This window comes from Myodes glareolus, chromosome X (genome assembly GCF_982192425.1).
Source record: "Myodes glareolus chromosome X, mMyoGla1.1, whole genome shotgun sequence".
NCBI classification, from domain to species: Eukaryota; Metazoa; Chordata; class Mammalia; order Rodentia; family Cricetidae; genus Myodes; species Myodes glareolus.
Window position 1 is genome coordinate 116,893,659 of NC_142053.1, and position 1,093,870 is coordinate 117,987,528.

At 41.3% G+C, this 1,093,870-nt stretch overlaps 6 protein-coding genes, 1 long non-coding RNA gene and 4 pseudogenes across 43 annotated transcripts; 4 read left to right on the top strand and 7 right to left on the bottom strand.

Moving 5' to 3' along the window:
• Window positions 1–2,451: 2,451 nt before the first annotated feature.
• On the bottom strand, window positions 2,452–91,528 carry Phka2 (phosphorylase kinase regulatory subunit alpha 2). 6 transcript variants are annotated; one of them, XM_048440687.3, is made up of 34 exons: window positions 91,406–91,528; window positions 90,780–90,973; window positions 70,312–70,470; window positions 67,282–67,329; window positions 66,106–66,274; window positions 65,167–65,249; window positions 61,815–61,895; window positions 58,949–59,047; window positions 56,700–56,846; window positions 54,790–54,843; window positions 54,112–54,234; window positions 47,673–47,768; window positions 44,917–45,024; window positions 43,309–43,387; window positions 39,623–39,757; window positions 38,860–38,969; window positions 37,527–37,671; window positions 37,222–37,300; window positions 33,584–33,753; window positions 32,066–32,239; window positions 23,735–23,823; window positions 22,254–22,387; window positions 21,436–21,592; window positions 20,624–20,703; window positions 20,346–20,424; window positions 20,116–20,245; window positions 19,447–19,548; window positions 16,064–16,182; window positions 15,154–15,183; window positions 13,567–13,620; window positions 11,075–11,245; window positions 9,086–9,139; window positions 8,177–8,377; window positions 2,452–7,608 (listed from the first exon to the last, which is right to left on the bottom strand). In XM_048440687.3, exons 2-34 carry the CDS (start codon window positions 90,855–90,857, stop codon window positions 7,438–7,440), a joined length of 3,708 nt encoding a protein of 1,235 aa, XP_048296644.2. In that variant the 5' UTR covers window positions 90,858–90,973; window positions 91,406–91,528; the 3' UTR covers window positions 2,452–7,437. The 6 variants fall into 6 exon arrangements, with proteins under 6 accessions (XP_048296644.2, XP_048296647.2, XP_048296645.2 ...); XM_048440690.3 differs by lacking the exon at window positions 91,406–91,528 and adding an exon at window positions 91,206–91,287; XM_048440688.3 differs by lacking the exon at window positions 91,406–91,528 and adding an exon at window positions 91,105–91,228.
• Window positions 91,529–95,275: 3,747 nt separating this feature from the next.
• On the bottom strand, window positions 95,276–217,743 carry Adgrg2 (adhesion G protein-coupled receptor G2). Of its 12 annotated transcripts, none has more exons than XM_085685064.2 (29): window positions 217,675–217,720; window positions 170,151–170,195; window positions 169,530–169,562; window positions 161,531–161,649; window positions 139,765–139,800; window positions 137,186–137,224; window positions 134,572–134,610; window positions 132,551–132,592; window positions 130,256–130,309; window positions 127,433–127,488; window positions 126,477–126,532; window positions 125,355–125,394; window positions 124,871–124,908; window positions 123,138–123,232; window positions 122,039–122,105; window positions 117,218–117,618; window positions 114,677–114,842; window positions 113,699–113,855; window positions 112,820–112,963; window positions 112,107–112,229; window positions 111,367–111,412; window positions 111,151–111,254; window positions 110,188–110,309; window positions 108,352–108,620; window positions 105,071–105,170; window positions 103,996–104,279; window positions 101,685–101,786; window positions 100,545–100,697; window positions 95,276–96,963 (listed from the first exon to the last, which is right to left on the bottom strand). In XM_085685064.2, the coding sequence occupies exons 3-29, from the start codon at window positions 169,532–169,534 to the stop codon at window positions 96,779–96,781; spliced, it is 3,042 nt and encodes a 1,013-aa protein (XP_085541190.1). In that variant the 5' UTR covers window positions 169,535–169,562; window positions 170,151–170,195; window positions 217,675–217,720; the 3' UTR covers window positions 95,276–96,778. The 12 variants fall into 12 exon arrangements, with proteins under 12 accessions (XP_085541190.1, XP_085541187.1, XP_087758760.1 ...); XM_085685061.2 differs by having other exon boundaries at window positions 137,177–137,224; XM_087902634.1 differs by lacking the exon at window positions 169,530–169,562 and having other exon boundaries at window positions 137,177–137,224; window positions 217,675–217,735.
• A 2,920-nt stretch (window positions 217,744–220,663) lies between these two features.
• Window positions 220,664–222,210, bottom strand: LOC146889052 (uncharacterized). Its single transcript, XR_015000417.1, has 2 exons — window positions 221,971–222,210; window positions 220,664–220,875 (listed from the first exon to the last, which is right to left on the bottom strand). It is a non-coding gene; the product is annotated as an uncharacterized LOC146889052 (long non-coding RNA).
• Window positions 222,211–306,345: 84,135 nt separating this feature from the next.
• On the top strand, window positions 306,346–307,248 carry LOC125404609 (wee1-like protein kinase 2 pseudogene; annotated as a pseudogene).
• Window positions 307,249–385,839: 78,591 nt separating this feature from the next.
• On the bottom strand, window positions 385,840–386,049 carry LOC125404601 (small ribosomal subunit protein eS28 pseudogene; annotated as a pseudogene).
• Window positions 386,050–479,779: 93,730 nt separating this feature from the next.
• Window positions 479,780–495,320, top strand: Pdha1 (pyruvate dehydrogenase E1 subunit alpha 1). Its single transcript, XM_048440697.3, has 11 exons — window positions 479,780–479,937; window positions 485,032–485,091; window positions 485,736–485,909; window positions 487,820–487,946; window positions 488,428–488,519; window positions 489,249–489,341; window positions 490,335–490,490; window positions 490,720–490,791; window positions 491,632–491,699; window positions 492,972–493,080; window positions 493,671–495,320. The coding sequence occupies exons 1-11, from the start codon at window positions 479,881–479,883 to the stop codon at window positions 493,833–493,835; spliced, it is 1,173 nt and encodes a 390-aa protein (XP_048296654.1). The 5' UTR covers window positions 479,780–479,880; the 3' UTR covers window positions 493,836–495,320.
• Window positions 494,206–616,044, bottom strand: Map3k15 (mitogen-activated protein kinase kinase kinase 15). The gene is made up of 29 exons (XM_085684891.2): window positions 615,572–616,044; window positions 600,680–600,819; window positions 598,507–598,530; window positions 579,883–580,076; window positions 576,798–576,966; window positions 574,449–574,555; window positions 548,929–549,099; window positions 546,217–546,329; window positions 545,672–545,831; window positions 541,220–541,370; window positions 539,503–539,610; window positions 535,490–535,539; window positions 531,444–531,539; window positions 527,764–527,851; window positions 525,803–525,936; window positions 521,328–521,455; window positions 518,772–518,902; window positions 518,448–518,553; window positions 505,471–505,628; window positions 502,184–502,367; window positions 501,313–501,478; window positions 500,696–500,870; window positions 499,643–499,828; window positions 498,984–499,089; window positions 497,930–498,143; window positions 495,708–495,820; window positions 495,082–495,182; window positions 494,929–495,005; window positions 494,206–494,622 (listed from the first exon to the last, which is right to left on the bottom strand). Exons 1-29 carry the CDS (start codon window positions 615,933–615,935, stop codon window positions 494,550–494,552), a joined length of 3,987 nt encoding a protein of 1,328 aa, XP_085541017.1. The 5' UTR covers window positions 615,936–616,044; the 3' UTR covers window positions 494,206–494,549.
• Window positions 616,045–636,211: 20,167 nt separating this feature from the next.
• On the bottom strand, window positions 636,212–973,736 carry Sh3kbp1 (SH3 domain containing kinase binding protein 1). Of its 15 annotated transcripts, none has more exons than XM_085684710.2 (20): window positions 973,374–973,732; window positions 923,733–923,864; window positions 846,716–846,839; window positions 807,818–807,921; window positions 790,621–790,750; window positions 790,036–790,092; window positions 782,238–782,312; window positions 778,423–778,628; window positions 745,128–745,203; window positions 730,618–730,712; window positions 704,699–704,806; window positions 693,995–694,046; window positions 690,609–690,689; window positions 688,075–688,234; window positions 666,531–666,616; window positions 651,123–651,232; window positions 647,476–647,604; window positions 643,213–643,481; window positions 638,298–638,361; window positions 636,212–637,237 (listed from the first exon to the last, which is right to left on the bottom strand). In XM_085684710.2, the coding sequence occupies exons 2-20, from the start codon at window positions 923,769–923,771 to the stop codon at window positions 637,196–637,198; spliced, it is 2,007 nt and encodes a 668-aa protein (XP_085540836.1). In that variant the 5' UTR covers window positions 923,772–923,864; window positions 973,374–973,732; the 3' UTR covers window positions 636,212–637,195. The 15 variants fall into 15 exon arrangements, with proteins under 15 accessions (XP_085540836.1, XP_085540831.1, XP_085540837.1 ...); XM_085684705.2 differs by having other exon boundaries at window positions 923,707–923,864; XM_085684711.2 differs by lacking the exon at window positions 647,476–647,604 and having other exon boundaries at window positions 923,707–923,864; window positions 973,374–973,736.
• On the top strand, window positions 749,922–753,018 carry LOC146889054 (olfactory receptor 5P53-like; annotated as a pseudogene).
• LOC148117456 (Nuclear RNase P) lies at window positions 796,370–796,559 on the top strand (annotated as a pseudogene).
• A 41,798-nt stretch (window positions 973,737–1,015,534) lies between the features above and the next one.
• Bclaf3 (BCLAF1 and THRAP3 family member 3) lies at window positions 1,015,535–1,080,757 on the bottom strand. Of its 7 annotated transcripts, none has more exons than XM_048440705.3 (13): window positions 1,080,628–1,080,757; window positions 1,058,894–1,058,970; window positions 1,055,361–1,055,930; window positions 1,054,053–1,054,703; window positions 1,052,436–1,052,611; window positions 1,050,883–1,050,997; window positions 1,049,966–1,050,029; window positions 1,048,570–1,048,685; window positions 1,041,773–1,041,800; window positions 1,040,264–1,040,359; window positions 1,033,145–1,033,297; window positions 1,017,318–1,017,343; window positions 1,015,535–1,016,621 (listed from the first exon to the last, which is right to left on the bottom strand). In XM_048440705.3, exons 2-12 carry the CDS (start codon window positions 1,058,932–1,058,934, stop codon window positions 1,017,338–1,017,340), a joined length of 2,016 nt encoding a protein of 671 aa, XP_048296662.2. In that variant the 5' UTR covers window positions 1,058,935–1,058,970; window positions 1,080,628–1,080,757; the 3' UTR covers window positions 1,015,535–1,016,621; window positions 1,017,318–1,017,337. The 7 variants fall into 7 exon arrangements, with proteins under 7 accessions (XP_048296662.2, XP_048296659.2, XP_048296660.2 ...); XM_048440702.3 differs by having other exon boundaries at window positions 1,041,686–1,041,800; window positions 1,080,628–1,080,756; XM_048440703.3 differs by having other exon boundaries at window positions 1,041,686–1,041,800; window positions 1,080,572–1,080,746.
• Window positions 1,080,758–1,093,870: the final 13,113 nt, after the last annotated feature.

Genomic DNA, 1,093,870 nt, shown 5'->3' on the forward strand with positions numbered 1-1,093,870 from the left:
ATGCCAGGCTGGATTTAAGGTGTAGAGTGGGTGTGTATGTGTACCACGTATGAAACCAGCTCCGCCTCCCTCTCTCTTCCAGTACCCCAAGGAATACCAGGCAAACACCTCACAAGAACGGGCCACTTATTCCAGGGCCTCCTGAGAGCCAGTTCTCTTGTCCTAGACTATTTCTGCCCATCTCCACTTACTCTACCACTCAAGGTCCACGCTAACCTTCTGGAACTTTCCCTATGGCCACCTCCCCTCAGGTAGGGCCTCCCTTCTTTCAGTGAGTGACTCCCATTTCTTTCTTGCTTTCTCTTGTATTTCTGAATATGCCTTTTTTGGGGTGGGGGGTTACATCAAATTTCAAATGCAGCCCAGCCATATAGTTAAAGTGCATGGGAGCAGCCTTTGAGCAACCTACACAATGCAAAGACCTCAGTTTAAAGACTGCAACTCATGTATCCTGGCTTGAAGGGCACACAGATGCCTGGGGACATCAGAGGTCTGAAGTAGACCAGGTGTGAGACAGGAAAACATCTTGAAAGGGCAGGTAGGAACAGAAGTTTCTGGGGGCCCAGGGTTGGTTTCCAGCCACTGTCTCTTTTGCTGCCCTGACCACATAGCAAGTGCAGCCTCACCTGAGGGGCCTAGACTATGCATTCGGTCTGAACGCATGCATGTGCGGACATGTATGGCTATGTGTGCTTGGGAAGGTTATACGGAGCACTGGGGTCTTTAGGCCTGAGTAGGAAAGATGGTTGAAGCATGTAGGAAGGACTCTACCCTTTCTCTGCTTTCATCAACTCACTGCCATGTCCAGCCGCCAGAATCTCACCTACCACAGTTGCCAAGGCAAAGCCACTGCTCCTAGAAAGTGTGGGCATCGCACGCACAGTGCAAGTTCAACCACTCTGGGTACTTGCCCCTCCCTTACCTTCTCATAGATATACTCCCTCCCAGTGCAGTGTAAAGCAGACCCCTCCTCCCCTCTGACTCTAGCTACCCTCCTTGTTCTGATTCTCTTTAAAGCAAGTCTCCCAGGGAAGCATTTATGTCATGCCTCTGCTCGAACGGCCCAGTGACTTGAGACAAAAAGCAAAGTGGATGCTCCCATACCTCTGGCTTCCTTGAACATTTTGGCTGTTCTTCTGCCTTAGGAACTTTGCACTGGCTGCTCATTCTAACACTCTTCCCCATCTGTTGCCCGGCTCAGGCCCTCACTTCTTTTAGCTCTGATCAAGTTTTGCCTGAGCAGAGATCCTCTCCAATCCTGCCACACCACAGGCCCCACCCTTTCACCTCTCTGCTTTATTCTTGTCTGTGGCTCATTTCATCTCACCCAAACACATCTAATTACTCTTTCCTTCGTTGCTTGGGGTGAGGAGAGGCAGGAGTTGGGGTTGGCTCTCACCCCCTTGGTTAAACTACGGGAGACAGAGATGGCTTGGCCTCACACAGCTCTATCTGTAGAGCACTGTGCTTTCACAAGCAGCTGTGGCTCCAGGATCCCCATCTTGCCGCAGGTGCTTTAGTAGTCCTCTTGCAGGGGGTTGCACCCATCACACAGGGAGGGTTTGGAGGAAGTAGCATGCCTGGTACCATGCAAACTCTTCCTAGCAGTGCCAGTGGTTTCCTTACCATCTTGCATTACTGAGCAAATATGGCTGCCCTGGTACATGCCCAGGAGCGGGATGCCTGGCACTTAGTGACAGAGGATGTACGTCGTGCTCCACCCCCCGGAAACCTATGCATCCCCTTGGTCTAGAGCTAGCAGCTACCAGACTGCCTTGCAGCACGCTCCTGTTTCTTCTACTGTTCAGGCACACACCTTGCAGTTCTAGCATTGTTTACACCGACAAGCCTGCACTGACAGTGCCCAGGCAAACTGACTCCCTCTGATCCCTTCATTTGACCTCCCTCATACTGGTGACGTTTGTGTACTTACTGGACACGGGGCCTCTGGTCCCCAGCCCGTCTATCTTGGCACCAGCATACATGTGTGTTGGCAGGACCAAGCTAGTGGCCAGCTGGTGCCGCCCTTCCCCCCAGTGTGCAATCAGCAGAGCAGGTTTTCTATGAGTTCCAGGCCCTGGGCAGGAAAAAGAGGAGCTGAGGCCACAAGAGCCCAATCCTTCTGGGTCACAGCGCCCACTCAGTGCAGCTACTTCAATCCCTGCACAGAGGACGCCTCCTCTGATACAGTGCCTGTTCCAAACCTCTCAGCCAGTCTGCACTGGAGCTCAGCAGATTGTGCTTAATAATGAGGAAAGAAATGCAGGGGAGCTCGTGCCTGCCTCTCCAGACAAGGCGAGGGAGCTGGGGGAGGAGGAAGCCTCCTCTAGGTAGCTGTGCCTCCCTCTAGCCAAGGGGAGGGCCTCCCATGCTCATAAGAAGGCAGGAGCGGGTCCTGGTGACAGCTGGGGGAAATTATTCACACTGTCAGGAGAGAGGCTTATACCAGGATTCTGTTCCAATTCTTTATTTTTAAATCCCCCAGCTGGCTAGTGGCTTAGAAGGAAAGATGTGACAATCATTTGCATCTTGTTCCAGATGGGCTGTCACTCAGGGTCCAGAGAACCTAATGGGATTGGGCTTGTGGTCACGAAGAATGTGTGGCCCATCAGCAACTCCCCCAAGCTTTGTTGGATGGATACATGACAGCCTGCTGGAAGCTAAGGACTATGTGGTGGTGGTGGTGGGGAGGTTGTCCCTGGATACCAGTGGTGATCTAACAACTGTGACTCTGCAGTTGTACTTCCAAAGAGACCATCCAATTGTCTAGCTTCCAGCCAGGGGTGGCATTCCCATGTGTTCTTTTCATTCTTGTCACACAACTTCCATGGCCAGTTGTTTGGCTCAGACACCTGGGGGTTAGTGGGGGATCTAGGGGTTCTTTTCTGGACAAAGCACAAAAGCTAGACGCCTGGCTGGAATGACATCTGTTTAGGATGGCAGACCTCAGTCCTATTCATTATCCCTACATTGTGAGGTTGAGTCTGCCTCAACTGTAGAAGGCAGACGCCCAGCTAATGGCCTCTTCCACCAGCTGACACTGCATTCCTGCCCAAGGCCTTGTACTGGCAGGCTTGTGACTGTTTGCTGTCCAGGCTAATGGCAGGTGGCAATCCCTACATTCAGTTTCCAGAAGGGCAGAAGTGGCACAACTGGTCTTGGTGGCAGTATCCTGCAGCAGGGGCATCTGTTAGCCTGTGAGCAATCGGGAGATTTGATCCTGGTGATATGTGACTTAGCCAGTCTTCTTTATGGAACATCGTTTGTATTTACCCAGCTAGAGCTTGATTGTTGTTTGCAAATAAGAACCGAGACATTTTGGCCAAAAGTGATGCTATAGCCACGAGAGCTGAGTCAATTGTTAGTATTTCTCCTTCGTAAGTCCATCCTGCAGCTAGGGTGAGCCTTCAAAATAGAGATGTGGGCGGTGCTGGGGCTCAGCAGGTCAAAGTGATTGCTATGCAAGAAGAACCTGAGTTTAGACCCCCAAACTTATGAAAAGGTCAGGTGCAGCCACACACATGCTTCTAGCTCCAACATCATGTGTGCACCTGGATGCAGGCACACATGAGTGGGGCGTGTGGGTGAGCAGAAACCGGAGGCTCACTAGCTTCCAGCTTATCTCCAGATCCAGTGAGACCCTGCTTCAAGGGATGGATGTAGAGAGCAATAGGGGACACACAATGTCTTCCTCTAGCCTCTAAATGTGCACAAGTGCACACATCTACACACATCTCTCTCTCTCTTACACACACTCACGCACACACATACACACACAAAGGAGCTATGGAAGCAATTATCCCTTGCGCCCAATGAAGATGCAGCATGGCCAACCCCAAGTCCTGTCCTTTGCAAAGCTTGGCACCTAAGCTGCACTAACTGGAGGTGGAAGGCTTCAGCAGCCACCAGATTTAGAACTGAGATGTGAATGTCAACAGATCAGCATGAAGAACTCTCAGATCAGCAGCTTGCTCAGTATCCCTTCCTCTGAGGGCTTCAGAAATGAGCGGGCTGCTCGTTATCCGCCGCTGTGCATGCCCAAGTTTCTATGCGCTTAGTTAGCGATGCCTGGCCATGGAAGGCATGCTATGCTGTACATGCCTTCAGACTCATTTGCTCATTTTTCAGAATAGTTTTGTACTGCAGAAAGGCAAGGGGAAAGTCACACAAGTTCAGAGTTCACTGGTTCTATTGATTCCAGTCCCTCTAAGAAGGCATTATAGTCCCTTAAAAAGGCACACACATATACTCTCTTAGAAAGATAGCTTTCTGATGAAAATTCTCCCTATCATCAATCAGGCACACAGCATAAGATTTGAAGCTAGTCTTACTAACTGATCTCATTCCTCTGAGAATTCTCTCAGTAACTCAAGGTTATGACTTTTCCTAAGTGGCTTTCTGATGGAGACAGACAAGGGGGACTGGGCTCTGAGGTCAAAGTGCTGCTTTTTCCTTCACAAGCAGAACTATCAACGGCCATGTCTGGGAGAACAGAAGGCATTCCGGGAACATGATGTTCTTCTATCCTGCAAAGTACAGAGCTGCACATGGCAGATGGCAGGGACTTCAAAAGCTGGAGTCACCTTGATAAAGAGAATGGCACACTGGGAGAGATGGGAGATAGCTGTCCCCTTTGGCAACAAGCAAGCAGAAAAGTCAAAGGTGATTTGTTGGACTTGTGCACGAGTCAATAGAAGGGAGAGATGACTCCAGTGTATTTATAGAAAGAGAGGCCAAACCTCCTGTCATCTTGTCCAGAAATAAATGGCATCAATCAACTGGCAAAGTGTTTCTCTTGCCTCTTGATTGGTGGGCTCTCCTTTCTGTTCTACAAGAAGCATTCACTTTCTTCCTATCTGGGAAGCCAAGGTCTGACAACCACACTTTCCTATGCCCGAGAAGAAGGGCAGACTAACCTGGAAGAATTTCACCAGGAGCCACTGGACACAGCTTAGCTTTCCTTCTCTCTCTCTCTCTCTCTCTCTCTCTCTCTCTCTCTCTCTCACACACACACACACACACACACACACACACACACACACACACACGGCTTGGTGTTGTCCCAGGGTCTGGCCACCTATCAGGAGGTCTCTTACTCTCTTTTGCAGATGGGTAAACTTAGGCAAACAAAGATCAACTCTCTCACCCAAGATCAAATACTGGTGTCGGTGCCAGGAGAGTGAGCTTACCTTTGGCAAAACTGGGGCAAGCAGACCATAGGGCAGCCTACTGCCTTTCAACTGGGTATGCTAACTAGTAAATTAACGCCTGCATTCACTAATAGGTCTTCTGAGACCACATTCTCCCCTGCAAAGGTTAAAAACTGGCTTTTCAGCTTTGGGAGGGAAAACAGGAAAGAGACTCCCTGCCATGCCCCAGGGAGTTGGGGAATAGTCAGCCAAGTCCACAGGGGCTACAAGGCCTTTTCCCTACCTCTAGGCAAGGATGGTGTCAGGGTGGGACTGTCATCATCCTCTAAAACATCTGTCCCTCTTGGGCATGGCCTCGGCTGTTCACTAAAGGGATCGTCTCGGAAGCCGACTCTCTTCCTTTGAAGCTGGCAGCTTGCTGCCTGTGGAAACGCAGTCCTATTTCAGGACTTCATTTGAAAGAGATTTCAGAGTGGCTGGGACGCTGCAGTGAATTGCTTATTGCTGCTCATCTCCTTGGCCAGAGTCTCATCTTGAGCCCAGCCCAGCAGCTGCCACGTCTCACGTCACAACCACATCCCTGGCAGGCTAAGAGTGTTCGGAATTAGCACTGGGCCCAGTCTGAAGGGCTCCACTTCTAGAACTTCTCCCATTAGCACTGGGCACTTTCAGACCTCGTTTCATTCTCACTGCATGTTTGACATTATCTATCAGGGAACCCACCAGTCAATTATACGACTCTGACCCTGCTTTACAAGAAGTCTGGAGAGAGGGCTGAGGAGGCAAGAGTGCTTGCTGCTCTTCCAGAGGGCCTGAGTTTGCTTCCCAGCACCTATGTCAGGGGGCTTCACAACTGCCAATAGCTCTGGCTCTTGGGGAGCTGATGTTCTCTTCTGGTCTCTGCAGGGACTCCCACACAGGTGGCATGCACTCACACAAACATATACACACAAACAGATAAATGTTCTTTCAGAAATGCCTAGAAGTGGTAAGGAACAGCATGGTACTCTGCCACCTTCTCTTTTGAGAATAAAGTGAAGTCAGTCCTGAATCTCCACTCTGGGAGACACTGTGCACCTCCGAGCACCATCTTCCCTTCTTCTCCACATAAACTTCCAGAAGCTGATCCAACGGCCTTGTTTCCATTTCTGAGGTGAAGAGTCGCTGCGAATTGGAACCTATCACAACCAGATGGGAATGTGGCACTTGGCCACAACACCAGTGACTTGGTCCTTCAGGTCTGATTATTCACAGAAACGACTTTCAGTTGTTTATCTCTGTCCCAATGTAGGGAAGACAAGGCTTAAAAGGAAACTCCATTCACCAGGACAATGGTGAAAGATTCACCAGAGCTTGTCAGGACTCAGCCTTTTTCTCTGCCATAGAGCCCCGACTATACCCATCTGAGAGTGCTTCTGTGAGCAATGGTTGGGGGCTCTCAGGCTACTTTTAAGAGAGCATTGTTTCGACAGGAACATACCACTACTTTCCATGGCAAATGCTGACTCGTGCTCTGAGCAGGCACGGTGGTGCTCTCAGAGGTGCAGGGACACAGGCCTTTCTTTCCCCGGGACCCCTGCCTGCTTAACAGTCTGCCCATCACCTTCCTCTTTGCTGTTGATGTTTTTGTTCTGGATCCTGGAAGATAAGGGATTTTCATGGACAGCAGGACAAGATCCTCTGAGGGCTACAGCCAGCATTAACTAGGGCCAATTTAGTTCATCTGGGCAATGAACACGAACGCGAACAGAGTGAGGGCTTAGGAAAAAATTACAAGCAGACACAATTATTCTGTTTGGTAAACAGCTTGGGTCTCAGCACTCTGTTGAGAGGTGCCCTGTCAAGGTCTGCCTGTCTAGCTACTGCTGCTGGTAGGATCTTTCCACTTTCAAGATGTGTCACTAGCTCATCGAACCTATTTCTGTAACTCTTGGTGAGAGCCAATTTCAGCTGGCTTCTCAGTTCACTCTGCACTCAGAAGAGACCCATTTCCAGTTCCTTTCCGGCGTCCACGTGACCAGATGCGGTGACAAGTGTTCCAGGAAATGAACCCAGCAAAGGATCCCAGGGTGCTCCTCAGGGGGGTGGGGGATTCATTGTCTTCATCAGTGGCTTAAACACACACTGCTTGCACCTTGAGTGCTGTCATCTGCTCCCTGGGAAGCTTTCTGAAGGGGTATGCTTTAGGGACAGAACAGGGAATCTCGGGTGGAAGGCAGAAGAAAAGTCCCAATGAGGCTATGGGACAAATGACATTCAGAGGGTGCTCATGTTTATGGGTAAGGCCCTATTGCATCTGGCAGCCTGAGCTGGGCAGCAGTTCCTGCAAATGAGAGGCCACTGCTTTCGTTAGGTAGGTCATTGTACCATAAGCCCCACTAGGAGCACTGTCATAAAAGGAGTGGCAAATTCCCGTGGCTTGGTCTTTTTCCAGGATGTCTATGGCTCCAAATGACACCTGCAGTCAGAAAAAGCAGGGGAAAAAAATGAATGGAATCTACCTTTCTCCTCCGTAAAGCACTCTGCACGTCAGAGGCGCTCTGCTGGACTACAGACGGGTGGGGCTGGGGGCTGGAGGGTAGACCTCATGGTGCCACGAGGCAGGCGAGATGGTGGCGGAATGCATGGCAATGTCTGCCTCTGCTGCGGATGCTGTGTTCTCAGAGTCCTCCTTCGGCTGCTCAGCACTAATTCTTCAAGAGGACAGCTTCTTTGCCTGACTCAATTTTGTATACAGGGTAAGTAGTTTACCAAGAGTCAGGTATGTAGCAAGTGGTAGTGTCTGGAATAAAACCTACACTAACGCACACCAGATTCCCCAAAGGTTGTTTGATTTCCCAAGTGGCCGGTTTTCCATTTCCTAACCAAATGGTTGACATTTGTTCACCATCTGGGATGACATTTTCCTGGTTTGAGTATATGTCTTCCAATTGGACGCAGTCTCCAGCATCAACAGGGATAAATGGCAACCAAACTGACTCCGCTGCTTTGGCAGTGGGGTGAGTGGGTGGCCTAGTCATACCCACCTGGTCCTGCAGAAACAGCTGATTGGCCAGCTGTACAATCTGGTCCACATGGATGATGCCTCCGATACTGTCCATCTCTGTATCTGAGAGCAGTGTCAGTACCATGATGGCTTCTACCAGCAGCTGCCGGTACTCGGGCTGGGACACGCGGTTGAGCACTGACTCCACATGGACAGCAAACTTGATCTCATACGGGGTCATCTACCAAAGGGACCAGTACATTTCCAGGGTGAGATCCGGGGTAGACAGAGCCCTATAATCAAGGCTGCCCTTAGCACTGCTGGGGCTCAGCTCAACAGCTGCCTGGCTTCTGGACACTGTCTTGACTCTCTAACAGATGCTCTCTGGAGCAGAGGCTGACTGCTTTTCCCCAAGAGCCAGTCGGCATTGTTCTAGCTCCTTTTGTCAACCTACGAGACTGTGACTTCTAGGGAACAGGGACCATTTCTTATTTCTCTTAAAAAAGAAGAGAACTTCCCTGTGGCATAAAGTCTGGCACCTTGGGCAGGGTAAAAAACAAAATAAGACATCTCTTAAAAAATGCTTGGACATGCAAGGTGTGGGGCCTCCTGCCTGGAAGGCTAAAGATAGCCCAGAATGCATGGAAGGCAAATACAGCACAGGCAAGACAGCATGTGGGTGGCGTGGCCCCTGCATGTGTCTAATGTGTGTGGGATAATGTCTGCGTGGAGTTTTAAGGGCCCAGATAGTCTGTGAATGGTATTTCTGAGGGCAGTGAGAGAGAAAGGGTGGCAGGAAAGAACCTTTGCCCAGTTTGAGGGTGAGGTGGTTGATGTGATCAGACCTACAGATGGCCTGGCTACACAGAGCAAACTTGGGAGGCCCAGGAAGAAATCAGTCAGGAGGCAAAGCCATGGAGGGGCTGGTATTTGAATTTTGTTACTCTACCTCTTGAGTTGTTGAGGATGGGAGGACATAACCATCGATGGACAGACCATGGCACTAGAAGCAGAACAGACATTTTAGTCAGATTCCAGAAAACTACAAGTGTGTGCTTGCTCACAACTCATGCGTTCATACACACACACACACACACACACTTTCCTTGCCCTGGAAATCTGCACGAGGGCTGGAACATGCCAGACTGTCATGGTTATTTTTAGAGCGTTGTTCTCACTGCCCACAGGCTGTGTTTTCGATGGAACAATTCTAGGGAGACCAGCAGGCATCTTTCAGATCAGTGCAGGAACAATGTCCTAGGGAGCTGCTGCGTCCTCCTCCCAAGAGACTCTGCATTGCACTTGGCAACTAGGCCCGGGTGCCTGCCAGGCCCCCTTTGGTGCCATAATGAAGGGAGATTTTCATGGCTCCCATTGGTGAAGTTATGCTCCTGCGCCTTTGCAGCCATCTATTTTCGAGATTTCTATAATAAGCACCAATCACAAAAGGCTGGAGCACATGCACACACACGCACACCCATGTATATAAATACCAATGGGGCGCAATACAAAATGCTGCTTTTTCATAATAAAAGCATCTTGGTATTGGGCCAATGAAAGTCTAGCCAGAAGTGTATGGTGCCCCAAGAAGACTTAGGAGATTTTCAAAGAATTGCTAAGTCTTGTCTAACTGGCCATCTTTTATCCTCCAGTTGGCAACAGCTGCCTTGTCCTCACACCAGCCCCGAGGGCTCCCCACAAAATCTTGAAGGGTCGACCTGGGGCCTCTGCAGGCCCAGAGGGCATACCTGCTCTGCCCTCCCTCCCCCCAGTGTGTCTTAAGCAAGGCCTCGGCCGACCAGGCATAGCCACTGAAGCTCTGTGGCTGGCCCTGGGCACCTGCTGCAGAAAGACACAGTGAGCTGTGACTTCACAAAGGAGCTGGCATGTGTTCTCATTTGGGATTATAGCAGTTCTCTCCTCTTCTACTGTGAAACGAGTGAAAATGGAATGGTTGGGGGTGGAATTTGTCTTGCTTTGCAAAGCCATGGGGGAGGCAGGGCAAGCTCTGGTGGGGCCTGGGGAGTATGAATGTGTGAGAAGACAGACTGTGGGGTGTAGGGAATAAAGCAGCCCCGTCTTCCCATGCTACCCTGACTTCAGCAGCAGGCGTTTAAAACAGCCCTCCCCCCATATTCAGGTGCATGTGGGTGCAGTAGTCTGTGGATGTCACTTCCTGTCAGTTTCAAACTTCAAACTCAGATGAAATCTTACCAGTCTCTAGGAAGATGGGAAGGAAGCACAGCCCTATCTCACTACCACGGCTAAGGAGTGGGGGCTCTGGGAGCTCTATCATCTAGCCGTGGAAACAGGGGTAGCCCAGGGCAGGAGGGAGAGTGTGCCTTCAGGGCATATGGCTCTTGGGGTGAGGCTAGAATCTTTTCTCTGTACCCCCAAGACCTAGCAGGCAGCAGGGGTTCCATTACATTGTTGAATGATATGGGTGCCATGTGTGTCAGTCTCAAGCCAGATCTAGAGTTAATGCTGCAGGGCCTCTATGGCATCATTTTTTGGTCAAAGTCTTCCTTGTCCTTTTTGTCTTTGGTCTATCTTTAGTTTTCTATGATCCTAAACTACGTCAAAGTTGGTTGCACACAACCAGGGCTGTTATTTTGTCGTGTCTTGCAGGACCATTTGACAATGCCTGACGCTACTTTTGGTGCCATGTCTGGGCCAGGAGATGCTACTGGCAATCAGTAGGCAGACACTGCTTCCTATGTGACAGTGCACAAGATAGTACCATAGTAGAGTTACCTAGTGCTAGATGCCATAGTGCCAAGGCAGAGAGCCCTTGCTCCAGGCTGAGTAATTCCAGGTTGGGGCCGCGTGTTGTAGAGCCCTCTGCTTCTCGCTACCTGGCATGGTCATTGTGCTTCCCGAAGGCAGACAGAGTCTGGCTCATTTCCCCTGAGTCTATTTTCCTCAGTCCCCACCTCACCTTCTGAAGAATCTTCCACACTCTCTGGTAGAATCCCACGGGGACCCTGTTGATGGCCCCATCCAGCCTTCTCCTGCGCAGCCACTGGCCCTGCTGCTCACCCCAGCCCATGTGGTGTCCCCCGGAGTCTGTAGACGATGTGCCCGTTGGGGATGACGGGGTGCTGGACCTCTGCAAGACAGACACCATTTGGCCTTCAGAAGCAGGTGCCCACCTTGGAGGCCAGCTCAGAAAGCGAGTCTCCCTCCACATGTCACCCAGTCAGGGGCACAGGGCTCTTGGATTGCACTCTGTTGGCTACTTGATGTTGGCTTTAGGTGTTCATGCTCTGCTCCAGTAGTTCTTCCCGAGCCCTAAGAAGGAGTATAACGTCAGGAGACCCTGGACTCACATGACAGAGGCCAAACAGATCTAGGTGTGGGCTCTGCCATGTGGCTGGCACCGCCAAGCTTAAGAGCCGCTGTGATTGCACCTGGCCTGAGGCTGCCTGTGCCCTGTGCTTGCGCCACCAGTTGATCTGCGTCATTGTGGACATAATCTCCCCGAGGGAGCTATCTGCTGCCACTCACTCGGTGAAGACACAAAGACCCCTGAGACTCCTTGTTGCTTGTGATGAGTGCTCAGAGGGCATCTGTCACCCAGAGGGCCACTCCCTCAGAGGTCACTGGCCAGGCGTGCAGAGCCTGTTTGAAGGGAAGCACATGCTTGGGAGAGGTGCTCTCAGAGAAGATGAGCTGGGTGGGCAGGAGAGACAACCCCGGCTGGGGCAAATGCCCAAGGGCCTGATTTACTTCAGCAGTGCCACAAGGAAGTGACCATCACCTCCCCATATGACGAATACAACAGAGAATGCTGGGCGGATACAGGGAGAAAGGATCAGGAAGGGAAGGCAGAAAGTCAACTAGGAAGCCTTGCTTAGCGGCGGGGAGGATCCTTGGTTTTTGGGTCTCTACCTCTGCCTTCCAATCCTTATTTCTGTTGTCCTGCTCTTGGTCCTGAGTTTTCTTCTAAGATTAGGCTTTGGTGGCCTTCAGCTTGGACCTGCTGACCAGGTCATTTCCTTGTGGGAGGCTAGAGTTCTCGAGACTCCACAAGGGACGTGCTGGAGGGTTGCTGACCCCTGGGGGCAGGATGGAGGAGGGCCTTCCAACAGGCAGAGATCAGGTGTGGGAGTCACGCTGATGTGCCCTGAAGAGATTCCTCAGGTTGGGACAAGGCTAACACATATCGCTTCATACATTTTTGTTTGGACTGTTTGGCACTTTTGTTTCTCAGTGTGCAACATCAAATTTGAAGGTTTAAAAATAAAATCCAAATATTAAGCACGCTAGCAGGGCAGGAGGTGGGATCCTTCTTTCAGAACTCACTCTGACTTCAACAGATCTTATTTTGAAAAGGCAGTTAGTTAGGCTGGGTTATTCTGCTGGGCTCATTACTGCCATTTAAATAAGGCAACAATTAGCTACAAATAAAAGTAATTACAGCCACACTCATCAGTGACTCAGCTGATTTTCTCCTTCTGGCTTTGGGAGGCAGATTCAGACTCGTCTCTGCAATTAGAATATTTCCTGGGCCTCCACTTGAGCTAGGGCCACATGCTCAGCTGGGGCTGGAGAGCAGAAAATGATAGATAGCCTCGGGGCAGCAGCTCAACACTCAAAAAAGGCAGGAGGGCTGGGATGTGGGTCAGTGGTGGAGCGCCTGCCTAGCATGCTCAGATCCTTGAGTTCCACCCTCAGCACTGCAAAACAAACAAGGAACGGGCATAGAACCACGGTTTTGATGACTCTAGAAATCCCTGGGAGTTGGTAAGGTAAGATGCCCCACCCCAATGTATTGGGGAGTTTTACAAGCCAAGAACTGAGAGAGTGAGATGGCAAATAAACTTCAGTTCAAGAATATTTAAACTTTTCTAGAATTTTCTCCAACTTACAGTTGAACGTACCTTCAGTGTCAACTGAAAACCCTTAACCCAGTGGCTCTCAACCTTCCTAATGCTGTGACCCTTCATGTTGAGGTGACCCAAAACTATACAATTATTTTCGTTGCTACTTCATAACTGCAATTTTGCCACTGTTATGAATCATAATGTAAATATTTGATATTCAGGTATGAAAACTGATATGCAACCCCTGTAAAAGGATTGTCTGACCCCTTCCCAAATAGTTTGCGACACAGAGGTTGAGAACTACTGCCCTAGCCCTTACTCAAACCTTCAGAAGTCAGGGATGAGGGCTGTGGTGAAGTTTGGTGCTGGAATGTTTGCTTAGCATGTGGGAGGTCCTCAGTTCCATGTCCAAAACTTCACGTGAATTTACACACATGTGAGTGCGAACGCGTACCCCCCCCCACACACACAGACGTGCACACACATAGACACCCTAAACATAAGTGTGGACAAGGTGGGAGCATGGGTAAGGCCACAAGAGAACTTGGACAGTACAGACATGGAGGAGGACACAGGGAGGGGTGCGATGCCAACACAGATTTACCGCAGACTTGAAGGAATGCAAACTGTTGGACACAGCCTGGCCCACAGGAAAGAACTACAAAAGAAAAAGAACAGACTCAGTCACGTGCAGTGACACCAAGAGACACAAGCAGTAGTTGTTACGAAACAGAGCAGCGCGAAAAGCAGAGACTGAAGACAGAGACACAGCCCAGCGAGGTTCTCATTAAGCAGCAGTGACAGATGCAGACCCACTGCTCCCTTGCAGCCCAGCTTGGCTTTAAATAGCAAGTGTTAGCAGGTTCTTTTCCTTTGTGGAGCAGGCCTAATCAAACTAGGACACACGTCCCAAAGTCACAGCCAAGCTAATGTTTTATGTTGCACTGTCAACAACCATAGAGGTCAAAATATTCCCAGCTTTCACTAACACCTGTCTTCCGACGGGTATCCCAGAGATTACTGTTAAATGGACATGGAGAGCAGGCTGATGACCTTCGACCATAAACATCTCCTCATCTAAGAATCTACATAGCACCCTGAATTTGGATACTGGTCTGTGGTATGCTTGCAAAAATGAGTAGACACAACACCATGACACCTGTTAAATTTTCACCAGAGAACACTCGTCTTGATATGAGTAGTCAGATACAAAGCTGGTACTGGCTGACTGAATAGAAACACAGCAAAGAAGGAAGGTAATCATTTCACCCCGTCACAGGCAAGGGCAGCACTACAGGGAAGAAGCCACCCACATTCACCCATGATCAGGCTTTGGAGCTGTGGGTAGCCAGAGGGACGGTGCCACCGAGTGGCTGACAAAGGAAGATGTTTGGAGAATCATTTCCTTAGAAGGCTCTGGAGGGTCTATGCTTGGAGAAAACATGCAGCCTGCACTATGTGCCATCATACATGTACTTTCTCTGGTCATAGAAACATGGCAAATCATTAGAAATAAGAATCCAAAGCCAGATGCGGCAGTGTGCAGCTGCAGTCCCACCTACTCAAGAAGCTGAGGCATGAGGATCCCTTTAGTCCAGGGGTTTGGGCACAGCCAGGGCTGCATGGAGGTTCCCATCTCAAAAATAAATCTATAAATTAAAAAATGTCAATTTTTTTCTGAAGAGAAGGAGTACACCGCAGGGTGATGTACACAGCGTCCTAACATTTTTTCCTTCCGGGGTTAAATCTCCCCAGGTAGGAAAAGGGCAGGAGTCTTATTCTTTCTATTGATGAGATTACAGACCACATTCCCCTCTCTCAGCTCCCTCTTTCTGAACAGAAATGCTGGTGGAGGCAGAGTCTGGACCATCTCTTTCACAAAGAACCTTTACAAAGGCTGAGTCTGATAAATGGAATTCTTTTGATCAGTACCATGCACTAACAAAATGAGCCACCCTAAATGATGGCTCTAACTGGCCACCCTAAATGGATTTTTTAAAGGCCCAGGGCAAGGTCATCTCTCCTGCCTTCTCATCCTGCTCTCTGTCTCCGGGGCTGGCTGCCTGAGCTGTGCCTTTCCACCACGCGCTCGCTCACATCCACACTGTATCTGCAGCTTCCCTTTCCATGTTCAAGCCCGAAAGAGCATGTAGCGAACCCAGAGAAGGACAGACAGAACAAGACACGTCACCTGCTCGTCAGCACTAGCTCGCCTAGTCATCTGCAAGTAAAAACATCAGGAAGTGAAAGCCTGCTTCCAGTTAACAAGGCTGCACCTCTCCCTCTGATAAGCCAAGGCATGCTGGTTGCACTTCAGGGGCTGGCCTTTATTGCCTCACAGACCTAAGCCAGTGTGACTAGTGTATGACCAGATTGTTCTCAGGGTGGGTGGTGGTCATCTCCTAGCTCAGTATCAGGCACATCAGGACTGAAATGGTATTGAACTTCAGACCTGTGAGGGTCAGTTCCAAAGATCTCTACTGTGAGTTAGAAAACAGACAACTGTGGATGTGGTAGATATAGGTATCATGATTATCCTAGTCTATTTCCATATCCTCCTGGCTATTTCACATGAAGAACACATTTGAGAAAGAAATGGTTGTGTCTTTTGACATTATTCCACTTTTCTTAAAAAAATTATTTTTATCTTATGATATGAGTATTTGTCTACTTGTGTATCACTTATGTGCCTGCTGTCTGCAGAGGCCAGAGGAGGGCATCAGAGCCCCCTAGAAACAGAGTCAGAGACAGCTAAAAGCCGTCATGTTGATGCTGGGAACTGAACCCAGTCCTCTCAAAGATCAGCCAGTGTTTTTAACTTTTGCCCCATTTCTCCATCCTCATGACTGCACAGAAACTAGGATGGACAAGGGGTTATTCTAGGATGTACATGTAATGTCACATGAAGGATAGAAATTGGTGGGCATGAGCGCATGTGAACGGCTACAGGGTACCTTCCTGGGATACAGGTCTGGGTTCCGATTCCACGACTACTATAGGGAGCAGGTCAAAGCTTCATGCCCTTATCTTTCTGAGGTGAGCCCTGGCAGAAGAACCATGTATACCCCTCCCTTATGGCTGCCATGCTAAGGCCTTCTTACCTGTTTCATCTCACTCCTTAGTCTGGTGATACCACTCCTCTCAGTCTTGGTGACGCCAGTGTGACCCACCTCATGGATGGAGATGGCAGGGCTGGATGTGGAGGAGTGAATTGGGTGCACTGGACAGGAAACACACAAATGAGGTTATTAGGGAATCTAGCGCACCTGCTTTGAGAGAGGCACCATGGACAACATGCTTCTGAGGTCCGCACCTCTCCCCTACTTGACTGTAAACTTGATGGGAGGAAGACCTTACCTGTCCCAACCAGACCTGGGCTTACAGTGCTGAAGGTAGGTAGCACAGGCTTACCATGAGGCCTGAAGGGTGGTGTGAAAGTGTGGTGTCTTAATTAGGGTTTCTGCTGCTGTGAAGAGACACCATGACCATGGCAACTCTTATAAAAGAACATATTTAATTGGGATGGCAGCTTACAGCTCAGAGGGTCAGTCCATCATCATTGTGGGAAACATGGCGGCGAGCAGGCAGTCATGGTGCTGGCTACATGTTGATCAGAAGGTAACAGGAAGTGGCTTAAGCACTCAGTGAAGCTTAAGCAAGAGACCTCAAAGCCAGCCCTAACAGTGACCCACTTCCTTCAACAAGGCCACACCTCTAAATCGTGCCGCTCCCTATGAGCTTATGGGGGCCAATTACACTCAGACTCCCACATGTGGGTAGTGTTGAGCAGCAGGCACAGAACAGGGTGGCAGAAAACTGTTGGCTGACTGAAATGGTTTGGAAAACTATTTTTTTACTTACCCAAAACACATTTTCTTCGTGGAAAACTGAGACCACCCAAGGAAGCCAGAAGTAACATCTGCTGACATTTCACTCATTATCCTGCCAATTTCCCCTCTGGATACATGCTTTTACCTTATACCATGTCACATATATGTACAAAGAAAAACTTTATATTATATACATGACATATCCACACATAATATGCAAACAAGCTGCGTTGTTTCAGCAATTAATATTCTGTGAGTGTTTTTCCACAGCTTTACACATTCTCTCGCATGTCTAATGGCTGCATGACATCTGATCTCAGCGTGAGGCGCACACCTGATTCTATCCATGATTTTCTAGAGAGTCCATCTTGACTAACGTGTAGGATCCATACTGACCTTGTCAAGCTCTCTTATGCCAACTGTCCCTGGCAAAATGACAAAACTGTTGCATAGCCAATTGAAGGGCTTAGGACTTAGGTTCCTGTGGCTGTTGGCCAACTGCTGTGGTACCCTCATCAGGTCTTTTCTCGGCTTGGGTGCAGGTACATATGCAGTAGCATCCAGGACAGATAGAAATCAGGGCACGGAGAAGATCTCAAGCCAGGCCTTTGGGAGGAAGCAGGGACTGAGCTGGCTAGAGAGCTCAGGGGTGCGGTGGAAAGTTGCCAAAGTCAGGCGCATGGTGCTGCAATAGAACAGGGGCAAGGCCGCTCTTCCCACGGCACCAGGCCATACCTCTTTCCACCATATGCCATCAGCCTCAGCACTTAGTACCTGTCCCCAGCTCTGCTGATTGTGTGTGTGTGTGTGTGTGTGTGTGTGTGTGGTCTCTAAGACAATGGTCATAAGGGATTATTCTGAAAGGCAAATGTGATCCTATTATTGTTCCCTTGGAATCCTCCTGGGTCTAAAGCTATCTTCAGGATAAAGCCTAAACAGTCTTTGTGGTGCCACAGGAAGACCTCCTGATAGGGCCCCCCTGTGGGCATCTACACACAATACTCTCCCAGTCTACTGCTCCTTTTGTAGGCCCACCACAAAGGTCATTTTCTATGGAACCTTGCTGAAGCCAGGAAGATGGAGGGCAGCTGGAATGAAAAAGCCACCAAGGAGACCCAAGGACGGGTCAAGCGGGAGGAGTGGCACCAAAGCAATGGAAAACAGAAGCCAAACGGGGTGTGGGAAGCTCCACTATATTTGAGGGAAAGTGTTTCTTGGAAACAGTAATTTTAGGATTAAGTCAGAATTTTAGCTTTCTAGCTTATAAAAACTGGACAGTTATGTGTTAGTTTGAATGTAATTGGTCCCCATAAGCTCATAGGGAGTGGCACTATTAGGAGGCATGGTCTTGTTGGAATAAGTGTGGCCTTGTTGGAGTAAGTTTGTCACTGTGGGGGCAGGCTTTGAGATTTCATATGCTTATGTTTCGCTCAGTATCTGAGTCCACTTCCAGTTGCCTTCTGATCAAGATGTAGTCAGCACCATTTCGGTCTGCCTGCATGCCACCATGCTCCCCACCATGATGATAATGGACTGAACCTCTGAACTGTATACTGCCACCTCAATTAAATGTTTTCTTTTATAAGAGTTGCCATAGTCATGGTGTCTCTTCACAGCAATAGAAACTCTAACTAAGACAAGTTACAAGACAATGAAGAAATGCTATGTTTGAAAAAGATAACATGTCTTCTGTCCTTACTTACGATGAGACACACTATGACATTCAAATGACATTCCTCAGTTATTGATTTTGCAAGCATCCATATAGCTTTACATTTAATTACCTGTCAAATCAGGTACACTATTATGAGGAACCGAACACATTAACTATTTATCTTTTCCATTTACATTTCAAGGATTGTGTACTTGAAATAACTGTAAATTACTTTTGGGTACGGATCACAAGCACTCCTCCCCAGAAAGCAGAAAACCACGAATAGACAGCTGATTGCCCCATGCGGCTTTGTCTGAAGCTGGCACACACTCAGGAAAAATACAAAGTACCCAGTGTCCTTCTTATTAAATAAAAGGAATGATAGCCCACAGTGTGTTTCTTTGGCTTGATGAAATAAATTCACCAATGTGTCTGCAAATCATTTAGCTTTTTTATGAGGAGGAGAAATGATAATTGCTTCAATTATAATTAGGGAACATTTGGGAACAAGAAGCACACCAGGACTTGGGTGATTAGATTTCTTAGCACTGTGAGCAGACTTCCAAGATGGCTAAAAACTAAATGAGTAACGCTGGGCTGCAGTGAGCGAACCGGCCGCCACAGGTCATCGAGCATTGCCTTCTACTCTCTGGCTACAAACGCTTTGATGCAAACCAAAAGCCAGGCCACAGAGGTATCTTGTAAGGGCAGACCTGTGATCCTGACACTTAGGGTTAGCTCCCCTTCATGACACTTAGGGATGCAGGAGATGCAGGGTACAAAGGTGTGCAGTTCACGCAGCTCACATACCACTATAACCTACAAAGGAATGCAACCCTCTGAGGGTGCTCCCTGTCCCTACAGGCAGGAACCTTGTGCCCACGCCCCAGTCCATCCCACTGAAAGAGGAAGCACACAATCCCTTCCTTATAGGGGAACCGTTGACGCTGGTGCTGATCTGCACGTGGGTCCCCATGAAGGCCTCACGGCACTGACTCACCGCTTCTCTCCACACCGAACTCCTTCCCACTCAGAATATGATGCAGGAGGTTCTTCATGTCGAAGGGGCTGAGGTTCATCAAACTCTCTGAAGCTTCCTCTCCTACAAGCAAACATCTTATAAGGGGCCCAGACATGGGCTGGTAGTGGGTAGTTCGGGTGGGAGAGGGTGATATAGAAGGCACTGGTGGGTCTCCTTGCTCACGACTCTTTTACTGGTGCTGCAAGCCTGAAAAACATTAATCCTTGGGAAATACAAACACCTCTGTTTAGGTCAGCACAGATGCATTTAACTCCTAGACATAGAATTTTTCCCATCGCACTGAACCCTGCTGTTGGGATGTGGTTTACAAATGATGTTTATATTTATTTCTCTCAGTGAAGGTGCTAGGAAGTAGAGGGTGACATCTTATAGTGAGGCCATCACTGGAGCTTAACTGTCAGGTACAGCAAAGGTTCTCAGGAAAACATGGCAGCTGCTTTGCCAATCCCAGTGAGGAACGTTGTTGTGCTGTGGCCTGACAGGAAACACCTCTCACAAAGGAACCTGGGACAGCCTAAGATCACTCAGAGTGGAAGCCTGTTCAGAAGTGCTTGAGTGGGGCTCTCTGCACAGAAAGGCCTTGAGGTAGGGCTGAGATGGAAGGGTTAGCAAGCCATGACAATTTACCTGAGCAGTTCAAGCTCCGGGCCAACTCTGTGGCCATCACCTGGATGATCAATCCAATCCGGAGTCTGAGCATCTCTGCAAAGAGGCTAGGCTGGGCCCGGACATACATGGCCAGGTAAACCACGATCTCCTGGTGCAGATGGGAAGAGGGCTTCAGGGAACCTGAGAGGCCTACTGGCACCCTGAGTTAGGCTGTGGTCCAGCAGGCCCTTCCTGTATCAGCATCTGACCTGTGTGAGGACAGCAATGCTGATGTCCTGTCCACTGGCCTCGTAGATGAGTTTTGTGAGCTCCTCTGGGGGAAGAGGCCTAGGAAAGAGCAGCAGGTCACACAAAATGGGTGCCTCAGAGCAGGACCACCTTGCTCTCAGTTTAAGTTCCCTGCTTTCTATACTACAAGCACCCAAGTGACAGACTATCTTCCAAAAGTTGCTGCCACCCCTCCCCAACTGCCATGCTGTCTCTGTGTTCCTCTACAGACTGGGGAGCTCTTCCAGTGGGGACTCACGTGGAGATGGTCTTCTCCCGGGGCTCAGGGGGCAGGCCGACTGTGAGCTGCTTCTGGTGGGACAGCAGATCTGCACAGGCCTGCACATTTTTTGTGGGGCAGGGAGAGGTGTACAAAGGAATATAAATTTAGCAAAACTAACTGAGACGGTTAAGTGTCATCAGCACCAGAAATATGCCTTTATGAACTTCATTATCCATATTGCCCTTCAGAGAAATTCAAACCTAAAACCCAGTCTTAGCAACCCACATAGGCTAGATTCCTGTAATCTTTGTGTCTCCCAGGTGTGGCCCCAGGCCTGGTCCATCCACTATAGCAGACTCCCCGGACTCCCTGCTATTTGGACAAGGCAGGGATGAGGCTTCAGAGAGCAAAGATTAGAGTTCCTAGCCACACTGTGTTCCGAAGCTTACAAGCGCCTCGGTATTCACATGTAACAATGACTAGCATCTTAAGAACACTTGCTTACAGTCACAGGAAGTGGTTTTGGATTCTGTAGGGCCTCAGGGATATAAATACTAATGGTTACAGTACTGTGACATGTAGAAATAAGGACTTTGTTTCATGTGATTGCTTTCTGTGGTTAAGAAAGAAACAAACTAATCAACTTGAAAATTCCTTCTTTTCTCCTCTCCTCTCCTTCCGGAGCAGTGAAGTCAGGAGAGGGCCTGTCCAGTGCTGGGTTAGGTTCCCTGAGTTCCTTTAGTGACAAGAGGCACTTGCCTTGAGCTTCTGCAACTAGAAGACCAGAAGAAGGAAACATGGGGCTAGAGAGAACAAATGGACAACCCGGCATGCATGCGGAATCTGACCTCAGCCAGGACCTCCACTTTCTTCTTGAGCAGGCCTGAAATGTAGCGGACCAAACTCCATTCTTGGTTTAGGCCAGCTTTTCCATAGAGCTCGCTGAGAAGACTGTGAACAGTGACTCCACGTTGTCCAGACAGATTGGTATCCCAGCTGGGACCCCTGAAAGGAGGCAGAAAAAATACAAAGATAAAGGTCAGACTGTCAAGGCTGGGTGAAACATGGATTGCCATGAATTTTGTCAAATATTTGGACATTTTAAGTAACTCCGAGGCTCACCAAGAGGGTTCAGGCTAAGCAAACATTTCTATGCCATGTCTTCTGAAACAAAAGCCTAGTGTTCACACATCACTATGGTATCCTGGTCTCACCCAGACTTCTGGAAGGCCAGCATCAAGAGACAGAGAGAGGGACAGAAGTCTCGTGTGTGGTGATCCTAGGTAATTTGGGTGAATGTGATCATGGCCTGGCATTGCTGGAATGCCAACAGATCAGGAAAATGAACTATGGAAAACTAAGTTCAACATGGTGAAGTCCATAAACTTACTGCTATGCCTTGGATGCTTGTGTCCCCCTCCAATCTCCATATGGTATTGGGATGTAGAGCCTTTGGAAAGTAACGAGACCATGAAGAAAGATCCCTCACAATCCATCAGATTATGAGAGTTCCCAGAGAGCTTGCTGTGCCTCCCTTCTACCATGTGAGGAAGGATGGAAAGACACCATCCATGAGGAAGTAGGCTGTCACTAGACACTGTACGCTTCTGTTCTTTATGATGGCAGCTGATAGGGTATAGTAGCCCAAAGGGATTAAGGCACTTACTTTATCACATAAAGAATGTACAGAATGTCTGCTTGGTCCTGGAGGTTTGAGCAGTCTTTCAGCTGCCCAACTAGCTTCTCACAGTCCATTTCACCACGGTCATCTCTGGGCCACTGGTAGTCATATTCAGGAGTCTGGCCACATAAAAGCCAAAAAGGAGGGAAAGGAGTTAAGAATGGGAGCTTTTAGATGACCATAAAGTGAAGCACCAACTTTGCTTTTGAATGCTAGCACTATGCTAGGCTTCATTTTTTTTTCCAGGAAATCTTTTGTATTATGTTATTTGCAGGCCTTTATTATCTTCAGTAGTGGTCTAGGTCAGTCAACGCTTGAAAGGGACTAGACTGAACAGATTAAAACACATCAGTTTTATTTATGCAAAACTCAAAAACAGACAAAAATACCTTCTAGTGTTACAGATCTTAAGAGCCGTGCTTCTCTCCACTATATACTGGGAATGGAACCCACGACCTTGCGAGAGAAACAGTCTACCACTGAGTCACACCCCCAGGCCCCAGCAGTTATCTTAGGACTATAGGATGGGGGTAACTAGGAGGAGGCACAGAAAGCAGCCGAAAGCATATTGACTCAGTGGCAGTTCACTGCACTCTACTGGTGAGTGCGCTTTCTGTATCTATGTTATACTTTAAAAGAACATCGTTTTCTTGAATAAGCTCTCATCATGTAGCCCAGGCTTCCCTAGATCCTGCTATGTTACTCAAGCTGACTGAAAATGTGCAGTGTTCTGCCTTTGCCTCCATGGCGCTGGAATTACAGTCAATGCTAGCATGCCAAGCTTTCAATGACATACCTTTTAGAATGTAAAATAACATAAAGTGCTTGTTTAAAACTACCTAAAAAATTGAAGTGAGATTAAAATATTCTCCAACAGGCATTGGATATTTTGATTCATATGGGATAAAATCAGGAAATCTGTGTGAATAAAACAGTAAAAGAAGGCTCAATACCCCGAGACATCATGATTTTTAAGAACCTCATTACATTAAGAGTATGAAGGTGTAGGGGTACACGTTTATAACGGTACTTAGCAGGCCAATGCAGGAGGACTGTGAATTCAAGAGCAGCCTGGGCCAAAAACTGAGACCTTATTTTCAAAAACCAGACCAAAAGGTGTGAGTAATGAAGTAATAAAGTCCCATGCTCTGTTCTGAGCTCTGGCTGGCTCAGATGAGATAAGGAAGGCAATTAAGTGTACTTCTTCTATTACTTCCTGTGTTCTGAAGAGCAGGCAGAGAGGCAGTAAGAGAACTTTTCCTCCAGGCAAAACACAAAGGTATGTACCAAACTGCATTCCAGACAACTATGTGCCTAGACTCACAGCTTCATGTAGACTGTCTCCATTGTGAAACTCTGGGTATAAAGAAATAAGCTCTTTAAGTGTCACCATTTGAGATAGTTATTGGGACTAACCCACTATTATCAAGTATTACATTAAAACAAAACAAATCAAAACACTTTACCTTCTTTAGGAGTGGCTGAGGAGAGTCAACAAGATTCAGTGACTTACGGTGCCCACTTAGAACTTTAGTTGGCAAAACCATTGGAAAAACTGGAAAAGAAAACAACGAAGAAAGCGCTCGTGAGGAAGGATAATGACAAAGCCCTTCTTTTGGTAGATATGGGGCATTTTAGGCCTGCAAACAGATTTAAAAGAGGTGATGCTTGACTTCACTCTTCCCTCTCTCTCCCTCTTTTGAAGGCTTGTCTCACCACATCTGGCTTCCTATTCATTTATTATATGTGTGCTCTATCCACATGTACAATTTTATGCTAGAGTGGGCAGCAAATCCCACCATCAATGGTTGTGAGTTACCATGTGGTTGTTAGGAACTGAACTCGGGACCTCTGGAAGAACAGCCAGTGCTCTAAACTGTTGAGTCATCTCTCTAGCCCCCCACTTCTCTCTTTTACTTTCTAGATGGGGAAACTGAGACCTAGAGAAGGTAGAACATGTGCCCAAGGTCACAGGGTTTCATTATCGAAGTGTCTGGGGGCTTCCTGCTCAGTTTCATTCTAGCATTGCTGGCTGCTCTGGATTTCATTTTTTATCACCTCTGGATGTTTTTTATTATCTGTAGTCCTTCAGTAAGATGTCTCTGTCTTTCAGGCTATATTCTAACTCAGAAAACTAACAAGTAGCTCATGTGTATTTTCTGTGTGTGCACATACATGGGGAAGCCAGGGCTTTGTGTTAGGTGTCTTCCTCTGTTTCTTTCCACATTATCTTTGGAGATAGGGTCTCTTCACTGAACCTGTAGTTCATTCATTCAGCCCCAGGGATTTGCTTCCCAACCTCCACTCCCCACTGCCACAGCTGCAGTGCTGGAGTTATACATGAGCATTGCTATGCCTGGATTTTACATGGGTGCTGGATATATGAACTCAGATCTGCATGCTTGCTCAGCAAGCCTTTTACCTACTGAGCCATCTTTCTAGCTCCCTCACTAATGCATATTCAGAAGGGATTCCTAAAGCAAGCTAAATGGTTCACATCTGTAATCCCAGCACTCTGTAGAGGACGACAAATTCAATGTCAGCTAAGTTCATGGCCAGCCTGTACCACACAACAAGATACTGTCACCAAAAAAACCCAAAATGACCACTGAACAAAAGCACCTAAGACCCCCCCCCCGCCAAAAAGAGGAAAAATCCTCAAGAATCTGTTAAAAACAGGAAAGACGATAATGGCATTTTCAGAAATAGCAAAGACAAAGGTTGAAAGACAAGTGATTTAGAAAACATGGGGCCTGCATATATTTTAGGGTGATGGCAATTTGGTGTTTGTGTGGGACTCCTAATAGTGGGAGCGGGGGTTGTCTCTGACTCTTTTCCCTGCTCTTGGGATCCCTTCCCCTTCTGCTAGGTTGCCTCATTCAGCCTTAATGTGAGGGTATGTGTAGAGTCTTTACTGCAACTTATTATGCGTGTTCAGCTGATAACCCTGAGAGGCCTGCCCTTTTCTGAAGGGAAATGGAGTGGATCTGGGGGAGGGGAGGTGGGAGGGGCTTGGAAGAGTGGAAGGAGGGGAAACTGTGGTTGGGACATAATATATGAGAGAAGAAGAAATAAAGATTATTAAGAAGGGAAAAGGAAAACACACGTCAATAAACGTCAAGAATATAATAGGGAAATCAATGAACCAATAAGATCTGCCTCAAGGGAATCTTCTGAAATCTCAGGTTTGCTGTCCTGGGTACTTCTGGGACAGGTATGGAGCTCAAGGGAATAAAAATAAAAAAAACTGAAGAGGGAGAGACAATGTGTGAGGTGCAGTGAGAACCCTAGATGTTCTGCTTTTCTGTACACAGCACGGTGTCTGCCCCTTTCGGGAGGACAGAAGGCTAGAGGACTCTCCGAAGAGAGGGAAAGAGGCAGGATGGCTGGGTAAAGACTGAGTAATATATCTGAAGGCCTGAGTTCATTCCTTAGAGAGACAGACCAGGGATCCACGAGAACAGTTCTTTGCCCTTCCAGTAGAAGAGTGAGCGGGAGACAGTAGAGTACCTCTAAAGAATCAGCCTACACGTCACAGGCTGAGGTCACAAGTCCCACCTGCTTGGAGGGCCTCCTGCGGTAGCAGCCGTGCCCTGTGCCGCAGGAGGAACAGCGCCGTGAGTAGGAGAAACCTTTACTCAAAGGAAAAGGTACCTTGGAAATGGGAACCACTTAGGGAGAAGAAAGTGTAAATAATAAGGTAAAAAGTCCACCTCTAATGTTTGTAGAATAATAAGAAATTATACTAAAACATGTATGAAGCAAGAGCAGATGGAATTTGGAGAATGAAAGTCAAAACAATAGCAAAAATGAAGAAAATCAATTGAAGGGAGGGACAAAAAGTTGAGCTAATTGTGCTCAGAACAGATTAGGAATGTGGAAAACAGAAATTATGAAAATTTCTCCAAGAAATTAATAAAAAATATATGAAAGAAAGGACAGGGATAATGTGAGGAAGGAGATGAGTCAAAGATTTTAGAAAAAGTTGACAGAATTGAAAACCATAAATTTTCAGATCAGAAAGTCCACTGAGTATCCAATACAGTGGATGAAGACATTCCCAGGTCAAGACATATAATTAAAATTTCAGAGCCTCTCAACAGAAAAACTCTTAAAACCAGCTAATATTCGAAAGATCAAAAATCAATATAGGACCCTCTTTACCTAGCCATATCTTTCTCCAGGTTCTAGCCTGGTGAGTCTCTCCCTCATCCAGCCACCTTTCTCACCCCATATCCAGTCCCCAGCCTAGCCTGGCTGCTCCAGCCTGCACCATATTCCATCTCTCGGTTTCCCACAGGATGGACCCTGCCTACCTCCAACACAAAGGCCACTGCCATGCCACTTATCCATCTGACTTCATTCCACCCAAGCCATTTCCAATCTCTAGGCCCATCTCACCAAGACATCTTTTCTTCTATCCCAAGCTGTCCTATCCATATCAGACTTAGAACTAACAAAAGAACTCTACAAGTCCATTTCTTCTCTGTCTGTCTGTCTGTCTATCTCTCTCTCTCTCTCTCTCTCTCTGTGTGTGTGTGTGTGTGTGTGTGTGTGTGAGAGAGAGAGAGAGAGAGAGAGAGAGAGAGAGAGAGAGAGAGAGAGAGGGAGGGAGGGAGGGAGAGAGAGAGATCATGCTAGTACCTTCTTTCTGAAGCTTACAGGCCTTATAGAAATTTTTGCCAATGAGCGTTCCCTAGATGAATTTACACAGAATTTAAAAGAACCATAAACTTCGTCAAGGAGTTTGAAGAAAACACAAACACACTGCTAAATGAAATTAAGGAGAAAGACCTCAAAGAGACTAAATGCCTGAGCAATGAACAAGAAAAGACAAACATAAGGCTGCCAGAAAAGGTGAAAATAATTCAGGACGTGGGAATGGAATTCAGTAAGAAGACAGAAACACTGAGGAGGACTTAAGCTGAAATGAAGATGGAATTGAAAACCTCAACAATTTAACTAGAAAACTCAAAGGAAAGCCTTCCAAGTAGAATGAATCAAACAGAAGATTCAGTATCAGCATTTGAAGAGAAAGTAGAGGCTTGAGACCAAATAAAAAGAACATGAATTAAAACACACACACACACACACACACAACACACACACACACACACACACACACACACACAAAGGGAAAAGTACAGGAAACATGGAATACCATGAAAAGACCAACCTTTGAATTATAGGTATAGATGAGGGAGAAGAATCCAAAGTCAATGGCATAGACCAGATTTTCAAGATCCAGAAGACAACTTCCCCAAACTAAAGAAAGACACACCCATACAAGTACACCAAATAGAAAAGACCAGAGAAGATAATCACCATGGCATACCATAGAAAAAACACAAGTTACATATAAATGTTGTGAAATATAATATTCATTGTACTTTAACACTCCTGAGACTATCAATAAAGTTTACCTTGAATCAGAGAATGTAATTAGCTACTAGCTGACCAAAATTAGTCATAAAAGTTTTGGAGGACCAAGGACATATAGAGAGACACAGGAAGTAGTGGGGTGAAGCTTAGAAAGAGTCTCAGCTTTTTTAGATCAAGGAAGGAAGGAGAGAGAGAGAGAGCGCGCGCGCGTGAGAGAGAGAGAGAGGTCACTGGTCACTTCTCTGCTGCTTCTGTGATCAGTTGTTCTTACTGTGATATCTGAACCGCGAGTTTTTTTAATATTTATTTATTTATTTATTTAGGTTTTTTTGAGACAGAGTTTTCCAGTAGCTTTGGAGCCTGTCCTGGAACTAGTTCTTATGACCAGGCTGGTCTCAAACTCACAGAGATCTGCCTGCCTCTGCCTCCTGAGTGAATCCCAATATTTTATTGATAGAGAATAATTAGACAAATGCTTCCTAGAAAGGAAAACCCATGAGAATTAACAGCTGATTCTCAGTGGAAACTTTGAAAGCCAGATTATCCTGGAGTAATGCATTATAGATCCTAAAGGACCATGATCGCCAGCCTAGACTAATATACCCAGCAAAGTTATCTACTGTAAGTGAAGGAGAAAGAAAATCTTTCCACAATATAAATTCCATGAAGTAGAATTAACCTCAGTGTAGTCTCCTTGAGGACTAGCTTTCATGGTACCAGAAGGCACCGTGAAAACTTTTAAAGGAGAGAAGCAACCAACAGTCCTCCCCAGCAGCTATGATGTCTATGAACCACATCAACAACCAGCCAGGCACGGTAACCCTAAGGTTATGCATACTTTGATGGCATGTATATCATGGTGGTAACCTAAAGCTCTCTAACTGGACTTAAGACCCATTCAACAAGAAGGAAAACATATCTGGTACTGGAAACCTAGAAAATTCCTCAGTGTTAGTGAAGTTATGGTTCTCGGAGGAGAACCTACAAGCACCTCTTTAGTAAGCCAGCATAATTCTTACAACTATCTAAACATTTATCCTTATAGCCACAGATAAATGTAGTTCTTACCCCTCATCAAGGAAACGCCTCTTTGAAACAGAATGAGACCATTACAGAAAAGCACTACCAATCAAACTGCAGCGTTGCGGATCTCAGTACCAATGAATACATCTACAAAACACTCGCACATGTAACGCTCGGACAGCATTGTGGAAGAGCAGGAAGAAAGACTGTAAGAGCTGGAGGATCAAGGAGTTTGCTGTGAGGCTGTCTCCTAGTGATGTCAGAAGCTACACCCACCAAGTCTCACTAACATCACCACCTAAACACGAGATGAACAGACAACAAAAACAGACATTTTTTTTAACTCTTACTTTTTGGGGGGCCCAACACTCAGCTTCCAAGTAATTACACACAGAGAGACTTATTCTTTCTTATGAATGCCTGACCTTAGCATGGCTTCTTTCTAGCCAGCTTTTCTTAATAAAATTATCCCATCTACCCTTTGCCTCTGGGGTTTTATCTTTCTCTACTTTATATACCTTTCTTTACTTCTTACTCTTTGGTTTGCTGTGTAGTTGGGTGGCTAGCCCCTGGAGTTCTCCTCTCCTCCTTTTCTTACCCCTCAATCTTCTCTTCCTAGATTTCTCCTCCTATTTATTCTCTCTGCTTGTAAGCCCTGTCTATCCTTTCTCCTGCCTATTTATTGGCTGTTCAGCTTTATATTAGACCAATTAGGTGTTTTAGACAAGCAAAGTAACACAGCTTCACAGAGTTAAACAAATGCAACATAAAAGAATGCACCATATCTTTGCATCATTAAATAAATGTTCCACAGCATAAGCCAATGTAACACATCTTAAAATAATATCCCACAACAAAAGTAGACAGGAGAAATCCCATGAGTTCTCAGTCCTACACACACATACATACAACAAAACAAAACAAAACAAAACAAAAAATACAGTCAACTAAAGAATGCTGAGAGTATAGATAGTCTTCTCCAGGGAAGAGTGTACCAATTGGTTATCCACTTCCAAATGGATAGCCCTAAAAATGTACATACAAGTAACATTATACAGATCAAACAGGTTATATTTGGAAATATATATGTATATATATGAAGCCAATCACAAAAACCCATATAGGGTGTGCATCAGTTTATTCTATGGATCCAAACTTAACAAAATATAGAGACGGATTAATGATTGCCTGGGAGTAAGGAAGGGACTAGTTGGGAATGTTAATGGAACTGAGGGTGTTGCTTTCTGGGACGTGTACATACATGCATATAACAACAATTGATTAAAAAGGAGGTCATGATTTCAAAGAGAGTAAGGAGGGATATAAAGGAGGGTTTGGAGGAAGGAAAGAGGAAATAATGTAATTTTATTAGAGCTTCAAACACAAATGATTAAAATGTTGTGACTAAAAATGTGCTTTATGTTTATTTGTTTACTTTTCTCTACTTACAAAATTAATTATACATAGGCCATTGAGATGACTCAATGAGTAAAATTGTTTACTGTCAAGCCTCATAAACTGAGCTCAATCCTGGGAACCAATATGACAGAAGAAGAACCAATTTTTACAAGCTGCCCTCTGACCTCCACATGTGTGCCCACACCCACACAAAATAAATAAAAAAATGAATGTAACTAAAACTCAGTGTGGTTAATAAAGAGCTCATAGAAAAATAGCTGTATGCTTAAGGCAAAATTTTGGAAAAGCCAAGTGAGACAATACCAGAAAGCAAATGTATTACCCGAAGAGAACCTTCTTGTCTATGTTTATGTGACACATCTAAGGTTTTCCTTTATTTATTTGCAGGCTGTGGAGTCCAAATCTGAGGCTGATACTAAGAATATAGCAAGGGACTGAAGAGCACTCCATTAGGAAAGTGCCTGCAGTACGGGTATGAGGACGTGAGCGCCCATACCTACAGAGAGCTGGGCATGACTACATGCACTTGTCCTTTGGAGGTGGAGACAGAAGATCCCTAAGGCTTGCTGACCAGTCAGCCTAGCCTAATCAGTGAGCCCCAGGCCAGTGAGAGACCCTATCTCAAAAGTACATAACAAAATACATATAACAAGGAGGCAAGTATCCTTGTTGAGGAACAGCCAAGGTTTGACTGTCAGCCTTCACACACGCACACACATACGCTCATACAAATACACATGTATAAACATATACACCAACGACTTCTATGAAAAAAAATCTGAAGAAAAATGTATTTTTAATCTAGAGTCTCCATTCAGCCAAACTGTCAAGTGGATATAAAATATTTGCAAGCATTTTCAGACCTGTAAAGGCTCAATGTTACCCACTACCTGTCGTTTCTAAGAAGGCTATTGGATGTCCTTCACCAAATTAACTTTTGCCAAGAAAGAGAGATAACTGAGGCATAGAAAACAGGAATACTAATCCAAAAAGCAAGTCAAGATAGCAGGCCCATAGCACAGCTGGTCCGGAAAGAAGACTTTCTGTAGACTAAGAAAGACTCAAGAGATTCATTACTGTAACTTGCCTTGTAGAAATCTTATTATGAGGACATTGGAAGACTTAGAAAGAAGATAAGCAAGCAAAAAAGGACGATGTTCATTTCAGCAAAACCATAAAGTAAAAATAGGACTGTAACCATAGTGCACTATAATGTTCAGTTAAGAATACTATCTGTATATATCCTATAAAGTGTGAAGACTGATTGAACTAAATTTTTTTAAAAAAATATTTATTTATTTATTATGTATACAATATTCTGTCTGCGTGTATGCCTGCAGGCCAGAAGAGGGCACCAGACCTCATTACAGATGGTTGTGAGCCACCATGTGGTTGCTGGGAATTGAACTCAGGACCTTTGGAAGAGCAGGCGATGCTCTTAACCACTGAGCCATCTCTCCAGCCCCCTGAACTAAATTTTTAGACAATTTCCTTTGTAGGTTAGGACACAAAGTAGGGAAGTGATAATTTCAGACAACAAAATCTTAATCGTACACTATAACATTATAGGTTAAAATGATACCTCAAAGGACAGAAGTAAACACATTATTTTAGAAATATGGAGATAGGGAAACTCCAGAAAAAACATGTAGAAGAACTGAAAGTGGTCACATTGAAATAGAAGGTTGGAGAAGGGGGTACATCGTGTCTTTTAGGATTGACTCAAATTATATGACTTTGATGAAAGAATGTATCTTAGCTGAGTGGTGGTGGCGCACACCTTTATTCCAGCACTTGGGAGGCAGAAGCAGGTGAGTCTCTGTGAGTTCAAACCCAGCCAAGTCTACAGAGTGAGTTCCAGGACAGGCTCCAAAGCTACAAAGAAACCTTGTTTCACACACACACACACACACACACACACACACACACACACAAGAATGTATCTTAACAGGCAGAAGAGCTTCATAACATACATGGAGTTTCCAAACCCTTTGCTTTGGCCATCACAGAAAGTATGTCCCGAGTGGAGTGGATGGCACTGAAAACATGGCTGTCTTCTGACTTCTTACAAAGAGGGGGCAGGTAGCACTTCAAGGCTGTGCTTTGAAGAAGGTGGTTGATATACTGGTCAAGTTCATCTTGGCTTTCTGCAATTGAACAACCAAGGAAACGAATCAATGAAAACAAGCTGTTGAGTAGACAACATGTAGCAAAATAAATTTGTACCTCCACTCAAACTAAAAGGAAAAAGCTAGTGACAGGTACATCACATGTGTATATAAATTTATTGTTTGAAAATCTTTATTCTAGACCAAGGAAATCCAGAATGAGACAGTGTTTAAGTCACACCCTCCCAAGGTAAGCAGTAGAATATGAAAACAACATGAGGAATAGCAGCTGAATCCTGTCTTTTAATCTTAGAATAAGCTAAGCCTTACGGAGCTTTCTGTACACTTACAAATGTTATCTAAGTAAAAACATAACCAGGTGGTAGTGGCACACGTCTTTAATTCCAGCGCTTGGGAAGTAGAGGCAGGTGGATCTCTGTGAGTTCAAGGACAGCCTGGTCTGTGTATTGAGTTCTAGGCCAGTCAGGGCTGTTACACAGAGAAACACTGTCTTGAAAAACAAAACAAGAACAAGACAAAACAATAAACAAAGTAAAAATGGGTCGCTTTGACCTGAAACCACATTCAGATTAAGGCATGCTATATACGTGTGGGGCTTCACCACTCACGTCTAATCAAAACTAGGTCATTCCTACCATTCCTTAAAAAAAAAAAAAATCAAGCAATGTGTTTCTCCTTTAAGACTGACTCTATTTTATAAGGGCCTGGTGGTACAGCTCAGTAGTACAGGCATGCATGTAGCTTTGGGTTCACTCTCAGGTCAGCATTTAGTTTAAATAGTTCTGAAGACCCATTTAAGGAGCACCAGGAGCAGCTGGTGAAAATGAACTCACAAGAGGCCTGAGGTGCAAATGAACCATATTAAAAAATAAATAATAAAAAGAGGACCAGTGAGATGGCTCAGTGGGCAGTGGTGCCTGCTGCCAAGCTTGACAACCGTAGCTCAATCCTCAGAATCTACATGGTGGAGCAAGAGAATCAATTCCAAAAGTTGTCCTTTGACCTCTACATATATGTTATATATATCATGGTATGTCACAGGGAGAGAGGGGGGGGAGAGAGAGAGAGAGAGAGAGAGAGAGAGAGAGAGAGAGAGAGAAAATAAATAAATGGGAAACATCTTTTTAGAATATCAATTTATGAACTGGGGGCCTATGAAGCCCTCCTCTGAAGGGCACCAGTGTAATTTAGGCTCTTAGACGAGCACTTTATTCATGGAGTCTTCAGAAGCCTTGTTTTCGTTCATTTGCTTTTAGCTTACTTGTCAATTATTTTCTGTATTTGGGTCTTAGGCAATTTTATCACAGTGCCAGGGTTGAAACCAATACAACCAACACGGCACAGAATTTTGACACAAGGTACCTGGATGGCTGCTGTCTTCCAGGTAGCCCCCCAGGTCTGACTCGCTGTCAGGGCTAAAGCTTCCATCACTGACATCATCAAACAACTTCTCGTCACAGTCTGGATCCAGGAAGGTCAGGTACGTATAGAATGAGGTAGTGAGGAACTCTGCCAGGTTTCCTAGCTTTACTCTGTTGAGAAGGCACTATGTTAGGGCTACAGGTGAACTGCACAGACTTCCACTTTGAATCCCTGTGAAACTCTTCAATAGCTAATCCACACTTCTGTAGGAGTCAGTAACTACTGACAAGACAAGAAATACACCCAAAAATTCAATAGAGAAGTTGGGCCTGGTGGAGAATGCCGGTAATTGGAGCACATGGGAAGTAAGAGCAGGAGGAAGAGAAGGCTGGGCCCATCTTCAGCATCACAGAAAGTTTGAAGCCAGCCTTGACAACATAAGACTGTGCCTCAAAAAGCAAAAGCATCAAAAATTTATTCACAAGTATGAAGTGAAAAGGACACAGCATTTAAAAGTCAAAAAAGTCATAACAATTTTTTGTCCCCAAGCCTAACAAATACAAATCTATTTTCCTGATCATAAACTGTGCAAACCCCTTTTAGTTAGAATCAACCTCCAGGATCTCTCTCTCTTAGCTGGATTAGAAGAAATAATTTCTCTCCCTTAACAACTGGATTAGAAGCAATAATTCTCCTGGTGTGCTTGTCTTTGCCATGAAACATGGTGAGCTGGGTGCAAGGAATTTATGATGGAAGACACGTGCCTCAGAGTTAAGGTTCTCTCTATAAGGGAGACACTGGATTAACTTAGTATCTTCAGATTGACACCAAAGCACCCTGCACAGGCACTATTGTATTGGGCTAAGAAATGCCCCACTGAAAACTGGCAGCTTGGGTCTTGCTAAAGAGGTATCAGCAACCAAGATACTGGGAGCCCACACCGTTTCTGCCCTACAGAAAAGTCATATACTGAAGTGGGAGACAACAGGACCTCCCTCTGAGCTACCAGCACCAGATCAGGATTTAGTTAATATGTGTGAAAACCTAAGAATCCAGGATATAATTGTTTATGGAGGAAATGAGAGTATGCAATACAACTGTTACCTTCACAGGTGCCCATGTTTCAATGGGCAAAAGGCATATGATGAGATGACAACTGGGAAGAGAAGCCTGCCCTTAAATGAACAAAAGTCTTCTCGTGGAGAGCCAAGGGCTGGCTCCAAGGCTTGTTTTGTTTTGCTCTGGGGTTGGGGAAGTAGGCCAGAAAACCAAAATGCAATGGAAACCTCTTGTCTGGTACAGGTGAAAGGAGTGGGCTTTATGAGGCTAAACAGAGCTTGAAGGAGGAAGGCAGTCACTTAAAAAGCTTTTGGTTGCGTGAGACTGTTACATGAGGAGGGCCCGCTTGTTCGTCCCAGCTACCCAGCTAGCTTATACCCGAAATAACCACACAGAAACTGTATTAATTTAAGTACTGCTTGGCCATTAGCTCTAATTTCTTATTGGCTAGCTCTTACATATTAGTTTAACCCATCTCCATTAATCTGTGTATCGCCACGTGGCTGTGGCTTACCAGCAAGATTCTAACCAGCGTCCATCTGAGGCAAAGGGTCCAAAGCCTCTCTCTCTCTGACTCTGCTTTCTTCCTCCCAGCATTTAGTTCTGTCTTTTTCGCCTATCTAAGTTCTGCCCTATCAGGCCCAAAGCAGTTTCTTTATCATTAACCAATGAAAGCAACACATGAACAGAACCTTCTACATGAGACTCCATGTGGATCCAGGGGTAGAGTTCAGTGTGTACGGTCTATAAGGTGAGCTCAACCTTTTTTTTTATTTTTATTTTTATTTTTTAACAAAACCAAACCAAACAGAAACAGCCTTAAATATAAAGAAGCCCAATGGGATTCAACCTTAATTATCAAGAACTGAATTGGGAGCTGAAGTGTTGCTCTGAGGTAGAGAGCATATAAGCCTGGGGCCCTGGATCTGATTCTTAGCATTGCAAAACAAACTGCAATTGAGTATAACAGGTAGCTGGGGGAGCCCCAGCATTCCAATTTTTTCCACAGTTAAGAGAACTGTGCTTTGTAAGCAGGAGGCCCTAGGCCCAGGGGTTATAGGCTGGTTCTGCACCTATCTGTCTTACAGTCCTGGCACTCTGAGCTTATGGTTCCTTGTCCACAGATGAGACCCTAGCTTGCCACAAAGCAAAGACTAAATGAGACAACATTCAGGACATACTGCAAAACTCCTAACTGCACACTATAATCTTTTTACAGTGATCAGATTTCAATAAAATAATGTATTTGGTAAGTTGGCTCACTACCGAGCTATATTTTCTTTTGGTCATGATGCTACATATACTAGGTGGCAACTTAGCCAAACTAGAGGCAAATTGCTCTGAAGTGGATGCTGACGGGAGTTCCAATTCTAGCCCTGCAAATGTAGACAGCACCATACTGGGGACTGTCTTGACTGATATTCCTAAGAGGCCAAGGACAGCCTGCATGGGAAGCCACTTTAAGGCTACAATGGGCTCCATAGGAAGCTACAAGGACCCAGAGGACAACTTTAAGAGCTGCAAAAAAAATCACTTGAGTCCAAAGTTAGAAAAACAGTCAAGTTTACCTTGAAGGACAAAAGTGAGGCGGTAAAAGGAGCCAGTCATCAAAAGATCTTACATGATACAAGTTATCCGCCTAAAACTATGGGGACACAAGAAAATATGGTGCTGCAGACAGGCAGGGCAGCAGAAGGTTGTTTCTTATGTATGGTGTTTTAGTTCTGCAAGATGCAAAGTTCTATAGATCAGTCTCACGTGGTGGAAATGCACTTGGCACACTGATCTGCCTACTTAGATATGGTGTAAAGGGCAAGGTAAAAGGTACTTGACCTGAAATTAAGAAAATAGTCCTGCTTTTCCTGTGGCAACAGGTGGGAGGATGTGAGAAGAGGTAACGACTTCCAAACACTGTCAGCTGCTGTTAAGCTGGCCCAAGAGACTCCTCTCTCTGCCTAGGGAGGGTACCATGGTCTGTCTGCACAGCTGAGGCTCCACTGGGGAGCTATCTGACATACTCCCAAGAGATTCATGGAGATGAGGATAGAGAGTCTACAGAGAAATCTACCATGCACCACTCAGAGTGACAAAGTGAGAAAGGTACTCCTGCAGAATTAGCAACCCTATTCACCTAAGGTGCCTAAGAATCACACCCGAGAGCCATACCCTAGGTTAACAGACCCAAATAGGTCTTATGCTACTGAAGCTGGTGGGCAGTGACTCATGCAGGACTAATAGGGTCGTTGAGAAATCTGTCAAGTCAGCTTTAATTGAGCACCTCTGGCCCCTCCCTAGGTCATGTTCCAGGAAAGACGACGCCTCTGAGAGACTGCTGTGTTCACCTCTCTACAATGGTGGACTTCCGGAGCCCAGGAAAATATAATAAGCATCAACCCAATGTTTCTTTAGACCTGACTCTAGCTTTCCACGGGAGATAGAATTTGATTAATTTCCTTCTCACTCTAAAATTCCGCGTGTCTAGGTTCAGAAGCTGATGCAAACAGTGGGGAAAAGGACAGTAAAATACTTTCAGAAAGGTAAATGCTATTCTTATTTAACAAAAAGAAATCCCAACTTACCTAGCACCTCCAAAATATCCATCTTCTAGTTTCCTAATTGTAGAAAGAACTGCAGGATGAATGTCTGATCCATCATTGGCTAAGGAAAAAAAAATAATGAGTGAGTTTTCCTCATCTGGAAATACAATGTATTGCAAGGTTCTCACTAGTACGACCCAATCAAAACCCTTATGGTACAGAAGATGCCTGAGACACAGAGGTCAAACGAGTAAGGATCCCCCGCAGTATTTGCCACTGTCCACAGCAATTATCCTAAACATTTAGATAAGAGCCCATGACCCAGCAGATGGAGTTCACGAAATTACTGAGCATGGTGTGTGTGACAGGGAAGGTGAGTGTGGGCCGGCCGGTCATCCGCCAGCAGGTGCACAGATAGGCCAGCTCGATCCTCAGCATCTCCACAATCATCTCATTGTCCAGGGCCAGGTAAAAGTGATGCTGGTCGGTGAACTGAAAGTTAGAACAGGCCAAGTCAAGGGTCACCCTTCACTTATTCCCACACGACACCAATCACTCAAGGCAGCGCTGATCCTGAACCTGCTGCCCAGAAAGACGTTTGGTATTGGCCTCAATCGGGCAGCCACTTTCTCTGAGATGAGACATAACAATCTGTCACGTGCCTAGCAGCTGCAGCCACACGGGTACAAAAGGAAAGGTGTGCTGCTAGACCTGCCGTCAGCTCCTCCCACGGGGATGTAAGTGTCCTCACCACGGAGGGCAAATCAAAGGGGTAATTGCTACCCCTTTGGGGGATTCCGGGTTTGCAAATACTTTCCAGGTGAGGGAGAGCTGGGACGACTGCCCATCTGACTGATGCCTGCCTAATGCCAGCAGAGGTACTGCCACAAGAATGAAGAAGAAAGTCCAACTGTTCTCCTGACCTCTGTGCTAGTGCACACTCAGCTCTACATTTAGAATTTGGTACTAAGGGAAATAGTTTGCAAGGTTTAAAGTGGCAGCTACCGAGGCAAGATCCCACAGCCAACCACATGTGCAGGCAGGCAGGGGACCATGCTGTGTCTCACAACTGGCAAAGTGACCACACTGTCTGTCTTTCTAGCTGCTTCCACTAGGTTAGTTTTCTTCAAGAACAAAAATTCTGAAGATAAGTACCACAGCCAGTTTAAGGGGCTGGGGACCCACATATCAGTCCAGTTGTGTGTCATACCGAGGGTCCTATGACAACCTTCACAAGGGTTAGGGACTATTAAGTTTAGGTGACATGAGCCAACTGATGTGTCACATTGTAAAGCATGTATTCATGTCTGGAAGTGATGACATATTCAATTTGATTCAAGTAACATCAATTGAGCACCCACTCAATTGATGTAAGCATTTTCTATCCCTCCACCTGATCCCAGGCATATAAAATCCTTCCATGTTTCAAGTAGAAATGCTTACCAGACAGAAAAGTGAACTTAATGAGAGGATGCTGGCTAATTTCTACTGCTGCCACTTTTTTCTTCAGTTTCTTTTTGTTTGTTTGTTTATTTTTGAGACAGGGTCTCAACTGTGGCTGGTCTGGAACTCACATAGACCAGACTGGCCTTGAACTCATGGAGTTTCACCTGTCTCTGCCTCCCCAGTGTTGAAATTAAAGGCATGCATCAGCATGGCCAGCTGGCCTGTTCTTTTTACCTGGGGTGTAAAAGTGAAGATCTGGTTCCTAATCACATAGAGTTTAGAAGTGCCAAGGACACCAATGTGTCGATACGGTCGACCACTCAACTTCATATTCTTATTTCGTCCTATTTGAAATATAACGGAGAAAGCAGAGTTAGAGAAAATAGAGTAAGAGCTATTTCTAGTGACATCGGCTAAGTCTGGGCTTAATTTTGTGTCTGACAATATACTCAGGAGTTTGTTTTCCTAATACCACACAAGGCATTTTAAAAAGTGGGACAAAACTGAACAGAGAACACATCTCACTCCCTCTGTTCATGCATGGACATGAACAAGGCCAGTTTGTTGTAGATGGAGCAGAACTACTAAAAGAACTTTATTAATACTGGCTTTGAATTTATTTAATAGTCAACTATAAACTAAACGAATTCAGATTCTAAGAAAAGAGAACTGATTCCTACCTTAGTGGGTACAATGAGCATTTTGGGGCACCACAGATAAAAATTAGAAGCTGTATCCAGATACTAGTGACTCTTTCAACTGTGACATCCCAAAGGGATTACTTATTCTCCAGTAGATCTACCAGACAGGGGGGCCCTCCTATGGTGGTATGGGCTGACCAAGCTGAGGGGAATTTGCTTGCCTGTCCATTCTTCACAATGGAGAGGAACAACTGGTTGATCTGCTTAGTGTTCTGCCCAGGTCTTCAGAACTTAGAACAGGTTTTCCTCACGCCCAAACCTAGAACCAAATATACCCCAATGCTTCTCTGACCTACCAAGTTTGGCATATACGTGACTAAGAATCCGGCCTGGCTGGACTCGAACTGGATGCACGTCAGCAATGCTCTGGACATTTACCCCATGTTGCTGTAACAGTCCCTTAATGTGGCTGTTTTCTGCCAAAACAGCAACTGCAAACAAGAACAAAAAACCTGCATCAGATCCGTGTCTGCTGTCTCTGCACACTGACACATGGAACTGATTGTCCCTTCTGCCCAGCACCAGGCGTGCTAGCACATTCCCTGTGCTTGGCTTTGAAGATGGTGGTGTTTGTCCTGCTGCACTCCCTGTTTTTCTGTCCTTACTGCACCTCAACACACACAATATACATATCTGTCAAGTGCCCTCACTATGCAGGACAGTCTGAGAGCTTGTAGAAATAGCCTTCAATAGGTTCCACACAAACTTAACCTATCTGAAATAATGTCTTGCCTCCCTCTGGGTCCACATTTATCTAAATATGCCTTGTGTCCTTTCACACAGGGTTAGGAGTACAAACAGCTACCTAAGGGGATGTCAGAAATCTGTTCTCTTGCTCCCAAACGGCAGAGGGAATGAGAACACGGCAGTGTCTGCTGAGAGGGAATGCTTTAGCCTGGGAAAGAGAAGGAGAGGATATCTTTCTTTTCCCTAGAAAAGAAAATAGGTCTGCTGGTGGAGCTATCAGTAGAAGCAGGACTATCTGACCCACTTAGAAGGACAGCACAAAACCCCACAGATGGGAAAGAGCACCCATGCAAGCTGGTTTGAGTCCTTGGCTCTCTGGCTGGCAGGAACCTCCAAGTATCCAGATCCTGGCAGGGATGGCTGGGCGGTATCTATCATAACAGTACTGTCTGTCTTTATGAGAAAGCAGTGCATTGGCAAAGGGATGGAGTCTGGAAGGGGCTTGCTGAAGAGGCGGTCAGTCACGGGAAGCAACTGGCATCTTGCCCAACTGCAGCAGAGCCTTTCAGAAACTAGTGGGTCTCAGGGCCATGCTCGGTTCAGAGAAAAAAAGCTAAGCTACTGTTAGGGTGTCTTCCCCAAATCCTACCATCGTATCCATAGGCTGGGGTGGGTGCTGAACATTACCCCCTTGCATTTACATAGCACCTGGTGCTTTTTAAACGGTTTTAATACCCATGATCTCATCTTTCCAGTGAACCTTAAAAGAAGCCATGAGAATGCTTAATTAGCCCAAAACAGATGAGGCAGAACTGGAGCCTAGTCCTCCTCTTCCCCAGGTCTCAAATAAATAAGATCGCTCGCTCTGCAGGACTGGCCATGGTTTCCCTCAACACTCCTAAAACTACCCCTTCTGAAACTGTCACTGACAAAGAGAATTGCAGCGCTCCCAGTCTCTGGAAGACTGCCTCTTTCAGGGACTGGTTGTAACTGACCCTGGAGAAAGCCTCATGGTCTGATGCATGATCACATGAGCTCCCTCCTCTATTCTGAGTGTGTGTGTGTTGAGGGGGGCGCATGCATGTGCCACAGCATGTGTATGGGGTTAAAAGGGCAACTTGCAGGAGTCAATTCTCTTGTTCTACTATATGGGCTTCGGAGATTGAACTCTGGCTGTCAGGCTTGGTGGCAAAGTGCTATTATCTGTTAGGCATCTCACTGGGTCTGCATGAGTTTCTGAAACAGCCCCTGACTTACTTCATGCTAGATCCTCTGCTAATGTTGCTCTGTTCTACTACATCAAAGAAAAATGATGAGGTGAAGAGATGGCTCAATAGTTAAGGGTACCCACTGCTTTTCCAGAGGATCCAAGTTTGATTCCCAGCACCCACATCAGGTGGCTCACAACTGCCTGTAACTCCAGCTCCAGAGTACCTAATAACGTCTTGTGGTCTCCTTGGGCACTGCATATATGTGCACAAATTCATACCCAGATACACACACACACACACACACACACACACACACACACACACACAATTAAAAATAAAGTCAATAGATTAAAAAATCCTGGTTGAGATCTATTAATATATCCCGGCCCACAGCTGGAAAAGAACTCCTGTAGTTTTAAGAGACAAATTAGAAGAATATGTGTTGGTCAAGTGTGGAGACTAAGAAGTGTAGCTGGATCAGCCTACAAGGATGTCAATAATAGGTACCTGCCTCCAGTTGTCAACTGAGATCCCTGAATGAATAAGTTAACCTTTAAGCTTCAGGGAGATAAGCGATGTTGCAAATGTTACCTAATGAGAACGTTATGGTGATTAGGTGTACTCTGCACACACTATTGATGAGATGTCAACTTCCAGCTCCTCTCACTGTATTATGGGCATGCTCATTAAAAGGGGCCACTGACCCGAAAGAGGAATGCTTTCTTATTTGTTCAATCATGATTTTCAATGTGTGGGTACACAGGTGTCAATCAACACAGAAGAGAATACAAGCCTTATCCTTAAGAAGTGTAAAACCTAAGCCAGATATGGTGGTTCATGCCTATAATCTCAGCACTTGGGAGACTGAGGCAGGAGGATGTCTGTGAGTACAAGGCCAGCTTTGGCTATGTACTGAATTCAAGGTCAGCCAGTTTTACAAAGTAAGACTCTGTTTCAAACGACCAAAAAAATGTGCAAATGAACAAAGGTATGTAGCTTAATTTAGGAGCAATGTGTTATATACACAGTGGCTGACATTTGCTAGCACCTGAGTGTTCTGCAAGCACTCAAAATGTGTCAGAGCTGCCACAGTCTCTGTAGAGGAACAGAAAGAATTGCTGCTCTAGGTGCATACCATAGGCCAGACCTAGATCGAAAGCCTCCTCTATAGCTATCTCCATTGTTTGCAGGATTCCTTGGGGAAGAGCAAGAGTCCCAGCAGCCCTGAGAAATGGCCTGTTGGGGTACCCTTGGAGAGGCAGCCCCATTGGGATTCTTATCTTTTTGGAAGAGGAACTGGCTAAAGAGGAAGGAAGGAAGGAAGGAAGGAAGGAAGGAAGGAAGGAAGGAAGGAAGGAAGGAAGGAAGGAAGGAAGCAAGCAAGCAAGCAAGCAAGCAAGCAGGTGGCAAGACCTGAGACCTTCAAGAGACAAATGCTCCACTTCACTTGGGTTCTGAGTTTGCACTAGGCTCAGACTCCTCTTGTCAGAGTGACAGTGATGAAGAATGATGCTCAATGACTTCTTTGTGCTCCAGTGATAATCAAGATTTAGATTCCAGAAAACAACTCCTTTGTAGGAAGTAAATTTGTAGGTGGGAAGAATCCCGTTGCTTTTGGGGCCTGCCTAAGTTATACAAAGTTTCTCATAGATGCCTACATCTTATTGTACAAAAATCACTTTCTCTCTCCCCCTTTTTTTGTCAAGGTCTTACTATGTAGGCTAGACCAGCCTTAAACTCTCTATGAAGCCAAAGGTGACCTTGACTTCTGATCCTACTGCTCTTACTTCCCTAATGCTGAGATTATAGGTGCATGCCACCATGCCTCAGTTTATATGGTGCTGCAAATTGAGCCCAGGGCCTCGTGCATGGGTAAGCACTTTACCAACCGAACTACCTCTCTAGCCTGGCTTTGAACTCTTGACCTTCCTGCTTCAGCCTCCTGAGTACTAGGATTACAGGCACACACTGCTAGAACCCAGCTAAACACCCTTTAAATTTTTTCAATAACTAGGGAACAATGTTAATAAAAAATTAACATTGATTTTATACATTCAAGATGGACGGTAAACATGCTTACAAACCTTGTACTACAACATCAGGTTTGACTGAAGTAGCAAATCTTCTATTTAAGGGATCAATTTCACCAGTGGCAAGGAATCCCTAAGAAGAGAGGAGCATTAACACTATGAAACACTGTTTTAACTAAGATTTCGCCTTGTTCCTACACTTGAAAATGACATATTTGGGGGCTCAAACAGTCAAAAACCTTTTCTCCATATTTATTGTCTCTCTCTCTATAACAGTGTATACTACTCAGAATGCTACTGATCAATGTACTGCATGCTTGGTTCTTAGCTCTGAGGGTTACTCAAATGCACCCCCACATTGTGTGAGTGAAAGAAAGCTATGACTAGTGCTAGCCGAGTCCCTACATGTGCACTGTCACACTCAAGTCTCCTATGTCCATCACCGTTCTTCAGGTGGGGAAGCCAAAAGCGTTATAGTGAGACTTTGGTCCAGGGCTGCCTGCTTTGGAAATACAACTCTTGCAATCTTGTTATCTGCACTCTTTTAAAATATACCTTCTTGCACTTTCTAGAAATGATCCAAGCATTCAAAGGGGATGAAGGTGACATGAGATGGAATGGACCTACTGCTGGGCCCATAGGAAGACTTTTATATTGGAGAGCAGGTCTCAGGGGGGTGGAGTTAGTTATTTCCTACCTCACATGTCCTGAAATCTGGGCTGGAATGCATTGTGCAGACAATAAAGCCCAAATTTTCACTTTACAGGTGAGGCAACTGAGGCCCAGAGAGGTTAAGAGACCTGCCAAAAGTCACTGAGCTGGTTGGATACAGGATTGGCTTACAATTGGTGAACTGTTATAAATTAAGCCATGACCGTGAAACCTGGGAGATTGAACATACCTGGGAACCACCTCAGCAACCAATGTTCCCAGGTGATGTGTCCACTGTGCTATCTTTCACGGTCTTTACCACACCAGTGCCCCAGTAACATTCTGATGCACTGTCCTCTTCCCCAGTTTTATAGGTGGCGAAGCACACAGGCCGGCCAGCCTCATGTGGTCAGTCCCTTTCTTCTTTAGGCTCCTTCCCCACACCAGAATTCTCAGCTGAAGTTTCTCACTCAAGACTGGGAGATTCACTTTAAAGCTTTTCCAACAGAAGCCTGGGGGCAAGAGGGAATGGGTCAAGAGGAAGGCTGGTGTGGGCTGCAGTATCTGAAGGATGATCTGCGCCTGCTGTTTCTTTCTAGAGAGAGATCTGAAGAGCCCTTCTGCTTCTGTGTGTTGGGCTGAGAGAGCTTCTAGCCCATCTAATAACTTCCTAAACCCTGTCTCTTCCAAGATCAGATGTGCGATGTGCTAATCTTGGCTGAAAATGTTCCCATGTCTGCTGAGCAACAATGTAAACAGATTCAAACTACGAACAGAGATTCTGGTGAGTGGGAGCCAGGGAGCATGGCATGTAGCTGATCTGAACTGGTTTATTAAAATATGGATATGCAAGGCCAGAGAAAAGACTGGGACCCAAAACAGCCCAGGCGACCTTGAAGGTAATGAATCTGCACAAGCTATTGGCAGTTACTCAGTACAGAGAACCACTGTGCTCTCCCCAATTTCCTATACTCTAATCAGATAGATGGCTTTCCACCCTAGAAAGCCTACCTCTGCCAGCAGGGAGCTGAGGATGTACAAGGACTGTCCCCAAAGATGGGGCAGCTTCCCCAGTGGAATTCGGTCTACCGTGTGAGGGTTCTTGTACTCTTCATCCACCTGGCAGAGAAAATAAACAGTTCAAGGTTAACAATGTCTTATATTAGGGGAACATACTGAAGATTTATAAAGCAGTTCTTAGCCTGCAGACCACTTCTGTGCAATACAGGGTGGGAGACTCAGAAGGCAAAGAGTTCCTCTCTCAGCACCCCATGACTATAAGCAACAGAGGGGGGATTTCAAATCTTGATCTGGTCCTAGGCCAGTGCTCCTCCCATAAGCCTACCTGCGGCCACTGGTGCTGTACGCTTGACTTGCCTGTTCTATACCCAGCTGTCGGCAGCAGGAAGCGTCACATTTTGTGTTTATGGGTGGTTGTGTTCTCATTAAAAAAAGCAACCAGCAGTCTACATAAGCAGAGTGCATAGCTAGATGTCAAGCCTGGTTTCTTCTTCTGGCTTACCATCCCCAGGGACATATGCCCATGCAAGAAAATGACCAGAAGGTGGCACGATGCGTTGAGGAAAACCAATAGTGCTGCTGCCACTCCCCAGCCCACCTCCTTCAGAAAGTGGAGCTTTCCAGGAGCTTTATCTCATCAGCATAAGCTTCTGTGCCCCCCCCCCCCCTTTTTGTCCTAGCAATGCCTGCTTGTTCTGAGGACAGTGTCAGCTACATATGGGATGCTCTTCTTCTAAACTCCATGCTTCCTTTAAGGTTTTAGTCATTGAAACATTCATTAGGGTAGTCACTCAAAGGAAATAGGAAACATTTATCCATCTACAGGGGAAAAATGGTATCACAAATGTTCGTGTATGTGGGGTTCATTCTTGGTATTGTGGACTAATCAGTGATATTATTAACATACTTAGAAAAGATTTATATTTCTTGGTAGTAAATATTTAAAATACAAGTTTTGCACACACTGAATGGAGTTATCACTGGTAGTCAAATAATCAAGAAACAAATAATAGCGTGGAAGGATATTCTTCAAAATGTAATTCTGTGGCTGCTACTGAGTCATAGCATTAGGGATAACAAATGTTTTCTTCTTTTTACAGAACTCTGCATAGATTTACAATATATAGGATTACTTTTACAATTGGCTAGCACATTAAATACACATCAAATACATTGAAATACAACTATTAAGGAAGACTGTAAGAATCTAGAATGAAAACTATCTAAAGAACAGAAAGCAGATACGTTTTCTAGGTCAAAAAATGAACTTGTTCTGCCATCTTTTCCACTAGAGTTCAATTCTCTCTCTTCACGGAAGCACCCCTCTCCTCCCTACTCTGGTCCTTCTGAACGACTATTTACAGGAGCATTTGTACCCCATCTTTGCTTCCATCTCTCCTGTAGCGGCCTCCACCTCCCAGCCTAGCTCCATTTCACCTTGCCTACCTACTCAAAAAAACAGAACCACCTTGTGTACTAGTCGCTAAGCTGTGCCAGGCATGGAGTGGCTGCTCACTATGTGTTTGCTGGACCTACTTTCACTAGTCCCCAGACAGTGGCACCTTGTCCAAGCATACAGGCTGCATGCCACCGCAGTCCCAGACTTTTTCTAATTTGCACAAAGCTGCCATAGAGGTTTGTAGTATCTTGCAAGATTCCCTCCCAGAAGTCTCAGTATGCTATTGATTTGCTCGAAGACCCTTGCCAACTCTCACTTGCAAAGCCAACACAAAATGAAATTAAGGTAAAATGCTGGTACCCAGTATATAAGCTAAATACACTGAGCAAAGAGGATATTGGATGACAAACAGAAACCTGTCAGTGTGATAGTTAAGAGAGAGAGTTGTAGAGTAACATTTTATGATTCACAACCAGTATTACCCACCAGAAGGCAAAGCAAAGCTCGGACACCAAGCAGTGACGATGATCAGTGCATATACATTTTGGGAGAACAGAAAAGGCTAGTGTCTACCAGAAAATAGGGGTACTACCATTGAAGGTATGCATTTTCTCTTGTTTGGCTTCCACCTTCCTGACATTGATGCCTCAGTACTAGGGAATGAGCAATATGAACAAGGGACATGAAAATGTCACTAAGGAAAGTGCCCCAGACACCCTTCACCCTCATCAGCATTCACTCTATCCATGGCATACAGATACAGATATAAAATGAAGAAATTTGCAGGAGACTTCCTGACACATAGAAAATGTCCCTGGAAGATTTCGGAACTTAATCTGTATGGTGAGGCATGATAGAAGTCTTGTCCTTAACGTATCCTAAGGAAGTTTGGGTAATGTGAAAATGTCTGTTCATGCAATGACAAATACATGGAGTTGGTAGAAGCTCAGACCCAAAGGTCTAGGCTGGTAGAAGTGAGTGGGGTCTGGTCCCTGCTCCAGGGCTGTCTTAGACTGGACAGGTTTCAGAGGCTCCCTCAGTATAGTCAGGCTCTTTCATGTCCTTTGGTCATGTGTGTATGGGCCTTATTCAAACACAGATTAGGTACAGGTATGCTCCAAAGCTCGTTAGCTGCTGCCTCTCTAGGATATTCATGGTCAAGCATGTTTCACATGTTTCTCAAAGTCATAGCTCCTTCTAGGAATGGATAGGAAAACTAGCCTTTAGAAACCACTTCTGGAGAAAAAGGTCATTTGGCCTAAAAGATGGGTGGAGAATACCTGAAAGTCAAGGTTGAACCTACATAGTCTAGACGAGCAGCACAAGGGGCGTGCCACCACCTGATTACCTTGTCTGGTGGGATGGCATAGAGTTCTGGCACCAAGTGGATCCCATCTTTGCCTCTGATTAATATTCCCTCCAGAGCTTCACGGTATTCTTGAACCTGGAAAACAGCCCCCAGCACGTTTAGTGTGACAGAGGTTGTCAGTTAATAATGCAATGGCAATACAACTTAGAAAACAACAACAAGCTAGGCCTCTTGGCAACAAATAGGGCAAAAATGCTAAAATGTTTGGCTGTGGAAGACCAGAGAGGAACTCCTGCTGACAATATTAGAAGGGGAACACCATTGCTTGTCACTCCCTGAGTCCAGCCACACTTGCCAAGTTTCCAGGGAGAGGGGAAGGGTAGCCCCCGAGGAAGTAGCTGTTTGGTCCTTAAACTTTCCACTGTACTATCATTTATACTACACCAGATATAATTCCCATACCCTTACAGTTTAAATAATTTACTCTTAAGTTTTCTCGTATGTAAAATTTGTCTTACCAAGTTTAAAACATCTTGGGCTAGAAATCCTATCTTAGGCAGCATATTCTATTTCTGCCCTAAGTGGTAGTTTTCTAATAATCAACCTTTTTCTTTTTCCTTCCTTCCTTCCTTCTTTCCTTTTTCTTGCTCTTTCTTTCCTTCCTTCCATTCTTCCTCCCCCTCCTCCTTCCCTTTGCCTCTCCCTCTCTCTCTCCCTTCCCTCCCACCCCCCTTAAGGCTCTTGGAGTGATGGTTCAAGTCAGTAAAGCGCAAGGGTGAGGACCTAAGTCTGGATCCACAGAATCTTCATAAAAGACCTGGTGACACATCTATGACCCCAGAGGTGGAAGAGGTGGGACAGAGACCAAGTGGATCTTGTTGTGTGATATTTTGATTGCATTCTGAAATTCCCAAGACTGTCAATAAAGTTTGTTTTGATTCAAAGGGTGGTGCTAACTACTAGCAGTATGGTGGGGCTGAAAGAGGGTCTCTGTTCTTTTAGGATGGAGGAATGAGAGAGAGGAGGGGTCACTGAGGCATCTCTGATCATTAAGGTTCTTACTCTGATATCTGACTCCTGAGTTTTTATTGTTAAAGAATAATTAGATAAACACATCATCTGGCATCCAACTCAGGGCACTAAATCAGGAGGTAGCCATCAGGAGGTAGCTGCTCCCACCCTGGTTTTGCAGCCACCAGAGCCACTGCCCCTGGCTGGCTTTTCCTCCCTTGGCCCAGGCCCTCTGAGTGCATCTGGGATTTTCCTGTTGCAGCCTCCCCACAACAGCCTCGAGCTGCTGCCCATTCCCAGCCCTAAACTCCACAGGTGCCTGGGCTCCAAATGCCACAAGTGTTAGTCACCCACCCTGAGCTGGTCTGCCTTCAAGTGGCCCCATGTCCTCACTTTCTGCCATGCATGCTTCTTTCACACATTTCCCTGTGTCAGCATTTGAGGTGGCTGAGTCCCTATCCCCGCGAGTTGTGCGTTTCCCCTGGACGCCCTCTTTAAGACACTGCCATACCAAGTCAGTTGCCTTGACACCTGCTTGGGCTTTTATTGCTGCTGTGACCACCACACACTCTCAACCCCCAGCTGCACATGAGCAGCTCTCAACCAGGTCATGCACCACCTGTATTCTCTGCCCAGCCATGCTATGTAGCAAGAGCCAGTCTTACACTTCACTGTCATCATCATCAGATCTGGTGAGACACCTGGGGATTCTTAAGGGGGGGATTAGTTTAAAAAAGGTTTTCCCCATGTAAAAAATAGGAAATAATATTATGATGCCGGATATTAGGTCCCTGTATGGTTCCACATGCATGGCTTGAAAATGGAACAAAATAAAGGGATAACAACTTAGCTGGGATTGACATAATGTCAATTATAATCATTATCAGTTTGGAAATTCATGCTTTATCCTTTAAAAAGTTGTTTGATGTCAGTGCCAAATACAAAAAACTGACTGGTAAGATACAATCCTTACTTAGAAAGACATACTAATGAAACTAGGAAAAATATTCACACACAGACAGAGGCATCTGGAGCAGAACCTACTACACCACTCACTGCACTATGAAACGGAAGAGGAGCAGTACAAGGTTATTAGGAAACCAACCTTAATTTCCCCAGTTACTATTCAAGAATGACCACCAGATGTTAGGCATCTCCAAGGCTATTGAGAAGTTAACTGGAATCCTATAGAAAGTTTATATTTGAAGAGATTTAAGGAAGCAATAGTTTCATATGGTATGCATTCTCCTTTTGTAAAGCAGATGTTAAATTCATGGACCACTTGGAACAGAATTATTCCACGAGACTTAAAAGATTTAATTAAAGGAGTATTGGAAGCTGACCCTCAGTTACAATGGAAAATGTGGTGAAGAGATGATTCAGATGTCAATACCTTAGAGAAAATGTTTGAAAAGTTAAAAAAAAGCCTTGTTGGGAATTACAAATTGCTCCTGAAAACATACAAAGAGGGTATTTTATTAAGTGCCTAGGATATAAGATAGGTTTACAGAAAATTTAATCATAGAAAGTACAAATCAGGAGATATCAATTACAAACTCTTAATGATTTCAAAAATTGTTGGGAGATAATTAACTAGCTATGGCCTAGAACTCAACTGACTACCCAGGAACAAAGCAATTTACTTCAAACCTTACAAGGTGATAAGGACATAAGGACATAGTTCAAGAAAATTATCAGCTGAGGCTGAGAGAGAATTGGCTTTGGTAGAAAAGAAATTATAGGATGTACATGTTGATCATTTGGATCTAGAGCTTAATTGTATTCTGGTTATTTTACCTTCTATGCATTCTCCTACAGGAATTCTTATGCAGAGAAAATATCTTAGAATGGATATTTTTTAACACACAAGAGTAAAAAACTAAAGAGCCATGTAGAAAACATTTCTGAGTTAATTCTGAAAATTTGTCAATTAGTAGGAGTAGAATCAGCAGAAATGGTGGTACCTTTTACTAATGCTGAAAATTCCTCATTATGGACAGAAAATGAACAATGGCAAAGAGTTTGCAGTAATTTTTGAGAGAGATTAGCAACAAATATCCCAAAAGCAAGAGAATTCAGTTTATAAAGAGAACTAATTGGATCCTTCCTCACATTGTACAAGGAATACCAATTTCTAGAGCCTAATTCCATACTGATGCAAAAAAATCAGAAAAGACAAGTTATAAGTCAGGAAATTTAAGTAAAGCAGCTCCAAGTCCTTATGATTCTGTTCAACATCAGAATTATATGCTAGTCTCAGGGTATTGTTAGATTTTCCAGAGCCTCTTTCTTTTGTGTACCACAGATATATTTAACAAACTGTGTGGTTCTTTAACCTCTCTGAGATCTGCTACATATGACATTTAAAATGTTTAAGTTTTCTGCAGTGAACCATGACCGTTCCTAACAGTGACCATTTTAAGTCTCCAAAGGATGATGGGGACCCATAATAATTTCACCTGGATTGTGATAATGCTACTAAACTGATAAACATCACTCAAAGATCAACTTTGGACCACAAACTGATCAGCAAAATTTCAAGGTGGCTAGCTGAGGTGGTCCAGCCTCAGGCACTACTCCAGTCAGGACTTCAGATAAGCCCTATACTTTACCATTACACAGAGACTGGCAACAAATGATATAGCTACCTCTCCTAGTATTTGACCATTATTTCAATTTTCTCAGGGTCCTCTAGAGATACCATTGCTCCACATACATCAGAATGCAATCTAGAGAACAAGACACCCACATTCCCAAGAGATTAGTTGGGTAGGTTTTGGTCATTCAGTGGGTTATGGATATTTGTCATTATTTAGGTAGGTTGGTTACAAGTTGTTTTTGGTAATGGTCAAGAAACAAGCTGAACAAAGGAAATTAGAATTAAGGATCTCATTCCAAAAAGAAAAAGGGGGATATAGAAATGACAGGATAAACGGGTAGATTATTGAATCCACTTTTAAACTAAAAAAGCAACTACTAGTCTTAAATATTTTCTATTGGTATGGACTTTTATATATTGATACAAATTTAAGGTTATTTTTGTTAGAACATACTGTACATAAGTACATATGTTTCTACGCTTGTTTAAGGTATTGTACATATGCAGCTCGTTTAACAGAATAATGTGCATTTCTAATCTTTGAAACTATTTAGAATAATAAAGAAGTGCAGGTTAGTAGTCACTTTTATCAATCAGACTTGTAGTCATGTTAGGTAAGCTTTCAAGGTCAAACAGAGATAGACTTTAGATAGGGGTTCTTCAAACACTTCAGAGATGTACATAAAATGACATTTTAGATGTTTTAATAACACAAGGCTTCTCATGACAATGAAACATGTCTGCTCCTGGCAGCACCAATCTACTTCCTGCCTCATCTGTATCAGATCCTCAAAAAGGGCCTTCCTAGCTATGAGCAAACTTACAATATTTGATATATAATATGTGGACCCTGAATGCACAAAATATGATGCTTGGCTAACAGAGGGAAGTGTGAACGAAAAGCTCTTGAAAGAAATCTGTGTCTGCAGAGACTGATTAGTGATTTGAATTCAGTGCTGTGGAGAGACTGGAATGCTGCAGATACAAAGGCTAGTGACCCTATTTTGGACTGGGTCTAGCCCTCCAGAACAGCCATTCCTTGCCCACCTCTCTGTGAGAATTAGTATCCTGTGACTAATAATAAAAACCTGGAATTTTTTAATTTAGCAAACCACTGGCCTTCACCTTCCTAAAAGCTCAACTAGCATCTGGGGCTTACAGAAAAGCATCTCCTATCTCACTGTACCCACCTCTCTGGTGTACCCACCCCAGCACTGTATTTTAAATTTGCCTTTATTTGTGACTTACTTTCTTCTGTAAAACTAAAAAAACTCATGAAACTGTTTCCACGTTGGAACATGGAGTTTTGAGTAGCCTAAGTACATGTTTCGGAACCATGGACACTTAAAATGGTTACAGAGTAAACTATCTCTTATGCCCTTAAAAAAATATGAAGCATAGGAATTTTAATCTCATTCCCCACTGTCCCCTTCCTTAATCAGTGGTAAGTCTATTTTCACTGAAACTCAAAGTCAGTCATTCTGAGAACTTTCAGTACTTAGAATAAAAGACAAGAAGGCCTAAGATAAACTCTAAATACAATGCAAGAGTGAATAATGAAAGGACCTTACCATTTGAAGTTTACTGCCTATGTTTCTGAGCACTAAACTTTCAAAAGCCAAAATGCATGAGACTACTGCCGATCTCCTTCTCTTCCAGCCCCAGGATATGATCAGAATGGGCTCTGAGAAGCCAGAGTGAGATCCTGGTCAACAGGATCTATTGGCACTATTGAACGTAGTGGAAACTAGCAGATAGGGTGTACCCGGAGGAAGTTAGTCACTAAAGTTATGCTCTTGGGAGAGTGTACTGGGGCTCTAGCTTCTTCCCCAGCACATACCCTGTTTCTTGGCCAATATGAGGGAGACAGTTTTCTGTTGTTATAGGCTCCCTACCACAATGCATCACAAATCATCACTGAAAGACCAAAAGGAATGAGGCTAAAACCACCTAGGAGCTGAAACCTCTGAAACAGTGAGCCAAAAGGGGATTCCCCTCCTTTTAACTTATTTATTTCAGATATTTTGTCACAGCAATAGGAAGGCAACTAATACTGCAGGGCAGCGGCGTAATCTAAGCTTGTCTTTTTAATAAAATCACTTGGGCTCAGGTGTAGAGAATGGAAAGAACAGGGAGAATAGCTGGAGCTTGGAGACAGGGGTTGATACACTAAACAAAATGTTATCTGAGAGTATCTCTAATCCAGAGTACCTCTGAACTAGACCTAAAAACAGCAAAGTTACCGTCTGATCTGAAAGGGATAAAAAGGAACATCTGTCCAAGATAGACAAGAACTATGCTTCCTAGCACGCATGCCCTTGTCTAATTCCCCCAACGCCCACTTCTGAGTATGTGCCATCCATTTAACCAAGCATGTGATGGAGACACTTTGCCATTTCTGTAAGAAGACTTAAGAAAGCTTGGCAGCCTATGCGTTTAAATTTCTGGGGAAAAGACAACTATGGCATGAAAAAATCTAATGACCCAGAGATTCTCCTGCTGTGAAAAGCCCAAGTGAGGCACGTGGATAAGAACCAAGTCCCTGCCACAGCTGAGCATCCAGCCTTAGCTGGCAGTCAGATGTCACTCACCAGACATGCTAACGGGACCATCTTAAGAGTTGGTCCTCTAGCCCAACTATCCCAGGGGACATGAGGAGAAGCAGAGACAATCTGTTCCTACTGGCTCTGCCAAAATAACAGAATTATGAACAAATAAATAAGACAGCTGCTGCTTTAATTCACTAGGCTTCGGAAAAGTTTTTAAAATGGCAACATATAGCTGAAACAAAACGACTCTCTGCTAATAGTGATCAGCCCATCAGTGGGATCAACAGGCTTATGAGCACAGTGCCCAGCATTTTCTCACCTGAACAGCATCACCATTGAAGATTCCATCTATGATTAAGTAAGTCCAGAACACAGGCCATTCACATTCAATGTTTTCAAAGAGCTTAAGTTCAGCGGGGTCATAATGCAGTCGATGAGGGTCCTAGAACCCAATATATAAAAGTTTTAGAAAAGGATGTTACATTTCCTACACAATGTCACTCTGCCTCAGCGTTGTTATGATTAGGAGTCTACAGTCATGGGGAAATGCTAGTTTGGGCAAAATTTCAGACACCAAATCAGAAATACACAAAGGATTTCTCGGTAGTTTGACACTAAAGTATCCTATCTCTCTCTTAAAAAAATAGCAATTTGTCTATCGCAGTGCTTGGCAGATGATCTGTTTCATTTATATCATAATTTATATCATAATATTAATCACTGTGGCATTAAAACCCAAGAGAAGGCTACAAATTATCTTTAGAAAATAACGTGTGAGCCACAGACTTACTCATCCTTGATTTACGAGTTGGTTTCACATTACCGGCTTGACCTGATGATCAGTCTTTTCTGTATAACTCCAGGCTTGCTAACTCCAAAATTAATACTTTCCTTCCCAATATTCAACATGTAATTATAAGCAATAGAGGGAAAATGACACAGTGGCAAGTAGATATGGAGCAGGTAAGGAACATAAGAAGCAATATTTAAATACAACCTCTCTTGGGGTTTTATAACCATCCCGAAGGAAGCGACAACATCCATAACGCCCCTGGTAAGGTGAATAAAAAAAAAAGCAGAGCTGATGAAATCAAAAGAAATTTTCTTTGCCTTTTAATTTCAACTCAAGTCAGTACTTCATCCCCTTTCCCTTGCGTTTTTCAGTGAGCAAACATGTACCGGTGTTCTTTGCTTTAATGTAAAGAGTTCTTTTTAAGTACTAAGCAAAGCAAATTCAGACTTGAAGAGAACACAGGAGCATTCCATCAGAGTCTGGGGTGGGGCTGCAAATATGCTCCTCAGGGGCTCAGTGAATGACTATTCCTTCCATGAGATTTACAGTATCAGACATAGACGCAAAGGTAACCTCACTTGGTGAGGAAAGCACTGATATCTGAAATGTTTGGCTGTTCTGTGTATGTCTGGGATGCTAAAGGCCAATCCACAGACTCAGTGCACTCAGGCTGTGCATGTTGAAGGTGGTCTGCTTCAGAGGCCTCGCAAGACCTGGAGGAGGGGGAGGGAGTTATGAAGTGGAAGTATGGAGGTAGGGCCTCCTGAACTATGTGGTAGCTGGTTCACTGCCTGCAGATGTCATGGTTCCTCTCCAGTTTTCTGGGTGTCAAGAAAGTAGGCTGGGTACGATGGTGCCTTATTCCTAATCCCTAGATGCAGCTTTGGATGCCTATTTCCCAGTTTCTTTAGGAGATGGAGCTGTCCTGGCAGGCTTGGCTATCACTTGTCCAGAAGGTCTCTATACAAGTTCTGTGTGGTTCTGGGAATCATGCCAGGGGACTCAACATAGAAGCCACTTGTCCTGTAAGCACATTACAACTGCCCTGTCAGCTGCAGCTACCTAAATTATCCCCCTTTCTCCACAGGGCTTAACCCCTCCAGTTGCTTTCTTTTGGGAATATGATTGGAGACTCTTCAATTGCTTTGTTTGCAAGGGACAAAGATATTTCTTGCTGAATATAGGTGGGACAATCAATATGGAAGCTTTGACTTAGGAAACTTACATCCTTGGACAATTTTATAGATTTCTGTTTGCTGAGAATGTAATAGAGTCTCACCATTCAAATTCTTATTGGAATACAAAAATATGACTTTCATTATATTTTATAATTTTAATATTTTTATTGTACTTTGTCCTCATTTACCTATTATTTTCTTGTCTTCCTCTCTTCCCCATTGGCTTCTTCTCTTTTCAAAGTCAACCTTTCTCCTTTGATGTGATGTGATGTGATGTGTGTGTGTGTGTGTGTGTGTGTGTGTGTGAGAGAGAGAGAGAGAGAGACCAGCCATTTTACTCAATCCCCATCCACTTTATTTTTCTGTGACAGAGACTCTCACTGAACCTGGAGTTCACCAATTCTGCTAAACTGGTTGGCCAGCAAACCTGGCGAATCCACCCATCTCTTCCTCCCCAGTGCTGGGATTATGGATATGTGCTGCTGGATTGTGAAATGGTTTCTGGGGATCTGAACTCAGGTCCTCATGCTTGTATAGCAAGCAGTTAGATATGTGCTTTTGTTCTGGCAGGGTCTATAGAGCTTTCAAGAGATTCTGGAAGGACTCTTCCTATAACCTCTAAGCAGTGGTTCTCAATCTTGCTAATGCTGCGACCCTTTAATATATTTCCTTATGTTGTGGTGATCCCCAACCATAACATTATTTTCATTGTTACTTCATAACTGTAATTTTGCTACTGTTATGAAACATAATGTAAATGTCTGATATGCAGGATATCTAATATGCAACCATTATGGGGTTTTCACGACCTAAAGGCTGAGAACTGCCGATCTAGGGAAACCACACCACGAGCTACAAGGATAAGTTAGATGCCCCCATGTCATCACATGAACATGGCATTTAATGCAGAACAGGGGGGCATTGTTCAATGCTTACCTGAAGCTTGGAAATAATTTCATTCTTGGTCACATTCACAAGGTTCACATCTTCTACTGCAAAGGCCGGGAAAGAAATAATAGAAAGAAGTCCAGCATCGATTTCTTTAGATGTTGATGCTCTTGGCAACATGGAGAAAAGAATTGACTATAAAAAAAAACCCAAAGAAGTGATTAAGCTAGAGAAGCAGGACTAGCTAGATAGAGTAGCTAGGGATCATCACCTTAGCCTACAGGAAACATTCAAATGAGTTTGTCTATTTGGAGAAGGACTCAGTCTTACCAGCATGGCATCAGCTGGCCACCCCTGCTTACCCAGCCACCCAGACAATGCTTTCTCTTCCTTAGAAGAGGAGGGGGAGTTGAAGAGAACATGACAGTCTGAGGCTTGTGCTCAGAAGTGCTATCTCCCTTCTTCCCATGCTCACTGATGGGGAAGAACTACAGTGCTGTTTATGTCAGCGGCCAAGACGTCTGGCTACGAAGACAGAAACCAGACGAAAACATTCACACAGGACCAGCAACACAGAGACAGATGCTTTTGTGAAACGGGACTAGATGAGTTAGGTAAGCTAAAAACTGCTTTAATGAGGAGTAAAATTCAGAAGATCTCCTGAGTGTCAGACCAAACAGTTTAGTTCCAGAACTTTTTAAAGATTATCGGAGGCACTATGATAGGATTTCAACAATAAGGTAACTAGATTAAGCACTATAAATGTAGAAGGGGGTTAGAATTATAAGGGAATGTTTGGAAAAGTAAAGGAAGTAATGTTGAGATCTAGTGTGTACAGATAAAACAAGCTCATTAAATATTCCATCTGCAGCTAGAGATAAGGTATTATAACAAATTAATACACAAGGACTCTGAGACACAGGATGCATGCCCAAGGTCATGCAGCCAGTGATCGAGCTAAGATTCTAACCCAACTTCTACTTTCCCATTACACTATATCTCTACCAAGACACATACCAGTCAGTATTCCCTTATTAGTGTATACTGTAAGAAAATACCACAGACTTCATTAAGGAGTATGCTTAGTGAGGAAAATGGAATGAGCTGGAAGGTGGGGCTGAGTGAAACCTTTTAGCTCTAGAATAAACCTTTTTTACAGTCAACCAATTCTTGGCTCAGTTCTTTAACTGTAGTCATGAATCACTTAATGAGTGGCACATTCTGAGAAAAAACAGTATTAGGTGATTTCATCATGGTATAAATATCATAGAGTATACTTACAAACACTTAGATCATATAGTCTACTACACACACAGCCTGTATGGTACATTTTGGTTAATAAGAGACAAAATACACTATGATACCACATTTATGCTGTTCATCGTTGACCAAAATGTAACTATAAAGTACATGCCTGGAAACACGAACTCTCACTTGAAGCTTTTTACAAGTGTTTGGGGTTTAGTTATTTTGGAGACAGGATTTCATGTAGCTTAAGTGAGTTAAGTTGTAGTTAAGTTAGCCTTGAACGTGGTAATTAATTCCCTCAGTAGCAAAGATGAGCTTGGACTTTTGGTCCTCCTGCCTCTTCCTCCTGGGATTACAGGCATGTACCATCAAACATGGTTTACTACTTACAAGTTATGTTTCTGATTCACTTTAGTCCCAGCACATAGTAGGTCTACCACATAGTAGGTCCACACTAATAATTGCTAATAATAATTAAGGACTTCCTGCTTAATGGCATCCCTTGCACTCTACCAATCATTCCTGTGATCTGTATTTCAAAGAAGTTCTATAACTTTGCCATCTCTCTTCTCCCCTCTCCCACTCTGCACACTTCAAGTGCAATGCCACTTGTGAGCCACTCCATTTGGGAACACTAAGAAACGAAGCTGTGAGAAAAGCACTTACATACTCAAAACAATATAGACCAGATTTTGCTTCTAGCAAAACCAAGATGCTTTGGCTTTAGCTCCACATACAGAGACTCACCATGGTTTATGTCTGCATGGTACTTTCTGGCTACAAAGCACTTGGGCAAGTTGGCCAGGTTCATTTACTCTGCTCCTTACAGTTACTCTGTGAGGCAGCAGGGAAGGCACCTATACCACTTTAGAGATGAGGAAGCTGAATCACAAAGAGGTCACGCCAGTAACTGGAAGTGGGGCCCAAGGTTTTCTTAGCTAGGATTCTCCTCCCCTATTTTCTGGAGCCTATGTTGAGAAGGAGGTTGGGAGGAGGCACACTGTCTTTAGCCTAAGATTCACGCCAGTGGCCTACAGGCTGGATGTTACCTGGCAGTGCTCCACTTCGTCAGGCATGACATGGATGACTGACTTGCGTCCTCCATGGGCTCCAAAAAGATCGAGTTCATCAATTGCTTCAAGTGCTGCCTACAGAAACGGGTAAGAATTACTGTTCTTTTTAATAAACACAATGCATCCTAATTTGGCACACCTTTTTCATTCCACAATCTAACATGCACATTTCTGCTAATGGCGATGAAGAATGTCTTTAAAATCCATCTTACACCTGTCAGAATAGCTAAAGTCAAAAACACCAACGATAGCCTATGCTGGAGAGGATGTGGAGTGAGGGGAACACTCATCCATTGTTGGTGGGAATGCAAACTCGTGCAGCCACTGTGGAAATCAGTGTGGCGGTTTCTCAGGAAACTGGGGGTCAACCTCCCTCAGGACACAGCAATTCCACTCTTGGGAATATACCCTAAAGATTCCCTAACATACTACAAAAGCATTTGTTCTACTATGTTCATAGCAGCACTATTTGTAATAGCCAGAACCTGGAAACAGCCTAGGTGCCCCTCAATAGAAGAATGGTTAAAAAAGGTGTGGAACATATACACATTAGAGTTTTACTCAGCGGTAAAAAACAATGACATCTTGAATTTTGCATGCAAATGGATGGAAATAGAAAACGCTTTACTGAGTGAGGTAAGCCAGACCCAAAAAGAGGAACACGGTATGTATTCACTCATAAGTGGATTCTAACCATAATTAAAGGTCTTTGAGCCTATTATTCGTGATCCTAGAGAAGCTAAATAAGAAGATGAACCTGATGAAGATTATTTAGCTATCCACCAGGAGGTAGGAAATAGACAAGAGTCCCAGGTAACCTCGGGTGCATGGGGGGGTGGGAGGGTTGATGGAAGGGGAGAGGGTTAGAGAGAAGGGAGTAGGGGAGGAATGGGGAAAGCTCGGTGGCCTGGGATGGGGGGGGAGGGAGGAAGGATGAATATGGGATCAGGGAAGAATATATTTCAACTAAGGGAGTCATTTTAGGGTTTACAGGAGACTTGATTATATATGGGATCCCAGGTCCAAGGAGAGATCCCCCAGATTGTTCTCTGGACAGAGGAGAGGGTGCCTGAATCGGCCGTGGCCCATAACCATACTGATGTATATTTTGCTTATCACCATAGATCCTTCATCTGGCGAAGGACGGCGATACAGTCGGAGACCCACATTGGAACACCGGACTGAGCCCCCCGAGGTCCAAATGAGGAGCAGAAGGAGGAAGAACATGAAAAACGAAATCAGTACTGCGAGGGATGCTATCACCCACTGATACAAGGGAACGGATCTAATGAGAGTTTACCAAGGCCAGTTGGACTGGGACTGAACGAGGAGGTGATCTAACCAGATTCTCGGAATTTGGCCGGATTCTCTGAATGTGGCTGGCCCGAAGTCTTTCTGAAAAGCCATTGACTATGATACTGGGACCTGTTTCCTCGGCATATACTGGATTTTGGGGATCCAGTCTGTTTGGACACTCACCTTCCTGGACCTGGAGGGAGGGGGGAGGAACTGGAACTTCCCACAGGGCAGAAAACCCTGACTGCCCTAAGGGACGAAGAGGGAGGAGGAGAGGGAGTGGGGGGAGTGGGAGGGTGTTGGGAAGAGGGGCGGAAATGGAAATTTTTATAATTTAATAAAATTTACTTTAAAAAAAAATCTATCTAGAGTCCTATCGTCATGGTCTCTTCACTTTCAGTAGCTCAGAGCTTTCCAGGATGACAATGTTCATTCTATGAATAAGAAAGAAAACAGGAAAACATTTCCTCATATGAAAGTGATATTCTACCAAAAGATGGAAAATTAACAAGACGCTAACATCATGTGTAGGGGCAAAACAATAACTCAGGACTGGCTTTCCGTTTACCTATTTTTGCAGTTAACCTACCTCATGGTTAATTGAGAAAGTTAATTAGGTTTTTAGTAAAAAGTACGCTTTCCATCAGTTTGCTATATCGGAGCATATTCATTGTTGTTTTTAAAACTGTGGCTCTGGAACCTTCATGCTGTCTAAGCAGTCCATGCCTACATTGAGAAGGAGGTGGGAAGGCTGCACACTGAATGTCTTTAGCAAGAGATTCACACCAGTGGCCTACAGGCTGGATGTGCCCCACAGGTCCACTGTTCAGCTTTAAGAGTTCTCCGAACCCATTTTGTCTTCTGTTTCCATTCTTCTTGTCTCCATTTCTGTCCTGTCTTATCTCATTGCCTCTCTTCTCTTTTCCCTTTTTAGAACAGGGCCTCACTGTGCTGCCCAGGTTGGCCCCAAACTTCTGGGTTCAAGTCACCATCCTGCTTCAGTACTCTGAGAAGTTGGAATTAGAGGCACACATTACAGTGCTGGCTTGAAGACCATTTTTTAAAGCTGATTTTTAGTTGAAATACTTTCAAGGAAAGATCACAGCATCCCCAGTATCCCTCTTGCCCTGTTCTCTTTTTCTCTGGCCAGCTTCACTGATGGTTGTTACTTCTCTGACCTTGTAGACTTGAAGCTGTGCATCTCACCTACAAAATTCTCATGTTATTTAACCTGCGCCATGACCTAGAGAGGAAGACTGGACATCAATAACACAGCTTAACACCAAGAGCTTGGACCCATAGGTGACACATCAAATAGTAAGGGTTGAACAACTTCGTTCCTGTCACATGCAGACTCCAGCGTTGGAAATCTATCTTCCTGACCTATAACTTCACTTGGCTGGGGTACAGGTGCCACTTGGATTTCATATATTTGCTGCTGACTTTCGAAAGAAAAGTACTAGTCATATTAAATTCAAATTCCTGAAGAGGAGAACCTGACAAAAAAGTAAACACACACAGAGGGCAGAACAAACAGGACTGTCACCTTGGCCATTCCCACAGAGCTTGCGTTCAGTTCTGGAATGCCCTGATTAGTCTTATCTCCACGTTCCCACATTCCATAATCCTGGGGAGAAAAAGGCAGCTATCAGAGGTGGGGGGTACATAAGAAATACTATGGAAAAGCAATTTCTTTCTGCTAGCACAAGCACAATGAAACAGGAGGATGGCTTCTCAAAGGCTTTGTGGCTGTATATATTCATTCTGTTCTTGCTCAAGTTCAGCTTAGGAGGCCTCTGTACAGAATTTTAGAAGAAAATACTCAAGGGGAACAAAAGAACACACAAAGACACTCTGAAGGCTTATTTCTAAAAGGCATTAATTTGTAACAAACTCAATTTGCAGAGAACAATATATTTTACTTATCTTAAAATCAAAGTGTTGCCCTTCTATTTGGTCAATTCCTTTGAACTTATTTAAAACAATTTCAAAAACTATTTTTAGCATTACCTCTGTGTAAAGAAAATGTTCATCAAGGAACTGAAGCCGAGGTCAAAAACGACTCACTGAACACACAAGGTGTTAAAGACCTATTCACACAAATTAATTTAGAAGACTCAATACATATATACCTATCTCTGGTGATTCGTATTTTTATTAAAAAACCCAAGTGCCATGTGTTGATTCAAAATACTGCATACACTACTGCAAGAGCAAAAACCTAACAAGATTCAACATGACTGCCTAAATATAAGATACCAACAGACATGCTACCATGGAAGGGGAAAGGTTCATGAAGCCTCAACCACAGAAAGAACTACAGGCAACTAAAGAATACTGGCAGTGGGAGTAATAGTCTGTCCCAAGGAGGAGCACACCAATTGGTTATCTGACACCAAACAGTCAGTCCTGAATAATACACACACACACACACACACACACACACACACACACACACACACCACACACACACGTAACATAGAGACTGAGTAGATTATATTTAGATATTTAATGAAAAAAAGGCCATGAATTTGAAAGAAAATAAGGAGGTATATGGGAAGAGGGTATATTTGGAGGGAAGAAAGGAAAGGAGGAAATGATATAATTATATTATACTCTCAGAAAAAGTAAGAGGAGCAGGGTTGATGCCAAAATATCAGTCTTCATTTTTTAATATCCAAAGAGGAATGATGGACATAGTGGCTCTTACTATGTGAAGTCATGAAAATTGAAAATTAGGACTAATGACGTGGCTTCAGGGGTGGTAAAGACTTCAAAAATATTAAAACAACCAGGCACAGCACTCATGCCTGTAATCCTAGCACCTAGAAGGTAGAGGCAGGAGAATTGCTGAGTTTGAGGTCATCCTGTCTCAAAAAAAAGTAAAAATAAAACAAATAAAAACCAAAACAAAACAAAACAAGGAAGAACATTTACAAATGTGAACACAGAAACCTAGATATACCAGGGTCATTGTAGACCCTTGTTGGGAGCTGTGAACCCCCAGATCCTGAATTTCTTGTAAACAATGTTATGCTTATAGATGCTCTGAGCATGAGGCCCTCAGGAGTTCCTGATGCCAGGGGAGTGGTTTCTAGTGGGTTTGGTTGGGGTGTGGCTATCAGTTAAGGATCCCTATATAAGCTGCCCCTGTACAGAATAAAGGAGGCTTTCTTGGGGAGTTCAAGGATGACCCGTGCCGTGTCTCTGTCTGTGTGTCTTTGTGTGTTTAAATCTCCAGGCCCTTGCCCAGCTCGCGAATGGTCCTGTAGTGCAGGCACCGCAATACAGGAGTACCATACTGTCACGTAGTACAGGCGAGTGGTACAGACCCTGTCCTGCAAGCAAGCCTTGTAGGTGGACCCACGTGTCTTTTCTCATATCTGCGCATTCTTTTGCTTCTAATATTTGACATTCCAAGCTAGAAAATTCATCCTTGAAGATGGTGTGATGCGTTCAGCCTCCATTTCAGATAATGACTGAGCAACAGTTTCTTCCCTAGCAGATCACATCAATGATTCTCAGCATGGCCATACCTGCTAGAGTCTGGCCTCCACCTTCAGCATGCCAGCAACTCGACAAGACATCCGCTATTTCCAGTGTCAATGTTCACCTGGGCCTTTACTCTGCACCCTCTACCCCAAATGCTCCCAACCTCTGCTCTCCCTAAATCACACCTTCCCCACCCCAGCCTGTTCCGGCCTGTACCTGTTGATTCCTACACTCAAATGCCCTTTCTCTCCCTTTCTTATGGGAACCCTACTTATCTCCCAAGGTCTACCTGAAAGCATACCTTTCCCACAAAAATCTCTTAAGTTTCTTTAGACAGGTCTGTCAACTTTGATACTACTGACATTCTGAGACAGATAAGTCTAGACATAGGGTTGATGTGGCTCTCTTATGTATTATAGGCAGTTCCTGGCCTTCGCTCACAAGATGCACTCTCTCTCCTAAGTGTGACTGCCCCAGATGTTTCCAGATACTACCAATGTCTCCTGTGAGAGAACACAAATCACTGCTTTAGAACGGGGATTAGAAAACTATGACCCTTGCTCATTTTTCATGAAGTCTACTCGAGACACAGCTATGTTCATCTGTGGACACAGGATCTACATAGCTTTCCTGTTGCACAGAGTCAGGTAGCTGCACAAGCCATAGGGCCATCTGCCCTTTCCTTACTGCCATGATAGTCTGCCTTGCAAATTGGTTATTGTCTAGAGCAAAGGTTCTCAACCTGAGGGCCACAACCCTTTAGAGGTCAAACAACCCTTTCAAGATCACCACTTAAGATCACCTAAGACTCAACCCCAGAACACTGATATTTACATTACAATTCATAGCAGTAGCAAAATTACATTGATGAAGTAGTCACAAAAATAATTTTATGGTTGGGAGGGTCTCCACAGCATGAAGAACTGTATTAAAGGGTCACAGCATTGGGAAGGCTGAGAACCACTGTTCAAGTAGTATATCAAGCTTCATCTTCCAACATAGACAGAAGCCTTGAGGAAGTGAACTCTGTTCATGTTTATACGGGCAGTGTGGCCTTCTCTGCCTGTGGGCTGATGGGGTAAACCCCATGGTGCCCCAGTTCCCATTGAGGCACCAACATGGCTCCTTTGGCAGCCCAACGTAGATCAGCTCATACATATCCTACAGGACATTTTTAATACATTACTGAATATAGTAATGTATTCAGACAGTGTGTGGCACATTCCAAAATGAAATCCATATCCCAGGACAAAAACTAAATACTTTGCACACAAAGGTGACACATTCTGACAGCTCTAGCTTCGCTAACATTCTAGTGAGCCACAAATAGCCGCCTTTCACCAAACTGGATGATTTTATCTGATTGTTTGACAACTAGAAAAAAGACTACCAGCATGGGTACTTACAGCAACTTTATATGCAGCTTCTATGTAAAAGACAAGGTTCTGTATGAAGGCCACTTCATCGAGGGTGAAAATAATACGCAAGCCTAATAAAGAAAAGCGATACCGTGAAGAGAGTTGCCAGTTATACGCAAACATTTTGCTAGCAGATAAGCCTTTCGATCTTATCTTTACTTTTCTTATTGGGCACCAAAGTAACTCTGATGTAAGTCCCAAGGTTGATGTGTGAGCCGAGAAAGCAGAAGGGCCGGAAAAGGAAAGACAAAGTGAGGAGCTCCCTCACTGAGGCTGTGTCTAAGGGAAGAATGTTCAGAGGTAAGGCGTGGGTTCTCTAGAACATGTTCTGTTTGTACAGAGAAGATTCCAACAAAGCAAAGATTGGACTCCAGAAGTATCATTCTCTAGCCTTGAGTGAGCCAAAGGAAAACCTGCACCTGCCCATGTAGGGGCTAACTTCTGTCTATAGGTGTCAGCCTGGGCCCCTGCAGTTCCTGCCCTAGCAAGACACAGATGCACATGACACCACAGGGAAGTACACTTTTCCTCTGTATAATCTACTACTCATTTATAGTACATGGTATGTTCTCAGTGTGTCCCTCTGAAATTCAGTGTTACTAATGTGACAGTTCTAAGATGTGGGGGCCTTATGAGTTTAGAGCATGGACAAATGAGGGCTCTCGTGGAAGAGTCTACACACAGCACCTAGTTCTTAACCCATCTGCTATGTAAAGACAAAGTTTTCTACTTCAGAGGAGGCAGTTCTCACCAGACACCTCAACTTGTTGGTACATTTTAATCTTGGACTTTTCAGCCTCTAGAGTTGTGAGAAAAGAAACTTCTATGCTGTTTGAATTCCTCAGTCTTGGGCATTTTGTTATCCCAGTACAAATGGACATTACCCCCTTTACTTTCTGAAATGTCACTCGAAAGGCCATGGCTCACCTGAGGCTGTCATCTGGGCCAGGAACAGGAGGAAGAGGGAGGTGGCATCCACCTGGAGGTGGCCCCACTGGTCATCAGCCACCACGGTACTGCAAGTAGCAGTGTTATACTTGGCGTGCAGACTGTCCTTGGTGCTCTGAGTGTGCTTGAACTTCTCCACTTTGTCCACCTGAGGACGAAGGCAGGCTGGCTTCACATAACTGTACAGGTTCATAGCTGGCAGGTGGCATATCTAGGGATAGTCACTGAATCTTCTAGACCTCTTATGCGACACCTCTGGGAGCCAGGAGGATGGGAAGTGGGTGCTAATGAGCAGTACACACAGGGGCCATGATGGAGCTTCTTCCCACTCACTCCATGGAAACACCTCAGCCCAGAGATCATAGGTGAGGTTCAGGTCAAAAGGTATCCTTGTCAAAAGACTCCCCAGTGGGGGCAAATGGTACGTTCTCAAGGACATAGGGAAGGAAGGAAAAGAACCTGTCTAAATGCAAGCTTCTCTTTCCTTAACATTGCAAAGAAAAAAGTGCAACGTCTTTGGCTATTCCAACTAAGGATGGGGTAGGAGCACATGACCCTCTGAACCGGTACAGATCCTAGTAGAAGGTTCTGTGTATAAACATTATAATAAAATGTTTCATTTGCCTTACACTGAAGATATACACTGAAGTAAATAACAATGTCAACTTCCAAACATAAATTCCATTTATTCATCGTTTGTGTGTATGTGTGCAGGCAGGCATGTGGGCGAGGGCAGAGGACAACAAGCATGTGGGTGCTAGCACTGAACTCAGGTCTTGAGGCTTAGTGATGACTGATTCATCTAGCTGGCCCCACAAACGACAAATATTCAGAACTGAAGCACTTGACCTGAAGCGACAGCACCCAGAATAAACAGTAAGTAGTGCATGGGTTTCTCTGAGTGGTTTTAGTATCATTTTTCTTAATTGAAAAAAGACATGTTCTCCTTTTATACACATAAATCTTTGAAAGTGGACCTTCAGAACTGTCCTTTGAAACTATGGTTCCAGAGCATAATGAAAATTAGTGAGGGTAATTTTAAAAAAGAATGTAAGCAAAAACTATTTCTGTTTTTTTCTTGAGAAAGTTCAAATGTAAGAAAGACGCCGTCCCAATTAAACTGATGCACACTCCAGTCTGTCACATCCCGCCTACCTGTCTCATCATGCACTGGAGGAGACCTCGCATCAGCTTCACCACATTCTGTGGAAATAAAGGGGCATCAGGAACAAGGCTTAAAGAAAACCAATTACTCATACATGGCCAAAAAGCCAGTGTTGTCTGGCAATATTCCAAAAATGACAGATCCCAACTATACAAAAGTATTCTGATTGATCACAGTATTGAGACTTTTCTACTCCATCACAAAATAAATGTTTTGACAAAGTGATTTATCTCAAATGAAAGTGTTGGAGCAGATGCATCTTTGGGCTCTGACATTTTTATGAGCTTTGTATTCTGGAACTCTATGGTACATTTCTTAGTAATTTATTTTTGTTACACAAAGGATGAATTAGCCTGCCATGCCTGTCCAAAAGTAACGATACTTTGCCAAAGGAGCCATTTGTGATACCATTATTGGACCACTAAGCAAAGTTCTTACAAAATACAAGTGGTATCCAAGATTTTTAATAATAATATTGCAATCAATTACTATCACTATCATTAGCATTCCAAATCATAATAATGTAGCCAGGTGGTGGTGACGCACGCCTAGGTGGGGCCAGCTAGATGAATCAGTCATCACTAATCACAGCACTAGGGAGGCAGAGGCAGGCGGATCTCTATGAGTTCAAGGCCAGCCTGATCTACAGACCAAATGATAATAATACTACATTAATTAATTAAATACTCTATCCAGACACTGTGAAAAACATTTTATTTATATTATTTTGAATTCCAGCAGCAGCCTTATAAGGTGGGTGGTATTTTCACCCCAGTCTCTGCATGAGGAACCTGAGCCTGAAGCAGATGAAGTGACATTTCTCAACTCTCTGTGATGACAAGGGGCGTAGAAAAACAGAACCTAGATAATCGGATATCATGGACTAAAAGAAGTTTCTACTTACAGGCATGGGTGTATCATGGCACACACCACACCTTACAGGGGGCATCAGAGTAAAAGGGTCTGAAAGTTCATGGTCAAGGAAAAGTCCGGAAGTCGGACCCTTCTTCCTCTAAAATCCTAGAATCCTAGAAGATAATTCCATTTTTTTTGTTACAAAATCTGTTGGGGAAGAAAACGTTACCTCAAATATAAGGTAAAGTTAGCATTGTTATAATGGTTAACGTACACAGCACACATGTTTGTCAACTGACTTCCTCTCAAACTAGGAAAAACTATTTCCCATGAGAAGAGATGAGTGATTTCCAACTTGGACTAATACTGCCAATCACCAGTCATGGGGAAGCATCTGGAAATGTGGGGTAGGGGCATTCTAATCAGAACAATGACAGAGGTGGAGATTATTGGAACTTAATGATCAGGTTAGAGTCCCTAAATATCCCCAAATGCACAAGACAATCTCACACAATGAAAGATTACGTTAATCAAGACCCAAGTGCCCCTTAAATGAATATTTTTCATAATCAAGAGTGATATTTCCATTAATATTTATTTATTTTGTATCACTATGCAGCCTTGGATAGTATGGAACTCACTATGTAGACCAGGATGGCTTCAAACTCACAGAGATATAGCTGCCTCTGTCTTCTGAGTAGCAGGATTAAAGGTGTGCGTCACTATGTCTAGTCCCAGCTTTTAGTTTATTAACCACACATCAAATAGTAAAAGATATTAAGTATGAAACATTGTGGTCTATTTGAGTTTCAGTGAAGGAAGAGAAAATTTAATCAACCTTAGTGAATATGTGTGTGCGTGTGCATGCGTGCGTGTGTGCGTGCGTGTGTGCGTGCGTGTGTGTATGATGGGAGAGTTGCAAGGCACTCAATATAAAATTATTATACCAGCAAATAACTGATGCACTCATCCATCCCTCTTTCTGGAGGAGCCGCCAGTGACTGTTATTTGTAATTTAAAAAACTTTATATACTTCAAAAACTGAGTGATTTCATCAGCTCACACTGAGCAAGCCCTGGTCAAATCCAAGCTTTGCTCCCAGAGATAAGCTTCCTTTCTGAGCTTTCCCACAGTTATCAAATTTCCTTCATGCTGCTTATCACTCATGCCCATTTGGGTTACTATAAACAAGCAACAACTGGGCCCGATCATCCACTAGCTATGAAGGCTGTCCAAGGATGTATGAATTAAAGATAAATCCTAGGACATTTGGTACAGTGTGTGCTTATCTTGTGTGAGGCCCCAAGTTCAGTCCCCATTCCCTAAATTCCATCTTTATGAAGATAAATCTCAAATGTTCTCATGCCAGGATGATTATACTTTTCTATTTCAGGGCTCCTTACCTAAACACTAGTACTCAAAACATTTGGAAAATATTTGTCCAGTACTGGAGATTAAACCCAAGCCCGCTAGCATGCCAGGTAAGCATTTTAGCACTGGGTTACATCCTTCCTCTGAGTTTGGAAACCTTAATATAAAACCTTCATTGAGCTATATGGCAAATAACATAGGCACAAAAACTAAATAATGCCAATTTGGCTCAGATCTAAAGGGTGAGTATGAAAGAGTAAGACTCACTTCCTGGAGAATGGTACAAAGTAGAAAGACATTTTAAAAGGACGTTTAAGAATTGTTTTAAGCAATGGCAACGGCATTTATATAATATTCTTTGGAATATAACCACCCACTCTGAAAAGCACATGCTTTGGGATGTCCAGCTCTGATATATTGAATTTTTTGCTTTCTATTTTTTTGTCTCATTTGGTGGCCAGGGTGAAGAGTTGGTACATGTGGTGGATGGCCATGCATCAACTTCTCACAAATAATCATATCATGAGAGAGAAATATAAACAGGTAGGCATATTAATATGTTGGGGGTAGAAATTTGGATGGTTTTGTTTTCCATTTAATGTGCTTTGTGATGTTATTGCTTTATCTCAAACACAAAGATGAATGTGAGGTGCCAACCATCTGAATGCCTTCACAAAGTATTATAGCAGAAATGAAAGACTACATCCTAACTGTTATGCACATACAATGATTTGTTCATTTCTAGTCCAAGGAAAGGTACTGAGCAAACAAGACACTGATGTCATCACGATTACCTGTTCCAATTCATAGGCCTTGGCTTTATCCTCATCACGGTCAGCATTCTTGCGGTAGGCCATGCCCAGGCCCCAAACAGCCAGGATGCTATAGATGTTGTCCCGTACCCAGGCATCCTTCTGGTCATGGCTGGCTGATAACAGCCCAGTGACTGGGTTCTAATTAGAGAAAAGACAAAAACGCTTGGCATCCATCACCCCTCATAAATCTCTTATACAATTAATGTTTACCTAAGGCGGAGAACAAAGGGCACAGAGAGACCCAAGTTCCTACTGTCTGTATTTTAGATGCCTCGTTCGTGTAATTAGGAGAGGAGGTAAGAAAATCTCTAAGGTATGTTCTAATTCTTATATTCTTTTTCAAACCTTCAGACTAGACAAACAGAAAAAGTCTACCAGGCTTTACCAATCTGCGTACTGCAGGCTTCAGGTCTTCTTGGCCTTCATGTTTCCAATCAGTTGATAAAGCACTGAACATGGGAACAAGATTCAGGGCCCTGATCCACCTCCTAGCTCTATGAGGTCAGAAAAGCTATCAGCCTTGTCTGGACCTCAGCTACCATGTTTGCAATCCAGATAATTCATTCATCTGACCAGAAGAAGCTATGTAGGAGGGGATAGGGGAGGCCTCATTAGGTGTGATATCACTGATGTGTTCTAGAAAATCAGTAGAGTCAACAAAATGGTTTGGACCATCTCATGAAAAGTTATACACAATGTTCATAACAGCATTGTTCATAAATGCTGAAAAGGAGAAATGGCAAGTAATCTATCAACTGACAAATGAAAAAAAAATTTTCCACTTTTTTCTTAAAAAATATTTTATTTTATGTATATGTGTGCCTTGCCTGCATGTATGTATATACACCATGTGCACGCCTGGTACCCATAGAGGTCAGAAGAGAGTGTTAGGCTCACTAGAACTAGAGTTATAGATGGTTGCAAATCATGCGGGTGTTGGGAACTGAACCTGGGTCCTCTACAAGAACAAGTGTTCTTAACCACTAAGCCACTCAGCCTGGTTTTCTCTTTTCTTTATAAAGGACATTAAAGTTAATTGGGGTGATGGATGAACGACACAATGAATATACTAAAAAGCAGTTGTGTGCTTTAAATAAACAAATTCTATAGTGCCCAAACAATATGTCAATAAAGCTATTTATATATTTGGGGTTACTGGGGAGTGAAACGAGAGCATCCCACATGTTCTCATCAAACTATATCCCTAGTCCAGTATTTGCAAAGCCAACCCTAATAAACACCCTGAGTCCATAAATAAAATGGTCAAGAAGAGTCACATGAAGTTGGCTGACTTCTGAAAATATACAAAGAAATATGTATATAATAAAATATACTTCCACAATTAGAACCTTGCCACCTTAAAAAATATCTTGCGAGTTTAATACATTACCTGTATTCCTCCTGTCCACTAGCTTTTGTGAGCCACCCAGATGGGTCTATGTCTTTAGAGGCCCAGGGTCTTTTTTTATTACTTTATAAAAAATACCAATCAAAATTCTCACTTCCTCCCCACCTCCCACTTCCCTCCGGCTCCCCCACACACCCCAAAAGCCAGTACATGCAGCAGAGACAAATCCCAGTGCCATTATCATTGGCCCCTCAGTCAGCCTCAATTGTCAACCACATTCAGAGGGTTCAGTTCAATCCCATGCTCATTCAGTCCCAATTCAGCTCGATTTGGTGAGCTCCCATTAGCTCAGGCACACTGTCTCAGTGGGTGAACCAACCCCTCACGGTCCTGATTTCCTCGCTCATACTCTCCCTCTTTCTGCTCTTCAACTGGACCTTGGGAGCTCAGTCCAGTGCTCTGATGTGGGTCTCTGTTTCTGTCTCCATCCATCACTGGATGAAGGTTCTATGGTGATATTCAGGATAGTCATCAGTCTGACTACAGGACAAGGCCAGTTAGTTCAGGCACCCTCTCCTCCACTTCCTAGGGTCCTAGCTGGGGTCATCCCTGTAGACTCCTGGGAATCCTTCCAGAGCCAAGTCTCTTGCCAACCCCAAAATGGCTCCCTCAATTAAGATAGCTCCTTCCCTACTCCCATATCCGTCCTTCCATCTCTCTCCACCTCTCCCCTTCCCACTACCCCCACCACACCCTCACGCTCCCCAACTTTTGGAAACTGGAAGCAGACAAGATCATCGAGACCCAGGGTCTTTACTTGACACTGGTATGAAAATGGAGGGATGGGGGGGGTGTTCTGTAAGTTAAAAATCGTACAGCTCAGTGGTGTAGTGCTTGGTTGGCATGTATGAGGCCCTGGGTTCAATCTAAGCATAAAATAAAACAACAACCATTATTCAGAGGGCACTATATTATTTATGGGAAGAGTCATGAAAAATTCCACTGGGTAATTTTGAAAGGACACTGCCAAAGCTACTAGGTAAAAAAAAAAAAAAAAATCAACAGTGTTTTACATGGTCTCACAAAAGAAACTAAATATTTGACTTTCTCTTTTAACTAATCTATACTCTCTATAAAAATATCTGAAACTCAACAGATACTACCTGCAGGAACAACAACATTCAATGTACTAAAATCGTTCTCCAGTCAGCCACTACAAATCAATGGCTTTAAAGTCAATGAAAGTCCATGGAAGATTGGGGTATTATTGCACTCAACAAAAAGAATACTTTCTGACTTGCTTACTGCTTCAGATCTATAAAACAGAATGTGTTATGCAACAAGAAGATGTGGGAATTTCCACTCGGTCTCAGAGGGCTCAAAGTGTAAGTGTTATTCCTATAGGGATTGCTGGGCCTAAAGAATCACTATTCCCAAACATTACATGCTTAGCATATGCAGTTGTATCTGTTCTGAGGCCTGTTGGGTAAGCTTGGGACAGGAAAACATCAGGAGATCCTAAGAAACTAACTCTTCCTGGAATGCCCCACCAACCTTGAGTCAAAAACAGCTTTCCAGCGGCACAGGAGCGGCAGTTTACACAGTGTCAAGTGTGGTTTAGATTATGAAATATTACTATCTTGTTAACTGAAAGTTCTTTTATTCTGTTTAGTTAATCCCCACCTTAGCTCATCTTCGCCTAAGACTAGATTGCCTGTACTCCTCATTCAACTGCAGAGAGCCAGGAAGGGTTTTTTTGGAATCCTTATATTCAAAATTACAGACACCAAACTCATGGAAAACTGGGGTTTTGCTGAATTCAACAAAAAGAATACTTTCTGATCTAAATCTATAAAATAGGCAGTGTTATGCAACAAGAAGATGTGGGAATTTCCATTCAGTATGACTCATAAGAACTGAGATGTCCATAGGTTTACAGATACTCTGGTGCACCAGGTTCTGCTGTCCTTTCTAATAAAGATGCTCCAGGAGTTTGTCTGTGTGTTCTTCCCTGACTTGGGGGTGCTCTGTCCCATATCCCCTGCATTTCCACCCACTGAGTCTTGTGAGCCGCCCAAACAGGTTCAGTTCTTCAGAGGTCTGGGGCCTTGGCTTGACACACTGGTATCTCCTCCATGTGGAGGGGTAACTGATGCCAATCTGCCAGCCAACCAAGACAAAGACAAATGCACATCACAATGAGGAAGGGGACAGATTTGTCTAGGTTAAGCTTATATTTCTGATATGATCACTTTAATTATAAGCTGCTTTCCAGCTGAATTTGGGTGGATGGGAAGGTGGGGAGGATCTGGGAGGAGTTTGGGGAGGGGGAACCATAATCAGAATATATTGTATGGAAAAAAATCTATTTTCAATAAAAAAATGATTTCACTATAACTAAACCTTCATATAATGATGCAGAAATATATAGCTATAATTATATAACTATTTCTTTCAGCTTTTCCTTGTCTCTTTTTGGTGTGTTGCTTACCGCTCACATTAGCAATTAAAAAAAAAAAACCCAGTTCCTGTGATAATATATGTATTCCCGTTTTTCTTTGTGCTATTAAGACTGGATACCATATAATAAATATTACAATAAAATGATACATAGACATATGCTTTGGTATAAATTCTTGCTCACACAGAAACTTATTTAGGGGTTATCAGTTTTTAATGACACAGAAATCATAGGATCACTGCTCACCTGGCATTCAACAGAGCCTGATGAAATCTCCTCAAGCTACCTAGAATAACTCAAATTCAAGAGCTTGGAGCTGCATAATATTCTATGGTAGATACACTTAATAATGAATCCAGAGATCTACCCTTATGATAGGTATCCATTTACAGCCCAGGACTTTCATTACCATTCACAAATACAGCAATAAATGTCCTTACAAAGATGATGCTTTCAACAGTGGAGTTGCTTTTTTTGTTTCTTTTGTTTTCTTTTGCTTTGTTTTTGGTTTTCTTTGTTTGGTTTGGTTTGGCTTGGCCTTTTAAACAGGGATGAATTGTGTTCAAGAGGGTTTCATCACCACAATCTGATAGCACCCCAAAGGTTTCCACCCCAGTACTCTTACCATGGGGATAATGGCTTCAGAATATGTATCACATCATAGTCAGAGAAAAGCAACAACAACAAAAAAAAAATGAAGGGACTTTGATTATACAACCCCCCTCAAGGAGACACCCCTCAGTGGCCTAAAGATAGCCACAAGATAGTGCTTCTTAAAGATTTCATGCATGAATTTTCAGTAACTCTCCAGATAAAATCTATGATCAGGATCCACTGTTGTGGCATAATTTAACTTGAATAACCTTCTTACAGGCTCTATATGCAGATGTACATAGAAACTGTGGGGTTAAGCCTTTATTTAATACTTAGAGAGTAAGAGCACACATCTCATCATATCAGCTTTTGCTTCTTGTTCGGAACGATGCTTGTTTCAGCATCAATTTAATTCACAGCTAGCATGCTAACACCTTAAAGAAAGCCAGCCAGCCAATTTCAGCTCTGCATCTCAACAGTCAGTATAAATAATATTCTTTGCAAGTAACTATACATGCTAATGCCTATCATTCCTAGGACATAGGGCACTCACAACTTCGGGCACTCTGTACACATCATAAGCAACACTTACTCTACAGTGAGCTTTGATGGCATGGAGTAAAACCTCCAAACTGAAATTTCTATATTGACAGGTTCCATGTAATGTATATTCCTAAAATAATTATTCTTCCTTCCTGTAAATAACTTTTTAACATTTTCAAATTTTTTTGTCAGTCTAATGGTGGAAAGCAGCACCGCCCCTCCCGAGTTTCTTTTATCTGTCTTTTGGGAAGAGGCCACTGGATTTGCTCTTCTGATGGCTAACTTCCTGTTTCTTTTCAACACAATACATGGAAAGTTGTGGTACCAGTTCCTGGTTGAAAAGAGCACAGGCTCTAGACTCAGTCTGTTTAAAACTATCACAAAATAGCTGTAACCTTGAATAAATGACTGCAGCATCTCTATAAAGTGGGGATTATACCTGTACCTCTACCTGAGAAGGCAGTTTTGAGGATTAAGTAAATTAATGTGTATTAAGCACTTTGGAATACTTGATATATATGTGAACAATAGCTATACATTTAATATTAATGAACTAAACAGTCTTTATTCATGCTATTTATTTTTCATATACTCATAATTTGAGGTAATAGATAAAGATTCATTGTCAGGAGGAAGAATTCACAGCAAGTACCATGTAACCATTATTGTTATTGCTAAAAGAAGTTTTGGGAGTCTTCCCTTTTATCATTACTGAAAATACTGCTAATGAAAAAAGTTCTTTGAGAGAGTCTCAGTTTGTAAATGAGACGAGTCTAGAACTCAGAATCCTCTGGCCTCATCCTCCCAAGCTCTGCGATTACAGGCAGTTCTGCTCATTCATATAAATCCTTGTCTGTTGACTATTCCAAATTCTGTGGACCTTGCATGAAGAATGCTCAACCTTGTGCCAAGTCATTTGCCTCTCTTACCTTTTCCCTTTCCGTTTCTTTTTAGTTGCTATCTAGGGAAAGCAAATGAGAATGAAAAAAAAAAAAAAACGGGAAAAATTTAAAGAACAGGTCTAGAATGCATTAATCCTAGGACTTAACTTATGTTCTGGTAATAAACTGTACTAAAATTTCAGTGACTTCTAGTAACAAATGCTTCTTTCTCATGGATGTTTTGTATTCACCCTTGATCAGACAGGATTTTGCTGTTTGCTTCTTTGAGGAACCAGGATACTGAGACGCCTGTATCTAAAATATTGTCCATCTCATGGCAGTGGGGTAGACAGACAACTAACCCACAACAGTCAATTCTCCAGAAAGGTGCAACAATCCTACATGCATGTGAATCTAACAAAACATAAAGGAATAGAAACACAGATGGATGGAACAGATTTGACTTCAGAAATGGTATCATGGGAATATGGCAAACTGAGCTCCGACAAAGATCTAAAGATAGTCCACAGGGGAAAGAAAAGCCTTTTAAACAACAGTGTTAGATACACAAAGGCAAAAAACGGACCTCAAACTAAATTTCACACTTGCAGACCAGTTTGTTTTCTCAACCATACTGAATATTCTGACCATGCACACGGGCTAGCTTTACTGATACACTATTATACATTAATACCACACTATAAGCTTCCTAAGGATAAAGTTTGCTACTCTAGAGAACCCTGGCCTAGTTAGATACTGAATGAATGTAGAATAAACATGCTGACTTTACTGACTTAAAGAATGAAATATTTTTCAGCCATTTAAAGTACAGATACGATCTCTCTCTACAGACATTTGTAATATGCCCAGCGGACACAAGAAGCTTACCATTTACTAGGGCTTGTTTCATTAATATGCATGTTTGTCTGCCGAGTCTCAGGAAACCCTGAAGAGGTCCATTAGACACGCATAACATGAACTTTTGGAATGCTTCAAGTGGGAAATTTTGGTTTTGCTTTAAAAGTAGAATTGTATGTAAGGAAAGGGGACCTGCTTTAAATGTAAGATATAGCTTATTGCTCAACTCAGAGTTGAGCTAGGTAAACTAGTACCTTTGTGGGTCAGAGGCAGAGGTTAAGGGGACAGGAAATTTCACTGGATGGGGGGGTATAATCTGGGAGGGTAACCTGAGAGAGAAAAAAGCCAGGGTACACGACTACCTAGATTGGTACATATACTCTCAAAACACATATTCAACACTATGATTTTGCTCTGGTAAAATAAAAACAAAGGACTAAAGTCTTCATCCAAGCTAAGAAACCATGTTTACACAGTCTTCTTGGCTAGTGGCAATGCCAGAGTGATTGTCCAAGGCAGAGGATGGGACAGACGTTAACAACTAAAGAGAATGGAGATGCTGAAATAGTAACATCCTCTGCTCTTCAGAGGGTATGTGAAGGGGAGGGGAGGGCAGGAGCGTCTGCAATGTGGATGCTGAGTTAACACTAGAACTGCAGGACACTTACAGACTTGGACAACAGACCAAACCAAACTAGATGGAATTCAACAAGGATTTATTTATTGGGCTCCTGTGTTGAAAAAAACTTGTTGAACTAATTTTATTAGCCATTGCTTCCACAGTTCAAACGACTCAGCTCCATTTACACATATACTCCTAACCCTCATGATCCCAAAGGATCTTTCACACAGTGTCTTCTCTCTTCCAAATAGCTCCTACTCCAATAGCTACCCTGTGACCCAGAGATGTAGCCCGCTCTCATACTTGCATACAAGAAAACTTATCTGTTAAGCATTTAGCTTTTAATAGCAACCACCTAATTGTGGTTAATACAAAACCAATGTATTAACAGAAGTAGAAGGGCAGGGTGTGTAGCCCAGTGGTAGAACACCTCTTTAGCATACATAATGCCCTGAGTTAAATCTCCTATAGCTCCCATTCCCCTCTACACCCAAAGGAGCCCCCAGAACTAGGAGAAATAGAGTCAGACTGACAAGCTGTGTTCCCAATTGTGATAGTTAGCATTGTCAACTTGTCACAATCTAGAGTTACCTGGGTAGAGTCTCAATGAGGGATTGTCTACATTGGGTTAGCCTATGGTTACCTTTGGTTACCTATGGTCTCCTATGGTTACCTTTGTGAGGACTGACTTAACTGATGTAAGAAGATCCAGCCCACTGTGGGTGGCAATATTCCCTAGGCAGGAAATCCTGAGCTATTTGAGTGGAGAAACTGAGCAAGCACAAGGGAGCATCTATGCATCCATTTTTCTCTGTTGTTAAGCATGGATATGATGTGACTAACCATTTTAAGTTCTTGCTGCTTTGACTTTCTTGCTATAATGGACTGGAACCTAGATTTGTGAGCTCAAAGAAATAGTTTCTCCCTCAGTTGCTTCTTGTCAGAATATTTTATCACAGAAACAAAAATGAAACAAGAATATTGGCTGTAGCATTACTGTGAGAAGGTAGAAATTTTAAGAGGTAGGACTTAAGAAGTTAGGTCACTGGAGCATGACCTTGAAGGAGATATTAGGAAATGGGTACCAGTTGTGAGATATGTGTACACCATATTGCTGTGATTGGTGTAATAAAGAGCGGAATGGCCAATAACTAGGCAGGAGAGGAAAGGTGGGATTTCCAGGGAGAGAGAGAGAGGGAGAAGAGGAGGAATCTAGGTGCATGGATTACACCAATGAGAAACCAGGGAGACACTGAAGAGGTCAAACATATGGTGCAGAACAGAGGTAACCAAGCCACATGGAAGAATGCAGATTAATAAAAGAGGGTTAATTTAAGTTGTAAGAGTTAGTGGGACAAACCTCAGCAAAGGGTCAATCGTTCATAATTAATAAAAAGCTTCCACATCACTATTTGCAGGCTGGTGGTCCCAACGAGAAAGTACTACTACAGGCACCTCTCCCTTCCCGCTTTTCTTGATTCCTAGCTGCCATGAGGTAAAGAAACCCACGGCTCCCACCATGACATGCTGAGCTGTCACAGAAACACGGCAATGGAGCTGTGACTATGAGCTGAAATTTCTCAAACTAGGAGTCAAAATAATCCTTTTTTAAAAGTTGAATTATCTCACATAGTTTGTCATAGTGACAGAGATAGCTAATATAGGCCAGATAAGAGAAGAAAGTCCACTTAAAGTAAAGCAAAGAAATGCAATGTGAAATTTTATTCCTTAAGCTCCTGAATCCAGCTATTCCTGAACCTAGAACAACTTCCTAGAATTTTTAATTATATGAGCAATACATTCTCATTTGTATTTTAATGTTATCTGAGGAGAATTTCTGTCATTTACAAGGAATTCCGAGACACACAACAATAAATATTTACATACTGAACTAGACACTGTAAGACATTTATTTGGTGATATATTTAGACAAGATGAGATCAGTAAGAGGAGGTCAATACAATTGCCTCACTGTCAATGCAAGACCCAGCCAACAGTAAGGCAGAATGCATATATGCCTGATAGTAACACCAACATACTAACATTCAACAGTCTGCAATCCAAGTTCCACTGTGTGGGGTCACACAGAGGAGTGTCAACATCTACACACCTGAAATGGCACAGAGAACACACACTCTCTTTATTCTACCTCTGCTATAATAGAACCAAAAGCTCTTTAGTAGTTGATGTCCCTGCATCTACTAGTAGTTCCTTATGGTCCGACCTCCACAAAGGGTAGTCACAGAAAGGCGTAGAAACTCGACTTCACTACTCTGCTCAAAATCTTGCAGTGTCTACAGACAGAGTTGAAATCACTTATTTTGCTACCCCAAACCCATGTGTTATCTCTTTTAATCACCTGACACTCTTTTTTTGAAAACATGGCTTTATTTTTAACATTGTTTCCAGTGTCATCTTGAACTACAAATCTCAACAAAGTATTTTTATTTTACGTACTTGTTATTAATATTTTGGAATGCTAAACATTGAATTTAGGGCCTCTCAAATGTTAGGCAAACACTTAACTACTGAGCTCTATTCCCAGCCAAAGACATCTTCTAATGTGATGTTATTTCTGACACTCACTCTTTAGTCCCTGAAAAATCCACTGGGTATTCCTTGCAGTTTTGGGCCTGTACACATGTTCATGCTCTCTTTTCTGTGAAGCCTTTCTTGACTGCAAAGTTACCAATTTTCTTTCCTCACGGAGGCTGGAAGCTTCAATACAATCTATCTTTGGTATTTTCCCTTTAGATTACAAATCCCCCCCCCCACCGCTCTCTGGTCTATTAGATAAAGCAAGAGGCAGCTACAAGCCAACAGTGTGCTCGCTCTCTCTCTCTCTCTCTCTCTCTCTCTCTCTCTCTCTCTCTCTCCCCCTCTTGCTCACACACACACACACACACACACACACACACACACACACACACCACCACCACCAACAACAACCAATAAAAATTATTTTTATGAGTGTTTTGCCTGTGTCAGATACCCTGAAGTTACAGAGGGTACTGGGAATTGAATTTGGGTCCTCCAGAAGAACAAACCAGTGCTCTTAATTGATGAACCATCTCTCCTGCCCCAAGAGTTTATATTTTCAGTAAACTCCACTTGAAATTTACCTATCAGATTTTACAAAAGCTATCTTTTAAACTGGCGTTCAAGGAGAAAGCGAATGTGAGCTGTTACACGCACCCGCCTCTTGCTTTACCTAGCAGACCAAAGGTGTGCAATCTTCACTTTTTTTTCTGTTTGTGCTTATTAGCTCCTCCCCATCTAGTTTTACAGACATATGAGTCAGGAGCTACAATCAACTGCTTCAGGCAATTGCTTCACCCCAGATCACTCATCTTAGATATTTCCAAACTTGCAGGAACTGTGTGAGTCACTTAACGTCCGACAAATGACTTTAACTACTCTCATAGGAGATTTTATTTATTTAATTTTTATTTTTGCTACTCTCTCATCAATCTCTGTAGTAAGAAGGGGAAGGGGGTTTACTGAGATATCAATATTCAGTTTGGTATTGTGTTAGCTTATGGAAGAATTCAAACTCAAGGGAGCTATTAGCCCCTCACTGGCAGATACCTGAAGCCTCAAGTATCCACAGACTACTGGATACAGGGCCAGGAATCTTGCATCAAAACAGGAACAATGTAGAAGCCATTATTTGATCCTTGCAATTACAATACAGACTTTTACACCTAGAGGCACTGTATACCATTCTATATCTTTTTTCTTCCCAGCTAGGGTGCTAATAAGATCCTCAGGCTGGCCTAGAACTCATGATGATCCTCCTCTGCCTCCATAGCACCTTTGAGCTCTTGATTTGAGGTCTCCAAAGGATCTTTCAAGAGTTCACAATGGATTCTGATGGGAAACATAGAGACTCAAAGGGTCATGAGACTCCTTAAAATTTTGTGAGTTTTTCTCAAGAGAGGACAAGATATTTGGCCTTCATCGAATACTCAAATGGGTCTGCATCCACTTCTTGCCTTTATGAACACTAATTGCAATCTCTTAATCTTTTGTGAGACAGATGTCACACTACTATTAATTAACAGTCTTATCTAAGTTAGGCATCGTGGTGTGAACCTACAGAACTCCAGTTGCTCTACAGGGTAAGGCAGAAGGATCACTTGAGCCTAGGAGTTTCAGACCAGCCTAGGCAACACAGTGATAACCTGAGTCTTAGAATTCTTTAAATTATTTAAAATATAAGCACAAATGACAAGGACAACATGGGAGAACTAAACTTGGTGAAATATTTAAAGAAACAGCCACTCCAGTTTCACATTTTAACACACTAAAGGAGCACAATTTTCATTTGTTATCCACAGCAATCTGGGACAGCTAAAGCATTCATCTCCACACTCCAGCTCGGTGCACGGAGAAGACAGAGTACTTATGATGGCTGTCAGCTCACAAGAAGGACGACCTCGATTGTATCTGGAGTTCTTTCATTGTGAGCTGGGAGATTTGACGAGATGTTATTTTGGATCCCTACGAGGGTTCAAACAATTTTAGGTCTCTTCCCTACACAGGCTATTGCAGCTGTCTATTTGTGAGTGGAGGAGTCAAGGATGTTTCTGGTTTGGAATGACTTGAATGTTTTCCTCTGACACTAAATTAAGGCAGCTCTGAAAAAGGCACAGCAAAAGCCCTCCTTTTTGTTGCTACCTCAAAAGCTACAGTAGAAAGTGGCAGAACATACAGCCTTAGATTGCACCAGGAAGGAAAAAAATTCCATGGAGTACCTCCTTTCTTGAAACAATATAACAAGACAACTGTCTGTCATATGGTACTTGCATGACCATGGGCTAACATAGTTTCTGCCTTTTATTGAACCTAGTTATATTTTTAGAAGAATATTTTGTTGTTAATTATGTATATATGTACATTATGTTTATGTGAGTGCAGGTGCCTGTGCAGTCATGAAGAGGGCATTGGATCTCATGGAGCTTGAGTTACAGGAGGTTGTGAGTCATCTGACATGGGTGCTGGGAACCACACTCAGGTCCTCTACAAAGGTAAGAGGTGCTGTGCTCTTAACTGCTGATCCATCTCCCCAGGCCCCCTTAAGTGTGTGTTTATGTGTGTATGCATACATGTACACCTGTGTCCGTGCATGGGGATACCAGAGGTCAACATCAGATGCTGTTCCTTAAGAAATCATCCCCATGGGGCTGGCGAGATGGCTTAGCGGTTAAGAGAATTGCCTGCTCTTCCAAAGGTCCTGAGTTCAATTCCCAGAAACCACATGGTGGCTCACAACCATCTGTAATGGGGTCTGGTGCCCTCTTCTGGCCTGCAGGCATACACACAGACAGAATATTGTATACATAATAAACAAATATTTTTTTTTTAATTTTTTTAAAAAAATCATCCACCTATTTCTTTTCAGACAGGGATGCCTACTGGGACCCATGGCTCACTTATTAGGTTAGGGTAGCTAGTCAGCAAGCCCTAGGGATACTACTGTCTTTGTCTCCCAAGTAGGTGTGTGTGTGTGTGTGTCTGTGTGTGTGTGTGTCCGTCCACACCCTGATTTTTATGAGTGCTAAGGATCAAACCCAGGTCCTAATGTTTGCACAGCAAAAACATTACCAAATAAGCTATCTCTCTAGGCCCCTGAACCCATTATGGCCCAGAATGATGGTGATGGTCCTTGGAGAAGCTTGCTTTGGTCACAGCAGGGAGAAATTCTGGAAGGAGGCTGAGGACGTGGAAGCTAGTATCCGAGTTAGAGAGTGACAAGACTAGTGTCTTAGAAAACAGGTAGTGATAATGATACAAGGGGGCAGGAGAACTCTCGGGGGCAGATCTTAGATATGTTTAGGAGGTGAAGTGTACAGTTCTGTAATGAAGAGAATGCAGCTACGAGAGGAACAAGCAGAATCTCAAATGGCTCTTAGGCTGTTACACTGGGTGCCCAAATGGGTGATGGTACCCTGACTTATAAGGAAAGACTTGCTGGAAAGAATGAGAAATTGGTAATGATTCCCTCTTACTTCCTTCACTCTTTTGTTGGGTCTCATTATAGTCTAGACTGGTCAGGAACTGATTATCAGACTCCTGGGTGCTACAATTGCATGTGTGTGTCACCATTCCTAGCCTAGTATGACTTTTAAAAAGTATGTGTGTGTGTGTGTTAGTATGCCTATATGCATGTTGTGGAGGCTTGAGACAGATGCCCAGAGTCATCTTTGATCATTTTACACTTTATTCTTTGGGGTAGGGTCTCTCATTTGAACTCAGATATCACTATTTTGGCTAATCTGGCCAGCCAGCCTGCTCTAGGGATCCCATCTCCATTACAAACAGGCTAGATGGTGGTATATACATTAATCCCAGCTGCCTTTAGTCTAGCACTGGAGAAGGAGAGACAGAGGCAAATGGACCTCTGAGTTCAAGGCCAGCCTGGTCTACAGAGTAAGTTACAGGACAGCCAGGGATACACAGAAAAACTGTCTTGAAAAAACAAACAAACAAACAAATTACAAATGGGCTGCCATGGCCACTCAAAATTTACATGTGTTCTGGGGATTCGAAGTCTGGTTCTCACACTTGTGCAACAAGCACCTTAACCATTGTTCATGGTTGATACAGATGCAAACCCTTGATATAGATGCAAAGTATACAAGTCAGTGGAGCCTGTTGTTAAGTATTGTCTAGGATGCCACCGGGAGTGAACAAGGGGACAGCAGCATAAGGGGTAGTCAGTGTCCTAGTCAGCCATAGGAAGAACCCAGGAAGAACCCAGCTTAAGTAGAATGATAGTTGGGAAAGGATGTGAACCGATAGCAATAGATTTAGTGTCATTGGAAGATCTCTCACTGCTCTGAGCAAGAGGCCAAGATGGGGAGCAGGGAACTAATCAGGAGGAAGAGTGGAGATGTTTCAGTCATTTCATTCATTAGAAAATGCTTTCCATTGAAGGTAGAATAAAAAAATAGAAGGAATCAAAGGTTTTTTCTAGATTACGCCTATTAATTTAGCCTTAAAAGAACTAATAATACTCTCTTGTGGTTTTCTCTGAACAAAAGCCAAAAGTCCTTGGCATTCAGGCTGGCCTTGAACTCATTAAGTAGCTGAGGATGACCTTAGAAAATTGATCCTCCTACTTCTACCTCCCAAGTGCTGAGATTTACAGGTACGTATCACCATACCCAATTTATACAGTATTAGGGATTGAAACCAGGGCTTTATGTATGCTAGGCAAGAACTCTACTAACTGAGCCACATCTTTAGCCTCCTACTGTTCTCTATCCTTGTTTCAATCCTTATCATTTTGGGGTTTTTTTTTTTTGGTATTTCAAGACAGGGTTTCTCTGTAGCTTTGGTGCCTGTCCTGGAACTAGATCTTGTAGACCAGGCTGGCCTTGAACTCACAGAGATCCTCTTGCCTCTGCCTACCAAGTGCTAGGATTAAAGGCGTGCGCCACCACCGCCCAGCTCAATCTTGAGTTGTTTAAGTTTTGCCTGCTTTCCTATTATACATATTTAAGGATTCAAACTTTTCTAATATTTATGGTTCAAACTCCATTTTAATTGAATCCCATACATTTTTATTCTGAGTGTTTTTACTGTGATTCAGTGCTATTTCATCACTTCCATTATAGTTTCTTTTTCAGTCAAGTATGGTGCGGTGTATGCCTGTAATCCCAGACTTGGAAAGTAGAAACAGGAGGATCAGGAGTTCAAGTCATTTTTAATCCAGCTAATTTTCAAACTTGTGAAAAGGAACTAAAGGAAAGCCACATGTGGTGACGCACACCTTTAATCCTAGCACTGAGAAGGCAGAGGCTGGGGATCTCTGAGTTTGAGACTAGCCTGGTCTACAGAGCAAGTTTCAGGACAGTCAAGCTTAGGTAGTGACGGACAGAAAGCTGGAGAAGATGTAATCAAATGAGTGGACCATGTTCCAGCCCCAGCAAGCAGCAGAACTTGGAAACTTCAGCCACGGCTTTAGAGTTAAGGATAGAAGAAAGAAGTCATAAAATAAAGCCACCGAGGCCAGGCATGTGTCAGGGGTGTCCCTGAATGGAGGCCTGGGAGAGAGGCCATCGTGTGAAGCTGTGAAGTTGTAGCCTGGATGGCTTTGGAGAACCTAAGATGTTAGAGATGCCAGAGTTGTAGGATACCTGCCTCAAAGAGTTACTAACAGAGTAGAACCAGCCCAAGACAAAGAACTATGTTGTCGTCAACCAAGCTGAACACAGTTGGAAATCTGAAGAGCATTTTGAAGTTAGAAATGGAGCTTCAGTATTTGGAGTTTGAACTTTGGAGTTTTGGGTTTTTGGTTTTATTGTTGTTCAGTGTTTCTTCACTATGCTCCCTTCCCTGCATTTTGGAATGGTAATGTATATCCTGTGCCATTATATGTTGGAAGTATGTGATCTGCTTTTTTGATTTTGATTTTTATGAGGGGATTACAGTTGAGAGATTGTCATGCATCTCAGAAGAGACTTTGGACTTTGAAACAAGTTTGAGATTTTTATAGTCTATGGGGACTTTTGAAGTTGAACTGAATGCATTTTTTGCACTAATGGCTATAAGCCTTTGGGGGTCAGGGAGTAGAATGTGGGAGTTTGAAAGTAAATGGTCCCCAAAGGGAGTGGCACTATTAGGAGGTATAGCCTTGTTGGAAGAAGTATGTCACTGTGGGGGCAGGCTTTGAGGTCTCTTTTGCTCAAGCTTCCCTCCATGTGACAGTCTACTTCCTGTTGCCTACAAGATATAGGATTCTCGGCTCCAGCACCAGGTCTGGCTGCAAGCTGCCATGCTCCCGACCATGGTGATAATGAACTGAACCTCTGAAACTGTAAGCCAGCTACTGCAATTAAATGTTTTCTTTATAAGAGTTGCCATGGTCCTGGTGTCTCTTCAAAGCAATAAAAACTCTAAGACAAACCTGAAGCTCTCTGATCAGGCTAGGCTAGCTGACTAGTTTATACCTCCCCAGTGCTGGGATTATAAGTATGTATAGCTACATCTGGCTTTTTTTTACATGGGTGCTAGTGACTGAACTGGGGCCCACATGATTGCACAGCAAGCACTTTATCAACTGAGCTATGCTTTTGCCTCTCCATTTATATTACGTTAATGGTGATTCTTAATCTCTTGACTTAAAAGACATTACAATTCTTTTACTCTTATTTCTAAGGTAATAAAAGACTTGGAACACTTTAACCCAGTCTTTTCTCAGTCTTCTGTCATACTGCTTCCTAGACTTAATTATATTATTTTTCACTCTTCTACCGTTAGTCTTTACTACTGTTATTTATTCCATATACCATGATCTATTTATGTTATTCTTTTCATTTTAAATTCTATTTTTGTTAATCGCATTGTCGTTCCTGCCCTAGTCTCTTTTCTGAGTCATGATACCCAATACTTCTAACTATAGTGAACATTGATTTGATTATTATTTTCTGGTTCACAATGTCTTATCACTACTTCATACTTCATACATATTAATGAGCCTTCAAACAGACTCACTAGTGAAGAAATGTTAAAAATAAACATTCTATATGGGCTAAAATAAATCTAGAAATTTCTTTCTAAAAGTCAATAGATTTCTGAAGAGATTCCTCAGAATGTACATTCACAAAATGAAACTTGCTAAATGACCCTTTTATAGACATAGGTCTTTCCTTTTTGCCTTAAAGATTCAAATAATGTATAGTAGCCAAGTAGTCTATCTCTTTCAAAGAACAGATGGAAGAAGTTCTTCTCCATAGTAAAAGAATTAGTGGACATGCTAGACGATGTGTATAAACTACTGATTTGAAATACAGAATAATGATCAGCTTGCCATACTTATGAAATGTTTCTAACCAGTGAAACCAATATTAACTGATCTCAATTCAAAAACCAAATAAAAAACAGTTTGGAGCTTATTGGAACTGACTTGAAAAATGTGTCAGAAATACGCACATACCTATAGAAGATGGCACAGTATAGCAGAAACTACAGAAACCTAGCTCATTTTTTATTGTGATAAAAATTACAGAACACAGGAGACCTACCTATTATCATTCAGAAAAGATGACAAGGCCCTAAAACAGTTGGGCCCCTACACTGAATAGCTGTTGCGGCAGGATGGGTGCAGGGGAGTGCCGGACAAGGAGACATACAATTGTCTACTTGCAGATTCACAGACTTTCCCAGCTGGACTGTTTGAAGCATTCTGGTTATCCAGAGGAAAAGAGAGAAATCATGAGGGCCTTTCACTGACTACCCCCAAAATAAATACAAAATAAAAGATTAGACAACTGGTTTTTAATCATTAAAATGCTGTGGAGGAAAGTCCAATCCTGCAGCTCTAGTGAGAAGACAGTTGTTTTGCTTCTGAGCAAAGACAAGCCTGGACCAATAGCTGTGGCATTAGGGTGGCAGAGAACCCACAGGGAGTAGCATTCTTTAAACAAGGATTAAAGGATACTGTTAATGTGCCTGAGACATTGCTTGAGGAATGGGAAGGAGACACCAAAGTTCCGTACTTAGGATCTGACTGCACCAATAGAACACATAAATATGCCCAAAGACCAGAAAACAATTAATTAGTAGCTATATCAAGGATTCCAGAAAAGGGAGCATCCTGGGCCAGAATGATCATGCAAGGACTGAGTAACAACATGTGGCCTATATCCAAAGCACCCACTACTCATCTTACACAGTGTCCCAGGAAGTGCACTAGACATTCATTTTTCTTTCTAATATTCCTATCCCCATTCTACAGGTGAAGGTGTTAGCTCAGGAAAGATAAACAAAGAGCTGCACATGGGAGAGTAAAACTTTAATCCCAGCACTTGGGAAACTCAGGAAGCGAAGGCAGTAGATCTCTATCAGTCTGAGGCCAGCCTAGTCTACATGGTGAGAGGCAGGATTACATAGTGAGACACTGTCCAAAAAAAAAAAAAAAAAAAAGGAAAGTATGATCAAAGGTTACACATGTTGCTCAAGGCAGAATTGGGTATTCAAATCCTGGTCTGACATGAAGACCAAGGGTTTCTTTCTTTCTTTCTTTTCTTTCTTTCTTTTTTTTTTTTTTAAGATAGGGTTTCTCTGTGTAGCCTTGGCTGTCCTGGAACTCTCTCTGTAGCCTAGGCTGGCTTCAAACTCACAAAGATCCACCAGCCTCTGCCTCCCAAGTGCTGGGATTAAAGGTGTGCGCCACTACTACCCAGCTAAAAAAAAAAAAAAGCTAAGTTTTGTCTGTTCTCCTTATAGCTCTTTCTATCATAGCAATGGAGAGAAAGGCTTTCAACTGAGATTTTAAAACATTTTATAGCTGTAATTCTGAGAATGTTAATTTGTAATTACATTCTGAGAATAAAAGCAAAAAGAAACCTCCTTTTGGTTGTTGTTGTTTTTATGTGCATTAGTGTTTTTTTCCATGGGTGTCAGAAGCCCTGGAACTAGAATTACAGACAGTTATGACAATTCCAATCCTTGGAATTGAACCCCAGTCCTCTGGAAGACTTAACCACTGAGATATCTCTCCAGCCCCAGCTTGCTTGGTTGTTCTTATGAAAAAGCAACCTCCTTTCATCTGCTTACTCCTTCTTCAACACCCAACCAGAATGCCATTTCTTGCAGAACTCCTTCCTAGCCAAATATGGCTTGGCTGGCGGTGGGGGCGGGGGTGGCCATGTCTTTTTCCAAAGGTCTCCAGAGAAACACTACAGTCCTTTATGTATAATTCCCAAAGCCAATAAGCTTAGGAAACTCAAGTGCTTCTCCTAAGTTTGCAAAAGTTCTTTTGGTGGCAAAAGATAAGCTGGTCTACAGTGAAAGTCTTTTGTAGCCTTTACTTATTGTACTTCGTAGGAATATTCATATCGTGATGCCAAAATAATAATGGGCGGGACTAAAGGATACCGTCTGAAGTACTGTGGCTATTATATGTATGTATGTATGTATGCATACGACTTGTTAAAATCCAGACATTTCTGCTTGCAAAGCCACATTTGGCTTCAAAGTGTCTTAAACAAGGGACACTGAACTTATACCTTATTCATAAATTTCACTGTGCTATCAACACTTCTTTTCTTTTTGTAGGGCTGGCAATGCAATCGAAGGCATTGAGAATGCCGGGTAAGCTGCTATAGCACTGAGTCACAGCACCAGCAGCGCCAGCAGCACTGCTCATTCATTTTATGTAGGCAGGGCACTTTGTAGAAGGTCTTGAATATTGAATATATATTCATATATATATATATATATATATGAATATATATATTACACAACACAATTCATATTTCCTGAGCGAGGAGCTAAGGTTGAGCTAAGAAGGAAAAAAATGGTTAATGGTTTGGAAATGACCATGGGTCTCCAACTGGTAGGTCAAGCCTCAAACCACCAACTGCTACTTCCTTCTTTGACTCTGAAAGCCCTAAAAATAGCCGCTGTTGATTGAAGGCAAGCAATATAGCTGATGTCTTCACCGGAAACAAAAATAGCTCAGTGGGTTCCCACTGGGGACTCACACATAACTTTCGCCAAGTACAAAGTGTAGCAGGCATAGTCATACCTGAGATCATATGCTCAGCTTTTCAGCTGCACGGCCTTGATGCTGACGCCGTGTGCTCAGAAGTTTTCTAAGTTGTAAAGTAGCAACCAGAGTGGGTCACAGGGCCCTCTCAAGTAGCTGTCTAACAAGGTAACTCATGGGAGAGATAGTGGGGAGGCTGCCCACATTCAAACAGATGCAAGCCTTAGGTTTTTTGTTTTTTTTCCATTCCTGTCTACTGTCCCTAGAGTAGAGTTCACTGTTCTTACTCAGTGTTCAACCTAACATACCTTTTTCATCCAAAAGAAGTGGTCAGGAAGGGACATCGAGGGGGCCCGTTCTGATTAAAAAAAGAAAAAGAAAAGAAAAAAGAGGGTCCAAGAACTCTGTCAAACAGCCTCAGCAGCTGTTCAAAGACCAGAAAGCCTGACTTGAGAGTAAAGAGAACAGGAATAGCAATGGGGAAGGATGCTAATAACTGGCTAGCAAGGTCTGGATTAAAGTAAAAAACCTCTTAACTAACTGCAAGCGCTCAGGTCATAGTAGTGCGAAGAGGCCTGGGGGAGAATTGACTCACATTAGAGGGCAGTTTAGGGCGTTCTCTTGGGCTGATGTCTGTTTACCTGGTAACATAAGATGGTTTGCTGCACCAGCCTCGCGTACCCGTCCAGGCGGACCCCAGAATTGCTCCTGCTCCGCATCTCGCCCACGCTCACTGGCCGTGGCGCCGAATCTACCCGGTGGTGTCGTCTAAAGCTGCAGCCTCCAAGCCGGCCTGATGCCCAAACACGACTTCGGTGAGTTCTCCGAACCGGGCCTGGCGGGAGGAGGTCAGGACTTTTCAAAATGATAGAACCAAAGTATGACTTGCAAGGCAAGCCAACCAGAGTTTCGCACCGCTGGGCGGTGCGGGGGAGGAGACCGGGGGTGGCGCTATCGGGGCCTCACCTCTACCAAGCACGCAGCTTCCCCGACGGTTTCTAGTTCCGGCCCAGCCGTGCAGGACAAACCCCTGACAGAACTCGGCGGGAGAAAGGCCTTTGCCTTACCTTTTTGTTTGGGGGGCTTTAAGAGGTGGCTCCGGGTTGCCTGGAAGCCCACCCGAGCTGTACTGGGCTCCGCCCCCCGCGTGGAGTGGAACTCTCCAAGTATTCACCAAAGGGGGGGAGAATAAAGAGGAAGGTGCGTGGGAGCCTCGGAGAGCCGGGCTCTGAGTAGGAGTTCGTTTTGTCGTGGAGTTTTCACTTACCTCAACCGGCCTTCAACCCCATCTGAGGGTAAAGGAACAGCGCCCCTCGGTCGTGGCCACCTAGGTGTCACGGCTACCCCTCGGAGTACGAGGTGGAACCCGTGCTGTCCCGCCCGAAGGGCGCGCGCTAGGAGGTGGCACCCTCTGCTCGCAGCCCCGCCCTCGGCCCTCCTCCTCCGGAGCAAGGAATCCTGCTTGTCGCGGTCGCCGCCTGATGGGGAAGGAAAATGGGGCAGCCCGCGGGAGACACGGAGAACCTGTACCCAGGCAGAGAACAGCAGTGGCAAGATCTGAACGGGCCGCCAAACCCATCCGAGACCTTGGCATCCTTCCGATGACCCACCCTTGTAGACCCGCCCTGGCCCAAGCCTCACCGGAGAACTGAATCCAGAAGTGGAGCACAGAAAGAAAGAAAGAAAAAAAAGGGAGGGGGGAGGCCTGAACAGTGTCCCCCCCCCCCCATATACACTCCTGGCACCTTGGCCTTTGGGAAGAGTCACTCAGCTCTTTTACAGCAGCACAATTTGAAACTTGGTTGTCAAGGTCACTAATTAACTGCAGGACACGTTCTTTATCTAGTCTCCATTGTCCACCAAAATCTGGCCCACATTTGAATTCGACTGGACAGCTATTCTAATGTAATTGTTTCTACAAGCACTTTGCGATTCTCCAGCTGACTCATTCCATTGCCTGAAACCTTTCTTTGCCTTAAGGGCTACTCATAAGGACTGCATCAGACCCTTGCTCCTATTAGCTTTCCCCATTTTCTGGATTCCTACAGCAATTTCTTTAGTAAAGATAAGACAAAAGAGTCAGTTCAAACTGCACTTTATTCCAGTTCTGGCTGTTTGAAATGTAGTGTAGCGTTTTTTATCTGTTGGGGTAGCCTTCATACCTTGTAGAGTGATGAGGTCAAGAGCATCTGGCTCATGCTTGGCTCATTGACTAGGACTTAAATAAACTATTTTCATCACCATGTGGAAATAATGTATTATCTTATATTATTTACGTTTTCAACTGAGGCATATTTTTCTAACTAGATTATGGATAGCCTGGTATCTCCCACCATGCCTGGCACAGTGTTGATTGAACATGTGTTTAGGGCTCAATATTGATTGAATAAAAATTAGTCCTGCTTATTTGAGTCCCCTTACGATTAGTCCTTAATTAAAAGTTAACCCTTCATCAGCTCACATATACTTTTTTTCTGGGACAGCCTCGTAGTAGTCTTGTCATGTAGTCCAGGCTGGACTCCACTACAGTATATATCCAAGACTGGCCACAAACACATAGCAATGTTCCTCTTCTCAGCATCCACATTGCTGGGATAATAAGCATGCACCACCACATGTAGCTCGGATACTTTTAAACGTTGTTTTCAAGCCTTGGCGCGTGTATTTGTTGTATGGTGAGCAGTCCCCCTGATACCTTCTACCCTCCGTTCCCCTTTCTCAACTCCTCTTTGTTTTAATACTGGATCTTGAGTTATGAAGCAGTGCGTTCATACTCCTGTACTTCCATGCAGGATTTGTTGTGGTCTCTGAAGTAGACAAGATTTAAACATTACATTATCACAATTGAATCCCTTTAGTGATCTTTACGGGTAGCTTTACTGGAGATTTCATATATTCTTTTGTCTCTAAAAGCTGGCATCATTGCTTATTTTTAAGAAGGCTTTTGTTCTCACTGGAGCTGCTTAAGAATCTCTTTTAGTGGTCAGCATCCAAAGTGGAGATTTCATGTCTTTTGACTCTAAAGCACCCCATCTCTGACCAGAGAGGGTCCGTTCTTAATCAACTTGCTGAAGCTAACCAATTAACCAAATTAAGTTATTTCTATAACAATTTAGTTTAGTTGACCTGGAATTATCCTACTTTTATATTACTATAGTGTGAAGACTGTTAAATTTGTCTCTGCTCCAGCTTATTACAGCTATATAAAATGGAGAGTTAAGGAGCGGAGACACTAGGGACTATAGGGTTTCTTCACAGTGAAGAACATATGTATTATACATTTTAAAATCATGAATTTTAAAACCAGGAGCAGTGATATACATGTTTAATCCCAGCTCTCTGGATACTAAGTCAGGAGGGCCCTGAATTTGAGACTATACGGTTGTATATAGATAAGCATGATAAAATATACTATATGAAATTCTCAAACAATCAATAAAATATTTTAAATGCTATTTGTTTCATAAGAGTACATTTAATTTTATCTGCTTTGACGAGACAAGGTTTTTCTGTAGCTTTGGTGCCTGCCCTGGAACTAGCTAGCTCTTGTAGACAAGGCTGGCCTTGAACTCACAGAGATCTGCCTGCCTCTGCCTCCCAAGTGCTGGAATTAAAGGCGTGTGCCACCACTGCCCGGCTTGCTTTGATTTCTTGAGGTTGTATCTGGAAACTGATATGAAAGAAAAATGAATATACTGCTAAGAATTCTTGACTCAATTTTATGTTCCTTTAAAAAATATTCATTTTATTTGCTATGTATGAGTGTTTTGCCTACATGTATGTATGTGTACTGTTTGTGTCTAGTGCCTATAAAAGTCAGAAGAGGTCAGATCTCCTGGGAGTGGAGTTACAGATGGGTAGGAGCTGTCATGTGGGCCCTGGGAACCAAACTCAGGTCTTCTGAGAGCAACAAGTGCTCATAACCTCTGAGCCACCTTTCCAGTCCCAATATTATGTTTTTATTGTACCTTTTCAGCTTTTTCTGTTTTCTGTCCCTCAAACTCCAAGGTGGAGATGAGACAGAAATGAACTGAATAGTCTTTCATTGCTTTTCTGGAGACAAAAATATCACACCAAACAAGCCTGCTTGGGGTGTGTGTGTGTGTGTGTGTGTGTGTGTGTGTGTGTGTGTGTGTGATTCAGTAAGTTAACTCTCCATTGAAAAACCCTTCAAAAGACACCTGCCTCCAAGGTGACCTTGTTAGATACAACCCAAGTCACCAAGTGGAACAGTTGTACCATTTCTGTTGAGAACAATTACAGTGCTGCTTATTAAAGTCAGCAAAGTTCCTAAGTAGAACCAGTGATTGCAGTGTTTTCTGGGGGAAATTTCTCCAGTAAACAGAGGAAACACTTCAAACGCTGGGCACTGCTTTGACATTCCCTGAGCAATAGTAGCTCCTCTGTCTCCCTCACAGCAGACTCAGTTTTCAGGACCGATTTTAAAACTGGAGGAAGATGCTTCTCAGAAACATTTGTCTCTGTCTTGTCATGTTATTTCTCTGAATTTACGAACAAATGAAAACCCAAGAGAATTTAGCTTAAGAACCAGACGTGAAACATAATACAAAGACCAAGGATGGTAAGAACTGAAGGACCTTTGACATTGTGCCTTTTGGGTACACCCTGGTGTGTACGTTGTTTCAGGAGATTGATTTCTGAGGTCTCATCCACTCTCAAATTGAGAGTGTCTCATCACCTTCCCAATCAATTTGGAACTTGGTTTCCTTGTAGGACCTGAGGGGCCTGGAAAGAGAGCTTGCTCAGACAGTTCTTGTCTAGATGCAGCCAGTGTTCTGCTCCCCATTCGTGGCTTCCACAAGCTAACTAGAGACTCAAAGCCTCTTAAATCTTTCCGCTTTCCTGAAATGCCCTTGTTTGAGGCTGAGGAAGAAGACCTTTGGATGGGACCTGAACCGAGTTTCTTACATTTCCTACAGCTGGATGGCGACATGTGCTAAAGAGAAACTTTTGAAAGAATAAGATATGATACAAAATAACCCTTGGAAACTGCTCTCATGAAGCAGGACAAGTCCTTTTCTAACCTCACAGTCCAGATCTTCAGAAGGTTTGCCCTACCACTTCTTTGTCATGCTACCAGGGGGTAGAGTGGGGGAGGGTAGAACGCAAAACAAGCTTAAAGGTCTTAACTGTAAATTTATTTCATTGATTTTTGACATTTTTGTCGATTGTAACATATAAATACAAAATAATTAAATAATCCAGAGAAGAAATTTTGCAAAGACAAATGAGCACACACAGAGAAATGTATATTCCTACTATGGTTAGTCTGGGATGCAACATTTTCTTGAAATATATGCAAGGGAGCCTTTAGTGAAAGACCTAACTAAAGGGATTTGAAATGTTCCTAATAAGAACGTACTGTGCTTGAGGCATCTCTCAAGCAGGTATAGATGAGAAGCAGGATAGACCCTCTGTAACTAGGAACAATCAGAGTTGGATATATATACATACGTATGTATATATACACGCAATATCACAGGATAGTTCGCTATTCCCAGTAGCTGCCCCCCCTTGTCACTGTACACTCTTCAAGACTTGCCATGTGTTTAAAAATACATACAAATGTGACTGGACGAGAATGTAGCAGTTGTAACAATTGCGTACCATGCAGTTGTCTTTTGAAGGACTGATTTGTTTGCCATATATACACTCCTGAAAAGTAATCCTACTCTGATCCCCCCATTGTCACGGCGCTGGGTATTTGAGACGTGGCAGTGTGTGTATTTTTCACCTTCACAATCTTCCTGACATGGTTTAGATTACAGTTGTATCCTCTATGACCATGGCATTAAACTAAACCTCTTAATGCAGATTCTGTAATCTGATCAAATGTGGTCACACAAGTCATCCTCTGCATAAGGATGTACCCAAGAGGATGTTAAAGGTTAATATGTGACCCCACTGCTTCCCAAACCTCATAAGACGGTGTCTGCCCAGTGTGGGTACCTTTTCTTGATTGCTCAAAGGCACTCTCTGAGCTGACTGTGGCACTGTCTGTTTGTAACTGTTCAGTCTGCCTTTATCATTATGTCTTGATTTCAGCAACATTTCTGAATTTCACATCCTATATGATCTCCCAAAGGAGGGTTAGAATTCACTGAATTGGTAAGTCCTCACATTAGATAAAATGACACAACCATGACTCTACAAAAGAATACATTTACACAGTAGAAAATAAATATAAAAAAGTAGAGATAAGATTTTTGACATGGGAGTCACTAGAATTTAGCTTATATACAACAAAGGCATGCACAACTAAACTCACCGACAAACTGAAGTAAACATTTTTTTCTAGGATGTTATCAAGGATAACACCCTCTTTAAAATGTGACGGGAAATGAACATTCATTTTTCTTTTCCTAGGTCTTATTCTGTGGTTTTTAACACCAATCTTCTCCCAAATGAAAGATAAGAAACCAAATTGCAAATGTCTAAAGACCATAATTATGCCAAGGTTTCTTCTTCTGATAGTAAATCATTGCCCTCAATTAGCTTATGTTTCTTTAGAGGCTGCTGAGTAGAAAATAAGCCGATTTTCATACATCTCACGTTGGGTAAATGGCAAACTGGACACTTCACACCATCAGCATCATGCTTTGATTTTAGAAGAGGAGAATCACATTTGCTCAATAAAGTGTGGGCTTCCCCGCTTTGAAGTCCTTCTGAGGGCCATCCGACCTTTACCATTGCAGGAATCTTCTTTGTCACTAAACATGTGCTGTTTCCCAGTGAGATCGTGAAGGCAAACGTCTCCATTCTGAACGCTGAAAGAGACCCCATTCCTCTCTGTAGATGCATTGCCTGGATAAGGAATATCAAAGTTGGTGTCACGAAGTAGCCAGAGAACACACTAAAGCACAAGCAAGCATCACCTCCACCTCAATATTAAATAGGCATACCGGAAACGAATCCTTAAAAAATACCCATCCTATCTATGTTTTCATATTTTGTTTTTATTCCTTCTCTAAGGTCAGTGACAGTAAGCACAACAATTTGAGGTTGATCAGAAACAAAATTCCTATGGCAGTTTAAAAAAAATGAAACAGTCAAAGTGGAGAGACTTATGTTTTTATTTTCAAAGGCCTATTTTCTAACTCTAATTGAACACATTGAATTAAACTGTGTATAAAATAACCTACAGTAAGTAATATTTAAGATTATCAGACATCCTATAGGCACTCTTATAGGCTCCTGGTTCCCTATAATTCTTCTAAAATGAAACTTTGTATTAGAAAGCAAGCCCAAAGAACCAGCTACAAGCAATCACGTCAAGAAGAAATTATCTCTCTCAGCCATTTCTAAATATGTCTTCTGACTATCTCAATAAAGCTATTTCCCAAGAAAAAGCCATGGATTCCAACCTAAGAGTCCAGCCAGAGGACAGCAGGGTGTATAGTGGTAGCTGGGATTTCGACCTAGGCCTCCCTACCATTAGCAGCCTCAGATCCTCAGGACACAGCATCCACGAGCTTTCAGCTACTTAGCACCATCCTTCTGATCACTATATCATTGAGACGCCATGTGCAAAGTTGAATAATAAGCCCACTGATAATTTCACAATATAATCATAATAATGGTGAGCATAGCACTGAACATATTATACATATTGTCTCACTTATAGTTAGTGCTAAGGGATGGGTGTTATTTACTATCCCCAGTTCACAGACAATATGACAAAATTTGTAGACGTTAAATGCTCTGCCTGAGCTTCCATGGCTCAAAAGTGACGGACTGAACACTTGAGAAGCTTGCTTCCAAAGTGTGATCTTGTAGCCCCGTGTACTAAATTATATGGCTCTAAGGCAGTTTGGAGCAGAAATATGTCACATTCATGCGAACAAGGCAGTGGATACGGTCAGCACAACTCCATCTGTGCCACGGCTCAAATAGGGCATGTGACTGTCTGAGGCAGCTGTTCTGACTTTGGCATTTTGGTTTGAGGACATTTTGGTTGCAGGAACAATTTGTTCCAGTATAATAAAGCACTCAGCTGCCAGTTACTTTTTGAAATTCTCAGGGCCATTCCTCATCTGGTGTGAGGGCTGACAAGTCAGAGATGTTCATCTGACAAGCATATTATCTTTTCTGAAACCCGTAGCCATTCTGTTGACTGTAAAGCGCTCCCCTCCCCCGCCACTGTCTGACATCAAAACTATCTGTGTCAGAATAGGCTGCTTCTATAAGATCTGAGTCCCTGAAGAATGATAGCATTGGGGGGGGGGGGGGGGCTAGGCAGATGAAGCTTCACCTCTGAGCTCTTTTCAGAAAATGGAAAACTAGTGAAAGATCAAGAGCCCTGAACACACAGGAGTCTAAGATTTGTAGATGATCGAGCTTGATCCTTCCATTCTGCTCCTTTCAACCTGCGCTCTCATTCTTATTAGGCAGCCTTCATCTCCCTGTCTTTACTCCAGGGACCTCCAATGCATCATTCCTGATATGGCAAGTTGGCATTGGGCCCAGAACTTTACTCTTGGCATTGACAGTGATGATATAAAGCCATGTGGCAGCTATTTCTTATCTTTTACAGCAATGGTTCTCCAAGAAGGACAATTGATCACCTATCCCCACAGTGGACAGTGTCTGGGGGCATTTTTGATTGCCACAACTTTGGAGCAGGGCACTGCTGGTTTTACTGGGCAGAGAAGTCAGGGATGCCGTTGAGCATCTTGTGATTCTTTAAAAAGAATTATCTAGCCCCAAATGTCACCTGAGATTGAGGGGTCTTGATGTCAAGGAATCTTGTTGTGTTTTCTTTGTGTAAAAATGCATATGTGGCACGTATGCACATGCGTGCTAGCATGTATATGAGCACATGTGAGTGCAGAAACGCACATGCAATGCGTGCATGCATGCATGTGGACTCCTGGGGTTGACGGAGAATGTTTTCCCGGATTGCTTTCTGTAATGATATTTCAGTCATATTTTAATAAAGAAAGCTTGCCTGGAGTTCAGAGAGTAAAACAGCTGCCCTGATCAGCCTTACAGACCAGGCAGTGGTGACACACACCTTTAATCTCAGTAGCCACACCAGTTTGCCACAGAAACCGGGCGGTAGTGGTGCACACCTTTATTTCCTTGATAGGAATATAAAATGGGAAGAGACAGCTCTCAGACACAGTCTCGTTCTGAGATTCCTCGAGGCAGGACCGCCATTTCAGACTGAGGTTGAGGTTAGAGTGAGTGGCTGGCTGCTTTGCTTTTCTGATCTTCAGGTGGAACCCCAATATCTGTCACTGGGTTTTATTAATCTTGCTACGGCCTTCCACTCTATGTTGAAGCAGGGTTTCTCAATGAAACTGGAGCTCACTGTTTCAGCTGATCTGGCCAGCCAATTTGCTTGGGTGTTTCCTGTCTCCATCTGCCTCTTGTGTCCTAGGATTCCAGCAGGACTACCATACCCACCGGGCTTTTGAGTGTGTTCTAGGGGTCTGATCCTCACCCTTGTGCAGCACCCGGTGAGTCATCTCCCCAGCTAACCCTCAGTTATATTTTTTTTAAAATCAAACTATCAGAATCCCTCATCTTTATGAGACTAAAAAACTATGTGGTACAGTCACAAATCTACTCACAAACTGATTTGAATTAGTAATGGAAAGAACTAATGTCTTCAAACAATGGCTCAAAGGCGACTTCCACTGGAAGGATAAAATATACTGGCATATCATAAGTGTTTAATAAGAATGCAAAAGCTAGATTAAGAAGCAGAAGAAAGAAAAATAAGCATGAGAAGCTTTATGAGTAATGAACAGCCCAGTCTTGGAGAAAAAGAAGATGTAATGAAGTTTTAGCTAGAAATTTTGGACTTAATGAGTGAAAGAAGCATTAACTGTAATAATCTGTTCATATCTGGGTGACACAGATAGTGACCAATATTGCTCACAATTCATCTTCCAGCATTTGATATAGTCATGGGGACTTGGGTGCTGTCATAAGGCAGTCACTTTGTGGGAAAGGATTAACAAACATAAAAAGCAAAAAAGAGGAAGGTTTCGAAGTGCTAAGGATCTGCATGATTAATATATATGATTTTTAAAAATCATATTGCGTGGTAATTTAGTGCTGCTCTGAAATACTGCAGCACTGAAGTTTTGGGGCAATATTTAAATTAGGATTTGAATATAAAACCTTTCAGGTTATAGTCAATTCCCAGTAAGGAAAACTTTAGAAAGATTTCCAAATCTTCTTTTAAAAGTCATTCTTGTATTCGCTTCAAAATAAATAAATTTGGATTTATAAATGTCCTGGCTTATATGGAAAACTCCATTTTGATCCACTAGTCATAAGTGTACTCATTCAGTTTGTTTTCCAAAATGAACTACTTCAAAAAAAAAAAAAACCCACTGGCTTGAGAAACACTAAATTGAGACAGACATACATACCATTCCCGCTTGCGTGCACTGAGCAATCATTATTCACTAGGAGTGTGGTGGAGTTAGCGGAGTTACAGCTTGACTGTAAGGAATTTGAAGAGCTGGATACTCCTTGGTTTACAGTCTGCTTCTTTAAACCATTAGTAGCAGTTTTACTCCAGTCTACAGCAGAATAAGCATTACAGAAAAACAGGGCGGTATGTTGAAGCTCAAATGCAAGAGACAGGTCACAGTGTAACAAGTTCTAGCAATTGAATTCTCACTTCAAGATCTCACAGCGAACTCCGACATTTTACAAGCCGGGGTTATAAAAGGTACCTTCACGTCCACGTATTTACCTTTCAAATAACTGCCTCATTAAAAGGAACCTGTGTCCTCCTGGAACTAAAGGCTGGGCTAACAGGACTGTCTGGAAATAGCCACTGAATTAGCAAGTAACTCAGTGCCTATCTCCCTCTGCCCTCACAGGAACATAAATCATCTCAGCCGTGGTAATTGTTCTTGAATCCATATAATGACTGATCTACACACACTGCCGTTTTCTAAATGCAGACCCCAGTACCCATCAGGTACCGAAAGGCGGTATTTATGCAGAAGGAAGCTAGCTTTACAAACAAGTCTTTATTCTTCTTTTAAAAAAAAAGGAAAAGGAAAAAAAAAGAAATGTGCTATTTGCTCTACTAGCCAACCAGGAACATGTGAAAAGAACTTCAAAATGACCAAATACATGCCAAAGCTTATATCCAAAGTCTGGCCAGTTAACAGACGAAGCCACTGACAACCTGGACCTGTGAGGCAAGAGTGAGTCAAGCCTTAATACGTTATGAAGGAAAATATTCAAAATTACTTTGGGAAATGAAAAACATGAGCTCAATAGGAAACAAACTCTAAAAATTTCACTGTTGCTTCATTCAAGAAGCAGTTGGTCCACTAACTCTACAGCTCCCAAAGTTACCAGGTAGGAAGAATTCTCTTTTTTCTTCTGTTTTTAACCCCGTAATGATCAGCGGACAGCCTTTTCTGGTGTGCAGGCTGTGTCCCCCTGCTTCCCAGCTCTGACAACCTGGCAATGACTGTGTTCATCTTAGCGTGTACATTTATTTTATTTTCTTGAGATTTCAGAGAAGAAAGACAAAGACACATCTTTACCAGAATTTTCAGCCAGCCGTAATTTTCCACAACAAACATACCGCCTCCATTGCTTCCTGACATTCTCTTTTGTGGCGCAGTAAAAGATGAATATGAAGAACCCTAAAGGGAGAGAGGGACAGCCAAACCATGCTTCAGTGAATTCCAGATAAGACCTACATCTTGGGAGTCTACTCTGCACAAAAGAGGAAAATTTTGGCAGTTGTGGACAAAGTGAAATTTTGTAAATTGAATAAGATATCTAAAATCCAAAGCTTTGAACAAAGATCTTTGCAAGGTAGAGTACTTAAACAAGGAACTGCATTTCCACAGCTAAACGCACCAGCTCTTGTCCCAGGTCTTGCCCTCATCCTTCTCTGTCCTGGTAGTAGAAGCCAGGATCCTAGCTGAGACCTCAGCTCCCATTTCTAGAATCCTCTGGACTTTCAATCTAGTTCCATGTTCTGTCTAATGTCATCTCGTCCCCAGTCTCATGTGTCTCTTCCCTATGCCAGGTCCCTTGCTTGGGTCCTTTGGGCCTTCTGCTCTGAGCACCAAGCTTGTAGATTGTTTGGACTTACTTATCTACTATCTTCCTGCCTTCCTTCAAGGCTCAAGGAAAATTTCCCCTGATATTCCAGCATAAAAAGCTAGCTAAAGGTTTGAACAGGTCTTTGGACTTGCTTTCTACCTACCATAGTCCTCAGTTATATGGCCCAGGGATCCTTACTCAACACCATCTCTGCCAAGATCCCCCACCCCCAAGCTTTTGCTAGTAAAATATTTGTGGAATGTGTGGATGAATTCTGAACCTTCTCACTCCCCCCAACACTTACCTACTTTTAAAATATTCGTTTAAAAACACCAAATCTGTTTCTAATGGGGTACATATGAGAGAGCCTCAAGAGTTGGTGGACACTGCACACCTTTGCCTAATGTTACCCTGGGAGGCTCCCTTGGTTGCATGAAGGGAGAAACAACACGTGTGTGAGAGCCATGCGTGGAGATATGCACCAGTCTCTCTCTCTCTCTCTCTCTCTCTCTCTCTCTCTCTCTCTCTCTCTCTCTGTGTGTGTGTGTGTGTGTGTGTGTGTGTGTGTGTGTGTGTGTGTGTGACTTTTTTCAAATAAAATAAGAACCTATGGCCAAGTTAGATATGAAACTATACTTCTGGGAGGAATTTTTTTGAAAACTGGTAAAATTATCTATTGTCTGATGGGGTCGCAGGAAGGCAGTATGGGAGCCAAAAGCAACATGAAAACAAGCAGAGAAGAATGTAATGGAAAGGAGTTGGAATAAGAGGAAGCCAAGGGACAATTCTTTATTGTTTCTGTAATGTAAACCTATTAGCCTGCTGGGCTTTTAATGCCAAAGCACTTCCATTAAAAATTAACAGCTGACAAGACCACTGATCCAAAAGGAATTACTCATTTGCTTTTCTAAAGACTACAAATGCTAGGGTCCCAAAGTCAGAGTGGCTGGGCTTTATTACTGTGTGGGAAGCTCAGAAGTCAAGGGGACCCTCCAAGTCCTCCCCAAGGTAGCTTGGCAACTGCTAGGGATTAGCCCATGGCCAAGATCATGGTCACGTGGGTTTGTTTATATCTTTCTGCTTATCATTTTATGTTTTCAACTGAAGCACCAAACCCAAGCCCTAGGACCGAGTGGTGAATTTTTGTAGTGACGTGGTATCTGGGTTTATTATCTTCCCATTTACCTCTCTTTTTGTTTTTTAGGGTTTCTTTTTGTTGTTGTTGTTGTTCTTTTCGAGACAGGGTTTCTGTGTGTAGTCCTGGCAATCCTGGAACTCATTCTGTAAACCAGGCTGACCTCAAACTCACAGAGATCCGTCTGCCCTCTGCCCCCCAAGTGCTGGGATTAAGGGCATGCGCCACCACCAGTCCAGCTCCCACTTACCATTTATGTTTCCAATCAAACCCTCAAACCTAAGCCCTAGGTCCACGGGGTTAGCTCTTGTAATGGCATGCTATCTGGGCTTTTCCTGTGTGCGACTTCTGCTTTCACAAATTAATTAAAAAACTAAATAAAAAGGAAGAAAGCAAGAAAAGGAAGAGTAATTGGCTCTCTCTGAAAGAATCCCTGGCAGATTCCCTCAATTTAGTTTCTCCAGGGAGAGGAGGATGGATCAAAGAAACACTCACCATTTCTCAAAATTAGCAAAATGCCTTTCTTCTAAGAACCCCAAAACTCCTATTCTCAGCCATAAATTGGTTCTGCACATCTTCAGGCACTAAATAGCCTTAGAAGAGATATTTATTTTCTTATTTTCCACTGGGCTCTTGGAGTTCATATTTAAAGTTGTAGTGCTTACCTTGTAAGGTATTAAAGATGGCAAAGAGATACATGAAGGTGACATTAACTGGTCCCCAGGCAAAGAAGGCAAACCCCCAAGTTATTCCCAGTAAAAATGTGAGGCCAGCAATACTCCTGAGGTCTTGAATGCTAGTTTTGCGTTGCGCTCCCAATTGCTTCTTCCTTTTAATTCGACAGAGCTGAACCAAGACGACAATGAACATGCTGATGTTCAGTAAAAATATCACACAGAAATAGCCCACAACTGTGATATAGAACACCGCATTGCTGTTGATCCAGCAACTGGATGGGGGAGAGGAGAGGAGGAAAACATAGTGATGGAAACATGCTTGCTCCATGTGATGCATGGAATCTATAATGTTTGCTTGAAAACTTTTTTCTTCAAATACAAAATTTAAAAAAAAATGATAACCTGCTTTTCTCCACAATCATTTATAGCTCCAGGGAACAGAATGCAAAGTTTATCTTGGGATACATGGTAATGAAGAGTATTTTAGGGCCTAGAGAGATCGCTCACTGGTTAAGAGTAACTGGTGTTTTTCCAGAGGGCCCAGACTCCATTCCCAATACCTGCACTGGGAAGCTCACAATTACCCGTAACTTCAGCTCCAAGGGATCTGACACCCTCTTCTAGCCTCCCCAGATACATACATGTGGGACACACGTGTGTGTACACATACATACACATAAATAAAAGTAAATCTTAAAAATAGTATTTTGAAACTATTTTAAAGCATTCAGAACTGTGTAAGCTCTAGTTATCCAAGTCTGCTTATCCTTATTAATATAATATCATGAGCATTTCATTTTTATCAGATGTTAAGTGTCTTAATATATTTCTGCCTAATTTGTATACTCTCAGAATAATTTCTCCTAATTCATTACTTAAGTAGTAGTGTGGCATTTTCAACTAGCTAATCTCATTACACATGATGATGAAGGCTCTAGTTAAAAATGATTTTAGATTTTATTAAGATGATAGATATAGCCAACAGACTGATTAGATTCTCCATTTTCTTAGAGAATTTAATTTTCTAGTTCCCTGGACATTCCTAAGATGAATTTATACTTACAAGTCATCTGGTGAGCCATTGGGGAATTTCCCATAAGATCCAATCCCATAATTATCTGGGGATATAGTCAGGACGATGGCCACAATCACAGCTGGTATCCCTGGAACATGGGAAACATCAGTCACATAGTTCTGACAACCAAAGAGGTAGAAAGAAAGACTGGAGGTCATTCTATTTTCCTTCTGGTGGCGTGGCAAACACTGGCTAGCTATTCATCAAATTTTCTTTTCATTTTACCACATGGATGGATGCCTCTACCCTCATTGGCAGACAGAACTAAATTTTGGCTATAAGCAGAAGTAATTCACTTCACTGTGGTCCTGCCCTCCTAAAAACTACCTGCAAGGTCCTCCACTCACTTTCCCCCCAAACCCAGAGACATCTTGGAAACTCCATCTTAAGACAGAGTTTTCATCAACCGGAGTTTATAAATAACTATAGAGACACCTTCCTTCAATGCAATGCCCATCAAAATCCCAGCAAAACTCTTCACAGACCTTGAAAGAACAATACTCAACTTCATATGAAAAAGCAAAAAGCCCAGGTTAGCCAAAACAGTCCTGTACAATAAAAGAACTTTTGGAGGCATTACAATCCCTGACTTCAAACTCTCCTACAGAGCTACAGTACTGAAAACAACCTAGTATTGACATAAAAACAGACAGGAGAACCAATGAAAGCAAATCGAAGACCCAGATATCAATCCACACACCTTCAAACACCTGATTTTTGACAAAGAATCAAAATCAAAAAATATCAAATGGAAAAGAGAAAGCATATTCAACAAATGGTGCTGGCATAACTGGATATCAACATGCAGAAGAATAAAAATACACCCATATCTATCACCATGCACAAAACTCAAGTCCAAATGGATCAAATACCTCAACATAAAGCCAGCCACACTGAACCTTATAGAAGAGAAAGTGGGAAGTACACTTGAACGCATTGGCACAGGGAACCACTTCCTAAATATAACCCCAGCAACACAGACACTGAGAGAAACAATTAATAAATGAGACCTCCTGAAAATGAGAAGCTTTTGTAAAGCAAAGGACACGGCCAACAAGACAAAATGGCAGCCTACAGAATGGGAAAAGATCTTCACCAAACCCACATCAGAGGTCTGATCTCCAAAATATACAAAGAACTCAAGAAATTGGTCATCAAAAGAACAAATAATCCAATAAAAAGTGGGGTACAGACCTAAACAGAGAACTCTCAACAGAGGAATCTATAATGGCTGAAAGACACTTAAGGAAATTCTGAACATCCTTAGCCATCAGAAAAATGCAAATCAAAATCACTCTGAGATTCCCTCTTACACCTGTAAGAATGGCCAAGATAAAAAACACTGATGACAACTTATGCTGGAGAGGATGTGGGGTAAAGGGAATACTCCTCCATCACTGGTAGGAGTTAAAACTGGCACAGCCTCTTTGGATATCAGCATGAGCATTCTCAGAAAATGAGAAAACAATCTACCTCAAGACCCAGCAATACCCAAAGGATGTTCAATAATAACACAATGACATGTGCTAAACTATGTTCATAGCAGCATTATTTGTCATAGCCAGAACCTGGAAACAACCTAAATGCCCCTTGACTGAAGAATGGATAAGAAAGTATGATACATTTCCACAATGGAGTACTACAGAGCAGAAAAAAAAATAATGACATCTTGAAATTTGCAAGCAAATGAATGGATCTAGAAAACATCATATTGAGTGAGGTAACCCAGACCCAGAAGGCCAAATATCATATGTACTCACTCATAAATGGCTTTTAGACATAAAGCAAAGAAAATCAGCCTACAAATCACAATTCCAGAGAACCTAGACAACAAAGAGAACCCTAAGAGAGACATACATAGATCTAATCTACATGGGAAGTAGAAAAAGACAAAATCTCCTGAATAAATTGGGAGCATGAGGACCATGGGAGAGAGTTTACGGGGAGGGGGGAGATAAAGAAAGGGGAGCAGAGAAAAATATATAGCTCAATAAATACAATAGAAAAAAAGAAAAACCTGTCTTCACTAACTTAGGGTTGGTGACTGCTACTATGTAGGCTTTCTCAACGGTCCATGAGTACTTCTGTTAAGAAAAGACACACAAGGGCTCGTGACAGTTTAAAATGGCTTTCGGCTAGGAACAAGTTGCCTTGCAAACCTCTGTACCATCACTCACCAGCCCCATGCTGCCACTCCATACTACACAAAGACCAACCAGCTAGCTTCACTGATCTGATAGACACAACAACAACAACAACAACAACAACTCCTTTTATCGCTTGACTGGGGTGCCTGATACAATCAAATGTATTTTTTATTTTAATTCATTTGTCTCTCTAATGATACTGACATGATGGTTTCCTGAGTAAGAAATTTTCATAAGATAGACTACTGGAGAATGGAGTTGTCAATCATTGTTGGAGTGCTCACCTAGCATGTTCAATGCCCTGCCTTAGAGTCTCAGTGTCAAAGTCATACATACGTAGTGGAAGTAGAGGAGCTTGTTCTTGACAAGGGTACCTGACATTTTAGCTTTCTCTAAAGAAGACAAACATTCCTGCCCTTCTGCCTGGAGCTCTGACTTTCTTTCTGAGACAAGGGAGGGGAACTGTGTGCTCTGTTATTCTCCACAAAGATATAGTGACAGTCATGGTGACACGTAGTGAAAAGCTTGTAGTCCTGCTGTGCAGGAGGGACTGTGTCGACTGAAGAAGACAAGGGGATGCGGGAATGTGGGAGAGCTGATGGTTGGAATCCAGTGGAAATGATATGCACAAGGAATGAGAAAACAAGGCTGGGCTGTTTTCTAGCCTTGCAAAGTGAGGCTATGCCACACCACCACCTAGACCCAGGGTCTTCACCGGGGGGCTGCCTATAGCTGCCTTGTGAACATCATTGGCTTGTCTTCAATGAAGTGATTTATGTGATACTTCATTAAAACAATAAGGTAGTATATCCTTGTGGATTATCTACAGGGCTCACAGAGGGAAGAGGTATCAGTTTAGTATTTTTTGAGGAAGATACCAGAAACTAGCTCACTGAAAAGTGCCACCATGAGTCATGAACTTAATGGAAAGTAGAAATGGAGAGTTTTGGAAATGATCTGGTTGCTCATGCAATAAGATTTTCTGGAGACAGTGTAGCCCATGTGGAGTCCAAAGCTGATTTAGAAAGTTGCCAAGTGGGAGCTCATTCAACAAATCTCTACATGAGTACAATTCAGAACACTAGAGAAGTCCAGGCAACACACAAGCAAATTTATACATACCCCAGCCAACAATGCAGAATTTAAGGATGTACTTTCGGATGTAAGTATTAAACACCTTGACAAGTGCCAGGTACATGTGGAATGCTTCTAAGCCCATCCATGTGAAGGAGACCAAGAGGAAATAGTGAAGAAATACAGCCACAGAGATGCAGAAACCTCGGGTATTATACAGAGCAATCCAGGAATCTAGCAGGAAGACCAGGTTGAGCAGAAGCAGGGCAGCACACAGTTGGATGAGGATTTTGGAAGGGTAATCCCTCCGGATCTTTCTAAAATGAGAGGACAAGAAAAGAATTAGCATTATAGTCTGGCAAACTTTGTGTAAGAACATTCCTCAGGCTGTCTCGGAGTTTTAGATGATTTATTCGTCAGTATATACTGATATGCACAGATTTCCTCTCAGAGTGGGTGAGCATGCAGGGGACATTAAAATCAACAACAGTTGGGCGGCGGTGGCACACACCTTTAATCCCAGCCCTCAGGAGGCAGAGGCAGACGAATCTCTGAGTTCAAGACCAGCCTGGTCTATAAAGCAAGTTCCAGGACAATCATGGTGACACAGAGAAACCCTGTCTCAAAAAACAAAGAAACCAAAGACCCAACAACAACAAAACAATGGGTAAATCTAAATTGAAGAACTGTGATAATTAATTGATTGTCAACTTGAAAATAAAAACACTCGAAAATCACCAAAAGACAAGTCTCTGGGTGCAGCCATGAGGGTGGGAGCAGGCTAGCTAAGGTGGAAAGCTCCATATTGAATGTGGGTGCCACTATTTCATGAGTTGGGCCTTGGACTGAATAAAAAGGAGAAAGTTGTCTGAGCACCGGCATTCAACACTCTCAGTTCTTGCTACTGTGATATCCCCACATCCCTATCATGATGGACAGAACCTTCAAACTAGGAGCCAAATAAACTTTTCCTGAAGTTGTCTTTGTCAGCTGTCCGATCACAGCAACAGGAAAAAGAGCTAATAGGACAATCATACAGCAAACAGGTCTCGACTTCTAAAGGATCTTTTACGTGCTGATTGTAGACCCCCCCACTTTTAAATAGCATGTAATCAACACCACCAAGAGGTCACCTCGCTTCTCCTGAACAACCTCTAATAGTTCTTCTCACATGATAGGCTGCCACGTTCAGATCTTCAAAATATCGTCAGATTGCTATATCATCTTACACTATGACTTAAATTGAGATCATGGAAAGAAGAGTTTAAACTATAGCTAAACGTAATGACACAGGGAATGTAGCAAATTGACCTTTTAAGATTTCCTCCTAAAAAGTGATGAGAGGGCTCCTTCTGGTGCAGTGATGTCATTTGGAGCCATTCCTTGTTTTCACTTACAAAGCCACACTCACTGATTTTTTTTTCAGTTAAGTTTTATACTCATCTTCTTAATTCCTATACCAGTTAATAAAGTTAATCTTTCACACTTGCTCAGTGTTATTTATAAATTTAATTTGTGATTTTTTTTGCTTATATTGTACTATGATCTCTTTCAGATTGTAACCTCTTGTATTTCTCTCTCTCTCTTTCTCTGTCTCTCTCTGTCTCTGTCTCTCTCTCTCTTTTCCTCCACTGAATGCTCATGACACACCAGGCACCCATGCCGGTACAAGGATTGTCATGACACAGCCCTTAGTCAGCTCAAAAACTTGTGGAAGGCGGAAGCATATAAACCAAAAACTCACATAGCATTTCATACCCAGAAATTATCCCATGTGGATTTAAAAGACAGGGAAGACTGAAGAAACGGTTTATAAGTAATATAATTTGGTGATGAAGGTGAGAGCTGCATCTTATAAGCGAAATTCAAGTTGTAGATACTCACTCAAAGGCTATGTAGGTTATGAGAGTAACTGACAGAAAAATTGATGAAAGCCCACAGCCAATATATGTGATAAATGTCAGCGCCATCATTTGACTTGGTGGTAAGGATGTCCGAGATAGGTCCTGGGAAATAAAATATTTGCTTTCAGTGACCAATCCATTTTAAATACATAAGACTTGCTATTATGTTTGTTGAATATGCTAAGTTTCCATTAATAGTCTCATAGTCTGTTCAACCAACATATGGGATAAGCACAATCACTTTCCTCCGGTACAAATAAGGACATAGGGAGTTCCAGTAACCTACCCAAGGTAGTAGCTAGGAAGTGGAGGCATCAGAATTAAAATTTAGGTCTGCCTGATCCAAAGCTCCTATACTTAATCACTGTATCGCAGTGCACTGGGGAAGCCCTGCATTAGGAGCCTAAAGACTGACATTTGGCTCCTGGCTCTTACATTTCTTAGTCCTATGGCTATGAACAATTACCACAAGTCTTAATTCTAATTGCAAAAAATCAACCTGTGTCTAAGGAATGCTGGGAAGATTAAATGAAATCATTTAAGGATGGGGGTGTGACTAAGTGGAAGAGCACTTGCCTAGCACGCGTATAATAATTACAATAACAATAATAATTATGTCAAAGTGTATTATATTATAAACATTTAAGTGCATTGAAAGGTAAATGATTTGTGTTTCTCATTCTAATGAGAATTCCTTGCTACTTAAAGGAGAAAAATGTAAATGTAAAAATATAATATAAAGAAATACTTGTATTCTACATTACAACATTAATCTTTCGATGCATTTGGTTATTAAAAGAATAGTTTCACTGGTATATAACTATTCCACAACATTATGCTTTCTGATTATCTTTCTAGTCATCAAGAAGAGTAGATATTCTGATATGATGCCCAGATATCCCTCAGACCCAGAATCTAAGGCCATGGAACATGGGTATGTTACCATTAGGATGCCAAAACTTGTAAGGTGGCTACAGGTACAGATGGTTTCATTCAGCTTCTTGTCTTTGATGGAGCATCCATCAGATGACCAACCTCCTCTGCCACCTGTTGGCATCAAGAGCAGTATCTGTTCCATCAGCAAGGCCATAACACAGTGGCTTACCAACTTCCCCACTCACTCACTTAAGACCTTGAAAGGGTTTAAATTGGAACCTACCATTTCTGCCCAAGTCCCAGAAGACACATTTCACAGTTAAGTCATCCTATAGCAGAAAGATAAATCATGGCTAATTAATTTACTGAACTGGAAAGCAATTAGGAGAATCAATGCTATTTTTAATTTTATAATCTTCTGCTTGATCTTTGGAGACTTATCATATGTGATTCTTAGAAGTAAATGACCCCCATATAGGTCAGTGCTTTCTTAAAATATCAGTCATGTATAGAAATCACCTGAGGGATTTGTTTAAAGAAATGTGATATCACTCTAGTTGGTTATAGATCACTTGCTTAGATAGTGAGGGTATGAGTTAAATCCCCAGCCAATGTGACAGGGAATACATTCAGCTCAATAGGACCTGGAGTGGGATCTGAGCTTTTGCAAGTCTAGTCAACTCTCAGATGACATTGATGTTGCCGTTCTGAAGACAACAGTCTGAGGAGAAGTGAAGTTGTAGCTGAAGTTCAGTACGAGACAAGATACCTGGAGGTGAGAGTCAGATTTGTAGCCATAGCTCTGCCTATAGTGTAATCAGCAGTGGCTAAGAGCTTGCTTTTGCACTTGCCTACCTCAGAAACTACATGCTCAAGGATGAAATGATTCCCAAACTCAAAATTCTGTAGAGCAACAAGCCATTGTAGTCTTATACACATCTTCTGTCTCAAATCACGCCCAATTGGCATAGTCTATACAACGTGTTCTCGGTCAATGAATAAAGCCGACAGGCCTCTCCTCACCTGACTTGGGGTGGTGTGCTTCAGCATGACTGTCACGTTTCTTGTTAAGTTCTTGATAGTCATGTTTGCAACACTTGATGATATGACATAGCTGATCAGGGAGAGGTTCTCCAGGGAGGGGTCCTAGCACAACAAAAAATCAGCAAGATGACAATGGGAATGAAATAGGACGAGGGTCTTTTAGGGCTAGAAGGACACTAAGGACTATTTGAATTCACATTCTTCACAATGGAGGTCTGAAACTGTGACGTAGTAAAGTAACTTTCCCACGAAAGAGCAATTACAAGTGGGGCTTACTCCACCTCAGTGCTCTAAATACTAAATTGACGTGCACAGAAAACACAACAGGACCTCATGACTTTTTAAAGGAAGAAATAACATTAATGATTTCAATCTTGTGTCCCTGAGCAAGCTACTGAACCTTCCTGTGCCTCCATTACCTCATCTGTAAAATGGAGGTAGGAAAAGGTTCCTTCCTCCCAAGGTAGGGATTAGAGACAACACTTGTGAGCTCTTAAGGTATGACGTGGCCATTTGTAAGTATCATGGGTGTGTTTTTATAAGGAACATTAGTGTGTGGATAAGAATTAACTACAGAGTTTCAACCCTTCATTTGATTTGTAGCAGGCTCAAGAACATGCGATGATCAAACAGAATTAAATCACCGGTCTCCAACCCAAAGCCAAATCAAAACCAGTAGGCAGCAACTTTACCTGAAACAGGGCAGGGGTTTCAAAGAAATTGAACTGAACCCTGGAAGCCAGTTCTACGTCATTTGTTGGCAAATTACTCATCAGTGACGAAGGGAGAGTAATGGCACCAATACTATTCTCAGGAACCTGGGTTTCCAGAGAAACCTGGAGATCAAGTAAGAGATAATAAAAGTTAGTTGATACAATAAGGTGATCCAAAACACAGCTCAGTGTGAAGGGAGGGGCCTGAAGGAGCTCGGTCTGTGATGTGACTTTAGTGTCCCTTGATCCCAGTCCCTCTAAAGGGTGGATAGAAAGCACTGGAAGCAGGGTTGCTTTTCAGCACCACTGCATACAGCAGTGTAGTTATCAAACTTCTTAAATATGTTGAAATTCATCTTCATGCCTAGGTCCCCCAGCTTCCTAGTATTCTTCCATGAAGTTTCATGAAGATACCAGTCCTTGCCATCCTTCCACATACTAACATACCAAACACCACCCTCCCACTTTCCACTATCCAGATATTAAAGGGTTAACATAGGCACAGGACCCTCTATGCAAATTATATATTTGTTTGAATGCTGGAGATTGAATCCGGGGCCTCATGTATGCAAAACATGTCCTATACCACTGACTCACATCCAAGTATCTGAAAACAACGTCAGCCAGTTTTTATTCTCTTGGTGTTTGGCTGGCAGCTCTGTACACCAGGTTGGCCTTGAACTCAAAGAGCTCCACCTGCCATCACCTCCTGGGTACTAGAATTAAAAGACTCAGATATTTAATCTTTTGAAAGCTGAATATCACGCCTGATAATCAACAGTAATTGCCTCCATCAGGAACCACAACAGGGACTCCAATTGTGCACAAGAAAATGTTGTTTCTATAATAAGATTGTACCTGGAGATTTGCAGGGTCCTGGGCTGCAAAGGTCATTGAGTTGAAATTACTGGCATTCACTCTGACCACAGCAAGAGCCAAAGAAGGGGAAGTTAGACTGATGGTTGTATTTGGAAAATTCAGCTGTAAGCCAATGTCATCTACCACTTTTAGCAACCTGTAAAGACAGTTGGCAGTTTTAATTTAGTCCTCCTTTCTCTTTCTCCCCATTCTAATATAAGGTAGCAACTAGAAATCATTATGAGCCGAGTCCTTGAGAGCAAATACTTGGCTATCACTCGTCACATAAGCAGTATCTTTAGCATCAGCGGGGATCCTCTTAGCACCCTGTAATATATATTATGTAGGTAAATTGCTATGTGTTGTTAAACGTTTTTAAAAGAGAACTCTTGGAGTAAGGAGGGCCCTCCTGTACTAGACTCCAGCATGTTTATTTCTACGGTTCTCCAAACTGTTATTTAAAGCACCTTTTCCTGGAACCAGCTGCTTCTCTAATACTGTAACGGGAAAAAGGAAAAACCAAGCAGCAAAGTATATTAAAAACAATGTGGCCTTGAGAAGAGCTAGAACACGAACTATTTACAAGGCAAGTTACTATTGCTTAACTGGAGGCTGAAAGCTCATCCATGGAAATGGCAAAGAAGCCCCTTTCCCCTGACTCCCTCAACTGGGAAATCTAGTGGACTACCTCAGTTGGTTTCTGCTAGATGTTCATAAGCCCCCAATTGGAAAATGTCAGCCTTTGCTTCCTTTCTTAATTGGGCTACTTTCATCCGTTTTTTTCAGCTGAATGTTTTGAGCCCCCAATTTACTGATGTTTTGCTATCCGTTGCTTCTTTCTATCTGTCACCCAATATTTATTCTTGCTTTTTGCGTGTTATATACTTAATAAACTCATTCGTTCAAAACAGAAAGCTCAGCTACTATGGCTCGTTCTCTGAACCAGGCAGAACACACCCTCTCTGCCGGCTGTCATACCTTTGAGCCAGAGGGGCTAGCAAAGCAGGTGGAGAGTGGAGGAGTTTGCTGACTCGGTTCACCATTTCGCCTGCACGGTTAGGCTCTAAGCCTCCCAAGGCCAACACTTTCTCCATCTGTGAGACCTGAGCCTCTAGATCAGGAACGCTGCTGGTGTTGACAACTTCTGTATTAGAAAACAGTCAGGTTATGAATTCATGATGAGAAAATCACTTCTAAAGATAAAGATATATAGATATGTAAATAAAGATATATAATGTGGTCAGCTTACTCTTAGGTATTTGTCCAAAAAAAAAAGCAGATATATGTGTTTAGAAGACTTAGTTGTGATTTTTCATAGTGGCCTTATAATAAAAATAATATTTCCTAAACTAGAAATAACCCAAATGTCCATGAACTGGAAAATGTATGGATAAATTGGGGTGTGTCTCCACAATGGAACATTATTTAGTGGTAAAAAGAAATTAGCTACCAACACATTCAACAACATGGATGGCTCCCCACTTGTCCAACAAACTATGTAAAATGAAAAAAAAATTCAAACTCAAAAGGACACATTGTATATGATTCTCTTCATATCACATTTTAGAAAAGTTAAAACTACAGGGAAACACAATGTATCAGTGGCCGGGGGTGGGGGTAGGGGTGGGGCGTGGGGGGGTGTAGAGGTAAGTTTTGACTTCAAAGAGACACAAAGGAATTGTAGAGGTTGTGAAAAAATTATGTATCTTGATTGTGATGTTTGTTACATGACCTCAGATGTTTATCTAACGCCATAAAACTATGAAAATTTCATTTATCCATAGAACTGAAAAAATTTTACTGTATGTAAATTATATTTCAGCAAGCCTGACTAAAAATATAAAACCACATCACATACAGTGATATAAATACAAATAATTCGCTAGTATTTAATTTATATCATTTGGATAGAATTTCATGCATGTTACTAGAAGCTTTTTATGTACAAGAAATTATGAAGTCAACAGTCAGATTATCATCTATATGTCATTTTTATAGTGTTCAATTAAAAAATTAAACATTAACTACATAAACCTGTCTTTAACAACAAAAATCTCTGTGTCTCTGTCTATCTGTATGTCTGTCAGTCTCTCTCTCTCTCTCTCTCTCTCTCTCTGTTTTCATGGTACTAGGTATCAATGTTTTTGAGATAAGATCTCAAGTAGCCAAGACTACCCTTGAACTTCTGATCCCTGATCATCCTGTCTTGACCCTCTAAACGCTAGAATTACACCACACCCAAAACTTTAAAAATACAAAAATGATCCTTAAATTTATCAGTAATATCTGACTTCTTATTTTGCATATTCCTTTCTGGTCTCGATCCATGTGGCATCTATACTATTATGAACACGGAGTATTTTTCACTAGCTGTTGTTGGGCCTTCATCTCTTCACATCAAGATTTGAAAGTAACCTCACATTTTTGTAGCGCTAATCTAATGGTCCACATCATTGCACAACAGTCATCGTGTTGAGGTAGTGTGTCTTGTTTAATCACTCTTCTCTTATGGAGTCATCAAGCTTTAGTGACTTCTTAGCTACTAAGATATACTCTGATGAGCATCTTCTACGCAGATGGTGCTACACTTTTGCTGTCCTAAAAGTAGAAGCATAGGCTCAGGGTCCTCTTGATGGGGTAGTCTGTTTGATTGCTTCTAAGAGTCAATTGGAATAGCTATGGAAAAAAAAAATCACTGTCGGCCTAGGGCAATGAATTTCAATTATAATGTATTATTCAGCCATTAAACCTTCTCTTCAATTATGATCCCATAATTTTGCCTAAAATTTCTACATCTATTTTCAAATAATTTGAGAACAGTGCTTATTGGGAGAAATAGTAAGTCACTTAGAAGAAACTCCAAATCCCCTTGGGGATGCTGGTGTGATGATAGAGGAGCAGAAACCGTAACCTGAGTTCCATAGTAATGTACTAAACTTGGCTTTGTTTCCCATTTCCTACTTTCTTCTTCTTCCTCCTTCTCTTTGTCTCCTTCTTTCTTTTTTTTCTTTTTGTTTCTTTTGAGACAAGATTTCTTTGTAAACCAGGCTAGCATCAACCTCACAGAGCTCCAAGTGCTAGTCTTGAAGGTGTGTGCCACAACAAGCCCATCCTCTGATTTCAAAGGAAGGCCTGCTTTTTATTCACTAAACTAAAGTTCCAGACACTCTGGAATACTCTGTGTTCCTTTCCGTCTTCCCTTTATTCCAATGCTACTAAACCCACATGGCTCCTGGGAACCGTTTGCGGTTTCCATGGCTTTTCCATATATACTATTGCTTCTGGTCAAGTGAAGTTGGTGTTAGTTATCCAAACATCATCACATGGAAGAGATCAGAACATGCCAAACTGTTCATTTTAGCTTTTGGTGCATGTGAGGTCTTAAGCCCGGGTCTTCCAAATGTTTCAGAAGAACGACTTAAGGAGGTCTTATCATGTGTTTTGATTTGCAAGCTGGCAGCTGCATTGTAGGAAGCCCAAATCCCAACATCCACAATCAGCTTGGCTTCTCATATTTACCTGTCTCACCAGGAGGCATGCTGATTGTGACCACTTTTTCAGGGACAGATGGTGCTGACGTGGTAAGAGAAGAAAGGGAGGATTGTGTAGGCTGCCGGCTATGGGGAAGATCAGTTGAGGGCAGAGAGGAAGAGGCAGCTACAGGTTGAATAGGCATGTCAATGGCAGGACTGGAAGCCAGGGAGGCTGCAGGCTGGGGTGATGAAAGGTGACTCTCTTGTGTCAGAGAGGGTGTGCTTGGGGTCACAGAGGCATGATCAAGGGGTTCATCCAAAGAGAAGTCACCAGTGACGTGGGACAAAATGGTGGCCTGAGGTACAACTGGCAAGGGCTTGCTGGAAGAAGATAACGGTGGGCCATGTGGCTGATGAGCAGAACAGAAAACAGGATCCTTCAGTTCACTAAAGGACAAAATCAGAGAGATACATGTGAGACACCAATAAGGTACTGAGGGCTGAGTTACCACTTCCAGTTGCTTTCTGGTACCACCAAGTTAATAGGGTTTCCCACTAAAAGACTGGACACTTCGCATTCTCTGTGCCTCTGGCACTGGCTTCTGCCCCTGCTTCCTTCATACTTCCCAGGGAGAGAAATTAGCATTACTCTACAAATCTCAATGGTGATTCTCTGATAGATAGATGGCTGGTCTACAGCTCTATGCCATACTATCTTTCACTCGCTTGAGGGGATCTTGTAACATTCTCTCTGTTCCTGGATGAAAGACATATGAAATGTCCCACAACCCACCGGGCTTCATTACACTAGACATCTGTCTTAACTAAGTCCATATCATTGTAGCCAGTTATAGTGGTCATTAGCACATGTAAGTGATCCAGAAATATTGGTCGGATAAAAATAAGAACCAAGCTGGGTCCAAAGAGAGTTTCCGGCTTGTCAGTCAACTACCCTTCAATGTTGCTTTAGTTCAGTAGTACTCAACCTTGGCTATACATGAGCTCTATTAGAAAACCTGGAAAAAGCTGGGTGGTGGTGGCGCACGCCTTTAATCCCAGCACTCGGGAGGCAGAGGCAGGCGGATCTTTGTGAGTTCGAGATCAGCCTGGTCTACAAGAGCTAGTTCCAGGACAGGCTCCAAAGCTACAGAGAAACCCTGTCTCGAAAAAAAAAAATCTTGGGAAAGCCTATCCACACAGATAGGCAGACTATATAGAGTCAGCTAGGAGACACCCTGTATCTATGAGGGTGTTTCCAGACAGACTTAACTGAGGAGAGAAGACCCACTCTGAATGTGGATATCACCATACCTGGGCTGAGGTTCTGGAGTAAAAAGAAACAAAGAAGAAAGCAAGCTGAGTACCAGCACTCTTCTCTGTCAGCTTTGAGACTGTGGGTGCAGTGCCCCTCACACTTGTGCCACCACCCTTCTTAAACTGAAAAGCCAAATGAATCACTTCTCCCCTTCAGTTGCCTCTGTCAGGTATTTCACGCCAGAAATAAGAAATCGAAGATAGGTAGATAGAGGAAGAGACAGAGGACACAGAGTTCTGGCGCTTACCCTCATGCCTCCTTCAGTTGATCTTAGGATAGAGTGTAAGGGATCTCAGATGAATTTCCTGGTCATCAAAGGTTAAGAACTTACCTACTCTCTGCACATGATCCATCTGTCTTAGAACATATTAGTGAGGAGTAACTAGGGTGGACAAATACACACTCAGGGATGTCTCTGATAGATCAGTTTTTTAGATGGAGACAGAAAAGTGATGAAAATATGTTCTTAGAGCTTCTCTTAGACAAGAGGGGGGGAGATGGTTATATTGACATAAGACTAGCCAGCACAGCTCCCCAATATAGGCATCCTCCTGTCTCTTGTTCTGAGTTGTCCTTCTTTAAGATAGATAACTCAATTGAGAAGATGCCTCTATAAAACCAGATGTAAGGCATTTTCCTGATTAGTGACTGACTGGGGAGGGCCCAACCCATTGTGGGTGGGGCCACTCCTGGGCTGCTGGTTCTGGGTTCTATAAGAAGGCGGGCTGAGCAAGTTATGGGGAGCAAGCCAGGTAAGTTGCACTTTTCCGAGGCCCCTGCATCAGTTCTGGCCTCTGGATTCCTGCCCTGTTTAAGTTTCTGTCCTGACCTGCTTCAATTATGGACTATGATATGCACGGGCCAGCCAAATAAACCCTTTCCTCCCCAACTTGCTTTTAGTCATGGTGTTTCAGCACAGCAACAGTGACCCTAACTAAGGCAGGAGCTTTAAAGAAGCGTAGCCTTAAGGAAGTGGTGGTGGATTGGGCTGTGGCTCTGTTAGTTGTGTGCTTGCTTAGCAGGTATGAAGCACTGGGTTGGATCCCAAGCACCATATAAGCTGGTGACCCTGGCATTTGGGAAGTAAAGACAGGGGGATCTGGAGTTCAAGGTCAATGACTACATAGTGACTGTAAAATTAGTAGGTTTAAGACATGAATGAGGTGCTGTCTTTAGAGGGAGCAAGAGAGTGAGACAGAGACAGAGACAGACACAGAGACATAGAAAGACATAGACACAGAGACAAAGAGAGCCCTCTGGATTATTTACTAAATGCCCAGGAGATGCCTTTCTCTTTGTCATATACTATAGCAATCCATCTGGCCATGTTGTGGAAAGGTGTCTTGCAAAGAGTACATGAGGCTGTCTTTAGCATATATGGAGCCTGCAGAAGTTAGACTCCCACTACAGGCTGCCATCATAGGGTTCCGCTATAAAGAGGCTGCCTTAGATTCCTGTAGGTCATGCTAGTTCCGACCCTTCAGCCACCGAGTGAAGCAGCCAAGCAAACAACAGAGTAGTCGGACGACATAACTCTTCAATGCTAGCGCCTAGAGGCCCATCCCAGACAGCTGGTCTGAAATTTCTGGGATTGAGCACAGGCATGAGTGCCTCTTTGAACGTTCTTCCTAGCAGAGGTGCAGCCTCTTTGCAGTCAAGTGCATCTGCTTTGCACTTAGCATCTGATGACTGCTAAGGATCTCTAGACCCGAGTCATCACCACCCACACCAAAACCTAGGGCAATCCTGGCACCCTAGAAGGGTGTTCTGGCACATTAGCATGTTTTCAAAGTGTCCCAGGTGTTTCTACCAATCCGAAGGACCAATATATCTGAAAGACCCAGTGATCCTACAATTCTAGCTCAGTAGCTCTCACATTTGGCTATACACTAGAATCATCTCACTCGGGGTTTGTAAAAACTCAGAAGCTCATGCTATACCATACCAGTTTCTGAAGGTAGGAGGTGGGAACTATTTCATTTTATTTCCCCAATGACTTATGCATGAGGCCATGGGTAAAAATCATTGCATCATGCTAATGTCTGTATCCTTGGTCTTCAAAGTGGGGGTAAGAAGCAAAGCGTACTGGCACACACCTTTAATCCCAGCACTGAGGAGACAGAGGCAGGAGGATCTCTGTGAGTTTTAGGCTAGCCTGGTCTACATAATGAGATCCAGAAAAGCCAGGGTTACAGGATGAGACCTTGTCTTAAAAACAAAACATCTATGTTAAAGTGGGGTCCAGGAACCAGTAGCACCGGCTTCCTCCAGGAGTTTGTTGAAAATGCAGAGTATCAGGCTCTTCCCCAGACTCACCGGGTCACAATTCACATTTTGAATGGTGTACAGGGACCGATGCATATGGGAATGGTGAGACTGATCAAATTCACTTTCTAATTTACAGAGACTAGTTCATTTCCCCGATTTGACCTAAGACTTTGAAGGTAGAAAAGTACCTGCTCTACAACGAACATGGGTGTGTGGGAGAGAATGAGAGCAGCAACCAGGCATGAGCCTGATTATGCCCTGTTTTCTATGGCCTGCTTCCTCCTAATAACTCTCTGAACGGACAGCCTTTTAGAGGGGATGGATGCTGTCTTAAGAGTGATGGCTTTTGTTCCAATTCTGACATCCTATCCCCTAAACAGTTCCCACCATCTAGCTTAATGAAAGATGTTATGCTTAATAGGGCATATTTATCTTCAGTCTTTATTGCTAAAATGCTACCGATCTTTAGAGAATGTTAACTGTCTCACGAGCTCAGTGTTTTATCATAGCCCAGCTATATGATCCATATTGGGCTGACAGCATTTTCAAAAACTAAAATTTGAGCTAAGTTTTGGCTTAGAGAAAGATGGCCAAACAAGAGTTCCACATGTTTTTCATCCAGCATCTTCCAAGTGTCTTTACAAGATTGAGAAACACTGTCTTTAGACAGTGGTCCAAATGGAAGTTCCACAGAACAGAAAGCAATTTTCTCTAAAATTGAAAGCTCCTCTTCAGTCTGAAAATCTAGATCATCCTTAGCCAGTGTGGTGGTGTGAAAGAAAATGGCCCCCATAGGCTCATAAGGAGTGGCACTATTAGAAAATGTGGCTTTGCTGAAGTAGGTGTGGCTTTGTTGGAGGAAGTGTGTCACTAGGGGGCAGGCTTTGAGGTCTCAGATGCTCAGGTCCTGCCCTGTGTGGCCACCTCTTCCTGCAGCCTGCAGATCAAGATGTAGAACACTCAGCTCCTTCTCCAGTACCACGTCTGCTTGCATGCACCATGCTTCCTGCCCACCAAGATAATAATGGGCTAAACCTCTGAAACTGTAAATCAATCCCAATTAAATGGTTTTTTATAAGAGTTGCCATGGTCATGATGTCTCTTCATAGCAATAAAACCCTAACAAAGACAGCTAGTATGGTGATTAAATGTTATATGTATATACCATTTTATTACCGCATATTAATGAGTTTCATCTATCTATCTATCTATCTATCTATCTATCTATCTATCTATCTATCTATCTATCTATTTATGAGAAGCTCAGCAAAGTATGTTACATACCACTGCAGTTTCTCTAATTCTTCTGGTGAGGAAGGGCAGGGAGTCTTGAGAGAACAGTAGCATTGTTCTAAAGGGGACAAAAAAAAAAAAAAGAAAAGGAAATGCATGGTCAAGAAGAAAACAAAATCTGGGTGGTGGTGGCACACACATTTAATCCCAGCACTCAGGAGGCAGGTGGATCTCTGTGAGTTTGAGGCCAGCCTGGTCTACAGAGCTAGTTCCAGGTCAGCCATGGCTACACAGAAAAACCCTGTCTCAAAAAACTAAAAGAATAAAGCAAAATAGAAGCCCAGACTCATATAATACATGATTATTATACTGATAGGTTGTGTTTTTTTAAAGAGTAATTGTCTAGAATCAGTGATAAAAATTTATTTACTGTGTTTATGTTAACAATTATATACAAAATACATGCTAAAATATTTATTGACTTTTTTCTGTTTGGTTATGTACTTGCAATATCTGTCTTCAGAAACTCCCAGGAGGGATTAAGAAGGAAACATATCCTGGAGGAAATTAGCTTAAGTGAAACAGATCAGACATAGAAAATCAAATATCACTTGATCTTACTTTACTTGTGGAGTCTACAAAGGTCAAACTCATGGAAACAGAGAATGAAATTGGGGGTTACCAGACCATTTCAAATGAAAAAATTGGAGAATTTTTGATTATAGGATACAAAATTCAGTTAGAATTCAAGAGACCTATTATGTGACATGGTGACTATAGTTACTATAGTGTATACTTGAAAACTGCTGAGAGTAAACTTTAATGTTTGCTCATCACAAGAGAAAAAACTTAAGCATATGAGATTATGCATATGCTAACTAGCCTGCCTTAGAAATTCCACAAAGAACACCAAAACATCAGTGTACACATAAATACACATAGCTTACTTATTGATTAAAGATGAATCAGACAAGGCCTAGCAATAATCCACTGAATACTCTACTCAAAGCCCTCCATCTCAATAGAGGTTTTAAAATCATGTTTTCAGACAATATATTGATAGTTTATAGGAAAAAAGGAAAAAAAAGAACCTTTTTAGACATAAAAATTCACATGAAAAAGAGCACAGCCGCAGACAGAGACATCTTACCCATTGGCCAAATCTGTACAGTTGTGAAAGTAACCGTCATGGTACACACATCTGTCGTATCATTCAGTTTTATTGTGAAGGTACAGTTTAATGTGCTGTAGAGAGAAATATGCACAGCCAGAATGTTAGTATGTAGGGATAGTTAATATATATATGAAATGTGCCTATACTTTGTAATTGATTTTGCAAACTCAAGAGTGAGGAAATGGACATTTAACAGTGTTTACTTTGCAATATTACCCCAGTAGCCTTACAGACACCCATCTTGTACAGTGTGGTAGCTATGATTGGTTGTCAACTTGACTACATCTAGGAGTAACTAAAATCCAAATGGCTGTGAAGGATCTTTTCTAAATTAGAACTTCGAAGTGCGAAGACCCACTTCTAATCCAGATCTTTAAGATGGGAAGGTCCAACCTTAATCAGGGGCCACACCTTCTGCTGGCAGCCTACGTAAAGAACAAGGGAGAAGGAAGCTTGTTCTCTCTTTGACTGCTTGGTATCACTCTCAATAGCAAGTTCATTCCTTCACTGGCATTAGAGCCTGCTGCTTTGGGATTCCAGAGTATACTGGTGACCAGCTGAGACATCCAGCCTTGAGAACTGAGCAACTACTGGATGCTTGGACCTTCTTGTGGGAGATAACCATTGTTAGAATAGCTGGACCACAGTCTGCTAGTCGTGTGTGTGTGTGTGTGTGTGTGTGTGTGTGTGTGTGTGTGTGTGTGTGTTCTATAAGTTTTGTTTCTCTAGAGACCCCTGACTAATACATACAGTCTGTAGTTTGCCCTCAAAACTCTATTGTAAGAGACATCAGGCTCACATTCACAGATACTTCAGACCAGAGACCTTCAGTCCACACCTGGCTTCAGATTTGTTTTGCAGGCATGCAACTTGGCAGCAAAGATAAGCACCTTGACATTTTTAATTTTTGCTATCCCCCCCCAAAAAAACCTGACCATTTGCCTAGTGACCCTAGACATTTCAAATTTCAGCATAGAAAACTTTCTAAAAACCAGCCTAAAATAAATGTTAAGATCTCTTAAATCCCAAATATCCTTGAAATTCAGTCTAGATATCAGATGACTAATTATTTAAGCTATTCTCTCCATTCCTAGTGATGTAGATAGAAAGAAATTAATGCTGAAAGTATTGGAGGGAAAAAAATGAAGTAGATGCCCACAGTATGTAAGAGTCCAGCACATAATTTTATGAAAGGCTTGCCATAATTTGTGGCCATGAATAGTTGATGAATGAAAATTGTCATTTTATAGGGCTTGGAATGCTCAGGGGTCTTGTAGTGAGTTTACCACTTTACATGTCACTGACTATGCAGCTAGGAACTCTAAGGGACACAACTTAAAATAGTTACCTGTAAAACCCCCAATAACTGCTTCTTATACTGTTTTCCATCTCTAGTTTTATACTCAATGTGGTCCTGTCCCCTTATCTCCTTTCCAAAGTTCCTTATTGTAAGTCTTCTTTTCTGTCTGGCATTTACTTTACTTGACCTAATGTGAGCCACTTCAGAGTTACGGACACTGATGGCCCAAGGAAATGAGAAGAAAGAGGTTGACAAAGTAATTTGTATTCATAAAAAATATGAATATAAAATAACACTGGTGTTTATGTTAGTGGAAAGTTTTTGAGATGAAAATTTAACTAAGCATCCTTGATGCTTTATTTCCATAAATGGAGAAAAGATTTCTATAAAAAAATTAAAAATAACTTACTTCTGGGTCTCTGCTGTAGCACATACTATAAAGTAAGTCTGAAATAAATAAATAAAAATATATACATTACTTTATCAGCTAGACATGTCAGAGAAGATGATCCAGGGCTAATCACAGAATTTCTGAACCACAGCAACTCCTGGAGATATTGTACACTCTTGTTGAGTTCCCAACATAGTATATTCAGGCCATACATGCTTTGTTTGTCTGCCCCAGTGTCAAGAGAGCTCACTTGTATACAAGTTAGCTCAATGTCCTGCAGGTTTTATTTGAAGAAACTTTCAGTCTTACCTAACAGCAATCCTACCTCCTCACAGTGGCCACCCATAGCTCCTAGTTCTGAGATTCAGAACAATGCAATGGGTTTGTTCACCATTAGATAGATTTGGGAGAACCTGAATGTGTATCTCCAAGAACGCAGAATTCCATACACTCCCTTGAAAAGTAATAATGACAAACAAGGTAAAGGGTATACTGTGGTTACCTCACTTAAGGTCTGTAGAGTTTTGTTGAGCTCTGATCGCCTGTTAATAGAATGAGAGAAATTAACATGAAGGAGACCATTAGTGATGTGAAATTTGAAACATGTAGCTTTTTAAGCAATTAGGTTGAGCATGTGGTATGTACTGCTTACAGTGTTCACTCTGAAGAGACATGGGGTATAATGAGAGATTGCTATGTAGGGGCAATCAATTATTTATAAGACAAGGAAAACTAACCAGATGGGAGATGGATCAGTCCTAGCTAAGAGCAAGACATAAATTATGGTTGAGCAATCATGTAATTCATTAGGCTACTGCAAACCCCAAGGCAGCTTCTTTTGGCAGACAGCCAAAGGAAGAGCTGGCCTGGGGCAAAGATTTCTGAGAAAGGTAAGCCACTCATCCCGGGCCTCTGATTAATACCTCATCTGCCATCAATGGACATAGCCTTCTCTCTCCAGGACTCCAGCCCTGTCTCCCCCTCCTCCAACTTCCCTGTGGGGATTTCTCTCATTCTTCGCCTCCATTCCTGCTCCTACAATATTTTCATTTCTTTCTGCAATGCCCATTGTTCCTTCTCTGACTTTTGAATCACTGGCGTTTCATGACAATACGAACAAATGGTATATAGTACAGTGCATCCCATCTTTTGACATGGTGACATAATGTTTTCATCTACAAAGTTCATATAAAAAAAAAGCATGCCATCGAGATACCCAAAGAAGTCTAATAATGTCTTAAGTATGTTTGCAATTTTGTGCTGGGCCTCTCTTCATAGCTCTCCTCAGCTGCATGTGGCTTGCTGGCTTTAAGTTGAATACTCCTGCATGAAGTCTGGACTTGAACTTGTCTAACAATAATGCTGGATAATGAATTGTATTAAAATTCAAATACCAATTCAGATGCAGCTGTTGTTTAATTTCAGAGCAGCAGAGGGAACAACCTCAGGGGACTGTTAGTTGGCAACAGATAACTGGTTAGTTTGCAAAACAGGCAAGAACCAATTTTCTCTGTATCTTTTACATTGCTGTATCCTATTCTTGGTCTCCAAAAGCAAACCTAGCTCAACCGCATCTTTCCACATGGTGGTTATGAAGTTTTAAAGCAAACATCAGATCACTCACTTCAGTTCTCCTAGAGACCGGACTCCAGTGAAGGTGCCATTAGCCGTTTCTTGATTCTGTTAGAGGTGAGAACTCATTAAGAAAACAACAAGCATCATCTTTAAACACATTCTCTGACAAGAAGTCTCGTTTTTATCCACACAAAGAATTACTCCCTAAAGAGTGAATCCTAACTCTATAAACTACTAATGATCAAACTGAAGTTGCATAGATAATGGGAGTACCCAAGAGTACATCCCTATTGGCTGAGCCAGTTTGGCTTTATTTATTTTTAAAGTGTCAGAGTCAAGAAATTCTGTATTTCTTCTGTTCAAGGGTTTTCCCCAAACAGTTTTATTAAAGCTATCCTCATGACAGGTTTCAGAGTTAAGGGACATCGGTGTAGAAAGGGAAATTTGATGGTGCCATTCCTGTACTTATACCACCCAGACCATGGTCTGGCATATAGTAGGCATTTAGGAAATAGTCAAGGAATGAACAAGCACATATGGCCTAGATCCTCTGGCTCAGTTTAGGTTGCCAAGGTGTGTATCACTGTATTTGGTTCTCCCAAGTGGGGAACACAACCAGCTCTGGAAAATTCTTATTAGACTCAAAATACATATACATACATACATACATACATATATACATATATATATATATTTGTTGCTAGAAATTTCTAAAGTAATTTGATACTTTCAACTGGTAATAGGACTGTGCAAAATTACCATTCTTATTCAGCAAGCAAACCCAATAAAAACTAAAATATAAGTATTAGAAAAATAACAAGATTATTATGAATTTAAGCCCTTAGCACAAAGATAGGAAGTCAAGGAGACATATTTTACTTTAAGTTGTTCATAAATCAACCATATCAAGTATCACAAATAATCTGAACCTTTGGCAAATCTTTAAACACATGGAAATATACTTTGGTTGGAAGATTGCAGTTAAAGAAAATCTTGAAAGCCTACCTGGGTAACATTGTGGGCGTCATCATATTGAAACACTATCTCACCTCTAAAAAACACTAAAAATAAATTTTCAGAAAGAAATTTAAGACTTGTGTCCTTATAGTTTGCGAATTAATACAACACATTACAAGGTCATTGCATTATTTTATAAACAGTTTAATCATAATCTTTAATTTGAATCCTGCTCCTCTATTGGTGGCTATTCATTGCTTGTCAACAGAATTTTCAGAAGATTGGAGCTGTAAATTTGATGTAGGAATTCAGTAAGAGAGAATGTCACCTGTTGCCCGAGATGTTTTCAGTTCTACCCGCTGAAACATTTTTTATTTTAGGATAATTGGGGACTATGGTTCCAATGTGACCTTTCAAAGAATATCTTTGAGAGTTGGAGTTACAGTGATATAGCTGAATGAGAGAAATTTGTTCCTTAGCAGCTAAGCAGCTCCATGGAAGCCGATTATTCATCAGTTTTTAAACTTGTTTTTTGAGAATTTCATACACTAGTATTTCAATTACACCATTTCTCCCTTCCCTCTCCCCCTTCAACTCCCCCCAAATCTCCACCTGGTCTTAAATTCAGGGTCTCTTATTCTTTAATTATTGTTGTTACACACACACACGAATTTAAAAATATAATCTGCTGAGTTCATTTAATGAAATTTTATACTGATACACAAACTTCAAATAATATAGCCTATAATTACTAAAACCACGGATACTTCAAATCTGTATAAAATTATGCTCTTTTAAGATTAGGTTTTTGGAAACTTGTTAGATTCTCTCTCTCTCTCTCTCTCTCTCTCTCTCTCTCTCTCTCTCTCTCTCTGTGTGTGTGTGTGTGTGTGTGTGTGTGTGTGTGTGTGAGAGAGAGAGAGAGAGAGAGAGAGAGAGAGAGAGAGAGAGAGAGAGAGAGTTTGTCCTCAAATTCTTGTTGAGTGCATATGCTCACAGCACAAGTGTACTGTGAACATAGTAGTTCTAGTTGCATGGACAACTGAAAGTTTGACCCTCAGCCTAATTCTTCCTGGCCAGATAGTTCCCAGCATATTCATAGACCTTTAATAGACCTAGACTGGAAACCTGTAAGAAGAAGAGGTTTCTAGTTTTTGGCAGGATATCGTGGGGTTTCTGGTGCCAGAAGAGTTGGTTCCCTGATGAGGTTGTTTTCAACAGTCACTACAACAAATGGTCAATTCAGTCACTTAATTGGGGAAAACATTACTCCAACCAGATTTATGGCATCTGTTATTCAAGATGACCATTTATAGCCACATGTTTGATTTTCAGTTATCAAATATTATTTAGACACAAAATAGAGGTAGACATTAGTCCCAGCCCCAAATATAGGGGATTCCTACAAATAATGACATTATAGGGACACAGTAAAGAGAAGAGTAAGAGAGGGGAGAGGGAAAAAGGAAAAAAGAAGAGGAAGTTATATAAATGTGGAAAAATAAAATGTATTAATTTTTTTGCATATGTTGTGATAGGGATTGAACCAAGAGCCTCATACATACTAGGCAAATATACTACCACTGAGCCACACCTTTTGCCTATTTTAAGAAATCTAAATAAGCTAACAGTTCCCTCTTATAGTGTCCCTGAAACATCAACAGAAAGCTCACATGAGCAAATCTCACACTCACACAATATGAAGTAATTGTAAAATACTAATTCATAGATTTTATTTTTAATTATATATATATATATATATATATATATATATGTGAGTTTGTGACCATGAATGTAGTGCCCTTGGAGATGAGAAGAGGGTGTAGGATTCCAAGTGACTGTGAGCTGCCCATACATGCTAGAGACCAAGCTTCAGTCTTTTGCAAGAGCAATATGCTCTTTTAACCTCTGAGATATCTCCTCATCCACAAAGTATTTAAATAGGAGATTTTCTTGTTTTCTAATCTATCCAATCATATTTTTACTTGAAATATTGCCTATATTTTTCAGACAAAATATAACACTATAACTAGGAATGAAACAGAAGAGGTAAAAATTCCTCTAATTATTACTGAAATTGAGAGCAAGACTTTATACCATAAAATACATCATTATCTTCCTTTTCTCTCTACCCATGATCTCCAGTCCAGTTCTGACCTGCCACAGCATATTTTTCTGTTTTTCACATTTGCTTTCATTGGTTTTAATAAGGAAGAAATCCCAGAGAGCCAAATCAATGGGAGAAAAGAGTCTGTTTCATGCCTCTGGCCCATGGCAAGAGGAAAAAAAATATTCCTATTTCAAAAATAGCATGTTCCCAAGGGATTTCCACCTCAATTTTAAAAACATAGTGGACAGTCTTAGAGATGGCAAAGCATTTCAGACACTATTGGGATCAGCATTTAATTAGACATCCAAAGGCTAAACGTTCTAAAAGTCTGATTTGTCTTACTTTTAGCAAAGGACAATACCGTTTTTGAGTCATGTAACTTAAGGTCCTATAAAAAGGCTTGAGGGATTTACATATAAATATTGACTTCCCGACAATCAAGAATAATTTTATTATTAACTATATTCATGAATTAATTCTAAGGTTACTTGAACTAGTATGGATTTACAGCTAAAGTAAAAATGGTAGTTATAGAGCCCATGCTTCTTATTAAGGAAGTTTATCTATCTTCTCTGACTAGAAAAATGGAAAGATAATTTCAGCCAGGTCTAAAAGTTGCTTTTGATTTTATTAGGGACTTTTAGTAACCTGGTTGTTAAAAAAAAATAAAAAGGCAGATCAGAAAGGTACATGCAGACACAACTGGATTTTCCCTGAGGACCAAACTCCTCTGGTAATGTGGAATGCTCACTAGAACTAACCTGAATCATTGCAAATAGATGACAGACTGCAGATATTTCTCTGGGATTTGACGCCTGAAAAAAAAAAAAAAGAAGAAAGAAACCCAGCTGGTTAAGCATGCTAATAACTGTGCTCCTCTACTGCATTGTCAAGAAAATTGGCAAATGAAGGCATCTAATGCAGACCAAAAGTATGAACAAGCTGAGCAGAATTGGCTGGATAGATTACACCAAGAATAACAGAATGTGTTCTTGCTTAGATGAGCAGCTATGAGCTGTGACTCTACCACTCCTTGGCATACCGCTGTCTGACCATCAACCGTTCTCTGAAAGTTCTTTGTCACCTTTTTAATTAATTCTCCTCCTGTCAAATTTAAGTAGCGAACCATGGAAACAAATCATGTATAGAGAATTTAAGTGAGCTAGTCCTGAATCGTGGGCCGTTCTTCCCTTCCAAAGTAGGAAAACTCCTAGAAGTCTCTAATGGTGGTCTTAGCTCATACAGAGTGTTCTACAAGTGCACATTAGACATAATAGTAATGTTTCTACTTTGACTTCGTGAACAAAAGTTACAGAAGTCAAAGGATATTTGCTGAACACTTACTATACTTTCTGGGTCTTGAGAGGTCACTCATACAGACCCTGCCCTCAAGGAGCTTATACTCTGGTAAGGAAATAAAAGGAGCTTACACCAGTCAGGAAATAAAAGGGTGGCATGGTGGCATTTACAATCTAGTGGGTGATACCAACCCACTAGAAATAAAAAGGTTGTGTGGTGGACAGGCCATCGGGCCACACAAACACACAAAGGAGGAAGAGATGAAAGGGAGATGAAATGAGCCATGTTAAAAGCAGATCAACCCGAGAAACACTTTCTCCTTTGTGAAAGAAGTGCATCTTTTGGTTTTATTTGAAAAGAGCTCAAGTTTCCATTCAATAATTGTATCTTTCTGTTGCCATGGAAGAAATCCACAGAAAATGGGAGGGTGGGGAAGGCAAATGCTGTTGAGGTTCTAAGTAAACTAGTGAAGGAACAAAGATAATTAAAAAGATTATGTGTTAAACAATATTTTGTCTCCTTGTTATGTCTTCTTTGGTCAGAATTATATATTCAATGCCCAAATGCAAGTTTATTTCCATTGCGTGTTATGACTTTGTTCCTGTGAGAGAAATTAGTTTGGATGCAAATGAAAATTGTAATTTGACTTAGTGCCCGTGATATGGTTTCTGTCAGAATGATTTATTGGTGCTTGAGTGGCAAGCTTCAGTTGAATTTAGATTCTGCGAACAACTGACTGTCACACTGTACATGTTATAAACTTATAGGCGGCAGGTAGGAATGCTCTCCGTGGCCTTTAGACCGCTCCTCTCTTGCTTGCTAAGCTTGTCACTCTTCTCCAGACTTTACCTGCACCTCCATTGCTGCCCTTTCAGCAGTTCTCTTGCTGCTCTTTCTCGGTGAGAATTTTCTTTCCCATTTCTAGAACTGCTACCTACAATTCCCACCCCTCCCCCAGTATGTGACCACCGATAATTCTTTAAATCCTGACCGAGACTAACTTTATCTGAGCATGGTCAGATAATAAATATTTTAGGTTTTGTGAGCTAGATGGTTTCTGCTGCAACAACCCAATTCGATGTAGCAAAAAAGTAGCCACTGAAAATAATTTAAACGAAGAGGCGGGGGGGGGGGTGTCAATAAAATTCTATTTACAGAAAACAGGCAGTAAATCAGATTTTCCTATTGAAGTCAATGAAGAGCCTTTGTTAGACACATCTTGTGTGCCTGGACTTGCACTGGACACTTAAAAACACATCATTTCTTCATTTAAAAATGTTGCATCTTTTCATTTTTTTTATATTATATCTTGTGGAGAATCTCATTGTTACTAACCCCTCTATTGCCTACATATCTTAATCATGTCACAAATATCTGGGATGTAGCTTTGGTGATAGAATACACCATTCTATCATGAGCCAGGGCCTGTGTTCAATCCTTAGGACCTAAACAAACATCCTGATAGAATCCTTGACTATATCTGCATGAATGTTCTTGTCAGTTAACTGTTTGTTTCCTATGTTTTACCCTTTGACAAAAAGATTCTTGAGGGTAGGCACCAGTGTCTGATCACTACTACACAGCCCAAAACATCTACTACAATTTTAGGCACCCAGTGAATACATATCTATTCAATAAGAACAGATTTTATTTTTAGAAAGTAAGAAAAAAGACAAAGAAATAACAAATACCAGCCATTTCTTTAGTTTTACTTCAGTTATAAAAAGAAAAGTCTTGATATTGATAATAAGTCATACCTGATGCATTGGAGGTTTTTACTATAGTGATTTTAGTTTTTTCTGCAAAGAAGCAATTTAAATATTAGAGCAGAATTGTTGCTTAAAAAAACAATTTGCCATGAGTATCCTTTTTTTGTGAAGCGCTAAGAAAAGCACACCACTGTTGACATCTTGAAGACCCCATCAGTCATCTCAGCAGCAGAATGAACGGGACTCTCATTCACAGAACATGCAGCATTGGTCTAGGGTGGGTCTGAGAGTTGGAGTCGCATGTTTACCCAGTTAGATCATACCCATTACACATCCCACTTCTTGTGTAATTCGACTTCAATTTCCAGGCATGACTTCTGGACCAACAAATGTGAATTTATAATACAGGTGGGTAGAACTAAGAGAGAAACAGGGCCTTCAGATTGTAAAGAACAGGTGGCTCAGAAATGAAAGGCAGTGTGAATCAGTACATGCTGAATCAAAACATTGCTACTATAGTTTACACTCAAGAATCCTGATTCCTTCTTTAGGGGTAATGCAGTACTATCCTCACTATACTGGCAGATAAACCTACTCTCAGAAGTCAAGACCATCCAACAACTGTTACGTAACAAGCTCATAGTAGAACAAGGATTGTTCAAGTTAGGGGCTCACGGGCAAATATTAATGTCCTCTGAAGAGCCAAGCCTTAGGAATATCTTTCCAAACACATTTGCAGACAAAGTCCACTCTGTATCCCCAGATGATGGAGATTCAGGTTCAGAAATTTGAAGGATTGCCAACTATAAGAGGCTGCATTCAGGGTACAACTTTGCAGGGAAAGTCTGTGTTCTGGAGAAGATAGGCAAATTATGAAGGAAAGACTAAGTCCAGAGTTTGGAGATACCCTGAAGAATAAACAATATTATAGGGACAGTTTCATAAACTTTTGTATGCTTGTTATTGATTGAGTTCACTTCAGGGTGTGATTCATGGACAATGGCTGGTGGTAATTACAGAGGTGGATACCACTTTGCACGGTCATCAATAACCCTTTATACATTAGTTTGTTTGCCTTGCTGTTTTTCTTTCCATAGAAAACGAAGCACAAGTGTGAAATAAACTTGTATTTTTATAGTTAAATTCCGAAAAGTATTTAACTTCCCTAATAATCAAGAATGAAAAAAAACATAAAGAATCAAGAAGAATATTTAATAATATATAATGTAGTCTCAGCAAAGGTACAGTGATATGGCCATTTTCATCCATTTCTGGCAGGATGAGGCAGGGTACAATTTTCATAGAAGGTAAATAGGCAGTAGTTCTCAAGGGACTTAAAATATTCATACTGCTGACCCATTATTTCCAATCCATGGAATGTATCCTATAGAAATCTGGGATGAATGCAAAGATGTTGGCATCAGGATGTTCATTGCAACAACTTCTATTAAAAGAATACAAACAACTTTAATGTTTAACATATGGCACACAATGGAATAGCATCAAGTCATTAATAGCAAGAGACAATGACAAATACTTACAATTTAATATTAAGTTAAAAGAGAAGTATAAAATCTTTGTAAGTTATGAATAGTCTGAAAAAGCTATAAACATGGGGTAAGTATATATATGTATATATGTGATTGCAAATGAATGTATATAATACACACATATATATGATCAAAACTGAAAATGTACCAAATTACTAACAATAATAGTCTTAGTAAAGTAATTCTAAAGATGATTTCTATTTTCTTCTTTGTATTTCCCTATATTCTGCATTTTATGAGCTAATAGGTGTTGTTGTGATACTAAAAAACAATAAATGTTATTTTTAAGCAGCATGATATGGCCAGAATAGAAAATTTAGGAGTGTGGTGACATGATATCATGTGGTCATGATAGCTCAATGACAGAGTCAAAGAGCACTCATTCAAAGGCTGGACACCTAGGGAAAGAAGCAAAGGAACAAAAACTTGTTCCTTTACTAATCCATCAGCCTCAACAGACAAAGAACTTAAGAAGCCATAGAAGACAAGCTATGGCACCCGAAAGTAATTTGAAATTACCTGTTTTGTTTAAAGTCGACAACACTTCTGAAGCAGCATCTAAAGTAATAACAAACAGAATAATTACTGGCAGATTCTTTAAACACTTCAATTTCCCCGAAATCTAGAAGTTAGACTTTTGCAAAATCTAACTGGTACTAGTCAACACAACATCCCCATACCCATTCTCTGTTCTTCAGCCCCAAGATAATTTTGAAGACACTTTTATTCTTTGAGAAGGCACTTTCTGAATGTCTGTTATGTGTGTAGCACGTGGCAACACTCCAATATTTATTAGAGTCAACTATACCCATTTATGTTAGTATTTTTGTCGCATTGCAGAATAGGGGATGAAAAGATTGTAAGAGCCAAAGATCAAGAGTGAAGCAGTGTCTTCTGGGACATGATAGGACTGCACCCACGGACTCACACAGCTCTGGCTACCTGTGAAGATCAGTCCAGTTAACATTCTAGCATGGAATGAGAAGGGCTCATGAGATTCCACTACCCCTAATTGAAGAGCTATGGACAGGTGATGCTTTTGGGAAGACAGATGGTGTGGGAGAATTATCTGTATTCTGTCAATTATGTATTTTAATAAAACGCTGATTGGCCAGGCAGGAAGTATAGGTGGGTCAACCAGACAGGAAGTAGAGGTGGGGCCATGAGAACAGGAATATTCTGGAAAGCAGGAAGCTCCCTCTGCCACTCCTGCGCAGACCACCAGAGAAGCAACATGTAACCTGCCCAGCTGAAAAAGTTACCAAGCCATATGGCTAACATAGATCAGAATAATGGGTTAATATAAGCTATGAGAGTTAACAAGAAGCCTGACCAAATGGGCCAATCAGCTTTTTAACTTATAGAGATCTCTGTGTGATTGATTTTTCTCTGGGACTTGCCGGTTGTGGGGTACCGGGCGGGACAGAAACCCCAACAAGCCGGCCCCTCATGTTACAGACAGAGAGTCAGCTTTAAGGGTTGACCACCCTTCAGCGGATGGCTCCATATTCAAGAGTATATGGGCAGCACAAATTGGAGTTGATGGGTTATTAAATTTTTAAAAAGAGGACACGAAGTTGGGATTGGATAGAGAAGGGACAGTGGACCTGCAAGGAGCTAGTGAGGAGAGTGGAGGGTGACTCTGATCAAAATATATTATATGGAATTCTCCCCAAATTAATAAAAATGTTAAGAAATAAAAAGTTGTCTTCTTCTCTCTATGTTAATGAGAAATCCCTTACGGATATAAAATTTACAACATGAATAACAACTTTAATAGCCCTGGGGATACCTAGTGGTTTTACCAGTGGCACATTCTTACAAAAAAGTCAAATAGTGCTAGTTTAAGTTTAGAGTTCTTAGGTATTATCAGCCTTTAGGAGGATTTCATTTCGATCCTATTTGATAAAAGAAATCCAATTAAAATGGTTTCTACAGGTATTTCTTTAAATGAAAATAATTCTAGAATTTATTATTAGAGATGAAATTTTAGGAAAAATTGGATGTGGCACATGCCTTCATTTTTAACAATTATAAGCCAAGGCCAAAGAACTATAAGTTTGAGGTCAGCCTGGGCTACATAGTGAGACCTCATCTCAACAAGCAAGCAAGCAAACAAACAACTAAACAAACACAATGCACTGCCATGCCTAAAACACATCCATATATCCCCCACATGACACACAACACAATAAAAACACTTCTGCCAAAGCTAAACTGAAGATAATCTTTTCACTGCATGAAGTAATTACACACAGATCGGACAACTGTTGGTTTTTTTGCATTGGGCGAATTATGAATTTAATCAGTTTCAATCAGTGTAAGATACATCTATGATTATTTAGCTCCCTAACCACCAACCACAGGGTTGAATTTTATTTTAACCAAGAGATTCTGAGAAGTGTTGTGGTTTGACCAAAATAAGATAGAAAACTGTTTCCCCTCAGAGGGGAGAGAACAGAATGTCCCGCTCCACCTACCTCCCTGGGATATAGTGAGGTTCTTTGTCCTTTTCTCTAACATGATGAAGAGCCAGAATTTTTTTGTTGCCCATTTCATGCTATTTAAACATTGATAAAAATCACCCATAAAGAGACTTGCCTTTGAACGCCCTGTCCTCCAAATTCATGCTGAACATATTGAAGTCATTGGATGTGCTTCCCACAGTTAAATAATACGTCATGTCAAGTGTGCTGGCATTGTGTTCGAGATCAAATGAAATGGAGTACTTAGAGTGTGATCAATGTCTCTAGAATTTTCCTAGAATAGTTACAGTGGGAGAGGGATTCTTTTTTATTTTCCTTCCATGATCAGACATTTTATCAGTTAACCAGAATGGTTACTGTCACATGCTGGCAGGCTTTAAATTTTGGAGTGTTGGTTTATATGGGATTACTTAGTGTCCCCAGATATAATTCAGAGATAGAAATCTTTATTACCACTCATTATACTTCTATTCGTATGAAGGGTTATCAATTTTCCCTTACTTCAGAAACATTCTTACCATTGAGGCTTGGAGTTTCTACCTCTTTTTTTTCCCAAGGAGAAGAAGACAAAGGAATAATTAAAACAAAAACTTAACAAATTGGACTACATCTAGGCTTAAAGATTTTCAAAATCTTGCCTGGTGTACCATTGGAGTAGGGGACAAGACTGACAAGAGATGATTCAGCTGCAGAGAGAGAAAAAAGAAGTGAATACTTTGAAACAATTATATTTCTTTTGAGCCAAGGTTTCAATGCATAGCCCTGGCTTGAAACAATTATTTATGAAATTTTAAGAAGTAGTAATTCTTGAGATACAATTATAAAAAATAGAAAAAGTGCCACGAAACTCAAAATCATGGAGTGTGCTCCACCTTTAGAATACCATGGCAATATGTTAGGAGCCACATCAGAATAAAATAAATGATAGTTTCATTATTTTTCCAGTCAAAGGAGTTCTAGAAAACTTGTTCAACTATTGTCATAGACATGTTGTCATGTAGACGCCACACTACTATAATGATTCCTGTAAACTGCCAAGTCTTCCCATGGTATATTTATTATATGTGTGTGTGTGTACATATATATTCTCTAATATTATATATTAGAATATATATATTCTCTAATATTTTATCCCATTTCTTGGCAAGCCATTTTGAAATGTGGCTGCTATAAAGTCAATAAATCAAGCTCTAAATTTCTTGTGGAGTGACTCCTCTTACGCTAGGAAGTCAGTCTACCACACACATTTCACATGTTTAAATATTTAAGAGAGTCGATGGTTTTTATCTCGACCTAAACATGGAGAGAATCACAAACACTTCACAACTGAAATATGTCTTCCAGTAGAGAGCTTGCTTTTCAGCTGGTATGGACAAAGCACTTGGCTGGCCTTTCTCAAAATGCTCATGGGTTGGCTGAACACACCCACACCCTGTCTATCCCATATTATTGCTTTCATATTTTGTCACTTACTATATTTATTCTTTTAAACACTTGCCAAGATCTTTCTTGAGGAAAAAGACTGGGCCTAGGCAATTCAAGCCAAAGGGTGTTTATGGGGTAGAACAAAATAATCGGCCATAGCCAGTTTTTAATGTGTCAATGGGGACACAATTCAAAGAAGAGGTCCGAGGGCCCAGCTGTCTTCCTCCCTTGACATACACTGGCTCTTATGTTATTCCCAGGGCACCCAGAGCCCAAGTTATGACTAGAACTCAGCATTCTATACAAACAGGGTTTTGCAGACTTTGCTATGATTGCATTTGCCAAAAGCTCTTCTACTAAAACAGTTGTTCTCAACATTCCTAACACCGTGACTCTTTAATACAGTTCCTCGTGTTGTGGTGACCTCCTTTAAATACAAAATGATTCTTGTTGTTACTTCATTACCGTAATTTTGCTACTGTTATGAATCATCATGTAAACATCTGTGTTTTCTGATGGTCTTTGGTGACCCCTGTGAAAGGGTCATTCAACCCCCTAAAGAGTCTCGACTCACAGGTTGAGAACTGCTGTTCTAGAAGAAAAATACACTAGCATGCTGAACCTAGGAATTCAACAACCAAGGGGCAAACTGACAACGACAAGTTTGGTGGCTTAAGGTTCAGGGGTTGAATCTTTATCCCATAACATAACAACTCACACCGACAGTCATTCATTTACCCTATAGCAGGTACATGGAGTCTCTTGTTTCATCTTCAAATATCCCATAAAGCAGATACTGTTGTTCTCCTTGAATTGCAGAGGAAGAAACCGAGGCACAGAAATGTTAAGGAATTTGCCCTGAATCTAAGCTAGTGGTGGAGGTGGGAGGGTGGTGGCTTGCTTAATTCATACAGACTGGCTCCAGAGAATGTGTTAACATGATTAAGTTTCCCCTGCTGAGCCTGTTTCCACATCTATAACATGAACATACTGAGTCCTATACTGGAGGCCTGGAGAGGAATGAGATGTCTGAAGACTTCAGGCATGGTAGCGCATGCATAAGAGACTGTTGCAATTATTATTTGATTCAGATGGTTGAATGAACAACAAGTTCATTTTCATAGTCCTAATGATGGAATACCAACTGATTGACAACCCTAGGACATGTGGTATATCAGAAAGAAGACAGGTAGGATGCAAAGAAGTCACACACTACCTCTGTGTGATGTGCAGCAAGAAGCTGTGAGCACTCAGACGAGTTATTCAGCAGCCCTGGGCTCTGTTCTCTCACCATGGACACTAGGATGCTAGCTTAGTCTCATATCAGAGTACTGGGCTCTGTTCTCATAGGTTCTAGTTACACATTTCTCTTTAGTTTATTTACCTTCCCATCGTCATGTGTGCTAAGTTCCTAGAAGACTCTGGAAAGATATTCTCTAAGTGAAGGTACTGAAGGAGTGGATTGAAGAGAACAGGTCACCTTGTAAATACAATAAATCTTGGTGCATTTAAGTTCTTGATGCTGCTCGGACTTGTGAGCTAGAATACTGACCATAGCCAAAGCCCTTAAACCGCTACCCAGTGAAGTCTGTAGTCCCTAGAGAGCTTGGTTAGGCACTATGGAAGAATCAATATGCCTGTCTGCTCTTGGTCTTGTAGGTGCATGTTTAATGACAATTAATTTAACCAAGCGTCTTAGAGGAAAACAGTTTTACTGTATCTGACCATGTGTCATACTGAATGGAGAACTTCAAGAGTATCGTTTTCCTGAGATTCCCCAAAGCCATAAAAGAACTCTTACCAGATGGTGATAGCAAACTGGAATTACCAGCGTTTTCTGTCAAGGAAAAAGGTGATTTAGCATTAGTTTGGTTTGTTCATATATTTGTAGGTGATTAGCATTTTTAATGGCAATGAATGCAAACCAAATGACTACCAAAAGAGGGCAGCATGTTATTTTACAATTATGTCCCACACCCTGTTTCAGCGCTTCTTTTTAATTCTCTACGAACACAGCTTTTAGTGAAGTAATATTCCCAGTTTTTAGCTCGTGTGTGTGTGTGTGTGTGTGTGTGTGTGTGTGTAATACACACATGTGCATGTAGGCACCCATGCAAGTTTATGCAGAAGACAGAGGAGAATATCTTGTGTCTTCTATCCAACTCCACTTTATCATCCATCCATCCATCCATCCATTCATCCATCCATCCATCCATCCATCCATGTATTTAGAGACAGGGTTCTTCACTGAATCTGAAGCTCATTGTTTGGGCTAGGCTGATTAGCCAGTGAGCTCCTGGCATCTACTTGTCTTTGCTTCCCAACACTGGGCCTATAGGCACATGCTGTGCTGGATTTCTATGTGGGTTCTGGGGATTTGAACTCAGGTTCTCTTGCTTTCACAGAAAGCACTCTTACACACTAAACCATCCCCCCATGGTCCCAACTTTTAACTATTTATAGTGTTCTATATATGATGTTGTATAATGTATAAATGTGTAATGTACACTTCAAATTTAGGAGATGGCGAAGACTTTAAGCTGTTGTTTAATGTTCACTGACTATATAGGAAAAGTGCACATCTGGACAAATTAAGGTTTACTAACCATGCTTATATTTTAGCACAAACTTTTTGACCTATTAAGCCATCTCTTTCTTCTGAGTTGAACTAGATCAGCCACCTTTGGGTGAATAAAATACAAGAACTGCTGAGTTATTTATTTTGGGAAAATGCTCAGATCCCTTTAAAGAAAAGCAGTTTTATTTTTTTTCTGTGCAGGAAAGCAATACATGCCTGGGACTGGAGGAATGGCTCAGTGGTTAACAAAACATGCTGTACTACAAGACCTAATTCGGTTCCCAGCATCCACATCAAAATCGAGCATGGTCAGATGTGGCTGCAACTCCAGGGTTATGGGGCAGACAGGTAGAAAGATCCTGGAAGCTCACTGGCCAGTCAGCCTCGCCCAAACAATGAGCTTCAGCCAAACTCAGACAGTGAGCCTATGGAGGCAAGAAAAGGGTGTCTGGTACCCTGAAACTAGACTTGCAGATTGATTATGAGCAAACATGTGGGTTCTAGGAATCGAACCCAGGTCTTTTGGAAGAACAGCCAGTGTTTTTAACTGCTGAGCCATCTCTCCAGCCCTAAAGCTAGACATTTAAAATTTGTTATCCTTTCCTTTTTCTTTTGGCATTGTTTTTCCTTTGGATATCAGTTTACTTTTTCTATGTCTCAGAACTACATCATCCTTCATGGTCCAATATTGCTATTTCCCCACATGTCTTAAATGTCTTATGTTTTCCTGAGTACTAGTCTGGGTTTCTTTGAGGGTTTGCCCCCATTTACTTCCCACTTACATAATTATGGGGTTGTCGCTTCCAATTAGTCATGTATTTGAACTTCATACCACTCTTAGGAGACAAAATATTTCCACTGTTAAAAAGATTCATAAATGCTGGACAGTGGTGGCACACACCTTTAATCCCAGCACTCAGGAGGCAGAGGCAGGCAGAACTCTGTGAGTTCAAGGCCAACCTGGTCTACAGAGCAAGTTCCAGGACAGGCTCCAAATCTATAGACAAACCTTGTCCCCACCCCCCCAAAAAAACAAAAACAAACAAACAAACAAAAGTTTTGTAAAAAAAGAAAGAAAAAAAATAAGTTTTTTTCAGACTTTTTTCTTTGGAAACCTATAGAGCAAATATTAAACTGTTGCCAATTTATTGAAGTCTTGATTTAAGCACATAAACAAAATTATTGGAATCTGCCTATAAAATTTACTTAATATGACTCTCTGATAATTTTTTTCTGATGATTTTTTTAAAAATAAAGTCTATATATTCCAATTATGGTGAGAATAAGTTTATAATGGTAAGCCAAACAGAGCCTGAAGAATCGAAAATTCAAGAAAATAGCTTCATGGCTGGAGGAGACTCCTTCCCTATATTGCCTCCTTAGCACTTGTTTTCAATACGATTGCCACCACTTCCCAAACTCCAGTGTCACGGGTTCTAGCGTGGTGTCAGTACTGCCATATGACTGTCCCACAGTCATTGCCTCTCCAATTCACTGTAGCCTAGAACTCAGCCTTCATCACCCCATATCATTTTGATATTTGATCTATTCTTGAGCTTAGTTTTGCTGTTAACAATGGTTAAGTAATTTAAGTCAAAAATGTAAGTGGGTTAGTTTCTTCTTGCATTACTGTTCTAACAAATTGCCATGAATCGGTTATCAGAACCCACTGGATGAAAATCAAGTTGATGACAAGCTCCAGTACTATCTGGAAGCCCTGGAGGTGAATCCACTTCCTGCCTATTTGGGTTAGTGGCAAACTGGTTTTTTGTAGTTGTAGGACTGAGGTTCTTATTTTCCTCCCGGCTATAGACTGAGGGTCATTCTAAGTCTCAGAGTCATGTTTCTGGACTCTTGTCACATTTGTCTGTCTTCAAAGCCAGAGTGACAGGATAGAGTAGGGAAGTTCTCATGGGCTATGATCCTGTCACTTAAAAACTCACATGATTTGACTGGGTTCATCTGGGCAATCTCTGGTAATCTCCACATCTCATGGTCTTTAATGCTAATTGCATCCGTAATGTCTTTTCCACAATATAAATGTCAACTTTGCCTTTTAAAACTGGAAGTTTTAGATGGTGAGACTTTATGGTGACTCTCGGGCCCTATGGAGTGTTCTTTGGCTATGGCTGGCATTGCTCCTACCCTCCATGGGCAGCAAGGACGCACGCTGGTGCATATACATACATGCAAGCAAAGCACACATAAAATAAAATGGATAAATCTTTTGTAAAAGTTGATTTGGTTCATAGTTCTGGGGACTGGAAAATACAAAATTTGAGAGTCTCCATCTGCTGAGGGGCCTCCTGTTGTATCATATAGGGGGAAAAGGCAAGTGGGCTCACAAGACAAGAAGAGTGATAATTCCCGTGAGAATGACAATGGGACATTCGAGAGGGTGAGGCCCTCATGACTTGATCACCTTTCAAATGTCCCACCTCTCCATAACATCACAAAGACAAACAAAGGTCAACAGGAGGTGGGGGGCATTCTAACCATCAGCATATGATATATCTTGTTTTCTAATTGGATGCTAAGCAGCTTGATCTTTTCTCTATTATCCTCCAGAAGTCCAGGCCAGTGTCATGGATCATGTAACTATTCGAAATGTCTGTATTAACCTGGGTCTGATGGCGCACACCTTTAATCCCAGCACTCGGGAGGTAGATGCAGGTGGATCTCTGTGAGTTCGAGGCCAGCCTGGTCTACAAGTGCTAATTCCAGGACAGCTAGATCTGTTACACAGAGAAACCCTGTCTCGAAAAAGCAAAAAAAAAAAAATCTTTGTTTTGACTTAAAAAAAAATTGTTAAGAAATCTTGATCACAGTAGAACACTTGCCTACCATGTGCAAGGTCCTGAGTTTGAGTTTTAGCATCAAAATACTTAACATGCATACATACTTAACTGAAAAAGAAATCTCTATCAGCCAGGAGTCAAGTTATAAACTTATGACAGGTAGATAAAGAGGAGAAACTTAACTTAGAGAAATAGTGGAAATGTAGAGGGCTGGACCAATCTTCTAAGGGTGGAGATAGAAACAGGAAGCAGAAGCTGAGACCATGGAGGGATGGGGGCGAGTTCACCCAATGAGAAGGGAATCAGGGAGGAGGCAAATCCATGATTAGGGATATAGGTAAATCAATCAGAGAAGGACACACACACACACACACACACACACACACACACACACACACTTTTTCCTTTCCTCTTGCACTCCAGTTTCTTTTTCATTACCACATATTGGGGTTATTATGCTCTATGCTGCAAAGCATCAAAGGGGAAGAATGGACCTGAGAATGAGGGAAATTGATCTAGGTAGAGCCCACAAAGGCTTGAGAATACTTCTTGGATGATTGGTACTCAGAATGTGATGTATGGATCAGTAGTTACGCCTGACGATCACAGCAGAGAGATCGTGTAACGGATCTTGCCAATGTGTGCTGAACTGTCCATCCAAATTCATACCAAATCAATGTGAAAAGCCCACAATTATGAGCCCATTGCCTAGAGTGATAACTTCAATATGGTACCCACAACTGACTCTTCCTCTTTGCTTAAAGTCCTCTCTCCACTCCGTGACACCACTTTCCAAATAAACTACCTGCACCCAAGTCATGGAAGGGCATATCCGAGTGCTGCTGAATTCATGTTCCTCTCTGCTGTTTGACAGCGTGGTAGACATTAAGTTTTCTAATGTGAGCTAGCTGTCTTAAAGATGTGGCAATGCCAACGAGTCTTCCAACACACCATCCCTCACATTGGATGGAAACAAGACTTTCTCTTCCAGCGACTCTATAAAAGATACAGCTAGCCCCCCTTGCATGAATACTTTTTACCCAACTGAAACTCCTCCAGATTGAATTACTATTCCATAGAGAGATGATTACAAACAAGCCACCACGCCCAGGCACTATTATATGGGAGCCCTAAACAAAACAATCCTTTTTGCTGTTCTATTGGCTTTTCAGAACTTGGAGCAACAAACAGTCTTCCAGAGACCACCTTTCCAGATTGTACTACACAAGCAAAAAGATTAATAAAAGCATTTCTAATTTGGCACATTCAACGCTTGTTTACTTGATCTGTGACTGTCTCACATCACACTGCTCAATTACATAATATATTTATTAGAAGATTAATAATGACATCACCAAAGAAAACTTTAGCTCTTAACTGATGAGACTTCCTGGGGAGAAAATAGTTAGCCATTCTAGGTGGGCTTTCACCATGATGGGAAAGAAGGTGAAATGTGTTGTTGATCCTCTAGGGCCTAACTCTTCCTCTAGCTTTGCCCACAACTAGGCCACACCTTTCCTTTATCTTCCAGAACTGAGCAGACACAAGGCATCAGCCATTCTGTAGCTCACGCACAGTGACAAATATCATGAGCCTCCTATGGTTACCATTAGGGGCACTATGAGGCCTATGATGAGGCCTTTTCCCTGGATCTTTCAGATATGCAGTGCCTCAGGCAGATGTATGTTTAGTTTTGTGATGAACGGTCACATTTCTGTGGGGCATCCACATTACCCAGGTAAAAGGCAACACTAACACGAGGTTCACTTGGTTCCCATACACTCCAGTTCATACCCTGTGGCTTCCAGCTCTTCTTGTTCTCCTTCCCCAACTCCCCACCCTATTAATGCTAAGTTCCAGGGCCAGCTGTTGAGGAAAGCAGTCTCATGAAGGTTCAATCAGCGCTCACACGCTCACAGTTTGATTCAGTCAAATCCCTGTAGCAAATGCCTTCGGGAACGGTAAAGGTAAAGGAGAGAGAGAGAGAGAGAGAGAGAGAGAGAGAGAGAGAGAGAGAGATTCTGACTTAGTCGTTCTATGTGATTTGACTCCAGCTTAACGAGTTCAAAACAGAAAACTTCTATGACAATTAGATTATATAGTTTATAGTTGTGCTGTCCAACATGGCAGCCACCAGTTCCCATGTGACAATTAAAATTTAAATTAATTAGGCAGGTAGTTCTTCTGCAGTGGCCAGAAGAACTGTTCTGTCTGTTGTGTACCAAATAAACTTGTATTTTTTTTCCTACGAGCAATTTAAACTAGTTAAAAACAATACAAACTTCAGTGCCATAGTCAAGGTTGAAGTGCTTAGCAGTCACATGTGGCTGGTGGCCACAGCACTGCGCAGACAACAGATAGAGAACACTTCCTCATCACAAAAAGGTTTCTACACAGTGCTGGTCGGTAGTGCTAATGGCTTGTATCCACTCACCATGAGTCAGGCGCGTTACAGGCATCTGCTTTATATGTATGAAGTCACAACGCTCTGGGAGATAGGAGCTACCACTTTATAGGAAAGGAAACTGAAACACAACGCTTAAGTCCTTTGCTAAACTCAGAGGTTAAAATTTGGCCCCCAAAAGAGCAGGGCCCAGAACTCTTAACCTTATGCTCATACTGTGAACATCACAGTGACCTGGGTTGGTACAGAAAAAAAAATTGGCTCTGCTGAATCTTCCTGCACTCCAACAGCTCTAGTTCGGATAATGGGCATCTCAGTAAAGGTCATAGCATACTCCTACAGTTTCCTTAGGGCGTGTGAATTCGGGTTTTAATACGATCCCTAGGAGGAAAAGATGTCTATCTCACCTTATCCTACCTTCAGTGGTAGAATGAAATATACCAATAATCCTGGTTAGAAGGGCAGAATCGGGTGTATTAGTTAAACTATTGCAAGCAGTGATAAACTCGGAAATCTCAGGTGCTTAAAGACATAAAGTTTGTTTTCCATTTATAAAATCCAATAAGCAACATCAAGTAGAGAGCTGAGAGTGGGGGAGTCAGGGGAGGGGTGTTGTACAGGGACCCAGATCCACAGAGGGCCTGTTTTCTTCAATGTAAAGAGTCCAAATTTGCTGTGGACAGCACCACCTAGGGGACAACCATGAAAAGAGATTGATATTTCTCTTTGGTCAGTTTTTTGTTGTTTTATTTTTTGTTTGTTTGTTTGGTTTTGGTTTTATTTTGCTTTTTGAGACAGGGTTTCTCTGTGTAGCCCTGGCTGCTGTGGAACTCAGAGATCCCCCTGCCTCTGACTCCTGAGTGCTGGGATTAAAGATGTGTGTCACCATCACCCAGCAAGAGTTATCTTAAAGGAAATTAAGCCACTTGGGTTGACAATGCTCCCCACAAGAACCATAGACTAACAAAACCCCCATACCAGGCACAAGAAACCTCCCTTCAAATTGTCAGTCAGGTGACTCCCAAAACAACATAGATTATCAATGTAACCCTTGGTTGACTCTCAGCGGTTGAGGGTAGGCCCTTATTATTGAACGCACTATATAGTTGGGACTCGGGACTAGGAATTATTTGAGCTGGATCTGACTTGAAAGCCTCCTTCCTGTGATCTAGCTTACATGGTACCAGAAAACACTATGCAAGCTACCAAAGGAGGGAAGCAATTAAACAGTCCTACCCAGATGCAACACCTATGAACCAGGACAAGACCAGAATGGCAAAATATGTATACATAAAGATGCAATAAGTGGTACTCCCATGTTTGTGGTAACCAACAGCTGTCCACTTGGATTTAAGGCCCATTCATCAGGAGGGGAATCATGTCTGGTACTGGAAACCTTGCTAACTTCTCAGGGAAAGTGAGGTCATAGGCCTTAGTAAAGAGTCTACTATCACCCCTTTGCTAGACCACCATAACTCCTTACTACATTCTAAATCTTAACATTATTCCCACAGATAAATATAGCTACCTCCCCCTTATCAAAGAAGTCTCTCCCTACTTCAAATGGAGGCCATCACAGAAAATTACACTAGCCATATAATAGAGATCAAGAAATTATGGGACATCCAGCCTCATTGGTTATATCTACATTACAATCCTATCTATGACTCAGGGAACATTGAGGAAGAAGCAGCAGAAAAGATTATGAGAGTCAGAATACCAAAAGGTCTGCTTGTCGTGAAACGGTCTCTCGTAGAAATGGCTGCGTATACAAGATTAGAACAATGACAATATCTCCTACCCCTAGACAAAGAACTACAGGTAACTACTGGGAGAAGGAGAATCAGCCTCCCCGAAGGGGTCAGCACTGAAACCATATATAAACAGTAAAAGCAGACTCATTAGGTTGTATTTACATGTTTGTGTGTGTGTGTATGTGTGTGTGTTATATGTATATATGCAACAATATATGTATATATGTGTGTAACAATAACAACCAAAAAGAGGCTATCAACTTGAGAGTAGGGGCCATACGAGGGGATGGAGGGAGAGTACCTAGGAGGAGCTGGTGAGAGGAAAGGGAAAGGAGAAAGTGATGCACTTTTATTTCAATTAAAAACTATTTTAAAAAATTAAAAGGGGTGAGATTCAGTAATTAATGCCCATTAAACTAATGATGGAATAAGATTAATGCTAAAACCATTGTCCTTAGCCACCATTTTAATCTCTGATTCTTTGTCACAACAGGGACAAGGTCGAAAGTCAAGCGATCAGTACGAATGGAAGGATTTCTTTCATTTTTCAGCCTGAATATGAATTCTCCTCTCTTTGTGATTCACTCTCCCAACTTCGTTGCCAGCAAAGCACCATACCATAGTTCCCCATGACCCTCAAGAGGGTAACTACCGTGTGATGAGCCAGATCTGTTGACAACGAATTTGCTGGTAAAAACCACTAAGAAAGGTTGAAATTATGGATATTCCCACTTAAGAGGGAAAAAAAGCCTATTTAGTTGGAAAAGCTGCATTTTTGTAGTTGCCTCTGTTTGGATGTCACATTTAACCCTTAATTCGTGCTGCTGTATTCAAACGTGGGAGACCCTTATCATGCTTCAAGGTCTTCGTAAACTGGTAGTTTCTGTCCTAATGGGCAAAGCAGGACATCATGTGTCTTAGTTAGGGTTTTTACTACTGTGAAGAGGTACCATGACCACTGAAACTCTCATAAAGGAAAACATTTAATTGAGGTGGTGATGGCTTACAGTTTCAGAGGTTCAGTCCATTATCAGCATGGCAGGGAGCACGGTGGTGTGCAGGCAGATATGGTGCTGAAGCAGGAGCTGAGAGTGTTACATCTTGACTTACAGGCAACAGGAAGTGGCATGGTTTGAGCATATATGACACCTCAAAGGTCACCTCCACAGTGACACACTTCCTCCAACAAGGCCATAACAAATAGTGCCATTCCCTTTGGGGGCCATTTTCGTTCAAACCACCACACCATGTAAAAAACTAAACACCATGGCCACAACATTGTTGCAAAGGCATCTTAATTTATCTTGGTGGTTTTTCTTCTTCTTCTTTTCTTTTTTTAAATGGTTATTGTGCCCTTATTCGCATGAGATCTCTTATCGTGGGTTTTGAACATCTGATCTGGAACGCTGCAATTTTTACAATCCATGACTCTGTCTTGATTAATCCTCTCTCCATGATTAAAATGCTCATGGCCATTTGTTTCCAATGTATGAATGAGCATACATGCTAAGAAATCCTTCAGGATGACAAAGAGACTGGGTGCCCCAGAGAAACTGACTTGATCATGGTTCTGTCTTTTTGTTGTTATTATTTGTTTTTGTTTCTTGAGACAAGGTTTCTCTATGTAGTTTTGGAACCTGTCCTGAAACTCACTCTGTAGATCAACCTGGCCTTGAACTCAGAGATCTACCTGCCTCTGCCTCCTGAGTGCTGGGGTTAAAGGTGTGTGCCACCACTGCCTGGCTGCTCTGTCTTGATTACAATCCTAACATTTACTTGCTTGCAAAATGGGATTGAGTACTTTGAATGAAATTAAACTATATTTGTAAATCATTTTATCACAACAGTACCAAGCAAACATTGCCATTACTATTCATTCAGACTGTATTCTTCTGTGTTCCATGGATGGAGTTTCCTTTTCTATAAAAGTGGACATTTTTACTTTGTGAAAATAATATGGTGTCAGAAATTTATAGAGGATATTCAAAACATAATGATGTTTATTCTATGATTTGCATGTTATATGATTTCTATTCTAACTATGAAACAACCTTACCTATTCTCTAATGTTTGGTTAGTGAGCATATTCATAAGAACACTACCTAGTTCAAGTTGAAGAAATAGCCGGTAATTTGTCCTGCTTTCTTTTTAAATCCCAGATGTTGAAGGCCTACTGTGTAACAGGTGATAAAGTTACAGTAAGAAACAAAGCAAAGGCCCTGACTTTAAACAGTTTTTACTTTGAAAATGAAAATTCCTCAGTAAATCAAACTCATTGTCTCCTGTTTGTATCCCACCAACACAGAATTGGTTGCATGGTAGTGTGAATCTAGTTTTGATTAATGACAAAACATATTTCTAATTAACAGCAAACAAAAATGTCCATGTAGTCAGAAGGCAATACAGCTGTTTTGCCAATTTTTATCCATCCAATTAGTGATACCATCATAAGCCATTTAAAATTACTTCTTGAAGCATGTTGTCCAACTGATAGTGTCATTTTCTCCTTAAATTAAAAATCATTTGATGCTCTACTGAATATTATAGTCCCATGAAAGAACTTTGAATTAAAAAAAAACAGAAGAAAGGGTATGGACCGAAGAAGACACTATTTAAAAGACTTAACATGATGGCCATAGCATCATTGGGAAAGCATCTGCACCATATATCGGTGGGTTGTTTTCATGAGCCTGCGATCTTACTCACATGAGATCTCTTGCTAATTGAATCCAAGGGTTTAACCCCTCTCAAGATACATTTTACCAACGTGCTTTCCTGGAACATCGGCTGAATTCCTAGTAACTGAGACCAGTGGAACTATGGGTTTCATTCCTTCGGGCCTTTCTTAATTTTTACCCAGTGCTTTGTAGGGTGAGGGGTTACAAATCCATCCCAGAATGAATCATGGCAAAGTCATATGAAAACCGCGTTCATGTGCCTCAGTGAGTAAACCCTGGGGAAACAGTGAAGAACACAAGTTCTAGAGTCCTACCACCTCCACTTGCCAACTGTGGCAACTTGGAAGTGACTCAAACTTTCCAAGCCCCAAATAAGCACTTCTGGCACTCTGGCACACCCAGGGTTTTGGGGAGCTTCTTTCCAGATCTCGATGTTGTTTCTTTCTGGGCCCTCATCTTCCCAATTGTAAAATGAGGATTGAGAGATGTTTCTCTACCTCGGTGAGATAACATGAGCCAAGGTATTTTGTAAGTCATGAAGATCTTAAGATCTATAAGAAGGCAGTCGTGTTGTTGCGGCTACTGTTGTCAACATTACTACTATGAACTATGGCTACTGAATTACACAAAGAGATACTGGGACTTCCATAAAGGGCCAGGCATTTGCCAGCCAGCAAGAGTCACTCTAGAATTTTTTTTAACCAGTTTTGAAACTAAGAGATTTGTTGACCTCTCTGTAATTTTACAAGTCTTTAAAATTTGCTCATGTTAAAAATAACCTTTATTTTTAAAAATTATATGGCTGTTGCAGAACAGAGTATTTGTTTAACTATGATGTGTTGCCTATCTAAGGCACCTGATTGGTATAATAAAAAGCTGAATGGCCAATAGCTAGGCAGTAGAGGGATAGGCAGGATTGGCAGATATAGAGAATACGTAGAAGGAGGAATCTAGGCTCCAGAGAGGATGATGGAGAAAGAGAGGGAGATGACAGGGGTCAGTCAGACATGGAGAAAACAGGAAAGTGGGCATGGAGAATAAAATAAAAGTAAAAAGTCCCAAGGGAAAACATAGGTGAAGAGAAACAGGTTAAAATAAGTTATAAGAGTTAGTGGGATAAGCCTAAGCTAAGGCTGAGCACTCACAACTAATAATAAGTCTCCGTGTCATGATTTGGGGGCGATTGGTCCAAGAAATCCTGCTACGTGTGGCTTTGGGACTGGGGACATAGAGCAGTGGTAGAGCGTTTGTTTAGCGTGATCAAAGCCCTGGATTCAGTCCCCATTACAGTCTAAAGGAAAAGACTTTGAAATGTTTTCACTTTCATAACTGGAACTGTGACTAGGAGCCATCCTTCAGATGGGACCACAGAGATGAGTAGTTCCAGGTCCTGCTAAAATCACTTGGATCACATTAAGGAAGCCCAGTACCCAGGCTACGTACCCAGACCAATGGCATAAGGATCTTTGGGAGTGGATGCAAGTGGCAGGCTTTTTTTTTTTTTAAATCCCCGGGTGAGTCCATGGAATAGCTAAGTTTGAGAGCTTGGCTTAGATAACAAGCAACCCAGCTATCACACAGAATTCTCATAATAGTGTTATGTCCGAGGCAGAACTCAAGGTTACCCCCAAATCCAGGACAATGAATTAAGAATCTGACACCTTAAGGTTGGGTGGAGGAACTCACAGGTGTCAGGCTGCTAGAGAATCTCAATGGGCCATCAGGTGAGCTCATGCATCCTATGAAGAGGGAAAACACATCTTTCAAGAAGAATCCTTGGCAAGGTTCAGTCTCCTCACTGAGGTCTACAGAAGTTTAGAGGGGTAGCATGTGTTCTACTGGAACTCCCTGCATTCAGACAATAACACTGCTGATATATAAGCTGTGGAGAAAGGTCCATGCCTTAGAAAATCTCTAAGCTTTAGTCTATGGTCACAAATCAATTCCAGCCAGTTAACTCGGGTTGACTGGGTACTCATTATATACTAGACACTATGGAGGACAATCAAGAGATAGAAGATGTTATCCTTATCTTCAAGCACCTAGATAGATGAAACTAGAAGGAAGAGTCCAAGTCAGGATATGATAATGGGCCACAACAATGCCTAGCATGGTATAAACATCCCCTAAATGTTTACTATGTGTGACTTTTAGCATGCCTTAAAGTTTATAGACATAATTGAGTTGTAGAAACAGTAGCTACAATGAACAAATAAACAGAGCTGCTGAACTTCCACTGATGTCTGGAATTGCTTTACCTTGTTTGGGTGCTTTTATTACACAGATAGAACAGGGAAGGGATCCTGAGATCTGATTACAGAAAGGAGCTTTGTTGGGTCCAGGGATACAGCTCAGTTGTAAAGCACATCATCCACATGACTCTGTGCTCAATCCCCAACATCACACACACACACACAAAAGTATCTTCATCTCCCTTGTGCTAAATGGCAATTGAATACATGAAAGATCTTTGTCTTCCTCCTGTCTCTTCTCATACTCAAGATGGCATGCAGGCTAGGAATGGGACACAAGAAAAAGGGAGTGAGAGCCTGTGAATTCATCTACTGCTCAGCCTGGAGTTCTCAACAGCCTCTACAGAGATCTCTTTCACCCTGGAGGGTTCCTCCACGCCATGGCTAATGTTGACCATCATCTGGATGGGATTTCCAATCACCTTGAAACCAAACCTTTGAGCATGTCTGTGAGCTTCTAAATCAGGTAAATCGAGGTAGGAAGAGTCACCTTAAATGTAAGTAGCACCATTTTAGAGGTCTGGGTCTTAGAATAAATAAAAAGGAGAAAGGAAGCCAAATAGAAGCAATCGTATCTGTTTCTTAACTGTGGGTGCAATTGGACCAGCTGCCATTAATTCCCTGCCATGATGAACTATACCCTGAAACTGTGAATCTAAATAAACTTGTCCTGGTCCCACCCTCTCTCCCTCTACCTGCCCCTCCCCCTCTCTCTGTCTTTTGTCACAGCAATAAGAAAAGTTAACTAACACACTCAGTATCTAATTGGCACCCAGTGCTGAAGGCTGTATCTAGTGGGCCCACGATCTTTTCTCTTAGAAGCTTATCTAACCTTGGAGAAATTCCCTTTAACTAGTACCACCAAGTACCCTTCATCAGGCCTCTGCCTGGGTTCTTCATGCCAGAGTCTTTGCTACCTTGTCTCTTCCCATGGCTCCCAACACAGTCACCCATTAGGAACATCATGGCTATTTAGATTCCCTGCCCACCACACAAGAGTTGAAGGAGACTTGGGGAGACTGCCTCCTGGCTTTCCCTTGTTCAAATCTCGTTCCATCACTCCTTGTCTCTCTGCTTGCCCTGTGTTGATACTTAGGCTCTTCAAGGACTCCTTACAGGAGGGCAAGTATGAAGTGGGATGCAGCGTTCTCTGCTATCAGTACTTCCCATAACCTACTCAGAATCTCTATAATTCCTTGGCACCATTTTACCTTCTTGGGAGAACCACGGCCCAACAGAAGTGTCTCCATACCTGGCTATAGGGCTAGGATTTGGGGGGAGTTGTAAAATTAGCCATGAAATTGATCATGGTGAAATTCATAGTTTCGGTTTTACAGGCACAAGGTGGAGACAGAGGGAGGAGGGCAGCGCTGGGTTTGGTAGTAGAGAATCCTGAGCAGAAGACGGCAGGTGGCACCATGTCAGGCCACCTACTGCTTCATTATCATCTTCCCTGCAGGGAAGCCTGGTCACTGGAGAACGATGTGATGCATGAGAGGGTAAGAGGAAAGACAGCGAGGATTGGAGAAGGGGAATTGTAAAGCAATTTACCACCAGAAAGGTCTGCAGCACAGGGAGATCTCTAAAGCTGGGGATTATAGCTTATGAGCCCACCAAGCTGTTTCAAATGTGTAATTGTTTCCAAATGGTGAAGACAATTTGGCAGGAATGAAATTATAACCATCTTTCACTATTATGTCATCCGCCCTCTGGAAAATAGAATAGCTGTACCTAAAAGGAGACCTCCTTCAAAGACCAGAAAGAAGTAAGGCATCATCCCAGGAAGGAAGAACCAGGGAATGGAGAGGAGTCGTGACCCATCTGATTTGGGCTTCCAGTAGACTGAAAATGACTCTCACAAATGTCATCTAGCAAGACAACTGGATGTATTAAAGTCTGAGGATTCTTTCAGTTGGCCAGTGGCCTCACAAGAGTGTCAGACCCACCTCTCCCTGCTGACAAGGGCTACTGAGTCATCTCCCAGGCTTCCAGGGTGAAACTACTGTGTTTGCATTCTAGAGCTGGGGAGCCATTCATCTCTCTTAGCTGGCCCCAGCGTTCCCTCTCTTCCTCCCCAGGTTTCACTGTCAGGTTTAACTCCAGTTTCAGACACTTACTGTCCAGATCTTCCTACCCGTGACTCTGATCAAAGGGCGTAATTCCTTTGATCCACAGTTTTTCCTTCTGTAAACTGGAGTGAAAAAGGTACCCACCATGAAGGGTTTGGGAGAAAGGTGCATGAGATAATGTTTACAAACACCGGAAAGACCCGGTGCGGAGCAGGCTCTAGGTATACGTTAGTTTTCCTCTTGTTAGCCTGCCCATTATCCTGCCAGTCTCCTTTCCTGCCTGGCACTGAGGATGCAGCAAAAGACCTGGAGGCTACAGGAGTGCAGCATCAACACAGTCCCAGGCGATGCTTATCAGAAGGAGGGAGAAAGAGAGAAGGGCATACCGGAGAAAGAGCTCTATGAGATCTCTTCTTCGGCTTTCTGGATGAAGGAGTGTTTGGCTGTATGTTGAAGGTGGCTGTGTTTCCAAGCAGAGGTGAGGAGGTGACCCCAACCAGTAGAGAGAGGGAGCATTTGAGTGAAGCAGGGAAAGGAGCAAAGCCAATAATGGGGACATTAAGGAGCAGGTGACTACTATGGGCATAGGGACACAATCCAACTGAGGAACTCTAAGAGGCAACGAAGAACATTCTTCAGTACTATCCTGCCAAGGGACAAGGAGAATAAAATGTTCTTCTTGTTTGGGGATAGCAGGATAGATGTCTGGGTGATCTGAACCAACATATTTTCAGGGATTCTCATCATTAGGGATTCTACCATTGTTTATTTTTGCTGTATAGATGCACAGATAACAAGCAACAGAGTCTCACATGGCAGAGGGGTTAAGATGGCTAAAGGAAAGGCACATATTGTAGTGCGCAACTGTAATCTCAGCACTTGGGAGGTGGAGACCAGAAATTCAAAGTTAGCCTTACCAATACAGTAAGTTTGAGCCAGTACAGAAAGAAATAAAGTATAGAAATTACATAGATGAACTTTGAGGCTATAGGCCCTAAGTTTAAATCATAATTTTGCAATCTCTCTCTCTCTCTCTCTCTCTCTCTCTCTCTCTCTCTCTCTCTCTGCCAAATTTGAAGCAAGCTTTATTAAATACTTGCCAAGATAATGGTATTAAAGGGTCACAGCCTTAGGAAGGTTGAGACACGCTACTCTAGGGTCTCATGAAGATAGAGCGAATCGTGTCTCACTCAATTCATTTGCTAGAACTGTCGTTTCCAATGTGACTGTGTTTGAATATAGTGCTTTTAGTAAGGTAGTTAAGGCTAAATTTGGTCAAAATGATAAAAGGACCAAACTTGAGAGGACTTTCCATCTAAAGGAAAAGGAAGAGGAAAAAGGAGGAAGAGTGGAAATATCACAGCAAGCGTCATCATTCCCTGGCCACAGAGGACAGGCCACGCGGGACACAGTGAGAAGCCGGCTGTCCTCAAGGCAAGGAGAAGGTCCTCACTAGAGACCAATCCTGGCACCTTGGACTTGGAACTGTCAGATAGTGAGAAATCAATTATCTGCTATTTAAGCCGCCCACTCACTGGTATTTTATTATAGCACTCCAAGAAGACACACGAACCCACGTTATTGTCTGTAATTTGTTTTAGTTATGTAAGATTATTAATAAAGGCTCCCATCCTTCTTACAAAAAAAAGAACCTTGCAATCTCTTTTAACTGTTCCACCAGGAGCAAGCTGCACAAGGCAAGCCTCTTCGTGACTCAGTTTCCACATCTGTATAACAATGCCAAGTGTAAAAGGTTATTAGATGAGTTTCAAAAGACTTGGTCTTTTTAAGGCTTCGAGCAATGGCTAGAACATAGTGATTGTTATCAAAGTGATTATTAGCACGAATAAATACTTATGGAAGGTTCTGAGAAGCAGCAAAGAACTCCTATTTAAATCTTTCAAAATCTCAAAACATGAAGCTGGAATGCCTGTGAGTGCTTGCTGCATAGCCCTGAGGACTAGGGTTCAGACCCTGGCATGCATATAACAAGTCAGGTGCCCCACAAATGCCTGTAACTCCAGTGCGGAGGTGTGTGGTGCTTTCTTCCTGTCTCCACACACATATGCATACACACACAAACAGATACACATAAATAAAATCTACAAATAAAACCCTCAATTCAGAAAATCATTTGCCTTCGTGGGTTGTTTCTGGAACACATGATGGGTGACGTAGCAAAGCAAGAGCACACCATAGCATGTGTGGGGTCAAATCTCCTATCTCACCAGCTTTTTGCTCGAAGCATGGGCTCAGGAGTACTGTTTTGGCTAGTGTTTTTAGCCAGGTTCCACCTTGGAGTATATATACACCAGTGTTACCTAGAGACTATTTACAACACCGAATCCTGGGCTCCCTCTAGAGTTTCTGACTCAGAGGATTAGGATGGGCCTAGAGTCTTCATTTCTAATAATCCCAAAGGTGATGCTGATGGTACATGGCTTAAGGCCACAGATTTAGAACCACTGTAATAAGAAATCAATTCATCAGTGTTATCATTTGGATCCAGAGTGTCTCCTGAAGTCGCATGCTTTAAAGGTTTGGTTCCCGACTAGTTGCTGTTGAAAAGTGATGGAAACCTGCCTACTGGGCGGCTTAAGTTCTTTGCTAGTGTGCTCCTGAAAGGGATAATGGACTGCTGGGTTCCCCTCTTCCTTTTTCTCCCTTTGTCCTGCCATGAGTTGAATGGACTTTTACTGCCGTCCATTCCTGTCACCATGTGCTGCCTGACCACAGGCCTAAAAAGAAATGGGGCCAAATGACCATGGCTTGAAGCTTCCCAAACTACAAGCCAAAATGAACATTTCCACTTTTTCAGTGGCTAGGTATTTTGCTTCAGTTAACAGAAAACTGATCCCAACAGAGAAAGCTGGAGGACGAGAGACAAATTGCTCTCAGCAACTGCTCAGCTTCTTTCTACTCAGGTTTGCTCCAAAGCCACAAGATTTCCTATTTATCTGCCTTTGCTCTCCCTTCCCCACTTCCCCTCCCCTCCCCTCCCCTTCCCTCTCCTCTCCTCTCCTCCCTTCTCCTCATCCCTCCGTCCTCCTCCTCCTTTCCTCTTTTTGATACTTTTGAGGAAGGGTTCCAAGTGGTACTATCCCCAGTTATTCATTTTCAAGACTTATTTTTGATGGCTATCCTTCCTTTAGATCAGTGGTTCTCAACCTGTGGGTCATGACCCCTGTGACATTGCATATCAGATGTTTACATTACAATTCATAACCGTAGCAAAATGACAGCTATGAAGTAGCAATGAAAATGATCTTATGGTTGGGGTCACCACAATGTGAGGAACCGCATTAAAGGGTCACAGCGTTAGGAAGGCTGAGAACCGCTGACTTAGGTGATCTTTTTTCACTTTTTTCGCTTTCCTGTCTCATCTTCCTGTGGCCGGAAGAAAACACTGAAACATGGAACGGAAGATGTGGCATCTTGCAGACTCTGTTACTTCTTAACCAATAATGTCCCAGAGGCCATTTACTCACCAGTAATGTGGGGCTAATTGATTTTTGTCCGGCTAATTCCCCAGTGTTGTGTTACTGTCTCAGGGGGTGATCTGTGCTGATGGAGTTTATATGGGCATTGCATGGTCACAGCAGCGTTTGTGTACCTTGATACCTAGCAAGAGGCATTTTCTCTGCCTCTTTATGTCTTACCAGAGCTGTGCAAACAGTGCTTCTTGAAGTGAGGGCCCTAGACTAACAGCAGCAGCAACACCTGAGAGGTTTAGACATGTCATTTCTCAGGCTCTGCCCCAGATCTACTAAATCACAGACTCTGGGGCAAGGGCCCATTTGTGCTTCAACAGGCCTCCTAAGAGACTCAGATCTTATATTTGAGAATGCTGATTTGGTGGCGACGAGTGTAAAATCTAGACACAAACCCCTGGGTTCAAATTCTATCTCTACCACTTCCCAGGAGCAAACATTCTTGGGAAAGTTACATATCTCTGTGAACTCCAGCTTCTAGATCTGGGGAATGGAATGAGACTAGGACCTCCCCTTCATAGGTCTGGTTGGGACGACTGAGCAAGTGGCCAAGTGTAAATCAAATCAGCTAGAAACTGGGCGCATAATACATACTAAATATTATCATGTCTGTCTCTCTTTCTCTCTCCTTCCTTCCTTCCTTCCTTCCTCCCTCCCTCCCTCCCTCCCTCTCCTGTGTCTCTCCACCCCCTCTGTGTGTGTGTGTGTGTGTGTGCATGTGTGCATGCACGCGTTCATATGTGTGGGTGCAGATCTACATGTGTCATGACATACATGTGGAGGTCATGTAGATATTGTTCAAAACACCTTTTGGTGGGTGTTGGTCCTTGCCTTACCACCTTATCTGAGATAGTCACTTTGCTGTTATGTAAGCACAGCTAGTTGACCTCAGAACATCTGGAAATCCCCATCTCTACCTCTCATTTCCTGGTAGGGGTGCCTGGGGTTATAGATCCTTGAGTTTTTAACATGGGTTTTGATGATATCAACTTAGGTTGTCAGACCTTTATGGTAAACACTTTTACCAGTAGTCTCTCCTGCCCATCATTTCCTTATTTTAACTTTGGTTGCAAGCCTAGCCTTCCACGGCTGAGCCAGCCTTCCAGTCCCATCATTTCTTTTTTAAAAGCATGACAGCTTCCTGGCTACATGTCCCATGTCTACTCTTTGAAGGATTGTCAGCTGTGTTTTTAGCATGTTGGGAAGCTTTTTATTTAGTTTGTGTATAAGTCTATATATTTCTTTTCTTTGTCTATGTTGTTACTGGTGTTTCCTGCTAGTAGAGTTTTATTTCATCCAACAAAGGTTTCTTCTTCTTTTCACTGTCTTCTGAATAAGAAAAGTCTTTCCCTGTGTGTTTAATATTGTCTTCTTTAAAAATTCATTTGCTAGTCCCATTCCTAATGAACATACATTGCATTGTATAACAATATTCTTTTGGCAGTCATACACACAGGAACTGATGCCCTTGCTAGGCATTGTGGTGCATACCTGTAATTTCAGTACCTGAGAGGTGGGGGCAAAAAGATCAGCAGTTCAAAGTCATCCTCAATTGTATTTTTGAGCTGGAGGCCAGCCTGTACTAGACAAGACCCCAGGAAAAAAAGGAAGAGGAAGAAGAGGAGAAGGAGAAGGAGGAGATAAAAATCAAACAAATAAGCACCAGAAGAAAAGACCAAACAGGACTGAGGCCTTAGTCCTACCTGCCCTTCCACTCCCTTCCTCACTCACTTCTCCTGGCCACCTTTCCCATAAGCTTCTGAAGATCCCTCCCCTTTCTGAAAAAAGCATTCTGCGTCATTTGACTATGTTCTTTTTTCAATTTCTACATGAAAATGCCTTCAAGTAGATATTGTTCAAAACAAACGCCAAAAGAAATCCCCATGCATTTGGTTACATGACAAAGATGCTGAGAACGTTCAGAGGGAAAAGGATCGTCCTTTCAGCAAATGGTAATAGAAAAATGGGATAGCTACAGGCACAAGAGTAGCCCTCAGTGAAGCAAAGTTGGCTTACGTGTAAGAGCTGAGACTACACTGGAATTGGCCAAGAGAGTCTCTTGGTTTTGATATTATGTTATTGACAATAAAGGCAAAATATATTAATTAGACCTCATTAAAATTAAAAACCTGTGTTCATGGAAGGATACTATGGCGAGTGAAAATAGAAGCTATTTGCCAACCAGACACCCGATAAAGGATTAATTTCCATAATATATAAATAATTCCTAGTCAACAGCTAAAAAGCTAAAGGAAAAAAAGACAACCCAATTTTTAAAATGAGAAAGTCATATGAATAGACATTTTTCCAAATAAAAGGTAAAATGGCTAATAAGTGCACCCAAAGATGCTGAAACCACAAACCACTAAGAAAATGCAAATCAAAACCACAGTAAGATGTCACTTCATTCCTACCACCAAAACAAAAGAAAACAATAAGTGTTGTCAAGGATGTGGAGAAACTGGAATTCCCGTGCTTTGTCTGTAGGAATGTAAAATGTATAGCCACTACGGAAAACAGGCTGGCAGTTCCTCAAAGATGCCAATGACCTAGCAATTCTAATCCTAGGTGTATCTCACAAAGAAAGAAAAAAGCACAGAATCAGAGCTTTACACGCCTAGGCTCATAGCAGCACTATTCACGGAAGCTAAAAGATACAAACCACCACAATGTCCAGGAACAGATGGCTGAATCAATGAAATGTGGCACATGTATCTACAACTGAATATATTTAGCCTTTAAAATGAATGAAACTCTAATACGTAACTACAACATAGATGGTCAAAGAAAACGTGTTAAGTGAAATGAATCAGACACAAAAGAATAAATATTGTGTTTTCACTAATGTGAGGTGCCTGGAAGAGACAAATCCATACATGCTAAAAGAATAGAAGTTATAGGGAGGCTAAGCACATAGTTACTAACTGGGACAATGAAAATACTCAGGAAATGAATAGTGGTGATAGTTGCACCAAAAATATGATTGTACTTAATGCCAACAAACAGTATATTTTAAAATGCTAACTATTGGAGCTGCCAAATAAAGGCAAGTTTGATGACCCGAGCTCAATCTCTGGAACTCACATGGTGGAAGGAGAGAACCAACTCTCATAACACAGAAGTTGTCTTCTGAACACACACACACACACGCACTCAAAAAATAAATGTAAAACACACACACACACACTCAAAAAATAAATGTAAAGGATAATACTATTCTATGTAAATGCATATTTTACTATAATAAACATTATGAACAATGACACAAAACATACATACGAAAAAGATTAGTAGAAAAAAATGAAGGAAAGCTAGTGAGATGGCTCAGTGGGTAAAGGCACTTGCCTTGCAAGCAAGATGACCTGAGTGTGATCCCTGGAACCCACATAGTGGAAGGAGAGAACAAACTCCAGAAAGTTGTTCTCTGACTTCCCAACATGTGCCATAACACATACTTCCCCAACCATAAGTAGTAGCAATAATAACACCAACAATAATAATTATTATTATAAATGAAGGAAGTGAGGAAAATTGACATCTTACCTTTCAAGGATGTAACGAGAATGACATGAAAACAAATGATGACAAGGAATATCTTGTATATCAGTAAAACTTCTTCAGGTCTGCCAACATGGCCACACTGCCCCCCAGAGAAGAGCATCCTGGAACAACATGTGACAGACAACAGATCATCACAGCTGCCATAACCCTAACAGTAATGACCAAAGGTCATTCCTCAAGCAAGATCACCCCCATGCTGCCTTCTTAGAAGTACCATAGTCATAACTGTAGTGTGCTTGCCGAGAACTAGCAATGTCAGGTGGTCACTGGCTTACAAAATGAAAAACCCAGGTGTACTAAGATATCACAATTAAAATGATAAACAGGCTAGACTTTGTGGACTTATTAAAAACACGTGCAAAATACCAAAAGAACAAATTAACAACTAAACTAACCTATTTCATACAAAATTACGACCATTATAGAAAGCTTGTTAGAGACAACGCTAACATTCAGGCATCACTGACACCTCTAAATAATCTACCTCGTTTGTTTCTTATGCTAACAAAGGAAAGTAACACTGCATTTCTTCCTTATTGTGACTTATTTTATTGTCATTGTTTGCATCTCTAGTAGTCAACATAGCAACATTTTCAATGCGAAATTTATATCAGATTTTTAATTTAAAAGTGTCATTTGCCATTCACTTATTTACTCATGCAACCACTCTTTATCGAGGACCAATATGTTCCACATAATACATTAGGGCTGAATTGGAGGTAACTAGAAGTGATATACATGTAAAGGCAGGGGTCAGACTTGGGGAGAGCTCAGTACATGAAGAGAACCGAAAGCGCTAAAACTATGTCATGCTGCTGAAGCTGAGAGAAAACACAGCCAGCAACACATTCACAGGCTCAGGCACAGGGAGACACGGAGACCCAGTGAGCACAATCCTTTTATTCATCCAAAGGGGTAGTTACTGTGAGCAGGCTGTGTACTCTCAGCTCGCAGAACTCCTGGCTAAGGCATCTACGAATCTAGCCACCACAATAACTACAAACTGGAGGTAGCAAGTGCATACACCATGGTGAGGCTAGAAAAAAAAATGAGTTCAGAGTTCCTGGGTCTGTGACATAATACACTGTCCTGGTACTCTCGTCAGTAATGACGGAATGGTTGAAGACAGTCAACTTTACCTAGAGAATGAGACAACGATGGGTTTTCTGTTTCTTTTTTATCATTCATCACTTTAATCCCTGTACTATCTGACCTTACACATACTGAGTATAAAAGGAGGGTTTGCTGAACGAACGGGTGGGTAAAAGAATGAGGAGTGAAGCGAGTGTTTGCAAAGTACTCACAGTAGCAACCACTGATCAGAGATCTCCTGATCACTCCTCGGAGCAAGTCTATCAAGTTAATGCCATTATCCCAGTTTGCTGCAGGGCACATCTGTCCATCAAGACTACGAGTCTTTTGTTGACACAGCATGATATTGATTTAGACCATAAACTGATTCTGGCTTCAAAAAAGGGCTAATGTTTTAAAAATTGATAATTGTATGTTTTGTCTAGGAGAATTTATCTTCATGTAGATTGAGAATAATTTAAAAAAGAGGAAGTAATTTGAAAGTGTTGTATGATAGGGCTGAGTGAGGGCTAGTCTGCTATCCTTGGTTCACTATTAAAATTTAGTAACAGCTATGAGACGCGCAATGACCAGTATATTGGCTCATGTAGCAAGATAGAACAAGTGTCTTCTAGAAAACTCAATTTCTTTAAGATATTAACCGTGAAACACAAGTGCTGGCTAAGAAGTCTAGGGGTACACAGAGAAAACCTGTCTCAAAAACAAAAACAAAAAAGAAGGAGGAGAATAAGAAGAGCAAGAAGAAAAAGGAGGAGGAGAAGGAGGAGGAGGAAAAGGAGAAATAGAGGGAGGGGGAGGAGGAGGAGGAAGAGGAGAACAAGTCGTCCAGCACAAGAGAATATTTCAAAGGGCGCTACTGAAGAGGTTTTTAGTGTGGACAAAGCAAGCACAAAAAGTGAAAATACAGCTTTAGATTTAGATTTTTTTAGATTTAGATTATTCAATTTTCAAAACAGTCAGAAGAAACAAATAAACCAGGAAACCATAGTAAAAGTATAATTATTTTTATCTGAATTCTGGTAAAAGAACCACATCCACCAAATCTCTTCTGCATTATAGAAATATGTGGGGTTAGCTTATTTAGATGGAATCTTCTGCTGAAAACAACTTAAAATCATGAATAAAATATTAAACATGTCTTGCCAAAGTGGAAGACTAAACAGGAAGTAAAAAAGGTAATCGAAACAGTGAATGCACATGTACCTAAAGGTATAGGCCAATGGGGTTCAGATGTGAAAGATTAAAGAAAAGAACAGAGATATGGAGAAGAGAAATAGAAGGTGAGCATACACTTAAATAAAATTCAAAGAAAAGAGAATAGGAAAAGTCAGTATTTGGAAAAAGAGTCCGAACTAGTGGAAAAACATTAATGCAGATTCAAAAAGCCCATAGAATTTCAAGTACAATAAGCAAATAAAAAGAGATCTGCACCAAACCAGCTCAAAATGAAACTGGAGAAAACTTAGGGTTTTAAAAAAAATGGCTCCAAGAAGTAACTGTTAGTGACAAGTCTCTTCTCAGAAGCCACAAGACAATGCACTTTAACCTACAGTGTGTGAAGACAATGCACTATTACCCACTGTGTGTAAAGACAATGCTCTATTACTTACAATGTGTGAAGACAATGCACTATTACCCACTGTGTGTGAAGACAATGCACTATTACCTACAGTGTGTAAAGACAATGCTCTATTACCTACAGTGTGTGAAGACAATGCACTATTACCCACAGTGTGTGAAGACAATGCTCTATTACCCACTGTGTGTGAAGACAATGCTCTATTACCTACAGTGTGTGAAGAAAATTCACTATTACCTACAGTGTGTAAAGAAAATTCACTATTACCTACAGTGTGTAAAGACAATGCTCTACTAACTACAGTGTGTGAAGACAATGCACTATTACCCACTGTGTATTAAGACAATGCACTATTACCCACTGTGTGTGAAGACAATGCACTATTACCTACAGTGTGTGAAGACAATGCACTATTACCTACAGTGTGTGAAGACAATGCTCTATTACCTACAGTGTGTGAAGACAATGCACTATTACCCACTGTGTGTGAAGACAATGCTCTATTACCCACTGTGTGTGAAGACAATGCTCTATTACCCACTGTGTGTGAAGACAATGCACTATTACCTACAGTGTGTGAAGACAATGCACTATTACCTACAGTGTGTGAAGACAATGCACTATTACCTACAGTGTGTGAAGACAATGCTCTATTACCTACAGTGTGTGAAGACAATGCACTATTACCTACAGTGTGTGAAGACAATGCTCTATTACCTACAGTGTGTGAAGACAATGCTCTATTACCCACTGTGTGTGAAGACAATGCTCTATTACCTACAGTGTGTGAAGACAATGCTCTATTACCCACTGTGTGTGAAGACAATGCTCTATTACCTACAGTGTGTGAAGACAATGCACTATTACCCACTGTGTGTGAAGACAATGCTCTATTACCTACAGTGTTTGAAGACAATGCACTATTACCTACAGTGTGTGAAGACAATGCTCTATTACCTACAGTGTGTGAAGACAATGCTCTATTACCCACTGTGTGTGAAGACAATGCTCTATTACCCACTGTGTGTGAAGACAATGCTCTATTACCTACAGTGTTTGAAGACAATGCACTATTACCTACAGTGTGTGAAGACAATGCTCTATTACCTACAGTGTGTGAAGACAATGCTCTATTACCCACTGTGTGTGAAGACAATGCTCTATTACCTACAGTGTGTGAAGACAATGCACTATTACCCACAGTGTGTGAAGACAATGCTCTATTACCCACTGTGTGTGAAGACAATGCTCTATTACCTACAGTGTGTGAAGACAATGCACTATTACCCACTGTGTGTGAAGACAAGGCACTATTACCTACAGTTTGTGAAGACAATGCTCTATTACCCACTGTGTGTGAAGAGGATATTGTACTCACAATGAAAACACCTTTTGTGAAGGAGGACAAAGGGAAGGCATTTTCAAATAGACAAAAATGGTGACTTTCTTTTCCATCAAAGCACAACAACAGCGAAAAACAAAACAAAACAAAACAAAAAAAAACCCAAATCATCACTTGAAATCAATGTTAAAGCACATGCTTGGGAAGAAGACATTAGACTTGAGATGTAAGAAGGAAAAAAGGCACTTAAAGAGGGTTGTTAGTATAAGGCAGGCCCCACCCCTAACAATCCTAAGAGATGAGTCAACGCTTTTAAAACTGGCACAGTTTGTCCTTGCATCTCCAATTTCAAAAGGCTTTGTGCACTCTCAGGTGGTCACTGCAGTCAGCCTTTCTAATATCTATCCCTTGGATCCAGAGACGGGTGCACATTCAACATGGTTTTCTATGGGGACGATGACTTCAGGCTGTGACAAGTTAACAAAGCTTGTCCTAGTTAGAACAAGTAACAATAAAATCTCACGGGAACTAAGGAAATATCAAATAAAACTATACAGCCGAGTTGAGAATGTAGCTGAATTAGTACAGCCCTTACCTAGTGCCAGATAAAAACAGGCACAATGATGCAAATGTAATCTCAGCACTTAGGAGGCAGAGGCAGGAGAATCAGTTCAAGGCCATCCTTGGTTACATAGTGAGTTTGGGGCTATCCTGGGCTACATGGGACCTTGTTTCAAAAAAATAAGAACACACAAAAGCCATATAGTGGATATGTATACATGTAAATTTACGGGAACTTTCTATGCCAAAATCAGTCCAAAGGAAAGTTCAGTGGAAAAACATTTTCCTAGCGTGCAGCAGACCTTGGTTTCAATCCCCAGTACTGAAAATAAAAGCCTATTTTGCTAGACATGGTGATCCATGCCTGAAATCCCAGCATGTGAGAAGTGAAGGTAGGAGGATCAGAAGTTCAAGGTAAACTTTGGCTAATATATGAAACCCTGTCTCAGAAAAAAAATTAAATACTGTGTTTATATTGATATCAGAAAAATTATACTTTAAAACAAAAGCATTACTTTATAAACAAGACAGTTCATTAAAAATTTAGCCCGATCAATAGTAAAAACTCTGCATAGCAAAACATGGGCTATAGTTGAAGATACTGTCACACTGAGATTTTAGATATACATAAGGCTTAAAATTAATACATTAAGGCCCCTGTTAAGAAATTTGGAAAATAACAAAATAAACCCTAAGAAGAAAATAATGATAAAATAAAAGCATAAAATAATGACCAAAAAAGGCCAAAGTAAAGTATTAATAAAGTTAAAGCTATTCTCTGAGAAGACACTTTTGATGAAATTGAGAGCCAGAAAGGAGAGGGCAGGGGGAAAGGGAGACGGAAGAACTAACCAAGAGAACCAATGAGAACAGCAACATTCTGCAAATGCTACAAACATATGACGATAAAGGGGCCTCGGTGCCATCTTTATTCAAAAAGTTTACACAAAATGGGCAAATTCTTAGGGGAAAAATAAAAGAAGGGGTCAACAAGAACTATTAAAGCTGAATAAGATGTATGACTATTCAAAGTCTCCAAAATTTTCAAACCAAGAAAATTTAATTAAGGAACAAAATTTTTAGTCTCACAAGTTCTAAGAAGAGACAAAACCAGTAGAGCACATCTGAACTCCTTTTCACAACATCAAGGGGAAATCTTCATGTTTTTACTGCATGCGCACGCACACACACACACACACACAATAGTAATTGACAGAATTCTCTAGATGCTCACAGAAATGCATAACAGCAACTGCAACTGCATATCTTGTAAATTGAAGGAATCAGAGTAAATATAGAACAAAAGAATTCTGGCACCCTCTTTTTTTTCTTGAAGATAAGGTCACCAGGGACTAAAGTCAGCATTCCTGCAGTAAGGGAAGCAATACCAAAAATGATCAGAGAGAAAACACTCTATTGCCTACAGATGGCAGAAGCTGGGTTAACTGCTAAGTGCTGAGCATGAACTCTGAAAAGGTAGCTTTGTGTACTAGTTACCATAACCCCTAGTAAAGCCAGTGCTGAAGTACACAGTGGGAGTGCGTATGTGAGGCTTTCACATCTATCGGAGCAAATGGAAGAAAAGAATTTGTTTAGTCTACACAGTAGAGCATTGTGCTCTTAACGAGCCTTAGGAACATTCTAAAGCAGAAAAAACAAAACTTTCATTTTTAAAAAAGTGAATCGATATCAGATTGCACTATCTGTAGTCAATTATACACAGTAAACATATGCTCAGAGGAGAGGTATTGTTTTCAGGTCCCTTGCACACTTCCGTATTATCTCACTATACTGGAGGTAAGGTGAAAGCTCACTTCCTCTCTCTCCTCTCACCCTTCAGGGTCTTCCCCCAAGGCTCGGGTATGTATGTTCAACATGTACAAACAAGCAAACATGCAATTAAGAAAGCATGCTCGGTAGAGCAAACTGTGGGCCTTAGCATCCAAGCTCCACCTCCTACAAGTACAACTTTGAGATGTTCATTAACCTCTGCGAACCTTACATCTGAAGAAATCAGAGTGATAATAAGGCTAGCTTCCTAAGGTTCTATAGGTATTAAAATGAGGCAATAAATTGAATATCTGCATCTGCACGCAGTCAAAACATTATTAACTGATTATAAGCAGTCAAAAGATCAGTGTTTCTAATGCTGAGTTTGAAGTTATTTAGAGAATATTTTCTTATGTCTAGTTTACATATATTTTCTGAGGTTCTCTTATATGCAGGGTACTATGCCAGGACCTCACGATTCTTCAATAAATGTTTGTTTTGCCCTTGAGAGTTGATAGCCACTACTTACATTGAGCAGCTATTGGGATTATCAGAAAAATAATAATGCTTTTCAAACCTGGTAAATGTAAAAGACACTTTCTCTTCATGGCTGATGATGATCAAGTTGGCTTTAAACAACAACCCAAACCAAAAGCACTAGAATCCAATATGCTCGTCTATTAAGGATCAGACATCACCTCACCCCACTCCAGAGCAGCCACTCATAAAAGATTTAAAACTGGATTTGCTCTAAAATCTGTTGCTACAAAATAACTCTATGACTACGTAGAGAAAAGAAACAGGAGAGGAAACTGTGGTAGTTTTACAATTTGACACCATCTCGACCCACTTGGGCAGACAGTCTCAGCGAGTAATGATTGAGGTCAGGTTAGTCTATAGGGGAGTTAGTTCTCTTGAGCAAGGTGTTGGAGGCTCCAGCATGAGCAGCTCCATTCCCTCGGGGAGCCTGAACTCTGTAGGAGCAAATGGTCAGGAGTTATCACAGCAATGAAATAGACCAGAGACTCTTGTTAAAAGCACACAGGAGGCAGAGGAAGGTGGATCTCTGTGAGTTTGAGGCCAGCCTGGTCTACATAGTGAGCTGTAGGACAGCCAGGACTACACAGAGAAACCCTGTCTCGAAAACAAAGAAACAAGCAAACAAACAAACATCCTTCAGGCGCTGGCCTGCACTGGGCTGGAAGTAGGAGTTGGTCAGAGCACATGGTATGGGTGCTTCAGGAAATCATACTGGAGAGGAAGGTGGATTCTTGGGAAAGGCAAACCTCCCACACCTCCTAAACCAATAATCTGGCCCTTCCTTCTTTGCTTTGTTACCATTCATGTCAACTTTCACCTGAAATCACAGCTTGCATACCTATTAGCTGTGTGAGCCTACTTGGGTGTTTAAACCTTGTTTATAACAATAACTTACTAGTATCTATTTTAATTCTGTGCTATTTATCTTGTAAGTCATTATAAAACTACTCTAAATTTGTTATAACAAATATTTATATTTTTCACAAGATTTTGACAACTTATATAAAGGAAAATCCAGAAACAGTCACTACATGGGTCTCAAAAAAAAAGGAAAATAATAATACTGGGCATAGGTTATTAGTAAAGAACTTGCTTACGTCATGCAAGGCACTGCGAACTGATCCAACGTACTGCAAAAAGGAAAGAAAGGGAGAAAAAGGGAAGATTGAAAGTCAGTTAGTGACTTCAGAATTTCCGTCTAGAAGAGAGCTACACAGAAATCTGGCTGGGAGGCACTCTGAGCAGTGCACAGTGCTTCAGGTGACCAGGAAAACACACCATTTTCTATTTCAAAACATGACAAGCGCTGTTGGAGCCAGGGAAGCCAGTCCAAAGAGTAAGACAGCTGGACAATAGGACAATAGTCCAAGAAATCCTATGTAAATAAGTCTCCTTCAGCTTTCATTGCACCATGACATTTCAATGTCTACTCCCAGTCCAAAGTCGCCACCCTTTCCTGAGAGCCTACTCAAAAACAGCTGCGCTACTGGGAAGAAAGGTTCAACGAGGGTCTTTCTGGAAGACGAAGAAAATGTCTGAAGGGAAGAGAGCTCCAGGTGGGAGGAAAGAGTTAGAAATCAAACAGGAATAGACAAGGTTGTGAGGAAAATGGGGCTTCAAAATGAAGAAAACAGAGGACCATGGAAGGGAAAACCCAACAAAACTCACATGCGCTCACTGTTTGTATAGTACTATCATGTAGAACTATCCTGACTCACCTGACAAGAAGTTCAGAGAAAAGAGGGGAGAAACTCTGTACACATCTGAAAATAAAAGCAAGAACAGATAATTAGGCCAAGGCAAAGTGGACCTTCATTGTGCCAGACAGCAACAATACTGCACACCAAGGTTGCATATTGACAATGGGGTTACAGAAAAAATGAACACCGCAAGTCCTGCTACCAGGGAACAGATTATAAATGGCAGGAACAACCCAGAAGCCGAGAGTTAATTTTTGGCCGGGGGAGTGACCTCATTCACATATGCATTGTTGCTCAGTCTAAATTGGCACTAAACGTGTTAGAGGTATGCTGGAGAGTCTAGCGGTTAGTGTTGATGCACCAGGAATTGAATCCCCTAGGAGGTAAGCTCCGGAGCTCATCTGTGAGGCGTTCATTTGATAGAGTTAGTCTCTGGGCGTGCCTGTGAGGGATGATCTTGATTAGGTTAAATGATGCTGGAAGACCCATGTTAAAAACGAGTGGCATCATTCCCAGGGATTGGTTCCGGCACTATGTGAAAAGGAGAAGGCTGGCTGAGAATGGGTACTCATAGTTCTCTTCTTTCCGACTTGGATCCCATGTAAGTAGGGGCTTCAAGGTCCCGATGCCTTGACTTCATGGTCATGGTGGACCCTGTCCTTTTTCTGTCAGCCAAAATGAATTTAAGAAACTTAAACAGATGGTGAGGTGATCAGAAGAGATCAGGGGAATGGCAGACCCTTCCAGAGACAACAATTGGTCATGCATCACTTCATATTCTGTACCCTTTTTTTACTGTTTTTTTTTCCTCAGACATTCTGCATTTTAACTTCCCTTGAACTAGCTACTTACCAGGTGTGTCCAAAGCCAAAGGCAAATTATTTTCTCCAAGAAGGTTGAGAAAGTGACTGTTGACTAAGTTCGGCCCTGAGCTGAAAAGGGGAGATGGGGCCATTCATCACAGCATGACTGAGAGAAAGAGCAGAGACGTGGTGGAGGGAAGTGACAGGGGAGCTATTCAAAGCGGAGAGCCCTGCTTACTCCCTGATGCGTATTGTTTAGAATATTCCAGAACACTTTCCTTTGGTACAGCTATTAGCTCAAAGACGACAGTTACTTCACATTAATGGTATCATCTCACGTGAAATAGAAACATCGTGACTTTCAAAATCAAGATTTTCAATAAAGAAACACGCTATCAGGTCATCGTGGAACTAACTGTTGTCCTCTTGTCTTCTGTCAATTTACTGCTAGGACAGAAGTTGATGTTCAAGGAGGAATCCAGGATATGAGTGCAAAGAAGAAATAAGTAGCCACAGTGAAGTTCTATTGACCATAGGAGGTCCTTTAAGAGGAAGAAATTCACGTCTTAATTAATTAAAATCCAACATGCCAAAAACTCCATTAACCAATGTTTATAGATGGCAAGAAAAACTGAAGACCAAACATGTTCTGTCCTTGGATAAACGGGTTACAAATGAATGAGGTATGATTGCCATCAAAACATTAGCGCAATCAAATGGAAACAAAGTAATTGTGAGTTGAGTATAGAAATAATTTTATTGAACATTTGTAAAGATTATTTTCTACATAGAAATTTCAAATAATATTTTTGATGCCATTTCACAACTCAGTCATGTTGTGTCTTCCCAAACCTTATTGACAACCACAATAAAGCACACTTAATTATTCTGGGGGATACAGCTGATTAATGAACAACAGGAGGCTCTGGTTGTGTCTTTGGAACATTTTCAGGTAGAAAAGTAGGACAAACAACAATGACATTTGTTTTTCCCAGTGGATGAAAAAACATGCTAATAATACCCAAAGCTGGAGAGCACGGGGCAAAATAAACACTTGCATGCACCCCTACTGGGAAAGAAAACTTTGAGATTTTGATTTTTGAATTGTATATACTTTACTTTTGTTTTTAGATTTTAATTTTATTCATAATTGGTTTTATTTTTAGAAATTAAAATAAAATTACATTTGCTTCCCCTTTCCGCTTTCTATCCTCAAACCTCTTCTCTACACTTTGTAAACCAGGTGCCTTATTTACAAAGAACTACAGGCAACTAAGGCCTGCTGATGGAGGGCAAATTTCTTTACCAGGGATGAATCACCTAGTTGGGTATCTGATTCCAAGTAGTCAGTGCTGAAATCATATGCATAAAGCAACGCTGGATGAACTAAGCTGGTTAGTTTTACATAGCTATGCATTTATACATATATGTATAACATCTTTTGAAGATATTATCTTAAAACACTGAAAATGTGGAGAGATTTTAAATTCAGAGGTATACTGGCATCCACAAACCCATCAAGAATAACAGTGTTATTACAGCCTTATGTGAGGTGAGGGAGGGATTCTCAACATCCCAAGAGATGAATATTTAAACAATGGCACAGCCACATTATCTAATATGATTCAATGGCTAAAAGTGTAGTTGATTTAGATGACATTATAGACACTTACAATGAAAAAAGTAAGCTCTTGATACACTAATATGTATACACAAGGCCATGTTAAGAAACAATCAAGCTGTATATGTGTGTGTTTGGTTGTATAATGACATGGGTTAGCTCATATTAAAAAAAATCATAAAAAACCCTACCAATCCTTCACAGACAGGACTGCTACATAGAGGGTGAAGCCAACTTTAATTCTATAGAACACATCAATGTCTTCATGGATTATTTATACAAGTAAGGTTTGTTGAAATAACCAAGCTAGCTAAGGATAAAAGAATTATATTTTATTTACTAGAAGGGGAAAACTCATGAAACAGGAAATGAAAAATCTAAGCACAGCAATGTCCCGCAGGTGGCGCAGAGAGAGAGCACACCAGGAGGCGCACAGGTTTTACCCAGGGTCCCAGAGAAGCCACACCCTAACTACAACCCACCTCTTAAAGATGATTAGCTAACAAGGTTCCCCACCACAGGTTGCTTCTTTTAGTGAAGAAAAGTAGAAGAGCAGAGTGAGGACTAAACAACTCCTGCGAAGATCTAGGGTGGGACAAACGGAAGGGGATGTTATCACGTTCTCTGCTCATTGTCACCTCCTCTCCTACTTTGGGGCACAAAGGCTTCTGATCTCAGAGACAAGAAATCAGTTTTCCTCCCAGAAAGTAGGAATTCATTTGAGCAAATTACTAAAAACAATAGCACAAGAAATGCTGTGAACTTGTCTGATGGACACCGAGGCCTATACTTAACTAAAAAGTTACCCGTCCTCCTGCCTGTGAATCCCAGCTTACCTTGATGGACATCAGCCCTCATCTCCTGGAGCGAACTTAACAGGAAGCAGAATCCCATCCACACCAGCACTTCACTAACAAAACATGGAGGCTGCCAATGTTTGGGAATCTTACATCATTAAAAGGAAAGGGCAAGTCACAAAAGAAGCCCTATCAACTTATGTAAGACATGGCACAGAATAGAGAAGTTTCTCAGAGAAGAACAGCTAACTCACCAATTGCTGAGATTAACTGAAACCTCCCACAGTTGCAGAGTGCCCCAAACCATGACATCAGGAGGCTGGGGATGCATCCAACTTCCTCTATTTAACAGGCTGGCTAAAACCCAGGCTAAAGCCAGTGTAAGAAGAAAAAAAGGCAAGTAGTCTCTACAGATGGTGTGAGCAGGAAGAAATCTCTCTTTCGGGTATTTAGGATGTTGTTCCAGAGGAGAAAAAAGCTTTGGGGAAGTCTGTCTCTAAAACTCAGCCTTAGCTGCCCTGGGTAGCTGACCCTTGGGCCATGCATTTTGAAGGTGCTGGGTAACCCAGTGGGTAAAGTGCACAGGTGACAGAGGCTTTGACACAGCTCTTCTGTGCTCTCTGAAGCAAGGTGTCCCGGTCAAAGAACAAAACAAAACGGTGACATGCAGCATCCTAGAAGGCTCGGCGATTCCTAGGATGTAATGATTAATCAGTGACCCAGACTGAGGACCAGAGATTGGCTCACAATCCCTGACAATGACAATAACATCATGGAAGAAAGAACCAGAGGGTGAAGGGTCTTGGCAACAAAGAATGGAGCCAGAAATCAGTTAAAAGAACTTTTCCCACACTGGCAGGGGAAACAAATAACATAAATGGTAACAATGGTGAAGATGGGGCCTAGTGGGCATGTCCAGGACCAGACCAGGCTTTACGTTTGTAAGTGCCGTCATTGAGGAACAAACATAAAAAATATTAGAACATTATTGTCACCCTATTTATACTCCAATCTTTCTGTACAAGACCTTGTCTCCACAGACTGACTTGTTTGGTTCTGGATATAGTCCATTCAAAAGAGATCAAATATAAACCGGGTGATGGTGCACGCCTTTAATCCCAGCACTCAGGAGGCAGATGCAGGCAGATCTCTGTGAGTTCGAGGCCAGCCTGGTCTACAAGAGCTAGTTCCAAGACAGGCTCCAAGGCTTCAGAGAAACCCTGTCTCGTGAATTGGCTTTTAGAATCTCTAAATATAATCCATTCAGTAAATATATACCAAATGCCTACATGGATGTCTCAAGCAGGTTATACCATACCCAAAGTCTTCTGGCTAGTGGGACTAGTGGTACCTGAATCCAGAATACTATAATTTCTGTAGGTACCATCTAAAATAGCAGCAACAAGCTGCATTGTGAAAGGGTCCCCTAATCCAGAGTAGGGAAGTGGATCCAGACAAATTGCCTCTGAAGGGTAATGATCTGGCTACCTCCTAAAGAATGTATAACTCTCTCCATGTAAGGACACAGGAGAGATCACTCCAAAGAGAGGAAGTAGCTTAAGCTGAAACACAGAGCCAAAGTACTTAGAGAGGGAAGAACGATGTCATTATTAAATGGTAGGAGGGATGGGGAGAGCTGCTGAAATTGTTTTCTGAGTCCTCTCAAAGGATGACCTCTTAGCCAGTAGGAAAAGCATGTGTGCTGAGATGGACTAGTCCAACCTAGAAGTGGCTCGTATACCTCTTGAAAATGCTACCACCATGGCGTTTTTCTGCAACACCGATAGCATTATTTTCTCCCCTGCTCCCTCTTTCTCTTTTCCCTTCCATCCTCCTTTGTCCTACATTTTCTCTTTTTTCCTTCCCTTCCATAGCCTGAAGCTGGCCAAGTGTATTCCAGTGAATGGAATGTGGCTGGTTACCTCTGCCTAAGCTAGAGAAAAGGCATAGACCCCATGATAAAAGCTGAGGGTGCAACCCAGTGATAGAGCCCTTACTCAGCATGTAGAGTTTCTGGTACCATCCCCAGACCTAGAAAGAGAAAAGAAGATGAGAGGACAAAATCAGAGAGTGGAATGGAAAGGAGGAGAGGAGGAAGTCGAGGTGAGGCCAGATGTGTAGTTCAGTTGATAAAGTACTTGCTGGAAGCCCTGGGTTTACTCCCCAGCACAACAGCATAAAACAGGGCACGATGGTGTATACTTCTAACCCTACCCTATTCTAACCCTATTGAAGTCAGTAGCATCAATAGTTCAAGGTCATCTTTAGCTATATTAGCTAGTTTGAGGTCAGCCTGTTCTACACAAGATCCCGCTTCAAGGAGGGGAGAGAAGGAGGGTGAAAGTCACGTGGTAAAATGCTCACCTCCAAATGACTCTCTGTCCTTCACTTCTAATGTTCTAGATAAGGCAATTATTGCCTTCCAAACATGGTAGTACCAGCAAATGTTAAAATCAATATGATTTCAAAACAGGTCATGATTCTTTTTAGCATATAAGCAATTGTCACCTTAAAGGTAAACACATCTGCAGTGATCCACCAATTAACAGTTTCACAAAAACATTACTATTGTACACAAAGGAGACTTACACTGATTTCTTAAATGCAAGTCTCACATTAAGCTGTAGCCACACAAAATTAGCTTCAAATGAACTTTCTTTCATTTGCTTGAAAACATCTCACCAGGAAAACTGAGTGTAGACAAGTACCTATAATCAACCCTGATTGTTATGACTGGCACGTCCTAATTAACTGTGAGCTTCTTTTCCCACTATGAAACAAAAGCGAGCATTACACTCCATATTTAAACTGTGCTTCGATGCTTTGCTTTCAGTAATGAGAGAAAATATGACTGAACAATACACAGATGAGATCAGAAGAAGTGACTGAACACATAGAATTAACCTATCAAATAATTAAGAAAACCGCACATACAAAGGCTTCCTTCATTTAGCATGCTTTTGTCTGTCTTTGAAACGAGTTAGAAATGAAGGCCAGTTTGTTCAAATCTTTTGTTTCCAAGTATACTTGCCATGTGATATGCACTAAGCCCTTGACTGCGCCTTAATTCAATCCTAGGGGGTAGAAGATGAGGAAACACTTACTCAGAAAGTTTTATTGTTCCCACTGGGAATGAGTAAGAAGTTATGTTATCATCTGGATAAATGACAGATAAAACTGTGGAAGGTAGAACATGGGTAACACTGCTATGTTTTAAATTCAACATGGGGACTTCAAGCTCAACCTCAACCTCAGGATTGCCCTGTCTTTGGAGAATTTCCTAGGAAAAGAACTGTCTAGGTCATTCCTGTCGTGGTAGAGCACAGAACGTCAGGTCTTCACATGCCAGGATGCTTATCCATTCACAATGGGACTTTGCAGATCCTCCTGTCAAAAGGTGGAGTCTATCTGCCCACTCCTTCAGCATGCACTGACCTTGTTCTTGCTTTGTCCCCAGGGTCCATTCAAGTGGGATGCAAACAGAAGCATGGAAACAAGCCTAAGCTACCCTGCCAGATGATGAAAGCCACATGCTGGGTCACTCCAGTGCTCCAACAGCCAGCTAACCCCCAGGAACACGCATGCAGCTAACTTACAGTTGACTGCAGATGCACAAGTGGTCCCAACTGTGACTGGCAGAAGGACTGCCCTGCTGAACTCAGCCAAGAGTGTGTGCTCCAAAGCTCAACGGATGAAATGGCTGTTGCTGGAACCCGTCATGTTTGGACCTGTTCCGGTCTGAATGGGAAACATATACCCACTCAAGTGTTTTATGCTGGATCCCCAGCTGGCGGCACACTTTGGGGAAGTTATGGGACCTGTAGGGGACTACCTGGAGGAAATGAGTGATGGGGAAAGGAGGACGGGCTTTGGGCATTATATCCCAAGCCCTCTTCTGAGTCTAGTCTCTCTACTTCCTGTTCTGCCTAGATGTGTGAAGCTGAGACATTTTCAGCTGCACACACCCACTGCCGTGCTTTCCCCACCCTGATGGGCTGTATCCCCTCAAACTGTGAACCAAAACATGTCCTTCCTCCCTTAGGATGCTTCTTGCCGAGTATGGCCACAAGAATGAGAAATGTAACCAATACATAAGTTCTTCGTTGCAAAGAAAAAACTAACTTGTACCTCTTCTTTTCCTTTCTTTCTTCCTCATTCTTTTCTTCTTCTTCTTTTTTTTACTTCCTTCTTTGCTTTCTGTAAATATTACAAGGCAAGAACCATTGTGTTTAAGATGGTGGTGTGGGCTGCCTCTTGTTCAAAGCTAGCCTCATTTACTTTGAAAATATTTCCTCAGTGAATATGGGTAATAATACATGCCCCTCCAGGGATCATGTCTTGGAAGCTTAATACCAAGTTTGATGATGGTAAGAAATGATGGGACTTTTAAAAGTTGGAGACTAGTGGGTAGTCTTAAGTACTCAGAGGGGATCAAGGCAGTTCTTAATGAACCCATGAGGTAGTTCTGGTGAAGACGTCATTATAAAAGAATAAACCCAACTTCATTGTGTACCAGGCTTTTTCTTTTAGGCCACCAACCAGCTTCCAAATCATGACACTGAGAATTATTTTGAATGCTCGACCTTAGCTTTGCTCTTTTCTTGCTAGCTCTTATAACTTAACCTGTTTCTCTTCATCAGTGTTTTTCCTCGGGGTGTTTTACCCTTTCTCTCTCTCTCTCTCTCTCTCTCTCTCTCTCTCTCTCTCTCTCTCTCTTTCTCTCTCTCCTCTCTCTCCTTCCTTCCTTTCTTCCTTCCTCCCTTCCTTCCTGTCTGTCTATCTGTCCTACTTTTCTGTTTCTCATGTCTGTCTGTCTGGTGGCTGCCTGGCTTCTGGCCCCAGGAATGTCCCTCTTTTTCTCCCCCATTTTTTTCCCATCTTCTCAAGTCTAGATTTCTCTTCCTACTTAGTCTCTCTGCCCGCCAGCCTCACCCATCCCTCTTCTGTCTACATACTGTCTGTTCAGCTCTTTATGAGACCAATCAGGCGCCTTAGGCAGACAAGCTGAAACAAACCCAGCACTTTTTTTTACATAATTAAACAGACATCCCTACATTGTTAAACAAATGAAGCATAAACAAATATAACACACCTTTACACAGTTAAAGTAATATTCCCCAGCATAAACACATGTAACACGTCTTTAAATAGTTAATTATTCCATCACATCTTTGTCTCCCTTTGTGCATCCTTGTGACTGTGATTCCATCTGCCATGAGAGATTGCTGTCAGGAGTCCAATACAAAGCCTCAGATGTTTGATAATAGCAGCAGAAAACAGATGAATATACTCTGGAATGCTGAAGACATTGTATGGTATGAGGGTCCTGTGTGTGGAGGGATGAGGTGAGATGTCTCTGCAGCCAGCAGACTATAGTATGAAAACTGGCAGTCAGCATGCCATCTCAAAGTATTTTTTGGTGATAATCTTCCAAGGACAATAATTTGCTGTTGACATCTATTGAATGTGTTCTAGGCATTTCTTCTTCCCATTACTCCTAGCCATGGGAGGGGAAATATAATGAGAAAATACATTTTCAAGTCAGACACCCAAGGGTTAAGGAACATATCTAAGATTGCCCCCTTCCTCGTGTGGCAGCCCAGGCTAAGAGAGCAGAAAATAAGCCTTTTAAGCATAGGAAATAACACACTGTGAGTGGTAAAATGCTTAGATTTCTATTTGTTTACTAAACTAATAAAAGAAAATCAATAGGATCATCTTGCTAATGACATCAAACCACTCAGTACAACTCGGAAGCCAGCAAAGGCTATTTCTTCAAATGCTTTTCTTCCCTTTACCATATTTACAGTCCGTGCTTTATTTCCATGCCAACTTGCTTCCCCCCCCACCTCCTGAATGATGGTTTCTCAAACTTTTTGGAAGCTTACTTTGCCTGGTGTCTTAGAACTTATTATTTGTTTGTGGTTATGACATTAATGTTTAGAAAGGTCAAGTGAGATGCCAGAGCTGGATAAATATATTTCTTCTTTTGATGATACTGTGAATGGGATATTTTTCTTCCCCAGGATTCCCTGAAGGAGTTATCTTCTTTACAGCAGGGGTTCTCAACCTTCCTAATGCTTCAACCTTTTAATATAGTTCTTCATGTTGTAGTGACCCCCAACTATAAAATTACTTTGCTGCTACTTCATAACTCAGATTTTGCAACTGTTATAATTTGTAATGTAAATAACTTATATGCAGGGTATCACAACCTACAAATTGAGAACCACTGCATAGATGCATTGTTTCCATAATAATCATAAAAATATTAGGTGGATAGCTATGTTCATGTGTAGTAAAAATAGGAGGTAAATTCTCAGGAATGTATTTGCAGGACTTGGCATATTCATACCGTGTTCTGGATGATCAGAAGAAGGATCCAATGCTTCTAGAATCTTCTAATACCTCCTGTGGTGGTTTGAAAGAAAATGGTCCCCAAAGGGAGTGGCACTATTAGAAAGTGTGGCCTTGTTGGAGGACGTGTGTCACTGTGGGGTAGGCTTTGAGGTCTCTTTTTCTCAAGCTTCCCTCAGTGTGATATTCAGTTGACTTCCTGATACCTGCAAGATGTAGGACTCTCAGCTCCTCCAGTACTGTGTCTGCTGCATGCCACCATGTTCCCCATCATGAGGACAATGGACTGAACCTCTGAAACTGTAAGCAAGACACCCCAAAATAAAATATTTTTTATAAAGAGTTGCCTATGGTTAGGTTATAGTGTCTCTTCACAGCAATAAAACTGCAGACTAAGACACCTCCTCTCCTATGTATATTGCCTGATACTGTATACAGAACCTCCCCTTTAAAGAGGAATTATTTTTCTTCTTTAGTTTTGTTGTATATTTAGTGTTTCTGACGCATGGTCTTGTACATAGCCAAGACTGGCCTAGAATTCACTGTGTAGTTGATGCTAGCCTCAATTCCACAGTCTTCCTGTCTCAGCCTCCCAAGCACTAGGATTACGGATGTGCAGAACAACATCTGGCTCATTTGTTTGTAATAGTAATAATCTCTTCCAGTTATACAATGGTTTGGAGTAGACAAAACACTTTTGTATGCATTTGTTGTTGGACTCTTGTTTACAGAGTAGCTGGGAGACAAATTCATAACCCTGTGCTAAAGACTGGGGTTACTCTGGAGAGCAAGCTAAGAGGGCCCTAGGGAGGAGCTAAAAATTTCTTTTTTTTCTTTTTTATATATTTTTATTAAAAATTTCCACTTCCTCCCATTTCCCTCTCCTTTCCACCTTCCCCTCCCTCTCCAGTCCTAAGAGCAGTCAGGGTTCCCTGCCCTGTGGGAAGTCCAAGGTCCTCCCCACTCCATCCAGGTCTAGGAAGGTGAGCATCCAAATAGACTAGGATCTCAAAAACCCAGTACATGCAGTAGAATCAGAACCCAGTGCCACTGTCCTGGGAGCCAAAAATTTCAATGAAAAACTAACAATAAGAAATGCAATACTGCGACTGAGATGGGGATTACAGTGAAAGGCATCTAGAACTCTGGAAAAGCACAGTGGTTTGTGACCTAAGAGGTCATAAAATGATTCAAAGGTAAGTGGATAGAATTAGCCCCATATAGAGGTGGAAAAAAATTGTGGCCAGCAGAAGAAACAATGTGTACCATGTCACTGTGGTGGTGGTGGGGGGATATCACTCATATAAGGAAGAAAATGTAGGCAAGAGTGGGCAAGACACTGGTGGGCAGGGGGGAGAAGAAGCTGTAAAAGGTGACACTGAAGAGGCAGGAAAGCCCCAGCTCCTGTGCAAGGTGGGACTTGGTGGCTAAGATACAGATGAATGCTTTGTTTCCTATGGAGAGTCACTGAAGGATTTTACGCAGTGCTCTGGTAATTCGTTTTGACTCGCACTTTGACAAGGTCGCTCAAGCTATTGCATGGTAAGGGAACTGGTGGAGGATAGAGCAGAAGTGGGAGTACACTGTGGGATTGCTGTTCCGAAGGTATACCCATCCCAATAAGGCAAAAATCCCAAGTCAGGGGTATTGTCAAGGAAACCGAGACTCAGATTTGGTTATGTGGTAGAAATATCTAAAATATCACAGGAACTTCAGTTCAGAAAAGTGTGAAGATGTAAAATAATTATATATATGAGTATTCCCTCTGCCTCAGGGGTCACAAACCTTTCCTGTAAATCATTGGTTCTCAACTTTCCTAAAGTTGCCAAACCTTTGCAGTTTCTCACATTGTATCATAAAATTATTTCATTGCTATTTCTTAACTGTAATTTTGCTATTGTTATGAACATGAACTATCTGTGTTTTCTGATGGCCTTCAGCAAAACCCATGAGAAAGTTATTCATTCATTCCCAAAGGGGTTGCAACCCACAGGTTGAGAACCACCGCTTTAAAGGGTCAGATAGTAAATATGCCCAGTTTTGTGAGCAGCAGTATTTCTGATGCACCCTGCCATTGTAAAGCAAAACGAACACATCTATAAGCCAATGGGTGTGTCTATGCGCCAGTAAAACAGAATTTACAGAAATGGGTAACTCAGGATTTTGGCCTATGGACATAGCTTGCCCTGCTCTATCCCAAGAAGAACATGATTATGGTATTGATGGTAAGTGACGGTGGCCATGGTGGCGGTGATGATGAGCTAGCAGGAAGGAGATGGATGGGGCATGTCTGAATTGGATGCTGTGATGGATAATTTCAATTGCCAACTTGATTAAATTAAGAAGCACCTTATGGCATCTCTAAGGTGCACCTGCCATTAGGTCTGGCAGAGCTTTGCCAGAGAGTATTAACTGAGAGGAAAAGGCCCCCTCTGGATGGATGCGGCTTTGTCCCCTTGAACTGGGTCTCAGCCTGAATAAAACGGGGAAGGAGAAAGCCAGCTGAGCACCGACACTCTTCTTTCTCAATTTCCTGCTCTTCCAGAAATGAGCGACATTCCATTACCACCATGTCTTTCCCGTCACAATGAACTCTAACCTCTGAACTGTGAGCTAAAAGAAACCCTTCCTCCCTTCAATTGCTTTGCATCAGGAATTTTGATCACAGTAATGATAAAAAAGTAAGAGATGTGAAAATGAGAAAGTGCTGCTCACCACTTAGACTTCACCTGATCCGCTGGAGGCACAGAGCCTAGTGGTGGGGTCTGCGTAAGAATCTGATCCACAAAGTCCCCACCACAGCCCCTACCCCTCTATCAACCTGATCATTGGCCCCTCAGTGTCCCAACATCCCATGGTCGCCAGGTTATATAGTATAGGTTACATGGGATACTGCTTTAGATTCTTTGCCTTCAAAACTGCATAGTTTCCCCCACAGCTAAGGCCACCTTCCAGGTTCCCTATATATCAATCCACAAGAAACAACTCCAAAATAAAGCAAATATCACCAATCCAATAATGGTACAGTCGGTAGTCAAGGCTGAATTTGGTGGTGGTGGGGTACAGAACATGGTGGGAATTGAGAGAAGGCAGTGCCGTTCTCCTCAGCTCCCTCATCCACGAAAACCACCCAGGCACGGCCTGGTCATCTCTTTGTTTTACTTTTCTTGCTCCCTCATCAAGGACATGCTCTTCCAAAGCATCAACACTACCTGCTCCTTTTGCTTGCAAGGCATTCAATGGTCTTGTGTGGCTACACCGGAAGTGGAGTTATTTTTAATACTGGATAGTGTAAGGTTGGGTGGGGAAAGCCAGAACGGGAAGCCTCCAGCAGTGGAAACTCCTCTATCACCAGGGAACTTGGCTGTAGCATCAAGCCCTGGCCTCACACCAAAGCAGGGCCATCCATTTTCTTCTTTTTTTAGTACTATCCTCTTTGACCCACCCAGCACTGAGATTTGTCAGTGTGTTTTGCCAGTAGACCTGGCAAACAGCAACTTGTCAGGTTCAATGGCTCTCATTGACTGCTCGAACAGAGTCCTCTGAAGATTGCAAAACTGGACTTACAAACAGACCATAAAATTCCTACCACCCACAAGTGTCTGGACGCTGCCTTTTCCTAAATGACCCCCAGCACCGGTGCAGCATGGGTGGCTTTGGAGGACTTTTCAAAGTGATCTTTCCAAAACTGAGGTGTTCCAACTGGTATGGGGCTTCTTTTATTTTTTTTTCCTTGCAGTAAAAGATTGACTCCCCAGATATTTTGAGAAAACAGGAGCCAGCTGCATGAATTCGAGTTACTCACCAAGCAAATCATTCAGCACTAGCCCCCAAAGTCTGCATGAACCATGAGGTCTACCAGGCCATTGGGTCGCAAGGGCTGTAACTCACTGGAATACACAGGCAGGGCAACTGTGTCTCAGTTCAAGTGTAAGCATCACAGTAGCAAGGCCACAGAGGCGGCTCATAATAGCCGTTCTCACTCCATACCTGATTAACAAGTCACCCTCTGCTACTCAGTATAGGGAAGGAGAAAAACCTTCTATTGGTAAACATGGAATTCAAATGATGGAGGGTGCCCAAGAGCATAATAATCATGGCTCTCATGCACACACATTAGTCTCAGGGACAGATGAAAATTGTACAACAAAATAAAAGTGTAGCATGAGTATGAAATAAAATGTTCCCGTTGCCTTCCAGGTTCTCTTTGGAAAGTGTGGGCTTGAGAAGCCGGAGGTTCGGTTCGTGGTACAGCATTTGTCTGACAGGAGCAAGCCACAGCACCGAGAGGAGGAAGAAGAGTAACTGCAGGAATGCTGGTACACTTCTGTAATCTCGGCACTCGGAGGGCTGAGGCAGGAGGAATGCTGTGAGTTCAAGGCCAGCATGCCCTACAGAGTAAGACTGTCTCAAAAAAAGCCTTAGGAGTGGAGAGATGGTTTAGCAGTTAGGAGCACTTGACGCTCTTGTAGAGAATCTGGGGACAGTTCCCATCATTCACATGGTGACCGCTCATAGCCACCTGCAAGTCTAGTTCCAGGGACTCTGACACCCTCTTTTGCAGGCAGTGCACTCACTAATATGGTGCATATACAGACAACTGGACAATACATATACACAAAAATAAAGGCAGCATGTTTAAAAGTCCCCCTAAAACAACAGAAAACAGAGCCACAGTCAAAATTGGAGTATCAAGTGACGGCTGGTGTGGTTCTCAGGAAGGAGTGTTCAATAACTTCAGAGGTCCTTGTGAGTGCCACCAAGTGTTAACCACAGGAAAGACAGATCTCTGTGGCTGCACCCGAAATGATGACAAAATATTTAAAGAAGTACAGGTCCCCGAATCTCAATTTTGACACTGCCACTTGCTACTCCTAAACCTCAAGCAAATAACTGAGTTTCTAATCTACAAAATGTGTCTCAGTTTATTCATCTACAAAATGGGAATAATATAAATAGTGTCTGTCTCCTGACTGTGAGGAAATATATATGTATCAATACATTTAGAACATATAAGATGATCCCTGGCACATAGTAAATGCTCAAAATAGCAATGATCAGTTTTGTACTTAGGAAGACAATGACAACACTGCTTCCTATGAAAATACTTCTGCCTGCATTACATATAATAGGCTCCTACAAGTAAAATCAAGTTATAATATCTTAAAATGTCCACTTTTATAGACAGAAGTTTCTGTCTGGCCTGGTTCCGCAGCCATTCAGTCCCAAAGAAACACACAGAGGCTTATATTAATTATAAACTGTTTGGCCTATTTGCTCAGGCTTGTTATTAACTAGCTCTTACAATTTAAATTAGCCCAATAATTCTTATCTATGCTTAGCCACAAGGCTTGGTACCTTTTCTCAGTGAGGCATTCTTTTTTTTTTGAAAGTAATTTTATTAAATTATAAAAGTTTCCATTTACGCCCCTCTTCCCAACACCCTCCCACTCCCCCCACTCCCTCTCCTCCTCCCTCTTTGTCCCTAAGGGCAGTCAGGGTTTCCTGCCCTGTGGGAAGTTCAAGTTCCTCCCCCCTCCCTCCAGGTCCAGGAAGGTGAGTATCCAAACAGACTGGATCCCCAAAATCCAGTATATGCAGAGGAAACAAGTCCCAGTGTCATTGTCAATGGCTTTTCAGAAAGACTCTGGGCCAGCCACATTCAGTGAGGCATTCTTATCTTGCTTTCTCTGGGTCTGGTTGGTGACTGCATCTCTTCCTTTCCTCCCCCCAGGATTCTCTTAGTCTGGTTGCCCCATCTGTACTTCCTGCCTGGCTACTGACCAATCAGCATTTTATTAAACCAATACAAGTGACAAAACTTTACAGTTGTACAAAAGCATTTTACTACATCATACTTTAAAAACTCACTTTCCAAAAATGATATAAACTGCCTTTAATTATTCTATAACATAATGCCACATTGTTGTTGTGTGGTGATGAGGATTGAACCCAAGATCTCATGCATTCAAAGTGTATACTCTACCACTGAGCTGTATTCCCCAATCCAATGATATGCCTACTCATTGACAACATGTTTAAAGCCTCTTCTCATATAATATCATAGAAAAAAAGAAGACGGAAGGATGCAATAGCATGTTTGGGCTGAGTCATAACAATAACTCTAATATTTAATCTGAGCCCACCACAAATTACAGGATAAAGTGCCTACTGATATTTGCTGCCTCTTTGCCTCTGATTCTTTACCCATAAAATGGGGGATCATCACCACCTTTGAGTTCTCAAAGCTGGTCAGAATAGGGAGTCAGTCAGTAAGGGATAGTGCCCGACGCAGCATTGGTGGATAGTCCGTAGCTGTCAGCAGCAGCATCAATGCCTGCTTAGGTGAACAAGACACCCTTCTGACGGCTTCACACCTGCTTATGGCCTGCGGGTGACATTGTGCTACTCAAGAAAACACCATGTCTGCCACGCTCATGGTTCTTCTCCTTTTTTTCTCCTTGACCAGCTCACATCATATGGTCCTCTGCCAACCACCTTTCCCATGACCTATTTTGCTACTCCTACCTTATTGGTTACACAGCCAATCTCTGGGCTTGACCCTTAGTTTAAAGCCTGTCTAAAAAGTCTTTGGTACTTAAAGTAACTCAGATGGCTGAATTAAGAAGCCTGTCTTATTTTAAAAGAGGAATTTGGGGACTGAAGAAGAGGGTTCAATCTCTCATACCGCTAGGGACCTCAACCAGGCCATTCTCAATCCTATCCTGGTAGCAGGACTCCACCATTGCAGGGAGGGCAAGTTTTCTGTCCTGCTTGGACTCATTCCCAGTCAATAAATATTTGTTGAGTAAATACTATGTGCCAGGCACTATGTGAGGCACTAGGAACGCACTGGTGAGCAAAGGAGACACAACTGTGTCTTTTCTGGACAGCCTTCACTGGCGGGCATTCAAACGAATCCCAATGTAAACGGAGACAAGTCTGCAAGAGAACCATGAAGTAAACACACAGGGGCTGAATTATATTCTTAGAGGAGGCCATGATACAGACAGCACATTGCTCATTAGTACAAAGAAGGTTAGCAAACAAAAAGTGTGACACACAGAATCGATCATTCCTATTGAGACACAGTTTGGCAGCAGTCAGACTAACGTGTTGCCAATGCACCAGAAAACCTTAGCAAGCAGGAGAGACGTCCATCTCATCCAGTTTCTCTTCTCTATTGCCCTCAGTTTCTTTCCTTCTAGAGTCTAGACTAGGCTAGACTGAGACATTTGTTTTCTCTCATTAAGTTTTTCTCCTTCTCATTAAGTTCTTGTTCCCTCTCATTGAGTTTTTCTCTCACTTAAATCTCTCTCATTAAGTTTTTTCACATTACATTTTAGATACAACTATATAGGGAAAAATGTTTATCCTTTAAAAAAAATACCAAAATTACAATATGGCTTTCAACTTCAATCTGAAATATGACATGCTCCAAAATATAAAACACTTTGAGCTTTTGGGTGTAGGCACCCCAAAAACCAAACAAACAAAACATCCAGACTTTGAAGCCATTTTGACCCTTAGATAGTCAGATGGGAGTGGTTCAACATACACTTAGAAACACTAGGAAGCAGTGTTGGCTTGTAAGCTGTTGAACTAGTCACGCAAGTAAGACCACAAAGCTCACTCCCTCTAAAGCAGGGGGTAGGGATGGGGGGTGACTACTGTCTTACTGATTATTTGGTATCGTGTAAGATTTCACTGTCTGCTGATAAATTTGTTTGTTTCATTGCTTTTGTCTGTAATTTCCAGAATTGGAGTGATAATGATATTATTTCTGAAAGCAAAAACTAATGAGTCTTACAAGGCAAATCATAGGTTTTTTTTTCTATGCACGTAACAGCATAATGAAGCTGGATTCAGAACGTGATCAGGAGCTTGGTAAAACCTGTGTGTGAATCATAAAAGCACGAAACAGAAATATGATGTGGAGGTGGGGCAGGAGAGACAGCTCAGTAAGGCTAAGAGCAGTTGTTACAACTTACAAAGAACCCAGGTTTGGTTCCTAGCACCTATATGATGGCCCACAACTGTCTGTAACTCCAGTTCTAGGGGATTCAACACCTTCTTCTGACCTCCATGGTCACAGTACACATATGTAATATAGACATACCTTCAGGCAAAACACCCGTGCACATAAAATAAAAACAAATAAATCTTTTTTTTAAAAAAAGGAATATAATGCTCGGAAGTGGATAGGAAGGTTGAGTTGGGGTGGTACAGCAGTCCCGAGAAAAATCCTCGTGAGAAAATAACATCTGAGCCAAGAGCAGAAGGTTAAGGGTGTGCCAGGAAACACGAGGGGACAAATGGTTCTGGCAAAGGCTCTTCAATGACCCATGGGTTCACACAAGTAAACTCACTTTAGTAATCAGATTTGATTCTGTGGAATCCATGAACAGGTCAGAAGAAAATTGAGTGATGGGCTAAACGTACTGTCAATAAGAAATGACAGCCAAGTCTCTGCTTCGTTTGTACCAATGAACCCAGTGTCCGCAGCAATGAGCCTAGCTAGGCCACTCCTAAAACCCAGTGTGCAACCTGGAGTCAACATGAGCCCTGTTATTTAATGTGGCAAATGCAGATGAGATCAGGGTTGTCTTGATCAAACCAACTCCCATCGCCATCCTATTACAGAGAAAGACACTGCTTTGTACACAAAGACACTGAGAACAGTCCAGAGAGCTTAGGTACCTTGCCTGAGGTCACAGAGTTGGAGGTGGCAGAGTGTGTGCTTCAGTTTGGACATCAGAGCCTCAGAGGCCATGCTCTTCATTCCTCCTACAGTACTGCCTTTCTATGTTCCATAGGCCAGGAAGCTCCTCGGGGTAGAACCTGGGCTATGTTTATCCCTGGGGTGCAGGAGCAGGAGCTGGAAAAGGCAACAGCCTTCTGGAATTAAATACTACCACTCTCCAACACTAGTAATGCTGGACAAGCGTGATAACTCAGACAAAGTCTCAGGTCGGTCACCTGGGAACCAGTTTCTGAGACCTGCCTCACAATACCTCCACAGATGGGGTTCGGGGCAGTGCTTTGGAAAGGAAAGAGCCCAATGTGGGTAATGGTTTCCCAGGGCTCCCTAATGGAAAACTGCCTTCCTTTGCAAAGGTCTCAACAGCTTTGTGGTTCATATGGTGTAGGTTGTGCCCGCTGAACTCTGTGAAGACGTCATCAAAACACCAAAGGCAAACTGTAAATAAGTAAGTTTGGCTGCATCCCAACAAAACTCTTATTCACAGAAACAGGTGGAGTTCCGCAGGTAGTTTGCCAACCTCTGGCCTAGGGAAATGTTATTTCGGCGTACAACCCCTCAACATGCTCGGCACCTCATTCCTGATGTGTTTTTCTAATCACACAGAATCCCTTCTCAGCCAGCACACTGTATACTTCACCCAACGTTATCGTCTTCCGCCCTGTTGTCTAGGCATGGCTTCTGTTTACTTAGGTCACTGTTGAGGTTCCAGTGCCCAGTACTGACACATAGTAGGAGCTGTCTGATGAGGGTGGCTGACACATATTAAGAGCTTTATCAATGTGGCAAAAGAATGCTGGCATGAATGAGTCAAGAAACGAAGACACTGGAGGTCGTCTTGGGAGAGGAGAGCCAAATCAGGCCAACCCAACAAGAAGAACAATGACAGGGAAAACCTAAGGGCATGGGGACCACTACTGCAAATAAATGCATATTCAATGTTGCCATTCCTTGGAAGTTAAGGGAGAAAGAAGGCTTATTCCCAAATCCAGTTTTGTGGGTTGTAAGCATAGAGAAGAACTAAAGCTTTGAAAATGTCCAAAGTAACCATTAAATTCTAAATGGTGGTGGTGATGGTAGTGGTAGTGGTGGTGGGTGGTGGTGGTGGTGGTGGTGGTGGTGTGTGTGTGTGTGTGTGTGTGAGAGAGAGAGAGAGAGAGAGAGAGAGAGAGAGAGAGAGAGAGAGGGAGAGAGAGAGAGAGAGAGAGAGAGAATGAAAACCTAGGATTCCCCATGAGAGAGGATGCAAAGCCAGAGTCTCTGCGATAGTCCCAAAGGGGCTGGGATTCCAGATATGTTTTCCCCAGTAGATACCAACAAAGCACTCACCAGGGCCCCAGACAATCAGTGGCTGAGCCAGGCGCTGATGAAGATATCCTGCTCTGATTGCCTATGTGGACTGTCTACAGGTAGCTGATTACAGCAAAAATGGCCCCAAGATGACATGGCTCACTGTACTTTGTACCATTGTGATACTAGCAGGGGAAGAATTACCAAAAAATATTACTCTAGTTGATAAAAAGATTATTTTCTTGGTACCAAACCATCACTATGAGCTTATCATTTCAGAAAGTACTTCAAGCTCACAGCACCATTACACAAACACCTGCTGTCATTGCACAGAATTTACTGGTTTATGAAGAATTCTAGTTGATAGAGGACTAGATGAGCCATCAAGAAGTTGACAAGTTAAACTTCTACCATCTTTGCATGGAGTCAGGAAGATGCCCTCATGTTCTAGGTCAGGTAGTTTAATCCCTTTAATTCCACATGCCTTTAATTCCTGCACTTAGGAGACAGAGGCAGAGGCAGGTGAATCTCTATGAGTTTGAGGCCAGCCTGATCTACAGAGCAAATTCCAGGATAGCCAGGGCTACAAAGAGAAACCCTCTATTGAAAAGCCAAAAAAAAAAAAAAAGACTACATCCCTTAAATCTCATACATCCAAGAAAGCAAAGTAATAAATTATTTTATTGAAAGGTCTCTTTTGCAGGAACTGGTAAGAAAGTAACTCTGAAGATAACTCTGAAGATAAACTAACACAATCCTTACCAAAGTTAAGAGATGCAGCAAATTGAATCTGTTTGTACTACCCATTCTGTCCTCTAGGTGGGGCCAGTCCCAACCTGTAGGTATCTAATGGCATTGCACTTTGAACTCCAGTTGGCTAGGTGGAGGCAGGGCATGCTAAGGCACATCAGCCAGGTTCTGAGCCCATTTATATTTAAACAACACATTTAAACCAAAGTAATGAATCTCAAGTTATGAATTTTTCAGGCTTCAGTCAGATGACTAGGTAAGATGCTGCGGGGAGTGATGGGAAACTGCAGAGCTGAGTCCATTGCTAAGGATTGAATTGTGTCCCAACACCATTTTTATGTTGAAGCCCTGACTCCCAATGCGGTCACATTTGGAGATAGGGTATTAGGAGGAAATTAAGGTTAAATGAGGTCATATGGGTGGGGACTTACTCCAATAGAACTGTGGCTTCATAAGAAGTGGGAATGAGCTCGTTGCCTTCTCCCTCACTCCCATCTCCTGTTTTCCTCCCTCCATCCATTCCTCATCCCCAATCCCTCCTTCTGCCTGTCTTCCCCAAAGTGAGAGCATTATGAGACATTACCTAAGCCAGCTGAAAGTCAGGATGAGAAATCTCACTAGACATTGTGCCAGCATCTTAGCCTTGGACTTCCAGTCCCCAGACTTATGGGACAGAAATTTGTTATATATATATATATATATATATATATATATATATATATATATATATATATAGTCACCCAGCCTATGATATTCTATTTTCATTGGTAACTTAAAAAGCTATATTCTTTGGTTTCTAATATTAGAGAGAAGCTGGCCATCCATTCTTGACATTTTCAGGTGTTTACAATCAAAGTAGCCCTGTTGATGTGGCCTGTGTTCCAAGGGACTAAGGCTCTCTAATGAGGTCTCCCAAGAAACTCAGAGAGCTGGCCACTTAATCTGCAGGGCAACACAGCCTGGCAGAAGTCCACATCATCACTGTGAGAAATTCAGTACAGAATGTCAAGCATGAGAGAAACCATAGAAATGAGACTTTCCAGTTCAGATATTTTGGGGGGGGGGCATGGCAGAGAGCTCATCTTACCAAACTTGTGACCATAAGGAAAGGACAAGGTAAGGCAGCCCCATAATCCCTTAAAGTACACGCAGAAACAAATGTCAATGTCAAATCCACGTCTTGTCTGTGGAAGGAGAGCAAAGCTAGGAACATGGCAAGAAGGAGTAGGATCTATTCATTTGCAGCTTGGAAATGGGCATTTGGGGTAGACTTGAAATGAAATGTTCTGGATGTATTAGTGAAGGGCCCAAGAGGGTCTCCTCATCATGTGGATCTAGGCAGAGTGAACAAAAGAGAAGGCCAAAGAAGGAAACCCTACAGAGAGAATGGAAACAGGAGGCAGCCAGAATATGACCAAATTCAGAGGCAAAAGTCAGAGATCCAGCACCCCAGGGAGGGGGTAGAAAGTCCAGAACCCACTTTGCTACAAAGCCCAGGAAACCAACCTGGTGGTCATGATTCCCAAGCAGCCTAGTGACATGGAAGAATTTTCTCCATCAGTGGCCTTATTTTCAGCCATCTGAAGTTTGGTGTCATACTAGCAAAGTAAATGCCAGTGAACCTTGTTTTCCTGAAGTGGGATTATATTAAAAATGAATAGAAAGCACTTCCTGACTGTTGACCTTGTAGAAACCTGCCTTAGTTTTGGTTCCGTGGGCTGATAACCTGAAGGTCCTGATTGGAGAACAGGGGCTTTATTTAGGATGTGATCTCAAGAGACACAGAGAATGATGAAATGGGACAGGAGCAGGGAGGCCACTGAAACGGGATTTTCAAGTCAGTTACCAGGGGCCCTGGAGTGCAGCGGGGAGAATTCTGGAAGTTATGCCACCTGAAGGCAGAGGACTAAAGGATCTGGGACATCCGTACCTAGAGAAAGTGCTGGTTTCATGATTGCCCTGACACACTCCTTTCTTCATATCAGTACCTGGGAAGGGGGAGAGACCGTCAGACACATAGAGAGAGAAAGAGAGGGAGGGAAGGAGGAAGGACGTGAGAGGGAGAGGGAGAGGGAGAGGGAGAGAGAGAGAGAGAGAGAGAGAGAGAGAGAGAGAGAGAGAATGAGAGGTGGCTTGATGCATACTTTTGAGGAATTCGGTAGCTTTCCTTCAGGTTTTTGACTCATTTGAGGAAAAGCCAGGTGAGGGGCCTTGAGGTTAAAAGCAATGCCTAAAGTGCACAGGGCTTCTGATGTGCTAACACACACAACACATGGTCGTCTTCATCTCACAGAGGTTCTTGGTCAGGAATGTTCATCACTATAAACAAGCAAATGGCAAATAAATGTACCATATACCTCCGGCTGGGCCCCAAAGCCTCACTACTCAAATCATGGCACTCTGTCAGCAGCACCTACAGGAACTGGAACACAGAGATCTTGGGGCCCAGGCTAAGACTGTTGAATTGTCGGTGCATTTTTTAAAATTAATTTTACATCCTGGCTGCAGTTTCCCCTCTGTCCTCTCTTCCCAGTCCCTCCTCCCCACCCCATCCCCTCTGTTTCCATCCCCTAATCCACTCCTCCATGCTTCTGTTCTGGAAAGGGCAGGCATGGATATCAACAAAGTATGGTATATCAAGTTGTAGTAAGAATAAGCACCTCCCCTTGTATTAAGTTTGAGCAAGGCAATCCAGTATGAGGAATAGGGATCCAAAAGTCAGTAAAAGATCCAGAGACAGCCCTTGCTTCCACTTTTAGGAGCACCACAAGAAGACCAAGGAATGCAACTGTAACATATATGCAGAGATCCCATGTAGATTCTCTGGTTGTTGGTTCAGTCTCTGTGAGCTCCTATGAGCCCAGGTTAGTTGATTCTGTGGGTTGTCTTGTGATGTCTTTGACCCCTCTGCCTCCTACAATCCTTCCTCCCTCTCTTCAGCAGGATCCCCTGAGCTCAGCCTAATGCTTGGCTGTGGATCTCTGCATCTGTCTCCATCAGGCGCTGGATGACGCCTCTCTGATGACAAAAGGGCTAGGCACCAATCATGTTCGGCTTTCTGGGTCTGGGTTACCTCATTCAGGATGATTTTTTTTCTAGTTCTTGACATTTGCCTGAAAATTTCTGAAATTTGCCTGAAAACGATGTCATTGTTTTTAACAGCTGAGTAATATTCCATTGTGCAAATGTACCCCAAGGTGAAAATCATGCTAACTAGAATTTGAAAAACACCACTGTAGACGATATTATCTGTCAATTGTTTCTTATGCACAGTGAGTACACAGGGGGAAGACATCTCACGTCCAAAACAAACCATAGTTTTGGTCAATTCCACCTGACAGGTAAAAACAGATTTGCTGCAGAAAAAAAAAGTGTCAGCTTCCTGGCCTGGTGTGATTATGATAAAAGAAGGAATACTTTAGCTTCAACAAGTCTCCTTTTATATATTTCTGTGATGGTTGGTTTGGATTGTCAGTTTCTTTATCCTTCATTTTTCCTTTATCCCTTTCCTTGGCAAACTTAGCAACTGTGCCTAGGAAGCCTGAATCATTCTAAAGTCACCCAGGTGATAAACCCATGCCTAAAGATCTGCAGAACACACTCAACAGTTCCAGGAGTGGTTTTGTTTGTTTGTCTTTCAAAAGAAATAAGGAGATAGAAAGACAGAGACCAGAATGAGTTTTTGGGAAATGAAAAGGCAAACCAAAATTCTTAAGATACTTATTGGAAGCATTTTCTTAGCCAGTGTCCTGGTTAAACGTATGTGTTCACCAAAAGATATGTAAAAGGGGAAGAGTGGGAATGGCTTGGGGGAATGGGAGGGGGGAGGGAGGAAGGATGGTTATGGGGGCAGGGAAGTTTATATCTCAACTAAGGGAGCCATTTTAGGGTTTGCAAGAGACTTGATTCTGGAGGGATTCCCAGGCCCAAGGAGAGGTCCCCAGATTGTACTCTGGGCAGCAGAGGAGAGGGTGCCTGAACTGGCCTTGGCCCATAACCATACTGATGAATATTTTGCATGTCACCATAGAACCTTCATATGGTGATGGATGGAGATAGAGACAGAGACACATATTGGAACACTGGACTTAACTCCCTAGGTCCAAACGAGAAGCAGAGGGAGGGAGATCGTGAGCAAGGAAAGCAAAATCAGAGGGGGCCTTCATCCGACGATGGATGGAGATAGAGACGGAGACCCACATTGGAGCACTGGAAGTCAGGACCGCGAAGGGTGCGTTCACCCACTGATACAAGGGGACTGATCGAATGAGAGCTCACCAAGGTCAGCTGGACTGGGACTGAACGAGCATGTGATCAAACCGGACTCTCTGAATGTGGCTGACATGGGGGCTGACTGAGTCCCTAAGGTCCAAATGAAGACTGAGAAGCCATTGACAATGGCACTGGGTCTTGTTTCGTCTGCATGGACTGGCTTTTTGGGATCCTGGCCTGTTTGGATGCTCACCTTCCTGGACCTGGAGGGAGGGGGAAGGAACTTGGATTTCCCACAGGACAGGAAACCCTGACTGCTCTTGGGAATGGTGAGGGAGGAGGAGAGGGAATGGGGGGAGTGGGGGGAGTGGGGGGAGCGGGAGGGTATTGGGAAGAGGGGAGGAAGTGGAAAGATTGTTTTTGGATACTTGAATAAACAAGTCTAACGGAAAAAAAAAATGTCCGCACAGTGTTATCTGTAAAAGACAAGAAGTGGAGAATAACTAATGGCCTATGACCAGCAGAAAGGATGAATTGTGAAGCAGGGATGTCACACTCAACAGCAGCAAGGACGAGCTAACCACAGCTCCTCAGCATTGTGGAGGAATCTCATCAACAGTACCTAGTGAAGAAGGGAGAGCTCCCATCCAGTACCGTGCACATGAAATGTTCGAACAGGCAAAACTCATGTATGTGTGGAATCTATGGCATTTGAGATAATGTACTGGTACTTGGTAAAGACACATTAGAGGGCTTCCAAGAGCTGCTCATGTGCTCGGATTCTGGATCCAGAGGCTAGTGGCAAGGACGTGGCCCGTTTGTGAACGGTTTTCAAGCCATACAACTTACAATGTATATGATTTTTACTTCAATAAAGTTTAATTAAAATATGTATATATAGACTCCACCCACTTTCACAAATGAGACAAAAAGGTCTCTAAATAATGTCCATGAAATGTTGATTGACATATTTGCTTACCTCACTACTAATAGTGATGTGTAAGTAATATTATCTAAGTGAATAATAGCACCCAGCTCTTGGCTTATTTACGACTGTGACTATAACAAACATTTTGCTTCATTCAGAAAACTAGATCCTATTGCATCAAAGCTAATAGGTTCTGCAATTACCTTAAATATGTAATATATTCTGTCAAAAAATTAAACATCTAGGCAACAAAAGCACCAGATGAGCTCAGCTGTACTGATTTTCCTGAAAGTTTTAGAACCATATAGAGTCATGTGTAGAAGTTAAAAAATGCAAAACCCAGCTCAACGCTAAGTATACAATTCACAGACTGAGTTAAACACCAATCTCTGGCTTCAGTCCCTAGAACCAGAAAACAAAAGATACACTGTTACTCTTCTGGTCCTGCCTTAAAGCAAAAACACTATATAATTTCCCAATTTTCTTCTCTTTCCCCCTACATCTTCGTGAATTTTAGGTACAGAAGCATGTACTCACAAACATCTTTAGTGCCCTTTCCCTAGATTCTATCACATACACACACACACACACACACACACACATACACACACACACACACACACACACACGTGTGTAATATCACTTGTGTTATTGTAGCTTCAATGGTCTCTTTTTTCACTGCGTACCCATGTGTCTGGAGTTAGTCTAGATGACTCTGGTGAAGATAAGAATCTAATGGATTTATGTGTGAAGATTTTTAAAGTACAATGATAGAGCACTGAGAGAAATGGGAACATTTGGGATTGAATTTCAAAACAAAATTGGTAAGATTTGTTGATGGGATGAACATAGGACATGAATTTTGTGGGTCTGAAGTTTAAAGAATTAAACTTTGACGGTGATGTCAAAGAACGAGATGGGTCTTACAGAGATAAAGCAGATTCTACATCGGAGTAATAGAGAATACATATTTTGTTTTGGAAATGTTAAGTTTGATGCGCCTGTTAAACATCCATACAGGGTAACTCTTGGGCACTAAGAAAGGTCGTTCCTGAGAGTACTGGCACCTATGAAAAGTCACGGGATTGAATGGGGTCATCTCAAGGGAATGTTGTGGAAGACAATAAAGCCCCCATACTTAGAGTTGACAACCTCTGTAAGTTAAGCAGATGATGAGGGGACAAAAACAAAGACTTAGAGCAGAAAAACCAAGTGAATGTAGGCTAATTGTGACCAAAAGAAGTGTTTAAAAAGGGAAAGAAAGAAAAGTAGGTGGTGACTCTTTTTTAAATGCTCTTCAAGACACCTGCCAGAATACCAGGTAGGCTACCCACAGTCCTTGTTCTCTCTCTCTCTCTCTCTCTCTCTCTCTCTCTCTCTCTCTCTCTCTCTCTCTTCCCCAATACCCAGGCCCTAAGTCTCAGTCCCTAGTGCTGCAGCAGAACACCAGCTGCAGCCTCTTTTCTTCCTGCCCACATGGCCTGTGGGTCCTACAGACCTTCTCCCTCTAACCCCACCCCACCCCACTCCTCTCTGTATCCCAGCCTCCAACATCAGCAGGAATTCCCTGTGAACACACTGGCAGAGCAGACAAGTAAAACAGGCATCACACAGCCAAAACACCAGAAACCAAGGAACAAAGCACCCAGCCAACAAAGAGAAACCCAGAAATCAACAGCTAAACCTATAATCACCCCAAACACAGATGCCTAGACGTCAGTAAATAAACACAAATCAATAAGAGCCAGGGTAATATACATTCTACTAGAGCCCAACTATCTTACCACAACAGGCCCTGAATATCCCAACATAGCTGAAAAAACAAAAACAAAAACAAAAAAGGCCTTAAAACCAACTATATGAAGAAGACAGGGGTCCTTAAAGAGGAAATGAATAAACCCCTAAAAGAAAGCTAGGAAAACACAGACAAACAGTTAAATGAAACAAATAAAACTGTTCAAGACATGAAAATGGAACTAGAAGGAATACAGAAAACATAAACTGAGGTAATTTTGGAAATGAAAAACTAGGAATTCAAACAGGAACTACAGAGGCAAGTTTCACCAACAGAATACAAGAAAGGGAATAGAGAATCTCAGGTACTTAAGACAAGATAGAAGAAATGGATACATTGGTCAAAGAAAATCTTAAATTTAAAAAGTTCCTAACCAAAATCATGAAGAAAATCTGGGACACTATGAAAAGACCAAACCTAAGAATAATAGAAATATAAGAAGGAAAAGAATACTGGCTCAAAGGATTTTCAAAAAGATCATAGAAGATAATTTTCCTAACCTAAAGAAGGAGATGCTATAAGATACAAGAAGCATACAGAATACTAAATATATCGGACCAAAAACCAAAACCCCCTCAGCACATAATAATCAAAACACTAAACACAGAGAACAAAGAAAGTATATTAAAAGCTTCAAGGGGGAAACAGAAAATAATACATAAAGACAGACAAGTAAGAATTACACCTGACTTCTCAATGGAAACTGTAAAAGTCAGAAGGGCCTAAACAGATGTCCTGTAGACTCTAAAAGACCATGACTACTGTACCTAGCAAAAATTTCCATAACCAAAATGGAGAAAAATAAGATATTCCATGATAAAGTTAAATTTAAACAATATCCATCTACAAATCCAGACCTAAAGAAGGTGCTAGAAGAAAAGTAAGTTTTTCAGTTTTAGTAGGTCCCATTTATTAATTGTTGCTCTCAGTGTCTGTGCTACTGGGGTTATATTTAGGAAGTGGTCTCCTGTGCCAATGCATTCAAGTGTACTTCCCACTTTCTCTTCTTTGAGGTTCAGTGTGGCTGGCTTTATGTTGAGATCTTTGATCCATTTGGACTTGAGTTTTATGCATGGTGATAGATATGGATCTATTTTCATTCTTCTACATGTTGGTATCCAGTCAACAAGACAAAATGGCAGCCTACAGACTGGGAAAAGATCGTCACAAACCCCACATTAGACAGAAGACTGATCTCCAAAATATACAAAGAACTCAAGAAACTGGACATCAAAATAAAAAATAATCCAATAAAAAATGGGGTACACACCTAAACAGAGAACTCTCAACAGATGAATCTCAAATGGCTGAAAGACATTTAAGAAATTGCTCAACACCCTTAGCTATCAAAAAAATGCAAATCAAAACACCTCTGAGATTCCATCTTACACCTGTAAGAGTGGCCAAGATCAAAAACACTGATGACAACTTATGCTGGAGAGGGTGTGGGGTAAAGGGAACACTCCTCCATCATTGGTAGGAGTTAAAACTGGTACAGCCTTTTTGGATAGCAGTATGGCAATTTCTCAGAAAATTAGGAAAAAAGACCTAACTCAAGATCCAGCAATACCACTTTTGGGTATATACCTACAGAATGTTCAGTCATACCACAAGGACATGTGCTCAGCTATGTTCATAGCAGCATTATTTGTAATAGCCAGAATCTGGAAACAACCTAGATGCCCCTCAACTAAAAAATGGATAAAGAAAATGTGGTATGCTTACACAATAGAGTACTACACAGAGGTAAAAAAAAATGACATCTTAAAATTTTCAGGCAAATGGATGGATCTAGAAAAAAATATAGAATGAGGTAACCCAGACCCAGAAAGACAAATATAATATGTACTCACTCATAAGTGGCTTTTAGACATAAAGCAAAGAAAACCAGCCTATAGTCTACAACCCCAGAGAACCTAGACAACAAAGAGGACCCTAAGAGAGACAAAAATGGATATACATAGGAAGGAGAAAAAGAAAAGATCTCCTGAGTAAATTACAAGCATGGGGGTCATGGTAGAGGGTAGAAGGGGAGGGGGGAGGAAGGGAGGGGAGCAGGAAGAAATGTGTAGCTCAATAAAAACAATAAAAAGGATAAATTAAAAAACATAAAAAGAAAAAATCTCCAATCTAAGGTTAACTATACCCATGAAAACACAAGACATAAATAATTGCACCAGCAAAACCAAAAGAAGGGAAATGCCCACACACACATACACACACACCACTAGCACCACCACCAGAAACAACTACAGCAAATTACATGAATCAACAATCATTGGTCATGATATCTCTCAATATCAGTGGTCTCGATTCCCCAACAAAAAGACACAGACCAACAGAGTAGATGGGAAAACAGGATATATCCTTCTGCTGAATCCAAGAAACACACCTCACCATAAAGTCTAAACATTATCATAGAGTAAAGGGTTGGAAAAACATTTTCTAAGCTAATAGACCTAAGAAACAAGGTAATGTGGCCATTTTAGTATCTAACAAAATACACTTCAAACCAAAACTAATCTAAAGAGACAGGAAAGGACACCACATACTCATCAAAGGAAAAATCAACCAAGATGACATTTTAATTTTTTAATATCTATGCCCCTAACACAAGTGTACCCAAGTTCATAAAAGAAACACAATTACAGCTGAAATCACATACTGACTCACAACTGAGAGTGGGAGACTTCAAGACCCCACTCTCATCAATGTGCAGGCCGTCCATACAAAATCTAAATGGAAATACTGGAGCTAACAGACATTATAAACCAAACGGACCTAACGGATATTTACAGATCATTTCACTCAAGCACAAAAAAAATGTACCTTCTCAGTATCTTATGGAACTTTCTCCAAAACTGACCACATATTCAGACACAAAGCAAGTCTCAACAGATACAAGAAGATTAAAATAACTCCCTGCATCCTATCAGATCACCACAGATTAAAGTTGGATTTTAACACAACAACAGAAAATTTACAAACTCGTGGAAACCAAAAAACTCACTACTGAATGGAAAATAGTCGAGACAGAAATCAAGGATTTCCTAGAATTTAAATGAAAATGAATATACAGCATACCCAAACTCATGGGACACAATGAAAACACATATTCAAACTGAAGGCTAAAATCAATAAAATAGAAACAAAGAGAACAACACAAAGAATCAATGAAACAAAGAGTTGGTTCTTTAAAAAAATCTTTTTTAAAGATAAGATAGACAAACTCTTATACAAACTAACCAAAAGACACAGAGAGAATATCCAAATTAACAAAATCAGAAATGAAATGGGGGACATAGCAACAGACACTGAGGAAATACAGAGAACCATAAAGATATACTTTAAAAACCTGTACTCTAACAAATTGGAAAAATCTAAAAGAAATGGATAATTATTTTAATAGGTACCACTTACCAAAGTTAAATTAAAATCAGATAAGCAATTTAAAAAGTCCTACAAACCCAGTAAAATAGAAGCAGTCATTAAAAGTCTTCTAACTTCCCCAAATAAAAGCCCAGAACCAGATGGCATTAGCCAGACTTTCAGAAAATTAATGCCATTACTCCTCAAATTATTCCACAAAATAGAAACAGAGGGAACATTACCCAATTCATTTTATGAGGTCACAGTTGCCCTGACATCCAAACCACACAAAGATTCAAGAAAGAGAATTACAGGCCAATTTTCCTATGAACACATATGCAAAAATTCTTAATAAAATACTAGCAAACGGAATCCAAGAACACATCAAACACCCACCATGATCAAATAGACTTCATCCCAGAGATGCAGGGATTGATCAATATATGAAAATCAGCCCATGTAATCTACCATACAATCTAACTGAAAGAAAAAAACTATCATCTCATAATATGCAGAAAAGACCTTTGACAAAATCTACCACCCTTTCATGATAAAAGTACTGGAGAAGGAAACTTCTACAGCTGATAAACACCTTCAGTAATGTGGCAGGACATAATATTGACTCAAAAAAATAAGTAGTCCTTCTATACACAGATGATAAATGAACTGAGAAAGAGATGAACAAAACATCACCCTTCACAATAGCCACAAATAACATAAAATATCTTGGGGTAACTCTAACCAAACAAGTGGAAGATCTTTATGACAAGAACTTTAAATCTCTAAAGAAAGACATTGAAGAAGATGTCAGAAAATGAAAAGATCTCCCATGCTCTTGGATAGGTAAGATCAACAGAGTAAAAATGGTAGTCTTACCAAAAGCAACCTACAGATTCAATGGAATTCCCATCAAAATTCCAGCACATTAAAAGAACAATACTTAACTTCATATGGAAAACAAAACAAAACAAAACAAAAAAACCAGGATAACCACTGTACAAGAAAGGAACTTCTGGAGGCATCACCATCTCTGACTTCAAGTTCTACTATAGAGCTATAGTAATGAAAACAGCTTGGTATTGGCACAAAAACAAACCGGTGGACCAATGAAACTGAATCGAAGGCACTGATATTAATCCACACACCTATGAACACCTGATTTTTGACAAAGAAGCTAAAATTATACAACAGAAAAAAGAAAGCATCTTCAACAAATGGTGCTGGCATAGCTGGGTGTCAACATGTAGAAGAAGGCAAATAGATCCATATCTATCACCATGCACAAAACTCAAGTCCAAACAGATCAAAGACCTCAACACAAATCCAGCCACCTCATAGAAGAGAAAAGAGAATGTGAGAAGCAGCTTTGAACACACTGACACGTGAAGCCACTTCCTGAATATAAAATAACACTGGTAGCACAGACACTGAGACTGACAATTAAAAAGTGGGACCTCCAGAAACTGAGAGCCTTCTGTAAAGCAAAGACACAGTCAATAAGAAAAATACAACCTACAGAATGAGAAAAAAAATTTTCACCAACTTCACATCAGACAAAGGTCTGATCTCCAAAATATACAAAGAATTCAAGAAACTAGATATCAAAATATCAAATAATCCATTTAAAAAGGAATGTAGATCTAAACAGAGAATTTTCAACAGAGGAATTTCTAATGGCCAGAAGGCACTTAAGGAATTGCTCAATATCCTTTACCATCCAGGAAATGTAAATCAAGATACCATCTTACAGCTGTCAGGATGGCTAAGATCAAAAACACTAATGACAGATTATGCTGAAGAGGATGCGGAGTAAGGAGAACACTCCTCCATTGTTAGTGGGAGTGTGAACTTGTACAGATACTTTAGAAATCAGTATGTCAGTATTTCAAAAAAACTGGGAATCAATCTAACTCAAGAACCAGTTGGTGTGGAAAGTTCTTCTGTGTATATGTTGCTTTTATTGGCTAATGAATAAAACTGCTTTCAGCCAATGACTTAACAGAGTAAATCCAGGCAGGAAATCCAAACAGAGATGCAGAGAGAGGGTCACCAGAGTCAGAGTGATGCCATGTAGCTGCCACAGGAGACAGATGCCTCCACCAGAGCCTGCCGAAACGTTGCTGATAGGCTACGACCTTGTGGTGGTGCACAGATTAATGGAGATGGGTTAGTTTATGATATAAGAGCTATCTAGAAATATGCTTAAGTTATTGGCCAAACAATATTGCAAATAACACAGTTTCTGTGTGATATTTTCGGGTCTGAGCAGCAAGGAACAAAAAGTGGCCTCCAACAACACCCAGGGATACCACTCTTGGGCATATACCCAAAGGAAGCAGACTCATAGCACAAGGACATTTGCTCAACTATGCTCATAGCAGCATTATTGATAGTGGCCAGAACCTGGAAACAACCTAGATACCACTCAACCAAAGAATGGATAAAGAAAGTGGTACATTTACACAATGTAGTACTAAATCAGTGGGAAAAAGAGTCATTTTAATCTGCAGGCAAATGGATGGAACTAGAAAAAAACATCCTGAATGAGGTAACCCAGACACAGAAAGACAAACACAGTACGTACTCACTATAAGTGAATATTAGACATAAAGCACAGGATAACCAGACCACAATCCACAGCTCCAGAGAAGACAGAAAACAAGGAGAACTTTAAGAGAGACGTGCATGGATCCCCCTAGGAAGGGGAAGTAGACAATATCGCCTTAGTAAACTGGTAGCATGGTGGGGAGGGAGGAAGGTGGTAGGAGAGTAGAGAGGGGAGAAGTGGAGCTGGGAGGAGAACATGAAGGATCAGGAAGAACAAGTTGGGTAAAGGACAGAGAGGGAGAGCAAGAAAAGAGATATCTTGAAAGAGGGAGTCATTGTGGGTTAACAAGAAACCAGGCACTAGGGAAATTCCCAGGAAACCACAAAGATGACCCCAGCTAAGAATCTAAGTAATCATGAAGAGAGTTCCTAAACTGTTCTTCCCATGTAATCAGATTGATGACTACCTTAATTGTCATCATAGAACCTTCATCCAGTACCTGATGAAAGCAGATGCAGATATCCACAGCTAAGCACTGGGTTGAATTCCTGGAGTCCAGTCACAGTGAGGGAGGAGGGCTATTATGAGCAAAGGGGCCAAGACCATGATGGGGATAGCCACAGAAACAGTTGACTCAAACTAGTGGGAGCTCACTGACCCCAGACTGACACCCGGGGAACTAGCATAAGACCAAACCAGGCCCTCTGGATGTGGGTGACAGTTGTGTGTCATGGGCATTTGTGGGGCGACTATCAGTGGAACCAGTATGTATCCCTAGTGCATGAACTGTCTCTTTGAAGCCCATTCCCTAGGAAGAATACCTTGTTCAGCCTAGAGGGAGGAGGATCTTGGTCCTGCCTCAAGTGATGTGACAGACTTTGCTGACTCCTCTCTGAGGAATGGATGAGGGTGGAGTGGGGATAAGGTGGAGGAGTAGAAGGACTGGAGGGAGAAGGATCTGGGATTGATATGTAAAATAAGATTTTTGTAAAAATAAAAAAGTTCAGAAGATATTAGTAATATAAGGAACATACTTAAACATAATAAAAGCAATTACAGCAAGCCAACAGCCAGGGTCAAACTAAATGGGAGAGAAACTCAAAGCAATTCCACTAAAATCAGGAAGAAGACAAGGCTGTCTGTCCACTCTCTCCATATCTATCCAATATAGTATTTGAAGTATTAGCTAGAGCATTAAGACAATTGAAGGAGATCAAGTGGATAAATGGGAAAGGAAGAAGTCAAAGTATCTTTATCTGAAGATGATACGATAGTATACATAAATGATCCTAAAAATTTCACCAGGGAACTCTTATAACTGATAAATACTTTCATCAGAGTAGCTGGATACAAAATTATCTAAAAACAAACAAACAAAAAGCCCAGTAGCCCACTTATATGCAGATAACAAATGGATTGAGAAAGAAATGAGGAAAACAACACATTTCAGAATACATACAAATAACAGGAAATATTTCAAAATATTTTAAAAACTTCAAATCTTTGAAAAAAAACTGAAGAAGATATCAGAAGATGGAAAGATCTTCCACACTCATGGGTTGGTAGGATTAACATAGCAAAAATGCCATCCTGCCAAAATCAGTCCACAGATTCAATTCAATTCCCATCAAAATCCCAATACAATTTTTTTATGGACTTTGAAAGGACAACTTCATATGGAAAAACAAAAAGCCCAGTATGCCTAAAACAATCCTGTACAATAAAAGAATTCCCGGAAGTATCACCATTCCTGACTTCAAGGTGTACTGCAGACCCGTAGTAATAAAAACCACATGTTATTGGTATATAAATAGTCATTTTAATCAACAGAATCGAACTGAAGACCCAGATAAAAATCCAAGCACATATTGTCACTTGATTTTTGAAAAAGAAGCCACAAATATACACTGGGAAAAAAGACAGCATTTTCATTAAACGGTGCTAGTCAAATGGAATGTCTTCGTGTGGAAGAATACAAATAGATCCATATTTATCACCCTGTACAAAACTCAAGTCCAAGTTGATCAAAGACCTTAATGTAAACCCAGATACACTGAACCTGATAGAAAAGAAAGTGAGGAATAGCCCTGAATGCATTGATACAGAAAAGGACTTTCTGAACAGAATGGTAATAGCACAGGCACTAAGATCAACAATTAATCAATGGTACCTCATGAAACTGAAAAGCTTTTGTAAGGTCAAGGACATCATCGATTGGACAAGGCAGTAGGATACAGAATGAGAAAAGATTTTTACCAACTCTACATCTCAAAGAGGACTAATATCCAAAATATATAAAGAAATCAAGAAACTAGATATCAAAAAACCAAGAATCCAATTAAAAATGGTATATAGATTTAAACAGAGAATTCTCAATAGAAGAATCTCAAATGGCTGAGAAACATTTTAAAAAGTGTTCAGTATCCTTAACAATCAGGGAAATGCAAATTAAAACGACTTTGAAATTCCATCTTTTACCTGTCAGAATGGTTATGATCAAAACACAAGTGACGTGGAGCAAGGGGAACACTCTCCACTGCTATATTAGAATGTAAACTTGTACAGTCACTATAAAAATCAATATGGCAGTTTCTCAGAAGTTGGGAATCGTTCTACCTAAATATCCAGCTATACCACTCTTGGGCATATACCCAAAAGATGATCCATCCTACCACAAGGACACTCAACCATCTTTATTGTGGCTTTATTCCTAATAGCCAGAACCTGGAAACAACCTAGATATCCCTCAACTGAAGAATGGATAAATAAAATGTAGTACATTTACACAATAGAACATTATTCAGCCGGTTTAAAAAAAAAAAGTGGCACCATGAAATTTGCAGTTAAATGGATGGAACCATAAAAAAAAAAGTCATCCTGAGTGACGTTACCCAGACCCAGAGAGACAAATATGGTATATACTTATTTATAAGTGGATATAAGCCATTAAGTTAATGGTAACCAAGTCATAACCCATAAACCCAGAGGTAAAGAGAAGGAGTCTAGGAGGAATGCATGGATCTCCTGGGAGGAGGAATAGAATAGATTTTGCAGGTAGACTGGGGGCAGGTGGGGAAGGGAACAAGAGGGATCAGGTGGTAGGGGAGACAGGATGGAGGGAGAGAGCATTGGGAGAGACAGCTCGAATTAGGGGGCATTTGGTGGGTGTTATAGAAACCTAGTGCAGTAGAAACATCCTGAAATCTGTGAAGGTGATCCTCAAAGGTGATCCTCATGAGGACTCTTAGTAGTGGAGGATACAGAGTCTCAACTGGCTAACTCTGGTAGCCAGGCAAGGTTCCCAGTGGTGAGACTGGGTTGCATTCAACTGAGTTGTTAGCCAAAAGGTCCCATGGAAATCCCCCAAACCTAGGCTGTTTATAAGAAAATGGGTTGCTCTCTGCAAACTGATGGTGGGTCCCCATTGCACAGGACAACACCCACACAACTCATTGAACATGAAAAAGTCGAGCTGGTGCCTACATGAAGTCTTCACCCTACATTCTAGTTTTGTTGTTGTTGTTGTTGTTGTTTTTTGGCAAGGGAAGGTATGTTGCAGGCTTCCAAAAGAGAAACGTAAGTACCAACCCAGCCACAATACCTTTGACCTACAATCTGTCCTGTCTGCAAGATTTGCTGAGGTAATGGTGGCACAGAACTTGTGGAGTATCCAAGCAATGTCTGATTTGACTTAAGACCCAATAAAGCCACTCCATGAGAAGGAACCCATACCCAACACTATTTGGGTAACCAAGAACCAGAGACTAGATATCCCAGAGACCTCAGGTTAAGCCAAATATACTGGTTTAAGAAATGTATCAATAAAATAACTGCTAATGATATTCTGCTATACTCATAGATCTTATGATCTTATAATGACGATCCTATCCGGTCACCATCAGAAAAACTTCCCCTGGCAGCAGATGGGAACAGATGTAGCGACCCACAGCCAGACATTATGCAGAGAGAGTCTAAATGGGAGGTCTCCATCAAATCCCTCCTCTCAGACAGAGCTCAGGGAATCCTGCAGAAGAGGAGGCATAAAGATTATAAGACCTAAAGGGGGTGGAGGGCACTAGAAGAACAAGGCCCTCTGAATCAACTAATCAAGGTGCATATGAACTCACAGAGACTGAAGCAGCAAACACAGGGTCTACATGGGACTACATCAGGCTCTTTGCGTATACATTATAGCTATTAGCTTTGTAATTTTTACATATTTTCCTTTTTAATTTTTTTTATTTTTATATGCATTGGTGTTTGACCTGCATGTCTTTGTGAGGGAGTCGGATCCCCTGGAACTCGAGTTACAGATAGTTGTGAGCTGCCATGTGGGTGCTGGGAATTGAACCTGGGTCCTCAGGAAGAACAGCCTTTTATTCACTGAGCTGTCTCTCCAGCCCTCAGCTTTGTATTTTTATGGGACCTGTTACTGTGTGAAAGAGTAGGTCTCAGACTCTTGTGCTTGCTCTTAGGGTACTTTTACTTCTATTGGTTTATCATGTCCAACTTCAATACGAAAGTTTTTTCTTTTTCTAATGAAAGACAGAAAAGGAGTGGATCTGGAGGGGAGTAAAAGTGAGGAGGAACTTGAAGGAGTAGAAGAAAGGGGAAATATAATCAGGATATATTGTATGATAAAAGATTCTATTTTCAATAAAAAATGAAAAACAGAGAAGTGCTCTTCATTGTCAAGCATGGTAAGTTGGGGAAGTGACAGCTGTACTTGGCAATATGGAGTTTATCAGGGACTGGGAACAAGGTCATATTCTCAGTTGGACCACATGAGGGGAAAATTTAAAGCAGTTTGGTTTAAGTATTGTTTGAATAATTCCTCTGAGAAGTGACCAGATGGCGGGGAGATGATGTTACCGGAGAGAGTAGATGTTAGAACATAAGGATAAACTTACAGAAATGATCCAGAAACAGAGTTGACTAAAGAAAGAATCAAACAGAACATAAAACTAAGTTTGAAGGCCAGTGATTTAGCTCAGTAGTAGAAATTTGCTTACTGTATATAAGGCACTAAGTTCAATCCCCAGTACTAGAAAAACAAATAAGTCCATCACAATTGGGCAACCAAATTAAGCATGCATGTTAATAAATTATAAATCATTAAAACATAGGAATTCATGAGTTCCTATCAATAATAAATAAATGAATATATAAATAAATAGGGGAGACAGTATGGTTCTTGCCTAGACTAGCTAGAGTTATAAAAATCATTATTTTCAACCATCACATTAAAGATTGATCAGGCAAATTCATCACTAAAGCTATAGGGAAGAAGTATTAATGAGGAGCACACATTTGTGTCTTTCCAAAGCTTGCTGAAAAGACAGTAACTGTGGCTATACACCGAGAAATGATACAACAACTTCACTGAGTGATCACAATGACCATCACCAGTCAGTAGGAGATGGGTAATACGAGTCTCCAAGATGTCATACTCTAAGAAGGACACATCATCTTCTGTATAATATTTGGGCTCCAAATATATAACCTATGTCTGATGACAAGAAACACTAGATAAGCACAAATGAGAGGTGTTTTATGTCTAAAAAGATGAAGTAGAGTGCTTGCCTAGTATCACAAATCCCTAGGTTCAATCCCCAGTTAAACCAGGTATGTTGGTGGTACACGCCTATAATCTCAACACTTGGGACGAGAAGGCAAGAAGGTGAGAAGTCCAAGGGTAGGTATCTTTAGCAACATCATGATAAACACGCCACGATAAACAGCTGGATAAACATGTGACCCTTAAACAAGCAAATAAATAAATATAGTGGTCTCTGTATTCATTATAAGTATTATTGTCCTTTAAAAGATATAAAAAGGTTGATGTACGGCACACACACCTTTAATCACAGCACTTGGGAGGCAGATTTATGTGAGTTTGAGGCCAGCCAGATTTATCATGTCTTTTGAAAAGAAAGAGAGGAGGGAGGGAGGGATGGAGGAAGAAAGAGGGAAGAATAAAGAAAAATAAAGGATTTAAAAATAACTCCGATTAAAAAAGACTAAGAAACAGGACAAGAAAATGCACCAGCAGTCCTACCCTGTACTAGAAGGAAGAGGTGCTGTCAAAATTGAAATAGTAGATTAGATAACATTATCTTCTCAGTGTTGAACTTACTGAATTGATAGCAGCACTGTGGAGATGTAAGAGAGTATTCTTATCGTTAGGAAACTCACACTTAAATATTTGGGAGCAAATGGACATGGAATCTGTAACTTATTATCTAGTAGTTCAGAAATAAATGCATTGCAAGGGTAAGAATGCAAAAGATAAGGGAAATAGGATAAAATATTAGTTTTTTAAAAATCCAGATAAAGAATATGCTGGCATTCTTTTTCCCGTTTTCCAGAGCCCAGAAAAGGCATTGCTGTGACACAGAAGTGACATCTCCTTCACAGTTTCACAGTCATGGTGGGGAGTGGTGTGTTTTTTCAAATATGAGTGTGTTAGGAGTTTGGATGGTGCAGATATGAAGAGATTCCTGTCTAATGAGCTCATGGCAAGTGCAAGGGGAATAAAAGGAAGTGTAAGGCAGCTCTTGTGGAGCACTGGAAAGTAAAGCCAGTGCACAGTCGAACTGCTAGGCAACACTGGGGACTCGTGGCAGGTTGCTCAAGTTAAAATTGGCCCCAAACATTGCTATTTAGTTTTTAAACTGATTCTAACATGATTCTCACATGATTCTAACAGACAGATAGCTTTCAGAAGCACTGTGCCAAAGCCAAGCTTCCCTACCCCAGTACTACTGACATATGGGCAGGGGTAACCTGTGCATTATAGGATGTTCAGTAGCATCTATGATCTCTACCCACTAGACGCCAGTTAGTACAACAAAAATGTCTCCAGACATTGCCAGAAGCCACTCCGTGTTGAGAACCACTACACAAGAGAGCGAAAGCCATAACTATAAATACATGAAGGGCAGGAATTGTTCTCTTTCCTTCATGGGTTCCAGGGTTTGAACTCAGGTCATCAGGCTTGCCTACCAAGCATGCTTACTTGCTGAGTGCCAGGAGCATTATTAAGTACATGGGCTTCAGAATCAAAACCCACATCTCCTACTACTCGTCTTCTGTATGACCATAGACAAGGTACGAAATTTTTCTGGGCCTCAGTTCTCTCTTCTGTAAAGTAATAAGTCTGTTGCCTCAGGTGGCAGGGAAGATTAAGTGAGCTCATACAGACAAAGCAGAAAGAGTGTGCCAACAGGGCAAATAATAGCTATCAGCCATCATTTTTATTATCGCAGAGTTGGAAATGTGGTGGCTACCAGAGGGGTGTCTGCTAGTTAATGAACTGCTTCCCCTAGAGTGGTTCTCAACCTTCTAATACTGTTACCCTTAATATAGTTCCTCATGCTGTACTGACCCCAGCCATAAAAGTATTTCATTGTTGCTTCATAACTGTAATTTGGCTACTGTTATGAATCATAATGTAAATATCTGATATGCAACCCACGAAGAAGTAGCAACCCATAAGTTGAGAACTACTGACCTAGAGTATATCCAACACTTAACCTAAAGAAAATTCCACACTAACCGTGCTCAGAAGGGTGTAGCATATTGAGTTTCTCTTAGAATCCATATGTTCTTTTTTATAGATCCTAGCATGACTCTGAACCTTTGTACAGCCATTCAACATTCACCACGTAGTTTGAGAACCTTCTGTGGCCCACGTGTATTCTAGATCTTGACAATAGTGAGAAAAGCATACAAAGTTCTTGTCCCTTTGCAATTTATATTCTATCAAGAGGGAAAGTGTGGAATCACTAGACAAACTGATTTAATAATAGAGTTCCAGGTAACAAATAGTATTATCATTAAGATCCAAAGTGGGATAAGAGCAGAGATCTGTCCAGCCTTTGGTGAGACTGATGTTTAGAAGGAGGGGTTGAGAGGACACTGGTAAAACCAGGAAACAAGTTATGGGACTATCTGGTAAAGTGGTGTTGCAGGCAGGAAGCACAGCACAGGCAAGGGCTGGCATGTGGGCAAAGGTGTGCTCTAGACGAGAAACAGCACGGTGGCCAGTGTGCTTGCACAAGTGTGAGAAGAAAAGAGATAAAAGAGGCTACGGTGGGCACCTAGAGATTGATCCTGACTGTTGTAGGAGGTAATTAGAGAGCTTTGTGCTGTGGAATTATAAGACCGCCTTTACTGGCTAGTCTTTGGGGTCAAGACTGAACCCTGGTTTAGAGCTACATGATCATTAGAGAAAGAAAAATGGGTAGTTATCTCGCTTTCTATCTCAGAATGAGTTGATAGAAAAATGAATGTGTCCTGGTTACAAAATAGCAGAACCCAGTGAATTTTTAAATTTTAAATTATGTTAAAAATTATTTATCATTATTTTGTGTGTTTTCCTCTCTGTGGGGCGTGTGTGAGAGGGAAGAGAGGGAGAGAAAGAGAGAGGGAGAGGGGAGAGGGAGAGGGAGAGGGAGAGAGAGAGAGAGAGAGAGAGAGAGAGAGAGAGAGAGAGAGAGAGAGAAAACCAATGCATTCACATGTGCCATGGCACACATGTGGAGGTCAGAGGCTAACTGCCTGGAATGGGTTCTCTCTTTCCACTGTGGGCTCCAGGAATCAAATTCACATCAGCAGGCTTGCATGTCAATTACCTTTACTTGCTGAGAAATCTCGCTGGCCCCAAAAAGCTTTATAAAGCAGTACTTTACAGAGTGCGCCAGGAAATCGTATGAGAGCATGATCAAACCAACTTAGAAAATCACCATTATGTTGAAAGGAAAGAGAACAGATGGGAGAGAGTAGAAAATATCAGAATGTAATATATATACTTTGAGAGATTTTGTTTCAATTATCTACAGATATACTTTAGCAGGGATTGAATATAAAATACATTTTCAGTGAGAATGGTGGCCAGGGAAGTTGGAAAGATACTGCAAATCTATTGTGTTCATACACATGTATAGTTAAAAGAGCCATTTTATGTCCTTCCTCCCACTCTGTCCCCAGTATACGTCCATAAGAACATTATTAAAATTCTCCAGGGTTTCTCTATAATCTGTCTATATAAAGCCATTTGCTTTAATTCTACATGAACTTCTCCAAAAAAATCAATATTGAACTCTTAAAATCAGAAAATCAGGCCACAAACCTGTTAGATCTTCAGTGAATAAAATAATTTCAAGCACTACAAAAATTTTCAAATTAAACTTCGGATGTATAACAAGCTAAAAATGTTAAGAAACGTTCCAAAGGTAAGAGTAGCTACTGGAACTTTACAACAAAATAGAACATTTAGAAGACTTTCTATTCAAGTTAGAAACTGTCATCCGACATTATTCCAAAAGAAAGCCAGGCCACTAAGACAAAGTAGAATGAAGTAAAAATATAAGGAGTGGATCCCTTAATTATTGCTATTCAAAGACAGTTTTATGGTGTACCTAACAAGTCTAGAAAACAACAACTGAAAAACTACCAAATGAATAAGTTTCAGCAAGATGGCTTGAATGTAAGATACATATCTATAAAAATTAAACAGCTTTTTTACTTAACAGTACAGAAATTAGGAAATGAAACAGGGCTGAAGGGGTGCACTGGTACAATTTCTAAAAGCAACAGATACTACATAACAAGAAGCAATCTGGATATTTACTTTTAAAATGCATAAGACAATTGAGACTATTGTCCAGTTAGCAGCGTGTTTGTATAACATGTGAGAACCTGGGTTCTGTTCCCAGCACCATTATAAACTCAGTGCAGTGATTCATACTTGTAATCTCAGCACTTGGGAGGTTGAGGCAGGAATATCAAACGTCCAAAATCATACATAGCTACGCACTGAATTCAAGTTTGAAGCTAGCCTTGGATGCATGAGTCTCATAAGAAAAAAAATTGAAAGGCCTACAGTATAGTATTAGTGTAAAAGAGTCATATCGATAAGTGGAACACAATAGAGGAATTAAAATAAACACACATATGTAGTCCATTTGAAACAAGGGAGTCAGGAGGATGTAATGGAGAGGGAGGAGAGTCTTTAACTAATGATGTTGCAACAAGATGTTTATACATGAAAAGCAAACCTTAATAAAATTAATAATGAAGTCACATATGTGTGTGTGTGTGTGTGTGTGAGAGAGAGAGAGAGAGAGAGAGAGAGAGAGAGAGAGAGAGAGAGAGAGAGGGAGGGAGAGAGAGAGAGAGATCGGGCAATAATAAAATATGTAGAAGAAAACACAGGAGAAAATCTTAGTGATCTTGGCATAGACAAATATTATTAGGCTGGTTGTTATCCATAAAAACAGCTTTGATTAGACTTTATCAAAATTAAAAAGTTCTGCTCTTCAAAGTAAAATTATTAAGAAAATTAAAAGGTAGGTCCCAGACTGAATCGTTAATTTGTCAGACATATGTCTGACAGAGAAATTACATATTATTAAGTGAAGAATCATTATGATTCAAAAACCAAACACTCTGAGGGGATAAAAAGAGCAGACACTTCACTTTATATTTACCCATAACCAAAGAATAAAGAAGATCAAACTAAAGCCACAAGTAGATGCCATTAGAGAACCATGAGAATGGCTAAAAACAAAAGCAAAACCCACCGAGGATATATGTGAACGTAGTGTGCTGGTGTTTTGGTCATAATCATACAATGACATCACCAGTAGGCTGTGATACATTGCATGTATGCTTGTGTGTGTGTGTGTGCTTGTATGTATGCATGTGTGCATGTATATGTGTCTGTTAAGGTAATGACTAGGAAAGATACAGTGATGTATTCAAAACATAACATAAATAAAATAAGACCGAGTGACCCAGTTGTTTCTCTGAAAAGCAAAACAAAACAAATCAGGAGGAATGGCAAGCCCTGATAATTCATAAAGATTTGAGATAGCAGTACTTTCAGTGTACAATTAAAAAGCAATGTACAATCAAAAACAAACATCAGCAAACAAATAAAATAAAAAACACTTATTTTATTAAAAATAAAATAATTTTATTTTAAAATTAAAACAGAATTTTAAAAATAAAATAAACCAAGAATACCAAATGCCAAACACCTGGACTTCTCCTTCATCAATGACAGGAAAGCAAAACAGGACAATCCCAGTTGGGGATGGAAGCGAGTGGCAAGCACTCGCTTAGCATGTGTGAAGCCCTAGGTCCAATCCCAAGTACCACAAAATGAACAAAGAAACAAAATGGTATAACCTCTCTGGAAAAGTTAAACAGATTCTTAAAAATAAAGGTAGCTTACCATTCAAAGCAGCAACCTTACTTTTAAATATTAAAGCAAGTGAAATGAAAATGTATATTCACATAAAATGCTATCTGTGAATGTTTATTTTGGCTTTCTTCATAATCATCAAGAGTTAATAAGTGGATAAAGTATGGAATACGACTCAGCAATAAAAAGAACAAGCAATGAGAATACTCACCAACGTAGATCATATCTCAAATGCACTGTCTTAGGTAACAAGCTAGACTCAGAAGGCTATAAATATAGCATATGATTTCATTCATGGACCATTATAGAAAAGGTAGAATTACAGGGACTGAGAGTGGTCGGAGAAGTTAAATACAAAGAATCAATAGAGAAGTTTTGGAGGTGATGGAGTTCTATTTTGATAAGATGGTAGCTACATGACTATATGTGTTTTTAGAATCTTACGCTAAAAAGGATGATTTTTTTTAAAAAAATGTTATGCTTCAATTTAAAAAAACACAAAGTATACTCAAGAATTAAATAGATTTATAAAATGGAAGTGTTCACCAGAATCTTTTAGGGGATTTATTTTATGATTCCCCCCCCGCAAATGTTTCAACTACACCACCTCCCACCAAGCCTGGAAGTAAGGTCCACACAGATTAAATAATTATGTGTTTTTGAAACCATAAACATTTTAAAAGAACGCTTGTTCTTGACATGTACACCTTTCTCAGGCTTTTGCTAAGGTCAGACATATGTTGTGATGTCCCCACCTCCCTGAGTCTCTAGAATGACTGCACCAGCCTTGGAAAATCCACTTCTTTGCTGGCTTTCCACAGCACCTGAGCAAACTTACTTAGCCATTTCTGGAAGGCACCTCATGGTACCAAAACAGTGAATTTCCTGGCCAAACCTACCAATGAAATTCCATTTCTCTGACTTTTTCTCCCTCTGCTGAGCAGACCCATATCCATAATTAGTTGCACTTTTTTTTCCTTTTCTGTATTTGTAACATTTTTTTCTTCCAGAAAAACACACACACCTGCAGTCTGTGGGGGTTTGGGGCAAGAATGACTCACACACAGAACACTGCTGCTGACCCTACGTTTGCTCAATGTCTTGCAGTGGCTAAAGTGTTCTCGCTAAACTGTTCCTATTTGTTGAAAGTCACCTTGCAAGGCTGTGAGGATGACAAAAGCAGAAGGGAATCCGATCAGGGCTGGCAAGGTGCTGAGGCCATGGAAAACAATATCCCTGAATAACTACAAAATTTTAGCTGCTTTTATATTTCAGTTTTGCGTTTGACCCATGCAAGCAGCCAAATGAAGTGATGTCCAGTTCACTCTAGATCTCACCTAAGCAAAACTGTATGACTCACTAAAGACTCCACCAAATAATATGGAAACAGCACGTATTTTTCAGTTGACTTCCAGATTATTTTGACACCAAACTTAATTGAATCATGTAGTAACAAACTCTTTTTTTTTTAATTTGTTTTTGCTTTCCTTTCCTTTTCTTTCTTTCTTTCTTTTCTTTTTTTTTTCTTTGAGACAGGGTCTCATGACAAGCCAAAGCTGGCCTTACATATACTACATAGCCAAAGATGACCTTGAACTCTTGATCCTCCTGCCTCTTCTCCCCCTGTGCTGGGATTATAGAGGGACATAATCAAGCTCCTTTAAAAATAACAGTGCTCTTAAGGCATTGTTAATCATTAATATTAATGATAAATAAGAGCAACAAATTCTGCCATACCGTGCATGACTAGGGTCCCATACCTATAAACTTCCTTAAGCTAGCCAAAAAGAAATTCAGACAGATTAGAATAAACTGCAGAAATGAATAATCCTTTCCTCACTATCACCCACCAGTTTGAACCCTAATCAAACACAGCTCCACTAGAAGACAGGATCCACTACAAAATTTGTGAAGCCCAGAACAAATAAAAACTGGAGATCCATTGTTTTTTTTTTTAAAAAAAAAAAAAAAGACGTGAAGCATTAACATAGCAGTAAGCCAAGTGCAGGTAGCAAGTCCATGAAGCCAGAGGCTTTGTTAGCGGAGCCTCTCACTGGCTAGAAAGTTGGGGAAAAAGTAAAACATTTTACTTCTAGTCCAGTAGCAATTGATTAACCTTTTTCATCTCGTGTGTCTGGGTTAGAGATGGGGTTGAGAGTCTTAGGATTTTGTCCTGTCTCCCAACCACCCATTTTTCTCTTCTGCTTTTCAGCCTGTTGAACAAAAAGCAGTTCTGGTAGAAGTAGCTACAGAGTGTGGCCCATAAGCAGCAGTACCGCTGAGCGCTTGGGCAGAAACGCAGACTCTGGGTTCCACCCCAGACCTACTGAATCAGAACCTCATTTTTAAAAGCTCCCCGGGGGATTCATACATTTGTGCCAGGCCAGTCTAGAACTGTTCCTGTATAAGCAGCCACGGGACACTTGGGTGTCACGCTTCCTGTGTCTCATGTGAGGCGGGTCAGCTCTTTCTCCTTCTCACTTTGTATATGGTTATGGAGTTTTGAAACTCAAGCTTCGGTGAAAACGTGTACACCCCCAAATCACTTGCCTCTTTTCAGATGATAACCATCCCTTGGTTCTGAGATGCTGGTCCATCCCCTTGCACCTGGGGCCACTTGTTCTGTCTGGGCCCTGCCTGCTGGTGCTGTGCCCAGGCGTCCTGGGTCCTCTACATTGGGTCTATCTACATTGCTTCAGGAACATCGCACCCACTTGCCAGACACAGTAAACCGAGTCCAGGGAAGTCCCGTGTTAGCAGATTGTCCTCCTGAGTAAGGCTCACAGCTCCTTTGCCCAGAGGAGTTGGGAGGGTCTGTGATCATTTAATGCTTTGCGATTCAAGGGTTCCCCCCAGGGATAAATTTGGCCTTTCCCACCACATACACTTCCCCACTGTGGGACCGCTGGACTCCTTGCTTTGCCTCTGCCTTTCAAGACGGCCCAAGAACTCCAGCTCAGAGCCACCAATCCAGTGGGCGACACCGTCACCCTCCCGGTCATCGAGCCTGCTGGGGCCCATAGCCCGTCGTCGGTTCAGCAGCTTAGGTCTTAGGACTCCTAGAGGTTCAGACCCCTTTTCTGGGCGCCACACACTTACCTGTGGGTCCCGGCGACCGGCTGGCTGCTGGCGCCCTCGCGCCCTCCTTTTCCCCTTTCGGTCGGGCCGCGTCCCTCCTCCTCCCTCCCGCGGGCTGGGCGCCGCCCCCGCCGCTCCCGGACCACTCGCCCGCCCGCTCTGCAACTGCCCGGCCCGGCGTGGCGCGGCGGGCGCTCGGCGTGGCGGGGCTGGGCGTGGAGGTGGGGAGCAGGCGGGGCGCTAACACTGGGAAGCTGCCCCGCGGGGAGCTTCAGTCCCGCGGTGGGGAATCCCTGGGATGCTGGGCGGCGAGCCCGGTGCGCTTCCCCACTCCAACCTCCACCCAGCAGCTTACCTTTAGGGATCTCCTTGATCCCCAAAGATCTGGTCGCTACTTCGAGCGGCACACACTTGTGATAAGTGGGAACCCTAGCGCTTTGCCAGAATATTCCTGAATGCAGAAACCAGACCTCCCCAGAGGGGCGGGGTGGGGATTGAAGACACTGGTAAAAGAGAAACATCCCGGGAAAGGACTGGGCTAAGTGGTTTCTGAAAGAAACTGCGTACTTCACTGGGTAGCTAGAAACTAGGGGTCCTCACCATTCCTCTGCCTGCTGGGGGCAACACGGGGGGGGGGCGGGTAGGGTGGCACTATAGGATATTGTCTTAGCTCACTGTACCTTTTCCCACTGTCAGCATTCCTGCCTTCGCAGAATAAAAAAGCTAGATCTGGAAAACACAGATCACTTAAGCAACTTGTCAAAGTATCTCCATTTAACACATGGAAGTCTGGAGCATGGCTTCCACAGTATTGAATCTTATGTAGAGACCAGGAAAAAATATAAGTCCTCTAAATCCCCTTTCTGGCTCCTTTGAGTCAAACAATGTCTACAGCTTCAAAGTGCTTTATGACATGAAAGCACAGGTCTGTTTTCTTAAAACTTGCAGGAGGATAGCGTTGGGTTTTGGGTTGTATTCACAGTCCTGGAGATGTGATATATGTTTTCAAAAGGCAGATCTGCAGAGCAGAGAGAGACTAACTCTGCCGTATTAGCTGTATTGCCGCTCCGGATATATATTCCACCTAGCAGAATGGGTTGACTTTGCTTTGCAAACACCGAGCTGTTAATGCTCACAACATTCTAGCTGCAGAAATGAATAGGCAATGTTTTCAGGCAGACTTTTGACAGGCTGGATTAAGGGAGCATTGATGGAGAGCAGGAAGCACATCAGGTTATATAACAGGCTAAAAGTTGGGGCTGGAAAGAGGTAGTGTAATAAAAAGATTGTATGTCATTCCAAAGGGTTAAATTGGTTCTGTTTGGCTTACATGTTTGCCTTATTATAAAACAGACTTCATACTGTATAGAACCACAAGAATTCGTATACAAAGCTAGTGGGGATGTAAATTGCTGCTTCGAGCACTTTGTCACTCTGGCAGAGTATATCTGAACTGAGTACCACAGCTGTGTGATAAGCAGTTCCCCTTCTTGACAGAGTCACAACAGAAATGGGTTGTATGCTTAGCAAAGAAGATGAGTTGGGTACCACACTACTGTATTTATGCCCAAGTGCTTGGTGGCCATAGAGCAGACTGAGGCCCAGCCTGGTAAAATAATCCCAGCTATTCTAGAAACTGAGGCAGGAGGATGGCAAATTCAAAGCAAGGCCAGTATGAGCTACAGAGGAAATTCAAGGTCAGTCTGGGCAATTTAGTGAGAGCTTCTCCCAAAGAAAAAATGTAAAAAGAGGGCTGAAGATGTGGCAGAGTGGCACTGGCAATTGCCTAGCATGTGTGAGGGCCTGAATTTAATCCCCACCACTGAAAAAAGAAAGGGACTGAAATATGGTGTGTGTGTGGGGGGTGTCACCACAAACTGGGATACCAAGCCACCAGTGAGAATGTATGCCCCACTGCTGTGCTGAGCATGCATGGAACTCAGAAAGAATGGGAATGAAGGGAGGGAGTTAGCCAGTCACACATGTTGATGCGGTTTCAATAAGGATTAGAACAGGCAGCGCTGATGAGTACTGTCACGGGTCAGGCTAGGGGCCGCTGGTGTGTGAGAGGGCAGTTTCCAGCAAAGAATAAGCAAGGTCGGCAGGGTTCAGATACTGATCTTGACCTGGGTGCTGGTCACATGGATTTACTTGTTACATTCGTGAAAACTCATTGAACTGTTCACCTTTGTTTGGTATGAACACTTAGCGGATACAGGTCTCACGTCAATGAAAAGTTGAAAGATGGGTTTCTCATATTAAAAATTGCTTACATTGCTAAAGGAAATATACCAAAACAAGTATGCTTTCCCTTTAAACAAGCTGCCATAAAAAACACTTTAAGGAAATATGTCTCAAAAACAAACATGACTCAGTCCTTACCCTAAAATTAAAAATTTATATTTTGATCCACTTCCAGCCACTTGCATTCTCTTCTTGCCTCACAGATCAACATAACTCTGACAGCACCCAAAGAAGAGGAAAGTTGCTAGGACCCGAGCCCTCCAGCCAGAAGCCAAGAGCTCTCTGCCCTCCCCAGGAAGCAGACCCAACTACCTGCCTCCTACTCAGATACTGTCTGATAACATAAAGGAAGACTGTGGGTGGTCGAGATTCCTGGTTAAATTTTTATCCAGAGTAACCAGAGAGTGGGTAATTTAGGCCTTGATCCAGCAGATTCTTTGAGCTGGTGGCAGAGTTTGCTCACCAGGTACAGAATAGTTAACAAATAGAGCAGAGACTAAGGAGAGAGAGTAGCTACCCTTGTATCCTCTCCCTGGAGGACCCTATAGTGTCAGGTCTTGGTCAAGAGAGATAGCATAAAAGGATAGCACTCAACTGTGTTCCTTACAATTGCAATTGACCTGTGACCAAATAGTGCACAGGGATAACATATGATGTTTGCAGATTCCTTATCCACCAAAAGCATGACAGGAACGTGGAGGTCACGTGCAAGTGAAGACACTGGGCTGATGATATAGAGTATTAACCATTAAATAAGAAACTAACATTTTCAGACTTCCACACACTGTATTTTCACTAAATCTCCAGGACAACTCAATGAGAAGTGTAGGTGAAAAAAATGAGGCAAAAAAGACACTGACTAGCTTCTCTCCACATCCAGGGCCATCAGACTGCCATCAGTAGAGTCCAGACAGCCATCAGTAGAACCCAGACAGCCATCAGCAGAGTATGACGCTTGAAGTCCTGCGCTCTTTACACCTGCACAGGAAAGAGAACAAACATACCTGACATAGAATTGGGAACTTGGTTGCGGTCTACCAGTTTGGTCCCTAAATAATCAGTATTTCCACTTAAATAATCTGGGTTTCAGCTCTGTATTTATAAAACACAACTAGAGTAACGAAGGCAATTGGAACTACAATGGTAGAACCAATGGTTTAGGTTATCTAGGCCCCCTTTTGATCTCCACCAGTACTCTCACATCGCAAGAAAAAGGCATGCCTATTGTGGTGAGGGGTGCCTGTAACTCTAGAGTTTGGGCGGTACCAACAGAAGGAGCAGGAGTTCAAAGTCATCCTTGGTTATGTAGCCTGAATGTGGCCAGTTTGGGCTACGAAGTATCATGTCTCAAAAAAAAAAAAAAAGCCATGTGGGTTAAACCTTACACAAAGAACTAGACAACCAAGGAAATCTGGGAGTGGGAGAAGAAGTCTTCCCCAGGGAAGAGCACACCAGTTGGTTGTTCAGTTCCAAACAAGCATCCCTGAAAACAAATAAAGTAACATTATACAGACTTGACAAGTTATATTTAGGAATATATATGTATATACAAAACATATACACACAACAACAACAACTAGTGAAAAGAGAAAAGGGAGGGTGTATGGGGGGTTGCAGGGAAGAGAAGAAAGGGAGAGATATTGTAATTAAGTTATAATCTCAAAAAAATTTTAAATAGATGTAACCATGTTAAGAAAAACAAACCAAACAAAAACATCCTACAAATAAACATTATTTTGCACCTAAACGTTCAGTGAGGAAAACCTAGGTTATATTGAAGTAACAAACAGCACCCAGAATATCAGTGGTTAACACAGCAAAGGTTTCCTTCTTACAGTAGTCATCATTGAAGTGGGGACTCAAGTATGCACTCAGAGCTTTTTATGGTTGAGGGGGGCATTCTGGATTAAAAGTATCTTAGATGCCCAGTCTAGAATTAACGTGTACCATTCCTGTTCTGTCTTATCAATGAAGGCCTATGAAGAACCAGGAAGAGAAGGGTTGGAGTGCTGAGTGCCCGGTCCTGGACAGAAAAGGAGAATGAGAGGTGGCTTTGGTGATCCAGGTACTCACCCCAGTCAAAGCAAAGTGATAAATCCTCCCCTTCTGGTCACCGTGTGATACAGAAACATTTTTTTCTCCAGAACACTGTGTTAGCTGTAGTGGTGGGAAGCTGATTGCACAAGGGAGGAGATAAGCAAATCATGCATTCTCCTGAGGGGCAAGAAGGCCCTCTTTTGTTCAAAAGAAATCACTAAATGCCGACAGTTGGGCATGCTGTCATTCTGGTCAATGAAAGTTACAAATGGCAGTTTAATGAAAAATGAAACCAGACTTTGGCCTAAACCAAGATGAGGATGGTGGGACCAACCCTTTCTGAGAATGTGTTCCAGTTTGGAAAGAGCTGAATGTGGCCCTTGGCCAACACAAATAATTAGAAAATCCAGAGGGAGCAAAAGGCAACCCAGTTAGTCTGTACACTAGGATTAGCTGGTGAAACTCACCACCACCCTGGCTGGCAATGAGCAATCACCAGGCCATGGGTTTGGGGTGTGGTAGGAGGAGGAGCTTTTCCAGTTATTGAGAAAGAAGATAGTTTACAGGCTGAGGACACATTCAGCTTGGCACTAGCACAAGAACTCCGAACCCCTTCTGGGTCAGCGAGAGTGGTAACGTACAGTGTCACTCAACTGTAAATGGATCTTCTTGGCTTTTGAAAGCATAGGGCTCATTTCAGAGGGGCAGTATCTGGAGGAAAGAGGCTCCCCATACTAGCCTAGTTTGGTTTCCCTAGCCTCTTATCCCTGGAGAAAGATACCGTGAGACTATTCAAATATTCCCTTTCACCTCAGCTCTCCTCGCACAAGCTGTAGCGTCCATTAGAACCTGCATGCATCAAATCTTACTATGGTATTGATATTTCTCTCATTTCATCTTCCTATATAAATGAGATTAATGTTTGTGCTGGATAATTTTATGTCAAGTTAACTCCGAGAGGAGGGAACCTCAATTAAGAAAGCGCCTCGGTAAGACTGTAGGCAAGCACGTAGGGCATTTTCTAAATTAGTGATCGATGGGGAAGGAACCAGATAACTGTAGGTGGTGCCATCCTTGGGCTAGTGGTCATGATGTCATAGGAATGCAGGCTGAAAAATCCACGAGGAGCAAGTCAATAATCAGCACCCCTTTCATGGCTTCTGCATCAGTTCCTGCTTCTAAGTTCCTGCATGGGTTCCTGTCCTGACTTCCTTCGGTGATGAACAGCAATGTGAAAGTGTAAGATGACAAAACCCTTTCCTCCCCAAGTGACTTTGGTCCTGGTGCTTTGTTTCAGCAATAGAAACCCTAACTAAGACAGTGTTCTAAACTAAAACAGAGCCCAAAGAATTTCCTTATCCCTTCTACAGTGTGAAGAGATAGGTATATGATAGCTGCCTATGAACCAGAAAACGGAGCCCCACTAACCCCAAAGCTGCTGGTGCCATGGTCTTGAAGTTTCGAGCATTCAGAGCTGTGAGAAATAAATTTGTCATTTAGCAGTATCCTTTCTAAGACTTTTTAGCCCCAGTGACCTTAAATAACCACCAACTGCTCTCTACCAAACTACCTCTCCTCAAACTTTAACGTGCTTATGACTCATCTAGAAGTCTTGTTAAGGATGAGGAGATAACTCAGTGGTAGGACCCCTACTTATGCATCCAAAAATCCCTGAGTTCAATGCCAAGCACTAGAGGGAGAAATATCTTGTTAAAATGCAGACAAATTCTACTTCAGTGGATTTGGCATGGTGCTTGATTCTGCATTTCTGCCATAAAATGCTGGTTGGTATTCCTAGTCTATGTTCCCTACTCTTCTGGAAGAGGTACCACACTAGCTAGCTTAGGCTCTCACACCCCTTTGTGATCTGTAGCAGTAGCCTCCTAATAGTCTCTCAATTGTAAATGGTCTCATTGACCTTCCAAAACACCTCCAGGATTCCCTTGCATCTGCAGGATCCAGGCAAGACTCCATGGCTTGGCATTCATAGCGTTTTGGGAATCTGTCCTCAACCCAGGCTTCCGTGGAAACCCTCAACTCTATTTGGAATCTTCCTACACTCTGCCTAGATTGTGCCTACCCATTCCCATTGCTTTATTTTTATGTTTGCTCTGCTTCTTGTTTGACATCCTTGCCTTTCAAAAAGCCATTTAATTTCCGAATCATACACTTTTCTCAAGGGTAAACTCATAATCTGCTTCTTCTTTGAACGCTCTTCTGCCTCTGCTCTGTAAACTCTGCACTGTGTGACAATCCCAGGATGCCAGGCAGAAATCATAGCCTCTTTCTGCCCACAAATTCTCATAGCTCTAATTTGTCTGCACCTTTCACTCATGACCTTGTACAATCTTAGTCTTCAACTAGAACCTAAGTGCCCAGAGAGCAAGACCTGCAGCTTGTTCCGTTTCCTATGGCGTTCACACCTATTTCCTGCTAGAGTAGATGTGTTTGACAAGCTAAGTCAGACCAGACTATAGTGACAAGTCTAAAACCCAGTGACAGCTGCGCAAAGGTGTATCTTTCCTGATATGAACCCTGAGGTAGAACAGGATAACTTCCCCCAACTCAAAGGGAAGCCATCAGAAACTCATATATCCAACATGACTGAGGCAGGGAAGAGAAAAGTAGAGACAGGCAAGCTTTAAATGTCTTGGGTCAGAAGCGACACACACCACTGGTGTTGTGTTGACCCATACTAGTTCCATGTCTCAAACTTCAGGGCAAGGAAGGCTGGAAAACCTCCAGTTTCACAGCAAGAAAGGCTGATACTTAGTGTACCATACATCCCAGTATACCGATAGAGCCATAAGGCTAGTAGTTAGTTCTTGATAGTTCAAGTCTCTTTCCCTAAGTCTTCTGTAGCTTCATTAGATCTTTCTTAAGGGTTCATAGTAGACATTGTTCCCAATTTGTCCTCTCTAAACCCTTCAGTTTCCTTTCCTTGCACAAATTTTCAATCAACACATTCAATTTACTTGTCTTGTTTATTGTCTATTCCCCCAGAAACAGAAGCTAAGTTTTATGAGGTCTAAGCTTTTAAAAATTATTTTTGTTGTTCCCATGTCCCCAGTGTCTAGATGTACTTAGTTGGGATTTCTGTTGCTGTGAAGAAACACTATGACCATGGTAACTCTTATAAAGGAAAACATTTAATTGGGGGATGGCTTACAGTTCAAAGGTTCAATCCACTATCATTATAGTGAGAAACATGGTGAAATGCATGCAGACATGGTTCTAGAGAGGGGCTGAGAGTTCTATATCTGGATTCTCAGACAGCAAAAAGAAAGAGTGAGACACTGGGCCTGGCTTGAGCATCTAAAACCTCAAAGCCCACTCCCTATGACACAATTCTTTCAACAAAGCGACACCGACTCCAACAAGGCCACACCTCCTACTAGTGCCAATTCCTATGGGCCTATGGGAGCCATTTTTATTGAGACCACCACAAGATGTGTACCTGGCATATATCTGATATTTAATAAATAACTGATAAATGAAGCCAGGGCTGGTAATAAATACCTGCAATTTCAGAACTTGAATGGCAGACACAGGAGGATTGGAAGTTCAAGGTCATCCTTGGCTATACATCAAATCAGAGTCAGCCTGGGTTGCATGAAAACCTGTCTCAAGAAAAACAGACTAGCCTAGGATAGGATAGGATAAAACAGAAATAACTGGTGAACACCTAAACCTGTGAATTGCACATTCATAGGAGGGGAAGCAGTGCTTTGTTTTATTGTTTTTTTTTAACCAAGTGCCTTCTTGGATGACATTGACCTCACTTGAGTAGATGCTCAAATGAAGCATGCATGCTAACTGCTAGAACCGAACTTGCCCCGTGTTCCTTACTATTATTGTCTCTACACTCAAGGGTAGAACGAGGCACCAGTAAAGTAAAAGACACTGATGCTAGGAACTCCCATCTTCTGAGTTGGTCTCTTGATAGACTGTGTACCCAGGAAAGACTGAGGAAGTCTCTGGAAAGCAGGCTATTAAATAGTCTTCAGGGACACTACTGCTGTCCCTCCATATGAAAAGAGTAAGCTGAAAAGCGCAAGTTATTCTCCATGGTACCAGGTTAGGTGCCCAGTGCCCCCCAGGGGCTGCTGCCCCGGAAAGAAGGAGGTGGCACTCGGGGACAGCTTCAGTCCTCCCGCTTTATTCTTCATTCTCTGGCTCTTCACTCCACGAAGTAAAATGTGATAGCAGCACAATTTCTGTAGCTTTTCTAAGAAACTCCTCTTTGCTGGCACATAAAAGGACTCTCCTGGATTCCTGCCATTGGCCATGGGGCTTTAACACATTGTTGTTGGCTCAGCTGGGGAGACAAGATGAGTAAAATATTCTCCAAACTCCTGTGGAAACACACAGCAAGTGTTTCCAACCATACTGTATTATTTGACCTAAAATATTTTCCCCGTGTTATTTGCCATGTTACTTCCCTCAGAACTCCAAGTGACCCTCCTTTCTCAGACCCACGGCTGGTGGCTTACTAAGAGGGTCCTAAGGCTGAGGGTCACCACTTACTGTCTCCGTGACCTTTGGTAAGTTAAAGCTCATTGCTGGATCTCAGTTTCATGTGTCATGTAAAAGCAGCATCAGAACGATGTTTCTCCAACTTTTAGTGTATGAAATCATTTGGACGGCTTGTTAAGCCTAAGGGCTGGACTCCAACCCTACGCTTTCCGATTTGGTAGGTTTAGGGCGGGATCCCAGGGTTTGCACCTCTAACAAGTTTCCAAGTAAGATATAGGCTACTGGTTAGAGTAGTAAACGAACCTAGAGGTTTTTGTAGTGTTCTTTCAATGAGCCTATATCAGTCAGTCTGAGTCAGGGCTCTTTGGGTGCAAGTGACAGAAACTTGACTCAACTAGGTTAAGTAAGAAAGGAAATTTATCAGCTCTTAGGTCTGGGAATGACATAAGTTTGATGGATTCTGAATACAGGAATTCAAATTATGTTACTGGAGGGTTTTTTTTTTCGCTTTTTTCATTACCCAGTCCCACCCAATCTCAATGTCCTTCTATGCCAAGTCTTCTTCCATGCTAAGCACCATAACGGATGGTTGCAAATACCTCCAGTTTATATCATCCCAGATGGTAAAAGAAAGAGAACTCTGACCTTCTGTCCAGGAACAAACTCTGGTTCTGATGTGCCTAGTCTGGAGCACCATGTGGCAAGGGTAAAGGAATAAAAGCGTTGACGAAGCTGAGAACACGCACTTCCTCTGAAGCTGGGAACTACCATATTATGACGGATGGAGCTGTTCTCAGCCTATAATCTCTATGGCTTCTTATCAATTGCTTTTTTTCTTTTTCCTTTTTGCCTATGTTCCAAGTAGAATGTTTGTTGTGTCAAAACTCATCTTATCTACTTACCATCTCTTAACAGTCTTGTGTGTTTACAAAGCTCATTACAATCCTCCTTTGTCTCTGAAAACACAGCCACATACCATGTCTTTCTCTCAGAGTAATAGAAATCAGTTTCAAGTCAAATATTATTGAGTCTTTTTCAGTGAATGGTCCTGTGATGGCTAATCTTGCTTGGCACAATCTTGCTTGTCCTGGATACAAATGGGAAGAGAGAACCTCAGTTGAGGAATTACTTATATTAGAATGGCCTGTGGGCATGTCAGTGAGGGCATTTTCTTATTTGGCGATTGATGTAGGAGGACTCAGATCTCTGTAGGCGGCACCATCCCCAGGCAGTTGGGCCTGGGATGTATAAGAAAGGTAGCTAACATGAGCTTGGGAGCAAGCCAGTAAGCAACTTCCATGCATGATTACTGCTCTGTCCATGCTTGAGTTCCTTCCTTGACTATGCTCAATGATGGACTGTGATGGGAACATGTGAGCCAAATAAATCCTTTCCTCTCCAAGTATTTTATTACAGAAACAGAAGACAAACTTTACACTTAAAGTCCCATACACTTTAGAGAGTTGACCATTTCATAAGCATCACATTCTGTTTTGTTTGTAAAGAAATGTGAACATGTCTCTTCAACCCCAGCCTGCAGAGGAATGGCTTATTTTCAGCATAATACCCAATCAGGAGACCTGGGTTTTTTTGTTGTTGTCAACATATATTCCTAGGCATCACAATGATTCTCCTTCATGTATGTAATGTGTTTTAATCATATTCACCTCCATCACCCTCTCTTGTCCCCTTCCTATTCTTGCTGAGTCTCTTCCTCATCCCAACAAACCCCCTTTCTACTTTCATGTCCCTTTTTAAAAACCAACGAGTTTCTTTAGAGTTGCTTACAAGAGCATGAGTGGGGGAGCTCATTGAGAGGAGTGCGAACACCTTCCCAGCAGTTATACCACTGAAGAAAGTCTCTCCCCATCCTCTAGAAACATTGCGACATTCACAGGAAAGGGTAGAGCCTGTGAAGTGCCTTCCCCCTTGATGACGGGATGTTGAGAGGACCCAATCTTATGGAGCAAGTCTGGTTTCTTTCTAGAAAGCGATCACTCTTGGAGAAGTTCCATGTATTTCCTTACTTGTTAAAGACCTGGAATGACCTACATCAGTGGCACCTATACTTAAACACTGTGCTGACCTGGGGAACTTAAATATTGATGCTTGAGCCTATCCTCAGAAAATCTGTTTGCTATGCTAGGGGTATCTGCATTTTAAAGCTCTCTAGGTAATTAGAACTACTAATTAGATAAATGCTTATTTTTTTCAATAAATCAATATAACCCTAACCTCCAATCTCACTGAAGATAGCATCTACCACTGAATGTAGGTAGCATCCACTGAAAAATCACCAAACCCATCTTATGAGCTTCTGAGAAGGTTGTTTTCTGACTGCTCTAACAATTCACTTTTCATTTTTGTTTCTGGCCTAGAATATTGAAAGCTTTGTTAAAACTGACCAGGAATCTTCAGAAGTTCCTTGGTGATTTTGACACAGTCAAAGTCCTCGATCCCATCATTACGATATTAGAATCCTGATTTCAAGGGAGTTAATATCATACCCTGGTGGGCTCTCTGAGGATGGACTTTGCCCAGCACCTATGAAAATAAGCGAGAAATATCACCAGCTAGGATCCTCCTTACACTTCACCCTCTTTTATAAAAGCAGACGTCCTTTTGTTATTTGCTCATGATAGTTAGTGATATAACTTATTAATGAACAGAACTGTGTGAGTCAGACAGGTTTACTCAAGGGAGGCTGAGTTAAGACAATCACTATTAGTTCAAGGCCAGCCTGGGCTACAAAGTGAATTCCAGTTCAGCCGGGTCTAGACTGTCTCAAAATAAACAAAGAACCGTGACCAAAAAAAATGTTTGAACTTTGGACTATTACTACTTCAAGTAGCCACTGTGAGATGGCTAGAAATGCATAATCTCAGGTCCTAGTCTAGCCCTACTACACTGGAATCCATATTTTAATAAGATCCTCAAGTAATTCCTATGCACATTCTGTTGTGGACACTTTATACAATGACTTCTTATGTCTTATTATTTAATTGGCTAAGGAAAATATTGACACATTATCCTGACTTTTGTCTCCCCTCAAAACAACTTTTGAAACAGTATCCCGTTTTTCTCAAGCTGGTCTCAAGCTTCCTATGTAACCAAGGATCAAACCCAAGGGAGTGGGCATGCTATGTGAGCACTCTACCAGGTGAGCTACATTCCCAGGCCCTTCAAAAATTCTTAAAACTTCCAAAGGTTAAATAGAACTGCTAATTAGATAAATGCAACTGAAGTACAGAGTTCTGGAGGCAGAATACCAGCTCCAATGCTTGGGCAAATCACTCACTCTCCCTCGTAATGGATTTCCTCCTTGTAAACTTGAGATAGTAATAGTCTACACGGTTATTACAAGAATGAAATGGTGTGGCCCATCTGGAACCTTGCTATCGGAGTATGGTTTCCAACTCAGTAGTAACTGCATCATCTGGGTGCTTGATATAAATTCAAAATGTGCACTTTAATAAAGTTGTTATATGATTCTTTCTTTAGAAATTCTTCTGTGTGGGGCTGGACAGCTAGCTCAGTCGTTAAGAGCTTAAATAGTTTTCATTTTTCCCTGACTTTGGGGGAACACTCATCCCTACACTCTCGATTTTCTCATTTGAAGTCATAGGCTTTATTCATCATTCCAGAAAGTGAGCTTGTGAAATTAGAGGACTAGAGGACATAAGACTGTTCCTTGGAGTCCCCAGGGACGGTGTGTAAAACCAATGGTTACACCCCTTCTGAAGCAACAAGCCTCTCTTTGTCAATGTGGAGTTCCTTTGTGTCCTCAACCATGGCTTTTGTACAAAGAAAATATTATTCAGAGGCTAATTTTGTTCTTGGAAATAATATTCAATTCAAATTAAATCAACAAATTTTAAAGCTGAGATCTTTCTTAAAATTTTAGGTTCAGATTGTGAATTCTATTTGCCTTATAAATAAAGTTGGATTTTATCAAAAATTTACAGGGACTTTAATAATTAAGCTCTTTAAAACAATTTAAAACACACTTATACAAACATGTCATCTACTTGATTTCCTAAGTACATCCATTATTTCCTAACAACTTCTTCAAGAATGTCACTGACTCTAATAAATCTAATAAATTGGCCTTCTAAATAAGTTCTTTCAAATGTTCTAAAGTTTTTTTTTTAACAAGTATGGTAAACTGGTTATTACAAACCCAAATTAATTGCTCACATGCACATTTTTAATTAGGGACATAAGGCTAATAAGTTAGATAATCAAATAGTTAAAATTGGGCATTAAATTAGACATTAGAGCCAATAAACACAAAGAATTTCCACTTGTAACACAAAATTAGAAACACTTATCCATCAGCCACAATTGCTTATCTCTATACTTACTTGTAGAGCATCTTTGTATTAAAGTATTGGTTCAAAGCAGAGTTTAATTTTGCCTTGTAGGGTGCACCTGGAAATGTCAGGAGATATTTTTGATGTTACAACAAAGATGGGGGAGGAGAACTCCTGGCCTCTACTAGTATGCTTTCAAATATCCTGTGGTGCACAGGTGTTGCGGCGAAGAAACAGTTCCCTCCCATTTCCTATTTGGTGGGAAGTAACTAACAGTGAATAAATAGGAGAGAAGGCATATAGATTTATTAGTGTGCAAGAGGGAATAAATTCAATTAAAGCAGATGAATCACAAATAGGGGCTCACCCACTCTCAACAATATTTAGGGAACCAATGGGGATTGTAGACAGTTTTTAGAACAATAGTAAATCATTTTTCAGGGTTACTTACTGGACTTAGAGAATATATAACAGCCTGAGACAAAATCTACTAGGTTCACAGACGAGGAAATGGCTGTAAATGCTTCTCCTTAGACCACTGAATGTAACTGAAATAGAAGACAATGATGTACCTCTTCAGAAACATTTTCAGGACTAGGAGAGCTAAGAAGTCCAGAAAGGTTGCAGAATAAATGATTAGGATATTTTTGCCTGATGAAGATGACAGCTGTGGATTTTTCAGCTACTTTTCCCTCAAATTAAGAATTTTTTCTTTAAGCATTATTTTTTTTTCTCGTTTTTCGAGACAGGGTTTCTCTGTAGCTTTGAATCCTATCCTGGAACTAGCTCTTGTAGACCAGGCTGGCCTCGAACTCACAGAGATCTGCCTGCTTCTGCCTCCCGAGTGCTAGGTTTAAAGGTGTGCGCCACCACCGGCCGGCTTTCTTTAAGCATTTTTATTATAAAATGGTGTTATGTTTTTCTATATTTGTAATGAACAATCCGAAAGTGAAAAATTAAAAGTTAGGCAGATACACTGTGATTGTAGCAGTTGAGAGGTAAAGACAGGAGGATCAGGAGTTCAAGCTCATGCTTGATCACATAGCAAGTTTGAGGTCAGCCTGCACTATGTGAGACCTCATCTCAGAATCTCTCCTCCCAACTACACTTACAATGGTAATCAAAAAATAAATAAGTAGAATTAAAGCAAGAAATATAAAGCGCCTACTCTGAAAACAATAAAATATTCTTGAAAGAAATTAAATAAATAGACACACAACTCTGTCAATGAACTGAAAGAATTAATGTTGTTAAGATGGCAATGACCCTCAAAGTGGCAGATATAGTGCTTTCCTTATCAAAATCTAGACCCTACAGAAATTGATCCTAAGATTCATATAGAAATGTAAATGACACGGCATACACCCCATGAAAAACTTCAATAAAGGAGAAAATTTGAACTACAATTTCACCATCTATAAACTTATTACAAAGCTACATTAACCAACACAGTCTAGCAATGGCATCAAGACAAAACTTAAATCAGTGAAAAATAACTTATAGTCTAGAAAGAAATTCCTATGCTTATGGTCAGTTGATTTGTAGGAAATAAGCCAAAATAATTCAATAAGCAATTATAAAGATTACTTTAAAAGCAAACAAACAAACAAACAAACTCCAAGATGTGCTGGAATGGCTGGATATCAACATGCAGCAGAATTAACTTGGATCTTGACTTTCTACCATGTAACTGCAAATGGATCAAAGAATTAAATGTAGGAACTAAAAGCTAAAAGTATTAAAACTTTTATTTTTTTAACATGTCTAAAATTTATTTTTTATTATTTTTTATTTGTTTGTTTATAAAAATTTCCACTTCCTCCCCTCCTCCCCATACCCTCCCATTCCCCCCACTCCCTCTCCTCCCCCCTAGAAAAACAGACTTAATTCATTTCGGACTTTAAAAACCTTAATTAATTAATTAATTTTAATTGTGTGTCTATGCCACAGCTCATGTGTGGCCAGGGACAACTTGGAGGAGTCAGTTCTCTTCCTTCCACCATGTGGATTTCTGGGATCAAGCTTAAGTTGTTCAGCTTCACAGTAAGTATATTGTTGTGGGGTGTTATTTCAAGATGTGTTACCTTCGTTTATGCTGTGGAACATTTGCTTAATGATGCAAAGATGTGCTGCACTCTTCTATGTTGCATTTGTTTACTCTGCGTTACTTTTCCTGTCTAAAATATCTGATTGATCTAATAAAGAAACGAATGGCCAAGAGCAAAGGAGGAAAAGGGATAGGCAGGGCTGGCAGGCAGAGAGAATAAATAGGAGGAGAAATCTCAGAGGAGGAGTTCGAGAAACAAGAAAAGAAGCGCCAGCCATCCAGCTACACAGCAAGCCACAGAGTAAGAAGTAAAGCAAAGTATGTAGGATAAAAATAAAAACCCAGAGACAAAAGGTATATGGAATAATTTAAGAAAATCTGGCTAGAAATAAGTCAAACGAAGGCTAGGCATTCATAAGTAATAAAAAGTCTCCATGTATATTAATTTGGGAGCTGGGTGGTGGACCCCCAAAGAACAAAGAGCCAAAAGTACCAAAAGAGAAAAAATAACCAACAACAGTATATACTTAAAAGAAATGTAAACATACCTTTCACAGTAAAATTTGCATTTATAGATTCATGGAAGCCTTGTTCATGATAGCCCCGAAGTAGAAACAGTACAAATGTCCATCAACTGATGAGCGGATAAAGAAAATATAACATGCCTTCACAATTTGACTCCATAAAGAAAGAACAGTGATCAAAAGGACAATTCAAACTGCAGTGCCCTTCACAGTCGTATTTCTCTTTAGAATATTTCGACAGAAGTGCAAAACACTTGCCAAGTATGTGTGTGTGTGTGTGTGTGTGTGTGTGTGTGTGTGTTTGTACAATTACTATTTAGTTCCCGTGTTCAAACTATCACACAGCAAAAATCTTGGAACACTGCTTCAAATAATATATTGCTGAGAAAGATCTGTCAAATATCCCCATATTCTTCAGATATCCTCCCACATTCTCAAAGAAGAGCAAGTTTTGAGCTTTTCATGTCTTCTCAGATGTTTACTTGTGAGTCAGTTTGTTTGTTTCATCTTGGTATGGTATCTCTTATAGTCCAAGTGGACCTCAAATTCACTATGTAGCTGAGGGTGACCTTGAACCTTTACTTTTGGGTGCTGGAATTAAGGAATTATGCAGCCCTGGGATTGAACTCAGGGTTTGTGCATGCTAGACAACTGTCTATCAATAAAGTTGCATCCTCAGCATAGGAAGGATCACTTATATAAAAGGAAAAATGTTAAAGTAGAAAGGAAAAGACTGATACAAGCGAAGAAGTTCATGAGGATACATTTTTTTCTACATTTCCCAGGTTGCCCCTTTCTTTTCAATTATTTTGGTACTTTCAGAAATGATTTTCCTTTCTCATCATTTTTTTTCTGTTGAATGGCTCCCTTTGTTTTTGTTTTCTTTCATTAACTATCTTTTCATTGGCATTCCAACCTTCCATGGCAGGCAAAGTGTTCATTGGCTGTTTGGCATAGCTATTAAGGGAGGGTTGGTGCCCACCCCAAATTAAGATATTAATTATGTCTTCCTTTGCTTCTTACATCAAGTTGTTCCTTTAAACATCTATGCGTTTATTCAACAGGTGTTCATTTACCTACCCACTTCCACATTCCATGCTGGGCTTGAGGAACACAAAATGGAAGTTCTCTTCAGCTTAAAAGGAACGAATAGTTCAGCGTTTTTCATCATCACACCTTGAGGTGCAATATAACTTTATATTCTAATAAAATCCCCCGTCCCTCTCATCTCTTCATTTTTTTCTTTTTTCTTTCTTTCTTTCTTTCTTTCTTTCTTTCTTTCTTTCTTTCTTTTTCTTTCTTTCTTTCTTTCTCTTTCTTCCTTCTTCTTCTTCTTCTTCTTCTTCTTCTTCTTCTTCTTCTCTCTCTCTCTCTCTCTCTCTCTCTCTCTCTCTCTCTCTCTCTCTCTTTCGAGACAGGGTTTCTCTGTAGCTTTGGAGCCTATCCTGGAACTAGCTCTTGTACACCAGGCTGGCCTCGAACTCACAGAGATCTGCCTGCCTTTGTCTCCCGAATTTAAAGGTGTGCATCACCACAGCCCAGCTCTATCTCCCCAAATTTTAATTCCACAGAAACACTATCTGTTTGTGTGTTTGTGGCTCTTTGGAGACCACCCACCATTATCATATCTAAAATTTTGTCCCTTTCCTGGAACTCAATTTGCCTCCTTGGGAGTCTTTTCACTTTCATTGAGAATGTGTAATTTGTTGATGAAGTCCAGAAGAATAGTAAAATGATATGACATTATCAAGGCACAGAGAACTGTGTCAGATCTCCAAACAAGGAGACCTTAAGTTAAAAAAAAAAAAACTACTTAAATGCCAAAAGCTTGGGTTATTGAATATAAGAAAAATTAAAAACAACACCTTTAGCTCCTAACTTTCTTCCATCCTTTCTTCCTTCTTCCCATCCTCCCTTCCTACCTATATTAATTACTTTTCTGCTGCTATGGCAAAACACCAGAAACAAGACAACTTTTAAGAGAAAATGTTTAATTGGGCTCACAGTGTTAGAGTCCAAGATGGCTGAGCAAAGACACAGTGGTAGGTAGCTGGAGTAGCAGCTAAGAGCTCACATCTCACAAACTGGAGGCAGAGAGCACACTGGGAATGGCATGGGTGTGAAGGTTTTGAAACCTCTAAGGCTGCCTCCAGTGATACATCTCCTAATCCTTCCTAAACCATTCTACCAAGTATTCAAACATTTGTGCCTATGGGGGGCCATTCTCATTCAAACCATCACATTCTTCTCCTCTCTTTTTCCCATCCTCTTTTCTTCTATACCTCCCTTCCTTTCTCCTTTCCTTTCTCTCTCCCCTTCTTCCTCCCTCTCTTCTTTCCTCCCATCCTCTGGTTTTTCCTTCCTTTCTTCCTTTTGTCCTCCCATCCTCCAATCCATCTTTCCCTCTTATTCTACAAGTTCTTCATGAGAAACAGCTAAATGTCAAGCACTAGTTCTTCTCTTAACCATATATTTTATGCACTTAACCATGCATTTTATGATCCTTTTTCCTTCTCTTCATCTCAGATCCTGGGCTTTCTAAGTCTGTCCTCAAGTAATTATTTCAAGTCTCTTGTCTACAATTCTGCATAAATAAGTAATAAAATGTGATAAGTAATAAAAGATGGAAATGTTGTCTTTCTGTGGTGAGACTTCTCACTATTTTCCTTAGGTAAATAGCTTATTTTTCTTTTAGATGACAATAGAAAGGAGGTAGTGACAAGAGTGTGTTACCCAGCATACTTTGCAGCTGGTGTTGAGCAATACAAGGTCAAGGGAGGTTTCTGGATGGAGTATTTATGAAGTCCCTTCAGAAGCTGATAGAAATTATCGTGTGACTTTTGCTTCCACCTTCTTTCCTGCTTTCTGGGGATAATAGATGGCCTGAGCTCAGGCAACTATCTGGGGTGCTAAGCACAGCTTACAGACAGAATGTGCATACTTGCTTAGGATAACAAAGTAAAGAAATTTACTTTATTAAATTAAAGTAAAGTAAAGGGACCCCAGTTTCTGGTGATCATGAGACTTCCTTCTCAGCACTGGACTGCTTCTGAATATTTTATATATGAAGAAAAAATGAACTCTAACACCTTTTAGCCATTGCTTTGGTTTTTTTCTTTTTTTTCTATCTAATACTAATATCTTTCAGCACTAGCATTTCAACAGGAATTAAAACCTACAGGAATGAACCTGTCCAGCATAATCATGAACAACTGGAACCACAGCACTTGGGAGGTGGAGACAGTAAGATTAAGAATTCAAAGCCAGCCTTGGCTATATAGTGAGTTCTAGTTCAGCCTGAGCTAATTAAGAGTGAAAACAAAAACAGAAAAGAGAAAAAAAATGTACCAAACTTTCAGATAGAAAGCAGCAGCAAGGATTTTGAGGTGGGCCTTCTTTGGGATGTTGCCAATATAGAAAAGAAATAGGAGCTATGCTCTGTAATTGTGTTCTACCTTAGCAACTCAGCAATGCTAATCAGTATGTAAAATATCATTGAAAATGCTATTGGCTTATACAACTATTCACTTAAATGATCATAATTCTTTCAAATGAAAATAAACTTAAAAATAAGAATGTAAATGTTTAATATCCCCATTTGATTGGTTTTCACATAAATCCTCTACCTTCAAAACTGGAATATAGATTTGTATTTATGCACTCATTCCTTTTCTTCTTCCCTTTCATTCTTTTTACTCACGTCTAAGGTAGAGTTTTATGTTGCCCACCCAGTCTGCCCTTGAACTCACAGTGTAGCCAAGGGCAATCTTGAACCCCACCCCAACCCTCCTTCTTCTACTTCCCCATTGCTGGGACTACAGTTGTATACCACCATGCCCAGTTTAATTCAGAGATCAACCCCAGGACTTCATGAATGCTATGCAAGTACTCTGTCAACTGAGCCACAACTCTAGCCTGTGTTTGGGAGCCCTTAGAATCTGTGTTTTCTGTTTCACAACTCTAGCCTGTGTTTGGGAGCCCTTGGAATCTGTGTTTTTTGTTTGCTTGTTTCCCCTGCTAAGGGAATAAAAATCCAGAAGTGGACTTATATAAACCGCAAGTATCTTAACGGACACACGCGAACAGTAGAAGGTAATCCAGGAAGCAAACTGGTGCCTGGAGAGTTCCAGCTCTCACAAGAAACTATCACTGCTTAGTCATACAGTTGAAAAACATCAATCCTATCAACTTGGAAACTATATGTAAGAATTCCAGTGGCTAAGAAAATATGAATCATGAGGGCTGGGAAAAGGAAAACTGGGTTGCATTTATATGATATTAAAAAAAAACCATTATGTGTGTGGGTGCCTTACACATCATCTGATACTGAGCTATGTCTGGGGATAGAGCTTCCCAGGACAAGCAGTTAAATATGTTTTCTTACTTAATCTCTAAGAACATGGGAGCCAACGTGAAGCTGTAGTTCTAAGGCTGGATTTCTAATCTTTGGTCTTATTTCCAACCATGATAGTTCACCCAAACATAAGGTCCTTTATCCATCTATAAAATTATATTCTAAATATTCAAGTTTTCCAAAGAGTGCAATTGAGCTGCCAAACACCTTGAACTACCAATGAAGAAAAAAAAATCTCTCCTTCACAGGCATTGCAAAAACCATGGGCAGCTTCTCACTGAAATTTGGCTCATCACATTTTCCAGAAATGCCCCCAAATGTTTATTTTGGTTTAAAGGAATAAAAATTGCTTGCTGGTTACTATAATGTGTGCTTGTGTCAAACTGAATGCCAGCCCTTGAGACTTTCTTACTGCACATTCATGAATAAGAAGCAGCAATCCCATGGACCAGCTCTGTGTCTGTGACTATGCATAAGCAGCCAAAGTAGATGGCCCTGAAGCCAGAATCAAAACAGTCAACACCAGAAAACTATGGAACTTTATGCGTAAAATCAGCTTCTCAAATAAAGCAAAACTCTAGAAGATGGAAGTAAGTAGGAAGTTGCATGCACAGGATTTGTGGCAGATAGGTTTGAGACCAAATAGCGCTTTATTGGGCAGCATCTCAACTGGAAATAGAAAGCATGTTCAGCTAGTTTGTAATGACCACTGATCAAAGAAATCCTAGATGGAGGTATGGTTAGGATTGACGGAAACAAACAGACATGTCAGAGTACCCTGGAACATGGAAAACACTTGCTCTCCCTGATGTAGAAAGGGAAAGAGGGTAAAACTATGTTATGAGCACCCAGTAAGAGCTGGAGCTATGGACAGCGGACAAGTTATAATTGTAAAGGTACACCAACTACGCCAACTCCAGTGTCTTCCAATCTCCTGTGGTGACTCCCATCGGCCAAACCCAAACAGAATCCAAAGGTTAAAGGCAAAGAGGTCTTATACACAGAGCAGGGACCCAGATGAGACAAGATTAAGGTAAGAAGGGAATTAAGACAGGATATCAACATGTCACAAAATGTAAAAGAACGGATACAGTGTCACGTTCCAAACTTTGACTTGAGGATTAAATGAAACAATGAATGTGTAATATGTATCAAAGTCCTGTCACAAAAAGGGCCAATTAATGATAGCTAGTGGACTTTCTTGCTTGTTCATCCTGTTTTTGAGGCAGGTTCTCCTGCTGCTCAGGTGTACTGGAACTTCGTGTGCAGCTGAGGACCTTAAATTCTTGCTACTTCCTCCTGAGTGCTAGGATTACCAGAATATGCCACCACCCAGCATTTATGCAGTGCTGAAGATGGAACCCAGGGCTCTGTGAATGGTACTCAAGCACTCTGCCAACTGAGTTCCATCTACAGCTCTACATGTGCATTTAGAGCTATGGTGCTTTTATTGCATGGGCTATCACTATGTGTACTAAATTGTGGATGGTATGTTAACCAATGTTAAGATTTATGAGTCAGATGTCTTTTTCCATTAAACTGTATGAGTTTATTTGTCATAACATAATAAGTGATGCACCAGACAGCAGTTTCCTCTTGCTTAAGGCTGTATACTGACAAAATCTATTTGAACAATGAAGCACAAAACAATGAATGCAAGCTGGGCGGTGGTGGCGCACATCTTTAATTCCAGTACTCAGGAAGCAGAGGCAGGTGAATCTCTTGAGTCCGAGACCAGCCTGGTCTACAGAGCAAGTTCCAGGACAGCCAGGACTACACAGAGAAACCCTGTCTCAAAACAAAACAAAACAAAACTAATGAATGCAAAGAAGCACTGATCCCCCAGAAAAATAATCTTGGAAAAAGAATACATCAAAAGCCCAAATTCAAGAGTCCATATCTTTACAGGTAGTCTCATAAGACATCTAGGTATTCTATCATCTTCAGGTCTCAAAATTCTCCATCTGCCTTGCCTTTGATGTCTGAAGTTCTCCAAAAGAACAACGTTTTTCTTTCGGTTGCTTAAGTGAAGACATGAGGTGGAATGGACCCTTGAGAAAAGACCTATTGGTCAAGAGTTTAGATGCTTCCTGAGAAGCAAGTATTGGTGGAATTAGAAGGAGCAAAAGTCATGCTGAGACCTTCGGTAGAAATGTTCCCTGATGGCAAAGGGAGGTCACAGCGCCTGCGTTGTGGAGGATTATGACTGATGGCAATTTGAGGGAGTACAGTCAGTGACACCAGAGAAGCAGCAGAGCTGTGACTGGGGCAGAGTCAGAGCCAAGAAGTCAGTTTCATGTGTGGCCACCAAGAGATGAAGCCGGCACAGAAAACTGACCTGGATCAACCTTAGTTGCACATGAGAGTGAAGGGAGAATGACAATGGAGAGATGGGAATAGAGTAATGTATGTTGATGGAGGTAGAGACATTTGGATGTCTAGAACATCTTACACAATATAGAAATGAAACATTAAACATATAAAATTATTTTTTCTCTAAACTGTATGTGTAAATCATATAATTTCTTATTAAGTCAATCATTCAATAGTCCTAATAATTTTTCTATTTTTCTTTCGTTGAAAATATATTTTTACATACAATATTATTTACAGTTTCCTCTCTCCCAAGTCTTCAGAGATCCTCCCTAACTCCCTTCCCACCCAAATCCATGTGTATTTATTTTTAGAAAATCTTAGCAAGGTCTTTTCCCTTCCTTCTTTCCTTCCTTTTCTTCCTTCCTTCCTTCCTTCCTTCCTTTTCTTCCTTCTTTTCTTCCTTCCTTCTTCCTCCCCCTCCTCATCCTCCTCCTTCTCTTTCTCTTTCTCTCTCTCTCTGCCTTTGAGATATGATCTCATACAGCTCAGGTTAGCCTTGTACTCACTCTACAGTCTAAGATGAGTTTGAACTTCTTATCCTTAACTCCACCTCCTGAGCCCTGGAATTATAAGCATATGTCATTATGCAGTGCTAGAGATCAAATTCAGGGTTTTCTGAACTAGAGCTAAGCATTCTGCCAACCAAGCCACACCCACAGCCTATAGCTGCTCTTTCGCTTGTTTGTTGACACTGGCTGTTACTACCAACTTAAAAAGCTCAGTGAAAAATGATTTGAAACTGAAAATAACAACAAATCCTTTCATAGGAACTGGGGATATAGCTCAGTGGCAGAGTGCCTGCCTCCCATGTATGAGGTTGAGGATTCTATCCTCAATAGTACAGAAAATTCTAACGTTACCTCTATGCAAATTATCATCTCACCTAGTAGGTAATTCATCTTAATATCATATTTCTATGACTGATACATATTTCAGCTTCTGTTAAACATTGATATTTGGAGATTTTATGAAGCTCATAATTCTGAAAATTTTTTATATTCAACATTTCTTTTCATGCCTTAATCTTGAAAATCAATGGTCAAAGTGTATGATGTGCTTGAAATAAATCACGAATATGAAACCAATCTTACTGTACAAAATTATCTTTCTTGATGGTTTTATCTTTGTGTATAATGCATATGTCTTTGTGCATGTGAGTGCGGTTACACACTATGCATGAGTCAAGCAAGGTCAGAGGGCACGCTCCAATGATGGGCCTTGACTTCCATTTTATTTGAGGCAGGGTTTTTCGTTGTTTGCTGCTATGTACACCAGGCTAGCTGGTCTGCAAGCTTCTGGAGGTCCTCCCGTGTCTGCCTCCCATCTTGCCATGGGAGCACTGGGGTTACACAGACACTACCAGGTTTTTTGAGACAGACATTCTGTTGCCATGGGCAAAAACAGAGACAAACTAGAAATGAGTGGGTGTGGCAATGTGCCGGAGCAGCGTTTAATTTGTGAATTCTGGGACTCAAATTTTATATCATTTCCACAGGTGAAAATAGTCTTATTTTTCAGTTTAGCAGCTGAGTATACATAAGCTGTGGCCAGAGTCTCCCTTTATACCCAACGAGCAATCTCTGTTCTACCTGATTTACTATTTTATTAGATCATGCAAAGAGAATTGAATACAGTGTTTTATTTCCAAATTAGATTAGCCATAACTTTCCTAAAATGTTGGCTAAAGCACCATTATTTTTAATAGGCAATAAAGTTTTCCTAAAAAATATTTGTCACTTAAATAACTTTTAGCATACTAAACTATACCTCTCAGTTTTATTATATCCACCCAAACTCATTAAACTATATTTAGTCTGAAATCTCAAAATCAAAATAGTCTTACATTAGTGAAGACAGAAATTTTGATTACTCTGATTTGGTCATCCATTTTACACACACACACATACACACACATACAATTATTATATGTGTTTAAAAAATTTTGAAGACCCACATCTGACAGAATGCTGATCTCCAAAATATAAAAAGAACTCAAAAAACTAGACATCAAAATACCAAATAATCCAATTTAAAAATGGGGTAAAGATATAAACAGAGAATTTTCCACATTAAAATCTCAAATGGCCAAAAGACTTTAAGGAAAGTCTTGAACAAGAAAGGATCTTGTTCAAGATCCTTAATCATTAGGGAAATGCAAATCAAAACAACTCTGAAATACCATCTTACACCTATAAGAATGGCTACGATCCAGACAGCTTATGCTGGAGAGGATGTGGAGTAAAGCAAACATCCCTCCACTGCTGGTGGGAGTGCAAACTTTTATACAGCAACTTTGGAAATCAGTATGGCAATTTCTCGAAAATTGGGAATCAGTCTACCTCAAGACCCAGCATTGGACATATACCCGAAGGATGCTCAATCATACCACAAGGACATGTGCTCAACTATGTTCATAGCAGCATTATTTGTGATAGCCAGAATCTGGAAACAACCTAGATGCCTCTCAACCTAAGAATGGATAAGGATTCATTATGGGGCACAACGGAGTACTACTTGCAGTAAAAAAAAACAAAAAACAAAAAACAATGACATCATGAAATTTGCAAGTAAATGGATGGGACTAGAAAAAAAAAATTCATCCTGAGTAAGGTAACGCAGACCCAGAAAGGAAACATTGTATGTACTCACTTATAAGTGGATACTAGATGTAAAACAAAGGATATCCAGACCCCAACCCACAGTTCTAGAGAAACTAGGTAACAAGGAGGACCCTAAGAGGGACACATGGATCACCCTGGAAAGGGGAAATAGATTAAATCTTCTGGGTAAAGTGGGTGAGGTGGGGGGTGCAGTAGAGAAGAGGGTATAGGGGATGAGACCATGAGGGACCTGGATGGTTGAGTTGGGGGAGGGACAGAGAAGGAGAGCAATGAAATAGATAATTTGATAGAGGGAGCCATTATGATGTTAGGAAGAAACCTACTGCTAGGGAAATTCCCAGGAATCCACAAGAATGACCCCAGCTGAACCTTCATCCGACGATGGATGGAGATGGAGACGGAGACCCACGTTGGAGCGCTGGACTGAGTTCCCAAGGTCCAGATGAAGAGCAGAAGGAGGGAGAACATGAACAAGAAAGGCAGGCCCGTGAGGAGTGCGTTCACCCACTGATACAAGGGGACTGATCGAATGAGAGCTCACCAAGGCCTGCTGGACTGGGACTGAACGAGCATGTGATCAAACCGGATTCTCTGAATGTGGCTGACATGGGGGCTGACTGAGAAGCCATTGACAATGGCACTGGGTCTTGTTTTGTCTGCATGGACTGGCTTTTTGGGATCCTGGTCTGTTTGGATGCTCACCTTCCTGGACCTGGAGGGAGGGGGAGAAACTTGGACTTGGACTTCCCATAGGGCGGGAAACCCTGACTGCTCTTGGGACTGGGGAGGGAGGAGGAGAGGGAGTGGGGGGAGCAGGAGGGTATTGGGAGGAGGGGAGGAAGTGGAAATTCTTATAAATAAATAAATAAGTAAATTAAAAAAAAAGAATGATCCCAGCTAAGACTCCTAGCAATAGTGGGGAGGGTGCCTGAACTGGCCTTCCCCTGTAATCAGATTGGTGAATACCCTGTTATCATAGAACCTTCATCTAGTAATCAATGGAAGTAGATGCAGAGATCAGCCAAGCACAAGGCCGAGCTCCAGGAGTTCAGTCAAAGAGAGGGAGGAGAGATTATATGAGCGAGGGGGGTTCAAGATCATGACGGGACACCCACGGAGACAGCTGTTCTGAGCTCATGGGAGCTCACAGACTGTAAACTGACAGCTAGGGAATCAGCATGGAACCAAACTAGGCCCTCCGCAAAAGAACAACAGTTGAGGAGCTTGGTTTGTTTGAGGGACCCCTGGATGTGGGACCAAGATCTATCGCTGGTACAAAAGCTGACTTTTTGGAGTCCATTCCCTATGGTGGGATGCCTTGCTCAGCCTTGATGCAGGGGTGAAGGGATGGGGGCTTGGTCCTGTCCCGACTTAACATCCATGGGAGGAGTGGATGGGGGATGGGTTAGGGGGAGTTGGGGGGGGGGAGATGGGAGGAGGGGAGGGAGGAGGAACTATGCTTGGTATGCAGAATGAATAAAAATAAACAATTAGAGCCAATTGTTGTAGGCCCAAGTGAGCTACCTCTGCAAGACCAGGCCCAAACCAGCGACTTCTGTAAGAGCAGTTACAAGGGTGCAAGCCTGAGCCAGGGAACTCTGTGAGAATGAGCCCAAGCCCGCAACCTCTGTAGGAAGGAGCCCGAACAGGCGACCCCGCAGGAGCAGGCTTGAGAGATTGACATCTGCTGGAGCAAGCCCAGCGAATGACCTCCATGGAACCAGGCCCAGGCCAGTGACTTCCACAGGGTCAGGCCCGAGCCAGGGACATCCACGAGAGCAGGCCCTGAGCCTGAAACCTCTGCCAGGGCAGACCTGAGCCAACCAGCCATCTCCCCATGGGAGTTGGCTTGACCGACCTCCAGAATTACTGAGCGACCTCCAGGAGCACTGAGCAATCTCCGGGAATGTCGAGTGACCTCCGTGGTGACTGGAACTGTGGTTGTGACTCCACCACAAGGAGCAACCATCTGAGTCTTGGATCCATTGGCACTTGGAAGAGTGATCACCAGAGACACAGCCTGAACTACACCAATTAGAGGAAAAGATGGGTAGACAAGGTAAGAACACACTCAACACCACAAAGAAAAACACAAAACCAACAAAAAATAGTGGCTCTAAAACAGCAAAATTTGAACACACCAATACAGATGAAGAAGAAGAAAATGACATAAAAAATAACTTTAGGAGAATGTTTGAGACCCTTAAAGAGGAAATGAAAAATTCCCTCAAAGAAATAGAGGAAAAGATAAACAAAAAAAAAAAAGAAATCAACAAATTCCTTAAAGAAAACCAAGAAAAAGCAATCGAATAGGTGAAAGAAACAATTCAAGACTTGAAAAATGAAATAGAGACAATAAGGAAAACACAAACTGAGGAATTATGGAAACAGAAAATATGGGGAAATGATTAGGAACCACAAATGCAAGCATAAACATCAGAATATAAGAGATGGAAGAGAGAATCTCAAGTGTTGAAGATACAATAGAGGAAATAGACTCATTGATCAAAGAAAATATTAAATCTAACAAAAGCTTAACACAAAATATCCAGGAAATATGGGACACCATGAAGAGACCAAACCTAAGAATAATAGAGACAGAAGATGGAGAAGAAGTCCAACTCAAAAGCACAGAAAATATATTCAGCAAAATCATATAAGAAAACTTTCCCAACCTAAAGTAAGATACATATATGAAGATACAAGAAAATTACAGAACACCAAATAGACTGGAACAAAATAGTTCACTTACCACATAATAATCAAAACACTAAACATACAGAATAAATAAAAAATATTAAGAACTGCAAAGGAAAAAGGTCAGACAACATATAAGCAGACCTATCAGAATTACACCTGACTTCTTAATGGAAACAATGAAAGCCAGAATGTCCTGGTCAAGAGTTGTACAGACATTAAGAGATCACGCATGCCAGCCCAGACTACTATACCCAGCAAAACTTCCAATCACTATAGATGGACAAAATGAGATATTCCATGACAGAACCAGATTTAACCAATACTTAGTCACAAACCCAGCCCTACACAAAGTACTAGAAGAAAAACTCCAACCCAAGGAAGTTAGCTACATCCACAAAAACACAGATGACAGATAATCTCACTGCAGCAAATTCCAAAGGGAAAAACACACATGGTAACACTACCACCAACAAAAACTAAAATAATAGGAACTAACAATCACTGGCCATTAATATCCCTTAATATAAATGGACCCAACTCACGTATAAAAAGACACAGGCTAACAGATTAGATACAAAAACAGGATCCATCTTTCTGCTGCATACAATAAACACACTTCAACCTCAAAGATAGACATAACCTCAGGGTAAATGGTTGGGAAAAAAATTCCAAACAAATGAACATAAAAAACAAACTGGTGTAACTATCCTAATATCTAACAAAATAGACTTCAAACTAAAATCAATCAAAAGAGATGAAGAAGGACATTTCATATTAGTCACAGGAAAAAAATCAAAAGGAAATCTCAATACTGAACATATATGTCCCAAATACAAGGGTACCCTCATATATAAAAGAAACACTACTAAAGCTTAAATCATACATTAAAACCCACACACTAATAGTGGGAGACTTCAACTTCCCACTCTCACCACTGGACAAGTCTGCCAGAAAGAAATTTAACAGAGAAATAAGGGAACTAACATATGTTATGACTCAAAAGTACTTAATAAATATCTACAAAACATTCCATCTAAACATAAAAGAATATACCTTCTATTTATAAAAATATCATTTCTACAAATATTTCTAAAAATCATTTTCCTCCCACATTTTAATTTCCACATGAGGATTTTTATTTTTTTAATGGATGAATACAGTTCCTGTTTCCTAACCTTGAAGATGTATAATATCCTGCCCTAGTCAAAGCTCTGCTTATGTCATTTTCCTTGTGTTGTCATCTTCAAAACCTGGAAAACCAGTACATAGTCTTTATTCTTGTATTTTCTTAGTGAACTTATCTTATTCATTGGTAGACCTTACTACATGACTTATGTGCAGGATGGCTCACCTCTGAGCTACAAGCAACTCAATTCAACAAAATCAGGGGCTCTTTCCTTTGGATTCATTATTCTGAACTAAAATGATGAACTAAATGTATTTATGCAAAGCACACGTGAGATAGCCCATATATTGGCAGTTTGGCTAGATTAAGAGTTCCAATAGTGAATGATACTGCCTTTATACACAGGATAAACGTATTGTGGCTGGGAAAATACATTATGAAGTAAAAAGACAATTTGCTATAACAAAATCAAAGAATAACAAAGGCTAGAGAGGGACTTGGGCTGCTCCTTTAGAGAGTTCTTTCCAAAGTAGAGGCTTGTCAGCAACCAGATAAATCCTAGGCCAAGTCATGAATGAAATGTAGTGAATAACATTTGAATATTTACATGAAATTTTTGTTGTGCAGAGACCGTGAAACTAAAGTAGACCTGACCCATTGGGAAATCTAGAGGAGTGTGGTAGAAGGTCAGGATTGGAAGACAGACTATGTAGAAATGTACAGACCAGGATCGAGGCTGTATTTATTCCCAGTATAATGAAAAAGTTCAGATTGCTAAAGGACTCATTACATCTTCTCTGTAGAAGTATGCAAGAAAAATGGGATGCGAGGAGATTACAGTGGTTCAGAAGAGGAAACTAGTAGGCAAGCATGCCTTAAACAACTCCAGAACAGTAGCATTCATTGGCAATGGGGAAACAGTGTGGAGATGGTCTGCATCATGACTTTCTGGTATGCTAATGCAGAGACAGCCTGTGTTGTGGCTTTCTGGTGACTCTTCCACACTTGTATGTCAGCTTACATTTCTGACAATATCTGCTACATTTGCAAATATCTCTGATTTATCAGTTACTTGCATGTGCCCCCTTTGCTTCCATATTTGAGGTCTTATTTTTCCACTATTTAAGGGTTGATTGCTTTTAGGTAATTTTTCATGTAGAACCTTTGAAATAATGACTTATGAATCATTTTGTTCTTTTTCTGTCATATGTATCTATAGCTACGAGAGATTCACCATCATAGACATATGCCTAGTTTCAATAATTTAATTTTTTCTAAGAATTTATACAGTCCTTTGGGGAAAATCTCTTAAATGTTGCTATCTGAAGGCCAAGCTGCCAAAATTTTAGTACTCAGTTTCCATTGCATTTGATCCTGAACCCACACTCCTGCTTCCACAGCCAGGAGACAATCTGCCATGCTTTCCCTGCCATGCTCTCAAACAGTGAGACAGAAGCAATCTTTTCTCCCTCATAAAAATGAAATACTCTAATAGAGTGTTTTAGTTTCTTTTAATTTGACCCACTACAATTACAATAAATCCTATTGTACCTTCATCCTGTTCTTCATGACTGTCATTTGCATCATTGAAGCCATAAAGAAAGAACATATGTCCTAGTTCTAGGAAAGCTGGGAAAAGATGTAAATAGACATAGAAATATCATAGATGGCCGTCCTAGATCTACCATTTGACCATTATCTATTAAGAAAGCTGGGAAATAGACTATAGTCAGGTGGTTTAGGTGGACAGTTATAAGTATCAACTGCAGGGAATTATTTCATTAATAAACTAAATATCTTACATTTAATTAATTATATTTTACTCACATCAATAACTAATGAGTCTAAAATGAGGGGGTTCTGAATAAAGAGTATCATTTGATGGCTGGTTACAAATAAGCAATGCATTCTTTGGTGCAATAGTACTCTGAAGTATAGTGCACGTTGATTTTATATCATTAATTATAGTAGACAAAGTGACTATAAATATGGCTATATTATAATTCCTTAATCAATTATTTCATTGTTTTTCTGGTGAGAATTATACAAAAACAGTTGAATATATTGTGATATTGCTTAACAAAGTCATATATAGTAAAGTATTAATACATTATTATCATGATAAAAGAGCCAACTGAGGTGTAGCAGCACCCCCCAACACACACACACAATGATACATATACTATTTGAATCAAGAAAGGTAGATAGAAATATGTGTTTCTTCCCTAAAAGTCTCCTCTGCAAGATTGTGTTCAGAGGTTATGAAGATCCTGTCAAGACATGCCTTTGTCATGTTTAACAATGATTTGCTACATACACTGAGGCTAAAACTGCCCTTGCTGGCCATGGTTCTAGGTCTACAAGTACAATAAGTTTAATGAGGGAGAAAGATGTGTGGTTGCTAGAGAATAAAGGAAGAAGATAGGCTGATGTTAATGTTAAAAATGAACAAAATAAGAAAGAAAAAATACATTTATAAGCAGAATTAGAGAGAGTTGGGAATAATTATTCCTTCGTCTGATTAGCACATGTACCTGCTCCATACCCAGCAATCGTATAGCTGAACACCTCAACAACTCAGCTTCTGACCTTTAATAATTAACATGGAAAATGAGAAAACCATTTTGCCTGACATAAATGTCATAAGAAATACAGGATAAAGCTCATTAACATAAACTGAGCAACACTGAGGGGCTAAAGTGAAGAAAATAAAGGTGCCTGTTGAGTATATGAAACAAAGAATTTTTCACGAGTCTTTTTCAATTAGATAAAATAATAACACAATAGAGATGATGTTATTAAAATTATTTATATTAATTCCACTAAAATGATTTATCACTTTTTATTTTATGCATTTTGTGGGGCTGTAACATAAAGTAAAATAAATTTGACTAAAGTAATGTAAAGTCACAGTACATTGAATTATTGTCAAGATTATAGATCAGGGAAAACTGATGGCCTATTTTTTCATGTCATACATGATATTACAAAACTATACAATTATATGTGGTTTATGTGGGAAATTTAGTATATAAAATATTTATGGTAAGTTCTTACTATATTTACTTTATTAGTTACTATTTTGTGTTTTATACATGTATTTTCGTCTTTTAATTCTACACTGAGTCTTTGGTTGAGTGATAAAATATTATTGAAAATACGACTACTAAGGTGATCCCCCTCACTGTTCTATTCCTTATTCCTTATTTCCTTCTGCAAGTTTTCTATGAATACTTCACATGTGTTGATTGACTTTTAGGATGTACCAAGTAACAAAACCTTGAAGGTTAATGGGAGTTTAGTCCAGTGCTGTAAAATGTGCTTTATGTGACCAAAGAAATTATTTGTTGTGAAAGTGCTGGTGTTTAAATAAATCATCAGAGCAGAATTGGCCTAAACAAGAATAGTTTCTGATGAAGTCATTTGTTTGTTTTATGCCAACCATTTTTCAAAAAAAAGAAAAAAATTAAGAGAATGAATCTTTTAGTTGACAACTTATCGATCTTTTTCCTTAAAAATAGTGATACACACAAACATTTTTTAAAATAAAAGTTGTACATTCTTTTCAAAAAAAAGAATATACCTTCTTCCCAGCATCTCATGGAACCTTTTCAAAAGCTGACCATATACTAGATAATAAAGCAAATCTCAACAAATACAAAAAAACTTGGAATAACCCCATGTATCTTATTGGATCACCATGGCTTAAAATTAAAATTCAACAGCAACACAAACTTCAGGATGTCCACAAACACGTGGAAATTAAACAATGCTCACCTGAATCACCAATGGGTCAGGAAGAAATAAAGGAAGAAATTAAAGACTTTCTAAAAGTCAATGAAAATGACCACAAAACATACCCAAATTTATGGAACACAATGAAAGCAGTGTTAAGAGGAAAGTTCATAGCACTAAATGGCACCATAAATAAGCTGGAAAAATCCCACACTAATGAGTTAACAGAACACCTGAAAACTCTACAACAAAAAGAAGCAAACTCACCTAGGAGGAAATAATCAAATTGAGAACTGAAGCCAACAAAATAGAAACAAAGAAAACAATACAAAGAATCAATGAGATCAAGAGTTGATTCTGCAAAAATATCAACAAAATAAACACACCTTTACCCAAACTAACCAAAAGGCAGAGAGAGAATAGCCAAATTAACAAAATCAGAAATGAAAAGGGGGACATAACAACAGACAAGGAGGAAATACAGAGAATTTTCAGGTCAAACTTTGAAAACTTGTACTCCACAAAATTGGAAAACTTAAAGAAAATGGACAATTTTCTGGATAAATATCACTTACTAAAATTAAATCAAGACCAGATAAGCAGATTAAATAGACCTATAACTACTAAAAACATAGATACAGTCATCAAAAGTCTCCCACCCAAAAAAGAAAGGAAGAAAGAAAGGAAGAAGCCAAGGACCAGATGGTTTTAGCACAGAATTCTGTAAGATTTTCAAAGAAAAACTAATACCAATACTCCTCAAATTGTTCCACACAATAGAAACAGAAGGAACTCAGTCAGACTCTTTTTATGAGGCTGCAATTACCCTGGTACCCAAACAGACATTACTAAGAGACTAAATTACAGACAAATCTCATTCAAGAACATTAATGCAAAAATACTCAATAAAATACTGGCAAACCAAATTCAAGGACAAATCAGAAAAATCATCCACCATGACCAAGTAGGCTTCATCCCAGAGATGAAGGGATGGTTCAACATTAAAAAAAAAATCTATCAGTGTAATCCATCATATAAACAAACTGAAAAAAAACCCATATGATCATCTAATTAAATGCTAAAAATGTCTCCAACAAAATACAACATCCCTTCATGATAAAGGCCTTAGAGCAGGGATACAAGGAACATACCTAAACACAATAAAGGGCATATACAGCAAGCCAACAGCCAACATCAAACTAAACAGAGAGAAACTCTAAGTGATCCCACTGAAGTCAGGAACAAGACAAGGCTGTCCATTCTCTCCGTATCTATTAAATATACTACTGGAGTTTCTAGCTAGAGCAATAAGACACCAAAAGGAGATCAAGGGGATACAAATCGGAAAAGAAGAAGTCAAACTCTCACAATTTGCTCATGATATGATAGTTTACACAACTGACCCCAAAAATTCTACCAAGGAACTTCTACAACTCATAAATACCTTCAGTAATATAGCATGATATAAGATTAACTAAAAAAAAATCAGTAGTCCTCCTTTATGCAGATGATAAATAGGCTGAGAAAGAAATCAGAGAATCATTACCCTTCACAATAGCCACAAATACAAATAACATTAAATATTTTGGGGTAACACTAACCAAAGAAGTGAAAGACCTTTAAATCTTTAAAGAAAGAAATTGAAGAAGACACCAGAAAATGGAAAGATTGTCCATGCTCTTGAATAAGTAGAATTAATATAGTAAAAGTGGCAATTTTACCAAAAGCAATCGACAGATTCAATGTAATACCCATCAAAATCCCAGCAAAATTCTTTACAGACCTTGAAAGAACAATACTCAACATCATGTGGAAAATAAAAAAAACCAGGATAGACAAAACACTCCTGTACAATAAAGGAATTTCTGGAGGCATCACAATCCCTGACTTTTAACTCTACTACAGAGCTTCAGTACTAAAAACACCTGGTATTGGCATAAAAACAGGCAGGAGGACCAATGGAAGCAAATAGAAGACCCAAATATCAATTGACACACATACAAACACCTGATTTTTGACAAAGAATCAAAAAATATAAAATAGAAAAAAAAGCATATTCAACAATGGTGCTGGCATAACTGGATATCAACATGTAGAAGAATGAAAATAGACTCATATCTATCACCATGCACAAAATTCAAGTCCAAATGGATCAAAGACCTCAACATGAAACCATCCACACTGAACCTCATCAAAGAGAAAGTGAGACCACTTCCTAAATATAACTCCAGTAGCACAGACACAGAGAAACAATTTATAAATGGGACCTCCTGAAAGTGAGAAGTTTCTGTAAAGCAAAGGCCATGGTCAACAAGAAAAAATGGCAGCCTACAGAATGGGAAAAGATCTTCACCAACCCCACATTGAATAGATGTCTGATCTCCAAAACATACAAAGAACTCTAGAATTTGATCATCAAAAGAACAAATAATCCAATAAAATTGAGGTACAGACCTAAACAGTGACCTCTCAACAGATGAATCTCAAATGGCTGAAAGACACTTAAAGAAATGTTTAACATCTTTAGCCACCAGAGAAATGCGAATCAAAACAACTCTGAGATTCCACTTTACACGTGCAAGAATGGCCAAGATGAAAAATAATGATGATAGTTTATGCTGGAGAGGATGTGGGGTGAAGGGAACACTCCTCCATTGCTGGTGGGAATGTAAACTTGTACAGCCACTTTGGAAATGAGTATGGAGATTTCTCAGAAAATTAAGAAACAACCTTCCTCAAAACCCAGTAATGCTACTTTGGAGTATATACCCAAAGGATGCTCAATCATACCACAAGGACATGTGATGAACTATGTTCATAGCAACATTATTTATCAGAGCCACAACCTGGAAACAACCTAAATGCTCCTCAACCAAAGAATGGAGAAAGATGTGGAACATTTACACAATGGAGTACTACTCAGTGAAAAAAAATAATGACATCTTAAAATTTTTAGGCAATAGATGGATCTAGAAAACATCATATTGAGTGAGGTAACCCAGACCCAGGAAGACAAATATAATATATTATCACTCATAAGTGGATTTTAGACATAAAGCAAAGTAAAACCAGTCTACAATTCACAATCCCAGAGAACCTAGACAACAAAGAAGACCATAAGAGAAACATACATGGGTCTTATCTACATGGGAAGTAGAAAAAGAGAAGATCTCCTGAGTAAATTGGGAGAATGGGGATCATGGCAGAGGGTAGAATAGGAGAGAAGAGGAAGGGAGGGAAGTGGAGAAAAATATATAGCTCAATAAAAATCATATTAAAACATAAATAAAATAAAAATTAAAAATACCTTTATATGAGATTTTTGATAATCACTAGGTTTTTTTTTCTCCCTTTTTGGTTTTTTGATTCAGGGTTTCTCTGTGTAGCCCTGGATGCCCTGGAACTTTCTTTGTAGACCATTCTGACTTCAAACTCAGAGTTCTGCCTGCCTCTGCCTCCTGGGTGCTGAGATTGAAGACTTAAACCACTTCTGCCTGGTGATTTTTTTCCTCCTTTTTCCAGATGGTTTTCTAAAAATTATTTTCTCATGTTGCTAGATATGTGTTTTTTCTTTTGCTTTTGAGACAACATATACTGCACTCAATCTGGTCTGGAACTAACTATACAGTGGCAGATGTCCTTGAACTCCTGAATTTTCCACCTCTACCTCCCAAGCGCTAGAATACTCCCAATACTCCCAACTTACCACATCTAATTTATATAGTACATAAGGACCCAGTGCTTCGTGCATGTTAGGCTAACAGTCTACCAACTGAGTTATAGTCACAGGCCTTTCTATGTAAGTTTTACAGTAAAAAGGATCTTAATTCTAGATTGCATGAATTTGCTAATTCCTAACTGTTGAAAGGAGGCTGCTTGTTTGTTTCCCAACTGCTCAGACTCCAGAAATAATCACACAGAAACTATATTGTTTAAATCACTGCTTGGCCCATTAGCTTTATCTTCTTACATCTTAATTTAACCTATCTCCATTAATCTGTGCATCACCAAGTGGTTGTGGCCTACCAGTAAAGTTTCAGCACATCTGTCTCTGGCAGCAGTTCCATGGCTCCACCCTTCTCCTCCCAACACTCAGTTTAGTTTTCCCTGAGAATCTCTATTCCCTGCACAGGCCCAAGACAGTTTCTTTATTAACCAATGGTATTCACAGCATACAGAGGGAAATTCCACATCAATAATAGTATCATTTTTTCCTTGACAGTCTCATTAAAATTCTCTTTCTTAAGTTGGGCACAATGGTTCACACCTGTGATCCAAACACATGAGAGGTAGAAGCAGGAAGATAAGGAAGTTCAAGACCACCTCTTGCTACACAGTAAATTCAAAGCCGACCTGAACTCCATGAGACCCTGTCTCCGAAAAAAGAAATTCTGAAAAATTTGATATGTGCCAATGCAGTGAACAATATTAGAAATTTTTATTGTTCTTTCTAAGTGGTTTTCATTTGCTTTTTTTGACATTTTTAATCAAATTGGAGAGTGAGGTGTTTAAAAAAATATTTGGAGCAAGAACATGAGAAGGACAGAGGACACACTATGTTGTGAATGGCTTTAACAACAATCAGGTCCTTAACACCTTATTGGGAGTAGTCACAGAGCAAAGTGTTAACAGAGGTTTCTGTCCCACCCAGTTCCACAGCCGTTCAGTTACAAAGAAACACACTGAGGTCTACATTAATTCTACATTAATTATAAACTGGTTGGCCTATTAGCTCAGGCTTCTTTTTAATTAATTCTTAGATTTTATATTAGCCCATTATTCTTCTCCATGTCAGCCATGTGGCTTGGTACCTTTGTCAGTGAGGCATTCTCATCTTGCTTCCTCTGCATCTGGGTGATGACTGCAGACTGTGCCTTTCCTCTTCCCAGAATTCTCCTATTCTCGTCGTCCTGCCTATTCTTCCTGCCTGGCTACTGGTCAATCAGCGTTTTATTAAAATACAAGTAACAAATCTTTACGGGGTACCAGACCATTGTCCCACAACAGCAGAGACTTTCCAGGAGCTGAAGAAAGGGTGCAGTGACTTGGGTAATGGATGGGAGGCTAGACATAAAGATCATAATTGAAAAATTCTGCAAGGAATAGGAATGGGGGAAATGTCTGTGACATGAAGAGAGAGAAGACTTGATGTGAAAGCTTTTATATCCCAACTGAATGAAAGCCAACAGGGAGGGAGCCACAAAGATGGCTCAGGAAGTAAGAGCACTGGCTACTCTTCTGGAGGACCAAAGTTTGATTCCCAGCACCCATATGGCAGCTAACAACTGTCAGTAACTCTAGTTGCAGGAGATTGGACACCATCACACAGACATACATGCGAACAAAACACCAATGTATACAAACTACCAATGAATGAATGAATGAATATACGAATATATGAATAAATAAATAAATAAATAAATAAATAAATAAATAAATAAATAAATGCCATAAGGGAGACTGGAGTTAAAGATATAGGATTTTCCCCAGAGCTGAGGAACCACTCCAGTGCCCAGGTGCTGGGAAAGTGGCCACTCTTCAGAAGTGAAAGGAAGATTGAGAATATGGTGGAGACGGAATCTGTCTGAACATAGGGCATGAACAGGGCTTTCCATCTCACTTCTATTCTCACAGTGTGAGGAGGTGACATACTGGAAGAAGGGCACTTTCTGGTGTTACAAAAGTTGAACAGTTGCTGTGGAAAAGTACTTCTAACTAGTTGTATCCAACTGCCCTGCCCTAGCTTTACTGGCATGCCAATCTATGTAGCAAATTCAAACTATGCCCCTTATATTTTGTATCTAGGATTTTCCAGTTCCACTTCATGATACTTCTTTCACAGTGGCTATGTAAGACTGGGGTTCACCGGGTGGTACCCTATGAGTTGCTTTCCTTTGTTGCAGAGATAATGAGATAATAAGTACCCCTAAGTTCTAATTTCTAAAGTCACCATCCCAAGTACAGCTCCTCAATTACTTAACAAGTCCCAACAGATACTATTTCCCTCAGAGCAACAAGCTTGCACCTCAGGCTTGGACACTGGCCAGATTTTCTCAATCTGCCAATTGTCTGCTTTGTTAACATAAGCACCCACGACGCTTGTCATGAGATGGGCTCTTCAAGTCACATCGCCAAGCTGCAGGTGGGTCCTCCCAGAAGATTCTGACAGGTGTTTTCCAATAGCAGCAGCCCCTCAAATCTGGGCAGCGCCAGAAGGGGCCTGTTGACCAAGTCCCCTGTCCTTCTGCTCCAGGGCAAGCATGCCCCCCATCTAGTAGCTGGGTCCTGGCCTCCAGGAACAGATCCAGTCTAACTCATTTCAGGTAGGGAAGCCACAAACTTCTCAGTCTCCTCAACATTTGGGGGGCATTTTTGGAACATATATCCCCTTCTTCTGCCCCCCGTCCCAGCATTCTCTCAGCTCCTGGAGGAATGTAGACTCATAGCTCTAGGTATTTGGCAATGAAATACATATTTCTTTTTGTGAACAGGCCCTTCAACCAAGCCTTTACTTCCGAAGAGATAGATTCAGCACACAGTGTAGACTAAGAAGATATCAGGTCTGGGATGGCTTGGTGAGTAAAGAGCTTGGTATGCAAGTCTGATGACCTGAGTTTGATCCCTGGATCCCACATAAAGGTGGAAGCAGAGAACCAACTGCACAACATTGTCCTAAGACTTCTATATGCATGCCAGGGCATGTGCATCTTCACACACACACACACACACACACACACACACACACACACACACACATACACATACACACACACAGACACACACACACCACACCACATCACACCCCAATGAAAGAAAGGAGGAAGAAAGACACTAGAAATGCACTTTTTTGGGGTTTTTCGAGACAGGGTTCCTCTGTAGCTTTGGAGTCTGTCCTGGAACTAGCTCTTGTAGACCAGGCTACCCTATGAACTCACAGAGATCCACCTACCTCTGCCTCCTGAATGCTGGGATTAAAGGCGTGCACCACCACCACCCGACTTAGAAATGCGCTCTTATGACTGGTTTTATTGTCAATTTGCCACAAGTTAGCTTACCTGAGTAGGAAGCCTCACCTGAGCAACTGTCCAGACTGCCTTAACTGATACAGGAAGACCCATCCCAGTTGTGGGGAGCACTTTCTGATAGCAGTCCAGATAAGAGGGCACAGCAGAAGGAAGGTTATTCACCTTTTGTTTACTATATCTACTGTGTTGATATACCCTATTCTTGCTGTTGCTGAGCACCTCAGGAACCTTCCAGGTTTTCAGCACCAGCTTAGGACTGCTGAGACACCTAGCCTGGTGGAGTGAGCAACTTTTGGGTTGTTGGCATCCCCAATAAGGGTCAGCCACTGTGGGACTACCCCAAACACTAAGGAGTCTAGCCTCAAGTGCTGAACAAGCCAGTAAGCAACATTTGCTCTATGATTTCTGATTCAGCCCCTGCCTCCAGGTCCCTGCCTTGAGTTCCTACCATGACTTCCCTTTATGATGGGCTGTGACTGGAATGTGTAAATCAAATAAACCTTTTCCTTCCCAAGCCAGTTTGGTATGTGTTTTTATCACAGTGACAGGAAGCAATTATGACATATGTCCTTCCTCATCCATGAATCCTCACCACCACTCAAGACTGAAGCCAGATGCCACTTCCTGTCTGCGGCCTTTCCTCATGTTGGTGAGTAAATGTTTACTTCCCTAAACAGATAATGAGTTTCACTGGTTCTTTGAGTTCATTCATTCAGTCCTTCAACTACTATTTATCAAGAATTCTCTGGAACCAGGCTCTCGTGCCAAGTGCTAGAACTCAAAAAATGGAAGTACAAATCCTGTACCTCAAAGAATCTTCTAAAGTAACTAAAGCTATACTCATATAGGACCTAATATTTTTTTTAAAAAGCATATTGTATGTGACCATGGTTGTAGCTCAGCAGCAGAGATCTTACATAGCATGCTTGAGGCCTTGGATGTAAACCTTAGTGCCACAAAAGTAAAATAAATGAATTAGGCGTGGGAGACAGCTCAGTCAGTTTAGTTCTTGCCTTGAAAGCATGAGAGCCTGACCTGAATTCTCAGAACCCAGATAAAAAAGATGCCAGTCCTGGTGGCATATGCTTGTAATCCCAACCCTAAGGAGATGAAAGTATTCAGGTCCCCGAAGTTCGCTAGCCGGCAAGCCTAGCTTATTTGGTGGCTCTAGGTCAATGAGAGATCATATTTCAAAGAAGTGGATGGCAGTCCTGAAGATGACACCAGAGACGGTTCTCTGGCTTCCATTTTTGTTTCCACATACACACGTGCACCCACTCCCACACAAAAAATGCACAAACGTAAGTATATACACATGAAAATAAATAAGTAAACAAAATCCTTAACTTTTAAAACTAATAAAAGAACCAAAACTTTTAAGTTCATTTTTAAAGTTGTCTAATAGGTAGTATAAGTGTTAGGAGTATGTATGTGTTCTTCTGCTTAAGAGTGCAGTAATGGCATACACAGCTTGGTGGTAAACAAAAGTTCCCTAATTGGACGTAAGATCTACTCAATGAGAGGGAACTCTTGCCTGGTACTGTAAACCCAGCTAAATACACAGGGCCAGTAAAGACATGGGTGTTGGAAGACAACTATACCCTCGACTTTATTAAGCCAGAATAATCCCTAACTGCATTCTAAATATTTGTCCATATACCCAAGTGTAGTCCTCATGCTCCTTCAAGAAAACTTCTCTTACAGCAGACGGAAACCTTTACAGAAAAGCACAACCAATCAAAATGTAGTGTTGTGAAGCTTAGTCCCAACGGATACATCTGCAAGACAACTCCAGCACCTAAAGCTTAGGGAGCTTTGTCGAAGAGAGGCCAGGAAAATCATGAGAGCCAGAGTATCAGGGAGTTGGCTATGAGATGGTGTCTCTTAGTAACATCAGAAGGTTCACCTATAAAGTCTCATTAGCATGAGTGTGCAAACATGAGCTGAACAAGGAGAACACCAACAGACATGCCAAATTCGACATGGAAAGACCACAAGGCCTCATCCTACACAAACAACTACAGGCGACTAAAAATTCTACATGAAGGAGTAGCAGCCCAGTTGGTTACTAATACTAAATGGTCAGTCCTGAAGTCATACATACAAGTAACATTATACAGACTGAGCAGGCGAACATGTTGTATTCATATATTTAGGAATATATAGATGTGTGTGCATATGTGTGTGTGTGTGTGCGCGCGCGCGTGCAAGAAGAAACAATGAAAAATAGAGGCCATGAATTTGAAGAAAGTTAGGACACATATACAGGATGAATTAAAGGGAGGAAAGGGAAGGGGAAATGATGTAATTTAATTATAATTATAATTCTCCCCTAAATAAAAGAAATAATACGAGTATAGGTTCTGACAGCTTAAATTGAGTGTTTTGTTTCTCTTGCTGTTTGTCAGGAGATTGAACCCAGGGCCTGTGTATTTTAGGCAACTGCAGTCCTACTGTTTACTAAGATTTGACCCTCAGCTCTCTTACTCACTACTATTATGAACTTAGACAAGTGCCTTAACCAAGCTCCTGTTCTTGCCTCATAGAACCTAGACATCCCCCAAAGTTCCCAGTATTGATTTGGTGACATCTTAACAGTCACAGGAGTAAAGGGAACTTAGAGTACAGAGGAACATTTGGTCTATTTTACTTTGTATGAGGCTTTCTGTGTGTTGCTTAGCTTGCCCACTGAATTCTGAAGTCCTCCAGAGCAAATTTACCTGTACAAACTGCCTAGAACTTGATTTCAGTGCCTTGCAAGCATCAGGTTCTCGATAAATGTCAACTGGGCTATTTGTAAAAGGGTTTACTGGGATTTGGTTCATCCCTTCGGGCACTCTAATTGGTATAAAAGTAACAGGAGTCTCTGAGACCAACTTCTGAGGAGCTGTATTGGCTGCCATCAAAGAAAATGGTCACACAATGCTGTCTCACTCAAAGATGCCACGTGTTCATGCAGGGCCTTACATTTGGCTATCTGGGCTTTGACTTCTCTACTTTCATGATGTAAATGTATTTTTAAGAGTTAATTACTTGAGTCTGGAGTTCATTGAGTGTACATCAGTGCTCAAAAATCCATCCTGGGAGCTGTTACTGTTTCTCCACTCCCTTCCAATTTAATAAACTAATTAAAAAATAAAGGAGATCACTTTAAGGTTCATAAATGCAAGCAACTCATTTTTCCCCAAGGTCACATCTCATTTTATTGGACTTGTCATTGACCTACTATGCAATTTTCCAGAAATTCCTCAAATTTCTTAAATTTTGAGGTGCATGGTTCTGAAAAGAAAATTTTCTGAAAAGAAAATGGTTTGAATGTTGAATGGCTTCCAGTATGAAGTCTTGGCAACTTTCTATTCTCAAAGCTGGACTTTGAATAAATTCTAATAAATGCTGGAGATGAATAGCTTGCCTGTTGCCAGTTTCACTCAAGTATGACATATCAAGTCATCTTAATACGTTTTTCTTTCCTACCTCGTGTATCACATGCCTAGCTATCACCTTCATGACTATAATTTTCAGTCTTCCCTAATCTGATTGTGAAGCATTTTAAAAATAGGATTCTATAATATATGCACAACAGTAATTGCAAGTTACTTAAGTAAATTTATATTACGAAGTATAATTTTTAAAGAGGGTATGGATTAAAAGTGATGATTGGGGCTGGGGGGGTATAACTTCATGATAGGGTGCTTGTTTAATATGTATGAGGCCCTGGGTTCCATCCCCAGAAACATTCCTCAAATGTTCCTCAAATTAGAATTAGGTGTGGGCAAGAATGTAATGTGTGCTCATGGACTGGGCTATTTTTGGAAGTAAAGGAATCACAGAATTCAGAGAAGAAAATTAACTAGAAATCTTCCTACTATACAACTCCCAGGGATAAACTCTATTTATAAGATTCAACATTTCTCACGTATCATCATGGAGAAATAAGCAACAAAATCGGATGCTTTTTGGCCCTTACTCATACTCTCTTGTCATTCAGTTCTTTTCTCTGCAGGCTGTTTATTACTGGAAATGCCCACTGTCTTCCTAAGGGCATTTTTGCAGGAGTACCTGTGTCCATCCAGACATGGAAAACCTTGAGTTCTGAAGAGTTTATGGGTCTGGCTCACTAGTGTACTAGTGGTGTAACTGTTGTGGGACTAACCAACTACTTTTTGATTAGACCTCTCCATAGAAGGGAACTCATGCCTGGTTCTGTAAACCTGTATTTGTGGGTCACTCCACAGAAGGGAACTCAGTCTTGGTTCTATAAACTTGGTCAAGAGTCCCTGGTGAAGAAGTCATAGGTCCTGGGGAAAGGGTTAACCTACTATTTTTTTTTATTATTGAATGGTCACATCAAAGTTCCTAGTTATACTGCCCTATTTTGGTTCTTTGAGACAGAGTTTCTCTGTAGCTTTGGAGGCTGCCTGGAACTAGCTCTTGTAGACCAGGCTGACCTCAAACTCACAGAGATCTGCCTGTCTCTGCCTCCCGAGTGCTGGAATTAAAGGCATGCGCCACCACCGTCCGGCTTACACTGCCTTCTAATTACTCATGTTTGTACCATAAATGACTGTTGTCCACAGCCTTTCATGAGTGAAACTTCTTACTGTATCAAGTGGTGGGTAATGGAGAAAACCCATAACTGGCCAAACTGCTCAGAATGAGTGGTAGTGGAATGCCTGACCCTAAAAGGGACAGCTAGATCACACTTTCCAAGTCTCAGGGAACATCCCGGAAGAGGAAACAGAAATAATGTCAGAGTCAGGGGATGGGGAAATGTACAGCAAAAAGATGTATTCTGGACATATCTTTAAAGCCATTACACTAAAGAATTCACTGCAGCTCTGGTTACCTCCACAAGACCTGCACAAGATTGGGTCTATCAACACTTCATCAGGGATAGGGAAGGAGCCCAAGAGGCCCCACCCCTCCCTGAGGGACTATTGACAGTTAATGGTTCTTAGAGGTGGGGGTGCCATTCTCTTGAGAAGTATAGCTACTGATAAGTTGCCTTGGCTCCAGTAAATAACCCCCTACCTAAGCTCAGGAGAGAAACTTTAGTTAAACTCAAGTGTGTCCTACACAAAGAGAAGACATGAGAATAAGAAGAGAACTTGTGGAGAAGAAGGAGGGAGGTTGGAGGATAAGAGAGGGATGGGACAACTGGAGGATAAGAGAGGGATGGGACAACTAGAATTCATTATATACATGTATGATACTATCAAGCAAAAAATTTAAAAGGAGTTAGTTGGTCTGGAAGCAGTTCTTTTTTTCTTTTCTTTTTTTTTTCTTCTTTGTCGTTATGAGACAGGGTTTCTGCTGTAATCTGCTGGCCTGGTCTGTCACCTGGGTACCCAAGCTCCACCCACTCCCAACCACAACCACCCCACACCGAGGCCTCTTTCCCTTTTCTCTCCTTTCCCCCACTCCCCTTCCCTTTCCCCCCCATAACCCACTAAATAAACTCCATACGCCAGCTCTCTCTGCATGGTGTATCTGTGTGCCTCTCACCTGCCACAGTCTCCCACCCACCAAGGTGTCAGGTGGCCTGTTGCTGTCCCTGTGGGACCACCACCCCTCTTGTGACCAGCTTCAGGTCACACACTCTTTATAAATGATAACATTGGTGCATGACTTGATCAGGCTCTTTCCACATTCCCTCCCACCCATGGGCAGGCTGACTGAGGATGAGTGGGAACCCTGAGCTTGGATCATTTTCCAACATTCTGTGCCTGCTCCATTGCTGCAAATGGTAAGGTCCCCTTCTCCAAGTCAGCTTTAACTTATATTTATCACCTGGTTATTCCCACAGCTGAGGACTGAGGTCTGGCTTCTCGTTCCCAGACTGTAGTTCCTAAGCTGCTCAAAGTGGCCCCAGGTCTTAGGGTGGCCTTGACCTATGACTCTCACTCTATCCCAAAGGCATTTGAGGATACATAGCCATTGGTCCTCGCCTTTCTCATACTCTTGCCTTGGGGGAATAGACCCAAAACTATCTGTCCAACCTCCTACCTGCAAGTAGTTTTTTCTTCTTTGTCTTTCACAAATCTAAACCTTACCTGTTAAAGGCCAGTACAGTCAAGCTTAGACCCAGCTCTCCAGACAGAGCCTATACTATAGTTATAACTTATCTAACCCATTAAACAGCCCTCAAATGCTCAGAGATCTGGAGAATATGGCATTTAAATGTTTAATTATTAAAAGACTTTTCATAACAGAGAGACAGGTTGGCTCCTAGCAGCAGCACTCTATTTCCTCCAAAGAACACAGAAGACAGATGGGCACAGAACAACGTCCATCCACAATTCGCTTCTTCAAGTGAAAACGCTAACCATTGGGCAGAAGTGCTTTTCATCTAAACCCTTGAAGATCTCCAGATGTGGACAAATAATCAAACAGAATCAACAGCCTTGCTATTCAGGTCAAGGTAGGCTTGTCTTCCTACAGATTTCTTAGCCCACAGGATCTTCTGGAGTCTGGCAGGCCCTGTTTCTAACAGCAGAAGACAAATACAGTCCTGATGTCCTTGTCCTCAATGCTGAGGAGTGGCTCTAGGTAGCCATTAGAGTAAGTCCTCTGTCATTTGTAATCAATAACTCAAGTAAAATTTTATCCTTCTCAAAGATCTCTGACATAATTTGACAGCTGAGAGGTTTTTGTCAGTTTAAAATGACAACCTCACCAAATAAATTACAGTATAACTTCTTAACATGTTCTAAATACAAAGTGTTTTAAGATATACAATTGCAAGTTATTAAAGTGTGTGCCTGCAAGCCACAAAGGTATGAGGACAAATGAAAGTTATCAAATTTCTCTCTCATGCTGGCTTTTATAGTCTTAAAGATACTTTTCATTATGCAAAAATATCTGTCACAGCCATTCTGGTATAAATGTGCTGCTGCTTCTACAATGTATGTGTCTAAAACTTATGTTTTCACAAACTCAAAAAATTCTTGTGAGTTCCAGGGAGCCAAATTAAAGAATCCACCTTAAACAGATCAGATACACCCCTCTCAATTGCCTGGTCCTAAAACATTTTCTTTTTCTTTCTAAACTTAACTTTGTCCTATGCTCTGTCAACACCTTGCCAGGTCCAAGAAACCAAACAGTTCTACAACACAAATCCTGGACAGGAGTAAAGTGACCCCAGGATGTGACCAGCACCCAGCTTTCTCAAGCCCCCCCCCAAGAAAGACTTTGACACTTACAAATAAACAGGAAGCAGTCTTGAGAATCCACTGTCCCAATTCCTTCAACCTGCTATGCCTAACTCTCTGCCTTTTTATTATAATAAAAAGATGGGACTGTTGTAATATGCTTGCCTGGTCTGTCACCTGGGTATCCTGTCCCCTTTAACCTTCACCCACTCACAGCCTCTGCCTTTTCACTGAGGCAAGCGGATCTCCCACCTCCTCTCCAGCCTCCCGCCTCTGCCCTTCTTCTGGAGAGGTAGCTTCTGCCTCTCTTCTACTCCGCCTTCTCCCCTTCCCTTCTCCTTCCATAACCCACTAAATAAACCTATACCCCAGCTCTCTCTGCATGGTGTATCTGTCTGTCTCCCACCCTCCAAGGGGACCCACGGCAACATCCGGTCACCCTCTGCAGTTGCTGAGGCCTCGGGTGACCCTCCGCCCCTTGTGGGACCAGCCTTGGATCACCCTCTTTATAAATGATAACAGTTTCTCTGTAGCTTTGGAGCCTGTCCTGGAACTTGCTCTGTAGACCAGGCTGGCCTTGAACTCACAGATATCTGCCTGTTTCTACCTCCTGAGTGCTGGGATTGAAGTCATACACCACTACCGCTTGGCAAGCAAGCAGATCTTAACCATGACAGAGAAACTACAGATGAATCCTCCACCTCCCTGGTCCCTTGTAGGGAGATCACTGAGATATGTTCACCATGGTCTCCCAAGGCATCTCAACCAGAATGAGTGAGCTCCAGTGTGGCCTCAGTGAATGACTTGCCTTTCCCTAATCCAGACTCCAACCCTAACCATTGCCTATTGCTGGTTACTTTTCTGTCCCTCACCATTTTCTAGTCCTCAACCAGTGTCCCTAGGGTCATCTCCCCACATACTCCACTTGTATGTGAATCCTTTGCAAAGCCTGCTTCTGAAGGCACCCAAATTAAGATAATCCATGGCTCTAAAACCCTAATTTGGGCCTTCTTTTAAAACCTGTATCCTTGACGACCAAGGGCTTCACACATACTGGGCAAGTGATCTAGTGCCAAGACACCTTGCCAGCCTCTGCAATGATTTAATACGCTCTCCCACTGGCCTGCCAGACTACAATCTCTTGGGCTTTCCTTGCTAATCACACAGAGCTCCCAGCTCATCCTCCCGGCTCCAGAATTATGCAGATGTGTATTTCTCCCTGTTCAAACTCATTTGCTATTGCCCCAGAATCTAAGGGAAAACCAAAGCCCAAACTCTGGTAATCTAGCCCATAATGCTTCTAGCCCTTGACGCACAACACTCTTTAGCGTGGTGCCTGCCAAGCTGCTACATATCCACAGACCGAAGAACTTTCGGGAGGAGAAAAAAAATCACGTAGGCATTAGACTTTTACCGTTATCCTACTTAAGAGAAGTTCAAAGTGCTTCGCTGCCCTTTCAAATTTACTGGAAATAGATTAGAAACAGCTTTGCTTCCCCAGGTCTTTCATTCCAGAGATAAGGCTTTTATCAGTTCCAGTAGAACAAAATTCCACATATGAATGTCCTCCTATAGTTTCTAGAGCAGGATTTAGTCCCAGGAAGGAATTGAGGCACTGATTTTCCAGCGGCTTTTCTATTGTGTTTAAAATCAGTCAATAGGCACTGTCGTGATAAAGGCATGACAAATGTACACTGAGGGAAGGAGGCAGCATCCTGTGTTGGACTGAGCAACCAAAGAGGTCTCAGCTCTGCTCTGGATCTGTGCTAAACAGGCCAGTTGACAAGGAGCAACTACTCTGACTCCCTGGCCCATCCCCTTTGGAGGCAGGAGAGCCAGGCCCCATCCTACAGAAACAACAAACAAACAAACCAACACCAGGTCACAAAATCTCTCCAATCCCAGGCCATCAAAATCCTTCCAATCCCAGGCCATCCTGGAAAGCTCCACCCTACCCCAAGAAACCCTATATAAAGCCTGCCTCCTGCTCAGTTCTTCACTGCTTCTCTCCCAAGCAGAGGCAGCCATGCTCTTGTGTCTTTCCCAACAAATCTCTTGTGTGAGGCTACTTTTCCTCTCAGGGCTGTGACACTTACAGTGAGTGTTACCCATCAGAGCATAAGCTGAAGCCAGCCACATGTCCTTGCTTCCTGTAAAAATCCCTGCCTCTCCCTGCCAACCAGTACCTTCTTGACCTTAAGTCTGGATGACTATAACATGCTTAATTTAGTCCTGGCCTCCTCCTGAGAAAAATAAATATTAAATGTGCAATGAAAACCACACATGTAATAATATTGGGATTAATGAGGTGCTGAATTGTATTCTTACTTTGCTATTGTTGGCAAGTATGATAGTCAGCTGAATTTCAAACTGTAGAACCATCTGTAAAACAAAAATGCTAGCCCAAAGCCTTACATTCTCCATGTGGGGCACTTACCTTGCTGAAGCTTGTTTATGGTGTGGTCCCAGGAATTCTGGAAAACCTTCACCAATAGCCCCTACACTTGATCAGCCACAAAGAGGAGGGAAGAGAGAAGGGGGGGGGAAGGAAAGAGTCAGAAATGGGGGAAAAAAGCAAAAACAAATGATTGTTCTCACATACCAGGCACCAGTGAAGGTAGCCAGGCAGAGCTGTCTGTAACAAATGTAAACTCTCATTGAGTTCCAAAATCACCTGATCCCCATGCAATGCTCAAAGGAGATGTGCATTAACCCTCATGGGTCTATTTTTTCACATATCCATCCTAGTACTGCTGGAGAGAAAGTATCTTTAATCTCATTACACATGCGAAGAAGCCTTATTTTCAAAAAGTAAGTGCCCTGGGCACGGAGGCATATGCCTCTAATGCAAACAATTAGCAGGCTAGAGCAAAGGATTGCTCCAATCTTGAGGCGAACCTGGACTACAGAGTAAGCGCTTGTCAAAACAGAAATTGGACGGGGGTGGGAGGCAGGGAAAGAGAAGGGAAGGAACGGCACAAGCAAATAGGAGGGAAGAAGAAAGGAGAGTAGATGTGAGGAGAGAGGAGAGGGGAGGAGAGACCAGTGGTCCATCCCAGTCACACAGCTGGAAAGTCAGGGTTGAGAGCAAGGCATCCTGGCCCTGACTCCAGTAATCAGTGCAACCATCACCCGTTCGCACCCTTAGAAATTCAAGAATGCTTGCTAAAATGTGCAGTTTCTATTGTGCCTTGTGGTAGATGGAACTGAAAGGTGGAATTACCCTTGTAAAAAGCAATTTGTACTATGTAATAGACCCCTTTAAACATTTATACCTTGTGACTATAATTTCACTTTTATGACTCTTCCCTGAAGCTATTGCCAGAGGTACAAATGATTGCTAAAGATTTATGCAAAAAATGCTTATTATTGTAATATTAGAACCATGAAATGCTGTCTAACCTGCCCCCTCTGCAGGGAACTGGCCTAGTCCGTACAGCAGAGGTCCGGTTAGGTCAGCACAGAGACTTCCGTGTTGTGCATTCTCACCCTCTGAGTAGCAACATGAAATAACTAATACACGTAGATCCTGAAGCAATAAAAGCTTTAACTTAAGCCCACAGCTTGAGATCTATACAAAATCTACACAGAGGGCTCTTGGAAGATGACTCAGTGGTTATGAGCACTCGCTCTACTTACAGAGATCCTGGGTACAGTTTGCACACCTCATGGTGGCTAACAGCTGTAATTTCAGGTCCGGGGACTTCAGTATCCTCTTCTGGCCTCCACGAGCATCAGGCATGCATGCGGTACACATATGCATACTCAAGTAAAACACTCATACAGAGCAAATCAAAATAAATCTTTAAAAATCTGGACAGATACATCAGGAAGGTTGATTACAAAGGATGTGGATTTTCAGATAGGGAGAATTACTCAGATGTTGAGAGTGAAAGGGGTGAATTAGTAATAAAACTTGAGATTCTAAGAGAAATCACGGGTACAGCATAATACAACACTAGTGATGGAAGGGCGGTGTTTGTGAATGCAGGGAGCCACCGCTCTGATTTCTGTGCAGGTGACTGCAGCGGTAACGCATCTGTGATAGTTGATACCGATTGCTGATTTAACTAATGTGGGATCACCTAGGGGACAACGTCTGTGAGGGAATTTCTAGATTAGGTAAGTTTCTGGGAAAAGTCACACTAAATGTTCGTAGTACTATTCCACAGGTTGGGGTCCTGGGCTGAATAAAAATGAGAAAGCAAGTCAAGCACCGACACTCTTCTCTGCTTCCGGACTGTGGATTTAATGTGAGCAGCTGCTTCCAGCTCTTGTTGCCATGGTTGCCCCTACCGTGCTGAACTGTACCCTTAAACTGTGAGCCATAATACTCTTAGGTTGTTTTCGTTGGGTGCTTTGTCATAACGGGGAGAAACATAACTAATACACAGCCCAGCACAGAATATATGAAGTATGAGCATGCTGCTGGGTGACGGAAGGAGGTAAGGACTGGTCACACTGACTCTCTTATAATTTTCCCTTCTTCGTGTAGAGGCTGACTGAGTCAGAGATCCTTTTCAAAGAGGGCTAACAAGGCTGGACTCGAACTCAGAGATACAGGAACCAACAGAGTACTGCAGGTCAAACTGACATCACATCTAAATGGACCTTACAACTTATGCAATACAGATATTCATAGTATACACATTTTCATCACTACACACGGACTACAGGACCTGGGATTTAGGGTTTATATTGCCCTCCTTCTTCCTCCTTCTTCTGCTCTTCCTCCCCTCCTCCTTTTTTCTTCCTCTCCCTCCTTTCTCTTTTTCTTTTTTCTATCTTTAGGGTCTTTCTGTGTGATCCAGACTGGCTTGAATTTATGATCCTCCTGTCATGGGCTTCCAAGTGCTGGGATCACAGGGGTGTGTCATCAGGCCTGACTCCAGGTTTTAGCTCATGCGGCATATTTTGCCCACTTTTTTTCTGATCTACTTAATCTTCTGAAACAAACTCCTCCCAACATTCCACCCAGCAGCTCAGCAACTCACAGCCTTGGCTCACTTGGTCTGCAGGGCTGCTGGCCATCTTTTATACATCACTCTTCTGCCCTTGGCTGCCTGTTAGACTACTCTCTTGGATGAGATGTGAGTTCCACCATGCACGGCCAGTTTTGTACTTCCTATGGACACATACAAAGAAAGATGTCATAGCAATAAAATAAATAATGTATAGACGGAGTTGTTAGTGGGATGGATATAGTCTTAAGCAGGCACATGAGATTTTAAAATTCTGCATATAAACACCGTGCTTTTCATAATCAAATGCATTGGTAACATCAGAAGAAAATATAAGAATGACATATGCTAAAACCTTAAAATAGGGGTTATGCATGACTTATTTCATTTTTACTTAACTTTTTTATTTTCTATGAAGTTGAAAGCATTATTTCACACTTACAAAAGGGAGCACTAAAATACGCTCCTTTTCTCCCTCCTGGGGCTAACAAGTGTAAAAAGCGTGCTGTGCACACATCTATTAAATTTGGGTTGAAAAATAGATGGAATTGGCTTAAATGTTGCTACCGCCATCCATCTGGTTTAGCTGCATTGAATAAAAATCAGTAGGTTTCTTACTTTATCCTTAGCTTAGATATCCAGTGCTATTATACAACTTCAGAAAGAGAAATGAGCTACTCTATCTGCAAAACTGAGATGATGCTATCCTGATACAAGCGTGCAAAGGGAATACTTGTATAAAATGTGGCAAGTGAATGTTAGAGAAAATGCTGCTCTGTTCTTCAGAAATTCTCAAAAATAGCACATTAACACAGAACAATCTCCCCCTCCAGTTGCAAAAGTACCTCCAGTTCTCATTTATGATATCTGAACCTTGAGTCAAACATTGATCAGTAAGCCAAATGTGATCAAAAGTGTTTTTTAGATTTTAATATAAGCAAGAATATGTATTTATATTTCAAAGTCGGAATCTATACTATAACCTTTTCTTTCTATTAAGATGGCAGGTATTTCTTTTGTAGTGATATTTCTGCTCTCATTTTCTCTTTAGTCTGGAATCCATCAACATCGATGTATGAAGTTTTTCATTGTTTCTCTGCATGAAGATAAAAAAAGATATATCCAATTTTTCTTCCACTATTACTGGCATGATGATTTTAACTACATCTGCTTCCTCATTTCTGCCTACATATAGTGTTCACTGGACACTGTAGATGCTTGTTCACAATGCAAGTACTGGCCTCAGTGTACCTTACTGTTTGTCTCTTTAAATAAGAAGTAGTGCAGGGGATATCGAAAATGGCATTGCTGCAGGTACTCCCAGAGAGCAGGAGATTCATCTGGCAAGAAGACACTGTTCAAGTTACCAGAACCTGACTCAGACAATGTGCTATCGTGAAAACAACTACATGCAGACAATGGACAAAGGAAAAGTTTAGACTAGACAAAAGCATATGCAACTCAATCTATAGCCCCTATTGCTTTATTGAAAAAAAAATGAATTGGCTTAGAATGTACTCGAGTTGCTGGACATCTATGCCTCTTAGCCTTGGGAAACGAAATGCTCCATCATTCCTCACATGAAAGTTCATGGAGAGAAAGTGGCTTGAAAATAGATTGATAGTTTGACAACAAATAAGACTATATAAAGACCTCACAAAAATAATATAGAGTACACCATACGTTATATCCCCCAAACCTACCAGCTACACAGCTGTAGATGACAGGGGCCATGAAGTTACGCATGGAAAGAACTGGCACAGTTAAGGAAAAAACCCTCCTTCTTAGAAACCACAAGATCCTCCCATGCCAAGTCAGGTTAGAATACTCCTAATAAGACTCAGGAACCTGTCAGATCCTCAAAAGTTTCTAAATCCTACAGATAGTTCCACAAATCTGGGAAGTCAACATAGTCCAGTCAGGGAGGTTCCTTTAAATCCCAGGCACAGTGCAAAGAGTAGGGGAAGTGGAGGTCAAGAAGACAGTGTATGCATTTTCTGGGCTGCCACCTGCACCGTCCACTATTGGACCAGTTGCTGCTAGCCCAACTCCACTTCTACCCCCTCCACCACCACCCCCTTCAGTGGGTTATGGAGATGAAGAAGTTTTAGTCGTTCAGTATCATGATCCATGTACAGGTAGGTGGGGAGCCTGTGAAAACCCTTGGGACCTATACCAAGAAAGTTTTTACAATATACGACTATAAAAGAGTCATAGACGAGCATATAAGGAGCATGTAGCAATTTATCCTATAAAGAATGATGGGGCTGGAGATATGGCACAGAGGTTAAGAACATTGGCTGTTCTTCCAGAGGTCCTGAGTTCAGTTCCCAGCAACTACATGGTGGCTCACAACCATCTGTAATGAGATCTGATGCCTCTTCTGGCCTGCAGGTGTACATGGAGGCGGAATGTTGTATACATAATAAATAAATAAATCTTTTTTAAAAAAGAATGACCATAGCTGATATGAAGGGGTCTGCAGTAGAATGACTGCAACATCTATTATGCACTACACTGATTAATTTTTCTTTGTTTTCCTTTAAAGTTCATTCTTACTATTAGTTATACCATGGAACTGTTGTGGCTCATGGACTAAATGGGCCCATGTCTTCAGGACATGCTATTTTATTGGTATATTTGAATGTTTTCTTATAAGCATGAATCTTTGAGACAGCGTGTGATTTGCTAAACAGCAGTTTTTACAAGAAGCTGTACAAAACTGGTTATGCTTGTGCACTTACACAGGGATAACTTTATAACCATCCTAAATATTCTGGGGGTGGAGTGTATGATAGTGAACAAATCATGACTCAGGTTGTACGTTAGTGAACAAATCATGACTCAGGTTGTACGTTAGTGCTAATGAATGTCGGACTCATACTGGAATCAAAAAGAAAATGTAAATCTTGGCACTGGTCATACTTCTTATTTAAATTCTCATTAAAAATGTATTTGTAGATAGGCATAATGGCACATGCCTGTAATCTCCGTGCTTGAGAGGCAGAAGCAGGAGAATCAGAGTTCAAGCCCAGCTTCGGCTGCATAGTGAGTTCAAAATCAGTCTTTACTACACGATACCCTATCTCAAAATAAATAAAGAAAGAAATAACGAAATCTACTACCAAAATGGTGTTTAAGCATATATAAAAATGAATGCATTGAAGGCCTGGGAAGCTGCTGCGGCTCAGTTGGTATTAACTGCAGAAACATGAGTAGCTGAGTTTGGATCCTCACCCCCACACTGAAAAGCCAGGTGCAGCGGCACGTACCTCTGATCCTAGCACTGAAGAGGCAGAAATGAGAGGATTACTGGGACTTGCTGACCAACAAGCTTAGCCAAACTGCTAAGTTCTGAGTATAGTAACAGACCCTGTATCACAAAATAAGGTGCGTGCCTTCAGTACTGGATGTCCCTAACAAGACAGCAATGCCCGTTGGTCAGTAAAGGGAGTGGAGATACACCACTCTGGAAACCATTTCAGGGAACAGCATCTGCTTTATCACACGTGAGCAACCACTTGTATAGTGAAAGCCTATTGACCGAGATTGGTAAGCACACTGCTTCAGATTGGACAGTGAGCGCTCATACCACTAAGGTCTATGTGGAAGAAGCACGTAAAAGGAGATGTGGAGAGAGCAGACTTGTCAGCCGGCCAGCTGCTCACGTTAATTCAGAATTCAGTGTCCTGACTCCAGGAGCGTGGTGTGCCATGTTTCTTATTTAGAAGCACAGTGTGCCAAGTAAGCTGGTCGCCAGGTCATGTTTGCATCTTCTCCGACAGGTGAGTAAAGACACCCGACATCTAGCTCTCTCTGGCCTGTATGTACGCACACACATACTCATGCATGTACAAACAAACATGCACACACACACAAATACACATATATACATACATGCACACACAAAAATATATGCTTTCAGATACACTGAAATATTCCAAGATGATTCTAATTTACACAGCACTTATCTAGAGTACTCATACCTGCTTGAGTCTCTAAGGTCTCCACATAAAATAAAATACTGAATTATCCATAATAGTCATTTGTATCTAAATTTTTAATGAGCGAATTTTTATGGTAATTTTCCCACCTATAAAGCTGTAAGTGCAACACAGAGCTTTGTCCTTGACTTCAAGTGACTTATTTAAAACACACACACACACACACACACACAAAGCATTCACTGCAGATTCATGGTTCTATTTGCTCTATATATTAACTTGAGAGAACATTTTAACCTGGTTTCAATCTGTCCCAACAATATGACAAATATTTTTTTTAGATTTAAAGACTGAGATGGTTATTTACAAGTCAATCTACTGAATTCCTGTTTTGAAATACCTTTTGAAGCAAAAATCAAACATGCCAAATGAAAGTCATCTTTCTGTAGGCGAAATTTTTTTCAAGGAACAAGAGCTGGAGAGATGGCTCAGTGGTGGAGGGTGCTCATTCCTGCAGAGAGCCTAGCTTCAGTTCCTAACATCCACTCTGTGGCTAATAACAATCTGCAGCTCCAATTCCAGGGGCTCTGATGTCCTCTTCTGACCTCCTAGCATATTTGTCATGCACACGGTGCACATATATACATGCAGACAAAACACTCATATGCATAAAATAAAATAAATATTTTAAGAGCTCTCAAGGAATGCCAGAATAGCCCTCCAGTATATGTTGGGATTGTTGTACACTGGTTCAGTGAAAGGCAATTATACATTATCTATAATATATTGCAACATGGATACAATCTATCGGTAAGTAGCACCATTTAATCCATTGCCTAGTACTAGCAATATATGATTTTAAAATAACAGAGGCAGAAGATAAGCCTGTCTCAATTGAAGGGAGGGTTAGAGGATTTGATCTCATTCTTGTGTGTAACTCTACACTGCTTAAGATAATAAAGTAGGGCATACAAATGTGGAGCTCTATATATTGAGGATTTGCTAGTATTTGTATTTTTATAGTTGTGTGCTGGATATAAAAACTTTCAATAGTGTATTGAATGGAGAAACTAGTGTAAAACATTTGTTTCTAAAAATTACAGATAATTGTCACCAAATCAATATTCTGTTCTATATGCATTTTTATATTTGGTCATTTCGAAGCACTGTGATCAGCTTGATATCTTCTGCTTTTATTATTTTTAATTTTTTGAGACAAGGGCTCTAACTTAGGCTGGGTTCACATTCTCTGTATAATTAAGACTGATCCTCCTGTCTGTGACTCTAGCTAAGTACTGGGCCTACAGGCCTGATTAATGTGGTGCCAGGGATCAAACCCAGGGTCTCCTAGCTGCTAGGCCAGTACTCTACCAACTAAACTACATTCTTAACACCTGCTTTTCTTTTTTGAAATGGAATACTTATTTAATTTCTGCTTTTTATTTATTTTATGTATATGAATGCTTGTCTGTGTGTATGTATGCGCACCGTGTATATTCCTGGTGTCTACAGAGGTCAGAAATGGGCATCAGATTCCCTGAGACTGGAGTTATGCATGGTCGTAGGTGCTGGGAGACAAATTCGGGTACTCTGAAAAAGCAATAAGCACTGCTAACTACTCAGCCATCTCCCCAACCCTCTCTTATTATCTAAATTTTATCTACAGCCTCGTAATACTCTATTCTCCTTTTCTCCTGTAAGATTTGGATGCTGTTAAATACAACCAATGTGGGTTTAAGTAAATATGTTGACATTTTCTGACCTTCACTCCTATAACGAAACAAAACAAACCATTTGAATTAAATCTTTTAACTGCATTATTTATCTATCTATATATTTGGGGAGGTGTACAGGACAGCACACATGTGGAAGTTAAAGAATAACTTATAGGCGACAGTTCTCTCTACCATGTAAATGCTAGGAATCAAACTCAGGTCTCCAGGCTTGGCAGTATGTGATTTAACCAACAGAGCCATCGAACTGGTCCAAATCATTTGAATTTTAATGTTGATTACCTCTTGTGTAGTAACTTTATGTGCAGATATTAACAATGTAACTAATACCTCATATAACCATCAGGATATTTGAGAATTTATATATAACTATGATGTCAATTTCAGGTGACATTTCCATTATTTAAATTTCTAGAAAACTTTGCCAATGAAAAGTTTTCAGCTAAAAGGAAAAAAAGGAAATATAAGAATAACAGGATTTTATAATCAGTATCTTCAGGACTACAGTGCCATTTCCTCTCCTAAATTTTTTATATCTTTTTATTTCTCCATCTCCAATCAGTTTCACTTGTCATAGTTTGTTTCACTGATTGAAAAAAGCAATTTTTTGAGATGGAGTTTTATGTATCCCAGGACGGTCTTGAACTTTCTATGTAGCCAAGGTAGACCTCTACTTCCTTTACGCTGGGAATACAGGTATATGACACAACACTCAGTTTAGGCAGTGCTGAGGATCAAACCAGGGTTTTGTACATGCCAGACAGGTAATCTAGCAACTGAGCTTCATTCCAAGCCCCCAAGAAGAGCAATTTAAGAAAAAAAAATCTTCCACTAGCATGTTAATGCTAGACTGTAAGCAGATTCATATCTCTACTGTCTCATAGCAACACCAGGACAAAATAGTTCCAGATTAAAATGGTAACCAGATGATGCAAACTGAGGATGAGTTTGGGCCTTCAGACCTTTAAGGATGGGAGGGGAGTCACTCTAGATGCCTTCAGCAAAAGCCACCCCTCAACATTTATAGCTACACAACCATACTCTGCTTTGAAAATTGCTGGGACTTATGCCCTCATGCCCTTCCCATTTACATGCTGACTCACATCTAATTCAAGTTCAGATACTGAAGTTCTAACTCCCAATAGCTCAGAATATAACCATATGTAGAAATAAGGTCTTCATGGAGATGGTTAAATTAAAATGAAGACCTTAGGGGGAACCTTAATCCATCCAGAAGAAGCACTACAAATGGTTAGACAATAAGGGCTGACTGAGAAGCCAAGGACAATGGCACTGGATTCTGATTCTAATGCATGGACTGGCTTTGTGGGATCCTAGTCTGTTTGGATGCTCACCTTCCTAGACCTGGATGGAGGGGGGAGGACCTTGGACCTCCCACGGGGCAGGGAACCCTGACTGCTCTTTGGACTGGAGAGGGAGGGGGGGAAAGGGAGGGGGAGGGAAATGGAGGAGGGGAGGAGGTGGAAATTTTTAATAATTATTTAAAAAATTAAAAAAACAAAACAAACAAACAAACAAAAACAAATGGTAGCCCTCTAAAAGTCAAGGAGAGACCTTGAAGGAAACCAACTCGCTGGCACACAGATCTTTGATTTCCAACTTCTGGAACTGACAGACATTTTTCTGTCGAAGAATATTTCTTTAACTATGCAAAGATGTGTTTCATTTGTTTAATCATGTAAAGATATGTTGCATTTATTTAATTATGTAAAAATGTATTACTGTTTTACCTTACCTGTCTAAGGCTCCTGATTGATCTAATAAAAAGCTGAACAGCCAACAGCGAGGGAGAAGGTATAGGTGGGATTCCAGGCAGGGAGAGTTAAAGTAGAAGAAGGAATTTAGACTGGGCGAGGAGAAAAAGAAAAAGAGATTCCAGGGAGACACCTGAGGCTAGAAAGACAGACAGACATGGCAGAAGCAGGAAAACAGGATATACAGAATGAAAGAAAGGCAAACAGCCCCAAGGTAAAACATAGATAAATAGAAATACGTTAAATTAACTTATAAGAGCTAGTGAGACAAGAGTAAGCTAAAGGCTGAGCATTCACAATCAACAATAAGACTCCATGTCTTTATTGGGGAACTGGTTGATGGCCCAAAGACATTTTTCTACTGCTTAAGCCTTTCAGCCTGTAGCATTTTGCCATAACACACATTTGTGTGTAACCACAAGACATGAATTTACTTTCTGTCTTTCTGGGAATAGGAAGATTAGGACCCCCATATTAACACCCCTCACTCTTTCTATTTCTGAAACCCTCATGCTTTCTTACTAGTGGGTTGTGAAGTCAGTTAAGTTAATGAATCTTGACCACAATAGTAGACTAAAATAAGGGTGAATGAAACAAAACAGAATACAAAGAAGAGGATACAAGAAATTAAAAACCATCGCTCTTGTGAAATCCTTATTTCCATTATATATGTATAGATATATATGAACCATGCACATAGATATATGTGTATTGTGTCAAATTATAAGCTGAATTTCATGCTCTTGGGAAAGTAAGTAGAAAGCCAATGACGTGATTGGACTTCAAATTTGGTCTCTGGCTCACTCCCAAATTACTTTGATTTTGGTCCATGAAAGGTTCACCATGCACTTAAGTCCTCCTGAGTGTTCTGCTTCTTTGCCCAAAAGAAAAGGAAAAATAAGGCCTACAGGTTTCACAAACAAAATATAATTGTTCCCAGAATAGATACTATTAAATATGCTTCAAGCAAAGAACCTGGTTCATCTTGACCTTCATTAGGCTGATGTAAAAGTATTCATTTTCACAGGAAAGAACAAAATTTAAAACCATGTCTGAAAACAAACATGCAAAATTATATCTAAAATTCAACTAGCAATCTAAAATTTAACGAATTTTTCTCTTTTCTAGCATGTCATTAATTGTAAATGTTTTGAATCAAGAAACAAACGCTGTAGCGTTGTGCTGTCCAATATGGTAGCTACTAATTATTTACATGTGGCTACTTTAACTTTGTTAAAGTTAAAAATTCTGTTCTACAGTCTCACTAGGTACATGACATTGATAATTACATGTTTTGTACCATAGAATGTTTTTATGATTGTACAAAGTTCTACTGGCTAGCATTGCTCGTGAAAATACTGGACAGCAAGTTCCTTTGGAGGAAATGGGTTTCAGCATGTGATGCCTGTAGGCTGCAGCTGTATCTGCTTACTTCAAGAAGCGAAAGTAAAGTTGGCATGTCATGAAAGAGGGGTCTTACAGCAATAGGCATAGCAGGGATATAATATGTAATATAATAGTAATTATAAACATTTTTATTGAGCTCACTGTTGCACTGTGCTGAGTATTTTACAGATGCTCTATGTTTACAACCTAATGGAGGATTAATAATTTTTACAGATAGAAAATTTGAGGGCTAAGGACTGAGGAACTTCCTTAGAAACTGATGAAAGAAGAGGCAGCACATGGATTTGAGGCCAGGTTCTAAGTCTCATTTTTCTTCATCTATACTAACGGTTATCAACTAGGGATTCAAACAGAAGATGAAGGGGAGTCAGGAGGTGATCCTTCACCATCATCTGGATGGACTGATTGGAAACTCAAGAAGACTCTTTATTCCCAGGAGACCTTTACTAGAGGTATTTTAAGCCAACTCCTCAATGTTCTCCCCTGCTATATCCTCTGATCATTCCCAGTGTACAATTCTTAGAAAACCATAGATCTGAAGCTAGAGAGATGTCATGCAAAGGCTGTCTGCACAGTTATAGTGAAAGCCTCTAAGAGAGAGGTAAACAGGATAGGAGGGAATTACCAAAATCTCTCTGGGTGATTTTCACGTGTATCCGCTATTTAATTTTATTGAAGATTTATTTTACTGTGTTTTTTACATATAAATGTATATAAGCCACATTTACTTATATTTAATATTTATATTGCACACTATATTGTATATTGTTTATTTATATGTCTGTGCATAAGTCACATGAGTTTAGTGTCCACTGGGGCCAGAAGAGGGTGTTGGAATATTTGGAACAAGAGTTACAGCTGAATGTGGCTCATTGGACATAGGTGATGGGAACCAAACTCTGTTCCTTTCAAAGAGCAGCAAGTGCTCTTAACCACTCAGCTATCTTTCCAGTCCTATATATTCTATTTTACAATTTATATCATAAAAATTTTGACAGTAAATTTGGAAGCCAATTACATATTAGTTGTGTGAAAATAAGTGTTTTGATTGTAATTCTCAACTATATCACTAAACAATCAATTTTAAGAAAAAGCAGTTGCTGTGGGACAATGGTTTGTACCCTCTCAATTGTATTTTAATAAAACACTGATTGGCCAGCAACCAGACAGGAAGTAGAGGCAGGTCAATGAGAATAGGAGAATTCTGGGAAGAAGAAAGTCCTAATCTGGAGTCATGACCCAGCCACAGAAGAAGCAAGATGTGACTGCCTTGCTGAATAAGGTACCGAGCCACGTGGCTAACTCAGAAAAGAATTTTGGGCTAATATAAGTTATAGGAGTTAATAAGAAGCCTGAGATACTTGGTCAACCAGTTTATGATTAATGTAGACTTCTGTGTGATTCTTTGGGACTTAATGACTGCAGGAACCAGGCAGGACAAAAAAACCTCAGACAACAAGCACTATCTAAAAATGAATGTTTTGGGGGAAAAGAATTAAAGAATCTCTCTCTCTGTCTTTCTCTCTATGTGTCTTTCTCTTTTGCTCTCTCTCACTCTCACTCTCTCTCACACACAAATTCACACATAGACAACATATAAACACAGAATGTAAACTCTCAAATCTTGAACAAGAGTATTTACATAATAAGCAGCATATTAATTGTCTGAGTTTTAAGATTTTAGGCTACATCAATTAAGACAGGAATTTGTAGGGAATAAAAACAAACAAAATTAAAACCTACTTAATTGTTAGATTTTTTTAAAAAATATGTGGTTTTGGTCTTCATTTCAAAACTAGAGAAATAACAGATTCATAAACTTAATGTCAACCACATTACTACAAAGTTCAATGAAGAGATAAAAGGAAAAGTATCTGCTCAGGACCCCCAAGACCAAGTTGTCAGCACAAAGGGTTTATTGGCCCCAGAAGAACAGAGGGCAGGGATAAAGACAAAGACAGAAGATAAGGGATGAAGAAGGGAAAGGGAGCAAGGGAAAGGGGGAGGGGTAGTTGCCACAGGAGGGAGAAAGGACTGCCTCTGGATGGATAGGAGACAGACATGGCACATAGGCAAACAGCAGGTTATAAAGGTACAAGGGGAAATCCCATGTTAAGATGAGGTGCTTAATTTTAACTGGGCATGTTAGTTTGGGCAGTCAAAGGGGGCTTGTGGTTGCTGGACTTCAATACTTCAATAGCTGAACCTTGCTCTTCAGCCTCAGGAAGAGGAAGTGGCCGAATAAGGAATGAGACCTTGGTAGCTAGCTTCAGAAATATAATGGAACTTTAGCAAGGTGGAGGAAATTGGGGAGAAGAGAAAGGCCTGCCAGAGTCACATGTTCAAGTGAGCTAGTGTCCCTTCAAGAGTAAATAGTACCAAAATTTAGAACCACTTTTTAAATTATCAGTGAAGAAAAAAGGAAAAGAAAAGAGAAACAGGAAAACATTACACACAGCACAAATAAATCAACTCTTGTACTACCTATAAAAGACATCTAAAATAAAAATATGCCGAAAGATAAAATTTAAAGAAGACTTAAAAATATATCAACCAAATCCTAGTGCCTGAGTTTGATCCGTGGAACCCACATGGTAGACAAAGAGAACTGACCTCTACAGGGGCATGCTGTGACATGCACTCCCCTCCCACGCATGAACACACACACACAAATAAATGTAATAAAACTACATCAGTCAAAGGTGGTAAAGGAAAGCATTGCTGACAGGATTTTTGGACACAGAATTTTTTTTTTTAGTAATTTTATTAAATTATAAAAGTTTCCATTTACGCCCCTCTTCCCAACACCCTCCCACTCCCCCCCTCCCTCTCCTCCTCCCTCTTTGTCCCTAAGGGCAGTCAGGGTTTCAAGCCCTGTGGGAAGTTCAAGATCGTCCCCCCTCCCTCCAGGTCCAGGAAGGTGAGAAGCCATTGACAATGTCACTGGGACTAGTTTCCTCTGCATATACTGGATTTTTGGGATCCAGTCTGTTTGGATACTCACCTTCCTGGACACAGAATTTTAAGCCAAAACTCTTTCCAAAAATAATATCTAACACTGACATGGGATGGGAGTACTTCACAAGCTTCAAACAATGTATATCACTTTGGGGAAATTTGTTTTTTGAGGAAAGGTCTCATGTATTCCAGCTGGTATCAAAATAGTTGTATCTCTTGGGTTGACCTTGAACTCTTCTTGATCCTCCTGTCTCTACCTTCTAAGTGGTAAAATTATAGATGCATGTAAAAATTTAAAAATACTTTGAATAAATGAATGATATATGAACCAATTGACTAAGTAAACTAAGGACTTTGAACTAATATAATACAAGATCAATATCTTTTATATTTTATATAAAAAATATATTTTATTTTTGTTTGTATAAATCTCTGAGAAAACACTAATACAAAGATAGATAATTCAGAATTCAGGAAACTGGGTCGATGCAAGTCAAAGAAATTCAGCAAATAAGGAATGAGGTAACTACCTTCCCTTGTATCAACTGTTTTTTGAAATCTCACTGAGAGCATTGGTGGAAAGCCAAGAACAGTGACACATGCTTGTCAGTACTTGGAAGGTTGAGGAAAAAACAAATGCTGTGAGTTCAAAGCCAGCCTAATCTAATGAGTCCAAGATCAACCTGGATATATTAGAGATGTAACTCTCTCTTACCCCAACCTCAAAAGCACAGGGGAATGGAGGAAATGAATATAAGCAAAATGGGTTAGTTGCATGTATGAAAGTGGCACACACAAACCCATTATACTCTACAACTAATGAAGATTAATAAGAATAAAGATTAAAAAGCACACTAGTAGACTATAATAAATTAGCACACTCTTATTAAAAGATAATTCTGGCACTAGGTTGCTAGAGCTTTTAAAATGTTCACTGCTTTTGAAATGATAACTACACTTCTGGGAATCAAGACTGCAGAAAGAATCAGAGCTGTCAAACAAAGATTTATGAACAAAGATGCTCAAAATAATATCCATTACTATAGAGCAATAGTTCTCAACCTGTATGTTGTGACGCCTATGGCAAACCTCTATCTCTAAAAATATTTACATCACCTTTCATCACAGTATCAAAATTACAATTATGAAGCATCAACAAAAATAATTTTATGGTTAGGGATCATAAGAACATGAGGAACTGTATTAAAGGGTCACAGCATTAGAAAGGTTGAGAACCACTGCTATAGAGGGAATTTGGAGAGAACTGGAATAGGAAATTGTAAGCAGAGACTGCTCATTTGTTTCCTGGCCACCCAGACCCAAATAATCACATAGAAACTATATCAATGGCAAGACTGTTTGGCCAATGGCTCAAGCATATTCCTAGCTAGCTCTTATGTCTTAAATTAACCCATTTCTAGTAATCTGTGAATAGCCACAACTCCATGGTGTTACCTCATTTTTCTACATGTCTTGTTTACTCAGTGGTTGGCTGGCATCTTTCTTCTTTGGCAACTACATGACATCTCTCTGACTACTCTATATAGCTCTTCCAGTCTGGAAGATATATTCTGCCCTGCCATACACCAAAGAAGCTTTATTCATTAACCAATAAAAGCAACATATATATAGAAGGACATCCCATATCATCTCCTCTTTACTGTCTAATTAAAAAAGTTTTAACTTTAACATAGTAAAATTACATATAACAAAACAGGTATCAAGCAAAAATTACAGTTACAATATTTAGTCCATTTACATTTGGTAAATTAAGGAAAATACTCTATTATCTATCCTATCTTTGTGAGACTAAAGTTTTATAACTAATTTATCTCTTATCATAACTAAGAAAAACTATAACTATCTGTCTTCAACTCTTCAAAGACCCCAGAAGGATATAACAGTACTTAAGTAAACAGGAAGTGCATTGTAAGCAACTTCCAAAGTTCTAGAGTTGACAGAGACATCTGGCTGTCTGAACAGTCACCCAAAGTTCTTTTGTAAGGTTGGGGCATCAATTCTCAGCCTATAGGCCCATAATATCTGGCAGATTTTTGCATGAAGCAGGAAATTTGAAGATCTGTTCTTCCTTGAAATGGCAAAATTCATCAGTTGCTTTCTTCTGTGTCCTTTAGAATGTCTAGCAGTTTCTTCTGTGAAGCAGGAACACTGAAGGATCATCTCATCTTTGGGAAATTTCAACAGTCACTTTTCTGTGATTCCTACATGTCCATTTCATACAGCATACCATCAAGCAGTCCAGAAAAGAGCAGTTTTTGTTCAAATTGCTAGCCTTGTCACATTGAAGGCAAATTCCATAACGAGTTTCTTCAATGTCCATCAACTTCTCTGAAGTAATTGGTGCTGTCAGAAGCAGACATGCGTCACTGTTGAGAAAAGTCTAAGTTCTTAAAACCTTTTAAATGCCACATGTGGAAGGTTTTTGAAGTGTTGAAGATTATATATCTAACTGAAATATATCTCTGTATATCTAGAAAGCATAACTAATATGACTATAAGTTTGACTATTATAAATGACTATTAATCTGCAATGTTTAACTATACATTACATTTTTAAATGAGCTGCACAAACACAATTCTTTAAACAAGAGTAGAAATGCATATACACAATGTAATGAATCAATCTTAAATTTGTTTCAATAGACCAAAATCCATACCAATGCAAAGTATTCATCCTTATATCATATCTCCCTTATTTTTTTACAAATTGACTGTGACTATTAAACATTTATAATCAACCCTTTTTTAAAATAAAAATAAACAAGCCGGGTGGTGGTGGCACATGCCTTTAATCCCAGCACTCGGAAGGCAGAGACAGCTGGATCTTTGTGAGTTCGAGACCAGCCTGGTCTACAAGAGCTAGTTCCAGGACAGGCTCCATAGAGAAACCCTGTCTCAAAACAAACAAACAAAAAAAACAAAAACAAATAAACAGTCATTTTGGGAATTTGGGTATTGTTATTTAGAATACTCCCTGCTGGTTGTTGGATGAAGTATATTTAGGGTTCATGAAGACTTTTTGGGGAAGGTTCTTGTTCTGTCAAGCCACATTAGCCTGGAAAAAATCCACAGGTTCTCATCTTCTGTGGAAACAAAATCAGAATCTCTTTTCTAAAGTAACAGATCCTTAGATTCAAATCTTGAAGTCAAGATACCTTTAAAATATATATGTTGGTTTATCTTGGTAGCCCCCAGAAATAATGTCTCTCTGCAGTCAGAAAATTTAAAAAAAAATAGTATACATAATACAGACTCTGTGTACATCTTTACATCTTTACGTGGATTTTTACTCTATTACTTTTTAATATTTAATTATCTTTACTCCTTTAATCTATGACTTTCTGTACTCTTTCTTCTCTCTCATAAGCCTATGCACATTTATCCAACACTGTGACCCATTCAGAGTTCTTTTTTGTCTGAATCTGCCTTTATTGCCTATCTGTAATCATTTTCTCACCAGGAACACCATTGCTTTTAAATGCTAAACAGGGGTGGCTAGAACCAACTCCACAGCCCTGCCTGTTGTCTCTGCGCCATTGAACATGATAGATGTATGTTCAACCGCCCTTTTGAGCCATGATCACTACCCCAGCTCCAGAGATGTAGGTCTATGTAACATTCTGCTCACAAACCCCATTTAAATGCAGAACCTCCCAAAGGAACTAGAGTTTGTGTTGCCAATATGAACCAGGAAGCCATCTCTTAAAGAAACCATGAAGTTTTTGCTGCTTATGCTGAGACAGGAAGTTTTTTCTTAAAGGAGTCATACCTCTGCTTGCCTCTAGCAAACAGAGCCTATCTGAAAAATGTGGCTACCAAGAAACTGTGCTTGGCTTCCATTTTTGTGGATCAAGAAGCCCTCTTTTTTTTAAAGCTTTTTTAGGTCTTATGTGGATCCATGCCCCACATAGGTCACCAATTTGTTGGTGTACAAAATAATTCCACAATAGCCAGGAATGGAGTACAATAAAAGTTTATTTATTTGGGGATAAACTCACAGAAAGGGTAGTGATCTGCAGTACTCTATGTGCACTGGGAACTGGAATGAAATCTAGCAGTCAAGAGGCCCATGCACACTTTTCATCTGCATTTATAGTACATGAGACCACACCCAAAGTGAGCCAGTATCTTAAAATCTATTGGTTTGAAGGAGTTCCCATAGCATGAAATCTATGTTGGAAATTTTAGAAACCCACAGCATATCTATAAATCTGAATTATTATGTATCATTAAAATTATATGAGAGGTTGTTATTAAAAATAATTATGTATGGCATTATATTAAGTTATAAAACAAAACATTTTGCCAAATTCTATAAACTGAATAGTTACAGAATCTTTGAGTGATAGGATTATCAGGTTCTGGTTTTCCCTTTTGTATTTCCTGCTCCTGAATAATTTTCTACACTGCTTTTTGTCCATTTTCTACATTGGCACAAGTTATTCTTATAATCAGAAAGACTTCTTTGCCACACTAGCACAGCCTGGATGCTGAGACTGGCAGGGGGTGCCGGGATTGAGACACAGAGGCTTCTATTTAGGTGGAAGAACAGCAACCTTTATTTTGCTCTGAGCCTTTTATACCTCTACTGCTTCTGTGGAAACCCACCAGTCAGAAAGAATACAAACATTCTTGTCAATTACAGACCACAAGGAAGTTCTGCTGTTGGTGGGGGGAGTGAGGGCAGCTGGATCACAACAACCCCCCCCCATTTTATAAAATAAATGGTGCCTGTCTGGTTACTCTGGATGGAATACCTTGCCTGTCATGGGGAATAGCCCTCTACTCTTCCCTGTCTTAGGTGACATCCTGCCCCCAAAGTATTGTCCATCCATGGCTACCCAGACACATAGCCCTAAACCAAGTATCCTCAGGACTGACAGTGCCACTGAGCCAGTCCAGCACTGCAACCATCTAGCATGCACTAACTGGGTGGTAAAATTAACAAAAGCAGTTTTCCAAACCCCTCTCATATGATGGTTGAGTTCCATAACAGTAGCAGAAGCATGCAATACAGTGCCACGAGTAACACACATAACATGGTTAACTGTTGAAAAGTCCAAAGATAGTCCACTTGCTCCTGAACCAGAGCTACTTGTTGGTTCGAGGTCAATATGCCCAATTGAATATGTCCAAAGCATTGCTGACTCTTTTCAGCAAGCTGGTTGACAGTCTCAGCCGTCTGCACAGTCTGTGAGGGAGCAAGTCCTGCAACAGCAGCTGTGGTGGCAAAGCTCTGCTCCAGCTGCCTTCTGGCCCCAGTCACACTCACTCTGGGTCCAAAATGCTGCATGGAGTGGAGCAGGCTCGCTGCTCCTGCTCTGAAACCATTGAAAGGGCTCCACTTTAACAACCTTTTAGGGAATTTGGGTGTTGTCAACCTGTCTGGCTACTTCCTGCTGAGCGGGGATGCTGCATTCTTGGGGGGATATTTTACATCAACATTTCAGGGAGTCTTGGTGATTCAAACCACACAAATTTGCAATGAATCCACAGGTTCTCATCCTCTGTGGAGACAAAAGCAGAACCTCTTTTCTAAAGCATCAAATCCTTAGGCCCATATTTTAAAGTCAAAATACCTTTCTTAGCAGTTCCCAGAATTAAATGTCTTTCTCCAGTCCAAAACACAAAAGACAACACAATCAACACAATAACATATATCTCTACACATTCTACCTTTTTGAGACTCTCAATTCACCCTTCTGCCTCCTCTTTATTACTTCCCTACTGGCCAATCTTTCAGAGGGTATCCCTCAGAGCATCTCTGGGGATGAAGTAACACATACTACTTTTAATCTGACTTGACTTGTTTCTAGTCTGGAACATTTAAACCCCTTCCTGTACAAAATCTTCGGCTGTCTTCCTTGTTACTTCCATACCTTGTTGCTTTAAGAGTTTCAGTTACTTTTTGAGACCTTTCAATTACCCTCCCACCTCTTCTTTATACTTTCTATAAACTTTCTCAGAGTTACCTCTAGGGATGAACAAAAGAGCACATTACCTTCCCCAATATGCTCCTTGATTTAGCCGGCAGATGGAGCGACCCATTCACGAATCCCCACTTTCCAGATCTCGGTGGGACCTCCACTTTGCCGTGCTGCTAGTGCAGCCTGGATGCCGAGACTGGCAAGGGATACTGGGACTGAGACACAGAGGTCTCAATCTTTTCAGGTCTTTTCAGGTGGAAGAACAGCAACCTTAATTTTTCCCTGAGCCTTTTATATCTCTACTGCTTCTGTGGAAACCCACCAGCCAGAAAGAATACAAACATTCTTGTCAATTACAGACCACAAGGAAATTCCGTTGTCCATCTGGGGGAGTGAGGGCAGCTAGATCACAACACTTCTTGAACGGAAATATGTCACTGAATTATCTATAAGCCTTTGTCTAAGGTCTTATTTAACCAGGATTTGTGACTGCACAAAGTACTCTGGTAATGTTGGAAAAGAGCTAACTTGTTGAAAAGATTTACTCTTACAAGCCTGGCCTCCTGGGATAACTGGCTTTTCATCTGCTTACCTATGATATCACTCAGACTTTGATGACCAGAGAAAGGGTGTCCTGTCCTGTGGTCACATGTAGGTCACCCACATAAAGGTGAGGGAGCTGTCCCATTAATGTCTATCCAAAAAGATAGACATTACTTCCCTTCTAAGGTAACACATAGTTGGAGAAAAGTGAGCGCTCCAAATTATTAGAGTGTGGTTAAAGAGTAACACTTCAGTAAATTAATTTCTGTGATGTCTTCTCCATCATTTCTTTCCTCTCCCTTCCTCATCTTTTTCCTTCCCCTCATACTTGACTACCTTCCTTCTCCCCTCCCTTTCTTGGCTCTCTCCTCCTCTTCCTTACTTAAATTTAGTTTTAAAACAATATTTACAATTATTTTTTTGTGTGTAAGCATGTGTACATACCATGGGTCACATGTGGAGGTCAGAGGACAACTTGCAGGAGTCTATTCTCTCCTTCCAACTTGTGAGTTCCAGGAAATGATCTCAGGTCATCAGGCTTCACAGCAAGCCTTGCTCAGGTTTGACTCACTGAGGTATCTCACTGGCTCCCTTCATTTTTTTGAATCAGGGTCTCACACCTATAAATAACTCAGAATCCAACCCCAGCCTCAGCCCAACCCTAGTGCTGGGATTACAGGTGTACACCACAATGCCCAGTAGCAATGATTTTTTTCTTACTTTTTGCATTAATCAAGATTAGAAGTAGGGACTCTACACATTGCAAGCCCTCAGAGATATGCACATTCACACACACACACACACACACACACACACACACACGCACACGATTAAAAATAAAATCTAAGTAAGAATACACAGTGATATTAAAAACAATAGTAATGACAGAGCTAAAGATTTAGCTCAAGGATAGACAGCAAGTTTAGCATGCGTGAGGTCCTGGGTTTGTTACTGACCACAATCCCAAACACATACATGTATTAGATCATGCCACTTCAAAACTGGATTTGGGGTATGGGGGAATTTTGCAAGCTGATTGTCCTGAAAAACTGCTTAAAAACTAAAGACCCAGGACACCACTTAGCAGAATAGCACCCTGGGGCAGAGAGATGAGGCAGCTTGTGGCCACAGGCTACGATGGACAGGATTCTAGTTACTCTCAGCTCCAAGTTTTGTCTTCAACCCACATTAGTGGCTCCAAGGGCTCACAGGGGGTCTTTGTCTCAGTCACACCTGTAAACCATACCTGTCACTCACACTGGAACCCTTGGTAAAGAAGCCACCTTACACAACTAAGAAAAGGATGACATCAATATACTATCCAAGGCACCAAGGCAAGATAGAGACCCAATGACTCAAGAAAGAACAATATGCCTTTAAAACTTTTAATTGAAGCCCAAAACTAGAGAATACAAGTAAGTCTTTCATCTACACCAGGTGTATTCTACAATGGCTATGAATTATTTTGTCATTCTGACTTTACCCAACCACCCCCTCCTATGACTTTTGCTCCTGTGAAGCAAATCTCTGTTGTCAAGTCGTTGCTGTTTTGTTCAGTATGAACCCAAGAGAGTGAGAGAAGGATTTTTCTTGTGTAGTCACAATGCTTATTTTCATAATTAACAAAAAATTACAAATATATCTATTGTTCAGTCCATATTTAAATTTCTAGAGAACTGGGAAAATATAGGGCTACAATCCCAGTGGTGGGGTGCTTTTGACTTCATCAGAGAAGACTGATTTGGAATAAACTAAAGAAATGTTACTGGAGTTTTGGAGGTTAAAGCAGCCTGTGGCAGCCCTAAGATCCTAGGCTGGATTTCTGTCCTCAATATGCCAATCTGAGTGACAAGCAAAAGGGAAAAGCAGAGATTTAGTCACTATGGTTATGTCAAAAGGAGGAACAAGTCAAAGTGTCCATTGACTCCCCAAGTCTGTCTGTGGTACTAAAATGAGGTTTAGCTTCTATAAAGGCATAATTGAATCGTTCTGGTTAGGGTGTTGTCCCACCTCTTATTAAAGTAGCATTGTTTCTGCTCCAGTCTATCCTGAAGAGTGTTCTGAGAAATTGTCAACACTGTGTGAAGTCTCTGCCAGGGAGGTGAGGACTTCAACCTTTCCTGTTCCCCAGCACAAGGTTCCTAGGGAACTTTTCTTTCTTTGGAGCCTATTGTTTATATAGCCTGATGGCATAAGAGTCTCTCATTCAAATATCTTTTCTCATGACATAATGGTTATGGAAAAAGAGATTGTCCTCAGACCCTCAGAGAACACCCAGGTGGCCCAGGCTATAATAGAATCATATATTAAGCTACAAAGGCAAAATTTCTCCCTTATACTTTAATCAATCCAATAAAAAAAGAAAAGGAAATCTTATTCTGGTTTATTCCGTGCTTCTAATCAGGATGTAGGCTGTACTGGAAGGACATTTTCTGCCCACCTCAAAGGGCTCACATTGGTCTTCCTGTGAGACAATCTGAATAAAAGACTCCTCATCCATTCTAAAGAGGAACATTATCACAGTGTCCACTTGTTGTCCTTCATATCAAAGGCTCCGGAAAAACAATGATGAGGTTTTGTAGATTTGTACATGAGCCAGGAATTATCCATTAACTTTGGAAATGATCTGGTAACAGTCTGTTGAATTTGGAAGAACTGCCAAGGATGAAACAGCTTTTCCTGCTCAACTGGAACTAAGGGAAAGTGGTTTGGGACATAAAGTGACAAGTCTGAGAACGATTAAAAAAAAACCTCCACTATTCCTAACAGATTGCTTAGAAAAGCCTTTGCTTTCATCTTATCTGGTCAAGCATTTCCTTGCTAGAAACTGGGGCTTTACAGTTATAACTTCCACTTCCCAACTTCCACTATAGCCTAGGCATTATCCTTGGAATAAGCTACTTCTTAGTTCATTTAATACTGAGAACTCTATGGAGTAAGTATGATTATTGGTCTCACTTTCATAGAAGAAGAAATTAAAATGCACAGAAGGTAAGGCATAACTCAGTAGTAATACAGCAGGAGCGGAAATTGCCAGAAGTAGGATTTGAGCTCACAGCACCTGTGAAACTTGCCCATCTTTCCAAATGAAGCCAGACGCTCCACAGTGCTGAGCGTCAACTGATGTTCATTAGCAGTTCTGAACAACATTTCAAGGCAATTCTGAAACAATCAAAGTCAGAATTTGTAACAATGCTATGGAAAGCCACATTAGAAGCTGAGTTAAATGGGAAAATTCATGATGAGCTTATCTTTATTTAAAAGGTTTATATTTTGGTGGGAAGGAGGAGCTTATAAACAACAGAAATATATGTCTTACTTTTTAAGGCACTGATCACGTCATCAGTGTACTTGTATGGGTTGTGTGTTGCTCCCTTTAGCATTGCTCCAGATCAAGCACTTTACTTGGCATACTGTAGTCCTGTGGATAACTGAATTAACAAGCTCATGCACCGGAACTGAGGTTTTTACATATGAGATAATGAAGACGAGGATTCAGAGATGTGGGGAGTTATACTTGAAGCCACGTATCGTAGTTGTGTTAAATCTTAGGGCATAGACTCCATACTTTCTTATTCTCCAAATGTATAGTGCTAGAAATAAACATATGCTTTAGCTAAAAAAAAAGAAATGCCACAGATAAATGAAGCAGGGAGCCGAAGGTGGGAGCCAGTGGTGTAGGGGTTATTCTAACAAAAGACTTTTCAGCTGCCTAGGTAAGATAATGATGATAATGATAATGGTTAAAGGGTGTGCTTGAACTGCCACTATTTTAAATTAGAGTATTTAATTTATTGAACAAACATTTATGAAGTAGCTACCTTGGAGTTTTTACCTTTTATTTCATTTTTATTATTTCTTTATTTTAATTTTTAATTATTTCTTTTCTTTTTTGAGACTATAATTTCATCATTTCCCCCTTCCTTTTCTCCCTCAAAACCCTCCCATAGATTCCTCCTTTCTCTCTTTCAAATTCATGACCTCTGTTTTTCTTGTTACATACATATATATGTACAAACATATGTATTCCTAAATACATAAATATAACCTAGTGAGTCTGTATAATGTTACTTGTAGGTATATGTTTTTAGGGCTGACTATTTGGTATTAGAAAATTAATTGGTGTGTTCTGGAGAAGATTATTTCGCCCACTCTCAGTATTCCTTAGTTGTCTGTAGTTCTTTGAGTAGGATTAGGGCTGCCTGTAGTTCTTTATGTAGGGTTGAGGTCTTGTGGGCTTTTCCCTGTCCATGTTAGCATGTATATCTGTTATTGTTGTCCCTGTGGAGCTAATGTTTAGGCAGTCATGTTGCTGAAACATTAAGGGAGTAGCTTCTGACATTGGAGATGTATGTATCTCCGCGTGGTCATGTGCATGAGAGTGCAGGTGTTCATGTCAGAAGCTCCCCCGGAGCTAGAGATACAGGTGTTTGTGAGCTGCCTGACAAGCAGGCTAGAAAAGGAGCTCTGGTCCTCTGTAAAAGCAATACCTGCTCTTAACCACTGAGCCATCTCTCCAGTCCTCCTCTTTTTATAGAACGGTTAATGATCTGTAAAATGACCTTCAAGACATTGGCAATCAATTATGTGTTACATTAGCTATTGGATAAAGCGAGTGAAATGACCATGTACGTTATTTAAAAGAAAGCATAGTTGCTATTTTCAATAAATAATGGAAAAGACAAAGTAATACACATTAAATCGACCAACTTCAAAGTTGTAAGAGAGACAGTATTTCTTGGAAATTCTTTGTGTTCGTCTGACTCATCGGAACTGGTTCTGTTATTTTAAGAATGTTGATGATTATATTACATTCACTTACCCAAAACTCTGAAAACCCCTTCAGAGAACATATCCTGCTAACAATGACTCGTTCATAAAGCTGGTGGATGCCATAATCCTCGCATTCAGATGCTGAAATTCTAATTCCCAAGGTTATGGCATTTGGAGGTGGAGCCTTTGAGAAGTGATTGGGTCCTGATCACAGAGTCCTCATGGTTAAGAATATGCCCTTATAAGAGAGAGACCCAGCGAGACCTCACCCCATTTGAGAAATCAGAGAGATGGCATCATCTATAAACCAGGGGGCAGATCCCACCAGACACTGCATCTTTCAGCACATTGGTCTTGGATTTCTAAGCCTTTTTAATGGTGAGAAATAAGTTTTGTTTATAATCTACTCAGCCCATGGTGCCTTGCTATACTAACCTAAAAAGGCTAAGACAATCAAGTTGTGTATTATGTGTTAAAAATAGAGAGATGCAGAATTGGGACCTTACTTTCAGGTAGGTGGGTGTTGAAGAAGGTGTTCAAATAGCTCCTTGAAAAGATTGGAGTAAGTTTCTCATGGAGACCAGTATTGTTTGGACAGCTCAGTAGATAGCCCTTTCCTATTCAAGAGTTGAATCACTAATAAACTATGACCAGAAAGTTGGCAATTAGGAACCAAAATATTATTGTTATCAGAGACTGAGGCTTATGTTTGTCAACAAGTGGGATGCCCAATGATGAATTCTTCAATTAGATTAAATAGCCCTCTCAGATCCCTAGGCCAGGGAAGAGTTTGCCCACTGTGGGAAAGGAGCTTGCCTCTGTAGCAGTGGAAGAGGATGGTGACTCTGGGGGAAGCTTATATTCAGAAATGATAGATTAGACAATGCATGGTTGTGTAATATCTATGTTGTAGGAATTGTGATATAAATGTATGTGCACATACATATTAATGGTCTTTAACTCCTAGATGTAGATGTTCAACATCCAAAATACCTACTCAGAAATCCCAGAGTTTGTTTCTATATCTAGTACAGTGGATTGGTTCCAGGACCCTCTGTCAATACCAAAATATGCAGACATGAAGTCCTTTACATAAAATGGTATATTATTTTCATAATATCTATACACATACGCCCAAATTCTTTAAATATTTAAATGCCTTGCAAATGCTCCGGAAATACCTATGATACTGTTTTGTTTAGAGAATAACGACAAGGGAAAGTATCCACAAATGTTCAGGACAGAAGCGATTTTTTTCCTAGCAGTTACTTGTTTGATTATTTCTAGCCAAGATACATAGTTCTAGTCACTTGGAAAGTTTTACATTAAATGGTTAAAATGGTCAAAATTTTCTTTAATGTTTGACTAAAGACAACTTATTAAGATATTTCCTCTTGTAACATATCTGACTCAGGATGTTGAGAATTTGGGAATTATTTAGATTGCAGTAACTGGTTATTAACTTCTTAGATGCAATTTAAAAATATTTTTGAGCCAGTTTAGTTGAATTTGTAGATTTAGAACCTGTGAGTAAAGAAATCCATCTGTATACCATGGCTGAAAAGATTTTTACCAGCCCAGTCACCTCTGCACATATGAACTATACAAATCTGGCAACCTGAGCAGTCTAACACATTTGAATCAGAGTCCTAGGTCTAGATTCTCATTGGTCCCAGGGTTACCATATCATGAAGAACAGTGCTGGAGATTAACCATAAAATTGGCCAATCCAGCCAGCAGAAATTTATCCATTTTGGATCACATCAGTTTTCAAGTGAAGTTTTCTTGTAAGGAACTTGTTAAAATACACAAGGACAGAAAGTGGAATTACCCCAAGTGTATAAGAACATGTTTCATGACTGTGTTTATGTCTACTTGCAGATAGATACATGCTTAGTAGGAGTTTGTCTATGACTGGCTTTTTATCCTAATAGAATACTTAGGTAAGTTGGGGAATAGTAATATACTTATTTCTTCCTGTATCTCAGTGGTAGAGGTTACCAAGTGAAAGGAAACATCCTATCCACCCAAGAGCAGGCTCAATGACATGGGTCAGCTTATAACCTCCTTTTTAAACTCAGTAGTCAGGGAAGTTCTTCCCTTACCACAGTGGTAGAGATATCAGATATGTTACAACTACAGATGTCCCTTTCTGTGGACAGGAAAACAAAGAGCATGGAATAAGAGTCCCTTCCTTGCTTGGCAGCAGTGGTGCACACCTTTAATCCCAGCACTCAGGAGGCAGAGACAGGCGGATCTCTGTGAATTCAAGGCCAGACTGGTCTACAGAGTGAGTTCCAGGATGAGTTCCAAAGCTATAAAGAAACCTTGTCTCAAAAAATCAAAAGGGAGATGGAGAGAGAGAGTCCCTTTCTAACTATGGGCAAGCAGGTCTTCCAGAAAAGAGGAACTGCATACATGAAATCATTGATACCTGATAAACATGTCCAGGAAATTATAAACCATCCAATATTTCTGAAGTACAAAGAGCAACAGGAGAAATAGAGGAATAAGGGCAGCAAGGATCTGTCATAGAGCCATACGATGTAAAAACTATGGAGAAATACTAAACAAAATGTAAACTACGAGTTCTTATATCCTAAATATCACCTTGTTGACAGAATGGAAAAGGGCAGTGGGAATGGAGGGAGAGGACCAAGAAAGGAAGGGAATACGGCCTCCACCAATGATGACAAAGTGCAGAAGTAAAGATGGGAAAAGGATGAATAATAATTTAAGAGAACTAGGGGGCAGGAGAGATGGCTGAGTTAGTAAAACGCTTGTTGCACAAGTATAAGGACCTGAGTTCAGATTCCCAGCACCCGTGTATATCTGTAACCCCAGTACTAGGGCATGACAGGCAAGTCCCTAGAGCCTGCTGGCTAACAAATCTATACACTCGATGACCTCTGGGCTCAATGAAAGACCGCGTTTCAAAAACTAAAGTAGAAAACAATAGAGAAATATTTGTGACATGGCATCATTTCCATGTTCAAGTACACAAGTAGGCACTTGCCAGAGAAAAACCTTCAATCTACAAACATTTAGTGAGCCATTAGTGTATAATAAAGAAATTAAGATTACTCACTGTAAATGATATGTTGTATTTCCAAAGGTAATTGGCACAAACAAACTTCCAAGTGTAAAATCCTTCTTTCTGTACTCTATACACAGGGCTTAGGAACCAGGAAGGTTATAATATGTTTCTTGGTTGAGTAGACGATCAACTTTTATTTGAGTAGTGCTTTGAATGTGGTAGTCTCTCAATAAATACCTGCTGAAATAATGATGAAATAAGTGTAGAAGTCTAATATCCCTGTGTATTATTCATTCTTTATAGTAAGTTACCCCCCCCAAAAATTCGCATCATAAAGCACTGCAGAGTCCTTATCTCAGTTTCAGTGAGTGGAGAACCAGGAACAGTTTAGTTGGGTGGTTCTGGCCCAGGGTACCTTGCAAGGCTGACATCAAGGTGTTGGCTGAAATTCCAGGTGTCTGAGAGCATGGGCAGTTTGAGAATCCCCTTTCAAAGCTTATTCAGACAGTGTTGGCTGGACTCCTCAGTGGGAGCCTCTTTCTAGGGCTCTTTACGGCTGGCAACTGGCTGGCCCAATACTAATAGAAGGATTATGATAAGAAGTGTGAGGATGCTCTTTTTGTTTTGGAGTAGAGTCCCTGTATCTCAGGGAGTTCTTGAACTACTACATAGCCAAGGCTGACCTTGAAAGAATTCTACTTTCTCCACCACCTAAGAGTTGGGATTAAAAGTCTGGGAGAAGCTGAGGGAGGAAAAACTGTGATCAGAATATAATCTATGAAAAAAAAAATTTTTCTCAATTAAAAGAAAGTGTGTTTTCCACACCTGACTCTGTGTATTTTGAAGCAAAAGACTGTTCCTCGACTAGAATGAACTTAGGTTTGTTTTTCTCAACTGTATCTCCACCACCCAAGTAAATAACAAGATACCAGGTGTGGTTTGGGAAAAAAAGGAAGCAATAGGTTCGTATAGCTCATTTTATTTAAATCTTTGTTCTGAGCAAAGTCTAACTACAATTCGGAGATTTTCCCTTAAAAGTGGTCAATGTTTTCCAAGATTTGCTTCAGAGAGGGAAGGAAAGGAGGCATTTTCTTGGTTTTAAACATTTTCTCTTTCATTAAAAAAGTTAAGTAAGAAAATTCAAATGTTTTGTTTGCCATTAAATTTGGTAAATAGTGATTTGTTCTATCTGCTGAGCTTCAACAACCATTTGATGAGTCAGATATGTGTCTATTTTCAAACTTTTATTTGTAAAGCCTCTGAATAGGCGATTAGACAATCATAGATGTCCACAAGGAAAAATAGAGACAACAAGGTCAGCTTTTACAAGACATTTGAAATCAAACTATCCCAGTAAGGAAATTAAAATTGTCCACTTCTGTATCAAATATGATGCAAAAGAAATTTCCAAAACTTACACTGTGGGTGTGAGCATTTTTACATAGCCTTTCTCCCCAAATGCTTCTTTAGGGCAGCTGCCAAGCCTGGCCCAGATGTTTTGCATCAACCTTACCTCATAGCATCTTTGCCTCGGCTGGCTAGCCTTCTGGGTCTGCTCTAGCTAGCTTTTCTAAACGCCATACGTCCAAGACCAAAGGCATATCTTAGTCCTTAGAATTTTATCCCACCTTGGCAAGCTCTGGCTGGCTGGTAACTGTAGCTATAAAAATCGCTTTTAAAGAATTTTGTGTAATGATCAGATTACCATTTGTCCTTTGAAGTCTGTCTCACATTGGCGCTTTGGATCTCACTCAACAAACCTCAGATTCATTTTGTGTTCAACTGCTGGGCTGTGTGACCAAGTGGGCTATTAAATTTTTGCTTTGAGGCTAGGTTAGTAGAAAGGAGAGAGCTTATTCCCATTTATACATCTGTGGAGAAAGATACTTCTATCAGGCAGCCCTTTCTTCCTTACCCAGCAATTATTCCTCTACTGAGTACTTAAATAATGAGGTATGATGGCACAAACCAGAGTGTCTAAAATACTAATGTGCACATGAATTCCCAGAACATTTCCTCTGATGAGACGGATTCTGCACTTTTAATGAGTTTCCACATGATGTTGGCCTGTGAGGTCCTTAAAGTTGATTTACTATGACAGAAGCACAGTTATTCTTTTCAAGTGAGCTTTTCTAGGTTTCAGACACAATAGCTTCTCAACTCAAGGTCTTCTTTTTGTCTGTCTGCCTGTCTCAGGAAAATTCTCAAATTTCTCTTTGACTAAATCAGTTTGAATCAAGTAAATAGCATCTGAGGCACTTCAGATCGATGAGCCCATTGCTCACTTTTAATGACTTATAGTAGGTAGTGGAAAGTGGATGGGCATTTTTAGCAGCTGCCTTTTCTCTTTAAAATGTCAGCACATTAGCTGCGGTTTATTTACTTGATTTGAAATGACCAGCGCTGCTCAGAAAACACTCTATGAGCTACTTGAAGATAATTAATCACATTGAATTAGTGATTGGTTTTTAAAAGGCTTCCTAATGCCCGGACATTCTCGAGGACGTTCATCATTGGTTTTATCAACTTCTCATCGTTATTTGTTTCTGTCTCGTTGAATTCATGTCTTGCTGGTTCCAAAAATCTCTCCAAATTCCCTGACCCACATCAAAACTGCAAATAGCGACGTGGAAACACCATGGTTTTGAAAGATTGTTTTCCCATCTTTGAGAAGCTAACGGGTGAAGAGAGACTGGGAGTGGGGCATCAGCAGGCAGAAGGCTAGCTAACATCAGGCTAGAATCATCTCCTTCTTATTGGAGAGCTGCTCACAAATCTAGAGGACTGATCGTAGCAGAACACCCTCTATGTAACACAACAGGGGGCCTCTGTTGGATCTTCTTGCCATTTGATAATGTGGGGTTTCAGAGAGGGGAGATCAAGAGCCCTGTTCTCTCTCTCTCTCTCTCTCTCTCTCTCTCTCTCTCTCTCTCTCTCTCTCTCATGCATGTGTGTGTGTGTGTGCATGTGTGTGTGTATGTGTGTGTGTGTGTGTGCTCACACTATGTGTTTGCTATCAAGGGAGAACATATGTATGTTTGTGTATGGAGAGCAGAGGACAACTTCAGATGCCGTCTACTTTGATTTCTCTGATGGAGTCTCTTGTTGGCTTGCAACTTGCTGATTAGACTAGGCTGGCTGGTCCCTGAAACCCTGGGATCCACCGTCTTTGCTTCCCTAGTCCTGGGTTTACATGCATTCCACCATGCCCAGCTTTTTAACATGGGTTCTGGGGGTTAAATTCCAATTCTCATGCTTACATGGCAATCACTTTACCAACCAAGCCACTGCCCCAGCCCTTGAATGTCTCTTGGGTTGAGTGCACTTGCCAGGATTTTTTCAGAGTCAATCTCCACAACAGAACTAATGCAATTTCACAATGTCTGCCTATGCTGCTCTAGTGTCAGTATGCCTTGACAGTGCTGAGGTCTTAGCTCTCTCTTTGTTACTCTAATAAGTCAGGAAGATGTATAGATGACTGTGGGTTGTAATTTCATGGCTGACAATTTCTATTATTTCTATGAGAAAGAAGTTACTACCTTATGGAGTTTGAGTGTTGATCCTTTCCAGTGACCATACTGAACCTCAGTCTTTACTATGGTGGCATTACAGGCTAAGCCTTTGACGACAACGTCAAGAGCATTTTAACTTCCTTAATGGATTTATTCCCTAGAACAGAGGGTTTGAAGAATTTGAGTGTTTTAATTTTGTGTCCTTTTCCCATGTGAGAGCATATTTATCCTCTTTGGAGGATGCAGCAATCAGCGGCCATCTTGGAAGCACAGAGAGATCAGGCCCATATTAGACCCTGAACTTTCCGGCATGCATCTTGATCTTGGATTCTTAGCCTCAAGAACTGTGAAAGCAACACATCCACTATTTATAAATAACTCAGTATGGATTCTTGTTCTAGTAGCACATGGATCAAGACCACACATTTCAGCCATGTTGCCCTGGACTGAGAAGTCACAGGCAGTACTCTGTGCCTAGAATAGCTTCATTACTAGCTATTCGATCTTCACTTAAGGCAACTTCCATCATTTCCCTCGGTGTCCTCATCTGAAAAAAAAGCGTGTGTGAATCTTGTGTGTGTGTGTGTGTGTGTGTGCGTGCGCGCGTGTGTGTGTGTGCATGTGTGTGTATCTGTGTACATGTGTGTGTGTGTTTGGTTTGTTTGGGGGTTTATGTGTGTGTGTTTGTTTCTAAAGAGAGAGAGAATGGGTATGTATGCGGTTGGGAGCCGGGGAGGATCTAGGAGGAGTTAGGGAAGGGGGAAAGAATGATCAGAATATATTGCATGAATTTTTTCAAAAAAAATTAAAAATACTACTGACAGCCAAAAAACAAACAACAAGTGGGATTCCTCTAGAGGGAATACCTTACATGGCATGCAGGAAACGGTAAAGAAAATTTCTCATTATTTTAACACCATTCACAACAAGTAAGTGCTAAGTAAGTGCTCAGTGTGGACCACTTCAATGCAATCTCCTACTGCGGTAGCTAATTTCAATTGTCAACTGGATTTAGAATCACTTAGGAGATGCACTCCTGAGCTTGTCTGTGAGGTGTCTCCAGAGAGCCTTCACTGAAGAGGAAAGACCCCCCCCCCAACTGTGGGTGCTACTGTCCCATGGGCTAGGGTGATGAGTGGTGTTCCCCTCCCCTCGCTACTGCTCCAGCTCCTGCACTGCAATGGGTCATACCCTAAAGCTGTGAGCCACAGTACAGCCCTCATCCTGTCAAGTCACTTCTGTCACATATTTGTCACAGCAATGACAAAAGGAGCTATTATACTACCACCAAGGTTTGCCTATGTCATTCAAAACAGCTGGTGAATTATCTGCATTTAGTCAAACACATGGTTTGGTGACAAGGAGGCCATATCTGCCTGTGATACCAGAGGACTGCAGATGGAATTGCCCCGCCTACCCTCCTGTGGACATTCTGGTGAGAGCATACATGAGGAAGACACTTCGAAAACTGTATCCCAATACCCTGAACTGGAAAGAAAGAATACATAAGAATATGAAAGAATCATAATTCCTAGAACATGAATATACTACAATCCTGGCTTTTATGCAGTATGGGTTTTCTAAAAACCTTATATCATACAAGCCAATATTCAAGCATGTAACAGACCCGCTGCTCTGAATTAGTGCACTAACACTTCAGAGATGATAGAGGATAAAGTTTCTGCCCTAAAGATTTGCAAATCCTATATATGGTTTTCTTTGGGTTCACATTGTTATTTGACATCTCTGGGCTTGTGAACTATGGGCTTAATGACCTTGGCTTATGGCTAGAGTCCACAAATGAGTGAGTACATACCAAATTCATCTTTTTGGGTCTGGGTTATCTCACTCAGGAGAGTGTTTTCTATTTCCATCCATTTGTATGCAAAATTCAAGATGTCATTGTTTATTACCACTGAGTAGTACTCTAATGTGTATATATTCCACACTTTCTTTATCCATTCTTCCATTGAGGGGCATCTAGGTTGTTTCCAGGTTCTGGCTATTACAAATAATGCTGCTATGAACATAGTTGAACAAATGCTTTTGTGGTATGATTGGGCATCTCTTGGGTACATTCCCAAGAGTGGTATTGTTGGATCCTGAGGGAGGTTGATTCTGAATTTCCTGAGAAACTGCCACACTGATTTCCAAAGTAGCTGCACAAGTTTGCATTCCCACTGGAAATTGGAAGCAAACAAGATTGCAGGGCAAAAGCTGTGAGCATGGGGGTGGAGGCAGGGGTGGGGGTGAGATTGGGGGAAGGGGAGAAGGGGAAAGGGAAGGGAGAAGGGAAGGACTGGCAAGAGCCTGGGGGAGTGGGAGGGTGGAGATGGAGGAAGGGCGAATACAAGAGCAGGGAAGATGATACCTACAGTTAGGGAGCCATTTTAGGGTTGGCAAGAGACTTGGCTCTAGAGGGGATCCCAGGTGTCCACGGGATGTCGCCAGCTAGGTCCTTGGACAACAGAGGAGAGGGTGCCTGAACTGGCCTTGCCCCACTATCACGCTGATGATTATCTCGAATATCACCATAGAATCTTCGTCCAGCGACAGATGGAGATAGAGACAGAGACCTCAACAGAGCAATGGACTGAGCCCCCAAGGTCCAGTTGAAAGGCAGAAGGAGGGAGAAGATGAGCTAGGAAGTCAGGACCGCGAGGGGTTGGTCCACCAACTGAGGCAGTGTGCCTGTTCTAATGGGAGCTCACCAAATCCAGCTGGACCAGGTCTGAATGAGCATGTGATCAAACCGGACTCTGATTGTGGCTGACAATGAGGGCTGACTGAGAAGCCACTGATAAAGGCACTGGGACTTGTTTTTATGGCATGTTCTGGCTTTTTGGGACCCTAGCCTATATGGATGCACAGCACCCTAGACCTGCATGTAGGGGGGAGGGCCTTGGACTTCCCACTGGGCAGGATTCCTGGCCCTCTCTCAAGCAGAGCAGGAGAGGGAGGGGGGGGTGTGGGGGAGTGGGAGGGGACTGGGAGGAGGGAAGGAAGTGTAAATAATTGAATGGGAAAATAAAAACTTTTAAAAAATTAAAAAAAAAGATTTGTTAGTCCATATTGGTGGATCAAATAGTCACAATTCTCTAGGAAGACAGAGGGGTTCCAGTACAGACTTGGAGTCATGGGGGTTCAACCAACATGAAATGTCAACTGATCCATCTCTATTTGCAAATAAGCTTTCTGTCCTAAAGAACTCTGCTTTGATTCTACAATAGCCAAGGAAGTGTGCAAGTGTTCATGCATGTGAACAAGTGTACAGATTTGCTCTCTAGTCAAGTCTAAATCAAATACTTTTCCTTTTCTTATTTATTCTTTCAGCAAGTAATGAGAACATATTATGCATACCAGGGATTAAGCCCTGTTTACTAGTCAAAATTGTCATTACTCAAGCAGGAGTCCTTCAGGCAGTAACTACCCTTCATGAAAGTAAATTATATCAAGGTAAAACAAATCATTCTACAATTAGAGAAAATATCCACGTCAGCCAGTTTTAAATGGCTGTTTTAGTTTTATAAACACAATGAGAGACGGGTGGAGAAATGCAAAGTTTAAGTATGCAACAGTGATTTTTTGTATTGGTTTTCTACATTTCTCCCAGCTTTCAAAGCCACCCTTCCATTTAATACATTTATTGCAAGAGATAATGCTCTTTATTATTCTCTACACATAAATGTATGAGAATGAACTTCCAAGGTGCATGGCTCTCAGAAATGGTTTTCTGTATCTTTCCCGGGAAGTGTAGAATTTGACACCTGTTGTGGGTGTTATTTCAGTGGCACTCATGTTATTACGGAGCTACAAAAAAAAATAAAATTAAAATACAATTAGATTTTCACACACTCAAATGCTGCCATTAGAATCTGTTTGTGAACTAGGCAGTGGTGGTACGTGCCTTTAAATCCAGCACTCGGGAGGCAGAAGCAGGCAGATCTCTGAGTTTGAGTTCAGTCTGGTCTATAGAACCAGCTGTGCTACACAGAGAAACCTTGTCTCAAAAAAGAAAATCTGTTTGTGAACCAAGAAATAAATGTTGGCTTCGACCCCAGGGCTTTCCCGTGAGCTCCCTGGAAACTGCTGGAAGATGAGGTAAGGGAAATAGTTCAGAAAACTTTGAAATTGAAACAAATGACATTTCAGCCCTGTTAGTCAGGGGAGAACTTGCTATTTTTGCAGACAAACCTGCTTTTCCCTTGAAATCATTTTGGAGATAATCTTATTTTTCCTTGCCACTTAAAGAAATGTACTTGTCATTAAAAAAAGAACGAAAACATTCTAAACCTCAGCCCCCAGATGTCTCAATGCATAGACAGTGTCATTACCTTTCCTGCGGTCCCTCATATTGCCTTCAACTTTCACAGTATCGAAAATTCTCTTTGTGGACCTTTTTTTCTAGACTTTTCCCTCACTGAGCAACAGTTGCCACCATTTTAAAATAGCCCAAACTTGTTAATTGGATAAAGAATGAGATAATGGCAAGGATTTTTTTTTAATTGTCCTGGTTATGTTCCTAATTCGAGAAACAGATGTCTCCACACCTTTCTACATCTTCGTGTTTAGTTATTTAAGTCAGAAGTTTTCAACTTCTTCCATAATTGAACACGGGATAGCATGGATCTTAACTGTAATTAACAGGAAATGAAATACGGTGGGCAAAGGAGGAGGCCATCTCTTTATTGGTTCCTGGTGGTTGGTTCCTATCTCTATTTCAAGGGTCAAAAGCCATCCTTTAAAAAGTCCTTATACAGAGACCATTTATTGAAGGCAGAACGCTTTTTATTATCCCCTGCACCTAAAAATATCAAAATGCCCTAAAGCACTAAATGAAAAAGGAAAAATAATTCTAATTTAGATGGTTAAACTACTTTCATTCTGGACAGCTCATGCACCTCAAAACACCATAAAAATGCCATTGATCAAGTCAGTGATGGTGGCACATGCCTGTGCTTCCAGCACTTGAGAGGTAGAAGCAGGAGAATCAAGAGCTAAATAAAGTTCAACCTTGGCTACATAGTGAGTTTGAGATCAACCTAGACTACATGAAACCCTGTCTCCAAAGGCTAGGCAGCCAACCAACCAACAAAACAAGTCCAAGCCACTTATCAAATCTCTACATCAGGAAAAAGAAAACGTACCAAATTTACTAAAAATTTCGATGTTGTAGTACCCGGGTTGCATATTTTAACTATTTTAGTTTTGAAAAGTGCATCATTAATAGTAAGAAAAATAGGCCTCTGGTTGTATTTATCACTGAGTGGTATTTCATAATCTTCCATTATGGAAGATTCACATTTTCCATAACTAAAATTTGAAAGCCAAGATGTATAGAATGACTGTCTGTGTTTGATGTTGTACGAAAACCTCAATGTGAGTAAAACGTGGAGCTTCTAAGGTATCTATGTAACTACTGTCTAGTTCCTCTCCAGTCACACTGCTGCCACTGAGTCTTCTTCAACTAAAATCAAAGGAATGACTTGATGGCGTGATAGCTTCAGATACACTAAAAATTATCCTTGGTTGTAACAGTTGTTCAAATCCTTTCATCTTTTCAGGAAAACCTGCCGTCAATTAATGACTATGCAAGGCCTTTTTTGCTGATGCTTTACTCACCACACTACCTTTGGCAAGAACATTCTTTTAAGATAGTGTGGGGCTACCTATTCATCCAGCTTTGAAATCCAAAGTAAACCGCAGGAACATACCTGCTATCTTGGAGCTTTGGAGGAAGACACACAGGGAGGATCCTTGGGACCACTAGGCTGCCAGTCTAGCCAATTGGCGAGTTCCAGGTTCAGTGGGATACCCTGTCTCAAAAAACTCAAGTGACGAAATCATTAAAGAAGACAAATGATGTTAACCTCTGATCTCTCTGCATATGCTCACACACACGTGCACCCCCTGCACACTAACATGCACACAGATAGGCATGCACACAAAGAGAGAATTCAAAGGTTTCATGCCTACCATCATTATATATCAGAATAGTGATGAAATCATTTGGGATGAAGAGTCAGGCACATTATCTACACATCATTAAGAGTTGCTGGAGTGACAAAGGGAAGGGTTGGACGTAGATAAATATCGAGCTATTTTGGCAATCATTGTATACTATAGTCTGTTTTGATGAACACCACTACCCATTGCTGCTTCTTATCTTTCAAGATAAGTTTAGATGTGTGTGTATAGGCAAGATTTGAGACGCCTTCTAGTGAATTATCGACTGCCTTTGAGTAGTTTGTTTCTTTCATCACCAGCACTTTGAAGCTCGAAGAAGAAAGGAGGGTGCTGTGCCAGAGAATGCTTTTTCTTCCAGGGCATGAGCACTGGATCATCTCTACAAAGGAGGCTGGACCAACTCTCATAAATGAGGTACAAGGAAGAACTACTATGGGATCTCTTTCCTTCCTTCTTTCTTCCCCCTCCTCTCTTCTTTGTTAGGGTCTCACAGAAAAGAAGGGAAGTGTGGCATAATATATTACATGCTAATAATTATTCCTTGAGGTCTTACAGCCATGTCATTAGTGGATGAATTATGCTTCTCTGTCATACTTGCTTTGAGGTTAGCCACATAAATTCAGAGCTGAGATTCTACAGTGAAGATGTCTGTCAAGCCCCTCTATATTCTTGTCATTTACTATGAGAAGAACATGCCTTGGTAGCTGCTGACTCTAACATGAGACAGAAGTCCCACATGCCTCAATATGATGTGAACAAAACCTATGGCAGAGAAGTCATAGACAATTCATAAACTTATGAGTAATAAAATTAATATTTGGGAAAGCCACTAAGATTTAGGGGATTTCTTGTTATGCAGCAGCTTCATAACATTAGCTGACTAATACATGAAGGTTCACTTTTTGCCAATACCATTTATACTAGTTCCCTTATGCTACAATATTTGATTCTGTAAAGGATCTTAATATTGTTATTTTTTTCCACGAAGCATCATCTCTGCGAGGGCAAAAACCACAGTTAGTAAGTGGCTGGGCCAAAAAAATCAAATTTATAGATGTTCATGTTCACATATGGCAATTATTCCATGTCTTTTGCCTAACTTTCTGCACTTTACGTTCAAGATTACAACAGCAACAACCCCATATAAAAACAACCTCACTATTTTCTGGAGGCATTTACTGTCCAGTTACTCATTGGGGCACTTAGTCCTATTTAGTTCTACTCTAGATTGAGTCATAGCCTGCCCATGAGATTTGCAATGGTAAAGTCCTCATTTTGAAAAGTATTGTACTTAGAAACCACAGAAAACCTTAAAATAGTCTGTAATGATTTGTGGTTATAGGTATAAGAGAAAATGTACCAGATAAACATAAGTTGAGTCGGCATTGTAAGGCTCTTCGCTGAGATGGCTGACAGAGGAGTTGACCAGAGACTGAATAAGGAACTAAACTTCTCTGTCTGTGAAGACGATTTTGAGAATGGAGGTCAGATGACAACACAGGGCACCGGAGAGGCCCAGAGCCCAGCGTCTGAGAGGGATGAGGATGAGGAGATGGAGGATCCCAAGTCTCCCCCCAGAGATGAACGTTATCCTTCTCAGAACAGAGACACAGAAAGCCCAGGTCCCGTTCTTTGGGTTCCAGTTTCAATCCTTCCCAAATGTCCAGAGACACCAAGACCATCCAGGAAGAGCAAGCTGCCAGTCACTGACAACCTCTCCCCACCCAAAAATTCACTGAATCCGCCTGAGATGATTTCAAAAGGAAAACTCTCTACCCAAAGCGCTAAACATCTGAGACTCACACCTTCTCTCTTCATGGATGAGACCTCTCTGTCTCTGGTTAATATCAACCCATTCACTCCAGAGTCCTATAGAAAAGTAGTCCTTCAATCAAATAACAAGAGGAAAACCAGAGGCTGCCAAGAGGAACCTGGAGAAGGGGGAAGCAAATCAGAACATGGGCTGCCTACTAAGAGAAGTATTCTACGAGAAACTAATATGACTTCCCGCTATGAAAAGGAATTTTTGGAGGTAGAAAAAATTGGGGTTGGGGAATTTGGTACAGTCTACAAGTGCATTAAGAGGCTGGATGGATGCCTTTATGCAATAAAGCGTTCTTCGAAATCATTCTCAGGATTATCAAATGATTTGGATTTGCACGAAGTCTATGCTCAGGCAGTGCTTGACCATCACCCCCATGTGGTACGCTACTATTCTTCATGGACAGAAGACGGTCATGTGGTCATTCAGAATGAATACTGTAACGGTGGGAGCTTGCAAGCTGTGATAACTGAAAACATAGAGTGAGTTCCAGGACTACCAGGTCTATGTAGAAAAGATGAGATACAAGCCTTGGATTTACTGACATTTAATATTAAAACCCAGTTTCACTCAACAATCCACATCTAGCAATGGAGCATGTTTCCTCTTTGCGTCTTCTTGCACTGTGAACTTCTTGTCCAGTGACTGTGCTATCATCATTTCCTCTTTGCCCAATCCCTTTCTTCCATTGGCTTCTTTGCCGAATTCACATTTATGTTATGAAATCCAAATTTACGTCAGTTCCTCACAGAATGTTTGCCAAGAACTAAAACTGTAAAAGTCCAAGACATTTATAAGGTACCTCTTAAATTAGCATATAAAAGAACCACTGGCTTCACTAAGAAAAACAATAATTAAAAATTAAACTCTGCTTTTATACATAATTCTTACCTCCAAGTATTTTGGAGTACTAGCATTCTGGTTTAATTCACACATTCCAATTTGTAATAATTAGCTTTGATTTACATAACTAGACATCTGGCAGTGGAATTTGTCCCAGATAGAGAGCCTTGTGGCAGCTACCTGATTGTCTCCTTGGGTGGTGTGAGAAGCTCGATTTCTTTCATGGCATTGTGCTCCATTCCCACTTAATCAACAATATTGGTAGAAAACAATCTGAAGACAACTGAATAAAAGTAACATCTAACATTTACAAAATGCTTTCTATATGCCTAACACCATTCTCGATGCACATTTCATTTAATTCTTAAGTCAATGATTGCTTTCTCACTTTACAGTTTCAAAAGAGCCCTAAGGCCCAGAGCATTTAAGTGATGTGTTCAAGGTTAAATGTCTGTTACACAGTAAAGATGGAAATGAGCCCAAGTAGGTTAGTTCCATGCTGTGGGAACTCCTTCAGCCAATAGCCTTTAAGATACCAGCCCACTTGGGCATGGTCTCCTTTACTATAAATGCAGCCATAAAGCTTGCGAGTGCGCTCTTTTCCAGCTGCTGGAATCGGTTCCTGTTCCCCGCTCGTGCAGAGGACTGTGATCTGTGAGTCTACCCCTAAATAAATAACCCTTTATTATACTCAATTTTGAGCAAGTGTGGGATTTCTTTTTAACATCCATCTTCAGTTCCAGAATCTATAATTTCAGCCATAGAATATACCACATCCCTAAGTAGGGAGGGTACCTGTTCAGGTGAGATTTAGGAGATAATGTACAACTACCAACACTCTCATTATTGTTGATGAGAATGTAAATTAGTACAGTTAATATTGTTAGGCAATATCTAGTAAAGCTGAACATGTTTATTGGTGACCTAGTAATTCCTGGGCATCTATCCACCAAGAATGGATACAAATGTTGATGAAAAAATGTGAACTTGAAGGTTTATGGTAGCATTACTCATAAGAGCACCAAGCTGGAAATTACTCAAATGTTCATCCACAGGAAAATGAATAAATCAATCCTATTATATTTATACCACTATGTAGCAATGAGGATTATTATAACTATGAAGAGAAAAAGGGGTAGTTCTCAAACATAACACTGACTAAAAGAGGTGGAAAGAGGAGTGTTTAATGTAGTTCTTGATACTCACTTACAAGTAGAAGCTTTCCCCTGTGCTTCAATCAATCATGTCTGCCTATCTGTCATATATCAATATGACCAGTATGAAGTTATAAATCCTCATGTGTACCCAGTAGTGTATTATTTATTATTCTACTTCCTTATGTTGATGTTCAAATTGTCCCAGATTTGATCCACAGATGCCCTTTCAAAGTAGCAACTGACAGACCTCCTTAATTTTTCTTTTTGAGCACATCCTTGCTTTGCAATCTAACAAAATGCCTTTAGCTCATCTTGTGGAAATATTATTGGATACCAAAATTACAAAGTTGCATACATTAATTTTATTGGGGTGTCTTTGCTTATTGACTCCATTCCTAGAAAGAGTTAATATATGTGTGTGTATATACATATTTTATAGATAGATAGATAGATAGATAGATAGATAGATAGATAGATAGATAGATAGATAGATATTCAGGTAGTTAGGCACAAAAACATGCACATATAAGTAGGATTTAGGGAAACATCTTCAAATGAATAACACAAATTTTAGAAAAATAATCCCTGTAGCAAAATTTTCAGTATTCCTGATGTTTTCCCAATTTTCCAATTTTTTAAATTTATTTTTTATTTTTCTCTGCTCCCCTCCCTTCGTATCCCCTCCCCTTCTACCCTCCCCCCATGGTCCCCATGCTCCAAATTTACTCAGGAGATCTTGTCTTTTTCTACTTCCCATGTAGCTTAGATCCATTTTTATCTCTCTTAGGGTCTTCACTATTGTCTAGGTTCCCTGGGATTGTGAATTGTAGGCTAGTTTTCTTTGTTTTATGCCTAAAAGCCATTTATGAGTGAGTACATGTGATATTTGTCTTTCTGTGTCTGAGTTACCTCACTCAGTATGATGCTTCCTAGTTCCATCCATTTGCCTGCAAATCTCAAGATGTCATTATTTTTTCTGCTGTGTGTAAATGTCCCACATTCCATTGTGTAGATGTACCACATTTTCCTAATCCATTCTTTGGTAGAGGGGCATTTAGGTTGTTTCCAGGTTCTATAATGACAAGCAATGCTGCTATGAACATAGTTGAGCACATGTCCTTGTGGTATGATTGAGGATCCTTTGGGTATATATCCAAAAGTGGTATTGCTGGGTCTTGAGGAAGGTTGTTTCCTAATTTTCTGAAAAATAGCCATACTGATATCCAAAGGGGTTATACCAGTTTGCATTCCCACCAGCAATGCAGGAGTTTTTCCTTTACCCCACAACCTCTCCAGCATAAATTGTCATCAGTGTTCTTGTTCTTGGCCATTTTTATAGGTATAAGATGGAATCTCAGAGTTTTGATTTGATGACTAAGGATGTTGAACATTTCTTTAAGTATCTTTCAGTCATTTCCGATTCCTCTGTTGAAGGTTCTCTGTTTAGGTCTGTACTCCATTTTCTTTACTGGATTATTTGTTATTTTGGTGACCAATTTCTTTAGCTCTTTGTATATTTTGGAGATCAGCCCTCTGTCTGATGTGGGGTTGATGAAGATCTTTTACCATTTAGTTGACTGCTATTTTGTCTTGTTGACCGTGTCTTTCTTTACAGAAACTTCTCAGTTTCAAGAGGTTTCATTTATTAATTGTTTCTCTCAGTGTCTGTGCTGCTGGGGTTATATTTAGGAAGTGGTTCCCTGTGCCAATGCGTTCAAGTGTACTTCCCACTTTCTCTTCTATGAGGTTCAGTGTGGTTGGCTTTATGTTGAGGTCTTTGATCCATTTGGACTTAAATTTTGTGCATGGTGATAGATATGGGTCTATTTTCATTCTTCTATATGTTGATATCCAGTTATGCCAGCATTATTTGTTGAAGATGCTTTTTTTCCATTTTTATATTTTTTTTGCTTCTTTGTCAAAAATCAGGTGTTCATAGGAGTGTGAATTGATATTTGGGTCTTCAATTCAGTTCTATTGGTCCTCCTGCCTGTTTTCATGCCAATACTAGACTATTTTCAGTACTGTAGCTCTGTAGTAGAGTTTGAAGTCAGGGATTGTGGTGCCTCCGGAAGTTCCTTTACTGTACTGGATTGTTTTGGCTATCCTGGGTTTTTTGATTTTTTTCATATGAAGTTGAGTACTGTTCTTTCTAGGTCTGTGAAGAATTTTGCTGAGATTTTGATGGCCATTGCATTGATCTGTAGACTGCTTTTGAGAAGATTGCCATTTTTACTATGTTAATTCTACCTACTCAAGAGCCTGGGAGATCTTTCCACTTTCTGGTGTCCTCTTCAATTTTTTTTCTTCAAAGATTTAACAACTTTCCAATTTTCTATTCAAACAGCAACCTGGCTTAATAAGTGAAAGTGATAGTCAACAGCAGGCAGATGAATTGTCTCAACGTGTTTATGGGTGCCCAACCCCAGGCAAGTCTGGAGCCAGTTGCATGCCATTTGGATGAAAGTATGCTTAGTAGGATGTGGCAGAACAAAGCATTTTGGCTCTCTGGTCTTTATGACTCTCAAAGAGCTATTCACAGGCATATGAAGAGCACCCAGGAGCTGGAGATGGTGTTGTTTCATATGAAGTTTCAATAAAGAAATTGAGGCAACTCAGCCAGAGGTCTGCTGCAGGAAAGAGTCAATGGAAGGAGGCAGTACTTACCTTCTGAAAGAAATCTCACTCCTGGGCATCACCAGAATCAACTATTAACCAAAGCAGAGATGACAGGGTAAGAGGGACAAAGGATGATGAGAAGCCATGAACTGTCATAAAGGCAATGCTTTGCCAGGGAAAGCTACTCTCGTGTGCGTAAGAAGCATGTCCGCAAAAATAATGTGTTAACCCTTGATGACTTCAGCCGACTTTTTTCAAGTGAGTCTTAGGGAAGTGATGCTTGAATCCAGATCAAAAATCATAACCAAATAACTGCAAAGTTTATGTGTTTTAGACAAAATGTGGCTCCCCACTTTGACCTGGCAGCATTGCCAGATTGAAACCGTGAAGTCAAAGTTACTTTCCTTACCTTCCTCTATGCATACCACCAAAGTGTGATAATTAAATATGAAAAAACTTTGGAAAACACTTCTTTTCAAATTTTGCTGATTAAAATCATGGTGAAATTACTTTTAAAGAACCTGTGTTGGTTGATTCAATTCATTCATTATTTTTCTTCTCTCTCCCTCATCTGTGGTATAACTATATTCATATGCTGGTTGTATGTACATAGGTGAAAGTACATGTGTGTATATGGATGTGTGGAGGCCAGAGGTCAACATAGGTCTTCCTCAGTTTCATTCCACCTTATTTTTTGAAGCAGGCTCTTTGAGAGCAAAGAACCTAGTACTTATCCATTCAGCTAGCCTGGCTGGCCAATGGGCGCTGGGAGTTTACCTGTCTCTCAACTCCCCTATACCATTGCTGAGGTTATGACATGCATCATAACACTCACCTTGTACCTGAGCACTGGGGGCCTGATCTCAGGTTCTCCTGTTTGCACAGCAAGCCCTTTGTCAACTGCACCATCGCCCCAGCCCCTCCCATCTCTTTATTTCTTTTCTTCTCTCTTTTTTTCTTTCTTTCTTCTGCTGGGAAGGAACCAAGGCTCCGTTTCATGATGCTAAGCACATGTTCCACCAGTGAGCTACCTACAGTTTGTACCATTTTTTCTGAATTTGATTACAGGTCTTATTTCCAGTTGGATTTTAAATTGAGAGCTACTTTCAGAATCAGATTTATTATTCCCTCATTCCTTCCATCACCTCTCCCATCTACTTTCCTCTCTTTCTACTTATAAGCTTACTACTGAAGATTTTCTTTCCCACAAGGGCTCAATGGGACTGAAGCTAAGGATGCTAACATGACTCCAGTGGTAGAAAATTTTTCAAAGAATTCCTTGTAGATGGGGCTGGATATTTAAATATTGTACCACAAATTTGAAAAAGAAAGAAAGGAGGGAAAGAAGGAAGGAAGGAAGAAAGGAAGGAAGGAAGGAAGGAAAGAAAGAAAGAAAGAAAGAAAGAAAGAAAGAAAGAAAGAAAGAAAAGGCCCTTAACTCTGAAACCACAAACAAGACAAAAAAATAAACGTGAGTTAGGGACTTGGTGGGAGGCAGGGAGTGAGGAATGACGTTGATGTGGGTGGGAAGAAATGTATTACATACATGTATGCAAGTGATTATCAAAGAATAAAATTCAGAAAAGATAAAAACTTAATTCCACCTAGACTACAGCATAAAGATAATGGCTACTTCTTCATCCCAGTGACTCAGTGTCCTTGAATTAAATATGGGAACAATCATCAATTTTGGTACTCTTTTCAGTGCCCTATGACACCAGAACTGCTGTTCCTAACTTCCCTCATCTCTGCACTTTGACTCTGCTGAGTAGTTGTGGAGAAAGCATGAAGGACCATCACGAAGCAAAATGTCAAAGTTGGCATCTTTTAAACAAGGAGTTCGTTTGTTGACAGAATCGTCGAGCTATGGATACTTGCACGACTGCTTTTCTGGAGTTTATTTTTGGTAATTCTCATTTGGAGGCAAAAAGAGAAGATAGTTGGAGATAAGGAGATTAGAGAGTGCTGTCTGCCCTGTGTCTGCTCTGATGAAGGTTCTGAAACACTAAGAAGTTGGTCAGTGCCTAAGGCTGAAGGAGCTCCATTCAAGCACTCTCTGACCTACTGGTACCAACAGGGTGTCCTGCATTTTTAACCCAGTCTTATATAGCATCGGTCCCATGAGGCCTTAAATGGTCAATAATGGAAGGTGGAAGTTCACGTAGCAAGTACATGTAATGGTCTGTCACTTTTCTTCTTACTCTGATCAAAAAGCAACTTAAAAGGAGAGGGATTTATTTGGACTTCTGGTCAGAGGGATCCAGTCTATCCTGGTGTAGAGAACAGGAATAGGAAGTGGATAGTCCCCTCGTCTCAGCAGTCAGAAAGAAGTAGGCTCCAATGCCAGTGAAGGGGTGGGATTGCTAGGCATGTGAGGGCAAGCAGGCAAGAAGCAGAAGCTTCTTTCTTCCATGTACTTATATAGACTTCCAGCAGAAGGTGTGGCTTCCTCCCTCAAGATGCGCATCAAAAGTGTGTCTTTCTGTCTCAAAGGTCCAGACTAGAGTGGATTCAAAGCAAATAGAAAATCTCTCACTGGCGTATCCTCCATTTCTGGATTGTAGTTCATTTCCAATATAGTCAAGTTGACAACCAAGAATAGCCATCACGGGAACTGAATATCATAGTAACCCATACTCAGAATAACCCAAATACTCATCAGCAGGCAAACATATGAACAGATTCCAGCATGCTTTCATTGTAGACTAGTTTATACAATGAAAATAAATAGATAATTTACATGAATTATAGCAAAATTTCAAATATCTAATCTTGAGTTTGAAAAGTCAGGCCCTAGCCTGTATACTACATAATTTCATATATGAAGTTATAGTTGTAGAATAAGTGATTGATCTAACATGATAGAAATTGGTCTAACAGATTCTTCCGGCTAGGGGAGGATGTGATTGGGCAGGTTGATGTGGAGCTGTGTGTGATTACAGCAGGATTCCACGTAGTTGATTGTTTCTTATGCTGTTGTCTGTTTATTCTCACAGAGCTGTACGTTTAAGAGTTATACATTTGATCATAACCAAAGACAAAAATTTCTACAGCTAAAATATCCTATTCCTCCATTTTGGGTCCCAAAGTGTAGATGATGTGCTGGAAAACAGGTGGTGATTAAGCTTTGTTGCTAGAAGCCGGTGAGGTTGTGGAGCAATTTGTTATTGCAGCCTGGTCCGGATTTACTGCCCATTGGACTCAGTCCCCCATTAGCACATCCAGTGATCTGAGAAAATCTTTGGCAAAGAAACCGGCTTGATACTATCTAATTCAGTATTTTTCAAACTCTTTTGAGTGTTGACTAGTCTTCCTACAGAACACATCAGAATAGTATGAAAGTTTTTCCTCAAAATACAATCTGCATAATCTTTTACATCCTTTTCTTTTTCAACCCTCTCCCCACTCTCTTTGTGATGCTGCGTATTGAATCTAGATCTTACTAGGCAAGTGTTCTAATATTAAGCTATATCCAACTGTCCTTTGTAGAATAATTTCCAAATCTTAGCAGTTTACGATAGAGATGTCACCACACTAATAATTATGACCAAATTACAAGAACTATTATCCCATTGCCACTAACCTAGTCCATTCCATCATTTGCTTGGGGCCTTATAAACAAGATTTTCCAGGTATTCAAAAGATACTTGCTGTCCTTTTTGTTGACTTTCCTAGATTCCTGATGGTCTCCAGGTAGGTACCTGCTATGATGTGCACGTGTTATGCCCACTGTATGCTCATGTGTTTGAACATTTAACCCTCAACTGTTTGTGCTATTTTGAAAGGTTCGAGAACCTTTAAGACATGGAACCTCGTTGGAGAAAATGAGTCACCAGGGATGAGCCTTGAGGTTTGATAGCTTAGCCCCATTTCCTGTCTTTGGTATCCCAGCATATACAGAAGACAAACTGAGACACCCAGCCTTGTGGTTCTGAGCTACTAGATTCTTGGACTTTCCATTTACAGCTAGCCATTGTTGGATTAGCTGGACCTCAAGCCTGTAAGTCATTCTGGGGCGGGGGGATTGATTCATTCCATAAGCGCTGCAGTTCTAGAGAACCCTGACAAAAGCACGTTTTTCCAGATGCTTATTCATCTTTTTTTCTTTCGTGATAGTCTTAGAATAGACCCTATCTAAAACTCTCTTTGCCTTTGGGCAAAGAAGGGATGAACACATAGCTGGCAGTTGGGGTTTCTCTTCAGAAGTGGCAGACATTATTTCTGTCTACATTCTACTGGCTAAAGTAATTTGCATAGTAGCTTCCTAGTTAGATAGAGTAGGGAAATACAATATCCCAGGGAGAAGGGCCACTGCAATGTTTAACAAAGAGGAATACAATTGATTCTAGCCCTTAGAAGGATGTTCTAATGGAAGAGACAGTGGAAAGAATATAAGAGTTACAGGATTGGGAGGTTTGTTCTACAACACAGTCATCTGGATAAGACACGGCCGTTGCAAGCAGGAACACACAGCTGTGGTTACATGCACAAATCTTCATAACATGGGCCCCATCAGTACCCTGTCATTAAGGAGGAGGAGCTTTTGAGGCCCCATCCATCTCGGAGGAGCTATAGGCAGTTAATGGTTACTGAAAGAGGAAAGGGAACCATATTCTTGAGTGTTGTACCTACAGGTAAGTGGCTCATGATCCATTAAATAATTCTACACTCATGCTCAGGCCATCAAGACCATGACCAGGGCAACTCTTATAAAGGAAAATATTTAGCTGAGGGGGCTCACTTACTGTTCAGAGGTTCAGTCCATTATCATCTTGGCGACATGCAGAAAGACATGGTGCTAAAGAAGGAGCCGAGAGTCCTACATCCTGCAGGCAACAGGAAAATGGTCTGAAAGTCACACTGAGGGAGGCTTGAGACCTCAAAACCTGAGCCCACAGTGACACACTTCTTCCAATAAGGTCACACCTACTTGAAAAAGACCACACCTCCTAATAGTGTCACTCCCTATGAGCTTATGGGGGCCAATTACATTCAAACTACCACAAGCACTCAGAAATTTCCTCACATGACTCTATTCTCGGATTGTGTTCTAGAAGAAATGACGGCATAAACATAAGAATTCATGGGTCTATACTGATCAGAAGACAGATATCTAGAAGATGGATGCACAGATAAGTAGAGGAGAGGAGAAAGCTTCTATTTATTGTGGACTATCAAGAGCTAGGAGGTCAGTATGAATTTGGTACTGGGGAGAAATCATCATCTTCTACCCCTTATAGTGAAGATCAGCTCAAGCAAGAATGATTAGTGAATTCTAAATCTACAATGACGTTTTGATGAGAAGTGTGATATTTGTATGAAGTTGAAGTATGTCCATCAATACTGCATATATGCTAGATGGTAGAATCCAGTGATACTATACTAGCAGAAGTTGGGTAATATAAATTAATCTCATTTCTGAGGGACAGATGGATACCAAAGACCTCCAGATATGATACTGTAAAGATTTATTTTAAATTGTGTGCATACGTGTGTATTTGTATATTTGAGTGCAGGTGCCACCAGAGGCCATAGTGCCAGATCCACTGGAGCTGAAGTTACAGACAGTTATGAACCACTTGATGTGGGGATTGGGAACTAAACTCTAGTCTTCTAGAAGAGCAGCAAGTGCTCTTAACAACTAAGCCATATCTCCAGTCCCCTAGATGTGATACTTTAAGAAAAGCATTATACTGTCTGCATTGTTTTTCTGGCAAAGAATATATGACCAGAATCTAATCAAGATACAAGACAAATTCCAAATGAAACAATTTTCATAACAATGAGCAAAGCATGTGGGGATATTTTTTTTCAAAATTATTAGTGGTGCTGGCACTTGGCAGAGGCAGGTTCTGAGTTCGAGGCCAGCAGATTCCAGGATAGCCAGAACTGTTACACAGAGAAACTCTTTCTCAAAAACCCGAAAGGAAACATTAATGTTATGGAATGCAAAAGAGGGGCTGGAAACAGTCCAGATTGATGAAAACTAAAGTGGCACAGGAACTAGTGCAAATACTTGGCCCTAGACTGGATGCTCTCCTAAAGGAAAAATGATCTTATAAAAAGCATTATTGAGGGGGTGGGAGGGTCGATGGAGGGGGAGAGGACTAGAGAGAAGGGAGTAGGGGAGGAACGGGGAAAGCTTGGTGGCCGGGGATGGGGGGGGAGGGAGGTAGGATGAATATGGGATCAGGGAACAATATATTTCAACTAAGGGAGCCATTTTAGGGTTTACAGGAGACTTGATTATATATGGGATCCCAGGTCCAAGGAGAAATCCCCCTGATTGCTCTCTGGACAGAGGAGAGGGTGCCTGAATCGGCCGTGGCCCATGACCATACTGATGTATATTTTGCTTATCACCATAGATCCTTCCTCAGGCGAAGGACGGCTATGCAGTCGGAGGCCCACATTGGAGCACCGGATTGAGCCCCCCCCCCCCCCGAGGTCCGGAGGGGGAGCGGAAGGAGGAGGAACATGAAAAACGAAATCAGTACTGCGAGGGATGCTATCACCCACTGATACAAGGGAATGGATCTGATGAGAGTTTACCAGGGCCAGCCGGACTGGGACTGAACGAGGACGTGATCTAGCCAGATTCTCGGAATTTGGCCGGATTCTCTGAATGTGGCTGGCCCGGGGTCTTTCTGAAAAGCCATTGACTATGACACTGGGACCTGCTTCCTCTGCATATGCTGGATTTTGGGGATCCTGTCTGTTTGGACGCTCGCCTTCCTGGACCTGGAGGGAGGGGGAGGGAGCTGGAGCTTCCCACAGGGCAGGAAACCCTGACTGCCCTGGGGGACGGAGGGGAAGGAGGGGGGAGTGGGGGGAGTGGGAGGGTGTTGGGAGGGGGGGCGGAAATGGAAACTTTTATAATTTAATAAAATTTACTAAAAAAAAAAATAGAAAAAAAAATAAAGAGACTTTAAATTTAAAAAAAAAAAAGCATTATTGAGGCCAACTGACAATATTGACATACCAATAGTAGTTAAAGCATTGATATTAGGTTCACTCAAGTTGGACACTGGCCTGTGGTTACATAAGAGAATAGCTCCAATAGGTAGAAATGCCCATGATATGTACGTATGTAACTTATTCTTAAAAAGACTTGGCCCAGGGGATGGGTTGATTGGTAAAGTACTTACTGCACATGAACGAAGACCTGAAATGAGATCCCTGGCAGCCACATAAAAATTCCGGCATAGCAACATATACCAGCTGTGGTGGTTTGAAAGAAAATGGCCCCCACTATAGTGGAACTATTAGAGAGTATGGCTTTGTTGAATTAGGTGTCGGTCTTGTTGGAGGAAGCGTGCCACTGTGGATGTGGGCTTTGAGGTCTCATATGCTCAAGACACCACCCAGTGAGACAGTCCACTTCCTGTTGCCTGCGTATTAAGACGTAGCCAACACCATGTCTGCCTGCACACCATGATGATAATGGCCTGGACCTCTGAAGTGTAAGCTGCCACCCCAATTAAATTTGGGGTTTATTTTTTCCTTTATAAGAGTTGCTGTGTTCACAGTCTCTTCACAGCAACAGAAACTGTAACTAAAACACCTATAATCCGAGTACTAGGGAGTGGAGACAAGAAGATCTCTGAGACTTGTGAGCCAGACAGTTTATTTCCAGGTTCAGTGAGATTCCATCTCAAAAAAATAAAGTGAAGATATTGAGGAAGACACAGAACATTGACCTTTGGTGTGTGCATGTGCATGCGTGTGTGTGTGTGTGTGTGTGTGTGTGTGTGTGTGTGTGTTTACAGAGAGGAGGGAGAGAGAGACTCAGAAAAAAATTATCTAGAAGATAAGTTGGAGATATAGATAGAACAATTGTTAAGAAAAACGAGGTGATATATTAACAATAGGTGAGACTGCACAAAGGGAACACTAGTGTTCTTGGTTTTGCAACTCTAAAAGTGTTTATAAATAAAATGATTTTTTAAAGCTTACTAATGGCAAGCTTTGATGGTAAGACTCTTTGTTCTAGCCATGCTTAATTTTGCAACTCAAGTTAAAATGAAAGGGTCTGATCCTTCTCACAGAGGTGGTGAGGTTTGCCTCAAAAATGGGGGAGGGGATTCTAGAAAGTAACATGAGACCAGTATTTCCAGCCATTCAGCCTGCTTTGTGAACCAGTCCTTATGTGGAAAGAGCCATAGTGTTCAGAGGAATTTGGTGTGGAAAGGCCTGCTCCTGAAAGCATGGATCAGGGTGGATGCTCAGAAGGGAGTTTCCCAGGAGAAGGGGTCCCAATGGAAAGAATCACCAGCTCTGAAACCAGCCCTCTTTCTTCGGTGCAACAAGGCTTGCACTAATTAAGTCACCTGAAATGCAGTCTGAGAACCTCAGTTGGCCCTGCTGACATGTTCACTTTGGGCTTGGGTATCTAGGGCCTTCAGTTAAATCAGTTAGAGAGAAGACAGCAAGTGAAGTAATCCCTGCTCCTATGAGGGCTCAGACCGTCTAGTGTGTGCCATGTGGGGCTGTCCTCATAATTATTGTTAGGCACAAATAGCTAATTCCTGAAAATAGGCATTGCAGACTTTGCAAATAACCATCATGCCTTGAGGCGAGGAGAATTATTTACATTCATGCTGGCGTTTCCCATTTGTGCCGTTCCTCCAGTCCCGTTTCCTCCTTGGGTGCTGAAAATATTTCTGTGTGATGAGTGAGTCTTAGCTTTGTTTTACGAATAAAGAAACTGAGGGTCAGGGTCCTTAAGTGGCTATGCCTGGACCACACACAAAAAGAAAGAAGTGCCATGCACGGAGATAACTGCCAGAGTTTTATGTCCTATAATTGGATATGCAAGTGAAAGACGACACATAGCACTCAGGGAGTGTTTAGAAAAAAAACAGCTTCCATGGTAATTGGGCAAAATATTACCAAGCATCTCATTACCATATTGATATTACAAAAAGAAATGTCAGAAAAACAAGTATAATACTACTTAGCTCTAATGATTTTTAGCAGGTCAGGAACCAAATTATGTCATTTCTTTTTTAAAAGAAGAGTTATTTTAATTATGGATATGTGTGTTAGGGTTAGGGGAGTATATGTACATGATCTACATGTGGTTGCAAGCTGACAGATATGCATGTTGGGAACCAAGCTCAGGTCCTCTGCAAAAGTAGTATGTGCTCTTAACCACTGAGCCATAGTTATTTTGAATGTGTTCTGTGTAGTGTGATGGACGGTATGTTTCATGAAAGTATGGGATCTCTTCTGCCAACTTCTCTGTTTTTGCAAGATGGGACCAGTGACTGCCAATTCCAGACAAAAGAGGCAGCCAGTTAGAGAACAACATTGTTCTTATTTTATTGAAGAGTTTGCTTATCATAGAAGTGAGGAATGTTTGTAAAATGCCTTGCATGGACTGTAGAGATGGCTCAGTGGGTAAGAGCATTGGTTGCTCTTCTAGGGGATGTGAGTTCAATTCCTAGCACTGGCATGGCAGCTCACACCTGTCTGTAACTCCAGTCCCAGAAATCTGACACCCTCACACCAAGGCACATAAAATGAAGCTAAATAAGCTATACAATGCCTTAAATCATGGCAAAGAGGGTGGTCAGGTTAAGAACCTTCGGGGAAGTGGTTCTCAACCTTCCTAATGTTGCAACCCTTTAATACAGTTCCTCCTATTGTGCTGACCACCAACCATTACTGTTATGAATTGTAATGTAAAGATCTGCTTTCCAATGGTCTCAGGTGAAGTCTGTGAAAGGGGTCATTCGACCCCTCCCAGCAGGATGTGAACCACAGATAGAGAACCCCTGTTCCAGGGCCTTGCTGCTGAGACTGGTTGATTGCAGAGTTTTCTGGATATACACAGATGGAGAGACAGAAGAAAAGGCAGTAGCTCTCTGGTTCCTAGCATCATCCCTGCCTCTGAATACCGGAAATCAATGGCTGTGCTGGAGGCTTTGTACTGTCAGTGCTTTCTATAAACCAGTGCAGTCAAAATCCGAAGATCCTCATTTCAAAGACACGTGGAAAGGGTCAGCTAGGAGCTGCATGATCTACATCAGCAGTTCTCAGTCCGGGTGAGGGGTCAAAGCAGGACCTGTGCCTCCCAGAGTCTTTTATGGAGCACAGTCACAAGTGTTCCTATTTTAGGCTGACTGCACAATGATGGATTCTGCAGGCAACGTAGTAGGCATGGCCCTCTAGCTCGCCTTATGCTAGGTACAGAAATTTCATATCTATGAGGGCTAATCATATACACGGGGACTGTGGGTTACGGGAAGGAGGTCGACTTTCACACCTGGCTTAGGATAACCACTGCATGCCGGTGTAGTGGTTAGTGAAAGGAACCTGGGAAGTGAAGAACCATGTCCATCACATCCCAGAATGGATTCTCGAGTGCCTGTGGGGGGTCAGTGTGACATTAAATAAAAACTAAAAACATTGCTAGGAAGAGGAAAGGGGTGGCATCGAATGAAACATTTCATATTTTCCTACATATTTCTTTATTTTTATTTTGTGTGTATATGTGTGCACACACTCATGTCTTTGTGCACACATGTATGTCTGTATGTGGAAGCTGGAGGTCAAAGTCTAATATCTGATAGCTTCCTTAATTATTCTCCACCTTGTATATTTTGATAAGGTCTCTCACTGAACCTGGAGCTCAGCACCTGACTAGACTGGCCGCCCACTGGACTCTAGGGATCTGTCTCTGCCTCCTTAGCACTCAGATTACTGCGTAGCCTCCATGCCTGACTTTTTCCATGGCTTCTGAAGATCTACACTCGGGTCCTCATGCTTGTACAACAAGTACTTTGCCCACAGAGCCATCGCCCCAGTCCTCTTTCCGGTTTTCGAACATGGAGCTTTTAAACATTTAGTCCTGCTAGTTATGTAACCAACCCCAGCTACAGAAAACATCTACAACAGTTAGAAATAAGGTAAATATTCACTATCTTGCCAGTAGCTGTCTCAGAGAGTGAGCAACTTCCTCTTATCTGCATACATAACCAAAAACTTTAAAACCACCCTCTCTGTCAAATTTTGCTCCTGTGCTCTGCAGGCCCCTGTAAGGATCTGGAGTTCTGCTTTCTACTGTTTCTGATCTTAAAATTTAAAAATCTAAATCTCATGGTTTGGCATGTAACTCATTTGGGCTTCTTCTTTCCAGCTCCCAACAACATGCCTATCTTAAGTAAGCAGTGTACTTTTCTTGTCTGTCTCTCTGAAGCAGTGAAAACACACTTTTCACTAGCATTCAGGCTAACTATCCATCTAATAATGAAGGGCAACACACACTTTGATACACAAATTGAAGCAAAACTTGATGAGGTCAGGCAGGGAGAGGAGGGGGAAGAGAGCCTTGTGCTTTGAGAGGGTTAGAAGTCCAATTTTTTTTTTCCTCAGTCCAAATTTTTAAGAGTAAAATGAACTCCAAATGAACTCCAGCCTCAGGATTTGTGAGGAGCTCAAGAAAGAACTGTTGGGTTATCTCAGCTGTGCTGAACATTTTCTTCGGCTACTCCCATCAGCAGCTGAACTCATCAATCCTGGAAGGCAGCCCTAGTATATCTCATTAGGCTGTTTGAAACTGTTGGTGTCAGAACACATCACTCTTACTTTTTCACAGAGGATTAATGGATTGGAAGTCCACGGTAACAGCATTAGGATCTACAGTCCAAGAAGAAGTTGGTTCTGGACAGTTGCCTAGTTGTATCCAACACCCTCCAATGTCACCAGTGCTGGCCCATCAGTGTGCATTATGAGGGAGACAAGAAAAAACCACCAATGATGCATTGGAGTGCTTGCTAAGTTTAGAGGCATCCATTAGTGGATTCTTGTCTTTAGTGAAATGGAAGTTTGTTATTTAGAAACTCTCTTGAATTATTAATTGCTGTCGAAATGAGAAGTGCCTGAGTTTGAAGCCAGATCATCTTTGGTCTGCAAAAATCATTCTGCCGGTTGAAGGCTCTGTCCTCTATCTTTCTGGAAGAGAATTAGCCAGCTCCTAAGTACCTTGCAAGGTGGTAAATAAACTGCTCTTTAAGTGAGGTTGGTTTAGTCAGGCCTACAGCTCTGCATGTAGTGTAAAAAGATCATAAATCCTCTTGCTGGGTGGCATGCCTTTGCTTGGTACCTTAACTCCAATAGCAATCGCTTCCATTTCCTCTGTGCTTGCTACAAGCAATGAATCACATAAACCAATCTCTCTGCATTCCTTTATCTTCATGAACATCTCATGAGCTAAAGATCATTATCTGCATTTCACAGATGAAGAAACTACCATCTAGATTCTCGGGGGTTAAGTAACTTCTCTCAAGTTTCAAAGCCATTTAAGGATAGGAAGGGTTTTTTTTTAATTATTAATCTTACTGGTATTTTTCTTGTATAGTGTTATCAATTTGTGCTTTTATGGATTGTATGCATGTCTTTCTTGTGCTTTTTATTTTTTTTAAATTCTAGTTTACTTGCCTGTTTGTTTTCAACAGAGAGAAGGACTTAGATGGATGGGGAAGTGGGGAGGATCTGGAAGGAGATGGGGGAGGGGAAACTATGATCCAATATATTGCATGAAAAAAATTCCAGTTTAAAATGAAAGAATATGCCCCCATAGTCTTGCCCAAAGGCCACTACAGGGAGTATTTTCTCAGTTGAGGATACTTCTTTTCATATGGCTCTAAGCTTGTGTCAGGTTAAGAAAAAATTTACCAGCCCAGTAGGTATTCGTTTTCAACTTAGGAAGTTCACCTATGTTTCATTTCTTTAGGCTATTTTATTGTGCATATTTAAGCTGTACAATATTTTAACAAAGTTAAATAATTTTTGAAACAAACCAATTAATATCCTTTTAAAAAGCCAGAGTTTTGGCTTTACAACATCTACAGACTCCTAAATCCAGGCTCTAGGACTTGAAACAGAAATGGGAAAGCCAGATAAAAATTCAGTTATAAATTAACTCTCAAGTAGTAAAATATAATCAATCTCAAAACCCTGAAGACCACACTCATTCAGGAGACATGAATACACACATGAAGGTGGGGTGAGATACTTTCATACCTAACTAGAGACACAACAACTTTTGGTCATTCATAGCAAGCAGTCAGCAAACCAGAACCCTTCATGTGCAGATCCAGTTTTAGAAAGCAGGCTAGGGTGGGTAGCAACTGGAAACATGCTCCATGTAACTAGTCTGCAAAGGCAGTAACATCTCCAGTGGAAATCAGAAGTATGGAACCATTTAATTCAGAGTTCTACTTGTGACTATACAACTATGACTGTCTAAACTCTGCAAAGTACATAACAGATTTTTAAAAACCTTATCTTGGTGACGATTCTCCCTCACTATGAAAAGCTATCTACAGAAGCACCCCAATGATTAGCCTGTCTTGAGCTCTTACATGGCCAGACCTGCTTGGGCTATGGGCTCCTGCCTGGGTGACAGACTCCAGTTGGGGTGTCAAAGCACTAGAGCGAAAACCACGGTGTCTGACTTCCCTGCACAATTACGCTGTCAACTTGCTCTCCCACATGGAGGTCAATGTTTGGACTTGTCTCTGCAGTTAGACTTGCCCTCCAATCTCCTGTTGAATGTGGACATCACATTTTGATTGCCCTGTAGGCCTGGTAACACTGCTAAAGTTCAATTTATATACCAAATCTTGATTTTTTTGCATTGGGGACATTTTTTTTCTTGCTATGTGGCCAGCAGATGGATCACTGAGTCTATCTGGGCTGGACCTGGCCTGGCCTAGACTTTGCTCATGAAGGACCATCAGCCTCCTCTTCTCTTCCTTCACTGCCTGTTGCTTGTTCAGTATCTCTCTTCCTTTTTATATAAGCTCCTTGTTCACCACTATCCTCAGTATCTTGCATGATGCCTGGCAGTAATTAAATACTTGTAGAGTGAATGATACTTGTTACATGTCGGGAAAGATTTTGTGTATATAAAACTCATTCCACTGCTTCCCCCCCCCCATAGTTATATCCCCCTCACTTCAATGTCTGTCCCTTCAGGAAAGACACTGTGCTCATCTCCTGTACAATGTTTGGCACAAAGTACATATTGACGACATGGAAGACACGTATGGCTTTTTATTATTATTATTATTTTGTTTGCTGGTTTGTTTTAAAGCAGTGCTTTTTTTTTAACCAAAGGAAGTAAAACTAGAACACCCGAAATGTTTAACCTTTTCTTTATGGGTTACACAGGCTGCTTCTGAATAAGGAAAACTCTGGAAAGTGACTGCTAAAAGTAAATGACAAGGAGTGGCACATGTCAAATTTCCAGAGTTCTGCTTTGGGGATGTCTAAATATAGTTCTTGGGGTCTTTGCTCACACTTGCTGGAATCGTCGTCAGCAGATTTTTGCCCACAAGTCACTTTCCCGATATGAATCTAAATTCTGCAATCTCTGAAGTTTCATAGCATTTAGTGCATTCTTCAGCTGGGTCCACCTGGAACAGATGCTCAGGCTGGATGAGGGGTTCACCTCTGAGAGATGGCTTTCAGCTCTCAGCACTAATTGCTGGAAGGCATATCTGACCCTTTTCATCAACATTCAGAGGATAAATATTTATTGTAGATGTGATCTTAGGTGGTTTGAATGGATACATTGCTTGGAAACTGATTTCCATTTTGAAGGCTCCCTTATTATTAAGGAACAAAAAGGTCTTGCCCAATCAGTATGTTAGTTTCATCCTCTTAGATACTGTGGCAGTTCCTCATTCTGCATTTGCGGACCTCTGCAGGCTCTTTCATTATCCTGTGGGTTGCCATTTTGGATCTGATCCAGAACTATAGTTTGAATTGTTGAAGTCATATTTCTTAGTCTACACATTGGCATGAAGGCTCATGTTTCTTAAGTAGGAAAGGATATAGGTTCTAGATTTGAAAATTTTTGCATTTAACTGAGCTGCATTAGGATCAAGTTATTGAATTGGGATTTTTTTCACTAAAATTCTACTATTGATAAGTTTCATTTGTTTTTTTCCTTTTCTTGGAGTCTTTTTACAATAGTCTTTGGTTTGAGTCAGACTTACTTTGGAAAATGTAAAATGAAGAACATTTTCAGCAGCCCGCTAGAAGATATGAAACCTGGAACTTCAAAGGATGCCAGGCTGCCCCCTGTTTTATTTTCTATATGTATACAATTTGGAGGCCCCACTGATAGAGAAACTTCTTACTAGAGCAACTTCTTTACTAGCAAAGTAACACACACTGTGCCTTAAAATAGGTCAGATGTTTTTAAAATATGTTTAAAATGTAGCACTTTAGGTGGATTGTTCAATTAAACACCAATCTGCTTCTCTTTTTTGTAACTTTTTTTTTTTTAGAGAATTCAAATACTGTTTTATTCTGTTGAAGTCAGGCACTCCCTTTTTGTTCCCAAAGAATGATCTCTGAGAGAATATGATAGTATTTTCTACTTAGTATTTTGAGACATTAATAGGTTAAAACTTGAAAGCTCGGGACTACGTTTTGGAGGTGGTGTGGGAACCTGCATTTTCTTTTTCTCTTGAGGAAAAAAAGTTTTGAAAAGGTGTAAATGTTTTAGATCAGAATTTTTAGTTTTTCTAAAAAAAAAGATCTGAGCATCTTTAAAATTCCACATTATTTAACCTTCTTCTTCTTCTTCTTCTTCTTCTTCTTCTTCTTCTTCTTCTTCTTCTTCTTCTTCTTCTTCCTCCTCCTCCTCCTCCTCCTCTTCCTCCTCCTCCCCCTTTGTATGTGTGTGTGTAGTTATACATTGCTACATTAACAAATTATCCCTAAACACAGAGAGTTCTTAACACCATCACTTTGTTTTGCTTACCATTGAGTTGGTTGGAAATGCAGGGAAGGCTCAGTTAAATAATAATCCCTGGGATGACAAAACTCAAGCATGTTCTGTGGCTACTCCAGCCATCAGAATCTTAACTGGGTTTGACATCCATGATGACTTGCTCACAGGTTTCACAGTCCATCTTGGTCATCATCCAGGAGTTCAGCTGGGGCTACCCAATGAATAACCAACACTAGGTTTTTCCATGTGACCTAGGCTTCTCACAGCAATTGACTTGGCCCCAAGAGGGAGGCATTCAGAGAACAAATATTCAAACAGACCTTGACCAAAGCTGCAAAGCTTCTTCTGACATAGTTCGTAAAGGTCATAGAGCATCATTTCAATCTCACACTATTACTTCTAAGTATGGCCAGACCACATTCAAGATGGTAGAAGGGGATAATTACCAACTGACAAGAAGAACACAAAAGAAATTGTGTTCAACCTTTTAAAAAACAACACTGGGTGGGGGCTGTGCATGTCTTTTATCCCAGCACTTGGGAGGCAGAGACAAGGCGGGTCTCTGAGTTCAAGGTCAGCCTTGAACATAGAGCAAGTTCCAGGATGGCCAGGGCTACTCAAAGAAACTCTATCTTGAAAAACCAAAACCAAAAACAAACGAACAAACAAAACCACTACAGTAACAAGGTTAACAATGAACGAGTGAGTGAATTAATTATATGTAACTAAGCATACCTGGAAGATAGGTTCTAAAAGTCTCTGTGTCTTACTAAGAAATGCTGAGAGCAGGAGAACTTGTCTACCCCAGGGAAGAGCACACCAATTGATTATCCAATACTAAATGGTCAGCCTTGAACAACCATACAAGTAACATTATATAGACAGAGCAGGTTATAGGAATATATATGTATATACATATATGTATATGATAACAATGGAAAAAGAGGCTGTGAACTTGAAAGAGAGCAAGAAGGGGTACATAGGAAGGCTTGGAGGGAGAAAAAGGAAGGAAACAATGTTGCAATTATATTATAATCTCCATAAATAATTATGAATTTATATTCAGGAAGATAATAGCCTATAGTTTTCTTTGTTTAGATGTCCTGGTCTGGTTGTATTAATACTGACTCCATAAAACAAATTAAAAATTGCTTCTCCCTCTTCTGAATTCTGAAGGAGATTGTGTATCAATAAACTTTTCCAATGGGGGGAAAATCCTGTTTCTTTAAAAAAAATGGCATTGCTTCTAAAGTATTATTGAATCCAAAATTAAAGGTTGGGGATATAGCTCAGTTGGTAGAATGCTTGCCGAGGGTGAGATCTAAGCCCTGTAGAAACTGAGTGTGGGCAGAATATGCCCACAATCCCAGCACTTTCGAGATAGAGGCATAGGATTAGAAAGAAATGCAAGGGCAGCCCTGGCTGCATAGGAAATTTAACATCAGTTTGGGATACATGAGATCCCATCTCAAAAACTAATCTGATTTTATTGAGAGAGAGAGAGAGAGAGAGAGAGAGAGAGAGAGAGAGAGAGAGAGAGACTATACTAATTCCCTGGCATAAGGTAAAGAAAAGAAAGAATAGAATTGGAGATAGAGCTGGCATGTGCCCACCTGGCAGGGATCTCCCTCTCCAAATTGCAGTCATGGTACCTATTTCCATGCTTGAAATGCTTTCCAAAGAAGGGTTTCCTTGTATTGGGCCTTATGGGATTTGATATAGGAGGTGTTTGTTGAAGAATACCTTATTCTTTGGATATAATGAAAAAAGATTCAAAATGAAGAGAAATGGAGATTTTTTAGGTGGTGGAAAAGAGAGAAGGTACCAGAAACTTTTCAATTTCCATGACTGAAAGCAAGGGCCTCCTTACTTCCAAGAGTCTGACATAAAGCAGGCTAGAAGTGATAGGGCAAAGTTTGATGGGGTAGTTGCACTGGGTAGCCCATAACAGTGTGTGCCTCCAGTTCCAGGGCACCCAACGTTCTCTTCAAGCCTCCAAGGGAAACATCGCACATGTGGCATGTATGTACACACACACACACACACACACACACACACACACACACACACACACACATTTAAAAGACTCTAAAAGTGAATTTAATGTTTCAAAATGCATTGACAGGCTATAAAATGTATCTTGACCTAACAGGAAAATTTCTAACAAAAGGAAGGGAAAAAGAATTACGGACCACTTAAATTATATGTATCAAGAAATGTGCTGACTCCTTGACCTGTATAAACTCCCTCTCTCCCTCCCTCCCTCTCTCTCTCTCTTTCATGTGTGTGTGAAAAATAGTTATGGCAGCTCTTCTTCAAAATACAACTACTAGTGATGAGTGCAGAGCCACAGCCTGGAAGGACCTTGGGTCTCTAAATAACCACATAGGAACCTGTTGAAGCAGGAATACCAGTATTACACTATGATGTGACTGGAAAATCAGCCTGCTGAGGACTTCAGGCTTATTTCTTAGGAAATCAATACTAGTGTTAACAAATACAGGCTTGTTTAATTCTGCTTCTTCACCAGCCAAACAGACATTTCCCTATGGGCAAGGAACACATTACATGGGCTATTCCCTATGCATGAAGAAAGCCAGGAAGATGAGAAATGCCAAACCATCTCTTAGGGAAAGTGTGCGTATGGTGTTGCAGTCTCCTATGGCTTAGCAGCACCTTCTTAACCTCTGCTCTCATCCTACATTAACACACAGCCTACCCTGCCCCCAGAGTCACAGGCCTTTTTCTTTAGGGTATCGATCTGGGACACCACACAATCAGAGATATGCAGTTAAGAAAGTGAATCTGGAATTGGTGGCCCAAAAGTGAGCTGATGGAGTGGACAGTGGACCCGAGTAAAAGGATCTGGAGAGTCAGGTCCTGGGGAGGGGAGGGTAGATGTAGTAAGGACCATGCAGGGGACTGCCCATACTGGAGTATGCTTGTGGATTGACAGCAGGACATCTGAGGAGAAGAACCTGTGAACTTCAGGGACGGGGGAAGGGTAGGATGAGAAAGAACAAGAGGAGTCACCGATTCATTACACTGATTGTGTCATTTGCACAGATGATAAGGGACAAAAGGCTTTTTATACAAAGAATTGGATTAAAGAGAAGACAACAGTCTACCGCAGGTGAAGGAAATTAATGTTTTTCATTAAAATGCCGAGAAAGCTTCTCTCTTCCCTGCTGGGGAGTGTCTTGGTGTACAAGTTCCAAGATAAGCCACAAGCTTCCCATTTGATTCCCAAGCAGCTCTTCCATATCCCCTGGACATGACCAAGCCTGGATTTTAAGACCATTCAACAGAGGAGCACCTTCCATACTCAGCCACCAGAACAAGTGGCCAGCCCTTGTCAGATTTTCTAAATACTTAAGGCCCAGTTCTTCATTTCTTCTTTCTTTGGTGCAAGTCAGGTATCTGTCTTACTTAGGATTTTGTTTTTGTTGTTTTGTTTCATTTTTTTGTTTGTTTGGGTTTTTTTAGAGACAGAGTTTCTTTGTGTAGCCCTGGCTGTTCTGTAACTTGCTCTGTAGACCAGGCTGGCCTTGAACTCACAGAGAACCACTTGCCTCTGCCTCCCGAGTGCTAGGATTAAAGGCATGTGCCATCATCCAGCCTTAGTTAAGGTTTCTATTGCTATGAAGAGACACTGTGACCACAGCAACTCTTATTAAGGAAACATTTAATTGGGGCTGGCTTACAGTTCAGAGGTTTAGTCTATCATCATCATAGTGAAGAGAATTGAGGCATGCAGGCAGACATGGTGCTGGAGAGGAGCTGAGAGTTCTACTTATGGATTGGCAGGCAACATGAAGAGAGAGTGAGACACTGGGCCTGGTTTGAGCATCTGAAACCTCAAAGCTCACCCACAGCAACAGACTTCCTCCAATAAAACCACACCTTACTCCAACAAGGCCATACCTCCTAATAGTGCCTCTCTCTATGAGCCTATAGGGGCCATTTTCATTCAAACCACCACAGTATCAGTATCAGTATCTCTGGAAAAACACATTGTACAAGTCCTACAAAACCCTCCAGGGTTTCACAAGGATGAAAGTGAAGGAGGTTTGTGTCCTTCCATACTTGAAAGAGTTCTCTGGAGAAGCAGCTTCACAAATGCCCTTTCCTTCACCTGCATTGATCTCTTCTGATGCTCTTGCTCCAGCTGAGGTTCCCAGAGTCAGAGAAACAAACTTTGAATCCTGTTCTATAGTCTTTGCCTGTGGTTTTTCATCACTGAATGTCTGGCTATATACACACCTCAGCTGAAACTGAGATAGCAAAAGTTTCATTTTATCCAACTATTGTATAGATGATGACACTGTTGTATAAAATCTAGACAAAAAAGATATTTTAAAAAATTGTGGGTTTTTTTTTGCATTCAGAAAGCAGTCATAGCTACTCTTACCAAGGTTCAATGTTCCTTACAATACCTGTTTCAACAGCTTGATCTCATGAACATGCTGACTGTAGGTATCATTTTCCTTTGATCGTGGCAATTCTTTATAGCCAGAGATCACTTTTCATCACATAACCGATGGTTGTTTTCAGGCTCTCCCTGAGATTTGCCGAGCTAAGTCCAGTGGCTTATGTCTTCTGCTCTTCTTGCTCTGGCAAAACTAATTCACATGGAAGAGAGGTTCTGAAGAGCAAAACCAATTTTCAGGAGGCCTGCCTGAACCACTGCCAGTACCAAAAAATATTGGTGCAGACTCATTTACTAGTGGAGCATTTAATATAAATGGGAGTGTGTTCCCAAAAGTCATTCCTGTTGTTTCATTTGTTTTCATGAGACATGGTCTTTCTATGTAGAGGAGGCTGGCCTCAAACTCCTTATGTTCCTCTTCCCTCAGCCTACCAAATGCTGGGATAATATTATGGCCAGCACACCTAACTGGTGAAAGTTATCTTTAAGGCGATACTTTCATTGTAGCAGTGCTTCTTTCTTGGCTTTCCATTTTTCACCCTTAAAATGAACATACATCATTTTGATCACTGGGATGTTACCTACTTTTCTGTATGTACAACACACATATTTAAAGAGCAAGATGGCAGATGATTCAAATAGTCTTTACATTGCTAGTTAATAGCTAACATGCATTAGGTTTTCTGGTTGTCACATTTAAGAATATGGAAACCACATATCTTTGATAATACATTTAATCTAATATACCTAAAAATATTTTTGACATGCCACCAATACAACATGTTTTTTTTTTTAGATAGGGTTTCATGTAACCCAGACTGGCTTTGAACTCCTGATCCTACTGCCTCCCTTCCAAAGTGCTAGGATTACAAATTTGTGCCACCACTCCTGGCTAATATAAAAATTGTTTGTGGGAGAGCTCATATTTTGTATAAAAGATCCTTGAAAGGCATGAGTGTATTCTGACGTGCTTGATCAAATTCTAGAAAATTCAAAACTTTGTATAAAAAAGAGAGAGGTCAGCTCTTCAACAGAGCATACTTGAATTTGTCACCCTATAAATGTTATATTTATGAGCAGAACCTCCTGTTCCCTTTTAACGATTTGTTAAGTCCCAGAGCAGTATCTAGGTAAGCAATAAACTGCTTCTCAGAAACGTGAGTAAGCCCCAGTGGAGAATAGATTAGTTCACATCAGCACTGAAGGTATGGGGACCAGGGCTCTCCAGTATTTATTGGTACTTATCTCTCGAATCAATAGTTCTTTTCTATTTTTAATGTCTTTCTGCCATTAATCTCTCCTCCTGCCCATTTTTCTTGCTCAACCAAAATTTGTGGAGGGATCTGAGTGTTTTTTCTAGGGCTTTTTGCCCTCTGTAGGAGCAGATTGTATTTCATTTGGAGGTGAAGCCATGTCAGGAGTTAAAGGTTGGCAGTGTGTAATGTTTTTAGACAAAGGGGGAGATTCATTCTCCGGTCCATTGCCTGGAAAAGAAAGCCTTAATAGTGAGGCAGGGTGTGGTGGTGCACACCTGTAATTCAAACATTTTGGAGAGGGAAACAGGAAGATCAGGAGTTCCAGGCTATCCAAATAAAATTTTTTTAAAAAATCAATAGCAAGAAACCACTTGACCTCTATGCCTTTCTTATTGTGGTTGAAAAAGAAAAACAGCAAGTTTGTCATCTTCACCATTTTAAGTATGTAGTTCAGTTATATTAAAGATGTTCATATCATCATGCAAGCTTCTTGGTGTGCTGAAGTAGACCCCGAGGGAGACAGGCCCATACATGGTCAAGCCTCAGAGACCATTGGATCCAGATTCAAAACTAGTGGGTCCATAAAGAATCAGAAGGCATGAACCCTGTCTTGTATAATGGAGCACATATGCCCTTCTGTTATTATCCCGAGGTTACAGGGAGCCTTGTTTTCTACATCACTGCCTGGGTATCAGAACACCCTGTACAAGGGTCAGCATGGTTACCTCGGCCCCTGGTGTTTCTCATGTGACACTGGCAGCTTGTACCTTCTTGCTTTTAGCCATCTGTAAGACACATTTGATGGTAACAATGCCCAAATATGCTCACCTAGTTTGAAAAGCCCAGACCATTAAGCTGAACCAAATGTTAGTACCACATGTTCAGAGGTATCCATTAATATTTCTTAGCTATAATGCAGAAGCTCACAACTTATTAGGCACCTATATTAGATAGTGACTCTCCTAAAAGCACTGGTTTTTCCTGCTGGAAAATGTACTGGCCAGCAAGCAAAGTTGCTCTAAACACTATATACTCAAAGATGAGTTTTATGCTACAACTATTAGCCTCAATCTAGCAATCTCGGAAAATTATTTCTAGAGATACTTTTAAAAGGAAATAAACTCATTTTTGTTGTTTTTAGTAGTTTGGTTTTTTTGGGGGGGGGTTGGGGGTACAGAATCTCTTGTATCTCTATACAGCTCAAAGATAATCTCAAACTCCTGATCCTTCTGCCTCTACCTCCCAGCTACTGAACTGAATGAACCCAGGACTTCATACATGCTAGGTAAACACTCTACCAAGTGGACTAAATCTTCTGCATATATAGTAATTTTAATCAACATTTTGTCTAGAAAAAATTCTAATCTTAAAAGTGAAATTGTTTGGCTGGTACAAAGAGCTCCTGAATAGCCTATACCTCTACCTTCCCAAATGTTAACACTATTTTCAAAATATTTTATTACCCCATAATAAAGCCCTTTATCAATTAAGCAACCACTCTTCGCTTGCCCTTGAGCTCCCTAGCAACCACCTAGCCATACTTTACCTACCTTGGGTATTTCGTAGAAACACAAATATGCACATTATGACTTTAGGGATTTGGCTTTCTTAACATTACTTTCTCAAGCAATGTTCATCTATAAAATAATATGAACTGCATTTTTAACAAGCTGACTTAGCTCTCTTTTCCTCTCCTTCCTCCGTTCCTCCCTTCCTCCTTCCATATTTCTACTCCTCCTTCCTTCCTCCCATCTCTTTCTGACAGAGTCTAACTGTGTAGGTCAGACTAGCTTTAAACTTGTGACCCTCCTGCTTCAGCCTTCAGAGTACTACGATTATGTCGGGGAATGTTATTTTCAGGTATGTAACTTTTGTTTACATTGCATGTAACTCTGTGAAGCTGTGTTACTGTGCCTGGCTAAACCATCTGATGTTCCTAGTAAAGAGATGAACAGCCAATAGCGAGGCAGGAGCAAGGATAGGTGGGGCCAACAGGCAGAGAGTATAATTAGAAGGAGAACTCTGGGAGGTGGGAGAATGAGGAACAACAAGAAAATAAGGAGAGGAGGACATCGGCGGGCCAGCCATCCAGCTACACAGCAAAGCCATGGAGAAAGAAGTAAAGGAAGGTATACAAAAATAGAGAAAGGAAAAGTCCAGAGGCAAAAGGTAACCAGAATAATATAAGATACGAAAAGCTAGCTAGAAACAAGCCAAGCTAAAGCCAGGCATTGCTAACTAAGAAAAAGCATCTATGTGATTTATTTGGGAGCTGGGTGGTGGGCTCCTCAAAAGAGCCAAAAGAGTAAAATTCACACAACAGGATTCTAAACATGTATCCTCACTTTTAATTGCAGACACTATGTACTTTGAATTGCAGTTATAGCCTGGCCATGGGGAGTATTTCAATGCTTACTTTCCTGTGCTCCCACTTAACGCTCAAAACAGTCTGGGGAAAAAAAATCTTGTAGTCTATTAAATTCAGTATTTCTTTTAAATCCAACACCTCTTGGGGAAAAGGTTGCATATTTATTCAAGTACCTATTGTTCACATACCATAAGCTTATTTGATAGTTTAAAATGAGCTTAAAGAAGAAAATATAATACCAAATAGAAGACAAACATAGCAAATAGCTACATCACATTGAATGAAGCACTTAATCTCTCTGTTTCTTCATCTACAGCATAACCAGATTGTATCCAGGCCCTAAGAGCTATTGAAATGAAAATTGTATGATTCAATTCCCTAGATTGATAGAAGCCAATTATTTCAAAGAGCTACTCCCCCTTAGTGGTTTACTAGAGTACAACTGATATTGAACCATTGAGAGTGTGGGCCCTGAGAGTTGTAGACTATAGATTACCTTTGAATAATGCTAAGAGAGATGAGTGTGTAGCAGTGAACGTATCCATAAACAGAAGATAAATCTTGCTAGGCGAGAGAAAATGTTCCCCATTCAGCGTTGGACACACCTGCCTCAAATGGAAACTGGTAAAATGCCAACAAGAAATATCAGCCAGAGCCCACTCTTCATGAATCACTGCCTTCTTTGATTTGATCAGTCATCTGTGGGTCAAACGGCTACAGGATGTTTCTGGAAAGCAAAAGCATTTCAAGATGAAAGGACGCCTAGCTGGCTGTGCCAGACAGAACATTCTCTCTTGAACTTATTTTTAGTGTTGTATTCATTTTTATTTGTGCCAACTTTTTATTATAAAATTTTTCAAGAACCATAAAATGGGAAGAATTTTACAATGAGTACTCATATACCTGCCTTCTAGATCCCAGCAGCAACATTTTGCTGTACTTGTTTGATTACATATTTACCTATCTTTAGGGTAGATCATTAATCGATCTTCTTTTCTCACATTTTTGTGATCATATACAATTGTGTTATTTCTCCCTGCCCTTTCCTCACTCTACAATCTTCCATATACTCCTCCTTGCTCTTTCAAATTCCTATTTCCACTAATTGCTATTTTATGCATACATGTATATGTATATACATACAGATTCATAAACTGCTCAATCTGTGTAGTATTACTTGTATGTATGTTTTTGGGACTCAGCATTTGGAATTAGATAGCCAGTTGGTGTGCTCTTCCCTGGGGAAGAATATTTTCCCCATTCTCAGCATTCCTTAGTTGCCTGCAGTTCTTTGTATAGGGCTGAGGTCCCTGTCCACTTTGACATTTCAAAGTAAATTACAGGCATCAGAAGGTATTTCATTAACTAGTTTGTTTTTTACTTACTTGCTGATTTTTATTTACTAAATTTTACATGCAATGAAACACACAATTCTTCAAGTCTATATGTGTTGAGGTATGACCAATGCATACCAGTTACAATTCCTATCAAGGTAGTTCATATTGCATTTAGCAATTTAATTTTATATAAATACAGTATGTTAAAAATAGAACAACATAGTGGATCATGGTACCACAGGTCTTTAATACCAACACTCAGAAGACAGATGCAGGTGGATCTCTGTGAGTTCAAGACCAGCCTGGTCTACAGAGTGAGCTCCAGGACAGCCAATGCTGTAGAATATTATTTTAAGTAGGCAAATATGCATTACATTTGTTCATGCTGCAGAATATTACCTTAACTATGTAAAGATGTGTTACTTTTGTTTATGCTGCAGTTGTTTAACGATGTAAGGGTGTGTATTTAGTTATGTGAAGACATGTTGCATCCATTTCATCTTGCCTGTCTGCTGTGAGATAACACTTCTGTATGCTGTGAATCTGTATTCCTCTCATTGGTTAATAATAAAAGCTGTTTGACCAATAGCCAGGCAGGATAAGGTTAGGTGGAACAATCAAACTGAGAACTCAGATGAGGAGGAGTGAAGTCAAAAGAGATACCAGCCAGTCAGCAGACAAGCAGGATATGTTGAAAATGAGGTAAAAATCCTTGGGCCACATAGCAAAACATAGATTGAAATAGGGTTAATTTAAATGTAAGAGTTAACTAGTAATAAGTCTGAGCTATCTGGTGGATATTAATAATTGATATAAAACTCTTGAGTAAGTATTTGGACATGGCTAAGGAACAGGGCAGGACAGAGAAACCTCTGCTTACCCCTGCCTAAGGCACCTGATTGGTCTAGAAAAAGCAGAATGGCCAATAGCTAGGCAGAGAAAGGATAGGTGGGGCTGGTGAGCAGAGAGAATAAATAGGAGGAGAAATCTAGACTCAAAAAGAAGGTAAGAGGGAAGAACTAGAGAAAAGGAAGAGAGAATAAGACACATGCCCAAGGCAAGAAGCCATAGCCTCCAGCCAGGCAAACACAGCAGTGAATGTAAATTATACAAAAGAAATGGTAAAGAGCCCTGAGGCTAAAAGACCCAGATAAATCCCGACCCCTCTAGCAGAAAAAAAATAGAGCCAAAAATCTAAGCAGGGAGAGAAGAATCAAAAATCTAGATTAATTGGTTCAGTGACTCTGTTTCAGGAGCTATCTGAAGATAAAGTTAGATTATAATCTTGAGAATAATCTTGAGAAACAGGGAGTTACCCCCTTGTGATTATCACTGGTATTTTTGGAACTCAATGATCACTGGTATTTACAGAATTTTCCTATGATGCCCTCCCTACGCCCTTTGGATTACTGGGTTATGGTTTCTTCCCTTTAAATACCCCTTCTCCCAGCTACTTGGGGTCAAACTCTCTACCCCTGCGTGGGAAGTGAGTTTCGGCAGCAGTGCACTGGTTCCTGTCCTGTCAATAAACCCCATGTGATTGCAGCAAGGACGGTCTCTCATGAGTTCCTGGGGGGTCGTGTTATCCTGAGACTTGAGTGAGAGTCTCCCTGCTCGGGAGGTCTTTTAAAGTGAAAGGTAGATTAAAAATAGGTTAATTTTAAGTTAAAAGTGCTAGCCAGAAATGAGCCTAAGCTAGGCTGAGCATTCATAATAAGAAATCTCCATGTCATGATTTGGGAGTTGGTTGGTGTTATTCCATTGGTACACTTTAAGAACTAACCATGCCCATCCCAGCCACTTTTGACCCTCCCCCCGCCACCATCTTCTCTCTCTCCCTCTGGTGTGTGTGTGTATGGGTGCGTGCGTGTGTGTGTTTGTCTCGTCTCGTGTGTACGTGTGTCTTTGTTCTCTCTGTTTTTTTTTTCTTCTTTAAGCAATAAATATCTCCCTCTTCTTTAAATAATACTATATCCTATGAGTCTTTTATCTGCCTTAACCGCCCGCCTGACTCCCCGGCCGCATGGCGCTGCAGGGACTCACGGCCATCCTTGTCGGACTCCGCAAGCCGCCTGGGGCCATCCCATCATCATTATTTTTAAAAAAGAACAATAGTTGGTGGCCCAAAAGAAAAATTCTGGTACAAGCCAGGGCTGTTACACAGAGAAACCCTGTCTCAAAAAACAAAAACTAAATTAATTAAAATAAAAGAACATTACTTGTTTTGAAGTAAAATGCCATAGTTATCTGCTTCTTCCTAAAGTGAACTACTTTTAATTTTTTACAGGTTTGTTTTTAATAATTCTGCATGGAATGATATTACTGCTATTTCTTAAGAATTCTACTTTATAATTATTGGTTACTTTCTGTAGAAGAACAGGACTAAGCAATCTCAAATCCTATAGTTTCATTTAAATCAGGTTTCAGCTTTTATAATAACTATGAAAATACTATTCATCATAGATAGTAAGTACTGATTCTTTTTTTTTTTTTTTGGTTTTTCAAGACAGGGTTTCTCTGTGTAACAGCCCTTGCTGTCCTGGAGCTTGTTCTGTAGACCAGGCTGGCCTTGAACTCACATATCTGCCTGCTTCTGCCTCCCAAATGCTGGGATTAAAGGTGAGCACCACAACCTCTCAGCTTCTGATTCCATTTTTTAAACACTTTGATTTTTATCAGTTATTACTCATCCTTTTTGTTTGATTTTTAAATCTTTTTTTAATATTTTTAAATTTAAAAAATAACATTGCATACCAACTTGTCTCTAAGCCCTCTAAAAAGCCATGAAAATGTCTTTGAGTATGTTTTTTGTTTGTTTTTGCTTGGAGACAATGTCTCGCTAGGTTGCATCCTAGGTTGATTTCAAACATTTCATCACTCTGGTGGTTTGGATGAAAAATGTCGCTCATAGACATGGGTGTTTGAGTACTTGGTCCCCAGTTGGTGGTGAATTCTGGAGAGGTGGTGCAGCCTTTGGGGAGAGGTGGTGCAGCCTTGCTGTAGGTAGTACATCACTGGAGGGCAGGTCTTGAGAGTTCATTGTCTTGCTTTACATCTAGTTCACTCTATTTCATGTTTGCATTTGAAGTTATGACCTGTCAGTTTCCTGACCTGGCCACCTGCTGATGCCATCTCTCTTGCTGTGATGGCTTCTTCCCCTGGAACCTTATGCCAGAATAGACTCATTCATACACAAGTCACTTTTGGTCAAGGTGTTTTATCTCAACAACAGAAACCCAACTGTGTGGAGGCCCAAAGAGGCCAAAGGTCAGAGAGTTTGGGACTAGTTTTTAGTTCATTCAAGGTTATTGTGCTTCTAACTCAAACAAAGGTCCCACCTAGTTGTAAATCAGCAAACCGCTCTCTCAAGGCTGTTGTCTCCAGGTGTGGCAAGTTGCCTGACCTCACGCTCCTGAAACAGGGAAGTAGTTGGTTCCTACCTAAAACAAAAGTCTAAGAATCCAACTAAGATCCAGTTCCCTTTATGGAAATAACTTGGAATTCCACCCAGCGAGTGGTTTGCCAACAGAGTGTTTGGTCTAGGGTGTGAATCTAGGGAAATGAGCGAAGACTGTAGCCTGTGACTTTCAATTTGTATGTTAATGCAGTCTTTTGTTTAACTCCTACCATTTGGGGTCAGGGGTATATTAACCAATTGGAAATTAAACACGGGTGAATTCTCAGTACTCACTGAAATTCCCTCCTGATACTATCCTATGTGTTTCTGCATTTTATTATTTTCATTTACATCTTCGTATTCTTTACTATATTTCTATTCCCATGCCTCCACTCTGGAAGAAAGGTATTTTTGTCGAGGCTGGCTCCCAACAGCCCTGCCTTCATTTCCCCCAGTGCTGGGATTATAGGCTTGTGACACCACTTCTGGCTCCTTGGAGTTTACCCCAATAGATACTGAATCTATTCCTTCTCATTGGAGACATCAGTCCACACTGTGTTCTTAACTCTCCCACAGAGCAGTTCCCAAGGTTCTCCTTCATCATGATCCTATACTAGAGCTCTTACCTAACTAGAATTATGCTTATCCTACCTACCATTATATTCTGTTGATCATTTATTTGGCTACGTCAGGTTCACCATTACTTTTCCTCAGAACTCTGAAGGTGATGTCATTTGGGGGCTTAGCTTTCAATGATGCCATATCAGGCCATTCTGTTTCCCAATACTTTAATTCTGGAACGTTCTCTGTATTCCAGTGTTCTGAACATTTATGTTTATAGGCTCTGGCATACCCAGTACATCTAGATACTGTATTCTTTTATTCCCGAATGATGTATTCATATTTTATGTCTTTGATAATTTCCTCTGAAAGAACAGTATGTGTTTTCTATTTCTGTAACCCCTATTAACTGAATGTCTGACTTGATTCAAACCTCTAGTTTTATCTCTTTTTTGTCCCATGAATCTATCTTACTAAATATTAAATAGATTAAAATCACCTTCATGTTAATGAAATATCAGCACTAACAGTACCGCTATCAATTTTATGCATTCATTTTAAGATGGGCTCATGAAATCATTCTCATGCTGGCCTTAAGATCATAGCCCTTCTCTCCCAGCCTCCTGAGTGCTGGGATTGCAGGCATATACCATTGGAAGTGCTTGTACCATCAGCGTTGTTTTTATTTCAACACTAGCAATTGAACCCAGAGCTTCACACATGCTAGGCAAGCCTTACTTTTACTTTTTATTTTTCGTCAGGGCCTCAGTAAATTGCTCAGCTATTCCTGAGGTCTCTATGTAGTCTGGGCAGGCCTTTGATTTATAATAGTCCTGCCTCAGTCTCCCAAGTAGGCAGGATTACAGCACCACACCAACCCCTGCTGACATTAACTTTAAATGAGCTTCATCAATGACTTTTCAGCTCCCATGTCACCTTTCTAGATTCAATGGCCCTCCTTTCTGTCTTAGAGGTAACCACTACCTTGCACTTTGTTTGTGAAATATTTTTCTTTGTAGTTTTGTTGCATGTTTCTGAACTTCTGAAGATGATATTGTTGAATTTTCAATGTTTCTCAATTGTGTATGAATTAAATCATCCTGTATGGTTTCTGATACCTGCTTTTTCCTGTTATGCACTGACTGCCTGAGATTCCCCTATGCCACCATATAATTTTTACTATATGCACAAACCTCTTACTTTATTGATTGATGAGCATTTGGAGTTTTCTGGGTTCTTATTAAATATTGAAGAAGCTGCTGCCATGACTATTCATCAACAAATCTAGTTCTAGCCATATGCTAAGAAAAGAGATTGTTAAGTCATGAGGGGAATGCATCTTTGATTGACTAGATACTAAATTGTTTCTCCAACTCATAACTTCTCCTACTCCAGCTGCTTCACATCCTTGCCAAGACTTAATTTCATCACAACTTTAATCATTGCTAATCAAAGGTAGGTGAAGTGATAGACCACAGCTTTGGTTTGTATTCACCTGATTATAAATTAGGGCAAGTCATACTGTATGTCTATTGAAACTATATAAAATTATTCTTCCTTCCTCCTTAAATCATATAGGCCCAGTTGTGGTTTGAGTTTCTTGGTTTTGGAAAACAGAGTCTCACTGTGGAAGAAAGACTGGCCTCAGACTCACCATCTTTCTGTCTCAGTCTCCTGGAGGCTGGAATTACAGGCACATTACCACCAGCTCCAACTAAATTGATTTAATGATTAAAAGTCTATCAGGTGTTCTATTTCTTCTTAAATCAGACTTTGTAAATTACATCTTTCTAGGGGGTTGTCTTTTTAAAATCTATTTATTTATTTATTTATTTATTTATTTATTTTACAGACCAATCCCAGTTCCCCATCTCTCCTATCCTCCTGCTTCCCCCTTTCCCCCATCCCACCTCCCATCTGTTCTTCAGAAAGATTAAGGCCTCCCCTGGGAAGTCAACTAAGACTGTCCTGTGCCCTCAGTGGAGGCAGGACCAAGGTCCCCATGCCTAGGATGAGCAAGGGATCTCTCCATAGAGAATGGGCTAGACAAAGTCAGTTCATGCGTTAGAGTTAGATCTGGTTCCCCTATCAGTGGCCCCATATACTGCCCAAGTCACACCATTGCCATAAGGGTTTGTCTTTTAAATTCACATTTCAAAGTTTATCACCTGTAAGTAATTTAGAATATCATTTTTGTTACCTTTTAAAATCCCATAGTATCTATGGTTACATTCTTGAAATGGTTCATTCCTGTCAATTTTTTTCCTGATCATTTTGTTTTGTTTTGTTTTGAGATAGGGTCTTGTGATCTTCCTGCTTCCACCTTCCGAGTGCTGAAATGATAGAGATATGCCATCGTGGTCACATCATTAATCTGATTTTATGTGTGTGCAATTCATTAGCTTTTGCAAAGAAATAAAACTAGCTTGATCAAAACTTACCAATTTTTGTTTCTATTTAATTATTTAGCCATTACATTTTTATTTGTTCCTTTTAGATTTGGGGGGGGGGGGTGTTGTTCTGTTGGATACATTGTTTCTTGTTTTAAAATGAGTTCTACTAAATAACCAAGAAACCAATAATACTAATTATACAAAACTATTCCATAATACAGAAATAAAGCATTTTCCAGTCAATTTATGAGGTTGGCAGAACCTTCATATTAAAAATTGATGGAGAGAGCCTACTAAAAGAACTATAATCCTCTTCCTTCTCAGACATGGAAGCGCAAAAAAAAAATCCTAAGCAGGATATAACAACACAGAAACATGACAAAATGGTCATGACAAACTTTCCTCAGTAAAACAGGGTATGAGTTGTTTGGAAAAAAAATGAATCAATACAATTTTCCATAGTGCCTAACTGAGGAAAAGGGCATAGGATAATCTTTACAGATGCAATAACACTTTTGTTAAGGACACTATACTATCCATTAATTATAAAGATATTTTAGCATCTTAAAATGGAGGTTAATTTCCTTTGCCTGGTACAAAATACCTACAAAAACTACACAAGGAATTCCATAACTAATAGTGAAACATTGAAATCATTTCCACTTAAGAGCAGGAAAATAGAGAGCAACAGACACAATCATTTCTTTTTAATACCCCACTCCATACTCCAGTGAGTACATAGAGAAACAATGGGTATAAGGATTTTTTTTCTAATTTAACTTTTTATTCTTTGTGGATTTCACATCATGCATCTCAATTTCATTCATCTCCCCCATTTGTTGTATCTGCCCTCTGCCCTTCCAAGCCCCCCCACATGATAAAATAAAATAAAAAAAATTAAAAGAAAAGAAAATCATATGTGTGTGTATGCATGCATATAAAATCAACCCACAGGAAGCAATTACATTGATATACAATAGCAATCAGCAAACATAAAAAAATATGGGTCATAAAAGTACAAGAGTGTAAAATAAACATGGCCAATGTTATGTCAGGTTCTGTTTTAATGAAAAAGAAAACAAATACTTGTAATTTTAAGTAAACCTGACTAAAGGGTTTGTAGTTGATCAGAGAAGTTCGAAGCAAAGACATTCCTAATGAATGAGCTAAGAGCAAGGAATTGATCCTTGTTGAGAACTGCTTGAAGCTGATGGTAACTGATACTGTGTGGCGTATACATTAATGGAGGAGAAAGAGCCCAAAGGACAGGTTTCTGTGGGAAGGAGAACATTCCAGAAGCCTTTTCGACTGCTCACTACTGTAACAAGGTCAAGAAATACCTTTCCTTTGTGTTTCAGCCATTTCCTACCCGAGGATCCATGGTAATATATTTTTTATTTCGTTAGTGGTCTCTATAAAAACAGCAAAAGTGGCATCAATATTTAAATTAAGATGTTTACTTTCCTGTTGACAGATACAAGAACTTTTGATACTTTGATATCATAGCCATTTGCCTGATTTATTCATACAATTGTAATACTAGATATCATGACTCGTTTTTAAGACCATATATTATGGCTTTTATACTCACCATTTCAAACCACCTACATATTTACTACTTTATTTGTACTGCTTCTTCTTCCTCCAACCTTTCATCTGAGATCATATCTTTTCTGTCCATAGTACGCTCTGTACAAGCCCTTTTATAGGGAACTCCACTGATGCCAAATTCTTGATAGTTGAAATTTTATTTTGCCTGCAGTCCTTTTGGGAGGGTGGGAATGGATTCAGTGGTTTTTTGAAATTAGGCACAATAAAATCAAGATGAAGTGAGGCTTTCATTAATATACCTGTTTTGAATAACTTTCCTGTAAACAGATGTGGGAACTCATCTGAGCTGGCTATTATTTCAGCACAAGGTCATCTCTTCTCACCAGTTGATGAGAAGAGGTGACACTGCCCCTCAAAAGTCTTCATGACAAGTCAGAAGGTCAGTGAAGCTGGAACAAGGTTACACTGTACTGATCACAGGGACTCAAGGACTGGGGACAGACCCTGTTACACTTTACCTTAAAGGGCAGATGAAGTGGAGTTTCCCGCCAAAGTCAGTGGAGCTTCAGCATCTCATATCTTTCTTCCATTCACCTGCTTAACATCAAGCTAGTGTAGGCAGAATGTGAAGGATGAAGTCTAGAGAAGCCACACAACATTATCCTTGCTCCCTGGTCTGGCTTGTTGCCTTTGTCAGCTTATGCTGCTGCTGCCACCTAGCTTTAACCAGCTATCATCCAAAGATACAGACCACCCTGTTGGCCTGAAGAAAATCAGTTATAGCAGGTGAGCAGTGGGAACACGAAGGCCACAAAAGATAAAACATCCCTTGCTCTAACTTCTTCCATCTGACTTTTCTCCATTTTCAAAAATTATATATAGTAACTCCTCAATAGTGTGAGGTCACTAGCCAAGTTCTTCAAACCAAAGTAGAGGAGCAAGGCTTACCCAAATTGATGTGATTTTCAGATAATTTTTTCATCTGTCAGAGTTATTAATAAAAATAATAATTTTTATTAGATTTATTAATAAATCAGAGTTATTAATAAAAACTGCAAGCTTTGGTTTGTGCTACAAAAGGTTTTACCAAATAAATGTGAACATGGACATCAACTGGACTGTGAGTTAAAGTTGCAGATTGTGTTCATTTTACTATACATACTGGATTCTTACCTTTGAAGAAAAATTAAAGTTAGTCAACAAAGAGTACAAATCACATATATGATCTTATTTTTTATAGTTACTACTTTATGTAAAAAAAGAGAGGACTAGAGATGTAGGTCAGTGGTACAGCATTTGCTTGGCATGCATGCAACAATGAATTCTTCCTTCAGCAACAAAGAGAGAAAGATTTGGGATGGGTGGGATTTTCCTACTATATATCATTTAACTAAAATACTTATTTAATTTTATTATTTTATTAAATAGATTTTATTCAAATATTTGTCAGTTTTAATGGTGTATATGATACATATGTCATTTGAAAAAGGTAATATATTTGACTTGTGCATATAATGCTATCTCAACATAAAAAAAATTACTGCTGAGATATCCTAAAATTCTTTACGTATTTTATCCCTTTTTTACCTCTCAGTTTGAACTGGTCATATTAAAGTGCTCAATCAGTCACATGTGACTATATGGCTAGTGGGCTACTGTTCTATACAGGACAGCTCTGATAGGATTAAAACTGTGGGGCCACTGGCAGTACGACCAGGTCTTATCCCTAATGCTTGAACTGGCTTTTTGGAGCCCATTCGCTATGGAGGAATACCTTGCTCAGCCTAGATACAGGGAGGAGGGCCTTGGTCCTGCCTCAAAAGTGATGTGCTAAACTTTGCTGACTCCCCATGGGAAGGAAGCCTTACCCTCTCTGAGGAGTGGATGGGGGTGGAGTGGACAGAAGGTGGGGGGAATGGGAGGAAGGGGGTGGGGTGTAGGAACTGGGATTGGTATATAAAATGAGAAAACATTATTTTTTTTAAAAAACCATCCCAGCTAATATTATGGAAATGCTGCTTTATGAAATTGTGGACAGGGCTGGGGAGACAGTTCAGTGGGGAAAATGCCTGTTGTGCAAACATGAGGACCGAGTTTACATACAAGTCAGGCGTGTGCTTGGAATCCCAGTGTTAGGAACATTGAGATAGGTGATCCCCAGGGACCTTCTCTCCAGCCATTCTTCTTGAAACATTGACCACAACATGCTTAGAAAGAAGCTCTGTCTCTAAAAGTTAGGTGGATAATGAAAGAGAATAGAGAAAGATACCCCAAATTACCCTCAAGCTGCTACATGCACACATACAGATGAGTACAACCACACACAGAGAGGCATACACAAGCATATTCCACATACACACATAAAAGAAATGATTGGACAATAAAAACTGATGTTGTTAGCTGCCATGACAGTTCCATAGATGTGCAGTGTTTGAGTAGAAGTGGCCTTATAGGTCACAATCACTCCTTCTACACATGAGAAAACAGTAATCGATTTACCATCTACATTCTCTACTAGAACTAGACTTCAAACCCCCAAATGTCCATTTCATTCTTTCTACTTACTGTCTTTGTAGGTGTCCTCAGACTTTATAGATTTAGGAGAGAATTGCCAAATATTATCTGTCCTATCTCAATCCACACTTGAAAATTTTGAGAAAATAAAATACTAGAAAATAAAATACTAGAAATGAATGGCCAGGCAGGAAGTATAGGCAGGTCAACCAGACAGGAAGTAGAGGTGATGCAATGAGAACAGAAGAATTCTGGGAAGCAGGAAGCTCCCTCCACCATTCCCGCCCAGATCACCGAAGATGCAACATGTGAGGTGACAGCTGATAAAGGTACCAAGCCATATGGCTAAAATAGATCAGAATAATGGGTTAATATAAGCTATAAGAGTTAACAAGAAGCCTGAGCTAATGGACCAATCAGTTTATAATCTTATGGAGTCCTGTGTGTGATTTTCTTTGGGACTTGCTAGCTGTGGGATACCACAGAACACTACCATTCAATTGCTTACCTAGCCACATCGTCTTTCCATACAGACTTTAAAGTTCTCGTGGTGGGATTCTTTGGTTCTGGGTTCAAATTACAGAGTTCTGTCACACCAATCTGTCATCATGTAGATTTAGAAATCACATCAGCTATAGGATCAGGGTGAGGTCCCTATGCCTTCTTATTTAATTGAACGAGTGTCTAGAATGTGTGTGAAATTCATCATTCTTTGTAATGTTTCTGTATAGACATCTGGTATATTATTTCCTCAGAGTTTTCCACTGAGCGTTAAGATGGGAGGTAGATACACCAGATACAGAGAGAATGAAATGGACATTTGGAGGTTTCAAGTCCAGTTCTAGCAGAGAATGTAACTAGTAAATCAGGTGTGGCTCATACCTGTAATCCCAGTACTAGAAAGGCTGAGGCAGGAAGATCATAAATTCGGGATCAATTTGGGCTAGTGTGACCCTGCCTCAGATAATGTAATTATAATCTCAAAAAAATAAAAATAAAAATGAAACCAAAACTAAACTAAAAGCTAAAAGACTACTGGACAGACAGTTGCCAGTGATCTCAGAGGCATCTTTCAGCTCTAAAAAGCTTGGAGGCCGGAGCCAGTGTTACCCCTAATGCTTCCTGCTAAACCTCTGGCTAGCGATAGTGATGGAGAGAGAAGCACCCTCCAAGTGGAGGGTACGAGGCAGTCCTCCAGTTGCCCTCTGGGAATGAATCATCTGACTGTTGCTAACTGGCATCCCAAAGGAACTAACGTGACTCTGGAACCTTCCATGGTGAACAGCCATTCCAGGAAACTGCGGGAAAGCCCCAGTACTCACTCCTTTTCCCTACACCAGGTTTACAGTTTGTCATGTGAGTAATTGTCATCTTTATCTCAAAGAAGACTCTGAAGTCTCCAAAAAATGCCTCTAAATGGGTTAGTGTCTCCCTGGGGAGAAAGTGAGGAATTTCCTCACCAAATTCCAGGTTATTCAGAGTGATATGGAAATAGAAAACACGCACAGTGTATAAAAGCAGATAGAGTTTGTTTAACACTGCAGGTGGAATCCAGCTTAAATGCGCTTTTGGCCAAAGACTGAAAAGGGAAAGGGAATGCTCTCCTACTCCAGGTACAATAAACTGGTTAAATTACACCCCATCACGCTATCAAATGTTATACAGCTGGGGTCACTTAATATGTCTTAGAGAAACCAGTTAAATGTCCAAGAATGGGGAATGCTTTCATGAATATATGCGTCCTTATATTTGCATAGAACATTTCTGGAGGGATAAATACAGCAATTGCCTCTGAGGAGGCACTAGTGATCTAAGATAGAAGGAAATATTACATTTCATCATCTACCTTCATGGTCTGTTTACATATTATTTTGGGTGTACATCATGTTTTGAATCTAAATGTATGAGGAAATGAATAACACAGATGATGCACTGGGAAGAAAAAAGGAATGGTGGTGGTACGCACACCTTTAATCCCAGCATTCACAAAGCAGAGTGAGGTGGATTTCTGTGAATTTCAGGCCAACCTGGTCTACAGAGCGAGTTCCATGACAACCAGGGCTACACAGAGAAACCCTGTCTTGGAAACCATCTACCCCCCCAAAGTCATTGTTTAGAGTCAAGTGGATCTCCGAGTTTAGAGCCAGCCTGGCCTACAGAGCAAATTCCAGAACACCTAGGGATACACAGGAAAACCCTGACTTTAAAATAATAAGGAAGAAAGGAAGGGAAGAAGGAAGAGAAGGAGGAAGGGAGGGATGGAAGAAGGAAGAGCGAGAGAAAGGAAGGGAAGGAGGGAGAGAGAAAGGGAGGGAGGGAAAGAGAAAGAGAGAGAGAGAGAGAGAGAGAGAGAGAGAGAGAATGAAGTAAAAGGAAGGAAAACAACCCTAAATTTTTCATGAAAATGAATAAATCCTTCAAAGTTCTGTCCAGAGCTTAGAGCAAACATATTACCTAAGCTCTTTCTGGACCAAAAGGGAGCAAAACAATTATCAATTCCCTTGTCCCCCAGATTATTCTCTGTGGCAACCTTCCCTGCCTACTGTGACACCCAAATGCTATAATGGACACCACAATGACACCTATCTTATTAGCAGAAGTTGTTTCATTTTCAGACTTTAATGAATACTTTTTACAAGTTGAGAGCTCCATGATTGGAATCACAGCAAAGCCCAAAGCTAACCCGTTAGCCACAAAACCTGAGTTTTGTTATATTCCCTTCCTGGTTTCCCTCTCTATGGTATCAGTCTTTAAGTGTTCCTTTTCCAAGCAGATGTCAGAAGCACTTTGAGGATTCTAGAGCTTTGCATTTTAAGAAGTGGTCCTGGTCAGAAAAGGATTACAGATACACAATAAAGACAAATTCAGATGAAAAATACCTCTAAATGGGTCGGTCACAGTATGTTTTTTTTTAAAAAAAAATGTACGTAGGCTTAGAAGAGAAAAGAAAAAGAGTATAGAGAGTTATAAAAAGAAGTAAATTATTTTTAACATCTAAAAAAGTAAAACAAAGTATTTAAAGAGACAGTAATAGTTATGGCTAGAATCCACTTATGAGTGAGTACATACCATATTCCTCTTTTGTGGTCTAGGTTACCTCACTCAGTAAAGCGTTTTCCATTTCCACCCATTTGCATGCAAAATTCAAGATGTCATTGTTTTTTACCGCTGAGTAAAACTCCAATGTGTATATGTTCCACACCTTCTTTAACCATTCTTCTATTGAGGGGCACCTAGGTTCTAATGGGAGCTCACCAAGGCCAGCTGGACTGGGAGTGATGGAGCATGTGATCAAACTGGACACTCTGAATGTGGCTGGCAATGAAGGCTGCCTGAGAAGCCAAGGACAATGGCACTGGGCTTTGATTCTACTGCATGGACTGACTTTGTGGGAGCCTGGTTTGTTTGGATGCTCACCTTTATAGACCTGGATGGAGCGGGGAGGACCTTGGACTTCCTATGGGGCAGGAAACCCTGACTGTTCTTAGGACTAGAGGGAGGGGGAGGTGGGGTGGGAGAGGGAAAAGGGAGGCGGGGAGGAGGTGGAAATTTTTAAGAAAGAAAGGAAGGAAGGAAGGAAGAAAGAAAGAAGGAAAGAAAAGAAAGAAAGAAAGAAAGAAAGAAAGAAAGAAAGAAAGAAAGAAAGAAAGAAAGAAAACCAAAAAAGAGACAGTAATAAAGTTTAAAAAAAAGCCATGTAAAGATAGAATATTCAAACAGTATCTGGATTACGTATATTATTGTGTTTTCTTTGAATTTTTTTGACTGTGAAAGGAGCTTAAAGTACAGAGAGATATTTCATTGTACAAGCTGCTAAGATTAACCAACATAATGGTATCTTGACTTCAGAATTTGGGTGTAAGGATATGTTGCTTTGGAAAAGAGGTTCTTCTTTTGTTTCCAAAGAAGTTGAGAACCTGTGGATTTCGTCCAGACTAATGTAGTTTGATGGACCAAGACTACCCGAAGGGTCTCTGTAAACACCCCAAAAATTACTTTGCCCAACAAAAAGCAGAAACTTTAGCGAGGACTATGCCCAAATTCCCAAAATTATTGCTTATAAACATTTGTTTATATTTAAAGGAGGATATGATATAGAGATTTGCATTGGTGTGGACCTTGGTTTATTGATAAAATTTTAAGTTCAATTTATATATATAAATTGAAGTTCATTTAAAAGTTCATTTAAAATATAATGTATAATTAAGAAATATAGGTTAATAGATAATCATCTATAATAGTCAAGCTTGTAGTCATGTTAGGTTTTCTAGCTATATAGATACATTTCAGTCACATAGGTATTCTTCAAATCCTTCAGAGACCTTCATAATATGGCATTTAAAATGTTTTATGAACTTAGGACTTTTCATGACAATGAGACACATCTGCTCCTGGCAGCACCAATTACTTCAAGAGAAAGATGGGCATCGAAGAAACTCCTCAAGGAGTTTGTTGGCCATTTGGGCAAGAAACTGCTCTTACCTGAACTGTTTGATGTTATGCTGTGTGAACTAGATATGCAGAACTCACAGATAAATGATTGCTGAACTTGTCTAAAGGTGAGACAATCCTTCAGGGTTCCTGCTTCATGAAAGAATCTGCTGGACATTCTGCAGGACACAGAAAAAAAAAGTGATTGACAAATTGCCAATATAAGCAGAACTGTCTCTGAAATTTCCTGCTTCATGGAAGAGTTTGCCAGACTCTCTGGACCTGTAGGCTGAAGGTGGATGCTCCAATCATACAGAAGAACTTTGGGTGACTGTTCAGGCAACAAGATGTCTCTGTCAAGTCTAGAGTTTGGAAGCAGCTTACAATGTACTTTCTGTTTACTTAGGTAATATTATATCCTTCTGAGGTCTTTGATGGAGTTGAAGAATAGATAGTTATAATTATAGTTTTCCTTAGTTATGATAAAATATAAAATAGATATAAATAGTGTAACCATAATTCTTGCTTGATACCTATTTTGTTATATGTAAATTTTACTGTGTTAAAGTTAAAACCTTCCTTTTTATTTAAACAGAAAAGGGGAAATGGTATGGGAAGTCCTTTTGTATATGTGTTGCTTTTTTTAGTTATGAATAAAGAATCTCCCTTGGCCTGTGATAGGGTAGAGTAGAGCTAGGTAAGGAAAATGATACTGAATGATGGGAGAAAGAAGGCAGAGTCAAGAGAAGCCGTGTAGCCCTGACAGAGACAGACGCCAGTAAGCCACAGCCATGTGGTGATACACAGATTAATAGAAATGGGTTAAATTAAGATATAAGAGCTAGCCAATAAGACACTAGAGCTAATAGGCCAAGCAGCAATTTAATTAATACAGTTTCTGTGTGTTTATTTCGGGGCTAAGCAGCCAGGAACAAACAAGGCACCTCCTACAACACATCCTTAAAATCATTTTCATAAAAGTGTACATATTGGAAGAAATAGGCTTTAAAAATGAAGAGTAGAAATTCAAATATTTCAACCATAGTACCAACATCCACACCCAACCACTCAATTTTATTGGCTCTGTAATTCCTAATAAGCCTAATTATTCTCCAAACCTCCAGGGCACTACAGATGGATTAGACACTGCTATCTAGAATGTCTCTGGAGCTGGGAGGAAGCAATTAAAAGTGTGTTCCAAATGGCTTTGTTAAGTGGCAGCTAAGCGAGTAAAAATAGGAACAGTAAAGTGTGAGCAGACACTGAATGAACTAGTTCACCATTAAGACAGAATCAAGCCTGTTGTCCACCTGGAACTCATCATGTGCAGGGCATTGTGGGACTTCTGAAGACGGGAATCCACCTCAGTTAATGATCATGGTAGGGAAGATTGAACACTGTCTTAATCCCTATCCTATTGAAGTGAAGAGACACTACGACCACAGCAACTCTTATAAAAGAAAGCACTTAATTGGGGGTAGCTTACAGTTTCAACAGGAAGCATGGTGGAAAACATGGCAGCTCAGAGGGAGACGTGGTGTTGGAAAAGTCTACATCCAAGCATCCCCAAGCATCAGGAAGAGAGCCTTTGGGCCTGGCTTGGGCTTCTGAAAACTCAAAGCCCACCCCAGTGACATTCTTCCCCCAGAAAGACAATACCTCTGAATCCTTTCAAATAATGCCACTCCCTGGTAACTGAGCATTTGAATCAATGAGCCATTCTTTTTCAAGCCACCAAAGGCATATTATGAAAGAAAGGGAGGGTGTGCTGGCTAATTTTATGTTAACTTGACACAGGCTTGAATCTTCTGAGAGGAGGGAACCCCATATGGAAAAGTTCCTCCATAAAATTGGGCTGTAGGCAAGTCTGTAGCACATTTTCTATGGGAGGGTCATTTGATATGGGAGGGCCCAACCCATTGTGAGTGGTGACACTTCTGGGCTGGTGGTCCTGGGTGCTATAACAAATCAGGCCGAGCAAGTCTTGGGGAGGAAGCCAGTAAGCAGAACCCTTCCATGGCCTCTGCATCAGGTATTGCACCCAGGTTCCTGCTATTTGAGTTCCTGTCCTGACTTCTTTCAATGAAGAACAGTGCTATAGAAGTGTAAGCCAAATAAACCCTTTCCTCCCCAACTTGCTTTTGGTCATGGTATATCATAATAGTAACCTTAAAAGGACATGAACTCTTGCTGCATCCTAAAGGAGAGTTGGGATTGGACAAGCAAAGAGAACGGGAAAGGATATTAAACCTCCAAAAGCTAGCAGAAACAAAGACCTGGAGCCTGTGTAGAGCTATCCTTCCGTCAGAACACCAGCAGAATGTCAGTAGAGATAGGGAAGATCAAAGAAGGGAGACAGGTGAGCAATGTGTCACAGGTTATCTGGGGCTCTTTTCCCAAGGTCAGACTTCATTCTGCAAATAGGAAAACAGTGGAAGATTTTCAAGCAATATGATATGAGAAAGAGCAGATTTTAATATACCATCCGTGCATGTAAAGAGGATGATGTGGCTTTCCCTAAAGTCCAAGTCAAGCTAGAGTTATTTGAAAGTAGTGCCTCAATTGAGAAATAGCCTCTATAGAATCAAGCTGTAAGGCATTTTTCTAAATATTGATGTGGGAGGGCCCAGTCGATTGTGGGTGGTGACACTTCTGGGCTGGTGGTCCTGGGTTCTATCAGAGAGCATGCCAAGCAAGCCACAAGGAGAAAGCCAGTAAACAGCACCACTCGGTCTCTTCATTAGCTCCTGCCTCCAGGTTCCTGCCCTGTTTGAGTTCCTGTCCTGACTTCCTTCAATGATGAACAGTGATCTGGAAATATAACTAAAATAAACTGTTTCCTCCCCAATTTGTTTGACCATGGTGTTTCTTAATAGCAATAGAAAACTTAACTCAACAGTGGTCATGAACTCTAGTGTGTTGGTTAGTTTTTCTCAACTTGATACAAACTAAAGTCACCTGGGAAGAGGGAACCTCATTTGAGGAATTGCCCCCGTTAGATTGGCCTGTGTGCATGGCCATAGGTCATTTCCTTGACAAATAATTGATATGGATTAGCCCATCCTACTGTGAGTGGTGCCAACCCTGGACAGGTGATCCTGGGTTGCACTAAATGAAACAGCAAGCTGAGCAAACCATGGGGAGCAAGTCAATAATCAGCATTCTTCTATTGTCTCTGTTTTGGTTCCTGCAATAATGGATGGGGACCTTGGAGCTATAGGATGGGGTGAATCCTTTCCTCCCTGCTTTGCTTTTGGTCAATGCGTTTTGTCACAGCAACAAAACCAAACTAGAATATCTGGGAATGGGGAGTGGTACTAGGGATGGGGACAATGACAATTTGCTGAGGAGAATTCAGAAAAACACTCAAGGGCCAAGTCTTCAGGGTTCAGGGACTGACTGAGCTAGGTGGGAGGTGGGAAGCACTAAAGGGGTCTTGTTGGCGGCACCTACGGTTGAGGCAGAGGTGGGTGAAACCTGAGCTTCTTCAAAGGTGAGATGTGTTCAAGGAGAAGCATAAGAAATGAAATCACTTTCCAAATTCTCTATTGAAACAGCCAGTATATCACACTTGAGAATTTTTTTTAAATAAATAAATAAAGTGTTGAAATAAGACCTCTCAATCCCCAAAGGACTTAGTTTCAATTTTCCACAACATAATAAGATGTTTGCTTGTTTCTTAAGTCGGAGGAGTGAGGAATTGCCCTAATGCAACTATGCCTACACATCCAGTGTATCCCATTAGTCAGGCGGCTTGTCCATCAAGAGTTTATAATGAGAGGCTCTAGGGACTCCAGAATTGTTTGTTTTATATGTCTGAGTCGCTACAGACGTGTCTGGAGAAGCTTCAACATTGGCACAGCTCTTCAGTGGTTTCTCCCCTGGCAGAGGTCAATGTAATCATCTTCTTAGAACACAAGTGGATTTCCTAGAAAAAGAGCAGCAGGGAACACCGTGACCAGAATTGCCTCATACTCTTGAGACTATCTCTACACCACCCCACTCACTTGAGAGGAGAAACCAGAGTCCCCATCCAGAAAGTGGAGAGAGACAGAGAGAATTATCAGGGCCTCAAGGAGCTGTCACTGCCTGGAGTCACTTCAAAGTTTACCAGGAAACACAAAGAAAAAGACATGGGATTTACCAAGTTAGAGTTGCTTTATTATGGGATGCAGAAAGACTAAAGAAGCCTTAGCGTATATACTTACCAGAGCTTGTTGCAAGTGACAGCCTTAAGTGAAGGTATACTAAACTTAATCTACCTGTCAACAGACTCACTTCCAGAGGGCCTCACCTTGTTAGAAAGTGAGAAGATGCACATTAGAGTCATTTGGGGAGCTTTAGAACAGGGCCACTGCTGAGCCTCATAACTTTTTGTTTGTGTTTTTGCTTGTTTTATTTTATTGAGACAGAGTTTCTGTGTACCACTGGCTGTCCTTGAACTCACTCTGTAGACCACAGTGACCTCAAACTCACAGAGATCCACCTGCCTCTGCTTCCTGAGTGCCGGGATTAAAGGCGTGCGCCACCACTGACCAGCTTGGCCCTGATCTCTTAAGAGACTAATGTAGTTATGGATGTGGTTGTGTTCTAGGAATCGAGAGTTTTCTAATTTTCCCCTGTAAAGAAGCACTGATGACATTTTAAAAAGAGGAGTTTCGATTTGGTTTGGTCTCTGCAGTAGTGACATTCTAAACTAGTTCATCTTATTTGATTATTTATTTACTCTTGAGACAGGGTCTCATACAATCCAGGCTGTCTTCATGGTCACTATGTTAGCTTGAACTTCTTATTCTCTTCCCCCCAGCTCCTGAGTGCTGTAGTTATAGGCATGTACCACCATGCCTGGCTTATGTGGTGCTGGGGACTAAGCCCAGGGCTTTGGGCATGGTAGACAAGCATACTACCAACTGAGCACAATCAGCTTCGGCAGACATGTACAGCTCAATTCAGAAGACTGAAAATATTTGAGTTGATATAAAAGCTAAGTAAACATAAAAAAGAAGTTTGAAAAGAGAAAAAGACAAAACTTCTGGTTTTTTGTGGTGTTGTTGTTCAAACATTCATAGCTGTTCAGAGTCAATTAGACAATGAGAACACATGTCAAAGTTGACATGACAGAATTTAAAGGCTTTTCTGTCAGTGCACGAAGCAAAAGTAGGCTCTGTGTGTTCTTTTCTATCATTAGTTGATCCAAAATGAATTAAATTTACTAACATATGATTCTAACTGAGTATGGTGGTACATGCTTATAATCCCAAGCACTCAGAAGGCTGAGGCAGGAGGATTGCAACTTCGAGGTCAGCTAGAATTACATAGTGAGTTCATATCATCATCACCAGCCCATAGTTTGGATTACTGTTCTAATTCTTTGCCCCCTTTCTGCCAAAGGCTTTATAATACCTCCTAGTAGAATAGTAAATTCTACCTGTGTTTTCCTGTTGATTTGGAGCTTGGTCACATGACTTGCTTTGGCCAGTGCAATGTCAATCTAATTGATATAAGTGGAGACTACTACTTTTCTGGATGTCTGGCTTGCATTGTGTATTTTATTACCCTTTGTCTTAGTCAGGGTTTCTATTGCTGCTACAAAACCATAATCAAAAATCAAGTTGAGTAGGAAAGAGTTTATGTAGCTTACACATCCACATCATAATTCATTGCTAAAGGAAGTCAGCACAGGAACTCAAACAGGGCAGGATCCCAGAGGCTGAACTTGAGGCAGAGGTCATGAAGGGGTGATGCTTTAAGCTTTGCTCCTCCTGGCTTGGTTAGCCTGCTTTCTGATTGTCCAGGACCACCAGCCCAGGGATGGCACCACCCACAATGTGCTAGGCCCTCCCTCATCAATCATAAATTAAGGAAATGCCTTATAGCTAGATCTTATGGAGGCATTTTCTCAGTTAAGTTTCCCTCCTTTTCGTCAGTATGGTTATGGGCCAAGGCCACAGAACCTTCATATGGTGATAGATGGAGATAGAGACAGAGACACATATTGGAACACTGGACTTAACTCCCTAGGTCCAAATGAGAAGCAGAGGGAGGGAGATCGTGAGCAAGGAAAGCAAAATCAGAGGGGGCCTTCATCCGACGTTGGATGGAGATAGAGACGGAGACCCACATTGGAGCACTGAAAGTCAGGACCGCGAAGGGTGCATTCACCCACTGATACAAGGAGACTGATTGAATGAGAGCTCACCAAGGCCAGCTGGACTGGGACTGAACGAGCATTTGATCAAACCGGATTCTCTGAATGTGGCTGACATGGGGGCTGACTGAGCCCCCGAGATCCAAATGAAGACTGAGAAGCCATTGACAATGACACTGGGTCTTGTTTCGTCTGCATGGACTGGCTTTTTGGGATCCTGACCTGTTTGGATGCTCACCTTCCTGGACCTGGAGGGAGGGGGGAGGAACTTGGATTCTCCACAGGGCAGGAAACCCTGACTGCTCTTGGGAATGGTGAGGGAGGAGGAGAGGGAGTGGGGGGAGCGGGAGGGTATTGGGAGGAGGGGAGGAAGTGGAAAGAGTGTTTTCGGATACTTGAATAAACAAAAAAAAAAGTTTCCCTCCTTTTAGATAACTCTACTTTGTGCGTCAAGTTGGCTTAAATCCAACCTGCACACACCCTTTGTGAGAATAACAAAGCCTTGGGAGCTGCTGTTCCAAGAATGAGGAAATATGACTATAGGTATGTTTGGGTCTACAGTCCCGAGACAAACTCTGCAAACTGAAGACAACCGCAGCTAAAGCATAGCCAATTGATAGACCCCTGAACAAGAAAGAGAGAGATCTTCATGCAAACTAAAGGTTGCATGATTTGTAGGATTCGGGGCAATAACTGACTAACACATCCAGATAAGGAGCAAACCAACTAAACAAGAAATCCTCCACCCCATTGCTCACATGCTAACGTACTGACTCATTCATTTTCCTTGTTTTAACCGCTACATTTCTCAACTTCTAAGGATATTTTTCTACCTGCTCCATACTTGAGTTTAAAAGCTGAAATGGAAGAGCTGTGATGGTCAACGTCACTAATGGATGGTCAGTTCTTTTGGTGTTGACTGTTTGTGGACTTCCAGGAGTGTCTAGGTCCCACACGGCATAGAGTAGGTGTGGAGGAGAGGGGGTCTTAGTGAAGCTTGTTTGGCATGAAGACCAAAATATCCATATAACTTCCATCAGAAGCAAGGGAGAATGTGCTCATAAGGGTTGTTGGTTATGAAGAATAAAGTTGTACTTAACTTAGTAGACCAGAAAAGCTTTAAAAGGCTATGAGGGGCAAAGGTTTTCAGCAGAGGGACTTAGAAATGAAACACGGGGTACCTGCATCACTTCCTTTTCTCGTTGCTATGACAAAATGCCTGACAAAAGAAACATGAATGATGAAGCATTGATTTTGGCTCATGGCTTCAGAATATAATGGTCTGTTCTGTCCCTTTAAGAAACAAGCTGTGCCCACCCTTTCTCCCATCCGCAGAGGCAAGCTTGATCTTCAGCTTCCAGTCTGAATCCCTTCCCTTTTCCCTTTCCTTCTCTCTCTCTCTCTCTCTCTCTCTCTCTCTCTCTCTCTTTCCCTCCCCCCAATTCTTCCCACTGTTTCCCTTCCCTTCCATAATCCACTAAATAAATATCCAACCTCACTCTGCATGATGTGCCTATCCATATCTCTGTCTCTTGCCCGCCACATGGCTCCCTGTCCCGGACCAGCCGCCTTCGGAGACCTGCAGCGTGGTCTCATGGCATGCCCATCCATCTGTCTCTCCTTGTGGAACTGGCTGCCCCATTGAGGTCTCTCACCTGTCACATGGTTCCCTGCCTGGGACTCGCTACCCCTCATTGCCCACTGCAGCCCCTTGGGGAACTGCACAGTCCCTGCATGGGGCTGGCTGCTCTCGGGCATGGCTTCATGGCCTGCTGCCCACTGTGCCCCTCAGGGAACCTGCAACATTTTATTTTTACCGTTACACAGGGTACATGGAGGAAAAATCATGATGACAGGAGCTTGAGGCATCTGGTCATATTACATGCATAGTCAGAAAGTGGAGATAGATAAATGCTGATGCTTACCTTGCTTTTTCCTGTCTCCTCTGTCTGGGACCCCCATCCAGTGGGATGGAAACCACCCACCCAGTTAGGTTATATCTTCCCACTTTGGTTTAACATAATCTAGAAAATCTCACACAAACACTCCCATACATGTGTCTCCTATGTTTTTCTAGACCCTGTCAAGCTGATGCTTAGTATTAACCAGCACAATACCTAAGCAGCATTCTCACTGAACAGATAGGAGGCTTGGGAAAGGAACTGCTAAGTCTTCATCTCATCTGTAAAACAGAGACAGCATGCCATGACTAACTGGGTATTGTGCTTTCAAATACTTGCCATGGTGTCTGGTATATACTAGAGACTTTTATTTTACTTTGTTTATTGCTTTGTGTGTGATGTGTGTCAGTGTCTGTATGCATGTGTGGGCACACACATGCCATAGTGTGCAAGGAGGCACCAGAGAACAACTTTGTGGAGTCAGGGCTCTCCCTCCACCTTTGCATGGGTTCCAAGGATCAACTCAGAATACTAGGCATGCATGATGAGTGCCTTACCTGCTGAGCCTTCTCACCAGCCCAGTAGATGTTAATACGATACTTGGGGAGGACGAGTCTATAGCAACATGAGTGGAAGACAGTTAATAGGGGGAAATAAGGCTGAAATAGCGTACATATATCAGATGCTTACAGTGTCCCAGGCTCTATGGTGCACACATATATTAAATCCCACAAAAAATATTCTAGGGTAAATATTTACCATCCTAGATGATGATAAAACTTAAGCACAGAAAGGTTAAATAATTTTTCAAGATCCTGAAAATGGTAACCCTGTCTCCAGAATCCTCATTCTTAATTGCTAGATGCATAGCCTCAAAGCAATGAGAGCTTTCAGAGAGGTATATTGTGAGAACATTTAAGGCAAGGTGTACACACACCAGGACTAATGGAGCAGTCAGGAGCACACAAAGGAGGAAGTTTCTGGAAAAAAAAAAACAAATAAACAGAGAGGCAGTATAGCAAGTTAACACGGTAGCCAACAACAAGCCAGGGAATGCTGGAAGAAGAGCCAAAGTATAGCTGATCTTTTCACATTGGAATGTTTCTTGAAGTTATATTCCAGGAAATATTATCATATCCCATGAAGCATGAGAAACCTGAACCATGAACTGAAAAAAACTCACCCCAGTGATTGACTTACAAGAAGGAGTAGGATCTTCTCTTTGGTCATTTTTTCTAACCCTGAGAGACTACTGTGATATTATACTAAAGTAACTCATATGAGAAGGGCCTTCGTGTCCAAGTCCCAAGCAAATGAGAACTATCAATATGTATATCCGATTCTGATATTGACTCTCTACCTGAAAGCTTCTCACAGCTCTCCATGCCGTCTGAAGACTGACTCTCTCATATCCATCCCCACTGCCACCAAGTCTTCCCCTGTCCTTTAGTGAATCCACTGGACCTTCCTCTTAGCACGGCATCCAAACTGTTGACTTAGGATTGTTGCTACACATAGCAGCTGAACAATGAAAACGCTTACACATCTGTCTGCAAAAACAGTTTCAGAATCAGGAATTATATTATCAATATTATATCATTGTTCTTTCCATTGACTTAAGGGAAACTTCCCATTTAATGACTTGTACTCAGCAGCGGGGTTTGGGGGGGTGTATTGAAATATGATGTATTTTGGCCATATAGCGGAAATTTGATACGTTTGACAAACAGGTAGCAACACAGACGAAAACAGCAGAAGCTTCTATGTCAAGATGGAGGAAGCCTGCAGGAGGGAGACCATGCATACATTGTATAGTTTTTGCTTTCCTCTCACGTTACAGTCTTTTAGTAGTAACTTGAAAACTGTCTTCTTATTTGGATTTTTTAAAACAAGATGATTGGCGACATCATGGCGACAGAAGCGTTTAATCACAGAACTCGGGAGAAAAAGGCAAGCAAATCTCTGAGAGTTAGAGGCCAGCTATTGAACCAAAGAGAGTTTCAATACAGTCAGGGCTGTTGCACAGAGAAACCCTGTCTGACCCACCACCCAAAGAAACACAAGATGGTGGGACTTGGAGATAATAATCTTTGTGCTTTGTACTTTTCTTTCGAAATATTAAGGCAACTAATCCACCTGCAGGTCTACTAGGCTATTTTCCCTCATGAACCAGGCCAGCCCCTAAGACTAGATTATATGGTTAAAGCCTGTATGGAAATGGAGGTATTGTTTTGGGAAGATATGAAATGGATCCATTGGAAGCCATTACCATGTTAGCACTAACTAATACCCTAAAGGTTAACTGTTTTCTGTTCTACTATCTGGAGGGTGAAGTATATGCAGTTGAAAAGGAGTCCCTGGGCAGATAGGAGAGGCCATGTGTGTGTAATGGATTTCTTGACTTGGACAATGGTTTAAGTGAGGCTATCAAATGGTCAAGCATGCTAAGAACAAATAATTTACTTCACTGGTTGCCCTATAATTGGCCCTCACCATTGCAGTGAATGTTGGTTAAAATGTGTTACTCATTGGCTGAAGATTAAACACAAGGTTAAACAGAACTTTTCATCACAGTGACATTATGATGTAATCTGATTATTTCACTGCCCATGGAAACTAGAAGTCTAGCTCTGGACAGAGCCTATGATAGACACTGGGCTGCGTGCCCAAGAGCCCAGCCATCCCCTTCTCCCTAACAAACAGTACCCTGGTGTTCGCTCAGGTTTCAGATAGCCAATGTGTTACAAAGAAGTGCAGGATACCCTCTCAGACCCACAGGATGAATCCTGAATAGAAGAAGAGAATCACACAGCTTCTTGCTGGTCTTTGGTTTGGAAAAGAGCTTACAACACCCAATTCTGGCAAATAGGACATAAGGGAAGATCTTTGAAAGTATATTCTTTACCCAAAGAGAGAGACAGAAGAAAAACCTGGCCTTTCCATCCCCGTCTCTGTCTGGTTGAAGAAGCAATTATAGGTTCTGCTACATTCGTTTTGTAACCATGAAAGAAATAAGCACACAAACCAAGACCAACAAACTCACTACGGAAGAGCTGGAAGACAATTTGTAATGATCTCATGAAACTTCTCAGCGAACTTTCTTCCTTTGGACTTGTTCCACGAGGCAGAAATGATCTTACTGTTAAGCCCCTGCCACTCAAGGTACAGAATGATTCCCTGTGTCATCTGCATGCCTGGGAGCTCATGAGAGAGTCAAAATCCCAGCCAGCCCAAGATCAACAGGATCAGAATCTCCATTTTCTCAAGAGGCCTGGGTGCCCAGCTACATTGGAGTTTGGGGAAAGCCTGGTTTAAGCTGTTTCTGATTAGGCTTTCAGTACTGGCAGTTAGAAAGCAAACTGAAACCCTGCCTTACAAATCGATGGCAAAGATCTCACATCCTTCTTGGTAATGATATGAAAACAGGACAAAGACAACTGTGCTTCCACTTACGTAATTCTTTGGGACCTATTAGAAGCGGTGCCCTGACTCTTTCTCCTGCTTTATGCCCAAATTGAGAGGAAACACCTCGTACTCACATAGTGAACGCACTTTTTTGGCTCCAAGGAAGAACCAGAAGAGACCCGACACTCACCAAAAGTGCAAGCTCTGTGTATGCCTTTTGAGCTGACATCTCCAGATAAGCAAAGACGAAAGGGCCACAGCAATGGAAAGAGAGCAAGCTACCAAGAAAGCGGGCAAATTGTCAGCTGTTGACTTGCTTTTGCTCAGTAGAACAGCTCAAATGGCCACATTAAGTGTAGCTGCTCAAGAGCGACTGCTGGGCCCATCTAGATTGCAAACGTGTTGATAACAGCATGAAAATGACTCCATGTTGTCAGAGAGAACAGGACACTCTAGCAGCATTGCTATTCCTGAAAAGACTACTTGAGTATTTTGAGTGTGTCCACAGGAGGAGATTTCATCATCCGTGTTGTTTACACTGTTTAAACAACTGCCAGAAGGCTGATTGCTTGATGGCCTATCAGTAAACTCAACCAGACCCAAGTGCAACAAAGGCATCAGCAGCTTGCTTTCTTTTTTCTTTCTTTCTTTGCTTTCTTTCCTTGCTTTTCTTCTTCCTTCCTTCCTTCCTTCCTTCCTTCCTTCCTTCTTTCCTTCCTTCCTTCCTTCCTTTTTTATTCTTATGTAAGTTTTGCTGTTCCATTTTGTCTTTTGACAAGTTACTGAGAAGACTTTTAGGTTGGTGTATACGATAAAACAATGAAGGATTTTTTCATAGCCAGCCTGCATTTCTGAAATCTCATTTTTTTTCTAGGTGAGAAGGAAGCCGCTGAGGAAAAATCATACTGAAGGTTAAAGGTTAAACCAATGTACAATGATATTTTTATTAAAAAATAATACCTCCAGTTCAAAAATTTTATTGGTATTTTACCCTATAGAACCACTGGGAGAGAAAAATGGAGTTATCTATTCTACAGAGTTCATAAAAGCAATTGTGAATTATGTCACAACCACAAAAGGGCTGAAGATATGACTCAGTGGTAGAGCATTTGCTTAGCATGGTGGGTGCCTGTATTCAGTCCCCAGCACCAACAGGAAAAATGCAAGTAAATAATACAAAAGAACTCAAAAGAGAAAATAAGCCACCTCCAAAACTTACACCCATTAGTTTAAATATCGATAGGTGAGTTTTGCCAACCCTCATCAGAAAGAATTGGTGAACTGAACAGTTTTACATTCCCAGTAATTAAACTAAAAGTAGACTATTACCAATGAGTCACTTCAGAGTTCATGACTCTGTACAATTGTCTCTGAAATCCTCACCATTCCAGCCGTCTGCTTTGCACCCCTAATGGCTGGAAAGGTACCAAACAGAGAAGAAGGAAACCTTGAGATACAGCTTTGAATGGCTTCAAGAGTTGACGAAGACACGTGCCTCAAAAGACCTTGACAGGAGTTGAGTGATGTTTATGTACGTCACATACACCTGGCAGATATATTTCCTCCTGGATTCTGTTCACATGGGAACATGGTTTGATTTTTCTGTCAAGTTGCCATATCCTCAGTGTTCATACAAAAACAAGGCCGAAGAGTTTCACGCGTAATTATCACATTTGTGCCCATTATATACCTTCCGTGCAATCCTTGCAACACTATGGGGGTTGTAAATGTACAGAAACAGCCTTCACCCTCCAAACAATCTTCCCAGCCAGGCATGGTAGTATACACCTAAAATCCTAGCACTTGGGAGGGAGAGGCAAGAGGATCCAGAGTTTCCAGGCCAGCCTGGGCTATGTGAGCAATTACCTCAAAACAAACAAAAACTCTTTACAATCTAGTTAGCTCTGGAAATAGATTCCCACTCAAAGTTGCTTCTCCACTAAATATAACCTAGAGAAAGTTTTTGAATCATGAAATTAGCTTATTTCCTTCTCCAGATCAATTCCCTGGGCCTCACTGAACATCTCAGGGGTGACGAATGTTAGAAATAACATCTGGACATTTTGACTCTCAGAGCAATGTTCCCATTCTGTCTCTTTGTGCCTTTCAGTGATGAATGTCATTAAAATTATTTTTGACAAAATTTCTAAGATTCCATACACGTTTATCTTTTTTTTCCCTACTGTACTGATAGCTCTTTCTCAATTACTCTTGGTTCATTTTCAATTTCCCAAACTGTAAAGGGTAGTGGAGCACAATACTGCTCACCTCAGACGATTTCTCCACCTGTCCTCCCTCCATTGGTGAATGTACTAGCTAGTTTTATGTCAACTTGACACCTGCTGAAGTCACTGGAGAAGAGGGTGCCTCAGTTAAGAAAATTCCTCCATAAGATCCGGCTATCAGCAAGCCTGTGGAGCAGTGGTTCTCAACCTGTTGCTCATGACCACGTTGGGAGGGGGCACATATCAGATATCCTGCATATCAGATATTTACAATTCATAACAGTAGCAAAATTACAGTTATGAAATAGCAATAAAATAATTTTATGTTTAGGGTCACCACAATATGAGAACTATATTAAAGGGTCCCAGCATTAGGAAAGTTGAGAACTATTGCTGTAGGGCAATTTCTTTTTTTATTATAATTTATTTAAATTTATTTTACATGTATTGATGTGAAGGTATCATATTTCCTAGAACTGGAGTTACAGACAGTTGTGAGCTGTCATGAGGGTGCTGAGAATTGAACCCTGGTCTTCTGGAAGAGCAGACAGTGCTCTTAACCACTGAGCCATCTCTATAGCCCCACAGGGCATTTTCTCAATTAGTGATTGATGGGGGAAGCCCAGCCTAGTGTGGGTGGTGTCATTGCTGGGCTGGTAGTCCTGGGTTATATAAGAAAGCAGGCTGAGACAGAAGAAGCAAGCCAATAAGCAGCACCTGCTCATGGCCTCTGCATCATCTCTTACCTCCAGGATTCTGCCCTGTTTTGAGTTTCTGTCTTGATTTCCTTCAGTGATAGACTATAATATGGAAGTGTAAGTCAAATAAACCCCTTCTTCCCCAACTTGCTTTTGGTCATGGTGTTTCATCACAGCAATAGTAATACTAAGACAATGATCTCATTCAATGTAGCTTTCACCTATGTATTGATACATCTCCTTCTTCCCTCAAGAAATGTATGTTCATCTACCTGCCTGACACTTCTATATGGATTTCTAAAAGTCACCTCAAACTTACATTTGTTTTGTCCTAATTCTTCTTTTCACAAGATCTTCCTTGATTCAATAACTAGAAACTCAATTCTCATTTTCAAGCCCTGAATCTTAGTGTCCTTCTTTACTTTCATTGTTATGATAAGTACTGTGACCACAAGCAACTTGCTGAGGAAAGGACTTATTTCAGCTTATAGCTATAAACCATCATAGAAGAAGTTGGGTTAGGAACTCAAGGCAGGAATCAGAACAGAGACCATGGAAGAATGGTATTTACTGGCTTGCTCCTCCTGGCTTGCTCAGCCTGCTTTCTTACACACCCTAGAGTCACTGCCCACAAAGGCTGGGCCCTTCTGTATCAATCAAGAAAATGACAACAGTCTCACCCACAGGCCAGTCTAAAGGAGACATATTCTCAATTGAGATTCTCTATGCTCAGATTACTCTAGCTTGTGTCAAGTTGATGAAAACTAATCAACACACTTGAGTATCATCCTTGATTCTTCATTTCTCTTATATATCACAGTCATTGCATCATCAGCTTTTGTTGGCATTACTTTCAAACTATAACAAGTCTCAACACTATTAATGGGCCATTCTAGATTGTCACTATCACTTCCTAATTAGATTTACCACAGAGCATTGGAAACAGGCCTTTCAGTTCTATCCTTACTCACCTTAACACAGAAGCCAGAAGGATATTGTTTAAACAGAAGCTGATTGTATTCCTTCCATGGCTCGCAGTCTTGCATTGACATATCTTGCATTACTTTTTCTGGAGAAATGTAAACAAGCATTTATTTATTTACCCCAGATAGGGTACAAATGATATACCAAAGAAAGTATCCCATTAAAGTCCATTTTGGTGAGCCAATACACTTATTTGCCTGTCTTACAGAAGCATGGGTGACTCAAAACAGAAGTACTGTAAAAAAAAAAATCTCATCCTAGAATAAGTGGAAACCTCCTGAAAATTAAATATATGGAGTCTACCCTTTAGTTAACTTTGTACTGTGAGAACCTGACTTTACAAGCTCTGTTTTAAAGAAGAGGTTTCATCGTAAACCATATAATGAGCAGGGGAGGGGGGCAAATCTCAACTCCAGAAATGTGCTATGATAGTGAAATTTGAACAGATATTCTAAGAAATCACCAATTAAGGAACAGGGTCATAAAATTTAACAAGGTTCAGATGTTCCTGAGTGATGTGGGATTTCCCTCTGTATGCTGTGAATACCATAGTTTAATAAAGGAACTGCTTGGCCTGATAGGGTAGAACAGAGTTAGGCAGGGAATACTAAACCGAATGCTGGAAGAAAGAAGGTGGAGTCAGAGCCAAGCCATGTAGCCCTGCAAGAGACAGACGCCAGTTGGAATCTTGCCTGTAAGCCACAGCCACATGGTGATACACAGATTACTAGAAATGCGTTAAATTAAGATGTAAGAGTCAGTCAATAAGAAGTTAGAGGTAATGGGTCAAGCAGTGTTTTAAATAATATAGCTTCTGTGTGATTATCTTAGTTCTGGGTGGGTGGAACGAACAAGCAGCCTTCTCACTGCAAATTGGCCCCAAAATGGTGAACTAAATCCATGTAAAACCTGAGAGAGCTTGACAAGAAATTCTAGACACTAAAAAAAAAAAAACACAAAATTTAGCCACATTTTTGCCCCTGAATGGGCTTTGCTTGCTGGCGGCAAGCTGTGGCTTCCTTGAGAGAGGTTTTCCTGATTTAGCAGTAGCAGGAAAAAGAAGCCATGGTCATTTTTAAATGCCAGCTTTCTGGGCTGGGCTGCCAGCATGACCTCTGGTTCTTTCAGGAGACCAAGCATTTGAGCCTATATAGTTCATGATCCTAGAGAAGCTAAGTAAGAAGGTGAACCCTAAGAAAAACATACATAGATCCACCTGGAAAGGGGAAATAGACAAGATTGCTTGATGGCAGAAGGGAAAGACAAGGGGGGAATGGGAGAGGGCAGGAGAACTTGAGGAAACAAAATAATTGAGATGAAGGAAGTACAGGTATGAGAGCAAGAGATTTTTTGATTGAGGGAGCCATTATGGGGTTAGCAATAAGCCTGGCACTAGAAAAATTCCCAGGAATCCACAAGGATGACCACTGATAAGACCCTAAGCAATAGAGAAGATGGTGCTGAAACTGGTTTTGCCCTCTAGTAAGACTGATAAATATCTTAAATGTCACCATAGAACCTTCATCCAGCAACTGATGGAAAGAGGCAGAGACATGCATCGGAACACTGGGCTGAGCTCCCAAAGTCCAGATGAAGAGTGGAAGGAGTGAGAGTATGAGCAAAGAGGTCAAGACCATGATGGGTTCACCCACTGAAACAGTTTGCCTGAGCTAATGGGCGCTCAAAAACTCCAGCCAGCCTGGGAAGGAACAAGCATAGGACCAAACTAGTCCCTCTGATTATGGTTGACAATTGCATGGCTGGGGCAGACCGAGGGGCCACTGGCAGTGGCACCAGGATTTATCCCTACTGCTTTTACTGGCTTTTTGGGAACCTATTTTCTTTGGATGGATACCTTGCTAAGCCTAGATATAGTAAGAAGGACCTTGACCTTCTCTAAAGCAATGTGTCTTACCTTCTCTGAGGAGTGGATGGGGTGTGAGGTAGGAGGGTAGGTGCAGGAAATGGTAGGAGGGAAGGGAGTGGGAACTGGGATTCATATGTAAAATGAAAAAAGTAGTTTGTTTTCTTTTAAAAAAATTTAAAAAGTGAAAAAATAGAAAAAAGAAAGAATGCAGCATAAACAAAAGTCACACACCTGAAAATAATATTTCCCAACATACCCCCTTTTCCTTTCTAAATAAAAATGAACTTGAACATAGTAAGACTATACACAATAAGGACAATTATCAAGTAAAGATTACATTCACAATGTACTGAATTCCAATTCATTTGTATCTAGTGAACTTAAAGAAAATACTCCATAATCTATCCTATCATAGTAAATCCAAAATTTTATAACTAACTTACATGCTATCATATCTAATTAAAACTGCAACTATAACTATCTAGTCTTCTACTCCAAAAGACACCATAAGGATATATTATTTAAATAAACAAGAAATGCATTGCAAAAGACTTCTAAAAACTCTAGAAATTACAGAAACGTTTGACTGCCTGTACAGTCACCCAAAGTTCTTTGCAATGTTGGGACATCTATCTTCAGCCTATAGGCCTATAGTATCTGGCAAACTTTCCAATGAAGTAAGAAATTTGAAATACTGTCTTGTCTATATTGGCAGTTTTCAGTCACTTTCCTCTGTGTCCTGCAGAATGTCTAGCAGTTTCTTCCATGAAGCAGGAACTCTGAAGGACCATGCAGTGAAGGCATAAGTCACAAACAATCCCACACCAGTTTGGAATTATGATTAATAGAATGGTTATTTATTTAAAGGGGAAAAACTTACAGATCACCGTCCCAGGCAACAACCCTCTGCATGATCTGAAAAGGAGTCTAGGAGCCAGAAGCAGAGCCGGAAGCAAGAGAGGGAGCAGAGGACAGCCGCTGCTTTTTTTAAAGAGAGAGAGACCACGCCCCAACTGGCTGGTATCTCAGCGGCTATTGGCTGAAGGAGCAGAAGGAGCTCCCGCAGCACCTCCCTCTTTTGTTTAAGTAAGAGTTCTAAACCTACTACAAAATTATATACAATAAGTATAAATATCCTATTCTAACTAGCTTAAGTCTTGTATAATAAATAACTTGGCCAAGTGATGAGAGGAAAGTAACTACATTTATATAGTCTTCAACCCCATCGAAGATCTGAGAAGGAAAATAATGTTACCTGAGTAATTAGGAACTGCAATCAAACAACTTCCAAAACATGCAACAAATCACAGAGACAACTGGCTACCTGGGCAACCACCCAAAGTCACGTTTGCAGCATTGAAGCAACCAAGTTTGGCTAAGGTCTAACGTAACTGACATACCATTTTCAAAGGCAAGAAACTTTTCAAAACTATCTTACTCTGTCTTGGCAGGATATGACAGTCCTGTTTTATCCATTTACGGATACTCTGTATCTCTGTCAGTGGTTGAGGTATGGGCATTTCTTTATCTAAAGGCCAGTTCTGCCAAGAAGAAAGGCTCCAGGTGGAGTGTCTTTGGTGCTCAACATTCTCTCAGGATTAGATCAGTGTTGCCAGGAGCAATTGTGTCTCACTATCATGAAACTCTGAGTTAGATCAAAGGCCATTTTCTACAGCCCTTTGAAGAGGTTGAAGATTATCTTTCTATACTGAATATAATCTCTATGTATCTAAAGAACCTGATTAGTCTAATTATAAATGACAAACATAGATGACTATTTATCTATATAATTCTCAATACCTATGTAACTTAAAGACTAAGACAGTAAACAACTTTGCAATAAATGAGGACAATATGACCTCCAAATGTAAACAGTGTACAAGTATACATTACAATATGGTAAATAAATATATCAATACATAAACAATATCTAAGTATCTTAATCAGAGGTAGAAATGTACACTGCAATACGGTAAATATACATATATCAATACAATATATATATATACATAAAAATGTTTTAAACAGAGGTAGAAGCATGCATGCATACAATAGTCAATATAATTTAACTGTATCAATATACAAGAATCGATATCAATATATTTGTCTAAAAACAATAACTCACAAGTACCAATCTATTATCCCATCATCCAATTATCCCTCTTTTTTTCAAAGAGATCCCTGAGCTTATTAATTGAGATAAAAAGGCTCATTCTCAGAGTTAAAGTGCTGAGTGTGACTCCTACCTGGAGGGGGGGGGCAGCTTTCTGAGCTATGCTCCTACTGCGACCTCTGTCTCTTGCGGGAGACAGAATTTGGATGGGGTTTTGTGAGTAAAGTGCTAAGGCTTGCTTGATGGCAATGTGGACTGCTGTGTGCCTGGAACTGTGCGGGGCTCAGGGGCACCAAATGGATCTGAGCCAGAAGTGGCTGCAGCCACTAGCTGATCTCAGGCAGGAACTGTCGTAATTATCATAATAACAGCGCAGTTAAGGTTTAGACTGGGCAGGAAATAGGCAGTACCATATTACCTCCACGTGGCACAACTTAAGTTTTTAAGAAGTGCTTAGCATTTTAAGAAGTGCTCCTGGACAGTAAAAAAGTTACAGGCAATGCAATAAGACAGATTCAGGCATAAAAGACCTCTAAATGGGTCATAGTGTTAGACATACGTAGGCTTGGGGGAGAGGGAAAAAAAGAATATAGAGAATAAAATTAATGCCGTTAAAAAAAAGGGTAAAGTCTTTAAAGAGACAGAGTACAGATAGTTATAGATTAAAAGAAATAAAGAAAAATAAGCAACGTAAAAATGGAAAATTCACAGAGAGTTTGGATTCTGTATATTGTGTTTTCTTTGAATTTTTTGACTGTGAAGGAGCTAAACACAAAGAGACATTTCATTTTGTGGGTTGCTAAGCTAATCCAACATGTATGTTCTAAAGGTATCATGACTTCCAAATTTGAGCCTAAGGATATGATGCTTTGGAGAGGGTCTTCTTTTTCACAGAGGATGAGACCCTGTGGATTGCTTCTATCCCAATATGGCATGACAGACCACGCCCTCCTGAAAGATCACCATGAACACCTTCAGAAAATTACTTTGCTCAACTGCTGACTGAGAGGAACCTAGCACACAGGATACACCATGAAAGACCTGACTAACAGCGCCCCTATACAGCAGGAAGAAGTTTGGAGAGAAATAACTATGTCCATATTCCCAGATACTGCTTATAAATGTTCTTTTACATTTAAAGGGCGATATGATATAGATATGAATAATTTGCATTGGTATGGATTTTAAGGTCAATTTTGGTATATGTATATGTATTTCTGATCTTGATTAAGGTATTGTGGTTATGTAGTTCATTTTAAAAATGCAATGTATAATTAGGAAGTATAGGTTGTTAATGTATAATCATTGATAATAGTCAAGGTGGTAGTCATGTTAGTTAGATTTTCTAGATATATAGAGATATACTTCAGTGAAATAGGCATTCTTCATCTCTTTCAAAGACTACAGAATATGGCATTTAATGTTTTAATAACTTAGGGCTTTTCATGACAGTGAGACACATCTGCTCCTGGCAGCACCAGCTACTTCAAGAGGAAGATGGGCATCAAAGAGGCTCCTTACGGAAATTGATAGCCATTTGGGCAAGAAACTGCTCTTGCCTGGACTGATGCATATAGACTGATGCACAGAGAACCCGCAGAGAGAGGACTGCTGAACTTGACTAAAGGTGAGATGGTCTTTCGGGATTCCTGATACATGAAAGAGTCTGCAAGACCTTCTGCAGGACACAAAAGAAAGTGACTGAACTGTCTTTGAAATTTCCTACTTCATGAAAATGTTTGCTGGATACTATGGCCATGTAAGGCTGAAGATGGATGTCCCAACGGTACAAAAGAACTTTGGGTGACTGTACAGGCAGCAAGATGTCTCTGTCATTTCTAGAGTTTTGGAAGTTACTTACTTCTTGTTTACTTAGGTAATATTATATCCTTCTGGAGTCTTTGACAGAGTTGAAGAATAGATAGATAGCTATAGTTTTCCATTGTTATGATAAAAGATAAACTAGATATAAACATTGTAACTGTAATTCTTGCTTTATAACTGTTTTGCTATATGTAATTTTACTATGTTAAAGTGAAAGCCTTTTTGTTTAAACAGAAAAAAGGGAAATGATGTAGGAGTGTCTTCTTTCTATGTGTTGCTTTCATTGGTTAATTAATAAAGAAACTGCTTGGCCTGATAGGTCAGAACATAGGTAGGCAAAGTAGACAGAACAGAATTCTGGGAGGAAGAAGGCAGTGTCAGGCAGATGCCATGGCTCTCCTCTCCGACACAGATGTAGGTTAGACTCATCCTGGTAAGCCACAGTCATATGGTGATATACAGATTATTAGAAATGGGTTAATTAAGATGTGAGAGTTAGCCTAGAAGAGATTAGCTATAATGGGCCAGGCAGTGTTTAAGTGAATACAATTTCCATGTAATTATTTCAGGTAAAACTAGCCGGACAGCCGGGAACGCAGCTTGCCGCTCTTTTTACAACAATGCAGTCTTGTTTTGGCAAAGTTCAGTGGTCATTTTCCTGTGGCTCCTGCATGTCCAGTTTATGCAACATATTGTCAAGCAGTCCAGGCAAGAACAGTTTCTTTGCTCACTGGCTAACCTTGCCACATTGAAAGCAAACTCCAGAAGGAGTTTCTTAAATGCCCATCATCTCTGAAGTAAATTGGTGCTGCCAGGAGCAAATATGTCTCATTGTCATGAAAATCCCTAAATTAACAAAACATTTTAAAAACACAATATTCTGTAGGTCTTTGACTGATTTGAAGACTATTTAAAATATATCTCTATATGATCTGGAAAACATACGAAGAATATCTTCAAATTTGATTGTTACAGATGACTAACTACTGACCTGGGTTTCTTGATTATCTTAAATAGATCATAATAATAGCTTTCAAAAGCTAGAATTTTACCTTACAATTTTAAATGAACTGCATAGGTATAATACTTTAAACAAGAGAAAAACATATATAAAATATGTTATAACAAAATAACCTTATATCAATATACAAAATCCTTTAAACAATAGTGTGTGTGTATAAAATGTGTGTTCTAACAAAAAAATTACCTTAAATTTATATCAATATACAAAAGCCCTTTAAATAAGAGTAAAAACATATGTACAGTGTAACAAAATTGACTTTGAATTTATACCCATATACCCATATACCAAAATCCATGCCAATGTAAAATATCTAAGATTAATAGTTGTCTTTTTATCCAATGTTTCTATATCCCCCTAAAGATAGCAAGCATCCATGACACACAAAATAACCAAAGACCACCCACACCCCCTTTTCTCTTGGGAATGTGGACATTGTACTCTCTAGACTGCTTTCTGCTGAATGTAGGCTAAGTATTTTTAGGATCTCAAAAAGAAAATTTGAGATAATGGCCAAGTTGGGAAGACCAGCTATAACCTTTGTTGGCATCACCTGTCAAGTTTCAGGAGGTGTCCCCTGATCAAAACAGATCCAAATCAACCTGGAATGAATCCATAGTTTCCTGTGGAAACAAAAATAAAACCTCTTCTTCAAAGCATTTGTGATTTCCATTAGACAAATATGTTTTTTTGACTTTTTTAAAGTTAAGGCATTCTTAAAGCATCTAGGCTGGTTTATTTCTACAGTCCCTCTTCCAATTCCAGGTCTCTTAGCAGCTGTCCTTTGCTTTTCAGCAATCAAAAAAATTCAAAATCAACACAACTTTATACAGGATCCAGACTCCCTGTGTGTTTCCCATCCTTATTTTTTTTCAAAACAGTTTCTTTGTATATCCCTGGATGACCTGGAACTCACACTGTAGATCAGGTTGGCCTCGAACTCACAGAGACCAGTCTGCCTTTGCCTCTTGCGTGCTGGGATTAAAGGCTTGTGCCACCACTGCCCTGTTTGTATTTTCCATCTATATGTGGCTTATTTCTTTCACATTACTTTTACTGTCTCTTTAAAGACTTTATTACTTTTAATCTATTTATTTCTCTCTATAACTGCCTTTACATATTTCTTTTCTTTAAGCCTACACACATTGTAAATCACACTGGAACCTGTTTAGAGGTTTTCTTTTTTTTCATCTGGACCTCTTTTACAACGTAACTCTAGTCTTTTTTTAACCACATGAGCAAACTTTAGACTACTAAATTACACCTAATTCTCTGCTTGCTTTATCGGCTGGCTCCACCCACTCTCAGGTTGGTCATGAAAGTCAAGCCTAAAGCTTGTAGCCAGGAACTGCATTCAACCTTCTTAGAGCTCTAGAATACTGGTGCTTGCACTGTGGCAGGCATTTTTACTTCGGTTTTAGTTTTGTTGTTGTTTTGTTTTGTTGTTTTTTTGTCTTGTTTTGGTTTTTGGTTACTACTTTACATACTAGTGCTCCAGGGCTTGCCAGCAGGCACAAACTTTTAAAGGAACTGCTTTTTTTCCCAGCTTTCTTAGGCTCTAGATGGAGTTTCAAGCCCCATGATGGAACTCCAAAATATTGTGTGAGATGTTTTACTCTTCCAGCTCTTTTGAAGGGCCTGCCACCCAGCTCACAAATAAATCACACACAGGGTCTTATTCTTAGTTATGAATACCTGCTGTTAGCTGGGCTTGTTTCTTTGTTGGTGGAAGTTTCTGTCCCACCTGGTCCTGCAGCTGTTCAGTCCCAAAGAAATACACAGAAGTCTACATTAATCATAAACTGGTTGGTCTACTAGCTCAGGCTTGTTATTAACTCTTATAACTTATATTAGCCCATAATTCTTGTCTGTGTTAGCCACATGGCTTGGTACCTTTTTTGGTGAGGCAGTCCCATCTTGCTTCCTCAGTGCCTGGGTGATGACTGCAGACTGAAACTTCCCTCTTCCCATAATTCTCATTGCCATGCCTCTATGTCCTGCTTGGTCACAGTCATCCCACCTATACTTCCTGCCTGGCTACTGGCCAATCAGTATTTTATTAAAAATAATGCAAGTGACAGGATAAAAAACCATTGTCCCACAGCATCCCCCACCTTTACAAAAAAACAAACAAGAACTCAGAATCTAATCTCCTTTGTTTAACTTTTCTCCTGACCATTATCCATAACAACATGTAACCAACATGCTAAAGAAAGAAAAACATCCATAATCCAGAATGGGTAAGTCTATAGTATAAAGACACAAAATACTCTTTGGCCATACCACTCTAAACACACCTAATCTTGTTTGATATAAAAAGCTATGCAGGGTTAGGCCTGGACAATATTTAAATAAAAAACCCAAAATCTTTGCCTAAAGTATAGGATGAATGGAAAAAATCTTTGCCTAAAGTATAGGATGAATGGAAATAGGAATGACACTAAGAATTTGTTCTATCTTTTGAAAGGATAAAAATGTCTTAAAATTTCAGATATGATTATGCAACTGTAATATACTAAAAACATTGGATTGTATATTTTAAGGGAGTAATTTCTATATCAATAAAAGCATTTTTAAAGCATGAACAATGGCTGGCTTAAAGCAAAGCTTAAAGTGTGTCCTGGAAATGCCCCAACACTACTACCACTATCACACACATGCATAAAAGCATGTGCCTTTAATGTTTTTCCTACTTAATAATTTGTTCTCCAAGACATCTGCAAATAAGTAAGAAAAACAGGAATGACACATGTTGTTTCCATATGTAAGAAAAATCATTGATTCCCAGAGTCCCTGAACACATAGTTTAAAATACTAGCAATAATCTTGAAGCAGATGTCCTGATCCTCTAGCTCTTACAGTCTTTCCCCCCTCTCGTCTAAGACGTTCTCTAAATCTTCGGTGTAGGGATTGTATTGTAGATATATCAATTGGGGTTGGACACCCCATAGCCAGTTGTTCTCTGCATTTTGGCCAGCTCTGTATCTTTGTAATAGTTTCCACCTGTTGCAAAAAGATGCTTCTTTGATGAGGGGTGAGAGTTATACTTATCTGTGGGCATAGGATATATATTTAGACTGTAGTTAGAAATTATACTGGTTTAGGAAGCTGGCAAGAGTATGTTCTCCTCTAGGGTCCATGATCCACCAGCCACACATAGTTGGCTAGATTTACAATACCAGGCACAAATGCTCTTCCACTGAGTGGGCCTTAAGGGTTATTAGACTGTTGTTGATCACCTCCAAGATATAAGTGCAAAAAATGTACCATAGGGGATTTTTTGCCCTGAGGGACATTGTTGTGGTTTTCCCAGGTCTTACTCCATGAGATGAAGAGCTATAAGAATTAATAGCTGCTAGAAGATGGATAATTAGTCTTTCCCAGGGATGATGCCTTGATTGGTCATCTAATACCAAGTGGTCAGCCCTGAAATCACATACCTATGATAATTACTAAATGAACTAAGGAGATATTATTTATATATTTATTCATTTAAATGTGTGCTGCAATAATTTTTGTTTTGTTTTGAAACAGGTTTTCTATGTAACTGCCCTGGCTATCCTGAAACTCTTTTTGTAGACCACAATGACCTGGAACTCACAAAGATCTGCCTGCCTCTGTCTCCTGAGTGCTGGGATTAAGGCCACATGCCACCACACCTGGCTGACAATAATAATTTTTAAAAGGCCATAAATTTAAGAAGTAGTTTGGGGGGGGGGCATGGGAGAGGCTTGGGGGAGGAGGTAGTGGTGGAAATAAGTAAATACAGTAACATATGGAATTAAAAAATAAATTTCCAGGAGGTACAATCTCACAGTAGATTCCCTATTCCTATGGCTCTTGCAACCTGCCCTCCACATACACATACAATTTTGTTCCCTGAGCCTTAGCTGTGAATTGTGTTGTGGATATATATCAGTTAGGGCTGGGCATTGCATTATCACTTCTTCTCTGCATATTAACAAGTTGTGGCAGCTGTGGTTTTCTATAATAGTATCTATTGCAAAGAAAAGTTGTGTAGTGAAAAAGAGACCATAAATTTGAGAGAGAGCAAGGACACTACATGGGAGGCATTGGAGGGGAGAGAGGGAAGGGGAAAATAATGTTATTATACTTTAACTTCAAAAAAATGAAAAAAGAAAGAAAATTACAAAGCCAAAAATAAATAAGTTTAATCAAAAATTGTTTTTAAAAAGCACTGAAAATAATTTGTTAATTCTAATGGTAGAAACATCAATGATAGAAAATGTCTCGCTTCATATAGTCTATTTTTATGCTTCTGCCTGAGTAAGTAATACTGTGTCATTCATCTTCAAGGGCAGCTATTCAACAACATGTTGGGTGTGTGTTTTTGTGTTGGAAGTGAATTATATGAATGGGTAATAACTCTACAAAGACCCCCTATACAAAATGAGGCAAATCCAGGAGCAAAGGCAATTCTTACTATATGCTCTATAAACTTAAGAAAGTTCCCATTGACCCCTTGGCATCCAGATCCTGTGGTGACCAAGGTTAGCTGGTCTTCTCTGATGTGCTAGGGTTTGCTAGGGTTGGGGTGAGGAATCATTGAGAAAAGATTGATGTTGAAGATGGTATGAAAACCTGTCCATGCTTGAGATTTTTCTCTGTAGATAGCTCAGGGAAAGAATGAAAATCACAAACCACTGAAACTATTCAAAGGTAACATAACTCAAAATGCCATTTCTGTGAACACTGAGTATTTTTAATGAATTAGCTTAAAACAAATGATACTGGTATTAAAGCAGTGTTATTTTGAAGAAATGCATTGGTGGAGGCTGCTCGTTCATTGCCTGGCTGCCCAGACCCGAAATAATCACACAGAAACTATATTAATTACAATACGGCATGGCCTGTTAACTTATGCATATTTCTAGCTAACTCTTACATCTTAAATCAATCCCTGTCTACTAATCTGTGCATCACCACGAGGTTGTAGCCTATTAGCAAGGTTCCAGTGGACTCTGGCAGACATCTTTCTCCTTCTGCAGCTACATGGCATCTCTCTGACTTTGCCTTCTTTCTCCCAGCATTCAGTTTCATTTTTCTTTCTAGACTATTCTGCCCTGCCACAGCTCAAAACAACTTCTTTATTAATCAATGATAATAAAACATATTGATAGCATAGAGAGGGGAATCCTACATCAGAAGTAACTCTGGAATTGCATTTTTGGGGAATAGAGTCTTACTGTGTAGCCTTGGCTGGCACTGTACTCACAATATAGGTCAGGTTGGCCTCAAACTCACAGAGATACACCTGCCTCTGCTTCCCAAGTGCTAAGATTAAAGGCATGAGCCACCATGCCTAGTGAGGTACATATTTTTAGCACGGTTTATTTATTTTGCCATTTGAGAATGAACTCCAAGCCTTGAACATGCTAAGCACACATTTTACCATGAAACTCCATTCCTAGCCTAGTGGAGTTCCATGGTAGAATGGAATTAAAAATGCACATATATATATGCATTTTTATTACATTTATTTATTGTGTTGTATGTGAGGAAGGGTATTGCATGAATATGATATGGCACATATGTGGATTTCAGAGAACAATTTATGTACCAATTTATGGACCAGCATGTGGGTCCTTGAGATCAAACTCAGATTGTCTGACTTGGCAGCGCGCCCCTTTACCCGCTGAGCCATCACTAGCCCATTAGCCTAACATTTTGAAAAGATAAATAAGACTATCTATTTGAGTTAGACAGTGAAATGATTGCAGGTGAAACAATTTTATGGTTGGGATTTGTTTCAAAATATTTAGACAAGGGGCTGGAGTGACATCTCGGTAATTAAGAGCACTTACTGCTCTTCCAGAGACCTAGGTTTGATTCCCAGCACCCACATGGATGCTCATAGCCATCTCTAACTCCAGGTCCAGGCGACCTGACACCTTCTCACATCCATGGGCACTGGATACACACGGTGCGTAGAAATACATACAGGCAAAACACCCAAACATATAAAATAATACAATTCGTTTAAATCTTAGAGGAGAAAGTGGGCAAATTTAGAGGATGAAAGATTTGGTCATGACTAATTCCTTATTAAATTACGTGAAGGATCAACGTGGCTTCGTTAAATTCTTCTGACTACTTTTATAACTATTTTATATTTTCTACAAGAAAAAGCATAAACATTTTAAGACGATGGATTTTTTTAAAACATTCAAAATGAAAGTTGGGCCAAAGATACTAAACAGGGGATTGGTAAATGTAAAACATTTCACAAAAAAAAAATTATTCTGCAAGGCCACTTTCCATTATAAAGAAGCCATGGCCAACATGATTGGAAATGCCTCGGTCTGATCAAATTCAAGTACATGAGTACAGGGAAGATACTCTTCCAGAGATACCTATCTCTATCACCCTTCCCAGAAGGGAGGGAGGGAAAGAATGTGATCAAAATATATTGTATGGAAAAATAAATAAATAAAAACGAGGAAAAACTTCAAAAATAAAAAGGAAGGGAGGTGACCCAAATAAGAAAGTGGCCCAGCTGTGGTTAATTGGGAGTAGCTGGCTGGCAGACAAGGCCAGAGCAGTGTGCTGGCCCTCCTTCCCCTTGGACTAGATGCGCTGCCAATCCCAGGAGTTCCCCAGCTGAGAGCAAGAAGGGGAGCTTATGAAAAGAACAGAAAAACAGCCTTTTTAAATAAAAGCTGGAAATTATTCTGGGCTTTTTTGGAGGGGAAATTAAAAGTAAAATTAAAGTCTTATGTACTGCAAGAACATAAATGCCCTGCATCACAAAGTTTTTTATTATTTAACTTGACACGCAGGCAACTTGGTCCTTTCAGCCTAGGCTATTGATGTGTATGAAATGGATCAGGGCCTTGTAGCTACCGGTTTTCTATACTTTCCACTCAGAGAAAGTTTAGACTAATAAAATTTAAGGGAAAGGAATTATTTTCTCAAAGAACTGCATAGTTTTGCTTTTAATTTGCTTCCATAGTCACAGTGTCATATTTATAATTATAATCCATGCTTGGAGCCAGTGAACTTTCCATTAGGGGCCAATGAATTTTTTAGGCTTAACAGGCTCAGCATTTTCAGCTGCACCTGCCATTGTAACTGTCAAATAATACATGAACGAATGGCTTGTCTGTGTTCCAATAAAATTTTATTTACAAAACAGGTAACAGTTTAGACTTGCAGGCCATCGTTGCTGACTTGTAATAATAAAATATATGTGTAAAAGAACTGTATTAGTTTCTTATCACTTTTGTAACAAACTGTCAAAACCATAATGACTTAAAACAGCACAAATAGTAAGCGATGATTCAGGACCACATACTGATTAGGCTTTGATTCCTCTAGGCAGTTGGCTCTTGTCACCAGCAACACCATCAGTAAGAGTACACGACTCTCCGTTTTTGTTTTTATTGTTTTTTTTTTAAGATCTCTCCTTTGAAGTGCTGCCATTCACAATGTGTGGTGCTAGGAATCAAACCCAAGAGCCTCATGCATGCTAGGCAAGAAGTCTGCCAAATGACTGACAGCCCTACCTCCACTCTGTTTTAAAAGCAGGATGGAGAGCTCTCACCGATGCAGAGCACTGAGTCTCCATATACACCATGGTGGTGCTGTGTGGAGGTGGCACAGCTGATAGCACAAGCTCTGGAACCCAACAATTCCCATTCCTTCCCCCACACTCAGTGGGCTTGGAATCTATTTCTTTCTTTATGGTATCAGTTACTTCCTGGATGGAACAGGTGTGATCACGGCTCTGTGGTGTGTGCTAAATGAGATAACAGTTATGTATACTGCGTGTATTAAATGAAATAACAAATGGGAAGTAGAAAAGCCCATGCCTAGCCCATCATCAAGACTGTTTTCTGTGGAGCCATGGGATTCTATAAAACTTTAATTATACCCCTTTGAGCACAATGGCCACATGGAGAGACTATGTTGTAGCCTAATTTCCCTGCAAGACAAATTTTGGTTCTACCCCCACCATAACGTCATAACAGGGTCATAATTATGAAGTCGAAAGCAACATTCAGATGGCCTTAAAATTGCACGATGTATAAGGACCTAGTTCATGAAAACCTTCTGGGACTGATAATACCTCAAAATATTTATTCTCAAATTATTCTGGCAGACCATTCACTGGGGACACTGCTGAGGGCTGGCCAAGAACAGTGCTTGTCATATGTTAAAAATAGATGTCAGAGAGCAAGTCAATAAATGCAGTGGCTTTTATAGTCTTAAGAAATGGTATTAAATTGTTCTTGCCAGGGTATGAAGCAAAGCTTGCTCAAATATAAAAGCAGAATTCTTTTTCCCGTTTTTACGAGTCAATCATCAGATGTTTTCAATAAATAAATTTTCATTATCCACTGCATCATACATGTCCCTCAGCCAAAATTCTTAAGTATTTAATTGACATCTCTTGTTTTTATTTTAGCATTTTGACAGAACTTTAAAGAAAAAGGTCAGCACTAGTTTCTCAAGGCCACCAAGAGAGGTTATCAGAAGCAAGAGACAGGAGTCTGAAATTTCGTTTTGCTACTCAACCAGACACACTCATTTGTAGCATTAAATAAAAACAGTTCCTTCATAGAGAACTTCTAGAATCTCAAGAGAAATAATGACATATCACATCTGAGTCATTCTTCTGTGGTCTACTTGAATATCGATTCTGAACCCCTCCAAGCCAATGCAGATGCACACCTACTTTGGTTTATCCAAAAGAGCATCTAGGGTGAAAAGAACATTCTCAAATGCATACTCATTTCCACATTCACATATTCGTTTTCATGGCAGTCCTTATGGAAATGAATTACTTACTTCAAAGAAAATTATTCTGATGGCCATTAGCTTTCTCCTCCCCCATCCCTAGGGCTTCCCGTACTTTTTTTTTTTAATTCTCCACTTCAGAGAAAATCCTTAAATTGGAGTTGACTCATGAGCCCCGTGATCAACAGCAATTTCTTTCCCTTTATTCCTTCAGGTCTTTTCCACAATGTGAATATTTCCTGTACCTACCAGCCAAGATTCCTCAGCCAGTCTAACCAAAGACAAGGTGACCATATTTCTTTTCAGTAAGTGAAAGGTCTTTGAAGGCTACTGCCAGCGCTCCCCTGAATATAGAGATAGGCTGCTAGCTGGCTATATTTTGAACAAACTAATTCTGAGGGTGATAAAATTAGGAAAAGTCACAGACTAATTGTTGAGTATTTCTCTAGCCTATTTTGTTCTGCATGGTGGGTTTGATGATTTTCTTATCAAAACTGATTTTTAAAGTATATATATATATATACTTGTATATATATATACTTGTATATATACACACACACATATCACATACACACACAGACACATAAACACACACACACATATGTGTCTGTGTGTGTGTGTGTGTGTGTGTATGTGTGTGTGCGCGCGCGTGTGTGTATATATATTTGGTTTGGGTTTCTCTGTAGGTTTGGAGCCTGTCCTGGAACTAGCTCTTGTAGACCAGGCTGGTCTCGAACTTACAGAGATCCGCCTGCCTCTGCTTTCAAACATATGTCCAAAAGTGTACTTAATCTAAACAGAAACCCCACAGAAGGTCTGTATAAATGGAAAGCAGGCATAAAATAATTTCAATGTTATGAATATTGAAGAATTTGTACCTTTTTCATATTTCCCATGAGTATTTCATGACAATGCCTAATGTATGTTTCTTTCAGATGGTTTAGAAATATGGAACTCAAAAAAGTCCCATGCTTTTAAGTGATAATATTCATTGGAAGCAAAATATAAAACAAAGAATGAACCCCAGACATTTCTGGGTAGAAATGTGATAGCCTTTCTATTACCTGATGATAAGACTCTTAAAGATAGACATTGCCTTTAGTCCAGAAATTCTGTCTAGGCCCACCAGCAAGACATACAAAAGTGTATACTTTTGTACAAAGAGGGTCATCACTGCATTGTTTACAATGTTTTTTAAAAGTTGAACAATCATTCTAAAAATAGAACATTGGTGACATCGTAATGCATCTGTATTATGTGATATATCTAGTCATCATCGTTTTTAAGGAAATTCATTAAAATATAGTATTTAGCTTAAAATAAATTATGTAAGTATGAAGTATGATTATTACCTAAATACCTCTATGTGTAAAGAGTATATGAAAGAGAAAATGATGCAGAGATGTATTATAACACATACAGTGACGGTGATTTTCTCTGGAAGTTCCCATACTTATGCACTGCTTTTGGAGATCATAAATACATGCTGCTGGTGTTTTCATATTAGAAATAGGATTCTGTTAAAAAAAAAAATCTCCTCCATCATCCTAGATGCAGGCAATTGGTAAATTGCAAAGTAGGGAAATTTGCCCCTGTTGATGCTGTGGCTATTGCTTCAGGGCCTCTCTGCTCACCCAGAGAAGCTCATCAAAGGCCTGTCTCAAACAATGGAGCTTCCTTCTTGTAGACAAACTTGAGTACCTGACGAAAAACAGGATGTTTACTCAATTCCCTGAACATAGATTTAGATATCCTTTGTGTCAAAACCCGTCAAGAGGGCCAAAGCTCAGTGGTGGAGTGAGTTCATTCCCAGTGTCACCAAAAGCAGAAAAATAAAAATGAATAAATAAAACCTGCTAGGATCCCACTGTCATTGATACAACTAACAACAACTGGCAGTGCACAATATTGAAAGACTAGAAAAAACTGGAACTCTCATAGCTGCTGGGGAGTGCGTGTGAACCTGTTTATGCATTTTCAGTGAAGTCTTACACATCCATGACTAAACATTTATTTATTTTGGTCAATTTCAGTCTGGAAATATTAATGGCAAAGTCAAGAAATAATACATAAGTTTTAAATTGTAATTCTGAACAGCATAAAACTCTTGCCATTCCAATGGTTCTCAACCTGTGGCTCACAACCACTTTTGAGGATCAGAAGACCCTTTTCACAGGGGTCACCAATGACCATTAGAAAACACGGATATTTACTTTACAATTTATAACAGTAGCAAAATTATAGTTATGATGTAGCAGCAAAGTAATTTTATGATTGGGGGTCACCACAGCATGAGGAACTGTATTAAAAGGTCACAGCATTAAGAAGGTTGAGAACCACTCTTTTATACTCTTTTCTGCCTATAATGTGAGTCATCTCTATGTCCAGCATGTATACATATGCTAATGTATACTATCTGGCCTAGGCAGTAAGGAAACAAAAGGAAAAAGCACATTAATTTTATTCTACGATATTACATTCCATTTTATTATTATTTATTGTTAATCTTAGACATCTATTATAGAAATTAGACTTTAGCATGGGGATATTGAAATGTATTCTTTTTTCTTTTTTATTGAGCTCTACGTTTTTCTCTGCTTCATTCTCTGCCTCTTCCCTCTCCCTTCAACACTCCCCCAAGGTCCCCATGCTCCCAATTTACTCAGGAGATCTTGTCTTTTTCTACTTTCTACTTCTCATGTAGATTAGATCTATGTAAGTCTCTCTTTGTGTCCACATTGTTGTCTAAGTTCTCTGGGATTGTGGTTTGTAGGATGGTTTTCTTTGCTTTATGTTTAAAAACCACCTATGAGTAAGTACATGTGATAATTGTCTTTCTGTGTCTGGGTTACTTCACTCAAAATAATGTATTCTAGCTCCATCCATTTTCCTGCAAAATTCAAGCTGTTGTTATTTTTGTCTGCTGTGTAGTACTCCATTGTGTAAATGTACCACATTTTTCTTATCCATTCTTCGGCCGAGAGGCATTTAGGTTGTTTCCAGGTTCTGACTATGACAACAAAGCTGCTATGAACATAGTTGAGCACATGTCCTTGTGGCATGACTGAGCATCCTTTGGATATATACCTGAAAGTGGTATTACTGGGTCTTGAGGAAGGTTGTTTTCTAATTTTCTGAGAAATTGCCACACTGACATCCAGAGGGGTTGTACCAGCTTGCATTCCACCAGCAATGCAGAAGTGTTCCCTTTTCCCCACAAACTCTCCAGCACAAGTTGTCATCAGTGTTTTTGATCTTGGCCATTCTTACAGGTGTAAGATAGAATCTCAGAGTTGTTTTGATTTGCATTTCTGATGGCTAAGGATGTTGAACATTTCCTTAAGTGTCTTTCAGCCATTTTAGATTCTTCTGTTGTGAGTTGTCTGTTTAGGTATATACTCTATTTTTTTATTGGATTATTTGTTCTTTTTTTTCAAGAGTTAAAACAATACAAATGTTTTATTTAATAGTCGCAGGTCATCATGGGCCAAGTGGTGGACACTCAGGACCCAGCAGGAAGGTCAACGCAACCTCCAAGCCTCCCATTCTGACTCCAATAGAGTGAGCACATCTCCCTCTCTAACAGAACCTTTGACATTTCAGGTGACGGAGCGGCTGGTGTCATCCCTAAATTCCACACGTACCTGCGTGCACTATCCCTGCGGACCGGTCCTGCCCAGCACTTTGGTTACTCTAACAAGCTTGATGGGCTGCACCCGACTCGTGTCCATGATGGCGACGAGCAGGCGGAGAGCAGATTATTTGTTCTTTTGATGACCAATTTCTTGAGTTCTTTGTATATTTTGGAGATCAGACCTCTGTCTGATATGGAGTTAGTGAAGATCTTTTCCCATTCTGTAGGCTGTCATTTTGTCTCGTTGACTGTGTCCTTTGCTTTATAGAAGCTTTTCAGTTTCAGGAGGTCCCATTTATTAATAGTTTCTCTCAGTGTCTGTGTTGCTGGGGTTATATTTAGGAAGTGGTCTCCTGTGCCAATGCGTTCAAGTGTACTTCCCACTTTCTCTTCTATAAGGTTCAGTGTGGCTGGCTTTAAGTTGAGGTCTTTGATCCATTTGGACTTGAGTTTTGTGCATGATGATAGATATGGGTCTATTTTCATTCTTCTACATGTTGATATCCTGTTATGCCAGCACCACTTGTTAAATATGCTTTCTTTATTCCATTTGATATTTTTTGCTTCTTTGTCAAAAATCAGGTGTTCAAAGATGTGTGAATTGATATCCAGGTTCTTCTATTCAGTTCCATTGGTCCTCCTGTCTGTTCTTATGCCAATACCAGGCTGTTTTCAGTACTATAGCTCTGTAGTAGAGTTTGAAGTCAGGGATTGTGATGCCTCCAGAAATTCTTTTATTGTACAGGATTGTTTTGGCTATCCTGGGTTTTTTGCTTTTCCATATGAAGTTGAGTACCATTCTTTCGAGATCTTTGAAGAATTTTGCTGGGATTTTGATGGGCATTGCATTGAATCTCTTGGAATGTATTCTTAATGGCTAAGTAAGGACTACTATATTGTTCTCATTTTTTTTACCCTGCTGATTCAGAGCTATTATTCACTGTCCTTACTTTGACTTCATGGTGGGGAGAGTAGACCTCCATGCACCTTTACTTTGTTATGTATAGGAAAGCCATAGTATATAACAGTGCTATGTATAAAATTATTCATGATGGCAAGCATCCACTAGGAGTTTTAGAACAGTGTCATCTACAGATAAGGACACAGGGTACCTCTATATATCTCACTTAATTTTAATTTTAAATATTTTTTATTATTCTATATGAAGTAGAGGGAGACTCTGCTTTCATTTCTTAGCTTCCCAGACCCAAATAATCACACAGAAACTATATTAATTACAACACTGTTTGGCCAATGGCTCAGGCGTATTTCTAGCTAGCTCTTATATCTTAAATTAAGCCATTTACATTAGTCTATGTATTGCCATGTGGCCACAGCATTACCTCATTTTCTATATATCTTGTTTCTTTGGCAGCCGACTGGTATCTGCTTGATTCCACCTACTCTCTTGATATATCTCTGTTTAGATTTCCTGCCTAGCTTTACTCTGCTAAGCCATTGGCCAAAACAGCTTTATTTGTCAACCAATAAAAGTAATACATATACAGAAGGACATCCCATATCATCTCCCATTTTCTGTTAAATTAAAAAGGAGGGTTTTCACTTTAACATAGTAAAATTGCATGTATAAAACAGTTTTCAAGCAATAATTATAGTTACAATATTTAGTCCATTTACATTTGACAAATTATGGTAAATTATCATCTATCCTACCTTTGTGAGTCTGAAATTTTACATCTAACTGATCTTTTATCATAACTAAGGAAATCTATAATTATAACTTACTAGTCTTCAACTCTATCAAAGACCCCAGCAGGATATACTATTACCTAAGCAAACAGGAAGTACATTGTAAGCAACTTTCAAAACTCTAGAATTGACAGAGACATCTTGTTTTCTCGACAGTCATCCAAAGTTCTTTTGTAACATTGGAGCACCCATCTTCAGCCTACAGGACCATAGTAAATGGCAGACTTTTCCATGAAGCAAGAAATTGAAAGACTGTTTTGCCTATATTGGCAGTTTGTCAGTCACTTTCTTCTGTGTCGTGCAGAAATGTCTGGCAGACTTTTTTTGTTCTTTCATGAATCAGAAACCCTTAATGACTATCTCACCTTCTTTTGTCAAGCTCAGCAGTCATTTTTCTGTAGGTTCTGCATGTCCAGTTTATACAAAATATTGTCAAACAGTCCAAGCAAGTACAGTTTCTTGTCCAAATGACTAGCAAACTCCATAAGGAGCCTCTTCAATGTCCATAATCCTCTTGAAGTAGATTGGTGCTTCTAGAAGCAGACATGTTTCACTGTGGAGAAAATTCTAAGTTCTTAAAACATTTTAAATGCCATATTCTGTAGGTCATTGAAGTGCTGAAGATTGTCTAACTGAAATATATCTCTGTATATTTAGAAAACCTTAACTAATATAATTAAAAGTTTGATTATTATAGATGACTGTCTATTAATTTGGATTTATTAACTATTTATTACATTTGTAAATGAGCCATACAAACACAATACCTTAAACAAGAGCAGAAATACATATACACTATAACAAAATCGACCTTAAATTTGTCTCAATACACCAAGATTCATCTCTATATCAAATGCAAAGTATTCATCTCTATGTCATATACCCCCTTATTTTTTTTAGATATTGACCATGACCATTAACCATTTTTAACCAACCCTTTGAAAATGAAAATAAACACTTACAAACAATTATCTTGGGAATTTGGACATCATTTTCTCCAAATTGCTTCCTGCTATTTGTTGGGCAAAGTAATTTCAGGGTTCATGGAGACCTTTCAGGGAGTCTTGTTCCAACAAACTACATTAGCCTGGAAGGAATTCACAGGTTCTGCTCCTCTGTGGAAACAAAAGCAGAACCTCTTTTCCAAAGTAGCATATCCTTAGACCGTAGTGAAATTTCATTTGTATTTTAATAAATAAAGCTTGCCTGAAGATCAGAAAGTAAAACAGTCCCACTGGTCAGCTTTACAGACCAGGCAATGGTAACACACACCTTTAATCCCAGTAACCATACTAGTTGCCATAGGAACCAGGCAGAACCTTTAATCCCAATGGTGCATGCCTTTAATCCCAGAACTAGAAGTAGTATAAAACAGGAGGAGACAACTCTCAGACTCAGCCCCATTCTGAGATTCCTGGTGGTAGGATCACCATTTTTGGACTGAGGTCAAGGTAAGAGCCAGTAGCTGGCTGCTTTGCTTCTCTGACCTTTAGATTGAACCCCAATTTATGTCTCTGAGTTTTTATTAATCATGCTTCATTAGGCTCAAATTTTGAACTCAGAATAGCTTTAAATATATATGTTGGTTTAGCTTAGCAGCTCCTGAATTAAATGTCTCTCTGTAGTTCAAAAATACAAAGAAAACACATTAACATACGATATTCAAACTCTCTGTGTATTTTCTATCTTTAAATGGCTTTCTTCTATTTCTTTTCTTTTATTTTTAATTTTTATGTTTGTTTAATGAGACAGGGTTTCTCTGTGTATCTTTGGCTATCCTGGAACTCACTCTGTAGACCAGGCTGGCCTTGAACTCACAGAGAACCGCCTGCCTCTGCCTCCCAAGTGCTGGGTTTAAAGGCATATGTCACCATGCCCAGCCACTCTATTTCTTTTTTATGGACTTTCTCTATTCTTTTTCTTTTTCCTCCCAAACCTACATATATTTTTAATCACAATGTAAACCATTTTGAGATTTTTTTTTCCCATCTGCATCTGTCTTTACTGTATATCTCTATCTTTTTCTGAGCACGAGTCTTTAAGATCTGCTAAATGGCCAGCTGGTGGTGGCACATACCTTTAATCTCAACATTCTGGGAGGCAGAGGCAGGTAGATCTCTGCGAGTTTGAGGCCAGCCTGGTCTACAGAGTGAGTTCCAGGACAGTCAGAGATACACAGAGAAACCATGTCTTGAAAAAAACAAGAGGAAGAAAGAAAGGAAGGACTGAAGGAAGGAAGGAAGGAAGGAAGGAAGGAAGGAAGGAAGGAAGGAAGGAAGGAAGGAAGGAAGGAAAAAAAGATTTGCTAAACGATATGGCTAAGATTAAAGCTGTAGCTTTGACGGCTGTCTCCATCCCATTCCTTAACTTTCTGAGAGTCTAGCTTCCTGGCGGAGGTACTGGCGGGAGCCGTGTGTTTGCCAACAACTTTGTGGAGTTTCTAGATCCAAGCTACCACCAAGAAGCCTGATGCTGGCTGCTCATAAACACCATTTAATTGTTTGATGGCAGGGCCTCTTAAAAGAGCTGCAAGGTTTTTTACCACTAAAGCTGAGTCAGGAAGCCTGTCTTAAAGGAGCCGTGCCTCTGCTTGCTGCCAGCAAACAGAGCCTACCAGAGAAAAGATGATTACCAAGAAGCTGTGCTTGACTCTGTTGCTGTCCGTCTAGAATCCATTTTTTTAAAGCTTTCTCGGGCTTTATGTAAAAATTCTTGCCAGATGTTTGGGCATCATTTGTAAACAAAGACTGGGCTTTTGTTTCCTGGTCCCCCAGACCCAAATAATCACACAAAAACTTTATTAATTACAACACTTTTGGGCCGATATGTATTACCACGTGGTCATGGAATTACCTTATTTTCTACATGCCTTGTTTCCTTAGCAGCTGGCTGGTGTCTGCTTGAGTCTACCTACTCTCTTTCTATAAACTTCATTCATCAACCATTAAAAGCAACACATATACAGAAGGACATCCCATATCAGCAAGACGTATGTGTGGAGGTTAGAGGACAACTTTGTAGAAAGGGTTCTCTCCTTCCACTGTTATTCAAGTTCTGAGGATCAAACTCAGGTCATCGGGTTTATGTTACATACTGTTTTAGCCACAGAACCACCTCATCAGCCCCTATATCTCACTTTTTAATGAGAAGTAAAGACCTACCCAAGAATAGACCTGAACCTAAAAATGTGCTTTTTGTATCCCTCAGGAGAAAGGTGGGAATTGATAGTGTGTCCTGGCTCCTTAACATTAAAAAAAAAAAAATCAGACTGCCTCCAAGAAATGTTATCCTAGGAAACAAATGCAACTCTGTAAAATTTCTTATCAGACCCTTACAAAAGCAAGCATTTCTGGCATTTTAATGACAGATGGAACCTCTAAGGAATTTTCATTTCTAGGTGGACTAAGAATTTTCCCAATGATTCACTTTTAAAATGATGGCAATGCCCACCTAGTTTAATACCATAGTCAAGAAGATGTCTCTTTCTCTTTTTTAAAACTTGATGGATTAGGTGTTAGCAAGATTATACTTGCCAATTGAAGGGCTTAAATTGGGATTGAAATGCTAAATTTATCTTTGACAATGATAAGCATTCCAGCAGCTTGAAAGAGAACAATAAATTAGCCTTTGAGCCACAACGAATCTTTTAATAGAATTTTATTTCAAGAATATAAGCCCAGGAAAATTCCAGATGTTCATTTTATAGAGCCAAAATGAAGAATAGAACAAGAAAAATCTATAAAACAGAAGCCGCTATTTGGAGGGAAAAAATGAAGTGTTCAGGAAAGGAAAAATGAACTTAGGTTTTCTTAAGAGAGTGTAAAAGATGAAAGGCTTTGGGGGAGTAGAATCGATCATCTCTATGCTTGTTGATTAACTAAGTAGATATGGCCCTTGGCACTTTATGTAAAGAGATACCCACAATTTCAAGGGTTTACTTTCTACCACTATCTCATTATTTATACAATATATTTTGGAAAGAAAATTTAAAAATAGTTTACTCTCTGTTGCCAGGACCTCTCCCTTAACCATAAAAGGAAAGTATAAACTTGAGACCCATAATTTTAACATTTTGTAATAATCTGACCCAAAGTTACCAAAGTACATCTTTCCCTTTGACCTGTCTTAGTTGATAACTCCAAAGTGGCTTAATGATTCTCACCGCCCTCTTTTTGTTCAAATGTATTTGAGTATGTATGTATATGAATAATGCTGTATGTGCACATGTTTTGTGGAGTCCAGAGAAAGGCATCAAGTGTCCTTCTATCATTTTCCACTTTATTCTTTTTTAATACAAGGTTTCTTTGGGACCCTGGAGCTTGCACTTTCTGGCTAGGCTGGCAACCAGCAAGGCCACAGCAATCTCCCTGTCTCCACCCATCTCAGTGCTGAGGTTACAGGACCAGACCCCACTTATTACTTCGTTGCTGGGAACTAAACTCCATTCCTCCTTCCTATGTGGCAAGCACTCTTAACCACGGATCTCTCCAGCCCATCCCATTCAAATGTTGCTCATGCTGGTAGGGTGCTAGCATAGAAAGTACATGAATGTCACGAATTCAAGCAAATCTCTCAGTCTTCATTAACGTCAATTTTCCCATCTATAAAGTAAGAGTACTAGTACTTTGCTTCAGTTCGATAGATTAGTGCTCCGTTTTGACTATGAAGTGGGATTGTGAGGTACATCAAAAGTGGCATCTATCATATTTCACCCTTACTTCTGCTTTGAATTTCCCTAAGCCCTAGCCTTCATTTAGAATCTCTCTCAAGTCCTACATCTTGAAACCATAGCAACAACCATCCCTACCACTCAACTGGCCATTGATATGGTTTTGTCTCATGGTGCTGCTTAACTTTTTTATTGGAATATCTTGTCTTCTCAGTGGTCTTGTAAATTCCAGAAAGGAATGAAGTATTTTTGTATGTGTTATGCATCAACCATATTGCAGGATTATATTAGATTTTCATGCTGTATTTATTTATTAGAAAGGTGGACCCCAGATGGAACTCAGTGACAAAACCAGCTGCATATTTGTATAGTGGCATCGGTCCCCATAAGAGCTCCAATTTTGTCTTAATGCTTAGTTCTCACTGCCTTAGAATCCTTAGTAATTTGTGAACAATTTTTATTTGCATTGTATTTTGTTCTGGGCCCTACAATCATGGAACCAGTGCTGTCTAAAAAAAAAAAAAAAACCTCTCTATTTGAGGAGAGAATGGGGAAGTGTTTGGAATAAAGGATGACTGGGGTGGAGAGAAGAGAGAACTATTTTTAAAACTGCATGAAAAGAAGTCTCCAAATATTTGCAGGATTTCATTCAAAACATCACCTGTGTACTGTTAAGGTCACACACACACACACACACACACACACACACACACACACACATAACCAATACTAGAGAAAGAACCACTGGAAGGGAGATGGCAGAATAATTACTAGAGTTGCTCTATTAATTTCAAGGTTGATTTCAAAGTGATGTCTAATAGTAGAAATAGAGAGAGCCATAATAAAGAAATAATTCATCCAGATGACATAAAAGCCTAAACATTTAGAGATTTGATGACAGAGCTTTAAAATGAATAAATTAAAAATGTATAAATCTGAGAGGAAAACTAGCTAAGTTCACAATTACGGTCTGCAACTTCAGCATACTTTCCTCAATAGTTGACAAGACTAATCATCATAATGCCAGTAAAATATAAAACTGTATAACACTGACAGCTGACTTGACCTCCTTGACACTTATGAAACATTTCAACCTAACAACTGCAGAATATGCATTATTTTAAAATCACATGAAACATTTAGAAAGACAGCTCCTATTATGGCCTGTTTGAAAATAAAAGTCTTATTATAATTCAGCTATGACAAGGCCAAAGGATCAGGAGAATATTCCATTGCAAAGATAGTTGGTTACTCCCAGACTCTCAAGAGGAGGCATGGCATGCCACAGGGCGACACAGAGAAGTACCAAGCTTGGTCAGGAGGCAGAAGGAAATGGGAATGTAGTCAAGAGGCTTTATTTAGTTTTCTCTAGTGGAAATGAATGGGCAAGGCAAGGTACTGCAGGGTTAGAAGTAGCTAGATAGTTTGGATGATTTTCTTGGGACCTGAGGGCTCAGGAGCTGTCCCTAGTTGTTAGATACCCAGTTCTGCATGATTATGACAGGTAGATGAACTTACTGGAATATTTATCATGAATGTTTCATGATGATGCCTGATTTTATGTTTCTTTCAGATGGTTTGGAACTATGGAACTCAAAAAGAATCCCTTGCTTTTAAATGATTCTATTCATTGAAAGCAAAATATAAGACAAAAATGAACCCCAGACATTTCTGGGAAGAAATGTGATAGCCTTCCTACTGCCTGATGAAAAGACCCTCAAAGATAGGTACTGTCTTTAGTCCAGAAATCCTACGTCTAGGCCCATCAATAAGACATACAAAAGTGTATACTTTTGTACAAAGAGGGTCATCACAGCATTGTTTACAATATTTTTAAAAGTTGAACAGTCCTTCTAAAAATAGATCAGTGGTGACATTATAATGTATCTATGTTGTGTGATATATCTAGTCATTACAGGTTTTTTTGAAAGGGAGGCATGTTTATTACTAGATATGGACAAAAATGACATAAATGAAAAGAAATACAGTATTTGTGGAAGATATGACCTGGTGGCATGTTGAAATTCTTTCTTATTTTTTGTTTCTAAGATGTGATCTCTTCTTTATTTTTAAAATAATCTTTTTTTTTTAAATTTTACACACCAATCCCAGTTTCCTTTCCCTCTCCTCCTACTGTTCCCTCCACCTTCTTCCACCACACTCACCCACCATCCACTCCTCAGAGACAGTGAGGCCTCCCATGGGGAGTCAACAAAGTCTGGCACATCACTTGAGGTAGGACCAAGGCCCTCCTCCCTGTATCTAAGCTGAGCAAGGTATCTCTCCATAGGGAACAGGCTCCAAAGAGCCAGTTCATGCACTAGGGATAAATACTGGTTCCACTGTTAGTGGCCGCACAAACTGCTCAAGCCATGTAACTAACTTCCACATTCAGAGGACTTAGTTCGGTCCTATACAGGTTCCCCAGTTGTCAGTCCAGAGTCAGTGAGCTTACACTAGCTCAGGTCAGCTGTTTCTGTGGGTTTCCCCATCATGGTCTTGACCACTTTGCTCATATTATTGCTCCTTTCTCTCTATGATTGGACTCCAGGAGTTAGGCCCAATGTTTAGCTGTGGATCTCTGCATCTGTTTCCATCAGTTACTGGATGAAGGTTCTATGATGACAATTAAGGTGTGTGAGGCTAGCATTTCCTTGATGTCCAAATCACACAAAATCATTACACAACAGAAAATAATAAATCAGTCACCCTTATAAATATCAATAAAATCTTAAAATTGGAATAAATTGAACCCAACAACATATAAGAGAATATAAAATATAAGTTAGCAGGATTTACTCCAAAAAAGCAATATTGGTCTTAAATTTGAAAAAAATTAAGAAATTGTAATTGTATTTATTAGGGTTCTTTAGGGAAACAGAAACGATTGAATGAATGAATAAAATGATAGAGTGAAAATATAAGCATATATGAATGGGATTTATTGGAGAAGATTACTGGTTGTGGTTTGGCTAATCCAACAGTGACTGTCTCCTGACAGAGAGTCCAAGAAGTCAAACAGTTCCACAGCTGTACTCCTCAGCTGTGTTCAATATATATTAGAATCCCAAAGAAGTAGGTCTAATACCAGTGAAGGAAGGAATGAAAACAGCGAGAGTGGGTGAACGCAGGCAAAAAGAAAAAAAAAAAGGAAAAGAAAAACATTCCATCATTCATGTCGAGAAGAACCTTTACCTGAAATCCAAGGTTCACTCTCTAACATCACACGGCCAAGGCGTTGGAGTGGGGGCTGGAGAGATGGCTCAAAAGTTAAGAGCACTTGTTGTTCTTGCTGAAGATCCAGGTTTGATTCCCAGCACCACATGGCAGCTCACAAGCATCTGTAATTCCAGTTCTGTGGGATCTGGTCCCCTCTTTTGGCCTCCAAGGGCACCAGGCACACACATGGTGCATATACATGTATGCAAGCAAAATTCTCAAACACATAAAATAAAATAAGTAAATACAAAAAAAATGAGAAAGAAAAAATATTCTGGACAAAATTCTGCATGTATTAATGATGAAAAAAGTCTTAGCAAGCTAGGAATGGAATGCAACCCACTAACTCTGATAATGGATAGCTATAAAAACCCATAATCTTTGATTATATTATCTAAAACTGAGCATACTCTATAAAATTATAAACAAGACCGGCGAGATGGCTTCACAGGTAAAGTGCTGCCACACCTGAGAAACTGTGTTCACTCCTCCACAGCTACATGATGAAAGCAGAGAACTTAGCCCCAGGTGATGTCCTCTGAGGTCCACCTGCATTCCTTGACACGTATGCCCTGAAAACATGTGCATGTATACACACACACACACACACAGAGAGAGAGAGAGAGAGAGAGAGAGAGAGAGAGAGAGAGAGAGAGAGAGAGAGAGAAATGTAAAGGGTTTTAAAGGTTATAAACAAGGTAAAGATGTGCTTCCCCTTACCATTCGCATTCAACAATATACAAGATGTACTGGCCAGCACATGAAAGCAAGGAAAAGGAAATCAAAGGTCTACATATTGGAAAATAAAATATCAGATTTACTTTGTTAACAGTCGTTTGTGTAAGTGATCCTAAGGGACCTACAAGAAATGTATGCTAGAAGTGAAAATTAAATCACCATTTTATTTCTATATGCTAGCAGTAAGCCAACGAAATGTTGAAGTTTACAGGAATCAATTTACAATACCACATAGATATGAGAAACTTACTGATAAATTTTACAAGAAATAGCAAACCTTATATTCTAAAAATTATGAAGCACTTACAAGAAGAAAGACTTGGTATTTTTCTGATATCTCTTATTTCCAAATTCATGTCAAAATTTGTGAAAATCTGAATTTCAATCAAAAGCTCAGCATAAGAAGGAACTGACAAACTGATTCAAAATTTACATGGAAATATGCCGAGCAGTGGTGGCACACACCTTTGATCCCAGTACTTGGGTACTCAGTAATCAGAGGCAGATGGATCTCTGTGAGTTCAAGGCCAGCCTGATCTACAGAGTGAGCTCCAGCACACCCAGGGCTACACAAAGAAACCCGTCTCGGAAAAAAAAAAGTTGAACAGTGGTGGCACACGCCTTTGAACCCAGCTCTCAAGAGGCAGAGGCAGGTGGATCTCTGTGAGTTCAAGGTCAGCCTATTCTACTGAGTGAGTTTCAGGATAGCCAAGAGATACAGAGAGAAACCCTGTCAAAAATAAACTAGAAAGAGAGAGAGAGAGAGAGATGTCAAAGGACCATGATGATGTGTTTCAGTTGTGCTGACAGTTTTGTGAATATATATACACACACAAACACACATGTATAATACATCAAATTCTACTTTGGCAGTATATGCAAGTATACATCACTATATTCCAATTAATGTAAAAAATAGAGAGTAATTATATTAATTCATTACAAAATAGGTCAGATTATTGTTATTTAAATTGTTTGAAAGTATAAAAAGGAAATTTTGAATTAATTTTTTAATTAATACTAAAATTTGATAAATATTGTACACATATAATATTGTGGTCCAGTACCAATTATAATTTGAGATAATCATTATAAATAAAATACTTAACAAATGTGCTCAGCAGACTATTAAATAAATTAGTACCGCTCAACTAAGTATAATTTATTAGGAAATTATAGATCATTATTATAGAATATATATTAGGAAATTATAGACCATTCAATATTAGTGCACTTGGAATACTGAACATATTACTAGATCTGGAGAAAGACGAAACAGTCCTCTCTGCACACAATGAAAAATTATTTGGCAGAAAGGAACAGATTGTGTGGGAGGATAGGTATATAGACATGCACATGTATGTGTGCATACCTATGTGTGCATGCAGAGTTCAGAGAACATTGAGTCTTCCTCTAAGGCCCTGCACTCTAGCTTCTGAGACAGGATTCAGGATCTCTCACTGTACTATTTCAGCTAGGCTACTGGCCAGGTGGTTCCAGGATCTGCCTGTCTCTGTCTTGCAATGCTGTGATTAAGACATTCATGGCTATGCCTGACTTTTACATGGGTGATAAGGATTTAAACTCAGGTCTACTTATTTATACAGCAAGTACTTTTACCCAAGAGTCCTCTCCTGAACCACCACTTTTGTAGAATAATATATACATAATAGGAAACTGTAGATTATTTTAGAATATGTACATATAAATAGAGAGGTATGTTTGGGTAAAGTCAGTATGTTATTAAATAGAAAAACAATAGTGCCCATCCCACTGAAGTCAAGATTATGACAAAGACAATCACTATTATTTCTCAATGAGCACAGCTGAGAAAGAGCAAGAAAATGAAAGTATAAAAGTTGGAAGGAGTAGGGTGTGGTAATATGTATCTGTAATCCTTGCATTCGTGAGGCTGAGGCAGGAGCATCACCTGCTCTGGGCTACCCAGATCTATGTAGTGAGATCCTGTCTTTTAAAAAGTGAGAAGAAAGAGCTAAGCTGTCAAATAATTGACTGAAAATTACCTCAAATATTAACAGAATAGAGAAAATCAGCAAGACAAAGAGCCAGGAATGGGGCAATAGAAATGTGCACAATTGTAAGAACAATGCAAGGGCTCCACTAGGTAGGAAAGAAATTCTTAAGAAATAAAGTGAAAGGCTATTAAAACAAAACTGTGAAGAACAAATAAGGAGATATAACATGCTCCTAAGAATAAATGGCACCAGATATGTGCAAATTTTGCCTAGGTGTATAGATTTAAGATAATCCCATTGAAATTAAATTTTCTGTTCTTCATCAATTACCATTGTCTGGCCTCTACTTTTATATGCTTACATTGACTGTTTTACCAATTACTAACAGAGGAGTTCCTTCACAGATTTTTTTTCTCAAAAAGAAAAGGGTAAACCTTCCAAAACAGACAAAAGGCATGAATAGGTTATTCACAAGAGGAGCTATATCAAATAGAGATATGAAATAATGTTCAGGCTCATTGATTATTAGAGAAATACAAATAAAAACCAAAATGAAATACTACTATATACCCATAAAATTTACAAGAATTACATACGATTATATTGCTTTCACAAACCTATAGGATAAGGTGAACTCCTTTGATCAAGCAGCGTATCATTTTCTCATGGAGTCCAAATTGCACTCTCGGCTCCAGAAACAGGTCTGCCTGCACGCTGTCATGCTCCCTTTCATGATCATGACGGACTGAATCTCTGAAACTGTAAGTAAGCTACCCAATTAAATGTTTCCTTTATAAGAGGTGCTGTGGTCATGCTGTCTCTTCACAGCGATAGTAAACCCTAACAAAGACACTCTCTGATGACATTTGGGGTGATCACCTATCTGATCACAGGAGATGGCTTGTTCAGGCTTCCTATCCACTATTGCTAAGAGTCTTAGCTGGAGTCATCCTTGTGGATTCGCGGGAGTCTTCCTTGCATCAGGTTTCTGCCTGACACCAAAATGCCCCCGTATCAAGACATCTCTTTCAGTACTCTGCCCCTCCACCCACCCCATAAGATGATTCCTCAAGTTCCCATCCTTAACCCGTCCCAGTCCACCCAGGAGATCTTTTCTATTGCCCCTTCCCTAGGAAATCCATGCACCACCCCTCTTTGGGTCCCTCCTTGTTACCTAACCTCTCTGGGTCTGTGGATTGTAGCATGATCATCCTTTATCTTACAGCTAACATCCACTTATGAGTGAGTACATACCATGTTTGTCTTTCTGGGTCTGGATTACCTCACTCGGGATGATGTTTTCTTTTTTTTTAACATTTATTTATTTATTACATACACAATATTCTGTCTGTATGTATGCCTGCAGGCATACTAAACACAGATCCTCTTAACTGCTGAGCCATCGCTTCAGCCCCCATGTACAAAACAAGGAAAACTAAACTGCTACATAGATTATAAATGAGAGAAAAGTGATAAAGTGCTGACAATTATTACTGTTGGTGCCGGAGAGATGACTCAACAATCAAAGGTGATTATTACTCTTGCAGAGGACCCAGGTTTGATTTCCAGTGTCTACATGAGGCAGCTTACAACTGCCTGTCACTCCAGCTCCAGGGAATCTAATGCCCTCTTCTGCACAAATGTGATGCACAAAAACTCATGCAGGCATACACATATGCACATCACTCGGGGCTGAGAACCATTCCTCTAATCCCTCGTCCAGAGGAATGGTAGATGGATCCTTCCCATTGTTCACAGGCTTCAGGGTCAAGTGATACAATAGCAAGTTAAAGATAAGGGGTGTTGGCTAGCTGGTAACTGTGACTCAGGAGTGTTTGTAACTGAGAAATATATAAATAAATACCAAGGAAATATGACTGATAGTGTGTTCAGGCCTTGGAGATCTCCTCTCCACTGGAAACTGAGTCAAAACATGTAAGAGTCTCTGTGACCACCATGGCCAGCAGAGTAGTTGGTTCAAATTTCCAGAGTCTGATCCCCCAACTGGTTTATTTTGGGCATATTTAAGCATAACACAATTTGGTGAAAAGTTTCCTAAGGATAAATAACTTACTCCCATGTGCACAAATTGACTACATAGAAACTCTTTGTAAAGTACATGTACCATCCTTCATAAAGATAAGTTCTATAGATTTACTGAGAAAAACAAGCTCATGGTAAGGGTCTGGGGGCCATCCAGTGTGATCTCGGCCACATGGATAGCGCAAAAGTCACCAGGCTATTAACCACATCTCTTCCCATCCTTCTGGGTAGAAAGCAGGTTATACATGTCCCCCCTTGAAGAAGCATTCCTGTGTTTTTAACATTCTTATTTCCTCTAGTGCTAATCTGTGAGCACATGGACCTCTATACCTCCCACACAGACAGAAGTCAAGAAAAAAATAAAACACTTTATACTTGGATGAACATGAAAACACGACATACTGAAACCTCTGAGACACAATAAAGGCAGTTCTAAGAGGGAAATTCATAACACTAAGTAAGTGCCGTTATACGGGGAAAAAAACTAGAGAAATCGCATATTAGTAACTTAGCAACACATCTGAAAAGTCTAGAAGAAATAATACGCAAAAAGAGCAGACAGAAAAAAAATCAAATTTTGGGCTAAAATCAATGAAATAGAAACAAACAAACATAAAATACAAAGAATCAATGAAAGGAGTTGGTTCTTTGGGAAAAAAATCAATAGAATTGACAAATACTTAGTGAAATTAGCTAAAAGACACAGAAAAAATCCAAATTAATAAAATTAGATATTAAAGGGGGATATTTCAACAGACACTTAAGAAATACAGAGAATCATAAGGACATACTTTATAACTCTATACTCTACCAAACTGTAAAGTTAAAATAAATGCATAAATTTCTTCATAGATACTACCTATCAAAGTTAAAACCAAGATCCAATAAGCAACCTAAATAGACCCATAACCACTAGTGAAATAAAGGGATCAATAAAAGTCTTCCAAACAAAACAAGCCCAGGATCAGATGGATTCAGTACAGAATTCTATCAGACCTTCAAAGAAGAATTAACATTCATATACTTCAAATTATTCTGCTAAATAGAAACTTAAGGAATATTTTCTTTTTTAAAGAGGGAATACAGTGAACTTTATTGATGGTATTCAAGAGAGTAGGGCTCCCTAAGCCCCTCCTGTTATCTGGGGGTCTGGGGTGGAAACTGTGAGGGAGAGCTCAGCGTCAAGGGTTGAATTAGGACAGGGACTGCTCAGCAGCTGAGGGCCTCTCTCTTGCTGTATCCTTGCTGGGGTGGGTGGTCCAGGGCGGGCTTCTTACTCCTTGGAGGCCATGTAGGCCATGAGGTCCACCACTCTGTTGCTATAGCCGAATTTATTGTCGTACCAGGAAATGAGCTTTACAAAGTTGCCAATGAGAGCAATGCCAGGTCCAGCATCAAAGGTGGAAGAGTGGGAGTCACTGTTAAAGTCGCAGGAGACAACCTGGTCCTCAGTTAGCCCAGGATGCCCTTTAGTGGGTCCTCGGATGCCTCCTTCACCACCTTCTTGATGTCGTCATATTTGGCAGCTTTCTCCAGGCGGCATGTCAGATCCACGACGGACACGTTGGGGGTAGGAACACGGAAGGCCATGCCCATGAGCTTCCCGTTCAGCTCTGGAATGACTTTGCCTACAGCCTTGGCAGTGCCAGTGGATGCAGGGATGATGTTCTGGGCAGTGCCATGGCCATCTCGCCACAGCTTTAAGGAATATTTTCTAATTCTTTTTATGAAGGCACCATAGCACCAAAACCATACAAAGACCCAACAAAAAAAGAAAATTATAGATCAATATGAAAGTAGATGCAAGAATTCTCAATAAAATAGTTATAAACCCGATTTAAGAAAACACTAAAAAGATGATCTACCATGATCTCCCAGAAAAACATGGATTGTTCAACATACATAATTCAATAAATGTAATCTACCACATAAACAAACTGAAGACAAAAACCACATGATCATTTAATTAGTTACAGAAAAGAACTTTGACAAAATCTAACATCTCATCTTGTTAAAAGTCCGGGAGAAACTAGAGATACAAGAGACAAACCTCAACACAATAAAGGTAATTTACAGCATGTCCATAGCCAACACCAAGACAAATTTAGAGAGACTCAAAGCATTTCCACTAAACTCGGGAACATGACAAGGCTGTCTACTCTCTCCATACCTATTCAATATGGTGCTTAAAGTCTTAGCTAGAACCAAAAGACAACTGAAAGAGATCAAGGCAGTACAAATTGGAAAGGAAAAAGTTAAAGTATCTTTATTTGCAGATGATATGATTGTATGTATAAAAGACTCTAAAAACTCTAGAGAACTTTTACAGATGATTAAACACGTTCCCCAGAGTATCAGGATATAAAATTAACATGCAGAAATCAGTAGCTTTCCTAGATAAAAACAATACAGTGAGAAAGAAATCAGAGAAACATCACCTTTCACAATAGCCTAAAAAATAAAATATCTTGGGGATAACTATAAACAACAAACAAAAGACATACATAATAAAACTTTTTGTTTTTTATTAATTAATTTTTTATTTATTGTATATCCCGACTACGGTTTTCTCTCCCTCCTATCCTCCCATCCCCCCAGTCTCCCCTTTGACCCCATCCACTCATCCACTGTTTCTGTTCAGAAAAACTCTTAAGACATTAAAGAAAGAAGTAAAGAAGACACGAAAAAGATGGAAAGATCTCCCATACGTGTGGATTTGTAGAATTAATGTAGTGAAAATGGCTATCCTACCAAAAGCAATCTATAGATTTGGTGCAATACCCATCAAACACAGCCACACAAAAACAAACAACAAGACCTGTATTATATAAAATAATCCTGCATAATAAAAGAACTGTAGGAGGTCTCACTATTCCATATTTCAAGTTGTACTACAGAACTGCAGAGCTATAGTAATAAAAGCAGCATGGTCTTGACATAAAAACAAACATATTGGTCAATAGAATTGAACTGAAGATACAGACATAAGTCCATATGGCTAAGGAAAGTTGATTTTTTTAAAACAAAGAAACCAAAAATATACACTGTAGAAAAGACAGTATCTTCAAAAAATGGTGTTGGTCAAACTAGATGACTGCATGAAGAAAAGTGAAAATATATCCATATTGATAAGCTTGCAAAAAAACTAAACTCCAAATGGCTTAAGAACCTTAATATAAAATCAGATACATTAAACCTGACACAAGAAGAATTGGGAAATAGACTTGAACTCATTGGCACAGGAAAGGACTTTCTGAAGAGAACACCATTACCATAGGTACTAAGATCAACAATTAAAAATTGATCCTCATGAAACTGAGAAGTTTCTGCATGGCAGAGGACAGTCTTTCGAAGTGGTAGCCCACAGAATAGGAAGAGATCTTTATCACTTATAGATCTGATAGAGAGTTAGCATCTTGTGTGTGTGTATATATATATATATATATATATATATATATATATATATATATATCCAACAAAAAATACCTGAACACCAAGAAAATAAATAACCCAATGGATCAGTGCCTAACCCAACCCATATCAGAGAAGCTTTTCTTGCAGTAGATGTGAATTAACACAGAGACCACAACTGGACAATGTGAAAAGAATGAGATACTTGAGAGCACTCAGACCTAAATGGGATGACTTCATCAAACCTCTCCCCTCCAAACTCAGTAGTCTATATGGAAGAGGGGGCAGAAAGGTTGTAAGAGCCAGAGGTGACAAGAAAACAGTTTCTTCCAGACACAACAGGAGAGGTGTACATATAAACTCACCAAGACTGTGGCTGTACACATAAGACCCGCACAAGTTCAATCCAGACAGGTCCCATCACTAAAAGAGCGAAGTAGACATACACCTTCACCCCAATTCAGAAGCCATCTCCAGTTGATATCGACTGACAAAGAGAGCATCAGTTTTCTCCAATGGAGTCTCACTGAGTATATCGACCACACATCAGGGCAGGTGCCGTGCCCAGGAGTAGCTGGCCAACACAAAACAAACTCAATACGTTTTGTGTTTTGACATTTTTTGTCTTATTTGTCTTTCATTTATTGTTTTGATTTTCATTTTTGTTTCTTGTGAGAAGTTGTGCTTCTTGGGTTTCGGGGGGGTTATTTAAGAGAGAGAAAGAAAATAATGTTGGTGGGAAAGGATGTGGGGAGGATCTAGAAGGAATTGGGGGAAGGGAAAACGGGATCAAAATATATTGTATGAATTTTTTTCAAAAAAATGTGTATATTGTAGTGGTTTGAATGAAACTGGTCCCCACAGACTAATAGGGAATGGCAGGCATTATTAGAAGTGTGCCCTTGTTGGAGGAAGTTTGTCCCTCGGAGTGGGCTTTGAGGTTTCAGAAGCTCAAGCCAGACCCAGTGTCGTTCTCTCTTCTGTTGCGTACTGATCTAGATGTACAGTTCTCAACTCCTCTAGTACCATGTCTGCCTGTGTGCCACCCTGCTTCCCACCATGACTAACCTCTGAAACTGTAAGCCAGTTCCAATAAAATGTTGTCCTTATTTAGGGTTGATATTGTTATGGTGTCTCTTCACAGTAATAGAAACCCTAAATAAGGCATATGCTTTCATACAACCAGATTGTAGCGATTTGATCAAGAAGGATTTATATTTCTCTCATCAGGGGAATGGCGAAGTAGCCAGCCGGTCCAACCTGCAAGCAGCATCTCATGCTCCTTTTCCTTTCATTCCCAGCATTCTTTGAGTATGTTACCCTAGCCTGTGTTTGGTACACAATGGACATTTAATATCATTTCTCCATCAGCAGTCCATGTCCGAAAATCAAGCATATTCCAGAACTTCCTGGCTGATATCTTTTCATGCTTGAAATATGTTTTCTGAGAAGATCTCCTGAGTAAATTGGGAGCATGGGGACCATGGAAGGGGGTTGAAGGGGAGGGGAGGGTAGAGAAAGGGAGGGAAGCAGAAAAATGTATAGCTCAATAAAATCAATAAAAAATAATAGAAAAAGAAATATGTCTTCTGGTCTTAACTGTAGAAGAATTTGTTTAGATGTTTTTTAGCTGGCATAATACCTCCTAAAACAAAAATCTATGTTGCCAAGCATGGTGATTCATGCCTTTAACCCCAGCACTCGGGAGACAGGCAACTGAGTCTCTGTGAGTTCAAGGTCAGTCTCAGGTCTACAAGCAAGGTCCAGGACAGCTAAGGCTGTTACCAAGAGAAACTGTCTTGAAAAAAATCTATTTCATACATGACAGAATAATATTTAGGCAGCTGTCTAACAGTGTTTGGCTTGTCACCCAGAGATTGAAACAAGCAGGATCTATTTCCTATTCTCAGGTATGGGAAGATTAAGAGGGAAATGAAAACGAGTAGAATATATTCATGTAATAGTGTATTTTATCCAAAGGGCTAGCTGATTTTAGAAATAAAATTAGCTCCTGTGTTCTTAGCATGCAGAATCCTGCCATAATCCTGACCCACATGTGGTTACTCAAGATCTCTGGAAACTATACCACTCTACCTGGGTGCTATTATCATTAGTCACATTATCTTTCACACCAACCACTAAAGGGAATGGCAAGACGGACAGATCTGGTGGTACACTGTCCTGCAAGAATATGTCCATAATAGCATCAAGTAGAGCTAATTGCCTCTGAAAAACCACAACTATCTCTGGAAAAAAGAATCTTAGCAAGTGGTAACCTTTATGGGGTCTGCCTTCTTAGAGTGTCAAGGATCATGGGATGGATCTTTTGGTCCAACATATAAAGGCCACTGACTTTACCATGGTGGTAGTAGATCAACTCAGTTCAGTGTTCTAGATTTCTGAATGTCACCGTACAAGAAAATGATTTTATATCTGACTTATAAATATTAGACCAAGATGGCAGACTGACTCTAAGTGCCAGGGTCCCCCTTCCAGACTCAAAGCTTTTAAAACTAACATGTTATTGCTAGAAAGTAGTTCCTGTTAAGGAAAAGTGGACACTGGATAAAATTTGTAAAGAACAGAGATTTTAAAAATGAGCTTTTAAAGTTTTAATGAGTATATACAGTATATACATGGGTGCGCATGTGTGTGTGCAGATATGTCCAAGTGTGGATGCCAGAAGTCAATGTCAAATGTCTTTTTCTTTTGACCTCCACCTTATTTTTTGGCGATGGGGTTTCTTGCTGAACGTGGAGCTAACAAGTTCAACTGAGCAGGCTAATCAGTGAGCCCTAGAGATCCACCTTTCTCCACCGCCAAGCCCTGGAGTTACAGCTGGACACTGCCACATCCTGACATTTATGTAGGAACACGCAGATCCGAACTCAAGTATTCAACACTTGTGTAATAAGTGCTTTATCCACTGAGCCATCTCCCCAACCCTAGAAATGGACATTTTGATTGTTTACTTTTTTTGTCTAATGACTCCTAGATACTCACAAGAAATTTTGGTAGAAGAAAAAAATGCCTGTTTTAATAATCCCCATGTTCTAAGCACAAAGTACTTTTCAACTTAATAGGGTTTTTTTTTATCACAGAAAAGGCTAGAGATGGCTCAGAGGTTAAGAGCACTTGGTACTCTTTCAGAGGACTCAAGTTCAGTTCCTAGCATCCACGTGAGGTGTTTCATAACCATCTATAACTCCAGTTCCATAGGATCTGTTGCCCCTCTGGCTTCCATGAGTACCCACACACATATGACATACACTAATGTATACACATAAATAAAAATAAAACTCAATCAACAAATACATAAATAAATCACAGAAACCAGTGTTTTAGAGAGAAAGATAAATCATTTTGTATTTGGAAAGGGGCCTTGGGTGATTCTGAAAAGTCAAGGCCAAGTCTGACCAATTTTACAAGCCCTAAAGAAAGACAACACTAAGTCCCTCTCCCTTCTCACAATGAAGAAATGCATAAGACTCCGTGGGACCAAACAATACTTAAGTTGTGACAAGCGCCAAGAATATACTGGAAGCTTGGACAGAACCACCTGACTCTTTTCATATAGTTTCCAACCCTTGGACTTTCCAAGTCACAGGTGGTAATGCTAGATACCGAATTTCTCTCATAGTTTTGAAGTTTATCTGGTAACATCACCTTGTGAATTCTGTGTTAAATGAAAGGTTTGAATCTGATCCTAAGAAGTGAATTAGTATCTAATAAAATTATTTAAAATAATCTAGTATATTCATTACCTGCCCATAATATTTGGCACAGTTACAACAAAACTCAATTCATGTGTGGGATTCTTTAGAGAAATCTGAAATGGCCTGGATTTAGAATTATCTGATTTCTTAATGAAGAACAAGAGAGCGTTTAGTGGTTGAGAAACAATAGTTCCTTTGAATTACATATTCACTTAGTATTACTATATGGTAATTTTAGTGTATCTAATACTTTGTTTCCCTTCTGTTTTGTTTTTGAGATAGTCTCATGTATCCCAGGCCAACCTTGAACTTATGTAGTCAAGGATGATCACTCTGCCTCCACCTCCCAAGTGCTAAGATCACCTGTGCACACCATCATACCCATGCATGTAGTCCTGGAATGGAACCCAGGGCTTCATACATGCTCAACACACCCTCTACCAACTAACATAATACCTAATATTTTATCACAATGGGAAATTTGTTCATCTGAAGACAGGAAATTTTAATTCCAGATCCACTTACAGACATAGTGACTTTGAATAAACCATTAACTCCTTTGAACTTCAGTTTCCTTGTGGATATTACAAAAAGATTAGACTGAAATATTTTTTACTTTTTGCTACCTCCAAAATATTGTGGCTTAACTTTTGGTCAGGGTTTTTTTTTTCTTTTTCTTAACTGTAATTCAAGTGTGTGTGTGTGTGTGTGTGTGTGTGTGTGTGTGTGTGTGTGTTACTTGCTTGCTTGTCTGTACATCACTTGCATGTCTAGTGCCACAGAGGCCAGAAGAGGGCATCAGATACACAAATTGGAGTTGCAGACTGTTGTGAGTCACTATATGGGTGCTGGGGACTTGAACCTGGGTCCTCTGGAAGAGCAGCCAGTGCTCTTAATCTGTGAGCTAGCTCTCTAGCTCCACCCCAGGTTTTCTTTAATTCCATACCCCGTTCATGAATTCTAAATTCTCAGATATTCTTGCTTTTACTTCTCTTTCTGTCCAGTGTTACCCCGAGACAATTGCCCATGGAAGCGGGCACCAGTGTCTGTTCCAAGAACATAAATGGAAACTCACTGTCTCGTTTCCACAGAGCCAGTCTGCTTATAGTGGGAAAATGATGCTGAGTTTGAGCTATTGTGACCAGACCAGGACAGGGGACAGATCAAATTCTGCTGTTTCTTTTATTTAAATTTTATATTTAAATTTTTTCATGCAATATATTTTAATCATATTTGTTCTCTTTTCCAGACCCCTCCCACATCTACAACCCCCCAAAAATCATAGCTAATAAAAATTCTGCTGTTTCTTCTATGCTACCAAAGCTTTCTCTACATGGTACCACACAGATCCATCCTACATGCATCTAGGCACGATGCCACAAACCCCACATATAATGCTCACAAGCCAAAAATCTCTCCACAAACCAAGTTACTCTGAGCATTTCTCCCGGCTGGATCGACTCAGCTGTAGCTATTTAAAGCCACAAATCCAGTATGCATTCATGCAAGTGTGTATGTATGCTACGGGTTATGATGTAGTTTCTTTGAACATGATTAACATGTTTCTTTCTTCTAACATACTTAAATGAGAAATGTCTCCAGCATACAATCTAAATCTGTGTGTTTTATCTGCATCAGAACATTATCTCTCACCTGTCAACATCTTGGCTCAATATTGTCAATACCATGGTAGAAATCCTAAGTCTGAGAAAAATCGGGCAAGGAAATTCAGTATCATCTCCCTTGGTGTTCCACCTCCCCACCCCCACCCTTGTGTCTAGACATTGCGGCAGGCTTCACAGTTACCACCCTTTTTTCCACATTTCATTAATAATCGTACAAGTCAAACAATAGCTAATCTGGCAATTATGTGCAATTTAAAACACTGGAACATGTTACCCTGCATTGCCTGCCAAATCACACTGAAATCTGGATTAATGGAGGCAGTGCAATAGTTTTCAAAAAAACGCTTGTCCTCCCTTTTGTCCTGCGTTTTGGGAGCAAAATTTTTAAAAAGCGACCAGATTTGTTTCCAAAGCAAATTAACGACAGCATGAACCCTGCTTCCTTGTGTTTTCAGCTAACTGAAATCCAGAGTTTCGGGGTGGGAGAGAAAAATGGGGAGTGAGACAGAGTGTACCCACACCCTGAGTCCATTGCATCAGGCTGGAAAAATGAGTACCACACCCCAGGCAGCCGGATTTCTGGGGTCACTTAATCATATGCCGTACACCTGTGCTCTGATTGCCGCACAGCTGCAAAAAAACCCAAAGCACTTGCTTGCCTCCTCCCCAGGTGGAGCCACATCCAAATGTCCTAGATTAACCAAAAGAACTGTTTGAAACGTGAAGTCGAGCCAGAGCAAGATTGCATCCGCCACATGCTGCTCCAGACTCAGCTTAATGAGCACATCTCTCCTGTGTTTCTTCAACCTAGGCTCCAGCGGCCCACAGCCCACAGCAGCTCAGTTTCCCATGAGCACAGTGTGTAATCCGTGCCCTGACCGGAAGGTGAGTTGGATCGATGAGGGTCCCTTGCAGCCTGCAAGAGCGCCTTCGGATTTCACGCAGTACCTAAAAATAGTGCTGACTATCCGGACTATTTCATTCTGGGTTTCTTTGCTTCCAGTATTCCCAGGAGGTGTTACTAAGAGGTGAGAACGTGAATACTCACAGGGAGTAGAACAGCAATCATCTCTGAATCACAGATTCCCATGGAAATCTGGAGGAGCAGCAGGCAGGAAGTTGATGGCGGGACTGATTTAGGTTCATGAGCCAATCTTTTGGGAAGTTCTGTAAGCAATCTATGCTAGGTGACCATGAAGGCTAATTTAGTGCTGAAATACTTCAATTCCTTGTCAGCATACTCTATTGACATTTGGACCAGGAATCTAACATCAAACTGGTCTCCAATTATAGTAGATTACCTTCCTTGCATCAGAGAATATTATGGTTCATTGTGGGTTCCTTGAGAAAGTTGGTCTACCTCACATCTAGAAACAAGGACTCGGTGTCTGAAAGGAAGTCCTGGGATGGTTTAATATTGCCATTTTATAAGCCTAAATCTACCCTGAAAGTTTCCAAAAACTTTAACTCTCTATAGAACCCATGCATAGAGAAAGCCGTGGGGTCGACCTTTAGTCTCTGAAGCAATTACCAACATCGAAATCTACCTTAGTGGCTAGTTACGCTCACTCACAGCTGGCAAGACAATAAAGTAGGTTTGTCTTGATTGGTCACTACCCACATCTTGTTTTTTCTCTTTTTTCTTCCAGCTGAATACACTCATAGATCACCTGGGTGGCCTAGAAAATTCCACCCCCACGGTCTGGCTAGGCGAAATCTGGCACTTTCTCATTGCCTTCACCCCTCACTCGGACTCTGCAGTAGCCTCTGATCTTGAACCTTCTACCATCCATCCTCTACTCTAAAATGCAGATCACGTCATACTTATGCTTACAACCCTTCACTGGCTTCCCACCATTAACACTGGCTTAGAGCTGCAGGGGGTGACACAGGCCTTTAATCCGGGCACTTGGAAGGCAGAGGCAGGTGGATCTCTGTGAGTTCCAGGAGACGTCTGGTCTACAAAGCAAGTTACAGGAGAATCAGGGCCACTAAACAGAGAAACCCTGTCTTGAAAACAAACCAAAAACCCCACAATTTAAGACTTCGTGTTTCTTTCCATACTGTGTGTGTCACGTTAGAAACAGTGTATGATTGCCTGTGTAGCTCCACTTCTCCACTTACCTGTTGACACCGTCTACAGAGCTTGCTTTCGCACTGCATCATGTTAGCCTGCATACCTGCTATCGCTCTTCCTGGAATGTTCTTTTCCTCCTATGCATAGGACCACCCCTCATCTTTCTCTCTCATGGCACCTCCCTAATTACTGTAGGGCAGATTATATTCTTGTACAGCATCCCCAATCACATTTCTTTATCGCTGCTTGGTTCGTTTTTTATCATCTGCACTGGACAGAAAGCTCCACAGATGTGGGGAATTTGTCTGTTTTTCACTCCAGACACCTGAACCCACGCTTACTGGCATGTTTATGAATTTTAACTTAAAACCCCCATCTCTGTATCCTGAAGTATCTTAAAAGATAACAATAATACCTAATAATTCCACTTTAGGTCCTACCAAAAAAATTCCATCTTTGAGACATTACCCTGAGCGGTAATAATAAACCTTAACATAGCCCTCAGTTTGTTTTCTCGGTGATTACTGTCTGCATTAGAAAAGGCCTCACGACAGATAAATGATGAACCCTGAACATGAAGGTCTCATAGTCTAGACAGAATCAACGTCTCCAAAGTCTGTAGTGGAAATCTAAGCAGAAACAGAAGAAAGGTTATTGCAACAGTTCTCAACCTATGGGTCACATACCAGATATTTAACATTACAACTCATAATGGTAGCAAAATTACAGATTTGAAGTAGCAATGAAAATAATTTTATGGCTGAGACTCACCCCAGCATGAAGAGCTGTATTAAAGGGTCACAGCATTAAGGTTGAGAATCACTGGGCTTGGAGAGGCTGAGGAAGACATTAGAGCAAGTCCCTTTTCTCTTCCTACAAGCCCCTATTGTCCTTTGAGACTAAGTCACCAAGGACTTCTTCCTTGTCTTTTCTCCATTCCTTTCTGAGGCTCTCTTGGCCCTACACACAGGCAGGATCAATTCAACTCGATCAAAATAGGATACTTCATTTACAATTCCATCAGCTTCCTTGAATCTGTGGAAACTTTCACAAGTTAGACAAAGTAGGAATTTTGGGCCCCAAAGATGTCTGGTATGTATGAGCTAAAGAGTCTCCCAAGAGATAAATTAATCCTAGACACAAAGAACTTGACCCAATGGGAACCTTCAGTTATCAGTCAGGAGAGCAATCCCAAAGCAAAAGCACTTCTGGGCACAGCATGACATCTATCCAAATTTCCTCCTTCTCTTCCTCTCTCTTTTCTTTCTCCCGCCTCCTCTTTTTCTTCCTATATTTTCTTTTCTCGTTTTTTTATTTTTTTATATTTTTCATTGTGCTGGTGCAATGAGATAGCTCAGCAGGTTACAGCCTTTACAGAGCAAGTCAGACAACCTGGATTCAACGGCCAGAACTAGCAGTAGAAGGAGAAAACTTGTTGGGAGCAGTGAACCCCCAGATTCTGAATTTCTTGTAAACAACTTGTTTTTCTCTGCTGAGACAGTCTGCAGCTGCTCTGAGCATGAGACCCTCATGGCAGGCTGATGATCCTGCAGCTGAAAGATCCCAAGAGCTGGGGCGTGGCCAGAGCACTATATAAGCTGCCCCTGAACACAATAAAGTGAGCATTCTTGGGGCATTCCTATTTCAAGGATTACCCATGTCTCTGTCTGTGAGTCTTTGTGTGTTTCAATCTCCAGCCCCTTGTCCAGTTCACAAACTGTATGGTAGCACATAGAGCGCAGACGGGCTTGGTGCGCTACAAAAACTAACTCCCCAAAGCTGTCCTCTGACCTACACACACACATACGCTGACATGTGTGCACCTAGACACAGGCACAATAATAAAATTTAAAAATTAAATATCAGCATGTATGCTCTATATATGGCAATATGTTATATTAAAAACAAGGATATTTTCTTACAAACAATATATGTTAGACATATTCTTCCCCATACCCCACTAACCTTCTTTTTCTCACTCCTCTCCTGTTAGTACCCCTTGTTCACTTTCATGTCATATGCATGCATGATTTTGTGCATCTGTATAAAATCCAAGAACAATAAATGAGAGAAAATGTATAATTATGTTTCTGAGACTGGCTTGCTTCAGCTAATATAATTTTCTCCAGTTATATTTATCTTCTTGCAAATGATACAATTTCATTCTTTATAGCTGAAAAATGTGTTCCATTGTGTATACATTTGGTATAAATAGTAGTTACCTTATTTTTTAAGTTCATAAGGAATCCTAGGAATAACCAAGAAGGATTCACAGGGGCTGCATTATCCATTATGGTAGCTATTAGTGTGTATGTGTATCTTTAACTTAATAAAAATGAACTAGCAGTAAAAATTCCATTCCTAACCATTACCAGCCACATTTTTCAGATGCTCAGACGAGACATGTGGCTAGCGTTTTCTGCACTAAATGTGTAGACACCCTTTTCAACATTTCAGAAAGGTCTGTCCGACAGCACTGAGTTAGAAGTTCCACCTCAGAAATAGGGACACAAGGTAGTGTGATACATACGCTTACAGGTTGGTTGTTTTTTTCTTTCCTGGCCTTTGCCTATACCCACATAGAAATGATACCCGAGAAACCTTACGAAATGATATATTATTTCCCACTACTTATTCCCCGCCTATACAACTAGATTCTTGAAGATGGATGCTGCTACTGACTCTTTGGCTACAAGGAAAAGAGAAAATTCGAGGACTGCGAGCACAAGAAGCAGAGAAAAGAGTTCAATTTCGGCATAGGTTAGAATACTACAAAAGGCACCCCAGAACAGATTCTTAAAGGGATTTGTCTTTACCTCCAGTTGTATGTTAAGAATAACATAGGGAGTCTGAACAATATGTAGGTATCTGTGTCTTCCCAAGGATGGTGCCTGAGTGCCTACTACATTTTTTAAACTATGTATGTGATCATGAAGCTTGATCAAAGTTGATTTTATTGCCACGTGGTGGTAGTGCACACCTTTAATTCCAGCATTGTGGAGGCAGAGGCAGGGGGATCTCTGTGAATTTGAGTCAGCCTGGTCTATAGAGTCAGTTCCAGGGCAGTCAGGGCTATACAGAGAAATCCTGTCTAGAAAAAAAAAGTTGGTTTTGCTGTTCTAACTCTGTGTGTCTGTGCGAGAGACAGAGACAGACACAGATACAGACAGACAGACAGAAACAAAGAGCATGTGCTTGAGAAAGGCTAAGATGGAATCCGGATCTAGAAATCCATCCAACATGTAAACGTTAGTTGAAACATGAATGAATAAGTCCATTCACAGTGACTGCATTCACAGTGGCTGAGGACTAAGAAAAGAGAACCAAGGACAAAACCTAAAATTGGAAAAAAGCAAACCAGTAAAGGGCCCTGAGAAACAAGGCTCAGAGAACTAACAGTGAAGTGTGCTTTTAAATTCAAGCGACAATAACGTAGTTCACACAAGCTTAAGCAATCAGGAAACTATGACACACAACAAGACATTTGGTAGCAGGCATGGTGCGTCCAGCATCCAACTTCACTTTACTGCAGCTTGTCTAGAATACTACTGGCTTCTTGGACTAGATCAGTGGTTCTCAACCTAATGCTGCAACCCTTTAATACACTTCCTCACATTGTAGTGACCCCCCCCACCATAAAATTATTTCACTGCTACTTTATAACCAACTTCCCTACTGTTATGAGTTGTAATGTAAATATTGGGTATGCAGGATATCTGATATGCAACACCTGTTGGGGCTGCAACCCACAGACTGAGAACCACTGGTCTAGAAGAAAACTGACTTTAGAGAAGCTTAAAGCAATCATTCATTGTCAAGAGGAATAGCACCGTCGCTATTGGTTTAGACTAATTATTCTTGCCTTTGACTGAGGTTTCAAGTGTTGATCGTAGTAACAATGACAAAAAAAAGGAAGCAGAAGCCAGGGATGTTAGAGAAACTGAAAGAGAAGTGAGCATGTATCCTTTGCACATAGTATAGCTGAATTATTTTTAATTAAACATTTTGATGATGCTCAATGGTTGACTAGCCTTATCCAGTGAGCCATGGTATATACGGCTCAAAATTCTAGCTGGCCAGTCAATGGAAAGAAATCAGGAAGAGGCTCATAGGTAAAAGAGAAGAGAAAAAATTTTGGAAAGATGAACAGTAACGAAAAACAAAACCAACATCTTTTAGGATGGTATTAACAGCACACAAGACATCTCACTACCCTATTCAGCAAAGAAAAAAATAGAACATTAAAGCAGATCATCCAGAGAACACGCATGCCTGTCCCACCCAATTCTGTGAGCCCCTGTCCCCCAATACGGTGCGCGCTTTCTGTATCGAGTCGCAAGCTTGGAACAATGTCCTAGGAGTTAAAAAAACAGACACACAGACACAGAGAGACCTGGATCATTTGCCCTAAAGGTAAATGTCAACTTTATTCAGCGAAATTCCAGGTTTAAATACTTGGGGGCCAAAGGACGAGAACTCCCTTCTAGCCGGAAGTGAGATCAAGGTGTTGAGCTCTTGGCGCCAGTGACAGGAGGAACAGGGCAGGGAGGCTCGAGCTAGCCACAGTGACAGACATTTCAGGTGCCGCTGTGAGAACCCTTGTTTGCAGGTGAAATTACCATGTCAATAGAGGATAAAGCTCTCTATGCTAATTCCCCTAGCCGGTGGGGCGAGCAGAGGAGGTGACAGGAAGCTTAAACTGGTTGGGTAAACAGTCCTGCATAGCGCCTTGAGGAGCCAGGAAAGGCCTGGGATCCAACACATGCCAAAGATCCAGACTTAGGAGCAACTGTAACTGTAATGGCAAATCTAAAGAACTCTGGTGTCTTGTGTTACTTGGTGTTGCCAAGGCAGCCCCATAGCTTTGAAAATTTTGGCAAAGCAATTCTTGGCCAACAGAGAAGTCATCTCTCAGAGGCCTCACTTGGCCATTACCCACAATGTTGATCAGTTCCTTGATGCTATTCTCAGAACAAATTGTCCAACAGATGCTAAGTTAATGAAAACACACTGAGGATTGTAAGCGAATTTCTTTTCCATCTGTTTACACCTGTACTCAATTGAGAATACCAGATCATAGCCTAGGCAATATATGACAGAGGCCAAGGGCTACTCCACCCGCATTTTAAAAAGTGCTCATGGTGCCAGTTTTAACATTACAGCTGTAAATAACAGGACTCCAGGGTCCTGAGGCGTGATTTCATTCACCAACATACATCTGAAGCTTAAAGAAGACCGATGTCTTGTAATGAATGTGGCTGAGCTCACCAGCACTCATATGATCCAGCTGCATTTCCTTAGGGTTCCTCTGTACATTCTCCCCTCCCTTCTCCATCTGGGAGTTTCATAAACTGTTTCCCATGGATTCAAGTGTAAGTGCTAGATATGAGGAAATTTGGTAAGAAGTGGGAAAGTCACGTCATCACTACAAACATCGTCAGTTACTTCCCTTTTTGTGTTACTGAGTGAAAAGTTTCCTAATGAAATGCTATAGCTTAGATTCCAAGTATTCCCCAAAGGCCCATATGTTGAAGACTATCCCCAAGCCTCTGGCACTGTGAGAGATGGTAGAACTTTTAGGAGATGTGGCCTAGTGAAAGGATCTTAGGTTGCTGAGGATAGACCCCTGAGGTACACGTTGGAACACTGACCCCTTCTTGGCTTTTTTGTTGCTGTTGTTTGGCCTCCTGACTGCCATAAGGTGACCAGTTTTGCCCTACGGTATAGTTCTGTCCTTCAAAGACAAAAGTTCCAAGTGACAATGAGCTGAAATCTTCAAAAATGTGACCCCAAATGAATCATTTCTCCTGTTTATGTCAGGTATTTATCGTAACGAAGACAGGCTCGCTAACACGTAAAATATACCCGGAGATGGAGACTGAGAATTTCTTGTTGGAATAGGTCAACAGCTTCCCCTGGCCTTTAAAATACTGATCAAAGTCTTAGCATGGCTAATGAGGACCTCAGAATCCACTCACCCCTCCAACATCACCCCCAACCTTTACCACCTCTCACACAGCATACTTCTCCGGCCCTCTGATTCCTTGTCCGAGGAGGTTCATGTCCCTCTGTCTAGAATCCACTGCACTTTACATCTACTCTTCGCCTGGGTTGTTTTTTCTTATGTCTACTTATTTGGAGGGGGGTCAAGCGTGTGCTACAAGGCAAATGTCAAACAGAGGGTAACCTATGGGGTTGGCTCTCTCTTCTACCATGTGGGTCCCAGGGAGCAAGAGCAGTCATGAGGCTTGATGGCAAGCTCCTTTACCCACTGAGCCATCTCACAGGCCCTGGTTTATTAAACCTCAAGCACTCAATTCAAATATCGCTTCACTGCTAAAGCTTTCCCTTCCTTTCTAGATTAGATCACGATCCTCCATTATACCTTTTTTTATTGTCTGCGTTTTTCTTCTACAGAGTCCACCCAGCTGTGTTAATTCTTTAACTTATGTTATTCTAGAACACTCTAAGACTTAGAGTCCAAGTATTCTGAGTACATCAAAATGCTTGTTTGGTTCACTATCCTCAATGCCCATCTCAGTCAGTGCCTGGCATGTGGGAACTCAGTGAGTGTTTTAGTAAGATTACTGCCTGATGAATTGCTATTACTTATCCCCACTTGGGCTGAAGTGGGGGTAATTCCAAATCTTAACCTAACTAAATAGGTTTTTCTTTGGATAATTAAATTCTGTGCTCTTTCTTCCCCTTTTATTCAAGAAACTTTTATAACTTGTTTTCTTGTTTTGGTTTTGGTTTTGGTTTTTGGTTTTTGAGACAGGGTTTGCTGTGTAGCCCTGGCTGTCCTGGAAACTCACTCTATAGACCAGGTTGGCCTCGAACTCAGAGATCCACCTGCCTCTGCCTCCCATGTTATGGGATTAAAGGTGTGCGCCACCATGCTCAGTTTAAAACTTTTTATTAAGATATAATACACATACCACCCAACCGACCCATTTTTAAGCACACAATTCATTGGTTTTTCAGTGTATGCGCAGTTATTCACTTACCAGCACAATCAATTTTAGAATATTTTCATTACCCCTAAAGAAATCCCATGTCCATTAATAATCATTCCTCAATTTTCCCATCTTAAGCAGACATCTGTACTGTCTAGTATTATGTCAATTTGACTCTAAGCTGGAGTCATCAGAGAAGAGGGAATCTCAATTAAGAAAATGCCTCCAGAATCAGTCTGTAGGCAAGCCTGTATGGCATTTTCTTAAATTAGTGACTGATGAGAAAGGGCCCAGCCCCTTGTAGGTGGTGTCATCCCTGGGCTGGAGGTCCTGGGTTCTATGAGAAAGCAGACTGAGCAAGTCATGGGAAGTAAGCCAGTAAGCAGCACCCCTCCATGGCCTTCCCATCAGTTCCAGGTTCCTATCCTGTTTGAGATCCTGCCCTGACTTCCTTTGGTGATGAACAGCAATGTGTAAATGTAGGCTGAACAAATCTTTTCTTCCCTAGCTTGCCTCTGGTCGTGGTGTTTCATCGCAGCAATAGAAACCTTAACTAGGACATCCAGATTGTTTTAGTTATGCGGAGTTCCTTGAATTTCCATGTGAACTTAGGGGTCAGTTTATCTACTTCTACAAACAAGCTGACTGCTATTTTGTTAGAGAATCTGTAGCAATTTGGGAATTATTCCCATCTTAAAAAAATATTAATTCTTCTTGCCCGTGAACATGGCATGGCTTTCCATTTATTTAGGCCTTTTGAAGATTCTTCAATAATATTTGATAATTTTCAAGGCATATATGTCTTATACTTCTGATGTTAATTCATTTATTATAAATATGTTATCAGCTGGGTGGTGCTGGCACACGCCTTTAATCCCAGCATTTGGGAGGCAGAGGCAGATGGGTCTCTGTGTGTTCGAGGCCAGCCTGGTCTACAGAGAGAGTTCCAGGCCAGTCAGGGCTGTTACATAGAGAAACCCTGACTCAAAGAAAAAAAAGAAAGGAAAGCAAAAAATACAGTATGGGCTGGAGAGATGGCTCAGAGCCTAAGAGCACTGGCAGCTCTTCCAGTTCAATTCCCAGCAACTACGTAGTGGCTCACAACCATCTGTCATGAGATCTGGTGCCGCCTTCTGGCATGGAGGTGTACATGCAGAAGGAACATTGTACGCATGATAAATAAATCTTTAAAAATAAATAAATGTTTGTATTTTCAATGTTATTATAAATGGAATTCTTTACTTGATTTCATTATTGTATTGTTTATTCCAGTGTAAAGGAGTAAAACTGGCTTTTGTGCACTGATAATCACACTGTTCAGACATCTTAAAGTTGCCACAATTTGGAACCTGACGTGTCAGTTCTATTTAATCCAATTAATCATTATACAGTCATTCAATGTTCGTCTTCCCATAAAGGCCTTACCTTATTGTATTTATTTATTTATTTGTTTATTCGTTTGTTTATTTTTTACAGTGTTCCCAATGGAACCTGTGACCTCAACCCAGCTAGGTAAGTATTATACTACTGCACCACATGACTGGTCACATAAGCTGATGTATTTAAAGAGCGATTAGACTGAATCTAAAATGCACAGACCATCCTTTAGTTTAGTAAGAATGCTGAAACGCTAATCTGTTCTCTTTGGGCTAGATATGGCTGTAGAGACAATTTAAAGTGGCCGTTAACTGTTCTGCCTTTTGTGGTTGTTTTGTATTTTTCTGCCAAGATTCTTGATTGAAACTCAATTTCTTACTAGCTTTGTAGCTTTTCCTAGAATGGAGTAAAAATCCCTTAGATCCACGGCAGTTATAAATCTCAGTAAATGTAAGGTTAAACTATACTTTAAATCTTATGTTCACATTGCAGTTTTGCCAGTTGACCCAATAACACCCTTTAAAGCATTTTCCACGTAACACGGGGTCTTCTAGATGCTCACGTTTGGTATTAAGTTGTTATGCTCTTTAATCCCTTTAATATAGATCATCTCCTCAATATTTGTCCCTTATGACACTGATATTTTAAGAGAATGCTTCCTGTTGCTTTTGAATTAAATGTTCCTTAGCTCCCACTTATATATTCCCAACCAGAATACTATGTGCCGTGTCCTTCTCCGGGTTCCATAAATCTGACTCTCATTAAAGGTGATTCTGATCCCCTAGTTGAGATATTACCCAATTGCATTTAGTTATTAATACCCTAGTTGAGATATTACCCAATTGCATTTAGTTATTAATAGTCTAAATTTTTTTCACTTATCTTTTTCTTTTTTTAACTATATGACCTCAAGCTTTTGCTCTGTCATTAATTTGACAATGTACTTTTGGTCCATTCCATTTCAAGTGACTTTGTCCACCCTCTAACAGTGTTATGCTGATTCTCAACTTGTTTTCTTGACTCTGATATGTCATCTTTGAGGCACATGTATTATTTCGGTGATCTTTTGTTCTTGTCTTTTAGTTAGCTTTTATTTTTCAAAAATGTTATATATATTTTGATCATATTCCTTCCCCTCCGAACTCCTTTAAGAATACCCCCTCCCTACCCATCTAACTTCATATTCTTTTTCTCTTGAAAAAGAAACAAAAAACAAAAAAGCACACACAAAAACTAAAAGAGGACAATAAAAAGGCATGGAGTCCATTTCATGGTAAACAACTGTCCCTGATCGTAAGGCCTGCTTTAGGGTGCAGTTGCTATACCCAGGGACACTCCATTGAAGAAAGCTGTTATTCCCTCTCCTAGCGGCTGTCTTCTCTGCTACGTTAACTGTGTAACATCAAACGTTTTCTCTGTCATTAACCCTTCTTATTTTGTTGCCATTGTTGTTGTTTGTTTGTTTTGTACACTTTATGGATAAGCTCTTGATCCTCTTCTAAGTTACCTGGCTTTCTCTTAGAGCTCCGAGCTGAGGTCCGACCAGATATTCTATATGCTTTTCTTTACCCTGATGATAAAACCATAGGAATAGAACAAGAATTGGGGTTGCATGCTCCCCTTTTAGTGGCACGGGACTCTCTTTACAAAACTGCTTCCATGTTTTACAGTAGGAGTCCAGTTCCCACACCTAGGGACATATTCTACTTCAAGAGTATTGGAATTTATACCACCAATTTTGTATGAATCCATAGGTGACACACACTCAGAATTTTGTCTATTTTATTTCTGTAATGATCATTGGTGCTTCCTAAGGGTGTTTTAATTTCTCAGCAGTTCACATCTCTCTCAATTTGGAGTTGCTGACAAGAATTTTCTCTCTGGTGTCTAACTTTTTTTTCATCCAATATGACTTCAGGTGACCATGGGTGAGGAAAGGGGTGAAGAGTAAGATGTGAGCAGTAATGTGGTGGAAAATGGGGACAACTGGCTCCCAGAATTTTAAGTTCCTGGAGCTCAAGAGGTGGTTCAGATGGTGGTTAAGAATGTGTATAGTTCTTTTAAGCAACACAGGTTCAATTCCCAGCACCCATATGGTGGCTCATAATGGTCCATAACTCCAGTTTAGGGGTATCCAATGCCCTGAGATGGTATTGACCTCCACAGACACCAAGCACACATGTAGTACACAGACACGCGTGTAAACGAAATAGAATTGTACACATTAAATGAAAGAAAGAAATCACATATATATTTGATATGTGTGTATACCACTAATATATAAAGTGTGCTAGGAAGTACTCCCATTATATCCAAGTTCAAGCTGCCAATGTGACATGCTACTAAATGTGGAATTGGCAGCTCTCTCATTTTGTAGTATCATTATGTGGCATTTCCACCATATGTTTATAGTGGGTGTAAAGAGCCTCAAGAGTATAGATAATATCAAAATGAGGTTAAAATTTTGAAAATAGATTTCTGAGAATTCACTACCTTTGTTTTAGGTGTAATTTATTCTAATAATCTCTGTGCATCTTAACTGGTCTGGAAGATCCCTGATGATTAGACTAATGCTTTCTTTTGTTTTGCTACTTTTTAAAGACAGACACTCACCATACAGATAATCTCCTAGTTATTCTTTTAAAATTCCCTTTTGTATCTCCTGAGTAAATTGGAAGCATGGGGACCATGGGAGAGGGTAGAAGGGGAGAGGAGATGAAGGGAAGGGAGCAGAGAAAACTATATAGCTCAATAAAAACAATTTTTAAAAATTCCCTTTTGTTTGTATTAATGGAAAGAAGCTCTATATCTAATTTTAACCTCACTCTTCCATTTCTTTTTTAAATTAAATTACTTTGAGAATTTTACACATGAGTATTATTAGCGCCCTTCCTCCTTTCCTTACCTCCTCTCATGTCTCCCCAATTCCCTCTCAAATTATTGACCTCTGTTTTTATTTGCATGCTTTTTATTTATTTTTAAAACAATCTTTTTTCGTCTTACATACCAATCCCAGTTCCCACTCCCTCCCCACCTCCCGCTCCCCCCACCCCACCCCACCCCCATCCATTTCTCAGAGAAGGTGGCCTCTATTTTTAAATTGTTGTTATTATATACACAAAAAAACCCTGCTGAGTTCATTTAGCATTGTTCATATGTGCATGTGTTTAGGGTTGGCCCCTTGGGATTAGATAACACATCAGGGGGCTCATCTCTGAAGAGGACTGACTTTCCTCTCAACAACCACCGCAGCCCATCTTGCAGAGCTGGGACCTTGTGACATTTCCCCCATCTGCACTGGCATTTCAACTCTTGTTGTCCTTATGCAAGTCTTGTTTATACTACTACCATATTGTTGAGATTGCTGTGGGTGCAACCCCCACGTCAGACTGTGGTGATATTTTGTATGTGATCTAACAAATAAAACTTACCTGAAGATCAGAGTGCAGAGCTAGCCGCTAGTTAGCCATAGAGGCCTGGCCGTGGTGGTGCACACCTTTAATCCCAGCACTCGGGAGGCAGAGGCAGATGGATCTCTGTGAGTTCAGGGCCATGCTGGGCTACAGAAGATTGGTCCAGTCTAAAAGAGAAGCAGAGCCAGCAGTGGTGGTTCACACCTTTAATCCCAGTACTTGGGAGTCAAATACCTTTAATCCCAGCACTAAGGAGATAGAGACAGATAGGGATATGGCTGGCCGGAGAGAGAAATATAAGTGGGGAGGAGACTCACCACATTCAGTCTGAGCACTTAGTCTGGGGAGTCCTGGAGACAGGATCTTGCCCACTTTGGTCTGACAACTCAGTAGAGGAAAAAGGTCTCTCTAGCCGGACAGACGGTGGTGGCACACACCTTTAATCCCAGCACTTGGGAGGCAGACGCAGGCGAATCTTTTTGAGCTCAAGGCCAGCCTGGTCTACAAGAGCTAGTTCCAGGACAGGCTCCAAAGCTACAGAGAAACCCTGTCTGAAAAAACAAACAAACACACAAAAAAAGTCTCTCTAGTGGCTGGCTGTTCTGCTTCTCTGATCTCTCAGCGTTTACCCCGATATCCGACTCCAGGCTTTTATCATTAAGCCCAATTAGAATTTGCTCTACATCAGACAAAGAAGCCAATATGTCACAGCAAACATCTTGTTCCCCCAGCTCTTTCAGTCTTTCTGCTCCTCTTCCTCGGAGTCCCCTAAGCCTTAGGTATGTCAGTTGGGGTGAAGGAGCTCTAGCGAAGGAGACCGTGAGACATGGGTGATTTGAAGACGGAATGGGAAAGACATGGTGGGAGACTTTAACTGAGGAGAGGAGAGGGTAATACTGAGGAAGGGAAAAGGGATTAAGAATATGAAGGCTAATTGGAAAAGTCATAGGAAAACACATTACTTTATATTTTATAAATAAATATATATATGGGCTGGCAAGAAAGCTCAGTGCTTAAGAGCCCCTGTTGCTCTTCCAGAAGATCTGCTTGGTTCTCAGCACCCACATAACACCTCACAACAATCTGCAACTCCAGTTTCAGGGGATCAGCCTCTTGGGTATTACTTTGAAAGAAGTTTACAGAGGGCATAGAAGCAGGGTGCTTGCCAGAGACGAGGCCCTCAGTTCAATCTCCAGCACCAGTAAATAAATGCTTAAGGGTTAGGAAGAAGACTCAGTAAAGTACTTTTCACACAAGCATAAGTAACCATGTTCAGATCCCCAGTACCTATGAAAAAGCCTGGGATCCCAGCATGTGTCTGGGATCCCAGTGCCAGAGAGACAGAGGACAGAGAGATCCATAGAGCTCCTCAGCCAGCCAGGCTGGCTGAATTAATACGTTCCAATTTCAGTGAGAAACTCGATTTCAAGAAATGTAATGAGCAATCAAAAAAAAAACCCACCTAATTTGACCTCTGACCTCCATATGTGTGTGCACACATGAACAAACACATGCACACACCCACACACATATGCATGCACAGATGAATAAATAAATGAATAAATAAAAACTTGGAAAGGTGAGATTCACCTCGGTGTGTCCAAGAGCACATGAGCTGCTCAACTTGCAGCATTCATTTCATACATATCTACATGCATAGTTTTCTGGGGAAGATTCTATTTGGGAAAGTTGTTTTTAAAAGATTACTTACTAAATGATTCATGGCTGAACTAAATCATACATTCTAGTCAATATTTCCAATAATGTAATTGTTCAGAGCCCTGTCTGGACTTTAAAAGTCACCTGGGGAGCTTTTAAAATCTCCAATGCCAGGACCCCACTCCAAAAACTTCTGATGGAATTGCCCCGGGGTGGGGCTGGACCATTAGGAACTTTGAGAGACTCCCAGGTGATTCTAATTGGCAGCCAAGGTTGCAAATCCCTGTCATAATGTAACAGTTGAACATTTTATTGATACTCTGGAGAGTCGGCTAAAGCAAATACATTAGCCGCCTAGGATAGAGGGAATAGGAAAATCTGCAAAGTTCCCGAAGATGTCTGAGGAAAAACAAGACCATAACTGCCATATCACAAGAAGGTCTATTTGTTTGCTGAATCTCTGAATGCTTTTCATTGAACAAGAATAACAACAAAAACCCTATGTAATGACTATGGAGCAGCAGGTTATTAAATGTGATCGTAGCTTGAAGCTGAGCACTTAAGCAGGGTATGTGGACGCCAACACGTCCAGATACTCGTCACGAGGAGTGAGTCTTCGATGCTAGAATCCCACAGGTGTGCTTCAGCTAACCCTGCAGTTCACATATATTCTTTCTGAGCTGTTTCTCAGAAGCACAAATTAAAATCATAAGAAAGATTGTGAGGGGAAGGTCTTAAAATATTTAAATAAATAAACTTCCCTCTAGGGCTTGACTGCTAAAGAGCTCCCAGACTCATTAGGGGTTGTGATCACGTACTCACTCAAGCAGGATCCCTGAAGATCTCTCTGTTTTTAAATTAGATTTCATTATTAACCATTTAAAATAAGATAATCATATTAATCAGGACTCACGATTTGTAAACAAGTCCAATTAAAGGGGAAGAGGAAAGAGAATTTATTTGGTCAGATTAACTGAAAAGTTCAGAGCAAGGCTGAATCTAGAGGGAGACTTGGTTGGAGATGTAGGTTAGTGGAAGAGCTCCCACCTAACAAGGGCAAGGCCCTGGGTTCGGTGCCCAGTATTATATACAAAAAAGGCCTTGTATTTTCTGTCTGACTTCTGTTTTCCCTGGAAGGAAGCTCCATTTCTAGACCAATTATCTCTCAAGACGGCTGAAAGTAGTGTTAAGTTTTCACACAGCTGTGCGCTACCTTAGTCAAATACTAAGCCATCTCCAGATCTTCAACAAAACTCATAGACTTGTGTTATTTTGGCGTAGATTGGCAGGGCCTTGGACAGTGTTTATCCCGACGCAACCCCAACAGCCACTGGAATGCCATACTCTTTATGGTCACACTTGTGTCACATGTCCACACCTGGAACAGGATTAGTGTGAACTGCACCTCCATGACTGAGGCCAGTCAAGATGGCAGGTCCCCCCCCACCAAAAGAAGCTTACTATCACAATATTTGTAAGCAGGTGGCAAACAAAGAGAACAGAGTTTCACTGCAATTCAGAAAGAAATATGTCACACTTCCCTGTCACTCTTCTACCATTCCATTTAGCCATAAGATGACAACTTTCTAGTAGTTTAGAAAGTATTCTTCCAAACGTCCTACTTCCTGTTAGTATTGTGAACAAGCGTTTCTCCTGATATGCAGACAGCAAATGCTGAAGGATATGGCTATCAGTAAAGTATGGCGCATTGTGTTTTTTTTTATTTGTCTAAACTAAAACTATGATTTAGTTTGCATGAAAAATGGAAGTTTTTAAGATTAGAATAAGGATATAGCTTGGAGACTGAGCCCTCATTTAGCATGCATGAGGCCCTGTGCTCAAATTCCAATGCTGTAGAAAACGAATGGAAAAGAAAGGAAGACAAAAGAACTAATTAAAGAACAGAATGGAGCTGTAGAGATGGCTCTGCTCCTCCAGAGGGTAGAATTCCCAGCATCCACATAGTGGCTGTAAGGCCATCTGTAACTCCAGTTCCAGGAGATATGGAGCCCTGGCCTGGCCTATGTGGACAACAGACAGACATGCAGTGCACAGACCTGCATGCAGGCAAAAGACCCACACACATAAAATAGTTTTTAAAAATTGAAGAAATAGAACAGAAATAGAATAGAAAAAATATGAGCAAAGACACTGCTTTCTAAATACTCTTTAGCTGCAGTCAAGTTTTTTTTTTTTTCATGAACACAGCACTGAGATCTTGAGAAGATTTTCATACTGCCAGCAGTGAATGGAGATAAAAATACATACAACCTCAAAAACACCATTAGCTTTCATGGTTCTGAGGTGGGCAGTTAGAAGCAAATTAGTGACCAATGTTGAAAGAGTTCATGGTTTGTATTTTGTTAGTCTCAGTTGTCATGGCAACCACAGGCTCTGCATAAAACGCCTGAAGCCAGCAGACATGTAATGGAATACATTCCTCTGAGTGAGTCAAAGCCTTGTTGAAAAGGAAGCAATCACACTGTTGTGGAAATAAATTACAAACTCCTATGAACGGCTCGGGACTGAAATAAGCAACTTTTTTGGAATCTGCTTTCTCCCTCCTCCCACATATTTTTGGTGATAAGTAACTTGGCAATGCTTTGTTTGTGATGGGACTACCCACCGCATTTTAAGAAGGGGTGTGGTCATGCATGGCCTGCCTGCCCACCTCACGAGGTTTGAGTGAGGATCCACTGAGAGTGTATGGGAAGGAACCGTGAACAACAGCGCGGACTGCACCGACATGACTAGTGCTCCCCATTAAACTTTCCCGAACGGGCAGAAACAGAAGCTCCGGATTAAAGTTTGAACTTACTCCTGAGCCATTAGAGATGACTTCCGATGACACATGCGCTGATATTTTGCTTTGTCTAAAACCCCTGAGTAATAAAAGTGCAGCTGCTCCCCAGGAGTTTGCTAGGGCAGAACCAGAAAGCTTATGCCGATTGAACACTGGGCGAGACAGGCAGCTGTTCAAGGCCCAGCTCTCCTGCTTCGGAGGTCTGGGAACCTGAACACGTTACTGGAGCTTGCATTTCAGATCCTCATTTATAAGACTGGTAAAGGAGGAAATGGTACCTACCTACCCCATAGAGCTATAATGAGAATCCATGCGGAAAAGTATCTTGCAGCTTCTTGCTCATAGTTAAGTAACTGTTAATTATTGGGAAGTACTAATGTGGGAATTATTTCTACCACAATTAATTCTCTTTATCTTCTTGATTTCCTCTCTGGCTTTCAAATGCCAATTTAATATTTTTGCTGTCATGACCCCTACCTTTTGTCCCCATCGCAATGGTCGGGATAAACCATTTATTGCATAATCCTCAGGTAATAGATTCCACAACAAAGGCTAATACATTTTTACTTCCGGGCTAGCTAATTTACATAGCTGGCTGGAATATGATGAGTTCAACTCACCTCCATATTCTTAAGGAGCTTCACTGGCTTGGCAATGAGGAGGATCTTTAAGAATCCATGGGAAAGCCCCTTTAGGAAAGGCAGATGGCTGGTGTCGGCCATGATGGCCATCCACTGCCCAGCACCTTCACCTGGCCGACAGCTGAACTTGGATGGTCCGCAAAATCCAAATTGCACAACTTTGGCCGCAAATTTTGTTCACTATTTATTCATCACTTGGACAACCAGGGTAGACTCCGGCCACCCAGCCCTATCTGGGCTCTTCATTTTAGCATTGTCAGCCTGAGCAGACCAGTTCCGGCTTCTGGGAGCATTCCAGAACATTGGAGAGCAACAAGAAATGTCATCAAATTCTCTAGCGCTCCTTCCAACTCCTAGATTGGTGAGGCCCATGAACCAATTCTCCTAATAGACTCAAAAAAGCCAGTATTTGAAGCTGCAGATTTGCATAGAATCAGTTTTTCCGAGCAATGCAGTCTCCCCTTGGGATACTTAATTGGAAATGTTGGCATCTCTTTCTACCTGGCCACATGTGTTTTCTCCATCTTCTTAGGCATTGACCTTAAGTAGTTTGTCTATATCTGTCTTTCCAGAGATTCCGTGTACTCTTTTCCAGCATCTTCATTAGTTTTTATACCAGGCTGATTTTCCTTTTCCATAAATGGATTTCAGAGACTTTCATTGTTCTGTGGTTCCTCTTGAATCTACCTCTCCCACATAGAGTAAACTTAACAAAATGGAGTTTTACAAGCACACCTCATGCCTTATGGCAGACATGATAAGTTATGCAATCTCTTGGCCTCCTCCTTCACCAGTAATTGTTGGGGGTGGGGTATAGTAGTCAATTCCCAGAACCGATTTTTTTCCTTCTTACTCAAAGACACCTTGGGAACCTCATGTTCAAGCCAGAACTATTTTGGGTAGAAAAAAGACAGGACATTTGATACCTTGGTGTCTGGTAAAATTCTTCCCAAATAGCATCAGATCTCAAGGCGTCTTTGCTGTTGCTAATGGGTCAGATGCTAATTCCATCTACCCTTGTGTCACCCAAACTCTGAACTGAAGATCACTTCCTTTTGGGCTAGGCATCTCTTTAGTTGAAGCCCTAGTCTGACGAGAAAATGCTTTTGATTAGAGAGACATTTCAAAAAAAAAGGCAGAAGCCATGTGCTCCAAAATTATTTTATTCCATCCACCAAGTGGCCTGGTTTCTATTTTGGAAAACATCAATTATGCCCTGCAATAAACTTTTACTATTTTCAAAATGCAACAAACTCCAAGACAGTGATGTATACTGGGTGATTTCCAGTGGTATCAGGGAACCAGGGATACCTAACTTAATTGGAGTGTGGCTTTCAAATTGCAAAGCTACAGACAGTATTTCACACCAGTTTCCCCACTAATAGAGCTATAATTGCGTACCGAGAAGGGTTCCTCAATTTCAGCACTACTAACATCTGAACCAGATAGTTCTTTGTTTAGGGCTGAAAGAGGAGCTCTCCTATATATTATATTTAGCAGTATCCCTGATCCCTACACAATAAATGCCAATAGAAATTTCATTCCACTAGTGACAGCCAAAAATGTCTCCAGACATGTCAAATGTCCCCCAGAGAGACACAACCACCCCTACTTGAGACTCGCTGGTGTCTTTCCTTTGCTTGCTTTTCTAAACTATAAAAAAATCTTTGAAGTCAATGAAAACTAAGCATATTGGGCCATGGGGTGTACTGTTCAGACATTATTATCATAAAACCCTTCATTTTTCGTACTTGAGATTTTTAGAAAGACAATTAAGTTTCCAAATATAGTTGCAGCATATAAACACAGATACCTAGCAGCCCCTAGCTCTCTGTTCTCTGTAAAACTTTACAGGAGGTTTCCTAATAGTTCATAGGGCCCCTCTCTGGCCTAGTTCACTGAGAACCAGAGTAAAACTACTCATTAGCAAAATGACTAACCCTGCAGTCTATTAGCTGAAATTGTCAGGGAGGGAATGCTGCGCTTCCTGTGCACTGCCGGCCCTCCTAAAGCATGAGATGCAGTAGGCTGCCTGCCCACATCCAGCTTGGCTTGACTGGTTAGCAAACTTAGTCTTTGCTATCTAGCACCTCAGAAAGATCAACCAACCATTCTCGCTGAACACTAAGCATCAGGGTGCCAGGCAGAGACAAATGCCACACTCAATGAGCATAATTTGAGGAAAGTTGAATAAAGGAGTGATTTGTACAGTCTTATCAGAATTTTGAGTAAAGAAAATATGATTCCACGGAGTTACTTACACCAAGAATGTGGTACAACCCTAAACAAAAACAAAACAAAACAAAAAATCCCGAAGGGAAGCTGTAGTGGTGACCATCTCCAAGGGACTGTTTCTTGCACCATGATCCAGCAAGCCACATTGACCTAGTAGCAGGGACGCTGAAGAATAAATACCATAACTTTACCCTCTTAGGCCTTCAAACCATCTACTGATATGGTATACTCACCAAACCCCACCAGAAGAGACAGGACAAGGGAATCTAGTGGTACAGTGTATACAGGACAGCTTCCCCACACATAGAGCTGGGTACACAGGGATGGAGAGTAGATATGTAAAGAAAATGGAAGTTTTCCAACCCATACTGCAAGCCCAAGGAATAGCAGCTGTCCTGTGGGGTAAGGAAGGAAATTCTTCCCTGATAATTCCTCTACGTTCCTTGGAGTTATGAGACTAGCTGCCTTCAAGCAAAGTGAAATTTCTCAAAGCTCCGTAATCACACAGGATGTTTTTGTGAACCATTCATCAGACATGGCTTCCATAATCACCATTTTATTTTCTTCCTGGTCCTCTACCCACAAACTCCGATTTGTCCCGGCGTCTACAGGAAAATGTTATTAGCTGATCTGCGTCCTCCTCACTTCGCTATTCGCGGCCACCTCACTCTCTGTGATAATTTTGTATGAGCAAACATTCTTTTCAGGTTTGTTGAGGCTTTATTGGCAAATAGCAAGTGTTTCGTTTTGCATGGGCCGTCATATCTATTACCAAGACAAGCTGGATCAAGTGAGCCATTGACAGTGAAAAAGCTATGGGCCAGAGCCTGCGAGGAGGCTTGACTGAAACAGAGTCCTCTCACTGTTCTTTCCTGCTCTAGCAATGCCTGGTCAAACTTGGCATAGGGTTCTGGGAGCTCGGCTGGTTTTTTTGTTGGATTGGGAGTGCAGGCATTATTTTTCTCCTTGCTATAACAGGATACCTGATGAACGTACCTTCAGGGAGGAAGGCTGTCTTTGGTCTCACAGTGTGAAGACACCAGAGGGCAAGCGTGGCAGCATGAGGGCGAGGCAGCTGGCCGCAAGGCATCTGCAGTCAGGAAGCAGGGAGCAAAGAAGGGAGCAGCTGCTCAGTTCACTTCCTTTGTATTTTGTGTTCAGCCCAGTACCCCAGTCCATGGAATGGTGATACCCACATTTAGAGTGGCTCATCTCTCCTCACTTCGTCCAATCTGGAAACTCCCTCATAAATACACCCAAAGTTTTCTCTCCCAGCTGAGTCTTCATCCTCCCAAATTCACAGTATAATCAATTGCATGGTGCATTATTTGACTTTTTTTTCTCATAACAGAAAAGGCATTGCTTCAAATTAGGAGCCGTACAGACGGGAAAACCAGAGAACAGGAACCCCATTCTGTACACTCACCTAAGTTTGAAAGGCATCTTTTAAGACATCCCACCATTCAGAAATAGCAGTTACAGAATGGGTTCCAAATGATGGGAGGAAAGCCTCACCAAAGAGATAATGTTCGAACAGCTCTCATTGGGCTGAGAAACAAATGTGAGAGTGTGCAAAGAATGTTCTTGGTGGAGAAAACAACACGTGCAACAAACCTGAGGCGGGAATAACCTCAATGTACTCCAAAAATAGTCAAATAAAATGCCAATGTGGTTATGTAGTCTCACAACTGGGGAGGTACGGGTCAGAGCATAAAGAGTCCCTAGTCCAGCCTAGGCTACATAGTGAGTTTGTAGCCAAGCTAGACTACATGAGATACTGTCTTAAGACAAACAACCAGCAAGAAGGCCAATATGACCAGCCTGGAGTGTCATCACTCCAGAGAACTGGACTCTGCCCCTGAAATGTGCAATCAGGGGCAGAGTCCAGTTCATGCTGGCCTTTACAGACCTGAGGAGGCATCGGGATCTCATCCCAAGGAGAAGGAAAAACTAGGAAGGGGTTTAGGTAGAAGAAAATGACTTCATTGCATCAGCTCAGTCTGGTGGTTCTGTGGAGAATGGATGACAAGGGACAAAGACTAAAGCACAGAAACAGTAGAAATTGCCTCAGCAAAAAAAAAAAATGAGGATGGCTTTCAGCAAGAGAAATTTGAAACATATTGGGAAAGCTTTCTTGTCGTAAAAGTGTCTTCCCTTTCAACTCGTCACCAATCTGCTGGTTAGAGTGCTTGGCTCTCTCTGCCTGACTTATTTCTCTTACCAGAATGTTCTTCCCTTTCTTTCTTTTTTTTTCTCCTTTTATTATAAAAAAATAGTTCTTTCTCATGCACTATAGTCTGATCACTGTTCCCCCTCCCCCATCTCTTCCCAGATCCTCCCTCCCACCTCTCTACTTAGCCAGCTGAACTCTCTCACTCCAGCTCTTGCTCCCGTACATTAAAAAAACAAACAGGAAAAAAGAAAAAGGAAAAAGCACAAGAAACAGACAGACACACATACACAAAACCCATAAAAACACAAAATTAGAAGCCATAACATACAAGCAAAGGACCAGTAAGGTAAGACATGCCCAAACAAAGCACTATGAGATTTAAAAAATCTACAAAACACCATTGAGTTCATTTTGTGTTCCCCATCTACTACTGGACATGGAGCTTACCCTTAAGTTTGGTTAATATACCCAATAAGACGCCATTGGAGACAATATTTTTTCTTTGCAAGCAATTGTCTCTTATGTCCCTCACATTCATCCACATTTTTACAAACAGTTGGAGTCCCTTCTTTTTCTAAAGTCTGAATAATTCTGTTTTGTGTGTGTGTGCCTGTGTGTGCTTGTATGAGCATACATGCATGTGTGTGCTCACGCATTCATAAGCACTCCTCTAATGTGGGCACACCTACTCCAGCAAGGCCACCCCTTCTAATTCTTCCGAAATTTATTAACTGGAAACTAAGTATAACAGGGCCCCAGATCTTAGTAGGCCTCCAGATCTTAGCATAAGTGACTCCATGATGAAAGTACCATTCAGGCTGTAAAACAGCATGTAGACAGTACCACTTCCCAAAACCAAAACAAAGGCCTAATCCATCAAAGTCTATAGGGAAAGTCTCTAAATGTACTAACCTTGTTTTTTTAGCTTCTGTTGTTCTGCTTCTGGTTAACTGTTCTTGTTAGAGAACTATCAACCCAGAACGTAGTTTTTGTGTTTAAAACTCACCCTGAGAAAGGCTTCGGGCCACACTAGGATCCCAAACACCCAGGGTAGTCCCTGGGTGGCTAATAAAGACCTTCCATTGGCTTAAACCCAAACAGACTTAAATCTGAGCAGTCATCTCTGCTGAATAACCTACAACAGTAAGCACGCAAGTATATGAGCCTATGAGGGTCATTCTCATTCAAGCCACCACAGCACCTCTCCTTCTCCCAGCTTTTCCTCAGTCGACTAGAGTTCTTTGTATAAGATTGAGGCCCTATGTGTTTTTCCCTATCCAGATTGGCATCTTCATTGGTATCATCCCTGTTCTGTTCATATTTGGACAGTCATGTTGATGAGACTCTATGGGTGTAGCTTCTGCTGTTACTAGGAGACACAATCTCAGAGCAAACTCCCTGATCATCTTGCTTTTACAATTTTTCCACTCCCTCTTCCAAAATGTTCCGTGAGCCTTAGGTGCTTGAATATTTTATAACAGGCTTGGCTTTACATTTCCCTGGTGATTTGTGATGCTGATCACCCTTTTATAAACCCAAGGTGCATTAGTATGTTTTCATTGGATAAATGTTCATTCAGGTTCTTTGTTTTTTTTTTTAAGTTGGGTTGTTTTTTCTGCCAGTGAGTTGTTTGAGTTCCTAATATATATTAGATAGTAATCCTTTATCAGATAAATGGTTTATAGACATTTTCTCCAGTTCTATAGTTGTCACTTCACTCTCATCGCTTTAATTTTTTATAAAATATTTTAATTATACTTATTTATTTTGTGTGTGGCTGTCAGAGAACAAATTGTAGGAGTCAGTTCTTTCCTTCCACTATGTGGGGCCCAGACATCAAACTCAGGTTGGCACATTTGGTAGCTTGTTCCTTTACCTGTTGAGACCTCCCATTTTACCAGGCCAGGTGTTTCTTTTTCTATATAGAAACTTTTTTATCTGAAACTCATTTGTTATTTTTGCCTTTATTACCTCTGACTTTAGGGTCACATCAAAAAAATTGTTGGCCCAACCAATGCCAAAGATTCTTCCCTATATTTTTCTAGTACTTCTAACATTTCTGGTCTTATTTCGAGCTTCTAATACATGTTACTTACCCAAGTTTTTAAAAACACAATTCACTGAAGAGACTATTCTTTCTTCATTATGCAATCTTCGCATCCTTGTCAAATAACAGTTCACTGTATGTGTTTAATTTGTTCTTTGGTCTATTAGTCTGTCTTTATGCCAGTACCATACTGTTTTGATTACTGTAGCTTAGTGTCTGTGTGTGTGTGTGTGTGTGTGTGTGTGTGTGTGTGTGTGTGTGTGTGTGCAGCCATTGATAAAGACTAGGCTATTGGGCTTAGATATGCTCTCCTTAGAAGGAGAGCAAGCAGGAGTATATGGGAGCATTTGGAGGGAGGAAAGGGATGGGGGGAATGTTTAATTGTATCATAATTTCAAAAGTTAAAGAAAAGAGTAAGTGTTATTGGGGACGTGCTGAGAAGGAACTCGATACACTGTAGGCAAATTGGTCCAGACATTCTGGAAAACAGTATGAAAATTTCTAAAATAAGTAAAAGCAGAGCCATTATACTGCAGTCCCATTTCTGGATCCCAGCTGAAGGAAGTGAAATCAGAATCCCAAAGAGATATACATCTGCACTGCCATGTTCATGGCAGCTTTAGTCACAATACCCCAGATATGAAACTATCTAAGTGTTTATGAATGCATGAGCACAACACATGCATGTGAGCTCTCTCTCTCTCTCTCTCTCTCTCTCTCTCTCTCTCTCACACACACACACACACACACACACACACACACTGTTTTGAAATCAGGTAATGTGATTTTGCCACATTTCTTAATCAAGATTACTTTAGTTATTTGGAGTATTTTTTAGTTCCACTGAATTTTCAGTGTCTATTACAAATGCCATTGGACTGACTGTTGACAGGGGTTATACTGAACATATTGACTACTTTGAATAAACTGAACATTTTAAAAATATTATTTTAAATTTTTTATTCATTTTCCATACCAACTGCAGTACCCCTCCTTTTTATCCTCCCCTCTACCTCCATCCACTCATGAGAGAAGGTAAGGAGTCACCTAAGTCTGGCATTTCAAGTTGAGGCAAGACCAAGTCCCTCCCCCCTGTGTCTAGGCTGAGCAAGGTATTCCTCCATAGGGAATGAGAGTCAAAAAGCCAATTCATGCACCAAGGATAAATCCTGGTCCTACTGCTAGGGGCTCCACAAACAGACCAAGCCACAGAACTGTCACCCACATTCAGAGGGCCTAGTTTGGCTCCCCAGCTATCAGTCCAGAGTCTATGTGCTCCCACTAGCTCAGGTCAGCTGTCTCTGTGGGTGTCCCCATCATGATCTTGACACACCCTCCCCCTTACTCATATGATCCCTCCTCCCTCTCTTCAACTGGACTCCAGGAGATCAGCTAGTGCTTGGCTGTGGATCTCTGCATCTGCTTCCATCGAGTATTGGATGAAGGCTCTAGATTGCCACCAATCTGATTACAGGATAAGGCTGATTCAGGCCGCCTCTCCACTATTGCTAGGAGTCTTAGCTGGGATCATCCTTGTGGATTCCTGGGAATTTCCCTAGTGCCAGGCTCCCTCTATCAAAATATCCCTTTTGAAAATGGGAAGTACTCTTGAACACATTGGCACAAGAGACCACTTCCTAAATGTAACTCCAGTAGCATAGACACCAAGAGAAGCAATTAATAAATGGGACCTCCTGAAATTGGAAAGCTTCTGTAAAGCAAAGGACATGGTCAACGAGACAAAAAGGCAGCCTACAGAATGGGAAAAGATCTTCACCAACCCCACATCAGACAGAGGGCTGATCTCCAAAGTATACAAAGAACTCAAAGAAACTTGTCATCAAAAGAACAAATAATCTAACAAAAACTGGGGTATAGACCTAAACAGAGAACTCTCAGCAGATGAATCTCAAATGACTGAAAGTCACTTAAAGACATGCTCAATATCCTTAGTCATTAGAGAAATGCAAATCAAAACAACTCTGAGATTCCATCTTATACCTGTAGGAATGGCCAAGATCAAAAACACTGAGGACAACTTATGCTGGAGAGGTTGTGGGGAAAAGGGAACACTTCTACATTACTGGTGGGAGTGCAAACTCGTACAACCACTTTGGAAATCAGTATGGCTATTTCTCAGAAAATTAGGAACCAATCTACCTCAAGACCCAGCAATACCGCTATTGAGTATATACCCAAAGGATGCTCAATCTTACCACAAGAACATCTGTTCAACTATGTTCATAGCTGGATTGTTTGTTATAGCCAGAAGAACCTGGAAACCTAAATTCCCCTCGACTGAAGAATGAATAAAAAAATGTGGTACATTCACACAGTGGAGTGCTGCACAGCAGAAAAAAATAATGATATCTTGAGATTTGCAGGCAAATGGATGATCTAGAAAACATCACATTATGAGGTAACCCATACCCAGAAAAACAAATATAATATGTACTCATAAGTGGCTTCTAAACATGAAACAAAGGAAAACCAGCCTACAGTCCACAACCCCAGAGAACCTAGACAAAAAAGAGGACCCTAAAAGATCTTACATGGATCTACATAGGAAGGAGAAAAAAAACAAGATCTCCTGAGTAAATTGGGAGTGTGGGGGTCATGGGAGATGGTAGAAAGGAAGGGGGAGGAAGGGAAGGGAGCAGGAAAAAAAGTATAGTTCAATAAAAACAATTAAAAAAGAAAAATCTCAAAAAGATATCTTTTTCATTGCACTCCCTCCCTGTCCCTCCCCTAAAATGGACACCTTTAATAACATTAATTTTTCCAATCCATGACCACAAAGTATCTTTCAAATTATTTATTTTTAAATGTCTTTAATTAATATCTTATGATTTGAGTTTACTGGCCTTTCACCTCCTTGGTTAAATTTATTCCTACACATTTTATTCTTTTTGATATGGCTGTACATGAGCTTGTTCCCTTAATTTCTTTTTCAAATAGTTTCCTCTTAGTGTATAAGATTACAACTGATTTGGCCATATTTTTGTTTTGTGTCCTATAACTTTAGGGAGTTAGTTTATGCTAGAGTTCTGGTAGACATGTTAGGGTATGGGGAGTGGGCATTCGTGTGGATGCAGATGAATGTGCACAAATGTCCATGTGGAGGCCAGAGGAGAGGCGACCTTGGGTGGCATTTCTCAGTGCTGTCAACCTTTGTTTTTGTTTTTGTTTTTGTTTTTGAAGACGGGGTAACTCACCAAGTAGTCTAGACTGGTTAGTCATTGAGCCGCAAAGAGTCACTGTCTGTATCTCCCCAGCACTAGCAAAAGTCAGCCTTCTTATTTGGTTGGTTCCTGATCTTACAATAAATTATTTCAAATTTTTACCTTTTTGTTTTGTTTTGTTTTGGGGGGTTTTGTTTTGGTTTCTTTGGTGGGGTTGTTGGTCTTTGTTTTTTTTTTTGGTTTTTTTTTTTTTGGTTCTGGTTTGCTTTGGTTCTTCAAGACGGGGTTTCCCTGTGTAACAGCCCTGACTGTCCTGGAACTCGCTCTAGACCAGTTTGTCCTCCAACTCAGAGATCTGCCTGCCTCTGCCTCCTGAGTACTGAGATTAAGGTGTGCACCACTAGTGCCTGACATCGGATTTTTACCTTTGAGTATGATGTTAGCTGTGAACTTGTCATATATGGCTTATAATATTATGTGTGTGTGTGTGTATATACGTTTTCTGTCTAATTTGTTGAATGTTTATTATCATCAACTTTGTCAGACACTTTTTCCTGCATCAATGGACATGACTGTGTAATTTTATCCCTGTCACAGTGCTGCGTTTATTGATTTACGTATATTGAAATATTATTGCATCACAGGAATAAATCTCAGTTTATCATGATGCAGAATCTTTCACTGTGTTGTTTAATCTGACTTCTAATATTTTATTAAGGACTTTTATGTTTGTGTCTATCAGGAATATCGACCTTTAATTTTCTATTCTCACAGCAGAGTCCTTGTCTAGCTTTGCCATCAATGTAATGTTGGCCTCATAAAATAAGTTTGGAAGGGTTCCTTCTTCATCACTTGTTGAGAATTCTGAACAGATTTGTGTTAATTCTCCTCTAAATATTTGGTAGAATTTGCTAGTGAGGCCAACACTTCTTGGGCTTTTCTTCATTGGGGAGTTCTTGACCATTAATTCAATCCCCAATAATTGTTATTGAGCTATTCAGATTTTCCAGATTTTCCAGTCCTTCATCATTCAGTCTAGATAATGTTACACATTTCTAGGAATTTATCCATTCCTTTCTGGCTATCTAATGTGTTGGTACATAATCATACCAGTTGCAATATCTCCTCTTTTACTTGGAAATTTAGCATCTTTCCCCCCCCCCTTTTTTTCTCTTAGTGAAGCTTAAAGTTTGTCATTTTGTCTTTAAAGAAAAACACTGCCAGGGCTGGAGGGATGACTCAGTGGTCAAGAATATTAGCTGCTATTGCAGAGAACCATAGTCCAGTTCCAAGAACCCACACTAGGCAGCTCACAACCATCTGTAACTTCAATTCCAGGCAATCTGTTGGATTCTTCTGGTCTCTGTGGTCACTGAACTCGTATATAAACACACACACACATACACGCAGACACACACACAAAATTTAATTTTTTTAATTTTTTAAAAACACTTTTTAGTTTTAGTGATCATTTCTATTTCTCCCTTGATTTATTTTGGGCTTAGTTTTTCTTTTCTAGTTGTACAAAATAAAGTTGTTTAACTAAGATTTCTCTCTTTTTTTTAATACAGGCATTTATTGCCAGACACTTTCCTCTTAAAATCACTTTTACTGCCAGGCAGTGGTGGCGCACGCCTTAAATCCCAGTACTTAGGAGGCAGAGGCAGGCAGATCTCAGTGACTTTGACACCGGCTTGGTCTACAAAGGGAGCTCCAGGGCAGCCAGGATTGTTACACAGAAAAACCCTGTCTTTCAAAAAAAATCAGTTTTACTAAATCCCGTAAAATTTCTTTTATTTTTACTTATTCTTTAAGAATTTCAAACACGTGTTCAATGTATTTTGATCATTATCTACCACCATCCATTTACCCCTTTTCAGCTCCTTAGATTCTCCCTATGTGTCCTTCTACCAATTTCATCTCCTTCTCATGACCTACCAGCAGCTGCGTTTACCTGAAGATTTACACAAGATCTAACCCAGCAGTTCACAACTTGGGGGTCGAAACTCCTTTGGGGAGTTGAATGATCCTTCCCCAGAGGTCGCAAATCAGACATTCTGCATACCAGATATTTATATTATGATTCAAAACAGGGCCAAAATTACAGTTAGGAAGTAGCAATATAAATAGTTTTATGACTGGGGGTCACCACAACATGAGGAACTGTATTAAAGGGTGGCAGGATTAGGAAGGTTGAGAATCCTGATCTAACCAGACACAATTACAATGTTGATGGAAGACTTAACGAGGTCCCCCTCCTGAGAAGCTACTAGTAGAAAATGGTGCGAGGGAAGAGGGAGTTCGTTCTCTTCTGGGGTGTCACCCCCCCAGAGGTTGTCCACACTCCATCATGCTTCATCTGCATAGCCCCAATGCTCATATGGTCAGCACTAATTGAACTTTTGTGGGCTATAACAAAATAAGTCGCCAGGCGGTGGTGGCACATGTCTTTAAGCAGAGACAGGTGGATCTCTGTGAGTTCGAGGTCAGCCTGGTCGAAAGAGTCAGTTATAGGACAGCCAGGGCTATAGAAAGAGACCCTAATTCCAAAACAAAGATTTATTTTGTAGCTTATGGCTCAGTATACCTTGTCCATTCTAGAGAAGTTTCATGTGCTCATGAGAAAAATATGCCTTGCCCTTCTATTGGGTGGTGTGTTATGTGTATCTATTAGAACCTTCGGTCTGTAGTGTTAATAAAGTCAACTGTTTCCTCATTGATTTTGTGTCTGAGTGATCTATCCATTATTGAAAGTGTGGTACTGAAGTCCCCTACTATTACTGAATTACAATCAATTTTAATCTTCATTTCTGTTAACATTTACTTTATGTATTTTTCATGCTCCAATGTCGGCTTCATGTATATTTGTAAGCATTATAGCCTCTTTGGCATATGTACCTTTTAATCATTATATAGAATAATCTTGGTCTCCTGTAACTTTTTAATTTGAATTTTTGGGGTTTTTTTTTTTTTTGGTTTTTTGAGACAAGGTTTCTCTGTGTAGCTTTGGTGACTGTTCAGGAACTAGCTCTATGTAGACCAGGCTGGCCTCAAACTCATAGAGATCCGCCTGCCTCTGCCTCCTAAGTGCTGAGGGTAATGGTCTATACCACCACCACCTGGCTTTAACTTGAAATTTACTTTGTCCCCTGGAACTGTATCTACTCCTACTCTCCTTTGGCTACTAATCGCATTGGAGGTTCCCTTCTCTTTTAGTTTATGTGTGTCCTTAAAGCTAAAGAATCTTTTATAAGCAGGACATTTGGGGGCTTGGGTTTTTGCGGAGGTCTGGGTTTTTCAGATTTGTTTTCATTTGTTTATTTGGGGTTGCATTTTTTTCTTTTAATTATACCTTGGAGTCCTGTGATGCTGTCTTAATATTTGAAGATGTAATCATGCAAGGATGCTGGGATTCTGTCAGAGCTTGCCTCTAAATGTACCTGCTTTACACTTTGGAGGTGAAAGGGCTATAAGCCTCTGATTTACTTCCTCTGAGACAATAATACCCTGAAGTATTCAAGTTTAAGACTCCCACAGAGTCAAGATCACTGTGTGAGAGCACATAAGATCACGGTGTGTGTGTGTGTGTGTGTGTGTGTGTGTGTGTGTGTGTGTGTGTATGTGTGTGTGTGTGTAGACAAACTTTGGGTCTCATTCCTCACCTTTCCACCTTATTCGAGACAGTCTCTTAGATGATACATAAGTCAGACAATTAGCTCAAGACCTTCTGCAGAGTCTCCATCTCTGCCTCCCATCTCCCAGTAGGGGCATGCTGGGATTTCATGCCCTTTCCATTGGTTCTGGAGATCTGATATCAGGTTATCAGGCCTGAGCAGCAAGTGCTTTTACCTAGCGAGCCATTTCACCAGCCTTCATTGTGGTGTCTTCATACATGTGTACCATTATACTTTGTTCTTGTTCATTCTTCTTCTCCACTGCCTTCCCTCATACCTAGTGACACCATCTGGCTCTTCCCCTTCCCTCCCCGAGATAGCTACCACTCTGCTTTCATGTCATGTTCCAAAGCCCTCTTTTCTTCCTGCCTTAAAAACTCTTCATTCCCTCCCTTTCTAGTTTAATTACATACCTGCCTGCCTGCCTATACACACACACACATCATGTTAAAAGCTAGAGTCTTCACATTAAAAGAAATATGGGTCCCAGGATGAAGCTTGTGTCATTTAGTTTGGCAACAGGCACCTTTACCCTGAGCCACCTTGCTAGCCCATCATCAGCATCTTCTTTAAGTTAAATGAAAGTTCTCTATCTTTCACGTGTTTCACGCTCCCTCATGACCACATTAGGATCTTGCACTCTCACTGAATGCATCCTTAGGGCATCGTGTTTGGAGGCCCATAAATTCATTTACTTCTTGCTGTGAATATTAGGTTTGATCATCTGCTGCCAGTTTTATGTTAACTTGATATAAGATACAGACATTTTGGAAACGTGAGCCTCAATCGAGAAAATGCTCCCAGCTGCCTGGCCTGTGAACAAGTCTGTGGTGCATTTTCTTGACTGATGGTTGTCAGGGGGCCCAGCTCACTGCGGGCAGTGCCACACCTGGACTAGTGGTCCTGGGTGCTATAGGAAGACTGACAGACAGCCTTGAAAACACACACACAAGTAACAGTATATGTAGTAAACAGGTTCTATTTAGGAATGTATATACATATGTGCATGCAGTAACAACTAAAGGAAAAAGGAAGCCATGAATTTGAAGGAGAATGGGGGAGGGGTATATGGTAGGATTTGGAGAGAAGAAAGGGAAGGGATAAGTAGGGCAGTTATATTAAAATCCCAAAAGCAAAATTAAAAAAAAAAGATGGAGGAAACTTAATTGTGAAGTGAAATAAATAAATCTGAAAAGGAGAAAGAGAGGGAGGGAGGGAGGAAGGAAGGAAGGGCGAGCAAAAAAAAAAAAAGGAAGGAAGGAAAGCTCAGCAAATCATGAAGAACAAGCTAGTAAGTAGCAGCCCTCAGTGTCTGCTGCATTAGCTCCTGCCTCCAGGTTCCTGTCCTGTCCTGCCTTGGTTTTGTATTTACTTCAATACACTGTGACCCAGGATTTGTGAGCCAAATACTCCCTTTCCCCCCACAAGCCGCCTTTGCTCATGCTGTTTAGTCACCGCAATAGGAACTTAAGCTAAGACAGGTGTTATCACATCTCTCCACTGTTAACTGATCAGCAGATTTTATGAAGACCATATAAACATCCTGCTCCTAAGATGGCTCCAGATTAAAGGAGACTAAGAATCATCACCACTGAATGCAGTTCCTGACCCTACACTGGATCTTGCACTAGAAGCAAAAAAATATTGCAAAGAACATAATTAGATCATTTGATAAAAATGGAACACAGTTAGATTAAAAAAATATCAACATTAAATTTCCCGACATTGGAAATATGACTGTTAAGTTGAAGTCTATACTTTTTCATAGGAAATGAATTTCTCTGTAACTATAAAATATGTTCAATAAAAAATTCATTCTTACAAAAACAAAACAGCTCTCAGAACCTGTGGGGTTTGAGGGTGGGAGAAAAGAATAGCTGAGTGAGATTCAAATGCAAGACGATCGGGGACTTAACTCAGTCACTTCTATGCTCCAGGACAGACCCAACAGACCTCACAGAAGACTGTGCGGCCCCAGTGCTTGGAACTCAGCCATTGTTTCCTGTGAACAAGGAAGTACTTCTTACCTCCTCCTAGTACCTACTCCCATGTATTCCCGACCCTAATCCGAGCATCATCCATCATCCACATGCTTGGTGAGAAGTAGCTGCCACAGCTACTGTAAAATATATATATTTTATATAATATATAAATTATTATATATAAATTATAATATATATATATGATTTCAACACATTAAAAAGTCAATATCCATACAGAAAATTCTCCAAACATGAGAAAGGCAGAAGGGTGTTCCAAAGATACCAGATGTCCACAGGTGAGAAAAACCATCACAACATATAGGAGGGAGGGAGAGAGAGAGAGAGAGAGAGAGAGAGAGAGAGAGGAAGATCCTCTAATGCTCTAATGATGTCTTTTACGGACACACTCTGGTCTGTATCTCAGGAGTCTGCTTGCTCTCTTCCACTTCCCCAAAGAAGCAGCTGCCAGAGGCTGCCACTGGAACAGCAGATGTGACCTACGCATTGATCAGTGCAACCTTCCGCGGAAACGTCAATAGAACTCAGTGTGGTGTCATTACACGCGCACCACAGTAGCGCTCAAACAAAGAAAGACGGCTATAGCACCAAGTATGGGCAAACTGAGGAAAACTAGGGCTCTTGTGTGCACAGAAAGGCAAATGCTGCGAACGCTTTGGAAAGGCTGTGTTTAGATATACTCTATGACTAAGCAGTTCCGTTCCTGATATATAACCAATAACAATGACTTTTTATGTCTATCAGAATATATACATATATATGAAAGTATTAATGTCATTATGATTCATAATAACCCACAGTTGGAAATGACACAATGTTTATCTATAGTGAAAAGAATGAGCACTGTGATATGTGCAAATAAAATACTATCCAGCAATTAAGAAAATCATTGAGCTAACCCTATATACAGCCAAGGATGAATCTAACCAAATGCTGAAAAAAGAAGTCAAATACAAAAAAAATTTGCATACTGTATGATACAATTGATGTTCCTGATGTTCAGGAACAGGAAAACAATACCATAATACCATACCATAATAACAATAGCATAATAGCAGTTTGTCTTACAGCGAGTGTGGAAGTTACTGACAAGAGACATGACAGAGGCTACTTAGAATAATAGGAGAAGTCATTAAAATCTGTGTGTTTTGCTCTGAAAAAAATTATACTTCAACTGGGGGGTGGGTGAAGTCTAGAAGTAGGATCACAGCTGCTCAATATTTGAGAGATCCTTTCTGTGGACTGTAGTGGCGCACACCTTTAATCCCAGCACTTGGGACGCAGAGGCAGGCAGAACTTTATGAGTTCAAGGCCAACCTGATTTACAGAATTAGTTCCAGCCCTGCCAGGGATACATAGAGAACCTTGTCTCAAAAAACTACAGAGAGAAAGAGAGAGGGAGAGGGAGAGGGAGAGGGAGAGAGAGAGAGAGAGAGAGAGAGAGAGAGAGAGAGAGAGAGAACATTTTTCAGTTAAATAAAAGAGAAAAAAAGGAAATTTTGTTAATTTTACCCTCATCTCCCTTAAGTTTATCTGTTGACACCATTTTTTTAGCCTCTGTCTCATGCCTTCCTAGCTCTTCAGGATTTCGCAATTAAGTCTCAGGAATCTAACTAGGAATGGATGTTTGTAAAGTCCTGTCCTGTCTGCTTCCATGGTGTTTTGTAGTTGAGGAAAAGGAAAGACCTCTCTTGATCCTTGCAACAGCCTCATGGGCAAGGCATGCAGTTTATATTCATTACTAAAAAGAGTCCGGAGCTCTGTGAGGATAAAAATGTCATTTAAACTCAACATCTCAGAGGCAGGAAAGATTCTAGGAACCAGAAGGGAAGGAGGGCTCATAGGGGCTCAGAGACTGATCTGACAAACAAGGAGCCTGCATGTGTTTGAGCTAGGTCCTCTGCATATATGTTGTGGTTGTGTGTGGCTTGGTGTTCTTGTGGGACTCCCAACAAAAAAGAGAGTGGGGGCTGTCTCTGACACTTTTACCTGCTTGTGGGATTCTTTTCCTCCTATTGGATTGCCATGTCCAGCTGTGATAGGAGGACTTGTGCCCAGTCTTATTGTAGCTTATTGTATGTAGGCCATGCTTGGTGGATATCTCTGGGAGGCTTGCTCCTTTTTTCAAAGGGAAACTGAAGAGGAGTTGATCCTGGGGGAGAGGGGAAGTGAGAGGAGGGACTGGGGAGCATGGAAAGAGGAGAAACTGCAGTGGAGATGTAATGCATGAGAGAAGACTAGAAGCCATAAAAATATAAACTCACCACACCTGACTTCTAATCAGGGTCTTCATAAGCACTGACTTCAATACAAGTAAATATAGCAAGGGATCCTGGATTCCATACCGGAAGGCGAAATGCTCTGAAGGATAGCATCGGGACAGTGGATAAAATTTGATTACAGAATATATGTAGAGAATAATATCATATCTACCACTGTTGAATTTTTCATAGTGCTGGAAATAGAAACCCAGAACATTGTACATAGCCAGCCGTCACTCTACCGCTATGCTAGGTCCCCAGCCCAATAACTTTTCATTTCTTGGCCTTGATAATCATTTTGTTGTTGCATAAGAGAGTGTCCTTTTTGTAAGAATTACTGAAGTATTCAAAATGTAAGGTGATCATGTCTACAATTTAGCCTAGAGTAGCTCATTGAAAATTGTATATATATACAGATGGTGAGGGAGAAAGCAAATGTGCAAATGTTAACAAATATTCATTGGATTGGTCTTGTAATTTCCCCATGAGCATTACTTTTTCTTTTAAGAAAATACTGGGGAGGGGGCTAGAGAAATGGCTTGCCAGCTAAGAGCACATGCTGATGCTGCAGAGCACCGGAGTTTGGTCAGGCAGAACACAACTGCCTGTAACTCCATCTCCAGGGCATCTGATGCCATCTTCTGGCCTCTGTGGGAACTGCATCCACATGCACAAACCCCACCTAGTCACACACAAAATTAAAACAAAGCAATTTCAAAGTATTTTACTAGCACATATTAGTTGTACACGATAACCGGTTTCATTATGAGATTTCCATACTATGTACAACGTATTTTGATCATATTGCCCCCAATTACTCTCTCTTGTCACCTTCCTACCCCACTTTTACTTGTCTCTTTCCTCTTCCCAATCAGTTTCCCTTCTCTTTTCATGTCTTCATTTTTGGTGATGCATTGAATTTAATGAGGGTTTCTTACAGGAACATTCTTACAGGGTCAGAGGTTATTTACAGTAGCGTAGGAAATTTGCCAGTGGCCACACCACCAAAGAAAATGTCTCTCCTTCCCCCAACAACCATTAACAGCCTGTAGCTCCCCAGAGAGGAGTTCATTGGCCCGTCCTCCTTAGTAGCGTAAGCACTACAATTTTTTCTAAATAAGAAGTTTTAAAACTAATGAGAAACAACTTTCAGACAAAATCATGCTGTGCTTATGTGGGGCTCAAAACCATAATTATCTCGGGCAGTGTGTAAGAAATGACAGAATTCTAATTCCTAGCAGATTTATTAGTTGTTTCATTTTATCAAAATACTGGCAAAATATTTCTTCTATTTCTCAGTTAGTATGGTCTAGTGAATTTCATAGGAAGGCTTGCTCTTCTGGGACTAGTTGGAGTTTTCATATTCTCAAATACCATGGTGTTTGATTATGAGACCTTCAGGGAGGGAAAAAGTCAGCACCCCTGTGATCCCTGGTGCTGTAGCAATGCTCTAGGAAGGTGACAAGACCTTGCAGGACTTAGCCACATGGTACACAAGGAACCTTGGATCCCAGAGACAGGACTCCATCTTTACCAGAACTCCATGATCCAAAAAGGTCTTGAAAGCAACAGAACTGCTGAACTTGATCGGAATGTAAGGACCCTATCCAATGTGGGAACGTGGTCAACAAACATTAAACAACTCTGGGATGGAGAAGACTGAGTTCAAATTTCTCTCACTGTATCAAGATGGGTACCCCACATTGAATTTAAGTTAAAGTAAATAAAACTTGTTTGAATGCTTGGGTTGAGTCATTCCTATCACATAAAACAACACACATGGAAATGCATGCCAAGTACCTTCTGTTGATTGTCTCATCTTGTTTTCACAAGACCCCCTATGACACAGCAAGAACACTCTCCACACCATTATAGGGCCTCATAACAACCTATGTGATGTCATAATGGAAGTCACTGGTGGAGTCAGCATTTGAATCCAGGCAACCTGACTACAGGACCAAAGCTCCTGTCCCATCTGCCATGTTTGTGGGTGGCTACACACTTCACTTCAGCGCAATTTCTCCCATGAAAATCCTTTCCTCCTGTTCGAGGCTGCAGAAGATGGACTTATTAAATAAAGTTGCTGTCCTGTGGCATAATAGCATTGGAAGAAGCCTATCCAAGCTCAGCCGAGCCCAAGAAAATCACTCCTTCCATCCCTCTCAATAAGCAGCCAGACTTTCCATAGAGCAGATGACTAAAAGACGAGCTGATTGTGCCCAGGAGGGAGTGACTCTTCTGCCAAATGTCCTGGCCGCTGGTGTGCTCATCCCCTGCAAAGAGTGAGGTCCTTCCAAACGACTGGTATTCTTCATTCCCCCCATGGATGCATAACTGAGTCAGGGTAGCCTGCCAAATCCAAACACTGTTCCATACCCAGCGCCTGAAAAGAGCTGGTCCTGCATTCACAGCAATCTGTGAGGCATAATTAGTTGCAGATTCCTCCTGGAGCTGCTTACGTTCCTTGATGTCTCAGAGATGTGGCCAGTGTGGAGCTCTCTTTGGCAGTGAGGGGCTAGAGAGGAGGTCTAGATGTCCAAAACCAAGAGCACCATTCTGATCCAGCTTGGCTTTCCCAAGACATGGTGGGGCAGGCTCACATGTATGAATAGGGCTTTGGGGAGCATGTCCTTTTTCAGCAGATCCAAACCACACAGATCACAGAAATCTTTGGGAAGTAATGTCTTCTTCGTGAGCTGGCCAAATGTTAGCAATAGTCTCCATTTGGCTCAGAGATACTGAGAGTGGGAAAGGATGTAAGGAGTCTTTTCTCTTAGAAAAAAAAGGAGAAACATGAACAAAAGACAAGGCTAGTAACTTGAAAGGATTTACAAACACACAGAAGGCAAGCCTTTGGGCATGTCTGTGATGGGGCTTCTAGATTAGGTTAAGTTAGGTCGGAAGATTCACCATAAATATGAGTATCATCATTACATGGAGTGGAGCCTTAGACTAAAGAAAGAGAATGCAGGCTGATCGCCAGTGCGCATCTCTCTCTGCTTCCTCACTATGGACTTAATATGACCAACTGCTTTATGCTCTTTCTGCCGTGACTTCCCTACCATGATGGACTGTATTCACCTCAACTTAAGCCAAAAACCCTTCTCTCGTAAGTTGGTTCCTGTCAGGCATTTGGTCACAGTACTAAACTAATATATCTAAATAGCACTTTCTTTGTATCCAGACAAGTATCATAGACTTTGGTTCTGATACTGTACTGTTTCCAATTATATTTACTAATATCATCAGATCACAAAATTAATACTAATGTAACTACCTTTGGTTTGGACTTTTCCTCTGGCTTTAAGAAGGAACTCTCAGATAGTCCCTTTTCAAATAAATAACCAAGTCAATATAGAACTAACTCATCATCTTTTAAAAAAACAAAAAAATCATACAATTTTAATTATACACCATTCCCAGTACTATAGTGAAGTTTTTCATTGTTTTGTTCCACCCTACCCAAAATGTGAATCATTTCCTTGTACAATGTAACCATGCTGTATATATAATACCCACCCATTAGCCACTTGGTACTGTCTCTGTTGTCAGACCAACGTTTCAGTCAGTATCTCTGTGCTTGTGTTTAGTAAACTTTTCAAGCATAATAGACCCGAAGTGCAAAACAAGTGATGCTGACAATTCGAAAATGCCAACAAGCTGCAAAGCGTTGCTTCAAGTGTGAAAGCACAGGACGCTGTGTCATGAAATGAAGGTCACATTCACATAACTGCTGCTGCGACTGTAATATTATGACTACTCTATTTTACTGCATCTTACTGGTTTTCTTTTTTTAAAACCAGCTTATTAAGTAATAGGTGTCCATATGAAATTGTTATACATACTTCATTATAAGCAATTCTTCCTCTCCACTCCTCCCTCATCTCCCATTGTATCCTTTCATTTCCCCTTCCACTTTGTTCTGTTGTCTTCCCTGCCATCTCCCTTAAAGCCTCCTTTTTCCAGGTACATGGCCTCCTTTCTAGTTTCCTGGTCTTTCTCCATATTTCCTCCCACCTGGTCTTACATACTTGACAGAGTCTAGGAGCCACATATGAACGAGAATATATAGGATTTGTTTTGGGGAATCCTGGGTTACCTCTCTGAATATGATTTCCAGTTCCTTTCCTTTCCCCACAAATTTTATGTTTTCATTTTTTTCATGGCTACATAAAATTCTCTTGTATGTATGTATCACAATTTCACTGTTCATTTGTTCATTGATAGACATCTAGGCTGATTGCATTTCCTTGCTGGCAAGATGGTTCGGCAAGTGGATGCACCTACTCTGTGAGCCTGATGTCCTGAGTTTAATTCTCAGAACCCGTAGAATTATAGAAGAGGACCAACTCCAGAGAGTTGTCCTCTGACTTCCACAAGTGAGCTATAGTCCATGTATCCACACATATATACGTTCACATTGTTTTAAAGTCTTCATTATTAGTATGCTTGAACCTATATAGCCTTTTATACCCTTTAGTGTTGATTTTATTAAGTTGGGGGTTGCAAATTTTACTGCATAATATTTCTCAATAGATCTTTTTGATAACTTCCTTTATAAATATGCAATGACAGCCCCTTCCCATTTGAGTTCCAACAGCTGGCCAGCAGGTAGGATACCTATGGGCAGGTCACTCCACCACTGCCGCCACCCATTGGACCCTGTAACCTACAAGACCCACTCCACAACCCAAACCCATTGAACCAATCATTCTCCCCCTGGATAAACCCCCCCCCAACATCAACAGCCTTTAGAGGTACAAGCACCACCCACACCAATTGGAAGAACAGGTGACTGACTGGTCTCCCAGCTAAACTACCCTAATCTCTAGGCTCTAAGTCCCAGGGCACATTCTGTGCCCCTTCTTCTCCCATCTCAGTCCCTGCAAGGCAGCTGGACCCTGCCCCCAACACTGCTGGAATTCCACTACTCTGGTGCAGCCCCTAGCAGCAGACCAGCAGGTAAGAGACCTGCAGGCAGACCACCTCACCACCTCTGCCACCCACTGAACTCAGTAACTTACAACACCACCACCCAAACCCACCAACCTCATCATCCTCCCCTGGATAACCATCTCCCACAACATCAACAGTCTCTAGAGGCATAAGAACCACCTACACCAATGGGAAGAACAGACTCACTCTGCCATACCATCCCACCTACCCCAGCATCTCCCCATGAACAGCCCTCTCCAGCAACATCAGCAGAACCTATAGGCACAAGTGCCGTCCACACCAGTTAGCATAACAGGCAAATCCTACACCAGCTGGAAGAACAGACTCCATGGGCATAGGCACATCCCATACCAGACAGAAGAACAGACCCCATAGACACAAGTAAAGCTCACACCACCAGAGAAACTAGATGACACAATAGATCTAGGCACCCAAACCTCAACAAACCTCTGCTGAGACAACCCTACTCGACCTGACAACCAGCCAATCACCAGAACCCTTGGACATTCAGGACAAAAGACAATAAAGGAAACAGACAATAAAGGAACAAAAGGCCCATTCAACAAAGACTTCACAAAGATCAACACCTGTACCTATAAGTATCCCACACCTGTACCTATAAGTATCCCAAACCCAGATGGGGAAACGGCAATTCATTCAACAACATAAAGAGCAATATGGCACTACCAGAACCTAGTGGTTCTATAACAAGACCTGAACATCCCAATGCAGATGAAGCACAAAAACATCACTTTAAAATAACTTTATGAAGATGATAGAGGCTCTAAAAGAGGAATTGAAAATTTTCCTTAAAGAAAGTGAGGAAAAGACAAACAAAAAATTGGAAGAAAAATTGGAAGAAATCAATAAATCCCTTAAAGAAAGCCAAGAAAAGACAATCATACAAGTGAAGGGAACAGTTCAAGACTTGAAAATCGAAATAGAGGCAATAAAGAAAGCACAAACAGAAGGAATTCTGGAAATTGACAATCTGGGTAAACAAACAGGAACTACAGATGCACGCATAACCAACAGAAAAAAAGAGATGGAAGAATCTCAGGCATTGAAGATATAATAGAGGAGGGCTGGAGAGATGGCTCAGTGGTTAAGAGCATCACCTGCTCTTCCAAAGGTCCTGAGTTCAATTCCCAGCAACCACATCGTGGCTCACAGCCATCTGTAATGAGATCTGGTGCCCTCATCTGGCCAGCAAGCATACAGACAGACAGAACACTGTATACATAATAAATAAATAAATCTTAAAAAACAAAACAAAACAAAACTTTAAAAAATATATATAATAGAGGAAATACAGTCATCAGTCAAAGAAAATGTTAAATCCAACAAATTCTTAAAAACAAGACATCCAGGAAATCTGGGACACCATGAAAAGACCAAACCTAAGAATAAAAGAGATAGAAGAAGGAGAAGAATTCCAGCTCAAAGGCACAGAAAATATATTCAATAAAATCATAGAAGAAAACTTTCCCAACCTAAAGGAGGACACACCTATGAAGGTACAAGAAGCTTACAGAACACCAAATAGACTGGACCAAAAAAAGTTTCCTTACCACGTAATAACCAAAATGTTAAACATGCAGAATAAAGAAAGAACATTAAGAGCCAATGTTCTTTCAATGTAGGAAAAGGTCAAGTAGCATATAAAGGCAGACCTATCAGAATACACCTAGCTTCTCAGTGGAAACCATGAAAGCCGGAAGGTCATGGACAGATGTGCAGCAGACACTAAGAGACCATGGGTGCAAGCCCAGACTACTATACCCAGAAAATCTTTCATTCACCATCGATGGAGAAAACAAGATATTCTATGACAAAAACAGATTTAAACAATATGTTTCCACAAATCCAGCCTTACAGAAAATACTAGAAGAAAAACTTCAACCCATGGAAGTTAAGCTGCACCCACAAAAACACAGGTAATAAATAATCTCACACCAGCAAATTCCAAAGAAGGGAAACACACACACTACCACCACTGACAACAAAACAAAATAAAAATAATAGGAATTAACAATCACCAGTCATTAATATCTCTTAATAACAATGGACTCAATTCACCCATAAAAAGACACAGGCTAAGAGAATGGATACAAAAACAGGATCCACTGTTCTGCTGCATACAAGACCCCCAACTTCAAAGACAAGCATTACCTTGTCTTGAATTAGAAAAAGGTTTTCCAATCAAATGGACCTCAGAAGCAAGCTGGTATAGCTATTCTAATATCTAACAAAATAGACTGCAAACTAAAATTAATCAAAAGAGACAAAGAAGGACATTTTATGTTCATTGCAGGAGAAATCCATCAAGATGAAGTCTCACTTCTGAACATTTGTGCCCCAATACAAGGTCACCCTCATATGTAAAAGAAACATTACTAAAGCTTAAATCACACATTAAACCCCACACACTAATAGTTCTCACCCCCACTCTCACCAATGGACAGGTCTGCCAGGTAGAAACTTGACAGAGAAATAAGGGAACTAACAGATGTTATAACTCAGATGGGCAGAATAGACATCTACAGAACATTCCACCCAAACACAAAAGAATATACCTTCTTCACAGCACCTCTGGAACCTTCTCTAAAATTGGAAACATGCTCAGTCGCAAAGAAAGTCTCAACAGATACAAAAAAAAATTGGAATAACCCCCTGTATCCTATCAGATCACCATGGCTTAAAGTTAGAATTCAACAACAACTCAAATTACAGAAAACCTACAAACTCATGGAAACTGAACAATGCTCAACTGAATCACCTCTGGGTCAAGGAAGAAAGAAAGAAATTAAAGACTTCCTAGAACTCAATGAAAATGAATGTACAACAAACAAACCTATGGGACACTATGAAAACAGTGCTAAGAGGCAAGTTCATAGCAAGTGACTACATAAGGAACCTGGAGATGGCTCACATTAGTGACTTCACAGCACACCTGAGAGCTCTAAAACCAAAAGGAGCAGACCCATCCAGAAGGTGTAGATGACAGGAAATAATCAAATTAAGGGCTGAAATCAATAAAATAGAAACAATGAGAACAATACAAAGAATCAATGAAACAAAGAGCTGATTCTTTGAGAAAATCAACAAGATAGACAAAGCCATATCCAAACTGACCAAAAGTCAGAGAGAGAATACTGAAATTAATAAAATCAGAAATGAAAAGGGGGGCATAACAACAGACACTGGGTAAATCTAGAGAATCATTAGGTTGTACTTCAAAAACCTGTACTCCACAAAATTGGAAAATCTAAAGAAATGGACAATTTCCTGAATAGATACCACATACCAAAATTAAACCAAAAGCAGACAAACTATTTAAATAGACCTGTAACCCTGAAGGAAATATTAGGAGTCATTAAAAGTCTTACACCCCCCCCCAAAAAAAAGCCCAGGGCCAGATAGTTTCAGTGCAGAATTCTACCAGAATTTCAAAGAAGAGCTAATGTTAAAACATGTCAAATTGTTCCATGCAAAAGAAACTAAAGGGACATTGCCAAACTCTTTTTATGAGACTACAGTTACCCATGATACCCAAACTACACAAAGACTCAACCCAGAATGAGAATTACGGACCAATCTCCCCCCATTAACATTGGTGCAAAAATACTCAAGAAAATACTGGCAAACCAAATGGAAGAACATATCAAAAAAAAATCCACCATGATCAAGTGGGCTTCATCCCAGATATGCAGGGGTGGTTCAACATATGAAAATCTGTCAACGTAATCCACCATATAAACAAACTAAAAGAAAGAACACATGATCATTTCATTAGATGCTGAAAAGGCCTCTCTGCAACTCCTTTCAGACATCCTGCTGTGGTCGGGACTCATGGAGACCCGGGGCTATGTTCTCTGTCTTTTACACTTCCCTCTGGCTGTTAGAGTCTTTCTGCCCCTCTCTTCCTCATTGCTGCCTAAGCTGAGGGAGGGGTCTAAGAAAGGCATGCTATTTAGGACTCCGAGTTTCAAAATCTCTCACTCTGTACACTTTGTCCTGTTGTGGGTCTCTGTTATTTACCATCTACCACAAGAGGAAGCTTCTCTGAGGATGGCTGAGCGTGATCTTTGCTATAGCAGGACGTCCTTAGGAGTCATTGTATCGCTACATTCCTTTAGCAGAGCAGGAGAATTTGGTTATCCCCTAGGTCCAAGGCCTATTTGATTTTGAGTTCTTAGCAGTGTCAGGTCTGGGTGTATACACACACACACACACACACACACACACACATACACACATACACACACACACATTCATTCGATTTTTTTAAAATTTACTTATTTGTTTATTTATAAAAATTTCCACTTCCTCTCCTCCTCCCCATACCCTCCCATTCCCCCTACTCCCTCTCCTCCTCCCTCTCCAGTCCTAAGAGCAGTCAGGGTTTCCTGCCCTGTGGGAAGTTCAAGTTCCTCCCCCCTCCCTCCAGGTCTAGGAAGGTGACCATCCAAACAGACTAGGATCCCAAAAAGCCAGTACATGCAGGCGAAACAAGATGCAGTGTCATTGTCAATGGCTTCTCAGTCAGCCCCTATGTCAGCCACATTCAGAGAATCCGATTTGATCACATGCTCGTTCAGTCCCAGTCCAGCTGGCCTTGGTGAGCTCTCATTCGATCAGTCCTCTTGTATCAGTGGGTGAACACACCCCTAGCGGTCTTGATTTCCTTTTTCATGTTCTCCCTCCTTCTGCTCTTCATTTGGACCTTGGGGGCTCAGTCCAGTGCTCCAATGTGGGTCTCTGTCTCTATCGCCATCCATCGTCGGATGAAGGCCCCCTCTGGTTCTGCCTTTCTTGCTCACGTTCTCCCTCCTTCTGCTTCTCATTTGGACCTAAGGAGTTAAGTCCAGTGTTCCAATGTGGGTCTCTGTCTCTATCTCCATCCTTCGCCAGATGAAGGTTCTATGGTGATATGCAAAATATTCATCAGTATGGTTATGGGCCAAGGCCAGTTCAGGCACCCTCTCCTCTGCTGCCCAGGGAACAATCTGGGGACCTCTCCTTGGGCCTGGGAACCCCTCCAGAATCAAGTCTCTTCAAACCCTAAAATGGCTCCCTTAGTTGAGATATATACTTCCCTGTTCCCATATCCATCCTTCCTCCCCCCATCTCATTCCCCCAAGCCATCCCCAGTCCTCCCCCTCTCCCTTCTCTCTAACCATCTCCCCTTACTTCCACCCCCCACCCCCCGTGATTTTTTTAAAGATTTATTTATTGTGTATACAGTATTCTGCCTGCATGTGTGCCTGCACACCAGAAGGGGGCACCAGATCTCATTACAGATGGTTATAAGCCACTACGTGGAAGCAAGGAATTGAGCTCAGGACCTCTGGAAGAGCAGCCAGCGCTCTTAACCTCTGAGCCACACACACAGCAATATTAACAAGGTCATCTGTTTTGGTGAGGAGGTTATCCTACAGGAACTTGAACTACAATTTATCTTTTCTCAAGTTGTACTTTTTATGTGCATTGGTGTTTTGCCTCCATGCATGTCTGTATGACGGTGACTGTTGAATCTCCTGGAACTAGAGTTTCAGTCGTAAGCTGCCATGTGGGTGCTGGGAATTGAAGCTGGGTTCTCTGGACAAGATCAGGAGCATTCAGGGTGGTAATGGTCATAGATTAATCAGAGTCCTCTGGAAGAGCAGTCAGTGATCTTAATCCCCAGGCCCCAACTTCAATTTACCTTCAGCCACCGCCTCCTAGCCCTCCTTTCCCCACAGCCTCTCCTTCCGAGGGCTCCTCCCCTCTGCTTTATAAGCCCGTCCCTTCCACCCAGTGACCTCAGTCCTACCTCACAAAGAACTGCCTCCAAGCCACATTCCCTTCCAGCACACCCTGCTTTACTTTCCCAAAATAACCTCCCGAAGAGGGAAGAAGGAAGTCCAACAATGTTATCTCCAGCTTTAAAAAAAAAATCCACCGTCTACTGGTTCTACACTGTTAAAGTCCAACTTCCATAGTGACGTCAGCGTCAGAGCTTTCATCCTCCAGGGAATAAGAGATACTTTATTCCGGAACCATTTTCAATGATCGTGGTCTGAGAATTCAGATTTAGGCTACCCTAAACTTGTTCCAACGCGGAAGCAACTTCATAAAGTTCGTGTAGTTTTACAGGAAAAAGGAAGCCATGAATCAAGGGAAGTTTAAAAGCCATTGCTGGGTCCATCAGAGAGGCCGCGGCATGGGGACGAGGGAGCTTTATTTGTAGGCCTAAAGTGTAACCTGATGACATTTTAGCTCTTGGTAGAAGCTTGTGCTCTAAGCTTCTAAGAGGTTTTTATTTATTATCGTGAGGTGTCACTTCAGATAACAGCGTGCGGCAAGGCATGACTGTTCCAGAAGGCCCAAACTAGCTCAAGATAAAAGTAATTAGCCCCTGAACCTACACCATTCTCATCTCTTCACAGTACTGAAATTCCAACAGGTTCATCAGTCTTTGCGGATGCAGACTCCTTGGGGAGTTTATTGCTCACCGCCAGACACAGCTTCTCTTCAGGAATTTTAGTTCACAAAAGACTCAGGATCCCACCCCCAGCCTGTTTTTCCAGTCTCTTCTCTGGTGTTAGCCCACTCCACCCCTGCTCCCTCTCAAATTCCCCAGTCCGCAGCTCCAGAGAGGTTTCCTTAGACACCACCACCACCCCCGCCCCCACCCCGTGCTTTGCTCTGTTAGCTTTCAGTGTGCCTTTGCAGATGCTGGTCCCTCTTTCCTGGACTGGTCTTTCCCCTCCCCCCTCCCCGTTCCCAGTGTCTGTCTGCGGTTCCTTCAACACCTTGCTTAATTATCACTTCCTCAGTGAACCTTCTCCCAGCACCTCGGGCAGAACAGGCTCCCCCTGCTGGGTTCCTCATACCTTTGGGTAATTACTTATTGATGCTTAACTCTTCTAACTGTGCGCAACTGTCAAAGTCTGGGAGCAGCTGTCAAAGACTATGCCTATATTACGGTCGGTCACTGTTCTCTCTCCTCTGGGGAACAGCTTATTAGAAGTGATCAGTAAATGTTGTTGAATAAATAGAAGAATTTCTTGAGCCTCAATCAGATCAAGAGCACATAACCCAGAGCTGGAGAGACGACTCAGCAGTTAAAAGTGCACATGGCTCTTGCAAGGGAGAGGAGTGGAATTTCTCAGTGTCCCCAACAGACAACTCACAACTACCTTCAACTCCAGCCCTAGGAGATCGGACGCCCACTCCTGAAATCCCCAGGCACTATACACACATGCAATTACCCATGCACAGTGACACACATATGCACATACTTTAAAATAATAATTAAAAACAAAATCTTTATCGGCACATAACCTTAAGTATGTGCGCAGGGAAGAGGCAATGAGTGACCAGGAGATGACTCACTCCTAACTGACTAGCTCTAACCTTAACCCCATGAGACTGGCTAGGTATGATGGATATCTTTAATTGCCAACTTGACCCAACCTAGAATCACTTGGGAAGTGGGTCTCATTGAGAGACTTCCTATATTGGGATAGCCTGTAGACATGGCTATAGGTGATTGTCTTAAATTAATTGATGTAGGAAAACTCAGCCCACCTGGGTAGCACCATTTTCAAATCAGGAGGCCTGAACTGTGTAAGAGTGGAGAAACTGAGTTCAGTACAAGCAAGCAAGAGGGCATATATGAATTCATTTCTCTCTTCTCTTGGCTGTGGATGGGATGAGACTAGCTATTTGAAGTTTCTACCTTGACTTATCGACAATGAGGGATGAAAACCTGGAATTGCAAAGGAAAATAACACCATTACCCTCCCAGTTACCTTTTGTCAAGGTGTTTTCTCTCAGCAACAGAAATGAAACTAGGACACCGGGTCACAGGAGGAAGGCATTCGTATTTCTTAGAGTAGCATTGTGCTTTGAATGAGAATGGTCCCCATAGGCTCATATATATGAATGTTTGGTACCCTGTTAGTGGAACTGTTTGGGAAGGATTAGGAGGCGTGGCTTTGTTAGAGTAGGTGTGGTCTTGTTGGAGGAAGTGTATCATTAGAGGTGGGCTTTAAAGTTATAAAATCCCAAGCCAGGCCCAGTGTCTCTCTCTCTCTGCCTGCAATGTGGGGATCATGCCTTCCTACCTGTCACTAAGCTCCCCACCATAATGATAATAGACTAACACTCTGAAACTGTAAGCAAGTTCCCGATTAAATGTTTTCTTTTACAGGAGTTCCCTTGATCATGCTGTCTTTTTACAGCAATAGAACACTGACTAAAACAAGCATCCACTGTTTTTTATGTAATGCTTTATCCCCTAGAAAGCTTTGTTTAATTCTGTGATAGCATGATTCATCAAATATTGCTGTTCTTGAGAATGGAAGAAATAAATGAATAAGATAGAAGGGCTGAGGGGGAAAAAATCCCATCATCCCTAGAGAAATCCTTCCTCGTTCCTCCTACCTAATATCCTTGAAATCTAACAGGCTCTAACCTAAAGATCATCAAGGTCTCACAAGGAAGGGCCATTGACATTTCATAACAGACATTTCTTGAAAGATTAACAGTCTCCTCTGGTGCCCTCCTGGCATTTGGAAAGCTTGAGTGAGTGATTCTCATTCTCCACGGCTCTGACACAGAGGGCACAAATGGCTTCTGTGAGGACAAGAGCAGAGAGTTGCATTCTGCTAATGCACCTTGATAGAGTTTTGTTTAAAGTTCACAAGGATGTAAAAGCAGTAGAGAAAACATGACCTTGATGAAAGGAAAAGGCGAACTATACATGAGTTCTTACATGATATCATTTCAAAGAGCTGTGCCAAAGGCCTCTGAAATAAACCAGTGCTGAGCTGGAAATGCTCCACACAACTGTATCAGTCAAGGGTCCCTCAGGAAACAGGTGAGACATACAAGTTGGGCAGGCAGAAGCATGTGGATTCAAGAGTTGGTAAAGGCTGTAAGAGTGGCCAAGATCAAAAACACTGATGACAACTTATGCTGGAGAGGTTGTGGGGAAAGGGGAACACTTCTGCATTGCTGGTGGGAATGCAAGCTGGTACAGCCCCTTTGGATGTCAGAGAGGCAATTTCTCAGAAAATTAGAACACAACCTTCCTCAAGACCCAGTAATACCACTTCTGGGTATATATCCAAAGGATGCTCAGTCGTGCCACAAGGACATGTGCTCACCTATGTTCATAGCAGCATTGTTTGTCATAGCCAGAACCTGGAAACAACCTAAATGTCCCTTGATTGAAGAATGGATAAGAAAAATGTGGTACATTTATACAATGGAGTACTACACAGCAGAAAAAAATGATGACAGCTTGAATTTTTCAGGAAAATGGATAAAACTAGAAAACATTATTTTGAGTGAGATAACCCAGACACAGAAAGACAATTCTCACATGTACTCACTCATAGATGGTTTTTAAACATAAAACAAAGAAAGCCAGCCTACAAACCACAATCCCAGAGATCTTAGGCAACAATGTGGACACTAAGAGAGACTTATATAGATCTAATCTACATGGGTAGTAGAAAGTAGAAAAAAGACAAGATCTCCTAAGTAAATTGGGAGCATGGGGACCTTGGGAGAGGACTGAAGGGGGGAGGGGAGAGGCAGGGAGGGGAACAGAGAAAAATGTAGAGCTCAATAAATATCACTAAAAAAAGAGTTGGTAAAGGGTTGTGCCAACATTTCCACACTGCACACGATGCTGGACTCACCCTCTGAAACTGAAAGCAAGGTCCCAATTAAGGGCTTTATTTTATAAGCAGCCTTGGTCACAGTGTCCCCTCACAGCCTTAGGACAGTGACTAAGACAAGGATCCACTGTTATTTTTTTTTAATACTTTCTCCCCTGGCAAACTTTGCTTGAACTGTGAGATTATGACTCATCAAATACTGCTGTTCTTGGACTGGAAGAAAGGTGGCATTACAGTGACATTGACCTGCTCAAAGCCCTTCCCTTCTTCCTGTGGAACACCAGTGGAACCCACAGGAAGCCAGAGAACAGTTCAGGCCCAGGGTGGTCTATGCCACTGGCTAGCTTGTGTCTCAGAGGCTGCTTAGCAACACCCTGGGCCTCAGTCCACTTTCCTCCCTCAAGTACTGATGATGACAACCAAAAATATTTCCAGACAGTTCGACATGTTTAACGGGGACAGAATCACTCCAAGTTGAGAACCATAGATCTAAGGGAACTTAAAATTATAAAACATACTCAATAATAAGAATGTAACATGTGGGGCTGGAGAGATGGCTCAGAGGTTAAGAACACCGACTGCTCCTCTAGAGGTCCTGAGTTCAATTCCCAGCAACCACATGGTGGCTCACAACCATCTGTAATGGGGTCTGGTGCCCTCTTCTGGCCTGCAGGCATACACACAGACAGAATATTGTATACATAATAAATAAACAAATATTTATTTTTTTTAAAAAAAGAATGTAATATGTGAGGCTCCAAATGGTTACTCTAACTACATAAACATTCACCAGGAAGGAGAGATTTGGGGTATGGTTAATTTTGTTGTACAATTTTTCTTTTTTTTTCCAAGTATTTTCAAGGTGTGGTGGCACACACCATTAATCCCAACACTTGGGAGGTAGAGTCAAGCAGATCTCTGTGAGTTCATGGACAACATGGTCCACAGAGTAAATTCCAGGACAGCCAAAGAAACACACAGAGGTCTACATTAGTTATAAACTGATTGACCTAGTAGCTCAAGCTTCTTATTAACTTTTATAACTTATATTAGCCCGTAATTCTTGTCTGTGTTAGCCACGTGGCTTGGTACCTTTTTCAGCAAGGCAGTCACATCTTGCTTGCTCTGTGTCTGGATTCTCTGTATCTGGGTGACAACTCCAGACAGAAACTTCCCTCTTCCCAGAATTCTCATTGTCCTACCTCTACATCTTGCCTGGTCACCCCGCCTATATTTCTATATTTCCTGCCTAGCTACTGGCCAATCAGCATTTATTTAAAATACAAGTGACAGGGTATAGACCATAGTCCCAAATGGTACTTTTATAATCGATTTTTATTTCATTTTAATATTATAAGTATAAAACATACCACTGATCAGCCATGCAGGGAATTAACATCATTCTGCTATTTGGATAATTTTGTTCTTCATTTCAGAGAGGCCAATGTTATGTAAACCTCTAGCCTAAACTAATTTTTTATATATTTATTTATAAAAAGTATGTATGTCAACAGATGAAGCCACTGCTTCAAGTCCACAGAACAGCAAATAAGAGGCTCCAGGACTCAGAGGAGCAGGGTTGCTCTGTGTGGAGTAGTTTCCTCTCTGCAGTGGTCCCTAAGAAGGCTAGGCTTTCAAAGCTGGAAGAAGTCACCACAGCTTTGTGGGCATTCAGCTCTCCTGTGTTCTCATATTCCCCAAGGAATATTAGGTGAGTGGAATGCCCAAAATGCTGTGTCAGAATCCTCCTAAGTACCACAACTGCAGTGATTAATTGGGCTTTTGTGTACATAGAGTATGCAGATGCTTACGCTCCCCCGAGTGTTTTGTGATATTAGGATTAGCCTGAGTCGGGAGGAGTCCTTTGTCATGTGCTTATTGAGTATCCCCTGTGTGCCTGGCATCATTTTAGGACCTGAGGTGCCCACCATGGTCAAGATGTCAACACTAGCAGGGTCCTACACATTCTAGTGAGGGGAACCCATGATAAATACTGGAACATACATGAAACCCAGATAATTCCATGAACCGACATAGTCAGGTGGAAGAGAGTCCCTTAGCCATGGGGATGAGTTGTCTTTAACTGATGATGGGAGCTGAGGCTCAAAGACGTTAGGCAGCCTGGTAAGAACCTGGGGTTTTGTTCTGCTGAAAGCAGGAAAGTACAGGAAGGTGTCAAGCAGGGGAAGGACAATACTGATTAGTGCTTTTGAAAGGCACCCTTTACTTCCATGTGGGCTGCAGATAGGAGCAGGTTGAGAAGGCACTCACATGACACGTGAGCACGGATGTACTGAGTAGGTTGGCGCGGTGGCGTATGATGTGGGCTGCTGTGATGACTCCAGGCTCGTGTCGGAAGCACGTGTGGGCGTTGCCGTGCTGGAGAGAGAGCGTGAAGAGAGGCAGAAGTGTGAGATGCTCAAGGCTTAGCAAAGCTATTGAGGCCACCAGAAGCTAAAGGTCTGGGGAATGACACAGTGACTAATGACAGAGACCACGAAATGTCAGGACCGTGTAGATCCATTTTTACTTTGAAGTAGGCTAGCAGCCAGGAAGTAGGCCATCGTGTACCTCCCTGGAGCATCACAACCAATCAATCTCTGGAGCTTCTAGCTTTGTGAACGATGCAGCCCAGTGGTCAAGGGTAGATCACAAGGGGCCAGATTTTCTCAAATCTTTCATCTGTGGGTGATGCCTAAAATACCAACCAGGTATGTCCAACCTACAAAGTACAATCTCAGGAACTGCACAATCAGGATACAAAAATGTAATTACAAAATATCTCATGATGGTTTTTTTGTGTGTTTGTTTTTAGTTTATTGTTGTTGTTGTATTTTGTTGTTGTTGTTTTTAAGACAGGATTTTATTATGTAGGTTGGACTAGAACTCACTTTGTAGACCAGGCTGGCCTCGAACTCACAGACATCTGCCTGCCTCTACCTCCTGGGTGCTGGGATTAAAGATGTGCGTCAACATCACCTAGCCCTCATAATGTCTTAAGTAAGATTACAAGTTTGTGTTGGGCCACATTTATAGCTATCCTTGGCTGCATGAGACCTATGGGCAGCAGGTTAGACAAGTTTCAGTTCAGAACAAAATATACTGCAAGCTTCCTTCCTAAACACAGAAGAGAAGCCAGTGAGGGAGAGCAGACACAAATGAGCATGAAGAATAACCTTGAACTTCAGGGTTAGCCAGCTGGGGCAGGGGAGTGGGATATCTGACTTAGCAGCTTCAGAGACTGGGGGAGGGGCAGAACCCAGAAAAACTGACCTTTAAACCCAGAAAGACCGGTAGGTGGCAGGAAGGCAAGGATGTTTTCTTCCTGACTTTCCCAAGAGAACCTGCTTGTTGTGGCAGGCCCTCACCAAATCCTCACGTGGCACCTGGAGTGAACCCAGGGGTCTGGGTGGGGTGTGGGCAGATGCTAGAGAAAGCTTTCTCGAGGTCTTCTCATGACCAAACTCTTGCATTTAAAGAGCAAGTTTCAGGGCATGTCAGTTGCGGAAAGTGTTTCAGTGGCATTTGAAAATGCAGTAAACCTGACCTCCTCCCTGAATTTCCCCTTCCTTTGTTTAAAACACTACTAAACCTCTTTTTCTTTTCTATTTTATGTGTACAGATGTTTTGCCTGCCACATATCTGTGGGCCACATGAGTGCAGTACCTTCGGAGGCTGGAAGAGGGTATCTGATGCCTTGGAACTGAAGTTAGAGACAGCTGTGGTCGGTCATGTGGGTGCTGGGAATCAAACACTGATCTTCTAGACGGGGAGAAAATGTGCTTAATAGCTGAACCATCTCTCTAGCCCCTTTGTATCTTTTAATTCATTAACTTTTATTAAAAAAAACTCATCTCCAAGGCATTTAGATTAATAACATTTGCCATGTTAGGCTCAATCATGTTTTCCTCTGTCCAACAAGACATTCCACCTGCCCAGCTGAAGACTAAAGAAGCCAAGGGGGGACACAAATACATGTATACATATGCATAGCGATAATAAATAAATATACTCTTCTCAGAAGAAGCCTTAGGAAAAGGACTCAAGATCACCTGTTTTTTATTTGTATTTTCTAGTTCATATCTTGTTCTCATATTAATTTTCTCTTCAGTGGCCGCTTGTAGTTTAATATTACACACACATCCTTATTTAGTAAATATTTACTGAATTATGCTATGTGTCTGCTTCTGTAGTAGAGGCTGTAAAAACAGAAAAAAAAATGCTTTTTTCTTCCCAAGAGGATTTGCTAGCAGCAGCCAAACTGTAGAAGCAAGTCACTAAAATGTAAAGAAAGAACACTATAATCAAAATGCACTCAAAGCACTGAGCACTAAATTTTAGTTTACATTTTATTAAGTAAAAAAACCATGTACCCATCACTACTGTGTGAGTTGAGACTGGTAATATTGTCTTTACGTATTTCAAGAAAGTCCCATGCTCATTGACAAACATTTTCATTTTTTTAGGGTGTGTTAATCCCAAACTTCCTATTGCTTATGTTGGCTTGCCACCTGGTGGGAAGATTGTGTAGGCTCCTCGTAGTCTTTATTATTTCTCTGGTCAGAATCATATCTTCTGGCTTATGAACACTACTGTGGATGAGGTTTCCCCCATAGTTCTCATGTTAGACTACAGCTTTATGGAATTTGTGCGGTGTTATGAGACAGCCATCCCTTTTTACATGTCAAAATGCCTCCTGAGGATGTTGTGCTAGCAAAGCAGGTCTTTTCAGTATTAAACATGCCCAACCCAAATCGCATTAATTGCACACACGTGTCAGTCTTACTGTCGTTGCAGTGCCCCGTAGTGGAGTTTGTCTTCAATTGTACGCTGGAGAAGATTGTCCCCTATGTTTATCTAGTCTTACCAGCTAGCCATTTGCTCACGGATCAGTGGGGTTTGCCCTGAGATTCAGGTTAGAGTGCTAGCATTCATCTGGGTGGGATTACCGTGTCATCACAGAACAGAGTTTTGTTTTTTTTTCTACTACCAATATACACATTGTAAGTGATAGATAAAAAAATGCGTTTAAGAGCATTGGAATATGATTCAGTAGGTTAGAATACTTGCTATGCAAGCCCGAGGACCTATGATCAAATCCCCAGCACCCACATAAAAATCTGGGTGTGGCTATGCACATTCCTGCAACTCCAGCTGGGTGAGGGAGCAGAGACAAGAGAAGCTTTCTGGCTTCCCCACCTAGCCCCAGGTTCGGTGAGAGACCCTATCTGGAGGGAATAAGATGGAGCGTAATAAAACAGGACACCAACATTCTCTTCTGGCTTCTGAGTGAACACAAGGCATGCCCCCAACACACACACACACACACACACACACACACACACACACACACGAGAAAATGTGTTTAGTACCCTAACTACTGACCAACCTAGCTAAACAACACACTAAAAAGTACTGGCTGCTTACTCTTGTGATCTCATGGCTGAAATGGAAACTATGACTATTAATTCCAAACCGGAAATGAAGAGAAGGTGTTTCCAGTTTGGAATTTGTAGTGTTAGAGTGTAACCTGCCGGGATTATCCAGCTGTTGCAGAACAAATGCTTCTCTGTTACTGTGTTGATGAGAGAGTGCCACTTCGTTGAATTGCCAAAGATTCTGAAAGTACATGATTGGTCCTCGGACTTGTACCCAAGCCACTGGGAGAACCAAGATTGCAGACCTCTGCTTGCTTTCCTACAGGAAGGGAGGATGGGAATTTTCATTTTAACTTGTCTCCCCATTTGTGCTGATGCTGCCTACTGCAGGGAGGTCTGCACTTTGAGAACAACTAAGAATCCATTCCTTAAATTTTTAGCTTCCCCCGGGGCTGGAGAGATGGCTCAGAGGTTAAGAGCACTGGCTGCTCTTCCACAGGTCCTGAGTTCAATTCCCAGCAACCACATGGTGGCTCACAACCATCTGTAATGATATCTGGTGCCCTCTTCTGGCCTGCAGGGATATACATGCAGACATGTATAAATAAATAAATCTTTAAAAAAAATTTAGCTTCCCACATAGTTCAGGTCCCCCCTCCCCTCCCCCCCCCCCCCCCCCCCGTATAATTCTATCATTGTTCCAGTTGAGAGGAGCTATGGAGATTTGGAACATTTGCTTTCTGGGGTTGTTCCAAAGGCCCCGTGGTGCCTTTTGATCAAACCTTAGCAGTGGGTTTTTTGTTTGTTCGTTTTATGTGTTCTCATTGCTGTTTTTTCACAGTATGGGATCTTACCTGTGTGAATCTCTAAATCCTAGAGTAGGTACTACCCCCCAAATCAGTTGGCTTAATAAATACATTCGGTCCTTCACCAGTGACCTATTCATTTGAATAAATGAAGTAGATGGAAGCTTTTTGTCTCCTTCCTTCTCTCAAACTTCTCTACACTTTACAGTGTAGAAAAATCATAGGTAAAATTCTGTCAAAAATCTTTCACTTAGGCAGATACAAACTCTGCCACACATCCTGTTTCTGTGAGCTTAGTAATACCTTCTTCTGTCCTTGTGGGTGCCTGACTAGCCTGAAGTGCTGACCCAAGGCCCACTCAGTCATGTGTCCATCTTCCTTCCATAAGGGCAGGTGTAAGGTCATAGCTCTAAAGGTACTTGGTCTTGGGCTCCTGGATTATTCCACTCTGTTCATGCAGAGGCAAAGACCCTCCGATTTCTTCTTGCCCACATCTCCAGAACATCACTTACCCACTAAAATGTATTTCTAGCACTTCTTAGATGCATCAATAAGTTTCTCTGGTACAAGATAATTTTTATTTTAATTTTGAGAGAGTATATCATCAGGAGTGGTGGTGCACCGAGCACCCAGGAGGCAGAGGCAGGTGGATCTCTGTAAGTTCGAGGCCAACCTGGTCTACAGAGCTAGTTCTAGGACAGCCAGGGCTACACAGGAAAACCCCGTCTCAAAAAAAAAAACAAAAACACAAAACGGGGGGCGAGGGACAGGGTATCTTATGAATGGAAGGCTGGCCTCAAATTTGCTATGTAACTGAGGATGCCCTTAAACTTCTACCTACTGACTGGTGGGATTATAGGCCTGCACCACCACACCTGTATTTTGCATATGGCCTTGGGACTTGAGTTTGGGCCTCACACGTGGTCAGTAAGCACTCTATCAACTGAGCTAGGCTTTCCAGAGCGCTGTTATGAATTTAAATAGGACAGTCACAGGCTTTCTAATATACAGACTGCTGATCAGGATTCTTCAGCCATCATTCGGGACAGCCCTTCAGTGTGGCTCCCTGATTAGGGCACATCACAAGGTAAATGGCTGACCTAGTGCGTGGAAGAGTCCAGTAAATCAGAAGGTGTGTTGATGGCACTCTGTTGACTGAATTCTGTTCTTTGCAGGCGGTACAAACCCAAGGAGTGTGAAATTATTGTTCATGCATTTATTCACTCATTACTAAAAGTCTAATATATGGAGTTTTAGGCTGTCTCAGGAATTCTAAACTCTAACCTCACCAACTTCCTTGAGATTAATTATGTGTCAGCCTTGGACTTGAACTTTATTAATGAACGAAAGGCCTAAACCAGTCATTGTTGAAACTAACCCCAGTTCCTAAATTGTCATGGAGATACTATGTTCCAGGAAGGCTAAGCTGGATGGTGAGACCTGTCTCAAAAAAAAAAAATCAAGCTGGGCAGGTGTGGCGCACACAATTAATCCCAGCACTCGGGAGGCAGAGGCAGGCCAATCTCTGTGAGTTGTGAATTTGAGGCCAGCTTGGTTTACAGAGTGAGTTCCAGGACAAGCTCCAAAGCTTTGAGACACAAAGTCAATTAGCAAAATAAGAAAAAATTCAATGGAAAGGTCCTGCAGGTGGCGCTAACATGCCAAAGTGGAATACCAATTGGCAAGTCCACCTCAGCTATGTTAGAACTGGCTGACTGGCTGTAGGCAGTACTGCAAGAGGGAATATGGTGAGGTACAATCTACCCATCTTTGCATTTTCCAGGTATGGATAGACTTCTAAGTCTGGCGTTTTTACTGTAGCCCCAACCAATGCCAGCCTATGCCAGGAATAACCACGACACACTTTAGGGAATCATAGCTGGGGTGGAGGGAGGAGTAAGGGACTTGTGCGGAGTCTGAAGGAAAACAGATGGGACAGATGACCAAGGACATCTCAAGCAGTGTGTTAGCCCCTGCTCTATTGCTGTGAAGAGACACCATGACCAAGGCAACTTATAAAGTAAAGCATTTAATTGGGGGCTTGCCGTCGAGGACCAGCCTCAACAAAATTACCTCTTACCAGGGTAGGGGCATAGAATTTTAGAAATATAGTAAAGAATACGAAGATGCATTGACAAAAAGAAAATAACAGGACAGAATCCGTGTGCAGTTGGGTTCTTTTTCTGCAGCTTTTATATCCAATGTAAAGGGGGGAGTAACTTTATTAACATGACACAAAGGATAACTCACACAGTCTTATCGCTCTGAGACATCAACTCATTAGCATCCTGTAGTCTGGGTAGTAAAGGTGCTTTAGATCATACTTCCAGAAAACTGCCCCTCTCCCCAGGTGTCCTCATAGTCACAAAAGAAGGAGCAGAAGTACGTTTGCATATCCTGACCACCTGTCAGGATGGCTTGGAGCTAGCTATCATAATTTCAAAAGAACCAAGCAATCACTTCCTGAGTTGGGAGGTACAACCAGACTTGTCAATCTCCAAACTCTTGGACTGGCAGCCAAGGTGGAAATGGGCCTGCATTTTCAGCCTCCGCAGCTTGCTTACAATTTCAGAGGGTTAGTGCATTAACATCATGGCAAGAAGCTTGGCAGCATGTGGGCAGGTAGGCAAGTAGGCAGGGAGGGAAGCATGGTGCTGAGAAGCAGCTGAGAGCTCATATCTGATCTACACAGAAAGAGAAAGACTGGGCCTGGTGTTGGCTTTTGAAACCTCAAAACCCCAGTCCCAGAGACACACCTCCTCCAACAAGGCTATACCCACTCTAACAAAACCATAGCTCTAATCCTTCTCAAACAGTTCCACTAACTGGAGACCAATCATTCAAACATGAGCCTGTTGGGGCTGTTCTCATTTAAACTACCATAAGCAGTTTCACACTATGGAGCTATGAAAAATGTGTGGGTTGGGCGAATAACAGAGATTACTGGAGACTGGGTATGTGGCTCAATCGTAAAAAAACCTACCTAGCATGCCCAAAAAAAAAATATATCATTTCTCTACCAAGTTCAGGGGCCAACAAAGCAAACCAAGAGCCACTAACTTGGTGAAGTTTTCCAGCTGCAGGTCCCAGCACCCTGGAAGAAAACTCAAAATCCTATCATAACCCATGTTTCCCTTACACTACTTCCCTATTTTGAGACAGGTACTCCATAGTCCAGACTAGCTTGGAAAACATTGTGTAAAACTGGAATGTGTGGCTGGAATGCACAGTGATCTTTATGCCTTAAATTGTCCAGTGATGGGATTACAAGTGGGAGCCACCAGGCCAGGTTCTCACGGTCCCTTTGAAGTATAACTATAAGACACCTGCTACATTCCTTTTTTTGGCGAGTAGTGGGATGGGATTTCTCTGTGTAGCCCTGGCTGTCCAGGAACTCACTCTCTAGACCAGGCTGGACTCAAATTCACAGAGATCCGCCTGCCTCTACCTCCCAAGTGCTGGGATTAAAGCCACCACCTGGCTAACCTGCTTATAAATTTCTAAAGTGAAAGCCATAGATAATATAACCTATGTGTACACATCAGGTATACGTTAGGAATTTTTCCTAAGGTGAGCTCTCTGCCGATGCAAATTTCCAATCAAGCCAAATCAAAACAAGACAAATTAAGAAATATCCAGGTTTAAAGGGAGTTCTGCGCTCTCAGGTGGCCCCCAGGGGGAACAGGGAGGCCTCGAAGGCGACCACCAGGAGGAAGGAAAAGGGACCACGTGTTCCCCTTTTGGGAGTTCACTTAAGTACCCTGGCAAGCTGGAATTTGGAGTCCAAACCAATACAACTCTCAGGCATGGGAGCTGGGATAGATGCGAGGGGCTGGGGTCTACGCTCCCAACTTAACAGTATAGGATTTTTAAAGACTGTAATATTAAAAACTGAAAGCAAAAAAAACCAAAACAAAACAACAACAACAACAACAACAAAAACCAGGCTATGGTGGCACACACCTTTAATCCCAGCACTCTGGAGGCAAATGTAGGTGTATCTCTGAGTTTGTAGCCAGCCTGGTCTACAGAGCAAAGTCCTGACAGGACTACACAGAGAAACTGTCTTAAAAACAAACAAAAAGAAGTGAAGGCCATTCATTATAGACAAATGCATGGGCTTGGACAAAGCCTATAAGCATAGAATCAATGTGGCTCTAACAGCCGTGAGTGCAGGCTGACCTGCAATGTTAGCTCGGTGACTCAAATACCACTTGAAGCCTTGCTGTTGGTCGTAGGATTTTTCTGCAGTGGTAGATAATGCCTGGAAAATCCCAGAACAAAGCACAGTATTGACATAATTGTCCCTTCATTCACTTAGCAAGCACTTTTGTATTCCTAGCAAATCCCCAGACTCCTCACACAGGTTTCTCACCCCTGTGAATGTCCAAAGGAAAATATTTCAAGCTTTGTGAGAAGTATGAATGGCGATGGGGTGATGGCTCAGCAGGTACAGTGCTTCTTGCTAATGCAAGCTTGCAGGCCAGAGTGCTGATCCACAGCTCATGTGAAAGTCTAATGCGGCTGCATGCACTTATGATACTAGAGCTGGGGGTGGGGAGGGTGGGGACGGGAGGTCTCCTAAAGCTATCTGGCCAAACAGATAAGCAGTGAGCTCCAGGTTGGAGAGCAATTAAGGAAAATACTCCTACATCAACCTCTGACCTACATAGGCACATACGTGGTGAAAGTGAGTATGCACACATGAACATGCACACAACACACAGTTACACAGAGGGGGGGAGGGAGGGAGGTATGAAGGGAGAGAGAGAGAGAGAGAGAGAGAGAGAGAGAGAGAGAGAGAGAGAGAGAGAGAGAGAGAAGGGAATGGCTTTTACTGCCCAGGCTGACTGGTCCTATCCAATGAAACCAAATGTTCATCACTATGCCAGCCAGCCTCCCCTCTCCATTGGCAGACACAGCTTTGGGGACAGCACTGCTTCCACAGGAGCAGAGTTAATCTTTAAATTCATTCCCAAAGTACATCTGGTAGACAGAGGCTTTTCACCAAAAGCACCGAGAATGCCAAAGATCTGCATATTTATATATAGTAACAAAATTCTAATATAGGGCACATTAAGGGCCAAGCGTGAGACTTGACAAATGCTAACCCATGAAAGCTTCCTGAAAGCACTAGGAAATGAACAACTTTGTCATTCCACTGTTTAAAGATGAGGGTGTGGAAGCCCAGAAAGGCTAAGGAACTTTTCCAAGGTCATGGAGCTAGTAAGCAGTTGAGCCAGGATTGGAGCTCCAGAGTCCTGCTACTAGGTTGCCTCTCCACGGGCCAAAAGATTAATTCTGCTTGGGAATAAGCCCAGAAAATTGTTGAGAAAGTAACTTCAGGCCAGACTAATCAGCCATGGTTCGCATGATAGAAAAACAAGACCAGATTGAGAAGGAAGTGTAAAATTATGTAATTCATGTGTGGTGGGAGCAGCCCTTAGTTCCTTGACCTTAGACATCCCAAACTCCAGAGCTGTGAGAAATAAACACCTCTTATTTCCAAGTTACCAAGTATGAACTGGGACCACCAGCCCCTAACCTTCCATACTACAACTTTGTTTTGTTTTGTTTTTGAGGCAAGGTTTCTCTGTAGCTTTGGTGCCTGTCCTGGGACTAGCTCTTGTAGACCAGGCTGGCCTCGAACTCACAGAGATCCACTTGCCTCTGCCTCCCGAGTGCTGGCTTAAAGGCATGCGCCACCACCCCACCACCGCTGGGCTGGAATGCTCCTTGTGGCTTGCTCACCCGGCCTTCTTATAGCCCCGCCCAGGACTACCTGCCCAGAAGTAACAACACCCATAGTGAAATGGACCCTCCCATATCAATCATCAACCAAGAAAATGCTCCATAGCCTCGCTAACAGGCTAATCTGGTGGGGGCATTTTCTCAATTGAGATTCCCTCTTCCAGAACGATTCAGACTTCTGTCAAGTTGACATGGAAAAAGCTAGCACAGCAGGAACGTCAGGCAGTGTTAGCCATTGCATGGCATAAGCAAGTCCTTTAGCAGCTCCAGCATGCTGTATGTAGCAAGTGCCCAAACAGAAACTATGAAAATGTTCAAGTTAACTAGCGGTAATAGCTTAAGCATTGATGCCTGATATGTACACTGATGTTTTTGTAAATGAAAAATTTCAAATACCGACAGTCACTGGCTACTACATGCCTATAGCACTGCCTGTAATAATGACAAATAGTGTATCATCTTGTTGTTTCTGTTTGAAGCCTGCAAACCACCCCAGAGCTTCCAGCACTCTTGCTGGAGTATTAGCAAGCACCTCCCAGACCTCTTATCACTACCACAAGATCTTCAGTGTGTGGGTGCTCGAGTATGGCTTCATGGTGGGTCACCTCTCAATCACGTATCGTACATGAAGCTCAGAATACTATATCCCAGCACCATAAGGAAAACACAAAGCACAAAACCCACCACTCTAGTTTGTAGCTATAAAAAGAAGAGTTCTTTTTTACCTTGATGGTGTGGATGAAGAAGAGCTGGCTCAGCCCCTCACCGGGAGGTGGGATTCCCTGTGAAAGCCCAGACTGACCAACTCAGCTACGACCCAGGCTCACATCCAGGGCTTTGAGTTGGCCCACTGCAACATCTACCTCATCTAGGACCTCTGAAGCATTGAAGGGACTGTTCCTGCAGGACCATATCCACAGCATCTCCATGACTTGGATATCCGAGAGGAGTTTCAGTAGGGGTCCAGTGATGGTGGATTGGAAGCCAGAGGTCTTGAATCAGACCAACAACTCATTGCAATAAATATTTACAAATAAAACTGTTTGAGCAAAGGGGTCTACTGAGTGACACACTGCAGCTCCCAATGCCACTAAGACTAATAGAGGGGTGATGGGGAGGTGGAAAGAAAAAGGAGAAAAATGTTTTTCTTTTTTTTCTTTTGTGGGGGTGGTTTCCAAGGGTGAAGAGCGAACATGGAAGGACAGGGAAATGAGTGGGGTGGGGCTGCATGAAGTGAAATTCCCAAAGAATCAATAAAAAAAAGTGTAAAAAAAGAAAAAAAAAGGGGCTGGAGAGATGGCTCAGAGGTTAAGAGCACTGACTGCTATTTCAAAGGTCCTGAGTTCAATTCCCAGCAACCACATGGTGGCTCACAGCCATCTATAATGAGATCTGGTGCCCTCTTCTGGCATACAAGCATACATAGAAGGAATGTTGTATGCATAATAAATAATTTTTTTTTAAAAAGAAGAAGAGCTCTTTTGAAAATCACTTTAAAAGCATTTTTGTGTGGCTAAAGTCTTTAAAATGTTCAAATATCCAGTCACTGTTTGCCCAATGTAGCTGATAGATATCTGTCTTGCACTCCTTTTTTGAGGTATCCAAGCAAGAAAGATGCATCTATTGTATGTTGTTAATAAATCCCATTTATTTATTTATTTATTTATTTATTTATTTATTTATTTATTTATTTATTTATTTATTGAGACAGGGTTTCTCTGTGTAGTCTGGCTGTCCTGGATCTGGCCCTGTAGACCAGGCTGGCCTTGAACTCCCAGAGATCTGCCTGCTGTGCTTCCTGAGTGCTGAGATTAAAGGTGTGCACCACCACCACCCAGCAATAAATCCCTTTTTAACATGTGACAGTTCCCTGTTTGATTTAACAGTGTCCATTGCTTAGTAAATCACTAGGTCATCTGTCCTGAGCATTTCTTACATTGTTTTCACTCAAAAAGTATTCTTTATTCTTTTTTTTTTACTTTTAATTAAAACGTAATTATACCATTCCCATTTCATCTTCTCCTCACAACCCTTCTCATGGCCCCTACTCCTCAAACTCAGACTCTTTTTCTTTATTAGTGTTACATATACATATATGAATAAATACATAAATAGAACCTGCTGAGTCCTTTTATTGTTGCTCAAATGTATATGTTTTTGAGGCTGACCACTTGGGATTGCATAATGAATTAGTGTGCTCATGAGTCCCTGGGAAAGACTAAGTCTCCCTCTTTCAGTAGTCATCAATTACCTGAAACTCTTCATGCAGGGGTGTGACCCCTAAGCTAGTTGGGCTGTTAACTAGGGTTAGCATCCTGTAGGTCTTGCTTCGGCAGCTGTATTCTTGAGACTTCATGGATACAGCATCCCTGACATATATAGAAGACACATACAAGAGACTTTTTGGTTTTCTGACTTTTAGAATCTTTCCACCCTCTCTTTCACAATGGCCCCAGAACCTTCAGTGTAGGGACTCTGTTGTAGCTGTATCAGTTGGGACTGGGCAGCAGAGGGTCAGTTGTTCTCTGCATTTTGATCAGTTGTGCCTTTTTGTTATGGACTCTGCTGCAAAAAGAATCTTCTTTGATAAGGGGTAAGACCCACATGTATTTCCTGTAGTTTTTTTTTTTTTAAACCAGGAAGACTGAAGCATCCTCTTCAGCTGGTAGGAGTTTGAGTCGATTCCCTTCTTGGTTTGGAGGCTAGAACATTTCGCAAGCATTGAGACCATTTTATCTCTTGTTAGGTCATGCCATGAGTTGAGTTCCCAGTTTTCAATGTGACCCCACGTTCCAAAGTCCCTCCACAATGGGGTCTATAGTCTACTTCGGAGTTGGGAGATGGGGGCATTAAAACACCATAATTTTTTATGATAAGGGAAACAAAGAACTATGCATCAAACATTTCTTTGCCTTTTGTTGAGTGTGTACACAAAGGCAGAGAAAAGCCATGATTCTTTTTCTTTGCCAGTTGCCAGAATAATTATTATTAATCAGACCTTTGCTTCTCGGACTTTCTGGGGATATGGTTAAGACCACTCAACTTTGACTTCTCGGTGTTTGTATTTACAACACTTCCTTTATGCCAAAAATCAGGGTTCCTAATGACATTTTTTGAGACATGATCTCATGTTGTCTAGCTGGTCTCTAACTCACTGTTGTCACTAGCTGAAGATGAGCTTGAACTTTTGGTGTTCCTGCCTCCAACTTCCAAGCGCTGGGATTATAGGCTTGAACCATCATGACAGTTTTATGCATTCCTGGGAATTGAACCCAGGGCTTCATGTATGTTAGGGAATCATTCTCCTATCAATGAGCTATATTCCTATCTCCAAATAACATTAACATAATTATATACACTTTGTATGTGTGTGTGTGTATGTGTGTGCATGCATCTCTGAAATCATACACACATGAGTCACACTAAATGGACGTATCACGTTGTATTTAATTTTCTTGCATATATGTAACAACAATAATAATAGGGCTGGAGAGCTGGCTCAGTGGTTAAGAACACTCACTGACTGCTCTTCCAGAGGACCTGCGTTCAATTTCCAGCACCCACATGGCAGCTCACAACTGTCTGTAAATCCAGTTCTAGGGGATCTGACACCTTCACACCAATGCATATAAAATAAAGTTAAATGAATCATGAAACTATTCTTTAAAAAGTAATTAAGAGACCATCAAAGAGAGGGAAGAGACATGAGAAAGGTTGGAGGAGAAAGGTTGGAGGGAGAACAGGGAAGGAGGAGGGAAGTAACCTAATTATATTTTAACTTACATTTTTTTCAACAAAAATGTAATTATTGAGGTCAGCATGTCCTACATAGAGTTCCAGGATAGCCAGGTCTACACAGTAAGACCCTGTCTCAATAACAACAACAATGATAGTTAATGGTAACTCACAATAGTTTATATATGTATTTATATTTACTATATATTTACTGCCATATATAAGTAAATATATATATCATATATTTACTTATATATTATATGAATATGAGTATATATATATATATATATATATATATAAAATATTTTCCCACTGAGGATATATCCCAGTGGAGAAGGAGGAATAGTCACTTTTCCCTTGTATTAAGTAACTTGTGGTCTGTCTCCGTGGGTTATGCCAGAAATTTGATATATGATTATATTGGTTTGTTGCATTTATTTTATTATGTGCTAAGCTTATATAAAACCTTCATATAATAGTTCTGCTATCATAAAGGCCTCTAAACATAATCCCTCTGCCAGCATGGTTCCAGCACATTAAAGATAATTCTGCATGCCGACTTTTATAGTTTTGATTGTTCTATTTTCTGGTGGGGGACAGGTGGCAGGGAGGAAACCAAAAGCACATTAAAGACTGTGGAGTGCAGACTAAGTCCTGAGTGAATGCTGGCTGTTGGTATGAATGCAGCCATGTTCAGGATTCTGGTGTGGGAGAATTGTCTGTATTCTGTCAATCATATTTTAATAAAACGCTGATTGGCCAGGCAGGCAGTATAGGCGGGAAAGCCAGACAGGAAGTAGGGGTGGAGCAAAGAGACTGGGAGTATTCTGGGAAAACAGGAAGCTCCCTCCGCCATTCCTGTGCAGACCACTGAAGAGGCAGGATGTAACCTGCCCAGCTGAGAAAGGTACTGAGCCCTGTGGCTAACGTAGATAAGGATAATGGGGTAACATAAGTTATAAGAGCTAATAAGTAGCCTGACCTAATGGGCCAATCAGCTTTATAACTTATAGAGATCTCTGTGTGATTGATTTTCCTTGGGAGTTGCCGGCTGTGGGGTACCGGGCGGGACAGAAACCCCAACAAGCTGGCCCATCATGGTACAGGATTCTATGCCTTGGACCCATGGGTGTGGCAAAGTCTTCCCAGGTGGGGCTCAGAGGGACAGCAAAGGCGGAAGTGCAAGTGTTGACAATGTGTACAGAAACTGTCAACCACGGCTTCCTCCTCCTAGATGACTGTAGCCTAAGACTGCTCACCTATAAGAGAACTTCTACTGAGATGACTTCAACCTGTCTCCTTATTCATATGCATACCATAAACCCTACTCTTTATGCATCTGTATACGATATCCCCATTGCTTTGACTCAGATGTATAAAATAAGCACACTGAGGCTCCAGGTTGCTGTTGCAGTTGGTGATTTCCATTAGAATAGCACAACCTACCAGATCCCAGCTTTTCTGTATGTGTCTGTCTTTCTTTCATTCCCTCATCACCCGGGTTAGGTCAATCCCCGAAGCCGTACAGAGCGTGACAAAGGACCATGCTTTCCCTAAAATTCTGCTTGATTGAGAACTTTAAGGAAATTTGCAAAGGAAAAGTAAAAAACAAAAGCATACAGGACCTTTAAATGTCCATCTAGAAACCCACCATAAACTGGAGAACTCTGCCAGAGGGATTAGAAAACAAAGTTCCTTGTTTCCAATGTCATTCAAGATGAAGAAGCCCTCCTTTCTCAAGACTTTCTCTTCCTCAGTTCCCTGCCTTGGGCAATTCTTTCTTCATCTCCCTGACCTCCCTTAAGCCAGACCCCTTTGTGACTGTTTTAACACATATAGTGTCACTGTAGCCCATAGTGAACCAGCACAGTTACAGTCTCTCCCCACTGGCTATAGTGTCGCAAAGCATCTCTCACTTTCAGTTTTTGTGCATGCATGCATGCGTCTGTGTATGTGTGTGGACATCAAAGGACAAATTACTGGAGTCAGTGCTCTCCTTCCGCATGTACCTACGGATTGAATTTATATCCTCAGACTTGGTGGCAACCTGTTGAGCCATCTTCATAGCCTTGGTTTTGTAATTTTTGCAAAGAAAAGAGTAACAAAAATACTATAGTTATTAAAACACCTTGTTTCTCTATGGTAGTTTCTTCAAGGCATTAACCTTTGTAATGATAAATTTCTTGTTGGAAGATATTTTTTGATAATGCAAAGGTCTTGTACCTCATCTTTTCAGCCACTAGTTTTAGCTTCTATTGTTAATTATTACCTGCAATGGTGACTATGTCTTTGCCATATGGTGATTCCCATCCCCTTAGTTTGTGTATATTTGTGTGTGTACACATGTGTGGAGGTCAGAGGCTGATGTCGTGTCTTCCTCAATTACTCTTCTTTTTTTTTTTTGAGGCAGGGTCTCTTACTTATCCTGGAGATTACTAATCAGCTAGACCGACTGACCAGCAAGTCCCAGGGATCCTCCTATCTCTGCCTCTCCAGCACCAGCAACTTTGTCCCATCATTTTCAGGGCTTTTTTTCCCAATAATTAATTGGAATTGCATTGCAAGGAAACTCTGCTCCCTTCTTTTACTCGGTTGTGTCCTTGTGAAGGATGCATAGCTATTTCTTTCCCATGGGCTATAGCGTACCACTATCAGCACCCGTTCCATCCTTCGTCCTCCTCTGTGGATGACAGAATAGGACAGAGCAGATGACTAATATGTCAGTTCCAGGAAGAGGGGACAAATCAGCCAAAGCATATGAAGGACCTGTAGAACTTTAAGGGACTTTCTCCTTCCATGGTTCATTGACCATGGGGATCACAATTTCAAATATTACAGTACCTTTTATCTTGGGTTCCCGAGTGGCCACATAGAAATGGTACCTGGCCAATGCTGGACATTTGAGTGGAAAAGTCAACCTCTGTTTTTCTGATCGACTGATACTTTGAGGTTAACTTCTCAAAGCAACATAAACTCCTTCACTGTGGCTAATACAGTCCAAACTTTTGAGAAGTCATCTGCACAATTCCCTTGTTCTCCTAAAGTTCTGTGTCCTAATCTTTCTAGTGTTTGGGTTAACAATGACAAACAGGAGATACAGGAATCTGCCTTTCCCCAAGAATAACGGCCAGGAGAATTGCTTGTCTAAAACTGAGTCCCCCATGAAAAGAAGCACACTAACAGAAAGTCAAAGGACAGATAAGCGCTAACACTGAGCTCTTACACGTCTATGGTCAATCATTAGTACTTACTTTCATTTACTTATTTTTATTTTTGAGACAGTCTCTCTGAGTAGCCCAAGCTTGCCTTGAGCTAAGCAGCCAACCTGGCCTCCGACTCCGGCTATCAGTTTACCTCAGCCTCCCTAGAGAAGGAATGACAGGCACGTGCCACCACACCCAGCAACATCTAACATTTAACTATTAAATCTATTTTTGTTATTCTCACCCAAGTCAACAAGGGCAACATTTTGTAAGGCTATGTGATCTTTTAAAAGACAAATCAGTGACAGAACTATTTCTAGAAAACAGATGGTCTGTCTTTCTGGCCGACAGCACGGCTTTTTCCTGTGTACTGGGACAAGGCTGTAAAGCCGCACCACCGGCCCGACAGGGCAAAGAGAAGGACCCGCCTTCGCCCATTCTTCGCTGGCTTGTGGTGCAGAGAGCAAGAGAAAGGCCAGGCCTCCCCGAACCCCCACTTTCCCACGCAGGCGCCCTGGGGCTGGCTCCCGCCTCCTCACCCGCTAGCCGCGTAGCGACGGAAGGCGCCCAGAGCCCCACCCCTTTTTTGGTTAATTCTTTAATGGGCGGTCGCAGGTTCCTGAGATGGGCGGAGCCTTCGCCGGCAGCCATTCTAATTGGCCCGCAGGCTGGCGCGGCGCGTGATGTCGTACCGACTCCGTCACTGCGTTTAGGGCGTGGTCTCGGCTCAGGGCGCCTCAAGGAGACTTGGGGACGCCCGAACCACTCCTTTTGAGTGCCCGGGTGCAGCTGCCACCGCGTGAGTCTGCTGCGCTCCATGAGGAAGATGCTCGCCGCTGTGTCCCGCGTGTTGGCAGGCGCTGCGCAGAAGCCGGTGAGGCTGGGGTGGGGCTCGAGCCGGCCTGAGGCGGGGCGGGAGGAGGGCGGGCCGGACCCCCGGAGTGCGCGGTCGGGTGCCGGGGGTGGGGGGGGGGGGGACGAGCTACGGAGCTCGCGTGGGCCTCCTGCTAGGTTGCGAGGTGCGTGTCGTCACGGCCTGAGGCGGAGGGGCTTGAGAACCGCCCGATCCGCTGCACCTCCCCCAATTCCCACTGGTGGAGCTTCTCGCCGGCTCCCCAGCAGCGCCCCAGAACCGTCCGCTGCTTACGGGACACCGGGAGGCGGAGCTTGGGCTTGCTCCAGCCTCCATGGACTCCGGTGACTTGCACTCTCCTCCTTGTCATAGCTCGTGGCCAAGTGGCCACATAAGACGAAATAAAGAACTCGCAGTCCCGGGAGTCGAATGATCCGTGCACAACCCAACTTCATCATTTACTAGTTTTGAGTCCTTGCCAACAAGAAGCAAAGAGGTTTTTTGTTTTTTTTGTTTTGTTTTGTTTTTTTTTTAATCGTCCCAGGGCCCAATTTCCTCATCTCCGTAACGGGGATACTAAGAACGCTACCTTATGGGGTTATCTTGAGTCGGAGAGTGGCACGTGTGCCAACCTTTCTGCCTGGCATCTGGCACGTACGGGTGCCCAGCTGGGTGAGCATTTGTGGATCACCTGTGCTCACTCGGTCCTAAGCAGGGTTCAGACGGGGTCAGGCTCACGGAAAACAAACTTCCTCTACTCCCGGCTCATCTGAGGTTTTTTTTGGCAGTCAATTTTAGAGCAATCGAGCCTAACCCAGAGGAAGCCACCTTTACCCTTAAACACACAGAGGCTTAGAGTTCAAAGTAGCGAAAGAAAATAGCAATGGTTCTCGGAGGGTAAGGATTAGAGGTTAAGACTTAACTTATGGCCCCGGTTTTGAGAGGTGTCTTAACACCTAAGCTTTTAGCATTTTGACCTCTCGCCACCCAGAGGTTGCGTTTTCTTGGTGTAACTGCCACCAGGCTTTGACTTGTAATTCTGGTTCTATTGATTTCTTCTTGATGCAGTTCTGCTTAGTTTGGGGAGGTTGCGAGAAGGTTAAAGGTGTACTTCTCTAGGAATTCCATTCAGTCAAAGAAAAACACCTTTTGATTGAGTAAATGCTGTATTTGTGTTTGAATCTAAATCGACAGTAAAGCACACTTAATGTGTCTTTGCATTATGTGTTTGGCATTTACTGAACTTTTATAGTATGTGTCCTGAATTCGACCAGAATCTTCACAGGTGTTCAAACTGCAGTTCTAAATTTTAATTGGTTTGAACGAGTTTCTTGTGTGTGGAAATAGTTAAAGGGGAATTTGTTTGTACCTTGGAGAGTGGCCATGAAATAAAGTTGAAACTAAAAGAAGCTTTGTTTCCCTCGGTGGAAAAGAAAGAGCCAGCTCTTAACTAAGTCAGAATTTGAAGAAGTTGAATTAGAATCTGAAATCAATAAAAATCCTACCTTCCAAGACATGTGCTCCCTCCCCTTTTGGAGTCTAGAGAGCAGTGGGAGACAGGGAAACCCCCTCAAATCTTTGCTAGTCACAGCACACTAACCTTAGGTGTGTTGCCTTGTCTGAAAGTCAAGTTTATCATTTCCTTTAATCACCTTACTGCAGGAAAAAAAAAGTTGAATTCTCGAGTTGAATTCACCATAGAAAGAACCCTGTTATTTTCTCACTTGGTGGTGGTATTGTGTAAACTCTCCAGTAGCTAGCTTTTTAATTTTTTTTTTGAGACAAGGTCTTTGACTATGTATTCCAGACTGGCCTCGAACTCAGATCTGCTTACATTCTCTACCTCCTGACTGCTTGCATTAAAATCTTGAGTCACCACATCCGGCATGTGGTGGGGTGGGGAACAGCTTGACATGTCTTTGTCTCTTTCGCTAAGGGTCTTACTGTGTAGCTCTGGCTGGCCTCCAATCAGAGAAATCAGCCTGCCTTTGCCTTCTGAGTGCTGGGATCAAAGGCGAGCACCATTATGCCTGGCTGTTTTCTTTGTGACCATACTTGTTACATGTTAATTAGGAACCATTCCTGAAGCCTTTCATAATGTTGAAAACTTAAATTTCACCTTTAATCTCTGAGTAGACCTCTAACTCTAATGTATCTTTTTAGAGTTTGCAATTCTAAGGAATTGCAGATTTCTCTTTTATTGCAGCCTGTGTAATACAACATAGCTCGTTTTGAGTTTTTCATGTTATACATGTGAAAAGACTTTTAAATTTAATTTAAGCCTTGCAAAAAAATACCCTTACAAACAGTAAGCAGTGGCTCATTAAACTTGTATAACTAGGGCTGCAGTGGCCAAGGGATCCTCTGTGGGAGAATGAAGGATTAGGCATTTGCTTTTTGATAGCTAAAATAATGTGCCTAGTTAATCCCCTAACTTTCTCTGAGGCCTCTGCCTGTTTTGTGCCTTTGCTCTTTTTATTATTTCCCCCTTAAAAACTAGGGAGGTGTGAAGATTTACCTCAGGCTTAAAGTTTGCCTGTCTCATCACTGTTTGGATGTGCGACTTTGAAATGGATTACAAAATTGTGGTTTTACTTTAAAATGAGGTTGAAAGCTTTCAAAGCTTTTAAAGACTGAGCTGCATTTAAAATGTTTATTTTGCCTTATTGCTTGTATTTGTTATGCCCCCTTTTGTGAGATTTTTACCATCAATAACTTTTTGCCTTTGCATATTGGAGGTAAGGTTTTTAATTCATGTTGGTACATTCTGAGAATTCTTAAATACTTCTGAAAATTCTGTATTTAGATACTCACAAGTTTTTATTGAATAAGTTATTCAAGAAAGAAATTTCATTAGGGGCTGAAGTGTAGTTCAAGAGATAGAGCATTTACATAGTATATGTAAGGTCATGTGTTCACCCCCCAAAAGAAAACCCAACAAGAATTGCATTTAAAGAGAATTTTTTTTTGTTTGGTTGTCCTGTCGGCCCCCACCCAACAGAATTTCGCTGTAACTGCCCTGGCTGGAACTCACTTTGTAGACCAGGCTGATTTCACAGGGATCCTCCTGCCTCTGCCTGTTGGGATTAATGGTGTATGCCACCACCCCTGGCTTTATAAATTTTACCTTGAGAATTTATCTTTGCTACCAACGCCTGGGTGGGTTGCAAGAAAAAAAAGAATAAAATGGAAAGATCATGACTGCTCCTTGGTATGGTGGATGGGAAAGTTTATTGTAGATTTGTGGGAGAGCATAGTCAGAAGCAGGGGCATCTGGGAGAGTCCAGAGTGGACATGACCAGACTGAGCTGTACCATTTGGAGAGGGGGAACCAAATGCAGCTGCCAGGAGGCCAAAGATACAAAAAGGGGAAGGGTAACCACAATGTCTGGTTTATATAGGGAAGGACAGCCCAGCTCATGGGTGAGAGAGTTCAGGGTAGAGAGGGCTGTGGACTGAGCTGGGATTACCTGGCAGGTCTAGCTTTAATATGTTAAATAGGCACCTCCGCAAGGGGGGGGTAGTCTCTGCCCTAGATTGTTCCCCAAACTAGTTTCTGTAGTTGTATCCAGAAGCTTACTTTGCAATAGAGTAGCTATTTCTGGCTCCACAAAATAATTTATCTGCCAGAAGTAGCACAACCATTTGTTTGCTACTTGATTGGCTTCAGGTTTAGGGTTTTATTTTTTGTTGTTGTTTTTACGTTCTTCTTCATTTTAAGATAGCTGACACATGCTGCTCTGTCCCTGTGATTTAACTGAAGGATCCGTTACTGATATTTAGAGTTTTCCTTGGGTAGTGCCCTTGCCTTTGTTGGCTTTATCAGATAATACAGCAGTTGCCATATTGTGCCCCTCCCCACCTTGTGTCCGTGGCTTTGCAAATTTCCGTGGTTTCGGTTACCTGTTAATAGGTGTGGTCTGAAGTTCCAGAAAGAAATAATTGATGGGTTTTTTAAGCTCTGCGCTATTCTGACTAGAATGACACCGTCTTCCATTGTCCAGATTAGGATGTAAATCATCCCTTCGGCCAGGTGTCCACTCTGTCTGCCCCACCCGGGTACCCAGTTGTTCATCACCAGGAGTCATCTTGATTATCATCAGACCAGCTGCCTTGCTGCCACAGCACTCACACTGAATTAAGTGTGAGCAGTGGTTTTAGGCTTCTACTGAGGGTCTAAACTATATCCTGTCTATAGATAAATAGAGGCTACCGCATGCCTGTAATTCCAGCATTGGGAGGTGGAGGAGATAGAAAAGAGCAGGAGAGAGATAAGTAGGTTTTAAATCTGCCTGTTGGATCCTACACTTGGAGGTATAGCTAGCTGCTGATATTAGCTACTCACCAAGGTCAAGTCCAGTGCTGCAAAATATATTGGGTTACATATTGAACATGCTTTTTTTGGGATCTGATAAATACATTTCATGTCTCCAGGAAAAGAAATGTGAGTTTACATATAAGTATGTGAAAATGTGGCAGCCAGTGGCTAGAACTGAATAACTGTTTTGTGGTCTGTCACTTAGAATGTTTTTGTTATACTTGAATTTGTTCAGTTGTGAGGGTAGAAAGGAATCAGTAACTCTTAAGTAGTAATAACCACTCAAACCAGTCAGGGGAATACTGTTTTAAAAGAACATTCTTCTCTTTTGGGGCTCCAATAGGAGACTTCACAAAATTTAGACTGCGTAAGTTATACAGTGGCTAGCCCAAGTCCATTATTTTTGACAAGCATTACCATGGCTTTCACTAAGGTATTTATATCATACTTTGAATGTCTTTTTTTTTCCTTCATGGTTATATGTCATAGAAAAGTAGCTTGCCTTAATAGGGATTAACATAGTTTTATGTGAAGTATTTTTCAAATAAACCTTAAAAAGCCCACACAATCTAGTTTCTTCAACTTGACCATTGTTATTGTTCTCACTGTAATTGCTTTGAAAACAAAATGGAAAGTGGATAGACTTGGCGTTTGCCACCTTCTTTTTTTGCTTTCAGATAGTGATGAGGCTGTGTTCAAAATACATGCTTTACACATGGATTCATGATAGTAATGACTTACTCTGGACAGTTCAAAAACGGAAGTAATGACTTTATTTGCATATTTTTGTTTTCTAGGCAAGCAGAGTGCTAGTAGCTTCCCGTAATTTTGCGAATGATGCTACATTTGAGATTAAGGTAAGAGTGTTTCACTTTGTGCTTCTAGTTTTTTCACAGGTATTGGTACACTTTCACCTTCAAGGAGTTGAAACTGGTGCTGTGAAGGTAGGGTCATTTTCTTTCAAATATTCTAGAACCAGGGGTTCAGAGAAGTTTAGCAATAGTAACTTACTGGCAGTTTAAAGGATACAGGCTTTAAAAATATACTCTGGAAGGGTTCAACCTCTTCACATTCTGACATGTTGTCACCTACAAATACGGTGAGTTGACCTGATAGCTATCCTGGCACGTGGACCTTCTTGAGCCAGAGATTGGATGTACCTTTGGTGGCGGGTGTGATTCAGTGAAACATGATGACCATAAATTTAAGGAATCAGAAGCATTTTTGAAGCACTGTTTTTCTTTTAGAGGCAGAGTTTCATGGGTTAATCCCAGACTTCCTATCTAGCAAAGGATAACCTTGAACTCTTATTCCTCCTGCCCTCACCTTTCAAGTGATGGGATCAAGGTTTTCTCACACATTATTCTTGAAGCACTGCTGAGACATGCATTTCTTTGCTGCTGTTGAAGCTGTGTACTATTTGTGTGGAGTTGGATCTTAGAATGCATCAGCAGTATTTGTAGAGTAGTAACTGGAGGGTGACTACGTTATTTCATTTCAGAAATGTGACCTTCATCGGCTAGAAGAGGGCCCTCCAGTCACCACAGTGCTCACCAGAGAGGATGGGCTCAAGTACTACAGGATGATGCAGACTGTGCGGCGAATGGAGCTAAAGGCAGATCAGCTGTATAAACAGAAAATTATTCGTGGTTTCTGTCACTTGTGTGATGGTCAGGTAAGTGGTAGGTTTGTTAGAAAGCCATGCATGTTATTAGGATACTTAACTAGGTTTCTTTCTTTATGCCTTCTTTGCCCTGTCACCTCTTTTCTTTGCTTTTATCCTAGGGTTTTAGAATTTCAAAACCACCATTTATTTTGTGTGTGTGTGGTGGGTATTTATGTGCCACCCTGTGTGTGAGTGTGTATGTGTGGTGGGGGGGGGTCAGAGGACAGGTTGAAGGATTTGGTTCTTCCCTTCAACCATATGGGTTCTAGGGATTGAACTCAAGCTGCCAGGCTTGATAGCAACCTCCTTTACTCACCGAGTTTTCTCTCACTGTCCAAGCTGGTTTGAAACTCCTGAACAGTGCTGCCTCATCCCCCAGAATGCTGGGATTACATGAGCCACCACACTTAGCTTTAAGTATGGTTTCTGTTTATTGATTTTCACCCTGCTTCTTGTGTCAGAAGGATTTGAAGTAGGGATTTCAAAATAAAACTAGAATGCTAAGACCCACTATGAATAGTAGGCATAAGAATTTATTCACACTTAGCATTTCTGAATTTTGTATCTGTTCTTAGAATTTTAGTTTTAGAAATTTGCTGGAACCCCATTCATCTATGCTGTATGCATTCTTAGGGAAAGGGCTATTTTGTTGTTTTATGGGTGTGTGTGTGTGCGCGAGCGAGTGAGCGAGAGAGAGAGAAAGAGATCCATTTGTGACAAAATAGCCAACAGAAGCAACATAAGGAAGTGTTTATTTTAGCTTGAAGGTATAGTCCATCTTGGTGGGGAAGGCATGGCGTAGGAGCTGAGTTATCTGGTCACATTGAATGTGCAGTCAGGAAGCAGAGATGTGAATGCTGCCGCTTACCTTGTTTTCTCCTTTTTTATTTAATCTGGGATTCTAGGCTATGGGGATGCTGCCATCCACATGTAGGGGTGGGTCTTCCCACTTCTGCCCAAGAAATTTCCTCATAGACATGCCCAGAGCTTTGTCTACTAGGTGATTCTAGAACTTTTTAAGTTGACAGTAACTGGTTCCAAATTTAGAAGTCTACAGGAGCTAGCTAGGTAGAATAAATGAGTGAAGTCAGTTATGTATAACAATATGAACACTGGTAAGATGGATCAGTGGAGAGTTGGGATGGTTAGGCCCCATCCAGAGATGCCACGACTTGGTTTCAGTCAGCTACTTCCATATGGAAACACAGAAGTAAGACTTCTTTGGTTTGCATGCATTCTATCATTTTTTAATGTTGGCATCTGACTGGGAAATTATATTTTTAAATTTTGTCCAGGCTGAAGGAAGCAGCACATTTGTGGATTGGTTATGACTTCTGGTTTAGACCTTACCTTTTACCTTGTTTTTTAATGAAAAATATTTTTTTGGAGTTACTAATGACAGGTTCACTGATCCATGTGTGGTTTTGGAATTTTTTTGTTATTTTTTGTTTGTTTGTTTGTTTGATCTGTTTTGGTTTTTTGAGACAGAGTTTCTTTATGTAGCTCTGGCTGTTCTGGAACTCACTCTGTAGACCAGGCTGGCCTCAGTCTCACAGAGATCTACCTGCCTCTGCCTCCTGAGTCCTGGGATTAAAGGTGTGTGCCGCCATTGACCAGCTTGATCTGTAGTTTTTATTTTTATTTTTTAAATATTTATTTATTTATTATGTATACAATATTCTGTCTGTGTGTATGCCTGCAGGCCAGAAGAGGGCACCAGACCCCATTACAGATGGTTGTGAGCCACCATGTGGTTGCTGGGAATTGAACTCAGGACCTTTGGAAGAGCAGTCAATGCTCTTAACCTCTGAGCCATCTCTCCAGCCCCGATCTGTAGTTTTTAAATTGTTGAATCTAATAGAAACTCTTAATTCAAAAATAAATAATAAAATTGCTTTGTTGTTCTTCCTTTACTCTAGGAAGCCTGCTGTGTGGGCCTAGAGGCCGGCATAAACCCCACGGACCATCTCATCACAGCCTATCGAGCTCATGGCTTCACCTTCACTCGGGGCCTGCCTGTCCGAGCAATTCTTGCAGAGCTAACAGGTTTGCTGTGGATTTACAGAGAGGGATAGTGAGTGGAGGAAATTGTCAAATATCTTCCATTAAGTTGCTAAGCATTATAAGTTAGTGGTAAAAATCTTAGGACTTTCCTTTTTGAAACAATCAAGCCTTCTGGTATGTATCTTGGTACCTCTGTTGTGACTGAGTTAAACCATTTATGAGGTCATCTGGACCCTCAGGTGAAATTGGAAAATAAGGTTTGCTTTCACTAAAACATTGAAATGTAGGCAGATTCTAGATAATGTGTGTACTCCCTCTAAACCTAGTGTCAAAAATACTTTGCTAACATCTGAAAGTAAAAAGCGTTTAGAAAGCAGGCACAATTGGATTAGTCTAACTTTATCACAGACACAGAGATGAGGAGGAGTGTTTTCCTGGAGGGACAGACAGTTGGATTGGGTGGTGGTTATTGCTTTGTGTGGTTGTTTTTATTCATGCATGGTGTGTGTACTGCCATTTCTAGGACGAAGAGGAGGCTGTGCTAAAGGGAAAGGTGGATCGATGCACATGTACGCCAAGAACTTCTATGGGGGCAATGGCATTGTTGGAGCTCAGGTAATATGCTTTGGTATATTTTTTCCTTGCCTGTGTCTTCAGGACTTTCTTCACCCCAGAGAACTTCTCTGAAGGATTTCAGTAATTTGGGAGTTTGGTTTGTCTTTACTTACTGCCGTTTATCTTCCCATTTGAGGAATTAATAAGTAGATTTGGGTAGTGTTTAAGGTTTGTTGTCTTTGTTATGTTTATGAGTAAGAGCCTATAGTGGTGGAGCTATCCCTTCATCTTTCTTTTTATATTTCAGTAAAATCAATGGCTCATCACCTCAGCTTCGTTCACTCTGACATACTCATAGGCAGTGCTAGCATTGGGGTCCAATTACAAGTGAGGGGCTTGTTAAATTGACAGCATAAGTTAAATTGACAGCCTAAGAAAAAAAGCAAAAACCTTACTTTCATGACTAGGAAGTCCTTGTTCTCGTCAATTAATGAGAAGTGAAACATAACAGCATGCAACAATATCCGCTACAGTAGGTTTTATTATATATCTAGGTTTCATTTTTTTATCTTGTTGTGATCTTGTTGTTAAATCTTTGGGTGCAGAAATGAGAAACAATATAGGAGTTATTCATTTTTTGTTCAAAATGACAGTAGGTGGATAGTGACAGGGTTAGGAATGAAGACTTGTAGCACTAGTTTAGCTTCCCGTATTCTCCAGGCGTTGAAATTTAAATGCATTTTAACTGAGATTAATTTGTACAGTTTTCTTGGTTGGTCTTTATGTTAGGTGCCCCTAGGAGCAGGGATTGCTCTGGCCTGCAAATACAATGGAAAAGATGAGGTCTGTTTGACATTATATGGTGATGGCGCTGCTAATCAGGTAAGTGCATCTCTTAATTTCTAGTAACAATTACTTTTATTTCCAAGTTGTGACTGGCTATATTTGGATTTATAAAGAAATGGCATATTCTTTATTAATTGAAATAGCATTTCATGTGGCTTACTCACATGGGAGCTTTACCTCTTGACCTGAGCCTTCTAAGGGTACATTTCTGTGATGATGTGCCTCTTTGCGTTACATTTATGCTTTGCAAATATGCTCTGTGGTGGGATTTTTTTTGTAATTTCTCTTTAAAAGATCTACTTATTTCTAGTTTTGCCTGCATGTGTGTTTGTGCACTGCATGTGTGCCTGGTGCCAATGGAGGTCAGAAGGTCCCCTGGAACTGGGGTTGAGGACAGTTGTGAGCTGCCATGTGGGTGCTGGGAACTGAACTTAGGTCCTCTACAAGAGTAGCAAGTGATCTTTACAGCTGAGCCATAGGTACAGCCTCATTGGCTAAATGTAGACCATTACAAACCAATAGTATGATACAGAGACTCTTCACTTGCACTCGAACACAATACCACATTCCTATAATGTCTGAACCTCGGCTCTTGGTTTCTTTGCTCAACCTGTCTTGGTCTCAGTAATCACCAGTCTCTGGACAGCACTTACTGAGACCCTGTCCTGGATGCTGAATCTCAGATGCTGCTGGTTCACTCTGATTATCTGGTCAATTGAGTGTGACAGATTAATAGGAGAGCGTAAAACTAATTGGTAGCTTGGTGCTTTTCCATGTTCCTCTTTGCAGTGTGCTCTATATTAGTAGGTCCCCCAAAATGTATACTAGTCATGCAGTACACACCACGTTTCCCTACCATAGCAGCACGTGCTCCTTTCCCTCACCACCAGAAACTTGGTTATAAAGATGAGGCTGTTTGGCCTTAGTGCAAGCTCTCTGTGTTAGGCAGAGCAACAACTATTAGGAATGGTGAAAAAGTCTAGAGAAATAAGCAAATTAAACCACTTGCATTTTATATAATGCTTTTAGGGTCAAATATTTGAAGCTTACAATATGGCAGCATTGTGGAAACTACCTTGTATTTTCATCTGTGAGAATAACCGCTATGGCATGGGGACATCTGTCGAGAGAGCAGCGGCCAGCACAGATTACTACAAAAGAGGAGATTTTATTCCTGGACTAAGGGTAAGGTTCCTTATTGTAGAGACAGAACCATACCCTGTCAGCTAGATGGTCTACAGTTTCGCCACAGTATGCCTGAATAGGACATTAAAAGTTGAATGGGAGGGCAGGAGGTGTGGCTTAGTGGCAGAGCCCTTGCCTAGAGTTAGGCCCTAGAGTTCAGCACCACAATAAAAGTTAAATGGATCTGAATAGTTCATTTACATTCTGCCCCTCCCACATTTATTAACAGGTAGATGGAATGGATATCTTGTGTGTCCGAGAGGCAACAAAGTTTGCAGCTGCATATTGTAGGTCTGGTAAGGTAAGATGAGATTTTTTTCCATAGGCTTTTAGGTTACAGGTTTATAATGACATTTATCTCAGTTAAAAGAAGCCTTTCCAGATGGCAGTTGGAGCTATCCTGGGGTAATGACTAAGTGAGCTCTCTGAAACAAGCAGAGTCCAATGGGATAGCATGATCTTGGCTCACCTAGTAAACATTCCATATTTCTCTATTCTTGCATTTCCTTGGCATTTTGCCTCTGTCTTCACTTTGACATTAATTTGAAAACCTCTTTTGTCTTTTGGTTTGGTTAATTATGTGTTCCCATCCCTCTGTTAATCATAAGTCCCTTGAATGATCAAACTTTGGATCTCCACAATGCTGCATTTGAATGCCTATTATATATCTTGCTGCTTTACCTGTCAGTGTATGGCAGGGAGGGAGAGGGGAACAGTTGAGACTGGCTTAAAAGGAACTTCAAGTAGCTAAGTTTAAGTGGTTGTTCTAAGCCCAGAAAACATGCCCCTGCAATTTACTTTTGTTAAAATTCAGAAGGAAGAAACATGAGATAAGTTGGTGTTAAGAATCAATCTGGGTGGTGCATGCCTTTAATCTCAGCACTCAGGGAGGCAGAGGCAGCGAATCTCTCTTGAGTTTGAGGCAGTTCTAGGACAGTCAGAGCTGTTACACAGAGAAATGCTGTCTCGAAAAACAAATAAACAAAAAAAAGTCAACCAGTAAACTCTTGACAACTCAGCTAATACATAGAAGGTGGATAAGAATGTATTGGTTGTTGCTGGAGGGGGTGTCTCCATTTGAGGGGCAACAATTCTTGGCACATATCTCCATAACATTTATGCATTTATGGCTCTATTTTAGGGGCCCATCCTGATGGAGCTACAGACTTACCGTTACCATGGACATAGTATGAGTGACCCTGGAGTCAGGTAAAGTTCATGGGGTATCTTCATTGTGGTTCCCATGGTGGGTGGGCAGGCTTTGCTTAAATAAAACAGTAGAGGAACTTATTCATTGGCTCTTAACAACCAAATAAAATTGTTTTGTTGGCATCAAGTGGTTGTTTTGAGTCTTAGTCTGAAAGCAGCTTGAAGATCCCTATAATGTATCCTATATGTTAGCATGAATATGAGCAGTCATTTAAAAAAGAACATTATGTAACTAAATTGCAGTGTGTCAATGTAAGGCAGATAAGAGAATTATTTTGGGGTCACTTAGTTTATGTGGGCATTACCCCAAATTCAGGCATGGCAAATTCTACTTAGGACTGAGATTTGAAAGTCTCACTGGTAGGGAGCAAGGCTAACTGCTACATGGAAAGTTTAAGCTGTTCCTTTTTCTTTTAGCTCTAGCATGTAATGATGACACAGTTTAGAAGTGGTCAGTTTAGTCGAACTTTTAGTTCAGCCCTTGTAGAATGGACTAAGGCAGTGGCTCTCAACAACACTTTCACAGGAGTCACATACCAGATAGTTAGTTACATTATGGTTCTTAACAGTAGCAAAATAAGTTATGAGGTAGCCATGAAAATAATTTTATGGTTGGGGTTAACCACAACATGAGGAACTGTATTAAAGAGTTACAACATTAGAAAAGTTGAGAACCACTGGACTGAGGGAAACATAGGAAAATGGGTCCTAATCAGAAGCTTGGTGTGTTTAGGATTTTGCTGATCATGCTGCTTTGGGGTCTTAGTGAGAAAGGCAAGGTGTAGTTATTTCCTGCTTGGTATGATGCTTCAGGGGGAAGAGACCTGGTCAGTCATCCTCATCAACTTAGGCCACGAAACCCAATATGAACAAGTTCAACAGAAGAGCCATATAGGTCTTTCCATACATGCTTCAGCATTGCCAGGGCATAAGTTTCATTCATTCATGATGCTTCAAAAGTCTAGAATTACCACTACTGCCAGCTCTTCCTTGCTCCATCCATGTAAAAAAAAATTGAGGCTAAATGTGTAAAATTGGTGACTCTCTCTTCCAGGTCAAAGAAGCAAATACTTGGTCCTTGTTAGAATGCCATGAAGCCCCAAGTTACAGTGAATAGCTTTCTATAAAAGATGCCTACCACCCCAACTAGTCCCACAGTGACATCAGTATTAGCTTGCTCTTCCTCTCTTTCAAAAATATACTCCTATACTTCACAAAGTTCTCAGGCACACTGTTCTTAAGGGTCTATCACTGCATCTCCCTTCCCCATAGTTACCGCACTCGAGAAGAAATCCAGGAAGTAAGAAGTAAGAGCGACCCTATTATGCTTCTCAAGGATAGAATGGTGAACAGCAATCTTGCAAGTGTTGAAGAATTAAAGGTACAGTTGCTCTTAGAGGTTTAAGTCTGGTTTTAAAGGTAGGTTTACTGACTAATTTCCCACACCCCGCAAAATGTCACTCCCAAGTGGCCAGAAAGTTGAGGTTTTTCCAAACCCAGAAAGCATTCTGATGAGGTTATTGTTGAATCTGAAGTTTCACAGGGCTGAGAATTAAAGAGTTGCAGGGCAGGGGATATGACTCACTTGGTAAAGTGCTTACCGCAGAAGTATGAGGATACGAGTCTGGATTCCCAGCACCCACATATAATGGACACAGTGGTGCATGTGTACAACTCTAGCTCTGGATAGAGGTGAAGACAAATGCTTTGAGTGTGCTGGCCAACTGGTGAGCTCTGTGCTCAATGATAGATATCCTGTCTCAAAAAAAGAAAGTAGAGTAATAGACATTCGTACAAAAACTTTTGTTCCCCCCCTTTTCCCTAAAAATATCCTTTGCATGTGTAATTTATACACTGTCTTTAAGTGTTTTTAAGTGTTGAAGAGTCACATATTATAGTAACAGGTTCTCAGACTTCCTGGTTGGGTCCAAAGCTGCCCTTGATTGAAAAAAAATCTCTTGCATTGTTTAGGAGATTGATGTGGAAGTGAGGAAAGAAATCGAAGATGCTGCCCAGTTTGCTACAGCTGATCCAGAGCCACCCTTGGAGGAACTAGGCTATCACATCTACAGTAGTGATCCTCCCTTTGAAGTGCGTGGTGCCAACCAGTGGATCAAGTTTAAATCAGTCAGTTAATGGGAAACCGAAATGAGAGGGGGTTTATCATCCACTGTAAGAACTCTGTGCTTTCAACTTTAAGGACAGGAAATACCCAAAGTCTTGAAGACATGTAAATTAAGGAAGAGTAAGTTGCATGCAGTTTATATGTTGTATGCAGTGTATCCATGTGAATAAGAGTGTATTGGATTTGTATAGGATTTGAAATGGATAATGCAGTGTTTATACCTTTCCCTCATCATGTCCTACCACAGATATGTCCTGGTGGCATGCTGGGTAGAAGAGTAGCAGCCACCCTGCATTGTGGAGGCTGTCATTTGTTAGCACTGACCATCATGTCTCTGTGATCAAAGGCTATTATATAATCAGGCATTTTAAAATAAAGCGATTTCAAAGATATAATAATTTAATTTTCTCCTTTTAGACATTTAACAAACATGAACTTGTACTCCCATTGCAAGGCACACTGTTTTTTACCTTTCACATTTAAGTATTATGCTTTATCTTTCCAGCAGTTACTATAAGGTATGCTGACTTTTTCAATTAAGTATAGTCCTAAGGATTCAATATACTAGATCATGGTTGATGTTACATACAATCCTGTTTATAAACAAGGATGGTCTAAGATTATACATGCTGGAATTTATGTAAACGCAGGATTTGTGTGTACACGAACAGAAGCTTTGACCATAAGCAGGTGGTAGGGTATTTGCTTATTTTCTCCAGCTTGGCTCAGTGTGAGGACTCCTGCATTTGTCTTCTGTGCTGGGAGACTGCATGCCAGAGCCTACAGAGGACACCACCGCTGCAAAATAGGAGTTTTCATAAGAAAAGCAAATTTGAAAACAGCCACTTCACAAATAGGAGAAGCAAGCATTCAATCTACAGAATTACATTTGCCAGATAGATACTCTTTCAAATATAATCTAACTTATTAAAGTGTGTTTTCTTTGTCTGAACCTGGTGCCATAGGATGTTTGGTGGCTCTCTGTAGAGGTGTGGGCATTTAAACAAGAGTGGAAGATAATTTAAGATCAGAGGAAGCTACCATCATTTTGTTTTTCTACTTCACTAAGACCTTCCAAGACTCAAACCATTTGAAAGCTCTTACCGTAATCTAAGGCACCTTAGGTCTTCCTTAGTAATGTCATTGAGAATATCAGAAAGTGTATAATCTTCTTCAACAATCTGAAACAATGATTCAGTTTATGAGATAAGCAGCTTTTCAATAATATCATAGGAATACTTTGATTTAGGAATTTACCTTTTCTATTGTATTTGCATCCACTCCTTGTAGTTGCAACCAGTCTATAAGCTCTCTGTCTGTTCCCAGTTCATCAGGGGGTGCTGGATTCTCTGTACCACCTATAATGATTCCAATTTTGTTTTATTGTATAGTAGTGTATAACCATAAACTGCTTCGAAACTAACAAAGTGGATGTAATGACATATCCAAACAGAATGTAAATGTGATGTGAAAAGGAAATAAACTTTTCTGATTCAGCTACTTTTACTATTCTTGGGTTCCCCTTCCAGAGAGTAGGATCATCTCTATTTACACTGAAACTCAAGAAATGTTATGCTAAGATTTGGTAGCATAGCTTTATGTCCAGTTCTTTATCCCAAGAGCTACTTTTATGCTCTAAGGGGCAGATATGAGTCATTCTAATTTAGGTATCCTCTGTGGACTATCATAGTCAAGATACTTTTTTGCTGCTATGCGTCAGGGCTCTTCCCTGTCCATAGTGATTTCTGTCCAGTTTTGCCTCTTCTAAAATACCGACTAGAATCAGTATACTATATGGTAACCTTAGCCATTTCTTCAAGGTATAAGTCAGATTTTTTGTCCCTCTTTGACACCTATGTCAAAGCAAAGGGAAAATGACTCACCATTGGATTTGTATTGTAACTGAAGGTGATGTAATTCTTGAGTCTTCTGTTCTAGAGTTAGCCGTAGAAGATTCTGGTACTCTCTTTCTTTTTGAACTAGGTGTTCCCAAAGTCTGTTTTTTAAAAAACAATACCCATCATTCATAAAGTATTCACATTCAATTCAAACATCTGTTAAACATCAGGTATTGGATAAACAAAGGAAAAGGCATAATTTAAATCCAAGCTGTGAGGCCCCAAAGAGTAGTAGTGGATTGTTGCTAACAATTTTTGTCCAGTAGGTTTCAGCTTGCATAGGAGAAATGTCTTTTTCTTCTCCATGATGCCAAAGACCCAGTACTGAGAGTGTGAGTATATTTTTTGCAATGGAACCAATGATTGTATCCCTCTTGAAATTCATGTTAAATGGTAGTGTAAGAGGCCTTGGGAGTGTACAGCTATCTGTACCCTCACCTTGATCTTAGACTTTGAAGTTTGCAGAGCTGTGAGAAATGAATTTTTGCTTATTTTATTAGAGCAGCCTCCTGGACTAAGACAGTTTTGTTTCAAAATGTTATCAGAAACCATCTAATTATTTAAACCAAGTCGGATAAAGTAGCTGACTCTATGATGGGCAGCCTTCTTTCTACACTCATTAGTAGCCAAAGCAAGAGTACTATTTTGACAAGAACAGCCAAGGGACCAAGGATGGACAGTGCACGCTGCAGCTGCATGAGGGGAATGCTGCTAACAGTCACTAACACCGACGACTGCCCGTAGTGCATTTAAACCTTAGGACACACAATTAGGAAGTAGTCATTCTTTTCCAAGGCATTTCTTTAAGCAATTTACTCTGTCTCTGGTGGGGTCTTCCTTATCTTACGCCATTTAGTCTTACTCATGGTGGCCCTGAGACATGAAAGGTATGTCTTGATACAGTTAAGCCTCAAGCTTCTGGATTGCCCCATGCTAGCTCATTAACAGCAGAAGGCAACAGAGCTGGAAGTCGGAACCATGGCTAACTTTCATTTGCTCGTGTATCTAGTAATAAACAAGATTAATTTATTTTAAACTAATCAAAAAGGGATGCCATGTGGTTATCTACTGGTGAACAAATGATTGCAGTACTAAGCTTTAAATTACTGGAGTTCATTATTGATACTGCCTGAGAGGGCACAGCCATAATATAAATGGATGAAAACAGTTTTGGGGTCATTTGTTAGCAAATGGAGTGGGAGAGATGGATATTTCTACCCCAGCAAGACCACAAAGAGATAATACTAGTACTCAACAAGTAAAAAATCCTTTCTCACCTCTGCCCTGCCTGCCTTCATCTGTCTCAAGAAGCTCCTCTTTGAGCACATTAAGTAGCTTGTGGTTAATGGGAATGATTCCCATTTTTGTTTATGCCGCACCATGAGGATAGGCAGGCTGCGTATTTATTAACTACTCATGTTAACACTGAGTTGGACAATTAAAATCTTTCTGCAAGACATTTTGAAGAAAAATATTACTACCAACTTTTTTGAACTTTTTTTGTACTTGTCATTTTAAAATTCCTGAGTTTTTGCCATCATGATTATTTAAATTCCAGGCCTTAAAAATATCTATATAAGATCAAACTTCCTTTAAGGGTTATTTGTATACATCTTTTTATCCAAAAGTATGTGCCCAGTACCTAATCTCCCCATTCAGACAGCACTGCCACAAACAACAATGTGACATTTGGAGCAAACACCAGCTAGTTTACTATAAATGTGGGTGGTGGTTTTAAAAAGCTTATTGATTCTCCAGAGCAAAGGGGAATTGTGTTACTCGTTTACAAGGTTGGAAAGGCAATCTACTAATGCCTAGGGATCCTAACAAGTGACTGGGAAGGCTTGGAGTAGGGTTAAAGAATATACCACTATCTACAAACTGCTATGTTGCCCCCCCACTCCTCCAACTGCTTCTGTGGGGGCAGGCTATAGCTGTCATCACTGGACCACATACCATGCCAGAGGTGCCACTGTGAAGCCAAACCTCAGATGGTGCTGCTTGCTGCTTTTGGTATGGCAGATTTGTGTGTGACCTGTGACGACGCACTGTACTGATTCCTGGCATTGAGAGAATGGAGGCCTTTGTGCACTTGAAAATGTACCCTTGCCCCAGTTCACTGACAGTGAATATACATTTCCCCAAGACCTAGATAAAGTTTTCAACTGTGGCTGGAGGATCTTATACCAGGTGTGTGAGATCCTGACCTGTTGGTCTCTTGCCTGAGCTTGCTCAGTTGGAGGCTTGGGTCCTGCTGCTGGGGCTGGCCCTCTTCGATAGCAACTGAGCCAGGTCTGGTACCTCTGGGTGTCATATGCACTTCTTGGCCAAGCAGGTCTACAAAGGGATAGTTCCCTTCCACTTCTGTGTCCTTGTCCACCCCTTCGGCCTCAGAGGCAGGCTCAAAGTGGGCTTGGAGCTCTGAAAACAGACCAAGGTGTACAGAACAGCACTCAGTAAGGCAATTCATTGCACTGCTTGCTGTATGAGGGCACTACTGACTAAAAGAGATGATTTGATTGGACTCTGCAGTGTAAATATGGTCTTTCTGAGTTTACACAAGAAAAAAATGGACAGTGAATGGCTACAAACAGGCTTGTGCTCTGCTTGGTTCCTGTTCCAAGGAGCACTTGGGAGAGCAGACAGAAGTGACCAGCAAGGGCCCAGTGTGAAGAAAGGGAGGGAAAGTAGCAACAATTCTAAAGCCTGCCTTCCTCAGCCAAAGTGCCACAGGAGAAGCAAGCTGAGCATTAAGTTTGTGCTAACATTTCAAAAAGGAAGCCTCTTAAGATTGGGCTGGGAGTACATAGCACAGAGATACAGCATGTACTTCAGAACACGTAAGAACCTGAGTTTGTTTCCCAGAATGAACATGCATGTACATACAACAAGATCTGTAGCCAATGGAGAATGCCTCTGAAGAAACAGCTATGTAATTATCAATTATCTGATAAGCATGGGTGAACATGCACACTGAGGAGGCTGTATCATCACTGGAGAATCCCTGCCTTCAAACACTGACTTCTTGTTAGGATCAAAAGTATAATCTGTACACAGTCACCTTCATTATGCCCCGGAGGTAAGTAAATAGGACATTAAAGAGATGTTATCACAGACTTTTAGTCCCAGAAAGATCTATGACAGCATTTACTTAACTGTGGGGAAGTATAAAACCAAAGTGGAAACAGAATTGGATGTTTGAGGCTAATAATGCTCTTTTGGGCAGCCTGAATCTGACCTTGAGAGCAAGAGGGCACTTACCTGGGATGAGAATGGCAACTGCAGCTTGCACAGCTCTGCGAATGATGTTGTCCATTGCAAACATCCAGTGAGGCCTAATTAAGTGGTTTCTCAAAATTCTATTGACCTAAAAAAAGTCACAAAAGTCCATATGTCTATTCTTTTGAACTTTTAAGAAACTGACTTACTAATTCTAATTTGTTCCTCTTCCCTCTGAGAGGAAATGTTGCCGTGCTACCCTGGATTTCTGCCTGCTTCATTCTTCTGAATGAACCTTCCTCTAGGTAGACCCTAAGTCACAATGGGTTCTAAACAATGCATTACCACAATGGGATCAATGTCACTGAGCCTCTTGGCTGTTGATTCAAAGAGCATTTATTGAGCATCTATGACATGACAGACTATTGGGAACATGTGACAAGATAAACCAGATCTGGCTTTGGTATTGGAGGAACATACATCTGGGCAGGCATTGAAGCATACCCACTGTTCTGGCAAGTTCCTGTCCCCATAGCCTACGCATGCTCTCTGTGATCAAATGCAATTACTGTGTGCTTACAAAGAGCTGCTGAAATTTGGGGTTCAGGTTGTGAACAAAAGAGAAGGAATGGGTGCCACTGAAGAACAGGGTGAGTTAACTAGTTTAGCTATCATGTTCTTCTGGGCCCCATAGCACTCACAGCATCCTGGAATCCAAACAGGATCAGGTGAATCTGGTTGATGGATGAGCTGTCAAAGTCCAGGTCCACCTTTAGTTTTGCTATTGTGGCCGCCATCACCCTGTGCTCTGGAGAGCGGATGAAGTCTCTGAGGATTCCAATTATCTGTTTGATGTGGCCAACTGAGAGAAGCAACTCTTCTGAACTCTGACAACCACATACACACATACATACACAAAATCATTTTCGTTTGACTGAGTCAGGAGGTATGAATTTCCACATGCATTGTGGGAAAGTAGACTACATTTGCTAATGGAATTGTGGGAGCTCTCCATATCCTTCCTGTCAGTCTTGGGGATCCTTTCTGACAGGTGGGTAGATGATGCCTCAGCACTAAGCCAGCTGGGAATGGTGCTGTCATCCTGTTTGAGTACTCTACAGTGCGCTAGGTGGGCCTCACAAAGTACAGTTCACAGCAGGGCAATGGTCTCTCTTAAAAATAACTTCCCATCCATAATAAAAGGAGAGACATCACTTTGCTACTACTGTGACCGAGTTAAAACTTTGTTTTATTCCATAACCATTTTCCCTACAGTGGCTGTTCTCTTAACTTCTGGGTGTAGCTCTAGCATGGTGGTTCTCAACCTTCTTAATCTGTGACCCTTTAATACAGTTCCTCATGTTGTGGTGACCTCCAACCATAAAGCTATTTAGTTTCTTCCTCAAAACTGTATTTTTGCTACTGTTATGAATTGATATGTGACTTCAAAGGGGTTGCCACCCACAGCTTGAGAAGCTTTGCTCTAGAGGACTAGGAAGCGCTAAGTCTTCCAGGGCTTTCAGCTGCCATCTGGCTTGTTTTCCGCCAGAGGGCAGCACCACCCCACCAATTCCAGGAAGCACTGCAGTAGGCTGAAAATTTACCTTTCAGGGGAGTTTTCTTTGTGTTTTCCTTTGTTAGGAAAGGGAAAGGTATCGGGAAATAAGTACAGTAATCATTACTACCATGTGAAAGTGCCAGAGTACAGGCCACCCTGTTGTCCCTGTTATCAGACCCCGTCCCTCAGCCTGTACCTGGACCACACACTCCTGCAAGTTGGAAGCCACCTGGTTCTGTTCCTCCCAAAGGATTCTGTACAGGATGGCTCTGCGCTCACTGTCTTTGCGCAGCAGAAAAAGCCCAGGATCCCTCTCCTCTGGGGATAAGGCTGTGTTGCGGTCTTCTAAGGCCGAGCTTTCATCTGGGACACTGCAGACAAACACATTCAACAATTCCTGTTTCTGTCTTGGAAGGGTAGCATGTTCTGCTCTGGGGGAGACTCCAGAAAAGAAACTTGTGGGTGGGCAAGAGGTTAGTATCCCCTCTCTCCTCCTTGACTCCCTCCACGGTATCCTTGAGGGAGGAGAACAAGGAGATAAGGGACCAAAAGGAGGGTAAATGAGAAGGGAAGAGGGAGAGAACAGGGAGCCAGAGAGGGGGAGGGGAAGAGGAGAGGAGAAAGGGGAAGCGTGGAGGGGGAGGGGAGAGAAGAAGAATGGGGACAACCAGAGAATAAAAGGGGCACTAGCTGAAGGAAGTGTTTCCTTGACCGCCCTGCTGCCCGACAAAAACCCTTTCCATGACCCAGCAAGTGTTCTGATACTGAAGAACGACCAGTATCCTGCAGAGGGACAGGGGACACTGACAGTACCTGAGAAAGTGGCTGAGCTGATGCTTGGGCACCTGAGCTTTCTCAAAGAATGCATCAGGCTGGGCATCCGAGTCTGGGGAGATGGAGCCGTGCTCGCTGCTGCTGCTGCCCATAAGCTCACCTGCTGAGGGCAGGGCCAGGGTACCACTGCCACTCCGGACACCCTCTGTGGAGAAACAGCCAGAGAGTGCTCAGGTGTGCAGATAAGGGCTTGCTAATCACGGAGTACTCTCATCTGCTGGAACAATCTCTAGGGGAAGGATCTGAGTGAAAATGTACGTTTGGGGTGAGCCTCATCTGGAATACAGCTCTCTACGGCAAGTTGGTGAGTCACACTGCCTTAGCCTCTGACTCATCCACCCAGCGAAAAGAGGGCAAACTGTTTTCTTTTTAGGTCAACCCTAGTTCACTGACAGGACTTACTACACGATAAAGTGTCATGTAGAATTTTCTGGTCTGCAGGATGGCAAACACAGGCAGACTACCCCAATGTGCCCTTTTATCAAGTCGGTATCAACAAAGGATGGCAGGCCAGACTTCTAAAGTGAGGCATCAGGCTCTACATGTGGGGAAGGTCAAAACCTCAGGTAGAGGACCACTTGTCTTCTTCCTCCACACATCCCTCAAAGAAGTACTTTAAGTACAGGACAGGGCATCATAGTGATCCATGAGGTGCCCTGTGCCTGTGAGAAAATAGACGGGCAATTGGCTGGGCCTGCATACTCTTCAAACCTCTGGGACCACTCCTGCTGTTCTTTATTTAAGTGGGCCTAGCATGGGAAGCTTGGTATTCTGGGGACCCCTTTTCTTTCTCTGAGCATGAGAGCAGCTCAAGCCCAGGGTGTTCTCCAGTTGTCCTGGTAGGCCTTACCTGAAGGCTTGAAAGCAATTCGGTTCTTCTTGCCCTTGTTCACTTGCCTTAAGAACCCTTCTCGGAGTAGGTCAGCAGCAGTGACCCGTTTGTGAGGATCAGGTTCAAAGCAAGATAAGATGAAGGCTCTGGCTTCAGCCGAAAGGGCTTCTGGAATTTCCGGGTGGATCTTAAACATCCCTACCTGCATTGAAGGGACAGTTAACAATGTCAGCCGTGGGTGAAATCAGGTACATGCATGTTCAATAGAAGCTGCCATCTCACGAAGGTAAGAGCTCAATGACACTTTGAAGGGCCCTGTGCCACATGATGCTTCTGCTCCTCCCATCTACAGATGGAGTCTATTTCCCCTTCCCTGAAGTCTTGACTAGCTTCTCATGACTTGTACCAAAAAAACTGTTGGGAAAGCAATATTGTGAGGCTTTCAGGACATAGACCGTAAAAGGCCTGGTTGACCCTGCTCTTGGAGTCTGGAGATCACCACAGTATGAAAAGGTAGCCAGGACAGAAAAGCACATGGAAAGAGTGGCTGGCTCATCTACCATCCCTGCTGTACTCTCAGCCATGCAGGAGAGCCCTGTCAGATGATCCTGCCCCAACAAGGTCACCAGTTGGATGCACCCACAAGTAAAGTCAGGGAAGAACACTCAAAGACCAACAGTCAACTCAGAACTGTGACCAACAACTGTGCTTTAAGCCTCCAGAGCAGGGGTTCTCAACCTGTGGGTCATGACCCCTTTGGCAAACATCTATCTCCAGAAATATTTACATTATAATTCAGAACAATAGAAAAGTTAGTTTTGAAGTAGCAACAAAATAATTTTATGGTTGGGGGGCTCACCACATGAGGAACGGTGTTAAAGGGCTGAGAAACTCCTCTAGAGGATGGTAGTCTCTCTGGTAGGAAAGCTCCAGTTGAGAAAATTCAAAGGGTTCAAAGATTGGTACTATCTTCCCAGATAAAGACTCTTATCAGATAACACCCTCTCAGATCTCTTTATCTCTATTTTGCTCCACAGCCCAGATTCATAGCCTCCAGCTCTAAGCCACAAGCAAGCATAGCCTGAGGTGGTTGCCTTACAGATAAGCAAATTGTCCATTTTACAGATAAGGTGCTCCCCACCCCCACCAAAGGTTGTGGTTGAGGGAGGAATAAATCTTCCTAGTTAGGACTTGCAAGACCAAGGTAGCTTCAGTTCCTCTTCCTTCCAGCTAATCCACTTCCCTGCTGAAGGAGGTAACGTGTGAACCACAGTGGAACAAGAGTCAGTCTCCAGATGTCATGTCCCATCATGGCATAGAAATCTCTGAAAACTCCTATATAACCTCTTCCTCTATAACTGTTCTCATTAGAGGCTACTCTCTAGCCATCTTAGGAGCTGTCATCATAACCCCCAGCACCATCCTGTGCCTTTCCCAACTCCACTTTGCAACCCAGAGATAAAAGCCACTCTATCTTTCATATCCGTACTCACTGTCCATTCCTTGGCTGTCCTAGGTGCTGATTTTGACTCCCTTGCTTCACGCTGTGAGCTCTGAAATTGCAGAGCCTTCTGATTTTATCATCACAAAGCCCTTGACCAAGTGACATGTCCCATTCTCAGGACACTACTCCTTATGGCTTGAACAGATGAATGGCCTAAGAGTTATGAGAATATTAGATGCTGGACAGAATCCAATTGCCAGGCATGCACTCCTCACCTGAGCAATGGGGAAGAGAAGTTGGCAGTGCTCACCAGCACCAAAACACACAAAGATAAAAATAAAAACATCAGGACCTGATTCTAAAGTGGGAAGAGGTAGTCCCTCTCTGGCTCTTAGAATGAAAACAGCAAAGTGGGTAGCACCTGGCATCTTATACATGCATGGGTGGGGCTGGGGGTAAGAAAGGGTCTCTAGTGTCCCAGGCTAGCATCAAACTTAGTATGTAGCTGAGGATGGCCTTGAACGCCTGATCATCTGCCTCTATTTTCCAAGTGCTCCCAAGAGTGTACCATCATATTCACCCTAAGTACATCTCTAAGATTTTTGACTATGTTTTTGTTGGCAATAAAAACTTGACTTCAAACCCAAAAAAGTCAATACATTCCAAAGAGTTTGTACAAGCTTATTAGTTAAACAAAAGCAGGAGACAGGAAGAGGACCAGGAAAGTTACTTTTGTTCAATGGACGAATTCAGTTCATCCTGAGCACCACGAGAGTTCAGCAGACCAGAAAGTAGGCAGCATGTTTTCCTTAGTGGCAGCTGCTATAGATTTCAGGACCTGTGATGGCAGCTGGTGGTCTTCAATGGCTCCAAGTGGATCAATTATAGTAACTGATGTGCTGAGGGAAGTTTTTTTTTTTTTTTTTTTGTAACCCTTACATTCAGGGTTTACTGGGATTGAAAGGTCAGAGGATTCTTGACTTTCTATCTTGGCCTTGCAATTGTCTGGGTTGCTGATGTGAGACAGGCAAGCTGTGAGAACCTTCTGCCAAGAACCAACTTCAGTGTCAGAATCCTGAGCTTCAAGGGAGGTAGGATGAATATGGGATCAGGGAACAATATATTTCAACTAAGGGAGCCATTTTAGGGTTTACAGGAGACTTGATTATATATGGGATCCCAGGTCCAAGGAGAAATCCCCCAGATTGCTCTCTGGACAGAGGAGAGGGTGCCTGAATCGGCCGTGGCCCATGACCATACTGATGTATATTTTGCTTATCACCATAGATCCTTCCTCTGGCGAAGGACGGCTATGCAGTCGGAGGCCCACATTGGAGGACCGGATTGAGCCCCCCGAGGTCCGGAGGGGGAGCGGAAGGAGGAGGAACATGAAAAACGAAATCAGTACTGCGAGGGATGCTATCACCCACTGATACAAGGGAACGGATCTGATGAGAGTTTACCAGGGCCAGCCGGACTGGGACTGAACGAGGACGTGATCTAGACAGATTCTCGGAATTTGGCCGGATTCTCTGACTGTGGCTGGCCCGGGGTCTTTCTGAAAAGCCATTGACTATGACACTGGGACCTGTTTCCTCTGCATATGCTGGATTTTGGGGATCCAGTCTGTTTGGATGCTAGCCTTCCTGGACCTGGAGGGAGGGGGAGGGAGCTGGAGCTTCCCACAGGGCAGGAAACCCTGACTGCCCTGGGGGACGGAGGGGAAGGAGGGGGGGAGTGGGGGGAGTGGGAGGGTGTTGGGAGGGGGAAAAAAAAAAAAAAAAAGAATCCTGAGCTTCACATCTGGGGAGTTCTGTTTCAACATCCATCCAAACCACCTAAATGAACAAATATATTTTACCTTGAACATGGCTGCTTGTGGCTCACCAAGCTCATGGAATGGAGGCCTGCTGGTTGCCATCTCAATGATGGTGCAGCCCAAGGACCAGATATCAGCTGGAGCACCATACCCTCGAGGTCCCTGATCAATAATCTCAGGTGCCATGTACTGAAGAGTCCCTATGTGAAAAAAACAAATAAAGACTTGGACACTATATTGCTTAAAAGTGAACCATAAATATATAAATGAATGGACTTAACTGCTTCAGCAGTGGCAGATGGGAACCTCTCTTGTGTGTAAGCCATTTGGTTGCATCATTTATTGGTCAGTGACATGCAATATGTTTTCCTTTAACATGATTCATATTGAAAGAGGATTATTTAGTACCCCAAAGGATAACTGAGCCCAACTCAATATGCATGTTTTGTGTGGGTTTTTTTTGGCAGCGGGTGTGTGTGTGTGTGTGTGTGTGTGTGTGTGTGTGTGTGCTCTGTTGTTTTGAGACAGGAGACAGGTTTTCTCTGTGTAGCCCTGGCTGTTCTAAAACCCACTCTGTAGATCACAGAGATATGTCTGTCTCTCCCTCCCAAATGCTGGGATTAAATGTGTGCACCACCACCATCTGGCTTCAATGTGCATGTTTTAATGCAAATCAGATACAGGGAAATTGGAATGGGAGAAATAAGCTGATAAGAAGGAGTTAACATGGCAGAGAAGATTGGCGTGGTGGTGGTGGTGGTGGTGGTGGTGGTGGTGGTGGTGGTAACAGTAAAAGTAAAATGCAGTGTTTAGAGATAGATTAGCTAGGTTTAAAGGCTAGGTTCACAGCCAAAATGCAGTATTCTAATAGAGGTCCCTACAAGGAGGCACGTGTGAATGAATAAATGCTTGATTAGGCTTTTCTCTGAACCAGGGAAATTATCAATGTGTTAATTTTGTTCTCTGACAAGCACATCCCAAGACAAAGTAGAGTATAAAAGAGTTGTTGGGGAAAAGAGGCATGAAAGATAAAAAGAGAAAGGCTATGGTGTTAGTCTGCAATGCAAGTCAATTCCCAGAAAGGGGGATGGGCAAGAATTAGGTAGGAGGTAGCTCAAAAGTCACTGCTGTGAGCCACCCTGGAGCTCCTGGTCAAAATTTGTATACTGGATGAGTTCCCCCTTTGCCCTTTGTCATGAGTAGGGAACAGCCTGTGTAAAGCACAACCAACATGATCCAAAAGGGTGGTAGCCGATGCTGTCAGTGAAGTAAGTTTCTGCTGTAAAGATCCAAGAGGACAGAAAAACACCAAATCAGAGGGAAGAGCTTAGCCAAGCTCAAGTACAGAGTCCAGGTGCAGCCTGGTGGGTCTGTGCCAGATGGTGATGGCGGATCTGGGGCAAGGTGACTAAAGGTAGCAAAGGAACAACCCTTGCCAAAAATGGTGGTAAGGGAAGGCTGACTTTGTCCTGTAGGTCACTAGAGGTTGTTAAAGGGAAGGTGGTGACTGGCTATGGCACCAGGAATGTGAAAAGATTAATGAAGAGAAAGACATGGGGTGAACAGGAGGTTGGAGAGGCCAATGAAGGGCCTGGGGAGTAAAATCTTTGGTTTTCCTTACTGTGGCATGAGAAAGAAAGTGGAAGTGTGGACTTGCCATCAGAAGATACTACGGACTGACAAAGAGGTTTAGATGACCTTAGCCAAGGCATGACTATAATACTGATGTCCAGAGCAAAGAAGAGGGTCTGTCTCAAGAACATACAACCAAAGGTGGTTTCCTGAGTTTTTACTCAATAAAGGTACTACTTTTTTTTGAAAGGCCGACGTCATGTTACCATTTTTTTTCCTATAAAATATCAATTAATTAACAGAGACAATGTTTTACTCTGTAACTCAGGCTAGTCTGGATCTTTATGTAGCCTAGGGTAACATGGAACTCTCCTTGATTTTCCTGCCTCAATCTCCAGAGTATTGGGTTCAGAGGCACAAACCACTGTGTTTGGTATCGTCATTCATCCAGTGTTTCACTACACAGCCTGGACTAGCCTGGAAATCACTATATAGTCTAGGCTGGTGTCCAACTTAATGGTGATCTTCCTTCTTCGCCTTTCCAAGCCTCTATAAGTGTGGACCACCAAACCCAGTTTCCTATGAACCTTTTAAAGATTCTAAGACAGTTGTGACCAATAGAATGTTCTGCAGTAATGGGCATGTATTCTGTACAGTCTGACATGGTAGCCATCAGCTACACATGACTAGTATGTTGTTGAAATGTAGTTAATGAAGCCAAAAGAAATGAATTTTAAATTGTTTCAGTTCGTTTCAACCACCTTTGAAGTTATATACTATTATTGGCAAAGACAAAACAGATCGGTGGGGCACAAATGAATGCTTTGGCTTTCACAGTGAAAATGAAGGAGGAACTGTTGAGTCAGTTGCAAAGTTAGGCAAGATAAAGGTGCATCTCATGTGCACTTGCACTGTGAGGAAATCCCAGTGCCTCAGGAAGGAAACTTCTGGTGTTACAATATCCCCTGCAGGCTGTTGCTGCTGTGACTAACACAGGGAGTGGTGTTGGCAGGAGATGCTCCTTATAATCTATAATTAAGTACAGAAAGATTTAACACCGTATTGTTTATTAGCACTCATCTCACTCTGCTCTGTGATGCTGGAGCTGGTATCCCCTTCCTCATTGCCTGCAGCTCCCTGTTAGGTTCTGCAAAGGCCCAAATGAGGAGCAGAAAGAGGGAGAACATGAGCAAGGAAGTCAGGACTGCGAGGGGTGCGCCCACCCACTGAGATGGTGGGACTGATCTAATGGGAGCTCACCAAGGCCAGCTGGACTGGGACTGATGGAGCATGTGATCAAACCAGACACTGTGAACGTGGCTGGCAATGAAGGCTGACTGAGAAGCCAAGGACAATGGCACTGGGTTTTGATTCTACTGCATGGACTGGCTTTGTGGGAGCCTAGTCTGTTTGGTTATGCACCTTCCTGGACCTGGATGGAAGGGGGAGGACCTTGGACTTCCCACAGGGCAGAGAACCCTGACTGCTCTTTGGACTGGAAAGGGAGGAGGAGGGGAGTGGGGGGAGGGGGAGGGAAAATGGGAGGTAGGGAGGAGGCAGAAATTTTTTAATAATAATAATAATAATAATAAATTTTAAAAAGAATCATAAAAAAAGGCGGTAGAAAGACTCTGGAAGGATAGAGGGGGATGTAGCATGAATTCTAACTGGTCTGAATAATAAAAACCTGGAGTCAGATATTAGAGTGGGAAAGCTGAGAGATCAGAAAAGCAGCACAATCAACCACTAGAGAGACCTTTTACCTCTACCGAATCCTCAGACTAAAGGAGCTATCCTGTCTCTACGAATCCTCAGACTGCATGCTCAGACTGCATCTGAGCTCCTGTGTCCTTCCGCCTTATTTTCCTCTCTCTGCCCAGCCATATCCTTTCCTGTCTCTACATCCCTAGTACTAGGATTAAAGGCATGCGACTCCCAAGTACTGGGATTAAAGGTATGAGTCACCACTACTTGACTCTGTTTTGCTTTTAGACTGGATCAATCTTGTGTAGCAAACTCACAGAGATCTGTCTGTTTGTCTCCCAAGTGCTGGGATTAAAGGTGTGTGCCACTAATGCCTGGCCTCCATGGCCAACCAGTGGCTTAGTTCTATACTCTCATCTTCAGGCGCTTTACTTATTATATTACAAACAAAAGGGGACTTACTCTTCCCTATATGTTTGTTGTTTCTGTGAGCAGGCTTGAATGTGGACCATCAGTTGGCTCTAATATCCCAATTTTTGTCACTATACACTCCCAGAACCAGATACATAAGTACTAGAGTACTATGTCAGCCTAGGCATACTCCCTCCTCAAAGTTCTGATCCTACCTTACCAACTGTGCACTCCCACCCTTATGAAGCCTCCTGATGTCTCAGCCTCCTTTCTGCCTTTTCAGTTTCAGTACTCAGAAAATGCTTTGTGACTTATATTTTCCTGCATGAATCATAGCTAAAATACTTGAAAGGTAGGTGTGTGTGTGTGTGTGTGTGTGTGTGTATGTTTGATATACATTCATTGTACATAGTGATTGGTTTCATAAACACATATTCACACAATTATTTCATATATTTCAACCATATTCACAGCCCTCTTCTTTCTCCTTTCCATATTTCCATTCATTCCCCCAGAAGTTGGTCCCCTACTTTTGTGTCATATTTAGATGTGATTTATGAATCTATATAGGACAAGGGTCCACAAATATAAGAAAACACACACTTCTTCTCAATCTGACTTATTTTGCTTATATGGTAATCTCTAGTTGGATATATTTTCCTGCAAAGGTACAATTTCATTCTTTATGTACAAAGATGGTTTTTTTTTTGTTTGTTTTTCAAGACAGGGTTTCTCTGTATCTTTGGAGTCTGTCCTAGAACTACCTCTTATAGACCAGGCTGGCCTTGAACTCAGAGAGATCCGCCTGCCTCTGCCTCCCAAGTGCGCCATCACTGCCCAGCGTACAAAAATATTTTTAAAAGAGGAAAATATACATACAAGTAACATTATATGACTAAACAGGTTATATAAATATATGTTTATGTATATACACACATATATGCGTGTAACAACAATTAATGTAAAAAGAAACTATGAATTTGAGATAGAACAAGGAGAAGGGTATATGGGGGATTTTGGAGGGAGGTAAAGGAAGAAGGAATGGTATTATAATCTCAAAAATAAAATAATTTGTAAAAAGAACATGAAAATAAATTTACATTATGTAGAACTCAAAAACAGTACTAAATCAAACAGTGATGCCTAACTGATCCTGATCAAGTAACTATCTACCTTAGTATAAATTTTTCATAATTAAAACCATAATTATTCTCCTGAAGCTAAATGTAGAATTTTATCTATACAAGACCATAATGACTATTAACTATTGTAAAGTTAAGGAATCAGTAAGGACATCCATATTATTTATTTCTATGTAATAAATTACTCCCAAATTTAGCAGCTTAAAACAATGTATTGGTACACAGGGTATAGCTCAGTAGTAGCACATTTGCCTAGCATTCACGAGACTCTGTGTTCCATCCTTAACACAACTAAAAAGGTCATTATGACCTCACACAACATCTAAGGGTGGGGACCCAGCAGTAGTCAGCTGAGCAGGCAGGGAGTCTCCAATGAAGTCGCAGTCCAGATGTGAATTGGGCTACATGATTTAAAGATTGGTCTAAAATGGATAGGTCCACTTGGAAGTTCCCTCTTTCAGACTGGGATGAGCAGGAAGCTTCCTAACTGCATTTTCTCATGAAATGGAATCTTCCAGAGGACTGCTCTTTTATCAGTGAGAATCAGCTGAGAGAAGGAAGTGGACATTTTGCTGCCACCATCACTTCTATCTTTTCCATTCACTAGGAGTGAGTTACTTTATCCAGCCCTCATTCATCTATATTGCAGGTTGGTTCCCACATCTGACTTTGGATCAGTATTTGATGACCTATAAATAATTTCTATGTAAGTACTATGCATCATTCATAATTCTGTAAGATTTGGCAAAGGAGGTGCCATCTATTGTTATAACACATTTTACACAGGAGGAAACTGAAGTTCAGAGAAACTAATCATTGAAGCTGGAACCCAGATCTTCTGTCCCTGAGTTCAGAACTTGACATCACTGAATTATATAACAAACCAAGAAGCACTGCTGAAGAAAAAGCTACCTGAAAAGGAATGGCTCCTACAGGGCCTCAAAGACAAACTATTGCCTCTTTCCCACATCCCTGGAAGATGTAGAGCAGTGGTGGAAATGTAGGCACTCCATTTGATACACTACTCACATGAACAGTCAACAGAGACATGGAACCACACAAGTACTTCAGATAAAGGAATAGCCCCAGTGGTGTGTGTGTAGGGGCATGTGTCAATTCTACCAAAGGCTGGAGTCTGGAGAAGACCTGTGAAGATGGCACTGTGATGCATTTGAACCATGCACAAATCTTGGACCTTGCCCTGTGCCTGGCTCTCTTTGGGGCCTCACAGCCTTACTAGTTTCCCTCCAAGAGGCACCCTATCCCACTCATCCCAGCCCTTAGACACCTGACCCAGGTAATGGTATAGAATTCACAACACAACGTCCAAAAGACCCACAGGTGCTGACTCAGCCCCCTTGGGATATATTCTACTGGAAGCTTCTGGGTAGTTTCCAAGGCAGGATTTTCACACCCTCACAAAAGAAAACATGTGCCATAAGGCAATTGTCTGATAGAGGCAGTTGTCTGATATAGATACTAGAACAAGGCACAAGACAGGGACCGCACAAGCATAGTTTTTAAGAGACCTTTAAACTACTCAGTACACGGGTTTAAATCCCTTACTTAGGGACCTCTCATCCTAGTCAAGGGACTCAACTTCAAGAGTAAAAAAATAGATGTGGGGTGGGTAATTGAAAGCAGATTCTTTTGAGAATAGTGCTAGATTGGTTATCTAGTATCAAATAAGAAGAGCAAGAGTGGGGGAATCCCCAGGAGGATGTGGCCCATGGCAACTCAAGCAGTTTAAAGGATATTCCAGATATGCACATTTGAAAGGAGATCACACACGTTAGCATCTCCCGTAGGTTCCTTGAGATGTCAAAATTTTATATTAAAAAAGTAGTGAAAAGAGAAGTTTGTGCTACCTCCCATGCTGATGGAGACTGTCCTAATCATGCTGTCCAAGTGATGGCCTTGTGGGAAGTACCACTTCTTCCCAACCCAAAACTTTATAGCCAATAAGAGATTGATACTACATATTCCCCTCAGATAACCTGCATGGAGTACAGACTGCTGAAGAAGTAAATGCAACAGCAGTATCACACCCTCTTGATGATGAGTTGAAGGTAACGCAAACCTCAGATTCAAGAAGTGGGCAGTTATAGTCATTTTGGTTTTAGATATTTTTCAAAGAACTACAGAAACAGTCTTCCAGGAAATGTTTCCATGGAAAGAAAAAGTGCATAGGTACTAGGTACAACATGAAGGATAAGTGGTTAGGGAGATTCAGGGGACACTCAGTCAATGGCCAGCCTAGGCACCCAACCATGATATGGGGGTAACATTCATGGGAAATTCAACAAGAGAAATGAACATCAAACACTAAACCCCAGGGAACAGGGATCCAGCTTACAATGGTGTTAATCAAGACACCATTTAACCTGTCAATCTTTTTTCTTTGCCTTCCTGCAGTTGGTGAGTTAGGAAAGAGGTAGAGAAGAAGCAAGCACTCCTGACTATAGAGAAGAGGTCACTGTCCACAATGCAGCGGGCATGGAGAGGGGCAAGGGAGTCAGCAGCATTAACGAGGACCAGAGCGCTCATGAGTATATAAGCCTATACCTTTCCCATCACCCATTTTAACCTGTGGTTCCCTCAAGTTCTACTGTGATTCTGTCATCCAAGCAGCTGGAAAAGTCATGGGACAAACCAAATCTTCTCTGGGCTAAATGTAATGGGCAATAGGAGACAAATATAACCTTTGTGATGACCTTTTGTGTGCCACAGGTTCAACATATTCCATATAGAAACAGTTCTCTCAAAGGAACCCTCTAGCTCTAAAGCTCTAACTTAAGAGTTATAACTTCTAAATGCAAATTCATATTAAATGTTAAAATACAAATTGTATTTATTTAACAAATATTTGTTTCACTTGCTATGATCCAGGTGCCTGTCAAAATATTTCATCAATATTGATCCATTGCATCCTTGGTAACCCCCTGAGGTCTATTTTTGTAAACATTTCCATTTGTTGTTAAAACAGTTTCTTTGGAGATTAATTTTACATTTTGGAGGAAAACTTAACTACAGGGAGGTCAAATAAGCAGGTGTTCTAAAGGGAAGCAAAATATTGCAGAGAAGTTCATTTTGACTGGAAGTAAACAACTTGAAATAACTTCAGGAAGTCCATGAAACTGACTAGATTATTTACTCTTGAGGAAGGAGGGTCCTAAACAGTAAAGACTGCTGAGTCACTCCTAGACTAGCCAAGCTGCAGGGAAGAAGCAGAGATGAACCAAGCAGTTTAAAACTAAAAAAGAGGGCTGGAGAGATGGCTCAGTGGTTAAGAGCAATGACTTCTCTTCTAGAGGTCCTAAATTCAATTCCCAGAAACCACGTGGTGACTCACAACCACATATAATGAGATCTGGTGCCCTCTTCTGATCTATAGGCAGGATACTGCATAAATAAATAAATAAATAAATAAATAAATAAATAAATAAATAAATAAATAAATAAATCTTTTAAAAAGTAAAATAAAAAAGGAGAGAAAACAGCAGAGACCAACCAAATTGATTAGAAGAAACAAAATTCAGCCAAGCTGCCTAGAAGAGGCTTAGAACAACTTAACAACCTGGAAAGGGCACTCTCCAAACTTTTAGGCTACCTACAGGCTATATAGTATGTTCCAGGTTCCCAGCTTTGGTGAGCTGTTACCCTTGCTGGAGTAGGCTTTGGTGATACAGCTGTCTTTGAGTCATTTCTGTTCCTGTAAGTAACCTCTCATTTGTTTTCCTGTAAGTAATCCCAATAAAACTCATTGGTTTACCAAAGTGGACGTTGTTTGTATCCCTACTTTGTTCTACCATGGACTGTCTATCTGGGAAGAATAGACATGTATGTTGTCTCTTTTCAGGAAAAATATGTCCCACATTATTTTACTCAATAAAAATCTGAGAGATAGATAGACAGTAATTTATATGTCCAAGGTGACACAAGAAGCAAGTGGTTGAGTCAGAAACTGGGACTGCTCGTCTTTGATTGGAGGGTATTTATAGCTATAGACCAGATGAAGTTCCTGTTATTGTTCTAATCTTAAGTGTGTGTGTAAGAGGGATATAAACATACATTCACACAAAGGTTCCTGTGTGAGTGATCACAGAAGAACCTTTATCATTCATAATTTGAAGACTATTCAGGTAGAAAGGAATGAAGTTCTGGCAATGCCATAATATGGATAAGCCTTGAAAACATCACTAAGTGAGGAAGGTAAATATTTTTAGAATGTGTATTGCCACATTACATGTACAGAAATATCCCAAACATGCAAATCCACCCACATACCGAGTTAATCCAATGACTGTCTGAAATTAAAACTAGGCTGGCTGCACAGGGCACAGGGATATTGCAGGGGGAACAGAAATGTTCAAAAATGGAATTGGAGCAATGGCTGAAGGATATGGTAAATTTGCCAGACACCATTGAAGCATGCATTTCAAATGGGTGCTCTAACAACACTAAGTTTTATCTCCATAAAGTGTTAAACCTACCACGATAAGGACAAAAAGGCTCGGTGTGTGGTTCAGTAATAGAGCACTAGCATGGGCCTGGTTCCAGCCCCAACACTGTTCAAAATTGAGTTTGGTTACTGTAATTAGTTTATCATTCCCAAGGCAAAGACCCTTCATAGGAACATAGGAAGGAAGGGATTCAGGGCATGCAACTGCCTGAGATTGTTTTTCCTAACAAGATTCAGAAAATTTCAGAGCGTCTATGAGGAAAAGTTCCACCATTATCCACCATAACCAGGGTTCGGTACCAGCCAGCTGAGACTCCTTTACAGAACTCTTCTGTTTTGTAAAGAGTAATTACATGCAGAAGAATTTCCTCACCAAAATGAGATCCCTCCTTTTTTATCCCCTAAACACCCCTGCTTTATTTTGCAGTGCAAAATTCATGCCTCCTTAAGCCAATTACGTGAGAAATGTGATATGCAATAATGAATTATACATGTGTTTTCCATGTGATTTTTTTCCTCCTGAGGGATGCTAATTATGAAATAAACTGTTGGTGTTTTATGATTTTGAAATAGTTCCTTGTCATATCAGATCCCCTCTTGCTACATATAGCCAAGCTAATTGGTGGCTTCCAAAGAGGAAGATATTTTCAATTATAGTTGTAAAATGAGAAGATAAAAGGGGGTCAGTCTTATATACATATTCATATGTAAATAGGGGCATATTTATTTCAGAAATCATAAGTAAAGATTCAACATATTCTTTATGTGGAAAATGCCAATGGAGTCCTTGTGTCGACTTGTCCCATTTTAAGACACACATACCTCCTCTGGCCTTATAACTAAAAAGTCACTTTTGATAGATTAATATTCCCTTTGATTGGGGGGAGGTCATGTCTCCACCGTGGGTGCCCAGGGACTAATACACAACAATTCTCTTATTGAAGAAAAGTCCTTTAAAACTGGAACATTGATCATTTACCACAGATAAGACCAAATTTGTCCATTCTACAACTTTGGCCATTTCAAGGTCAGAACAATCAATGACCTTACTTATTTCAGAACTATAAAGTTATGAGAGCTGTTTCACAGTTTTGTCAGGAATGTTCTTTGTGATCGTCATGCTCCTCCCTAGGAGACCACAACCTTATTAAAAATCAGCACTTCTTTCCAAGGATCAAAATTTTAGCAATCGTTGCTTTTAAGCAGGAACTCCAAAAGCCACAGGTAGCTTATGAGAGGCCTTATACCTACTGGTCTGGTAAATGGAAAACCAGCTGGTAATTTATATCACCTTTGAATCCAGTCCCTGTCAACATTCGGAGAGTTTTATCGCCAACAGGTGGACAAAATGTAGTCTTTCAAATTCACATAAAATACCCTGTTTCCCCAGGATAATTAGCCTCCCTTGGAAACATAATCATATCAAAATTCAAAGTGTTAGAATTTACTATAGTAAAGAGCTATTTTATGATAGACCAATAACATGTCCTAATAAGTTACACAAAATTACCCATTATTTTGACTGGTATGCCACCAACTGTGAAGACATAATGCCATTTTACTGACTGAGAACCCTTAGGAAACCTCAGCAGAGTTCTTCGTCTACCCAACCTATCAGAGGTCAAGGAGAAAGTAGGGCAATATTGGTGTAACAGATAGCTGCCCAAGTATATCACTATGACAAAGCAAAAGAATTTTAAAGACAAGGACAATACTTTATCTGCGTTAAAAATCAAAATGGATGGAGTTTGAAACAATCATCCCAGTGAGGTAACTCAGACCCCCAAAGACAAATATTGTGAGTTTTCTCTTATATTTGGATGCCAGCTTTTAAGTTTTAGATATGTTTCATTCTGAAAATCCAGAGGTTAGGTCCCTTAGTAAGGGACCAGGAAGGAATAGAGGATCTTCCAAACAAGGGGAAATAGAGTATAGTGTTATAAAGTGATAAAGGGGAAACTAAAATAAGGAGGGCTAAATGTGGAGAGGGATGGGAGGAGAGAGTAAAAAAGGGAATATGGAGATAGACAATTATCACTAAAGGCTTTTTGAAAAGTCATATGGAAATTTGCTGCTCTAGAAGCATCTCAAAATATATCCATATAGAAAAGGAAGTTAAAGGGAGTCACTGTATAATGGGGAAGATAATGCACCAACTAGATATCTTATGCTACCAAACAAACCTCCACTGCTAGGAATGGATTACATCTTCTTGAGTCATTGGCTAAAGGGGTCCCATAGAACCCCTAAACACCACTGGTATCATCAAAGTTATTAGTTACCCGCCATAACCTGATGGAACGCCTTATTGCTGAAGATATAATTTACTTATATCATCAAACATGGAGATATCAATCAATAACAAGTGCCAACAACAAGTTTTAAAACTTTATTTATTTAATATACATTGGTGTAGCTGTGTGAGGGTGTCGGATCACCTGTAACTGTAATTTCAGGCAGTAATGTCATGTGGGTGCTGAGAATTGAATCTCGGTTCTCTGTAAGAGCAGCCAGTGCTCTTAACCACTGAACCATCTTTCTATCCTCCCAACTGGCAGTTTTACCCCCTACTGATTAGTGTTCATGTTGCTGGAAATTACTTTATACATGTCAGAGCAGAAAAGCAAATATCAATATTATGAAGCTATAAACTCTGTCACCTATGACAGTGACCTGCCCTGCACGATAAACTGGTACAATAGAGGCACAAATTGGGAGTAACCAATATCTTTTTCAATTGAATTTAAAACCCACTCCATGAAAAGGAACCCATACACTACACTGTCAAGAACATGAGAAAATAGATGGGACATGGGCCTAGTTGAAAGCCTACTAAATCTGCTGAAGGAACACAGTAATGACTCCCAATGATATATTGCTGTTATCTGTAGATCAATGTTTCACTCAGCCCTCATCAGAGACAATTTTTCTTATAGTAGGAATTACCACAGACTCACAAATGGACAATGTGCAGAAAGTAAGAGACTTTGGAACACTCATCCCTAAATGGGATGTCTTTATCAAACCTCTCCCCTCAAGGCTCAGGAATCTATGCAGAAGAGGAGTCAGAAAGACTGTAAGAGCCAGAAGTGGTAGATGACTCCAAGAACGTTTTCCAGACACTACAGGATTGATACACATATGAACTCACAGAGACTATGACAGTATGCCCAAGACCTGCATAGGTCCAAAACAGACAACACTCCAAAAACTGAGAAGGAGACACAAAGTTCCAAGCCTAACCAAGAAGCTATTTGTGTACCTGCTAGCAAAGGGCAAATCTGGATTGTCATTTGGTATATCAACCACAGTCTTGGGCAGGCAGGGTCCATGCCAGGCCAACATAAAACAGATGATTCCATGTTTTTTACACACTTTTTGTTTTGTTTTAGCATTTTTTGTGTTTTTACAAGATTGTTTTGATTTTCATTTTTTAACACACACACCAGAGAGAGGGAGAGAGAGAGGGAGAGGGAGAGAGAGAGAGAGAGAGGGAGAGGAGAGAGAGAATTAAGTTGGGTGGGTAGGAAAGTAGGAAAGATCTTGGAGGAGTTGGGGGAAAGGAAAGTGTATGATCAAATTATATTCTATGGAAAAATTTTAAATAAATTTAGAAAAATCAAGATGATACTCTGTGCTGTAGAGGTGACCAGTAAGTAGTTATTAGATGAGCACAGATTCAGAAGAAAGCTTAGATGACACCACACGGCCAGTTCTGCTCTGCTTACCCGCAAAGGTCTCCGTGCATGGGTTAATTCCTGCAAGGCGTTTAGATGTTCCAAAATCAGAGATTTTTACCACTCCACTATAGGTGTTCACCAGAACATTATCGCCCTTTGGAAAAAGAACAGCACTGAGTATGCAAAGTCAGATTTAAGCAAACCAGAAGCCTATAGTGTGGGACCTTGATAAATTCTCTCTAAAAAGACTGGACCTGACAGGATAGTGTGGGGCTATCCTGCTAAGCTGTCTCCCTCTGTGTGCAGACTATTTTGCCACACTATAGTGAAGGCTTAAAAAACACCACTTTGATGGCTTAGAGAAGCTCATACCTTTATGTCCCTGTGAACTATCTGGTTTTCATGGAGATACTTCAGGCCTTCCAGGATCTGTTTGGTATAAAACTTGATAGTGGGTTCCTTCATTGGTCCCCATTTGGATCGCAAGAGAGCAGAAAGGCTTCCTAGAAAGTGACATAGCAACACCAAACCAAACCAAACAAACAAAAGGAACCAAACCAAAAAATAAAACAAAAACCAACAGGATGATAAAGATTTATTTGTAATGGGTCAGAGAATAAACTATAGAGACGTTTTTAACCCTGTACTAATTTTCAGATACTGATGATCACTATTCAATTACAATGTTATGAGATTTATTATTATTTCAATGCATACACATTTACCTTAGCTCTTGCTCGTTGCCAGGCACCTTTCCAGAAGCTGTTACAAGTATTATCTCACTTAACTTACCCAATGGTTAGTTGAGATGGGCTATTTAATATCCCAATAATATTCATAGTAATTATCACTCCACTTTTTACAATCTATTTAACGAGAAAACTGAATCTTAATGGCTAGACCCATTCAAACTACCAGTTATAGATCAAAAAAATTATTTCTAATACTACATTAGTTACATGTAGTGGTTTCATACATAAAGCACTGGTATTTGGTTTTATTATTCATTTGTTATTTTGCTATATCTCTTTAAAAGTAACTGCCCAATGTGATATGAAAGTGTGTATTAGGGATACTGGGTATAAAAATGGTTTAAGGGAGTGGCCATAGGGAGATAGAGGAAAGGTAGGGATGGTAGAAGGGTTTACCAAAACTAAGGATGCATTTAAAATCATGTAAGAAACCCATTATTTTGTAAACTAATTAAAAATATAATTAAAAACATCTGACGGGAAGTATCCTGCATGGGTGGGTAATGCTGCTCCCAGAATACATAAATCGTTCAAAATTGATTTTATGTTATGTGTAATGTGCATGCAGGAGCTTGCAGGTATCATAAGATCCTTTGAAACTGGAGTTACAGACAGTTATGAGCCACTGTGTAGATGCTGGGATCAGCAAATGCTCTTAAACACCAAGCATCTCTCCAGCCCAAGCTATACGTTTTTAAATGAAAATTTTAGTGCAAGGTATGAGATACCTCCCTATGACTTGCTTACCAGCAAGGTCCCCAGAGATTTTCAAAACAAAATAGGCTATTGCCATTGCTCTTGATTGCCCACCAGTTACTAGGAATACTGCTGAATACACCACCTACTTTGTTTACAGCACACAGAGAAATCAAACTGGAATTGGCCAGGGAACTACCTCTCTGCTGGCTACTTTTCATAGGATCATAAAATTGTTATACAGGTTGGTAGAGAGGAAAGATAGTCAGTGGTATATATAGTGGTTAACCCTACATACTTCGATACTGACCAGGCTAGCAAGATGTGCACACTGAGGTAATAGTGGTATAATTGGTACAGGGGGTGCTAATAATTTTATGTTGGATTACAGTTCTATTCCCCAAGAGGGAATAAATGCCTGGTACTGTAAATCTGACCAAAAGTCTATAACTGGGTAGATCACAGGCCATAGAGGAGAATCTATTACTGTTGCTTAGCTAATAGACATGCCAATTACATATATATTTGTGTTTATACTCCAAAGACTAGTAGTGCTATCAGATGTGGCCAGAGAAGTCTTTTGGTAGTAGGAAGTGGTTAATGCAGGCTCGTAACTGGTCAAAGTACTAGGAATAAATGGTTGTTGAGCTCTGAGTCCTAAATGTGACACTTCTATCATTCTTCTCCAAGGACTAGAGAACAATACAGAAGAGGAAATGGAAGGAATCTAAGAGCCAGAAAATGGGGAGGAGTTGTAGGAAACAATGTCATTTGAAAATGACATGTCCATTGCAATTATAAACACACAGCAACTTAAGTTACCTTGCATATGAGGTGCATAAGATTGGGCCATTCAATATTTCATCATGGATAGGGAAGGCCAGTGAGGTTATTAGCAGTTAATAGTCGTAGAGGTGACTTTCTTTAATGGTGTAGACACTGATATGTTACCTGTGCTCCAGTTAAAAAAAACAAACAAACCCTATACATTCTCATATAAGCACCCAATTAAACCCAGTGGGTTGCAAAAAAGATATGAAGAGAGGGACTAGTTGGAAGAGGAAAGGGTCACCAGGAAGGGAAAAGAGACAGCAGAGGATAATGTAGGATAAATAAGATAATAATGCATTATATGTATGTATAAAATTATAAAAAAAAGTTCCAGTGTCCCTTTTCCAAACCACCTCTAAACTCCTGGACTGAGAAGAACAAAGCTCAAGGCCAGAGATACTGTTCTCTTCAACTCTTTGTCTCCAATGTTGGCACTCAGTAGACAGTCAGTGAGTATTTTAGGCAGAATAAACGAGCCTGAAATAAACTGTTTATGTGACCTTTGCAAAGTTGTATAAAACTCTTCTGAAAAAACAATATTTTCCAACCTCCAAAAGGTCTGTCACTGTTAAATGGTGAGACAATGATATTCAGATTATATTGTCAGAAGCAATTTTCAGAATGCAAATTCAAAAGAGTATCTACTTACCTCCAGGCACCTGCTCCATAAATATCTTAATGTAGCCATTCTCGGAAACAGAGCCTAGGTATTGAACAATGTTGCGATGCTTGAGATATTTGTGCAGGGCTATTTCTTCATGCAGAGGCTGAGAGTACCTATTGCAGAAAAAAAAACAAAGCCTGTGTCACTTGTGCAATCCCAGGGCTCTGGGCCCTGGAAGTCCTTTAACAGTATCCGCCTTACTGCTAACCATCCCTTCTGGACTCTCTTCCTCAGGTTCCATGAGGATATTTAAATTCCTACCTGTAAAACATGGGATTCAGGCTGAGTATTCCTAATCCAAAAAGCTACATGATCAAAAACATCTGAATATCAACATGACACCAGTGGAAAATGCCACACTCAGCATTGTGTGGTGCTTCAAATGAAGACACACCAAAAGGCGGAGAGATTTTTGGATATTTTGTTAATATCCAAATTAACAAAATCAGAAATGAAAATGAGGATGTAACAACAGACAAAGGAGGAAATATAGAGAATCATCAGGTCATACTTATAAAATCTGTACTCCACAAATTGGAAAACTTACAGGAAATGGACAATTTTCTGGATAAATATCACTTACCAAATTTAAATCAAGATCTGATAAGCAAAATAAACAGACCTATAACTGCTAAAGAAAGAGAAACAGTCATCAAAAGTCTACTAGCCCAAAACACCCAGGATCAGATGGTTTCAGCACAGAATTCTACAAGATTTTCAAAGATGAACTAATACCAATACTCCTCAAATTGTTCCACACAATAGAAACAGGATAGTCAAACTCTTTTTATGAGGCTATAGTTACCCTGAACCCAAACCACACAAATACATTACTAAAAAAGAGAATTACAAACCAATCTCACTCATGAACATCGATGCAAAAATACTCAATAAAATAGTGGCAAACCAAATCCAAGAACACATCAGAAAAATCATCCACTGTGACCAAGTAGGCTTTATCCCAGAGATGCAGGGATGGTTCAACATACAAAAATCTGTCAATGTAATCCACCATATAAACAAGCTAAAAGAAAAAAACCACATGATCATCTCATTGGATGCTTAAAAAGCCTTCACCAAATGAAACACCCCTTTATGATAAAAGTCTTGAAGAGAGCAGAGATACAAAGAACATACCTAAAAAATAATAAAGGCAATATACAGCAAGCCAACAGCCAACATCAAACTAAATGGAAAGAATCTCAAAGTGATCCTACTAAAATCAGAAACAAGACAAGGTTGTCCACTCTCTCCATATCTATGCAGTATAGTACTTGAGGTCCTAGCTAGAACAATAAGACAACAAAAGGAGATCAATGGGATACAAATTGGAAAAGAAGTCAAACTCTCACTATTGCTGATGATATGATAGTTTACATAAGTGACCCCCAAAATTATCTCAAGGAACTTCTACAAGTCATAAACACTTTCAGTAATTGTGAAGGCCCAAAAATGTGAGCCTATTTCCATTCTGACAGATGGTCAGGATATGCAAGCATGCTTTTGCTTCTTTTTAATTGGAGGTTACCTGGAAAAGGGCTGCATTTAGGAGACTTAGTCCAGGGTGGCTTCACTGCCTAAACAATGCGAATGACTTAATGTCTCAAAGTGTTAAAGCAATTAACTGTTCGAGTTGTCCTTTGTATCATGTTAAAGAAGTCTTTTGTTGCCTTCGTGCCCCTTTTGTATTGGGGTATAAATTATGTATGGAAAATTAAACTCAGACAATTTCAGTATTCACTGGAATGCCCTCCCGGTACTATTCTATTTCTGTTTTACTGTTTTTCATGCATCCTCGTATTCTATACTAATTTTTCTAAATCTTCATGCACCGATCCTGGCAAGTGGTGTTTTTGTCGAGGCTGGTCCCTGACAAGTCATGTAGCAGGATATAATATTAACTTGAAAAAATCAGTAGCCCTCCTTTACACAGATGATAAATGGGCTGAGAAAGAAATCCGAGAAACATCACCCTTCACAATAGCCACAAATCATAAAATATCTTGGACTAACTCTAACCAAACAAGTGGAAGACCTGTATGACAAGAACTTTAAATGTTTGAAGAAAGAAACTGAATAAGACACAAGAAAATGGAAAAATCTCCCATGTTTATGGGTAGGCAGAATTAACATAGTAAAAATGGCAATCTTACCAAAAGCAATCTACAGATTCAATTTGCAATGCCCATCAAAATCCCAGCAAAATTCTTCACAGATCTTGAAAGAACAATACTCAACTTTAAATGGAAAAGCAAAAAAAAAAAAAAAAACCAGGATAGACAAAACAATCCTGTACAATAAAAGAACTTGTGGAGGCATCACAATCCCTGACTTCAAACACTACTATAGAGCTACAGCACTGAAAACAGCCTCGTATTGGCATAAAAACAGACAGCAAGACCAATGGAATGGAATCGAAGACATGGATATTAATCCACACATTTTCGAACACCTGATTTTTGACAAAGAAGCAAAAAAAAAATCAAATGGAAAAAAGAAAGCATATTTAACAAATAGTGCTGTTATAACTGGATATCAACATGTAGAAGAATGAAAATAGATCCGTATATCTCACCATGCATAAAACTCAAGTCCAAATGGATCAAAGACCTCAATATAAATCTGACCACACTGAACCTCATAGGAGAGAAAGTGGGAAGTACACTTGTATGCATTGGCACAGGAGACCACTTCCTGAATATAACCCCAGTAGCATAGACACTGAGAGAAACAATTAATAAATGGGACTTCCTGAAACTGAAAAGCTTCTGTAAAGAAAAGGACACAATCAACAAGACAAATGGCAGCCTACAGTTTGGGAAAAGATCTTCACCAACTCCACATCAGACAGAGGGCTGATCTCCAAAATATATGAAGAACTCAAGAAATTGGACACCAAAAGAACAAATAATCCAATAAAAAATGGAGTACAAACCTAAACAAAAAACTCTCAACAGAGGAATCTAAAACGGTTCAAAGACACTTAAGGAAATGTTCAACATCCTTAGCCATCAGAGAAATGCAAATCAAAACAACTCTGAGATTCCATCTTACACCTGTAAGAATGGCCAAGATCAAAAACACTGATGACAACTTATGCTGGAGAGGTTGTGGGGAAAAGGGAACACTTCTGCATTGCTGGTGGGGATGCACGCTGGTACAGCCCCTTTGGATGTCAGTGTGGCAATTTCTCAGAAAATTAGTAAACAGCCTCCTCAAGACCCAGCAATACCACTTTTGGGTATATATCCAAAGGATGATCAATCGTGCCACAAGGACATGAGCTTAATTATGCTCATAGCAGCATTATTTGTCATAGCCAGAACCTAGAAACAACCTAAATGTCCCTTGACTGAAGAATGGATAAAGAAGATGTGGTACACTTACACAATGGAGTACTACACAGTGGAAAAAAATAATGACATGTTGAAATTTGCAGGCAGATGGATCGATCTAGAAAATGTCATATTGAAGTAACCCAGACCCAGAAAGAAAAATATGTACTCACTCATAAGTGGCTTTTAGACATGAAGCAAAGAAAACCAGCCTACAATTCTCAATCCCAGAGCATTAGCACCCAGAGCTGGAGGCAACACTGCCAACTATGGTAGATGTGTCTATGGCCCATCATTATTTCTGTTGGGGTCATGATTATGTACATAGATTCTCTACAGAATCACTCAACAGTAAGCACTGCTGTGTTCTTGTTTAGATTTAGATGAGGTTTAAATTTAAAATAAAGTAAACTAAGAACATGAAGTTGGATGGGTAGGGAAGTGGGGGGGGGATCTGGGAGGACTTGGGAGAGGACAAAGAATATGATCAAAATCTAATGTATGAAAAATTCAAAAAATGTAATAATAAAATTTTTAAGTTGTAATACTGATGGTAGAAAAATAGCCCCAAATCTATGATAAGGTTGAAGACCACAGTTATTAACAAAATTTGTATTATGAAACTCTTGAGTTTTAACTGCATTTAAGTTCTGTAATGACATATCCAGACAAATAATAGCCATTTTCAATTGTTACAGTGTAAATTTAAGAGCACTCAGTCAAGGCTGGAGATGTAGCTCAGTGGTAGAGTGCTTGCCTAGCATGCTCGAGGACCTGGGTTCTATCCCCAGCACTGAAAAACAAAGAGAAAAAAAAATTTCTCAGTCACATTTTAAAATATTTTCAAATAGCTGCATAAAAAGTAAATTTTTAGACATAGTTGTGGGAAGAAATACAATTTTCTTTTGAAATATGGCATTCTTTAATCTATAAACTTTTAAGTAGTTTGATTTTTCTTAATATATTTATAAGAGAACAAAAGCAGATTACCCTTATAATACGATCATCATAAGTTCTGACAACATAAGGTAGCCACACCATTCTGTTGACATAGATTAAATCCTTACACCATCAGTGGCAGGCTCGGGATACATATTGCTGAAATGGAGGACAGTCCCAACTTGCCTGCTATCTCTCTCTGGGATTTCCTTGATGGCTATTCGTACTTGATTACTGAGATCTCGGCCAGCATACACAATGCCATAGGAGCCTTTTCCCAAGACAACTCTCTCCCCATTCGCATCATGGTCATACTCATACTAAACAAGGTAAAACAACAGGACAAAAAAAAAAGACAAAACACAACTTATTGAAAAGAAGCCCAAAATTTATCTAACAATTTTTCAAAATTACAAAGCATTATTTGAGTGCCAAGCAAAATATGGTTCTTAGGTTATATACTTTTCATTTAACAAATATCTCATCTGTTCATGTGTTCATAGAATAACTTAATGAAATATAATTTCAGAAAAGTAAAAATAAGACTCACCTGTAAATTACCTGGCTTACCTTTTTGAGATTTTTCACCATTTTAATGCTGCAATTTAAAACTTTCTAAGCATGTTAAATACCACAAATCAGTATCTTCCTGCATGATCACTTATCACCTTGTCAGGAAACAAACCTCTTTCAATAGCCCAGGAAAGAATTAAAAGTCAATAAATGTTAACATCTTAATATTGTATATGCATGTTGGGAGGACCCCCATTCAGTCATATAGATCTAGTACATGTTGCAAATACATTTTACAATTAAGATAAATTGCTAGTCCATTTCATCTGTCTTCTCATAAAAACCTGTTGTGACCCTGCTTGATGTGGTAGCACATGCCTATAATTCTAGCATTCAGGAGGCTAAGACAGGAAGTTCATGAGAGCTCAGGGTTATCTGAACTACAAAGGAAAAAAAAACCTGTCTTACAAAGCAAAAACAAGGCCAGTGAGATGGCTCAGTTGGTATCAGTGCTTACCACGCAAGCTTGGTGACCTGAGTTCAACCCCCCAAACCCATAGAAAGGAGAGAATTAAGTCCAGAGTTATCCCTTGACTTCCACACATAGCATGCACATACACAGTAAAATGAAAATGATAAGTATAATAAGTCACAGCATGCAGCTGCATTTAAATTTATTCTTGGTAATTATTAAAACAAAGGTGACAGTAGTTTAAGCAACTCTTATGTAAAACAGAGAGAAAGTAATGAGTATTTCTGGGTTTTGGCATGTCCTCAGTGTTTGTACTTAATTTATACACTAATCCGTAAGTTCCTTCCTATAAGGGTGCGCATGACAATTAATACACAATTAAGATGACTAAAGGTCCTCACTGTCTGACAGACTTATTTCATAGCTTTCTCTCTTCCCACACCTGTTGCCTTTACAGGGAATCACTCACTTCACTTCTGCAACACACTTTTGATTGTCAGCTAATAATTCTTATACCTGACCTAATAACTAAATGAACCCTTTTGATACTTTCTGAAGAAAACCTTAAGGAATTAATTTCAGTCTAACTTCAAAAATATAATAAAATTTCGAGAAATTGTAATGACTGGGAGAACTTGAATTAGTGACAAATCTAAATGACTGCAAGATTAAAATACAAATAAATGATGTAGTCATTGTGGACAACTGTGCTTTCCAAATGAGTTTATGATAAGGTCACTTTCCTTAAAGTGATTCAAACCTTGATAGAGTTAATATACCATGTGCAAGTAGATATAACTAAAGTCCATTTAGGCAAAAATTGGTTTCCAGCTTGTCAAATATCTCTCTTGGAGTCTCATAAGTAATATTAACTTAGAAAATATACTTTGCATAGTTATGCATAAAAGAAAACTTTAATGTAACCCATGGCTATTTTTCTTAAAAATTTCTGACTGACAGGATCCTATGACCTTAAGATTATTCTACAGACACTTTAAACTTAATTTCTGAGACTATGGAGAATGATGTCTGGCTGGTTTTCAAAGGTATCTTTAACTATGTTTAATAGAGGATTCACATGAAAATTGAGACTTTTTCTTTAAGCACAAACGGTATATATATTAAAGGACGTTTTCCTAGTTCTGGATCTTCTGTGATTTACCTCTAAGGTGTCTCCGTCCGCCTCTCCCTCCAACTCCACTGTACTGCCCACTCCATTGTTTAGCATCTCTTTGACCAAAGAGCAAAACCTAGAACAGCAAATGTCACAGAATACCACCCATCAGGAACACTCTTTCCCCTTATGTTTAACTTAACCTTATTCTATTACATTATACTTAAACATAAAATAAACAAGTTATGGAACAATAATTCTACTCTTGATTTGACATGGTACTTTAGTGATTCCCTAATATAGTTCAAAACATATGTGATAAAAGTAAGTCCTCTTCATGAAATATCTCTATCAACAAACTAGTTGGTTACCTGAGATTAAAGTACTCTCTTAAATGTAGCACATATGTAAAACACAACAAGAACACTTTCTCTTCTAGTGAACTAAAAACTTCTTTTTGTAGGTTCCATCCATAGGCTAGAGTTAACTACATTTTCTGTATAGGTACCACATTTCTTTATCCACTTATCTGCTGATGGACACTTAAACTGTTTCCATTTTTGTCTATTAAGTGCTGAGATACATTTAGGAGTACAGATGTCCCTTTGACAGACTAATTTCAGGTCAGAATAGAGAAGTGATTACCAAAGGAGGAAGATAGAAGAGGACAGGGAGGGATAGAAAAAGATGATCAGGGGCTGGAGAGATGGCTCAGTGATTCAGAGCACTGGCTGCTCTTCCAGGGAACCTGTTTTAAATTCCCAGCACCCACATGGCAGCTCACAACTGTCTGGAATTCTAGTTCCAGGGGATCCAATACCCTCACATAGACATACAAGCAGACAAGACACAAATGCACATAAGATAAGAATAAATCACTAAAAAAGAAAGAAAAAGATGATCAATGGATACTAGGCTATATCTAGTTAGGATAGATATGTATATCAATGGAATAGAAGTCTATAAATTTAGAGGGACAACTCATTTTATAAGAGTGCCAAGGCTATTTGATGGAGAAAAGAATATTCTTTTTAACAAATGGTATTGGGACAATCAAGTACCACACACAAAAGTTCAGTTATAGTCCTATCTTATAGTATATTAGAAATTAATTAAAGGGATGGTGACATAACTCAGTGGGTAAAGTCACTTGCTGCCAGACCTAAAGACCTAAGTTTAATTCCTGGGATCCACATGGTAGAAGGAGAAAACCTATTCTAGCAAGCTGTCTTTTCACTGCAATGTGAGCATCTTGGCATGCCCCCAACAATAAGTAAGTAAAATGAATTAAAATGCACCAGATATCTAAATATGACAGCCAAGCCTATTAAATTTATAGAACAATAGATTCATTTCTATAAAAATAAATTCCATAATAATAACCATAGAGTACCTCGAATTAGGCAAAGCATTTTTATTTAAATTTAGTTTTTTATTTATGTGTATTTATGTGCCTGCTAATCAGTACATACACCATGTGTGTGCAGTGATAATGGTGGCCAGAAGAGGGCAATGGATCCCCTGCATCTGGAGTTACAGGTGATTGTGAACTGCTTGTTGTGGTACTACAACCTACTCTGTTGTAGTACCTACTCTGTAGGTACTCTAAACTGCTGAGACATCTTCAGCCCCTAAAACCTTAAGCATAAACAAAAATTTCGAATGACAAAAATGGATAAACCTAATAATTAATAATGTTTGTGTTATAAGTAATACTATTAGTGATATGAAAAGACAACCAAAGAATGGAAGAAGGTCTTATAAATTGTATCTGAGTATGTATGGAGAATATACAAGTTAATAAATAATAAAATAATAAATAGCAAAAAGACAAATAACCCAACTAAAATTGGACAAACATCACTTTCACTAGCTGATTCAAGGTAACATCATGAGGAATAATATTGACTGCTATTGTTTGAAAGAAAATGGTCCCCAAAGGGAGTGACACTATTAGGAGGAGTGGCCTTATTGGAGTAGGTGTGATTTTGTTGGAGGAAGGGTATTACTGTGGAGGTGGGCTTTGAGGTATCATATATGCTCAGGATACACCCAGTGAGACAGACTACTTCCTGTTGCCTACAGAGCTTTGTTACCTGTCTAGCACCATGTCTGCCTGCATGCCATCAGTCCTACCATGCTGATAATGGAGTGAACCTCTGAAACTGTAAGCCACCACCTCAATTGAGTGTTTTTCTTTATAAGAGTTGCCTTGGTCATGGTGTCTATTCACAGTAATAGAAACCCTAGGACAATGAGTATCCTCTGATATAAGTTACTAAGTAATATAGTATCTTTTTTCCTACTTCAAATACATAATGCACATATAATTATGAGGAAACAGCAAACAAACTCCCAATGAAAAGACAACAACATATAATGCCTGTGCTTTCTGAAAGTATTAAATCTTCAAGGTGAGAGAAGACTATAATACAGAGATGGAAACTAAATGCAGCACATGATCATAGATTGGACTGCAAACCAAAATAAAATACCTTGTTTTGGTATAAAAACATTAGGAGGAAAATAAATGAAATTTTACACTAGAATATAAACCCATGACCATCTTAATTCCTAATTATGTAACTATAGTAAGTATATAAGTGAAGATTCCCTTTATAGGAAATATACTGGAATACTTAGAGGTAATGCAGAATTATCTCTATGGCTTACTCTTCATTATTTTAGAGAAAAAAAACATGCATATAGAAGCAATATAATATGACTATAGAAAAATGGTATCACCAAGGAATTCTATATAAAACATGTTTGGAAAATATTTCTACTTTATTGAGACTTTCCTATAGTTTTCAACATTCGGCAAAGGAATTGAACACACATTTCTTTAAAGAGGACACCAAAGTGTCCAGTCAACATATGAAAAGATGCCTAGAATCATTTGTCATTAGGGAAATGCAAACCAAACACACAATGCAATTCAAACAGATATCAATTATAATAGCTAGAGCTAAAAGAACAAACAATGAAGACAGAGAGGTAGAGAAATTTGAACCTTCCCATATTGTTGATGGTAATGTAAAGTGGGAGAAAAGTTACTTTAAAATTCAGTATTTTGATGCCCAAAATCTACAAGCTTGTGTACTCACAAAATTTGTACATGGATGTACACGGAAGCAAAATTTGCAATAACTCAAAAGATAGAAACATCCCACATGACTAGCAACTGATGAGCATACAAATAAAATGCACCATTAGATATACAAGGGAGTACTGCTACTCAGCACCCCAAAGCATCAAAGTACTGATTCTGGGATGCCATGGCAGACTCTTGAAAACTGGATGCTACTGAGAAGAAGCCAGGCATAAAAGTCCACATATTATGTCACAACATGAATACAAATGTCCAAAATGGACAGATTCATAGAAATTTTGGTAGGTAGTTGTATAGGGCTAAGGTTTTAGAGGGGGAGGTTAGGAGAAAATGGTAAATGAATATTAACTGCTACTAGGCTTCCTTTAGGAATAATGAAAATATCCTCATATTATATTGTGATTGTTGTAAAAGTCTGGAGCTACATTAATATCATTAGCTTATATACTTTGGATGGTTGGAATGTATGTGGATTCTACCTCAGTGCTGTAAAAACAATTTTCTATGAACTAAAATTTTGAGAAAGACAGTACAGTTAATAAACATTTTTATAACAAAAATCTTTTAAGATCATCTCATAAATATGCTGCATATACCTAAATTAGCTGTAACTCACCTATTACATTGATCTTCAGTGGAAAAGTAGATTTGAAAGTCATCAGAATTATCATGGACATAAAGAAAACAGCACCGTTCATCAAACTTGGATAGGCTGTAAAATTTCAAAACATAAGAATGCTTATATAAAGCCAGAAGTGATGGCACATGCTTTTCATCTCAGCACTAGAAGGCAGAGACAGAAGGATCCCTGAATTTGAGGCCAGCCTGGTCTACAGAGCAAGTTCCAGGACAGCCAGTGTGACACAGAGAGACCACGTCTCAAAAAACAAACAATAACAACAAAAAGATAAATATATTGATGTTTATTTTATCTACCTTAAATTTTCTTAGTTCCTGATTTTATTAATCATTATTTTAAAAGTAGTAGTTTTATTTTTAAATTATGCATATGTGTATTGCCTGTGTGTGCAGGTTCTGCAGAGACCAGCACAAGCTGTGGGATCCTTCAGGGCTAGAGTTACAGAGCTGGTGATTGTGATCCACCCAACCTGGCCATCTCTCTAGGCCCAATGATTCATTCATTTTTTAGAAAATATTCCCACAATTTGCCTTTTCTTACTCTATGAATTTAAAATCAGAGACATCTGTAGTGATATTTCATTGTATTTTAATAAATACAGCTTGCCTGAAGATCAGAGAATAAAACAGCCGCCTGGTCAGCCTTACAGACCAGGCAGTGGTGACACACACCTTTAATCCCAGTAGCCACATTAGTTTGCCATAGAATCCAGGTGGTAGTGGTGCATGCCTTTAATCCCAGCCCTAGAGAGGAATATAAGACAGGAGGAGACAACTCTCAGTCTCCTTCTGAGGATTCCTGGAGGCAGGATCGCCATTTCTGACTGAGATAGAGGTAACAGCCAGTGGCTGGCTGTTTTGCTTTTCTGACCTTCAGGTTGAACCCCAATATCTGTCTCTGGGTTTTTATTAATCGTGCTACAGACAACTATATTGCAAATGTATTTATCAATTGATTTTAACATGTATCAAGAGATTCCTCTATATTCAGGGCAAAGAAAACATGCATAACAGAAAAGGTTAGAGAATATTATCTCTGTCTTCTAGGAGTTTATAATCTTACAGAAACAGAAAGATAAGGGTATTCATGAAATAATTACAGCCTCAAAATACACTTAGAAAGTATCAGGACACAGTATTCATGGTCACGCAACATAAACTTGAGAAAATCCTTCAAATGTATTCCAGTCTACTTCCACCTGATGTCTGGACCTGACTTACAGAGCTTCAAACAAGCAATATTCAGTTTGCTTATACAAAGCCAGTAAATGAAAGTCATCACACTCTTATCTACTCATAGATTCTGCTGTTAGAAAGTTCACTCACATTGGGTCAATGTGATATGATCCTCATTCTGCCAGGTGGCACTACAGAGAAATCTGGTCAGTTTACCATCTATACAATTAGCTCTTTAAACAAATGAAGCCACTTTATCTGGCCCCTTGTTTGTCATTTCTTTTGGTCCAGAACCTATTTTTTTGTCTCTTTAGAGACAAGGTATTGCTGTACAGCTCAGGGTGGTGCTGATCTTGCTATGTAGCCTCAGCTGTACTCCCAACTCATGATTCTCTTGCTTTAGCCTCCCAATAAATCAAATATTTCTTAAACTATTCTTAATGCTGTAGTTGACACAAAAAGATGCATTAAAACAGAACAGCTCAGGGTGATTCAAAACAAATTAAATCTAGGTTATAAATGAGCCAGTATAATCTATAAAAAATAACTACCATAGGATTCAAAGCATGCCTGTAATGTGATGATAGTCCTGAAGTCTGAGCCACAGCCCTATGTAAATTCCTGTTGAATTGGCAGCTAGAGGTATCTCCTTGAAGAGATATAAATAGAAGGCCACAATAACTCTTTGTACAACATTGTTTCACATAAGATAGTCTTGAAAATGCCTTTTGCACTATCTTGTGGTTTCTAGGCAGTATTATCCAAGTACACCATTATTTCATTTAGTCACAAATGTATTCAGGACAGGATTACGCTGGGTATGAAGGTAACTAGGGATTCATTCAGTGGCTTCTGAGTTAAGTCTTACTTAGAGAAAGAACAGAAAACTCCAGTCTAACCTCCTGATTTGATTAAAACAGAAAAAGCAGAAACATACAGAGGCCAAGTGATTTTACAATGTCACATTTCAAAGAGAGAACCCATATCTATTTCATAGCCACTCTCACCTTTGGACATTGTAGTGAAAGGAGCTGCGGGCTTCGTTCCCACCTCGATCCCGGCTAGCTTTACACCCAAAATAATTACACGGAAACTGTATTCTTTCAAACACTGCCTGGCCCGTTAGTTTCAGCCTCTTATTGGCTAACTCTCACATCTTGATTAACCAATTTCTAATAATCTGTGTAGCACCACAAGGTGGTGGCTTACCGGGAAGGATCTTAACCTGAGTCCATCTTGGAGAGGAGAGCTATAGCGTCTAACTCACTTCCCTTCTTCCCAGCATTCTGTTCTGTCTTCCATGCCTACCTATGTTCTGACCTATCAGGCCAAGCAGTTTTCTTTATTAATTAACCAATGAAACAACAGATAGATAGAAGACCCACCTATATCATTTTCCCTTTTTCTGTTTAAACAAAAAAGAAAGGCTTTAACTTTAACATAGTAAAATTACATATAACAAAGCAGTTATAAAGCAAGAATTACAGTTATAATATTTATATCTAGTTTATCTTTTATCATAACTAAGTAAAACTATATCTATTCTTCAACTCCATCAAAGACTCCAGAAGGATATAATACTATGTAAGTAAACAAGAAATAAGCAACTTCCAAACTCTAGAAATGACAGAGACATCTTGCTGACTGGACAGTCACCCAAAGTTCCTCTGTACCGTTGGGGCATCCATCTTCAGCCTTCAGGCCCATAATATCCAGCAGACATTTCCACGAAGCAGGAAATTTCAATGGCAGTTTAGTCACTATCTGTTGTGTCCTGCAGAATGTCTTGCATACTCTTTTATGAATCAGGAACCCCAAAAGACCATCTCACCTTTAGGCAAGTTCAGCAGTCCTCTCTCTGCGGGTTCTCTGTGTCCAGTTTATACAACAGTCCAGGCAAGAGCAGTTTTTTGCCCAAGTGGCTATCAAACTCCATAAGGAGCCTCTTTGATGCCCATCTTTCTCTTGAAGTAGATTGGTGCTGCCAGGAGCAGACATGTCTCATTGTCATGAACAACCCTAAGTTATTAAAACATTAAATGCCATATTCTGTAGTCTTTGAAAGATATGAAGAATGCCTATCTAACTGAAATATATCTCTATATATCTAGAAAATCTAACTAACATGACTACAAGCTTGACTATTATTGATGATTATTCATTAACAATCTATATTTTCTAATTATACATTACATTTTAAAATGAACGACACAGTCACAATACCTTAATCAAGATCAAAAATACATATACATATAACAAAATTGACCTTAAAATCCATACCAATGTAAATTATTCATATCTATATCATAGGATATCCTGGCACATTGATTAGGGCAGCTAAGGTATGTTAACCTGGCTTGGGGTAAGCCATGAAAGCTTGTCATTCCTGATCCCAAAAGCAAGTTGCATACTTGTTGGAATATATCATCTGTGTCCCTATTAACGGTCCCCCTGCCTCCAGAGCTCTGTCCAAGAAGCACTACTCAAGTACTAGATGCCAAGTAACTCCTACCTTGAGCCCTTGGGTGATGATGGTGACAGCACTTGAACGTTTTGGCTCTAAAAGGATATTCTTTGTTCAGTCACAAGATAGAACTACTCTTTAAAGTTTGCTAGCCAATCATTTCTTCTACTGGATTAGAAAAGTTACCATATTATAAGTCAAGAGGCCCTTCCCAGCATCACACTATGAACTTCATATAGGACAACAATAAAGAAAATAGTCTGTTAGGATCTGTTAAAAACAAAAATTAAGAATCATATCTTATAAGTGGAACCATCAAAGCACATTAAACACCACCATTATTTGTATTTAAAGAGAAAGCATATTTTCTCTCATGTTCTTACCTTATTCCCTTAATAGAAGAGGGTGTAAAATTCCACTCATGGATTTGTTTCTGCAAGTATCAAAGACAGAAGTTAATAGTTTAATTTTTCTCAATAAAGTATCATTTCTGGTTTCATTCTATGGTCACTTATTTTTTTTCTAGTTTATTTTCAACAGTGATTAGGGGTTTGAGCCATATACTTCCATAATTTGGAACACATAAAACATTTTCTAAGATATGAAAATTTATGACTCTGATCCAGTTTAGAGTAAACAATGTAAATTTGAGATGCATAATTTGAGATAGATACACTGCCCACAGAAAAACATACATTGAGTAGTCTTTCATCTTCTGTCAACACAGTAGGCAAACTCTGAAATAGCCTTAGGACAGCCCATCTCAGTTGAGTGGCTTATAAAAATATTTAGAGAAGTAAGACTGACAAAACTCATTTATCTTCATTTCACTTTCCCCTGGACACAAAGCTAACCCAAATTTCATTCTTTCTTGCCGTTAGGTGAGGCTATATGACAGAGTCCTTACCAATGAGGTATGGGAAGCCCATACAAACCTCTATGAAATCTGAGCATAGGGGCACAAGTCAAATCCCAGCACTAAGCAGGCAAAAGATTGCCACAGATTCAAGACTGGCCTGGTCTACATAGTAAATTGCAAGCCATCTAGAGCTAAAGGGTGAGACCCTATTTTCAAAATGTAAATGAAAAAGCATTTTTCCCTATAAAAAGCCTAACTCCTTCTTACAAAACAAACAAAAAATACCCCCAAACTCCTACAGCAATCTTCTACCTTCCTTTTCTCCAGCTGCAAGATGGTATGAGGTCTTCTTTTATTAGCCTGGATATGGCATGAGGCATACACAAAATTTTATCATGTTAAAATATTGAAATCGAGGGTTGTTTTTTTAACAGCATGGTAATAAAACTAACATGTTCCACTAAATACTAAGTTCAACTTTCAAAACAACTGTCCCTTTCCTCTACTACCATTCTATGGTCTTTAACTTTGCATAAAGTTAGGCTATAAAGGAAATGTCTAAAATACAGTTTCAGACTACACCACCAACATATAATTGTAGAAAATAATTTTATATAGAAAAATTCACTTGATTTCCTATGGTTTTTGGAAATTGGTCTTTGGGATTAAATAAACCACAGAAACAATCAAACTCCACAGCTCATCCTGAACTCCAAGAAATGTTCAGCATTTCTCAGCATATTACTACCTCATATTTCCAATAAGTTTGAATTCTTAATAAACCAGGAATTTCATTGCATTTTGCAGTGATATTACATGAAGTTGTGTACATGTATATGTGTTCTCTTCCAATCATCCACACATATGCCATGAGGAAAAATATAACTGTGAAGAAAAAATGTCATCTCACTCTAGGCAACTCACTCTTGCTTTTCAAAAGCCGCAGATTTTCAAAATTGTAATGACGGCAAATGTAGAATGTGTCTCTCAGAAAAACAAAACTTCTACCTTTGTCATTATTTCCTCTGACAAGTGTAAGAAAGTAACAAAACATTTTGTCAAGGAAAACTTTCCATTTTTTACTAAGAAAAAGCTATTTACAATTAGTGAGATATATACACCAAAGGACATTTCACTTAAGAGTCAGTAACCATCCCAGGATTTCGAATGGTAAAATTCCATAACATCAAAACCATTTGCTTTAATAGCATTAGGTTTTTCTACAAGCATCTGTCAAAATATGAGGTATTTCACATTTATATCAATGAAATTACAAATCTACAGATCTGAACTTTGAAGTTTCTGCCACAGTGATAGTAATAGCCATGGTACAAAGAAAGTAAGCAGATTTAGTGATTGGAACAGGAATTTCCATCTTGAGGACATGGAGGTGGCTTGCAGAAGTCTGCCTAAAGGGAACTAAAGGTTTACTGGTATTCTACTCCTTGACGTATGCTGACTTCTGAAGTGCTTTCTTTTCACCTTGTAAATTCATCACAGCATACATTTATGATTTGAACATGTTTTCATGTATATATAATAAAGATTCACTTTCCCCAGTCTGCAATATTGAGGCACAGAAATGTTTCAGATTTTGCAATATATTCATAGATTTTAATAGTTGAGCACCTCTGATCTAAATAATATCTGAAATCTGAAATGCTCCAAAATCCAAAGCTCTGTGACTAGTAACAGTAGAATTTCAGATTTTGGAGTATTTCAAACTTTAAGATTAGGGGGGTGCTACCTGCACTTCAATTACAAGATTTTAGAAAAACAAAGATGAGGCAAAATATGTGCACTCTTCAAATGAGAAATATGTATATATGTACAAGCGATATATTATATATATTACTTATATATGTATGAGCACATATATAGAACTTCTCTTTTGCACTCATGTTATTTAATATACACTATGCAGGATAAATACAAGCACATCATGGCAGCTCATCCTCATTAATGATTGTTAACTGTATTTTCAACAAGAACATTACTCCAGAGTTAAACATTAGACAAGATTGCTGGGCTTTGCTTGAGATTTGACTATATTTGCTAAGGCATTTCTAATTTGAGTTTGAGCCTCTTTACTTTACAATGTTGTGTTTTATTTGTGAAAATAATTTTTGTTTTTACCTGATAACGTAATCATTCTCATTTTTGCTAACAGGGAGAAAAATAATCTTCCTTTGCTTAGCTAATGGTAGAAGTCCCCCTATACTCCATGGAAACACACGTACAGCAAATAAACCTATCTAATGTGCTTGTCAAAGGCGCTGTGCTTCATTAGTGCAGAATTTATGGAAGAAAAAACCTAATGAACTACTTTATATAAACAGACGGAGATACTTCTATTACCATAAACCCAGCTCAGCATTCTGTAATCTTTATAATGGACAATTATAATTGTTAGTATGAATATAAGCTTGCAGAAGTTTGATAGTAGCTATCAAAGTTCTAAACACACATACTCTTGAGTCAAGCAGGCTCATTTGTAAGATCATTGACAAGGTGAAAAATGGAAGAATCTTACTAGGTATCAATGCGAAAGGTAAAATAAAGTAGGTTCATCTAGACCAAAAAATATGCTATACAATAAGAAAGCTTAAGAAATATGACATTTTAAAAATCCGGTGTGTGTGTGTGTGTTTTGTGAAAAACTGTCCATGATGTATAGAAATCTTTAAAAACAAATTTCAAAAGCAAAAAACATGTTAGGTCAAAGTTAAAGCACTTGTTAAACAAACTAGATGACCTAAATTTGATCCTCAAAGCCCAAAGAAGGAGAGAACCACATCTTGAAAGTTGTCTTTGACATACATGTGCACATACATGAACACATACAAATAAATAAATACACACAAATAAAACTTAAAAAAATTAAATGTATTTTGTATTGCCACATAATAATGTAAAATGTCTGTGTGTGTAAAGTAGGGAATATATGAGCATAATATATGCACATACAGTGAGTTTGGAGCAAGGATACAGGGATATCCACCAAATCACTACAGATGGGGGTGGAAATTAGGACAAGAGTTGAGAAATATGAAGGAACTTTATATATTCTGTATTTACTTCCCTAAAGACTGTTTTTTGTTGTTGTTGTTTTTGGAGACAGAGTTTCTCTGTGTTACCAGTCCTGGTTGGCCTAGAACTAGCTCTGTAGACCAGACTGGCCTCGAACTCATTGAGACCCACCTGCTTCTGCTTCCTGAGTGTTGGGATTAAAGGACTGTGCCACTACCACCTGGCCCTTGTAACTAACTTATATCTATCTTTTGGAAAAAAACCCAAACTGTACTTGTTTTATATTGATTATACATAAACACATATTATACACACATGTCCTCCATGCCCACATACAAAAAAAGCTCTCTCTTCTTTCATCTGTAATTAGTTTCACAGTCTCATAATTTAGAGGTTCAGCATGGGTTCTTATTATTTCTAATACTACCACATGAACTGTCCTATTTGAAAATCATATTGTTGATGAAATCATATTAAAGAAAGGGCCATGCATGATTTTCCCCTTACCATTTCTGTGGGTGAGACATGCCATAAAGAAACCGTTCTTTCCTCAGCTTCATTGTTGATAGAAACATAAGAAGGCTGGTAGACTTTGGTTGGCTCTATTACCAGAACCTAAAATAAGAGCACAGATTTTTACAAAACACAGCAATCTATAACAGGTGTCCCTGCCCAGTGAGGGAAGTAGAAAAATTTGAACTCAACAAATATAAAGGAGCAACTATGCCAAGCATGACTCTAGGAACCAGGTCTGTAGCATGGCACATAAATCTCTGACTGTATGAGGGCTCTGTTCCAAACACAGCACCCAGAACAATGAATACACAAGGCTATCCAATCCATTGCCACACAACACTCCAAAAAGAGTATTGTCAGAAGCGGGGAAGTTGGGCCTCATCATATAGGGAAGACAAAAAGGCCTTCTTGAGAAGGTGACAAAATAAAGAAGGAAGTTACTGTTTTTGAGAGAAATAAGGAAGTAGACAGGGTGACCAGCAAGTACCAAGTATGTACATATGCAGGAAAATGAAAAGTGAGTGGCATTTCCAAGAAATATTAGTTAATTGATTAAGCATATTGGAGAGCAGAAAGGAAGAAAGGGAAGGGAGAGAAAGAGCACATAGAGATGTAGGTGGAGGGAGAGGGTGAGAAAACGAGTCTCCCAAACAGAGCAACAACACGTTTAGTATGAGAAACCTAAGTAAAGATTCCACAAGTGTCTGCTTTCTTTACTGATATGTACCTATCCAGTTTGAAACATTGTAAATTAAAACAAGATTTTAAAATGTATTACCTAAACACAAAATAATTATAATCATTCCCAATAACTGCATTTTGAGCTAATGCATTTTGAGTTAATGAAATTCCTATTAAAATCACCGATATCCACAAAGTATCAAGGCATAAATATAAAATACAATTATTGAAATTCAATTTCTAGACTATTTAGAAATCTTACTTACAAAATTTATGAGATGCCCATAAAACTGCAACAAAAACTAAATGAAATGCTAGAAGCAATTCTGCCTTTTCAACAAACTTCTAAATATTAATTAGTAGCACTGGAGGCAAGCCAAAGTTTAGAAAAAGACAGCTTTAAATTCCATGTATAACATTTTTTTAGAACAAGATCTTTTCATTTTTCTTACTATTTTTGAACTTTGAACCAGATAATTTAATTTCTCTCTCCCTCCCTCTCTCTCTCTCTCTCTCTCTCTCTCTCTCTCTGTATGTGTGTGTGTGTGTGTGTGTGTGTGTGTGTGTGTGTGTGTATGTGTAGGAGGTGCTATTCTACTTATTGGAAGACATTTAGCAGACTCCCTAGTCCTTATACCTTAATGTCAGTGGTATCACCTCTTACACATAGTTATAACAGCCCAATATGTGTCCTAATTCTGCCAAATGTCCCTTCAGTGAAACAAAATTACATTCAATTGAGAGTCACTATTTGAGAGACATTGGCACCTTTTCCCCAGAGATTAACTTATCATTTGCTGATTCCACAGACGACTATTATCCAAATATTATAAATTGCAGTTCTCTTCCTTTTTGGAGTTTTTTAATAATTATTTAGTATGAATCTCTAGTCTCTTTTGTCTATCTTAAAAGATTGGGACTAGCAGTATTGCTCAGTGGTAGAATATTTGCCTAGTATGTTCCAGTTCCTAGGTTTGATCTCACCAAAGGAACAAACAACCCTCCCGCCCCATTTAGCATATCTTACTGGAAATCTGAGTCCATTAGTAACTTCATTTGTTGCTTCAAAAATTATATCTAACCAGAAGTTAAGCAGTTCCTGCCTGGGTGAATGTTCTGTAATGGGTTTCTTGAAGCGCTGAATTAACAGCAAGTTCTGAACTAATGACCGCAGGTACCTGAGGGAGAAAAAAAAAAAAAACAAAACACAAACCTCATAAATTAGATTCCTAAAGAAACTGAAAGCAATTCTAATCCCTTTAAAAGAAGCCTCCCCAAACAAAGCCTTATGTACTTCAATTCGCGTTTGTCACTAGCTCTTCATAAAGTCACTGAGCAACCACATAACTAGTCAGAAGAAATGCAAAGAACAAGCGAAATTAGTCCAACAAAATTCTAAAAGACAGCTCTTTACTAACACCAACACCCCCATTTTAGTACATACTATCCATCGTTTCTTGGCTTTGTGGCTAAGACCCAACATCAGTATGGCATCTAATTGTAGTGAAAAGCATGGGATAACTGTTTTAGAAAACAAAAGCAATTAGTTCAACAGAAAATGCAATTACAAAATGCCAATATGTCAAATCCATTTTTTTTTAAAAAAATTAAGTAACCTTTTTGTTTTAAGGTATTTTTAGAAATAGTATACTGAAACCTGTAAATCCTTGATTCAGTATGCTCTACTGACAATATCTTGCAAATCTACAGTATAGTATCACAATCAAAATCATAGTAAGTGTTAAAATCAAATACTGCCATTGATACAGTCAAGGTAGAGCTCATGTCCATTGCTATAAGCCACTGCATTTCATGGTGTTGTCCTATAGCATTAACTACTTCCTCCCTGTACCTGTACTCTCCCTCAATTCCAGAAACTCCTTATCTAAACCTGTTGTCTTTACTTAAAAAAATATAATCATCTGATCGGGTAGACTTTCATGTCAGAACACCTTGATTCTGCCCAATTTGCTTTTGTCAATCAAACTGTGTATTTGAAAATATAGTTGTTAGGCAATGGTGGTTACAACCTCTCTGGTACTAAATATGGACAGTTAATATGAAAGCATCATTGTATTATTTGGTTCTTTGGGATAAAGTATGGAGTAATCTAGAAAAGTAGACCAGTTAAGACTCTAGCTTGTTTGTCTGGGTGCTTACCAGGCCTTAACCATTCAAAATTGACACATTCCACATCTATGTCTGGTTCTAGTCTAGATACTAATACTGTTCCAAGCTCTGAATATCTTGTCTGCTAAGAATGTGTTTTCCAGGGGCCTTAGGCCATTAGTTAGTCTGCACTAACAATATGGTAGAAGCCTTGGTCCATGTACCATATCAGTTTGACCTCTGGAGAAGCTGAAGATTGATATTAAGAGCAGATACATGAACACTTTATACCTACATAATTAACTCTAATTAAAAAGCTGCAAAGATGCACATCAAGGCTTACTGAACTTTCCTGACTGATAACATTTCACACCCAATGTCACATATCAGTGATGGGAGAATTATGCACCATGCATACTATTCCACTGAGAGATGGGAATTGGGAGCGTGTATATAATCTCCTCTAGACACATTCCATTGTAACAAGCCATAACAGTGAGTATAATAACATTTCTGAGTTCTTTAAGTCCTTCCAGTAAATCCTAATCATCAGTCTGGCTTTTGGGTACTGGGCACTGTCAGTCAACTCAGGTACTGATGTAAAGGCATTAGATCCAATTCTGGGGTTTCCTCTCTCTGGAGTCTATCTGGTCCAGTCACAGCAATGTACTTTAAGATTAGGATGCTGTGCACAGCAGCCATTCTAAGAGTGTCAGGGATCCAATACAGATTCACTCTTTCAGTCTAAAAGAACCTCGAAAATGTCAATATGGTCTGAAAAACAAATGGTAGCTTGCTTCTTCTGAGGAGAATAGGGAAAAGTGGGTATGACTGAAGAAATTCCTATCCCAAGAATCCAACTGGTCTACTAAACTGCAAAGTAAGAGCTAGCAGGCAAACATGGGCCATTTAAAGTATTTTTTTTAAAAAAACATGCAAATGTAAGGTGAGCACTAGTCAGAGAATTCAAAATCTGAGATGTTTCAAAACCCCAACATTTGAGTGTTGTTTCTGCACTTCTGTGCTTATTACAGCATGGTTCACAGTGGCAGAACCATACAATCAGCCTAGGTGTCCATCAACAGGGAAAACATGGCATACATAAATAATTGAGTGCTATTTGGGTATGAAGAATGAAATTTTAACATTTGAAGGAAAATAGATAGAACTAAAGATCATCAGGTTAAGCAAAATAATCAAGGCCATGGAGGAAAAATATGGGGAAATGTAGTCTTAATTTTCAAAAAGACTTGAAAGTAGAGGGGTACTGTTTTGTAAAAGGAAGAAGACCAGAGAGAAAGCGAGGAGATGGGAGAAGGTAATGGGGCTGAGTACAGTCAATAAGTACATGATCATTCTTACAGAAGAATTGAACAATGAAATCCATCATTTTGCACAATTTTAATGTTTAGGATTTGAAACAGTTTAATTTTGAGTTAGGGATGCTCAACTAGTAAAGTATATAGAAATATTTTTTTAAAAAAATAAAGAAAAGCCAAACTCCCAAATCTCAAATGCTTAGAATTCTAAGTATTTCTAATAAAGAATATTCAACCTGAAATAAATTCATATTTTTGAAAACTCAGATGACATGAACAAGAGAAAACATAATATTAAAACTTTTGTCAAGTCACCTAAGGTAAGCACCATCAATACTTAAGAAAACATTCCTCTTTATCATTTATGCATTATGTAAATACCTACTAAGCATTTATTATGAGACTATAGCCATCAATAAGATAACCACAATTCTAATGGAGTTTCATCATTCCTCTTTATCATTTATGCATTATGTAAATACCTACTAAGCATTTATTATGAGACTATAGCCATCAATAAGATAACCACAATTCTAATGGAGTTTCATATATCTATGGCGAAGTCTGATACTGTCCATGCCTTTTCTGTGAGTAGCATACCAAGAACACATTTGTAATTAAAATGAGAGTCTGTAGAAAAGTGGTTCTCAGATTATGGTCCCCAGATTAACAGTATGAATATTTTATAGTTTGAAATGCAAATTCTTAAGCTCTACTATAGATCTACTTTTTTTTTTCAAGACAGCATTTCTCCGTAGCTTTGGAGCCTGTCCTGGAACTAGCTCTTGTAGACCAGGTTGGTCTCGAACTTACAGAGATCCACCTGCCTTTGCCTCCCAAGTGCTGGGATTAAAGGTGTGTGCCACCACCGTCCGGCCACTAAAGATCTACTTAATGAGACACTGGAGTTTGGGCAACACAATTTATGTTTTCATCAATACAAATGATTACAATGAACAGTAAAGATTGGGAACCATTAATGCAGAAAATACAACCTGTACCTGCTCTTTCTCTTTCTCTGATAAACCCTGAACATACTTCATGTCTTCTAAGTAACCTCTGCACAGTTAGATGGCTGACTCATGGGTTAATCTACAGCTGTTGCTGTGTCACCATTTTATTAACCAGTCTTTATTATTAGTCTTTTCGGCCCAATTTTTTATTGGAGATGATCATTACAGCCAAAAAAAACTGGCTTTAAAACTCATCAGGGTGCCACAGGAAGGAGCTGGAGTGAGAGCTTGTTACATGTATGAAGCTACCCTGAGAGACAAAAAAGGACCTATGTAACAAGGTCACTGGGGTATCCCATCCCTACCACAGAGCTAGGGAATAGACCAGAGCCCTCTCTGGGGGGAGGGGGTCTCATGGCTATGTAGGAGTCAGTACTTCCTTGGAGATAAGATCATCTGGAAGGGAACTGAGGATCAGCTCCCACAATGGCAATGTCTTCCTCAGTGGTCTTGCTGGTAGCTGGGATAACCTAGGGCCAGAGATCCTTTAAAAGGATTAGCTGGCTGGGCTTCTATAGGAATGGGGGTACATTGTGAAACAGCCAGGCAGTATAGGAAGTGAGCAGGATGCCAACACCCTCGATGAAGGTCAACAGAAGACTCTATATCCCCACTGAGCCAACATGGCCAGCAGACTACTGAGTGTTGCCAGCCCAGGTACATCATTTTCTTGAGGTTCTTTTTCAGTTTTACTATATGCTTTATCTCACAAGCATACACATACTAGTATTAAACAGCATTTTGCTCTTGAAGACACAATCTAAAAGAAGTCAAGACGACTGACAGTCTAGTCTCAGGGACAGAGTATGCAAGGATACATTCTATGTGAGCACATATCTGTCTCTTCCAGCCTATACATAAAAGCAATGACCCCTTAGAGCTGTTATGTCTGCCTTAGTTGCTTTAATGAAGAAACAAAAAAGAAACAGCAGTTGTTGTTCTGCTGGGTTTTTTTTTAAAAATATTTTCTCCTTGAATAAGATTTAGAACAGGTTCAGATATGGAGACATGAGATTACTAGGCACAGATGGGACTTACCAAACCGGGGGCTTTAGTTTGAACAACCTCTCTGCTGCCTGGACAGCCTTCCCAATGTCGCTTGCCAACATGCTGACGGTGAAGAACTGACCTACGTCCCAGTAATTGTTCATTTTCTCCAGGCTCCCTTTTCTTCCCAATAAACTGTTCAGCCGGACACCTTAAAAATTTGAGTTTTGATATCATGAAACAAATCTTTCTAGTTCTGCCGCATCGTACAAGGATTTAGGAAAAGGATGAGTAGGCATTTTATTTGGCTGCTGTGTCAGGTTTGCTATTGTAAAGTATTAGTTATTTGAACGAACACACACACACACACACACACACACACACACACACACACACACACACACACTCTAACTAGTCTTGTTGGGTAGGCCAGGCTCTCTGGAAGTCATTATGTAGAATAGGTCCCAGCCTCAAGGAGATCTACCTGCCTCTGCCTTCTGAGTGCTGGGATTAAAGATAGATAAGTTAAACAGAACTTTCTAATGCTCAACTTGTATAAATAAATCATAAATACCTGGAATAATGAACAGCTTTACCTATTTTCCTTAGTTCCATCGAAGTTTCAAACTGTTGTCCCGCAACTATCAGTAAAACTGCAAGGTTAATTCCCGAATAAAGAGATGACTGGAGTTCAAACCCTTTGCGATACCTATAATTATAGAACCACCAAATTCTTATTATATTATCTTATTGGTTTAGAATGAAATGTGCACACAATAATACAAATGATCTTTTCATGAAAATACTTATTACTTTTTTAAAAAAATATTTATTTATTATGTATACAATATTCTGTCTGCATGTATGCCTGCAGACCAGAAGAGGGCACCAGACCTCATTACAGATGGTTGTGAGCCATCGTGTGGTTGCTGGGAATTGAACTCGGGACCTTTGAAAGAACAGGCGATGCTCTTAACCGCTGAGCCATCTCTCCAGCCCAATACTTATTACTTTTAATGTTTTATAGTTATCTCCCCCTAATCCTGATGAACAAGTACATACAGCGTCAAAGTTTTAAAAATGTAACAGCAACACAGTAATTTACACTAAGAAGTTTTTAGTTTTTAGTTTTTCCTAAGATATTTTGATTATAGAAGCTTGTATTGACTATATAAATAAAGAAATAATATGATAACATACAAAAGAAATTTAAACTCCAAAATGATCATTTGCTATCTAAGTCTCATTTTAAGTTAAATTCCTCAGTGTATATTGGGTATTTTTATTTTATAGCAATAGTATCAAACATGGGTTATTTGTCTACATGCCATTTGCTTGCTTGCTTGCTTACATTATCACAACAGTGAATCCCTTATTCATGTATGAGGATACTGCCTGAATATCAGATCCTAAATGGCTATCAATGCAAATGTGCAGGGGAGCTGAGCGGTAGGGAGTTTACCATATTAGGATAGGGAATAAGACAAAAACTACAATTTCATTTTAACTCTCCTCTTTATTCTTTAGTAGACACAGAATGTTTATCCTATTAGCAAGTATGACTACTATGATAAAGAAAAATAATTTATTCAATGGGGTTGAATACCAAGGATTTGCAAACTACGGGTGATTTTCTTTTCATTTATGTGACAAGAGAATTTAGTGACACAATAATTCTTAAAGTGAAAAGCTATCATTTAGCCAGTTACAATGTGGTTTTATGAACTTTGGAGGATAACACAAGTACCACCACACAGACCAGAGGACAGAAAGAAAATCATTGCTACTCAACAGAAGTCCAACCTTCCTCTCACTCTTCAATGTTTTAAGACTTTAAAATTTTATATATCTTACTGTGTTTTTCATCACAATGAAAAGTTATACCAAAGCTAAACATGGTGGAGGTTCATGCCTCTATTCTCAATACTTGCAAGGCTGAGGCAAGAGATTTGCAGTGAATTCAGTATCAGTGTCACCCAACAGATGGGCAAAAAGAGCAGGTGATGTGGGATCACAGTCTAAGAGGGAAGTTGAGCGGATATTGCTCTCTATGGGTCCTAATGTATGGAAGTGGTTGGGAATCCCAGAAAATTTGTGCACATAGAAATTAGGTGGCCGAGATACAGCATATTTCTCTACCCTTTTGCTTTTGGTAGGCCACATGATTTATTTTCACAAAATGTGACACACGTGAGTTCAAATGAGTTCCTGAAAATTATCCTCAGCAGGCCTTGTAGCTCCCACCTTCACTTTAAACATCAGCTGCCAAATATTCATGGGGCCATCTTAGGGTTCCTAGTCCTGCCTAACCCTCAAGCTGATAGCAACTTTAGGAGTGAGGACCAGGATGGGAACGGCCTCAAAATCTCACAGAATCACAAGCCTCCAAAAAATAAAATAGTAAGAATGTGAATCTTTTTTTAACAATTGGGGAAGAACAAAGGCAAAGATACTGGGGAGGAAGTATGCTGGACACAATGATAGAAAGGATTAGGCAAAAGAAGAACAATGAAATGAAACATAAAGATGATTATTTTACTTCCTCCACACTATCTTTGCCCTTGTTCTTCCCCTTAAATGGAACAACTTCTTCATTGTTATCTGTGACGGCCTTCACTACCTTTGTATCTCTACTGTCTTCTCTATCCTATTTAAAAACACAAATGAGAGGCTGAACTATTGCTCAGTAACAGAGGACTTGCCTAGTATGCACAAGGTCTTGGGTTTGATCCCTAGCACCCCCAAAATAAAACGAAATAAAATAAAATTTCAGAACACTCTCTCAGCCTTCTTTATATCCTCCCTCTCTGCTTAACTCCCCCCTCAAGATTTCACCATAAATTGATATCCTAGGGATTTTATTTGCTTGCTGACTTCTCTTACCAGCAAGGCAAGGTCCCTAGAGATAAGGATTCATGCCTGTTGTGTCTGCATCTCCCATACAGATAAGTATCTAGTACAAAATAAGCCTTGGATAAACATTTGTTGAATAAAAGCAGGCAGACATGAATAGCTCACTGGGAGGATGATGCTCAATGGTGGTAGACACAGTTCTGGAAAGGGCAACTGGCAGAAGTACATGAAGCCTCCTTTCTTCTGAATGAGTAAATGAATGGGATAAGCATAAACAACAGCAGGAACCTATTTCTCACAGCTTTCTCTCAGAACCAGAAATGTGAACATCCCTAGACCACATATATTGCAATAGTTTTCACTGTCAGTTGGCAAGCATATATATGCAGTAAGGAAAGCCCTGGCTAATTAGCCTACATGGTTCTGTTCTATGCAGCACTATGCATGCTATTTACCATTCAATGGCACTGTCTCTGCTTGCATACTCTTCACAGCCTGAATCCAGGAAGATGTCCTTGTAGATCCTCCCACACAGGCAAAACATGTCAGGAGCTGGGTGATCACAGCTTTGCAGAACTTGGAGCATGACCTGAAGAGCCTTCTCACGATCACCCGTGCTGTTTCTCCTGAAAAATGTTATGAGATCACAAACATCTAAATTAAGATGTTTATGTATATATGCATTTGTTCTGCTCAAAGGACCAGTACTCTAAGATTTTTTCCCTTTTCAAATGTATCAACTACTTAAGAACTGTGACAGAAAAATCTCATATAAAAGTATAGTCAATTCTTTTCTTGATTTTATTCTTAATCTACCAGAAGAAGAAAAGAGGAAAAAAACAGTATTAAAAAGAGACTTAAGAGTCATTGTCAATCAAATGCAATATATAAACGATGTCTAGATTCATAATCAGACAAATCCACTGTAAAAAAAATGTAAGACATTAGAGAGATGGCTCGGTGGTTACAGGCACTTACTGCTCTTACAGAAGATCCAGATTTTGTTCTCAGTATCCCATGTCAAGTAGCTCACAACCATCTATTACCCTAATTGCAGGAGATTTAATACCCTCTTCTTGCCTCTGCATGTACCATGGTGTGCACATATACAAGCAGGCAAAACACTCATAAACATAAAATGAAAATAAATCTTTCTAAAAAGTAAAACTGTGAAATTATGAACACTGATATTAAGGAATTGTTATTAATTTTAGCTATGATACCATATCTATAATTAGTTCATAAAAGCACCCTTAACCTTGATATATCTGTTGAGGAAATGGAATATCTTTGATTCATAATAAAATCTGATCTTTGAGTAGAAGAAAGTGAGGGTTAAGGTAAAATAAAATTGTGCTTTTGCAAATTTATCTATTCAAATGAATAAAGGGTACATGGAGATTAATTATAATGATGGTTAGTTTTACATATCAACTTGACTTTGCTAATGGTTTCCCAGAGACTTGGTAAAAATATCATTAAAAATGTCATTTCTTGGTATGTGGGAGAGACTGGCATTTGAGTCAATAGATTAAAGACCCACCAGCACCAATGCTAGTTAGCACCACTAACACACTGCAGTCCAAGTAGACCAAAAAGGCCAATCTCAATCTATTTTTCTCCTTCCCTCCCTTTGAGCTGTGAAATTATGTTCTCCAGACCTTAGACATTGAAGTTCCTGGTTCTAGGTTTTCAGACTTCAGGGATCATGTACAGTGGCACTCCTAATTCTCATGCCTTTGGACTCACTGAATTCTACCACTGGTTTTTCTGGGTCTGCGACCTGAAGGCAGCCTATGATGGGGCTTCTCGGGCTCTATAATCACACGAGATAATCTTAGTAATAAATACTTTTGCATTTCCATTTCCTCCATCTTTTTTAGACATGATCTCACTTTGTAGGTGTGGTTGTTTCCAGAATTTACTGTGTAGACGAGGCTGAGGACTCAAACACACAGTGATTCTGCCTTTGCCTTTCTAGTGCTCATATAAACATGTGCTATTGCTCTTTGTCTATGAAGATCCTTGCCTACAATTACAGCATTCTCCAATGTTTGAAATTTTACATAAAAATTAAAAGATAGGCAAACATCCTGACTTTAACAACTCAACTTCTTTTTTTCGGGGGAGGAATTCTTGGAGACTGGATTTTTCTGTAGCTTTGGAGCCTGTCCTGGAACTAGCTGTAGACCAGGCTGGCCTCAAACTCACAGAGATCCTCATGACTCTGCCCCCTGAGTGCTGGGATTAAAGGCATGTGCCACCACTGCCTGGTTACAATTCAACTTCTAGAATTTATAATATACAATTTTCCCAAAAAGTTTTGAAAAATACTTTTGTTATGGCGTTGCTTGTAATAGTGAACAACTGGAGATGATTGTAAATGTCTGTTGACAGAATGAACAGATAAATGTTTAACAACCAAGCTATGTAATACTATGCAGTCCTTAGAAAGGAATAAATACATAATAATATAGAATAATATCTATAATGTTGTATGGAAAAGTGCTAATAAAAAGCATGATCCTGTTCTTTGAAATAAACACTACCAACACATAATTTCATGCATATAGACAGAAGCCTGGAAGGATACACATTAAACTCTTTAGAAAACTCTCGTGAGGATTTGTATAAAATGGTAGTCTTTATGCTTTGTTAATAACTAGTCTAGTGAATCCTTTAAATATTTTGTTGAGACATGTCACTCAGCCCAAGCTGAACTGAGACCCAGTATGTAGGCCAGGCTGGCCTAAACCTCATGGCAGTCCTCCTGCTTCAGCCTCCAAAATTCTGAGATTATATGTGCCAGCTACTACACCCAGCTTTATCCTAGTAAATCAATAAAGAAACTATTCTTCTTAAATTTTGGTATTTTTATAGCAGGATCTTAAAAATGTTTTCTTTCCTAAAGACACACCTCAAAAGCTTACTTCATCATCTAAGAAGACAGAATAGCACCTAAATAGCCTTTCTCAACTAGGGTTCCACAATAAAATTAAACCCTAGAGAGCATTGTCATATCATTTGTATGACTATTTTCTACATTCTTCCAAAGATGGTACATGACTAGCCCCACTGCATACTCAGGAAAGTATTATTCATGTCATTCATTGGATGCCATAGGGCATTAGGGTTTAATTCTCTTGTTGGAATGTAACTCAGATTGAGAAGGGCTAGTGTAGACATTTGGCATCCTTTTGGGAACCTGTAAAAATTAAGCCTATTTTTCTACTCTCTTTTTCTATCTTCTTCCTTGGTCTTGTTTTAATGCATTTGTGTTCCCACTCTCTTTGTCATATAGTATTTAATTTAACCAGGCTGCAAATCAGACTTCTTTTTATATAGCCTACCATGATATTCTTTAATTTTTTAACAGATACCAAACCAACTCATCTAGATAACTCCTAACTAGTTATGCTTACTAAATGCTTACTAAAGCATCTAGATAACTCCTAACATCTATGGTAAGAATGTGAAAAATTATTAAATTTCTATACCTGTTACTAGACAACTTTTGGGGGATGAAATATTCAGGATTTTTCAAAGAATGTGCTCAACTCACCTAAATGCTTTCAAGTTGAGCTACTTTTTTTCTGGACTAGTTATACTAAAATTTCCTTTTGAGCTTTTAAAATTATTATTAACTTGAACTTACCCTTGTTAAAACAAAATGCCTTTTGAATAAACAGAAAACAAATCAAACACCTCAAAAAATGAAAAGCCAAGAGATTTTCAGCTTAAAAGCCAGTTTAAGACAGGCGCTAAACAGCTTATCCCTTTACTGGTTACTAATCAGCTTTCAGATCTGCTTATCATTTTCAGATCCCAAGTATTCAGAAACAAGCCCTACAGATAAAAACTCCTATGTTTAATCAGTCAGCAACGGCAGTTTCTGACACTAAGGACATATCACAATGATGAGAAAATAAAGATGATAGTGGTCTTAACCTTATTAGACATACCTAGGGGTCTTTAAAAGTCCTGGAATCCAGTGTGCACACCAGATCAATTAAATGTGACTCTCCAGTCATGAGACTTGAACATCCATGCCTTTTATCCTGCACATTCGGACCCAGTATGTCTGCACTCTTGCTAAATCTATGGAACAATTCTCAGTCCTTGAGCTGTCTGATAATTTGATCCACACATGCATTTGACCTGTATGTGTACATGACAACTGTGGCTCCTTTTTCATTCATTTGAGTAGCAGGACACTGCAGTCACCTGATTATCCCCTTACTAGAGCTTGATTATTACTTATATCTATCATCTTAACAATGGAGATCTCCAAACGCAAACATTTGGCCCTTCTCCTCTGTATCAAATACATTAAATCTATTCATAGTATAATCTAGTTATAACCCGAGTTTTCAAACCATCTATATTCTAACAGCCATCAAATTTCTACTTCTGGCTCATATTATCCCCCAAACTCCAGATTTTTATCTCCACCTGAGCATATCCTTTGCATGTCTAATCTCTCAAATTCAATACATCTAAAATTATTTGATCACACTATCATAATGGCCTTTATGAAGCCTTTTTCATCTTGTTCAATTATCAGTTCATTATCCTTGTTATTTAGGCTAAAAAATAACATTAGTCATGCTTTATGTACCCTAATACTGTTCTATTCATCAAACAGATGCCACTGGTTTTTATTTCAAACCATATCTGAAAAATACACTCCTCATGACTTCCACAGTTAGCACCATGGCCCAAGCCACAGTTATTCCCCCTCCCCCTTTTCCCTTACCTCTCTACAATGTATTCTTAATGCAGAAGTCATTGATCCTGCCACAATTTTATGTCAGGTAGCAGGTCCAATCTAACCTCTCCTGGAGCAAGTTGGTGTATTGCTGCATCCCGGCACTCTAGAGGCTAAGGCAGGAGGAGTATTGTAAATTGAGACCTGACTACACAATGAGACTTTGATTTAAACAATACAGCAACAACTCTTCAGGGACACTTAGTTTAGAAAAGGTATCATTTTCTAAAAATGGCCTCCAATACTTTCCAAGATATCGCAGTTAGTTATTTCTCCAATCTCATCTCTTACCACCTATACACCCATCATCTATTTACCTGCTCCAGCTGTGCAAGCCTTCTTGCCGCTACCTGTGCTAGTCTCTCTACCTATAGCTTTCCTCCCCATGTATTTAAATGACATGACCCCTGACTGCTTTCTGATATTACTCCATATAACTTTCTAATGAGTGAGGTCTTCTCTAAAGAACCACCATCCTTTCAAGAACATTGTCTTGCAGGTGCTGAAAATAAAATAAAAGACTTTTAGGACATACAAACATGTGAACAGTTCTTCCTATGTGGGAAATCATGATGAAGTCAATTACAGAAGTATGACAATTTCCACACTTTCTTGCCTGGTTTAAGTAGACCACTGAAGGAAAGAGCCTTTGACAGTAGAGACAAGGAGTAAATCAGCTTTTTTTTGAAAACAGTATTAAGATGACAGAGAATCCAATTTAGAATTATCCCTAAGCAAAATAAAATCACTCACCCTAACAATTCTGTAGTTCTATCTCCATTCCCTGAATTTAGTCTAGAAATAAAAGATAAGCGCAGAAACCAAAAGCCATCACATACATCAATCATGCGATTCCAGGCCCTGCAAAAACTGAGTCCAAAGATATCAGAAACGGCAGTTCCTGGCTCTTTTTGCATAAATATTAATAAGACAGAAAAGGCAGCAGAGGGACAGGGGGTTGGGGTTGGCCTAATCACAGGTAAAGTGAATCAGATGAGAAATGCAATCCATTGTCAACCTAGTATTCTCTAGAACTATTAAAAATGCCATAAATGCTAATCATCAGACCTAGACAAGGCTTCCAATATTCATAGGAACAAACAAAATTAAACCATACTTCGACTTGGGTCTTTGAGAAAAGATATGTGGAGTACAGTAAAATTCTAAGATGTGCAGAGAAGCAGAAAAATGTGATCCAATAATTGAGATACAACATAACCAATGGACTGACCCAGAGATGACTTTACTGAAAGTAAAAGGACTTGAGAGAGATGTGGGTACCTATGTGGATGATCTAAGCATTTGGGAGGCTAAGACAAGAGGAATTCGATGAGGTCCAGGCTAGCCTGAGAAACAGTGTGAGACTCTGTCACAAAAAAATCTGCTCCACACTTGGAAGGCAGAGGCAAGCAGATTTCTGTGAGTTAGAGGCCAGTCTGGTTTACAAAGCGAGTTCCAGGACAGCCAGAACTGTAACACAGAGAAATCCTGTCTTGGAGAAAAGCAAAACAAATAAACAAAAATCTACTCCAAACAAAAATTTAAAATCAATTATTAACAATACATTGTTAATAATTTATATTCTATAAATATTGTACATGGTGGGGGTAGAGAAAGGGAGAGAAAGAGGAAAGAGGGGAGAGAAGGAATTAAGGAATAAGGCAGAGAAAGAAGAGAAATGAAATCTCTAGAACCCAAGTCTAAGAACCATAGGAAAAAAATTTTCAAATCACTGAATGGGTATATACAAATTCTGACACTACCCAAAGAAGGAGGAGCTGGGGAACTAGATCAATCAAAACTATACAAACTGAGGCTGGATGGGAGTGGAAAGTGACTAGGAAGGGGCAAAAAAAGGTAACTTTTGTGGATGAAATCATTGTAGCTCTCAGCACTGGTAATCTGATGAGTATTATTTTGTTGGCCACACTCATCAAATTATTTACTTCTAATGTTACATTTTATTGTATATAAACTATGCCACAATAGAGTTGTGTTAAGAGCATACAGAAGATAATTGGGGTATCTGAAAGTGTTTTATGGGGTCACTGGTGGGTCTGTTTTCTTTCAGACACTCTCCTAGTCTTTGCCCTTCTGCTTTGTTCAGGGTAAGTCTTTAGGCTTTTATGACCATATATCTATCTGGTTATCGCCACTGGAAGGTCATCTAGGCAGTTAAGTGGAGGATGGTGATGAAGAAAAGACCAAGCAACTTTGTCGGTCCTTTCTTGCTTTGGGGAACCTTTGACGGCAGCTGGTTCTCTTCCACAGATAGCTCCCAGGAGACTGCCTCAGGATCACTAATCCAGGTTACGCCTATATCTGGCTTCTGGTAATGTCACCCTCTATTCTAGACCTCTCCAGGGAAAGGATGGCACAGCTTTCTATAGCTGTTAATTTCTAAGCTGCCTCTTGGTTTTCTGATTCCATCAACTCTTTCATTGTCTATGCAACCAATTTCCCATGTTCAGTTTCCTCCATGTTAAGTACATGGGGTAGTTTCTGTTTCCTGATTGGGCTCTGATAGATACACACCTGCCAGAGGAAAGCAGGTGCCCTCCCCTGGCCAGACGCCTCATATTTACAGAAGAAGGGAACGACTAGAAACAACCTATTTTGTCATATGAACAATGCCCATAGCCAAAGAAACGCAAACCAAAATAGTTGTTTCCTACTCTACAAGTAGTTCCAAGTTGCACCACAGGCAGAACCTCTTGCCGTGCTCCCACCCTGCCAAGCTTCCCCAGCCTTCAGGGGGATTCGAAGAAATATGTGCTGGCTCTGCACTGACCAGAAGACTGTGGAACAGAACTGGACATTTCGCAGACTGTTCCTTCCACCTGCACAAAGGCAGCAGGATCTGAAGCATATTCTTGCTTTGAGCCTGTCCTGTGACATGTTACTAGAAATCTTCACAAAGGATCCAGTTAAAGGCTTCACTTCTTACTTACAAATTGTTGCAGGCTCACTGCAGCCTATTTCCTTTCCGTCCTGATCACCCAGACTCCATTTTCCAATTTCCCTTGCAATTAATTAGGATGAAAGAACACATGAAGGAAGGAGTAATGAACAGTAATCCCTTATCAGGCTCATAGAAGTCTCCATACAATGACTGAAAAGTAGAAACAACCCAAATACCCACCAACAGATGAAATGATAACTAAAATGTGATCTATAGCATGCTCAGCCACAAAAATGAGGTACTGGCATTCTCCAACATAAATGAATGTTTTAAATATTATGTCATATGACAAAAGCCACACACAAAACAACATGTATTTTATTGCTCTATTTATAGGGAATTGCCAAATCATGCAAAACCATAGACAGGGACAAAGAAGAAGAATATTGGTTAGCTAGTGAGGAGAGGGAGGTGGAAGTAACTACGAATGGGTTGTCAGAACAGATTAATAGTGAACAGGGGGGAAAGCTGGAGGAAACAAGAAAGGGAAGTGACTGGTAATGGATAGATTTATTCAGAGGGAATGCTGCAAATGCTCTAAAATTAACTGTAGTTATATGCCTACTTTTATTATAACTTAATATGCCACTTGGTTGATATCCCTGGGAAGGACTTAGAAGAGAGGAAGGAGGGGAAACTGTGGTTGGGATATAATATATGAGAGAAGAATAAATTAAAAAAATAACTATGGTTTAGTGGTACAACTCTGTTGCATGAGGGAAGAGAAATTCTCACCATTGCAAGCCATTAACTTTGTGGGCTGTTTCTTATAGCAGTAACCTTCCCCTGGTGAATACATAAGTCAACAATACTAAGAAGGCAGATTGTTTCCATGGTCAGGAAGATAAACTCTCCGAGGAGGCTATCATCTCTCCTGAGTCTATCAAATACAGAGAAATCTGGAACATACCTGGGGTCCCTGAGTAGGAAGACTTCTATCACCACTGACCTGGTCTAATCTATGTAAATTTCTATTCTTCCACATCCTCTGCTTTGGGTCCTAATTCAATGGATACTATTTGTGGAGGTTTGGGTGAAAATGCACCCCATAGGTTCTGAATACCTGGTCTCCTTTTGGTACTATTTGGGGAGGCTATGGAACCTATAGGAGGTAGAGCCTGTCACTTAGTTCCATGGTTCCTCCACCATTATGGACTCTCTCTCTCTCTCTCTCTCTGGAACTGTAAGCGAATAAACTCTTTCTTCTATAAGTCACTTTTGGTCATGGTGTTTTATCACAGCCACGAAAGTAAATAATATAATATGGGTGGTGGCTATATATTTTCCCACTCCCCTTCCTTCCTCTATTTTCTATATATACTGAATATCACTGAAATATTTTATGTATACACTCACATGTAAATAAAGAAGACATGAAAAAACTTGCTTTTTGCTGCCAAACCCTGAAAATAACTATAGCATCCATACATATGCATTCATTACATACGGATCACTTCCAACTCAATACTGTAGCCAATGACTTAGACATTAGATAATTTACTCCATTCAACAAATATTTAGCAAATGCTTGCATACAGGTTGCATAGTGATCTGAAGCACTGGGTATATATAGTGGCCTAGTATATACCAAGACATAGTCCCCCACCTCAAATTCAGAGTCTAGTGGGGGAGATGATAGATATTACACAAATGAACACAGAGATGTGTCCCTTTCAGATTTAGTACCAGCCTCTCTCAGAAAGGGATGCTTGAACTAGATTCTGAAGGATGATCCCAGTCAGTCTAAGGTGATGACAGAAAAAGTATTCCCAGAAGAGGAACTCCACATGGAAGCACCCACAGGTATCAACAACCTGCTGTTCCTCACACTGAAGAGCAGCTGAAGTGCAGTGAGCTAGAGAAGGAACCAGACCACTGGAGCTATGTTTAGTACTCTTCTGAAAAGTTTTTCTAAAGCTCTGCCTAACCAAGAGACATATCCAGAGCAACTCAGCAGTTTTTGTTCAAACTTTACATTTTATTCCAAATGATTTTTCAAAGTTTAGCTCCTTCCAAGATGTGTTTGTCTAAATACCTAAGGAGAAGCTTGTTCTTGTCTAGGGATGAACTACCCATTTGGCCTTCCTCACATCTTCACAAATCAAGAAAGTTGACACATGGCCAGTTGAACCTTCCATGTTTTGGAACTCATTTTATGTGCATTCTGACTATCCAGTTACTAGTCCCATAAGAGATGAACTTACAGGAACTCTCAACTTTCTCTTACCGATTTTATTGAGCTCTACATTTTTCTCTGTTCCCCTCTCTGCCTCTCCCCTCCCACGGTCCCCATGCTCCCAATTTACACAGGAGCTCTTGACTTTTTCTACTTCCCATGTAGATTAGAACTATGTATGTCTCTCTTAGGGTCCTCATTGCTGTCTAGGTTCTCTGGGATTGTGATTTATAGGCTGGTTTTCTTTGTTTTATGTCTAAAAACCACTTATGAGTGAGTACATGTGATAATTGTCTTTCTGTGTCTGGGTTACCTCACTCAAAATAATGTTTTCTAGCTCCATCCATTTGCCTGCAAATGTCAAGATGTCATTATTTTTTCTGCTCTGTAGTACTCCATTGTGTAAATGTACCATATTTTCCTTATCCATTCTTCAGTCAAGGGGCATTTGGATTGTTTCCAGGTTCTGGCTATGACAAACAATGCTGCTATGAACATAGTTGAGCACATGTCCTTGTGGTATGATTGACCATCCTTTGGATATATACCCAGAAGTGGTATTACTGGGTCTTGAGAAAGGTTGTTTCCTAATTTTCTGAGAAATCACCATACTGATATCCAAAGGGGCTGTACCAGCTTGCATTCCCACCAGCAATGCAGAGGTGTTTCCTTTTCCCCACAACCTCTCCAGCATAAGTTGTCATCAGTGTTTTTTATCTTGGCCATTCTTACAGGTGTAAGATGGAATCTCAAGAGTTGTTTTGCTTTACATTTCTCTGATGACTAAGGATGTTGAGCATTTCCTTAAGTGTCTTTCAGCCATTTCAGATTCCTCTGTTGAGAGCTGTTTAGGTCTATACTCCATTTTTTATTGGATTATGTGTTCTTTTGATGACCAATTTCTTAAGTTCTTTGTATATTTTGGAGATCAGTCCTCTGTCTGATGTGGAGTTGGTGAAAATCTTTTCCCATTCTGTAGGCTGTCGTTTTGTCTTGTTGACCATGTCCTTTGCTTTACAGAAGCTTTTCAGTTTTAGGAGGTCCCATTTATTAATTGTTTCTCTCAGTGTCTGTGTTGTTGGGGTTATATTTAGGAAGTGGTCTCCTGTGCCAATGCGTTCAAGTCTACTTCCCACTTTCTCTTCTATAAGGTTCAGTGTGGCTGGCTTTATGTTGAGGTCTTTGATCCATTTGGACTTGAGTTTCGTGCATGGTGATAGATATGGGTCTATCTTCATTCTTCTACATGTTGATATCCAGTTATGCCAGCACCATTCACTGGATATGGTTTCTTTTTTCCATTTTAGATTGTTTGCTTCTTTGTCAAAAATCAAGTTTTCATAGGTGTGAGCATTGATATTCGGGTCTTTGATTCAGTTCCAATGGTCTTCCTGTCTGTTTTTATGCTAGCCAATACCAGGCTATTTTCAGTACTGTAGCTCTGTAACAGAGTTTGAAGTCAGGGATTGTGATGCCTCCAGAGGTTCTTTTATTGTACAGGACTGTTTTGGTTGTCCTGGGTTTTTGCTTTTCCATATGAAGTTGAGTGCCATTCTTTCAAGGTCTTTGGAGAATTTTGCTGGGATTTTTATGGGCATTGCACTGAATCTATAGATTGCTTTTGGTTAAGATTACCATTTTTACTATGTTAATTTTACCTACCCAAGAGCAAGCAAGATCTTTCCACTTTCTGGTGTCTTCTTCAATTTCTTTCTTCAAAGATTTAAAGTTTTTGTCATACAAGTCTTCCACTTGTTTGGTTAGAGTTACTCCGAGATATTTTATGCTATTTGTGGCAATTATGAAGGGTGATGTTTCTCTGATTTCTTCCCCAGCCCATTTATCATCTGTGTAAAGGAGGGCTACTGATTTTTTTTGAGTTAATCTTGTATCCTGCTACATTACTGAAAGTGTTTATGAGTTGTAGAAGTTCCTTGGTAGAATTTTTGGGGTCGCTTATGTAAACTACCATATCATCAGCAAATAGTGAGAGTTTGACTTCTTTTCCAATTTGTATCCTCTTGATCTCCTTTTGGTGTCTTATTGCTCGAGCTAGGACCTCAAGAACTATACTGAATAGATACGGAGAGAGTGGACAACCTTGTCTAGTTCCTGATTTCAGTGGGATCGTCGTGAATTTCTCTACATTTAGTCTGATATTGGCTGTTGGCTTGCTGTATATTGCCTGTATTATGTTTAGGTATAGGAACTCTCAACTTACTGTCATCTGATTTGCTAGGCGACTCTTCTTAAAAGCACAAAATAGTTTGTTACTAAAGTAAGATGTGGTATACATTGTATTGAGTCCCTACATGAGGCTTAATTTATTTCTTTGGTAAGAATGGGTAACAAGTAACTTAAAATTTTAAGTTCTGGGCTTGAGAGATAGCTCAGTGGTAAAAAGCACTTCCTGGTTTTTCAGAGAATCTGGCTTTGATTCCTAGCCCCCATATGCAGACTCACAATTACCCATAATTCCAGTTTCAGAGGATCCAATGCTCTCTTTTGGCCAACATAGGTATCAGACATGCATATAGTGCACATACATAACCCAGGCAAAACATCTATACATATAAAATTAATTTTAAAATACAAAATTTAAGTTTCACATATGTGTATATACATACAATGAATTGATTATATTCACTCACATGACCCTCTACCTATATCCCTTTCTTTCCCTCTAAATTCTTAGTTTTCAGCTGATGCTTCACTAAATAGCACATTGTCAAACTATCTTCAAATATTTACATTTAACATATAGATTGATGATACTCTCAATCTTGATCAGACAAGCTTATTTCAGAGGGTAGAGGTTAATGCAGAAAATTATAACTATCATAATTCTTTGAGAATAAGTGACTATGATTACTCTGCCATAGATGAGCTGGCTACATCAATCCTCACCCAATGTTAAGGGAACATCTCAGAAGAAGGGGGTGAAAAGAACTTAAGAGCTACAAGATGGGAAGGGGTGCTGCGAAATGCTGTCTTCTGGGCATGACATGGCTATTGCACACAGGAAAACACAGCAACTGTGGTTACCAGCTTAAGACCAGTAGACTATCAAGCCAGGTAAAAAGTTTAACATGGTATGTGTTGGGGGCAGTGGATTCCAGATGCTCTAGCCCTAGCTGAGGGGTTACTGGCAGATGACAGCTGCTGGAGTAAGAAGAATGACTTTACTTTGAGGTGGGCAGTCACTAGTAGGTAGCCCACACCTAAATGGATGATCCTACACCCATGAACATATAAACAACACAAATTGGACTCAGTGTGATTTTTTTAAAAAAAAAAAGATGATATAAATTTTGGAGGGAGGTGTATTTAGGAGCAGCCTGGGGGAAGTTTCAGGGAGGAGTTGGGGATGGATATGATCAAGATACACTTTACACATGTATGAAATTCTAGATAATAATAAAAATATTTTGCAAAAATTTTCTCATTCTAGAAGGTCATTTGATAATTAGCATTTGGATTTGATGTTTCATTTGGATCAGTGAGAGTACCAACAGTCTCCATCTGTTCATAAAGGAGGGGTCATGGGGTAGTTTTCTCATTTTAGTGACTCTCCCACGTTGCTCTCAGAAGATGCTCCACGTATATGTACATAATCCAGAATGTACTGCTAAAAGTTTTCTTGGTCCTCACTTATCAGGCACTCAAACAGAACATGTGTTTGAGACGGGGGCTTCCCTAGGTTGCTCAGGCAGTCTCAAACTCCTAGGCTCAAAAGCTCCACTTGCCTCAGCATTTTAGTAGCTGGGACAACAGGTGTGACAATTCACCCAGGTTAAAACCACTTTTGAATAGAGAAATATTACATCATAGCAAATAAAAAATGTTCACTTGAGAGACAGTGAGGGCAGATAGGAAGGTTTGGAAGGTGAAAAGGGAGATGGAGGTGTGGAAATGATGCAATGATGTAAATACAATCAATAGTCATGTAAGAAATTCTTTTCCTTTTTTTTCTTTCTGAAGCTGAGGTCAGATACAGGGCCTTGAGCTTGCTAGGCAAGCGCTCTACCACTGAGCTAAGTCCCCAATCCAAAGAAATTCTCAAAAATAAAAAAAAATACATTAGAAATAGGAGAATACAGACAGGCAATAGTTTTTAGTTTTAATGTTATAACAGTTACATTAAAATTTATCTTAGAAATGTAAGATACCAGCTACCATCTCAACACTTGATAATTTAGCCATTATTATATATAGAACAAGCTAACCTAGATATTATGTTACTGTTACTGTTACTGTTAATGTTACTGTTCATTAGTACTATAATCTCCTGTAATTCCCACCATGCAAAGCTATCAGTTAGCTAAACAACATTAATCTATCATTTTACATGTATTACAGCCTTAATAATACTGTCATTTCTATACTAAGAATATTCTTGAAAACTAAGTTCATAGCAATTAATCTGACAAGGATTTACCATGTACATTGCCCAGAAGCATTCTAAAAAAAAATCAAGCTTTTTATGTCTTGTTAATTTCAGTTATACTAAGCATTACACAAATAAAATAAAATAATTGCTTAAAAAAGTTTTTCCCAGAAAGACAAACATGTACTCATAAGTGGATATTAGATGTAAAGCAAAGGATAATCAGGCTTGAACCACAACCCCAGAGAAGCTAGGTAAAAAAGAGGACCCTTAGAGGGATACACATGGAGAGCCTAAGGAAAGGGAAATAGTTAAGATCTCCTGAGTAAACTGGGAAGGGGAATAGAAGGGAGGAAATGGTCACCACCCAAATAAGTTATGTGTACCTCATTGTTTTTCAGAGGCTGATTCTAGGGGAGAATCTAGACTGTAACTTTATAGTACATAGAAAGTTTTCTCTCTCTCCTTCTCCCGTATCCCTCTTTCAACAGGATCTCATGTATTCCAGACTGCTCTTGAGTTAGTAGGAAGGAAGACCTTGAACTTCTGAGTTTCCTGCTTCTACATCCTAGGTGTTGGGCTTACAGGTGTTTGCCACCATACCTGGTTTACATGGTACTAGGGAATCAAACCCAAGAGTACTATACATGGTAGAAAAATAACAACTGAACTTAGTTCTTACTAAGGAAATTTCCTGTTAAAATTATCAACCTGAAATTGCCTCTAAATTCACAAGCAGCAAAACCAACAAAACCAGACGGGTACTGATCAAGGAAGAGGACAAATGATTTGAGTAAGTTTGGCACTTAGCAATGGAATAAATTCTAAATATGGCTTTTTGCTAGCCCATGTGTTTATAAAATCTGTTTAAATAAAACATTCATGAATACAATGTGATATCTGAAAGCATATATAGCCTGCTGCACTCTCCCCCCAAGTGGTGACAGAACTGAGCTTCTATCTATGAGATTGTTGTCAGGATAAAGGGTCCTCTATAAAGGAAAGGTCTCAAAAAAAGCTATGATCATTTAATAAACTTTGCTTCTTCTTGTTACAAAGTCATGGAAAATTTTAAAGAAAAGCAATATTTAAGACCATCTGATCCAACTTTTTGTTGTTGTCTCATTTTAAAGAGGACCAATGGGTTCAGAAAAGGTTGGTGACCTGCTTAAAGATAAGACTACACAGAGAGCAGCTCACATGGGTGCCCTGCTTATTCAACAGAAACACCCTAGTATCTACAGAACAAAATCTAAATCCCTCATAAGTATGTGGTCCTCAATCTCTAGCACCAGCCTTCCTTCCCAGCTACCTATTTCTATCATAAATGTGCCCTTCATTCAGGCTGAACTAAACTGATCATTATAGTCAGACCCTACCTTTCATCTTGTCAACATCCATTACTGAAATACTTGGGGTAGTGCCAGGTGATCTTGCAACTGTGCACTGAGTACAACCAAAAGGTTGGTACACAACATATAACTCATTTTCCTTTTACATTTTTTATTACACTCATTGAGTATTCATGCAGGTGTGAGCGTGTATGTATATAAATACGCCACAGCATCCATGTGACGGTCAATTTGTGGGAATTAATTTCCTTTACCTAGCATGTGGGTCCTTGGAATTGATTGCTGGTGGTCAGGTTTGGCAGTACCTTTACCTGCTAAGCCATCTTACTACCATGCTTTTTATTTTATTTTTTTCGAGACAGAGTTTCTCCGTAGCTTTGGAGCCTGTCTCTTGTAACCCAGGCTTGCCTCGAACTCACAAGAGATCTGCCTGCCTCTGCCTCCCCAGTACTGGAATTAAAGGCATGTGCCACTAATGCCTGGCTCTCTCTTTTTATTTTTAATCTTTGTGAGGTTCTAATTCCTGAGAAGTCACATGACTTGCTTACAGGTGACTGGGTAGACATCAACAAAGTGGAGGTGGAATATAGTCACATAATTCCCAAATAAAAACATGCCCTACCACATAGATACTTTTTGACAGCTCCCATAACACAGGCATAATAGTCTCTTCTCCATATTGCTTTAGTGACAGTTGTGATACACTAGAATTTTTTTTTCACACACATCCAAGCATGGGAGTCCTGTAAAGGACTACCTGAAACTATGATACTGACAGTATTTAGCCTAAAATGTGAACTACTATCCTTGAACTTAGAAGGGAGAGGAATAGTATTGATCTGGTGATTCTTGTGTCCCCCTTCAAAAATGTGTCCTGACAAATCTGCAAATCTACTTCCCCTTTTCTTTTATGCCCTATTTCAAGGGCAGTATCAAAAGAAATGAATGCGTGTGAATTCTCTTAATACACACTCTGAGACATAAGAGAGACTGAATCTACATGGAAATCTCAGTAGTTTCTATAAACGAGGCTTTTTATTTTTAAACTTTCATGGAATCCTTGGGTTAAAATGAGAATGTGATTTCTCCAAGTATAAATGCAGACTTACAATTTGCTCTTCCAGATTCAATATGGGAATTAAATATCCAAGCAATCGATAATGTCCACATGCTGTTCATTTAATGCCAAGTGGAGGACTTGCTAACAGATTAGATCTCCTCAAGAAATGGTGTGGTGGTTTGAATAAGAATGCCCCCCCCATATATTTGAATTCTTAGTCACCAGGAATTTGCACTATTTGAGAAGGATTACAAAGATTAGGAGGTATGGCCTTGTTGAAGTAGGTAGTAGCAGAAGGACATTACTGGGGTAGCCTTTGAGGTTTCAAAAGCCCATGCCAAACCCAGTCAGTCAATCTCTGTCTCTCTCTTTCTCTGCCTCTGGTTCAGGATGTAGCTCTCAGCTACTGTTCCAGTGTCTGCCTACATGCTACCATGCTTCCCACCATGCTGATAATGGAGTAAACCTCTGAAACTGAAAGCAACCTCCCAATTAAATCCCTTATCTTTTAAAAGCTGCCTTGGTCATAGTGTCTCTTCACAGCAATGGAACAGGACTAAAGCAAATGGTTAATGATTAATGCTTTATTTTATATGTCAAAATGTATTACAAATAATGTCTTGGCTCTTAAAATGACATCTTAATCTGGTAGCTGCCAATACTTAACTACCATGAGCCTTAAAGCACCAATGAAGTGATTGACTAGTAATGACATATCACTGAAATTTTCTGGATATCGAGGTTCAAAGATGAAAGCTTTGTTAAACCAAAGGTAAATATCACATTTTTTCATATGCAGAATCTAAGATTTAAATATATATATATAGTTGTAACATGAAAACCGAAGGAAGTATCAGGGGAAAAAAGAACAGCAGGGGTCAGGACAAGGAAAGATAATGGGGAGATAAGCAAAATATGATGTTATATCATAATCCAAAAAATCCAGAAATACTGTAATTAAACCCATTACTCAGTATGATAAATTTCAAAAGGTTATTTAAAAACAACAATAAAAATGCTATGCTAACCTAAAATTTTAAAAAAAACACTCAAAAAGGAAGATGTGTTAACACAAATTCTCCCATATCTGACTCTGTTATAAAGTAAAAAAAAAATACCTTAAATCACAGGAGAAATTGAGAAGGGATTTCCCCCCAAAATATACAAGATAAAAATAAACACAAAAACACATTCTAAATCTTATTAGAAAGATTGGTATTAAGTAGTGAAGACAACTACCCTCAAAACTCCTTTACTGATTTTAATTATTTTATATCTGTACTTTCATTGTCTGACAGAAAAATGGCAACAACATTGTTTTAAATTTATCATTAAATATGATATAACACTGCTGGGTGGGATTCTCCTTTGATAAGTATATCCATTTGATGGCAATCTCTGCATTTTGTCAATTGTTTTGATACTTGGGAGTGGTCAGAAGCTATCACTGAAGCTTGGTAAACTATGAAAGATCAAAGTACACAGTGATATTAATAGCCATAGATAAACACCTGCTTCATGCCATGACTATTCCAAGTAATTCAGGTTGCATATACCTAACCTAAAAATCCAAAAATTTAAGGGTATCATATTTGGACATCCAGATTTCTAAAAAAATTAAATTTATTTTTATGTAGATGGATGTTTTGCTTGAATATGTCTGTGTACCATGTGCATGCAGTGTCCATGGATGGAAGGAAAGGGCAACAGATCCTCTGGGACTGGAGTTACAGACTGTTCTGAGCTGTGTAGGTGTTAGGAATCAAATCCAGGTTCTCTGAAAAAATAGCTCAGCCAGAGATCTTAACTGCTGGGTTATCTCTCCAGCCCCGATTTCATATTTTTGATGAATACCAAAGTATTCAAATGGTAACGTATGTAAATATTCTAAAATCTTGGGGGAAACCCTAAAAACAACAAAAAAAATACTTTAGTCCCAAGCATTTCTAATAAGAGATATCTTTTAAATTCAGCTTTTAAAACTTTATAGATGCAGGCATGTGGGACTGTAATTATGGGTTTACCTGATAATGTGGTTCAGAAGCCATTGGAATTGGTTTCCCTAAGAGTTTGAAAACATTTAGAGATATAAGCTAAAAAGTTTGTAACCAAGTTTGATGGGTGATTCTGGCGAGAGTTCAAAAGACCAGAGGCTAATAAAATGTAGACAGTAAAGGTTGTGCTTATGCTATTTCAAATGGGAACAAGAACTCTACTGGGAATTAAGACTAGATGATATCCATATTATAATATCATGAAAAAGAACCCGTCTACAGTGTCTTGAGATTTTACAGCAAGATGAACTTAAAGGTGACAGACTGGGCTGGGGAGATGGCTCAGTGGTTAAGAGTATCTGTTGCTCTTCTAAGAGACTTGGGTTCAATCACCAGCACCCACATGGTGTCTCACAAACTCTATAACTCCAATTCCAGCTGATTCATACCTCTTCTGGCCTCCACAGGTATAATGCATGCAAATGGTATAGACATACATGAAGAAAAAACACCCATATACAAAAAATAAATTTAATAAGAAAAATAAAGGTGGTAAACTACTAAATTTGGCAGAGGAAAGTTCAAGGGAAGTGGTCATTCAGATTGTGACATCTATCATTGCCTGCTTTTACCCAAGTTTACAATGAGAATTGTAAGCAGAAAGATTGGGATATTTTACAACTTGAGCAGAAAAGCAGCAGCTAATGTTGGGATCAAGGAAAATATGACTGCTGAAGAGCTCTGGGCCATTAAAAGATGCCAACTATTTTGCATCAGGACAATAGTAAATATACCTTGATTATCTTCAGGAATGACCAAGACCCAGTCATTCAGACTCAGGGGTATAAAGATTAATTAATTTGAAAGATTGTGCTTTGAAAAAAGAGTTGTACGGCTCTCTGCTGGCATAAGGCCACTTGGAAAGTGTTTCTCCATGTTCACTCATCCAAGCACTTATAGGCCACTGAAGCCATAGTCCAAGGAGGGCACAGATACTGCTTTAGCTGGCAACAGACCTTGATGTTGCTCATGAGATGCTGTTTTTACAAGGATACAGAAAACAAGAGTTATGGGATCATGAGGCTTTACCCAGATTTCAAAAGAAAGCCTGGGAGGGTAGGCAATTTGTAGCAGGATCAAGATCCCTGCAGGCAACACCTAGAGGGCAATGTGTAAAGCTGTGCAGATAAAAATACTAGGGATATCAGAAACTTGAACAACTAAAGAAAGCTGCAGGGGGTGAATAGGACCAACCTAAAAGGTCATTTAGGTTGCAAACAGCAAGGCCACAGCAACAGGACAATCCTAACCCACCTAGAGCTCACATAATGGCACCACATGTCATGGATGCTAGACATGCATCTATAGGATTTAAGGTTTGTCTTCCTGGGTTCTAGTCTTTCTTTTGTCCCATTCCTCTTTTTTGGCCCCATTTCTTCTTTTGGGACTGGAATTTTTTCCAGTGCCTTTGAATGTGGAATGTATACAGCACGACTTCTACATTTTACAGAGGTTCACAACTAATAGTTTCCCTTTAGTCTTCAAAGAGACTTTGGGCTTGGACTTTTAAACACTGCCAGAACTGCTAAGATTATATTGACTCTTGGAAGTAGATTGAATGCATTTTGTATTGTAAGACACATATAAGATTTTAGGATGGCAGAGGTAGAATGTTATATTTTGGATATGAAATAACCACATATATTAGGTGCTTAGTTGCCAGCTGATGGACCTTTTGGAAATGACTAGATCTAAAGCCTCTGATCTAGTCAGTATGTTGATGGATCAGTAATATGGTATCATCATTAGGAGGAAGTGAGTCAGTGGAGACATGCTATGAAAAGATGTATCTTATCTCCCTCTTTCCCTTTTTCTTTCTGTAAGGTACAAAGTGAACTTTTCTGCTCTTTCTATGACCCCCTACCATATCCTGCCTCACCATAGATCTGAGTACTATGATGGATCTGAGTACTATGGTCTAAAACTTCTGAAGCTGAGAGCCAAATGAAATATTTCCTCCTTTAAATTGTTTCTCTCGGATAACATAATGGTGATAGAAAACAAAAATAAAAACACTGTCTAGCATAGTCATCTTTCAGCCTGCTGGCTAGATCCTTGGTTAGAATATTATGCCTGAACTAGTACACACTAGCACATAGTAAAGTCTTGTCTATAAGAGCAATAGCAAATATAAAATTGCTCATAAAGGATTCTACACCATGAGAGGCAAGAAGTTTAACTGCTCAGTGGAAACTTCAAGTAGCTTTGAATGGGCTTCTGAATGCAGTCAAGTGGAAGATACCAGGAAATGCTGGCTGGTTCAAGCCAGCTTTCCCACTGACAGGGAGTCCTTGCCATCTGAGGGTCAAACATCATTCATGCCTGCCAACCTTTAGTAACTAATTTATGGTCATGTTTTGGTTCACTTCATAAAAGTTAAAGGTCAGCTGAAACGCAGGAATACTCCCTTTTCCCCATCACTATTTTCCCTTATACATATAAGGTAGTACTACAACTTCCTTCAAATTGTATACAAAGCCATACCCTACTACAACTGGACAAGTTAAAATAGAAACATGAACTTAAAGACTATGTATACAGATGAATCAACTGGAAACTCTTAGCTTATAATGTGAAAAATAAGGTTCTCAGTACCAAGGACCCTTGCCTGGGCTCAACGGAGCCAGTACTTGACAGGAGACAATGAGACCAGAAAGCATAAGGGATGTTGGTTTTGTGCGCAATACCAACTATTCTCCCTCCAGATTGGAAATTTGTCTTTGAATCATCTCATATCCATTTTTAGATGTCAGTTTTCCACCTCAAATCCTGTTTTATTCTTTCATTCCTTTGAGAGAACAGTAATCATTATTTTATTCACTATTTGAAAATGCGGACACTCTATTCTGTCTAGCTAAAAATTAGCAACAAGCAGCATACATATAGCTCCCAGTTCTTATTTAACAAGCTAATTTTTATAGTTTTTACAGTTCACTAGAAATTTTCTCAAAATTTTCACAAGTGATGACACAGTTCCTTTAACTCAACAATCAATCACATGGAGGCAAGTGTTACTAAAATTGGAGCTCACTACACTGGGGGAACAGGATTGTTAGACTTTGTTTTCCCAGGTTTAACGAAGGTTGACCTTCATTCTTAAAATGCTTCCCCTACTTTGGGATGTTGAGCTTAAAAGCCACTGGGGTTTGGGGTGAAGAACATGAAAGAGAACACACATTTTCAAAGAGATCATGATGTCTCCTTCTCTTGATGAATCAAAATTCCATCATTATTTTCTGGTATCTACTACATATGCATAATATATGTTCAACATAAATGTATGCGTATTTCTATGTAAAAACATGTACAAGAAATGTTTATAAAGGCATTTGTTTTAGGATTCCAAACATGGAGCATCCTAAATGTCCCTCATTAGTAAAATGAATAAATCATGGTATATCTATTCAATAGAATATTCTACAACAACAAAAACTAACTAGTGAAACACACATCAGCATATATGAATATCATCAACATGCTGTTGAAGTCCTGAACTTAAACACAGAAGAGAGTATGTTGTGTGATACAAGTTTAAGGACAAGGAAGACTGATATATGGAGATAGCAGTTGCAACATTAGTTGCCTATGGAGAGGCAGAGGTTGCAGACAATGCTGAACAAGAAACTTCTAGGATGATTTTGTTTTTATTTTGGCAGGGGTATTGTTTAGATGTGTATATTCATTTCTCAAATTCATCAAATTATTTATTTAAAATCTACACATTTTTAACTGCTGTCAAAATTTTGATTTAAGAGATGTGACTTCATCCCTGGGCTGGTGGTCCTGGGTTCTATAAGAAATCAGGCTGAGCAAGTCATGAGGAGCAAGCCAGTAAGCAGCACTACTCCAAGGTCTCTGAATCAGCTCCTGCCTCCAGGTTCCTGCCCTGTTTGAGTTCCTGTCCTGAGTTCTATCAATGATAAACAGTAAGCCAAATAAACCCTTTCCTCCCAAAGTTGCTTTTGGTCATGGTATTTCAGCACAGCAATAGTAACCTTAACTAAGACACCACATTAAAGAAAATCCCTCACTTTTCTTCTCTGGTAGCATACATAGCACTTTTCCACACTAGGAAAGCTATCCTACAAGGATGGAGCTTCCAGATGAGTAACAGCTTGACTTCTTCATGCTCTATGAATCAAGTATGTAGTATTATTAGAACAGAGTCTTGCCAACAAGATGAATAGGGTAACCAATAGCACTGACAATCACTTGTAATGTTGGGGGTCTATGGAAACTTACTGGCCAACAACTCCAAAAGAGGCAACCCATTCCTAGCATGGGGATTTTTATTTGTTAGTCTATGGCGTCTGGTAGAGGCACTGTTGCCTCATTATAGGGTGACTCTCTTTCAACTCCTTCTTTATGAGTATGCACACATGCACACATATGTATACATATATGTATATATGAATATATGTTTATGTACACACATATATACACATGTATATATGCATATATGTGTATATGTACACACACACACATCTGATCTAGCAAGACACCCCCAGTAGTGCAATAGTGTCATGAACATCATGCCAGTAACAACCACCTTCTGAATGGATTTAAGCCCAAGTCCAGAAGATGAAACCCATACTTTATTATCAGGCCAAAAACCTATAGCCCTAGAATATAATCTACTATTATTCTACTAAATAAACATAGTATTAAACAGATTCCTAGTAATTCCGAGATTAATGCATCTCTCAACCATCATCAGAGAAACTTCTATGTGTAGTGGATGGTGATTAACAAACATTTACAACTGGTCAAGGTACAAGGAACGAGACACTGTTGAATACTCAGCCCTAAATGGAACATATATACTGAACCATTCTCCTCCAGAGGTCCCAGGATCACTGCAGAAGAGGGGACAGAAAGAGTGTAAGATCCAGAAGTAATAGATGACTACAGTGTTTTCTAGACACATAATGCAATTCCACATGCACTCACAATGACTGTGACAACATACACAAGACCTGTGCTAGTTCAAGCCAGACAAAATCTCAGCATGGAGAAGTGGGATGGGCATGAAGTCTTGCCCCCTACTCAAGAAGCTATTAGCAATTATTAGTGTAGAGAAAGGAAGGGTTAGTTTTTTTTTAAAGTGTAGCTCCTGGTAGGTCAACAGCACAACCAAGAATATACAGGCATCATAAATTGGACTCGATGGGTTTAAAAAAGTGGGGATACAAATTTGGGTGGGGAGGTAAGAGGGGTGTATCTTGGGGTAGTTGGGGGAGGGTGATGAAACAATCAAAACACAGTGTACAAAATCCTGAAAGAATTAATAAGGGAGAGAAAGGAAATAATTTGGCTCTCACTTTCTTCTTGTCTGTAATCATGGCCCACAGGTTGTAGTGTAAGAGAGGCAGTAAACTAGCTTCAACTATGTAGATGATGCCAACATGCTAGGGCAGTGGTTCTCAGTCTTTCTAATGCTGTGACCCCTTAAATATAGTTTCTCATGTTGTGGTGGCCCCCAATGTTATTTTTGTTGCTACTTCATAGTAATAATTTTGCTACCATTATGACTCATAATGTAAATATCTGATATGCGAGATATTTGATACACAACCCCTACGAAAAGTCATTCAATCCCACAAAGTGTTGTAACACAAATTGAAAACTGCTTGTCTAGGGGACAACAAAAACCTATAAAATGGTTGGGTACTAAGTCTAAAAGCAATTTCTAGAGCACTGCTGCTGTGCTAACAGCCTGGTTCCCTCAACTCTATCCTGCTATGCAAGAGAAAAATTTCAGTCTTATTTAAATCATTGGATTTGCAGGCTCTTTGCTACATCATTTTAGCTAATTTACCTACTATTTAAGCTTTGGAGGCTTGCAGTCTCTAGGCAACACTTTCTAACTTACACATATACATGCATGCATACACACACATACAAACACAACACGAACATGCAAGCACACACACATGAATGCACACACACAGGAAATAAAATCAACACAATTTATACTGACTAGTTTTTAGTCAACTTGTCAAAAGCTTGTCAAAATCAGAGAGGAGGGATCCTCAATTGAGAAAATGCCTCTAGAAAATCAGGCTGTAGGCAAGCCTGTAAGGGATTTTCTTAATGAGTGATTTATGGGGGAGGGCCAGCCCATTGTGGGGGGTGCCATCCCTGGGATGGTGGTTCTCAGTTCTTTAAGAAAGTAGGTTGAGCAAGACATGCGAAGTAAGCCAGTAAAGGTAGTACTCCTCCATGGCTTCTGTATCAGCTCTGCCCTGTTTGAGTTCTTTCCCTGACTTCCTTCGATGACTAACAGTGATGTGGAAGTATAAGCCTTAAATAAACCCTTTCCTCCCCAACTTGCTTTTTGGTTATGGTGTTTCACTGCAGCAATAGGAATTCTAACTAAGACCCCATAATTATCTATTGTGCAACATCAACCTTACTGCTTCAGCTAGTCCCCCATAGCCTAAAAGATACCATTAATACCTTTTTTCTTTTCTATTTCATTTATTATCTATCTATCTATCTATCTATCTATCTATCTATCTATTTATTTATTTGAGGCACGGTTTCTTTGTGCATCCCTGGCTGACAAGGAATGAGCTCTGTAGACCAGGCTGACCTTGAACTCAGAGAGATTCATCTACCTCTGGCCTGGAATTAAAGTGTGCTGGGATTAAAGGCATGTACCACCACCACCCAGCAATACCTTTTTCATGTGTATAATCCCATCCTCTATGCTTAACTTTATAGCCTGTATTTCCCTTCACTTGAGTCTTGTGTTCTGGTTTTACCTGATATTACTTAGATGCACCTTATGCAAAAAGAATTCTATGCTCACACTCCAGCCAAATGTAATGGTTTTTCACTATCCTCCACATCCTACCATCTCCCATCCATGATATAATTCTTTCAAACTTAGACTAAAAAATACAAAGAAGCTTTTATACCCCTAAACAGAAAAACGCTCTCCTTCTGCTATACTTTTATCTATATAACTTTGGACAAATCCTTCATTAAACTTATCTCTCCCCAAGCTATTAGAATTTTTTTTGACACAAGAGTTATATAGACCAGACGGTCTGATTTAAGAAAATACATGCTCCAAAGGCAAAGTACTTTGTGCATTCTCATACCTTCAGCAATTAGCATATGACTTGGATCAAATCTAATGAATGATAAAAGACAGCAGATGAATTTAGCAGGTCACATGTTCACAAACCCTACACATAATCATTCTTACCTATTCAGTGCAAATGCATAGTGGAATTTAATGTTGTGCTGATCAGCCAAATCACATGTAGGCAGCATCTTCAGTGTTTCTACCAGCTTGACCATTGCATCATAGTCCTGTTGGAAAAATGTCTCAGAGTGTGAGAAAGAGGAAACAGTTCTTCATAGATTTTTCTGAATAGTTATAAACATAAGACAGCCTCTAAATTTAAAGAGAAACCTTTCCTAGCAGACAGTATTTAGTGAAATTGTAGCCTTTACAAGTACAGAGAAAAAATATCAAAAAAAAAGAATATAAATGAGACAGAAGAGGAATTTCTGTTATCAGAGAGCACAAAAGGATCAATAAAAAATTTAATCCCAGCACTCAGGAGGCAGAGGCAGGCAAATCTCTGTAAGTTTGAGGCCAGCCTGGTCTACAAGAGCTAGTTCCAGGACAGGCACCAAAGCTACAGAGAAACCCTGTCTCAAAAAAGCAAACAAACAAAAACAAAAATAAAATAAAATTTTTATTAAATCCAAAGATAGGAACACATGTGAGTTTAGCAACAAGAAAAAAGATGTTGTATGTTGAGTGTGGGAGGGCTAATACCAGCAGCAGAACTGCGTTAAAATGAATTGGATAAATACACACAAAAGACCTAGTGACTTTCCAATGCAAATGGATAAAACATATTACTCCTTCCTATTTTGCCTAAATCAATCAAATTAATCTAAGTTAGAATTTCTTAACTGAAGCACTGTTGGTATTCTAGGCTTACATTTCTGCTCCAGAATGCTGTCCATGTATTTATTGTTGGACGGGTAGCTGCATCTCTACTAGAAACCACAAGTACCCCAGCCCTACACAGTCAGTTTTGACAACTAGAATGTCTCTCCAGACAACGCCAAATACCAGCAAGCTAAGAACTAGTGCTCTAAATGCTGCATACATTACCCCAGGGGTTAAATTGCTACCATGTGTGTCTCCACTGGGTTCCATTTTGGCAGTGCCACCAATAGATACCCATTTAGCCAGGGTTAGATATTACTGGTATTGGCCAACTCACTGCCAGTCAGTCAGTAGAGAGGATCTTCCTACAGAAACCTAATACTTAGCTTTAGACTTTGATGCTGCTGCCTCAGAAAAAAGAGAAGACACTATATCCAAGGAAACTTCCAGCTCTTCTTTGGGCTTAAGAGTTCTAACAATGAAAAGTTAAGAACTGAAGCCATTCAGGAAGGGAAGAGTAAAAGAAAGTCAGCAACTCAGAGAAACATTTCAAGAGCCAGGGTGTGGTAGCAATCATTGCTTTGTGGAAGCAAAAGCAGGAGCATTGGGAGTTCAGCTACATGGCAAGTTCAAAACTTAAAACTACATAAGCCCATCTCCAAATAAGAACAACAAAATCAAATAGAAAACCAAACAAATAGTTTGAGAAATGTCAATCACATTTTCTTGTTGCATAATACCAGCAGCTGTTATTAAAAGCAGGTAGCTTTCTGTTTGTCACTCAGGCCATGGGTTCCTTAGCAGCTGACTCTGTTCTCGGTCCAGACCATAAATGAATGTCTCGCACCATCATTCAGCTTTACAGAATTGGGATCAACAATCTCTAGTGCAGCTCTGTGGTATTCTACAAGTAAAGCATATTATCTTTTGTGCCTCCAGAAAGAAGAGATGCAAGATACCCTTAAAACAAATTCAATTTTGAAGAGAAATCCTCAGTTTCCCTTTAGGATTCCACACCTCATAACCTGAGTTTCAATATTTTCCAGTAACTGCTGATGTCTATATTAGAATAAGCATCTGCTTCTCTAGTCATTTAACATAGCCCAGCTATGCCTACTCTCACTGAGGAGTTGTGGTAAAAAGAGAAAGGTGTGACAAAAGCATAAAGGAAATTCTGGAAGAGTTGAAAACAAGGGCAATGGAGCTAGTCAGCCTCTGTTTGAATCTTGACTTTACCACGCTCTGTGAATCTGAGCAGGTTACTTAATTTCTCTGTGCCTCAAATTTCTTCATTTCTAAAATAGAAACAATGAGAGAAAACCTAAACCATAGGGTTAAGAGGATTAATGAATCAGAATTTACAAAAGGCTTGGAGTATTACCTAGAATAAAATATACATAAAATGTTGAAGTCTTAGTTTCTTATTTTAAGCACAATAGGGGCTCTTGTTGGAGTGCTTACTTCAGCTCTAATATAACAAAACTACCTCTAAAGGATCTGTAACAGCCCATCTAGACCATATGCTTATTTAGAAAGAGCAGCTTCTTCATCACACTCCTGATGTAACTAAGCATGCTTTGTATGAGAAATTCCTTATAATAAAGAAAAGTCAGGCATATGCTAGCCTCACCTTAGTATATTTCATACCTGGATATCACGGTAGGACAGAAGTAAGTTAATGATAATGTCTGAAGTCAGAACCTCAATATTATCCATGCGGAATTTGATCCGAGTCAACTCTTTTGCCAGTTCATCACCCTGGTATTTCTCTCTGGCTTTCCGGATGTCATTTAACAAGGTTTCTTTGTAATAAGCACTGAAGAAGAAAACAAAAACCCCTCATTATATTCATTCATCCAAGACTCTCTTAAGGAGTGCTCAGACAAAGCTCGGTTCTCAATAACATATGGGGCCTTGGCCATCCCTGAGTCTTCCTATACCAATAAACATGATAATATCTACTTTTTTGCATACTGCAGCAAAAAATAGTAGGTGATAATAAAATTCATCTTATTACAACTTTAAAAGTATCTTCAAAACTTAACTTACAGTCTAGAGAATATTTAGTGCAACTCCCTTATATACACACACACACACACACACACACACACAGCATAAAAGCAAGTTTACATGATATTTAATTTCCCCCACTTCCAACAGATTATCAAAAGCCAAACAAAACTCCAAAAGACATAAAACCCAGGCAAATTCATTTTAAAAACATTTTCATCTACTAAGTGTTCCCAGCTAGTAGTCAGGAAGCTGTTCCCAGGTGAAGGAGAACGAAAACTAGTGATGTATTTGTTCTTGAGCAATCCAACAAGGGGTACACAGAGGCCATGTCAGGAAGATTACAGACAACTGTACCTTCCACCTTTCCCTTTCCTTGTTAAATTTTTCTGCAAAAAATATTTTCAAATATAAAAATCTAAACAAGAAAGTATGTAAATCATTTAAAACAGTATAAATCTACCCTGAAATAGTTGAATATTCTCTCATTCAGCCAATATTAGTTATGTAATACTTCATTTAAAACTTGGACAGCATCCTCATCTAGAGGTATAGTAGCCAATTTACAATGATGACCATAGATTAGTTTAAGCATCTTGTCTATTTTCAAAGTAATTTAAAATAGAGCCTGGGCATTACCAAGCAGTAATGTTATCAATTCATTAAGAAGCTGAAATTATATAACCGTAAAAAACAAATTTAAGCTTCTCACTTAGGGAAGAGTAACTCAACTCTAGAGAAAGAGAAATAACACAGATAAAATAAGAACAAAATAGTACTTAGTCTAAATAATTATAAAGTGATAGCACATAAATGTGCACACAGTATATAACCTGGTTCAATGCTCCTAATAAGACCTCAATTAACATTTAAGAATACAGTGATAGCCTACAGAAATGGTTCTGATATAAAAAATGCCAGTGTACTTCTTTCATTCTTTATTTCCTTATTTGTCAACTTCCATTACACTAATGGTGAGCAAATTAGTAGATTCTGCCAGTGTTTAAAACTCTGTTATTAGCTGAGTGAGTCATTAAGTTGAGTATAATCCATTGCCCATTCAGCAAACTACAAAGGCATCAAAGCTATTAAGGTGTTTTTAGTTTGGCCTGACAAGGGAAAAGTTATACTTGTTTTCAAGGATAACTAAAAAATCGCTTTAAAAAGAAAATAAAATATGAACAGTAACTTTTATGCAAATGAAATTATGCCTGGTGTATTGGGACTATCAGGTATGTAATAAGGATGTAGCCATTTCCGCATCTCATGAGGGAGGACGTTGCTAATCACTGTGGACTTGGAAATGGTTTCTAAGTGCTTTTTAGCACAAAACTCAAGCTAGAGATAATAAATCTGCCAGAGTTGGTACTTGGGCTAAAGACATACCTGCTATCCCTGTTACAGAGGTTTTCTAACATAAGCACCATTAACCTTCTCCTTAATGATCGACAGGCACAAGTCACAGGATAGTTTTTTGAGCTTTTGGAAATTAAAACAAATCCCCACAAAGCTTGTTTTCTTCCTAATACATGAATTTACTGAATGAAAAACAAACTTGAATCTATTTCTTACAAAGACATCTGATTTCTCTGCCAGATCTCGTTGTTAAACTTAAAAATATGCTACTAGGAGAGGTTTCTCTCTGAACTTCACTAAAATCTTTCCTTGAAGTAAGGCAGTAATTGTCAAGGTGTCAAAAAAAAAAACACCCCTTATTTGTTTTCTGCTGCTGTCATCTGGGTTTCTAGACTTTCCCACTAAAGTCTGCATCTGAAGGAAGGGCAACAGGACAGAAAAGGTGAGAAGTCTGTTAACAAGTGTGACTTTCATGCCAGTACTTTAACAGTAACCCTTCACCATTCAGGGTGCCATGATCTCAGCCAAAGCATGACATGAGGTCCTTGACATTTTATTCCAAGTCAGTTCTGCCAGCCCTTTGGATTTTCATTTGTTTTGGAAGAACAAATCCTTCTTATGACACAACTTACAGGAATAAATCCTTTAAATTGGCTGTGAGCAAAACAACAGGGATACTCTAGCTAAGAATCATTTCCTGCCTTTAACTTTTCAACTAACAACACTGAAGGTACAATTTGTTTAGCACTAAGGTTCAAAGAGGGGAAGTGACTTTTCCAAGGCTTCCCAATGAACCATCACCTAAGCCAGAATTCACACTCAAACCAATCTGCCTCTGAGTAGACACCATACCACATGACATAAATCTATGGATAACAAGTCACAGGACATCCTGAGGTCAGTTTGGTTGAAGCTTGACTCAATGCATGCTTATGACAAGAACTTAAGGTCAGAATAACCTTGCTCTGGCATTTTGAGAACCTGAACAACTGAGTATAAAATTATGTTCATAAAATTATGAAAACACAGAATCTTAGAGGTAAAACAGACCACTAAAAACAACCACAGAGTTAACTTCCCTGTTTTATAAAGGAGGAAAGAGACATTGAGAAGAAGAATTATGTTATCAAGGTCACATAGGAAACCATGGCTAGCTCCTGGGCCAATTATGACCATGCCCTGTTCTCTTCTGGCTTCATCTCAGGAACTCAGCTTAGTGAGGCACTAAGGGGGTAATGATGGATTCCAACATGATTAAGTAGATGGCCAATGGCCCCTATTCTCTAGGCATCCTGGTCACTCCCCTGAAAGTGATGGGAAAATTTCTCCAAGACTCCCAGGATTTATGGTGGCTGATGGAAATTACCATGAGGTCACACGGATGTCCTTAAGGAGGCTAGTGAACTTGTCCACCAGGGGCATACACAATGGGCCCAGGATGGTGTCCCAGTTGGGCTGCATGTACTCTGAGGCTCGCCTTTGGGCATCACTTTCGCAGCAAAAATAATCAGCACATGGTGTCACAGTGTAAGGGATGAAATAATAATTTCCACTAGATGCCTGGAAAAAAGAAACAAAAAGTATTTCAGAAAGCAAGTGATACAGAAGCACAGCTATAGGCCTGAACAGGCAGACCGGGTAGGACAGGGAAGCAGAAGACGCACAATATGAAAACCACTTCGTGTGATTATCATTTCAAACCTATTAGGCTTAAAACAGGAAGCCATTCAATTTCAAAATCACTACCATCTGTATACCTTTGAATTTCACTGGCCAAAATTTTAAAGAGCTTTAAGTTTTAAAAACTATTTAAGTTTATTGCCTGTTCTCCAAACCATAAGGAACTTGGAACCCTTGATAACCAAGCATTATAAAGTGGCTTATTAGTTTTTAGTGTAAATAAAAATCCATATAATTTGATGATGTAATACAGTTTCTATTAACTTTTGTGAATAAAAGTGGTTTTACAAGAAGCACACATTAACAAATATGATTATTTTCAAGGAGTTTATAAAAAAATCTGTCAAAAATTTTCACATCATTAAGCAGCATCTTTTGTCCTATAAAATAATTATAGCTGACTGAATCATGATCCTTTGAAAAGCATATTCATTATCTTTAAAGGGCATTAATTATACTAAATTTTTTAGCACATTGAAGGCTAAAAATACATTCTTTATATGATGTTTTTATAATCAATCTTTACAATTATAAATATACATAAATATATAAGCACATAAATAAATTTGGCATACATACATATTTAAATAGAATGGAGACCTGTGGCTTAACTCTGAAAAACCATCTTTTAAAATACTGGAGGTTGTACCAGGAACAGTTTACATCTTATTGAATTGTTGGACAAGGGGCTCCCATAGAACATTCCAAACATCACAAGAGATTGTCAAGGATTGCTTTCCATGACCCGATAGGAAGGCTATATTGCTGCAGACAACACTAAATTATGTCATCAAACATGGAGAAGTCAAGCTGATACCCAACTGGAAACTCCATACTTACTGACTAGCATTTATGGTGCTGAAGTTACTCTGCATGGTAACAGAGTAGTAAAGTAAGCATCAACGTCATAAGTTATAAACACTGCAACCTACAATGTGACATGCCTGTAACATATACTGCTGCAATGGTGTCATAAATGTTACTGGAGCAACCAACTACTTTTTGATTGGATTTAAGTCTCACTCCATGATATGGAACCCACATCTGATTCTGCTTAAGTGGCTAATAACCTGAGACTAGATTGGCCGTGTATCTAGGGAAAAACCTACTACTGTTATTCTGTAAAGAAGCATAGCAATAAAATGACTAATGACATAGTGCAATGCCCATAGATAAATGTCTCACTCAACCGTCATCAGAGAAGATACTTTTTGTAGTAGATGGGCATTACCACAGAGACCCTTAGCTGGACAATGTGCAGAAAGTAAGAGACTTTGGAGCACCCAGTCCTAAATGGATGTCTTTATCAAACTCCTCTTCTTAAGGCTCAGGGATACAGAAGAGAAGGCATAAAGATTCCAAGAGCCAGAGGTGGTGGATGATTCCAAAAACTGACTTCCACACACAACAGAACTGATACACATAAGAACTTACAGAGACTGTGGCAGCAAGCATAGGACCTGCACAGGTTCAATAGGACCTGCACAGGTTCAATAGGACCCTACACAGGGTCCCAGAGCACTCAGAGGGTTCTGGACACAAAGTAACACCCCTAATCAACTAGCTATTTGCCATTAATATCTGTTGGCAAAGGGAAATCAATTTTCTTTAATAGCATATCACTGGGTATATCAACCACACTTCATGGCAGGTCAATGCCCAGTAGTAATTGGTCAGAAAAAATGAACTTCATGTGCCTTTTTGTGCTTTTCTTGTTTTGTTTTGGCATTTTTGTCTTGTTTTTTTTTTGCTTGAATTTTTTTATAGAAAGAGAGAAAGGAGCATGAAGTTGGGTGAGAAGGAAGGAGGGGAGATCTGGAAGGAGTTGGGGAAAGAAAACATTATATACATGACATATATATATATAATATATGTGTGTGTATATATGTACACATAATATAAAAAAATTAAATTAATTAATTTTTAAAACCCTATGAAACATTAAGCAGGGGGAAAAAGAAAATACTGGAGGTTTAGTTGAATGCAAATACAACAGAAACTAAGACTAAGTAGGGGTATTCAATTAACTAATGCTACTCTAGGTTCTACTAGAAATATCTAGCAAGGAAACAGTCTCAGCGTTTTCTGAGTTAGTCTGATTACATTTAGACCATTGTCCCAGCTGCAAATCAATTGACTGTCACCAAACTGAACATAATTAATTTAAGACTAAGTTTCAAGGAACCCATGATGGCCTCAAACTTACCGTGTAGCTCAAGATGACCTTGAACTCCTGATCCTCAACTTCCTGCTTCTACTTCCCAACTCCTGAGATTACAGGCATATCCCACAGGCCCTTCATGTATTCAACCTTTTGTTTGAACTTTCAGAAAAAAAACTAGCTTAAAAATTTAGATTTTAATCACTAACATCTCATAAACTAGATTTGATGGCATATACCTGTAATCTTAGCACTTTGGAGTTAGAGTCGGAATTTCAAGGTCATCCCTAGCTCTATAGCAAATTTAAGGCTAACCTAAGTTACCCAGTCCATGAAAAAAAATTAAAACTTCAATTCCCATATCTCAACTTGAATTTTGAAAAGACTTTATATGGCATGAGGAGCCATTCATTTGACTTTCTCCAATTTTTAAACTAAAGTAGTAGAGGTATCCAGGAAGTTGAACATAGTGAAGACATAACATCAGAAACTACTTTTGTGGGGTTGAGAAGATGGGTCATTCAGTACAGTGCCTGATGCACAAGCTGAGGTTCACAACACCCAAATAAATGCCAGGCCTGAGCTTATCTATAATCCCAGTGCTGAGAGGCATGGATAGGTAGATCCCTAAAGGCGACTGGACAGCCAGACTAGGTAAATAGATGATCTCCAGGTTAAAAAAGAAGCTATCTCAAAAATGAAAAGAGTAATTGAAGAAAACAGCTTACATCAACCTCAGGTATTCATCTGCATGCACATGTGCATATACACACATAAATATGTATATATCACACAAAATAATTTTTAAAGTATACTATGTCCCCAGTAGGACAACAAATAAGAGATAAGACTCCTTTTAAATTAAAACTAAATGTATTAATTATAGAGAAAATTATCCCAATATCATGATCTAAGATCAAACAGAAAATGTGGGAAATTTTACAACTTACAAGTTTTCCTTCTGAATAAAATCTGCTTAATAAAAGTATAAGCCACATTTTTTCTATCTTAATTTAAAATACAATTGTCCTGAAATTCTATTTTTATACTTTGTTGGGCCCTCTCATTTCACATTTTGAATCTTAAAATAGTCTGTTAAAAACAATTACCAATACTGTCTCACTAAAACACATTTTAAACTAGGTGAGCTTTATCTTGGGGACTAGATGATCGATATTTTTGGCTTTGCAGAACTCTGAGTATAGTAAAGAAGAGGGTTGAGGAGAACTTGAGGAAACAGGATAGTCTAGATGGAGGAAGGACAGATTTGAGAACAAGGAATGAGATATCTTGATTGAGGGAGCCATTATGGGGCTAGCAAGATACCTGGCTCTAGAAACACTCCCAGGAATCCACAAGGATGACCCCAGCTAAGACCCTAAGCAATAGAGGAGAGGGTGCCTGAAATGGCCTTGCCCTGTAGTCAGACTGATGATTATCTTAAATATCACTATAGACCTTCGTCACACAACAGATGGAAACAGAGGCAAAGACTCACATTGGAGCACTGGGCTGAGATCCCAAGGTCCAGTTGAAGACTGGAAGGAATAAGAATATGAGCAAAGATGTCAAGACCATGATGGCGACACCCACTGAGACAGTTTGCCTGAGCTAATGGGAGCTCACCAACTACAGCTGGACTGGGAAGGAACAAGCATAGGACCAAACTAGACCCTCTGAGTGTGGTTGACAGTTGTATGGCTGGGGCAGACTGAGGCACCACTCGCAGTGGCACTCGGAGTTATCCCTACTGCATGCACTGGCTTTCTAGAGTCCTATTCTCTTTGGATGTATACCTTGCTCAGCATAGATGTAGCAGGGAGGGCCTTGGACTTTCCACAAAGCAAAGTGCCTTACCCTCTCTTAGGATTAAGGTTGGGTGGGGTGGAAGGGTTGTGGAGGGAATAGAAGGAGGGGAGGGAGTGGGAATTTGGATTGGTATTTTCTTTAAAAAAAATCTAATAATAAAAAAAGAAGATGGGATTTTCTCCAGCTCTGACTCTAGGATGACACCGTGTCCTCTTATTGTAGGTATTCTCTTTCCTATCAAGTGTGATCAAAAGAACAGGGCTTTCCTTTTTCCTTCAAGCACTATTTTTTAGGGCAGAAGCTCTATCCTAGGGCAAAATAAAAATCCAAACACTATGTTCTGATTGCTTTTACTCCTGCTTATTCAGGTGACAATTCAATGCCAGGAGGTACAAACTAAGAAAAGACCCAAGACTGCCGCCTCTGCCCACACATCACTCACAGAACAGGGTATTAGCCTAAGAAAAGTTACTGTCTCCATTGCTTGCTCCAGAGCATCAGTATAGTGCAGTGCCTGAGGAGGAAGAGGCTGTAAGGACTGCTTCTCAGTAAGGAGCTGATGTTATGTGTAATACAACATGGGACATTTCAAGTCTATGGACAATCTGAAAAAAGAGAGATTGGTGGCAAGCAGCTAAGAAGAGCCTTGCAGGGCTCTGACAGCAATAAATAAAAGGTAGATCAGCCCTAAGTTTTTCAGAGAGCAAGTTAACTAAAGAGACAGCAAAGAGGAGTCTTCCTGAGGTTAGAACAGACTTCAAGAACTGGACTTGTGACTGAGGGTAGAGGAAGATGGCAGCAGGGGTGAGGCATTTTCGTGATAAATAATTCCATATTTATAGTTGAAAAATTTAAAAGAATAGAAGGAACCTTTGAGTCCAGAGTGTTCCAAATTCTCAGTAGAGTTCACAACCAGTAACGACAATGATGATTAAGTTTTAAATTTCTCTTTAGCAATGGAGGTGCTGTCCCCAGAAGATGGAAAAGAAACTATCTTGAGAGTTGCCCAGGATTTTTGCCAGTTAGTAGTAGTTAGCATCCCAGAAGCAGAGCAGATCTGCAGATTTGGATGTAGATCTTGCTAGACAGCTTACTTAGTTCACATGGTTTCCCTGATCCTAATTTAGTGTTGTACTTTATTCCTGTGGACAGCACATTAGGCTTTCTTCCCTAGCAAATCAGATTGACTAAGATTGTATCTTTGCCTTCTCATCTAAACATCAGTTATGAGAACATTTTCTCTGCCCTTGATCAGCATATAGCTTGTGAACAGCATCTGGGAAAGTAGTGGTTCCTGGTTGTATAATTTGATTTCAGGCCTTTGAACAAAAGGACCCAGATGATTCTGATGTTTACAAAGTACCTATAAAACCCTGTACACACCTAGCTCAAATTCCTCATAGTTTACCAACAAATACAAAAAGTGACTTACTAGAGAGTGAATGTGTGTGTGTGTGTGTGTGTGTGTGTGTGTGTGTGTGTGTGTAAATTGTAACGGGGACACACTGAAGAATGGGGTACAGAGACCAGTTCAAACAAGTAGTGGTGGTGTCTTAGGAGCTAAGATCCAGATGTAAAGGCTTCATCTCCTACTACTTCTCTTTTTGTGGGAGTAGAGGGAAAGAGTAGAGCTGTCTTAGTTGTTCATGGTAGGTGTTCAATCTTATGACTAAACTTCAATTTTTGAGAATAATATATTGAGTTACTGAGTGAAAGTATTCTGATTTTGAGAGAGAGTCAGAGAGAGACTCTGGATTGTTCCCATTTTGAAAGTTTGCTCACTTTTAGAGCAAAGGCAACCTCCTCAGTTCTCTGTCCATTTCATTTCTTCAGTATAGTAAACAGTGGGACTTGAGATTATGCTCTGGTCTAGGCTGTAAAGATCATTTGAAAAATAAATCTTACAATATTCAAGTACAGAATATAAAAATTTAATTATGGAATTAGTCAAAAAACCAAAAAGTAAGTAAATGGTCATCTTAAAGATAGAACTGTCCTTAAAAGACAGCTTTTATTTCCTTATTTCTGTGATGGTTAGTAAGCTGTATACTACCCAAAGCATTCTTAAAAATCTTTCCTTTAGCTTTTTTTTTTTTGAAAGAAGTTGCCAAGGTATCACTTTCCCTCAAAAGTAACCTGCTCCTCTCTTGCATGCACCTGGGGTTTTCTTTGCCCAGTAAATCTCAATGACAACCTTGCATAATGATTAAGTAGGACAGAGGCCAAAGTCTGTGAGCATAATTTAACGTGATCTATGTTCTCTTGTATTCTAGAGAAAAGCACTGGTTCTGACAGAACTCAATTTTTAGTAGATGTTTTTCCCATACTGCTAATCTTTGAGTTGAAGCCATTCTTTCTATTTGATGGACAATTTTCAGAAAACTTTTATCTAATGTACAAGACTCATGTACACTTATTTAGAATAGAGTAGTTTTAATGCTAGGCCTCATATATCTGAAAAATAACAAAGAAATTAGATTTGGAAAGTATGGTCTGGAATTGCCTGTCAGACTCTGAAGAATACATGTTTCAGTTTTGGATTACAAACCCTATTTATGATTTTTAAAATATACTTAAAATTAAAAGAACTGGAATTGAAGACCACTAGTAAAAAAAAAAGGGCCCACGTGTAATTATTTCAGATTGTGAAACAAGTTGTGCCTCAAGGAACGATCAAAAGGTAAGCAAGGGTCAGTGGCCAGTGAGATGACTACCATAAAGTTGTCCTCATACTTTCACAAAGGACCATGACACAGAGTTGCCCCATACATATCATATTCTCTGTCTCTCTCTGAACTCACGCCCCCACTTTTTTTAAAAAAAAGCAATCAAACAAAAAAATGGATTCTACATCAAGGAAGGGGGAATAAAAGATTGTAAGAGCTAGAATCTCAGGAAGTCTGCTGTGACATAGTCTTTCCTCAGAATGCCTGAATAAAAAAGACTGGAACAATAGCAGTATCAGTGGATGTGGAAGGGGGAACCTTTCCGGGGTCCTATCCTTAGATAAAGAACTAACTATTTGCAACTACTGACAAATGGGAGAAGGAGAATTAGCTTCTCCTAGGATGAGCTGTCTTATTGGTAGTCTAATGCAAAGTGTCAGCCTTGAAATAATATATACACAAACAAAAACAGACTCAGCAAGTTGAATTCATATATATTTGTCCATACACACACACACACACACACACACACACACACACACATATATATATTCAAAGTAAAGGAAGTTATCCACTTGACAGTGGAGAACATTGGAGGGTTTGAGGGTGGTTTGCTGGGAGGAGGGAAGTGATGTCATTCTGTGTCAACTAAATACATAAAACATATTCTAGACTTATCACCTAATAAGGAAGACTTAATAGCTAGATGCAACATCCACTCAGTAAGACTCATCAGAGACATTACTAATCAACCATGACAGGGACAGCAAAGGACAAGATAGTTCAAGAGCTCAACTGCAACAGTCATTCATGGAGAAATTAAAATAAGTGCCCCTGCCCAAGGCTATACCCTTGAAGGAGCTGCATTTAGAGTAGAACATAGAGGCACAGACTTCACTGTAGCCCAAGCAAGTCACAAAACTAATATGCAAGTTACAAAAACAGCAGACCCAGAGGTGGGAAGGAAATCAATAGACACTGTTTCAACAAAAAACTACCTTAAAAATGTCCATTTTCTTTTTGTTAGCAAAACACAGAAAATATGCAAAGAAATAGGACAGGGTAAATCATAATACGGGGGAAAGAGCAGGCAGCATTATCTGCCTTTGAAAGAACTTAAATATTGAACTTAGACAATGACCTTTAAACAGATATTATAAATATGTTGAAATAAAAAAACAAACAAACAAAAAATAAATATGTTGAAAGAACTAAGGGAAACATGAAAGGGTAGAAAGTAGAAAGAAGCAAGAGGAGAAAATGGGAGCAGGAGAACTGACAAAGACAAATCATGTCTAGAAATTCCATAATGAAACTAATTTTGTATGCTAATTAAAAATAAACAACAAGAGTCAACCACATGGTGCAGTGGGTAAAGCTGCTTCCTCAAAGTACTGACAATCTGAGTTCAATCCTGGGGCTCTCAGGGTGGAAGGAGATAAACAACTCTTGCAAGTTGTCTATGACATCCACACAGGTTCTACGATATGCACACCCATATACGCAAAACAAATAAATACATAATAAATGTTACAAAGTGTAAAATAGAATTAAGCAAAGCCATAAAGGGAAGGCATGATAATAATGTCTCAAAAAAAAGAGTATCCATGAACAAAAATTATTGCAAAATGGTAAGAAAAACCAAATGAGAATTCTGAAGTGGGAAAATTCAATCATCAAAATGAAAACTTCACTGGAGAAAGACAAGGTAAGCAGACCTCAAGTTAGAGTGATATCTCCATTAATGCAACCTGAAGAACAGAGCAAAACTGATGAAGAACTATGTGCAGAGTATTAATTAAATGTGAGATAATATTAAATGCACCAGTATATACAACATGTAGTACTAGTCCCTGAGGAATAAAGACAGAAAAAAAGTTCAAAGAAATAATTGTTGAAAATTTCCTAAATTTGATGAATAACACTAACTCTACATTAACTAAGAAACTCAATGAATTTCAAGCAGACTGAAGACAGAGGTCCAAACTCAGACACACTATGCCCTGAATCTTGAAAGATCAGACTGGAGAGATGACTCAATGGATAAGAGTCCTTGCTATTTGAACATGAGGAGCTGAGTTCAGATCTCAGCACCCATAAGAAGTCAGGCATGGTTGTACACCTGTAAACCCAGTGCGGTTAGACAGGAAGATCACTGGCTGATAGCCAGCTCCAGGATTAGTGATAAACCCAGTTTCAACAAATAACACATGGAGTGATAAGGCAGGATACCTTGCAGCTTTCTCTAGCCTCCATATGCAATTACACCTGCACAAATATTTGCATACATACATACATACAAATCCTAACAAAGACAAGAGATAAAAATGTTGTCTCATCTCTGTCTTTCCTTCATCTCGTCTATCCCATTCCCTCAAGTTCTCCTCAGCCTTCCCCTTCTCCCCTCCTCTTCTCCTTCAAACCTCCCTTCTCCCGCCCCCCACCCCCTGCTCCCAATTTTATCAGGCAATCTTGTCTGTTTCCAATTTCCAGGTGGGTCTATATGTGTTTTTCTTTGGGTTCACCTTATTACTTAGCTTCTCTAGGATCATGAACTATAGGCTCAATGTCCTTTGTTTATAGCTAGTATCCACTTATGAGTGAGTACATTACCACATGGCTGGGGCAGGCTGAGGGGCCACTGACAGTGGCACTGGGAGTTGTCTCTATTGCATGTACTGGCTTTTTGGGATCCTATTCTCTTTGGATGTACACCTTGCTCAGCCTAGATATAGTAGGGAGGGCCTTGGACCTTCCACAAAGCAATGTGCCTGCCTTACCCTCTCTTAGGATTAGATGGGGGTGGGGTGGAAGGGTGGGTGGAGGGACTGGGAGGAGGGGAGGGAGTGGGAATTTGAATTGGCATTTTTTAAAATCTAATAAATTAAAAAAGTTGAAAACAACAAGAAAAAAAATGGCATAGATAAAGGAATTTCAATAAGATAATATCTTACTTTTATGAGAAACAATGAAGGTGTTGGGATGACATTTAATGTGCTGGGGAGGGCTAGAAAATGCATTTATAGGTAATGGCACACACCTATAATCCTAGCACTTAAAGAGACAGAAGCAGGGCTGCTTATTCAAGGCTACCCTGGGCTAGGCCAGGTTGAGCTCCTTGGCTCAACCAAGTCTCAAAGAACCAAGGACTAAGGAAATTGTTCAGTGGTAGATTGTTTGGCTACTGTATACAAGGCCTGAAGTTTGATCTTTAGCACTGTAAAAATAAAATGTATGATTGCTAATTTCTATCTTAACTTATTTAAAAACTAAATTTAGAAATTTAATGTATTTAACAACAAGAACAAAAAATATACAAATGGGAATAAAGTTGTACTGGAATAAAGATAAAAGAAAAGCAAAAATGTCAAAACAGAAAAAATGAATCCCACCCTACCATACACATATGCAAATACACATGTAAATTTTCTTATCAGTTTCATTTAAAAGATATAGTTAAGCCAGATATGGTGGATCATTTCTATAATCCTAGTACCAGGAGTCTGAAGCAGAAAGACTGCTTTGAATTTGGGCCACATAGTAAATTTCAGGTTAGTCTGAACAAAGGTGTGGGTCAATATGGCAAAATAAAAGACATCAAAGATATTAATTAAATAATCCCAGGCCTATGTAACATGGAGGCAGATTAAAGGCACAAGAATAAAATCTATTTATATAGACTTCTGAAACAAACATTTCTGCTGAAATCTTGCTAGCCTTACTACTTTTGCAAACCTATCTTCCCAAACAGCATAGGAGTAAACTTTGCTCTAGTCCTGCTGAAATCCTAATAAGGTGTGAAAACAGCATTTTGACAAGTAGGATGTGTGCTATGACAAGTTCTTGCTCCAGAAGGCAGAGCCAATGGCAGCAGGAACTGATGAAGGCTTCCATGCAGCTAGGAGAGGAGCTGAGTTGGGAACAAATGTTTAGCTACTGTTAGAGAAAAATAAGAAGAAAGAGAGGAAATGCATGAACCCTGAAATCAGCTCGGTGAGTTTAATAAACAGGACTGAAGAGACAGCAGGAATCTTAACACTTGGGGAGGTAAAAATACTTCCTTAGAGAAAATCTTTCAGAAACCATCCCAAAGTTTAAGAAATTTGTCAGAAAGAAACTGGGACTAATGACTACATTTTTAAAAGTAATCCATGAACTCCAAATGAAAGTAGCCTTTTGAGTGTGCTTCTTTTTTTCTTACAAAGTGGAAGAGTGGGCCCCATGCATCTTTAAAGGATGAAAGACATTCAGATTTTTGTAGGTGGATAAACAAGAAATTAAAAAGAAAAACAATGATTAGTATAACATATGTTATACTAATATGAGTTATTTCAAACTGTTATAAATAAAATACTCTCACGAATCCAACTCATAAGAACAAATTTAACAAAGGCAGTTTAGCTTACTCCATGAAGAGGTATCACAACTAGTATTCTGGCCACATTGATATGTAAATCTTCTTCTAGATACTCTAAATATTCCTAAAAGGATGATTATGTAGAGCAAATGAGGTTAGGAGGCTGAGAAACAACTTCTGTATGCTGTGATTACCATTAATGAATGGCAAGCAGCTCTGCCATGTTGGAATGGGCAAGGAAAGCAGGAAGTACCATACGTACCCTAGCAATGTCACACCTTAGATTCTTAAGCACTTAGCATTGTAAGAAGTGCTTCTGGTCAGAAAATAATTTCAGATATGCAATAAAGACAAATCCAGATAAAAAAGACCTCAAAATGGGTCACAGTGTTGGATAAATGTACATAGGTTTAGGAGAGAGGATAGAAAGTCATAAAAGGAAAAAAACAAAGTCTTTAAAGAGACAGAGTACAGGCAGTCATATATTAAAAGAAGTAAATAAAAATAAGCCACAAAAAGATGGAAAATTCACAGAGAGTCTGGATTATGTATATTATTGTGTTTTCTTTGAAACTATTGACTGTGAAGGAGCTAAGTAACCAACAGATATACTTTAAAGGTATCTTGACTTTATAATTTGAGTCTAAGGATATATTGCTTTGGAAAAGAGGTTCTTCTTTTGTTTCCACAGAGGATGAGAATCTGTGGAATCCTTCCAGACTAGTGTGGTTTGATGGACCAAGAGCCCTTGAAAGGTCACCTTGAACACCCCTCAAAAAATTACTTCACCCAATAAACAACAAGAAGCAGTTTGGGGAAGAACTATGCCCATATCCCTAAATATTGTTTATAAATGTTTGTTTACATTTAAACAGGGATATGCTATAGAGATTTGCATTGGTATGGATCTTGACTTTTTGATATAAATTTAAGGTCAATTTTGTTATACAATGTGTATGTATTTCTGCTCTTGACTTTAATAGTCATGCTAGTTAGATTTTCTAGATGTACAGAGATATTTCAAATGGATAGGCATTCTTCAAACCTTTCAAATTCAGCAGTCATTTCTCTGTGGGTCCTGCATGTCCAGTTCATCAAGCAGCCCAGGCAAGAGCAGTTTCTTACCCAAATGCCTAACCAACTCCATAAGGAGCCTCTTCAATGTCCACCTTCCTCTTGTAGATATTGATGCTGCCAGGAGCAGATATGTCTCATTGTTCTGAAAAGTCCTAAGTTCTTAAAACATTTTAAAGTGGAGGTGATGTGGGATTCTCTTCTATATGCGGTGATTACCATTAATGAATAAAGAAGCTGCTTTGGGCCTGTTGATAGGGCAGAACTTAGGTAGGCAGGGAAAACTAAACAGAATGCTGGGAGAAAGAAGGGCGAGGTTGGGGAGAAGGCATGTAGCCCACCAGAGACAGATGCTCGGAACTTTACCCAGTAAGTCACAGCCACATGGTGATACACACATTAATGGAGATGGGTTAAATATGGAGTTAGCCAATAAGAAGCTAGAGCTAATGAGCCAAGCAATGATTTAATTAGTACAGTTTCTGTGTGATTATTTTGGGGCTAAGCAGCCAGAAACAAACTAGTGGCATCCTTACTACAGTAGCATTAATTTCTCACTTCCTGTCTTTCTCCCTATCCATCTCTTTCTTTCCTATGGATATGATATGACCAGCTGCTTCCCTACAATGATACAAAACTGTACCCTCAAACTGCGAGCCAAAATAGACCCCTTTCTCCATGAAGTTGTTTTTGTTAGAGTATTTTATCACAGCAACAGGAAAAGAAACTAAGATATCACATTTGATTATTTTGGCTCCAAAGTCATGACAAACTTTAAAAGTAAAGAGGAAGAGTAAGGACTAGGAAGAATTCTCTTATCCTTGAACTTAGGTTTAACTATATCTATATGTTACAGAAGATTTCCATAATTTAAAACAATTGGCAGCATCTGTTTCTCAAAGAATTTTCAATTCATTGGGATTATAAAGATAACCACTTAAATAGGAACAATGAGTTTCTCTAAAATCTTATTTTCCAGAAAGAAATAAATACCTAGTCCAAAGGTCAAGAACCAGATTAAGTTTTTAATAAAATGGTACTTTTAAATAATGTGATCCTATTTTAGAAATTTAACTCTTTTTTTTTTACAAAACAACTGAACTCTGGCATTAGGACATGACAAGTGAAAATGAGGTCTAGTATTATTTCAACAATTTCATCTATAAACATAAAATGGAACCTATACCAGCCTATAATTCTTCTGGGATTATAGAAATAATATAGGTCACAATCTCTCCTCTCTGTTAAAGTTATGTAGCTTTCAGTTAATAAACTCTCAACTCAATTGAAACAAATTATTTCTGTGCTCATCAGTCTGAGGAATGTATTCCTTACTCTTGAGGTACATATGACTTTTATTGTTTCTGCAGTGAAATGTTTATCATGTAGTGGATACCCAGGTGCATTATTCAGATCCCCCAAGCTGAGAGTTCTTCAGCAGATCAGCTCCACTGTTAGACCCTTTTGGAACTTTGTCAGAGGCAAAATGTACCTCATCCAATGCTATACTCCTTCCAGGAATATATGAATACAAGAATGACAACACAGGACAGGGACAGCACAGAAAAGCCCTTCCAAACTCAGACCTCCTAGGGAACGGGGCCACAGCTATCACTATCAATGAGCCAGCATCACAGTTCTACTCATCTCTGCTCAAAGGCTTCATTCCCTCCACTTACCTAGTGTGGACTTCAAGGCCACTTCTTAATAAGCCACTTGGACCCTAAACCAAGCCTTAGACTCTTCTTTTAGTGATTCATATAAATCAACCCATGAAAAGGAAAATTAGAACAAAAGAAGTTACAGAATACCTTTAGATAATGTACACTACTGACAAAGTACCAGAAAGTTCCAAGGTTTAATAGACAAAATAGCCTCAGGGCTTGTTATATTTTCAATATTTTCTCTTCCATAAAAATGCACTCTTGATCTGTCATAATATAAATACACTATAGATAAAAATACAGCAAAAGTGAGAAGTCATTTTCCTAGTACTCTGACAAAGAATTTTGTAGTTTCAAATACCTGAATTATAAACTAAATGTGGTATTAAAAGATTTTTGTGAAAAGTGCTTTTTATAATCAATTCAGAAAAAAACAAATTAATAGTTTTATTTACAAGAACAACCAAAAGAATAAAACTTTAACTGAATTTAAATCAAAGAGGTAAAAAATGAGTATTCTGAAAATGATGAAACACTGCTGTCAGAAATGAGACAACCGAAATAAATAGAAAAATAGCCCATGTTCATGGATTAGAAAATGTAGTATTGTTAAGAGGACATGTTTGTTATGTTTCATATTGCAGTTGCAAAACACCTTACAATAGCAATTTAATGAAGGTTTTAGTTTTGCCTCTTGGTTAGAGGATATGCTCTGTTATGGTGGAGAATGTGTGAGTGTCCAGCTATGATAATTTCCAGCATTGAAAAGGGAGGAGCATAAGAATCAAGAGTTCAAGGTCATCCCCAGCTACATAACAAGTTCAAGGTCAGCCCTGGCTAAGTGAGACCCTGTGCCAAAAATCAACAACAAAAAATAATCTATAAAGCCTCTGATGAGGGACTTGGCTACAGACTATATGAAGATCTTTAACAATTAATAGTAAGCATACAACCCAATTTAAAAAGGAAGAAATGACTAAAAAGAAATTTTATCACAAAACTGTAAATAGCTAATATCAATAAGAAAATGAAGATGGTCAATATCACTAGTCAGTATAGAAATGTAAATTTAAACCACAGAGCTAGCACTTCATATTCACTAGAATGGCTATAATGAAAAGATATGCATACAAGGTAGACACTAGGAATTTGTGAGGGTATGAGAAAACTGAACCTCTCAGGGTCATGTAGCAAGATAAAACAGTACTTTGGAATCATTGTGACAGTTGAGATACATGCATACATATGCCCACACACCTCAACTGAGAAATTTCACTTCTGGTCTCTATCCAAGGGGATGAACATATGTCTACATAAAGATTTGTACTTGAATGTTCATTCAAAAACAAAAAGTGAGAACAACCTAAGTCTATTATTGAGAAATACAGAGAATAAATGTGGAATATCTGCACAGTAGAATATTATTCATCAACAACAACAAAAACAGATAACTATGAGTGTATTTTACAACATGGATGAGTTTTTACATTATGCTAAATGAAAGGTACAAAAGAATACATAATATATGGTCCATTTCTATGAAAAAGCAAATCTATAAAATATGCAGAGATTAGCAGTTTCTGAAGACTAAGAATGAGAATAAGGATTGTCTGCAAGTAGACAGCTTGGGGACTGATGTAAATATTCCAAAACTGGATTGTTGCAATGGCTTACCAACTCTGTAATTTAATAAAAATCACTAAGACAGACAGTGGGCTTAAAACAGGTAGAATTTATAGTGTGTGCATCATATCTAAGGAAAGCATTAAAAAGTTGGGACATGAGAATATGAACATTATCTGAGAAGGGGTGAACACAAACAGTTCCCAAAGAGTAAAGGAGCCCATAACAGCTGGGAAGGTTCCAGTTTGAAACCTATGGTTGGGTTTATAATCTTTCAAATCCCTACACGCATTGCTCCTAAAAATGAAGACAAGTATGCCTACCCCTCTTTCATATCAACTTCAAGTCAATGCATCTAAGGCACAATTCTAGAACCAGCAAACTTCCCCCTGAAAACTTCAAAACAGCTTGGTTTTCACTTATATAGAAATTATTTTAAAGATACGACAGGATGTCTGCATGCTCATAGAATGGCATTTAGTCTGTACCCGACTCACGAGCTTCACACTTCACTATGACTATGGTGGTTGTGGTGATAGCGGGGAGGTGTGTCTGTGTATTAATCCTTCCAAAGTGATCACAAATCAACAGCTCTATCAGTTTTTCTCTTGTAACTCTGATGTTATATGACTGTAGGACCCAATCCACAGACAAGGGATATAGAGCAAACTCTTCTTAAAATTCAACCGATTTACTTGCTATTTTGCTTTAATGTTTAATCACCATTAGCTGTAAGCTGTCCATTCTGCTGATGCAAACCATTCTTTTTTGCCTTATTTCTATCCCATCTGCAGTGGAGGAATTAACTCTCTTTTATTACCAGAAAGAGGATAATATTGTAGGATGAGCATGAATGCAAGCACTCCTGGTTTATTTGCCTTTAGTCTTTCCTAGTTGATGCTGTTTTCTTTCCTTCAAGTTATCTCCAGTCATTCTCTATAGTTCTTATGAATGCTGTGATACTTCATACCTTCTCAAGCATTAGAATACAGGGCACTGAATTTTAATGAAATGCCAACTGTAGCAGAGATGGCTGTTGCCAAATCCTCTAGAGTAAGTTATTCCCAAACAAACCACACTGGAAAAATGAGGCTAAGTTATACTTAGAATTACTACAAATGTTAATAGAATTCCTGGGTGATTAGCCGGGTATGCCAGAAAGGCACACATATTCCCATTTCTTTTCTGAAGAGGAACTCCAAACCACCCTGTCTTACATTCTAAATATGCCTGTTTACAAATCCATGTTCCAATGGTAATCTCTTTGTTTCTAAAATGTCATCCCTCACGTGGGGAATTCTGCTGGTGTCCTGAGCCCCTTAGCTGCTCAGTGGGACCTTCTGTGAGGTAGTCACATAAAGCTCCTACTCTCCTAAAGAGCGTGCCCTGCTAAGAACCTCATTTCCTGGACCCTTTCCACCATGTCCCTGCAGGAACTCCAAGTAGAATATTAGAAGTGGCAAGAAAGCCTTTTCTATTCTAGAAAGGCTGGTGGGAAAGAAGCTGTGATCCAAGGGTTTATTCCTGAGTCTAGATTACAATTTCTCAAAATACAATCCCATATATCAGAGGTTGGGTGGGAAGAAGCTTGGGGTACATTCAACAGGAAGGGCTAGAGAGATGACTCAGTAGTTAAGAGCAGTGGCTGCTTTTCAGAAGACATGGGTTTGATTCCCAGCACCTACATGGTAGCTCACAATCATCTATAATTCCAGTTCCTAGGGTCTGATGTTCTCTTCTGGACTCCATGGACAATGTATGCATATGGCACACAAATAGACATGCAGACAAAACAATCACGCACTTAAAATGAATTCTTTGATTTATTTTGTTTTTTTTTGAGACAGGGTTTCTCCGTTTAGCCCTAGCTATCCTGGAACTCGCTTTGTGAACCAGGTTGGCCTCAAACTCAGAGATATATCTGCCTTTCTTTCCCAAGTGCTGGGATTAAATGCATGAATTACCACTGCCTGGCTGATATGTGTGTGTGTGTGTGTGTGTGTGTGTGTGTGTGTGTGTGTGTGTGTGTATGTATATACATATATATGTGCGTGTGTGTATGCATATAACATATATTTACATGTTTATAAATGTATGTTTACATAAATAAAAATATTATGTAGAGGAATTTTGGTACATTTTTGAGGAGGCGAGCTGTTGTAGTGTTTTTTAGGGTGACAGTTTCATTAGCCTGTTTAAAGCAACACGGTAATGAAACTCTGCGAGCACAGGAACTTGTTTGATGCATATCTGGAGACTTCAGTACTTAAGGAAGAAACAGAATGAAATGGAATTCTATCCCACTTCTTTTCTACTGCGTCAGAAGTCAGGTGTGGCCCCCATATGAACTGGGGTACAAGTTCACATTCCTCCATTACCAGGAAAACTTTGGTGGGCAAGTATGGAATGTTGGCCTCCAGCAAGGCAAAACAAAACAAAACAAAAATGAGCAAACAAACAAAAGTCTTTTGTTGACTTCAGGAAGAATGACCCAACTCAAAAAGAAACAAGCAGATTGTACTAAGTTCAAAGCCCTAGTGAGTAATGAATACATACTTGCCCGAATTGACCTTTTGCCCCACTCAATGAATGGCTGAATGGGTCTTGACCTACCAACGGAGTTGAATGACAAGCAATTTCTGGTTGTTTTCTTACAATCAAAATCAACAGGCATGATTTTAAAAAGAATCACCCATGTGGGCTAGTAAGATAGTTCAGTCAGTAAATGTACTTGCCACTAAGCGTGAAGATCTAAGTTTAATTCCTGGTACTTACATGGTAAAAGATAGCACTAACCCCAACATACATGTGATGGTGCATGCCCCTATCATTATGTCATACATAAGCAAAATAAATAAATATTTTTAAAAATATTACTGCTATCTGAAATATCATTAGTCAAGCATTTTACCAATCTACATAAATATGGCTGAAAATCTTAAAATGTAATACTTACTATGTTTTTTTGAGTAACCATATCCTGAAAAGAAAAAGAAAATATGAATATAAATTTTAAAGTCAATTCTCATAAGCCAGTAGTCTCTCCAGATCAAAGGTTTAATCATTTGGTTTACCCTTTGAAAGCTTCAAACAGAATGAAACTCTACATTCAAAATTCAGATGCCAAGGAAAACTGATAATTGGTTAGCTCCGCAAATACTGGGGGAGATGTATACTTAAAAAACATTCTCAAATATATTAGAGACACATTTATTCATATATAGTTTAAGATCTCACTTTGGGGTGCTTGGTACCCTGGTCCTTGCCTTGCCAGAGAAGACAGTAAAGCACTGGCTATGCTTCAGCGTGAGCATTTCTTGAACAGACTAGTATGAAGGCTTAAGGCCATCCCATAGTCAGCCTTCTCACAGAGAGTGTTGTTCAAATCGTCCTGACCCCACTGGAGCTGTCTGGGCATGCTCAAAGTATAATGACAACAATGTTTGTTAACCTAGCATGCTGACTATACAGCACTTGATTGTAACATTTTTACACTGAAACCCGACATTTATTTTAAAAGAATACATAATTAAATAGCCTCCATATAAAATATTTATTATATAATGTGACATTTCTGGTTTCAGGTAACAAGTGCAGTCTCCTGCTTTTGGTGTATAAATGGCTAGTCATTTCTATTTTTAGGAAATAGTTGTACTATTAAAGAATTTGCAAACTCCACAACTGTAAAACAATAAAATAAAACTTATTAAGTCATAGAATTTTATTGAAGGTTTTGCTAAAACATGGTCGAGGAAAAATGTACACGATTAAGAAGATACATTCTAACTTCATATTTCTCAAAATATAAATAATCTAAATTTTCATACCTATAATTCCTAAAGATTTCTAAATACAACTTATTTAATGAATAGAAGTCCATATATAGAGAGATATATAATAATTTAGATTGTTTAAAATCTTTGGAAACTTCTATAATGTAACATACGCTGACAAAAGTTTTCTTCTTAGTCATATGAAAGATTTCTGCACAATACAGTCCCGAGCTCTAATTACATGGTACATTTTTATGTAAAGTATATGTAAAATTTACTATATACAGGTTATATATCTGAAACAGGTAGCATTTCTTGCAGGAAATAATCTCTAATCATTGTAGAAACCAGAAAAATCTGGTTTAATATTAATCTCAAGAAACACAAACATCCAACTTTGGTACCAAATTGTATTGCTATATACACATGAGCTTTAGTACCGGGGGAGCTGAACACTTAGGAATAATATCTGTGAAGTCAAACTTTCTAAACCACTGGTTCTCATCCCTGGTTGTAAATGTGCTAGATTTAAAAGATAAAAATGTATCTGGTCCCACCCTCAAAGGCTATGATATTTCTGATCTGGGTGTGACCTAGGCCTTGGGGCATTTACCAGCTCTTTGGGTGATTTTAAAGGCCAGTCAAGGTTGAGAGGTGCTGCTGTAAACAAACTAATATATTACTCTTAAATTGATTTCACACAGACCAGGATTACCTAGCTACTGCTAAAACCATTCAACACTATTCAGAAAAGATGAAGTTTGGAACAACTCGGATTAGAAATTTACATTTTCTTAATATATTTTAAAACATTTAAAAGTATTTTGCTGTCCAAAAAAGCTTGCATGAAGCTTTCAAAAACCACATTTTTGAAATTCTCAATAATTACTGAGTTGTGCAGGAACATACAGGTTTCCACAGTTAAACTTTCCTTTCAGATTAGAGGAAAATCAATGAAATATTGATTATGTCTATGCTAATTTTTTGCTCATTTTGGTAACCATTAGGTTGTCTTCATATGATTACTTATGAAAGTTGAGAACTATTTTTCATAATGTGTATATTTGATGAGAACAGCCCATGAAGGGACTCAGAGCCTTGTGTTTTCATCAACAGAAACTAACAGATTTTGCTTTTGCTTCCTTAACCCTGAAGTGCTGGGTGCTTGCAAAAGCTCAATATAGCAAGGATGCACACACTGCAGCCAAGAAGTTTTCGGTGGAAGCTAGAAAGTGTGGTGGTAAGGAAGAAACTCTACAAGTGATTCTTTAGTGATTTCCAACCTCCAGTGCTAGAAGTTACATTTCAAATGGACATAAATTAAGTTTCCAAAGGAAGGTAATCAATGCTCCTTACCTTCAATGACAGAGCAGTGTCAGCATCAGTATCATAGTACAGAATGACGTTATTAGCCATATCAAAACTCTCTCGGACTCCAAGATGGTAGAAAAGGGAAGGCTGTCTGGAGATATCACTCATGTCCACGATAGCAACATCTGGAATGAACAAGGAGAAAATAGTTGCGGGGGGGCTGAGATGATCTTTGTACTTAATTATTCTACTTGCTGCTGATAATCAATACAGATTACAGCAATTTCATATTTCTACCATCAGCTTTTTACATAAAGTAGAAGTGGGGAATGATTTAACTAGGATTACCTCCCATGAACTGTAAAAGAACAACAGTAAGAATTTTTAAGAATGAAGAATGTATGCATGAGTATGTATGTGTGTGTAAAGACACACAGACACACAGACACACCCACACATACATTTTTGAGACAGGGTCTCATTATGTAGTCCTGGACAGATGGCCTAGAACTCACAGAGGTGAGTTTGCCTCTGCCTCCCAAGTGCTGGGATTAAAGGCATGTGACACTATACCTGTCTTGTTTTCCTTCCTTAAGTGCTAAGAATAAATTTTCACTTAGAACTTGCTGACAGATTTGTTTTCAATGGTGGTTCTTTTATAAATAGATATATAAAAACCACATGTTGCAGAATATTTGTATACTGTATGAAGATAGGCTGCTGTGATTGGTGTAATAAAAAGCTGAATGGCCAATAGCTAGGCAGAAGAGTATAGGTGGGATTTCTGGCAGAGAGAGAAAGTCAGAGGGATGAATCCAGGCTCATGGGAGACACCAATGGGTCACAGAACAAGTCAGGATAGAGGAGAGGTAACTGTGCCATGTGAAAGAATGTAGATTAATAGAAAAAGGTTAATTAAGTTATAAGAGCTAGTTATAAAAAAGCCCAAACTAAGACCAAGTTTTCATAATTAATACTAACTCCCTAGGTCATTATATGCTGGCTGGTAGTACAAGAAAGTCCAACAAGAAAGCTTACTACAACATGTACCTATTAGTAAAAGATTAATGCAGTAAAATCCATGTGCTTAGCATTCAAGCACAAGTTAGACCCCCATATATCCCTCTGATCTACCAGAGAAAACTAACTTCTATTATGTATCACTTATATGTGCACACTAAAAGCTGAATGTCTATATGCCCACAAAATTCATATGTTGAAACAGAACCCCTAATGTGACAGTATTTGGAGATAGTGTCTTTGGCAGATGATGAGGTCATCAGGGTGAAATATGCATAAATGAAACCAATGCCCTCTTTTATGAGGCTCCAGGGAGTTGAGCTGTTCTTTCTACCCCATGAGGACACTTAACAAATGCCGACTGTTATCAGACATGGAATTTGCTGGTACCCAGCCTCCAGAACGGAGAGATAAATCTGTTATTTGTAGACTACCTAGGCTCTGATATTTGGTTCCAGCAGCCTGAACAGACTATAATATACACAGTATATTGTTTTTTATATAACTTTATATCTAGTAATACTATCATAGTTGACAAAGTCTTTGACTTTTTAGTATTTGATGTGATTCAATCAATTTGTGTCAGTGTAGTTCTTACATTTTTACTTCTGTATAAAATTCCACTGCATGATGACTAAATCATAATGTCTTTCCAAGTCTAAACATGGCAATATTAGTCAGTTTTTCTCTTTCCTATTTCAAGCTATTACAATTAGCATTTCTGTGTCGTGGCTACTGGTTCACCGTGGGCATATAATGCTCCCTGAAGTTATGCCCTGTGGTAGAGATCTATTCAAAGTAGAGGGTCCACTGGTGGCATTAACTGCCAGCATATTTAAAGTGTCTTTAGTATCGGTTGCCTTTTCAGAACTTGTGACTTTCAAATGGGGTGGTAGTGTTAACATAAAAGCTTCAAGTCTTCTGGGTGCTTCCTCGTCATATGAGTAGAAAGGCACAGAAGTATGTTCAAACTTAGGCTTGCAACGCTCTGGGTCACTGAAAGGCCATCAAAGTACTGATGAAACACAACAGACTAGAGCTGTAGGCAGCAGAAAATAAGGTGGCAAGTAAAATATCAGCTCCAAGCGCCACTGGCTCAATACTGAGACACTGAGAGACCTGAGATCAATGTCATTAAGTCCTGAGTGGGCTTTTTATTCTCTTAAAAGTGTACGACCACCTGCATGCCAGGCATTATACTCAATACCAAGGATACAGGTGTGAATAGGGCATAATCACTTTCCTCAAACAGCTCTTACAGTACAGGGACTGAGGAGATAGCTCATCCCATAAAGTGCTTTTTGTGTCAACATGCCAGCATGAGGACCTGAGATTTAGCCCCAGAACTCACATACAATATCGGGCATGGTAGTGCATACTTCCCTAGGTAGAGAGGTGGAGACAAGTTGATATATGGTTCACTAGCCAGCTAGTCCAGCCTAATCAGTAAACGTGAGGTCCTAGTGAAGACTGTCTCAAGAAACATGTTCGATAGTTCCTAAGGAATGACACCCAAGGTTTACCTCTGTCCTACATATGCACACATATGTACAGGCACCTCTCCCCACAAATAAATATATCCATGTACACACGCACACAAACACACACACACACACACACACACAGAGACAGAGACAGAGACAGACACACCTAGGTAGGCGACCAAAAGGAAGAAGAGTTTCTGTGCCAAAGGCCAGATAAATTGGGAGAATCTCAGTGATAGATGTACCCCCTTAGTAATGTTCTCAACCATACTAGGGCAGGTGGCAGTTAATAGAAGCATGGAGGAATTTGTAAGACTTATACAACTAAACTGGAGTGTCAACAGAGGGTGAAAATGGAAGGGAGGAGTGTTTTTGTTTTTTTAGGAAGAAAAGAAAATTCAAAGGACCAGAGACAAGGCAGGATGCAATGTTAATATGGGAGCCAGAACACCTGTGGAGATGAATCTGGAAGGGTTACTAGGTAACAGGTGGTAACAGCATCCCAAGGGGACTGGAGTCTACTTTGAGGCAGTGAGGAGCCTCTGGTAAGGTTCTTGAAAACCTTTTTATTATAGACACACACAGGGTATAATGAAATTCCAATGATCCTCATCTCACAAATTATAAGCCCATGAGCAGCTTCCTTTTATCTCTACTGCCACCCACCCCACGCCCTTCTATATTCTTTTGAGCAAATACTGGATGCTGTATTATTTCCTCCCTAAAGATTTCAGAATGTGTGGCTGAAAGATGAGAACTTAAAGAAAAATTATAGTATCGATGTCTCACCTAGAGGCATTTTATTTTAAAAACACTCATAAGAGGTTTGAACACAGGAGTCTATGGTATTAAAATTTACCCATTAAGAGTTTATCGCTAATAAAAGGACAAACATATATGCTGAGGAAATACTTTACAACTCAGCTGGGTCACTTTATCTCAAATGGACAATTCTACACCCTGCAGACATATGCACAGAGTCAAAAATAACAGCAGAGTACATTAGGTAGTCTGCCTACTCGATTTTTCCCTGGACTCTATTGCTTATCAAAATTAAATTTAAGTGCTTCACAGGGAGCTATTGTAAGTGGTAACAATGATGCAAATTCCAAGGCCATAGTGACTACTAACATTAATTAGAGGATAGCAAGTAAAGAGAAGGAAAAGAAAAGAGTGTGGTGGGAAGAGGCAGAGCACAGAGTTGAAGGATAGCAGACCTTAAATTATACAGTTCATCTCTGTAGGCAGTCTTGTGGTGCAGGAGAATTGTCTGTATTTTGTCAATCATGTTTTAAATAAACGCTGATTGGCCAGACAGGAAATATAGGTGGGAAAACCAGATAGGAAGTAGAGATGATGCAATGAGAACAGGAGAATTCTGGGAAGGAGGAAGCTGATTCCTTCCAGTCCTGCGCAGACCACCGAGGAAGCAGGATGTGAACTGCCAGCTGAAAAAGGTACCGAGCCAGATGGCAAACATAGATCAGAATAATGGGTTAATATAAGCTACAAGAGCTAATAAGAAGCCTGAGCTAATGGGCCAACCAGTTTATAACTTATAGAGACCTCTGTGTGATTTTCTTTGGGGCTAAACAGCTGTGGGAACTGGGCAGGACAGAAAATCTCAACAAGCCAGCCCATCATGTTACAGTCTTGCTTGAACCTGATGGGAGTGGCCTTTTGCTAAGTGGGTCACATTTTCATATGATAACATAAATTTCTTCCTTTGTGTGCCCATTCAGTATTCTTCACTGGAATCCGGATACTGGCTTTACCACCTCCAGAAAGGTAGCCTTCTGTGCCTCTTTACCCAGATCTTGGACAAAGATTCTCCAGTACCAATTAAAACTAGATAGGTGACTACCTCTACTCAAGAAGGAATTCAGACTTAGGAGACAGTGGCTGGAGGATAGCAAATTTCAGGTCAGCCTGAGCTACACAGCAAAACTGTCTCAGCAACCACCCCCTCTCCAAATTCTAAGCAATTCATGTTCAATAATAAAAGCATTTCAAATCTGAAAAAAAGAAATTGAAGCAGGGTCTCACTATGTAGACAGACCAGGCTAGCCTTGAATTCATAGAATTATGCCTGCCTCTGCCTCCCACGTGCTGGATTAAAGGTATGTCACTATGCTGGACTCATCAAACTTGAAACTTTTACTTGACTGACATCTGTTACTTAAGTGAATAGACTGAATTCACCACGAGGATTTGTACTTAGACAAGATTCAACTGGTTTGTTTTTGGAGCAACTATGGCACTAATCTAGCATCAAATTTCTAAATGCTAACTCTGATAAGACACTAGACTGCAATTTTTTAAGAGGCCACCAATTCAAATAATCTCAGCACTCAAGAGGCAGGAGGCAGGAGGATTGCTGTGAGTTCCAGATCAGCCTAGGTTACAATGCGAGACTACATTTCAAAACAAAAACAAACAACAAAACTACAAACAAAAAGAGAAAAGGAGAGAGGGAGAGAGAGAGAGAGAGAAGACACTCAATCCTTTCAGAGCGTTACTTATCACAACCTTCCTAAACTTTGCCACATGGAAAATCCCTCTAGACATCTCAGCTGTGTTTCAGTAACCCTTCAGAAGACAGGTAAGGAACAGTCTGGCTTTACTTTGCAGGTGGGGGAAATGAAGCACAAAGCTATTAACAGACTCCTCAAGGTCACTTAACTTGGGCAGAACAGAGATGGGTCTCAAACACACCTTTTCCGCCCCGAGTCTTAGGCTGGCCTATGCCTAGATGAGGCTACTTTCCTCTCAAACACACCTTTTCTGGCCCCAGTCTTAGGCTGGCCTGTGCCTAGTTGAGGCTACTTTCCTGACTCACTTGCTAAAACTGAGCTACCTGGGAGGAAAACAATTTATGTATCAGACTAAATCTTAGGTAAACAGATCACAGATTAAAAAGGAAGAGATAAAATGCAGGTTTTCATTACCAAATGCATTCTGTGCACTTAGCAACCATTACCTCCCAAAGTTCCTTCCAGTCAGTTCTTAGTGATGCAGGCAAGCCTTGCTGTGGGGTGGGGGCTGCTATAAAGCATAGCCCATCCTCTCTGGTACTGAGGCAATGAGGCAGGCATGCACACACACTCCTACCTAGTGCAGTTTAACTCTCTTTAGAAAGTGATTCCCCATCAGAGAATACAAAAAGCCAAGGATCCTGTTCAAATCTAAACTAACAGGATATTGTCTGAATTCATCACTGAAATACCCCTCAAAAAATTATCAATTATAATTATTCCAAATATGTTAATGCGAAATATTATGAAATACATAGGGTTTTAATTCATTTAAACCCCTTAAATTCTTAAATCTTTTGATAAAACTTGCTGAAGATCAAGGCAGCACAACTGCAGCACGGACAGGGGAGGTGCTTCTACCTGTCCTTTGCCTAGCTAAGACACTTCTGGCAATTGATGGCTGCTTGGGAAGTGAGAGTTAGTTTTCTTTAGGTATACGGTCCCTGGGAGGCTACCCATGCTCTAGTAGATGGCCCTAAACTCATGCACATACAGGCAAGTACTAAACAGATTTGGTAGATTTTTTTCCTTAAGAAAAAAAGGTATATAAAGTTAGAAGAGAAAAGTAGTTGGGGGAATAGGAGAGGAATTGTAGGGGAGGGAATAAGGGATGAATTTGATCCAAACACATTATATGCATGTGTAACCTTGCCAGTTTAAAAAGACCATTTGATCAATTGAAAACGTAATTTTGTTTTAGCTTTTAAGATCCAGAGTCTCAGGTAGCACAGGCTCGTCCTGAACTTGCTATGTAGCAACAAATGATGTTGAACTTCTCACCCTCTTTTCTGCACTCCTATAGGTGCTAAGATTACAGGAGTAAGTACATCTCCATGCCTGACCTTTAAACATTTTTGTTAAATATTTTATAGGTAACAAACAAAACCACACTTTTTAGTGCGCTTTAAAAGTACTGAATTTACGCATCATGGCATTAGTTAATGGTATGATAGTAAATGATTTACCACATAGTAATTGTGTGTGCACACTGGCTCATGCCAGTCTTTAAATACACTCCAGGTTGTCTGTAAACCTATCTTCCTCCCAGTAGAAAAAAAGAGAAATGATTGTAAATGAGATGTTTTTTCCTTTATTTCTCTAAACAAAAAGCTAGAGTTCAGAATAAGTTTTCTGCCAGAGACATTTAAAAATACAATTGGACATATGGTAATGCTGGTCCCCTTAAAACTGCCTTAAAAACAAAAAGCTCACCTTCATGGAATAGAAGCCATGTCTACTGACTTCTACTAAAATTATATCTGTATCATTGTTCTTCATTTCCAATAAACTTCAGGTGAGGCCAGTACAAAGAATGCTGTGAAGTGTCATTTAAACTTATTTTCCATTTAAAGAGAGGGAAAAAAACTTATTTTCCGGATCATACTATGCAGAAAATGTTAACCTACCAAATCAGTGTCAAGGGTTTAGCACATCCTTACCTGGTGCTATCATCAGATGAATTAACTTGCTTGGGGTTTTTGAAATTTGATTAGGAAGAAGAAAGGTGAAGAGTAGGACTCATGAAGAAACTCCATCTTCTGCCTTCTAGTACTTATTTTTAAGACCAAAATAAACCATATATAAGCAAACTATGTGTGCCCACTAAGGGGAACAGACTCATGGTGTCTAATTTCCTTTTACTCACAGTGAAGTATTTGTAAAGTACAGCATGGCATGACTTAAGGCGCTTTGACTTTTGCACAAGAATGCTGCTTTTACTAGCAATGCAGAACAACAATGTGCCAAATTATCCTTCATGCTAGCTGCAGTTTAAGTAGCGTCCACACCGTCATTAGCATCCGTGCTGTCACATTTCCACAGTCCCTATTCTGGCTTCCTTTGAATATACTGCATCAGTGTTTTCCTCCTCATCACATGCTAGTTTCTTTTCAGATTCCTTCTACTGTTTAATTAAAAGGAAATTTGGGGGGGGTCTTATTTTTTAGAAGGATTTTCTAAGCACAACCTCTACATTCAAGAAGTGTTGCGTCGCCTTTGAGATATATGATATTTTGGAGCAGAGCTGGGTTTGCTGTGCTATTGGCACATGCTACCAACCAGGAAAAGGTCAGGAAGCTTTTCTTTGACAATGACAAAAATCAGAGGGAACAGGTCCTACATTGATGCTCTTCTCTATTTGTCTCACTGAAGTGTCAGTCAATGCGAAAGGATTTGAGGATTTTACATCTACTTCCTCAACAATCATACTGCCATCTTTTACTTAAGAAAATCAATTGTTCCTTCAATATCCTAAACAGAGACTTTTGCACGGCTGCTGATTTCACCTCTTCTACGCTTTACATTTCCTCGTTGGCATCTACTGCCACAGCCTTTAAAAGCAACTGGATTCATCCAGTGCTAATGACTCACTGCTGGGTATGAAACTATCCTTCTTTGTCCTTACCTCTTCTAGAGTCATTGTATTTTCTCATGCCTGCTTTCCACTGTAAAATGAATGCCGAGTGCTTATTATTTGTATTGACCATACGTCCATTAGTCATAGGCTTTACAAAGACTTAGCTGTATCTTAGTAACAAGCAGCACTCTAGATGCAGAATTCTCCTTCTCAGGACAGAGAACACATTTCTAAATAAACCCATCTAACATGGTTTAAAATTTGGGTCTTGTGAAATCTGATGAAAATCCAACAGTCATTCTAAATTTCAAAATGGTAATTGCTCCCAGTTCATATAATGAATATTTGGAAGCCACAGTTTTATATAAGATTTGACTGTGTCCCTAAAGGTTCATGTGTTAGAATATTTTATATCCAGTGTGGTAGTATAAAACTAGTAGGTAGGACCTTTAAGAGCTGGGTACTAATATAACGTGGCTAGACTACTGGGGACACTACCCTTGGAAAGGATTAATGTAATTCTCACTAGATTCCAGGTGGGTTTTTATTTTACAAGAGTTAGTTGTTATTTGAGGGCTAAAATAGCCTAAAATTAGACAGTACTGATAGTTACATAACTGTGAATATATTAAAACCTATGAACTTTATACTTTAAATAAATGCATTATATCCCAATAAAGTTGTCTAAAAACCTAAGTACTAGAATATTCATAAATGGCAGCACTATTCATGATTATCTTAGATAGAACCAACTCAAATGCATTTGTTCAACCAAGTTCATAGCAGCACTATTTATAATAGCCAGAACCTGGAAACAACCTAGGTGCCCTCAATGGAAGAATGGATAAAGAAAGTGTGGCACATCTACACATTAGAGTTCAACTCAGCAGTAAAAAACGATGATATCTTGAATTTTGCATGCAAATATAAAAGTAGAAAACACTTTACTGAGTGAAATAACCCAGACCCAAAAAGATGAATATGGTATGTACTCACTCATTAGTGTATTCTAGCCATAAGCAAAGAACATCAAATGCTTATTTATAACAGAAAATAAACTGTGGCATGTTCTCGCACTGAAATACTATAGCAGTGTTTCTCAACCTGTGGCTCAAAACCCCCTTGAGGGGGCAAATGGTTCTTTCATAGGGGTCATTTAAAACCATTAGAAAACACAAATGTTTACATTACAATACATAAGAGTAGAAAGATTACAGTTATGAAGTAGCAATGAAAATAATTTTATGGTTGGGGTCACTACAACATAAGAACTGTATTAAAGGGTCATAGTATTAGAAAGGTTGAGAACCACTACACTATAGAGAAATGGCAAGGAATAAGCTATGGCTACAATGATGTCATAGAGGTAACCCACAAACTAACAGTAAACAAAAGGAGCCAGACATGTAAAGGTACAAGCTGAAATTATATTTATAAAAAAGGACAATATCAGGCAAAACTCACCCACCTTTTTCTGTATATGCTGTGTCTCAATTGAACAGGAAAACAAAAAGCACACTCAAAGCTGATTTTGGGTCTTTTTCTTCAGTTCAGAACAAGGAATAGAGTGGAAGTTCATTCTTTAATCACAAAAACTCAGGAATCTTTTCCTAAAAACTGCAGGAGACCATACTATGTGACAATTGTTTAAGAGATTTAAATCTGAGTCTCAACTGCACCAAACAATACACTATACACCAAAGTAGTGGCAGGAGTTAGAGAGGAACGGTACAGAGATAGTAAGCATTTGCTCAATTCAAGGCACTGACATTTACTTGAAGATATTTTTTTTAGCAAGACTCAGATACATTCAGCCAACAGATAATAGAGTAGACTTTCAAATCCTGACGCGTAAACCCAAGCATTCCAAGGGTCAGTGGGCTATTAGGATGGACGCATGTTAGTCTGTTTAGACAGATTTTTCTTCAGATTCCAGGCAGGTCCTTAGTCTAAAGAACCTGGACTTCTGAGCCTTTGAAGGATGAGAAGATAGAAAGCGCCAGGGTCCTATTACCAATCTCCAAATGTTAGATTCATCCTAGGCCAAGATTAGCCTCTCTAAATTTTTTAAGCTAAAGTGTCTTGCTCAGAATGTCAGTTTCTTTAGAGAAAGCTCTGAAATGTAAAAGTGAAAACTGTAAGCTTTCAGAAGATTACATGGACTAGTTGTCGGTACAACTAAACCCTGGAAGGTGTTTTAGGTATGCAGGCTAAAAAGCTCTAAAAGATATTCTAAATCAGAGTACATCATCAAAAAGCACCAACAAATGGACAAGTTAGCAAGAGAGAGAGACTCACGGCTTTGACAAAGTACTTAATCACACAAAATATATTAAAAGAGCTGAAAATTCAACAAGAAGGTAACAACAATTGATAGGTAGGTGACTTCATATTCATGTCACAAACATCACTTAGAAACCTGCATGACATCATTATTAGGTAAGGCATATTAAATCCATCAATGAGAAACTACTATACTCCTCACTAAAAAGCTACATTTTAGGATATCAGTACTTCAAAGTATTGATGAGGATATGAAAATATGCATTGTTTCTGGGAATATAAAATAGTATAACACTTTAGATAAAGGTTTTAAGATCCTTATATAGCTGAAACTATAGCTAACTTTTGAACTTAACCATTTCACTCCTAGCTATTCCAAGAATGAGTAAACACTAGTCCACAAAAGACATACAGATGTTCCTAGCAGTTTTCTTTGTAATGGCCTCAAACTGGAAGCAACCCAAATGTTCATTAATAGGAGATTATGTCTGAATATATTTGTGTGTGTGTGTGTGTGTGTGCGCGTGCGCGCACCTTTGTGTATATGGGAGTACATGTGGAGATCAGAGGTTGATGTTGCATCTTCCTTAACAGCTCTCCTCTATTTTTGAGACAGGGTCTTTCACTGAACTTGGAGTTTTGAGCTTGCTAATTGGGTAGTGTAGTTGTCACTACACCTGGCACCTGTAGCTTATTCTTATGATGGAATAGTAGTTAGCATTAAAAAAGAAAAACTTGCCATGTAATAACATGGGTGAATCTCAAAAACATCATGCTGAGTGAATGAAGCCACAAAAGATATAGAATCTATTTATAGAAAACCCCAAGAAAGGTAGCTCAATTCTAAAGTGATGGAAAATCAGTCATTGCTTGGGATCTAGAGTGGAGTGAGGGGAGAGGAAGTGGAAGGAGACATGGGCGGGAAGACAGAACAGTCTATATGGTGATAGAGTATAAGTTATACAAGGCCTAGTCACTTTACATCGCTGTACATGTAGCAAATATAGTAACAAGTTTGGGTGGGGAATGGGTAGGAAAGAGATAACAGAATGAGGGGTGGGGATTATAACTCAGTGGTATAATAGTTGCCTTGCATGTATAAGTCCTTAGGTTCAATTCCTGGTATCAAAGGAAAGTTAGAATGTTAATAATTGCTGAAGCTTGGTTCTGTACATGCTTGAAATTTTCCCTAATAAACATAATTTAAGAACGAGAATTATCAAATACACCTTCTCTTTTCCTCCCCTCTCTGAGTCCAATTCTGACTGCCCTCAAAGCTAGAATGAAATAGACTTCCAAGTCCTGAAACGCTCTCCCCCACCAATCACAAAATCAAGCCCCGGAACCCACCAAGCATTTATACCAAACCTTGTCACACCCAATAGCTCAAACCCTGCCCAAAGTAACAGGAAACATGATTTTTTCCAGCATACCCTGTATAAGTTCAGCCCTATCTCAACTGTACTATTGGACTAGGATTTGGCTAGCAGCTATCTCAAAGTCTGATACATACATCAATGTTTATGGCATACACCAAAACTGCTTGGAAGTTGACTGCTGGGAATCAAAAATACTACATATTCCATAGTAACAAATACTGTAAGCCAGTAAAGCCATGGACCGGCTAATAAATCTCTCTATTTAGAAAGCACTCAAGGTGAGCAGCCATGCATGGTTCAATTAAATTCTGCAGCTGCAGTGCTTCTTTCCACTTTGCTAAGGACTAAAGAGCATTCCAGGCTTAATGCTGAGCGAGTAGCGCTAACAGCAGCACAGAAAGGAGGCCGCTCAAGAAAGGCCCACCAAATGCCTGGGTGCTCAGAAAACAGCTGATGTCTGGGCAGGGGCTCGTGCAGTCTTATCCCTGGAGTAAATGAGAACATGGTGGCACTTCAGGCCACTCTCTCCAGCGGGGACAGATTAAGCCAGAGGGCCAAGGCCATCTTTAATCTCCTGGTACATTTATTTTTAAAAATCATACTTACATAGCTGTGAATAACCACAAAGAAAATTATCGCTATCGTTCTATTTTCATTCAATTGCCAAGGTTTCCAGTCTAGTGTACCCAGCATTAAGTTCTTTTGTTTTCCAAGATTCTGCTTTATGTATGCTAAGCAGGTGCTGTGCCACTAAGGCACATTTCCCAGCTCCAGTGTGAGTTCTTTTAGATTTTTCCATCAGCCTGAAGCTTTCTTGAAGCCCCTCTAATCAACCTTGTACTAATGACACAAAAATCTAGGCTACACACACACACACACACACACACACACACACACACACGTAGAAGAACACATCAAACCCCGCGTTGAGTTGCTATGAGAACAGAAGACAGGAAGTGCCTAAGTCACACCTCTATGGTTTCCCCCCACAATACACTTGGGGCAGTTCAACAGTTGCCCTCCCTCACTAATCCTGTTCTAGAACAGCATTGCTAAGGAGACCTTCCACTATGAGGAAAACATTCCATATCTTTGTCATCCCACAGACAGAACCTAACTGTCCATATTCGGCACTTGAAACAGGCTATTCTGACTCCACGGATCATATTTTACATTTAAACCAATTTAAATGTTAATGGCTACTTGTGGCCAAAGGCTACTCAATTGAACATTGTGGTTTTAGAGATTTTTTTATTATTATTATTACCAAGCAGCCAATGACAGATTTTTATCTTTTTGGTGAAAAATGCCAAAAAGGTTGTGAGAGTGGCGATCAGGAAGCCAGGAAAGGGCAGGGCTGTGGAGGTCATCTGTTTAATAAAGAACTCTGCTTACTGCAGCAGCATCGGCTGAAATTCTTTATTCCCGACAAGGAGGCTGGCCAAAGGATTCACAGTGTAGGCAAAAGTCAACAGTGTGAACCCAGAGTGAGCAAAGGTGATTCTTCTCCCTCTGGGTGCTCGGGTTTCATGTCGGCACTGTGCCATCCGGTCTGTTCAAAGGAGCCTGCTGAAGCAGCTGGAGGTGTGCCACTCGGGCATGTGAACACACACTGCTAGGCCCAGAGAAGCAGACACTGCACACGGATGTTTCAACTGGCTATCAGCACGCGCAAGGGGAGAGCTGGGCCCGAGGGCCCAAAGAACATTTTACTTTTCAAAGAGTGTTCAAACTCCATTTGGGAGCAGAATGAATAAAAGTCGAGAAAAAAACGGAGTGGTTCTAGGTGAAGTGGGCCCCTGAACAACTTCTCTGAAAAGACGTGGTGCTCAAGAGTATACTCAGCATGGTCAGAAATGTCAAGAGAGTGTGCTCAGCGGGTACAGCTGCCACTTGTTTGAACAAGCCTGACGCCCTGCCTCTTTCCAGATAGGAGAGGGTTTGGTCATTTGCTGCTCCAAAAAAAAAAAAAAAAAAAAAAAAAAAAAAGCTACATCCGGGCTGCCTCCAGTAAACAAGCTGAATTGATTGCCCGTTTAGGGGGTAGGGGGTGGGAGGGTGGCTCCGTGGTAGAACTTGCCAAACATGCAAAAGCGCTGAGTTTTATACACACGGCTAAGATGTCTATCCTGTTATAACAACATGCCATGAACACTGTTTGAAAACAACCCCCAAAGACTCTGTTCAAACCGCTTTTAGGTTTAAGGTAGATACTGTTATTACCATTTGCCCAATGGAGAAACGAAGGCACCAACATCCCCTAGTAATTACCGTGTCGTATACAATACTTATGAATGCCGTCCTGGTCACACAAATTTGTTCCAAAGGTTAAGGAAGGAAAACAGGCAGGTAAGGATTCATTCTACACGGAAGGAACTGTTGTCAACTCAAAGCTGTGACAGGAAAACTGGATCGTTCTGTTGCACTCACTGCAGTGAGCCTGGAACAGGGTCTTAGTCTAGCAATGGATTACACTGTGAGATTAAAAACCATGATGTCACGATAGATTACACCCCGTCATACGCATGTGAAAGTGTTCAAAAGGCCACTGGGAAGCGTCACCACACACATGCATGCCAGGCAGTAATTGCCACTTTCTGGTTGTAGAATGGAATCACCTGGAAGAATTAAACACTCCCAAGGCCTCACATTGGATGTCATTACTCTGAGATGGGCAAGGAGATTTTGTTTTGCTCGATTCAGACAAGGTCTCACTTTGGATCCTAGGCTGGCCCCAAACTCCGTTCGAAGCAGAGGTTGGCCCTGAACTTACAATCCTCCTGTCTCTGTCTCCTGGGATTAGGAAGGTGAGCCATTTTACCTAACAAGATTTAAAAGGCAGCTCTCCCAGATGACTTAAGTGATTAACTTACATTGGGGATATGCCAGGAGAAAACACAGTGGGAAACAGGTTCGACGTCATCTTAGGTCAGTGGTTCTCAACCTTCCTAACGTTACAACCCTTTAATACAGTTTGTGTTGTGGTGACCCCCAACCAAAAAATCATTTTCGTTACTACTCCATAGCTGTAATTTCGCTTCCATTATGAGTCGGAATGCAGATAGCTGTTCTGTGATCTACAGGGGTCTCGACTCTGATTGCGAATCAGTGTCTTAGGCGCTAGTGTGAGTTGTTGGCTATTATAAAAAAAAAAAAACAGGATGAAATGATTCTAAGTGCCTGCAGTCTCTATCTGTTCAAAGGCTCCTTACTTGTTCTCCCCTGTCCAGGAGGTAGAGATTTGCACTAAGCATCAACGGTGGGAGGCTGGAAGGGGAGACCGCAGGAGAGGGCCAGGGCAGAGTGGAGGAGTGGCAGGGCTTGCGAGCTAGCGAGGGCAGCAGGAGGGACGTGGGAACCAAGGGGGTACCCGCCCTCACCTGCATCGTAGAAGGCATCGAGCACGGCTGTCTCCCCGAAGTCGAGCTCCCCGAAGGGTACGCAGGTGAGGTGGGCGCCCTCGGCTTCGCAGGCTCGAAGGAGGCACTTGAGAGCCCCGGCCTCGGGGTCGCTAGCCGCCGCCGCCCCCTGAGAACTCTCGCTGCGCACATACACAGCCCTGAGAGCCCGGCGTGGCCCGCGGCCGCCCTCAGCCTCGTAGCCGCAGCCCGAGGCGGCGTCCCCTGCGCCCTCGGGCCCCGCCAGCCCCGCCTCACCCTCGGACCCCGGCGGCAGCCTGCCCTGGGGCAAGTCGCCTGCCTCCTCCAGCGCTTCAGCTGGGGCCGGCCTGCCGCTGCTCTCCATGTGACTGGGCTGGTGGCTTCGAAGCTGAGACGCTGTCCCCGCGGCACCTGCTGCTCAGGAGACGGACGGCAGCTGGAGGGACCCGGAGCGTGCGTGCCGAGTGCCCGCGGTGCGCAGGTGACGACGACAGCGTCCTCGCTCAGCTGCTGCCAGAGCCAGAGCGAAGCTCAGGGCCGGCTTGCCCCAAGCGCCCTTTGAAAGCCCACGAGAAAGAGGCGGGGGCTCGGACGTCAGGGCCGGTGGAGGGGGCGGCTGCGAGAGCCACGGGGCAGGAACGGGGAGGGCGCCCCCTGCCGGCTCCCCCGCGCAGCGCCCCCAGCTCGGCCGCTGGCCGAGCCGGGGACTGCAGGGGTTAGGTTGATTAGATTTCTTGGGTCCCCCCAATCCTTCCCTCTAACTAGAAGCTGGTTTCCTACTTTGCTTGCTTGCTTCTTTCCTTCCTTTCTTCCTTCCTTCTTCCTTCCTTTCTTTCTTCCTCTTTCTTCCTTTCCTCTCCTTTCTCCCTTTCTTTCCTTTCGTCTTTTTCCCCCCTCCAAACAAGTAGAAGCCTTTACCCACTGTAGACTTCCAAGGCACTAATTGAATATCGATATTCAATTCCCAACTAAATACAGTTGACACTTTAACTTCGCATAGGGATGAGCCATGCTTCATTTGGTACTCTTAATTGCCAAGTACATAGCCTGCCTGAGCCCTGTCTTGCAGCCCTATTTGTCTTGACTTTTGCAGTGACCTTGACAAGGTATGGGGAAGGTTCCAGCAACAAGCCTTATTTGCCTGGAAAATAGCCCTCCGTAGAAGTGCACTGCCTACCTAACCTCTGAATTACTAAGGCTACAAAGAGGTCTCCACTACATCTGCACCTCCCCATTTTAGTCTCCAGCATTAAATTATATTACAACAGTAGAATTCACTACAAGTTGTCATAGGGAGGGCAGGCTGGAGTTTTTCATAACAACAGATCCGAGATATAATTTACAAACCGTCCAGAACAAAATGACAAAATGACTTGATAGATTTCTTAGCATAGTCCCAGTTCTGTATCCATCACCATAATTTTAGAATACCTGAATCCTCCCCCCAAACCCCAGTACCTATTAGAAATCATGTCATCCCATCTCCTGAACTATCTAGAACTATCTGGCTCTAGGTTTGCCTGCTGGGCATTTCATGTACTAGATGGAATCATACAAAGTATGAAAATGGGGTCTCATTTGCCTTGAGTCTAATGCTAGCAGGAGGTTTCTGGGTTGCATGCTAAGTCTATGTTTAACTTCAAAGCAATTCACTTCTTTCCAAAGTGGTTGTATCATCTCCCATGCCACAGCAGTATCTGAAGGTTCTGTTCCTTCCATCCCCTCATCAGTACTTGATATTATCTATCTTTCTTCATTACAGCTCCTAGTGGGTAGGGAATAATAACTCATTCTGATTTGACTTTGCAATTCCCTGTTGCAAAGTGGTCAGCATCTTGGTCTATACTTCTGTGTCCTTTGTGTAACTTCTTTTGGAGGGTTATTACCTGTCTAGGTCATTTGCCCACTTTTCGATTATTTTTATTTTGTGTGTGTATGCAAGCGCACATGTGCATGTATGTGGCGCTACAAGACCCTGGGTGTTATTTCTCAGGCACCATCCACACCATCCAATTTAGTTCTGAGACAGGGTGTCTGTCTGGCCTGGTACGAAATAGGCTGGACTACCTGCTCAAAGAGCCTGCCTGGCTCCACTTTGTCAATGCTACACGTCAATTCCCCAATAGACAGTGAAACATGTCCACAGAAATCCTTCGAGAAACCCTTCCCTAGTCCCAGCCCTAGTAGAAATCAGGAACATTCTGAGTGTCCACATGGTGGGCTCTGAGGAAATCTGTGAGAACACTCAGACAAGACTCCGGCAAACTTTCAACAACCCTGTCCTAAGACTTTAAAAAAAAAATACGGTGTTCTTTGCAACCTTGCAATGCATAATAGTAGTAATTTTCCTAATGTGCTTGTTCATCTGAAATTACTCCAGTGACGGGCACAGCCTTTCAAAGGGCAGAGCCACCCATTTCAAACCTCTTTGCCAGTGTCTTACTGTTGTCTTCATGGCCGTCTTCTTGAATTCCTCTTGTATCTCTCTGGGGCCTGGCTGATGGAGCGAAAAGCTCAGGAGTTGGGAATTATGGCTTGAATAGCATCTTTCTCTAAATACAAACCCTGCTGAGTAAAGAACCTACCATTTACCCAACTAACAAGCACCTTCCCTGAAGTTGGCACACACAACACACCACAGCATTGTCTCCAGCAATTTGCACACATGAAGCAGGCCTCAACGTCCAATGTTCTCCCAACTCCCCATAGCCCTTCCGAGGAGAAAATTGCAAAATGCTGGGTTCGTCTTGCCTGTTTAGCTGAACAGGTGTTTTACTTTTTTTTTCTTTCTGACTTGTGCCTTTCCATTCACTAAAACCCATGTCCTGGAAACCTCTTTGTCCTATCGCAGAAGCGTCATCAAATGTTCTTCCGGATGTGGAGGAAAAGCTCTCCTCTTTGTGCTTTCTCCCTGTGGATGTTAATGTAATCCTCTTCCCCTGGGCAGCTTTCTGAGTACTGCCCCCAGGAGGGCTCCTTTTTCAGGTGATATCAGTCCCTTCCACTTCTCTAGGACATAATTTCCGGACCATTTTCTACCTTGATGATTTTCTTCTACAAGATTCCCGACTTGTCATCGTTGCTATTTTGTGTGCATAAAAGACTTTTTAAAAATTAAGCTTGATTTTGACATAATTGCATATTCATATGTAGATATAGGAAAGCGCACAGGGCTAGCTAGCCAGTATACCTTTGACCCAGTTTTCCGGTAACAGCTTGTTACTCTAGTAGTGCATTATCACAACCAGGATATTGACATTGCTCTAATGAAGATAGAAAAACAGCTCCATCACAAGGATGCATCCTGTTATCCTTTGGCAGCCACAATCATCTCAAGCCTCATCACCCCAGCCACTAACTGCTGGGAACCATTAGTCAGTTCCCTATTTCTATAATTTTGTCATTTCAGGAGTGTTATATAAGCTAGTCATGATGACGCATACTTTCCAGCGCTTGGGAGGTAAGAGACAAGTGGATCAAGAGTTCAAGAGCATCCTCATCAAATAGGGAGTCTGCAGCTGTAAAGGGAATCATACAGTGTGTAACCTTATGGATTATTTTCTACTCAGCGTAATTACCTTGGGATTCAACTAAGTTGTTCCATGAATCAGTAGTCCTTTTATATTTTATATATGTGCCTCCCATTCTTCAAACCAGAGTCCGTCTGAAGGATATATGAATTGTTTCCATTTCAGAGTCATTATATTTTTATGGCATATTTTCTTTTATTTATGGATCCCAGGTTTTATATGGTATATAAAACCTATATCTGTGATATATATATAATTATTTATCTATATTTTTAATTTAATTGAATTTGATTTTTGACATGAGTACTGTAGTTACATAATTTCAACCCCTCTCACTTCCCTGTAGATTTTCCTGTGTTCCTTTTTGGAGTCATTATAAAGAAAGCTACTAGGAACATCCATCCACAAGTTTGACTGTGAGCATGAGTTTTCATTTTTCTGAGCTAAATGTCCAGAAGTACAAATCCCAGGTCATAGGTAGGTGTGTGTGTGTGTGTGTGTGTGTGTGTGTGTGTGTGTTGCAGCTGCTGTTGCTTTGTTTTGTTTCAGAACTCCGAAGTTGTCTTCTGAGAGGCTATTTCACTTTACAGTTCCACTTACAATATGTGCATGACCTAGGTTTTCATCACCTCAACGGCAGTTAGTAGTGTGCTTTTAGAGTCATTCTGGGAAGTCTATGGTGATATATCAATGTGGGTTTTTCTTTATTTTGTTATTTGACATTTTTTCCAAACTGTGATTAAAATCTAATTACATCATTCCCCCTGTCATTTATTGCCTTCAACCCCTCACATGCTCTCAACTCCTTCTCAAGTTGATAAGCTTTTTTTTTCTATCATTTAGGACTTCATCCTTGGGAAAGACCAATCTATTTCTCAGTAGTCAGTAATTGATTGTAGTTGTCTACATCAGACTTCACCCTTCAGTGTTAGCATGTCTATTGGTATTGCCATTGTTCATGTCCCGTTTAGGCAGCCCTACTGTTGAGGAATTATGGGTGTAGGTTCCCTGTTATTTTGAGAAGACACAGTCTCACAGCTGACTTCCTGGTCATCTGGCTCTGACAATATTTTGCCTACCCTTCCACAATGTTCACCGAACCTTATGTGCAAGAGTTGTGTTGTAGATGTATCTTTTGGGCCAGACAACCCTTGATCAGTTGATCTCTGTATTTTTATGTAATGGTCTCTGTTTGCAGCCAAGAGAAGCTTTTTTGATGCTGACTAGAGGTATCTTGTTGCAGTTTTGATTTTCATTTTCCTAATGGCTAAGGGCGCTGAGTATCTTTTGGCCTGCTGATTTACTACCAGTATACCTTCTTTGGTGAAATATTGAATTGCGTTTTATTTACTTTTTGAGTTTTGAGTGTTCTTTAAATATTCAAGATCCTAGTCCTTTGATGAATATGCCATTGGCAAATCTTTTATTCAGATTCATAGTTTATCTTTGCAAACTCTAATAGGGTTCATCATAGAGCAATAGTTTTTAGTCTTGATGAGGGACTGTTGTATAGCAATCTCCTCTGAGACTGAAACATTCCATTTCCCAAGGAAACCTCTTAAGACAGAAGGTAAACAACTCAAAATAGCTTCAGGAACACCCTGAAGCTGAGCAGATTTACTGGACCCTCCCTACCAAGAATAAACAATAAAGGCTGCTCAGAGTCTCTCTCAAAGGAGCAAAGTTGTAAACAAGACTCCGAGACCAGAGCAGCAGTCTGCACGAAGCAGAAACTAGCTAAACTACCCGGGAGAGGTTTAGACCAACTGAGTCATTTGGGAAGGACACTCTCCAGTCTTTTGAACTGCCTGTAGCTTGTGCAGTGTGTGCCAGGTTCCCAGATTTTATGTGCTGTCACCCATGCTGGGGTGGGTTTTGGCGATGCAACTGTCTTTGAGTCATTTCAGCTCTTGTAAAGTAATCCCTCACCCATATTTCTGTGAGTAAAACTCATTGATTCACCAATTTGGACTGTGATGATATTGATATTTTGATCTATTGTGGATTCCCTATCTGTGGTGAGTCATGTTCGTGTGTGGAGGGGATTGGGGTGTGTGTGTGTGTGTGTGTGTGTGTGTGTGTGTTTTGTATTCCCCAGGAAAAGTTTTGCACACAACATAATTGTACGTGACCAAACCAAAGGTAAGTTTGGAGGCAATGAGTGCATGCTCTGGCTATGGGTAGCAAAGCATGAAATTGAGGCTGAGAAACTGAGGGGAGAGCATCTATGGAAGAAATTTCCTTACAGTTGTCCTGCCCTGTATGGTGTGTGTTAATGTGCCTTTGTGCTGCAACCGAGGTTGCATGGTTCATGCTTTGGGTAGTGAGATGTGGAACTAAGGCTGAGCCATCAGTATTAAGAGTGCCTATGGGAGGCATCCCAGGATGGCAGTCTTTGTCTATGTGGTACTGGATAGTATGCCTGCTTGATGACTGGGGTTCACCACATGAATATGGAGATGACCTGAAAACAGTTAAAATTTAGAGGAAATGCTGTGGGATAATGCTTTTGTGCACTGTAAAGATTTGTCACTCATATTGGTTTAATAAAACACTGATTGGCCAGTAGTCAGGCAGGAAGCATAGGCGAGACAACCAGACTAACAGAATTCTGGGAAGAGGAAAGGCAGAGACTCAGATGCCAACAGACACCAAGGAAGCAAGATGTGGTAAAATATAAAATATTTTATGAATATATTTTATTTCATGAACTTTGTGGTAAAATATAAAATAACAGAAATGGGTTAATTTGAGATGTCAGAGTTAGTTAATAAGAAGCCTAAGCTAATAGATCAGTTTATAATTAATATAAGCCTCTGTGTGGGTTTTTTTGGGGGGGAATGAATGGCTGCAGGACCATTTGGGACAAACTCTTCCATCTACAAAAGGAAATTTTTCAGTCTTTAAAATTAATGAACAAGGGCTAAGACTGTTGGCAAGCCACAGTAGAGGTTGCCTGGCCTCTGTTGTGTGTAGTTAGAAACACATCTGAGGCTAGCAGCCAAGCAGGAACGGGTTTGTGTAAATTGCAATGAGAAAGAGAAACGAAACTAGCATTCTCCATGTTAGGTTCTGCTTTGACAAATAAATTAGATTAACAAACAGATAAGAGAGAAGGATGAAGTTATAGAAGATATCTCTTAGGTCCAATCTTTAATGGAAAAAGAGAAAAATCTATAATCCAATATGCAGATGGGGTACTTAATGTTTCTATGCAAGAAACCAGGGTAATAAGGAAATACTCAGCACTTGAACAGCTAGAATTATTGAAGACTTTTCAACAGTCAATGAAAGACCCTGTAACAGCCTGCCTTGTGAGGCTGTGTAATATGAGAATGGTTGGGATCAGACTGTTCTGTGGTGCAGGCAGTAATATAACTAGTCATCCCTCCTTAAGGCAAAGGCTACATAACCCGATATGGTATGAGGGAAATCAGTTCCAGATGGACTGGCTTATCAGAGCAATTAGGAACACTTGGTTATCTCCATCTGAGGTCCCCCAAAATGTTCAGGATAGAGGACCATTGTAAGTAGAGGCTGTGGGATGTGGGATTCCCCTCTTTATGCTGTGAATATGTTCTATTACCATTAATAAATAAGCAGTTTTGACCTATGGTAGGGCAAAATATAGATAGGCAGATAAACTAAACTGAATGCAGGTAGGAAGAAGGTAGAATCAGGCAGACGCCATGTAGTTGCCCAAGAAGCAAGATATGAGGTAACAAACCACGAGTCTCGTGGTAAAATATAAAATAATAGAAATGGGTTAATTTAAGATGTAAGAGCTAGCTAGAAATACACCTGAGCCATTGGTCAAACAGTGTTGTAATTAATATAGTTTCTGTGTGTTTCTTTGGGACTGAACAGCTGCTGGGCCAGGCAGGACAGAAACTTCCATCTACAGACCATAGAAGAGGGAACTAGGAAAAAGAGAGGCTGTGTTTGTATCCCGCTTTACTGGGCCAGATAGAACCATATTCACAGATGAGTTTAAGAAAACGTTCATTTAGCAGGGACCTCAAGACTGGTATGGAGCTTTAGTGGCTTTGCTGAACCCTTTGGTGTGGCAAGGTCTTTATAAAGTAGGAAAGGCCTTTGTGGATCTGATTAAGTTAGACCAGCATGTCAAGAGAGTTTGTAAAGTGAGAGAGCGACCTAGAGGAGATGAGAAAAAGGTCAAACAGAAAGAGGTTGGTCTGAATTATTCAAAGATAAATGTGTCAAGATTTGTATTTAGCAATTCCTAAAGAAAAAATGTGTTGAGTGTTCCTAAAAAAATTGATAGAAAACCAAATTTTGTGCTAAGAAGCTTCTGTAAAGCTTTAAAAACCTGAGGATCAATGATGGAGCAATACAAGTGAAGACAGTCCAGCTTAGCTAGCCCTGGAAACTAAGAAGAATACATTTCCTGCCAGAAAATGGTGATTCTATGGGTGGAGGTGGCTTGTCCAGACAGGAACTCCCCCAACAACCAGGAATAGGGAATGGAGAGGCAACCCAGGGCTTCTTGGACTCAAGGATTCAGGAAATGCAGTACAGGAGAGCAGGGTTACATACCCCCTTGACTCTGGGTAGGACTGAGCAAATTAAGTCAGGCCCACTGAGTTCATCAGGCATGGAGAAATAAAAGGAGGCTCTGTGGAAGAGTTCTAGGATATGGAAACGGAGTGGCTTGGAGTGAATAACCAAAGATTGCAGGGAGCTAATTCAGTTAATGCCTCCTAGCCACGCTTTGTACCAAACCTTGATCTGCAGAGGAAGCAACTGATAGAAATGCATGGAACCATTTCCATGCTGTATTAGACCTTGCTCATGTTTGACTTTCGGATCTTCTTAGTTGTGAAGTTCTGGGGTCACCTGACACTTGCTGAGGACAGGTGACAACAGACTTTCAGAGTGTTTCACCAAGGTTATGTTTGTTATAGGACCGTGCTTCAGGATGTTGTCTTGTCCCACCCATCCTCTGGAGAAGATTTTTTCATATAGATGGCATGATGTTAACCTCTGAGTGTTTTGCAGATTCATATTTGGAGATAAAGAACAGGTACATCTAAAGGAACAATGATGATGGGCGATCTACACTAGGTGCAGGACCTGGCATAACTATAAAATTATTGGAGGTATTGTAGCCTGGTAAGATGTGATGATACCTGACAATATTATTGACAAAATCCTACAATAGCTTATGCCTGTAATGTAAAGGACTTATAGGAATCTGGGGGGGGGGCTCTTGAGATAGTTGGCAGATTTTCACACCCCATCCTGTCCAAGATGCCCATCCTCTGTTTAACTTGATAAAGAGTATTGTACGGGATTGGGGCAAAAAGACTCAAGAGGCCTTTGTGCAGGACAGGCTAAATAGCTGTGTGCCTTATTACCCCAGTGTTCGTTCCTGTTAGGAGTCACCAATTCAGAAGGCTTAGAGCAAGAAGCTATGGCAAGAGCGACCTGAGCAAATGGTTCCAGCAGGACTCAGTCATTGAAAGGAGCAGAAACTTGGTACACAGCACTAGAACAATAACTGCTACAGCTGTATAAAGCATTACAATAGGTGGAATCCATAACTGGTTCCATCTCTATGACTGTAAAAATAGCTTACACAATAAAGGGTTCTAAGTTCACATCTGGTGCTGTAAGCCAGGACCAAAAAAGATGTGGCTGGGTAGGTTATAGGTTCCAATAGGGAAGCAATTTCTATCCTTTTAACAAACCGATGTGGCTATCAAACTTCCTTTTAAAAATTTCTGTTTATGCCCATAGATCACTATTGCTGTTGGCCTCGACTCATAATCTTGAGAACAAGTGATGCTTACTGAGGCACAATGGCCTAGTTCTTAGCCATATATGACAACTATAGTCGCCCCCTCCAAGGATCAGGGATCATTGCCAAAGAGGTGCAGAAAGAATGTTAGGAGCACTGGGGGCTAGGGATCAAATGCCCTGTAGCAGTTTTCCTAAGAAATTGAAACATTCCATGTTCCAGGCAAGCTCCATAAACCAGAAGGCAAACAGCTCAAAATAGCATCAGGAGCTCCCTGAAGCTGACTAGACTCACTAGGCCCCTCCTTTCCAAGAGTAAACAATAAAGGAGAGAAGCTGAGAAGAAGACTCTGAGAGTAGACCAAAGTCCGGAAGAAGCAGAAACCAGCTAAGCTGCCTGGAAGGGGTTTACACCAACTTGAAAGGACCCTCTCCAACCTGCTGAGCTGCCTGTAGGCAGTGTAGTGTGACCCAGGTTCCCAGATTTTGTGAGCTGTCACCTATGCTGTGGTGGGCTTTGGTGACACAGCTGTCTTTGAGCCATTTCGGTTCCTGTAAGGAACCTTTCACCTCTATTTGAGTATAAAACACATTGGTTAACTTGTTCATCCTGGATTGGGGGGAGGGGCTTGTTCCTGCCTCAGAGTTTGTTGACTCCTCATGGGAGGCCTCACCCACTCTGAGGAGGGGTTGGGGGGAGGAAGGTGTGGGGAGCAGGAGGAGAGGAGGGAGAGGGAACTGGGATTGGTATGTGAAATGAGAAAAGACTGTCTAAAAAACTCATTGGTTTACCAAGTTGGACTGTGGTGGTGTCTGCATGTTAGGCTGCTGTGGGCTCACTGCCTGGGAGGGTACTGTGTCTGTGTTGTATCTCCCCAAGAAAACTCTTGTCACACAACAAGGGACAATTTTTTATTTTTCTATTAATAGATAGCATATTTATCCAAATTAATTTTTTTATCAAATCTAAAGGACCTGAAATTTTTCTTTTTAAAAACATTTTATAGTCTTTAGTTTTACATTTAAGACCATGATTTGTTGGAGATAATTTTTGTGTAAGGTATGAGGTTTAGACTGAAGTTGATTTATTTCTATTTTTTAAATTAAAAATAGATTATTAGCTTATACAATACATCCTTCCATTCCTCCCAACTCACCTCCCACCTCTCCCCCAGATCTACTCCCCACCCATCTCCAGGAAAGAGCAGGCCTCCAAGAGAGAACAACCAAGCACAACAAAACAAAATACAGTAAGCCAAGACAAAAGCCCTAATGACGAAGTTGGACAAGGCAACCCAACAGGAGGGAAATAGTTCCAAGAGCAAGCAAGGGAGTGAGAGACACAGGGCTCCCACAGAGTCCCACAAAAACACCAGGGTAATAGTTAAGACATATAAGCCAAGGACCTGGTGCAGACCCCTGCACCTGCAGGCCGGGTGCTTGCTGCTTCAGTCTTTGTGAGCCCAAGTGAGCTATTCTTAGTTGATTTAGTGGGCCATGTTCTCCTGGGTCTTTCCCGCTTCCCGCCCCCCCCCCCCCCCTTACAGTCTTGATGCCCGTTTGGTGATTCCCCAGAGTTCCATGGGGAGAGGCCCAATGTAGACCTCCAATTTGGATTCTCTTTCCGCATAATGTCTGACAGTGGATCTCTGAACCCGCTCCTATCGCTGCTGGAGGAAACCTCTCTGATGATGATAGGACAAGGCTCCAATCTGTGAGTACAGCAGAATATTATTAGGAATTGTTTCGTTGATTTTTTTTTTTAGACCAGTCATGTTTGGTTTTAACCTAGGTCTCTGGGATAGCCAGCCTCTGGTTCCTGGCCCTCCGGGCAGTGTCATAGGCTCCTTTATGTGGGAGTGAGCCTCGAGTTAAATCAGGCCTTGGCTGGCCACACCCACAAGTTCTGTGGTACCATTGCCATAGGACAGATTGTAGGTCGGGTTTGGTGGCTAGGTTGATGTTTGCTTCTCTTTTGGTAGCCTGAAGTATACTTTCCCACACCAAAGAAACCAGAACGTAGCAGGAAAGGCTCCTTGCAGGCACTTAGCTTAGCCTCTCCATGTCCAGTGAGCTATATGGATGTGGTCCTCAGCAATGGGGTCCCATTGTCAGTTTGCAGAGATAGCAATCCTCTGTCCTAGCATCAGCCTGGGTTGTTTGGGGGGATCTTCATGGAACCCCCTCAGGCAACAAATCAACCAAATGCAACCCAGTTCCACCACTTGAAACCTGAAATTCATTTTTATTTCGATGTGTGTGTTCAGTCGCTACAGCACCAGTTGTATAAACTGTCCTTCCTTTATTGTGTTGCTTCATTCTTTAGTGGAATATCAGTTGTACATATACATGTGCAAAGATTGGCTTTTTTCCCCTCTGTTCTACTCTATTGACCTGTATATGTGTCTATCACTCCATCAAAACATATAATCTCCATTCTGTGTTTTGTTCATCTTTGTACTCAATTTATAGCTCTTAAAATATGATTGAGTGGCAATTTCTTGTATTTGCCTTTTCTGAGATTGTTTTAGCTCTATTAGGACCTGTGTCTGACCATGAAACCCAATATGGACAAGTTCAACAGAACCGCCATATATGGGCTGCCCATGCTTGATTCAGCATTGCCAGGAATTTGAGGAGATATGCCTACAATTTTGAAAGGAATTATAATAAACCGATAGGTCAATTTGGGCTGGAGAGATGGCTCAGTGGTTAAGAGCACTGCCTGCTCTTCCAAAGGTCCTGAGTTCAATTCCCAGCAAGCACATGGTGGCTCACAATAATCTGCAATGAGGTCTGGTGCCCTCTTGAGGAAGAGACCTGGTCAGTCGGCCTCATCAACTTAGACCACAAAACCCAAAATGGACAAGTTCAAAAGAACCCCCATATACAGGATGCCCATGCGTGTGTCAGCATTGCCAGGGCATACATTTCATTCATTCATTTTTCATATGGCATTTGGAGAGAGATGGCGTATTTGTCATGTTGGGTGAATCTGCCAAAGTGGGAACATAGTCTGTTTGTTTATTTACTCAGATCTTGAGCTCTTTCATTAAAACGTCCTAATTTTTAGTATAAAGATCCTCTCTACAATCTTTAAAATAATTGTAAATGGTATAACAATTAGCGTTAACTTCAGCTCCACATGCGCACTGCTAGCATAGAAGGATGCAGCTTTTGTATCGCACAACCTTGCTGAGCTCAGTTCTCAGCATAGGTGGATTTTGTTTTGTTGGAATGTTTTATGTAGACATTCCTTTAATCTCCAACTAGGGACAGTTTTATATCCTCTTTCAATCTGTATTACTCTTAGGGTTTTTTATTTTTTTGCCTTATTACTGCATCAAAAGCTTGCAGTAGTAAACTGGAAAGGAGTAGTGACAGCAGGCATCCTTGCCTCATTCCAGAAACTAGGTACAGAATTCAAGCCTTTAACCCAGAGTGTGACTTTAGCCATTTGTCCATTTGTTTTGACTTTTGTTTGTGCAGATGGCACTTACCGAGTTGAGGAAGTTCTCTTCTCCTAGCCTCCTTTCTATTTATCATGTTGGACAATGAATTTGTTCAAATGTTTTATGCATCAATTGATATAATCATATGAATTTTCCTCTTTAGGCTGTCTATATTTTTTTCATTATGATTTATTCCACTAGAGATTTAATCAGTGTATATTATACAAAATACTGGGTTTCACTGTGGCATTTGTGTGTGTGCACATAATGTGCTCTGATCACATTCATCCCCCATTCCCCTCTTTTGCACTCCCTCCAGTATTTTAATGCCATTTTAAAAATTAAAATATAATGACATCATTTTCCCCTTTCTCTCCAACAACCCCTCCCATGTACCTTCCCCATGCTCTTAAATTCATAGTCTCTCCCCACCTCCGTGTGTGTGTGTGTGTGTGTGTGTGTGTGTGTATTTCTAAATACATAGTTATAGTCTGCTCAGTCTGTACAATGTTACTTAAACACACACATACACACATTAATTTCAGGGATGACCATTTGGTATTAAATAACCAATTATAGAGTTCATCCTGGGGGGAGAATATTTCCACTTTCAGCATTTCTAAGTTGCCTGAAGTTCTTTTTCTGGGGTTGGGGACACATGAGATTTCCCCCTTCAACAATAGTGTTAAGATGGTTGATAGCTGTCATGTGGGGAATAGGAACCAAACTCAAGTCCTCTAATAGAACAGTAAGTGTTCTTAACCTCTGAGCCTTAGCTCTGCTTTTCAAATATTGACCTAGTCTTACATAGTTGAAATACAATCTACTTGGTTGTGTTTTATTATTATTTTTAGATATGGCTGATATTTATTTGCTATTTTATCAAGAGGTTTTGTATCTAGGTTCATGAGAAATACTAATCTGTAGTTTTAATTTTTTGTACTGTTTTTGCCTTGCTTGGGTATTAGGTAATACTCATTTCATGAAGTGGCATAGAAAGTGTTCAATTTTTATGTAAAATTGGTGTTACTTCTAGATTTGTTGGAATTCTCCAGTGAGACCATTTCAACACGGGCATTTCTTTTTCAGGGACTTTTAATTACGAGTTCAATTTTTTCTAATAAGACCCATTTCAGTTGCTTAATTTATGCTGGTTAAATTTGCTAGCTTGTGGTTTTTAAAGGTTAGGTTCAGTTTCTCTAAGATGTTGAGTTTGTAATAATGAAAGCTCGTATTGCTCTGTAGTGATACTGTTTCTTGATTTATTGCTTTATGCTTTCTCTACTTTATCCATAGAAATATTCAAGCCTACTGATGAAAACACTAAAGGTATTCTTCATTTGTGTTGCTATTTTTCTTTCTAGCCATTTGCTTCTCAATCTCCACGTCTGCTGAAACGACCTCGCGCTTATCTTGCATGATGTGTACTTATTTCAAGAGAGCTTTTGGGGGGTTTTGTTTGTTTGTTTGTTTGTTTAATAGCATACATTATCTTACATGGTATCTACTTATTCTACAAAAGATTTTTGTTGTTGTTGAATTTCATTTTGCTTGAGATAGGATCTTAGAAAGCCCAGGCTGGGCTCAGACTCACCAAGTAGCTGAGGTTGGCCTTCACCTCCCAACTTATTGGATTACAGATGTGCTCAACTTTAAATACTTACTTTTCATTTTTTAGAGATACTAGGGATTGGCTCCAAGGCCCTTTGCATGAAGGCAAGGGCTCTACTACTAAACTACATCCTCAGCCGTCCCCAAAGTTTTCAGAGCAAGAGCCATAGTCATTTCAAATTCTGATGCTTCCAGTAATCGTGCTGTTTCTAAGTCTGCCACCGATCACCGCCGTGTCTCCTCTGGCTGCTTTTACTCACCTATTAGCATACCATGTAAGCTTTTGTTGAAATCTGGACAATTTATACACAAAATTAATGACAACAATAAATTTTCAGTGCAGAACTTGGTGTTAATCCTCCCAGAAGATGGGTTGTGTGGGTGGCTAATATTTGTTTTTCTATGGACATCAGAAATCACAATTCTTGTAGGCCTCTTCCCCTCTTCTCTCATTTGTGTGTGTTGGCACTCAATTCTATTTATTTTAGACAAGGTTTCTCACTGGCTGGTGTGGGCCTCATCAATTGGCAAGATTCACTGGCCAGCAAGTCCTTGGGATTCTCCGGTCTTCCCAGCACTGGGATAACAGCAGAAACCATGATGCCCAGCTTTTTAGTGGATGCTAAGGATCTGAAATCATGTCTTGTGCTTAAGCAGTAAGCCCTTTACCCTATGATCCATCACCTCCACTCCTCCTTTAGTGACCTCTTTTGTCCCTTCTCTTAGCTTTGGATGTACCCTTTCTGCTGTTTTCTTGGAGGCCAGTTACCATGCTGGTAGAGCGTGGTGGCTGGGTTTGTTACTATCTTTAGAGTGCACAGTGGGCTTGTGTCTTAGGAGTAAAGTGCTTTTGCCCTTCCTACACGAATAGATTCTCTCCTCCCCCCCCCCCGTTCTGTTTCTCTAGCTTCAGTGAGCACTAACTAGTGTTTTACTCTATAAACCTGAAGTCCTTTTCCCTGCAGATTATAGTATACCTTTACATAAAATGGATGGGGATGGCTGAGTGAATTCTCTTCAGTTCGACTGCAGTGTTATTTCTTCAAAATCCCCGCCCCATCCTTATCTTTACCCTGTCTCTTGCTCCTTAAGGGAGCAGGGTCTGTGTGGATTTCTCCCTGTTCCCTGAGCTTTCTGTGACTTTCCCCAGGACTCCTGAATCCAGGCAAGGCTCCTGCAGGAAAGTCCAGGAAGGTACAGAACCCTCCCCTTTCCCCCATCTGCGGTCTTCAAGATTGGCAGTCTCAATCAAATCACACTCAGGCACCAGCAATTGGTCATATTTTCTAGCTTAGTTTTCTGCGTACTTCTAGGGCAGTGCCTCTCAACCTTCCTAAAGCTGTGGCCTTTTAAAATAGTTCCTTGTGTTGTGATGACCCCCCAACCATAAAATTATTTTTGTTGCTATTTCATAACTGTCATTTTGCTACCGCTATGAATTGTAATGGCTATCTGATAATGCCATCCCTGTGAAAGGGTTAACGCCAAAGAGGTCGAGACCCACAGGGTTGAGAAACACTGTTCTAGGGCATCTGGTGGCTTCTGCCCCTGCAGAGAATGCTGGGTCCTGTTCTGTGGACTTAAGTGTCATGTTTTCATTCCTACCATGATTTTCTTACTTACTTGATTGCTCCCAACTCCCACTTGACTCTAAGCTTCTTGATAGCAGGGACTAAACCCCTCATCATGTTGAACTCAGCGTTCATTGTGGTGCCTGGCACATCATAACCGCCTTATACATGTCAGATGAAAGATTCTTACATCCTCTGCTATATCCATAGAGAGACTCTTACACAGCCATTACAAATAGTTTCTGAAAACATCATGACAGAGATGTATAAAATAAAGCTATATATAAATAACTTCAATTTTGAGAGACCAAAATAATTAAAGGAAATTTCTAAATGAGCTTGTATTCCGCTTTTCTTTCTCTTCATATTTTTTATTTCCTACTTTATTAGCTTCGTGGCTAGAAAAAAAAAGCTATTGAGCCTACTGTAATAGCCATTGCTCTGGGTCTCTAAAGCTTTTTAAGAGATGGAGGTGGTGACTCATTTGAAAGGCTCTTGCTAACAGCAAAAGAAGCACCCTCCATCACCTTGAAACTCAGCAGTCTCAGTTCTAACCTGCTTGGTCTTTCTCGCATCCCACCTCATATCCGCAGCATTAAGAAAGTAAATTGGTTTTACTTCCAGATCTGAAGGTCTATTGAGACTTCTTCCTCTTTAGTCACATGCTTTTCTCAGTCCAGATTCAACTTCTCTGAGGAAATCACCCCGAGAACACCAGAACAATTTCAAAGCTCTCTCTGGGATCAAGGCAGGGAGGAAGGGTGAACATTTCTCATACAAGTTATTGTCCTTGAACATTCAATGGCAGAGCTAGCTTCAGCTTCAGCCAGCCCTTGCTTTGCTTAGACTGCGCATAATTGTGAAGCTTGGAAAGAATCCTTTTCCATTTTTCTAAGACTTCCCTACTTTTTTCTTTGGGAACAACCTAAAAAATAATGTTATTTCCTTGTCACTTTTGTGTTTGGTTTCATCATCTAAATTGGCTTAAAATTGGTAGACGCCTCATGAGTTATTTTTTAATTAATAGAAATAATGAAATCTTGCATTTCTAAGGCATCTTCCCACCTAACCCCAAAGCCTGCCAACAAACTTCTTTCCTGAAGAACTAGGTACAGTCTTTAGGGGCATGTAAGATGCAGATGTATTCAGGACTTCCTATCTGCATAATTTAAACTTGTTTCCATTTAAACAGAATGGCCCTATTGAGGTCAACATGTACCCTGTTCTAAGTTACTCTGTATTGCACAAAACTGGTTTTTCAGGCTGTGCCTTGCCCTGTGAGACTCCACTCTGGTGGTAGAAGATGACTGTGCACCCGGAGGGAATATTTGAACAGCACCCCCTGTCCGGCATCACCCACATAGCAGAGACTGATAAATAACTTACTCCTGAGAGTATAAGGGGTATACGTTTATTGGGGATGAGTTGAGAATTCAGGGACACATGAACATATTAGAATCACATCAGGGAAACCATGCTCAAGAACTTAAGGGAGACACTAGACTGAGGAACCCTCAGCTGTCACAGGGGCTTCAGCTGGGCTCGGTCCTTGCTGTTCACACAGCCTAATTCAGCGGCCATCTTCCTATCCTGTTTGCCCATCTGGACATGCTGTCCAGCCATCTGCCAAGTCCTTTGTTCGAACTTGTTCCTCCTCTTTCACCTCTGGATCTGGACTCAACTGTGCAGTTTCACTCTCCAACCTGTGACTAACAGCAGTCTCTCAACAGAGACTTCACATCTCTGTGAGCTTTCCTGCTTCCTGGGCCTCTGAACCTCTGGACTTCTCGGGCCTCTTAACAAGCATTGTTACCTGTGCACATAAATATGTTTATACATGTAATCTGTGATCCGAGAGTTAATAACTAAGACTGGAATATAAGAACTTGGGTTCATCTTGGTCAGGTTTATCAAGGAAAGTATCTGGTAAATTGCTGTCACCGAAACCACTGTACATTGTGAATTTGATAAATTCTGGCACCGTGGAAAAACAGTGGCAGAGAAAACTCCACCCTCTCTTGTCAAAAACTAGATACAACCAAATTACATTGTTCTATGGCTTGGTTGAACTATCCCTCACTGGGCATGGTGGCTTCCAGCTGTGGGGTAGAGCACTTAGTAGGCAAAGTACTGCTGCAAGCTTGAGGGAGATCCTGTATGAAAGCAAATAATAAATTCCTATCGCTGTGAATACCAAACTCACAAGGGAGCATACACGGCCACCGCTGTTACTAAGAACGGTCTGTCTTATTAAAAGTAAAAGACACAAAGACCTTGCGGGGAGCTGTATCTTCTCCATGTGTGGTCATTCAGTCCAGGAGGCACCTCAAATCTATGACTTGGAAACAAAGCCTTGTGAGCCAGGGACAGAATTCAGCATGGTAGGTGGGGGGTGGCTCATCTCAAGGGTCTTGATCTTCTTTATCAGTCCTTATACAACTGACATTGGTTTCTGGATGAGAAAGAGGGTCCTTTGCCTAGACCCTGCCAAGCTAGGTTTAGGAACAGCATCTCTATCACTCAGCCAAGTCCTGAGCACTCAACCTCCCCTCTGTCAGATGCTACAGTCAGCCATGCCGAACACCCTGTTACTCATAAGTGTGCTGTTTTGTTCCACTTTTCATTTGTACAGAACCAAAGGGAAATGCTTTTCATCAAGCCCTCTTAGTGCAGAAACATCTTGACATTACTTTGTATAAAAATAGCTAAAGGACTAAAACCTAATCTGAGGCAAAAAAAAAAAATGACTGCGATGACCTCAGGTTATAATACGAAAGTCTTTATGGAACCTGGAGATTATTTTTATACAAACCATGGCAACTATGAGCAATAAATTATATACCCTGCAGTCTTACCATAAAGGAACTGCTGGTGAAAGGAAATAAAACCACACCATTACTAACCACAGACAAATGTGACGATAGATACAGGATGTTCTTATTGGAGGAAAATGGATGATGTACTTGAATGTGCTGCCTTGAGGGCTGTGTACAAATAAAAATGGCTTTACACAATTATTCCAATAATGATAATTTAATGGTTTTTACACTGAAAAGAATTTATACCTAACTAGCACTTTATGCTTCGGTAGGAATGTAAAATCTAACAATTTAAAAAATGGAATTCACAGGCACAGATTTTTAATGGAATACTTCGTGTCTTCTAAGGACATTTCTGTCCGAGTAATCAAATTATGTAAAATAGAGAAAAGGGGTTTGTGTCCCAAGACATCATTCCTCTTGGGCCATGACAACTTTGAACAAAAATATTTTCACAAATTCTCATTTTAATCATCTTCTTTTACAAAGCACAATACGTAAGACTTTTCTAAATACAACTTTAGAAAATGAAGCAAAAAAAAATAATCTCCATAGATGCCTGGCTGAGTCCATGCTAAATGCAAAGGAATTTTAATTTTCAAAACAGTGATCATTCCACGCTTTTCAATATTCTTGATGGGTCCATTTGGTCAAGAGTAAAGATGGTGGCTGTTTGGGTAGTGGTTCATCCAGTTCTGTGATGCACAATCTTCTTGCTGGTTAGCCCAAAGGATGGTAACGAGGCTGGATAAACCAGCTCATTTCTCTATAATCACTTTCTCTCTGTCTCTGCACACCCCAAAAGCAATCCAATGCCTCTCTTAGGCGAAGACATCAGCCCTCTCCATTCCATGTTACCAGCACCTATTGAGGATGCTCCAATCTCTCAATTTCATTGTGAATGAAATTGACTCACTCTGTATAAGCATGCTATATCATCAATAGGAATTTTCGAACAAACAAATGAGAAATTCAGACATCAAGAATCTAGTCCTCACTGTTGTAATAGGTGGTAGGAAATCTCTGAAGGCTTCAAGTGTAATACGGAAAGGCTTAGCACAGTGAAGGGGAACAGGAATGCTTTACACTGCTTGTAGAAACCTTTTGCTCTTGGCCCCAGGCGCACTGAGACCATGGCTGCTGAAAAGGCAACTATATTAACACATGGGAATGAAAAATAATTTCTTTACACATTCCCTTCTCTTATTGTGACCCCACCAATGAAGGCTAGGGCACCAGGACTCTAAATACGTGGAGGGAAGGGATAGCCTCGAGCAGAAAGGACAAGTATGCAAGTGAGAACAAGGCATGGGGAGGGAGACAAGGAGAAAAAGGAAGAGACATTTATTTGTAATATTTGCAGTGATGAATAATGTGAGGGGTTTTGCATCATTCCTTCAGCGTCATCAATTCTTTCTTTGTGGTAGTGAAAATCTAATAATGTTTAGTAGTTTCACTATAAAATGCAGGAAATAGACAAAGCAGCAGTTTAGAAACACATCAAACATATTTGGGGAGCATTAAGGGGCCACCCTTAAGGGACCACCCATCAACAATCTTGCAGTAAAGGATGCCCCCCATTTTCAGCTAAGGATGAGAAAACAGTTACACAGTCTAAGGCTGAACTGTTCATGTACTATAAAGATAAAGCAGACAAGCAAACATCAGTTTCATTGGGAAAGAAACAGCAATTCCATAAGTGCAGGAAAGATCCAATAGCTACATTTCCACAAGACCCTCCTCCTGTTCTCCTGGATCTCAGGAGGGGGTTACAAGTGCGCAAGGCAAATGACACTGTGAATACAGTTTAAACAATAACACACACACACACACACACACACATACACACACACACACACGCATAACCCAGTGCAGGAAATAATCCAACTCCCCCCCGTTTTTATTTGCATTTTATTTTTATTTATTTTTGCTTTAATAATGCATATTCTGTTCACGCAATAGGTGTAAAAGGCAGGAAGCAGGGGTTTAACTTGGCTGATAAAACAATCAAGCTGGAATGACATTTCTAGTTTCATGAACAACCTCAAAGTAGGCGAAACTGAAAAGTCACAGCTGGTACCAAAGAGCAGGCCAGACTTCCCAGCTGTCTCCTCTTAGGACCTTTGGCTATGGTGAGAGAAGCTGCGAAGACAGCGGCCTCTAGTGGACAAGGATAAGTGGCTGATTTTTTTTTTTTCTTTATTTGGAATCATGGTAGCTGCATCACAAAAGCTCCAATCAAGAGGGTGGTAGAAAGAAGGCACAGATCATTGCAAATACCAGATTTTCTCTTTCTCTTTTTGTAAATATACCATCATATATAAGCTAAAATTTCTCTTCGAGTGGTGGGGGTCGGCTGGCAGGGAAAGGGAAGGGTTGGACCTCAAATTGCATATGTAATAGAATTCTAAAGGGGCATACAAAGCCAGGTGGCATTCATTCCACCTGCTTTTGACTAGGTTAGCACAAACATTAGGGGCATCTGTGACAAAACACGGTTTTAAAAAAAATCATAAAATTATAAAGCCTGTAAACGAAGAATCTGAAATTACATTTTATTAATGGAAAATATCATCAAAATAGTACTACTCTGGACTAAACTGCCTGAGTTTTCATTTCGCAGGAGATCTCAAGGTAGAAAAGCCTTTAGCACAATTGGCTATGAATCACAACCACTGCCAGACCCAGGACGACACCATGGGAAAGAGTCTCCTCTTGGATGGAATTTGTGTTGTGCTATCAAGACTTTTGTGCTAATCATTCAAACAGGGACATGTTGAGGCAAACCTTTAATCTTTTGGCACAAGATGATTTTGGCTGGGGCAGAAAATTTGAGTCTCGGACTCAGGGTGAAAAATGTAACATCTCAATTATCAAGTATTCATTTTGATTGAAGAGCTTTCTTTATGTCATTTACTTCCATCTATAAAGAGGGGAGAAAGCAGCAAACATAAGCATCATGAAATGGCTGCACTTAGAGAAGCTGAAAGATAATTACCCTCATCAATGCAAAGAAAAGACTCAAGCTGGCAATTTTAGGGATGAAACTGGTAAAATGACATCTGAATTAAGAATTGATACCAATGCCAGAAACAATATAAACCTAAAAACAGGCACTCCCGTACAGTACCCTGGCAAATAGTGTGCCTAGTCATTCCCAGGTTCCTAGGCTCCAAAGCTGACCAAAAGCAGCAATGACTCTAGATTCGTGGCCAGAGGGTAGATCAGGAAATGAAGACCCTCTGAGAGTGACCCTAAAAAGTAGCTGTAAGCACCCCCAACAGGATGTGAGCGTTTCCTACCCTCTTCTAAGCATCATGTGCCCTTTGGGAATGATTCCACCACAAGATCTCCACCAGCCGTCGGGACAGGGTTGGATCAGTGGTGGGAGGGGGACAGAGCTCAGATGCCAGGGAAGGACTAACAAGGCCACTGGGGAGAAGGAAAGTGCGGAAGGGAAATGCTAATATGGAGATGGAACCCAGCTAACAACAGAGCCTTCTGTATGCCGTGTCCTCTGGTACTTAGCATGGTGAGGCAGCCTATATTATCCTGTAAACTGGAGGGAATATTTTACAGGTGATATGTTTAAAATAAATTCCAAACTAGAACCCCAACTAGGAGTATGTCGATTCCTTCCTTCCTTCCCCAAGAGTTTTTGGAGCTCAGGTAAAGATAGAATACAAGACTCTATGACTCTGAGACATTCTCATGGCTCCAATCGTGTCCTTTTTCTCTACCCACCCCCCCTTTTCAGACAGGATCTCACTTGGGAGCTCAAAATGCCCATGGGACTCACACTATAGCCCAGGCTTGTCTGGAACCTGTGATCCTCTTTCCTCAACCTCCCCAGTTGCTGGAATTAAAAAGTATGAGCCACCACACCCAACAGCAATCATTTCCTTTCAAGCAGAAGCCCTAAGTTTGGCTCCATTACCAACTGAGCTCAGGCTTCATGGCCAGCAGAGTGCTGAGGGACTTACCTGCAACCGAAGCCGAAGTTTCTTTTCCTCATCCAGCTCTGACAGTAACTGCTTAATCTCGCGTCTGAAAAGCAAATGCCAATGGAATCAAATCGAAGCCCAGAGGTTCCCAATGAGAGATAAGGAAATCTATAATCACTATGAAATCTATCTGACCTTTTTACAAAGAAACTATGGACTAAAATAATTTGTTTTTTATTCCCCCCAGTATGTGTGTGTGCATATGTGTGTGTGTGTGTGTGTGTGCGCGCGCGTGCGTGCGTGCATGCGTATGATGGGGGCAGGGACATGCATTCTACATTGTGTAGAGGTCAGAGAACAACTTTTGTGGAGTTGGTTCTCCTTTATACCTTTATGTGGGTTCCAGAGATTGAAGTCAGGTCATCCCTGACTTACATTGTTGGATGGTATGCTGGTTAAGTTTTTGTAAGCTTGCCACAAGCAAGGGTCATCTGTAAAGAAAGAACTTTTAACTGAGAAAATGCCTCCACTATATTGGCCTCTAGGCAAGTCTGTGGAGTGTTTCTGATTAATGGCTGATGTGGAGAGCCCAGTCCCCTGTGCATGGTGCTACCCCTGGTCAGGTGGGTCCTGGGTCGTATAAGAAAGCAGGATAAGCAAGTCATGGGGAGCAAGCCATTAGGCAACACTCCACCATGATATCTGCCTTAGTTCCTGACTCCAAGTTCCTGCCTTGACTTCCCATAATGATAGACTGTAGCCTATGGTCCAAATAAACCTTTCCTCCTAAGTTAGATCTTGTCATGGTCTTTATCGCAGCAATAGAAAGCTACCTAAGGTGGCAAGCCCCTTTACCCGCTGAACCAGCTCACCTCCCCTAAACATTCTTCCTTTGTACTGTTATTTCTTAAGATTTCTTTTAGACAGAAAGGTTTGCTGTTATTTGGTAAGGAGTCACCAAAATATGTAGCCTTCAAATGTCATGTCTGGAAGGAGAAGATGGGGAAACCAAGGCACAAAGTGGTGGCTTGATTTTCGCAATAACTAGACTCCAGTACCCAGGCTCATAACCTGCCATCTTTCCGCTAACTTCTCTTTTATAACCACTGGGCACCTACAGAACAATTTCATTGTAGTAACTTTTTGCTCATGTTTTTTTCGTGCTCATGTGTATGTGCAAGTCCTTGTGTGTGCATGGGCGTGGGTAGGTCAGAGGTTGATGTCATCAAGTGCCTCCCTAAATTTCTTCCTACCTTACTGCTGGAGGCAGGGTCTCTCACTGAACTCAAAGCTTGCTGATTCAGCTTAGACTGGCTGGCTAGTAAGACCCAAGATCCTCTTGTCTCTGCCTCCCCAGAGTTGGGATTATAGATGCTTTGTACAGGCATGCTTGAGATCTGAACTCAGGTCTTTGTGTTTGTGTGGTAAGCACTTTCTTACTGATCTATCTCCCTAGACCCATGGCAGATATTTTTGCCATTCCATATATACTTCAATTTTCTACAGAATTTATCTTAATAATAGGTCGCTGGTATGTTTTCACTAATTCTTACAAAATCCCACAACTTGACTTTACCTTAAGATGCACTAATTGGACCTTAAATACATGAATTAACAATATAGAAGTGAAGTCTGAAAGAGGGCAAGCATAGGACTTATAGCCTAATGCCTTTTCCAACTCAAAATAATAAAGTTGAATGAAGCGACTCGGTCTGTAAAGCTGGGGCTCTGTTCTTTGGATGCTCTAAACACTGCATTCCCTTTGTTTTGAGGTATTAGATGTGTACATTTGTGAAATGGGATAAAAACTTCAGAAACATTGCAGTAAACATAGTGACAGTACATTTGTTCAACTCTAGATGAATACCATGAGGGTCCCCCATACTTGAGACTATGTCCTAGTACTGCTGTCAACACTCTGGTGACAGCTAGTTATAACCTGACATAAACTAGTTATGATTCATTAGCATAGTTATTTCAACACACATTACACATTCATATCTGTATGGGTACCACTTAGGGCTTAGGAAAGCAGTTGACAATCCCTAAACCAGCAGTCCAACCTCAGGAAAACTTGGCAGGCATGGTCTTAAGTGGGTCGTGGTGTATGAAGAGAAAGTCAGTTGGAGAAAACGGTGTTGAGAAAGCCACTGAGTCTTGAACTAGTGAAAATGGCCATCTGTCTACAAGGAGAAAGGGAGATGGGGCAGTTGGGGGAAATTCAAGGCAGAGCAGGGAGGCGAGCCTGCCTCCAAAAGCTGGGCACATTTGAGGATCGTTGGGACAGACAGAAATTGAATGCTACAGGGAAGGTGATAGATACTAGAGGAGAATGTAGAAGGTCGGCGGGGACTCACTTGGGCAGAAGGGTCAAGCTAAGGAGGCTAGGAGAGGAGGTCTTTGAAGTGAGGGGGGGATTGACACTCAGAGTTACTGATTAAGATGTTGGCTGGGGAAGGAGTATTGTGGCCAGGTAATCGCAGGCTTTAAAGCACAACCACCTGTGAACTCAGATTTGTGAGTGACTCGCAGGCACAGACCCTCTTTTGAATGTAAAGTTCCAAAGTGCTGAATCTAGGTTAAGTCAGGTCCTAATATGGCCCTGTTCAGAAGGCCAGATGTCCTGGAACCATGGATTCATTGTCTTCACAAAAGACAAGTGTTCCCTGGATATAGATGTCCTTTGGGTACCCAAACCTACAGCTTCTAGAGCCATTCAAAGTTTGTTCCTTAGAACCCTTATCCTAGAACTCATTAGATAAAGAGACCTGTGGTTAATGCATTTGCAAAACTGCATATGATTTCTTCTCTATCCTCCCAGGGTGTGGCAAAGACTTCAGAGAAGAAATTAGCTTTGTTTAAAGCAATTATCCCCCAAAGTGTCTGACCACAAAATATTTCAGGGCCTTTTGCCCTTGGAAGGGAGGCAAATTTCTGTCACTGCCAGCCCCAGAAACCCCTCCCACAGGTTACAGGATCTTGGCAGTACCTCTCACCTGCAAGCACCTTCTGAACCAAGGTGGCCAGGTGCCCGGGGGTGGGGGATGTTGACCCACCATGCTGTTCAGTTGCCTGTGAGGTTGCATGATATCCTCTCTGCCAAAGTTCTCTGCTCCTGGTAATTCTAGGTCTTTTTTCAAATTGCTCACGAAATGCTTCCCTGAGAAATACCTCAAGAAAGATCCCTTTCAGAAAGCTAATTGAGCTCTAACTCAGTAATCTGAACCTCAGTTTCTTTAACTACTGCCTACCAGGAATCCTTTACCAGCTTTCTCCCAGTAAATGCAGCATCCCAGCATCCTGGCGTAGGATGCTTCCTTTTTGTCCACAGGCTTTTCTTTCCATTCAAGTGCTCCCTGACGATAAGAGACGTGAAAATATGTATGTGAACATGCGTGAGGAAGGCTCCTGCGCCCCAGGAGGATATCTTCCTGACATAAAAATCTTGGGTCTAAAGATTCCCTACATCTTCTTAATGTATCACAGCCCCTTGACACAAAATACATGTTTTCCCTGCCATCTAAATTAAGTGGCTACATTTTTCCCCTAACACTAAAGGAGCATTAGTGGTATAGATGGTACCATTAAGATGGCTCACAGGTTCAGAGTGTATACTGCTCTTCCAGAGGATGGGAGTTCAGATTCCAGTACCCATGTTGGGTGTCTCAAAGCCATTTGTAACTCCAGTGGTAGAGAATCAGACATCAGATACTTCTGATTTCTCTATGGGCCCTGTATAAACATGCACAGTGCCGGCTCCCCCAAGATAACACAGAACTGAAAATAAAAGCAAAAGAATTCGTATATGCATTGCTATTGTTTGGCTCTTGAATGTCCCCCGAAGATCCACAGGTTAAAGGCCTGACCTCCAGCCCATGCTACTACTAGGAGACTGTGGACTTTCAGGAGCCTAGTAGAAAACATTTAGGTCATTGGGAATAAATAAGGAACATTGGGATTCGTGTCCCTTGCTGTTTCTTTTTTTGCTTCCTGGTTGACAGGAAGTGAGGAAGTTTCCCCCATTACATGCTCCGTGCCATGATATGCTGCCTCAGCACAAAAGCTCAATTTCAATGAACTGAGACCATGAACCAAAGTATTCCCCCTATAATTTGTTTCCATTTTGTGTGTAGGAGTGTTTGTATGCATGTGTATGTGTGTACTACATACATGCCTGATGCCCACAGAGGCCAGAAGAAGGCATTCAATCCCATAAAATTGGAGTTACAGACAATTGCGAGATGCCACGTGGGCGCTAGGAGCTGAAGAACAGCAAGTTCCTCTGTGAGAGCCCCAGGCGCTCATAGCCTCTCTGCTATCTCTGCGGCCCTGAACCTTCCCTTCTTAAAAGTTGATTTTCTCAAAATTCAGAAACAGTGATGGAAAGCTGGTGAGATGGCTGGGAAGATAAAGGTGCTGTGGCTAAGCCTGATGACCCGAGTTCAGTCTCTGAGACCCCCACATTGTGGAAGGAGAGCACCAATTCCCGGAAGCTGCCATCTGTTCACTGGTCTCTCTTTCTCTCTCTCTCTCTCACACACATGCACACATACACACACACACGCGCGCTAAATAAATGTAATTTGAAAGATTTTAAAAAGTTGGTTAATATAGAAATAATATTTTTTAGTGAATTTCCTTTTCTATTTAGCAGTGTGCTGAGACTGCCCTTGCCAATGACTCATTCCTGTATAGCATATAGTCAACCTGTGCTCTTTGGCACAAAGTAGGTGGGACATTTCTTTAAAAATAACAGGATGCAATATAGCATAGGCCTGTTGCAGTTTATACCCACCCCCAGCGGCCCACACCCACTTTCAGCACTGCTGCCACTGTCAGTGTACAGCCTCGCCCACCCTCTGGGCAGAGTGAGGTCCAAGCTTTTCAGAACTAGGCCACGGCTAGCCAGTGGAAAGCCACCTGGAAAGGGCTGCAAAGGGTCCCTGGCACTCACTTCTGCTGGTCCTTCATGCTTTCAATGATGCCCCTCAGCTCCCGGACTTGTGTCCTAAGCTCCTCTACAGCAGCCTGGCTGCTGGCTGCAGGCTCCATCTTTGGTTTTCCTTCTGTGCTGAACAGAGATGGAGAATTGGCTCTGTGTCCAGCTGTTCCCAAAGAGGATGGCATGGGCGAGGATGCCACTGAAGAGAGAGAGGCTGGCCCACTGCTGCCAGCTGCCATGGTCCCTGGCTTGGGTGGCAGGGATGCCTTGTTGTCCGACACCTGTGAAGAGGGAAGGTGGAGAGACTTCAGAGCCTGGGATCTGTGCAGGGGCTGCCTCCCTGTCCTGGCGACTCAAACCAACCTTCAACACCCAAGCCCACACCTGTCTCCACACACTACTCATTTATTCCTTTGCCCACAAGCCATCGGTGGCCAATTTGGTACAGATAGACCACCGACCGCCCAAGGGCTACCTGTATGTATTTTAAATTCCATCTTCTTTCTAGGCAAGACGGTCTCAGATTGGTTTCATATACACCGAGAGGTACAAAGTGGCTTGTCAGGCCCTACAAAGCCTGAAGTAAGCAAGGCATTTTCCTGGCCTCTAGGAGCTTAGAAAGGACGGGGGCACTGGCAGACAGACAAAGCAATACACTGCAGCACAAGGGGGAGGAAGCACAGAGAGTCCCAGAAACACATCAGAGCAGCCACATTTCAGGAAGGAAGGAGCAAGTAGCTAAGCATTCATCTTGTCAAGGGGAGGCTGTTGGAGAAAAAAGCTATAGGAGGAGGGAAGGTTCTAGACAATGGCCTAGAGACCAGGAAGCAAAACACAGTAGTGAGAATCCTGGCTCAGATAAAGGGAGCAGTAATGCTGGCGGCAGGGCGAGAAGGGGATGGTTCAAATGGCTGCATACCCTGCATACCTCATGGGTGCTGTGGAGGATAGAAAGGCCTGAGAGTTGGCAAGCCTGGCACCAGACAGATCTGCCGAGACTCTGGCACCATGTAAGCTAGAAACAGTGAGTATATGATTAGGTGATGACCTAGAATGAAGACTATTTTGGGAGATGTGGGTAAGGCTTGCACATCTAACAAAGGTCATCAGCATCACTCCTGGTACTGGACTGCGGACTGGGTAAAGTCAATGGAGTCTCTGCCCTCCGCTCAGCTTTCCATTGTCAGAGAGATTACGACCTACATAGACTAGAGGGTCAAGAAAGAAACAGCGCCATAGATGGAGAGGGAAGGAACAGGCAGATGTACCTTTCATGGAGGAAGGCCCAGATAATCATTTTAGGTTTTGACTTTTAGAAACCAGAGGGATAACTGACAGGGTATGCCTAGTGGCCAGAGCAAGCAACTAAAATAATAAGCTAGGAAAGGAAGTCATGGGTTTCTATATAAGAGAGATGAGAAGACGCCCAATGGTGGAAGCTGGGTAATTCTAAAATGAAGCAAGAAGAGAAGGAAGAGAGAGCTCTTGACAATTGGGAAGTAGTGAGAGAGGGAATGAAGAAAGGCCAGTGGAAGACCTTGGTTTAGGGGAAGTCCCTAGAGGAAAATCAAGGTTGGATAAGTGAGTCATAGGGGTTGAGAGGAAAATGGAACCCACTTGGTAGTTCAAGTAAGGAGACAGAGATCCAATAGTGAGAGACCAGTTTATGAATGGGCACTGAGCAATATGGCTGACAAAAATAAAGATCCTTTCCACAACCTTGTCTGAGGAAGGAAGAGGGAGGAGAGGGGGTGTGGACTCAGGCAGAAGCTTCATGGGGAGCTAGACTAGAAGAAAGGTTTTATTTGCTTTCACAGATGAGTGAGACTCTGAGCTGCATGAGATGTTAGGGGAGAAGCCCACAGACAGACAGGCTGAAGACGGAAAGGTGGAAAAGGCCTGATGGCGAGGTGTCCCAAGGAAGACACACAGGCTGTGCATTAGTCTTGGATGAGAGGGAGTACAGGTGCCTGGCAGGCGCAGAGGTGAAGCACTAGCAAGGGCAAGTGAGCAGGTAGGCTGATGGGGGTGGGAGGCAAAATGGTGGGATAGGATTTTGGGGAGCAGAGAAGGTGAGTGATAGCGTGGAAGCCAAGGCTGGTGGTGAAGCTTGGCGCAGCAACCATGGGATTTCCTCCAGCAGCAGGCGCTCAGCCGGCCATCCCAGGGAAGGCGCCAAGGAGGGGTTCAGCTGGCACGGTAGCAAGGAGGTAGAGTCTGGATGCAGGCTGTGCTAGAGGCAGAGACTGGGCAGAGTGTGCCAAAAGCAGATGGGCCATCGTTCCCAGTCTTTCTGTTCGTCTTTTCTCTGCCAAGTTACCATTGAGGAAAAGCACTCTCTGCTGCCAGGCAGAGCGCTCCGCCAGTCGGGGCTCTGTTGTTAGGAGGAGTCATAGTAGGAGGCAAGAAGAACCGACATTTACAAAACTCTGATTGTACCCTGGACACCAGATCTATAATGTAAACAGTGATCATATTTCACACACATTGTACCAAGCAGGAAGCTGAGGCTTATAGGGAAAGCTCCTCAAGTCTTAGATCTAATAATCATCAGAGTTGGAATTCAACTCCCCTTTACCAGTTAGATCCTCAGCCAGGTACAGCGTCTATGGCTGATGGAGTCTGAAGATCTGTGCTCTTCTCTTGTTTTCTTTGTTAAGTATAGTATAGTATAGATCCCAGGCTTCATGCCTTCTTCCATTTCCCATACTCTCTTACCTCTCTCTCTCTCAAGACCCACCAGTGCCCATAACTGGCTTCCAGATACTTCCAAGATCAATAGTTTTTTTGCTGTTTTCTGTCTGATGAGCTCTCAGACCAGTCCAGTGCAGCTAAAAAATGTGTTTTTAGTCCCTCACATGGTCTAGGTCATCACACTCCTTGGTCAAATGAGTTCAAGTGGAATTTCTTGAAGGAGTGAAATATACAACCTGACAACTCCAGGGAAGTGAAATAGGCTAATGGGATAGAGCTGTGCAGACCAGAAACATGAAAAGCCACTATTCGCCAGTAGGTGTCACTGTAGAGACATCCCTAGGATGGCCGAGACCAGGAAACTGAAGTTATGCCTATGGACACCAAAAAAACTAAACAACAACAAAACTAGTTTAAATCCAATTTCAGTAAATAGAAAACTCTGAAAAGGAAGAATACCTTGGCTTTGTGGGTAATTAAAATTGATCTGTTTTATAGGATCACGTTTTGCTTACTGTATCAGATTTCAAGAAAAATCCGTAATGCAAACTCTCGAATCTATGAGGAGGAAAATTTATTCCAATCTTCGATTTGTTTGTGCTAATGCGTGCTTCAAATAACTACTGTTTTGTGCTTCTAGACATTAAAATGCTGCTAATGTTCCAAGAAAACAATCCTACTTGAGGTTTTGTTTTTGTTTTTGTTTTTTTAAAATACAAGAAGATGCGGTTTTAAAGTCTCCATTTATTTGTAGGAAGACCTGAGTGTGTATACAATGTTTACTCACCGAAGCTGCATTCAGTAGCTAAATGATGTCCTTTTTGTGGTGGGAATCTTACCCAGGATCTGACACATGCTAGGCAAGTGCTCTTCCACTGAGTTACACTTTCTCTCCCCACCCTCTTCTCTCCATTGGTCTTTGTCTTTGCCCCTCCAATCCCTGTGTGCATAGGGCTCTCTTTCTTGAGAAGGGGAGTGTTCACTATGTTATCAAGGCTGGTCTCCCCAGCAGGTGGGACTATGTCTGTTGACCAGCATAACAATGCTTTCTTTGTTTCTTATATCAAAGTACTTAAATCAGCTTTACCATTCTCTGGGCATGGAGTGAAATTAAAATGCTTTAGATTATAAATTTACATGAATCCAAGTCAATTTTTCTTTAAGAGACCATGTAAGTATAAAATTAAAAATAAATCTTCCAATAATATTTTTTTTGCCAGTTTTGAATATAAAAGAGAAGGTCTATGAGCACAGCTTTTAATGAAGTCTGTCGAGGTGCTCCCCAACTGTTGAAATTGATCAGGTGGCAGAGGTGTCTGAGGGCTCTTTGGCAGATGTACATGTGACAGACATTGTGAAGGGTGTGGACTACAAGAGAAACTGCAAAACAAACACTTGAATGCACAGCTCAGGGACTCTATAACGCGTCGAAGGGATTCTGATGACTACAGCAATCACTACCACTAAAGAAATGACAAACATCCATCCCCACTGTCTGTTTATCTAGCTTGCTTGGTTTCTAACCCATTGTTAGTACATGCATGGAAGGGCAGGGACACCTCACCCTGGCCGCTCACTCACTTGGGATATGGTAACAGTCTTGGAAGTCTTCCTCGACACGTCTAGTCCTCTGTGCGCAAGCGAAATGTGTTCCTCTTTATCTTCTTCGGGACTTGGGGAGTCAAAGATATCGGGGCTTGAAAGGGAGGACTGGATAAAGCCAAAAGAAAATGCCTTCGTCAGAATCATACCTTAGCTGACACAGCTTGGTTAATGTGATGCTGTTTGCTTTCCAAAGCAATCAGCACTTCTATTTGATCTGTCTCCATAACACTGTGAAGCGGAAAGGATGCTCTTATCTTCTTACAACAGATAACCGTATGGCTCCCTAGCAGCAGGACTTGGACCAAGCCCCAAGAAGCTAAACTGGGAGCTGCCCCTGATGCCCATCAATCACTTCAACCATGTAAGCATCTGTTGTATGGCCTTTCCAAGTCTCTCTTTTCTCCAAACATTTGCTACTGTGTGCCTTACGCTGAACTGGTACTGCAGGCTCAATGACCATATGCCATATGTGGTCCCAACCCTTTTGGGGCTAGCAGTGTGGGAGAAAATGACCCATAGTCAATAGGAAACTGCCTCATGTCCTCCTCTCCTTCATCTGTCTCTGCACCCTACTCCTTGACTCCAGAATTACTGCATTTGCTGTACATTGAAGTGCCTTCAAAGATCCATTTGAGAGGAGGGCATTTCTAGAGGCAAGGGACCAAGAGTAATGGGCATTTACATAGCCCCACAGCACAGCCCTGTCCACTAGCATAAGCTCACCTCTCCTTTGGTATCTGCTACTAATCCCTGCCCTTATTACTATGGACAGCAAGCACCATTCTGGAGTGTATTTGCTAAGGTAGACACAGAACGGAAGCATCAATGGGTAAAATACAGTTCGACACCCCAACCCTTTCTGCCTCACTGTGAAATCGCTGTAAACGTCCAAAAGATGGAGGAGTAGGGAGCACGTCACTAGAATTCTCTAGTTCACAAGCAACTCCTTAGCTAGAATGCCTCAAGTTTAGAACAAAACAAATGAAATCAAGAGTCCCTGGTGCAAGGATTCTTTTTTAAATGAAGAGTCTTCAAGAAATATGTTGAAGCGAGCTCAAATTCAGCTTCATTTCTCACTCCTTTGAGTTCTAATCTGGGGTAGATAAATGGTTCTTTTTAGAATTACCATTTGAAAACAATGTAAAAATTATGCTCACAAATACTTTTTCTTCCTTTAATCCTGTTTACCAAGGCAGAAACTTAAAATATTTAGGGGTATTTTTCAGCCAAGGTTTGGCTTCTAGAGGTCTTATTTGTTAATCTTCATTTAATCTGAAAATCCAATTACCTAAAATATGCACCCCCTACACCAAGCTTTTGTAGTAGTAATCTAGGCTTACCTGCTCAACCACTGTGTGAGATAGGGACCTTTTCAAGATTTTATTTAAAAAGCCTCCTTCTACACAACTCATATTGCCTGGGCTCCTATTAGAAGGAAACTGTCCCAGGCCGGGTAATCATAGCCAGTGTTTCTTCAGTTATTCCCCCACTGACCTTTGAGGACTATGTCCTTCTCCACTAATCCCATTTGCTATGAAAACCCCACAGGTGCTAATTTCAAGAGTGAGCGAGAATTTAGTGCGTCCACCCAAATGGGGATGGATAAGCATGAATGGCAAGAATCAGCTCACTATATATCATTAAAGCACCAAGGTATTCTGTTTCACGTCCAAATAAAATCACTTTTTATAAGATGCCAGACATGGAGTCACCAAAGTAAGCTTCGTAAAGGCAGTGACCGTGTAGTTCTCATTACCGTCTGGATCCTTGGTACCCGACACAGTACCCTGTCCACAGGAGGTAGATGTCTCTGAATATATGTTGACCAAGAAATAAACAACTGGGTGTAGCCTAAAATCTGGGTGATGATGAGACACCAAAATTATTTGGTCTCAAAAATAAAACACAAACTTCTCAACATGGGATTTATGAACTAAGGGGAAGTCATTTGAACCACTTAATACTTAATCCTGGAGAGACACAAAGCTCTTTATACCTTGAAAGTTTATGAAAACTTGGAAGGAAAACAAAAATGATGAAGGATTTAAAGAGAAGAGAGAAGTGGCAGGATTGAGAAATCGGAATGCAAACATGGCAAGAAGCAATCAGCTAGGTTGGGTGTATAGGTGCATGTTGGGGTTGCAGAATGTGGACAGGAGAAAGAAAAGAAGGCAAGTTGCCAGAGAATTCTAAAAGAATGTAAAGGAAGCCACTTCTTTAAGTCTTTATCTCCAAAAATGTATCAACACAAAGTTATGTGTGGTTCATATAGGGCAGAAAAACGGGACAATTCAAGCCATACTTCCAGACTCAGTAAATATGCAAGAAAAGGCTTGAAGGAAGTGGCATTCTCTTTTCCTCTAAATGATATGAACACAGGCGAGATTGATGATGAGGCGAAAAGAGAAAAATCTGGAGAAACCTGCAAATGGTTAAATTCCTTGGTGTAGCTGGAGGGAGGTTATAAGGCTTTAGAACTGCAAAGGACAAGGCAATGTGACAGACAGACTGATAACCAGTAGGCAAAACAAATGAACACATACACACTGCTTGTAGAGGGGAAATGACCTCGTGTGTGTGTGTGTGGGGGGGTGAGGTGGCACTGGGGAGTCTGCAACTAACAGCAACAGCAAGACAACATACTTCCCAGTGCCCCACATTCAGAAAACCCAAACCTAACAACATTCATGTCAGTATGGCTTATAGCAAAGACTTGAAGTCATCATCAAAATCCAATAATAAATAGTACACTCACTAGATAAATTCTTATATACTCACACTGTAGAAAGTAGGCAGTCATTAAATTTGTCACTCTGGAAGAATTGGTGATTATTGGAGAGAATGGTGTGCAATTTAAGTTTAGGGGTAGAAGCAAAATTTAAAACAGCATATATTACATGATCCCAGTTTTGAATAAAAAAAATGAAAGTTTTGAAAAAATTTAAGGCTATATACGACAAGAGGCTATAGCAGTTCTTTGCTCTTATGGCAGGACTTGGAAAACTTACTTTCTTCCTTATGTGTCATGTTGCTCAAATTTGGCAAAACAATGAATATAGTAGGTTCATAATAAAAAGTTATTTAAAACTGCCCAGACAAAACCAGCCGTCTTTGGGTTATCATTGAGTCTCTTCTATAGACCGTGTACTTCATAAGCTTAAATACAGCCTCTTGGAGGTCTGTATGGGTTTCTTTGGAGGCCTGCTGATGATGGGGTTTGGGGAGATACAGGCCACTGGCTCCAACTGCATCGTGGCAGATATTTATTGAGTAAAGCTTTGCCTTCTTAGTAGACCAAACTAGGCTCAGTCTCCTTTTCTCTGTTTTGCTTACCAATTTCATTTCAGGTTCAAACAAGAACTGGTCTAGAAAGAGACAGAAGCAAAGTGGGAAACAGGGAGTGCCATTTTGCTGGCAGAAACACAAAGAGCAAACAGAAAGCAATACTGCTCGATTCAAAAGATTTTCCAAGTGTTTTCAGTTGGCAGTATATGTGGCAGCCTCTTTCTCCCCTTCCCTCTTCTGGGGTGTAGAAAAGGCAGCATCTGCTTGAAGAAGAGTCCTTAGCCAGAATCTCCAGTCCTTTTTGCTTTTCAGCTGTAGAGAAGTAAAGAGACACTTACAGATGTGAGCGACTGAGATGGAGGCCGCCTTCCTGTAGCTTTTGGTCTGCTTGTGGTTGGGTGGCTGAGTTTCTCAGTAGATGATACCACAGAGTCAAAACCTTCTAGGTCTAAAACGAAAAGAAACAAGTTTTTTTTTTTTTAAATATTTATTTATTATATATACAATATTCTGTCTGTGTGTACACCTGTAGGCCAGAAGAGGGCACCAGACCTCATTACAGATGGTTGTGAGCCACCATGTGGTTGCTGGGAATTGAACTCAGGACCTTTGGAAGAGCAGCCAATGCTCTTACCTCTGAGCCATCTCTCCAGCCCCAAGAAACAAGTTTTTTTAAGAACAAAAATAAGAAGGAGAAAGGGCCCTTGTTATAAGCACCCTGTCAATCAAGATTATGTTTTATCTTTTACAAAGGCCATTGATACCCTTGGGTCATTCAATAAAGGACTCAAATGGAATGCAATAACCATTTCCTCCTGGCTTAGCAAGCTTAGCATGCTAGTAAGCAAGAGAGAAAAAGCTCTTGCCTTTTTCCCTTTGGCAGTTACATTCATAAATCTTTCAAAAGCTACAGAATAAGGATTAAAGAAGGACTCTTCTCTTTTCCACAAATCTAACCATTCGAATAGACAGGACATTCTTGAAGTCTCGGCACAAAAGACAGTTATCACAAGGTATAACAGCAATGGATATATGAATGCTGTCTCCTGTTGATTCTAAAAAGACAAGATGTCAGAGCTGCCTCATCTATTTGTACTACAACAGTCAGGCCATCAGGTGTCAACGTGTTAGACTAACCTCCTAGGCAAGGGGACCAGGCTCGGATAATGCACTGAGCCTGGCTCTATTCTGTTCTCAGAATCATCTTTCAGTGGTGACATTCTCTCCAGCAGTCGTCTGTCTGTCCATCCATCCATTCACTCCATATTTAAACATCTTAAATATATCACAAAAAAAAATAAGTTCCGGCCTTGAACTCGCAATATTCCTGCCTGAGCCTCTGCATCTCTGGGATTGCTGACATGTATCATCACTTTGAACACTGCTGTTATCTGACAGCCACTCTGTGCCACCCAGGGTAAGAGCTGCTGAGGTGACACCAGTGAATGTGTAGGGATGAGCCTCACCCTCAAAGCGGTTATAACTTAGTGATTGACAATCAGATGAACAGAAAGTCGCGTGTGTCCTCATGTATGAGGAGAAAGGTTTCGGCCTTTACTTTGCCACTGTCGGTGAGCAGGGCAAGGGGTTTCCCCTCTTCTGTGGACTTCTGGGATCTCCAAACCAAGTGTGATGGGAATGAGAGGCTCAGAGGAATGAGCAGTGGGAAGGAACTAGGTACCATTATTCCTGTGATGTGGGAAACACCTTGGAGAATCACACCAAGAGAACTTAGCAGTGGAGGTCTGAGGCTAGTCAGGAGCCAATCAGCATCAAGCACCCAAGAGTGACTCATAAAGGGTCTTACTTCTCCAGATGATTCAGCAGGGAACCAGGAGGATTCTGGGCTGGGGAAGGTACAGTACCATACTGCTAGGACATACTTATTCAGAGCTGACTGGCTGGGCTGGGCTGGCCCCTCTCAGGAGCCTTCCCCTTAAATATTCTGATTTTCCCAACAGGTTCCTCTCTGAGCTCTACCCAGGACTTAGCTCTACCAAGTATGTATTGTCTGAGACAGAAATTCCCTATTACACAGTTGAATTGATGTGAAAAGAGCCATTATGTGACATTAACATATCAATTCATCGTTTTAAAAATCAGGTTTTTAGATACAAAAGTAATACATATTTCATGCATTTTTTATGTGAAATTGTAACCAAAAAGGAAAAAAAAAGAAAGCCAGTGATAATATCAACATATCGAGACAACCACTGTTAGCATTTCAGTATATTTTCGTCCAGGCTTTTTGAAAATAAGACATAACTCATGTTATGTATCATATTGTACTCTGCTTATTTGACTTAACCTTGGATGTCATGTCTTAAAGTTCTTCATACTTTATATAATCTTTGGTGCCACTGCAATTCATCACTTACTCTATTTCCTATTGTAGAATAATTTCTCTTCAAATCATCCCCTCCTATGTTGCTACCATAGGAAAGTGCCACATAAAACATCCCCAGCATGCATTCTCCATGCAGTGCTTACGGCAGATTAGCCAAGGAGATGCGGGGCTGCTGGAGGTGGGGTGGGAAACAGGGTCTCAGCTAGGGCGGTTTGCTGGTCAGGGTAGGCCTGGCTGAGGAGGGCAGGGGGAGCTTCAGGGAGAGGAGCAAGGAGACAAAGCAGAGGATCAGAAGCTTGGCAGACAGCAAAGGGAGGGAGTGGAAGAGAAAGCTGTTAAAGTTCCAAGGAACAAGCCATTGCCAAGGGCCTTGGCTGGGAGATCTCAGGACTGAGCCGCCTGATGTATATCATCACCCTGTCCAGGAAACTGAAACAAGCTCTAGAGGCAAAACCTGCGCAGGGTGAAGTGATTAAAGAACAATTAAAGGCCAATTGACTCTAGTTCTCTGCTGGATAGCCAGAGTTGCTGACTCCTGTCGACAAGTATTTTATAGCGGGGGAGGGGAGACAAGCGAAGGGGACAGAGAGAGTGAAGGATAGAGAGGAGAGAGGGAAAGAGAGTTGGGGGGACATGTATACATGGAGAGGCCAGAGGTTGATGTTGGCTGTCTTACTCAATCACTCTCCACCGTATTTCTTGAGACAGAATCGCTCACCAAACCTGGTGCTCACCAATATGGTTAGTAGCCAGCGCTGGCCAACTGAGCCTCCTGTTCTCACTCCCAGCGCTGAGTTGTACCAGGGGGTTCCCTGGGCGTACATAGCAGAGACGGCTAAGTTTACAGCAGGAAACTTCTGTTTCTATTGCAGGGACCTGAGGCCATGCTATATAGTCCATGCTAACAATATAGCTCATCCCTTCACAGATGGAGGGGGTGGAGAGGATCAAGAGACCCTCACCCAAGATTCTAATTATTCCCTCATATGCCTCCCAGGCCACTGTATGTTATTTGGCCCTAACAATATGTGGCCTCATGGTCCTTGGGAGGTGCTAGAGCAGCAGTTCTCAACCTGCGGATTTTGACACTTTGGGGAAGAACGACTCTTTCACGGGAATCTCCTAAGACCATCGGAAATTTCAGGTATTTACATTACGATTCACAACAGTAACAAAATTACAGTTACAAGGCAGTAATGAAAACAGTTTCATGGTTGGGGTCACAGCATTAGGAAGGGTGAGAAGCACTGCTCTAGAGTATGTAGAGGGCAGAAGATTAATTGAGGAGGAGGTCCATTTATACAGCTATGGAAGGTGAGGTGTTGTAGTGATATTTCATTTGTATTTTAATAAAGATTGCCTGAAGATCAGAGCGTAAAACAGCCAGACTGATCAGCCTTCCAGACCAGACAATGGTGACACACACCTTTAATCCCAGTAGCCACACTAGTTTGCCATAGAAACCGGGTGGTGGTAGGGCACATCTTTAATCCCAGTACTAGAGAGGAATATAAAACTGGAGGAGACAGCTCTCACACAGTCTCATTCGGAGATTCCTAGAGGTAGGATCACCATTTCAGACCGAGGTAGAGGTAAGAGCCAATGACTGGCTGTTTTGCTTTTCTGACCTTTATGTTGAACCCCAGTTCTGTCTCTGGGTTTTTATTAATCGTGCTACAAGATATTTTGGTGGTATGGCTGTTGTGGGGTTGCTCATGCTTCTATAAGTAACCCCTCACCCATGCTGTGTAAGCCCAATAAACTCATTGGTCCCAAGTTGGATTTTGGCAGAATCATATTCTGGTCTTTCTTTGGTGACCTATCTGGGGAAGAACACATTTGTTCATGTCTTCCCCAGGGGAAATTTCATGTAATGGGTGCTAATAAATTATATTCTTAAGATGACTTGGAAGCATGGTGTCCATTGACTATTATTTGGGCTGCCAGGAAGGCAGGGCCTTACCCTCAAAGTCTACCTCGTTCCTAGGAAAAACATGCTTGATATTCTGTTGAGATAAGAAGGAGCAAATGAATGAATGGACTATCTGAAGGAGAACGCCTACTCTGGGAGTATAGCTTCTAAACGTGGCTCTTAGTGGGACACAACATGGCAGCTGCAGGGCAGAAGGCAGCGTTCTGTGCCATGGCAGCAGGGAAAGTGCTTGGCTGGCTCACTTAGCTCTATTGGCTGAGGTTTGTACTAAAAAGACCTAGGCATGTTGGAGCCTGGCCACACTCAGCAAGCATCTCCACGACAGATGGCCAAGAAGTCTGCCTCGTTTCTGTCACTCATCAGTAAGAGGAGGGTCAGAGTCCCTCAGGGGCACCACTTTTAGCCTCTTAATGCACATTTCAGCCAAGTTTAATTTTTACAGTTTTAGCTTATAAAGAACATTCTTTTAAACACTAACTAAACTAAACTGCCATGAAGAAAGATACCCCAATGATGAGGTTACTTGCTGCAAGGAGAAGCTCAGGTTATCCTGGTATGTTTCCAGAGACTGAGAACTGGCACATACTTCTACTTGCTGGCAGGGAAGAAGAGACACTCTTCAATACTGTCACGTAAAATTTCGGTGGCCCAGGGTATGCTCCTCATGACTGTGGCCATGGTAGCTGTGATTAAGGAAGAATTTCCATGACTAACTCATTGTGGTGTGAAGAAAATGTCCTAATTTTCATGGTGGTTTTGAAGTGAATCAGGCTGAAACTTGATATGTGCTTTCTCAGCCTGGCTGGGAAATTTTTCCTCCTAATGAAAAAGGTTTTAATGCCCATAGGCTAGTCCAGAACAATTATGCTGGTTATCACTGAGTTCTTTCGTTCTCTCTCTCTCTCTCTCTCTCTCTCTCTCTCTCTCTCTCTCTCTCTCTGTCTGATTCATAAGGATGAGAGGTTCTTAGCTTTCGTGACAACTGGAAGAGGAACCCTCTGTGGACATATGGGGGTGACTCATGTTGGACACGATGGAGTCAGCTTGGCAAGGGCTGAGCCTCTTCATGGCACCAGGAACTGCCCATTTTCCATAAACTCCAGTCATGCCCTATTTAGCTCAATTAGAACATGCAGCCTCATTTTTCCATGGATGAGAGGAATGGTCCCAGTGACCACAGGTGACCTAAAGCACATCCACTGGAAAATACAGAGGAAAAATAGTCAAAAGTTGGAGCTAGGCCAGCTGTCACTAAAAGAGCTGTGCAGGCTCATGCACGGGCTCTGGTTATTCACTATTGCTGATTCCTCCGCACTTGAGAATGGATGTCTGCTAGGGTTTGAATCTGGACACATCATCATTGTCAGTATCTCCAGAAGCCATCTTGTCTATGTACCCCCCCCCCACACTTATCATTAAGGCTGCTACAGCCTGGAATCCAGGTCCTCTGTCATTCAACAGATTACCACTAGAGAGAAATGTACAAAGGGCCTGAGATGATCTGTCTAGCTAACTCCTTCTGTGTTCTGGAGGACCAACACTGTGACTTGCACCCCAGGGCCTAGGTTGACTGCTCTCCCACTTATGCATGACTCCTACCTCAGCATTCGCCACCCTGTATTGACATTCTATGTTGACTTGCCTGCTTCATTCACCATCCCAGGAAGAAGCTGTGGCTTTGATCTGGCCTACCGTCATTACTGGCTCGTGAATGAGTACTCAAAAATGGGTGTTTAACAGAGTAACAAACAATCTTGCTAGCCTTGTTTTCCAGACAGAAAAGGGAAGAAGGGAAGGGGATGAATTACTTGACTCATCAGCTTCATAGGACTATTTTTCCATGATGAGAGGCTGTGTGATTTAAAGCCCGCAGGTGGAATTTTGTTTTCATGTGCTATTAATGAATTTGCAAGATTTGAGAACAGGGATCTAGGAGCAAGGTTGGCAGTCCGAACTCACTTCTTTTGTTTTATAAGGCTTAGATGGGAAAACTCCAAGACCACAGGGCTGCAGACACTTTCTTTGCAATGAAGCAACATCAAAAGCCACGGTGGGAAGAAGGAACTCTTACCACACACATCAGCACGTCAGCCATTCGATGGCTGTGGAAAATCTTCTGTGCAAATTGCAAATAGGGGCCCATTTTTAGAGCTCAAATAAAAACCCATGGCAGCAGAGTCACCAATGGAAAAAGGAGCAGTGATTAGCACCTGCATCTCCCGAATCCATAAAGAGAGAACAGATTGGCTGCTTTGTTTCCATTCATAGTCTAGGTGTGAGGTTCACACGGCACAGCTGCCAAGAGGATACATGTTTTAAACACATTTGCCAATACTCCACCAAAACCACGTTTCATGCACAAACCCATTTTATCCTCGGGCCATGCATCCCCTTGGATATGCTTATGCAAAATGAAAGCCAGAATCGGTCTCTGCTAACCTGTGAACCCACAACCAGGAGGTAGAAGGTGGGGGCGCCTCAAGCCAAATAAATGCTACATACAGTCTGAAAGCTGAGTGACACCTCTTCCCTGCTTGCTTCTACATACATCTATAGCTTAATGGCCTCTGTGGATGTAGCCAAGGTTATGATAAAAGTCTGTTTGCTGAGTTAGACTACTTTGAATCTTATGGCGTATGCCCCCAAATTTGTACTGTGGGGGATGAAGACGGTCTCTACATGCAGCAAAGACAGAGACATTGAATGCCTCAGGCTGGATGTAGAATAGGAATACCCCGTCTATAAGAAAAAAGTGATCAAAATACCTGGATCTTTTGGGTCTATTTGCAAATCCAACATGGCAAGTATGTGACCCTTTCCCAAGCTCAGTAAAAAAAAAAAGTAAAACCAGTCATCCTAAAAACAATTAAAGCAACAACAACAGCAATAAACTAATCACAAACAGATGGGCTGCCAAAACCAGGACTGCCCTGTTGGGGCTGCACAGTTAGGGTGAGTACGTGGCTTCTAATGTGACCCATTAACAGTGAGATTTTTAAGTGGAAACAGTTAGCTAAAAGTCCTTTAAAGGACCAAGCTGAACTGGGTGGTGGTGGTGCACATCTTTAATCCCAGCACTTGGGAGACAGAGGAAGGTGAATCTCTGTGAGTTCAAGGCCAGTCTGGTCTACAGAGTGAGTTCCAGGACAGCCAGGGCTACAAAGAGAAACCTTATGTTGAAAAACAAAAGACAAAAACAAAAAAGGATCCAGCCCATCACTAGTCCCTGTCCTGTAGGACCCAAAGATGGCTTTTGAAAGCGATGCTGGTGTTCAGGATGGCCTGGTTCACCTCATGATACCCCTATACTTTGAGCTAGAAAGGGTGGCACTCAGGACAGGCTTGAGGTGCTGAAGGGAGAGGGCCTCTTCTGAATTAAACCTTCAGAAGCACCAGGTAGCAGTCAAAATGCTTCCAAGGACTGTGTGGGTAAAGAGGCAATCTAGCAGAAGGATGTGGTGCAGCCTCATTTGCTTTGCGGAATAAAATATCTGACCCTCAGACCAACCTCTTTTCTTTTTGGCACACATTTGAGAAATGTGGAGTGTTTCTAAATTACCCACAATAGCAATTTATGTTTGATCTTGACTTGTGTCCCTGAATGGAAGGCAGAGTGACATGTGAACGCACATGCACCCCATACTGTCCACATATTTACCTGAGTGCAAGCTACAACTGAGCCTGCCATTCTTTGGTTTGGGCTATACAAAGCATATCCCTGGTCCCAAAGGCTATCTGAAGATCATTGGCAAGGTGTCAGTACAAGCAAGCTGTACCCCTCAGATGGAAGTTCTTATGTCTGAGCAACTAACCCCGAGAGAGCTGAGAGGTGCGGTTCAATGTTCATACACAATGCTCTGCCCGGAGTCAACTCCAAGTCACTCAGGGAGTTCTCTGTGGCAGGACACTGTAACCCACGAAACTGGAGCAATTACTTGATGGCCTGAAATATCGGAAAGACTAATAACTGGCTCTCTAGTTCTGAAAGAATCTTAATGTGAGCTTTTATAATAGAAAGTTTTTAGTAGAAAGAGGACTGAAAAGCCAATAGTCCAAAGCCAGGTGATCTAAGTCTTTTCTCAGAATTTGCCCGTGAAACCCTTAAAAATGATTTCCTATAGAAAAAGTTAGAGGATTCGAAATTAAGCAATTTAATCGCTTGTTAACCACAGAAACAAAAAGATGTATGCTAATGATCACTCACTATTAATTGCTTTATGTTGTCTTCCATAGTTTTACTATACAGAGATTTAGAATCTAGTACTGCTCAAATTTCATGTCTGTTTTATTGAATAATTTAGACAGTAGCTAGTAAATCAACTGATGATAATATCTGATCCCCAAAATAGTATTTTCTTTCTATGCAAAAGCCAGGCTTAACGTGTATCACTTTCTCTACAGTAAATAACTTGCCACAAGCCTCATAAAGAGAATGCATGGGCTCTCTCTCTTTCTCCCTCTCTCTCCTCCCTCCCTTCCTTCCTCCATCTTTCCTCCCCATCTTCTTCCCTCCAATAACTTGACATAAGCCTGAGAAAGAGAATGCATGGGATTGCTCTCTCTGTCTGTCTTTCTTTCTCCCTCACCCTCCTCCCCTTATCCCCGTTTTCTTCCCCCCTTATCCCCATCTCCCCCTCTCTTTCCCTTCCCTCATAACACCACTGGTTGATGCTTAAATTCATTATTCCGATATATTTATTTACTTCTTTATGTATACAGCCACTGACTTCCAAAAGCTCTGAAATTGCTTTTTAAAACACATTTTTATGGAGATTCTCATGAAAATTAGGAAACTCCAAAAAATGCAAGGCTATATCTGAGGGGTATGTGCATGTGTGCATTTGCACACGTGCACGAGTATCCTGCTCCCAGTTCAGACTCTTCAGCTGACACCTGTGACACTGATATCTAAACCTGAGTGTTTTGTGGTCATTCATGTGGCTGTCCCACACACTATAGGATGTTCACTGGCATTCCTGGCTTTTACTCACTACAAGTTAATAGCACCTCCACTCCTGTGTCATGATGAACCAAGATGTCTCCAGGCATCAGTACCACATGTCCTTTGGGGAACACAGTTGTGATAGGTGGTATAGGTCATTTCTTGGAAGTTTGGGCTGCCAGCTTAGGGAGAATGCCATTCAACTCTGCTTCTTCCCAGTCAGCTGGTTAGTTTTCCCCAAATACCTGGCCATCTTTATTCACTATTCCTTTGCTCTAAAACTACATGTCATCAGCATGTCATCATATTCTTCCCTCACAGGGATGTTGCTGAGAAAAACATGTAAGCATGTGGGAGGCACCCAGCACCTGCCAGTTCCTTCTCTCCTTGCTTGTTCCCATTGCTGTAATTTCAACACTAGGAGACAGGGACCTTGGGAGAACACAGCCCAAAAGGTCTGTGCTCCACCTGTACCGGAAGAACGACTGTAGCAACATGCAGTCATGCCATCCAAACACCTATATACTTATATTCTTCGGCAGGCAACCATCTGCAACTGTGCCTTACAGGGGAATGAGGGACAGTAAGGACATGCTTTATTTCACATGGAAAATGCACATATTTTACAGCCTAAGAGGAGACTTCAAGAGAGTTCAAAACATAGTTCTCTGTGTAAAGGATTGGTTAGCACTTTAGTCAGAAGCACCAGGACAGCAGCATTGTTCATGCTCTTGTACATAGTCACAGTTCTTTTAAAAAGCACGGGAGAGACATTTCTAACCCCATACACACACATGAGTAGTATTTACAGTTTTTTTGTGTGTTTGTCTGTGTTCATGTGTGTGGGGACGCACATGTGTGAGGAGGCCAGAGGACAAGCTTGAAATCTTGGGTGCTATTCTTGGGATCGGCCTAGCTTTTGATGTTTTGGATAAATGGACTCTTTCTGGCCTGGAACTCACTGAAAAGCCTAGGTTGGATGGCCAGAAAACCATGGACATCCATCCACCTGCCTCCATCTCCCCCATGCTGAGATTACAAACACATGGCACCACACCAACATTTTAAATACATGGGTCCTGCAGATTAAACTCGGGTCCTATCACTGATCTAGCTCTCAAACATCATGTTTATACCACCTTTTTGAAAAAAAATTAGAATTTTAATGTGAATGTTTGGAAATTTTTCAGTTCACTGTTCTTCTTAACAGCTTATATACCATATATATAACTTATATATATATATATAACTTATATAACTTATATACCATAAAGGCATATTGAGTATTATGATAATAATTTCTAGTAAATTTATAGAGCTATATAACACAAGGATTAAGTTTCTAAACCTTCCCAACTGATCCCCAGATTGACTGGCTCTTAAATACCCTAACACACAGGGAAGTACTTTTCCATTCTCTGGTCCAAAGGAAGCACAGTCCCCAGGCACCACTGAGTGGTGAATCCATGAGCAATATGAGGATAAATTTAAGTTAGCCTTCACGTCCTTTTAATCAAGTCTGCTGACTTTAAAGTCAGCAACTCTTGGCCCCCAAATTGACTACAGTGTGCTATGTTTCAGATTGAAGACCAAGAGGAAAATTCCACCTTCCTTAAGTGAAAAGCATAGTGGTAGGCATAAAGAGGTGGCAACAGGACGCTTAAGTGGATTTGAACAGAATGGAACAAAAGCAAAGATGTCAAGTAACTGGGAAGGAATGAAAAAAACCTTTTTCTAAGTCAATTAGTTGAAGATAGGTGGCTTAGTTCATAAGTTGCTTCCCATCTGGAGGCCCGTTGTTATGTGCTTCCGAAGGAAAAGAACTGAAAAATCTCTTGATTGCATTAAAGTGTGACAATAAATCTCACCATGAGAGGGGAGCTACAATATAAGGGATAATAAAAGAAAATGTTATGGCACTTAACTTCATGGCCTCTAATCTCCCATTCAGTCAGAACAGAGATTCTTCCATCACCAAGAGAGAGCCGGACAATTTAATTTTTGTTTCTATTCATGCACAGGCCTGTGTTGGAGCGCTTCCATATCTTCTATTATGCTACTTGAAAAATGGTTGTATAGTTTGATACAAACAATATCTCAATCTGACATCAACAGCTTAGTTTTGGACCAATTGATTTCATTCTAAATTATCGTTGGCTGACAGATGCTGAGAGCTACCCACACAAGATCTGAAAAAGCCATGTTCTCTAATTTAATATTATAATAATTTTAAATTACAGCTTTATTAAGAGGAAACACAGATTTATTTATAGAGAACACTGATGGTTTCTAATGATGATCAGAGCTGCATTATGCTATTCACTGCAGCCCACATTTGGACAGCTTCAATTGTCTGAATCACTAACAAAAACATTCTGGTACAAATACTGTCCTCCTTGATTTAAAGCATTAGAATCCTACAAAAGCGGCCCCTGGAAAGAGCCAACCCCTGCTCTGAAACCTTTTCTCCTTGACCAGCCCACATGAAAATGGCATTTCTGCCTTTGGGTTTAAAGACATTCTACCTCAAACAATTGCTTTTCCCTTGGCTTCTGAGACGTCGCAAGATTCTTTTTTTTTTCCCTTTGAATGTGTATGATTTTGTGGAGGTTTGGTCTTCACCCCAAGGTGCATCTTAAATTTCTTTTTGTGTTGTGTCAGGGTGGTGTGTGTGTGTGTGTGTACTATGTATGTACATGCACACACACACACACACACACACACACACACACAAGTATTCAGATGGTTGCTCAAATTGTATGTCTTGGTACACGTATGAAGGTCAGAGGACAACCTTGGGTGTTGGTCCTTGCCTTCTACCTTGATTGAGGGAGGATCTCCAATAGATCTCCACTGTATCTCCAAGAGCAGCTTCAGTTTCAGGGGATCCTCCTATTTTCGCCTCCCATCTTGCTGGAGGAGCACTAGGATTGCAGATACTTGCTACTATGTTTATTATATGGGTTCACTCGGGTCTTTACCCAGAGACGTTTCTCCAGGACCCCCTTTAAATCTTCTCTATCCCTCCCAATTCTTTATGGTAAATTTGGACTTCACCTCCTTAACCCAGAAGATACCTCTAAGCAAACAATATTAATATAAACATTTCTATCTTTTTGCAGTCCACCAAGTATTTTGATATAATTCTGGAGCACAAGGTAAGGAAGTCAGTGGAGATGCTAAGTAAGCGAAGTCACCCAGGCCAGCAGCAACAGCGCCAGCACTGCAACTCAAGATTCTAGCCACCAACCCTGCATTCTCCTCCCCTGATTGCTTATGGGGAACTCTTAACTTCTGCCTCCAATCCCTGCCTGCCTCTAAATCCTTAGCCTTCATTTTCATATCCTTCCTAGCACTGACACAGGATGTCTGGACAAATACCTAAATCAGTGTGCTTAACTAAACCCATTTAACTTATTGGCATCTAGCTTTCTTTTATTCAATTTATTTATCTAAATCAGCATTTAGTATACAAATGTTGAGGTTTTGATACATCACTTCAATGTTATCATCAGTGGCTTCTACCGTCTCTAGGATAATACAAATCCACCACCCCTAAACTCAGTTTGATCCCTACTTACATTTTCAAGTCACTTTCTCTTCTCAGCATCAACTTCCTACTGCAGCCAGACTGGTCTGTCTGTGCCAAGATTTCAGAACTTCTCCATGGGATTTCCCTGCCCGCTCCCACCTGTGGCTAGACAAATCCAAGATACAGCTAAATCTCTGCTCTTTTGTGAAGCATGTCCCGGCACTCTGGCCCTCAGGAGCATCCCGATCAACACTATGTCCTACTACTTGGGTGTCACATCCTCACCTCTCCAGAGTCATTTGTTAGCCTGTATCTTATGGATCCACAGAGGCAGACCTGTGTGTGAGAGTGTTTGGCTGGTGGATGCGCCAGTATTTCTTGGCTGATGATAAAGCTGCCCATCAGAATTTCTTGAGATTCAAATTTTATATATAGTTGTTAACTTGTGCAATGTTAGTCTTATGGGATTAACGTCTTCTTGGGAAAATGAAAGAAAAACCATCAGTACCATCTCTGTGGGTCCCCAAATACATACAGCTGGGACTTAGTTTCCACAGTATAAAAAGTACTTGGAGGAATTCTTCTCCCATTGATGCCGCCAGTAGTTGCAAACTAGTTGGTCAGACTAGAAAACACGTTGGTCATACTTTGGCAATAGCCTTCCTAGACGACTCCAAACCCAAAGAAAACAAGGGTCAAAGGCTAGTGCTCAGAGAAAAGCAAGACACCTAGCACTGTGTATTCTAGAGACAGACAAACACCTCCCTTTCCTGTGTGAGGTCCCACCCATGACCTTTACTAGTATTTCACCAATCAGTTGCTCTGGCTGAAAACAGAGGCTGAACACCAAACCACAGAGGGAGAATGGTAACTTAATCTAGCTCTTCAGTCAGCTACTCTCTGTTCTGCTCCTTCCCACTCTTCCACTCAATCAAAACTTGTAGATGGCCAGTTTCAACTGTCAGGTTATGCTTCATGACAGAGCCTCAAGGGCTGGCTGAGGATATAAAGTAGCTTCTGGAAGCAGCACAAACATTTTTGGTATTTACAGTCACAACCAAGCACCCTGCACACAAGGCCTCCCAAGGTCAGGCCAGAGACTCCAGGTCAGCAGTTTGCAAAGATGGGATTCTATTAGCAGATTCTGAAGAAAACAGCATCCAATCTTGGGGGGAACACCAGGCAGATCAGAAGACTGCTCATGACAAGCATTCTACTGCACCTGTAAGGCCTGCCAACTCTTGGGCATTTGTTTCTAAATTAAGTGGCCAACACAGATGATTCTGGAAATCCATCTTCTGTGTCAAATCAGTCTCACTAATGAGTGCCAGATGTTGGGGGTGAGAGACCTGGAGGAAGGTGGGCGTGGTTAGAAATGAGCAACACAGCCTGACATGGTGGTATATGCCTGTAAGCCTAGGATTGGCGAAATGAAGGCAGGAGTATGTTGAGTTTGATGCCAGGGAAGAATATATATTACCATAAGTCTAGGCTTTCCCAGTATGATGGTTAGTTTTAATTGTTTACTTGACAAAATTTAGAATCTCCTGGGAAGAGTGTCTCAATGAGGTATTGTTTAGATCAGGTCATTTTGTGGGCATTATCTTGATTATACTAATTGAGGTGGCAAACTCACCCACACCCACTATGGGTGGCAGCAATCCCTAGGCAGGAGATCCTGACCTGTATTATCACGAAGAATACAAGATGAGTGTAAGGATGCCTGCATTTATTCTCTCTGCTCTTCATAGTGGATATGATTAGCTGCTTCATGTCCCTTGCTGCCTTGGCTTCCCAAAATGATGGACTGTAGCCTGGCATTGTGACCTAAAATTAAACCCTTCTCCCTTAAGTAGTTTTTTGCCAGGGTATTTTATCATAGCAACTAGAAAGGAAACTGGGACACCTGAACTATATAAGGAAACCCAACCTAAAAAGAAAAGCAAAAAAAAAAAAAAACAACCCACCAAAAAATGCTGAAATAAAACAAACAAAAGACAGAGGAAAGAAAAAAAGAAGTGTGCAACATGGGAAATTCTGGTAGTGACAGAGGTATTATGAACCCTGGCTATGTTAGCAGATACACACAAAATAAAATTGCAGAGAAACTTATACATACAGATACCAGGAAAACTGGAAAAATCTAAATGAGACTACTAAGTTAACACATCAGGGGCAGTATAGCACTATAGTTTTAAGACATGTTAGCATGGGATGATGAGGAGGAAAATATGTATCATTTCTAAAATCTCTCTGTGAATCTATAATGAACTCCGAAGCAAACATTAATAATGACAATTTCAAAATGTAGACTTCTAAAATAGAATGCAGGAGGATGCTACCTTATAACAATAGGTACAAATAAAAAGAGGCTGCACTTAAAAAATGATCTGGACTTGAGACTTGGCATCGTTAAAGTTGCTGTTTACCAGATCACACTGCCAGTCACCTCACATCCATTCAGATATAGCCCAAAAGGATTTTGACTTTTGTTTATTCAGAGTGACCTTAGCCCCTTCCCATTTATCACACGCTGCGCTGGTTTGACCTTGGGAAAGCAAGTTCCTCGTTTGTGCTAAGTGGTAATTACCATACACACAAAAAGCTCATTTTAACATCAAAGTCAAAGTACTTAGTGCCACTTCTACAGTGAACCCTGACATTTTGCATTTGCACCCTTTTCTAGGCTGGATAAACATGAACTAAGTAAGTGCCTATTTCTACAAAAATGTTCATTCATCATCTCACTAGAACTTACAAGGCATTTTGCTAAGGCCAGGGAGGCTAAAAACCCCTGGTGTTTTGTATTCAGGTAGAAATTGCCATTGCTTACTTTCCTTGTGAAACAAGGACACCTATACCCCAGCAAACGCTGACAGCCTAGCATTTCAGGGGCCACGACAGAGCCCATTCCATTGCTTGAAGCGGCAAGCTAGGCCCTGCAGTTCTTTTCTAAGTCTGCAAAGAGAAGCAGAATAATGTCTTCACTCACCAATGTCATTGCTGCGGTCTGAGAGGTCCTTGTCCAGGATGCCAGAGAGCGCGCTGCTCGCCAAGTCAATCTTTGGACTGTCACCCCTACATTAAAAACACAAGTCCAGACATTTAATAATCAGTGTGCCCTTGTCATTCTGTCCACATTCTGGCTGCACACACGTTACAGAGGGTGTTTTGTGTGTGTGTGTGTGTGTGTGTGTGTGTGTGGCGAATGGCACTGTTACCTGCAAAAGGAGCCAAAGGGAGGTAGTGAGAGCCAATGAGCTGTCCAGCCACACGGGCCGTGGTATAAACTGGCCAGCAGACTGGATGGCCCTCTGTTCTATGCATATTTTCTAAGATGGCTATTTTAATAATGACCCTTTGCCAATGCACTTCTAGCCACAAACCCTCCCGCTGTCTCCACAGGATGCGACACAGGCTTGTTCCTGCCCCATGGCCAAATAAGCACTGGCAAACTGGCGGCTTCCCTTTTAAGGAACACAGAATTTAGCCAATGCTTTTGTCAAAGGTCAGCTACTTTTAACCTTGAGAAAAGGGTTCTCTGGCCTGGGGCTGAGGCATCAGCCAGGTTGTTGACAGGCATAAGGTGTCAAGTTGAGGTCTGGCAGCCTGAAGGCTGGCACTGGGGTACAAGTCTATAAAATTAGATTGCTTCTGAGTGGTCATGCCCTACCCCCACTCTACACCCATTATGACACGAGTGACTTCTCTCAGAATCTAGGCAGGAAGAAGCCCACATGTAGGATGGGAATACATCTCCAAGATAAGGAAAGACACAGTTTCTTTGTAGATTAGTCTGAGATTCCCTCCATATCCCTCCAAAAAGGCACCTCTTTGGCCCTATTCAGGAGATGAGCACCAAATAAAGTTATCCGAGGACTGGTCCTCACCATGAAATGTTGAAATAGTTGTTCCTATCAAAGTAATAGAAATAGTCCATCCCACAGCCTTTGCAAGTTACCATGGCCTGAAGTCAGAATATACCAGGAACAGACTCACTCCCCCAAACATCTGTCTGATGGGAGTATGGAGAGAGCCAAGATGGGAAGTACCTCCTGTGGAAAGACACATAGACCACAGGTCCACAAAGGCATGATAACTACATGCCACAGTCCTGAGTAGGGCTGGAGAATTCAGGGCACACGGAACATGGAGCATTAGAATTGGGCATTGAGGGAAATAAAAAGACATACCTATAAGAGGCAGGACCGTGCCCTCGGGAAATGGCTCAGTGAATTAGAGCTCTTATCACACAAGCAGGAGGGCTTGAGTTCAAAATTTACAAAGCCACATAAAGCCCGGCCCAGTAGTACACATCTGTAATTGCAATGCCCCTAAGGAAGAGACTGAGACAGACGAATTCCCCAGAAGTCTATGAGCCAGCCGAACTCAGGAAATACTGTGTTGCATGGCTGGAGGAAGGCATGAGAACAAGGAATCTTATCTTACACAACGTAGAAGGCAATGACTGACACCTGAGGTGGTTTTCTGGGACATGCACGCACACGCACACACTTAAAAACATGAAAGAGAAAGGAAGAGGACAGGAAAGGAGGAGAAGAGGGTAGGATGAAGCAGAGAAGTGTACATGAGGTGACCAAGGGTCCCAGCACTAAAGCTTAAAGTCCCCAGAGAGAAGTCAGAGGAGACAAACTGACAAGATTAGCACGGGCAAGGATGTACTGGGCTTTGTGTATATATTTGTGAGTGTGTGCGTGTATGTGTGTGTATGTCAGTTTATAAATAGAAGCTGCTTTAGTATTGTTTAGATGAGTTTAGGGCTGAACTCTCGAAATCGGCTAACTTATCGACTGGTTTTCCTTCGGCCAGCAATCATCTTCGTCTAGGAATGAAGCCCCAACGAGAGTCCCCCAGTTCACATTAGCATGTCAACATGTCTGTGGTGAAGGACTCATGGAAGGAGCTAGATCTCTCTTTTCTCAAGGAAACAGCCAACTTTAACTCTCACATACTCCTCACTAGAGGGCCGAGAGGCGAGAACTACCGGTATCCTGTTTCCCCTGCTGGGCCTTCACTGAGGGTAACGTGTCACAAAGCCTGCTCTAGAATGTGCATTATGGAACTTGCTGGATCAGAGCAAGGTTGAAACAGAAGTCCAGGAAGAACATGATCTACTGTAGAGCTTGGAAGGGAAATATCTTCACAGATGGACCGGGCCTTTATTTACTATCTCATCCAACATCCTAAGGCTTTGGAGTCCCCAACTGGGGACCATCTCAGACTCTCTTTCTATACAGGACAACCAAAATTTAGGGCCCTCAAGGCCACTGCCTTGGGCAGATACCAAGCCATTTGGTGTGGTAGGATGTGGGGGGGGGGCAGGGAGGAGGTATTTAAAAACTTCTGATTTTCTGGGCCTCCGCATTCACTCATTGGAAGATATAGTCAACTTTCCACAAGTTCTGCACACATAGATTCAACTAACTGTAGACTGTACAACTCAACAATAAAACCACAACGACCAGAGCTAGGCATTTCTCAAAAGAGGATATACACACGGACAATAGGTACATAAAAATGGCTCAAAATCACTAACAGTCAGGGTAATGCCCATCACAACCTTACATTGCTTAGAATTTCTAGTAACAAAAAGGAAAACACTTAGCTGGCAAGGGTAACGCATGCCTACAATTTCAGTACCTTAGAGGTGGAGGCAGGAGGATGACAAGTCTGAGATCAGCCAAGGATACATAACGGAAGCAGGAGGATTACAAAACTTGGTACAGCCTAGGCGACATAGTGATGGCTCCCCGCCTCAAGGAAAAACCACAGGTGCTGGAAAGATGGCTCAGTGGGTGAAAGGTACTTGAAATCCCAGTAACCTGAGTTCAGTCCCCGGAGACCACAGAAATGTGGAAGGAAAGACCAACTCCATAAAGTTGTCCTTTGACCCCCACACCCCCCCACACACAAATATTTTCTAAAAAATTAACACTGATCTCAAAGAAATAGAAAACTGAACAGTGATTACCAAAGCCCGAGGAAGGTATAGAGAGAAGAGAAATGGGAAGATAATTAATAAATCAATGGCCACAGATGGACATAGGAATAACTTGTAATGCTCTATAGAATGGCGAGAAACTATAGTCAACAGCAATTGATTAAATATTTCAAAATTGCTAATAGGGTTTTGAACATTCCCAACATAAAGAAAGAATAAATACCTGAGGTGACAGATAAGCCAATTATCCCGATAGTCAACATTCACTATATGTGTGTACTAAAATGTCACACTATACCCATAAATATATACAAGTAACTATTTTCCAATGAAAACAAAAATATTTGTGCTGGGGATAGAGTGTTACAATAGAGTTCTTGCCTAGTACATGTGAAGCCCTGAGATCAGTGGATAGTATCACAGTAGATAGAGTTGTACTTTAAAAAAAAATAAGGGGACTGGAGAGTTAAGAGACTGCATCGCTCTTGCAGAGGACCTGAGTTCAGTTCCCGCAGCCATGCTGGGTGGCTCATAACCATCTGGGACACAAGCACCAGGGAATCTGACTCTGTCTTCTAGTCTCCACCAGCACCTACACTCATGTATGTGTGCATGTGTGTGTGTGTTGTGTGTGTGTGTGTGCACATGTGCATACATGTACACATTCTTGTGTGCAGGCACACAGTTTTAAAAGTTTAAAATAAAAATAAATGAAAATACTTAGGGGAAAGTCACATGTTGATCATAGATTTTTCTTGCCAACATTCCATAAAGAGTACGGTAATAACAGCATAGCATGTTATCTACAGTGAAGCATGATTGTAAGTAATAAAGGTGACTCAAAGTACAGGGAGCACTGGATACACTATATACAAATATTATACCATTGTATTGGAAGGACAGGTGTGCTTGACTTTTGGCATCCGGGAAGGGAGGCTTCTGAAAGCCATCAAAAGGCTGGTTTGGCATCCTGGTGGGTAGCTGAAGTACATCAGAGGAGCTGATGGTGAGGAGGAGGGTTGTTCCTGAACTAATCACATGTTCTTCAAAATTTGACTGCTTCAGAATGCATGGTTTCATGATGTATTTTTGGTTACTCTCAATCTTAGAGCTGCTGTGTACTCCTTTGAGTTAACAGCTGGAAGTTTCTTATCAAATGAGAGCCTATCTCAAGGGCTGGAGATGACTTCAGCGCCCATTATTACTATAGGACTCAACTATTCTATTCTTTTATAGGTCTTTGTTTTTCTTTTGGAAATAGTGTTTCAACCTTTTAGTTTATTTTATCTATTTGTGTGGGGCATGTCTGCATGCATTTGAGTGGTCTATGTGTTTGTGGTATGCATGTGTGTACATATATGCCTGTGCAGTCCGAGACTGATATTGGCTATCTTCCTTGACCACCCTCTATTTATTTGCCACTCTTAGACCCCACGTGAAAATATGGTCATGCAGTGTTTTTCTCTTTGTCTCAAGTTTATTTCACCTGCTATATCATGAAATTTTGAAAGTTACTCAGATCTGTGGAATATCATAGGACAAATTAACTGAGTTTTAAGTCTAGGTATAGATTTTAAGTGTTCATATGCTTTGGACCCAGTTCTGAGCCACAGTTTGGACCATATGAAAGATATAGTGTGTAATAAGTAAGTTCCATGCACTGTTGTATTGTTTACAATGAAGAACGCCCTTCCCCCACCAAAAAAAAAATCAATGGACTATTTACATGTAGGGAAACATTTGAGTAAGCCGTGACATTTGATGGGCCTTTATGAGGCATTTAAATGGCACTTGCAAACAGGTTTCTTCTGACTAGAATGAATGCCTATATTGCAATGTTAGAGAACAAAGGCAGGGTAACAATGGCATGCACAGGAATATGCATCCTCCCACATGCCTCCCTTATTCTTTTTTAAGACTAGAAGAACATTTATGGCAGTTCTTCCTGGGAAGTCTGATGAGTGATTTTTCATTACCCAGCTCGGTGCCTGAAAAATACCTGTGGAATCTAGGAACACTGACCAAATGTTTTGAAATGAGAATGCATTATACATTTGTATAATAGATGCATTTTCTCCAAGTCATAAAGTTTTATGATCGTTTATATGATAACACCTATGTAAGATTGACAAAAACCAAGCTGAATCATACCCAGGAAAAATACGGGCAAGAAATATTTTTTTAAATGTGAATAGTACTTGTCTCAGGAATAAGTTTATAGGGGGGTTTTCCTTCCATTTATTTTTAAAGATTTATTTTCCCTTCTATTCATGTGTATGTTTGTTTGTCTGTGTGAGTGCATGCTACTTGTGTGCAGGAAACCAAAGATACCACTGGATTCCCTGGAATTGGAGTTATGGGCAATTGCGAGCCCCCTGACATGGGTGCTGGGAATTGAACTCAAGTCCCCTGGAGAAACAATAAGTACTCACAACTGCTGAGTCATCTCTCCAGCCACTTTTTCTTCTGTTCACATTTTTTCATTTATTATAGGGCTGGAGAGATGGCTCAGAATTTTGGAGCACTTGTTGCTCTTGCAGAGGACCTGGGTTTGGTTCCCAGAACCCACACAGTGGCTCACAACCATCTATAACTCCAGTTCCAGGGGATCCAGCACTACCTCTTCTCACCTCCACAAGTGCCAGGCATGTACTTAGTGCACATCCATACATGCAGGCAAAACATGCACACAAGTAAAATCAAAGTAAGTCTAGAAGAAATGTAGTTTCCTTTACCAATAGTGACCAAAGATTCACACAGCTCTCATTCTTTCCCCTTTTCCCTAAAAATATTGTCCTAGTAAAAGGTGGTCCTTGCCCATCTTTTCCTACAGTAAAAGGCCTGGTCCTTACCCAACAAATTCTTATTAATAATTGTCTTGAACACAGATAAACAAATGGAGCCATCTCTCCTGGGAATCAGTTAAGATGTGTGAAATGATGAATCCTATACTTACAGGTTCAAGCCAGGAGTGCTACCTTTGAACTTGTTTCTAATCCTCTGTATGATCTTGCTCAGGTCATGTAATTTCTCCAGAACATGAGTGCTTCATCAGCACAATGACTGTCAAGTTAGTTTGGGTCTGATCACTCCCAAAGGGCCTTCAAGAGCTCTTATTTTTCCTATTTTCATTGTAATTATTAAGGACCCAACAGGCTGTAAAGTGATTGTTAAGCCACAGGACATTGAATCTATACAAGTTGTAGAGTTGTTTTTGTTGCTTTGGTTTTTTTAATTAAGACTTTCATATATGAGTACTGTATAGAGATCATTTCCCCTTCCATGTCCTTCTCCAACCCCTTCCATGTCCTTCTCCAACCCCTTCCATGTCCTTCTCCAACCCCTTCCATGTCCTTCTCTTGGTCCATAATTGAAGCATTAGAGAAATGGTGGCAATTATAGCAGGAGTGGGGTACAAAATGGTCCTGTGTGTTGTCCTCAAATTCTCAGACTCTTATCCTCGCCTATGCCTTCAAGCCTCCATGTGTCCATCAAGGTTTGGAATGATGTCCCTTCCTACTCTCCTTGAGTAAATGTGACTCCGTCTTTAGCATTCAGAGGCTCACCTTTTGTTTTTTCCTTGGTTCCTGCACAGCGCCCCCTCCATGCCTGCTCTTGTCACACTCTTTGATACTTATCTGTAAACCTAGTGATCCCTACTTATCCTGCAAAAGAGAATTTTAAAAGTGTTTTACTATGTATATACGTGTGTATGTTTGTGAGAGTAGCTTCCGGGTATGTGGGGGTGCCCGCAGAGTGAGAAGAGGGTGTTCGAGTCCCTGGAGCTGGAGTGACAGGCAGTTCTGAGCTGTCTGATATGAGTGCTTAGATTTGAACTTAGGTCCTTTGGAAGAGCAGCAAGTGGTCTTAAACACTAAGCCAGCTCTCCAGGCCATGCAGAAGAGAATCTTCTCATGTCTTCCCTCCTAATACAATGCTTCTATAACTATGATAAGCTAAATATCTGCTGTTAATACTGCTCAGCCTGTGTTAGTTTGTTATGGTAGCCTGAGCAAATTAATACAGCATTAAGTCTGAAGAATTGAACACATTCTAACATAACATCCATCAACATAGAACTTTTGCTGTAAAGGGCATTTGGGTTCACAACTGCTAGAGATATAGAGTATAATACAAATGAAAAATACAATTGCAAATAACACATAGCTACTAAAGGCTCTATCCCCAATTTCAGGATCTCTGTTCTGATGGCACTTGATAAAAAAGAAAAAAATATATCAGTTGTTAAGGTGGCTTCGTCTCGAATGGCATTTGGCGTGACCTGTAGTGAACTCTTGCCAGGGAGGGCTTCTACCTAAGGGGATAGTTTCATGCTTCTGTGGCTTCTCTGAGGCTCTACTGGCAGAAGCATGAGGAACCAGTCTGAAGAAATAGCAACTAGCCATCTCCAAGTGACTCTTGCCTAGATTCCAGAACATGGACCACACTTGTATAAGGAGACTGGAATACTGGCTCTTCTCTCTAATTGAGCTCTCTGATCCCTCATGCCAAGAGCTAGACACGGGTTTCAATTGAAATGGACTTCTATCTAGAGCTAGAAGCAAGCCTATTTTGAAAACACAGTAGGTGTAGTTTAAAAAAAGTTCTGATCCTTCCAAGTAGGGAAGCTGCAGCTGGTGTTTTGACAGTGTTCAGACTGTGGGTGTGTAAGCATTTTACAATGTCTATTTGTAAATGCCTTTCACTATATTTATAGCCTCTTTACAACAATGCTAATGAATTTCAGTCCTGAAAAATACCAAAATTTCTGAAATTTACTGAAGCACAAGTCTCTAGTGGATGATACCCAATGAGGATGCAGCTCTTGATGGTCTCCATTCTACCAGTCTGTTCACTACAAAGGTACCATTTTTTTCCAGAAAGTATACTATTGAACGCGAAAAAAGAGAGAAGACCTCATCCTTTCGTCATTTACTGGCTCCTGCCAGCGTTTTTTCTCTGTTGAGTTTCTATACCCACAGCAATTAAAAGGAGAACACAGGAGAAGGCTGGTTATGAACAGCACCATCCAACCAAAGACAGCAGAACAAGGCTGCCCAGATTCATACTCCCTCCTTCTAAAGGAACACTGGGGAAGAGGGTGTAGGACGATTGTAAAAGTCAGAAATGGTGGATGACTGACTAGTAGAGAACAGTTTCCCTGGCATAGCAGGGCATGGACACATGCAAACTCACAGCTGTTGTGATAATACATACAAAAACTCAAGCCAAACTAAATCCCAGCAAGGAGGGGTAGGTAGGCATGAAGTCCCACCCCTAGCTGAGCAGTTATTGGCTTTCAATAGCTTATGGGAAAGAAAGAGTCAGTTTTCTTTAAGACTGTGGCCCCTGGTAGGTTGACTATACTCCAGTGGGGAGGTCACTCATCCAAGAGTATATGAGTAGCGCAAACTGGGCTTAATGAGTTAAAAAAAAAAAACCACAGGGCACAAAATTCAGTGGATAGAAAAAGGAGATGGATCTGAGAGGAGTTAAGGAGGGAAGTGAATACCATCAAAACACATTGCAAAAAATTCTCCAAGGACTAACAAAAATGAAAAGAAAACATAAAACTAAAGAAGTTTAAATTTGAAATCAAAATGATTCTATTTCCATATTTTTTCTTGAAGTTTTAGTTTGACACTTGCATGATAGGTAACTGGACATCATAGAAGTCCCCTTGCTTTCTTGAGCATGGCAGCTAAATCACAGACATCTGAGCAGTCCTAACAAGGAGAAATAGATCCTAAGATCCCATTAAATAACAGCAGCAGCTACTGCTTGCTCAAGGACCATCACCTATTAGGCACTGAGACAGAGTCCTTCACGTATGGAGTTTTCCACCCTTGCAGTCACGAAAGGAGCTATTCACTATGCCTTGGGGGATCCCTTGCAGAGGGAGGGTGGGTATTGAAGAATGCTGTTATGGGCAGCTTCCAGCTTTCAGTCCTTCCAGAGAGAGACTTGGCTGAAGAGAACCTCCTTAGCCAACATGGGACAACTCAACTGGACAATTTTAGCTACAGAGCGCCCTGCAGACCTCACAGGTGCTTGTGGAACCACTATGACAATTCAACTTTTCCTCTGCCTGATCCTGCTTCTGCGGGCATGAAGCCCCATAACACATCCTCACGTTCTGCTGGCACAGTCTGGTTACTGAGGAACTGGCCCTGTGCATATCTTGCTTCTCACTATATAGTGAAAGAAACTGAGGCTAAGTGAGGCTAAGTCACTTGTCAATGGAAAAAAATCACAAAAGTATTAAAGTGACAGGATCTAGATTTGAACCTACTAGGTCTAACTGCAGAGACAAGAGCACTTCTTGAAGCAGACTTCTTTAAGCACTTCTTTATTTACTCATTCATTTATTTCTTTAGACACAAGAACTCTTGTTTTCCAGGTTGGCCGAGAACCTTCTATATAATCAAGAATGGCCTTGAACTTCTGAGCCTCTTGTCTCCACTGAAGCTGCTTTATTTTTCAAGTCTCTTGGTCTTCAAGGCAGAGGACCTGGCCTTGGGGACAGTGAGTCACTGACAATACCAGGCTATGTGCTACCCTCGCTCACTCCCAGTTGGGTAAATAATTTTTGCTTCCCAAATGAAGAGGTGCCAATAATAAACAAAAAGCACGCATCCAGCGTGACCCAATGGACCTGAGACAACATAGGGCTCGTGCATAGAGAGGAATGTGGAAGACGCACAACCCTGTGCAACCCTTGAGAACATGAACTCAGCTGGTGGCATGGCCTAATTTAGCCCAAGCTGGGACAGTTAAGCCAAGACATGTGGGATGGAAATGGTGTCGAAGAATGCAAGAAGCCAAAAGAAGCACACTAACAAATCTGTGACAGCGCTACCAGCAACATGACAGAAAACCACCAAGCAGACACCAATCTTTTAGAGCTACATGGAGATGAAGCAAGAAAGAACAGTTCCTACAGAACAAGATTCCAAGTCTGTATGGTGATTCCATTAGCAGCCCCCTTCCCGCAACATCATGTGCTACTATAATGCAAATCTTTCAGCTTTAGACGTCTTAAAAAGAAAGTATGGGGTAGGGGGCAGAGTTGAGAAGGAATAGAAAAGAAAATTTAAAGAAGCCCCATTTCCCATGTGCAGGCAACTATTAAGGCACATAGGATGAGTCTTCTAGTTTTCACGGCCTCTCATTCCACCTTGGAACTGTGACGTCCTAGAAATGATTACACTTGTCAAAGGTGATATCACAGAGAAACTGTTTGTGCAGCTCTGTCTCATTCCCTTCTCCCAACCGGGAAATCTTACTCATTATCCCTCTGTACTGTGAAACATGGAGAAAGTCTTTGTGCATCCCAATAACATCTCATCCCAGTGATGCCCCCAAGATGCAAATTCTAAGGGCCATTCACTGGCGTGCACTGGCTAGTTTCTCTCAACTCGACACAAACCTAGACATATCTGGGAAGAGGGAATCTCAACAGAGGAATTGCCTTCATTAGATTGGTCTGCAGGTAAATCTCTGGAGGCATCTCCTTGATTGATGATTGATTGGGGTGGGGGGGCACCTCATTATAGGTAGTGCCACCCCTGGTTTCTGTAAGAAACGAAGATGAGCAAGCCATGAGAAGCAAGGCAATAAGCAGCATTCCTCATGGTCTCTCCTACAATGCCTGTCTTCAGTTTCCTGCCTTGGCTTCCCTTCATCATGGACTGTAAACCTTAAGCTAAATAAACCCTTTCCTGTTCAATTAGACTTTGTTTAGTGCTATATCATAGGAATAGAAAGCAAACTTGGATAAAAACTTCCCCTGGCTACCTGCTTAATATCTCAGACGTCAGCTTTGGCTTGAATGTTGGACAGGGACTACCAGCTCCATTTCCCACTTTGTTACAGGCCTCTGCCTGAAGGTCTCTGCGCAGAGGGTGGAATGGATGGACACAAGGTCTGGATGCTGATGGATAGCAGAGCATGAACCAGACAGAGATTGCTGATGCCTAGCTTTGTCTTTTTTTTTTATATCATACTTGAGATGGCGATAATACAAAGGGTTCTCTCCACATTCACATATTTTATTCTTGAGGGACTTTTTCTTTCAGAGTAGTAACTGAAAGGGGACTTACAACATGTGTGAGGACAGCAAATGTGGACTGTATCTAGGAGCATTCTGCCCCACAATATAGCAAGCCCTGGAGGAGGACCCTTCCATCGAGAGGGGGCAAAACAGGTTTCCTTTATTCATTACTTGAAAGGGCTTTCTGCCCTTTCTCAGAAAAGTGCCATGCTGAGATCTTGGAGTCCCCACATAACCATCTTACAGACAAAACATGTCCCAGGCACCACAGACTTTGGGATTCAGAAAGAAGTCCCGCTGAATTATGGGACAGCTCAAGTAATGCCAGGGACACAAGAACCAGAGTGATTTTGCTGGCAGCTTTCTTGAAATGCATGTCTTCACCTCGATGAACACAAGCAAGCTCTGCTATTTATAGGAGGTGAAGGCATGCTGGAAGGTGATAGGACATTTCTCACTCAATTTCTCTCCTAATCTCTTTGCATTATACAGACTCTGTAAGGACACCTGCAAGTGGGCCTCCCCCTCTAGAGCCCAGCACCCCCACAAGGGCAAAGGAATGATGTCACCAGCAGATTTCATTTCTAATTCCCCATCTTGGTGTTTCAAAGGCAAGTGAGGGTCTTGAAAGAAGCTGTGCCCAGCTCTTGTCAGTGTCAGGAGGAAAGAGAACTCATGATTGTGCGACTGTGAGGACAGTCTGGAGGGTGCCACTTAAGTGGGAGAGCAGTAAAAAGGGCAACAGCTGTAGGAAAATCATACTAGAAACCAAATGGCACTGGGAGGTGCTGATACCTCCTAGTGTTTCATGCCCTATTCTGGCCACCCAGAGGCAGGAAAATCAATGTGGCCCAGTCAGGGCTAAACCCTGCCACTACTGCTGGATTTTGCTGCAGCAAATCAATTGCATTGTATGTGTGGGTGGAAAGAGAGAAGAGTGCAAATACAAGCGCAATTCAGTCAGCACATAACACTGACAAACCTCCAGCCTGAGAGGCTTCCCTTGAACCTGCTGGCGCTCTTCTGCATCATGTGTTCACTGTCCCCCTCCATTCCCAGCCTCCTCCTCCTGACACTGTCACTGTTTCTAGGGGATGCTAAGTGCTTTGACTCCCTGGTGGCTTTCTGATCTGCTGTCCGTGGGGGTGCATGTTTCTAGCTCCTCAGGGGGGTTCCAAAACCTGACCTGCTTTCCACTATATGAGAAAACTCTTCCATTCAAGCGAGGGAGAAATGCAAATAGATGTGGTGATATCTCTAAAGTTTTCTTGCTAGGAGTTAGGGTCTAATGTACAGTGACTTCTTTAAACTCTACCCAAAGCTGGAGAGATGATTCAGAAGTTAAGAGCACTAAAACACCTGGGCTCTATTCCCAGTACCCATAGTAAGAATGACAACCCTCTGTAATGTCAGTGCCAGGGGATTCAACGCCCTCTTCTGGCTTCTGTGGGTGCTGCACACACATGGTGCATAGATGTATGTGCAGGCAAAACAACCATGCACATAAAATTAAAAATTAAAAATAAAAATGCTCTCCACACCTCCCCTCAGGAACTTGGAGAGGAAAGGGCTTATTTGGTCTTATAGCTTTTAGTTCATAATTCAGGGAAATCAGGGCAGGAGCCTGGCTGCAAGAACTGAAGCAGAGGCTGTAAATAAGTGCTGCTTACTGGTTGGCTCCCCAGGGCTTGTTGATCTGTCTTTCTTAGAGCACTCAGGACTAATTGCCCACGGGTGGCACAGTGTACAGTAAACTGGTCCTCCCACCTCAATCATCAAACAAGAAAATGCACCACAGGCCAGTATGGTTGGAACATTTTCTCACTTTAGGTTCCTGAATCTAAAGTGACTCTAGTTCATGTCACATTGACATAAAACTAGTCAGCATATGGCATAACTGGATATCAACATGTAGACGAATGAAAATAGATCCATATCCATCACCATGCACAAAACTCAAGTCCAAATGGATCAAAGACCTCAACATAAAGCCAGCTATACTGAAGCTAATAGAAGAGAAAGTAGGAAATACACTTGAACACATTGACACAGGAGACCACTTCCTAAAAATAACCCTAGTAGCACGGATACTGAGAGAAACAGTTAACAATAGGACCTCCTGAAACTGAAAAGCTGATGTAAAGCAAAGGACACAGTCAATAAGACAAAACAGCAGCCTACAGAATGGAAAAAGATCTTCACCAACCCCACATCAGACAGAGGGCTGATCTCCAAAATATATAAAGAACTCAAGAAATTGGTCACCAAAAGAACAAAAATCCAATAAAAAATGGAGTACAGACCTAAACAGAGAACTCTCAACAGAGGACTCTAAAATGGCTGAAAGACACTTAAGGAAATGTTCAACATCCTTAGTCATCAGAGAAATATAAATCAAAACAACTTTGAGATTTCATCTTACACCTTTAAGAATGGCCAAGATCAAAAACACTAATGACAACTTATGCTAGAGAGGATGTGACAGAAAGGGAACACTCCTCCATTGCTGGTGGGAGTGTAAACTTGGTGCAGGACAATTGTCTATATTCTGTTAATTATGTTTTAAATAAATGCTGATTGGCCAGTAGCCAGGCAGGAAGTATAGGCGGGACAACCAGACAGGAAGTAGAGGTGGGACAATGAGAACAGGAGTATTCTGGGAAGAAGGAAGCTCTTTCTGCAGTCCTGTCTAGACACTGAAGAAGCAGGATGTGACCTGCCCTGCTGAAAAAGGTACTGAGCCATATGGCTATCATAGATAAGAATAATGGGTTAATATAAGTGATAAGAGTAAATAAGAAGCCTCAGCTAATGGGCCAATCAGTTTTACAACTTATGGAGACTTCTGTGTGATTTTCTTTGGGATTTACAGGCTGTGGGAACTGGGCAGGACAGAAACCCCAACAAGCAGGCCCTCATGTTACACAAACTGGCATAGCCCTTTTGGATATCAGTATGGTGATTTCTCAGAAAATTAGGAAACAACCTACCTCAAGACCCAGCAATACCACTTTTGGGAATATACCCAAAGGATGCTCAATTGTACCACAAGGACATGTGCTCAACTGTGTTCATAGCAGCATTATTTGTCATGGCCAGAACCTGGTAATACCTAAATGCCCCTCGACTGAAGAATGATATTAGGAAAATGTGGTACATTTACACAATGGAGTACTACACAGCAAAAAAAATAATGACATTGTGACTTTTGCAGGAAAATGGATGGAGCTAGAAAACATTATTTTGAGTGAGGTAACCCAGACACAGAAAGACAAATATCATATGTACTCACTCATAAGTGGTTTTTAGTCATAAACCAAAGAAAACCAGCTTACAATTCACAATCCCAGAGAACCTAGACAACAATGAGGACCCTAAGAGAGATATACATAGATCTAACCTACATGGGAAGTAGAAAAAGACAAGATCTCCTGAGTAAACTGGGAGCATGAGGACCACGGGAGAGGGTAGAAGGGGAGGGAGAGGATAGGAAGGGATGGGAGCAGAGAAAAATATATAGCTTAATAAAAACAATTTTTTAAAAACTAGTCAGAATATCCCCCACACAAACACACATGGATACACATAAAGTTAATTGAAAAATAAAATTTTAAGAGAGAATCCTTCGTCTCAACTTGTAGAAAAGAAGAAAAGTATTAAAACAGCCATGTAAGGCATCATTACAAATTTTCAAAACAAAGCACTTAAGCAATCCAAACTCCAAATGATGATATAAGCACCCTGGTGCACACCTTGCAGACCAATGCATGGAACCCTTACATGTACTCATTCACTAGTCTTTATTCTTTCTTTGTAATCAATAGTTTCACTTAAATCTATCGGTTCACTTATACCAAAGGGGATCTTCTTGATGCTTTCCTCTGGTAGACACAGGGACTATATACCCGATACCAATCAGTACCTAGGGGCTTATTTCCTGCTGAGTTGTAACCTAGGTGCATAAACAACCAGGATGCCTTAGTCAATATGACAAAAAAATAACTTCTATGCTGGTAAGTTGGTCTCAAGAGATATAACTACTGTTCTCTAAGCATCTAGTTACGTGTGGTACATAAATGCTTACTTAATCTTTGCCTCCAAGCCCAGCAGTCACTCACTGCTCCTATTTCTCTCAGATCCAGGGCTCTTGCAATCCCTCTAAGTGGGGTGAATGCAACTCCACCGCACTGCCCTATCCTGTGCTAGCTCCAGTCCTCTCAGCAGAGCCTCTAGTCCTTCACAGGATAGTGTTACGACTTGAGTACAACATGTGCCCCGCAGGCTCATGCGTTGAACACTTGGTCCTCCTACCTGGCACTGCTATTTTGGGCGTGCTGTGGTCACATTAGAAGACGGAGCCTACCTAGAGGAAATGGGTCACTGAAGGTGTGTCTTTGAAGCTTATTTCTTATTCTCAGCCCCCTCATGTCTTTCTGCTTCCTGTCCACTATGAGGTAACCATCTCTCTGCTCCTACACTCCTGCTGACACAATGTTCTTCCTAAGCACATGGCACCAAACAACCATGGTATTCCTACCAGGCCATGAGGCAAAATAAGTTCTTCCTCTCTTCCTCTGTTTTCTCCAGGCGTTTGTCCACAGCAACAGAGTAACACAGATTTGGGAGGTGAACAGATGTGCTGCTCACAACCCCATGCCCAGGTTGTGGCATCGCGTCCTTCACATCCCAAGCCGATGGATAGCATCCTCTGAGAGTCTGAGATCTAGTGATCAACACCCCTACATCCATCACCTCCTCACTGAATGGCCTGTATAGACCTCACACTCTCAGCCACAAGCCAAAGTAGAGGCTATTAACTTTGCTCTGTCAGATACCAGACAGAGCCCGAAGGTTATGTCTCCAGTCCTGCCATTGCAGGATCAAGAACATACCTCTCACCATCTTTCAGAAGTCCTATCCTCTGGAGTCTACACTGTCTGCTAACTTTAAAGTGTTTATCACAGACTCTTCAAGCCCCAGAACACAGCACTATCCATCTGGGAGAACACTAGCTTACAGAACCCTAGCTTACCCCTTCATCCTGTTAAGCCTATCCCCATGACGGCCGCCTGGGTGATCCATTTCCAACAGTGCCTTTTCCTTCCCCTGATGCCTTTAGTGCTACAAACGTGACTCATTTACCTGTAGCCACCCACAACCATGGCCTTGCACACTGTGGACTGTGGGCAGGCTCCTCTCCATAACAGTCAAACAGCACAGACTCCTGTACTCCCCGTTCAGCGCTCAACTTTCCCCGCTTCACCCTAGCTTGCCTGACTTACCCTAACACCTACCAGCTGTGTGTCTCTCCCTTTCATCTGAGACCCCATGTCTGTTACCTGTGCCTTAGGGGATACCTGTTCCTTTCATACGGAGCACACGAGCTCACAGCAGGCTGCAGGTAAATCAGTCTCCCTCCCTCCCTCCCTCCCTCTCTCCCTTTCTTTTTCTCCCCCTCTCTCTCCTGAGAGCAAAAGTCCTTCTCTAGCTTCCTCATTCTTTAGAAGAAAAAGAAAACCGAATATGACTTAGGGTGGCTGGGTTGCTGAGGACTGGCAAACCTGTTTTTGTCTAACCTCTAGCCGGCTTGCTTCTACCTCCCTTCCTTTGATGGCAAGCACCTGTTCTGCTCCTCAGGTTTCTGGTTTTCTGTCTTCTACGAAAGGCAATTTGTAGAGCCCATGTCAACCTGCTTTTCTTCATCATGTCCTTACTTCTCACAGATGCTTCTGAATTTATTTTTATTAAGTCGGCAATAGAAACTATTAAACATATAGCCCCACAACACACACATGCACACCGGTGCATGCTAACTAAGATCTATTTATGTTCAGGCATCAAAGCAGGGCAAGCAGAATGGTCACTGGGTCGCCAGCACCTCTGTTATTGGGTGGGTTGCACAGGGTGAGCAGAGTCAGTTCAACGCACCGTGAAATAATAACCGAGGCCCAGAAACTGAGAAGACACTTGTGGCCTATAGAAATTTCCCATCATCACTCAACCTTTTTGTTTCTTTGGCATTCCCCCTCCTTTAACTTAGGGTCTCACTACATAGCCCTGACTGGCCTGAAACTTGTGATGCTCCCGCTTCCGCTTCCCAAGTGCTAGGGTGACATGTGAGCCACTACTGCACTTGGCACTCATCATTTTAATGTTAAGCCTGGTAGCAGTTTTTGAAGGCATTTTTCATATTAAAAATTACATATGCGCTTTCTAGAAATCAGAGGACCCTTCTTACCAGCGCTGAGGAATGCAAAGACCTGAGGAAGACACTAGGCACTGTCACGTCCTTACAGGGTGCTTCAACTTGCTTAGACTTGACACGAACTTCTTTGCTGGTGCCCTTCTGGTGTCCTTTTGATGTCCCTGAATAGAACTCCTGAGAACTGAACAGGAACACATGAGCCCCACCCTCCCTAAGATCCAGAACAGTGCCTGGCACACAGTGGGCCCTTGGTGCGCTTTTTGTTGAGCGTGCGCATGTAAACACAGACTATGCTCTTCTTCCACAGAGATCCCTTTCCTTGGAGATATTTTTTTCCTGTTCAAAGAGAAGGAAAGCTCTCCTGCAAGGGCCACATGGCAGCAGCTTGCTGGCTGCTGGCGAGTTCCAGCCCGGACACAGCAGCTGAAGCTGGAATACCTCCTTCTCCAGCAAGACCTGCCAGTGAGAACTGCATGTCCTTTTGGCTTAATCATCTGTCCGTTAGCCTGCCGGCCATCTGGTCAGGTAAATCTTGGCGGAGATTTGTTTCATGCAGCACACAGTGCCCTTTCTGCAGAGGGACACTGGCACAGACTGCTTGCATACAGTTGGCACACTCCTACCACAAATGACTTGGCAGAATGAAATAACTTCGCAAACTAATATATGACACACTTTTCTAATGTAACTGCTCAGCAAGCAGTATAATGTGCATTAGGTACTGAGGGGCAGTGAGATTTTCTTTGATCTTTTTTTTTAAATATTTATTCATTTATTATGCATACAATATCTGCCTACATGTCTGCCTTAAGGCCAGAGAGGGCACCAGACCTCATTACAGATGATTGTGAGCCACCATGTGGTTGCTGGGAATTGAACTCAGGACCTTTGGAAAAGCATGCAATGCTCTTAACCGCTGAGCCATCTCTCCAGCCCCTTGTTTTTTGTTGTTGTTGTTTTTGTTTTTTTGTTTTTTTTTTTGCTTCTTAAAATCCAGGACATACTAAGCTTCTCTGAATGTAAGGAACACATGCTGAAGAGCTTGTATAGAGGCTGGGAAGGAACACAGAAGAGGCAAATGGAATAAAATCTAAGCACTGGCACCCCCACTTAAGGAACTATGGTATTCAACAAGTGTTTGTTAAATGAGCCACTACCATATGCTCGACACCGTAAGGCATGTGGCAATGACAAAACACACACTCTTGATCTGCTCTAAATCCTGTAAAGGAGTCCGGGGGTGGGCGCATCCCAAGTGGCACAGTATCGGCCCCAGCACCATGCTGAACATGAGGTGTCAGGCATTTGGTGAAGAGAGCAATAGTGAGAGATATTGGAATGATTCCAGGAGGACAGGCTGATTGGGAGCACAGGGATCAGGCTGTATCAGCAGGTGCATGGGAGGTGGCCAGAGGAGGATGGGAAAGGACCAACATCAACTTGGGAGAACCTAAACCAGTGGTTCTGGGGTATAGACTCTACCATCAGCAGCAGTAGCAGCACCTGGGAACTATTAGAAATGCAAAGTACAGGATTAGGGATATGGTTTAGTTGGTAATATAATTGCCTAGTATTCGCAAAGCTCTGGGTTCAAGTCCCAGAACCACATAAGCCAGGTATGGTGGCATATGCCTGTGATCCCAGCACTAGGAAGATGTGGGCTAAGAGGGTTAGAAGTTCAACATCATCCTTGAAGCTACAGCATGTTTAAGGGCAGCCTGGGCTACAAGAGACTCTGTCTCAAAAAACAAAACAAAGCAAAACAAAAACCAAAATTAAAACAAACCCCCAAAACAAAATGCAGATTCCCAAGTCTATTACAGGTCTACTGAGTCACACCCATGGGATGGGGCCCACCACTCTGCATTGTTTATGTGATTCTGGAGTTTGCTCAAGTCTGAGAGCCACTGAATCAGGGAAGCCAATAGCCTCCTTCCAATGGGCTATGCCAGAACCTGGGGCAAAGCCTTGGGAGCTGGGCAGCCACAAAGTGAGTAGGGGTTAGAGAATCTCTGTCTTTTCCCAGGCTATTCTGACAGCACAGCAATGGTAAGAATTTATGTTCCCAGTACTTTATATACACAGATAGTCCTTATGGACATCCTCCTCGGTACCCTGTCCTCCTCACTCACAGGCGGATTTGAGAACTGGAGGCTGAGAAGATCTAGGCAGAGGCAGGAAGTGAACGTGACCTCTTGGGCCTGTAAGCTCAGCTGGGATGACAAGCTTCCTCTATCTTGCAAAGCGGCGCCTGTCCCACAACCACAGGGTCAAGGGTAGCTTCCAAAGACAAGGAGATAGTAGTGAGAACACCACTTCTCTTTTGATTAGATCATTATAAAAAGCAGCGGGAACATGTTTATGTTAGCAATAGAACATGCTATTAAGTTTATTGAAATGCGTGTAATCCCTGAAGACCATCGGGATTTGGCAGCATGTGGCCTTGGCCGCCCTTTTGCCAGCTATAAAGTGATGGAGGATGTTCCCTGCTCTCCATCTTCTCTGTGTTTGTACAGCTCAGATTCTCTTCAGAAGCACTTCTGTTTATATAACCTTTTACTCCTGGTGTGTTAGCTTCTGGGACGAGCACACCACTGATGTGGCTGTTGCTCAAGTCATTGGGGCTTCCAAGTGGCCTCATCACGTGCGAAGAGCTCTTTACTACCTATCAGAAGAGAGGGGTGTGACACATAGGGACCTGACCAGCACATTGGAGGTTATGATCCAATTCATTCTCACAAGGGCCATTTCACAGAGGCAGTGGTTCAACTGAACCCTAGTACAACACCTACAGAATGCTAAACTCATATGCTCGGGAAATACCCACAGCCCTGTGCTCGGCTGGGCAGACAGCCTCCCATACACAGACATATCAGCACCCAACACTGTCGCCTGCATTCTGATAGCTCTCAGCCATCTAGGCCATGAAGTGTCTCTGTATTTGGTCAGTGCTGCGGGGGGGCGGGGCATTTGGTGCTCTTGTTATTGTAAGTAAATGGGTCACTGGACAACACAGATGAGCACTGAGGAAGGACGCCATGCAAAGTGCAAACAGCCATGTGCTTGGATTCTGCTTATATAAGGTACCTAGGGGTCAAAATCATAGAGACAGGGAGTAGAATAATGGCTTCTAGGGCTACAGGGAGATGGCAGTGGAGAGTCACTCTTTAATGGGCTAGAGGTACAGTTATGCAAGAGGGGGGACGTTCTGGAAATGATTGCACAATGATGTGAATGTACTTAATTCAAACCATGCACTTAAAATGGTTAAGATGTTAAACTGCATGTTATGTGGGCTCTACCACAATTTTTTAAAATGGAAGTAAACACTATTGTCTTACTGCAGTTTCCACGGTTTAATAGTTGACAAGGAAAACACTGTTACTTTATAAGCATGTGCTACATAGCTGAATATTACATCCAGGCGAATTTCAGCATCACCCTCAATTTACAGATGGTAAAAGGTACATTAGAAAGACAACAACTCACAAAGCAGCCTATGAGGTGGACTAAGATTCAAGCCTGAAGGACTGCCTGCCTGCTTTCAACACAGGAACTCAGAAGCTGCACACTGTGCTTACCATGCAAACAGCTAATAAGAACAGACTTCAGTGTGTTAGCACAGAGAGATGAGGATCTGAAGGCCACCAACTTGCTCTGAAGTACTACACCAACATGTATTATGCATGGATGCAATAGTAGAAAGTTCTAGGTAAGAACCAGTGGAGAGAATTCAATAGTCTCTTGTCTATGCAGTCCTGGAATGCACGGTACTGACTCTGATTTCATATTACTAACACAGGTCTCGGATAGCCAGCGACGTGACAAGCTTGCCAGTGATTGCAGGCATGTCTCTGAGGGTCTTAGAGCTCAGAGACACATACCCCAGGAAATCTGTCATGCATTCTACATCAAGCTGTGGAGTGATGAATAGGGAGAGCCCAGGGCACAGCTTGAGGGACCACAGAACAGGTAGAAGGTTAGGAGGCATAACTTAAGTGAGGTGTACAAAGGTCAGTTATCTAGGGGATGAAGGAAAATATACCACCTGCCTCTCGAGCCTGCAAGGCAGTTGGCCTGTCCTAACAAATCCCAGGAAATTGCCCTGCTATGAGCAGGGTCTACATGATATGCACCCCGTTCTCACCTACCGAGCCTGAAGCCCACACTGTGTTCCCCAACACTTTGCAAGCACGCCCAAACCGGAAAGAAGTGGCTGGAGACTTTAGACAAAGCTTGATTCCCATTTCTTCCCTGCTCCCTGTGTTCATCCCATGCCTACCCGCCTTGGGAAGAGCATGGCAGTATGGCAGTACCTGGTGTGTGTCAGTGGGCCCACTGGTCGCTCAGGTCTTCTTGGGGGCAGTGCACCAGGTCTGTTCAGAGAATTGGTCTTAGGTGGCCGAGGCTTTTTAGGTGGGATGGCAGGAACAGTGGGCTTCTGTAAATCCAGTTTTGGCTCTCTCTCTGGTCTTTCTTTAAGTCATTGTTTGATGAAGCAAGCATGAAGAAAACAAATAGACTTCACGTCAGTGGCAACATTGAGAAGCAGATTGCGTATTCCCTGCTTTAACAAGAAAGCACATCGATACCATTTCTGATAGCAAAGAGTACCATTTACTCATAGTCAACTTAGGAAAAGTCAGAATTCCCTGCCCCCTTTTTCCTGTGCTCTTGCTAGTGCTAGTCCTTCAGTCACTGACCCCAAGTAAGCTCCTATTCACCCTTTAGAGCCTGGCTCAAGCATTTCCCTAAGAGCCTGTGCAGGGCTGGCATCCAAGCGATGTTCAATAGATAGCTGATGAGTTTTACCATGGGGCCCACATGATCTTTTGCTGGGTGTACGGAAAGAATGAGCCTGATTAAACGCTAAGATCATCAGCCAATAAGGGAGGAAACTACTCAGGGACTAGCTTATTCAGGGACCTTTGTGCATATTTTGAACTTGGAAGGGGGTCTTCTCAAATTTTAGACTTTTGGAGTCAAGGAGCTATCAGAATGAGTTCAAATCCAGATCTAGTAGTCAAACTGAATGGTGTTCAATGACAGCTTTAATTTCCCCATCCCCCAGCTGGCCTTGCCTTGTGTATCCTTGTGTATAATGCAAAAAGCAAGAACCTATAACCTTACTAATGAAGACTGAACTTCTGTGTGTGTGGCCTATGGAAGGACAGATAAAATTCCTGTATTTATTTGTACGCAAGCCCTAAGAACACCAGTGTCTCACTGGCAAGCACAGACATGAAGCATGTTGTTTGGGAGCTCAGTGGCAATAACTTTAGGTGCCTCCTTAGGTACTATGCAGGCACCACTGGATTACCTTCTCTGTATTTCTAAAGGAAAACACACCCAACCAGAAATGATAAGAACTTTCTGGCACACTAGGGCCAGAAAAGGAGGGGCTAAGCTAAATGTTAAGGAGGTCTAACTCCCTGGATCGCAACAGGAACAGAATAAGGACAGGAATGCAGTGACTTGCAGGATGACATGGTGTGGATCTTGGTGGCATCACAGGGATGCTAAGACTCAGACACTGGTTCCCTGAAGGTCCTATTGTTTCTGGCTAGGACTTTTGCCTCCCTGACTCTGTGGCATAGGATAAAGACTCTATGAGAGGAAGGGTGAGGGCAAGTCAGCCAAGGAGAATGGCTGCTCACACATCCATCTATAAGTTAGTCAGCATGGGACAAGGGAGGAAGTATCTTCATCCCAGAGTCCAGCTCGGATGCAGATAGTAGAATCTCCCATGAGGACAAGGGGTAGTGTTTAGTTAATTCACAACACATGCTTTTAGCCAAGAGCTATTGATAGGGCATACGCTGAATAGCAATTTTTTCCATTGATTTCTAACACAGACTTGGCCTTCACAATGAGGTTCTAATGACTCAGATTTTACCTGATTACTGAGAAAGAAAGAGGCATAGATCCTTAATAGCTTACAATGTTGGCAAAACTTTCAGCAAGCTGATGTGAAATACTAAATTTCACAATAAAATTTCATGAGGCCACCGAGGAGCACCTCCAGATAATTATATTCATTAATACAGCATTTCTCTTGTGATTTCAAAATAACTGCTTTTTAAAATGGAATTTGCTTGGCTTCCTGTTCATAATAATATAGCACTTTCCCATAAAAATGTGTGATCAATCAAAAGTTGGGAACCTAGTACTAGGAATCCTTCCATGGCATGCAGATTTCTTTGGAAAAGGTACCCCGGATGATGGGAATCAGACACATTTGTAAACCTGACTGTATGAGGTTTTAAGAGACTTCTCTGCCAATGGAATTTCTGAACTTTCTCTGGAGACTCTGAAACTGAGTTGTTTTTCCCAGTATGACCATGTCACCCCACCCCCCCTCCAATATTCTTGACCAGGAACATGTGTCTGTAATGCTATTAGCCAGAGTCAAGGGCCCAGCAGTGACCAAAGATGAGGGCTTTTATCTGTCTGGATGGGAATTTCAGCAAACCAAGACAACATATCAATGGTGCAACTTAAAGACAATGGTGCCCCAAAAGACACTGAAAAAGGTGGAGGGACTAGATGAAGAACATCAGATACATGCAGGGCCCTTGATGAACTTAAAACCAACCAAGTTTGGGGTACAGGGAAGAGCCCTGAGCTGGTTGATTTTGATTTGAAGAGAAATTCTGTCCCTATAAAGTGCCTCATTGCTCACTCACATTTCCCTCAAAATGATACGTTTGGAAGCAATCCAAACAAACCAGTAATCACCATATTCCAAAGAAAAAGCAAATTGTGCGGGTGGGTGATCAGAACTAGCTCTGTGACAGACAGCTGCATTGCTTATTGTTCTAGACATGCCAATGAAGAATTGATCTCATACCTTTCTCTTCTGTTCTGTTGGGAAGTGTCTCTGGCCTTTCAGGGGGTATCTTTTTAATTTCGTGTTTTCTCTCGGTGGTACCTAGGAGGGAAAAGCTAATTGCAATCAGAACATGTTTTCTCTATTTAGTTGACATAATTACATTTAAATATTTATCAAGTATAACATAGGCAATAGACTTTCATCCCTGGATGGTTGCTAGTGGTATACAGATATTAGTTGCTCAGAAACATAGCAGAACTCATTTCCACCTTATGTCATGAAACTGGTTTGCATAGCCACATGTGGTGGTGTGTGCCTATAAACCTGGCACTTTGGAGGCAAAATCACTACAAGTTGAAGGCCAGCTACAGATATACAGTAAGACTGTCTTAAAAAATTTTGCAAGTCAGGCATTGTGGGGCATGCCTTTAATTCTAGCACTTGGGAGGCAAAGGCAGATGTCTCTCTTATACGTTGGACACCAGTCTGGGGTACAAAACAAGTTCCAAGCCAGCTAGGGCTGTTACACAGAGAAACCCTGTCTCAAAAAAGACAACCCAATAAACAAATAAACAAATAAATAAATGTTTGCATGACTGTACGTATTTCATTAATAAAACATCATTAATCTTTTCTAAATATCTATACCTTGTTTCCTTAAACATTAAAAGTCAAAAGATATAATGGAGTAGGCATGCAGAATGTGTAGAAATAATTTACTCATTAAAACACATAAATAAGAAATCATAATAAGAACAGGTCCACAAGGATCTGGACTGCATCTTGTAATAGACTAAAAATATGGCCTAGAATTGTTTGCTGGACCTTGCAATATAAGGTGAGGTCTATATTCCCTTAGCCAGAATGGGGGCAGCCTTGTGAATGCTTTGAGTAATTGTTGAAGTAATTCCATGCTATTTCCAAGGCTAAGTTATATGAGGCCATCTAGCTTACACTTTATTTGTTGGAATATCGGACGTCCATGTATAGAGGTCAACTACCCTGGAGCATACGCACTCTGGCCTGCAGCCCCAGCCAAGCCCAGTCTCCCGGGCACTCCTGACAGAGTGAGCAGCATGTGTGTGTGAAGCAGCCATCTTTCAGGTGGGTATTCCAGCCTCCACTAGTTCAGTTTTCCCAGCCACTGTCTCAGGCCTGATGGAATAGAAACTAACCATTTTGGTCATGCTCTGTTCACATTCTTCGCCCACAGAATCTATGGCTCTATGAAGATTGCTATTTTATGCCACTAAATTTGGAGTGGTTTGTCACAGAGCAATAGTATCTAGAACATAATTTTGAGGAATATGCAGTTGTGTTACAGTGGTTTTCTCTGCATTCTTTCTCTGTGTGGGAATTCTTCAAGTCTTACATGTTTCCCAATATACCACTTTACATTTCTTCTTTACTCTTGTGGCCTGCCACTGTTCCCTCACCTGAGGTCCTCATCAGGGCTGTTGCCTTCAGGCATATAAGAGCACCAGGAGCTAGTTAAAGCACAAAACCGTCCAAAGTAATCTTGTGTCTGACTTGGAAGAGTACCCGATACTCTGCCTGGCTGACCCCATGGATGGGTCTTAGGTATTGAAATCAGAATTATGAAGCCTCAAGGGGTTAAAAAATTAACATTACATTGAGCATATACACCATGTGACTCCCTTTAATGTCTTACTATACATTAAACACTGTTTCGGATCTACATCGTTTACATAATTCGGTTCTTTTGGTAAAAGAAAGTTGATGGTGATGGAAATATGAATGTCTATGCATTTCCTCATTACAAAGCAATTCTCAAGCTACTTCAGCAGAAAAGAGAAGGAAGATGAAATGTCACTGTGCCTTACCTGGCAGAAATTCACCACAAATGCTGGTAAAACTATTTCCAAAAGAATTTGCCTACCATGCTACCACACAGTCGCATTTCTAACGATGATTCTACTATCTCCAAGAATCTGGTCCTACTTTCTCTATTCTAGGCTGTCCAAGCCTCAAACTGCTCAGTTCAATGCCTTGGGCTCCAATTGATTACTAAGACCTCTAGGAAAAAGGATCTTTGGGGCAAAACATGCAACTTGTCTTTTTTAAACTTAGCACAACAAAATATTTATGTAGTCAGAACCACTAGGGGGCAAAATGAAACTGTTCAATGTTGGAGGGAATGGGGTGGAATGGAAGATAGAATTAACACCCAATTCTAGGGGTCAATATCTGTAATTCTCAATTAGATAAAAACAAATTGGTTAACCTTAAATAGATTTTTTTCCCTCCAAATTGGTGGTACCCTCAAAAAATACTTTTTAGAAAAATCACTTTTTAGTTGGTAGTCAGCCTGAATGAACTTCATGTGAGTTTCAGGTCACCCAGGGCTAGAGTGAGAGGCCCTGTCTTTACAAAATAAAACACTTCTTAATAAATGTATGAAAAAATAAAATCTAGCAATTTACATTTATTCATTTATTATATGCTATAGATATATCATAATTGCAGGCTTTTTAAAAAATTAAAAACAGGCTTAATTTTGTTTTAGTTGTTTCTTGCTAAAATTAATATGTGTAAATACACACATATATGAGCTTGTATTCACTGCAAAATATAATTGGCTTCATTGTGACACTTTCATACATGTATTCCATGTATTTTGATTGTATTTATATCTCCCCTTGTCCCTTTCTGTCTTCAGTTTGTTTTAAAGCTACTTCAAGAGTCATCCACAAAGGAATTCTCTCCACAGTTAACTGTGACTGTTATAAAGAAGAGTTCCATTGGGAAGCATGAATCATCTTTATGTATGAGAAGCCACTGTGTAGTGAGTTATTGAATGTTTAATGACATCACTTCTTCCTATATGATTCAACATTAATATCTAAGCTATGTACAATGAGTAAACTGGAATTTTTTTTTCAAGACTAGAAAAGAATTGAGAGGGAAAATATCTATGGCTAGAAAAACAGCTTTTTGTTGGGGGAAGTGAAGTAAGTGCAAATTTTGGCTAACCACATAGGACAGACAGTAAAAACCCAGCAATTGTACGTATACAATGACGCGATTCCACGAGAAGCAATCTTCCCTATGCTGACCTTCATTAAGGACAATAATCAGCTCTTTGCTCCTCAAAAACAGATTGTTGAAAACAGACGCACTTCATTTTAAAGTAATTTCTGGCCATTCTTGGAAACCCCCATTTCTGCACTGGAGCAGAGACACATTTAGTGATGTGGATTCTTTTGTTTGTTTGCATCTAAGAAAAACAGCAACTCATTTGAAACCTGCCTGCTGAGACCAAATCACATCCCCCAAGTTAGCAGTCTGTGGGTCCAAGAATCTTGAACTCTTAACAAAGAAAATTTGAATTTGTGCAAAAGAAAGATGAACATTTTGCGTGAAGGACCTGAAAGGTACATTACCTGCTCCTTGTTTGATGACAGGAGCGGATGGAGGTGGTGGCTTCTTGGGTCTCTGAAAAATCAATCAAAAATTATACATGAGATTGTTGGCAAACTGTAGTATCCCAGACAGACCACAGACATTGTTTTTTTATGTGCAGTGTGGGCAATTTAGAGAACCTCTCCAAAAAATTGAGCAAGTCTCTCTGGGGACACCAGCTTTTGTTTGGCACCTCTAAATAAACACTGAAGTAAATTCAGTCGGCAAAACACAACTCAGACCAACAAATGAAATGCCATTTCCCCCTTTCTAAATTTCCACCAGCCATCTGGAAAACCTCAGCTCAGCAGAAATGCCCTGAAACCAGCAAGCACAATGGTGTCCCTGCACTGAAACCACATTTGCAATTAAGATTTAATCAGCTGAATAACTGAGTAGTTCAGTAAGAGTCACCATGAAGACTCAAGATCAGGTCTGGTAGAATGTGTGGGACCGTCAACTAAATGCAAAAAAAGAGTACGCGAAAGCCTGGCAAGTTCTCCACTTTCTGCCTCTTTCCATGCTGAGGCTAGACAGTTCTTTATGAGATCCCCCACAGAGCAGTTATGCCCTACCATGTGATCAACTGAAATGGATATGGGGCTTTGTGAATTAGCCCACTATTTCTATTACCCACTGTTACTCTGTAGGTGATGGAATTGGCCGTGCACTCAATAGCATTCATCCCTGAACTGCTTTTGGAGTTTGTGGACTTCTCCTTGCCACCCAAGATTGACTGTAGGGGGAAGATAGGTAAAGATGGACTTATCAAACATGTCCGTGGTTGGAGAACACAGCCAGCACCATCTTGTGCAGTGATGTTAAGGGCAAGGGGAGAACCATCTGGTATGACAGCACGAAGGAAGGATTGGAGAAGGTTGTGCATCACATCAGTGTTGACACTCCTCACCCTCTCGGGACCACACATTTGAGGTTCTAAGAAAACTGCAGAGTATCTGCCGGTTTCCAAAAATGCAACAGTGTGACATTACCACAGGGACCACGAAAAGCAGATACTCAGCTTCCCCTCTGACTTACCTTTCTCTGACACAGCAATGGGATATAGAAAGAATTTGTTTGAAATAAAATCCAGAGAATACTGGACACACAAGGAACTTGGGGGTGGGAGGGACATCATAGCATGCAGACTCTGGATTCAATAACTTTTCAGCCCATTTCTTCATTACCTGCCAATTCTAACAAATTACCCTGAGTAAAAGCAACAGCAGGGTAAGCAGGGTAAGAGAAAGGTTCTGAAATCTGTAGTACAAATCTCTATTATTAGCCAAGGACAATGACAAGCAACCTCACATAGCTCTTCTTTCCCATCAGTAAATAGCCATTAATATTCTCTTCCTCTTGGGAGGAGGTGGTTTTGCAAGAAGAGTTAGTAATCTTTGACTTGGGTAACTCATGTAGCAATTCTAGCAGGAAGTGATATCAGTATGCCCATGCTGCTGTTGAAATAATTGAAAGTCATTTCCCAAGGTCACTAAGTAATTAAATGGGGTAGAGGGGACTGGGAGTAAAGCCCAGGGTTGTTTGACCCACAGCGCGCTCTGAACTACTGTGAAGGCCCAGGGCTGGAGAACAGCCATGAGGCAGAGAGAGCATCAGGCAGGCATCAGAGCGCACACACGAAACTCATCAAAGTGCAGACAACTGTACGGCGGGCAGATGGGAGGAGGCGGGCAGATGGGAGGAGGAAATGGTTCTCAGATTGCAGCTACAGTATGAGCTCAGCTAGGCTGTGACGCAGAAAAGCAGAAAGACTGGAAAGAGGTATGGCTACAGTAGCGACCTCTGACTAGCAGGATCATGTGTGTGCATGCCCATGTGTGTCTCCTCCTTGATGTTTCCCTGCACTGTATGTGTAAGAACAGACACATCGATTTTACTGTGAAAAACCCAGCTGCTCTCAGGGCCTCTTTCCCTCCCGGGCATGCCCTGCATGGAGCGGGTGTGTTTGTGGCTCAGGGTCTCCCAATATTCTTTTCTCTTTGTCAGCTTTTTCCAGCGCTCTATTTACTCTGTCCTTTTCCTTCCTTCTCTGGCTTGGTATAAAGTAGACTGGGAACAGATGTGTGTTTATCTAATGAAGTTACTGCTGAAAGCTTGCCATTTAACCTCCTTTACCTCAGGATCAGGGTTACTGCTTGTTCATGAAACCGCCAACACCCTATGGCCTAATTCTTCCCAGCCAAGTCCCAGCAATGCCTCCTCTAGGACGTCTTTCTCACTCCTTGCTGCTTTGAAACATTCTTTTATTTTTATTTTTCTAAAAACATGAGCTTGCACACACATGTTGCAGCACGTGTGTAAAGATCAGAGGACAGCTTGTGGGAGTTGGTTCTCTCCTTCTACTGTGTGTGGGGATCCTGGGGATCCAACTCAGGTTGTCAGGCTTGGCAGCAAGCACCTTTACTGGCTGGGCCATCTCTCTGGTCCTAGTTTAAAATGGCCTATAAACAACCACACATAAGCCTCCCTAGTGGAAGCTGTTATTTCGGAGACCTTACCTCACACTATGTGGGGGAAGGGGGGAAAGGCAACAATAAACTCTCATATTTCTGATTACTGGGCAATGTAAAAACAAGCAAAACAAAAACGTTAATGTTCTCTTAACATTTGCCATATAGTAGATACATGAATTGTGACATGGCAAAATTGGGCCGAAGAATAAAAGGAGAGGAGAAAGGCAGAGAGAGAGAGAGGATGGAAAATGTTACAGAAACAGACTGTGTGAAAAGCGGTCCCAGCAAGTTTGCCTGTGGGTGTGACAATGGGAGGAGGCAAAAGTACGCATTTATGATGAGTCGTGGTCACTGAAGAGGCAATTAGGACACACATTTAAAAGAATGGGATAGTTTGTGAGCTGTGAGCTATCTGTCCTGTAGGCGGCACATTGGATAGTCACTGGCCAGCAGAGGGAGTTTAGATCCCCACCCCCGCTTTGGACTGACCACTTTGCATGGTTTTGCTAAGTTTAACAGATTATAATTACATCATTCTCCCTTCCCTTCCCTCCCTCCCTCCAAGCCCTCCCATACACCCCTCCTTGCTCTCTTTCAAGACCCATACAACTCGAGATCACCTTCCCAAAACTGAAGTACTGCACATGGGCCTACTTTTAAATTTTCACACAGCAAAAATGGTGATGGGAACCGAAAAGGCAGAGCAGCAAATCTCTCGCAAAGGCGATGCTACTCAAAGAAATGGAGATGAACAGATACAGAGTGGCTTTGTAAAAAATAACCTGAGGGTAGACCCTGAGGGTCAGTTACAGATAAGGAAATGCCTTAGCCTGTCTGATGTTACTGTAATAAAACACCTAAGTCTGAGCAATTTATAAAGGACATAGCTTTATGTGGGGTCTTCATTTTGGAAGTCCAAGAATGTGGTGTTAGCTTCTGATTGGCTTATAATGAGGGTTTTGTAATACTTCAGCTCACGGCAGAAAGTGGGAAGGTAGCCAGTACAGGCAGAAGCAGCACATGCACAAGAGAAACCAAAGTGTGGTACCAGGATTGCAACCTAATTTTATAAAAACTAATTCAATGTCAGGAGAATTAGCCAGGTCTCCTTAAGGATATATTGGAATTATACATTGGTGAAGGTGATACTCCAGGACCTATCTCTTTTGCTTTATTCTGAGGGGTGGAAATTCAACAGCAAGCACTCTACCACTGAGCAACCTTCCCAGTCCCTAAGATCCCAGCCCTCTCAACACTGCTACACAGGCTACCAAGCTCCAACATGAGTTTGGATAAGGCTAAGTTCTATTTGAATCCAAATGAAGTGGCAGGGCGTGGTTAGGGGGACTAGATAATCAAATCTTAGCTTGATTTTTTATTTATTTCTTTCTTTCTTTATTTTATTTTTTTAGCAAATTCAGACCTTGGAAAATCCTTTCAGGTATCAAGCTAAGCTCAGAGGCTGGAGGGGACACGAATGGACTTTTCCAGACCAGGGCACCCATCACAGTCTAGAGGAATATGGGAGGCTCTGCCCTGCCATCGCTATCACGTCTGGAGGACTCATCATTACACTCTGAATGCACGGAGCTGGAGCAATGATCTGAGTGATGATAATGCTTGTACTTACTCATCTGCACCTTCCAGAGTCCAAACAACTTCCTGCCCTGTCACCTGCACAGGAGAGCCCAGGGAACCCTTGCATAACCTGCTCTTGGGAGAGACTCTTGTTGGCTTCCTACCTCAGCCTCTAGCCTCACTGTCTGCATCTGTATTCTCTCCTGTGACTGCATCAATCCAAGTGGATGGCCAACTAGGTGGTCATCTAGGCTCCGGCATAGAGTTTTCTCCCAATAGGCTGTCTCAGCTTTATTCCATCCAGCCCACCCTGCAAGTACCAGCTTAATTATATGCTCAGATCGCATGCTCAGTGGAAGAACCTGGGCATCCCTTTGTCTGAGAAGTGGAGTGTGACAGAAGCCCAGCTGCATGCATCTCTCCCTCTAGCCCTCTAGTCTTCCTTTTCTTTTATACTAGTACAAGAGGGATCAATCAACAGGAAAGGATGGGCAGGAGAAAAAGCAGGCACATTTGACACCATAAGACCAAAGGGCGAAGAGATTCTATTCACCAATTTTATACTGTATATACTATAGTCCTGATGAAGGCGAAGCTTGGGATGTCAGCGCAAAGAAATTCCAAATGGGCAATGGAAGATCAGGATAAGGATATGACAAATGAGATGTTCACTGGGGGAGCATAGGCTGTAAGTACTGCCAGGAAAGGAAGAGGTGACACCATCTGGGTGGTCTGGGGAAAACCCATTGAGGCTATACCAAGAGGCCAACCTTGGGTGGCATAAATAGCTTGATACGCCCAGTTCTTATGTATGAGACCACCCAGAAAAACTAAATATTCAAAGTAGGTATGTTGTGAGTAGATTATCTTCCCCCAAACTTATTTGGAGGCATATATTTATTTCTTTTGTAATTTACTGGCCACATTTAGAACTTAGAAAAAGATTATAGGAGCTAACGGAGGGCTAATAGAATGCCTACGAATGAAAAAGTACTGGCTAAGAACAAATTTATAAACTGGGTTGTCTAAGAACCCGGAAAAGAGAAAGTAGTCAGAATTGATGCTGTGAAACCCTTCTGTGGCAGAAGCATCAGAGGAACTCCTTTTGGATAAAAGCTTGAATCTGCAAAACTGCCTGATCTAGAACAAATCTGTGAGGCTCAGTAGGCACAGGGCTCCACTGGAGCTAGCGGGAAATCAAGCGATCAGATAGCAGTGGGCCTGGAGAGAGACGTGAAGAGGAAGGACCTCTCTGTGATTGGTGGTTATTTGGAAAAAATCTATTCATTCATTCACGTTCTCTCCTACCGCCGTGTGTGAGTGCATGCACACACCTGTAGCTCACATAGAGGTCAGAAGAGGGCATTGGGTGCCTGCTGCCACCATTATCCACCTATTCCTTCGAGGTGGAGTCTCTTGTTTCCTTGAATAGATTAGAAGTCAGTAAAATCTGGAGACCCCTTGACTCTGTCCCCCTCCGAATTGGAGTTAGGCATGTGAAGGATGCCTGACTTGGTGGGGTTTGTTCTTGTTTTTTTGTTTGGAGACAGGGTTTTATGTATCCTAGACTTGAGTTGGAACTCAATATATAGCCACAGATGAACTTCTGTTCCTCCTGCCTCTACCTACTAAGTGCTGGGATTTCAAGTGTGGTGGTTTGAATGTTATTGGGCCCCTATAAACTAATTGGGAGCGCCACTATTAGGAGGTATGGCTTTGATGAAGTAGGTATGGCCTTGTTGGAGGAAGTGTGTCACTGTCAGGGCGGGCTTTGAGGTTTCCTATGCTCACGATACCACCCAGTGTCCCAGTCAACTTCCTGTTGGTTTCTGATCAAGATGTAGCCAGCACCATGTCTGCCTGCATGCCACCATGCTCCCTGTCATGATGATACTGGAATGAACCTCTAAATTGTAAGCCTCCACCTCAAACACTTTTTTCAATTAAATGTTGCCTCTTTACAGCAATAGAAACCCTAGCTGAACACAGAGGTGCGCAGCACCACACTCTGACTATGCAGTGTCAGGGATCAAATCTAGGACTCTCCATTCTTGGCAAGCACTCTGCCAATTTAACTGCAATCCCGGGCCATGGTCAGTGGTGAATATGACAAAAAAAAAAAAAAAAAAAAGAGCTGCCAAAGCCAACAGTACAATACTCTTGCAACAATTGTCTGGGTTTAGCTGAACTCAGCATATGGCTCCCTTGGCAAGCCTTCTCCTTCCATGTGTGGGGAGGGCCCCAAGCCACACCTGCCAGGCCTTTTCTAACAAGAGCTAACTCCTCTCACATGGGCTCTTTGCCTTCCCAGATAAATCTGGATATTTTATGTAACCTAGGACCTAAGTAATTAGACCAACAGGGTTGGGGGCAAATGCCCGGGGTAGACAGACCCTTGTCTTCAAAACTGGCTAACGTCTCTCAGTTTCTATTGCAAGCAGTAAGTTGGCAGCCTGCTGCTTGCGGGAGTCTGGAAGTAGGAAAAGTGAACCCGAATCACAGTGGCAGAGACAGACATCTTCAGGGCAGTTTTCTGAGTCCTTGTGGCTGAGAGGCGAATGTTCCACTGTGGTGTCCCCCTAAGGAACGCTGTGGTGTTCCTCTAAGACCCCAAGGGGAATCTTAGAGGTGTCCCATTTGGTACATAGCACCATCTACAAAGAGTCCATTCAGCAGAGATGCACTGGGATGTCATGTAGCTTCTGGTGATCTGCCTGCTCCACAGCCTGGGACGTTCCTGAAACACTACCTTTCAAAAGCATTTTCTGTCCAAAGACTTATTCTAATGGTTGCCTCTTTCCAATGGCATCAAGACATTGTTTCTGCTAGTCTCAAAACCAGCCCTTGTTCCCTGTTACACTTTGCTAACAATGGCAGCACATGCGCCTTGCTTTAGTAGAGTTAGTTCTCCGAACATTTCATCTTTCCATTCTGATGCGCAATTGTACTGTCAAGGCTCAAAATAAGCAGTGACTGAATCTAGGCTCTCTCATAAATAGCTTACATAATTGCTTTAAAATATGCACCCCGAGATCAATGAGCACTCTCTCCTGGAAAACCTTGAGGAAAAGCCACAGAGCGTTTGTCATACCGGAGAGAGAATCCACTGAGCCGTCTCAGGAAGAAAGTCCACCAGGAATTGCAAAAGGTTTGATGGTGACTCTCTTGAGTCCATTTCCTGGCAGAAAATATGCCAGTCTCACCAGCATGCCCGGGTGATGCTTGCTGAGTCAAGCAGCCTGCTGTGGAAGAAATGCCACTTGCTTCTGTCTATTATGATCATTGCAGACTGCCCTCTTTTCTGGGTGAATGACTGCAACCCCATCACTGGCAAGACAAAATGACATCTGCCGAAACCGGTAGCAGAATGTTTCAGACGCCATCGCCCACACAGTGTCTTCATGTTAATGATTCTAATCGTTGTCATCCTATCAACTCGGCAAATGGCAGCTCCTGGCTCCACCACATTGTCACCGACTCACCAACATTCTAGGTACAGCAATAAAGCCTGGCATTGCAATAGATTCAAAGCAATAAAGGCCACCAGGATGAAAGGGGAAGCTCTAATTGAAATTTCAAAAACCTAAATTAGACAAGCACTTTTCAGCTAGGCATGACTTTATTTGATAGGTATGACTATTGTTTCCCTAAAATTGAGTTTTCTACTTCATAAGGATGAAGTTTAAAAAAGAGATGGTGGCTGCCTGTCTGGGGTTGCAGAGATGCCCATGGGGCTCCACAAAATATGCATGTCCCAACAAATAAGCCGTACCATGTCTCCTCAGTACTAACAACTTCACTTTCCTGAGGAAGTACTTCTCTTGATGCCTTATATAACAAAGAGCTTCTAGAACAGTACACTGTAGTCTTACATGAATGAATTCATGGCCACAGCAAAATAAGACCAGGAATTGAAAGGCAGAGGACCACAACAGAGGTAACTGTGGGTTTTGTCCATTCGTTAGAAATATGGTCTAGTGTTTACCTCAGTCTTCAAAATTATGTCCCCATCACCATAAAAGTGACAACTATATGAAGGAAGGCATATGTTGACTAGGTAGATTTAGTCTTTCCATGATGTAAATACACAGTAACCTCTTGGAATTTGTGATTGGTTTGTGACATGATTCCCTATGGGCATCAAAACCCACTGATACTATGATCAAATCCTTTATATAATGGTATACGGCTTGCGTACAACCTGAGTCCTTCCTCCCATTTGCCATAAAATCACCTTTAGATTACTTATAAGCAGCTGCCACTATATTGTTAGGGAATCATTTTTAAGTATCTGGATGTTCAACACAGACACATTTTTACAAAACCATTTTCAGTCCATTGTTGGTTCAGCCGTGGATGCAAAGTCTGTGGCAACTTCCAAACATCATGCTTCATGGCAAATACCTGCAATTTCCAGTTTTCTTCTGCAAAGTAAATCATACTGCCTCAGTTAGAACCATAAGCTAACAACCCCTAGCAGAAAGGCCAAAGGAGGAGAATCACAACCAAGGAATTTCCAGACTCACAAAGACCAGGCCCGAAGTATGCCACACACCATGTGGATGGCCCCTTTCCCACTCTCTCAGGCCCAGCCACACTGAGGATCCTTCAGAAAGCCTTGAACGCCAGCCTTACTGCTCAACTCTGAGTCAACAAGGGCAGAAACTGTGTACTTTATTTCTGTTTTTCTACCATGATGACCAGCCCTGGAAAAAGTTCCCCAAAATACTAAAAAATACTAAAAAAAATCAAACATAGTTGTCAGGCAACAGATCCAGGAGAAAATATGAGAAATAACATGAAGATTGTGTGATTCTTTGCTTGGTTATTTCTATAAATGTATTTTACATATCACTGGGTATCTTTTAGATGACTATTCAACAAAATTCTTAGCCTCATTTGGATTCCTCGGGAAATTAATCAAGATATCAAGATAATGGGTTGATTTGGTCAGCTGAAGCAAAATGAGCCAGAGTTTGGCATTACTTCATACTTGTGGCTAGTTTCTCCCCACCCTTGCAGATAGTAACTATAACAGCTAGAATGGTTAATATATACAGGACAATTTACCCTAGACACACTTTGAGGCATCTCCCAAGATTATGCCATTAGATCATAAAATGAGTTTTTAGTCCAAGGCCATACTTTTTTTTTCTGTTTCGCTTTTGTTTTTGAGACAGGGTTTCTCTGTGTTACAGTCCTGGCTGTCCTGGAACTCGCTTTGTAGACCAGGCTGGCCTCGAACTCACTAAGATCTGCCTGTCTCTGCCTCCCAAGTACTGGGATTAAAGGCATAAGCCAACACCGCCCAGCCCAAGGCCATATTTTTAATTTATTTTAATAGCTTGCAATCTTGGAATGTTTATGTTGGGAATGTGTTATGTTCTATACCTGTTATTCTCTCTAGGTATTAGAACCAGAGCTCTGGAGAATATAAATTCTGCTTCCTCCAGATTTTTGGTACCTTGATGCTCAAAGTATCAACATCACCTGGGAGTTTGTTAGAGATGCTGGCTTTTAAAACAAATATACACATTCTTCTAAACAGCAGATGTACCATTAAATCTACTAACACTGTAGCTATCTTTCCTGTATATTTAGCTCTGGCGATGTAACAAAGTCACTGTGATGGTTAAAAATTGTCAATTTGACAAGATCTAGAATCACTCAGGAGACAAAATCCTAGGCATGTCCATTAGGGAGTTTCCCTCTGGTTCCTGACTTGCTATAATTTGACTAGTGGCCCCAGTCTCCCACTGCCATGATTTTCCACTACGATGGACTGGAATCTTTAGCTGTGAGCCAAAACAAATCCTTTCTTTCAGAAGATGCATTTGTCAGATCCTTCGCTACAACAACCAGAAAAGTAATACAGCCAGGCATAGCCTGGTCCGAGAACATAACCCTCCCGGGGGCCAAAGAGGCCCCAGGCCAGAAAAGGTTGGCAGAAGTCAGACAAATGCCTCAGGAAAGGGCTGTGAGGTAAAGAACAGGACGGATAAATGAGATCAAACAGCTGAACCCTTACACTGTAAAGAACTTTCAGTTTTCACCATTTTTGTTACATCTTTAGCAGAGAAACAATATACAAGGAGTGAGGCAAGCAGAATGGGTCATCTGAACAGCATCACCATCAAACCAGACCCCATAGAGAAAGAGACAACCTGGACGAGGCGTTTATAAATATGCACTTAAGTATATGTGTACACACACACAAATATAGTAGGGATTAGCAGGCTGTGCCTTCCACTCTTAGTCTCAAACTGTGATTTTCAGCAGCTTCAATACTGGCTACTTCAGCACCCCCAAGACTGCTACGCAAAACATGAGGTGTCTACTTACCATATAGGGCTCCCAGGGTTCTGACAGTTTCCCTGGGAATTCCAATGTGCAGGTACTGTATTAAGTGCTCTATATACATTAAACCCTGGATAATTTTTACCAGCTGGTAAACAGAGTGAATAATGAGTTTGTCCTATGGCAACCATGGGCTCAGAACCCAAGCCCATTAAGCATTCCAATGTCAGTACTCTCTTGTTTTATACCAAAAGATCTCTACCTCCCAAGTCTCATCATGGAAGCCACAATTCTGACAGAATGGGAGACACTGAGATCAAAGCCAGGGAGACTTACATTCCCTTCCTTGTCAAAGTCCGGTGGAAGTAACTTCACGAAGTTATCAGGGAACACTCCTCGTCTCCCATTGAGCTCTCCTTCCCACCAGCCTACATCGATGCAGTCCTAGAAACAGCAGAATGGAAAGTAAGAAATGGGGCAGAAAGGTGTGGCATCCCGATGCGAAAGAATAGAAGCTCTTTCCTTTTTTTCCCTTTGTGGTGCTGGGGATGGAAAACACAGACCTATATGCACTAGTATATGCTCTACTTTTCACCTACATGCCCAGCCCAAGTAACTCATTCCTTCAGGGGGCTAGCAATGTGACCATTTACTAATTTAGCATGGAGTTCAAAGTCAGAAGGAATAATAGATGCTACCCACAAGGACTCAAAACCTTTTTGGGATTTTAGATGCCCAATGTGGTTGTTTGAAAGAAAAAGTCCCCCAACGGGAGTGACACTATTAGGAGGTGTGGTCTTGTTGGAGTAGGTGTGGCCTTGTTAGAAGGAGTGCATCACTGTGGAGGTGGGTTTTGAGGTCTCATATATGCTCAAGCCACACCCAGTGTCTCAGACCACTTCCTGCTGCCTGCAGGTCAAGATGGAAGAACTCTCAGCTACTATTCCAGCACCATGTCTTCCTGCACGCCACATGCTTCAGACCATAATAATGGACTGGACCTCTGAAACAGTAAGCCAGCCCTAGCTAAATGTTTTCCCTTGTAATAGTTTTGGTGGTCATGGTGTCTCTGCACAACAATAGAAACCTTAACTAAGACACTAACAATCTAACTTGTTTGTTTTAGCTTCAAATTTTGTTTGGTTGTTTTTTTGAGACAGGATCTCATGTATCAGATTGGCCTTGAGCTATTGATCCTCCTCCTCCAACTCATGAGTGCCAGAATTTCAGGTGTGTATAACTCACCATGTCCAGTTTAAAGTCACCTTTTTATTTCCTTAAAAATGAGAGGATATGCATTTTTTATTTTAATTTTTCTGAAACAACAGTATTTTGTTAGTTGCAAAGGTGGCTTAGAAAATACCACATGCACAAATATCCTCTTTAATACAGTTAAAAAGGGTTTGTGACAGCTATCCAAGAAAAAGAAAAAAATCACATTTAACTTGAACCCATTAACACACCAGTCTCCTTCATCTTCTTTTGATATCAACAGGGCACAGCTGTCTCCAGGACCTAGCCACCATAACCAAGTCATTCATTTATATCTCCTTGAATAAATTCTATTCCATCCACCCATCGGAGCTTCTTTGACAGCGGTTTTGTGGCGGTGCAGAGGGCATTGAGCAAGATTTTCAAGAGCTGCACCTTTTCCAGGCTTCCACATTGAGATCCTCGGGCCTCAGAACCACTCATAGCCTATCCCCTTTTCAAATCATTGGCAGTAAACTCCTCTACGGCCCCTGAGTTCAGCACCACTTCTATGATCTAAACCAAGACTCAGCCTATGGCAGAGCTCCTCTATTCCAGTGCATGCACAATATAAACATCATTGTCAAGAGAGTGTGACACCCTTGAGTCAAATTAAGACTACAAATATCAAGCTGAAGCACAAACGAGGGAGCATTTTCCAGAAAGCACCGGCAACACAGAAGTTATAATCAAAGTAAGATGGTCAAGAGAGGGGATCATGCTCTGGGGGCTGGGAAGAGATCCCATAATCCTCTACAACAGGGACAGAGATGAGGACAGGAGGGTTCAAGCACCAGATACAGAGCCAGAGGGACATGGATTTGTGGTTCATTGGTGCCTTGCTAGCTCAGATGTTTCAGCAAGGTGAGCTACACATCATATTGTTTTACCTGTATGTCCCTCGGCCCTTAGCACAATCCCCTATATGATATGATAGATATGCACATTGATAAATACTCTAAGATCGTTCCTTCTCTCTCTCTCTCCCCCCCTTCTTTTCCCCTTTTTCCTTCCCCTTCATAATCCACCTAATAAATATCTAACTTTACTTTAGATAAAGTACTCTAACATCTTCAGAAAAAGACTCTAAGATCTGTAATCTCTTGCAGTCCAACATTTAGATTATGCAGACAATAGGGCCTAGCCCCACTGCAGGGGAAATCATCAGCATTCCCCCCACCGCCCGTGGTATTCGTAACAAGGGAAAACTTGCCCTTTAGAAGAGAAGGCAGATTTTGGAGATTAGTCTTTGGTTGCAATCTGAAAATTCTAGACCTAACCAACACATATACCAGAAGCACCAAGTTCATATTTACCCAGAGAAAAACAGGGTTCAAAAGACTTCCAACAAGAGAGACTGCTGACCTTTCTGGACAATTACAATAATTCCAGGTAAATAGTATGGTTATGACCCTTATTACATCACCCTCTAAACAGTCTAGCATCAATCCCAAAGAAGGGATGGTAGTGGCATAACTTAATGGCTTCTGAGGTTGTTATAAATGTCATCAATGGCATTAGAAAAACTCAGAAAGCACGCAAGGAGGTGAAATTTGTTTACCATGAATTGATCCGTAGAAATTAAGTTTTTCAATCTAGAAGATTCTGCCTCCAGGAATATTCCTGGAACATTCTCACCCCCATCCTCTCTTTGTGCATGTGTCCTTTTTAGCTTCAAAACCCAACATGAAATATACTTTTAGGCAGGAAAGGATGGTGAATGCCTTCTTTTCCCTAACACTCACCTGTGTTAATTCACACTTCGCCATACTCAATACAACAAATAGATCTATCTGTAAGTGCAAAAGCACTTTGAAGTTCTGTAGGTACTAAACATTAAACATGCAGTCTCATGGTACCTACTCCCTATGTCAATGGTTCTCAACTTTCTTAATGCTGCGACCCTGTTAATATAGTTCCTCATGTGACAACCAACCATAAAATTATTTTCACTCCTACATCATAACTATAATTTTGCTACTTCTATGAATCATAATGTAAACATCTGTGTTTTATGATGGTCTTAGGAATGTTCAACACCCAAGGGCATCACAACCCACAGGTCGAGAACTGATGCCCTAGGAGTTTAGAGATGGATGTAGAAGACAGACAAGGCAATAATCCATGGTGTACTTTTGGGTAATAGGTCTTAACCATATGGTCTGGTATGAAAAGAAGAAGGAATCATTATTGGCTTTTCAAATCATCTAAAATCTTCATCTGTGAGAAGGGTTTGCTTTTGGAAGGACTGGGCTTCCCTTCTCATCCATTTGAACTCATCTTGATACCAAATCATTTCCATCAAAGACATGCAAATATTGTTTTAGTGCTACATTTCTTTCAAACTTTCTAAATGGTGCAAAACAATTTTTCATCTTAGCTTTAATCAAACAGTAGCCCAACAACAATTTTATTTCTTGCAAGAATGATTTCAATATGCCAAGAGCCTGTTCAGCATCACTTGAGAACTCAAGCATCTCTACGTGGAGAAAGCAGTGCATCACGACCACATGTTTATCATGTCTCCCATCAGCAATAACTGGCTTTAGTCTCAACTCCGCTCCTTAAGGAAAACACTAGCACATAATTATCATGTAATACAAAACAAGAGCAGGAGAGGGCAAAGGACAGACACAGTATGTCTATTGTTCTCATGAGCATAAGAATAAACACAAGATCCATGGACAAGATAAACAGAGACACAAAAGAAAACAGCCTGGGTGGCTGGGAACTAGGAAGAGTCAAGCGGGGAGGCCACTGCAGAACAGAGACCAGGCACAAGGTGGGATTTGCAGGCTGAGTTAGAGATTTAGAGACAACCAAAGCATTTTCCTCTAGCAATGAAACTAACTTATGAGAAACGGGGGGGGGGGGGGAGAGATGGCCAAGTGATAAATGAAAGAAAGTCCTTTACACCAAAGCAGACAAAAGAATTATGTTTTTGCTGGGCAGTGGTGGCGCACACCTTTAATCCCATCACTCAGGAGGCAAAGGCAGGCAGATCTCTGTGAGTTTATAGCGAATTCTTATTTGAGGACCTAAAATGTACAGGATAGGAGAGTGGTTTGGGAATAAGAGAAAATCATCATGTTCTCATGGGATTCCTCAACCTCAGAGCCTCATGGAAGAAGCAGATACAGTGAACCCAAACATCAAAGAGCCACTGTCCTAGAGGTTTTGGCTGGATTTGAAAATAACTAAGAGCAGCTGGGAAGTCTGGGAAAAGAAAGGGGTGAAAAGCGAGGCCATGAGAAAGTTAACGGCCAGATCACTGGGCATGAAGAAAGGGGAGCAATAGAGCAGGGAACTGGGATCACAGCAGAGATCATCTAAGAACTGGAGCCGAGTGTACAGATCAGCTATCTGCTGCAGAACCCGAGGTCTGAGGCAAAGTGATACCTCATAGTGACAGGGATAGAATGGAGGGATGGGTAGTCAATGCCTTGTAAGTCCAATACACCATCAGGGTGAAAGTGGATATGTCCTTAAAGAAAGAACCTAGCGAAGGTAGGACTATAAGGTAATAGCTGACCATTGAGGAAAGAGGCAATGTGGCCAAAATACTGTAATTTATTTCCAAACCCAAGGCACATTTATACAATGGAGTATTACTCGGCTGTCAAAAAATAACATCATGAAATTTGCAGGCAAATGGATGGAACTAGAAAAGATCATCCTGAATGAAGTAATCCAGACCCAGAAAGACAAACATGGTGTGTACTCACTCATAAGTGGATATTAGCTGTTACATAAAGGATAATCATGAAACAATCCACAGAACCAGAGAGGTCAGGTAACAAAGGAGGGTTTAAAGAAGGACACTTGTATCTCCCTGGGAAGGGGAAATAGAAGAGATTTTGCAGGTGGACTGGGAGTGGGTAGGGATGGGAACCGGAGGGATCAGGTGGGAGGGATATGGAGGGAGAGAGTACTGAGAGAGAAAACTGGCTTTGGGGGGGCATCTTGGGGGTGGTGTGTAAAACTAGTGCAGTGAAAACTCCCTAGACTCGATGAGGGTGACCCTAGTGAAGACTCCTAGTAATGGGGGACGCAGAGCCCGAACTGGCCATCTTCTGTAACCAGACGAGTGGTGGGATTGGGACACCAGCCCAGCCATAAAACCTTGAACTACAATTTGTCCTGCCTATAAGATATGCTGGGTAATGGTGGTGCAGAACTTGTGGGAGTGGCCAAGTAGTGACTGGTCTGACTTGCGGCCCACACCAGGAGAGGGAGCCCATGACACTGCCTGGATGGCCAGGAACCAAGGCTGGACAGCCCGGAGACCTAGGGTAGAACCTAACATGACTGGCCAAAAAGAAAAAAAAAGTCAATGAAATTATTCTTAATGCTATTTTGTTATAGTCATAGACTGGAGTCTAACCCAATCATCATTGGAGAGGCTTCCTTCAGCAACTGATGGGAACAGAAGCAGAAACCCACAAGCAAACAAACATTAGGCAGAGTTCAGGAAACTGAGGAAGAGGGGCAAGGAAGGATTGTAGGAGTCAAATGGGCCGAGGATACCATGAAAACACAGCCACATAATCAACCAAGCAGGGCTCATACGGGTTCACAGAGACTACTGTGACATCACAGAGCCTGTATGAGTCTGAGCTTGGTCCTCTGCACGCTATGGATGTGTACCTTGGTGTTCTGTGTGACTCCTACCAGTGGGAGTGGAGGGTGTCTCTGACTCTTTGCCTGATCTTGGGAACTTCTTCCTTCTACTGCGTCACCTGGTCCAACCTTAATAGGTGGTGAGGCACCTTGGCTTATTGTACATTGTTATGTTGTGTTCAGTTGATATCCTTGGGAGGCCTGCTCTTTTCTGAAGGGAAAGAAGGAAGAGTGGATCTGGGGGAGGGGGGAAGTATGTGTGGGGAAACTGGGAGGAGTGAGTGGAGGGAGGGGAAACTCCGATCAGGATATAATATAAGAGAGAATAAATTTAAAAATTAATGAAAACAGGCATAGACCAAGATGACAGTCACTCTGGGGGGCTTTGGGGTTTTAATAAAAAGAGAAAGGGCAGATAGGCATGTAAGGAGATGGCCTGGGAACGAGGCAGATGGTAGAAGTGAAATACAGAACAGCATCACTTAAGTGTGACCTACATGCAGGCCAGCATAGCCACGAATGCAGCCCAATGCATTTGTATATAAGGACACTGTGTCACCGTATCAGAAGGTTGGACACACAGAATAGGTGAACGCTTTCGGGGAAAGATGGCATTTAATAATAAGCTCTACCTGGCATCACAGAAGGGCAAGGAGAGCTGATGCCTTATGAAGAGAATGAAAAAAATTATATTTCTGGCAAAGAATGTTCACTCTTCCATGATCAAGCCCTCAACAAAATGGCACAAATGGTTTGTCTATGGCTCACAGCTAGGCAGATTATCAGAGTAAAATAGGATATGCCCCTTGATGAAACTCAAATGCTGACTTTTCTTACAAAAGTGACGGAATTGAGTCTTGGGGATGTTACAGCCAGTGCTACTGTGCTCTGGGTTAGTCACATATCACAAATAAGGGAGAACATGCTAGCACATGTGTTTGTCATTCCATATTTTGTCTGATGTATTCTTAAAATAAATTTAAATGAAAATAGAATTCTACAACTTTCCCCTCTTCAGCCCCTCTCAGGTATTCTTAATGGAACAAGAGAGAAGAAGAGAGCAAATGAGCCGCACGGTACAGAGAGAACTCTCTAGATCTGTTGGTTGGTACGTAAGAAGATCTCCGTAAAGAGCAGTATACTGGCGATTGTTATAGTCATTACTGGGATTGTATGGACTGGCCTAAATAGCTAAGGCATAATATGGTCATAACACATCTTGAGATAAGGTCTCATGTGGTCCAGGTTAGACTCAAACTCATTATGTATCTGAGGATGCCCTCTTGATCCTCCTGCTTCTGCCTCCCAAGTACGGGGATTATGGGTTTGCACTATACCACCTGATTCATGGGATACTGGGGATTGAATCCATAACTCTGGGCATGGTAGGTAAGTCCTCTACCACCTGAGCTGAAATCTCAGCCCAAGGACTCTTCTTAAACAAACTCTCGTGCAATTATCTTGTGAAGCCCGGGCCCTCACATCATTTCTGAGCACTGATAGGCCACTTTTACTCCCCTCTTTCCAGCATGAGCCAATTCAAGACCCTGGCAAGAGCTTATTCTTGGAAAGGGGCCAAAGGGAGGCAAGCCAAGGCCCTAGGGTGTGTCTGAAGAAGGAGGCTATCCCCAGACTTTAATACTATGCCTCGGTTTGTTCAGCCCTGCCAGCACAGCCCCAGGGAGCCTGGCTGAAGTAATTTAGTGCTCCACACAGCTATTGTGCCAGGGACCAGCTGAGAGTAACGGAGACAACCTGTTGTCATAGTGAGCTCCATCTGACAGGAAGCAACAATGAGACTTGATAGCTCTACCTTGGGCTTGTCACTTCAAACATTGACAAAAGACAAATTTACAACCTGGCTCGTAAATTGATTGAGGGAATATACCATGATCTCATCTTTAGCTCTTTTTGTCTAGAGTGCAAATGAATCTATTGGAATTTGGCTCTCAAATCTGGCTGCACATTAAAATTATTTGAGAATTTAAGTGCCCAAGGCCTCGACCAAACCCCTCATCAATTAAATCACAACTGGAATAGGAAAATATAAGACATTTGTGTTTTTTAAAAAAGCTCCTGGGGAATTTCAAAGGCAAGCTGAGAAGTATCCTTCTTGCTTAGGGATTAAAAAAAATGTCAATTCACATTTTAAAATGATGGGGTGAGTCTGTACTCATTGCCTCTGAGAGCTCCCCAGGCCGCGGGACTGCTGCTGCTCTGGGACGCACTTCCAGGTCTCAGCATGGGCAAACTGTTTTTAAAGCAAGGATCTGTCTTCACACTGCAGCCACCAAGACCACAATAGAGGGTATGACATATACTGACTCTGGCTAAACGGATAAACAACTGGATGGGGGAAACTTGTTATGCTGGTTTCTTCTGCCCTCTTAATTGTCATTTTGTTAAAATTTAAGTTCTTATGTTTTGAGAATTTCATACATGAGAACTGTATTTATACCATTCTGACTCTTGTCTCTCCCTCCAACTTCTCTTGTGCCCCCACTCCCTAACTCATGACCTTTTCTTTTGAAGTTATTGTTGCTGAATATGTATGTGTGCATATATACACCTACACAGCTTATTAGTGTGTGTACAATACATCCCTATACCCAAGGCTCAAGGAACATTGCAAAAGAGTAATCAGAAAGACTGTCAGAGCCAGAGGTCATGCCTGCTGTGAGCTGGCGCATTTTTGATAGAACAAGGGAAGTTGTACCCATAAAATTTCAACAATATGATATGATTGTCTAAGCAACACCTGCACAATAATAACACCAATTAACATGCCTATGTTGATGGGAGAAATTTTACAAGGCCCATTCCTAGATGAAGAGTCACAGGCAATGGCTGCCAAGGGCAGGGACATCAGTTTTCTCTAAGAATAAGTCCCCTGATAGATTATCAAATCCCAAGTGGTCAGCCCTAAACACATGCACACTTCTATTTTCAAACAGCAAAAGTGAGAGCAAGTTAAATAGGAATAGGGTAAGTCCATTAACTAAGCTTCACATATGCTTAAATTTAAATTATCTGCAGCTACAGGAAAAACTCAAAAGCGCCTTCAAAAGATGGGACCACATTTCCTCAGGAATCAAATGTCTTGATGGAGTACAGAGGGAAGCATGCAGCTTAGGAAATCATTTGTCAATCCCCAAAATGCAAAGGTAAGAATGGATCCACCGGGGCTGGAGAGATGGCTCAGCGGTTAAGAGCATTGCTTGCTCTTCCAAAGGTCCTGAGTTCAATTCCCAGCAACCACAAGGTGGCTTACAACCATCTGAAATGAAATCTGATGCCCTCTTCTGGCCTGCAGGCAGACACACAGACAGAATATTGTATACATAATAAATAAATAAATATTTTAAAAAAATAAATAAATAAAAGTTATTTCTTTAAAAAAAAAAAAAAGAATGGATCCACCAACACGCCCAAGTCAAAGAGACGACTGACTCTATTCAAGCCTTCTAGTGGCCAGCTAGCTCCCTAGCACTGATTTTCTACAAATAACCCAGCAAGGCTGCTTTAGTGGGCATCTCAGGTGGCTGGGTATGATGGAGGAGGAGAAACACTGTTGACCAATTTCAATGCGGCTGGCAAGTGGGCCTTGGAGTGCCCTGAGGAGAGCCCCACACGCTCAGCATTCATGCACAATAAAGAATTACTGTCTAATATTTACTCACGAGTGTCTTCCGCATGGTGCTGGGGAGAGGGCTGCAGAAAAGCTCAGGGAAAACTCAAGCCCGGAGCAACTCGGCTCTGCTTCCACCTGTTAACCTCTTCCCAAGAGATGCACTTATGCTGGGTGGCTGAGACTGTTGCCCAAAATTCCCTGAGCCCGGAAGTCAGTTCCTAAAGCAGGCCCATTGGCAGCATGGTTCATGAGGTGGCAAGGAGAAAAGAGAACTATATGCTACCCCCGTGGCAGAAGAAATGCCTGCAGACCAGAGTTAATTGGGGAGGGGGACCCAGAGACACAAGAAACAGCCCTATCCACGAAAATGGTGCAAGTCCACTCAAGAAAATGCCACATTCAAACAGCAACATGTGAAAGGTTAAAGAAGCCGGTTAAAGAAGCCATTCACTCCTCTGTGGTTCTAGGAAGCCCATCCACTTCTAAAAACTCCTGGCCTTCTTATTAAGCAATAAGTTATATACTTTTCTGTACTAATGACCTTTTTTTTCATTTTACAGATTGCATAACTAAATGAATAGCAAATCAAAATCAGGATGCACATTAGCACGTGCTGATGTCTGAAAGCTGTACTTAGAAATGCTGCCACATCTTTTTCAAGCTACCCAAACTGACGCCGCTTCTTCCACATGGTGAGTTATTTATGCTCACGGACTCTCAAAAGAGCCTGGCTTTTCTTACCTCCCTGGAGAGAGTGCTGACTTTTGTTACGGTGGGACACTTACTTACTGATCAGCCTGACCAGCCAAAGCTTGGTTTTGGAGTTTTGTTAGAATAAGCATAGGGTAGTACTACGTCAGGATAGTCTTGGTTCTCACCTGGATGCCAGAGGTGTTCAGCGGCCCTCATTTTTTTTTTTTTTTTGCCATGCATGACCAGAACTGTGATATCTCCCAGCACTGGTGAGCTCTGGGATGTCTACTCTGCTCATAGCCCTCCAAGTCCTTGCTTCCTGTACAGTCAAAAGAATGAGGGCTTGGGTGTGGTGATACCTAGTAAAATATTTGGCCAAGACCCAAAGGGAGCCTCCCACAGATTTCTGCAACTCCTATGTCTCACCTCTCTACATTTCTGCACTTGGCAAATCTGAGCCTTCTCTGCAGCCTGCATTCCATTTTCTGTTTCCTCTGTCCCACCAAGAGTTCTTTGGGCACTGCCCCATGCTGTCAGTTATAAAACACCCCAGGCAAAAAAGTCACTTTAATGCTTCCCTTCCCTTCTCTCTAAGACCATGCCCTTCTGTCATGTACTGCCCAATGCCTCTACAGAGCTTCTCTGTATTTTGTTAAACTTCAGAGTTCCCTACAGTAAGGGGGTAGGCCCATCTAACACCCTTTGCTCTGCTGTTGATACCACCAGAAGTTATATTCTCTTAAAAAAAATCTGACTCTTTTGTTGGAGTGAATTAGCTGTATTCAAGGTATAACTGAACTTTAAGCTTTATCCTTTTGAATCAGAGCTGTTTCAAGGTCGGATTCCCAAAAGGATTATTTGAAATGAAGATACATACAGAGAGTCTAACTATTCTAGACTTTCCTCTCCTGCTTTCTAACAAGGGTGAAGTATTCTCTAAGCTAAAATGAGCCTCCATTACACATTTTTATATAAGAAAATAAATGTGCCCCTCAACTTTTTCCTGGTCATGCGCACATACAAAACGATACTGTTTTTGTAACACAGTACTGGAGGCTAAAGGTTGTTGGAGGCCATCATCTGGGGCTGGAGGAAGGAAACTTCCAACCACCCAGAGCCCTTGAATATATCCTGGCAGGCTAAGCTGACCACCTTCCTCACACTCTGAAGCCAGTTGGCAGTACCTGGTTGGGAAATGCTAAAGACGTTAACCACTGAGTCCAGGAGTCCTAAGAGAAGACAAGAGGCCCAGCCTTTCGAGTCTTAGTCCCCATAGAGCAGAGCTTCTCAATCTTCCTAATGCTGTGACCCCTTAATACAGTTCCTCATGGTATGGTGATCCTCAGCCATAACATTACTTTTGTTCCTACTTCGTAATTGCAACTTTGCTACTGTTAGGAATCATAATGTAAATGTCTGTGTTTTCCAATGGTCTTAGGTGACCCCTGTGAAATGGTCATCTGGCTCCAAAGGTGGCTTGGCTGTCAGTACAGTTGGAATGTATAGCTTGGCTGTATAGTTGGAATATAACTGAGTGAAATATGGACATAGCTGCTTCTAGGTATGGCTAATGGGAAGGGTTTATTACAAAGATGAGGGAGAAAATGGCCAGAGGCATCTGGAAGGGTCCAGACTGAACATGGTCAGCAGACGGGACAGGGCAATCCATGGTGAGTGGAGCGAGAGAGGAAGAGAAGGGGAAAATGGCTGAGTTCCATAGGGATCAGAAGTTGGGGAAAGGTAATGGAAGCCTAGCCCCTGAGCTAAAGAGGTTAGGGTACAGGGTTGGGTGAGAATTGCTGGGAGGAGCCACAAGTACTGAGTGAGACTTGTCCCAGGTTTCTTTGTTACCAGACAGTAACGAATATATCATAATTGTTTTTTTTTACTTCATCTGATGAACACATAATCAATCTTAAGTATTCTAAAAATGTCTATGTTTTAGTCTTTCTTATAAAAAACAGACTAAAATACCTTCTCCATCCACAATCAACTTCAAAAGTCAATGCTCACGTGGAAACAATACAATGCAGACAGGTCTTTCCCATATCCTTGTAATCGGACTTGAAGCATGGAGAACAATAGAAACTGTGCATGATGGCATGTGGGCAAGTCATTTAGAAAATTAAAATCCTTTAGGGGACACTTTCACATTGCTTTCTACCCATTTAAACATAATCCAATACTTGAACTTATGTAATTGAAAGTCTCCAAAACAACTCTTTATTTCCCATTTGCTGGGTAATCTACATTGAGTTGACCGCGTCACGTAAATATTTAAAGCTCCTTCCAATGGTACCTTTGCTTCAGCCACAACACAAGGCTAAGCGCAGTTTATTTCTCAAGGACGTGGATCCTGGTGCTGAGCTTTCATTTTTACTTAGAGAAATGCATGGCCTCTGCATGTCTTCCTTCCATTAAAAGGACGGCGGACGTGGCAGAAAATCATTTTGCCACATTGATAAGACAGTGCTATTCCGAGAGCACCTTTCCTTGCGTTTCGAGAGATTTTCTTAGCTGTTCTACCACCTCAAGGACATGGAAAGAAACACTAAATCGGAAAGAAGTGTTGATACTCATACAGACAAGGACTGGGAAGGAACAGGAGAAAGGGCACAGGCACGCTCATTCTGAAGGGCAAGAAGCACCAAGACAGCTGCAGCAGCCAGTAGGAAATTGCTGCCTTCTGCTGTCATTCTCCGTTGGGACCAACCTACATTACTTTCAAGAAGATTTTCTTTTTCTATTTGGAAAGCTTATTTGCTGGACTGAAAAATTGTGTGCAGTCTTTTAATCTACATTTAGTTGATTTAGCCTTTAGGCCAGTGTGGTGAGCCCTCTGCTGGGCCTACCTTAGACCGGAGGAGTATGGCAGCATCTACCCAGCATGGGGGAGAAAGTGCACAGGAGCAGGAGCAATGTAAGAGACCCATGACTTTATATTACCAGGAAATTTCAGGAACATGCAAAATAAAACCAAGGTCTTGAAACTTATGTAATTTATCCTGGGCAGCAACTAGGTGAGCATTGTGACTCTGATGTCTCTGGAGGAAAATCAGAGCCACAAACAATATTTACTTAACAATGTCTGGGAAAAACTAACGTGTTCAATTTTGCTGAAATCCAGTTTATCTGTGTTTTGTTTGTGTAGACTATTTAACAACTCTTCTACACTTCCATGAATAACCATGTTTTGCATTTTACATGTAGGTTTAGGCCTATTTTGAGTTAATTTTTGCATAGCATATTAGGTTTAGATTAAAGTTTATGTTTTGCTCATGCCAAGACCATTATTTGAAAAGATTTAAACGAATGTGGTGTGTGTGTGCATTCACGCGCGCGCGCGTGTGCGCGCACACACACACACATGCACACGCACACACACATGCGCGCGCACAGCATACCACTACACAAATGTGGCAGTCAGAGGACTACTCATAGGAGCTGGTTCTCTCCTTCCAATGTGGGTCCCAGGGATCAAACTTAGGCTGTGAGACTTGGAGGCAGGTGCCTTTCCCCACTGAGCCACCTTTCCAGCCCAAGATTTTAACTCTTCAAAGTGTCCTTGCATTTCTATTGAAAATTAATTGGTTGGATTTTCTTTTTGTCCAGTTTTTCAAGACAGGGTTTCTCTGAATAGCCCTGGCTGTCCTGGAACTTGCTCTGTAGACGGGGCTGGCCTTGAACTCACAGAGATCTGCCTGCCTCTACCTCCTCAGTGCTGGGATTAAAGGTACGAGCCATCATGACCCAGCCAACTGGCTGGATTTTCATAGGTCTACTTCCAGATACTCTGTTTCAGAAGTCATTAAAGTACAGCCTATGGGTCAAAAGCTAAGAATAGTTTTTACATTTTTAAATGATTTTTAAAAGAAAAATAAATTTTCAATGAATATGAAAATTACATGGTATTCAAATTTAAATGTCCATAAAGCTTTATTGGAACTCAACCAAACACACTCATTTACCTCTGTGACTGCTTTCCCTCCACAATGTCAGAGTAGCACATGCTGAAGAGACTGCATGGCCCACAAAGCCTAAAAATACTCGATTATGGCCCTTTATAGAAGTTTGCCAAGCCCTTGTCTAGGACAGGAGGATCCTTGTAAGAATCCATGCAGAATCCCGGGGGCTCTCTAAATGCCAATAGAAGAAATACCAAAAGTGTGGAAGCTTTAAATAGAACCTCTGAAAGCCCCAAGGAAGGCAGAAAAGGAAGGCATTTAATCGCCAGCTATTCTCTCCACCTAGGGCTCCAAGCAGAAAAGCCTTAAGCAAAACTCTCCTTAAAATGATACATTTTACTTCACTATACAGTTAACTATAAAATGAGGAAATTGTGAGTTCTAAAATATATTTATTTTAATGACTTTTACTTAAATATCTCCATGAGTCATAAACTAAGAAGAAATATTTGTAATACAAAAATGACAGGTTAATGGCATGCATATAGAGTATTTTCTAAAAATCAATTGGAAAATGATGTACAAAGATTTCAAACTCGGCAATAATTTTTAGAGTGCAAATTAGCAGAGGTTAAAAGATATTAGCAGAGAACAAAAAGAATGGTAATATCCAGGGATGACAAGGATTGGGAGACATTTGCACACACTCCTGTGGGGAGACTAAATTAGCACCATCTTTCAGAACATCACTTAAATGCCCTCAAAATACACTGATGCAGCATTACATTTAGCAATTTATCATCAGGAAATAATAGCTTCTAACATTTACCCAGCAGTTACTATTGGCCAGGTTTTCTAAGTGCTTTGCCTATTGTGTTAGTCTGTCTTGTACTGCTGTAATAGAATGTCTGACACTGGAGAAATTACAAAGAACAGATTTAGTTCTTACAGGCAAAAAAGGGGAGACCAAAGGCTGAAGGGCCTGCATCTTGCATCATTATCAGAAGATGGAAAGGCAAGAAAGCATGGGCAAAAGAAAGGGAGGGGAGCCTGAACTCACCCTTCTATCAGGATGAGTTGACTCTGGCAATCATGAAACCATTCCCACAATAACAGCATTAGCATAAGCCCAAGACAGGGTCCTCCCGCCCCAATCACATCTTTAAAGTCCTATCTCTCGACTGTTGCAGTGGAAACTAAGTTTTTAAACACACAGACTTTGAGGGATATATTCAAACCACAATACCTGCTTTAATTTATTTGCTCTTTGCAACACCAGGAGGTAGGTGCTATTATTGTCCATGATTCACAGATATAGAAACTGAGGCAAGGAGGGATGAATAGTATCTAGAACATGGTAGGGGTAAGTCCAGCAAAATGGCTTAGTGGGCACAGTGTGTAAAGAACTCGCTGCAACATTTGATGACCTAGGTATGATTCCTGGAACCCGCGTGGTAGAAGGAAAGAACTGACTCCTTCAAGTTGTCCTCTGACCTCCACACTCAAATTGAGGCAGACTCATGCCCCTGTATACAAATAATAAATAAATGTAATTTTAAAATTTAAAAAATGATGAGAATAATTGCAGCCTGGGCTAGAGAGATGGCTAGGTAGTTAAGAGTGCTTCCGACTCTTTTGGAGGACGGGAGTTCAGTTCCCAGCACCAAATCAAGCAGCTCACAAGTACCTGTAACTCCAGCTCTAGAGCCTTGAGCACCCTTTTCTGCTCTCTGTGGGTGAGCACATGTGGGCATGCACACACACATACACACACACGCACGCACGCATGCACACACACGCCCCACTCACATAAACATATATATATATTTCTAATTTCTAAAGAAATTTAAAAACAGAAATAGAAACCAAAAGCCGTGTTTCAGGATGATGTTGCAAGGATTACTGATGCCCTGCAATTTAAGAGTAGCACTTTGGAGTATGACAATCAGATTGAATAAATTATCAGAGGGTACCTTTAGATACTTTCATCTAATTAGTAAAGGCATATGAACCTGAGAGTTTGTACCATCCACAACTCATCTACCATCATACAAAAGAAGGAACCATCTTAAGAGTTACCCTAATTTTGGGTGGCACTGTTTCTTGGCTATTAGTAAACCAAAAGGAAGACCTCTCCATCCCCAAGCCTTACATTTTCATCTCATTTAAAATCTTGCATCTGAGAGGGCAAGAAGGCACAGCGAGGAAGAGTTTCTACCAATGCAATTAGGGAATAGTGATTCTTCTTATCCAGCATAGCATCCTACCCATTTAGAAGAGGAAAACAGCAACAAGCAATATTCCTTTGGGTTTCCAATGCTCTGAGGGATACATACATTGTGACTTGTGCCTCAAACAAGGGCATACATACTCTAACATGATGGGCCATATGTAAAAAAACAATTCTATAATATAAATGAATCATTTGCTGGACACTGACAGTTTTCAAATATGTGCAAACCCAGATGATCCCAGACCTGTGCTTAGCTTTCTTATTTGCTCATAAAACATGTCCTTCTAATGGGGTTGTCAGCATGTCATCATCTTCAGGGTGACACCTGCTAATTTACTTCTCACCCGTGGAACCTCCTTTAATCCTAACATTTTAGCTCTGCTAAAAGCTTCAGCAATTCTAAGAGACAGGGTCAGGGCCAGCAATCTATTTAGTTGAGTGGCTTTTTTTTTCATATCAAGCTAAGGATCTTTCCCTGAGATACCCAAGTATTTGTGGAAGCAAACTTGTAGGAAGCAAGCAGGCCTGAAAACATATTTCCTGTACATACACATTTCAGTTAACTAATGAGTTAATGAATAAGGGTGGAGGGAGGAAAACCAGGCATTTAAACCTTAGAACATGTCATCATTGAAGGACTTAGAAAGGAGATCAAGTCTTTAGTCTTCAGTCTCTAGTCTTTCTTTGTTGTAACAGTAACAGCAACAGGGAGCTAAGCAATCCCCAGACCTAGAAGAAAAGATACCACCCAAATACACTCCACATGAGAAGAAAGCAGAAGACAGCAAATGGAAGGTGTGCTTCACACACAGAAATAATTGACATTAGGGACTGGGGATGTGGCACAGTTATTAGAGTGCTTGCCTAGCATCCACAAGGCCCTGGGTTGCATCCCCAGTTCCATGGAAACCAAGTGTGGTGTTTCATGTTTGTAATTCCAGCACTTAGGAGGTAGTAGCAGGGGCAACAAGGGCAACTTTGTTTATTTAATGAGTTTGATGTCAGCCTAGGCTATTTAAGGCCCTCTCTCTAAAAAACTGATAACTCATATCTAGCACTGGACTTTTTATTTGTTACCTCTGGTATCTAGTAAGGACATTGCTATACTGCTATAGGGTAACTCAATTCTATCTGTCTCTGTCTCTCTGTGTGTGCTTTAGAAGTTTCTACAGTAATAGGTGTGTGTGTGTGTGTGTGTGTGTGTGTGTGTGTGTGTATTCTAGAAGTTTTATATTCTATCTTAAACCTGTCAGAATGTGGGGTAAGGGGAACACTCCTGCATTGCTAATGGGAATGAAGATCTGTATAGTTGCTTTGGAAATCAGTATGGCAATTTCTCAGAAAATTAGGAAACAACCTACCTCAAGATCCAGCAATACTACTTTTGGGTATATACCCAAAGGATGTTCAATCATACAACAAGGAAATGTGCTCAACTATGTTCATAGCAGCATTGTTTGTCATAGCCAGAACCTGGAAACAACCTAAATGCCCTTCTACTGGAGAATGGATAAGGAAAATGTGATACATTTATATAATGGACTACTCACTACACATTGGTAAAAAAAAAATGACATCTTGAAATTTGCAGGCAAATTGATGAATCTAGAAAAAAATCATACTGAGTGAGGTAACCCAGACCCAGAAAGGTAAATATAATATGTACTCACTCATAAGTAACTTTTAGACATAAAGCAAAGAAAAACCAGCCTACAATCCACAACCCCTGAAAACCTAGACAACGAAGAGGACCCTAAGAGAGACATACATGGATTTAATGGACATGGGAAGCAGAAAAAGACAAGCTCTCCTGAGTAATTTTGGAGCGTAGGAGTCAGAGGAGAGGGCAGAAGGAGAGAAGGGAGGAAGGAAGGGGAGTGGAGAAAAATGTATAGCTCAATTTTAAAAAAAAAGTCACAGACTTGGGTAAGGTGGTGAAGAGTTGTGGGGGTGAGTATGATCAAAACACATTATATTAAACTCTCAAAGAACAAATAAAAATAATACTTTTTAAATAATTCACATTAGTCATGGCTGGTGCATCTTTTCCTTTTGACCAACTAGCTAGAAAGTGATAGATTCAAATAGATCAGAAACATGGCAATATCATTGTTGCTCACATTAGCAACAATAATATCATTAATTAAAAAGGGAATTGCAGATGCTAGCCCTGGATATAAAGCAACATTTGATTACTCTCAATGATTGAATAATAGACATCCCTGAGACTGGCTGGGCTGCACCTACCACAAACACCTTACAGTCTTACAGGAAATGAACTTGATCCAGAGTCACCACCCTGGCTGACCCCCACATCCCAAGAACATTCAATGGGGACTCAGAAGACATGCTTGTCCCAATTTTTCTATGCTCTGGGTCTCTGCTCCTCTTCTGTGATCAGCAAACAACTCTTCTGGCCCTGTGTGACTTCCAGGTCCACTATGAGGATAAGGCAAGATGCTGAGCTGTGGATAGACCCCTGAGGAGAAAGGAAGGGTGCTGACGGAATTTTGCTAGTGTCTGCCCAGAATTCTGCACTGGGCGGCTGTGGCCTTGCAGGCACATCTAGTGAGTATTAATGTTCAAGCAAGCATTGCCTGAGAAAGAAGAGAGACATGGAGACATATGAAGTAGCAATGAAAGATGCTGGGTGGGTTAGTATTTAATTCTGTCTCCACCTCCACGGCATGTCTCGCTCCAAATATTTGAAGTATGAAAACACAAACCTGCAAGTCTGGAACTTGTATTCACCGCAGTAACCCTATCACCTAGCACATCATAGATGTACTGCAATGAATGAGTGAATAAGAATTGTAAAGGGAAGAAGACAGTGTGCAAATTGAAATTGCTGCCAGTGGGCATCCAAAGATAATTCTTATGATTCCAGGAAGCACTGCCATACTCCTGCAGGTAGCAGTGCCAGGGACTACCTTTATGTAGTTCCATGGCCTCCCTTCCTCTTTAGGGAATATCCACTACCTTTCTCCATGAGCATCATTAGCCTCTATCTATTCCCCTTCCTGTCATCCCCACCACTCTGGCCAATAGTATTACATTACTCAACACTGATTTTAATGTTTTTAAACAGGTTGTGAACAGTGAACACTACATGAAAGGGGGAGAGGTTATCCACGGAAGTTGTTTTATGAGCGTTGTTAGATAAGGGGTCAGTAGCAAACCCTTCCTCCTATATTCAGGGAGGGGCAGCACTGTGAGAATAGGCCCACTGTTCCAGCTGGGTTCCTTCTGCCCTCAGTGGGTGCTAATCACAGCAAGCACATGCCCCAGCAGTAGCTGCTCTCACTGTGGAGCCAGAAACTTTCTCCAAAGCTGCCCTTAGCCCTTCTCTAGGGAGTTTCTCCACTAGAAGCCCAGGGCTCAGTGTTGTGGCAGATGCCTGTAACCCCAGAACTCTGGAGACAAAGGGAGGGGGATCAGGAATTCAAGGACAGCCTCAGCTCCACAGTGAGGTTAAGGCTAGCAGGTGCTATGTGAGAGCTAGTCTCTAAATAAATAAAAAAGGATTTAAAAAAAACCAACCAGAAACCACACCCAGGGGTTTCGAAACCTTCCTGAACACAGAACGTCAATCAGGAAAGTGGGATGGAGGCGGCAGAAACACAGACGCAGGAGCTATTTTTGAGAGACTAGAAATAAAAAAAAAAACTACAGGTGTGTTCTGCACAAGAAGAAATGTTCCCAAATCCATAAGTCTTCTTTCTAAATAAAAACAAATTGGGTTGCAACATCTCATCCTAGTTTCCAAGGACACACAAATAATTCAGGTCTTTGCACCTTATTTCAAGAAGCACAGAGGGCTCACAGACACCCACTAAAGGTGTCTGACTCATTTTCTAGAAAGTCACACAAATGACAATCTAGAGTGGAAAAGGAGGCCAGAGCCTGCTCTGTGATTCCTGGCATGGCACAGAAAGCAGGGCAAAGGAAATCACCTCAGCTGACAGCCAAAGGAAACAGCTACAGCATGTGGGGACAGTGGAGACTCAAATAGCAAATAACACTGAAATGCAACAATAGTACCTCAACTCATATTCAGAATAAACAGGTACAGGTACACCCAAACACATATTTAGCCAGTGGTGACGAACCTATTCATTTTAGGATAGCTTATAATCATCTAAATGAATCTAGGTGACTCATCAACTTAAAAGAAGAGGTAAGAATTTTTCTACAGTATCAGTAGGTTTTTTTTTTCTTTTACAGACTCAAGACCATTTTTCCTACTTTCAGCAGACAAAAAAGCAGCATATTTTTCTTTCATCTTGCTAAAACCTCACCCACTGAATTCTTAACTATTGCAGGTGGATTTTAAAAAACACCTTTACCCACTTAATGTCGTCATTGTATTCATTCCTAACAGCAAAGAGGGACCAGACCCAGAGCCTACAATTCCTTTTGCTAAAGTTTCAAAAGGAAAAGCCAGAACGGAAGCTGACAATAGCTAGAATTATTGTTAGCACAGGCAGATTCACTGCTGTAAGACATGCCTCATGCACAGCACCTTAACAAATAGTCACAGTAGGCCTGTGATGTCAGCTTTATGACCCTTGCTTACAGATAAGGAAACTAAGGCACGGAGAGATCAATTCACATGCCCAAAGATACATCAGCAGAAACTGTGATGCTGGAACTCAAACCTTGGCTTCTCTGAGCTGGAAGCCTACAGGACTCATTATCTTAACACACCACCACTCTTAAGGTCAAGGTTGGCAGAGATCTTATGACAATGGAAATGAAATCTGTATCAGTAGCGGATAGTAAGAGTCCTGCTTTCTCAGCAGATCACATAACATAATACAAACAAGATGACAGAACACAAGTGATTTTGGTTAAACAAGCTCATAATATAGGTAAGCAATGTGAGTTAAGACTGCTTTTGAATTAGCTATCAAGAACACAACACACACCAATGGAATTGAATTGAAGACCCAGATATTAATCTACACACCTATGAAAACCTGATTTTTGATAAAGAAGCTAAAATTATACAATGGAAAAAAGAAAGTATCTTCAACAAAGGGTGCTGGCATAACTGGATGTCAACATTTAGAAGAATGAAAATAGATCCATATCTATCCCCATGCACCAAACTCAAATCCAAATGGATTAAAGACCTCAATATAAATCTGACCACACTGAACCTGATAGAAGAAAAAGTGGGAAGTAGTCTTCAATACGTGGGCACAGGAGACCACTTCCTAAATATAATCCCAGTAGCACAGACACTGAGAGCAACTGTTGTGATCCAGCTGCCCTCACTCCCCCTGACTGACAGCGGAACTTCCTTGTGGTCTGTAATTGACAAGGATGTTTGTGTTCTTTCTGGCCGGTGGGTCTCCACAGGAGTAGAGGTATAAAAGGTTGCTGGGAAAAATAAAGGTTGCTGTTCTTCCACCTGAAAAGAATCCTCAGTGTCTCAATCCTGGCACCCCCCCCCCTCAGTCTTGGCTATCCAGGCTGCGCTGGCTGCAGCAAGAAACAATAAATAAATGGGACCTCCTGAAACTAAGAAGCTTCTGTAAAGCAAAGGATACAGTCAATAAGACAAAAAGACAGCCTCCTGAATGGGTAAAGATCTTCACCAGCCCCACATCAGACAAAGGACTGATCTCCAAAATAAATAAAGAACTCAAGAAATTGGACATCAAAATTCTAAATGACCCAATTAAAAGTGGGGTACAGAACTAAACAGAGTTCTCAACAGAAGAATCTCAAATGGCCAAAAGATACTTAAGGAAATGTTCAACATCCTTAGCGATTAGGAAAATGGAAATCAAAACAACTTTGAGATACCATCTTATACCTGTCAGAATGGCTGAGATCAAAAACACCAATGATAGCTTATGCTGGAGAGGATGTGGAATAAAGGAACACCCATCCATTGCTGGTGGGAATGCAAACTTGTACAACCACTTTGGAAATCAGTATGGTGGTTTCTCAGAAAATTGGGAATCAACGTACCTCAGGATCCAGCAATACCACTCTTGGGCATATACCCAAAAGATGCTCAATCATACTACAAAGGCATTTGTTCAATTATGTTCATAGCAGCATTATTTGTAATAGCCAGAATGTGGAAACAACGTAGATGCCCCTCAACCAAAGAATGGATAAAGAAAATATGGCACATTTACACATTAGAGTACTACTCAGCTGTAAAAAAAGCAATGACATCTTGAATTTTGCATGCAAATGGATGGAATTAGAGAATACTATCCTGAATAAGGTAACCCAGACCCGAAAAGATGAATATGGTATGTACACACTCATAAGTGGATACTAGCTATAAGCAAAGGACGTTGAACCTATAGTTCATGATCCTAGAAAAGCTAAGTAATAAGGTGAGCCCTAAGAAAAACATATAGATCCACCTGGAAAGTAGAAACAGACAAGATCACCTGACAAAATCGAGAGCATGGGAGTGGGGAGAGAAGGAAGGGTGGAAGGGGGAGAGGAGAGAGGAGAAGAATGAGGAGAACTTGAGGGAATGAAATAGTCGAGAAGGAGGAAGGACAGAGATGAGATCAAGAAGAGAGACATCTTGATTGAGGGAGCCATTATAGGGTTAGCAAGAAATCTGGCTCTAGAAAAATTCCCAGGAATCCACAAGGATGACCCCAGCTAAGACTCTAAGCAATTGAGGAGAGGGGGCCTGATCTCGACTTGCCCTGTAGTCAGGCTGATGATTATCTTAAATATCACCATAGAACCTTCATCCAGCAACTGATGGAAGAAGAGGCAGAGACCCACATTGAAGCACTGGACTGAGTTCCCAAAGTCCAGTTGAAGAGTGGAAGGAATGAGAATATGAGCAAAGAGGTCAAGACCATGATGGGTACACCCACTGAAACAGTTTGCCTGAGCTAATGGGAGCTCAAAAACTCCAGCCAGCCTGGGAAGGAACAAGCATAGGACCAAACTAGTCCCTCTGAATGTGGTTAACAGCTGCATGGCATGTGGATCGAGGGGCCACTAGCAGTGGCACCAGGATTTATCCCTACTGCATGTACTGGCTTTTTGGGAACCTGTTCTCTTTGGATAGATACCTTGCTCCGTCTAGATATAGTAGGGAGGGCCTTGGACCTTTCCCAAAGCAATGTGCCTTAACCTTTCTGAGGATTGGATGGGGGGTGGTATGGGAGGGTGTGTGGAGGGAATGGGAGGAGGGGAGGGAGTGGGAACTTGGATTGGTATGTATAATGAAAAAAAGATGGGTTGTTTTCTTTTTTAAATAAATAAATAGAAAGAAACAATATTGCAAAAAGAACACAACACGTGCACATATGTGTAAGCACATGCATATATACACTAAATATATATTTTAAAGAAAAAAATTAAACGGGTAGTCAGCATCCCTATAATAATGTACATGTTCAAGGTCAGTCCCTTGAGGACATACAAGTCAAATAGGAACATATGTTAAGTCTCTCAAAAAAGTTACATATTCCAAAGCCAAAATATTTGAGGGAAGAAGTAGCATATCCCCAGACTGGATTTTACCACAAAAGAAAGAAACCCATTGAAGACTTTGGTTGGTGTACAGGGATCACAAATTAAACATTGTTGTGGGGTGTCAAAAAGAAGATGCTGGGATGCTAAGGATGAAGCAGTTGGGTAGATGGAGCAGGAGAAAGCACCCCTCCATTCTTCCCCACCGCAGGGCAAGTCTCAGCAGCCAAGGAGGAGACTCAGAGTGTCCATCGGGCCAGTAAAGCAAGCCTGGGTTCATTTGCATGCTCAGGAAGTTGAGTGGAAGGAAGCTTGGGAGGGGGCGGAATTAGGGACCAATTGTCTAAACAGTATGTGTGTTCTTGGCCTAGAGAACAAATGTGTATAGGGGAAATGGCAGCATCACATTATATTTGCAAACCACTTCCAACCGTATTAACATTTGAAAGCAGAGAAATGGGGTGCGGCCCTCAGAGGACACTCTTGAAAGTAGCCTGTCACATTCTTCTATATATGGGTACCCATTGAATGGCTGGGACTTGTTAAAGTTGCTTTTCAGACCAAGCTCTCCCTTCCCCAAGTCAGATTCCTTTTATGAGACTGGATCCTGGGCTGCAACATACAGGACAAAAATCAAGAAATGAATGTGTGTATTCCTTATGCACAGAACGTATTCAAGTGGCAAGGACTGGAAGGTAGGTTCTTAAAGGGAAAAATCGCCATCTCCAGGTAAAAGAAAAATCATGGTGGTATTCCCTTTTCTCAAATCTTCATAAATGTCACCAACACACCGGGTTTCAATAAAAAAGAGGCTGCCCCCCCCCGAAACAAAATAGAAATAAAGACAGTGAGTCCATCCCCCACTACAAAGAATGGCAGTTTCTTAATTCCCTGAATCTGTCGGTGTAAGGGGAAAGTGCTCTATTCCTCCCCTGCACGGCTAAAACCAATTATCAGTGCTAATTATTAAAGCATTTGCATTATGCTTTGCACCCATTTAACAACTTGCTTATCCCACTTGTTTGGCTAAAGGTCTGATTAAAAATAGGAAATGCACTTTGCAGAAGAGAGCTGCCTCCTTAGGAGGAGGGGAGGGTGGGGAGAAAAGGGAACCGCTTCTTGCAGAAAGGAGCAAGAAGAGCATTGTTCCCTTCCTATTCTTTCCTCCTGCCACACTCAACACCCACAGAGTTACACTGCACAAAGTCAGGGGGAGAAGAATTCACAGGTAAAAAAGATGGACATGCTCTCAGAGGAGGTGTTTGTATAGTTGTAGCGCTGTTCTACATACTACACTCATTGGGTCCATGAGAGGGTCAACAGTCTCCCTAAAATAAAAAAAAAAACCCAACAATCACCAGATAGTTGGTAAGCTTAACATCTGGAGCACTTCATAGACTAGCATCTAGAGGTAGAAATAGGCGACCCCATAGCAGTCTTGGTAAGAGCCACAGGGCCTTTGGCCAACTCACATTCCCTGTTCCCCTCCCTAGCCACCTGTATCATGCATCTTTTAGACTGGCAATACTTCCCTGTCCCATAAGAGCTCAGGTGACTGTGGAGATCTCTAAGTCATCCTGGCATGCAGAAAATAAACCTGTTTCCAGCCACTCGCCTGGACACAAGAATAAAGCTACTTTCTACATCTTAAAGGTTGCCTGGCTTCTCATTGCGCTCAACCATCATAAAATCCCTATACTTCAGAGAAGAATGTTGTTTGTTCTAGGAAGCACTTGACTAATGTGACTTTTAGCTACCTGTGTGGTGAATGGCATTACATGAAAGGAGAAATGCTGTGTGGTCAAGACCTTCGCAAACTGCTTTGCTTCACGCAGATTTTATAGCTCTCCAGCATTTCACGCGGCTCTGGCTGTAGTGATAATAAAATCATCCAACCTTTATAGCTCAAACAAGACAAGCAAAATTCATTCCAGCACTCTCCCTGCCTTTGATCTGAATAGCAAACATTCTTTAAGGTTTTGCTGCCTGTGAGGCATGACCAGCCTTTTAAGAGCCCTCCTTGGGTCCCTGATGACACAGGGCTTCCAGCCTGGCCACTGGAGAGGGCAGAAGCTGCAGCTAAATAGGCTGCCTTCCAGAACAGACTCTTCTTCAGGACCATGTAGGTGTGCGGCTGGCCCTGAGGTAGACAGAGACCTACTGGGTTCACAAGTTGCCTTGTTTTCTAGGACAGCCTGAACAGAAAGAAAAATGCAAATATTTCTCACATGTTTGAGACCATAAAACAAAACAAGCCAGGCATGATGGAACATGTCTGTGATTCCAGCACTTGGGAGACTAAGGCAGAAGGGTGGCGAGATCAAGACCAGCTTGGGCTATCTAACAAGGCCCTGTCTCAAAACAAAACAAAATGGCTGAAATGAATGCTTATCATCTCTAGCTACTACAAAGCACTTTACAGCTTAGAAAGTGGGAGAGAGTCTTTGTTTACCTTATTGATGAGAGTCACTATATCTCCTTCCTTGATTGTCAATTCGTCATCATTCTGTGCCTCATATGGAAATATTACTTTGCAGTAATCCTTGGCTGTAAGAAAGAAGAAAATACAACCTTTAAGGGGCTTCATCCAATGAGCAGACTCAGATGGAGATGTTCCTTGCCACAACAACCTCAAGAAAAAGGGATGCTTAAAGGATATTACAGAGGCATAAAGAAGGGGTTCCGCTCCGAAAACTACCTAAGAGAGCTTATGGTAGGTATTTGTCTCTGCATTTTACCCTCACGAGTCACAGAACACCATGAATGCCATGGGCTGATTTGCTTTTCTCAGGTAGAAAGGCCACATGGCATCTTTCATCCTGAGAAAGTAGATGTGTACCATCTGATAATTTCTGAAGGAATATAAACAGGCAGTTTTGATTTTTTTCCTCATCGCCTTACTGTACATATTACAAAATGAGAAAAAAGGGGCCTTTTTATCTGTTATAAAGCCAATACAGTGAATAAAACAATGAAGAATTACCTCCTTACCCTATATATTAGAACTGAGCACCCAAGGTCCAGTTGAAGAGCAGAAGGAGGGAGAATATGAGCAAGGAAGTCAGGACCGCGAGGGGTTGGTCCACCCACTGAGACAGTGTGCCTGAGCTAATGGGAGCTCACCAAAGCCAGCTGGACTGGGACTGAATGAGCATGGGATCAAACTGGACCCTCGGAATGTGGCTGACAATGGGGGATGACTGAGAAGCCAATGATAATGGCACTGGGATTTGTCTCTACTGTATGTATTGGCTGTTTGGGATCCTAGTCTATTTGGATACACACCTTCCTAAGCCTGGATGGAGCGGGGAGGGCCTTGGACTTCTCACAGGGCAAGGTACCCTGCCCTCTCTTAGGACTGGAGGATGAGAGGGGGAGGGTGAGTGGGAGAGCAGGAGGGAAATGGGAGGACGGGAGGAAGTGGAAATTTTGAATGGTATTATTTATAAAGCAATAAAAAATGAAAAATAGAAAAGAGATAAACACCAATGCATTTGCATATAAAAAGTCAACTATGAGCAGCCAACAAATACTGTCAAAACATTTTTATGCACCTCTATGTAGAATGGGTGAACTTATTCATGTATACCTCATGGTCTTTTTGTACAAACCTGATTGGTTTTGATGGGGCTGTTATTGGGCAAGAAAATACACAATCCTCACTGAAGAGGAAAAAACTACTTTGGTTATTTAAAATCAGTTCACATATTACTGAGTTTTATGCTTTGAAACTATATCTGATATGAAGTTAGTGTTATCAAAAAGCACCATGTAAAAAGAGTGAAAACCTTTGTAGGGGATTTGGGAAATGAAGACTTGGCAAACCAGGCTTTCAAGACTCAGGACAGAAGGTGGAAAGAAAAATTCGAAGAAATTAGTATCTTCTAGAGCAGACATTGACTGTATTCTACAGTAGAGTCCAAAACGTGCACAGCGTTTCCTATCCTCAGATATTTTCTAAGGCTACTTCCTGAAGCTAGTCATAACCTACAGCTATATACCTGAGTGTAAATTACATTGTTGCCAGTATACTTTATACCACAAAAACGCATTGTTTTATGTTGGTGAGCATCCTATCCATCAAAGAGAGTGACATATAAAATAAAGGCGATCAAACAATCCATAATGCAGACACACTGTGCTCTAGGGTTGATAAGGCAAGGCGGGGAGAGGGAGTCACTTTACTTCTGTGCGGAAGTTCTAGGTTTCTGCTATCTTCACAGTGGTGTGAAGATAGCAGTTATATTCCATCTGCACGGAATAGACCTTCATCCTTGGGTTCTCTGGGCTTTCTCATGGCTTTGGCTCATTGATCTCTGCTGAGAGGCACCAATTCTAAATCCTACTGAGACCATACTCCTAAACTAACAAGAATCATCAATGTGTTATCTCCATTTAATTAGAGATAGCAAAAACTTTCCCAAGTCCGAATTGGTTAGATGTTCTAAAGGGAGGGAAAAAGTTAAACATCTTTAAATTGGATAATGATAGTTCTTCACCAATTTTCCAATTGACTCTGCTAGTGAAATATGACTTCCTAACCTCAAAACTTCCAACATGAACACACAATATCACTGAAGAACTACCCTACAGAGTCCCAACTTTGCAAATAAATCTCTGGATGGAAATCAGAGACTTTTTTCAAAAAGAATATCAATTACTCATGACCAACAAAGAAAGAAAAAGCATGCCATGTTTCTCTGTCTTTCCGTGAAAAGGTTAATAAAATGTGATCAACCACTGTGGATTAACTTCCCAGCAGCCATTGCCAATCCCATTTCTACTTCACAGAATCCTCATTTGCTCAGGTATATTCTGTTCAGGAAAGTAATGTTAATCCTCCATCCAGATAGTAACTGGGACCAGCCCTGCTTAGCTTCTAAGATCAGGCATGTTCAGAGTGGCAGGGCCATAGACAAATAATGTTACCTCATTTCCCTTGTTGATGACTTGTTTAGGGGTAAGATGTGATCTTCTAGTCATTGAAATCCGAAAAAAGGAATCTGTTAGGAATGCCATTGACAGATCTGTTTTCCCCTAGAGATGTAAGGCACACAGTTGTTGGTACACAGGGCCTGGGTATGCTAGCTGAACACTCTGCCACTGGGCCCAATGTACCTACCTGAAGGCTTCTAACACTGTTCGATCATTGCTGGAAGACAAGACAATGTTTGGCACTGTTGCAATCATGTTTGAACAGATGAGAAAAGGCAAGAATTTAATCCTGAGTCCTGATGGTGTTGAGCTTCCCTTCAAATTCACCAGCTTCACGGGCCCTTTTCTCTGAGCCTCTTGGGCTGCAGTTTTAGCAAATCAATTGTTTGCCACTGTTTTATAATCCAGTGGGAAAGTGTTCACTCAAAACAGAAGCTTATTAACATGGAGAAACTTCACACAAGTTATCTTCTCAACATCCTCTTACTATAATGCCTCCTCACCATCACACCCTATTTAAAAAAAAACAAACCTCTTCTTATGTCATTTCTTTTCTCTTCATCCCCCACCTTCCTATTTCAGGGCACAGTCTATAGAAGTACATCATAAACACCATAAAGGAATTATTGCTAAGAAAGCGCTCATGAGCCTTTAAATTATTCCACAATGATATTTTATTTTATACTTACAAGTTCCCTGTAAGCTAAGAAGGGCATGTGTCTCCTAGATTTAATAAGAACAGGTTTTTAATAAGTATAAGTTTGAAGGAGGGAAATAGAATTTAGCATTCTGCTGAGATAAAGGAGGAACTAGAAGAGGAGGATTAAATAGAGGGGGGATGAGAGATTGGGGTCACAGTAGATGATTATTGGTACAGAAACATACAAACTAGACAATGTACAGAGAGCAAGAGACTTTGGGTCACTCGGTCTTAAATGGGGTGTTTTTACTAAACCCCTTCCCTCAAGGCTCAGGGATCTATGCAGAAGAAGAGAAGAAAGATTCCAAGAGCCTGAGGTGATAGGTGACTCCAAGGAAGCAGGGTTTTACACTGGACACAAGGCTGATACACATATAAACTCAGGGACTGGTAGCAAGTGTAGGGCAGGTTCAAGACAGCCAGGGTCCCAGAACTGAGAGGGGGAAATGGCCACGGGGTCCCATCCCTAACCAAGAAGCTATTTGCAAATGATACCCACTAGCAAAGGGAAAATCAGTTTTCTCCAATGACATAGCACTGGGAATGTCAACCACATTCCAGGGCAGGTCACGTGTCCACGAGTAGTTTACAAGACAAAGCAGCCCCCAAGGTTTTGTTTTGGTTTTGAAGAGAGAAAGAAAGGGAAGTTGGGTGGCTAGGGTGGTGGGGAGGACCTGGGAGGAGTTGGGAGAGGGGAAAAGAATAGGATTAAAACATATTGCATAAAAAATGTTAAATAAAAGAAAAAAGCACTCATTTCAACTTTATAGTTTAATGTGCTTAAATATTTCTACACTTGTGCGAATCTTGTCACAATCTAGTTTCAGAACATTTCTGCTATGCAGTTATGCTGTTTGATATTAAGAGGCATTAGAACAGATTTATCTTGAAAGCATTACTTTTAGATTATAACAAGGAGTAACTGTAGCTGTAGCTGCTGCCTGTAACAATCTACAAAGTAGGCTGCTGTCATTTGATTTGCCACTGTGTGCGTCCCCAGAACTGACACAGAGTTCTTCTGAATTTCCTGATGATTGGTCCTTGAGTGACACCTAACAGGGTAACACTCAAGGGACCACAAGTAGAAGATTCTGGGTCAGAAGTCAGTTGGAATTGGACTCCGTCCCAGCTGGATTTTGTGGAGTGCATCACCTGAGGCAGCGACATTGTAGCTGTGGATGGCCATAGCGCCATCAGGTGTAAAATAAGGGACCACCAAAGGAGAAAGGCCAGCTTAGTTAGCATCAGCAGAACATCTTTAGCCTATTTAAATGCATTCCAAATCTCAACGTTTAAACAACTCAAAACAGCTCTGCTCTGATCAGAGTACTGAGTTGTTCCAGCTTCTATTTAGGACCTCAAAAATATACCACTGATGTTCTGAGGACATCGATTGCCATCCTGGGCTAGACCTATGTCCTTTCCAGCAATGACAGTTCAGCACTCCAGCCACTTGTGAGCAAATACGGCAGCCAGTAGACTCGCACTTTATCATGATGTGTTTAAAACGTAATTATTTGTGTTACAAGTACATTTGTGCTTTGCCTGCATGTATGTCTGTGTGAAGGTATCAGATTTCTGGGAACAGGAGTTACAAACACTTGTGAGCTGCCATTTGGGTGCTGGGAACTGAACCCGGGTTCTCTGGAAGAGAAATCAGTGCTCTTAGTCGCTGAGCCCTCTCTCCAGCCCCTATCATGATGTATTTTAAGATAAAAATTTATCTTTACTTATGAAGCATTTTAGTGATCTAACTGAACTGTATCATAAAATAAAAATACATTGGTTTGGGTATACATAAACAATACATAAGTATCTTAATCAGAGGTAGAAATGTACAATGCAATATGGTAAATATACATATATCAACACAATATATATATATATAAATATATATAATATATATACATAAAAATGTTTTAAACAGAGGTAGAAGTATGCATGCATACAATAATCAATATAATTTAACTTTGTATCAATATACAAAAATCAATACCAATATATTTGTCTAAAAACAATAGCTCACAAGTATCAATCTATTATCCCATCATCCAATTATCCCTCTTTTTTTTTTCAAAAAGATCCCTGAACTTATACAACTCCTCCCCCAACCCTCAACCGTATACTAATTATAATCAACCCCTAAATGATGTCCCTAAACCCGAGGACAAACTTTACTGGTAGAGGGGAAGTCGTCCTCTAGAATTAGTTCCAGCTGTCATGATTCATTCAAAAATAAATATATTTATATACAAAATCACCATTAAATTCAAAAGTGTGACATTAATTTTACTGTACATTGTTCCATATTTCAATTTGAATATTTTCTGACCCACAACCATCCAAGAGATACTGTCAACCAGTTCTGGAGCCAGAGCCTATGACATACAAGTAAGATCAAGTCTTGACATGGAAGTGATAATCTAATGCTTTGAGAAAGGGGAGGGGAGGAAGATGACAAAACAAGACAAATGTGCACACCAATCCAAGGCGGCAGATACCGCTACTGTGTTTCACAGACTGGAAAGACGATATGCGTGTAAAAAAAAAAGTTCAAAAATCAAGGGGATATGTGATATGCTTTAAAAGATGAAGGTAATTCTAAATCCTTTTGGACATGGGAAGAAAAATCTATGTTTTAAATGAGTAGCAAACAGATAAAAAGGGACTAAAATTAATTTTTACAGGCAGGCATTTCCTATCAGTTCATTAATTTGATGGATTTAATAAGATTGAAATCAAGTCAGAATGAATATACACATGCACAGAAAGAAATAAAGGCACAATTTATACAGCAAATGAGATGACTTGGTTGCTTTTCCTTTGAGTGGTTAAACTATGTAATAAAATTAGCTAACCTAAGTCTAAATTCCTAACTTTCTGCTTAAGGCTTTTTGCCTTAGTCTTTAAACAATCTGATAAGAAACAATGACTCTTTCTTTCCAGAAATGGAACAAAATGAAGCACACAACACATTTAAAAGGGCAGAGAAAATGAATCCAGCATGGGAAGGGTCATGGACTCTGACCTCATTACTCCCAGATCAAGAGCTTCTCACACCGCTTTAATTACCAGCTTTCAGTTTCTAACTTTTTAAATTTTATTACATTTATGCATCCATCCATCCATTCATTTGTGTCTATGTGTGTGATTGTGTGTGTGTGTGTGTGCATGCATGTATACACACAGTACTAAGTATGGACCCCAGAGGAAAAGGGTGAGAGTTGATTCTCTCTGTCCAGCCAGTGATCTCCAGGGATGGAACTTATGCCGTCAGGCTAGGTGGCAAGTGCCTTTACCAACTGAGCTATCAGGCAGGCCTTGTTTGCTTTTGAGACAGGATCTCCTGTAATGTAAGCAAGGCCTCAAACTCATCATAGAGTCCAAGCTGGTCTTGAACTTGTGGTGATTCTCCTAATAGCCCCAGATGTGCATCGACACACACGGCCAGCTTTCAAATTCTTAAAAAACTTGCTCAAGTAAGAATCACCAAGAACGTCAAGCATGATTCATCGTCCCTCTCCCCAAAACATTATTTCAATCTCTAGACTTTTGGAAATTTACATGTTATTAAAAGCAGACCATTAAAGGCTTTAGGCAGCAGTGGAAAATATTTTGCCATTCCTAAAATCAGAGTTTTATTTTCCCTTGCGACATTATAAAAGAAAGAGTACATTGTGCTACAGGGATGTTCGGTGAGAAAAATACCCGCTGTGTAAGATGAGGACCCAAACCAGACAACCAGCACTCCTAGAAAAGCTGGCATGCACCTGCCTGAAAACCCAGTGCTGGGTAGGAGTAGGGAAGGTCGGGGAGACAGGTGAATCCTGGGGCTCTCTGGCCAGCTGGTCTAGCTGAAACCATGTCTCCAAAAACAAAGTAAAGTAGTGAAACCATGTCTCCAAAACCAAAGTAGAGCGAGTAGAACATTCAGTGTGTCCTTTGACTGCCAGATGCACAAAAACAAGCATACCTGCGCCCATGTACACACACACACGAACACACGATCACACACACACTCAGAGTATCAATTCAGTAATGTTGAGTTTCCCTAACATTATAATCAGACACTCTTCTCTTCAGTTGGTCTGTATTATCTAAGACACTACTAATTTATAATTTTAAGCAGAACTCCCGAGTACATAATTATTCAAATTTTCAAAGAAATATGCTTCATATGCCATATTAGATGTAATTAATATTCACTATTTGGGTCTTATGCTATGCCCAATCATTAAAATTCTGCAGCAAATGGATGACCTATTGCTCCAAGTGCGGGAATAAATAACATACAGGTATATGTCAGCCCAGGCTGTTTTATCACCCTACAAGCACTAAAACCTTTCTGTTTTCCGAACTTTTAATACTCTGGGATTTCATGTAGGGGTAGTATTCTATCACGCTCTGAGGACAACAGACTTAGGTAAATAAGACTAGTATCTACCGGTCAGGGAGCTTACAATAAAGTGGAAGAAATGAAGCAAGCATAAGTCTAGTTCTGGACACCCTGACAGTAGGGAGTGGATGAGAGTCACAGCCAGCTTAAAGCATGTGAATGTCAAAAACGGGCAAGTAACCTCCAGTGTCGGAGACGCAGAAGCCCGTCTCTCAAGGGTAAAACGGCAGTGGAGTTTACACAGTGCTCTAGGACGTGGGAGAGTTGACAGCCATTTGCCATGGTCAAAGCAGGGCATCTGCTCCTACAGCTTCTTAGATCCCTTTCCTGGGATCTGAGGAATCTATCTACTAAATAAGAGCTCTGCTCCTCCCCATTATCAGGAAAGCTGAAAGTACCCTGGTCTCAGTCTGAGGTTCTCATACTTGAGTGGACATCGACCCCAGAAACAGGGCTTGAAGAAACAAATCAGTGAACTCCACCAGCAGAGTTTCTGACTTGGGGGCAGGCCCTGCAGATTGGCATTTCTGACAAGGTTTCCAGGCTGTGCTTTTGCTGCTACTGGTCCTGAAACACACTGTGAGAAGTACTGTCTAGTGATGTCTATTAGCTAAGATGCAGTGCAAGGAAGGAGCCTGGCAGTAGCAGGGACAGGGAGGATGGACCAGTGCAGTAGTGGTACTGGGGCTGGTTGTGACACACTACATACACACTATATTCAGACAAGACCTCCAGCTCTGTGTGGGTCATATTTTGAGCTTCCAGAGGTAGCAGGAGGGGTTAAACATATTCTGGGCTTACTATAAAGTCAATAAATGAGTCAATTATGCATCAAGGAGCAGAGTTTCTGCAAAAACACCCTAATAGAGCTTACTACAAGTACATCAGTAGTTCAAAGCTGGGACTCTGTTGTGGTGTGTAAATGTGTCCTATAAAGTCCATGTATTCGTCAAATTAATCACTAATGCAAGAATGTCAAGAGATGGGTTCTTAATGTGAAGCTTTTAAGTAATAAGCACTCTACTCTCAGAAATGGATTAATGATTATAAAAGGGACTAAAGATTATGAGTCCAATCTTTTCCTTTTATGTGTATAGGCATGCAGTGTGGGGGGGATGTATGTGTGTGTATGTGTGTGTGTGCGCCCAGAGACATGCATATGAAGATTAGAACAGGATGTTGGTATTGTCTTCTATTGTCTTTGCCTTATTGCCTTAGAATAGGGTCTCTCAGCAAGTCATAAGCTCACTATTTTGGGTAGGCTGGCTGGCCAAAAACTATCTGAACTTTTACACTCCCAGGTCTTTCCTGTCTTCACTCCCCAACACTGAAGTTACAGGCATGTGCAGCCATGAATGACTTAATATGTAGGTTCTGGAGATTTAAACTCAGGACCTGCCGGGTGGTGGTAGCACACACCTTTAGCCCCAGCACTTGGGAGGTAGAGGCAGGAGAATCTCTGTGAATTTGAGGCCAGCTTGGTCTACAAAGCAAGTTCCAGGACAGCCAGAGCTGTTACACAGAGAAATCCTGTCTCAAAAAATCATAAACAAACAAACAAAGTCAGGTCCTCATACTTGCAAAGCAGGCATTCTTATCTACTGAGCCCTCTTGACAGCCTGTTTTGTTTAGTTTGGAACAGCATCTCATGTATTCCAGATTGGCCTAAAACTCGTGTAGCTGAGGATGATCTTGAACTCCTGACCTTCCTGTTTTCACTTCTAGAGTGCTGTGATTATACAACCATGCATCACCATGCCATTTTATGGGCTGCTGAGGATTGAATTCAGCGTCTTGTTCGTAGTAGAAAAATACTCTACCAGCTCACATCCCCAACCTCTTATTCTTTCTGGCCCATGGGATACTTTTCACCATGTTATAAAACAGCTCAAAGGCCCTCACCAGATGTGTTTTCTGTATCTTTCGTCCCCCAGCCTCCAGAACTATGAGGAAAATACACTTCTGTCATTTATAAACTGCTCAGTCTGTGGTATTCTACTATAGCAACAGAATACAGAACAGACAAAGGCAGCTTTCCAAGGGACATTGACAACACCTTTGGACATTTTTGATAGCCACAACTTGAGAGAAATAGGTGCTACTGGCATCTATTGAACAGAGGCCAGGGAGGCTGCTAAATTCTCTGTGTGTTGCAAAAAGGAGCAGTGGGCTGCGTCCCTGCCGGGATCCTGTCCCTCATCCCCACCCCCCACTCCCGGCTAGTTTACATCCAAAATAATTACACAGAAACTGTATTCATTTAAACATTGCCTAGCCCATTAGTTCTAGCCTCTTATTGGCTAACTCTCACATCCTGACTAACCCATTTCTAATAATCTGTGTAGCACCATGAGGTGGTGGCTTACCAGGAAGGATCTTAACCTGCATCCATCTTGGAGAGGAGAGCTATAGCATCTGACTCATTGTCTTCTTCCCAGCATTCTGTTCTGTCTACTCCGCCTATCTAAGCTGCTGTCCTATCAAGGGCCAAGGCAGTTTCTTTATTAACCAATGAAAGTAACACATAGACAGTGACCCTCCTCCATCATCTGTGATGCCCATAGGACAGTCCCCGCAACAGAGAATGATCTGGCCCACATGTAAGTACCACCTTAGTCTGCATTTAAAGTCAGACTTGGAAATGAAATCATGTTTGTCAATTCCAACCCACCAGCTTCCCTTAGGAAGAAACTGATGGTTCACTTGCCTTTGATCTTAGACACTGCTGGGAATTTGACTTTCCAATCATGTCACAAGTATTAATTATAATACCTTTGACTCTCATGTTTAAAAGAGAAAGCATTGTTTCAAAAGAATACAATGCAACCTGGGAAGCAAAGCCTTTCTGTTCTACCCCAGGGTGAGGTCCAAGCGCTCCTCCTCTCATGGGCAGTTCTTTCCTGCTCAGATGAAAATACTTGGAGACTTTGGGAGAAAGGCTAGCCATCAGGAAAATAGGAAGCCTGTCCTCTCCAAGAGGACCTAAGTTGAAAGGCTGACTTTAAACAGCTTAGATAGCTGGGTCCCATCACAGGAAGACCCTCACTGTGAATCTAGAGAACAGATTACTGGGGTGCTTTCTAGGAAGAGAGGAAACTTTGGGGAGACTGAGCAATAGAGACATCAGTGGGTAAGGAGGAAATGTGCTTCATATGGGATGTGTTCAATTCCCCAGGCCCAGAATGCGTGAGCAAAACCCCCACAATGTCGTAAGTCCTTTAAAAGTCTTTATTTACTCCATCTCCACTCGCTATATACCCAGTAAGCTGATGGCACTGTTCTAGGCTGCATCACGGAAAAATCAAATATAGTATCTGTCCTAAAACTAGAGGGATCAATGATCTAACGATGACAATGAGGTACTATATGTCTCTACCATAGACAATTTCTAAGTGGCAAGTCAATGACGATAGTGGACTCAGAGGTGGGGCACATGTCCAGTTACTGAGTGAGGTAACAGGCAAGACTTAGTCTGTATCCCTCTCCTACCTCCCATCATACTTTATTCAGATACCCGGTCCCACCTTGTACAATGTCTGCCAGGCAGTTTTAGTTTCCAAATCTACTTATACATATAGAGCAGTGGTTCTCAACATTCCTAATGCTGTGACCCTTTAATACATTTCTTCATGTTATAGTGACCCCCAACCATAATACTATTTTGTTGTTACTTCATAACTGTAATTTTGCTACTGTTCTGAATCATGATGTAAATATCTGATATGCAAAATATTTGATATATGACCCCTGTGAAAGGGTCATTTGACACAGGTTGAGAAACACTGATCTAGTGCCTTCTGAATCGTTTAGCCTGAACTAATAGTTCAGAAAGATGCTAATGCTAAAGAGGTCTGTCTTTTAGGCCATGTTTCTACCCTGCAGAGATCACAAATCTGCACCAATTGTTATAAGAAAAAGGGAGACACCAGATGTGATAAGCTGAAGGCACCTCGGGGTACTTTGTTATGAATATTTAGATAGTTTTCCTCTTGTTATGAAAATTATGGCAATCTGTTCCCCAGCATGAGTTGCTGATGAATTTCAGTATCATAAAAGCCTTTTGTTTGGGGGTGGGGTGGGGAGAATGTTCCCTGCTTAAATAAATCTGGATCACTCAAAAAAATACCAACTCACATGAGTATTTTTGAGTCATCATAACTCTGGATCCTGATGTGAGCTTGTGGTTTAGCGTGCTGAGGAGACAGCTGGCAGGAAGAAGCAAGCAGCTCTCCTCTGTGCTGCTGGGCATCCTTGGCCATGCTTTCTATTTCAGGCCAGAAGGAAGAAGCAATGAAAGCTGCCTGGATATCAAGCCCAGGGTCATTTCTAAAGGCTGCTCAGCACTCTGTAACCTTCTACCTGAACACAGATGTGACATCAGCATCCAGAAACAGGGAACTGATTCAAAAGTTGGAAGAATTCTAATGCCCTGGGGTTCTACTAAACAGCAATCATGGGAGAGCAATTACCCTAAAATTTTCTCTTGGCAAGGAAGGCCAGATGGAGAATGTGTACAGTAAAATTCAGCTGTGAAAATTCTTGTCCTCAGATCCATGGAAAATGCCCAAGAGTAAACAGCAAATCCCTCAAGGCCCAATGCCCACTGACAGGCGTATTAACATCGATTTCCAATAATAATGCACACTCTCACAGAACTGTCTTCCTTTTGTCTCTCCCATCAGGCTGCTCAGTGCTTTGGAGTGGAAAAACCTTTCACAATGGGTCCAAACACTTTTAGGATTGACTGAGAGGATGAAGATGCTGGGAGAAACCTAAGAGCTTTTCTTTGTCTAGTGTAACACTCTGAAAATACATAAAGCAAACCATGAGAATAAAGACCAGAGAAATCAAAGCAAGTAATTTGTCTGAGGTCATGTTGGTAGCTAATAACAACTGGTCCGCCTAGGATTCTTAAGACAAAACATTTAGTTTCTGTTAAATCCCTGCTTTGTGAATAACCAATTCCATGACCATAATGCTTCCGGAGAGTCAGGTACATGGATGTGGCTTACTGATATTTATAATGACTGAACAAGGCATGGTGGAGGGCCAGCATTCTCCCACACCACCATGCCTAAGGGAGCCAATCATCTGCAACTGTATACATCCCATAGCTCAAGGAGCCAGCCACCTTAGGCCCTGTGAACTGAAGTTCCCAGAAAAAAAGTCACATATATGTTGAAGACTCTACAAGGCTGACCTACTGTTTCAAATTTTGACTGTGAAAAGATAGAACAGTACAGATCTTTGAGAATCAAAATCATCTTGGGCTATCGTCATTTCTCTTAATAACTATGTACCATCTACCTCTGTATCGGGTAAATCTCAAAGGTAAAACCTTTGTAAAATACACTTAGCAGATCACTAGCATCCACGAATCCAAAAGCTAAGAATGTCATCAGAGACCATCTAAAACCCAACCTGCCTACCTGCTGTTTCCATTGAAGTATTGTGTAAAAGCCTTGACTTAGGACTTTCGTTTGCTCTGTGGCTATAAAAGGGCTCAGGCAACTGTTTCTGTATTGGAACATGTCATGTGGAGCAACCTCAATCCATGTTCCTAGGCCATGGCCACTCATATTTGGCTCAGCAGAGAGTATCTATCTCTGTGAGAGCTGTGGTTTTCTGTCAAGGGCTTCAACATTACTCCTAAAATACACTGTCCAACATGGTCACCAAGGGGCACACGTGACTAATGAGCACTCGAAAATGTGGCTGCTACTCTAAACTGAGATACACAATACCTGCAAATGACATAGAACACTGTGAAGGCAAAGCACTGAGGAAAAGCACAACATCTTATTAATAGTTTTATAGAAATTACATATTGAAAAAGTTATATATATATCATTAAAATTAGCTTCCAATTTTAATGTGGTCATCAGAAATTTTTAAATTGTATACACGGTTCATGTGATTGACCTACTGGATAGCATCAATCTAAAATGAAACTAATCTCTTCCCATCTACTTGCCTAATCCTTCCAAAAGACTTGAGTCTCTTGCCTGAAGATACCATAGAAACACTTGAAGACACTCAAGCATAGATGTGGGGCTGGAGAGATAGTTAAGTGGTTAAGAGTGTATACTGCTCTTCCAGAGGACTGGAGTTCAAGTCCTGGCATACCCACATCAGGTGGTTCATGAGTGACTGTTACTCCAATCCCTGGAACTCAAATGCCTCTGAACTCTGCAAGGCACCTGCATTCACATGCATAAATCCCCATGCAGACACATGCATGTACATAATTAGAAATAAAAATATTTTTTAAAAAGACATGTTGAGTGTGTAGTAAGCATAAGTGTGTAGTAGGAGACTTCTTGTTCAAAGTCCAAACAGAGATAGAGAGAAAGAATAGGCGGAGTCAGAGAGACGCCATGTAGCTGCCAAAGGAAACAGAAGCCCCAAAACCTTACCTGTAAACCACGAGCCTCGTGGTAAAATACAAAATAATAGGAATGGGTTAATTTAAGATGTAACAGTTAATTAACAAAAAGCCTGAGCTAAAAGGCCAAATAGTGTTTTAATTAATATAGCTTTTATGTGATTATTTCAGGTCTGGGCAGCCGGGAAATGAACTAACAGCCTCCGCCTAAGTAAGTGAAAGTAAGTAATGATGGCTAAGTGGTTAGGCCTATCTAATGAGGACCCAGCAATCCCTGGTGCACTTTAGTTAGCATTTTCTGAGTCCTTAGGCCACTTAACCTGCACAAATATGGACAAACTCTAGCTTTGCAAGTAGCAGCAATGGATGTGGCAGGAAAGGATCAAACTGCCCACGTGAAAAACAGAAGAATTCTGATTTTAACTTGTCCTTCCAGTATACTCGTGGTTATCTAAGGAGACACATTTGCGTGCTTTTTTTTAAATGGATGGATACACAAAAGCTTTCAGAGGTATACAAAGAATTTTGGTAATTAAGGAAACTCACTCTTTGTCCTGCTGTCCATTTCTGGTTTTGATGGATCTGGAGTTGACGTAGCTGGAGGTAACTTCTTCCCAATTGTCTGAGGAGGAAATAATATGATTTACACATCAGGATGACTCTCTTCATGAGCAAAGGAACAAAATCAAAACCACAATGAGAAACCCCCCAGACTTGGTTCTAAAAACCACAGTCATGCACTGAGACTGCTCTGTGGATTAGCTGTCATATATTAATGGATCTTGTCCTCAGTGACAAACAAAGGTGTAAAGTAGAAAAAAAGGGCTTTTTCTTTGAAGACTCTTGGTGCTTTCTATTATCTTCCTCTCTTGATACTTTTTACAGGTCTCTTATTATTTTGAACAGAAAAAAAAACTGGTACAGTTTCCTTCATTTTATGACAAGTTGATAAAATTTATGGAGGCCTAGTGCAGATGCTCTAAAATAAACTCACAGTGGAAGAATGAGAACAAGTAGGAAAAATGAAGGAAAGGAATACAGAGATGAGAGCTGGAAGAACGGGTGGAAGAATAGGAAGGTGGACAGGCAGGCAGGAGCTACACCGTCCAGAACCATTGGGCCTTCATTAACTCCTTTTTACCATCTAAGAAACCATTTACCTTGTTGGTGTGAGCAAAAGTTTCTTGTCCTTTATAAAGAATATAGCTATCTCCTAAAACAAAAGCAAGGAGGGTCTTCAGCTCCATTCCTACCAGTTGGTTAGTCCTTCAAGACCTAAATGCCGACACCTCAGACACCTTGAGTCTGCTCTGACTCCCTCTTCTACTTCATTTGAAGCTAATTCTATTATTCTTATTTATGAATCAGCCTTAGGAAAGACTGCCCCTGTTTAAAGATGTCCCTGAAGTCACAGGCTACCCAGTAGTTCAGAACCTAAATCAAACACAGAAACAAGCCAACTCAATGGCTCTAGAGGTGAGAGCTGGTCCCACTCTTCTTTCTGCCCTTGCACCCATGTAAACATGATTAATGCCCAATGAAAAGTGTCCGCTGACATGAAAGAAACTATTGTCACACGCAAATAGCCAGGTGAATTGACATTCCCAACAATGAAGCCACCGGGAAAAACAAACTTCTCTGTCCTGTGAACATGGGAAGAGCAATAAACTGTGTCATTAAAAACTGGCACGGTTGGGTTTTTTTTTCTTTTCAAATGAAACTCATTTGCCATTTTTTATTTGAAAAGGTTCTTCATGTTGAGAATGTTGAAACTAACATTAAATATGAATAAATCACAGAAAGAGGAAAAGATAAATCAAATCTTCAGACCTTCATGAATTTTTAAAAACGTTTGTGACAGAAAGCCTTTGCATTTTACACGGTGACATTTTTATTTAGTGCCACAAGGCTTTCTATATTGGACAAAAAAATGAAAACCTCAAATAATAAGCCACTCTTCTACCACTAAGTACTAAAACTAATAGTATTTTATGATATCAAGGAAATATCAAGGAAGTTTTTTGTTTTTTTTTTTAAAAAAAATATGTTTGATGTTCTTCTGCTAGAAGGTCAAATTTGATGAAGAAACAGTTTGGGGATTATACTGAAAAGTCAGAAGGGAACCTGGAAGCTCTGGAAGCATCATTCTCTATCCACACTGCTGGAAGCATGCCTGCCAATCCCCTTGCCTCTCCCTTCGTTTGGCAGAGGCTGGACTAAAGCTTTACTCCCATTAACACATTAGGGAGAGGCAAGCAAAAGCCAGGAAAACTTCAGTTATCACTGAGAGTGAAAAGAGGGAGTCTGGAAATACAGTAACAGCCAGGAGTATGCTGCCCATCTTAGCTTTGTTCGCGCTCCTAGAACAAACTAATAAACAGTCACAAAACAGAGACATCAAATGGATAGCTTGGGCTTTAAAGCAGAAATGCTGCCTTCTGGAGAAAGCCTTGCAGATTTCAGAACCTTATAATCTCTCCTTTGGGAGCCAAAGAAAGTGCTGCCTTCATGCCTGACATCCTGATTTACCAGAATGTCCAAGTCACCAGACACCAAGAAACAATATTGGCTAAATGCACTTACAGAACAAAATGAATGCACACTCTGCCTTTTTTTTTCAATGTTTCAGAAAAATTCCAGTGCACTGACTTCCATGGGTCCCAGCAATAGGGTTCCCAGTGAAATTTGTGTTATGCTCATCTTCTGGGGGATGGTGACCCTTACATCCTTTGCCTTTGTGGACAACAACAGAAATCCGGACGGTAAGCTGTGCTCCTCCCCATTCAGTCGGGTCCCACAGGGGTTCCAGAGATGGAAAGTGCTGTGGCGCTTCTCTCTCTGCTAGAAGCTACACCAGCTAGTTAACTGGCAAAGCCTGAAAACTTGTCAACTGGGCATATTCCCAGGCCTTGGCCCCAGACTTTCTCAATCAGAAACCCTGGGGATGATGCCCAGCAGCCTCTGAGGGAATACACCCTCCGTGGGCACTCTGATACATGCTGGAGTTTGAGAACCACTGACCCTGACGTAGCAGGAATTCTATTAGTGAGAATTAAACGTCCTTTATTGGGTTAAAAACTCGGGTTCCTGTTTCCATACTTAGACACAGTATTAAACATCTTTTAATGCTTCTTCCTCTCTTCTTCCTCTTCCTTTCTCTTTTCTCTTGATTTAAGAACGTAATGCTGCTACGTAAACTACACATGTGCATCTACATCACATATAGCTGAAGCTCAGCTGCAAAGCAGGCCCACACACACATGCACAAATCAAACAGAGGCTCTCATGCACCTGGGAGGTAGCAAAGGTCAGGCTTATTCCTGATTGTGGCGGAGGACTCGGGACCTCCTCTTAAGGCCTCTTTCACAGCATGACAGCTTCTCACCCTCCTGAGTATCATAAGGAAGATGGTTTGTCCAGGACGTGCCTGATGAAGCACCTGGGCGTTGTGCTGCCGTGGCTGGCACAAGGCATAGTTCCTGAGAGATCAGCTGGCAGCCTCAGTTCACTGTGTGACTTCAGAAGGAACAGACTCTCAAGTTCAGCTCTTTAGCTTGGTCCTACATTTCCCTTTGTCTTTTGTGCAAGCACCTAAACAGCCCTAGCCTCCATGGTGATCGGGTGTGCTTGTGCCCTGATCCAGAAGCCCCTACGTGGAACGGCAGTAGATATGTACACAGAGGACCACACAGAGCTGAATACTCCACAAATAGGCCAACGCTTTGGATATGCTTCAAAATGCAGCAATTATCACATTGGTATCACTTTGTGTCTCTCTTGCCTATAGCCTGAACTCCACTTTAAATCTAATTTAGGGGCTAAAGAGATTAGTGATTAAGAGCACCTAACTGCTCTTGCAGATAGATCCAGGTTTGGTTTCTAGCACCTACATCAGGCAGGTCACAAACACCTGTAACTTCAGTTCCAGGGGATCCAATGTCCTCTGGAGTCTGAGGGCTTCTGCATAAACACGGTGCATATAAATTCATGTAAGCATGCAATATATGCATACATAAAAAGAATAAATACATCTTTAAAAATAAAACCAGGGCTGAAGAGATGGCTCAGTGGTTAAGAGCACATCCTCCTCTTGAAGAGGACCCAGGTTCAATTCCCAGCACCCTCTTAGCAGTTTACAACTGTTACTCCAGTTCCGGGGGACCTGACGCCCTCTTCAGGCCTCCATGGACACCGCACGTACATGGTGCACATTTATGCAGATCAAACCCGTATAATGCGAAAAAAATTTTAAAATTAAAATAAAACTCAATCTTAAAAATCAGAAAATCTATTCCTTTGAATATTTAGTAATATTAATCCATCTCCCTTTAGTTCTTGTCAAGAGCACAAAGCAAATTTTGATGAGCACAGGGGCGGGAGGTAGGGCATCTTGTCTACAGTGGGGGTTTCATACACATGTGTTTCTAGCTCCACGGGATTCAGCAATACGGCACCAGAACAGATAAGTAACATATGATTTCAATTAGTAGAGTAAGTAACACTTTCCATTTTATATGCCAAGATAAAGACAATCGCTGGGATCGAGTCCAGGGAAATCCAGTTCCCAAATGATGAATGTATCTGTTCTCTTTGTGACTGTGGAATCCTGCTCAAGTCACGGGTATAAAAGCCCTCCTCTGCTGCTATAATTCAGGTGCAAACTCCCTTGAGTGGAAAAAAGTTTCTAATAACAAGTCAATGCTTAAATCCCACCTCTGAAAGTCCCCTTTCCAAAGACCATTACACACAAGTCTTGCAATCCAAAGGCAGCCAGGATCACTGGGGCAGGGGTAGGGACTCCCTGCACGCTAACGGTTAGCAGCTGTCCTGGAAGGATGGGATTGTCTGAGCAACTCCATGAAGCCATTACTCATGCACTCACACCAAGACAAACCCAAGGGTAAAACACAAGATCAAAGATGGCTCTTTGGTGTTATTTATATAACACTAGCATCTGATAGTACCTTTTCGCTTTCTGTCCATTATGGATTCATTGGGGTTTCTTCAACATGCGACAAGAAAACAGACAGGAGGGCAGGAAGTTGTCAAGCACTAAAGCGACACCTTGGTGGAGCTGGTTCTCCATAGTAGTGTGTTGAGGGGTGCCCAAGAGTGCAGCACAGTCACCCTCCTCATCTCCAGGAGATGGAGAGATACAGGGCACAGGATGGATGGGAGGCAGCACAAAACCGTATTTATATGCAACTGTATCTGCGGTTTTGCAGTCTTCCACCAAAACTCTTATCTTTATTTTCACACAGTCCTTTCATGAACACGTAATGACTCGTGGCATTATGAAAAGTCTTCTTGGCGTTCAGTAGGGAGGGGTAGGAGCCGAGCATGGCAGAGCCAGAAAAGAACCAATACAAAGAGCTGTCCTTACAATGGAGTGCCTTGTCGGCTCCCACTGGAAGGCTCTTCGTTGTATGTGTAACTGCCAATTTGCTTGCATTTGGTGGACCCCACTTCAACGGTATGATACCAACAGAAGATATGCCACAGTAAAACATAGCTTGAAGTTCTAAAACTAAAAGACATGGCCTAGTACATGTAGGTCTTTCTCATCCAGGGTCAGGGTTTGCTTTTGAAACACCTCCTGTATTGCTGACCCTATCTTGGGCTGCCTATGTAGTTCAGTTCGGCATTACAGTGTCGTTTGGATCAGTGGAGAGCTTCCTACTGGCTGCCATGGCCTCTGATAGTGATGTAGTAACCTGTTCGCCTCTCCTCTACTCCACGCTCATGTACCCCACAGTCTGTTTTCTCTTGTTGGGATCTTCCTACGTCGGTGGCTGCATGAATGGTTGGACATTTACTGGTTGTTAAATCTGTCCTTCTGTGGACCAAATCAGATAGATAACTTCTTCTGTGACTTCTCCCCTTTGCTGAAACTGTCCTGCTCAGATGTCTCCATTACCAGAATCATCCCTTCTATTTCTTCTGGCTCCATTATTGTGGTGACAGTGTTTGTCACAGCCATCTCCGAACCTACATCCTCATCACCGTCCTGAAGATGCGCCCCACTGAGGGTCACCGAAAGGCCTTCTCCACCTGCACCTCCCACCTTACTGCGGTCTCTCTCTGCTACGGGACCATTACCTTCATTTAGGTGATGCTCAAGTCCAATTCATCTACTGAACAGAACCAGATGCTGTCTGTATTCTCCACAGTGGTGATTCCTATGCTTAACCCCCTCATCTACAGTCTGAGAACAGGGATGTAAAGGATGCTACACTCAGTATCTATCACATGATGCTTAACTGCTTGATATTAAATGCCATGTCTTTGCACTAACACTTACCGTTATCCACTCTTCTTTTAAACATGACAATGAACTCCTGCCTTGATGGTGCAGTCTATGCTGGCTACTGCATATATGAAAGGCTCAGAGTCCCGGATCATCAGTGAGGTCTGGATTAGCAGCAGGTGCAGACTCATTAGATAACCGTCATAGTTCAAAGGGATGCACAGTGCCATAAATGCATGTACAGACGAGGAAAAATAGTTGTTGGCCAATCTCCATGAGGAAATAAGCAACAAAGATGGCAGCAACGAGGTTTGTGCTAAATTTAGAAAGATGGGTAGGAGTTGGCCTAAGGATGTAGTAGAAAGGGTGCCTTAGTTGAAGAAAAGCAAGTAAGTAAGGCATAAATGAATGCGGGAGCTGGGTGTAGCGGGCACAGTCAAGAGATCAGGGCAGGAGAATCACTTGAGTCCTGAGCAGATGTTCACAGTGTGGTGTGGGTGCAGGCAGAGGCAGCAACTTAGGCCCCCAAGCCAGCAAGGTAAGTTAAAGCCACTGTTACAGTAGCTTATGACTTATCCCCCAAGACATCTGGCCTCCAAGAAAAGTAAGGAAAGGTGTGAGGATCTAATTTGGGATAAGACTGATGAGAAATAAAGAAGAAACAAAAGGCCAACGTAAAGTGACAGTGGGGAAGCTGCCTTTACCCTCCAGCTAAAGCAGTGAAACCGTGCCTGCCTAGTCAAAGTTCCCAGCCTCCACAGGGAGAAATCAGCGACAGTAACCTGGCCGGAATACAACAGAACCATTTCTGATTTTGTTTCACTCTAGAGTCTACATGTATGCATGCCACATACCTAGTGAGTGCCAACAAAGTGCCAAAAGACAACAGTGAGTTCACATGCTAAGGAGTTAGTCACAGGGACAAGTCCCTGGGCTCAGGACCTAATAGAAAGGGTCAAAGAAGAAATGTGCCTCTGTGCTTTGCTACTAGCGTGGAAGCTTAGTGGAAAACAATAGGTTTGTAAGAGCTTTGAACATGTAGCTTCCTGTGAAAACACCCGTCAATCTCCCATTTGAAAACTAAAACATTTTTAAAAAACAGAGTCATATGAGAAGCTCTTGACACATACAAAAACACATCCTTTTCACCTCACAAATTGAAAGTAAATTGTTTAATTAAGTTTGTCTCCTAAAACTTCTCTTCCCAAAAAAGCATTCCCTCCTACTGAGCAGGAAAGGAAAATGAAGCAGCTTCAGTCCGAAGCAGGTCACACTTGGAGCCATGATTGCTTACAATGTTTTCAAGTAGAACCACCATCTTCAAAAACCTTAGAGCACATAGCGGGGCACTAGGCAGCCTTAAAAAGGCAAGTCTGCCACCATAACATAAATGATCCTGGTGGACATTATACTATGTGAATGAAGCCAGTCATAAAAAAGAAATCAAAGCGTGGGCGGGGGGAGCACATAGAAACTCCTCTGCATCTGTGGATTCTGCATCCAAAGTTAAAATGCTTGGGAAAGATACTGCCACCACGTTATATTATCAGACTTTTTTTGTCATTATTTCCTAAACAATACAGTATAACAACTATTATATTTTATATGAGATTAATATCATAGATTTTTATATCCATTGGGGGGTTCTTATACAACCCCCATAAATATCAGAGGATGGTTTTATCATAGAATTCCTTTTCTTCTGTAGTGCTAGGAATAGAACCCAGAGCTTCAGGGTTTCCAGGCAAGTGCTTTAACATCAACTACAACCCCCAGCTATAAATCCATTTATATGAGTTATCTATGCTACTATGTTCAGCCTCCATCTTAAGGGAAATACTCCTACAAAAGATAACTGCTGATTCCATGAAGCCATTCACCAAGACTGGCTAATGCTAAAGTGGTCTGCTCTTACTATTATAAGATCCATTCTTTCATCACTAGCTCCACAAACTTCTAAAGAATAACACTCCTTTTAAATAGTCATATGGGTTCCCCTAACTTACAGGACAGAGGCGATTTATGCAAAGTTATTTAAGGATGGAGGAGATAGCTCAACCCATAAAGCATGTGTTGTGTGAGCAGAAGGTCATGAATTTGATCCAGGTAGAAATGTGCACACTTGTAATCCCAGCATTGAGGAGTCAGAAACTAAAGGATTCTCTAAGGCTCACTGGCCAGCCAGTCTAGCCTATTGGTAAGCTCTGGTCCCACTGAAATTCTGTCTCAAAAAGCAAGGTGAACATTGATCCTAAAAACAATACAGGAACTAGACCCCTGGCCTCCAGACACATATGCAAACACATGCACACATGCAAAATATTTAAGAAGGCTTTATGCTGTTATTTTTAGATATTATTTTTATTATTTAATTAATTAATTTATTATTTAGGTATTCTTTTTAACATGAGTTCAGGTCCATGGATTGAAAATACAAGTTTCTTGGAGGTCGGGTGTATATCCGATATGTCTTCTGTACACATAGCAATAAACTAAGAAAGGCAACTCCAATATATTTCAAGAATAGAAATCCCAGTGGAGCAAGCTGGAAACATGCCTGCAATCCTAGCATTTGGGAGGTGGATGGAGGAGGACCATGAATTTGAGGCTAGCCCGGGATATACAAGGAGTTAAAAGAAAAGGTAGGGTGGGGAGAAGGATCATCAGTTAAGAGTGTGTGTTGCTCTCATGGAGGACGCCGGTTGAATTCCAGCGCTCACGTCTGGCAACACAGAACCACTACAGCTTCAAGGGTATCCAATGCCTCTGGCTTTCATGGGAACGAGAACTTTCGTGTACATACATGCACATATGCACTGGTACACACACACACACACACACACACACACACACACACACACACGCTAACATAATAAAATAAGTCTTTTTTTTAATAAAAGGGACTGGAGATGGTTCAGCAGTAAAGAACACTGGGTGTTCTTCCAAAGGACCCAGGCTTGATTCCCAGCACCCACATGGTGGCTCACAACATCTGTAACTCCAGTCCCAGAGGATTCAATGTCTTCTGGTCTCTGCAGGCATCAGACCACACATGGTACATATGCATACATGCAGAAAAATACCTATACACACAATTAAATACAATTAATTGAATTTAATTAAATGAAAAATTTCATTTATTTCATTTTATTAAATGAAAAATAAAAGAAACATCAAAAACAGACAAGAAAAGAATAGAGATTCTCCAAAGAGAGGTCAAATTAACTTAAACTCAGGGCAGTCCTGTCATGTATGTGCAGGGCATATGCAGCAACAGGGGCAAATCAAACCCATATTCTGTGCATCCCATGAAAATGTCTTAGGCGACAGGACAGAAACACCCTCCCATGTCAGAGGAGAATGTATTGCCCTTGATCTTGGGTTTCTGACTTTTATGTCTGTCTAGGATGAGAAGACATGAAGGGGAGGGCTGTCCTCGGCACCTTCAAATCCTTCCAAATACTTTATGGACTGAATAAGCTAAATAATTCTGGAAAACAATGATTCGCCACCCATCAGAAAATAGCCTTATGGGAGTCCTAGGGACATTACAAAAAAACAAATCAATCCTTTCTTTTGGCATCTAGTGAAGTTTGTACTCAGTGGCAATGGTCTCCAAAAGCTGCGTTGTGTCACTAGCTGTGTGATCTTGGGTAAATGACCATACTTCTCTGTATGTCGGTTTCCACTTTTGAAATGAAGATCATAATTTAAAAAAAAAAAACTCATGGACTTTCTAGAAGGATACAATGGCAGGTATGTAAAGTGTTTGTTATGGATTTTACTGAATCAAAATTTCAATCTGGCTCTAGTGACTGCTCAATATTTAAAATGCTGTCCACACAAGTTCAAGGCCTTATGTTCAGACCCCAGGAGCCCACATTAAATGCCCAGTAAGCTGAAAGCCTATCTTTAATACCAGTCACAAAAAAAAAGTACAGATGGGATCCCAAGAACAAGCCTTATATCAAGACTAGCCATATCAGTGAGCTCTGGGTTTGATTGAGAGACCATGATCAATGAAGAAGGTGAAAGAGGATCAATAGAGGCGAATTACCAATATTAACTTTAGGCTTCCACATGCATGCTCCTACATGTGCCCAAATGCCTTCATACACAAAAGGCATGCATACATACACATGCACACCCCCCCTACACACACAAAAGGGAAAAATCAATCATTGTATTACCTTTGTGTAGATTCTAGTTTTAAAGAATGCTCCTATTACAACAGGCTTTTTTTCCCCTAGTAGTAGGCTAGCTGCCCATTCCTTTGCCAGGAGACAGGAGAACAGCTTTTACAAGGCCATCACAGAGGAAAGGCATGCCCAGAGGAAACTGATAAATCTAGAAGCTGGGAAGGGCTGAAAAATAGCAGTCGGGGCCACAGAACTGCTGCTGCCTGGGAGGTGGCGATTACTGTGGAAGAGGGGAACTGGGGTAGGCTAAAGCCCACAGCCCACTGATCTTTCCAGTCAATAAAGGTGGCACCTACAGTGAGTGATCAGAACAACATCGCAGAGGACCCTCAAGTGTGCACCCATGCCAGCTGCTTCTGGCTGCACCCAAACTGTTCTCTACTGCTGACGATGGGAAAACAACAAGGCATGTGTCTGGGAAAACGGCCTGTTGTCTGAGAACAGAAAGCCTTTTATTGAGAATTTTGATACTCAGGAGCAAACACACCACCATAGAAAACTATCCCAAGCCATCTTTTACAAAGCTTGGCATCCATTCAGAAAAGGATGAAGAAATTCTAAACTACTGGGCCAAACAGATACTCCTCCCAAGGTAATGGGCCAAATGAGACCACACACTCACATGGTACAGAGGTTGACTTAACAGGAAAAGCTGAATCCATAATCCTCTACCTGGAAGTGGCCAAGCCTCTCGCCAAAAGCAGCACTGAAAGCCTTCTTTCAAGATTAGCAAGGGGGCTGGTGAGATGGCTCAGTGGTAAGGATGTCTGCCGCCAAGCCTGATGACTGAGCTCCACTTCCAAGACCCACACGGTGGAAGGAGACAACTGACTCCAGCAAGTCGTCCGCATGCACGTGTGGGAACACACACACACACACACACACACACACACACACACACACACACGGGGAAGGGAGGGAGGGTATAGGAATATGAATGGAGATAAATACATGAATGTCATTTTAAAAAAAAGTTTTCAAATAGGGGCTTGGGGCTGAGGGTAGAGCTTATTGACACAGCCCTGTTTAGTATGTACAAGGTCCTGGGTTCAATTTCAGGTTTAATCCCCAGTACTGCCTCCACAAAAAAGGAAAAAGATTGAGCCTCCAGCAGTTAAAGGGATGGTTACAGAAGTCCGTAATGATATGGGAAATCTTATATAATGCTAAACAAAAAAATTCTGTGTATGGAAACAATTCTATGTGTGGTATGATCTCAACCACTTAAAAATGTATGGCCAAACAACTGAAAACTAATATTTAAAACCAGTCACAGCCATTGCCCCAGGGAATTTAAATTATCAGTGCTTTTTGCTTCTTTCTTACTTCTAGTATTTCAAAAATTCTTTTATAGTCAGAAAACTGAAGTTCTAGACGGTGTAACAAAGTGTGTTAACATAGCTAAAACTTGCAATCCACCTTCTCACACTGCTGACATCTCTCCTGACGCTCTGATTGGATCTGCGGCAGCTACTAGCTAGTAGTCCCATGAAGTGTGTCATTTTATTTCCAAGTCATTAGTAAGGATGTTAAGAACATCAGATGGAAAATGAATCCTGATGGTGATTTGTAAGACACCACCCATATAGAATGCACTCTGTCATTTGTCATCGCCCTTCACTTAGAGCTATTCATCAGCTCATATCTTCAGAGACTAAGTACATAATGTAGAGTCATTTCTAATTAATGCTGTTCCAAATAAAGTATTGGGACATTTTATCACATGTTTTTCAAAGCCAAGACCGTATTTCCTATTCTATTAATTAAACCCATGAATTATTCATATTTCTGAAAAGGCTTCAAGTATACTCCAAGAGCACATTTACAGGGGCTGAAAAGATTGCTCAGTGGTTAGGAAAACTTGCAGAGGGCCTGGGTTCAATTCCCAGCACCCATGAGGTAGCTCTCAATCATCTGTAACTCCATTTCCAAGGGATTTGGAACCCCCTCTCTGGTGTAGGAGGTCCTTCTGTCTATGTGTTGTTTTCATTGGTTAATAAAGGAACTGCTTTGGGCCTATAGCAGAGCTGTAGGGGAACAGAGCTAGGTGGAAAAACTAAATGGAATGCTGGGAGAAGGAAGGGAGAGAGAGACACCATGGACTCGCCACTGAGAATCTTACCTGCTAAGCCACAGCTATGTGAAGATACACAGATTAATAGAAATGGGTAAAATTAATATAAGAGTTGGCCAATAAGAAGCTAGAGCTAATGGGCCAAGCAGTGTGTTAAGGAATATAGTTTCTGTGTGATTATTTTGGCTCTGGGCAACTGGGACAAACAAGCAGGCCCTCCTTTTACACCTCTCTGATCTACACTGGCATAAGGCATACATGAGGTGAACATCCATATATACAGGGAAAACATTAGTAGACATAAAATAAAAATAAAATTTAAAAATATTTCTTAGAAGGACAATGCTTACAGATTCTTCTTTTCTGGTCTTTAAAGAAGTGTGGCTTTGAGTGATGACAAGTGGGATCTCTCACACGACCACCACTGCTGGCAGAAGTACTTATTTACTGAGGAATATCCTAATTTTGAAATTTCATTGGTTTCATAGACATTTTCATTTCTTTAAGAAACATTTCTAATTAACATGATCTTGATTTGCTTATTTTAAAAATCAAGACTGATTTATACTAAAATGGGATTCTAGCTAGGGGTGAGGACAGACTGGATAGATATATTTTTTAAAAAGTGTATGTGTGTGCATGAGCATGTGGTATATGTGTACATGCTTACATCCATGTATTTGAAGGCATGTTTTGGGGTATATGTACACATGTATGTAAGTGTGTGTGGAGGACAGAGGTTGATGTCAAATATCTCCTATGGCTCTCCATCTTTAATTATTTGTTTTCTTGAGACAGTGTCTCTCTGTGGACTTGGCGTGCACAGATTAGGCAATACTAGCTCTCCACCAAGCTTCATCTATCCTCCTCTCTCTAACTCCCTACTGCTATAGTACTAGACTTGCAGGATCATGCCACCAAGTTTGCCTTTCTCTCTCTCTCTTTTTTTAAACAAGCATGCTGGACTCAGGTCCTCATACTCATGTGGCAAGCCCTCTACCAATTCAGTCACCTCCCCAGACCCTCATGAATGCACATTTAAAAATAGAGCATTTGTATGGTTTTTACATATTTTAATTATCTGCCTGTATAGTATATGCATATATGCATGTGAAGCCAGAGGCCAGAGGAGGAGGTAAGAGCATTCCTTTTGCTCTCTCTATTATTTGTTTTAAATAGGTCTTTCACTGTATCTGAAGCTTGTGTTTTGGCTAGGCTGGCTTGGCTAGAGAGCTCCCATGATCTGCTTATCTCCCCCTAATGCGGAAGTTACAGGCATGTACAGGCATGTCCAGCTTTTACATGGGTGCTAGAAATTTGAACTCAGCTCCCCTTGACTTCACAGCAAGTGTTCTTACCCACTGAGCCATCTTTCCAGCCCCATAAATACACTTTAATAAAGAATTTTCTGAAAAAAAATAATTTCTAGTCTTGTAGAACAGAAGTTTAATATGGTCTTACTTGGATGTCTTCACATTCATTCACATTTCATTCATTTAATGTCAGTTTCTAACAGAAAATATGGAGAGGAAGAAGACAGTTCTCTTAAGGTTGTAAATTATCTTTAAAATGCCTGAGTTTTTAGACAAATTAGATTCTTACCATATGAGCAAATGGTAAATATTTCACCATTCATTTTGCAAGTTTTAACTCTTCTGTGCTAAAATATTTCCCTCTCTCTTTTTATCTACAACAAACAGAAGAACACCAAACCACACAACACATAGGTGAAGAAAACAGGAAATCAATACTTTCACTGATGTGCTTTTCGCATTCGACAATATTACTTTTTTATTTGGTTTTATTATAATTTTTAGACAGGGTATCATCATGTAGCCAGTTAACAAGGAGTTCACGCTGTAGACCAGGCTGGCCTTGAACTCACAGAGCTCTACCTGCATCTGCCTCCTGGAATTAAACATGCACACCACTTATCATGCCAACTTTTGTGGTTTTGGTTTTTTTTTTTTTCCTTTGAGATGGGATCATATGTAGCCCAGGTTGATTGCAAACTAGCTATGTGGTACAAGATGACCTTGAGCTACGTGGTAAATTCTGGGGTCACCAGCACATTTTTAAAGGATGAAGAGCCAACACAATATATCCAGCAAAATATTTCCATTAATGCATTTTCTGGTCTTCAGTGATTCTGTGTCCTTTTCTGTCACAATGGAGAATGCTTGCTTCAATGTTTGCTTATGAGCTCCCGGAGCAGCAATTCCTCTTTGTGCCTTACACAAAGACCTGCTATAGGCTCCACACAGGGCAAACACAGTACAGATTCATGGAAGACGGTGACAAAAGAGGACAAAGACCACGAAGGGGACTTTCTGAATGAACAATACATTCGCTACTTCTGGGTTATTACATTATATTGAATATGATTCCGGCAGATGTGTTTTAGATTGGTCGTGCTCCCAAATTTACAAGGATTCACAGCAAAGAATTTCTATATTCTTACCCCCACAGCCCAACAAAGTGAGTGTATCAGGCCTCACCACAGGCTCCCTTATTACCAGCCTAATCATCATGATTCAAGCAATGGGGTTCTTCTTTTCTGGAATCACAGAAGAGTCTCAAATGCCACAAAGTCTAATTTCCTCATAGACATTGCTTAGGCAACCCTTTTTGCTGTAATGACTAACTCCACAACTCCAAATATCTAGTTTTTGGTTGAAACTAGTTTTGATGGGAGCTGGAGAAAGGGCTCAGTAGTTAAGAGTACTTGTTGCTCTTACACTGGACCCAGGTTCAGTTCCTAGCACAGACATGGTGGCTCGCAACCATCCAGGGGATCTGATGCCATCTTCTGACCTCTATGGGTAAGAGGCACAAATATGGTGTGTGTGTGTGTGTGTGTGTGTGTGTGTGTGTGTGTGTGTGTGTATAGATAGATAGATAGATATAGATGATATAGATATAGATAGATATATGCAGGTAAATCACGAACAGACATAAAATAAAATATATGAATCTAAAATAATCTTAAAAAAACTCATTTTCACTTTCTGCCTTGTCTCATAGCTCCTCAGGATATCTCTGGCCTCTTTGTAGTCAACTCAACTACATGGCAAGATCAATCTCCATAAGATTTCTTAGAGTTGAGACAGACAAAACTCAAGGTTTGCTTACACACAAACACAATGCTTTATAGTCCCATGAAGTCATTTTTACTATAATTTGAAATTTAGTGATCCCTCTATGCCCTAGATGCCTCTCGTATCCCCTCATTAAGTTTCTAAAACCTCATTTTGTCTCTATCTAGCCTAACAACATATGACCAAAGGTCACAACGTCCTGTGGGTTTTTGAACCCTTCTTTCTCTGATTCTAATGATGCTTAACTGTATAGATGTTATTGGGGGTGGAAACAAAATAAATTAATTATAAAATCAAACATGTAAGACCTATGAGGTATCCAGTTCTCCCAGCGCAGTAACTGAACAGGGCTAAGCACTGTGCCTAGAAGAAATATGTGAACTTCCCCAGGACCTAAAGCCATGACATTCTTAGCATCCATTCACTTATTAGCAGTTTCTACTCAGCCTAGGAAGGTGCCCAGGAGACGCTGTTTACTCCTAGTGAAAAGTGAAAGTAGCCCTGACTAAGAAGGCAAAATAACAAGAACAGACTGAACAGATGCTACCAAAACAAATGGAGCAAAGCATATTGAAACCACTGGTGAGTGAAAATGCATAGCTGGTGAAAGAATAAGAAAACCAAACAGTAAATCCACCCCTACCACTCAAGAAATTGGACATCAAAAGGACAGATATTCCAATTTAAAAAAAAATGGAGTACAGAACTAAACAGAGAACTTTCAACAGAGGAATCTAAAATGGCTGAAAGACACTTAAGGAAATGCTCAACATCCTTAGTCATCAGAGAAATGCAAATCAAAACAACCTTGAGATTCCATCTTACACCTGTAAGAATGGCCAAGATCAAAAACACTGATGACAACTTATGCTGGAGAGGTTGTGGGGTAAAGGGAACACTTCTGCATTGCTGGTGGGAATGCAAGCTGGTACAGCCCCTTTGGATGTCAGCGTGGCGATTTCTCAGAAAATTAGGAAACAGCCTTCCTCAAGACCCAGTAATACCACTTTTGGGTATATAACCAAAGGATGCTCAGTCATGCCACAAGGACATGCGCTCAACTATGTTCATAGCAGCTTTGTTTGTCATAACCAGAAGCTGGAAACAACCTAAATGCCCCTCGACTGAAGAATGGATAAGGAAAATGTGGTACACTTACACAATGGAGTACTACATGCATAAAAAAAATGACATCTTGAATTTTGCAGACAAATGGATGGGGCTAGAAAATATCATTTTGAATGAGGTAACCCAGACCCAGAAAGATAATTATCACATGTACTCACTCATAAGTGGTTTGTAAACATAAAGCAAAAAAAAAAAAACCAGCCCACAAATCACAATCCCAGAGAACCTAGACAACAATGAGGACCCTAAGAGAGACATACAGAGATCTAACCTACATGGGAAGTAGAAAAAGACAAGATCTCCTGAGTAAATTGGGAACATAGGGACCTTGGGAGAGGGTTGAAGGGGAGGGGAGAGGTAGGAAGGGAAGCAGAGAAAAATGTAGAACTCAATTAAAATCAATAAAATTTTTGAAAATCCACACCTACCACCTCTAAGTCCCTCGTCTTAAATAAACAAAACAGAATACTTTTAAATGGCACAAAGCTCAGTTTCCCGCCATCACTTTCCCAAACTCTGCCTGCTGGGTTCCTACAGGTGCAAGGATAAGTTTAATCGGGTCACACTTCAATTGACACTGAATCGTGGGCTGCATGAAGTAGTTTAAAGGATGGCCTCTTGATGAAAGGGAGCCATTCACAGACATTCTGGTACATGCCTTGTTCATGAATTGTTACTTTTTAACTTGAGTGTGAAGCACCTCTTGGAAGTGTGCTTACGCTGCCAGTCCCGTCTAGAGCATGCACGGGCACACATTTATTTGGGGGATCTGGCGTCCAATATGGAGAGCCTGAACAAAGGGTAAATTCTGAACCAATTAAATGGGCTTCAATGCCACAAAGAAATATAAGACAACTTGCTGGCTGACTGAGCTCTGAAATTTAGATTTGTTAAAAGGGAGAAAAGACAACACAATTCAACTAACATCAGCAGAATCGTTTGTTTTCAAGACACCAGCTTTTTTTTTATAGCATTGGATTTATTCTATCTACTGAACCCCAGTTGGTCAAAATCTTATTTTACAGCTAGCTGAGAATATCAGAAAATCAGGCTAAATACCAAAGCATGATCATTTCAATGGCCAGCCAGACATATATATGACCTTGAATATCAAGAACCAAAAGCAACCACCAATCTCAGGAATAAATATTATGAAATAATCATTAGTGTCAATAAAGAATATAAGAGGAAAGAATATTTGCTGATAATCCCATTAGAGAATATCAATCAGAATATATAAATAATTCAGCAAATATATCATAAAAGAAGGACTGCCATTTCTTATTGCCGAGCAATTCTATAGCAGCAGACAAGAGAAAAATCAACTATGAAGCTCACTCTTTCCAATTAGAGGAAATCAAACTTAAAACAAAGCAAAAACACCCGGGAGGAATTTTAACCTTCCCAGTAAGGGGGATAAGCCACATGAAAAGCAGCTGGATACCACTACCTGTTGGTTTTCAGTGAGTATGAAAAGCAGGGTGTGTGTGTGTGTGTGTGTGTGTGGTGTCAACTTCTTCCCCCAAGCAGTATGCAATCTTTTGTTCTCACTTGTGCTAACATTCGGCTGCTTAATGGAGACTGAAAGGCAGAAGCCCTTTCCCCACAACTCTTTACCTGCTCAGTTATCAGCAACAAAATGGTGACCTTCTCCTTTCCCAACAGCCACCATGGACACATGTTAAACACCTGCCATTCGCTAGGATAGCTGCTATTGAAAACAGAAGCCGGAAATTGTATGGCCAAGTGATGATACAGACACACTGGAAAACCCGTGGACTGCTGGTGAGAATGAAATGTGGCACCACCACTGTGGAAAACAGTATGAAGGCTCCTCACAACCTTCAAATTAAAATTATCATATGGTCCAGCAAAGGAAATTCATAGAGACAGAAAGCAGACTCGAGTTTGCCAGCAGTTTAGGGGAGGGTACTATAGGGTCTAATGTTTATTGGGTAGCGTTTTGGAAAATGCAAGAGTTCTGGAGACTAATAGCAATGGCAGATGCACAATGGTATGAATGTAGTTAATGCCACAACCAGTTTATAGAACCCTCTGGGGTTGTTGGGCTTTTTGGTTTTATTTTGCTCTGTTTTTGAGACAGAGTTTATCTCTATAGCCGAGGCTAGTCTGGAACTTACTCCATAGACCAGATTTGCCTTGAATTTATGGAGCTCCTTCCTACTTCAGTCTGTGCAATGCTGGGATTACAGGTGTCTGCTCCCATATTCAGTTGTTGAAAGCTTCGCGGGATTATTTCTATGAGGAGGTTAATCTAAGTGTCAGAAATTACAAAAATTGAACTTTTTATTCCACTGGTAGTAAAGGAACCATATATTCAGGTTATTTTTACTTAAAACAAAATTAAAGTCATATAAGACTAAACTAGTAAATTTCTCCTTTAAAAATTCAGCTCAAGGAACCAAACACGACAAATTTAGAATCCCAGAACACAGGAGGTAGAAACAGCGGGAGTCAGGAGTTCAAGGTCACCCTCTGCTACATAGTGAATTTCAGGCCAGTTTGGGCTGTATGGAACTCTGCTTCAAAATAAGAAAGAAAGGAAAAGAGAGAGGGAGGGAAAAATTTATCTTAAGGTAATAATTGGGTAAGATACACACACACACACACACACACACACATATATGTACAACAATATCGGATGTTTGCAACAGAGACTCTGTAGCACAGGTTGGCCTGGAGCTAGGTAGCCCAGAGTGTTTTCATATTCATGGAAATTCTCCTGTCTAAGCCTCCTGAGTGTTGGGATTGTAGATGTCAGCCATCATGCCCAGCCTAAGAAAACATTCTTAGTTTTTAATATTAAGATTATTAAAAAACTATTAAAGATAGAAGCAGTCTACTCAGATATGAAGTGGCGTTTTGTTCAATAAACAGTATTGTATTCCTCTTAAAACACCATGTAGTTATGTAACAGAAAAAGGTGGGCCATAGCATGTTATGTCTCCAAAACAGGAAGAATGTACTATGTCCCTGTTGTTGGAAGAATAGTAAAGGTGTACCCCACATGCATATTCAGGCCCAGAAAAAGGTCTGGGAGAATACACATAAAAATGTTAATTATAATTTCTTGAAATACAATATTACAAGTAGTCTCTATTTCTGCATATGCTTCAACTATGAGACACTGTTTTTACTATTGCTATTATTACTGCAAAGATTTCTTGACAGGAGTGAAGCAACAAAGCTATTTAGTTTTTTACGAACAGACAGACGGATTCAGGAAGCACTCTCCTACAGTAACTTATAGTAAGGGAACCAGCAGAGGCCAGTAGGGCGGGAACCAGCAGGGGCCAGCAGGACACCCTACTTTTCCCAACTCCAGGGCCTTACCTGAGGGTCAGCTAAGCTCCTTGAGGACCTGCAGCTACTCAGTCTTCCCTGTCCGTATCTTACAACCTACCAGGCTCTGGCTATTTATTTCCTGGGTCAAAAGTTAAACTTTGGGTTCTTTATTACAAGTTCGAAGATACGGAAGGGCTAGCACAGAAGAGGACAGTGTGGGAGAATGGCAGCAAGAACAAAGCGTAATAACACAAATGTATGAAGATGCCAAGAGGAAAACCATTACTTTGTATTCTGATCTAAAAATTAATTAACAATACCTGAGCTCAGAAACATTACATCTAGAGGACCAGCGAATGTCAGACCTCTTTCTCTGGGGGTCACTCCTAAGTTACAGCAAATGAACTTCATTCTAGTCAACACCTGAAAGTCCCTCAAATGTCTGCCTCTGACTTCTTAAACAAGCAAGAGATGCTATTAAAAAAACTTTCAGGAAACTCCCTTGCCCTAAAATAATGTGCTGAATGAAACCCACAGTTTCATTCTTGCCACCCTGGTTTCCCTTTAAAAAAAAGTTTCAAAAAGAAAAGTTTCTAAGTTAAAGTCAATAGAAAAAGACATAAAGGGACATATTTTATAGCCCTTGTCTCTTCCCTTAAATTTCTTATTTTCAGTGAGACACAGGGAGGTGGAAGCCACACAGTAATCACAAGCCTTTTCTTAACTGTGGTTTATTTAGGGAATTTTATTCTGTGTCTGGAAAATGACAGACTTCTGCTTTTAGGTAGACAAATAACGAAGGACTCAGAGAAACATGACCACCCCTCTACCAGCTAACTTTGAGAAATGCAAGTAATCCAGGCGTGTGTGCATGTGCGTGCGTGCGTGCGTGTACAAATATAAACATCTGGCTCTACAAAGGTAGGCAAATATCTTTCTCTCCAAAGTAAGCAGTGCAATGGTCCCCAGAAATTACTACTCACAAATTCTCCGTTCACAAGGAACACTCCAAATGCCTCTGAGCCCCAAGGGTGAAATGCCCCAGAGCTGGCTTGCTCTGTGAAGATGGTCTTCTCTCCTAAACTAACCTGAAAAGCAAGCCGGATTTGTTGACGGCACAAACATCTGTAATTGCTAAACATCTCTGTGACATGGTGTAACAGTTAGTTACTGCTTGTGCAAACTGCCATCTAAATTACTCTCTGCAGTATGAGCACATGAAAACCAAGGCACAAAGAAATTGGAAACATCTGTAAAAATTAATAGCCAAATTGACCAAGCCGCGGGGTGGGATGGGGGAGAATCAAAAGCCAGCTAAATAGCTTCAGTGCACCATTTGACTTTAGAAAAATCACCCTTACGATTGAAAGGTTCTTTCTGAATACATCCAACAGCGACCACCCCCTCCGCTGTGGGATTCCAGCTGGCCCAAACATCATCATTTTAACACAGCCGTGTAAACACAGAACGGGTTCTGCTAGAGAATGCTACAGATAAGCTACAGATTAAAAGGATCTAGTTCCTCTGGAAAAGAAAAAAGAAAGAAGTACCTCTTCTCCCATCATGTGGCCAAGCCTCCTCTCTTCAGTTTGTAAAGGTCCCAGAACTACCCTGAAATCCTCCCACTTCCTTCAAACAGCCAAAGGCACGGAGCCTGAGGACCCAGCCTAATCCTGAGTCATACTTGGGACCAAATGAGGAATGGGGAGAACAAAGCTTGTATTTGTTTCTGGTTCAGGAAGCCAGGGCAGATTCATGGCTTGGGTGGCTTCTCCAGAAGTCCTCCTCCCTCACCTACATCTCTGCAGCAATGGAGGCTGCCCCTCGGTGCCCAGAGGTGTGACCATTCGGACAAGGAACACACTGAGAATTTATTTGGCGGGACTCAGTGACCACTTGTGTTTTTTTTAAAAAAAAAAATGTGAGAGGGGAACTAAAAAGTTACCTTTCAAAAGATTACATGCCTGGGAGTAGAGGATATATAAAATATGATACATTATTTTAAAAAAGTACGAATACTTTTATAAAAATAAAACTAGTCATATAATACAAAAATTACTGTAAAAATAAAAATAAAAAACTAAAGGGAAAACAGCACTGACCAATCTTGTTCCCCCTAAATAAGATACCATGTGAATCGCCATTTTAATGACTTTAGAGATCACTGGTAAAGGGTTCAAAACTCTGGAGCCAGAACATGAGATAAAAATTCCAACTGGGTCATTCCCAAGCTACCTAATCTTGCACAAATTAAATTTTGTTCACCTTGATCTACTCATCTATAAAATGGAAATAATGGAACACAGGATATAGTTAAGCAATAGAAAAATTTCCTGACACACACACACACACACACATATATATATACATATACATACATATACATGTATATGCACACACACATATATGTATATACATATATACACACAGAAGGTTCTGGGTTCAATTCTATGCATCACAGAAACGAGAAACAAAAAAGGGTAGAAATAATGGCACAAACCTATAGGATTGTGAGGTTACTAAATGATATACTGAAAACTATATGCTTACAGAAAAATCTGGCACATAGGAAGCCATTATTATTACTAGCCACTATTACAATGTGTTCAGGACAGCAGTATCTTCTTCTTGCCTTGTTTCTTGTATTCTTAGACTTTGATGTTCTGTTTAGTAATGAGCCATGGTTAATATTTGAGAGTTTTAATTAAACTAACTTAAACATAATATATTCTATACTTATTAACTGCATGAATTGTGGCCAACTCTGTAGGTGGCTTTAAATGAGATTCTGTCTCAACCCTATAATCTGAGTAAATAGGATCCAGATCTGTTTATATATGACATACATAAAGCCAATGTTGGAGCTATCACTAGGTGGAAGTGGCAGATGTGACGCAAGTGCTGGGGAATTAGCATTTGGAATGCAGAACACAGATAAGAAATCACCTTATCAAAACCTAATTAGGATGAGAGAGAACAGACAGAGCAGCCCAGAGGAATTTCAGTTCATCTATTTCGACACTCCTCTCTCAATAAAGTGCAGTATAACTCCCCAGGCCCTAAGTACAGGGTTTGCAGAGTGACTTCTTCCAAAAGAGTCTAATATGGAATAATGTGGGAGGTGATGAATGCTGTGAATATGATTTATTGCCATTGGTTAATAAAGAAGTTGCTTTCAGCCAATGGTTTAACATAGTAAAGCCAGGCTGAAAGATATATATATATATATATATATATATATATATATATATATAGAGAGAGAGAGAGAGAGAGAGAGAGAGAGAGAGAGAGAGAGAGAGAGAGAGTAGGTGGAGTCAGGGAGAAGTCATGCAGCAGCCCAGAGACAGACGCCTTCACTGGAGCCCATTGAAACTTTGCCAATAGGCCACGACCTCGTGGTGATGCACAGATTAATGGAGACGGGCTAGTTTGGGATATAAGAGCTAGCTAGAAATATGTTTACGCTATTGGCCAAACAGTATTGCAAATAATATAGTCTCTGTGTGATTATTTCATGGTCTGGGCAGCTGGGAATGAACGTGCAGCCTCCACCAATGGAAAGAAAGCAAAACAAAATAAAATACAATGACAAACTTGCCTACCCTCACTTCAGTCAAGGTGACCAAGGTCAACATTGAAAATGGGAAAGGTACTTTGATAACACGAGCTCTTGGTATATGATGTAACATGAATGAGCCTCCATCATGAGAAGACCTTCAGACAAATGCCAATTTAAGAACATTCTACAGGGCTGGAGAGATGGCTCAGAGGTTAAGAGCATTGCTTGCTCTTCCAAAGGTCCTGAGTTCAATTCCCAGCAACCACATGGTGGCTCACAACCATCTGGAATGGGGTCTGGTGCCCTCTTCTGGCCTGCAGGCATACACACAGACAGAATATTGTATACATAATAAATAAAGAAATATTTAAAAATAAAGAACATTCTACAGTGTTTCTTTCTGTGAAGAAAACTCAACAATTACCAAGGCCAGCAAAACAAGAGGAATCTGAGGAGTCAGGGTGACTAAATATGACGTAGTGTCCTGAATGACACCCTAGAATTAAAGAAAAAGGACAATGGCTAAATACTAATGGTACCTGAATAAAGTTTGGGCTTTAATGAATAATCACACGTTGACATTGGCTCAGGCATCGCAACAGACACTGTACTAACAGAAGCTGTTAACAGCAGTGAAAGCTGGCTATGGAGTATGCAGCAATTCTTTACTATCTCTCTGTGCATCTAAAATTATTCCCCAATGCGCTAAAAGTTGAGCATGGTGGCACAGGCCTGTAACCCCGCGCCTTAGAAAACAGAGACAAAAAAAAAAAAAAACTGAGGAGTTCAAGGTCATGAGACCATGTCTATGAAAATCTAAATAAATAAATAAATAAATAAATACTAATTAGGACAGGTGTGTATAGTACCCCTCACCTATAGTCTCAGCATTTGAAGGGTGAGGCAGGACAATTATAGGAGTTCAAGGGTAGCCTGGACTACATAGTGAGTTTGAATCTGGCCTAGGCAACAGGAGAGCCGATTCCAAAATAAAAAAATAATAATAATAAAAAACTTAAGGGGAAGACAAATTTTTGAATGTCAATGTATATATAAATGAGATGCATAGGTGATATTTATACATATACACAATTTTGTGTATGTATACACAAATACAAATGTATTTAAACAATGCCCTCCTAACTTTATCTCTTTTTTATCTATGGCTAGTTCATCTGTGAACAAAGAGAACAGAATGCTGACTCCTGGCCTTTCGGTTCCCCAAACACACAGAACAATTTTCTTTGAAAGGAAATTTGGCTCCTCTATCAGTTTTGCTGCCAGCCCAGGCAATGGCAGCCTGGCTTAAAGAGTGTGCATGAGGTGGGCCCATCTGCCCCTTTCCAGGAGCTACTAGAAGTTCCTGGTGCCTGGCCAATTAGTCACCAACCACAGAGCCCTGGGCTGGCAACTATCCCAGCTACTTCCTCTTCAATCTCTAGAACACATTCCCAGGCACCTCCCTAGTTATCTCCCGAAAGTGTGAAGCGTACTGCTACACAGCTGAACTCCTCCACCAATGTGCCAGCCCACCCAGAAAAAGTGCAGCCTATAAGCAGACAAAGGCCTGGGGAAAGAGGTACCACTTCCCTTCCAGCTACCTGCCACCATCACCACATGGCAATCTATTTGCCCCTTCAATGTAACCATGCTTTCTCCCTATCCGTACACTTATTGTCAGTACCATGACCTCCCATCATCTTTGAACACTCTGCACAGTAACCGCTTTACCTGAACGTATCTCTGGATACTCCCTTCCTTTTCATCGTCCCTAAAAATTTCCTCCTCCTGATTCTCACTGGCAATATGGACAGAACTCCGCTAGTCCCTGTCATTGCCTTGTAGGGACCTTTATCCGTACAAGTTTGTCAGTTCAATGGATGTAGGCATGGTGGTATGTGCCTATGATCCCAGAACTTGGAAGAGAGAAATGGGAGAATCAAGAGTTCATTGTCATCTCCACCTACACAGTGGGTTGAAAAATCAGCCAAAGCTCCATGATACCCTGTCTGAAACAAAACATAAATAAAAGGTTTGTGGACAATGCACGGCATCAGATGAGGATTCTAGAAATGATGACTGAGCCAAGGCATGACTTGGGAGAGAAGGGCTAAATTCCAATGAACTAGATCAGACCTACCACACTCCAGATCAACAATCATGCAGGCAAACTAACAAGCAAAACCACTGCACTTAATATGTAAACACAGCATCTGGGCCAGTAGTTCTCACCCTTCCTAGTGCTGCAACCCTTTAATACAGTTCCTCATCTTGTGGTGACCCCAACCATAAAATTATTTTCATTACTACTTCATAACTGTAACTTTGCTACTATTATGGACTGTGAGCTGCCTCAAAGGGGGCACAACCCACAGGTTGAGAATCACTGTTCTAGACATACCACCCAGCCAATATTTCAATGTGGATTGCCACCCGTTCATTCATTCACAGAGAAATCTCAGAGTGCCACGATGATCTACACACACACAAACACAAAAAAAAATGGTGAAGCTTCATTAAATGAGTAAGCGAGGCAATTAATGAATAAATGGAAAAGGCAGTCCAGCTAGATCACAAGCACAGCACAGACACACTGAGTTCTCCATTATAATTTTAACTGGATTAAGAGAGAACACAGTCTTCACTTATCTAGTCCCCAAACATTTACTGAAGACCGACAATACATAGCAGTTTTAACCTTTCTTCAAGCAATTGTAAATAGAACGGTGACTAATGCAGACAAGGTCCTAAATGATGGCATTTACTTTCTAGTGGCTGACATTTTAGACTTGGTAATATGAAACAAACAGTTACCACAAGTATAGCAAAATTCAAGTGAAGCTTCAAATCTCCCACAATCAAAAGCTAAGGAAATTTGGGCTGGAGAGATGGCTTAGTAAAGTGTTTGCCATGCATGCAAGCATGAGAAATTCCTAGCACTCAGGTAAAACCAGGCACAGCAAGGTGAACCTATAGTCTGAGTGCTGGGGAGGTAGAGGCAGGTGGATCCCTCTAACTCCCTGGCCGGCCGGCCGGCCAGTCTGGGCAAACTGATGAGCTTCAGTGAGAAACCCTGACCTAGAAACTAAGGTGGAGGCCAGGCAAGGAATCCAAGACTGGGGAGGCAGAGGCAGGCAGAACTCTGTGAGGTTAGCCTGGTCTGCGGAGTGAGTTCCAACCAGCCAGAGCGACACGGTGAGACTGCTTTAAAATACAAAAAGGTAGAGTGACTGAGGGAGATACCTGATATCAAGCTCTGGTATACACATTTACATACTGCATGGACACACACACACACACCACTCTTAAAGCAATGGTGCTAGAAAAGATATTGCTATTTATAACAGCTCCTTTCTAGTAAAAAGATTCTGAACCCATGGGGGCTTGAGAGATGGCTCAGCAGTTAAGAGCACTGACTGCTCTTCCAAAGGTCCTGAGTTCAATTCCCAGCAACCACATGGTGGCTCACAACCATCTGTAATGAGGTCTGGTGCCCTCTTCTGGCCTGCAGGCATACAGACAGAATATTGTATACATAATAAGTAAATAAATAAATATTTTTTAAAAAAGATTCTGAACCAAGTGATTATTATATAAGCACTTTTCTAATCATTGTATATATTAGTTAATCCTCACAATACCCTAAGTGACAGACCCTCCTGTTATTCTAATTTTAAAGATGAGGAACATAAAGCACCGAGTGACTAACTTGTCCCAGAAGGAGGCATCGTTGGGATTTGAACCTAGCCTATCTGGCCTGACTGTTTAATAACAATCAGTACTCTGAAAAACACAGCTTTCTGCATGCAGGGCAAGCATTCTACCAACGGAGCGCTCTCTAGCCTTAGAAATACCTTGGCAGAGCTTTTGAGACTGGAAATCTTGGTGATGATCTGGTTGCAGTTAAATATTTCTTTGAAAACACACTGGGCTGAGAGTTTCAAAAAGCACATGTCAAACATACATAAAACAGCAGAAAGCATCCAATGTGTCAAAAAGTAACCCCTGGGGATGGAAAGATGGCTCGGTATTTAAGAGCACATATTGCTCTTCCAGAGCACTAGAGTTCTATGCCTAGCACCTATGTAAAGCTGCTAATAACCACTTGTAACTCCAGCGCCAGAGGATCTGGTGCTCTCTTACGACTTCCATGGGCACCTGCATTCACATAGGGCAAATGGCTCATGAGAGAGTGTGCATGCACACACGCATGCATGCACACACACACACACACACACGATTGAAAATAATAATTTAAAAATAATCCTGTAACACTGTTTCCAATTCCTTACCAACCCCTCCTCCACTCTTCCTAGACAAGGAAATATGGATACAATGGGAATAAATAAACTGAAGTCTGGAAACCCCACATGCTTTATTTAAACAGTGTGCATCATAATACTCCAGTGAAAGCCATGGAATTTCCAATACCCTAAAGATGTCATATAATGTTATCTTTCCATCCAAATAAGGAATATCCAATAGTTTAAGTCTTAGATGATTTTTAACATATTATTCTGCTGTGTTTTTTTTTTTTTTTTTTTTTTTTTTTTTTTTTTTTTTAGTCAAAGAATATATTAGTTCCTGGTGCTCGACAGAGCTTTTTTCTCTTCAAAGTATTGGAGATTATGGTGGTTTTAATGAAAAGGGTCCCTATAGGCTCATATGTTTGAATACTTGGTTGCCAGTTTGTGGAACTACTTGGGAAGAGGTGTGTTCTTGTTAAAGGGGGATATGTCACTGGGTTTCAAAAGACCACATCATTGTTAGTTAATGTTCTCTGCCTCCTGCATGAGGATCAAGACGTACGTTCTCAGCTACTATTCCAGTACCATACCTGCCTAACTGCTGTCATGATCCCCACCATGACAGTCATGGGTTTGCCCTCTAAACTTTAAGTCCCAAACGAACTCCTCCTTCTATAAATTGACTTCGTTGTGGTATCTTATCACATCAATAGAAAAGTAACTAAGACTTTTATTTTTAAATTTATATTTAGAGGGAGGGAAAGATTGAGGGCATGTACAAGTGAGAGAGAGAGAGAGAGAGAGAGAGAGAGATGCAAATGCCATAGCACATTGTATGGAGGTCAGCGGACAGCTTAAAGGGCTGAGTTATCTTCTTCCACCATGTGGGTCTTCAACTCATTAAGCTTAATGGCAGGGCCTATGCCTGCTGAGCCATCTTCTTGGTTCCAAATCCCTTATTTCAACAGAGATCATTACTTTGAGATAGGGTCTTGCTATGTAGCACTGGATGGCCTAGAAATTATATAAACCGAGCTGGCCTTTAATCTGCAGTGATCCCCTGCCTCTGCTTCTGCTGTACTGGGAATACAGGCATGGATCACCTTACCCAGCTAAGATTGTCACCTGGTACTTATAGTGTTTAATACTACTATAAAATTTAATGAATTTTTACTAGAATGGATAAAAAGACTAACAGAGATGTGAATGAAAATATTAAAATTCTCTTAACTGCAATTTGGCTGATTGAAACAATTGATTTATGACTCCATTTACATACAATTTAAATTTCAATTCTCTGCCACAAACAAATGCTTCAATGTTGATACCATAAAGGCGTTAATTTGAGTGACTGCAATTCCATAAATGAGATTCAAACTGATGGGAGTTGAAAAAGAGTCTGCCACAAATAAAGCCTAGTAAAAATATAGAAAACAAAATCCTTTCAAGAAAAGAATGTCAGAAATCACTAATGGGAATCAGCTAAACTAGGAAAGCCTGGGAAAAGAGGCCCTTAAAATGTTTCTGTGTAAGAGACATTATATACTACCAACCTGCCAAACAACAATACTTCAATATATCTTTTCCAACATGGCAAAAAAGACTGGCTCCAAAATGATTAGGAGAACCAAAATTAGTCATGACTATAGAGTCCATACATGGAATAAGTTGGCACCAAAAACAAGGACCATTCTGTATAAAAAGCCATACCAAGTTAGGTCCTGGGCCTCATCCAAATACATGCAGCTTATTTACAAGTGTTGTAACATCTGCCACTCCTTTACCTAAGTGTTCAGTAGACACCAATCATCCAAGTGACTCACCAATAAGTGCCCAATACTGCTAAGCAGTCTCTCCAGGTCCTATTGATATAGTAACACTTAAACCTAATCTTAATTTAAATGGAAACATTTCCCCAAAAGTTTCCTTTCCTATAATCTCTACTAAAGGAATTTCTAATATACACAAAACCAGAGCACATATCAAACTCCCATGTATGTAACACTTGCTTTCAACAACTTAGCATATACCTGCAATCCTAGCACTTGAAAAGTGGAAGCATCAGAAAGGATCAGAAGTTCAAGGTCATCCTTGGCTATCCAAAAATTTGAATTTGGCTTGATCTACAAGAAACCCAGCTTCATAAAACACAAAGAAATTATCAATCACCACTAATCTTGTCTCTTCTACACCATTTCATTTGTAAATATTCCAGTTAGATGGTACATTATACAAATTGTGCACAGGTATATCCATTTTGTAGCATTAAAAAGATATATATGGTTCCTCCTTATATTTTAATAAGACAAGCAAAAGTTAAAATATTCACTGGTTTTTTTTGTTAGCTGGTTAGTTTGTTGTTTTGGGACAAGGTCTCTATATAACCCAGGATGACTAGAGCTGGCTTAATATATTAGGCTGGCTTTGAATTTTCAATTATCCTGCCTCAGTCTCCTGAATGCTTGGATTAAGGTGTATAGCATCAAACCTGGTTTCACTATTCCTTTTTTTCAGGGTTGGTAAAGAGCTATTATTAAGTACCTCCCCTAATATACAATCTAATCATTAGCAGCAAGTGTTACAGATTAAACAGACATACAGGAACTTGGAAGATGGTTCAGTTGGTAAGACGTCTGCCATGCAAGCATAGGGACCTGAGTTCAGCTATCCAGTACCCACTTAAAAATCAGACCTGGCAGCACACATCCATAACCCCACCACTGGGAGGCAGAGACAGATAAATACAGGGAGCTTATTGAGCAGTCAAACTGGTCAACAAGTGAACTCTAGGTTCAGTAAGGAAACCCTGTACACCACACACATGCACACACGCACACGCACACACACACACACACACACACACACACACACACACACACACACACAGAGAGAGAGAGAGAGAGAGAGAGAGAGAGGTGTCTTTGTGAGATCCCGTCTTCATGCAAACTATCAAATCAGCCATGTCAGAAGATCAACCGTTCCACCTTAAGTGGGAGACATGCTTGGCTTCACATACCAAATTGTCATGCAAGATCCAATTTACTTCCACAAAATCAAAGCAGCAAGCCCTATTTTAAAGGGAAACCTTCTTCTTTAAACATAAATATTGAATACAAAATCATCTCAAAAGTGAAAAGAACCAGGTTGTACATTAATAAAAAAGGATCACACTCATCGGCTCTCAAGCCAGATTGTGTAATAACATAATGGCTCCATAAATTTATGCAACTACCATTGCACCAACAACAGGGAGAAGAGATAGTTTTAAATCATCTCAGATGCTGGAAACATTGCCTGCAGCCACCCAAGCAAGCTGGGAGGTTTATGTTTGCTCCCAAGGCTTCACACTGGATTATGGAAACTTCTAGAGCATGGTTTCACTCTGCAAGCAATCAGGAATCAGGATATATGCACATACACCCACATACACACACACATATACCTTTCTAGTAGATAACTCTTATAAAGTTCTTGTTCCGTGTCACCAACACAGTATTTCACAAAGAAATAGTTAAGCACACAACTGTTTATTTTCAAGTGTGCACCTGCTCTATTGTTCCATCCAGCTCCCTCACTCTACAGATGTCTGCAATCTCCAAAGCATCATGTTGATGCATTTTAAAACACTCTACCTTTCACAACTACGTGCCGCGTATACACTGCACAACTGTGAGAAGAAACAAAGAGCCCTATTAGGGTGACGAGTTACAGGGAGACAGATGCTAGACATAGTTAGGCAGAGGTGATCAATTAGTCAGACACAACCTCAAGGGAATAACAGGGAAGAGAGATGGCACTGCCTTCATCTGAGATGGGGAAAGTTGTGGACGGAGGAGGGTGTTTGGAGGGTTTGGATAAGCTGATAGGAATTAGAATCTCTAGGTGGAAATCACAGAGAGGCAAGCATAAAGTTCTGTTATTCTTGAAAGAAATGTGCTAAGACATATAAACTCGGGAGTAGTTCGAAAGAAGGTACACATACCTATAGTCTTAGGGGGCTGGGCCAGGTGTTTAATTAAGCCCAGAAGTTGCAAGGTCACACAGTGAGATCTCATCTCAAGAATTAATAAGCGGGGCAAAGGAAATGTCTTGTCACTTAAAGCACTTGCCACACAAGCAAGAGGATTGGAGTTCAGATCCCTAGAACCCTCATAAAAGTTGAGTGGGTGTAGCTAGCCACTTGCCTGCAACTCTAGCCTCAGAAAGCAGGGATCTGAAAAGCATGCTGGCTAGTGAGATTTGCCATATTTTTAAGCTCTGGATTTGACTGATAAGCCCTGACTCCATGACTATGGTGGAGAGGAAAGAGTTAGATTTCTGACATCAACATGAGATTTCTCCACACGCACATATCTGTATATACACATACACACAAAGAAAAATGTTTATGTTTGACACTGATGTCACCATTAATAACTCAATATATTATTGTCACCTAAAACGAATATTATTAATAGCAATAATAAGCCGCGCACATACACATCATGTCACCTTGATTGAGTCAATGATCATATTCTTTTCAAAATGGAGAAAAACTCCACCCATCATTCCTTGTCAAGACGGGTACTCACTTTTTGTAGCTCCTTCATGGAATCTGAATGTGGCCAGATTCAAACTGTGATCACAAGTTCCGACACTAACAACATAGTTTTCAGATCACAGGCAACATCACATATTGATCACGGAAAAAGCAATAGTGGTTCCATGACACTTCACCAAAGGAACAGTTTAAGTGAAGCATGTTCCAGTTTCTCCCTCTGTACCTTTCCTCTAAGGCACTAAATGTCCAAAATGTCCCCCACCCCATAGAAACTGTTCTAATGCTTGCTGGCACAACAGCTGCCGATGCTGACGTGACCTTTAAAATTTGACCTCACTGAAAAAAAAAAGAAAGCCACAATCCAATGATAGACCTAAATTAGAAATGTTGCCAGTAACCTATCCCAAACCTGTTGGCACAAGAGTCAAAGCAAAAAACTTAACATGAAATCAAATTAACAAACATTTCTTAAGCACAGCACGAGTGTAGCTTATTATAATTTGGAAAATTCCACTGTATTTATCAACTCCCAAGCAAGGCTATGATGCTCAGAAGTATACCACAGTAGACGTCAGCGGTAGCCACAGAGCTATGGCTCTGGGTGTGTTGCCATAGCAACCGTGTACTCAGCAGCAACATGCTGTCTGCTTCTCACCAGCCCAGAACCAGAAGCAGAAGAAAAAAGCTAGCTTCCTGATGGGAGCAACCCAGGGAGTCAGAACACAAGCTGTCTCCATCACTCCTGTGCACATACAGGAGACTTCCATTCAGCAGTCTGAAAGTGTTTCTACCTCTTAGGGAAAAAAATTCACACAATTGCTTTTCTCTGCCACATAAACACAATCAACACACTTGAGCACAGAGCATTTAGAGATATTTTAGGGTATCTGAGGGCTGTCAGGGTCATATATTTAGCTGAGCCTAGGTATGAGAAGGGGCTTCTCTGGAAAGGAGATGAAAAAGTGTTGAACCATTTGAAAAGTCATCCTGAGAAACATTCTTTAAAGGAGATATATATATATAATCCTGAAAGTCCTCTGAAGTTCTCTGTGTTAGACTTGATGCCCAGGGTAGTACCGTCAGGAGCTTGTAAAATCTTTGAGGTGTGAGAGCTGGTGTAAGGTCCATAGATCACTGGCCATGTGCCCTTAAAGGAGATTATAGGATCCCAGTCCTACCCCGTCTCTGCTCTCCAGCTCATGAGGTAAGCCATTTTGTCCTACCGTAGACTCAAGTTATTCTGTTATAGTTATGGAAAGCTGCCCAGCACATACGTGGTAAGAAGGAAGCAGCAGGAAAGCCATTCCTGCAGAGGAGGGGAACGCAAAGGAGGGATGGCAAACATCAAGCAAAACAGGCACTGATGTCATGAAGCCAAAGCCCACAACCTACATTTGGATGTTCCGCAGTAAAATGAAGTCAAACAGAAATTGTCCAACATACCTTTTCTACTGGCAGGAAGTCATTTTCTACTTCGATTGACCTTGGTCTTAGTTTAATTGGCTTGTCTTTGAAGATATCTCCAAAGCCCACTCCTTTGACTTTCTTGGGCTGGATGGCTACAGTTGCCACTGTCCCGTTGGCACCTTCGGACTTGGTACTGCTTGAATCACCCCCATCGCTCTCGGAGCCTGTGGTTTCTCTTAAGCCTGTCAACAGTGGGGATGAGGAGAGAAAGAGCTCAGAAATCAGCCAGAGGCCACAATAAAGAACTTCCCAGCCGGCCAGAAGCCATCTCTCGGGGTGGGACTGGGCTTCTACACTCGGGGCACTGAGTATGCTGACTCAGGCTGTCTCAGAGCTTTGCTTGGTCTTCCTATCCCCAGACTTTATTTTTTATAAAAGTTTATTAATTTATAAAAGTTTCTATTTCCGCCCCTCCTCCCAACACCCTCCCACTCCCCCTACTCCCCCTCCTCCTCTATTTTTAAGCATTGATTCAAAATAATTTTTCAGAAATTCTAATTTCATGCTGATCTCGCTGTACATGTGACATCTGACATGCTTCAGCCAAAGCCTGGTTCTGATCCAAAATTTTTACCTATGGTTTCTGTTAATACCCATCCTTGCCACCCATACCTGGCCTTCCCACTCAGTAAGTACCACATACTGTACCTCTAAATTTTCTGATTCATGTCAATTAGCAATTAGCAATGAAACTAACATTTCCTAAAGGGAAACTGTAAAGCTAAAAATGATTCAAGCAAATTAGCAATTAAACCACACAAAATTATGACTGCCAAAGCCTTAAATCTCTTTGGATGGCTTCACAAGGAACAAATGCATGCAGGCATGTTCCTCTAAGAAAGCATTAAACCGAACTCGACATTGAGACGTGTTTCTTAGCAAGATGATGGTGTTTGTTAAAGACAGAACAAAAACTGCCTTTCCAGAGGCCAGAATCCCAACCCTATGACTCTTCCTCTTTCCTCTAACCACCATCTTCCCAAAGCTGTATTCTTTTCCAAGGAAAACACTGGGGACACGACACTCTCCCTTTAACCTCTTGTGCCATATGTTGGGAGGAATATAATAGAGTTATCAGCAAGACACTCAAAAAAATTACCTCCCCAGACGCTTGTTCCCTAGGCTCTGCCCACATGCATGTTCCTAAAAAGAAGAGCCTATTTGAGTCTGTTAATTTCTGTGTATATATTCTTCCTTTAGTGGTCAGGATATCAATTATGCCAGCAAATAGAAGGGTTCAAGGAATATTTTTTTGGAATACTTAATTTTGTCACTAAACCATATCTCTAAGGTTCTAGATGTGTAGGGCAGCTTTTGACCATTTATTCTCTATCTCCTGACCACAACAATGCCCTTGAGGTGCAAGAATGCCATTAAATTTCTTTTGCTAGTGGCCAGCTGTACATTAGCTTCCTGTGGCTACCTAGTCCATCGAAATGATACACCAAATAATCGTTCACACAGAATATCATAAAATGTTGAAGTCATTTAAGTGAGGAAGTCTCAGAGCAAAGAGAAACTGTTAAATGCAAACATAAAATATAGAAAGGTCATTACAGATTACTAACAGCACTCGGAATCAAAGCCTTAGAAAACAATGGTTTCCTTTAATGCTGCCATTCATTTTCCATAAAGTAGTATTTCTAAGCCAAGGGTGGGGAGGGAGGAAGATAGCTGGCGCATATTTTAGTTACCTAAAGCACAGCATTTATGAACAAAAATCGAGGCCATAATAAGGAGGGGGCCAGCTGCACTTCACAGGACCCGATTGGTGTGTACAAACACGGAGAACCCCTGGATTAGCTATCTATTCGTATGTTTATCTATTCATTGTTTCCGGGACTACCCCTGCTGGAGATATAATTTTGGAGTCTAAATATTGTGTCATTCCCCTTTAACATGCTCTTATTTTGCTGTATGGATTCTTTCTATGTGATAAATGGCTTGCATATTCTTTTCATGTTTGGAAAGAACCATTGAGGGTGAAATAAAGAAACAGTGTAAAGAAACCACATCACCTTCCATCACCTAGTACCACCACCACCTCCTCCGCCGCCACCACCACTCCCACCACCTCCTCCACCCCCACCACCACAACCACCACAACCACCACGACCACCACCACCACCCACCACCACCACCTCCACCTCTTCCTCTACCTCCACCAGAAGGCAGCAGGACATATGGAACAGACAGTATCTGTTCTTCAGAAAGAGGAATTCAGGGGGTTCTTCTGTAGTTCGCCATTAGCTACAGCTGTAACCTGGTCTTCACTGCCACCCTAATTTCAGCAAGTTTCCGCTTGTAGGGATTTGCAGCCTTCAGGCTCATCTTAGTAACTTCATGTTAGTATTTGTAAGAAAATGTCTATTATACAGGGAATAGAGGCACAGTCATTCAGCCAGACAAGCATGGCTTGGGAAGGAAACACACGGCAGATTTTTCTTCCAGAAATTCTGGCAGCCTGATTCTATAATTTTTAAGAATGTAAATTATACAGCTAAATGTTTGCATTGATGTAATAACTCAAAAATCTAGTTCTTTTCCTTGGAAGGAAAGAAAGGTGACTTTATTTTCATGTGTTGGGCATTTCTTCTTTTGGTTACTTGTGACTATCATGGGTATCTTCTTATAAAATGTCCCCATATCATATTCCAAATGCTAGATGGCACTCTCAGGCAGCTCGACCTACCAAGTGGAATGGAGGCTAGGGCCATTTTATAAAGGGCACATTATTGCTCCATGAAGAGGTAGTGTAAAAAGGTATGAGGGTTTGGAAATGACTTTAGCACTTCGGCATTACGCACTGGTGTGACTTCCAGATACCTGGTCAGGGCAGGGCATGGAGATGAACAAGGTCAGCTCTCCCCGCTGAGCACAAGGAGCCCACTGCAGGCTAAGTCATATGCAGTGGAATTGTGCACTTGTTCGGAGTGAAACACAAAGAAATATACCTTCACTTCAAGTGTTTGAGGGCAGTTCTGGTGCTCCTGTCTGAACCTCTTTCATCACATGTATGTATATAGTTCATGGATATGAATATATGTACACCACAGTGAATATTCTTCCCTCCCGATGCAAACAGAGCAAAGCCCCCTCAAATTTGCTTCTGCTAGTCCCATGACTGTCCAATGAGGTACAATTCACCCTCGCTTCAGCACCCATCAGTTTCTGATCGTTTTTAATTTGACACATCCATTTGTAGTGCTTGTGACGTAACAGGAACTGTTCTACGGGCATCATGAAATCAATTCATACATCTCATTTCTTCAACTTCTGGCAGCCTTATTTTATAAAACAAATGGCTGCCCATGGTCCTGCCAAAAGAAGTCTGCCGTGTGGTGATTAGCTGGATGAGCAAAGCAAGACACTGTATCTGGCATGGACTTCCATGCCAAAATTTTCTTTCTTTGAACCACACAAAGGACGAATGACCCATTTGGAAGAAGCAGTAGCTAGGTGAGGTTGATGTCTCCGCCAGAAGCCATCTTCCACTGCCATGACAAAAGCTACTGCTCCCTTCTCTGCACGCATGGTTCATGCACATATGCCATACACATGAGAAAGGCAGAAAGCGAGCAAGACAGCACCAGGGTTGGTGGGGAGAATGCTCTTGTAGCCCACACCAAGGAAATGGCACTTATTGCAGGCAAATAAGCCCATGTCCTTGGTTTAGAAATTCACAGACACCTGGCATAAGCGCGGACAGCTCAGGAGAAGCACAGCTGCATCAAAAGCCACAGGTGCCCAGATCTTATCTTTATGATTGCCTCCTGCTTAAGGTCACTCACTGTAATAGCGTCTGTGGCCCTCCGTCTTTCCCGGCGCAGCACGGTACAGAATTGTCCCTTCAAAGGTAGTCTTTCCTGACAGTGAATGAGAGAAGAGAAGGGGGAGAGAAAAACAAGACACGGGGCAGAGGGGAGCAAATGATGGCAAAAGAAGGAAGAAGAAGAGTCTTTAACTGAACTTGCCTTCTGTGACTCCACTGCAAGAGTTTCATCCATGCAATTAATTAAAGACCATTAGGCAGAGTTTCAGAATGTTACAGAATGAGCCCAAAGTCCCCATGTGACCACAATGGCAAGAAAGAGCCAAATTCGGGGCTTGCCTCTAAAATGTCTGGCATGTATGTTATGCCCAGTTAAAACTCGGAAGTCATTTCATATTTTAACTTAAGAATAGGAAAACCTCAATTAATCAGAGAGAATCCAATTCACAGGATTATTCCAGTAGCTCAGTGGGCGAGCACACTCTTCTCTTTGGAGAGTATGACCTACACAAAACAGAGCTGGCCTTTCTGCCTCTGTCTTTTATACCCGGAGCCCCGCATGGTAAAAGCTGAAAGTCAAGCCCCAGTTTTCTAAACAAGGCGCATAATCATCCTTGGAAAATTTGTTGGGTAGGGGTGTGGCTCAGTAGTAGATTATTTGCTAAGCACACACAGGCAGTTGGTTGGATCCCAGCATCATAACATGAGGAAATAGAAGATTTGTCACTTCTCAGCACCTTCAAGAGAGACCAGGTATGAACAAACTACAGGGGACATTTTACCAGTGAGATTTGAAACCAATAGTGGCACCCATACCAACAATGAGCGGATGCTTTGGTTTAGCACCAAGGATATCAGAGAAACCCTATTTCTTGAGACATCTTAATTGAGGTTTTGCTGTGTCAATAATGAGTCTGTACTTAAGCACTGAGGACGTAGGACTCATCCAGCATCAAATATCATAACTTTTGATACACTATCATAACACTGAACACATAGCTAAAGCCCAAATATCACTGGCTCAGAAGAGCACAGAAGCATATATTGCTCCAGTTTAAGTATACACATAACCACCCACCTTCCCAACACACACACACACACACACACACACACACACACACACACCACACAGAGACTATCACAAAATGGTAAGATGATTTGAAGAATAATCCCAATTAATAAATGTATTATTAAAAGAAATGAGTTCTGTTACAGCTCAAACAGGGAGGCAGGCTTATACTCTCAGAGTAAGTTGAGAGGTGCGAAGCATAGGCAAAGCATAACAGGGAGTATAATTGAAAGGGCAGAGAGCAGCTTCTCTCGTGCCTTACAAACTCCGCCGTCAGAACAGGACCCCCCTGGCAGGGTCAGTTTCTAGGCCTTGCCACTCTCAATTGATGACACCAATTATAAATCTTCAGAATGCTCTAAATAGATTGTCATTCCCATGTGTTACAGAAATGGAAATATGCCCTGGTTTGGAAATCTGCCCTTTGGGTCCTATGTGCTGCAGCCGATTAGAGTCAGAAGCTAGGCATTCAAGTCACTACCTATGTGTGGGCCCAAGTATAAGGTAAGCAACCTCAGCTGCCCAGAAAGCTGAGGCAGGAGGGTCCTTGGAGATCAGCTTGGGCTACATATTGAGTTCCAGGCCTTGAGATGCAAAGTGACGTCATATCTCAAAAAAAAATCATCACTGTCTATAGAAGAACAGTCTAGGGAAGCAACAGAGTTTTGCAAACATGCTTCTTGAGGAGCTCCATGCCAAAAGCAGAGCAAGTTAGCAGCTAAGTTTTATTCGAACCAATTTTCCCCTACTTAACTTCCAGGAGGTCACCATTACTCCTAAAGCGCAGCTGCTGGTGTGGGAACAGGCCTTCTACAAATGAATAGCTGCAGTCTTCGCAGTGGCAGCAAGGAGGAGGAATAAGAGAAAAAAGTCAACATTCCAGTGATGCTCCTGAGTACAGCCGGGCTTGCATGTGCTCGGCAAGAGGAGCTGAAAATCCCAGTGGCCGACAGACCATCGTCCTGCTATGTAGACTGTCCGTCAAGCCACTCTGCAACGTCCCCCTGCCCACCGGCAGCAAGGCAATCAGAGAGGTAACCTGGGCTAGGCTAGGGTAAGGATGCATAGGTGCTCTTACTTGAGTGAGGAGTAAAAGAGACAGGCAATCAGAAAGCTTATGCATATGAGCAATGTTTATCTTGCTGGAGGGGGATATTTTACTATGACCATTAAATATAAGGGTTTTTTTTGTTGTTGTTGTTGCTTTTATAGGCAGGGTTACTCTGTGTAGCCTTGGTTGTCCTGAAACTCACTCTGTAGACCAGGCTGGCCTCAAACTCACAGAGATCCACCTGCCTCTGCCTTCCTAGTGCTGGGATTAAAGGCATGAGTCACTATATTGACTTAAATATCAGTTCTTGAAGGCAGCAAACACTATAGAAGGGAAGAATTTTAAAATTCAGACACAAAACTCTATGTGTATGTTAGCAGCTAGCTTTTCCCAAAACTCCATTTTATCTATCGGTTAACTGCTATTCATTGCCAATAGAACACAAACACAAATCCAACATCACTAAATACTAAAAATGAAAACAGTCTGGTGAAACTTCAGAATGCAGTTTTTCAAAATATGTTGGTATCATGGAAGTGGTTCGCTGCACTTTCTTAAAAGGACTCTTACGCTTGCCTTAGCTTGACATGTCAGCAAAGTATCACATTCTAAACATTTTAAATAGGAAATTGGAGAAATGGGAAATGGGAGCGTCAATTCAAATGGAAAATTGAAGTTGCATATAAAAATATAATTTCTATCCCTCAGATGACTATGGGAACAATTGACGATGTTCCTGTAGCTATAGGTTTTTTTTTTTTTTTTTTTTTTTTTTTTTAAGTCGTGGGCTCATGTATTTCAGGCTGGCCTTAAACAATCTACATAGCTAAGAACAACGTTGACTTTATGATGCTCCTGCACTCGCCTCCCCCAAACACTAGGATTACAATTTTGTGCCAACATGCCTAGCTTATTCAGGTACCAGGGATCAAATCCAGGGTTTTGTGCATGCTTGGCAAACATTCTAAAACTCAGTTACATCTCCAGCCCAAGGTTTTTTAAAAAGTAGTAATTACAGTTATACAACAATTATTTGAAATATAAGTAGTATCAAAACTGTTAAAATGGAAGGATCACGTATATTTTAAATTTGAGTCAAAATATATACTGAAATTGGATCATAACCACATGTAATTTTTTTGTCACTAAGTCCAAATAAATCCCAGAATCAGGAAAATGTGTGATTATAATATTTGCCGATTAGCTCCATTTCACAATATTTAGTCAATGGGAACAAATGCACAATTATAGGTAAAAAAGACAATTAATCTACATCTATGATTGGGGTAAGAATAAACGCAACTTTAGTTATGTTTGAAATTCACCAGCTACTGGGTGAGAAGCTGATCTGCTTGTGTAGTGGAGGTGATGCCAGAATATGTGCAGGACGCTTGCGTGTCATTTTGGTCTCCTAAGCCATAAGCCAGGCCACAGTTGAGACGGAATTACTCTGTGCATCAATGTTGTCATCTGACGCCAGGCCAAAGAAGCAGAAAATGACTGTCTACACCTCCTATCTTAGGACTCTGTTTGCACTGTTGAGGCAAAGGTTTCTATGTTCTGTTTTAGAACAACTGAATTTACTAAAAGCCTTTTGTGTGTGCTTATCTATGTGATGTGAGGAAGTCCATTTCAGTCGTTAAAAAAAAAAGTTTGTTGGGCTGCACTCTGTCAGCCCTGTCTGATTGCCTCTTACTGATAATCAGTGACAGCTGAGTTCAAAAGGAAACCCAGATCTCATGACCCTCCAAGTAGAGCATCTAGTACCACCTAAGAAAATGTGAAACACATATGCACACAATCTTAATCTATTCACATCCCTAGATCCCTAGATTGTACAGAAGGGGGACCTATAATGGAGAAATTGATAGATTCAGAGAAATTTAAAACATGTCAACCCATCACTGTGTATGTACCTTATTTGGAGCCAGATTCATGTCAACAAATTCCACACAAAAAAGATTATTAGAAGAAAGTGAACATGGAACACATGCTGAATTATTTAAGGAATCACTGCAATTTTGTATGCATGTGGTAATGGTATTTTAAGAAACCCTTTTATTGATAAATATTAAAATATTTATGGGTGGAATTATCTAATGTCTAGTGGTTTCTTTAAGATAAAATAGAGCAAGAATGTGCAGGGACATAATGTCAACAAATTAGCCATAGGCTGAGAACTAATCAACTGACCAATAGGTACAAAGGGATTTTTTATACTATTCATATTTTCCCTATGTTCAAAATCATTGATAATTAAGGATTTTTAAAAAAATATTTTTGAAAAAAATACATCTAAAGTGTTACAAGCTGCAAGTATGGTAAAAAATGTTTTCAAATTTAAATATGCAAAAAGTTCTATTACTACTGAACTATGGACCAACCCATATGACTGCTAAAACTGTCCTTGGCAGAACAAATTACCCTGAACAGGAGCTATGAACCAAATGACATATGTAAAAATGTATGAAAAGCAAGTTGTAGAAATTTTTACCTGTCATTCAAGATAAAATGCCTTCTTGGAGTAATAATAGGCTAATTAAGAATTTATTAAACACCAAACATGTGACAAGTAGTCAATGGCACTGTTTCTTTTATAAGGACAATGCCAATGTTTCCTTTATCAGAGTCATTTATTAATATACAAAACTCATAACTTCAGATACTATTTGCAAAGTATACAAATAAGAATGCACACATTCAAAGGAAGGAGTGCTTGTACATGAGGAAAGCAAAGATGCACAAGAAATATTGTACACAATGCTCTATCGATATTAGGCTACAGATTTTAGCTATAATGACAAAGAAAACCATTTTCCTAATACCTGGCAGCACTTAAAAGAATATTTATGTGATATCACATCTTTAAAAATTACAAATATGGTACAAAGATCAGGATTTAACTTAGCTGCATAGTCATGTAATTAAACAATCATTATAGAAAAATTGGTTGCTATTTACAAAGAGTATTAAGTGGGTTGATCAAACAAAGACTCTGATAAAGTACATTTTGGCTCATAAAACACAAAAAATCTAGATGTTATTTGTACACTAACTACATTTTGTATTATCAACTATAGGACAAAAGCAAATATGCATTTACTGTAATTAGAGGCAGTGTAATCACGGGGGGAAGGTGGTGAAGTATACATGGGTCCTCCCCATAAAGTTCATGTTTATTTTTTTACAAATTCCTATGGATCTTAATTACTTCAAAACAATAAAGTTTTTTTTTCAAAAAAGTAAACTATATCCAACGTCCTAACACTATTCTCTGGAGAATGGGGTAGAAAGAGAATAAGCAGACCATTCTAAAATCAAAGGTCTATTTAGATAAATCCCACCTATATAAATATTCTCTGTAGCAATGTGGTCTGGTTATATATACATTTTAGCACAATTTTATGATGAAGCAAATCATGAGTATAGACAAGTACTGAAAACACCACCACAGCACAGAGCAACGAAAACATTATTCTCACATCGATTCTTCTATGAATCCCTTTTTGATCACTACAACCCACATCACCATGATACTGGTGTTGTGGAATAGAAAATTTGTTGAACTATGTAAAAATGTGTTGCATTTCTTTAACTATGTAAAGATATATTGCTTTTATTTATGCTACATTTGTTTAACTATGTAAAGATGTGTTGCTGTTTTACCTTGCCTGCCTAAGGCACCTGATTGGTCTCATAAGGAACGGAATTGCCAATAGCTAGGCAACAGAGGGATAGGCAGGGCAGGGACCAGTCAACCAGACATGGAGGAAACAGGAAAGCAGGATGATGTAGATGAGGTAAATGAGCCTTGGGGCAGCACATAGATCAATAGAAATGGATTAATTTAGTTTTTTAAAAAAAAGGCTAGCTAGAAATAAGCTTAAGCTAATTAGTCTCCGTGTCATAGTTTGGGAGCTAGTTGATGGCCTAAAGAAAATGCCAACTAGAGACTGGCCTCTCTGCCTCTGTGCCCCATTCTTCCTCCAACGGCTGCTCCTAGGGAACTTTCCTGAACTTCTGGGGATATGTGTGCCTCCTTCCTGCAAGATGACTTGACTGAGGGCAAGGTCCCTATCTGCATCTTATTTGTCTCTGACTCTTCAAGGCATCAACAAATGCCTTAATAACTATAGGAGCTCAAAAAAGATTTGATTAATGAAGAATAGAAAAAGGAAATAAAGGAGAAGACAAAAAGGGATAGATAGATACAGACAGGCAGATATGGGACCTGTTTTGCTGAAATGTACACACAGGAAGGTTACAGCAAATATTGTTTTGTTTTTTGTCAGAACCATCCATCCTCGTTAGCTTCTCCAGGGACCTCGACTCCCCTCAGGAGTAGATAGCTGGACTGAACATGGCTACAGAAACCACTAGTCTTCCCTTGTTCTGAAACAGAAGGCTAGGAATTGAATTGATGCTGCAGGTAGGTAAAAGACAGCTGAATGACTGAGATCATTCCATTCCGTCAAAACTTCAAGTACCAAGAATTCCAGCACTACATGCTGTGAGAGGGGAGCCCACCACAGTCACCTTTCATTGGTAATGACCTGGGATGCATTTTGGGGTACGGTTTGTTTCAATAGTTCCAAAAACTATGGGGTACATTCCCTGACACTCTTCCCTTCTGAGAATAAATAGCTAAGATGGTAGGACGCTAAGACTTTCCAGTGAGGTTGTCCCCAAATCTCCATCTCTGTATCAGTAAAAGAATTACAAGGTACTTTTTAAATGCAGTCAAAATGCTACAGTGGCTACGGTAGCAAAGAGAAAACAAGTAGCAAAACACTAACTGGTCATGTCCCAAGTCCATCTTAATAATGAGTCCTATCACATGTCCCAAGTCCATCTTAATAATGAGTCCTATCATTTACTGAGGACCTCCCTATATGAGGTGGTTTATATATAATATTGCTGTTGGAACTTAGACTTAATTTCTTCATGGAAGTAAAATTATAATAACCTGATCGTGACCTTCCTCAAAAAGCACATTTAATCTACAATATTCCAGAGATACAGCATTGTTAATGTGGAACCTAGTTACCAGGCATGACACTATTCTAATGTACAAAAGAGGATTCCAGAGCAGCTAAAATTCTACTGTGGATTCAGGGAAGGGGGCAAAATAAACTCTCATTGTTCTACTCATTTCCCTGGCCACAGTAGTGGAAAACCACATGGCCCAGCTCATAGGTGAAAAGTTACCAAATACTGGAGGGTTCTTGAACTTTGGAAGTGGAAGTAAGGGGTCCTGCTGCAGACACCGAGTCAGTCAGCCAGTACAGTTGCTTCTATGTGTGGCAGGCTCTATGACCCAGAGCCACTGCTGACACATCAAGCAAAAAAGGTCACCTAAGTACTTTTCTGGAAATGGCTTCAACTTCCAAATCAAACCTTTGTCCAATTATACTGCTGGGTGAATAAAGGGATACCAAGGCAACAGAAGAATACTATCTAAATCGCAATTTTCCAAATGGAAAGAGACAATATTTAAGAATTGTTTTGGTAAGACTGGATTGTCCTCCTCTTTTCAGGTAGGAAAGACAGCAAGTAGCATCACACCACTATGACACAGGTCATTCTCCTACAACATTCATGCCCTTGACCTTGGCTCAACATGGTACAAGATAGACACAGACACCCACATGGAAAGTTGGGTTAGTGACTGGGAGAACAAAGCTTCCCGGTCCTGACCTTTTGCTCCATGAGCTGGAAAGGGTAGCAGAGAAGCTGGAAGGAAACCTTCAGGCCCTGGAGAAAAACACACCTGAAGTTTGTTCTCACCATTGCAAAAGGAACCACTTTCTCATTCAAAGTGAGGCCTGGTCTCTTGACTATCTTGTCATATATTCAATGGAACTGGCATGCATTTATCTTGAACACAGTACCTTGCCACTAATTTTGCTATATTTTCCCCAAGTTCATCAGAAGATACTAGGGAATACTGATCATCTCATCTCATTAAAAGATAATTACAAACTCAATGGGAAATGACACTCTAGAAATACAGGGAAAAACAGCAACATGTGCCACCCAGGAGCTAGTACTACCATGGGTGAGGATTGGCATTCACTTATCCAGAGATATATAGAACCTATAGCTATAGACCACATCTATACAGTGATAAGATTACTAAATCACAGTGGGCAGGGTACTCTGGGCAACAAAATACCCACAAGTTTTTGTCACAGGCCTTTGGCACATAACAATGGTACATAAGGGAGGCTAGAGCAGAGCCTAGTGGTCTCCTCTCCTGTTCAGTACAGTCGACTTCCTTACTTGACTTGGACAGCTGCTCATCCTGGGAAATGCCAAGCTCATCCGACTCCCCCGACAGCTCCTTGATGAAGTTGGAAGGAAACATTCCAGTCTTGCCATTGAGTACACCTTCCCACCATCCTTCCTCTACCTGCATGGAGGCAAAGAGAACAGAGGTACGAGGTCAAGTTAGAAATAGAAAGTAGGTCCCATGGCCCTTATTCAGACAGAAAAGGGAATTAGTCTGGAACCCAATATAAGTGGGCAAAATGTAACACTTCATTTTCGTCAACTTCTAACTGAAGTTTGCCATTTCCTTTGGTTATTAAAATAGGTAACATGCCAGTATTAGAAGGACCTGTGACTCATCATGAAATAAATCATGAATATTTTCCTATCACATCACAGATGCTGTGAGTACCTCAAAATATTATTTGTGCTACTTTAAAATGGTATAAATCATACCTGCTAGGTGGCATTTGTGATTCAATGTATTACAAAGGTATCACATAGATTTCTATATTAAAATTTGCTTTTATTTAACATGTACTTCACTATAGTTTGCTTTGTAATTTTATGTGTTTTGTTTTATGAAAACCACTAATAAAAAACACCTGTAAATATAACCAGGCATGGTGGCACACATCTGTAATTCCATCATTCAGATGATACAGCAAGCAAGATAAATAGCACCTGTGAGGCCAACCTGGGTTACACAGCTATATCAAATGGCTGGAAATGTGGCTCCTTAGGCAAATACCTGTGTAGTATCCACAAGGCCTAATTTCTACTTTCAGTACGACAGACAAACAACAGAAAGGAGGGAGAAGAAGAGGAGTGAGTGGAGGAGGAAGATGAAGAAGAGAAGAGAGGGAAGGTGGAAGGTTTTTCAAGATAACCAAAACTAGACAGTTGAGAGGAAAAAAAAAATTCTATTTTCAATTAAATTTTAAAAATGTAATTACAAGAAACAGCTCTGAGCTAAGGGCTTGGAAGGTAGAAAGATTTTCTATGGGTTCCTTCTGGGATGTGGGGAGAACCGGATTATTAGAGGGCAGTAATGTTTCAGCCTCACTATAGGTGCTGGACCGGAAAAGCAGTGGGAACACACAAGTCAGCTTCAGTTTTGAGGTGTGAACTGGTCTTGATCAACAAGCTAAGGGCAAGTGAAAGAAAGATTGTCAGGAAAATTTGAGATGTCTGAATATTTGGTTTAGCTTCTTGGAGGAAAACTAAGGTCATTTTGAGACCAAGCAAGTACTAGGTTACCAATAAGAAGTGGGAAGATAGAAAAGGAGTTAGAGATTTTAGGATTTTTTTCTATAGGTATAGATTACCAATGCAAGCCAAACACAATTTAAGAACTTAAATAATTCAAACAAATAATAAAGAAAATTAAAACTCAAAGCCCAGTTCAAACTCTATCCTGAAACTTAGCTGCATGAACTCATTCCTTTTTTCTCCTGTCAAAATAAACCCTCTTCTCCACGTGCCTAACATAGCTGGTTAACACATCTCAAGTGGCATCTTTAATTAAGCATGACCTTTGGCTCTGTTAGAGGTATGTGCCTTATGGTCCTAAGCTAGAATCTGGGGGTACAGGTTTACATATGATAAGTACCTATTTTTGTTGAAGAAGGTGACAATCTACCAAAATAGGAAGGTGTGACTAAAGACTAAGGCTAGCAATACAGGATAAATAGATGAGAAAAAGACCGTGACTCAGGGCAAATCAAACTTGTTACATGCAGATGGGCTCACCTAGATCTGGGATGATAGAAGACAAATTTGAGAAAAGATAAATCAAAATTAAGGTAGGCCTTTAAGAAATTAGAAACAGTCGCTACAATTAGGGGAGATATGTTCAGGGCATTCCCGAAGGGAGAAAGGAGCTAAGGAAGGGGGGATGGAGACAACCGAAGCAGTACATTTAGGACACTGGCTAGAAAAGCACAGGATTGCGATTTGTGGAGTAGGAGGCACATTTGCATGGCCACAGAATCTTAAGGGAAGAATGCACACAACAGCATCCATGTATGGCTACCCTGATGATTATTCAGTATCAGTTCACTGCATTTAACACAATTTCCACCGACTGGCATTTCCATGTTTCTATGCCAACTCGGTTGATGTGCATTATTCCTTCAAGAGGGTTTTGATAGGATTAAGACAGTTGGAAGGATTCGCTGTGAGTTTGCTTATCAATAGTCACAGGATTTGTAGCATGGGGTCCTTGTGCTAGCTCTAAATAAAGAACCATAAAATAGCCCCTTTCCTCTCAAGAATCACAGGGCAAGAAAAAGCCCAGGGCAGGACTCACGACTGAGTGATATGTGGCACAATCCCAGGCTGCAAAGGGAGCTGGACCAACTCCATCTACACAGTTTGATGATGTCTGAAATATTCCCATTCTTACTAAGCAGCTCTAGTGTGAGACCCCAGGAAAACATTCCTGACGTGTAGGATCAGCAGCTGCCTACTGGGAAAACAAAGGTATCTTCGCCCTGCCACACCCCAGATGCAAGTATCCCTGTCATTGCACAGTCAGAGAGGCCTGTGGGGAGACAGCAGAGGTATATCATTAGCCGCACAGCAAGTAGGGGGTTGACAATAAAACCATTGCTCATCACCTGGGGGATACTCTTCCAATTGCAGATTCCATGGGCACAAGGGGTGTTTCTTTGTGACCTGAGCCCTTCCTGCAGGAAAGCCTGGTACCAGAACCACTGAGAGCTGTGTAATACAATTTCTTCCTATAGTCTGTTGCTTTGGTCTCAAGATTAAGCCTGGAGATAGGAGAAAAACGATCCATATTTCCAAACTAGCTCTCTTCAGAGATTTGGTTCAATTTCCTACAAAAAGACAAGGGCATTGAAACCCAGTCCAGAACAGTGGTTTCCCCCTAGCAAACACAGGACCAATGGATTCGTGCTAGGGAATTCATGAAAAGAAATTCTATCAAGTCCTGTTACTGCTCTTTTGAATTAGGTCCTGCAATATCAACCCTGTGTGGCCATTCCAATGATGTCAGCGTTTACTAAACAACTATCCTGTACTGCCTTATGATGCTGGGATATATTCATTGGTGAATAAAACAGATAAAGATCTCATCATGGAGCTTGAGAGCTAGAGCCACACCTGAAGTGCTTGCCATGGAAACAGAGGACTCACAGAAAATCCACACTTAGCAGTGCACACCTGCAGCCCAAGAACTGGGGAGGCAGGGATAAGAGGATCTTTGGGTTTTGCTGAACAGCCTCTCTAGCTGAACTGGTGAGCTCTGGGTTCAGTGAGAATCTCAAAAAATAAGGTAGAAAAGTGATTAAGGAATATACCTCTGGCTTTCACACGCAAACCCAGACACACACACATGCTCGCTCTCTCGCTCTCTCTCTCTCTCTCTCTCCCTCCCTCCCTCTCTCTCTCTGTCTCTCTCTCTGTCTCTCTCTCTCTGTCTCTCTCTCTCTGTCTGTCTGTCTGTCTCTCTCTCTCTCTCTCTCTCTCTCTCTCTCTCTCTCTCACACACACACACACACACACACACACCCTGGAGAAATTTCTGGAACAAAAGAGGAGAACCTGCACAGCTTGCACACCTTCTGCTTAGAAATCAAGATATCCCGTATTGATGCTTCTGTATTTGAACACCGAAAAAGAACCGTGTACCCTAGCAATAAAGTATAGACTAAATCTGGTACCAAAGGTTCACAGCTTCTGCCCACAATAAAAAAGTAAGGGATTATATATATGCCCACCTTCTCCCCATGTCCACTCAATCCCAACTCATCATCAGTCTTCTGTAAGCTTCTGGAATTAGGCTGAAAACAAACCCTAGGTGTGCGTCTCTGTGACCAAAGTGGTTTACTTAAGACCCCATGATTGCCCCTAAAGCAAACCCTACTAACGGCTCATAGCTGGGACCAAGGCAGTTTCCAAGTAGTGCTGTTGGGAAAAGGCTGCGTACAGTTTCCATTCCAGCACAACTTCCATGTCTTTACAACAAATAGCTTTTATATAGGTCCCAGGCTTAAGGAAGTAATTTCTCTATTGTATCCCTATTGGAAGCTGAGGAAACAGCAGAGTCAATTTCAGCTCCCACCCAGCCAGCCAGCTGTGCAGCCAGCACCTACATTTGTTAAGCAGGGAAGAGGCCTGGGAATGGAAAGGTGAAACGCTTTCCGCTGGATACTTCTCTGAGCAAGTCCAATGTGAGTGTTTCGTCAAAAGCATCACCCCAGCTCCCTAACACCCCTTTATATAAAAAGTCTGGAATATTTAGTCAGGGGCCTCATCTCAGCCCCTGGCAGCTGTCTTTGGAATACTGGGCAGGAACTTCATTGCAAGCCCCTTCCTCTGGGAGTTGCCTTAGTCCAAACTCCACCTCCAAGAAAGCCTACCAAATGGTGACCCCTCCCCAGGGAAGGCCAAGAAAGCCTTCCAAATGGTAACCCCTCCTCAGGGAAGGTCAAGATCACTCCCACAGTGTTGGGAGCCACCTGGAGGCACAGGTGGTCCTGCAGTTTGGAGGTAGCCACGTGGGGCTGAGCACCCCTGCCTGCACCCTTGCCTGCACATGCTCAGACCAGCAGAATGGCATTAACCAATCAGGACAGCGTTCAAGCCGCTCCACCGTTTAAAAGCAGCTGCCTCGGGGCCCAACGCTCTCTCTCTAAGCTTTCTCTCGTCCCTGCTCTATCGTCCCTTCCCCCAATTTTCCTCAAGGGAATGCTCCAAATAAAGATGTGACCAGAGAAGGAATTCTCGTTTTTGGTGGGGTTCATTCCTGCTGGACAGGATGGCGCCCCGCAACTGGTGCTCGAAACCCCGGGACGCTGAGGGACCCTGACAACTACGCCGGGGGACCCTGAGAAAGCCCGGGAGAAAAAGCCGAAATCAGACACCAGGACACAGAGAGCCTTGAATTTCAGAACTCTGAACACGTGGAGCGGTGAGTGACGTCTGTGAATCCCCCAAAAAGGGGAGGGAAAAGAATTTCAAAGGATAGGCCTAAATAGAAAAGAAAATACAAAAAAAAATCAAAGTTAAGGTATCTGAAAGAAGGTACAGAAAGCAACGGGGAAGAAAAATCCCTTAAGTTCAGTGCAGGAGGAATGTAAACAGCAGCAAAAAAGGCGAGGTAACTAAGGCGGGACTTTGAGGACGATGGGGTACGGGAGACCGCGGCTTCCGCTCCCTCTCCGTCCACCTGCGTACTCGCTGTTAGAGACTGGAGGCAACAGTCTCGTAGGGAGGCGAGTTTGATCACTGCCTTCCCTGTTCTTAAAGAGCCACAGAGCTTTTGGAGGTGATTTTCGCCTAATTTTGATAAGAGAGCTCAGTCTCTGGCTCTCACGTACAAAAAACTTTAATTTTTGACTGAGAAAGACAAGCTGCTTGAGAGTGCTGGCGGCAGCCGGCCCGCCTTTGAGCGGTAATGCCTGATTAGAAACACGGAAGTGGGCCAGGCACGGTGGTGCACACCTGTAATCCCAGCTACTCAGGAGGGAGACGCAAAATTGCACTCTCCAGTGCTAGCTCGTTCGGGAGGCGTGGCCATGCTAACCAGTTGCTGGCGGGAAATTTGCTGGAGTCCGCAGAGGCCTGCGAATAGCCAGGTCGCGGGCGGGCTAAAGTCCGTGTGACATCAGAGGCCTTCTGGCGGGGCTATGGTTTTTGGAGGACTTTTTCAGCACCTGAGCGGACTCGCCTGACTGAGGCGGAAGCTGCGTGGTAAGCAGCGGCGCCATAGAAGGCAGAGAGGAGCTGAATCGGCTCTGCGGAAAAACTGTGTTTCCATAGCAACATGGGCGAGCGGGGAGGTGAGTTCCCAGAGAACGGGGCTCTGCGCGCGGGCGGACCGGGCAGGAGAAGCCCCTCCACGGGTGGGCGGATGCCCCCCCTCGCCGGAGCTTGAAAAAGACTCACAGCCGGTGGTGCGAGTTCATTGCCTGAGGTGAAACGGCGAGCTCGCGCACGGCCCGGGGCGGAGCCATGCCTTTGGGCCATGCGGAGCGCGCCATTATGGGCTTCAGAGGCGGAGCTGTGGCAGCCGCCGCTGTCCGCTGCTGCCGCCGCCCTCAGCCAAGGTCGCCAAGAATTTAGTCAGATAAAAACATTTGTCGCCAAAAATTCAGTCAGATAAAAACATTTATCCCCCAAACATCGCCCCTTTGTCAGCAGGAAGTAGCCAGATGATCGACGTCCATTCTCCCTCAAAGAACTGGTCCTAATTATCATAATAAAGGCGCGTCAACCTGGTTACCATTACCTTTTGCCTGAGGCAACGGGTGGAATAAGATAATGCTACCTAGAGGTTTTTCCATCTGAATAGGGGAGCTGGAGAAATGGCTCAGAGGTTAAGAGCACTGACTGCTCTTCCAAAGGTCATGAGTTCAATTCCCAGTGACAACTGCTTTGGTTTTTAAACAATAGAGGGGGACTACACTACCAGTGACAGCTTCCCCCAGAGAAAGGATTTCTCTTGCATTCTTTACACTTAATTTTTAATTCAAAATTTTGCTGGTACAGGCAAACAAGATTTGCTTTTTGAAACAGAGACCTGCAGATCTCTAAGTTCAAAACCAGCCTACTTCCAGTACTGATTGTGCTGAATTTTTACACTGAGAGTTTTTAGTACTCTTAAATGTTAATTTGGGAGGAGAGTTTTGTTTATGTTTTTCTAGGAATGCTGACATACATCTGGATGCCAGCGAGACCGACCAGAGAGATAAAGAAGATGACCCAATGGATGCTGAATGTCCTGCTGTGGAAGATTCGTACGGAGACAGCAGAGATGACCTTCTGGGCGGTGCCAAGAGCAGCTGTTTCACACCATCGACTTGAGCAACACCCTGTGCAACCTCTTATCTCTTACTCTACTTTGCCTTTTCCTTCCTTAGGAATGGGTGGGAGCAGAGATATCCTTGGCATGCTGCGTCTAGGTGGGGACCAGATTGGAAAATAGTTTTGCCTTATTGCTCTTAAAGACAATAATTAGGGGGAGATGTTGGGAGCCACCTGGAGGCACAGGTGGTCCTGCAGTTTGGAGGTAGCCACGTGGGGCTGAGCACCCCTGCCTGCACCCTTGCCTGCACATGCTCAGACCAGCAGAATGGCATTAACCAATCAGGACAGCGTTCAAGCCGCTCCACCGTTTAAAAGCAGCTGCCTCGGGGCCCAACGCTCTCTCTCTAAGCTTTCTCTCGTCCCTGCTCTATCGTCCCTTCCCCCAATTTTCCTCAAGGGAATGCTCCAAATAAAGATGTGACCAGAGAAGGAATTCTCGTTTTTGGTGGGGTTCATTCCTGCTGGACAGGATGGCGCCCCGCACCACAGGCTATTTAAACTGACCCCCCACACTGAATGAACATCTCTTCAGCCCTCCTGTAGCTTTTACATCGGTGTCTTTTCATTGCATTCCCGGCATCTGCTTCATCTCCTCCATACTCATCCCAGACAAATGTGCATGGGCGGCCTCTTCTACACCCCCAGGTAGGTTTCCTGCTTTCACTCCCTTGCTCATTTGTCAAGACCATCATCCGTCACTCCTTTTAGAATCTCAGCTTCTTGTAGTGCTCTCCACAACTACTGAGCCTGTTTCAATGTGCACACTCTGCTCAATAACTCTCCGAGTCTCTATAAATACAGCCTCTCGGATGGTGAAAACATTCAAATGTTCAAGAAGGTTCATAGTTATGCATGTCTGCCATAAATAGATCTGAACTCACTTTCAGTTGTGGCCTGTACTGTATGCTGATGACTCAAATGTAACTACTTTTCTTCACTTGCTGTTGTTACTTGAGAGAGGGTCTCATTTAGCTTAGGATGGCCTCAAACTTACTGCTGTAGCTAATGAGGACTGATCCTCCTACCTTTGCCCAAATATTGGGATTATAGACATGCATCACTACACTCAGCTTCCCGTCTCTTCTAAACATGGCATCCCTGCCCATAGTATGAATGCTCCAGGACCTGGACCCACTAGGAAAACAGATGTGTTCACCACCAAATTAAACAGAGACAACTGTACAACAGCCGGGGTTATTTAGATGATCAAACTCCAATACCAGGATTTTTGTATTATACGTAACCTTTTTAAATAAGAAACAAAAGTGCTTCTTAGGTAATGCAGTCTTAATGGTGGGGAATGTGGGCATGTTTCGATTGCCTATTAATCTATCAGCTGTTGTTTTGTACTTTTGTTTGTTTGATTTTGGAGACAGGGTTTCCTCTGTGTAGCAGCCTTGACTGTCCTGGAACTAGCTCTGTAGACCAGGCTGGCCTCGAACTCACAGAGATCCGCCTGCCTCTGCCTCCAGAGTGCTGGGATTAAAAACGTGCACCATCACCACTTGGCCCAGTTAGCTTTTAATGAACTTCACCAAATTTTAGTATATGTGCTGGGGAAGAGAACACTGAACTTGACTTCTCCTGAGCAAGAGTGAGAGGAGGAGGAAGCAGCCATCCACCCACGCAGAGGTTTATCTGGCTGAGCAAAGGTTTAAAGCATTTCAAGAGCCTTCTTAGCTCGAGATTAGCGGCTCCGATCTCCTTCTATGGGCATAAGAAGAGGAAGGCAGACAGTTCTGGAGCATGCACGTTATCATCTTTGCAAACCACAAAGCTAGTGCAGGCTTTAATTCTGAGTCTGCAGCCCTCATTCACCAGAGCTCTGACAGATACCTCCAGAATTAATCACAAAAAAGCACACGAAAAGAAAAATTTCCGAACATTGCCACTGCGGAAGATATCAGATCAGCCTCAGCTAACACAGGCAAAAAAAAAAAAAAAAGAAAAAGAAAACTCCTTCCTTTAGACTCCAGATGACACAGACAGGAAAACAAAATCAAACCAGACAGAAGCTGCAAGGCAGTCTTCAAGAACAAAGGGAAAAACTCCAGGGGACCACAGAGTCCCCACACCATACGTATTGTCTGCCATGAGAACCCCACTAGCATTTCTCCGTATTCTCCACTCTGGACCAGAATGACCCAAGTGAGTAGTCATAATGACTTATTTAAAAATCGAAGGAAAAACATCCATCCATCTAGGGATTTAGAGCTTGCCATTCTCCTTCCACATTGCCAGCTTGATTCAAGTTTTCGGTGATGGCTTTTCCTACCGCTGAACTGCCTACTCTCCAGACGGAAGTGGGGTGGAGGCTCTCCAGCACGACCCCCTGCTTCATTCACTCGGGGACTGTTGTTTGCTGTCTTCCTTCACCATGGCTGAGGGCGGCAGGCTGGTAGTCAATTTCTGCCAGGAAAGTGAACTGCTGTTTCTCCTACCAGGGGCCCAAGATTGTTTCTTCCCAAACCTTTTAGGCGTGTGCTTGGTTGCATAGTGCAGAAACAGGTGTGTGAAGAGAAAGACAGTGCTAAGAAAGGTAAGGATTTGAAGGTGGAAAAAAAGGCTGCTGGTGGCAGCAATTTCTCGGGTCTGCTCTGCTTGCTAGAGGCAAGCAATGTTCTCATTTAAGAGAGGCTTCCTGACTCAGCTTTAGCTGCAAAACTTTGTAGCTCATTAAGAGGTCCTGCCACAAAACACTTAAATAGTGTTGATGAAAAGCTGAACACATGCTTTTCGGTTGTCAGTTGTAGCAAAAAAAAAAAAACTGTGCCATTTTAAAATGCCGGCTTTCTGGGCTGTCCTGCCAGGGAAAACTCTGACTCTTTCAGGCAGGCAGTCCAACTGAGTGTGGTTTGTGAGCAGAATGTTACAGTTTGCTTGCTGTCAGGGACCTTGAAACGCCATAGAGTTGTGGCAACAAAAATGGCTACAGCCAGTACCTCCACCAAGGCTGGAAAGCTAAGGAATGGGCCATCAAAGCCGCGGCTTTAATCCTCTCCAAAAAGACTCGTGTAGTCAGAAAGATATACAGTAAAAAGAGATTCAAAGACAAAGGAAACCTCTAAATGCTTTACTATGTGTTAAAAATATATGCATGCTAAAGGTTAAAGTTCTTAGGGTAAAAAAGGAAGAAAGAAAGTAGTTGGGTGTGGTGGTACACACCTTTAATCCCCAACACTTGGGCGGTAGAAGTAGATTGACCTCTGTGACTTCAAGGTGTGGTAGCACACACCTTTAATCCCAATGCCTGGGAGGCAGAGACAGAAGGATCTCTGAGTTCAAGGTGTGGTGGCACACGCCTTTAATCCCAGCACTGGGGAGGCAGAGACAGACAGATCTCTGTGAGTTCAAGGACAGCCTGGTCTACAGAGTTATTCCAGGACAAAGATATACAGAGAACCTGTGTCAAAAAGTAAAAGTAAAAATAAAAGAAATAGAGGTTAAAAATAAAGCTGCATAAAGATGGAAAATATACAGAGAATCTTGATAATGTGTGCTATTATGCTCTCTGAATTGTTTGAATGCTGAGGAAGGTGCAACAGCTTCTAAAAGACTTTTGTTTATAAATGCTGCTGAACTAATCCAAGATAGATATGTTGAAAATACCTTGACTTCTGAATTTGGATCTAAGGATATGATACTTTGGAAAGGAGGTTCTTCTTTTGTTTTCACAGAGGATGAGACCCTGTTGATTGCTTCTATCCCAATATGGTATGATAGACCACATCCTCCTGAAAGGTTTCTGTGAACACCCTCAAAAAATTTCTTCACTCAACTGCCGACTGAGATGAACCTGGCAGACAGGTTTTACCATGAAAGACCTGATTAACTGCGCCCCTATACAGCAGGAAGAAGTTTGGAAAGAAATAACTACGTCCATATTCCCAAATATTGTTTATAAATGTTCTTTTACATTTAAAGGGGGATATGATATAGATATGAATAATTTCATTGGTATGGATTTTAAGGTCAATTTTGTTATATGTATATATATATTTCTGATCTTGACTGATGTATTGTGATTGTGTAGTTCATTTTAAAAATGTAATGTATAATTAGAAAATATAGGTTGTTAATGGATAATCATCGATAATAGTAAAGCTTGTAGTAATGTTAGTCTGATTTTCTAGAAGTGCATAGATATATTTCAGATAGACATTCATATCTTTCCAAGACTACAGAGCATGGCATATAATGTTTTAATAACTTAGGACTTTTCATGACAATGAGACACGTCTGCTCCTGGCAGCACCAATCTACTTCAAGAGGAAGATGGGCATCGAAGAGGCTCCTTATGGAGTTGGTTAGCCATTTGGGCAAGAAACTGCTCTTGCCTGGACTGTTATATAAACTGGATACAGAGAATCCGCAGAGAGAGGACTGCTGAACTTGCCTAAAGGTGAGATGATCTTTCGGGGTTCCTAATTCATGAAAGAGTCTGCGAGACATTCTGCAGGACACAGCAGATAGTGACTGAACTGCCTTTGAAATTTCCTGCTTCATGGAAATGTCTCTGGATATTATGGGCCTGAAGGCCAAAGATGGGTGCCCCAATGATATAGAGGAACTTTGGGTGACTGTCCAGGCAGCGAGATGTCTCTGTCATTTCTAGAGTTTTGGAAGTTGCTTACTTCTTGTTTACTTAGGTAATATTATATCCTTCTGGAGTCTTTGATGGAGTTAAAGAATGGATAGTCATAGTTATAGTTATCCATTATGATGATAAAAATATAGTTATAAATATTGTGACTGTAATTCTTGCTTGATAACTGTTTTGTTATATGTAATTTTACTATGTTAAAATGAAAGCCTTTCTTTTTTGTTTAAACAGAAAAAGGGGAAATGATGGAGGAGGGTTATCTGTCTATTGTGTTATTTTCATTGGTCAATAAAGAGACTGCCTTGGCCCCTTGATAGGACAGAAAATTAGGTAGGCAGAGTAAACAGAATAGAATGCTGGGAAGAGGCCTATGAGGCAGATGCCATGGAGCCAGCCACCAGGTCAGACATGCTGAATCTTTTCCGGTAAGCCACTACCTCGTGGTGCTACCACGAGATTATTAGAAATGGGTTAATAATCAAGATGTGAGAGTTAGCCAGTAACTAACTCTCTAGAGATAATGGGCCAGGCAGTATTTAAATGAATACAACTTATGTATTATTATTTCTGGGGCTAAGCTAGCCGTGCGGGAGCTGGGCAGGATGAAAAGCAGGCCTGCCCGCAGCTCCTCACAACAGCCAACCTGAAAAGAATGGGGGTGGCGAGCCACAGAACTTCAGAAGGACAGTGGACTGCAATTGCTTCATTCACATTGCCAGTGATCCACTTTAAAGAAAGTGCAAATCAGAGAGAAACACAGGATCCACAGCAAGGAGCTCAAATCAACAACCCATACTCAGGGAAAAGGCCTTGGAAACACACATACACACACACACACACACACACACGAATACAATAAATATTGGATATAGGCCTAACCCTATATTATGACAATGTTGAAAATGAACATAGATTGTGATATTTTAAGTTAGTATGAGATATTAAGATACATATGTAATTTTTAAAATTCTGTGACTCAATTTTTTTTTCTAAAAACTAGCATACACAGTCAAAATCCTAAAAGCTGTATGTCAGGGACCAAAAATTAGGTTGCATTTTTATGTGAACATAAAATACTCTAATACTATTAATCAATAAAAACAATTATAATATTTACATATACAATTATATTGTATTCTCACAGTTTTATTTTATTTATGCATATGGGTGTTTTGTCTGCATGTATGTCTATGGACTATGTGCATGCCTAGTGCCCCTGGGGGCCAGAAGAGGGCACTGGATTCTCTGGGACAGGAGTTATAAATGATTGTCAGTCACCATGGAGATGTTGGAAATTGAACCCAGGTCCTCTGGAAGAGCAGCCAGTACCCTTAACCACTGAGTTACCTCTCCAGCTCCAATAGGTTGTAGTTCATTAAGACATTGCTTGTTTCAACAGTATCACAAAGCTTTAATTGCTTTTTAACCTTCATCTGCCCCTAGGACTTAAAGGATTTTGTTTACTTGGGACATTTTTTTTCAGGCCTAGTACCTTCCTAATGCTGTGACCCTTTAATACAATTCCTCATGTTGTGGTGGCCCCCAAGCATAAAATTATTTTGTTACTTCATAATATAATTTTACTACAGTTATAAATCATGATGTAAATATCTGATATGCAGGATATCTGATATGTGACCCCAAAGGGGCTGTGACCCACAGGCTGAGACCTGCTGCTCTAGGTGTTATTCCTTTGGGACACTTTAAGAACTAACCACGCCCACCCCAGCTACTTCTGACCTTGTCGCCATCTTGGCTTCTCTTTCCTGTCCGTCTCTTACCGTGTACACATGTGTTTTCCCTCTCTCTCTGTTTGTCTATGTCTCCCCTTCTTTAAGTAATAAATGTTTAGCTTTATGTATAGCCTTATGTTCATTTACTCTGCCGTCCACCACATCCGGCCACCTGACTCTGCCGCTCGCCTGGGGACCCTGACTCCCTTGGCCACATGGCGCTGCCACCCTGGAGATCTTGCGGGGACTCACAGCCACTAGCAGCTGCTCCGCGAGCTGCCCGGGACATCCCATCATCTTATTATTTTTAAAAAAGAACAAAACTAGGGAATGAGAAGAGAATGCCCATAAGCACATATACAACATTCGTCTCTAAAGGACAGAAATTTGTACACTGATAAGGACAAACACCTGGGAGATCAGCTGAAAGAACAGAAAAGTCTTGGTACAATTTTGAACTCATAGATTAAAAGGTTAGCCTTCAGACTCTATGGCTTTCTTTCTCCTTTTTCCTGGTGAAAGAAACTACAAGTGCAGCCTAGAATCCAGCTGGAAATGAGCAAAACAGAATCTGGAATTGTGGGTGACAGCCAACGGCTTGTGTCCTTTAGGCGAGTCCAGTCCCAAGTGCAGCAATTGCTCCTCGGGACAACCTATGGCCCCTTTCCTCACAGCTGACAAGCAGAAGTATATAGTATCTCTTAGAAATGTATCGATCATGTTTCTTGTGTTCTTAAAGCATTATTACGCCAGCAAAGGAAAAAAGCATCTTCCATGACAAGACCATTTTCAATGCTTTCTCCCTTTCAATCTTGGATCACATGTATATAGATCTATTTCACATGATTATATCCTAGTGTGTGCAATTTTCTGTTCGAATCTGTTCGTTTATTTTGCAACAAGCTGTTTTAGCGTTCCATTTATTCACTTAGTTATTCAGCAAGCATGTATTAAGGTACACATTAGGATTCAGGCACTATTCCAGGTATCACAAATACGGAGCCAGATAAAAGCCAGGTCTCTGCCATTGAAAATTCTCAGCTAAGAGGAATATAACCAATAATTATAATGCAGAACATCATAATAAATTAATATTTAAAGGCCTCTGTGTGAACCATCTTAATGACTTCATGTCTTCTAGTTAGATAATACAATTTAATTCCTTTTCTTGATTATTTTTCATTATTACAAGCACTGCTACAATCAACACATTTTTCTGTGTACATTTTTGTTAACCATTTTCTGCAGATAAATTTTTAGGAATGAAATCAGAGTCATATTTTATTCATATTTTTATGGCTATTGATATTCCTTCATGTGAGTATCATACAGCTACACAAATTCACCAGTTACACGAGGCATTGCCAATCAACTGACAAGTAGATTTTTCTTTGATTTTAATCAGCTGAAACCTACTAATTGTTCTCTTAATTTACACTTCTTTAATAAACAGCAAGGTGGGTTATTTTCACATAGCTAAAATTTTCCTCCAGGGACAGACATGGGTACTATATGCCTGTAACCCAACACTCAGAAGACTGAGGCAGTAGGAACCGAAGCCCAAAGCCAGCTTGGATCTACTCAGTGAATCCTTGTCTCAAAACAACAACAAAAATGAAAATACTAGTCTCCATTATGGGATTCGCATTTATGGTAAATCCATGTGTCATCTGGCACTGTTCTAACAGCTTCCTCATATTTTTTATTTGTTTGTTTTCTGAGATAGGGTCTCATTATATAGCTCTGCTGGTCTGAACTCAAGAGATCCTGCTTCTTCTGCCTCTAGAGTGCTGGGATTAAAGGCACACACCTTACCTGGCACCTTAATATAGCTTTCATATGTTATTTATATATTTTATAACTTACTGTAGTTTTTCCTATTTTTTGTTCTCTTTGTTTAATTACCTCGAATCATACACCAATAATCTATTTTTTTATTGTAGAATTTCTTCTATAGGAGTGGTTTTAAAAAGTTTGCCCAGTGACTTTCTGCTCAGTTGTCCATTCATTTCTTACTCACGGAAGTTTCAATAAATATTTCCTGTGTGCCCTGCCTGACATCAGTAACATATTAGCACAGCTCATCCAAAACTTAGAAAGGACGGGAGTTAAAGCACATTCTCCCAGGGCCACCTTAGGAACCCCATTAACTGCTTCCCTAGAGACACATATATTTGTTTGACAAGTGAGAAAACAAAAGCAATTCGAGTGATCCTTATCAGGTTGCAATAAAAACAAAGGGACTAGCAGAGATGCAAATGATCTGTCCTCTGGAAAAGATAACCCCAAAGGTCTCCGCTTAATTGCTGCTCTGGTCACTATAGGCTTTGGAATCTAAGTGGGCCATCTTCATCAAGTCCCTCATCCCTTTCATCTTTCTCAAACCTTTGTTCTTTCACAGATCTCTGGAACCAACCTACCCATCTTACAGATCTCTTCCTGGTACATTAAGGCCAGGTTAGGCTTCAGTGAGCCTTCAAGCCTGGCTTCTGCTCGCAGTTCTGCCACTTCTACCCGCCTGACAGCTCACGTCCAGACCTCCTCTATTTTCTATAAACCATGAGCTTCTGTAAAGTCAACTGATGTCCAGGAAATACAAACAAGTAGAAAACTTAATTCTTTTTATACAGAGAGCCAAATGTTGAACCAGAATGATGATGTCCTAAGTCCAAGGCACAAGAGGCTCAAAGCCTGAGGGAGTGGAGCCCAAGCAGCCCACCCAGTATCTCTAGGAATGTTTTACCATAAGGCTCCTTTTGGATAAATAGGATCAAACACTCAGGAGAAAATGGCACTGGAGACTGAGGGGGTCCCCAGTCAATGGACCTGTCTTTGCCCCTCAGCCCTGCCTCTGCTAGAATATCTTGAAGGTCTTTGCTCATCTACACCATAAAGTGATGAGGATGATTAAGTGGGTTAATGTGTGAAGAACCTCATCACAGAGCTAGGAGCGGAGCTCCTATGTGAGGCCTAGGGTTTCACACCAGAACAACAACGAAAGTACTGTAGGGAGCGATTAAGTTCTGAGCGAATGTGGAGTGTTGACATAAACATGGCCCTATCAGAGACCCCAATGCCTCAGACTCATAGAAGTAAAAAAAAAAAAAAAACCTTCCCTAGCTATGGCTCATAGAAATGACAAAGTCTCCTCTGGTCAGATCGCAAATGCTAACAATGGGTGCAGAAAATGGCCACTGTAGTGTTCTTCCCCAGGTCCCAAGTTAATGCCTGATAGCTGCTCCCCTACAAACTGCACCCACTCAGATTTGATCAGCTACATAAATATCTCTGTCTCCTCCTTTACCTGTATGTAATGACCCCATCTCCTTCTTAAGCTCTATGCAATACCCTGCTTCCCTGGTCAATTCTGTATAATAAATACACTGAGTTTTGGGGTTTTTTTTGGGGGGGGGTGTTGGAATGGGATGGATGCATCTCCATTAAAGAGCTCAGTCCACCGAATCTGAGATTTTCTATGAGTCTTTGTGGAGGGAGTGGAGCCCAAGCAGTCTTTGTGTCCTTTCTTCATCCCCTTGCCACCCCTAGTCAGGGTTCCAGAAACAAAACAAAACAAAACAAAACCCTTCTTTCTGATACCTGTCACATACTTGGTCTAATGAAGGCCACATGCCACTTTCATTCTCCCTAAGTCCATTGTTCTCCATAATGAAAACTGAATCCCTACTCTAGAGGTGGATCCATGTCATTGTGACGGTTCAGGGTCCATCAATAACTAAAGAAGACAGGAACGTTGAGGACACAGCACTGAAATTTCAAAGGTCCTATGTTACAAGGGCAAGGGCTTCAGATGGCCCCACATCTGACCCCAATCTGGCCTACAGGAATTCCCCTGCCAAAACCAATTTGCCTTGGAGACTCAACTAGATGGTCTCTAGAGTCTCTTCGAGTGTGAACATCCGTTGCCAAGGTCAACGGGTCTGGGCATGAGCAGCAAAGGCTCTTCATGACTGGGTACACAGGTTGGGCTGACAGCCCCATGATGCAACAGTGTCAACTTTTGCAAGACTTTGCTTACCTCTCCTACAACCTCTATGATGTCTCCGACTTTTAGCTCCAGCTCGTCGTCATTCTGGGGTAGGTAGCTGAATGCCACCTGGCATCGGCGTCTCCGTCGCTCTCCTGGATAGGAAAAGCAAAATCTTTAGATATGGTTCTTCTCCCACATCCCACACTAAGGTTTTAAAAAGAGGCTTCCTAGGCATGCAGGCAAAGTAAGCCGATTTGTCTCAAGTGTGCTTTCTGGCGAGGAGCACAGCAGCCCTGGTCTCTTAGAGAGGCGCTAGAAAGCAGAGCGATGCTTCTTAGTGTTTTGAAAAGCTGCTGGGTCAGAAGCCCATGGACATGAGAAACCGATCCATTGGTGCAGAAGGCAAAAAGCCTACCCCGGAGCAGTGGAGCACAGTGTTGCCTTAGACGTACTTCCATAGATGGTGGCACTTTCTATTTGTTGCTGTTGATTTGTAATGAAAGCTGATGTGATCTGCTAAAGAAACAAGAATGGTCTACTTCGGATGCTAGCAAGGCAAAGAGTACTTTCCCCAAGTGTGCAAAGGAAATGAGAAAGTGTCCTGGCCTTTCTCTTCCTAATGTCACCCTTTCAACACACTGGACCTCAGGCCTGATAACCCGAAGCCAATTTGATTTCTGCTATTCTTGGTACCATTTCAAAAGTCCCATGGGGTTCAACATAGTCATTTGCGTCCCAGGGGATGCATTAGCAAGATTCCTGGCTGCCTCCACAGAACCTACCCAGGCAAGTCAAGGTTAAAAGTCAGAGCCATACTTCATTTAGAGGACACTCAGGGTTACACCATGTCATTTACACAATGGGTCCCACCAGGGAGCCTCAGACTTAAAGCTGGTACAAATATAAACGCTACTGTTTACAGAACATCCATACTGCCTATGTGCATTGTGGGCATAAAAACCATGCATGTGGGATGGCATGCAGCAGTGGTGGTAGGAGCCAGGGAGAGGTATATGAGGGCTAAGAACTGAGACAGGCATTGCTCATAGCTGACCGCCTCACACCATCCCTTCATGCCACTGCATGGCCTAGAAAACCAACAGGATCAACGACTTCAAAGAAAGGCATTTAGAAAGGCCGGCATTATTTCTGGGTACTGCCTTTGGAGACTCTTTTTCTTTTCTAAGCTTTTCCCTGAAAAGGAAGTCCCTGTAGGGGTGATTACAGGATACATTAGCCCTACCCCCAGCATGACATCACACAAAAGGGAAGGTGTTGGAACTGCATCTATGGGCTCCCTGATCAATATTTTTCAAAAGCCCGTGGCCTAGTTCTCGCTTTCGTTTTTCTCTGTGTGCACCTCCCTAAGGAAGAACAGGCTTGAATACAAAGAAGAGGGCAGAAGTTCAGAATCAATATCTTGTCTAATCACATCTTCAGCTACTACACTAATGATCTCCACCTTTTGCGCAAAGTCACAAGTTACTGAATCTTACTCAGAACAGACTTAGAGCTCACGGGCACACTCTAGTCTAGCAATGTGTCCTGACAGCTGACTCGACAGAGTTACGCAACCATGTAAGGAGGGCCTGGCTCTGCATGGACCAGAGGAAACCAGCTGCATATTGCTCTCCAAAGAACAAGGCTAGAAGACTGACATTTCAGTGCAACACCTGCTGTCCCAAAGCTGGACATGAAGGGACGCATCTGTAATCCCAGAGCTCAGAGGACTGAGACAGGAGGATCCTAAGTTTCAAGTCAATGTAGGCTATTAAGTAAGATTCCATTTCCAAAACAAAATCCCCAAAGCTACCACTACTGCTCTATAGCTCCCCACAATACAGAAGAGAACTCTCAAGTTCTGGGCATTGTAAAAGATACATAGTTCTCATTCTAGCAAAGAAAATCTGAGTGACAAGGCAATCATGGTTGTCCTCTCCTGCCCCGTGCCCCATATACGTCCCTTAAGATGAAATTCTATGAGCAGATAAATTTTCATTTTCTAATTTCTCTTACATTTTACTGCATTGCAGTGGCTGGGAGAATTACACATGCGCCACAGTGTGCACACGAGGGTCAGAAAGCTACTTGCGGAGGTGAGTTCTCTCCTTCCACCATGTAGACCCGAGCACTGAACTTAAGCCACCAGCTTCAGGTGCCTTTATGTACTGAGCCATCTCATTAGCACCCTCCATTATCTAATTTTAGGCTTAAATGAACTCAGAAGACACGACACTAAGCATGATACAAAATAACAAATGTCTGAAAACTGATAGAACCACAGAAACCACCAACTACAGACCAAGATGACTTAGTGCCGAAAGCCCCAGAGGGTTCTAGCTGAAGTCAGGAAATTTAGACTATATGAAAGATGAAGTAGTGGAGTGGAACACTGTGCACAGAAAGGCTTAAGCATGGAGATGTGCTGAGCAGGGTGGAGCTTATGGGAGGAGGGTGAAGGCTAATCCAAATGAAAAGGGTATCGTGGGTCATTGGAACCTTACCACTCAGAACCCAACTTAACAAATGAGTGGAAGTATGTAGTAAAACACATGTGAAATGAGAGAAAAGGGGGATCCTGAGGGTTAAAGGGCTAATCAGGGATGGGAAGGAGGAACAGGAGAGAGGAAGTGGTACTGGATTGTTAAATCAAAACTAAGAATCTATGAAAAAGACTTATGAAACGCTAGTTAATGAACCAGTTTCAAAGTACACATTTGTTGTATTTTTGTCCTGCATGGGTAGATGATATCGCTCTCAGAAGACATGGATTATCAAATGAAAGTCACAGTATAAGACATAGGATACCTGTACATAAGTTATTGGTCAGGGAGCCCCCCCAAACCCCCAAAACAATACAGACTAATGTCTTTGCCCTTAATTATCCTCCATAACTACGTGGTTAGACCCTTATTGCTGAAGGCACCACGTACTAGCTGCAGATCATAAACAAAATCAGTCTCACCAAGGAGAAAACTTTGAGTTGACTAGCTTTCATAGTGCCAGACGGTGCTATGCAGGCTGCTGGGGAGGAAAGGTATGGATGCTCTTACCCTGTGCTGGACTCCGCATATTGTGATGCTGACCTACCAGGAGAGACGTGTCCACTGGTATGCTAGCAGCATGGCTGATATGAGTTAGCACAGCAAAGCCACGGCTTTCTGACTGTATTTGAGGCCTGTTCCACAGGAGAAATTCCATACCTGGGGAAGTCATAAGCTCTGGAGCCTGCTGTCTTTCTAAAGACTTGGGTTATATTCATAGCTCTCAGTTGTACTAAACCTTGGTCAAGCCAGCCGGAATTCCACCATAGGTGATCTTCAGGTACCACTACTTACTAAAGAGCTATTGTCAATAAATGATGGGGGAGGGAGAGTCATTATCTTCCGAGAGTATGGCTACAGGTAGGTTTCCCATTCTCCAGTGGAATATCCCCAAAAGACATGCACACATGAGAAGCACTAACTGAACTTAATGCATTGACAGGAAGTTGGAAGAGGGTGTTGGGGGTGGCATGGAGAGTCGGAGAGAGGAAATGGGAGGGTAGATATGATTAGCTCTCACTATATTTTCAAAAAATGAAACTTATATGTAAATAAGGCTCGAAGATTAGCAATACTTGCCACTCTTACAGAGAACTTGGGTTCAGTTCACAGCACCCACATAGGGTGGCTCACAACCCCCTGTAAAGTCAAGTCTAGGGACCCCAACATCTTCTGCCTTCTCAAAGATCTGCATGTACCCATGGTACATATACATACACTTAGGCATACATATGTACATAAAATCACATGAATAAATATCTTTTAAAAGTAATACCTAACCCACCACTGTACAAAATGCAAAGGCCATGGTGATATATTCTTAAGAGAAAAGACTATTCCAACAGATTTAGGAGCTGGAATGGAGTCATCTGACTTCACCTCAACCAAATCTGTGCATTCAGGACCTTAAAGGCTCATATGGTACCAAAACAGTGATGAATTCACTAATTTCTCTCTGCCAGGCTAGTCTACATTTCTTAAGTGGTTCTGAGGAGGTTACATAACTGGTGCCGTAAAACCCTGTAATGCACACTGTCAGCATACCAAGAAAAGCCCTACAGGGCACAAAGGAAGGATTCAGAGGCAGCTGACGCTAAAGGTCACCTGACTTAAACCCATGCAGAAAGTCTTGTTCATGAGCAACTCTTGCTTTTCATTTCTTTGCTTGAACCACGGTCTCCCTAGGTACTCCAGACTGTCCTCAAATCCACGAGCCTCCTGTCTGTGCCTTCCAAGTGCTGGGATTGCAGGCATGGGCCATCACCCCTCCTGACATCCATATCACTGTCGCTCAACCGCATGAGTGATAAAGAAAAGAGCTGGGATGAGCAGCCATTTTGCAAATAAGGAAACCAGAGATCAGTGATTTACTCGGGATCACTAAGCTAGTAAGTGGCAGAACATCCTTGGCCTGTGTTCAGGGTCTCTCCAGTCTCAGATGCGCCAAATCAATTCACTAGTCCCAGATTCTCTGTAATTTGTATCAGTGGCTCCGGTGACACTGTGGTATCACCCCAACTCTTCACTGTAGGTCTCCGGTTTTTCTGGGCCTCAGCTCTGTATATCAATGACCTGAACGTGAGTGCTGGCTTGACAGCTCAGTTTGAGTGTAAGGAGGAATACGAACTTGGCAGAAATCATATTCCAACTGCATTCACCTAGCATAACATCCAAAGCTTCAGGGCGTCTCTTACCAGGTTTTCTTGTCCTACCATTTCGCTGGCATTTACTAGTGAACCATGACCTTCCTTGATTAGGTAGTGCGATCATCACTTCCTTCTGAGGTGCTTTCGTTTTTGTTGTTGAAAACTGGAAACAAACATGACTTGCCTATCTGGGATTTGGAATACCGTATTTTCAGCCACCATTTTCCTGCTCAGACCAACTGGTGACACACATAATAAGCATCATCACTAATATACATCAACAGTAGAAAAACCATAAGTGTTCTTATTATTCATGGCAAGGTCACTGCCACCGCTTATGTCACTTAAGTGTTTCCAAGGCAAGGCCACTTTAATTTCTCATGCATAAATGAAAAAAGGAATAGACATAATGCACATGCAAATATGCATGCATATATGGCTTACCAAAAAAGTAGAAATAAAGAGAAGTTCATAATGTATATTTGCTACATTTGTACTTAATAGCCTTATAGCATATTTGGCCCTAAAATATACATGCATGAATATGTAATTATATGCAAGCACATGTGCACAGACATATAGCAAGGCAGGCACAACCTCAACTCTCTCACTAGAGCTAACAGCCACGGTCCATTCCTAAAAGAACTTGATTAATAAAATAATACCAGCTAACATTTATTGAGAACTTATACTCAATGCCTAAGACTATTAGGTACTTTACCTGTATTGTGCCATTTCATTTCAGATGGATCATTTCAGAATGCTGGCTCTCTTTTTATAGACAATGAGTTTGGGGAGGACATAGCAATCAATTATTTCACCAGAGATTTTATAGCTTTTAAGTAGAGGCTTTTAGTATTTCAAACCTGTTGACATAATTCTAGAGAATATACTGCCCCATCCATCTGTCTGTTCTTAAATAAATCTCAGCTCTGTCTTGAGGCCTCATGGAGGACCATGTGTAGGGGTCGGAGAAGCATCCCAGTGGGTAAGTGTTTGGATCCTCAGTATCCACATAAAAGGAGAAGGAGAAACTGACTTCACAAAGTTGTACATACACAGATGTACACACATATACACACACCCCAATAATAATAATAATAGTAGTAGTGATAATGATATTTTAAAGAAATGAATGGTCTAGTATAGTTCATGGCTAAGAGTTGAAACGAGGAAATGAAAAGACCTAAATCACAAACATTTCCAGCAGCTCCTGGGAACTAGGGCCTACAGGACCCTGCCTTAGAGGAAATTCACCAGTTATGTGGGGATACATTGCAGAATATTCCCCCTCCTCTAAAAACAAAGTGGATGAAACTGGAAACCACATCATGACTCCAGTCTCAGAACAGGCCCACACTGATGTCTTAGAACCTTCGCCTTACAGTCTTGGGGCATGTGAAAACGTCACCATATCAATTCTGACCACATAAACACCACACTGACACGTGCCTATAATGAGAGAGAGAGAGAGAGAGAGAGAGAGAGAGAGAGAGAGAGAGAGAGAGAGAGAGAGAACACTACTTAGTAACAAAATTACAAAGAAAAAGTACCATTGAAGTCAAAAAGTAAAATCAGAAGCCCCAAATTTCCTGTTTCCAGAGTTACTACCTAGGCTGTTCAGGGAACCACCTGGACCAAAATCTTACAGTGCAGGTTAGACTTATTGAACATAATTTCCATGGTGGGGGCCAAGGACCTGCTTTCTCTTCATGTGATAATGTTCACAAAAATCTAAACCTGAGGTAATGACTCAGTACCACAAATTTTAGGCACTAGGAAAACACCTTACAGGGACAAGCAATCACTCCTTAGAGGACTCTCAGGCTACACACTGACATCACCTTGGGACCTTTCAGGAAACAATTGATGCCTTCCTACATGGTAGCCCTTGAGGAACTAGATCTCCACAGAAAACATTTTCTTCCAGTGCTGGTAAAAACAAAATACCAGATGAGACTAAAATGGTCGGGTCAAAATTTATAAAGTATCAGCTTTGCAGGCCTTCCTTCCAGGATGTCATGTACAGAGGGGCGGATTACAATTTGTCTGATAGGTTCAACAGGTAGCAAGCTAGATAGATAGGCAGCTAAGAGTAGAGAGTTATGGACTGAGAAGCAAAAGCCCTTTCTGGAACAAAAGGATATTGACTAATAATGTAAAGCAATGTAGACGTATATGATCTCAATTTTGTAGGCATCATAGTAACCATTGCTTTTGGCCAGAATCAATGTCTCCTGAAACCACTGGGTGAATGCCTACTGAGGACTAGACTATCTACAGAACCTCTATGTCTCTCCCTCAAATTGCCATAAATTACAAAAGGAAGATAGTCCTCTTAGACTGGAGAAAGCTGGCAGGCACAGCCTTACCCAAGGGATCAAAGTTAACATCACCAATGGAGAGGCAAACTGACGCAAACCATGCCCTTTCTGATAAGCTGCAGCTACAGACAACCACGCACAAACATGGGCTTCAATCTAGCCAGCATGAAACTAAAGAAGGGAACAGTCAACAAAAACTTCCCTGACTTTTTTCTTTTATTAAAGTTTGGATCAGAAAATATTTCTGAATTGTAGGGAACTACTCCACTCTCAAAAAAACAAAACACCCCCCCCCCCAACAAGACACAACAAGAATAAGACTTGATAGCCCACAAATGGGATTCCCATATGTGCCAAGATGTGTATCTCTGGGTCTATATGTATTTCTTGTGTTTTTTCTTTGACCCTCCTCCTTGTTTGCTGTTTTGTTCTATTCTAATTTATTTGTATATTCTTTATTTAATTCTTATTCCTTAGATTCCTATTTATTTTCTCACAAGCGACAGAAAGGAAGTGGGGAGAGTCAAAACAATAATCAGAATATGTATTAGGAAAATAAAATTCTTTTCAAAAATGAAAGAAAAAAGTAAAGTGACCAAAAGGCTGATACCTCATGTTGATATAGAAACATTATATGCAATTATTGGAAGATTTTTGTGAGCACTACCATGTGGAGAGAGAGAGCAGGTCCCTGGCCCCACCACAGAAATTATTGGGGGTACTGGGGAAAATTGAGCATGAGTTAGTTCTAGATAACCATGTTACATTAATGTTACTTTTCCTGAGCATGTTAATTCTATTGCAGTTATCCTGCATAATGCTTTTAATTTTCAGAAAAAGATATTCTGAAGTATTTAGGGGCGGTATCCTAACGTTTGCAACTTACTCTGAGTTTATTTAATAAAAAGCAAAAGAAGGGTCACAAATGGAGAATCTATGTGAGGGTACTAGTATTGTTAAATTTTCTGTAATTTGAAATTTGTATGAACACATTTTTGAGGGGAAAAAAAAGAGAAAAATGCTTAGGACCCACTTTTAGTAATTCAGATGCCAATGGCGTAAAATGTAGTCTGGGCATCTGAATTTGTGGAAGCTCCCTAGGTGACTCTAACATACAGCCAATGTGGACAGACATCTAGACTGATGTATTGTTCAAAGAACATCAAGATTAGCATGTTACTGTAGTGCCCATGTTCAGTATCTTTTCCAGCAAGGACAAGAAGCCATATGAGTAAATACATGACAGCATTATCTTAACATATAACCCAGCTAAATGCTGCCATGCTGTGATTTTGTTTCACAGGCCTGTGGGACAGTGGTGCTCAGTAGATCTGAGCTTTGCAGACGGACTCCTGGGAACAAGAGGATGAAGAAGACAAATTACGTGGTGTAGTGCATTAGCAGACACTACCATGGCGGGGGCGGTGCAACAACTCCCCAAGTTAATGAGCAGCCTGTCAGCTTCTTGAAGAAGCTGTCCTTGAGTTGGAAGCTTCCATTTATGTAAAAAGGCAGAATTCCTATCACAGGATGTAAAAGCAATATAAACCAAATTAAATCAGTGTGGAGAGTAGCACATGGCACTTTGGACACTGAGTGGATTCTGGATGAAAGGAAAGAGGCGTGAACTCTGCACCATGCCCTCTACTAGAAATATTGCCACTTATCAGGCTGAATGTGCTGTATCTCAGAGGAAGGGCACTTCAGAAGACAGGCAGACTCCAGAACAAAAGGGACCACCTAGGTCTTTCTTTGCAAAGCCCTCTTGGCTGCAACTGGCCTGCTGCAATGGGAATATGCAGTGAGTAATCTAATCAGCACTGCCAGAACTGTGCAGTCCCTAGAAATGTGTCTGTTTTGTTCCCAAAGGGATATACACAGTCAACAGCTTTGTATGGCAGAAAACAGGAAATCTGTTTGTCTGCTACTTCAAAGGCAAGGGCTATGGGGAAAGCAGAGAAAGCTATTCTAGTCCTGACTTTGTCCTCAAAGGAAAATGTAGAAGCAGTGGGGATTCATTCTTAGGGCCTCTGAGCCATGGAAGGTGATAAGGGAGACAGCAGAGCTCAACTATTACATAAGGAAAATCAACTTCATTTGTTGGCTATGAAGGAAATGAACATCTAACATCTATTACGTAAAAGGAACTATTTTCCCTCTCAAGGCCTAAGTACCTTCCCTCAATTACTCACACCAAGCCTATGAGGCTCAATGTGTTGACCACACCTTTGGGGACAAGCAGCGAAAGACTAACTTGTCTAAGGCATATGAGTTAGGTATCAGCCCAAGATACTACCAAGAAGGAAGTGAAGATAGAATCTCCATGGGGCACTCTGGGTGTCAAGAATAAGGACTCCATTTTATGGATAATGAGAATTGGGAGAAAAATCTCTGGATAGGGAAGCATGGAATAGAGGGTGAGAAGAAGAACAATTTAGAGGAAAATAGCAAGTGTCAGAGATATGGGGAATGGCTTGAGAGAGAGCCCTAAATCAGATGACTGGCCCAAGAGAAATGAAGGGCAGACATAAAGCCTTAAAAACACATTGGAAGGAATCACATTCCAGGTAAGAAAGGCAGTTGTGAATGCATATATACACAGAACCATCATCAGTTGATGAAATCTCCTGCCCCTCCCCCTTGGAGCCAGTGACCCTCTCTTACCTGTTCTTGATCCCCAGCATATAGATCAGTGTGTGGCAAATGAATGGATTAGCCAGCTATTGAATACTTTTGCTCATACTGCCTATAGGTCATGGTTTTGTGAATACAAATTCTCAGACAGTCCAAGAGACACTAAGGACAAAAATGGTGGAGGAAAGGTGAGATAACGCTTCTGCATGGTGCTAACCAGGGAACATAACAGATGTCTGCTTAAAACCCAATGGCAGCAGCTGGACATAGCGGCACAGGCCTATAATCCTAACAGTTCAGAGTCAGAAGCAGGACCGCTGCAAGCTAAAGGTCAGTTTGGTCTACACAGCGAGTTCCAAGTCAGCCGAGGCTACCTAATGAGACACCCCACCCCCTTAAAAAAAGAAACAAAACAGTAAGTAGAATCTTGAATTGTTGACATCATGGGGATGGAAACGGGGCAGACACTGTAGTGTTGCCATTGTGTGAAAGGTTCCTCATTCTCCACCAGAATGCAACACAAAAAGTCTGTGAGCTTCTATAATAATCTATTCCTAACTGTTTCCGCTTACAAATTTACCATCCACTTGTAATTATTCACACCAAACCGTAGAAGAAAGATTTCTATGAACAAAAAATTCATGCACGAGTCCTAAAAAAGACAGAAAGCATTTGTTTTCGATAGCTGGGACATGTGTGTAAAAAGGTTTGGGCAGCATGTTTCTAATAGCACAGAGACCGACATGCAAAACATCCTGAATGTCCACTAGGAAGGAGGGTCTGAATAAATCATTTAGTAATTAAGTGCGAGCCATTGCACGAATGCTGATGTGAAAAGGTGTCCACATATGCACATGTGTATCATATGGATACACACATTCTCCGACTGTGTCATCACTAGCTCACCCATGTCTGGTCACCCATGGTCATCACGGAGCATGAACTCAGAAAATGTCTATTGATAAATAAAGAATCCATTCAGCTATCAATCTGCAAAGGACTAATACAATTCCAGAAAGGAAAGAGTGCACGTGCATGCAGACATATGTGTGTAAGCACAGAAAATCGTGTGAAAAACAATACCACTAAAGTAATGATAATAGTTGGGGGTGGGGAGTAAAGACGTGTATCCGTGCTTCTGTATCACGATTTGATTTTACAAAGAACATATGCTGAAGTATGTTTCATTTCAAACAACATCGGTTATCAGCTAAAATAATTACCTTGTTCTATGAAGCTCATCTTCATAGATGCTTAACTTGCTTAAATTACATTAATGGCAAGTTCCTATTTTACAACTAAATAAATACTAACTGAATCAGATAAAAGAAGCATTTATTTCACTGGCTGAATGACAAGGGGGTTCTGACCACCCTGGAGCAAGAAGCCCATTAAGACAGCAGGAGATGGGAGCTTAAAGAGCTCCACTAGGTCATACTAGTCAGCATTCCAGTCAGATTGCTGTAGTGTCCTAAGGAGACCACAAGCTCCCATCAGGACCAATTCAAGATTGCTTTCCCTGGCCTGACTCGTCTTCTCCTACTTAGCCAGGGCATCCCTACACAGGACAGTGGGATCCCTGGGTAGCTTCTGGGTGTGCTTACTCTCTCATACTCTTACAACAACAGAGATGGAGGAAGAGGGGGAGAAGGAGGGAGAAGGAGATAAAAGTGGAAGGAGAAAGAGGGAAGTGGGAATGCAGGAGGAAAGAGGGATGAGAAAGGAGGGAGGAGAGAGAAGTGGACAGAGGGAGGTGGGACAGGGAAAGGGGGAGGGGGAGAAGGAGGAGGACAGGCTGGAGGAGGGAAAGGGGAATGGAAGAAGGGGAGTGAGGAGTAAAGGGGACAGAGGGGGAGGGAGTAGAAGGGAGGGGAGGGTGGGGAAGAGAGGGAAAGAGTAGGGAGAGGGAGACAGGGAAGGAGTGGGGAGAAGGAAAGAGGGGGAGCAAGAAGGAGAGAGAGGAGAAGAGACGGGGAGCAGGAGGGAAGGAGAGGGAGGGCAAAGAGAGGGCACAATATCTTTGACTTCTTACTCATCCGGAAGCAGTACTACTTGAGAAGGATTAGGAGCTCTGGCCTTGTTGGAGAAGTGCGCCACCAGGGGTGGGCTCCAAGGTTTCAAAAAGCCTATTCCAAGTCCAGAGTCTGGCCTTCCTTCCTGCAGCCTGCGGATCCCGATCTGGAACTCTCAGCTACTTCTCCAGGACCATGCTAGCCTGTATGCCACCATGCCTCCCATGAACTAAAAGCTTTGAAAATGTAAGCCAGCCCTGATTAAATTCTTTCCTTTATAAGAGTTGCCGTGGTCATGGTGTCTCTTCAGAGCAACAGAACACTAAGAGCGAGGGGAAGAAAAGGAAGAGAGAGCACTTGGCTACAACACGAGGGCACTTTTCTGGGTTTCCCCAGGCACTGATTTGTCTAACAGTCCCCTCGCTCCACTGCATTCCTCCTTATCAGAGAGCATCCGTCTGTCTGCACCCCTTCAACGTGACACCTCTTGGCTTTTTTATGCTCACCTTTTTCAATAAATTTGACTCATTTCCCAACTCCTCCATATGTCTTATTATGGCTATGATGATGATGCTGCTTCACAAATACCCTCTCACAAATCAGTATGTGGGCCCAGGTGCTGTGTATCGAGACGAAGAGGAAGAATGAAACTCCAGGATCTAGTCCCTCCTCAGCACTAAAAATTACAGATTGGGATACCCTGCTTAACAAAACCACTGGAAATAGTCTTACAGCTGGCTGATCAGGGGTTGTGGACAATAACTTAGTTGGCTCAGTGCATGAAGTTCAGCTTCCATCGTCTTATGAAAAGGAATGTGCTGGCGTGCTCCTGTAATCCTAGCACTCAGGACTTGGAAGCAGAACGATCAGGAATTCAAGACCTCCTTTCACTGTATATCAAGTTCAAGACTAGACTGGACTACATGAGACCTACTGCACCCCCTTAAAAAATAGTTGGTTGATTAACATGATGAAAAAATACCAAATTTCTATTACCAGAGGACTATAGAAAGGAACAATCCACTTGAACTGACTTTGCATATGTCTATTTTCAGAGTTAACGCGGTTTGATCTTTCTTGGTTACTTGTTTGCTTAATTAATTTTGCAGTGGTCATTTGGCTTTGAGACAGAGTTTGATGAAGCTATGCCACTAATCAAAGGTGATTTTGTACACCTGACCCTTCTGGTTCTCCCTTCCAGGGACTACAGATTACAACATGCCTCACTCTGATTATTTCCCTGGGAATCACGTCTATTATAATTTTGGGCACCATGGACATGGAGAATGTAAGTGTCTTCCACGTCAGACATCTTATAAAAATGGTGTATGGAATACTGACAGGGCGACATGAGCTGCGACTTCCCTGCTCGTGGATACGTGGTTTACACGGAAAGCATCATGGCCATGTCTATCAAACCTGCAGCTCAAAAGACAGAAGGCACATGGAGCCCACAGGGCGCCCACACTGCAACTACTGCAGGCTCTTTGCATCAGCTTCCTTGTGTACAACATGGGCGTGATGGGTAGAGGCCTGCTTTACGGGGGGGGGGGGGCTTTTACTTCATCCGTTTTAACATTTGCTTTTACATTCATAAATCTAATAGAAGGCAGCTTTGTGAAATTACCCATACCAGCTCAACCAATTGTCTTTTCACCGCCTTTCTTTCCCATCCGAGTGACATGAAAGGATCATACTGAGAAAATACAATCAGGGAGGTTCTCTCAGAATCGCTACTGTGGCTTTCCTCACGCTAGTCTCAGGCCTTGGTTTTAGTCCTGCAGGGGACCCTACCCCAGGGGCTTCTTTGCTAAGGCCTTCTCAGCCTAGGCAGCTGGGCTCTGGGAGAAGGAGTCTGGATTTTTGCAGAAGAAAAAAAAATCCAACATATTAAAGCACTTTTCTCTTCTCTGCTTTAGCAAGGCTGATTTTGGCAAAATGCCTAAAAGAACTCAACAATATTTATAGAGTTCTGTTTGATCTACTTTTAAATGCTCCATGCAGAGTCATTCGAGCAAAATGAGAATACAGAATTTGAAAGGAAAATTTGAGGGAAGATTCTAAATATAAGTTATTTGTTGGGTATAAACAAGACCTCTCCCCTGTCCCCAGTACTCTGCCCTCTAATATTTTGAAGGTGATTTCAATCTTTGATGCTGATGAATGAATGTCTTAGACACCAAACATTTACGGTTAATGGTGCAAGGGGGGAATAAAATGAGAGAATGTGTACAGGAAGAAAAAAAGAAAAGAATAAAAGGAAACAGGGAGAGAGTGAGAGATAAAAAGGAAGGAGGAAGTCAGGAAGTGGTGGCACACACCTTTAATCCCAGCAGCCTCATTTGGAATCCATTTCTCTTGCCCAGTCTTAGAGAAGCTGAGATGAAGCCACCATAATCAAATCAGGAGTTTCCCAGTTTTTAAAGTGCCAACAAATGGCCTCTGTGGTCGAAGGATGATTGAGAAAATGGCAGAAAATTCCACATAGCCATCTCTTGGAGGAAAGAAAGATCTCTGCCATGGGCAGTTAAAATATTTTAAAAGCTGACTCCTTTTTAACATGGATTCCCATCTTGAGAAAATGGCAGAAAATTCCACATAGCCATCTCTTGGAGGAAAGAAAGATCTCTGCCATGGGCAGTTAAAATATTTTAAAAGCTGACTCCTTTTTAACATGGATTCCCATCTTGCACCTACCAGAACAAAGAGGGGAGGTCCAGCGGTGGGGGCAGGGGGAAGCTGAGTACTGATTAATTTTCTTGATGCAAATAAAAGTTTATAGCCTCACAATTCATTCTCTGAGATCTAGGAGGACCTCATAAATCCTAAACTTGGGTCTCTGAACAGAAGGAGGAGGTTTGAGGCCCAGGAGATGGCTCAGTGGGTTAAGGTACTTACCACCAAGCCCAGGGACCTGAGTTCCAAGCCCAGGAACTACATGATGAAAGGAGAGACTCATTCAAGTTAAGCTCTGACCTCTGCACATGTGTATGGTATATACACACATCACCAGGGCATGCATGGATAAGTGTAATTCATTTTTTTTTTACAGATGATTCAGGGGAATCTAAAGTGGACAGCACACACACAACCATCCTTAGCACTGATGAACAAATACACTAAGATAGGGAAAAATGTTACCATCCTTTCTAGCTAAAATGTGGCTTCTTCTTTTCCCTATGAACAAAGGCAACACACATGGAGATTGGCAGTACCAGTGAAGATTTATTTCCTATTCCATAGACATACATTTTCAGTTCACACCTGTGGTTATCTTGAAATGTCATGGACAATCACTTCTATTTCATTTACACTCACGATCACTTCTAGGCATACTGGGATCTTGCTGTTTAACACATCAACAAAGAACACTCATTACATATGTTTCTGTAATATTTGGATAACTATGTTTTGATGTGACTGGTTTCCTTTGTAATCTTATCCTCTGAGAGGGTCTACAGGTTTCATTAGTTAAGAATTTATAATTCCTGATTTCAAAATTGTGGTTTCCAAGGAAACCCAAAGGAAGAAATTTTAGATAAAATAAAGCAATAAACATAACATTTGGAGTATGTTCACTGGAATGTCTTCAGGCCAGGGATGCACATCAAACTAAAGAACCGCATCTGCTGACCTCACAAATTGTGATCTTAAATAGCCTCGTGGGCACAGTGTTCATGAGGCCAATTGCCAAGTGTCCTCTTGTTACTCAGGTCAGTGACTAGTGAGGGCCCACTTTGTCATATGGTACTTTGCCTCAGCTGAGCCCGATTCCCATGCTCCCTTCCTCCAAGGCAGCCAGCTCTGGCCAATGTCTGCCAGTGCCTCACCACTGCCCCCATGCAACCCAGCCCAACCTTTTTCTCCTTTTCCATCTGCTAAAATTCTGGAAAGCACTATATACTTGCTACTCCCTCAGGGATGAAGAGACTGTCAGGGCTTCTGTACCCCTCCAGGGCTTGACAAAGAGCTATTAGCCCTGTTCAGCAGTACTGCCATTCTCTGCTGAGGGATATCACTGCCTATCAGGTAGTGAGGATATACATCATCCACAAAGGGAAAAAAGTTTATACCAATATTTACAGCAGGATTTGCTGGAAGAGTTGCCTGGCCACCACTGAGGCCCCATTTCTATAGAGGGATGAAGGATGCTAAGGTCAGTAAGCTCAGCAAAGACCAAAAGCATCTGCCTAGTTCTTTCAGGAAGAAAAAAATCTAAAATTTGTAATTCTACTTTTTTTTTTAAAGATTTTATTTATGTTCTGCCTCCATGTATGCCTGCAGGCCAGAAGAGGGCACCAGATCTCATTACAGATGGTTGTGAGCCACCATGTGGTTGCTGGGAATTAAACTCAGGACCTCTGGAAGAGTAGCCAGTGCTCTTAACCGCTGAGCCATCTCTCCAGCCCCTGTAATTCTACTTTTAAGAAGTTATAGTTAAGCATGACAAAACTAACAAACAAATTTTAAAAGTTGCTTTAATAAAAAGGGGAAGAAGGAGCATAGAATTTAATTAACAAACCAAAACTTACTGAGTTAGGCTAGGATTTAGAATTACCCCACTTTGGCTCAATTAAACCCTGTCTCAAAAAAAAAAAAGTTAGATTCTAGGTAACTCACTTAGAATAACGTCTTAGTTTGCTTTCTGTTACCGCGTTAAAATACTGACTGACTGAAAGCAATTTGGGGAGAATAGTTCATTACATCTTACCAGCTATGGCCAAGGACAGCAAAGACAAAGACAGGAAGTGAACTAGAAGCCATGAGGTACAAAGCTTACTGACTTACTCGACCTCATTTCTTACACACTCCAGGACCCAGGAGTGGCACCCCTCCAGGTGGGCTGGGTCCTCCTGCTTCAATCATTCATCAAAAAACTATCCCATAAACATAACAGCCGATCAGAATACTGCAATTCCTCAATTGAGGTTCCCTCTTCCCGAGTGACTATAGCTTGCAGTAAATTGACAAAAAAAAAAATAAGCACCACAAATATAGAAAGATATGTGCAAAATGTCTACTTGCTAAATTACTCAGACCTGTGAAAAAGCAGAAACATCCTACATGTCCTCCTATGAGGGGGCCAAATAGTTAAATCACAGGCATACAACACAGACCGCTAAAGAAATGGTTTAAATCTAAGTGACCTGATACAAAGACTTCTAAGTTTCTATCTATCCTAATTAAAAATATTATAATCTAGAGTGAACAGTATGACCCCATCAGTGTTTTAAAAAAAACAATAAGAAAAACCCACTAATGTCATGTGTGGTGGCATACAAGAGGATGAAGATGAAGCACGAGGATCACACAAGGCAAGAAAAGCAGGAAGACATCAATATGTGTGTGTTACAGTGTGCTGGACCGGTTTGTCTCACATGCAGTCAACACTGTCCTGACTGGAAACTCACAGCTTCTCAGAGCTTCTCTCGATGTAGCTGTGCAGAGCTAGACAGCAGCTGATGGAGACAAGCGGCAATCAGATGCTTCTCAGGAAGTATGACTGGGGAACAGGCTGGAGAGTATTCCTTATAGTACCTTATATGTTATAAGAACATTTAGGATGAATCAAAAAGAAATCACAACCCAGCCTGGTCCTGGTGGCACATGCCTTTAATCCAGTACTCAGGAGAAAGAAGCATGAAGCTCTCCGAGTTTGAAGCCAGTCTGGTCTACAGAGGGAGTTCCAGAACAGCCAGGGCTGCTACACAGAAAAACTCTGTGTTGAAAAAAAAATAAGAAAATGTACAACTCAAAGACTAAGAAACATGGCATCGGAGCCATTGGACTGAGCATCTGATTGTGCGCTGGGCAAAGCCACAAAACCATGCAGAACTTGGGGCTTCCTGGAGGGGCTCGAATGGGTTTCTGCCGAGGTTCCACTGGAGGGATATCACAAAGAACAGGCAGGGTTTCTAAGCACTGGGTGTGCTGTGAAAGAACAGGGCTGGGTGTGAGTGAAGGGCCTTTTTGTGTTGAGTATTTCATTAAGGTTTTAGATTAACACACAAAGTAGTACATTTCATCATACCATCCTCACTCCCGTGTGTCATTATGTTTTCTTCTCGTTTGTTCTCCTCCCCCATGACCCCTGTCTGTCTTCAGCTGGTTCCCTTTCTTCCCCAGTCAGCTCTCCTATGACCTTCTCCCACCTGCTTGACCACCCTTCCCTTGTCTTTCCTGAGCAGATGTCTTTCCGGCACGTTAGTGCTCTACACACCATCTATTTGTTCAAAGCAAACACAGACTCCCCCCCCCCCTTAAACAACTTGTATTCTCCTTATAAGAACAGGAAAGGCCCAAAGGTGTGCTTCAAAAAATGGCAATGCACACTCAGACTTTTCATTTTTTCCCAACCGATCTGTGCCGTTCCCCTCAGAAGGAGGGACCCGAGTGTCAAAGAGAGTGTAAATTTAGTAACGGTGCATCTAGGAAGTGTCAATCTAGATCTTGAGGCTAGAAAAGCAGTGAAGATTCCTTCGTGGAACAGAAAAAGGAACAACAGAGAAAAACATAAAAGGACAAAAATAAGTGTGCAATTATCTCCACGACAATACTAATTTTTGACAGCACTTAAATAATTTTTTCAACAGTCAAATGTCTTCTACTTTAACAGGCCAGATTATAAGCGTGTCTATATATTACACATGAGTAAAAGTCTCTTTTGCAAGACAAAACTTTCTGGAAGGCAGGAACTAAGTTTTTCTACAGAAAAACAGTATTTCATACGGAGCCAGAGGATACTTGAGGCTTTGTGGGCCATACTACCTAACCCTGCTGTTAGAGTATAAGCACTTGGTCACAATATGCCAACGACCGACTGTGGCTAAGTGCCAAGGAAACTGGCCCAGCTACTTGTTTCTAATTTTTCATTGGTTCTTTGAGACTTTTCTTCCATGTATTTTGATATTATTCGCTCTCCCCCAATTGCTCCCAGATCCTCCTCTTCTCTACTCACACAACTTTGTGTTCTCTTTTTTCTTTTAAATCCATCAGCACAATTTGTACCGCACATGTACTTTTTATAAGGTTATAATTCTATATCATCTCTCCCTTCCCTTTCCTCCATTCACACCGTCCCGTGTACCCCCTCCTTACTCTCTCTCCAATTCATGCTCTCTTTTTCATCAATCTTATTATGTCCACATATGTATATATGCATATATTACCAAATATAACCTGCTCACTCTGTATAATGTTACTGGTATATATGTTTTCAGGGTTGACCATTTGGTTTTGGCTAACTGATTAGTATACTCTTCACTGGGGAAGACTACTTCTCTCACTCTGAGCATATCTTAGTTGCCTATAGTTCTTTATGCGTGATTGAGTGAGGCCTTGCGGTCTTGCCCCTGTCCACTTTTGCACGTCTTGTTCAGTCGTGTGTAGGCAGTCGTGTTAGTGAGACGTTATGGGTGTAACTTCTGACTTTACTAGCAGACACTGTCACTCAGCAAACTACCTGATCCTCAGGCTCCTATGGTCTTTCTGCTCCCTCTTCCTCAATGCTCCTCAAGCCTTAGGTGCAGGAGCTGCTTTATAGATGAATCCATTGGGATCGGTGAGCCCGGCTTTTATGTAAAGGCTGGGGATACGAACTTAAGCCCCCCTGCTTGCAGGGCAAGCACTTTACCAACTCAGCCACAACCCCCTCCAAACACTAATTTTAAAGGACATTAAAACGGGGCTGGAGAGATGGCTCAGCGGTTAAGAGCATTGCCTGCTCTTCCAAAGGTCCTGAGTTCAATTCGCAGCAACCACATGGTGGCTCACAACCATCTGAAATGAGATCTGATGCAATCTTCTGGCCTGCAGGCAGACACACAGACAGAATATTGTATACATAATAAATAAAAAGATAATTTTTTTAAAAAAAAGGACATTAAAAAGTGTTCATTTCATGGAACCAGGGGTGTATAGCTCTGCTCACATAGTGAGAATGCCTGTCAAACATGCATGAAGCTCTTGTTTGGATCCTCTGCACCACATAAGCCGGTCATGGTGAAGTACTCCGGTAGTCCCAGCACTTGGGAGGGAGAAGCACAAAAAGCAGAAGTTTAAGGTCAGTTATCCCTGGGTACAAACCAAGTCTGAGGTCAGTCTGGACTACATGAGATACTGAGTCAAAAAAAAGTTACTAATTTTCTATTAGTAGTCTATTTAGTTTAGCTAACTAGGACAAACAAAAACTTAAACATGAGAAGACCATCTCTCACCAAAAGCATCCTAAACTCCTCAAGAGGCATACACAATGCAGTTGAGGTGGAGTCATAAACACAACATTATAATTGTTAGTTAACAAAATTTCTTAGATGGTGGTAGTGGGGAGACAGGTATTGAATATTCATGATGCCCTTGATTCCTCTTCACTGTGACAAATGATACACAAGTTAAAAGCTACCACTCTAGCCGTTTTGTTTCTGCGCTTTAGTGACACTAAGTACACTGATGCGTTTTCTCTACCAACTGCCTCTTGACCTTTCTCCCCTCACTTTCTAGAACCAAAACTCAGTACACCAAACCATAGTTTCCATCCCGACACCCGGTCCTGGAAATCACCATGCCACCTCATACCTCCATGATTTTGCTTATTCTGGGCACCTCATATAAGCAGAATCATTTCATATGTGTCCTCAGGGGCTTATTTCACCTAGCATAATAAACTTCAAAGTTCATTCACACTGTAGCATGTGTCAGAGACCCCTTCCTTTTAAAGGCTAAATAGCATTTAATAGCATATATCAGCCACATTGTGTTTATCTATTCACCCTTGAATGGGCACCTTTTTTTCCCCACTGTGACTACTCTGAACATGTATACATGAAAGCCTGCTCGAGATCCTTCTTGCTCCTTTCTTATGTGTCTGGTATAACTTTAGTTTGAAATATTAAATATGCTAAAAGAAACGCATTACTTAACAATCCATCCCCAGCCGTCATCTAACAAGGTTGAAGGACTGGACTGGCACATAGCAATTCAACCCACTTCCCCATGAATGATGTCATCCCACACCCAGTGAACATGGTGGTGGTCTGGAAGTCTTCCTGAGGGAGCCTTCTGAGAGTGTGCAGAGCTGAATGCTAATCCAATGCCCGTTTCACTACCTGCTCACCCATGTCCAGTCAAGTAGAGCGGAGAGTGGCAGACCCCTGCACTGCTATGGGGTAAGTGAAAATGGGTGGTTTATTAAAGGCAGAAACACTATTTTAACTTCATTGTTCAACAGAAATCACCATTAAACGGTCCAAGTAAGAAACTGGAATTCTCCAAAGCTCCTCCAAAAGCTTCTGACAGACCATGTAGAAACTCAACTCAGTCAACAAACGTTTGCCACCTGTAATATGGGTAGCATGGCAAGTGGGGACCCCGGGAAGGCCTTGTAAGATGAGGAGTGGACCCTGAAACTCGGCAACATTTCAAAATGCTCACTAGCCCAGACGGAGGGTGCACAGGCTAAAGTGATTTGAGAACTACAGAGAAGCAGCACTGGAGCCTTGAGCTGTACTTCCGGTTGTGTTCTAATGGAGACAGGAAAAGAAACCAGCAATGGCTACCAGGTGTAAAGTCCTGGGAACTTCTGCATCCATTGTGCAGATGAAGAAACTGATGCCTTAAAGGGTGAAAAGGGGCTAGAGAGGCAGCTTAGTTAAGAGTGTGCATTGTTCTTCCAAAGGACCCAGGTTTAGTTCCCAGTGCCCACATCAGGCAACTCACCTGCCTGTAACTCCAGCTCTAGGGAACCTGACAGCATCCTCTGCCTCTGCAGGCATCTGTACTCATGTGCATATCTCTCTCTCTCTCTCTCTCTCTCTCTCTCTCTCTCTCTCTCTCTCTCTCTCACACACACACACACACACACACACACACACACACACACACTTTTTATGATAAATAAATAAATAAATAAATAAATAAATAAATAAATGGAAGAAAGTCATCACTAGGATCCATAACTGCTGGTAAAATGAGAATTATGTACATAGGTATTCTGTATCCATGAATGAAGGTCTCTGAATGAACTTGGGTAGAAGCAGGAAGAATAGTGTGGAATGTAAATGGGTTTCTGGACTCAAGGAAATCCCAGTCTTGCTTTGAGTTGGACAGGACAAGATATTTGTGATGCTACTCAGCCTTGCTGATTCACCCAGATCTGCTGGCCCATGGCCATGTAATATTGAAAGGAAAGTCATTCAGTTCTCTGTGCTGTTGTTTTGTTTCAATACAAAGCAGATACTCAACACTCATCAATTCTAATAAATGATCGTTTTCCATTTTCCATTTCACTTGGGCCTTTGGCAGAATGAGTTCATACATCAATGTGAATGGATCAATACAACTGATAATTTATGATGATGTAGATGGAGAGATTGATCCTACAGAACCACCCACTGCCGCCTGCCTCTCTTCCTTCTCGCTGCCTAGGTTTGGTCATTTCTAAATTTATGAGCACTTTCTTCAGAGAAGATCGGCAGGTAAGAAGAACAATATAAAATAACATCCTACATAAATGTCTCTAATAACAGAGAGAGCTACACTGCAAAAAAAGGTTTCAGGGGGTCATTCCTGGGTTTCATTGGTCCAAATTATTCCTGTGCTCTCTGTACAGATGAATTAAGAGCCAATGAGACATACACATACATACACAAGGAGCCCACTACATAACAGGCTGGAACCTAGAGAACGAGATAGGGAGAGGGAAGAAATAGAGGAAGACAGAGGAAGAAGAATGGCACAGTGCCAAGGCAGAAGGTAGGAAGAGGAATCTTTCTTTTTTTAAATTTAAACCATATGTTATGTATAGCAATACAGTTTTCGTACTAAGTGGCAGGACTCTTTCAAACATCACAGTGACCTGCACATACGTACCAGGCAACAAGGACAGTTAAATTGTTGGTACTGTTTGTTTGTGATGTGTGTGACTGTGTGTGTATAAACATATATATTACAGACTTTTCATTTCTAGCAGCTCACGGTTTTCTGTCTTTGTTCATAATATGTCAGACACCCCAGAAAATTGAGTAATTTTCCCTTTGTGCATATAATTCCAAGTGTCTTACTTTTTATTACAATGCTTTAGTCAAAGTAAATTACAAAGGAAGCTAATTTCTTTAAAAGAAACAAACAGTATTCTCCTGGTGATATTATCAAAGATCACTTTAAAGTTAAAAGTCAACCATAAAACAACTGTTATCATTTCTTTTTTAACTGCATTTTAAAAAAATGTTACTATTATAACAGTGTGCTACACCCGTCTGTTTGATTTACTCTTTAAAAAAAAATGAGTGTCCTAATAGCAGGCTCCCGACAGCCAGAGCTGCCATGATCCAATCATCCAATCTCTTACTGCGTATTTTAACCCCTTCCCTCTACTGTTTAGTTTTTGTCAACTGAACACAAACCTATACGTATCTGGGAAGAGAGAACCTCAACTGAAGAAGTACCTCTATCAGACTGGCCTTAAGAAAATCTGTGGGATGTTCTCTTGACAAATGATTGCTATGGGCCATACCACCCCTGGGTAAGTGCTCCTGGGTTGTAGGACAAAAAAGGCGAGCTAAGCAAGCCATGGAGAACAGGCCAGTAAACAACATTCCGCCACTGTTTTTGCCTCTGCTTCTACTTGACTTCTTGCCCCGACTTCCCTCATTGATGGACTATGATCTGGAAATGGAAGATTAAATAAACCTTTTCCTCCCCAAGTCGCTTTTGGCCATGGAATTTATTACAGCAAAAGAAATTAAACTAAAACACCTCCTCACCCCGGCAAAGGTAATGATGAGCAGATCAAGTATCAGAGAGAAGAAGCTCGGAACGGAAGGGGGAAAGCTAAGTCTAGCCCACAAACCCCAACAAAAGAGCAGGGCGTACATGTAGCCGTCTATAAAATTAAATGAACTATATACATTCCTTTAGAATACCCTGGGGGAAAGTATAAGATCACCTATACATGAAAATAATGACATGGAGCTGAGAAGATGACTCAGGTGGTGAAGAACCTACCACACCTGAGCTCAAACCACCAGCGCCTATGTAAAAGCTCAGATCAGTAGAGCTGTCTGTCGCCTCTGAGGGGTGGGGTGGAGGGGGATAGAGACAGGCAGACCAGGTGGCTCAAGGGTCAGTCAACTTAGCCAAATTGGTAAGTTCAAGGTTCAGTGAGAGTCTGTCTCCCAGGTTCAGTGAGAAACTGTTCCAAAAAATAAAATGGAGAGCCATCAAGTCGACCCCTAAGGCTGACCTCTGGTCTCCACATGTGCACACCAGCCTGTGCATGTGCACACACCCACATTGTCATACGCTATCCATACATATACAAAATAATAACGATAGCAACAACAAAAGGATGCCATCAAGTCAAAGCCTTCCCTTGCCCTGAACGCATTCTCCCACTTGTATCTTGTAGTAAACAAGTCAATGTAAACAATTCTGGTGCTTCCTCTTCAAACAGTTACAATATAACTGGCCCTCGTAGCCATCACATGACTCAACGTCCAGTTCCAACTTCCTCCTGCGGCACTGCATTTTGCCTCCACTAAGCAGCCACCATTATCAGGCCAGGATCTAGGCTCCCTCTTTAATCTCACGATCCGCTTTCCCTACCAGCTACTTAGCGAGTCTCCCTCCCCTTCAGCATTCAGGAACCAAAGATCAGTCCTCTGAGCGGCAGCATTTTAATAGCTTCTTTGGTAAAAACTGAAATTGCCTCTTAAGAATTCATCTATGGGTACTGCGTTTACATCATTGCTCCCCCTCCAACTTCTCCTGTGTCCTGCAAGCACTCTCAAATTCACAACCTCTCCTTCTTTAGTTATCGTTGCCTATACACATTCATGCAGGGATACACAGAAACACACATGTGTGTATAAGCATACAGCCTGCTGAGTCCCTTCAGTGCTGCTCTTATGCACATACGTTCAGAGCTGCCCACTGGGGCTGGATAACCTAACAGGAGCTCGTCCTGGGAGAAGACTGAGGCTCCCTCCCACAGCAGTCATGAATTGCCTTAGCAGCTTTTTTTCACACAGATAGGAAGATTGCTGTCCCTCTGATAGTTTTTCTTTTGCTAACTTTTCTCAGCAGAGTCGACACATCTGAGGTGAACTGTTCTGTCAGGGAGTGTACAATCAAATTCTGTTAAAATGGATTCATTATGGTACTTCCCTTAACACCCCTCATGGGTTATACTTGAAGGAGTGAGCAAGTCTTTCCACCTCTGCTTCCTTCATGTGCCTGTGTACATTTGAATGTGCAGGCACAGACATGTGGATGCATGTATACATATGTGTATATACATATGCATATACATTGTGAAGTTCTACCCAAGTAAAGGGATTTTTGTTTCTAAAATGCTCTGTTTAAACATCTAGCATTTTATAATTTGATGGACCCACCTTCTGAAAGCTAGAAACTGGTTTATAATAACTATTCTCTTAATATTTTCAATTGAAGACTTACACAGAGAGCTATTACAAGAGAAAGAGTCCAAAGTTAAAATCTATACATCAGCAATACGAAAAATCTTAAGGAGAAAGAGATTCCATTTACAAAAGGCAACAATAACCACAGCCAGCTTAAGACTAAGAGTATCAAAAGGAAGCAAGATGATGCAGGCAGAAATCTGATGTGTGACTAAGTGGATGGTCAGGATCAACTGTTTAGAACTCTGGGGCAGACATGGTTTTGTCCACAAGGATTCATTTACTGCAGTGTTTGGAAAGAAGAGTAGGGGAGAGGAGGTTTCCATTTATAAACTTGCATCTAAAGATAATTTGTGTGGTAATATAAAACCCCAAAGCAAAAATGTTAGGGAAATATTAATTCTTTCAATATTGCCTTCTAACTTTAATAAGATTAAAATCAAAATCCTCACTTTATATTTTAACTTGATCACATGAATTTATGATAAATCAATAGCAATGATAAAAACTTTGATTGGTATGCACAGGAATACATGTGCACATATGGAGAACAAGGGTCAACCTTGTTTTTGTCAGAAAAGGTCTCTCAGCAACACTGAGAGAACCAACTAGGCTAGACTGGTTGCCCAGAGACCCCAGAGGGATTTCCCTATTTCTGCCTCCCCAACACAAGGATTACAGGTACATGCAACCATATGTGGATTTATTTAAACTTGGATTCTGAGGATCAAACTCAGGTCCTCACAAGCCATCTTCCTAGCCCAAGATAAACCATTTTTTCCCAAGTGAGGAGTGATAAAAGACAAGATAAAACCCTGCTATTCTATATATTAAGATGTATTATAAAGCCACACAATGAACTATCGTGATGCAAGAATGTTGAGACCAGTTAATTGCATTATGCTGAAGGTTCCGGGAAATAACACTATGTAATAAATGAAGTATCAAAAATACATGAGGAAGAGCTGTGCTATTCTACAAATGGTCCTGGAAAAGTGCTCATTTCAAATTAACAATCAATTTGTATAGTAATCCCATCTATTGAAATTTCTATGCAGATAAGATCTTGAAATTAAAATGTAGTATAAAATAGCTGAGAATTTATTTAGAGGACTTATAAAAGCATCAGTACACAATCTATATGAGTGCTTCCATGCATTAAATGTATAGAAATGTAGTGTTTCTATATATTAAAACAAATGAAAAAAAAACTGACGTGATAAAACTAGGAAGAAAAATGGGCCAATGGAGAACAAAGGGGTAATTCGCTATTAAGAAAGACAAATAGGAAGAGTTTTATACAAATAGCGAAGACTACTAATAAATGACAGAAACAAAAATATTCAAACACTGACAATTAGAAAAATTCAAGCGTAAAACATTACAAAGCATCCCCCGCTGCCGGTGGGGGTGTAGATCACTGTGAACATCAGGAAATGAATTGAGTAACAATGGATCAAAGCTCCATAGAATGAATGCCCAGTTTTGTGTGGTAATTCCACATCTAAGCATCTTTCCTAAAGAAACCATCAGTGCTGCAGATAAGAACTTATAAGCAAAAATAGTCAATACAGAGTTAGAGACAATGGCAAGAAAAATTGGAAACGTAAATGGGATTCTTGCCTTTCCAACACAGGCTCTCTCCAGGAAGCTTAGAATGCAGAATATAAGAGGTTTGGCTTTTGATTTACAGGCAATCTCATTTTTTCTCTCTCAAGAAATGAACAATAGGAGGCCACAGTCAGTTCTCAGGCCTTCTCAAATCGATTATCTAATATTTAGGTCATCTCTAGCAAAACAGTGTCATTTTGATCCCCTAGACTCACTATCTCCTAGGCAACTGATTGAATAAAAAAATATAAAGCCTCCCTGAGAAATACATTACTTTAAAGACTTAAATAAAAGAAATGGCTTACCGTGTCCCTCAGCTGGGGGATGGGCAGTGGCGGTACGGAAAAGAAAGTGGGCAGAGAGACGGCCAGGAACCACTAAGGAACTACATTTAACACCACTTTATGTGTTGATTTTCTGTTTTAACAGCTTCATAGAGATATTATTTATGTAACATAAAATTCGTCCTTTTCAAGTATATAATTAAATGGGTTTTATATATTCACATGATTATACAGCCAACCCATCAATCTAATTCTGAACCATTTCCATCGTCCCCAAATGAAACCTCACGTTTATTAGGCGCTCTCCTGCCCATCCCCAAGGTCTAGGCAAATACTAATCAACTTTCTGTCTCTAGGAATCTGTTTATTCTGGGTAGTTCACATAAATAACTATATTTATGTTATTTATATTTATATAAATAACAGTTATAAATTAAATAACATGTGATTCTGTGTGTGTGTGTGTGTGTGTGTGTGTGTGTGTGTGTGTGTGGCTTCCTTCACTCAGCATCGGGTTTTTGAGGTTCATCCATGTCTTTCAGTATGTGCCAGTAATTCATTCATAATGGTAGCCTAATAAAATTCCACTGTGTGGATGGAGCAAAGTTCATTCATTCATTCATTCATTCATTCATCAGCTGCTGAACATCTGTGTTGTTTCTGCTTGGAAATTATTATGAATAATGCTGTTCTGAATAACCAATTATAATATATTTATGGACATGTATGTTCTCATTTTTCCTGGGCATCAATTTCTGAATTACATGGAAGCTAGAAGTTTGAGGAACTGCCAAACTATTTTTTTTCCAAAATAGCTATACTATTTTATAGTTCCATCAGCAATGTACCAGGCTCTCATGATATTCCCTTATACTCCTTTGCATGTCTCTTAAGATTGACAGATATGGCTGCTTCAATTTCTCACATGGAGATTAAAATCTTCTTTCTTGATCACGGTAATTAAATGTTGATCAATTTCGTCAACAACTCCATAGAACCAACCTTTTTTGTATGTTTTCTTTTGTTTGATCTCATATAGCCCAGGCAGCTTTAAACTCAAACTCACTATGTAGCCCAGGATAAGCCTGAGTCCCTGGTCTTCCTGGCTCCACCTACTAAGTGCGAAGAGTACAGAGGTGAGCCACCACACCCAGCTAAGAACCAACCCGTGCTTGGCTGATTTTTATAGTTTTTTTCCTAGTCTCTATTTCCTTTCTTTCCACTGTAACCCTTGCTCTTCTTTCTGCCTGTTCACTGTGGTTTTCTCTCCTGCCTCTTTAAGGTACAGAGTTAGGTTACTTAAGCAAGATGCCTTCTTTATAAACATAGGCAGTTCATTTTTATGTTATTTTCATTTCCTTCATTTCAAAGTATTTTAGAATTTGTGAATTCTTCAACTTATTGGTTATTCAGAAATATTCTGTTTAATTTCCATTGGTTTGTGAATTTCCCTCAATTTCCTTCTGTTGTTGATTTACAATTTAATTCCATTGTGGTCAGACAACATGCCTGGTATGATCTGATTTTTATCAAGTTTATTGAGATTTCTTTTACAGTCATGCATCTGGTCCATCCTGGAGAATGTGCCACGAGCATCTGATCACTGGCTGCTTTGTGGAAACAACACTATCATACTATTTTCCACAAAGCTCTAATATCTTCCCAACATTCTGAGAGTCTTACTAGCAGTTTATCATATTTATTAATGACTACACTATCTACTGAGAGACTGCATCTTAGTTCATGGTCTCTCCTTACCCTAATACCTACTCATATTCTACCTATCTATCTATCTATCCATCTATCTATCTATCTATCTATCTATCTATCTATCTATCTATCTTCCCCGTGTGTGTGTGTGTGTGTGTGTGTGTGTGTGTGTTTGTGTTTTCATGTGAGTTCATATGGAGTTCATGTACATAGAGGCCAGAGGACCTCAAGTATATTTCTCAGGTCCCAGTCACCTTGCTTTGGAAAGAGGCCTGGAATGTTCACCCACATGGAACTTTTCAAGTTGATTCGGCTACCTAGTCAATAAGCTCCAGGGTTTCACCTATCTCTGTTTCTCCAGCACTAGTATTAAAAGCTCATGCCACCATACCAAGCTGTTTTACATGGATTCTGGGGGTTGAAATCAGTTCCTTGTGCGTGCAAGGCAAATGCATTATTGACTGAACTATCTTTGCAGCCCAACACCCATCCTTTTCCCTTATTTTTAAAACTCAAAAGTGTCCAGGGAGTTAACAAAGAGTGGTGGCTTTGTTTTAATGATAGGGAAATTGGAAAGCAGATTAAGTGTATAACCTATCTCCAGTTCCACAGACACTGCAGGGGCCACAAGAATGGAGTGGGGGGGGCTTCCAAAGCCACTCTGCACCAAGGCCCTGCTGCTGCTAGACTCATTCAGGTCTGCAGAAAACGCATAAATGAAAGATGCAGGCCAGCCCTACCTACTCCACCCTTGCCCATGCTTTCTCATGCGCAGGAGCACGCGAGGGAAGCTGCTGGCTGCTCTCTTTCTCTGATGGCATCAATAAGGGCAGCACACCTGGCACTGCAGCTCACGGGTTAGGGACACAGGACATGAAATGTCTTCATTGTGTACAATTGCCTCAAGGCTTCCCCAGAACAAAACTCCAAGAGTCCAAAGACCAAACTGAGGCTGCAAAGGGCATCAAGGAGCTAGGTGATGACTAGGCTGTGGGGAACAGTCAGAGATGGTAAGCAGAAGAAGACATCCCGATTCCAGAACCTACTGACGCTGGCTATTGTCCTCACACAAGACAACAAAAGCGGCCAGCACGCACATACAGCCTACCCCTCCCTATTCACTTCTCCTTGATTTGCTCACTCTTCTTCCAGAAAAAAAAGGCTCTGTGGAAAGGAGGCCTCCATACAGAGCTTACCAAAAGTCTGATTTCCAGATCTAAGGGGTAGCCTTTGGGGTCTCCCAGGGAGAGGCGCTCTGTGTACTTGCCTGTTAACGTCAGTATGTATGTATGTAGATCAACGACCTCCCATCACCTTAGTAACTGTGTGACTTCAGAACTCTAAAAGGCAGCTCATGTGGGCTTTCCTCCGGGAGTCACATGTGCATTTATTGCCTGAATTCAAAATGGCAGCCCCTTTCACAAATATGTGGAGACTGAACAAAGCTATCTGTCGTGTGCACTCAGGAGGAAATCCACGACTTTCTTTCCACTGAAGCAAAGAAGGAAAGCAATGAGATACAGAGCCAGTGTGAGCCTGACCGATTATCCAAACCACCCTGGACTCTAGCTCGATGCTGACGCTGGTCTTGGGGAAGCTGGAATGACCAAGCTCACAGATCATAAGGTCGGGTCTTTCTCAATGCGATTTCCATGCCAAAGCCCAGTCTACAGACATCTTCTCAGACGCAAGGACCCCAGGAATTACTGGGGGGCTGAGGAGAGATTCCTTTCAGCTTGACACTTGCAAAACTCAAACACCGAGTCCCTAGTTTCACATCCTGAGACTGTCCTCCAAGTGACATCTAACTCCAGTTTCAAGGCCACCAGCTTTAGAAGTGTTGCCAGCCACTCCTCTCTTCTTCACTCCGACCTAAAATCCGCCAGGTCTTGGCTTGAAGGCCCTTAGCAAAGCCCTTGCCCTGCATGTGGGAGTCAGCACATCTCGAAGTGGAGCCCCTGCTAGCACTCAGCAAAACGACCGCAGACCAGCAGGCTTCCTTACCATAGGCCAGTTGAGCGGATGGAATATGTTCATGTGTTTGTCAGCCCCTAACAGGGTGTCAGTCCTACAGCTGAACTACAGTCAGAGTGGTAACTTCCTCCCCCTCTTTGGACATCTATCTCATCTCAGGCCTCTCCTGTGAAGCATTTCCTAGGGCTGAAACTCTACACAACACATATTGGAAATGCCAGCCTGGTTTCTCTCTGATTTTGCCATACTTGTTGCAAGGTTGTCTCCCCAGCAGATGGAAAGATACAACAGTACTACATTTTATAACACAACTGCTCTAACGCTCTCTCTCTCTCTTTCTTCTCTCTCTTCTCTCTCTCTCTCTCTCTCTCTCTCTCTCTCTCTCTCTCTCTCTCTCTGTGTGTGTGTGTGTTTGCATGCAGGTGCACATGTGTGCATATGTACATGGAGACTATAGTTCAATATCAAGTATTATCCTGTATCACCTGTCCACCTTGTTTGTTTATTTATTTGTTTGTTTGTTTCAGACAGGATCTTACTGGCTGGTCTGAACTCCTGGCTGGCCTGGAACTAACTATGTAAACCAAGTAAACCTCAAACTAATACAAGTTCACCTGCCTCTGCCCCAGGAGTCCTAGGATTAAAGGCAGGGGCTACCACATTCAGCTCTACCTTGCTTTTGAGACAGCATCTCTCATGGAACCTGGAGCTTCCTTATCGGCGAATCAATCCCACACCAGTTATGTTTTAAGGAGTTATTTATTTTGGGGGGTAAAACTTACATACACCATAAACCGTCAGGAAGGGAGCCTAGTCGCTAGAGCAGGAGCCGGGAGCAGGAGCCGGGTGCAAGCGCTGGAACCAAGAGCGCCTGATCCGGGATCTGTGGCTCTTTTTTAAAGAGAAATATACCACGCCCCAATGGGCTGGTATTTCAGTGGCTATTGGCTGACGGAGCGGAAGGCGCGCCCCGTTGCACTGTGGACTCGTGCTTCAGCGACTATTGGCTGAGGCAGCGGAAGATACTCCCACAACACTTCCTGAATCAGCGAGACTGACCGGCCAGCAAGCCCCAGAAATCCTTCTGTCTCCTGGAATTACAGGCATGTACCACCATGCCCCGCTGTGACATGGGTGCTAGAAGTCCACACTCTGGTCCTCATACTTCTATGGCAAGCAGTTCTCTGACTGAACCATATTTCCAGCCATAACACAGCTTCTTCAGATAACATGAGTACTCAGGTCTAGGAAAACTAAGGAAACTAAGAACCCTATACGACGATACAATATAATATAAACCAGGCCTATCCTCACAGCACAATGGAACTCTGAACTACAAAGTCAATGAAATGTTTCCCTTATATGAATCGCCATGGCTGTGGTGTCTCTTCACAGAAATAGAAGCCCCAAACGAAGGCGGTTGGGAACTCTAAATGCAGTCCCCCACAGGAGATCTTATGACTGGCAATTACATTCCCGGACTAATCCACAGGCCCAGCTGAAATATGGCACATCAGCAATTTGATCAATAAAACTAAAACTAAAAAAAAAATCATAAGATTTAATAGCAGACACTTTGACTTATCAAAATAATCATGGTCAGTAACATCCCACGTCAGGAAGATCCAAAGCAGGCAAGAAGAGGCCGCACACACAACCCACCAACACCCCGAGTCGGCAGAGACAGCTGGCCTTGCACGTTCATCACCTGCTGGCAATTGAAAACAACGCGCACAATAAAATATATTGCTCCTTGGAGGGAACACAGGTTCAACAAGATGTGAAGAAGTAATTAAGAGGACTTGGAGCTATGAGGAGGAGACTTTGGTTCACCTACAGGGATTTCAACGTGAGTCTTTGCTTTGTCCAAATTAATATCTACGTCTAAACTCATGAAAATGGGTGTCTGTGTTTTTGAATAGTTATCAACAAGAGCCAGGTGCAAGGGCTCATGCCTGTAATGCCAGCCCTTGGGAGGTTGAGGGAGGAGGATTGTCATAGATTTGAATCCTGCCTGAGCCACACAGTAAATTCTAGGCCAGCTTGAAACACAATTTGAGACCTTGTTTCAAAACAAAATTGATCAAAAATCCTGATCAGTAGACACATGCATAAAGCTGTCCTATATGTGTGTATAAATACACATATACATATATATTTGACACTTTGTAGACAATACTGACCTCAAACTCAGAGATCCACCTTTCTCTGCTTCCCAAGTGTGGGGATTAAGGGGTGTGCCACCACTACCTGGATATATATATATATAATTCTTAATAGAAAAAATCCTGCTTAGTAGGGGTATCACAGGTAGAACAAGAATCATGTACCAGATTCTATGAGTTCAATTATCAAATTTTAGACAGGAAAGCAGGGGGTTGAAGGGAATGTTTGCAGACTGGGAGAAGATGTGGGTCTGAGGTGGAAAAAATGAGAACAGAGTCAAGGGAAATGAAGGCACCCTTAAAGGTGAACAAGATGAGGAGTTTCCTAGAAAAGCCACCAGGTGGCGCCACAACTTCAAACCCACATCAAATATTTTTCTAGGGACAGCCTTGAGTGGACAGCCAGCTTGAGTGTGGCGGATATTGTTACTCTGTGGAATGTTAATGCATTGGGGACAGGACACAGGGGCTAAATGGGAACATATAGTTGACTTGCACAGGACAAAAAGCATAGAAGATGTGTAATAGCAACAACACTCCACAAAGCTTCTCCCTATCCCTTTCCCCAGCTGTACCCCTAAGCTGGACTTGTAGTACTGCTCAATAATAAATGAGCAAGGGCAACACATTCTCTACCATTAACCTAACCCAGGCTCCCATAAAAGCATCCCAGAAAGACAGCCAGGACCAGTAGATAAAAGGTATCAGAATGGAGGCCTCTGGGAAAAACTGTAAATGCATACACAGATACATACACAGATGTGCATATTCTGAAGTGACTCTCTTTCCTACTCCCTCACTTCCAAGCTCTCCCTTCCCCTGGGAAGATCAGTTCTGGTGATAACCACTATCTTCCACACGACACTTATGCCTGCTCTTGACGTTTCTATCAGTCCATAGAAGCAAGCTCTCGAGGGAAAATCAACAGCAGACTGAAATACTCCAAGGGCAGTCTGACCCGAAATGCTACATTTTCAGATACCTAGTTAGCCACAGGGAAATTCACATTTGAGAGGAAAAAGCCTCGTTCCTACCAGCAAAGCCCCAGGTTCTGCATAGACCATAATAACACATCACAGGAGCCAAATGACTTACTCTGTCTGCTTCTGTTTTGTTTCGTTGTTTCCCAAAGCTGAGGACAGAATCCAGCTTTAAGCACTCTACCACTGAGCTAAATCCCCAAATTCACATTTTCTTTATTAAAGACGCGCTTTTTGTATCCTTTGCTTGCAGATAATTTCCAATAAAGAACCCAAGACCTTCAAGATCTATGCCACCAGTCAGGCATGATGGTACAAGCTTGCAATCCAAGCTCTCGGGAGGCTAACACAAAGGGATCTCTGCTGAATTTGAGTCAAACCTGTCTCAAAGAACATTTCTCCATGCCACTGAGCCTCTGAGCCACGGTGTGCCTTCCATGCCGGTGTGTGCATACTTAACACATATGCACATACACTAACTCTCACCCAAAGTCTCATGAATCAGTCCAGTGAATACCTTGGTGTATTATTCCAGGCAACTAAAATAAATTATAAAGAAAGAGCAGTTTTTTTAAAAAAAAAATATATTTTCTTTTCAGGAAAAGGTTACAGGGGAGAGTGGTCACTTGACCAGCTCTGTTTAGGGACCGGAAGGACCCCTGCTGATACATGGGAAAGAAGGATGCACATTGATTCAATTTGCCGGAGAGCTCCAGGTAGTGGTCACAAATGGAGAGCACTTCTGTGTGGCAAATATGAGGCCTGCATTAAGGTCAAGGGCATGCAAGCACCACCCATTCGCATGCAAATGGATTCTGAAGGTTTCCATGCTGATTTCTAAAGCAACAGTGTGTCACCAGAGGCAGAGCGTTTATTGGTCCTTCCATTAAGGAAGGCTTCTGAGTGCAGTCTGGCAGGAAGATGAAATGTATCAGAACAGAACCCACAGAGCAATGTTCTATAAAGTCAGAGCCACGGACCAGTTCAGGGAGCAACACTGCCCCCATCCTAACCAGAATCTTGTGTGAGACGGATGCTCTCACCTCACAGCATCAGAGCTAGACCTGTTACCAGGAACATCTTTAAAACTGTCAGCTCGTTCAGCACTTCTCTCTGGAAGGGGCACTGAAGTGCAAAAGCATCACCTTAAATAAGGATGGGAAGAAGCAGTGTATCTTTCAGAAGGCAGATGCCAAAGTAGCAGAGCGGCTTAAAGGAGATGATTATAAAATACAGTTTGTACTGGGATAGCATAACAGTAACAGTAGTAGTAGCAAAGAATAAGAGATGCACAAAATACAATAGACACTTACCAAACACTGAATTCATGATAAACTGGAAATAGAAACAAGGACACATAAAGCCAACCAGAAACTCACCGAGTGGCTTCACATTAGGAATGACAAAAGTAAATAAGAGATATACCCACATCTTGTTCTTAAAAAAAAAAAAGATGGAGGGAATAGAATAGACAGGACTTTCTCAACGGTTTCCACGTGGCACACAGCCCGGAGGGCCCACAGGCAGGACTGCCCGCTGATTTTCCAGGCTGTGCAGCAGCAGCAACAGCAGCAGGCACTGGACCGGATGCATAGTCAGTATGCAATAAACACATGCTATAGTGCTATAGAGTGTTCACTGGTGCTCACCACAAAGTAAAAAAGGAACAATGTCCAATCACAAGCAGCAGGAGGCAGGGATTCTGAGGCAGTTTTCCCACCTGGCCTGCTAACAATGGAAGCCAGACACCTGGCATAAAACTGGATCTTTACCCGGGCCAGTGAAGAATGGACTATAGCCTACAGATACCATCCGTCACGTGGACAGAGCTAACTAGGAATTCCTTCTACAGATGAAACAACCTGATTTTTATTTTGTTTTGAATTGAAGTAGAAAAGAGCATTCAGATGGGCCAAACCAACTGTTCATCTTTAAGAACATATTTGCTAGTAACTCTTCAAACTTCCAATTTTGCTTCTCAACTCATGTTTCTGGACATTTTTAAAAACAATTTCTTTTTCCCATTCATGTTCCAATTTAGGAGGGTCCATCATTCTTCTGTGTGGATTTAACAGAAAAAAATTACAAAGAAGTCACTTTCAACTAGTTTTGTCTGAGCCAAAAGTTCTGTCTCTGTGACCAGAGGTAGGTGTACCTCCCTGACATTGTCATGCCCCAGATGGGCAGCTGATGGCTCTCAAGCTAGCTGGGGTGGTTGGCTTTCTCCTGGAACTTCAGCTGAACCTTTCTTCTTCTCAAACAATAGACCCAAGCACTCAGACCTGTCCCTCCTTAGAAACTCTGAATATCACACTGATGCTAACCATGTGCTAATAAATTCATGTTCTGTGCTCCTGCTCTGTTCTTGGGGGTTATGAAGAACTTCCTTCAAACCCCAAGTTTCTCTGCCCTTATTCAGGGAAAGACAGGCTTATTTCAGATGGCCAGGTACTAAAACCTGTCGGTCTGCCATTGCCACAAAGTGAGGTAGGTCATAGACTGCAGTAACAGCTGCATATAAGTGGGGAAACTTCTTGAGCTCAGGCCCCAGTGACATGGCTCAAGTTCAGAGTCACAGCCAGAATAGAATGGACTCTTTCTTCATTAAACCAATTCCAGGCCTGAATCAAATGACAAGGCCCACATAGAAAGAAAAGAGCCCTCCCATCTTTGACTAAGTTGACGGGAATTTGAGTTTTCTGCTAAATTCTCACAGGGTTCGAGGTGGGATTACAAGTTAGATTCATATACCTGAAAAAAGATCCCACATTAGCAAATTAAAATAGACTTCCAAACCCTAAAAGCAAGTTCCTCCCTTAGTCATAGCTATAAAGATACTGACAGCCCAAAATCATCCTAAAGGGTTTAAGGACAAAGCTGGATGCAAACAAGAGGGGAGGGGGTGAACCTCAATACCTCGAAAAATCACAGAAGTGTTTAGGAGGAACTAGAATGACCTCCCACAGATTTAGTTTCTGATCTTTGTTTTAAGGGGGAAGGGTGGTTTTTTTTTTTCATTGATTTTGGGTGGGAAAGAAATGTAGCTTTTGAGATCAGTACAATGAACTATTTATCTGGCCTGACAAGGCCCATCAGTCTCCACCACACACACTGATTATTATAAGGAGGGGCAAAATAGTGTTAGTCTTAATGGGGTGGGGGAGGCCCAAGCAGCACCCATCCTGGTGCACAATGCTTCCCTTCAGTTGGGGACTGATGTTTGGCCCAGGTGACCCAGTAGGTCAGCGGGAAGCCTGGAACAGAATGGGAATGGGCTGTTATGGGCTTCACAGTTACAGGATGCCTTTGCCTGTTCAAGTCTCTTAGTTCCTGGCATTTAGCATGTAAAAACTCCAACTACAAAAGCCTGGTCTTAATCTGGCTGAGGGCCTAAGGTAGAAGACTTAAAACAGCCAAGTAAACTACCCCTTGGAATTCATTTTTCTAGTGAAAAAGAAATTCAAGGCCGGAGTTTCAGATCTAAAGAAACAATTACCTGGAAAGTTCTGTTCTTTAGTTGACTTCAAGTTCTCAGGTAATTTCACTGAAGCCATGCACATAATTACCTTCATTCCTTCTCTTCTGAAATTAATTAAGTCTCTTACTGACTTTATAAAGTAGCAGGCTGAACAGACAGACCTTGCTTGCTTGTGGTCACTGTGTATGGAATAGCTGGAACCCCTGACGTGAGAGGAGCCATATGAAGGAGATAGCTCCCAGAAGCCAGAAAGAAGACTCACTGGGCTCCAGCTCTTAAATTCAAAGTCAAAGTCTTCCCTGGACTTGGGGAATCTCTATGCAAGAATGGAGAGCTGAGCACATCAGCTTAGGCCAGACATGGTGTCAGGCCGGCACTTGGGAGTGTGAGGCAAGAGGAGTCAATGTTCGAGACTAACTAGGGCTACGTTTAAGGCCAGTCTGAACTATGTGGGACGCTGTCTCCAAAGATAATTTTTAAAAAAGAATTCAGGAAGCACTTAGCAAAGATTAGTTTTACAGTAACATAAGCTAAATTCTTAAAATGGGAAATCCCCAATTTTGATACAATGAGATTTCAAAGAAGAATAAGGAAAAGAAAATCCTATAGCTGCTAACCAACTTGGGTCTCTAGCCAATATTTCATGTGAATAATTCAAAATAGGAAATAGAACCCAGAGCAGCTGGAAGGGGCAGGAGAAGAGGCAGGAAGGAAGAGAGACACAAAGCCAATGTTACCAGAACTAGGATCAATGGGCAGTTTATTAGACAAATTCTCATGCTGTCTAAATTTTATGAAAGATTAGCTGTTCTTCCCTGTGGTTATGTAAACTTGCCTTTTTTTCCCCCTTGTTAATGGAACCCTTTGCTAATACATTTCTTCCTGCTGGTTTTGAACAGCTCTCAATTCCCTTTTAAGGACATAATAAGCCCAGGAAAAGAGGGCAGCTGAAGTCTGACTTCATATGGGCATGCTCAGCCCACTGTGGGCCCTGGCTGACCCAAGGTCAGGAAGTGCTAACAGTACCGAGTGTGCCCACTGTTCAGCACTGAGTAGGGTCCTCTCTGGAATCTTTACATCATTCAAAAAGCAGTTCTGGCCAGGGCAGACACTGAATGAAGCAGTTTTAATAAGCTCAGACCTAAAGTGACTTAGGTCTCAAAAGAAGGCAAACAAGACTGTGATTGGAAGGTTTCTGGGCTAGATGATGTACTGCTATACCTTTGAACAGTCTTCCCTATAAACACAGTTGAGGCAGGGTTTGTGTTGGGGAGCCAGGCACTTAGAGAGGCAGATGCTAATAGATTTTATTTTCATTCAAAGGAGAGTGTGGGCAGACACTCTCAGGCCAGCCTGAACCTTACTGTTCCCTCTACACTCACCTTTCAGTCACACAAATAGGCATGAAAGTCGAAGCTAAACCCATTGATAAATCATTACTCAACTTTCCTCTGAAAACGTTTTATTAGTTCTTTTTACTACAGAGTTACTAGGGGTGTGTGTGTGTGTGTGTGTGTGTGTGTGTGTGTGTGTACAAAATTTATACTAAAACCAGAAAAACAAACTCCTCAACTTTTCAGCAATGTTCAATTTGACATCATGCATACAAGGGGCTCCAGATGTACCCATGTGCAAGGAGAAAGGTTCCCTCCACTTTTTGCCATACCTCGCTTATTGGTTCTTAAAATGGTTTCAGAAGACAGCAAAGCATTTCCACTGGCTACATCGAGCATGGGCTTCTCTGGAGCTTTATTGGAGAGAGGGTCTTTCTTCATATCTTTCTTTATTTCCTGTGAGGACATAGAAAAGGAAGGGAGTATTTATAGTTTGAAGTTTTGGAGTGCCATTTCATCCCTCTGGAAATGAACCATAATAATGCCACATAAGCACAACACAATATTTGACAAAAACCATTGTCTGAATTTGTGTAGTTTACTTCTTCTGTTTGTTAAAGAAACACCTAGGCCTATAAGTGGAACAATGCCCAGTATAGGAAGGTAACCTTATATGACTGGGGCCACTGCATGTGAACATCAAGAGAATGGCGGAAATGTAAGCACCACCATATAGCTCTAAATTATGGTTTCTTTTACATTTTTCCACATGACAAGGACCAGCCAAGCATATGCCCCACTTCAAAAGCCTTGATTTCTATTCTTCTCAACAAAGGTTTAGAAAAACTACATCTGTGAATCACCAGTATGCTCATAATTATACTAAACTCAAAAGATGATTTAAATGCATTTGTAGTTCTCATGTTCCTCTAGATTTATAATTCTTGACCAAAAAAAAGTGTAAGAGCTAAATGACAGGCAAAAATAATGACTATCATTTTAGGTCAGCAAACCCCAGCCCATCATGCTGGTTTGTAAATAAAATTTCATTAGCGTACAAATTGCATTCATGCGTACTTTGTATGGCTAGTGGTATGATGCTCAATTCCAGAGCTGAGGAGATGTTACAGAAAGGAAGCCTGAAACGTCCAACCTAGTATAATAAATGTTTGCTGCCCTTCATCCAGGTGGACTTCTACCCAAACTCATTTACGATCTGGCTCTTGGGGGCAGCAAGATGGTTCAGTGGATGAAGGAACTTGCTACATGACCTGAATTCAATTCCTGGGGCCAAGACTGTGAAAGGAGAAAGGAGAAAAGCAATTCTAGAAAGCTGTCCTCTGGCCTCCATATAATCAATCAATCAATCAATCAATCAATCAGTGCCATCTTAAGGATCTGGATCTTGGGGTTGAGGCAATGGCTCAATGAGTAAGAGTGCCTTCTGGGCAAACATGAAAACCTGAGCTAGACTCCCCAGCAGCCATGTACAAAGCCTGCTGTTATTGCATGTGCACCAGTAACTCCAGCAATGTCAGGGGTTGGGGCAGGCAGAGACAGGACAATGTCTGTCTTGCCATCAGCATAGCACCAGGTTGGATGAGAGATCCTATATCAGTGCTTCTTACCCTTCCTGATGCTGCAATCCTTTCATACAGTTCCCCGTGTTGTGATAACCTACAACCACAACATCATTTCACTGTTACTTCACAACTGTAATTTTGTTGTTCTGAATCGCAATATAAATATTGATAAGCAGGACATTGTATATTCGGGGTATTTGATATGTGACCTCCCAAACGGGTTGTGGCCCACATGTTGAGAACCACTATGTATATCAAAGGACTAAGAGAGAATGATAGAGCAGGACACCAGCATCCTCTTCTGGCCTCCACATTTCATATGTGCATACATACGCATACACACACACACACACAGAGAGAGAGAGAGAGAGAGAGAGAGAGAGAGAGAGAGAGAGAGAGAGAAATCTTTTAAACCCAGTGCATGATTTAGCCACAGGCTTAATGCTCCTAACATAAAGCATGAACTGCTCCAGAAGCAAAACCTTCTGAGCACTGACAATGATGCTACGAGTGAAAATGTCCTCGCCTGAGCCTGTTGGATAGACTACAGAGAGAGTGGAGGTGCTCTGAAAATGGCGCCTACAATGACTCTCAGCCTATGTGTATGTGTGAAGCCAGTTAACTTTGTGTTTAGTTTTGAAATTTCACTGTAAAATATCTCATTTGGTAAATGTGATGACCTCCCCTCCAATCCCCAACAGTCATCTCTATGCTTGTCTGAGCCCATGATCACACCAACTGAGGTACAAAACGAAAGCTAAGGGAGCCAGGCCTGAAGCCTGAATGGCAGGAAGGACTCCCAGATAAGGCATTGTATGCTTCGAGAACAGCAGGGTAAGAAATGGAGGTTCGTTCCCCTCTACAAAATGAGTCAGAAGGCTGTGGTGGAAAGAAAGTAACAAATACTTGTCAAAACACTGCCTCCGCCCCTAGGCCAATCGCTAGCTTTCTTTACAACAGCATCCTCTCTGTTGCTCCTTAACCAGGGCCTCACCGGAAACCAGCAACTGGGCTGGGGCCTTGCTAGGCTGAGAGCTTCAGCTGATATCTCTGAGCCCACACCAGCAGAGGTATGTCTGCGTACCACACAAAGCTGCTCATGTGTGTGCCTGTGTGTGTGTGTTTGTGTGTGTACAGGGACACCCACCTCATCAGCCCCAACACCTGCTACAACAGCAGTTGCTGGGGCTTCCTGTAGCCTCCCAGGCAGATGGCATCAGGGGACAATCTGCAAACACTGTCTGCCTAAGCCACATGATGGCTGCCAGCCGGCTATGGCTCTTGAAGACAAGAGAAGAAGCCACCAAATGCACTTGTTTCTCTTACTGGTGGCTAACAACAGCCATCTACCTTTGCCAGGGAGTGATCCCGAGACATTCAATGGACCATGGTGGTGACATGACCACTCACCATCAACGCCACATATTTGGGATGAGCTGAAAAGGAGGACGAAGGTGGCGATGCTAAAATGCTCAGTAGAAGACGCCTTAGAAGCTATGCTTCACAACAGTGTGCAGGTCCTGTTGCTGTAGGGCAGCAGTGCATGGGCAGGCTGGCCGTAAAGGACCAGCCTACCAGAAGCACGCAGAACAGAGAGATAGCACCAGAAGCTTTCCTAGACACACCGCATTCCTTTGCCATGCTCACACCTCCGTGACTGTTCACATTTGACTAAAGTCTTTAAGTGGTTTCTTAGGTAGAAGAAACTCACATTTGCCAGAAAAAAAAAAAAAAAAAACCTGGGTACATGACAAGGCAATGAACTCTACAAGGTCCTCAGCTGAACGTCCTCAGCTGAACAATGCCTTGGCTCAGTGCAGCCGTGGAAGGCCAGTGCCTTCCTCCAACCCCCTCTTCTCGTGAGGGAGGAGGGCTATCCTATTTGGTACCCCATTTATCTGTCCACTTACCCGGACTGTAAAAGTCAGCATTTGTCCCCTACCTAACCAGTCTCCCAGTCTGGCTTGACCACTTCCTCTCTCTGTTTTTCTCTATTCTTCCTGTATTGTCTTGAAAAATGATAAAAAAAAAAAGCCTTGGACATTTCTCCAAAGGAAAAGTACAAGTGGCCAATAAACCTATGACAAAATTCTCCCTCGTTAGTCATTAGGAAAATGGCAACCAAATCCACAGTGAGATGCCCCTTCAAATGACTAAGACATCTTGAATTGAAGTGGGGAGGGAGGGACTGAAAGAGGGATGAGGAGAGGGAGGAAGGGAGGGAGGGAGGAAGGGAGGGAGGGAGGAAGGGAGGGAGGGAGGGAGGGAGGGAGGGAGGGAGGGAGGGAGAGAGAGAGAACAGGAACTGCTAAACTGATAAGGATAGGGATTTGGAGCAAATGAAGCCCTTCTGTATGGCTGAAGAAAATGTAAGATAGTGGAAGACAGTACAGCAGTTCCTCAAAGCTAAATAAAGAACAACACCACGGGACCTAGAAATTCTACTCTTAGGGATAGGCCTAAAAGAACTGAAAGCAGAGATGCAGACAGACAGGCACAGGCCAGTGCTTTCCACATTATTTAAAACAGCCAACATAAGGGAGAACTCAAGGGCCAGGAACAGAGAAATGGATAAACAGACTGCTGTACAGCTATAAAATGAACTAGTACTCAGCCTTAAAAAATGAAGTTCTGGTACACAATGCAACACAGGGGAGCCCGGAAAACACACTAAGTAAAATACACCAGACACAAAAGTAAAAATACATGATTTCACTTCTCTGAGGTCTAAAATAGGCAAATTGAGGAACTAGGTTAGAGGTTACCTAGGAGTAGGGACAGGAAATGGGGAGTTATTTAATACTCATAGAGTTCCTGCTGCTGACTTTGGTACTGTAGATGTTCTGCACCACCAGCTGTATACTGATAGTTAAAATGACAGATTTGATAAGACTGTACAAGGTGCCAAAGCCCACCCTAAGAGCATACCTAGTTAGCAGTGTCTTAGCTGTATACAAGCCTCGGTCACAAGAGACCTAACAAGTGAGCAAGATGGAAACCCCAGCCGACTAGCTTCAGGGCTCATCTCTCAGCTCCACTGCTCTGAGCTCTGCCTCAATTACAATAGCTACCTCCAGTCTCTCCCCTCGCAGTTGAGTCTCTACAACCTCCCCAGGGTATTTCTAAAATCAATGTCTCATGTGTCATCCTTCTTCTGAAATCTATAGTTCCTTCCAAAAGACCACAGGCCTAACTTCTTCATTCAGAAGCTTTGCAATCACAGCAAGCTGTCAGTCTCCATGACTGTTTCTAGCTAGAAATACCTGCCATGCATGCTGGCCCCATGGCCCCAACTACCACGCAAACGCAAGTTGGCCAATACCAGACCTGCATGGAATTCGGACATCACAGGTGCCCGTCAGGATGCTCTAACAACAGACGATGAAGGTCCCAGCAACACAACTTGACACTTGAAAAGTACTTTCACATATGTTTCCATTTGCCCCTCCTGAGACAGTCAGGATGCAAGAGTACTCAAAGTACAAAAGTAGAAGGAAGGAGAGTCACCCAGGGACATGGCCAGCTCTGCCCCGACTCCTCTGGCCTCCCCCAAAGAGCCAGTGCCGTGGTTTAGGGAGAGCACTTGAAGCATTCTGCCTGAGGCTCCAGAGGTGACCAAAGCCTCTCTGAATGCTTAAAGGATTCGCTGTACCTCTACCCACAAATGCAAGATTAGCGAGGCTCAAATCTATGGAGTCCTTTATCATGCACACGAAAGCACTCCTTCCTGCGGAGGAGGGTGCAATTGGCACTAAAGCAACGCCTGCCTGCCAGATGGAACAGCCACACCTGGAGCTCTCCGAGGTTCTGAGCCAAGTATGCAGGACTCTGGATTGTCCCCAGACTGGGTATTCATCGTCTCCCATCCGCAGTCTCAGTTTTGTGACAATTAAGGTCACTTGTGAAAATGCTAGGTATTACTATCTCAGAGATAGAGGCTGCATCCTGGTGCAAAACTGTGAGCTACAAAGGCTTGTAGGGATTTATACACACATGCCATCATGTGTAAATTAGCCATGATAGTACCACTTAAATACAGCACAAGAGGTAGGGGCTATCTTGCAAGCCTTAGATGGCAAAAGAAGTCCAGACTCTCTTCACCTCAAATCTGGTGCCTTAACAATGGAAATATGACATGCACAGCAAAGCCAAGGCCATCAATAAGATAGCAACACTGCAAGGAGGTTTGAGCTGTGCCTCTGAGAGAAGGAAATGAAGAACTCCCCACATTATCACTGTTCCCCAGAGGCACTGGATTGTGCAGAGCCAAAATAGCTGACCCATATTTAGAAGATAAACAGCCCCAACCATGTTAATGTAGTAAGAATCCTTTCTGTGCCGTATTTAGGGGCCTGCAGAAAGCAACCTTGCTGAACCAACACATAATCTGCATGCAACTGGGTGCTAAATTAGAATGAATAGTCTGCTTTCCGGTAAGTGGAACTGCCTGGATGTGGCCAGCTGCCTAGCTGGCTCCCCTCTTCTCTCCCGTCCATTACACAGTACTCAGGGCTCAGGGTTATTACTGACTTGACTCTTTAAACTACTTGTTTAGTCTGCAACCAAAATACTACACGGGACCAACCAAGGGCAAATTTGAGGGGACTCTCCTCCTGCTCATCCTTTTCATTCTCACCTTAAGGTTTCTATCAGCCATGAGAGGGAAAGGCACAGGCTTCATGGGAAGCAAAGAGAATGAACCCTTTGAGCCAGAAAGTCAGAAGCAGTCCTGGCATCACTGAATAGGGGCGTGACCTTGGGAGCAATGCTTCAAATATCTAAGCAGCCCTTTTGTCATCTGTAAAAGATATCCAGGGCTAAATGTGTTATCACAGAGGTACCGTCAGGAAAATTAATGGATTGCGGACTATTGTGCAAAATATCACTTGCTATCATTATTAAACAGTTAAGTGCTATTTTCAAAACCACGCCAGGACTAGGAAGATGGCCCGGTGAGTAAGAATACTGTACAAGCATGAGGACCTGAGTTCCAATCTCCAGCACTAACATAAAAAGTCAGTGTGGCCACATGAGCCTGGAAGCCAAGAGTAGGGGTAGGGTGCGTAGGAAACTGAACAATTACTGGGGTTTGCTGGTCACCAGCCTAGCTCCAGATTCCGTGAAAGATCTTGTCTCAAGGGAATAAGACAGAGTAATACAGCAGGACACTCAACATCTTCTGTACCCCACCCACATGCACAGATGTGTGCATTCACACACATGAATGTAGATACCACATGTGTGTGTGCACACACACACCCATATAACTTATACATAATATCACAGACAAACCTCATAGTAATAACGCCGAGTACAAGAAACCAGACCCAAAGGATTATATGCTGTACTAATTCATTAAAGTCCAGCAGCAGCAAAACCAATTACTGGTGAGAGACATTAAAACAATGGTCACCTTTGGGGAGGTTCCCAAGAAGAGCAGAGACAGGCAAATGCAGCCTGTTGGGAGGATGAAAAGGTGCTATCATTTGGTCTGGGTGACAGTTACACGGGCATGCGAACACTAAACAATTCATCAAACTGCACTTCTAAAGCCTCTTTACTTTAGGTTATTTCAATTAAAAAGAACAACACGAGCACTCAAACCAGAAGAAAGATAACCTTTAATTCTAAACGTGCTAATATTTTGTCTTCGAAGACCAGAAACATGACAAGTAAGTATTTGGATATTTTAATGCACGTCTCAGGTAGTACAAAGCTATCTGAGATGAACATTAAGCTAAGGGATGGTCACACTACGCCAGATGCAGCATATTGAGTGGGTGAGCCAAGACGTGTCTCATCTTATTTACACAATTGGTTGAATGGATCCTCACTCTCCACCCCAGCTGCTGTCCTTCTAGCTTGCAACATTTCCTTCCCTGGTCGCCAGTAATACACGCAAACAGAGCAAAAGGCTGCCATAGACACCAGGGGGCGCCCAGGAGCTCATCATCCCTCTAACCTGTTCAGAATGTGTGTGCTGGGACTTCTCTTTGGCATAGGAGGGCTACACAGGAGTCAGACATAGCAGTAGGATCATAGCTGCATGCACCGTCCCCAGCACACACTGCTCGAGTTCATAGAAACCCTCTGCTTGGAGAGTGGAGGAAATCACTAAAACAAATCATTACAGCAAATGCACCGACCGAGAGAAGTGTAAATGGATAGAGAATCCTAACAATGGCACCCCGCTCTTTAACACGTGGCTCTTTCTCCTCCACACCGAAGTCTGCACCGCAGCCGCCCTGCCACTATGTTCCTTACACGCAGAGACTGCTTTCCCGGCATCTGCTTCCTCATAAAATTCTGGCTGTCCCACAACACCTGAGGAGACACAGCAAGGACTCAGAGGAAAAGTAATAGGACAGGGAAAGCTTTAGCTGGATGGGAAAAAGTCTGTTTATTTAGGGAGGGGGAGAGTTAAAAGAAAATACTTATTTTATCAAACCACAAAATAATGCACAGGTTTCATTAGAGAAATATATATGTGCATACTTATGTACCTCGATACACATACATAAGTAAATATAACGAGATAGGAGTTTTTGATATGACAGGATGGTGGGCACATTAGTATTTGGCATTTGTTAGAAACATTTCAACATTTCCCCCTAAAAATTACATAATGAAATCATGTTGATGTCTCATACCACTCAAACGACTTTCTCATATTTACAAAAATATGCTGCCACTCAGAAAAGGACTTTGACATGTAATTATAAATGTATCAATTTAATTTTCAGCTTAATGCTAAAAAGCAAAGAAGTTTCAATTTAGCAAGACAGCTACTGCCATGTTCCTATGTCAGTCTTCAACAGGGTATTTGTGATATCATGACCTTACAATATTATCTCCCAAGAATTAACCTTGGCAGGAAAATGACAAGAGCACAAGAAGCTCTTGACCTGCAGGATGAGAACGGATGTCGGAAAAAGCAAAGAAAGTGCTAGATCCTGGACACAGATGTGAAGAGATAATGTTGTTCCAAGATGTACAACACAACTTCCTTTGTGACAGCTGGTATCTTTATGCTTGTCCAAATCCTGCCAAACATATAGGATGATTACCACTGTATCAAACAATATCAATACCAACCAGGTGTTTGGAGATGCTACAGAAGGTTCTTAATATATACTTGTCAAATTAATAGCCAATTAGCTATAGTATTATGGGTATAACAACCGTCCACAGATGGTGGAGATGGCTAAGTTCATCTCCAAACCTGAGAAAACATGTGATCTACGTCATCTCCACTGAGACGTAACTAGAATTCACTGAAGCATCCATCCTCCATGTCGCCCTTCACAACATGCAGATTTTTACTTAAGTGTGATACAAATAAGAAGAAACTTCACATAGTGTCTCACATTTATTTATTTATTTATTTATTTTGATTTTTTTCAAGACAGGGTTTCTCTGTAGCTTTGGAGCCTGTCCTGGAACTAGCTCTTGTAGACCAGGCTGGCCTCGAACTCACAGAGATCTGCCTGCCTCTGCCTCCCGAGTGCTGGGATTAAAGGAGTGCGCCACCACCGCCCAGCAATGATAATTTTTTTTCCTTCAACTATGACCATGAACTCATTCGTCTTAAAAACACATCTTAGATCCACTGAAGGAGAACATGAAGAGAATAGTTTTCTAATCTCAGATGGGAAAAGGCAATTGGACAGTCTGACACAAAATCCAGATTCCCCCCCCCCATACACACACACACAAATAGGGCCGAAAACTATAAACACAGCAAAAGCAAAATCAGAAAGTTCATCAACTAAGGCAAAAGGAAAACTAGGGGCATGCTACCTGTTACATAAAGAAAACTCCTTCTACAAAGCAGTAGCAAAAAGAACAATAATCCAACCAAATAGTAAAAGGACAGCTCACAGTGCAGGGAACAAGAGACTCGAACATATCGAAAGATGCGTAATGGCACCCATAAGAGAAATGGAGACGGCCCTGCGATGCAGTCAGCAAGGTCTGAACAGTGCTCAGTGCCCAGCAGGACTCACTATTGTTCTTGTTACTTTCTCACATGCACAAGTATAGCGTCTGTGTACCGTATTACAATAACGTTTACCCATGTCCTTACACTAGCGCCCGCCACTCTCCGGACACTAGCTCTGTTTGCACAGCATGCACCTCAGTGATTACCACACAGCTGGTATTCGCCCAGAGAACTGGGGACTTGGGAAAGTGCAAGTACAAAACTCCCCAGAAGTTGACAGTCTAGACAACGATAGACACAATTTTAATAACAATGGGCTATTTTTATCAGCTAGGCACCAACCCAAAGATGGACAATAGCAGGTTGGCGAGAGTCCAGAAGAGGATCATCTCACATACTTTTCAATGAGAACATAAATTGGTAGATAAATAAGTCACCAGAACTTCTGTGGGAAGCAATGTGGCAATTACCTAGCCAAAAAAAAAAAATATCTAAATACCAATGCCTTTTGACACAGTATTTCCACTTGGAAAGGTTTAAAGTACAAATATATTTTCGTATATGCAAAATGGCACGTGTACAAGATTAACTGATATGGTATTGTTTAGATTAGAAGAACATATGTGGCAGTAGACAGCTTGTGACCATGAAGTCCCACGATGAAATTTTCTCCAAGAATGAGGCCTGCTTGTATTTATCCATAAGGAAAATCACCAAAACACAGTGCTAGGTCAAGAAGGATAAGAATTCACGCTGGCATTCAGATGAATTTGGATGCATGCCTCAATGTGTAATACAGAATCCACATAAAATAAACTGATAACCAAGGCTTCCTCCAGGGAGAAAAACTGGGTAGCTGCAAGACAAAGAAAGCCTGCAATTGGTCCCTTTTAACTGGCACCATGTGTTAGCTATTCAGACGTCTGTCTGTCTGTCTGTGCCTGTGTATAAGTGAGAGGTAAACATTGGGTATCCATTGCTTTTATTTTATGAAACAGGTTCTCTGACTGGGCCCACGGTGTACTGATTGACTAGGCTGTCTGGCCAATGAGCTCCCCAGATCTGCCTATCTTCGCTCCCTCCAGTAGAAGAATGACAGATGTGTGCTCTGCCCCCGGCTTTTTTATGTGGGTGCTGGGGCTGGGAGCTCAGCCTTATGCTTGCATAGCAGGCACTTTACTGGCTAACCCATCTTCTCTTCGGCCCCTAGCTCTTCAGCTTATCCACTGAAACACTGGATAACTGAAGTAGGGTTACTCTTTCTCACCCACACTGCAGAATGTTACCTTTTCTCTAGAGCCAAAATCAAACTGCCCCCTAATTACTGTGACTCTAGATCTGTCATTTCAGTTTTGGTTGGTTGGTTGACTGGTTGGTCAGTTAGTTTTTGTCGGTTTCGAGTTTTGACCAGTGGTGTGGAACAAAGCAAAAGCCTCATGCTCGCGAGACGGGCAATCTCCCTGTGAGCTCAAGCCCGTACCTTCCACTCCTACTGTTTTCGAGTGACTAGCCACAGTGACAACAGTAACGCTAACGCATTGGGAAACTGATCTGTGAGAGGAATTCCAGCAAGTCTGATCATCGATGGTTTTCTCAGCAGTACAACAATAAAAGCCAAACTTGTTTGCTTTGAAATAGGGCAGGATACTCAGACCGCTGATGCCTTCAGCTTGCAAGCCGCTTGCCTCAGAAATCTGAATGCTACGGAAAACACGTGTGCCGCACTAACACAAGTCTCTGGAATTGGAGGTATGACTGGAGGCTTAACGACAGGCAAGGAAAAAGAAAATGAATATAAAGAAGCACTATCAAACCTTAGCTGTAGTTTAATTGTGGACAGAACAGAGTTCACTTGGGCCCAGAGTGGAAACAAGAGCTTAACAGTTTGGACTGGTTAATCATGCCCCCAAAGAATAATTAATTATATGACTTCAAACTGAATTAAGGTATGGACACTTTCCCCATCAATGTAAGAAATCTGGAAGAAAATTAAAATGCTTTTTATAATACCACACCTACGCCCTGAAGCAATCATCTCAAATGTAGGGACCAATGGGTTACAGTTGAGAACAAAACACTTGCTTTTGGAGGAAAAGAAGGAAAAGGGAAGTACTAGCCAAGGTCCAGTGGCCACTTCTACAATCTTTTCAATAGCTTTGGTGACAACAGCCTACTTTTCCATGACCGTTTGGAGGAAGCCCTGTCCCAGGCGCTGTCTGTTCTGTAAGTATAGGACCTTCCATCAGTCCCTAGGTACTGGGTGAGTGCCTAAGGGGAACCAATAGTACTCTGTCATCTTCCGTCCTCTGTTGTTGGTATGGGGAAGCTCTCACTACATAGCCCTGGCTGGCCCAGAACTCACAGAGATCTGCTTGCTTCTGCCTCCCAAGTGCCAGAATTAAAGATGTGCCATGCCATATGTAGCCTCCTGGGAAAAAAAATTAATGAATTAAGATCTTCTAAACACATAAAGAAACTGAACATAGGCTTTGATTTTTTTTGTCTTCTAAGGATATGGAGTACACTTACAGTTATTAAGAATAAATTAAGAGAGATTAGGAAGATAGTTCCATTGATAAAATGTTAGTTACACAATCACGAAAACCTGAGTCTGGCTCCCTTGCAACCATGTTAAACAGCCAAGCCCAGTGTTATGTGTCTGTAATCTCACACAAAGCTAAGGGCTACAGTGTCTGTCTATAATGCTGCTATTGGTTAGGCAGAGATAGGTGGATGCCAGGAGCTTGCTCAACTGTTGAGATCCAAGTTCAGTGAGACACCCTGTCTCAAAATACAAAGTGGATTTTAATGACAAAGACACTCAAATGTTGACCTCTGACAACTGCACATGCATGCATGCACACGCATACACACACACACACACACACACAAAGGGGGGGTGTCAAGAATATACTGTGAGCAACGTCCTATTCTAAGTGCTTACAAGGAACAACACGCTTAAGCTCACAATGTCACTAAGAAGTAAAGGCCATTACTGTTTTTGACTAATATAGAAAGTAAGTTCCACATAGACAAGGAGTTAGCTGGCAAGGGCTGGTCCGGGGAGTCTTGGAGCTGAGGCCCTGTGCTAACAGTCATACCATGCTCTGCTCACGTAGACGAATGCTTTCTCTACCGGCTCTTCTCTTGCTCCACAAACGGGTACTTGAGAAAGAAGAGCCCAGGAAAATGGCAGCGTCAACTTGCAGCAGTGCCCAGCCCAGTGTGCACGACAAGGAGCTACGGGGTACTCCCGAGTGTCTAAATTCCTGCATTTTTTCCCAACCTAAAAGCACCTGTTTACTGGTCGGGGAAAGAATGTTTATATACATTTCCATTCAGGATAACTCAATCATCAAGAATAAATTCTCTCAATCCCATGACAAAACAATGCCATTTCATGCTCATTTCCTGATTAAAGCTTTTAGACAGCTGGGCATTTTCAGCTCTCAGAGCTGTAGGAAGCTAGGCAAATTTCCACACTGTGACTCTAGGATCATTAATCTAAGGAAAATATGCGCCAACACAATACTGGATTTTCCATTGTTTCAGTAGGGGAGGGGAGGAGGGTTTATCTAATTACCCTATGTGTGGTCACCTGACTTCAGTTACCAAAAAAGACAAAATGCTAACCTGTACAATCAACAGCAAACTCCTAAGTAATGAGGCATTTCCCATCACAAAAGTAATGGAAGGGACTCGTACAGTGCTTGAAAGCAAATACTATAGCAATAAAAAATTACCCCCAGCTTACACAAACAACAGGCAGAACATTTTAATTATGAGAAGGAGCTCAGTGTATAACTATAAAACCCCATCTCTCTCTCACTCTCTCTCGCTCCATCACAGCACGTACGTGCATGGGCCACAGAATGGAAAAGTTCTGTAGCAAAGCATGGCGAACTGTGGCTGTCCGGAACTAGACGTTGTCAGGAGCCAGACACAAGTGGGGACCTAGAATTGGGCTCGCTCTGCAGCCACGGCTGTGCACTTGGCACTCAACTCTGCACTTGGAACCTGCCATTGGTATTTCTCTCTCCAGTAAGGAGCAGCTGTGTGCAGAAAGGCAGCAGCCTGGAGCTGGCAGCTGACACTTGACTTTAAGCTCTGGCTTCTGCCATTGCTGATGTGGTAACCTCTGGGCCTTGTTTTCCTTGGTTGGAATGAGAGATGAAGGTATTTGTGAAGCTCACACAAGATCACAAGAAAGGAAGCACAGCGCCGGGAGAACCCCACTCGGGGACAGGCCGGTGGGCAGCATAAAGTTCTGACTTCCCAGCATACGATCCTAGCATAGGCAGTCTTGTAAACATCTCAAAAACTGATTTCCGTGCCCTTCATCTCAGAGGCTACAGGAGTAAATAAGCAAGACAGGAGGAGGCAGGACCCAAGACGGCCAATATGAGAGAGGTGACAGGCGCTTCCTGGTTAACAGCCAAGCGACACCTTAAAGAGCAGCCAATTCAGAATGAAGCAGAAGCTGGAAGGCTCTCAGAGCGCCTGGTATTTTGCCAGGAGAGAGGGACTGGGAGATGGAGAAAGATTTCTATGTGAAGAACAATTTATTTTATAAAGCTGTTCAGTTCAACAAGGTACGAGAAGACGGGGCTGACAGCAAATAAGAGAGTGAGCCATTCTCTGCAGAGAAAAGTTTAAAGTTACATGAGAAAATTAATTACAGTAGAGTTTTGCTTCACTAGTTGACATCAACATTGCTACCGTTAATGAAAACGGTGAGAAGAGCTGCTAGCAGAATCCAGGTTAGGAAAACCTACAGAGAATGGCCATTTAAAGGGCCCAGGCCACATTTCAGCTTCAGTTTAAACTGTGCAGGTGATACCCAGCATCAGCAGCATAAGGGATGGCAGCACATATGTCCTACTCAGAAACACAGCAGCAAGTGCTAAAAGCCACAGCTAAGACAGGAGGGTGAGTGCTTTCCAGAAGAAACGAGGAGTGCCTCTGCCTCACAGAGGGAAGATGGGGGTCCAGGGAGATAGCACAAGCTGCCGCTGCCTTTCATTATTATAGTGTTGGTAAAAATCACCCAAAGAGCTAACAATCTTCAAGGTATACTTGTTCCAGAAGGTAAACCGTCAAATAGTAAGCTAAAAATGGCGGGGGGTACGCTACAAAAGCGAAGCCTCTAGTCCTCTGTAATCCCATTTCTCTTCCCCGCAAGCGTCAATGAATTGTGCATGTGAAGCAGGTGTTTGTAATTGTGTGAGTGGTAGCAGAGGATTTTTTAAATTTACTTTGATGATTTTTTTTTGAGACAAGGACTTACTATGTAGCCCAGGCTGGACTGGAACCCATTACTACAAAGACTAGGCTGGATTCAAACTCATAAAGACCCATGTGCCTTGGCCTCCTGAATGCTAGGGTTAAAGATACTGAGCAACTATACCTGGCCCCTTGGGTTTTGATTGTTGCTCTCATTATTTTGGTTTGTTTTTGAGACAAGGTTTTGCTTTGTAGCTCAGGCTGCCCTCAAGCATGCCATCCTTCTACCTCTGCCTCCTAAGAGTAGAGATTACAAGCATGTGCCACCATGCCAGGCTGTGTGTGTGTGTGTGTGTGTGTGTGTGAGAGAGAGAGAGAGAGAGAGAGAGAGAGAGAGAGAGAGAGAGAAGATGTCATGCCTGTTGGGGTACCCCAGACAGAGCACACATGTAGAGGTCAGAGAACAGCTTTGTGAAGTAGCTCTTTCCTTCCTCCTTTACATGAAATCCAGGCCTAAACTTGGACCCTAAGGCTTGCAAGACAAGTGTTTTTATGTGATAAACAATCTCAATAGCCCATTTTGGTTTTTGAAATTGAGGTGGTGGGGGATCACCATGTTGCCCAGCTTAGCCTTAAACTTGCAATCCTCCTGCCTCAGCCTAAGGATTGTAGGTGCATGCCACTGCATATGACTTCCTACACAAATGGCCCCACACAAGGCCTGGCAGTTTATATCTAACATTCTACCATTTAACAGTGCACTCCAGGCATGTTCCCCGCCAATCACTGTACCCTACTTCCTCACAGCTACACAGAGTCCAATTATAGGACAGGTCCCGATCTGAATGGACAATCTAGTTGTGCTAAAAACTAAGTTTTTGAAATATGGGAACCTGACTAATCAGAACCACTTAGATTAAAGGGCATTGATCAGAACTAGGGGGTTAGAAATTAGAGTACATCAATATTACCTTCCTTTAGTATCTATCACAAGCAAGTGGTTAGTGATGCTGAACATTTTGTCATACGCTTGTTAGCAATTTGTAGGTCTTCTTTAGAGAGCTCTCTCTCTTTTTCGTTTTTTTAGACTGGATCTCATGTAGGCCAGGCCTCAGATTTGCTTTCTAGCCAAGGATGATCTTGAACTCCTTCTTAATTCTTGTACCTCCCCCTCCCAACTACTAGAATTACAGACATATGTCACCACACCCAGCTGGAGACCTACATTTGAATTGGGTTTTATGCTTTCTATGGTGGTGGTAGTACTAAGTTGTTTGAGTTCTTTACATATTCTAGATGTTAAGGCTCTATCAGATATATCTTCCCCTTGCCATGGACTATCATCTCACTCTGTTCATTGTGTCCGGTGATATACAAAAGTTTTTAATGTGCTCTAATTCAATGGATCTTTTTACTTTTCTTGTCCATGTTTTTCTTCTACAAGAGCTCCTATTGATTATAACGTTTTATGACACTTATCTCCAGTGCATCTGCTAAGACCTTTATGCCATGCATATTCACACGTTCAGGGGATCTAAGTATGGACTTGTGGGGAGACCATTATTCAGCCCACCATGGTCCTGATATTTAAAATTAGAAAAACGGCATTATCTTACTCAAAGGGGCATGAGTGAGAAGCCTGAACTGCGGTTTCTAGTACTTGCTCCTGCATCTCTGAGTAGTATTTATGTGCTGCTAACAATGCAATACATGAGCCAAGTTTAGCAGAAAGTCTGGCATAGAGCAAATGTTAGTGATTGTTATTACATAATATGAAGTGTGACAAAGAGAGACAGGTGTGTCTAGGAGAGCTGGGAAGAACAGACACTATGGAACACTCATTCTGCCTGGGAGAAATGAGGAATGGCTTCCCAAAGGAACAACATGCCAACTTGGTCAAAAGAAATGAGTAAAATTTGGAGAGTATAAAAAGATTAGGTTAGAAGGAAAATAATTCCAATTTTCTTTCTTTCCATCATTGGCACCAAAATGTCAGAAATGATGACCTTCCCCAAAAAAGCCACATCTGCATTCCGTCAGCAGCTCAAGGTGGAGTTTTGTAATTTACTAGAAAACACGCTCAGCTGAACTTTCTAATTCCCCCTTTAATAAGCAATTCACAAACTTTTCCCAGGACATTATTTTTAGAGTAAAAAGGGATTTTTTTTAAAGCAGCAGCAGCAGCTCATATTTATAAAATTTGTCTTCAAAGCTTAAAAATAGATGTACAAGTTTCTTGACAGCCCTGCTCCACCTTCACCCAGCAGTGGCAGAAAGGCAGGCTAGGCGAGCTTCTGGGATGCTGGTGTGTGTGTGTGTGTGTGTGTGTGTGTGTGTGTGTGTGTGTGTGCGTGAGCGTGCACACGTGAACACATGCATACACATGCATGCATATTTTGTTTCTGTTTGTTTTTGTTTTGTTTGAGACAGGGTTTCTCTATGTAACAGCCCTGAATGTCCGAGAACTCACTCTGTAGACCAGGCTGGCCTCCAACTCACAGAGATCTGTCTGTCTCTGCCTCCTGAGTGCTAGGATTAAAGGTGTGTGGCCATCACTGCCCAACTTCGGTTGTGTGTTTTGTCAGTCTGTGATAATCTCTCCTCCCTGGAATATTCACCGTATAAATAACGGGCAAATGGAACAGTGAAGGAAAACCATCACCACTGATGTTATTCTCCTTTCGCATGTATGGGAAGCCGGAACAATTAGCAGGCTGAGCTACACCACGGGTTTTTTTATGAGCCTCCATCCGTTATAGATCAGCCTTCTCCCTGCCCCCACGACAGTCCAGGAGCTCAATTCAGGCAGAGCTTTGGAAGCAGTTTCTAAGTTGGAATTTGCTCTGAACCCAGAGTTCACTGGGAAATCTGGAAAAAAAGAAAAGCAGAGTGCCTTTTTGTCACACACAGGAGCAGCACAGTTATCGATTTTCCAGGCAGCTGCGCTAAAACACACAAAATACATACCACCTAAAATGTGTTCAATATCATATGTCATATAAATCAAAAATATTTATATATTTAAAACCCATTTCAAAAAATAAAATAAACCCCTCTCCAAATGTGCATGAACAGAACAGGAGAACTGAATACCTTCATACCACTTTCTGTCTCCTCGGACCACTCAGCTCTAACCACCCTGCTCAACAATAAAAGGGCACTTCCACAAGCTTAAATACCATTTAAGTATTTTAAGGTTCCAAGATGGCTTGAAAGAGTGCACATGGCCATATCTGAGGTTCAATCAGAATGAAGAGCATCACTCAAAGACTCATACCCCATCTTAGAGTTGAGACACAGCCCCAATTGTCACTTAAGGTGAAGCTAAAGCACTGCACCGTGCAGCCAAACAGCATGGACATTCCTGCACTTGGCAAACAATTTCAGCTGGCACTTGGCTTGGATCTTAGCTAATAGAGCAGTGGTTCTCAACCTTCCTAATGCGGCGACCCTTTAATACAGTTCCTAATGTTGTGGTGACTCCCAACCATAAGATTACTTTTGTTGCTACTTCATAACTGTAATTTTGCTAGTGTGGTGAACCATGATTTAAACATATGATGTGCAGCATATCTGATATGCGACCCCCAGGCTGAGAACCACTGTAGCAGAGGCAAAGAACTGGGTTCCTGGGCTAGGGATGTAGCTCAGTGGTAGAGCACTTGCCTAGCAAGTGCAAGGCCCTAGCTTCCATTTTCCAGCACTCGAAGGGAGGGACAACCCTCTGCTCTTTAAGAAAAACATAGAACACTCATTTGTGGTATCTATATTTTGAATAAATGGAGCATGCTGAGTTTCACCATAAAATAGATGTTCATAATAGAATGCATGACATAAAATGAAGTTGTCCAACACTGATCCCACTGATCCCTAATTCCATATTTTTAATCAGTGAGAGTCACCACATGCGTGCACATTCATTCTTGTAAGACGGTTAGGTTCATATCCACAAAAGCCTGGAGATGGTTATTCCAGCCACACAAGGACAAGAGGCAGAGAACCTGGCATTTTAATTTTGTGTTCCTGTCTGTTCAAGTGAAGCATGGTCATATTTTTAAAACTAGTAAGATCGTTTTACCTTATAAAAAATTTCCTTTATAGAAATATGAAAAGCTCTTATTAACTAGGAAGAAGCTTTTATTTTATTAAGATGATATTAAACAATATTATTGTAAAGCTACATTATATTTTTGATGGCTAATAGTCTCATGTGAAGCTGTATGTATACATACATGTGGTGGGAGTACACATGTCCGTGAGCATGCATCTGTGGAGGATGAGTTTTGGTGTTATTTCTCTGACTCTTTTGACTCTGAGTGAGGAGAATGTACTACAACTTTAAAATGCTTGCAAACTGTTATAAGTCTTATAGGCAAGTCACAGTGTGTTAAACCTTAAAATCGGTTACCATTTTACATATATGAACTACACTTGAATCTTACAGAATTACAAAATACCACTGATAGCTTGGTTCCATGTTGTAAAACAAACAAACAAACAAACAAACATGGGCAAAGGGCTTAGGAAGTGGGGGCAGGGAAAGAGCACTTGCTGGTACTTGCAAGAATTCAGACCTCAATTTGAATTCCAAGCACCCAGGTACAAGCCAGGCACTGAGGAGAGATAAGTAGGTCCCAAGAACTTGGTAGCAGCCTAGCTGAAATGGTAGGCATCAGGTTCAGTGACAGACTCTGTCTCAAGGGAATAAATAAGGCATGTGTGGTACTTTGAGTGTAATTAGGCTCCATAAGCTCACAGGAAGTGGCACTATTAGGCGATTTGGCCTCGTTGAAGTAGATGTGGCCTTGTTGGAGAAAGTGTGTCGCTGTGAGGGTGGGCTTTGAGGTCTCCTATGCTCAAGATACCACCCAGTGTCTCAGTTCCCTTTCTGTTGCCTACAAGCCAAGATGGAGGACACTCTGCTACTTCTCTAGCATCATGTCTGCCCGCATGTCAACATGCTTCCCATCATGGTGACAATGGACTGAACCTCTGAGAATGTAAACCACCCCTATTAAATGTTTTCCCTTGTAAGAGCTGCCATGGCCATGGTGTTTCTTCACAGCAATAGAAGCCCTAACTCAGACAGCATGCGATATACATGCAGACACAAAATCACATACTTATAGCTACAACAACTGGCTAGAAAGTGAATTCTCAACTGGGACTGACTCTAGCAGATAGAAGAGTGCAGTCTTTATTTGTATTTCTAGTTCTTGTATTCATCTTGTAAATGTAAAACACATACATCATTTAATAAGTAAAATATCTCTACCAACAGTAGACCAATATACTCATTATATTGATTAAAGTGAATGAAGAATAAAAAAAGAGGAAAAGGGTCAGAAAAAGTGCCTTCAGAAGTTTTGTTTTTGTGTATGTTGTTTGTTTTTCCTTTCTTGTACTGAGGATCAAATCCAGGATGTACTCTAGCACTGAGCTATACCCCAGGCTAATTCAATTCTTAATTGATTGATTCATAAAAATATAAAAGTTGTACATATTAATGGGACATAATGTGGTATTTTGATATATGTCTACTCCTATAATCATACTTGCAATTCTTCTCAAACATTTACCACTTCCTTACAGCAAAGACATTCAAAACCCTTTATGTTTTTGAGACACACGAAGTCCCCATTTATTATTGTTACCCTTGAAACCTCTTATTCCTATCAAACTCCAGCTTAGTGCCTACTGATCAACATTTCCCCACCCTCCCACTCACCCTAACCCTTTGGAAGTCACCACTCTATTCCCGAACTCTGTAAGATCAGCCTTTTCATATCCACATATGACTGAGAACCTGCGATGTCAATTTGTCTGTTCATTCCTGGATTCTTTCTCTGAGCATAATAATGATCACCAGGATCCATGCATGTTGTTGTAATGGCAGTACTTCCTTGTCTTTTAAGGTTGGGTAGTAGTCCATCGGGCATGCACAGCACATTTTCATTTTCCATCTATCAGCTGGCGAACACTTAGTTGATTCAGTATCGTTGCTACTGTGAACGGTGCTGCAACGAACAGCAGAGCGTAGACGCTTCTTTGATGTGCTGATTTCATTTCCATTAGATACACACCCAAGAAGCAGGGCATCACTGGGTCATACAGCAGTTCATACTTAGCATACGCATTTCTATAATGGCTACACAAATTTACATTTTCCCCAACTGTGTGCAAGGGCTCCCTTTTCTCCATATCATCACCAATATTTTGCATCTTTTATCTTCTCCATAATAGCTGGAAATGCGGTTTCAATTTGCATTTCTCTGATGACCAGTGATGTCGAGCATCTTCTCATATACCACTAGGCATTTGTATGTCTTCTGAGAAATGTCTGTGTAGGTCTCCTACCCCCATTTTAAAATTGAGTTATTTGGATGAATTCTTGGGGAACAGTATTGTTGAGTTTTGTGAATTCCTTATATAACCTGATTATCAACTTCTTGTCAGATATAGGAAACTTAGGAAAAATTGTCTATGATAACGTCCTTTATAAAAGCTGAAGCTCTTACTGACAGCATGAGAGTCACTTCCGCTTTGGAGAACAGTGGAAGGAGCTGGGTGGAACACCTAGAGAGGGAGTAAACAGCCAATTCTGACAGCTTTGGAAAGCACTGGAACCCTCATCACAGAATCAAAGGAAAAAAACTGGCCAGCGAGGCAGCAAAGAAGAGCTAGCAAACAAACAAGACACAAACAGCCTAAAGTCAGTTTTTTTTTTAATTCAAGAAGATTCTCTAATAAGGGCTTCCTGAGTCCCCACCCACGCTCCTTTGTTTCTTCTCCCTTGCAACACTGAACACGAATGTGAACATTAATTGGACTTGCAATAATAACTCCTGGGAGGAATGGATTTTTCACAGGAGAAAGCCTAAAGAAGTTTTCAAAATTATGGGAAATATCCCATACAGATGAGCAGGGATGAAAATAATACAAAATGAGGAGTGTGCGGTGGGTTAGTTGCAAGGGAAGTCAGTAAAGTGGAAGACATAAGCCCCTGACTAAACATTCCATTCCACAACTGCCAGCTAACCCATTCTCTTCAATTCCTGCACCCCGCGACAGGTCTCATGTGACCACGAAGTAGTATATGGTCCTAGGTTTCAGAGGGCTACATAGTCTGCAAGTGTGGAAACAGTTTCCCCACCCCACAAGCTCCCCGTCTTCTCTCCAGCTAGTCCTCTTCTGTATCTGGTCAGAAATCAATGTGGCATTGGCCCAGCCCAGTCTGCTCTGTCTGGCAAGTTCCTGGGACAGCCCATTTATGGAGAGTAAGAGGCACAAACCCACCATCACTAGACAAGAAGTATAAGCACAGAGGGACAGACAGATCCACCCACAGACAGAGGCACGGGCATGCAAACACAGACACTGGTGCTGTGACACAAAGACAGACAGACACAGAAAGAGATGCATGGAAAGGATATTCATCAGCTTCTATGCTGGGAAGCTGAGGAGGTAAGGTGGCTGTGGTTGCTCCTTTGTCTCTCTGATCTCTGAGCATTTCCCCCTATATCTGACTCTGGGCTTTTATTATTAAGACCTATTCGAACTCGTGCTACAAATAAAGACCAATACCCTAGGTCCTGAGGCCTGTGGCAAGGTCACCCTATAGCAGTGCTCTCCTACCTGTCACTCATCTAGAACTCCTGGGTCCTATTGCAATTCCACCTCACTTTAAATTATTCCAACTGAGCAAAGAGGGTATTTTTATTTTTTATAATGATAAAGCCACAGGTTTATGCACTTAACTGAGCCATCTGCACTCTCAAATCTTTTATCTGTTGCTTTTACAATGATGGCGCATATCTCAACTCAAATGCAAATTGTATCCAACAATTCAATCTCTCCCATTTCCCATACCTATCTACACAGTCTCTTCCAGCCCTTCAAGGATCATTTTCAGATGAATTAAATAGCCATACTCTGGGACGGTATGCAGCCCCTGAGTCCCAGCTTACACCACTACCTTGTGTGACTCTGTGTGGCATGTGGCTGTGGGGAGCAACCTAAGTCCTAAGAACAAGCTGTCACTCAGTGTTGCTCTTCATAGAAAGGGGAATTAACATCTGTCAGCATCCCCAAATGGTACATGAGTTGAAAAGGCAGACTCCTGGAAATTTAGTGGTCACATTGTCATCAAGGTCAAATGGTCCTCCCGGTGCAAAAATTCACAGTCAACTTAACTGTAGTGTCTTTTTTGAGGTCTTGATCATGATCTTAACTTTTCTCCCATTTTTATATAAGTAAAAACACTTGACTTCCTACTCTGTAGTATGTGCCCTGGGTTTATATCTTACCTGTTACAGACAATCATTTGAGCAACAGGAAAAATAAATTTCTCTGCATATCCTTTGAGTGATCTTCAGAAGCACACAGTTAACTTGCAAGAAACCTGAGAAAATTCTAGTTTATACTATCTTTCCCAATTGATTTTGGGAATTTATAAAGCTTATTAATATACAAAAATAAGTCCTTGCTTTTACATTTTAAAAACTACACAGTAGTCTCCAGTTACTTGAAATTTCATTTCCTGAGATTTATGTTACCAAAGTCAACAGTAGTCTCAAAATATTAGATTGAAAATTCCAGAAATAAACAAGTCATAAGCCTTAAACTGCACACTATTATTATTAGCAGGACAAAGCCTTGCCCTATTCCACTCCATTTTGCTAAACCTGCTAAGACTACAAAGCATCCCTTTATCCAGCATATCTACACTGGATATACTATCCGACCCTTCAGCCGCACAGAAGCAATTTTAGGTACCAGGTTGGTTGTATGGGTATCATGGACTTATATTCAAGTAGCCTTGATTTTACTTAATAATAGCCCTAAAGTCTAAGAGAGACGATGCTGGCAATGCTGATATTTCAAAGATAAGTTACAAAGTGCTTCTTTTAAGTGAAAAAGTAAAACAATATTCACATAATTTCTATGATAATGTATGTTTCTAAATGCTCTGTTTTATTACTGAGGCTAATCAGTACCCAATTTATAAATTAAACTTTATTACAGGTAGGTAGGTAGGTAGGTAGGTAGGTAGGTAGGTTAGGGAAAATATATGTTGTATAGAGTTTGATCTTATTTGCATTTGTAGACATCCATTGGGGTCTTGTCTTGAAACACACAGAAATGAGGGGCTACTATATTCTCAACTATAAAGAAAATCTAAATGATGTCACCAAAAATAATTGTGAGGGTCATCCTACTTTAAAAAGGCTGACCTCCACATCTGGTCAGATCTGCTAGGAGACCATTTATCTGCAAATGTATACATGCTGCCTTCTGAACAGGGAGGGTAGTGAGTAAATCTACAAATTAGCAATGGTACCCTCTCTGTGAAAGTCTCTTTGTCTAGTATGGAATTTTCATTAAGAATTTGTCATTTGCCTGGTGGTAAATGCCTTTAATACCAGTACTGGAGGCACAGACAGGCAGATCTCTGTGAGTTCAAGGCCAGCTTGGTCTATATAGAGAGTTCCAGAACAGACAGGGCTACACAATAAGACCCTGCCCCATCCCCAAAAGAGAAAGAAAATTAAGAATAGAAAAGAAAAAACATTTGCCTCTTGTCTCAAGAAGAAACTTCTGCAATCAATGCTTACCCTGCCCCCCTCCATTCCTATCAGCCTTATGGAAATAAAGTGCCACATCACTGTCAACGGCTCCCAATACACCAGGAAAGCAGATGCCACATGGAACATTTCTCTCCTGTTCAGCTGGCTTCTAAACACATCTAGATATTGGGTGCACTTGACTTGCTTCCATTGACTGCTTTGAGTAAGCCCAGAAGCCTTTTCTGGAAAGTTTTCCCTCACATTTTCATCTATTGATTTAAACATCATGCCTTGTTCAATGTTTCTCCTGAAATATTAGCCTATATCTTAGCCTGACATGCTGGCTTACTCTAAATCATTCATTACTGCAGAAAATTTAGTGTGAGCATTAACTCTAAATGGAAAAATTAGCTGTATTAGTCCAGTGTCGACTCCAGTCCATTAATAAACCACACAACGAATTAGCTCTGGATCCATTTGGCAGACCTGGGCCCCGGATGTCACCACTCGGCAGCGCAGACACGGCTGCAACTCTGCTCTGTGTCTGTTCATCCACAGAGATGCACCCCCATTCCTGCTTCTTAATGACCCAAAAAGGCACTAAAAATTTGGCTCAAATGGCCCTCAAGAAAATGACCTCCTCTATTAAAGCTAGGAAAGCACCCCAGAAGCTGTTTTCAGTGCACCCACTATAATATAGAAATATTTGCAAGCTACTTCACATTTATTATCCCTTCGTTGATATTTAATAACTCTACCCTGTGCAAGCTGAAAAGAGTAAGATGCTGCCCTTACCCTACTGTGTGCACAGGGAGTACTGCTAATATTTAGCACAAATGTGACTAGTCTAAAGGTTAATGAAACATGGCGAGAATTCATCCCCCATCCCCAAAAGATATGGCTGTTTCCTTTAGCTTACAGGAAATACAGACTTCAAGATATACTTTTCTTCAAAATTACCTAAAGCCAGAACTCTTAAAATAGCTTATACTTAGAAATCCCCATATATCTAAGCCATAATGACATTGCAGTATTGGGGAAATCTGCCACCGACATGGTATGTGGCCTGAGCTGGTATGTTCTCACTCAAGAAATGTAGTAGGGCCTAAAAGAGGATGCTAGGGGAGAAATGAAATCAGAGGGCAGGGCTGCGGCTGGAGCATTATTGGTAGTGAGCTTGCTTTGCATGCATGAGACCCCGAGTTCAGGCTCCAGCGCCTAAAAGAGAGAGCAATAGAGAACAAGAAACAAAGAGACCAGGAGAGGGCATACAGGACAATAAAGCCTCATGGGTGCAACTCTCCCCAAAAGGACAGGGGAGAAGGGAGGAAAAGGGGATAAGTTGTCCGCTAAGCACTGAGGTTCCTTGGTCAAAAGACAATAGAATTAAATCTAAATCTAGCAATGATAGCCTGGCTTGTTGAGCATCCCTCCCCCTTTTCACAGACGCCCTTGTCATTCTGCATATTTTAACATTCTTCTGATTTACGCCAAACTACTAACCACCTGCCACCAAAATCTGTACTGAAACAGCACACAGTCACCACCACGACTGGAAAGACCCGCGAGGAGCGCACTAAACAGGCATTACACCCAGAACTGAATCAAGCTTCGCTCTGACTCCCTAACCCTGATCAGCTCACTTCACTTGTTCTTAAGTCTCTGGAGAGTCATAACAAAAGTAACACCTCAAAAAACACATTTTGAGGAAGCACAGTTCACCCCCATTTCATTAAGGACTGCAGATTCCACCAGCAACTGACTGAGACTATGTGCTACAAAGCTAGACAGGAGGCTCAGACACAGCAAGGGGCCACAGGGACCCTTCTGGGAAAGCTGCCCTGTCCTAACAAGATCCCCAATGAACACTCAGAACCATAAATAACAAATCCTATATGTTCTGTGGTATTCCCATACAAAGATACCTGTGACAGAGTTAAAGGTCTGATTTCAGCTCATGAGAGATTACTGACAGTAGCTAGTGGGAAATAGCACAATTGTAACAGACTGGAGTAAAGGCATGGTGTTCTTAAGGCACATTATTCAGTAAAATCAGGGTTCCTTGAATACAAGTGCTGGGAACCCACGACAGGCAATCTGATGATAATCAATAGCACAGTGACGAATGGGGAGACAGCAGCGTATACAGTGAGAATAAGCTGGACAAAGGGATGACTCATATCCCAGGCAGGATGGCGCAGGATGGAGTGGGATGGTGTGAGATTTCATCATGCTACTCAGAATGGCATGCAATTTAAAATTTATGAATTGTTTATTTCTGGAAATTTCCATTTAATATTTTCAGACCATAGTTGACCACGGGTGAATGGAGTTACAGATGGGCAGGGGGGGGAGGGGTTACGGTAATTTGAATAAGCTTCTGTTTGTTCTATACTGAAAGGCCTCTATGGAGCCTCCTTCACAGATGCAGGAGAGAGAACAAGCACCCCGACCACCACTCCTTTGCAAAGCACTGCATCCTGGGTCTGTACAGGACCCTTGACCCCCAGTCCTTCACATGTACAGTTCTCCAGCACACTGCACCTATCTGAGAAGTCATTTCAGGGGAAGAGAAGCAACATGGGCAGTCTATGTCAGTTCTCACAGTGGAGAATCACTTCTGGTGGGAATATAAAGGAGTCCATCCACTGTGGCAATCAGTACAGAGGTTCTTCGAAAGACTAAAAACAGGCTACCACACGACTCACCTACAACACTCCGAGGTATATATCAAAAGGCATCTAAGTCAGCATATCTGCACATTCATGTTTACTAGTGCACTACAACTTACACAATAACCAAGATAGGAAACTCACCAGCAAAAGATCAATGGCAAAATATGACACACACACTTTATTCAGCCATAATAAATGCAATTGTGTGATTTGCAAAAAACTGGATGGGACTGGGGAGCATCATGTTAAGCAAAATCAACCAGACTCAGAATGATTAATATATTATTTTCCCTATAAGCAGAATCTAGGGACATATAGGGAGACACTTACCACAAAAGTAAAAGGATGACTATTTGGAGGAGTCAATGGAACAAAAATGTAATGGAGGAAAGGCACATCGTGTGTGTTTTCTCTCATATGGAAAATCTAGATCTAAATATATGTATATATAACATGAAAGCAGCAGAGGGACTATTTGAGGGAAAATAAGGAGACCAACAAGAGTGAAGGAGGGACAAGGTGGGAGGGGGAGCAATAAGGAGGTAAATGCAAGTACAATTTCATATAAATGTCTATGTGTATGATATATATATCAATATATCATATATAACATAACAATATATCATATATATATATATAGTTAGTGTGTATATGTATATATATGAAGTCCATTACTTTGTATGCTAACTCCCTAAAAAGAAAATAGATGTAAACCAGCAGCAGCAGCAGCAGCAGCAGAGAATCTACTGGGAAAGCAGACTCTCTGATCTCAAACTGAACACACTGAATAAGAAGTCAATAGGCTAGGGCCCAGCAGTCAGTTTTAACAAGATTAAAGTTCTGTGGTGTAAAGAACCAGTGTCTAAGAGAAGCAGAAATTTGGCAGTCCACACAATGAGGTTACAGGAGGTCCCAGGGTCCTAGGAAGCAGCTGGCCCAACCTGAGCTCTCAGGAATGAGTACTAGAGCAAAGGCAAGATTCTTCCAGGACCTATCTGTCCTTACTACTTCCCAGAAAGAAAGAAGAGCTTATTAGAGAAGGACAAAGTTCAGACAACAAGGCAGTGCAGAAAATAGAATGAGAAAATGCAGGCTCCCCTTAAACATGCTCAATTCCTCCTTGACCAAATGAGTCAAGCGAGTGAGCAGCTGTGAGAAAGATGTGCCAGCCCTGGTCACACATATTCATATTCCCCAAGGGCCCAGGGCTTGAGGTGGTTAGGAACTCCTGAAGAATTTATAAGTTTATGAGAAATGGGAAATCTGAACACTCGTTTGTGTGCTCCGAGAAAGGTACCATGGTTCCCATAGCCACACATTTCTACCTAGGAAGTGAACATTAGCAGGAACAAAATATCGGGCTGTTTGGATGGGCAGAACTAACTAGTGGAAGTTTGGGGAGGAAAGAACAGATGAGAAAGTTACCTTGAGCAGATTCACTTCTTTGACCCTTTTATTGGTCACACTGACACTGAAGCCCAGGGTCCCCCCGAATCTACAGATTTGAGGCCAGCCTAAGCAATATAGTGAGAGAGACCTTGTCTCAGAACAACTCTCTACTTCCTTTGTGGTGCCATTTTCATTCATTAATTTATTTCACTCAACAATGAAACCACTGCTTAAGGAAATGAAAGGAGACTTAATCAGGCGCTCAAACATCTCTGGTTAGGGATTAAGATTTCCCATGACCGATGCAGCTTTGGGTCCAGTTTCCAAAAAAAAAAAAAAAACAAAACAAAAAAAAAAAAACAAAAAAAAATGGTACTTTAAATGACTGGCTCCACTGTCAGCATATCTGTGCTTCTGAAATTTGAGCAGTATATGTACTATTGTTTAGTAAATCCTAGGAGGGGAAATCAATATCTCCATAGACATCAAACTGTACATGGACATTTACATACACAGATGAGGATTATACTCTTTATTATTTTGAAGGGGAAAACAGATGGAAAACCCAGCATCTGTCATGAAATGGCTAGCTAAAAGAATGTGGCATGTTCTTACACTGAGATTGAAAGTGTTCTCAGAAAAATGTTATGATTTAAAGGGGCCAAGGGATCACTCTAGTAGACACAACGCACTGGTGCACCCACACATCTGATATGCACAGGACTCACCTGCGATGTCTTTAAATGTGACTTGGGATGCCTGGAGTCTGGCTAGACCTCTGTTTCCAACAAATTTGGGGGATTTCTTTGTATTTGGTAATTAGAAAGGTATGTATCCAATTTAAATAAAATTTTATAAGAAATACCCCCAAAAGGTAGATCTACAAAAATGTACATCAAGCTACTGAGCTGAGGACAGGAATGAGAATTAACTATAAATGAGTATGAAGGATCTCACCCAATGATATTCTAAAGCAGTTTATGCTAATTCTGTGTGTGAATAAAATTACTAATAAGTAAAACCATATACTTGAATGAACTATGTAATATTTAAACATGCTTCCAGAAAGATACTTCTAAAAGATTTTTAAATGACAGAAAGATTTTTTTAAATGCTCACATAGTACTTCTAAAGACATTGAAGAATTTTAAAACAATATTTTGGGTTATAAGAATAGAGAGTTAGTATTTATATATAGCCAGGTCCATCTGTATTTTTACACAACCAAGGGTCCACTTCTCATGGGTGGCACCAACAACAATGGACTAGACCTTTCCACATCTATCATCAATCAAATAAATGTCTACACACATGCCCACAGGCCAGACTGATGGAGACAATTCCTTAGCTGAGATTCTCTCTTCCCAGACAACGTCTAGGTTTACGTCAGGTTGATGAAAATGAATCAGCATACTGGGAGAAGCCAAGAGCACTTCTTTCCCTCAAACAGTTAGAGGTCACCTTGGTTTGGAAATTCTAACCTCCGGACCTGTAAGACTCCTGTTGGGTTTAGCCACTCAGTTTATGGAAACAGAGACTCCATTGATGGTTCCATCAAAATCTCCACTCAGATCCCAGGTCACACACCCCAAGACAGCCAGGGACTCACCAGCCATGCTAGTGGGAGTAGAAGGAAATATAGGAAAACCTGGCACACAGGCATCAAGCAAAGAGCCATACCTCAACCCTGGGTCCAGTGGCACACACTCTGCAGACACAGTAGCTGGAGAGGTAAAAGGATCATTTGAGTACAAAAATTTAAGACCAGCTTGAGCAACACAGAAAGACTAGGTCTTGAAAAAGAAAAGACATGTCATGGCTGAGAGAATGAGCTCAGTCAGCAAAGTGTTCGTTGCATAAGCTTGAGGGCCTGAGTTGGATTTCCAGAAGCCATGTTTCAAAAAACAAAAAGCCGAGCATGGTGGTATGCCCGTGTAATCACGATGCTGGGTAGGCAGAGGCAATCTGGGGCTATCTCTGGCTAGTCAGCCTAGCCCAGGTGCTGAATTCCAGGCCAGTGAGAGACTCTGCCTCAAAAGACATAGTGGACAGTTCCTAAGTAATGACCTCTAGAGCTCGCCCTATGCTGTGTGCATGCACACATACAAACATGGATATATCCACAAACATGCACACCCACAAACACATGCGCACACACGTACATAAAAATTAATTAATTTATTAAAAAAACTACCAAATACAGAAGCCACAGCATAGTTTTCAGACAATTTTTTTTCTGGAGATGCTTAAGGACATTGTGTGAAATAGCAACAAATTCAAGGGCCATCTGAAAGAAGGCTTTTCCTCAGCACAGCTGTCCCGTGCCACCGTCTCATCACCATCCTAACAGTCCTACTGTCAAGGGATCCTCACTACCACATGAGGCTCTCTCACACTGATCTCAGCTGTCACCCTAATTGTTTTCAGCAGCACAGCATGCTGGTGTGCCAACGCCGTCCAATAGTCAAGGAGGATTTCCCCAGTTTAAAAACGCCGGCAGTTTGCAAGACTGTTTTTCACTGAAAAGTACAAATGGCACAAGAGTGTCAGATCCTAGAGTTTTGAACTGATCTATGAAAATGAGGAATAAAGTCAGATCTGTGTGTTTTGAATGCCTGACTTCATCTATTAACTCACCTTAGAAAACAAATGTGTACAAACCTTGCACACATGCAAAACAAAACAAAACAGAACTGTCACCTAATTGAACTCCTCTGGGACTGGACATTTGTAGCTGAAATAAGCTGTATCCATGGCTTTAGTTTTCTAGTCCAAGTACATCATGCAACCAAGTCACTGTTTCCAATTTTCCAGGGGTTACTTCCAAGACATTAGGGAACTCAATTTCCAAGAGTCTTGGCATTCAAAAACCAGCAGGATTAATAAATCCTTCTACTGGAAAATCCAGGCCACTATGTTCCCCAAATGGATTGAAAATGAACCCAGATCAATTATTTGACAACCATCTGGTTGCTAACAGGAGACTTTTGGAAATTAGGCTCAAAATAAAAATGCACAAACTGGCACAAAGTTCAGCAAATCAATGAGATTTAAAATCCAGATCACATCTCCTCCAATACTTTCAGTTCTCCACTCGACCAAGGGACATACTCCTCCAACACTTTCTACCAGCATTTTAATCCCTAATTCCAGGACCTTCATCTTTCTTGGCTGTTTATTATTTTGATTCTTTGTCATGTGATGTCTTCCACTAAAATCCTTTGTGATGATGATGATGTCGAGAGGAAAATTGTTTTCTATCCCTCTGTATCTAGGAGATGTGGTGTAATTAATCTACGCCTTATATAATTTTTAGGTGATAACTTTTCTATTACACAAAGAATATTACCACTGTATAAAGAGGAAGTACCAAACCCAAACTATTAAGAAATACTATGTCCTGAGACAGCTCTATTTTTGAATGAAATTGAAAATGAAATCTATACCCTGGCAATGCTGAAGCATGCATGGGCAGCCCGTTCTATTGAATTTGTTTGGTGCGGGACAATTCTGTATTCTGTCAATTATGTTTTAAATAAACGCTGATGGGCCAGTAGCCAGGCAGGAAGTATAGGTGGGACAACCAGACAGGAAGTAGAGGTGGGGCAATGAAAGCAGGAGTATTCTGGGAAGAAGGAAGCTCTCTCTGCAGTCGTGTCCAGACACCGAAGAAGCAGGATATGTCCTGCCCCGCTGAAAAAGGTACTGAGCCATGTGACTAACATAGATAAGAATAATGGGTTAATATAAAGTTACAAGACTTAATAAGAAGCCTGAGCTAATGAGCCAAGCAGTGTTTTAATGGATACAGTTTCTGTGTGATTATTTCAGGGCTAAGCTAGCCGGGTGGCCGGGGCGACAAAAAGGCCTTCATATTACACTTGTTCATATTGGGCTTCATGACCTAAGTTGAAGAGGATGACTGGCTAGGTATCTTCCTCAATAGGGCACCAGATCTCAGTACCGATAGTTTTGAGCCACCATGTGGTTGCTGGGAATTGAACTCAGGACCTTTGGAAAAGCAGGCAGTATTCTTAACAGCTGAGCCATCTCTCCAGTCTCTATTTTTTAATAACTAATTCAAAAATCCATATCTTATCCTTCTACTCATCAGTCTTCAAGAGTCTGAAATTTTCATCATCAGATTTACTAGTGAACTCAAACAATACTGTAATCAAAGGGAGCCTAAAGGTTCATCTGGTTCAACTTCCTCATTACACAGATACAGTTATACACCTTGCCCAATCAATGCGGCCTTGCTCCTATAACAAGTATTTACTGAGTATCCATTCCACACTAAGCACTGTTTCAGGTAACAAGCAAAGGAGGGTAATATGCTACCCCTTTTACCCCATCTTTCTAAACTCATAACCTCGTGTAATAAGCAACAAAATTCAATACAAAAGCTTTGAGAGGAAAGGGGATCTTTGGTCATGGAGGGGAGGACAAAGGCTTTTTTTCTAACTTGAAATATTTGACACAAACATTTTTAATCTGGACAAGCATGCGGTACACACCTCTAATCCCAGTACTTGGGAGGCTGAAGCATAAAGACTAGAATGAATTTGAGGAGAGTCTGGGCTACAAAGGGAGTTCCAGGCCATCCTGAGTTATAGAACAACACCCTACCTCAAAAAGTTTCATTAGTGGATCCTATCATGCTAAGGCATTCTGACTAGAATGATGGGGACTTATTTTAACCATAAAGTCTCATAAAAGGTAGTTCTTCAAAGTGTCCTTTAACTGATAAATGGATATGCAAAGCATGTAATATCCATAAAATATTATTCATTCTTAAAAAACAAAGCACATACTGTCACGTGCTACAGCATAAATGAACCCAGAGGATGCTATGCTGAACCCAGAGGATGCTATCTATGCTGAACCTGGAGGATGTTATGCTAAATAAAGTAAGCCAAGCATGGAAAGATAAAGCCTATTACTATACTGTTTGTGTGATATCCAGAATTGTCAAGTTTACAGAAAACAAAATTTTGGCTAGGAGCTAGGGTGCAGAATAGGGATATAGAGTTTTGGCTTTGCAGGATGAGAAATTTTCTAGATATTAGAGGCACCAAAAATTCACAGAATCACACCTCATACTACTATACTGTACACTTAAAATAGGCAAGATGGTAGATTTTATGTTTTATATTTTACAAAATTTTTAAAAATTTAAATCGAATCAGATGAGCTCAACGAAACAGACCAATTTCCATTTAAAAGAAGAGGGAGCTTTTACCTCCTCAAGCATCAACCTAATTGTATGCCTGGGCTCAAACGGAGACTTGGATGGCCAGAGTAGAAGTTCTAAACATAAACTTGTGTCCCTTATCCGAAACGCTTAACATTGGGACTACTTCAGATTTTCTAAGATAGACAGACAGACAGACAGATAGATAGGTAGATAGATAGATAGATATAATAAAATGTGTTTGGGATGGGACTGGAGTCTAAACACAAAATTCACGTATTTTTTAAAGGATAGTCAAATCTATTTCATAATAAACTTTGTTGGGCTTCATTTATGTTTTATATACTGCTTATGGCCACAGCCTGAAGGAAACTTTACATATTTTTAGTGCACCTGGGATTGGTTACTTGCCACCTGAGGTCAGTGGAACTTTCCACTCATTGCATCACAGTGGTACTCAGAATGTTTCAGAGTTTTAAGAATTTTATATTTCAGATTCTCAAGCTAGGGAGGGTCAAACTTTAATATAACCAGAAAAGCATCTGCCTTCCAAATAGTGGAGATCAGCAGATGGGGGAAGAAGACAATGGAGGACCACTAAGTCTGCAATGATTATGGAGGGTTGGTGAGTGGTACAAGGTGGTTCCTTTAACTGGGTTCTCTGTGTAGTATCTGTCTGAAACATGCTAGTGGTAATTAAGAACAACCAGAAAGCTAGTCAAGGGTCTGCCGTTCTCTAGACAAAAAAGGAGCTTGTGATGAGATGTCTGGTATTGTTTATTCTCATTCATTATTTCCCAACCACACAGAGAATCTGAGATACTCAAGAAAACTTAAGAGTGTCAATAATATGACCAGTTCATTTTGTCATCATTCCTTTCATTTTTAACTTTTCAAATAGAATATATTGGTGTAGGAAGGTCATCTGTCTATGTGTTGCTTTCATTGGTCAAATAAAGAAGCTGCCTAGGCCTTTTGATAGGGCAAAACTTAGATAGGCGGAGTAGACAGAACAGAATGCTGGGAGAAAGGAGGCAGAGACAGAGAGCCGCCCGCCATGAAGCTGCCAGGTCAGACATGCTGAATCTTTCCCGGTAAGCCACTAGCTCGTGGTGACATACAGATTATTAGAAATGTATTGAATCAAGATGTGAGAGTTAGCCAATAAGAGGCTAGAACTAATGGGCCAGGCAGTGTTTAAATGGATACAATTTGTGTGTTGTTATTTGGGGGTATAAGCTAGCCAGGTAGATGGGAGCCGGGTGATAGGAAGGCTGCTCCTTTTACAACAAAGTGGCACTCCAACGTGGTAACTAACTCCATGTAAAACCTAAGAGGGTTTAAAAAGGAATTCTAGACACAAATAGAGAGTTTAACACAGCTTTTTGCTGTTTGCTGACCAGGTGTCACAGAGAAATTTCCCTGACTCAGCAGGAAAAAAGCTGTGTGGTTTTAAAACGTAGCTTCCTGGGCTATGCCGCCAGCGCAAACTCAGGCTATAAAGCATTTCAATGGCTTTTATAGGACTGGATGTTTGTGATCCACTCAGGATCGGAAAGAAAGTATTCTGAGACCATGCCTGCGCTCCCCGCCTGGGCAGACTGTGGGATCAGTCTTAGGCAGGCGGGAGAGCATGGTGGATTTCTGCTGCCATACAGAGAGATGTTTCCAGTGCTCTGCATGGTGGATTAGGCTGTAACTCAAAGTGAAAGAGTTTATGTGCCACATGCTCAGTCTCAGAGTTAAAGTACTGAGTGTGGCTCCTACCTGGTGATCCCCGTGGCCCCAGACCTAGCAGAAATGGTACGTCCACCATTTTGAAATTGGAGAGAGGTGGAGCAGACATCCAGAACAGTCCGCTGCTCCACAGCTCAAAGGCACAACTGACTCAGAGGCACAAGCAGCTCTGCCATGTTGGACTGGGTGGGGCAAGCCCACAGTACCGTTTTTTGACCTAGGAATGTCACAGCTTAGATACTTACGTGCTTAGCGATTTAAAAGCACAAAGCAAAAATGTTCCTGGACAGTAAATAATAACAGACAATGCAATAGGACAGATTCAGACATAAAAGACATCTAAATGGATCATAGTGTTTGACATACATAGGCTTGGGAGAGAGAAGAAAAAGAATATAGAGAATAAAGTTAATTCTTTTTTTTTAAAAAAAAGGGTAAGGTCTTTAAAGAGACAGAGTACAGATAGTTATAGATTAAAAGAAATAAAGAAAAATAAGCCACGTAAAGATGGAAAATTCACAGAGAGCCTGGATTCTGTATATTGTATTTTCTTTGAATTTTTTTTGACTGTGAAGGAGCTAAATACAGAGAGACATTTCATTGTGTGGTCTGCTAAGCTAATCCAACATGTATATTATAAAGCTATCTTGATTTCAGAATTTGGATCTAAGAATATGATGCTTTGGAAAAGAGGTTCTTCTTATGTTTTCACAGAGGATGAGACCCTGTGAATTGCTTCTATTCCAATATGGTATGATAGACCACGTCCCCCTGAAAGGTTGCTGTGAACACCCTCAAAAAATTACTTCACTCAACTGCCAACTGAAATGAACCTGGCACACAGGACACACCATAAAAGACCTGATTAATAGTACCCCCATACAGCAGAAAGAAGTTTGGAAAGAAATAACTACGTCCATATTCCCAGATATTGTTTATAAATGTTCTTTTACATTTAAAGGAGAATATGATATAGATATGAATAATTTGCACTGGTATGGATATTAAGGTCAATTTTGTATATGTATATGTATTTCTGATATTGATTAAGGTATTGTGATTGTATAGTTCATTTAAAAATGTAATGTATAATTAGGAAATATAGGTTGTTAATGGATAATCATCAATAGTAGTCAAGCTTGTAGTCATGTTAGTTAGATTTTCTAGATATATAGAGATATATTTCAGTTAAATAGGCATTCTTCAAAGACTACAGAATATGGCATTTTAAATGTTTTAATAACTTAGGGCTTTTCATGACAATGAGACATGTCTGCTCCTGGCAGCACCAGCTACTTCAAGAGGAAGATGGGCATTGAAGAGGCTCCTTATGGAGTTAGCTAGCCATTTGGGCAAGAAACTGCTCTTGCCTGGACTGTTGCATAAACTGGACACAAAGAACCCGCAGGGAGAGGACTGCTGAACTTGCCTAAAGGTGAGATGATCTTTCGGGGTTCCTGATTCATGAAAGAGTCTGTGAGACAGTCTGCAGGACACCGCAGATAGTGACTAAACTGTCTTTGAAATTTCCTGCTTCATGGAAATGTCTGCTGGATACTATGGGCCTGAAGGCTGAAGATGGATGCTCCAATGGTACAGAGGAACTTTGGGTGACTGTCCAGGCAGCAAGATGTCTCTGCCATTTCTAGAGTTTGGAAGTTGCTTACTTCTTGTTTACTTATGTAATATTATACCCTTTCTGGAGTCTTTGATGGAGTTGAAGAATGGTTAGTTATAGCTATAGTTTTCCTTAATTATGATAAAAGATAAAATAGATATAAATATTGTAACTTTAATTCTTGCTTGATAACTGCTTTGTTATATGTAATTTTACTATGTTAAAGTTAAAGCCTTTCCTTTTTGTTTAAACAGAAAAGGGGGAAATTGTGTAGCAGGATCTTCTTTCTATGTGTTGCTTTCATTGGTTGAAGAAAACTGCCTTGGCCTTTTGATAGGGCAAAACTTACATATGTGGAGTAGATGGAACAGAATGCTGGGAGAAAGGAGGCAGAGACAGAGAGCCGCCCGCCATGAAGCTGACAGGTCAGACATGCTGAATCTTTCCCGGTAAGCCACAAGCTCGTGGTGACATACAGATTATTAGAAATGTATTGAATCAAGATGTGAGAGTTAGCCAATAAGAGGCTAGAACTAATGGGCCAGGCAGTGTTTAAATGGATACAATTTGTGTGTTGTTATTTGGGGGTATAAGCTAGCCAGGCCTGCCACTCCTTTTACTACAATACATTTATTCCATTCAAATCACATATACCCAAATAGTAAAAGATAGACACACACACACACACACACACACACACACACACACACACACACACATTTCTAGCTCTCATTCCCTTATCGCAATACTCTTAGAAAACTACTACTGCCATCCCAATACACTAGCATATCCCTCACAATGCAACACACCTTTCTTCTCTTTTAACACAGTTGGGTGGGCTTTTCATATTGGTAAAAAGTATCATTTCTCTTGTTTTGTTTTGAGTATGTGCATGAATATGCATAATCTCTGTGTGGTTTATGCACATGCATGTATAGGGATACACACACCCATACACAAATGAGGAGGTCAGAGAAGGGCATCGGATGTACTGTTTTACCACTTTCCTTAAGACAGGGTTACTCACTGAACCCGGATCTAGGCTGGCAGACAAGAAACCCCAGAGATCCTCACATCTCCACCTCCCATAGCACTGGGGCCAAAGGCACATGCTACCACACCTAGCTTTTTATGTGGATGCTGGGGATTTGAACTCAGGTCCTCATGTGTATACAGCAAGTACTCTTACCACTGAGCCATCTCTCCAGATTCTTTCGTTATTTGTTCTAATTGTAGAGTATACCATTACATGGATGCAGTGTAATTTATATTTCCCAACTAGATGTGCATTTGTAATGTTTCCAGTATTTTTCTACCATGCATACCTGTGAAGAAAACTAACTTTATTAAGACAAACAAGATAGCTGGGTATAGTGGTCCACGCCAATAGTCTCGGCATCTCAAAGGCAGATGCAGTAGGAACAGGAATTCAATATTAGTATTGGCCACATAACCAATTCAAGGCCAGCCTATCTCACAAACAAAGCAAACAGGAGAGATAAAAATAGTTCACTATATACCACAACTTGATGGCACGTTAGTATGACGTTAACTGGCATTCTCCTGTCTCTTCTGGAATCTCTGATTCATAAAGTACAATCCCAGCTAAGCTACACTCTTCTACAAAGCCCTTCTTGAGCATTTTGGCCCACAACAAGTACCAGTTCCTTATTTCTGCACGACACATTTTCACACAACTGGTCTTCTATGGTTGCCTGTTTTCCAGCTGCCTGGTATGAACAGAGACATGTTGGAGACCACAGTTATTGCCTATACTACTGCATTTTGTATATAACGTAGCAACTATAATGAGAGCATGCTCAGTAAATGCTAATTGACTAGCATTAGTAAGCACCTCCCTTGCTCAAGATTTGCAAGGGTTTTCTTTTTAACCCACATGTCCCTCAAAGAAAGTTCTAGCCAGTTTTGCCCTTAGAATTATCATGAAATCATAATCAAATTGTGAATCAATGCCAAAAAATCTAAATCCAACAAACTGAATCCTCTTGGCATGCTCTATACACAGAACAGGAAACATCATGACATTCGGAAGGTGCCCGACATCCCAATTCACAGGCACAAAATGATATTTAAATAGCATCTGTGGTGGGGAACACAGCCAATATATACAAGAGAGTCACAAGCAACACTAATGTGGAGTAGAAAAGAGCTCTCTCACGTTTGTAAGAATAAATTATGTTCAGTGTGATTCTCAATCACATTTTAATTTTACTCTGTAATTTCTTTCATTCATCCAATCAATCTATATTGAGAGTGGTGTCTGAGCTGAAACCTGCATGACAAGCAGGGGTGGCCGACAAGGTAAGAAAGCTTCCAGGCAGAGGTACACAGATGACAAACTGAGTTGGAACACAAACTTTGTCACAGGATGAACGGTATTCTTCTAAAAGAAGTTCAAGTCCACAGTGCCTGGGAACGGGGTGCTATTTAGAAACAGGAATGTTGCAGATGATCAGGTTAGGATGAGTGCCCTGGTGTGAACTCCAATCTGATAATGATACGACTTACAAAATCCTCACAAAGTTGGGGGGGATCTGAGCCAGCATACAGCTAATAGTTTATACTTGAAAGCCTGGCACCCGGGAAGCTGAGGCAGGAAGATTTGTGTGTTTAAGGCCATCCTGAAGTGAGATTTGGGCAAGCCTGGGCTACAGTCTGAGACCATACCCAAAAAGAGAAAAAAAATGGGGGGGGGGAAGAGTATGATTTGGACAGAGACATAGACAATGGAAGAACAGCACATGGAAATGAAGGCAGAAAGAGTTACTAGCTCAAATAGTAGCATAACATCAGAAGCTAGGATATGCGTGGCACAGAGTCTCTGCAGGAGATTTCAGGAAGAAGCAACTCTGCTACTATCTTGATGCCAAACTTCAGTCTCCAATGAAAAATTTGCACTGGTTGAGCCTTCAGTCTGTGATGTTTGTTAAAGTTGTGTGGGCAAACTAGTTATCTTGGCTTGACTCTGAAAAGGTGGTCCATAGGCTCATGATTTGAGTGTTTATTTTCCAGCTACAAGGGCTGTTGTGGGGGACTTTAGAGCCTTTAGATGTGGCCTCGCTGGCAGAAGTAGATCCCTGTGATCAGGCCTTTAAATATCATCAACCCAATCCCTAGTTCTGGCCACTCTCTGCTTCATGGTCCACTGCCATCTAGACAGGATCACCATGTACTTCTTCTGCCATGGGCAGAGCCATTCTATGATGGATGGCAACTCTCTGAAACCATGAGCTAAAATAAATCTTTCTTCTCTGAATTGTTTCTGTCAAGCCTTTTGTCACACAGATGCATGGATGCTAACACAATGGATACTATGTGCAATGAGTATTCACACCAAACCAAAAGTCACTTCCAATCAATTTCAGCAGAATCTTTGTCCTAAATAAAATTTTACCTGGAGCACCAGTATGTTAACAGAGGAAATGGATAAAAAGAATGACTCAGAGAAAAATCCGTCAGTGCTTTCGAAACCTTCTCTGATCCCATGAGTTCTTTGAAAAGAACTTAAAAGGAAAGTGCAGAAAGGGACAAAAGAAAAAAAGAAAAAAAGAAAACCAAACCTCCTACCAGGCTGGAGCCAGAAGAGCTAGGTGAGGAGATGGAGCAAGGATGGTATGGTTGTGTGGTGGTCTGCTCCAGCTGCCGGGACAGACAGCACAGCCTTGGGGCTTAAGTAGCAGAACTGCTTCATCTCAGGGGGCTGAAAATATTAGCTCAATGCGTTGGTAGACTTGGCTTTTCCTACCTTCCCTCTCCCTGGATTATAGGTGGCTACCTGCTTGTTATGTCCTCATATGGTCAAACCTCATAGTGGGCACAATCCTGCTGTCCCTCTTTGTGGCCTGCTCTCTTCTTATAAGAACACTGACCATATTACATCTTGAAATTCCCTATGATTTCCAAATGCAATCACATTGAGATTCTGGTGGCCATGACTTCCATGGGAATTTAGAGGGACATAACCCAGCATATAATATTCATCTCTTTTTTGTAATTTTTTTAAAAAAAAGCTTTTTATTCATTTACAGGGTTTTTATTCAGTTACAGTCCACCTTCCCACACCTCCTCATCTCTCTAAGGAAAAGGTCACAGAGCCCACAGAGCAGCCCAGAACTGGTTAGTTCCAAAGGCCACTTTGCCAGACCCGTGCTTCCTGCCTCTTAAACTCACAGGAAGTCCTTCCTTTAGCAATAATAAAAAGCTTTTATATTTTCTTTATAAAGAGTTTATCTTACAGTTTTAAGCCAGCCCTTTGGAAGCTCTTGAGGGAATCGTGTCAGCAGGTCTCAAATAAAATTCTTCAGAGGGCTAGCAAGGATAGAAAAGAATCCATCCCTACCAGCTAAGGTACTGGAAAAGAAGATGCCCCCCAGAAGTGGCCCAATTTCAGGCTCACTCACATGGCAGATACTCTAAGGCAGGTGTCTTCTCTGTATCTCAGTGTAGCTCTCCCCACACTGACTCAAAACCTCCTAACCAAGAATACAGTAAAGTACTTCTATTGTCAAGGACAGAGCCCCAATTTCTCAGAGAACATGGGCCCTTCACAATGTTAATAGCAGTTCTGGTAGCTGCTTGTGCACACTGAAGCTAAAGAAACCGTCTCCAAATTTCTACCATCCAAAACCACTTCAACTATCAAATCAATGAAAAGACAACGCTTTGTTGAGCCCTTCCCTAGGCAAGAAGGCAACATACGAAATGGTAAGAAGACAGACACCAAGACAAGTACCATTCTGGGGAGCAAAGGACATGTAGGGGTGCCTTCCTTTACCAATCATAGCAATTCGCAAAATAAAAATTCTTGAATGGAGAGCCAGTCAAAACAATCACATAGCGAGCACGTTCAAGCTGAAGACTAGAAGCCAACAGTCAGTTGAAATCTGATAGGGGTTGATGGGGCAATATTGCTCAGTGGATAAAGGCACTTGCTGTCAAGCCTGGTAACCTGAATTCAATCCCTAAAACCCATGTGTTGGAAGAAAAACAGTGACCCCTTGAAGTTGTCTTCTGACCTCCATATGTGCCATGATATGTGTATGTGTGTGTCTGTGTTCACACAGGTACACACACATACACACACAAATAATAAAAATACAACTTTTAAAAACTTAGTTGGGGTACAGATCTGTTTTTTGAAAGCAATAAAAGACCTCACATGCAACAAGAACTCTAACAGTCACACTCTGTGAGAGGACAGTGTGAGAGATGTCAACGTGGAGTGGGAAAAGTTGCAGAATGGAGAAAGTTCCAGAAGGCTTTATGCAAGACTTACTAGCAGAGCAAACTTGTTGGTTTAGAACACAATTATACCAAATAACAACTACATTAGATTACATTTACATTTTACGTTTGGTAGCCGTGGAAAAGACACTGTAACCTCTTCAGCTATGAGGATCCATTTCTAATCACTTCCATTCCAACTGAGATATGTTATTAAATACTACCAGAAAGGTGACTCTCTAGGCACTGACTCCAAACTTTATAGGTGTGATTCTTCCTTAACAGCTTAATAAAGTAAAGCCCAGTTTCAACCAGTCTCAGGAGAAAATTAGCAAGCAGGCATCCTTCTGGGCATGTACAATGCTGCAAACCAGCAAAGGTCGCAAAGGAGAAGGCGCTCTCCCCTCCTAACCAGTTACACCAATGAACTTCTACCATTGTGTTGCTAGTTTATCAACCAACAGCTATGCCAGCCAGAAAAAAAAACGTCCCATGGAAACAAGTCAAACTATATACTATTGGTGGAAGTGAAATGTAATAATACCAAACACAATTATCAGGGATACAGGCTCTTAATCTACCAACTCCATCAGCACACACTTATCGCTTGGATAAATTCACATAAAAGAGAATGATTTGTTTCGGGAGAAAAAGCTTGAACTGAGCTCAATCAGGGCACTGATTAAAAAAAAAAAATAAGGAGCCGAAGCAGGAAAACACGTTAAGTGAAAAGAGTCAGCTGGCTCATACCTTGCAAACTGCTGCTCAGTTCATGAATTTTAAATCATTTTTTAAACTATAGGAAAATTCTAGAGAATGAAAAATCAAGGGGTGGAACAGTAGGAAACTTTTAAGGTCCTGTGCTTTTGGATGTTTTTGTCATGAATTTATGTTTGTAATTTAAAACAATTTTAAGAAAAATGCATAGGCAATGAGGATACAACCTTAAATTTCTTTCAGTGGTGTGCATTGCTTGTATGTGAGTGTTTTCTTTGCATGTATGTCTGTGCACCATGTGTATGTCCAGTGCCCTTTGAGGCCAGAAGATCAGAGATCCCCCAAAACTGAAGTAACAGGCCACCTGATGTGGGTCCTCTGAGAGAACAGCAAACGCTCTGAACTGCTGAGCCATTTCTCCGACCCCCACTAGTAATGTGCGTTCTTTTCAATTGTTCCTCTCTTTTTAAAAATTCTAAGTGTGCGTTCTTAAAGGAACGCAGGGCAATCGTTGCTGAGCTGATTGCTCCTCAGGAAGTAGCATAATACTGTAAAGATGGTTTCATGGACTAGGCATGAGTCCTCAATGGTTTCTTATTAGTCATCCTTTAATTAGAAAAGCAGAGAGCTTTCCACGTTCCATTCTTCAAGCCTAGTGCATAATCTAATTTGTACTGATGGTATATATATAGTATAATCAAAACACAATCCAGAACATGATGGATTGGGTACCTTTCTAAATGGATCCTAAAAATTACAGTGATTATAATTTCTGCAAGGAAAAAAGAAGCTGTGAAGGACTTAAGTACATACATGAACAATTACAATTGTGCTTGAAATGGCAAAAACAAAATCGGAAATGAGCCAAATGTTCACAACAGGAAACTGAATGAATTAACTGTACTGGCTACATGATGAAATACTATGCAGTCATTAGAAACTCTTATTCTATGGTACAGACACAGGAAGGTTATTATTTGTGGACTATTGGACCTTAAAAGGCTGATTTTTATTGCATTCTATACAAGAGACTATTTGAAAACTGATTAATTAGTATATATTCAGACATGAATGTTAAAACAGAAAGACAAAAGGTAAACTGCCATTACTTCTGGACGTTAGAATTACAGATTTTGTATGTAGTGTGTTTTAGCTGATCTCTAAAGTTATAATTGTGTGCTTTTTAACTTTAAAAAATGTTGGTTTTCTTCTTCCTTCATAAAGATATAATATTTTTTAAGAGAGATTTCACATATAAAGTGTGTGGGGTTTTTTTGTTTTGTTTTGTTTTGTTCTTTTTTTTTTTTGGTGTGTGTGTGTGTGTCCCTTCCTCCTCCGCAGGTTTTTTACTGGCTTTTCTGAAGCTTTAGAAAGTGGAGAAAGGAAGGAGACAGACCTTCCATGCATTTTCAAGGGTGTTGCCCCTTTTACAAATGTAGTTACCATGTTGCATTCATGATTTTAATCTGGGGCAATTGTGCACCACTGGGAACGTTTGGAAGTTTCTACGGGCACTGTCTGTGGTAGCAACTTGTACTGTTGGCATTTAGCAGGAAAAGACCAACATGCTGCTAACCACCCTTCAGGACAAAGGTCACACTCCTCCTCCAAAGAAAAAAAACTTAGGTGTCCCCAAAAGTCAACAGTGGCTGAGAAACCCTATGTCAGGCTAAGGAATCCTCAGACTGTTCCCTAATTCTCCATGAGAGCAGTCCTCACGGCTGAGAACCTCTGGTCAACAGGTACATCTGGCACCAACCAGAGAGGCAGAATGCCTGACTTGACTCTGGATGGAGCTGCCATTTGTCTTCTAACTGTTCAACTGCAGGCAGGTGACTGTGGCACACTACTGATCTCCCACACCGCTCTAAGCTGGGGAATCACATCACCTACTACCCAGAGGGTACAAGAAGCTGGGAATCACATCACCTATTACCCAGAGGGTACAAGAAGCTGGGAATCACATCACCTATTACCCAGAGGGTACAAGAAGCTGGGAATCACATCACCTATTACCCAGAGGGTACAAGAAGCTTCAACACAATCAAAAGGGTTTATAAACCATTAAACATCACGCACATATAAATGATGTGGTCATTCCAGGATCCTGACCATCTAGGCTTGCCAATTGAAAGGAAAGCCCACTGGGGGATTTTAATTCGACTTTGTCCCGCACCTTCCTTCTTCCTTGGGTTATGTCACCTACTACAGAATCCAACTTGATAAAACAAAGACCAAAAAACGAAAACCGTACAGAGAGCTTTTATGCATCTTCATTGGTTTACAGTGTGAGGCAGTAGAATTAAGTGATTCAATTATAAACCCTAGAATAAGGTACCTAGAAAAGAACCTGAGGGACTGGAGAAAGGGAAGCGGCTTGGTGTCTCTTGTGGTACATTTTCCTCTTCTCTTTATCCAACCCAGAACAAAGCTGAATCAGGCCATTGGAGTGTTAAGAAGCCACCGTCAATGTTAAGGCTAGGACAGCAGCTATGCACTAGAACTGTCCCCAAGCAAAGGACTAAAGTTACTGTGAAGAACAGAATAACTACAGTATCCACATCAAAGGCTTGCTAGGATGACCCAATCAGACAAACAAGTAAAGCACACAACACAGCCCCAGGCACTGCCAGGCATGGCCATAGCTTTCTTCCTGGGATTCTTGCAGCAAGTCTTTAACCCAGGCACCATGCTACTTGTAGAGAAAAGAAAGGTCAATCAGATGCCGCCACTCTTCCATGGTGGATTTCTTCACCTTGTTCCATGGAGTTTGGATTTAATTCTCAAGACTTTTCTTACATATACACCATCATGATGTGCAGAATTAACCACAAAGCCACACGGCAGCACTGGAAGGTTATACCCAGGAAACCCATACCAAGTAGAGAGCAGCTAAAAGGCTGCTTTGCACACAGGAACTTCGAATTAGAACTTAGCTAATCAGAAAAGGAGGGACAGCTTATTCTCCCAGCGCCCCTGATGCAGGGAGGCTCTTTCCGTTCAGATAACACTTAGCTGTACGGAGGAGTCTCACAGAAGGCACCGATTAATAATTCATTGTAACTTCACCCTGCTCGGTGTTTAAAGGAATATTAGAGTGTCAGCTCCCCTTCCTTTCTACACACATTCCGTCCAACAGGTTCTATGCTGTGAGTGACTGTACAGACCACCTTACAGAGTGCCATACACAATGAAAGCCAAGTTCCTCCGGCTTGCTTGTATTCTGAGATGCATCTACGCCTTTCTCCAAGCAATCAGTGGTCTCCTTCAGCATGCTCTGTTTGCTTTAAAAGTCAACACTCAGTGGGAGAGGTGAATGCTCCTTATTTTACTCAGATGTGTATTGACCTCTAGGGACTTGGGACTCTTAATCTCAAACCCTCTTTCCCCTTTCTCTCTCCCCTACCTGTATTCCAGTAAAGTGAGTGCCCATGACTAGGACCATAAATTCTCACACCCACGTGTTTCCATCCTTAACTGTGGGGCCTTGCTCTCCCCCATTCCTCCTCATTCACATTTTACCAGGCGCATCCTCAGCCCACCCCTCCTTGGGTGCCAGTTCCAGAGAGACCACATTCTGCTCCTTTAGCAGTTGTGAGATCTACAGCTTCAGCCAGGCACCGCGCTGGAAACCTAAAACACAGACCTCCACCAAAAGAGGATCTAGCAAACAAGCTGTGTGCGCACAGCCGAGAACAAAGCGACAGACTTCATTTCTGTTGTACTCCACTCCTCTGTCTTGAGTCAAAGAGGCTGGAACCAGTAGCGTGTGTTTTGATGTGGTGCTGGCTACACAGGCGTGCTTAGTGTGTGAAGATTCAACAAGCCGTGCGCCGGTGTGTGTTCTATATGCGCATGTTATACTGCTGCGAAATAATGTTAAAGGAGCTCAGATGTTCATGTTACGCTTCTACATAAAGTCAGCACAGCTTACATCACCGCAGCAGCGTTCTTCAAATGGAGTTACCACCAGGCAGAAGGCTGCAGAGTTAGTTTAGAAGACCCAGACGGGAATCATTTTAACGGGGATATGAGAGGGCACCCGAGACACTAGAGGCGGCTATTGTTCCAGAAAGCTTACTTCACTCGCATGTGTGCACATACACAGACATGTGGAGTGTATCATCGCCAAAAGCTGATTGCAAGTGCAGGACCTGGTCAAGAACATCCTATGAAAAGCCAGTGGTACCTACATGAAATCCCGGCACAGGGAAGGGGGACACAAGCAGATACCTGGGGGCTCCCTGGCCTGTTAGTCTACGATATCTACCCAGCAAGGTTGAGGCCAATGAGGGTCCCTGACTCAACAAACAAGGTGGATGGTGCCCCAGGAATTACACCCAAAATTATTCTTTGACTTCAACATATGCGTTCATGTGTGCAAACATATACACATATGCTTCTCTCTCTCTCTCTCTCTCTCTCTCTCTCTCTCTCTCTCACACACACACACACACACACACACACACACACACACCACAGCTTAAGAAACATTAAGTAAGGGGGCTGGCTTAGCAGTTAACAACACGGATGGCTCTGCCACAGGAACCAGGCCATATGACGGCTCAGCCCTGGCACTGCCTTGTTCTCTGTATAACTCCTTCGCGTTCCTCTCCTGCTAGTGAAGAACCTAGTTCAGGGTACCATCTAAATGGAAGCAAGGCTGGAGAGAGTGTCCAAGCGACACTCTGTGGCACTGTGTTCACTGGCTCACTGAGAGCTCCGTGCCAACTCTAGGGAGTAGATAATGTCACCCCACTTTAGAGTTACCAAAATGGAGGCTCAATGAAATCAGCCGCACCTGTCAACTTCAGTTCCAGGGGCATCTGAAACCATCTTCTGCCGTCTCCAGGAGCCAGGCACACAAGTGCTGCACTGAATATATGAAGTCAAAATACCCATTCAGATAAACTAAATCTTTTTTTAAAAGAAATATTAAGTTTGCCAACAAGTAGACTTCAAAGCCAGACTGAGCGAGTTCTAATCCTGGCTCATTTCAACACATGTGTGTGGGAATAAGTCACTGGATTTCATGGAACCTCCATTTTGGTAACTCTAAAATGGGGCTGACATTATCTACCCCCTAGAGTTGGCACAGAGCTGGCTCTCGGTGAGCCCGCGAACACGCTGCCACAGAGTGTCACTTGGACCCTGACTCCAGCCTTGCTTCCATTTAGATGGTACCCTGGACTAGGTTCTTCACTAGCAGGAGAAAAACTTGAAGGAGTTGTAGAGAGCAAGGCAGTGCCAGGACTCGGCCGCCATATGACCAGCTGAAGTTGCACATAGAACAAACCACTAACGCTTGTGAGCACACAGGGAGACCGGGAAAAGCCACGGCCCCCACATACTTGGTGATAAATCATTCAGCTTTGGATTCTGACCAGAGGGAAAACCACTTTCCAAGATAATAGGGTTTTTCCCATTACTCTTGGCAAGAGATGGAGAAAGGCAGGAGGGGGTGGTGGTGGTAGAGACCTTAGTAAAGAAGTGAAGAATTTGTTTTAAGCAAATCACTTTGAAGACAGGTGGTTTTCATTTTGAGAACCAAAGGGGAAAAAAAAGAAAAGAAAAGAAAAAAAGAAATGATGCTTAAAACAGAGGGTGAGTCCACATACCCGCCAAGAGCTCACAGAGAGGGAAGCAGAGCCTCGGGTCTGGGACGCTCCCCAAGTGCATTAACGGTGATGGACACAGACTGGCGGTCAGTGGGGGAGGGTCTGGCACAGAAAGGCCAGACCTGTCTTAATCAACTTGCAATAATCACAAACTAATTAAAGCTCCTTTACTAAACCATCCTATGTAGCAATCGTTGCTGAGCATTTCCTATGTATCGAGAACTGAGTTGGGGGCTGGGGAATCCCTCAGAGATAAAAACAAACAGAGCTTCTGACTGAGCAGAGACGAAATGCTAGTCAGAGAGATAGCAAGTGCTGAGTGAGGCCAAGGGTCAACCAAATTGGTATAGGCTATGCTCCAAGTGCTCTCCGAGAAAGCGGCATGATAGTGTAAGGGAAGGAAAGCACAAGACGGAGGAAGTCCTTTCTGAGAAGATGGGCCCAGCGGGGCTGCTGCTTGGAGTGACACCCAAAAGAAAAGCCACCTAGAGGAGCCAGGCACCAAGCAAAGGGCATTCCTGAAATCGACTCATAAGCAGGAAAGAACACGGCGGCGGAGGCTAGGCACTAGGAAATCACTTTGACGGAAGGTAATCTCCAAATAGGAAGGTGATCCTGATAGGCTGAAAGGTAGGCAAAAACCAGTCACAGAAAATGACTTGGAATTCAATGGAGGGGTCTTGATGAACATTCAGATTAAAGATACTTTTAATTCATTATATGCCGACCAAGGGTTCGGGTGATGGTTCCAAAAATCAAAGAGAGCTCCTTGGCACAATAATTGAGGAGTCTCAAAAGCTAAACACAAAGGACTCCAGCTTAAATATAAGAAGAAACACAAGGGATTTTAAAAGTAAGGGCAGGGAGCCAGGCGGTGGTGGCGCACGCCTTTAGTCCCAGCACTCGGGAGGCAGAGGCAGGTGGATCTCTGTGAGTTTGAGGCCAGCCTGGTCTACAAGAACTAGTTCCAGGACAGGCTCCAAAGCTAGAGTGAAACCCTGTCTCAAAAAACCAAATAAATAAATAAATAAATAAAATAAAATAAAATAAAATTTTTTAAAAAATTTTTTAAAAAGTCAGGGCAGGGAGAACTTGTGTCTGGCAAGGGAACATATTATTAGCGATGAACTCACATTTAGTACCTATAAAACATGCAGTGAAGTTAATAAACAAGGCTGTAGAAAGTGCCCCCTCCTTCAGTTGAAAGGCATTGGGAGCTGATCCATATGCCTGGCAGCTGCCCCAACTCATGAGGAAGGTAACAGAAACAACCGAAGGGAAAGGCCCCATAACAGTGTGCTTCTGACTCGGCTCCTAGGTGAACTGAGAAGCAGTGCCCACCAAGCTTCAGGTTCTCTCTTTTTTGTCTTCCTCTCACTCGGAGAACAGAGACATTCAAGAGTCTCAAAAGTCAAAGTCAAGTCAGACTTGAATTACCACTCTCCCACTAGGGACTCATCACATGACCTCCTAACTCAGGTCCCAGGCCCTATGGTCCACTGATACCCTCTCCCCAGGACCCTGGTGATTTTGTTGGGGGGAGGGATCACCTGACCATGACCAAAACAACAGCTATGTGCTTTAAGCAAGGCAAAGTGGCTGAGTTCAAGGTCAAACCTCTGACACTGACCAAGAGAATGTGAAAGCCTTCAAGGTTACCCTGAAATGAGCCAGACAGCAGCACTGGTGATGCCCCACAGAACCCAGCACACTGCTCGCACTTGAGAGACTGCCAGCAAGAGGCAGGCAAGCAAAGACCGGGTGCTTTCCCATTACTTCAAGCATAAATCGAAGGCAATGAGTAGAAATTTTTCAGATTTGTTTTCTTAGTGGCCCAGGGCTACTGAGTTACCTGACTAGGGATCTGAGCATGGCCTAATACATGATTGGCATCTAGGAACGGCCAATCCTCCTGACAAACCCCAAACAGACTTTCTGTCCTGCTTCCCAGTTCGTTGTCTCCCTGGTCCCCTTTAGCTCTGGATACTACAAAAATGCCAGATCCCACACTTGGCTTCATCCCAGACTCCCAAATCTATCAGCTGCCTCAGAAATGTTACCTGCCCCCAGCCCAGGGCAGGGACCTCTTACTGCTGAAAGAGACACCTGCCAGGGCTTCCTGGATGGGGCCCATCTAAGCCCAGTATCCCTCAGGGGAACGCCTCAGCTATAGATCACAGCCACAGACGGCAAGGCAGAGCGAAGTATAAGTCAGTTTCCAACCTTTACAAACACTGCTACAAACAGGACTCGGTCAGAATAAGTAGTGCCTGTCCCTGGGGTGACTTGAGGAGGAAAAAAAAAATTAAAACTTCCTTTCACACCAAACAAAAGAACTAAGACTTGGGTCTAAGTGGAAGGAAGGATTGGCTGACTTCGAACCAGGCTCCCCCTCTCATGTCTCCCTCTGGGCTTACAAAGTTGTCCGGCAACAGACTACAAACCTGCAGACATAACAAGCAAAGTGGACTTATGGCCTACTTACACTCTCGGGCAAGTCTGCGGGGCTCGGAGCTTTGGCTGCTGAGAGCTCCATTCTGTGCAGTAGGAAACGGTGACTTCTGGTGGTCTGTCGGCTCTCTGGGCAGAACTGAGTTCCGCGCACTCTGAGAACTGCAAGCCTCTCTGATTCACTTGGCAGCAGAATTATTCTAAGCATCCTGTCCCATACTCAACCCGCCTGCCCCTCCCACTACACACTCACGCTGCTGGGTTGTTTTTTCTTTCTTTCTTTCTCTCTTTCTTTTTTTTTAATGCTCTGCACTTATTTCTGTCACAAATCAAGTGAAATGCATTTTTCAAAATTAACCCAATCTCTGGCACTGGAGAGAGTGGAACCTTTACCACCAAAGAGGAGGAAGAGCCACCTAATTAGGAAGAAGTTATAATTAACATCAGAAAGAAGAGAGCTGGGGAGCTGCAGTCTGCAGTAACAGCAAAATGGAGATTATTTGGGACAGCTGAGACACTCCACCCAGGCCTCCAGAAGGAGGCATGCGCGAAAACAAAGGGCATATGGTGTTCGCTTTCTTCTACATCCGTTCTCACCATTAAGAGCTGCGGCAGCGAATCTCAGGACATGTGGACAGACCTCACCCTGGAATCAATTCTGAACTACAGCTCATAATCAAATAACCTACTTTGCAGTGTAAAGGCCTCCCTTGATTTTTTTTTAAGTACACATAAAGCAGAATTTAATAAAGTCCTAATAACTTGCAGAATGTCTATTTGGCTTAGCAAAGTGTGAATTATACTTGAGAGAAAGTCAATTTTTTGGTAACTTCAAGTTCATATTGTAACTGTGATACTGACATATTCAGAGTGTTCTTTTTTCCCCAAAGTGGAGATTCCAATAATTAGATACAAATGACTTTTCTATTCGCTGTTAGTCATATATTACTTAACTAGTTCTACCTTACAGTACATAGGCTTCCCGAATGTGACTGAAATTATCTTCCCCTCCGAGCTGACATTAGCCACCTCCCTGATGCTGTCCATGCTAGTGAAGTGTCCTAAGTGTCTATGGACTCCATCGCTAGACACTCTTGAGTGTGTAAGATCTCTACTAATGATTTCCGGAGGCACGAAATTGACTTTAAAAAATATAGATTTAAAAATACTATGCTCACGCAGTATTCTTATCCTCTGGCATATTGAGATCATTGGTCATAGCCACAGTCACCTAGGATGAATGGGACTGAGTCTACCTGGCCAGAGATAACAAATTTAAAGTTGATTACCGTCTTGCTTGTGCTTAACTAAAAAAGGATCCAGCTAAACAGAAATGAGGGCCCAAGTATCCAATACGGTTGCTCAGTAACCTTAGTGAGGGCTGCCGATTGCCTACCCCAGGAGGTTCAATCCCCCTTCCAAAACAGAGCTAGCTTTTAGTCGCAGGTGCCCATCATCCCTTGAGGAGCCCATTCCCAGCTCTGGAAGGGCAGCCTAATCAATCCTAAACCAAACCTTGGTTCAGAGTTGACCAAAAAGTACTAAGTTCATCTAGTTAGACTTCAGGAAAAAAAACCCTCCCTCTCCACGTATGAACAAGAAAATAAAGGGCCCAGTTACCACTATCTGCCATCTTCTGACCATGTGATGACCAAGGGAAGCCAGCTACTTCCAATGCCATGGAAGAGTGACGGCAAGAACAAGGGTTTTATCTCCTTTTTACTATTTGTGTGTGTGTGTATGTGCGAGAGAGAGAGAGAGAAAGAGAGAGAGAGAGAGAGAGAGAGAGAGAGAGAGAGAGAGAGAAAGGAGAGAGGGGGGGGAGGGAGGCATGTGCCATGGCACACATGTAGAAGTCAGATGACAACTTTGTGGAACCGGCTAATTCCTTCCACCTTTACATGGATGTCAAGGTTCAAACTTGGGTAATCAGGTTACCCAGCAAGCACTTTACCTGCTCAATCATCTCCATGGTCCCAAAACAAGGGTTTCTGATGCCACATCAAGCAGTGGGTCCCACTGCCCCAGGGGTTCACCCTCTGCACTGCCCCAGGGGTTCACCCTCCGATAGCCTGCCAATTATGTGAGAGAATAGTCTTGTGTTTAAGACAGTCCCAGACAGGGTTCTGTTATGTGCAACCCGAAACACGCTGTCAGGGATGGACTGAGAACTAACTGGGAAGACAAGAATAAAAGTTTATAATTTGTTCAAGAGATTCCTTAAAGGAAAAATCCCACTCACTGAAAACATTACCCTTAATGTGAAAGCCGAGAAATTACGAAGAGGAATGATTGCCTAGAGTTGGGCATGGAAAACGGGAGGAACTGTAAATGGGCACAAGTTACCCTTTGCCAGGCTGGCAATGCCTGGGAGTTAGACTGTGATGATCAGTCACAACTCCAGATACACACAAACCAATGAAACGAGTGCACTTTTTGCTGTGTAAATTAGATGCCAAGCTGTTTGCAAAGCTACTGGGAATGGAGGTGCTCAGGCAGGAGAGCTCACGAGCTGCAGGACCTTTGTCCCCATGCCCATATGAGGGTGACCTGCACCCACTTAAATTCTTTCTCCAGTTCTTCTCCCATGCCAAATGCCTTACAAGGGCAAGGATGCTCCCTCTCATCTCCTGGCCTCAGTTCTCCCGTGTCCCATCTACTCTAGTTGGCTTTCTAGTGCTGCCATAAACACTGTGACCAAAAGCAACTTCAGCAGGAACGGGTTTATTCCATCGTACAGCTTACGGTTCATCACGAAGGGAAATCAGAGCACAAGGAGAAATGCTGCTGCTGGCTTGCCCCCCCACAGCTTGTTGAGCCTGCTTGTTTCATACAAGCCAACACCGCCTGCCCAGGGATGGCACCACTCAGTGGGCTGGGCTTTCCCACATCCATCATTAATCAAGAAAACGTAGGGCCAGAGAAAAGATTCATCCGTTAAGGGCATGGCTGCTTCTCTAGAGGTTCAGAGTTTGATTCCCAGTGCCCACAAGCACGGGAACTCCAGTTCCAGAGAATCCGACACCTTTGTAATGGGTACCAGGCATGCATGTGGTGCATAAACATACATGCAAGAAAAACACCCATACATGTAAAATAAAAATAAATTTAAAAATAAAATATAATATATAATATAAAAATAATAGAAGTAAGTAAATAAATAAAAGAAATTGACCCACACAGATTCGCTTACATGCCAATCTGATGGGAGGGTATGTTCTTAATTAAAGTTCCATCTTCCCAGATGACCCTACCTTGTGGCAAGTTGACATAAAGACTAACCAGATCACCATCTTACCGACAAGGCTGAATTCCAGACCTTCATGAAATTGGCATTCCTTCTCCAGGACACTGTAGTAAATCCTCCTCCTTAGAGGCTCAATACAGCCTGTCCTCTTCACTGTCATGTCTGCTCCAGACTCTTAGGCCTCTTTCCTAGGGGCTCCCTTAAGATACGAGGCCCACTTTCCAATAGGTGAGAAAAGACACGATTCCAGGTGTCCCTCCTCCAGGCTTGCCTTTGGGAACCCCTAACATCATTTATAACACAGTACCAGGCAATAAAAGCCCCTGTACTATACTGCTCTGACCTCTATCTCTACAGAAGGACGCCTCTTTGCCTCATATGTCACGTGTGTCATTGAAGCCAGACGTCTAAGAGTCAGGGGCAAGTCCTAGGCATTGTTGCTGACCAGCTGACCTATAATGACCACAGGCTCAGCATGGACACGGCCTGATCGTATGGAGCCCAGAATGGAAAAGCAGGAACCTAGCAGAAACCCCTCATTCTTAGAGCTCCTGTGCTCAGAGCCCCCCCCCCCCAGGGCAGATGTCCCCGGGAACAGCATACACACAGCCAGCATCATATACTACATAACCATCTGCAAAGAAGAAAAGAGGCTTCCAACTTTTCCTGATTTGCAGGGTCTCCCTTACTTTTTTTTTCTATTAGAGAAAAGGTAAGGAAAAAGTTAGGGCACGTGTCCAGCAATGGCAAACACCTGACTTTGAAGACAGACTGCAAAGTAAAAGAAACACAAGAATTCCTGGAAGGCACAGAAAGCGAGAAAATGAGTCCTCGAATCACCCTGCTTGACCTCAAGAAAAGATTCGCAGGGACATTTAAGGGATGGTGAAGAACAACGTGTTACAGAGCCCCTGTTACCCAGAACGTGGAAGGTCAGACTATGGAAGAAGCAACGACAAAGCCCACAGTGTGGAACCAAGGGTTCACTGTAACAAAGACAGACCCATGGCTTCCTTTGCAGCTGCCCCGGCCCTCCACACATCACTACAATGAAACCCCCTGCCCCAGATCAGAAGCCAAGATGACGTGTTCAATATCCATGGTGATAATTTTAGCTCCTCCCTCATAATCATGACTTCTCATCTCCACATTCGGACCCTGCCTTCCCTGGATGTGCCCTGCGAGACTTCACAGACATTAGCTAATGCTAAGCAGGTCAGCAAGCAAACCATTAAGTGAAGCTCCATGCTTTCTGCTTTAAGCCAGTCTGGACAATCATAACGAACTCCTTAACTCTTTTCCAAGGGGGTGGCTTGTAAGATTTCTCATGTTCTTCTGGTCAAAGAGGAAACTCTTATGATGCCAGAAAATTCGTCATTAACATCTCCATCTAATTCTTACAGTGAAGTTTTCCAAGCTGTCATTGTGTTCTTCCTCACCACCACTGCTGATAAATAAAGTTGACAGCTTTATTGCCACATTGCTTAGTAGCTTCCTCTCCTCCCAGCCCCTTCCCCCCTCCACAAGTACCTGATGGTCTCCTGACTCTTTAATTCAATGGGTGTGGCACAGCCCTGGGAAACCTCTTTTTAAACTCCCCTGAGATCCCTAAGACTGGGTTAGAAGGTCAGTAACCCTTTCCCAAGCCCAGATCCCATCAAAATCCCTGAAAGGCACACTTTATAGAGGTTGGGCAAATCAGGCTATACCCTCATCTGGCTTTAGAATATTATGGGGTTTTGTTGCTTCACAAGTGGTAGAACAATTCAAAAGGCACACCACAATGCCCCCTGGAACGTTTTAAAAAAATGATTATTATTATTATTTGGTGTGATGAATGTTTTGCCTGCGTGTATGTATTATTTTGTGTGTATGGACGCTTTACCTGCATGTACGTCTGTCCACCACATATATACAGTGCCTGCAGAGGCCCAAAGAGGGCATCAATACCCCTGTAACTGGAGTTTCAGACGGTTGTGAACTACTATGTGGGTGCTGGGAATCAAACCTAGATCCTCTGGAAGAGCAGCCAGTGCTCTTAGCCACTGAATCACCCATCACCTGTGATGGATCTCTTGTGCATAGTGCTGGGGATGGGACCCACGGCCACTCACATGCCAGGCAAGGCCCCTGAGCTAATACACTCCAGCCCCCTGGGATCTTGTCAACATACGGCAGAGCTCAATCCTGCACCATCCGTTCCCACCCTCCCAGAAAGTATGACTGATCAGGTTAAGTGCAAAGCAACAGCCTGTGTTTGAAATTACAGTGATACGTTTTCCCATTTGTGGTGGTAACACTTGCGTTACTGCGCAAGCCTAGAATGATTAGTCACATCCGAGTCCTAGACAGTCAAGGAAGACGAACCTGGGAAATCTTTCAGAATTAAGGGACTTTATGTGGAAACAAAGCATTCCAGGAGAAATACTTCTTGGAATTAATGAGAACTACTAATTGCATTCATTTATAAAAAAAATCAATAAACTTGAAGAAAGTTTGGAAAAATTCATATGCTTCTTTCTTCTCTTCAAGTAACATCAAGTTACTTCAAGTAAGCTATGTTTAGAGAAAATTTCCACAGCACCCTATTCAGAGATCAGCCAAGATTCCCAGTAAGTTATCAGAACATAACAGCTTTGTGTACACCTCTTATGCTAATTAATTACTTTGGGGTTTGTCCTTTTAACGTAGTAGAAGCCACCCCGACCGTGCTCTGCCACAGAGCGAAAGCACTGCCTGGAGCTGAACTCCAGGCTCCATAGCTGCCTTTTACAAAATCTGCGCTCCCTGGACCTGTTGCTTCACTTTATTTCATGGAAAACATGAAATAAAGGTTAACTACTTTCCCTTTCCTATCATGCAAGCTCACGAACCATCCAGATAGCTCAGCTGTGCACCTGTCAGTGTTCAGTTATTACTGTGGACTAGACAACATGCCATGAAAATTATAATTTCTTCAATGAATAATCTGTAATTACCAAATACCCAGCTTTTGGTATATAAAGGAAGATGTAAGGAAGTTCTTTCCCTTCCCTTTCTCTCTCTCTCTCTCTCTCTCTCTCTCTCTCTCTCTCTCTCTCTCTCTCTGGGGATGGACCCCAAGCCTCACACATCCTAAGCACACGCTCACTGAGCTGTATTACCAGGCAATAGTCACTCCCTTCATCCAACATTACTAACTTCTGCACTGTAGCCTTAAAGTGATGATGTATAATATACCTATTCTATTCTCAGAGAATACCTGGTAACCATAGAAGAGTATGAGAGGCATCTAAGCAAGTAAAAACTGTGGTCCAGAAAACAACAAACCAGGACCACTTACTTAAGAGATACTGATTTCCCAAAAACTGGTTTCCAGAATCTTCTGGGTAGGAAAGTGTCCAGCAACACTGCCTTCCCAGTATTGATACTACATAGTAATGCTTGTCAAAGGAAGGCAGCAGGGGGGTTGTGAGGCTCTCAAGTATTTAAAGTGCCCACTTTCACCTGGTCCCAAATTTTTAGGACAAATGAGCAAGTGCTACACTGTTGAACCCCGTACTTATTCAATCCATTTCTCCAGGCAATTTTAGTAGCCGATGCTTTGACAGAAACTTGTTAACCACAGAATTCAACGGGATTTCCACAGTTGGATTTCCTCCACGGGCCTCTACATTTGAAAACTATCCATTATTCCAGCTGGATGTGTTGGCGCACACCTGGAGCCTTTGCACCTGGGAGGGAGAGGCAAGAGAATCAAGGTCCGGGCTAGCTGCATAACAGGCTCACCATGCATCATTTGAGACTCTATCTCAAAAAGGGACGGGGGCGGGAAAGATGGCTCAAAGGTTAAAAGCATATACTGCTACTGTGAGGGAACCAAGTGTAGGTCCTAGCACCCAAGGCAGGAGGTTCGCGACCACCACTCCAGCTCGAGAGAGCCTGCTGTTCTTTTCTAGAGCCCATGGGCACATGCACTCGCATGCACATATCTACACACAGACACACAGGAATAACTAAAACAAAAATATTTTTTTGTTCATCAAGACAGCGTTTTCCTGTGTAGTCTTGACTGTCCTGGAACTCACTCTGTAGAACAAGCTGGCCTCAAACTCAGAGAGATCCACCTGCCGCTACCTCCCAAATGCTGCAATTAAAGGCGTGTGCCGCCACAACCTGGCAACATCTATTTTTAAATGCCCAATCTTCTCCACGGGTCTTCCAGTTCACGCCTGGGAGGTTAAGCTAGCAGACTTCAAATGCTAAGGTGGATCCACAAGAGAGCTCTGTCTCTGTCAAGCCAGGTAAAGCCTTCAGGCTTCAGTTCCCACCTGCAATGTAAGGATAGCCACTACCCAGGGCAGGGGGTAGACACAAGCACTGATGGCTGAAGCAATGCAAAGTCTTTACCATTAGGAAAGGAGGCACGACAGCTGTAATGGCCAACAACTGTTTCTACCCCAACAGCAAGTTCACATTCCCAGGTCCTGAAGAGCTGAGAAAGGCATAGGTAGAATACACCCTGCTCCACACAAACTAGGAGCAAGAGAGTAGGAATTCCTACATGCATTCCAAGAAAGAGATTTGAGTAAACAGCAAAAGCCACCTACATCTTCCTCCCTAGGTTAGCCGGGACAATGACACAAATGCACTGAGGTCACTCCTGCCAGCACTGGGTTCCTGACACTTGGCCTTCAAAGGCACTCAGGTCATACTGAGAAATCCAACCTTGTTCAGGGCCTCACTCCAACGCTTGCTGTTGTCCCCGGGTGGCTCTCATCAATGACGGGTCCCTCCTCATCACTCACTTGTGTAGTCTGACATCACATCCCCTGGGAGGCGAGCCTTCCCCACTGCTGGCCGGAGCCGGCTGAACTAGGCCAGGCATTCCACCAGCCACTCTGTACTTTTCCCTTGTCTATTTCCTCATTGCAGGTCTCAACTATAATTATCCTTTGCTCGTCTGCAGTTATGCTCTCTGCCCTCTTTCTGCCTTTCAGCTAAGACCTCAGACCTTGTTACGCCTGTTCTAAAACTGGCATCCCAAACGGCACCTGGCACCTGAGCACGTTGGAGGACACAGCTAGGCAATGCGTGTGCATACAGTTCAGTAGCTCCGACAGCTATCCTGGGTCTGCTCTGTTTTCGGAGACAGTTTCCATCCTTTAGACTCTATTTCCTTGCCAGACCTTGAAAGCTGAGGTTGAAAGTTAAGCATTTTGTGCAAGGCAGTACATGTTGAGATCAAGACACCTAGAGTGTGGGCCGTTGTGTTAACCTAAACAGAAGTTAGACGGCGCTGGGTTTTGAGACATGCTTGTGAGATGAAGCGGGCAGTTCTCAGAAATTCTAGGTCTCAGAATCTGGCCTGGATGGTGGGCCTGCGTACTCTCTACAGCTGATTTTGCTCCTCGTCTGGAGCTTCAGTGCCCCAACCCATCCCCCAGAGGCAATGGCTCTCCCTGGCATCAGTCCACTTCTCCGAAAAGCTCTTCTTGCTTCTTGCAGGGGAAAACTTCTTTAGGTGAGGTGGGGTGCTAGAGGAAGGTGTCGGGGCTGGGAGAGTTCCCTTCCAGCAGCTGCAGAGACATCTCACCAGAACCCTTGCCCTGAGTCTTCCTTTGCAGAAATTAGCCTCTTTTGTTTCTTCTTAACGGAGCAGGGTCTGAGTGGATTTCTCCATGGTTCCTAAGCCAGCACAGTGAGCTTTCCATGGCTTTCACGAGTCAGGCGAGGCTCCTGCAGGAAAGTCTGTGAAGGGGTAGAACCCCTCCCCCAGCTGCTGCCCCCAGGAGAAGCAGCCAGCCCACACTCGGCCCCCGGCAATTTGTCATATTTTCTGTCTTACTCTTCCTACCTACTTCTCGGCATCGGGTGGCTTCTGCCCCTGCAGCCAATGCTCAACTCTTCTCCTGGGTCTCATCTGCTCATCTCCAGATTGTAAAATGGCCATTTGCTCTGTGAACTCGGTTCTCTGGTTAATTACCAGTCTGATTTTTACTGAAGTGTGGGAAGGACATGTTTGCAGCTCTCTACATCTCCGAGCTGAAACTGTAAGACTACTTTATTTTTAAAAGAATCAAAAGTGTGTCAACAATGTGCCAACAACTTGATAAAACCAGGCAGCAAATAGCTAGGTGTGGGCTACATTGTCATTCCCTTGTACAGTTTAGCAGTCCAGCAACATTTCACACTGTGAAATTGTGGTGTGGGTGGCCATGGTAGACTGAAGTATAAATACAATACTTGGGTCCTAGTCAATAATTTACAAAGATCACCTGAGCTATCAAAAATAACCTGCACATTTTAAAAATTGGTGTGAGTGTGTGTGTGTGTGTATGTGTGTGTGGTGTGGTGTATGTCTAAGTAAATGCATGCCAGAGCACCAATGTGTAGTCCAGAGGACAACTTTAGGGAGTTAGTTCTCTGCTTCTGCCATGTGGGTCCTAGGGATTGAACTAGTCAGCAGACTTTTGACCTGCTGGGCCACCACACTAGCCCCACAACCTACACTTGGCAAGACCTTATTCTGAAAAGCAGAAATTGTCCAAATACCATTCCCCATTAGATTTTAATATCAAAGAAACGAAAGAGGTTGAAATGGAAAAATTAATGTCTCAGAAGGAATAACTTTATTTTCAAATGCACATATTGAAAAATCAATATGAAAATATCATATGCTAATTCACTCTTCTTTGAGCCAATATCCAAACATCATGTCAATCACCATAAAAGTTGAAAGTTAAAAATGAACCTGCAGGCGGACCCTGGGTCAGCCAAAAGTGCCAGATCCAGACTGCAATCCATTTGTTACAGAGGACCTAGCTGCTATATAGCATAAACCTGTGGGATACCCAGTCCTCTTCCCTACATTCCTCATCCACTGTACTCAGTAATAACGTGGAAGGAAAGTGGCACCACTTGGGTAAGATCTATCTCAAAGAAAGAACTTTCTCTTCTACTTAAATAATTCACTAGCTTAGAAAATAGCAAATAAATTGCATGCTATTAAAAAGTAGAGCACTTATAGTACTGAAAACAGCCTGATATTGACATAAAAACAGACAAGAGGACCAAGGGAACCGAATCAAAGACCCAGATATCAATACACACATCTATGAACGCCTGATTTTTGACAAAGAAGCAAAAAATATAAAATGGAAAAAGAAAGCATATTCAATAAATGGTGCTGGCATAACTGGATATCAACACAAAGAAGAATGAAAATAGATCCATATTTATCCCCATGCACAAAACTCAAGTCCAAATGGATCAACAGCCTCAACATTAAAACCAACCATATTGAACCTCATAGAAGAGAAAATGGGAAGTACACTTGAACGCATTGACACAGGAGACCACTTCCTAAATATAACCCCAGTAGCACAGACACTGAGACAAACAATTAATAAAAGGGACCTCCTGAAACTGAGAAGCTTCTGTAAAGCAAAGGGCACGGTCAACAAGACAACATGGCAGCCTACAGATTGGGAAAAGATCTTCACCAACCCCACATGGGACAGAGGGCTGATCTCCAAAATATACAAAGAACTCAAGAAAGTGGTCCTCAAAAAAGCAAATAATCCAATTTTAAAAAATGGAATACAGACATAAACAGAGAACTCTCAACAGAAGAATCTAGACCTAAACAGAGAACTCTCAACAGAGGAATCTAAAATGGCTGAAAGACAGACACTTAAGAAAATGCTTAACATCTTTAGCCATTAGAGAAATGCAAATCAAAACAACTGTGAGATTCCATCTTACACCTGTAAGAATGGCCAAGATCAAAAACACTGATGACAACTTATGTTGGAGAGGTTGTGAGGTACACTCCTGCATTGATGGTGGGAATGCAAGCTGGTACAGCCCCTTTGGATGTCAGGGTGGCGATTTCCCAGAAAATTAGGAAACAATCTTCCTCAAGACCCAGCGATACCACTTTTGGGCATATACCCAAAAAATGTTCAACCGTGCCACAAGGACATGTGCTCAATTATGTTTGTAGCAGCATTGTTTGTCATAGCCAGAACCTAGAAACAACCTAAATGCCCCTCGACTGAAGAATGGATAGAGAATTTACACAATGGAGTACTACACAGCAGAAAAAAAGGTAAATGACATCTTGAAATTTGCAGGCAAATGGATGGATCTAGAAAACATCATATTGAGTGAGGTAATTCAGACCCAGAAAGACAAATATAATATATACTCACTCATAAGTGTCTCTTAATCATAAAGCAAAGAAAGCCAGCCTACAATTCACAATCCCAGAGAATCTAGACAACAATGAGGACCCTAAGAAAGACATACATGAATCTACAGTGCATGGGAAGTAGAAAAAGACAAGCTCTCCTGAGTAAACTGGGAGCCTGGGGAATGTAGGGGAAGGTTGAAGGCGAGGGGAGAGGAGGGGGAGTAGTGAAGATAAATATATAGCTCAATACAAACAATAAAAAGTAGAGCATTTAATAACTGCAAACCTGCAAATTAGCTTTAAGCATGGCATATTAAATTCAATTCAACCAGAAGAATATTTAACATATTCATTCTGCGACCAAAGGCCATTCTAGTCACTCTGGGAAACAAAAGGATGGCAAGAATCACCTACCAATCAATCCCTGTCATCGGAACAAACAAAGGAGAGGTTACAGGGTTAAGAGAAACTCAATGACGGTACAGGCCAGGAACGGCAAGCAAGGCCCTAAGGTGGATTTCTTTAAAAAGAGAATGACTTTTAATTGTGTTTAGAGTCTAATATCCACTTGCATATTCCAAGTGAAAAGAGAAAAAAAAAAAGAACATAGTTTTGGGTACACCGAATCCTCATTTACCTTTCAGTATAATGAATGAAGGCAGGCCTAAGTCAGTCTGTAATGAGGTAATCTGTAATCATCTACCAATGATGATCTGTGGCTTTAATTATCCCGTGTGGCCCTGGGAGATGCACTCCACATGGACTTGCAATCAGGGCTGCCATTTAGCTAGCAAGATCACACACTTCACTGTGACTTGTCGACTGGGATATGCTGATACAAGGGCTGTTTACAAATCCGCTGTATCTATCTCTGCACTGCAGTTGGAACCAGCCTGAAATGGATTTCCTATCTAAGCTTGGGGGCTGGGGATTGTGTTCAGCTTTGAGCTGGCAGCACCCTAGACTTGATTGTCACTTTAAAATATCTGTTAATGGAAGCCATTCAAATTCAAGTTTTAAAATAAAAGGATGAGTTAAATTGAATAAGAAAGCGTCAGAGGCTAAGAAAGGAGTGGGGTATATGGATTTTAACTACCACTGGCAGCTGAAGCTCACGTCATAATTGCCTGGATTATATGCACTAAAGAGATCTGCTGTAGTGTGACATTTTGAACCAAATAACAGGGCAGTCCCCGGAAGAAATAGGAATGCATGCAGAAAATGATTGTCAACATTTCAAACCACACGAGGCTGATGTCCTCCACATTCAAATTGTTCTGAGTTCATAGTACCTGCCTCAAAAGCCTGCAGTAATTGCCCATTTAACACAAAGGAATGGGGACTTCAATTGGTAACTGTATTTCTTACCTGCAAGCTGGCAATTACTGTAATTTCAAGATCAGGACAGAGGACTTACAGATGTAGGACAGTTGTTCAGTACTTACCATGAGCCAGGCTCACAGTCCCATCCCTAGCATTGCCCCCCTCCGCAAAAAAATTAATAACAACCGAAAATATTGGTAAGAAAAAAGCCTGTGCACGCACTCATGACTTGTGAGTGTGAGCCAGGCTACAGCAATTACAGAGTCAAGCATCAACGTGGTTCCCTTCCCAGTGCGCCCATGGAAGTTGCAATACAACACAGTATGAAGGTAAGGTTAGCAGCTACCAGTTGTCAATGCTTCTGGTTTTAAACAATGGCAATGTGTCTTCTGCCCACCGTCTGTCCATGTTGATTCTGGATGTTACTTCTTTACTATGAACCATATCTGGTCAGTCAGAAAGCAAACCCATGACACTGCAGATCCTGAAGTATCATCCACACATGCACAGCCCAGATAAGAATAGGCTCACATTGAACATTTCATCAGTTTCAATTATATTTTGTGTAACCGTGACGATGATGTACATTTAGGAATTATTAGGATTTTTTTAAATGTATTTTCTTCCATAGTATATTTTTTTTAAAAAAAAAAAAAAAAAAAAAAGAACCAATCCGGGTTTGGGGAGGCTCCCACCATACTGATGGCAGCAAGCTGCAATCTGCCATTTCAGCCCATGACCATGGGTTGTTTACAGCCAGCAAAGTACTTCCTCAAGAGCTGCAGCGCAGCCACCTGTGTGCAGCTGCTGTGCAGCACAGCCGCAACTGGAATCAGACCAGCACCACAGCCCTGACTGTAACCAGTGAGGTGGGCAGCCTCATTCAAAGCAAAGCTCAGTGTGAAGGGGACATGGTGACAAAGCCGTCCCCACATACTAAACGCCTGGGGTTCACACAGTTGCCTGGCCCCATCTCCATCTGGGACCACCTGCCTCCTGAACCCCAGGGCAGGATGTGGTTTGGCTCGAACAACTTCTCAGCTTACAAACGCAGGCAAGCCCGTTTGCTTTGTGTGCTCAGACTCCCAGAAGCACATTAAACGGCCCCGCCCCTCCGCCCCTTCTCTGTCTCTCTCAGTCTTCTGGAGAAAAACTTGGTAATGAAGGGAAGTATGACAGTAAAAGAAATGTCCATGCCTTTGATAAGCAAAACAGGCAGCTCCAAGGAAGAAAGAACAGGCTGACTTCATCCACCTCTTTCCACAAACGGTGTGGGGGAGGAGGACAGGGAGCGAGAGAGCCAGGGAAGCAGGCTTTGTCCTGAGTACAGGCTGAGACTCCCCAATAGAGAGACACCCACATCTTCAGCTGCACCAGAAGTTCCCTTATACTCTCTCTTCCCATCTTCCTCAACAACACAAAGACGATGAACCTTACTCCTAGGCTTGAGGGTTGATTGGGACACCTGTTACTTCAAATCCCCTCGTGACTTAAGAAACGACAGTGAAATCAAAAGTTTGTTGGGGAGCTCGGCAGCCATCTGTACTGCCGAGGTCTCTGCCGACGGGTCCTACAAGGACAGCTTGCACCTCCAATGTGGGCCTCAGCTTCTTGTTTTGTAGCTGTGGCCCTGCTCTAGCCCCCAACTAACTGTTCACTAAAATGGATAAGGCTAGACAATTTTTACACTTATTTCCCAGTTTTATTAATATATGATTGATTGACAAGTGAAAACTATATAGGATGTAGAATATAAAGATTTGATGTATATGTTATGAAAAGCTTATTGGCATTAAGCTAATTAAATTATCCACCACTGCCACATGGTGGAACGAGAGAACTGACTCCTTCCATAAGCAACACCCAACATGTGCACATACACATAAAGAAATGTAACTTAAAGTTTTTCAAGAATATTTGACTGAGTCGGGCAGTGGTGGCGCATGCCTTTAATCCCAGCACTTGGGAGGTAAAGGCAGGCGGATCTCTGTGAGTTCAAGGCCAGCCTGGTCTACAGAGAGTGTTCTAGCACAGGCTCTAAAGCTACACAAAGAAACCCTTTCTCGAAAAACCAAAAATAAATAAATAAACAAACTAACAAACACACAAAAACCTTGACTGAATGCAGTAGCACATACATTAAATCTCAGGACTTGGGACACAGACAGGATCTTTGGTCTTCAAGGTCAGCCTGCTCTATATAGTGAGTTTCAGGACAACCAGGGGTACACAGTGAGACCCTGTCTCAACAAATATTTACAAGCAAGTACAAATGAAAATGTAGAAAACAACAGCAAAAAAAAAATGGAAGTATAGAAGTGAAAAAAAGTCAAATTTAAAAGCCTAGTGGTAATCAACGAATTTAACAATGCACCAATAAAATGTATTGAATGTGAACAACAGAGAGAAAGTAGCCTCAGACATTCATGGGACAACAGTGTAAACTCTGTGTCCTTATATTCCAGAAGACTAAGAGAATGGGAAGAGTAATCCAAACAAATAATGGATGAAAACTCACTAGATTTGGCAGCAAACTTCCAGAATCGTAAACTGTGCAGAATCTAAACAAGATAAGCTCAAAGAAAATTTTGTCAAGCAATTTTACGATCAAACTCATAATATTAACGACAAAGAAGAAGCAAGTAAGATATTACCTGTAAGGAAAGAAAGACTGGAGTGACGGAGTTCAGTAGGCTGGGAAGATGGCTCAGTGAGTAATGTGCTTGCTGAGCAAACATGACATCCTGAGTCTAGATCCCCAGCACCCACATTAGAGCCAGGCTTGGCAGCATGCATCTCTAGCCCAGTGCTGGCCAGTGATGGGAACTGTAGTTGATGCAGGGAGCTCGCTAAACGACGAGTCTAGCTGAAGTAGCCGGCTAGCTTCGACTGTGCTAGAAATTGTTGGGCATGAGACTAGAGGAGAAAAATAATCATCTTACCCAGCTGTGAACCCCGAAAACTACAGCAATGACTTGACATGGGAGTAACAAACCACTCTTTGGCTGGATTTATGTCCTGTTGCATAAGATGAAACCCATACTCGGCATCATTGTCAGGCTGAGAACCTATGGCTAGACATGCCATAGGCTCTAGGGGAGACCTCATGGCTAGACACGCCATCAGCTCTAGAGGAGACCCCATGGCTAGACATGCCATTGGGTCTAGGGGAGACCCCATGGCTAGACATGCCATCGGCTCTAGAGGAGAACCTGCTAAATTCTGCTAAATGGGCATAACATGAAACTGACTCCTAATCACTTATTGCTAATAATATAACATATGTACAGCAACCCCTCCTCCCAAAGCTCAGCAGTCACTGCCGAAGAGGGGGTACGAAGAGTGAGCCAGAGGAGGGGGTGACTCCAGGGACAGTGTCTTCTGGACACAGCAGGGCCGCTGCACATAGGCACTCACAGCCCTTATGTGAGCACAGTACGCAGCAATGGAGACAGGGGCTGGGTGTGGAGTCCCAGCCCTAGCTGAGGAGGTATTAGCAACTGTTAGCTGCTAGGAGGGGGAGACTGCATAAAAAATGAGGACCTGACAGCTCCAAGGCATGGTTGAGGAAAGGACTTTATTGTAGATATGAGGAAGAGAAGTGCCAGAGGCATCTGGAAGTGTCCAGAGCAGAGAAGGAAAGAAGTAGACTGAACAGAATGGACCAGGCCACAAGAGGGGTGGGAGGAGAGAGGGAGAGAAGACAAAAGAGAGATGAATTTTGAAAATAAAAAATGGAGCTGCTAAATGCAATGGACTCCTGATTGGTGGTGGTTTACCTTATAATTTTGAAAATTATGGTGCCCACCTTTAGTTCCAGCACTCGGGAGGCAGAGGCAGGCAGATCTCTATGAGTTTGAGGCCAGCCTGGTCTACAGAGCCAGTTCCAGAACAGCCAGGTCTGTTACACAGAGAAACCCTGCCTTGAAAAAGGAAACAACAAAAATAAAAGGAATTTTTGAAAAGAAAAGAAAGGAAGAAAAAGAAAACAATAGGAATCCAGCTGAAACTGTATTTCAGATCTTGGAGTTTGATCTTTGGCTGAGTGGCATGTAGCCGAATCCTCTGTCACAAGGTTGAGCGGTGGCAGTGAGCCACAGCTCCCAGTCAGACACATGATCAAGAAGATAAGCAATGGATATTCGTTGGTGCGCTCGGTTATTAATGTTTTATAAGTCAAGTATATTAAATGTACTTTTGACTTATGATCATTTCAATTTATGAGGTATTTATTAGGAAATAAGCCAAGGAGCAAATTCAGACGGGATGGAATGAAAGACAGGCAAATTTACAATTACAAATGGAAACTTTAGTATCACTTTTCTCAGTACTTGACAGAACTACTGTGTGGAAAAGCAGTATAGATCCAGAACTCAACAACAGGACCAACCAAAAGGTTCTAGCTAGAGATTATAGACTATTATAAACCATTATAGAACATAGCACATATCCCTTTTAAGTATATATAGATCTTACTTTGCATCATCATCATCATCATCATCATAATAGGAAGCTAACCCCAACCTATTTAAAGGACTTGAAATCATACATAGTATATTCTCTGGTCATAATATAATCAGCCTGAAAGTCAACAGCCAAGCGATACCAGAAAAGTGGCGAAACACTTAGAAATCAAATGACACATTTCTAGATAATTTGTGTCCAGTGATGAGAAGGCTGCTTCTCTTTCCTGTCAGCTCTTTGATTTGTGACATAGAGCAACTTGAATGGTGCTTGGTTTACATTAGTCAGTTAACATACACTAGCTACTAATGAAAAGATTAAGGCATTCCGAGACACTGGGACAGTTCTTGGTGTTGTCGGTTGGGTGCTGTCAGCAGTCAGAAGCTGCAGTGAAGTTAGAAGTGTCAGAGGAAGAGGCCTTTCATCTTCAGAAACAAAAGGGCAGACTAGTAAGTAGTATAGGTAGCATTGTCATGCCATCAGGCCCAGACAACCGCCGAACCAAGGAGATCCTGGTCAAAGACGGTCTTGTAAAAAAGGAGAGATGTTGATACAAAATAAATTCTAGAGACCCAATGATGGCGTGGTGACACTAATAACAATGTATTGTGTAGTTCTAGAAACCTGAGGGCGGCCACGGGTTTTCCGTGTCAGTCCGTGGCAAGAGTCAGAGAACCTCCCCTCAGAGCAATTGTCAGCCATTTTCTAACAACATCCATTTGTTCTCTGGAATTTCTACAGTCAGAAATGCTAGTAGGCCCAACTTCGGGTTGCACACAGCCATTTTCAGCTGCCAACCAGGCTCAACTTTTATCTGGAGGCTCGGGGAATGCATTGCCAAACTCACTTGGGTTTTTGGTAGACTCAAGTTTCTCTGACTGAAAGTCTGAAGCTATCATTTCTTCTGTGACTAAAGTCTGTTCCTGCTCCCACAGGCTGCTGTAGTGCCCCTCATGTCACCCCCTTCTTCAGTGGCGTCTGACTTCCTCCATCACGGACACAGTGCTCAGCTCTTAAAGGTTCATATGCTACATTAGGGCCAGCTGATAACCTCCATGTCAGGTTAGCAGTGCCGTTCAGAGGAACGCGATCACAAGTGATCACAGGTTGTCAGGATGTCCTGGTCACAGGTTGTCAGGATGAAGAGTCTTGGAGGGTCATTTCTAGATATCTGCTTATCTTACTATCCCTGAGTAAGGAGTAGAAGAAAATTAAGGATTCCATTCAGAGATTCTATCATTTGGTTAGATTCATTCTAGTGGACTTAAAAGGGAAATGAATTGATTTACATATTGCTATGTTCTTTATGTAGTGTAGGCTTCTTTGAAAATATTGACATGACTATGCCAACCATTCATAAAGCACTTTATAATATATAATATATATTTTATGTAATGTATATCTATATAATGAGGATACTTTAGAAACATTATAATACTTTCAAATCTAAGTTGCCAGCTACCAATCCACGTTCTTGAGGAAAGATATAGATATTAATGCTGGTGCTGCCCTATCAATGCCACAGAATAAAATAAATAATCAAGCTTTACTAAGTAGTAGAATCATCTGAGTTGTTCTGTCTTGAGACAGGCCTCATGTAGCCCAAGCCGGCCTTGAGCTTCAACTCGCTACATATTGGAAGATGATCTAGATCCTTCTGCCTCCACCTCCCTAGTTCTGAGATTACCAATGTGAACCACTATGTAGCCTGGCTTTAAAGCAAACCTTTTGAAAACGCTTCAAAATCTCTTATTCTAACTCCTCCGTCTACCCCAAAATTTTGACAAGGCAACGCCCCTAGAGCACATCCAAGCAGCAGACTGCTGGTTAGAGTCCTCGGCTGGAGCCCCACACCCAGAAGCTTCACTGTCCGGCAACAGTCACAGCAGGCCCTAGGCAGTTTACATTGTGAGCCTCTAGAAAGCTGGCAGCTAAAGCACACGCTCTAAAGGTTCCTTTCGAAGCCAGAATTTGATAATCTTGCCATTAAGGAAATAAGATTGTAAAAGCACAATCAACTCAATGAGGGGACTACAGTTCACTAAGGTCACAGCTCTCCCCAGGTCACAAGATGCACCCCCTTCCTGTACTGTAACCAGTAAAGCGTGAGATTTCAAATGGTATGGGCCCTTACGTTACACATGGCACAAGTGTCCTTAATCCTTCCAGACCCTATGCAGATGCCATCGTGAGAAAAGTTACACCGGCAGGTCCACTTGTGGGACTCAGGAGTTTTTCTGAAAATGAACTATGTGTTCAACGGTGAAAAGATAATTTGAGTTGGAATTGCTTGCTGTTAAAGGGTCCTAAGGATGGAAAACGACAGTCACACTCCTAATGAAGGGCATATCCTAAGTGCTGAAAAATGACAAGCCTAAATGTGTGCTAATTGATAAAAATGAAATGTTTCCCCTAATTGCCTCACTTTGGAATTTGTAGGAAATATAGTGCAGGCCTGTGACTAGATGAACGCTATCTAGTCTCTGTTGCTGCTTGTTTGTCCAGAGGCAGGGTCTCACTGCGTAGCCCTGCCTGTCCTGGAACTTACGATGTAGACCAGGCTGGCCTCGAACTCACAGACTCACCAGCCTCCGCTTCTTAAGTTCTGAGATGAAAAGCAGGCACCACTATACAAGGCCAAGGCTGCTTTTTTTCAGGTTTGCTATCTGATTTGATTCCTTTTGGGAAGACATCTGGAGAAAGGATAATGCAGCAAGCGGTAAAGACGCAGAGTGGAATACCATCGGCCACCTAGACAATGCTATCAGATTGGAGGCCCAGGTTCGCGAGCCAGCTGTCTGGAATCCAGAGTTCTCCCTGTTCCCTACGAGTTCCGGCAGCTGTGGGTAAGTCCCTTAATGTCAATACATCTTGTCACCTTTTCTGAGCAGTTTTTTTCTAAATCAAAAGAGTACCTGTGTCACAGAGATGCTACAACTTCATGACGTCATGAAAGAATGCACACGAAGAGCAGGCACTTCACCGTGAAATGGGGTTGAAAAGAGCCATTTGCAGGGCTGGTTATTGAACCCAATGGTAGAATGCTTGCCTGGCATCAGGAAGACTGGTTCCATTCTCAGTATTGAACATAAAAGGAAGAAGAGGCTCTGCCCAGAAAGGAGCACACCAGCAGCATCCCCTGCTACTTCTTGAAAAGCAACAGGGATCTTGAAAACAACCATTGCCATAAATCACAAAATAAATTAGCCTTTGGGTTGGACGCGCAAAGAAAAGCAAAAACTTTCTAAAGGGAAATCCAGGAATGATGCTCAGTATAAAAGAGCAATGTGGGAATATCTACCTCATGCCACTTGTTGAAGTCGATTCCTGCTCCTTTCCTAAACCAAGAACAGCAGCAAAACTCTGAGCTTTCTCTCCAAGTGACACGAGTGTGTAGAACGTCAGCTTTGTGCCGCATTTAGGGACTCCATTGGCCAGTCTTTACACAAATACAAAAAAGAAGGCTCCGAATATGCCAACAACAGATTTCAGACACCGGCGATGGAGAACTAAGGGGATGGGCAGTCGAGTTGAGAACAGTTATACTGAGCAGGCACAGGACTCAAACTGCAAGTGCACACGCTTGCAACAATGGAGCCAGCGGCATGTCCAGCTACTTCCATGGAAGGCACACAGAGCCAGGCCAAGAAAACAGCTCACTTCCTCACAGACGGTATCAGATGCACTTCAAGATCAACAACCCTATTCTTTTAACCCCTACCGCAGCTTCCTGCTTTCTGCTTGTGAATTACAAAATGTCTCAGGCCTCAGGCCTGCTTTGCTTTCCTATGTGTTACCTGGGAGTCCACACCAAGATACGCCAGACACGAGCAAAGCACAATGTTGTGTGCATCTCAGAGTAAGGTTTCTAAGTGATTTAATTAAATTCAAAGGAAGACTCCACATCTGCCTGTGATAGTAGATGCCCTCTGTTTTATGTGGTAGTTTGAGATCTCAGAAAGAATATAGATTTCTCGATTAAATGATTATGACGATTTATCCTGGTTTTTCCTAATATTGTACACCACACGATGATCTTTCATGGTCAATTCCAGAAAACAATATCCAAACCTGAAAATTAGGTCAAAACGAAACAAAACAAAACAAAACAAAACAAAACAAAACAAAAAAGCCCACAGTCATGATCATGGGACCTTTTAGTGGTATGTTAACGCATTTTCTTAAGGGAGACCCCAGGAGAGACATCTGCCTCTCTGGAAATATAAATTGGGCTGATACTCTTTCAGGACATCTTTACAGCTCTACAAACGTCAGAGGATAACTCACAGAAAGCACTATGTGGCACACAGCTCTCCTTTTTCTCCTCTGGTAGAGATGATAGCTCCAAAGGTCAGGGTTTTATTGTCCAACACATGAGCCAGTTTTCAATCTCACTTTATAATCTTATTTGAATATTCCAGCGACTTTTTAATCAGTTCCTCATATCCTCAGTAAATCAAGTTTTGTTACTCCACAGGTTTCCTCATTAAATAAGTCCAACAAAGCTTAGAAACATGCTCTCTATGTGCATACTTTTTAATAATATAAGGATTAGCCTTTGGTAGTTCCTGGCCCCACCAATCAAATCTGCTATGAGAGACTGAGCTCTGTGCTTCAGGTCTCCTTACCAGTCAGACTCGCCAAGATTCAGGGCAGTTCGTTCACTGAGCATTGCATGCTGCAGACAAGAGGCTCAAAGTATAGGCATCACCCCTCCCTTATGGATGCCCCACCTTTCTTTTTGGCTTTGTTTTGGTTTTGCTTTTTGAGACCGAGTTTCTCTGTGTAGCCCTGGTCCTTTGGGAACTCGCTCTGTAGAGCAGGCTGGCCTTGAACTCACAGAGATTCACCTGCCTCTGAATCCCAAGTACTGAGATTAAAGGCCATGTGCCACCAACCTCCAGCTGTCCCGGCTTTCTTTGAACAGAAAAAAAAAAAAAACCTACTGATGGAAATCATGGTGGCATTTCCACTCCTACAAGTACATTATATACATATGAAATGAGTACCTGTGTCCATAGAATATACACAAGAATGTCACAAAAATTCCCAAATGAAACAACCCAAATAGCTATCAATCAACAGCAACAATAACAACAAAATGGATTGACAAGTTATGGTATATTCATTTCTGTGCAAGTCTATATGTCAAGAGTTAAGTGCTGATACAGGCAACAATTTTGTGACATAAAAGAGACATGTGAACTAGCAAGTGTTTCTACAGCCCTACTTGCATGACAGTTCGGGTATGGGAACACTAATTTATCACAATAAACTGACTATCTAGGCGGGGGGATGTCTAGGAGAAAGCAAGAGAACTTTGCGGGGTGGGAGATGGTAGAAATAGTATTGCTTCAGACAGCGGCTATAGAGGTACATTCTTATGTAAAAGGCTTAGGGGTCCTTATGGAAGAGGGGCAGAGAGACTATAAGAACCAGCGGTAGTGGACACCTGAAGCAAAACAATATTTGCCAGACATGACAACACCATTCTACACATGAACTCAAAGCAGCCATGACTGCATGTCAAGGGAATCTGAATACCAGCATGGATGGGGTTGGGCTCATTAACTCCCACCCCTACTTAACATATTAGCCAGTGATGGCTGCTGAGAGAGGTAGAGGAGGTTTTCTTCAGGGATTTTGTCCTGAGGATCATGCTGCCAGTAGTAAATGGATTCCATAATTTTCAAAAAACAGCTGGGCAGTGGAGGCACATGCCTTTAACCCTAGCACTTGGGAGGTGGAGCCAGAGGCAGGTGGATCTCTGTGAGTTTGAGACCAGCCTGAACTACAGAGCAAGTTCCAAGACAGCCAAGGCTATACAGTGAAACTCTGTCTCGAAAAAGCAAAGAGTGGGGGGGGGGGGGCAGCTATGAAGTTTGGAGGAGAAAGTAACTAGGAAAGGAATCGATGGGAAGGGAACGGGAGTGCTGATTTGATCCAAATATCACATCTTGTATGAAATTCTCAAACAATAAAAGAGATTATAAGAAGAAAAGGTGGAGAAAGGGGGGGGAGAGAAGAAGGATTTGAAAAGATTCTTCTAAAATATTTAATGTAAATCAATAAAACCAAATTAATAAAAGTGGGATAAAATTAAAAAAAAATACTGAGAACTGGCAAAGAACAGGCTGTTCTTAACAGAATGGGTAAGGATACACCACACCAAGAAGGTGGCAGAGACTCTTGTTTGAGAGACTGACACAGCGAGGTGAAGGCAATCACTGAATGCCATCCTTTTAGTGGGTTCAAACAGGCACTAGGGATTTTATAAATGGGCTGAGAAAAAAAAACCTTCAGGCAGCTCTCTGATAGCATCAACAGAGGCACACAAACAAATGATGGGGCTCCACAAAATTACTTAATTCAGTCCAAGACAAATTAATTCTTAAGCTAAATGAAATATTCAAAACTGGCAGATGTATGCCAATATGATTGTTATTGCTTAAAAACACATTTTCTTTTTAAAATTCGCTGTGGGAGCTTTGATTGTTGTTAAACTCCGTTGTATCCACCTACTGAGTTTTCAATAACAAGCCTAAGGGTGAAGACTTGAAAAAAAGACTCAACCATCTGAAAGAATCGAAGTTTCCCTAGATTGTGGCAGCCACAAGCAGTGCTGTCCCTAGACATTCCTACTTTATCCACCATGGATGGACCAAGCACCTCCCAAGAATGTGACTTCTCCTCTCTGAACAAGGGCTCAAGCCTAGGTTACGGGACAACTGATTAGGAAGAACAAGGGGAGAGGGTCGTTCCTTCCCATGGAAACAGGACCAAAGATCGCACTTGCTGTATGGCTGCCACTGTGTTCCCTGATTGCCATTTAATCCTCAGGGCAGACAACAAGGGGGTGGGCTTGCAGAAGGAAACAGCAGGCTCAGGTCAACCTGGGGCCAGATCTTTTCAAACAGGACGTATAGAAAAACCTTAACATAGTACCGAAGGGCGAAGGACAAAGCCCCCAGAAGGCATAGATGAGAGGACCAGATGGGAGCAGCCATTTCTCTGGGAAGGGATACAGGCAGCCCAGGCCACCCCACAGGGAGGAGCCTAAGGAACAGTCCCAGACCTCTGTGACCCTCCTCCCTGCTGTCTCACCCTAGCACACCCTGGAGTCAGAGCCCCTCACATGCAGTTGAGTATCCCCAAGTCTAAGCCAAGGCAGCAAGATCAGTCAATGAAGGATGCCCTGACAAAAGGCCCTTATGACTCTCTCACAGGGAAAACATCTTCTGTTCTCGAGGCCAGCAGCACTGCCAACGAGAGGAGACTCTGGATAGTTGCTGCCCTGTTTCCCATCTGCCTTCCATAAACCCTCGGAGCACATCAAGAGTGAGCCCCAAACCAATTCTATATGCATACCCCATGCCTTCCAATTCAGTTCTATGAATCTGAGATTTGAAGTGCCGGGGCACTAGGCCAACAGAGACACATTAAACACTTTGAGAACAGAACTAGCCCTTTACACTTGAAGCTCACACTGCAGTCTTTTCTTCCCATGCTCCTCCTCTTTTCCATGCCCCACCTCTTTCTCACACCCCTCCCTTTCCCAAGGCTCACTTCTTTGCCATACTCTTTTCTCCTGCTCCTTGACCTTCACCCCAACCGCTGCCCTCTCCCTTGGGAAACCTCTCCTTTCACATTCAGCTTTGGCCTAACTTCAGGATCACTCCTTTTCCAAAGTGGGAAGTTTTGTCTGGAAAGGTACAAGCGTCACCTCTCATATACCTATCAACAGAATTGATCGTTGCGAGCCCAGAAGTTGTGCCTTTCTACCCAAAGAATGGGAGGAAGCCCCTTGATTTCAGCGTGATCTCAACATTCCTACCCCAGAAGGCGAAGCAATGTTTATCAGCGTATTTCCAGTTGAACTCTATCTCATTCCCCCAGCTTTCTGAACACCAAAGGCAACAGAGAGAGAGAGGGAGAGAGGGGGGGGCTCTGTCAGGGTCATTTGGAGGCAAAGACCCTGAGGAAAAACTAAACTAGAGTCCTAGTCATTTTAGAGTCCCACGAGGGAGAGGGAGAGACCCAAGCATGGGAACCGTACAGCTCGTCATATGCTTTTCACCAACACCCCATTATAGCACCTTCCCACTGCCCTTGAAGCTCCTTTGAGGGGGACACATGATTCTTTGGATCCAAGATCATAAAGCCTTACCACCCAGCCCTTGAAGCTCCTTTGAGGGGGACACTCGATTCTCTGGGTCCAAGATCATAAAGCCTTCCCAACCAGCCCTTGAAGCTCCTTTGAGGGGGACACTCGATTCTCTGGGTCCAAGATTTCTTAAACATCCTGTTCTATGTGGCCAAGACACACTCCTCAATACAATCTGTTTACCACAGGGAATTCAACTATAGGCCCCGGGATTCTACATGAAGCTCTTCCTACGGACGGCAATCATTTCTCCTCCAGAAGGGATGGGAAGCTTACAGTACTGGGTCTTTTAGACCTGGTTAGTATTTCCCATGAGGAACAGCCTCCACGCAACCTCTTCTTAACCCCAAAATTCACACTGCTGTTTACAGTGGTTGAGATATATCATTATTAACAGGAAAGAAAAAATATTTTTGGAATTAAGCCCTAAATGAGTTTGACAATGGGCACAGGTTTCAAAGTCATCCTGCTGAAACCGGTTTTATTCAATGCTTCATAGACATAAGGAGATAAAGGAGAGCAATGGTGCTCCTATCACAAAGGCACATCCATGAGGAGAAAGCAGAAAAGAGCATCATTTAGATTCTGCATTTGAACTGGAGATACCGATGCAAATGGCCAAAACTGGGTTTCAAATTCCATTTTGCACGGAATGGAAAAGGGAATAATCTTTCAAACTCTTAAAGCAAATAAACAAATATCTAGACCAAACAATTTCACAGGCTTTATGTTTTCTCAGTCTTTTCTAAAAAGTAATAAACCAGTTGTGGAAAAGATCATCCTGGGTCTTAAAATGTCATTTGAAAACAGATGATATCCTACATGCACAGAGCAAAACTACACATGCTCTCCTTGACATGACCCCGGAGATCAAGCTGCCACTGGCAGCCCTAAGAGCCCTGTGCACCTTATCCTCACCCCCCCCACACACAGCCTTTTGGTCTGCAAAGCCCACACAGGAAACAGGAAAAAGGGTTTGGCTTTGTACTCACTCTTACAAAGTTGTCAGGGAACAAACCTCTCCTGCCGTTGATCTGCCCCTCCCACCAGCCTCCATCCTCCTTCCTGATGTTGGTGATGACCTCACCCACGCTGATGGTCAGCTCATCGTCGTGCTGGGCCTGGTAATCAAACTCCACTATGGCCTCCACTGGAAGGAAAAGAAACCAAAAGAGCAACTTAGGGTCAGCTGTCGTAGAAGTCTGAGCTCCAGCATCCCTGCAAGACCAATAGTCCGATTACTGGGACTTCCCCCTTAGAAATAGTTAAAATAACAGGCAACCTGATTTTGGTTAACCTGAAGCCTACATAGCACAGAAACCACAAAGTACTGGTCGTGGTCAGACACAGGCAGGGTGGCCTACAATTTGGTGTCAGGGCCAACAGGGGCTTCAGAAGGGAAACCACACAGTGACAGTGGCCTTACAACACTTACCCAATATATAGGGTATGTGGCATCACTTCTCCAAGCACAGAGACCAAAGACCACAAACAAGAAACACTGAGTTTTTGGGCCTCTCTTCACCTGACCCTGTGGTGTTAAAGTCCTTGGACCTCAGTTGTGCAAAATATGAACTATAATTCCCATGTTACAGAAGTGATGGCTATCACTCATGACAACATGTTTAAGTAAAAACACATGAAAGAGAGGGCTCCCCTGGTTGAACTAATGTCTCAGATTGCCCACATCAGAAGCAATGCTGCCCCAACGAATGAGCTCATAGGCAGTTGTAGCATGTTACACTATCTTTTCAGGGGCAGAGAAACTATCCATCAAACTGGGCACAGGCAGAGGCAACAGATGAGGAAGCTCTTTTGTTGACAAAGTACCAATGTATTTTGGCACAAGCTAACCAGAGATTGTTTAATTTACCCATAGAGAAGTTACAAGGTTCCTTTAGACTCTGGGGTATTCTTTGTGTACCTCAATATAAATCAACATCAAAACTTGTCTCTTTTCTATTTGCAACTTCATATAAATGAATGAATATAGAGATGGTTAGAATTAGATGAAACTCCAAGTGGAAAACAAGCAACTTAAGAGTTATGATAAAATATAGGAAAAGCTAAACGAGCTAAATATGCACTGTAAACATTAATTTGAACACCCAAACTGCATCTTTTTTCTTTGAGGCTTGCTTGTGATGTTTTATTAATGTGTAATAGTCATACACATTAATGGGGCCCAATGTGATATTACAACTCATGCACAGAGCCTGCACTTATCAAATCAGGGTAATTAGCACTTCCTTTTCCCTGTCATTTCTTTTTGCAGACTTTGAGTTCCCATTTTGGGGATCTAAGAAAGCAAGAGAGAAAAATCTTAATAACCTTGGTTTTGGAAAATAGAAAACAAATAGAAATAGAAAACTAAAAGGTTCAACATAAATTTAGTACACTAAGGTGACTTTTCTGGGGAGAAAGACCAGTAGGTGGATGGGTCTGCATCACAGGGCTTTCCATTGCTATGAGAGGTTAAGCTCCTACTGCACTTCCGGTTCCGAATAGCCTGTCCTCCAGACAGACCACTCAGGAGGGCAACTACACCAGGCAGTAAACTAATGCAGCAACTCCAAGTAGAGCTGCCTTTTCCTAGCTCAGTGTTTCATTCCATAGTCAGTTACTGCACTCTCATGTCCTAAATCTGCTCAGGATGATGTTGCCTTACAACCTACTGTCACCACTTACCCATGGAAAAGAGGATTATAAGACCATATACAAGGACGTCTTTCCTGCTTCCTCGTGGTCCTGGCAAGTACGCCTGCAGGGGCACTCCAGTCTCCTCTCTACCATGCCCTGGTCCCTAACGGTTCAAATGAGCCCTGATCTCAGTGGTAAAGTGCTTCCTGTACAAGGCCAAAGATCTGAAATTGAGTCCCCAGAACCCACAAAAAGCCAATCAAGGTAGTATGCAGGAAGGAGAAACAAGAGAATCCCGGGAAGCTCATGAGCCAGTTAGCCTGGCAGACACAAGCAACAAATAACAACAACAAAAAAAGTGACGCTGTTTCAAAACAAAGTAGAAACTGAGGAAGGGTGTCCTGTGACCTTCACACATCTGAACTCACAAACACACATGTATGCATACATGTACATCATACACACAAACACACACACACACACACACACACACACACGGTGGGGGTTAAAAATGAGCCATCATAAAACTCAATTTAAAAATAGCTAGGTCCAACGAGATAAATCCATCACACCAGCTGCTCACGAGGATGAGGTAGGAGGATTGTAAAATCAAATGTCTGTCGGAGCTGTAAAGCAAGTTCAAGGCCAGTCTGCTCAACTTAGTGAGACCTTGTCTCACAAAGAAAAGAAAACATGGAAATCAGCTTTCAGCTAGGTGTGGTCACACATTCCTATAGCACCAGCTACTCAGGGCTAAGGATAGAGGCCCAATAGTTCATCTAGCCTGGGCTACATTTGGAGACCCTCATAACAATTTCTTTTAAAAAGTTTACTTTAAATAGATTGATCTAATGAAACAGAGATTATAGTAACCTTTGTTCACATACCAGACCCTAAATTATCTCATTTCTCAGTTAAGTAGTTTGATGCCCATCTTCCCAAGGAACCTGAGGCTCAACAAAGAAGGTGAGCTCATTTTCGGGGACAATGTTTTCCAGTGTGAGACACACCCACCTCGGGGATTTGCTGAAGTGATGTTTGGAGGGCAAAGTTCAAATACTTATTCATATTAATTCTAAAAAGAGAAAGTGCCAACTTCCATACCGTTCCACTTCCAGAACGGTCCTGGATCTTCTTCTGGTCTCTGTCAGACAGGCAGAGGCCTCTAAGGGCAGAGTGTAGCTCAACAGCCAGGAGAAGCAAGGAGTGCTGACCAAGGAACCCGAGCTAGGAAGCTCTTCTAGCGCACACACCAGCTCCAGTGTGGGGGAGGGGTACACCCATAGCTCTGCGGTACCTATGCCTTCTGCCGAGTCTCACCTATTTGAACTAAAATCACCCTCGCTAACTGGATAAGTAGCGTAAAAGATCCGCACGGTGCCGAAGCTGTAGACTATTCAGCTCGAGGCCCCGTAAACAGGAAAATGCGGAGCTGCCACTTCAGCTCCTGGTGACAACTCTGTGACAGCCCTGTTCAGAGATGATCGGCAGTTCAAGCCAGTCACAACTTACAGGGAAATGACCAAACGACTCTCCATGAGCATCAAGGAAACCTATGCCCTCGATGACAGAGCTATAAATGTTGATCTATTCCGAGATTAATAACATTTCAAAACTAAGTGTTTGACCCTTGAAGAAAATAGCCTTGCTTTTCCTCCAATTGTCTATGGCCATACGAAACTCATTTGCTTGTTTCCCAAGCGCTCACTGTCCCTAATAGAAGATTAGAGCTCCTCACACAGGAACATACAGTCACCTGCCATATAAATTTGGTCAACGAACCACATACGTGATAATGGAGATATGAAAAACTTGTATCATCCATGATCTCACAGTCACATGTGTATGCATATGCTGATGTTCTAACGATGAAGACATCACATAAAAATGTATCCCTGACAAAATTTTTAGATACCCAAACAATATTCTTTTTTGGAAAAGAAACCAGGGAGTTGGAGAGACGGCTCAGTGGCTAAAAGCACTCACTTTTAGTGACTTCCAGAGGACCCCTGGCTCAATGCCTTGGACTCACATGATGGCACACAGAGCTCTGTAACTCGTTTCACATTCTTCTGACACTAGGCACACACGGAGCACATACGTGCATGTATGCAAACGCACATATACATAAAAGAAAATGTGTAAGTGAAAGAATGAAGAAAGAAACAAGGTCTGGGAACATGGCTCACCTAGCACGCTTGAGGTTCTAAGTTCAATTCTCAGCATCACAAGAAACAACCAAAACCATGGGGTATGAACTCAGGCTCCCCAAAACAGATGCCATTAGACAAGGAAAGGGCAATTCTCAAATTTTCTGATAGCAAACATGAAAATGTTGGGTAAGGGCAAATTGAGAGAACCCAAATCCAGGTGTGTCTTCAGGAGAGGGTAGGAGAACAAGGAAATGCTCTAAATGGTAAAGGGAGCTGTTTCCTGGTTAACTTCGATCCTGTAATCTTTCAGGAACTCTGACTGGTCCAACGTGTGGAACACAGCCTTGCTTCTTCCTTCCTAAACAAGTCAGATCTTCCGACTCTCTACCTGAACTTTAGCAAAGCAATGCTAAAAAGAAAACAGGTAGAGTTTGCTTCAAGTAGATGGATACTAAGAAGTGAACAGCTGCTGCTTGGGGTATTATGCCAAGTCAGGGAGAAAGCATACCGGCTTTTCTTCCCTCTCTCTTTCCATGTGTGTAAGGGCCTGCCTTAGGGGATGCCCACTCTGCATGGTAAGGCTGACCGTGCTGGTTTGGGGATGCGGAGAGTGTAGCTGCACAATATCTGAGTCCTCTTCACAGCAGACTCCCCAGCTGCTCGCTCTGTAATGCACTCTTGCACTAAGCTCCCAGCTGAAAGGAAATGGTTCCCAGATCAAACAGAATTTAACCTCCTCTTTAACCTTAGGAAATTATATGTACCCTCCCTGCTTTCTAGCCTCAGAGGGTCCCTGGCCCTCCTTCCAAACCACATCCCTAGCTTCTCTAGCCTCCCTGGCTCAGCCACCGAGTTCAGCTTCTGCAGTGGTGGCGGCCTATGAGTCCTCCTGGTGAGGTTCTAAATGCTTGCTGGACTTGAATCATCCTGAGTTTGTTCTACTGTGAGCATCTGGGGCATTCAGTAGGTTCTCAATGCAGACTTGATAATCCAACCATTGAGCTTACATTTTATATTGATAGTTTCTGCCCAACAAAGACACCTCTAAAATGTCAAGTGCCAATCTCATTTCTGCAAATTGAGTCATATTGTTCAGAACGCTAAGGGAGTCTGCTATTTAAAAGAACCTGCGGTTAATTCTTTTGTGACATGAATAATCACTTCCTGCTTTACCTTTCCTGCCGAGATCATTTTTTTACATATCAGGTTTCTCTTAAGGTAAGAAAGCTGTGCATGACTTTGTTAAGAGCTCCTAAGTCATGAGTTATGTCTCTCTTCCTCCCTTTCAACAGTTTAGGACTTTTCTTTCCAATGTAGTAGCACGGTTACAGGGGCTACGTGTGCCATAAAAGTATAACAAGGGGATGGAGAGATGGACCAGCAGTGAAGAGCACTCATTGCTCCTCTGGAGAATCCCAGTGTGACTTCCAGCATCCACATGGTAGCTCACAACCAGCTATAACTCCAGCCCCACCAAGAACCTATGCCCTCTTCTGGCCTCCATGGGTATTTCATGCACATGGTACCACATACATACTCACAAGCAAAATATCTATATTTATATTTTTTAAAAGCACCTTTTCAAAGGTCTAACAAGCTCTTTGTTTATTTGGGGTAGTACAGACCACAGTCCATATGTGATTGTCAGAGGACAACTTGTAAGAGTTCGTTCTCTCCTTCCGCTATGTGGATTTCAGGGATCACAAATCAGCAGGCTTGGGAGCAAGTACGTTTACCCACTGGGCCATCTTCCTGCTCCTTATAGCAGACACCTAGCAACTGCTTCTGTTGAAAAGTAATGATTCCTCACTTGGGCCCGTGAGGCAAAATAACATCAGGTTGAAAGTCTAGCATCTGCCTTCATTTTGTCTCCTTTACTCTGGTTCACCTGTTTAATGTTCCACGTAGACTTGCTAATCACTCGGGAGTATCAGCCAGAAACCCACAACGCCTAACATAACTTATTTCCCCTCCATGCTCAAGACATGAAGAAAAGAGTAACTGAGAGATCTGATTGCCCCCCCCACCCCTTTACAATGTCCTGTTCCACATACCAGAAAAAAAGGCACCTAAAGGTTTGGAGTCATTGTCATGAACCATTGTCACCTTGAACTGGAGCACCAGCAAAGCATCCCTGGACAGAACACACCCCCTCAGCACATGAGCACAACTGTGTGTGGTAGCAAGTCTACAGCATGAAATAGGGGCTCTGATCTGCTGAAAACCAGCCTTCTCTGTGCAGCTGTGTGCACTGCTTCTTTGGGTCACCCCCAGAAGAAGAACGGAGACACTGATCACTCAGATCACGTGCTAACCAGGACTCCTTAATTATGCAGACCTCTTACCACTGAGACAGTTCTTCTAGTTAAACCTAAAGTTCATGTCAGCACCCCAAAGATCAACCAGGGACCACTGGTTCCCTTTATTTGCTTTGCTTCTTAATGGGCCACCTCTTTCTCAGCTCAGCACCATCCCTCAACTCTTGGACTGGAGTCCAGGACAAGCAGCTGAGCCTAGGCTGCTGGGGTTCCTGGAGATGGACCAGCGCTCCAAAACTCCAATAACAAAGAATACGAATTGGCTCAACGGTTTTTTACATTGACTACACAATGACAAGATACTTTGGACTTACTGGAGTAAATAAATATTGAAATTAATTTTAGCTTTATTAATGTGGCTGCTAGAACATTTTAAATTATATGTGTGGCTTGCATTATATCTCTATTGAATAGCAATGCTCTAGAATGATGCTTAGCAGAAAAGCAATAAAGAGTTCAGACTATACAAACACAGCCAAAATATTCATCAGAGCCCAAGTCTATGCCACCAAACACATATCCTTGCCTATAAGAAGCTACAGGTAACTTTAGCAAACGAAGGTAAAACATTACCTACAATTTTTTTTAAATGGTACCCTGCGGGAAACTATCTCTGCATGAGCACAAAATTAAAGCACTAAGCAAAACAAAGTATCTCAGAGGTGTAATTAGGACAAAAGTAAACAAAATCCCATATTTAAAGACTTCATAAATTACAAAACTTAAGAATGTCTCCCCATCAGAAAAAACCACCCCCCCCCTCCAGTTGCACGCTGTGCCAAAAGCCAGCCTCCACAAGTTTGCTGGAACTACTGTCTGCAAAACACCAAAGCTACAGTTAACAAAAAAAGACAGAGCCCCAGGAGATAAGAGATCTGCTTAGAAATGCTAACACTTCAACCTTCCCTATCTCTGCCTTCAAACTTGCTGAATGCCCCCCCACCCCGAAAACATGAAATGAGTGGTTTTTTAACTGTTAGGTTGGCTAAGCCAGCTGTCAAGCAGCTTCGTGGTGAACTCCACACAGTGGCAATGCTAGAGGCCCCGCTGTGGGGCTCAGCCCCTCCTGCCTTGCCCCTGTACTTCCTCTATCTTTGCTCCACTTACAGCTTAATTTCATGTTGGCTTACCCCAAGCAGCCTGAAAGCCTCATGCGGGGAGGAGCCCTTATGTGTCCCAGGATTCTGACTCCCCAACCTAGCATCCCATGTGACTCAACAGATACATGAATAAACCAGAACACATGGAGGAGGATGGAAGTTTCCAATTAACTTCCTTTGTTTCACACACAAACCCATGTTGTTGCAAAGGTCTCGGTAGGTGTGGCTTTAAGCTGTAATCACTTCAGAAGCAGACATGTCACATACTTGTGGCTTTACACTTTTTCATTTTGTTCATTCTGATGAATATATTTTTAATTTTAAGGTTTTGTTCCCATTCTATTTAATGACAGTATAGAAAATCAAGAAGTAATTTTCATCAGAACAAATTTCATGGGGGAAAAAGCATAATTGCTGATTACTGGTGATCGAAATAACATCAGAGAGCATCCTGTCAAGTAAATTTCCTAATTTTGCAGATGAAGAATTGGGGTCTAGAATGTTCCATGACCGAAATTTGGCATTTCTGCCCTCCTAAATGACAGTTTTCAAGAGAGAAGTTTGGATATAAAGCTAACATCGGTAGTAATTGAGATCAGAAGATACAGACTTGGGTGTCACCAGAAGGGCTTCTTCCATGCCCTCCCCCATGGAGCAGAGTTTCTACAATACCCAGAAATTATAGCAATCAGGAGCATATAAAAACCTAGGTGCAAGTCCAAAGAGACTGAAAATAGATGAGTGGTTGCCTGAGACCATGGATGTGAACTGATTACAAATGTGAGTAGGAGGGATCTTTGGGGGGTAATGGTAACATTTTAATCTTAAATTGTGACAAAAAATTACACAATGCTATAAATTTACCCAAAACTCACAGTATACACTTACTTACATATGTGAAACGTTATACCTAAATTTATCCTTTAAAGATAAAAGTGGAAACATTATGTGACCCACATTTAGGAACTTCTAACTGGAGGTATTTGCTCAAGTAGTTGACTATGTTGGTGGCCCCAGGGAGCTCCCACTCTCCCCATCCAGTGAAGAAAACCATTTGCAGGAGTGTCTCCTCCCCCATGAGATACAATCTGATGAGAATGCAGCTGACATGGCCAATATTCCGCCAGCCCATGGGCACAGAGGCTGACTGACTGCCAGCAACGTGACAGCAGCGGGGAACAGCTAGGCTGCACAGCCCAGTGGAGCTCTCAGAAGCAGTCTGGTTGCCACTTTTCCCACACACGCTTCTCCAGCCTCTTCCACCACACAACCCACCCCAAAGCCTTCCCATCCATCACTTGCCCTCTGTAGTTAACGGGCAGTTGCTTTCTGTTACTAGACAGCCCTTATGGACTCACGTACCAACTTAGAAAAAAAAATGATACTCGCCAAGCAGTGGTGGTGCACACCTTTAATTCCAGCACACGGGAGCCAGAGGCAGGAGGATCTCTGTGACTTCCAGGCCAGTCTGGTCTATAAGAGCTAGTTCCAGGAGTAGGAATGTTACACTGAGAAACCCTGTCTCAAAAAAAAAAAACACAAACAAACAAACAAACAAAAAACGATGCTCTTCACCACAGCAGGCCAAGTTCTCACTATTCAGTGCTTTCTTATTAGAGTCTGGGCTAGGGGCTTGGAGACTGGATTTGCCATTTCAAGGGCACAGGGACAATGAGCCTCTGCATATACAACAAAGCTGATCTCCATTTGCTTTGGGCGTCTTCATGAATGTACCAGTAAGGGGCACCAAACCAATAAAGGCAGGATTACTAAGGCCTGGCACTGGTAGGAAGATCACAGCAACTTTCTCTGAGAAAGACAGGCACAGAAATCAGACCCCAGCAACAGAGCCACCGGGCATGGGCTCTCTCTCAGCAAGAGGAAGCAAAGCACAGGCCAGGATGGCTTCCTGCAGGGTGCAGCGAGGTCTGTCATGGGCCCAAGAACAGCGAGCTCAAAGGACTAATTGGTGTCAGCAGGGAATGGGTGAGGGGAGAATAAATCAACACAGGAGAGAGAAAAAAGGCCCACCATTGTCTGACTTAAAACCTTCCTGTTCCTCACTGTTTTGAAGGATAGCGCAAGGAACCCTGGCCTCCCAGGCCAGCATCTTTTACAGATAATATGGGTTATAAGAAAAAGCCCAACAGGCCTAAATAAGTGAATTCCAGTTCATGAGGCAAAGCACCTTGCCTGGGTCCACATTTTGTGTTTAATATTGGAAGAGGGTCTGGTCCAAGGATAATGGACAACCCCTGAAAACTCCTGCGTACAAAAGCTGCTCCATCAATCGAGAGCCACTAGTGATTCAATCAATCACCAGCCATTGTGATTCTTTATTGTGAGGGATTCTCTGCGCATCCCCCTCCCTCACTGCCTACCCACTGAGTACCCAGATAGATCTGCGGAGAATTTCCTCCTCCCCTGTTACTCAGCCCATAGCAGGGACAGTCAGGCAGGTGACTAAGGGTATCTGCTCAATACCAGGAGTGCCCTGGGGGAGCGTTTATTCCAAACTACACCTTCTCACTTAGCACAAAGAGCTACAGTTACAAATGTAAGGTTTTATTTGATTGGATGGCGAAAAAAAGACCGAGATAAGTATGACTGACTGGCCGTGGAGTGTCAAGCGCTACTGTGGTCCGATTCAATTCCATTCCCACCTCTGCCCTGACTAAAGATCAGAGCATGCAAGGCAAGGTGTGGTCAGGAACGAACTCATAAAGCCTTGAGGCCTCTGGTATCTCACAGCCTGGTCGCTGAAGCCATAGGCTCCTCGGGGCCAGGCCCTAGAACACACATCCAGGGACACAGGAACGATGCATTATTAAACACTTCAGAATTGAAACTGCCAACTCCTGTAAAGTGAGCATGCTGCTCTTTTCAAAGATGTTTAGATAAACTTGGGGGGGGGGGGTTAAGGGAAAGAGGCCAGAAAGTGAGTGCAGAGTAATTTATAGATTGAAACAATAGTATAGAATAAAGATCACTTGTTATAGCGAATTCAACAGAGGAGGGGGCTCTGCCGAAGCCATGAAGGGAAAAGTAAACAGGCTTTTAGCAAACTAATATAGTGAAAATTCAGTTTAGTCAAAACAACTTCGACATTTAAAGAAGACATAATTCTTTTTATTCAAGTATAAGAAAGAATTCATGCCAGGCAGTGGTGGTGCATGCCTTTAATTTCAGAACTCAGGAGGCAGAGGCAGGTGGATCTCTGTGAATCTGAGGCCAACCCGATCTACCAAGCGAGTCCTAGGGCAGCCAAAACTGTTACAGAGAGAAACCCTGTCTCGAAAAAACAAAAAAAAAAAAACAAAAAAAAAAGAAAGAAAGAAAGAATGCACACGAACATTGTTTTATCTGAGTATTTAATGTTTTAAGTAATAAAATAGCTTTAAGATACGTAGATGTTCATGATTTTATACTGACACCCTGATTCTCACACTCCAAAGAGCTCCAAAGAGAGCTAGACAGGTGCCTGATTAGAACATCATCTCCTATCTCTGATGATGAGACGTCCCCGAAGGTTTGGGACCAAGTAGAATACGTAAACTTTAAAATAGAAGAGCAGGCAAGTGTCTGCTTATAGCAACTTAATCGCAGGTTACAGAAAACAAAATGAGAAAACATTGCTTCCTCTTTCTCAGTAGTCTCTCATTTCATGAATTAATTTTATTCAACAGACAGTATAAGGATGGTTGAAATGCATTCAATTGTGGTTAATACATCGAAAAGGCTTGCTCAACCTATTTTACTCCAAATACATTCCTAGAGCCTGGTCGTAGAAGAGACTGTGTTAGGACTGTGACGATGCGACACTCGCTTTTCTGGAGGCCAGTATGAAGAAGATGGGAAAAGGGCTCTGCACACGGGCAGGGTACATTTCAGGGTAGCTAAGCTGAACCAGCTGCATCCGGCCAAGTCCAGGTCAGAAGGAGGGAAGTTAAGAACATTTCAACAGGAAAAGGTGCTCACTAGGAGCACCCAAGAGCTGGAGCAAGGGCTGAGTCACTGAAGAGCCTGTGCCAACAAAAGATGCAGCGTCTAATTGGACAGAAAGGAGAGAGAAGATGAGAGGGGCCCCCGCACTGAGCCTTCCTTGCCTTCCTTGCCTTCCTCAAGCACATTTCAAGTTCCCTTTCAAGCCTCATTGCTACCCCCACCCCCATTGTAAGAATTCTCCTACAGTTGTGGAATTTTACTACTGGAAATCCCTAGAAGGCAAACTACATGTAAAACTGAAGCTTGTGGCAGTAGGTAAAATACCTGCCTAGCAAGCGTGAGGACCAGAGTTAGATTCACCATACCCACATTAAAAAAAAAAAAGTCAACATGGTCCAAGGAACTTATAATTTAAGTGCTGGAGAGGTATACCCCTGGGACTTGTTGGCCAGCCAGCTAGCCTACTTGACAAATTCCAGGTCAGCGTGACTCTGTCTCAAGAAGAAAGGAAGGAAAGTAAGAAGGAACTAAGGGAGGGAGGGAGGGTGGGAGAGAGGGAGGAAGGGAGGGAGGAAGGAAGTTAGCTGACAATGCCTGAGGACTAACACCCAAAGATGCACTCTGCTGCATACACATGCACACACACAAGAACTCAAGAAATGTTTGCTGCTGAGTGGAGAGAAACGCAAGGATGAATTTGATGAAAAGTTGAGAATCCAAGAAAATGAAATCTGAGCCAAAGCTAAAAGCAGACGATAACAGCAAAATAGTGGCTCTTCAAAGCAGCCTAAAAATGCAAACTGTCATAAGCAAACCTACTTTGAGTTCAGCAACATCTAATCAGCATAGAACATCCAGTATATGTGCAACTCTATACTGGGAAGGTTATCAGGGATGATGCACGGTAGTTCATGGCTAGTTTCATTAATGATGCTACACTGTGGAATATTCCTTTATACTATATGAATATATGATGCTATGATTGCTTTAATAAATAAGGTGACTGACCAATAGCTGAACAGAAAAAGGTTAGGCAGGACAGCCAAACTGAGAATACTGGGAGGAAGAAGGGCAGAGTCAGAGGAGCTGCCAGCAGATACAGAGAGAAGCAAGATGGGCATGTCATACTGAAAAGGGTATCACGTCACATGGCAGAGCATAGATAAAAATATGGGTTAATTTAAATATAAGAGTTAGCTAGCAACAAGCCTGAGCTATCGGCCAAGTAATTATAATTCATAGTGGTCTCCATATTGGTTATTTGAGAACTGGCAGGTGTGGGCAGCAAAGAAATGTCCATCTACACTGCATAGTGACTGAGTTTACCTTACTGAGTCCCAGTTTGAGAGTCATTTGGGTAATGCTTTACTATTTGAGTACTCTGAACTAAGAGTTGATAGTCAAGATCTACTTCATGCATGTCTTCTTAATCAATTTCTTTGAAATGCTTGGTCAGTATATGAGCAAAACACTTAGTAAGTGTGCATATACTCAGAGCATCACAAAACAAAAGTGAGGTTGAACTCCAACATTTTTCTTTCCTGTAAAGGTTGTAACTTAAAGTTAGACAAATAGGGGACTGGAGAGATGCCTTGGTAATAAGAGCACCTGTCTCATGCCAAAGACTAAAATTCAGTTATCAGCACCCACATGGTGGCTCACAGCCATCCATGACTCCATTTCCAGGAGATCCAAGGGCACCTTCTGAACTCTGCAGAGGCATAAATGATCTGTATACATATATATGCAGGCAAACTATCTATACACATAAGGTAAACAAATATTTAAAAAGTAAAGTTAGACAAATAGACTAAAATCTAAAGAAACTGTTAAAAGCATTTCCAAAATTGAAACACACACTGATAAAAATAGACAAAAGATCAACAGCACTACCCCAAAGATTTCTTTTTTGTTTTTTGATTTTTATTGATCCCTACATTTTTCTCTGTTCCTCTCCTTGCCTCTCCCCTTCCCTTCAACCCTCTCCCAAGGTCCCCATGCTCCCAATTTACTCAGGAGATCTTGTCTTTTTATACTTTCCATTTAGATTAGATCTATGTATGTCTCTCATAGGTTCCTCATTGTTGTCTAGGTTCTCTGATATTGTGATTTGTAGGCTGGTTTTCTTTGCTTTCTATTTTAAAACCACCTTTGAGTGAGTACATGTGATAATTGTCTTTCTGGTTCTGGGTAACCTCACTCAAAATGATGTTTTCTAGCTCCATTCATTTTCCTGCAAAATTTGAGATGTTATTTTTTTCTGCTATGTAGTACTCCATTGTGTAAATGAACCACATTTTCCTTGTCCATTCTTCAGTCAAGGGGCATTTAGGTTGTTTCCAGGTTATGACTATGACAAACAAAGCTGCTATGAACATAATTGAACACATGTCCTTGTGGCACGATTGAGCATCCTTTGTATATATACCCAAAAGTGGTATGACTGTACCCCAGAGATTTCTAGAAGGATGTTCTAAGAACAGTATGTACATTTTTTCCAAGACAATTTACATTTAAACTTTTCTCTATGAGGAAGCCAGGTCATGGGAATGACTGATTTTGACTTGGGAACAGTAAAGCAGATGAACTCTGACCCTGTCACCACACCATGAAAACAAGGGTGCCATCAAAGGGGTGCTGCAGAAAAGACTTGGTGAGGAAAGTGCTTGTTATGCATGGATTTTTGAAAATGACTTATTTTTACTTTATATGCATTGGTATTTTGTCTACATGTACATCTGTGTAAGGGTGTCAGATCCTCTATGGACAGTTGTGAGCTGCCATGTGGTTGCTGGGAATTGAGTCCAGGTCCTCGGAAGAGCAGCCAGTGCTCTTAACTGCTGAGCCATCTCTCCAGACCCTATGCATGGCTTTGAAAAGTCTTTTATCTTGCCTGGCATGGTGGAACATGCCTTTAACCCTGCACTTTGGAGGCAGATGAATCTCTGTGAGTTCGAGTCCAGTCTGGTCTACACAGCGAGTTCCAGGACAGTTCGGGCTACACAGAGAATTTCTGTCTCAAAAAACCACAAAAAAGAAAAGTCTTTATCTTCACAAAATACATGGTGAGGCATTTCTGGATTGTTGAGGTGGCCTAAAGAAGCAAGTAGAAGAGTTGTGCTCTCCAATGAAATTGACAGATGAAGAGGAAAACCTTACTGCTACAAACCCCAGCTGGTATAATCGCCATGTCACAAGCGATTCAGTCAACCATGCTATGCATGGCAATGCACCTAAAAAGAAGGGTGCTTTTGTGGATTTGGGGGTTATGTTTGGTTGGGTGGTTAGTTGGTTGATTGATTTTTGCATAGCCGGTGGTATGGGAGGGTACCATTTTGATTGGTATGGTGTTTGTTTGGGGTTTCATTATAAATCCCAGCTTGGTCTCAAATTCACTATGATGCCCAAACTGGTTTCAAATTGTCTATTGTCCCAGTTTAGTTCCCTGAATACCAGGATTTTAGGCATATACCAGCATGCCTGATTCAAAGACAGGATCTTTTTGAAGCTGCAAAATGTTGACAGACTTCGCCTAGTTTGGTACTCCCTATATAGACCAAGCCGGTCTTGAGCTAGCAGCAGGAAATTCGGCTGCCTCAGTCCTCTGGGTACCAGGATGGCAGGCATGTCCCGTTGTCAGTCTAATTCCTTTTTCAAGTTATACTGTTAGCCACTTAAAAAATAAACAAGCCATCAAAAAAGACCAAAAAAAAAAAAAAACAAGGTAACTGGCACACACAAAAAAAGACCAAAAATAAATAAATAAATAAACAAGCCAGGCAGTGGTGGAACACACCTTTAATCCCAGCACTCAGGTGCAGAGGCAGGGGGTGGGGGATGGGGGGGATCTCTGTGAGTTCGAGGCCAGCCTGGCCTACAAGAGCTAGTTCCAGGACAGGCTCCAAAGCTACAGAGAAACCCTGTCTAGAAAAACCAAAATAATAGTAATTATAATAAAGAGCTGGAGAGATGACTCAGCAGTTAAGAGCATTTGTTACTCTTGCAGAGGACTGGGGTTTGGTTCCCAGCATCCATATCAGGAGGCTCATAACCGCCTTTAACTCTAGCTCCAGAGAATCCAATGCACACTCCTGCCTTCCACAGGTACCAAGTACATACATGGTACATATACATGAGGCAAAACACACATATACCTTACTTAAAAATAAAGAATAAATAAAATCATAAGCTCATTTTTCTCATGAGTTTAAAAAATTAAGGACAGCCAAGCATGTTCTACACCACATCTATTGTGTAGACTCTGGATAAGGCCAACCCTGTGAGCATCTTGGATTTGGGCCTCTTCAGTAATGTATTACACAAGGAAGACTATAGTTTGCACTAGTTGGATGTAAACGTAAAACCATGGTTACTGTTCCTTTTGTTGAGATAGGATCTCACTATGTAGCACTATGCAGCTCTGTGGCTGTCCTGGAACTCACCCTATAGACCAGGCTGGCCTTGGACTCACAGAGATCCACCAGCCCCTGCCTTCCGAGTGCTGGGGTTAAAGGTGTGCGCCACCACACTCAAGGTTATGTTCTTAATAGAATTCTTATCTAGAAATTCGCAGTGAAACACGGCAGAAATGTGTTTGCTGGTTTTCATCTAAAATGCTTCTCCCAAGGCCCATGCATTAAAAGCTTGGTCCCATGTGACAACACTGGGAGGCAGTGGAACCTTTACGAGATGGGTGTTGTAAGAGGTTTCACATCATTAGGGGCACACTGTCATAGGAAACTGTGAGATTCTCCTCTATCTTTCCCCTTGGCAGCTTTCCCTATTTAAGTGTTTTTTGTCTCACCATACTCTGATTGCTGCCTTGCCATAGTCCCAATACAACCACAAGAACCCACAAAATTGGGAGCCAAAATGAATCTTTTCTCTGTAAGTTCATCTCTATTAGGTGTTCACAGACGCTGACACACTGAACGCTCACCTGCCTAGTCCTCAGGGCCCTACCCTCTGGGAACTGGTCCCCAGCAACACAGCAAGCTTCCAAATGTATGCAAATCTGGGCCTGCCTGGTACCATTTACTTCCACTACCCAGTAGTATGCTTTGGTCTCTCCCAGACTTAAAGTGGAGATTGCATTGTAAGAAGTTCCACATAGCTGGAGAAGTGCTGGTCTATTCTGTACTTCTGAGGGTCCTCTTGAGATATGTAGAGATGCCTCCCCTGCCTCCCTCCCGACACCCTGGGTCATATCAGAATAAAAGGGCATCTCAACATGATTGAAGATGGCCCCATGGGAATCTATGCACCTCTATCACTCCCAACTCCCGCCCCTTCAGAAGGAAGACGTAACTCTGCATCTGAGCTAAAGGGTCAGGGTATGCCTTCATACCTGAGGCCTGGTGTTTCTGAAGCACCTTCAGGAACACAAGCCTCCAGGTCTACAGAAATACTACCAAATAGGAAGCAACGGGGACTCCACATTGACTCTAGGAAGATCACACTTCTTCACCACTCACTGGGAGAAACAGATTAATACAATATACACACACCCAGATAGTCACTAGTACCTTTCCATACAAGGAAAAAGAATCCCTAAACCTTGTTCCAGATCGGATTGCAATTGATTACTACCTGTGTCCCCCACTAGAGTACAAACTAAAGAGTGTCAAAGCGTGTATGTCTGCCATGTTTGCCTCTATATCCAGTGCTGGCCTGATAATTAGCATATAGTAGGAACTTCATAAATATTAACTGAATAAAAAATACTCTTATATGCAGGCACCAAGTGTCTTTACCTCCTTGTATCCTTTAACTCTCCCTCATGTTCTTCAAGAATGGGACCTGGGCCTGGAGAAATGGCTCAGCAGTCAAAATGACTTGCTGGTCTTGCAGAGGACTCAAGATTGGTTAGCAGCACCTATATGGTGGCTCACAGCCACCTTTAACTCCAGATATTGAACACCTGTCACCTTCTTCTGGCATCTGTGGTCATCTGCATGAACACACATACAAACACACACACATACACACACACAATTTTAAAATATGTATCGTTGCTGGGTTTGATGGTTTATGCACTAAATCCCAAGAGGTAGAGGCAGGTGGATCTCTGTGAGTTCAAAGCCTGTCTTGTCTATATAGTGAATTCCAGGAAAGCCAGTACTTTATAATAGACACCTTAACTTAAAAAAAAAAAAGGTGGGATCCAGCCATCCATGCACTCATCACTAACGGTGGATCACACATAGGCATCTTCGGAACCACTTTGGGTCATCAAGTATGAGACACTGAGGCAGTGTGGCTTCTGTGGTGATACAATAATATTTCTAACTCACTTGCTGGGACACCTTGAGACAAGAGTCATGCTGCAAGGCGGCCAAGTACTACTAAGGGAGCATGCTGAATGGTCTTGCCTGGTCCGGTGTGAGAGACACTTCTACCTTCCAGCCTTTCCAGCCAAGGACCCAGATACCATAGGCCTGTCTACTGCATGACAACAGCAACTCAAGAACACACTGGGTGGTTCCTGTTGTTTCTAGCTTAGGAAGAAGAATCTGCCTCCAAAAAAAATCGCAGAACTTGTCCAGGGCTCAGGAACTGATATCCCAGATACCTACCAGTCTGGATTCAAAGCTTGTTTTCTTGCATCTCTTTCTGTTCATCTATTTTCAGTTAATAACGATTTTCAAAGACATATGTTTCCCAATGTTTGAGGCCACACACATCAAGATGCATGAATACAGGCTGTGGGCCCAAATATGACACCAGGCCAAATTAAGCAGTTATTCTTATAAAATTTTAGCTGGTGTTTTTCTTAGATAGAATGGCAGATTAATCCAGTTAAAACTATTAAAAATTATCAGGGGACTGGGTATCATAATGGACAACAGGAATATGAGTTGGCTACATTGTCAAAGAGAAGTCAGAAGAGGAGAGAAAGAGAAGAGAGGTGGTTCCTTCTCTGACAATGAATATCAAGAATTCACTGTTGCCGGTAGTGGTGGCGCACGCCGGTAGGATTTGCTGATGGAGGCAGAGGCAGGAGGATCACGAGTTCGAGGCCAGCCTGGGCTACACATTTTTTAAAAAAGAAAAAAAAAAGAGTTCACTGTTACCACAGAGGTAAAAAGGCATGAAGATGAGGGCCCCCAGGGAGGTGACACTATTTCTGTACAGAAATCAAGGTCATCTGTGGAGAGAGTTAAGTGTGAAAAGAAAGTAAAAATGTTTGAGGAGAAAAGTCTGGAATAAGCTTAACAAAATGTACTATAATTTTTTCTTTTGCATTCATTTTCATTATCTAACATCTCCACCCCCCTCCCCTTTCCCTCTCCCCACATCTCTCACTCTCCCCACATAGACGTGTTTGTTCATTTACAAAAGAAAAAAAAAAGAGTGGCTGAGAGGTAAAAGGTAAAGAAGCACAACTAACTGGGAAGACACAGAGGCCCTGAATAGCCCGGTGTCCTGTCTTCATCACGACTCCATGCCCATCATAACAGGGCAAAAACCAAGCACCGCAATGGGTGTGCCTGGGCAGTCCAGGTAGGAAAGAACAGGGAATCTCAGTACGTGACAGGTACCAAGACAATAGAACGAGTATACACTGAGATGGCATAGCAAGGAGTGGCGGGGAAAAGTATTATGTCTGGACAACTGTGTGATTCCAGAGGGTGGAAACACACTTTGTACAAATGAGTTCCAGAAGCTCTGTAAGCCAAGACAACATGACAGACAGACAGCACAGAAGCCCTAAGCAAAAGTGGAGGCAGGGCAATGACCAAAGTTAGGTAGTGAAGTCTCCTTCCTTCCCCTACCCCACAATTCCTCTCATCTGTAGACATTTCTGTCCTGGATCCCCTTCTCACAGGTCTCTCCAGAAGGCTGTTCTAACAAATTGGGAGATGGATCATTCATACAAGTCTCCTGGCACTAGTAACCTTTGAAGAATCTTGAGGTTAAACGCGTTCTCAGGATTACAGCCGTCCCTCGGAATACACCAAGAACTACCATTATGAGACAAACACGCTGAGCACAGTGCCATACCAGACGCTGCTGTCTAATAAGCCTCGAATAAGAATGGGTCGTGTACAACAATGTTGCCTTTGAAAGACATCAAATGTCCACAGGATGCGCACAGTCTTGATTCTGGAACTCCAAGATGACAATAATGTGCCCCTAGTTTGATATTGAGAATTTCATTTGCTTTCAGCCAACCCTCTGCTCTTTCCCTTGAGGGTACCCTGTATGTTCCCATCTAATAAATCTGGTCCCTTACTCCTTACATTACAAAATACTCCCCACCTTCACATCTTACGAAGCCACCCTTAGGCTAGCCACCATTCTTTTCCCTTCTTAGCTGGAGAAAGACTAGATCAAGTCTACTTACCATACGATGACTTGGGAAACTTGAGAGTTATTGTTTTAGATCAGGACTTGGTCATTTTTCCCTAAAAAGCTAGACAGTAAATGATTTAGGCTTTGTGAGCCCTCTGTTCGATTGAACTATCAAACTTTGCTGTTAGAGTAATAGTCACAACCAATAAACATAAACAGATGAACATGGCTGTGTTCCAATAAAACTTTATTTCCAGAAATAATCGGCAGGCTAGCTTTGGACTTTAGGCCATAATTCATCAAGACCCATCTTAGACTAATAAATCTTTTCTGCAGTACATGTTTTATGTTTTACTATTGCAAATCTAATTTTAATTCTTCAAAATATAAGGGCATGGTATCATATGTTTTCATTATCTCTTAGTCCATACTGGTATAGTGATAGGTACACATGGGAAAATAATGCCTAGAGAAACAATAGAGCATTGGATAAAAGTTGAATGATGTACCATATACTGTAATTGAACTCCACTTTTTTGTCATTTGAATGTGCACATTGATCATATAGACATTCATATGTACCAATTACACTAATTCAGTTGAAATATATGCTAGAAAGTAATTTTCCTGGTCTGTTCTTTTGCTGGATATTTCTCTCCCAGTTACTTCTACAGGTTGACTACTACATTCATTCCGCTGTCTATTTAACAAGGTAGACACATTCCACAAGCAATTCACCATCAGAAGAAAGAACTTGGGCTTCCTGCAGACAGAAGAGCCCATTGGAATTCAGCATCCCCCTCCCTGCCCCCTGCCACATCACAGGAACGTGGAGAGAGAGGGGGGGATTTGCATGCGAAAGAGGAAGTTTTCTGGACAGGAGGAGGAAGCCTATCACCACTACTCCCCACAGAAGCAGCCATGAAAGAATTAACTGTTACCAAAATAAAATGAACTTCAGAAGTCGGGTGATGATGGTGCACACCTTTAATCCCAGCACTCAGGAGGTAGGGGCAGGTGGATCTCTGAGTTCTGAGTTGGAGGACAGCCTGGTCTATAGAATAAGTTCCAGGGCAGCCAAGGCTACACAGAGAAACCCTGTCTTGAAAAAAAAATGAACTTGCAAGTGGGTTAATGACAGTTTGCATGCTTCCAAATCAGTAACTCTAACACAGGCCGGAGAGCAGTCATCTTCTGAAGAATTTCAGAGAATGTAATAAGCTACACCAGCATCATTCCCCACAACTAAAAGAAAATCACACACACACACACACACACACGCACGCACGCACACACACACACACACATTTTATCATTTTATAATAGTAAAGAGGTCTCTTAGGAGGAGCTAAAAACTAAGTTCTTTCATTGAATGAAATATTAATGGGTCCCAGAAAGCCCATGACTTCACTTCCTGTCAGTAGAGACTTTCAATAGCAGTTAAAGCCCTCCACTTCCTTTCCTTACCTCAAATGATGACAAGAGCAGATAAACAAAGCAGCCCAGACAATGCAGGTCCGTTGTTATCCACGTCACCCTGGCACCCACGTATGCATTCAAATAACCATGATGATCTATCATGGGAAAGATCATTCTTCCACTCCCCCAACTATTCTTCCTTCAAACAACTACCTGTACCTTTTTAAAAGCTATTTGTTATCTGATGGTAGACAGATATTACAGTAGTTAAGAGACCTAGCTGCTGCTTTGGAAATCAGTATGGCCATTTCCCAGGAAATTAGAAAACAACCTACCCCAAGACTCAACAATACCACTTTTAGGTATATACCCAAAGGATGCTCAGTCATACCACGAGGACATGTGCTCAACTATGTTCGTAGCAGCATTATTTGTCATAGCCAGAACCTGGAAACAACCTAAATGCCCCTCAACTGAAAAACAGATAAGGAAAATGTGGTACATTTACACAATGGAGTACTACACAGCAGTGAAAAATAATGACATCTTGAAATTTGCAGGCAAATGGATGGAACTAGAAAAAAAAACATATTGAGTGAGGTAACCCAGACCCAAAAAGAAAATATCATAGTACCAAGTGGCTATTAGATGTAAAGCAAAGAAAAAGCAGCCTATAATACACAACCCCAGAGAACCTAGACAACAAAGAGGATCCTAAAAGACATACATGGATTTACATAGGAAGTAGAAAAAGATAAGATCTCCTGAGTAAATTGGGAGTGTGTAGGTCATGGGAGAGGGCAGAAGGGGAGAGGGCAAGAGGGGAGTGGAACAGAGAAAAATGTACAGTGCAATAAAAACAATAAAAAAAAGACTTGGATGCTCTTCCACAGGACCTGGGTGTGTTTCCCAGCATCTACGCGGTAACTCACAACCATTGGTAACTCCAATTCTAGGGGACTAATGCTCCCTTCTGGCCTCTGTGGGCACTGCATACACAGTACCCAGACATACATGCAAGCAAAACACTGAAATACATATAATACATAACAATTTCTTTAAAAATAGCTATTTGGTACCCACAGCCATGTATCTACATAAGGCATTGACATTACTTTGATATTGGTCTCCAGCACTTTTCTTCTTTTGCAGTTATAGAAGATGATTTCTGCTCTACTCTCCAAACCCACTGCCTGCTCCCCCGCCTGCCACTGCTCTCCCGCCCGCCACTGCTCCCCTGCCCGCCACTGCTCCCCCGCCCGCCACTGCTCCCCCGCCCGCCACCGCTCCCCCAATATGGTTGCATCATAGCTTTGGTCATTTCTGTGTTCAATGTTGTAATGAGTTGAACAGTTTTCTCGACAAATTCATGTTTCCTAACCCCCAGTAATTCAGAATGTGGCCACACTGACAGAGGTGCTACAGATGCAATTACTTAAGGTGAGATCTATAGGGTAGGCCCTCATCCAATATGACAGATCTTGTCTTTTTAAAAAAGAAAGAAAACGTAATGCTGGTGAGACAGCTCAATCAGTAAAGTGTGTGCCACATAAGCATGAATACTCAAGTTTGGACACATAGCATCCATGTGAAAGCCCCCAACACTGGGTAGGCAATGACAGGTAGATCCCTGGAATTCAGTGGATGGGTAGCCTAGCAGAACTGATGATGTTTGGGTTCAAAAATAAGTAACTAGTGAAGACACCTAACACTGGCCCTTTGGCCACCACACATACATGTGCATCCACAATATTCACACTCACACAAACATATGCACATCCCCCCCACCACACACACAAAAATGCCCATAAATAAACCAAGGAATGAGCCCCTAATTGGTTATCCAATACATCCTGGTCAGTCCTGAAATCATATACACACAAGCAATAAGAACAGATTAAGCAGGTTGTATTTTTATGTTTATGCATTTATCTATCTGTGTAACAAAAAATAATACAAGAAAAAGAGGAGAAGCCAACAATTTGAGAAGGAATGAGGAAGGGGGCATGGGAAGGATTGCAGGGAGAAGATACAGGAGGGTTTGAATGATTTTAATTAAAATGTTAAAAACAAAACAAAATGTATACATCACAGCAGGCATATAGGGGAGAGAATATGAAAAGACAGCTTTCTACCAGCCACGGAGGGAGGCTGGCAACAGAACTTTCCCATATAGGCCTGAAAAGGAAGCAACTTCACCAACACTTTGACCTTGAACTTCTAGCATCTAAGACTGCAAACTGCTCAGTTAGACCTGAGACTTCCACATCGCCACCTCCAAGGTTCAGAGAACATGATCAATGACAGAATGAAAAGATTATAAGAGTAGAGGGAAGGAAAGGAGGGAGGTAGACACTGTCCTTGGAATAGAGCATCACTATTGCCTGCTTGATCAATTAGCAGTTGTGATTATCAGCCATAATCTAAGCAAGACTGTCCAGTCAGGAAGGAATGCAAGGAAGGTCCATGAGGCCCCACCCCTTCCTGAGTATTTATAGGCAGCTACCGGTTTCCGGGGAAGGAAGAAACATTTTCTTCATTGGTGTAACAACTTGTAAGGAGCACAGGCTCTTGTATACCATCCCTCACCTGGTCCTTTTAAGCGACCCTAATGAGAGTCACTGGATCACAAAAAATAAATAAGTAAATGAGACTTGAATAAAAATATAGAAATGTAGATTCCAGAAATAGGAATGTAGAAATAAAGAAAAACAAAGTTGTAAGCCTAGGAGAATGAGAGCAGGCTGTCAGCAGCTTTCTTGGTGGCTGAAGGATTAACTGTTAACAGTGGGTTACTCCTTTCCACCTCATTGCTCTGCAAGGCTGAAGCGGCCCTCTGCAAACTGAGGGACCCTCTGCAAACTGAGGATCAGCTATTAGATAACTCCCCGGCCACTCATGACCAGCAGTTGATGTGAACTGAGATAACTTTTAAATGATGGAATGTACATGACTTTTTGGTTGTACGTTTCCCCATACCCTTCCTTGCTACACAAAACTAGCAGTCTCAGGGTGCAGAGCTTTGGAAAACATCATCAGAAAGTGCCAGAGAGAAACAATGGACTAAATACAAACACTAGTTTAACTGAAAAAAAAAACCCTGTTAATGAAAATTGTAAAAAAAAAAAAATGCAATTTATCTGAGTTTTACCTCGAGATTGTAAAAGTTCTTTTGTTCATACCTAATGCTTGCTTCTTGCTATAAAAGGGGAGTTCGGGAACTGTCCTTTGCCACAACCTTACAAGTCCACCTCTGGCTGTGCTGTCAGCTAGTTGACAAGCGTTTTGTGCCCCATGGAGATTTGTTTTTTTAATTTTTTTTTCCTGGAATAAAGTTTGCTTCTGGTTTAATAGACTTTGGGGGTCTGTCCCCCATCTTTGAGTGACCCCCGTAATCCAACAATTCACTGGATCACAATAATAAATAAGTAAATGCATGCACAGAGGAAAGCAAAAGAGTGACAAGCTGAGAACAGGAAATGATCAGCAGGAGCAAGAGGGGAGCAGGAGAGGAAAATGGGAGGCAAGGATGAGAAAAACACACTATATATATATATATATATATATATATATATATATATATATATATATATGAAATGCCATAATGAAATATTATTAGTATACATTATATAATTGTGTTAATTAAAAGGTCTTGTTCATAAAGCTGAGTGAAGTGGCACATACCTATCATCTCAGCTACTTAGATGTCAGAGGCAGGAGGACAGCAAGTTTAAGATCAGAACTTGTCTCTTAAGAGAACCATGGTGGTGTACACCCATGAGGACTTGAGAGGCATGAGCAGGAAGATCAGGAATTCAAGGTCAACCCTGGCTACACAGGAAGTTTGAGGTCAGCCTGTGTACATGAGTCTGTGTCTGGAAAAAGAAAGTCTTCATAAACAATGGAATTCTAGCAATTGTAAGTGCAAGGGAAGTTATCCCTATTTAATAAAAAAATGACCTTTATATATTAATACCAAGCTTTTGCATATATATGGCAAATTTCTTTCTTTTTAAAAGTGGTGTCTTTCTAGATAGTCCAAAATAAAGAGAAGGAAAGAAAGGAAGAAAGGAAGAAAGGAAGGAAGGAAGGAAGGAAGGAAGGAAGGAAGGAAGGAAGGAAGAAAGAAAGAAAGAAAGAAAGAAAGAAAGAAAGAAAGAAAGAAAGGAAATCAGAGTATCTGGATGCAACGGCACATGCTTCTGACTCCAGCACCTGGGAGGCTGAGATACTATGATCACCTCAAGTTCAAGATCAGCATGTACCACATAGTGAGCTCTAGGCCAGTCTATAGAGTGAGACCTTGCCTGAAACAAAACAGAGTAAAAAGTCAAAGAAAACAAGAGAACAAAATGACAGTTTGGTGTGGCCATATACAGGCCTTTAATCCCAGCATTTAGGAGGCAGAGGCAGGTGGATCTCTGAGTTCCAGACCAGCCTGGTCTACAGAGTGAGTTCCGTAACAGACAGAGCTACACAGTGAGATCCATTCTCAAATAAAAACTAAAAATGAGAGAGAGAGAGACAGAGAGAGAGAGACAGAGAAACAGAGAGATGAATCAATGAATCAAAGAACTAAAAGAAAATCTAGACCTTGCTTCCAAAAACAATTTTTTTTCTATGCATGTAAACTTTACTACACAATTTATTCCAATCTGAACCAAAGTTCTCAGTGATTTGTTCTATATTCAAACATAACATTCCACATAGAATGGCGGCAGCTCCAAAAACATGCAACAAACAAAAGCATATTAATAATTTGACCCAGGAAAAACACAGTAAAAAAAGAGCAGAGCTGAAGAGATGGCCCTGTGGTTAAGAGCACTGACTGCTCTTCCAGAGGACCTGGGTTCGATTCCCAGCAACCACATACCTTTGTGTCCAAAAATACTTTCAGGACAAGCGTGAGCAAGGTCACAAGAACCAGGATTTGGGTTTTTTTGTTGTTGTTGTTGTCGTTGTTCTGTTTTACTTTTTAATAGAATAAAAGAAATAGAAAATATCTGATTGCATCATATGTTTGTGGTGAAATGACAATTTCAAGCCTAACTAAAGATATGTTCACCAGGTTGAAATGTAAAATATGTCCCTTTTAAAAAATGGTTTCACTATGTAACTCTGACTGATCTTGAACTCGCAATCTTTTCGCCTCTACCTTGTTTATATTGAGTATTACAGGTAATACACAATATATATTATAAATATATCATTTCTCAGCCAGGCAGTGGTGGCACACACCTTTAATCCCAGCACTCGGGAGGCAGCGGCAAATGGATCTCTGAGAGTTCCAAGTCAGCCTGGTCTACAAGAGCTAGTTCCAGGACAGGCGCCAAAGCTACAGAGAAACCCTGTCTCAAAAAACTAAATATATATCTATATCTAGATATCTAGATAGATAGATATAGATATATAGATAGTTTTATAAATTATTTATAAATTATATATTTATAAATTATTTATATATAATTTCTTACTAGGAAATGCAGTCACAAAGATGTAAAATACTAGGAAGAGATACTGAGGAGCTTTATTTCTAACTCTTGGTTCTGGGGGTTGCAGAATATGCTACTTTTCCTGCAGTGAATTGTGGTCCTAAATGTTGTTCTGCTGGTTCTCTACCCTAACTCTAACAAGTGGGTTTGCTTCCAGTCTCCCATGCCTTCTGCACGAGGCAGTAGCTTTGAACAAGCCTGACAGGTTGGGCTTCCACCTCCCAGTCCCTCTAGCAGTCACTACTCATCTCCAGATTCTTCTGCCAGCTCCTTTCGCCCTACTATAATGTCCCTGTCTTCTTTTGAAAGCCTTGGTCAGGGGCAGGACAACTGAATGCTTGCTTTTCCTACCTTTCCAAACTAAGTCTTGTGCAGCTTCTCCAAATTTCTTTTGAAAACACGACCCAGTAGCATAAGTACGATGTTCAGAGCAGCACAGTTCACAACAGCCAAAAAGGGAAACAACCCAATTCCTCTTTGCCAAGAGAGAAGAGGATAAACAATATACCATCTATCCCTTCAATGGACCTGATTCGGCCTAGAAAGAGAAGAAGTCTTGGGGCATTAGTGGCAAATGCCACCTAGCTAGTCCAGAGATAGAGACAGGGTAAGGCCAGTACAGGCAACTTAGCAAGTCCCTGATTCAGGAACAAAATAAAAATGAAATGGCTTGGGGCAGTGTAGCTCAGTGACAGAGCACAAATGTTAGGTTATGTGTTCGACCCCCAGTACCTCACAAGAGGCCAGAGGAGGGGTTACTTGGAGACTAACTAATAATCTAGGATATTGTATATGAAACAGAGTATACTGGAAAGATGAAAATCTTCTGGGATATACTGGAAGTCACCAAACTGTTAAACAGGAAGCCTTTAGTTGAAGGAGAGCAGAGAGGGGCATATTGGTGTTTGGAGGGAGAAAAAGAAAGGGAGAAATGGTGTAATTATATTAATCTCAAAGACAAAATAAGATTTTTCTTTAAAAAGTAACTTCAGTCCAGTCATCAGAAAACACAGTTTTATATCAGTCGACCAATAACTGATCAATATGCTCCAGAAGTATCAAGGTCATGAAAGATGGAGGAGGACAAGTTACAGGCAGTGGGAACCCAGGGTGGATTAACAACTGAATAAAATGAGAGATTCTGGACGAATCCTAGGACAGCAATGTTTAAAAGAAGGACCTTAGTCGAAAAACTGATGACATTATATGATACTGTCAATATTAAGTAGTAAATGATGGTTTCCCAGGTCTCACAAAAAGCACTATGATTATGAATGGTGTCAGTCAACAGTAGGGGAGACTGGATGAGAGCTATGTGAGAACTCAATATCACTTTTGCATCTTTTCTGTAAGACTGAAGTCTGTTAAAAAAAACTTTTCTAAACTTTATTTTCATTTTATGTTCATTGGTGTTTCACCTATATGTGTTTCTGTGTGAGGGTGTCAGATGCCTTGGACCAGGAGTTGTAAACAGTTGTGAGCTGCCATGTGGGTGCTGGGAATTGAACCCAGGTCCTCTGGAAGAGCAGTCAGTGCTCTTAACTGTTGAGCCGTCTCTCCAGCCCCTCAAAATAAAAACAAAAGTGTTAAAAATCATCTCATGTTTTCAAAAACAAGCAGTAAATATACTCTGATGCATTAATTAGATTAATTCTTACCTGAAGATGATCAGTTTATTCTTGAAGTACTCAAATCAGAAGCAAACACCCCTCCCAGGAATGGCGGGGCAGCAGATAAGACTAATTAGAATCTTCTGACTACAAGGTTGATGACCTAGCACCATCGACATAGGCAATGGCTCTGTGACCCACGAACTGGTGAAAATGCTGTGCTGTCATTCTGATTCTCATAAGAACCACAGAGAAGAATCTAGAAAGATCAGCACCCTGCCCCCTTCAGAAAGTAAACCCAGGACTGTTAGGGCCCATGTTTGGGTATAAAATTAAGTCCTCCTTCTGGGGACTAGTTCAATTTTGCCACACTCACATACAGTCTCTGTGACAGAGGACTTAGCACAGCTTGCAGAGCAAGCTGCAAGGCTCTTCCCAGGCCTTGTGACTAACAAGAGTCAAGAGTGGCTAGGATACCTTCTGACCCTAAGACTGTGGGAAAGGACCCTCCAAGTTCTCATCTACTGTGTCACAAAAGAACTTGACAGTTCTTGAAAGCACAAAGCAGCAGAGGTTCAGCTCATAGCAGATTGTATCTTAGGCTTCTGAGAAACCAGCCAGGGCTCTATGAATATGTACACGATCCATTTGCATCCCCTAGAGCAGAGCTCTCCTGAGACGTGATTACATGGGCCGCTGCTCTCCCCACCCCCCACTGCAGGACACAAGCAGTCACACTGAAACCTTTGTGCTTTAGCGGCAAAAATACAACCCACATCTAAACAGAGACCAAATGTGTTTAGCCTAGTCCCTACATTACCTCAACAGAGAAACCAATCCCAAAGCTCAGGCCAAAAAAAATTTTAAAAACCCTTCTTTTTCTTTTCTTTAGGTCAAATGTAGTCAGCCCATCTTCTATTTTCTTTCTCCCAAGGGACAGACTGGACTGCCATTTCCTGTCTTCATCTTCCTGCTTCCTCCTTACTTGCTGGCTGACCAGCCCAGCTGTGGCTTGTCTGCTTCAGTCCCCACTCCCCTTTAGCACCAGCCCACCACCAGGCTCCAGCAGCAGGGTAGCCCTTTGTGAGGCCCGCTAGGAGAAGTCTACCTTCTCAACTTCCTACAGTGCTGCAAGGATTAAAGCCGTCCTCCACCATAAGCTGTGACCAACATCATTGCCCCCTTGGCCCTATTATAGTAAACATCTAAAAAAAATAAAGTCCCTAGTATAATGTCGCAAATAATGCACCCCAACAATGCCCACATCTGAATTACCAGAACCTGTGAATAGCCTGCAGTGACTGCTAGTCAGTGGGCATTAAATCAGGGAGATTAACCTGGATTCTCCAGATGAAGCTAGCATTATGGAAGAAACAGAAAGAGGCCAGAGGGATGAGATGCTAGGAGAGTTCATCTCCTTTGAAAACTTAGAAAGGAAACCTGAGCCAAAGAACGTGGGCAGCCTCCTGAAGCTTGGAAAAAAAAAGAAGAGATTTTTCCCTAGTTTCCACAAAAAAATACAGCCCTGTCAACACCTTGATGCTAAACCCATGAGACCCATTTCAGTCTCCGATAGAATTTGGAGACAGTACACTTGTGTTGCTTTTGTGGTGGTCAGGGCAGTATGGTGGTCTGGATGAGAATGGACCCCATAGGCACATAGATTTGCATAGCTGGTCCCTAGTTGGTGGACCTGTTTTGGGAAGGATTAGGAGGTGCGGCCTTGTTGGAGAAAGTATGTCACTGGAGGTGGGCTTTGAGCTTTCAAAAGTGTCTGTCTGCCTCCCTCTCTCTCTCCCTTCCTCCCTCCCCTCTCCCTCTCTGCTTTGGGCTTATGAATCAGGGTGTAAGCTCTCAGCTCTTCTTGTCACCATGCCTTTGCTCTGTCATCATGGACTCATCCCTGAAACCGTAAGCCCCAAACAAACTCTTTCTTCTATAAGTTGTCTTGGTCATGGTATCTTATCACAGCAATAGAAAGGTAACTAAGACAGGCAGCAACAGGAAACACATAAACCTGGTTATTAAATGTCATAGCAGCATGCTTTGGGGTCTAATGAATAAGCAAGTTTTAGTTAAGTAAATTTATCTATGCAAAGTCCACAGCGCTTTCATGTCTCATCTGAAAACATAGCTCCACACCCAGAGCTGTGACTAGTTTCCATTCCCCTAGCACTTAACGCCAAAAAAAAAAAAAAAAAAAAAAACATGGGTCCGATAGCTAAAGACACACGTGGTTTTATGTCACAGGGCAGGTTCTAAAAGGAACACTTGGCTTGTGCCATTTTATGAGGTATCTGTTTGACACAGATCTTTAAAAAGAAAGCCCACTCAGAGTTATTTCTGTAACTGAAGGTGGGCAAGAGCGGGGATAGTAAAATGAGATTATTACTTAGGAAATGAGCCATGGAAGTTAAGCCTCTTCTTTCGTACCATTTAATGCAACACCTTGCAACAAAGGATGATGACACCAATTTCCTTCTGAGAGCCACTGAAGCTCACAGCGTGTGGGTTCAAGTCTCAGTGTTGCTCTTTAGCAAACTAGGTTGTTTTGTTTTTTTTTTTTTAATGCAAACTGTTCTTCTGGCTATTTGTTTAGCTGGCGCCATAAGCTCACAAAGAGTCAGAATCGGCTCTTTTCAACAAACATAATCTTCTTCTGGTGAGTACCCTAAACCCACAGTGAGGCAGAGCCCCCCTAAGACAGCAGGTGTGGCTGAAAGGGAAGAAACACGGAACTCAGCATCCTTAGTTCAATAGATGTGGGTCTCCTAAACTCCTTCCAACGAGCTGAGAGGGAAAATTCAAACTCTAACCGTGTCCACATGACAAAGGTCTTGCTGGTTGATTCCTATTGCCTGGACTTGAAAGGAGTTCGGGATAACAAGGGATGGCCTAAAAATAGAAAGTAATGATTTCCAATGCCAGGACAGTAGGGCCACTTGAGTTCTATTTTCAACAACTCTCAGTTGCCTAGGAAGCAGCATATGGCTCCAATCATCCTCCAAAGTATAAGACCATCCAAAAAGCTGCCTATGACACGGGAGACAGTCCCCAAATGAGTGGACACACATAACAACCAAAGTAGACTGCCAGGACCCAAGACAAGCTAAAGGGCTTCCAAAAAGGCCAACCATCCCACTGCAATCTCCACCACTGAGACAATTTGAATGTGAGGCCAGCCGACGGGAGTTTCCACTGCCAATTTAGAATATGGAAGACTTGTGTTTTTAACAGAAGGACTTTTTCTAAGCAATTACTCCCTAGTGGAAAGAAATGATCCTGCTGTAACAACAGGGTCTGGTTCAGGATAAAAAGTTTGAGCCCAGTTAGTGAAGGGAATAAGAAAAACATCCCTCACTGGGGAGGAGTACAGGGGCCAGCCAACAACACTTCCGTAAAATGCAGGATGAGAGCCCTGTAGAAATAAGCGTGTGGGCTCCCATATCTCAGATCGGCTCTGCACAACCCAGGGCACACGAAGGTGCTGCATTACAGCCCCAGGAGGAAGTGTGGAAAGCCTGAAAGCTGACCACAACTAAAAATGATAAGGTTGATTCTTCCGTGGCAGAGCCATGGCAGAGAAACTTAGGAGGAAACAGCAAAGCCAGTAAGCCTGCCAGCTGCCCCAACAACGTACAAACTTTACAAGAGCCTGGTCACAAAATAGGTTATTTCTAGGCAACTTCAATGCAAAACAAGCTCCTGTTAATGATTAGTCAAGGGGCCACAAGATTCCCATACATACAGGACAAGTGGACTGGTCATAAATTCTATCATGATGTCAAAATCGTCCCATGTCTATGTTTTTAGATCGTGAAAAAGAAAATTATTTCCACATAGGTAAATGTGCCTTACAACATGGCCAACAGTAGAGAAGACTACAGGTCGTGACGGCTTTCTCAATTGCCTCTGACCATGTTGCCATTTCAGGCCAACGGAAGCCAATAAGGCATTCCGTTAAATGATGCGTTCTCCCCTGGTTTGGGAAAAAAATCCTCTGCCTTTAGACTCACGTTGTTTCTTCTCATTCCACAAATAATTTTCTTTTGCCACCCGCCATTATAGGTAACAAATCAAGCTAGATGTGAATTTGAAGGCCGTGATAATGACCCAAAAACTTAGGGGTGGGGCACTAATGTCTATAGAACATGAGCGTTGGAGTCCTTGAAATCCCTGGGTTTCCCCACAAACCTGTGCTCTTCCTCCCTCCCCCGAGCACTAACCTGTCTTGAACCCTGTCTTGAATAATTTAGGAAGCATCTGAGTTAGGGCAGAAGAGAAGGGAGCAGAACTAGGAATGGCTACAAACGAGGCTCCTATTCTTCCATCTTCCAGCAATCCAAGTAAAACAAAGGTAAAGAAGAGGCTTCATATGCCACCTCAAAAGTAAATAGCTCTTCACCAATTGGTGACTTCTTCCCATTCATAACTACTAAACGGCACATACATCCCTTATTTTAGTTAAACTTGCTATTTTCTTCTGCCTCCTAAGCAAGAATTGTCAGCTCCAGACTGAAAACTAAGATTTCCCAAGACAGGATCAGGGACAAGGAGGGACTCGAACAGGCTAAGACAACAGAGTCCAGGGAAGCTGTAGGTAGGTGCTGCTAGAGCCAGCAAAGCACACACGAGTGCTGTTGATGCCTAGAAAATCCTAAGTCATCACCCCGGAGAGTTTGTCCTACCGGGTATAAAAATGGGTGCATGAGAATGTGACTAATTACTCACTCGGTTCTTTGTTGCCAGAAGAAAGTAATTAATGGCAAAAGAAAGAAAAATACAGATTCCTAAATCAGCTGACTCAAGGAGTATGAATGAAACTGTAATTAATCCTCCTAAAGACACCATCTCCAAATAAGACCACGTTGGGGATTAGGACATGAACATACGAATGAATCTGGGGGTGCAGAAACTTTCTGGTCCATAGCACATGCCAAAAAATGCTTGTGTGTCTCCCTGCCCTCTCCACCCAAAACAGATGAATACACAGACGGAAGGCTAAAAAGGCATTAGGAAAGAGGAGTTTGTTTAGTCTAACTACTATGTACACGAAATGTCTGATAAAGGGTCACCATACACAAAAGGGCCCTGGCCTCAGGGTGCTACTATGGGGGGGTATGTGCATGTATGTGTGTGTGTGTGTGTGTGTGTGTGTGTGTGTGTGTGTGTGTGCACCCAATGTAAGTGCAGGTACCTCTACTTCATTTGAGACAGGTGCATATGCCAGGGTAGCTGGTCCATGAGCTTCTGGGGATTCTCCTGTCCCTATTTCCATCTCCATCTGAAATTCCAGCAGTGCATTATTCATTTGACTCTGTGTGGATTCTAGGGATCCAAACTCAAGTACTCTTGCTTGTGCAGCAAGCTCTTTACTGACTGAGCCATCTCCCCACCCAGATTCTGTTTATTTTTCCTATATTTGAGCACTAAGTATGTTTCATGATCTTAATACACATCACAGCATCTAATCACTGTGGTGGTGGTGGCTCCCTGGCTCTCAAGAAACCATGGATAGAACAGGAATTGGGAATGCCCTTCACAAATGGAATGTGGCAAAACAAAACTGACAGATTTTTGGTCACTAGTGAGAAATGATGTAGACCTCAAAAATATGGTTTGTTTGGGAGAATATTGGGACATTTCAACTCTATGAGTCACAAACTACTGGAAAACAAAACCCTATCCTCAACAAGTTTACCAGCTCTGACAATGCCTTAAAAATGTATGTACAGCCACGAGGCTCCCCAAAATACGGTCATATGATACAGCAGAAACTGATAACTATCTCCAGTCCCCATCTTCTCCTTCCTCTTTTTAAGAAATAAAACACTTGGCTCCCACAATGGTGCACAGAACAATAACCACTGCCCTCACATGTGTCCACAGCACAAGTCCCAGCACCTGTGAGTATGTTACTCAACACTGCAAAAGAGATTTTGAAGGTGGGTTAAATCTCAGATCTTCAAGTGGGAAGAATGTCGTCGATTGACTGAGTGGGCCTGATGTAATCGTGGAGGATTCTGAAGATGAAAGAGAGAGGCAGAAGAGACAGAAAAGAAGACAGGATGAAGGAATCAGAGGCCGGAGTGATGTCAGGAGGTGGCCCCTTGAAGCTGGCAAGTTAAAAGAGAATCATCCCTACCTTGGCATTCTGAACTCTAGAACTATGGGATGAGTCCGCATTGTTCAAAGCCTCTGAGTTTGTGATAATTTGTTATGGCAACAGAAGCAAGCACTCCTCGCCATCAAGTTTTGTTGGCACATGGTTGCCCAGCTGATGGTTACTTTTCTTTTTCAATTTTACTTTTATTCCTGTGTATGTGTGTGCTCGCAGAGAGGTGCCTGCAGAAGCCAGAAGAGAATATAGGATCCCCCGGGACTGTAGTTACAAGTGGTTTGGAGTCATCTAATGTGGGTGCTAGAACCAAATTCCAGCCCTCTGGAAGAGCAGCTAGTGCTCTTAACTCTTCGGCGCCCTGGAGATGGCCATTCCATAGACTTGTGTAGCTACCTTTGAGACTGGAACCACACTCTTGCCATGGGGTGTTCTTGATGGGTATAGCTGACAGCGATGCGACCAGCAGTTTCCTTAACAAAAGTACACTGCCATGGGGTGGTAGGTTGAGTGGTACTATGGAGCCAGCATCAACTATGTGGATAACAGAGAAGGAGCCTGGGTCCCATGACCTTGCATGGTACAGCAGTTGTACCACCTGAACAGTCTTGGGATCAGCTTGATAAAGAAGACAAAGGCCATACCTGGGGGTCTCTGGGAAAGAGCTTATATTCCAATACATCTGGGAGAGCAAATATTGTTGAGAATGGGAACAGCAGAAACGTTTACACTTTGTAAACATACACTTTGAAGATCCATTAGGCGTTGTCTTCTAAAACTGAATGTTCATTTATTTTATCCTTTGATTAATATGTTTTCTTCATCCATTGGTTAAGAACGAATGCTTGTTACGCACACTTTGGAACGCCAACAACTTGAAACCCAGCAAAAAACCACTCCTTACTATCACTTTTAAACTTTTAAACATGTGTATTTTACATGTGTGCCGGAGGCATTTGTAAGAATGGTGATAAGAAGACGCTGGGAGTGATGTGTCAATTAGCTGGACACAGGACAAACACACAGTGGCATACTCAAGACAATGGAAGGAAAACTAAGCGAACTGAAAAACTAGACCCAACACGCAAGTCTCAAGTCTACAGTTTCAACCCCAGTTATCAAACTAAAACCAAGCAAAACCACACAAGTGTTACAAAGGGATCCATATGATAAAGCTTACTCCAAAAAGTGAGTGATGGTTTTTTAAGAAGACTCTTGATAGATATTCCTTCCAAGTCAGAGAGAGAGAGAGAGAGAGAGAGAGAGAGAGAGAGAGAGAGAGAGAGGACAAAAAACAAACACCCGTGCACTGTGTGAGTTCCTCCAATGAAGACGGGGTTCACAATCGCACACTGACAGTGATGCCTGACTGCAGCCCATAGGACATCAAACATCCCGTCTACATTCAGAATCATTTTTGATACCTTGCACCATGTGAAAAGGCCCCTACAAGAAGCATATGGAGGATTGGAGGATAGATTCTCCCTGTGGTTGGAACACAGAAGAGAAAATGGGAGACACAGGTATACACAAAAGACTCCACTAAGCACCTGTCACAGAGCCGAACACCGACATCATCTCTGAAACACCATCACTCCTCTGTCTGTATTGATTTGAACTTCGGCAGCTTAATTTATGCTTAATTTGTGAATTCATTTCAGGTTTATACTTGTAAATGAGCTAAAAGCAAAAGCAGTTTGTCTGTAGTTAAATGCCCGCATTTTCAAGTAACATTATTATTATATAGTTTAGAGCAATTAAAAGGGAACTTCTGACACATGCTACCAGATGGATGAACCTTGGAGATAATATGCTGAATGAAATAAGCCAGTCACAAAAGAATAAGTGAACTCACAGCACGACCCCATCTGTATGAGGGATGTAGAAGTAAATTTATGGAGACTGGGAGTAGGATTCCAGCTGCCAGGAGAACCAGAAGAGTTTCACCTCGGAAAGATGGGAGGATGGATGGTGGTGGTGGTACCCCCCAAATGGGAATGTTCTTAACAACACTGAGCCTCAGGCGTGGAAACTGAGTGTGTGTGTGTGTGTGTGTGTGTGTGTGTGTGTGTGTGTTATATATGTGCCACAGCACACATGAGGTAGTGAACAACTTTCAGGAGTCGGGGCTCGCTTTTTACCTTCTTCAGGTCGGCTCCCTCTTGTTTCAGCTGAGTACCGAGTACTCCAGACCAGCCAGCTGGAGAGGCCCCAGGCTGTTCTCCTGGTTACACCTCCCATCTCCCCTAGGAGTGCTGAGACTTCAGATACACACCACCACATCTGGATAGCTTCATGTGAGTTCTGGGAATTGATCTTGGTCATCAGGGTCATGCAGCTAAGCATTTTCACCTGCTAAAGCCATCTTCCCATTACCCAAAAGAGCTAAGTTTATGCTTTGTATAACTTACCACGATAAAAATAAATAAATGCTAATAAACATTCAAAAGTTTAAGGCAAAACAGGGGTTCATAGGAAATAGTTCCCTTGTGAGCGGAATTTCAACATTAGTCATTTGAGCAAACCTATTTTGAGTCTCTGAATCTCCAACTGGGCGAGGAGGGGGTGGCCAGCAGCTGCCAGAGGTTTGTTGAAAGCTCAAAAAACTGTCTTCAAATATGATGGGCTTTTCTGAAATGGACACTTTTCCTTCTTTCTGGATAAGCAGAATTTGCTCAGAGGTCTTCTGCTTCAACCACTGTTTGTATGATTCCAGAAATGACCACGCCACAATCTCCTCCCAGTTAGGAAAAGGAAAGTAAAGCAAACTGTGGCCGTGGGTGAGACTTCAGCCGTCTTCCAGTCACTATGTCCCAGATCTTACACTTAACAAGCACCCAATAAACATTTGGATAGGTTCATGAATTCCAATATACAACAGTACCAAGTTAACTACTCTGTTTACCCAACAAATTCACGTTATAGTTAGAATTTGGTAAGGTAACACAGAGAGGATGGCACACAATAGATACTAGTGCTTTTTACCAACTGTGAACTTCACAACTTTCACAGAAACCTGCCCCTGGGAGGCCATCATAGATATTCAACTCCGTTTTTACCAAGTATGCAAGCTGACATTTAGTGGATACTTGGCTAAGGAAAAAAAAATTCTTTACATTAGGTTGTCCCTTAATAAAAGGCATGAAATGAGAAGGATTTTCAGGTGGTTCTCCAGACTGGGTCCTGGTAGTTACTGTCACTCATCTTGATGTTTTTTGAAGACTGAAGAGATTGAAGCTTTCTGTTTGTGTGTGTGTGTTAGCTTTGGGACTGGGTCTCATTCTGTAGTCCCTGCTGAAGCTAGACCCACACCCACTATTGAACTATTTTTTCTTTTCTTGAACGGGGTTAGGTCTCACTGTGTAAGTCAAGTTGTCGTAAAACTTGTGATCTTCCTGCCTCTGCCTCCTGAGTGCTGGGACTCCAGGTGTGCACACTACCACGCCCACCTTTGAGCCTAACATTTCAATCACAATTATATCATGGATGATGACACAAAGCTCGGTGGTTCTGGGGAAGAAAGTTCCTGCGCACATCAGTCAGGTGGTGAAAGTCAAAGAAGAAAGGGAAGGAGAAAGAAAGAGAAGGGGATGAAAGCAACCCCCACCCCGGGAGTTTCAGTTTGCACTAGGTAAGAGCTGGGGCTAATCTCTGCAGATGGTACAGTGGTGTGGGGACAGGAAAGCCTCATACACTACTTCCTTTAGAGGCATGGCACAATTCATTTTCTCCCCTCCCCACTTTAAGTCAAACAAGTTCTTGAAGCAAAACTGTAAGAAAACCTAAGCGGGTAAATCTCCTCCTAGGCCACAGGTGATAAACTCCCAAGACCTACGGAAGTCATTCTCATTCTCATCCACAGAGCCTCTTCCAATTGCTGAGAAGTCCTTGCATACAAGACACAGATAAAAAGTGCTACGCTCTACCACTTCATTTCCTTAAGGGTAAAAAGGGGAAATATGGGGGCTGGAGAGATTTCCCAGTAGTTGTCATTGCTGCTTTTGTAGAGGATTTGAGTTCACTTCCACAGTCCCCGTGTCAGGTGGCCCAGAACTTCCCATAACTGTAGCTCCAGGTGATCCAGCGCCCTCTTCTGGCCTCCACAGGCATCTGCACATGTGTGCACATACCCACCCACAGACAGACATACACATAACTAAGTAACTAAAAAATAAACACAAATCTTAAAAAGGGGGACAATATTACATCCTCATAATACGAAGATCATGGAAGCAAGCTAAATGCTAAATGATGGAGAAATTAAGATACACGAGTGCAACTATTCAGCTACTAAAAACATCAGCTTAGAAGATTACTATGGAATTAAATGAAAACATGAATATGTATGTGTGTACATATCATGTAAACATATCCATAATCATATACTAAACATCCCCCAAAGAAACATGCTTGCTGTGCTTGAAATATGGCTCTTCACTGAGCAAGCATGACAACCTGAGTTTGGAGCTCCAGAAGCCATGTCAAAGCCAGACTCAGTGACATGTGTCTAGAGTCCTGTGGCAAGATGGGAGGTGCACACAGGAGAATCCCCAAGGCCAGCAAATCTGGAGTACGCCACACAGCAGCAAAGAGACAACCTGCCTCAAAGCAAGGTGCCAAGTGAGAACTGGCCCCCAGGCTTCTCGTCTGACATACACAGACACACACGGACACCTCTCCTGTTGGCAAAAGTAAATAAATATTTTAAATAAAAATACAAAAATCAAACAATATGGGTTGCATTAAGAACCGTGTGGGTGGTTAATTGAAGTTCTCCTATTTGATATTTTCTAATTTCTGCATCTAGATACCATGTGTTTATCAATAAAAATTCTTTAAAGTTAGCTAACACTGGAGCCAGAATAAAATCACTGCCCTAGACTCTCCCAGGCCCTCAATAGGAGATGAAGTCCTCTATACCCCAGTGAGAAAGCCCTGACACCCAGCACCTCCCTGTTCCCCTAGACTCCCAGCTGGCTGACTGTCCCCTGGGAAAAGCCTCCTCACCCTAGTCCCCCCCTCCCTAACTCTTCCTGCCCTTTGAGGAGGCCTGTCTGTGGGAGCAAAGGGTAGACACTCCCCAAGCTTCCTCTTCCCTAGGGAGAGCACACATCCCCCCCAACCTTTCCCGCACATGGCCAGCTTAACTTCAGACCACAGAGATAAACAATATTTTTATTGGCTCCAAGACTGAACAAAAAAAAAGAGATAATAGTACCTTTGAAAATCTGAGGCACATCTGAATCCTCTATGGGAGATGGTTTAAAGGAAAAAAACAGGATGTGAGAGAGGTGGGGGTGTAGGAGACAAATGGGTTGGGGGGATGGGGAGAGAGAAGGGTTTCAAGGAAGAGAGCTGGGTTAAAGGATGAACCCGGGGTAGACAGCTGGAGTCCTGTAATGCTAGCACTTGGGAAACTGAGGCAGAAGTACTGTGAGGTCCAGGCCAACCTGGGACAAAAAATAAAAATCTGTCTCAAGAATGAGGAGACATGGAGCAAAAGGGATGTGGAGAGAGGGCTATAGACCAGAAAGGAAGGGGGTGAGAGTGAGCGAGAAGGGTGGGGAAGCCAAACAAAAAGAGAAAGAAGGGTGAGAGGATACCCAGGATGGAGGAAGAGGTCAGGGTGGATAGGGTGGGAAGTCAGTTGGACAGTGAGGGGGCTAGGGGACAGAGTTGGGGGGGCTAGGGAACAGAGAGGGAGAAGGAGGGGAGATGAAGAAAAAAGGATCTAGATTTTTATTTAAAAATAATGGAGGAAGACAGAATGTGAGGGCGCTGGAAGAGGCCAGGAAGTGAGGAAGGAGAAAGATATGGGGGATGAGAGGGGATGAAGAAACAGAGAAAGGGGGGGGGGTGTAGGGAAGAAGGCAGGAGAGAGGGAGAAGCAGACAGCCAGAGGGAAGCAGGATGGGAGAGTCCCTTGTGCCCTTCCCTCAACTCATACCAGCCTCATGGGTTAACCCAGCAGACTATAGCTGTTTTTCACAACTGCTTCATCTCTTCCTCCATTTAAAAACCCACAGGTTCCCTAAAACAAACCAGACGATGTCACAACTGGACCCTTCCCCCATGAAGTGTTATCACCAACCCAGGCAAAGTGCCTCCAAGTGCTTTTTACGTGCCAACTCAAAACCAGAAAACTGAACTCCATTAAACAATACAGGCTCTCAAAGGGGGAATACACACACACACACACACACACACACACACACACACACACACACACCACACACACACACTTACTCAAGCCCAGTGAAAGAGGAAAGACAGCTCTTAACTCAGCTAAAACCTTAGCCCTAGACCAGCTGAGAATCAGGATGAAGTTTCTATCAGTTAAGAGCACTGGCCAGTTAAGATTTCAGATTATAACAGTCTCTCGGAGAAATGTTTCCAAAGTCACATGTCCTGTCAAAGAGGATGGGGAAGCTGGGGTGCAGCTGACTTGGGCAGCATATGCGACGTCCTGGATCCATCCCTACCACAGCAAAGACAGATGAATGAACAAGAGGACTCAGCCACAGAATTGCACAGCACAGCCCCAATGAGCACAAGCCACAAATGCAATAGAAATGCACTCATCATCCATCAACTACGACATTAAAAAATGAGGGGGAAAATGGAGATAGCTACCCATCCACCGCATGAAACCCCCCATGAAAGAAAACTCCAAAAACAAACCACCAACAGCCTATGAGAAGGGTCGCAGCCTATATGGTGGTAGCAAATGGGAAAGAGAGACTTTCATTTTTGTTTTCTTGTGTGCCTCGTGTACCAAGGTTCTCCTCAAACTAAGTTCATACCACCACAACCAAAAAGGCCTTTAGCTACTTTGTATATTTTTGCCTTTAGCGTTCTGAATATTGTGAATAAGTAATCTATTCTAAAATCTAGCTTTAAAAATAACATTAAGTTGGGCTGAAGAGATGGCTCAGCAGCTAAGAGGTTGCTCCTTCAGAGGATCCAGGTTCATTTCCCAGCAGCCACATAGCAGTTCACAACCATCTGTATCTCCAGTTCCAAGGGATCAGATGCTGTCTTCTGGTCACTGCAGGCACCAGACATACAAGTGGTTCACAAATATATACACATGCAAAACACTCATACACATAAAATAAAAGTAAATTTAAAAAAAAAAACAAACAAACTTCAAAGCCAAGTGTAGTGGTGCACACCTGCAATTTCAACACTTGGAATGTAGAAGCAAAAGGATCAGGAATTTAAGGTCATCTTCAACTGCAGAGTGAGTCTGAAGCCAGCCTGAGCTACATGAGAGATTATCTCAAGACAAAATCATAACGATACTAATTTCGAAAGTTCTCAAGCAAGCACCTGCAGCCCCAGACCAAGCAAGCAGATTAGCAGTGTGTGAGCTGCTCTTCCCTCTCAGTTTCTCGGTGACAATTCCTGCTCTCCCAAGCCCACTTCCCAGGATCGTCCAAAACCATATCACTTTCCTCCAGTTGTTTTCTGATGGTCAAAAGTAGCTCCAATTCTCCATCGATTAACAAAAGCAACACAACCTGCCTTAGGTATCCACACGAATTCATTTTAGCTGTGTTCCCACCCATTCTCCACGAAATAATTTATTGAAGTCTGCATAGTATCTGTGGGCCAAGTCACTCAGAAGGCTTGGGCAGGGGTATCCCTTGAGCCCTAGAGCTCCAAGACCAGCCTGGGCAGTAGTACAGCAAGACCTCTCAAAACACAGTAGTTCATTGAGAACAAAGGATAGAGTTGTGTGGTTTAACTATCCCATTTTGATCAAGTTTTAACAGGAGATTATGTTTCGTTTTTATGACCAAAGTAAGAGAAAGGCAAACTTCATTTACAAATCCTTTCAAGACAAATAAATTTCACTCAGCAGCTGGTCTGTAAAATGCTCAGGCCGAGGCAGCTCCCAAAACTATCTGCTTAAAAAAAAAAAAATGGAGATCCACAAAGAAGCTGACCAAGAAGAGGGAGGGGACATGAAAGCAAGGAAGATCTTTCCAGACCTTGTCCAAATCCCACTGATTCCTAAAGAAGCTACTACTCAAGCGCCTCATGCCAACTGCTTCGGGATGTCAAAACACATAATCAAAGAACTAACTGGAATAATTAGACGGGACACCAGGCTAATTACAAGTGCACAGGGAGGTGGCAGGTGATGGATAAAACTCCTGTAGCCCCAGAGGACCAGAACAAGAACAGAACAGGGCTTTGAGTCTTCAAAGTCTAGAACAATCCAGAAAAAAAGCCAGCAAAAACAAAAGAGTTGGTGTTTACATGCCATAACCTGTAAGGAACTGAAGGGTGTTGTTGTTGTTGTTGTTGTTGTTGTTAGTTTGTTGGTTGGTTGGTTTTAGGGTTTGGGGGGTTGTTTTTTGAGACAGAATTTCTCTGGGTAGCCCTGGCTCTCCTGAAGCTCACTCTGTGGCAGAAGCTCAAGTTTAAGGAGATGGTGATTTCAATTGTCTATACACACTGTTCTACAGCACTTAAAGAGATGAATTTGCTATGCAAAATGGGTAATTAATGAGCATCAAAATATTTATAGGATATACTCCAAGATGGTGGGGGGGGAGTAGTAAGAAGAAGTGCCTCTTCTGGCCTCTCTGTCCCTGCACCCGGGGACAGACTGGCCTCCTGGGCTGGCCCCACCACTTTCCTGGCCACTAGAAGGAAAAAATAAGCAAAGACCTTTGCTTGCCAACTCAACACTCAACAAATAGCGCAGGAGTTTTATTATTACTGTTTTTCCTCCTAAGACTAAATATAAGCATGGTTTATCACTGAGGTAAAAGCCACTGGCTACAGTCTGTTTAGTTTAAGTATCCCCTAATGAAAAAGACAGAGCTGCCCAAAAGATAAGTATCTACACAGCACAAGGATCAACAAAGTACTCACCATCAACCAGTGACCTTTTGCTATGGGAAGGAATTTCGGGGACGAAACTGCTGACGACCATCAACCCTGGATATGTAAATCTAGGCATCGGTCTGGCATTGCAGTGTTTTCTTCCAGGATCCAAGCATTCTCAAGAAATCCCAGTGATTCCTAAGGAAGCGACTACCCAAGCCAGTCATGCCAACTGCTTCCGGATGTCAAAATACACCCAAATGTCTGTCCTGAGAGGACAGGGATGTAACTAGGGAAGGGACCTAGAGGATAAGCAAGATGAAGTGTCTTCCAGAGGAAACAAGGGCCAGAGCATATTTAAAACAACAAAACCATGCTTCCTTTTTCTGTATTCCTTAAGAAATCTCAACTGGGTGCGCTGGGCTTTCAAGTTTTCTCGAAAGTACCTAACAGGCCCAGAAGTCCCTAAAAGACAGGGACTCTGAGCTTTACACTAGAAAAGTACTGGGGAGGAGTGACTTGAAACAGTTTTAAAGCTAGGGAGTGGTGATGCTTGCAGAGCACCAGGAAAACGATTTTATATTACCAAATGGCAAACATAGAATAGTAAAGTCTCTTACATTTAGCACAAATTTAAAACTTAGTCGTGTAGTATATCAAACACCAGAAAACTCCATGGTACAGCTCAATAAAGCTATCTTTTAAAAGCATACTGGGAACCAGGTGTTGAAGTCCAGGCCTGTAATCCCAGCACTAGGAAAGTGGAGAACTCAAACCAAGTCTTGAAGAAATAGCAAGTTCCAGGCCAGCCTGGAGTCCATAGAGAAACTGTCTCAAAGCTAGGGGTGTAGTGCGGTGGTAGAGTCCTTGTCTAGTAAGCCTGAAGTTTCTGGGTTTAATCCCAAGTACAATAAACACACACACACACACACGCGTGCACACACACACACGCACGCGCACACACACACACACGCACACACACCTTTCCTGCTGAAGAGGCTACAACAAGAACCACTAGAGAAGTGGGAACTTGACATTGACAGAGAACCTACAAGTTTGGTGTTGCTGTCTCCTCAATGTTGGAGTCATCCGTTGCTGCTAAGGGGCCACACACAATAACACCATGAGCCTTGGCCTCATCAGCAAGTGGAATCGACCAATACAAGACAGAATAGTCCAGCATTTCAATTCCAGAGACTGAGAAATCAGCACCAGGACCAGGGAGACGTTTCCATTTTGAAACTTGTAGTTCTTCACTCAAGCCGCACGACACATAGAGTGTTCCTCTTTAGGCCACCAGGAGCTGTCGCGAACAGACCTTGCCAACCTAATTTGCTCCCAGGTGGGGTGGGGGTAGGTACAGAACTGCACAGACACACGCACACACTGCTGGCAGTCCACGGTCTCAGGCATTACAAGTAGTAACGACACTTGGATGAGAGGGTTACTCAGTCATTAACATATGGCACTTGCTGTATGCCAGGCAATGAGCCAGGACAGTGGAGGTGGGGGGTACCCAGTTGGAGATGACAGAGTTCATACGAGATGAAATACTGTCCAGTAATCTTTGGAACGGTCTTCACGAGATGAATACAGGGCATGGAGGCTACATAATGGGCCCCTCAAAAACCTCCATGTCCTCACCCTCAGAACCTGGGACTCAGAAAGTTAAAGCTCTTAACAAGCTGATTCTCAAGTGGTTCCATAAATAAGTCTTTGTAATGGATAGGCGGACAGATTAAGACAGATGTGACAATAGGAAAGCAGAGGCAGGAAAAGATGCCGTTAGGAACCAAGGCAATGCAAGAGCCAATAGAAGTCTTCGAGACTCAAAAGTTAATTCAAGTTAATTCAAGGATTCTGAGGACTGTGTCTGTGTGTTTTGTGGGCAGGAGGCAGACTGTTGATGAGTTACAGTGGCCATCAGGGCAGTGTCGGAGATGGTCATCCTCAGAGGTGCAGGCTCTGCGTCTCAAGAAGCAGCAGGGAAGGACAAAGATAAGAACAACAAATGCAAAGCGGAACTCTAAAGGAAGTGTCTGAGTCTGCTCTCCATTGCCCTAACCAGATACCCTGGGATGGGCAATTTAGAAAGGCCGGTAAGTCCAAGCGCATGACATTGGTGTTTGCCTGGCTCCAATGAAGGGCTGCTTCGTTGCTTCATTGCCATGGTGGAGGATATCAAAGCAGGTTTCTTCCTGTTCCCATAAAGCCACTAATTCCATCATGGAGGCTCACTCTCATTACCTCATCCAACGCTACTTGCCTCCCAATAGCTTCAACTCCAAATATCATTAACATTAATTGGGGGGGTTGAGTTTTCAATACACAAATATAGGGGGACATACGGTTTTTAAAACTCTAAAGTTTAAAAACAAAGATAGAACCTTCAAGGAGGAAAAAAGCGATTAGTTATGAATGTCCAATGATCCAAGAAAAACAAGGAAAAGGCATACTTAATACAAGTATAGGAGGAAGAACAATGTTGTTTCCCAGCAGCCCAGATGCACACAGCCCAGAACAGGGTACCTCAAGCACTCCAATGAGCCAGAAGCATCATTGAAAAGGCAAGAAGCTTGTGTACTTGACCATGCATCAGAACCAGATGGTTCAGCAGGTAAAGGGACTTGCTGAAAACTACAACCACCTGAACCCCATCCCTGGTACCCACAAGATGGAATGAGAGAACCGGTTCCCACGAGTTGTCCTCTAACTACCATGAGCACATCATGGTGCATGTGTATGTGTGCATGAAAAGTTAAAAATTAAACAAGAACCTCCTAGAGGACTTATTCAAGTGCTGATTGCTGAACCCCACTGTCCAAGGTTCCTGATTTTGTAGGTCTGTTGGGAAACGACTGAAGAATTTCTGTCTCTCAAGTGATCCCAAGGTACAGCCCTCTGAAAACCGCTGTCAGTACCTCTACCACTGAAAGGGTTCTGGCATTTGCCGGGGCTCTTTCTTTCTCACATAGCACCTGATCCCTTTGTTCTCAGCAGCCTGCACTGGATTACTCCATGTATTTCCCTGGTATAGCTTTCCAGTTGTTCATTTTTCTCAATATTGAACAAAAGCCCAAGACTAAACCTAACTGATATTAAAGTAGTGGTCGTGGAACATGCCCTTAAAATAAAAAATAAAAAAACAGAAGCCTTTCCCCCCCACCACCACCACCTCCAGTCAACTTTGAGGAGCAGAAAAGGGGATCCTACTACTGGGGATCTGGCTGGGCGCAACATCCCTCAGAACAGCAGCAGCAGGCACGGCCAGTCTGTGATCAGAACAGGACAAGACACAAACAAAGCCACCCCGTAATCATGTGTGAACGCAGCCAAAACATGAACTTTGTCCACACCATAAATGTGAGCAGCCATCTCCCAGTCTTGCTAATGTGAGTGTCTGCTGCTTTTATACCAACCCCGGATTTTGCCTGGCTCCAATGTTTCCCTCTTCTAGAGAACATTTGTTAAAATAGTCAAGCCCAGAGTAGCTCTGGCAGCCTCCAAGCCAGAACAATGTCTGGCTCCTTCAAATGCTCCCCGAACCACCTGACACAGACACAAAGCCCCTACCTAAGTCTGCCTCTCTCACACCCCGTTGCTCAGGGGCCCCATGGTCCTCATGGGGAGCAAGAAGAAAACTCAGCCTGTTAAATCCCGGGTGTGTGCCCAGGGAGGGTGGGTGACTCACGATCTCCTCAAAGACATCATCCTCACCTGCTCTCCAACCTACACGAGATTCCTCTTCTCATCTTTCAGGACGCTCACTATAGCTTTTATTTACACACTGCCACATTCCTTCCACACACATCCTCCACTAGACTGAGGAGTTCACGTGGGTCGGTCTAAATGTAATGCACACCTGTTTCCTGGCAGAAAGCAGGAGATAAATACATAATGAGATGGACGACTAAGTGGACAAATACTTTTCACTGCGGGTAGCGTCCTTTAAGAAATCACAAGCACCAGCATTTTCAATGGGTATGAGCAATGCAAAGGTAACTGGAGGAGTAGATTAGGAAACAACCAAGGTCTCTGCAACCAGTAATGGACTCTGCCAAACAAAGGGGAGAGCCCTTCCTTCCATATTTAACTCAAGACTTGTTTGTAGAAGGCATTGCATTGTATTGATTTTAGCTTTCATGCAGCATGGTCTCCCACTGACACAGTATTGCCCCAAGCTGCCCAAACTCTGTTGTCACTCTGGAAATCCTTCAACGTAAGTCACTTGCTTGGCTTGCAAACCCTTCACTACTCCCAGATTTGGGTCACAGTACTTGCACTGCTCTAATTCTAAGAGGCTTTCCCTGTGTCTAGCACCATAGGCCCCTCCCAGCAAGTTCATAGTGTTTTGTAAGAGACCACTGCATAACTAGCCAACTTCATTTCAGGGTTCGGGATTTCGTGACTTTCAGTTAGTGTTCAGATCCTGGACTATATGATATGATTTGATTATGTTACTCATCAACAGAAAAACCATCAGGTCAAGCAAGAGTATCAAAGTGGTAAATGAGCTAAATCTCCGGAAAACCAGAGAGATTTGGACAAAGGGAGTGTGTGTGTGTGTGTGTGTGTGTGTGTGTATGTGTGTGTGTGTGTGTGTGTGTGTGTTCTTGTGCCATCTCGCACAGAACCCTAGCACCACTAGGTCTTTCTATTAAAAAACAAATAGAATCAGCTATTAAATATCTGTACTTCATTGTAAATATACCACTAAGGACTCTTTAGAAAACAGCAGGTTATTTTTCCCCACAAACGACTACAAACACCTTAAATTCCACTTAGGCACATTGTAATGAATTAAATGGCATTCATTTTGCTCTTGGTGCCTCTGTGTATGAACTCCTGAAATAAATAATAATTGATTGCTGCATAATGGCTACAATTTTAAAATGATACTGGAAAGGGCTATAAATTGCAGAAGCACTCTCATTTTCTTAAGAGAGTCTAAAGAATGCAAACAGTTTAGATCTCAACGATAAACAGGTCTGCTGCTTCTTAAAGGAGACGCCATCCTCTTTCCATTGAGACCTCCAAAGCAAAGCCTGCCCATGCAAACCGACAACTACCTTTTGTATATAACTCTTTCGGTAACCCACCCCAAATGAAAGGTGACCCCAACAACATTTCTTATCATGTTGGGAGAAAGCAGGGCATTCCAAAGTGACCTATAAGGGTTTAAAGGCATTTACTTGGGCCATTGGACTCAATCATCTTAAGGCAAAGCAAAACAAGAGTAGGAATTAAACGTCGTGTCTTCCATGGAGTAGGAGGGTTGGGTCCATCCACTCAATATTTAGAGCCTAAATCTGCACCAAACATCAAAGAAATCCATTGTGAGCGGCGCCATACAACACAATGCCGTGCCAATGGTGACTGAGCCCAGGTAGAGGAGATAAATAGTAAACACATTAGAATAGGTAATACTGCTGTGGGGAAAAGTGTCGTATGAGAATGGAATTCATTTAGACCTGGAGTGGTATGACCATCAGAAAAGGGCACTGGGAACAGAGCGGCACTTAAGTTGAGAGGCCACCAGATCACTACCACTTTGGAAAAGGGAAAGGCATTTTGGAAAACAATCACAAATGGGATTTGAACTTCATTGACCAACAACTTACTGGGTTGGACCTCCCCTTCAATGCTTGTGTATGTATGAGCATCCTGCGACTCCTGCCTACCCTTTCTGGCTGGTGGACCAATATCCTATTACCTGAATACAGAAAAGTCTCACTTTATGACGATTTATTATAATGTGCAGCCTGCTATGCTTGGCCTAGAAACACCCAAAAATAAGCTGCTAGAGGCACAAAAAGCTGGCTGGCTATCAGCAAGACTTAGGTAAACCAAACGTTTAATAGAGACCAGACAGTCACAAGTCCTTTGCTCAATAAAGTGTTAGTTCCTCTGGGCAGTAAGGTGGGTCCCACACTGTCAGGTCTATAGTAAATGGGACCCAGAAGACCTAATGCTAGCTTCCTACATGGAAATTATGTTTTCTAGGTAAATCAAAAAACTGGATCACCATTTCCATCCAGTTCCCGGCCCTGCAGACTTAGAGGAGGACATGGGAAGTAGCCTTTGAGGACCTCGGAGTGGAGAGAGGGCCAGACAGGGGGAAGACAGAGAGAGTGAGAGCTGAAAGCACAAGCAGGGGTTGCAGGAAGAGCTCAGGACCCTGGGACAGCCAGCCCACCAGGCCCGGTACTGGGGCGTTTCCTAACCTCCCATCACCCCATCAGTCGGCAATAAGGGCATTCTAACCCTCCCCCAAAGACCCCGAGATTCTAGGTTCTTCTCAGCCTGGGCCAGACAGACACCAAGAACCCCAAGAACCCTGCAGAGGGCAGGGACCCACCAAATTCAGGTACCCGCGTCCACAGCGCAAGGGAGGGTACGCTTGAGTAAAGAAAAATGGCAAAGACAAAACTCTCCCCGCCCACCCGAAAAACCCAACCACACCCCCTGCATCCCTCAACCCAAGCCGCCCCAGAGCCAGCCCCCGCGATTCTCTGTCCAGGCCCCCTCGGGTTCCTGTCCCTGCCGCGCGCGCGGGCTCCGCAGGGACACTAAAGCAAGTGAGAGTGAATCGGGGTGCGCAAGGCGAGGGAGGGCGCCCAGCGCGATGTCACTCTCCCGGCCCGGCTCCGGGGCGCCCTCCCCGGGTCCGTGGTCCCGGGATGGGCGCGCCGACCCTACACACAGGGTTGAGCAGCCCCTGCACTCACCCATTGGCGCCAAGCCGGGCCGAGCCGCCGAAGCAGCGTGAAAGTTGGCGGAACCGGGCGTGGGGTTCGGAGCGCCGAGGTCGCGGCGCGGGGATCGGGGACGCGGGCGTTGGGACGCGGCTGCAGCTGGGCCGGCTTCTTCCTCAGTAACGGTGGTGGAGGCTCAGCGCCGCCCGCTGCTGCCTCTGCTGCCGCTGCCGCTGCTGCCCTGGGGCGACTCCTGCTGCTGCTGCTGCTGCATCGCGGCCCCGCTGCGCCCGGCTGCTCCGGGTTTCCTGCTCTCCGAGAGTGGAAATTGCGAAAAAGAAAAAAAAAAAAAATATCACCGCCCTGCCCAGTGCAAGGCTGCCGGCTCAGAGCCTGCTCTCCCCTCCTCCTCGCCGCTGCGAGGCTCCGCAGCTCCGCCCGTCGGAGAGGCGCGGCCGCCAGGCGGGGGCGGGGCTGAGGGGCGGGGCCCGGTCAGCGTCTGGCCTGACTCCGGGGCGCGTCCGCTGGCGGCGAGGCTCGGTGGCCCCCCTCACTGTCCGCTCTGCCCCGGCCCGAGCTCTGCCGCGGTCGCCCCCTATCCGCCTATACTCTGCTCACGCCCGGGGAAATGCCGCGAGACTCCTCGAGACCGGAGGAGATTTAGGGGGTCTTTGGGGGTGGGGGTCTCAGAGTTGAGGGGCACGTGGAAAAGGTGGGTCGGAAGGCGGAACCCCGGGGAAGGACTGGGGGAAGGGTAGCCGTCGGCAGGTGAAGGGCCAGACACTTGCTGGGTTATTAACAGGTGACAGCATTGGGAACAAGGCTGGTAGCAGGGGGCTTTTGGAGAAAGGGGTCCTTAGCTTGGGAAGGCTGGCAGAGCAGGTGCGAGTTTGGAGCGTGGGAGGTGGTGGGCTTGATGAGGAGCCCAAAGCGAGGGTGCAGCGAGGCTGCTGGGCAGGTGTGCCACTGGGCACCGCCTCTCACAGGATTGGACCCTCCTTACACCTGACCCAGTGTTGCCTGGACCAGGTGTGGGGTTCTGCTCCTTGGGAATTTTTCTAGGTCCGGAGACAAAGCTTGGCTCCTTTTCCATAAGGCATCGTTGTGTCATATTGACCTCAAGCCTGGGTGGCCAACAATTTAGTGGGCGCTAAAACGGAACTAGAAATTCACAGGAATTCCTGGACAATCACAAGCTCCTTTTTCCGGGTTCATTCCCCACCACACCTTTCAGTCATAAAGACTTGCCCGCAACCACAGTAATTTACCAGCCTGTTATTTCCTTTCCACTTTCCACCATCTGGTGGTAGGAAGAGATAGTGAACTAAAGGCAAAATAGACGACAGAGAAAGAAAAGAGAAATTAGATCATTGGCCCCTGCAAACGGAGGCTGGGGACTAGTATACCCAGAAGTTACAAATAAAGGCTGACCCCATGCCCAATGGAGAGCTGTCTTGCATACCCAATGAATAATAATGGGGCATCATGTGTCCATAGTTGTAGCCTAAAATTTCTATAGACACGTGTCCTGAGGGGAAAAAAACTCATCCATAAGGCTGAGGCTAAGAAGATTGTGAGTTTGATGAATTCTGACTTAAGGGCTAGCCTGGGACACATACCATGATCCTAGAGATAAAGAAGAGGAAGGGAAGAGTAGCAGCAGTATCCTTTTCTAGATACTGTCCATGTGTGTCACAGCAGCCTAGGCTAATCAGAAGACAGAAGATTCATCCACATAGCTGGTCTGCTCATTACATGCCTTGACAAATCCATGATCCAATCAAGATGCTGAAACCTTATGATCTTGTAGTTGACAGAGTGAGACTCAGAACCTGACTTACCTCACCATTACTAAAACACTCTCCCTAAACTTAACAAGAGCTTCTCTGAGATCTGTCCAGTTCCAAAAGTGGCTCTCTTGGCCAAGACCCAGATCATTAGACCATCCTAATTCTCTCTCAAAGACATTCAGACCCTGGAAAATGGCTGGGCATGTGTTCAGTATGGAAATAGCTGAGCTAGACTTGTGGTGGTTTGGCACCTGGGGTGCCGAAGATTTGTGGTTGCTGACCCACGCATTCTCAGAATGATGTGCCAAAAATCATTAAGAGCTCTGTTTACTCTTCCAGAGAACCAGGGTTCAATTCCCATTATACCCACGGTGGCTCACAATCATTTGTACCTCCAGTTCCAGAGGATGTGGTATCTGTCCTCTTTTGGCCTCTGTGGGCACTGCACACAGGTGGGCATTTGCACTCATACAAATAAAATGTTTAAAACAAAGTCGGAACTGGAGAGATAGCTCAGCAATTACGAGCACTGACAACTATTCCAGAGGTCCTGAGTTCAATTCCCAGTAACCCCATGGTGTCTCACAACCATCTAGAATGAGATCTGGGGCCCTCTTCTGGCCTGTGGGCACACATGCCGGCAGAACACTACATAATCAATAAATGAATCTTTAAAAAAAAAAAAAGTCACTGAACACTGTTGAAGCCTACCAGACTTACCTGAACATCACAGCATCTAGTGCGCCTAAAGCCACAACCAGCACAGGACTCTTCAGGGAGAAAGAGCTTCTTTTATCCACTGCTTAATCTTAGTCCTAATCTTAGCCTTCTAATTGAATTGCTTTGCCAATCTCACACAAGGATAAAGATGGGCCCCTCAAAGTTTTGAGAATAATCTGGAATAGCCATACCTTCAGTTTCTTGGGTGAGTTTAGTAAGTATATAGCAAGACAAAGTAAAAAAAAATTAATAGCAAGAGATGGATAGCAAAATATCAAATCAGGTGCACACAGCATCTGGCAGAAACTGACTGGGGAAGTGAAGGAGTGGGCTGGAGTTTCTGACTTCTCTTACCCGTAGTGGGCACTCCGTAGTGGGCACTCCGTAGTGGGCACTCTTATATCATGGATAAACAATTGTGGCATCTGTTGGAAATGGTTAAGTTTCTAGGTCTTCTCAAGGACACAGTGGTTTTACTCTTGGGTTGTTCTATAGTCTCCTTTCTGATAAAGAGTTAGGAGAACAAGCCCATCCCCGGAAAGGGGGCTTTGGAGGACACTTTGAGACAAACATACTTGGGTCTGAAATGGGGGTGGGGATAACCCCCATTTCAGAGCTAGCTTCTCAATGAGCTCCAATAGCAAATAGCAGAGGCCCATTTTGCCAATATAATGCACATTGCCATCTCAGAAACGCTTTCTATTTGCGGTGCTGGGACTTGAACTCAACAAGTAGACAGATGCTGAACAACTGAACTGTGATCCAGCCGAACTTTTCTCTCTTGATCTGAAGACCTGCATCCTTATTCCCCTGTCTGAGTGTACTTCCTGCAATGACAAACTTGGCATTTTATCACAAAAGAAAGACTGGTACCAAGGCTTAATTTTTAAGAAAAGTTCTTGAGGTGTGCCCTGACTTTAATGCCTTAACTAAACCAAGTGTCGCTTCTATTCAAAACTCGAGAATGTTTCATCTTGAGTTTCCCTAAATTACAAGTGAACATTCCTTTTTCCCAGTTATTGTTCCATTCCTCTGAATCATTCCTATTGTCCTTTCATTTTCCCCTGAGAAGCTTTTGCTGACCAGCACAAGAGAAGTGAACGGCAAGACTCCAGTCCAGCTGCTGCCGTGAATACTAGTGTAATTCCGCGTCCTGCTTCCTTCCTACAAGTGACTCCTTTAAACAGATTAGCTAATGCAGGATTGCAAACATACTCCAAATTATGTTAATTCATATCACGAATATTTCTAGAGAAATGCAATTGTATTTAATACCACATCTTTGTCCCACTGAACTCCCATTTCTACCAGAATAGATAATGGGTTTGGAAAATGCCAAGTATCTGACTTGTCACATTAAAATGGCATCACATGATTAAAAAGGCACCACTGTGTGGCTCAGTGGTAGCAATGTTTGGGATAAAAATTGAGGGTACTTGGGCCTTTGCTTCTCCAGCACTTACAACCTGTCATACTGGCTCTTTCCCTGTACTCGGGCTTGACATCTGTAATTTACATGTAATGAATGATACTTTGCTTTGATAACCTTTAATATCATCTTTACATTATTATAAATTGCATGCTGAGTGCCTTACAAAAGACGGTCATTATGTAGTACTTTTGGTAAGCTTTATGGAGAGCAAATCTCAGTGCTAGAAAGTAAAGACATGCTTAAGAAAAAAAAAATTATCCTAAAGGCCAAAGCTGGAACAGCTCAAACTACACAGAAAATATATTGAGACTCTGGAGAGACGGCTGCAGTCAAGAGTGCCGGCCACTTTACCAGAGGACCTGAGTTCAGCTCCTAGCACCCAGGCCACGTGACTCACGATCACCTGTAACTCCAGTTCCAGGGAATCTGATGCCCACTGGCCTCCATGGGCACCTGCATGCACATGGCACACACACACATACACTCAGGTACACACAAATATACATAATAAAAAGAATAAAATCCTTTAAAAATCAACAAGAGGAGAATAAGTCATCCTTACAGAGAGATTCCAATTAGTAAATGAATAAGAACTGAAGATGAGGGGCAATACCATTACAGTACCAGGATAGGCTGGTCGTGACCGTTCATACCTGCAATCCCAGCACTCTAGAGAGACTTAGGCAGAAGGTTTGCCAGCCTCAGCTATAAAGTGAGATCCTGTCTCAAAAACAAAATGGGACTGGAGAGGTGTGGTTCGACAATTAAGAGTTCTTACTCCTCTCTCAAAGGACCCAGTTCACTTCCCAGGATCCACATAGTGACTCCCAATCACCTGTAACTAATTCCAGCTCCAGAGGCTCCAATGCCATCTTCTGGCTAACTCTGGTTCCTGCATGCAAGCGGTGCACAGGTTCACATGCATGTACCTTAGTAAAAGAGAAAACAAAAGAAGACTGCAGTGATAGTGTAATCACAAGCTGACTAACATCCCCAAATTACTGGGTGAAAGTTTAAGTATAAGAAGGGCATTTGCATAGCCTCAAAGTAGTTCCCCGTCGTAAATGTCTTCATGCTCACAACATGGAAAACCAGTAACTTCAAGTGGGGAATGTCAGAAAATAGCCCGTTAGTGAGCAAGGTCTGGTGGCCATGAATTTAAGACTGTCTTTTCCATTCTTCCTTCACATCGTGTGCGTGCTGGGTTAAAGGTAATGCATGTCAAGGTCAAAAGCCATAGAATGAACATTTTACTGTATTGGGTTGAGCAGGCTTGAGACCAATCTTGGAAGAAGCCACTTTTGCTTTCTCATTGACTGAATCCTTTCCAACAAATTCCAGAGAACAGGGTTTATCTGATCTGCAGAGAGGCAGAGACTATCAAATGAGAGCAGACCTTTCAAGACATGGCTAAATCATGATTTCCTTTCAGAAGTTTCCCTAGCACAGGAAACAGCAAACAGGTGACATGTGCTCATTCACACACCTATAAAGCCACAACGGGTATTCTTTTTTTCTTTCCATTCTGAAGAAACGAGTGTTCTTTTTTTAAAATCTAAAGAATGGAGGCCAGTGAGATGCTTTACTAGGTAAGAGCCAGTAAGCCTAATGACCTGTGTTTGACACCCAGGACCCATATAGTGGAAGGAGAGAACCCAGCTCCCGAAAGTTTTCCTCTGTCCTATCTGTGTGTTGTCACACGCGCGTATGCCTAGCTGAGTAATCAACTTCAAAGGCAAGTAGTAGTCATAGCAAATTTTATCGAGAATGGACAAAAGAAAGGACTGGGGAGACATCTCAGACCGTAGTGTGCTTGTTATGCAAGCATGAAGACCTGTGTTCAATTCCCTGAACCCACATCAAAAGCCGTGCACAGTGATGCATACTTGCAATCCCAGTGCTGGTCGAGCAGAGATAAGCACATCCCTGGGGCTCACTGGCCAGCAAGTCTAGCTTAATCAGCAAGCACTGCAGCTGAGTGAGAAATCCTGTCTCAAGAAACAACGTGGATGCGTCCTGAGGATCAACAGCCAAGATTTGTCCTCCACATGTAGGCTCATACTTGTGCAGGAGCACCCTCCAACACACACACACACACACACACACACACACACACACGAATAAAAAGTGAAATGCCAAAAGAGGCCAAGTATAGAGGATAACACGTTAAGAACGTTTTTTCATCCTTTTTCTTCAGCACTGCTTTGTTTAAGCAAAATGGGAGGGCAGTCCTAAGAGACTAACAAGGAGTGTGGCTTCCACAGCGTTCTACTCATGCTACTGCCCATGCTAAGGAATTATAAGGAAGAATAGTAATTTCTTTCACAGTTAAGATGCAAATCAAAGCACAACCATAAATTCCCGAATCGCCACACATTATGGTCCTTTGTGAGAAAAGGAGATGTTCAACATGGGAACATGGGAATAAACATACAGATGGGATTTATCTTTCAACAAGGCCTCACTGTGTAGTACTGGATCATGTAGAACTCATTATGTAGATCAAGCCAGCCCTGATCTCACAGAAATCCACCTGCCTCGGCCTCCCTGTGTAGGATGCAGTGGTTCTCAACCTTCCTAATGCTCTGACCCTTTAACATAGTTCCTCATGTTATGGTGACCTCCAACCATAAAGTTATTTCATTGCTACTTCATAATGGTGATTTTGCTACTGTTACCAATTGTGATGTAAATGTCTGTGGTTTTCAGTGGTCTTAGGAAGCCCCTGTGAAAGGGTCTCAACCCACAGGCTGAGAACCACTGGATTAAAGGCTTGTGCCACAAAACCCAGGTAGCAGGCCAGTTACTTTAGGCCGGCACTGCTAAGCTGACAAGAAGAAGCTTTTGATCTTAACAATCAGTAATGAAGATTGAAGGATAGGAACTGACCGGTACAAATGGTTTCTTTCCCCCCTTGAACGTTAGCAGTTAAGTTTGGGGATCCCATCACAGGCCAGGTTACATTGGAGCTGGGTCTCTGGGCTGTGTAGTGTTTCACCATGCCAGACAGAGGGAAGAAAGAACAATAAAGAACGCCCATAGCCTGGCAACCAGATTGCCTTGTGCAGAACGGGGAAGAGTACAGTCAGATGTCAGGCCTAAGTCATCTCTGTGGCAGTGGAGTGTGAACAAGACTCTGAAGGAAATTGGCAGCAACAGAGGTCTCCAAGCACGTATTTGGCACCTGTGGACTGTGTTCTGTGGAGCAGGTACAGGCCCAGAGGAGGGGAGCCTTGGGGAAGTGACAAGGCAGCAAGAGGCCGGAGAAATTAAAGGCCAGCGTTGTGATGGCGTTTCACTGAGCAAGAGAGGTGATTGTTTGAAGGCTTTCCTTTTGAGACAGGATCTCACAATCACATGAAGCCCAGGGTGGCTCACTGTGCAGACCAGGCTGTCCTCAACACACAAAAATCCACCTGTCTCTGCCACTTGAGTGCTGGAATCGAAGGAGAGCACCATCACTTCGGTCCTTAAAGAGCCATTTTTGAGTTACATCTGACACATCTTATGCATATTCTGTCAATTCAAGGAGCCAAGATGGAGGATTCTTTTTCAAGACTTATTTATTTTTATTTTATGTGTATGCCTATGTGTATGTATTACACTGCATACATGATGCTTATAGTCTGTGGAGGCCAGAAGAAGGCTCTGGACCCCCCAAAATTGGAGTTAAAGGCTGTTGTGAGCACCATTTGGGTGCTGGGAATGGAACCTGGGTCCTCTGGAAGAGCAGCAAGTGTTCTTAACTACTGAGCCAACCCTCCAACCCCAAGATAGAGGATTCTGAAAAACACCTTGTTCTCTAACTTGGAATCTAGGTGGGTGGGTTGCTCAACGAAGTGGAGACCAAAGGTTCAGTTAGGTGGGGATGTGGGGGAGGTAATTAATTTCTATTTGAATCTTGTTAAAGGAGAATTAAATGTTGGTTCATACTATAATGCAGATGACCCTGGAAAACAGGATGGTAAGCAGCAGAAGCGAGTCACAAAGAGACATTCACTATGTGGCTGCATCTCTGAAAAGACCACAACAGGCAGATGCATAGAGACAGGAAGTAGGTTAGAAATCCCTACTGGCTGCTGGAGTTAGAGACAGTGGGCTAATGGGCACAGGGTTTTGTTTTGGAGTGACAAAATCTTCTAAAGTTAACTGTGTGGATGGATGCACAACTGCGAAAATACTAAAGTGGGTGAATTGTACACTTTAAATAGACGATTTGTGCAACGTGTGAATTCTATCTCAGAAGCAGGAGTGTATGCAGTAGTCATTATAAATGTCAGCGTGGGAATCATGGGAACGTTCTGGAGCTGGATTGTAGTCATGATTACAGTGCTCTTAATGCCGCTGACCTGTAAATTACACTTAAAATGGTTAAGGGGGGGTGGCAAGAGGGTGGACAGATGACTCAGAAGTTAACAGCCTGTATGTAACTCCTGTTCCAGGGGACTCTAGCACCCCCTTCTGGCTTCTGTAGGCATACAAAACATTTGTACACATAAAATAAAACTAGAAATTTTAATTAAGCCTTCTATAATCTCACTATTACCAATATTTGCAGAGATAATTATCACTGTTAATTACATAAAATATTCCTCCAGAAATTAAACATGTGGTACATATACATACATTCAGACAAAACACCTATACACTTAAAATAAAATTAAAATGGTTAAAAGGGCCAGGTAGTGGTAGCGCACACCTTTAATCCCAGCATTCAGAAGTGGATTCACAGAGGCAGGTAGATCTCTGTGAATTCCAGGCCAGCTTGGTCTACATAGTGAGTCCCAGGACAGTAAGGGCTACACAGAAAAACCCTGTCTCAACAAAACAAAACAAAACAAAACAACACAAAACAAAAAACCACAAAACTCCAAACAACAACAAAACAAACAAAAAGGCTAAAAGGATAAATGGCATGTGTCTTTTACCACCAGAAAAAAAAAATGTGATTGATGACTAACAAGGCCAGGCAGGGCGGTTTTCCCTGTGCTTTGTCTCCTCTAGTAACACTCTTGTGCTGCTTCCCAGCAGGAAGTCACTACTGCAATAATTGCTACCCCACTGCCCTCAATGCCACCACCTTAGGGTGCTGAGAATCCAAGCCCAGTGGTCACAGCCATCTTCCAGGTTATGAAGCTCCCAGTACAGGGAGCCAACTCAAGATTTGTCCTCCAGCCCCAGAGGCCACGGGAGTTAATTGAAAACTCTCGGAACCAGGCACTTACCTAATAAGATATGGCACAAGCCTTATGTAGCACAAGTTCTTATTAAATAGAGTCGGTTAAATCAAGTTCACCTCATCAAAAATAACTACAGACTGGCCACAGGCAAAAGTGGAATCAGTGAAGTCTGTCCTCTTGTTTGCCAGCCCTGATCTTGAACTTCTATTTCCCTGCTAATGGTTTTTTGGTTTGGTTGGTCTGGGTTTGGGGGTTGTTGTTGTTGTTCGTTGTGTTTGTGCCACAGGGAAACAGCAGGCGTGGTGTCCAGCAGCAACATGTGGGAACTGATTAGCGGTGTGCGCTGTAGATCCCATCGCAATTCTGCCAATTGGAAACACACTGGCCTGTGTTTTAACCAACTGTCTGGGGGGATTCTGATGCAGCTATCATAGGAAAACCATTGTTGTCCTTCTGCTCTGCAGACCCAAGATGAACAACTGGGTCATCTGGTAATTCGGTTGGTGCTAAGCAATGAAAATGAGTGTAAGGGGTCAGCGAGATGGATTAGTGGGTAAAGGTGCTTGCCACCAAGGCTGACGGCTGGAGTTCAATCCTGAGGCCCACATGATGGAAGGAGAGAGCTGACTCTCTCACTTGCAGTCTGACCTCTACATGTGTGCTGTGGAGCACACACATGCAAACATGCACACATATAAATAAATAATTGATTTTTTTTTTTTGGTTTTTTGAGACAGGGTTTCTCTGAAGCTTTAAAGTCTGTCCTAAAGCTCACTCTGTAGACCAGGCTGGCCTCGAACTCAGAGATCCACCAGTGTCTGCCTCCTGAGTGCTGGGATTAAAGGCGTGTGCCACCACTGCCCAGTGAATTTTAATTTTTTGTTTTAAAGAAAAGTAACACATACCCTGACCTACCAAAACTGATTTGATGTCTTATGCAAGATATTTATATCATCATCATAATAGAGGTAATACTTAGTAAGGCTTTTAAAACTAGTATATTAGAGACATATTGTATAAGATCAGCAATATGAGGCTGAAGAAATAGTTCAGTATATTAGAGCACTTGCAGACCTAGCTTCAGTTGCCACAGCCTACAAGATGGCCTGTGTAATTCTAGTTCTAGGGGATCCAGAGTCACCTTTTCGCCTCTCTAGGCACTACACACACATGATGTTCTTTCATAAGTGCAGGCAAGACATTCATACATATAAAATAAAGCTTTAGAAATTTTCATTGAATCTTCTATAACCTTACTATCACCAATTTTTGCAGAGATAATTGATTATCACTGTTACTGTCATGTCCCAAAGAAATCCAGGGCAAGTCTCATTCAGTACCTGTGGCTCCTCCCAGCACTCCTCACCCCTACCCTACCCTAAACCTCTCCCTCCCAGGGTGGACTTCTGCTTCTCTCCCCCCAGCCTGACCCCTATATAACTCAGCCATTTTGACTATTCCACCCCTCTTGGTATCCCATGTGCTCTCTTGGCCTCTTGGTTCCTGGTTCCTCTCATGGCATCTTGATCCTGTAACAGGCTCCAGACCTTAGTTGGCCCCCAGACCGTAGCAAAATTGACTCTATAAAAGAAGTGCCATTCAGGCTGTAAAATTTAGCACATAGACACAGCAGCACATACCAAAACTAAAACAAAGGTCTAATCCATTAAAGTCCGTAAAGTTCTGGGAAAGTCTTAAAATGTTTTATTATTTTGTTTTGTATTTTTTTTTTGGCTTTTGTAATTCTGCTTCTGGCTATAAGTTCTTGTTGACTGAAGTACGTCAAAGCCAGAACATGGTTTTTGTGCTTAAAAGCTCACCCTGAGAAATCTTGGTGCTATTCTGGGCTCCTGAACACCCAGTGTAGTCACCAGCCAGCTAATAGAGATGGTCTATTGACTTAAAGCCATGTCCAAGGAGTCTTCGCTGGTGAATACCCCACAACAGTCCACAGCTCCTCTCTTGATCCACTAGCCCCTGCCCCCCTACCCCGCTGCCATGGCCTGGCTCAGTCTGGACCCTTCCAGATGCCTCTAGCATCTTCCCCCGGCCCATTCCATTATCTACAACAAAACCCCTCTCTTCAACCATACCTAGGAGTGATCATGTCCTTGTTTTTCATTGAGTCCATAAAATGTTCCTCCAGGAATTACTTTACCTGTTACCATTACAATTTCTTCTCTGTAACCCCTTCTTACTGCTCTGGTGATGAACATGGAGCTCCTTGGGGATGGGGCACTCAGTTCCTTTGAAAGAGTCTCAAATTACCTATATTCGTCATTTTACCCAAACACTTCACATAAGCATGTCCTTGTTGTGCCCGAATACTGAACAGAAAACAATCCAAGAGAGGAAAAATGATCGACTTCAATTCACAGTTTGAGGGAAGGTCCATCCCGATGAGGGCATGGCAGCAGGAACAGGGGGCAGCTGCTCACTCTGCGTCCACAGTCAGGAAGCAGGGGTGGGGGAATGCTCATGTTCAGAATTCTTGTTTTTTATTCAGTCTGGAATCCCAGCCCATGGATGGAATTACCCACATTTGGGGAGGTTCTTCACCCCGAGGTTTCATCTCTGAATCACATTCACAGACTTGCCCAGAGCTGTCTAAATCCAGTCAAATTGACAGTGAAGATTAACCTTTTCTTTTTCATATGAATTAGATTGGGAAAAGAGTAACCCTATCAGGAATAGATTTTTTTGAGAATGTATTTCATAACCTTACTCTAAGAAGTAATTCAAATTTCTGACTTTCAGACACTTATGCTATTATATGATACTCTTAAATGAGACATGAGGCCTTTTTCGAGGAGTCTGCCCTCAGTCATATCCACTCTGAGTTGACCTAAGTAGGAAAGCTTTTTGCAACAGGGCCCCACTAAGGAGCTGAAACTGGCCTCAAACTCATAATTCTCCTTCCTCAGCCACCCAAGTGCTGAAATTACACCACCCCTCATTAATGATGCTTAATCAAAGGTTCTTTTTCCTTGTGCCCAGCTTGACTATGAGCATCTAGTCATCTGCTACCCGGAAAACATCATGAGCAAGATGTCCTTGCTTTCTTTGTTCAGTTTTGAGGCAGAGTCTCTTGTAAACCAGGCTGACCTTCCAACTTTCTATAAGCTGAGTATGTACTTGAACTTCTGACCCTCCTGCCTCGCCCTCCCCTGTGTTGGGATTATAGGTATGCACTGTAACGCCTGTACTAGGCACCACCCGCTACAGGAAAGTTCGCTAGTCGGGCAAGGGGCTGGAGATTGAAACACACAGAGACAGAGACACCAGTCATCCTTGAAACAAGAATGCCGCCTTTGTGGTGTTACAGAACAGCTTCAGATAGGGTTCCTTAACTGATAGCCATGCCCCAGCTCCTGGGATTTTCAGCTATAAACCCACCAGAAACCACTCCCCGGCCATCAGGAACTGCTGAGGGTCTCGTGCTCAGAGCAGCTGCAAGCACAGGAAAACAAGCTGCTCACTCCGGCAGGCAAAGGGTTACAGAAAATTCAGGGTGAGGGTCTGCAGTCTGCAACAATACACCACCACTCTGGGCTATGACAAATGGAATGAAAATTTGGCGTATTCAGATATAAAAGTCAGGAGCTGGAAGGATGGCCCCATTTGATAAAGTGTAAGAACGAAGACTTGGGTTTAGGTTCCCCCACACCCACACAAAAGTGCACAGCAGCGGTGAATGTTTGTACCCCCAGTGTTACGGGGTGGGTGGTGTGGGAGAGAGATTCGTAGACTCTTGGAGTTCACTGGTCAGGCAGTCTAGTCAAATGGGTGAGCGCCAGTGTCGGTGAGAGATCCTGTCTCAAAAGTTCTGAAATAAAAATTTTAAAAATAATAAAATAATGTTTTAAAAGGGTAGTGATTAAGTAAGACATCTATGTGGATAACCTCCACACATATACATACACGCATACACACACAAACACATATACAAACAAAGAAGTAGGATTTTTTTTTGAGACAGTGTTTCTCTATGTAGCTCTAGCTGTCCCGGAACTCACTCTGTAGACCAGGCCAGCCCCAAACTCACAGAGAGCCACCTGCCTCTGCCTCCTGAGTGCTGGGATTAAAGAAATGCACCACTATACCTGACTCAATAGATTTTTAAAAATAATTTTAAAATGTAGCAATTCTATATGTACCTCAGTATTTCATCACCATAAGCAACACAGATAACCTGTCACATAAGTATTAGGCTTCTCCTGGCCCCAAATATAGAAGCGCAAGGGTCTATACAAAAACTTCCAGTGTTACAGCACTGGAACAGAGGCATGGCGTTGGTGGCACCGTTCCTGTGTCTCTGGGCAGCAAGGATGATGAGTTTGATAATCACGTCACTGATGGACAGGAAGGGTCTGTGATACTCCCTCATCCTCTTCTGCTAACCACTAACGTCAGTGTAAGTCAAGTGTTATGATTCCCATTTTAGCAACTGAGTTCAAAGAAGCTAAATGTCATGCTCCATCAGTGTCCTTTCCCAGAAGAGAGCAGTTCAGGGGACAGAAAGGCAATTGTGTCTGATTGGATTAGAAATGATGGAATTGTCTGAAATCTAAAGAGCCTATTTGTTTTTGTCATGGTTGAGAGTTCCTATTTAATGGTCTTAACACAGAATATTGGCGCATCCTCATAGATGTTTTGCTTGGCATGAGATCTGAATGCTTTTGCGATCCGGATGCACATCAAATGCTCATGGCACAACACTTGGTGATAAGTCACTGATTGGATGCTTACCTATCTCCGGCACTCACGTGTCTTTTAACTTAGCAAAGACAACCACTACCAAAGCTTACCAGGCCATATTTGCAGCCAACTTGTCCCAGAAACAATTTTTTCCTCTCTCTCTGTCTCTCTTTCTAGTGTATAAGTATGTGTGCGTGCCTGTTCATGTGAGTAGAGGCAGAAGCACGCATGTGGAACTCAGAGGATCAGCCCTTTCCTTTCTACCTTGCTTCGAGACAGGGTGTCCTCACAGCTGTGCTAGCCAGGCTAGCGGCCCCATGAGCATCATGAGATGTTCCTGCCTTCATCTCCCAACTCCCCAAGAGAGAGTTGGAACTGCAGATGTTTGTGCTACTGCATCTGTCTTTTAAAAGATGAATTAAACTTTAAGAGTTATATAGATGCCTCAGTCTTTCATAGCCATAAACCATAGCCCTTTCCTGGCCACCCAAATAAATAAATGGAAAGGCTTACGTGGCTACTAGGGATCTGATCTCAGGTCATCGGGTTTTGTGGGTGAGTGCTATTATTACTCACTGAGCTACTTCCATGGCCCTCCTTTTCATTTCTTGAACCAGGGAGCTTAAGGGTGAAGCCAGGGGCATGTAATCTTGGGAGATTTCTTCCTATGGTTTGGGTTCCTCATTTAAGAAATGGAAACACTAGTACCTATCTCATAGGGCTCTAGTGAACTGTAATAAAGTGCTTAGGATAGTGTCTGGCATGGTTTTAGATTTTCCTCAATGATCATATTTTTTAATAAAGGAAAAGACCACTTTTAAAGATTATCATCTGTTGGGACTTGGAATCTAGCTCAATTGGTAGAACTCTAGCCTAAAATGAATGAAGACCCAAGTTCCATAGGTTCAATCCCCAATATCACATAATACCAGTTGTGGTGGTGTACGTATGTACTTGGAGAGATGAAGGTAGGAGAATAAGAAGGGTCATCCTGGACTACATACAGAGTTTGGGGCTATCCTGGAATATAGGAGACCTTGTCTCAAATAAACACACAAAAGAGGTGTCTTATGTTTACTATTTTATGTTTCCTTATTTGAATAGTTTAGAATAAGTAAGGGCTACAATTGAACAAATAAATATCTAAATGCATAGGGTTTTAAAGTGAGCATCACACTAAACAATTGCAGTAAATGTCCTAAAAATACATTTTGTCAATCTTAGAACACTGGGCTACTTATGTTTGTCACCTCTGCCCCCCAGACCCGCTAAGAGATAGTAAAGGAATAAGTGGAGCTTCCCTGCCAATAAGAACAAGATAGGACCATTAAGAGGTCAAACTTCTGCAAAGTTCAAGGCTCAGATCGAGGACATGGTGTCATCTTTGGTATACTGAGTGCCTGGACACTCAGGTCCTCCCTGACACTGTCCAACAAGCTGGGTGCTGCAGGTAGGAAATGCCTTGTTAGGAAGGCATTTAACCCAGGATCCAGTTCCCAGTATGCTAATGAGCAAGGCTTGTTCATCTCTCCTCTCTTCTTTGACACAATGAGATGAGAGGCACCTTCTTCGGAAACACCCAAGGGGACCTAGAGAAAAGATCCCCAGATGTGGGCATGGGGAAATGCCAACCTGACACTGGTTCCCTCGTGGACTAGAACCTAACATATGGACATGTGAGATCAGTAGTGGATTCCCATTGCCTTTGAAAACTGGACTCACTGGTAAGAACTTTCTGGAGAGCTGCGGAACTGCACAGTCAGCTCCTCTGCCCTTTTGCTAGTGTCCCTGACATTTATTATGCCTGGCTCTGCTGACCCCTGATGTAAAAGTCTGTTTCCAACCTTAAACTCAAACGCCTAGAACGGCTTCTGTTTTCCCAACTCTGTCTTGCCAGACACAGCCTGAATTAGAGGCCTCTGCTCCCATTCTCAGGGCCGATCCAGTTTTCCCTGGGTGCTGTGAGTGTCAACCTGTGTCAAACTCCTGCAGAGATGAATGGTGAAGCACCAAGTCAGAATATCTAAGCCCTGTGTTCCCTCCCTGCTGAGTCACAGATCCACTATATCATTTTTCCCTGTCACCTGCTTCTTTCCACAAGGAGACCCACACAGAGTTCCAAAGAAAATTGCCCACACCCTGCCCTTCAACCCTCAGGTAGTGAGGTAGCTCTCTCTGATTGCTCCCTTTGAGATGCTGACCTAGTCTTTGTTTCTCTCCTAAACACTGCCATGCCTTCAAAAATGTCCTTTATTGAACCTTTCTCAAATGAACCCAATTCAATGGAACTGTGACAGTATTTGCTATCAGATCCTGGCTGATACATGGCTCCATTACTCCCCATAAAAGTCTCTGCCCAGGCTTACAGGATCCACCCAAAGGGTTTGAGATGCCTTAGTATTCAGTATCAACAAAAATGACTAGGTGGTTGAAGAATACTTCTAGTGTCAAGTGAAAAGACAAACAAAATAAAAGAACTAAGGAAAAGAAACACATGGGAGACTAATGAAGACTTCAACATCAATAACCAAAACAATAAACCTCACAATGTTAAGAAGCTGCATCCATCAAATATAGACTCTGAACAACCCTGAAAGAAAGGGTAGGAGGAATTGAAGAGAAGAGAGGATAGGATGCGATAAGAATCAGATCATGGAAATTCAAATACAATAGTTAAATTTTTTAAATGTAATAAAATTATGGTCATATTGCATCGTGTGTATTAAATTCTCAAAGAATTCATAAACTATTATATATAAATATGCTCATATCAAGGCAAAAATCCCCAGGAGATAGAATAAAAAGACAATGAAATGGAAAATAGAGTGGAAAGGATAGAAAATATAAAGACCATTTCAGATGATTCAATATCCATATTATAGGCAGCCTCCAAAATGTAAAGAACTGGAGATAACAATCCATAGATGGAAGGGGAGGTATCTCCACGTGGAAAAAATCAGTCAATAGTCCAGGACTATGGGTGAACAATATGGGCCATCGTCAGTGCAGCTTACAACAAATGTTCAAATATAACATAGTCAAAATATAGTATAATAACATTAAGAACACCAGTGACAGATACTGAAAAACTTCAAGGCAAAAAAAGTAAGTTTCATAACAAAGGTTTGGAAATCAGAATGGCATTCGTCTAATCAATTATGCCTCTTGAAGTTAATAGATACCTTGGAAATTCTGAAAACAAATGATCTTCGACTTAGAAACCTATATTCAGCTAAACCCTCGGTGACATTTTCAGGATCCTAAATATGTAACGTCCCATGCACTCTTCTAATATACATCAGAAGGACATTCAGTAAAAGAAAGGAGCATACTAAGGAAGCAAAAGATATTAGACCCAGGAAACAATGGATCTCATAAAAGGCAACAGTGAGAGAAAAAAGAATTCCTGGATGACACTGTATGCCTGATCCAGAGGGCAATTTGTTTGACTTTGAACAAAATGGAAAGCTCTAGGAGGGAAGATTGATTTAATTGTGTATTTGCAACCTGGTATTAACAAGTTTAAGCAAATTTGAAAAAGAAGGCATGTGCCAAAGGTGCCTACCTAATCTATGAAGCTTTCTTTTTTTTTGAAAGTAATTTTATTAAATTATAAAAGTTTCCATTTCCGCCCCTCCTACCAACACCCTCCCACTCCCCCCACTCCCTCTCCTCCTCCCTCTCCATCCCTAAGAGCAGTCAGGGTTTCCTGCCCTGTGGGAAGTTCAAGTTCCTCCCCACTCCCTCCAGGTCCAGGAAGGTGAGTGTCCAGACAGACTGGATTCCCAAAATCCAGTATATGCAGAGGAAACAAGTCCCAGTGTCATTGTCAATGGCTTTTCAGAAAGACTCCGGGCCAGCCGCATTCAGAGAATCCGGCCACATTCAGAGAATCTGGCTGGATCGCGTCCTCGTTCAGTCCCAGTCCAACTGACCTTGGTAAACTCTCATTAGATCCATCCCCTTGTATCAGTGGGTGATCGCATCCCTCGCAGCCCTTATTTCCTTTTTCTTTTTCTTCATCCTTCTGCTCCTCATTTGGACCTTGGGGGGCTCAGTCCGGTGCTCCAATGTGGGTCTCCTTTTCTTTTTCTTTTTTTCTTTTCATTTTTTGGTTTTCTGAGACAGGGTCTCTCTGTATCTTTGGAGCCTGTCCTGGAACTAGCTCTTGTAGACCAGGCTGGCCTCGAACTCACAGAGATCCGCCTGCCTCTGCCTCCCGAGTGCTGGGATTAAAAGCATGCGCCACCACCGCCCGGCTCCAAGAAACTTTTTGATGTTAGAGTAAACCTAAAGGGCAAGTTGAGGCACACTGAAAGTAAGAACAGTTTATTCAAGACAAAATAAAGGTCCATGAAGATGGCTTAGTGGGCACTAGCTGCACAAGCCTGGTGACCTGGATCCCACCCCCGGAACCCACAGAAAAAACTGGATGTGGTGACATGCACATGTAAGCCAAGACCTCTACAGGGAAGCAGACACGAGAATTGCCCAGAAGTTCATCAGTCAGCTACACAGCACAGCAGCAGAGAAAGCCTGTCTCAACAAGATAGAAGGGGAGAGCCATCTCCCAACAGTTGCCTACGACCTTCATATGCATGGTATGACATGTCACGTCTGCACCTGCACTCCCTCCCCACCTCCAGAGCTAATTTTAAATTTAGTTGCGTGTATGAGGGTGGGTGGTTGTGCCAGAATGCAGTTGAGGTGCCTGTTGAAGGTAGAAGAGGGTGTCGGATCTCCTGAAGTTGGAGCAACAGCAGGTTGCGAGCCACCCACCAGCTCTCTAGTACCAGAAAATTAATTTTAAAGATCATTAATATATGAAAGAAACCAATGACAGAAGTAAAAAACTGAAAACTCCTAAGCCAAATTTACATGTAAAGGACAGAGTATATGCAGGAAAAGCCACAATCCACAAACACGGAAGGCAGGGAGTACGGATTGACACAAAAAGGGGCATGACTCTCATGGCCACAAGCCTTTGAGCTTCTAACTTTTCCCAGATCCTAGGCCCATGCCCAGCTCCAGAAGTAATCTCACTAAATGCCCTCTACTTCTACTACTATGCATGCATCCTTACTCCAGTTCTGTGCTCTGAGACACAAGAACCTGGACATTTCAGCAGTGCCTTCTAGACTCTCATCTATGCTTATCCCAAAAATGGTGTCCGAGGCTGTATGTTTTTACATACTAAGGAAGCAAATATAATTTCTCACTGTATTCTAAATATTTATCCTTATGCCCACAAATCAATGCAGCTCTCACTTCCACATCAATGAAGCTTCCTTTTACAGCAGACGGAAAGCATCACAGAGACTCACAGCGGGTTAAGATGCAGAGAACTGACCATAGGGGGTCTAGCCCCAGTTGATACAGCTAACAACACACTCCCTACAGCTAAGGTTCAGGGAACATTGTAGAAGAGGAAGCAGAAAAAAAATGAAAGAGTCAGAGGACCAGGAAATCTGCTGTGAGACTGTGTCCTTGATATATAACAGGAAAGCTGCACCTATGAAATCTCAAAAATATGGATCTGGTATTTTGGGAGTCCAAGGTGACTCCAGAAGACAGCTTAAAGGCAATGATTTAAGTCTGTGCCTTCGGCCACAGTCAAGGAGTCAGATGGACACAAAATGAAGGGAGAGGTGTCTGCTTTTGTCTTGTTGTAGTTACCCTATGGATCCAGGCATGGAGTCAATGCTTTTAGCAAAAGCAGCTTCTACATGTCTGTTTCATTCTGACCTCTGGGACTGCACAGAAATAAATTGGTTTTATTTTAGCCATTGTTTGTGCAAATTTATTCTAGAAGCAATAGGAGAGTGATACATATGAAATTGAAATGGTTCCTTTTTTCTTTTGTAATAGGGTTTCATGTCACCCAGCAATTCTGAGTCATTCAGGAAAGTGGACTGTTCTAGTTTGCTTTCTGTTGTGATAAAACACCATGCCCAGGGGCTGGTGAGATGGTTCAGTGTTGAGATGGCTTAAGTGCACCGGCTGCTCTTGCAGAGGACTCAGGGTTGATTCCTAGAAATCACATAACAGCTCACAACAAGTTGCAACTCCAGTTCCAAGAGCTCCAACACTGTCTTCTGACCTCTGTGAGTACCAGGCATGCTTGTGCTGCACAGGTAAAACACTCGCATATATCAAAATAAAGATATGTAAATCTTCTTTAAAAGCAATTTGGGGTAAAAGGGGTCATTTGGCTTATATATCCAGATTATAATCCACAATTAAGGGAACTCAGGGCAGAAACTGAAGCATAAACCACAGAGGAGCTTACTGCCTTGTTCTACATGACTTGATAAGTTTGTTTTTTCTTTTCTTTTTTTTTTTTTTGTATGTGGAGGCAGTGATTGTTATTATCTTGGGGTTTGTTTACTTTTTAGAGACAGGATTTCTCTGTGTAGCCCTGCTGTCTTGGAACTCACTCTGTAGAAAATGCTTTTATGTATGTATATGTGTGTACATATAAGTTTTGTGTAGAGTACTACATGCAGAGAGCATGTGTGTACATGTGTGTTCTTTCATGTGTGTGTGTTAAACAAAACAGAAATAATAGAAAAAGTGTGTGTCTGTCTGTCTGTGTGTCTGTCTGTGTGTGTGTGTCTGTGTATGTCTGTGTTTGTGTGTCTGTGTGTCTGTGTGTGTTCCAGGGAAGCAAGGACGGTTCAGCATATAGAAATTGCGAGTACAGCTTTTGACAAGGCTCTAGGTTTAATCCTCAGGACCAAAACAGAAAGAGAGAAAAAGAATATTATTTATTTGACTGAGCTTGGTAATATAATGCCTATAATTCTTGTGTTTGAGAGGGAGAAGTGGAACGAGCAGGAGTTCAAAATTATACTAGGCTAGATAGGTGTGAGAAGCCAGCCTGGGTTATATAAAACGCTGTCTCGAAAAGTCAAAACCTATATACAAATCAATAAATAAGATGCATCACATAAATAGAACGAAGGATAAAAAAATCATACAATCATCTCAAAATATACAGAAAAACTGCTGGATGATGGTGGCAAACACCTTTAATCCCAGCACTTGGGAGGTAGGGGCGGAAGATCTCTGTGAGTTTGAGGCCAGCCTGGTCAAAAAGCAAGTTCCAGGACAGCCAGGGACACACAAAGAAACCCTGTCTCAAAAAACTAACAAAAACACGTGGAGAAAACATTCAACAAAATTCAACATCCCTTGAGAATAAGAATAGTAAATGAACCATTGGAAAACCAATAGCCAACATCATACTGAATGGAAGGAAACTGAAAGTATTTCCTTTGAGATCAGAAACAAAATAAAGCTGGCCAAGCGCACTGTGATCATGCCATATTGTCTTAGAAATTTTAGCGAGAGCAATTAGGCAAGAAAAAGAAATAAAATGCATATAAATAAGAAATGGGTAAGTGGGCTGGAGAGATGACTTAGTAGTTAAGAGCACTGACCACTTTTCCAGAGGACGTGGGTTCAATTCCCAGAACTCACATGGCAGTTCAGCATGGTTAGTAACTACAGTTGCAGAGGTTCTAATGCCCTTTTCTGGCCTCCATCATCACTGCATGCATGTAGCACACAGACATACACAGAAAACATAACTTTTTAAGGTGATATCAAATTAACACTTTGCTGACGACTTGATAGCATAGATCGAAAAACCTAGACTAGACTACACACACACACACACACACACACACACAATTAAAATTGATAAATGAATTCAGTAAAGTAGCAGGATACAAAATCAACACACATATTAGTACCTTTTCTGAACACCAACAATGAATCTTAAAATAAAGAAATCATGAATGCAGGCCAGTGGAATGGCTCAGCAGGTAAAAGTACTTGTCCCAAAACCCTGATGACTTGAGTTTGCTCCCCAGAATGTATGTAAAGATGAAAGGAGAGAGAACTGACTTCACAAAGTTGTCCTCTAGCCTCCAAATAGGCACACTAGCATAGGAGTGTCCCCCATATCATACAATACAATAATAATAATAATAAATAAAATTCAAAAATAATATATATAGACTGAAGACAACCAACTTAGATGTATGCATGTGCAGTCCCACATGTGAAAATGTACAAACATATAAAGCACCCACATACACATGAAATCACAAATGAAAACCTATTCATAATAGCCACAAAAGAAAATAAAACACATAGGAATAAACTTAACCAAGGAAGTAAAAGACTTCTATAATAAAAAAACACAAGGGCCAGGCTTGGTGGTATATACCTATTATCCGAGCACTTGGAATGAAGGGGCAGGTCTGGTCTCTACATAGTGAGTTCCAGGGCAGTCAGGACTACAATGTGAGACACTGTCTCAAAAAGAAAAAGAAAGAAAGAAAGAAAGAAAGAAAGAAAGAAAGAAAGAAAGAAAGAAAGAAAGAAAGGAAGGAAGGAAGGAAGAAAAAAGAAAGGAAGGAAGGAAGGAAGGAAGGAAGGAAGGAAGGAAGGAAGGAAGGAAGACAACAATTAGACACAGAGACCTGGGTATAGAATACGGGACATAAAAATAAATTCATGCATTTATTGTCAATTGATTCTCAACAAAACTACCAAAAATAGCCATTAGAGAAAAGCTGCCACAAAAGATGCTGGGAAAGTAGGATAACTACACACAGATGTTTGAAACTTTTCCCCATTTCCCACCTTGGGCAGACATAAAAATGAATTAATCACCTTATGTGAAAACAGAAACTCCAAAACTATCGAGGGAAACATTTAAAATTTTTTTTGATGTAGGTGATGATTTCCTTGGCAGCACTCAAAAAGTACAGGAAATATAAAGATTTAACAAATAGGATTGTGTGAAATTAAAAGGCTTTGCATGCCCAACGAGACAATGAACAGAGCAATGAGAAATCTACAAAATGAGAGAAAAATCTTTGACAGCTATCCATCCAACAGAGGGTTTAATATCCAGATATACAAAGAATCCAGGTGACTGAATCATCCAATAAAAATGGGCAAATGATCTGAACAGATATTTTTCAAAAGAAATACTAGGACTGGAGAGATGACTCAGCTGTTGTACTGGCTGGTTTTGTGTGTCAACTTGACACAAACTAGAGTCACCAGAGAGGAAGGAGCCTCAATTGAAGAAATGCCTCCATGAGATGCAGCTGTAGAGCATTTTCTCAGTGATCAATGGGGAAGGGCCCAGTCCATGGTGAGTGGTGCCATCTGTGGGATAAGGAAACAGGCTGAGCAAATTGTGGGAAGCAAGTCAGGAAGCAGCACCCTCCATGGCCTCTGCATCAGCTGCTGCCTCCAGGATCCTGCCCTGATTGAGTTCCTGTTCTGACTTCCTTCAATGATGAAGAGCAATATAAAAACATAAGCCAAATATACCCTTTCCTCCCAACTTGCTTTGTGGACATGGTATTTCATTGCAGCAATAGAAACCCTAAGACAGTAGTAGTTAAAAGGACTTACTGATCTTCCAGAGGTCCTGGGTTTAATTCCCAAGCCCCACAGGGTGACTCACAACTATTTGTAGCTCCAGTTCCAGGGATCAAATGCCCTCTTCTAGCCTCCATGGGTACTGCATACATACTGGGCACAAACATACACACAGATCCACAGGCAGTAGGCAGAGAGAGTGAGAGAGACTGTAGGTCCGGCGTGGGCTTCTGAACCTTCAAAGCCCACCTCTGGTGACACACTTCTTTCCACAAGGCTATGCCTTCTAATCCTTTCAAATCGTGCCACTTCCTGGCGATCAAACATTCAAATCTATGAGCCTATGGAACCGTTCTTATCCAAACCACCACAGCCTGAAAGTAGAGAAGTGGGTGGGGGGGTAGTTCCAGGGTGGTAAGAGTAGAAAGAAAAATGTGATCTATGATCAAGGTATGCATACATGTATGAAAAGTGTACAGTTAATTGATACAAGTTATATGTGTTAAAAATGAAAAATGTGTGTGCATACAAAGTGGGTACATACATACCAAAAGTTGACAAGGATTGAGACCAAATTGCTAAATGTTGTTACCACTGAGTACTCAGTAGAAAGAATCAAAGGGAAAATAAAGTTCTTGTTTATAGTTTCTCACACTTTTCCAGAACTTTTCCAATCCAGAATACATAGCGTATATAGTGAGAAGAGCTTATTTTCAGGTTGTATAACATCACATGCAAACATGAGTGTCTGAAAGGCCTATAGACTAACTGCAGCAGCTGATGTCAGACATGTGACAGCAACATTGCTAAGAAAATCTGTCAACTCCCATTAATAAGTCACATGCCAGGAACGTGCTTCAGTAGTATACTGAAGTCATTCCCACAAGTCCACAAGTCTTGTTCGCTTCTGTTCTTATTTCATCCTAAAGTCTATGAGGTCCTTCCAATGTGATGTGTGGTACCTATCCTCTGGTTCCTAGGAGGCATTCAAAAAGGGTAATCAGTTCCCTCTTTTGTCCATTAGGTGGGAGAAGAAAGCTGTAGAAGACCCTACCGGCCAAAACACAAGCAGGAGAGCAAACTGGGAGACCCAGAAGTCAGCCCAGTCCACTTGGTGAGATGCAGGCTAATATATATATTTTTTTCTAGGGCAAAAACTGTTTTCACATAGAAGCCTTGTCTCAAAAGCCAAAATAAGGAAGAAAGGAAGAAAGAAGGAAGAAAGAAAACAGAGAGAGAAAGAAGAGAAACAAAACCAAAAAGCAAATAACCCCCCCCAAAAAAAAGCTGTTTTCCAAGAGTTTTATAGCAAAAACTAAAGTTGAAACATGAAATGTTTCAATACCTGACAATACCTGAAACCAGGTCATTTTTTTAAGTTTAAAGATTCTGCAGTTGCGGGCTGCGGAGATGGTTCAACTTGATAAAGGGCTTGCTCTGCAAACATGGTGACCTCAGTTCAGACTACCAGAGCCCGTGTAAAAAGCTGGGTGTGGGGGCAGTATGAATTCTTTTGTCTGTCTCAGACTCCCGATTCCTCTGATGTTGGAGTTTGCACTTTAATGTCCCCAAACGTTCATGTGTATGAGGCACGGTTCTCAGGGAAGCGGTGAAAGCTCTAACTGGGGTCTAGAGGGAGATCTTTAAGATGTTTGGGAATGTGACCTAGAAGGGGCTGATAGGACCCTGGCTGCTTCCTTTTCTCTCTGCTTCCCTTCACCCTGTCAGTTTTTCGAGACAAGGTTTCTCTGTGTCGTCCTGGCTGTCCTGGAACTCACTTTGGAGGCCAGGTTGGCCTTCATCAACCTGCCTCTGCCTTCCACGTGCTAGCATTAAAGGCATGCACCACCACTGCCAGGCCATGCTCCTTGTCTCTTGGTGTAAACAGTTTTAGGACCTCATATGCTTCTGCCATGACCAGACGCCTCACTATCGGCCCCAATGAAACAAACCTGGACCAAAAAGGACAGGAATATATTAGAATGGACTATACTGGAACCTTCAAAACTAAGAGGTGAGAAAAAACACTGTTCTCTCCCCACTTTTTTTTTTTTAAAATTTTGAGACCAGCGTTTGCTGTTAGCCCAGGCTATCCTTGAGCTTGCCTCAGCACCCCAAGTACTGAGATTACATATGTGAGTCATTCATCTTGTAAAACATTTTCTGGTTTTACTCTTTAAAAGTAGATCATCTGAGACTGTTGTTCTCAACCTTCCCAATGCTGTGACCATTTAGTACAGTTTCACGTTATGGTGACCCACAACCAAAAAATTATTTTTGTTGCTACTTAACAACTATAATTTGCTGCTTTTATGAATTGCAAACATCAGGGACAGAACTAGGAAGAGGATGAAATAAATAGACAGTGCTTCCTGGTTAGTGAGTGGGGTCTTCAACAGAGGAATGCTTAGGTGTACTCAGACAACTGATCCAGTGAGGTCAGAGGGTCAGGAATTAGGCACCGAAAAGGCAAATGCAAATTAAAGGTATTTGAGATGATGGAAACTGGGCAAACATGTGCAAGGGTATGAAAGCAAGAGTATGGGATGAGGGTTCAGTGGTTAAAATGCTTGTCGTGCAAGCATGAAGACCCCAGTTCAGACCCCCTGAAACCCATATAAATGCTGGTTAGTCATGGCTGTCAACCTCTATTCTACCTCAGAAGGTGGAGATGGGGGACCCCCAAAGTAAGCTGGTTAGCAAGACTAGTCATATTATCAAACTCCAGGTTTGATTGAAAAAAATTTGCCTTGAAAACTGGAGAGTCATCATGAACTGCTCTTACTGAGGACCTGAGTTTGATTCCTAGCACCTATTTGGAGGCACAGCTATCCAATTCCAGGTATCAAATGTCCTCTTCTGTCCTCTGTGGGCACCAGTCAGGCATGAGGTACACATGCATTCATTCAGGCAAAACACTCACTCCAACACATAAATCTACGGGGGAAAAAAAAGAGAATTTTTTTTAAAAAAAAAATTGCCACAGTGAATACAGTGGGTGAGCAAAGATGGTTCCCAACACCAACCTCAGGTCTTCACAAGCATGCACACATATGCAGTCATACTTAGACAAAAACTCTATATCTCACATGTGCAATATGATGGGCTTTCTAACAAGCCCACCATTGCAAACATGGCACCAGCAGATCTTGCTACCCCCTTCCCTCCCTCATCCTTGCTAAACCATTAGATTCCATTCCTAAAGCTAGCCCCCAAAGTCTATTCCCTTATTTGGCCACTCTCTTTTATGCCTGACTAAAATTCCAAGGCTCACCTATCAAAATTCCTTATTTGGCTACACTGACTAACATGTCCAAATCAGGACTGATCAGCTCACCCTAGCACAGACTTGACCTTTTCTCCTTAAAAACCACTCCTGCAGAGACATCTGCTACTACCATTGCACAATCCAGAGGCAGCCTCCTACCTCACTTGTCCCTCCAGGGTAATAAAATCTCCTTTGTGCTGAGAACTTGGTGTCTGAGTGTATTCTGTACTGACTCCAAGACTCCCTACATCACACACACACACACACACACACACACACACACAATGGCAAAAGATAAGCTAGAGCGGGGTACACTTGAATATGTCAAGTCGCTTGATCTATTCTTCTGGGAGGGTGTCTGAACAGAGAAATAAGCACACAGAAAATGTGCAACATCATTCCTCTAGGAAAACACTCCTGTCGGATTGGTTAGGAAACAGACGTGAAGCCGCTGGCGAAGTGGAACAACCAGAACTCTCATGCATTCTTGGTGAGAGTATAAAATGCTGAAACTATTCAGGAAAAGAGCTTGGTATTTTATTACAGAGCTGTCCATATGATGGCATGACCTTATAAATCCTACCCCTGGAAATTTACTTGCATGAAATAAATTTAGGCTCAAGTAAAGATTTAGTTTGTTCGTCGTGATTGCCAAAACATGGAAGCAACAAATGCTTATCAAGTATTGAGGAAACAATTAAATGCTGGTATATCCAGACAATAAAATATTACTTAGCAATAACAAAGAATGAATTTGGAGCAGTGGGGGGAGGGACTCTTTAATAATGCAAAGCTATGAGATTCATTTGTGTTCCCCCCCGCCCCACCCTACACACACCGAGACAGGCTTTCTTTGTATTAAGTGGGAATGTCCTGGAACTAGCTCCGTAGACCCAAGTGATGGCATATGCCACTGTCACCTGGCATGTTTTAGTATGTCTAGTAAGTCTTCACAAGCATAAACAAGTGCTTTCATAAACAGTAAAATTTGAGGTACAAAAATGAATCTTAAAAAGCCAATCTTAGGATGCCAAATACACTTTCATGTACTGTATAAGCTATTTATATAACATTCTAGAAAATACAGAACTATGGCTGTAGAAAACATACTATTATCCAGGTGTGGTACGTACACCTTTCATCCTAGCACTTGGGAAGCAGAGGCAGGTAGATCTCTCTGACCTCCAGCACAGCCGGAGCTATATAGTGAGACCCTGTTTCAATAAACAAAAACAGAAAAGGGAGAGGGGAGAAAGCACATTGTTAAGTAACAAAGGTATGAAACACCAAACGAGCCTGTTAGAGATGTAATTCAATGGTAGATCACTTGCTTAGCATGGAGGAGTCTGTTCAGTCACAGTAGCCACCCCCAAACTGGACAAACCAAAGAAAAGACACATTTCACACAATAAATATGAAAAGTGCTCAATACCGTTACCTTCCTGGGAACTGTGCAGATTTAAGCTACAACAAGTAGCATGTGATTCCAGCCACAGTGGCTATTACAGAGATAACACTGGCAAGGGTGTGCCAACAAGGAACTCTTAGACACTGTTGATGGGAATGGAAATCAGTCCAGTCAGTATTGAGTATCCTTACAAAATTAAACTACTGCTTCTAGGTATAGATGCAAAGGAAATGAAGTCAGCAAGCCAAAGAGATATCAGCACAGCAGCATTTACTGAGGTAGTGCTGACAGTTTTATGGTATGGAGTCTGTCTAAATGCCCTTTGAGAGTTGTTAAAGAGCGCCAGTGAGGTGGCTCAGCAGATAAAAGTGCTTGCCTACTGAGCATGAAGACCCGAGTCCCTGGAGTCTCTGAAGGAGAATGGACTTCTGAAAGTTATCTTCTGACCTCTACACACACAGGCATGCACACACACACACACACACAAATATAAAATTACAGAAAAGAGTGCGAGTAGATAAATAAAACGCAGCTCAGTCAATAAAGTGTCTCCTACACATGCATGAAAACCTGAGTTTGAATCCCCCAGCACCCACATAAAAGCCAGTTGTGGTGACTTGTGCCTACGCTCACGAGATGGAGACAGGCATATCTGTGAAATTCAATGACTGGCCAGACCAGTGAACTCCAGTTTCAGTGAGAAACCCTGTCTCAACAATATGAAGAGTAATAAAGGAAGATCCCTGATGTTAACCTCTTGCCTTCATAGACATACATATGTGTACAAACATCTACATGAATATGTACACATACCCCCGCCACACACACGAAAATATAGCATATATATGCACACACAATGGGGCATTGTTTAGTCACAAAAAACAGAATAGTATTTTTGCAAAAACTAAACTGGAGGACATCATGTTACACGACACAAGACCAACATGGAAAGTCAAGTACTGTGTGTGTGTGTTTCTTATATGTTAAAACTAAAAAAGTCAACCTAAATGTAGAATTATTTAATAAAAGTTGAAAAGGGTGCCTATGTAGAGGGGGAAAGGAGGTTGGGTTTGACCCGTACATATCATATAATATGGATGGAAAGATCACAATGGATCCCATTCTTATACACAATTAATATATGTGACTCAAGTGTTATTTGATAGGGGCTGAAGGTGGAAAGAGTGTAGAACCCCCTAAGAAACACAAAGAAAATTTTACAGGTGGTTTATTTAGGTTGTATTAGTGGTTACATATGGGTCTAAATTGATCAAACTCAATACATAATGTAAAAAGTGAGTATCATTTACCACCATAAATTTGACTTTTAAATTTTATAAAATTTCTTTTGTGCATGTTTTGCTTTTATCATCACTGTCTGTGCACCATGTGTATGCCCAGTGACCAAAGAAGCCAGAAGAGGGTGTTGGATCCCCTGAGACTGAAGTTACAGTTATAAGTCGCAATCTGGGTGCTAGAAATTGAATCCAGGTCCTCAGGAAGAGTAGCAAGTGCTTTCAACCACTGAGCCATCTCTCCAAACCCCCAGACTTTAAAATATTAATTCTAGGGACTGGGGCTATATATAGCTCAGTGGTAGAATACTCGCCTATCATGTATGAGGTCCTAGGTTCAATCTCTAGTATGGCAAAAAAAAAAAATCTATCGCTTCAGTCAGACATCGTGGTATATGCCTATATCCTAGCATTTTTGGAGGCAGAGATAGGATAACACACTCAGGGGCAGCCTGGGCTACAAAATGGCCTTTCCTCCCAAAACAAAGCAAAACAGTCTGACTGATTCTAAATACTGGCTTATAGCTGGTGAAGCTAGACAAGTTACTCACTCCCCTCTGTGCCTTAGCTTCATCAGCTATTAAATGAGTACAAGACTACTTTATGTATAGGGTTTTGTCAAGAGGAAACTTCAGTATCTGAGAAGTGTTCAGACCATCGCCCAGTAGAGTACTTAAAACACATACACTGTAATTGTGTGTGTTTGTGTAGCGTTCCCTCTCTCCCTCTATACTCACCCCCATGTGCATGTGTGTAGGTAGGCCAGAGGTGAAACTTGGGGATAATTACTCATCCATCTTGTTTTCTGAGACTCCCTCACTGTCATGGAACTCACGAAACAGGCTAGGCTATCTGGCCAGGAAGTCCCCAGAAATAGATTTACATTAAAAAAAATACAAAAAAGCCCACAAAAATCTGATAAGATTGCCTAGATTCTGAGTTCCTTTGTGAATTAGGCAGCTAAAATTGAGATTATGACTACAGGAAGAACACTTTTGAAGCTGAATCAAAATGAGAATAGTGGTAGGACATTACATTCAGATGGAAAATTTTAAAAAGCTTTCTTTCTTTTTGTTTGTTTTTCGAGACAGATTCTCTGTGAAGCTTTGGAGCCTGTCCTGGAACTCACTTTGTAGACCAGGCTGGCCTCAAACTCACAGAGCTCCATCTGCCTCTGCCTCCTGAGTGCTGGGATTAAAGGCGTGTACCACCACCTGGCTTAAATAGTCATTTTTAATGTGTGTCTGTAGGTTCCTAAAGAGACCAGAAGAGGATGTCAGATTCCATGGAGCTGGAGTTACAGCAACTGTGAGCTGTCTGACGGAGGTGCTGGAGCATGAACCCTGGTTCTCTGCAAGAGCAGCAAGTGCCCTTAACCACTGAACTCTCTCTCCAGCCCCTAGATAAAACTTTTTACCTAAAAATGGGGTGTGTATAGTTCAGAGTTAAAACTTACTTATTTTCTTCTTTTGGTTTTTTTGAGACAGGGTTTCTCTGCATATCCCTGACTGTCCTGGAACTTGCTATGTAGATTATAGCTCAGAGATTCATCTGCCTCTGCTTCCTGAGTGTTGGAATTAAGGGCATGCGCCACCACCACTCAACAGAATGTATTCTTTAAAAATGCTTTAATTTTTTTCATCTATTTTGATCATATTCTTTCCCATCCCCCAACTCCTTCCAGATTCTCTCCACCCACCCACCCTCATGTTCTTTCTCAAGCTCTCAAAGAGCAAAATAATAACAAAAAATGAAAATCAACACAGAAAAACTAAAATCAGTAAGGCAAACAAACAAAAAAGCCAAAAACAGTCACCCAAACAAAAGTGTACAGAAAACCCACGAAGCCCATTCTATGTTGGTAAACGACACATGGGCACAGGGCCAGCACTGGAGCACGAAGTGTAATCCATTGGAGAAAAACGATTTTCCCTTTTGGAACAGGTATCAGTTGCTAATAGCTTCTTGGCTAGTGATGGGACTTTGGGTCCATTTCCCCTTCTTAGTCCTGGAATTTTTGTCTGGTTTCAATTTGTGCAGGTTTTGTGGATTCTGTCGCAGTCTCTGTTAGTTCTGTGTATCCACTCTATCTTACAGCTGAGGTTCCACTATTCATATATACTACCTTAGCTATTCTCTGTCAATGGCACTTGATTTATACCCTTCAGCTCTTCTGATTAATGTTACAATGAACACTGTCACAAAGGTATCTCAGTTAATGTTTTCTTTTCAGATATATAGCCAGAAGTTGCCTGGTCATATGGTAATTCTGTTTTTCAGGGAAACATTTTTAAATTTTTTTTTATTTATTAAAAATTTCCACCTCCTTCCCGCCCCCTTTTCCCTCCCCCTCCCCACCTCTCCCTCCCTCTCTAGTCCTAAGAGCAGTCAGGGTTCCCTGCCCCATGGGAAGTCCAAGGTCCCTCCCCTCCATCCAGGTCTATAAAAGTGAGCATCCAAACAAATCAGGCTCCCACAAAGTCAGTCCATGCAGTAGAATCAAAACCCAGTGCCACTGTCCTTGGCTTCTCAGTCAGCCTTCATTGCCAGCCACATTCAGAGTGTCCAGTTTGATCACATGCTCCATCACTCCCAGTCCAGCTGGCCTTGGTGAGCTCCCATTAGATCAGTCCGACCGTCTCAGTGGGTGGACACACCCCTCGTGGTTCTGACTTCCTTGCTCATGTTCTCCTTCCTTCTGCTCCTCATTTGGACCTTGGGAGCTAAGTCCAGTGCTCCAATGTGGGTCTCTGTCTCTATCTCCATCCATCACCAGATGAAGGTTCTATGGTGATATGCAAGATATTCATCAGTGTGGCTATGGGACAAGGCCAGTTCAGGCACTCTCTCCTCTGCTGCCCAAGGAACAATCTGGGGACCTCTCCTTGGACCTGGGAACCCCTCTAGAGTCAAATCTATTGCAAACCCTAAAATGGCTCCCTTAATTAAGATATTTACTTCCCTGCTCCCATATCCACCCTTCCTCCATCCCACCCATCCCATTCCCCCAAGCTCCCCCGAATCCTCCCCCTCTCCCTTCTCTCTACCCATTTCCACTTACATCCACATCCCCACACCCCCGTGCACCCAAGTTTTGCTTGGCAATCTTGTCTACTTCCAATATCCAGGAGGATAACTATAGGATTTTCTTTGGGTTCACCTTCTTATTTAGCTTCTCTAGGATCACGAGTATAGGCGCAATGTCCTTTAATTATGGCTAGAATCCACTTATGAGTGAGTACATACCATATTAATCTTTTTGGGTCTGGGTTACCTCACTCAATAAAGTGTTTTCTATTTTCATACATTTGCATGCAAAATAGTAAGCACAGACAATAAGAGCAACAATGAATAAACGGGACCTCCTGAAACTGAGAAGCTTCTCTAAAGCAAAGAACACTGTCATTAAGACAAAAAGGCAACCTACTGATTGGGAGAAGATCTTCACCAACCTCTCATCAGACAAAGGTCTGATCTCCAAAATATACAAAGAACTCAAGAAACTAGACACTAAAACTCTAATTAACCCAATTAAAAAATGGGGTGCTGAACTGAAAAGAGAATTCTCAACAGAAGTTCGAATGGCCAAAAGACACTTAAGGTCATGCTCAACCTCCTTAGCAATCAGGAAAATGCAAATCAAAACAACTTTGAAATACCATCTTACACCTGTCAGAATAGCTAAAATCAAAACCACCAATGATAGACTATGCTGGAGAGGATGTAGAGTAAGGGGAACACTCATCCATTGTTGGTGGGAATGCAAACTTGTGCAGCCACTGTGGAAATCAGTGTGGCGGTTTCTCAGGAAACTGGGAGTCAACCTCCCCCAGGACCCAGCAATTCCACTCTTGGGAATATACCCTAGAGATTCCCGAACATACTACAAAAGCATTTGTTCTACTATGTTCATAGCTGCACTATTTGTAATAGCCAGAACCCGGAAACAACCTAGGTGCCCCTCAATAGAATGGTTAAAGAAGGTGTGGCACATATACACATTAGAGTTTTACTCAGTGGTAAAAAACAATGACATCTTGAATTTTGCATGCAAATGGATGGGAACATTTTTTTTATTCTTCTCTCATACAATTTACCTCTCCTTCCACTCCTTCCAGTCACCTCTCTCCCCCAGATGCACTCTTCTTCTGCTTCCCTTCAGAAAAGAGCAGGTCTCCCAAGGACATCAACTGAACATGACTGTAACATGAGGGGCCAACTTGTTGGGGTTTCTGTCCCGCCCAGTACCCCACAGCTGGCCAATCCCAAAGAGAAAATCACACACAGGACTCCATAATGTTATAAACTGATTGGCCCATTAGGTCAGGCTTCTTGTTAACTCTTATAACTTATATTAACCCATTATTCTCATCTATGTTAGCCATAATGGCTCCATACCTTTCTCAGCTGGACAAATTACATGCTGCCTCTTCAGTGGTCTGCGCAGGAGTGGCAGAGGGACCTTCCTCAACCGTAGCCTTATTCTATTCTCATTGCCCTGCCTCTACTTCCTGTCTGGTTGACCCACCTATACTTCCTGCCTGGCCAATCAGCGTTTTATTAAAATATGATTGACAGAATACAGACAATTCTCCCACACCACATGACATAACAAGTTACAGTAAGACTAGACACATACTCTCATATCAAGACTGGATGGGTACCTTAATAGAAGGAAAAGGACCCCAAGAGCAAAAGAGTCAAGAGACACCTACACACACTCTCACACTTCAATAATTCTTCCTCCCCTCTTCTGCAGGGTTCTCCTGGCTTCATTTAGTGTTTGGCTGTGGGTTTCTGCACCCACTCCAATGTGCTGCTGGAGAAAGTCTCTCTGATGACAACTGAACAAGGCACTTAGCAGAATACCATTAGGAATTATTTCATTGACTTTTTTTTGCCAGTCATATTAGGTTCTACAATAGGTCTATGGGGCATCCAGCTTCTGGTTCCTGGCCCTCTAGGCAGTGTCATGGGCTCCCACTGGTGGTGTGGGCCTCATGTCGGACCAGTCACTGGTTGGCTACTCCAACAAATTCTGTTGTCACCTTTAGCCTAGCACATCTTGCAGGTAGGAAAATTTGTAGGTCAAAGGTTTTGTGTCCCAGGGCTAGAAGCTTGTCTGGTTATGCCCACATCAGAATATGGACAATTCAGGCTCTCCCAGGGCTAGAAGCTTGTCTGGTTATGCCCACATCAGAATATGGACAATTCAGGTTCTCCATCTATCATTACTAAGATTCTTCACTGGGGTCACCTTGTATTTTCCAGGGAGTTTCCACTGCACTGGGTGTCTACATAAACTCCCATGCCCTCCAATGTTAGACGTCTCTCCCTGTACTTTCTTCCTCCACCCCCAACCTGATTCCTCCTATTCTCATCCCTACCCACCTCCAATCCACCTGTAAAATTTCTTCTATTCCCCTTCTCAGGGAGATCCATGTTTCCCCCCCTAGAGCCCTCTTGCTTACTTAGCCTCTTTCGGTCTGTGGATTATAGCATGATTATTTGGGGAATATATTGGTAACTATTTGTCCTCCACAATTGTTAGGAACCCATTAAGTGAAAAACATTGTATTTCCTGCAGTATCTTGCACAAACTGTCACCAGCAACTACTTCTCAACATTAAAGTCACTTTCTTCTTTACTAAATATTAAGTATTATTACAAAGGATTAGAAACCAAGGAAAGACTTTCCTTTAGAAATTTATTAGCAGGACTAGGCATGGTGGCTCATGCCTGTAAATCCCAGCATTTAGGGGACAGAGGCAGATGGATTGCTGGAAGTTCATGTCAAGTTTAGGCTATAGAGCAAGTTCACAAAAGTAAGAGGAAAGATAATTACCTGCAAAGTTTAATTTCTTAATATCTTAAGCAATGTGTACAGCAAAAATAGCTTCTTAAATTTTAACATTATAATTCAGGAATACAAAAGACATGTTTAATTTTCTGGGAATGGGATTTTATCCCTTGTCCCATATAATGGATGCAAGTGAATGTCATACCAACTTAAACATGTTTTATACATGTTTATGATAATCTGCAAAGACCAAATATACATTAAATTATAATCTCAACTACCAAAAAAGCTCATAGATTAATGAGAAAACCAAATATTTGAACAGTAGGTCTATAATTTTTCTTCCATTTTCATACCATATTTTAAAAAAAAAAACTGAATTCCGAAGATCTAAAGAACACTCTAACAGCAATTATGAACCAGGGCATGCCTGTGATCCCAGCACCTGGGAAGTGGAGGCGGATGCATCAAAGTTCAAGATCAGCCTTGATCATACAGCAAGTTCCAGGTTAGTGTGGGACATGTGAAGTCCTGCCTCAAAAACTAAAGGGAGGGAGAGGGAAAGAGAGGGAGGTGGAGGGACAGAAGGAGAGAGGGAGTGACTCTAAACCTTGACAGCCAAAACCAGAAAGGTGCTCCAATGAACAAAATGAGCAGGTACAAGTCAGGAAACAAGGAAACAAGTCAGGGTCACATTCCTTTTAAGAATCTAAGTGAATCTATGTTGGCTTAATGGACTTTGGCTACCATCTCTCCTGATATCTCTGAAGGTTAGGTGTTACAAATAGATAGCATAGGTTTGAAGCATGATTAATAAAAAACCCAGAGACAGATATTGGGGTTCAACCTGAAAATCAGAAAAGCAAAACAGCCAGCCACTGGCTCTTACCTCGACCTCAATCCAAAAATGGTGATCCTGTCTCAAGGAATCCTCAGAATGAAACTGACTGAGAGCTGTTTCCTCCAGTCTTATACTCCTCTCTAAGGCTAGAATTAAAGGCATGCACCACTATCAACCCAGTTTCTATGGCAAACTAATGTGGCTACTGAGATGAAAGGTGTATGCCACCACTGCTTGGTCCGTAAGGCTAACCAGTGGGGTTGTTATACTCTCTGAACTTCAGGCAAACTTTATTTATTTAAATACAAATGAAATACTAGTACATAGGTTTATTTGTAATGACATGTAAACCTTAACTCAATTCTGGGTCTATATATAGACTCTAATGATTATTTTATTAATAGGGAAAGAGAAAAGTTTTAAGTCTTTAAAAGAAAATGTGGGGGCTGGAGAGATGGCTCAGTGGTTAAGAGCATTGCCTGCTCTTCTAAAGGTCCTGAGTTCAATTCCCGGCAACCACATGGTGTCTCACAACCATCTGTAATGAGGTCTGGTGCCCTCTTCTGGCCTGTAGGCATACATGCAGACAGAATATTGTATAAATAATAAATAAATAAATATTTTTTTTAAAAAAAGAAAATGTGTATAGCCCAGGCTGTCCTTGACCTTGAATCTGACTGTGAGGCTAACCACTAGCTTGTCTTTCCTTTTTAAAAAAAAGTGACAAAAATTTAACTTTTATATAACTATGCTACATTTTACATATCAATAATTTATACTAAAATATCAACACCACACATAAATAAGTTCATCACTTCTTATAATGTGGAAGGAGGAAGAGCAGGGAATGAAACCTCACTGGGCTACAGTGAAGCAGACATCCTAATGAAGGTAATGTTTGTTCACATGTTTTTAGTGACTGACATTCAGTGATGGGTAGGATGAAATGTTCTTACCACTTTTAAGAGAATGACTTTCATAACAATGCTAGGTGTTCTGTTATGTGACAACTATAGAAAACCACAGTCCCTCCAAATCCCTCCCAGTTATGTAACCAAGTGTTAACAATGAGTAAGCATGCTTCCGACCTCTATGCATTCATATGTATGCCCAGGAATAATAGCAACAATCACTCACTATATTTATTATAATTTTAATTAAATCCAATAGAAAAAAATCAGAAGCAAAATTGAAGAAGCTGCTGATATAGAATGCTGTCAGACATTGGAGTTATACTAAGAACCAGTATGTGAAAGTCAAGAACCTGTGAAAAACTTAACATACATTATTAGGGCCTGTCTTAGTCATTGTTCTATTTACTGTGAAGAGACGCCATGACTAAAAGATATCATTTAATGAAGGTGTGTTTACAGTTTCAGAGATTTAGTCCATGCTCATCATGGCAGGAAGCATGACAGCAGGCATGGTGCTGGAGCAGTAGCTAGAGCTACATCCTGATCCACAGTAGGGTGGTACAGGGGAATACAGGATTGGCATGGGTTTTTTCAAAAAACCAGCCCCATTAACATACGTCCTCTAACAAGGCTATACCTTCTAATCCTTCTCAAATAATGCCACTCCTGGTGACTAGGCATTCAAATATATGAGCCTATGGGGACTGCTCTTATTCAAATAACCACAGTGCTACCCAAGTGGTCCCACCGTGACTGGGCTGTATAATTCATGCCTTCTGGATTGCAACCTTAGGATATTATGACTTAACATGACAGCTGACCATGGACATTGGTTTTAGAATTCATCCCATTTCCCTCCACAAGTTACAATTTGTTGACATTTTTTGTTTAAATTTATGACATTACATTTACTTCCTATTCTACAAATATGATTCAATTTCAGTGTCTTGGTTCTATCTTCATGGGTTTGAAGTTGCAATCGTCTGCTGTGCTGAACTCTGTGGGGGAACCTGGTGTTCCCTTTCCTTTTCTGAGCCCTTACTGAATGTCTAAATTTAGGCTTGCTGGAACATCCAAAGGTGCCCCTTCTTTCTGTGATATTGACTTCTCCAGGATGTTCTAGTACCTCAGGAATGCCTAGTCACTCTATGGTGGAGTCCCAAGGGCAGCACAGGGGGTTTACCTTCACTTTCTTCCACATTGCCTGGTCACCCTGTCAGTCTTTTGGTCATGTTGGAAGCTCTTTGTTACCAAGACTTGTCACCTGTTTCTTTATAAGGTGACACTTGTGTGGAAGGGTTTGAAGTCATGCATCTTGACATCTAACACCTAGCTGTATTCACATCTCCCTTCTTTGTCTGGTGGCTGCTAGACATTATATATTTGGTTGTTGCTAGCTAATACAGAGAGGCTTTCTGACTTAGCTTTACTTTTCTTGTTCCTGCCTCAAAGCATTCCCATCTTTCTCTAAAAAGATGTTCAAGGGCTGGGGATATAGCTCAATGATTAAGCATTTGCCTAGCAAATATGATTCCCTGGGTTTGAGCCCAAGTATCATCAAGCAAACAACAACACAAAAAGGGGAGTTCATTCACAGTACTGGCTAGTTTTATGTCAACCTGACACAAGCTAGTCATCAGAGAGAGAGCCCCAGTTGAGAAAATGCCTACAGAAGATTAGGCCTATAGGGCATTTTTTTTTAATTAGTGGTTGATGGGGAAGTGCCCACTCCATTGTGGGTGGGACCATTACTGGTCAGGTGGCCCTGGGTTCTATAAGAAAGCAGGCTGATGTCAGGCGGTGGTGGCACACACCTTTAACACCAGCACTCGGGAGGCAGAGGCAGGCAATCTCTGTGAGTTTGAGGCCAGCCTGGTCTACAGAGCAAATTCCAGGACAGCCAAAGATACATAGAGAAGTCCTGTCTCAAAAAACAGGAAAAAAGCAGGCCATTAATAAGTAATATCCCTCCATGGCCTCTACATTAGCTCCTGCCTTCAGTTTGAGTTTCTATCCTCACTGCTTTTGATGAACTGTTACATAGAACTGTGAGTGAAATTAACCCTCTCCTTCCCCACATTGCATTGGATCATGTTATTTTGTCACAGAAACTGTAGCCCTAAGACATTAACTAAAATATGATAAGTTGGTATGGATCTATTTAAAATATTTAAATGAGCTGGGTGGTGGTGGCAAAAACCTTTAATCTCAACACTTGGGAGGCAGAGGCAGGCAGATCTCTATGAGTTGGAAGCCAGCCTGGTCTACAGCTAGTTCGAGGATAGCCAGAGCTACACAGAGAACTCCTGTATTGAAAAAAATAATAATAAAATATTTTAATGTACATATATTTTTCAATAGAAAGAAATAAAAGTGTATATTACAAAATACGAGTTCTCTCTGTGATATGGTAATGGGCAGGGTTTTATTTATTAAAGATTTACTTATTATGCATACAGTGTTCTGCCTGCGTGTATGCCTGCATGCCAGAAGAGGGTACCAGATCTTTTTTCTTTTCTTTTTTTTTCCTTTTGGTTTTTCGAGACAGGGTTTCTCTATGTAGTTTTGGAGACTGGTCTGAAACTCACTCTGTAGAAAAAGTTGACCTCGAACTCACAGAGATCCACCTGACTCTGCCTCCTGAGTGGAGGGATTAAAGGCATGAGCTACCACCACAAGGGCACCAGATCTCATTTTGGATGGTTGTGAGCCACCATGTGGCTTCTGGGAATTGAACTCAGGCAGGTCCTCTGGAAAAGCAACCAGTGCTCTTAACCACTGAGCACTCCCATCCCCAATTGGTAGGTTTTTTTAAAAATCTATATTTATACTGAGATAATTATAAATTCATATTAGTTATAAAAATAACAGAAAAATCCAGGTACAGTGGCACAAACTTGTGATTTTCGTACTTATATAATGAGATTCTGCCTCAAAAGCCAAAACAAAACAAAAGAAATAATACAGCAGAACCCGGATACATTTTACTCATTTTTTTCTTTTTTTAAAAAAGATTTATTTATTGTGTATACAGTGTTCTATCTGCATGCATGCCTGCATACCAGAAGAAGGCATCAGATCTCATTATAGATGGTTGTGAGTCGCCATGTGGATGCTGGAAATTGAACTCAGGGCCTTTGGAAGAGGAACCAGTGCTCTGAACCTCTGAGTCATCTCTCCAGCCCCCATTTGACTCATTTTTAACTAACATCCATTTTTAAAACCAGAAAACCCACCAAACAAATAGTCAGAGGTTCATCTAGTCAATAGGGGAAAAAAAACTGAACTATTCAACCAGGAATCAACTTCTTCCTCAACCTTTTGTGTCTCTGTTACAATATTTAATGCTCTATTTAGAAATTCTATCTTTGTGGATCGTTCCCTCTAATGGTTTGAAAATCTCCAGAGCAGAGGTGATCTTACTATTGTCACCCTACTACCAGTGACAAGTCTAGCACATGGGAGAAATGAGAGGAGGCAATGGCTTAGTGAGTAAAAGCACTTGCCACACAAGCATAAGGATCTGGATTCAGATATCCAGCATCCACACACAGCCATGTAAGATAGCACATGCCTGTAAGCTGTGCTACATTCCATTACAGCTACATTCCTTCAGCAAGATGGGAGGTGGAGATAAGAGAATACCTAGAAGCTTGCAGGCCAGCTAGTCTGGCATATGACACAGCAAACAAGAAACCCTGTTCAAACAAGGTGGAAGGCAAAGACCAACACCTGAGAGTCTCCTCTAACCTCCATGTGTTTAATGACATACGAACACTTGCACTCACACATACAAAGATAAAAAGAAACTCCTCAAGTCTTAAGCAGTTAAGCATTTAAGAATTCAGATTCTTTTTCAGGCCATTGAAAGTGGTCTTGTTCAATTTCCATATAAAAATTAGATATATAAATCCTACTCACTTCTAACTGATTCCTCATTCAGTTAACATCACTGAGTTTCTACTGTTAACTAAGATGTTGGATGCTGAGGATTGTGGCTAACAAGACTGACATGGTCCCTGTTTCTACCATATGCTCTAAATTATTTTAATTTTAAATGTGTCCAGGATTATTTTTATATTTTATGAATTTTTAAGACAGCATCTCACACAGTAGCTCAGGCTGGCCTGAACTCACTATGTAAGTCAGGCAGATTTCAAACTTGGGACAGTTCTACTGTCTCAGACTCCCAAGTGCTGGGATTACAAGTGTGAACCACCATACCTGGTGTGTACTTTATAAAGCAAATATTTCTTATACCAATAATAATTTCTAAATACTATTTTGCCAGATATAAAACTTTGAATTCTGAGACAATGCCAAGAAGTTATCCAAATAGGCCTAAATTGGGAATCAGTTGTGAAATGAAATACTAAATTAATAATCTTATCCTTAGGAGCTACAATAAATAAAACATCTATAGTCAAGCTGTTTATCAGGCTTCACTTCTATGTACATGGCCATTTTCCTTACGAGACTACAGAAACCACTAAGGCATACAGGGCCCATGTGCCTCATTCTTTTTCTTGTTCACTGTTACATGAAACACATACATGCATACATGCACTCATGCACACAGATCAGTCAATCAAATGATTGATTTCTATAGTTTCAGAACTGTCTACTAAAATATGGGAACAAATGAAATAAACTATTTTAAAAGTAGGGTCTGGACAGATGGCTCAGCAGTTAAGAGTACCAGCTGCTGCATCAGGAGGCCTCAATTTAGTTACCAGCATTTACTGGCATCTCATAATCACCTGTAACTCCAAGTCCAGGTGCTACAACGTTGTCTTCTGGCCTCTGTGGGCATGGCATGATACCCATGCAGTAAAAACCATCTATACACATAAAATAATAAAATAAAAAATTGAGTTTGATGGACTGAGTATGTAGTTCAGCTGGTAGAGTTCTTGCATAACATGTATGAAACACCTTATAAAAAACACGAATGGTGGCAACATGCCTGTAATCCCAACACTCTAGAGATCATCAATGTCATTCATCCTCAGCTATATACTGAGTTCCGCATTAGCCTGGGCTACATTAGACCCTGACTCAAAAAAATTAAGGTAGTTTTTTTATGTACTCAGTCAATGCAAACTTGCCATATTATTGTATACAAGATTTTCTCCTTAGCCTCAGTTTCATGTATAGGAGGTTTGGAAAACCTGATTTCTAGAAATGGCACACAGTACAAAAATCAGGTCGTCTATTCATCATCCAGTTACCACTGAATCAAAGCTCCAATGTCCCTTATCACTGACCCATTTAAAGAAGAGTGGTCCTTGTATGAAAAAGAATTTAAATAAAAATTTAAAAAAGAAAATAAGGAAAACATACATCATTATGTGTTTCCCCAGTATCCAACATCAACAGAGATTACCCAGGGTTGTCAGTCTGATAGAGAATTAAAAGCATGTTCTCACCAACTGCCAGGTAACAGCTTTGAGCAGAAAGAGCAACAATATTTTATTTTCTTACAAGTAAACATTTCACAAAAATTTAACTGAGAATGTGTATGTACTTTTAAACAGAAGGAAAGAAAACAAAGGAGTAAGTTTCAGGACCTACAGGTTGTATTGAATATCCCATGGATCCTATCTTACATTTAGTAGGTATATAACACCTATCAACTGAACCAAAGATATGCCCTCTGTAAGATGTGTCTGCAAAATGTGTAATACCACAGTAGTAAAGTACAATGTTCAAATATGTAATTTTGTCTGTCAGATTTTAAAAGCCTTTAAAAATATATGCACAAGCTTGCCCTGAGGGAAAAGAAGATGGACTAGAGATTACAAAATCCTTACATATTTTCCATATTAGCATTTGAAACTAGAAAAGAGCAAATAGTCATGGGAATACCCAAGACACGCATTTACTAACAATTCAGTGCACTTGCCATGACCCGATGGAGAGGACGCACCTTTTCTCTAGGGTTCTTATATTTGATTATGAAATGGATGATGTACATAGGCCTTGATCTCCAGAAACTTCAGAAAACTTCAAGTTAGAAGTCAAAATGTCATCAGAAAAAGAAAAGCCAGTATAAAATTTGCTACTGTAAGGCCACTGTTTAAAGTTATTTCATGTAGAGACACTACTATATAATTCTGATATTTGTTTTTTATAACATAAACAAAGCTTTCAACATATAAATGTTTAGATATAACTTGATTAAATTCTCTCGGTGAAACCATACTCAGAAAAAGATGTATCAGCAAATAATGCCCCCAAATGATCCTGCTGAGAGTTTTTGCAAAAGAGCTTGTAGTTAAATACAACTTTGCAACTGAATTAACAGTGATTAACAGTGATTGTTAAGTGTAAAAAAGTTGCAGCATTCCACTACTGAAAAATAAAGATATTTTATCAAGAAAGTTACAGTATTAGTGTCTTAGTGTCAATTCCAATTCCTGACCAAACAAGATGCTCAGTTATATATCCTCAGTTAAGTCCTCATGTAGGGTCAGTTCCATTTGCAACAATTCCAAGTTGGTTTTCTGTGGCAATATTGTGTATTCCTATCAAGAGAAAACAAGAGAAATATGAGCTTCAAGAGAAGAGTCAGTTATAACATCTGAGCTAGAGTTTGACCCACAGTGCAGTTCTCAAAATGCTTTCATCTGTATAGTGCTAACTTGCACCTCACAATTCACACAAAGTAATGTGGAACCCTGAAGATGCCATCCAAACATGGAACAAACCAAAATAAGCAAAAATGGATCAGACTAAAACCCCATTAGATGGTACTGGTCTTAGCAAATGGAGGAAACACAGTGCTCCTTGCAAGTTTTTCTGGGAAAGCACTCTGGCCTAAACTCAAGATTCAAATGTTGCCTTTCCAGTCCCCGATACAACAGAGGCACAGATGTGCCTAACTAGTATGTTAGCCTTTCCATCACATAGTACTTCTTATTCCAAAACTACATAGACTCTTGTAATGAGTTGATAATTGCAAAGAAAGCTTTTAGAAAATTTTCAGATGGTTGTCAACATAAAGATATAAGGTTTCAATAAATATGAGAAAAAAACTCACAAGAACAGAACGATTATGATAAAAGTAGTAAATGTGGGTTTTATATGGTGGTATGATGCAAAAACATTAAATTACCAAGTACAAACTTGATATAAACTAAGAAATAATAAAACTAAAAATGGCAGAATGACATGTATTTCAAAGACACTGAAAATAAAAATTTATTCAAATATATCCTTACCTTTTAACTAGGCTCTTACATTAAAACTGAAAAAAATGCAAAAGTGTTTATTTTTAGATTCATATTAGAATGGAAATGTTCAATTTCAAATAAAAACAATGCTGATAGAAAAATCTTATTCCTTCTATCTTGCTTAATGAAATGTTAATACATGCATATACATTTTTCAACATTATTCATCTAAAAGCTATAGATGACATTGTATTTTATTCTTTATTAAGTATACAATATAAAACCACATATCTTCAAAGAAAATGTCACCAACTAACAACTTTGAAAATAAATTCTAAGTACAATAATTCTAAAGAAAATTTCAACTGAAAAATTTTATTTTTAAAAGCATGCAATACTTTGAACTACTTTCATCTTGACATAGTTTCTTATCATCTCTCAAACTGATCTCCCACTCCTCCAATGATTTGAAAGTTATTTTTTTTATTTATTATGTATACAGTGCAGGCCAGAAGAGGGTACCAAGTCTCATTACAGATGGCTGCAAACCACCATATGGTTGCTGGGAATTGAACTCAGGACCTTTGGAAGAGCAGTCGAAGTTCTTAACCACTGAGCCATCTCTCCAGCCCCTGAAAGTTATTTTTAAGTGTAATACTGGACTAGATTTTGTCTAGGCTTTCCCCTTTTATGGTTTTCTGAGACAGGGTTTTTCTGTGTAGCTGTAGCTGTCCGAGAATTCACTCTGTAGGCCAGGCTGGCCTCTAACTCAGAGATCCACCTGCTTCTGCCTCTCCAGTGCTGGAATTAAAGAAGCACACCACCACTACCTGGTTTGTCTAGGTTTGGTTTTGTTTTCTTTTCTTCTCCAAGACAGGGTTTCTCTGTGTAACAGTTCTGGTCGTCAGGGAACTCATTGTAGAAAAGGCTGAACTTGAACTCAAAAATCCACCTGTCTCTGCCTCCCCAGTACAGGATTAAAGATGTGCACCACCACTGCCTAGCTAAGCTTTCTTAACAACACAGGATCACTGCAAATGCTGCCATGCTAGTCTGATATGGGAGTCCCTTCTGTGTGCTGTGATTACCATTAATGAATAAAGAAACTACTTTGGCCCTACAGCAAGGCAGAACTTAGGTAGGCAGGGAAAGTTAGGCTGAATGCTGGGAAAAAGAAGGGCAGAGTCAGAGGGACGCCATGGAGCCACGGCCAGAGTCAGACATGCAGAAACTTTGCCAGAAAGCCACTGCCACGTGGAGATACACATATTAATGGAGATAGGTTAAATTAATATGTAAGAGTTAGTCAATAACTAAGAGTTAGCTAGAGCTAATGGGCCAACCAGTGACTTAATACAATTTCTGTGTGATTATTTTGGTTCCGGGCGGCTGGGACGAACAAGTGGTCTCCTCCTTCTACACTAGTCTTACTGTGTCTTATCTTAATTTCCTGGGACCCTGCTACCCACTACTATCCAAGTGGCTGTCCTAAAGCACTACCTTCCCTTCTTACTTCACGCAAAAGTATCCTAGTGCAACCATTTCAAATAAGAAATAAATCACACATAATTTGAGGCCCTCAGTATATTGTATATTTCTTTCTCCTTAATACTACATACTACTGACAAACATGGACCAGAGAAGCTTCAGCTCTTTGTGTCTAGGTCTTTTTCAAGCCTCAGCTTACAACCTCTGGGAAGACAGTGTCAATGAACATACTTAGTGCACATCTCCTCACCACTCTTGCCACAGACATCTGTCCCTTTAGAGAAATTAAGCTCTTCAAACATATGACTTCTCAGAAAAGGGTTAACATAACAGGAGTTACTGTTATCCTTGGAAGTGTCTACTTTCAAGGCTGGCCTATGGCTGACATTTCAGGGGAGTCTGACCATTAACCGGAGAGTACTCAAAGTGTAAATAACATGGTTTATGCTATTTCCTTTTGAGAGCCTAGAATGTGGATGTGTGTCCACTAGGGGTACCCACATGATAAGCTCTTTGTAACAACACTGGGCCAACTGAGTCTCTAGTGAGCTCCAGTTGGCAACACTGCATATACATTATCATAACCAACTGCTGAAGGAGTTATTCATGCCCTGAGTGGCATTGGGAAATGACCCTCACAAATTTGCAGGAAGTTTCCCCTCAATTTTGACCCGTATGCTGATTTTGCTGTGTATCATTTCATTGCAACAAACCAGTCACATAAAAATATAGTTAAATACTTAGTTGTCTTTGTAGATTATCTAACACAATTTCTGCTCATCTGGTGGTTTTTGCTCACTAACCTTTTGAAGAATGTATGTATGTGTGTATTCATGATCCAAATTCAATTCCATTAAAAAACACATTTTTAAGTCTGAGAATGACAAGAAGTAAAACAGAAGGATAGACTGATGAGGCATGGTCTAGCCTTAAGAAGTGGATTGTCTGTTTGACAAATGAGTAAGACAAACAGAAATAACTTAGAGACTAAATAGAACAAGAGTTAAAGAAGTGAGGCGGGAGGCTTGGCAAAGTTTTTCAATAGCTCTACAAAGAAAAGGAGGATTTTACAGTAAAGAATATAACTGAAGTTTGTTGGCATATGCCTGAAATTCCAGCACTCGGAAGGTAAAGCAGGATTAGTCTGAGGCCAACCTGAACTACATAGCAAGACCCTGCTTCCAGAAGGGTAGGTGGCAGTACTAAGGCTATTTCTAACTAAGAGTATAGTAAAAACAACGGAAACACACTTAAAAATGCAGATGACTATGGTGAAAAGTGCCTGGAAAGAGATCTTAAGGCTAGACCTGGGTAACAGGTTTGGTTTCTTTGTGTGAACAACAGATACTTGGAAAGTGTTTGTGTATATAAGTTATAATAGAACACTAACTATGCTAGGAACCAAGAGATAAGCAAATTACAGGATCAGGAAAACACAATGACTGGAATGCTCCTAAACATAGGCCAATGATATCTAAGAATCTAGCTTATAATGAAGGGAGCATTTTCTTCCTTTTCTTTTCTTTCTTTCTTCCTTCTTTCTTTTTGAGACAGGGTTTCTCAACAGTCCTGGCTGTCCTGGAACTCACTCTTGTAGACTATGTTGCTCTCAAACTCAAGAGATCTACCTGCCTCTACCTACCAAGTGCTGCTATTAAAGGTGTTCACCACTATGTCTGGCTTGAAGAGGGCATTTTCAATTGGCAAGGAAAGGACAAAGTATTCAATAAATGATGTTATAAAACTACTACTAGTAAACAGATCTTGGTTTCATATTATTCCATTAAAAAATCTAATGGATTAAGTATGCTAACTATAAAACCATTTGACATAGTAAAGAATTTTCCTAAGCATAATTTTGATATAAAACCTCAAGGCCATACTAGAGAAATATGACAGATTCACGTCAGTCTTTAAAAAGTTCAATGATGTATGAAGCCAACCTAAACAGTTGCCAAACATAAAGTAAATACTAGCAAAATATATGGTAGGGTAAAGCTTCAGTGAGTCAAGAACCCATAGAAAAGCCAGGCCTCATGGCATACACCTTTAATCCCAGTACTAGGAAACAGAGATGGGCAGATCTCTAAGAGTTCCCAGCCTGATCTATAGAGTAACTTCGGGACAGCCAGGGGTACAAAAAGAGAACCTGTCTAAAATAAGAAAGTAAAGAAGAAAGAAAAAACCCTCTAAGGGAAGCAGATATATAAATAAGATGTGCTATTAATAACCAAACAAAAGCAGATAATGATGTGGGATTCCCCTCTATATGCTGTAAATACCACTGGTGAATAAAGAAACTGCCTTGGCCTGTTGATAGGGCAGAGTAGAACTAGGCAGGGAAAACTAAACTGAATGCTGGGAGAAAGGAGGCAGAGTCAGAGAGAAGCAATGGAACCGCCGCCAGAGACAGATATGCTGAAACTTTGCTAGTAAGCCACAGCCACATGGCAATACTCAGATTAATGGAGATGGGTTAGTTTAGGATATAGGAGTTAGCCAGAAAAATGCTGAAGCTATTGGCCAAACAGCATTGTAAATAATGTAGTTTCTGTGTGATTATTTCGGGGTTGAGCAGCTGGGAACTAACAAGCAGTCTCCAACAACAAAGTAAGAAGAATCACTTGCTGTTATCAGACTGAAAACTGCTGATGAGTCACACTGACTAGGTAGGATACAGAGTCTATACTAGAAACCTTTTCATGTACTCTGGATATTAGTGCAAATTAGTAAAATGGAGAATTACTGGCAAGATACTAAATTGTCAATGTGCTTAAATGTTGATACTGGAAAAAATGAGTACCTATATGCTACCCTGAAGTCATCAATAAAGGCTTGCATACACCAGTTAGATTCTTAAACTGTAGTACACATACCCTCATGAGTATACAATGACATTCCAAGTAGCAGTGTGGGTGCAGACAGTTTGAGGGAATTTATTTCTAGATCTTTAAATCCCTGATGTTCACTTTCTAAAATTTTATACACTTTGGTAAGGCTGGTTCCCTCCCTTCTACATTCTCATTTTGAATCTATTTATTTTTTTTGAGATTCTAATATAATTATATCATTTCTCCCTTCTCTTTCCTCCTCCTAAGCCCTCCCATTTACTTTTGCCATGCTCTTTCAAACATTTTTATGACCTTTTAAAAAATCATTGCTACAAATATATATTTGTGTATACACATAACATTCTAAATATAAAATATAATCTTTCTCATGTGTGTATGTATATGAGCATATGTACACATGCATTACATAGGAATACAGGTGTCTATATAATATGGCACACATGTGAAGGTCAGAGGACACATTGAGGTATTGGTTCTCCCTTTTCACCTTCTTTGAGACAGGGTCTGTTAATATACAGATGCACACTACTTTTTTCTGGCTTTATGGAGGTTGTGGGGATTAAAACTCAGGCATTCACAGTTACATGGCTACTGAATTATCTCTACAGGCCCCTTGAATTTATTATTTTGTATGACCTGACGAGACCGCCAAAGAACACTCTAAAATATTAATGATGGTGTCAAGAAATTGAGCCAAGAATGATGTGGGAGTCCCTTCTGTGTGCTGTGATTGCCATTAATGAATAAAGAAACTGCCTTGACCTGTTGATATGGCAGAACTTAGGTAAGTGGGAAAAACTGAACTGAATGCTGGGAGAAAGAAGGGCAGAGAAAGAGAGATGCCATGGAGTGGCTGGAGACAGATGCTGGAAATTTTATCCGGTAAGTCACAGCCTTGTGATGACACACAGATTACTAGAAATGGGTTAAACTAAGATGTAAGAGATAGAAAATAACAAGTTAGAACTAATAGGCCAAGCAGTGATTTAATTAATACAGTCTCTGTGTGGTTATTTTGGGGCTAATCTAGCTGGGCTGCCGGGAAGAACAAGCGGCCAGCCTCTGCTAACACAAGAGTAGGGGATGTTGGCCTTTAATTCTAAGACTCTAGAGGCAGAAGCCAGATCTCTGAGTTCAAGGTAAACGTGAGCTACATAGCAAATTCTAGACCAACCAGTACCATACCATGAGACCCTGTCTCAAGATAAAGAAAAACCTGGTTTTGCCAGGTAGTGATGGCACACTCCTTTAATCCTAACACTTAGAAATCAGAGGCAGGCAGATCTCTTGTGAGTTTCAGGCTAGCCTGGTTAATATAGTGAGACTCTGTGTAAAATAAATAAATAACCAAACTTTAATAACTAGTAACAAATAGTATATTTTTTCACTTATATCAGATAGCTTTCAATTATTTTTTTCCTAAAAAATTTGAAAACAAGAAAGACAAACTTTCAGTGTGAGAACATTCAAAATATTTTTTTGGTTATAGATCATTAAGTGATATTTTTGGCCTATAATTTAGAGTAAATCCAATGAACCAAATGGCACTATTACCACTGAAGTCCGTTCACTCCAATTTATACAATTATACAAGGTTTCTCTTTACCTAAAAGAAGAAATACAATTATATAGATACTTGAACACTACTATTCTACTACCAGTAATATGGATCTTTGGTTTGTTTGGATTTTTTGTTTGTTTGTTTTGGTTTTGGTAACAGGGTTTCTCTACATATCCCTGGCTTCCTGGAACTCACTTTGTAGACCAGGCTGGCCTCAAGCTCACAAAGATCCACCTACCTCTGCCTCCTGAGTGCTAAAACTAAAGGCATGTGGCAACATGCTAAAATTAAAGGCCTGGCTTGTATCTTTGAATATATAAACTAGTTGAAAATATAAATGCATTTGTAACAAAATCTCATTTAATTAGTACTTCACAAAACTTGTAATATGTTTATGGTACTTAAAATACTAATTCAGTCCCGAAAATATACCTAATAGTAAGAGAAATGCAATATATATTAAAATTATTTTAAAAATTGTTTCTAACTGAAGATTAGATATATTAGTTGCATAATTAAACCCAAATTTAAGGCAAAAATTGAAAGATATGAAACTGTTTAGTGTTAGAAGAGCTAACTTGTCTATTTTTTTAAGATTCATTTTTATTTCATGTGCATGGGTGCTTTGTCTATACATATGCCTGTGTACCATGGGCATGAAGTGGCCAGAAAGGTCAGAAGAGGGAGTTGGATCCTCTAGAACTGGAGTTACAGGCAGTTTTAGATATCATATGGATGCTGAACCCAAACCCAGGTCCTCGGCTCTTAACCACCGAGAAATCTCTTCAGTTCCACTTGGATATTTTCTAACTGAAGATTAGATATTGAATATATAAGGCTTGGAAAAATAAAATAATTAATATACCCATATAGTAGAACAATGTGTGTTTGTTAAAAATAAACAAACTAAAGAAAATTGTGATAGAAATATGACTTGAAATATTAAAAGTTAAAAGGAGAACTAGGAAAATTGCCTATTAAAATAAGGTTTTAGATTGGCTTGACTGACTGTAATAGCTATGGACCATGATGGGAGAGAGGAGAATGGTCTGTGGAGGAGATCATGCTTGGTATCCTATTGCTTTTGGCTTTGGGGGTTTTTCTCAATGTATTTTTCATACACTAAACTTATGAATTTCACAAAATAGACTTATCTGGGAAGGGGGAAGCTCAATTGAGAAATTGTCTCCACCAGATTGGCATATAGACAAGTCTCTGGGGAATTTTCTCCATTGGTTGATGTGGGAGGTCCCAGCCCACTGTGAGCTGGGCCACCCCTGGGCAGGTGTGCTGTGGAACAATGGTTTAATCCTGTAAAGATTTGGTTTTTGTACTTGTTTAATAAAATGATGATTGGCCAATAGCCAGGCAGAAAGTAGAGGTGGGGCAACCAGGCAGGAAGTAGAGGCGGGGCAATGAGAATTCTGGAAAGAGGAAGGATTCAGTCTGTAGTCCTGACCCAGCTGTAGAGGAAGCAAGACAGCAAGATGTGACTGCCTCCCTGACAAAGGTACCAAGACATGTGGCTAACACAGACAAGAATTATGGGATAAAATAAGTTATAAGATTTAATAAGAAGCCTGAGATACTAGGTCAATCAATCAGTTTATAATTACTGAAGACCTGTGTGTGTATTTCTTTGGGACTGAACGATTGCAGGGATGGGTGGGACAGAAACCTCTGTCCACACAGGTGGTCTTGGGTGGCGTAAGAAAACAAACTGAGCAAGCCATGGGAAGCAAGCTAGTAAGCAATGTTCCTCCTCCAGGGCCTCTGTTTCAGTTCCTGACTCTAGGGACCTACTTTGGCTTCCTTCAATGATGGACTTTGATAAGTACATGTAAACCAAATAAACCCTTTCTTCCCCAAGTTGTTTTTTTCTGGTCATGGTTTTTGTTACTCCAACAGAAAAGTAAGACAGGTATTTTTGGTTGTGAGCCTAGCCTTCAACAGCTGAGCCATCTCTCCAGCCCAAGACAGGTATTTTTAACAACTTTACTGAGATAAAACTCCCATTCTATACAGTTCACCAATTTAAAGTGTACAATTCAATGACTTTGGGACTGGAGAAATTGATTAGTATATAAGAGGCTGCCCTTCCAGAGGACCAGAATTCCATTCTCACTACCAACATGGGGGCTTACAACTGTAACTCCAGTCCAGTGGATCTGATGCCCTCTTTTGGTCTACTCAGGCACCAGGAACATGTGTGGTACATAGACATGCATATAAGCAAAACAGATAAACACATGCAATACAGTTTAAAAAAACTAAAATAAACCACAATTCAATGACTGTTAAGTATACTCACAGCACTGTGTGACCAATCATGATAATCAGTTTTAGAATAGTTTCCACATTTAAAAAAACTATATACCCATTAATAATACTCTCAGGACCTCTCTCCAATATTCACCCAAACCTCCAGCTTCAAAATTCTACCTTTTGTCTTATAGTTGTCTTTCCATTCAAATAAGTAAGATCATACCATAGGTAGGCTTTTGTACCTGGCTCCTATCAGCCCGCATCATAGTTTTAAGTTTTAACCATGCTGTAGTATGTTTAGGTACAAGTTTAACTGAATTTGAGGTGCTTTAAGTAACCATTTGAGAGTATTTGTGAGGCAGCTAAACATCTGGAGTCTGGGAAGTAGTCAGGATCAGACATCAAAAGAGGTAATGGTTAATTTAGAAGAGGTGATGTTAATCAAGGCCAAATGGACTAACAAGGAGAAAAACAAATAATACATTAGGAAATACCATTTTTTTAAGACAGGTTGGCACTATGTAGCCCAGGATAGGCTGGAATTTACTGTGTAGCCAAGACTGACCTCAAACTCACAAACTTTCTGTTTCACTGATGGTCACTCCTCTCAAGTGCTGGAATTACAGGTGTCTACCATCATACATTGTAAAAATGCTTATCTTCTTTAAGAATGTATAAAAGAAGTTGGGCGGTGGTGCATACCCTTAAGCCCTGCACTTAGGAGGCAGGGGCAGGCAGATCTCAGTTAGTTTGAAGCCAGTTTGGGCTACAGAGCGAGTACCAGGACAGCTAGGGCTACACAGAGAAACCCTGTCTCAAAAAAAAAAAAAGAAAAAAAAAAGAAAAGAAAAAAGAAACTAAAAAGAAATTAGGTATATTTGTTCATAATTCCAGTACTTGTGTAGCTGAGGTTGGAGGGTCAAGAGATCAAGGCCAACCTGGGCTATATGGTAAAATATTGCCTCAAAAATGTTTTTAAAAACCGTATAAAAGAGAAATGAATTAGAAAAGACACTCCCCAGATCACAAAGTCTCAGAGGTGATGATGCTTTCCGGTAACATTTCCTTTATATGTTGACATGTTGCAACTCAGTAAATTCTTGCTTATTCATTCGATCTTAGTTCTTTGTCTTTGTGCTGTATGACTTTCAAGCTTTCTTTCAATCCCCAAGACCATAAATCCCAGTCTCAGACTTCCTTTCCATGTGTTTTTTATGCCTTTCCTAGCTATGGGGAGTTCTAAACAGTACCTAATGTATAGGAACTGAAAGAATACTGAAGTATGGATAGTTCTAAGGAAGGCACAAAGACAGTTCTCTTTTATATGGTTTTTTTCTTTTTCTTTCTTTTTTTTTGAGACAGGGTTTCTCTGTGTATCCCTAGCTGTCCTGGTACTCACTCTATAGCCCAAACTGGCCTCAAACTAAGTGAGATCTGCCTTCCCCTGCCTCCTAGGTGTGCAAAATCAATTAGAATGCATCAAAGACCTATAAAGTCTGAAACACTGAAAGTTTTAGAAAAAAACACAGGGGCTACCCTTCAAGATATTGGGTAGACAAGAACTTAATAGAACACCAACAGCACAGAACTAATACTGATATTATCAAGTGTAACTACATGAAAATAAAAAGTTTCTGCACAGAAGGGGAAACGGCAAGCAGCGCTAAGAGAGTGCACAGAATGGGAGACAAGGGGCTAATATCCAGAATTCACAAACTGCAAAAGTCCTAAGTCCACCCATTATTCTGCAAATTTTTAACTGTCTTTTTCTTTAGAGATAAGTAGTAACCCATTTTTATATGTACCAAATTTTCATTATCCACTCCTCTGTTGACTGACAAGTAGGTTGATTCTAATTCTTTGCTACAGTGAATAAAGCAATAATAAAAAAATAGGTATGCGTGTAAATATCTTTATGATAGAGTATGAAGTTCTCTGGGTATATATGCCTAGGAGTGGAAAAAGCTGAGTAATATGGTAGTTCTATCTTTTTCTTTTTTTATTGATTTTTATTGAGCTCTATATTTTTCTCTGCTCCCCTCTCCCAAGGTCCCCATACTCCCAATTTACTCAGGAGATCTTGTCTTTTATACTTCCCATGTTTATTAGATCTATGTATGTCTCTCTTAAGGTCCTCATTGTTGTCTAGGTTCTCTGGGATTGTGGTTTGTGGGCTGGTTTTCTTTGCTTTATGATTAAGAGACACTTATGAGTGAGTACATATTATATTTGTCTTTTTGGGTCTCAGTTACCTCGCTCAAAATGATGTTTTCTAGCTCCATCCATTTGTCTGCAAAATTCAAGATGTCATTATTTTTTTCTGCTATGTAGTACTCCATTGTGTAAATGTACCACATTTTCCTTATCCTTACAGTCAAGGGGCATTTAGGTTGTTTCCAGGTTTTGTCTATAACAACCAATGTTGCTATGAGCATAGTTGAGCACATGTCATTGTTACGGTATGATTGAACATCCTTTGGATATATACCCAAAAGTGGTATTACTGGGTCTTGAGGAAGATTGTTTCCTAATTTTCTGAGAAATCGCCACCCTGATATCCAAAGGGGCTGTACCAGCTTGCATTCCCACCAGCAATGCAGAAGTGTTCCCTTTACCCCACAACCTCCCCAGCATAAGTTGTCATCAGTGTTTTTGTCTTGGCCATTCTTACATTTATATAATGACTGTATTACTCTCTACTCCTACTAACCGTAAATATGGATTTCCTTCTTTCTATACCCTCTCCAAATTCTACTCTTGGATTTGTTGATAACAACCATTTTGATTAGGGTGAGGAAATTATCTCAAAGTAGTTTTAGTTTGCAGTTTTCCTGATAGCTAGAGACACTGTACACTTTATAAAAGTTATTGACCATTTGCATTTCATTTGTTGACTGGCGCAGTTTTATCTCCTTTGCATTTTATTTCTGCAATTCTTTGTGAATTCTGGACTAGCCCCTTGTCAGAAATACAAGATTACACAATCTCAGAAATAATTAAACCAGTTCTCTCTCATATGCAGACTGTAGCCAATAACAGATGTATATAAGTACCACATGGACATGTGAGAACAGTATAACATGAAAAAGAGAACAAGAAAGACTAGGTATAAGGGAATAAGGATGGAGGGGATGTAGGTAATAGACACAAGTTATGAAAGAGTTATGTAAAAGAATATAAGGCTAATTGTTTTCCTAGTTCTAACTCTGTCATAGATATTTTTTTTTGGTTTTGGTGGTGGATTAGTGAACAAAATATATCCAATATTGAAAATGTAAAATTTAATGTGAAGCTTCAGAGCTTCTGTTTTTAATGTCAATTCTAACTTTATATAAATTCATTAATTTTTATAGACTTTGATTAATACTGGTATGTTTTTTTTACTTATTTGCAAGTTTTTAAATAATAAAGTTTATTTAAAATACTTCTAATAGATCAGGTATATGGGAATAAGTAGGTACAGATCTAATTTCATAGTATCTAGACTAAATTAATCGTGCCTCAATTAATTAATCCAGGTGGAGTCTAACTACTAAAAGAAGGGCTTCTCCAATATCACAAAAACCTAAAATGTGAAGAAATGCATATTAGCTACTGCTCTATTTCTGTGAAGAGACATGACCATGGCAACTCTTATAAAAGAACTGCCTTGGGGGCTTTTAACTGGGAGCCTGCCTCCAATTTTAAAGGGTTAGTTCATGATCATCATGCTGGGAAGCAGACAGACATGGTGCTAGAGCAGTAACTGAGAGCTTTATATCCTGATTAACAGGCAGCAGGCAGAAAGAGAGACACTGGGCTTGGTGTGGGGGTTTTTGAAACCTCAAAGCCCACTGGCAGTGACACACATCTTCTTCAACAAAGTCACACCTCCTAGTCCTTCCTAAACAGTTCCACTAATTGGGGATTAAGCATTCAAAGATACAAGCCTACAGGGCCATTCTCATTCAAACCACCACAAGATGCTACACAGATTAAGGTATCTTTCTAGGGTAGAATTTTTAAAGTTCCCTCTGATGCCAAAACTTTGGATATTAAATGATTTAAATGCAGGCTGCAGGTATGACTCAAAGGTAGCATACTTGCTTAGCATATGTAAGTCCTACGGTTTTATCTCTAACACCACACACACCCACACTTATACACACAGACAAAATGATGCAAAAGGTACCTCACACTCAGTAAACCCATTTGCGTAAAAGTGTTCTTAATTTAAGGAAAATGAAATCAACATTAGCAGAAACCAATAATTCAAGACTTCATTCTTTTTAGTGCATAAGGACTGAGGTAAAATGGACTGATGGGACCAGTCAACAGTTTTCTCACATGGGATATAGTTTTACAGTAGAACCTGCTAGAGGGAAAGCTTAAAGTTCTAGTCAGTCATAAGTACCTTAGTTCAGACCTGGCAGATAGATTAGCTTCCATGTCTCATTCCTTTCTCCAAAGGTTAGGAAAATGGAGATCACCTGCTATATAGCATACTAACAGTAGGGTACCTAATTTCATGCTATATTCAGAGCTGGGCTTTGTTTAAATAAAACTCTATATAAGACTATCTGAAGATTGCTTGCACGCACAGACACTGGCCAAATTGGAATAGGCCAAATCAATACACATATAATACTACAATATAGGAATCAGACTCTAGCTTATGAAAAATAATACAAAAATCTATTATTTTGTAAGTCAAAATATGTTTTTAAAAAGGAGATATTCTGCATAGCTGTATAATATTGCTAAAAGTCACTGCCTATAAAACAAAAATCCCAGGTATGGGATACTTCCTTACTAATTGTTGGTCAGAGAGGTCCCAGAGACTCCCACAACAATACAACCTATTGCCATTCCTCTTGGTTGCCTACCAAAACTAGATGATAAGATCTTATTGCTAAAGATTCTACACACCTTGGTTACAAGATATAGGAGAAAGCAAGCTGTAATTGAGATGGATGCTTCCTCCCTGCTGGCTAGATTTCACACTGCTGGATGCTGCTATGCAGGCTGCTAGGGGAGTAAAGGCATCAAAGGTCTTACCAGAGGTGGACTTGTTATACCACAATGACAACCATAGGCAATATATGCCCACTGATACAATAGTGGCACAACTATTATAGGATAAAGTATTCTTGGACTGGATTTAAAGCCAACTCCACAGGAGGGAATACAAATCTAAGACTATAAATCCTGTCAAAAAAAAAAACCCTGTGGCTGGGAAGGTCATGGATCCAGAAGCAGGGCTTACTAGTGTTTAGCTAAATTTAACATGGCAAACTGAAGTCTAAATATTTATGCTTAAAGTTATAGACAAATGATACTTCCAGCTTTGGTCAGAGAAGTTTTTCTGTGTAGTGAATAACAATAAAGATGCTTCAAATAAATGATGGCTGAGTACTGAGAAACAGGATATTCATTTATGCCAACCTCTCTAAGGTACAGGGAACACTGCAAGCTAGAGTATGGAAAGAACATAAGAGCAAGATAATAGGGAGGAGGACTGTAAACACTGTCTTTAGGACATGATAAAGCCATGCCAAAAAAATGATCTCACAGCAGCTTGCTTGCACTTAGCGTGCACAAGACAGGAATGTCAATAGCCAATCATGAATCAGAGAAACACTGACAGGCCCCTACCCTCTGTGGTGGTTTGAATGAGAATGGCCTCCAAAAGCGCATGTAAGTTATCTCTATAAGTTGGTAGAACTGTATAGGAAGCATTAGGAGGTGTAGCTTTGTTGGAAGAGGTATGTCACTAAGTACAGGATTTGAGGTTTGAACCCAGATCATTCTAAGTTAGCTTTCTCTACCTTGTGCCTATGAATTATGGAGACCTTAGCTATTGCTCCAGAGCCATGCTTACCTGCCCACTGTCATGTTCCATGCCATTATGGCTATGGACTCTAACCCTCTGAAACTATAAGTCCCAAATTAACTATTTTTTTTCTGCCAGTTGCCTTGGTCATGGTGCTTTGTCACAGCATCAGAAAAGTAACTAAGACACCCTTCCAGTTTAACATTTGGCAACTGATGAATTCTTGGGAAGAGATAATCATTGCCTTCAGTTGTGGGCTAAATGGTGAGCCCAAGAGGCTCTAATGGACAGTTGCAAAGATGTGGCCACAGAGATAATCTTGGTTAAAATTAATGATCACAAACAAAAAAAAGCAAAAACAAAAAACAAACAAACAATCAAAAGGCATGAATGTGAGAAAGGGGACCTGGGGGAAAAGGGAGGAAAATGGCAAGAATAGGAGGGAGATAAAGACAAAATGAGGAATCAAAGTAAACAGAATATACTACATACATGTATAAAATTGTCAAACAAAAAATTAATCAATTTAACGTGTTTTATTTAGCCAGGCATGGTGGGACATGCCTTTAATTCCAGCACTTGGGAGGCAGAGGCAGGTAGATCTCTGAGTTTAAGGCCAGCCTGGTTTAGAAATCAAGTTCCAGCAAAGCTTGTCTCGAAATATATATATTTCAAGACAAAATATATATAATTTTAAAAGGAAAGAATATAGAAGAATATGCCTAAGTGAAACAGTATTATTAGACAATGGAAAAGTAGTAAATACCAAACTTTTGGCCTTAAACTTGTGGTAATCCTCCCACCTCTGCACTCCAAGTGCTGAAACTACATACCAGGCCCATTTTTGATAATAATTTTTAAAAATCCAATGTGTGCTTGGATGACATCTAAAGCATCAGAATAGCAGTGAAAGGCAACAGAGAAATTGTCCTCTGACCCATACTGGTCTAGCCTCTAACTGTAAACTGCTATATTATAGGTCATCCAGTCTCTACTTAAATGTTCATTTTAAAGGTTAACTAAATGACAGAAATGCTAAAATACAAAGTTCAAAGAGCTGTGTTGTATACTGATTCCCTCCAAGATTGAAATATTCTATCCTGCAGGGACATTCCTTGAGCAGGAAGTAAACAATTCAAGATAGTTTCAGAAAGTCCTTGAAACTGACCAGATTCCACGAAGCCCCTTCCAGCTAGAGTAAATAATAAAAGCTAAGAGTCCCTCTCAGATGGAAGAAGGCTGAGCTGCAAAGACTCTCAAATGGGACTCAAGCTACCAAGAATACTGAGACGAGTTCTCAAAGGAAAAAAAGCTGCAAAGAAGATTGAGACCAGACCCACTGCCAGAAGAGGCAGAAACCAGCAGAGCTACCTGGAGGTTTAGACCAACTGAGGCACCTAAAAAAGTACTCTCCGACTTGTTGAGCTGCCTGCAAGCTGTACAGTGTGCTCCAGGTTCCCAGCTTTGTGAACTGCCACCAATGCTGGAGTGGGCTTTGGTGAAGCAGCTGTCTTTGAGTCATTTCTGATCCTGCAAGTAACCCCAATAAAACTTATTGGTTCACCTAGTGGGACTTTGGTGATATCTGTACTTTAGTCCGTCATAGGTTCCCTATCTAGGGTGGTAGACACATATGTTACATCTTCCCAGGAAAAGTTTTGTCATACAATGAACTGGCATATGCAAATTGTTTCAGGTAGAATGGCTTAAAAGCATTTTAAGTTTAAATAGTTTCACAGTTCCATAAGCATTAATCTTGAAGTTTTCATTTAACTACCATGCAATGAGAGCATTTAAAAAAAAATCTAGGTTGTTTCTTAAACTAGATGAAAAACCCAATTATCTAACAAACATTTAAAGTTACTCAGTATTTTTAAAAGGTTATCATCAAACTAACCTTTTTTCTCCTCAGAAATCTGTTTCTGAATTTATTGGTAATAAATCCCCTTGGTCCAGCAAACCGTAAACGCTGGTATTTAGCCTGAATATACAAGCTCTTCTGTACCAGATGTGACTTAAAATGGGGCTGGAATCTGCCACCCAAAAAGTTCTGTAAAGGATCCAAAGAGAATTAAATGTTAAAAATACAGTTCCCCAATCTATTAGTATAACAGACAGGAGAATAATAATTACAACAGGCCTTAATTCTAGGCATCACCAACATTTTTAAGGTGTTAATACTGGCTCTAAAGTATGATTTCTTCAAACTAGATACTAGCTTATTTTTTGTATTATTAAAAAAAAACCTTTGCTCTATAGAAAAATAGATTTTAAAAATGGTTAGCAATGAGCCTAGGGATTTTACTAGCAGTCATTTACTAACATTAATTTACTAACATTAATGGTTAGTAATGAGCAGGTACTTTACTAGCAGTCAGTAGAGTACCTGCTAAGCAAGCATGGGGACTTGAGTTCAGATCTCCAGTACCTGACTATAAACGCCAGTGATGGGGGTGGGGTAGGGAGGTAGTGAAAGGCAGATCCTTGGAGTTTATAGGCAAGCCAGCCTATCTGAATTGCTGAGCTCCTGGTTCAATGAGACATGCTATCTCAGAAAATAAGGTGGATCTAGTTTCATTCTTTTACATGGTGAAACTCACGTTTCCCAATACCATTTGTTGAAAGATAACTGTTTTTCTTCAGTGTCTATTTTTGTTATCTTTTAGCATGAACTTATATTCAGGTTCTCTATTCCACTGATCTATTTATTTTTTCACAAGTATTATGCTGTTTTTTATTACTATGGCTCTGTAGTATAGCCTGAAATTATACATGCTGATACCTCCTACACTATTCTTTTTGTTCAGAATTGTTTTCATTATCATTGCGTCTTTTGTGCTTCTAAATAAATTTTAAGGGTTTTTCCTACATTTATGAAGAATGTCCCTAAAATCTATATATTACCTTTGGAAGGACAGCAATTGTTTTGTTTTTCAAGACAAGGTTTTCCTATGTAGCAGCTCTGGCTGTCCCGGAACTCACTTTGTAGACCAGGCTGGTCTCGAACTCACAGAGATCCACCTGCCTTGCCTCCTGAGTGCTGGGATTAAAGGTGTGTGCCATCACTGCCCAGCAAGAACGGTGATTTTTACAATATTGAATCTTCTGACCCATAAGCATGTGAACTCTTTCCATCTTCTAGTGTCTTCCTCAAATGTTTTCATCATTATCTTAAAATATTCATTGTAGAAGTCTTGTTTCCTTAGTTAAATTTATTCTCAGATATTGTCTGTGTGTGGTATTCTGAATGAGATTTTATTAATTTTTTCTTTAGTATGTTTGTCATTGATATATTAGAAGACTACTAACTTTTGCATATTAATTTTATATTTTGTCACCTCACCAAAGATTTGGGTCTAAAAGATTTGATGAAGTAGCTAGAATCTCTAATCATATAATTTGCAAAAAGGAATATTTTGACTTTTCTTATTTGTATCCCTTTTATTTCCTTTTGTCTTACTGATCTAGTGAAGATTTCAAGCATTATACAAAATGACAGTGGAAAGTAGACATCCTTGCCTTGTTCCTGATCTAGTGCTTTGGGTTTTTCTCCATTTAGGATGATGCTGACTAAGTTTGTGACATAAAGCCTTTATCATGTTGAGGCATGCTCTCTCTAACCTCTTCATGACTTTTTTTAGATTTATTTATGTTTTGCCTGCATGTGAATATGTGCACTACATGAATACAGTGCTGGCAGAGGCCAGAAAAGGGCACTGAATCCCCTGAAAGTGGAGTTATGAATGACTGTAAACCAGGTGCTGAATATCAAACCTGAGTCCTCAGCAAGAGTAATGAGTAATCTCTGATGAACTATCTCAGCAGTAACAAACCCCCCACATGACTTTTATCATGAAGAGATGTTAGATTTTGCCAAAGGCCTTTCCTGCATTGGTCATGTGATTTCTATCTTTGCAGTCATTTATGCAATGAGTTACATCTACTCGTTTCCATATGTATCTCGGGAATGAAGCAATGTGACTATGACAAATATATTTTTAATACAGAAAATATGGAACTATTTGATATATTTTACTTTACTTCTATGTATATCAGATATATTGAGCTTTATTTTTCTTTTATTTTTGTTGTCACTTTGTCCAGTTTGGTATCAGGACAATACTGGCTTTGTAAAAGTTTAGAAGCATCACTTTCTTTTCTACTTTGTAAAAAAATTTGCACTGATGTTAATTTTTTTGGAGACATAATAAAATTTTTCAGTGAAATCATCTGGCACTGGAGGATTTTAGTTGTGAGAATTTTTATTATTGCATTTTTTTTCCAAGACAGGTTTCTCTGTTTACCACTGGCTGTCCTGGAACCAGCTCTGTTGACTAGCCTGGCCTTGAATTCAGAGACCCACCTACCTCTGCCTCCCAAGTGTTGGGGGATGTGAGACACCACAACCTAACTGATTTGTCTTTTTAAGTTACTTCACCTTAGTCTAATTTTGGTAGGTCATATGCATCTAGAAATTCATCCATTTCTTTTAGTAGAATATAAGGTATGTACTTATTATGATTTTTATTTCATTGATACCTATTTTTATATCTCATTATTCATAACTAATTTTATTAATCTGAGTGTTCTCTTCCTTTGAGTTGATCTGGCTAAAGTCTTATCAATCTTCTTTATTTTCTCAAGAAACAAATTCTTTTTTGGAGGGGGTTCAAGACAGGGTTGTCCTGGAACTAGCTCTGTAGGCCAGGCTAGCCTTGAACTCATAGAGATCCATCTGCCTCTGCCTCCTGAGTGCTAGGATTAAAAGCGTGCACCACTGCCCAGCTCTAAGAACGAATTCTTTATTTTACCGATTCTTTGCATTTTTGTTTCTGTTTCATTAATTTTGACACTGTTATTTATTATTTCTTCCCTTCTACTACCTTGTCCAGTTTGTTCTGTTTTTTCCCCGAGGCCTTAAAATGTTTCCTTATTTGAGATCGCACAATTTTTTTCGATGTCTCACCCAGCACAAAAGTCAAATCCTCAATATAAAATCTGGTACCCTGAATCTGCTAAATGAAAAAGCAAAGAGTATACTTCAATACATAGACCCCAAGGTTTTCTAACATATAGGTGTAATGATTTTCTGAATATGACTCTAAGAGCACAGGAAATAAGGCCAATGACTGATAAAAGGGATCCTGTGAAACTAAAAACATTCCTGTACAACATGAGAAGACATTGACTGAATGAAGAAGCAGTTCACAGAATAAGAGAAAATATGTCAGCTATATATCTGATAAGAATTATTAACTAGAATATACATGAAACTAAAATATCTAAACTCCATAAAAACAAACAAGTCAAATGTGCTAAGAGACTCAACAGAGAGTTCTCAAAAGAAGAAATATAAGTGGCTAGAAAACACTTTTAAAAGTGTTCAATATACTTAGTCATCAGGGAAATGTATTTTAAAACTATTTTAAGTGTTCTAAAGATGGCTTTAGCAGTTACAGCTTCCAGAGGACCAGAGTTTGATTCCCAGCACCCACGCAACAGCTCCCAACTGCCTGTAACTCTACAGGGAATTTGACACCCTGTTCTGGCCTCCACAAGCACTGTATACACATAGTATGCAGATATACATGAGGAAAAACATCCATACTCATAAAATTAAAAAATAAAAAGCTATTTTATGGTTCTATCTCACCCCAGTCTGACTGGTTGTCATCAAAGATACAAAGGATGACAAACACTGGCATGGTTGTGGGGAAAGGAGACCATTTTTACAACACTAGTGGAAGTGTAAACTGGTATATACACTTTAGATATCAGTCTAGAGTTTCCTCAAAAAAATAGAAGTATTCATATGGTAGAAGACTACCATATTAGCTATACCACTCAAAAAAATGTATCTTACTACAGAGATATTTGCATGTCCATCATCATGGTAGCTCTATACACAATAGTTAGGAAACAGAATCAGTCTAGATATCAATTAACTGATGAATGGATAGTGAAACTGTTGTATGCACACACAATAACATTTTATTCAGCTATGAAGAAAAAGGAAGATAAGGAATGAGCAGGGAAATGGATGAAACTAGAAAAATGCATTCAAGGAAACCCAGACCAGAAAGACAATGCATGGTCTACATTAAGTGCCTCAACTCTTTATGTGTTTAACTTGGAATACCTATGTAATCCAGGAAACTAGAAATTGGACACTGTTGCTTTAAGGAGGTGGGACAGCAGTATATAAGCAAAATGAAAATGGAGGGGGAATACTGGGAACAAAGCTGTTCAAATAGGTACTTTTAAATGTTGACTGTGTTTTACATTGTGCTATTAATATGAGATCTTAAGGATAAGCAAGAAAGGAAACATTACAGTTTAATAGTAACTGATGTGTTTGTGTAGAGTTGACAAAGATATACTGGTGGTTTTTTTCATGCCAACCTGGCACAGATTGAGGTTGTCTGGAAGGATGGAACTTCAGTTGAAGAACTATATCCATTAGATGATGCTTTGGCTCGTCTGTGGGGGAATTTTCTTAATTAATGCTTGATGTGGGAGTATCTATCTCACTGTGCAGTGCCACCCCTGGGCAGGTGGTCCTAGACTGTATAAAAAAGTAAGCTAAGTCATGCATGAAAAGCAAGCCAGTAGTAGGTAACATTCCTCCATGGTCTCTGCTTCAGTTCCTACCTCCAGATTCCTGTCTTAGCTTCCCCTGATGATAACTGTAACTTATAAGCCAAATTAACCTACCCAAAGATGATTTTGTCAATGATTTTTCACATTAACAGAAAAGCAAGCTGGGTCAGGGTGACTTAAAAAACAGTGCCAGGTGTGGGATACTTCCAAAAGAGTTGCTGATTAAGGAGGCTTTAGAGGCCCCAAACAAAACAGGCTATTAGCATTCATCTTGGTTGTCTATAGAAATAGTTGATAAAACCTCATTGCTGAAGACTTCATGTACCTTGGTTACAGAGAAAGCAAGTTTGAATTGAGCTGGATGCTTCCTGCTGTATAGTTTTTACAGTGCTAGATGGTGCTCTTCAGGCTGCTGGGAGAATAAGGTAACAGTGGTCTTACCCAGCTGTGAACGCTGAACTACACTATCAACTTGCCAGGCAAGATGTGCCCATTGGTACAATAGTGGCGTGATTGATACAAGGATAACCAAGTGCTCCCTCATTGGATCTGAAGCCCAGTCCACAAGAGGAAATCCATGCCGAGTACTGTAAACTGGGTTAGAAAAATAAAACAAAACTATGACTAATGAGGCCTTAGGTCATACTACCATTGATTAGCTAAATTAACATAGTGTCAAACTGTCTTCTAAATATCTATGTTTACTCCCATAGGCTTATCTTAAGATTAATCAGAGAAGCCTCGCTTTGCAGTGAATGGGGGTGAATGCAGAGACTCATGCAAGCACAACATATTGTGAATAAAGGATGGCTGAGGGCTCAAACCTAATTAAGACTTTTTATACCACCCACTTAGGACTTACAGAACATTATGGAAAAGAATAGGGGAGAAAGAATGCAAGAACTATAAGATGAGAAGGGTGGGGAATGCTATTTTCTAAGCATGATACAACCAAGGCAATCATAAACTAGCACGTTTAATAGGCAGCTACAGATGGGAAAGAGGACCATAAGGCCCTATCACACAATGAAGAAGCTTAACACACACTACTGAAACTAACTGATTCTGGGAAAAGGAGAGTCAAAGTACCCAGTTATATAACGTTTCCACTGATGAACCCACCAGGGTCTAATGGATAGTTTCAAACCCAAGGTATACATCCAACCCTAAACTCTGTGGGACACAAGACAAAAACATCATGAATATGGCAAAGACATTTATATATATATAAAAAAGTAGGGGACAGATGACTGGGAGCAAAGCAAGACAGAACTGGAGCAAAAGTAACCAGAATGTATTATATACATATATAAAGTTGTCAAAGAAGAAAATTTATCAATAAAAGCAAAATAAGGCAGAGAACACCTAAGAAAGTCATCCAATGTCTACTCCTGGTCTCCAAATGCATGTACACATGTATGTGTATACATACAAGACGAGAAAAGATAAAAGAACTTGAAATGAATTCTTGGCATTCATCATACTGAAAAATATAATCTTCCAAAGTTCTAATTAGCTAGGTCTATTTTTCTAATTTATAATGACTATGTCAAGTTTGAAAGAGGGCGAAAAGACATTAAGTAAAAATACCTATGAATCAAAAATTTCAAACTTTATTCCTGGGACTGGGAAGATGAGACTGCCATTCTTCCAGAGGACCCAAGTTCAGTGCCCGGCACCCACACTGGGTAGCTCACAATTGTCTGTAACTTCAGTTCAAAGGCATCTAGTGCTTTCACGTGGCCTCTATGGGCAACTGCACATATGTGCACACACTCACAGACACTTAAATAACATAAAATTTATTCTCGTCAGTACCATCACATTTCTTTGCCATAAAAATAGCAAATATTAATTGTATGAATGATGAAACTAAATCCTGTCCTAAATATTGTCCAGTATAGTAGACACAGAAGACTAAAAATATTTGTTTTCGATCTTATCATTTTGTGCTGGAGGTGGGAAGGAGGAATCTTTAGTTTTGTCAGACACAAACGTTCCAAACAATTCTACAAACCTCCCTCCCTTACTCTTTCCATACACTCCTTGTGGACAGCTGCATTTCCAAGCAACCTCCTAGAACAGTTTGAGAAGTGAACCAGCCCACATGCTTACACATGAAATCTACTCTGCCCTAAGTCTTAAATCTTTGGTAATTTCTAGAAGCAGCTACATTACTATTTGAAAAAAAAAGTTCCACTAGTAATAATGAAATTCAAAATCAAATTCTGATTAAACATCATTATTAAACTGGTAATTGTTAAGTATAAATTCTATCAATAGTCATAGAAATCAAAACACTAGTTTACAATTATTGTTTAAAATACCACAAAAATAGTTTTTAATTCACTAATGAAACATCATTTCCAATATATAAAACCGTAGTCAGACATAAATGAAAAACAATACTCAATACCTTGAAAGACCTTTTAGAGCCTCTTCTGTTTTGATGATTTTCCTCAACTCTAAATATCTTCTGAGTAATGGCATCTTTTCTCAGCATAGTATAGTTCTGAACAAAAAGTATTAATATGGGTTAATAATACCTTAAAGGTTACTTTAAAAACTAATCTCACCAATTAAGACATATGTTTGAAGACCCCAAATCAGGGAGCATGGAGCTTACATACTTCTTCTCTCATATGACCCATGCTAGTTTGTGAGGGGCCAGTTTCATTCATGCCTGTGAGAAGTGTAAAAAAAAAAATACTCTGTATAACACCACGGTTAACTTTTAGAAAGTGGATTATAAATCTAGCATTTACTTATGTATGCAACTTGGAGAGAAAAAAAAACATTGCCAGCAGGACTTGGTAAAGGTTGTCTATTAGCCAAGAAAAACACAAACTCCCAATACTGCCAGTAGGCAAATTAGCCTAATCAACAAAAGGTTGCAATAGCTTGGGAAGACCCAGAAATAAGAGAAAGAACTACAGTGCAATCTAACTACAGGGAACTTGAATCCTCTAGCAGAAACAATTATGATGGTATCCATTATCCAGTTTCCAATTTCTAAAATCTGTATAATAGTCTTATTACCTTCTACTTAATCCATTTCTGTGGAGTCTGGCCAGAGGAGGACTGTACTAGACAGCTGTTGATATGGCTCCTAATTATCTCCATCAATGATGCTTCTCTTTGTGGGCATGATCTACTAGCTTGCTTCTTGTAATAACCATACGGTAAAGTAATGGGATATTACTTCTAAAATTAGGTTACCAACTAACTGACTTCCGTCATTTAGTCATCACCTACAGAAGAGCTGTTGGATATTATTTCATGATCTATTCTATAAGCAAATCTTTAAAATAGAGAGATTAGTGGTTTTGTGGGGGTAGAAACATGGACTAATTAAACAGGCATGAGAGCTCTTACTGGATAATGACAATATCCTATTCAGGCATAGTGGCACAAGTCTGTAAACCAAGCACATAGAGGGTGAAGGCAGGAGGGTTGTAAATTTGAGGCTAGCCTGGGATGTATTAACAAGTTCCACTGCTTAGCCTGAGCAACAAAGTGAAATCCTGTCTAATCCAACAACTGGACAACGGTGATGACTACAACACATCTTGAAGAATTACTAAAAATCACCAAATTATACACCTGAAATGAACTTTATAGTGTGAAAATCATATTTTAATGAAGTTGTTACCAAAAGATCTTTAGAAAATTAGTACTATAATAAAAGAAATTTCTACTAAAACAAGAGATAAGTTTTCTTGATCATAAAATCTTTTAAGCCTCAACACTGTTATAACACAATGAAGTTACAACCACTTTGAAAAGCATGAATATATTTATAATGTACAAAATTAAAAACTTGAAACTCCAATCTTACTATGTAAGGTTTCTGAATAAATTTTCTAAAATTTGATTTTATAAAATGTGAAGGTTTTTGAAATCCATCAGCACGAACTGTCTTCACCTTTGAAAAACTGGGACACTGATGATTCCTAATAAAGGGAAAGAAAGAATCATGTTACTTTAACCAGTCAAAGAGAAAAAACTCCAGATACATAGCACAATAGTAAAATTTCAATGATCTGTCACTACCAAAACTATAAATGATAGTTATTAAGACTGATGTTTTCAACAAACATTATTTAAGTAAGCTGGAAGTTAGCAATAGAGCAAAAACAATATTCCTTGTACTAGGGGACCTCAATCTGAGGTCCAAGGACAGGACTCCTGGAGGCTATAGCTGATGCATGGAAGAATTTCTCCCCCTCAGGAAAAAGCATCACTGCCTCCCCTACCCCACTTACTGAGATTCTTGGTAGAAGCATCAATGGCTTATGACCCAGTCCATTTATCAGAGGTAAGGTAGAAAACTAGAACATGGTCACCTTACTGCCAAGGCTATGGGCTCTCATACTGCCAAGGACAGGCTCCCACCTTCTGACAATGTGAGAGATCTTGAGGTCACAACAGGCTCTTCCAAGTCTGTTTGGTAAAAAGATCCTGGAAGCCTCATTTCTACAGCTCTTGGCAATTCCTTTCCTTATCATATCCTACATCTCCCCACAACATTTTTAAGACCTTTCCTATGTCTTTGGCAGGTCCCATTTCCTAGGGAGCCAACTGCCCGGCTTTAGCCCCTCCCATGAATTTTGTATGAGTTAAAAATCATTCTTCATGATTTCCTGTGACCTTTTTGCCCTGACTCTTTATGGCCTTACTACCTGGTTTCCTCCAATCTCCCCAACACATATATTGAACTTTAAATAATTAACTGTGTATAGATAGTTCACAGCACATACCATGATCTTTTCTGCTTCCACAACTTTGTACCTGCAATTCCTTCTGTGATCATTTTCCTTCCATTTAGATTAACTTCAAAGTTGGGCTCCATTCGTAGCCTTGACCAAACTTTTTCCTAAACTCCTCTGAGGTGGAATAGATAACCCTACTGTGACACACACAGCATTTAGAGGTCCTAACACCCATCTTTCCTATTTGTAGCTACTGCTTATACCTGTGTGTTTAATGGAATAAGTTTTGAATACCACTGTGGATGGTTTGTGTTCCCAGAACACTGACCCCAGAACCTGACACAAAATAAAACTTCGGGATCTATGAAATGTTCAGAAACCCGTCATCCTGATAAAATGTGATGTGGCACTAAGTCAAAATAGCAGTGTGTAACTACAAAACTATATATTAAGGATAATTTCAGTACTTAAAAAGCACACACTTGCCTATAAAAAAAGATAAAGGTCAAAAATAGACTAAATATTAGAAGTGCTCATTTCTATTTGGCAAAATTACAAATGCCTTATGCTATAAAAATCCTCACTGCAAAACATATCCAATAAAGGAATACAGGTTGAACATCCCTAATACAAAAATCTGAAATGTTCCAAAATCTGAAGCCTTCTGAGCACCAACATGAAGAAAAATTCTATACCTGACCATGTAAGACAAAACTTAGTCAAAACAAAGGCACATTAAAATATTGTATAAAATTTCCTTCTGAAAATGAAAGAACATAAATAAATTTCATGCTTTGTTATGGGTCCCCTACCTACAAGAGTTGAGTATATATATGTAAGTATTCTAAATAATCTAAAATCTGAATCATTTCTAGTCACAAGCATTTCTAGTAACAGACTGTAGTATCTAGAATATATAAAGAACTATTAACATGGTAATATATTTTATTATTGTGTGTATGTGAGTCAAAACACACATGTGGAGGTCAGGGAAAGATATGTATGTCTCAGGTTGTCAGGTTTGGTAAAAGTGTCTTACCTACTGAACCATCTCACTGGCCTAGAGAATAGTAAAGAACTCTTTTATCCAGGTGTAGTATCATGCCATTAATCCTAGTACTTAGGAGGCAGAGTAGATAGATCTCTATGAGTTTGAGGCCAGTAAGAACTACAATAGTGAGTTCTAGACCAGCCAGGGCTTTATGTTGAGACCCTGTTTCAAACAAAAACAACCCTCCTAACTATTATACCTCAGCAATAAAGACTTCAATTTGATTATAAAATGGGCAAAGGATTTAGACAAAATTTCTCTACATAAGACATATAAATGGCCAAAAAGCATATGAAAAATGCTTATCATTAGTCATTAGGGAAATGCCAATCAAAAACACAGGGAGATGCTATGTTACATTCACTAGAACAGAAAGGTTACAACAAATAGATTGCTACTTGTGTGTACCTAACAGCATGCCTTAAAACAGGCAGAAGGTGGAAAACCACAAATAGCTATAAGAAACAAACAATCAGATAAATACAATGTAGTATATCCAAAGACCATTCTAGCCTTAAAATGAAGTTTTTAAGAAAAAAAATTGACATATGACACAACATAGATGAAACTTAAAAGCATTATGAAAGTGAAATCAGCCATAAAATGAAATGGTTTTGCCTATAATTTCTACAGCTGCAGCCACAGTAATCCTTTCAAAATTTAGAGATCATGTCTTTTCTTTAGTTAGAACCCCAAATGTTTCTAATTTCACTCACTGTAATATAGTCTTCATGTCATTCAAAGTCCTTTATGATTTGGCCTCATCTAGTGAATTTTAACCTTTTGTATATTTTTACATATCTCTAAGTTTATATAGGTGCAGCACACATGTGTAACAGTGCATATATGAAAGTCAGATAACGACCTGAGGAGTCAATCTTTACCTTTCATCTTGGGAGACCAGGTCTCTTACTCACTGTTGCTCTTTCAGGCTAGTCCACAAGCTTCCAGTTGTTATTTTGTATCTGTCTCCCATCTCCCAGTAGAAGTACAACAGGATTATTGTGAGACTTAAATCTAGGTCAGCCTTGTTCAGCATGTGCTTTGCCCACTGAGCCATCTCCCCACTTTCCCTCTCTTCTTTCTACTATACTACAACCCCACTAGACATAATTCTAGTCCTTAGCCAAGAAAAAACATGCTTTTGCCTTAACATCCTTGCATTTGATTTCCTGTTTTGAAGTACTATACTCCCAGGTATGATGCAGCTGGCTGACTCTTTCAATAAATTCTTATGTGCACTAAAGTTGTAAAACTGTATTACACAAGGCACTCTTCCTATCAATTTCCACTTCTACCTTAGTTTTTAACCTACCATTGCAATGACATTTTTTTTCTCCTACCATCAAGTTCCAAGTGCCAGGAAGTCAAGTGTTTTGTGTAGTTTTCATTGTATCCACAAAACATAGAAATGTCACTTTACAACAAGGAATTATGTATCACCTGTATATGGAAAGCTCTCAGTGAAGTTCACACTAGTTTAGTATAAACCGTCTTTCCCCCATAAGTTCCCTACTGAAAAATAAGATTTAGGTAGCTTCATGGCCTTTTGGAGTTCAGTGCTATAATTTTTAAGCTTTTTGTTTACACATGGCCCATACCTATATAACATATCTCAATTTACACTGTAGAGTATTTAGTAACTCTGGTTAGAAGGAGAAATCATGTGCCAGAAGACTTGGAGACATCATAAGGCCTGGAGACATCAAGGTAAGATATTCATCATAGTGAGGAGTCAGAGAAGACAGCAAGGTCTTATACATTGTATTGAATGTCAAAGAATTAAGTTTGTTGGTAAAGGATCCCAAGACATTAAGGAATAGTAATTCAGATAGAAATGCCTTACAGCTATTGCTTTGTAAAGTCTTTACAGATTTAGCAAATATGGACTGAGCTCAAGGCAATGGAATATATTGGTGAACAAACACAGAGAGTTTTGTAAGTTCATATAACTTGTATTTTAATGGAAATATCATAGGAGGAAATTACTAAATCATGATTTAAAATTGACATTATGACATTATGCTTTATCTGAATTTCTCTACAAACTACATACTGAAATTGGCAAACTTCATTTCTAAGACAAAAGGATAAATTTTACTTTAGTAAGGAAACTGAACTGAGTCAAAGATGAACAGTTCATCATTTAAAATTTTTAAATATCATGTTTATTTACAGTGTGTGTTTGTATAGGCATATATATTCATGTGTAAGTGTGTATATGCCTTTGCTATAATCTACACAATCAGGTCAGAGAACTAGACGTGGATTCAACCACATGGGGTCCAGTAATTGAACTCAAATTATTAGGCTTAACAGCAGGCACGTTTACTCACTGGGCAATCTCCCCAGAACTGGTATCATTTTTAAAGAAAAAGAAATAAAAAAGAAAAAAAGATCCTCACAGGTGACAGTAAAGACATGAACGACTTGAACCTCTCACATGGCTATTAGAGTGTAAAATGATATAGTCATTTTGGAAAACAGTTTTATAATAATCATCTAACTCCTCAATTCTACATGTAGGTATATGCTTAATAAAAATGAAGACATGACCACACAGAAACTTGCACACAAAATATTCACAACACTATTTATTTACAATAACCAAAAAGTAAAAACAAATCAAAAGACCATCAACTGATAAATGGATAAACAACAAATGACACATCCATACAATGTAGCATTATTTAGCCATAAAAGAAACCTTTGTATTATAGCATGGATAAACTTTTAAGACATGCTACATAAAATAAGAAGTCACGAAATGCCAGACATATCACTGCATTTATACGAAATGCCAAGAATAGGCAATCCATAGAATGTGTAACAGCGGCTTCCAGGGAAAGGAAAATGAAAAAAATAGGGAGGGGGTGTTCCATAGTTGGGTACACTGCTTTCTTCTAAAGTGACAAAATATTTTTGAGATAAGTGGTTCTTCTTTTTTTGTTTGTTTGTTTTTTTGTTTTTCGAGACAGGGTTTCTCTGTGTAGCTTTGGAGCCTGTCCTGGCACTAGCTCTTGTAGACCAGGCTGGCCTCGAACTCACAGAGATCCACCTGCTCTGCCTCCGGAATGCTGGGATTAAAGCTGTGTGCCACCACCCTACGAGAAAAGTTGTTCTTTTTTTTTTTTTGAGACAGGGTTTCTCTGAGTAGCCCTGGCTGTCCTGGAACTAGCTCTTGTAGACCAGGCTGGCCTCGAACTCACAGAGATCCGCCTGCCTCTGCCTCCCGAGTGCTGGGATTAAAGGCATGCACCACCACAGCCCGGCCGAGATAAGTGGTTCTTATACAACTCTGTGAATATAGTAAAAACAACTCAAATTGCTTACTTACAAAGGGTGAATTTTACGGCAAAAAATACTGAATTTTTAAAAATTTCTCATGTTTCATGCTACAACAGTCCTCAAAGCTAACATTAACAAGCTTAATGATAACCAGCTACATTTTACCTAATCCTGATCACCATTATGAGGTAAGCATAGTTCTCATTCCTATTTTCACAGATGAGGAAACAGAGGCTAGATAACCTATCCCAAGTCATTCACATAGCTAGGGTTCCTAGAGCTGGGCACTGAACCCAAACAGATTCAATTTCTAATTGAATTTAAGTTCTAATCATCTCAAAGGGTAAAGATATGTCCTGGAGCATTTATGATATGGTTATCATCGCAAATATTTTTTTTAAAAAATCCACTTCTTGGTACACTGTGTTTCTGATGCTATCTTAGCCAAGAAAAACACAATAGACAGCTTGTCAGTAAAAACAAGGTAATACCATGTGTTAAGCATATCATATTAGGAAATTTTTGCCCAGAGGACAAGATTTTTACATATTTCAATTGCTTTATATACCAAAACACACAGTTTCACTATCTTTTAATCAGTCTCAAACTTATTATCAAAATCAAGTCCAGTTAAAAGAAGCTTCATGTATTTTGAGTATGGATACTTAGGTTTGGAGTTGATTTAAAAATCTGGTCAAATATTTAAATGTTTTAAGAGTTGACACTGAGAATTATGTAGAAAGAATTAGCATTATTTCTTTCTATTCAAATCCCTGCTTCTGAGAGATTCAAACTGATTAAGGACTCTTGACCAAACTAGAAATTGTCTCATTCAATTATTCCTCATAATCATTATGGGGGTCACAGAGTTGCCAAAGGTCCAACTAGTTCTTGGGGCCAATTTAGAAGACTAAAGACTCCTGCAAAGAAGTGTGAGGGCAAATACAAAGACATGATATGATGATGATCTCTTTGCTGTACATGGCATAACTTCTAAGATGCCAGTGACTTAATAGTATAGCTTTCCTTGCATAATAAGCTGGTCTCATCATTATAGTGTGGAGAGATTCCTAAAGATTCATAAAATTTGTTGTAAATGGGCAGAGTCAATGAGATTCAAATTGAGGTCTCCCTCTGCTGTTTCTTTTTATTGTTTGTTTTGTTTAGTTTTTGAGACAGGATCTCACTATGGATCACCTCTGCCTCCAGAGTGCTAGGACTAAAGGTGTGCACCACCACTCCTGGCTTTTTCCACTTGTTCCACTATACCTGCCTACTTCATAGACCCAAGAAGAGTTCCCAAAAAGAACTGTAGTGATCTCAAAATTTTGTAGTTATTCAAACTAAGTCAGAATATAAATGTCCAAGCCTATTAGTTTTAATCCCCTTGAGCCAAACAGTCTATATAAAGTTGTTGGTCCCGGCTCCTGGTAACACACAAACAACTATTATACTCTCTTCTTTAGACTTGAGAAGACCTTAAATATTCACTCACTCCATTGCTTTTGATGTTTAAATCAAACTTCATGTGATAACCAATGAATAATTTTAATAAACATAAAACAGATCTGAGAACTTAAGTCCCTAGACTAACATTAATCATATAAAAATATAAAAACTGTTGAAACCAAAAGCTCCCTGATAGCAGGATATTTTTCATTTACTGATTACCTCTCTGTAGGACTACTCATATGAAAAATGTTCTCATCTTCATTCTGTAACCGCTCTTTTCTCCTTCTTTCAATGTCATGTCGCAGGTCATTTGGATCTATTACTTTGACCAGAGTCTGAGGAATTTTGACAGAATATAAACCATTTACATTTCTAACAAGAATCTTAATTAAAAGTCCTTATTATTTTATACTCATCCTGCTAGCGGTAGTATAAACTGATATAAATACTTTGAGACACAATTGACATTAGTCAGAAAACTTCTTAATTTTGAACTAGGAATCCTACTTCTGGGATTATATCCCCCAAAAAAGGTTGCCTCTTTAAAAATATTTAAAATAACAAAAAAGAAGCAATTTAAATGTAAAAATAATTTAAAGAAAAGAACTATGAATTAAATTATGGTAAATAAATAAAACAAAACTATACAGTCATTAAAATCAATAAATGATATATTGAAGTCAATATAAAAAATACTAGTGAAAAAATTTAAAAGTTAAAAACCATGATTGTAAAAGGCCATGGGGGGAATTTAGAACTTTAACATAAAAGTGGTAGCACGGATTATGAAAAAAAGTATTGAATTGCATCTGATAGACTGTTAAAATGTATCACGTTATAACTACAGGAATTATGGATTTTTTTAAGTCTTCAAATTTCCTGTAAGTTGATTACAAAGACAATTAGAAATTTTCTTAAAATATCATTCAATAAACTAAACTATCTGTATTAACAAAAACTTTGTAAGTGAACAATTACTTATACAGTCTACCAAAAATATATTAAAATCTCTTCACTACAGAAACATCCTCAAAGGAAAGCTTAACAATTCATTTAGAATTTGACAAGTTTTAAAAGATTTGTCTCTCAACCTGGTTAGTCTCAACAGTCTTTCTAATCAGTATAACAGAAGGTAGGAAGGAGAGGTGTTGGGTAGGAGCCACATACATGATAATATAGAAATTTAGAATTATTTTCGTTATTTTGCTAGTTTATAATCCACAGAACAGTTCTTAAATTCTACAGCAAACAGAAGGGCAGCACCAAATGCCTTTGTATTTCTTTCACATACAATTAAAAATATATATTCCATGTGTCAGATTTAGAAAAATGACTATCAATCATATTTTCTGTAAGCTTTATAGTGAGGAGACTGGGGATGAGTATTAAATGTAATTTTTAAATCAATTTTTCAAAGTTGCTATCCTTAATAATCTCAAAGAAAAAGTGTTTTTGGTATTCTTACTCTACCCTGGACTGCAATCAGTCACTTTGAAAACTTTTTCAATTTTAGATTCATAGATATCAGCCTTTCTTCATACATCTTTAACTCCTTTTTGGATCCTGTCACAAACCTTTTCCTGCTAATATACCAATAATAACTGTATTCACTTACCTTATCTGGTTCATATACCATAGTCTGCTTATTCTGAAGATCGGCCAAAGACATATCTATTCTCCTAAAATAATAAAGAGATATAGTTAAATAATTATGCTAATTATGTTATGCACTGATACCTTGATTGTTTTACTACAGAACAGAATTTGAAATAAAACTAGTAAGTCTTGGAAAAAGTAGAAGAAACCTGTTGTCAGATAGGTTTTCATTTATCTTGTTTGTTTAAGATGGGGTCTTTCTAATATCTATAGCCCTGGCTGTTCTGAAACTCAGTGCCTTAAACTTGGATATCTGCCTGCCTCTTTCTCCCAAATGTTGAGATTAAAGTCATGCACCACCATGCCCTGCTAGGTTTTCACCATATAGCAAACTACTAGTCTATACATATCCTATGGACCACATTATAGGGAAGTTTTGGTGGTTCTCTAATCACTATTAACAGTGATCTAAAACTGTATTTTGGTGACACACAACATTCTAACAATGATTCATCTTAGCACTCCACACAGGGTATACGATATGCTTGGACAAGTGTCAGCAGAAGGCATTCTTTCATCCTCAGGCCTCAGAACCATCATTTATGACCACTTAAAGTAACCGGTTCCAATAGCTTGACATCCTCCAGCGTTAACTTCAGTAGGCAACTAGCATAGACACAACAGAATCAAAGGTACATAAGCATTTTCAAAGTTCCACATATTTCAAACAGTGTTAGTCAATGACGTTAATGCAAGCTACTTCATTGATGTGCACTGGTCCAGTAACTGCTTAGATTGATTTTTTTTTTCTTATGTACAATGTGTACCCGTAGAGTCCATAACAAGCCCAGGAAAGCAGGCTTAGAAAGCTGGACCTTTCCCAATCTATTCTGAGATTTATTCTCATGAGGTAAATGGAAAGAAAGTAATCATTACCTGTGAAATTCTGGATCTGAATTCAATTTCATTTGATTGAAATCAGCATCACGTCTGTTTTGTATTCTTGAGAAACGCTCATGTAAAGTAACATTAGATGCTGCAAAACAATTTGCTGGAAAAGGAAACAAATAGTTCCATGACAGCATGAAACTGATTGCCATTAAAAAAGATTACATAAAGCTCAAGATCAAGATCAAGAAGGGGCCATTAAAATATATTCAAATTGTTCTCCATGGAAAAAAAAAGACTCCAACTTTATTTGCATATTAAGTTGTAATACTCACGCTTTTCTAAAACCAAAGAATTTTTAAAAACTTGACTTATAAATTGAAGGATTTTCTTCCTATCTGCCATGATTACTTTTTTGTCTACAAGAATGACATTGTCAAAGTAACAATCATTCTGCTCCATGGTAAGACCACACTCTATCCAGAATGTAAGAAAGACACTGTATACTTCAACGACAGTGAAAATTATATCAACTAGCAATTAAATTAAAATAATCCTTGAACAAATACTGGAAGTTCTGTTTAAATATCAGAGTGCCTTCCAACACCACTTCACTTTTACATTAATTTTAATTCACAAAGACATTCTAAAATTAGCTCTGCAGCAAGTTCTTAATAGTATAGAAAAGAATACAATTAATCGGCCCAATGCTATCCACACAACCTTCTCAAATTCACTAGTCTGTTCTGGAACACTGTTTTTCTGTAAAATACTACCATACTTCCTGAAAACTATATTTTCTTTGAGTAAAAAGAGATTGAGCTGAGAGGATAAACTGTTCCCAACAAGCTGTATACTTCAGTCACGTGGGTCCTGGGGACCTGAGCCTCTGCAAGAGCAGCTAGTACTCTTAACTGCTGACCTATCGCTTCAGCACCAATAATTATTTTAAAAATACGTTTCATGAAGGTAAAGATTAAAGCAAATAAAATTTTGACATACTTAAAAGTCTTTTGTCTAAAATATCTATAATTTAAGCAGCACTACTAGGGAAAGTTGTTTTATAACACTGCTTTTTCCATTAGTGGAAATTTATCAAATTCAAAATTTATCAAAAACAAAATTTTAATGCAAACCTTTAAAGCCCTAATGAACTCTTTGATGTCTCACACACACACACACACAAAATGAAATCTTCCACTGATCACACAAGAACAAGCTTATGGTAAAAAGTCCTAGGAAGGCTCTGGGGGTGGGTTGATAATATCATAAAATAACCTAACTTCTGGATTATCTGGAATTTATACCTGTTTTTATTGCTTCTTCTTCCTTTGTTAAGTTCTCAATATGCCTGTTGTTTGGAGCAGGTTGTTCTTTTACCAACTAATGATTTGCAATCCACTAGCATTTGAAGCAGAAATTTATTGAAAATACATTAAAAAAACTATGCTTGAATGAATGTCTGTTACTCTTTCCAACAGATTTCCCAACTTAAAATGGAGTATTAATTACAATTAAACTACATCAAAGTATTTGTGTCTTGTAAAAAGTTAGTACATTATTTTTGTGCTATACATAATGTTTGGGCAAAATATACCAACCTTTAACTTCATGGATTAGTGTTATGATTTCCTGAGCAAATTCTTCTGTAGGTTTATCTTCAGGATTCTGAGGTGAGTTGAGATGTTGAAATACTGGATGAAAATTGTCAGTTTTTCTGCCAACAGCAACCAAATCATGTGATAGCTGCCTCTCTGCAGAATATCTAGAAGTGGACCTAAAGTAATTTGAGATGTTTAATTAAATTTGAAACTGTTTAGATAAGGAGAGAATTTGCTAAAATTAAGATAGCTAAACATTAAAAACATATTTATTCTGTCATAATTTAGGCACAAAAGTACATGCTATAAAACTAATAAATCACAAGAGGAAGATAAGTAAAGATAAATGGTCCTGAGCTCTTTCAAATCACAATTCTAAGTGAATTTTTCCTTCAAACATACAAGGCATTAAAGTCACCTAAATAATCAGACTATTTTTATTCTTCAATATTGTCAAAACATTGTAATCAACCACTTTGAATCACTACTATACTTTCCACACTTTAAAAGCTATTATCAAAACTAAAAATTCTCCCTCACTATAAATACTGAGAAGCTTAGAATAGTGTTTTGAAACTAAATATATTAAGAAATTAACTGTGTGCTAGCAAGATAACTCAGCAGTAAAAGAATCTGCCATGCAAGCCTGATGACATGAGTTTGATCCCTAGAACTCATGGTGGAAGGAGAGTAACAACTCCCCAAAACTGTGCTCTCTCTGTTATATCCACACCTGCCATGGAACATATGTGTCAGCATTCACACATCATGCATGCACACGAAAGCATACACTCATACAGACACACACACACACACACACACACACACACACACTCATGCACACAATAATTACAGCCTCATTCCCTCACATTGGATAATAATCTAGTCAGTTAAATTCAGTCATGTTGAAACCACAGTAGGAATCACATATCAAGTTATCTATCTCCTGGGATCCCCAAAAGACATAAGGATTTAAGCCTCATTTCAACTTCCAAAATCTAACTTTTATCCTTTATAAAATAAGGACCTGCTAAGATCCCTTTCTGCTAAAAGATTCTATGAATGTCAAAAGCAACAAAGAGTAGTCTGAGAAGCTGCATAAAGAGCAGATGCTGGCCTGGTGTGGTGGTACACACCTTTAATCCCCAGTTCTTGGGAGACAGAAGCAGATTGATCTCTCTGAGTTTTTTGGTCTACAAAGAGTGTTCTAGGAGAACCAGGGCTACATAGTGAGACCTTGTCTCAAAAAACAAACAAGCAAACAAAAAGAATAGAAGTTGAACTCTCCTATGCCTGGATTTAAAAAAAAAAACAACAAACAAACCTGGCAGTATAAAAACACCTAACTTCATAAAGAGAAATAAGTCCTTGAAATGCCCTAAACCTAAGAATTATCTGGAGATAAGCTATGGGAACCATAAGCTATGGGAACCAGAAGACACTCAATCACCTATGACTAGCTACAGAACTTTTCCTCATTATAGGACTTTCGGGGAAAAAATCTTGGTAATTTCTTGAACACTCAATGTACTCTAACCAACAGTACAAATCTCATCTTGGAAGCTGAATATTAAGGTGGAAAAAAATCTATTAATGAATATTTAAAAATGCTAATACCTAAATGTGTTCATCTTGTTCACGTCTACTTGAACAGTAAGTGATTTCTTCTTGACAAATGGATAGCGTTTCTCTCCATGCTTTGGGCTTGCATCAAGTTGTTTACTAGAAGAGGCACTCTCTTTTCTGCAATCTTCTTTCTTTATTTTTTTCTTCCATTTGTCGTTGCAAGGCCCCAAATCAGCTTCCTTTATATTTGTATTAGTATAGGAAATGCAGTCTTTCTTGTATAGTTGAAAGGGCTCGTTGACCTGATCATTTTCATTCTCTCTTCCTCTTGTAGTACTGAAACAATCTGATTCTCTATTTCCAGAAACTTTTAGAGAACTGTATTTTCTGTCTTCTTCCTTCAAGTACTTCTGAAATCTCTCATCAGGAAAGTCCTCCTCACTGTCTGAAAGCTTATGATGTTTGTGACGGTAGTCATAAGATACTCTGGTTGCTGAAATTAGCTCTGGGTATTCTCTCTCAGTGTATCTATGGCTTTGTGATCCATAGCTCCACTCGTCATTCTTCTCTTGAAAAGGTACAAAAGAATGCTCAGGCTTCCACTTTGGGATTCTGGCTGGCTCTCTATTTTCGTACCTTGCTGCATCTGTAGGTCTTTTTGGTGTGTAGTCATACTTTCTGAAATCATGATCCTCAGGATACCTGTGTTGACATAAAGAAGTTTATATTCGCAATACACTGAAGTAAAAAATTTCAATGTGTAGAATATTGAGCAATCTGGACTTAAAACGCATCATTGCAATGACAAGATATAAGACCTCATGCCAACTTGCAAAAACACATAAAGTTAAAGAGTAACATCTTTTAAAAACATTCTCACATTAGCTGGGCATGGAGGCACATAACTTTAATCCCAGTACCTTGGAGATAAAGGCATATCTCTGAGTTCAAGACTAGTCTGGTCTACAGAGTTCCAGGACAGTCAAGGCTACATAGAGAAACACTGTCTCAAACACCAAAAAGAAAAGAAAGAAAAACATATTCTAGCTATTAGTATAAATTACTTGAAAAGAATTAATCTTTTTGTTTGTTTGATTTTTGACAGGGTTTCTCTGTGCTGCTTTGGAGTAGGTTCTGGAACTGGCTCTGTAGACCAGGCTGGACTTAAACTCTCAGAAATCTGCCTTTATCTGATTCTCAAATCCTGTGATTAAAGGCATGTGCCACAACTGCCTGGCAAAAAAAGAAATATTCTCATCTTTTGAGACAAAAATAGGTGATCACAGTCAACATAAAAGTAACAGACTCTTTTACTTGAGGCCTTATGCCAAACTGCCAAGGCTTAATGATTTCCTGTACCTCTTCTGAAAAGGTTTCCTTGCATCAAAGTCTTCTGAGCCTCTTCTGGGTGACTGAGGATAGTTTTCTTCTTGGACCCTCTGGTGTCTTGATTCATCTTCATGCCATGTCTCTTCAAATCTAAAGGGATCTTCCAGTGACATCTGAGGTGGCTTCCCTCCTCTCCCGCTTCCTCTAACTCTGTGCTCCTCAGGAATAAACCTTCCTTGCATTTTGGGGGAATAGCAATCCCTTTCATGCTCTGTATAGGTTGTTGCACTTTCTGAGTATGTGGGCATATATTGCGATCTTCTATCATCATCCCCTCTTCCAGGGAAATATTCTTGGTGAGGATTATACATGTCAAATTTTTCTGCAGACTTTACATTTGGGGAAGGTGATCTATTTTCATAAGACTGATAATACGGATTCACACGAGGGGAAATCCTTGGTTTATTCTGTCCATGTTTCTCATCGTCCAATCTCCAAGTAAAGGGTCTTTTTGGATCATCTCTATATTCAGGGTCATAGTGCCCATGGAAATGTCTTTTCTCATAGTATTCAAAATTCCTAGATTGTGGTGATAATGACCTATGTAAACAAACATAGAGAAGTTTAGTTAACTTTAAGACATTTAACTGTTTGCACAGTGTGACCTACCTAAAACCTTTCCTAGAATTCCACTACTAATCCACTTGAGGTAAATCTACAAATTTGTTATATATGTACCTGGAATTTATACATTGGGGTGATGAGGTCTAATGATTCTTTTGTCCTACCTGACAACTATATTCTCTTCATCAAAACTAATGTATTCAATGAGCACATCCAACTGGGTTAAACAGACCTATAATATTGGAGGGGGACCAGATCAGCTACATAGCACAATCCTTTTTTTTTTAGAGACTACTGATAGAAGAATTCTAACAAAAGAAAATGCAGCAACTCCAAAAGGCCAATCAGGAAAAGCTTACATCAGGTTCAATAGCCAAGTGAAAAACAAGCAAGAGCAAAGTAAGAACAAATATATCAGAGTGTTTAGAAAACTGAACATGACCTCTGAAACTGCATTCTACAATCCAAACTCATACCAAGAAATGTTTCCATAGTTTTCCCAACTGTTCTCTCCCTCATGGTCATACCAAAGTAAGAAGCTTAACAGGTAGCATGGCAGAAAAGAGAAAATAATCATAAGACATCAATCTCTACTTTTCCTTCATATATTAGGGTTTTTGTTTGTTTGTTTTTAAGAAAAAAATCAACTCCCACTCTATAACCAAAGCAGGCCTGACCGGTATTGTTTCTGTTGACAAAGCTGACCTTATACTTAAAGCAATCTTTCTGCCTCTGCTACTAGTATGCTGGAAATACAAGAGTGGACTACTATGCCTATCCCTCCATAAATACTTCCAGCATAAACTGCTTTTCTTTCCAAAATCTTCTGACCCTTACATATCAATTGAAACATGTGTTGTTCAAACAGCTTATAAATCTAGCCAGAGTGTGTTGTTGAAGGGACCAGGGCCAGTTGTTTTTTTCCAGGGGCCAGTTTACTAAGACTTCTGCCCCATATTACCCGGCCATCCTATTCTGATTCAAGTCTGGCTTCAATCAGATCCTCAGGAAGTACATCCAGTCTGGTAGTCAATGAGGTCCTACCTGGACACAAGCAGGAACTGGCTATTTTCATTCAGACAGATCCCTGACACTGCAACCACAGTTGCTGACCAAAGGTCATGAGCCAATCATAAAATGATTCCTGTATCAGTAAGGGTCTATACCCAATCACTTCAAAGTACACTTAGCCAAAGCTGGAATTCCCCTAAACAGGCTTAAAAGGAGCTGTCTTACCCTCTCCCAGGGTCGAAACCATTTTGGGCAGGCCCCAGCATGCTGTTTTTTTTTTCTTTCAAGAATGAAGTTGCTTTCTGCAATTGTATACCTGAAGTCTTCTGGTCATTTGGAGTGATCTAAGCACCCTACATTGTAATACAGCTATAATACTCTACAGGGGACAATATTATAGCTTCCCTGCATCTATCTTTTCTGGTACCTTGACACTGCAAGTCTGTCTCAGGAAGTACATCCAGTCTGGTAGTCAATGAGGTCCTACCTGGACACAAGCAGGAACTGGCTATTTTAATTCAGACAGACCCTTGACACTGCAACCACAGTTGCTGACCAAAGACTCCCATATTCATGGAAAACACTGTAGTTTATTCAGCCTTAAAGATAAGGAAGGTGGCTGGGCATAGTGCCTCACACCTTTAATCCCTGTACTTGGGAAGCACAGGCAGGTAGATCTCTGAGTTTGAAGCCAGTCTGGTTTATATACTAAGTACTAGGTCAGCCAGTGAGACCCTGTCTCAAAAAACAAGTCAGCTCAAAACAACAAAAGACAAAGAGACAAAAAAAAAAAGATAAGGAAAGAACACAATAAAGCTTACCTTTACATCTGAGAACCTTTCTGCCATGTGACCTGACCAATTTCTCATCATCTCCTTTAAGGTTTAATGTCTCCAAATCAGTAAGAAATGTGTGCCCTGGCATTTTTTTTAATTTACTTGCTCTAAGAAGCTTCTAAGTAATTGGGGCAATCATGAATGAATCTTTTTTTTTTCCAATGAAAAATCTGGATTGTTACACAAGAAAGGAGGCACACCTATTTTCTTCAGTACCTATTAGGACATTTACAGTGGATCTGGCACTACTGTCTTCCAGAGACACCAAGCTAGACAGATTACTTATCAGAAGCAGAAACTGTCATCCAGATGGCTATACTTAATCACAGGATGGGAACTAACTAGTGGCTCTGAGGAGTTACTGAGATATTTCATCTCTTTTCACTGCTAAGGAGAGAACCTGACAATCAGAGGCAAACATCTTCCAGACTGGATTAAATTATTCAAGATTTAACTTTAGCCCTTAATTCACATTTAAATCTACTCTGACGTTGTATTTTATGTCTTATTGTATAATACTTACTTCTTCTAGAAATAGTTGTTTTAATGATTAACATTTCTAGTTCTCCTAAAGGGGCAAAAAGAGACCCTAAGAGCCTGTTAGGAGACAACTGGCCAGTCTCTAGAGTGAAGCATGTCTTACAAGTAGTGACTAGACAACTTTGGTTCCCCGGGAAACAGCCTTGGAAAGAGAGATAAGGTCTCCCTCAGGGTTAGAGAGTTTATTTGTTTGTTGCCCATGATAATACTAACTACAAGTGACTCAAGTTCCTCAGTTGTCTTATAACCCCAGAACCTGTGACTGTTTTGTATCATGCACCAATCAGCCACTCTGAAGCTCTGGCCCTCAGGGGATCTTAGAAGGTAGAGTGAACATTTCTGACATGGGAGTGCCTTGTGGAAAACTTGTATGTTGCTTGCAACCAGTCCCAATTAAAAAAAAATCATCAGCTTCCTGAATTTAGAAATACTGATCAATTGCCTATTGTGAACATCCAGGTCCAGTGAACTTATTGGAAGTTTAATGGAAGCCTGAGCAGAAATGATGATTTCCGAATTCAAGCTAACTGCGTAAGACATGGAACTCCTCACCTTTGTTTCCACCTGGGGGATCTGGATCTTGACCTTGCCATCCTTTAACATATGAATCACCTGATCCACTTTTCACACTGCAAAGAAATAAAACATTAGCAAGTTTCTTTGTTTGTTTGTTTTTAGAGTGCAGTATGCTCTGGCAAATGCAAAGAGAAAGTTGCTTAATTCTTCTGTGCATCTATTTCCTGATCTGCAAAACAGGAATAAGAACACCCTCTTTAGTAAAATACCGTCAAGATATTCAAAAAAGAATTCAAACAAGATCAACAAATGGTTTCTGTAAAGGACTACATTGAAATTTGTTGTAGATGTTGTACAACATAAGATATGAATTAAGTCTATTAATTCTGTCTTATTAAAATAATCCCTTTAGCCAGGCTGTGGTGGTACACACTTTTAATCCCAGCACTCAGCATGCAGAGGCAGGTGGATCTCTATAAATTTGAGACCAGCCTGACTGGTCTACAGAGTGAGTTCCAGGGCAGCTAGGGCTACACAGAGAAACTCTATTTCAAAAAAAAAATAATAAAACAACAACAACAAAATAAAACCAAACAATCCATTAAAATTTAAAAACAGAGCCAGGCAGTGGTGGCACATGCCTTTAATCCCAGCACTCAGGAGGCAGAGGCAGGCAATCTCTGTGAGTTTGAGGCCAGCCTGGTCTACAGAGCAAGTACCAGGACAATGTAAAAACATAGCTAGGCATGGTAGCATAATCCTAGAACTTGAGAAGCTAAGAAAAGAGGATGAGTTTGAAGACAGCCTGTGCTATATACCAAATTTGAGGCCAACTTGGGTTACATAGCAAGACCCTGCTTCAAAAAAAGTAAAAGACATGGTTAGACCATTTTGAGATGTACTATAAATATAAAACACACATCAACTTTCAAAGGCTGGCCAAATAAAAGAAGGCAAAACACACCTCTAGCTTTGCTATCATACCAACATTGAAAAATAAAACAGCATACTCACAAAATAGAAAAACAGAAAAAACTACTCTAGCCTGGTAACATCTCAGCACCCGTGAAAACCCAACCCATATTTAACATCTTATGCTTAAATCTAAAGTATGTACTGCTTATTCTGACTTGTCCTGCAATTCCCTTTCTGCAATATTTCCAAGGCAACTGCATCTGAGTAGTGGAAGTTGTAAGGCTTCTACTCTCTACTCCTACCACTACTTATCTGCTCACCTTTTCTGGTTTGTCTGACTTTACTCTTTTGTTTTCTGGTCAGGGACCTGGACAGTTTTGCTGTGGAATAATCCTTCAGTATACTGTATAAATTACACTGTAATTGGTTTAATAAAGAAACTGATTGACTAATAGCAGAACAAGATAAGCTTAGATGGGAAAACCAGACTAAGAACACTGGGAAGAAAGATGGAGTCAGAGTCATCATCAGGCAAACATAGAGAGGTTACAAGGAGATACAGGGGGAGCAAGATATATTGGAGGACAGGTAAAGCCATGAGCCACATGGAAATACATAGATTAATAAAAATGGATTAATTTAAATTATAAGAGCTGGTTAGTAATAAGCCTAAGCTATTGACCAAGCATGTATAATTTATATTAAGTCTCCATGTAGGTTCTTTGGGAACTGGCAGACAGGGGGAAAAAAGTCTGCCTACACAGTATTTCATGTATGACTTTGGTGCAAATCCATTCTTGAGGGAAAGAGGACATTGCCTAAAGAGACTGATCTGTACCCCCTCACCCTACAGGATTTTAGTCCTACCACCACCAAGTCAGCCATAATAAAGGAAAAGGACCCCGTTGAGGTAAACTGATTGTGGACTAACACTGAGGGTATTTAATCTTGATTGTCAGTAGGATTTAAATATCAATTTCACTTTTTGTGTGTATGGATGCAGAGGTAGAGTCATAATGATTAGGGTGGGGGGCGTCAAGGCTGACTTCCTGACTTCAGGCGTTTTCCTCTCTCATTTTCTACAGTAAGGTCTCTTACTGCCCTCGAGCACACCTGTTTAGCCGAACAGACTAACCATCAAGCTACTGGAATCCCAGTCCTGGTTCCCTTCCCCACATTTCTGGGTTTCCCAATATGTACCCATTATGCCTAGCTTTTATATAGAGGTTAAGGATCTGAACTCAAGTCCTAATAAGCAAACACTTTACCATAAGCTTAATTAGTAGATCTTCAGATCCAAAACATATAGTTTCTTCCCCAAATACTGCCTTGTAACTTTTCACTTACAGCCTGCACTCTCCCTGCCTCCCATTTCTGCCATTATCTAGAACAACCCTAACCCCTTGTTAGGTCTCCACCACTGCCCAGCATTATTTCACTTCTGTGACTGGTAATGGAGACAAGAGAATTGTCTGGCTCTCAGCCATGTGCTAAAGTTTCTCATAAAATTTTGAGATTTTACATGGGCAGGTGGAATTGTTAGATTATCTTTATATCATTCCTGAACTGGGTGCTGGTATCTAGTTGTATTTTCTACCCCTTCTTTATGTTTAATCAGATATTTAGTATATTTTTGTAATCATCAACTACATCAAGAGGGAAACCTTCGAAGCTTAGTTCAACAAGGACAGACTCTATAGTATAAGGCATGGTTTTCAAACTGCCCCAAGGTAGTCACCTTCACAATCAACCATATTCTTTAGGACCCTCATTTAGAAATTATAAAGGGGCACAGAATTAATAGGATGCCTAATTTGGGGGAATATATTCCAGTCTGGGTTCTCTCATCATAGACCACAAAAGGTATAGAGGATAACAAAAGGTCTGACTCCTACAGGGCCCCATCAAAGCTATAGAAAGGAGGAACCGAAACATCTGAACAAAAGTATGAGCATGTATTTTTGGTAACAAATAGAAAAAAAAAAACACAGAAAGGGGTTAGGACGTTAGCTCCATTGTAATCTAGTGCCAAGAAGTAGAGATAGACAGACTGCTAACCTATGTGGCACAGTACAGGCCAATGAGAAACCACCTAAAAAACAAATGAAGCTGGAGAGAAATAGCTAAAATGCTTATTGAGCAGCCAGGATTACGTGTGGTTCAAATCCCAGGCACCTGTATAAAAGCCAGGTATGGCTGTGTAAATATCAGCACTGGGGACCAGAGACAGAAAGATCTCTGGGACTTGCTGACCAGTGTAGCTAAGTAAGAACCCCCAAGTTTAATGAGAGAATCTATCACAAAAATAAGGTTAAATGACTGAGAAAACCATCCCAACATCAATTTCTGGCCTCTACTTGAAAGCCCAACACATGTATTCCGTACACAAATATACACAGTGGATGGTACCTGAGGAAAGACACTCAGGCTGTCCTCTGGCCTACACATGCACATACTTTTGGGTAAAAGATTTTATAGCAGGGCATAGTGGTGTACACATTTATTCTCAGCTCTTTGGAGACACAGGCTGATTTAGTTCAAGGCCAGCCTGGTCTGCACAGTAAGTTCCAGAACAGCCAAGGCTACATAGTGAGAGCTGTCTTAGAAAAAAAAAATGAAAAAAAGGAAAAATTTTGTATTGTAAGATTTTGACCTAGATTTAAAAAAAAAGGCTAGTTTGATTTTTTCCAAACAGAAGAGGAAAAACAAACCAAAAAACTACAGAATATCACAAAAGGTCCAAGTTTAGTTGGAAAAGGCTTTCTAGGGTGGTGACCCTAGATCAGAGTCCCTCAGTCTAAACACCAATGATTTGATATTAAGAAGAATTATGGTACTGCATATGAAGGGTGGTTGGTCTATTGTTTTAATCAGAAAAGTCCTTGAACCATGGCATCAAAGGAGCTGATAGAGCTAATCCAAGCTCGTGAGAGCTCAGGGACCCTAGACAGAACTAGGCCCTCTGCCTGTGGGTGACAGTTGTGCAGCTTGGACTATTTGTGGGGACCCTAGCAGTGGGACCATGATCTATCCATAGTGTAAGAGCTGGTATTTGTAAAGAAGGGAAGAGAAAAAAATTGAAGTTTGGTTTTGTATTTTACAAAGAATCTCCCCATCCCTTGCATTCATCTGATCTTATTGATGAATGTTGATGAATTCTAACATGGAATTGTTGCCAGGAACAGCAACATAGGTCTAGTCAAAGTTGAATGCTGGGACAGGTGTTTCTCTAGGAGTTCAAGGGCCTTGGTTTACAAAGGAGTTCCAGAAGAGTAGAGATAGCCAGTCTCAAAATCAAATGAAAATAAAAATTGAGCCTGATGTGGTGGCACATACCTTTAATCTCAGTACTCAAAAGGCAGAGGCAGGTGGATCTCTGGGAGTTCGAGGCCAAACTATTCTAAATAGTGCAGTCAAGACTAGCACTCAAGAGGCAGAGGCAGGCAGACCTCTGTGAGTTTGACGCCCCCTTCTGGCATCCAGACACACATGCACATAAAATAAAAATAAGTCTTGCCAGGCAATGGTGGCTCATGCCTTCAATCCCAGCACTCAAGAGGCAGAGGTAGATGGATCTCTGTGAGTTTGAGGCCAGCCTGGTCTACAGAGTGAGTTCCAAGACAACCAGGACTACACAGAGAAACTCTCAAAAAACAAAAGCAAAAGTTTTTTTTTAAAAAAAGTGTTTTAAATGACAAAAAATAATGCATATTTATAACAAGAAAGAAAAGCAAAATAAAATCCAGCCAAATTAATCCTAATGCTTCACTATTAGTAAAAGATTAAATTAAACCAAGCATAGTGGCACATGCCTTCAATTCCAGCACTCAGCAGGCAGAGAAGTGTGGATCTCTGTGAGTTCAAGGCCACTCTAGTCTACAGAGTGAGTCAAGGATACACAAAGAAACCCTGTCTTAAAAAAAAACCAATAATAATAATAATAATAATATTCAACATGCACATTGTTTTAACTTTAAGTGCCTGCCTGTTTTTCTCTACTTACCCTGCCTGAGTTCAAATCAAACTCTTTGTTTTCCCTAATCAGGTCATGCAAGTCCTCCTGTAACAATGCCCTTGCCTCCATTTGCCTGTACTTTCCTAAATTGTTTGGGTGTCATGTATGCCCCCATGCCAGACGCCCCAGGACTCTTCCTGGAATTTCTTCTTCCTTAGGGATTCTGAACTTGTTCAGTGATTATTTCAACAGATTTTATTTATTTACATAGTAGTAGTAATTTAAATAGGCAAAGTCTCTAAACAGTGTATCCCAAAACTAAAATTCAAATAACCTACTAATTAATGTATAAGATGAATTAGTAATTGAAAACTCCCCATAAAAGAAAAAATAAATAACCAGCCATTTCACATCCATTAAATTAAAAAAGTATGAAGTCCTTATTTTGGAGAAGAAGAACACTCATGCACTGCAAGAATATACACAAGTATAAGTAGACTGGAAGTACCCCAAAATGTTGTGCATGCCCATATCCAAATAACACATAAATATGTACCGTGGAGTGGAGACTCTCAAATATTGGTGTACACTGGAATACCTCGAAGAATGGTTAACAAAGATTGCTAGATCCTATCCTGGTGTTAAAAGGACCACAAAAAGAAGAAATTATTATTATTATTATTATTATTATTATTATTTGGGTTTTCAAGACAGGGATTTTTCTGTAGCTTTGGAGCCTGTCCTGGGTCAGTGCTGCCCAAAGTGCTGGGATTAAAGGCCTGTACCACCACAGCCCCGCAAAAGGAAGAATTATTGATGAAAGTAGCAGCAGCAAGAGAGATGCATATGTAGGATATAAAGTATAAAATATGTACTACCTGACCTTTGCAGAAAATGTTTGTTTGTCCTATTCAAATTTCCTTTCTTCAGCTGGGTGGTGGTAGCACACACCTTTAATTCCAGCATTCAGGAGGCAGAGGCAGGCGAATCTCTGTGAGTTCAAGGCCAGCCTGGTCTACAAGAGCTAGTTCCAGGACAGTCAGAGCTACACTGAGAAACCTTGTCTCGGAAAAAAAAAATCCTTTATTTTCCAGTAGTGTAAATTAAATGAATAAAAGCTTTAAGAGAAATCAAAATGACAGACTAAAACCAATATAGTTGTGATTGAGATGTCAAAAACAGATGATAACCCTAATTACATTGCTGCTTCAGAGTAAAGTGTAAAGGACCAAAAGCAGTGAATCAATCATCTGTCTTCCACAGGACAGAAACACCCAGGACGCAGGGTCATTCACTCCCAGGAGGATGCAGAATACAAATGCTAAAAGAGACCATGCTTAGAAAGACACACCCTTATTCAGCTGAAGGACCAGACTGCAGCAATTCCCTTTCGCCTTTAAAATCCCTTGCCCTCTCCATCAGATCCTTCCCATAACCCTGCATAATTTTCCCATCCCTATGGAACCATATGGCCCTGGGTGGGGCTATCTTATCTCTCCATGACAAGCAAATTCTTCAAAAGGCTGAGCAAACTATATTCACGTATTTAGGAATACACATGTACATATGTAACAGCAATTTTTTTAAAAAGGAGGCCATGAATTTGAGAGAATGAGGAGAGTACATGGGAGGAGTTAGGGGGGAAGAAAGAAAAGGGAGAAATTATATATATATATATATATATATATAATAAATTATATATTTACATATATATTAAACATATCAAGAAAAAAGCTGTGTATGTGCCTTGGTCATTATCTCTGGTTTTTCTCCTCCCAATCAAGCAGGTTTTCCACACCTACCTCTAGCCACTGAACCCAACTATTCTAGCCAAATCACTAATGAAACTTATCAGCCAAATCTATAGCAACATCTCCTTCTACTCTTCCTTTACTTCATTTCCCCTTCTTGGCAAACTGATCCTTTACAGTGAGCTCATTTCTCTTACAGTGACTTCAATCCTTGGACTTATCATCATCTATACTCTCCCCAGCACTCAAGTTCATAGTTTTATATACATCCTATAAACCACCAATCTCAAAATTTCCATCTCCAGCCTTGCAAAATTCTCTAGTCATTTATAAGCAGTAACCTATTTGGTATTATAAGTATAGCAAATTCCTGAAACCTCCCCCCATCTATTCCTCATACATCTTGTTTTCCTCACAAATGGCTTTACTTTTCAATGAGTAGGAATTACAATATCCAACAAACAAATGAAAATTTAGCCTATTAAGAACCCAGGAAATACAGAGAGAACACGCTCCACCAGAAGCAGAAGCCAGGAGCAAACCCAATCCGGGGACACAAACAAATCAGGATTGACCCACCGACCAGATCCAGAGTCAACGATCTCCACCAGAACAAGTACAAGGGACCAACTACTGATCAAGTGAGCCAGAGCCAGAGAATGCTGAGGGTCCAGACATAAATCCAGGACCTTCAAGAGAGCAGACCTAAGTCAACACCCCGGTGGGTCTGGGTGAGCCTAGGACTTCCCAGGAACTAGGCCTGAGCCAGGACCTCTGTCAACCTGGGTGTGAGTAAACCTGGGTCTCCTAGGGATTAGGCAGGAACCAGAGATCTCAGCAGGATCAGAAGCTACTCTGGGACTTCGGAGAGAGTAGGCCTGAGCCAGGTCCTCTGTGGGTTTGGACATTGATCTGGGACACCAAAAGGAATAAGCAGGAACCTGGAACCCCTACGGGTCAGAGCACAAGTCTGAGACCTCTGAGGAAGTAAGCAGGTCCCCTGTGGGATCGGGCACACCCTAGCCTGGAACCTCCAGGCAATAGACCAGAACAACCCAGGGACTTCTGCAGGAAGGAATCCAGACCAAGATTTACAGATACAGGTCAAAGCCTGTTACCTAAGCCAAAGTTGCCCTGAGGCAAGGAACTCCACCTGGGGCAACAAATTCCACAGGAATGAAACAGAACAAGACTCCTAGGACAGAGAGGGCCAGAGGAAACAAGCTCTACTGGGAGCAGAAGCCAAGAGCAAATCCAGCCCTGGGAGCCAACCCAGTTCCGGGAAAATGGCTGATTAGGACTGAGGCAACCACCTAACTCAGAGTCTGCAATCTCCACCAGAACAAGAGTGGGACTGAACCATTTACCTCAGACACGAACAGAACAAGCTCCACCAGGGGCAGAAGCCAGGAGAAAACCCAGTCCCAGGACATGGGCAAATAAGGAATGAGTCAACAACCAGATCCAGGGTCAACAATCCCCACCACAACAGGTCCAACTCCAAGCCAGGGACTTCTGCAGGAGGAGATCCAGACCAACATTTACAGAAACAGATCAAAGCCAGCAGCCTAGGCCAAAGTAGGCCTGAGATGGCATATTCCATCAAAGCACAGGAACACTGAGCTATCTTCAGGGACAGGAATAACCAACAGGGTAACTAGAACTGTGACACTGACTGTACCATGAAGAATAACCATCTGAGCTTTGGATTCACTGGCACCTAGAAGATTATTCAACAGAATCACAGACAGCCCCAACTGCACCTATTAGAGGAAAAGATGAGTAGAAAAGGTAAGATCACATGCTACACCACAAAGAGCAACACAATACCACGAAAACCTAAAGACCCTACAAAAGTAAGACATGAACAACCAAATATAGATGAACCAGAAGAAAATGATCAAAAAATAACCTCAAGAGAATGTTTTGAAATTCTTAAAGATGAAATGAGAAATTGAAGGTAAAGAAATGGAGAAAAAAAATTGGGAGATATCAGCAAATCACTTAAAAAAACAAGAAAAAGAACTCAAGCATATAAAAGAAACTATTCAGGACTTGAAAACTGAGATAGAAAAAATAAAGAAAACACAAGCAGAAGAAATTATACAAACAGAAATCATGAGAAAATGACCAGGAACCAGAAATGCAAACATGAAAACAGAATACAAGAAATGGAAGAGAGAATCTCAAGTGTTGAATATACAATAGAGGAAATAGACTCATTAGTTAAAGAAAACATTAAATCTAACAAAATCTTAAGTCAAAATATCCATGAAATATGGGACACCATAAAAAGGTCAAATCTTAGAATTACAGGTATAGAAGGAGAAGTTCAACTCAAAGGCACAGAAAATTTATTTAACAAAATCATAGAAGAAAACTTTCTCTACCTAAAGAAAGATATGCCTATGAAGATACAAGAAGCTTACAGAACACCAAATAGACTGGATCAAAAAAAAGTCCTGTTGCCACATAATAATCAAAACACTTAACATTTAACAGAGTAAAGAAAGAATATTAAGACCTGCAAAGGAAAAAGGCCAAGTAACATATAAAGGTAGACCTATCAGAATTACACCTGACTTCTCAGTGGAGACAATGAAAGCTATAAGGCCATGGTTAAGCATTATGCAGACATTAAGAGACCATGGATGCCAGCCTAGACTATTATACCCAGCCAAACTGTCGATCACCATAGAAGGACAAAACAAGATATCCCATGACAAAACTAGAATTCACCAATACCTAGCCACAAATCCAGCCCTACACAAAATACTAGAAGGAAAACTCCAACCCAAGGAAGATGGCCACACCAAAACAAAACAAAACAAAACAAAACACAGACAATTGATGATCTCATTACAGCAAATCATGAAGAAGAAAAAAATGCACAAATTAACATCACCAACGATGAAAACAAAATTAACAGGAGATAGCAACCACTGGTCATTAATATCCCTTAATGCAAATGGACTCAACACACCCATAAAAAGGCACAGACGAACAGATTGGATATGAAAACAATCCATCCCTCTTCTGCACACAAGAAACGCATCTCAACCTCAAAGACAGACATCGTCTCAGAGTAAAAGGTTGGGAAAAATATAACAATTAAATGGACCTAAGAAACAAGTGGGTGTAGCTATCCTAATATCTAAAAAAATAGACTTCAAACTAAAATCAGTCAAAAGAGACAATAAGGTCATTTCATATTAGTCACAGGAAAAATTCATCAAAAGGAAATTTCAATACTGAACATCTATGCCCCAAATACAAGGGTACCCTCATATGTCAAAGAAACACTTCTAAAGCTTAAATCATATATTAAACCAAACACACTAATAGTGGGAGACTTCAACACTCCCCTTTCATCACTGGACAGGTCAATCAGACAAAAGAAATGAACAGAGAAATAAAAGAACTAACAGATGTTATGACTCAAATGGACTTAACAGACATCTATAGAATATTCCATCCAAACAGAAAAGAATATACCTTCTTCTCAACACCTTATGGAACCTTCTCAAAAACTGACCACATACTCGGTAACAAAACAAACCTCAACAAATAGAAAAACCTGGAATAACCCAATGTAACCTTATCAGATCACCATTCTTTAAAACTAGAAGTCAACAGCAATACCAATTCCAGAAAACTCACAAACACATGGAAATTAAACAATGCTCACCTGAATCATCAATGGGTCAAGGAAGAAAAAAAGGGGGAAATTAAAGACTTCCTAAAATTCAAAGAAAACGACCTTACAACATACCCAAATTTATGGGACACAATGAAAGCAGTGTTAAGAGGCAAGTTCATAGCACTAAATGTGGTGTAGGAGGGTCTTCTGTCTATGTGTTACTTTCATTGGTCAAATAAAGAAACAGCCTAGGCCTTTTGATAGGGCAGCAGCTTAGACAGGCGGAGGAGACAGAACAGAATGCTGGGAGAAAGAAAGCAGAGGGAGGCAGATGCCATGATTCCCCAGCCTGAGATGGACATAGGTTAGAATCTTCCCGGTAAGCCACAACTTCATGGTGATATACAGATTACTAGAAATTGGTTAATTAACATGTGAGAGTTAGCCAAGAAGAGGCTAGATATAATGGGCCAGGCAGTGTTTAAGTGAATACAGTTTCCGTGTAATTATTTCAGGCATAAACTCACCGAGAGCCGAGCGGTGGGAAAGCGGCCCACCACTCCTATTACAACACAGTGGAGGCCCAATGTGGCCAATTAAATCCACTTAAAAACCTGAGAGAGAGCTATTTTTAAACGCAGAAAAAAGAGTTTAGCACAGCTTTTTGCTGTTTGCTGGTGGGGTGCTGCAGAGAAATTTTTCCTATTTACCAATAGCAGTAGAAAAAAAGCCGCGCCATTTTAAAACGAAGTTTTTTTGGGCCCTTCCGCCAGTGCAATCTCTGGCTATGGAGCATTTCTGGGCCCAGATGTTTGTATGTCCACTCAGGATGGGGAAGAAAGTACTCTGAGACCATGCCAATGGCTCACTGCTCCCTGCCTGCACCTAGGCAGGTGGCGGGATCAGGTTTACTAGGCATGCACAAACAGGAGCGCATGGTGGATTCCCGCCGCCATGCACAGAGATGTTTCCAGGCTGTGCAGTGGTCTGCCTGGTAGATTAGGCTGTAACTGAGATAAAAACTCATTCTCAGAGTTAAAGTGCTGAGTGTAGCTCCTACCTGGAGGCGGAAAAAAAAAAGAAGGCCGTGCAGTTTTAAAATGCTGGCTTTCTGGGCTATGCTCCTAGCACGACCTCTGTCTCTTACAGGAGACAGAGAATTTGGATGGAGTTTTTTGAGTAAAGTGCTACAGCATGCTTGATGGCAATGTGGACAGCTGTGGGCCTGGAACTGTGCATGGCTCAGGGGCACCAAATGGATCTGAGGCAGGAGAGGCTCTGCCACATTGAACTGTGGTAATCTCAGGCAGGAACTGTCATAATTATCATAATAACAGCGCAGTTAAGGTTTAGAATGGGCAGGAAACAGGCAGTACCATATTACCTCTACATGGCACAACTTAAGTTTTTAAGAAGTGCTTAGCATTTTAAGAAGTGCTCCTGGACAGTAAAGAATTACAGATTCACAATAGGACAGATTCAGACATAAAAGACCTCTGAATGGGTCACAGTGTTAGAGAGACATACGTAGGCTTGGGAGAGATAAGAAAAAGAATATAGAGAATAAAGTTAATGCTTTAAAAAAGGGGTTATGTCTTTAAAGAGACTGAGTACAGATAGTTATAGATTAAAACAAAGAAAAATAAGCCACATAAAAATGGAAAATTCACAGAGAGTTTGGATTCTGCATATTATTGTATTTTCATTGAATTTTTTGACTATGAAGGAACTAAATACAGAGAAACATTTCATTGTGTGGTCTGCCAAACAACATATATGTTCTAAAAATATCATGACTTCCAAATTTGGGTCTAAGAATATGATGCTTTGGAAAAAAGGGTCTTCTTTTGTTTTCACAGAGGATGAGACCCTGTGGATTGCTTCTATCCCAATATGGTATGATGAACCTCGCCCTCCTGAAAGGTTGCTGTACCCTCAAAAAATTTTTTCACTCAACTGTCAACTGAGATGAACCTAGCACACAGGTTATACCATGAAAGACCTGATTAACAGCGCCCCCATTCAGCACAAAGCAGTTTGGAAAGAAATAACTGCGCCCATATTCCCAAATATTGTTTATAAATGTTCTTTTAGATTTAAAGGGGGAGATGATATAGATATAAGTAATTTGGATTGATATGAATCTTGGTTTACTGATACTAATTTAAGGTCAATCTTGTTATATGTATATTTCTGATCTTGATTAAGGTATTGTTATTGTGTAGTTCATTTAAAAATGCACTGTATAATTAGGAAATGTAGGTTGTTAATGGATAATCATCAATAATAGTCAAGCTTGTAGTCATGTTAGTTAGATTTTCTAGATATATAGAGATATATTTCAGTTAGATAGGCATTCTTCATATCTTTCAAAGACTGCAGAATATGGCATTTAAATGTTTTAATAACTTAGGGCTTTTCATGACAGTGAGACACACCTGCTCCTGGCAGCACCATTCTACTTCAAGAGGAAGATGGGCATTGAAGAGGCTCTTTATGGAGTTGGTTAGCCATTTGGGCAAGAAACTGCTCTTGCCCGGACTGTTGCATAAACTGGACACAGAGAACCTGCAGAGAGAGGACTGCTGAACTTGCCTAAAGGTGAGATGGTCTTTCGGGATTCCTGATTCATGAAAGAGTCTGTGAGACATTCTGCAGGACACAGTAGATAGTGACTGAACTGTCTTCGAAATTTTCTGCTTCATGGAAATGTCTCCTGGATACAATGGGCCTGAAGGCCAAAGATGGATGCCCCAATGGTACAGAAAAACTCTGGGTGACTATACAGGCAGTGAGATGTCTCTGTCATTTCTAGAGTTTTGGAAGTTGGCTACTTTTTGTTTACTTAGATAATATTATATCCTTCTGGAGTCTTTGATAGAGTTGAAGAATAAATAGATAGTTATAGTTTTCCTTTGTCATGATAAAAGATAAAATAGATATAAATATTGCAACTATAATTCTTGCTTGATAACTTTTATTATATGTGATTTTAAAGCCTTTCTTTTTTGTTTATACAGAAAAATGGGAGGGTCTTCTGTCTATGTGTTACTTTCATTGGTCAAATAAAGAAACTGCCTTGGCCTTATGATTGGCAGCAGCTTAGATAGGCAGAGTAGACAGAACAGATTTCTGGGAGAAAGAAAGCAGAGTCAGGCGGACCCAATGCCTCACCTCTCTGAGATGGACATAGGTTAGACTCATCCCAGTAAGCCACAGTCATGTGGTGATATGGAGATTATTAGAAATGGGTTAATTAAGATGTGAGAGTTAGCCAAGAAGAGGCTAGATATAATGGGCCAGGCAGTGTTTAAATGAATACAGTTTTCGTGGAGTCGGCGGCTGGAAAGCGGCCCGCTACTCCTCATTACAACATAAATGCCTACATAAAGAAACTGGAAAAATCCCACACTAGTGAATTAACAGACCATGGCTTTAGGTTCAATACCTAGCATAGCAGGGGGAAAAAAAGAACCATCATCAGCTTTTTCAAAGCTTAAATACAAAGAAAAATAAAACTAGTTTTTAAAAGCTTCAATGAAAGAAAAATGTGAACTAAGGAATTTGTATCAGCCAATATACAATATATAATCCATATGTCATACATACAGAATCATGAACACACAAACAAAATGGAATTAAGAAACTAAATACACAAAACTTAAAACAAGTATAATCTTTGTGACCTTGAATAGGGCAATAATTTCTAAGATATGGTACTAAGAATATAAACAATGAAAGAAAAAATAATTAGGATTCATCAAACTTGAAACTTTTATGCTGTAAAGAATTCTACCAAGGAAAGCCAAGCTGCTGAAGCAGGTCATGAATGAACAGCCAGAAGGTGGGGAACCCAATACCAGTCAAGTGGCCAGGCCACTGGGTAGCATGTGGAGTTGGGGATGTGGCCATATGCCACAGAGTCACAGCAGCATGTCAGCTGCATTGAACTGTAGGAGACCCCTGAGGAACCAAGGACATCCAGGGCTGCAACGTGCTGGTGCTGCAATACCATGAGCCGGCTTGCCTGATAGACTGCGGCCCAAGTCCCAAGGTAGAGGCCCTGAATGTCAGCATGGAAGACCTGAGTTTGCCTGGTTGGATGAGTTCACCAGCATGCTGGACTCCATTCGCAGAGACTTGTCCCATGTGGTCAGTGAGGGAGTATGGTACATTCACGCGAAATTACTGAGATGATGTATGTCCACGGCAAGATTCACAAGCTTGAGTCCTTCATGAAGATAACTCTGGCAAGAGCATGGTCAGAATAGAGGAGCAAGCCATCAAGTCACAGACTGAGCTGGGGACCTTCCACTGGGTATTTAGAAAGTTCCTGCATGCCATCAAGGGTTTGTCCCCACCTCTGTGCACCTCACAGAAGTCTAGCCTCAAGCAGGCAGCCTTAAACAGCACAGACCACTTTGGACAGCAAGACGCCTTAGTTCTGAGCCTGCTTCCCTACTAAAGAAGGACTCTAAGCCAGATTTCTGTACTGACTATTAAGTTAAAGATCTTATTATTAACACACTTATATGATATTGGAGTATGAATCTTTTAAGTACATTTTCTGTAAACTACTGGCTATCTGCATTACTACATGTTGAAAGTATTTCCCAATTCTAATCTAAAAGCTATTTTGTGAATGGCTGGAAAAGCAAAATTAATCTACTGATCTGTGCAATGCATTGAGCTGGCTTTTTGTTGTTGTTTGGGAGTTTTATTTTTTGAGACAAGGTTTCTGTGTAGTCCCGTAATTCACTATGTAGACCAGGCTGTCCTAAAATTCCCAGTAATCCACCTGCCTCTGCCTCCTAAGTGTTTGGATTAAAAGTGTGAAAAGCACTGTTATTTTTATGTTTGTTTTGAACAGCTCTATTGCTGTTCAAAATTTATATATGGATATGATCACAGGAAAAGTGACCAAGTAATTAAAGTTGTTATTAAATCCTAAAAAAAAAAAAATCACCACCAAGAAAGTAAAAAGAAAAAATTTAAAACAAAGAGCCTGGGAAAAAAACAAGTCAAAAGGTATCATGTGGATTACTTAATATATATAATAATATATAATCCTGAATGTACTTAATTTCATCCGTATATAAGAACACAACTAAGTAACAATCAAACTTTTTAAATGGACAAAAGGAATGAATACACCTTTCTACAAAGAAGTATAAAATTGGCTGCTAAGCACATAAAACCACTAGCCATTGTGGGAATATAAATCAAAATTATAATAGATACCACTCCATGCCAATGAAGACAGCTATAATGGTATTAGATGACAACACGTGTTTTAAGGATGCAGTATTAACAGAATACTTACTGCTGATGGGAATGTAAATGATACAGCCAGCTACTTTAGAACAGTCTAGCAGTTACTCATAAAGTCAAACATAGTGTTACCATATGGCCCAGCTATTATTCCATTCAGGAATAACCACAATAATTGGAAATATACCCATACAAAATCTTTTTACAACAATGCTCATAGGAGTATTTATAATAGCCAAAAGGTAGAAAAACCTCAAATGTACATTAAGACATGAGTGAACAAAATATTTCATACATATACAGTGGAATATCTAAGCACAAAATATGGAGTAGATATTGATACATGTTACAACATAGATGAACCTCAAAGCATAAATTTCATTTAATGCAAAGTATCTAGAATAACTGAGTGGTGGTGGCACACGCCTTTAATCCCAGCACTCAGGAGGTAGAGGCAGGCAGATTTCAGTGAGTTCGAGGCCAGCCTGGTCTACAATTCAAGTTCCAGGACAGCCAAGGCTACTTCTACAGAGAAACCCTGCCTCGAAAAACAAACAAAAAAATCTAGAATAGGCAAATCAAAGAAACAGAATGATGGTTAATGTTTTTTCTTGGAACAGCCTCACACCTGCTGTGTAGGTGAGGATGATGACATTCAACTCCTAGTCCTCCCTCCTTATATCTCCCAAGTTCTGGGAGTCTAGACATCCATCACCATACCCAACAAGAACTTTTTGGGTTAAGAACTATTCTGGAATTAGACTTATGATAATGTGTGTACAACTGCATGAAAATACTAAAAATACTGAACTGTACACTTAAAATGGGTGAATTATGCAAAAAAGATTCCACACTAAATGCAAATTCAGTATTTACAAATGCAATGAATAAAAATTCTCAAGTAAAGCCTTTGCAACCAGAGAACACAGGAGTAAGAGGATGATAAGTTAGTGCTCAGAGGAAAGGGAAAAGCAGAAGTGAGGAGATCAAACATGGATTATTCTAATAGTCACAGAACGCATGTTACCTTATCACCAGTTCTTCAGTAAGGAATGGCTAAAGTGCATACAGAACTCCACTGCTGCCTATCGTTCTTATAATTTGGTTACATGGGATCAAGTAATTCCTATCTGTCTCACACAAAGATAAACAGAAAAGTAAACATATTAGAAAGAGGTTAAATACAAACATAGGCCATTAAAACAAAAATATTAACGTTCCCAGGGGCTAGGGAGATGGCTCAGTAAGTAAAGTTTTTGCCATACAAGCACAGGGACTTGTTGGATCCCCAGAACCCATGAAAAAAAAAACCAAGGGGGAGCTCACAAGTCTTTCTTCCATATACATGCCATGGCATGAACATGCAAATACACACTAAGTAAGTGTAAAAATGATGAGTTTTTAATTTTTTTTACTTTATATATATTGTTCTGGTCTGCATACAGTTTGTGTACCTTGTGTGCATATGGAACCCATTAAGGTCAGAAAAGGTCATCAGATAAACTGGAACAGGCACTTCAATAGTTGGGAACAATCATGTGGATGCTGCAAGCAAAATCCAAGTTCTTTATAAGAGAAACAAGTGCTCTTAATTGCTGATTCATTTCTTCAGGCATAAAGAGCTGTTTATTTAAAAATTTAAAAAAATATTAACAATGAAGCAAAGCATAGTGGCTCACATGGTGGCTCAGCACTTCGGAGGCTGAAACTGGAAGATAGCTATGAGTTTTAGGCCACCCTAAAGTCACCCTAAAGTCACCCTAAAGTCACCCTAAAGTCAGCCTTGATTCTAGAGTAATACCCTGTCTCAAGTGAGGTGTGTGGGGGGGTGAGGGTGTACACAAAGACTAACTAAATAATCAAATTCTATGAGATGCACTAAAAACAGTGACCAGTTAAAAAATTATGAGACAAACACTCCATCAATAAAATGTTCGTCAAGTAATCATGAGGACCTGAGTTCATCTCCCTATCATTTACATAAAAAGCTGGTACAACAGCACAACTGTAATCCCTGGGCTGCAAAGGCATTTGCTCACCAGTTAATCTAGCACAATTAATAAATTCCAGGTTTAGTGAAAGACTCTGTCTCAAAAATAAGACAGGACAATGAGCTGGCTCAGCATACAAAGATGCTTGGTACATAAATAAGCATGGCAAATGAGTTTGATCCCCCAAACCCATGTAAAGGTAGATTCCGCGTTGTCATCTGACCTCCACATATGTCCCAGCACATAAGCAAGCACGCCCCTGAACTCTAACAGTAAATAAAAATTTAAAAAATAAGATAGACAACCATCAAGGAAGACAACTGATATTAAACCTCTGGCCTTAACATGTATGCAACACTGACATAAACACACACACACACACACATGCACAAATTCATTGTAATAAACAAAATACAAATAAATAATACAAATAAATAGTAAAATAGTACAAATAAATAATAAAATCAGTACAAATTAAAGACTAAATATGTGTCCATTTACAAGATAATAAACACTTAAAATAACAAAGAAAGGAGGCTGGGATGCAGTTTAGTTAGCATAGTGCTTGCCTAACATGCATGAAACCCTAAGGCTCAGTCCCCAGAACCACATAAATCAGTAGTTCTCAACCTGTGGGTCACAACCCCTCTTGGGTTGTCAAGTAGCCAGTTCATAGGGGTTGCCTAGGACTAGCAGAAAACATAGATATTTAGCAAAATTACAGTTATGAACCAGCAACAAAAATAATCTTGTGGTTGGTGGTCACTATAACATGAGGAACTGTATTCAAGGGTCATAGCATTAGGAAGGTTGAGAACCACTGATATAAATGAAGTGTGATGCACATATACCCCTAATACTACTTAAAGAGATACAGGCAAAAGGATTACAAATTTGGAGTCAAGATGGTCTAAATGAGACTGTCTCAAAAAACAAAGCAAAAGTCAGATGGTGGTGGTGCACACCTTTAATCCCAGCACTTGGGAGGCAGAAGCTCTGTGAGTTCGAGGACAGCCTGGTCTACAAGAGCTGGTTCCAGGACAGCTAGGACTGTTACAAAGAGAAACCCTGTCTCAGAAAAAAAAGAGACAGAAAGAGAGAGAAAGAAAATAAATAAAAGGGGAGCTATGTTCAATATACAATTTATACACTATGAAGAATAAATTGAATTTCAAACTTAAGAGTATGAAAGAGTGTGGTGTGGGGTCAAAGAGTATTATAGAATAGTTTTTGAAACTAGATCTTTTTATTCGGCATTTTTGGGGTTTTCTTTTCTTCATTTGATTTTTTTTTCAAGACAAGGTCTCACTATATAGCTCTGACCTAGAACTCTGTAGACCAGCTCGTCTCTAACTCAAAGAGATCTGCCTGCCTCTGCCTCCCTAGTGCTAGGATTAAAGGTGTTCGCCACTATGCCCAGGGAAATTGGGTCTTAATAAAGTGCCTAGGCTGACCTCAAAATTGTGACTGTTAGCCAGACATGTTGCTACATACCTGTAATCCAGACACTCAGTACCCGAGGCAAGCTTGGGCTACACAGTGACATCCTGCTTGACACACACACAAACAAACAACAACAAAAAAGTCAAAAGCTGAGGGTTAGTGATACAGCTAAATAGGTAGAGCGATTGCCTGGCATACAGGAAATACTGGGCTCAATTCACAGTACTGGAAGAAGCATTCGCACACCTGAATCTGGAACTTTTTTTGTTTATTTGTTTGGTTTTTTTGAGACAGGGTTTCTCTAGCTTTGGAGCCTGTCCTGGAACTAGCTCAGTAGACCAGGCTAGCCTTGCACTCACAGAGATCCGCCTGTTTCTGCCACTGTCTGTGCCACCACCTCCCATGTTGAACTCTAACTTTTGAGCGCTGAAAATTGAACTCATGGCTTCAAACATGCTAAGCAAGTTCTCTATCAACTGAAATCCACGCCTAGCCCCAGAACAGCTTTCAAAAACTCTTGTGTGTGTGTGTGTGTGTGTGTGTGTGTGTGTGTGTGATTGTGGGCATGTCCTTCCTTCTGTGTGTGTTCATGTGTATGCAACCATGTAGAGACCAGAAATAGCCATCTTCCTCAATAGCTCTCCACCTTATTTGTTTTAGACAGGGGTCTTCCATCCAACCAAAGCTCACCATTTCAGCTTAACTGGATGGTCAGTAAGTCCCAGAGACCCTCCTCCCTGTGCCTCCTGAGAGCTGGAGTTAGAGGTAACTACTGCAGCTCTCTGGCTTTTTATTTGGGTACTGGGAATCTGAACTCGGGTCCTCATGATTAGTCATTTTCCCCAGTCCCAAGAAATTTACTTTTAAATTTTTATGTGCTTAGCTGGGTGATAGTGGTGGTACTCGCCTTTAACCCCAGCACTTGGGAGGCAGAGGCAGGCCTGGTTTACAGAGCTAGTTTCAGGATGGCTAGGGCTGTTACAGACATACCCTGTCTCGAATAAATAAACAAACAAAATTGTGTGCTACAAAATGCTTCTGTGCTATGAAATTTTTACAAGAAAGCAAAAACTGCAATAAGACAAGGTATATGAAATGTAGTTTCCATAAACGTCTCATATGACCCTAAGGCAAACACATTATAACACCTTGTTCATTGTTGAGGAAATACCTTAGAAAAAGTTAAGTGATTTGGCCAAGGTAATGAGATAATATAATTCAAAGAAGTCATGACTTCAAATCCCTTGCTCACTTCGAAAAACACTATTTTTTTTTTTACAAAAGTGGACTAAATGAGAAGCTGAAGTGCTACCAATAAACAAGGAAAATAAGACAGGCATGTCTAATATACTCCTGTAATCCACTGTTAAGAAGCCAGAGGCAGGAGAATCAGAAGTTCAAGGCTAGCCTTAGCACACTGTGAGATCAAGGCCAACCTGGGCTAGAAGACTTTCTCGATGGAAAAAAAAAAGACCTGGCAGTGGTGGCTCACACCTTTAATTTCCAAGACTCAGGAGGAGGCAGAGACAGAGGGATCTCTGTGAGTTCGAGGCTAGCCTGGTCTACAGAGCGAGTTCCAGAGCAGTCTCCAAAGCTATAGAGAAACCCTGTCTCGAAAAACCAAAATAAAAAAAAAAGAAGAAGAAGGAAGAAAGAAAGAAAAAACCAAAATAAATGAACAAGGCTCTTTATGAAATTACAGCAAAGCCCTTTTTTAAAAAAAACTTTTTTTGGACCTGTTCACACCTAGGGGAAAAATACGTTAAAAACATGCCAGGCCTGAACGCCTGGCCTTATAATTCCAACTACACTAGTCTAGAAAGTTCGAAGCCTGCTTGACCTATAGAATGAATTACACAGCAGCCTGAGGTGAGGGCGGCTGTGTCTGCACAGATACACATCTGTCTCTGGTGGAGTGCTCTCTTGGCCTGGGGTGGGGGCTAACTTTAACCCCTGGGGCTACAAAAGAAAAAAATATGCTCCAAAGGTTGCCTGACAGGAATCTCAAGGAACCCATTTTCTACTAGTAGTTTGTAATTTGTTCCAGAAAAGCTACCACTCAGGGTGTACCTCCCAAAGTCCCCCCTCCAAAGGAAACTATTTCGGGGGCTAAGTTTCTCCAGGGCAGTCCTACCAGAGGCACAGGTGACTAAATTCCTCCCAGCAGTCTTCCCTTACTCTTCGGCTTTCCCCGGGGAAGAGCCGGCCACAGTGGTCACAGCGTCTCCCGCGGACAAAACGGGCGCTTGGGTCCCGCGGGCGGACACGTCCGGGCGGCCCTAGGAACCAGCGCTCCATCCCCAGGGCACCGCCCCCTTCCTGGTCCCCAGGATGGACACTCCGAGAAAGGAGCCGCCACCAGCCCGACGGTGGCAGCGGGCAGGTGTCGCCTCGGGCGCCGCAGGCAAGGCACTGGTGGGGGGGACAGTCACCGATCACCCGGGGAGCCAGGCGCCCGCCGGGGGCCTGAGGCGCGCGGACAGCCGCCGCAGAGAGAAGGCACTAACCCGGCGCGAAGAGAGAAGGGACACGGTCCCCGAAGAAGCCGAGCCTGCCCGCCACCCCATCCCTGCCGCTCCATCCCTGCCGTTCCATCCCTGCCGTTCCATCCCTGCCGCCCCATCCCGGCCTCCCCATCCCGGCCGCCCCATCCCGGCCGCCCCATCCCGGCCGCCCCATCCCGGCCACCCCATCCCGGCCGCCCCTCCAGCCACTGTGAGAACTGCCTCTCCTGAGCGAAGGACACACCCTCCTTATTCTGCAGCCCGGGGCCTCCTCGCTCTGCCTGCTCCCGGACCGCTCACCCCGCAGTGATGCCGTCGCCGCCGCCTTCGCCGCCGCCGCCGCCGCCGCCTTCAACACCACAGCCGCCTCTGGTTCCTCCAGGCCTCGCCCCTCGCTCAGCTCCCGCCTCCTGCTCTAGCAGCACCCAGCCGCCTCCGCGGGTCTAGAAGACCCGGAACCACTTCCTTCCGGAATGGTCTGCCCCCCAACTCCGCCCAGGACACGCCCTCGCCCCGCCCTAGCGCCGCCCACCGCGTCCTCCTCCAGCCAAACTGGTTCTCAAGGCGAAGCCCCGGGCTTCGCGCCCTGCCCGGGCTGCCCCAGAGGGCGCTCTAGCGCGCGCGTTGCTGGCTGTGCTCACCTCCGTTCCCTCCGTGCCCCCTCAAATCCTCAGGCTGGAGAAAAGGAACATACTGGATGGTGCAAGGTCTGGGTTCTTTGGAGTTGAAGATAGGATCACGGCCTCGAGGTCAGCCTTCAGCTTGGTCCCCTTCCTTGTGGGCAGATCGAGGTACCAAGGGGCAGAAGTAGCTGCCAAGCACTTCCAGCTCGACCCTCAAAGCCCTTCCAGAATCAACTTACCTGAACCTGATTATTCTTGATCTCCATTCCTGCCCACTTAATTCCTAACCTGTCACCTAACTTTAACCGTAGCCTCAAATGAAGCTTCTACTTGGAAAACAGCAACTTCGGAACTTTCCAGACAGGCTAAAGGTACCCATAAATACCAGCCCCTCTCTGTTTGCTCTCCTCTCCTCTTCCCTTCCCTTTCCTTTTCCTCCTTTCTCTCCTTTTTTATATTAACATATTTTTATTGATTCTTTGGGAATTTCACATCATGCACTCAGTTCCACTCGTTTCACAGTCTTCCCATGTCTGCCGCCCACCCTTGTAGCCTTGCCACTCCCAAAAGAAAAAAGAAAAAACCCTTTTCACTTCTCTCTTTCCTGCCTCCCCATCATGTGTTTATTGGTTCTAGTGGCCTTGTGAGCTGCAGTGTGTCATGCAGTAGACCCCTTTGCCCAAACAGCTTTCCTTGCAAAATATTCATTGCAACGAGTTGTTGGTCTAGTTCAAGGCCTTGCCTCTGGTACACCATCAATACTGGCCCATCACCTGAACTTCTCTGGGATATTCTGCTATTGGCCTAAGTCACAGAGATCCTGTGGCTATGGCTAGACAAGACCAGTCCCTTCATGTGCTCCAGCAGGTCACAGGTGGGGCAGATGCTAGGGTAAGCCAACTCAAAACCCTGGATGCGGGCCTGGGTGGTAGCTGAGTTGTTCAGTCTGGGCCTCCACCTCAGGCGAAGGTCTAAGCCAGCTTTCCTATGCCTAAGCCATTAGGGCCAACTCTCCCAAACACATGGTGAGGGGCAGGGTTAGCGCTCCTAAGTGCAGGGTCAGCTCTCCAGTAGTGGCAGCTGGTAAGGAGGCAGACAGTTCTTCTGGGGCTGTGGAGGGTCAGGGCTAGCTCTCCTGCACCTACTCCATTGGGGCCAATTCTCCCAGGATGGGGTGCAACAGCTCTCTTTCTGAGGTGGGGAAGGAGGGGCAGACCCAGCTTCCTGGTGCCCAGGTCAGGAGGGCCAGTTCTCCTATAACCCCTGTGGTAACACGGGCCATAGACATCAGCACCACAGACCCTGGCTGCAGTAGGATCACGAAACCAGATATGGCCCTCAGCCACTGCTCTGACTTGGCCTGGATTTCTTCATGGCCCTACATGGCAGTGCAGGCTACTCACATCAGCATGTCCTGAAAGACAGTGTGGCCCAGACACCAGGCAACCACAAGGTTTTGGTGGCAACACAGGCCATGGACATCATTACAGATTCCAGGTGTGGTAGGGGCCATGGACACAGACACAGGCCTGTGTAGATAGAGCTTTTTCTTAATTAGTGATCTATGGGGGAGGGCCCAGCCCACTGTGGGTAATGCTATTCCTGAGCTGGTAGTCCTAGGTTCTATAAGAAAACAGGCTGAGCAAAGTCATGAGGAGCAATCCAGTAAATAGCACCCCTCTATCGCTTCTGCATCTGCTCCTGACTCCAGGTTCCTGCCTTATTTGAGTTCTTGTCCTGGCTTCTTTCAATAATAGACTATAATGTGGAAGTCAAAGCCAAATAAACCATTTCCTTCCAACTTGCTTATTGGTCATGGTGTTTCATCAGAGCAACAGTAACCCTAAGTAGAACACCCAAGCTCACCAATTAGTCTAAGCTGGCTAGCTGGCAAGCCCCAGAGATCCTCTGAACAGCCTGGCATGACAAGCTGACAGCCACCACACCCAGTTGGTTTACTTGGATTCCAGGCATCCAACACAGGTCCTCAGGTCTGCAAGCACTTTCCCAACTTAGCTATCTCCCTAGCTACGCAATAGCTAGCTATGGGGTGTTGTATGCACCCATTCTCAGGTTAATGTACTCTAGAAAAATCTGCCAGGTGTGTCCAAACCTTCAGTCCATAAGCCATGTGTGTCGTGGAACAGCTTTGAACGAAACCAAACATAAAATTATAAATTTACTTAAAAGATGTTTTGTGACTGGGCATGATGGTGCATGGCTTTAATCCCAGCACTAGGGTACAGGGACGGGGACGGGGGGGGGTGGTATTGGGGGGGGGCAGAGGCAGGTGGATCTCTGTGAGTTAAAGGCCAGCCTGGTCTACAAGAGCTAGTTCCAGGACAGGCTCCAAAGCTATAGAGAAATCCTGTCTCAGGAAAAATAAAGATCTTTTGTGATTCTTTTTTGTCACTCAATTATGTGTTTTTGTCACTCATTCATATGATTTTGTCACCCAGTTATGTGGTTTTCAAGCATGAACTCTCTATGTAGCAATATGATGTTGTGGCGACGAAAGGTAGGAGCCACCTGACTGCTCCATTTATTACATTTTGTGTTTTCACAGCCTATGTATTTGGGTCCACAATCCCCATTCTGGCTATAGTGTCTCTGAGCACATAGTCGTCACTGACTCTAGAGCTCTCACGTCCCATAAACCGTCTATTCAACTTAAATCCACGCTTCATACATCAGTTTCCTCTGAGTAAAGCATTTCCTCCAGAAGGGAGGGAAGGAGGAGGCTTATGAGACTGAGGAGGTAACATTTATTCACACCCCAGTGAAAACTGAAAGTCGCAAGATTCACCAGGCCCCTTTCCCAGTGTTATCCAAGTACTAAACAACCGCTGGGGAGGAGACTCTGACGAGCCAAGCTGCCCAGAGAAGGCTTGCTGCCCAGAGGATGTTTCTGGCGCCTGTCCAGCTGCCTGCAAGCTGTGCAGACAGCTCCAGGTTGTCTGTTTCCTGGTCTGTCACCCATGTAGTGGTGGCTTTTTAGATGCCGCTGCTTTTGAGTCATCTGTGATCCTGCAGGGGATCAGGCTGGTGCCTAACCTCGTTCATCTCTGGCTACCCGGTATTCATTGCTCTAAATGCACAGAAATGTTTGCATTTTAACAATGACTGTTGTTTTCTGTTTGGTTAGAAGATGTAAGGAAGCTGGGCGGTGGTGGCACACATTTAACCCCAGCACTCAGGAGGCAGAGGTAGGTGGATCTCTTATGAGTTCTAGGCCAGCCTGGTCTACCTAGTGAGTTCCAGGCCAGTCAGGGCTACAAAATGAGATCCTGTCTCAAACAAACAAAACAAAACAAAACAAAACAAAACAAAACAAAACAAAACAACAAAAAGAAATATGTTCTTATTTCTCTTTGATTATTTTGTGTACATTTCATGGTTATGCATGTATATATGTCTCTCTGTTCTGTGTGTATTATTTTCAGACTCATCTCCGAAAAGGTGACCTTTGTCAAGACAAGCAGATGGCTCTTGGCTCTATTTCCTGTCTATTTCCATGGAGAAAACAGATAAACAATTTGCACACGGTGCTGAGCATGATGGCTCATCCCTGTGATCCCAGCATTTGTGAGGAGTTCATGGTCATTCTCGACTACACAGCAAATTTGAGGCAAGCCTGGACTACAAGAGACCTTGCCTCGAAACAAAAACAGTTTGCATGTGGCAATATAATTCTTGTTATTATCTGAACGGTGTATATGCGTGTACACACAGAATATTATTGAAATGGAAGGGTATTAGCTTTTCCCATTCATTTCTTTGACTTTCACGAGGATACAAACCTGTTACAGAATATCAAATACACTCAGTATAAGGAGTTTGCATAGTTAGTTCTGCTAAAATAGCAATCCCAGCATTTCAGTGAGTTACTGTGTTGCTTGCTTACGTGCATGGCAATTACAGGTCAGCTTTGGTTCTTCTGCCTGGGACTCAAACTAAAGGAATCAACCCTGTGTGAGATATTATGGATGTCATAGCAGAAGAAAAAAGCAAGGGCACAACCACGCACTATACCTTTCTTCCTTTTCTATTTCAACAAGGACTCCTCCTGTATCCCAGACAGACACTCTAATGCTATATTACATTTCCAGCCCACCTCCATTGTATCTTAAAACTTTTGTTTAAAAATAGTGACTCAGTGGTCTAGGGGTATGGCTTCGCAGACGAGCACTTGTCTAACTTACACAAAGCCCTGGGTTCAATTCCCAGCACCAACATAAAAATAAATACATGAAAAATGAATGAACATAATGCTACCAAGTGAAAACCTCTGGAAGTAGGGTCCACCAAGGAGAGCCTCTATGGGAGTCAGATACACTCAAGTTGAAGGAGCCGTTTCTATCATTTCTATTCTCTGTAAGGCAGTGGATAAATGTAGAGGCTCGATGAAATTCATGGGAGTGTAAAAATTGTTTGTCATGATCTGACTGTCAACCTGACTAGACTGAGATGCCTAGGGGACTATTAAGACATACTTCTTGGTGTATCTGGGGGGGGGGGGTTGTCAGAGGTGATTGACATGCAGGACAGCAATTGAGGGGGAAAGTAGCTGTTCTGAATGTGGGTGGCAACATTCAAATAGGCCTGGAACTCAAATGGAATAAAGGTGGGGGAAAGAAAGTGTCCAGCCAGAGTGTGTAAGCTCCATTCTTCTACAATGGATGTCTACTGGCCATGCCTGTGACCATTAGACTCCAACGTCTTCAGCTTCTCAACACTTACCCACACAGACGCTCTCTGAGGAGCTTGAAGGCGGTCATTGGTCCCGTTTGTTCTGAGGCTTCCTGTTTCTTAGACTGAGTATCTAACAGGTTTCTGCTTCTGCAGAGGGTTAACAGCCATTGTTTGAATTATCCGGCATCTAATTGTGGGAACTAATTAACAAATTCTTTTTTGTAGTTGTGTGTTCGTGCGTGTGTGTGTGTGTGTGTGTGTGTGGTGAAAGACTTTTCTTCTCCCATCATACACAGAAACCCCTAATCACCCTAAATAGGGAACTCAAAACAGACCAAAGTAACCATTTCACAAAGGCCATCTTGGTGAACCAATGTGTTTTTAGCAGGGTTGCTAACAGGAATGTAGGTACGAGGTGACCTGCAGGAGGAGCATAGATGATTCAAAGGCAGAGGCATCTGAAAAGCCCACTTTGACATGGGTGACAGACCAGGAAGCAGACAATCTGGAGCTGTCTGCACAGCTTTCAGGCAGCTGGACAGGCGCCAAAAACAGCCTCTGGGCAGCCCAGCCTTCTCTCGGCAGCTTGTTTTTCAGTCCGCTTCCCAGCGGTTGTTTACTACTTGGATAACACTGGGAAAGGGCCTGGCGAATGTTGCAAGTTCCTTTTTCCAGTCTTGTTGAATGCTGCTTTTGGGGTTTTTGTTTGTTTTCATGATTATTAACACCCTGGGTATCATGAGTCTCCCCTTTCTCCTGGAAGGAATGTTCCCACTAGTATAAAACTGCTATACAACAGAATATACACACATATATTTTTGGTTCTCTAGAGAATAGTGACTAGTACATGCTTAAACCAGATTTTTTTAAAAAAAATTAGAGCAATTAATTCATGCTTTGACTAGGCTTAGGCAAAGTGCTCATCATCCATATCTCTTGCTAGAGAGACAGATTCTGAGGAAAATTAATAGGTGGGCCTATGTGTATTACAGCTGCCCTTCTATGTGGCTTTCTTTTCTAAAGGCTGATAGGAGGAAAAAAATGAAGTAGGGCAGATAGCTCCCTTGAAAACACTGCTGGCCTAGATTTCCCCAGAGCTTTTGTGTGTGTTCTATTTTGGGTTGTGTTGAGTGTGCTTTCAGTATTAACATCAGCATTTATATCCCCGACTGAAAGAAGCACGTGTGTTTTCTGCTAACTCTTAATGACTTCTGATGGGTAATGTGGAGCCGGCCCTGATTTCTCCACCCTTTCTTCAGCCCCATAATACAAACGGTATTTTCATGGACACTCTCCTTCCTTTTTTGTTGTTGTTTATTTGAGACAAGATTTCATGTCGCCCAAGCCGGCCTCCAATTACTGATCCTTGTACCTCCGCTGTCCAATACTGAGATTACAGTCTGGCAGCACCTGGGTAATATTTTCTTTGTGTGCGTGCGTGGGTGTATGCATGCGTGCGTGCGTGCGTGCATGCGTGCGTGCGTGCGTGTGTGTGTGTGTGAAAGAGTTTTCATTTTGTTTTGTTTTGTTTTGAATTTTTTTTGGCCTGGAGCTCATCAAATGGGCTAGACAAGGGATTCTCGCGTCTCTGTCTCCCCAGTACTGGACTTAAAAGTATGCGCCATCGCTCCTCTTCTTTAGTGGGTTCTGGAACCCACATTCAGGGGCTTGTGCTTGCAAGCAAGTGCTTACTGACTGAACCACCCACCCAGCATCACTCTTGCTTCTGCAATGACTTGATCAATGGCAGAGCACAGCCACTGTTTGGAAGAAAATGTTTGTGGGTAGGCCTAGGGTTCAGGTATTTGTTTGTTTGTTTATGTGACTCCTTGTCCGTATGTCTAATTACCTAGAGAGATGGTGAGCAAATTTGTAAATAAAATCTGGCCCCAGAAATTATTTGATGAATTATTTTACAATTTAATATATGTAGTGGTGTGGCCCTCACTAATGCTGACAGTTATATAGTCGTAATTTTTTTTAATACAATTAGTATGTGAGGCAGGAGAGATGACTTAGAAGTTAAGAACACATACTGCTCTTTCACAGGCCCCTAGTTCAATTCCCAGCACCCATGTCTGGAAGCTCACAGGTTCTAACTTCTAACAGCCTCTTACTCCAGCTCTAGGGAATCTGATGCCTCTGATCTCTGAGGCAACTACTGTCACGTGCACATACCCACACCCACATGTGCATAATTTAAAATAATAAAAATATCATAAAAATTATATAGACTATGTTAATGTAAAGTGAAAAAATGATTATGTGAGTTTCAAATCTTATTTTTATTGCATTTTAAAGCTTGATATTCCTTTAATTTTTTTCAGTGCCCCTCATAAACTTCCCATGTTTTTTGATAGATTCAGTTCATAACATATTTTCCTGTCATAAGCAGTGTCTGCTTTTGTTTCCTAGCACAACCCCTAAATGGATTAAAAAGTCAGTAAGGTTGCTAGAATTTCATTTGACAAATTACATAGGGTAATTCAGGTTCACCCAGAACAATGTATTGTGAAATCTAGGCTGGTTTTGAACTCAAGATGCTTGTACCTCTGCCTCCTAGCAAGTGGAGATCACAGATGTATGCCACCATTCCTAGCTCAACCCATAGTTATTTGGTACCATAGTGGATATTACGGTACATTTCATAATAGTACAAGGCCAAAGTTAGTCCTTCTCTCTTTTTTTTTAAACATTTATTTAACTTTATGTGCATTGGCATCAGATCTCCTGGAACTGGAGGTACAGACAGGTGTGAGCTGCCATGTGGTTGCTGGGAATGGAACCCAGGTCCTCTGGAAGAGCAGCCACTGCTCTCAACCACTGGGCTATCTCTCCAGCCCCGAGTCCTTCTCTATTCTAGATCTCCTACCAACAAGTCGATTCATCCATTCCTGTTGGATGGCGCTGGTGTTAAGTCAGTCATGGCTGGGGAGTCCTCCAAGTGGTCTAGAGTAGCTGGATGTTTTATAGGATTTGGGACTCTTTCCTTTCTTGACTCCTTCCACTCTACCTGATTGGTCTTGCCATCTCTTTCTCCTTGGTTGGTTCTGCCAGATATATGGCCATCCTCCTTTGAGCACCTTTTTCTTCCCACCATTTGAAATTGAAACAGGAGCAAACTCTCCACCTAGACTACTCTAAAGATGCAGGGAGCCATACTCCACCCTACAGAGACAAAAAAAAAAAAAAGCCCAAGACCAGACCACAGAATCCCACCCATCCCTGACCTTGCTCCAAAATCAGGCTACAAAATCCCACTAATCCCTGATCTTGCTCTAAAATCAGGCTGCAAAATCCTACTAATCCCTGAGTATGTCAAGATCAGGCTACAAAATCCCACCAATCTCCCTGAGCTTGCCCCAAAATCAGGCCATAAAATCCCACCAATCCCTGAGTTTGCCCCTAGATCAGGCCACAAAAATCTCACTAATCCCTGAGTTTGCACCAAAAACAGATCACAGAATCCCAGTAATCCCTGATATTACTCCAAGATCAGGCCACAAAATTCCACTAATCCCATGCCACCCTGGAAAGTTCTACCCCCGCCCCCCGCCACAAGAAAGCCTATATAAAGCCTTGCTCTTACTCAGTCCCCAGTAAGTCTCTTACGTGAGATTTATTGTGCTGTGTGACTTTGTGGTATCCCTTGGCTCCTGACTGTGAGGATACCTTTCCCCTCAGGGTTGTAACACTTACACTCACTAGCTTTAGGCAGGAATAGGCTATGTAGAACTGACTGACCTAAAACTCAGGGATAAAAGGTATGTGTCACACAAAAACACCAACCCTTAAAAAGTTTATGTGTATATGTGTTTGTTTTCAATTTTGTGCGGGCCGGGAGGTGGTGGCACACACCTTTAATCCCAGCACTCAGGAGGCAGAGACAGGCAGATCTCTGTGAGTTCGAGGCCAGCCTGGTCTACGAGAGCTAGTTCCAGGACATGCTCCAGAGCTACAGAGAGAACCTGCCTCGAAAAAATAAACAACAACAACAACAAAAAAACAAAAACAATTAAGTTTGTGCATCACATGTGTGTCTGGTGCCAAGGGAGTCCAGAAGAGGGTGTTGAATCCCATGGTACTGAAGTTACAGATGGATGTAAGCTACCTGATATGGGTGCTGGGAATCAAACCCTGGCCTTCTGGAAGCGCAGCAAGTGTTCTTTACCACCGAGTCATCTTTCAAGGCCCAGGAGTTAAAAAAAAACCATAATTTTCTCCCTTCCCCATTTATCCATTTATTTATTTGTGTGTTTTGTCTTCATGTATGTATGTCTACCATTTGCATGCCTGGTGCCCTCAGAGGTCAAAGGAGGAAGTTGGATCCCCTCTGGAACTGGAGTTACCCATGCTTGTGAGCTGATAATTAAACCCCAGTCCTCTGGAAGAACAGTAAATGTTCTTAACTACTGTGACATTGCTCCATCCCAGCAGTAGCCCTCACAAAGGGACTCATCCTTGCTGTCTGGATCTGCCTAAGTTCCCCTGGTTCTCCCTTAAGCGGAGAACCAGTATTTACCTCGCTCAGGTTTGTAACTGTGAACTCATTGGGATCAACCACCTCAGCTTCTGCCACCATGCTTTCCCTGCCATGATAGACTATATCCTCCTAAACTATGAACCAAAATAAGTCTCCTACCATATGTTTCTTGTTAGGTATTGGTCACAGCAAAAGAAAAGTAACTAATAAAATGCCTATATAAAAATTTCAGGAGCTGGCAAGTCGGCTCAGTTGGTAAGAGCTTGCTGTGCCAGACTGAGGACTTGAGTTCAATCTCCAAACTGAATGATTTTTTTTAAAAACAATAATCAGATATTATGGTATGCACTTGTAATCCCAGTACTGAGGAGGCAGAGGTAGGCAGATTCTTAGAGTTCCTGGCCTGCCTAGACTACTTGATTAGTTCCATGCCAGTGACAGCCTGTCTCAAAAAAAAAAAGGTATATCTTGAAAATATACCAGATGCTGTCCTGTGGCATACAGGCATACACACGCATAACACACACATGGGGGAGGGAGCATAAAGAGGGAGAGAGATTGATACAATAGAAAGGGAGCATGTTAGCTGGGCGTGGTGGCACATACCTTTAGACCCAACACTCAGGAGACAGAGCCAGTTGAATCTCCGTGAGTTTGAAACCAGTCTAGTCTACATTCCAAGTTTCAGGACAGCCAGGGCTACATAATAGATCTTATCTAAAAAAGTACCATAGGCAGGTGGGGGGGATGAGGAAGGGAGAAAGAGTATGCAAGTGCATGAAGTGCATGTTGGAATAAGATTGCAAACTTAGGGACCAATTTTTCATTGTCCTATAGGGACTAATTGTATAACGTTTGGTGTCCTCCTTTATTTTCTCCCCTGGGGGGAAAAACACTTCACCTTTCCATCTATAATTAACTAGCTAGTACAGATACTGGCTACTGGTTTCTAAGCAATAACATACAGTCTATTATATGTGTTACATTTTTTGAGACACAGCAGGTCCTTAGGCCACCTCGTTAAAACAATGTACAAATAAAATTTCAACAGGGCATGCTGGACCTGAAGAAATAGCTTTATCAGTAAAGTGCTTTCATGTAACTATAAGGACCTGAGTTTGATTCCCAGTACCCATATAAATATCTATGTGCAGCATTACATGCCTGTGATATCAGTGCTGAAGAGGGAGAGACAGGTGGATCTCTGTAAGTCTAACCAAATATTTTAGCTCCAGATTAGTGAGACTCCACCTCAAAAAATAAGTTGGAAAGAGACTGAAGCAGACATCCAATATTGACTTCTGGCCTCTACAAACACATACCCAAACACATATATGCATACCCACACACACAAACACATACACAGAGAGAGACATACTAGTTATCTTTTTGGTATGGCGTTACATTATGGATAATTTCTTGTTTGAAATCTATTTTCAGAACTAGAGAGATGGTTCAGCAGTTATGAACACGGTCTGCTCTACCAGAAGATCTAAACTCAATTCCCAGTACCCACTTTGCTGTTCAGAAATATCTGTAATTCCAATCCCAGGAGATACAATGTCCTCTCCTGGCCTCCATGGACACTACAGGAACACAGTACACAGACAGTACACGCAGGCAAAACTCTCACACACATAAAAGGGTGGAGAACGGAAATAAATTCTCTATGCGTCATACCTGAAGGCATTCAGTTCTTACGCTTTGCCTTTAGCAAGATAGCCTCCTGGGTCTTGGCAGTAGATGATTTTACAGTTTGAACTCCCAATTGCCTTTGTATCCTGACCTGGAAGTTGGCAGGAGAGCAGCACTCTTTGTCTCTTTAGTGCTTAATAGGAGCAATCGTTCACACTGTAGGTTTCCTTACACATTTGAGTCCATGGTCATTGTTAAAGGCATATCTCCAAAGGCTCAGGATTTTTTTTAAGTCAGGGTTTCTCTGTTTAACAGTTCTGGCTGTCCTGGAACTTGCTTTGTAGACCAGGCTGACCTCACACTCACAGAGATCCCCGTGCCTCTGCCTCTCGAGTGCTGAGATTACAGGCATGTACCACATGTACAGGCATGTGCCGGGCTCAGGATTTTTGAAGAATCTGAAGTCAGTTTCTCCTAATCTTTATCTCTTATTAACATAGAAGCCCATACTGAACACTTGATATGTGACACCAGTTATCATGTGAGCCCACGTTTTTGACACAAATGTGGATCTCCACAATACAGCCCGCCTTAAGTTACATAACCACCACCCTAATTTTCATGTTAACAAATGGCTGTTGTAGGGAGTACTATTTTCAAGTTCACAGTCCTGCTTCCAGGTGCAATGAGGGCATAACCCAATGATTAAAAGCCAAGCTGTGCTACATGGCTAAGACACCCTTGAAAAGACACACTCAAAGCTGTAAACCTAACCCTTGGAAGACAGAGGCAGAAGACTCAGGATCTTTGGCTATACAGTGAGCTCAAGGCCAGCAAGGATCAATGAGATCCTGTTTTAAAACAAAGTACTTTCTCCCCATAAAAAGTACTCTCAAATGAAAATGTTCAACTATTAGTAGCAATGATTGTAAAAATGTTGTGAATAAAGACCATAAAATTGGTTCTTTTTCTTTCAGTGCTAGAATTGTATGCTAGGTGAGTACTTTATCACAGAGGTGTATTTTCAGCTCTGATTGTAAATGCTTAAAGCTGAAATTTTATAGTTTGTCAACTCTATCTCAACTTTCTAAAAATTTATTTGTTTGCTTGCTTTTCTGAGATCAGGTCTGTCTACATAAGATAACCCTGGTTGTCTTGGAACTCACTACATAGACCAGACTTGCCTGACTGCCTCTACTTCCTAAATGCTGAGAGTAAAAGTGTGTATTATGATGCTCAGCTTTTTTTGAATTTCATAAAAAGAGGTTTCAGAGAGAAGGCAGAAATCCCTTTGTAATTAAGCATGCTCAGAGCTAGGATTTCACCCATAAAGGAAAGGGCATTGTTTCTTCACTGCTATAAGTAGTAGCTTTTTTGTTTGGGGTGCGTGCGTGTGTGTGTGTGTGTGTGTGTGTGTGTGTATGTGTGTGTGTTGCTTTTGGCAGCTGAACAGTATGTCAGCCTCCCCTCAGGAAACCAATCTGGGGCCCTGGAGCTAAAGCCAGCTCTGCCTAATTCTAGCTGTGTGTGTTACCACCTTGTACCTACCTTAGGGCATGAACAAATCTTACCACATTGAATAACAAAGCTTAGTTCATGCTGCCTATCATTGTAGCATATTCACAGAGAATCCTGCTGCTTAGTGAGCTTTTGGGCCCCACTTCCTTAATGCACATTCTGGAGCAATGGGCAGCAGGATTCTAAGAAGAGACCCCCAAACTTTCTAAATTTTGTTCCACTAGGCATTAAACCACAATTGGAATCCACACCTTACATGCTTTTTCATTTCTTCACTATAACTTCTAATCTCTTCTCACTCCGTTCTAGAACTTAAACGCTGCTGACCCTCTGAAACCCCTAGGTCATCTGTTACTTTTGTATAGGTACAAATGGCCAACCTCCAGCTTCATACAATATTAAATGCTAATGTACCTTCGATCTTGCTTGTTGCCAGTGCTATTTCCAATGGTATTCTAAATTTCTCTGTCAGACTATACTGTTTTAAGTAATAAAAGTTTGATGCATTTTACAATTTGCTGGGAGAAATCTCACCTTCTAAAAACTTAAGCTCCTTAGTTTTTTTTTTAAGTTTTGTTTTCTTACATAAACT

Bases quoted from the DNA above. Each gene is read 5' to 3' on its own strand.
- Phka2 (XM_048440687.3), bottom strand. From the start codon at position 90,857: ATGCGGAGCAGGAGCAATTCTGGGGTCCGCCTGGACGGGTACGCGAGG. The intron at 61,896-65,166 runs GTAAGTACCCAT...TTTTCTCCCCAG, and splicing joins AAGCTGCATATAAAGTTGCT to GATTATGGAATGTGGGAACG. The intron at 39,758-43,308 runs GTTTGTAAGCAT...TCTTGTTTGCAG, and splicing joins ACCTGATGTTGTAGTACAAG to TTGCTGTTTTGGCAGAAAAC.
- Adgrg2 (XM_085685061.2), bottom strand. The intron at 122,106-123,137 runs GTAAGATGTCTC...TGTCCCCTTTAG, and splicing joins TGTACAGATTTGGCCAATGG to AACAATGCTACTGTTCTCTC. The intron at 112,964-113,698 runs GTACAATCTTAT...CTTGATCTCCAG, and splicing joins AGGACCCTGCAAATCTCCAG to GTTTCTCTGGAAACCCAGGT.
- Pdha1 (XM_048440697.3), top strand. From the start codon at position 479,881: ATGAGGAAGATGCTCGCCGCTGTGTCCCGCGTGTTGGCAGGCGCTGCG. The intron at 487,947-488,427 runs GTTTGCTGTGGA...TGCCATTTCTAG, and splicing joins AATTCTTGCAGAGCTAACAG to GACGAAGAGGAGGCTGTGCT. The intron at 493,081-493,670 runs GTACAGTTGCTC...TGCATTGTTTAG, and splicing joins CAAGTGTTGAAGAATTAAAG to GAGATTGATGTGGAAGTGAG.
- Map3k15 (XM_085684891.2), bottom strand. From the start codon at position 615,935: ATGGAGAGCAGCGGCAGGCCGGCCCCAGCTGAAGCGCTGGAGGAGGCA. The intron at 549,100-574,448 runs GTAAGAATGATT...AACATTTTTCAG, and splicing joins TATGCATTTGCACTGAATAG to GAGAAACAGCACGGGTGATC. The intron at 494,623-494,928 runs GTAAGAGCTTTC...CCTATTTTGCAG, and splicing joins CTAAGGTGCCTTAGATTACG to CGGTGGTGTCCTCTGTAGGC.
- Sh3kbp1 (XM_085684705.2), bottom strand. The intron at 647,605-651,122 runs GTAAGTGTCTCT...GGCTTTATCCAG, and splicing joins CATCTCAGTCGCTCACATCT to TCCTCCCTTTCAAGCCCCGA. The intron at 637,238-638,297 runs GTAAGTCCCTCA...CCCTCTTTATAG, and splicing joins AACTTCGGCTTCGGTTGCAG to ATGGAAGTAAATGACATAAA.
- Bclaf3 (XM_048440702.3), bottom strand. From the start codon at position 1,058,934: ATGGCAAGGTCAAGATCCAGATCCCCCAGGTGGAAACAAAG. The intron at 1,040,360-1,041,685 runs GTAAGATTGGAG...CTTTTTGTTCAG, and splicing joins TTATTCAGAAACCTTACATA to AACTATACTATGCTGAGAAA. The intron at 1,033,298-1,040,263 runs GTATTGAGTATT...GATCCTTTACAG, and splicing joins GCTCTAAAAGGTCTTTCAAG to AACTTTTTGGGTGGCAGATT.